Raw genomic sequence first — 928,150 nt, 5'->3', positions numbered from 1 at the left:
TCCACTCATGGTGAATTCTACAGCTGTGTTCCAACACGAGGCAGAGAGGTCAGGCAGATAAGTAGGCCATGCCAGCTTCCCTGCCACCCCCTCCTAAACAATGATATTAAGAGAGGTATTTGGATACCCAGAAAATATTTGCGGACAAAAGAAATTTCAGCTAGGAAGGGAGGTAGCTTAGGAACTGAAAAGAGCATCTTGTGATGTATCTATTCCTTCCAACACTGGTCAGATATTAAGAAAGTCAAGGTGAAGGACAACTGGAATGATGGATAATTCAGTGATATCTGGACTGTATATCAGAACCACCAGTGCACCTGCAGAAATACCTGGAGGTATTGACTGAAAACCATGATGAGCAAGCAAGACTTAAGTCTTTGTGTGACTTGGTGACTGCAAGCCATACATCTGCTCCTGGAATGGAGTTAAGCTTCTGCTTTGGTGATTCTCATCATTGTTGGCTCCTCTCATCCCTTTGTCAGGACTTTTGGGATGTGAGCACACCAACCCAGTAGAACTTCTGGTCTATTGGGAAAGAAGCTAAACCACATTCATCCCCCCGCCCCCAAAGTGCAGAATCCCTCATCACTAACATTGTTCTTCTGTGTCAATGCCATTTCTGCTCTTTAGCTTTGCTTTGGTTGGGTCATTCACATAAGTGTTGGGCTGAATGCACTGTTTGGTTATTGTAGAGTTGCTGATAAACACTGTGCTACTGGCAGCAATGTGTGTTTTTTAGGAAAAGAAGACTCAAATCTTATGTTTTTTAAAGTATACTTGTAAAATAACAAAAAAAACAAAAAAAACAAAAACACAGGGTTTTCCTTAGACAGGAGAAGATGGGCTGAAGCAGGAAACAGGAGAAAACTGTCAGACTTCATGGCTGGAACAAAGGAGTAGGAATCAAAATTCCCCAGGCCCTCTGCCCCTGACTCATTATGGCACCTTGGCCAACACTTTAATCTGTTCTGTGCCCAAGCTTCTCCTCTGTGTAATATGAAAGTATTCAGAGGCACTTTCAAAGAAAGCTTGCATGGGAGTCACAAAGCTTTTAGCATTCTCTAGTTAATGAGAGAATGTCGGGTGGTACTTGTTTCGGAGGAATAAGAATTATTTAGTTTTTTGTCCCTACTCTGGAAACTCAAATGTTGCTTTTGTGCTTCCTGAGAGGAACTGAACATCCTCAGTTCTCACTGGCCCCTGAACCCATCTGTTTTATTTTTCATTAAGGCCACAAGGTGTTCCCGGGAGTCAGAAAGAGCAAGTAACTTTATGGTGGGGCATTATGGTGTTTCCACTCTTTCCTCTCGTGTGGTCCCTGCTTCCCTGTTTCCTTCCCCCCCTCACAGCCCTTAAAAAAAAAAAAAAGCTACAGCCTGTCACCGTGCCTGCGTGGTGATTCAGAAGGGGACACCAGTTCCTCAAGACTGTAGGTGTAATCGTGTTTGATTGATGGAAGTTTAACATTTAGTGTTATAAAAACAAAAATACAAAAAAAAGATTGTATTTCTTCTACAAGTTTGTAAATATACGAGAGTGACATGAAATGTCCTGTAACATCCATGCAAAGGAAGAAACACTTAGGTATTAAGATGACCCATTACTTGCTAGCAGATTTCTAACCTTTCCCCAAGTGACTGAGGCTTAAAAGGAGCGGGAGGCTTGCCTCTTCCACAGCATACCGAGAGAGCATGGAGGCAGCCATCTTGGAACATGCGAACTCCAAGCATGTTTGGAGCGCACCATCATTTGTATGTGTCTTGCTATGCAGCAAAAGTCAGCTACATATGCAGCAAAAGTCAGCTACCAAGGAGGTAGGTCTGAGGGTCACTGTGTACCTTGACAGCTTGATTATTTCCATCCCACAGCCTTGGAGTTCGTAGATCACAAATCAAAAGCTCTCTCCCCAACATGTTGTGTGCATATTTGATCCTTTTAAGTGGTACCACTTCCGAAAGTCAAGGATACAGTTTTGACGCCAATGAAGGCAATGGGAGTATGGTCAATGACTTCAGTGGAAGTTAAGTTTTTATGCCTTTAATTCAGTATTAACTAAGCAAATGTCATCGTTTTCATCATGCCTCTAGATCACTAAAAAAAAAGACATATAATATTTGAGGCCACACCAGCGTTTTCAGGGGATTAATGGACATTGAATAACGGGGGCAGAGACAGGCTGAGATGCCTTTGCTTTCAGCCACACCAAAGGAGACCTCCATACATCATCATGTACTGTAATTCCTTTACACCTTCTCATGAAAGATTCCAAGTGAATGGAAAGGACATAACTCCTTCTGTACACTTGCTAGTACAATCTGCTGCAACAGTTCTAACTCCAACGAGTGCCACAGTTGATGTCCTCATTGCACCTGATATCACACCAAACTACAAACATCCAGATGTCCTGTGAATGTAAATTTCTGGGTTGTTCCTTGTGGGATGCGAGATACGGACGCTTTCAGTCTCCCTTTTGAGAGGGAATATATATTTCACTCTTGCTTCAAATTCACAGAAACATGGAAATAAATCTTTCACAGGAATGATGATCGGAAAGGTTTTTGAAGTGGAACGCATGTGGTTTCTGGAGAATAAAATTTTGGTCAGGTGTTCAGTGACTTTCAAAAAAAAAACTATGCAAGACTGTAACCCTTGCATGTATATGCATTAACAAAAGGTGATTGAAGAGGGGAGAAGGAAAGGAAATACCCAAGTTTTTGTTTGTTTGTTTATAGAGATATATAAGGATGCCATCTGTTCATGGGCTACATAGAGAATTTCCCCCTCTTGTGAATGACAAGTATGTGTATTTCAGAGAGGCTGCATTTATCTGTCCCTTTAAAGATCTGAAGACATACAGTGATCCTGATGGGGAAATGTGATATCTTTAAATGCTTAGTTATTACTGTGGATGTTAATCTTAGCAAATAAACCAGAATCTGTGAAAGGCATCTTCCTCTCTTGAGAAGTAATTAGCCAGTGGTGGTAGAGAAGGAACGTCACATGTTAGAAGGACAGGAATGACTTGAGCCAGTCCAAGGCAAGGTTGTCCACCAAGCACGTCAACGGAACCAGTCAATGCAGAACTTATTTCCGCTAAGTGATGTGGTGCCATCAGTTAATTGAGATGCCATCCTCCAAGCACCACAAAAGAAACCTTCACAAGTTATGCTACAGAATGCATCCTACCCCACCCTACATTTTTAAATGTAGATGACATGGTAAACAAAAAGTCATTTTGAATTCAGATGCTAGTTCCTGGAAATAAAGGTATATAATTAAGTGTGCGAAACAATTGGCCTTGTGAATTAACCATGCACACTGCCCTGTTCATGCATGCCAGGTACAATAGATACCACCCTGAGTTCTTTGACGAAAGGGTAAAATGAAAATGTAAAATAAAATATAAAATGCCGCTCAGTGCGATATCTTGATAGGGTTGCGGGAAATTCAAAAAAGTATCAAGCATCTCCTGTGAAAGTGACTTGTGGGGTTAGAAATATGTCCTCTGCCTTGGTTGCTTCTGTAATTCCTAGTAGCTCAATTAACTCCTAGGGGTTGGATCCAGAGTGTTAGATCCCACTGAAATTAATCGGACTTCTGTTGAGTCATGGTTTAACTTGTCCCATTCATTTTAATGGGACCTAAGGACAACAAATGTCATCTAGATCCAACCCTGTGTGAAACAACCATAACCTACATGGAACAACAATATGCAAGGAACATGGCCACCTAACTACTTTTCACTGAAAGCCTATCTCAAACTAGAGTGTTTTCCTTCTTCTGAAGTTGTTTCATTTGCTCCCCACTTTGGTCAAAGGCAGACATGCACTTGCACGGCGACACATGCAGATCCCACCACACAACCCCTTCTGCTTCCTGAACTACGACCACCCCATTACCTCGCCCACCTTCTCCACCTTCCCCCATGGCACATGCAACCTGATACAGACTTGCTGGACGTGCTGTATAATAAAAGTCATAAGCTTTGTGGCTTGTGGTGAGCTCCTGCTAACAAGAAAAGGGTTATGCAGACCAGGGCAGGGAGAGGGTGGTAAAGTTGTCTCCAGCAACTACCGGCCTTTTCCATTCCCCCATCTGCAGCCAAATTTTTCCTTTGGGTCTCGGGGAGAATATTCAGTCCCTTCTTGCTGCACTGCTGGGCAGTTAGAATTCTCCTCATTAACAGTGTTATATACATATAAATATATATATATATCTATATCTTTATATATATTTTTCCCCAGCACCGTAGACATGATCTGAACTTCTCTTTAATGAAAACGAAAACACGGCCATTCTATTTTATTTTGTTTTGTTTTATTTCTGTCAGTTTTTCAACAAACAAACAAACCTAGGTCTGTGGAAGAAAATTTTTAAAAGCGCAGTGTGTGTGTAAAAACAAAAAAATGACAAAAGCTTTTTTTCTTTTTTTCTTTTCTCAATGTATTTAACTTCTGTTTTTGTGTCTCTGTTTATTTACATCTATGAATGCTCTGCTCTTTCTGTGGTCTTAAAAAAACCCCACAAAAAACAAAAACGAAATAAACGTGAAAAGGAGGAGCTGAGTCTTCATTTCTTGTCATGTCTATGTTTATGGGGAGGGGCTGTGTCACAAAATGGAATGGGCAGGAATGAGGAAGAGAGCAAATTCACCCATCCCCCATACTGTTGCTACTGTTTACTGTTTATAAAGCTATTATATGAAGTGCTATACATCTCAATTGCACCATATTCACGAATAAAAGAAAATGACATTTTATTGTTTCATTAAATAACATCTATTTACAAGAATATCCTTCCACCCTGTTTCTGCTTCAAAGAACTTGGGAAGCCTGAATGTCTGTGATCACAGAGAATGGTATGACTAAATCAGATTGAAATCCATCTGAGTTGCTCATAAAGGTAAAGGTAAAGGACCCCTGACAGTTAAGCCCAGTCACAAACGACTCTGGGGTTGTGGCGCTCATCTCGCTTTACTGGCCGAGGGAGCCGACGTTTGTCTGCAGACAGTTTTTCTGGGTCTTGTGGCCAGCATGACTAAGCCGCTTCTGGCGAAACCAGAGCAGCACACGGAAACACTGTTTACCTTCCCGCTGGAGTGGTACCTTTTCATCTACTTGCAATCTGACGTGCTTTCGAACTGCTAGGTTGGCAGGAGCAGGGACCGAGCAACAGGAGCTCACCCCATTGCGAGGATTCGAACTGCCGACCTTCCAATTGGCAAGCCCTAGGTAGGCTCAGTGGTTTAGATCACAGCACCACCCACATCCCTGAGTTGCTCATAGGCAAGTGCTTATTTCAATTGGGACCAAGACACTCCTGATTCTTGACTCCTCAGTTTGCGAAGCTAATCCATTGATTCCATGTCATCCCAACACAGAATTCAGGTTCTTTTGTAATGGTGAAGTTACTCCGGATGATTATGTTTGATTGTGAATGTACAGGAAAGATACAACACTTTGGCTTCTATAAACCTACAGACACAAACAAAAACTTTGCACTTTCTACACTACATGACTATTTTCAGTGGGAAGGGTATCATCGTTTGTTTTTTTCATCAAAAATATGTTACCAAACATGCATTACAGCAGCTGTTCACTCCCTGGTGAAAAGAAAAAACACTTTCATGGATCCACACAGCTATTAAGACAAGCTCCATCCATTGGGCACGATTATACAGTTGGCTAAAGCCATGGATTGTGGGAGGTGCAAAGTGGCAGAAAGCTATTGGAGGACAGCCTGCCCTTCATTCCCTAAGCTAGCCTAGTACTACCCTCAGGGGTGATTGATGATACTGTCACATAGGGATGGGGAGGAATTTGATAAACTCACCTTCCAAGGCTGGATCACCCAATATGCACTGCTTGGATCAGATGTTGGTCCACCTCAGAATCCTCAGTTCTGCCAGATTCCATGATGAAGGGTTGAATATCTCCTTTCCTTTCCCCTTTCCCCTTTCCCCTTTCCATTCTTTTTCTATTAATGCCAGCCACCTAGAGGTGTAGCTAGTGTGCAGGGCACCTACTACCATGCATATTGAAAATGGCCCCTGGGAGTGATGGGACCTGATGACATGCTGTTTGTCATGAACCGGAAGAACAATGGGGAGGAGGAAGAGGAGGGAAAGGATCCCTGCAAGGGGTGTAGCTGGGACTGGGACACACCAGGGCAAGCTGAGGATTGGGACAGAGAGTTTGGTGTCGTAAGTACTCATAGGGTGACAGAGAATGACGAGGGGATAGGGGGTCAGTGCACAGGAACCATAACAGCAGGACCCATCACCAGAGCTAGAGGAGCCCCTGTCTCCACAAACATGGTGGACTCTGAGGCATAAGGAGCAGAGGGTGAGGCAGGCAAGGGCTCATAGTCCAGCTCCCTAGCTGGCCAGGTGGGGGTTGTTAGCTCTGGGAGGAGGTGTGGGATTTCTTAGCTGAAGTAGGCTTGGAACAGGTGAGGGTCACATGCCTCATCAAGCCCAGATGATGCAATCAGCATGCAGAATATAAAAGGGCAGCAGAGCTGAGGTGCTGTGTCTGCTCAGCTGCCGATGCTGATGGACCTTTACCTAGATGCTCCTGGACTTCCACGGGACTGTGCTTTGGTTTAGACACATGGATTGACCCTGGCCTGGGGACTTGACACCATGATTTGCCACCAGTTAGACCAGGGGTTCAGGACACTCTTGCTCTCAGGGAGATTCTATGCACACACCATAGGAGCAGTCATGTTTATTCCCTGTAGAATTTCCCTGAGAGTGACAGCATGGCTTCAGGTCTCATCGCTCCCAGAGGTTACTGCAAAAGTGTTTTGGAGATGCTCAGCCGCAGAATCCTATGGACTAGCTAGTCCTTTAGACCAGAGGTGAGCAAAAGGTAGGTCAGGATGTACTGAAAGATCTCTGGATAATGGGAAGTAGATCAACAAAGATTTCTGGTTCCTAATAGTGTAACAAGGGCAACAACAAAATGCCTCCCCATCCCAGTGTGTGAGTGTGAGCATGTGCGTGTGCTTTGCATGCAAATGATCCCAGGTTTAATTCCTGGTGACTCCAGGTAGGGCTGGGGATGACTATATCTTAAATCCTTAACTCATTGTTGGTTTTGCTCACTTGCTGTCATGGGCCAATCACCAGGGACTCAGCTATACAGCTTCAAATATAATGTTTAGTGTGTTTTAAGTGCACTATACAAGTGTGACACTAGATGGGGATGGTGAGCTTATGACAAATTCAAAATGCTTTTTTGAACAGCATTGTTGTTTTTTATGTGTCTAGATTCCACCCAGCTCTCAGCCTAACCTGCCTCACATGGTGTCCAAATAACATACAATCACAGCTCTCACTTCACTCAATGGCTAAAAACCACTAGTAGGTGGGTGCAGCCAAGTGGCTCATCTCACATAAATCACTTACAAAGGTGCCTGCACATTCTCCTTCATAAATTTCTTTCCATGAAGCCTGGAGAGAGAAACTGTACATAACTACCCCTGCACCTACCTCTCAGCTGCCCTGAAACCAGGCCCTATGTTTCAACTTGGATTCCAACTTCACACCGGCTATAAACCACAGGAGACTTGCCATTCTTAAGAATCTGAGCTGATGACTATTACCCCAGAAACAAAGGATGTATTTGGAATGCCATGGGTCATTGGCCATGGGTCAGGTCCTGGGCGCCTTGCATTTACTCTCAGCCTCACCTTCCTAAAGCACTGGATCACCAAAAGGCGAAAGTCAGTCTCATTGCAGCAGACTGATAGCAGAGCTAACAGAGCAAGACATGCTTAGGAACCTGGCAGAAAGAAGAATAGAAGGGAGGGAGCATTTATGACCCTAATGTTCACCAGCACGAGGCATTTGAAGGAAAATTAACACAAGGCAGACAAATGGAAGTGCATTTCAGGAAGCACCGAGTTAGAAAGGAAAAAAAGGGCACTGAGCACTCAGGAGATTAACTTCAAAGTAATGAAATGCTGGAAAATAGATTCTTCAAGGAAGACAGCCCTGCCTACACTCTCCCTGCATTTCTATAGAAGTTTCTTCTCTCTTGTTCACTCCAGTGTCATTCTACCAACAAGTGCTAAAGATTCTGGGCTGCAAATAATTATCTTCCCATTTTTATTGTTGGCCCAAAAATAGTAATTGAGGAGAAGGGTTTAGAAATATCTCTCTGAAACTGGTTTAATAGTAAAAATATTCCCCTTTATCTATCCTGCTGGGTGCCACTGGCTTCACTAGATGTCATTTGCATCTTTGGTTCTGCTTCTGTTTCCTTTGTGGGTTGGGTCATATGGATGCTCCCAACCAATCAGATATTCCTTAGTGAACAGGAATATGTTTTTATGGCAGGGGCAAACTTTGATAATGAGGAACCTTGAGTAAACCCAAAATTTGGCACCCCCAAATGGATCTTCTCAGTTATGGATCCTCTCAGTTTTGCACCCCATCCGATCAGCATCCTAAATCCCTATATCCGGTGCTATTGATGGTGCTTTGTGCAGGAAAAGGGAGCAGTGTTAATGCAACTTTCCTCCACCAAGAAGGATTTCGAACCTTCTTCTATATGATTTGAAAATATAAGCCACAATCACTTGGCAGTTAAACTGAGCTGTGCATATTTGAAAAGGCTATTGCTCATGGTCAGATGTCTTTGTGAATAGGCGTTCAAGGGTAATGTTGCAAGTGTGAGGAACCAAACAGGTGATGCACATTGGGTGCTGATATACTCGCTCCCCATCTCCTCCTCTCTGGAAGGCTTTTGAGGTGGTGGTCTCTACCACTCATCATCTGTGCAGACCCGGACGATGGTATAGGAAAAGATCAGTTGTGATCTAAACATCTTTGGTGTAGGAAACATGCTGCCTTCCTCCACACACACACACACACACACACACACACACACACAGAGTATAGTTACTGGGTGACATTGTGAGAACATCTATGGGGAAAACACTGGGAGACAATTTACATACCCTTGAAAAATAAGTGGTCTTTTTCACACATTCAAAGAATGACATTAGTGCTCTGTGACCCAATTATGGCTCAAGTGTAGGGAAACCTGCACATTACTAATTTTCAGAGTTTATTTTCTTCTCAGAGAGAGAATCTGAGGACATGGTTCATGACCACACTCCCACATTCCTCTCTATTTCTATTATAAATCTCCTTCTGCTTTGCAAGCCTGCTCCATTATATAAATAAAAAACCATAGCAGAGGCATTGAATGCTTGATTATCTGAGCTAAATGGCAACAGGCTGAAAACCTGTAGACTTATTCACTGACACACCATGCAGATCTGCGTTGGAGGAGCATGTGGGCGGAAATGAATACCTGGTAATTAGGATGATTCTGGGCATGTCAATAATGAATTTTATGAATATACTGCAAATTCTAGGGCAAACACTTCCATAAACATTCTCCTCCCAGAGCGGGTATGTGTAGGGGAAGCATGATTAATGCATGCAGCTCAAGCACAATTTGAAGCAGCTTTCCAAAGCCTGGTGCCCTACAAACCTTTTCAACTAAAACTCCCATCGGGCCAGCATGCATGATGGAAATGGTCAAGGATAATGGAAGTTGTAGTCCAATGCTATTTGGGAAGCACAAGATTGGAGAAGTCTGATTTACAAGAATGTATATAGTGTGTTGCATATATGGAAAAAGAGAGTGTTGAAGGCAACTGGTAACAGAAGTGATATTTTGGCAATACAGTGGTACCTCGAATTAAGAACTTAATTCATTCTGGAGGTCCATTCTTAACCTGAAACTGTTCTTAACCTGAGGTACCACTTTAGCTAATGGGGCCTCCCACTGCTGCCGTGTGATTTCTGTTCTCATCCTGAAGCAAAGTTCTTAACCCGAAGTACTATTTCTGGGTTAGCGGAGTTTGTAAGCTGAAGCGTCTGTAACCTGAAGCGTCTGTAACCCGAGGTACCACTGTATGCCATATAGAGTGGAGCAAGTTCACTCATGCTAGCAGTAATGGACTTTGGGCTCTCACATTTCAGCAGCTCCCTGTACAATGCTAAAATTTGGCACATTGTTCCTGCCTTTCACACTCTGTTCTACAGTATTGTTTGGGTGTCCCCTGCAGGGCAGTGGTGTGGCAAGCATTTGGAGTAGAACTGCTCAAAATACACAAGGAGCCCCTCTTCAAGGGCTGTGAGCAAAACCATGGAAGGTGCAAACCACCTTGGCTTCTGCCTCAACTCTACTTAGATCCCACCTCTGACCTCCCTGCCAGTCGTGCCTTCCTGTTTTAATGCACCCTGAAAACAGAAAAATAGGAGCTAGCAGAGCAGAGAGTGTTTGAGTTGGACAATGGAGTTCCCAGATCTGGACTCTTGTGCAGAAATGAATTCTCTTCACCACAAGAATGAGTTTTATAGTTTTAATTGCAGAACAATTAAAGAATAACAAAGAATGTAACAAGGCAAGAACCAGCAATGGTTCCATTTCATAAAGTTTCTTCTTCTGGTCCAAGAAAGAACTTAAGCAAGTCTTTCCTTTCCCAGCATGCCAGCATCTCACAGCTTCTGTGTCTGTGTTGCAAGTAACATCATTGGCATATATACACTCAGGTTTCGAATCTCCTGTTGAATGGAGAGACCTAAAACTGCCACAAGACAGCTGACTGCACCCAAGTGGAAAATCACCACCTCTGTCCCAATACAAAAAAACTTACAATGCACTTAAACACAACATTTTATGTACATTAAACTTTAACAGGGCCAGAATCTTTCCCAAGTATATATTTGGTGTTTTTATTATCATTTTCTACGGGTTTTTTAAAAAAATAATGTGGAGGAACATTAAAACATGTGGCTCACTCTCCCGAAATGTGAGATGGTACAAAGTATTATACCACTTCAGGGTTGTCCATCTCAGTCTACTTCATATGAAAACCAGATCCTAGTTGTTGGTATATATTGAATCCACATTGACTGCTAGCACGTATCTCCAAATCTATCTACCTGAGGAAATACTTGTTTTCTTACTAGCCTTCCTAAGTTGTGTCATTCTGATAAATTACAGTATTTAGGAGCTCAAAAATATGGTTGTATATATAGTACAGAAACTGAATAAATAGTTCTCAAGGTGATAGGGAAATACAAATTTTCAAATGCGAGTTTTTCAGAATTGTGTAATGGAGGCATCCCTGCACATGCCACAAATGGATCTGTCAAAACAGTTTGATTATGCTCCTTTGCTTTTTACCCCTCTGTGATGAGCTGCTCTCTTACATAACTCATGTATTTATATTTAACCTGGGAAAGGATGTAGGACGTGCAGACCCCCGCTTCTCTTGTACTACAGCTACTTCAGGGCCATTTGCTGGGCCAATGTCAGTTCTGCTGGGTAGCATCTGAGAGGCAAGTGCAGGGTGGAGTATGGCCAGTTCAGTTCGTGACCAAGTGAGCTGTCTCTGGTGCTCTCCCAGCAGAGTTTCCTCTCTCCTCTTCCAATCTCGGGCATCCCATTAAGACAAGGTGGAGGGGGAGTAAATGAATCACACACCACTAAAGCCCCATGAATATTTCAAAGACCAGAGTCTTCGTAAAATCCTGTTCCCGTTCCATAAATGATCAGAGAAGCTCCAGCAGAATTAAGAACATTTTAGAACTACAAGTGACGTGATAAGACACCGGCTGGAAGATTCCCAGGATTTCACCATATGGAATTCAAATATTTAAAACAACTTACCCAGAACTGAGGCTGCTGGAACATTGCATACAGTCAACCAGTCAAATCTGATGTGAGCGGACAGAAGGAAGTTCAATGGGTCTTACTCCCAAGGATGTCTACGTAGCATTGAAGTCTTTGGCTAAGCACACACTAACCCATTCGCAGCACTAATGTGTATTCTTCTCAATCTGGAATCATTCGTGCGCATCCTCAAGATGCTGCTTTCAATCTAGATTGATTCCAGATATTGCCGTCCACAAGGATGGATGTGGTTACCTGATACATGTTTTAAAGCACTCCCCTTGATTTTGTTTTCTATGCCTTTTCCTCTGTACCTCTGGTGGGGGTCACGCTCCTTCTGGGGTAGTTTGTCCAACTTTGGTCTCCACCCTGCACTTAGTTCTCACCTGTGGCGCCTATAAGCTGTCAGCATGTGACAGTGGCCACACCATCTTTGACTGGCTGGCTAAACCAGGTGAGGCTAGCCAATGAGTCTCAAACTCTCAGGGAGTTAGGGATTTCCACTGCATGGGAAGACAGATTCTGGTGGATTGAGCGGATGAGACTAATCCAAAAACCACCCCCTTCTGGCATAGTTCTGCAGAGCAGCAGAGCCCCAATGCAGAGGTTTCCAGCTGACCTCTTCCAGCAAGGATTCTGACCACAGGCCTCCTCACCACGTGTGTTTGGCAATTAGTGGGAGGTCAACTGAGTGATGTCTCCACCTAATTCGACACAGTCCAACATTAGGATGGTTTGGATTGTTCTGTACTCATAAGTACGGTAAGTCCTGCTGTTTTCAAGTGGGTGTTGCAGCCTAAGAGTCATTAGAATATCCTTGCTAAAATTCCACACCCCTGTCGCAGGGGGTGGAGATCTGGGGTGAGTAAAGAGGGCAGATTAACCAAGTGATTACCATAGCATACATTTAAGCAGCTGTTAAGCCACTTTTTCTGGCATTCTTCAAAGTAGTAATAAGGCATAGTCGACATACGTCTGGAATTTCCTGGATATGTTCAGGATTTAACCAGAGAAAATAGCATCCAGGGGGAATTTCAGGAAATCAGGAAAATGTCTGAGATTTTGAGGACATTAAAAAAACTTTTGAGATTCATTTCCCCCAAAAAAAGCTCAACTTCTAGAAATATGGCCATCCTAAATAAGGAGAAATTTTATTAGTCTCTATTTCTCTAGATTTCTCATTGAGAGTAGATGTTTGGCCAAACATATTTGTTTAAAAGATTGTCTTTGCCTTCAGTGATGCTTCCAGGACACTTTACAAAACAATACCATAAGCATACTCTCTCTCCTTCTCTCCCTCCCTTCAGCCATCCAACTTACCTCACTGGGGCACTGGAAGATGACCTCCTTATGGATAACTGATTTTCCAAGTGGCTATATGCACAGAGGGGGAAAGAACTACTTGGTAAATGGTTTCCTGTATTTATTCATCCGATGCCAGAATCCTTTTCATACATTGATTTCGGGCTAGGCACCATTCCTGCTCTCTCTATTGAGGCACAGGCTTTCAGCTTTAACCCCAACTCTGATTCAGTCCCCACCCCCATTCTCACTCACTATCCTCCCCCAGAGTCTCCCAGCCTTCTTTAGTGTACAAGGATGGTGGTGTTGGCTTTGAGACAAGAACAGCAGGCAGTACTTGCCAGACTCATATGTTTCAGCAGACATAGTTCCTCCCTCTAATGGGCCCAGAGGGGCATAGATTTCAAAAGATGCAGCATGCAGTGACAGGCTAGAAAGCATTATTAATGACCTCTCTACCAGTGAGGATTACAGAGGCTAAGACTGCAAACAGGCCAGGCTGCTGCTGCCTAATGACTAGGGACCAGCAGCCCCTCTGCCTTGGTAGGCCGGGCTTCGTTTTAAGTATAAATAAAAGCACACACCGATAAACTGCATGAAAATATGCTTCCCCCATTCTTCTGTATCACCGACCTGGTGCCTTCCAGATTATTTTTGTATCACACTGGATAGATGGGTTTTCACCAAGTTGGTGAATGGTGTTCTATATGTTTGTTTGTTTCTTTATAGATTTATTATTCTCTTTATTCTGCCTGGACATGTGAAACTCTTATTTTGAGGAAACCAAGCTGGTAGGAGAAATTGTGACCACTGTGCAGCCCTGGACCCATTTGCTGGTACACCTGCTTCAGGCCTCTTTCCTTCCCACCCCCTTTTTGGCTTTAAGTAGCCCATGGTGGTGGGCCTCACTGATACTTTAATTTCTCACAGTACCCCAGATGTAGAGTCAATCTGGAACATGAGAGGGGGGGTGGTCCTCAGTCATTTGACTCTGTTGCCACCAACGAAGGTGAATATTAGAAGATTCAGGACTTCCAAAGTACTTCTTTACACAGCACTTTGATAAACTATGGAATTCACCACCACCACCACCACCATCATCACCACCCTCAATGTAGTAGCCAGTGTGGAGGGAAAATGAGGATATCAATGGCTACTAGCCATGATGACTATGTCCAATGTTAGTATGTGCACTTTGCCAGTTACATCTGCCAGTGCTGACTGGATGGCATAATTGAATACCACCCTACTTGTTCACAGAAATTGATGCCTTGATTTTTTTTTTTGCCCTGGCAAAAAATTGTGGTGAATAGAGAAGAAAATGCATGAGTAACTGAAATACTAGCCCTATTCAGGCATTAGTGTTAGTCAAATGAAAAGCACATAGCTGGCTCTGGATCATGCCCTGTTTGTGTGCACAGATTCTGTATAGAGGTTCTGATGAACACATGGTAAAGAGAAACAACCCAGCAGACAAGAGCTCAGCCTTGTAATGTGCTCATTCCAACTACATATTTGTCTGCACTGAGCTTCTATAATTGCCTACAGGGTGCAAATTAAATGGAAGAGGCATCTTGTCATTCCTACCTACATAGATAGACTACAGTGTTTTCAGTAACACTAGAGAACCATTTCCTTTGACAATATGATCTTGATCTTCAATGTCTATATGTTAAAAGGAATTTCAGTTCATCTTTGAAAGAGCAACATGCTTTACTAGTTTGTCTGCCAGCAGAACCAGTTTATTTGCAAGCAAATCACAGAATTTGAAACACGAAATAAATAAGACGATGGTGCTGTTTTGTACTACATCATAGAAATTTTCAGCACACACAAATGATGAACTGATCAAAGGTTGGGTTGCCCTTACTTTTTACTTGCTAACCAAAGTCTGGCAAATCTTTATAGGGTAGAAGACGGCCTTCAAAATCCTTTGGGTGCTACAAGCAGTTATGAGTTGCTGATACACTAGATGGCACTCTTTTCTCTGTGCTAATATTTTCAAACTGTCAAATATGAAAGTACCTTGGTTCCCAAAATATAAATCTTGTGCTACTTTGCTCACAGCATTCTGTGAAAATGATCCCCCAGGACTGATGTCATACACTGAAGTGAACTATGTAGAAGAACCCTGGGGACGATTCACTTGAATTTTGTAAATTTGCTAACTAATATCAGAGCTTGGCCATGATTTATATGAGGATGAGATTTATTTATTTTCTACAAATGCTAACTAGCTGGATTTTTATTTATTGCAAGATTTGTCAAGTTTTACCTTGACCTCGTCAAGTATGAGGAAGAATTGTTACTCAGTGGTAGGGCACATCTATGCATGCAGTAGATCGGTGGCATCGCCAGGCAGAGGAAAAACTCCTGACAGAAACCCTGGCGAGCTACAGGCAAAAGACAATACTGAGCCAAGTGGAGGGATGGTCTGGTTTGATATAAAACAGCTTCCTACCATCCTCTAAGCTAATAATGCTTTTCTCACTGATCCGGGTACTACAATACTGACCCAATGCTGACATCCCATCATTAGCCCTGCATTTTTAGAAGGTATCTCGAAGCAGGTCTGGAGGTAGAGTTGCTTTTGGGTGTTGTAAGAGTGAGGGAAAAATCTTGCCTGGGTGGAATCATTGCCCCTGCCCTGGTGAGCCTGCCAGCCAGGTGGGTCCGCTGTGGGGAGATTGTTGTTGTTGTTTAGTCGTTTAGTCGTGTCCAACTCTTCATGACCCCCATGGACCAGAGCACACCAGGCACTCCTGTCTTCCACTGCCTCCTGCAGTTTGATCAAACTCATGCTGGTAGCTTCGAGAACACTATCCAACCATCTCGTCCTCTGTCGTCCCCTTCTCCTTGTGCCCTCCATCTTTCCCAATATTAGGGTCTTTTCCAGGGAGTCTTCTCTTCTCATGAGGTGGCCAAAGTATTGGAGCCTCAGCTTCAGGATCTGTCCTTCCAGTGAGCACTCAGGGCTGATTTCCTTCAGAATGGATAGGTTTGATCTTCTAGCAGTCCATGGGACTCTCAAGAGTCTCCTCCAACAGTGGGGAGATTAGCACTGTCCCAAAGTGCTATCTGGGGCCCATCTGGCTGACCCCAACCAAGCCAGCAAGATTACCACAACCAATTCATGCTCCATTCACCAAGGATCATGGTGTAAAATGATCCTTCACCAAGGATCATGGTGTAAAATGAGAGCTAGTGTTAAGGACTGAGAGGGGAGGAAGTAGGGCTGGAGGGATCTTGTAGGAGGAAATGGGACACAGTGTGTTTAGGATCATGGTGGAATAAATGGAATCTGCAACTAGGAGGAAGAGGAAACAATTGGGCTAAAGTTCTGGGTAAATGTCTTACTTGTTTATTAGAAGATGTGGACTTGGCTTACCTGGTCTTCTGGAATCCTGTGTGGTATCCATCGTAAAGTGCTCACAGTTTGAAAATCCCTGATCTAAGCAGTAGCACTAAACCTTGTTCTTCTAGGTTTTTTAAAAAAAATTAATAAAGGATCAAAAGCTGGTTAATATATTAGGGCCTGTATTCATCTTTGCCTTTGCAGTGCTAACCTGTTAACAGTGTTCCTCTTGAAACTTGTTATGCCTTGTTAAACAGCGGCTATGTTTCAGAGGTGGCTGGAGATTTCAGACCCAAGGGCTTTAAAAAGCCTAGCAATGAACAGTGTGAAGCATAAATGTACAATTTCATTGTTTCAGAAAAGCTTTCAAGTCGGTGATGGTTATTAGACTGAGCTACCTTGCCTGACTTCTAAAGCAGCCCTTGTTTCCTTTCCCTTGGCACTTGTGCTAATCGGCAGTGTTCTCAAAAGTTAATAGTCATTTGTAAAAAAAAATCAAAAGTTAGTGAAGATTTATTGTTGTCTGCTCAATGGGTTTGCTCAGGGTTTGCCCAGAGGAGAAAATGGCAGAACTATGTATGCCACCTTGGAGGAAAGGCAAGATAAAAATGTTGTCATTATTGTCATCCATCTGTCTTGAGGGACAATGAAGTGTGCCTTCAGGGGTGAAGGCAAACTGCTGTTAGCAACACCGAAGTGATCTCCACAGGGTACAAGCCTAGGCAGGGTGTATGGAGGTCCTGCGCTGCCCAGATGACAAGACCCTCCTTTCAGCCTCACTGATGTGGTCCAAAGGAAAGCAGAGCAAAATTTTTGGCTACACATGAATTGCTGGAAGGAAGCGTACAAGCTGTCACCCAACTGTCTTAGGGACTCCACTCTGGATTTGTGTAGAGTTTACTCCTTAGCCCTTTCTTCTCCCAAATATATCCCACAAGGCAGTGGGGGTTCAGGATCAGTTTTCTTTCTCCTAGATGAGCTGCTTTCCCAGGTTGACGAGTGCCAACTATCCCTCACTTCCCTCTACCACCTGCAGAGAAACAGCCTTCTTGAATGTTGAACCTACTATTGGTCTCATCCACTCAATTTGCTGGAGCCTATCTTTGCATACAGGGGAAGTTCTTAACTCACAGAGGGTTTGAGGCCCATTGACTACCCTCACCTGGTTTAGCTGGCCCGTTGAAGCCGTTCGTGGGGTGTCACATGCTGACAGCTTCTGGGAGTCCCAGGTGAGAGCTGAGTGCAGGGTGGGGATTAATGGTGGACAAACTACCCCAGAAGGTTAGTTCCACCACCAGAAGTACTGCCCCTCCCTAAATAAAACATCTGCAGAGGAAGCATATTAGTTTCTTAGGAGAATTCACATAGTTAGTTTAAATTCCATCTGCCACACTGTACTCATTCACCTTACAGAGGAAGCTGCCTTATACACAGGCATCTACACAGCTATTAAAAAACAACCTGAAAATGATCTTTAAAAAACCGTTTTCTAGCTCAAAGTTGCAAAATTTCATAGAGTTCCAATTACAGCTCTACAGCGCCATCTGGTGTCACAGGGTTACAGCGCATTTGTAAAACTGTTTTTGTTTGTTTGTTTGTTTGTTTACTAATGTAGCTGAGTCCTTAGTCAGACCATTGGTCCATCTAACTCAGTATTGTAGGCAGCAGCTTTCCAGTTCCTAGGCAGGCATCTTTTTCAGCTCTGTATGGAGATGTCAGGGATTTAACTTCCTTAAGGCCCCAGAGTTTGCCATACACTCCCTTTCCCTTTCCTTTCCTTTCCTTTCCTTTCCTTTCCTTTCCTTTCCTTTCCTTTCCTTTCCTTTCACTTCTTTCCCAGCATTCTCATTTTTAACTAGGATTCTATTCAAACACACTGTTCCAAACAAATTACAGGCATACCTCATGTTATGTTTGCTTCAGGTTACGTGTTTTCAGGTTGCGGACCGCGGGAAACCCAGAAGTACCAGAATGGGTTATTTCCGGGGTTTGCCACTTGCGCATGCACAGCAGCACTAAATCATGCTTCACACATGCGCAGAAGCGCCAAATTGCGCCGGCACCTGCGCAGACGCGGCACTTCAGCTTGCGAACACGGCGGGTTGTAGACGTGCCTCTGTCACGGATTATGTCTGCAACCCAAGGTTCCACTGTATTTGGTGACTAGAGATGGAAGTGTTTCCAAAACTTATCTTGGATTAATTCTGAAAAGTACTGAGATCGTCCAGGGGAGGAGGACAGAATGGGAAAACCTCATTGTACCAGTCAATCTGAGAGCCTGGAAGAAATGTCCCTGTGTCCACCAGCCATCAGTGTTTCCTAAAGCCCAGCCCCACTGCCCACTCTCCCCTCATCCCCTTCCTTCCTGTGCAACAGCACATCAGGACTCTAAGCCCAGAGGACCATGGGAGATCACATTTGCCCAAGGGCTGTTGGTACTCCTTTGAGGGAGGTTTTTGACTTGTGAGCCCAAGATCAGAGAACTTCAGCATCATCTCTGGACACAGCATCCTTTTGGGTGTTTCAGCTGTGGGGCTAGCGGGTTTATCAAGCATGTGCTATTGTATAACACTATTGCTTAGGGTCACCGTGGCTATTGTTTCCAGCCTTCACTGAGAAGAAAGTCCTATTAAAAAGAGGCTCGCAGACAATATAGTGACATTAATCAGGGCAGTGAGAGGGCATCACCTGCAGGATTTATGATTATCTTAAGAGCTTTTTTACAGAAGGATCCTTTAAAAAATGGTTTTCCCGTAATACAATTAAACTGTTTGCTCTCACAGCTAATAAAGAGAACAGCAGACGCAGACAGCTATACATGCCTTGAGCTATTGAGGCTGTCAGGTCTCATCAGATAAGGGAAACTGGTCCTAGTGTATATTCAGATAGTGAACACTAGCAAAATTGTGGGGTTTTGTAGGAAGCTGTTCTCCACTGACTCAAAACAGGTGGTCCTCAGCTAGCTTGTTTGGGATGCTGTCTCAAAAATGAGCTATTCAAGTTCCGGTAAGACCAGGGAGGCCTGGTATTTAAATATATCACAAAGTACTTTGGAAATAATTCAGGTAGGAGGCACTGAGATGGTCTGCAGGATCTCTGATTTGATCAGAGGCTTATATTGTCTTTCACTTTACTCCTAAAGCTAACCTGTACATAACTGGGATACTGAGCTACTCATTCACAACACCTACAAGCATTATAGGAGACATATGTTTCTGTCAAATAGTGGGAATTTGCTAATGGCTAAGTCAGATTTCTAGACTATATAGACCCACCTGTTTCATCAACTATAGTAGTCCCTGTAACTTCTACGGTGCTTTCCTTCTACCGCTGCCTAATAAACATTTCCCTCTTTTGCAAATTAGCAGCCAACCAGCAGAGGGCACTGTAAAGCTACAGGAAGTTGAGACTGAAGTTGCATAGAGCAGGGATGGTCAGAAGGTAGATTGCTGGACAATTTGCGGTTTAACAATAGTGACAACAAAGTCTTTCTTTCTCTCTAAATTATGCTGTTAGGATCCCTGATCAGGAATAAATCGGCTGTAGAACTGTACTTGTCCAAGGGGACATATAGCTCATGGGATGCAGTAGGTAATTGGGTCTGCCTTCCCCCAGGCACTATTTCCCACTGGCTACAGTTGCTGGATCTTGGGATTTCCAAAAGCCTGAATGCTAGAGATGGACAAAACTGTCATTTTCAGTTTCTTGTTTTTCTAATAATCCATTCTGTTATCCCCATTTCCACATCGGTGGCAGATTTCCCCTCCCCCCCCAAAAAAAAAATCCTTGTGAAAATTCATCAGCATTTTATGGTGCATTTCTCCTAATATTTTGTATGCAATGCCCACACTTTTGCAACCAACTTCTCCCAATATAATGCATTTCATATGCCATTTTCATAAATGTATGCATTTTAGACATGCTTTCCCCAAATCTGCATGTACTCTTATGCATCATTTGGTTGGAGAACTGCATCACAAAATTTGGAGAAGTGCAATTAAAAAAAAAAAGCTGTATTTTGGCATTCATTTTCAGGAAGCCTTCAGAGATTAATGGGGTGGTGACCCAGAAAAAGGCGTTCTCTGTGGCAGCCCCTACATTGTGGAATTCCTACTCCACAGACCTTTGTCTGACACCTTCATTGCACCTTAATTTGACTATCTATCTATCTAAACTCTAATTGTGATTGGAATTTTGTTTTAATCTGTTTTTAATGGTGTGTTTTGTATTGCTGTAACCTGCCCTGGGACCTTCTGATGATTTCTCCTCCCTCCCTAGCTAACACCTGACATATAATATTGACATCTGTCAGACATTCATTTTCACTGAAAGTGTACAAGGAACGGCTAGGTGATCCTGAATCATCCATCCTCTGCGACTGCAGATGGAACAGAAAAACTGTGCAGTATGTGATGCTACATGTACCTTGTTATGTCAGAACGGATGAACCTATGTGCCTTAATAATTTCAGTCTACTATGTACATCAAAAAACTGATCCTTAATTGGTGTATGTCAGACTGAAAATTACACTTCTGTGGCCATTCTTACATATACTGCTCCTTAGAAAAGTTCTCCGCATAAAAATTGAAGCATGAATTTCTATCCACAAAACACACAAGATCCACTGAAATACAATGTGCTACAGAAATGCATCACAGTGATACCATCATAATTATTCTCCTTTATTGTCATTCTGCAGTTTGAAAAAGGAGCCGGGAGTCACAAGTAACGCTAATTGGCACATTTGCTTTATTTTATTTTATTATTTTTTAAAAACAAACCGGGGTTGTATTCTCATTCTGTGTTTTCCGTTTTCTTTTTTTCTTTTTTTTCTTTTTTCTTTTTTTGCTTTGTTTGTTTTGCCTCCTTTAGTTCATTCCACCATCATCATCATCATCATCACATTGAAAAGGGGAGAAAAGAAAAGAAAAATGTTCATTCTCTTTTTTTTTATTCCTTTCCTTAACTCACTCAATAGGTTTGGACTCCTCAGATGAACGTAACATTGCACACACACTTGGAACAGAGAGAGAGAGAGAGGGAGAAGGAGAGAGAGAGAGAGAGAGCACTCGTGGTGGGCAGACAAACACACGCACGCGCAGATCAAACAATTCTGATACAGTGCAAGAATTTTCCCAAAATGATTGGATCATCATTACCAAAAAACTCGCCATAACAACACCAAGAAACAAAATGTTTAAGCCACACTGTTTGACTGGGATTTTTCCTGCTTTTTTTTTCTTTAAATGTTTGCCACACAGAGAGAAAAAGGGTTAAGGGTGGGGGGGAGCGGAGGGGACAAGGAAGACAGACAGACTCAGCCCAAGGGCGAGCGGGAGAGGGTGAGATTGGAACAAGGGAGGGAGGGGAGATACGGGGAAAGAGGAAGGGAGCACAGGGCAACAGGGAGTCATTTCTTAATGTTCAGGCATTTTCTTGGTCCGCCTTGCTCTCGTCTTCTTTCGCTTCTTCCTGCTGGGCACTTTCAGAAGGTTTGGTTTCTTCTACAGCATCTGAAAGGTATACAAACACAAAGTTGTAAATCCAACCTCGATTCACACATTGAAACTTGTGGAAAAATTAGGTTGAGCGCCATATTTGGGTGTTCAAGTGAATGACCTTGAAGCTAGGAAGAGGGTTGGTGGAATGCCCCCCTCCCAATGCCCCCCCCATGTGAAGGCTCCATTTCAGACCTGAGCAGGGAAAGTTCCAAAGATGGCTTCTAAGCACATTTGGCTGAACATGTGCTATCAGGGTTCTAAGCATATTGAGCCCCCTCTTCTGATTGCATGAATGACTCCAGTTGAGCTCTGCAACTCTGGAAATGAGGCTTTCATATGCACCTCATCCCCTCTCCACTTTAAGCCTCTACGTGTTCACTTGAATAGCTGACTGAGGCACACATTACTTGTTCTTGTTATAAAGGGACTTCAATACACTAATTCTATGCAGGTTAGAAAGCTCCTGGGCCTAGCGGTTGTGTGTTTGTGTGTGTATGGATTTAGAAATTGTGTAGACCAATAGTCTTAGAAATTGGCAATGCGGACCTAGCTCTGTACACCCGAAAACAACAGCTTCATGTTGAATTGGCAACGCAGAATCCTTCTGCTTTGTAACTTGACGTGGCACCAGTTTCTGAATTTATAGGAGGTGAGCAAGACAAAGTGCCATATTATTATTATTTGTTAAATTTGTCTACTGCCCTTCACCCGAAGATCACAAAATGGTTCACAACATAAAAATGCAAAATGAGAACACAAAATACATAATAAAAACAGACCAATAACCCCCTTCCACAAACACATTTAAAAGTCCACAGTATTTCAAAATAACATTTCCCCTTCTTGCAGAGGTGGGCAGAGCCAAAGGCAAATAAAAATTAAAATGGGTGGAGCAATGCATCTAAATGTTATCTTTGTACAGTAGGCTAGTTTCTACACACATATACACACCTGTCTCTTTCTTCTGCATCCAGGCACGCAAGAGGTATTATTAGAGTTCAATGACACATTCAGAGAGGTGTGTGAAGCAGAGCCAGTGAAGGGGGTGGCTTGGGAAGAACCCCACTTTGGCGCCCCTGTATCTCCTACACTTCCTAGTCTCATGCCTTGCTGAATTCCTTATCCTTTCTAGGCATAGTTATGGGAGAAATGGAGATTCCAACAGAAGCTGATGACTGAATGAAACTGGGAGTGATAGTTACACTGAATTAATTAATTACACTGAGCAAAATTAAATAGAGCAGGGGAGGGGGCATGGCAGAAGGGATTGGATACAGAGGGCATACACAGTATATAATAGAAAAATTAAGCTATTACTATTGGGTCACCTCTAAAGACCAAAATAATAATGGAAGCAACTGCAGATAAAACAAACTAGAAAGTGATCTGGGTGATAGAAACATTGAGTCAGAAGAGACCAGATTTGTGAGATTGAAGTGAGAAAAAGCCAGGTTTCCCTGAACCAAAGCAAAGGGGCATTACTTGCACTGGTGCCATTGACAGCTCTTCCAAAGTAACTTTGGCCTTTGGGAAATCCCTTCATTTTGGCATGCAGGACTTTTTCATGTCAGTTCACCTGGGAACATGGGACCTTTAATAGAAAAGAATTATTGGGTTTTCGTTGAATATGCATAGAATTACAATTTGGTGGGCAAATGTCATTGCATATTCATGGAAAATGGACTTCCTCCTCTGTCTGTCTGCCTCTAATAGCCCTTCCACGATCTTCCTCTTTATCACTGTTGGAAACAGCACACTGCAATACATGGACTATTGTCTGATCCAGGAGAGTTCATCTTATCCTTTTGTGGTTTAATAACACTGCTTCCCAAACCATGGTTTGCGGAAGAATTGTAAATGCCTTATGATGGGCACTCTGGATTAGCTTTCACTCCCAACAATGCAGTAATCTACATTTACTTTCAATACCCACTTCTGCCTCCCCACCCATTCCCAGTTCGAGCAATCTCAACATTTTCTCTCTGCACATGTAGCACTATTAAACCAAGGAACAACCTGATAGGTGCTTAACACAGAGTTTACCTTTTCTCAAGTAAATTGGAGTCTAGTGCATGGAGATTCCAATAACCAATGCTCTTCCTTCACCTGGGAATCACCAGCACTCTTCTGTACCATACTACAGTAAACAAAGAGGCCTTCAGCAGATAAGGCAAAATCCTGCTGGCACAGCTTCTTAAGAACCTTGCTTCTTGGTGCATTTTGTAGTTCCTTGAAAGGACAAGGATGATGTGCACATTCATTTATCAGGAAATGAATGAGTGCTGTGAATAAATACAAACTTGGTTGCTATAAAACTGAGTCAGGCGGGCGGGGGGCACCAGTTCCAACTGAGGGCAGCATTCCCAGCTGTCTCCATCTCCACTATGTGCTAATGGCCTGTAGGCTGAGCGCCAAGTCCTTCTGCTGCCCTACATTGGTGAAATTAGGTTGAGTGGATTTCTGGGTAAAAGACAGTCTCTTGGGATCTGCCCAGCCCTCTTTGACTTGCCAGGATTAATTAAATTGAAGCAGACAACAGCACATTGCCACTGATCTTACTTTCTTTTTGTGGCTGGTGGCTTATGGTTTTGTTTTTATATCTGTGGGATCTTTAAATGATCAACCACAGTGCCAGTAGAAATAAATCATATCAGCACTCTAGATTCCTTCCAACAGCCTCAGAGGATTTGTCCTTCATGGTTTTCATATTTATTGTTGACACTGCTCACTCGGAAACAGCCATTACAATTCCCTTGGCACTCAACATCAACCACTTGATTGGCTTGCATCCACCTTGACCTTTGCTCTGACCATTAGGAAAGTAGAACAGTGCTTTTATCCCTGGATCTAAGGCACAGCAACTTGGAAGTCAATTGAACTTCACTTTCCTAGAGGCAAGATTTCCATTAGAAAATCTGTGGGCCAAATCTAGCCACATTTCATCAGGTGAGCATTCACCTGTTCCTAGCCTTGTATTTGCCTAGGACTAGTAAAGCTAATGGCTGCATTCACATGTAACGTTAAACTATGGTTTAGCATTATGTTGATGAACCGCCCAAGTGAAGCGCCAGGCAGGTGTATTCCCCCTTCCCATCCCATGCATCCAGGAAGACTTCTCCTAGTTTAGTTTAACTTTCCAAGAGCCAGCTTAGCATTACAATCCAGGAATCCTGGTTTGCTTTAAAAAATGGCTTGTTAAACAAGCCAGCTTCATAACCCATGGTTTGAAAAATATTTGCTTCTAGGAACTATCTTTTGTTTGGTGAATTACGACTGCAGTACATCTAGAAAAGAAGTGGGAAAGCCAAGGCCTTGGAAAGAACCTTAGCCAATGATATTTCTCTCATAACCCAATATTATTTGTTTCTCATGGTAATTAAGAACAAACAGGCTAATGGCTCTACCAAGTTCAATGGAGCTGTATTAACTAAACACTACATTCTTAAATGGCCACTTGATATCTGCTTGTGTATACCAAAGTCTACAGAAATAATAATGGTGAGATTTTGTAATGAAAAGCAAGGATGTTTTATGGCATCAACATATTAGATGGTTTTTTTTTTCCTTTAAGAATTGATTAAAATTTGAACTTAATGCTATATTTATGTGTTTTTAGCTGTTTTTTTATTCTGGTTTTATTCTTCATCACCTTGAAATGATTATATAGCAGGCTGCTAATAAATTAATGTCAATAATACATTCCTTTTATTTATAAAAGGATTTATATGCCAACATATAATAAAATAGTGGGGGTGGGGTCCTCCATCGAGAAATTAAAGCTATTTCTCCATCAGGAGATATAGCATCTTAGAAAAGTGAAATATTACTGCTCAATAATGGGGTTTGGCACACAGATGTCTTAGGTTCAGTCCCAGGATATCTAGTTAAAGGGTCTCAAATGGTGCTCTACAAATTTGTTAAATGGCTTCCCCCACTTTTTTCAGCTATGGCGCCTTTGGGGGGCAGCAATTTTGCATGGCACCGTGCCTGAAAAGAAAACACTTTTTGTGGGACCTTGATCTTGCACAGGTCATGTGACTCATGTGGAACTGCAGACCCAGAAGATGGTGCCCCAGTTTTGGGCCACGTCATGTTGGAGGGTATGTCTTCCAGTGTAGCCCAATGTCGCAGATTATAAGAATTGACCAAGAATGACAAAAAATGGAAATAGGTCCTGCTTGCCAGGAATGCTACCTGGGCCTCCAGTGACAGAGATGGATCTAGGAGCAACCACAGATTACCTACTTGCTCCTTTAAGACAAGTGTGTTTCCTTCCAGAACAAGCGAAACACCCAATTTCTGGACATACAAGCAGAACCTCCATCTTGTCAGGATTCAGCTTTAATGTTTTCAGGCCTTATCCAGCCCATTACCACCTGCAAGCACTAGTTCAGCACCGACACAGCTACATCTCTTTCAGATGGAATGCAGATTTGGGCAGAAGGGGCTCTTCAGGTGAGGTGGAGCTGCAACACTAGCTTTCTGGCAGCTAGGTCACTGTTAAGAACATCAGTAAAGCCTGCATTAAAGTTTCTGATCATGGAAGCACAGCATAGCCAACATGGCTACTTGCTTGTTGGGAGCAAGGGGAGGGGCAGGAAGGTCAGTGTGGTGCAAATGCACCAGTGGAGCCAATCCATGATTCCTGCGGATGTGTCTGCACTGCACAAATCTCCCACCCACCCCCCTCCTCAAAAGCAGCAGTGGTGCACGTACAAGGAAGGTAGCATTGTGGCTGCACCCCACCCAGAAAGCCACTTCTGGATTTAGCTTCTCCTCTCCAGGAAGCATCTCCGGAAAGCCCATCTCACCTGATCCTTCTATAGCTTTCATTGTGGTCCTATGCACACTTCAGGTGCAGTAAGTCCCATGAAACCCCACAGGACTTACTTCAGAGTAGGCATGTATAGGATTGTGTTGTTCATTATGCAACTAGTATGAAAGAACTGTTGTCTGAATTTGCTTTGCTTCCTCTAACCTCCCAACTCTGTATCATGTCTCTTTGATTAGAAGCTATGGTTATAAAATGCAAACCACCTTGGCAGAAAGGGGGAATAAAAATGTATTTAAAAGTAAAGCAAATAAAGAGCTGAAAATAACAAATTCAATAAAACAGGTTGATTGTCACAGAAGAAATGCATTGTCTTGGGGTAACTGTACTTCAGGTGACCAGTATTTTAGAAATTACCTTGTATGCTCCCCAAAAAATGTATATTATACACACTTTATTTCTTCCTGCCCCACCCACCACACAAAAGTGTTCTCTAATGTACCTATTTTCCTCAACCTAACAGAAGAGCAGAAGGGAGGTAGGGAGCTCTTTGTGCTATCCTGAGAGATGCTTGCTGTTTCCTGACCCAATTAAGCACTCTCCAAATCCATTGAAGCAACATCCTCCTGACTTCATTAATCTGAGTAGATGGAGGCTCCGTTTGGTGTTCTTGCACCATCCTTTCCTCTTGCTAAAGATTGTGGAATAGAAACACCATCGTGTGTGTGTGTGTGTGTGTGTGTGTGTGTGTGTGTGTGTAGTAAATGGCGAGGAGGAGGGAGGCAACACAGGGCGTGTGCTTTTGTATGTAAGGGGTTGAGAAGGGAAGCGAGAGCACCACAGCTCCATTGCAAGGCATCTCTCACTGTGTCTAGACACCAGCTGCCTGGTCGTCATGGAAACCCTCCAACTTTGGCTGATGGGCAAAAGCAGTAATGTCTCTCCAGAGAAATCACTCAAGGGGGCTGCTGGTGGTGGTGGGAGGGAGGGACGTGAGAGAGAGAGAGAGAGAGAGTGATGCTCTTTGTGAATGTGATGCCTCAACCCTGTTACGACTGCATTCACAGGAGGAAAGACGAGCTCACCCATTCCTCTCTCCACAGCTACCTTCAGCAGAGAGAGAGAGAGAGAGAGAGAGAGAGAGAGAATATCCCAGGCAGCAGAACAAAATGCCTGATATACGCCTTGCTGCTCATTTCTCCATCCTTCCCAACTCTCATTCTCTCTGTCTCTCTCCCCCCTCTCTTTCTCTCATGCTCACACAGTAACATCAGAGCTTCCTCCGCCAGCACAGAAACCTTAATTGTACCTAAAGAAACACCCCAGGGAGGGAATGGCAGACTGTGAGGTACATTTAGGGCTATTTGGAGGGGAAGGTCTCCCTGTTGAATGCCTGCCTCCCACTCCCACCACTCACTCTCTCCGGCTCCAGAGGAAATAACACAGCACTCCGCCAACAGCGGTTCTATCATCTTGAAGACACATTTCATCAGCATGCTTGTTTTATTTCAGTCAGCAGGTAAGGGAGCGCATGGAGGCAGCGCAGTATGTGGAGATGGCTCATGGGTGAAACTCAAAGATTCACTCACATGCAGGACTTGTAGGTGAAGAATCTCCACTTGGAAGCCCCTGAGCCAAATCTGGCCAGCTGTGTAGCTCTGAGGGCAGCTCAGAGGTAAAAGAGAAGAAGTAGTGACTTGGGGGAATGGACAGCACTCTGGCCCACCATCCTCACCCTTCTCCCCTGAGTGTTTCTACCTAACTGCTGACAATAGGAGTTGGATGGTACTTTGGAGATTATCTAGTCCAGGGTTTCTCAAACTTGGGTCTCCAGCTGTTTTTGGACTGTAATTCCCATGATCCCTAGCTAGCAAGACATCAGGGATGATGAGCTTGTTCAGTGCAAGATCTGTAAGGCTAGATGGAATGACCATGTCCCTGACAGGCAGCCATCCAGCTTATGCTTAAAAACCTTCAGCTAAGGCAAGTCCACCACTTTCAGAGGCAGCCTGCTCCACTGCTGGGCATGTTTTCCTAATGTTTGTCATGCCTGGTCCTGATGCCGAGTCCTTGATGGACAAATCAGACACTCCACAGGTCAAGGGCAGGTTGTGGATTCCCTTGAGGAGCCCTTTAGTGTGGGACCGGCTGAGGAGCCCTTGGAGCTGTCAGAGGAGGTGGAGTTATCCCATGGTCCATGAAAACACAAGTAACAAAAGGCCCTGGCATAAAAGAGACATCACAGCATGCGACTATGGATCCTGAGTCATCATGTGGTTTGTGAGTAAGGGGTTCTACTCATGAGTAAACTACCCCTGAAATTCCTTTACCACCAGCAGCTGGGGATTGGCAGTAGTGGTCTAGGAAGCAATATATCTCTCTAACTCTGGTGGTTTGTTTGACTGTGGAGTCTCCTCACCTTTGCTTCTGGTACATTGTGTGAACCTTGACCAGAGGTGGTTTTAGAGTAACACAACCAGTGCAGTCACACTGGGCACCATGCTAAAGGGGGTGCCATAACAATGCGGTAGAACATTGCATGAGAGGCAGGGGGTTCCACATTTTAGCATTGCACAGGTCACAGCTAAAATTTGAGATCTGATTCCTTGTGCTAGATCTTGGCTTGTTAAGACTATGGTACACCCCAAACACTGTTCTTTGGGGCTTTTACCTTAAAAAAAAAGCTCTGATAGACTGTGGTAATGTGTCATCAACAACAACAAAAAAGAGGGAGGAATCCAGAATGCAGCAGAACAACATTTACTGAAAAGTTCAGTCAGAAAAGTTCAGAGGCAAGTGGAATAATTGTTTCAAGAACAGTTTGATTGTCAAAGCATGTGAATTCTAATGAGCATGCCGTCACCCTTCAGTATGTGGTTCACCTTCTGTGGTACAGTCACTTGAGGCATATGTTGTTTTGAGTGTGTCCACAGAGTGCAGGAAACATTAGGGATCTGAAATCTGCCAAGATGGAAATGATTCAAATTGAGGCTTTCTGTGCTAAGTGCTTTTATGTGTGCGGGTGGGTTGGGTTATAGACTTCCGAAGATCCGTTCTCCCAGACAGAAGCACCTGCATGATATTCCTACCAAGTATGGATTCTGACTTTACCATAACTACAGCTGTGAAGTGTTTTTCACAGCTTGAATTTGCAGGCATGGATATGTTTCCAGCTGTGGGTTGACATCTGGCAGCTGGCAAGGAGATGTTGCATGTACAAGTGTTTAAAAAGCTATTTCTACCCCGTGTGGTTGTTCCGCAAAGATTTTTTTTCCCCTAGCCCTTTGGAGTGCTTATTTTTAAACTCTCAAATTTGTTCTGAGAGAAGTATGTGAAGACTGGTACTAATGTGAATGCAGAGTCAAGTGCTGTACTCCATGAAGGACTGGTCAGTGTTTTTACACAGTTGAAGTGGACACAAGTTTACCAAGATGCGACAAAAAGAAATCTTCAATAGCTGTGGGATGCTTCCTACAATATACATTTTATGGGTGTGTGCATGCATAACAGATTTTTAAAAAGTCTTTAATAGTCAGCAGAAGGTGATTAAAGATGGACCACCTAAACTTCATGGGACAAGGTATTCCACAGTTTGAGTTCAGCCAATGAAGAAGCCCTAACTATTATCACAGCCAACTGTGCTTCTTTCATAGATGGGACACAAATAAGGGCCTCACTATTAGATTTTAGGTAGCAGGAAGGCATACCCTCCAACATTTCTCTGATGAAAATAGGGACATTATTATTATTATTATTATTATTATTATTATTATTATTCCCCACCCATCTAGCTGGGTTGCCCTAGTCCAGGCATGACCAAACTTGGCCCTCCAGATGTTTTGGGACTACAACTCCCATCATCCCTAGCTAACAGGACCGGTGGTCACGGATGATGGGAATTGTAGTCCCAAAACATCTGGAGGGCCAAGTTTGGCCATGCCTGCCCTAGTCACTCTGGGTGGCTTCCAACATATAAAAACATAACTAAACATTAAAAAAACTGCACTAGACAGGGCTGCCTTCAGATGTCTTCTAAAGATTGTATAGCTACTTATCTCCTTAGCTCGGGATGAGAATAGGGATGTTCTAAGGAAAAGAGGGACATTCTGGGATCAAATCAGAAACCAGGATGGCTTCTGTAAATTTGGGCTTGTCCTTGGAAAACAGGGACACTTAAAGGGTCTGGGAAGGCCGATACAAAAGGAGGCAGTCCTTTATGAATGCTGGACCCAAACAAATAGTTATGACCTTCCCCCAAATACCACTTCAGTTGTAGTCTTCCAGCTCCATAGTCAAAAAGCAGCATGCCATTTATGAGTCACCTAAGTATGTGTGGCACTCCTTCAGTAGGCCTTAAAATCCTGACTGCTAGGCGTTGCCATGGAAACAAGAGGTGGGGAAGGATTCATGCTATGAGATGGTATTGATCCCTACAAGAGAAAATGACAAAATTGGGATGGGTGTTAAAATGACATCCAGAATCCATTTTTCCATTTTCTGTACAAAAGAGAGGGAGATTGTGCCATTGTTACCATTTTAATGTAATTATTAGAGTTCCATCTTGTCTCCTGAATCAAAGATTGCTAGTATAATACTCAAACTAAAGGCAGAAACCATTGGGTACAGGCAGCCCTGTAAGTGGAAGTTTTTAATGTTTGACATTTTGTTATGTTTTCCTATGTGTTGGAAGCCACCCAGAGTGGCTAGGGCAATCCAGCCAGATGTGTGAGGTATAAATGTAATAATAGTAAATTATTATTATTATTATTATTATTATTATTATTATTAACTCTCACCTGCCTTCCTGATGAAATATATCAATAATGATTATGGCAATATTAAAATGATAATATTAAGACCATGTGGGCTGCAGACTACATGTGCTTATTTACACATCAATGTCTTTAAAGTGGTTTCAGTGCAAGAGATTAACATGGCTACACCTCTGGAAAAAAATCTCACAATTTGTAACTTACAAGAGGAAAGTTCAGCACCCTGTATTTTTCTAAATGCTATACAAAGCACGTGGTCATAAGGAGCAGATGCTTTTCCACTGCAATCTTTTCCCCCCCTTTTGTGTACAGGATCTCTATAATAAAAATTACTTGATTAATGAATTCAGTTTGAACATGAGAACTCTTGAAGGCCTCAATGAGTGGAGCAATAGCTGCAGTTCCTTAATTATCAGCAGATGGCACTGTTGCTATTTTCTCACTAAATACTGTGCAATAGGTGCCTAGAATGTTGTTCCAAGGACCATACCAGAATATCTTATAACTTATAGCTCTGAGGTTTTTCAAAAGACGGTGCTCCATCACCAACCTATACCTCTCATATAAAGGAGGTGGCCAAGATGACTTTGCCTGTCTCTGCAAATTGGCCAACAATCCAAGTGATAGGCTTGATTGACCTCCTTTCACCTCAGTGTATATCTACAGATACGCACAGACTTGCAATAGCACTAAAACAAGTTTCAGGAAGAGAAGAGTCAACTGGGCCAATCTATTTGAGGTTGTTTTCATAGTTGAGAGGAATAAGGAGGGAGGATAAACAGAGAGATCTCCTTCTGATATAAGGACAAGCTTATTTAAGGGAAGCCCTTGCTAGTTAAAGGTAAAGGGACCCCTGATTGTTAAGTCCAGTCGCGGACGACTCTGGGGTTGCGGCGCTCATCTCGCTTTACTGGCCGAGGGAGCTGGCGTTTGTCTGCAGACAGCTTCCAGGTCATGTGGCCAGCATGACTAAGCCACTTCTGGCAAACCAGAGCAGCGCACACAAACGCCATTTACCTTCCCGCTGGAGCAGTACCTATTTATCTACTTGCACTTTGACATGCTTTCGAACTGCTAGGTGGACAGGAGCTGGGACCAAACAATGGGAGCTCACCCCGTCACAGGGATTAGAACTGCCAACCTTCTGATCAGCAAGCGCTAGGCTCTGTGGTTTAGTTACTCCTATGTAAAAAGAGCAGGGCATCCCAACCCAATAGTCCAATACCTTGTCATACAAACTTGCTTTTATTTATACAAAACCTCCACCCACCCACAAAATATTTTCACTGCAGGGGGGAAATGATGTGAAATCAGTACAGTAGTGTTATATCTTCATTTAACTCCCTGTGGTCCAGAAAATTGAAACAAGTGCACAAGATGTTCACAGAATCAAGTTTTCCAAGCATCACTCTAGCAATCTCAGCATGAACTAATAGGTGACTGTGTCAATATGTGTCTGTTTCTTCATTCAAAGACTTGTCCCACTACCTGCTCAAATATTGTATACTGCTGTTTTCCAGACTTTATTCTAGTATTGGTAGTGGTGACTAAACGGATTCTGATAGACCTTGGATAACTGAATGGAATGGAATCAGAAAATGTACAGACACACACCACATGCAGCGATAGGTCTACATTACTTTGGTGCAATCCACTGCTATTGAGCACTGTGTATTGCTACCACAAAGGATAGGCCAGTCATTTGGCTCCTCCACCCCAATACTGCACTGATCTAGAGAAGATGACCCACACAATCAACCATGCCCACATGGCTGGGGTATCCACATGCTTCTGGAGTATGGGGAAATGACTTCCGTATCTCAGCTGTGTGTAAAGGGAACTACACTAACATAGGTATGAACAGTCAGAAGCTCCCTTAGAACTACCAAACCAATGTCAAACCAACACAGTGCTCAGTAACAGAGCCAATAGCATAGTGAGCAATGCTTTGGGAATACTGTGCTCTGCCATGTGTGTTACTGCTCTTGAATGGCCAACTCTGGCCAAGAAAGTAACCAAGCATTCATGGCTGTTTCCTACCCTCCCTCCATGAAGTTTTCAGTAATGCCAGTGAAGAAATCACACACTATTCGTGTACCACCAGAGAGACAGATTGACCATAAGTATCACTCGTTATTAACATAATCAAATGAAAATCCAGTTAGTCGCTGTGTTCCATAGTTTCTAGTTTAACATATTGCAATTGTATCACCTTCGTAGGATGTGTCAATTAAGCACCATACAACAGATACACCAGACCAGACCTGTGACATGAAGTTAGGAATATTCATGCAAGCATATTAGTTTGTCAAGGATGCAAGCATTATCACTGACTAACATAATTGCTTATGAGGACACAGCATCAGCTACCTCCTCTCACTAATTACCAGCACTTGCAGTTAAGATGGCAGAGGTCAAAATCAGTTGCTTCAGCTCTCAGAGTTATTTGACTTCTGCCATGCAAATGGATTAAAATATGTTTTCTTTTAGGAGTTAATTCTGTGTCAGTGTGCCTTAGTAATAAATAAAGAAAAATGCCATACTTTAAGACTGAAATCTGCTACCCATCCAAAAACAGATTGCTCCCTACAGGGTCCTGACATTAAACCTCCAGTAGGACCTCAGTAGTTCATGCAAGCTGTAAGTTATCTGTTGGGGCAGTCAGTGAAAAAAGTGGTACTGATGGTAGTTGTAATGGTTTGAGCACCAATCCTTTGACAGTTAGTGAGAAAGTCCATTCAAATATATTTTTACCGTTCTTCTGCTCTTGGTGCTCGAGCTACCAACCCTGGTTGGTTTAAAATTAGTCCCTAGTTCAGGCTCTCACAACCTGAGGTCCTCCAGACCTTTTGGACTCCAACTCCCATCATCCCTGACAACTTGCTATGTTGGCAGGGGCTGATGGGAAATGGAGTCCAGAACATCTGGTGGGTACTCAATTGAAGAAAGCTGCTCTAGTGGCACTTATAGCAGAGTCTTAAGCATGACTACTCAGACCCTTTCATGTTGACACTCACTCCTTTCAATGCTACTATTAGCTCAAGAAGTGCATCTGTCCGTCCGACTTCAACTCCCACTGAGTTCAATAGTGCTTACTCCTAAGTAAGAGGTAATAAGACTGCGGCTTTAACCAGAACACAACACAATTAGCACACTTTGTTTAAAATCCACACAGACAAAATGCACCCACTCTAACTTCAACAAAATCAAACGATTCACATAGCTCAGCTTCCAAGGGCATATCCCAGAAAACCCACCACTGCCCTCAGACACTGCAATAAGCACTTATGGAAACACACGATGGCACAAGAGGTTTAATCCTCTTACCCACCATGATCATTTCCTCCATCTGATAATTCTCAAAGGGAAACAACATGTCCTTCAAGAAGAAAAAGCAAAATCATGAAAGGTGTAAGGAATTTGAAATGAATGAATTTGCACTGTCTCTTGTTGAGCCAAACATGGCAAAACAGGAAGGCATGTTCAGCTCTGATGAACATCCCATACAAGACTGGGCCCAAGTTAGGTTGGCCTCGTTAAAGCTCTTTTACTTTAAATAACTGTACAGAAGAGGGAATTTCAGCAGGTGTAAGTTTCAGTCTTCTTCCCAACTAGTAAAGGTACAGAAGTGCTGTCCTCTTATTCACCTGGTCACCCTAGACCTGGCCCCTAAAACACAAACTGAGTTCTGTGAATGATGTGGCAGGATGGTGATCCATAAGACAACCTTAATTAGATTGTTTTCCCTCCGTGAATAACTCCCACATGCCCAGCCACAAAGGCAGTGGTTTTAATGCTAGCATCTGATGGCCTTATACACCCACTCTGCCAGACATATTAATTGCTACTCCCAAAAGCCCAGAGAGGGAATAGTGAGCTCTTGTGCTGAGTCATTGAAGCCCAGGTGTGAAAATGTCATGGTAATTAGTTCTGAGTCATGTTAACAGGTGCATTTAATTAGTTCCGGCCCCTCTTGAAAGGAGGGAGGGCAGAGAATTGAGGGATACATCAAAAGAGGCTCTAGTGAGAAAATAGTGAGTATAGGCAACAAATTTTTGGTTGCAAGGTTTCTGCAGAAATTCAGTGGACCATTGGTCCATCTAACTCAACATTGTTTATACTCATTGGCAGCTACTCTCCAGGGTTTCTGCCTGAAAATGCTGGGGACCTAGGACTTTCTACATGCAAATCAGATGTTCTGTAGAAGTGCTCCAGCCTTTCTCCAGTAAAACCATCTATTTTTAAAATCTAGTTAGCATGGAATTCACACTATTCTATTCTGATGAGATTCATAAGGTACTTTAAGTATCCCATTTATTGAGGGAAGTGCTTGGGGCCATATTTGAAAAAGACTAACAGTGGAATCCTATGCATGCCTATTCAAAAGTATTGCCCACTCTGTTCAGCTAAGTGTATATAAGGTTGTAAACTTAGTCCACATTCTTCAGAAGCAGTGTAAAAGGTTTACAGAGAAAGCAGCTACTTCTGTTAAACAGTATACTAGTCTTACATGATGCGGCAAGAGCCAGCTGAGTGGACAATGCAACTCACACCCCAAAGCCATTCATCAGTTTTTCCCATAGGCATTTGTATGTCCCAGTATCTTCTTAAATGAATCTCAAAATCTGTTATGAAACCATTTTTCAGCACATGAAAGACCCTAATGGAGCTTAGAAGTCCTGTAATGTACTAAAAAATGAGACCATATTTTCAGTCACCTGTCTCCTAGAGTAGCTTTGCTGAAACCTGATGTTATGATGCCCCTTTGATAAGGTGGGCTTTTGCTTTAACAAAATAAAGGGATAACTAGGACTTACTCATCCTGCATTGAAACTCGGGACAAGGACTGTATTGCCATACCACAATTATACAATACGACAAAGGACTACATGTGCCTCTCTTGTTTCCGTATTCATGGAAAGACTATATCTAAGCTTATGGAGCTGCTGTAGATGTTCGGAATAAGTGCTGGCCAGTATCTGGTTTGTTTGTTTGTTTGTTTGTTTGTTTGTTTGTTTACTCTTCTGACCCTAGCATTCACAAATTGGAAGGCACTTGTGAATTATTCCATAAACAGATGTTCTTAGACCAGGTGCACTTAGCAGGGATGTTCCGCTATGAATCTTTATGCTGTGAAACAGGTGGAAATGCACATTACAAAGTGTAGCCCATATAACCTTGACTGTTTTCTAATGGATTTGCTCCTTTGAGCACAAAATCCCAAAATATATTCTAGCAGCTTTTGGTTTTCATCTGAAATGTTTAGCCTATTAGATGCTGGTATTAAGGGATTGTGTTACTGCTGTAAACTACATTGCCATTTCTCAACTGTACACAACAGGCTCTCAGGTCTGCACAATGCACTATATCTCCTGCCTTCTCAAAGTTTAATTCTGTGCTTTTAAGAGCTGCGTGGGTAGGTTATTCTGTGGGGGGGGGGGCAAACCTCTCCAGGTATATAGTTATCAGAAGCTAGCTTGAAATGCAGGTGTTGGCAATCTTATTGCTGATATTATAACAGGTCTGGTGATATTTAATTGGTCTTATTGTTTCAAATTTTGAATTGTGGTGCTGGAGGAGACTCTTGAGAGTCCCATGGACTGCAAGAAGATCAAACCTATCCATTCTTAAGGAAATCAGCCCTAAGTGCTCACTGGAAGGACAAATAGTGAAGCTGAGGCTCCAATACTTTGGCCACCTGATGAGAAGAGAAGACTCCCTGGAAAAGACCCTGATGTTGGGAAAGATGGAGGGCACAAAGAGAAGGGGACGACAGAGGACGAGATGGCTGGACAGTGTTCTCGAAGCTACCAGCACGAGTCTGACCAAACTGCGGGAGGCAGTGGAATACAGGAGTGCCTAGTGTGCTCTGGTCCATGGGGTCACGAAGAGTCGGACACAACTAAACGACTAAACAACAACATTGTTTCAAAAATCTCTCCCTTCTGATGCTAGAAATACCTGTTCTGATTGGCCCATCACCTCACTGGTGATGGGCCAACCAGGGCACCCTACTCATATGCTGACACAAACAAATCCAGTTGCATTCTAACACGTTCTGGCAGATATACAGCTTAATCAACTTATACATGTCCACTCAGAAGTATCCATTATTTCAAGGCACATATTCCCATAGTTTCTTATCTTGTTTTTCTCTATCAACAGCCTGGTTAAACTGTGAAATGCAGATTGATCTTGAATATCTAACATGCAAAGACTAGCATGCAAGTGGTGTTCACTTCATTGTGGCATACACGATTTTAGGCAGGGGTAGTCAAAGAACAAGGAGGGGTATGTGCATGTGTGTAGAAACTAGCCAACTGCACAAAGTGGAGGGCTTACTTTCATTGCTCTGACCACTTTTCCTTCTGGCCCCACCCTTATCACTGGTGTGTGGCCCCTGAAAGGTTGCACAGAAGGACATGTGGCCCTAAGTGTGAAAAAGTTTCCCCATCACTGCTAGAAATTCAGAAACTCTCACCCATAGGTCAATTAACAAAGCAACAAGATTCTCAATCAGCAATTCAACATGAGTTTCAAGGTGTAGAGAGCCTGGCCTCACTTGCCAATTTCTAAGTCTACCAGTTTACCAGACTCCCATAGGTTTTTCTCACTAGCCTAGCCAAGCAGTATGTCACTCATACAGGGCAAACTGAGCCTGTTGACAACCACCCAGATCCCAATGCAGACTTAATTAAGCAAGACCTTACTATTTTCAGTTTACATGTTCAAGGGAAAGTAGATTTGGAGTATAATCAAGAAATAAAATGAAATGTCGACTATTAAGAGAGGGCATGCTCTGGATAGACAAAAGGCAAAAGTTATCTTATGTTAGAAGTAAAGATATTTCCAGATGATTCCTGAAGTTAAAAATCAATTCCCCTTTCTGCTTCCCTGGAAGAGATTTTGATTAACATGGCAGCATGTTCATCCCACCAATAACACAAACCAGTATCAGAACCTGGGATAGCACAGATCCCCTTTAGGACACAGAGCATAAACAGCAGTAGAGAGAATGATTTCTGAACTATCCTTATTTAGAAGTTGTGGGACAACATTTCTATGAGTCCAGCCAGTCTGAAGGCTCTTCTGCATTAAAAGAGTACCTATATTCCCAATCCCTAGCTCTCAAAAACTTTGATCGAGCTGATCAGAGACAAGCATGTTTGAAGCTATTTCCTCACAGGGATGCAATTAATATGCAGGTTCCTAGGAGGAAATTAGAAAATAATCTCTATCTTGCTATCAGTCTAGCTCTTGGCCAGTGATGTAGAAGCTAGAGACATTGACTGGTTGTTGTTGTCATAGTTTTTAAAGCAGAATCCATCTTTGTGCTGAAGTCTGTTTTGCTGCTCAGGTTACCTGGGAAAGAAAAGGCAGCCCTTTGCAATAGATGAGAGCTGGCTTTGAAGTAGGGGATGAGAAAACCCCTTTGGAACAAAAGGGCTACATGATGAGAGTTGCTTTCTCTAAGGGTGATCTTGATGATGAGAGATGAGATTTTTACAGTGAAGCATACTTTACTTATGGTAACTAACTCTGCAATCCCAACCTCACTTACCTGTGAGTAAGCCCCATTTCATTCAATAGGACTTACTTTTGAACAGACATGGGATCGTGCTGCAATAACATATTCTAAAAATATTCATTCATTCAGACAGTCAAGGCTTTTATATGGTACCCATAATATTTATCCCAGGGCAGTTTACATTATACAATAAAACTGAGTAACAACAGCAATATAATATATACAATTAAACAATTAAAATCAGCGAAATTTGAGATGATTAAATGCCAATTAGATGTGAAAGCAACAGCTAACATAGCATCCTTCCAATATTTAACATACTTCCAATTAAAATGGCTGAGAGTGTAAATGTGTCTCAACCTGATTCCTAAAAGTTAACAGAATGGGTGCCTGGCAACTCTCAAATAAGCTGGAATAAGACATGGGCTAGTGACATCATTTGGTGCTCTACTTCAGGCAGAAAACTGACTTAGGAAAGCCTAAATGGTACTGTGTCTCCTGATTAAGAGACATAATTTAAAAGGGGACTGAGGAGGAAGCATGTGACTTCCTTGGGAACAGTCAGCAAATCACCAGGAAAGCCCTTCTGCCAAATGTCCAAAGCCATGACTAGGGAACCTGTGAACCTCCTTATGCTGTTTAATTATTCTGGGTAAAATTCAAGGTAGCACTGTGACGGTCGTTCCTTCTGTGCAAGCGTTGCAGCTTGCCAGATGGAACAATCATCCATCTCCTACATGTGCGGTTCTGGGGGGTTCTTCACCCCACTCCTGAGCCAATTATGGGGAGTGCATGGGAGGAGGAGAGTGGGGAGCCCCATTGCAGAAGCCACTGTCAATGTGCAGGACTTCCGCTGACACAGTTTGTGAAGTGAATCCCATCCTTAAGTAATGTATAGTCCCCTTTTCAGAAAATTTCTTAATGGAAAATGTTGTTAAGTTAAACAATAACAGTATTATAAAAATGCTGCAGTAATACACAGAAAATAATGCAAAGTATTCATAAATAAAACAAACCATCTCCCATCAGCCAGCATGGTTAGGGATCATGGCAGCTGGAAGTCCAGCAACATCACAGGTTGCCCAGCAATAGTTGTAATACCAGAATATGGGGAAAGCACTTATCACCCCTTGGTATTAAAAATGGAAATGCAATCTATGAGAGGGAAGGAGTATTTGCAAAACATTCATAATTAGCAATAAAGCCAATAAACATTCCTGACCAGAAACAAACAGGGAAGAACAAGGAGTTTGTGGAAACCACACTGGATTTCATTGCACAGGAGAACGCAAGGTTGCATATGATTTCAAGTTTAGACATACATGTGGCCCTTGTTATACAGAGCTTGCGAAGAAAGAAATTACATATTGCATAGCTAGATTGAACATTATAGTTAATCCTTCCATTGCCATCACAGGGGAGCCAGTGTGTTTGCTCACTTAATAGAAATCAGTGCATAGATCTCTGGATTAATGCAAGTGAAATTGGAACAGGCACTAAATTTGCTCAGTGTGATAGCAGCTACAAAGCACGGTGTTTCAAATACTCAGATAAAATGGTCACATTAGAACTAGATTTCTTCATACATTTTATATTACAGCTGACATTTCCCCGACTCAATCCTGTATGCACAAGTGATACCCAAAGTAGCTGAAATGTGTCTCTTTACCACTATCCTGTATAAAATAAAATGGCTTTTCAAACATTTTGGTAACCATCTACAGAGATCCATGTCCACCAGGAAACTGAAAGTAGAATGGAATAGTTATCCATAGGTTCTTGAGATATAAAGACCCCTAAAACAACCTGAGAGTGTGGGGTGACAGAGAAAGCCTTAATGTAGAACAATGCAGCAAAGATACAGTGCCACATTAAGAGAGAGAGATTTTGCCAGCTTTACATGCATAATTTGACTTTCCTGAGTACAGAGGCATACTTTCTTCTTCAGATAGCGACGTAACCCTTGAGATCATTGTCACATGAAAACCTGGCCTTTTCTAGCCAGGTGATCTACCACAAATAGATCTTTTTATTGCTTTAGAGCAATAGCTGGTATATATGTGATAACTTTGCAGTGACTTTCAGAACAATCATATCTTCAAATTATGCCCAGCAGGCAGGATAGGATCACCTCCTAATCTGGCAGAGGACATCACTGTGCCACTGTAAAAATATTTATGCCAGCATAGAGATACTTGGGCTTTGGAAGGACATTGATCCTGGTAGAGCCCTTACACAAGAGCAGTACCACCAGCACAGTGGCCATGAAGTGTGAGGTGGCAAGAGAGGAACCTAGTTAGAATCCTATGCTCACTCAAAGCTCCATCCCACCCCTTGAGATAGCACAAGTTATGTGCACAAACAAGGTGGCCTGGTGGCTCACAAGTTGACAGAGAGATAGCATCAGTAGCATAATGGAACTCAGAATAAACTGAGCTATTTTCTGAACCTTAGGGGGAAGCAGTTGCATTTTCCAAGTTCAATAGTGATCCTTATATGAGAAAGGTTGAGTAAATTCCAAATGTAGGGACTATCCTTACAGGATAGAAGAGAGGGAACCTGGACTTCCAATACCATGCACCTCCAAACTCGGCCCTCCAGATGTTTTGGGACCACAACTCCCACCATTCCTAGCTAACAGGACCAGTGGTCAGGGATGATGGGAATTGTAGCCCCAAAACATCTGGAGGGCCGAGTTTGGGGATGCCGGTCCTATACAATATCAGTTTTAAGCAAGCATTTTTGTAAAAGAGCAGTACATTGTTGTTAGCCGCCCTGAGCCCGGCTTCGGCTGGGGAGGGTGGGATATAAATAAAATTTATTATTATTATTATTATTACATGTCCACATCTCTACAAGAATAAGTTGCATGTTTCAATCACTTCAATGGATCCTGCACAAGAGACATTCCAGCTCAGTTGTGCCTGATGTTAAGAAATAAAAATGATTATTATAATTGTAAGTCCTGAAATATCTTGATTACTGCAGTTACTTGATGCACTAGGCAATTCCTGCTTACTGCTCAATTTCAGATGACATCATGGTTTCCCAAACATAGGACAAATAAAGGGAAGGGTATGTCTACTGTCAATGTCACCCATGAGATCATGTCCTTGAATTAGAAGATTGAGGCAGTAACTATAGGAAAATTTATTCCAGATGAACACCACTGCAAAAATGTGGGCTGACCTGCATTTACTTTTTTGTAATAGTGGGAGCCAAGTGTGCCTTGGAAATTAGCCAGCCAATGATACCATCTTGTAGCCAACTAGATTTATTTATTTGTTGGCAGCCTTCCACTACCAATTACAGTGCCAGCCTTTGCTCACTGAAATAATAATGCCAACGATTTTTAGAGCAAGTGTCAGGCATCTCTATGAAGACTCAGGAAATTCCTACGAAAGTTCAGTTCCACCTTTCACACTCCAAGCCAGCTATCACTGGCCCCTTTAGAGAGTAATGCATGGTGTATACCATAGAGCACCCTCAGGTCATTAAGGGGAGAGAAGGAAAGGATTTACTTTGTGGGAAGTGGATTAAAGGGAGGCACCTGACTGTGGAGACAGTAGGGTGGAGCATTTATGAGGTGAGCAAGCACCTTTTCATGGTGTGCCATGAAAGCAGTTAAGTGGCCCTGCTCGCCTTTAAATTATAGTTTAAAGGGAAAGTGAATATTCACTCACCCAATCTATTTTAATTCCACCTTGTATCTAAGAGGGCCCACAAAATGGCATCATGGGTAGACACAAACATTTTTATTCCTGTCTTCATTTCACAATTTTATGAAATGTTTGGACAATGTTAATTTAGAGCCAATTAAGCTAAGCAAACATTGATTTTTGCTCAGCTTAATTCCAAGCAAAAACCCCAATCAATTTTCCACTAATAGCTCAATCAGCTCAATCAATTTCTCACTACTATTCTACAATTCATTCTAATATAATCAATCCTATCACTTTTTGTATTGGATTTGAAATGGTTTTGCTACCATGAGCCAAAGGGTAGAGGAAAGCCCTCGAACTTCTCATCTGTTCAAGGAAAGATAGGTTTTCTTGCAGAATTCATGGTCTAGTTTTAATAAGCTGAGTCAGCTATGTGAACTGGAGCATGATCTCCAGGCTGGCATGTGAACTGTTCAAAGAGCCTGGAATTCAACTATAGTGTTAAATCCTAGATGGAACCTTGGAAATTCCTCTTGAAATACCTGAAGATGTTTTGCCTGCCCAGGAGCATCAAAATTTGCCCCTGTTTCTGTCAAATATTTGTTTTGTTGTTTATTGGATTTCTAACCCACCCTTCACTGTAAGGTTCCAGGGCAGGTTACAGCAATACAATTAAAACAATATAAAAGAAGTAAACAATTTATATGCAATCATAAAGGCAAGTAAAACAATTTGAAGCAAAAGCAGTGCTATATAGTTTAACCCAAATATAGAAGAGATGGGCCCCACAAAAATACCTGAATTCTCAGAGTCCAAGACAAAGAGGTATGTCTTCAGCATACCGCTGAAACTGTATAATGAAGATGCAAGATGCATATCTGTGGAGAGGGTGTTCCACAATGTAGGGGCTGCCACAGAGAAAGCCTGGGCTGCATTTCCTGCACTCCTGAGGGTGGCAGAACTACCAAGAGAGCTCCTCTCCTGAGTCTAATACCCAAGAGAGGCTGTAGGGATGGAGGCAATCTTTCAGCTATTTAGGTTCTACCTAGCAATGTTGCCATTTTACTGGGCTGTTGAATCTAAGTTTTTTATTTTGTCATTGTTCCTCTTCTCCCACCCCTTGCTATCTTTCTGATGAAAACCTTCACTGGAGGGAGAAGTTCAGTGACAACTTTAGAGCCAAGCCATGGGCAACCTAAGGTTTCTTGGCCTCCTCACAGTGAGTTACACTGGCATTATTGTAACACAATGCATACATGGCACTGTGCTTTTATAGTACAATCAAAACTGATACATGGCATAACCAAGCTTCCATGCTTGCCTTGCGTATGGCGCCACTGTAATTGTTACAAGACAAGCCTCTCTCTGCCTATTGGTTGATTCAGAAAATGAAAGAATGGAATATTTAAATCAGAACCCAGTGGAGGATCCTTACAAGGTTTGCCATAGTTGAGGATGGGCCATCTGCACCCAGTGTCTCTTCACAGACCATATTCCACTGCCCATTTGCTCTGGCACAGTTCCATGGAGATTAATTGGACTACACGGGAGCAAATGAGCTTTGCAGCCTCTTTCAACATGCCTATTGACTGAAAATGCCCCTAGGCACCTTCTTTGCCATCCCTTCCCCCACCTCTTTCTTCTCCCTGGCCCCAGCAAGAAAAGCTCAGTTCCTGCTGAAAATAATTTACCCTTGTCAACCAGAATTGTGAAGTTTATTATACACATAACCTATGTGTCCTTGCTTATTCAGTTCATCCCACTCAAAGTTTTAGATTACTAGCTTTATGGTACTGGAGACATTGCTTCCCCATGAGATTTACAGATCAATTTGGCAGAAACTGTGATTCAAAATCATCTCTGGCCCATCTCCATTGAAGTCATTTGGAATCAAGCCATACGAAAACATGACCCAAGGAGAATGGATACATTTCAGTTTGGCTGCTCTTTCTGCCTGATACGCTGTACATTTTACTATTTGCCTATTGCTGTTTGGAGAATAAGGCTATTAATGGTTACTAGCCATAATTGCTGTGTGGCACGCCCCTAAATAATAATTGTTGAGAATCACAAGTGGAGTGAGTGTTGTTTTGCTCAGGTTCTGCTGGCCGGCTTCCCAAAAAACTGCTGGTTGGCCACTTTGAGAGCAGGATGCTTGAGCTAGATGGGGAGAGGGAAACACTAGTAGTTTAAGTCTCCAGTATAGAGCCCACCTACACAATTCCTATGCTGGTTTCAGATTTTGCAATTATAAGCCACCTTTTCTGGGTTATCACACCAATGCCTGTTGTCTTCCCCTTACCGCCCTTGCACCACAAACCTTACCACTATCATTTTGCCATTTGTGTTCATTCGTCTTACCCTGCATGTGCCCACTCAATAACTTCGATTGGTGGAATTGGCACTACTACAAGCGCCACACAATACCCATTCCACATTAGTAAGAATTCAATCATTTAGTGTGGCAGTACCTGCACTTTGGAACTCTGTGCCTCTTGAGATCAAGCAGACGTCTCCACTGTACTCTTTTAGGCACCTGCTAAAAACATTCTTGTTCCAACAAGCCTACCCAGATGCTTAGAAAGCTGAGGTGATTTTAATTTGTTTTTAGTATTTTAACTTTTGTAGGTTTAAAAGTATGGTTGTGAAATTTTCTGATTTTACTGTTTTATCTTTTGTAAACCACTTTGAGGGTGGTGGTTGTTGATTTTCAATCAATCGGTGTATGCATTTTATGAAATAAACTAAAAAATTCAATCTGTGCTGGCCCAAGGCAGTTTGCTGCCTGGGGTGGAACAGTAAATTGCACTACTCAACCCCACTGCCCAGTCAAGACACACAGTACCCAAAGCTGGTCAAGTTATTCTGGCACCTGAACACCTCTCCCCACCTTTTGGATGTATAAATACAACAATAAATTAAATTGTTAACTATTTACTGCTCTCTCATCACACCTCAAATCAGCTGCCCTGGGTTGTGAATTTATCAGGCAATGCAGTACTCATGGACAGAAATGGCCAGACGTTATGGCAACTTTATTATAAATGGTATAATCTGGTGACTGGGGGTATGTTATGACACCCAACCCAACCCTATCGTGGTGGACAGAGTTTTTAAAACTTCTCTCTTGCAACACTTAAAATGTTATCTCTCATAATGTTTGAAAACAGGTTTGTTTTCCTTATGGGTGAAACCTCCTTATGAGGTTTGCAGGGGAGAGCAAGGGAGATAAATCTCTTGCTGGTCACATCAAAGCCCAAGAACTGTAAATTGGGCTCCTCTATCATGGAGCAGTACCACAGAGCCAGTCAATTGCCAACTTTCATTTAGGATAGATGGCTGCCTGCTTTAAAGCTACACCTGCCCTGTTCTCATGAAGGACCACTGGTGGCTTAATCCTAATGTTAATCCCCATTTCCTAGCTCACACATCACCACTCTATCTCCATTCCAAGACAGCTTTCCTCCCTTGCTATTGTTAGCGTACCTGTCTTCTCTTCGGTTTGGCTACTCTCCGCTGTGTCTGTTTGGGGTTGTGCTGTTGCCTTGGCAGTAGCATCCTCTGCAGCAGTGGGGGTAACGGCAGTAGTGACAGTGGCAGGCACTTCGGCTTGTTTAGGTTCCTCCTTGACTTGGGCTTCGTCGGCCTTCAAGGATGGTGAATTATCGGTAGAAGCTTTAGTGGCACTTTCCGTTTCAGCGGCAACAGCAGCGGACTTTTCCTCCGACGGGGCAGCGGGAGTAGTGGCCTTTGTGGCAGGTTGTTCTGAACCAGTGTCAGCTGTGCCCTCCCCCTGCTTCTCATCTGCTGGAGTGCTTCCTCCTTTGCTGCCATCGGCAGGCAGGGCATTCTCAGTTGGAGCAGCTTCTGTAATAGCAGCTTTGCCATCCGCCAAGCCATTGGCGAGGACTTCCTCCTTCTTCTCACCAGCTTCAACATCAGTAGTTTGGGAATCTCCCTTCTTCTCCCCCTTGAGCTTTTTCCTTGTTATGTGTCCACGGAAGCTAGCCTGAATTTTGGTGGCTGCCTTATGAGCTTTATCTTCTGGTTTGATGCCATCTTGTTCAATCTTTTGGTCAATGTCATCATTTTTTTCAACCTTTTGTGGGGAGAAGAAAAGAGAGGGGAGGTTTGATTAGAAATCTCTTGAGCAAATACATTCCGTGAAAGTTAGTTAGGGTGTTTGGGCAAGCATATTGCAGAACACACATAGCAAACATAAAGCAATTACAGGAGGCTTTCATTTTCCTCGTTCCTGGTACTTGCTGTAATAAGCAAAGTTAATAGTAGAAAAACATGTTACTACTAATATGCAGCATTAAAGAATGAAAATCCAGCATGTGGCTTCCATTCTATATTCAACATGCTAAGCCAATCCCATATTTATTATAATTTGAACTCTTAAGAGAGACACTTTATACTTATTAGGGAAGATAGGTGAGCTAGCTGCCTATCACTCAACACCGGTATACCGTTCCCATAGCAACTGCCACTCTACAATGATGTTCTGTGCTGACCACACCAATATGTTCAGCCCATGCTCTGCAACATTCAAGGAGACTTTGAAAGCACTCTCTCCATAGCTTTTAGGAGCTGCAGGCTTGAACTGCCACTTTCCTTCCATGGTCAGCACAGACCTATGGCAACCACTGCAAAGGACCCATCCCCAGAGCTTCAGGATTTTGGCAATGCCTCTGAAGAAAGCATGTGTGGAAAAAGCCATATACTTGTCACAGGGCTTGCAGGTCATGCCAAATAGACAGATAGATGATAGAATGGATCTGTATATGCATCAACTAAACATCTCATTTAGAATTTTGAAATGTGCTGTTCAACAGTAAGAGCAAAATGCAGCAGCATGGCCAAATATATGGAACACATCTCAGTGATCCATTTCCAGGTACAATTCAAAGTATTGGTTCTGACCTACAGAATCCTAAGTGGCTCGGCACCAGGTTCTTTGAAGAGGCATCTATTCTGATATGGACATTTATGGGTGTTAAAAGTCTTGCCACCTTAGGAACACAAGAAGCTGTCATATACCAAGTCAGACCATTGTCCTGCCTAGCTCACTCCTGAATGACAACAACTTTCCAAGTTTCTAGAAAGGAGTTCGTCTCAGCTTTGACTGGAGATACCAGAGATCCTACCTTCCAGGGGCAAACTCTGGTTTTTCAAATTTCAGTGGCACCCTGCGTGAGCCCAAAATTTGGCACCCCAACTCCTGCATATCACCTTCTGTTATGTTCAATTCACTACATCATAGTGGCAGCGTCCTACAGTGCCTCTCCTAGGCTTGGCGCCCAGTGTGGCAAAACCAGTTGTGCTGCCCTAAATCCGCCTCCTGGACTTTCTGCACACAAAGCATGTGCTCATTCATGAAGCAACAGCCCTTCCCAACATATCTTCTGAGATGAGGTGGTGACAGCAAGACAAGGGGCCTCTTCTGTTGTGGCACCAATTCTCTGGAATCCCCTCTACCAGTAGAGGTACCTGGCATTAGCCTTGTTTTCTTTTCTGTGCCAGGTAAAAACCTTTTTATTTGCCCAGGTTTTTTAAGTGCTTGATGAGATTTACTGTTACTGTTTTATCTTAATTTATTGCTCCTCTGTGTCTTGTTTTATTGAGATGTTTATGACTCATTGTATTGCATTGTGGTTTGATTATTTTATTGCAAGCTGCCACTCTGAGAGCATTGCTGAAGAGTGCCCTATAAATACTCTAGATAAATAAATAAAACAACCTGAACATATTTATCATGAAATACTATCCTTTTGTTTCCAAAACAAGGGGTACATTTATCAGATGGTTTCTTTTAAGTGTGGTTTTAAATGACCTGACCTACAGTGCACACTGGCAGCATCTATCTAGTGCAAACATAAGCACTAAGTTGCTTTAAATGTTTCCTAAAGAGGTATTAAATGACGGATAGCTCTGTTTTGACTTCTACACATGAATAAATACCATCTTTTATGTCTCTTTTTATATACATATTTGTTTTCTCTTAGTAATTCACCAGCCTTGAGTACAGCAGACTGATGAGAGGCTGACCTCATCAGACCTCTATAGCTCAGCTGGTAAAGCATCAGACTCTTAATCTCAGGGTCACAGGTTTGAGCCCCATGTTGGTCAAAAGATTCCTGCATTGCAGGGAATTGGCCTAGATGACACCCGTGGTCACTTACAACTCTACAATTCCATGATACTATGGTCAGGTAATTAGCAAAGAGTTTGTGGGAAAGCAGAGGCAAATTTAAATGGGCTGGGCAGGGTGGGGCATAGCTGAGTGGCACAGCACATGCTTTGCCATGCAGCGAGTCTCAGGTTCAAGTCTCAGGGTCAATCCTCAGCATCTCTGTTGAAAAGGATCATGTAGCATACAGTGGGGAAAGTCTCTGCCTAAGACCCCAAAGAGCTTCTGCCCATTGGAATACACAATGCTGGGGTAGATATAAGGCAATTTCCAGAGGGTATCTAGAGTATCTGTGTTGCAGTACAAAAAAACAACAACCACCAGTATTGTGGCAAATAACAAATAAGCTTTTGTGAGCTAGAATCTACCAGATGCGTAGTGTAATTCACAGTATAGAGCCACATGGGGAGAACTTTAAGCAGTGAGATCAAGCATGCTTTGTTCTCCTGGCCCATGGTTGGTGAGCCAGTCTTTGGTTACGTAAATCTCCCTCATCTGAAATAGCTACTCACCAGCAACAATGGCCCACACAACCTGTGGAACCGCAGCTTGCAGCTGACCCAGATGCCAACTCTGTCCTCCCAACACACCTAATCAGGCAACACAATTGCAGGAACCAAAAATGTCAGCCACATCATCAAGGGTCAATTTACTTGTTCATCTTCATCATATACATTACTACCATCTGTCAGAAATGCCCGTCCACATTCTACACAGGGCAAACAGCCTAGCCCACATAGAAAAGAATCATAAGGGCACAAATATGACATCGGAAATGGTAGCGTTCAGAAACCTTGTGGGAAAACATTTCATTCTACAAGGATGCTCTGCTATTGATCTTGAAGAGGCCAAATGTGAATAAAGGAATTTCAAGGGATGGGTTCCAATGTGAAACTCCTGGATTATATTTAATCAAGAATTTCAGTTCTATTCTTTTGGATCTGAGTAGAGACAATGGTTTTATATCCTGCTACAGGTGTTAATTCACTCAGCATTGCCATCTTGATTGTTTTATCACCTATCACTACACTTGTTTTGTATACATTATAGCTCCAACTGAATTGTCATTGTCACTGTTTCTTGCATTTCATTTTCCTCCAACTTCACTGCTTACACACACTTACACACACACACACACACCCCACTAATATAATACAATTTAGATATGTATTTGCAACTGAGTATGCATCTTCATACATCTTGTGAAGTGGGCTCCAGTCTATGAAAACTTATAGCATGATAGTAGTCTTTAGGGGGCTACAGCACTCTTGTTGTTTTTGATGTTCATAAAGTAATAGGAAATTCCTTCTTCTGCTCAGGACCCAGGGGAGCAGCTGCCAGTAAGAGTCAATAATGCTAGGCTGGATGAATCTGATGGCCTCTCCATTTTCAACATCCATCCTGAAATTTCCAGTGGGGCTCCCAAAGGTAATGTTCTGTACATACACATTTGTTCTTTCAAATGGGCATCTTGGAATGCATTAAGAACCCATTTGCAAGCTCGTCGCCTAGAGATCTTTCACAGCCCCAGGGAAATCCTGCAGGATGAAAAGCACAGCACAGCTATCTGAAGCTCTGTTTGAATGCACTGGGGGAGAAAGCCACACTTGAAATAGCTTTTCAGTCTCCTTCTGTAGGAGTTACAGGTTGGTAGCCGTGTTGGTCTGCCGTAGTTGAAACCAAATAAAAAAAATCCTTCCAGTAGCACCTTAGAGACCAACTAAGTTTGTTATTGGTATGAGCTTTTGTGTGCATTTCTGCACATGAAATCTGAAGAAGTGTGCATGCACACGAAAGCTCATACCAATAACAAACTTAGTTGGTCTCTAAGGTGCTACTGGAAGGATTTTTTTATTTTGTTTCTTCTTTAGGAGGACAAGCAGAGGAGTGGGGTTGTCCCCACAAAATATGGCGGCTCTTGAATCCAGGTGGTGGTCAGGAAGCAATACGCAGCCTGAAAGCTGAGAGCTCTGAAGGCAAGAGACGTTCAAAAGCCAACAGCCCTATAGGCAGTGGAGATCTCTCCTTTAGTGCAAATGGAACACTGCCCCACCAATCACAATCTGACTTCAGTCTCCACCACCGGATGGTGCTGCCTATAAGTTTCATCCTTCTCAGTCTCAGTGTTGCCCTTGTAGAACTCAGCAGAAAAGAGGGTGGGAACAAAACTAAAATTAATTGGCTCTGCCTGTCATTGGCTATGGTTGTGCCTGTCACTGGTCCCTCGCCTTATGCCCCACCAGGTCCAATGGACACCAGTCACCACTGCCTGCAGCATGGGAAAGCAGATGCAACATGGTCAAGGGGTTTGTCCAGCATGACACAAACTGTTCCAGGCTAAGGAGCTAAACACAGGGACAGGTTCCCACAAAGGCAATTTAATGTGGTTCCCACTTAGAGGCAGGCTTACCAATGCAGCTAAGCAAACCCTCACAAGTAAGCATGCTTCTGCACATGTATCACTTTACGGCACAAGTCTGATGCACATTCAAAAGCACAGCAGAATGCTTGTTGGCGCCATCTGTCTTCACTGATCACTTTCAATGAGATATGCAAATGCACATCCCCATCCACAAACAAGAACCAATGAGTCAGATGTGGACAGCGGTGTTGGGTGAGCTGCAGCAGATAGGACTCCACTACCACTGCAGCGCAAGTGACTGAGGAAAGCCAAGGAGGCCTTGTCTTCACCAGCAGCAACGGAGGAAGGTGTTAGGTCAGATACCCAGCTGTTTAGTGGCCAGGGGGATCCTGTGCAGCCTGGATCCATGCTGCTGGTGTGTCACTTTCCTGCTTGGTGCTGTCTTTCCTGCCTGTCTCATTATGCCCTGCTAGCATTAGCAGGAAGAAAATGCTGCTATGAGTTGATGGGACAGACATTAAGCTGGTGAGTGCCTGCAGATTATTAGGGCGATGGGATGGCTGACTAAGAAAAGGTGATTAGTGACCCATGAGTGTTGGCTTCTCTGAGACTCAAATATTTTTCCAAGCCGTCTCCCCAGTGACCCTCCTGGTCCATTGGAGCTCTACAGAACTGACATTGCTGATCTCAGTATCTTACATTCTAGTAATTTAAGAAAAGCTGGTTCAGCATTGTCATGAACACAGGCCACTTCTGGCAACCAGCTTACTCATTCTGATTCATTTGCACAAAGTTTCTGCGGAGGTTGTATGATGTCCATTGTTCATTGAGCATTCACACCCTGATTTGTTTGTGTCAAGGTTATATGGCTTTCCACCAATCTAATGTCACCCCACATTTTCCCATAACTTTCCTTACAGCAAAAAGTCTATTTTGTGTTGTGTTTGAAAGTGGGTTTGTTGTGTCTGAGAGTCAGAACACTTTAATCCACTTTAACTTCACAAACTTCAATTTGCCGGTATTTAAATGAATACTGGCAGTCTGGAGGCATCCATAGAGCAGCAATTCACCTGAAATGTGGGGGAAAGTGTATTGTGTAGGCAGTCTGCATATGTTGCATGGTTAGTACAGCAGAGGATGCCTTTAAAATTGTAAGTCACGCTTCCAAAATAACAAGCTGACGCTAAAGAATAGTAATTCATTTAGAAGCATTTTAAAATAAGCTTTCAGTTTCTAAAACTTGAAGACTATTTTAAATTTTAGGAGCTTGAGGTACAGAAAAAAACACTAAGATGGCAAGACCTGTGATTTCATAAACAGAATGCTGGCAGCCCTGAGAAAATTCACTATTGATCTAACTTATTTGGACAAAAAAAGAAAGAAAGAAAGTCCTCGTTACATGTATTCCCCAGAGTCCTTTCTGTCATATATTGGAAGAAGGGAACACTCTGTTCTTCTTTCATGCCCCCAAACCTCCTCCAAGGAATCTCTTGTCAAAATGACTTCTACTAGTTGCCCAAAGGACTGTATTCAGGCTTGTTAACCTCATTCTCCAATCCACATGATCAAACCTACAATCTTCATAATATTTCTACCTCTTTTTCATTAAATACGTAGATCCATGACTCACTGTCTAAGATTCCCAGTTCAGGAGAGGATGCAGTCATTATTTTGGCATCATTCTCGCTACCTCACCCTCTACTGTTGTGTGTGTTTCTCCAACAGTTCCGTATACTGAAATGCAGCAGTCATTTCCCATCTGTTCTTCCCCTGTCTTCCTGGATTACAATAAGAAGGTACAGGACACTGGAGCATCTCTGCTTCTGATGGGTAGTTCAGGTTAATACAGGGCTGATAGGGGGAAGAATTAATGTGTTTCAGCAACAAGGACTACCAGAGGGACCACCAGAGCCAACTTCCCCCATTGATCCCATAGCAGGTAGCACACCAACAACAAAAGAGTCTGGGTTGGCATCAGTCCTCCCATGGAAGAGAAGAACACTTTCATCTCCTCCCTCTAGGAGGAAGATGCAGCAGAAATGCAGATAGATGACGCGATTCACTTATTCTGTGTGGCTACAATCAACCACTCTTTGTATCTGGAGGACCTACATTCAAGTGCGTGGATCCAATCGTTTGGTTTTATGAAGCATAAAGTGATGGGGGGAGGGGCACGTGACTTGAAATGGGGTAAATGAAGAATGTGGAGGCGTCAAACACCTTGGAAGAGCACTGATCATAAATGATAGGTTTCATAATCCTGTGAAGAAGTAAGAGAGACTGAACAAAAAGATTTGGGGAGAAAAATCTTAGGGAGCAAAGTCCCCTGGCTTGGGGGGGGGGGTGGAGTTCCGATGAAATAAATGGAGAAGACATTTATAAGAATCGGTTTGGGCATTGCAAGAGAAGCTTGGCTTCTGTAAGCAAGCAAACCTTGTGCTTCTGATGCAATATCCAAAACCAATTCTCAGAGGACCTGAGGCCTCCCGCTCATCCAGCCATGGAACAAGGGCAGCTCGTAAGGAATTTCGGCCCTTTTTGTGAATCTCTTTCTAATTCTATGCAGATTCCTAGGTTCAGATGAGCAATGAAGCAGGACCAGTGGTTGAGAATATGCCTTGTATGCAGAGGGTCCAATGTTCAACCACTGGCATCTCCAGCCATGGCAGTTTCAGGACAGGGACTACAAAATGCCAGGCAAGATAAACAAGGCATTGTGATCCGATATAAGGCAGCTCCCTATGTAATTAATGACTAGAGGCGGGGGAACGGAATTGTCACATGCAAAATGTACCTTTCCCCATTATTCAGGCTGATTGCTAATGGAGTAGCAGGATTCACAGAGGGACCCCCTTTTTAGTTGGTAGGTCTATCCCTCTCAAGAAACAGAGACAATCTAGGATTCCTACGTTGTAAAACTTGGGGAGCGGAGGCAGCTAGCCACCTTTTTCTCATTTTCATTATTTTATTAATTTAAAAAGTATGTACACACATATAATCAAATACACCCACATATGCAGTGGCTCAGGGATATAAATACTAATTAAAAAACTACAAAAATTTTCAGCCTTCTCCAAAGGACCCCTCGTATAGCTGTTTTGTCAGACAGAACGAAAAGGATCATGTTATAAAAATCAAAGATGACTGATATCTAATAGCTGAGAATGAAGTGCAGAGGGAAAAGATTTGCCAACTGTATCTACTAAAATAGCAAAACATGGGCACAGGAGGCAGGAAAAAACCTTTCACGCTTTCTGAGGTGTGGAAGCAATTTAGCACCAAGGACAGTTGCGCTTAACCCAGCTAAATAGTGTGAAGGCACCAGGATAGAAGACTGCGGCTTCTGCCTCCTCCGCCCTGCAGCTCTCTTAGCAGGATTCTTCTATGCCAGGGCAGATGTTGTTACTATGGTCGGAGCATCCACAAGTGATGAAAAAGAGCAGTTTTCCTGATCCTATACACCAAAGGTACAAGAATCAGTTGCATCTGTAGGAGATGGAACTTTGATTTCTGCCTCCAATAGTTTACAGCAGGCATAGGCAAACTTGGCCCTCCAGATGTTTTGGGACTACAACTCCCATCATCCCTAGCTAACAGGACCAGTGGTCAGGGATTATGGGAATTGTAGTCCCAAAAACATCTGGAGGGCCGAGCTTGCCTCTGCCTGGTTTACAGCCTTGGTTAAGCAGTTCCAACAAAGGGAGCGAATCAAAAAGCTCAAGGACATCAAACAACCTACCCTATTTAATAAATCAGGCAGGCAAAGCCTTCTGAGAGGACGAGGAAAGGGGCCCATATTACAAGTTTACACCAGATGTGCCCAGAGAAATGATGCTTGGGTACCAGTTCTTCTTGGAATGCTTAAACATTGAACTTTGCTTTATACGGGTGGAGCATGAGCTACTGCTGCTGATGGCAAAGTTCACTCCATCCACTGAACAGAAGGGTGCCAAGTTCAACAAAGTATCCTCCCTGCTCTTGTTTTGCTTGTGCTCTGTTTGTGGTGGTAGTGTTTTTAATTTGTGTCACTGGAAATAGGAGCAATTAACATTCTTAGGTGGTGTTTACGGGTTCGTTAAATCAAGCAAACATCCCAAGCAATTAGAGGAAAGGGGAAGCAGGTGAATTCCCAACGGCTGGGGAAGCAGGTAGCTTGGCGGATGGGTTCGGGCTGTGCAGTTGGATCTTCATTCCCGACACCTGGCAGCAACCACAAGCTGAAAGGAAGTTTCGCCCTTCCAGCAGAAACATAAGCAACAGGTGCCACGCCTTTCCTCCCCCCTGCCTGCAAAAGCCACCCTGGATTGACTGGGATTGAGAAGTCAATGAGAAGGATGGGAGAGAAATGGTTGAAGGAAAGAATATGTGCTACAAGACCTTGAGGAGAAGAAAGGAAGGAAGGAAGATGAGCAAGAGCAAAAGGCAAAATGGTACAGACAATGACAAAGAGAAAGCACCAAAGGGGTGGTGCAGGAGGGATGCACACAGACAAGTGATACTGAAGCAGGAGATTGGAGACAAACCTGTCCAAGCTTGATACAAGGGCATTTTCCCTAGCAAACCATGCAGCTTTGCGGCGATTCCTACACCCCAGCTGTGTTAGTCCCAGGACTGCCATGGTCCCAGGCACCTCCACATCTGCATTTCTCCCGGACCGGCACGGCTTTCCCTTACAGCGTGGCTGGCGGCACCATGTCTCTGTGGAATTAGTCCTGTCAGGGAAGATATTGATTTGGATGCTGATGTGTTAATACGTGGCTGCTTTCAGCAAAGCTTCCTTCCTTCCTCCATCCCAGACAATAGACTGGAGGACTAACCTGCCACTAATCACACAGGAGGTGTGTCTATGGCCAGACGTGCTATGCAAGGGGATGAGGCAGCCTGCAGACAACACGGAGCATCTATTGTGCTCCTTACATGTTCTAAGCCTATCCCAAGATGCTTTTAAAACCACAGCATTGGTGACTACGGATATGAACATTCTTTATGTGCACAGTAGCTATCAACTCAGACACGGCCTCAAAATATTTGCACGTTAACTGAGTAGTCAGAACAAAGGTGCAGAATAAAATACTGATTACAGTATTGCTTTTTTGTGGGCTCAGAAAAGTTCTTTGGTTTCTTGTCCAGCCTATCAGAAATTTGTTTTTGACCTATGTTACAGTCATAGCATGTGTTGTCGACAAGATATAATAGAAAAGCAATTTATTTATTTATTTATTTATTTATTTATTTATTTATTTTTAAAAAGTTGTTTGTTTTTGACCTTTGTGGGGATATATTCTTAAACAGTTTCATTTGTCTTCTGTCAGACTAGCGACTTGCCAAGTTGTCCGTGGGCAGGATCTCGAGGTACTTAGCGCTGGAATTGAATAAACTTGGTTTAGGTCTTTAAGCATAACTGCCTGACTGCTAAAATGTTGAAAAATATACAGGGCCCAATATATGCCCCACAAAGTACAGAAAGAGAGAGAGACCCCCAAATACTTCTCTTGAGGGTTCTTAGCTGGCTTCAAGTGTATTGAAATGAGTCCGTGTTTACATTCTGAGCATGTTTGACTGAATCAAGCCTTATGAATTCCATGGGAAGGGAGAGAACAGTAGCGCATGAGTAAGAATGTAGTTGGAAATGTCAATTAGGACACAGCTAGCTCCTGCTCAGGTTCCAGCACAAAGAAAAGCCCGAGGGCACTTCTGACAGAGAAACTGCCAGGGGGGAGCAAAGCACTGTACATGTTCCATTACCAGCTGCCCCAGGGCCACATTACAGGTAAGCAGAAGCTGTGAGCAAGTGCAACTAATGCTGGATAAAGCTAAGAAGCACAGGGGTCTGGAGGGAAGGGCTTTCCCCCAGGAAAATGGTTCAAGAGTTGTTCTTGGTTTTTTGCAAGAGATCCATCAGTGGGTGCCTGTAAACTGGGGAGGTACAGAGAGGGACAGGGTGTGTGAAATGAGAGGGGTTTTTTTTGCATTATCTCTCAGCATTCACACAGGGTTCGCCTGCATTCTTTTCTTCAACACTCTCCTCCAAGAAAAGGGGAGGGGCGGGGGAGAAGCCTGAACCAGCAGATTCCAGAAAAGTGCAGCCCTTCACTTTGCGATGGTATGCAAGGATATTAGAACAAGTACAAGTCTCTCTTGTGCAGCTGTAACTTTCTTGGGCAAACCTTCCACACGAAGTCCTCCCACCACTGCAAAGTGCTTTGAAGCTGAGGTAGCAGGAAGGAAATGTATGTGCTTAACTCTTCCCTTGATAGTCACCCTCCTCCAAGTGACTTTTTTTCTGCTGTTGTTGTAGGCCCATGTTTACTTCACAAATGTTAGTCTGGAACTATACAGTGCTAAAAGCAGCTGGGATGGGTTATCTGGGTAATTCTCCTTTTCTCTGTATCTTCTGTAAACCTCTTATAGATTGAAAATATGTTTCTTTAAGCAGTAACCACAGCAGAAGAAAACAGCATAGATAGGTAGCGTAGTTTGCAGATGACATCGAGTATTTAGAATGGTGTATATACCTAAGTGAACTGAAGAGAAAAAGATCTCTTCAGACTGGGTGAATGAGCAACAAAATTATACATGGAATTTGTCAGGGGGAAAAGCCAAACTAGGTGCAACTTTAATTGTATGGATGCAGTTAACACGCACATTTTTGTTTCCCTGTCACAAACTTGACAAAATTGGCTTTCCAAAGCTGCCGTTTGCATTTCAAGCAGCAATGTTCCCTAGGGAGGCTTCCCCTTGAAATGATTCTCTGAAGCTGCTTTTTGTGGTTTTAGTTCAGAATGTGGCAGGAAAAGAACAAGTTTTCTACCCTCCTGTATGGTCCTGAAGCTGCTCTGAGGCCCCTGCGGCTGCTATTTATGTAATTAACATGTGTGTGCTAATTGCGTTCTCACAATGGCATATTTAGTTTGACCCCCAGCATAATGTGACCAAGATTGAGGCAAAAGCAAAAAAGAAAATGGGCTAATCAGGAAAGGGACACTGGTGGCAGCACCATCACATTGATTCCAGAGGTCATATTCAGGGTAGAGCTACATAGCTGTCAACTTTCAGATTTGAAAATAAAGGATCAGCAGCCTCGAAAATAAGGGATCAGCAGCCTCAACCTGTCCTGGAGATAGTCTACAGGATATCTAACAATCCGGGATAGCAGCGGGAAACGGTGCTGGAATAAGGGAATTTCCCGCAAAAAAGGGAAGGTTGACAGCTATGTAGAGCTATATCCTTGAACAAGAGAAATAACTTTCCTCCTCTCCCAGCTCACGCCCTAAATCTGTCCTCTGGGTTCCCTCAATCCTCCAGAGCAGATTTGGGAATGGTACGGGGCGTATGCAGGGAGAAGAGAAGAGGGCAGCCCTGCTGTGCAAGCAGAAGTCATTCTGCTCACCCAACTGTTTAGTTCAATAATACCACCCATGTCTAGCATTGGGAGGGAGGGCACATGTTAGAGTATATTAGGAGGAAAATACAAAGGCAATTATTCAGGACAGACAAAAGGAAACATTTCTTCACACATAGATAAAACCATGGAATTCAAGCCATAGGATGCAGAGATGGCCACCAACATGGTTTGAAAAGGGTGTTTGACGTATTCATGGAGAAGGCTATCGATGGCCATGTATTGCCTCCAGTATCCCAGTGACCTACTGAAAACTGCCCCAGGCCCACTTTATCATATAGCTTCGTGTCGCCATATTTCTCACTGGGATTTATGTGTCAGTCTGATTATGCTCCCTCCCCTTAATTCACAGATCCTATTTTGATCATCAAAGCCGTATTTGCTCTACAGAAATGAATGAACAATCACCCCAGCAGAAGGAGCTAATGATACACAGGATGCTTACAGCAAGGATAATTAGGCATGTTGCTAACTTGTTCGGAATAAACACGTGTGCGGCAGAGCAAACCACACACACAAAAAAGGGAACAGGAAGTGATGAGCATAAGGCCAGAGCAGAAAGAAAGTGGCAGACATTTAGAAGCAGATATGTTAAATTGTAGTCATAATGGAAGGTAATGTCTTAAAGCCTACTGGACCAGTACTGGACCAATCCTGCATTTAGATGACAGTCTGCGCAAAGGGGCATCGGGAACATAATTTCAAAAAACAGCAGAGAAGGCAAAACTTATCTCTATTCAAGGTTTCTCTTGGCAGAGGCGAAAGCTGTGTTTCTCTCCAAATCTGTCTATACTAGCATAACTCAGCCCTTTTCCTAGAGTCTGGGATTGGGTATGGGGAACCTTTGGCCCTTTGGTTGTTGCTAAACTACTGAACGTTGCTGATCATTGTTCCTGATCTAGAAGGTTATTCCAATAGATTCCAAAGAATGCATGGGAGGAGTCACATCATGGCTCCACCCCAAACCATGCGAATGAAGAAGATTACAACAAAGAAGAATAAGCCTCTGTCTTTGTGTTGGGGGAACCTGAAAGCACAGGGTTCTTGGTCATGCAGAAAAGCCCTCTGCACATATAACGGTGCATGCAGGACTTTTTGTAGTGATAGTAAACATATGTAAGTCAGGAACGGAGGCTAGCATGCAGTTAACCCGCCCCTGCCCACCATACACATTCTAGGAGTAAGGACATTGTGATGTCCTCTAGCTATTTTGGACTCCATCTCACATCATTCCTAACCATTGATCATGCTGACTTGGGCCAATGGGAGTTGTAGTTCACAGAATCTGGAAGACACATTAGCTGCTATTCTGCTAGAATGAAGATCTGAATATAGTGACTGTGACTGCAGCCTCCTTAATAATTAAATTAGCATCCATTCAGTGGGGAATGTTTCTTTTGAAAATTGTAAAAAGCAGAGACAGAATAATCTGTGACAGACACAATTCTTCACTTTTTATTCTGATTCTAGAATACTGAGGAGTTTCTATTTGAACTCCTGTTCAGTTGTCATATGTTCCATGCATCCACACAATTTGATGTTCCAAAGAACTGTAACTCACATCAGCAATACTGTGTCCAGTACTGTGGACACCACTCCTTTCTTGGTGTTCTTGCTCTTTGTATATGATCTGTGCCCAGTCACTACATTTAAAAGTTAGGGTAGTTATCCAATGTGAATTGCTAACATTGGCATGTAGGCATGTAGGTACAATGGACAGTACCACTGAGACAAAGCAAAGTATCAGAGGCCATAGTCAACATTTCGGTCTGTTACAATTTCTTGTCATAAATTTGGCAATATATGTTTCTGAGCAGTGATTGGGTTTTTTAGGTTACCCAGCTGTCTATGTGCCAGCAAAGGTCAGCTCCTTGTGACTTCTTTGCTCTTCCCAGCAGATCACTCTTGACAACAGTTTGTAGTTCCATTGTGATGCATTACAACACCCTCAAGTGTGAGCTGTAGGCAAAAAGCAGTGGTGTTCTATCTTGTCGCTTGTGTTATTTCTGTTGAAGCAGTTGTATTCTGGGAACTGACCTGGCCCTTGAAATCTGGTACTCTACTGTGTTGCCATGGTATTTAAGAAAGCGGAGATCAAATTGCTCAATTTGTTGTCACTTACTAGTTTGTATAGTGATCTGAATCTATTAAAAGGCATCATTCTGGAGCAGATGCATTGAAATCCATTCAAATCTCATTCTGCTTTCCACCATTCTCTCACAAATTTAGAAGGGGTCAATATATAAAAATTGGCTTGATTTGCACTCATTTCTGTAAATTACCATGTTTATGCAGCTATATAAATGCCAATTCCCACCAAAAATTTAATTTAGTATGTATGTATGTATGTATGTATGTATGTATGTATTAAATTTCTATCTCGCCCTTACTGCCATGAGAGCCCATGGCAGCAAGCACCAAAGCAACAAAACAACACAATTAAAAGTAAAAAAAAATACTTAAAACATTTAAAAACAATAGGAACATCTGAAAACTTTTAAGAACATCTAAAAAGATGTAAACTGTTAGAATATTTAAAAGCATAGCTAATAATTTAATTTGAACGTTGCCAAGAATAGCATCTTTTAACCAACAAATGCCTGGCTTAACAGGAATGTTTGAGAACTCCTCCTAAGGGAGATCAACACAGCTCACCAGGGTAGCATCCCACAAGTGGAGAACCACCACCAAGAAGGCCCTGTCACAGGTCAGTGCCAAAGCTAGCAGCCAATGGCAGCACCCAGTGGCAACACCCAGCAACGTGAGATTGGTAAAGTGGGGGAGAGGGAACCTACAAAAGGAGAGAGAGAGATCATGACAATGCAAGTTCAGTTATTCTGCTCGAACTAGCAAGCAACCATCTAAAGCAGATGGTTGTGGTCAGTCTCCCTGGGCTACAGTGGGCCTTCCCAAGCTCAGCTCCAGGGAGAAGCTCCAGGGAGAACTGCTTCTATTTCAACTCCTCTGCTCCTGCTCCAGTGTCTGGCTCAGGAAAAGAACTACTATAGCACCTGTCCTTGAAGGATGTTCTGTGAAGCCCATTTCAGGGAGAGACGCAAGTGTTCTGCTATACCTTCCTAGCCAGAGAAGAGGGGTAGTAAGTGGAAACTGTTCGGCTCCTGCAGTGACTGCTTCTCCGGCCCTGAGAAGTTGTACAATGCAGGAACTTGTTTATTCTGCTTCCGCTTCACTATGTTTGTGTGGGGAAGTTTGGGGCTGTGGAAACTGGGATCAGGGTACTTCAAACTCCAAATCTCCCCCCAATCCCAGACACCATAAAATTTGGCAGGCTTCCTCACTGCTAAGACTTAGGGACCTACTGAATACTTTTCTTGTGCCAACAGGCCTATTGAATTGATTTCCAACTCCCTCAACCATTCCTCATAAGGCTTGGATTTCAGGCCCTTGATCATCTCATTCACATTCCAGATTGTCAATATCCTTCTTAAATTGTGGCACCCAGAACTGGACACAGTACCCCAGGTGTGGTCTGACCAAGGCAGTATAGAGTGGTACTATTCTTCCTTTCACCAGGACACTATACTGTTGTTGATGTGGCCTAGAATAGCATTAGCTTTTTTGCAGTAGGGGAGACCTAAATCAAGTGATGTGGCAAAAGGGTAGGTGATGGGCTTGAGTGCAACCATGTGCAGGTTGTCAACTAGAGCTTTCTACCTACTAGGAGCTCAATTGGCTTGATCATACGTCAACCAAGGGAATTCCCACACCCTCATCTTTCCCATGCCTTTTCCCCAAGACACAAGCAGCAGCTGGAAGAGTGCTGATTAGGTTTAGGGGAGTGAAGTCTATGGGTAGTTGGAGATGACTGCACAAAGGTTAAGAGCAGCCAGACAGCTCAGAAGGCAAGGGACATGAGTGGATGGGTGTACATTGACAAGAGATTATTTGGTCTGTCACGTGGTCTGACTTCCAAATTGGTTAGGAAGGAGCTATAAATATAAGCAAATAAATATTAATAAATAACAGGGCCATCAACAGACAATAGCAAATTTCTCTATTGGTTATTGCTTCAAATGAAGGGAAGCTAATCTTCCTTTATGGATGCTATAAAGTGTATTAGTGCCCCTAGATTATCAGCTGATTAGAACAAATAGCATGGTGTAATGGTCTCAGGTTCCATTTGTATTGCCAATTTGCAAATTCAGACAATACAAAATGGGAGTGGAGGGGGATATTAGGTGAGCCAAACAGGACCTATAGCGACATTAACATTTCCATTACAAAATGGAAACTCTGGAACTGTTATGATAAAGGCTGTCTCTACTAAGTCGAATTTGTGTGCCAAGTCAAAGTTGGGAGCAGAATGCCTGACCAGATGGCCCTTTATTCTGATCCAGCAAGACAGCTCTTACATTCTTAGGATGCTACAGATATATAGCAACATTCAGGGGAAGTATGTGGTGCAATCCTCTTAGGGCAATACATTTGTCCTCCCACAAGCATCAGTGCCGGAAAGGTGATACCCATTACAATCATAGTGCAGCTTTTGATAGTGGTTCAGATCAACTAGGATATTTTTCACACTAGGGGGAAAGATTCACTTGGGGGGGGGGTGAATGTGACAGGGTCATGAAACTAAATCCTGATAAGTTAGAGGCCTTGTGGATGAATCGTTTACTGTTTGAGATCACAGAATTGTAGAGTTGGAAGGGACCCTGAGGGTTCTCTCATCCAACCTCCTGCAATGTGTATGTCAGTTACCTGTTGTGGACAGGGTTGCGCTCCCTCTGAAGAAACAGGCACATAGCTTGGGAGTACTCCTGGATCCATCATTGTCACTGGAGACTCAAATGGCCTTAGTGGTTAGGAGTCCTTTTTACCAATTTCAGCATTAGCTGCAGCCATTCCTAGACACGGATACCATAGCTAAAGGGAGCCATGCACTGATAACCTTACAAATGGAATATTGCAATGCACTTTATGTGGATTATAATGCAATGACAGCCACAAGTATAGATGGATGAAACTCTTGTGTAGAGTTCAAAGGCCATACTGGTGGTCAACTAAGTTCTGCTTGGTAGGTTCACAATTACGTAACCATCTGGCATGATAGTAAGGCATGGGGTGAGATCTCCAAACCAAATGAGGTGGTGCAAAATAAAAAGACTAGAAGATGAAGGCCAGGGTAACAAAACAAATTAGCAATGGTCTTCTGAATGCTCACACTGTAGGAAAAAGAAGAGTCTGCTGCTGGATCAGGCTAGTGGCCCATCTAGTCCATCAGTCTGTTCTCACAGTGGCCAACTAGATGCCCTTAGGAAGCCCAGAAGCAAGATCTGAACACAACAGCATGCACCCCTCTTGCAGTTTCCAGCAACAGGTATTGAGAAGCATGCTGAGGCAGAATGTATCCATCAGGGTTAGAAGCCATTGATAGCCTTATCCTCCACTAATTTGTCTAATCCAAGCTGCTGGCCATCTTTGCCTCTTGTGGAAATGAATACCATAGTTCAGCTATGCACTGTGTGAATTAACAAAGCAGCCTTTGCCAACCAAGTGCTCTCCAGACGTTTTGGACTACAACTCCCATCAGCCCTAACCACCGTAGTGAAGGCTAGAGTAAAAAGGTAATTCAGGGCAGGCATAGGCAAACTCGGCCCGCCAGATGTTTTGGGACTACAATTCCCATCATCCCTGACCACTGGTCCTGTTAGCTAGGGATCATGGGAGTTGTATGATGAGAAGAAGAAGCCAGTGCCACTATCACCAGTGCCATATTTCTTAGCTTCCTGTGAGAATCTGCCCAGCTACTGTTGTTGGGGAACAGAAATACAGGGCTAGATGGCCCTTTGTTCTTATTCAGCAGGACAGTTCTCATACATTCGGGGGGGGGTGCTACAAATTATAATATGATATTTAGAAAAAGCATGTGGTATGGTCCTCCTTCAACATGTAAGACTTCAGCATGTAAGAATGTAAGAGCACATTACTAGCTGCTCAAAACAAAATGCTAGGATAACACAGTAAGTCCTAAGATGAGCAGGAACCAATTCCAACAGAGTATCCATCCAAATATTCCAAAGAGTGGCTTCAAAGTATGCACTGAGCATGATCAGCCAGCAATCTCATCAGAGGGTCACTTTTGTGCAGCATTAGTGCAGGCACAGGTATAGCACTGGTATAGGGCAGTATACAAATTTACTAGTACTACTACTAATAATAATAATGGTAGAAATTATTATGAAAAGGACTGGAAAATTAAACAACCAGTCTCATAATCTTCATTTAGAGCAACACATGCAGTTCTGGACAATGTTCACCTCCTTTTTCATAATAAACAAAGATGTAGAAACACTGGAAGGGGTCTTTTTTAAATAGTAATAAAAAAAGAATGGAAAATGAAACAGACAGGGCTTCTTAGCTTAGGAGAAAAATGAAAACCGAGATAGGACAAGGGGTAGGTTTTAGAGAAACATGATTGGTGTGAAGAGAGTAAATAAAGGGCAACAATCTCAAAATAAAAAGGGTCCAAGGCCATCCACAGCAGATGTAAGACAAACAGAAGAAATTACTCTCTCACACAACATATAATTAACCTGTGGAACTCATTTTCACAGGACATTATTGCCTTCAGCAGATAAAATAAGCGCACGGAGAATAGGTCAATTGATGGCTATAGCAAGCCATAATATCCAAATTGCAACTTCCATGTTCAGAGACATCACTTCTCTGGCTATCAGATGCTGAGGATTAATGACAGTGGGTGGGTATTGCCATCATGCTGTGCTTGTCAACCATCATGCTGTGCTTATATCTGCCACTGTCAGCCGAGAGAATGCTGGCCTAGAACACTGGCCTGTCGCAGCATAGCAAGCCCTCATCCTTGGCCAGCCTAGCCACCCTAGAGATGACCATTTCAGACTTGCTTGGGAGGCGCAGTCTGTGATAGTTATGGTGCTGCCCACAGACGAAGTGACGTATTTCCTCCAGTTGGAGGGCGTAAATTCATGTAGCTTGCAACACAGAAAACAAAAACCCACAGGCTCCGTGGAAGGTTTGCAGGTGTAATCACCTCCATCGTTTTAGTATCAAGCAGAACGAAGATGGGTTGTTCAAAGAAACTGGCCACAAGAGAAACAAAGGCAGAAGAAAAAAGGCAGGCCAGATAAAAGGGCTAAGTATGCACAAGGTCCACAGCAGGGATTAGCAACCTGGAAACATGAATCACACAGGAGAGGAAAAACAGTCGGAAGCAGAACAGATGGGTGTGCAAAAGGAAATGAAGAGCTGCAGGAGACAGTGCTATTAACTTTATTCACGAAGAACAAAACCTTTATTGCACCAAAGACAGTTAAATCAATATTTTCCCAATGCTATTTTTCCACAGAAGCAAATGGGTGTGTTTTCCCACAGGAATGCTGCATTACCTTGAACAGGAAGGATGGGTTGTCTACGTAATGGCAAGAAAGGGGAGAGATGCTGTCTATGAGGCAGAGTCTAACAATGTGGAAATTGCTTTGTAAATTGTAAGTGGAAAGCTCTAGGGCAGGGAAGAGTACCAATAACTCAGCTGCAACACCTATCTTCATGAAAAAGTAAGTGATGCTGCATAGGACAAAGCCTTGCCGCATCAGGTTCCTCACAGGACAGGACATCACTGGGCAAGACAGGACATCATCCACTCTCACATAGTGACATGAGGATATCACATTTTGGCTTTCATTTGGTTTGGGCAGAAGCTCATGGAATTGCAGATCCATAGTAGAACTGACTCATACTTCCCATGCACATGCATCATCACTGAACACTTCATACCACAAAGACTCTGCTATTACTCTGGCCTGGGTTATTCTAAAAGTCTCTGTCCATGAGAACAAGATCGATGGCATCAGTCAATGATTTTCAAAGAAATAAAAGAAAAGTGTACAGCACCATATACACACCACAGGATTATTTTGCTGAAACAACACAAAATAAATAAACAACAACAACAATTTGTACCTAAGAATACTAAGTAGAACTTAGTTGGATACAACCCAATAAAGAGAATTATCATAATCTATCAAAATCAGATTCCCTTTGTTCAGCAAAAACCATGAACCATCTGTGGCCCAGAGACTCAGGCACCAATCCTACAAATGCAGTCGCTCTTACTCTCTCCCTGCTTTCTCATTGAATTTTCTTTTTTAAACTTCCTTCCCACTCAAAGCTCCACCTTTTGCCCATCTCTTCCCCATGAGATCCAGCCAGGACAGCACTTGTCTGGTAATAAGCTATATCCAGTAATTAATGTTTTCACAAATTACCGAGAAGCGAAATTGTGGGCTTTTTTCCCCCTACACAAAAGACTCTCGGTGAAAACATGTGTGACCTTGCATCTAGGAATTCAAAACAGTTATGCAAATGTTGTCTAAAATTAAAACGCAGAATCCCCATGCGAAGTATTAGCTCAGAGTCATAGAAAGAGAGATTGGCATGCAGGGAGAAACATGCTCAGCGGAAATCCAGCAGGAGAAAAGTAGAACCAGAATGTGCATCTTTGGGTTGCCAGACATGGGCAAGAAAAGCTCAACCACCTTTCTAACTGGATTTTCACTTTTTGAAATATGGCAACCCTAATCTAGATGTCTTAATACTAATGGTTAACAAAATGGCGGGCATAGCTCAGTAATCTCTGTTGATCTGAGTTAAAGCACAGTGTAAAAAACAGGAGCAATACTAATACCATTTCCCACTCAAGTATCACAAAGTGCAAGAACTCCCTCGCCATCTTCACAGTATTAGGCACTGCATTTCTGATTTGCGTGCATTTTAGTCATTTGGGAATTATCAAACCTATCGGCAATGAGTTCCAAAGGTCAGCCGTCCACTTCAAGATCTTCACACACAGCAGCAGTAGCATAGGGCCTGCTTCTGATTATGCACATGGGGAGCGCCTATCACATCACACAAGTCTTTCCCACCTGACTGGTACCTAGACAGGAGGGGAAGTCCATGGGAAAGGGCCCTGACCATGGGGCTGCATCACCCACATGGAGTTAAACAGGCCCTGGGATTGCATCACAGAAAAGGGGCTCTCACACCACTATGTGTGAAGCAAGGGGGGAAATACTTTCTGTAGACCTGCAGCAAATTTCTGTATATTACAATTTCATTGCTCTAAAATTATGTGAAACTGTTTCCTTCTCCGTTGGTCCAAAACTACACATTATTTTAAACACAGCAATCATTTTCAGATTATAAAATGGAGCTCCATGGGGAGATCCAAAGACCTTAAAAGGGAAGGTATGAAATGAATACCTTCCCAACCTCTACTAGTGTGTGGCAGCAATGTGAGAGTCAGTGTGCTATGGTGGTTAGAGTCCTGGACTAGGACCTGAGAGACCAGGTCCAGAAGCTTTTCCAAATGAATTTGGATTCCTGTGTAAACACACCCACCCGATGCCACTGACCCATATGCTCCTTTCCTTTTAGCAAACCATGTTTTCGTTTCACCCCAGGCCTCCTTCACATGTGCACAATTGCATAGATGTTGCTCCGCTGCATTGTTATCCAGTACAACTACAGCTTGTGTATGAATACTATAATCACATGAGAAAGGGCTAGTGGTCAGATGAGAAAGACCCAGACAATTATTACAGTCCCATCAGACATGGTGGTGATTGAGAAGTGAAAGGCCCATGGAATTGGCCCCAATCGTGTTGCTTGGGAAAACACACATTCCACAGCAAGGTGAGTCAACAACATGTAGAAATGATTCGGTATGATTAGGTACAGGCATACCATTCAATATGGAAGAGTACATTTCCCATGTTTGTTGTTCTTTACTTGTGTGAACACTGTTGACTAGTGTGATTCTGAATCTTCCAATTTTTTTAGCATTGTAACTTTCTAACATCTGTTGCTCTGTTTCTCATCCTAACTGGATGTTAACTCAGGAAATTGTTGTTCAGTTGTGTCCGACTCTTCGTGACCCCCATGGACCAGAGCACGCCAGGCACTAACTCATTAATTAGTTCTCATCTTTATCCAACATTTCTATAAGCAAAAACACAAAGCAAAACACCCTTCTTGCATAGGAGGCTGCTTACGTTCTATTGCCTTTCAAGTACCTTGTCAAGTTCCTCAGTGTTGTTTCTGACACATCTTGTAACACATGAAGCTTTCAGGTCATGGGGAATGTGGCCTATCATCAGACATCCCTGAAAGTCACTCCCTTTAGGTATTAGCAACTGTTGTCATGCTCTGACAAATGTGGTCTCAGGCTGCTTCATCCATTTGCTGATTGTTGCCTGTGGAAACCCATTCCACAGCGAGTGAGTTAGGCCCCACTCTGGCATTGTTCTCTGTAGCCTCATGGGCCCCACCAAAATTGTTCTTCAGTAGTTGGTCTGCACAGTGCAGCAGTAAGATATACAAGCGCTGAATCATATGACACTTTCTGGTTGTGCTATTCCTTTCCACATTAACGCCATGCCTTCATTGAAGCCCTTGGTGCAGACATGGGATGAAGTGAGGGAGTAACTCACATGATCCATATGCTGTGACTCTTGTAGACTACAGGCAAGACAACATGGAGTAGTTTTTTGTGGTGGCAACCACTGGTGTGAGCCAAATCCTTTCCCTTTGCATTAAACCCCCTTCTACCGGTACTCAGTCACTTGGTACCATTACAAAGAGCAGTCATGACCCTTACTTCTGATTGCTCACTTTCATGGGGAGTTACAAATAGATGGCAGTCCTGAAAACTAGGCCTCTATGGGAGTCAGGCATGGGCAAGTTCTATATACAATGCGATGTCCTTTTTTTGAAAAACTTTGCACGCTGAAGGTATATGAACCCATTCAAAATGGGATGTCAAAAACTCTCAGTTGACACACAGCAGCAAGAAGGAGCCTGCAGGTTATAAACTCAAAGATCATGGGAGAAGCTGAGCCCTTTGATAATGTATGCCTCTGTGGTGTGGGACAAAACAAAGCTCAGGAGTTGTGCATAAAATCACGCCATGGGGCAGGAAGAGACTACCCAGGCTGCAAACATCCTCTCAGTGTGAGCCACTTGGAACCTGCAGTTTATATGCTCCCTGTGTGACTGAGAAAGTCAATCATTTATAGATACACATATTAAGAACAGAACAAGCAGATGTTTTGGACCATCCACACCCTTCAGCACAGTGAAAGGCAAAGCACTCAAGACAGCCTCTGACCAGCAGAGCCATGTCCCCCACAGCATGGGATAACTGTTTTACAAACTAATCACAGAAAGAGAGCGTCAAAGGTCTTAGTATTTTACACACCTAATGTGAAAAAGATAGGCACAGCATAAAAGAGCTGCAGACAAGGGGGTGTATTCTGAATTCATATAATCTGTGGACATTGCCTTTGCAACAGTCGCATCATCTTGCCCTCGCACAGGAAGACAGCCTCAGGTTATACATATTACCTAAATGTGGTGTTGACTGAAGAAGTGGCTGGGAGAATTCTAAGTTCCGAAAACCTTTCCAACATGGAAAGACAATCTCCATTTGAAAAACTGCTTTCTTTTGCTCAGCTTAAGAAAGAAAGCCCTACACCATATATCTTTTCTAGAAACAGCTCGAAATCATGACTGTGGGTGTGGTTATGGACAGATGTGCTGGCATAGCCATGCTTTCAAGGTGTTTCTTGGGAAGGGCTTTATTTCCCTTATGAAATATGCTTTAAAAACTCTTATGTCAGAACTCTGTAACTCAATACAATTCAATACAAATTCAGAGAACCACAAACGCCCCTTTAGTTCTGACATGTGGCTATGAATGCTGATGGGAAAGTTGTAGCGACACGGAAAGGATGACATCTTCCACTAACCATCTTGGTTCCCTTTTACTTTATGGAAGAACTGCTTTCAATTAAACCTCTTGGGAAGCTCATCTATGCAACGGGGGATGGGTTACATTAAGTGATTTATGAAAAATCCATTTCTATAATAACCAAGGAGTTCAGAAATTGGAGGGGAGGGGAGGGGAGGGGGGAGGGAGAGAGGAGGAAGAGAACTGAGACTGAGTATTTCCATGCAGATGCTTGATTTATAAGAAATCTTCAAAGACAATAGTCATGGATGGAACGTAAGATCCTCAAAAGCCTCCAGCCACAAAAAAACCCTCTCAAGCTAAAATTAAAAGTTTTGAGAAGCCACATGTCATGTCTGTCTGCAAGATAAGCTCTAGCCATGATCTACAGCCAGTGCCAAGTGATATAGTTCTGTGGGCTTTATTTGATGATATTGCTGTAGCCCATTATATCAGGGGGGAAATCAGCTGCAGATGCTTGAGTTTCCCTCCCACAAAGAAGGGAGATGGCTTCACCTCCTCCCTACCTCAGTATTTAAAGGTACATATCACCCCTTGCAAGTTTGCAACCTCTGCATTATGCAGCATAAGTAAGGGTTTTTTTATGAAAATGAGACAGATGATACCCTGAAGAAATAAAACCTCCTCTCTGGTGCTTACTCCTGTCATTCTTTCCATCTTCCCCTGTACCTTTCTGCCTTCCTGGTGTTTTAAAAGGCACTACAATATCCAACACTAATTGCTGAAACAGTTGCCTAAGCTTTGATTGCTCTACAGTTGCATTAAACAGTGTCCAGATAGATAGATAGATCCTTGCTTGTCCATGCTACTCCTGTGGAAGAGGGAAGAAATGCAGGCTCTCCCTTCTTCTTCTTCTTCTTCCACCTCCTCCTTGTACCCCTCCCCTTCCTTTGATTTCATGGGTGTGGCAGGGTTCAAACCTCTCTTTCTCTCAAACACAAGTGTATTGCATCAGGGAAGCAATGAATAAGGCAAGGATCATCTCACCTACAAGTGGGAAATGCTAGCTCTCATTTAATCACCCATTCCATCCATTACTGAGCACTTTAGCCACATAGTATTTGTCTGTTCCAATATATAGTAGAAAACAGGAGAAGCACAGCCATTGGTTAATGGAACATATATATAAGGCACATTTCCAAGCACAGAGTACAACATAAACTTTAGGATTTTATCTTCGAAATATACCCAAACCTAATCTCCAATTCTTCTTCTGCATCACCTTTCAGCATTTTAATGATGGTGGGGGTTTTTTAAAGGCATACAGCTGCCAAGGTGTTAAAAATCTAGGTTGTGCCTCTGCAAGGCCAGTTAGGTATAATGTTTCGTTCTGTGCATTCCGGTTACAGGCACAAACAAACTATAGGCATAGATTTTGAAGAGGGGAGGCTAAAATTGGATATATGTGCTTCTACATCTATCCTTCTAGAATACCACATATACATTCAAATACATATGATCAACATAGATGCATGGAAACAGATATGTACTTCAGAGTCCACCCACACCCAACTCCCAGCCCCAAAAAGGATTCTGCTATTTGTCCTTTTGCAAGCAAAAATACAGGAGGGGATTCCCCAGGAAGCAAATAAACCTCCCTTAAATTTGGAAACACCAACTTCAGATCATGGTCATCTGTTATCTGGCTTTCCTTTCCTGAATAGTTGAAAGGAAGAGCAGGAAGGGGGTCAAGGATGGGAAGAGAGGGGTTCCTTCATTTTCTCCAGGTTTGGTTTATAAGGTATAGGTTTGAACTTCTATGTGTTTTATGAGCATGATCTGTGTGTGCGCGCAAGCAGTATAACTCTCAGGGTAGAATGGAGCTGCATGTGTGGGTGTGTCTGAATAGAGGTTTGCACCTGTGTGCAGTTATGTCTATGTGTGTATGAATGAGTGGGTATGTGCATGGGTGTGTCTCTTTGTGTCTGCAAAAGTATGTGCACTGAATTGTATATTGATAGGTATATTTAGATGTGTGGGAAAATGCTCTATGCATCCATGGAAATGCACTCAGGGGTGTGTAAAGGGGTGTGGCTGGTGTCTGAAAGAGTGCCTTTTTCTTTTCTTTTTTTAATCCAGCACAGATTTATAAATGTGCATGAAAACTAGGAAGCATAAAAACCCACCCACATACATAGAAAAAGTGTAAGAGCATAACCATGAGGTGGGTAGGATATTAGCCATGTGCTCTCCTTTGAAAAGATGGTGACTGTTCCTCTCACAAGCCTATCACTCCCAAAAGCTTCAGAGACTGCTGCTACCTTATTTTAAAATATGTTAAGCCTCTCCACTCACTGCTGTGTCATTTTTGCCTTCCTCCTGCTGCCTTTTCATCCCACATATGGCTACTGAATATGCTCTGCTGGCTGACTGCAACATGTTCTATGTCCACTCTGCTTCAGGATTTAGTGAATGTACCACCAACTGGAGTGTGTCTAAAACACACACACACACACATTCGGAAATAGATGCTATTGCAAGTGGAAGTTCCCATTCACCAACCCCACCCTAGAGATCTTCCAGACCACCTTTCTAACATATATGTTGGCTCTGAAAGGCATGCCGCTTTTCAAAATCCAGATATTCAGTAGTCACAAATAACCATTTCAATCACCACAGTTTCCACCCACCCAACACCCTAGATGCTGCATTATGGAACAAGCTGATATACTGGAAGGAAGCTGCCAGATGCAAGATTTTTTTTATAAAAAAAAAAACGCAACCTACTGAGATTTCTCTTTTAAAACCTATACATAAACAAAATCCTTTTTCCACACATCAAAGACACCCAAATCCTGGTCCAGTTTGAATAAATCAGAAGTTAGACCACATGATGAATAAGATAAATTGCTCTCCACAAAGAAGGATTTGGAGCAGACTTGACCATTGACCAGCAGTGGAGTTTAAAGGTGTGTGGAGGGGAGGGGCAGAAGGCTGTCTGAGGGCGTCTTTACAATTTTATCATTCATTGCTGGAAATGAAATGCCTTCTCAGTTTTTCCACAAAACCCCACTTGCCCCCGCCTCAAAACCTTGTGGGCCAACAAGAAATTAACCAGTTTCCACCAAGTTCATATACTGTTCCATCTTCCCCATCCCACCGTAGCTGAGAGCTAACAGAGGCGTGGTCCTCTGTCTCTTTTACCAGCTGGTGCACAGTTGTCCAAGTGTCCCCGGCATGAAAGGAATTGCAGAGGGAACCCCAGCCCACACCCCTAATCTCTCCTAGCAGCTCATTTGTTTCCCCCACCCCTAAGAAAAAAAAATTTTAAGGCAATGGGAGGAATGGTAGAGCTATTCTTCTTCAAGTTGCTTAAAGAAAAAGAGAAGGAAAACCCACACCCATCTTCCAAGCTCCTTCTAATCTCTATCAGTACAATCACAGACAGAAAGCATCACTCAGCTAAGATTCACATGGTATCTCGGGAAGGGGGTGTATGAAAGGGAATTGCCTCAACGCTCCCCCTCTCCATTTTCCTCTCTCCTTCCTCCCATCCATATCCACACACCCTCGACAAATCCGAAATAGACAATCCTATGCCACGTACATTCCCACGACCCCCCTCCCCCAGGTGTGTCTAACAAGGATATCCCCCTTATTGCTCCCCAGTTCTGATCATTAGGCAGCCTTCCCCCCACCCACCTACCCGCCAACTCCACGGGAGGCAGAGAAAGAGAAAAAACCACCCCTCCGTTGCATACATGGAAGGGGTGTGATCTGAGCCTTCCGTGGGAAGATGCTAAAGAATTGCAAAGGAAGCAGTTTCCTATATTAAGAAAAAAAGAATATTTCTTTCTCTCCTGCACGCAGATCCAACGCACATTAAGCCCACAAGTCTTAGGAATTTCTCGGCGGAAAAGAGGTAAAAAATCTCCAGCTCTACCTGTTTTGTTCTTCTCATACAGCACAGCATGATTGTATTGTCCCCTTTCTTCCTTGTTGTTCCTTCCTTCTCCTCTCTCCTTTTTCCTCCTCTCTCTCTCTCTCTCTCTTATCTCTCCCCCCACCCTCTCCACTCCCTCCCCTCCCTCTTTCTCGCTCTTCGCACACACTCACACACACGCACACCCTCACTCTCACAAACACGCCAGGGCAGTTAGCGGCAACTGTAAGGTCCACAGCTATTGCTCATCACACATGCTCTCTCGCTCGCTCGCTCTCCCCCTCGCTCCCTCCCTCCCTTCCTCTTTCCCAGAATTGTTCACTGGCAGCTCTCAGTGACTAGTCACTTCCCCACCCCCAGCCCCCTACCACCACCAACACCACCACTATCAAGGCAGCCACCCCCTCGCAAGTCCTCTGCCAGCCTCATGAATATTTAAACCTATCCAATCTGGACCCAATTACCCGGCGACTTTCCCACTGTACAAAATTTGCGGGGTGGGCGTGGGGGGAGAGAGAGAGAGAGAGAACATTGCAGACTGCTCAGGGGGTGTGGCAACGTATGGTTGTCAAAAGGCAGCTGTGTTTCGTAGTGGGTCGTTTTTTTAAAAAAAAGGTGCAGAACTCATTCACACCGTAGTGGTTACAGAAAGGAGCAAGCAGGGGCCACAGAGGTGTGCCTGTGTAAAAGAAAAGTAGTAAGTCAACGGCTAACGCATGCGGTGTGTTACCAGTGTGACGTGATGTGGCATAGTATAGACTGGAAGACAGCCCTAAGGGTGGGCTGCACCCTTCAGCCATATGCAAATATAACAAAAGTACAGGCAGATTTCACAAACACGTTGGCAACCGGGAAGCACCATGCAATTGCACGGAGGGCAGAATCACTTGTCTTTAAGATGGGTAGGATCCTGTTATGTGCTTACCCGAGGGGTCACTTGCAGAGATTCAGGCACATTTTGACATATTCAGGTTGCACCGTGACAGTGCGGCATAGTGGTTAGAGGGTTGGGATTAGGTAACCGGGCAACCTGGGTTCAGATCCTTACTTCAGCCATGAAACTCACTTGGGTTACTTTGGGCCATTCACAGTCTCTCAGCCAAATCTACCTCACTGGGGTGTTTTGAGGATAAAATGAAGAGGAAGAGAAGCATTGACACCACCTTGAACTCCTTGGGGGAAAGTGGAATGGAAGTGCGAACCCACAAAAATGGAGACTTTTGTGAGAAGGAAAGTGATGGCGAAATGGGCTAAGCTTTGCTTCGATGCCACATTGTGTAGCCTCCCTGCAAACAAGTCAGGTTGAATGTCCATCATCTGGAAGCAGCCTCAGTGGGACTTCGTTCTGAGTCGACATGCACTGAAAGACTATAAAGTTGGGGTGAGGAACCTGTGGCTCTTCAGAAGCTAAAGGGCTCTGCACCTTGAACCCAGCCTAGTAGCAAATTGGCAGCCGATGTAATTCTTTCAGCATCATATGATGGCGATATTCCGCCCTAGTGAGCAGCCAAGCCACCACATTTTGCACTAGCTGGAGCTTCCAGGGCAGCCTCAGAGGCAGCATCACATAGAGCGCATATATGTGTAGGCATGCATGAAAACATTCACATATGCATCATGCATACATTATCATTGGAACGTCCAGGAAAATAATCACAGCACACATTTACGTGTGCCTTCTGAGAATCTGAGGCAGGATGACTAACTGCCAAATGTGGAAATTCATGGATCTGAGCCATTTCAGAGTTACTGAAATGAAAACTCAAATAAAATCAATCCCTTTTTCCCCAGTTGACATATTTCTTGAACTTTCCTGTTCATCAGGATCTGTCACTGAGATCTTCCCACACAGCCACATGTTTATTATTTTTAACTCTCGTGGTCTTTGTTCCAAAGTTGAAACTCAATTAACCAGCCTACCTGTAATCCAGTGTAGGGTTATGTACACAAAATGCTCTTGAAATAAATGGACAACGTAACCTTAACAGTGTCTTAAGAGTGTGGCCTCTTTAACAGGAGAAGGGTGCATCTAGAATTAGACTGGATTTAACAACCATAACCCCCTAACAAAATCAGGAATGGGCAAACAGCCCTCACTTCACCTAAAAAACAAATCTGGGATTTTTCCAATCTAATTCACAAGCAGTGGTTGCAAAACCCAGATGGTAAAACTGTCTCCCATCCTGCCAGTTCTCTCCCTGCCCCCACCAGCAAAAAAAGAACATTTTTTGAAATTAAGGAGTAAAAGGCAACAGAAAGGAGCCCCAGCACGCTGCCTCAGGCAGCTGACTGGCCTGCCAAGCTCCAGAAGTTGAAATAACACTCCTGAGCATGTTCAGAAGTGTCATTTGCCACTCCTGGATAGAGCAACTAGCCCTACAGCTGGTCTAGCAGTGAGCCAGACTCCCTCCTGCCATTGTTTACCTCAGGGTGCAGAACCTCAGTCCCAGGATCCAAATGCAACTCGCCAGGCCTCTCTGTCTGGTCCTTGGGGCTCTTTCCAGGCCAGCCCCTGCCCCAGGCCATAAGAGCATAAGAAGAAGCTGCTAGATCAAGCCAATGGCTTCTAGCATCCTGACTTCGCAGTGGCTAACCAGATGCCTATGGGAAGACTACAAGCATGACCCAAGCACAAGAGCACTCTCTCCTTCTGTGGTATTCATAAGCATTACCTCTTCCAGCCGTGGAGACAGGGCACGGCAAGGCAACTGTTGTGAGTAGCCGTTGCGGCCCTGTTCTATACTCAGTTTGTGTTTTAGCCTGACTGCTCTACATACCCAGCTCCTTCAACCATTCCTCATAAGGCTTGGTTTCCACAACACTATATCATCTTGGTTGCCCTCCTCTGCACATATTCCAGCTTGTCAATATCCTTCTTAACCTGTGGTGCCCAGAATTGGACACAGTACTCCAAATGGAGTCTGACCAAGGCTGTACTTTCTGAAATCATCTTGGATCAGCATACGGGTGACTCCGCATTTATGTGTTCCGTTCCAGAGCGCAGCATGCATATGCAAAATCACAAATAATGCGGAGCACCCTAGGGAGTCCTAGTGGCTCATGAGGAGACCTACCCCAAAGCCCAAAGAGGACCTCTTCAGACTCCGGGGAGGGTCTCCTCGTGAGCCAGAGCAGCAGCGGGGCTTTGTGGAGCTGCTCAGCATCACTGCCTAACAGCTGACATGTGGGGTAGTGCAGCAGCAGCAGCTTCTGTGTGTGTCAGCTGAAGAAGCCTTGCTGCCCCTCCAGCTCACATGGAGACCCACCCAGGAGCCCAAAGAGGACATCCTCTTCAGGCTCTGGGGACAGTCTCCTCATGAGCCAGAGCCTTGTTGAGGCTGCTCAGCTGAGGCATGGGGAGCCTTTCCTGTCCATCAGCTGAGCGGCTTAATAAAGCCCGCCCCCACCTCTCCGTCTTCCATGAGCCAGAGTGACTTGGGGGTTGCTCAGCAGAGTCGAGGGGAGGCTTCTACCTTGTGCCTCAGCTCTGCCCATCAAGGAAGCCGCCCTGTCTCTCAGGCTCACATGCACACAAGCCGGAGGGACAGGGCGGCTTCCAGAGCTGATGTGCAGGGAAGCACCTGCTGCTACTGCTCTACCCTGCACACCAGCTGTTTGGTGGGAAGCCTCATCAAAGTCCCACTGGCTCGCAAGGAAGTCCTCCCCAGAATCTGAAAAGGACGTCCTCTTCAGGCTCTGGGAAGGGTCTCCTTGCAAGCCCCGAGGATTCTCCAGAGTACTCCCCATTTCTGGGATCCCCTTCCAGGATCCTGGCACTGTGCATGTGTGCAGTTTTGCACAAATAGGGGAGTTGCCTGTACTTAAAATGTTCAGACACCTGAACTTTTATTCGAATCGTGTATTCAATTTTATTTTGGGGGAGGGGAGGAAAGTGGAATGAATACTTGTTGTTTGAAAGGCTTTGTCAAGCCACATAAGTTCTCTTCATTTTTCAGTAGTAAAACATTTATTTGAATCATTCCAGGGTTGCCTAGCTACGTCCTATGAATCTTTACATTACATGGGTTTGCTTATCCTCCCTTCCCCTCCGCACACAAGTGCACTCTTCCCAAATGTTATGAAGCAAAGAGCCTCCATAACCCTGGTTGGCACAGGGCCTCTTCTCAAATCTGAAGGGCTTGCTGGTATTGCCTTTTCCATCTTCTAACTATACCTTCTGTCTCCCAAGACAATGATGCACAAAAGCTGAATAAGAAGCGATAAGACCATCAATATATTTTATGGTTTGCCATGAAGCAAAGGTGGGGAACCTTTTTCAGCCCAAGCCCACACCCCTTGGGCAACTTTCTTGGGGCCGCATGCCAGTGGTGGGCATGACCAGAGGCACAAATGGGTACAGCAAACACACAGCTCTTATCTTTGTACTGTGAGCTACATTCAGCCACGCAAAAGTCAGAGGTTTCTACACACACATGCCTATCTCTCCATCCTCTAGTCAGGCAAGCAAGAGGCATCATAGCTATCCAAGGACACATTTCACCCACATAGAAACACTCCAGGAGGCTGCAGAGCAAGAAGGGTGAGGGGTGTGGCCTTGGGAGAGGGGTGTGTGGATCAAGGGGAGCTCTGAGGTCAGACAGAAAGTCCTGAGGGCTGCAGTCAGCTGTAAGGCCAGAGGTTTCCCCAGCCCTGCCATAAAACATCACCATTAATACCATTAAAAGGGTAAAAATTAATAAATTAATTAATTAATAATGGATTTCCCCCTCGTATGCATGCTTGTATTATTGTCGTTATTATTATTATTATTATTATTATTATTATTATTATTATTATATTTTTATACCCCACCCATCTGGCTGCACCTCCCCAGCCACTCTGGGCAGCTTCCAACAAAATATTAAAATACAGTAATCCGTCAAACATTAAAAGCTTCCCTAAAAAGGGCTGCCTTCAGATGTCTTCTAAAAATCTGGTAGTAGTTGTTCTCATTGACATCTGGTGGGAGGGTGTTCCACAGGGTGGGTGCCAGTACCAAGAAGGCCCTCTGCCTGGTTCCCTGTAACTTGGCTTCTTGCAGCGAGGGAACCGCCAGAAGGCCCTTGGCGCTGGACCTTAGTGTCTGGACAGAACAATGGGGGTGGAGACGCTTCTTCAGGTATACTGGACCGAGGCCATTTAGGGCTTTAAAGGTCAGCACCAACACTTTGAATTGTGCTTTGAAACATACTGGGAGCCAATGTAGGTCTTTCAAGACCGGTGTTATGTGGTCTCAGTGGCCGCTCCCAGTCACCAGTCAACTGCCACATTCTGGATTAGTTGTAGTTTCCAGGTCACCTTCAAAGGTGAAGAGATAGAGAATGCACATAGAGTGCATTGCAGTAGTCCAAGCAAGAGATAACCAGAGCATGCACCACTCTGGCGAGTGTTTGCTTCATGCTTCCTTTCTTTCTTTCTTTCTTTCTTTCTTTCTTTCTTTCTTTCTTTCTCTCTCTCTCTCTCTTTCTCTCTTGTGCATTGGGATTCCCTGCCTCATTTCCTCAATCACTATGGCTGGCCTTGAATCGGGCAATGAATAGTTACCATAGTCTCCAACTGCCCCCAAAATACTGGGACAGCCACAAAAACCCTTAAGCCATCATGGCTTCTCACTTTGTTATGCAGAGCCCCCAATTCCTATCTTTGTTGAGATACGCTAACTGGAAATGACATTGCATTGGGGGAAGCTGTGGAGTTGCCAACCAAGCCACCTTCTCTTCCTCCACCAACGTCACCTCCTTTGCTGCCACTCCTGGGAGTCAGAGAAGGCGGGGTGCAGGGAAAAGGGTCTTGCGCAGGGTCCAAGGAAGGGAAGCCAGCCACCCAACTGGCTGGCCAGTAGAGTAGCAGGAACAGTATCAGGAATAGGAGGAGGAGGAAGGGGGAGTGAGGCAATGGGGACGATGCCACCATCACCATCCCCGCCATGGGAAGCTGAGACTCTCTGGCCTGGTAGGCCCCCAGCCCCCCAGCCAGCCAGCCATGCTAAACAAAAACAAGAAGGATAAAGTGAGCTAAATCAGGACTGAAGAGAAGGCTAGAGGAGACCCTGGGCAGGAGAAATCCCTGGGGGTGATGAGGCAGTAGCAAAGTCTGTAGCTAGTGGGGTGGAAGTGGGCCTGTCGGGGGCTGGAGTTTGAGGGGTGGGGGCAAGGAAGTTATGGGGCTTGAGGGTGGTGACTGGAGCTAGCTAGGCTTCATGGGGGGTGTCTGTATCATGGAAAACTTTAATTGAAATCTTAATGTGCAATCTGGTGGCGGCGGCTGCAGTGATACTGCTGTAGAATAGAATGTCCCTATTTTCATCTGAGGATTGTTGGAGGGTTTGATGTTACTACAAACCAGTACTGGAAACTCGGTTTTGAAATGGTGGGTTTCCCACTTTGGATATCATGGCAAAGTTGAGGTATGATGAACCAGGAAATGAGGGAGAGAATCAGAGCTCGCAAGTGGTGCTGTGGGGGAGAAAATGTGATTGTAGGTGTGGTTGTGGCATCTGTACTAAGCCAACATCAGTCACTGCATTGGTTTGCCATTTGTAAAATGAGAATAGTCATGGACCATCTCAGAGATTGTTGGGCACATCAATGAATAAACACTTTGCAAGATCAATGACTTTGTAGAAACTGTTACAAACTAGCAGCCTCATATCTGGCATTTTTCAGGAATTCTGAGAAAAATCAGCACAGCTTTGAAATCAGTGGTTAAAATTAACACAGTATTGAAAGGTTCTGTCTACCATCTCAATTCAAAATGGAAACCAATTATATCCAAACACAGATGAAAACCTGCTACTTGATCTCAGGAACTACAATGCAAAATTTGGTTACAATACTTTAAGAGGTGTCTCAATGCACAGCAAACAAACAACTTTCCGAACTATGTAGTAGATGACTAGACAGGATTCTACAGCAATATTTTAGCCTCTACTTTCCCTTCCCTGGTCCAAATCTAGTCCCAGTCATGCTGTCCTCTTCTTTTGAGAAAGCAATTCATTCTGGAATGAAAATATCCAGTTGCTATAGCTAAAAAATAACATGATTTTAAAAGGCCTTTTGTATGGAGGCTGTCACTACACACACACATTCACACAAACACACACACACACACACACACACACACAGAGAGAGAGAGAGAGAGAGAGAGAGAGAGAGAGAGAGAGAGAGAGAGAAGGGAGTTCCAGCAGTGACAGAATCACCTAGATTCAAAATCAACCAGTAGCAGAAAGAAATATTAATTGAATGAAACAACAAAGTGCAAAGGTGTTGTGTATCAGGTCTGAAGATTTCAAAGAAAGTGAGCTGAATAGCCCTAGCTCAGTGGCAGGGGGATGTGCTTGGCATCCTGAAGATCACAAGTTACATTTTAAGCATCTCCAGTTAACAGTATATTTGGCAGCAGGAACAGAAGAAATCTTTGCCTGAGACTTTGAATGCAGTCTATCCGGGTCACAACGCCCATCATCCTTGTTCCACTGGCCACGCTGGCTGTGGATTATGAGAGCTGGATTCCAACATCTTGGAGGGTCACCTGTTTAAATCCCATCTGATATGCCTGAATAGGGCTTAAATATAATCTGTCCCCAACCTGCACTTCTGGAGAAGTTTTGGACAGCATCTCCCATCAGGCCCAGCCAACATGTGTTAATTGGGATGGTGGCAACTGTGGTCCAGAGGGTCTGGAGAGCTTGAACTGGCCAATTCCTGAGCTTCCCCTTTCAGATATTGTGTTTGGCAATTGAATTAAAGTAGGTCAGAGGAGAAGCAAATGCTTGTGGCAGCATTAAAGTGGTGTGTGCGTTAATCACAAACTCTAATTCTGGCACAGGCCTTCTAGTTCTAATTATGGGATTTTCAGTGAAACATGTCCCAGATTCTCAAAATCTTCAGTTAGCACAATTTAATATACTTATGGCTCCATTGACATATAATCTGTACTTTTCAGAAGGCCCTGAATTTCAATGTCATACAGACCAGGGATGGCTAACCTATGTCCTCCAGATACTGGTGGACAACAGTTCCCATTATCCATCTAGGGCTGATGGAAGATGTAGTCTGACAACATACGGAGAGCCAAAGGCTATCCATTCCTGACACAGACACACACTAATCTGTATAAGAAGAGAAAAGGTAGTTGCCCATTCTCTTCCCACTCACTTAAACCTCACTTGCACAGTTTTACAGTATGTTCCAATCCTCCCCACCACAAGTCTAGTATGGGGCCTTTTGTAGTCTGACCCAAAGCAGGTAGTAGAATCAACGGTGGCTCACTGTGACTTGTTTGCAAAGCATTTTGAGAATAACATTGCTTGCACCCTCCAGAACCTTAATTCCACTGTTACAGCAGATGGGTCTCATCAAGCATCCAGAACACTGTCTAGTCCTGTTGCGTTTCAGTTAGTAAGCTGCATTGGTCACCCTGTACGATGACCTCTGCTGGGGGGAGAGGTGTGTGGGTGTGGGTGTATGTGGGTGTGGGTGTGTTCCTGTTAATTCTCCTTGATCTCTCAACAGCTTTCAGTAACACTGACCATGATATCTTCTGGAGGAACTGTCCAAAATGGGGGTGGGTGGTACTGCTCTGCAGTGGTTGCAACCCTACTTGGTGTTAGGATATTTCCATTCCACCTTAAAAGGGAGCAGGATGTTTGTGTCACAGCCTGCGCATTTCCTGTTCACAGGATGTTTATGTTTTCTGTTGCTTTCGTTTCTCTCTTGGTGTCGAAGACACTGAAGCAGGCAGTCATGTTTTTTGTTCTGATCAACGCTGAATAAAACTTGTAAATAATGCTCTCCTGAGTGCGACTTTTGCTGTGCATTATTCTGCTGATAGAGCGTGCATCAGCCCAGGAATGTGGGTAGATATTTTCTGGAGCTCATGTCGCTAATTGCTGATACTGCGTGTCTACGGGAGATCGGTGGACGTCCGGAGTCGACGTGGAGGCAGTGATGGCCTTTGTCTCCCTGGCAGTAGCCCAACACTTGGATGGTTATTTTCAGAGGGTGCCTCTTATGGAATATTGTTCAATCCATGAAGACTTCAGTGTGGGGTTCAACAGGGTTCAGTTTTACCCCCATGCTGTTTAACATCTACATGAAACCAGAGTGGAGCCATCCAGAGTTTTGGAGAATGTTGACAGCAATACACTAAATTTGTAACATGACAAGATTTATCCTTCATCAGCTTCCCAGCAAAGCACAATTGTGATTGCTCATACCTTTCCTTTCTTTCAAGGATTTGGTTGCCATTTGGTCCATCTGGGAAAGGGCCATAGCTCAGTGACAGAGCACCTGTTCTGCATGTAGAAGATCTCCAGTTCAATCGCTGGCATTTTCAAGTAGGGCTAGGGGAGACCCCTGTATAAAACCCTGGTGATCTGTATGGACAATACTGAGCTAGATGGACCAATGGACCAATTTGGTATCATTCTATTGGGCAAGGGCTGTAGCTCAGTGGTAGAGCATCTGTTCTGAATGCAAAAGGTCCCAGGTGCAACCCCTGGCATTCCTAGGTAGAGCTGGGAATGTCCCATGCCTGGTGCCCTGGACATCCACTGCCACTTAATGTCAACAGTACTGAGTTACATGGACCAAAGGCCTGTCTCAGTATAAGGCAGCTTCCTATCTTCCATTGCTCAGCCAAAGGCTTCTGCCATTTCCTCTAGATGACTTCTAAGCTGCTCCTTCCTCAGTCTTCCAGCCCCTGTAAAACCTTCTCTTACTAAAAAGAAAGTTCTATGTCTCCTTCCCCCACTTCTCGTACTATAGCAGTAATACCTTTCTGCACAGGTCATTCTACAGGTGTTCCTTAAATGACAAGTAAGGGGGAAACTGACTGTGAGGAAGTCAGTGAGGAGACAAAAAGAGCAGTTGGGGAAATATTTGCACAACATTTATTTGAAAGGGCAGATTCCTGAATCATTGGGGCCTTCCAATGCAAAGCATGCTTCATAAATATTAGATTGAAATTATTATCTTCCTAGAATCAGCTAGCCTGGTTGGTGATGGGGTATGTGTATGTCACACTGTCTTACTGCATAAGGATTTGCTGTGTACATCTGTTTTGTTCATACAGCATTGTTCATGGCTTAATCTTAATTTATGAGACCTGCCTCTGGGCCATTTCTTCTACTGCCAAGCCTGTTTTGCCTTAACAGAAGAAATGAGGGTTTTTCTCCCCTTCTCACTCACTGCTCTATTCTTATCCTGCCAGCACACTTATTTATTGATCTGCTTTTGTTCGTTAAGAAAATTTGTATCCTGCCTTTCCACTGAAAAAAAACCCTAAACCAAAATCACCCAAGACAGCCAACAACATCAAAAATCCAATAAAACAGCAATAATCAATTAAAACAATTAGAAAAAGACAGTGTTTCAGGTAACGAAAGCCCAGTTCATACCCCACTTATCTGCAAGGAGGTAAGTGAGTTAGGGTTGCGGGTTAAATTATCACAGTCAACGGGAAAGTTTTTTTTTGAAAAGCCCACTTTTTAAAAAGAATTTATGCATTTTTACAAAGAAGGATGGATAACATGGGATGAAATGGGTTCGTGGATTTGCTGGTGCAAAAGACCACAACTCATGCATATTTTCAGTCATCTTCGCAGCAGGACTTCCACCGCATATATGCTAGCCATTGCCTGGCCTGTGTCATTGCATCTAGCTCACTGGTATGTCAGGGAATGTTCCGCATTACCAGAGAGGGCACTCAGGTGTGATCATACCTATGACCCTCTGCATCTCACTGCTCCATAGCAGGGCAAGGGCCTTGGCGGGATTGACAGTTCTAGTTGCATGAGAGCCAGTGTGGTATAGTGGTTAAGAGTGGTAGACTCGTAATCTGGTGAACCGGGTTCGCCTCTCCGCTCCTCCACATGCAGCTGCTGGGTGACCTTAGGCTAGTCACACTTCTGTGAAGTCTCTCAGCCCCACTCACCTCACAGAGTGTTTGTTGTGGGGGAGGAAGGGAAAGGAGAATGTTAGCCGCTTTGAGACTCCTTCGGGTAGTGATAAAGCGGGATATCAAATCCAAACTCTTCTTCTTGCATTGTTAGGAAATCCCTCATTGGCTCTAAAGGGGGATTTCCACCCCAAAGTAAATTCCAAGCAAATTCAGAAATGAGAGGTTTTTTCCTGAGAATCAAAGTATATGATGAAATTGTTTAATTCCCTTCTGCATGCCTGGTGAGTTCCCAGTAATTATCACCCCTCCCCCCCCAAAAATAAACAACAGACACATTTTGCATTTTAAAAATTCTGCATCCTAATAGCAAAGGCACATTTAACACCCCTGTCTAGTAAACAAGGTTGCAAGTTCCACAGTAATAAAGTCTGCCAGTAATTCCCCCCCCCCCATTCTTTTCCGACTTCAGCTCCAGGCAGCTTACCTGCTTGCACTCTGTTGCTGTAGTCAGACATCAAGGGAGATCAGGTGACTATAGCTGAGCACCGCTCTCCCTGCAGGCATGTAGACCTTTCCTTCCCAGGGAAAACTTGGTGAACAAGCTTGTGATACATCCACTTTCAAAGGACGGCTCACAGAATAAGTTTCTGGTTATTCTCCATAACAGTCTGTTGTTGTTTTTAAAAGAATGTTTCTGATTTACTCAGATTTTTTTTCCTTGATGTAGCAAAAATATTGAGAATGCTGAGCCCCAGAAAAATGCTCTACAAAAGTGATTGCATTTTTTTTTAAAGAAATCTTCTCACATTGCAGGTTTCAATTTGTCACAGTTAATCCTTTAATTGGCCTTTCTGATGGAGGAGAATTTCATGGCTGGTATTAGCACCAAATGGCCAAAAATCTGAGTCAATTTTGCTGTGACTACTTTGTGCTCATTTGGCAAAACAAAAATCCTAGAAAATGTCCTCTAAAACCTTCCTAAAGGGCTTTCCCAAGCTTTCTGATGTCAGAAAAAGCCAGTGGAGAGAAAATGGACTCTGATTAACTACGAAGCTTTCATTCCTTCTATCTATGGCTGCAAGTGGCCACAATGTGCCATAGGAACTGTATGTTCCTCTTCAAGTGTAGCTCCCAGGAAGTTAAGATATTAAAATTGCCCTTTATTGTATTTCAACCATAGTGTGGAACTGGGATAAGCAATGTGTGTGAGAAACTCTGATGGCTGTTAGAGTAGAAGGTGTGCATAATATGCAGAGGAAAGGAGTACATAAGAACATAGGAAGAGCCTGCTGGATCAGGCCAGCAGTCCATGTAGCCCAGCATTTTGCTCTCAGTTGACAACCAGATGTCTGTGAGGAACCTGCAAGCAGGATCCAAGCATAAGAGCCCTGTCCCCTCCAGCAACTGGTATCTAAAAGCATTACTGACCCATCGCAGAAGCAACAACAGAGAACTGGGAGTTCTTTGTATGTGACTGTTTGGCTGATAAACTTTTGCCGTCTTTGATGGGCATCAAACGGTTGCATGTTTTGCCTGGAGTATAAATGGTGCACACAAGAAAACAGTCACATTACAGAGATGCAAAAACTACAAAGAGCCTTGTGGCACCGTAATGACTAACAGATTTATTATGGGGAAAGCTTTCATGGACCACAGGCCACTTCATCAGATGCATGAAGTATAAAGTTTCAGCTCTTTGTTTAGCATTGCTTGGTGTGGGAAGGAGGAGATATTATTGGTAGTGGTTTCTCCTTGATCGTCAGAGTATATTGGAAAGAAGAATTAAAGAAGCAGAATGTTATTTCAAATGAATGGAATTCCTCTTTTTCAAACACTCTTTCACCCTGCAGATCAATTATGGAGCTTCTTCTTCCCTACCCTCCATCTCCTAATGCTTTCTGGTGCAGGAGCCACAACGTTGTGAAGTCCCTTTACAGGGCAACTTTCTCCATCTTACTCCCCTTCTCCCAAAGCCAAACTGGTGTCTTGGGAATGAATATCCACAAAGATATTCTCATGTGGTGAAGGAATTGTGTGATTAGCTGAGAATTCAAAGTTAGCTCTCTGCTGCTGCTGTACGCAAGTGAGTTGAACAAAATTTTGCTGAAGCCCTTTTCAGAGGTTCTGAGGTCCCAGGGTGAACCTATGCAGAAGTGGAGAGCAGGATCATGGCCTTCTTCACCCCTGGTTGTTCACCAGACTATCTATACTGCCCTGGGTCAAGTATAATCTCTGCATAGATTGACTTAAACAAGCAGTTGTGTGAATGAGGCCACATTTCTACTGTTTCCACACATAAGTATGACTGGATAAAGAACATATGTAGGCTCACATCTTTGTTTGTTTGTTTGTTTGTCTCCCACCAGGAGCACAGAGCAGCTAACAATATAGTATCACATACACACAGTACACAATAGTAAAAGATCATTAAAAACATCACAATATAACCAAAAATGAAAGCAGAATAGAAATGGCAGTAGGAGGGAAAACAAGAATAGTAGAGTCAACAAAGAAAGATGGTTGCATTCCATAGGCCTGGGCAGTGGTGAAGCTGCATGCTCTGCTACCGGGGGCGGAGAGCAGGCGGGGGCGTGGCTGGCATCTGGGGGCATGGTATGCCACCCGTGAGGGCGTGGCGCGCTGCCCGCAGGGGCATAGTCTAACATTCTGGGGAGGTGGCACCCGATGTGTGGAGGGTTGCACAGCACGTGTTGGGGGGGCGCCACAATGGTACCCTACCGGAATAGTGGTGCTGGGGGTGGTCCACTCCCTCCACACCCCTGTTTCTTCGCCAATGGGCCTGGGTAGGCTTGAGCAGGGCAGGGGTCTGTCTTCAGGATCCCACAGGCAGGAGCATACTTGTCAAAGCAAGCTAGGAGAAAGGCTGTAGCTCAGTGGTAGAGCATCTGACTTTGCACCCAGAAGGCCCCATGTTCAATCCCCATCGCCAGGTAGGATATGGAAAGAACCTATGGACAGTCACTGCAAATCTGCATAGGCAATACTGAGATGGATGAACCAATGGCCTGATTCAGTACAGGTGTCTCCCCACTTATGCGTGATCAGTATGCGCACTCCCACTGACATGCACACCAAAAATGGATCTGATAGGGGGCGGGGCAGGGGAATCCCCACTAGCACACATCCCAGTGACACACACAGCAGGCCAGAATGGAACCCCCACATAAGTGGAGATTCCCCTGTATAAGATAAATTCCTATGCTTCTGCGCAAGTTTTCTACAGCCTGGGAACTGTCCTGGGTTCTGCAGCCCTTGTCCTCCAGTTCTTTCCCCCTCCTCATCTGCGCCAGGCCATATGTTAGATGCAATGCCTGTTGAGTGGACTGCTCTGGCACACAGGCTCCTAATCCCTCATTGGTGAACTGTGTCTGATTTACTAGCACTGAACGGAGGAGTTCTTGCATTCAAAACACGTTCTAGCTTTCCGGTTTTACTGAGCTGTAATGTACACGTGATGTTGAAGGTGCAAAGTTTAAACAGTACACATGCTTTAGTCTTGAGTTCAGCAAGGCTCATATTTTAGTAATTTAGGTTGTCAAAATTTGGCTCTAACAGACTCTAGCATGAATTATTTGGAGACCTAGGGTAATGTGGAGGTTAAGAGGCTGAGCTATGAACCTTCAATCCGTACTTAAGGTCTCCCTTCTTTGCCATAACTCAGTTGGCACTACTTTTCACTGTGGCCCCTGTTTTCAGTTTGGGAGAAAAGATATTTACTGGGTTATTGTATGTAAAGGTCCCTGGATATCTGACACACCTGAATACAGCACTGTATAAATGCCTGAGTGTCATTATTATGTGGTGGTGATGTAATGACTGATTTCTGTACGTCTTAAGACCCAGTGTCCTGATGGTAAGGGTGATGAAAATTAATCAAATTAACACTTATCTGGCTAAAAATAAAAATGCCACTTCTTCTGTCTCATTTAATAGATGCAGAGAGGAGGGGCTGGCAAAGCTGTGTGCCCATTGTGATTGCCACAGCACACCCACGCCAGCATCTCCACGGAGACACAGCATATTTAGGTGAAGCATCACCAACCTGTTGCCAAGGAAACAGGAGATGCAAAAAATCTCAATGACATTCCATTTTGAAGCAGTCAAGAAACCTCGGAAAGGGATTTTAGAAAGTGCCTGGGAAGGAAGCGGAAATTGGGCTTCTAATTACAGATTCTCAGCCAGCTCTGCTTTATTCCCTGGTTATTCTCTCTGCTCACATCACTGTCTTCCTGCCATTCTCTGTCTGCCGAGGCACAAACACCAGACACCAGTGAAAACAAAACTTCCTTGGGCTGAGACGAGAAAGTGGGAGGAGGTTTGTGGGTTTTTTTTTAAAAGACAGAATTAAGGTACTACTTGCATGAAAAACATAGGGAGACATAAGATGGAAAGTAGGCTGTGGCGGGTGTGTCAACAGCTCAGGGCAAATGTCGAGATAGGAAGGGTCTCTTTGAGCACACCCAAATGTATGCATCACCCAGAGGATTTAGTTGATGGACAGTATAGAGATGTAGCAAATTAATTAGATGCGGTCTAACAAACCCAAGGCACTTTAAAGTCCTGCTGGAGTACGTAGGACTTGAGAGCTTAATTGTGCACTTAAGTGCCATCAGCCTAGATGAGATTTAGATGCGCTTAGCTTCCTTTCACTTGCACAGCACATTGTGAGACAAATATTATGCAGATGAAATGGTACCCCCTTTCAAAATGACAAGATTCAGTTTGCAAATTTGTCTTAATATTGTGGAATTTGGGAGTGGAAATCAGAGGCTTACTTGCCTGCGCTTAAAGCACAAGCCGAATGAGCGGACTTGGAAGTATGTCTGACTAAGGATGTATACACCTTAGCAGCTTAAAATATAGAGAGATCATCCCTCCCAGCAGCATTTCAAGCTGAATTTGCACACCGTTGTTCACATCAGAGTAGGGGCAAGGAAGCCTGCACCTGACACACATGATCTTTTTGGTTTCCTTGCCTATTCTCAATGCGTCCATAGGCACATGTGTGATGGCTGGCCCAAACGTTCCACATCCAGCTTCTTGTCAGACTAAAACTGGTTTGGAAGAAATGCATCGAGCAGTGTTTTGTCAAGAAACTACAGGATCAATATGGATTGTGGCCAACACTGTGTGAATGCTGTTTCAAAAAACTAGCAGTGGGAACATGCTGGTTGCATAGTAAACATTAATGTGAACATGTCCTTAGTCTTTAGGGAGTTTCCATGAGAAGGAACTAGTCATGGCATGGTGGGGGTTGAGGATGGTGGCAGCGGCAGGTGCAGACACCTGGCCCAATGTTTTTCTTTTATTAACAGAGTTGGGCCCTATGAAAGATGATGGCTTAGTTCGCCCTCCAAAGAGTTAAAATTCCCAGCAACTCTTAACAAACTACAGCACCCAGAATTCTTTGAGGGGGGAAATGTGCTTCAAACATGCATTGAAGGTATAGTGCGTACACAGCCGTATATTAGGCATATTTTGAATAATAAGCTTTACTTTTGTGGTCACAAACCACTGCAGGAACACAGTTCAGGACTCATAATCCAATTCTTATGTGTCTTATGAGCACAGAGGTAGGCTTACAGAGAGCGGCGCTGGGTTACATGCAAGGAAAGAATTTCCTGTTAACTCTAGAACAGATACAAATGATGTGTTTTCTCAAGTCTTTTGCTCACGGCAACAGAAATTTATTGATGCAAGTTTGGGGCTCTGGTTCACGAGACTGGCACATATAAGCTTTCGGATCATGTTTTCTGTGCATATTTAGTGCAGTCATGCAAGTGGATAAATCTTTCCTGTTATCATTACACCACATTACTAAATTGCCAGCATTTTAAAATAAATAAATAAAGCATTGGCAAAGGTCCTTTCGGTTTTCTGTGTCTGTTGGTGTTGATGTTAAAGTCTTTTCTCTCTACCTCCCTCAAATGATGCGGAGGCAGACCTAGAAATGCGTTGAAGATTCTCTGTCTACAATTAGCTGCACCAAGCCCCCAGCTGGAAAGCATGATGTGGCAATAGGCCAGCGAGCCACTCATGCATGCAGAAGTTAATTAGTGCTAAATTACAGTAGAAATCCTCCAGAATGACATTGGGATATCCACATTAATGCCAAAGGAGTTCCATCCAAGCAGAATTTTGACTGAATTAATGATTTCTGGCTTTGAGATTTGGAATGCTTCCCTCCTAGAACTGAACTGACTACTTCAGAAGTGAAAAGATGGCTGTTTCTCCCATTCCACCCCTTTGATGAATGACTGGCTCCATCAAAGAATCCAAAAACCTTCTGAGTGGGATAGATTTTGCCACTGCTTTGTCTGATAGAGGGAGGTACATGCTTTTCAAAAAATAAAATAAAATAAAATACAGTGTTTTGTTTTCCCAGCATGCCTTGTTAGAAGATGATGCCTCATGTTTCTTTGGCTACATAACATTTCATTCCCGGCCTGTAAATGTCCCATAGGGAGCGCTTACTGGAATGATATCAGAGAAATGGAAACAAGAATGGGATGGCTATTGTTGCAGAAAGCACAAGATTAGATCCAGGCACTGGGCAATAAGATACACATGAATATGTAGTTTGCAAGCTTCCATATCAGCTTTACTTGGGGTCAAAACACACAGGCCTCCCTTGGAGCCTGGCTTCGCTCTCACACAATACACATACAAAAGGGGGGAGGGGGAAATTGAGATTAAGGGAATGAAAGATGCAGCCAAACCCAGATATTGGTTCAGTTCTCACAAACATAATGTTTACAGCAGCATATCAGGAGAGCTGCATAAAGAAATGTAAAGGGTTTTTTACCCGCTTCCAAAAAGAGTAGCAATGCATACTTTGCACTCGGGTTTTGATTCAATAAATTAGGTGTGAGAAGGGTATTGTGATGATTATATGAATACCTCTAGTATGACTTCTTAGAAAATGGAACTATGAAGCATTTTTAAATCTCTCATTATATCCAGGAAGACGCGATATCAGCTTTGATGGTTTGATTCTATCTCTGGCATTCGCTCTTTCAAATTTCACATCCTTGCAATCTCTCCTGTGACAGACATTCTTCCTTATAGAACACATCCATACAAGTTTTTGAACTCCGCATTTCAATATATTTCTGTCTCTAGCAAAGATGCCATCAATAGATGAATACTTTGCTCCACGTTTTGAGCAGCAGGCTAGCCATAAAAAGAGCTGCCTCCAAGTTTGGCACTACATTCTGGCAAGCACATTGCCAGGTGTTTTGACTCTGTTTTGTGAACACTTGAAAACGCAAACAAAATTTCAGCATGTACTAGTTTTCTTTTCTTTTTTTAAGAAATGTGGTTAAAATCAGAACGTATTATATGGCTATATTGGCACTTTCAAAGGCTGCAATCCAAAGTCCGAGCCGGCAACAGCAGGGGTTGTTGAGCAGGGTAGCCACCTCTATATAAATAATAAATTTAACAACAATAACAATTTCATAGTCCCATTACTCACGTTGCCCATGGCAGAAGGTGGGGGAAGGGGGGGAGGGTTCTCTGTGCTGTACCAGCTCCCTGGTGGACTTTAAACTGTTTTGTCAACTACTGACAAGGCTACTTCGGCATATCCTCTGAAAATGGAGATACAGTGGTACCTCAGGTTACAGGCACTTCAGGTTACAGACTCCGCTAACCCAGAAATAGTACCTCGGGTTAAGAACTTTGCTTCAGGATGAGAACAAAAATCGTGCGGCGTTGGCAGCGGGAGGCCCCATTAACTAAAGTGGTACCTCAGGTTAAGAACAGTTTCAGGTTAAGAACGGACCTCCAGAACGAATCAAGTTCTTAACCTGAGGTACCACTGTATTCATATTTCTTTCAGCAAGTAAAAAAACAGCTATGAGAATTCTCCTGAATCCACACCTCTGGGTTTTATCTTCACTACTGTAGAACAGATCTGTGGCCAAGCATTATGATACCCAATGGCATTTTGCTTCTAGCATTTAATTGTTTTGAATTATACTTAATGTGCACAATTGCACCATGGCACGATCTGGTGCAATGGTCAGTGGTCTGGCTGTTAAACAAAAGGTTGGTGGTTCGAGCCACCCAGGGACAGCTGTGGGAAGGATTCCTGCATTGCAGAGGGTTGGAGTAGATGACCCTTGGGGTCCCTTCCAGCTCTGTGACTCTGTGGTTCTCTTTAGCTAACTTAACTTTTGCCATTATACAAAGTACAGTCAAACCTCGGTTCTCAAACAGCTCTGTTTTTTAATGTTTAGGCTCTCGAACGCTGAAAACCCGGAAATAAACGCTCCAGTTTTTTAACGTTTGTCAGAACCCAAATGTCCAACGCGGCTTCCACTTGAGTGCAAGAAGCTCTTGCAACCAATCAGAAGCCGCGCCTTGGTTGTTGAACATTTCGGAAGTCGAACAGTCTTCTGGAACAGATTACGTTTCACAACCAAGGTTTGACTGCACCTCTACAGTGGTACCTCAGGTTAAGTACTTAATTCGTTCTGGAGGTCCGTACTTAACCTGAAACTGTTCTTAACCTGAAGCACCACTTTAGCTAATGGGGCCTCCTGCTGCCGCCACGCCACTGGAACACGGTTTCTGTTCTCATCCTGAAGCAATGTTCTTAACCTGAAGCACTATTTCTGGGTTAGTGGAGTCTGTAACCTGAAGCGTATGTAACCTGAAGTGTATGTAACCCGAGGTACCACTGTATTCCTCTTTTTTTGCATTTGTCTGTGTAACAGTATTTGTACAGTATTGCATACTTCTAGAAGTACTTAACACAGTATGCTTTTCTCCAGGCAAATCAGTTCTTCGGTAGGCAGAATCCTTCTGCGTAGGGGAAGTTTATCCCAATGCTCAAAGCAAAAGGCAACCATCTCAATTGGTATTTTAAGTAACGTGTTTGAGCACTGTATTCACTGTCTTGAACTGTTCCTGCTATTACCAAGAATCTATCTCATGATAAAACAGCGAGAAACTCAAATGATGTGGGGTTTTTTTTAAAAAATAGATTAACGGTTACATTATTAGCATTGTCAAACATTTTACTGGCACATTCAAATATGAGCAAATCATAATGTATAGTTACACTGCTATCTTCTGAGAGATAATAAGCCCTGTCTAAATCCAGAAAAAAAGAAAATGAAAAGAAATGCATATGGGAGGACTAAGCTTTTCATAAGGCAATATTGTCACTTCCCATTGTTTTAACTGGTGATTGAGTTTGAAGGTAATTCTGTAAGGACTTTTGTTTACTGCTTTGTAAGTAATGTCGTTCTGCACATAACATGTTGATGTTGCTGCCCCAGGGTCCTTTGGAAGGAAAGGCAGGATATATATTTAATGAATTAAACAAAGAGAGAAATGTAAGGAGAGCTAGATATTTTATGGCAGTGATGGGAAACCAGAGACCCTCCAGATATTGGCCTGCCCCCAAGATCACACCTTTTCCTCCAATGAGTTCTAGATAACATACATGGTCCTCCCACTCCTCAATTAATCTCCACAACAACCCTGTGAGGTCGTGTCAGGGACATGGCTGAATTGAACGCCTGGGAAGAGTCAGACTCTAGAGATGAAGAAATGCCTGTACAGAGAGAGCCAGAGTCTGACTCTTGAGACAAGGGAATGCAGTCACAGACAGAGCAGGAGTGGGTTAGTTTGGCCTCCCTTCACCAAGAGTTCTCAGACTCAGATAGAGCAGCTGACTTGGAAAGTTCACAGGCAAAGGGAGGGGAGGAGATAGGCGGCATTGAGGGAGTTGCTATGCAACCAGGAGGGAGGCAGCGTTTAGAGGGCTCCTCTATTGAGAGCAGGGGGGGAGTTCACCCACCTTCTCCCCAAATCAGATGAGCTGAAAGGGTTGTTGGATGGGACCAGAGACAAAAGTGGGTGGAGCAATGAAGAATGGTTTCTACACATACTCACACACCCCTCCCTTTCCACCATCCAGGCAAGGAAGAGTCATTTTCAGAGTTCACAGACATATTCTAGCTGGTCAAAACACTTGAGTGTAAAGCAGGACCAGTTAGGGGTGCAACCTAGGAAGAGTTCCAAGGGCCAGATATAGAGGTCTTGAGGGCCACATTTGTCTGGTATGCTGAGGTTGAACCACTGATCCGTATTGAGTCCCATACTATTAAATAGACATATATAGGCAATGGTCATTCACAGAGCTGTGAAAATATTCAGAGTATGTTCTCTGTTGCTTCATAGAATAACCACAGTAACATTTTTTTAAGCATATGATTTAGTTTTCCACATCACAATCATATGCACATACTTCCACTGAATTACCCATGCATGTTTCATTTCAGCGTTCCATGTTTCTCTTAAGCGTCCAGAGTTATCGATTTGCTTTACGACTTTGTGCCACAACAGGGAGTTATGGCTACAGTGCTGACCACTGGGGGCTGGAAAAAGCCCAGTTTTACATTCCCATATGCCTTCAACTCTGTACTGGATAGACTTCTTTTCACATCATTTTTCTGTATTTTTAACTTTCTGATACTGGTTATACAAGTGAATGCTGTGTTACTTATTATTATTTATTGCATTTATATCCTATCCTGCCTCCAAAGAGCTCCAGGTGTCATGCATAATTCATCCCCACTTTATCCTCACAACACTCTCCTGTGTGGCATGTTCAGCTCAGAGAAAGTCACCCAGCGAGTTTCATTATAGAGTGAGGATTTGAACCTAGGTTAAAAAGACGAGGGTCATTGGGGTCCCTAAAAGCAGATTTGGCATTAGGGAGGACCCAGAGGATCAGCAAAAAAACCCACAAATTATTACACACACAAACATCTGACAAATTTTGAGGAGGGATCTTGGAGATCCACAAAAACATTATATCATCTAATCTTGCACTGGCCACTTTTTGGTATTGGAAACGTTTTGTCGCCTCAAGTAGTGCATGGTTGGTGTCATTGAATAATAAAGGCATGTGACAAGATGACAATCTTCCCGAGTGCTCCTGGCAATGAAGTGAGTAACTCTTAATCCACAATGAGAAAGGTCCATCACTCACAAAAGATCTTAAGGAAGCCCTATGTTATGTGAGTTTCTTTGCCTCCGCCTTTTCCCATAAATTGTTACAGAAGCAGGATCCAGATTCTCGCATAAATGATATATCACCACTACTCAAAAGCTGCAGGATGGGAGAGAAAGTTACGACGAACCTGACTCATCTTTGCAATTATTTCTTAGGTACAACCTGGATTGGCATTACTAAACTACAGAATTAAAGGTCATACCTCCATTTTGGCATCCCCTCATAAATCCATCAGCTCTAAGGGCTAGGCGTCTTTCATTTTCTGGACCTTGTCAATGACTGGAAGGAACTGATCAGACCATTCAAGAGAAGTATTAAGCAGCAATTACTGGAATTTGTAGTACAAATATTAATAGGTGGTGTTACTATGCAGAATGTAGCAGCCAGGGATAGTACACAACACCATAACCTTGCCCAGACCTGGGCTTTGTTTGTTTATTTAAGACAGGGCCCAAAACACAGCCAACCCTCAATGCCCTCAGCAAAATTTGATGCCCCCTCCTCCAGCCGTCTCACTGGCTTCCCAAAGCTGAGTAAGTGAGGCACTGGGCTTTGGGAAGGAGATGTGAGGGCTCTGACAGCGTCCTCAATTCCTCGCGCATCCTTCCCAAAGCCTAGTTAGCACTTTTCCAGCTTTGATGGTGGCAGTTTTGTAGGAATAGTCCTTACTAACAGAATACATTTATAACAAGGCTTGAGCTGAGCATTTTACTCCTGTGCCAATAACCCTAGGAGCTTAAAGCAGTAAAAAGAAGGGGGCAAGGAAGTGTGTGTAAAAAAGAAGAAGTTACACCTGTCACCAGATGGGCCCTGCAATCTTTATTAAAGACAGCAGGCTGCTCTGGATTAATATGTGTATTTCACTAAACCGTTAGTCTCTGACTTATTACCTTTTCTTTATGTCCCACAAAGTAGTGACAGCACAGTAGATTCTTTCTTATACCTTCACAGATTCTTTTTTACATCCTCATAGCATGACCCTTTATTTATCTCCTCAGCTATTGTCCCCTCAAGATTCTGCAGAGGGGTTGCTTTGTCTGTCTCTCCTCTCACAACCACAGCTTCCCCACCTCTATAGAAGGCTTTTTCGAGCTGAATTGTGGCGTGAGGAGGTACAGTTGAAGTGTAGTTCTCCACTCACAACCCCTCCCCTCACCATGTGAAAATATCCTTCCATAGCATTTTAGGCCTGTTAAAAAAGAAGAAGTCCTTCCAGTGGCTGTTTTGAAATCTGCTTGTTGTGGGCAAAATTCAGAGGTAGGGCTTAACTCTCACTCCCCGGCTGTAATCCTCCGTAACACCAACATCCTCTGTGGCAATTAGCCTTTAAAAAAGTAATAAATACTTTTAGAAAACTTAATTGCTGTGGGGGGAGTGTGTGCGTGTTTTGTATGTATATGCTATATGTATACTTTAAGGACCTTCTGAGGTAGTATATCCCAGCTTGATAGACAAAAAAGATCTCCTGCTTGATACACTACAGTCTAACATATGGGGCCAGGCCAGGCCTATACACAGATGGTGGTCAACTACTTTTGAAATATGGAGTAACCAAGAGGTGGTCATCTGTGATCTTGTCAATACATTCATATGAATCCATATTGGTTTTCTTATCACTGTGGCCAATGATCAAATCCATTCATTTTGACCGAATCCATTCTAATTCATTCATTTCTGGTCAGCAAAATACTAAGCAGAAGACTTGACATGCAGCTGTCTCTTCTCCATCCTTATCGAGGATCTATCCGATTTCCGATAACTTGTGGGATTTGGCCACATCATCATAAGAAAACCTACATTTGAATACTTTGTGAAAACATTCTGTTTGGATTTTAGTCTGCAGCTATTCCATTGTTAGCTCTAACGAGATTGACCCATGGCTGCTTTTGCACTGAGCATTCAGAGCAAAGCTACTTATCACAGTGACAGGAACATATTATTCATTTTTGTCCACATTCCCCATCTTCTTAAACTTTTTTATTTGATTTTCCACATATCTGTTCTCTTTTGTTCTAGCAACAATGAGGAAAAACAAAACACAGCCATTCTCTCTTGGTTGGAGTAAAGAAGAAATCCTTGGGATCGTTGCAGGTTGCTTGTTTGAGTGCAAGCAAAAGTTTATAAGCAACTCGACAAGCAAAAGCAAATGCATATAGCTCTAAAATTAGCCCTTTTATTTTATTATTACATTTACATTATTTATTTATGTATGTATTTCACACACACACACACTTCTTTCTTCTTTCTTTGGCGATCACTCGTAGCTGAGTAAGATTGTCTTCCATAAACACAGTTTTAACAATGAGTCCGTAAGTGACCGTGGAGGCTAATTCTGGCTCCACACGCCCTTCCACAGTGGGGACATTGGTTTCCGGGCAGGAGTTGATCACGGTGTGGATTTGCCAAGCACGTTTCTCCCTTGCGTCCTGAGTTCAAGTGTCTTCAAAGCCCATGACACCTTTGGTAAAGGCTGTTCTCCAACTGGAGCGCTCACAGGACAGTGTTTCCCAGTTGTCAGTGTTTATACTACATTTTTTTTTAGATTTGCCTTGAGACAGTCTTTAAACCTCTTTTGTTGACCACCAGCATTACGCTTTCCATTTGTAAGTTCGGAATAGAGTAGTTGCTTCGGAATCATCAGGCATCCGCACAACATGACCAGTCCAACAAAGTTCATGTTGAAGAATCATTGCTTCAACACTGGTGATCTTTGCTTCTTCCAGTACACTGATATTAGTTCACCTGACTTCCCAAGTGATGTGTAAAAAATTTCGGAGACACCGTTGGTGGAATCTTTCGAAGAGTTGGAGATGGTGTTTATAAGTGGTCCACGTTTCACAAGCTTATAGTAAGGTTGGTAGTACAATAGCTTTGTAAACAAGCATTTTGGTTTCCCTGCGAATGTCGGGACACACGCACACCCCCAGTTTGATTGTAGTAAAAAAACTCAAATCAGTTTACAAGAAAGAGGAAACAAAAAAGTGTCACAAAAAATTACAAGTGTAATTTTCAACATACTGAAGATTAAAACCAGCATAAAATATAAAATTTATATCCTATTCTTCCTTTCAAAGGAGCTACATGTAAACTCTTTTTGTGCTTTAACACATGAAAACTTAAGTGACTTCCTAAGGGACTACAACAGAGAGTCTTGTGGCACTTTGAAGAGAAACAGATTTAATAGCTTTTTATGTTTGTGCTAAATGTATACATATGAGCATGTGTGTGGTGTGTGGGTGTGGGTGTACTTTGTGCAGGGATGGCCACATTAACACACAACATTGACCACCAACTGCTGGAAGGCTGCCCAGAGGGCACTCAGACCGGTCACTGCCTCTCAGCCTAACCTACCTCACAGGGTTGTTGTGGCGATAAAATGAGGAGGAGGTAGAACCATGTACAACACCTGGAGCTCCTTGGAGGAAAAGGTGGGATAGAAATGCAACCAATAAATCAATAAAGTTCCTATGCAGAGACTCCACACTTTCTCAGACGGACTATTTTGCTGAACCATATTTATATTATTTTTTGCAATGCGTCTCTTACATGTTTGTGCATTGTAAGTTGGACATGAAATGGAAGTTGGAAATGAACATTCTCCTGTGTACTGAATCCCAGAATGAACAGCAAGCATTTATCATAATTCCCTGAAACACATGCCAATGGGATAAGGAAGTAGAGAGGATCTGTACCTACTAACATTCTCTCACTCAATCTCTGGCTAACCATTTTTGGCCATATGCAGTATCACACTGGAATACTGTAGAAGTATACTTTAAAAATAGAGCCACTGATCAATTACAGTTTGGTAATTTGATTAAACAAATTAATCCTAAAAAGATTACTTATCAGAGATATTTATGGCCATGTCTGGATTTGGCTACGTAGTCAAAAGCTTCAGTAATTAAATTCGTAAGGCTGCCATGAGTACAATAATTTGCTATTATCTAACATTTCTAATCCAGAGGGGGAACTTCATTTTCCAGCCGTATTCAACAAGATTTTTCAGAGTCCTTTTCCTGAATCCTCCTAATGATTCCCTTAACACTGATTTATAGTTTAATGTCTCAGGTACAGAGGCAGAAGAGTTGATAGCCTCATTATCCAACAGTAAACCCCTGAATAAGACAGCATTCCTAGTGAACCCATTAAATCCGATTCAGAAACATAGGTATGAACCACCTGACAAGTTTTTAATATTATTCATCGCAGTGCTGCCATACCTAAGTTCTCCTTTCAATGCTGAAGGCAGTGTGCTTGAGAGCTCCCCATAGGCATCTGGTTGGCCACTATGAGAAGAGGATGCTGGACTAGGTGGACTTTGACCCGATCCAGCAGGGCTCACTGATCAGGTGAAATTTAACAACAATTTGTTTAAAATGCCATTTACAAAATTAAGCCAAGGTTTGTTCCATTCCTGACTCATCAGTGGAGGCTTTTGAGCATGATCAGAACCTGCACTGATGCATTTGGGAAATGAATTTGGTGTTTTATTCCACTTGACTCATTTAACAGGAGAAATAAGAATCTACAGTTCCCAGAATTGGAGATCTGAGCCAGCTCAGAAGCTCCCCATTCGGACAAATTGAAACATAGGTATAGGGTAGAGTTTTAGCTAAATATAAATTCCAACATTTCTTCCCTTCTCCTTCCACCACAGTTTTGTAGTAGTAGTAGTAGTAGTAGTAGTAGTAGTAGTAGTTGTTGTTAATTTATACCCCACCCATCTGGCTGGGTTTTCCCAGCCACTCTGAGTGGCTGTAAGTTTCCAAAATAAACACAAGCAGGTAGGAGAGCTAGCTAAACAGGAGGGCAGGGGGAGGTTCTGGTTTTTCCTGACAATTCTCCAAAAGGCATGAAAAGATCCAGCCCGTTCTGAGATGAGATGAGATGAGATGAGATGAGTAGGTTTCGACCAAATCAAAAACAATTTTACAAAGCCCAGGGTCCACAATCATTTTCAGCACCCATATCTGTTCTGTTCCTTGCTCAGTTCTCTTCTGCACAGCAGGGAGATGAATTCCTGTCTTGGGAACAACAGGTTCTAAATCTAGAGAACTGCTTACTACTTTTCCATTCTCCATCCCCATGTGATTTAAATGGGCCCATTAACTACAGACAAAAGCAAATTAGTGTAGCACTAAGACAATGCTTGCAAAAAGGTTACAGCCATTTTTAAAATATTCCTTTTATATCTAGTCCCTCAGCTGAAACCAGCAGAAGTCTATGCTACAAAGTTATTATCAAAACATGTTTTACTCATTTCCACACCACCACACACACGACTGATGTTATTATTACTAATATTTGTGTACCACCCAGTAACTAATGTTCTCTATACTGTGAACAATATACAAGAAAAAGCCATTATTTTTTTTAAAAGCAGCAAAACTCAAGATATATAATCACAATAAAAAATTAAAAGATACAGAATATAGCTCAGTCGGTAGAGCATGAGACACTTAATATCAAAGTCCCCACATTGGGCAAAATGCATTGCAGGGGGTTGAACTAGATGATCCTGATGGTCCCTTCCAACTCTACAACTCTATGATTCTATAAAGCAGAAAAGTCATGAAATTAGCAGCAACATCCCATATGAACAGCAGGCATAAGTACTTAAAAAACTCAATAATGTGAAGCACATGGGAAAATAAAAAAAGATCATCAATTGGCACCAAAAGAACTATAATGTACCCAGGTGAGACTCTCTGGGGAAGATACACTATAACAGGGGTGCCCCACCTCATTTGATGGGGGCACTCACAGAAAGGTGAGTGCAGGATCCAATTAGGAATATATGAGAAGAGGAGAGCCTTCAGGTAATCAGGTCCCAAGCCACAGACAGTGCAGACAGAAAAGCACAATCATAATATGGTTTCATTGGACAGTCCTTTGCACTAATCCAAGCGGGAGGTTACCTGCGCTTGGATACATGAAGCAACACTACAGGGAAGTGGGTATAACCATATTGCTGTGTAGGTTCTGTTCCAAACTTAAGAATATAAGAAGAGCCTGCTGGAGCAGGCCAATGGCCCATGTAGTCCAGTGTCCTGTTCTCATAGTGTCCAACCAGATGCCCGTGGGACACCCACAAGCTGAAACTCAGGGCAACAGCACTCTTCCCTTCTGTGGTTTCCAGCAACTGATATTCAGAAGCATTACAGTGGTACCTCGGGTTACAGACGCTTCAAGTTACAGATACTTCAGGTTACAGACTCTGCTAACCCAGAAATAGTACCTCGGGTTAAGAACTTTGCTTCAGGATGAGAACAGAAAACGTGCAGCAGTGGTGTGGCAGCAGCAGGAAGCCCCATTAGCTAAAGTGGTGTCTCAGGTTAAGAACAGTTTCAGGTTGAGAACGGACCTCCAGAATGAATTAAGTTCTTAACCTGAGGTACCACTGTACTGCCTCCAAATCTGAAGGCAGAGCACAGGCAAAATTGGTGGCTGAAACAGCCCAGCTTGTTGCTCTTCATGGCTTTGCACCATCCTTATTTATTCTCCCTTAAAATACATACATACATACATACATACATACATACATACATACCCATAGAAATTAGGACCAGGGATGCTACATATAATCCCAGTCTTCTCTCTCCACCCATTGGCTACATGGGGATATCACAGTAAATTATATTTTAATGAAACGTTAATGAGCTTAGCCTCCTCCTGGACCGCATGCTCCACTTCCTGCCATAACCACCACTTTTGATTCCACTTTTGCTAGACAGTTGCCAACTCTAAATATATTAAAATGTGTTGTTGGGACTTTGGAGCTGGGCAATATTTCATAGTGCCTGAGGTGAGCTTTTAACATTTCCTCTTTTCAGCTCCACACCATTACAAAATTACGGTTATCAATAAAATTTAGCACATACATTTTACCAGTGTTGCATTTCCTAGGGTGTTCAGTCCCAGAAGTCCAATGGCTGAGCTCCATTGGGCTCACCCTGTAAAAAGTGTGCTTAGCACTGCAGACATGCAATCTAATCTTCTGCACGCTTACTTAGACATAAATTCAGCTATGTTCAAAGGAGCTTGCTCCCAGATAAATGTACTTAGCATTGAGAGTTTAGGAATAAAATGGCACAAAAAACCCAATAGCAATCAAGACCATCTGTTTCCTAAACAAGTTTGTCAACAGCAGACCTTTCCCCATACCACCTAACTCAAAGAGGGCCTATTTACTTTCCCTTAACTTTTTTCTGCATAAAACCATAAGAACCTGCTGTATCAGGCCAAGAACTCATCCTGTTCACACAGTGGCCAACCAGATGCCTGTAGAAAGTCTGCAAGCAAAACCTGAGTGTAACGCAAGTGGCGCTGTGGTCTAAACCACTGAGCCTCTTGGGCTTGCCAATGAGAAGGTTGGCAGTTTGAATCCCCACAACGGGGTTAGCTCCCATCACTCTGTCCCAGCTCCTGCCAACCTAGCAGTTCAAAAGCACACCTGTGCAAGTAGATAAATAGGTACTGCTGCGACGGGAAGGTAAACAGCGTTTCCGTGTGTTCTGGTTTCCATCATGGTGTTTCATTGCACCAGAAGTGCTTTAGTCATGCTGGCCACATGACCCGGAAAGTTGTCTGTGGACAAACACCGGCTCCCTTGGCCTGAAGCGAGATGAGCGCTGCAACTCCATAGTCGCCTTTAATTGGACTTCATCGTCCAGGGGTCCCTTACCTTTACCTTGTAACAATGCATTGCCCACTTGCAATTCCCAACAACTGGTATTCAGAGGCAATTTATCTAAACTAAAAGCCCTGCATGTTGTAACCTTTTCTCATAGGAAATGTGGCATTCTGTGTGCCACCAAAGTTAATATTTACCTGGCTCAGAATACACATTTGCTCAACTGGTCATGCTTAAGTGTCATTTCCTCCAGAGGTTCTTCTCCAGTTCAGAATGTAAAATCAGACTATGCATTCAGCAGACCATACATCCAACATTTGCTCAAATTTTCAATGACTGCTTTGAAACAGGTGCACTATAAAGCCAGCTTACCTGTAGGTGTGCAGACAGAAGTTCTTTGCTTTGAACTACATAGCTGACCAAGCAGCCTTTTGTTTGAAGAGTAAAGGTAAAGGGACCCCTGACCACTAGGTCCAGTCATGGCTGAGGGTTGTGGCGCTCATCTCGCTTTATTGGCTGAGGGAGCCGGCATACAGCTTCCAGGTCATGTGGCCAGCATGACTAAGCCGCTTCTGGTGAATCAGAGCAGCATACAGTAATGCCGTTTACCTTCCCACTGGAGTGGTACCTATTTATCTACTTGTACTTTGACGTGCTTTCAAACTGCTAGGTGGGCAGGAGCTGGGACCAAACAACGGGCGCTCACCCCGTCACAGGGATTTGAACCACTGACCTTCTGATCGGCAAACCCTAGGCTCTGTGGTTTAACCCACAGCTCCACCCACGTCCTGTTTGAAGAATATCTGTGAGCAAAACACTGTAGGAGGTAGGCTGAGATGACCTTCATGGTCCCTTCCAACTCTACAATTCTATGATTCTCCATTATGGTTGATTCTCTCAGTTTTTTCCTGGAAATGTTTGATGTGGTTGTTGTGGCACAGCCAAAACTTAAAAGAAAGAAAGAAAAAACTTTCTTTTTCCTAGGTGTATGTTTTTAGTTTGACTGAATTTCTCCAGCATGGTCGGTGCTGTGAACAATAATTTCCCAAAGGCAATAGAAAAATATCAAGTTTCCCCCCAAAAAACCATTAGGATTTCTTCAGGAAATTATTTAGAAGCTGCACATGTCCATTGCAAAATAATTTTCAAATGTATTAAGGAATGCATCAGATTTCCTCCTCCCAAGCATAGTACTGGGAAAGGCAATTGCTAAAAAGAAAAATGGATGGGCAGTAACTGTAGCATCAGAGTCTTGCTCATACAGTTCTGTTAAGTGGATTACAGATGAGCTCATTCCCAGATGTGGGTCACATTCCATTAAAGGCAGGCTGGGTGCCAAGTGAGAGTGGTGCACGAATGGCAGGCAATGATTGAAGCCATGCACTGTCACTTACCATTGCAGCCGGTGATCTAACCATTTCCTTATATCCTACAAGATTTTTCACCCCACCCTATCAGCCTATGGCAGTCACATCAGTCAGTTCAGCGTAATTCCCCTACTGAGAAAATCAAGGGCAGCAGCAAGATGCAACACGTGGAACCTAACATGCTGCCCTTATCTACCATTGCTGAATAAACTTGATTTTGTGAAATCCTTACTCATTCTGGGCTGACACATAGTGGCCAAAAGGGTGAAGAATTAATAATAATACCTTTATTGTCAATGTACAACCTGTGTACAATGAAATTAACCGAAATTACAGAGTAGAGAGGGATGCTACCAGGGTTAGAGGTGTTCATGTATTTATATAATCTGGGTGGAGGGCTGTGTTTGATGAGGAATATGAAATAGAGGCAGAGAGTGGCACTCAGTGGAAAGAGACTGAGTTTCTCAGCTACCTTACATTTTGCTAGTATTTTTACTGTGTGCTCCATCGTGTTTTGCTCTTGATGCCTTTCATCAAATGGGCAGCCTGATCCACAACCCGTAGTTCTAGCAAAAGTAGCTGGAAAGGAAGAAGATTCAAGTTATATTCACACAAACATTTGCATGAGCTTAGCAGAATCATAGCACACTCAAACCCCTGTTCCTAGTCTGACGAGGTAAGACACAACGAGAGAGAGAGAAGAGCATGTGATCTTAGGTAGGTAGGTAGGTAAGTAAGCAGGCAGCTATTCCTATCAGCCACTGTCCTTTATGCAGGAGTTTGTATCCTATTCCTGTAAATACATTTTTAATCTTTTTACGGAAGTTTTTCTCTTTGATTATAAGCCTCTCATTGAGTTATTTTGTTATTCAGCAGCATTACAGGTTTCTAAAACAAATATGGTACTGCAGTGGAACCTTCTCCAGCAAGTTTACTCTGCTATTATGGAGCAGATTACTATGTTCTAGCTTGAAAGCAAACTAGAAAAGAATTCTGGGATATCCTTGCATGGTTTCGCTGAACACAATGCACCTCACAGAATTGATCGGTGGAGCTTCTTACAGAACTGAAGTGTTGATTAGGCTTGCCATACGTCAGAAAAATTCCTGACATGTCCTGGTTTTCGAGTGTAAAAATGGTGTCGGCGGGGGGGGGGGGGGAATTCTGCTGAACCAGCAAAATGTCAGGGGAAAGCCAACATGATGGAAAAAGCCATGGAAACAGCTCAAAAACCTTAAAATCCCTACTTTTGAAGTAGGTTTCCCCCTAAACAACTTAACAATTTTTGGGTCTTCCTAAAAGAAGCTCAACAACTTTGTGGGTGTCAGGAATTTTACTTTTTGAAATATGGCAACCCTATTGAGATGTTCTTTTTGGATGAACCATTGCTATTGGTTTGTTTTCTATATTGCAAGTCTCTTTCATGCAAGCAGCACAAAAATTAAAACCTAAATCTCATTCAGCAAAAGTGGGGACTGGTACATAAAAACTGTGTGATCAGGAACTCCCTCAATAACACCTGCAGTACAAAAATGTATATACACTGTTTTCAACATCACCTTAGTCCTATTGACAAAAATGTCACTTAAGTGGCTTAAAATCAAGTCTTTCAATTTAACTGACATTAGGCTTCAGTCTTTCTCTTATGCATAACTAATGTTGTCCAATCTGAGACCTGGAACAGTGCTAGCTGCAAATCTATGAAGGTAAACAATTAGAAACTATTCATAGTGGCTGGAATGTTGTCAAGCAAACAGGTGAAGTAGCCTGTAATTGTGTTCCCCTCCAAAGATGAGAAGGGTCAAGGGGTGCAGCATTTAACACACAGGTCTGATTCCTTTTGGAAAGAGGCCACTGGAGGCTTATTAGCATTTTGAAATATTTATGTTTATTTATAAAATACACAGGCTGAGTGACCATGGAGTGATTAAGTTGTGCCTCTTCCTAACAAGCAGACAAAGTCCATTGCTCTTACATCAAGTCTCCAAGCCACCATCCGCAAATAACGTTGTCAGCTTACTGAACCTAAAGCTCAGCTCCCTGTGTGTTTCTTGGTTTCACTCCGAAGGTAATCTGCTGTTCTTTTCACACACAAGATACCTTGCCCCCTTCTTCTACCAATGTGGTGGAATCTAAATGAGACATCTCCACCCATCACACATCCTCCTTGGATCCCTCTCTGACTGGCCTTGCATAATATTCACCTTGAATAGGAAGGGGGCTTTTCTGTTCCACAGCAAAATGTCTTGGTCTAGCCCTGAGGTGCGTTCTGATAGGACCTGATTTTCATTACACAAAAAAAACCAACTTGTTGGCTGGCTCTCTAATCTGGGCACCACCTTGTCTTCCAGTTAAATGGCACAGACCTAGACAGGATGTGCTAGTGCCAGTCTCAAGGGTTATAAGAACTTACTATGTCAAGGCTCTCCTGCTTAAATGCTTACCTGCCTCTCTGACTTCAGCATTATCAAAATAAGAGAGCTGGTTTTAAAAATGCCCTGCATGTCACGATATCCTATCTAGTCCACCTGATTACTCTTTCTCGTGCTCAGGCATAGCAAAATGATACAGAGTGCACTTGCATTCCCAGCTCATGGGTTATCAACAATGACAACATCATTCCACCTGGAAGATTCACTGAGTTTACCGGAGAATTTAGTTTATGAATAAAATGCCCCTGTTTTATAATGTTCCAGGGCAAATGGCAACAAGGCAAATCAATCCACTTCTTTTGAAGCAAACTAGAATTAGAAAAGGAAATCAGTCTGGTCTTGACCAATTTCACTTGGTGTTTTAAAAGCACAGCTTTATTCATCCAAATGGGCAGTCAACAACAAAAAAAAGATCTGGCATGCTGTGAAATAGGTTGAAAAAGCAGACACATTTTCCTGAAATATTCAAGCAGCAGGGGCTTAATACCATCTGGTGTTTCAGTGTGCTGTGTCTTTCTCAGGCTCAAACTTCATGTTACACAGAGTTCTGTGGGGGGTTTCTCCCCCACTTCACATATTTCTATTTTAACCAAAGCAGCCTGAGCAAATAGATTCTCACTGAAGAAAAGTGAGATGCATTGCTCCTTCCCCTCTTGCAGAATTTCAGCTCAAAATGTGAATTCAGCACATGCTTTACACCAGGAGTGTGAAACCTCCAGCCCATGGACCACCCTAGGTCCTCCAGGCATCCCCATTCTGCTCACCAGACCATTTGGGGGTGATCACCAGGTGGTAGGGTGGGTAAGGGTGGAGCTCCAAAGAAAGAATCAGGAGGTTAAACTGGGCTCCTAGTTGTTCCTTTGCTGAAGCAAAGCATGCTCTCACCCACTCTAGATTCCATCAGGCCTTGTCAGCCTCACCAATGGTTAGAGTCATAGGTATCAACTCCTAGGAGTCAAGGTCCCTTCACCCCCACAAAAAAAAGTTGTTGAGGGGGCCAGCCCCCCATTTGTTGGGCATTGCTATTCAAATGGTGTATGTGCACCTCATCTTGTGATTGATTATGTGGGGCGGGCCTTACCTGCCCCCTCCAATGTTTTATTCAAGTTGGCACCCTGGTTAGAGTATATGGGATTCAGAGTCCAGCACCATCTGGAGGGCAACAGGTTCCCCACACAAAGGTCTCCCCACCTTGATGAAGCTCCTTTAAAAGAGAGTACTATTTTCTTCCTTATGGCTCTCTCTTTCGATCTGCCGTCAAATTGCATTTTATTCGGTAAAGCATTCTAGGTCATAGCATATGAAAGACCTTTTGTGAAATATATGCCAGTGTTACTTCACAGTTAACTTCAGATGAACAGGGACAACAAAAAAGGTTGTCAGAGTACAGAAAGCAAAGCTCACATCTTATATTTAATTACACCGAGGGTTAAATGAATCTGCTTGACTCTGTTATTCTTTGCAACTGGAGCTCCTTTCCAGGGCATTACATTGTACCACTTCTTTCTCCCTCTTCCTTCAAATCCCTGCTCAAAATCCAGCTTTCCCCCCATAAAGCCTTTGGTTTAAACCATTCAGTTTTCACCTCTTACATAAACTAAACCTAAGTACATATCTGTTCCTTCTCTGCTACCCTTGCTTCCGTGATGTTCATTGGGGCAGAAACCTAGCTCGTTTATGTTACTCTGTAAAGCACTGTGCACATTAGTACTTGTAATGTATCAATAGAATTACTCTCTGAAGTGGTAACTACGTAGTACTCTATTTTAATGCTACATTTACTGGATCTTGAGTAACTCACAGTACCTCCAGACTGATACTGTTCTGCAGGAGGGATTTCAAGCACATTCCAGAACTTTGGGTTTATGCAATTAAAATAGATTTAAGTGCTCTGTTGGCCTGCTGCAACGAATTCACTTCAAAAGCAACAACAGACTTTTTGTGGTTTGGAGAATGATGGGGAAATGTATTGGAAAGTGTGGGGTGAAGAAATGATTAACAGAGGGATGTGTAAACACCCTGCAAGCAAATCAGAATGGAATGTTCATTGTCATAAGTAACCACCGTGTAAACAAATCAGAATTAATTCTTCATAAAGACAGGAGACGATCTAACCTCCATGTAAGCTTTGTGCAAGCAAAACAGGATGAATCCTCAATAAACAGATTGTCTGGAGCAGCCCTTATTTTCAACCAATACTCAGACACAGGGGTATTTGACATCAAGAGGGAGAAGAAAAATGGAAGCTTCTAGAAATAGCCTGGTTCAGCATGACATGACACTCTGTAAGGATTTGTGCGGGGGGGGGGGTTGTGTGCGCATCTATCCATCTCTCTGAATTTTATTCTGGGATTTGCGGGACCGAAATAACATGGCAGCATCACTGGCAGGGCACATAGCGAACTTTGTCTCTCTCTTTCCTTCTCTCTTCTTCCTCCCTCTTCCCCTCACCCACTTTCATTCATTCACATGCAGAGAACACCCCCGCCCTCTCACTCCTGTCCTCCCACAGCTCCCACAACCGCCACCACCTTTACATCATGCTCGAGTCACCATGGAAACCATAACACAAGCAGCTGGCTGCTGTGCTGAGGATGCCAAGAATTCTCAGAGAAAAGTCATTGGCAGTAAGGCAACAGCAGCAGCAGCAAAAGGGCATGAGACCTTCTTGGAAGAGGACTTATTTTCTACCCCTTCAGAGATGCTGCTGGATTTAAACAGGCGATGTCAGTGAGCAAGGAAAAGCAAAGTTCAGATGAGTGACACCCAAACCTTCTCCAGTATATGAGGATTACATCAAACGGCTCTCCATCTCTTGGTGAAAAAGAGTTTTTTATAATAGGGCTGCCACATTTTGGGGGGTTCCCAGGTCGGGTCTTGATATTGCAAGTAGGTCATTCAGACAACAGCAGCTAGTCTGGTTGAGGAGAGCCACAGCAATAGCCTCCTGCTAGGAGCATCACTACAGCTAACCAACAAGATGAGGGCAAGGGGACAGTATGCAATGTACAGCCCCAACCTCACCCCTGCCTCACCCCTCGCCAGCTTCACTGCCCCAGTAAGCATCAGTGAAGCTGCTGCCAGGAGGCTATTGTGGCAGTTCTACCCCACTGCGGAAGCTGCTCCTGCATTTAATCATTACAAACAGATTGTTGGCAACAGGTTGTTTTGTTTTAAACTTATTTCAGTGTTCCTGGAAAGGGTACATCCAGTTAAACTGGGGGGTGGGGTGCAATACAAGGTACCATTTTGATGCCAATGACATCATGTGGCTGCTGCAAAAAATAATTGCATGCACGAGGAGCAGCCATCTCACACTAAACACCTGTCTAGAAGTACCTTTTATTTCACCAGCATCTATTCTTAGAGGCCCCCTTTTATGTCTGGGCAGTCCAACTTTTCATACCAAGTGGGCTGCAATAGTACTTCAACATGGAACCTGCAGGTGGCACGTTGCCTTGTCGCACAGGAGGGGGGAGCAAGGCCAAAATTTGATGCTGCCCCCAGCCTTCATGCTGCCTTCCCAAAGCTGGCTAAGTGAGGTGCCAGGCTTTAGGAAGGAGGCGCAAGGCTCCTAGATCTGTCCCACCCCCTTCCCAAAGATGGGAAAGTGCTAACTAGGCTTTGAGAAGGAGGCGCAAGGACTCCAGAACCCTGTCAGAACCTTCACGCCCCTTTCCCAAAGTTGAGTTCAAGGCCTCCTTACTCGGCTTTGGAAAGGCAGTGCAAGGGCTTGGGAGGAGTATCAAATGTTGATGAAGGCCTCCAAAAAAAGGCCTCAAGGGCTGCATGTGTCCCTTGGACCACGTGTTGGACCGCCTTGCTCTATGGGTTTGATATGAAAGTTTACTATATCCAGCACAATTGCTGTTACTGGTTATTGACTTTCTAAAGAGTAACAGTGAGTCTGAACTCTTGCCAGACAACAACTACCGGTAATACAGGTCAGCCATAGGAAAGCTCCTCTACTTAACCACAACAAGCAAACCAAAGAGCTGTTAGATACTCAAAGGGAACCAAGAACTGTATTCTTAAACTGCCAGCCAACAGCCATCCAAAACTACCAGGTTACACAGATGCTGCCTGGGAATAGACCACTAAAGCAAATAGAAGGAGTGTCAGGATCAAAGGAAAGTCTGGTCTTGTGGGGATTAGTAGGTTTCCTGTGCTAGAACCCCAAATCAACTTTAATTTTGCTACCTGAGCTTAACCACGTGTCTTCAGATCCTACCTCAAAATAACAACAGTCAGGAAGGACTCTCTCTTTCTTTCAAAAGTTTTTGTTTTACCCTACTATTTTGAGAACTTTTATGGTTTAATACTTTAAGTTGTCATTCTTCATAGGCTGCATGTTCCTCCTCCCTTGTGATGAATCAATTCAAAGGAGAATATCATAGCAGCATGCCTGTTACCCATCCCTGTTCAGTGGAAAGATCCCAGACATTGTGGGCTGTTGGGAGTATTGTGATAATGCAGTAGGCATGGCACACTTTTTGCTTATGCAGAATTACGTTTATGGCTCACCTCAGTCAGCTTTCTGCATGACTCGAACCTTGCTTTCTGCTTTCCCAGAACTTGACAGCTGGATCATCCCCTAATGCACAGATATGTGGATTTTGCTTTTGCTGCTGCTGCCCGACGTCACTTCCCAAATGTCTCTCACTCATTGCCATTAGTTAATTAGAAGATTTCATGCAATCTAATAAGAGTGGCTGTTAGGCAAAGCACGTCTCAAAACTGCCTCGGATAGAAAATGTCAGGTGTTGCCTTGCCAGCTCTGTACTGTATAAAACTCTAGCATTCTGTTCATTCTGCTTGTGGTATGCTCTTAATATACAAAGTAAAAAATCAAATATCCTGACAAAAGCATCTTGCCCACCCATCAGACACTTATTCACAGCACATTTGCATATAAATGTTAATTTTTTAATTCAAACAATTTATAAAATCAAGCTGTGCTGTACAGTGTTTGACTGTGTCCTCTAAGATCACCATTCTCCTTGAAGGTCTGAAGTCACATCACAATGATGCCACTCTCTTTACTGGTCCTGACTGTCATTCAAGCTGCTGCAGATGACCCTCTTGACTTTGGCTGATCAGGAAACCAAGCCTTTCTCTGTCCAAATAGGACTTTGGCATAACAGTGAACCACACATTTGTGATTTCCAGGAATGCATATGCTCATCTGCAAAACCACTAATTATCTCAGAGTACAATGCTACTCCTGAGCATGGCATACTTTTGAGAGGCAAGTCCACCTTTTTTCCCTCTGTCTGCAAGGGTTCTCACTCCTATTAGATGCTTTAGTGGCTTCCTTCCCCTTTTTCTGGGACCACCTATAAGAATTATGTTAATTAGAAAGCATAGATTAGGCAGTTGTGATTGCTGGAGAATGAAGTGACCATAATGGTTGAACTATATTCTGGAAGTCATTACAATGAATATATTACTTATCCCCTCCGAGAATGTAATTAAAGGCCTTTCAGCTTGCTTTCTGATAAAGCAGAGAGAGGCATAAGGAGACAGAGTGGATTTAATTAATACTGGGCTTTATAGTAAATCACTATTTTCAACTTAATTAATGAGTATTGTGAATACAGTATGGCTGACAATCAAACAAGAGGTACTGTATACAGCTAATCAGCACCTTTCACACATGCGCACACACTCACTTCACTTTTATTTGCCCATTTTGTACACTTGTGGCACAACTCAGATTATAGCTGGCCTCTCTCTGTGGTCTATTGGGGTGACTTTTGATGAAACCGCTGAGACCGAGGTCAGAGAGGGAAGCAACAACGTGTGACTGCAAAATGTTTGATGTGTAGCCCTGCACAACCTCACCACGCCAGAACCAAAACACTACATGTGAAGCATGTACCCTACCACTCAGGTGCTGCCTCCATCCCACCCCACAAGGTGTCGTTTTTGAGGATTGCTGCACAAAGTGAAACTAATGCAAATATACCCTTGTAAGACCTGCAAGTCCTGTTCATACTAGCTATAATTAAAAGCCCCCCCCCTGCCCCCTCTCTCTTTGCCCCTATTGGGTAACTGACTTCTTATTAAATTAGTGTTAAGTGAGTGAACAGGGGTTACTGTGTTTGCAAGGTCCCTGCCTAGACACTGAATTCACACTTTTAAATGCTCTGAGTGACTAAATAAGCTTGGAGAAACGGGACCTTTTGTACTTATGCCAATCTTCTTTTCCATCCTACACACACAGACTGAAGCTAAGAGGATCCTAATTTTTAAAAAAATTGTTCCATATTTAGGGGATTCAGTTAGCTGTGTAAGCATTAGTAACAAAAAAAATCTTGATATCTATGTAATTAAAATACTATCTTAATATTTCATTAACATAGGCAAGATTATGTCCCTTCCTGCTTCCTCGCTCTGCAATTTTCCATAGACAGAAGTAGCTGGAATATTGCATGGTACCATGTCTATTCAGAAGAAACATTGTGACCTACGCATCTGCCCCTGACCTTTAGTTGGATCAATAAAACTACAAATTGGTCTTTTCTTATCCTTGGCACTTTAGTAATAAAATCCCCATTGAAATGAAATGAGGCTCTGAACTTTATCTCTTTGTGTTGTTGTGAAGATACCTGGGAGGTGGGGAAGGAGACTGACGGTGATTCAGGCAGGAAGCTGAAGGGTCCTCCCCTACTCACAGAAACTCCGCAGTTTATATTCAGTCCCTATAGGACATCATTATCAGCTTTGTATCCACACAGCTTGCCAGCACTTCCAGAACTGAAATGGGGGGGGGGAGCAGCTCAGTTCCTTTCTACAGCATTGTCTTCATTCTCTTTAATCCTCTTTTCTGAGGGTTTTTTTTTTTGTCCCTGTTGGGGCAACAAGATTGAGACTATTTTGAAAACCGAGTTCTATTTTCTCCATAAAGAGGCTGCAGAGCTTTAACATCATCATAAATAAAAATGAAAAATACTGTTAGTATTTTTGGTATGCCATGATGATGATGGCGATGATGATGGTTTATTACATATATCCCACCCATCTGACTGGGTTGCCCCAACCATGCTGGGCAGCTTCCAACATAATATAAAAACTCAGTGAGACATCAAACATTAAAAACTTCCCAATACCAGGCTACCTTCAGGTGTAGTTGTTTATCTGTTTATCGTGTGATGGGAGGGCATTCCACAAGGCACATACCACTATTTTGGACTATGGCGTCAATTTGTTTATTGCATTTTTTATGCTGCTTTTTCTTCAAGGAGCTCAATGGTTCTTCCCCCACCTTCATCCTCGTAACAACCTTATGAGTTAGGGTAACGGGTTGTGCCTGGCCAGGGTTGTGCCTGGCCCAAGGTCACCAAACTATTGAGACTTCCGGGTTGGCGCCTCTGGCAATGGCGGAGCTCCTCCGATCGGGAGGAACTTGCTCCATGGAAACCAGGGTCTGACCGCCATGGCGAAGGCGGAGACCCACTGAAATCACAGGCGGGAGAAGCTTGTGAACTTGGGATTCGGCTGGCACCTTTTGCGCCTCCCCTACTCGCGGGGAAACCCTGTTTTGGGGATCCGGAGCGACGTGGGATGAGTGGCGCGGTGCTTCGAATCAACTGCTTTTTTCACGGAGTGAAGCCGCATTGCTGTTGCCGGAGAGCGCTGACTTTTTCCTGTGGACAATTGGACTTTAAACAACTACCCGTGAGTAGAACGGAAAATTGGATCTTTAAATATCTTAATTTGGCATCGAAACGGGAAGGTTTTAAACAGGAAGTCCACCTTCCTCTTTTGTAAATAGATTGAAGCAAAGACATTACAAGCTAAAGTTATGGAAAATCTTTGGTAAAGGATTAAATTTCCATCGGATAAAATCACCAAACCCCCCTTGGAAGCAGGAGAAGAGGGGGGAAATTTTGAACCTAGCAAGCCTGCAGGAGAGTGTGAAAAATCAAATTACCACCGCTCTGAACCTGGAAACGGGCTGCTAGAAAAAGTGACATTTTGGGAGAGTTCATTAACTGTGAACAGAACATATTTGACAGCTAACTAAATAAGAGAAGTATACTGTTTCCATTGTCCTCTTCTGAGGAGGAAAAGTAACTGAAAATTGAAACTATCTTTATTGCTTGAGTTGTGTTTGAAAGGATTGATACAAGTGGAGACTGTTTCCCTCTAGAGGGAGCTTTTGAAACTGTTACAGGAGTGGAACTGGGGAATCTCCAGCTGCAAGATAAGAAATTGTGAGAACCAGGAATTGACCTTGGACCATTTAAGAATCTTGACAGAAGCCATAGTGACTGTATTATGCAAGATAAGCTATTCGCTGGAACAGCTTCACAACAAGACGGATGATATGACCATTAAAATTGTTAACTTGGGACAAAAAGTGATTAATCTGGGACAAAAAGTGAGCACCAACACAGAAATAATTCAGGACTTGGTACAGGAATCTACTTTGGCAGGACAAATTGTGGAGGAGAAGAAGAAAGCTGTTGTTGTTGAACCTAAAGTAATACAAGAGGGATCCCTAGTTTTACAGAAGCAAATTGAGGACTGTAAGTTGAGGCCTTTTATGATTGAATCCAGAAAAAGTCAGATTTTGAGGATCGGATCCCGGCTTGGACTGAAGAAGGAAAGTTGGAAAGATCCCTCTATGCAGGGATTAACTGACTTCTGGGACATGGACTTGGGTTTGGAGGAGATTGAAGTTCTGGGGGCCTTTGGATTTGGAGGAATCTTGAAACATGTCCTGAAACACTTTATGGATCTCAGCTTTAACTATGGAAATTTGGCTGACCTGTCCAGAAGGAATAAAAGTATTGTTAGGTTGGAGTCTTCCCGAGATTTGCTCTTTAGCATTAAAGAATATGAAGAAGACCTGCAGAAGGGACTTGGAAAAGAGTTAAGAGCCTCGGATATAAGATCGCCAGGTTGATGGACTATATGGAATTGATGGAAAGGACTGGCAGAACCCGAAACCAGGGAGAGGAGATGGTGGAAGAAGATTGGAAAATTTAAAGTTTATATATAGAAATACTGTAAAATTGATGAGTGATAGAAAAATGGTGGAATGAAATTTTATGGCCTTAGCAGAAATGTTATAAGGAGTTAAGTATATATAAGTATTTTACCTTTAATGGAAAATAAGGTTAAAAATATGTTAAGATATTTATATTATGATAGAAAATAGAGAAAGATGGAAAGGATTTGCTGAAACAATTAATAGAAGTGGAATACAAAAAGGGAGGTGAGAGGAGGTCGAGGAAACAAGGGAATGAAAGATAGAGTATGGAAAAGGTGTGATGTATGTTTTTAAATGGTTTTTGTTTTGTTTTGTTTTGTTTTGTTTAGGGTTACGGTGGGTTAGGGTTTTGTTTAGTTTAGTTTAATGTGTTTACTTTAATGTGTTTAGGTTGTGTATTGTTTTGTATTGTTTATATACTGTATTGTATTGTTTCTTTTCTCTTTTGTTTTTTCTCTCTTGTCTTTTCTCTTTTTCTTTTCCTTTTCTGTAATCTTTAAAAGTAATAAATATTATTTTTTTAAAAAAAAAGGTCACCAAACTATTCAAGGCCATATTCTTATCTCATATACTTTTTCCAGCAGAAGATAATCTTGCTTTTTTTCAAATCAATTGGCTTATTAATGTTTTTATTGGCAATGATGTTCATCTATTAAATGCATCCAACTAAGAGGGGCCTTACCCATAAAAGCTAGTCATAAAAGCAAATGCAACGGTATCTTTGTTATGCCAACTTTCCTGAGTCTAGTACCTACCTGATGCTGTTGCGGTCTAACTCGTGTCAGCCCCGGGCAACACAGCCAATGGTCAGAGGTGATGGGGGTTGTACTCCAACAACATCTGGGGGAGGCAGACTTCCTCCTTCAGATGTTACAAGGATCTTCCAGTTCTACAATAGCTAGTGCAGCCCCACTAGAATCTGACGTCAAATTAATTTGACTTCACTTCCTAGCAAAAACAAAATCTGAAACCTGCAAAATAAAAAGAGCTCTGCTGCCGAAGATGTTCACCCTCATGAAATATGGAGGGTGAAGAACCCAAAGAAGCTGTTGGTAGGTTTTGCAAAGAGGAAAGTGGAAAGTATTCAAGCCATAGGCTCTGATATGTGGGGGACAGGGGTGGAATTGAAAGGTAGTGAAAAGAGGAAATGGAAGATGGAGATGACATCGACTGTGGCAAATGACATATCAAAATGATCAGAGTTGAGGGACAATGCTTAGTTTTGCACAACCCTGCAAGTGGACCCAAGATTGGATTTTTCTATCATGAATCAATGGGGAGACTCAAAGGCAAGGGAAGATGAGGGGGTTGATTGACCGAGCAAGGAAAACGTTAGCAACCCTTTTCCTTTGTGTTAAGAATTGCTGAGGATTTGCTAGCATCTGCCTGAGTGCTCTGAGGATCTGCTGACTTCACTGAGTGGTGAGGTCACTCCATGCTTTGCAGGATGACAAACTTGTAGACTGGAAAAGGTATTAAGATGCAAATGATTTTTGTGTTTGTGGGAGAAGACCACACAGACTATGCAGGCAAGGAAGAAGAGTTAATTGAGTGTGGGAGAAGCAAGATATATAGAATTTAGTATATATGTGCACAAGAGTGTGTAAGTGAGGGAATAACACTGCAAAAATTGAAGCAATAAATCATACCTGAGACCTCCCTGGAGGTCTATAAATAGGAAACCCAAAGCATTTCCTTCTGTTTATTTTATAAGTGCAATAAACTTTATCAGCTTTTAGTATTGGAAACTCCTGCAATATTGATGTGCTCTTTACTTTAGAAGTTATTTGGAGGTTGGCATCTAGAGGCTAATGAAAAAAATGGAATTGGGGACATGGGAAAGAGGGCTTTTTCCTCTTTAGTAATAAAAAAAATACAGCCTTGCAGTGATGCTCTTTCCAGGATTTCCTGTAACCTGATCGAACCAGACCCTTCATAGAATGCTAGGTATATTACTCAGGAATACTTACTTCTGAGAAGCCCCTCATGTTCATTACCTAAGACTGCAATCTTAACTAAGCACAGATACTAGGGAATAAATTCCACTGAACTCAGTTGGACTTACTTCTGAGTAGCATAAGTAGGGTTGCATTGTGAGCAAATAACATACACATTTTTCAGTCTCCATAAGGAAGTGTTTGCAAAGCTAATGGATGCCCAGCATTCCTGTTCCTGTTATATATATATATTGTCTTTCAATTATTTGACCAGAGCAAATCTTTACAAGGGTTTTACACATGCCACATTCTGATATAAGCCTGCAATGGAACTGAGCTCACTTTGGCCAATGTAATAGCAAGTAAAGATGGATCAACTAGTTTAGATATATTAAAGACACTTCCAGTGCTGAAGCTACCCTTTGAGGCCAGTGTGATCTTTAATTTCCGCATGAAGAATGTCAAATATTCTTCAGGAGAGATGCAATAATGTACCCTTGAGCTATTATCTCATAGCCATCAAATGGAACCTCTGGATCATGAGTAAAGAACTGCAAGTTTTTGACACTGTGCAGATTTAGTCCCTGGTCAGAAAATGCTAGTAGTCACTTGTAAAATAAATTAAAATTTAATTAGCACCCCCTAGATTTGCCAAAATATTTTAAAAGTAGAACTCGGGTTAAATTTAGCACAATAATGTATCTCTGAATATTTTAGCAGGAAAGGTAGACATAAACAAGCAAAAATGGTTTTAGGAAACTCAGTGTATTGGCACTATTCAGTGCCGTATGGTGGCAGTTGGAAGGTAATAAAGAACTGGAGCTTAGTGGTAGATACAGTGGTACCTTGGGTTACATACGCTTCAGGTTACATACGCTTCAGGTTACAGACTCCACTAACCCAGAAATAGTACCTCAGGTTAAGAACTTTACTTCAGGATGAGAACAGAAATCACACTGCAGCGGCACGGCAGCAGCAGGAGGCCCCATTAGCTAAAGTGGTGCTTCAGGTTAAGAACAGTTTCAGGTTAAGAACGGACCTCCAGAACGAATTAAGTACTTAACCCGAGGTACCACTGTAATGTGCTTTTAAAGCCAAATATACCTGGTAGGGTTGAGGGTGACCCCCATCTGAAGTCCTGAAGACTGCTGCCAGTCAGTGTGGACGATACTGAGTTAGATGGACAAAGTCTCTGACTCATTATGAATCAGCCTCCTGTTTTCCTTTTTTTAAAAAAGTCATCTGTTATCTTTTTAAAAGAAATAGAGCTGATGTAAAGGAAATTAACTATTTGGTATTTTACTATGCTGTTTTGAACTAATAATAATAATAATTTATTATTTATACCCCGCCCCAGTGGCGTAGCGTGGGGGGTGCAGGGGGGCCGGCCACACCGGGCGCAACATCTGGGGGGGGCGCGCTCCCACTCGCAGCTCTCTGCCCCTACCTGGCTCACTCACTATCTCTCACTGCAGTGCTGGCTGTGCGAATCCGATCCGAGCCGCCAGGTCACCGCCCACTGTGGAGGGGGTGGGTGCCAGGCGTGCGGTGCAGAGAGAGAGAGAGGGACTATCTGGGGGAGGGACAGTGCAGCGGCCGTCCAGCACAGCGCTGAGCGCGGGAGAGAACCAGACCAGACCAGACCAGGCAGCAGCAAGAAGAAGCTGGCAGCGGCGGCAGGTTAGGGGTTAGGGGGCGCAAATTACTTGCCTTGCCCCGGGTGCTGACAACCCACGCTACACCACTGCCCTGCCCATCTGGCTGGGTTTCCCCAGCCACTCTGGGCAGCTTCCAACTGAATATTAAAAACAGTACAGCATCAAACATTAAAAACTTCCCTAAAGAGGGCTGCCTTCAGTTGTCTTTTAAAAGTAAAATAGTTGTTTATTGCTTTGACATCTGCTGGGAGGGCGTTCCACAGGGCAGGCGCCACTACCGAGAAGGCCCTCTGCCTGGTTCCCTGTAACCTTACTTCTCACAATGAGGGAACCGCCAGAAGGCCCTCGGTGCTGGATCTCAGTGTCCGGGCTGAACGATGGGGGTGGAGACGCTCCTTCAGGTATACAGGACTGAGGCCGTTTAGGGCTTTAAAGGTCAGCACCAACACTTTGAATTGTGCTCGGAAACTAGTTAGAAATGTAAAAATCAGTTATTAACCCCATAATCACCCCATAATCACTCAAACGTTTGTTTGGAGGTTGTGGGGCTAACTTGGATCCATCAGAACCTCTCAGATGGGCACCATTGCCATTATAAGAGAACAAGGGAGACCACCATGTTGAGTCCCAGCACCTCTTTTTTCTAGAAAAAAATAACACTGGATATAGGCATCTTCTGAGCAGACCGGTAATCTGTAGATAAAAGGCAGAATTAGCCATTCAACCTTCACAAAGCATTGCAATGCAAAGAAAATTGATCTCCTGGATCAGTTTCAATCTAGCTTCTGCTGAGAAATATAGGCTTGGAAATGAACAAGGGGCACCCATCCCTCCTGATTCCCCTGTGTTTCTTGATGTCTTTCAATGCCTTCTGAGCTGCCTTGTTGGGCGGGCACTGTGCTCTTGGTGGCAGTGCAGAGGAACGGCTGACTTCAGCATGTGGCATGCAAAAGGGGTCCATATTATTTTCTCCTTCATGTAATGTATCTCAGGAGCTCCATTCTGGCACCTCTCAGGTGGGCACTATTGCCATCCTAAGAGAATGAGGGAGGTGGTCATGGTGAGATCCAGCACCTCTTTTTCTAGAAAACAGCATTGCTCGAAACCTACTTGAAACCACTGGGTGAGCTCATCCAGAGATTTGGGTGATGATGTCATCATCTTCCAAACCCTAAGAACTAGGATGAGGACAACAGATTCATTGCTACCATTTCTTTTCAAGCCAACATTTTGTTCTTTGCCCTCTGCCCTTCAAGGAGTCTTTGCCCAGGGTATAGATCTTTCTCCATGGAATGCAGAAGAGCACACAGTCTGGGCAGCGTAAGATCACTGCTTCCAATCCTGCCTATCCATCTTTGCAAAAGATTCTCAGTGCTCCCCCACCCCTATAAGTCTCCAATGAGACGCTGAAGGCGTCTCCTAATTAAAGCATGTGCGATTCCCGGTTGACACGGTGGCGCCAAGGCTCAAAACTGTCCCATTTCCACATCCTCCAGGGACGGAATTGGCAGGTTCAGACACCTAGAAGCTTCTTCTGTGACAGACCTTCCCATGTGCGCTTCAGCGCCTTTATTATTTGTGTTTTCGCCTGTGTTAATTTCCCCTTTCAAGACTGCAGGCAAAAGAGTGGGGGGTGAGGCAGGGGAGGTCATTCTGCAGCTGAAGTGAAGATGCCCTAGAGGAATGGAAACACATAAAGCTGCTGGAGGAGGGGGGAGTGCCAACAAGTTCCGAGACCAGGATATGCAGAGTCCCAGGGGGCACAAAGGCATATTTCCGTTTGACTTGTGCTTGTCACTCATGGAAACTAAGTATGCTGCGCCACACGCACATGCACCTATGCATCCTGCACACAGCACTGCTCATAAGCCTCCGTCAATAGCACAGAGGGCATTTTTCTCCCACACAGGCCCATTTCATGCGCAAGCACCCTTGTGTGTTCAGAGCCCATCCAAGTGCTAGTCCTGATTAGGCTTCACTGCCTAAAACAAAATCCTTTATCTCTTTAGGAAATTCACGGTTGGCAAGCTTCCCCCTTATTCATAAGGTAAAGGTAAAGGCACCCCTGACCATTAGGTCCAGTCGTGGCCGACTCTGGGGTTTCAGCGCTCATTTTGCTTTATTGGCCGAGGGAGCCGGCATACAGCTTCCAGGTCATGTGGCCAGCATGACTAAGCCGCTTCTGGCGAACCAGAGCAGCGCACGGAAATGCCGTTTACCTTCCTGCCGGAGCGGTACCTATTTATCTACTTGCACTTTAACGTGCTTTTGAACTGCTAGGTTGGCAGGAGCAGGGACCAAGCAATGGGAGCTCACCCCGTCGCAGGGATTCGAACCGCCAACCTTCTGATTGGCAAGTTCTAGGCTCTATGGTTTAACCCACAGCGCCACCCACGTCCCTTTCCCCTCATTCATGGTAGTAAGCAAATAGCATATCCACAGAAAGCAAAACTTCCTGCATGACCCTTTTTTGCTTGCTCAGTCCGGGATGTGACTAGAAGTAGTTTAGACATTGCAAGAATAGCTGAGGGAAAGCAAATACACAAGCACTTGTAGGACTAGTAGTGCTTCTTTTAAGAGAATCTGCACATGTCTCATCCTGGCAAGATGCACCTGTTTTCAGTGGGACGGGGAGCGGGAAGAAGTGGTGTAAGTTCCCCTTTGAACCTCACAAAGCACTGCTTGCCAAATGCAAAAATGATTGCTCACTCAGCTAGCAGTGTTTCTTCAATGACATCTCTAAAAATCAACAACACACATTTCTTTTATTAAACGTTTATATGCCACCCTTCATCAAGCTAGATTTCAGGGTGGTGAAATTAATTCAGTAATACCCAATAAACAAAAATATGTTGCTCTCAGTGAGAGGGAGGGGGGCCAACAATCCTTGAGATTAATGGTTAGAGTGTTGGACCAGGGTTTAAATTACCACTCAGCCATAAACTTCACTGGGTGACCTTGGGCTAGTCACTGTCTCTCAACCTAACCTACCTCACAGAGCTGTGAGGATAAAATGCAGAAAGGGAGTACCATGTATGATGGAGACCCTTGGATGAAAAGTGGGGTGTTGTTGTTGGCACCGAAGTGTCTCAAGAGATAATGGAGTGGCCCCCCAGCAGTGAAATCAAATTTCCGGGGCACAAGCCTGGGCAGTGTGCATGGAGGTCCTGGGAGGAAGTTGGAGTCAACAACAGCTGGAAGGCCACCAGTCCCCCATCCCTCGATGACTAAATAGTAGTGTGATCCCATTTTGCCTATAAAATACTGAAGTAAGCTCTCAGCTTCATTTGTAAAAGCCTTTCAAAACAAAATGAGGTGGCGGGGGGAACCACAAAAAGAAATTAGGCTTTCAGCTCCATTTGTGAAATCCTTCTGAGAACAAAATGACGCACAAAGAGAAAATCCTTTTGAGAACAAAATGTCACACAAAGAGAGAAAATTAAGTCCTATTGCCTGATATCGTGCATAATAAGCACACACGGGGGAGATGGAAGAAACTAAATGCATACTCTCAAGTTTCACCCTCAACAAGCATGGTGGAAGTGAATGTGGTTTATTTAACGAAATTTGTATCCCGCTGGATTGTAAATAGAGCCTGTAAGTGGAGCCTCTGAGTGATCGGTTATACTGGGTTGAGGGGACACACATACATTCATCTTATCCAACAATTGTAACATCCCAATCCCAATTCCTGCCTTCCATCTGCCTTCCATCTGCCCTCTTCCTCTGTATTTATTATACTCTAAAGAGATTGTGGAGGGTCAGGTAAGGTTATCAGAACAATGTTTTAAGGCACTTTAGGTTTTTCAGGGTGGGGGGAATTTGGATCTATCAGAAGATAAGATGAGTCTGCTGAATCAGGCCAATGGCCCATCTAAACCAGCTTCCTGTTCTCACAGTGGCCAACCAGAAGCCTGTGGGAAGCCTGCATGCGGGACATGAGCTCAACAGCACTCTGCCCTCTAGTGATTCTCGGCAACTAGTATTCAGAGGCATTCTGCCTCTGACAGTGGAGGTGGAAGATAGTCATCATGGGTAGTAGCTGTCGATAGCATTGCCCTCAAATTGTGTGGTCCTCTTTTAAAGCCATCCAAGTTGGTAGCCATCACTGTGCACTGTGTCTGTCCTGAATTTCCAGCACTCAGTGTCACTGGATGTCCATGAACTCTAGTGTTAATCCTTATCTGGCTCCACACCCAGGGAACAACTTGAATGGGTGGGTCAACCCACCTGTTAATCACACAGCATCATGGCTGGTGATTGACCCACTGGCAAATCTCTTGTTTTGCAGTTCTCAAGCACCCAACCACCAGGAGTGTTGCTGACTCTGATGAACCTGCATATCAAGGTCTACCATGTCACAGGAAGCTTGCCTTTTTGAGTTTGCCCTTTTGCTACATGTTCCCACTGATTTTCCCCCCATATTCTTGTTCACTTACTGGACTTTGGATAGCCATAACTTGAATTGTACTGGTCAATTCATTAGGAATCCCTATGTATATAGAGAGTCCTGCATTCAAACTCTGTTTATCTTTAACAGACTTTCAAATCATTCCCAGATCCACAGACCTGTGACTTCGTATTTTGACCCACAACCTATTTCTTTACCCCTGTTTAAGCTAAAAACAGATTGTTGTGTTGTTGTTGTTTTTTAAAAAACCAATTAGGAGTATAATTTCTGCTCAGTAAGAGAAAGCTCGTGTAAGTCAGCATACTTCAATTTCACAAAGTTGCAGCTTAAATGACAATAATGTAATGTTGCTGCTTTTGCTACTGCTGTGTGTGTGTACAATTGGTGTGGTTGCTGCAAAAGGGAGAGATCAGTCACTGGCATCGTCAAATAGCATCCCATGAGATTTGAAAGGACAAGGATTGCTTCTGAGAAGGGCAAAAGGCAAGCAGAAAGAGAGAGGAGAGAAACAAACAAACAAATGGCAGATGAAACTCTAATACAAGGCATACTGAAAGGCCGAAAGTTCCTCTTTCATTTGTATATTCTTCAATTACCTTTGACACTGTTGGATCTTCCTCTTCTGACCTCTCGACCCTTCAGAGTCATGGGGCAGGATTACCCAGCGTTTAAGGAGACAGATGGCACATGAGGTTTCTCTGTTGCCAGGTTTGTGCTGGTATCCTTAGGATAGGAGCAGGCAAATTCTGAGCAATCTCCTGAAGACAGTTCTGCATTTTGGTTCAGTTTAGCCTCGAATATACTGTACAGAGTAATCTTTATTTATTTAAAACATGTATATTCCACTTAATAGTTTTTAAAATCTCTAAGCAATGTAACAACATAAGAGCAGTAAACAATATAATTAAAACAAGAATGCAACATAAAACCAATAAAAGAGTAGTATAAAAGCAAGTGAAAACAAGAATTCAGGGAATTCATACAGAAAAAACAGGCTCCAGTCTTATGGGTCATGGAAAGCTTGGGTAAAAAGATATAAGACATCTGAAGCAAATAGAGCATTCTGCTTCATCTATGACAGAGGGAAAGGCATTTCACAGCAGTGGGGGCAATAGCAGAACTGCCCTATAACATTTTTTAGAATGCCCTTTACTATATTAATCTGATAATTAAAAAAACCACACCAACAAGCAGTATCCAGGCTCATAAATTAGGTTGATTAATTTGCATTCCCCCTGAGATAGTATTGTTTCAAATACACCAAGATGAGCAGGTCTTCTTTATCATCAAGCCTTATAGGAAGACCCTCTGAACTGTACCTAAGCAAGGCTTTGTTGGCCCTTTGAATGGTGTGCAGCAAAACCAGCACTTCCAGTGTGGGGTAGCTTTATTTATCTATTTTGTCTGTTATCTTTGATCTGGCGCTGTGTGCATACATTATGTCTAGAACAGATTTCTCCTTTGTCATCGTGGATTTATATTATACTATGCTTTTAAATTTGTGTTTATCCTATCTGAATTTATCAAAACATTTTGTAATAAATTGGGTTCCTTCCCCCCTCCCCGGAAAAAAAAAATTAATGCAAAGTTGATGTTTGTTGTGAGCGAACCCCTTTGGGCACAGTTTGCTTTGGGGACGTGGCGTGTAAATAAACCCATACTTCTCAGACAGATGGATAGGTGCAAATTTCGTTAAGAAGCTGTTGCTGTGCTGGTCTTCAAGCATTTGGCTTCCAGCTGACCTGAACTGTAATGGGGCAGATGTGACCAAGTGGCCAGGCTCTTATTAACCATGGAGTTAAATCTGATCAGAGGCCTTTGTAAATAAAGGCAGGCTCGGCAGCCTTTCCTCTGGGTCTTGGTTTGTCTCAGAAGGGGGGGGGGAGAGAGAAAGAGAGAGAGAGAGAGAGAGAGAGAGAGAGAGAGAGAGAGAGAGAGAAAGCAAGGATGCAGAACTGAAATGGATGTCTTGCCTCCCACTAAGGCAACACCCCCCCCCCAATTTACAATTCAATTTGAGAAGAGATGGGAAAGGTTGCCATGTTGCCTTGAAAGGGTCACAAGGTTCCAGTTCAGCAACATCAAGGAAAGGAAAGCTGGGAGGATGGAGAGCAGAGATGCAGGGTGGGAGGGAGAAGAGTCAATGCTATCTTTTCCCATTGCCCCAGGGACACCAAAGAGATCACATCTCTGATCCAATTACTAGCAAACCTTAGAGAACGGCAAAGCACTAGGTGTCTAACAACAGTCTCATTTACTCATCTCATGAAACTTGCTACCGATATGCAGAGATTTATCTTTTTTTAAGAAAAGAAATGAGACAATCGCACAAAAGACTCACACAGGGGAACAGCTCTCAGTTGGTAACACTTATTCCACATAGAACTTTTCACTGTGTGTGTATAAACACAGGGCATTATAACGTGGCATATAACGTTACTTGGATCTGGACCTTTCCTGCTGATCTAGCATAATGAAATATAGCACAATGTTATATATGTAACACGACTGATGGGCTCTCCAAAAGCATTTTAGAATATCAGAGGTGAATGCAGCATAGGAAACTGCCTTCTACTGAGTCAGGCAATTTGTTCAGCTAGCTCAGCATTGTTGACACTTACCGGCATCAGCTCTCCAAAGTTTCAGGCAGGGGTCATCCCCAGTCCTACCTAGAAATGCCAGGGATTGAACCAAGGACTTCCTGCAGATGTTCTGCCACTGAACAAATCCTCTCACAAATAAGCTGGCATGCTATTGAGCTAAGAACATAAGAAGAGCCTGCCGGATTAAGCCAATGGCCCTCCTAGTCCAGGACCCTCTTCTCACAATGGATGACCCAATGGCTGTGGGAAATCTGCAAGCAGGACCCAGGCACAAGAGCACTCTTCCCTCCTGAGATTTCCAATAACTAGTATTCAGAAGGATTAAAAGTAAAGGGACCCCTGACCATTAGGTCCAGTCGCAGATGACTCTGGGGATATGGCACTCATCTCGCTTTACTGGCCGAGGGAGCCAGCGTACAGCTTCCGGGTCATGTGACCAGCATGACTAAGCCGCTTCTGGCGAACCAGAGCAGTACACAGAAACGCTGTTTACCTTCCCGCCAGAGCAGTACCTATTTATCTACTTGCACTTTGACGTGCTTTCTAACTGCTAGGTAGGCAGGAGCTGGGACCGAGCAACGGGAGCTCATCCCGTCATGGGGATTCGAACCGCCGACCTTCTGATCGGCAAGCCCTAGGCTCTGTTATTTAGACCATTATAACCTCTGAAAAATGAGGCACAGCAGAGCCATCATAGCTTCTAGCACTGTTTTGTCTCCATTAGGGCCATCCTTGTTGGTGGCCATTGCTGCTGACTTTCCACCTATGTATCTGTGTAGCCAACATTCCCAGTTACGTTTGCAGAGTTGGGAGCTACCAGTATTGACGTTTTTAATAGATGATAATGTAGCTGTATTGGTTTGTGGAAGAAGGCTGTTGTATACCGTACCAACTCTTGTCGTTGAATTTCTTCCAGCCAATTTGACAGTTATTGAAACAGCTGGAGCACAATGAACATGAACTAAATATACAGAGAAAATTATTATGTTATAATGAGTCAAATAGGTCAGGAAAATAAAAGGCAAATGTTGTGAAAGATGATGGGAAGAATATTTTTAATCTGTTTCCAAAACATAAAGCATAGTCAGCAGTGTTTCTGTCCCCTAGTTGGCTGCACTGCTTCTGATCAAGGTCCTGAAAGAAGGCATGACAAAGAGATTTTGAATATATCCACATCACCAGGTTTGACTACTGTTTGAGGTACGTGACATCACTTATCTGGAGTAGTCTATCATGCTAGCACCCCATTCATGTTAAGGACAAGAAGACTTGAAGAATAATAAGGTTGAAACGGACAACTTGATAATCTAATCCAATGTATTGCAAGGTACTTCCCAGTCTTGTATAATTATACTAGCGTTCTCACCCATCCAAGACATCTTCATCAATTGCTTGTTTGATTTGTAGTTGTTTAATCAATTAATTGGTCGATTAATAGTGAAATCTTATGGATGTATAACATAGAAATAAGCCCCACCGAGTTTGGTTAGACTTGCGATCCAGTACATTTGTGTAGGATTGCAGCCAAAATGCAAGAAGCATATGTTTTTTCTAGATAATGCATTCATGGCTCATCTGGCATGGATTTAGAGCAGGGATTCATTCCTGTGTGAGAGAAAGAGGGAAGGGGATGCTTATTTTAAGGTGGTGCAAGCCAATTACCGGTTTTATAGATACTAATAATATACACACACACAAACCTGTATATCTCCCACTGCCTGATTAATAGAGCACAACTTTTTAGGCAATTCAAGGCATTTAGTTGATTCATGTTACCAGTTAATCATAAAATCATAAAATTAGAAAAGGCCTTGAAGCCATCTGGCTTAACTCCTGCTCTGTGCAGGAAATTCAGAGCTGGGGTATCACTGACAGATGGCTGCGGCACCTCCATTTGAAGACCTGCAGCCCAGCCCAAGTAACCAGTGCTATTGTTGAATTGATCTGACCATTAAAGAATTTATCCTAATGTTCAACCAAAATCTGCCCTCCTATAACTTAAAACTTGCAGCCTTGCCCTCACTATGCATCCTTGCATTTAACTGAAATCTAACTTCCATTAATTTAATCAGGCGCTAGTAGCTGCTATCAGTTACCATTGATATGAGTTTGTCTCTACACCTGCCTTCTAGCTCCATCCTATATAATAGTGTGAAATGTAAAGTAAAGTTATCTTGGACTCATTCAGAAAGAAAATGCAAGTCAAGTCTAGTATTTCGATTACAGGGCCCAGCACTGATTTACTGGATAAAGGTAAAGGTAAAGGGACCCCTGACCATTAGGTCCAGTCATGGCCGACACTGGGGTTGCGGAGCTCATCTCGCTTTATTGGCTGAGGGAGCCGGTGTACAGCTTCCAGGTCATGTGGCCAGCACGACTAAGCCACTTCTGGCAAACCAGAGCAGTGCACAGAAACACCGTTTACCTTCCTATTTATCTACTTGCACTTTGATGTGCTTTCAAACTGCTAAGTTGGCAGGAGCAGGGACCGTACAACGGGAGCTCACTCCGTCGTGGGGATTCAAATGGCCGACCTTCTGATCGGCAAGCCCTAGGGTCTGTGGTTTAACCCACAGCACTATCCGCGTCCCTCTGATTTACTGGATAGCTGAGGGGTAAAAGAAATCCAGATCTATACAAAATTCATATGGGAAGAAGCAAGAGGTGGTACTGTTCCAGACAGAGCACAATATAAGCATTTGTTCCTCTGCTATACTGTGTGTCGATGGTCAGCCTTTTTACATACCCATGCATGGGAAAGAGAGGCCGGAAAATGAAGCGAAGTGACATTCAGGGAAAATGATGACTGAAATTATTCAGATGCCGCTCAGTCTTTCTGCTTAATGACTAATGCTAATATGGGAGTAAGATTGTGATCCAATGAGATCATGAAATATAACAAAGTGCAGGAGGAAAGGCATATTGGAAAATATGGAAACTGCATGCTAAATGAGACCTGAGGAAGGATTTCACAGTCTAAGATGGAGTGACTGGATATTCCATTCTCAAGGAAAGAGTAATACACCAGTGGATTATTTTTGCTTTTAGTGACACAGCTAAGAAGTGTTTCTTCTCCTAGAATTGCCACCAAATTCCAGAATAAACTGGAATTCTGCCATGGATCTTTCTGATCAGGCTCTAGTCCAAACCTGCATCCCAGAGGAGAGCTCTAAGAAAAACCGAACAAAGATGTCATAGTCAGACCATAGTAGGATTTGGTCGCAGGGTGGCTGTTTCCCCTTGCAGGGTTGGGGGGGGGCATGAAGAATTCAGAGCTGGCCATTCTGTTAAGGCCCTAGTCTCCCTGTGGAATAGCCTGGCATGCTGCATCATCAACACAATCCTGCCTGAGTGTCCATTTCAGCGTTGTGGAGCCCAGGTTGCTCTTCAGTATTCTGAGAGCTCTAGGCAACGAAGCAGGCTGGATTATGATTGAAGGTTATGGACAAGGTGCTTGCAGCCATCTTCAAATGCTTTGTTTCTTTAAAATACTAAAATGCAGAAAGCAGTGTTGAAGTTAATTTGTTTCTCCTTTTTTTCCACTATCTGTCAAAATACTCCACTTTTAATCAATGGACGTCTTTCACACTTTCTTTCCTGACACCCCGTTCCCAGGTTTGGGGCGATGGAAACTTATATTCCTTTACTCTCTCTCCTGCAGGCTTAAACAGTCAAATTCCCCCCCCCTTTTCTCCTGCTTCCAAGGGGGTTTTATTGGTTGTAGATGCAGGAAATTTCAATCTTTAAAACAACTTTCCAGGCTATTAGTTTGTAAGGTTTTTGCTTCAGTCTGTTTACAAAAAGCGGAAGGCGGACTTCCTGTTTAAACCTTCCCGCTCGGTGCCTAATTCACAAAATTCACGAATTTCTTAGTCCAATTTTCCATTTTTACTCACGGGTACTTTGTTTAGAGTCCAATTGTCATCAGGAAAAAGTCAGCGCTCTCCGGCGATGGCTGTGCGGCTTCCCTCCATGAAAGTAGCAATCGGTTCGCTGCACCGCGCTGCTCACCCCACTTTGCTCCAGAGCCCCAAAAAGTGGGTTTCCCTGCGAGTAGGGGAGGCGCTCTTGGTGCTCTGCTGAACCCCACGTTCCCAGGCTTCTGCGCCTGGGATTTCTAGCGGGTCTCCACCTTTGCCGCGGCGGGAAGACCCAGTTTCCACGGAGCCCGTTCCTCCAGTCGGAGGAACTCCGCCATTCGCCGATGGCGCTGACCCGGAAGCAACTTTTCTTTGTTGGATACGTTTTTTAAAGATGGATACAAATAGAAATTGTGTCCCCTAGAGGGAGCCTGTCAGTTTGCTGTTTTAGTTTACTCAGAGACTTCACATCTGCGAGTTTGAGACCGTGGGAGCAGTCATGTGGCCTTGATCAGGAATGTGTTGGGAGGAAGTTTTGGTGTCTGCCCTTGGCAGGACAAATACATTGCTGGAGCAGTTGCATGAGAAAATGAACTTGATGAATGAAAAGTTGGTTTTGATGACTGCTGTAGCCAGTGAATATGATTTAACAGGAAACAAGGATAAAGAAATTATACAGAGTCCAATTCAGGAAACTGGTTTGACAGGGCAAGTCCAAGGGCAGATGAAGACGGAAGAGGCTGCAACTGTACCCCAAGTAACACAAATGGTGAGACCCAAAGTTTTGGAGGAACAAAAGTTGCTGCTTTGGAAGATCGAACATGGAGTGTGGATGGAAGTGTCTGGAGTCAAGGAAGCTCCTAACTCTAGTGGGACTATGAAACAGGTGGACAACTATGTTCTGGATAATTACTTTTTGAATTACAACAACGATGACGGGGAGTGGGACTGGGGGGTATGGGCTAGCTTGATGAAGGAAAATGGAGATTACTATCGGTTGGAATCCCCCGGAGACCCACTCCCCAAGGAGAAAGGAAAGAAACTACGAAAGAAACCAACAAAAGATAAAGAAGAACGTAAGCCTAAACAAGAACAAGAAAATCTGCAGAAGGGGCCTAGAAGAGACTTAAGGGCCTCGGACATTAGATCACCAGGTTGATGGACTGGATGTAATGGCCAGAAAGGACTGACATAACCCGAGACCAGGAAGAAGGGACGTTGGATAAAAATTAGAGATATTAAGAAAAATTTCTTTTTATTTTTGGAATTAATGTAATATTAATGAAATATCAGGGAACATGTTGGAAAGGAACTAAATTGGCTTTAGTAAAAAAAATTTTAAGGAGTTATGTATGAATATGGCTTAAATTTTGAAATTTTAAGGTTTTTAAGACAAGATAAGGTCAAAGAAATTAAGGTAAACTGAATAACAGAATATATTAAAAAATGGAAAAGGTATGTTGAATTAATAATTAAGATAGATTGTCAAGATAAATTATTTAAATTAAATTGAGAAATATGGGAAGAATTTGCTGAAATAATGAATTAAATTGGAATACAAAAAGGGAGGTGTGAGGAGATTCAAGAAATAAGCAAATGAAAAGATGTAAATTTGAGATTTGTATTTTTCTTCTTTGTTGGTTTTTCTTTTTATCTTATTTGTTGTTGTTTTTGCTGTATTTTTCTGTTTTTTTTCTTTTTTCATATTCATGTATTGATGAAACTTTGAATAAATATCATTTTTTAATAATAAAAAAGGTGCTTGCAGCCATCGAGACAACCTACAATCCCTCTTGACCCTTGCCTATCATGGCTGATTAGAGCAAGCCAAAGAGGGGTGGCCTGGGTGGAACAGGATTGCAGCCTTGCTTTTTGCACAGATTGTTTGTGTTTGTTTATTCATTAATTTGTTCATTCTTCTTTACTGATTGTTCAACCTTCATCCAGTTTTAATTGGAATTTTCCTTTCTCCATCTGTTACTTTGTTTTCCTCGGGAATACTTCCTATACGGCATCAGAACCTGGTAATCTTTGAATTGGAACGAAACTGCACCATTAAATATAAGCAGCCTGGTCCAAATACATGTTTTAAAATGAGTGGTGTGCCAGCATATTGGGGGCGGGGGGAGTGTGACATTATTCAAAGTGGTGATATAGTTCTAGACTAGATATTGAACTTATAAATTCCTAATCAACAAACAAACAAACAGGGATGTAATAAGGACCGGCATAAGGACATATAATCTTAAATGTGGCATCAAATCAATTTTGCCTACTGCAGAAGCATTTTTATCAGCACAGTTTTAGGTATTGAATACTTGGCATTAATCTTTCATAATACGATTGCATTCCCCAGGCGGCGTAGCAGGAAGCACCTGCAAGTGTACAACGCCACTGTAGCTACATAGACACAAGCCGCTCTGTGCACTAATGTTATGTGCTTATGGAGGATTAAGAAGCCAATCTGCTAGCCCCATTCTTTTGCAAAGAAATGCACCTATTGCTAGGTAAATATTGTTGTTGTTGCTGCTGCTGCTGCTGCTGCTGCGGTTGTTGTTATTTCTTTCCCACCCTTCACCTTAAGTTCCCATGCCAAAGTACAACAATGTAAGAATACAATACTGAAATCAGTTAAAACAACTGATTAATTAAGCAGTTTACTTTTTCACTTTAAAAGACCCATGTTTCCTAATGTCATATATAGAAAGGTCATGTTTCTGATTATAATAGCTTTATCAACCATCAGCATGACACTGAACTGAGGCAGGGCAATTTGTTTATGTACTTGTGTCCACTGTTTTCAGACACAGTTGCTGGGAATTCATAGGTTTGGGCTTATAGTTTTACTGGAATGTAACAGTTTCCTATTTCACTTACTGAATGGAGTCCTAAGGCTATGTTTACATACAACAGCTGTGACGCGAGAGCCCCCTTACTATGATGTGATACCAAGCCACTGTGGCCAGTCATTGACTGGCCAGGAGGAAGGGCAAGGTAGGAAAGACAGATAAAAGGGACCCCACTCACCTGGTTCCAGTGTTCACATGTCACCAGGTGGGTGTGAGATTTTGACCAGCTTCGGCCCATCTGAAGCTGAAGCTGATACAGGCTCGCCTTAGCTTGAGCCCAAGCAGAGCGTCGTCACACACAGCGGAAGGATAAGCGGTATGTGCCACATTCTTAACTTTATTTACACTTCTATGCCGAGAGAATACAAACGTGCATCTTGCCTCTGTGAGAGCAGAGAAGCAACTCCTCTCGGAAACAAAGAACACCGAGAGAACAGTGAAAAACAGGAAACCAGTGTACGTCACATCCAGTCTCCCATTCCCGTGGGAACCCAACAGTAACTCTGACTGTGGAATGCAAAACAATGTCTTGTGACTGCAGTTGCTGCTCAGTGAGGGAAATAGAAACCAACAGTGGGTAGGGCTAATTGGATATGTCTTGCCTACCTAATTCTCGTCCTCCGTCCAAGCTAGCTAATGATTGGTTCTGCCACATACTTCCATAAACCATCAGCAGCATGGAGTCACACTATGGCTCCTTATGCTACTGGTGGTAGGTATGGTAGGTATGTGTGCATGAGAGAGGCGTTTATTGACAGTGTAGTTCAGGAAGTACTTCCACCTGTAAGTTCCCATGCCTCACTTTGGGGGGGTGTGGTGCAATCCCAGAACCAGTGTATCCTTCTCAGGTTAAGCTGTCTATCATTTTCAAGTTTCACCATGATCTAGGAGATGAATTAGGTCAGGACACTGAAAATAAATGCTGCGATGGTGAGGCAAAAGACCCTGGGCCCAAGCACACATGCATATTGTATAAAGCTGCAAAGCCCTTCTTTCTCACCCTGTGAAACTTAAATGCGCAGAGTTTTTAAAAAACTGGGCAGTGGCCGGCTGCAACTACCGAGCCTCCCCCATCAGTCAAAACAAAGGGGCAGGAGATCTGTACCGCTGGACGTCCCCGGTTCCCTTTCAGCAGTGGCAGCAGCAGCAGCAGTCAGCAGCCCGGAGCCAGCCTGGTACCACAGTTGGCTCTGGCTGGCTTCAGGAGCTGCCTGCTGCCATAGCACCCGCCATTTTTCCTCGCTGGAAGTTCCGGCAAGGAAAAATGGCAGGTGCCACAGCAGCGGGCAGTGAGCAGTGAGCAGCTCCTGAAGCCAACCAGAGCTGAAGCTGCCGCTGCCACATTTCCCAGGGACAGATTTGCAAATCTGGGAACATTCCAGGGATGGAATTTGCCTAGGGACAGATTTGCAAATCTGGGGACTGTCCCCGGGAACCAGGGACATCTGGTAACCCTAGGTTAGCATAATTTTAGGAAGGGAAGTAGCTCAAGGGGACAGATGAGACCATAAGTTCAAGAAGAAAGACAGCACCAGTGTGGTAAATAAAAGTACAAGAAGGGAAAGAGAAATGTATAAGTTAATATGGATCTAGTGAAATATGCAACAAAAAGTTGTAGTGTATTCTTTTCTCCTAAAATGAATTTTCTTCTTAAGGATTTCAGCCAGCCATTCTTTCAAGGATAGCATTTCAATCTCCCTGTCCTTTTAAATTTGCCCTCAATGGTTTTGTTACTTAAGAGGGGGGGAAACCTATGGGTGGTATTCAACCAACCTTTACTCAGAGTAGATTCACTGAAATGAATTAACATGACTAAGTTAGGTACATTAATTTCAATGGGTCTACTCTGATTAAAACTTAGTTAAAAGCCATCCATAGATTATATTCAACTAAACCATTGCACAAACAGAAACTAGTGCAAAGATTCCTGTTAGTGCAAAGGCAATTCACTCCCTCATTCTCTCCTCCATGCTCCATGTACTGTCCCCAAATCTGCTGTGGAAGGTTGGAGTACCCCAGAGCAAATTTAGGGGTGCAGCGGGGAAAGAGTTTCATCACTTGAGGAAAATTCTTGATGGAACCTTAGCCTTAGAGCTTTCTTGAATACAAGCCCCTTATCCGCAAACCTTGGGGTTTCAAGACAATGCTTAGCTCTCTACCTTGTTTGTCATTGGACTATAATTCTGTCAGCTCTCACTACACAAGCAGGACTGACAAAAAAACTGAACAAATAATATAAAAGTATAAATACACAAATTTTGGAATAGGAGAAGGAATGCTGTCCAGGATTGTAAAGACTGCAGAGAGAATAATTGGGTGCACTCTTCCCACCTTAGATCAAATCTATGTTATCAGGTGCCATAAGAAAGCGGCAGAGATAGCGCGGGATAGTACACACCCCGGAAATTATCTCTTTCAGCTTCTGCCTTCTGAAAGAAGGTATAGGGTTATAAAGGCCAGGACTAGCCGCCTGAGAAACAGTTTCTATGCAAATGCAATTCTGGTTCTAAACGCAGCATAAGGGGTCTCTATAGTACAGTGTATTTTAAAATGGGGTTTCAGAGTTTTTAGGGGTTTTTGAATGTTTTATGTAGTTTTTCAATTTCATTGTTCTGCATGGGACAATGACAATAAAGATACTGTATTGTATCGTATCGTATCGTATATAGGAAGTAAATGCAAGCATTCTGACAAATTAAGGGTAGCCATTAAATGAGCAGAAATAATAAGCAGAAATCAAGGTAGATATGTTTTATTAAACGTACATGAAAAAATATCATGGATGACGATTCATTGAGCAGGATCAACTGGAGAGTGAGCTAAATCCTTTCATCTTTTTAATACGATGGTACATTATTCAGTTTTTCCTTTGGCAAAACACTTTTCCTAGCTATTTTTTATGCAAAAAAATTCAAGCATAGTTTAAATTACAGGCTAGAGGTTAAAGCATTGTGAGCTCATATAACTCTGCCTCCCTACACACACACACACACACACACACACAGAGAGAGAGAGAGAGAGAGAGAGAGAGAGAGAGAGAGAGGGAGAGACACCTGGAATGACGCACAAAAGCACAAATGTCATGAGGTTATCCTGTCTCTTTGCTGGCAATTTTGTTCACAAATTACTCTCTCTTGAATTTCACTTGTGTCTCCTTAGAAGCTGTTAATGAAATCTTCCTGCTGCAAGATATGCCAAATGAGCTCTTGTGCACAGTGTGGTATTCCCAGTAAGGACAGGCAATCCATCACCAGCCCTCGCTCCCACGAATCAGGTACCGACTACCAGCCAAGCTCCTCCTTTCAGTCACTGAAATGCTGACTTTTAACATTATTTGTCAAGTGGAGCATTTTGGATGAAAAACACTTCGTATAATTGTGCCTGTGTGGAAGAAGAAAAAGAAAGAGATGGAAATTCTCCATGCACCTGACACCTAACCAGGAAAGGGTTATTGGGGATGTGATTGACAGTGTAATGAAAAACATTAGCTCAGATGTAGCTGCGAAAAGGGCAGATTTCGTGCTAGGCATTATTAGGAAATTAACTGAAAATAAAGCAGCTAGTATCTTAGTGCATAGCTAGATACAGATATTGCAGCCACGTTGCAGCAGATGAAGGTAAACATCTTGCAACAGAAATTGGACCTCTGTTTTTTTAATCACAGGGGTGGGTAGGTAGATAAGATATTTCAGTCACAGCCACATTTGGTGTACTGTGGTTAGTTCTGGTCCCCTCATCTCATAAATACTATTTGGAGCTATTAAAGTTTCAGAAAATGACATCCAATGAGATGAGCCCATGGTTCTCTAGATGTTGCTCCCACTTCATTTATTTACTTACTTACTTCATCCAATTTACATGCCATTTGATTGTTTAAGAATAAACCCAAACCCTGTAATCCCTAACTATTAGACATGCTGGCCAGGGTTGATTGTAGTAGAACAACATTTGGAGGGCCACAGATTCCCCACTCATGTTCTAGGAGCTGATGTATTCCCCCACCTCTTTCAAAAAATTATGAGTAATCCAATCACGTTTGAGGCTCATGGTCTTCGTAGGTGCCAAACAGATAACAAAGACAGTTCTCCCCTAATATTTAATGAGAGGGAATTCCAAAGACTAGGTAGCACAGCACTGAAGGCTCAATTCCTATGTTGTGCAGAAAAAAATGTTATCTGCAGAATGTCCTCTGTAGCAGAGCACAGTCACTGAGTGGGCATATAAGAGGTGAGATGATCTTTTGGGTATTCTGGCCCCAAGCTGCACCCATGTTGTGGAGAAAGTGGATAGAAAGAGCTTTTGTTCCCTCTCTCATTGCAGTAAAATCAGGTGAAGTTGATTCTAAGTTGATGTAGGTCAGACAGAAGAAAGTAGTTATTCAGACAATAGATAAATCAACTCTTGGAATTCACCAATGTGGTGATGGGCACTGGCTTCGATGACTTTAAAAGGAGACTAGACAAAATCATAGAAGATAAGACAATCAATGGATAAGGTTAGTGGACAAGATAGCGCCAAGAAACCCCAGTGTACAGAGGTTTATACCTCTCTGAATACTAGCCTTTGGGAAGCAACTGTAGCAAAGAGCTATTGCCCTCAAGCCTTGTGTGTAGGCTTCCCAAAGGCATCTGACTGTGCACTGTGGGAAGCTGATTCCTCTGCTTCCCTTCAAAAAAGGAAGAAATCAATATGTGAAAATCAAATAATTAGCTACATATGTTTCTTTCCAATACTTGCAAAAATGCTCACACCTACCTGGGATCTTACAGAATACAATGGAGAACACAAATACCTATTATTAGAGCATCTGCAGCTAATGGGTTTTTCAAAAGCAGTTTTGCACAGTTGGTACAAATGGATATATATTAGTATATATAGCCAGCCCATAGCTGAAACCCAGAAAGCTGAGTTAATTGAAGATTAGTGTAAAAGTTAAGTATAGGTGGTCTGGGGGGTTTTCCCCCTTCTTTTTTGCCTCAGAAGCAACTTTCTTGGGGAACATTTTTCTGGGCTACAGAGCAATCTATCACTGTATTACTGTGGCTTGCTAAGAGGTAGGTTGTCAGGTTTCCAGGAAACAGCTACATGGCAGACTCTCAAAGTCTACCCCTCACCCGACTCCACAACTATCTAAGTCGGTGATGCTTTCTCCTTGGTTCTTAGGACTACAATGTCAATTTGAAACTTGCCTTACATTGTTGATATTGTAAGAATACAGCTCGTGGATATTGCTCACATGGCAATAGAGTGAAAGCCATCTCTAATATTAGAACAATATGCTGCCTTTCTAACATTAATTAAACTCTGTCTGGACTGGCAATAATGGGCTATGTTGTGAGCTAGAGAGGTCCTGCATTGGGGGAATGGCCTCCAGACTGGCTGGGTGCGTCGTTCCCCCCACCCCACCCCTGCCTGCCTGCTTGTCTGTGAATTATCTGAATGAATCCCAGCAGCCCATTTGATCTCATTGTTGCTTTTTATCTCCTTGCTGATTCTGCTCTCTAAACATAGCCAAGGAGTGTGTCTGAAAGGAGGGGGGGGGCGCCAACCAAGCAGAGATGTGCTTAATGTAGATGCCATTAATAAATCACTGATAGTTAAGATATAGATTGGGTGATGGGCGGCAGATGGGAAGGGGGAATGTCAAATTGCTTTTCTCATATAGATTATTGGATTAACAAGGAAGCAGCGGGTGTGTGGCAAACCGGTGTAACAAATTACCATCATAAAAAAAAAATGGAGCTCATTGCAAGCTGGTAATAATGCCATGTCGGCCATTAGCTCTCTGGAGAGGTACTCAGAGTACAAACATCCGTCTTCTGGAAAAGAGATGGCCAGTGGCACATTAGGATATATGAGATGCAGGTTTGGCAGGGTTTGGCTCTCTCCCTCTCTGTTCTCTGTTCTCTACAAAGCATGCATGAAACATAGCACATGTGTATCCTAAAACATATTATTTCTGAGTGTATTTTCTGGAAGTTGGGCAATAGGGGCAGTACAGGATTCCTCTTGGTGTACCGAACTCCCCGCTGCACCAAGGATTCCCTGCCCGAGCTGCTTCAGGTCGTGGCGGATTTTCTCCTGGAGACACCTAGTTTGGTTGTCCTAGGGGATTTTAACATCCATGCCGACACGACCTTACAAGGGGCCGCTCGGGACTTCATGGAAAGCATGGCCTCCATGGGGCTGTCCCTGAATAAGTCTGGCCCAACCCATAGCTGCGGATGCCTTGGACCTGGTGTTTACCTCTATGGATGTTGGTGATCTGACACTAAGTAAAAGCGAAACGAAAGAAGTGCCATGGTCAGATCACTTCCTGGTGCAACTGGACTTCTCCGTGACCCTTTCCCTCTGCAGGGAGGTGGGAGCAATTCAGATGGTCCGCCCCCGCCACTTAATGGATCCAAATGGTTTCCAGAGAGTGGTAGGGGATGTTTTATCCCATGTTGATGGCCTTTCAGCTGATTCCCTGGTGGCCCGCTGGAATGTGGAGTTAACCAGGGCGGTTGACTGTTTGGCTCTGAAGCGCCCTCTCCGATTGCATGGAGTCCAAACAGCCCCGTGCTTTTCCACGGATCTGAGGGCAATGAAACAATCGTTGAGACGGCTAGAGCGCCGGTGGCGGATGACCCATTCTGAAGCTGACCGGACACGGGTTAGAGCTCAATGTCGAGCCTACCAAGTGGCGGTAGCGACGGCGAAGAAGACTTTCTTCACCGCCTCTATTGCATCTGCAGAAAACAGCAGCAGGAGACTTTTTCAGGTGGTTCGCAATCTAGCGGAACCACCTGCTACATCGGGTCCCAGTACGGGCCACATGATCTCCTGCAATGATTTTGCAAAGTGTTTTGCAGATAAAGTCGCTCAGATTCGGGAAGAGGTAGACGCCACCGTGGGAGCAGGGCCGAGGCGAGAGAGTGCCAGAGTCCTGTCTAGTCAAATTGTGTGGGATCAGTTCCAATCTGTTACCTCTGAGGATGTGGACAGGCTGCTTGGACGAGTGAAACCAACCACCTGTTTCCTTGATCCTTGCCCATCCTGGCTCATAAAAGCTAGCCGGGATGGGCTGGGCGATGGGCTTCGTGGAGTGGTGAATGCTTCCCTCCGTGAGGGAGCCTTCCCAGACCTGCTGAAAGAGGCGGTTATTAAACCACTTCTTAAAAACCCATCTTTAGATGCGGCCACGATGGCCAACTATCGCCCAGTCTCAAATCTTCAATTCTTGGGCGAGGTGATTGAGCGAGTGGTTGCTGAACAACTCCAGGCACGCCTGGAAGAAGCGTACCATTTGGATCCCTTCCAGTCAGGATTCAGGCCTCATCATGGGACTGAAACTGCCTTGGTCGCACTGGTTGATGATCTCCGGCAGGCTAGGGACAAAGGTGAGAGCTGTTTCCTAGTTCTTCTGGATCTCTCAGCGGCATTTGATACCATCGACCATAACATCCTTCTGGACCGTCTTGAGGGGCTGGGAGCTGGGGGCACTGTCATACAGTGGTTCCGCTCCTTTCTCCTGGGCCGTGTTCAGAAAGTGGTGGGGGGGATGAGTGTTCAGACCCCTGGGCTCTCACTTGTGGGGTGCCTCAGGGTTCTGTCCTCTCCCCCATGCTTTTCAACATCTATATGCAGCCGCTGGGAGAGATCATCAGGGGGTTTGGGCTGGGTGTTCATCAGTATGCGGATGATACCCAGCTCTATCTCTCTTTCAAATCAGAACCAGTGAAGGCAGTGAAGGTCCTGTGTGAGTGCCTGGAGGCGGTTGGAGGTTGGATGGCAGCTAACAGATTGAGGTTGAATCCTGACAAGACAGAAGTACTGTTCTTGGGGGACAGGAGGCGGGCAGGTGTGGAGGATTCCCTGGTCCTGAATGGGGTAACTGTGCCCCTAAAGGACCAGGTGCGCAGCCTGGGAGTCATTTTGGACTCGCAGCTGTCCATGGAGGCACAGGTTAAATCTGTGTCCAGGGCAGCTGTTTACCAGCTCCATCTGGTACGCAGGCTGAGACCCTATCTGCCTGCAGACTGTCTTGCCAGAGTGGTGCATGCTCTGGTTATCTCCCGCTTGGACTACTGCAATGCGCTCTACGTGGGGCTACCTTTGAAGGTGACTCGGAAACTACAACTAATCCAGAACGCGGCAGCTAGACTGGTGACTGGGAGCGGCCGCCGAGACCACATAACACCGGTCTTAAAAGACCTACATTGGCTCCCGGTACGTTTCCGAGCACAATTCAAAGTGTTGGTGCTGACCTTTAAAGCCCTAAATGGCCTCGGCCCAGTATACCTAAAGGAGCGTCTCCACCCCCATCGTTCTGCCCGGACACTGAGATCCAGCGCCGAGGGCCTTCTGGCGGTTCCCTCACTGCGAGAAGCCAAGTTACAGGGAACCAGGCAGAGGGCCTTCTCGGTAGTGGCGCCCTCCCTGTGGAACGCCCTCCCACCAGGTGTCAAAGAGAACAACAACTATCAGACTTTTAGAAGACATCTGAAGGCAGTCCTATTTAGGGAAGCTTTTAATGTTTGATGTATTAGAGGATTTTAATATTTTTTTGGAAGCCGCCCAGAGTGGCTGGGGAAGCCCAGCCAGATGGGCCGGGTACAAATAAATTATTATTATTATTATTATTATTATTATTATTATTATTATTATTATATTAGAAATTGGCCTGTAGCACATCTCTGGATACAATGCAGGAACAAATCCGGCTCATCAATTACCCTGGGAAATGCTTGATTTTAAAAAACTGAAGATAAACATATTGTTGGGATGTGAATAAAAGCTAGGAGAGCACATATTTGTTAGATATTACCTCACGTTTGTGAGTTTAGCAGAGTGCCATCCCTTTGCAGCTTAAAGGGGAAGCTTAGCTAGGCTAGTTTTAGCCTTTTAGTTTAAATAAACCAGGATGCCTTAAGGCAGACTGGATTTTCCTGGCATTTCCCCCTTAAAATGACGATCACGCAAACAGTCTTGTAAAAAGTAAAAATAACATTTATTCACTCAGAATACTTATTGAAGAGTAGCAGATATAGCAGCTTTGTTCAGGCAGGCTTAAAATGCTAATTCAGTTACAAAGACGTACCTAAATCTAGTTTAAAATGTAGTCTGTGCTTGGAGCTCAGACATGGCAGACATTGTCATGTTGCTGGCAGAGCGGAAAGGGATGGAAAGAGAGAAAGAGGGTTTGCCCAGGGAGGTAGAAGAATATATTGCTATGCCCTCCCTTGTCAGGGCACAGTAGGAGTGTCTCTCACAGAGTTCTCTCTAGCACGTTTACGAGAAAACTCAGCAAGCTTCAGCTCCTATCATGTGCCTATCTAGCAAAATATGAATGGTTTGTTTGACAGCATTTTAAATATCACACACATATCACTCTGTTTTCTTTAATTTTGTCATTAAGCCTTCCTAGTAGGTAGGTATGTTCAAATTAAATTATGTATGTATGTGTATCATGTCTTTTTTTCAAGGTGTAATTCCCATGTGGTCTTGCATCCAAGCACTATCCAGACGCAGAGCTGGTTAGCTTCACCGAGGTGGTGTGACCTGTTTCCTTCAGAACCAGGGACCAGATAGTCATTTCTGGTAACCTGTGTGTACCCCATAGGTAAGGTAAAGAGCCCCTGGATGGTTAAGTCCAGTCAAAGGTGACTATGGGGTTGCAGTGTTCATCTCACTTTCAGGCTGAGAGAGCCAGCATTTGTCCACAGACAGCTTTCCGGGTCATGTGGCCAGCAATACTAAACCGCTTCTGGCACAACGGAACACCGTGACAGAAACCAGAGTGCACGGAAACGCCATTTACCTTCCATCCGCAGCAGTACCTATTTATCAACTTGCACTGGCATGCTTTTGAACTGCTAGGTTGACAGGAGCTGGGACAGAGCAATGGGAGCTAACCCTGTCACAGGGATTCAAACCACCAACCTTCTGATCAGCAAACCCAAGAGGCTCAGTGGTTTAGACCACAGCATCACCCACTCCCCATAGACACCTGGTTCACATAGGAGTCCTGGAATGCACATACAACTGCAGAGCACCCTATTCCAGCTTCCCTGTTCCATGCCTGCAAAAAAAACCCCCATGGCTGCCATATCTCATTCCCACAACATTTCTGGTAATGTATGCAGCTTCTACCCACATTTTCTAGGATGCGTCATGAGTGACACACTATTTTCATAACATCTCAGAATAGGGCGGGAAGCAGTGCTAGTGTACTAAGTAATCCCAGGTGACCTGCCCTAACCTTGTAAGTGACAGAAGGTGTGGGAGGTTGGCCACAAGATGGCGGCAATGTATGGCAGTAAAGTGTGAAGTAGACCTAAGGACAGGGGTGGGGAACCTTGGCTGAATTTCATTTGACCTTCAGCCAGATTTCATGCAGCTGACAAGGGAGAAGAATTGGGGGGGGGGGTTGTGTGTCAGAAACAGAGAAAAGGGGGTGGCAGAAAATGAGGGAGAAAAGATAGTGGCCCTCCCCTTTGGGTTCAAGCCCCACCCACCATAAAAGGTGCTTCTGCCATGTCTGCCATTGACAGCTTCAGCCTGTTAACCCTCCTCCAGCCACAACCTATAGAAGACAAGTACAGTTCTATAACAGCCCCTGAAAGCACTGGTCAGTGTCTCCTAGAAGCTTCATAAAGATGCTGAATAAAATGATTATTATCAGACACTATTTCCATCTGAAAATACCATACCAAGTTTTATAAATCAGAGCATGATAGCAAATTTTTGAGATGTAGTCCCCAGGTGGAGAGTCACCTTACATGACCTTTTTCCTGAACTAGCTTCGAATGGTGATGATTTCCTTATGCTTTCCTTTGAATTATCACATGTCTTTGTCTCCTTCCAGCCACTTTCCAGTTTGCTTTGTAAGAATGCACCCCAGCCCCCCAAAAAAACAAAACCGTGGGGCATAATCCTAAGAACTAGAGCTAAATGGATCACTTCCAGTCTCTTGCCTCTACAGCCATTACTCTTTTGCTGAAAGCAGCTTCCTGGTGTAGCTGTAAGGCTTATTCAGAATGTCCCTGACCAACATACTACCAGAGCTCTTATCTGCCTCTGTGGGGAAGTCTCCTGGCCCCCTACAGACAATTAGTATGCTCCATAATCCTGTGTGTACACATGTGATATTTCTAAGCACAATGCAGGCTTCCTGCCAAACTTCTGATCTTCTTGATGTGAATTATGGCATTCTTCTAGTAATTATTGATAATGTTCCTGGATGAATTACAATCCTTTAAAAATGAATTAGACCATACGCATGTGTAGCTGTCTTCCTTTTCACTGTCTTCATACCACGGCTATGTGATCCACATCTCTGAAGTATTGGTAGAAGGGAGACATTCATTATACCTTTTAAGAGTTGATAGGCAGAGAGAGGGGAGAGCTTGAAACGTCAAGGACCACAGAAGAAAGAGCAGGAGGTTACACTCCATGTATTGGGCAAGGCACTTACAAGAAAGCTCAAATGTATTACATCTTCAACTCTAATGATTCCTGAGATGTTAGCATAATTTTGAGGCTGACGTAATGAGCTTAAGTGCTTTTGACTTTGTGTTGGACTCTGCCTGCAATCTGTCAGAGCTCGTGTAAGAAAGCTCAGGGCTCTCGGGTAACCCAGATGGCTTAGAGTGAGTGTGTTACAATTTCCAAAATACCCAGAAAAAGCATGCGAGGACTGACTCTTGGCATGTGTTGAGAAATTGCAGTTGGACAATGACAACATTTTCTCCCGGTTAAACCAAAAAACCAGCTTTGACTATGATTTGCTGGTCCTTCTTCTGTGTCACCTGAGGATACTGAACAGCAGATACAGCTGGTGCTGAATGAAACTTGAATGGCTAGCAAATTGTTGACGATAAACATTCACAGAATTACTAGTGCTGGAGTTCTGCCAAGGTTTGGAGAGACTAAGCCATGCTTACGTGGGGCAACATGCTCTGAGCTATCTTCTCTTGTTGGCTGTATATGCATTTGTGAGGAAACATTTTAATTGGATGGACAATAATTAGAGGAAACGGGGATCTCAGTTAGCTGGTGAACAACCTCCAAAACACCGTAAGAACTGCCAGTTCTATTCTCATTGTGTTAAGTGAGCACATAACACAACAGAGGAAGCATAAAATGTCTGTCAGCCACATACTGGTATCATTCTACAGTCTGTCAATAATACCATGATTGCATAAATACAAATATGAAAATTATATGTGCCCCTCTGACTCATTATGTCTTTCTGATGCTTGCTCCTCCAGCAGAGAACAGACAATCTTGCTTGTTATTTTGTATGTTATTTCCCTTTCGGCAACTCCAATGAACTGCACTACAGGGGCCCTGCTGTGGCACTGGGATCTGTGAGTTTTTTTCAACATGAAGAGTGTGTCTAATCATTGAGATGGTGCCTATCAGTTCACCAAAAACATCTCCCCTTCAGTGCTATACAGTGGTACCTCGGGTTAAGTACTTAATTGTTCCGGAGGTCCATACTTAACCTGAAACTGTTCTTAACCTGAAGCACCACTTTAGCTAATGGGACCTCCTGCTGCTGCTGTGCCACCGGATCACGATTTCTGTTCTCATCCTGAAGCAAAGTTCTTAACCTGAAGCACTATTTCTGGATTAGTGGAGTCTGTAACCTGAAGCGTATGTAACCTGAAGCATATGTAACCCGAGGTACCACTGTACAGCAGAATGGGAAAAGGTTTTAGAAGGGTGGGTGAAAATAAGGCATATTTTTCCTCCCTCCCCCAAAATAATCATCATCCCCACACTGCGAGTGCAAACAGTGCTACAAGAATTCTGTGTGGACTGGCTGGCAAACCTACAGGGTTTTCTTAAGAGCTCCTTTCACTATAATCATCTATTTGTATTTCTTTATTTTTTATCATAAATCATGGCACTAGAACTATCTATAACCCTCCTGCTCCTATCGATAAAATTTGTCAGCATAAAAATTCTGATTAGTTTTATTGATTAGATGAGACATGCCATCTTCCAGATTACCTGGGCCTTAATCACACATGTGTTGCTTGATCTGCAATGGGATGTTTCTTGCTCTTGGTGGCCCCAATTTGAAAGCTGCCTTGCAATTTATAATAGTCTCTTCAATTAACCTTATGGTGTAAATCTGATACATACATGCTTGCCTTTTTGCTCCCTATTTTTGCAAAACCCTTTCTCTAGTATATTTGGACTGCTACTGCAGAAAACTATCAAGTTCCTAGAAAGAGACTGTTGCTGTAGTTGTCTACTGAAGTTACTCAATGCCATTTCTTTTCTTCTTTGATATTATTAGTAGCAGTATCGTTGTGTTTTTCTGAAGACTTCACATGGTGCCATTTTCTAAGAGGTCAGTAAGTTTATCTTTTTATGTGTCTATTCCCATAACGCTGGGGAGGTAGCAGGGTTTTTCCCCCCCTCTTTTAACCATGAGCATGTGCTTGATGTTGAAGTATCTTCTCAATGTACATGTTTATTTGGTTCATCCTGAAACTGTTCACTATAATTTCTTGTGGAAACCATGTTTATGAAATCTTCTTTAATTGCCACTATCCAACATTTTGCCTTAAAAAATGGAGACTGTAGAGCTTTTTCGGTCACTCAATTTATCATTCCATTGAAAAATATTGTCCATACATTTCTCCTTCTTAGTATTTTTTTTATTTAATGTAGATCTATATATGCACGTGCTCAATCCGGTCAAAAATATGCAAAACTTTCTTGTTCACAGAGGAAGGGTTTGGAGACTCTGAAGGGTGACTGGATTGTGCCCCTTACATTTTTCCATATACAGTGGTACCTCTGGATATGCACACCTCCGGTTGCGTATCCTTCAGGATGCGAAGGTAGCAAACCCATAAGTATTTTTCCAGGTTTCGCCACGCGCACATGTGCAGAAGCTGTCCCTCCAGTTGCAAAAACCTTGGGATCCAACCAGAGCTCTGGAACAGATCCTGTCTGCAACCGGAGGTACCACTGTATTTATTATATTTGCATACCCTAATGTTCTTAGATGTAATCCATATCCATATTCTTAACACATAAAGTAAGTTTGTTTGTTTGTTTGTTTGTTTATGCAACTGAGTTGTTTTTCATTATTTATCCTGGAAGACAATGATGATAACATTGTTGTTACTTTCCTGTCTCATGGAACTTAGCATATGAAATGTGGTCATTCTCATGTTTGATCCTATATTATCCAATTTCTTAATGAGCACTCTGCAGTTACCAGATGATAAGTCTAGTTCCTGATCATTTGCTATGTAACTTTCCAAAATTATGTTGTCTTTTTTTTAAAAGGGGGGGTGTCACAACATGATTTGGTTCCTTTGTTTTTCTCAATGTTTAGATACCACACACATCTATTGTCTTTACTGCTTAAACATTAATACCTCATATTAGAACTGAAGAATCGCTCTCAATGATATATTGTATCCCGGTTTTGATCAAATTTTTAAAAAAATATTTCACATTCTTTGATAAATACATTGGCATATAATACTGAATAATTCTTTTTTCATATAAGTTTTGTTTGGAGGAACCAGAATGCAATTAGACTGTTTCCAACAATTTCTTATGAAATTATCATTAACATTATACCCTCTAGTGGTGGCAATTTGTCTTACAGAATTCACGTATGTGTTTTCAGCTTTTAATCATCTTTTGACAACTATTATGTGATAATCACAATACCACCTTCTCTTCTGGCTGAGAAAATTGCTCAAATATTGGGCCAAAGAAAGCACAACAACCTCAGATTACTAGTTGGGTATCAAAAAGCTTAGGAATGAGTTTAGAACTCCAGTCCTCCATTTCTTGTAATTCCAATAGATAACATTTCACACAGATTCCTCAATGCCATCCTTCTAGCAAGCTTCATTTTTTGATCCAAGCTGCCCTCTAGGTCAAAGGTTATGTCATAAGCCTGACCACCCTCTACAGTGTACTATGAAGGGCTGAAGAGAGCCATGAAAAGTTCATTCCAATAAGACTCACCATGATCTGGAAGCTGTGCAAAGGTTAATAACCAGGACATCTGGGCATAGACTACGGCAGAAGCAATTGTATTTGGAAGTGGAAGCTGCAGTAGTCAGGTCAAATAGGGCTAGGCAGTTGGCACATAAACCAAGTGAGAATGGAAGCAAGGAAGCCAGATGGTCTAGGTCTCTGACCTTACTGACATAATGTATATGTATACAGTAATATCTTGTCACTTAAAGCCTGAGGAAACTTTGTTTCCATGGCAATGCTGTTCCTGCTCCGCGTAGGAAACTGCACTTCCATGTGTCATAAGAATGGCTCAGATCAGGAGAAGCGCTCCCAAGTCCTGCTTCATGACATATAAAGCATAAATGTAGGAGAGAGTGGCGATTAGGCGATTAGGTTGTAGAAAAGTTCATCCGGGATATAAGTCATGAAACTGGTTGCATGAGCCTCAATGTTAAACCAGCCCAGGATCAATTTTGTGGAGGCTACATGCGTGGCATTTTGTACAGATAGGCGGTTAATATGCTTCCATACATGATGTACCTCAAAGACTACAGTTGCAAGCCAATGCACAATTAAACACATTTTAAACCCCAGTGAAATGTGTGCTTTACATTCCACTTACATCATTTATGAGTAGCTGCTTAGTATTCGAAGTAGATAATGGTTAATCATTCCACAAACTGGGGCACTTGAGTTCTCCTCTTCCCTCTGCTAATGACAGGAGGTGAGTTATGCTGCTAGAGATATTTTATTTCTCTCCTGAAATAAGTCAGACTGTTGCTTCTTACTGCTTATTGAAGTGAATAACTGCCCTCAGTAAACAGGCCCACTGTTTCGTTAGAGGCATAGCTGTCAACTTTCCCCTTTTCTTGTGAGGAATCCTATTCGGAATAAGGGAATTGCCCTTAAAAAAGGGAAACGTTGACAGCTATGGTTAGAGGGTGTGGAAATCCCACAGCTCACTAGGAGATAATATGCTATGCATGTAGACGATACCCGATGTCTCCAGTTAAAGCAGGCGTGGGGCAGATCTTGTCCCCCCCGAGATGCTGCTGGACTACAGCTCCCATCAGTCCCAGCCAGCATGGCCAATGGACAGGGATGATGGCAGTTGTGACTCAGTAACATCTGTAGGAATAAAGGTTCCCCACACCTGAGCTGAAGGAACAGGTAGCAGATGATGGAAAAGACACTAGTCTGATATTTTATAGAGTTGCTGCCAGTTTGTGAGTTAGCTATCCGAACAGTCTGACCTGGCAGATTCCTAAGTTTCTATATTAGGAATTAAAAAGAAGAAAATATCCTTCTGGGTACTTTCTAATGCAGTTTTGCAGCATACATCTTCAACCTAATTTAAAATTCCTAAGATACTGGTGTGGTTTATACAGCCTTTGGTAGAAGGTTTTTCCCAAATGTTTTCTGATACCCAAACATTTATCTCTTTATTTTGTTGTGGTTTACCTAAGCGTTTTGGTGGATATTGATTTGAGATGAGGTATAATATCACCTTTTAACATTAAAGTGAGATGCTTTCCTTTGAAATTGATAAACTGACTCTTGTAGATGATGATGATTTTGTTGGAAGAAATGCTTGAAAGTTAAACTTTTCATGGTGTGTGCGGGTAAATATTGTATATCAGTAAATGATAATGTATATTATTATACATTATGTGATGTAAATAAAAAATGGCTGGGTTCAACCAATGAGTTACATTATCACAAGCCCACACAAAGGCTTTTGCTGGTGCAACGGGGTTTTCCCCTCCTCCTCCCCACCATACCCTTTCCCAATTGGCCTGGATATTCATTGATCAGTTCCATGAAAACACCTTGATACAATGGTATCAAGTGATATCAAATGATATCAATGGTATCAAGAATACAATGGTACCTCAGGTTAAGTACTTAATTCGTTCCAGAGGTCCGTACTTAACCTGAAACTGTTCTTAAACTGAAGCACCACTTTAGCTAACGGGGCGTCCTGCTGCCGCCGCGCCGCCAAAGCACGATTTCTGTTCTCATCCTGAAGCAAAGTTCTTAACCTGAAGCACTATTTCTGGGTTAGCGGAGTCTGTAACCTGAAGCATATGTTACCTGAAGCGTATGTAACCTGAGGTACCACTGTAACTATTAGTTAGCCCATTTGTTATAATGGTAAAATAATAAAACTGACAACCTTTTTTGCCAGAAGCGTGTGTTTTTTAAGGAATTGCTAAATTCAAACTAATCCCATTCTCCTTCGTTTTCCCCAACCTGCGGCTGCTTCTCAAAACATCTCACAAAGAACATCCCCTGTGAAATGGGAGACAACTCTGCAAGCTACTTACGAATGCTTTGTGTTAAGGAACTTCCCTGGTGCCACAGAGGACACAGCTACTTAAATTTAGATAAGAGGTGAATCTCCTGTCTCTGGGATATACTCTTATTAATGATTTCCATTCATCATTTCTCTGGAAGAGCAATATCACTCACTACCTGTCTGGACAGATGAAATTAGGTGTTTATGAAGGAGGGTAACCCTCCCCCCAGGGGAAGCTGCAGGAAAGCAATTAAATAGCTATGTGTGTTATAAAATGGCTGCCAGTCAAAGACTTATCTCTTTTCCCCCCCTGTCCAAAATGTATTTTCTAGTTTGTGAAATTAACCTCCCAACCTGGGGAATTTTTCTTTCTCTGTCTAACACACACACACACACACAATGCTTGAGAGTTTGCTCCCTTCCTTCCTTCTTAGACAGAATGTACAAGGGGGAGGGAATGATATGAAATATTATATTGTAAGAGTCTACATTGCTCAATAGCTCCAATGTTATGAGAAGCATATGGCCTGGTATTATTGTTTGGGGGATTGGCTCTAATGACTTATTTTTGATTCTGTCTCTGGTTCAGAGAATAGCCATCATCAGATTGGTGTATTCCTTAGTGGCTCAGTCTTCCCATTTGTTAATGGACCATAATAATCACACACAATCCAAGAGTGTTTTGTAAAAGTGTGCATATTCCAGCAGGAAGTGGTTGTGGCAGTCTTCTTCTTTTAATGGTCTGTGGGCAACTATTGAGCTCCTTTCAGTAGCCACCAGCTGCTGGACCTCATTTCTCCCCACCCTGCCCAAATACTCTGGCTGGATCATGGTTTCAGGGCATTCTAGTGTGTGCGCTGTAGTGGTGGGGAATGTTGTGAGTGCCATAGCAACAGTGGAACTTTAAAAAAAACCAAACCACAACATTTTTGAACATGTACCTCTCCTGCCCGTGGGGTGTAAGATGCACACCCCAAAGATTACCATGAGCCTTTTGCAGATCTTCCCCCTCCTTAGTGCTTAATGGAATAGTGAATTTGGGAGGGACATTTTCATTCCATCCTGTGTATCATTTAGCACATTCTGTGGTCTGGAGGAAACTTTAGTGGCAGCACTGTGGCTGGTCTAATATGCTCCTCCTGTATGTTATGCACATTCCAAAAGCTTTGGCAGAGAGTCAGTGGGAAAATAGTTTACCCACCCAAATAGGCCACACTCAGCATGATCTTAAAAAACAAATGCTAAGAGTGCATTCAGATGTGAGAATTGTTGTGTTAGTTTTCCTGGTTATAAAGTTGGCACTTCTCTCCCGGTTTGTAATGTTCCTTTTGTACTGTATTACCTCTTGTGTTGTGGTACTGTGGCTTTTTGATCAATGTCATGCTAAATTTTATTCACATCAGTAGGTATGGTGTGACACAACAGGTGTAATTTGACATGTTGTCATGTGGATGTGTGCTTCTGTTCACACATGATCCACCGATGAAAATCATGGAAAAGAACTGTATGACAAAATGCCAAATTTTGTCATGTTTGCAGCAGTGGTGCAATCCAGAAAAACTGAGAGGAAATTGCAGTGCAAAAGTCCTATTATTTTCTGGGTTACAAGCGCTGGAAACATATTTTCCCTGGAAGCAATTAACATGGAAATGAGTGCTAAACTTCCACTAGATTTTGTGGGAAGCAGTGATATACAGATGTAAAGGTTGATCTTAATACTTGAAGGCTAAAAGTGCTGGAAAGGCTACATCCATTTTCGTTCAGTGCGGGTTATAAGAGTGGGTTCTCCATGGAATGCTGCAGCATATTAAGGAGTTCACAATGTGCTACAGAAGGATCCTTTTTGAGACTTCCAACTGTCAGCAAGACTAACTGGTCGTTGATGTTCATGATGTAGTACAGTCCTCTTCCATGGCATCACTTTTCTCTGATGTAAACTCTACAGGGAGGGAAGAAGGTTCAATGATGGGGAAACTTTCAAGCAAGACCACTAGCATTCTGAGGTTTGGATCATCATAAGCAGACAATACTGTACCAAAAATAGTACAGTATGTGCTCCACCAGAACAAGCAACCTTTCCATTGATGCTGAACTGGACAAGCGTATTAGCAAGGCAGCTATAGCAATGGCTCCCCTCTCCAAAAGAGTATGGGAGAATGTGATGCTAATGACCAATACCAAGACAAAGGTCTACCAGTTTTGCATGTTGAGCACACTGCTTTATGGAAATGAGTCATGGGCAACTTATACCCCCCAGGAACAATGCCTCAATGCCTTCCATAAGCGCTGCTCCAGGAAAACTTTGGGCATCACATCGCAGGACAGAGTCTAAAACAAAGATGTGCTCTCCCAAGCCCATGTTCCCAGCATGTTCGCAGTTCTGTCACAGTGACATCTACACTGGCTTGGCCATATACACAGAATGGAGGGTGGCAGGATCCCCAAGGAAGTGCTCTACAGGGAGCTGGCTTCAGGCACTAGACTTGTTGGCAAACCAACTCTGCATTACAAATATGTCTGCAAACATGACATGAAAGGATGGGATTCCCTTGCAGACAATCACCTGGAGACAGACAGTCAAGTTGTGTATTCACAGCGGTGATCAGAGGAGGAAGGACTGCTGGGAGGAGCACAGAGAAAAGAAATGTCATGGTGCACCTAGAGTGGCAAAACTGGATGCCTTCATCTGCCCCACCTGCAATAAAACGTGTCTCTCCCATATGGGTCTCTACACCCACAGCTATGACATTCCAACAATTTGACTTAACCCCTGAAGGTGCACACTTTCATTGTCTCCAGAGACAGGCAGATGCCAACCACAACAACAGACTGAATTGCAATTATCAACCTTATGTAAAGAGTCTTAATTATTACAGTTTCACTACGATCTCAGTGAAAATTCTTTCTGTGCACTTTAAGTTCTTCTTCCTCATCAAAGACAAAATAGCTCATGTGAAGAAATGAATACCACACTTGAAACTAGTTTTGCATCTGAATAATTATTTATCTACTTTCATCATTTATATCCCAGCCATCTGCCAGAATGCTCTAGACACACAAAGCATTACTCTTGCCTTGACAGATCACCACTGCAAACCTTTAATCCATGACAGATATCACACATGGAGCCAGTTTAGATGTAACATTACTAACTTAATAAATAATTGTTTATCAAACCTGAAAGAAGCATCAGGTCTGTGTGCCTCCTGCACCTGTCATGCACCAGTTTCAGTGTTTCAGTTTTGGTCTCTCCTTCAGACATCTGAAATAGTTACAAGGTAAGAAAGGAATAAGTTAAAGCTATGGTTTTCCCAGTAGTGATGTATGGAACTGAGAGCTGGACCATAAAGAAGGCTGATCGTGGAATAATTGGTGCTTTTGAATTATGGTGCTGGAGGAGACTCTTGAGAGTCCCATGGACTGCAAGAAGATTAAACCTCTCCATTCTTAAGGAAATCAGCCCTGAGTGCTCACTGGAAGGACAGATCCTGAAGCTGAGGCTCCAATACTTTGGCCACCTCATGAGAAGAGAAGACTCCCTGGAAAAGACCCTGATGTTGGGAAAGATGGAGGGCACAAGGAGAAGGGGACGACAGAGGACGAGATGGTTGGACAGTGTTCTTGAAGCTACCAGCATGAGTTTGATCAAACTGCGGGAGGCAGTGGAAGACAGGAGTGCCTGGCGTGCTCTGGTCCATGGGGTCACAAAGAATTGGACACGACTAAACGACTAAACAAGAAGAAGAAGAAGAAGAAGAAGAAGAAGAAGAAGAAGAAGAAGAAAGGAATAAATATCAATTTGCAAACGAGGATCATAAACCATGGTTTGGTCCTGGTTTAACATCCTGGTTAATAAAAAGAATGTAATGACAAACTGGGTTTCAAAGAGAATTGGAATAGAAGTGGCCAAACCAGCACACAAGGGAAGAGAGTGTGGAGAAAGAATTTGCAAGTCCAGCACTCTTTCCCAGTTTAATAAACCAGGAGCATAACATTCAAACCAGACTAACATATATCATTTAAGCCTGAAACTGACAAAGAGCATTTACCAGAAAAAGCCCCAGCATAGCAAACTATATGTATAATGGACAAAAAGACTCCTGCAAACAGAGCTTCTGTCCTGGCCTGTGCTAAGCAGTGAACTGTGACTCTAATATGACAGCTCTTCAGAGACAGTCAAACCTGCTCTGCCTTAATCCAGGACATAAAGAATGGAAACACTGAACTTCATAATCCACATCAGGCAATGACTGAGATCCTGGGCATGAGTGAGGAAGCCTTGATATTGTGCTGGCGCTGTGTGTGTGTGTTGGGTATTATTTTTAAAAAAAATCTACCAGAGTGAAATGCTTCTACCATAGCAGCAGTCGAGTCCTTTTCTCACAAGTTACATCAATCACAGCAAGTCTCTGGGGACTCAGACTGCTTTTCTTTGTACTTTCATCACTGAGAATGGAAGTATTTTCCCTTCATGAATGAGCAGCAGGTTTGTTCTTCTTTGTAGAAAAGGTTTGCTTCTTCTACATGAAGGTGGAAAAGAGGGCCCATCAAAGGTGAAGTTTGACAGAAGGTGACGTGTCTGAATTAAAACAAAGATCCAATTTCTACAAGTTTCTAATCAAGATTTAATATGGCTAACTTCTGCTGCCTTGTAGGCCTACTGCAATGTGCTCAATATATATGCAATTTGATTTTCAGATAGTATAGATATGTTTGCTTTTCTTCAGCACCACAATATTTGTTAGGTGAAACTAGGTGTTCTTGTTTTGTTGTGCTAAGTGAGAAAGCAGCAAGCTGTTAGCTTCAGACAAAAATGTCTTTCTGCTTTCTTCTCTATCCTGAATGTTTGTAATGGATAACATGTTATTAAAAACTAAACTGAGATATAAATATGTAAATAAAACAAACCCTTGCAAAATAAATTACCCATTATTCTTTTAATTGCAGTCTAGATTGCCTCTGAAAGATGCTTAGACCCAGATTTTGCAAACCTCCAAAACAAGGCTCAATTGCTGAGAAAGTTTCTCTGTGTGTCATTGAGCCCATATAAATGACCAAAGCTTTTTCACACCCGAGTAGCTTTGCCATTTCTACTATCATATCATGCAGTAAGGTGGTTTAAAGGCACATGAGGTGCAAAGGTGTAGCTGAATATGTGGCAAAATAGTGGCTGTAGCTCCCTGGCATTCATAATTGGTGAACAGCAAGAAGTTATCAAGGAAAATACCACAGCTTAGCTGAGTCAGCAATAAAAAGTTTGAGGAACGTAAGTCATCACTATAATGAACCATGTGCCCTCAAATTCCACTGACTTAAGTTTAGTTTGGTGGCAGGTACTCAGCAAGCACATATTGTCCAGCCTTTCCACCTGAAGAATTTTTTTCATCGTTTTATTTGAAGGAAAGGGTGTGAAATCAATTGAAGAGTGAGAGAGTTCATTTTCTCTGTTAAGATGGCGACCATCCCTGTCTGTCAGGTTCATCAATAGCAAGCATAGCTGTCAACTTTTCCCTTTTCTTGCGAGGAATCCTATTCAGAATAAGGGAATTTCCCTTAAAAAAAGGGAAACGTTGACAGCTATGAATAGCAAGGTATGCAGGAGAGAGGGACAAAAGCTGAGGAGGTGCAAAGCTGCAGATACAGGCACCTCAGGCACCTTTCACTGGCACACAGATCAATTTTGCAGCTCCCTCTAACTGTTTTAAATGGGCTAAAACTAAAGCCTATTATTTAATTTACTGTAGATACTCCATGGGTCAATACCTATCGTTCTCATTCCATCTTTCGTTTCAGGCTAAGGCTTCAAAGGGCAGAGGTTTACATCACAGATGAGGAAACAAGGCATGCTTCATTTAGTAGCACCATGGGATGACTACTGGGGTTGTCATGCTTCTGATGAGACATTAAATCAAGATAAACACTAATCCTATGGGCATCCCTATTCAGGGATGGAAAATAATACAGTTTGAAATTCTGCTAAGGGTGGTTCTTAAAAGGGACAGTCTTGGAAAGTACACTGTATGAATATGCAATGATGTCAAAACTATTAAACTATATTTGCATGAGAGAAACCATCGCCTCATTCAAAGTGCTTGATGTTTATGGAAACAACCCACACTCATCAACTGTTATGAGATATGATCTTGATTTATTATCATGTTTAATAGTAGAATCCAGCTGTTGTGATTGTTCAGGTTCTTACTCTCTTAAGACTGTAATCCCATGCAGATAGGCCATAGCTCAATGCTAGAACATCTGTTTTGCAGAATATTTCAGGTCCATTCCCTGGCATCTCCCAGTAGGGCTGGGAGAGTTCCCTGTCTGAAATCCTGGAGAGCTGTTGACCATCGGTGGAGATAATACTGGGCTAGATGGACCAGTTGTGTAAACTTGGTATAAGGCTAAGGCAGCTTCCTATGTAGCTGGGGGAAAGTGTGATTAAACTCATTGAGGCTTACTTCTAAGTAGATGTATATAGGGTAGAACTGAAAGTTTCTTAATATATTGTTACATTCGTATACATATAGACTTACCTTGGTTGTTGGACACCTTGGTACTCGGACTTTTTGGCTCCCAAACGCCGTAAACCCGGAAGTGAGTGTTCTGGTTTGCAAATGTTTTTTGGAAGCCAAATGTCCAACGCGGCTTACGCAGCTTCCAATTAAGTGCAGGAAGCTCCTGCAGACAATTGCAAGCCGCATCTTGGTTTTCAAACTGTTCCGGGGATTATGTTCGACAACCAAGGTACCACTGTATCTTGTTTATAATTTGTCTAAAAGCTCAAAAGCCTTGTAGAACAAAGTCTACATTGCATGGACTTCAAACCTCACCTTAGGATGTACATTAACTCTTCTCAGTATGGGGTATTTGTCTCTCACCTGAGCATACACCATTGGGATATCTGAATCACCAATATTCACAAGCCTGGCTCCTGGGTTGAGGGGGTCCTATGTGGGCCCTGGCAGACTAAGCTGGCAGTCATCTTAATTCCCCATAATGCTCAAGAGCAACACTACATCAAGAGCATCATGGGAAATGAAAACTGCAGGTAGACTCAGCCACCTGGTGTTACTCAAAGCACCAATCTGCAGGTTTTTTTAAGAAGGCCAAGGCAGGCATTGGCAGCAGACCCTGAGAGCTGTCCAGGAATGCTGGGTGCTGACACTGGTCTTGAACATTTACAAACACATACTCCTTTTAATCCTCTTTTCCATATGCCTCATAATCGTATGTTATTTTCTATACTTATCACAACACCTTATCCATCCATATCCTTCCTCACATATGTTGCGACTCAAGATACATGGCGCAGTTCCTTCTACACACAAATTTATCTCATATATTGTGTATCCCTTGAAATATGCAGTTCAAATACATTCTTTCGCTTATTGAATCTTAGGGAGCAATCCAACCCCAAGAGCTACTGGGGTGAGAAGAGCCTGGAATAGGCAGCTCTCCAGCAGAGCTAGGTAAAAGCTTTCTTCCCAGCTCAGATACAAATGGGGTTAAGTCCTTCATCCTAGCTCAGCTGACTCATTTGAAGTCAGCTGAGTCAAGGCTAGGGTACGTCCTGTGAAAAAGGTGCTTCACAGGAGTGGCAGGGGTGAGTTGGGGGAGGTGGGGGGAAACTTATCTCTGTTCCAAACTCTGTTCAGCTTAGGAACATGACCTAGCAACCCAGTGGAAGTTCACTGGCAAAAAAAAAAAGGTGGTGTAAGACAAACTCGGTATTAAAGGTTTATTTTTGCTCTGCCATGCTCAGATCAGATCTGCCCACAGTAGCCTCACTCCTGAACAGAGTTTGGAACAGGGGTAAATTACACAGGCATTATTTACTCTGTCATAAATTATGCTGGCTTCCTAAAGCTTGAATTCTTCTGCCTGAGAAATAATGTAATTTTAACCAATATCTATGTAGCATATGTTAAGATCCCAGAAAAGAAAGTTAACTACAGGTTTGTTTTCAACCAAGTTTAACAATGCCAAGTAAGCCCTAGGTTTGCATGAAGTCATAGACGTAGATATATTTGCATGTAAAATAGTTAGGAATGAACCAAGGAAAAAGAGAAGGTGATCTGCTTTGTGCAAGAAGGCTTCATTTTATTTTATTATATTTTATTATTAATTTATTTAAAAAATAGACATATATATAAAATAGACTATATAACATTAATAGTGGGAACTGGAGGTGCATAAATTTGCAGATTATATGCCTGTGATGAGTTTGATGTGGAGGGAAAGTATTTATGCCATTGAGTAACAATTCTGCTTCTTCAGTGCAGGATCAAAAAGGGACTATCCTTCAGTCTGTGAATAATGAAACAGCCTTGAAAGCTTAGTCACTGCAGTGCAGCAAGTAGCAAACAGGATGGGGCTTTAGAGCCTTTTTCTGCTGATAGAAAAGGAAGAAAGGAAGAAAGAAAGAAGCCTGCACCACCTCCCAGGAGCTACAGATGCAGTTTCCATGACAACCCCACATCTGAGTCAGAACTATTAAGGATCACCATGGCAACAAGTGTCTCACTTGCCATTTCCAGAAAACTGATGGTGTTTGGACTGGAATCATCACACCCTATCTAAAGGGGCAGGGTGGTGGCTGCACTAGGAGACACAGCATGGATCCAGCCAGTTTTGGGTGTGTTGCCGCTATCATGATAAATGGGCCAAAAACTACTCTGCTATGCTTGATAGTGTCATACAAGGAGTTTCTCTGCGGAAACTCTCAGGCTGTGGGTGTCTGGGTGGGAGACAGGACTGAGAACATGCTGATTGCTGATGCAGATTCATGAACTCCAAGTGCAGGGCAAGAGGAAGTGAGATCATCCACTGAGCACATCCATTACTCATTATGCTCCTATTCCAGTACGTCACAACCAGTTGACTTTTCATTTCCACCTTTTCTACAAATACAACACAGGGGAAATTGAAAATTCAAACAAACACATACACAAACTTTGAAATGGCACTGGGAGGTTTGGAAGATGGCTTTGTTTCACATGGCATTTGGCCAATAAGAAATTGTGCCATAACTGTGGCAGATTCTTCCAAGCAGCTGGCCTCAAAATAACACCTCTGTAATGTGTATCATATGAGCTGTCGTGCCAGAAACACTTGGCTTAGTGCAAGTCCTGGACCACTGCTTCAATGCAATAGCAGACTAGATGAGGGCCCATTAGTTGAAACTGAATCCCAACAAGACGGAGCCCCTTTGAGTGGGTGAGAGTGCATGGTTCCTGTGTCCAGCAAATAGGCAGGTTGCCTGCCCTAGACAGAGTTGCACTCCCTCTGAAAGAACAGGTGTGCAGTCTATGGTAGATCCTAGTTCCAGCACGGTTGTTGGAGGTGCAGGTGGCCTCTGCACCAAGGAGTGCCTTTTGATAGCTTGGCTGGTTCACCTGCTATGGCTGTTCCTAGATAGGGATAGCCTAGCCACAGGGATCCATAGACTAGTAACCTCAAAGTTGGTTGCTGAATAGAGTGGCATCCCCCTCTCTGTGGGGTTGCCCTTGAAGATGGTTGAGAAGCTGCAGCTAGTGTGGAACATGAAATTGCATTGGCAATGAATAATAGGTTTTTTTAATTTATGAATGGATGAATGAATGAATGCACCCTACAATTTACACTCTCTGCAGCTTTCTAGTTACAGTACAGTGGTACCTCGGGTTAAGTACTTAATTCGTTCCGGAGGTCCGTTCTTAATCTGAAACTGTTCTTAACCTGAAGCACGACTTTAGCTAATGGGGCCTCCTGCTGCCGCCGTGCTTCTGGAGCACGATTTCTGTTCTCATTCTGAAGCAAAGTTCTTAACCCGAGGTACTATTTCTGGGTTAGCGGAGTCTGTAACCTGAAGCGAATGTAACCTGAAGCGTATGTAACCCGAGGTACCACTGTACATGGATTTCCTCCACCACCCAAGAAACCAAAACAATAAATTGCACTATTGCTGTCATGGTCAAGTTCAAAAGGGATTCTAGCCAAGCAAAAGTTTTAGAAGAGTCATCTAGGGCTGACTCACAATCGCTTGTGTGATGAAAATCAAGTCTGTGTATTCTCTTTAAAATACACATCTGAAGGAAAAGTTTCCTGGGAGAAGTCGGACACTATTGTGCATCAAAGTACATAGACTGTACATTTGTTGAACATCACATGTGAATAACTGTACAAGTGGACAGCTAAACTACAACAAGTGTAGACGATGCACTTGTTGAATGTACGTAACATGTGAACACCCCTAATATTATTCTGGCTCACTTGATCTCCAAGTAGATTCAAGGGTAAAATAATTCAAAAATTGGTTGTTTTGTTTTGTTTTGGGGGAGTTATTTGCCAGGCAAGGAAAAAGTACCATTGACCTAACATTTTCCCAGGTCTTAAAGCCAGCATCAGTAATAGAAACGCAAAGAAAATAAGGACATAGGAAGAGCCCTGCTGCCTAAGACCAACGGCCAGTCAAGCTAAGCACCCTGTTCTTAAAGTGGCTCACCAGATGCTCATGGGAAACCCACAATGAGGACCCAAGCATCCCCATTTGTGATTCCTAGTACAGTGGTACCTCGGGTTAAGTACTTAAACAGTGGACACAAGTACATAAACAAATTGTCCTGCCTCAGTTCAGTGTCATGCTGATGGTTGATAAAGCTGTTATAATCAGAAACATGACCGCTCTATATATGACAGTAGGAAACAGAAACATGACCTTTCTATATATGACATTAGGAAACATGGGTCTTTTTAAGTGAAAAAGTAAACTGCTTAATTAATCAGTTGTTTTAACTGATTTCAGTATTGTACAGTGGTACCTCTGGTTACATACTTAATTCGTTCTGGAGGTCCGTTCTTAACCTGAAACTGTTCTTAACCTGAAGCACCACTTTAGCTAATGGGGCCTCCTGCTGCTGCCGCGCCACCAGAGCACGATTTCTGTTCTCATCCTGAAGCAAAGTTCTTAACCTGAAGCACTATTTCTGGGTTAGTGGAGTCTGTAACCTGAAGCGTATGTAACCTGAAGCGTATGTAACCCGAGGTACCACTGTAACTGGCATTTAGTGTCTCCAAGGCTGGAATTAGTACATAGGATTCCTATGGTTTCCTCTGAACCCAAATTGTCCTCTTTGCCACCATCTTCTGACTAACCTTATGCAGTGCTTGAAGGAAGAAAGAAACAAGCAGTCCAGAGTTACAAGTATTCCCAGCACCCATTTAATCAGTGAGAGTTAAGGGAGCTCGGCATCTCTCACATCCAGGCCCCTGCAGTTTGGCACCGATGACACGTTTTACTATTAGAATGACTCTAGGCAGCGATAAGCTGCAAGGGAGATATAATAGTGTTGTCCTTATCTCTCCAGACATCTACCCTATTGTAAATTCACCAGAGTCAGTCAGTCACATGGCACCTCAATCGACTACGGAGCCTCAAGGCAAGAAGGCTAAGCTCTGACTTCTGCTGCTGTTCTGCTTCTATCTATTCCAGCTTCTTCAGCATCGAGCCCCTCAGGAGGACGATGCAGAGCCACCCGGGAAGAAGACAGGAAAGCAGAGTGTGCCACAGAGGCAGGTTCACTGACACCACGCTGTGACTTTCAAAAGGTATGAATTCAGTAAAGGCCTTTCACGCATTGCAAAATTCTGACATGGATGCTATTTCTCCATGTGAGGAATAACAGCAAAGGAAGCTGCTGCATACTGAGATATCTAGCTCAGGACTGTCTACACGGATTGGCAGCCTTTCCCAGCAGCATCGGGAGATGCAAGGGATTGAACCTTCTGCATGCCAAGGATGAGAACTACCACTGAGCTGGCCCTTCCTCAAACTTGGAGTGGCTCCCGCATGCAGTTTGTCACATGTGGCATTTGTACATATGAAACGCTAGGGAATTGCAGATCATTGTGATAGCCAAACCCCATTCTTCCTGTCTGGGAAAAGTTGTATCCTATGAAATATGCAAACTAAAGCGTGTGTAGATATTGATAGTTGGCATATACCTCTTCTCCCCTAAACCAGGGAGCCGTCTGAACAAATATATAAGCCAGGTCCAGCCTTCCATCCCTTTGTCACTTTGGCCTCCCAGTGCAATTTTCCCTCCTGTCCTCAGGGATAGGGGAATTGGCCTCATACGAGAAAGACCAGAACGATCAAGAAAAGGAAGAAGCAATGCCTCTTGTATGAAATCAAGGAAGGAGGATGGTAGCAAATATTTGTCTTCCAGGAGTAAGGTAAAGGTAAAGGGACCCCTGACCGTTAGGTCCAGTCGTGGCCGACTCTGGGGTTGCGGTGCTCATCTCGCTTTATTGGCCGAGGGAGCCAGTGTACAGCTTCCAGGTCATGTGGCCAGCATGACTAAGCCACTTCTGGCGAACCAGAGCAGCACACGGAAACGCCATTTACCTTCCCGCCAGAGCGGTACCTATTTATCTACTTGCACTTTGATGTGCTTTCGAACTGCTAGGCTGGCAGGAGCAGGGACTGAGCAACGGGAGCTCACCCCGTCGCGGGGATTCGAACCACCGACCTTCTGATCGGCAAGTCCTAGGCTCTGTGGTTTAACCCACAGCGCCACCCATGTCCCTTGTCTTCCAGGAGACTAGTAGTCAAAAGGCTGAGTGATAGGAAGGAGGGCTCTGTTTCCCTTCACACTTGCTTGCCTGCCCAGCAAAGAAACGGTCAGTTCACTGGTAGGCAGGAGTGACCTGGCTTCCCAGCACCAGCACCGCTACACATTACTGGGATGGTGTGGCATGGGACAGAGTGGTAGTGAGGTCACAGCAGAATGGCACACCAGTGGAGCCCATCTGGTGTCTCTGCCAGCACACTTGCAGTGCCCTGACCTAGTTTAGTGGCAGCAGTGCTGGTGCTAAGAGACCAGAGCTGCAGCGTGGTGTAGAGCGGTGGAATCTGGTGAACCGGATTCGCGTCTCCCCTCCTCCACATGCAGCTGCTGGGTGACCTTGGGCTAGTCACACTTTTCTGAAGTCTCTCAGCCTCACTCACCTCACAGAGTGCTTGTTGTGGGGGAGGAAGGGAAAGGAGAAAGTTAGCTGCTTTAAGACTCCTTTGGGTAGTGATAAAGTGGGATATCAAATCCAAACTCTTCTTCAAACTCTTCAGTGCCACCTCTTCACACCGGCTGCTCCTGCAGTGCAGGCTGCACGTTTCAAGCATGATTCATGTTTGTATCTCAACTGATTTGCCCACATGCAGAATATGGGGAATATTATACACTGGATTCTTAGTGTTCTTTTTGATACTGCATACTGACATTTTGCTGGTGACGTGATGATTGTAAATTGTGTGAAGTGCTTAGAAATTTCATTATATTAAGTGGTATATAAGTTATTAACATTAAGGAAGGAAGGATCCTTTCAACTGGAGATGCCAAAGGCTAAATGTGGTATTTGCTGCATGAAAAGCATGGGCTCTGTCACTGAGCTACAGCCACTTCATGTTCAAAAAAAGTATCAGAATGAAAACTATCAGAAATAAGCGTTTGTGTGTAGACCTTCTTTGCACAATGGAGTACTCCTCCCAGACACTATTTTCCCCCCATTATAAGCAATCTGGTTTTAAAAATGCCTGTTGTTATTTTTTAAAGCTGGAGGGGGAAAGGCACACCTGTTATCTGGGAAAGTTTAGTGTCTCACAATTGCATCTTGGCAGCAACACCAGCTGAGACTAGGGAGAAATAATATCACAGCTAGTGAGCAGCTATGTTCTCTCAATCACCTGAATTGCATCTGTAGACTTTTTATGCATCTAGAAATATTTGGGGAAACTTTAGCACAGTAATCTCACATCCCAATGTGGAACTGCACCTCTATTTCAGATGTTCCAAAGCCATGATTTTGATCCATTAATGTCTGCCCTCATTCCATCAGGGCAGAGCTGAAATTTCATGGGAAGAGTTCAGAATTTTTCTTATGCTGAAAGTATGGTATATACACACACTGATACACAGATACTGCAGCTGATTCTCACATAACGCGAGTTTGGTTGATTCGGTTCTCACTGCAGGGACATGTAAGGGTCATTTGCCTTGACCTGCACAGTCTCTTTGTGTAATGTTGAGTACAGCTCTCAGTTAAAAATAACAAGCACTTGCCACCAGCTTCCCTGGTTTTTAATCTAGCAACATATCTTAGATGTTTTTCATTCTGGAAAGGGGAAATCTGTTCTAATTCAAAGAACAGTAAGCTATTCATCTATATATCTCACAATACAGTTATATGGTCCAGTTAGACCAGCTGGAAAGCCTTATGATCACAACAAAATCCATGTACTAGCAATAGCATGATGGCAGTGGGATTGCACTGATGTAGCACCAGAGTTACATGGCTACAATATTCTGCTAGCATAACCTAATGGGAACATAACACAGTAGTCTCCCATGGCTCCAATGCATGGTTGGTATCCACCAGGAGCTGTGCATTCAGTATTGTGGGTGTGACTGTGGAACTCCCTTCCAGAAAAGATCAATCAGACCCCCTCCCTCCTGCTTGACAAAGACCTTTCTATTCCAGTCAGCATTTTAGGTAAGTTACATTATGTTAAAACTTTTGAAAGCCGTTTGGACTTTTGAAGTGCTTTTGCCTGTTGCACAGCTTAGCAGAGTATAGCAGAGTAGTGCAGTGTTTCTTAGGCAACTCTTGAGATTGCCCAGTCAGGACGACGATCAGGAACAAAGACTGTCGACTAGTAACTTGATTCTTGTAGTTTATTATACAGTCATACCTCGGGTTACAGCCACTTCAGGTTGAATTTTTCGGGTTTTGGACCGCTGAAACCCGGAAGTACCAGAACACATTACTTCCGGGTATCAGCAGTCGCGCATGCGCAGAAGCACTAAATTGCTCTTTGCGCATGCGCAGAAGTGCCAAATCGCAACCCACACATGCGCAGATGCAGGTTGCAAATGTGCATCCCACATGGATCACGTTTGCAACCCGAGCATCCACTGTATACAGCAGTAAACATACAAGTCTTATCTACAAGTTACTATTTACAACAGGACTTCTTCACTCTCAGCAACTCCTCAACAACTCCAACAACTAACCACACCAACCACCTGTGTCATAGGTCATGCTGCCTATATGAGGGACCTCAGCCAATCACTGAGCTGTTGCTGGGTCTCCTTATCTCTAGGCAGATTCCTTTCATGCTCTGTCTTCCCAGGCAGTGGAGACATTAATTGCTGCTTGCAAAGCTGCACGTAAACCATGGATTCCAACACATTAAACCTAGTTATGGAACTTAGGTTTTCACCTGTGGTTTTGGTTTGTTTTAACGTCTTATTTGACTAATGAACGGTTTTCATTGCTTGTTCTGTAAACAGCTTTGTGACCATCTATGGTGGAAAGTGGTCTATAAATATTAGAAATGAATAAATCTTCAGCGCAAGAACTAAAAATGGACAGCAGTTATATAGGATTTAGGCTGCAGTCCTAACCTCACTTACATAGTAGTATGCCCCGTCAAATTCAATAGGAGTGCTTTTCCTTCTGTTTAGTGGACAAAGAGCAACAAGACAGTTCAATAGTCTGGAACCTACTGTATGCCATTTCCATGGAAAGTTTGAGTTGGAGTGGAATGAAATTCCCCATTAATTGCTATAACTTCATCTCTTAATATCCACTGATGAACACTTGGCACTTCCTTATCTTTCCATTTTTGTGTAAGAACAGTTTCTGTTCTTCACTTTGCATTCATTGTGGTCTAGTTGCTGGGTTTTATGGATTTTTTTGGCATGTGACCGCATGACGTCATCATGATTCAGATAATATACCCGAATAATATACTAGAAAGAAAAGGATTTTACTCAAATACAAAAAAACTGACTTTTGTGAAAGATCCTCACTAAGTTCATCTGTGTGGTATGTGCACAAGTGCTGTACACTTTCTGTGTGAAGGGGGTTGGTGGATGTGGTTTAGGAGATATCTGTTGTGCACCATTTCCTTCTGGCCAGTGTGAACTGTCAGCTTGTGAGCTCAGTTCAGATGAGGGATATGGCAGACAGAGATGATGGCATGGGTCAAAATACTGCCCATGACAGAAGTCATTAGCTGCAGACAAAATTCCATCACAATAACTAGGTTTGTCATAGCTCAGACAGACATGTAGCTCCCATTCTAATCTTCCATACAGGCATAGAATTCCAGAATACTTGACACAGTTGTGAGTCTTGTTTGCAAGGGGGTGGACTATATGACTCTCTGAGTGCTTTCCAACTCTAGGATTCTTTTTTAACCCTGCAAAAGGGCTATCTGCATGTGTGCGATCAAAATTCTGGCATTTACTAGCTAGAGGAACACAAGTACATAAGGGGAGAACTTCTTTTTTCAATTCGAGCACAACTCACCATTAGGGTGGAAAGGAAAGCCATGCACTTCCTCTCTAACAACAGTGATGTGTGACCAAAGGAGCAGACAATCAGCTACAAATTCACTCTGAAAAATGTCAGATCAAACATCGACTATACACCACTATAAATGGTAAAGTGCAGAAAGGCCATTGGGGTGCTTTTCTCTGTTATCCACATTTAGAAAAACTGAAACAGGAGTAACATCTACATTTTTTATTTCCAAAAAGTCAGGGAAATTACTAGAATTTGCCAGCCTTTCATAAACATTATGGAAAACTAGGCTGCAGTCCTAAACCCTGATCCATGCTGCTGGAGCGGGTTAAAGACATCCCGCTCCAATGGCCTCTACTGGTGGCAAGCTCCACCACCACAGAGGCCCAACTAAAGGCCACAGAAAGCAGGGCAGAGGCAATAATACTGCCAACAAAAGACCCCAAAATGGACCACTAGGGTGTCACCAGGGGAAGTTCCGGGCTGGCAATGGATCTGAGGGGTTCTAAGGATTGTATCCAATGCTGCGCTAATTAATCATCCCATCAATAGAAGGATTTTTGCTTGCACCATGGGACTTTTCCCACTTTCCTCTCCCAGTGCACCCACTATATCTGTTTTGGGCTCCGCCAACCCTCCAGAGCAAATCTGGAGAGGGCACAGAGTACGCACAATTGGAAAATCCCACTATGCAAGCATAAATTCTTGCACTGATGCACTAGCTGGATACTGTCCATAGTCTGTCTGAACTTTAATGGGAGAGGGAGAGGGGCAAGGCCGTGGGGAGCTCAGCACAGTGCACACACAGTGGCCAAGCCAGTGCAATGCTCCCAATGCTGTGCTTGCACCCTGACGAGCTGCACACCCTGGCTTGCTCCTCCCTCTCAGTAACTAGCAGCGATGGACATCATTGGGAAGCCAGGAAAGGAACACAGCCCCACCCATCCCACCGACTGCTACTGGGTATATGGCATCCTCCTCCAGAAAAGTGGCAATGTCCGCTTGCTAGAACTATAGGAGTCTGACATGCCTTGGGTCTTGAAAGGCACAATAGAGCAGGCATAAGTACAGTATCACCTTAGGAAGGAAGAAGACAGCTGTTCTTCAAATTTGTGGACTGGAATATGAACTTACTCCTCTCATGTTACAATAGTTCCCCAAGAAGAAAAGGCTACAAGAAACTGGGATGGGAGAGAAATTCAAATAGACTGGTTTTCAGAGCTGAGCCTATGTAATTTGCACTTTCTGAAATAATACACAAAATGAAACACAACCATCCTTCAAATTTCACATTTCTCCACATTTTTCAAAGCAATACAAAATGGCATATACTAGGAAAAAGTGTGTACAAAATGCACATATCAGTGAAAATAACATACAGAAATACATTCTCTTATGGGAAATTGCTTTATGAAAATGTTTATATTATGAGAAATTCACATTAAAATGCTGGTGAATTTTAATGAAGATTTAAAAATAATAATCACAAAACTTGTTTTCTTCTGCTCCAGAGGATAGGACCTGAACCAATGGCTTCAAGTTACAATAAAGGAGAGTCCAACTTTGCATCTGGAAGAACTTTCTGACAGTAAGAGCAGTTCGACAGTGGGATGGACTCCCTTGGGAGATGGTGGACTCTCCTTCATTGGAGATTTTTAAACAGAGGTTGGGTGGCCATCTGCCATGGATGCTTTAGTTGAGATTCCTGCATTGCAAGAGTTTAGACTAGATGACCCTCAGTGTCCTTTCCAACTCTGCAGTTCTATGATTACATGTTGTGGAAATGTGGAGAATTGGATTTAAGATTGGAAAAATGAAATTAACAGATTCACTCATCTCTAGCACATCAGCCATTTTATGACCACATACACAGTAGAACTCCTGCCAACCTAGCAGTTCGAAAGCACATCAAAGTGCAAGTAGATAAATAGGTACCACTCCGGCGGGAAGGTAAATGGCGTTTCCGTGTGCTGCTCTGGTTCGCCAGAAGCGGCTTAGTCATGCTGGCCACATGACCCGGAAAGCTGTACGCCGGCTCCCTCAGCCAATAAAGCGAGATGAGCGCCGCAACCCCAGAGTCGGCCACGACTGGACCTAATAGTCAGGGGTCCCTTTACCCTTTACCTTTTACACAGTAGAAAGCCTTAGCATATACTGCTTCCGTTAGTTTAACAGAACTGACTGAGAGTTCAGGAACTGGGAAATCCACCTACTTAATGTTCAAGGGGTTTTCAGAACTCCCTAAGCCACTATCACCATCAGAAGCACATAACTGGGATAATCTTCCAAACATGAAGCGTTCTGATGTGGACCACAGCAGTTCTGAGTTGGGGGGCTTACCCATGTGAAACATTTACTAGTGTCTATAGGAGATTTGCTGCAAACAGAGATGAAACGAAGCAAAATGTCCAGTGGTTGTTGTAGGAAGCACTGGACAAGAGGAAAGGGTTTGGCTTTGTTGCAGGGAGGCCAGTGCAGGCAGCTGGTGCAGCTAAATGATGACGGGCTCTAGGGAACACAGAGATACCGGAAGAGTTGAGACAGGCAGCTGAGGGATGTGATCAGGGGGAAAAGAAAGATGCTGAGAGAGCTGGGTTGGAAAAGCTAATAAACCCTGCCTGTCAGGGGAACTATATGACAGGCAGGCAGCCGGGGGGGGGGGGGGGGGACTCTCTTGAATCCACAGACCCATAACTGGGTTATATAGAAATGTAATCCATTTAAGCTTTAAAGCTGTCCTGCCTGGTTCCCTTCAGCAGTGCCCTCACACTGCATCCATTCCAACTCTAGGGTTTCCCTAAAGCATCGCAGGGTGTCTTGTCAGTGGCCCAGTTTGATTAGATATGAGATGGAGTTCTTCCAAGGAACTTTGGGGAACATAAGTGCACATTAAGGAACTTATAAATACCCCCACACTGCTATAGGCTGTGCAAGGCACAATCTACAGAACAGGAAGTTGACAATGCAAAGTATTCAAGCATCATAATCTAATACAGCATTTCTCCCTCTGCCCCTCCAACATAAATGCAATACAGGCAACTCCCAATTTACACATTCCAAGGCACCATGTGTTTTAGTGAAATCACATATATTTGAAATGCCATTGAAAACGTCTGCAACGCCATTGAAAAAGTCTGTTCCACCCCCCACCTTGTCCCTTTTTGTGATGTTTTAGTGACGTTTTTGGGTCACTACCAAGTTTGGCACGATGCTCACGTATCAGATGCGCCTAAAACTGCCGCTGCCTGTATGGTTTGCAGTAAGGAACTCTCTCCCAGTTCACATCACCCTGGGTTGGAAAAGTGTCAGTAGCCCATCTCCACAGGTGTTGTTAGATAGAAAGGAACATGAAGCTCCCTCTGGTTACATCTAATTTGTGAATTTTGTTCCCTCTGTCCACTCCCTCCGTTGATCCCTCAGGGATAAACATCGGGGCATGTTAAGTTTGTCATCCAGTCTTCATTTACTGAACACCATGGATGAGACTTCTTCAAGAGTATCTAATCTAGAGATATTCTCTAAATAAACGCTCTCTTTCTTTCTTTCTTTCTTTCTTTCTTTCTGATTTCTCCTTTGTCCCTTATCTCTAATCTTAACAATGCTTCTTAATTTGGAATGTGGGGTTTGACTGTAAATTTCTGGCAGTTCCTTAGTGACCTGCTGTTCCTTTTGGTATCACCTCTGACAGCCATATAGCCTTGGGATTTTATAGAAATCCAAGTTACCCCTAAAGTAAACAAACATGCTTCTCTACCCTAGTCTGTGCTCACATCATCATAAATTCATAAATATGGCTATGCTCATATTTAAAATTATTCTAGAAATCAAAAGCTGTCCCTGTCCAAACACAAAGACTGCAGAGCAGCTATAAATTTTGGGGTGGGGGGAGCCAAGAGGGTCTTGATGAGCTGCCCTTCAACCAAAATTCTCAGGATGGTATACAAGGAATGCAACAAAATAGCACATAAAATCAATGTTGAAATCATAAAACGATCTAACACACAATTCAGTTACAAAACAGCAGCAATACAGAAGCTGACACAGATAGAAACTGGCCAAACATGTCTTGAGTCCCCAAAGACCATATAAAACAGATATGTCTTTAACAGATGTCAGAAAGGCATCAACAACGGGGACAAGTGTATCTCTGACAGGAGGGAATTCCATAACCAGAGTGGCAAAGCCAAGAAGGTCCCGCTATTCTCTGCTGTCAGATTTTCTGAGAGAATGATAATGAGCATTAAGAAAAAATGGGGAGGGAGTCACAGAAACAATGATATAATATAATACAATAAACTCATAATGCATATATGCTTGTATGTTGATTCTAGAAGCCTGAAAATCAAGATGAAAAAACTATAATGTCTGGTACTAAAAGAAGAGTGGCAAATCAACAGGATATTGATAAAACCAATGGCAATGGCAGAGTAAGTTGCACTTGTTGTAGGGACAGGCAAATCTGTCAGTTTTGGTTTTTCTCAGTTTCTCATTTTTCCTGACTTCAGTTCAGTTCTTCACATTTCCACATCAGTATGGGAATTATTTTTGTTAGCCCTCATGAAAATTCACCAACATTTTAATGCAAATTTCCCCTAATACATACATGTTTGTCTGCGATTTTCCTTAATATACATTTTTTCCCAAAGCAATTTTCCTTTATATAATGCATTTTTGTATGTTAATTTCATTAATATAAGCATTTTTATGCACAGGGGTTCACATTGATTTGGGGGCTTAATTCCCATTAGAGCAAGACTAAATAAAGCATGTTTTGAATTCAGTCCCCTGAGCCCATTTATTATTATTGCCTCTTGCTGATTCAGTAGCAGATTGGTATATGTTGTGCAATGCTATCTGTGTCGTTGCCCCTATGCCCCACGTTAGGTACAGTTTTCTTTCATTGCCTTTTAATGGAAAACAGTTTATCATGTGTAATAATTTAAAGGGATCTCTCGCTCATGCTCAATTCTGTGCGAGACAATGAGTTAGGGGGAGTATCTGTTTCAGTCTCTCCTCTTTCACATTGTTGTCAAAGGCCAATCCATCTCTGGATTTTGACACAAGGTCCTTTGTTCGGTAAGAGTTTGTTCTGTGTAGAATGGAAGGAGTATTACACATGATGATTGTGATTATGATGCTGCTGGTGGTTGGGAAACACTGCTACAAAGGAAGGGGTTAATAGATCTCTCTATTCGTGGCTCAAGCCAAGAGCTACACACTGGTGAGAACAAGACTGAGAACCAAAACCACCTCAACACAAACCCAGTCCAGGGGCGGAGGAAAGGGGGTGCGGTGGGGGCAGGTAGCCCCGGGTGTCACCACTGAGGGGGGTGACAAAATGCTGGGTGGCACTCACCATGGGGCCTGCAGCATGCCCAAGTCACATGTCCCTCCAGGGAGTGACGTGGTGGCTTGGGCAACCGCAGTGTGCTGGTCCCATGGGTTACCCGAGAGGCGAGGTCCAAGTCCGGTCCGTGGTCAAAGGCGCAACATGGAGGCAATCCGTAGTAGCTGAAGCTGAGTGCAGGGCACGGAGTCGGGTGAAGTCAGGAACAGACATGCAAGCAGGGAGCCAGGGCGGGTCAGGAGCTCAAGCAGAAACTAGCAACCAACAATGTTGCTCCCGTAACTTGGGACTGGGGCTGGCCAGCTTTTATCTGCCCCGAGGCATAGGGCGGCCCCGATCCTCTGGTGACTCGCCTCTCCTAGCCAGGAGGCGAGCACTCCTCCTGCGGGAACTTGGTTCCTTCCGCCTCTCTGCCCTGAGCCTCTGCAGCTCAGGAGAGGCTGGAGGGTTACCAGACCCAGAAGCAACCTCAGCTTCCTCTGACGGGGCTGAGAGTGGAGCACCTGCAGGCAATGGGTCCTCCATCACGTCAGGAGCCAGAGCAGACTCAGCAAATGCCTGCACCTGAGGATCCAGCACAGGTGAGGACCCTTCAGGCTCATGCCCCAGCCCCGGCTCAGCTGGTTCTGGAGGCGGGGACTCCTGCGCAGACTGGGATCCCTCAGGTTCAGCATCCGAGTCCGACTCTCAGGCCATCACACGCAGGCTCTGCATTCCCCCAAACGATCCACCCGCCGCCTCCCCCTCAGTTGTAGGGCGGCCTCTTTGGAGGCCTCACAGAGCATCCTGCCCTAGCTCACCCCACCCTGCGGGCGGCTTGTTCCACCCCTGGGCACAGGGCGTGTGCTGCTCCAGGCACCTGATCGGCTTGCTCCGCTGCTGACCCAGTCTTCAGGGCCCGACAGTTGCTGGGAATGGCCGGTTGGCTGAGTGCTATTGCGTTCATGTCCAGTTTGCAGGACTGGACTAGATAGGCCATTTGCCTGATCCAGCAGGCTTGTCTTATATTCTTTGGGCCGATGCAGACATACAAATGTTCAGCAGTTGGTGTCAGGTATACTCTCGATGGGCTGAATGGGGTGTGGCTCTGTTTTTCTGAAATCTAGCAAGCACATGATCCAACAAAACATAATAATTCTTGGTCTACTGTGCTTATATGTAGGCTCTTTCTGTGTGTGGTGCAATCCCTGGCCAACCCTTCTGGTCCTTGAGGTCTGCCCTTTTTCTGCAGCCACAGCAAAGGTTATTCAGTTCTCTTGGCAAGCACTTACCATCCCACTTAGGCTATGTCTGTATTGCAGCATGCAATTTTTCCCCCCTGAAAGGGGGTTATTTTGAACATGAGTTATAGTAGTTACATTCCTCTCCCTCTCTCTATTAAAAAACAACAACAGTGTTTTGTGGTAAATATGTATGTGTGAGATTAGCTGTCATCTGCATTTCCCTTTATTCTGCTGCTAAAAAATGACTCACATCTACTCTACCCTTGCCATTACCATTTCACATCAGAACATATAACCATAATTATATCCGCTACTTTAACTTGTTTCTTTTCGCACAGGAATCAAATGCGTGAAATGCATAACATGGTGAGTAATGCACAATACTTACTTAGTGCATAAATGTGAACCTATTCACACAACGCTCTGAGCCCATGACAGCCATGATTTCTCTTTTTCCATCAGCCTGTTTTGATTTTCAACCAGTCTTCGAGAAGGTGAGTCAATGTATGTTGCTGTCAACAGTACATGCTGAAATCAGTACAGATCATCTTTTGACACCTATTCACAACATAAACATCCGTTAGTTACCTTGTTTTGGGAAATGTGAGTTGGGCTTTTCCAATCACATCCATTGTTCCACCAACTTTTGCCACTAGCTCCAACCACTGCTGACACTTGGTCCCTGAAAGGTTGTCTATGAAGAAACATGGCCCTTTGGCTGACAAAGATACCCCATTCCTGGTGTAAACCAACCTAAATGTTGAAATGAGATTTGTCTTTCGATGCAGAAACTTTGTGTGATTCAGCCGTTCGCATATCATAGGCCCGTAACACTTAGAAAAACTTGTGAGACTTTTAGAGATCCTGAAATTGCTTCCACTAGCTGAAGGAATGGAACCAACTTTTGGCAATTCTCCTCCCTCCCTGCAGCCCCTGAAAATGTGTCCCCAGAGAATTGGTGGGGGAAGCCTTTAGAAACATGGGGAAGAAGGGCAATTGGCAAAAAAACCCCAACCCTTCTTCCAACAGCAGGATCCTTTACTGGATCTAAAGCACATTTAGGATTCAAAGCAATGGATTTTTCCCTGTATTAGTTGCCTATGGCACAGATGTAAGAAGTGTCCCACTAAATCCATCACTTGTAAGAGTTCAGACTGGGCTTCTAAGGGAGTCTTTAGGATTATGACAGAGAATAGCACAAGCGTTTTCCCCTTTCTGGTGTTTTCCTCCCACTGTTTGGTTCAGTCATCCATTATTCCAGGTGTCAATGGAAATCCCAATAAAAGGGTTATTGTATGTACCCCAGCAGCCCTTCAATTTACTAATCCCTCACTGAGCCTTTGAATTTATGTTCTGTCTTCTTATCTGCCTCTCCTAGATGCCCATCTTCCCATGCCTATAGATATAATCTATTGCTACCTGCCTCCTTGGTTTTCTGTTCCTTGTAATGTCACTTTGATTCATCCATTTTTACTTTAGCTGTCACTGTCATTGATCAGCCTGGAAGTTCTGCATCTCCATTAAAACCCCTCGATAACAGCTTCAACAAGGGAAAGGCTTTACCTCTGCACTGTAAAATGCTTGGCACTCCGTAAAACAGTTGTCATATTTGCATATCACACATAGAGAAACTGAGGTGCACAAAGGGGTGTTCGTGGAAAATCAGTTGCAGGCTCTACACTGTCTATTCTAGTTACTACTTTGATTGTTACACCACACAAGAAAGAAACAATTCAAACAACCCCCCCCCCGGGGATATGTAGTCAATCTATACTAATTTCCTTTGTCGGCCAATGAAAGACAGAATGGAAAGTATTCACTGTGTTTGTGTGTCCAAATTTACAGCAACATGACATTTGATAAATGTAGTCCACATTTTGAACCAAATACAATATATGCAACGTTTGCTTACTGACCTTTTGCTCAATAGCAACAATGTGGTATGGAAAGTCACATACAGCAATGTTCTCGGAGTCTGGACCTGGCACCCTTCCCTGGCAGTAAGCCTTTTTGCTACCTTATTATCATAACTAAATATTACTGGTATTTAAAACGGTGATAGTAAAACAGCCATAATATTGCATTCTGTTTTCCTAATAAGTGTGGTTTTGGTATTAAATGTGTTATTCATTCCCTTGTACAGCAGACCCCAAATGTTTTCCAAGCTTTCGTGTCTCACTTATGATTTTAAATTTTTAATAAAATGTGATTGATTAATGTTTGAATGCAAACACAAAAGCCTCTATCGACCTACACTTACACCAATCAATGTTTCCAAGAAACCAAAAGTGAGGATGGATTGCTTCCAGCCAACAAATGTTTGCATTCTGACTTCTTCAGCTTAAGGCCTTCAAGTGATGGATCTGTACAATTTGGTGCAGGTTTAAGTATGATCACGACATTTGTAGGCAAATCTACCTAATTGTCACTTTCCAAAACAATATGCAGACCCGAAACACAGACATCCTTCGAAATCTGCTGTTCTCTGAATTTTGCAATGTGGTTCTCCAGCCAATTAATGTGTACAAAACACATACACTAGGGTAAAGTGTGCATTAAAATGCATATATGAATGAAAGTAGCATACAGATATGCATTATATAAGGGAAAATGTGTATATTAGGCAAAATTGCATACAAGGATGTGCCTGTTAGGAGAAATTCGCACTAAAATCCTGCTGAATTTAACGAGGACTCTTTTAAACATTGCAAACTGACATGGAAATGTAGAGAACTAAACTTACCATTGGAAATAAAGAGAAATTGGAACAGAAAAGGACATGTCCACCCATCTGTGTGCTCTACACAGCTCTCTGGCTATGCTCCTAAAGTAGATGTCTGCAGCAAGTCTTAGTTCCAGGAATTCGAAGGAGGCTATACCTGAAGGCAGAGTTGTACTTATTCTTTCTTTATTATTATTAAATTTATATGCTGCCCTATACCTGTAGATCTCAGGGTGGTTCGATAAATGGGCAATGCACAGCTATTTGTGCGCTAGGAGAAGTTATAACCCATGAACTATAGGCAGAGATGGGGAACCTAAAGAAATTTCTGGACTCCAAGCCCATTCCATTCCACTCTATTGTTCAGGAATGATGTCATTTGTAGCCCAACACCATCTGGAGAGCCACAGGCTTTCCATACCTGGACTATAGGGACGTCTGGTCATAAAGGGGATGAGAAAAAGCTATTCATGCTTGAAGGTCCAAGGTTGAATTTTTGGCATCTTCAACTAAGGAGATCAGTGACAGGGAATACAGTGGTACCTCGGGTTACAGACGCTTCAGGTTACAGACTCTGCTAACCCAGAAATAGTACCTCAGGTTAAGAACTTTGCTTCAGGATGAGAACAGAAATTGAGCGGCAGTTGTGCGGCGGCAGCGGGAGGCCCCATTAGCTAAAGTGGTACCTCAGGTTAAGAACAGTTTCAGGTTAAGAACGGACCTCTGGAACGAATTAAGTTCTTAACCCAAGGTACCACTGTACCTCTGCCTGCTGCCAGTCAGAATGAAGAACAGTGGGCTAGTTGGACAGTGTCTGACTTTCTTTGCAGCATTTCCTAATTCACTGTGCATAAATACTGCGCCATTGTGTTTGTATCCATATTTGCTTTTGTACAGCACTGATATTTTAATTACAAAAAAGTATTACAAAAAACCCCAGCCTTCCAAACACTAAGAAAACACACACATATATATTACAATATAATATATTGTATGTAATTTTATATATATATATATATATATATATATATATATATATATATATATATATATAACATAATATAATGAGCAAGACATCTCCAACAACAGCACTTTTCAATTCAGTGGATATTTCTGATAGAAACAAGAATGCTGTAGTCTGTTAAGGGAAACACCACAAATACAAAATGGAGCAGAACTAATATATTTACTGTACCATCCCGCTTTATTATTCCACAGAGATATATGACTTTAATGGGTTTATTTATGGTACTTGACAAGATAAATATTCCTTTGTCCTTACTATTCAAATAAACTGGTGCAGAGTAAAATTCAGAGCTCTTCATCAAGCATTTGCCAAACGGTCTTATCAGTAGCTTTATAACTTAAAAGCCAGATGGAGATATTTCACTATATAGTTCTGCTCATATCAGAAAGCTCTCATTGGCACATTACTTTGTATATTTCTGATCTGCACTTCAGAACAATCAAAGGGAGAGAGCTATCCCAGATTATCCACCTCAAATCATTTGAACCCTAGGCATATCAGAGGAGGATTTAGAGAGTTCAGTGTTACAATTTAAAAATGTATAATAATCCCATCTACACACAACTAACAAATCAATTCCAATGTGGTCTGGAAATCTGCAAGGTGAATCAGTGCATCGAATAGGAAATACAAAACGTAGTCATTTTTTAAAAACCATTTTTTAACATTCAAAACAAAAAGAAAGGCAATATCAAATTATAGACTGTGACTTCTCAACATGAGAAGGTGGGCACACAACACAGCCACAAAATATGTCTGGTATCTGCAGTTCTGTCCCTTCCCATAAACGGAGCTCCTCTCTGGTTCTCCATACATGTCAATGAAGTGAATATCCCTGATGACTTTTTATGGAGAAAGAGGAAAACACATGAAATCCTGAATCAAATATGTAGGGAAAACCCCTTAGAACCTATTTTCCCCCCAGGGTCCAGGTCCAGTAGGTTAGTGTGACTTGTCATTATGTATATATGTGCTGCATTTATTTATGTATTTTATATTCTCCCTTTTAGGGAGAAATCTACAGTTATCATCAACAACAGAAGCAGAATGGGTGGTTGCCATATTTCAAGAGGTAAAAATCCGGACACAAAATGTTGTTGAGCTTTTTTTTTGGACAATCGCCTGATAGCCCTTCCGCTGCCACCGAGCCAGAGCCCCCCTCAAAAAAACCCCCAAAATTTGCTTAAAAATGTAAAACCCACCCCCCACCCCCGGATAGGCATGTAGGACCTCCCAAAGAGGACATATCGGGGAATTCCCGAACATATGGCAACCCTATCAAAATGATGAACAAAGTCTCCTGATTCAACCTGAAATTAAATAAATAAATAAAGCACCCTTCATCTGAAGATCACAGGACAGTTTACAACATAAAACCCCAAAAGAAAAACCCATAACATGATAGCAAAAAACATTCCCCTCGCAAAACACATTTAAAAGGTCATAACTTGCTTAATCGTGGGATGCAGGTGGCGCCGTGGGTTAAACCACAGAGCCTAGGACTTGCTGATCAGAAGGTCAGCGGTTCGAATCCCCACGACAGGGTGAGCTCCCGTTGCTCGGTCCCTGCTCCTGCCAACCTAGCAGTTCAAAAGCACGTCAAAGTGCAAGTAGATAAATAGGTACCGCTCCGGCGGGAAGGTAAACAGCATTTCCGTGCGCTGCTCTGGTTTGCCAGAAGCGGCTTGGTCATGCTGGCCACATGACCCGGAAGCTGTACGCCGGCTCCCTCAGCCAATAAAGCAAGATGAGCGCCGCAACCCCAGAGTCGGCCACGACTGGACCTAATGGTCAGGGGTACCTTTACCTTTACCTTTAACTTGCTTAATCAGTCAAAGCATTTCCACACTGCTGAATATTTTTAAAGTTTCTAAGTGTACACTAGGTACAATATAAAAACAATACCCATGAAAACAGTATAAAACCATGTAAAATAAAATAAAGCAACCAAATTCAGGGGATTCATAAACATCAATCAGGGTCCAAACATATTCATTATTTATGGTCTTTCTGCAAGTCCTCTCTAGGCCTGTTAGGTTGGTGCTTGTGTTGGATGCTGCACTTTCTCACACTGTCTCTTGGGAATTATAATTCCTAGCACAAGCCATGGTTGAGAGTCCCATTGGAATTCACCATGCCAAAACCCCAGGAAGAAAACAGGATTTTAGATTTGAAATAGAGGACAGCAACCAAATAAAACATTTGCAACAATGAGGGATGTGGAAACTGATTGCCTAGAAGTTGGACTACAACTTTCATCATGCTGGCAGGGGCTGATGGGAGTTGAAGTCCAACAACATCTGGAGAGTCACTGACTCCTCAACCCTGACAACCATGAATTAAGAGGATGATGCAAATAGAGAAAATACTGTTGCACGACACTCCAATTTCCAAGCGGTGCAATATTCCAGGGGTTCCAGCGCTTACCTAGGGTTTGGCTTCCTCAGAACAAGGACAGCAGAGACTGTGGTGTTTTTATGATATATGGTTTATTTACATATATATCTACAACCTGAGCCTATGATGAAGGGGTTCACAGCATTAACACCCCAAGAGGGTCTTGCTTCTCCCATAGCCATAGCCTTGGATTCCAGCAGAAATCAGACATGGCTCTGTCACTTAGCTGCCCAGCCTACTTCCTGTTTCTAGCTTATACACCTCAACTCTAGCTTTTGTCTTTCTAACTGATAGTTGAGGGAGGGGACTCTTAATGCCCCATACTCAGGGAGCCATTACCAAGAAACATGTCTCCCTGTTCTAGCAATTGGATTCTTGTTGGATCCAGAAATTAGAAGAGACTCAAGCATATAGCCTACCCCTTCCCCAAACTCACAACAATACATTCACCAAACCAAAGGTTGCTTCATTAGATGGTCTGGTGGCTGCATAGTTCACTACACCGCAACCAACTGAACACAACACAACCAAATTCTGGACCCTCTAATCTCTCACAATGCCAATAAAAATATTTTTATATATATATAAAGGACTTGGAAATGTGATGCTGACACAAAACCCTACACTAACACTATGCAAAAAAAAGAAAGAACATTACCCACAATCTCTCTCCCTTTCCCCACTTTTTCGGCAACCGCAAGATATATTTCATACCAAATTCAAACAAACTGTGAAAAAGACTATGAATCAAAAAAGGAGACACTATTAAAGTTTAATACTTTCCTTTTTATTTGTTTGTTTTAAAACTTTAATAAAAACTATTTTTTTAAAAAAATCAGTAAAATATTTGGTGAGAGTTACCGTATTTTTCGCTCCATAACACGCAGATTTTTCCTCCTAGAAAGTAGGGGGAAATGTCTGTGCGTGTTATGGAGCGAATGCCTACAGATGGCGGGGGAATCTGCTGCAGTTGTGAGCAGTCCGTGGCTCGCTTTGAAACAGTAAGCGGCTCCTGTCAGCTAGCGGAGCCGGGGAGGAGGGAGAGAAGCAGAGCGGGGTTGGCTGCTTTAAAACAACCCCGTCCTCTATGTTCCTCTCTCCTCCCCACTGAGCTGCTAAGTAGCAGCAAAGCTTTTCAGCCAGCCTAGCCGGGAGGAGGGAGAGAAGCAGAGCGGGGTTGGCTGCTTTAAAACAACCCCATGCTCTCTGTCCCTGCCTGCAGTTTTTTGCTGTCCGATTTTGGATTAGCCACTGTAGGGGCTGTGTGTGTGTGTGCTTGAGCTATCGTTCTCCTCCTCCTGCTTCCCGTTCACTCTCCCTGCGCCCCTGCGCTCTCCCTCCGACTTTAGGATTGACACTCTGTGTGTCTGTGTGTGAGAGAGAGGGCTCCTTCTCCTTCTCTTGCTTCCGTTCACTCTCCCTGCGCCCCTGCGACTTTAGAATTGACACTGTGTGTGTCTGTGTGTGAGAGAGGGCTCCTTCTCCTTCTCTTGCTTCCCGTTCACTCTCCCTGCGCCCCTGCGCTCTCCCTCCGTCTTTAGAATTGACACTCTGTGTGTGAGAGAGAGGGCTCCTTCTCCTTCTCTTGCTTCCCGTTCACTCTCCCTGCGCCCCTGCGACTTTAGAATTGACACTGTGTGTGTCTGTGTGTGAGAGAGGGCTCCTTCTCCTTCTCTTGCTTCCCGTTCACTCTCCCTGCGCCCCTGCGCTCTCCCTCCGTCTTTAGAATTGACACTCTGTGTGTGAGAGAGAGGGCTCCTTCTCCTTCTCTTGCTTCCCGTTCACTCTCCCTGCGCCCCTGCGACTTTAGAATTGACACTCTGTGTGTCTGTGTCTGTGTGAGGGCTCCTTCTCCTTCTCTTGCTTCCGTTCACTCTCCCTGCGCCCCTGCGACTTTAGAATCGACACTCTGTGTGTCTCTGTGTGTGTGAGGGCTCCTTCTCCTTTTCTTGCTTCCCGTTCACTCCCCCAGCACCCCTGTGACTTTAGGGCCAGTTCTCTCTCTGCGTGTGTGTGTGTTTTGACCTCACTGCGCTTGTTGGGGGAGAGTGTTGGTCGCAATTTTTCTTGATTTGTCTCAGAGTGGTTACTATCATGGTTTCCTTGCCGGGGAGGAGGGAGAGACGCAGAGCCTGCTTGTTCTAAAGGAGCAAAGCCAGAGAGGAGCCTCTCCTGCATTATTAGCAGCATCCTTCTCCACACACCCCACGCGTGCTCCTTGTCCCTTGAGTTCTTTTCCTTCCCTCCCCACTTAAAACGTGGTTACAAAGCACGGATCCACATGGATCCTCAGGATTTTTGCACTAGGTCACCCCAAATTCACCATCAGATCACATAGCATATCCATGGCTACAGCCTGCACCAAAAAACACACGCACCCACTGTTTCATGGGGCTGCAATGGCGCAAAAACGTGGTTACAAAGCATGGATCCACATGGATCCTCAGGATTTTTGCATTGGGCTACCCCAAACTCACCGTCAGATCACATGTCTGGCCACAGCATGAACCACAAAAATCATACATCCACTGTTTCGTTTAGAATATTTTTTTCTTGTTTTCCTCCTCTAAAAACTACATGCGTGTTATGGTCAGGTGCGTGTTATAGAGCGAAAAATACGGTAGCACTGAAGAATGTCTTCACATGCACCAAAGAAGCTTGTGATGGGATGATGAGCTGCTTGTGCGTAAAATCCTGATCCCTCAGAGTTTGGCTAAGTTCCCAAACCTCTGTCTGTGATGGAGCTCCTTAAGCGTGGCTCCATCAATCGCTCGTTGAATCGGACAGTGGGCGTTTACGGAACTTCTTCCAGCATAAAAGCTCCTTAACGGAAACACGTCTTCTGGACTCTCGGCGTGACAGTTTCCGCCGAGGAGTGGGTGTTCCTAGGGGAGGTCCTGAAACCCCCCCACTGTTCTCGCTAGAAGTATCTCTGAGCTCTCCCTCCGACTCACTTTCCCTTGGAACTCCACTTCTCCCCCTGCTGGTCCCCTCCTCCGCTGAGTGGTCTCTCTCACCCTCCATGAGCCCTTTCACCTCCTTCGTCTCAGATGACAGTTCCCTGACATCCACCTCCCCTCCAGGGCCCCCTTCACCCCCTTCCCTCCCCTCCTCTGCGGGAGGCGAGGGAGCAAAACCCCTGAAGGAACCTCCCTCATCTTCCGAAGTTTCGAACACTTCCCTCCACCTTTTGCTGTTCCCGGTTTCCAAGTACTCCTCCTCCTCGGAGTCGGTACCTCCTTCCAACTCCGATTCCCTGAATCCCTCCAGTTCCTCCTCATCGTCGGTGGTGCCAAAGTACTCCCTTCGGAACCTCGCTACTGGCTGAGGTTTCCTGGGGAACCTTTGGTGGAACGTTTCGATCAAGACCTCGTCATGGACCTCCTCTGCCTTCACCCAGGTGTTTTCTGACTCTGGTTCCCCTTCCCACGCGACCAAATACTCCACCTGATTCCCCTTCCACCTGGAGTCGATGATTTCCGCCACATAGTTGCGGCTTTCCCTTTCTTCTATGGCTGGCCCCCGTGTGGATACCCCTTCACCTTCCCCCCGGTATGGTGACAGTAATGACCTGTGGAATACTGGGTGCAGTTTCATGTGGTTCGGTAACCGGAGTCTGAAAGCCACTGGGTTGATCTGTTGGATGACCTCAAATGGTCCCAATCTTTTGGGTCTCAATTTCTTGCAACCCCCCTTGTACGGCAACCCTTGGGTTGATAGCCAGACCCGACTCCCCACCCTAATTGTTTCACCTTCCCTTCTGCTCTTGTCTGCCTGCCTCTTATATTCTTCTTTGGCCCTTTCTAAGTGGTGTTGGAGTTGACGATGGATCGCTTCCATTTCTTCTACAAAAAGTTCAGCGGCCGGAACACTCCATCTCTCTCCTCCTTCCCCTGGAAACGCCCTGGGGTGGCACCCATAATTAGCCAAAAATGGGCTCATCCCGGTGGACACATTCTCTGCATTATTGTAAGCAAATTCCGCTAGTGCCAACTTTTCGACCCAATCGTTTTCTCTGTCATTGACATAGCACCTCAGGTATTGTTGAAGGATACCGTTTGCCCTCTCCGCCTGCCCATTGGTCTCAGGGTGCCTGGCAGTCGAAAAGTTGACCTCTACGTGCAACAAGCTCATAAGCTTCCTCCAGAATCTGGACGTGAACTGTTTCCCTCTGTCGGACACCAGCCTCAAGGGGGCGCCATGCAGCCTAAAAATATGTTCTACAAACAATTTCGCTGTCTCTTCCGCCGTGACTGCATGTGAGCAAGCTACAAAGTGACCCATCTTAGTTAACTGGTCTACTACGACTAGTATGGCGGTTTTCCCCTGGGATTTGGGCAGATCAGTCATAAAATCTATCGACACCGCCTCCCACGGTCTTTCTGGTGTGGGTAACGGTTCTAATAAACCCGCTGGTGCCCGCCTTTCTCCTTTGGCTCTCTGGCATTGGTCACACCTTCTCACATACTCCCGTACATCCTCCCTCACCTTGGGCCACCAAAACTCCCTGGTCACCAACCACATGGTCTTGTGTTGCCCAAAATGCCCCGCTGTGGGATTGTCGTGCAATTGTTTGAGTACTCTCCCCCTCAATTCCCCTTCGGGTATATATAGTGCCCCTTTGTAATACAATGCCCCGTTTCTTTCTTCAAAACCTCCTGGGTCTTCTCCCTCTCTCCTTAAACCTCTGAGCTTATCCTGGGCGTACTCATCATTGACCGTCCCCTCTACCAGTTCTCTTTGCCCCACCCAGGCCGCACCACACACCCAGTGGTCCTCTGGGATAATATGTCTCTCTTCTGGCGCTCCCTCCCCCTCCAAATATTCAGGTTTGCGAGAGAGAGCGTCCGCTCTGATGTTTTCTGGACCTGGCACGTAGCAGATTTCAAAATGGAATTTGGAGAACTCCTGGGCCCATCTCACTTGTCGTTGGTTGAGCACTCGTGCTGTTCTCCAATACTCCAAATTCTTGTGGTCCGTACACACTTGCACCTTATGCTGTGCGCCAATTAGTAAGTGTCTCCATCTCCGGAACGCTTCGTGAATGGCGAGTAGTTCTCGGTCATATACCGTGTAGTTCCTCTCGGATTTGTTCAGCTTACGCGAAAAGAAGGCACACGGTCTCCATTCCGACTTATTGCTCCCTGGCTGAAGCAGCACTGCCCCCACCGCCCGGTCTGAGGCATCAGTTTCCACTCTCATGGGTTTTTGTAAATCCACATGCAGGAGCTGTTCTTCCGAAGCGAATGCCTTTTTCAATTCCTCAAAAGCGTGCTCCGCCTCTGCCGTCCAAACGAATTTCTTCTTGCTGCTTAGACAGTCCGTGATGGGAGCCGTTAAGTGGGCAAAGTTCTTGATGAATTTACGGTAAAAGTTCCCAAACCCTAAGAACCTTTGCACATCTTTTTTGGTTTTCGGTGTCTTCCATTCCAGCACCGCCTGGACCTTGCCTGGATCCATGGCTAATCCCTTGTCTGATAAGCGGTACCCCAGGAATTCCACCTCCTTGGTGTGGAACTGACACTTCTCCAATTTCACCCACAACTGGTTTGCTTGCAGCTGGCTCAGCACTTCCCTGACATCCTTCACATGCTGCTCCTCATTCTCCGAATATATCAGCACGTCATCGAGGAATGCCACGCAATTCTTGTAGAGCAAAGGTCCCAGTACATGGTTCATGAGCGATTGAAAACAGGCGGAGCCTGATTGCAATCCGAATGGCATAACGCGATATTCGAAAGCCCCTAGGGGGGTGAACATCGTTGTCTTCCATTCATCCCCCTTCTTTATTCGTATCAGGTTGTACGCTCCTCTCAAGTCCAGTTTCGTGAATATCTTTCCCTTCCTCACCCTGGTCAAAATGTCATCAATCCTGGGCATGGGGAAAGTCACTGGTTCTGACACGGCATTCAGGGCCCGGTAGTCCACGACCAATCTCGGTTTATCCGTGTTTTTTTTGTCCACAAAAAACACTGGACTGCCCCCCACCGCTCTGGACTCTCTGATGAAACCTCTCTTCAGGTTTTTGTCAATAAACTCCCTCAACTCCTGCATTTCCCTGTCTGACATGGCGTACAGCTTGCCCACGGGTAGCTGGGCCCCAGGGACCAGGTTAATCTGGCAGTCAAAGTCTCTATGCGGTGGTAGTTTATCTGCTTCCCTTTCGCTGAAGACCTTGCTCAGGTCAGCGTATTGTTTGGGCACCTTCCCTTTGTTCGCCACTTCCGTCCCTGCTATGGAGGCTTTTGCCCCTTCTGGCACCTTTCCCTCTTTGCAGTGTTCCAGGCAATGTCCTGACCCAAAGGACACCACTCTCTGATGCCAGCCCACTAGCGGGTCATGCAACGCTAGCCAGCTCATTCCCAAAATGACTGGCGCCCCTCCCAGGGTGGCTACATTGAACGCTATCCTTTCGGTGTGCCTTGCCACCCTCATAACCATTGGGACGGTCTGTAGGCTAACTTCTCCCCCCAACAGCTCCCTCCCATCGATCGTGGTGACCTGCAGGGGGTTGCTTAAAGGGAGTGTCTGTATCTGGTGTTCCGCTGCAAACTCCTTGCTCATAAAATTACAGGAGCTGCCTGAGTCTAACAGCGCCTTGGTCTTTAGTGGGTATCCGTTTGCCAGCTCTAGCAACACCTCTATTACTAGGGCTGGTCTTGGAGATCCCGGAGTGGGCACTTTTACTGCTCCTTGGCCTGTCTGCAGTGCCCTGACAGAGGCAGACAGGCGTTGGCTTTTACTGGCTCCTGGACTTCCTCCTCCTTCCCCCCAACAGCCCCTGCCATCCCTTGCCATTCCTTTCTTTGCGGGCAGACTCTGGCAAAGTGACCTGGCTGCTGGCAGAGGTAACATTTCTTGGCGCTCTTTCCCTCCTTCTTCCTCCCTTCACTGGGATTTGAAACTGCGCGCGCGCGCGCTGTTCCAACTTCCATCGGCTCTCCGGGCGGGAAACTTGGCTCTGGAATCTCTGGAATGCGGAAATCCCTCCAACGCTCTCCTTTCCCCTCCCGCTTCTCCAAGGCTCTTGCCTCCTGGCGCGCTCCAATGGTCAGCGCTGATTTGGTCAGCTGGTCCATAGACTCCGCCCTGGGCGCCCGGGAAAGTTCGTCTTTCACCGCCGAAGAAAGCCCCTCTTCAAATAGCATTTGAATGGGTTCCGCCGATAGGTCCCACCCCAATCTATGTATCAACATTGTAAACTCAGTCCAGTACTCACGAACCGATCGGCTCCCCTGTTTGCAAGCCATCAATTGTCTGCGTACCAGTCCCTGTTCAATCTCGCTGGAAAACATCAAATCCATGGCGCGAAAAAACTTCCTCGCGTCCTTCAGCATGTCACTATTCCCTGCCATCAGGGGCCTGACCCAGTCTCTCGCCCCTCCTTCGAGATGGCCAATCACAAACGCCACTCGCGACGCCTCATCGGGAAAGTCATTAAACTGCAGTTCAAGAGCATACTGCATCTCTGTCCTAAAGGCTTGGTAGTTCCTGGGGTCCCCCCCAAACTTCTGCACCATTCCTGGCATCTTTCTTGCTAGTGTAGCGCCTTTTGCCTTTTCTGCATCCTGCGCCCTCCTTTCTTCTAGCCTCGCCGTTTGCATTGCTAGCTGGAGTTCCAACATTCTGTACCTTTCTTCCAGAGTTGGACCTCCTCCAGCTCCTCCTGCTCCTCCGGCTCCGGCTGGGTCACTCATGATGCCTCTCTGCACAAGCTGCTTTCAGGGACTGTCCGATTGCTGTGATGGGATGATGAGCTGCTTGTGCGTAAAATCCTGATCCCTCAGAGTTTGGCTAAGTTCCCAAACCTCTGTCTGTGATGGAGCTCCTTAAGCGTGGCTCCATCAATCGCTCGTTGAATCGGACAGTGGGCGTTTACGGAACTTCTTCCAGCATAAAAGCTCCTTAACGGAAACACGTCTTCTGGACTCTCGGCGTGACAGTTTCCGCCGAGGAGTGGGTGTTCCTAGGGGAGGTCCTGAAACCCCCCCACTGTTCTCGCTAGAAGTATCTCTGAGCTCTCCCTCCGACTCACTTTCCCTTGGAACTCCACTTCTCCCCCTGCTGGTCCCCTCCTCCGCTGAGTGGTCTCTCTCACCCTCCATGAGCCCTTTCACCTCCTTCGTCTCAGATGACAGTTCCCTGACAAAGCTGTTCACCAAAATCTTATTTTGATGAGAGTTTCATAGAGAGTAATTAGCTAACATCAAAGTACACTTGTGAATGTTATTGCAATGCAGACCAGAATGCTGACTTTGCATGAGCAGAATTTAATTTTACATTCTGAGCCAGGGAAGAACCTCGGGGAGAAATGACGCTCAATTTAAAATACATCCAACAGCTACAAGCTGGATGATTTCTTATCCCAAAACAGGTCATAATTAACTTTAGTGATGTCTCTAATCAAAAGAGGCTGGAGAAATGCTCTCAGGACCATCTTTACAAAGAGGAAAAGTCTTCCATGCTGTGCCACGCCATACTTCTAATTTGCAGGGCAGGTTGGAATACCCTGTCATGCCATCAGAAGTAGCGCATTGCCAAAAGCAAATGGCTGATACTAGGGAACTGGGATTTTATTTACTGTAGTGCCCCTAATGGCTCCTAAAAGATTTTCTTAATTTTTAATAAGTTACATTTTATTTCAGAGTAAGAGAATGAGTGAGGCTTCCTGAACTTTAATAAACACTTTTGGATTGAAGCTTTAAATTACAGAGTACACTACTGGCTTTAAACTGAAGTAGAATCATCCATTATTTATAACCACTTATAAATATTAAGTAATCCACAGAGTCATTATCTAATACTTGTTCTTCATTGCACAAAATCTATTTGCTGCATACATGCCTGCATATACACACATACATACGTTTCTCTACAGGCTGTAAGCTTGCTTGTGCCAAGTTATTGCCAACACAAAGGTTCGTGTTTTATCTATGTGGCCTTAGGCTTCTTTCTCTGCAACACTAGAAGCCTACCTTGATCCCAGTTTATTCCTTCTTCTTGAGAGGTAGTAATGCTTAGAGATGCAAAGTGAGATGATTTCTTTAGCGATAGACCAAACACAGACTAAAAGATGCGGGTTCATAACTTGTCCTAATTTTTTACAATATGAATTTACAACTGTCATGTTTAATATAAAGGCTCCCAAAGGTAACAAAACAAAAAAAAATCAAAACTGGCATGATATAGATAGTGAAGATTCTCAGGTTTAAATTTCTAAGTTTTAAAAGATCTAAATGTCAGGATTCTAACAGTGGAATATTGATTTTAGGAACTTTCCCCATTTACGTTAAAAAAAATTCCCAAATATTTCTTCATGGATTTTATGGTATTCAAACACTCCCCCCCCCCCCCGCTGAGCCTGTCAAGTAGGCACCATTCTGGCCTGTAACATATTAGGACTCTCCTGATTATCCTTAAAAATTATGCTTCCCACTCACAAAGTGCACTTGTTGCACCTGCAGGCTGAAGGCAAAGTGAAGAATTCAAAACACCCTCCTACTATATACCTCTGTAATGTCAGCAGAAATCAGTGTTCTATGAGTGAATGGATGGATGGAAACAGTTCCAGGAAACACCCCCAGAGAATTGAAGCCTAGAGCAAGATAAATTTTGAAATCAATTGAACTGATGTTTACAGGGCCGTCTTTACCTGGGGGGTGCAAGGGGTGCGGGGCACCCGGGCGCCGAATTTGGGGGGGCAGCAGGCACTGAAGCTCTTAACTATCTACCTGTTAGGAAACGATAATTTTGATCAAGCTAGAAAAACAAAATACATATATACCTAGGTATTGCCAAAATGTATACCTACTGTTTCACTAAAGGACTTTCAACTTTGTGCGCTCATTTACAAAGATGTGCCATGCCAGCAGCAGCGCTTGTCATTCACAACGGTGGCACTCATCAGATTCAACAACAGCGCTTGTCGTTCTCAAAGGCGCTCTGCACGCAAAATTAACTCTTACATCATAATAAAAGTTAATCTGGGGGCTAAACTAAATTTGGGGGCACTGGATGGATCTTTCCACTCCGGCGGCGCATATGCTAAAGACTGCGCTGGATGTTTATTTATTTATATTAAAATTTTATACCTTATTTTTCCATGAAATGGGTCCCCAAGTGCCTTACAAAATAAAAGCATGCAACATACAAAATTCAAAACATAAACTGAATATCTGAGGACACGACTCTTCATGACATGAAACATGCTTCTAGTCCATGGGGGAACCAGTAATAGTGCTCCCCCATATGATCTCAGGGATTGGATTGGGACATAAAGGGTAAAGCAGTCCTTAAGTTATCCTAGGGTTGCCATACAGTGGTATCTCGAGTTACAAATGCCTCAGGTTACAAACGCTTCAGGTTACAAACTCCGCTAACCTGGAAGAGTTACCTCGAGTTGAGAACTTTGCCCCAGGGTGAGAACGGAAATCGTGTGCCGGCAGTGCAGCGGCAGCAAGAGGCCCCATTAGCGAAAGCACACCTCTAGTTAAGAACAGTTTCAGATTAAGAATGGACCTCCGGAACAAATTGAGTTCGTAACTAGAGGTACCACTGTATTTCAAAAAATGAGAACCCAGAGCTTTTTTTTTTTTTTTTTTTTTGCCCAACGTTGCCCAAAGTTGTTTTGCAAAATCTAAAACAAAAATTAAGAAATGAAGTTTTTGAACTATTTTTTAAGGAAATTCGGTAAAATCTAGACTTCCGACATGGGTTGCCATACGTCCAGATTTTCCCAGACATTTCAGCGATTTCCGCCTAAACGCTGCTTCTGACTGCCGTATTCCAGCTATGTCTAGGAAATTCCAGACATATGGCAACCCCGTGTCCCTCTTCCAATAAAGGTTATCCAGCAGGGCAACCAAGGCTGATTCAATCCCAAAACCTGGACCTGGACCCAGATTAAAATGGATCTAGATAATATATTTCCTCCACAAACACTTGTAGCTGTTCTTCCATAATCGGCTCTATCACCTTACTGTAGTAGAGAGTTGTTGCATCTTTCAGGTTGGCAGGCACCATATAGGTGCTTATTACAGAATAGTTAGATAATTACATAACTATTACATAATATTTGCACAGTACTATGTAAATTTGATAAAACTTCAGTTTCCTGTGGCATCCTTGTATAAAGTCTGTAGTATCATCAACCCACTGTGAATTCAATTTTCCATCACCTCTTATTCCCATGAGTTCTAATCTTGTAAGCGTCTTGAACCCTTCAAACATTATGGGAGAACACACAAAGCTATTGTATTTAACTACAATAGTAAGCCAATAGTAAGGCATAACGTATATAAACAATACAAGAATTCTAACCTATGGTTGTTCTACAGTAACAATTCCTCACCCCTGTCCTTCCCTTCATTATGTTCCACATTATTTTAGATTTTAAGTGCCTTGGAGTCAGGCACCTACATAACACAATATATTTTAGTTTCTACAAATTCCCAGGCAGTAGGATCGTAGTAGATAGTCAGTTTTGTGCCACTATGTTTTTAGATATACACTGAATATATTTTACAAGCATAGCATGACAGTGACAAGTCTATGATTGCAAATGTGTATGACACAGGTTGCTCCAGACAGTTACAGTTCTCTGTGAAGAGTATATTGCATTTTTCACCATGTAATGTGAAAGGAAGACTTTAGGAGATCAGGCTACAGATGCTTTCGATAGGAAAATAGCATATCATGCACATTAGCAAATACATTTTATAATATCTAGGTCTTTTGTAAATTTTCAACAGATGAAGAGGACAAGGCCTAAAGGGCAAAACTGGGAATAAGAAAATGTGCTTTAAATGTTTGGCGTGTACTCAGCCTATGCAACAGAAGTTCAGCTCCGTCAATGGAGCCCAAGCACAACTGGGAACTGTCACTTACATAACAGCCACATTTCTTCAGTGCTGGTGCATTAGCAAAGGGTACTTTTAAAATGCTGCTGAAAATGCATAAGAAGCTAAGATACTTTTAAGTGGCTGTAATGCACTCATTCCCATCAATACAGGAAAGAAGACGCACAGATGCACACAAAAACACAGTTAGCTCATTTTCTTCGCTTCCAATCTGAAGCAGGTCACAACTATGCAAATCCCCTAATTTCCCAGATGTGGCAAAACATTACAAAGAAATCAGTCGGCCTTTGCTCTGACCTTTGCCATGGTATTTACAAAAGTTGATTACCGTGTGTGTCAGGTGTGCTCCATCTTCCTGTTAAACTTGGTTAGGATCAAAGCTTTTTCAGTCAATACAAATAGGTCAATGAATGCCCCCCACCCCACCTGAAAAAATCTGCATGAGGGGGCCATAACATAGCACTCAGAGGTTCTTTACATGAGCCATTTTACCCTACCTTGACACAAGCACTGTATATGGCACCACACTCTCCATTTAAAAAGTAGCGATTACCTCATCAAATGCACCAGCTGCATTCAGCTTCCAAACCCAGAAATTGGTGACTTTCATTCGCATAATAGAACATGTTCCAGGCTGTTTCTGCTCTGTATATGATTCATTGTTATTTGCCCTTTCTTCATAAGTTTGCCATGCAAATTCTTCTAAATGTCATTGAGAGGTAATGTACAAGTAAGGTTGGAAAACTATTACTCTGTCTGGTTTAGGTCTTCTCTTCACCTACTGCCAAGAAAGTGAGGCAAAATACATTAACTGATAGGCATTAACTATGATAGTTAACCCTTGAGCATTTAAATAAAATCAATGGAGCAATGGAGCCAAAAGGTTCAAAAGGAAAAAAATGAACACTTTAATACTAATGGCCAGTAATCATGGTACTCCTCCCTTACAGTACTGAGTCTGTCACAGGCCACCATTTAAACGATGATGAACAGACAATGCTGAGGTTCGCATGTGTTTCAGGCCCATGTAGGAACACATTGCATGGACTTGCCCATTCTACTGAATAAATTCTGAACGTTTTCCAAGATGGCTGTCACAGGAATGGTCATATGCCATAATTCATGAATGAGTGCATGTATAAAGTTAATTTTGGTTGCAAAATATAGGGATTCTTTTTATTTAAGTTGGGTAAAAGACTTGTTATTAGTCACTATTGCCACCAGTACAATCTAGTAGACAGAATGCTGGACTAGGAGCAGGAAGACTGATGTTCAAATTCCTGCTCATTGGTGAAGTTTGCCAAGTGCCCTTTGACCGGTTATCATCACCATTCCCCTCCCAGACTGTTGTAAGGATAAGAGGAGAAGGGAACATGTATGACACCTTGAGCTCCTTGGAGGAAGGGTCAAATGAAAATGAAGAAAACATATAACAACCATTGAAATTAGAAATTTAAGCAAAAACATTTTAAACTGATAAATCCAAGTGGATGTTTGAAATGCAGTTCTTTTTAAGGTGACACAGCTCTTCGCAGTTGCATGAAGCACAGCAAATCATGCTTAGCCACTTGTTTTTGCACATTCTTGTGTGGCATGTTTTGCATATGGTCATCTTGCTTCTGTTGCAGACAGTTTCAAGAAGATGAATCAAGTTCACAATGTGAACTTATTCATTTTTAATGTCGCTGATCATTCTTCACTAATAACTCCCAAGCTGCAGCCATATTTACTTTTGTCAGTGCCCACTTCCTCTTGGTTGCAAGTAGCATCTTTAGTCCCATGTGACTTTTGTCAGATTGCTCTTTCACTTCACATTGAACATAAGCATTGCTTTACATCATAATTTTCTTTAGTTCATATATAAAACTAAAAACCAAGGATTTTGTTTTTATTGTGAGTGTTACATATAGTGTATTATTATTGTTGTTGTTGTTGTTGTTGTTGTTGTTGTTGTTATTTATTATTTATACCCCGCCCATCTGGCTGGGCTTCCCCAGCCACTCTGGGCGGCTTCCAAAAAAATATTAAAATCCTCTAATACATCAAACATTAAAAGCTTCCCTAAACAGGGCTGCCTTCAGATGTCTTCTAAAAGTCTGGTAGTTGTTGTTCTCTCTGACATCTGGTAGGAGGGCGTTCCACAGGGAGGGCGCCACTACCGAGAAGTATCTATGTAGTCCAGTTTTCAGATAAGTTCATTATTTCTGAATGCCCCCGTTTGAGGCAAATTTGTGCTGAGGCTTCGGAACTGCTAAGGATTATGATATAGTATTATGTTCTCTATCTCTACCATTTTGGTTTCAGAATTTCAGGTTGTTAAAACACACTAATTAGGTCTCTACAAATTATAGAAGATTATTAAGGAAGATTATTACAGGCAGTTAATCATTAAGGGCAGTTCTCCTCAATTAGGCATCACAAAGCTCTTGGCTTTCCAAGAGAGCAAAATACCTTCTCATTAGGTAGATATAATGGACTCCATTTTGGAACTTGCTTTCTGGCTGTTGACTGTCTTTTTTATGAGCACAAGCTTTGGCAGAAAGTTCTAAGATATGGTAGGCCAGTGCTTAAATTACTGGGGTGCTAGGGGACATCCACCCATCTACCTTTTGTGCTGACCTCCTTATCAAAATTGGGAGGATTATCAGAAACCTATATTCAGCCCCCAATAACCCAAGCATTGGGGCAGGGGCAGGAAATATGATGTGCTGTCTGGGGAGGAAGAGAGAAGCAAGGAAATAAGTTTAATTCCAACCCAAATCTTATTGGATGCAATGGTTTCATGTGTTCAGCTGCAGAAGAGTCAGTCAGTGGGAAGTCTGGAGAGTCCAATGTTCCTATTGCATATAGTCCGAGAAGGTTGATCCACAAGTTTCTCCAGAATGAGGATATGAAGTGAAGGTGCTGTGTGCCTTGTCTGATTTGCTAAAAGCAGAGCCCCTATGGAATCACAGCTTATGAACCAGTCTGCTTACTGAACAAGGCCCTATTTACATATCACTTTGTCCTCTATTTCCATTAACTGATTGCTTTTCCTGCAACCCATATTTTTTATGTCCATGCATATGTAATGGCAACCATAATGAAAAAGAGCAGTTCCCCACAAATTCTTCTCTTCCTGCCTCTATTCCCTTCCTCCCCTCCAGTTGATCCTACATCCCCTGCGCATTTAGCTATATTGTACTTCAAAAGAAAGGCAATGGCTGGTGCTTCAGCTTTTGTTCGTCTCTAAGCCATTACCTTAGAGCTGTCTGGACCTTTCTAAAGGGGAGATTGCCACACCCATCGGCTGGTAGAAAAGCAGGATTGGGAAACCATGAGTTGGCACAGAAAGAACAAGGTTTGGCTTATTTATAGGTGTGTAATAAATTGTTCCCAGCAAGTCAAAGGTGTAAATCAGTCTCTATCGCTATAAACAGACACATAAAAAAGAGGTTTTTAAAATGAATGCCTCTTCTGAAACGCCACATGATAGCGCATGCTTTTTCCTAGAAAGAAAGCCCTGTGTGATCACAGATCACATTTTCTCCTAGTGGAGGGAGAATGTTGCCCCCTCTTGACCAATAACTGAAATGTCATACGAATGTAAAGTATCCTGCAAAAGGTGTCTCCTATGCGACTGCATCCTCATCTTTAGGACTATACCCATCAATTGCTTATTCTATAAAGTCAACTCCACTTGAATTTTCCACCATCACTTTCACTTTCCTTTTCGGTCCCCATGCTGCTGATGCGGCATCACTTTAGGTCCTCCTCAGGGTAACGGTGACAGTCCTTCTTGCCATGACTGCAAGGCAAGAAAAAGAAAGGGTGGAAGGAAAGGACTGCAAATGGTTTTGGGAGGTCTCCAGACCTTATCATTCTCCTTAAGACACAATCAGAAGCATGCTAGGCATAGAATAAGCTAATTCAGGCCTGGTCCAAAGTGAGCACACAAATAATGCTCATTACAGGTGAGCCTGTTCTGAATCTGGCCCAGGTAAGCTCTCAGAGAACTAAACAATACTGATGTGCCATCCATAGATGTTGATTTAAAGAATGGCAGGTCTATAGATGGGACGCGGGTGGCACTGTGGGTTAAACCACAGAGCCTAGGACTTGCCGATCAGAAGGTCGGCGGTTCGAATCCCCGCGACGGGATGAGCTCCCGTTGCTTGGTCCCTGCTCCTGCCAACCTAGCAGTTCGAAAGCATGTCAAAGTGCAAGTAGAGAAATAGGTACCGCTCCGGCAGGAAGGGAAATGGCGTTTCTGTGCGCTGCTCTGGTTCGCCAGAAGCGGCTTAGTCATGCTGGCTACATGACCCGGAAGCTGTACGCCGGCTCCCTCAGCCAATAAAGCGAGATGAGCGCCGCAACCCCGGAGTCAGCCACGACTGGACCTAATGGTCAGGGGTCCCTTTACCTTTAGGTCTATAGATATCTGAAGCAGTGGCACGCGGTCAGTGCACTAAGGGGACTAGGCTAGTCCTCTAAATGTTCTTGGTAAATTAGAGTATTAAAGTATTAAAGCCTGGCACCTCCTTCCCAAAGCCCAGGGTGCTTCTGACTGGCTTAGGGAGGGAGGGAGGCAGGAGCGATTCTATGACGGAGTCCAAGAACCCTCTTGCCACCTTCCCAAAGCTTGCCCGGCTTTGGGAAGGAGGCAGGAGGGCTCCAGCATGCTGTCAAAGGCCTGGCTTCCCCTTCCCAAAGCCCAAGAAGATTCTGCCTGGCTTGTGGAGGGAGGTATGATGCTCACGCACATGACATTACCCCTATCACCCTCACAAGCCAACGCCTCAGTTCCCCTATGAAAAATTTCACTGCACGCCACTGATCTGAAGGGCCACAGATTCCCCGTCCCTGTTGTAGAGGGTTTTGTGAATAGTGTTCTGTCCTTCCTGATTTAACCAGGAACAGCAGATTAGAAGACAGTCCTGGAAGGGAGAATTAACCAGCAACTGCTACTAGAACGCTAGTTTGAACAGGGTATTTGTGCGAACTAGCTTCTGTGTAGCCAGGCCCTTGAACAGGTTCATCACTGTGGCTTGATTGCCCACCATTTTAGTAACACGTGTGTTATAATGAGTCAGAACTTTTTGTCAGTGTCCCAAGGATCCATTTAGATCAGGGGTTGTCAACCTGGTCCCTACCACCCACTAGTGGGCATTTCAGGATTCTAGGTGAGTAGGGGGTTCTACGGCACAAGCTGAATCCTCCTTCCATTGAGCACTGGTGGGCGGTAAGGAAATTTTACAATCAAGAAAGATGCATTAGTGGGCGGTAGGTATAAAAAGGTTGCGTACCCCTGGTTTAAAGAATTGCATCCATGAGGAGGTGGGTAGGAATCTGATTTTAACAGCAAAAGGCACGTGCACAGAACCACAGCTTATTTCCTTGAAGCCTCTTTGCTTGAGATCATCTTTTTGAGTGCTGGATGTGTGATAGGGACTGGCTGTAGCTCCGTCGAAGAATGGATATAGTGCATGAGCTCCAGCTCTTGGAGTTCCTTTCTTCATCTCAACAGAGTTACACAGAAAGTCTTCTTGCATCTTCACGGCAACAGCGGTCCAGCCCTCTCTTGGTGAATTCCCATGACAGGAATAACCACCTCACCTATATTCAGATCTCTGCTCCATTCAGCCATCCGGTCAGAGAGACAGACTCACACTCCACCACAGCTCCTCCAGACATGTTCTGATAAAGAAACCTGTTGCTGGGGAGAATTCTCTTTGCTAAGCAGATGTTTTAGCCATGCCCTCAAGGATGTGCTTCAAGGCCATGCTTCAAGGCCCGTATCAAGTTTATTTTGGCCAAATAAATGTAGCTCCTACCAACATGTAGCTAATTGAAAAAACACATGATTTGCATGCAAATGGTCCCAGGATCAGCTCCTGGCATCTCCTGGTAGGGTTGGGGATATCCCTTACCAGAAACCCTAGTCAGTCAGTGCTAATCAGTAGTCAGTACTACTGAGCTACAGTGGGGGGGGGGAGTATTTGATCCCCTGCTAAATTTGCCCGTTTGCCCTCTGACGAAGAAATGGCCAGTCCATAATGTTAATGGTAGGTTTATTGTAGTAGCTATACATCAGCCTCGAAATCTTACTGACTTGGAGAGGATCTGCAAAGAGGAGTGGGACAAAATACCTCCTGAGATGTGTGCAAACCTGGTGGCCACCTACAAGAAACGTCTGACCTCTGTAATTGCCAACAAGGGTTTTGCCACCAAGTACTAAGTCATCTTTTGCAAAGGGGTCGAATACTTATTTCACTCATTATAATGCACATCAATCTCTGACTTTTGTCTTCTGGGTTTCTGAGGGTTTTCCTGTTGTTATTCTGTCTCTCACAGCTACAATAAACCTACCATTAAAATTATGGACTGGCCATTTCTTCGTCAGAGGGCAAACGGGCAAATTTAGCCCAGGATCAAATACTTTCCCCCCTCACTGTAGATGGAACAATATGTTCCTATGTATGTGGATAGGAGCCGTGGAGAAATGAATGTGGAGAAGCTTCATCACTCCTCCCCTCTATCACGACCCTTTCAAGGTACCCACTGTTGGTTTCTGTTTGTGCCACTGTGCACCGCTTGGAGTCACAAGACTCTGTTTTGCATTCCAGACATTCCAGAGTGTTCGAAGTCTCACGGAAGACAGGAGATGGATGTGATGTTACTGGTTTCCTGTTCCTTTGTTTTCCAGTTGCTCTCTGCTTTCACAGAGAGAGCATGTATATTTCTTTTCTGTCTGTGTAGTGAGAAATAAAGCCTAGCAATGTAGCTCATATTTCTCGTCTCTTCTCACGCTTTGATACTCTGCTGAATGGGGAACGTGCCTGGAGCCTTATCAAAGGCTCAGGTTGTGAATCATCATCGGAGGAGATTCCGAAGGCTCAACCAGAGGAGTAGCTCAGTCGTAGCAGAGATTCCGACACCCACATCCTTCTTTCTATGTGATTAGAAGACTTCTGTATTTAAACACACAGGACTGCCTGCCACTGTTGCATCTAGTTTGGCCCTTGGTTCTAAATCGGGGTGGGGAACCTTTGGCCCTACAGATGTTGCTGCACTACAGCTTCCATAATCCTTGACCATTGGTTATGCTGGCTGCAGCTGATGGGAGCTGGAGTCCAACCATGTATTAGAGGGCAACAAGTTCCCTGCCCCTGATCTAGCTGATTCTAAGAAATGACGTGAAAACAATACTACAGAGAGTGGTGTTGTATTCTCTCCAGAAATAACCTGTAATAAACATTTTTAAAACTCTGAACTGGATAGGAACAATGAATTAATTAACATAGGATCAAGAGGAAAATTTCATCTAAAGCCGCTGCAGTAGTATATATGCTGATGAAGCATCTTCATAGTGAATGAAAATTCATCCTGCTTTAAATTGGAGTCACTCTACTAAGGTACATCAAAATTAATGCAGTACAAGTGTTCCCACACCTTTCCGTTACTTGTTATTATTTGTTTATTAGTATTTATCGTTTATATTTATTAGCCAACTCATTAAACAATTTCTTTACATCAAATGTAAAACAAGATTAAAGCAGAACAAAAATACAACAGGTCATATCCAGCTAAGTCATCAGAGTAAATCCACTAAATCAATGGACGTTTAATGATTTAAATGGGTTTATTCCGAGTATGGCCAATAGTGGGTATCACCCAGTCTATTCAGCAATGAAGCCAAAATACCACAGCACTTGACTACCAAGGCAAGACTTGTGGATATCTGAAGTCTTACTGGAGTTGTCCACCAGTGTGTCTGTGACCTGGTGGTGGCAGCATACCGTATTGGCCCAAATATAAGCCACACCCGAACATAAGCTGCATCTTTAAAATTGGAGGGAGGGAGAAAGAAAAATAATACCCGAATATAAGCTGTGGCGGGCAGGCTGCGTGCCATTTCCCCGCGCTCCCAGGCTGCTCTCTGGGGAGAGATCAAAGGGGAAGAGGCTGCCAGTAAAGCAGTGCGATACCCCCCCCCCGCTCCCGAGAGCAGCCCGGGAGCACGGGGCAAAAGCGTGCAGCCCACCCACCGCTCCAAAGCCTCCCTCGAGCCATTGGAACAAAGGGAGGATTTGAAGTGGTGGGTGGCCGCGCTCCCAGGCTGCTTCCGGGGGGGGGGTGAGCTGTGTCGCTTTGCCGGCAGCGTAAGGTCCCAAATATAAGCCACACCTTAACGATCAGAATGTGGGGGGAAAGTGTGGCTTATATTTGGGCCAATATGGTATCTGGTGTATCAGTGGTGTAGCAGGCCTTCTGCCAAATCCTACAGTCCCTCAGCCAGTGGGTCTTCAGTATAGGACTGCAACTTGAAGCAAAGCTTTTCTAAGGGCAACCGAACAGAATGCAACTGGTTCATCAATCACAAATTTCCTTTTTCAATTTTCTCTAGTGTTTCCAATTTATTCCTTTTCAAGTCAATGGATACACACACTTGTCATGAAAGTATCAGTGTGGTTTGATGGTTAGAACATCTCACTCATTAAGTTCACTGGGGTGACCTTGTGTGAGTCACCATCTTTCAGCCTAGCCCATCTGACAGGATTTCTGAGGGGCTGAAAGGTGGGGGAAGACCCATCAGTGTTACCTAAAGCTTACTGGAGGAAAAGCACAATATAAATGTAATAAATGAATGTGTCCTTGGTTCATTTGGGAAAATTCTGCATTTGGATTTTATTTTAGTTCTTAGTTTTTTCAAGATCCAGCTTGTCACTGTGTGATTCTAAGGAATCAGTTTATGGATAAATTTAGGATTCTTCACAATGAACCAGAATTTTTGCTGAGAAATGAGAGCACCCAGAATAGACATTTATTTTTATTCAGTCCTGTGCTTCATGACAGGATCTTTGGCTGCTCTACAAAGCTCCATCTAAATCAGGCCTTCACATATTCTTCAAAGTCTTTAGTCCTGTCATTAAACATGTGGGCTTCCAATACTCAGCAACCGCTTTTACTTAATTACCAGTCCCAATATTCAACTATCTGTGCTATCCTATACACACCTACTTGGAAATAAATCCCTTTGATTTCAATTAGGCTTTCTCCCAGGTAAGTGGGTAAATATTGTGGCATGCCACCCCAATTTCGGAGCAGTGCAAGATTCCAGGCATCTGTGTTTCCTTCAGAATGAGTCACAAAAGAGACTGTGTTGTCTTTATGATATATTGTTTATTTACACATATCTACAAACAGAACCTACATTGGAGGGATTCACAGCATTGATAGCCCAAAAGGGTCTTGCATCTTCCATAGCCACAGCCTTGGATTCAAACAGAAATCCCAGCCTGCTTCCCAGCCTGCAGCTTTTCTTCCAACTTCCAGCTCACATCACTCAACTCTCACCTCTGGCCTTTGTCTTTCCAACTTCCAGCCAACTGAGGGAGGGAACCCATCCATTTGGCTTCTGGCACTGTGCCACTTCCTTTGTTCCCTTAATGGCCCATTACCCAGGCTATCACCTCACTAAGAAGCTAGCCTGGCTGTTCCAGGAATTTGAATCCTTGTTATATTTTAACACTTGCTTGATCCAGGAATTAGAAGAACCTCTGCATATAATCCCTGCATAACTCATAACTATATATAAGAATCCCCTCTAACTTGTCTTTACTGTTATATCCACATATACACTTATTTTTATGTCAATAAATATTTTAAATGAAAATATTCTCTTTACTCTGAGCAACAAATTTGAAGAATGGGCTGTAAATTGATGTGTTTCCTTAGTTTCCTCATTACTCAAATGTCACTTGTATGAGGTGAAATGTAGCTTTCCTTTACCAGATCAGCTTATGATCAGCAACATTTTACAACAACAGGTAAAAAATAATAATTCAGATTGACCTGAATTGCAGACACAATTTAAATAGAATCTAGGTAACCTTTTTAAACAAGCTGATAACAATCTCAGGCCCCATCTGCCCTAAACATTTAGAGCAGTATTCCCTCTTCCCTCACAGAGCTATAATTCTCAGAGTGGTTTAATAGTCTACCAGTCTTCCCATGGAAAACTAAGAATTGTAACTCTGTGGGGAAAATAGGGGTTGTAGTGGTTAAGAGTGGTAGACTCGTAATCTGGTGAACCGGGTTTGCATCCCCGCTCCTCCACATGCAGCTGCTGGGTGACCTTAGGCTAGTCACACTTCTCTGAAGTCTCTCAGCCCCACTCACCTCACAGAGTGTTTGTTGTGGGGGAGGAAGGGAAAGGAGAATGTTAGCCGCTTTGAGACTCCTTCGGGTAGTGATAAAGCGGGATATCAAATCCAAACTCTTCTTCTTCTCTTCTTTCGCTAATACCTTCACAAACTACAGTTCCCAGGATTTTCTTGGGGAAGCCATGACTTTATAATGGTATAATGAGGCTTTACATGCATAGTGCAGATGAGGTCTTACTTTTTAGCACATATTTATAAACCTGTAACACTAGCACCTAAAGAAAAGGTTTGTTTCATTTGTCTTTAAAGGATTCCTCTTGCTGTGAAAGTTCTTGATCATTGAACATTGTAAGGTTAGTAACTAGTTCAAAAGGAAGAGCGCCATCTGGTGTGTTTCTACAATAATGTAGCATCTTATTTCATATACTATCCAATGCATTACCATTACTATTAATATTATTTTAATGTATTTACTTATTTTATTAATCAGTTCCAAAGAGGCACCCCCAAGTGATTCACGGTGCACTTAAAATATCCTGGACCTAAGTTGTTAAGAGCCTTGTAAATTTTAAAACGAACTTTTCAATTGATTAAACTTATTCATTGCTTGTTTGTTTTTTTGCTAAAAAGCTGCAAAGCAACTTACAAAAAAAGTAAAATACAAAGAGACTTGTAAAAAGATTAAAATACAAAGTAACATACAAAAATATTTTTTAGAACAAAGAGATAAAAGAAAGAGATAAAAGTATAAAACAGAAATGCTAAGAGTTTTCATCCACCGACAACAATATCAAGGAAAATATCCTATGGCAACCTACTAAGAAAAAAATACCATAAGGCACCACATATCACCCCACATTAATGATAAAAAAGAACAGGAAAGCAGGAACATCTTTGCCCTAAAAGCTGGCAATGCTGCCCCCAGAGGTGCATCATTGGGGAAGCCACTTTGCTCCCCTCCTCTCCCAAATTGTGGTTAGCTGCCTTTCCTGTGTTTGGACAGGAGGTGCAGGATATAAACATGTTAATTAATAAATATATAAAATATGACGCCTGCTGGACATGTTCATACATCCAACAGAAGGGGCATGCATACGAAGACTGCACACACTGTCAGAGACCTTGCCTTGTTCAAAGTTCTTGTGCACCCGTAAATATTCCATCTGTATACAAGACGCGGGTGGCACTGTGGATTAAACCACAGAGCCTAGGACTTGCCGATCAGAAGGTCAGCGGTTCGAATCCCCGTGACGGGGTGAGCTCCCATTGCTCGGTCCCTGCTCCTGCCAACCTAGCAGTTCGAAAGAATGTCCAAGTGCAAGTAGATAAATAGGTACCACTCCGGCAGGAAGGTAAATGGCGTTTCTGTGCACTGCTCTGGTTTGCCAGAAACAGCTTAGTCATGCTGGCCACATGACCCGGAAGTTGTACGCCGGCTCCCTCAGCCAATAGCGCGAGATTAGCGCCGAAACCCCAGAGTCAGCCATGACTGGACCTAATGGTCAGGGGTCCCTTTACCTTTATGTTAAACAAGACTACTAGCCTGCTGGGGCAGGGGCGGAGGAAGGGGGGTGCGGTAGGTGTGGACCACCCAGGGTGGCACCACCCCGGGTGACAAAATGCCAAGCGGCATTCACAGTGGCGCCCACAGCGTGCCCGAGCCACTGCGTCTCTCCAAACAGTACGCCCGCTGCCTCCCCCCCCCCCCAGCTGTAGGGCAGCTGAGTAGGAGGAGGCAGTCGGACTTTGGAGGCCCTGCAGCTCACCCCGCCCCTATGAGCAGCTTGCACTGCCCCTGGGCGCACCGCCACTGTGCTGGGGCACTGAGATTTGCTTCAGGGAAGCTGCTCATAGGTTTATATATGAGGTCAATTTGGTTAGTGGCCATGAGGGATGGAGAACTGCAGAACTTCCAACCTATTTGCTTTGGGCTGCTTTCCCCTTATTTAGGCCTCTATTATATGACGTTAAATTACAGCTTTAATTTTAAAATGCATAGCCTTTTTAGATGTTGGAATCGATGTTACTATTTTAGTCTACAGTGGTACCTCAGGTTAAGTACTTAATTCATTCCGGAGGGCTCTTCATAACCTGAAACTATTCTTAACCTGAAGCACCACTTTAGCTAATGGGGCCTCCCACTGCTGCCGCGCCACCGGAACACGATTTCTGGTCTCATCCTGAAGCAAAGTTCTTAACCCGAGATACTATTTCTGGGAGTCTGTAACCTGAAGCGTATGTAACCTGAAGCGTATGTAACCCGAGGTACCACTGTATTGCTGTTTTGTTTAATTGAGCTTATATTTTTAAATAAATTTGTCCTGCTGCCACATAAAAGAGGACCTTAAAAATAAGCTCTTTTAAAACCTCCATCTGAACATACAGAATTCAGGGAACAGGCTCATCAAGCACAAAGCCATTGCCCTCTATCAGCATGTTCCTACTGATGGGTGTGTCACATGAACAGGACTCCTGATGGTGCAATCGTATGCATATCTATTCAAAAGAAAGTCCCATTGCACTCAAGTGTGCAAAGGATTGCAAGCAGAATCATGGAAACAGCATTCCTTATGGAAAATAAGCCTTCGGATGGTATGCCAGTGGTCTGTGGAGGTAGGTATACATCTCTTCACTTTCAAAACACCCACACAATGCAATTTTTAAAAGCATTCATTTGTGAAGATGTCATGGAAAAGTAAGGCTGGTGGATTTATGAAGATGTGCAAAAGTGAGGCTGATGGATTGACTGTATAGGACTGGCAGAAATGACCGGCAGAATCCACGACCAGGGAGAAGAGTCAGCAGAAGAAGATTGGAAGAAATTTAAGGACTATTTACAGAAATACTACAAAATTAATGAACTTTGAAAAGATGTTGGATTGAACTTTTGTGGTCTCTAGCTGTTATGATAAAGATAATAGGGATTAAAATTGTTTAAGTTATTAAATTTTAAAAAAAAAGTTGAGTGGAAAATAAGGTGATATTTTAAAAGGAATGTTAAGAGATTAGGATTTGCTGGATTAACAAGTTGAACTAGAAAACAAGAACGGGAGGTATGAGGAAGTCAAAGAATCATGTTATTGAAAAACTGTTATTGAAATTGATTTGTTTTTAATATTTTCCTTTTTCTTTTTCTTTTTGTGTTTATATAAAATTGGAAAATCTAATAAATATTCATATATAAAAAAAAAGTGAGGCTGATGGGAAGGGTTCTGCTGCTTGAAATTCAGAAATCTTTCTTGGAGTGTAATAGTCAACCTCTGTCCTACCCCTTTGTCAGGTGGGGTGGATTATTAATGTGGGGTTCTTAGGTTGCTTTGTTTTGCACTTTTAGCTCCTTCTCTCAGTAAAACTGAATACAGTGGTACCTTGGTTTACGAACTTAATCTGTTCTGGAAGTCCGTTCTTAAACCAAAACCATTCTTAAACCGAGGCATGCTTTCCCTAATGAGGCCTCCCGCCACTAGTGCCCTTTCACGGTTCAGCTTCCATTCTTAGACTGAGGTAAAGTTTGCAAACAGGGACACTACTTCCAGTTTTGCGGAGTTCTTAAACTAAATAGTTCGTAAACAGGGCTGTTCTTAAACCGAGGTACCACTGTAAAGGTAAAGAAGTAGCTTTCATTTTGAGCCACCTACGGGAGTCCTAGATACTGATTGCTTAATTCCTGCAATATCCTTAGGGTCAGTAAAACAAGGATTTGAAGGCGGGGTAATTTTTGAAATATGAAATTGCATATTTCTAATTTTTAAAAAAAATTACCAGAGGAGAAGATGGACTCTTCCTTATTTGAATCAACCAGAAACGCTAAGAGAATCCCAATTATTTCTAAATAAGGCTGGTGTTTGAGTTTCACTTCTATAAAACACTGGCACCATACTATCTAAACATTTAGTCTGGTTAATGTAAGGTATTTTTAATATTTGTGATTATTAAATTCTCCAGGGAACAAGTGCCTGATCTTGAGCCAAGCAGTGATCTCAGTTACACCAGCAAGGCCCCTAATGTATTGCTCAATTTTGTTATGTGTTGCAAAGCTTTCTGACATCATTACATGTTGCCTCCAGTATTTGTCCAGAAGGTGGAGCTCTATGGTTTACTTTGCGCTCATGCTTGAAAAATGAAACCAGTCTAAAAAGCTTCCAGTTGTTTCCCTTTGCAACCAAGATTATACATTTCCCCTTCTCTTAGTTTCCACCTTTCAACCAAACGATAATGACGAAGAAAAAACAGAAAGTGTTGCTTTTTATCTGAGGGAAATAAATGAGTAGAATTCACATCAATACATTCGAAATAATGGATTACTATGTCGCAGAATAAAGATCAAGTTAATATGTGAAAAAGTAAGGGGGGGTTGTTTTAAAAAGGGGGGGGGAGGTACTTCTAAGCCAGGCCAAGGATAAAAGTCACCATTGCCTCCACCAATAACTTTTAAAGATTAAGATACCTTAAACTGCAGCTGCATTTGTGAGCATTTAGGGCAGTACAGCTGTACTGAGTATCCAAAATGTAATAGCCAATCCTTGGATCCTTCTGTCCTGGGTGTGTCTCACAATAACAAGAATATCTTGGAGTTTGTTATTTGGCAGAAGAAAGGAAAGTAAGGGGTAACTGTGGTCTCAGTATACGAGTTTCTGGAAATCACAAGTGGGGAGAGTGCTTTTGCACTCAGGTCCTGCTTACTGGCTTCCCAAAGGTAGGGAAAATAGTCTTTAAGCTATTTTTTGGGAAATTTGCCAAAACATCAAAACTTCCGATATGGGCTTCCATACACCCAGGTTTTCCCAGACCTCCCCCCCCCCCCATTTTTGAAAATTCCACCCAGATGCTATTTTTGGCAGCTATGTCCTGGAAATTCTGGACATATGGCAGCCTTCCCAAAGGCAACCGGGTGGCCACTATGAGAACAGGATGCTTGGCCCAAAGCAGCATCACTATTGATTGCTTGTTTAATTTGCAAATGGCTTCCTATGAGGAATCCTCAAACAATATACAATACAATAGCAAATATCTAATCATGACATACAGTCAAACCTCAGTTTCCGAACGCCTCTGTTTTGGAACGTTTTGACTCCTGAATGCCGAAAACCCAGAAGCAACTGCTCCCATCTTCGAACGATTTTCAGAAGCTGAACGTGCTACACACGTGTTTTGAGTTTCCCTATTGTATTGAGGCTTCCGCTTTCAGTTTTCGGTTGTCGAACTGTCTTCCGGAACAGATTACGTTCGACAGCCAAGGTTTGACTGTGTACAAAAGTTTTAACAACTGCATATATAGAAACAGCTTTTAGCAGTGGCGTGGCATAGGTTGCCAGCACCTGAGGCTTCACCCAGGAAATTCCAGCCACAGGGATAAGAAGAATCGTTCCATTGTTTGGAGAGGTCACTTCCTGGTTCTCATAGAGAACATGTTTTCAATGGGCCCAACATCGGAAGAGCGCATCTGTATTGAGGCAGCACCAGGTGTTAAAAATTTGCACCCCTAGCAATTTTGCGCCCAGGGCAACTGCCGCTCCCCATGCTATGCCACTGGCTATTTGAGAATTATAAATATAACAAGCAATTTAAAACAGCAACAGCACATGCATATAATCTACTCAAATCCAAGAGAGATACCAACTGGGATAAATAGTCTAGAAGGCTTGTTGAAAGAAGAACAGATTGAGAACGTGCCAAAAAGGCAATAGAGATGGTGCCTGCCCAGTATGCAATAACAGGGCACTCCAAAGCCTATGTGTCACCACACTAGGTTCCAGCATCCTGAAAAGAACTGCCTGATCAGATGGTATCCGCAGGATGCGCTCTCCTGCAAAATGCAGGGATTGGTTGGGTATATGTAGAATGAGGCAGTCTTTCAGGTATCCCGGTATCCCAAGCTGTATAGGGCTTTCTACCCTGATACCAGCACCTTGAACCTAGCCCAGTAGCTAACTGGCAGCCAGTTCTTACGTTGTTATAAGTCACAATGTGTTGCCACCGGTAGCTTCTGCTATCAAACGTCTGGCTTACAGTGAATTCCATGCAAGCCGAGGGCACTGTGAGACTGCTCTTGACCCCCACAAAGCTCTGTGTAGATTGGCTTTCAGCATCATTTCATAAATTACTGTCTACAACCATTGTTTAAATAGAAATATGGAACCCAACCCATCAAAACTTAGGCTGCAGATGGAAGGTGTGCATAGCTATCTGCACTGCTTTCTCCTCAGCTTTTCGCATCAAGGTGTGTGGTGGAATGTGCATGCTTTCCCTATTCCTTTGTACCTTGCTGGGCAAGTTGAATTCCCACCTGTATCTGAAAGTACCTTTCTGTGAACTGCTGGAACAGTGAAATCCTGGTGGGCTACTGTGTGGGAATGTTCAGGGAGGCAGGAGAGAATATATTGTTTATTAATATCCTTCCTAACTTGCGCTAGCAAGTTCTATAACTTAGCAGAGTTTTACATTCCCCTTTTTAAACATACAGCAGATAGTTGGTAAATTCTCTTATATCCCTCTTAAAAGAATAAACATGCCACAATCTTGTGTAAAGTATATAAAAGAAGTTTACTCACATCAGTTCACAGTTGGATCCCTGAAGGCAGACTTAGTTACAAAGTATATACATGTGGATCTATCCCATATGGAGATAGTCCCAGTGTCCTCTGTTCTAGTTAAAAGCTGCTTCTCCAACGACGAAGGAAGTAAAAAAAAAAAAAGTCACATACAGTGGTATGGTACCTCGGGTTACATACGCTTCAGGTTACAGACGCTTCAGGTTACAGACTCCGCTAACCCAGAAATAGTACCTCGGGTTAAGAACTTTGTTTCAGGATGAGAACAGAAATTGTGCTCCAATGGCACAGTGGCAGCAGTGGGAGGCCCCATTAGCTAAAGTGGTGCTTCAGTCTAAGAACAGTTTCAGGTTAAAAACGGACCTCCAGAACGAATTAAGTACTTAACCCGAGGTACCACTGTATCTGACTTATAAATCTGGCCTTTTGGATTCTCTCCATTCTACACCCCTTCCTGTCTCTGGTTTACACCTTCCTGGCTCAACTGAGTTTAGGTCCCGAACCTTGGCTCAACTGAAGATACACCTGCGTAACTTGCTCTTCCTGACTCTGCCAGGGCTCAGCCAAGTGGTTGAGCTGATGCCGGTGTAATGCCGCATTCACACTGGCAATTTATTCTGTTTTCATGACAACCCCCTGCTAGGTTCTGCATTCTATCTGATGTGAAAGCTACTTCAGGAACCACAGGGTAATTTAGTGCTTACTGCTGTGTTATTTGCTTCCTGAAAATCTGCTCCCCCAAAATATGGAAACAAGTGCTAAACCTGCGCTACAATTCTGGAAGTGGCTTTTACAGCATGTGACAGTTCTAATATAATATATGTGGAAAATAAGTTCTGAAAACAACATGAAGATGGGAAAAACATCGATGTGAATGCAGCGCCTAAGTCCCTCAGAAGGGGTGTCGGGGGCAGGACCAAAGAGAGGGGGCTTAGTCTGGATCCGAAGCCCATTCAGTTTGCTTAAGTGACTTGGCAACCCAGCACCGAACACCTTTTAAAAGGCTTGCCTTCCTCTGCCAGGCTTTGGCAGAAGAGCAGCAGCACCTTTGCTGCTGGACAGGGTTTGGGGCTAGTGCAACTTTATGCTGCCTTAACTTATGTTTGCCTGCTTTACACCAGCTTCTTGCCCATAGGGTTGCTCCCTTCGCTTCTTGCTTGCCTGGATGGAGATTAGAGGGTGTGTATAAGTGCCCCTGGCCTTGCACACTGCAGGTTTGTGGCCCCGATGAGGATACAGCCCTCAAGCTGGAAAACGTTCCCTGGCCCTGGCCTGGGTAATGATAAAGAAGCCCTGGAAGCATGGTCACATCTGGTTTGAAAAAAGAGGGCAGCTCCTTTCCTCTGTCCTGATTCCAAACACACGCCTAACTATATTTTGAGACAGGGAAAACATCTTCAGATTAGTTTGGCTGGTGGATTTATTTTTCCTTAGTCTTTGAAGCATTGCTGCAGAAATTCCCTGCCTGTGCTTCGTTGAAGGTGCTTATTCTGTATTCTTCCGGAACTTCTGTCCTCATTCACTGCTTTCTGCAGACTATAATTTGTGGACTCAAGTGGCGGCATTCCTATATTACAGGGGATAGTTTATTAAGAATATTCAGAGGAGATTAAGGTGTGGTCTCAGTGTTTCTCAATCACTTTGACTATATGCAACAGAGGAAAATAAATGTCATTTCTTTAAAACACAGGGTGGAATAGCAATTAATATGTGGGTGCACGAGGCACTGTATTGATGCTAATATCGTGAAGTGATGGCAGATTTTCAAAACCAGCTTCTGGGCACAGAAAGCTTCTTTTGCACTTGGCCTCTTGGCTTAAACTAACAGCACAGTGTAATAAAATTAGAGATGAGTTCATAGCAGCAGTTCCAGCAGGTCATGCTGCCCTTCTTAAAAGAAGGAAACAATTATGCGTGCTTCCTGCCCACAGATTTACTGGAATCTTGATGGTCACTATGCGAGCAAATCAGGCACCAGCCTGGGCAATGGTTGGCAGGTGCTCTGAGGCATGGGTTTGCCCTCATGTGCTCTTTGGCACAGAATGAAGCATAATTTTTCCTCTCACTTTTAATTGAAAATATTAAGTTTGTCTCTCATTTTGTGAAGACTTGAACAGCTTGGGTCTTATATATCTTAGGAAACTGCTTCTCTGGTATGTTTAATATTTATTTTTAAATTTTTTTTTTTGGTACATAGACATTAAACAGAAAACAATTAATAATTTGTGCAAACATTAAAGCGCTAAGCTTCGCTACTGATAGAGAGCACCCACAAAATAACAGTGGTACCCACACAGTTAAGAAAACCTTCCAAAATGAGATAGTGGTGGTCAGGTATGTGATGGTCAGAGTAGGCTCTTGATAATGTGTGGCAAATTAGAGTAGGTCCTTTCCAATTTGGGGAGTTTCTTTTTTTTATATATAAGATATTTATTAAAGTTTTTTTTAAAAAAGTACAAAAAGAAACATCAAAAAAAATCCTTTTAAACAAGACAAGATGAAATACAAAAAAAGAAAAAAGAAAAATCACAAAGAAAAAAACAGAGAATTAACATCCATTAGACAAAAAGAAAAGTCAAGAAAAAAAATACAGCAACTCTTCCCATTTGTTTTCTTTCATTAGCCTATTTCCTTGACCTCCTCACACCTCCCTTTTTTGTAATCTTGGTCACTTTTCCATTTCAGCAAATCCTTTCCCTCCTTTCAAATTTTTGTCCTGTAAATTTATCTTGATATTAATATAAATTTACTTTCCCTCCTTTCACCAATTAACAGTCTGTTTTTTCCTAAACCTTTATAACATTTCTGCTAAAGTCACATAAATTCATTCCAACATCATTCTAACATTCATTAATTTTGCAGTGTTTCTGTAAATAGTCTTTAAATTTCTTCCAGTCTTCTTCCACTGACTCTTCTCCCTGGTCTCGGATTCTGCCAGTCATTTCCGCCAGTTCCATATAGTCCATCACCTTCATCTGCCATTCTTCCAGGGTGGGTAGATCTTGTGTCTTCCAATACTTTGCAATAAGTATTCTTGCTGCTGTTGTAGCATACATAAAGAAAGTTCTATCCTTCTTTGGCACCAATTGGCCGACCATGCCCAGGAGAAAGGCCTCTGGTTTCTTCGGAAAGGTATATTTAAATACCTTTTTCATTTCATTATAGATCGTCTCCCAGAAAGCCTTAATCCTTGGGCATGTCCACCAGAGGTGAAAGAATGTACCTTCAGTTTCTTTACATTTCCAACATTTATTATCGGGCAAATGATAAATTTTCGCAAGCTTGACTGGTGTCATGTACCACCTGTATATCATTTTCATTATATTCTCTCTTAAGGCATTGCATGCCGTAAACTTCATACCTGTGGTCCATAACTGTTCCCAGTCAGCCATCATGATATTGTGTCCAACATCTTGTGCCCATTTAATCATAGCAGATTTCACCGTTTCATCCTGAGTATTCCATTTCAACAGCAAGTTATACATTCTTGACAAATTCTTAGTTTTGGGATCTAACAGTTCTGTTTCCAATTTTGATTTTTCCACCTGGAAAAACCAATTTGGGGAGTTTCTTCCAAACATTGAACAGAGCCCAGAGCTTGAGACGTGAACATTATAATTAATTATGTAGCACCGTTCTCTCTCCCAGTTGGTCTGAAAGGACTGAAATTAGATAGAATATTTGTTTTACGGGTACTTTAAAATTGTAAACTGCCTTGGGTGGCTTGCCAGAAATATGGTATATTATTCTTGTTGTCTGTCTCAAGAGAATTGAGTGCACCTCCAGGGGGGTGATGTCAAACTGCTTGTGTTATCAGCACCAAAGTGACCTCCCAGGGGTGCAAGCCTAGGCAGTGTGCATGGATGTCCTGGGCTTCCAGATGACAAGACACCCACACCCAGCCTCACTGATGTGGTCCAAAGGAAAGGAAAGCAATACGTTTGGCACCAGCTTAGCTGCAGGGGTCTTCCGAAGGAGGCGTAAAAGGCACCACCAACCATCTTAGGGACTCCACTCCAGATTTGGAGTTTGCCCCTTAGCCTTTTCTTCTCCCTGCTCAATCTGCATCCCTCCCACTCTGGTAAGTGCCAGCAATGTGCCTGTGTTCAGAAGCCAGGAGAGCAGCGATGCTCCACCTACGCTGCCACACAGGCCACTTATGAATGCAAGCATAGCTCTACAATACGTGGCAAGCATGAAAGTGTTGCAAAACTGGAAGAGAAATCAGAGAACTAGTCAACCTCGCACGCTGAATACCATGTTCCCTAACAAAATTCCTCAATAAACCATGGGTCTCCAAAGTTCTTGGTTGGCACACAGACTCTTAAGCCTAACACACAAATGTCCTATAAGATGGACCTTATACTCAATATCTTTGCTATACAATAGTCTTCCTCTTTTCACATTGATCACTTCCTTTCTCTCCCTCCCCCACCCACTGTTCCCACCCACAGTCTTAAGTCATAAGGAGTACTTATTCTCCAATGCTTCTCAAAGGGCAGTGTCATACTAAATGATTGTTTACTCTTTAGATAGCAGCAAGTGCCCCTCTCTTGATATCCTAAAGCCTCAATATGCATATGCACACATCCATACCCACAGGAAATGACCTCCCAACTTCACTTTTAGCTATAGTGTATCACTTTTCATTCCTCCCTCTCCCAGGTATAATAGTTCTCCTGCACAGCAAAGAATGTTAATTAACCACCATATCACCCAAGTACACAAGTTAAAAATTCTCAACTCAAAAGTACAGGTTGTATTTGCCTTAAGTACAAAGTGTAGAGGCTGTAATGAACCAGAATGGCCTTTTAACAAAAAAAGAAAAGAAAACAAGGCATGAAAAAGTGTGAGTGGGTACTATTATTAGTCAAATAGCCTAGAATGTTTGGTTTTCAAGTCAGGCCTTCTAGCTCCCAAATCAAACAAACACGCACACACAACTAGTTAAAAGTAGGCTATATATCTCAAGCTCCCTTCAGACCTCACTAGAAAGTGTCTATTGCAGGCAGGGGTCCAACTTCAATTTTAAGAAGCAGCCCAATAGCCTACTTTGTTGGTATGTTAAAGAGAACTGTATTTGAGCTATGAAAAACAAATATTTGTTTTCTCATGAGCTTATTCTTCCTCTCATTTTATCGCTCTCATACCATCTTCTCAGCCTCTTTCCGCCTTCCATTTCTCTCACTAACAAATGTTACTTTACATGACATACACAAAGGTCGAGACCCAATGTTCTACTTGTGCCTATTATTATGCATGTACTATACTTGTTTATACATTTTTTAAAACTTTTGGATGTACTATATAAGCCTAATAAAAACTCAATAATTAAAATAAACCATATGTTTTTTCTATGAAAAACTATTGTCCAGCCTGGGAAAGTAAGGTCAAGCATGACCTTTTCATAAATGGAAGATGAACAGAATGCTCTTCTTTGGACAGACACTTGGGCTGAGTTCTGCAGAAGGTCTCTGATGCATAAAACAGATCTTGTATTCCTGATTTTCCTGGCCTTAATTAAAACCTCAGCTCAAAGGAACTCAGCATTGACTCTGAACTACTTCAGGTAATTAGTAAAAGAAATAAAAATAGAAAACAAGAGAGAAGAGAGAAAATGTGCAGAAGGACTCTTATTACTGAGCAACTACAATCATCCTTTATTTAGGGATATCTGGGAGCCAGGAATTCCAAAGTATTATAGTATATTTATTTATTAAATGTATATACCAACCTTCATCCGAAGATCTCAGGGTAGTTCACAAAAAGTTTAACACCAAAGGGGACAGTATGTTTTATATGAGATGTGCGGAACCTTTCATCCTCCAGATGTTATTGAACTATAACTCCCATCATCCCTCACCATGTGTGTTGGTGCTGATGGGAGTTGTAGTTTAGCAACCATCTGGAGTGCCACATCCGCCTTACGTGGACCAGTTTGGTGATAATCCCAGGAAGGTAATCACCCAAATATCAAATTGTCTGCCAGATTTTGTCTCATAATTGGGTACTGTATTCCAGGCACTTTTTATATTATTATTTTACATAGTACTTTTGTGAAGTTAACTTTCTTTATCTTGATTTCTCCTTCTTATTTATCACTGTCCTATACATATCTGGAACTATAAGAAATGAAAGAAATAAAGGATAAATGAAAATTTCCTCATATGGAAGGCACTCTAGCTTACCATATCAAACAGCAACACTAATGCTTAAAATATTTTTGTAGCACTTAAAGTACTCATTTAATTAAAGTTCACATTTACATAAAACTTCAGAATATTCAAAGTATGTGCAAATGCTCAACAGTCAGGGTTGTAAACCAACAACATATGGGTCACAGGTTAGCTACCCCTGGTTTAAGACAAGAGGAAGATGACATTTTTCAAAAAGGGTTCTACAGATCTTTGCATTTCTTTAACATGAGCAATATCCTGGTCTTGCCATAGTTTGGTGTTCCGTTGAGTAACTTGTTCTGAACCAGATGTATGTGATTTATTGAATTTCAAAATAGTTTGGTGGTTGAAACATATCAAAGTTTTAAAAAGGCTCCTCAGCTTTTGGTTCCAAAAGGTTGCTTAAATGGTCTTCACGCTCTTGTGGCCTAGATAGCTCAGCTGGTTAGAGCATGGTGTTGAAAACAGAAAGTTTACAGGTTCAATCCCCGCAAGGAAAAGCTGAATATTCCTGCATAGCAGGGAGTTGGACTAGATGATCCTCAGGGTCCCTTCTAACAACATGGCTCTATGTGTGTGTTTTTTGTAGAGCATGAGACTCTTAATTTCAGGGTGGAGCCCCATGTTGGGCGAAAGATTCCTGCATTGTAGGGGGTTGGACTAGATTATCCTCACATTCCCTTCCAACACTACAAATCTATGAAATAATCGAACACAGTTGCATCTTACTGCTTTAATTGCGTTTACAATGCATGTTTGCATGCACACTGGATATTCAAGCTGTTTATATGCCAATTACGTATATGGCACCTAACCATGTCTACTCAGAAGTAAAGCCTACTGAATTTAACCCTTGCCCTGGTCCAGATCCGTGGGTGGGTAGGTAAGACTGTAGCTTTAATTGCAATAACCTGTGGATAAAAACAATATAAGAAATGAAAGAAGCAATTAAAAATCAATACTGTATGAATATTTAATATGATGGAAGCGGCCTCGTCTGTCTTCAGTAACAAATCTAGACACACTGCAGGCCACCTGAATGAATCCAAAAACCACGGTTTGGAAACCCCTGTTATAAAGTATTGTTTCTGATTTTACGCTATGGCTTGTGGTTTATCATCTCTTGTAAATTACTTAAGAGACCTGTTTTCAGTCAGCGACTAACAATTCATTATTAACAGTAATAGTAATGATGATGATATGAGAATGGTTTATATAGGTTTATCGTCTTAACTCAGCAAGACAGAAAAGCTGCCTGCTTTGGAAAGTGTGACAGCCTTTAAGGTACCAGAAACCCAGACAAGAAGGAAAACCAACTCAGATAAACTGTTTTTCCATCCTTCATTCGCTTCTGCGGGGTCTCCTTTTTTTCGCTCGTGCGTAAATGCATTCCCCATAATTTGAGAATGGAACAGTCCACTGCTCCCGCTCCCTAGAACCCCCTTCTTTATCTGTGAATGGTACAATCCAGTTCCTTGCCAAATCCAGACAGTGATTAACGCCCGTCGCCGCCACCCGCTGGTGCCGGGAGTTGCGAAACTTGATTGGCTGGCAGATTGCTAACTGTACTGTACTCCAGTGCCATTGGCCTATGCCTCTCTCGACTCCTCCCCTGCTGGATCTGCTATTGGTCATCGGACCACAGCAAGCGCTTTCCCTTCTCCCACCCCTCCGAGGTCATTTAAGTTTATGAAAGAAATAAATAAATAAAGGGAGAAATAGAAATGCGTAGAAAAGGGGAGGGGTGTGTGTGGAGGCCTCGCAACCTAACCTGCTAGGCGGCGTGAAGAGACGCGTTTTTAGCCAATCATTGGTCACCCTGGCAGTCAGCCCGGACAAATAAAACACAAGTTATTAAGCAGGTCAGCCTTAACCATACGTATACTCTCCAATGATAAGCATCGGTGGCGCTTGATCGACAGGCGTCAAGACCAATACACCGGGGACAAAGCGGATTTGTTTTTCCTCAGGGCCGGAGCTCCTCCAATGGGGAGGGCAGCAAATTAAAGGCGGATGGAAAGAGGCGGACTGCATGGCTGTTTGTAGACGCGAGGCTCCTCTGGGAGTGGCACGGCTGTCAACTAATGGGGGATATGAGCGGGGATGGCGGGGCGGGACTAAGAGCCAATGAGAGACTCGCCTGAGGGGAGGGTGGTGGCCGTCCCTACATTAAAGTGTTGAATTGGCGTGGGAGGCTGACAGAAGATGAGAGAGGTACCCTCGCTTCCGGGGTCAGTGGGGGGTGAGGAGGTGTGGCTAGCTTCGGCTCCGCCCTCTCGAGGGGTTGCGAGAGGGGAGATGCTTTTGGCGGGAGGGGGGAGTTGAAGTGGGGGGGAGGAAAGGGAGGCAAAAGTTCTCTCTCTGAGGAGAAAAAAATAGGGCGCGCGCAAAAAATAAATAAAAAAATAAAGTTTGGCAGCGCCCGAGGGACGGGCGCCCGTCTACTCGGAAGTAAGCCCCACTGTGCTCAATAGGCTTACTCGCGAGTAAGAGTGCCCGCCGTCCCTCCGAGTGTCTCCATTCGGAAGGGAGTAGAGCCCGGGGCTTGTAAACTCTCAAATAGAAGTGCCTGCGAGAAGCCGCACTTAGGTGGGAAGCAAGGCCGGCGAAACCGAGGAGGCGTCTCCTAGGATTACGCCTTGAATGAAGGCTGCAACCCGGTGCGCACTTTCTTCCCGCTCCTCGGAGTAAAGCTCTCAGGGCGACTTACTTCCGAGTAAACCCGCACACACAAAAAATAACCTCCCTCCAGTGAGATTTTATTGTTGCGTAAGCTTTCTTTCTGAGGCGCGAAGTATTATTTTCATTTGATATAAATAATAAGTCGCGCTGAAAGACACATGCGCGGGTACGGAGAAAATTAAATTGTGAAATGCAGGGATAAAAGCGAGCTCGGACCCCAGCGAACTTTTGCCAGAATTCCCACCATCTATTATTATTATTATTATTATTATTATTATTATTATTGTGTTGCTGTTACTCAGTCTCCTCCGATCTAGCAGTTACTGCTGCCGCGTTTGTATTGAAGCAGATGCCCGAGGACTTCTAAGCTTTTTCTTTCTGCAAATCTCCCTGGTGTTTCTGAGGCGTGATTTTAGGACGCTCAAATCTTTTCAGAGCGAAGTGCTTAAGATTATTCTCCTCTAAGCATATGGTCTGGTTAGGAGGTTAACAAAAACACACACACACAAAGAACTGCTAAATTAATTTCCTAATTCCTCACAACAACAACAATAATAGGAGGGATTTAATTAAAGTTGAAAATGCGAAAAGGGCTCTTGTTTCCATTTGAATCAGGATTTTTTATATTCTAAAGGTTACCAAATTTTCAAGTGAAGGCACGTAGCTGGTGCTTGGGGGTAGGGGAAGATGGGGTAAAAAAGCAGGAGTCCCTAGGTGTTAGTGGCAGGCACGGGAAGAGTTAAGGCTAGAGTGTGTTAAGTCCGCCTTCTGCCACCTATTTAGCCACTCCAGGTCGAGTACCCCTTTCTGCTAATCTCCCATTGGTCACCTGAGCTGCCGATTTAGCTCTGGACACTATCCAGGAGCTGGAAATCTGCTTGCATTTTGAAGGGCTGGGTAGGAGGCTATAGAGTGGGCAATGCCTACTGTAGCTCTTTTCCTCTCCCTGGTTTTGGCTTCTATAGGCTCAACCCTTCTTTCTGGTCCCTTAAACCAAGTCCTGCTCTTTTCCTCGTTTCTACCCACCCATATTTACAGAATGAGATTTTCCCAAACTCAAAAAAACTTCAATTCAGTGCTGAATTTGAGTGAGAAAGGAATGTAAGAATGCAAGAAGAGAAAAGAGAGTGAGGAGTTACAGGGGAAAGGAAAATGCTGAGCCGAGCCACATGGGTGGTAGTGTTGCAGAACTTGTAAGGAGGGGTCAAAGCTGGGCAACTTCCCATTGTCTAAGGGTACTTACTGAAAGGGGGGGAAAGGACCAATATTTTCCATGTTGAGCCCTGAATGGGCAGTAATCTGAATGTAATTCTTGAGAAAGGGATTCAACCTGAGAGTCTATGCACACTTGATGGGAAATTTCTGAGAGGTTGCTGCTAGGCTCTTACGGGGGGGGGGGGGGAGTGCCACAAGACTCTCTTGACTGTTTTAGTTGAAAGTAAATTCCATTGAAGTCAGTGAGACTTGCTTCTGAGCAAACATGTATATAGGGTTGGGCTATAAATGGCCTTGCTGTGCGAACTGCAAAGACACCTTAAGCTAAATTTGGAAAAGCAAGGAAACATATTTTCAGGACAATAATTAAGTTGGAAAGTTATCCACTGTTATCAAGATCACAAATACAAATTTCAAATGATTTGCCAAAAGGAAAAATCCTAGGTGCCTAGAAATTTGATACTCTGCTGGAGAAGAATTTGAAGTATTTTATGCAACTCTGCTTTATAAACAGATAAGTACTTAATGCATATTGCAGCCCAGTCCTAGCCATGTCTACTCAGAAATAAAGTCTATTTAATGTTTAATCCAATAGGTCTTACTGCTAGCAAGTGGGGCTAAGATTGCAGCTGTCATCAACTTTTTTTCATAAAGAGTGAAACATGTTGGGTGTCTCCTCTTTTTTCTAAGAAAGCTTATGAGATTATTTTCCCATTTTATTTCTAATGTGTCATTCTTTCTGGATTAATTCATTTTGAATTATTTTGTGATAACTGATTTGGATTCATGGCTTCAGTAAATGATCTTTAGAAAGGTAAAACAAGTCCCTCTTTTGTACCACTCCATCTGTCTCCCCATGACTGTGATTGCTACTGTGTCATTAATTTGTAATTAATACCAGAGCTTACCTTTCAGAAGTAAATCTTTTTCTGGAACAAAACTCATCTTTTTTTAAGAATTGGAACTTTTGACTTTGCTATATATTGCATTCTAAAAAATGTGGATGTGTGAAACAGCAGAATTTAGGAAGTCTGAGAGGTAAATCCATTGGAGCCTTTAAGGAAGACTTAAAGTAAAGGTAAAGGGACCCCTGAGCATTAGGTCCAGTCGTGACCGACTCTGGGGTTGCAGCGCTCATCTCGCTTTATTGGCCGAGGGAGCCGGCGTACAGCTTCCGGGTCATGTGGCCAGCATGACTAAGCCGCTTCTGGCGAACCAGAGCAGCACACAGAAACGCCGTTTACCTTCCTGCCGGAGCGGTACCTATTTATCTACTTGCACTTTGACGTGCTTTCGAACTGCTAGGTTGGCAGGAGCAGGGACCGAGCAATGGGAGCTCACCCCATCGCAGGGATTCGAATCGCCGACCTTCTGATCGGCAAGTTCTAGGCTCTGTAGTTTAACCCACAGCGCCACCCGTGTCCTTAAGGAAGACTTAGTTGCCCTATAATTTGTGGTTTGACTTGTTTATTTAGTCTGAAGCTGCCTACACATACAATTCTTTACCTTTGCTATCAGAAAGTGGGAGATGGGGATCCTATTAATTAAATTACAAAAAAAACCAAAAAACACATCTCGAGCTAGCCTTGGGAATGTGCTGACCCATCTCAAAGGCTAAAGAAATACATTTTGTATCTGTTATAGAACAGTTATAAAACAGTGATTACTAGATCTTGTAATGAGTCCCTTGAATGTCAATAGTGGTATCATAAATATACATCTGCCTATTCCGACACCTGTAAATTCTTGGTAATTGTGACCTGCCCAAATGGTGAAAGAAATCCGTATTAGTGACCTGTACAATGGCTTTAAGGACACCTTAGAATCTTCCTTCATGGCCAAAGAAAGGACAGTCCCAATTTATCTCAAGGGGCATTTGCGCTTTAAATATCACAGTGTAAAACTTCACTATACGCACAAATATGTCTATTCCTATAATCATTTTCTCCTTTGCCAGCTATTAAGTTTAAATTCTATATAAACAGACATCAGTATTCCCTTCATGAAACATCTTTATTTAATTCGCATTGGAAGTCTCCTCGTCCAAGTGAATGCATTGAGTATATCCCCAAGTGGTTAATGTGCTTCAAAGCCACCCATATGAGATCTGAAATCTGGTCCAGTGACCTAAGATATGCCTGAAAATGGGCCATATTTTAAAGATGGAGCAAGGAGTGCCTCTTAAGAGAAGTTGACATTCCAGCACAAAGCAAGCCAAACCACAAATGATATGGAAAATTGGGTGTGGGAGTTCTACTGCATTTTTTTCATACTTGAATCAGCCTTGGTAGAGATGGCACCTCTGCTAGGAGCCATGAACAATAATCTGTGCTGCAGAATGCAAACTTTAGTATAATATACAATTAATGACTGATAGTTAATTATATTCTCTGAGAAGACTGAGAGTTATGAAGTGATATTATGCTCGTAGAACACTTCAAGAAGCACGAAACACTAAAAATAGTAAAGTTTCCCCTTACAAATAGTGTCTAAACCCAGTTTCCCTATGAAGCTTCTCCAGTCTTTCCCTTTAGTCAAAGGTTGCCTCGCTAGCCCCCACCCACCCCTTGCAATCTTTGGAGATAGGAAATGAACAACCAGAACCTGACTAACCAAGTGAGTGTTGCCCTTGGCCTAAACAGTTATATGTGTATACAATATTTTACTGGTTTGTTTGGAAAAACAAATTGACAGTGTTCTTAAACACAATTTCACCATGAATGTTTAGATAGCTTTGTGGGAAAACAGTATAAATGTACTTATATATACTTTGTAGAAATGCACTCCTAAAATCCCAAATGCTTGCCTCACATGCCTATATATATATATATATATATATATATATATATGAACTATTCATGTGGTGCACTAACATATTCACTGTTCTTCTTAAAACTTTAACCTCTGCCCAGAAATATTTTTTCTGTTGCACTCAGTTCAAGTGTTCAGTTGTTCAACAAAAAGAAAGCAGGCAGTCTTTCAGAAGTAAATACATAGCTGCAGAAATTGTTTGTTGTCTCATAGCCATTTCCATTCCTGTGACTTTGCAAAAGGTGCTTGGAGGGATTGCAGTTTGTTTGTTTCCCCCCAATATATACTAATGGTTACAATACTTTACATCCTCCTGATGCTGCTGAACTACAGCTGTCACCACTGGCCATGCTGGCTGGGGCTGATGGGAGTTAGAGTCCAACGACATCTGTTAGCTGCGCCCTAATTTAAGGTGCTGATACTTTGATTCTTCATCTAGGCATGAGAGACCCAAAGCACACAAAAACCATCACCTTTCAAGTAAGTATTCATGCTGTACTACAGACAGAAACAATACCTCAAGGATAAAGCTAGGCCTTCATCCTTGATATTCAGCAAAAATATATCCATTTCACACATAGTGAAAAACCAAGAATGAGACATAAATTGCTTTTGTCTATAGCTACAAAAAGAGCACATATTGACAGAAACAGATATGAGATATGTGTTCCTGCAGTTTCCCATCAACATAAAGAACAGTGTGAGAAACTAGCTTGTTATGCCTTCATGCAGAACATCTTCCTTTGTACTAAATATGCTACCTCATTCTTAGCACATATGTACATTTCTCCCTTTCTTGAAAGTAGTTCCATCATTCAGAATGTACAACTTGGGAGTGACGCAACAGATTGTTGAGTGTGTCCTCAACCCCCTAACAGAAGCACACCTGTTCAGGCCATCTGCGAACAGGCTCAGGATAGGAGCTGGCTGCTAGTCCTAACCTAAACCTTTCTTGCTATACAGCTTGGTGGGGAAAACGAGGCTGGGCAAAGTTAAGAGTTTTTTAATCTTGTGGTGTGCTTCCCCTAACCCTAATAATTGCCTCCAGGATACTCTCACCTGTTAAGCTCTTAAGCAGGCCAATTTATTCTCTTTCTCTCAGCTGACAAAGATCCCATGGCTCAACTGCCCTTTAGCATGAATTTCATTAATAGACTTACATAAGTCATATTAAAATGTGTTAAATTGTTTGTGATTCTCATATGCCACCCTTCCTTCCAAAAATGGAGCCCCATAGTGGCTACCAATATATAATAGCACCAGAGCAGATTTTGGGGGCATAGAGGAAGATGAAGGGGAAGACCTGCTGCTTGTGCAGCACTGGGTTCAACGGCTAAACACACAAGATGCTTACCGTATTTTTCACTCTATAGGATGCACCCGACCATAAGATGCACCTAGTTTTTAGAGGAGGAAAACAAGAAAAAAATTATTCTGAATCAAATGTTGTTGAAGAGGCTTTGCGCAGCTATCGCTGAAGCCAGAACAGCAAGAGGGATTGCTTGCTGTTCTGGCTTCAGCGATAGCTGCACAGCCTGCATTCGCCCCATAAGATGCACACACATTTCCCCTTACTTTTTAGGAGGGAAAAAGTGCATCTTATAGAGCGAAAAATGTGGTATTAGAGAGTATGCTAGTACTATCATTCTGGAGATCTCATAATGTTCTAAATGATAGTGGATTAAGTGATATTGTGAATTGTTTAAATATTTTGTAGTTTGTTAATCATATACTCTTTAATCAATTAATCCATTATATTTAAATAAATTGGCATTTCATGAAACAATGAACATAGATGCCTTTTTGATAATGTATAATGTAATGTTTGTTTTAAGAAATAGCTTATTCCTCATTTTTAGAAGACGCGGTTGTGTAGGGGACTCAGCAAAATAAAACCATTCCTTAAAAAAGCAGACAACTGTGTTCTTTAACTTTGCACCTCGCCAATGAAAATTTGTCTCTGCTTATTTTAAATGCCTGTGACAAAATTTAAAGATACTTATTTAAAACCAACAGACAAATTTTATAAATTTTTACTCAGAAGTAATTCTCATAGAGCTCAGTGGGGCTTACTCCTAGGAAAATGTGTTCTGGATTGCAGCCTAAACCCTGCACACTTTGGGCACAATCTATCAGAAAGCTGTACTGTGGCATCCTCTTTGATTTGAATGGGACCATGCAAGTGTAGCAGTTGGCCTGGAACAACCCCTATTCAGATCACTGGGGTTGCAAGGGAGAAGTTTGTGCTCGATTGTGCAGTTAGTTACAGTCTCTTCTTCAGCTTGGAAGTATCCTTCATTTTATACATAAGGAAAACTTGATACTTTCAATGAAATATGTGTGTTTATTTAGAAATAAGTCCCATAAAGCTCAGTGGTGTTTACTCCTAGGAAATTGGATATGAGATTGCAACCTTTGTCCTTAAGTCTGCAATCCTATACCAAAGTTTCCTTGGACAAAGTCCCATTGACTACAATAGGACCTACATCTGAATAAACATGTATAGGATTGTGTTGTAAATGATTTGTGGTTTAAATCCAGAGCAGGCTGACTTTCATGTTTACTTCATCTAAACATACAGAAGTGTTTGTGGTGGAGACAAATCCTGTAAAATTAAGCCATTCTCTTTTGTAATACTTTGAAACAATGTAATGTAAGCATTTTTAGGCATAATAGGAATTGTGAGAGCTGGTAAAATGGACCAGGTCTGAAAGATACCCCAGAAGCTAAATTTCCAGATCAAAGGAACAGCTATGGGAAGAGGAAAAACCTTTTATTTCAGAAATGTGATTATTTACAGTAGAATCTTCACATTTCAATAGTCTTTGAATTTCTGAAGTGTATTTTTATATACAAATCATATCTTAAAATTAAGAGGATAAGGCTCTGCATTTCAGCAGCGATTTATGTCTCTTGGTCTGAATTGGCTTTGCAAACATTAATAAATTAAGGTGAAAAAGCTCATTGTGGTAGAAAATATCCTATCTTAATAGATGAGAAAACTTAAACATGAGAAGGTTAATGGCATTATTGTCTATGGATCTTCAATGCCTTTTGAAATTTAGGGATAGATTCTAAGGGGGGAAATGACAGATGAATAGTACTCTACAACTGAAGTTGGCAAGCATCTTTAAATGGGATATATGGTGATATGAAATCCCTGAGCATTTTTAAGTGTGCTCCTCACAATACCTTGCAACTTAAAAAGCACACCTTGACTCATACTCACATTGAATTAAGTCATCTGGAATTTTATTGTAGGAAATGAAAAAGGTTTCAGTATTCAATGATCAATCGCAACATTGGAAATGAAGCAAATTGGTATTGATACTGTTCCAGGATTGGAAATAGTCACTTGCCTGCTTTCCTATAGGAAGTAAAATTTGCCTCCAAGCAGTTAAAGCCAGGTGTGGCAACACTGTAAAACAAACAAACAAACAAACAAATAAATAAATAGGGTTGGGGATTGTATTTCTTCTTTCATGTCAAAATGAATGGCATATCCATGTGGGAGCAGGCAGTGTATTAAACACTTTTGGGCCAGCCATTTTGTGGTTCTAATTCCAAGGCTGCAATCTTCATAATGGCAAAGATGTTGACATGTAGCTGAGATTCTGGTAATTATTAGTAGCAGGGATGCTTCTGAATTCCTCGTTGGTCCTGAATTTAACAGTTCTTATTTACCTTCTCCTGCTTGTGGATTAGCACCAACACACATACATGCTCTCTACCATTCTTGTAGGTTGGATTTTCAGAACCACTAAAATCCATTGTGCATGGATTGTTTGCTCTTGAAACACTTTCCATTTATTCTGTTCACATATTTGTTTTTAATTTGGCTAGACCATGCTCTAAGCTTATGTAGACAATAAAACACAATTGGACTAGCATTTCTGTTAGTTACTGTAAAGATACAACTTATTAGTTCACATGTTAATGCAGATCCTAGTGTGGTGCCTCCTGTTCCAGAAACACAGAATGAGGTCTCTACCTTTGGGGGCATGGTTCTCCTTTTAAAGTCTGACTGGGTTGCAACTGTTCTTCTGCTTCCCTGCTGAAGCCCTCTGTGACTCAGGGGCAGTGGAAGGGGGTGCAGTGGGGGCGGGCCACCCCAGGTGTCACCACTGAAGGGTGTGACAAAATGCCGGGCGGTACTCACCGTGGGGCTTGCAGCGTGCCCAATTCATGTGTCTCTCCTGGGAGTGATGCAGTGGCTTGGGTGCCCGCAGGTTCCGTGCTGCCCCAAATGGTCTGCCCACTGCCTGCCCTGAATGGGAGGAGGCAGGCAGACTCCTGGGAGGCCCCACGGAGCATCCTGCCCCGGCTTGCCCTGCCCCACAGGCAGCTGGCACTGCCCCTGGGCGCAGGGCACATGCGCTGCCCCAGGCGCGCAATCAGCTTGCTCTGACGCTGCTGTGACTTGCTAGTATTCATCTACTATCCATCCTGTTTGCTTGTAATTTGTTTTAGCTGATCATAATATTGCATTTTACAATTGTAACCAGACCTTTGAGCACACAGTGAAGAGTGGGTAAGAAACTGGGTAAGAAGTAGAATAGTATAGGCTCTGGATTTCTTTCTTTTTATCTGCTCTGCTTGATGAACTCTAGGAAGCCAGAAAGGGCTTTATGCAGGTGATTAGATAGCAAACACACACAAAACCCCCCCAATATTAATGTGCAAGGTTATTTGTGTGCAAAAAAATTCACACAAAAAAATTGCAAGAAAGTGGAGTAAGAGTACATGGCCCATGTTCTGAAATGCCTTAATGAAATTGTACATGTAAAATCAGAAAACAGAATGTGGTACAAAATATGGGACAGAAGGAACCCATGGAAGAATTACAAATGGGGATGGGGAGTCAGTTTGACTATTGCCAATAATGTGAAAACATACAATAGTTAGGTTAAACTGTACAGCAGGCAAGTGAATCTAAAGCTCCAAGGTGTCATTCCTCTCTTGGGATCATTAAACACATTCACTCCTCCTGTTACAACAAAAAAAATCATACAAAGGGTTGCTTAGGCATATTAGATGTCCTTAGACACTTTAATAAAGCCCCAAATATGTGGGATGCTATGATTATGACTTTTTATTAAAAAAGGAGGGGTGAGAATCGTGTTCTTTTCAATTTGAGGCTGATGGTGCTACAAAAAAATACATTGCAATTATCATATATAGGTGACACTGACTATAGTGCGAGAAGGAGAGGCCTGCAAAAACGCTTTTGTTAAACCATTTTTCAGCACACAAAAGCACTTGATTGGCACTTCACTGATTTAATAGCCCATTTGTAATGCAGAAAGAACATCACTGAAGACTTTAGCATTATCCCAAATCTAATAATTGAATTTGTAGGTGCAAAAACCCAAGATTTCTAACACACAGGAAATCTTTTGGAGAGCATGAAACAGAGAAGTTGTGATTTTAATGTGTTGTATTTTATCCTTGTGGTTCTTAATGTAACAGACTAGGGAATTAGGAAATTTTGGTTTTGTTACTGCATGTTCTTCTGATGCCTGCAGCAAATTTGTGCTGCAATCCTGAATTCATTTACCAAGGAGTAAGTTCCATTGAACACACATTGGTTTGCTTTTTTTTAAAAAAAGAAAGAAACAAAAAACCAGTGGGTCCAATAATAAGCTGAAAACTTCACTGTCAGTTTATGAAATTGTAATTGAAATGTGAAAATAAGTCCCTTTTATGCGAGATGGGATTCCAAGCCAGTTTGTTTCAACGGAATTAAATAGAAATTTTTTTTTCTGTCAGATGTTCTTAGGCCCACCGGTAATTTTGCATAGCATGATTTCCCCCTCTTTTAACATTGCAATAATCCTGTGAGGTAGGAAAGAGAGAGAAAATACAACTACCAATATCATAATATCTTTATGCAGACCTATGGTGCGGCCCTACTGTGTACAGTTTTGACTCGCGCAAGAGCATGGCACCAAAAGACCCGTTTCTTTCACGAGCAGCAGCACTACTGCAACTGCAAGCGCTGGCTGCAAACACCAAGCTCAGCAGCAGAGGTGCTGGAGGGGGGAAACAGGACATTCCAGGATTGAATCAGAAGCTGGGATGGCTTCTGTAATTCTGGGGTGTCCTGGGAAAATCAAGATGGTTGAGGGGTATGGACAGTATGCCTCTGAACAACAGAAATGGAGAGCCATTGCCTTCCTGAGCTACCTTTGGACTTGTCAGAGACCGCTTCGGAAAACAGAATGCTGGACTAGCAGGGCTTTTTTTAGTTTGCATACTCTCAGTCTAAATTATCATATTAAGTTTTGGGGCACAGTCAGAATTTAAATCCGGGTCTCCCTCCATGGACCAGCTCTATAGCTATTACATTATCAACTACCCTGGGTGAGAGAAGGGAGGCAGGCAGGCAGACAAAGACACGTCTACTTGGTTGCTCCCGAATCAGCAGGAAGTAGCTGCTTCCCCTTCTCCCTCTATACTTGCAAGAGCAAACCATTATCTGTGTGGACCCTCAGAATAGGGCTTAATAGAAATAATAATAAAAATAGGCCTACTTATCATACATGCTGGAAGTGCAACAGAAGTGAGAAACTTCTGTCTCGCACATGTACACTAGTTTGTTTGGGGATAAATTTTCTTTAGAAGCACATCGCTTGTTGAGATATCAGGTTTTAATTGGGCCACTAAAATAAGAATCGTGGTTGAGCAAGTGTTTCCTTAAGTACTAATAGTCTGTTGCCAGGGTACTCTATAAATACAGATTTTACTAAGGCATATAGGTCATAATAGTTTGCAATAGTTTATGTGGTGCTAATTGTATCATTATCTATTAATACTATTAAACGTCAATATCTACGCTTAACAGGATCAGCTTAGTTTCTCAAAATGAAGCAGACTATTTTTGTTTTGGCTGCAATAATGTAGGTGTGTTATTTAGATGGGCCGCAAATAAATAGGAATCACAAACATAGACACAAATTAAAAACCAACAAAATCATGATGATCTTTATAAAACACAGAAGGACTAGCGATTGGAAAGTAGGGGTTGGGGAAGAGTCAAATTAAACTGGGAAAGATTGGAAGCACAAACAAGTTTTTGCCATGTGTTTGAAGCCCATCAGTGTCATGAACATCCTCACCTCCACAGGAAGGAAGTTTCGCCAAGTTTTAAAATCAAAACCTATTCTTTTTGTGTTGTGTGATTCCTGTAGCACTCTATTCAGAGTCTTGATGCTGCTGATGCTAGTTTATACTTATTTTTATAGTTTGTGTTTTTCATCGCTTTTGAATTGGGTTCTCCCTCCCCCATTGCCTGCTCATTGGTGAATATGCAAGGTGTTGCTGTCATTTTTAAAACTCCCATAAAAACAAATACTGTATACAGTCATACCTTGGGTTACGATTGCTGCGGGTTGCGTGTTTTCAGGTTGCGGACCGCGCTGAACCCGGAAATACTGGAATGGGTTACTTCCGGGTTTCGGTGCTCGCGCATGAGCAAAAGTGCAAGATGACATCATGAGCAGAAGCAGCAAATCATGTGGTGCGTATGCGCGCAGATGTGGCACTTCAGGCTACGGACGCTGCGGGTTGCAAACGTGCCTCCCACACGGATCACGTTCGCAACCGGAGGTATGACTGTACTGTAACTAACTCTAACTGTACTATCTTCAAAGTGCACAAATCACATTAACCCAAACTATAAATAAAAAAAACCACGAGCTTGCTGGCACTCAGTTTCTGGCTCCTTTTTAAACATTTAAAATATGTTTGATTTCTTTCTTGTAGCTCCTGCTACTTGTGCCCACCTCTTGTGACAGTATTTTAGACTGGCTTCCCACAAGAGCTTACAAATCAAGCAGGTTAATGTCTTCATTAAAACTGAATTGCAGTTTACTTTGGGAAAAAAACATATTTAATATTTCAAGATATTGAACACTAAACTACTATTAAGCTTTAACTAATGCATTTACTTTGCTGACACTTACTCTCCGATGGGACATGTAGCTCAAGTTAATGTCACTAGAAGTGATGTTTAGGGCTTCGGGAGACTGTTTCAAACCCACTCTTAGATGATTTTACTTTCAAACCCACTCTCTGCACTTGAGAAAAAGTTTTAAATAAGTGATCCCACTTCTTCACCAGCCCTATTTTAGAAACACAGTCAGTGCTGTCCCTTGTATTGCCTGCACATAATGGTTCAAGAAGTATAGGGGGCATATAAAACAATATGGGGAAGGAAGGTAGTTAGTTTTTGGATATTGAGAAAATAATTAGTGGCAACTGACAGGGTAAAAAAAAAGGATGTTACATTGCACCAAGAATAATTAAACCCATATGTTTGCAAGACTGACACTTGTCCTAGTCAGGAAGCTTGAATGGCATTTTGTGGGAAAAGCACCCTCCCCATTACCTTGCCCAAGTTCCATGCAAGTCTTCTGGGGTATAGGGATGCATGTTTTAAGTGCAGTGGTACCTTGGTTTCCCCAGAGTGGCTGGGGAAACTCAGCCAGATGCACGGGGTATAAATAATAAATTATTATTATTATTAATTATTATGACAACCATAATCCGTTCCGGAGGTGCGTTTGTAAACCAAAACAGGTTGTAACCCAAGGCGCGCTTTTGCCAATGGGGACTCCAAAAATTTTTTTGTTCGTAATCCAAAAAAGAAAAGAAAAAAGGATTGTCATCCAAAAAAAGGGATACACACTTGCGGGTTTGACGTGTTTGTAATCCAAAACGTATGTAAACCAAACCAAGGTACCACTGTATCTTCTGTTTCAACAGATAGATTTTAAAGGAATTTCAGGGTTGCCCTTTTTTGTTTATTTCTTCATATGTTGTCAGGCTTGGCTCAAATGTGCACAGCAAGAAAATAGGTGCAAGCTATGTTAGGAACGGCAAGTGAGACCTTGTACAGTGCCTAGAGGCAGCCCTGTCAAGTACAGCTAAGTCAGAGGGACATTGCCTTCCCCGGCCTGCATAATAGCACTTTATTTTTGTGATTTCAGATTGCACCCCAGTTAAGGAGAATTAGGGTATGCTGGCTTTTACTGAATACTGGTAGCCAGCCTGGGTATCCTTCAATGAGCTTCTCTTTAATGATGTGCAGTATATCTGAGCATTCTTTGATCCAAACACCTGGATTTTCCTAAGTTTTCCTGTTTTGCTTGAGGAATCATGTCCACTTTATGGTATTCAGTGGGGAGGTTTTTATATATCAGGGGTGGGGAGCCTGTGCTTAGTCAAATGATATGTGCAGGGCCACAGCTTCCCCTTTCCTTAATCACACCGCTTGTGGCTTCAGGAATGGAGTACAAATAAATATTGGACAAGTTAGAATACCACCCAATGTAACATTATTTGTTTTATAAGTAAGCATTTATTTTAGATCTTGAAAACAGAAATAAAAAAAAACTTCTGTCTTACTTTTTAATAACCTTCTTAACAGCTTTAAAGTTAGATGAAACTAATGCCATTCTGCCTTTAAAAATGCAATGATTTCTCTGCTTTATTTTTAACCATGTTGTGTTTGTTTCTGGGAGGCAAATAGAAATTAAGGCCAACCTGAAATTCCTAGCTGCAAGTCTCCAAACAGTACAGCTAGCTTGTATTTTTCTTCTTTGAAGAGTCATGCAGACATAAACTACTAGCCAAATCTTCTGAGCCTCCTTTTTTTTTTTTAGTCCAAGAAACTGATGCTCAAACAAGTTTATCCAAGGGCACTTGCTTCATTAGAACTAGGACTGGATTTCACGGAACCGTCCTAAAAGTTGCTCCAACACCTCCTTTTAAAATATTTTACAAGCATCTCTGCATATGTCATGTTCAGAACTATGCAAGTAAAGAGTAATATAGCTGCACGGATTAAGCAAATTGCCGTACATTTGCACTTACTAAGCCTTTTCTTGGTTAAAAAATTATTTCTCACTTTAAAACAATGTGTGTATTCAAGGATTGGGATAATTGTTACCTACAAGCACAGCTGTCAGCAACAGAAATGGATGTTTCCTTTGCAGAACAGCAGTTTGCTCATATTGGTCTCTTCAAGCATTTAGCTTGAAAATAGATTGATCAGTAAGAGAGTCCTACAGATGTAGGAAGCCATGATCAATGATCAAGACCATGGGTAGGCAAACTAAGGCCCGGAGGCCGGATCCGGCCCAATCGCCTTCTAAATCCGGCCCATGGACAGTCTGGGAATTAGCGTGTTTTTACATGAGTTGAATGTGTCCTTTTATTTAAAATGCATCTCTGGGTTATTTGTGGGGCATAGGAATTCGTTCTTCCCCCCCCCCCCAAAAAAAATATAGTCCAGCCCCCCACAAGGTCTGAGGGACAGTGGACCAGCCCCCTGCTGAAAAGGTTTGCTGACCCCTGATCAAGACTTTAGCTTTCTAGCATCCATTAGGTCTCAAGGTTCTTTCAATTTTTCTTTTGACTGATCTCTCACTCTGGAGATAACATGTAACACACATGCTACTAAAGCATGAAGAAGTTGACATTTGGGGTCTAACCCATTTTGCCCATCATTTACCACAACCAATTGTTGGTTTGCTGGATTGGCAGTTCTTGTTAAAATGGGGAAATGTGTGAACACCTGGACTAATGACAGTTACAAGTTGTGATGCTTTCCTATAATGCAGTTGTTTAATTGGAGCACAACATGGGGCTGCTATGTCTATACCAAACCTTTCTTACGAAATGCAGATTATATTTATGTAAGATCCTTCAAGGAGCTTTTCTGAGAAGAGGGGCTTACATCTCAAAAACTACAAAAGCATGAGGAATGTTTTCAGATGTTGTGAATTGTTCAGAATCAAGAATACTGCCTTAAAGGGAGAGAGATGCAGCAAGTCCAAAATGCCTGGACTTATGCTACAAGTTCCTCTCATAAGAAAACTTCATTAGGAATATTACCTTGCCTAAGTAAGAATAAAATTAGATTTACAAAATGGAAAATACATTGATGTTGTTATTAATAACAGTGTTAATAAACGTTATTACTTGTGCTGACTAATGGGGCTTATTCCAACAATACAGAACTAAGTAGTTCTGGGACAAAGCATTCTGAATGCCTTCGTTCGTTATAATCGTGGATTAAGTACTGTTGAGGTTCCTGTCAGTTTGTTTTATTAGAAAATGCTGCTTATTTTACTGAGGCATGTTGCCTAAACCTGAGGGTGTTGTTTTTTAAATCCATAAACAATGCTGAGCTCTCGTCAGAAAAAAGCCACATTGAAAAGATTTGAGTCTAAAACTACTTCAGTTATATACAGCACTACATTAATCAATTCCTTGAAGTATTACATACATTTTTTTTAAAGGCCCCCCAATCTCATCTTGGGATAGCATATTGAAATGCTTCCTTACTGGGAGTGAGGGAGGTTGTTATTTTGGACAGAGTTATGGAACTTCTGAGATATTATGTAGGCAATGCTCAGGTAATATTAAAGTTTATTTCAGGCTCAGCATATTTGACCTCAAGCATCCTAAGAGTCATGTAGACCTGGCCAAAGCTATTACATTCCTCCAGTGATCCCCATAATAATGATTAATTTCTTTCATAACTCTCTTCATAATTAATACAGGTTTCATTGTGGCCACTACTATTCTCTTATTGATCATCTCAGCCATTTAAATTGGGACTGGTAAAGCTGTCTTTGTTTACTCTGCTGAGCAGACATTTATTTTATTTGGATAGCTCTCATCATTTGTAAATTATGTTGGGGATATTGACTGTCATGGAAACTACAGGTATTTCAGTGCTCTTGTCATGCAAGAGCTGAAGCCTTTTCAGCATTTGAGGTTAATGTTCTTCTCTGGTGCTTTTTGCATGAAGATACGTAAGTGGTCTATGAACACTAATTAGTCAGGCTTTACAGAGAAGCATTAGCTGTCCTGTTTTTACTCATAGCTAAGAGTATATTTTCCCTCCCCATCACCACAGATGTCTCTGAAATATGCTGAATGCTGCAGGAGTTGGGTTTGTACATTTACAGGCACATGTTAATCACATTAATTGTAAACTGTAATATATGTACGCTAACTATATGGCTTAATCGTTTACGTTATGTAAACTTCCCAAATTCAGACTTTCTATTCTGGACTGAAACAGCTGGACTTCATATTAATCCAAATATTAATGCTCGTGAATATTGCAGTTGGGGAGTTTTTTTCAATTGTATTTTAGTGAATGACAAGTTTTTCCTAGTCATTTCATGAAGATTTAAAAAATGATTTTTTATTTTTTTACATCTCATCAGTAACAGTGCAGAATCCATTAAGAAGGCTAGACTAAATGACATTTATGGCCAGTATCAAGTCTGTTTTCACTTCTATCTGGTCATGTTACAGTAATCCTCAAAACTGGAATATTAAATTGTTTTATCTCTTCCCCCTCCCTTTTCTTTTGCTTACTGTGTTTTGTGTAGAACCGCAAAACAAGGTATGTATAAAGAAAGCACATCAATAATTTATTTAAATTGCTGCTTTTGTCTTACAGTGAAGTTGATGGTGTTCATGACAATAAATACATTACAAGCTTCTTATGTCTTATCAAGTTGTGTATGTTGCAGTTTAATCTTTTGGGTTGAAAAGCAAAAACAACTACAGATGGAAAGTGGAAGAAAGAGCCTGGAATGGTGCTCATCTTTGGGGCAGTTCACGAGTGTAAATTGACTGCTTATTTTCCTCACATGACCTCTCAAGTGTAGCTCATGTGAAAAAGCCTCTACGTGCTTAGACTATATGACATCCTTCCTGCAATGCACAGCAAGCTTTTCTCTGACGTAAAAAATGCTGCTGCAACTGCTGATGTGTCTACCACAGGTTTTATCTGTGGGATATCCAGCCTCATATAATCAACATGCATGAAGGGGTTAAGATCATAGAGTAAGTTGTCCTGCCATGCCTATCTAGGTTAAGGTTACCAAATTTTTTTCAATGAATCTGGGGACGCTTTTCAACTTCCTACTAAATAGATGGATTTTGTCAGAGGACTGATTTGTAAATCCGGAGACTGTCCCCAGGAAACAGGGACGTCTGGTAACCTTAATCTAGGTATCTAGATTTCCTTATTATTTTGCTATCTATCTATCTATCTATCTATCTATCTATCTATATTCCTAATGAAAATTCGTTAGCATTTTGGTTTGATTTTTCTCCTCATCTTCACATTTTTTAATGCAATTTTGCCCCAAACGCACAATTTTGCAAAGCAATTCCTCCTATTATAAAGCCCTTGGTATGCTAGTTTCATTAATATATGCATTTTAATGCATAATTGACCATAGTATATGCAATTTTGAACACATTACTTGACTAGAGAACTTCATTTCAGAATTCAGACATGTGAGTTTTAAAGGATAACTTCATTGAAAAATGGCTGCATTTTGGTCATTTGCAAGTAAATTTGCTTGTAAATGCAAACTGAATCCAATTTCTCTTCCATCCCTACTTTTCATTAGCTGGGATTTTACACCTGGTTCATTTTGTCTATAGCAGAACTGACGGGAAGCATTTAAAGGAACATGAGAACTTTTCAGCCAGAAAATTCATGGATAGCTTGAAATTATGGTACTGAGCAGCTAAGATAGTAAAAGTTTGCATAGCAGTTCTGCATTACCTTCATCATCAGGGATCTGTAGAATTCCCTCCACATGAGGAGTGCTATATCTTTAGTTATCTTTAATTGATAAAATGGAAAATATATTCTTGGAAAGCTATTTAATGTTCCTTAAGGGGGAGATTTTTTAAAAAAAGGAAAAAAAATGTTATGCTCTGCATGCTCTATTTTCTTATTTTATTCATTCTTCTACCTATAATGGCTTTTATTCTTTGATCTAAGCTATCAATTTTAATTGAAGTGTTTTCTGCCTTCTCTGGTGATGTAAAAGATATTTGCATTTCACAATTTTTAACAAAAAACCCCCAACAGATAATTTAAATTTTTAAAAATCCATCTTGGGAGGAGAAAAACACTTTTCTAAACTTCTCACTACTGAAATCTGGTAGGTTGTGGAATTCCTTATCCTTGAGTTTATAAGCTACTTATTTTTTTGACTGGTTTGTTCCTTAGCTGCCACCTATTCTGGACTTGGATCTTTTAAAAATCTGCTGCTTTGTTTATTATAACAAGTAGTTTCTCTGGAACCTTTCTGACTGTTTCCAAAATTATCCAGAGATAATTAGGACTGGAGTGGGCATGAAGCGTCATTCTTCTAGGACAGACTGTCTCTGGGGCTGAACTACTCTGAATTTGCAGTGTTCTCCACAGATGCAGTAGGGAATGGTTTGCAATCCTATATATGCTTACTGAGATGTTAGTCCCTCATTGGGATTTACTTCCAGGTAAGTGGATATGAAACTGCAGCCTCAGAAAATATTCTTTGGGTGTGACAATGTCAGATGGGCAGTGTACAGATTTATTATTATTACTACAGTGGTACCTCGGGTTAAGTACTTAATTCGTTCCGGAGGTCCGTTCTTAACCTGAAACTGTTCTTAACCTGAAGCACCACTTTAGCTAATGGGGCCTCCCACTGCTGCTGCGCCGCCGGAGCACAATTTCTGTTCTCATCCTGAAGCAAAGTTCTTAACCTGAAGCACTATTTCTGGGTTAGCGGAGTCTGTAACCTGAAGCGTATGTAGCCTGAAGTGCATGTAACCCGAGGTACCACTGTATTATTATTATTATTATAAGAGTTTGGATTTGATATCCCGCTTTATCACTACCCGAAGGAGTCCCAAAGCGGCTAATATTCTCCTTTCCCTTCCTCCCCCACAACAAACACTCTGTGAGGTGAGTGGGGCTGAGAGACTTCAAAGAAGTGTGACTAGCCCAAGGTCACCCAGCAGCTGCATGTGGAGGAGCGGAGACGCGAACCCAGTTCACCAGATTATGAGTCTACCACTCTTAACCATTATTATGTCTTGTAATAATTCATTTTCATTAAGGTGGAATCAAATATCAACTTGCAAAGTATAAGAAACTTAAAAATTAGCAAATCACCCAGTCTGCCCAGTAAGAACATGAAAAGTTCCCTGCTGTATCATACTAAAGACCCATCTAGTTCAGCATCCTGTTTTCACAGTGGCCAACCTATGGGAGATCAGCAAGCAGGACCCAACTCCATCCCCACCCTACTTACTAGTGATTCCCTGCATCTGGTAGGTAGAGGCCTCCTGCTTCTGACAACAGAGGCCGGTTGTAGTAGAAGCTCAATGAAAGCATTGACCCAGCGTGTGGCGGAACTTCATGTAAGAGATTATGAAGAAATGGAACAAAAATAGAACTGCCAACATAGTTATGACATAATATAAATCTGTGGTGTGGCTAAACTTGGAATACTGTGTCCAGTTCTGATTGATCCACCTTTGAATAAGGTTACCAGACGTCCCCGTTCCCTGGGGACGGTTCCCAGATTTACAAATCCTGACAAATTCCATCCATTCCGACTGAAGTTGAAAAGTGTCCCCGGATTAATTGAAAAACATCTAGTAACCTTACCTTAGAAAGGTTATGATAGTTCTGTGAAACATGCAGAAAAGCAACCAAAATGATTAGTGGGCTGCAGCATCTACCTTATGAAGAAATGTTACAACATTTGGGGCTTCGTAGTTTTGAAAAAAGATGAGCAAGGGAGGACATGAAATGGGTTTATAAAAAGATGCATATGGTGTAGAGAAAGTTGATAGGGTGAAGGTTTTCTTCCTCTCTTGGTACTAGAATCTGGGGTCATCCAATGAATCTGAATAGGACAAACTGAAGTGCTTCACAAAGCACATAGCTGAATTATCAAGTTTACCATCACAGGATGTGGTTGATGGTTACCAACATCAACTGCTTTGAAAATGTATGATATTAATTAGTGATTCTGACTTATAGCTTCTGAGGTGGTCTAAACTAGGGAGCCCATAACGTTTGAAAATATAGTGGATTAATAACATTGTGGAAGGCTACCATTGTTGGTTATAGGTTGTTTCTTTGTTGGACCATGCACGTTCCTAGTCTTTGAGGGAAGAAGCTGAGAGGAAAAGTGTGTGTCAACACCCCATTCCCCCAGTGCATCAGTTGGCCAGTGCCATAGTCAGTTTGGTACCAAACTATGAATCCAAATAAATACTAAACTTTTAAAAAATGTCATAGACATGTGTAATATTCATGCCCTCCTGGTCTTTTTCCAAGCACAATTCAAAATAAATTTCCTGAACCAAAATAGCCCCAAATTATACATATTTCCCTAAAGCAGATATGTGTTTGGGGGTTCTTAAGGACACTTATAAGGCTTCTGGTATGTTCAACATTCCTGATTTAAGTGATTCGTTTCTGTTTTCTGAGTCTTGAGTTTCAGAAATTCTTCTGCATTTATTTCACTTCCTAAATTCCTCCTCCTTGACAAAGTCCATAAAGGCATGTAATTTACTTTGAGGTCTATGGAGAAAGACCATTAGAATGGTGCAAAATGTTGTATTATTGAACTATCTGACACTAAAGTAATGATTATTGAAGTGAAAGACGTTGTGAAATGCTGCACATGGTGCAAATACAGCAAAGGTACATTGTATTTCTCTTGTTCAATCCTCATTGTACCTTAACTGGTGATTTTATGGTGATGTGGAGCTGTTGCGTGGTCCTTTTACATTTTGGTTGGTTCCTGCTGATATAAATCAAACACACTGTCCTCTTGTTATTTGTCAGGTTTTAAAACCCCAATTTTAATCACTTCATACAGGTATCTAATTTGAATCAGGCTGGCAAGCTGCAGGGCTCTTGTGCTTGTTTAATTGGTATCTTTCTCATTGCATTTGAATGAAGTTGCACACGCACTGCAGGACATCAGCAGAGACAACTGAATAGTCAAGGCTGTCACTCTGGAAACAGGATAGTGAGATACTGCCAAGCTAAAGAGAGAGCTAGGGTCAAATAGATTTTTTTTTTTTAAAAAAAAGCATTTCTGTCTATTTCGGCTTGTTGTAAAGTTCTATGGAAATAGCTTGACACGACTGATTACATATTTAATATATGGCATTGATAATTCTATATAAAACTGCCAGAATGTTCGGTGTATGTGTGAGATCTGTGCTACCATTTATGTCTGTTTACAAGACTATCAAATTGTTATGTGATAATCCCTCAGACTGGCCTTGTTCATCCAGTCAGGACCTACTGGCTTTGTTCACTTAGCACACTAAACCATGGTTTAGCATAATGCGCATAATTCACAATGAATTTCAGGCTCACATTCTCCCCCCCCCCCATGTGGAGGGGACTTCAGAAGCATTTACTTTCAGTTTTAGTTAATCACAGCAGTCACAGTCACGTAGTCTGGCATGACAAATTGTAAAAGGTAAAGGGACCCCTGAGCATTAGGTCCAGTTGTGACCGACTCTGGGGTTGCGGCACTCATCTCGCTTTATTGGCCGAGGGAAATGGCATACAGCTTCTGGGTCATGTGGCCAGCATGACTAAGCCGCTTCTGGCAAACCAGAGCAGCACACGGAAACGCCGTTTCCCTTCCTGCCGGAGCGGTACCTATTTATCTACTTGCACTTTGACGTGCATTCGAACTGTTAGGTTGGCAGGAGCAGGGACCGAGCAATGGACGCTCACCCCGTTGCAGGGATTTGAACCGCCAACCTTCTGATCAGCAAGTCGTAGGCTCTGTGGTTTAACCCACAGCGCCACCCGCATCCCATGACAAATTATAGTTAGCGCTAAATATTGTCAGATTTAAACAAGCCATCTTAAGTAGTTTCCAAAGCTACGTAGTGTCCATCTACAATTAGTTTGAATGACACGGCAAACTGCGGTTAACTAAAACTCTATGTGAAAGCTTCCAAAAAGGGAGGGAGGGAGGGAAGAACATGTGAGCCTGAGGCTCCTTATGACTTGTATACATCACAATAAACTATGGTGTGAGTGCAGCCTCAGCCTGATTACAAATAAGTAGGGCCCAGTTGTCTTTATTCTGTTCTAGTGCTGTGGCAAAAAATTAATCTCAGTTGTTATTTTTCACCGTTCTCCATAAATTTATGAGATAATAAATTGCATTAGAAAATTTTGAAAGTGAAGATAAAATGTCTATGGAATTTTCTGGATGGATTACAAGTTCAGTGTTGTGCAGCAGCCAAGTGGTGTTTGTGAGGTATCCTTTATTTCATTGTAGAAATCATCTCTCTAGTGGTCTGCACTCTGCAGCTTTTCAGAGTTTTGGTCCACCCCGTGAGGTCCACAGCTGAGCTTTTCTGTAAGGATGGGAAGGTGGGTCCGCTGTCTCACATGAGCCAACACCTGTTTGTTTTTAAAAAGTCTTTTATTTTTAAAGAAACCAATGCAGAAAGGTTTCTTATGGTAAAAGAGAAGGTTTTTCTTAAAAACAAAACCAGCAACTGCAACAGTCTGAGGCACTTGGTCTCCACCATCCCTGCCTTCCACAGCTTCAAACTCGGGGGGGGGGGGGACATGAGGTAACTTCTCCTATGGGGCTTTTTCCAATCAGGAAACACAGGCAGCCTGAGAGGCTGCAGAAAGCTAGAGAAATGTTTGATGGAAAGGAATGCCCACACACCATCCACAGCCACTTTGCAACACTTAGGTAAGCTGAACCCTACACTAACCAGAATTCCAAATAAATTCCAAAATGTCCTGAGAAAGAGGCAGAAAAATGGGGGGGGAGCTGTTGATAAATTGGAGGGCAGGTTTTGGCACTATTCTATTCTGTTTTCCTCCAGTTTATATCCCACACAAAGCCCAAGGAGGCATATTTCTGACTAGATAGTGTGTAGACCTTGAGGAGACCTGTAATGGTGTCTACACGCATTCTTGTGTATGTTTGGCAGCCCAAGCCTACATTGATGCTTCTTACAAAAGTTATACTTGCACTATACTTACCATAGAAAAAGTGTTTTAGGGTTGCCACCTGTCCTATATAATACACGATTGTTCTGTATCGCTGCAGCGAGAAGGTAAACGTTTCCGTGCGCTCTGGCACTCGCCATGGTGTTCCGTTCCACCAGAAGCATTTTAGTCATGCTGACCACATGACCCAGAAAGCTGTCTGTGGACAAACATTGGCTCCCTCGACCTGAAGGGAGATGAGTGCCACAACCCCATAATCACCTTGATTGGACTTAACCATCCAGGGGTCCTTTACCTTTACCTATATTTCAGTGTAAAATGCTATGTTCTCTCTGTCTCTTGTGAATTGTTCTTGATTTTATTGCTTTATCTTTTTGTAAGCTGCTGTGAAGTTTTGTTTTTGGGGTTGTTGTTTTTTTACTATCAAGTGGTGTATAAATTTTGTTAAGAACAGAAATGTCTATCTTTCTCCTCATCTTAAAATGAATAATTAATTAAGGAAGAATTAGCTTCTGCAGTTTGGAGAAAACTTTTGGTTCCTACTTTTCTAGTCTGAACGGAGCATGGATCTATGGTTTAGTCTGCCTACCTTAGATTTTTGAGTACTGTTTGGATTGCCAGTACTCAGGTTGCGGTCTCAGGGCTGCCATTCCCAAAGGTGTTTTCTGTGTAACCGCTTAAAACTGCTGGAGCAGTTACAAAATGTGACTGCTGTACAGGGTAAAAAAACCTTTTTTTAAAAAAAATGCTCCAGTAACATGTTACAGTTACGTGTGCAAACAAAGGAGCATTGTAGAAAAGATGGCTGCTCCCATCAATACATCAGGGCTACTATCTTTCCCTCATACAGTTACCAGGAAGCAATGACACATTGTGATGTGCTTCTGCTTCCTGGAGTATTTTCAGAAGCATTTTTACCTGTGTTTTGTAGCTGACCCTAGCAGTTTTACACTGTTGAAAGAGATAATACATTAAAGCAGCCCTTGGGCTCCCTCATAAGTAGTGCCTACATTTTTTGATCCTTTTAATTTCCATTTTTTCTGTACATATTTCCCCCCTTTTAAAATGGTCAGGAAAGGATAGACTGTGCTTTGTGGCACAAACAAGGCGGGGGGGGGGGGGCGGCGGAATGGGCTTGGGTTCTTTGTCCATTTGTAGAATGGGCATATATATGTGCTGCATCTGTGATCAGTTCCTATTCTGGTCTGATGAGTTTCATGGCAGTTATTCATGGCGCCACTGTGTCCCCCCTGGCTTGTGGTTCTGCTATAGGTACTTGCTGTGAAATCAGCTTAACTTACAGGGGAGCTGATTACAGGCCTTAGGATAGGAGCATGGCATTAATGTTTTTAGCAGCAGTCCTGCTGTGTTTGTAGGAGCTGGTTTCAGAGGCAATACTGTGCACCAGTGTGAGTCCCATTGATCAGCTTTCGTTTTCAGAACCAATATATAACCATTAATAGTAATTTAAACACATCGTAAATACTTCCCCCCCCCCCCAACAAAAACCCACACGCATATATGTGTGTTAGTGCTAGTTCCCTTAGCGGTTGTCACGCCTGAGAATCCTGTTAACTTGGCACAGGCTGAATTAGTGAATTCCAGAAGGGTTGAAATAAATAAGCGGTTCAGTATAACTTCATGTGGAAAATGACTCCTAAGGTACCTTTTCAATCTGCACTCAACTCAGAGGTGATTCTTCCTATTAACAATGATACTTTATACTCTCAGGTGGAGGTTTGGGAGCACACTGACTTAATTGTCCTAGACATTCTTGTGGTTCTTATTGTTACTAATACACATTTGAGCAGCTGATAAATCAGAAATGTCTCAGTTCAGGCAAACAAGATTGTTGTTGTTTCTTATTCTTACTGTTAGCTTAAAGAGTAGGCCAGAATTGAAACCAGAATATTTTATCTAGTTAAGTTTCCTATTCGGTGCCACTGGAGAAGTTGTTCTATTGTTCTTTGGAAATAATTGTGTTAGCCTACAAGACTTTCTAGGCTCTTCCGCTGCACTGCTGTATCCATTCATCAGGAGTAAGCCCCATTAAACTCAATAGAACTTATTGAGTAAAATGTAGACTATATTTCTAGAAACATTTAAGGGCCAAAGTATACTTGGCATTAATAATATGGTGTACTGTTGAGTGCAAGCTTTAACAAGTTTTCTGTATAAGGGCCCTGATTCAGATCAGCTGAGGTAGTGGATGTAACCCTTTGCCCTCTGTAGTGGTCCCAATTCAGCTGGGAGGCAGGCTTACGATTTATACTGGGAACAAAGCTCCCATTCCAGTTTAATTAGGGTGGTGAAAACAAAAACGGGCAACACCTCCAAAAGGATCAATTCAAACTGTGTGATGCGCAATGAAAAGGTCAATTGTGGGATGTAAGAGTAAAGTGATCCACACTGGAGAAAATAGACTATATTTGTTTATACGATGGTAGGGTCTGAATTCATGTTAACTAAGGAGAAAATAGATATTGGTGGAAAACTTTGACATAGTGTGCATCAGCTTTGAAAAAGGTGAATTCCATTCTGATATTGTAATGCTGTTATGCCATTTGGAACACTATGTATAGTTTTGGTTGCTACATCTCACAGAGGATATTGTCGATCTGGAAAAGGTGCAGAAAAGGGCAGCAAAAACTTTAGGGGCCTGTGAGGAAAGGTTGCAAAGTCTGAGACTTTTTAGTTTGGAAAAAAGTAATTGTTGTGAACCCCTGGCCTACCTGGCAGCAAGTTAGTATGTCAAGTCCCCAGTCCAGGGTCAAACCACGTGTCCAAGCTGAAGCACAGCCCCACAGAGATCCTGACACATCCAAGCCGAGGTCCATCAACATGGGCCATTGAGCAGACACAGCACCTCAGCTCTGCTTCCCGTTTGTACTCTGCATGCTGTTTGCATCATGTGGGCTTGATGAGGCATGTGACCCCCACCTGTTCCAAGCCTACTTCAGCTAAGAAATCCCACACCTCCTCCCAGAGCTAATGATCCCCACCTGGCCAGCTAGGTTGCTGGGCTGTTGGCCCTTGACTGCCTCAGGCCTCCTAGAGTGCCCTGCCTGCTGCTCCCTACGCCTCAGAGCCTGACATGTTTGTGGAGACAAGTGACCCTCTGGTTCTGGTGATGGTTCCTGCTGCTCTGGTTCCTGTGCACTAACCTCCCCCATCTCCTCGTCATCCTTTGTTGCCCTGTGAGTACTTCCTACACCAATGCAATTCTGGGCTGCATCAATAGGAGTATAGCATCTAGATCAAGGGAAGTAATAGTGCCACTGTATTCTGCTCTGGTCAGACCTCACCTGGAGTACTGTGTCCAGTTCTGGGCACCACAGTTCAAGAAGGACATTGACAAACTGGAACGTGTCCAGAGGAGGGCAACCAAAATGGTCAAAGGCCTGGAAACGATGCCTTATGAGGAACGGCTAAGGGAGCTGGGCATGTTTAGCCTGGAGAAGAGGAGGTTAAGGGGTGATATGATAGCCATGTTCAAATATATAAAAGGATGTCACATAGAGGAGGGAGAAAGGTTGTTTTCTGCTGCTCCGGAGAAGCGGACACGGAGCAATGGATCCAAACTACAAGAAAGAAGATTCCACCTAAACATTAGGAAGAACTTCCTGACAGTAAGAGCTGTTCGACAGTGGAATTTGCTGCCAAGGAGTGTGGTGGAGTCTCCTTCTTTGGAGGTCTTTAAGCAGAGGCTTGACAACCATATGTCAGGAGTGCTCTGATGGTGTTTCCTGCTTGGCAGGGGGTTGGACTCGATGGCCCTTGTGGTCTCTTCCAACTCTATGATTCTATGATTCTAACCTTTCCTTCCCCATCCCCGGATCCTCCTCCTCTTCCTCTTCCTCTTCCTCCTCCTCCTCCTTGCTGTCCTGCCAGTTCATGACAGCAATAGGGGAGGTGATGGAGGTTTAGAAAATTATGCATGGTGTGCAGAAGGCATGTAGAAAAATGTTTTTCTCCATGTCTCATGATACTAGAATTCGGGGTTATCTATTGAACCTGAATGGAGGGAGATCTTAGGTCAGACAATTTTTTTTAAATTCAGCCAACAAGCAGTGGGTATTATCCAACTACATAGATCTGCTGGCCCAAGGATTTCCATTTGCATAATGTAACTTCTCTGCTCCCTGCATGCGCCTGTACCCACCTACCCCTAAAAAAACTGCTCTGGATTGTTGGGGGGACGACCCCTAGAACAGATTTAGAGTGTTTGCGGTGATAGGAAAGGAAGAAGTTCCACTGTACAAGCAGAAATCCTTGCACTAGCAGATCTATTTCGTTGGATACTGCCCAACTGATTTACAGAATTCGCAGCTGTAAGATGTAATGACAGCCAGTAGCTTAGAGCCTGAAAAAGAGTTTAGACAAATCCTTGGAGAATACCTGTTTTAATGGCTACAGCCATTCCTAGACGTATTTTCCAATAATTTGTCTAAACTCTTTTTGAAGCCATAAGCTACTGGCTCACACTACATATTATGAATTCTAGCTATATGCAGTCTTCAGGTTTCAGACACAATATGCATCCAAGTACTAGTTGTTGGGGGGGGGGAATGCAGCAGGACAGGGTATTTGCCTCTGTGTTGAGCTTGTGAGCTTCCTGCAAGCACCTGGTTCACCACTGTGGGAAACTGGATGTTGAACTAGATAGGCCTTTGGTCTGATCCAGCAGCGCTTATTATATCTTCTTACTGGGTTCAATAAAACCAAAGTTTTCTATACTAACTTGAGTGTTACTTAGTGTTGTGATAGGATTGTTAAATTATAGGAAACATTGGAAATGTCTTTATATCAAGGCCATTTTTGCTGCCTTTGTTAGATTTATATTTTCCCATCATGGAACCCAAGACAGTGTACATGTAGTTCCCAGATAGTCACCATCCAGGCACTGACTAGAGTAGACCTTGACTCTAGACTTCAGGAAGGTGCTTTCAGACTGCACCTTGGGATTACTACAGTAGATAGGTTGTAGTGATAGGGCAAACTCCCTCAATTATGAACAGAATTGGATTTGGACATACAAACTATTTCCCCAAGCTTAAAAAAAGTAGTACTGCTTATTCTGAGCTGAATTATGTCGCTGGGAGATGAAAAAGGATCTGATTCCATACCCCAGACTCTCAAATGAGCCTCCAATTTCCCATCCTACCATCCTGTCTATCTGGTTTGCTGCTCATGGGTCAAGTAGCGGGTTGGAAGCAAAGGTCTCTCTTGCCCCTCTCCTTTCTGGGATTGGGTATTGCTGTTATGGCTGTGAGCAAGACACCAAGAGCATTTCCCCACTGCTGTTGATCTGCCACTGCTGGGAAAACAACATATACCTGGTTTATAGCCATAGTAGCGTGTCAGAATACATAGGGTTGCCATATTTTAAAAAGTAAAAACCAGGACACCCCAGAAGTTGTTGAGCTTTTCAATTGACTTGCCTAAGATCCAGGACAAAGCGCCGCCTTTCAGAAATTCTCCCCCGGATGTTAATTCCGCCTTTGAAATCCCGGTAATGTCTGGACATTTGGCAGCCCTAAGAATACAGAGAGGGGAAAGAAACTTCCCTTTCCCCCTTCAATGAAGTGATTGGATCTTATTTTAGGTAATATAGGTTGCTGGCACTTTACAAAGAACAAGAGGACGGGTTCCTACTTCAAAGGACTTATAATCTAATAATAGCCACAAGGGGGACAACAGTGGGAGAGCATGGAGATGGAGGGAGATGTAAACAGGAAAAGATAATGTGATTATCATGTTATACTTTGAATATCAGTATTTGCTATGTACTGTTAGCCCTTGGGCAAGTTGCTACAACACTGTTCAAGACTGTAGTAGAGGAGGAAGTTAGAAACCATAGCTCCATCATAAAGCAGATGTGTTGCATACAAAAGGTCACATGTTCAATCCCCAGCAATGCCCTCAAAGGACCTTGTGTGGCAGGGCTCAGCTTACTTCCAGATACATTGGTGACCTGCTGCCGGTCAGAGTGGACAGTACTAAGGTAGATGGATCCAGGGTCTTATGTGGTATAAGGCAGCTCCATATGTTCACAGTTTCAACGTTTGTTCATAGGAATGCGTTTGCAAGTCACACCCGTAAAGAAAGGGAAGGACATACAGCTGTATCTATTTTGAGTGTCTACTTGTGTGTCAGACTTGGATGTGCTATGACACTGAATCCCTGCACTGGATATACGTAGCTTGAAATATATTATAAGCCATGTTCCTGTTAAGATTTTCAGTATTTCTGTAGATTACTGGTACCCTTACAAGTATTTTTCTGTTTCTCATCCAAAATTGGTAAAATAATAAAGACCTCCAGAATGCTGCAGCCTATCTATCTTCACCTGTAGGAGTAATTTTGTTGGAGCAAAAACTCATAAGCCTTTTATTTAGCAAGCTGACTGTGGGAAGGGCTGTAGTTTGGTGGTACAGCACCTGCTTTTCATGTAGAAGGGCCTAGGTCTAATCCCCAGCATCTTCTGGTGACACTAGGAATGACTTCCTGTCTGAAAACCTGGAGAGCTGCTGGCAGTCAGTGCAGACAGACCATGCTAAGCTAGATGGACTTGGGCTCTGACATGGCAGCTTCCTTTGTGTGTAACCACAGCCCACATGGATAAATGTACATTAGGACGGTGCCTAGCCTGTTGTAGTAATAGACAAATGTACCATACTTCTGGGAAAGCCATCTATGGAAGTGATACAGTATGTGTATTTTTCACTACTGTGGCTGTTCTCTATAAGTCTCTGTGCCTACATATTTTTATTTTTACTTCTGGTACTGTATCAGAAATTATGTGTACAGTGGAGTTGAGTTAGCAAGTCTTACAACAAGTTGGAGGGTGCATGTATCCAAATATTTTGAACCTGACTTACTTTTTCTGCAGACTTGAAGCTGAGAATGTGTCTCCCGTGGGAAGTAGCCTAGTTGCTCATTTGTGTGTACTTTATAAGCTCATTTATGGTATATATGTATGGTTCTTACCACACATGAAATGTTATATACTGTATCTCTCTCTCTCCCATCACTGTATATAAAATATTGCTTCTGCAGCTTTAAGATGGGAACATAGAAATTCACTTGAAAGTTGGTCACATAAGAGTACAAGTTTGTCTGCCTTGTATCTGCTAAGTAAATATACATGTGTATTTTAGATGTGGCATAATGTTTTAAAATCTCATTTTTACTCTTCAATTGCCGTGGTTATTATTTTCTTCTTAATGTATCAGGCTGAGGGTGAGCTGAAAGTGCTGCATCTGAGACCTTATACTAGTTTAAATAACCATGTCCTGTTTACAGTTCAAAAAAGGGTTTATTTCTGTCCTTGTAACAGTGTGTACTATGTCCTATAGTACATGTTGCACCTGTTCAGATATAAGTAGAAGACATTATTATAGCTGTTGTGGGGAGAAGATTCCATATATATATATTTGGGAGGGAGGGAATGCTGGAGAAATGGCCTTCCCTTAATTTGTTTACTGGCAACCTCTTCTGCAGCCTTCCTCCTAAGCAAGATCGGTTTTCCCTGCTCCACTATTGTCTGGGGAAATCTATCTTCAGGAGTTGCTTTCTTAAAAAGATCTCATGCCCAATCATCAGAAGGCTTTGTGTGGTTTGCCTGTCAAAAGAGATATGTTTACACTTTCCATGCATGTGTTAAAGCTATCAGGTTACAAAGCAGAGTGGCTGATGCATTTCAGCCTTTCCTGCTAATATACACACCAAAAAAAATGTATTTATGATAATTACACGGACTGCCTGGAACAATGCATTCCAACATCCTGTAACATAAATAAGGAAGGTGGGGCCAGCTGACATTAAACGGCTTGTGTGCCAGAAATCCTGATCTCCACTATATATATACCCTTTTCTATTGCACGGTCTCAGTCTGGCAGCGTTGAACCTGTTGCTGCATTAGCCGAGTTGTATTTTGCTAGATAGGGGAAGGAGGGTTGTCTGCTGTCTGGTAGGAGGGCTTTGTCTGTGTGTGCCTTTCTCTCTGTCTCTCACACTCTCGCTTTGCGCTCTCTCTCTCTCTCTCTCTCGCTCTCTCTCTCTCTCTCTCTCTCCCTTTCCCGTCTCTGTGGTTTGTAAGGTAGGTTGCAGTGTGTGTATATACACAACATCAAGAGCAGGAAAATGGACTCATTAGGGAGGCAGGCAGTCATTACCATTCACACTGCACTTCCAGGGAGACAGCGACTATGAGGAGACAAACTGAGGACTGGGGAGCAAGGTAGGCCAGTCAACTTTTATAAAAAAAGAAGAGAGAGAGAATATTTTCCTTTCCTTTCCCCACAATCCCCCCCTCCTTCCCTTGACACTTCTGTATTATCTCCTCTCCTCTTGCTGTTTTATTTTAGGGATGCAAGTTTGTGAGACCTATGTGTGAGCAGAAAATTTTGGAACATCTATAGGCCAGCCTCCTTCACAAATGCATCCCTCCCCTTCCTCTATACCACTTATTTAAAGATATGCTGCTTTATAATATTTCACTTTAATTACTTTTTATTTTAAATCAGGAAAGGAAACAAATATGTTTGTTTTTCCAACACCGGTTCCAAGTAAATCAATATCTTTCACTCTTTTAAAACAACCCTCTCCGTATGTTAGTGGGTCTCTGCTTTTTCCTTTCTGTTTATGTTCCATCTGTCTGTCCATATATCATGTTCTCCTTGTTTACTGCTAAATGTTGTGTGTGTGTGTGTGTTTGTGTCTCAGTGTTTGCCAATGAGTTTTTAACTGTAATGCCGGTGACCAGAGATTACAGTTACTGTTCTTTGTTTGGTATCTGTTGTGAGTTTAAAGTCCATATTTTCGATATATGAAAACAAATTGCAACCTGGGAAGCAGGCCGCACTATTTTGAAAGGGATTTTAAATATATATATATAAATCATTCTTTGGGGATAGATGTTCTCGAATGCAATATTCTACATCTATCTGTTCCCTGCCTGCCAAAAAATATATTTTTTAAAAAATATATGATTGCTGCTAGTGTGTGAAAGAAGGAAAAAAAGAGAGAGTATAGCTTTTTCTTTTTTTTAACTAGACGGGCTACTCTTGAGGAATAAGAATTCAAACTTTCTAAAAGGGAGTTAGTATCCCTGATTTCTTCCAATCCTCTTCCTCCCCCCCTCCACACACACACACACACACACACACACACGCATATATACACACAACTCTTTTCATCCCACACTCTCTTGAAGTGTGCTTGTGTTTTGCTCTGTGTTGATGCTGGGAGAGGGTCTTTTACAATGTACCAAAATGTCTTGAGAGAGGGTGCTTTATTAATTTTTTTTAAAAAGGCTATTTATTCCTTTTCTCCCATAAGCTGTATATTGTTTCAAGCACTGGAGATGTTTGCGAGATTATTTTTATTTTGCCAAGGAACGGACTGTGATGAGTGCCGAAGACCATTTTAAATTGTTTGAGGAGCTTTTCATGATAGTTCTTTCTCTCCCCCCCCTCCCTGCAATAGCTTTTAAAGGCTGGCCAAGCTGATCCATTTAGAAGGATTTTTAAACCTGAACTCATGTCTGTGCTTCGACAGAGTAAAACTACAACACTCGCTGGCTATATAAAAAGAAAGCAGGAGAAAGTGGAAGGGAGTTACATAAAATATTGTGGAGAATCCATGAGTAATTACTATGCTATAGAAAATGGATGCTAATCAGTGGAGATCTTTCAACAGTCACAATCCATTAAAAACAAGATTATAAAATAACAAGAGACATACCTTATTTTAAATTGCATTAGGCCTTTCTTGATAACACAAAGGAGGCCTTACAGCTATTTACCTAACCCACCTAGCAGCGTAGAAGAGATTGCTCGCATCATTTATTTAATTTATACTTTCCAGATGATAAAAGTTTTTGATGTTATCTGTGTTGTCCACTTGAAAGCAGCATGCCAAGTTTTTCTTTTGTTGCTGCTGTTGTTTTTTTAAACTTATAAGCTTCCCATCTCACTAGAGAATATGCTGGACAAGCCATGTTAATTTAAACTACTGCAACAAATGATCCAACAGACTTGGCAAATAAGGCTCCCTCATGCTATATTGAATTTTTTTCAGCCCCTAATACTTTGATAAATGTGCATTAAAATAAGTTTGGTTGGCAAAATGTTTTATGATGGACTTTTAAGTACAGTTTTCTGCAGTGTGACACTCCACCCCCAGCAGCCCAAGATGATGTTACTTCGGATAGCAATTCAGTTGCCTCTTTTATCTTCCCTTACTTATCATTTAAGTCAAACACACCAACAGTTGTTTTTAAGCAAGGACATATACTTCTTTTTAAATATATATGAACTAAGCATAAGAATCTGTAGCCTTAAAAGTGTACGTAGTTCCCCTGCCAGGAATTGCAGACCTTGAAACTTTGGTCTAGGCTGGGAGGTAGGAAAGCGAGAAGAGCTGTGTGCAAATTATTAAATGCCTCAGAGGGGGAGCAATTTGGTGAACGCTTGGCAAGCTTCAGCAGCAGTGTTCAGCTGCCAGTCACCCCATGTGAAGTGTATGTGTTTTCAGACACCTGATGCTTGCTTTTGAACTAGAATAGTATATATTCCCTTATAGGATACCTCTTTCAATTGCAGGGATCCTTGCAGGCTTATCGTATTTTATTTTATTGTAATATTTCATGAATTTGTGGTATGGAAGATGTTGTGCCAGCTGTTCGACATCCCCCTTTTTAAAAAAGGGTAAAAATATATTGCTTAATTTTATAAGACCCTTGGGTGAGCAAACTATCACATTGCATGAGGTAAATCTGTTTGTGTGTGTGTGTGTGCTTTTTCCTGAGTTAAAAGAAGAATGTTGATTTTAAAAGAAAAAAAATTGTCATTGAAAATATTCGATATTTTTTTTGGCATAAATTATTTCCCTGCAAAATCTCTCTTAATTAACAGAACTTGTATTGAGCCGTAAGTTGTATGGTACTTGATGGTAACTTGTATTGAGCCGTGAAAAGTAAACTTCAGAAGAAGTAACTGAGTGAGCAGTAATGAATGTTAGTAACGTTGCTGGGCATAATAGGTTGTGCACCTTGCAGTTCTTTGAAACCCCTTTCCATCTAGTAGGAGAACATCCTACAGTAGCGTTGGTTTGGTCACAGTCTGCTTTATTTTAGCGTTGGAACAGATAGTTATCTAACACACCCACATGAGGAAGTGCTCTGAAGTAGTTATTTCATGCTTTGCCATGCCCTGTAGCTAAAACAATTTGGACTGACTGGTGTACATGTATTCTTCGTTAATTCCTTTGAGAGTTTAGTCAGTCCCTACTTGTTAATAGGACCAGAATGTGAAAATACCAAGCAGGCAAATTTGGTAGCAAAATGTCTACTAAACTGAAGTTCATTTTGGAAATTATTTTCTGCTATATTTGGCTTTAGGGTCACGACCCAAAGTTCATTGACTTCAATGGACTTTGGCTAAAGCCTTTATGGAAGAGAGAAAATCATTCAGTCCTTTTTACTTGATGAAGTCGTGTGGGACAGTTTTCTGATTTATTATAAATATTAAGTTTTCTCTCCTGCAAGAGAAGCATAGATGAATACCTATGAAGCATTAAAGAATAGCAACAAAAGCAAGAAACTTAAAGACATTTAGAGTTAGTTTTAACTCCATTTAAAATATCCTTTCTGCATCTCTTAAAAAAAAAGCCTTAGTAATTTTCAAGGAGAGCTGTTACATGAAACATTCTGCTCAGAAAAAGATGAAAAAAGTGACCTTCTTGATCAGTTTCATCCTTATGTAATTTTATAGGACTTCTCTACGGCAGCACAGCAAAGATACTTGTGGCCGTGAGGAGCTTAAAAAAAAAACAAACGGTTCAAGTTTATTCCAAGTTATTTATTTTTAAAAAATATATATTAAACTCTTTTAATTACTTATGTTACAAAACAAAACAAAACAAAACAAAACAAAACAAAACCCAGCATCTCCTCTGTCTGCATAGTATTGGCAATTCAGTTCCAGCATCAGCAGCGAAACTACCAGTATATGCAAAAGTGAAACTGGCTTCATATAAAATGCATGTCCTGCTCAAGTAAACACAAAGTAAAACAAAAAACAAAAAAACAAACCCTAACCAATAAATGCTGCTGCTGCTGCTGATTTAAATATGCTCTCTTCTCTAATAGGCTTTCTTTGATAGTGATGCTATTGTAGTATGATAAGATAGATCTTGACGCTTTTATGCCATGGTTCCCAGTTACATACTGAGGTAAGAGTTTGTTTCTTCTCAGGTTTGGGACCCATTCAACTTAACTGCAATGTGTCCTGGATAGTCTTGCTTATTTTTTCAGTATTCTGAAATTTTTGCTGAAAACTAATGCTTGCTGTTGCTTTTTCTTTTTTTAGGACACATTTTTCTATCCTGTACCACTAGGGCCTGATCCTTTGCTTCCTCATTGTAATCGTGCTTCAGTCTCTAGCACTAATTAATTGAAGTGTTTGTTTTTGCCAGGATTCTAAGAAGGCCAGCAGGGGCTGAGGGTATTGTGAAATAGGTAGAAGGAATTGTGAAAGGAATGGACATATCCAGTTTTCATTAGTCACAGGACGAACAGTATGTAGCTTGGAGCTTTTGAAGGCATAGTTAAGGCATGGGTAGCTTCAAAACATAATGGGTACAAATCCGTATGCCGCTGAAATCAAGTAGTGTGACTTGGCTCCTCTTAATTATATTTTATTATATTTTATTGCATCCATTGTTGTGTATAAAATAAAATTTAAAGAACAATGGACACCTACTAATTGTATGGCTTTGATTAAATGAGAATGGAAGGAGGCCTGTCTTTTGACATCTCTCTCTCTCTTTGCTTTGAGTCTGCTGTCTCTCACTTAGTAGTAACCCATATTCAGTTTTTCATAGGGAATATGCTTTTGTTGCTGCTGTCTCTGCTGTACTTGTTCTGCAAATATCATAGACCGTTAAACAGGCATCCTTAATAGCAAATGTGTTCTGATTTAGCTTCGTTTTTCTGTTAAATGTGTGCAGCAAAAATGATGAAATCAATTCCCACTTTCCCTTATTGGATGCCTTGTTCAAGTTTCAGTTTATTCAATTTGAATTTTTAAAAATTAATTGATATTAATTATTCTGAATTGTAAGCAGCGTAAGGATATGCGGTGCATACAGTTTAACCAGTATGGTCAATTCAGATGTTTCCAATCTCTACACCATGATCTGGGGAGATCTTGAACATGCCTATTGGCTCCCTCTTCTCCCCCCACCCTATTTGTACAGGAATCTCCCCATCCTACCATAGTTTGCTGCAACCGTAGCTATAGTCTTACATCTGATAACTGTGATTAGAGCTATCTAGGATTTCTCCAAATCATGGTTTGAACCCTTGGTTTTGAGGCAACTGTGATTACCTTGTCTCTCATTGTAGTAGGCCCCAGTTATGACTCAAAATTAAACTATAGTTAAAGCAAACCATGGAAGAATACGTCAAGAATAGGTGCAAGATGAAGGATGTCGATTAAGAAAGTTCTATTATTTGAAGTTTGAAATTTTGTGTTTAAATTGAACCATTATGAATGGAAGCTTTTGTTTCACTAAAATGTAAACACTCCACAATCAATGGTTGAGTTTACCTAAATATCATTGTCTGGTTGTATTGAGGTCTCTGTGCTGCTGCTGATAGTGTAGCTCAACCACAATTCTGATACACATTTACAAAAAGTTATATGCATTCCAGTCAGTATTCCCCCACCCCCCGTTCTGTTTAGATTGCAGTCCTTAGCTCATTTACATGGGAGTACAGTAGTACCTCGGGTTATAAACACTTTGGGTTACAGACTCTGCTAACCTGGAAGTGGTACCTTGGTTTAAGAACTTTTCCTCAGGATGAGAACAGAAATCACGTCCTGGTGGTGCGGCAGCAACAGGAGGCCCCATTAGCTAAAGTGGTACCTCAGGTTAAGAACAGTTTCGGGTTAAGAACAGACCTCCGGAACGAATTAAGTTTGTAAGTCTTGTTGAATCTAGAGGGACTTAACTGAGGAAGCCATTCAGAGGATTGGACAGTCCTGGGTGGAATTTCTTCAACATACTACATTCTTATTGTTGAGCAGGTTTGTAGTTATAGGTCATTAGCATGATACGACTGAAGGAAGGAACACTGAATACAGATGCTTGCATTTCACAGTATCCAGGATATTTATAACCCCTGAAACTAATTGATTACTGACATTGTGTTTTTCTCTAGTTTAAAAAAGCACATCCTCTAGATACAGGTCTTTGAGAAACTTTGTTGTTTTCAAATTCCAGGCAGACTTATAAATGTGCTATCAAGATAGGATTGAAAACTTTGGGCGAAGTTCCCACACTTATATTGTTTGCTTTGGTTTATAAGAGACAGTATAGGGGCCACTATATTAAAAAACAACAGATAATGGTATACTGTTGTCTGATAAGCTGCAGGTGTCTTAGGAAGGAGATGGGATTTGAGTAGAAAAGCCTGGAGCTGATAAAATATGGGAGAATGGAAAGGTTTGGTTTTGTTAAATCTAAGGCAGTGTTTGTACTGGTGCAAATCTACAGATTTGCTCCAATTATACATTTGATTCAGCTGCAGAGCTGGTCTATGTCCATCTGCTCTGCAGCATGACCAAACATAGTTTGTGACTCAGTGGGAGCATTCAGTCAAGAGTGCTTTTGATGTGAGGTTGTCCTTTACTACGCTATTCCTGTTTTTGAGGTCCCCTTAATCTCACTTCAACAGAGACATCTCTGTGGCGCAATGAGTCAGGACATCTCACTGTTAACCAGAAGGTTGGTGGTTCAAGCCCACCCAGGGATGGCTTTAGGCAGGATTCTTGCATTGCAGGGAGTTGTACTAGATGACCCTCGAGGTCCCTTTCCAATTATGCAGTTCTATGATGCTATGAAATATGTGCTTGTTTTGAAAATTGCTAACCAGCAAGAAGGAAGTGTTAACGGAGCATGTTAGCTAGATCTGGAACAAAACAGAAGCTCTCTTCAGACATTCAGCAAACATTTGAGGGCTTAAATTGTGGAGGGGCTGTGCACTCCCCACCCTCAATGTTCCTGTTTCTACCCCTGTCCTTTCCTACATTGATTGAAATGGTCTAGACTGGGATTCTTCCACTGTTTGGTTGAATACGTTTAGATTCCCCTCAGTGATTGAGATTGTGCAGGATTCCATATTGTAGGAAGGATTCTGAGTGGGTTCAGCTGAACTTGTGAAGAATTCCTCTTCAACTTTCCAGCTGCAACATGCAGAATTTGGATCTAGAACCAGTGGGGACAGGGCCTCCTCAGTTTATACCCATATGTGTTCTTCAACACCTGAGCAATACATGAGCAACAGGCTTAAAGGACACTTGATAGCCAGAAGGGGTGTAAGTGCTGCACCCTTGTATGTTCTAGTACAAAAAGTGAAATACTGTGGTGGAACCAAGATTAGTTACACCACCACTGGAGATGGTGTGACTTCAAAAGGCAGAAAAGATTAGGAACCAGCATTAGAAATGTATAATTGTGTACAGTACTGCAAGAAACTGAAGCCAGGGCCTCTCAATATTTTCCCTCATTCAGTTTTCATTCCGATCTGTAGGGATTATTATTTATTGATAATTTATACCCACTTAAAATATATAATTGTATTACACTTAAGCATTATACATTACACAGTAAAAAAAACCACAACGCAACCCTAAACAGATCTGTTGCTTGCCAGCACTATGAAAACATTGACCCAAAGTGTGGCTCCTCATGGAGCTTCATATTTTTAAACAGGTTAACAACAAATCACAGAAGACATCTGTGAACACAGGTGACTTATAATTTGATTGTGAATTTGCTGGGCATCAAAAGATAGTAAAGAAAGCACCAGACAGATATCCCTTAGGAGGGATACAAGGTACAGCTATAGAAAAGCTGCTCTCTACTAGCTGTCTACCTAATGTCTGATTATATTTTCTGGTCCCAGGTAGCTTAAAACAGGGGTGGGGAATCTTTGCAGCCCAAGGGCTTCATTTCCTTCTGGCCAACCTTCTTGCTGGCTACGTAAGAGTTGGGAGTCTCTTCTCACCCTTGAGTAGTTTGAATTCTCTATTTTGTTCCCCCGCAGCAGGATCTTCTGTCACTAAGCTTGAAGTTATAGGTGTCCTTCCCCCCCTTTCTTTCTTGTGTATTTGTTACTTCACTTGCCTTAGATTAGATATCTGGGACATTTTGGCGCTGAATGCATTATAATAATACAGCAATTGGCATCTGCCCCACCATCACTGCCCCCATTCAGTATTGCATGTAGCCAAAGGACTTATCAACATTTTGCTTTCTGCATCTGAGATCTGACTTGCACTGGACTCATAAAGTCATAAAAGAACATTCTGCATTTCTACAGAACTGCTGGCTAGAGTTAACTATGCAAGAATGCTTTAGGATTTTTTTCTCAACTCTTCTGGTTGGTTGCTAAAATATTATTTCCTATGGGCAATGTCGTCTCTCACTTCCCATTTGCATGTCTGACATCACGGAGATGCAATCTTCCAAGCTAATGGTGTATTGAATTGTCTCCACTCCTATGGCAGGTTTCCCAAAATAAATGGGCGATGGAGAATGAGCTCTTTCGCTTTGGAGTTTCTGGAGGTCACAACTAGAGTTTGGTGCATGTTTGGCCAGTTGTTGTTGCTTTCTGCCTGGAAACAGAGGATTTGGCATCAAGGGTTCCTGAATTTGGCACCTGCACTGCCACAATCCTGACAATAAGTACTGTTAGAACCAATAGAAACCTGTTTCAAAAGTCTAGTTGGTGCTGACTCATGAACGAACTGTATGAGGTCCAAGCAGCTTGTTTCATAACTTCCAACATTTCATTTTAAAAAATCAAGCCAGTGCTGCCAAATTTTTAAGGTTTCAAATCTCGCTCCAATTGGACAGAAAGTGGTTTTTTTTGTTGTTGTTTTTTTCAAAAAAAGAAGATGCTGACATTTCCTAAAAACGCGGCTTCTTTCTGCGCCATACAGACTTTAAACCATTTGTCCTATGAGCCAGTACAGTTCGGCCTGAAATGTTTCACTGCTGTGAAAGCAGCTGCTCCTGCCTAGTTCAGAAGTCTGGAGTATATTTTTCACATTATGTTCTGCTAAACCATACTGATTATTTAAGAATGTGTTTTAAGAATATATTTATCTGAATGTAAGGATTTGTTAAATTTTCCTGTAATCTTCCACTAAAGCATTTTGTTTTTCTTGCCACGGTGTTCATTGGTAATAAATCTGGTGGGGTTTTTTTCCTGGTAGCTTTTGTTGCATGTTTTAAAAAAATAAAATCCTTTTGCTCTTCTGACAACCAAATCCATAATAATCTACATGAAAATCAGCTCTCTGTTGTTTCAAACGAACTTGCTTACTTACAATCAAGGTATAAAACAGGTGAGTTGTTACTAAATATACAAATAAGGCAAGGATAAGGTTTTATAAGGCCCAATAATTGCAACTGTGGCCCTTCTGGAGAGTAGTTTCACATGCTTGCAGAGTAGAGGTGTGAGCACAAAAATGTGCAAAGGAAAGTTACATTGAGCAGTATCCAACTAGCTCATTCCATTGGTGCAAGCATTTACCCTCTCTCCTCATCCCACTCCCTCCCCAAAACTCTGGAGGGTTTGGAGAACTGTAGGGGTGGCAACCATGGGGAAGTGGGAATCCTTTTGCTGATGGAATGTGTTATGCCACCCACCCAGATAGTTTTTACACTTGGATAGTCTATAGTGTGCATGGAAAGCGAGCTCGTACAAATTTGCAATGGTGTATGGCTGCCCTGGTCAACCATATGAGATTGGTGATGCCACCTTGGTGGACTGTATTCCCCTATCTGCACAGCACTGAAACCAAACTGATGATTCCGGAAACTCGAACTGGCTCGCTGGATCCTGGAGGTCAGGAGAAGCAACTTATTTCTCATGGAAATAGAATACTTGCTCCTCTTTCATTCCTCTGCCTCAGCCAACTACTTATTAATTGGGAATAATATTTTTTAATGTGCCATACAAATTCCATACTAAATATACACACACGGCAAAAGATGTTGTATTTTGTTTATTGCAGGGGTCAGCAAACTTTTTCAGCAGGGGGCCGGTCCACTGTCCCTCAGACCTTGTAGGGGGCCGGACTATTTTTTTGGGGGGGGAGGGGAAATGAACGGATTCCTGTGCCCCACAAATAACCCAGAGATGCATTTTAAATAAAAGCACACATTCTACTCATGTTAAAACACCAGGCAGGCCCCACAAATAACCCAGAGATGCATTTTAAATAAAAGGAGACATTCTACTCATGTTAAAAAATGCTGATTTCCGGAACGTCCGCAGGACGGACTGAGAAGGCTATTGGGCCGGATCCAGCCCCCGGGCCTTAGTTTGCCTACCCATAGTTTATTGTATTGAAAGTCTCCTAGGGGTAAGTTGCACCTTCTACTGTACTTGTAATTTGCTAATCATGAACAAGGTGTTTTGTTGTCCCTGGGAAGAGTAGAGAGGGGAGTTAACTTCAGAGAGGCAGGTCTGCTGCCGGAGATTGTCCCTGGATGGCAGCAGAGCTTTCCAATACAATCACTCCTGTCTGTGCTCTGTTAGTAAGGGACGTACAGTGGTGCATTGGGCTGGATCAGGGAAGGTCTTGGATGCGTATGATCCAGAATATTCCCCTTCACTCAACATGCCCAAGACAAGGTGTGTAGGGAGAAGCCACAGGAGCTCTGTAGCTGGGTTCATTATTTTCACTTCCATTAGAACCAATGGAAGGGTTTTGGTTTTTTTAATGATTTGACAGAAATAAAAATAAAACAAGTTGCCACCCCTCACCTTCTGCCCTGGCTGGCACAAGCCTTTAAAAGGTCAGGATGTGACAGTTCTTCCACCATAAGCTCTCCCCTACACCTCCATACGATGGTTTTCTGAGGCTATAATTCAAGATGAAAGAAAATACTACATAAAACTGGCCATTTATTCCTGTCTTGTGCTTACAGTGTTTTAACTAGTTTCTTATTTATCTATAAGAATATCTGTCTTCATAATTGTTCAGGCGCTGAAAGAATATTTTGATATGGTACTTTGAATGGATGATGGAATGAACGAACGGATAAATAAATAAATGTATATTTATTCAAGATCCATCCCTATTTGCATGCTTGTTGACACACTGGACAAATCCCAGATAGTGACGAAAGATTTACCATTGTCAAAGCCGTACTGATACTTTATCAACAAGGCTTGTTCTTCAAAGTGTTTAAAAATTATGCCATTAACAATAGTTACCATCAGTTTATGCGGAACAGATATAAAGCTGACAGGTCTGTAATTTTCTACTAAAACATGCACCAATTATCTTTTAAAACAATAGTATTGTGTTGGCCACTATCCAGAGTCTTGCAAAAGGGCAGATTTTAGTGACAAGTTACATATTTTATTGGAATAGTCTTGCAATTTCACATTTGAGATCTGTAAGAACTTTTTGGTGAATGCCATCTGGCCTGAGTGATTTGTATTTTTTTTTGTCAGTTAGTTTGAAGACTAATTCTTTTTTTAACTGTGTACTGTACCTTCTTTTGCTAAACTTCCTTGCATTCAACCAACAGACCAAGAAGCATATCTGAGGAGGGTTTCAGCTAGTGCCGTCTGTGATTTTTCTCATGTGTACTTTAATGTTTTTAGCCAGCTTCAGTATTGACAGGTTGAATATGGCAAAGGTTCTCAAATTTAAGGAGAAAATATTAGAATTCTTTTCTCAGACTAATAGGTAAGATCTTTTACTCATTCTTCAACTTGTGTATTATAATTATCAGCTGATTGATTGCCTATTTATAGATTATGATAATGCAAACCTGAAGTTTTCTTTTTAATTGGCAGCAGATTTGATTACAGGTGTTAGTTAATACAACCTAGAAATGTAGGCATGCTGTAACTTTAATATGACTTTTGAGGTCTGCTCTGAGGACTTCGGACAAAAATGAGAGTATAAGTCTAATAAAAAAAATTGAACCTCTTTTCCAATGTCTTGGAGAAGAGAGAAAATAACACCAGAAGGATACTTTTTATTAACTTTTTAATGCTCTGTAATAAGTTAACTATTCAATGTCTGATTTTAATTAGAATTACAAGCTTGAAAGCAATGATTATAAGAAAAAAAGTGTGGTTTTTTGAGAATTTTGCATTTAGGTGGATGTTTCAAAAGAACATTTGTGTAGAAAAAGTAAGGATTGAAAACTTTACTAATTGTACAAAAAAAGAGGAGGCAGATTTCTTCTGTGGTTTCTCTTCATGAAGGAAAAGCAGGATCAATTTTAAAAAATGAAAACAATGGTGTTACAAATTGATGGATAGAAAAATGATATGTAAAAAAATATGAATTAGAATTCTCATTTTACAAATACAAAGAGCAATCTGTTGTAAATGAGGCAAAGTTTTAATCAATTTTACTGGTAGAGCTTTCATTGCAGATAAAAATTCACCCACTGATTGTCAGTAGGGCTGAGAGTGAAGGTCATACGGCTATGCAGCATGCCAAATTTGAAGAAGAAACAACTTACATGGCTTTCGCTTACAAAGCTAGCAGATTTTTGCGTTTCTTTGTGGAACCTCTATGGCGTTCCTTCCAACAATAAAAACCACCAGCAAATGAAGTTGATGGCTCATTTCAAATCAACATCAGTATATTTTTTTAAACCTTGATCTTCCACAGTAATGATGAGATTTGTACTTGTTCATTTTAAGCCATTTTTGTCTCTGGTGTGCTACTTAAATAGGGATTATCTGTTTTCCAATTCCCGTAGCAATGAAAAGGGGGGGGGGACCTGGAATTGGTGTTAAATAGTTATGTATAAAAGTATGAACTATCACAAACTTTAAGGGGAACTTTCCCAGTTTTGAGATGTTGGAAATATATAACTGTAATAGGCAAACAGTCAACAAATAATTAGCCCTAGCTTCTGTTAAAGAAATACTGACCCTTCTTAGATCGTTTTTGATTGGTTAGATCTTCCACATTCTTAAACAAGAAAGGGTCAGAGCAACATTTGAAAATGGAGACCTGTTATCAGCTGAGCCAGAGAATGGAACAAGATAGATAACTGGATATGTCCGTGTTGATGCAACAGGAGTAGCTGCCCATAACAACTGAACTTACACTTCTACAGCAGTGTTTAACCAGGAATCTCAGAATACTTTATGAGTATCAATCGCTTCAGTCTTTTTCAATTTCTCTGCTAGATGGAAGGATATAATCTTACAAAAGGAAAAACCTGGGCATATTATATGGAACCGATAGTTTACCAGACAGCAGTTCACTAAAGGATAGACAGGAATTGCACATCACAACACAGAAACTGTGGCACGAAACTTTGCAGTCCTTTTTCATTTTGGGCATATGTATATTTCTCAGGCTTTACAGACCAATTCTAATTGGAAGCAAGTTCCATTCAGTTTGTTGAGATTTATTTACATCCAAGTATGTTTGCTTGGGATTGCAGCCTCTTAATGACTTGCTAGAATGTTCAGTACTTTATTCTTTTAATAGAGTTCTGATTTTCTCCAGGCTGTTTTTCTGCTTGTAGTGTAAAAAACAAAAACAAAAACCACGTTCAGTGTATTTAGCATAACTTTTCCAACCATCCTTTGAAGTTATTCATTTGGCTTTCCTACAATCATAATTGCCTACTGGACTGCAGAGCAGGTTTTGAGACCTTTATGCCAAGAAGAGAATTCTACAGAGAGCTGGTCCAATCCTTCTTTTCCTGTTCTTTGATAACAAAGGATGGAAAGTCTGACTGGACTGTATGGAAGCCGATTGTGGCTATGCTTATTTTAATGAAAGAAAAGTAGCACTGTGCCTTCTTGCATTTAAGAATATGGGGCCTAAATGTGCTGTTCTCCATTCACTAGGTAGATGTAGCTGTCGCTCATTTCAAAGAAAATAAGGGAACCAAAGAATTTTCTAGGCAACATACTGAGAGGTTTTCTTTGCTTGTCTGTGTTGAATTATCAATGGAGAATGACCATATGCAAGTAGTAATAGAGGGCATACAAGGAATGGACTGGACAGGGAGATGTATCACTTAAGCAGCTACAACAGGCACTACTGATTAAAAACAACAACTGGAAGGAAAATGTTCACACGCATGCATGCACCCGCACCCACCCACATGTAGTGCTTATTTCTACATTAGAGATAACTGACCCTGTCTACTCATTCCTACTCCTCAAAATATCTGGGAGATGCAGCTCTCCCATTTACTATTATTATTAAAAATTTGTATACCACTCTATACCTACATATCTCAGACCACTTCCAGCCATTACCTTATTTTTCATTAGGGACTGTGCCTGTTACTGGGCCTTCTTCAAATACCCATTTGAGACTAAACAGGAAGAAACAGTTATGGGTGTTCCCCACGTGTTCAAATGGACATGAATTGCTACCCTTGGATGTGTTGAATGCTACAACCATTTTCAGGAATGACTTTTTGTTTGAAGGATTATGAAACACATTATATTTACTTAAACTTGCTTTTAATATGTATTCTCCACTTTTTAGTAATTGTCAAGTTTGTAAAAGCTAGGATGAAATTTGTTAAACATTCTCATTTTATTAGTTTCTGCAATGGATGCAGGTGTTATAGGTGGACTGGTTGCTCACTGAATCTGATTTATGTTGTGTTCAGCATTATATCTTCTGGAAAGATAAAAAGCAATGGAATATTCTTCAGTGGTCATTTATATTCCTTTTATTTTACTTTAGTTTGCATTTAAGATGCATCCATGTGATTGTTCAGAATAGTGATGGATGTACAGCCAATGCATTTTTACACATTGCAGACAATTGCAAGATGTGACTTATTTAGACCAACCTATACAACATTGATTATCTGAGTGTGAACCCAGGTCTCCTGGATCCAAATGCATCACCCAGTTTGAACAACAGTAGGTCTATCTGTTTAATCTATTGAACTATATTGCTGTGTATATGCATTATATCAGAAGGATATATTTAATTCTAACATCCAGTTTTAGGCATCACTTGAACTAAGTACACTGAACGTACAAAAGTGTACACTGAATCATATTTTGGGGAAAGAACTAGCTTGACTTTCATAGCTGCTATATATAATTGGAAAGTCAGTTGCCTAATTATGAGATTGGATGAAGGTCTCTCAAGGATTCCAGGAATTGGAAACTTCAAAAGCTGAGGCTGGGATCTAGCCCGATGAGCTACACTAGACTATGTGCATTCAAACCTTGGATATCTTTTTTAGGCATAGAAGGGAACAAAGGTGTGCAGTATCAATCCACACATCTGACATTTGTTGTTAAGCCTGCAGATGAGCCAGTCCTGGTATAAATACTGGTAGCCAGGCCTTTTCCAACACTGCATTCTGCTTGCTACACTTTTGGCTTCTCCAATTTCAGTTCAGACCACTGATCTCAGGAGCCCTCAGCTGGATTGCACACCCTTCAGTTCTGGATAGTGACTACTTGCACCCTGGCCTTATGCCAAGGAATAAAAAATAATTTGAATGCTTGCTCAAAGCCATAGAACTGATGGTAGCTTCATAACCTAGATGTCATATGTGATATCCCTAAACTGTAACTTTGAGACATTTCTTCAAAAATATTGAAACTCAGTTAATTACTGAAAATTAAGTTTATTTTCTAATTTAAAAGGCAAATTCTCTTCATTCCTGTGGCTACATATTACAGTGGCAGCACTGGGCGGTATTTTGGAGAAATTTGTTGGGGACGCGGGTGGCGCTGTGGGTTAAACCACAGAGCCTAGGACTTGCCGATCAGAAGGTCGGTGGTTCGAATCCCCGCGACGGGGTGATCTCCCGTTGCTCGGTCCCTGCTCCTATCAACCTAGCAGTTTGAAAGCATGTCAAAGTGCAAGTAGATAAATAGGTACCGCTCCAGCGGGAAGGTAAACGACGTTTCTGTGCGCTGCTCTGGTTCGCCAGAAGCGGCTTAGTCATGCTGGCCACATGACCCAGAATCTGTACGCTGGCTCCCTCGGCCCATAAAGCGAGATGAGCGCCGCAACCCCAGAGTCAGTCACGACTGGACCTAATGGTCAGGGGTCCCTTTACGTTTACTAATGTGTGTGACTTGAGTGCCAGCTTTTTCCATGGTATAATGTTGCTGCAAATCTGCAAATCTGCAGCTTGCAAACATAAGACCCAAGTGTGTTAGAGCTGTTATTATAGCCCTTTTGTGTTGGAGGTGCTATTATGATCCAGATGCAGTCCAATTTTGAGATCATACAAATCTGTGGAACTGAAAAATAAGTACGAGCCTTCTATTGATGTCTATAAAAATTCAGCTTTCAGCAGGGTAGCGTGTCCTTAAGCCTTTTGAATAGTATATGGAGATATTATTATTATTATTATTAATTAGAAGTATTATAGACAAGTGGAAAAAGTAGGCTTTCTTTGAATTGTGGGAGAACATATGCAGAGTGGCTTAGGGTTAAGGACACTTCAAATGCTAGAAGTTGGTACACAACAAGCTGTTACATTTTTTTCTTGTACTCTCTAACACCAGAATAGTTGCTACATGTGCTTGTTGAGAGACTCATGTGTCCACTGTTTACATACAGTTAGAATATAAAGATACACCGTACCTGCAATTCTTGGGAGGTAAAAGAAGGCTCATTACATTACCTTGTTCATTACCATGTGATTATACGCACAGGGGTTAAGGGTGCATGGCATGGTTTGTGCAGAAAATCACCACAAGTTGCTGATTTTGAAGATGACTTCAGAAAGAGGACCACTAATAAATAATAATAATCTTGCTGAGAACATGATGTTGATATATAGTTTAGGTAGGGATATTTGGTTTCCAGCTCACCTAATCCTTTCTATTGACTGGTACTGTTTTTCATTTCTGGACATCATTCAGACCACTGTTAATGCACAATTTTCAGTTCACATCTTCCCTTTCCTTTCAGGTTACTAGTATAAATATCCATAGTGGTCATTGGTAATCTGTGGGGAGGGGCAGAAACAAGGCAAAAGCTGAAAGCTGGCAAATTGTGTAGAAGTCATTTAAGCAATCAGTTTCAGAATATTTCCAAGGAAGCCAAAAGGCAGACTGACCACATTGTGGGACAGAGCCAGCCCATGGAAAAATAATGGAATAGATGACATCCTCTTACCCTCGTCATGTTCTTGAATGTCTGCAATATAAATCTAACAAGAATCCACTCTAGTTCCCCCTCTTTGCTTGAAGGGAAAGTTACATGTCATATCAAAATGTAATTTTGCTTGTAAATATGTATTTCGGGAGAGGGTTGCCTCTTTTTCTTATTATCAACTGGTAAGATATTTATCCCTTAATCTGCCATGTTGTTTCTCTGTCACTGTATGTGTGTGAGTGTGCTGCTTGTCTGTTTGCCAGATTTTTCTTTGTCTTTATCAATTTATCATGGCACTCATTTGTGAGAAAACAGGATATTGGCTGTGTTGCATTTTAAAAAATGCTTCTTTAAAAATGTGTGCCTTTTCCAGATTTTGGCGGCTTAAATTTGCACTCTTAGAGGTGTCAGGCTGTGTGTGTTGTTGTTGTTTTTTTAAAAAGCTTTTGCATCAGGAAGTGTCGGGATGATTTTTTTGTGTATGTTTGTCTGTCCATCTGTCTGCTGGTCTTTATTAAGCTGTGCAGCGAGACAGCAGGTTACTATCTGTGTGTGCGTGAAATTAGCTAATTGGTGTTAGCAGCAATATTTTCACATGTTTTATAAGCAAAGTGCAGCAAGGTATATAAATGTAGATATGATCCAGACACATACACACACACACACACATACACGTACGCAAGCCTGTCGCTGCTCATGCATAGATGCTCAGAAGTAATTAATGTTAATAAGATTTTAATGTGCTTGTGAGATCATAATGAGGAGAAATGAATGCTCTGATTAGAAAAAGGTAACTGTGAGTGTGTTTTGGATTAGACAAGATTTCCTTTTTTTCTTTTTAATAAACTGCAATTTTAGAACTTGTTTGTGATTGCATCAATCGGTTTTTATTTTCAAATTAGAGGTCTGTTTAGCCATTTTAATGATTAGCCAAATAAATGGGTAAACCCTTGATCATAAAGAACCATGCAGATTTCTTCATTTGTAAAGGAGTGCTTCTATAGGGGCTGGGCTCCCTTGTTGTTTTTGTCATATATGTTCCTTATTGCCTTTTTAAACCTCTTCATAAGCTGCTCCCAGAAATAGAGTTCATTTTTATAAATGTAGATACAGTCCATATCTATCACAGAAGAGTAATCAGCCTTTAAGACTACTGTGCAAAAAGGGATTCCTGTCCCTTAGTCAAGTGCATTGTGTGTTGATTCCCCCCCCCCCGCCTTAATTAGATAGTCAAATAGATACTGACTGTTTCCTCACTAATTGGAATATTTCTTTGTGATCTGAAGTAACACCGTTTTAAAGGTAGCATTCTCTCGTGTTTCTGGACTTGGGTATCGTGGTCATGAAGCAAACTTTAGGAGTCCTTTCCCCAGCCTATATCCACCATAGATTGCCTTTCATTTCCATGGTTGTTTTATAACAAAAAGCTACTGACTTCTCTTCTCATGGAAACACATCCGATTAAAACGCAAACAGACAATTTCAATATGTTATTATAATACTTTGTTATGTTGCTTTGCTGCTTTAATTTCTATGCTGTTAGCTGCTTCGTGTTTTGTAGTGAAAGAAGAGGATAGAAATTTAGAAAAGAATTTTTTAAATGATACAAGATCTATTTTTATGATATGAATAAAATTATCTTGTACATTTATGCTGTCTGACACGTGTTGCATTAGTTCTGGACAACTCTATCCTTTTGAGTCTGGCTTTTGGCCTGGGGCTGGGTCGAATATTGGATTAGTCACTGTGATGAGCAACATTTCCTGGGAAATGGGTGAGGGGTAGTACCACTCTATTGACTCTGCTTGACCTCTCAGTGGCCTTTTTGATATGATGGATCATCAAACTTTGGTACAAAGTCCTGGCAAGTGTGCAAGTGACTGGCATCATATTCAAAAGCCATTGCTGGCAGAATGTAGTGGATCCACACCACTAAAGCCTCTGTCGCAGATTGTAACTGATTCCAGACAAGGTACTGAAGATGGTTCTCAACAATTTGGTGGCTGTCTCTCTCATTTGTTTGGAGGCCTGCCCTTCTAGAGTTGAGGCTTGGAGCACATGGATTATAGTTCTGTGGTCAACTTCACACTATTTGTCCATGGTGTCTGTTTCTCTTGTGATATTCTGGGTTGAAATAGAGTTAGGAGAGGTTGCTATCAAGCAGTAAAAATGTGAGCAGAAACTTTAAATTACGAAGTACCCCAAAGCATTTTTCATGCAGTGTAAATGCACTATATGTACATGTTGCCACTCCACATGTTGGTGGTGGGCCGTGACAGGACATTCGGCCCCCAGGCACTGCCCTAGGATGCTGTCTGCTCGTTCTAGCCTGACAACAAATGGTACTCAGATGTTATTATCCCATTGGTGCTCTGTGCAACAGACCTTTCCGTCATTCACATTGCCATTGTAACAGATAACTGTTGTGTATCAGGGTATGAAGGTTTGTGCTGGCATGGGTATCTCTTCAGTGCTCAAAATTCCCATGTGATTGTTGTGCAGATTGTCCATATTCTTTTTCTATGTTTGTGTACTGTAGCATTTTTGCTTGGTGCCACGACTACATATCTACCAATATTGGCTGTCTCTGAATAATGGATCTGAACTATTCTGGGGTACTAACTTGACATCCTGAATTGGCTAGCATTGCTGGCACAAGGCAACCAGTTCTGTACTTTGCTGGTGCAGCACTATTTTTTCTCTGAGCTGAATATTTATTTGCTTGATTCAGGTCTTTTAGACATTGGAATAATATTACTCAGTTTCTCTGTATAGTCTCCTCTATACTGATTAACAAGAAATCCTTGGCTTGAAAAGTTGCATTTATTATTGAGATAATATTTTAAAATCATTGGAAGCTTGAGGAAGAAGGCCAGTTACTACTATTTTCATGGTTTTAACTACTTTTCTCCCTTACAACAGTCCTTTTTCTGAAAACTACCTAATAGGATACCTGAGATGTGAAGTATGGGAAGTATGAGATGGGAACAAAATAATGCAAAGCCATGATGGCCAGTTATTGATCTAGAAATGTAAAAATGGCCAAGTAATTAAGACATTGGGTGATTGCCAGCCTAGTTACAGAGCAGACCCATTGAAATCAGTGGTGTTGAATAGGATTTACTTGGATATCACCAAATCTTGCTAATTTCTCATCATTTCTTAGAGTTAAAACCTTTGCTTTGTCTGCAATACAGTGTATGGAAGCAATAAATTAAGCAATAATTTAAATCATGTGAGTACTAATAAACTCTGCATTTCTGCATTAGACTGCTAAGTAATATATTGCAAAATATAACTAGATTTCTAAGTATAAGTTCTTAGGACAGGCATTTCCCTTTGAATTCATTTGCATTTACCGGTACATCTATGAAGCATGGATTTCCCCCCCCCCCCTAACAGACGTTACTCCAGCATACAGCACTTCTGCTTATTTTCCGAATCCAATGAGATGAGAACCAGCTGTGTGCAGGACTTCAGCCACATGCTGTAACCAGTTGTTGCAGTCCAGATGTTGCTGGACTGCAACACCCACGAACCATATTCATGCTGGCTGGGGCTAATCCAAGTTGGAGTCCATGTTCCCCATCCTTGCCACAAGTTCCCCATCCTTGCACTAAACGATACATTTTCTAAATCTGGGTTTAAATATTTCTTAATGAGTTAACATAATTGAGGCAAAACATTCCACCCTATGAAAAGCACCCCCAATTGACATTCATTTCAATACAGTATGTACTTATAAAAACTGCTTGGGGCAGACACCAACTTAGAAACATTTACCCTGTACTGGAATGCCTTTTTCAAAATGGTGCCTTCTGTGAAATGTATGTGCATTATAATAATAATAATAAATTGTCTTCAAAATTATTATTTTTGTTATCTACAAATATATGCATATTTAATCAGTTATAACTAATTTGGCCAACTAAGATCCCCTGAACTGGATGGCAGCCCTAGTATATTCTCCTCTGAAGCAAGAGAGAACTTTAGAGAGGAAAGACTTAACTGAAACCAGTCTTCTTCATCCAGTAGTCCTTCAAATGTTGCTGGAATTCAACTCTCAATAGCCCAGCCAGCATAGGTAATAGTCAAGGATGATGGGAATTGTAGTCCAACAACATCTGAAGGACACTCGCTTAGGGGAAACTTAATTAAATGGGATGGAAACTGGAACTCCCAATATGAATGGAACGTGATAGGCTTTGATCAGGGTTAGCCAATGTGGTACCATCAGCCTCAGCCACCATGACTAGTAGTTAGGGATAATCAGAAGTGGAATCCAAAACATCTGGAGTGCATCATGTTGGTTACCACTGGTTTAGTCTTTGACAGTCAGCCAAAATGGAGATTTCGGGAACTAGAACAGGTATGAATAAGTATATGTGCAAGAAAAGGTCCATATCAATGAGGTAAAATGTATTTAAGTATTGGGACAAAGAAGCCTTTTTTCCTTTTAATTACAGGTGTAAAAAAAAAAGAGAACATATATTTATTTATTTATTAAAAAATATTCTTTAGAGAGGTGGTTGGACTAGGAGGTGATTGATGTTCTTTTCCATTCCATGATTGCACTACAAGAGGTAGCTTGGTATACAGCAGATTAACTTTGTGCTTGTGTGTACCAGCCAGTCTTTCGAAGAGAATCTTGTAAATCATGTTTGTTTCTGCGTGGAAAGTCCAGGAAGGACTGGGTAAAGTACTGATTGTGGCATGTATTAAACAGAGTGTTTGCAATGTGGTTGAAAGGAAACATATCCACTGTGGTTAGTTTGTGTTCTATGTAGAGTCTTTGCCTATACTCAAACACCTTTTTAACGTTTGCTTTGTAAATTTGCATTATAGAGACCTAGTTATTCATCTTCTGTCTCAGTAGAATGCTTCTCTTACTAACTAAGGATGTCAGACTGTGTGCACCAGCCAGTCTTTTGAGGAGAGTCTTTCCCATACTTGCTGGCACACCCCTCTGGCACGCATGGGCAACTGTAGGCTCAACTCTGTAGAATAAGGATTCTTTTATCCCTTTGTCTGACACATTTCATTTTATGAGTTTGGATAATCCTGTTCTGCAAAAGCAGGCATTGTTATTTTCAATAAACAGCCTGGATTCACCAGAGCGAGTGTTGTAGATAGAAGTACAAGGTTTTAGGGCTAGTGCCTCTGTGCTGAGTTTGTACAGGTTTGTCACCTTGGTGGCTGAGAGGTTCAGAAAGAGCAAACAATATTTTTAAAAGAAAGAAATCATTTTTTGTTGTTTTTGTTATACTGTACTGAAGTTTCCTTTACTTTGTTTTCTGAGTCTGATTTTAAGAAGATTTAGCCATGTTTGTGCACCATATCTTGGCCCGGATAACCAGGGTTATATCAATTATGCAACCATGGTTCTATATAGTATTCATATAGCTATGAGAGGGCATATGTCAATTGCTCCCTACTAATTTGTGTGTGTGTGTGTACACACACATTTATGATGCATTTGCATTTTCTTTCAATGGACAGAGCAAGGCCCACAGTAGTACTGCAGTAAAAAATTGCTAGTGTGGCTTAGAAACTGTTTTCTAGGGCGGTTGGTTTAGCCAACTTTGTGTAGAAGCAGTGTACTGTATAGGGATAAACAAAGTAAGAACTGCTAAAACATACAACCTTTCCCCCCCCCCCCAAAGAACATAGCAGTAAGGCAGCAGTTCCAAAACAGGTTTAATACGAAGTGGGGGATCCTTTGTTGTTTCCTGGAAAGCCTGCCAGGCCTTCCTATTAAGGCAGCTCCTAAGTGAGGGCACGATTATTGAAAATGCACTGCTGCTGTTGCTGGCCGCAAACCTATCATGGAATCTGGAAGGCCCATACAGAAACAGGGACCCCTTTAACTATTCTAGAACCAGAGAAGAGTGCCGCAAAATGGACCACTAACAAATTCAAATGTGTCAGACATGCATTCTTGGACCAAATAAACCTAGTAATTGGGCTGGTGCATTCTTCCAGGGCATCTCTTCATACAGCATATTACAGTCATTTGATATGTTAATTATTGGGTCCATATATAAGACAGCAGCCAGATCCTTTGCACTCAGGAATTATTTGTTTATTTGCTACATTTGCTACATTAGTATATCAGCAGGTCCACTACTACTACCGTGTCAGGTTTCTGCACTGCTCCAGAGACTGAAGTGTGCTTGGATGAAGACTCAGATGAAGTAGCTTTAGAGCTACTGCCAGAATGCCCAGCTAGCTAGATATGAAGCTACTGTGGAGGAGAGGGTGCATGGAAGTGCATGGTAGCACTTGCTCAATCCGGGCCTGGCTATGTAAGCTCTCATCTGAGCTGCTCAGTCGCTGAAATAACTGCCCTCATCAAAAGGTAAAACATACATACTTCATGGCTTGCGATTAAACCTCACTTTCCTAATTGTGAACTATTAAGAAGCTATAGTTAAGCAAGTCTTGGAAGTCCTTAATTCTGGTGCATGAACTTAGAGGTAAGGGGATGGAGAGCACAGAAGCACAACACTAATTCTTGGTACAGTGGAACCTTGGGTTGCGAACATGATCTGTGCAGGAGGCACGTTGGCAACCCGCAGCACCGTGTCTGCGCACGCGCGGCTCATGATTTGGCGCTTATGCGCAAAGCGCGATTTAGTATTTCTGCGCATGCGCGAGCGCTGAAACCCGGAAGTGACCTGTTCCGGTACTTCCAGGTTGGCGCGGTGCGCATCTGAAATCGCGTAAGCTGTAGTGTCTGTAACCTGAGGTACCACTGTATAATAGAACGGGAAAGAGATTGTTATGCCTAAAATAGGGTTGCCATATTTCAAAAAGTAAAAACCAGGACACCCCGAAAGTTGTTGAGCTTTTCTTTACAAAAATGCCAAAGAAAGCAATTTTTTGATTGACTTGCCTAAGATCCAGGACAAAACACTGCTTTTCAGAAATTCCACCCAGATGTCAATTCTACCTCTGAAATTTCGGTTATGTCCGGGACACATGGCAGCCCTATCTAAAATGGCCCAGAGGGTCAAACCAATATGTTTTTCTAAGCATGGTAGTCCTGTATTACACTGATTCCCAGAAATAGTTTCTGCAGATGAGAAAAGTTGCATTTGTCTTACAGTTGGCATTAATGCATATTAAGTTGCTGGTGCAAGGCAATTCCCGACTATTTAGTTGTAATTTAAGACACGATTCTTTCTTAGCTTCTCCATAGTTTTCTGTCTATTGCTGGATGATGTCCAGCTGACAGTGCAAATATTGTAGTTATTACTTTGTGACAAAGCTTTTCCACTATTCTGGGTTTCAGCTTCCCCCTGCTCTAAACATATTTGCTGGCAATATCATAGCAGTGTCTGACTGGCCTCTTCCCACAAATTTACAATTTTTGGATGAGGCTACTATTTTGTTAATGTCTTAGAGGGGTGTGGTGGGACTAAGGTGACAATTGTAAATAGTTTTCTAACCATAAATCTCAAATATAAAAATAAACGTTAAGTTGCTGTTGAATATTCTGGTTCTTGCCATTGACTATGTTCCAGCACTCCTTCTGTATGTTAGACTTCAATCCAATAAAGAGAGAAAGCTGTAGCCACAAAAGAGTCTGTTGGTCTTGTGCTCCAATTCAGTCTTATCTATATTTTGAACTTTAAAACTCTAATAAAACATTTATATCTGACTCTTGTCTTTTGCCACCCCCAACCCTTTTTAAGTATTCTCTGACTCACTGACTACTCATCTATAGTTAATATAAGGTACTTTTTGTTGTGGTTTGCTAAAATATGGTAGCTATGTGACTCAGATGTAGCTTAGAACGTTATCTTTAAATAATCAAAAACATGCTGTTCCAAACATACAAAAAAGTCCTATGTACTTAAAATAGGAAATGCCTTTAGTTTTGTTTTTAAGTGCATTATTAAAATAGGTTATATAATGATAAATTATTTATACAGCGGCCTTTTACATTCTTTAGGAAACTAGAGAAACTGAGAATTCTGCTATGTTTGCAGAAGTCACAGCCATTATGATTTTTCAGCAACATTTTTCAGGAAACAAAACTTTTACCAAAGCCGTTGGTAAAATTCATTTTGTAATATTTAAAAAATATACTTAGGTGAAGTTGCCATCACAAAAGCATCCTTATTCTTACAGCTGCTTGGAAAATTTTAATAAAGTTTGTATTGTATTTGTAGATTTCCTTTCCTCTTGGATTATCAATGATAATGGAGGGGGGGGAGAGTAGTATGTTTGACTCCAAATCAAAGTATGTGAATCATTTAGCACTCAGTTACGAGGTCTGAAGAAACTAATATTGAATACAGTGTTATATTTCACAACCAGAAGGAATTGGTGAATAATCCTAAAAAATCTGGAAGCATGCATTAGGTTCTCTCCTCCCATTTTAGTATTGTGCAATGTTGCTATAATTTAATATTTCTGGGTTGCAAGAAAATGTCAACAGTACATATTATACAACAGATTCCTTACCTTGCTCTCTACATTTTGTGTGTGTGTGTGTGTGAGAGAGAGAGAGAGAGAGAGAGAGAGAGAGAGAATTCAAATAGTTTTCACTTTATTTTTTAAAAAGAATTGTCCCGATCCAAAACTGCTGGGCAAAACATTATAAACTATGTTAAGATGATTTAAAAACAAAATACCAAAAGACATGCATGTGTCTTGATTCTGATCTTTAACCTGAATCTTTCTCTAGGTGCTGACCACCAGCCTTACATGCTTCTCACACAGCACTCGTGTTACTATTGAAAGCAGGCTATCAGGGTACTTTCATGTGCTAATGTAGTCATATTTCAAGGTACTTGTGACAGAAATGTTTAAATGCACTTATCACTGAAATGAATTATATGTTTTTGAAACCTTAGTTTGGCCACTAGATACCTCTTCCATGGTTTATGACCAGCTATTTATCTCTGTATTTGAACTTGAAGAAGACGGCATGAAGGTTCCAAAATGAGGCAGGTGACCTTTCCTTCCAATTCGGTCCTAAACCTGCTGTTTAGATGTCAATTAGGTTAAAAAATTAGAAATCTAGATATATGTCTACGGACCAACATATAATGTGCTCTGACTGTGCAAATGTGAAAAGCTGTGAAAGTATGAGGGGGGTCCTCATGAGATGTGTTAAAGGCAGCTGTGTGTTCACAGAAAGCAGGGCATAAATAGATCTGTTTCTGCAATTAAGTTGGGTGTACAGGTTAAGGGGAGCTGGACACACTCCACCTTACCGCCGTTTCTTCCTGAAGACACAGATCAGATCACTTCTAGTATTGGAGCCAAACTGGTAAGAGAGCAATAGAGGTAGAGTTCAGTTCTCCTGATTTGGGTTTCTCTTTTGGTATAAAAGAAAAAGTAGACATCACCCCCTATGTGTAAACATGATCACGGCTGCTATCACATTTGGTCTGGCTCCAGGTATGATCGCCTGATGTTCCCATGATATTGAATACGTATACATAATCCAATACTTTTATCTAAATCCAACATATTCTTGTTACTTGAATGCTTACATTAATTGGATCCTGTTATGGATCCTGTTATGAGCTCCCGTTGCTCTGTCCTAGCTCCTGCCAACCTAGCAGTTCGAAAGCACACCAGTGCAAGCAGATAAATAGGTACTTCTGTAGCAGGAAGGTAAATGGCGTTTCCTTGTGATGGTTTCCATCACGGTGTTCTGTTGAGTTGGAAGCGGTTTAGTCATGCTGACCACATGACCCGGAAAGCTGTCTGTGGAGAAACGCCAGCTCCCTCGGCCTGAAAGCAAGATGAGTGCCACACCCCATAGTCACCTTTGACTGGACTTAACTGTCCAGGAGTACTTTACCTTTACCTTTTTTTTACAAGTTGGATGCTTTAGAGTTTAGAGTTGGTTTTAAAAAATAATCATCCAGGGTGGTAGTCAATGTTTTGTATTTTATTTTTTCTATTTCTTTATACAATTTACAGTGGTATCTCAGGTTAAGAACTTACCGGTAATTCGTTCTGGAGGTCTGTTCTTAACCTGAAACTGTTCTTAACCTGAAGCACCACTTTAGCTAATGGGGCCTCCTGCTGCTGCCGCGCCGCCAGAGTACGATTTCTGTTCTCATCCTGAAGCAAAGTTCTTAACCCGAGGTAATATTTCTGGGTTAGCGGAGTCTGTAACCTGAAGCGTATGTAACCCGAGGTACCACTGTATATCCTGCCCTTTCTTTCCAAGGACCCCAGGTTCCCATTTTGCAATGTGCAAGAGTAATGAATTTCTGAATATCTTTGTAGAAAGTAAAATTTAAAATTAAAATTATTCTACTATTTTCATCTATAAAATTTATATACCACCCTTCCTCTTCAAGGAACCCAGGGTGGCATGTTCTCATACTCAGAGAAGATCCATTGGCGTCAATGGGCCAAAGTCAATTAATTTCAGTGAGTCTACTGTGAAAATGATTTAGTTGTAGAATTATATAATTTAGAATTATAGAGTTGGAAGGGACCATGAGGGTCATCTAGTCCAACCCCCTGCAGTGGAGGAATATTTTGCTCAACGAGGGGCTTTAACCCACAACCCTGAGATTAAGTGTCTCATGCTGTAGCGACTGAGCTACTTCCTGCATTTGATTAATCTGTTTAAAATAGTGTGTGGCTCACATCTCCTTGCTGGCAGAGTTCTTAAATTGTGGTGTGGAGGGCTTGTGGGTGTATCCCACAGAGGAAGTTGGGATAAAACTGTTGGTTATAAAGAGATTAAGGGGATTTAAGACAACCTCTCTGGATTGTAATTCAAAGGAGGAAGAGCCCAATTATTTCAGATTTGGGGGTTTTCTAGGGAGGGGAAATGAATTGCAAGTCTTAGCGCATCAGCTTCAGTGTCAAATCTTTCCATTGGCTGACTGAGCCAGTCAGGGTAGCCCTACATAACACTTTGCTTCATGATATTATGGAGAGTTTTCTACCGTTCACATTCATCTCATTACTACACAATATTTCTGGGCAAATAGAGGATTGATTGGCTCTGAACAAGGAGGAAGACAGAATTTTCTGGCAGAACTAAACCTCTGCATTTTTAATTTGGCACAAGAGTAGACCTAAAGAATAAACAACAACAGAAGATGAAGACATGCCAGGATAGTAGGAATTTAGTACTGGAGCCAAGCCAATATCCTTTGATAGGAAAAAGCTCTCTAAATGTTACTTAGAAGAATATTAGTTTGGTTCTGAACACTATTTAAAAAAGGTCGATGAAACATGTCTTCACAGTATGGCAGGTACACTTGCTGACAGATTTGCATGATATCTTGTATGTGAGGGGGTGGATTCCATTTGGATCGCTAATATTTGAAAGGTTTCCTGCATGAAATCATGCCAACTTTCTAAATTTAGTTTGTTGTACTTAGAAAATTTATTGGATATTCCCATATAGTTGGGGTCATAGTTCCCCTCACCCTCCTCAGTGATCCCAGTGGAGTTACAATATAGTTTTTTTTTTAAAAATCTAGGCTTTGAGTAGTTATTACTAGCTAAACCTTTTGTATGCATTTTTAGAAGAGCCAACCTAAGAAATGTTAGCTTTCTAAAATAATCTGAGGTTTGGAAACTAGTTTAAAGTAGAATTTTAGGTAACTTATAGGCACTTTTGATGGAATAAAATAGTTTTCAAGGTTGAATGACAGTTCAGTAAAGCAAGTGGTATCTTCTAAAAAAGCTCATCTTCCTCGTGCATGAAATATATATATATATATTTAAAATATGGAGAAATTTATACTCTGTCTATATTCAGAAGTGGTACAGTCCAAGATCTTTACCACATGCTTTAATGAACTGTCATTCAGCCTTGAAAACTATTTTATTCCACCAAAACTTCAAAATTTCCTGGATTCACTATTCAGATGCAGAATAATCCAGGGCTTCAGAATGAGGTGTTGTTGCCGCTGTCATTCTTGACGTATGTTAAGTAGCACCAAATGTGGAAATGGTGGCACTGACGGCTCCATTTCATGACTGATCCAGCAGAACTGGAATCCTGGTCTGCATTGAACTAGACCCAGACCTTCTGAAGGCTGATCTAAATGGATTATGTGGGGCACTTTTCACGAACATGGGCTTAAAAACTGGTTGCATGTAGAACCAACCTGTAAAACATACAGAAGCTTCAAAAATGCTTCATATTTTTCTACGTTCAAAATGCTGTGTGGGTTAAGGCAAGTGGCTTTGCTGGATCTTGATCCTTTAGTGTGTTTCACAGAATGAAAGATGGCAGGATCCCCAAGAATGTGCTCTGTGGGGAGCTGGTTCAGGCATACCAAGTCCGTGTTACAAATGTCTGCACATGAGACAATGAAGGTGGGCAACATCAACCCCGCCATGTGGGAATCCTTTGCAGATGACCGCAGTGCATGGAGACAGTCATGTTGTGTATCCTCAGCAGTGACCAGAGGAGAAATGACCGCTGAGAGGAGCGCAGAGTGAAGAAACGCCATGGTGCATCTGCAGCAGTACAGCTGGGTAACTTCATCTGCCCCAGCTGCAACAAAACATGTCTCTCCTGTATCGTTCTCTACAACCACAGCAGGCATGGCAACTGTCCAATAGTTTGACTTAACCCCACAAAGTGCGCTCCTCCATTGTCTCTTGAGTTAGACGGATGCCAACAACAACAAAAGTGTGTTTCCTAGTGATGGGTCAAAAGTCCCTCTTAGTTTTATTGAACCATTAATCTCTCTATGAAAGAAGGAATTTCCACTGTTTTGTGTGTGTGTGTGTGTGTGTGTGTGTGAGAGAGAGAGAGAGAGAGAGAGAGAGAGAGAATTTCACAGCATTTGGGGTAGCAGCTTATCTTGCTTTGCAAATGAGCCAGCTAAGTGTAGTTCCCCCAGTCCTATTTTTTTACACCTAAATAAATGATCAGAGCTAGCATGACTTTCTGCCCCCATAAGCTCCAGAGTCCTCCTTTCCTTCCTGTCCCAGTCAGATCCTTATGGAAATATGCTACATAGCATATTTCCATGACGATCAGGCGCAGGAATAGGAAAAGAGAGCTAGAAGGAACTCGGGAGCCTGTAGAGATAAAGAGAGTCTTGCCAGTCATGATTTGTGGGCAGTGATGCTTTTTTTAAGTGTAAAAAATGGGTGGGTGGGTGAGGAAGTGCTATTCGTGTCCAGGCTTCCCATAGGCATCAGGCATCCTGTGAGATCAGGATGCTGAACTAGATGAGCCAAAGGCCTGATCTAGCAGGCTCTTCTTAGGATGATATGTTCATCTACAAAGAAAGACATTAAGTCTCTCCTAAATTCTCAGCAATTTCTCCAACCTCATCACATTATTTTGGAGTCTTTGTCTCTATCCATTGTCAATGGCTAAAAGCAGCACTGTTGAAAATATTTGCCTAGTTAGCTCTGTTACAGGATTCCTTGTTTCAGTGAGTAAAATAGCCAATATGCCTCAGTAAAACTACAGTGGTATCTCGGGTTACATACGCTTCAGGTTACAGACTCTGCTAACCCAGAAATAGTACCTCGGGTTAAGAACTTTGCTTCAGGATGGGAACAGAAATCATGCTCTGGCGGCGCAGCAGCAGCAGGAGGCCCCATTAGCTGAAGTGGTACCTCAGGTTAAGAACAGTTTCAGGTTAACGGACCTCGGGGATGAATTAAGTACTTAACCCGAGGTACCACTGTACATGTCATATAGCTATCATTGGTATCTGAAGAAGTGTGCATGCACACGAAAGCTCATACCAAGAACTAACTTAGTTGGTCTTTAAGGTGCTACTGGAAGGGAAAAAAATTTTTTGTTTTGACTATGGCAGACCAACACGGCTACCTATCTGTAACTGGAGCTATCATAAAGAAATGTTTGTATGCAAAAGACTTTTTGTGTTAGGCAAATGTGTTACATACTTAAAGGTGTTGCTGTTGGAACCAGTAGGCTGAGGTGCTTTGTGTAGCTAAATATTTGAGCATACTGTATAGCATAAAGTAAAAATGGGATGGGGGAATAAAACCAGCATGCTCCAGTAAATGGCTCTGAAAATTTCTGAATGCAAAACTAGGAAAATAAGCTGGTATCGGTCCAAGGTAACGACATTTTGCTGGAGTGTAGTGTAAAGAACGGTCTATATCATCTCTTTCCCACACCTGTACCTTGCATTTCTTGCTTCAAAAGTCTTCTGTAGTCAGGATATGTTGTTTTTTCATTACAGTAAGTTTATACTAACCAGAGTTCTCCAACTTTGTAGACTGTATTTGACTAATGGTTTGTTCCTTCCTGCTGGCCTAACACTCTCCTTAACTGTCAGTGAGGCAAAAAGTTATTTGTTCAAAGTAACATAGACTTCATAGACTTCAAAATGCAATGGAGGTTTATTTAGACCGAACTACTATTTCAAAAATGTACACCTGCCCTGGATGTTCGTTTGAAAATTCAATCAAATTACATTTTAGGATATTGAAGGTCAGGTTTTGATTTTGATTTTGTTTTTTTCTGCCTCATTCTAGTGAACACGTATGTGTAGGTACACAGTGCTCGGTCTTAAAGACTACAAAATAGAGTATCAGTGATCTCTGTTCTAATACAGTGGTGCCTCGGGTTACATACGCTTCAGGTTACAGACTCCGCTAACCCAGAAATAGTGCTTCAGGTTAAGAACTTTGCTTCAGGATGAGAACAGAAATTGTGCTCCGGCGGCGCAGCAGCAGCAGGAGGCCCCATTAGGTAAAGTAGTGTTTCAGGTTAAGAACAGTTTCAGGTTAAGAACAGACCTCCGGAACGAATTAAGTACTTAACCCGAGGTACCAGTGTAATGGAAAATAACACTTAGCTTTAAATCATTTTACTGTATACCTTAAATTTAGCCTTTATGAGGTTACAGTTTTTCAAAGTTTTTATGATTATCATTTTGAAATCTTTACTATTGTGAAGGATTTTTATTCTCTCTCTCTCTCTCTCTCTCTCTCTCTCTCTCTCTCTCTCTCTCTCTCTCGGGATCCCCGACTTACTTGGCCCGGGCTGGAAATCTGAGAAACTGTTGTGGGCTCCCTGCATGTCACCTATATACACCCCACAAAAAGGTGAAAAAAGAGACAAAAAGCAGGCAACATCCCCTCCAAAACTGGCAATACTCTCAAGCAAACAACAACAAGGCAACTGCACACAATTTAAAATAGTGTTTTAAACTATCAATTTAAAACCTTCAGTTTAAAACTGGGAGGGGACCTTGGAGGGCACCAATGGGACTGTCTAAAAGTTAGGGTAAACCTTGATTACAGCTTGTGGCTGGTCTGGAGAGAGCTAAACCATTAGAACCTTGGCTTATATCAGCACCAAAATGGACCGCGAAGGAGCAGAGCAGCTGCAGGTTCCTTTTCTGGAAGTCCCCTACCCCGCCGGCTCACACAGTTGCAATTAAGTCATAGTTTGGCACGTTATGACATGTGAATCATGCCACTGAGTTGCACATAAAACGTTCAAGGTCTTCTGCAATATAGTTTTGCTACCATTGGCTAGTACATGTAACATAATGAAGCATGACCTACCGAACTCAGAAAGGCTTATATAATTTTGTGTGTGTCAGTGTTTCTGCAGTTCAGTGTGAGAATGCTCATAAACTTTCAAAAGCAGGTAAACCTCATCAAGGCTACCTGTTACTCTTGTAGGGATGTTTTCCAAGTTCATGGCTCCCTTTCTTATAGTTATGTATAACTAGCCCAGCTCAGTACTGATATTGCTTGGTTTTCAAAAGTGAGCTGGATTCAGTTATTGCCTGACTTTGCAGCAAGACTCCTCATGTGTGGATGGGAAGCTCATATTGTTCATGCTAGAATGAGGCCAGTGCGGTACATATTTTGCAAAGAGGTTTTAGCTGATTTTTTAACATCTGGAAAGGTGATTTATGGGAAAGAACTCTAAAGCAGAAATGTTTTAGTTTTTTCTATTGCTTTTTAATGGAGTCGTGGGAGAAGGTATTTGGGTTTGCTTATTTACATTTATCTATCTTATCTATCCACGTTTCAAGGATTTCCATGGCATTGACATTTCCATTTGAGGAATTTGAAGAATGTTCAATTATATATATGCCATGAAACATATTTACTCTTTTCAAGTTGTGTTCTGCCAACTTGTTCCTGCCTGCCAAAGTTTAAACAGAGCTGTTATAGCAAGAATTTCTCTCCCTCACCCCGCCTCAATTCTAGGGAATTATAACAAAACTCTTTATTTTATCTTGTGGATTATTTCTTGCCTGTATTTAATTTATGTATTGCTTTCGTTAATGGTGATACCTATTTAAAATTTCCAGTAAAATTGGAGCATTACTTTAAATGCACGCTCTAGGCAGTTCCCAGTTTTTCTCCCATTGTAACAAGTCAGGCTTTTAACAGATGTCTGAATAACTTTGCTGGTAGCAGGAAATTCTCAGACCTCTTCGTTACTTATTGAAATGACCTATATTTACAGCAGATGGAGGGGAATTTCATTTACCCCAATATTGAAAGTAAAGCTTTTCTCGGTTGTGAGATTTTGTCTCTGTGTTGCGCTGTAGTCCATTTTTTTTAATAACACTTATTTTTTATAGTAAAATTGTTTTAGGCTTGTTCTCAGAGGACATAGTTTGGACATATCTCTTGAGTTGCAACTTAAGCACAAGACAAGCTCTCTATGTGTGGGGAGCGGGAGCCATTCAATGCTAATAGACCATAAGCAGAAAGTAACAATAATTCAGCATGTGCTACATCCAAGTATTCTCTGGAAGCTTTTTAAAAACGAAACCCTTTTCTCCTTGAACATTTCCCTTCCAGTTATCAGTAATGGAGGAGAGAGATGGCACCGTTTCCTATAGGTCTCACTAAAACAACTTCCTGACATATTGACGTGCCAGCTTGTGGTACTGTTTTCGTTCAAGAAGTCAAAGGGGACCCATTTCTCTGAAAACCTTATTGGCTACTGTGATGTCAGCAAAGCCTGGGGCCCTGCTGTGAAATTGCAAAGTATGAAGAGAGATTTAGTTGTAGATTCTGCAAAATGACTCCCAGGTGTTCTGTGTACCAGCACAGGTAGAAATTACTGCTTATTGCTTTTAATGTAAGTTTGATTGGAATGTAACTAATTACACACAAGGTAAAATAACACAACAACAATGCATGAGCATAGCTATTTAAAAAGCAATACACCGCACTTCCATTAATCAAGATATTATAGAAAAAACACAGTGGACTTGATTGGAGCTATCTAAGGCATGCATTTCTTTTTCTCCCCCCCCCCCCCACCCATAAGTAAAGAAACTCATCCATAATAGTTCCAAGTTGCTTTTGTTGCCCGCTGTCTTTAGTATCTTGGTTCCTAGAATTGTAACCTTTGATACTTCTTTTGCGAAGAGTATTAAATCAGATGAATCAGGTTTATCTAACTTTCACTAATGCATTCAAGAAAGCCTTGCTGTTGCAGAAATTATTGTGTGTGTGTGTGTGTTTTATGGTGCTGCTGAATTGTTTTAGGACACAAACTATGACACCTTATAGAAAAGTCAATTTCTTCAGCCCGTGAAAAAATGTAGGTGAGCTGTAGCTATGCCACATTTCTTCCTTGCTTCAGAACAAAATCATAAATTTGAAGAAAAAAAGGGGGGAGTACATTGCCAATGTAATTTTGTTCCTGTCTCCAGTATTCTGCTTCTTCCAAATTGGGTTGGAGTTTGTGCATGCCTGACGCTTATGTAATAGGGAAAAAAGTACTTAGCACTTAGTGATTCATAACTATTAACTGATTATTTATTTATTGTAATGCGGACAAATATGCTCACTAGGGATGAAGCTGAGAACATCAACCCATTTTCTGTGTGATTTAACCCAAACTGAATTCTTACCTTGTGTGTGTTTGGGGGACATGGATGGCTAGCTTAGTTTAACTCTTTAGTGCTCGCAGTTTAGTTGCATTTCCCATAATATAAACCTCAAAAGAAAATACGTTTGGATGTATATATGTACGAAACACAGGGAGTTTCCATCCATGTACTGTATCATTAAGAGTATGACTTGGCATGTGCCCTCAATTTTAGCAGTTCTTCATTACCCAGGGGACAATGTTGGTTGCTGATGTGAAAGCATTAGCTGATTAGGCATACCGTCCAGTTGTTCATTAGTGTCTTTTAAAAGAGCAAGTAATACTTGTGAATTTTAACGTTTTCTTCAAGTAGAATGAACAAGTATAAAAATCTGCTAGTTACTAATATATTTAAACTTCCAACATGTTTTATCCCACACATTCAACTGTATTTAAATTTGTTGGTTGAAATTCGTTCCTTGCTCACCCGTAGCGACTTTTAGTACCTTTACAAGAGTCCCTTAGTTCCAAAACACTACAAAATGACCCTTTGGAGCATATTCTTTTAATCTGTGCACATTTCATATGCTCTTTGTTTAGACAGAGAGAAAGAGATTAGCATGGAAAGCAAACCGGGACAATGAGTACATCCTGTGCCTGCAAAACAATGTTGCTTAGCATCATCTACTGTGGAATATATATGTGTATCTGTTTTGGCTGAACAGAAATATGAAAAGATTGTGATCTTTGTAGATGTAGCAAGAAAACTAACCAACCTGGGGACAGAGCATAGTCCCTTCAAAATGTTTTTGAAAATATGATTAGATGATGGCTCTTTCATCATAAATGCAATGCCCTGAGGACTTATTAATGCTTCAATAGCGTTGCAGTGAGGACATCAGTGCAGTCCTCTTTAATAGCTTGCTGGCTTGAACCCCAATACATAATGTTCTTGTAATAGTTTATGGGTGACTGCAGTAAATTGGTAGTGAATGTATTCCATTTTTTTTTTTTATTTTTTTGGCTTTGGTTCTTATCTGATCTGCTGGTGGAACATTTTGTCCTTAGAATTTTCTATTACAAAGGCAATTGATCTACTTCTGGGTATGCTCAATTTTTTGTGCTGTTATATATGTTCCATATTGTGAGATTGAGGAAGCAGAACAACATCAGAACCCAACAAGAAAACCTGACATGTTCAAATCCATCCACTCATACTAATGTTCTTCAGACATTGCCAAATAGGCAAACATTTTCTTTCCCCACTTTTTTGGCTGCTTTGGTTTGTTCAGACAATACTTCAGAAATTGTCTTTGTCCACAAATGGCAGCATTACTTCACATAAGTTAATTTTTAACCCAAACAATTTCTTTAAACTCTGCTAAATGGCTTTGTACATTGCTTTTTTCTTCTTCTTTTTTGCTTAAGATGTTGGATGCTGAACAAAGAATTGAGTCTGAGATAGGGATCCTTCTAGAGATAGAAGCTGATTGGACCTGCTCTGTTCTGGATGAAATAAAGGCCACCACATTTTTCACATAAATCATAGAGAGACACGAGCCAGTTATCCTTTGATGACCTTAATACCGGTGAATTTAGAACTAAATCCTACTATTTCTTAACAGTTAGATTCAATTTTCTATCCTCATTTTTACATAAGGTATTGTTGAAGTTAGTGCGAAGGAAAACTTGGTGTGGGGCACAGTACATTACTGCTACCTAATAAAACGCCAACTATAAAACTGCATTCTTACTAGAGGAAGTAGATTTGTAGCCTGCTTGCTCTATATGTGCATATACAGTGGTACCTTGGGTTAAGTACTTAATTCGTTCCGGAGGTCCGTTCTTAACCTGAAACTGTTCTTAACCTGAAGCACCACTTTAGCTAATGGGGCCTCCCGCTGCTGCTGTGCCGCCGGAGCCCAATTTCTGTTCTCATCCTGAAGCAAAGTTCTTAACCTGAAGCACTATTTCTGGGTTAGCAGAGTCTGTAACCTGAAGCGTATGTAACCTGAAGTGTATGTAACCCGACGTACCACTGTATGTTGTAAATAGGATTTGAAATACAATTAGCGTTTTTTTTGCAACATGAAATACAAGGGAGGAACTATGAGCATAGGATGCTGCTGTATACCAGGTCAGACCACTGGTCCCTTTTGTTCAATATTGTCTACACTAACTGGCAGCAGCTCTCCAGGTTTTCAAATGGGGGAATATTCTAAGCCTTACCTACAGATGTCAGGGATGCAGCCCTGGGACCTTTTGCATCCAGTGCAGATGCTCTGGCACTGAGCTGTGACCCTTCCCTTCCTGAATACTTCTGGTGCCATGTTGCAGGAATGATAAGCATGTAACTACTGTGTTCAGTCTACAGCTGGAAAGAAAAAGGTGAAAGCCCTGCCCACGCAATACATTTGAGATATAGTGTACACCATCTCCCAGTTTATACAAATCTAGCTCCATCATTTCCTTTAATCTGTCTTTCTTGCGGATTGTTTTAATAATAAGTTAAGTTTTCAGGAACAGTTGACTTTAGGCACAAAGAAAAAAGGAATGAAAAAATTCAGATGAATTATTAAGTAATCAAAGGAGCTACTAAATACTCTAAAAATCATCTGTGAAAAGGCAGCACACAAAGGAAGTGTGCAAAGTTATCAACCAGGAACACAAAATAAAGTGGGCCAATATCCTGAAAGAGAGATTGAAATGGTGTGGAAAAGATGGCATAGAGAACTGTGCAAAAAGTTTAACAAATGCAGATATGTTCACTAAGTTGTTCCTGTTAGCAACTTACATAGTGAGAAATTTTTATACCCCTGCAAACTTATGCTTAGAAGTGTGTTAATAGCATGGTTTGGATGCATAGTTACATATAGCCAAGTGAGTAGAGTAGTAGATTGATTTATGACCTTAACCATGCTGCGATCATAGGCATAATAGCTGCAATCAACACAGTTTGATTGGTTTTACTGATCAGTGTGAACTAATTTTATTTCCATTATTAAACTATCTTTAAAAGATGATGTTAAATGCTACCTTTAGGCCTAGATTTCAGCATAATGCTTATTAGTCTTTTTATCCTCCTCCTGCAAATAGTATTACAGATCTAGAACACTGCTATATAACGCACTTGGGGGGCTTCCTTTGTCCAGTAATGGTAATAGGCTTGCAATTGGTTGCTTAAATGTGTGTTATGTTGCTTCAAAGGAAATGGGGCGGGGGCAAGTTCACCTGCACTTTATGCCAACTGATACATAGTGAGACAGTAATTCTGAAGATCAATATGTGTAAGTATATTATAGCATTAATTAAAAAACGCTGTTTTGCCATTTTTATTCAAGCATTCCCTTCATGCTTCTTTACATCATGCTGACCCAATGACTAGTTTTCAGTATCAAACATTGGCTGTAAAGTATCCACATATACCGTGGTACCTCGGGTTACATATGCTTCAGGTTACATACGCTTCAGGTTACAGACTCCGCTAACCCAGAAATAGTGCTTCAGGTTAAGAACTTTGCTTCAGGATAAGAACAGAAATCGGGCTCCGGCGGCGCGGCGGCAGCGGGAGGCCCCATTAGCTAAAGTGGTGCTTCAGGTTAAGAACAGTTTCAGGTTAAGAACGGACCTCCGGAACGAATTAAGTACTTAACCTGAGGTACCACTGTACGTACTTCCTTTCCGAACGAAATTTGAAGCAGTTACACCTATAAGGGAACATGGCTCTTGGCTTCTCAGTTAAGTGAAGAGGAGAAGGAACCAGAGAGGAACTGATTCCAAGGGTAATGAAGGAATGCAGCATGCAAGAGGGAAATGACTCTGGTTGGGTGCTACAAATAACGAACATTCTGACTCTAGTTGGTACTGTAATTCCAGTCACTTTCATATATGCCTGCTACAGTTTATGTGTATTTTGAAATGTGCAAAAATATTTGTGTGTCATTCCCAATAGAAAGCACCGTTCCCCTGCAAACCTGCCTTCTGACTGCCTGTTTACTTTAATAAACAAGTTCCCCATCTGTTACATTAAACATGTTAATATAGGTCTACAAAGTACAATGACATCTAGTGCTTAAAATACCCAAATGAAATGTCAGAGTCCAATTGCATACACAGAGTTCAAAAGTGGCAGTGTCCTGAATCCACCTCTGCTACTAAAAGGCCGTTTAATAATCCACGTAAGTATCTCACAGGCGTTCTTAAGTAATTGGCATGTGTGGGACCAGATGTAGAGATACAGTTACAGCAAATCCTGGCCAAAGCTTTTTAACCACACTATCGCAACCACATTTCAACTGTGGGTTGTTGCTGCTTTTGTTTCCTCCTATGCAATCGAGCTCTGAGATTTACGGAGACATACGACTTTCTATAACAAATATCTGAGACTTGTAGCTCTTGACGAAATCGGTAAAATCCCATTGATGAAAGTAGGAACGGTTCCTCTGGCAAACCAAAACATGCCTCTAACACTGGGTATCCCAGTGTTGTAGTTTTACAATTCAGTACACAATTGAGCTGCTGCTACCCACAGTATTCTTGTGGGCAATTATTGTGTTCATAATAAAGATATATGTTCCTGTTCATTTAGATTCCTGTAATGACAAAAAGTTGAATAAAAGGTTTTTATGTTATTTGTATCTATTGTTTTTCTGCTCCTTTGTATCCATGAGTTGTTTTTTTTTTAATTTACATTGCATTGTGAAGGAAACACCTTAAGTTTGTGGTTTACTCTACCATTAAAATTTTGCATTGGCACAAAAGGTTTGTTCCTCATCTGTGTTTTGGCTCTGTTTGCTATGAAGTTTATGTGCAAAATACTGAGAAGAATACTGAGCACAAATGTGTGCATTAAATAGAATTCATCTGTGTTCTTCTGTTGTTAACCGATTTCCAAGGGCTATTTTCAGCAGGGAGAACTGTTTTCTGTGCACAAAAACGAGCTGTTCTTTACAGATAAGTGTTCCAAACTTTGCAAAAGGTTTTTTAGATATATTATACAAAATCGAAAACATTTTAAACAACAGTTGCGTAAGATAAAATATGTACAATACTGTGCTGTGTGCAGAATTCAGCATCCTATTGAGAATTCAAGCTAAGGGTCAAGGCTTCATCACTGAGGCCCAGCTCATATGTCATGGCAAACCACAGGCTCAGCAAACTATAACTTACTGTGAACAAGGAAGTGTGCTGGTATATGCTGCTCAAATCACACCACCCCTCTCCATACTGTGTTGCGCTGAGAAGAAGCAAACCAGCATGCCAGATTGGCATTATGGCTGAGCCAGCAGCACTCACGGGGGTTTTTTTGGGGGGGATGTCCTTATTTGGGGGAGTTATAGCATTATGCATAGTTCCAGACAATTTTATGAAATAATTTATTCAAGATGCAGAAATCTTGGTGCAGAATCTGGGTTACCTTAGTATAGATTTGTTTTATCTAGATTATAAACTACAGGCACCAAAAGAAACTAGCTAAGACAGTTTCCATTACAATATAAAGTAATTGAATTTAGAATATCAACACCCTCTTTAACCTGCCTTCATCTGCCTGTAATTGAAATTTTAACAGAAAATATGAAATGCAAAATATGTAGCAAAAAGCATAGCTATTGCCTTTTAAAAAAAAAAATCTAGAAAGACATACCAAAATATACAAAGTCGATTTTTATAAATCAACTTTGGCTCACTCCTTTCCACATACTACTTATTTCTGAAAGGTGCTTTCTGGTGTTAAATCTGTATGGCAATTCTCTAGAATTCTATAAGGTTATATCTTATCATATTTGAGGGGGGTTTTCTATATCAATGCCATCAGCTTCCTGACTGATATGCAATCCCCCATATGTGTGTGTGTGTGTGTGTGTGTATTTAAATTCCACCTATTGTGTAAAAGGGCCTTCTTTTCACAGTAGTCTGTTTTTGAGCATTGAATGAAGCATGAAAGATGCCCCGTGGACAGTTGAGAGGGATAAAATCTCCCTTTATAAACCATGGAGATTATCCTTTGATACTTGCTGTAGTGTCTGATGTGATGGGAAATGTCTGTAGAGCCCCTAGTACCTTACCCTGGACATGAAATAAATAGATTTAATAGAAAGTGAATCATGTGAGGTGGCACGAAGTGGCCTTTCTACCCAGTTTGCTCAACTCCAGTTACTAACAGGCTTGTGACAAGAACATGAAGTTCAAGTTAATGCAGCACGCTCAATGGCTTTTCTGTAATCCCTGACCTGAATGCTTTGAGCATGTACCTAACCGTTGCTTTTTTTTTGTTTTTTGCCAACAATTGAGAGGAGAGGAGAGAGCTTTGCACATGCACTCAGAGTTTGGCACTTCAGGAATAATAGTCTGCTCATGTCTAGAAGGCAAATAGATCTCCTTTAGAAGTGAGAAAATGGGTTATTGTGAGTGAAAGCTGCAGTATACCATTGTGTGTTCTCCAGTGAACTGTTTCCCATGACGTATGTGGCAAGAGTGCTAAAATGTCTTACCCTGCTCTATTGGTTGCAATGAAATTTCAGAAACAACAAAATCTTCATTTGCTTATACTAAAAAATGAGTGCACCCATGAAAAATATTTGCAAGGCTCGCCAATTCAATATTATTGTGGTGTTAAGCACACATGGACTTGAGATTATATTTTAAAGATATATTCAAGTTTCCTGATTTTATTATGCTGTGTGTTGTTCATATTTTTTATTTCCCCCTATCTACTTGTTTAAGACAAGCTATTTTGATCCTCTGTCTTTCCAAAATGCCATTTATTTATTTATTAATAATATTCATATATGCAGTCTCAGTAATTTTTTCCTATTAATGTAAAGTTCAGGTTTTGTGCTGCTGACACATGCACATCCTTTCCAGTCTTAAATGACACAAAAGTGAATTAAGAAGGGAATTAATTAAAGTGACAGCCCAATCCCCTGCATTTTAAGTACCTCCCACTGAGGTCAGTAGAGTTTAGTTCCAAGTAAGCAGGCATAAGTTTGCAGCCTAAATGCCAATCTGACACCACTTTCCCCTGCAATAAACATGATCACAATCAATTAATTTATGGCAGCTTTCAGAGGGGCACCTTGTTGGTTGCAGCAAAAATAACTGGATTTATACTGGATTTATTGTAACATGTAAACCTAACAGATATCTGTTAGCATTGGAGCAAACAAATGCAAGTGGAAATAAATTTGTTCAATGGGGAATTCCTGATCCTTCCTCTCCTCTGCAGTCCTCTGCACTCCCCTCAAAGCTACTCCTTTGCTGGTTGGGGGACCCTCTGAAATGGCATTGGATGCAGTTTGAGGGGCTACAGTGAGAGGGGGAAATTGGAAATCAGTGGGACACTGAACAAGCTCAGGCACTTTACTTTATATTGTAAACAGCCCTGTGATCCTCAGATGAAGGGTAGTATAGAAATGTATAAATGAATGAATGAATGAATGAATGAATAAATAGGTACTTGCCTAGGGTACCATTGGACCCATGACATCCAAATATCTTTCTCCCATTTGATAACAATACTCCTTTTGAACCTTTCACAGGCTCATATCTAGGAGCTGGACTTGACTTGGAGACCTCCTGTTTAGAGTGAGCTAGAATTGATGAATAAGGACTTTTGATGTTCTGATATAACTCGTACCAGATTTGAACTCTCAAATGATTTGCTTGGACTGTTGTAGACCATTATTTGTCTTACGTTTTTGAACCGCCGACCCATGAGGCCAAATTTGGCCCACTAGGCCCTTTTCCTAAAACACACACAGACATGTGCCCCAGTATTGACGTCATATATGACGGTGTGGGTCTGGTAGAAATGTAGCTGGATCGGCTCTAACGCAGCTGATGTCTTTAGAAAGCAGGATTGAATACTCAGAGCATCAGTTTAGGGGATGCAAACCTGCAAATACTAAAATGTTTGCATGCTGTAGCTTTCATAAAATAAAAATATTTGCCTTGCTTATTGTTCTGTTGCTTCCTGTATGGTTTGTGGAACCCTTGAACCAAAGCCCTTTTGATGTGCCCCTACTGCATGACTACTCACAGTGAACAAAAAGAAGTACCGTATTTTTTGCTCTATAAGACTCACTTTTTCCCTTCTAAAAAGTAAGGGGAAATGTGTGTGCGTCTTATGGAGCGAATGTAGGCTGCGCAGCTATCCCAGAAACCAGAACAGCAAGAGGGATTGCTGCTTTCACTGCACAGTGATCCCTCTTGCTGTTCTGGCTTCTGAGATTCAGAATATTTTTTTTTCTTGTTGTCCTCCTCCAAAAACTAGGTATGTCTTGTGGTCTGGTGTGTCTTATAGAGTGAAAAATACGGTACCTCTCCTGAATACATTAAATCCCATACAGGTTATGGAGGAGCCAATGAAACTTTTGAACACTGAAACAATTTATAACATGGCAAACCAATCTTGGAGACCGCAAATTCTCTGCATTCTCTTTGACATTGTTCTGAACTGGTTTGTATAATCACAACAGCTTCCTTTAAGAAAACCAAAACCTTAATGAACCGCCACAGTGTGTGAATATAGCATTTGGATTACCTGTAGCAATTATCATTTAACATTTAAAATACTAGTTATTTTGACATACAGAGTTTTATATTTGAGGATATGTCCCCAAGCACTGCTCTTGAAGCAGAAAGAGGTGGTAGAACCCTCTGGTTCTACCACTCCGTAGTATATATAGGGAGTCACTTCTTTTTTGTTTAAAGCTCCTTCACCTTAGTGTTCTCCCTGATGCCATAACTTTCTATTTGAATGGAATGGTTTTGCTTTGTATGGGTTCGGTTCTACATGAAGAAAGTATTTCAAAACGGTGCTCATTCCCCCAGAGTCTTTAGTGACACATTCCATTTTGTGGCTTTAGGATTATTTCACCTCTTTAGTTAATGTTCGCTCATTTGCATGGACATGCACATGATTAAAGTGTGGATGGAAGGGGACAGAAGATGGCAAGTTCCAACCCAACAATGTTGTGCATATTGTGACCCCCTTCACTTTCCAACCTTGTGTGATTGGGGATCATGCTTTATCTGGGCTCCCACTCATGCAAAGGGTTCTATTTGTGTTCAAGTGAATGTGACAAGAAGTCCCTTGCAGAACTTCTGTTCTCAGCACAATAATAGTCAGGGACTGAACATATGTGGCAATGTGCATGGGAACACTGGAGCATAGTTTGCCTAGTGAATGGATACAGAACTCACACGTGCCTGAGCACGTCTGTTCTTTTGCCTGTGCAGAGCAGAATATCCAGTGAGCACTGTTACTATGAAGAGTACATTCTTCAACATTTCCCAAATATTTTCAGAATGAATACAAGTGTTCTTACTAAGGTCTGTGGCAAGGTGCTAGAGCACATGCCTTGCATGCAAAGGTCCCAGGTTCAATCCCTGGTGTCTCCAGGAAGGGCTGGGAAATGAACCCCTTCCTGCCTGGAACCCTGGTAAGCCATGTGTCTCTGTGTCAACAGTGATGAGCTAGATGGTCTGACTTAGAATATTAGGAATATAAGAACCAGTGTATGCTGAGGTCCACCTCTGAGGGTCTTCTGGCGGTTCCCTCACTGCAAGAAGTGAAGTTGCAGGGAACCAGGCAGAGGGCCTTCTCGGCAGTGGTGCCCTCCCTGTAAAATGCCCTCCCATCAGATGTCAAGGAGGTAAATAACCACAACTTTTAGAAGACATCTGAAGGCAGCTCTGTATCAGGAAATTTTAAATGTTTGATGTTTTATTATGTTTTTGTATATACTTGATCCTGCCCAGATGGTGGTGTATAAATAATAAAGTTGTTCAATGTTGTTGTTGTTATGAGAGAGACTATATCAGGGTGCATGACCTTCATTGGTGAAGCATTTTCTAATGATTTTCAAGCTGTTTAAGGTTTTTAAAATGAATTCTTGCTTCCCTTTCTGCGAAACAGAACCTTTGAGAGCAGAAAATGTCCCACCTTCAATAAGGGTCCCTCACACATTTTCCAGTTGTGCATTTGAAGTACTACAATAATTACTACTGTAATACATGTTTCCTTCAGTTGTTACTGTACAACATCTGTTTCCGACCTTTACTAGCTTTCCCCCCATATAGCTTCTTAAGGAAATCACTTCTTCAAAATATACTTTTGCATTCTGCAGAAATATGGTGTAATGATGGCTGTACTGAAAGAATGATGCACTTGCAAAACAAGTTTGGTATGCAGAGCAAGTGGCACTTGCAAATGTTGGATACTTGAACAATGCTTACTTCTGTGCCTCAAAACACGCTGAAGTAGAAACTTGGACAGTGGCAGCGTGGAGTTAACAAAAATGCTGTGTGTGTGTGTGTGTGTATACAATGCTTTTCTAAAGGAATTGTTTTGCATTCTTAAAGAAAGCACGTATTTCATGCTCTAAAAGTCTGAGGTTTGTAGTTGAAAAAGATTAAGTAAATAATTCAGGATGCGACGTGTTTACCTGTTAATAATTAAGCAGGTTGGTCTGTGTACTTTTTATAGACTTTAGATTTTTTATTTTATTTATTTATTTCTGCCTCATGTGTGCAGATTTTTAAGTTAACGAATCTTCTTCCACGAGAGGAGAGAGTGAAAAGGGGGATATAAGAACTGAACCCCACTAGCTCTGCATTGTCATGGAAATGTTATTTCTCCCACTCATTTAGCTAGAACGGAGAGCTGGTAGAACCTTTTTCACCCTTGACTCTGATCACAAGAATTGCTTTTTAAAAAAACAACAACAACACAACCACCGCCATCTTACTGATTTTAATAATACACTTATTAATAATACATTCATTCCCACATAAAGTAGAATTTATTGATTTTTTAGATGTTATTGTGTTATAAAAAGTTAACATTAAACTCCACAATGAACATACTAAAGGAAATTTCATGATGAGAGATACTTGTGAATTTTCTGTGTAGAAAGACAACATAAAATAAATCAAGAATACGTTGAATATCTTCTCTGTCTGAAGCTGAAAAGGACGAGGCCTCACCAGAATCTGGATGAGAAATTTTCTGGGAACTCGCACTGTACTGAGCCCCTAGGAGGAAAGGCAGAACTCTAATGTAACAAATAAGTGAAATACTACCTCACTGGAAAAAACAATAACAAATTTCCATTAATCTTAATAGAGTCAGAATTGTGTCTCTTATCAGTTTTGCTATGTAGATATAGGATTAAGTTTTCAAAAAGGCCCTAGGATAACAGAGTATTCTGTCTTTATCCCTTCTGGCTGTGCTAGGGTAATCCAGGACTGATAGCATGAGTGAATGATACCCCCTCGTCAACAAAAGCTGTACTGTGTTTCCATCTGTGGCAATTTGGCACTTCTCTTTGAGGCTGAAAGGTGGTTTGTTCTACATACTCCATTTAAAGCTTGCTTTTTATGCTATACCTACAAATACCAGGGGGTCAACTAAGGCCAGTTTGATTTTGCCATGTAAATATTCCAACCCCGCCCCCCTTCTCCCCGGCTAACTAGACATAGATAAACTGTCAACTAATTTGATATGTAACACCTAATAACTTTCAGTTACTGTTGACACAGGCTGGATGTGAAATTGCAGCTTACCAGGGAAAATTTTAGTTTCCCCCTTCACACAATTTCTACCTCAAAATGCAGGCCTTTCCTGTGTGTTTCTCTTGCTCTCTCTACACTGCTACTGTGCTACAATGATACACATAATGCAACAAAATTAGAATAAAACCTTTGACAAAATACTCTCTCCTCCCCCCTTTAAAACGCATGTGTGTGTTTTAAGGGAAGAGCTACCAAACTAGGTCTTTGAAAGCATGTTCTGAATTTATTTTTTAAAAACTGTATTGAAGTAGTTTTTAAAGGTTGCACAGAAAGAATGAAGATAGATATTTAGAAGGAGCAAATTCCAAATTTCTATGTTATTGCAGCTAGTGCTTTTTTGGGAGGTGGGGTGGGGGAATTAGATATTGGTACTCTCATACTGATTAAAATGTCATGGGTGCCAGGACAAAATGGCAGCTGTGGGCAGCAAAAAAAAAAGAGGTGCTGGTACTCTACCAGTGAGTACTTTCACAAAAAGGCCCTGATTCCATTTGAAGGTCTCATGCCCAGCATCTACCCTGGTACATCTTGCATTGATACGCTGTCAATTTAATGTGCATAAATAAAATGTCCCACAAATTGCTCAAATTATTGCTGTGGTCTTGGTTGTAGGAAGTGTCACTTAAAAAAACTTGCTATTCAGATTTTGTACCTTTTGACATTTAAAAAAAATAATACCTGGCTAATTTGGTAACAATTTATGGCTAACTATACCAAAAGAAATTGAAATAATTCTGTGGGGACTGAATGTTGGTCATCAGTATGTTTCGAGTTTGAAGAGCAGTAGTTTATGAGAAGAGACTTAACATGTTTTGTGTTTGTGTCTTTGTACACCATACTGCCTTGTGTGCTGTGTAAGGCCTCATCCACACTTTTGCTTGTTCTGCACCTAGAGAGCACAGGCCTGAGTGGTTTTTTGTTTGCCCCACAGCTTTCCCCAGGGAAAACTGTGAATTGGTCCGTTTCAGTGGTAAACTTCAGGTTTTCCTGGAGGACAGTGGCAGGGCAAACGGAAGTGTGGGCAAGTGGTGGGGACAAGTTAACAGTTGTATAATCCACAACCCATAATTCAACCAGATTTAGACATGTTTCGATGCTCACGATGCTTGAATATGGCCACAGAGTGAATCATGATGTGAGGCTCTGCCTACTGTGATACACACATTTTCAGTGTTTTGGTTCCAGCTAAATTTGTGTTAAATGTGGACTACTTTGAGGTGTGTGTGTGTATATAATATTTCGATATATGAACCATATTGTGCTCTTCTTTATGCCTTCTAATAAAGCTTGGTAGGGATGGTGATAGGGGAGAGAAAAAGTTGTAACTACCTCTTTACAACCATAGTGGCATCTCACTTATATCTAGGGCAAATTTAAATAACACATTAGTACTTGAAGTGAAAGGTTAAGCTTATCTCCATTTCTCTTGGTCAAATTGCAGTATGCTGAAAAAACTTTTTATCAGTGTAGCAAGTAAAGGTCAGAAGTACTTGCCATTTAATTATGCCACTCAACCTTATTTTTGGCAGTAGTAAATGTAAAAAAAAATACGAAAAGAAAACCAGGCAAGTTTTTATTTGGTGTGTTGGTTTTTGAAGTGCCATTTAGCCTGTTGTTTCTGTTTGTGTTAAAGAAACGCTAGGGCTCCATCTGCACTATGCATTTACATTTTTCAGTATTCCAGTGTCCCATGGGAAAACACATTTGAAATTGAGGGAGTTTCCAGGACACTTTGTCAAGTGAAATGGGGGCAGCTATCAGTTATCCAAAGAAAGGAGTGAGCAAAATAAGCTGGGCTTTTGCAAGCCTTTGGGTGAGCCTAGAATAATTCTCTGAAGTTAAGTTTACTCTAACTTGTGACTGGTGCATGTGTAAACATTTTTTTGTTATGTAACTTGTTTATATTGACAGTCTTTCTGTGCCATTTAATTTTTGTTTTTCCCTATGTGTGCCTTGGTATTGCTTACTTTAGTAAAAATTCATTTTTTTGTTAGCTAATATTTTGGTTAACATCTAAATATACAACTATATGTACATGGTGACGCCATTTAGATATGATCAGCTATCTCAGACTTTTTGAAGTTAAACATCTGAATGCTTCAGACATATCTTTATATTACATTTTCTAACTGTTATATAGTTGAGTGAGCATAATGTTGAAATTATGTATCTGTATACATGTTTTGAATTAAAAGCTCTATGCTTTCCATCCTGGGTTTGGAGCTGAAAAGACTGCCTTAAATGACAGGGAAATGTGACCTTCTTTTGGACCTCAAACCATTTAACCATGGTATCATTCTAAGTCTGTGAGTTAGGGTTGGGATCACTCAGCTGCAGTGGTCCTGCTCCTCTCTTATGGGAATAGATATATTTAATGTTTCATGGTTTGACTGCATTCAGACAGCATTTCGTCCTTAAGTTCGTTTCTTTATCTGTTCATTTTTGCATTTTATGTGATCTTTCACATGATGCAAAGGCCATTTCTGGAAATCTCGTAGAATCTAGTGGAAGTTTAGCACCCATTTCTGCATTCCTTGTTTCTCGGGAAAAAATATGTTTTGCAACTGCATTACCTTGGAAAATTGTGACAGTTTTACATTTATGAAATTTGGAGGACTATAAAGGCATAGAGTCCTTTCCCACTATTTAAATTTTAGTGTGCCATGTCAGTATATTGATTAAAAAGCCACAGTTCCATTACACCAAGGTAGTGCTATGTAAAAGGCGTGCTAGAAATTGGGGCGGAACTGCTATCATCGTAACCAATAAACCCAACACAACAAAACCCATGTCTGAATGCAGCCTTAGTCTTGTCTTCTAAGCTGTTCATCAAATTGCTGAGAGAGATCGTCAGAAATCTGTAGTTCAGTGTCACAGTGAACATATTTCCACTTCCTCCAATCCAGGTGTGGCAAATGCATACCCTCCAACATTCCAGTAAGGCAAATCAGGACATGACCTCGACTTAAGCCCCATCCCCTCTCACTCAGGTCCCATCTCCTCTCTCTTGGCTCCCTCCCTCGGGGCTCAACCCTGCCCCATCCGGAAGCTAGTGCTGCTTCCGGAAGGCAAGAATATAGCACCAAAAAAAGGTGTGTCTTTTGGTTCCTCAGGAGCCAAAATGGGACATCCCAGGATGGAATCAGGAGCTGGGTGTGTGTTTCTGTAAATTCGGGGTGTTCCGCTTAAAACAGGACAGTTGCGCGGTATGTAAATAGATTGCCTGGATGTGTTTATTCAGGCAGTTTTGTGCTGGATGAAGAGAACACATTCAAGTTCAGCCTGGGCAGAAAGAAGGTATTCATGGTAAGGATTGTAATGACTCCAGAGTTAGATGTTTTGGATGGGGCAACCCTCCCACTTAAGGATTAGTTGTGAGACTAATAGTTAAATGGAGTTTCTTGGAAAAGCTGCAGGTCTGGATCCAAAGAATGGCACAAATATTTCACAATGTGTCCAAGGAAGGGTTCAACTTGTGTTCCTCAAATAGCATTTTTCTATGCTGCATGGCAAACATTTTTGAAACTGAGGAGTTTCACAAGTAGTTTGTGATGATATGGGGTCTGCTTTTCAAAGTAAAAAAACTTGTTTAAAAAGCCACTCAGCACAAACAGGACCCATGGCACACCTAAAACAGTTCTTACTGAGTAATTCTAAGCTTCTCACTGCAAAATCTCTTTTATATAGACTTGACTTAGGACTTACTTTAAATTTTCTAACATAATTTATATATTAGGATTGTATTAATTTTATCTGAAAGTAAGTTCCAAAAGAATAAAGTTAAATAATAATAATTTTACCCTTTTACTTTTGGCTGTGTGCTTTTAAAATAATAATCCTTACGGAATGAAAGAAAAAAAACTTCTAATAACTTCTTAAGTTCACACTTGAGACATTTCTGAAGTTTCACCAGTTAATACAAAGCCATTTGTAACTTACAGAAATTCTAAAAGCATTAGACACTTGGTTTTTTTAAAATAGATTTTTTAAAATGTGCAATTTTTAGCTCCTAAATTATTAAAAGTATTTACTTGCAACATTCCTCATAAATGCATCTCTAGGCTAAGAGAGAGTGGTAAAATGTTCATTATTGCAGGCAATTACTTTTGTTCTTAATAGAGAAAGAAACCTCACTTTTACTGAAAAATGAGTAGCAATTTTATCCATGGATCTATTGACACTTCCATATTGTGATGCCATATGTAATTTCTCTCCCCCCCCCCAATAATATAAAGGCAGTATGGTGACTATTAGTGTCATACTTGCGTGCTTGTCACCTGCACTGTAACTGTGAATGTTTGGGTGTTTTGTCTTATTTAAACAGATGGCTATATGTTGATGTATATACACAATAAGGTGTCTACTTACAGCTAAATGCTTAGTCACTTGAATGTTATGAAAATGAAAGACGTTTGAGAAGATCACTAAACACAAGTCTTTTCTTTTCTTTTCAGCAGCACAGAAAAGAAGTGTTAGGAATTGCTTTTACCCCCTTTGGTATCCGACGAAGAAAGGTAACATTAACTTGAATATTGAAAATAATTAAGAAGTTATTAAAACTTCTAAATGCTGTGTGGTTGTTATAGTGCTGTTAGGGTTTGTTTGTTTGTTTGTTTGTAAAAAGACTGTGTGCATTGGGTACAGAGGCATTTTAAAATGTCAGGGACTGACCACAATAATCTTAATCTCGAGATGGTAGAGTTCTCCCCAATGCACCTTGGATTAATATACAGTTGTACCTTGGAAGTTGAACAGAATCCATTCTGGAAGTCCATTCGACTTCCAAAATGTTCGAAAACAAAAGCACGGCTTACGATTGGCTGCAGGAAGCTCCTGCAGCCAATCGGAAGCCCCACCGAACATTTGGCTTCCAAAAGAACATTCAGAAAACGTCTGAAACACTCACTTCCAGGTTTCAGTTGTTTGGGAGCCAAAACATTCAAGAACTAGGCTGTTCGAAAACCAGGGTACGACTGTAGTAATGATCAAAGTTCCTCCCCCCGCCCAAAATCAGGAGACCTTAGGTCATCTTTTTGTGTCAATCCAAGACATAGAAATATGACCCAGTCCTTGTCTTTTTAAAGCAGCCCCCTATTCAGTGTAATAGCAATGTAGTGGAGATCTTTGCCCTCACCTTTAAAAAAGGCACACTATGAGGACTTTGCAAAATGAAGTCAGAAAAAAAACTCTTAATATCATAATTTAAAAAATAAGAGCATTCAAATTATTGTAATGCTGGCTGAAATGAGCACTGACATCATAGTCCCTTGAACATATATGCCCATTATTCCATTATAATCACAGAATTAAAAGCAGCAGACCTTGCTAGTTTCCTATATGGTGTAATTATACATGTTTCAGAAGTTATTTGGAGTACTGAATCTTGGACAGGTGGTTTTTAAATTATTTGTAGCATTGCAAAATTTTGTTAAATGTCTCCCACACTGCTACAACTTTAATTTTTAAGCATTCTTTTTTTGTTTCTTTCTTCAATAGAATGTGTTTACTACTAGAAATAACTTAAATTTTGAATACTGGAGGCATTTATAGAATAGGGATTGAACTAATATGACAGCTTGCACTGGAAATGTGATGTAAATTATGCTGGTCAAGCATAAATCCACTGAAATCAATGGATTTCACCTACATACATACATACATACATACATACATATATATATATATTCCTGCCAACCTAGCAGTTCGAAAGCACGTCAAAGTGCACGTAGATAAATAGGAACCGCTCCGGCGGGAAGGTAAACGGCGTTTCCATGCGCTGCTCTGGTTCGCCGGAAGCAGCTTAGTCATGCTGGCCACATGACCCGGACCCATAGAGCGAGATGAGCGCCGCAACCCCAGAGTCGGTCACGACTGGACCTAATGGTCAGGGGTTCCTTTACCTTCATATATATATATATACATATATATATATATATATATATATATATATGAGTGAGACATACGAACATAATTCACCTAGCTCACATATAATGCGGAACCACAGTTTAGCACTGCGTGAATGAGCAGGGAGGAGCCTGGGCAAAGCCTGAGGCTCACGTGCCTCTCCCTTTTCAAGACCCCATAGTCCTGCAGTGGCCAGGACACCTAGGCTGACCGAGTTTTTGGTTTCCTGAGCCTTCAAAATGAAGTGCCTCCCACACTGACTCACCAGTCCAGTAGCGTGAGGAGCACACTAAGTGGGAGGCTGTGAAGTGCAGGAAAACCACCCTTATTCAGGCCAGAGAATTTACTCTGTAGAAATTCCACTTTTCCAAACGGGGGAGTTGACCAAAGGCAGAGTTCATTTCTAACCCTTCTCAGGACTAGTAGCTCAGTACAAGCTCCTCCTACCTTTCCCTGTGGGATCCTCTGCCTTCTCGTGCCTTGTGGGAGGAGTATATGAGTTCAAGGCTTTGTTTGGGCTCTTTCTTGTGGATGGACTTAGCACCGCTGAACCGTGGTTTAGTGTGTTGTGCAAATGTAGCCTTTTATGTATTCAGCCTCTTCTCCATTTTGCCTTTGAAATATGAAATGATGAATTTAGGCAAACACAATACTTGCATTGGCAGCATCCTTCAGTCTGGAAAGTCAGCTCCCTGTCCTCAAGTAAGAGGCCACCCTTATTTTATTTTATTTTATGTCAATCTATTGAAAGCCATGGATCAGCTTTATTAGTCATCACTGAAAAAAATGTGTGTGAGATTGTAAGCAAAATAATAATATCCATTGCTAATATCGAAATGCACAATCCATTCATAGGTTGTTAGGAACATTTTATTTTGATTCTTGTGTTATATATTGTTTTATGAATTGTCCTTTGTTGAAGGATGGCTTAGAAATGTTTAAAATGGTATGTGTGTATAATTTATCTCCCTTTGTATTTATCTAAAGGTGGGAAGCATAGCTAGCAGTAGATAAGAGCACATTTTTTGCTCATTTTTGCCAAGTGGTGCAGAGGAGAACATTAATTAGCTAAAGTATTGGTTGTAACACTGCTTGAAAACAAATAATTAAGTACTGATCTTTAGTAGGTTTATGCCTACTAAATGTAGCCCTAGGAGTGAAATTTTCTGAAGTCCCATTTAAATAAAACATCCCAATGATCCTAGATGCCAGTGAAACCTTAAGGTTCACCTCTAGCACCTGAATTATGTGTTGATATGAAGGAGTTGGACTCTTGTTTATAATTTCTTAGAATTCCACAGCCCAGCTATTTTTATTTAGTTGTACTGAACATTAATTTGATTTAACTGTGTAAGAGATTCACATTTTTTTTTGTATCCACGAACAGTACATTCAAGTGCAGAATGTTAAAACTGTCAGCAATCTTTAAATCAAACTCCTGCAGTAATGTGCATTTGAATCTCCAGCAGCTCACCAATTTGGCACCAAGCTTGCTCAGGATAGTGTAAAACTGTTAAACCTCTTTCACGTCTTTCATTCCCTTTCCTTTATTTGGACGTAATTACTGGAGTGGGGCTGTGGGGCTTGAGAATTCATATAGCAGAAGCAGAGAGAGGAAACTGCAGGGAAACTATAAATCTGTGTGTAATATTGAGCTGCAATGTATGCTGAATGCTAGGAGATAGCTGTCATGTGAGTGTTTAGGGAAGAAGGCATCTAGTTTTCCCGACTCTTCTAATCAACCTTTTCCATGACTTTCAAGCTTTCAAGCCTGCGGGGATGGAAAATGCAAACTCCTAATTCCACATGCTTTTTCAGTTTAATTTTTATGGGTCTTACTTTGTGTTTAATTTCCTATACTGTTAATTAAAGGAGCCTTAATGAGTACAGTCAAATGGACAGACAGGACTTTTACAGCTTCAAGTTTAAAATATGGAGATATTTTAAAAGTTGGATGTGTATTTATTGCCTCAGCTACATTTCTGTTTTTACTAACTTCTTTAAATAAAAACAAAAACAAGAGACCATTAATATCAACCAATCTCATTTCCCTTTCCCTTTCTTTTATTTATATTTCCGCCAACAAAAAGTATAAGGATGACCTGCCTGTTTGTGTACCCATTAAATCATATAATGCAGAACCAAATATAACAATTGGATGGGATATTGGGCAGGGTTGTGAGCAAGATTTTAAATGAGGAGAAACAAAAAAAGTGAGGAGTTCCATGAAATGTTATCCTAACTTTGATTATCTATAAATCCATATATTGCTCTATATGCTGAATAATAGGAGAAATCAGTTATATCTTTTGCTGTAATCTTCATCCACTATGGTTAATTTGGTCTTTCTGTACGCTGTGTGTTTTTAATTGACAGCACTTTGCTTTCACTGTAGCTTTTCAAATTTCAGTGTGTTTCCTTTTTAAAATCTGCTTCCTTCCATGCACATATATCATACAGAATATTCCAATATTTGGGGGAGGGGGAGAGATTTTCATTGTTTATGTAGCCAAAAAGGCTACATAAGGAAGGTATCATCAGACTTGGCGAACCTCAAGTTTACAAAAGTACAAAAATCTTCAGAGGGAATAAAACCCAAGCAACCTGATGAAACTGAGAGTGCTTGGTGACTGTGTAATAGTCACTGACAGTTGGGAGGAAAAATGGAAAACCATAGATTGGGAGGCATAATGGAATAGAGTGGCTGGAATTCTGAACAACGGCTCTTCATGCTGCAACATTTTGTTGCAAGTCTTGAAATTGAAATTGAATTGAAATTGAAATACTTTATTGTCACTTGTACGACTTGTATACAGTGAGATTACACGAGCACCCCCCCCCCACTCAGCTCTCTTAGTCTTAATTCCCCTCGTTTACTGATGCACACCCACCAAACCCAAAAGTCAGTTGCCCTGTTGTTATCTTTTCATTCAGCAGCCTAACAGCCCACGGATAGAAGCTGTTCTTTACCCTGTTGGTGTGATTAATCATGCTTCTATATCTTCTGCCTGAGGGCAGGAGATCAAGAAAGTGCTGGCCACCCTGAGAATTTTCCTCACTCTCCTGAGGCAAAGTTTTTCTGCTCTTTTATCCAGCGGATTCACGGGACAGCCCATAATATCTTGTGCTGTATTCACCACCCTCTGTAGGCACTTCCTATCAGATGATGTCAAACCAGCGTACCACACCATGATGCAGTATGAAAGGACACTTTCTATTGTTGACTGGTAGAAGGATATCATCAGATGTTGATTGACATCGTTCTTCCGCAATGCTCTGAGGAGATGGAGTCTCTTTTGGGCTTTCTTAACCACCTGGGTTGTATTTATTTTGCAAGTAAGGTCTTCACTGAGATTCTCCTCTCTTCCTCCGAAAGTCCAACACCATCTCCTTTGTCTTGCTGATATTAAGGTGCAAGTTGCTCCCTAGGCACCATGTAGATATTTTTTGGACCTCCCCATTGCTGTGGGGGAAATAGAGGGCATGCTTGAGAATGTAAACTATGCATCTATTAGACCTGGACCAAATTAAGAATGCCCCCCCCCTTTTTTTTAGTGTTTTCACTCACATTGAAACGTTTCAGCAACATTTAAAGGGAAAGGGAAATTATTTTCATGGGAAGAGAAACAAAGTGGCCGGCTTTTTAAAATCCCTCTTCAGAGGTGCTTTTTGAAAATGTCTGCCAGTGCCACCATAAAAAAAATAGATGCTTCCTGCTCAGTAATCATTATAACCAGATATATAAGCAAGGTTAAGACATAGTGACTCAAACCAACTTCATTTTGTAATTTAGGAACAAATACAGCCTGAACCTTCTGCTGAATAGAAATACTGGGCCCATCTGTTCTAATAGTGACTGCATAACATCTACGTGGCATCAGTACTTGCTGTTAAATTAACTTACTTGCAGTGGTACTGAGAAATTCTAGATAGGCAGTGTCAAGAACATTGCTATGTATAGTAGGTACAGGGTAATATTAGTATGTAAACAGTGCATAAACACCACATATGCTAGTCTAAAGAGAACACTCGTCGTGGCAAAAAAATTGTTTCTAGCATGACAAACTTCTGAGAGAGAGATCAGTCTTTTACTCTTTCTGGCAGAGGATCTTCCTGCTGGCTGCTGCTTCTTTTTTAAATAACTTTTTATTTTGAATATCCAGCCAGGATTGGCAGGGCTGTCTGATGGGAAGAGGCCACCAGTGTTGCTGCTGTGGCTGCTCCTGTTCTACCTGCCATGAATAATAGCCCAGTAGGCTAGTTAATCATTACATTGAGGAAACAGGAAAAAGTTACAAAGCTGACCATTGCCCAGGGAATGTGGGCAACCACTTACAGGCTGTCGTCACAAAGTTCAGCATTGTGTGTGTGTATTTGTATTTACTCATATGCATATAAACATTTTTCACCGTATATTCCGGTAAAGCTAACAGAGGGAGGCCAATCATTGCCTATGTTGATTTTAGGGAGGGAAAAAAGAGAGGAAAAAACTCATCCCAATGCAGAACTGCTTAATCTATTTATAAAACTGCAGTGATAGTGCTCTTTGTCAAACTCTGCTGAAGTTGAAACAGAACTACTTAAAAACAATAACACAACCCAAAATATTTTGGATTCACTTTATTTTGATGGTCCTACACTGGCAGGATTCATATAACTAGGATTCAAGAAAACAGTGAGCATATATTTAAGTTCAGTGTAATCCTGGGGTGTGCATGAAACTGGTTATTTTGTTCCCGTCTTCCCTGCTCACATGCAGAGGATTGAACCAGTTGCAGGCTTAAACATTGGGAAGGGTTTCTAACATATAGATGCAGTAGATTGCTAATTAACATTTATTAAGGCTTTGCCAATGAAACTATATTTGGCTCCTGTCTGATCCCTTTAAATTAGGCATAGCACAAAGCCCTGTTAGTCATATTGGAATACCTCCTTAAGCCATTAGAGCTATTTAGGACAGATAGGTATGTCCAAACTGGCTCACTGGGTGATTCAAGAGTTCTAGCATTTTGGAAGATATTTCTTTTTTCTGCGCATCATGCACAATTTTATAAAGTGTTGCTGACATCTCTCTTCGCTCCAGGTATGTGAGTGTTAAGCAAATGTTTGGCTTAGCATGTCATCCAACCTGGAATCATGGATAAAGTCTCTTCTCCTCAACCATGACCTGGAACCAAGATTTGTCCTGTGATTACATACCGTGGTTAAGGAGGAGAGACCTTAACCATGATCCCCGGAGGCAGGTGACGAAGACATTGATTTCCTGCCTTGATCTTACTAGGCTGATCTCTCTCTCCTTCTTCTCTTTGTCTTGCATCCTTTGCATTTTATAAATATCGTGAGCTGTTTTGAATACTTCAGTTGTAAAACAGTATATAATCAACTAACAAACTAAACTAATGGTGGAGAAAAGCAGAGTGAAAATCAGTATATGGTGGTGGAATTTTTCTTAAATTAAATGTGGGGGTTATCTCATATGGGAGACTTTCTTAGGGAATATCTATATAGAGGCTGGAAGAACAATTTCCCCCCAGTAACACTGTGTACAAGAATGTGCTAGATAAGAAAGCTCTCTCCTCCACACAAGGATGCCATTGTTTGAAGCTGTGCTGGTTCTACAGCATCCCTGCAGAACAGGTGCCTCACATATTTGGTGCACCTGAAGAGGTTTTGTAGATTAAAGTACTGTACATACAGTGCTCACTGGCACTATTAAGGTAACAAAATGAGGTTGGGAGGGAAATTCATCTAGGAGTTGCACTCCTAGGTACAGTTTGTAAAGGGAGACAGTAACTCTCATTAAGCGTAATTAAACCTAATATTGACTGTAAACTGTTACTTACCCTTAACTTCTTTGCATATAATGTAGGAAAGGGATTAACCCAGCAGACAGACACACTAATTACAGTCTCCTTTACATTAAAAGTATGATCAGGAAGGTCTATATTCATAAATAAAACATACTAAGGGATGAGAGACTGAGAAATATGTAAATGTAATGCAGGAAAAAAGAGACCAAAGGTAAGAGAGAGAGAGAGATGGAAGAGTGGAGTGATGCTAGTGGAAGCAAAATGGCACTCTGGCTAATTACCATGAAAAGCATGATAAATCATGGACATGTATCCTTGACTTCTGACTGATAGAGCCTGCTGAGTACGGTCTCTCATGCATAGCTGCTTCTCCAACTAATTTAAGCAACTGGTGCAAAAATGGAGCACAAGGAAAGAGAAAAAAAGCACAAAAATATTATTAGGTTTCTTTCTTTAAAGTGTGTGTGTGCTTCCAAAAATAAATTGTAATAACTGTAAAGTAAACCTATGACTTTCATTTTTGGGTGTTTGTTTTTCTAGACAGCGCCTCATGCAGTCAGCTAATGAAAGAGCCTCATAGCTGGCCTTTTGCAAAGGTATAATTTATTAGTGCTATAAGATGAGCTGCAACTTGCAAAGATTTTCTGTTCAGTGATGTGCATTGTGTGGCACTCATGCCTGTGAAGAAGGGCTGTAGCTCAATGATGGAGCATCTACTTTGCACGCAGAAGATCCCATGTTCAACCCCTGCTATCTTCAGGTAGGATTGGAAACGTTCCCTCTCTGAAACCCTGGAGAGCCACTGCCAGTTAGTGGAGACAGTGCTGCCTTATGCTTCTTTACAAAACCCTTATGGTGGATGGGCAGTGTCAGGCAGCCAAGGGACCATCTCCCCATTGCCAGACATGAAAACATAAAAAGAACCTGCTGGATCAAGTCCAGTGGCCCACCTCATCCAGCATCTCTGTTCTCACAGTAGCCAACTAGGTGCTTGCGGGAAGCTCACAATCAGGATCTGAGTGCAACAGCACTTTTGCCTCCTGCAGTTTCCAGCAACTCATATTGAGATATACTGCCTGTGATGCTGGAGGTAGAACATAGCCATTGTGGTTAGTAGCCATTGATAGCCTTGCCGCCATGAATTTGTCCAATCCTATTTTAAATCCATCCAAGTTGGTGGTCATCACTGCCTCCTGTGGGAGAGAATTCTATAGTTTAACTATGCACTTACATGAAGAAGTTTTGTCTGTCCTGAATCTTCCAATATTCAGCTTTGTTGTATGTCCACTTGAATACCAGATCATACAGATAAAGGTAAACGGTATTTCTGTGTGCTCTGGCTTCCATCACAGTGTTCTGTTGCGCCAGAAGTGGTTTAGTCATGCTGATCACATGACCCGGAAAGTTGTCTGTGGATGAACGCCGGTTCCCCCAGCCTGAAGCAAGATGAGCACCATAGTCGCCTTTGGCTAGACTTAACCGTCAGGCGTCCTTTACCTTTACCATACAGATAAAGAGTAAACAAATACATTGCAAAATAAAAACCTAGCCGTCATTTAAATGTTACATGATGTGGTTATATTTTCTATTAGCATCTTCAAGTTGGGAAGTCAAAGAATTTCATGATCCCATCTCCAGAATATAAAATAATAATCTACTGTCCTCTAGTTAACAGTTGGTTTTTTGGTAATATTTGTTCTGTTTTAATGCATGCTTTTCAAAAGCATCTAGCATTGTCTTAATCTGAAACTTGCTAATTAAATCCCAAGGCATTCCATAGGAGCAGAGTTAGACCACCAGCTGGTGCAGTTGAGCATACATACAGTATTCTAACAGTGGGATTTCTGTAATCTCCCTTGGGAGCCAGTTCTTTGGTCTATTTTTTTTGTGCTTGTACATATCTCGGGTACCTGGGGTTGTTTCTCAAGTAACTGATTCTGGAGGTCAACTTGAAATCTCACACAACAGCTTTTCTGCCTGTGAGAAGAAAATCCCAAGATACACAACATTATTGTTTCTTCTGTAGGGTTGCTCTCATCTCAAACCCTCAGTGGACTTGTACTCCCTATCCACCAATGTCTACATGTAATAAAAAGCATGCTAACTGCACATGACCACTTCTTCTGGTATAAAATATAAATTATTGAAGGTCCCCAAACTGACAAGGAGTTCTTATTTTGTAACTCTAGTATACTAAAAATGAGTTTCCGACTCTGAACCAGAATAAATAGTTGTTTCAGCATAAGTGAAAATGTAAGCAAATTTGTCATTAATGTCATAGTTCATTTGCTCCATTGTAAATGCTATGTTCTATAAGCCAACACAGATATTATGGTTCTTGGTGGTTCTTTCTGTTTAGCAGTAGTAGAGCCCTCCTATGTAAATGAAAATCTCTCGACATTAGTGAGGATTAAATTTACACACCAAGCTGCCATATTACTGGTCCATCTAGCTGAGTACTGTCTACTTCAACTGGTGGCAGTCTTCCAGGGTATTAGGCAGAGGTCTTTCCAAGCACTGTTTGCTTGAAGAATCTCAATTGAAGATAACAGGGTCTGCATTTGAGGCCTTCTTCAATCAAATTATATGGTCTGATATTGAACTATGGTGCCAAGCCTCTATACTCATCCTTGGGATCCTGGCAGAATGTTGTCTTCTGTAAGAGGTGCACTGCCACTCAGCAGAAGCAAAGTGAATGTAGAGGTTTTCTGAAATGAATTTTTCCAAATAAATAAAAAATACATGCTTCTCTTTTTGCAGTCCTATTTTCTGCCTGTTCCAAGGTCAGCAACTTGGTTCATGTTATATTGATTGTTGAAAAACTGTGCTTGGTAACCACCAACCTCCCTACATGGTAGACCCTTCTCATCCCTTTTCCTTCTGCTGCACCTTTTATAATATGTACTGGAAATTAGATAAAGTTTTTCTAAGAAATATACATGCTCAATTTCCCTTTGTCAAGTTTTCAAATTGAAGAAGGTGAAGTTTTATCTCAGTGTGATGAATATTACAAATTTGGGCAGCAATGTTGCACACAGCTAGGTAAAGGTAAAGGGACCCCTGACCATTAGGTCCAGTCGCAGACGACTCTGGGGTTGCGGCGCTCATCTTGCTTTACTGGCCGAGGGAGCCGGCGTACAGCTTCCGGGTCATGTGGCCAGCATGACTAAGCCGCTTCTGGTGAACCAGAGCAGCGCACGGAAACGCCGTTTACCTTCCCGCCAGAGTGGTACCTATTTATCTACTTGCACTTTGATGTGCTTTCGAACTGCTAGGTTGGCAGGAGCAGGGACCAAGCAACGGGAGCTCACCCCGTCACGGGGATTCGAACCGCCAACCTACTGATTGGCAAGCCCTACGCTCTGTGGTTTAGACCACAGCACCACCTACGTCCCTGCACACAGCTAAAATATGGGTCATGTTGAAATAAAACTATATTCCACACATAATTAAACACATAAACACATAATTTCAATGGGATTTAAGAGTCTGTAACTGGATATATATATATATATATATATATATATATATATATATATATATGTATATATATATCTCCATAGACTCAAGCAAAATTTAAGTCTTTATTGAAAGCCTACATAAACTGACATATATATCCTGTGACATTAGTGTTCCTAGCTGATTTATGCTACAGATAATGAAAGGGACAGACTGCAACAAAACTCAGTTTGGCAGGGAATGCACTGGGAGTTATGTACAGCACTCATTTGAGTGGTGTATGTAGCCCCAGTTGAGGAAAGTCCTTAAATATATCCTTAGTTTAAACTACTGTATATGAATAATCCTGCTGATTTCAGTGAGACTGCCATATGCTACAGTTTATATACAGCAAAATATTTTGCTGTTACTGAATTTATATCAGAGCTAACTTTGCTGAGAATGAAATTATCATTCTAGCCACAATTCTCCTCCATGATCTCATAAATAGTATTTGTTAGAGGCATAGTGAGTGCAAGGCAAATGAATGCACCCTGGCTTGTGGAACATGTTACTTTTTAAATACTGAGGTGTAATTCTCAGTTAATTGATTTGCATAAAGATTTGCTTATGCACAAACATATATATTGGTATGTATTAGAGTTTTAGTAAGTAAGAACAAACTGTAATGAACTCCATTGTCCTTGTATTCAAATATGTTGCTAATTTTTAACTTGAAAAGTTTCTGTTACAATCCAGGAACAATAGAACACTTCTCTGCAATATATGAAACTCTTGTAAAATTGTATAAACTGTTACAAAAATGAAATAATTTGTAAATAATGTTTTTTTGTACATTATTAAGGCCATCAAGTTTAATCCATGCTAAATAAGTAGTTTCAACAAATTCTAGAAGGAATTCAAAGAATTAGATGGTTAGTTCAAATTAATATGTGAAGTTTTGGCACAGCCACTCCCCAACTCTTCTTCTTGACCTTCAGTACCTCCTACCCCCAGTTAGGTTTGCCAGCAGAAGCCACTCCTGGCAGAATTCATTTTCAGGGTCTAGATTTTAAGCAGCACAATACTGTGTCGCTTTGATAGGGTAAGCATCATGGATTGGTATTGCCAGGCATTTCCTGAGCCCCATGGGTGTCCATGGGGATGGTGCAAGGGGTGGTAGTTGCCCCCTCCCTGGGTAAACCTAACAACATGAGGCAAATTTTGCAGGCAAATTGTTTCCTTGCTTCTTTTGTGAGAATCTTGCCTGCTAGCACTTTTCAGTTACGCATGCTTCTTTGTTTTTGTTTATTTGGAGTATTCACTCCTCCCAGTCCTGAAAAATATCAGCGGATGCCTGCACCCATGGAGCTGGCCTCCTGCCACTTATCAAAACTCCCTTATCCTTGCTGTTCCTGTAAATGAGCAGTCACTGACAAAGGCAAGGAGAAGGAAAGGCATACCCTGCTTCTCAGGTTGTTGCCTTCTGGGTGGTGGTGTATGCTGGGCAAGCGAATGGGTAGCAGCAACAACATTGAGGAGGCAGTGTTCTGTTCACGGAGGAGTGCTGCATAGCCTGGAGCTGACTCTGCCCTTGGATCCCTCACTTGGTCTCTTAACTTCCTTCTTAGCCATTGTGCCCAGCACTTCCTGTCTCTATCACCCTTGTAAAATTGTTTGCCCCACTCCTATTTTGGCCTTGGCTAGTCTGTTCTTCAACTGCATGGCTCTTCCATTCGTTCTCATCTCCCTCCTTTCTGGTTTCTACCTTCTTTGTCCTCATTTTCTTTTATCCACTTGACTGTCCTGCCTAGCATTCCTATCCTCATATGTACAGATCTGGTTGCTTGCTGCATCTCAAAAAGGATAGTGTAGAGCTGTAAAGTAGTCATAAAAGGGTAACTAAAGTGATCAAGGAGCTGAAGCAAATCCCTATATAAAAACACATGAGGTTTTTTTAGTTTAGAAAAAGGTTGAAGAAGAAGGGACATGATAAGTAGCGTATAAAATTATGCTGAAGAGGAAGTGGATAAAGAGAATATTTTCCCCATAATACTAGAGTCTGGGATCATCTAATGAAGGTGAATGTTGGAATATTTGGGACAGACAAAAGAAAAAAAAGTGCTTTTACATGCAGCACATAATTAAATTATGGAATTTGCTATAACAAGATACAGTAATGGCTGCCAACATTTATGGCTTTAAAAGGAAAAGGTTACCAATGGTTGCTAGTTATGATGGCTGTGTTCTATCTCCAGTATTGGAGGCAGCATGTCTCTGAATACCACTTGCTCAGGCACATGAGTAGGAGAGTGCTGTTGCACTCATATCCCACCCATGAATCTTCCATAAGTATTTGGTTGTCCACTGTGAGAACCATATGTGGACTAAATGGACCTTTGATCCAATAGGGCTTGTCCTTATTTTTAGGCAAAGAGCGAGACAGTTTGCAAGGTCCAGGTGAGCAGAGCATTGTTCAAAGTTGACTGATTTCACAAAGCTAAGTTATGTCAAGCAGATATATAAGAATGAATGTTTAATTATTAAGATACAAAAATACAATCTCAATAATAAAGTTACAAAATAATAACAAGGAAGTCATGCACGGGTGGAGGGAAGACACAGGGCAAGAAATAAGAAGCAAAAGAGAGAAAGAAATGGATAAATGTTGGCACATAATGAAATGTGAAAATGCGAATTTACAAATATAATGTATATGTATCACTATGTAAAGATTTCATATAAGTATTGCAACATTAATAAGTAAGAAAGAAAGAAAGAAAGAAAGAAAGAAGGCAAGCACAGGACTGTGCTTTTCCTGATGCTGCTCAGAAACATTTGAGGACAAATGCTTACAAGTGCTCATAACATCCATAATATACAGAAAGTGTATTATTTTCCAAAATGTCAAATTTCCCTCAACTGCAGAGTGAAATTTGAAACATAGCATGTTAGAATTTATCAATTTTGATGACATCCATTAAAATCTCTGACTCCCATCCAAGTATATGCACCCATTAAAGAATGTTCATTAAAGTCCTTCCAAACAATTTGCAATTGTTGTTTTCAGCTGTTGTAAGGACAGGGACTAAATCTTAGAGTTAAAAAGAATATGAAGATGCTTATACATGTTTTTAAATCAATCAATCAATCAATCAATCAATCACAGGCTCCACTCTGGCTCCCGATCAGCTGAAAAGCACTGTTGCTTTTGCAGGTGGGTAGCATTACACATGCAAAGCCAAATAGCTGGATCAGACGAACAATCCTGTGTACAGGAAATATTTGTATGTGCAGTTTGGTATCCAGCTGGATATACGTGTATGGTAAACTCCTAGCAGGATACTAACATACCTCCCTGAAAAGTGGAGACATGCTACCAAAAACCTATCCAACTTATGACTATTCTGCTTTATGAGTAAAATATTAATAATAAAAATGCAACTGGAAAGATATGCTAGAAGGTTCATATTTAGAGGAGACTTCTGAAAGCTATTTAAGTCTAGGTGAAATACAGACACTCACCTTTGATAATTCTCTTTTTGTATGGGTGCAAGGTTATAGCTGGCGTTTTTATAAATAATGATGATAATAAGCCTAAGATTAAATTTAGGAAATGCAAGAAGAAGTTTTGACAGGCAATTTAGTCTTTATCAAACTTTGCTATGCTCTGCAGTCATTAATTTGCATTTGTGACTATTCTTTCAGTATTAAACACCATAATGCACTCAGAGTTATGGTGACAAGAGGTTGGATGAAACAAAGCCTTTTGCAGAAAAAATCTATCATATGTTTCATAAAAAATGAAGTGGTATTGTCTGTGATTAACCGCACAGGCTCAATCTAGCTTCCATCAGTGGAAAATACTGCCATTGACTGTTTGATTTGAAATGGAGCAGGAATGTAGTGCTCACCAAACTATGCAATTCCATAATAATACCAAGCGGTATCCTCACATCATACTTAGAAATGCAGTAGGCAGAATAATAATTACTTTTGAAGACAATACATATAATGACTTCAGAGATTTCAGTTATAGCCATAGAGAATACGAATTCTATTAAAAGTACAATAACAACGTTGTAGCCCTATTTATCTGTAGTTATCTGTATCTCAAAATGAATCATATTATCTGGTTCTTTTCAACTATATTAGTTCTATTCAAGATTTTAATACTGCTCTCACCCCTATACTATCTGATCACTTTAATCAAATAACAAGACTAGTATCCATCATGTGAAGCTCATTTTCTCTTGTCTTTCCTTTTCTCCTCCAAGAAAAGAAAAAAACACACACAACCCTGTGGGTTTTTAAATGGTTTTATGCCTCCTGCCATATGTGTATTTATTAGCAAAGTCAAGGTCCAAATAAATGTGCTTTGTAAGAATGTTGAATTTTGAGGTGGCTCTTGGAGCCTTTTGTGATTTCATTCCACAACCTTGTTCCAAGTTGGATGAGCCCTACACAACCTGTCAACCATGTGCTTCATCTTGGTGCTTCAAGCAGTCAGCAAGATATCTTGGACTCAGACCACTGAATGCCTTGAAGACACACAGGGAAACAGAGTGTTCTTGAAATGGTTTCAATATCTGTAGCGCGAAAAGTGAAGGACCAGTTTGATGTAGTCACAGTAGCTTGTGTAGCTGAGCAGATGGGTTCTTTGGTAAAGTCTGAATATAAGAATCTGGAATAATGCACTAGCATTAATGAAATAATACTAATTTTAAGAGATTGAATAATTAATTTTCTTACCTACTCTCTTTCTATTCTACATATACCTTGCCTTCATCATGGAACCCAGATGACATTTACTGTGACTCTGAATCTGGAAATCGGTTTTCATAGGTATCATCAGTGTTTCGTTCCAGTAGCACCTTAAAGACCAACTAAGTTAGTTCTTGGTATGAGCTTTCGTGTGCATGCACACTTCTTCAGATACCTGGTATCTGAAGAAGTGTGCATGCACACGAAAGCTCATACCAAGAACTAACTTAGTTGGTCTTTAAGGTGCTACTGGAAGGAAAAAAAATTTTTTGTTTTGACTATGGCAGACCAACACGGCTACCTATCTGTAATCAGTGTTTCGGTTTAAGTTTTGTAGCTTGCTACAGACAGACAAAGGCACTTCCACATATGCAGATCTGTAGGTAATAGGCATTCTGAATCAGAACACAGAATCCTCATTCCAGCCATGCCTACTCTTAGGAATGCTTGAGGAATTTGATTCACATTTTTCAGATGTTTTAATGCAGTTCTTGGTTCAAAATACAATAAAATAGCAAAAGATTTAAAATGTGTATTTTGAGGGAAAACCCATTTAGTATTGGGAATTTTTTTTTTAGAGGAAATATGTGTTAAAATACCTCCTTGCATTTCCATTCTGCTTTTCCAAAAAATCAAAGACTAATATGGAAACTGGACTGAATTGAATTTTGGATAGACACATGGGAAAGTGACATGAATGGAAAATAGCCAGATTGCTCATCTTTTGTTCACCTCCACCTAGATCTGATTGAGTTACCATAATATAAGAAATGATAGCTCTAAACCTCCTCAACAGGAAACCTACACAACTGGAAATATCTTTTGAGGCCCGTCGGAACATTACTCCAGTTCGTTACAGAACCCAATGGGAAGTGTTACTTTTTATTGCTGGGATTTAGAGCTAGGATCACTTACGGAAGCGCCATAGCTCAGTGGTAAAACATCTGCTTTGCCTGCAGAAGATTCCAGTTTCAGTCCTTGGCATTGATAATGGGCTGATAATGTTCTGTTCAGAAACCCTGGAGAGCTTATGACAGACAATGTACAAAGTACTGAGCTAAATAGACCTTATTGGCTGACTCATACTGTAGGCAGCTTCATAGGTTCCTGTGCTGCAGTGCAATGACATCTCTTGTCTCCTGTACTGATCTTGCTAATTATTCTAGTCATATATTCTGTAAGATCGATTGATCGATAGATTTACAGATTCATCTTGATAAAGAATGACCGCTATTGTCTTGCCAATGAGCGACAGTTGAGGGTTGACGTGCCTCCCCTTTCGCCCGGACATGTGGTGCCATTTTAGGATGTTCTTTCCGTCACCTTCAGCCACCATGGAGGCTCACAGGTTTCCACCAAACCCATTATTCAAATGATCCAATCCGTGACAGGCCTGGGGGATCGGGGCCTGGCCATTTACTTAGCCCGGTTGACCACTCTGCACAGCATCTAGTGGGCTGGGAGTGTCACCCACCCTTCCTCTCCCTTCATTAATAGTTGATTACTGCCCTAACCATTTCTTTTCAGCTTGCTGGCTTTGCTGTGGTCTTTTGGCGGTTGCCGTATTCGGAGCCAGGAAGGAATTTCCCCTGCTCTGCAGGGTTTCCCTTCCCCATAACACTAGTCACAACTTTGGTGGTTTAGGCCTTGGGCGGAATCCTATAGTCTTTTGTCCAATCGGGGTGTGGTGAAGTGGTGACTCACCCACCTCCTGTTCCTTGCGGTGGCATTAACAGGGTACCCCATTAGAGGGGTCTGGAGGGAAGTCTCTGTCCAAAGAGCCAAGTGCGTAGGGCTAGCAGGCCACAGAGCTTCCCTCAGCATTTGGGGGCCATCCGTGTAAACCTGTGTTTTGCAGTGGATCCACCCCTGAACAGACCCTGTCATGCCTCAGTCCTCCAGCAGGGGAGGGCTGAGAGGGATACATGCTCAGTATCTATGCCAAAGCTTCCTATATCTGAAATCAATAAAGTTGTGGCCATTTAAATCCCAGACAGTTGTTGTGTCCATTCATTTTCCACTCGGCTAAGCGCACTGGGAGGGGGGACTCTGTGGCTGGACACACAATGTATTTCAAAACACAATGGGAAACAAAACACAAGTAGAACTGTTATTTTCCTTCTCTTTTGTATTTGTGTGTTTTCACAGCTATGTTTGGTTTCCCCTATTTTATTCAGATTTTAAAACCAACCAAAGAAAAGAGACCTAGAATTAAAGCTAGAATTTTACTCAAATTCTGGAATTCTGTTTTCCACACCTTAATATGACATGCTTACAAATTATCTTTAAAAATGGCTCACCCTTATATATTTTTTCAGCTTTCCCAAACATCCATACTTTAGTTCATCAATAACATAAAAAATAATATTCCACACAATCACTAGATATCATTAACAAGGGGGAAAATAGTGTTCACCAGTTATCGACTACTAGTTGATCTAATATGTTCAGTCACCCCAGCCCTAATTCGTTTATAGTTCATCCTAAACATTGATTAGTTTATCACTTAATATTTTTAAGTAAAAGAAAGAATGTCAAACTTAGTGGAAGGCCAGGAAGAGAATTTTATTGAGAAGGACCTCAATCTGGTTGCCACTTATGTCACCTCTGAGGATGCCGGAACATGAAAGTGATTCTCTGAGTACATCTTAGTACATTTTTAAGAAACCTAGTGACAGCCCTAATTTTCCTGTCTAGTTATGCTAGCTTTCTAGTTTTATTATGATAAGAGCAAGCCACTGAATCAATTTTGTATGGATTTTTCCTTGTCCTGGTATGTGTGACCTCTTCAAGAGCATTAAAAGTATGTGACATTATATACCATGTTTGTAAACCTCTGGGAAAGCTAGGTCTGCCTCAGATATATTACATTATAAATGGAAAACTGCATCTAATCTTCATTTTAGTTATGTGTTATTAACATAATTCATGTATCATTTTCAGGAACATGATAGGTAGCCCACCTCTGTTGTAGTAATATTATTCACAAACTGTTGCCTCAAACGTGAATCAGAACAATTGGCCCTAACCTTGAACAAGAGTGAATTTGGTCTTTTTGTTTCTCACTTAACTGCTTCAGGACTTTCATATTGTTAAAATAAGCAAAGAGTCCTGCATCTGCAACCCATGAGGCCCTGAAATCTGCTGCTGAATGAATATTGGACATCTCAAGATCCTAATAGGAGCCAATGAACTGAGTAAATGTCCAGCGATACCAGCACGATTTCTCACTCCACTGCATGAATATAGTAGTTGGTCCCCCTACATGCTGCCATCAGCAACCCAGAGAGAACATTTCTGATTCATCTAGGAAAACAGTAGCTTATATATAACATTTTACTATTAATAAGGTCCTGTTTTTACTGAGTTATAACTGTTTTCCTAGTAAAACTGAAAACTTTAAACATTTCAGCTCAAGCTGTATTCTTATAAGCCTCCCACATTTATACCCATCTTCCTGGCAGGCATCCCAAAATATGTTTGGGTTAAGGTATTACACATTACATTTGATGAGGCTTTAGCGTTCCCTCTTGCTCACATCAATCCTTATTTCTGTTTGCTCTTATAATTTACAGTTAATGAAAGTTCTAAGTTTACCTTTGTTTTTGTTGGCTTCTGTACAAGAGACCTTCAGACTTTACAGTCTTCCACTGAAATGGAAAACAGAGTTAGGAAAGGCAAAAGCTAAGTGAATAGTGCCATTTTTTTAGAGAGGATTCTAGATGCTCATCAGTACTGATGTGATGCTGTCGGAGAGTAAGGTAAAGGTAAAGGGACCCCTGACGATTAGGTCCAGTCGGAGAGTACTTTGCTTTTAAATTTTTATGTACAGCAAAATGTTATCCTCTGTCCAGATTCACATGAGAACATTGATCTACATGTTTTTCCTTTTAAAAACATTTACTGCTTTACATATATATTAAATCATGCAATTAATCAGATAACAACCACAAACACTCCCCACCACCACCCTTTACAGAAAAATCAGGCAAAACACAAAATATATCAGGATGACACTTAGGTTGTTGGGGTGATAACAGTCCAAGCTGTGAGACATTCAAAGCTCATAATAGTATCTATGCAACCATGTAATATGCAATGTGGCAGGACCTGCCCTGCCACTGGAGTCTCTATTTGTATATTGGATAAACAAGCACTAATCAATAGCAAATATCTCCTCCTTTTTTGATCTCTGGTCACTCGTAATCTTTGCATCAATTTTTCAAGAAGCCTGGTCTCCCATACCACATTGTACCAAGTATTTAGAGTAGATGTGCTGAACTGTTGTCTTGCCTTTGTAATCGACTGGATGGGAGCCAACAACTGAAGTTCAATCCAGATAAAACTGAGGCACTGTTAGTGGGTGGTTTCCTAGACCGGATGGATGGGAGGTTGCTTACTTTTGATAGGGTTACAGTCCCTCTGAAGGAGCAGGTACACAGCTTCCATTACTGTTGATTGAAACTCAGGTGGCCTCAGTGGGATGGAGTGCCTTCCATCAGCTTCAGCTGGTGGCCCACCTGCACCCCTTTCTGGACAGATATAGCCTAACTTCTGTTGTCTATGCTTTGGTATCTAGGTTAGATTACTGCAACACATTATATGAGGAGCCGCCTCTGAAGAAAGTTCAGAAACTTCAGCTGCTGTAGAATTCAACAACTAGGTTGCTCACTGGGGCAAGACGGTTTGAGCATATTCTGGCCCATCTGCACTGATGGTCAATTAATTTCTTGCTCAATTAAAAGTGCTGGTTTTGACCTATAAAGTCTTAAATGACTCAGGACTGCAGTAACTTAAGACAGTGATGCCCCAAAACTTGGCCCTACAGCTGTTTTGGAACTACAACTCCCATCAGCCCTACCTGACAGGACCCAGTGGTCAGGGATGATGGGAATTGTAGTCCCAAAACAGCTGGAGGGCCAGGTTTGGCCATCGCTAGCTTAAGGACTGCCTCTCCTTTTAAATTTCCAAATACATGCTTTCTGAGCCTAAAATGTTACATGTATTGGAGATTCCACCTCATCTTATTTTCTCATTCAAATAATGCCTGGATCATCACTAAGGGAACAGGTGACATGTTGGATCTCACATGGCTCTGCACTTTCTCATAGATATGGAAGGAAAAGTTATATGACCCCTATTTGCTAGTTACCACAGTGTGGTCTTGCATCCTTGTTCTCAAAATTTAGATAAGGTTAGGGGAGCAAATTGTTATGGTATAATATCTCACCATAGTACTGATTCTCCACTGTCTGTTCCATTTCTCTGCAGCAGGGGTGATATGTTTCAGCACACTTGTCATGCTCAGCGAGCTGGGACAATGAGTGAGGCAGAGATTGGAAGTGACTTTGAGCAATACTAGAAGTTAAAAATAAATTGCTGGAGAGATGTGAGAGGGATTGCGAGAGGATCACTTCCTCGAACCTTTAAGAGACAAATTTCTTTGCCAAAATTTCATTGTTATACGATTGCAGGGGGAGGGAATATATGGGAAACCCAAATAGATCCCTAAAAGATTTTACTCTTCGAAGAAGAAAGTATTTACAAGTATGGACGTGTAAAGTATTTCTTTGAAAGTTTGTCTGCCCTCCCCTGTACCTATAGCACCACTGTTTCCATAGCTATTGGTTCCTTAAGAAACTCTTCAATACATATATGCCTTCTGATCACCTCAATGCAAGAGAAAGCACAGCAGAAGTTGCTATACACAGTCCATTTCATCCTGGCATTAAAAGCTGCTGCTATACAAGATCAGTTCCAGTCCTCAAAACCCATTAACATCTTAAATGCTTGAAAGCAGTGTATTTGGATGCTGTGCTCTTTAAAGGCACTGCTGCTGATTTATAACAAACTGTAAAGACATACAATGAGCTTTAAAAAGGTGCTTTACTGAAGCTGTTGCATTGAACAGATGCCACAAAACCATAGGCACCAAACTGTAAAGCTGTATTAGTTCTTCAGCGATGTGTAAAGAATATCTTGCTGTAAAGAATACCCAGCAGTGGAAAAAACACCTGCTACTAGTCTTCCTGGGCGTTGGGACTGGATAACAGCATACATCAGGGAAATTCCCTGGCCTGTTCCAGAAAACAAACAATATAGTTATGCATAAATTAAATGTCTTGAGTTTCACGAAATGAGTTTGCTCTGTCTTCTTCCTGAGAGCCCTCCTCCCACTTTTTTGTTTTCTACTTTTCTCTTTCATGTGGCCTATTAAAACATAGTGCCAAAATGTAACAGCCAAAAAGATGGCTAATGTCAAAATGCACACCAGTCCTGTAGCAACCAGCCCCTAGGGGTTTGATTATCACTTATTCTGTTCGTTCTTATTTACAGTATTTCTGTACTGCATTCCAGCAGTGTTGTCAAAGCGATTTAGGTTTTTTTTTAAAGCCATTAAAAGAAGTTTTTACTTGATTCTAAATAGAAAACATTTTGATGGATGAGGAGGTCGTTCCATAGCGCTAGGGCAGTGTGTGTGTGTATGCGAGCGCGCACACAAATCCCACCCCTTGCTAGTGACTATCTAACAATCAAGAAAGATGACACCTGTTGGAAGCTTCCAGATCCCACTAATGCAATGTGCTCTAATGTGTAGAACATGGTAGAATATTCTAATCTAGACACTTCTAAATCATAAATGACAGTGGTCAAGTCTCCCTCTGCCAGCAGTAGGTACAGCTGGTGAGTCTACCATAAATTGGTAAAAACAAAGAAACAAAAGAAAAAGTTATAGCTGCATTTCAGGAGAAGAGTACCCCCCTAAGATCTGCCCCCAGGGCCATTAACAGGTGGAAAATTGATTTTTTTCTATAAAAAAAGTAAGTCAATTAGAAAGTTTTAAAACAAAATGCAGAGGCAACACTAATGCTTTGGCACTTTGGAGAGAGCACCTGTATGTTTAATCACTGAATCACCAAGCGATCAGAGGACGGAACGTTGACCATCCACACGTGAGACTCAAAAGGGGGCACTCCCAAAGCAGCCAAAAATGCAGGAGAAGCTCTATGGAGGATGATAGTAAAGTGGTATTATTTGTTTTCTATACTGCCCTTCATCCAAGAATCACTGGGAAGTTTGCAATATAAAAACATAGTTCAATCTGTGATCCTGTTTTCATTTCGGCACTATCTATACCACAGTGGCTGTCATGGGAGACTTGCTCTGGCTGTCTTGCATCTGGTAATGATTCTTAACAGGATGGCTGCAAACAACAACTTAGATGCTGGCCCAGTTTATGGATCGGATACTAAGTCATATCCCAAATGTCAGTTCAGTTTACTGTGTGCAGCATTCTGTTCTGCAATCTCTTAATTTTTGCTGGAATTTTTCTTTTCCATCTCTTGACCTGGTGCACATAAAGGAAGACAGTGAAGGGAATGATTCCATAATTTCCCACATGATTTTTTTTAAATAAAATATTTATTAACGTTTTTAAAGGTACAAAAAGAAAAATCAAGAAAAACATCATTTTAAACAAAAAAAAATGAAATACAAAAAAGAAAAAAGAAAGATCAAAAAGAAAGAACAAAGAATTAAAATCCCTTAAACAAAAAGAAAAATCAAGAAAAAATACAGCAAATCTTCCCATTTGTTTTCTTTCATTAGCTTATTTCCCTGACCTCCTCACACCTCCCTTTTTTGTATTCTAAGTCAGTTATCCATTTCAGCAAATCCTTTCCCTCTTTTCAAATTTTTGTCCTGTAAATTTATCTTGATATTGATATAAATTTACTTTCCCTCCTTTCACCAATTAACAGTCTGTTTTTTCTAAATCTTTGTAACATTTCTGCTAAAATCACATTAATTCATTCCAACATCATTCTAACATTCATTAATCTTACAATGCTTCTGTAAATAATCTTTGAATTTCTTCCAATCTTCCTCCACCGACTCTTCTCCCTGGTCTCGGATTCTGCCAGTCATTTCCGCCAATTCCATATAGTCCATCACCTTCATCTGCCATTCTTCCAGAGTGGGTAAATCTTGTGTCTTCCAATGCTTTGCAGTAAGTATTCTTGCTGCTGTTGTAGCATACATAAAGAAAGTTCTGTCCTTCTTTAGCACCAATTGGCCGACCATGCCCAGGTTTCTTCCTCTGGTTTCTTCAGAAAGGTATATTTAAATACCTTTTTCATTTTGTTATAGATCATCTCCCAGAAAGCCTTGATCCTTGGGCATGTCCACCAAAGGTGAAAGAATGTACCTTCAGTCTCTTTACATTTCCAACATTTATTATCGGGCAAATGATAGATTTTCACAAGCTTGACTGGTGTCATGTACCACCTGTATATCATTTTCATTATATTCTCTCTTAAGGCATTACATGCCGTGAACTTCATACCTGTGGTCCATAACTGTTCCCAGTCAGCCATCATAATGTTGTGTCCAACATCTTGTGCCCATTTAATCATAACAGATTTCACCGTTTCATCCTGAGTGTTCCATAATTTCCCACATGATCTTCTCAACATTATTGTATGATTTTGTAGTAGCATATTGTACTTTATCAGTTTACATCGAAGAGCTCTGTGTTACATTACATTCCTCAAGTCTCAAAAGATGCCACTAAAGAAGAAAGTATTATTAATAGTTAATTCTTTCAGGAAGAAAGTTGGGTATGCTATAATGGCTGCCATGCTGTTCCTATAATCTCTGCCTTGCTGCCCGTCCCACATGCTATAACCTCATATCCATTACATTCTGGTTGTAAATATATTAAATGGTACTTGCTTCCTCTTATTTAAATATGATTGACTTCTAAGTAATTTGTTTAGGATTGGGAAGCCCATTTCTTAAGTGCATTGTACTTAGTATTATTAAGAATGCAAATGGTTTTTGCAGAACCATCAAGACACACTGCCAATCTAATGTAATAGGATATGCTCTTTTAACTTTTAAATCTATTATTTGGATGAAGTTCTAGATTGGATTGAGGAAGTTCTAACTCCGTTTTCTCCTCATACACTTTCATTATTTTTTAAAATTGACTATCTTGATACTTTTAAGCAATTATTATGTTGTGGCTCAATGTAGCCTTACATGGGGGGAAATTCCTCTATCCAACCAGTTCCTAGATCTATTCTTTAATAATAAGTGTACTAAATTAAAATGTAAACAAAAATGCATGTACTAAAGCAATACTAAATTTTGGATTGTGGTAATGGTTTTCAGTCCATGGAAGCTTATGCCGTAATAATAAGTGTTTAAGGTGCCACAAGACTGTTGTCTTGCTGCAATGTATTTATTGTGGTTATCACTGTGGAAATCAAAGAAAAACTAGAACAATGCATCTTCTGATACAGTCAATCAGAATGAACATAGGATGTTCTGTTCCCATCAACTTTGTCTACATTAACTGGCAGCAGCTCTCCAGGGTTTGAGACAGTCCTGTCTTCCCTAGAGATATCTGGAAATGTGAGGGGCTGAACCTGGTGTGCTTTGCATGCAAAGTATGCACTCTACCACTGAGCTAAAACGTGGTAATTCAGCAGATATAGGGACCAATTGTCTACACAATTGGTGCTGCTGCTATTGGGGGATGTCCAGTTGGCATTGACTACTACTACTACTACTACTTCTTCTTCTTCTTCTTCTTCTTCTTCTTCTTCTTCTTCTTCTTCTTCTTCTTCTTCTTCTAGTATTTGTACCCCACCCATTTGACTGGGTTCCCCCGGCCATTCTGTGCAGCTTCCAACAAATATAAAAGCATAATAACAAGACAGGGCCTTATTTGTGGAATCCCATCCGTGGTTGAGATAATATTTGAAACCGTTTTTATAATGCTTTTAAATTATTTATTATTATTATTATTATGACACCCTGAGCTCCTTTGGGAAGAAGGGTTGGATACAAATTGAATGAATGAATGAATAAATAAATAAATAAATAAATAAATAAATAATGATAATAAATACACATTATTGAGCATCAGGTAGCTTAGAGGACCCTGGAGAGGCAGAGGCTAGAACAGGGCTCACACTTCTTCTAAGGTTACCTTTACCTGAAGTTTCAGGTGTGCATAAAGTAGAACTGGGCAAAAACTTCTGATCAGGAACAAATGCAATACTGCCAAACAATATTCTGGATCAGACAGGCACGATTTTAAATGCAGGTGGGCAAGAAAAAATCCTCCTGTTTGGCACTGCATACACTTCATGTCTCGTTCAGCCACTTTAAAGCGCTCACCTGAGGTTCAGATCCCTGTTGTGTTATCTTAGCACACGCGGATAAGATGACCCAGTTTGCACCAGTTGTTGGACTTGTACAGCATTATACAATATCTTGTCCACCTAAGTACATGTTTGAATTGGGATTCAATTAACTTATGCCTGTTCTGACATTATGAAGACACACGTTTTTGGTAGTTTTCCAGGTCCATACATGTGTCTTGTGTCGAGATGCAAGTAATAATAATGATAAGTGACAGCATGTGTCTTAATTCAGGTCAGCATTAAGAACATTGTGATTTGTGTACATCTTATATTCCCGATTCCCCATCTTTGCAGATGAAGAGGTTCCTCCCTTCCTTTTCTTTTGAAGTTCTAAAGCAGAACTGCTAGTGACCCACTTTTGTGAACAGTTCTCTTAACTAACCCCTGTACTCAATCATACATTTTTTCCTCTCTTCCACCCACTGTCTGTCTAGCCTGGTTTTAAAATTTTATATATGTACTTTTAAAAAATTGATTAGTTGGAGAGCTGCCCGTTCTTCTGTGCTGTATAATAAGGATTTTTTTTTTATAAAAAAACCCCTCCACACAGAATTCTGTATAGTGTAATTAAAACTGACCCAGATTTGGACCTGAGAACACCAGGACTTAGCCAAACTTGCCATGAGCTGAGTTCTGATGGCAGATGGGAACTAATGAGGACATACTATACTCCAGAATTTCCCAGCTGCTTGGCTCCTTTTTTGTACAAACAAGGTTTGGAGTGAAGTCCTGATCCCAGGAGTATGTTCAGCAAATGTGCTGCACCCAGCGTTTTGGGAAGCGAGGCAACACTGACAGCCTGTTTCAGAGTATTTTTAAAGCCTGAGTTCCAAAGGGCTTTTTAAATATAATTGAACATTAATGCAGACACATTATATATTAGCTTCCTTTTCCACCAGTGTTGGAGAAGCCTACCTGCTTCAAGCACTGCTTTGATTTCAAGCTTATGTTCCTCCTGTCCCAGGACAGAGCCAGACTTTATTGAATAGGGTGCACTAACATCACAATGTATGGGCTCCGTATCCTATAGGTTCCATGATCTGTTCAACATCCTGGGACTCTTCAGGTAGATGTAATTGAATCCGGCTGAAGCAGCTGTAGCTGGCATGTGGTTCCTCGGATTGCTAGCACCTGCTTATTTTTTTGTAACTCACTAGAGCAAAAGTTGTGCCAAAACCAGCATTGGTCTTGGAGCGGATAAAGCACTCTACATCTTATATCCCATTCCCCTTCCAACCAAGCCGCGTAATTACTGGTGCCTGCATTAATAAATTCTGGTAGTAGCAGGGGTAGGTTTATACCGCTTCTTGTCCAAGTCTTCCATTAACAAGTGCTCTGCCAATTCCTGCTCTCCTCTCCATAAGCAATAAGTGACAGGCTTAATACTGATCAGGTGCTCTGGATTGCTCTGCCCTCCTTACAAAACTGGGCAACCCAGTACTTTCTATATCCAGTTTAAATTACAGGCACCAAATTTTATTTGCTGCTTGAACAGTCTTCCTGGCAGTTTCAGATGAGTCTTGATATCTAGCAAATGACTGCCTGCTCTTCTGAGCCCTGCTTTTCTGCTATGGATTCTGTAATTTTGACTCTATTATTGTTTCCACAATAAAGCTTTTGCCATTTTAAATTGTTAAGACTGTAAGGTGCTCCTAGAGCATTTGTTTTTGCTACAAAAAACATGGCTACCCTTTTAGGAGTTGTTTCCACAATATAAATGTTTTAATGTGTACACTTTGAAAGGGAACATGGAAGTTGGTACAGCATAGTAGGACTACTAATCACCACCACCACCACCACCACCACCACCACTATTTATTAAACTTGTATACTGCCCTTTGTATGTCACCATTGTGGACAGCTTCCTAGCTTCATTCACTATCACTAGGTAAGCTGAATGATGAGCCCTTACCAGTTTTCAGTTGTTTTCAACCAGCCATCTCCCAACCTATTTCCTTGCATTAAGCTCTGGAGCACACCAGGGAGCCAAACGGGCTCCATGAAGTGAGAGAGGGCACTTGGGGTGATCGTGTCAAGCCATTTGGATGTTCCAGAAGTCAGCCAGGGATTTGATAGAAGTCCCAGTCATACCAGCCAGAAAACCCTCCAGAGCCATCTATGAACCCATTGGATTCATCTTTCTCCAAGGGCAGATCATCCTGATAGGTTCCCCCGTCTCTGCAGAGGGGGAAAAGTGCTGAAAGCCTAATCTCAACAGAAAGTCATCTAATGATGAGAAAGGACTGTTGTCAATACCTGCCCCCGCCCCCCAGCTTTCAGATAACTCACTTCCTGTCCAGTTGAGAAAACAAGGTCCAGAGTGTTGCCTGCCACATGTAATGAGCCAATGACATGTTGGGACAGCCGCATGGTCATAATGGCAGCCATGAAGTCCTGAGGTACTCCAAAGCCAATTGCCTTGTCATGGGTGTTGAAGTCCCCCAAAACCAGCAGTATGGGGCTCCTCAACATCAGTCATAAAGGTGAGATCAGCCTCCTCATCCATAATCAGATAATGGATGAGGGAGGTCTCACTCAGAGTTTACCTGGCATTCAGCAACAGCAGCTGCAGAGCCCAGGTTCTAGCTGGTAGGACAACCGTAATTCCCCAGACTGGACAAGGTGTGGTCACTTTCTGCCTGTGCCCTGTGCCCCTTATCCAGCCTGCCTACCCCCACCCTATACTTTCTCTTGTCCAGAACCACTGTGACTAGGATTGCCCCTGCACTCTCCACCTCCTCTCTTCCCAGGTGCATCCTATATCCCTTAATTTAAAAATAATAAAAACCCAAAATTTAAAAACCCACAAGCTTAAAAAAGTAAAAAAAAAAACAACAATTTTAAACAGGGCCATAAAACCAGCAACAACCACCCCGCAAACACCCCCTAAACAATGCCCCAACTCAAGAGTCTGTTCAGCCACCTTAGCTTTTTATAGCTGGAATTAGCCACGGCTCTGCTCATCCAGGCCAGGTAGAAAAGGCCCACAAGGCTAGGATGAAGTGCTTATGGATCCCATCAAAGTTTGGTTATGCATTTGAATTGTGAACCTATGGTTCACATATGCCTTACAAACCTGATTTGCAAATAATGATCAAATCATAGTTTACAATTATAGTTTGGAAGGCAAATGCAGACCATGATTTACCAGCTTGCATGCAACAGCAAACTGTGGTTTGCCACAGAAGTAAGGAAAATGGAATGCATAACAAGGAGAGAAGGAATGAGTGAGTTAGCCTGAGACTCACTTGCCTTTTATATGAACTGAGCAAGTGCCTGTGTCCATGCTTTTGCCATGTATGATTTGTGAAGAGGGGTGTGTGTGTTGGCTTATCACTTAACACAGAGACACATACTTTCCCTTACCTTGGTTCACGGTTGTTCATTATATCTGTTGTAGCAATATAATTGCCTGCCATTGCTTTATTTTGTTTTACATATTACCTGTGCCAAAGTATTGTTTTAGTTTGTTTTGGTTCTTAGCCAAAAATATATATCAATAAATATCTAATTATGAGGTGGGGGGGACATACCGGCATACACAAACAAAAAAGCAAATTAAGAACACAGAGAATATAAAAGATGCTATATAAGCAGCAAGTAAATAAATCCTTATATGTCAATCAAACATAAAAGGTTCCTTGCATTGATACAAAACATGAAATGGAAAAGGCTTTCATTTGTCAGTTTTTTCAGTCCCTGCTCAGTACAGAGAAGCACACTAGTGCATCACACTCTTGGCTAGACCTGATGCTCCCCAGAAGGACCAATCCTGCTGGACAATTTAGGTTATTAGGATTAGGAAGATGCTTCCAGGATTCCAGTTTGGCCTGATAACCAAACAGATGGGATAGGAGGATTTTAAATGACCAGAAACCTTCACAAGTTATATGATATTGTGGAATATTCTCTAGTTGCGCTTAATCAGAAAATGTGTTGTATTGGGTTGTTCTCCCAGGGAAGCCATTTAGCCTAATGGCCCACTGAAAGGCAATGGGTAGCTGAATAATTGGGACAGTGATGGCAATGCTTTAGTTTTGGCTAATGCCATCGGGTTAAGTGATGTGTAGCCAGTTGTTTTATGAGTAAAAAGTCTAGTGTTTTAAATTGAGCCATATTTTGTTAGATCAGTGTAGGAAGTTAGAGGCTCACTATCTCTGTTGAGTTTTATATGCATTTGTTGAACTTCGTGTAAGATTCTTTGGAATATACTGGCTGTGCACAATCCTTTTCTGTCCTGTCAAATGTACATTTGTAGCAATGCATCTTACTAGTAGTTAATTCCACCAGAATTTTGGTGGCTTGCAGTTTATGTCTCCTAGTTTGTACCGTCTGTTGTGTGACTTATCCTGTTGTTTATTAAAATATTTATAGGCAGCTATTTACCCAAGTTTCAAGTCTATTTATAGATTAAGACTATACAATACAGTGCAGTTGTTGTTTGAAAAAAGAACAGGCTAAAACAGCAATGAATTCCCCGAAGGACAACTAAAACGAAAAGCTTTCTTTCATTTGTTTGCTAATGCTTATCAAAGTAGGATTTCTTCGAACGTAGCATTAGGGCTGCTACAAAAAAGACCCTGTGCTTGGTAGAGGCTAATAGAGCTTTCCCATTAAATGAATTTCGCAGCAGGGCCTTTTGAGATGATTAAGTCCTGAAGGCTTGACATAATCAGGAATGTTCAGGACTGGAATCAGCACTTTGAGTTAAGCCCAGAAATAAACTGTCAACCAGTGCAGGTTCTTCAGAAACAGATGAGGATATATGGAAACAACAGTCTCAAGCTCTTATCCAGTAGACTGCCACATTCTGCACTCCCTGAAGTTTTATAGTTATCTTCAACAGCAGCTCCACATAGTGTGCATTACAATAGTCTAATCTAGAAGTCACTAAGCCATGAATAGCGGTGGTCAGGTTTCCACATTCCAGCACTGAGTATAGCTATAACATTAGCAAATATCCAGAAGCAGTAACCCCAAGTTGTGAACTTGGTCCTTACACAGCAGCCACTGATTTCCCCACTACAATTAATTCTGTTTTATCTAGGTTTACCTTAAGTTCATTTGCCTTTATCCAGTGCCCCACTGATTTCAGGCAAGCATTTAAGGCTTTCATTGCTTCACCTGGGTTGAATGAAAAGGAAAAATAGAGTGGGTGACATCAGCATACCAAACTCCATAACCCCAGATAACTGGTCCAGCAGTTTCATGTAGATTTTCTGTTTTCTGCTTCTATTCAGCTTTAAGGTGGCAACTTTAACCAATAATCCATTAGATTACTTAGATTTAATTGCCAAACCCTGCCTTTGTATTCTCTCATCCTATTTTCTTCTGTATGGAATTTGACAAGGAGATAGTAGTTAGTTAGGTGGCCGTGATTCTGTCACATCTAGTTAGAAGAAACTAAAGCATCTAATTATTTTTGAAGATTCCTTTATACTGTGAGTGAATCTTCTCCTTATAGTAGAACTCTATGATCAACCCATTTGTTTAGTTCTAATAGGTGAAAAAAAGGTAAAGGTAAAGGACCCCTGGACGGTTAGGTCCAGTCAAAGGCGACTATGGGGTTGCGGCACTCATCTTGCTTCAGGCTGAGGGAGCCAGCCTTTGTCCACAGACAGCTTTCCGGGACACGTGGCCAGCATTACTAAACCGCTTCCCTAGGGCCACTACCAGACTGCCACTATTTTCAAGTTATGATTCAACTGAATACCAGCAAATTTAGGTTGCTGGCTAGATGGGTGTCCTCTTCCTCCCTCCACTTCATGTGCACCCTTCTTGAAGTTGCCTGCTTGGTGGAAGAGGACGACCAAATAGATTTGGGGTTCTTCTGCACCAAACCTGTTTTGAAAGCAAAACTTCATACACACACACACACACACACCGCCCGCCTATTTTGTTGTGGTAAGAAAAGTGACAGGAAATTAACTGGAACGGGTAGAATAATGGTGGTGTTGGGTAACAGCTTATTACTTCCATGCAAAGCAAACAAACAAAAGCAACTCAGAATGCCAGTGTATAACCCTGAAGCAAATTTTGTGTAAAGAAATCACAATGAATAGTGAAAAAACAGGTGGTCTGGAAGAGCTATAGACTGGTGATGCTTCCTTCTTTAAAATGGAAACATTTAACAGTTGCAAGTGAGTTTTTCCAAGTTACTATGACAATTAGACATGTTAATTGCACATATTGACAGTTGAAGATGTAAGTGCCCTTTGTGTTGCATCTCCTGTTGTTCTGAGGCCTACCTAAAACTCCAGTGGCATTTATATTATAAAACTCTGATAATGATTGAAAAAATTGCTAGTCTGAAGACAGTAGTGAACGTAGATATTCAAGTTTGTGTGCTCTCTTTTACTTGCTTGTTTTATTTCAACGGTTTGTATGCCACTGAATTAAAGCAGTGAATTAAAGCTAAGCAGTGAACTTTTTAATGAAAAGTTGTGTTCATGTGCAGCTCTAAGCATCTTTCTTCTTCACCTTCTAGGGAACTAGAGGGCTTAACGCATCTGCTGCTTCTTGCTCCTGCTCTGAAAACAATCCCTCCTTATATTTGCTAGTAGAGCTCAACCTTGCATCCCACTCCATCATGTTGATTCTCATTTGGCTTCATGGTAAGCTTGTATTTGCTCTATGTATCTCTGTAAGGTAAAGTCCTCATAGGCTTAGCATACCCCCGATAATAACATTGAGCACTGAAATCAATATACTTCATGCCCATCCAAAATTGTTCAATCATGTCCCAGTTCCCATTGTAGGAAAAGGGTGGGCGTACTGAATTAGCATTGAAGTTGAGCTTCTGCATAATTTTTTATACAAATAAAATATGAACTAAAATATGTGACAGAATTAAATCCATCAGATCTAATAAAAGAAATAGAGGGAAGCAAAGAAAGCTTGGACCTTAAATCCCATTAACCAGGCCAGAGAGAAAATGTGTTAAAAGGGAGCTGCACTGTATCTTTTCGCATTGTCTGTTGGAATAATCTTTTTCACCCTTTAAGTGGAGTGTTTAAAAATCCTGGTATTTCTGAAACAAAAAGAATACACAGCCACTGAGCTAGCTGGTTTTTATACCTTTTCTGAGTATTGTCCTTCAGTACAATACGGAGCCATTTCTTTGTTCTCAGAAGCAAGCAGTTAAATTGTATGTAAATGTATGCAAATTAGATGCTGTCTAATAAAGAGAGTCATTAGATGGAAAAATATTTAGTTTGGCAAAAGAAGAGAAAAGAGGGGAAAAGAAAGCAGGTGTATTTTGGAAGAGATAAATGTACGATTGCTAAAAGCCCTCTAACTTCGGATGAGGATTTCTAAAAAAGGCTATTTAAATTTCTTGTAGGAGGTTTATTCCTTTGTTCTTCCATTTTCTGTGTGTGTCGAAAATTATACATACATAGTTGTAATATAAATGTGACATTTATGTAAAATTCAGTATATATCTTGAACAGGCTATGCCCTGTTTGTGCATCTACAAAAATAGATATGTTTGCATAAACCTATATACTTGAGGGTCTGTATAAAAGAGAAGATAGCAGCACTGAAATAAACCATTCTATTAATGTATGTTAAAAGTACCTAGATGATTTTGCAACCATTTCTCCCATTAAGTCATCTTACTAGGATTAGAGGTGTGATACCGTATTTCTGTTGTTCAAGCTACATAGAGCATATTGCTGGACTCAGAGTTACCAAAACTAACACAAGGGATCTCCATTTGGTGCTAAAACTGACCCTGTATCAAAGTAGCAGCAACCATTAGTGCTGGTTTTTCAGTAAAGGGAGCTGGCATTAGCTCCTTGCATGATTTTTAAGCCTTGCATCACAGGCCCACACTTCTTAACATCATCCTTACACCAGCTAGGAGCTGTAGCAAAAAACATTTCTTCCTCTTTGGCAAAAATATATATATGTGGCATTATCCAGTTGTACCCTATCTGAATTACACAGGTCCCTAGCTCTGTGAGGTTATTGGGATTCGGACTTGGGTGCTACCAATATGTGGATAACCCTCAGTTCTATTTCTTCCTGTCATCAGAGTGAGATGGGGCCATGCAAGTTCTGCACTGTTGTCTGATCACTGTAATGAGGGCAAATAAATTGAAACGGAATTCCTATAAGATGGGCACGCCACAGTTGGGTGGTTCCTGGATCTGAGACTTAGGTGAGCAGCTCTGTTCGTGATGGAGTTGCAGTGCCCTTGTGTGACGTTCGTACGGAGCCCCCGGTCGTCTCACGGACTATTGACCCGTACACCACTAATCCGCTGCCACCAACCAGGTCCTCCCTGGTAAAATCACTTCAGTCTCAGTCAGCTTTTCAATTAATAAAGAAGTGTGTATTTTATTTCAGACATAAAACAAAACTTTTACAGCATTCCAAACGGTGTTCCTCTTTACTTTCTTAATCTTATGTTCCTCTCTCTATCTCTGCTACCTCCCCACACTCAAGGACCAACTGCCCTAACTGTCTCTCTATTACTAACTGCCTTTCCCAACCAGCCAACCCACTCAAACCAACCAACTACCCACCCACAACTCCCAACGAACTCACCTCAGAACTCCTCTCAGAACTAGTTTTATAGACCCACTGACTCCACCCCCTGGGTCCTGTCTGTGCAACCTAGTTAACTATTTCCCCTCCAGCACTCTCTCATATATGTTAACGTCACACCTTGTCTCTTTGATTTCAGCGGAGACCCAAGTGTCTGCAAGGGGCAGCCTGAACAGGATAATCCATTCTGTGTTAAGTTCCCATTTGGATTACTGTAATGCAGTCTAGAAGGGCTGCTCTGGAAGACAACTTGGAAAGTGCAGCCTGTGTAAAATGCAGAAGCTTGACTTTTAAGTGGAATCACTAGTCAAACCTATATTATACATTATACATGTTCTGCACTGACTGCCCACATGGTTCTGGTCCAAATTCAAGGTTTTACAGATTTATAAAGCCCCCAAACAACTTGAGGCCTAAATACTTGTAAGAATGCCTCTCTCAGTATAAATATAGTCTTTCCAAGAGTTAAGATTGGCTGAGAGGTCCAACTTAGTGTCCTGGCAGTGGGTGCACTATATTTGGTGGTGATGTATGAGCAAGTCTTCTCCATGGTGGCACTCTGGCTTTCAAACGCCCTGCTTCTTGAAATTCAGCTAGCATTATCGCTTTTGTTATTTCATTGCCAGCTCAAAACACCACTTTTTATGCATGTTTAGGAAGTTAACAGTAATATTTGCTCATGGCTATGAATGTTATTTTAATGAAATTGTTGCTCCTCGCCCTGAGAAATTTGGATCAAAGGTGGAATGTAAATAGTCTCAATAAATGCTACTTGTTACAACATAAGCCTTGCCCCACCTCACCGTGGAATAGGAATATCACAATAGGAATATCACAATAGGAATGGCAAGTTCACATTTCCTTCACACAGATGGGAAGAGGCGTTGCTTTTACCTGCCTTGGTTTTTTAATTTTTAAAAACTTAATGCTCCTTTATGCTCCTTGCTTTTACAGCAGCAAGCCCATGATTTCCTGCACCACAACCATTTACACTTCTCACCCCTGGAAATCTGGTTAGCTGCTATGTAGCCATAGGGGTGTGTGTGTGTGTGTGTGTGTGTGTGTGCAAAAGAGAGGAATATTAGGGATGGAACAAAAGAGAGGTAGCAGGACAAGGAGATACCTGCACCGGAGCCGCAGCAATGAAACTATTGGCTACTGAATTGCCTCCGCTTGTTCTGCCTCTTGGAGACCCACCTAATGCAACATGGTGTCCAAAAGAGAAGGAAACGTGACTATAATGCGATCATGTGATGCCAGTGTTTACATCCTCTCAGCTTTTTCCGCTCCCCTCTCCCTGCATCTCCCCTCTCCTCTCACAGTCACACCGTCAGGAGCAGTGACCTTCTTACCCATCCACAAGATTCCTTGTTGAGGTTTTTTACCACTGCGTCGCTTCCCTCCCCCTGCCACTCTCCAGCCAAGGAAAGTGACCTCTTGTCACTTCCACTGCCATTGGGGCGCAGCCTCCCCTGGAATTAAAAACAAAACAAAAAAACTGAAAAAGCAGCAGAAAACTAAAAGAAACCCCAGGTTGCCATGCATCCTGGAAATTCCTGACACCTTTTAAAATTCAAATTTCCCCTCCAGACGCCATTTTAGGTGTCCGATTTCCTGGCATGTCTGGAATTTTCCAGACGTATGGCAAGCCTAGGAAAGATCAGCCTGCAAGTCTAGTATTCTGAACTTCTGATGAGCTTCAAACTCTGGAGCGATTGTAGCTCAGCGGCCGAGGATATACTTTGCATGCAGAAAGTCTTACGTCCAATCCCTCGCATCTCTAATTAAAAAGAAGAAGTACGCTAAATATATTTACGTTCGATTCTGACAACAGCTTTCTTATTATGGGCTAGGTGGAAAATGTGTCTAGATATAAACTTCTTTTATTTTTGTTTCTTCGCTGATTTCTTAGGCAACAAAAAGTCCTTCTTAAATAGCTCCAGAGAATACCAAAAACCAGAGAATACCAAAAACCAGACTGACTATTCTCTGTTAGTTCACAGAAAGTTTTAAGCATCAGACTTTGAATTCTGCCTAGTTTTATCACAGCCTCTTCCAGCTCAGGGATTCTTCCACTCATTTCCATATGAGCTTGTCTACCTAAATTGACCCTTGCATTGTTTGAGAATAGATTGGATTAAGCTTTCACCCAAGGCACCTTTTTGTTTCTGTGTGTGTGTTGAAGTTATATATTAAAAACTGTTTTCAATCAGATGTGTGAGTTTTCTGTTAACTGTTAACTTGTTGCCATGGCAGTACTGGAGCAATGTATGCACGTAGACATATATGTGTTTAAAATACACGTATATTAAATTAGTGTTTTAAAAATATTTACATATATAGCTTAGGAATTGGCATCATTCCCAGAATTACTGGAACTACCTTCCCCAGGAACATTTGGACTTGAATAATCTCCTTAGCAGCACCTCCCCCTACTCCTGAAGCATAACAGTTTGTAGAAATGGCGCTTCAGTTAGTACTTGACTTCTTATCTTGCAGTGACTGAGTTCTTTGGAACTGCAATATATGTTTTAGCTTTGTGCTTTAAAATGTCCTTTGCTAATGGTTTCTCCTTGAGGTATTCAAAAATGTGAACCCCCAGCTGCAGAAGATGTGTTTTTGAAGGATCAATAATGCTGTTGTCCACCTAGTCAGATTTGCGTCTCTTTAAATATTATTTTGAGGTTTAGATAAACTACAGAACTCTGGATAGTTCCAGATAATGTTAAACCATTCCAAGCATATTTCTAAGATATTGCCACAAATATTGACATCTGAAATCCAGTATGGCAGTGTCAGGGAACTGCCATCGGAGCCAGAGGCGGAGGCAAGGCTCCCAAGCGATGCTGGAGAAGGGCCCAGCAGGGAGAGAGGCAGCTCATCAGCTGGGGAAGGAAATCAGCGTAACACCAGGGATAAAGGGGGGCAGATGGGGGAATCGGCGAGGGGGCTCCAGGACTCCTCGCCGGAGACCAGCGGGGAGAGCACGGGTCCTCCGCTGCCCACACCCACCCTGCGCAGAAGACTTCCACACAGGGAGAGTAGGCGGAGACTTGGCGTCAAAGAACTTCTATGCTGGAAGAGGTTCAAGAAACGCCCACTGATGGATTCCGCTAGCGACTGAAACAGCCACGAAGTGAAGGGCTGTCCAGACAGAAAAGGTTTAACCAGGCAACCTAGCCAGGAGTGGCGGCAACTTACGCACGAGCAACCCCTATAACCATTACAGGCAGGCAACTGTAAGAAAATTGAATTTTGCAATAGCGCCAGAAAGTTGGTCTGTTTGTCTTGTAAATTCTTTTTCCAGAATCCAGAATGATCAGTGACATCCAGGTTCCCAAGATGGCTTTGTCTTCAAAGTAAAAGCAACTTCAGATGTTATACCAGTGAAGAGGGAGTAGGAAGCACAAGCATCTCGTGCTTCTTATTCCTTCACATTGTTGCAGTCTTCTGCATCACTCAGAGTGAAGACATATGCAAGTTCCTACAGGGCAGATGGAAAGGATTTATTTCACATGTTGAAGAAAAGGAAGCATGAAGCCACTTCCAACAGAGTGTTCCAATTTTCTCTGTGTGCTCAGGATGTGAATTTGGTAACTTGCACATTCACAAGATTAGTGATGGCAAGCAATAAGACAACTGAGAGCTAGTCTCCCAACAGTTCGTATTAAATTATCAGTTCTAGAATTTACCATTTTCTGGGTGACCACCAATTTATTGGAACTGTTTCCAGTGTATATAGCGTTTCGAGATGTGTACTTCCTAAAATAGGTTTTAAAGAATAAAAGATTCTACACTAAACTAATCCTGGTGCTAGCAAATTGGCTGTCGGACTAGCAGCTTTTGATATTACCTAGTTATTGTTGTTGCTGCTGTTATTTCTTTTTAATTATGCAAAGTGCTAATCAGTTTGATTATGCACAGTGCTAATCAGGTTAATTATGCAAAGTGCTAATCAGTTGTTCTCTAAGCACATGGGGAGTGCAGAGGTGCTGATGGTGAATAGTGCTGCTACATGGGGGTAGTCACGGCAGTCGTTTTCTATTAAGAAAGAGGAGCAAGTGAGATGGCACAGAGAATTTTACCTCTTAAAATTATTTTTAAAAATGAAGACAGCTGTAGGGACAGGAATTCCACAACAGTGGTAGATTTGACCTAAAATGCTGTTTTTCTCTCCAAATAACATGTCAGAATTGAATGGGCTGGTGATATATAAACATTTTATTAATTTTCAAGAAAATTAATAGCTAGGATCCATCACAGAGTTAAGCATGCATAAGACCACTGATATAGCATACTTATCAATGTATGAGTGTGGCCACTGTGGGCTGTGTGTTTGCTACAAGTAGGACAGTTTTTCTTATAATCATATTGGTGATAGATGCTTCGTGGTGGAATACAGTGGTACCTTGGTTTACAACCATAATCTGTTCCGGAGGTCCGTTTGTAAACCAAAACAGGTTGTAACCCAAGGCGCGCTTTTGACAATGGGGCCTCCAAAAATAATTTGTTTGTAATCCAAAAAAAATGGGTTGCAATCCAAAAAAAGTTTGCAAACTGGGACACGCACTTCCGGGTTTGATGTGTTTGTAATCCAAAACGTAAGCAAACCAGACTGTTTGCAAACCAAGGTACCACTGTACTGAGGTATGTGCAAATGATAAAAAGTAACGATAGGAAGTAAAATGATTTCACCCTGCTAGTTCATTATTAGACATAGATATATATAGTTACTGAGAATAATTGGTTTTTTAACTAAGGAAAGCGAGCTGAAGGGATACTGGAAATGGGGCAGGAGGTCTGCTAACAGAACAACACTTACGGTTCTGGAGGTCCCTTCTCTCACACACCCTTCTGTAGACATACATCTCTCACTGGTGTTGTTGCACTGGTAGTGGGGGCTGAAATGGGGCATTCCCAGGGCATATCAGGGACAGCCAAGGATCCAGTAGATCCTGAATCCCCTGACATATCCCAAGACTAGGCCCTTTTCCAACCCTCTGATTGAACAACCTCTCACGGTAAGGAAAAGCTTATTGTAGCAAGCTAGCTATTTATGAAGTGGTTGTACTTCTGCTGCAGAATCTTCCCACCCCACAAAAAAAAGGATTGTTCTGTAAATCTTAATAAAGATTGCCATTGGTCCCCATTTTTAACTGAATTCTGCACTTTGCTCTTTCAATTATGTAATGATTTTATGTTTTAAAAAAACACCCTTTGATCTTCGGATGAAGGGTTGTATAAACATTTTAACAACAGCAGCAGCACATTTCAACAACAACAACAATGCCACATTAAATATTGGGTATTTGAAAAACTCTCAAATAGAATAAGTGGTGGTCACGCGTGTTTGAGGTACCATCTTGATGAGAAGCACCCAAACAGACCTACCTAGATTTAATAAAATGCTAAGAATATCCCCTTCAAAAATTGGACCTTGTAAAAGTGCCTCAATTTTAGGATATATATTAAATTGATATTATGGGTTATTATTATTTTTTACAAGATGCACTATTTATTTTAAAATTAAAATGCTGATTAACACGTACCGTTGCAAACATATGAAAAGAGAGTCTGGAATATAATAGGTATATCAATAATTCTAGTTAGTCCCTCACTACAGTTAATATGAAAGAGACACTGGCATTCCATACTTTTTAGATTTTTCACTGCCAATAAGAAAAAGCTGATACGGCTGATATTAAATGGTTTCCATACTAATTTATGGACCTTTAGACCAGTGGTATAAACTTAGGTACAATTTAAACATTCTGATTTTAGGATCTAAAGAATTGGGTACTGGATTAGTTGACACAGGCCTGGATGCAGAAGATGGGAAAGGGCACCTAAGTCTCATTGGAATCTGCAGTTTTTCACGGTTTTTTCCATCGATTTCAGTGGTTGAAGCGTGCTCTCTAGCTTGCAAATGATATGTGCTGCACTATGTTGTGTTTTGTGTTGAGACTGGAAGCTTAGCTCTTTGACAGAGTTAATTACTATTTTGTCATGTTATCATGTTTGTTCTCAATAAACGATTATACTTTTTGAAAAGAAGTTAAACAAGAAAACACATAGAATCTGGTTGAAATAAATAAAAAATAATTTTAAAAAAAATTCTCCTGTAAGTAGCACCTTAGAGACTAACTAAGTTTGTTCTGGGTATAAGCTTTCGTGTGCATGCACACTTCTTCAGATATCTGAAGAAGATATTCGTCTGAAGAAGTGTGCCTGCACATGAATGCTTATACCCAGAACAAACTTAGTTGGTTTCTAAGGTGCTACTGGACAATTTTTTAATTTTTATTTATTTATTTTGACTGTGTCAGACCAATACAGCTACCTACCTGAATACAACCTGGTGTCACTGTATACACTGCATGCAGTTTGGGCATCTCGGTGTACATGCCGAAACCACTTTCTTACATGCAGTGTACAACCTCATATGCAGGTTACATATGATAGGCTAGCGCGTGGGCTTTTAGCTATGCAATAAAGCTTCCCTGCCCTCTCCTCTCTAAACCCCCCATAAATCAGCTCTGGAGGGTTGGGGAAACCCACTGGAACATATTTAGGGGTTGCACAGATAGAGGTTATAAGTTGTTTAAAATTGTTCTTAATATGGTGTTTTAATCTTGTAACCCACACTAGGACCTTAGAATGAAGGGCACGTAATAAATACTATAAACAAATAATAAAGTCTTTTCCTATGGGCCTGCCAGCTTTTCTTTTAACACCAGTGATATAAATTTGGGTAATTTTTTTTAAGAATGTAAGAAGCATTCTGCTTAAGCAAAGAAAAGACCTATCTGACATAAAGCTCTGCTTCCCATAGTGTCCAGCTAGATGCTTCTGGGAAACCCAGAAATACGAAATGAGCTTCCCAGCTACAGAGATATATTCTGAACTTGAGCTATTACTTCATTACTTTTTGAAGAAATTGTAAAATTCTTTTACTACCTAGTGTACTGCATACAAAGGTAAATGTAGACTTTTATTACAGTATGATCAACTACATCCAGTTTTTTTATTATACCTCCTCTTACAATGCAACTTAGAGTGCATTCCTATGGAAGGAGTATCTCAATTCTAGCTACTGTCTCAACACCAATTATTCAACTAAATTGGTTCCATACTTAACACAAATGTATTTTTCAGTGCTGTTACTTAAAGTGAAGAAAGAACACATTTTGGATCCTCGTGTACATAATAAGCAACGAAATACGCCTATTTTCTACTAAGCCAAGAAGTCTGCATTTGCAAGGTATACTTCGTTCTGTATAACTCATCCATGCTAAGGAATTTTTGTTCATTTAAAAATATTTTATTACATAAACATTACCAAAACAATTGGTTTTTCCCTTCCCACCTCCTCCTCCAGAAGACTAATGCGTCAAATTTTCCCATAAATCTATATGCGTAGTTGGTGGGCGCCAGTCATCAGGGTAATCAGTGCAGCATCAGGACAGACTTGTGGGCTGGGGAGGGGGAGTTGCTGTAGTCTGTAGAGATTCCGTCTCAGTCTCCAGGCTCTCTGTACAGAAGTGGGAGGGGGGGATCTAGAGCGTTCATTCCTGGTATTGGGCACTCCAGACAGATTAGGGCAGGCATCCCCAACCTGCGGCCCTCCAGATGTTTTGGCCTACAAATCCTATGATCCCTAGCTAATAGGACCAGTGGTGATGGGAATTGTAGTCCAAAACATCTGGAGGGCTGAAAGTTGGGGATACCTGGATTAGGAATTCTGCTGGTTTACCATCTGACATAGCTGGTCATGGAAGTGATGGTGATGACTCCCAGACTGCTGGTTTTGGGGGACTCCAGCATTTATACTGAGGCGACTGGCTCTGGAGTGGCTTAGGACTTCATGGCTGCCATGATGACCATGGGGCTGTAGCAACATATCAGTGGTCCAATGCATATGGCAGGCCACACTCTGGAACTTGTTTTCTCAACTGGGCAGGAAGGTTGACTTGAAAGTGGGGGATATTGACACCAGCCCTTTGTCATCATTAGATAATTTTCTGTTGAGATTAGGCTTTCAACACCCTTTCCCTTCTGCAGAGGTGAAGGAGCCATTAGGATGGTCCACCCTTGGATACAGTGGGGAGTTTTCTGGCTGATACGACTGCGGCTCCTGTCAAAACTCTGGCTCTGGAAGCTCTGAAACATCTGAATGGCTCGGGCCATTGACATGATCACCCCTGAGCACCATCTCCTGCTTTGTGGGAGTTTCTCTCCCTGGCATACTCCAGAGCTTAGTGCTAGGAAACAGGCTGGGAGATGGCTCAAACATGGCCTTAGTCACTCTGTATGATATACATATATTAGTAATTGATGACACTATGTACGCACTGTTCGGGGGGGGAGCATTAAGTTGAAGTAAGGAATTTAATTCATCCTTATAAAAAATTTAAATGGCATTGCTTGGTTGATAAAAATAGTGAACCCTAAATTTTGGTCCTTAAAACTGCTTTAAAAGAACAGGAAATGAAACTAGTTACAAGTTTATTATTAGATTTGTGAGGTCCATGCCTTTACACAAAATACCATAAAACATTATTAAAAGATGAACAATAAAATTATAAAAATAAGCTAAAATTCATGCCATGCTGTCCCAGCAAGGAAACTACCCAAAAAAACCTCGCCATTCAGGAAAGAAGATACAGCAACAGGTTAGGAGAGCAATGGGAGGAACCTCACCATTTCCTCCAGAAACCATACCCTAGTTTTCATAGCCTTCACCACAAAGACCGCTACCACGTGAGAAATCCGTGGATCAGCGTCCACCAGTAAAAACTTTACTTGGTCCTCAGAGTTAGCTATTGATTTGGGAATAGTTTGTAACATCGCATCCCTGAAGGCCGAATAGATGGGACAATACAACATGTAATGTGTGAGATCCTCTTTGGTTCTCATATGATAAGGACATATACGCTGCTCTACTGGGATTTTTGCATATCTGCCTGACAAATAGGCTGTAGGAATGGTTTGAAAACGGGCCATGGTGAAAGCTCTCCAAAGGGTGGGATTGGTGATATTCGCCAAATAATTGGCGCAGGTTTTGACTGTTTTCAGTCGGGGAAACCAGTGGGAGGACCCTGGGTTCTGTATTTTTGTGATATCTAACAGAGCGTCTCTCTCCAGGATCCATTCCCGAACTTTGTCCGGGCTCCACAGTTTAAGAATATTAAACTCCGGTAGGGTGTATCTAACCAGGATCTCAGATAGGTTTTGACGCCAAGTGGTGTTCTTTTGAAGAGATACAAAGGCTTGTTTGGCCAATAAGGTGTTTGAAGTGTTTGCAAGGTTGATGTAAAATCGTAGGAATCTTAAGTGGGCCCTGGCAGACACAGAGGGTAATCCAACTTCCACCCTCAAGAAAGCTGCTGGTGTTCCTTGAGGAAGGCCTAGAATCCTCTTGAGGTAATAATTTCGCAAAATTTCAAGCCGTTCCAACAGCCTCTGGTTCCACCCCCAGAGTTCTATCCCATATAACATCTGGGGAATAGCTTTCCCAACAAAAGCTCTTAATGCCGGGATCACCAATTGTCCTCCCCGGGTATGGAAGAAACTAAGCAGGACACCAATTGTTCTTCGTGTTAGGATGGTTACAGCCATAAGGGGGCTAGCCAACTAGATGTAGCCTGAAATGTAACACCCAGATATTTAAAAAAGGGGCACTGTTCAATCACATGATCGTCTAGAGACCATCTAAAGGTGTGGCGAGCTCTAGTAAACACCACAATTTTTGTTTTGTCATAGTTTATCTTTAGTGAGTTATGAGAGCAGTAGGCTGCCATCCCCTCCAGCATGCTGCGTAAGCCTCTTCGGGTGAGTGCCATTAAAGCCATGTCATCGGCGTATAGCAATATATTCAAACGTTTACCTTCAATGGCTGGAGCCGATGACTTGTACTTTGCCATGTACTGAACAATGTCGTTTATATAAAAGTTAAAAAGAAATGGGGCTAGCAGGCATCCCTGTTTGACCCCTTTCCCCAATGGCAGTGGGTCCGTAAGAGTTCCCAATGGCCCAGTTCTGATTTTGACTGTAGTATCTGTGTGTAACTCTCTGAGAATTTTTAAAAGTCGTCTATCAATATCCGTTTCATATAATTTTTTCCATAGTCTATCTCTACAGATTGAGTCAAAGGCAGATGTCAAGTCAACAAAGGCCACAAAGAGTCTGCTCTTATACGCTTTTGCATATTTAGCTACCAGGGTCTGTAGTACCATACAGTGACCTATCGTATTGTGGCCCTTTCTAAATCCTGCCTGTTCCTGGTTGAACAGGTTAGAGTGGTCCGCCCAGTCTACCAACTTGTTTAATAAGTACCGGGTATAAAGTTTGTATGCGATGTCCAGAAGGCTTACAGGGCGGTAGTTTGCTGGATTTTGAATATCTCCCTTCTTGTAGATAGGGGCTACCACACTTAGTTTCCAGTTTGCTGGGATTTTACATGTGTTGTTTATTGCCGTAAAAAGTTTGGCCAAAAATTTCATACCTGTTCTGAATGAATTCTCTCATGATTTTTAGCATTGTGCGATCTATTGATTACACATTGCAGTTGCTTTAGTATAGGAACATTCTGATGGACAATTAACTAAGAATTTACTGGTTCAGTGGGCTAGAGATAGGAAGAGCTAGCGGCTCTTCAAGGCAAAGTCAGATTGGTCAGGAAGCAGTAGGTTTTGGTTCAGTGCTGTCTTTGAACTCCATATTTTACATATCTGAAATGTTTAACCTTCCATTAGATTTACAGGTATATGGGTTCCCACGAAGCACTGGAGGTCTAGCTGCCACTTCCCTCTTTGGGTCTTTGATATGATATATCTACACATTTACAAAATAAGTAGAGAAGAAGAAAAATGGAAATGCTTATTTTCTTTGAAGCTACTGGAATCCATTCATAGATTCAGAATCAACAGGTGTAACAGGACATGTTTAAGAGATTGCCCCTAACTATGATAATGGGGCGTGCTGTGTCACTTCTGAGTCTTGAATTAGGCTTATGGGCTTTTAGATAAGGGAAGTTTTTGAAAATTGTTGTGAAGTTTCCCAGTGAATTTACATAGCCATTTTAAATCACTCTATAAAATGGTAATACCTTTAGTTTTTCTCTGGCACAAGACAAGACAAGACAAGACAAGTCAAGACAAGAAGTTTTGTTTGTTATATTTTCAGTAATTCAATGAGCTTGCCATTTTGACCAGGTGGCTCGCTTTTAGAGAAAAACAAGTGTAAAGCCCACTTAGTCTCACTGAACTGGTTGTACAGTTCTTTGGGTCCTAGTCATAATGTTTCCTTGATTCTGTTATGTTGTGGCAACATGTGAAGATAGAGGTATCTCTTTCTTGGACATGCTGATTGTTAGAGTTTTCATTAATGGCTACTAGTGGGCTATCAGGGTAATCTTGAAAACCAGCATGGAAGGAACCCAACATTCTCGCTCGCTTAAACATGAGAGTCAGCTATAAAAATGTTTTGCTCACACTGTGTCAGCTAGCTTTTAGAAACAAAGCAAAACCAGGAAATCTGATTTTGGCTAGAGAAAGCAGTTCTAGGATTTTGGAGCTAACTGATGGCAGAAACCATCTTGGGTTCAGATGTGCTGCTGTTGATTTTTTACTGATGTGTCTTTGGAACTAGCGTTACCTGCTTCTGTGCCTGCCCAATTTAACTGCATATTTGCAAACAAAACTGCTTAGTCCAATTTGTATATTTGCAAACAAAACTGCTCAGTATAATGATATATTTGCTAACAAAGGATTATTACAAAATATTGCAAGTGTCCAATTCACTCCTTCCAAAGAAAACACTTTGTGAAACTCTCTGGACACTTCCCATTGTTTGGGGAAGTGGGGAGTGCAAAACAAAACATATAATTGGCATATGAACAATTAAATATTCCTGAAATACAATCCCATTGGTGTTGTATTTCATAAGGCTGCTCTTTAGGTCCAGATGTAGTGTTGAAGAGAGTTTACTTACATTATGAAAATAACTAACAGTTCTTTGTCCAAAGACCTTCTAAAAACTGGTTAGTAACAGTATGATCGTTCACTAAACATTTTATTTAGCACTTTTTATCATTAAACATGCATTTTATGCATGGATTAAATTAAGGTATATTATTCTTTGTTTTAAATAGGAGCTTGTATTCTCTTTCTTGAGTTACTGTATTTTTCAAGTGCACAAATCCAATATTCTACTGTTGACAGATTATTTTAAGGGTTTTGGGGGGGAAAGAAAGGAATACTTTATAAATTCTTCATAAAAATGGTTGAAGGAGATGCAACATCTGATGGCTTGGGACAGAGCTTTCCAAACTGTGTATCATGGCACATTAGTGTGTTGGCTGCAGTGTGTAGGTGTGTCATGTGAATGCCTCCCACACTTCTCCTGGGACTAGAAAGGGGTTAGTTTAACTTCCGGTTTGCTAGTAAAACTGAATTGCTGTTTCACAAAATGATGCAAAACTGAATTACTGTGTTGTGAAATGAGGCATGTCTAAAAGTGTGTCACCAACATGAAAAGTTTGGAAAGCTCTGGCTTAGGACAATACTAAATGTTATGATAAACTTGGTGCTCCAGTTCAGAATGGTAGTCCCTCATTCATCTTCCCTTTTATCTTCTTGCAAATTTTAAAACTGCTTGCCTTTTCTTCTTATAAGTGTTAAATTTGCTTCTATCTCTGCCAGTAGCAATAATATGGAACAGGAAATGCACACAGACATGGAGAATGCATAGCAGAGAAAAGGGAGTAACTGAACACAGAGCTTCCATTTTTGACAGCAACCCTGTGTTTGACCTAGGTTTTAGTAAATAGTTGCTTCTAGACTGACAAAAAAAAAGCATTTAAGGTGGAAATAGTAATTCCAAAACTGGGGAACTGTGCTTATAGCTGTTAAGGGTCCCAGTCAGGTGCCCTCCTCCTAGTTCACATCAGCATAAAGTGAGAAAAATAAGCATTCCAACTAAATCCAGACTATGGGTTAATAAACAAAACAATTTGGTTTCTGCAACTCAGTATTTGTGAGTTTCAAACAAGCATTTTGATTAAAATTGTATGGCTTGCATGGCTGTAGAGATGGAAGGCATAAATGAATGCTAGGTTGCTAGGATTGATCTTTGTCTTCCTGCCATGACAGACGTAAAAGAAGAGAACTCTCTAAACACATACATATCTTATTATGACACACACATTTGGAAGAAGCCCCATTGGCAAAAACTAACATAAAGTGACACGTTGTTTAAAAAGTTGTTTTGAATGTCTTCTCCTGTTGATCATATGCAACGGGGATAAATAAACACCCAGTGTGTGGTGCAACCAGGCTGAGCATTCATGCTCCAGCAAATGTTTATGTCTTCGGTTGGCTGCATTGCTGTTTGTTTACTGTAAACATCATACCTGTATATGTTTGTAATGTATACATTAGCATTGGTAGTACAATCTTGGCTGTATAGTTGTGAGGAGGCTTTTTCTTGGATATGACCAGATGGGGTTTGTTCTCTCCTCCCCGCTCCTTCTAATGCGGTGAATTAGTCTTTTGTACTTCTTGTGAAACAGAGGGACTGCTTATTCAAGCAGGACATGCTGTGCCCTGCTTAAATTAATGCAGGTGGATATGCAAGAAAAGCCACATAGGATTTGTCTGGTAGGAATCAAGCTAGTTTAGCTTTTTGTTTAATTAAAAACAGGTCTATTGGGTTCTCGGTTTATTCACTGATGACTGGGATGATGCACAAGTCTCCTCAAGGTGAAATGACTAAAGTTGTTAGGCTCACATTTAAAGATGTCCCTTCTGCCACGATGTCAGTGTTGTTCCTCTTCTTTTTATAGCATTTTAAAATCCCTTTTAGTGATGATGGTTGTATTTGGGCAAAGGATAAAACTTGAGTTCATGTGCTCCCCATTCGCTTTCACCAGTGCTGCTGAAAGGAGGGTCTCATTGTTTGAGAACCAATACAAATTCTGGTTAGTTTTGACTATGCCTTGGCCAAAGAAGCCAATTTCAAACCATAGTTTACCATCTTGTTTGGGTAAACCACATAGCTGCAGATTTGACAGTTGTCTCATGACACATATTAAGCTAACTGGCCTGTAATTTCCAGGAACCCCATTAGGGTTCTTTGAGAATTATTGGGTGGGTGCCATCCAGTCCCAGAAATTCTTGCTTTTTTCCCTTTTTTCTATTTGGTCTAGAGATTCTTATGGATTATTCCTTATGGCTGTGTCCAGGGAGGAACAAGGAGGGGTGAGCAGCTCTATGCATGTAACACTAAGCTTGGTTTTGTGTTACATCTGAATGAAAGCAATGTTGACTTCCTGCTCCTGGTGTCTTCTAGAACTTTCCCAGTCATTGACACTCTTTGTCTTCTGCCAGTTATCTGACTTCTGCTGGTGCATTTAAACACTTTATGAAAACTCACTCTTCAAACTAGCATTTTTAATTGATTCTGCACATCATTCTTTTTGGTCCTCTTCTTTTCTCCCAAGTGTTTCATGGCTCTTACTTAAACAAGCCTGAGGCAAGGCCTTTTTTTTTGTTTTTTTGTTTTGTTCGCTTATTTAAAGCTTTGTCTTGGTTGTTGCTCTAAAAATAACTCCTTGTAATCAGAGGCACAAGTAAGACTATGTATGTCCAGGGGTTTTTTGAGCAGGAGCTCGGGGGAACTGAATTTCCTTACCATTTTTAAATTAAATAATAATAATTATTATTATTTTCTGTTTGCGGGGGCTGGAATGGATATACACCCAATGCTTGAGCCAAAAACCCACCTATATCTGTAATCAGTAAAGTTGTCGCCATTTCTAATCCAGATCATTGTCGGCTTGAATTTATTCACATCGTATCTTTAGCCATTCCCTGGGAGGCGGGGACAGGGAGTATGGCACTGTGACTGGGCCCACAATAAACTGACTGACTGACTTGTGGTGAGTTTCTCCCAGACTTTGTAGCTCCCTCCCTAGAGAAGTTAGACTGACTCCCTCCTTGTTGTCCTTCTCTCAGCAGGTGAAGGACCTTCTTATTCCAACAGGATTTAGGGAACCAACTGCTTTTAATAAAAGGGCTGGGGCCGTGCTATTTTTACTGTTATTATCTGCATTATAAACATGCTCTATTAATGTTCTATTAATGATTGGTGAGGTATGGAGGAAGGAAGGAATAATCCTCCCTCCATGAGTAGATCCCAAGTTATTTATTAAATTTAGGGCCTTATATGTCAGTATTAACATCTTTTAACCCAGCTCCATAGCAAACCAGTCATTGCAAAGATGTAATGTGCTTCTGGTAGGTCTACCCAGTCACTCTCCTAGTTGTGAAGTCATATGACTCAAAATGGAGCAAGAAGCTCCATGTTAGACTCCTAATGTGAGCTGTGTTCTCAGTGAGATGTAGCTTCTAGTCTGAGCTGGCAACATCTTTCTGAATCATGCAGGATCACTGAAGGCGTTGCTTTGGGCAGCAGATTCCAGTGTGAAAACTCTTTTTCCTGCTTCTTACCTCCATCTTCATGGAGGAAAAAAGAGTTCAAAGCCAGAACACATTTTGAGTGGTGTTCAACTAAGTTTTATTTAGAGCAGACACATTGTAATGAATTGCCCTAAGTTGGTTATATTTATCAATTTCATTTGGTCTGCTCTGAGTAAAACTTAGTTGAATACCAACCTATGTTTCCAGCATATAAATTTCTAAAACCAGCAATTGATTGTTTGTGTGGCTAATAATATCTAGTAATCACAAATTTGAATGCTTACAACTTACATTTTTGAATGCTTACAACTTAATGTTTCCCTTTCTTATAAAGGTCTGCATAGTGTAGATTGAGTGAATATATATAATCAGATGTAGACAAACATGTGATAGGCTAGTCACCTGGACTGCCTCCTATTTGCAGTTAACCTTTTGATGAATGATCCATGAAACTGGTTTTAGATGTTTAAAAAAAAGCAAACAACTAGAATAATTGCATCATAAATGTGTTAATTCATTAGTAAAAAATGGAAAACAACAACAAACTAGGTCTCAGCTTGATCATTAGAAAGATGAATTTCAGAAAGAGTGAATTGACATAACAGCATACTCACCCAAGGGCTACTGTGAACCTCACAAGCAGATAAGACATCCCCTTACTCACAAAATGACTTTCCTCCAGGATAGCACTGCAAGCTCTTGGTATAGTTTGGCATTTCATTCTATTCTTGGGAAAATAAATTTCATTATTGAACAGCTTACAAACTGAATGTAGAAAAATGTTATCTGATTATCTAAACACCTGCTAATTTTCCTAGTTGTGAAGAAGCTGTAATTTAAGTCAGTACATTGGATCATTCATTTCCCTGCACTCAGTCCCCTCCCCCAAAGTGTCACTATTATAGTCAAGAGCAAATAGTCTGTTCAACTCTTGAATTATAGGACCACCGATCATTTTAAATATGAAAATAAAGTCTCTGATCAGACAAGTGAGTCAGAAAAATTAAATTTGCTTCTGTGTTCAAGAAAGAAAATGTTTTATTGTTTTTAGGCTGGGCAAGCCAATACATCTTTATTCCTTTTAATAGTTTATAAACTGTTTTAAAATTAAATAATGGATTTTTAATATAAGTTTACCATACGTTTGAGAGGGTATAATAGGCTATGGGTCAGTACTTTTGAAATAAGTTATTATTTTAAGACCTATCAGTTTTGAGTGTTTTGTCTAAGAGTGTTGATGCTCTGTTCCATATTAATTGCAATAGATTTTTCTCTAATAATAAATATTTCACACTTTCAGTGATGAATATATAAAATTGTATTAACTTCATATTCTTCAGAAATTCCCACCATGACCAAAGCTTTCTTGTCTCAAATGCTATCTTGAAAGTTTAAACTTCTTTATGGTAAGAAGCTTTAACTTATTCCAGTTTGTATTTTTTAAATAAAAGTGGTATACGTTTCATGCAAAAATCACCCAAGTCCTCCAGTGTAATTAAATTTCTGGGATTTTTACGCACTTCAAAAGCCTACAATCTGCAGTTAATAGTATTTTTCAGACAGGTATTTGGATACCCCAAAATGATTCCAATGTGGGCTGGTGTCTGTCACTCCGCAGACACCACAAAGTGTTGGAAATTGCAATGCACTCTGCTATAATTTGTCTTAAAAATATGCATGACAGCAATGGTTGTCTTACCTGCATTTTCAGTGGAAGAAAGCTATTTGAGTTTCCTAAGTGAATAAGCATGAAAAACAGTATGATGGAATTGAGAAGCATAATCATTTGTATTACAGAATTTCTGATCAATTTAATCACTGAAGCCACTTATTGGACCTCAAAATCTGGTTAAAGGGAAGTTTGGAATGTGTTTTAAATTGCTAAATTTCAGCTATAGTACAGATATTTTGTGCTAACTTCAGCTGACAGCATCTACAAATTGTGGATCGTGACTGGTATACGCCTGCTTACAAGGCCTTGTATATTTTAGGTATTGGATAGCACCTTGTTAAGGTAAAGGTAAAGGGACCCCTGACCATTAGGTCCAGTCGTGGCCGACTCTAGGGTTGCGGCGCTCATCTCGCTTTATTGGCCAAGGGAGCCGGCATACAGCTTCTGGGTCATGTGGCCAGCATGACTAAGCCACTTCTGGTGAACCAGAGCTGTGCACGGAAACACCATTTACCTTCTTGCTGGAGCGGTACCTATTTATCTATTTGCACTTAACATGCTTTCGAACTGCTAGGTTCTGCAACGGGAGCTCACCTTGTTACTTAGGTGCTTTATTGCTGTTTCATCAATTAGATGACGGATGTTCAATCACTACTTAGTCATATTCAGCTGAGTTCCCCCATATGTCTTTCAGACTTAAAGAAATGCAGTTTATAAATTCATTTATTATTTATTTTAAAAAATTATATCCAGCCTTTCTGCCCCTGAACGTGCCCCTATGGTGGTCTACAACTATAAATTTATGCCCTGATGCAGTAAAAACTAGAAGGAATATTTCCCCCCAACAATCAATAAAAATGCCATAAAATAATAAGGATTAATGACAGTTTAGAAACCATTAAAAGGAATAGAGATGTATTGGCTACCCAGCCTAAAAACAATAAAGCATGAGTCCAGGCAAATTTTCTTTGGGAGGTAGTTTCCAAGTCAGGGTGCTGCCACTCAAAAAGTCTTGCCTTGTGTTGCTGCCAAGCAGTGAAATGCAGTGCAGGACTTCTGGTAGTGACTGCTAAAGATAGGAGGATCATATGGTCTTCAAGACCAGCCCTAACTATATGTATTACAATAATCTAATATGGATGTCATTTGAGGCACATGCCATTGGCCAGATCTGCCTTCTCCAGGGTAGGAGGAGCAGAGCAAATCCTTGAGGAAGAGTTCTTTCCCAAAGCTTTAATGCTTAGATTACTTCTGCACAGATGCAAATTGATGGCTTAAGGCACTACACATGGTTAATCCTAAATACAGCTGCAATAAAGGCAGGTGCTCTAACTGGCAAACCCTTAGACGTTGATCTGACAACAGTCACACCCCTTTGCTGTCCTGTATATGGGAATGGGCCAGACTCATTTTAGGACAGTAAACAGTTCTGCAATTTGTCACTACTCCTAGTTCGCTTTCTCTTGGCTTCTCCCAGACCTAGGTGATGGGAGGGGTGCCTCTGCCTCCTGACCGGTGGTTGTGACCAATGAAACATCCCCCTCTGGGTAGGCAGAGCCACTCCCATTAACTGATGGCACCAGGGTGGGCAGCTAAGTGAGCGCCATGTCAGAGACAACCTCAGAGAGGGACCAGGGCTCATAGCAGAAAAAGTTAGACTTTATGAGAAGCAAGTGTTTTTCTCTCTCTCCCCCCCCCCAATATTTATATACCACTGAACTGTAATAAAATCTCAAAATATTTTACAAAAAATGAAAAATATTATTATCAGTAAAAAATGTTTTTAGCAGGCACCAAAAAGAGTACAGTGAAGGATTCTACTGGATGTCAATATTTAGGAAGTTCCCAGGTGGGTACTGCCAGTAACAGTGCCAGCTTCACAGATCTAAGCAATCAAGTGGGCATATACGGGCTAAGGCGATCTCACAAGTGAGCAGTGGTTGCGGGGAATACCAATTTAACTTTTATCTGTGCAACCTGAATTTGCTGATAAGTGACAGAAAACAGTGACAGTCTGGAAGTGCCCTGAGACTGATCAGACACAGTGAAGTGTCTTTCACGAGCACCGTGAATCGGCAAGTAGAATCTAGAGGTCAAACAGGTAATGATAACAACAAAATGTGGTCCTTATACGTGCATGGGGTTCTTTTTTACCAACTCTGTTGTGTGATTCAGAGACCTTACAACTATCATTTATGACTTTGTGTATCTTGAGGCTACTACAATGTGCTCAACATGGGGTTGTCTTTGATAGTGATAGCACAGACTTCAAGCATGGAACTCTCACCCTGAAGAAGAGCATATATAGCTTTGAAACATATCTGAAAGTATCTCTAGCTTCTATGTGTGATATTTTTATGAGACTTTGACAGCTTTATAATGAATTACGTTTGCACCTTTTGTGCTCTATTTGTTACATTTCTGCCCTCATGCTCCTCCCCATCTCTTTAATCAAGTTACACTCCCATTCTTGCACTAGTAAAAACTGCAGATTTTGCCCATTTGGTACTGTTTTATGAAACTCTGTGGAGGATTAGTCTCTCAGTTATCTTTTTGTTTAGGATTTATGACAAACTTACTGCGTATGTGAAGGAGAAATGGCAACGGAGGGATGCCTACAATAGCATTGGCAAGAGGCTGTGAGATTACATTTGGGAGAATATGCTGTGTACAAGAAAGTGACAAGCGAATTGAAATTAAAACAAAGGAATTGGAAATAGACCAGTAATCAATCTCGCCTCCTATCTCAATAAACCAGGGACATTTTTCCCCTAACGAATTCAGGGCAGATATCTCAGCGATGCCACGACAACAAGCCTCTCCCCCTTCTATTAAATCTACATTTCGAAGGTGGATGGTGCTGACTCATAAATTAAATTGGAGTAATACATACAGTGTATATATATTTCTGTCACTTTGTCTCAAATTAAACATGAACCTTCTCCCCTGACAAGATGATAGAAAAGTTAATTGCTCGCCCTGGCTTTAAATTGGAATTGGAATTTGCAAAATGCTAAAGGTTTATGAGATCTAAATCATGAGGAGCTTAAATTACATTCCTGTGATAAAATATTAATAAATCAATTAAAACATAAGCCGAGTATAATATTACTTTTCGTAGGAACCTTGAACACAATAATTCATTAAAATGTGCAGTAGCAATTATTGTATCTTTTTAATATTAGGTTTTAGTAGTTTTTAAATGTGGCCAAGACAACACTAGATGATAACAGGTCACATAGAGGGATAGGATGGCGTTATCCCGCTATAGCATCCAGTAGACCCTTGACCACAGAGAACAAATAACGGGGGACATTTTTATATTCTTGAATCTAGGCATTTCCCCTTCTGTTGTGTTTTTTACTGCCAAAGTCAGCTTTTCGCACATCCCCTAGCTGCAGGTGCCACACAATGGGTAAATATTGTTCCTTCCGGAGATGTCCATTGAAATCATTGGGATAATTTTCATTGGCTTCAATGGGTTTTGAATCAAGCTGACAGAATCCAGGCATTCTATAATTACCCACATCACACTGTAGAGAGAATTATAGTACCCATGATGCCAGAAAGCCAATTGTATAGCAGATGCCTATAATGCAGTATCTTAGAATACTCTCGCCATGACAGTGAGGCAGAATTATGGTAAAACTCAGGGGGCTGTTTCCCTATTCTGGAAAAACAGAATGTTACTGCTTTTCAGAAAATGGATTTATTCTTTCCCCCCTCATCTCTTCTATCATTTAATGCTCCCCCCCCCACTTTGTGATACCATTCAAGTCCAGGTGTTGGTTAGTAGCAAAAATTCAACACTGGCTAAATTTTCACCAGACTTTGTTTTCTTGCGAACAGATCTCACTAATCTCTAATCTCTGTACAGTCTGTTTTTGGCACAGGATAAAGAGCTCTTGAAGGCACAGTATGATACATAGCTGCTGTTTGAAGGTGTGCAAGATCAGCATGCATTTCTTTCTATGCAAATCCAATTACACAAGGAAAGTTGCTATTCTACACAATTGCACACCTTTGATGCCTGTCAAATTGAAAATTAATGTCAAGTATCAATCAGCTGCTTCTATATGGGTAAAATATGTCAAACTAACTACTGGGAAGACTGATAGTTCTTCGTTTTAGCTATATGATGTGTACAGCAAGGTCAGTAATGGGGCAGCCATTCTCTGAGACTTACATACTGTAGATAATACAGTGGTACCTCGGGTTAAGTACTTAATTCGTTCCAGAGGTCTGTACTTAACCTGAAACTGTTCTTAACCTGAAGCACCACTTTAGCTAATGGGGCCTCCTGCTGCTGCCGCGCCGCTGGAGCACAATTTCTGTTCTCATCCTGAAGCAAAGTTCTTAACCTGAAGCACTATTTCTGGGTTAGCGGAGTCTGTAACCTGAAGCGTATGTAACCTGAAGCGTATGTAACCCGAGGTACCACTGTACATTGAAAACTGTTTGTTGCCTGTCAACTATCTATATGCCTCTTAGCCATTGGATCACAGACATCTTTACAACTGTTGGTTGAATTAATTTTTGCAAAGTTGTATGAGATGGGCATATAATGATGTGGATATTAGTACCACAGGAAGAGAAGTGAGCCTGTAAACTGTCTCCATGTGTGCCCGATTTTATTTTGGATAGTTGTTTATTTAAAAGAGGTACTATCTCAAGCTCTGTGAGCTTCCATTTTATCTTACAATAAGTTAAAATGAAAAATATTGGGACAACAACAAGTAGAACAACATGACTAAAACAGCTGAAACAGTAAAACAACAGAATGCAGCACAACTTTCCACAAAACAGAAACAATTAGAGTGAAAGGATAAAATTATAAAGGCCTGGGAAATTTAAAATGTATTTGCTCAGATCTGAAAAATCATAAGTCTCAAAGGGAAAATATTCCAAAGACCCCACAATAGAAAATGGCTCCTTTTTTTGGTTTCCATTCACTCAGTCTTTGGTATTTGAAGGAACACCATTGAAGGGACATATTGAACATACCGAGCAGTCTTCTACTTGAAGAAGGACAAGGAATGGTCTCCTGTGTGTATAGAGCTCCACTGATACTTTAGAACAGGGAGGGGAGGATCTGATCTGGCTGGTGGGCATGATCCTTATCTCCCCTCCCCCTCATGGGCCAAATTTGACAGTGATGCTCTTTGGGAATTCAAAGTGAGTGGCAGGGTTTGCAAAGAGCCCTGTGCGGTGCTTTGAAATGCCACTGATTAGCAGCCATGAAGTAATCAGCTGATGGGCTGTGACTTTAGGTCTGCTTTCTTCAGGGATTGCATGCACAATTGAGTTTATCCCCATGGGGATCTCTGTTGCGCAGCTGATCCAGCTCTGCCCATCAACTGAGAAGTTATGATTTCAAGCCTCCTTTCCGCAGGGATCAGCTGTTCTGGGAACTTGGTTGCACATCCAATCCAACAGGCTTTAAGCCACTGTCCTTCAGCTGATGATCTCAAGCCTGCATGCTCCAGGGACTAGCGGGGACATTGAGTACCTCATGGGAAACTCAGTCATGCAGCTGATCGAGTCACATCCCTACTATTTCCACACCTGATGTCATGTATAACATATGACAAAGTATGACACATGACAAAGTTTAGAACCATTGGCTCCTATTCTGTCTATCATAGTGTGAGTATCCACTATTAACCACTCTCCCGATTCCCTTTCCTGGCTCCCTGTTTGTTTTGCTTTTTGAAACACTCAGATATTGGGGGGATGACGACGGAAGGACGGACATGTATACTTTGAATTTTAGTGCCATTGGCATCTTTACCAGTTTCCTGTATTATATTTCATTACGTTGTGTAGAGTGGATTAATTTAAAGCAGCAACTATGCCAATAATTTAACATATGAAATTGCCCAAATTTATTATTTCCACGGTGTCATAAGCTTAGCAGTGTTGGGAAGTGATAGTGTTAAAATAATATGATGCTTTTATACTTCGCATTTCTGTTGATCCCCTCGTTTGACACTAGCACGTTAGCTGTTAGATAGCCCATTGCGTTCCAGCAGCTGCAGAAAACTCAAGCATAATCTCCATGCAATAACAAGTTCTTTGCTTTAAAACATGGGCATTGTGTGTGTGGTTTCATGGAATCATAGTATTTTAGAGTTGGAAGGGACCATGAGGGTCATCTAATCCAACCACTGAGGAAACAGGAAACATGCTCAAACCCATGACCCTGAGATTCAGGGTCTCATGCTCTTCCGACTGAGTTATTCTGCATGATTATGTAAGTTGAAAGAAATTATTTAAAGGAAGGGTGGTTGAGAAGATCCCATTTTTCATAGCTGGGTAAGAGGGATCACTGCAATTGGAAGAAATAACTGCACACTCTTAATTGCCCTTGTGCACCAGCACTGTTTCCTGTTTCTACACTTCTTTTGTACCTCTGCCCCAGGAAGCTTCCCCTCTACTTGGACAAGAGCTATTGTGAGAATTTCCATGTCTTTTGAGGGCACAGAAGTTCTTCCAGACTATGGTAAACAGGATTTGGCTTGCATGCTTCCATAATCAGGTTTCCTTGCACTGAAACAGAGATTGCTCTATTGCTGTGCCAGGCTTCTAGCAATACCAACTGTTAAATAATAAACAGGCCCTAGTTGTTGGCAGCCTCTTCCCCCCATCCTAACAACATGGAAACCCATTTTCTGGGTTTACCTGCCTGTATATGTTTTGAAACACCAAACTCTGTGTGGAGGTAGAAGTGGCACAGAGGCATCAGTCTCCGTCTAATCTGCTTAGTTTATTATTCTCTCAGGACCTCGGGTGATATAGCAAACATCCAGTGCCTTGGCAGCGCTAACAATGGCTGTGCTGTCACTGTAGATAATATTACAGACTTTTGCCTAATGCCTAGGATAATTGTTTTTCCTCTCCTCATTTTCCCCTTCTTTCTTTTTCAGGGATTTTTGTTGTTGTTGTTCTGTTTGTTTCTTTGTCAGGTTGTTCCTTAATCAGCTCTGTTGTTTTCTTCTTCTTCTTCTATTTCCCCCATGAATTAAAAATAATAATTTTAAAAGAGGTTTAGCTTGCTTGTTGCCTGTTGGTGAAATTAGTCTTGCTGTCGTGTTGCATTAGGAAGCATTATTGTGGCTCGATATGCTGTTGCTTCATTGGTGATGCTAGTGTGGTATGAATGGGATATGGAAGAAAAGGAAAAGTGGGAAGTCGGGGAGAGAATTGTGTTGTACTTATTTTCTCGTAAGATTCCAAGTGCCAGGTTGCATAAGGAATTGTGTGTGCTCAGCAGAAACTGTGACAACCCATCCACCACCTGACATGCTCTTTTATTTCTAGTTGCTAAATAGATTTAAAATATCAGAAAACAGAAACCCTCCTCTACAAGAATTGCTTTATGTGCAAGAGTTTGTTCCCCAGCAATATGATTCCAGTTTCACTAGACCTACATCTGCATGCTGATGAGAGTGATAATAAGGTGTAGCTTTTTATGATAGTAAAAGTTGAAGGACAAGTAACAACAGAATTTGAAAAAAATAAATAAAATCTGTGTTTCATTAAAAAGAGATTATTACTTTCATGGTAGTTATACTGAAGAAATGTTGATGAGAATATGGATTCTTTTGGATGCCAGCTTGTTCCTTGAGGACCCTCCAGCTTCATTGAGGACATCCTTAATAAATTAAGATTTTCCTTAGTAGGTTAATATCGTGTGTTGCAATCAGATGAAATAATTAGTCTTTTTTTAAAAAAAAATCTTTTCAAATGGAAATAACCGAGGTTCATCATTTTTAACAACGGATTAATGCACAGCTATATGTGATATATGGAGAGTCCCAGAAAATGTGGTGGGAAGCTTAATTCCTCTACTTCAAATCTGGGCAATATTTTGTGATTGTTATACCTTGAAAAAAAGACACACTGTCCACCACAATGTGCAGATACATTCTTTTTGGGGAGCAATCCGTAGATCACTTACACTTCTCCCCTCCAGGCAGCTCTACTCTCATGCAAATTCCCCCTTTCCTTTCTTGGTATTAGCTGAGACAGTTGTTGTATCCAGATTAAACAGTGTAATTAATTAATAAATAAATCAATTGATGGTGATGATTATCATGGTGATGGTGATGTTGCTGCTTGGTTAGGGGAAGCTTAACATTGTTGATTTTCAAGTTAATGGGGAGGTTGTGTAGTATTAAAAGCCAAATACTGGGGGAATTCTAAGCAAAAGCTTTAAAAAACCTTGATATGAAAACAAATCCTATATCATTCATTCCTCTAAGTAGTGATTGTTGTGTCTTCAACTTCAACTGCTTTGAACTCCATTAATCATATCTATGCTTACAACACCGCCATGCAGTTTTTGGCTGTTTCCACAGCCTTCAACTTAATATGCACTGCTTGAAGTTGCTCTTACTTCCTCTTCGTGTGTGTGTCTGTGTGGATGTGTGTGTGTGTTTATATAAAAAAATTACATCAAAATCCCTCAAAATTCTGATATGAGGGCATAATATGGTAATAATTCTAAACTGTTTTGTTTAACTAAAATAACTGTATTCTCCTGACAAAAAAAGGGGGGGGGGGATTCCAAAGCTGGGCAGTTTAAAAAAATAAATGATGATATTTTAAGAATGACCTACTTTAAAATAATTCAGAACAGAACTTTAATGGACTGAATTTACAGTGGATGAATTTTGAGAACTGAGGGTTACAGCTTAACATTTTGCTCCTTTCGGTTCTTCTGGAGTTTGTGGGGAAGCTCTTGGATGGGTTCTTGCTTGTTCCTGGCAGGAAAAGTCAGAGGATGGCACTGAGCAACTACTCATTGTCCTTGTGGAATGTTCTCCGTACCGGTCCATAGGAATATATCTTTTGAGTGCAATAACATATTTAGGTTAAAACAAAAAAATTTTTTTCCTTCCAGTAGCACCTTAAAGACCAACTAAGTTAGTTCTTGGTATGAGCTTTCGTGTGCATGCACACTTCTTCAGATACACACTTCTTCATATATTTAGGTGGGTGGTTATAGAGATGGCACTTCTCAATCAAAACCAGGCCCTTCAATGCTTGTCCATTGTGAGGAACCGTGTGTGAAGAGCTGATTGTGAAGAAGCTAACTGATGCTGATAGGATGACAACAATTACGAATGACAACCTGTTACAGATAGGAACTATCTAAAGTGAATTTCACTTCACCAGTAATTTGAGGTTCACAGATTACTACTCAAGTTAAGGCAGCAGCCATTCATGGTACCAAGAAAGTAATGAAACTGAGGTGGTGCAAAAATTGCTGTGGTAAATAAATAGTCACAATCTGCCACACCAAGTATATTTTGCTTGAACCCAGTCTGGTCACTGGAAGCATATTCAGGGGGAAATGGACGGAGCCTGTTTCCTACTATTGCCATCAAGTGTTTGACATCTGGTATGAACCAAGAGATATAGGATCCTTACTAAATTTAGGTATGTTTACTAGCTATGCTTGTTTCAAGTTTCTAGGATCAAACTCCTACCTCATGTGTTCTTCAATAGAAGAACCTCAAATAGGTTCTTCAGACAGGGAATTAAGATGCCGCTGAATTTTTTAAAAAATTGCCCTGAAAAACTGTATTTTGTCACTCCCCACACACATGGTTTTCAGATTTTAAAGATTGCACATTTCTATTACAGTACAAGTGTTATTTTATATATTTTGAAAGATGTATTTGCAGTTTTTCTGAGGCATTTATTTAGAATTCATTTATGTTTTGGTGTATGTTGTATAGGAACATTTTTACTATCCAGTATAAACAAAACTACTCACTTGGTTTGCAAGTTGGATGTGTTGAAGGGATAAATTGGAACTACAAGTCTAAGTCATAATAAGAGTTTCTAAATTGCATCTCATAATATCAGATTACTGCAGCATGTTGTGTTGTTGTTACTATTTTGGTAAGAAACTACAGTCACATCCCTGAAAGTTTTGGTTCAGTGGCTGTTATATGATGAGGGGGCTGAGAGAGTTGAGTATATATATGGTTAAACTTGATATCAAGGTGTGAAATTACAAAGTGGATGGCTTCACAGGCTCAAAAGCAATGCAATCCTCAGATTTTTCTTCATAACTGAAAATTTCCCTACATTTTCCCTAAGTGAATAATATTATGAGAGAGAGAGGGAGGGAGAGAGAGAGAGAAAGGGAGGGAGAGAGAGAGATGTCCATTAAAAAAAAGTAAAAATACATATAGCAGTAAAGTGACAAAATTAATAATAAAATCTGAATTGGGGAAAAAGGGGATGTAGCAAATGTGAATGGTGTTAAAGCCCAAAAGACTTACAAAATAGATTACAACATGGTGCCTTTCATAAGTCAAGTAAGTCCACCTTTCGAAAAGTAAAAGGGATAATGGATGGCTCTCTAACACTATTTCTATGTGGAAAAATGGGACCCACACTTTAAATATGTCTTGTTTGGCTTGACCTCTCATCAGTCTGATGTTTTAACATCTCACCAAGCCCCCAATCCTTGTGAACTAATTCTGAACTGAATATTATGTTTTTTAAGCTTCCTCCATTTTTGTCACTGTGAAGAGGATTACAATGAGGGAAAAATATTTTATTAAGCTCCTTCAAACTACATCATTGTCCACATAGGTAAGCACTTCATTGCCCTGCTGCACAACAATCCATAGCTAGTCACAATCATCTGTATTATTGCATATAATCATCTATATTATTAGTCCACTTTTAAAATGCAAACGCCCACCACATTTGCTAGTTAGGCCTATATTCACCTAGTATCTCATGTTGATATCTTATTCTTTGATTCTGTGAATCTGATTAAATAATAAAGAAAAACAATGCAAAATATAAACAGTTGGTTGAAAAGTGTTGTGCAATTTGATTTTTGTAAAACACCATCAATGTCAGTTCCTCTATATTGAGGGTCACCATGAATCTTCATCTTTAAAGAAGAAATGTTCTAATATACCCAGGTATCAGGAGGCTTTTAGAGTCCTGTTCATTTGTGATATGGTATATTGGAATGTATGAATTACAAAGTCTTAATGAGAACTGTTATGCCTTTCGGCGTGGTTGCTCAAGAGCGAACAGGCAAGATCCCCACTGGTCTTTTCAAAGGCTTTATTATTGGTGCAAAAACATTTACAGTGCAGAATGCCTCAATTCCATGTCTTGCTCAGTCACTAGCAGAATCTGAGAGTGGGCGGTCCTTAAACTTTCCCCAGCAGAGTAGTCTCTTGACCACTATCCGATGCCGCCCCCCTCTGCGCGAAAACCTACTGCGCAGGGAGGGCTTGGGTAAACGGGGACCTCCCTCCCTCCCGCTTTGCTCATGCACGGTGTCTTGGCTCTTTCTTGCATCCTCCGAGCCCTGCATCTCTTCTCCACTAGAGGCAGGGCTTCCCTCCTCTGCTGAGGAAGTGCTGCTTCCCATGATCTTTGGAGGCTCCCTGCAATCCAGCCACCCTTCCACCTCTCACCTCTGAGCTGATGGCAGTTCCCTGACCAGAACAAAGAAATTTTGTCAGTTAAATAAAAATAATTCCAAGCAGCTGGTCTAATAGCTTGTGAGACCCTGTATTTTGATGTAGGCATAGGGAAAAGTAAGATACAGCTAGGAAGTAGTAGTATATGGAGCACTGAGTAGCTTAGAATTGTGCTTTCATCTTTTCAGCAAAAGGAACTTAATCTTTTGGACCTTGCAGCATAAAATTGAGAATTGCTACTGATTAGGAATTCTCCTTCATGAAATCAGTTTGGTTTGTTAAAACCAGGGATGATTAGCAAACACAGATCACTGAATTATCCGAAACAATTTCTCCTGAATTTTTCAAACAGCTAAAGAAACCACTGGAGAAAAGATACGACACACTTAGTTGGAAGTTTGGTGTGAAGTAGATTCAGTCAAAATTTTATGGTTTAAGTAACAGGGTGAATCATGCAATAAGAAATCCAGGATACCATGGGCTGCAATTCCAGTTGGTTTCATTCTCAGGAAGCTCTATCCTAGGATGCAGATTCATGCTATACAAGTTGGGAAGAGAAGTATAGCAGCAAATAATCCTTCTTCCTCTTCCATTTCTATTATAAATTGCTCATACAATGTTATATGGTGATACTGAGGAGGCACAGGGGTTGGACCAGTAGGTAAAACCCTGTTCCCTCCTGTGTTAGATGTTCAGTTGAACATGTGAAAAGGGCTTTAGTTGGAGGGCAAGCACAGCAGTGCCAGCAGGACCTTCTTGAGCTTCATCAAGGATTCAGTTAATTGTTAGAGCAAGGAGACAAGCTGCCCCTTTTGTTAGCACAGGGATCACTTTAGAAATTATTGCACTGTGGCCTTAGCCCAGTTTAGGCTGTTTGTAGCTTATATATGTGCCATACACATCTTAAAGTGAGATTCAGGTTGTTGGCTTGAAAAGAATGTCCTTTTATCCCATGTTGGCCTCTATTAAGGAAGAGAAATTGATGGTCCTCTTGATGTTGCTGGACTCCAGTGCTGATCAGCCCCAGCCAGCATACCCAGAGGCCAGGGCTGGTGGTAGTTATAGTTTCCTATGAGTTTCTTATCCCTCTCCTATATAAATGAAAGCATCAAGGGGGGGAAGGAAATTGGAGGAGAAAAAACCAAAAACCAAACAAAACATGGCAGTCTGGGAACCTTACATAAGCTATACCAGAGTATGAGACCTTATCTCAGGCAACCTAGTTCCAGGAAAATACATATACAGAAAGGTTCCACACAATAATTTATGGCCACTTATTATTCATTCTTAGTGATGATTATACTTAATTGTTATCAGTTTATATCTTGGTACTGTCATGATAACCCTTTGCCTTAAAAGTCATTACAGATCTGACACAGTATTTTTCTGTCTCCTAAGCCAGAGAAATGCATTCAATTCCCACCCCTTCCTTCCTTCCTTCCTTCCAAAAATGGCAGTGAGAATAAAATATGAGAATAATTATGGCTATACAGTTATAGCTTCCTTGAAAGACAGGGTAATTTTAAGACTCCAGAGGAATTGCTAACAATGCAAGTAGTGTTTGATAAAAGTATGAGGCACTGTCAAACCAGAAATTAAAACAAAGAATAAATAAAGAGTTTAATGCCACCCAAGGCCAGTTGAAAAGCAATTACCCATGTGAACAGCCAGGGGAATTATTTAAATATATCTTGGTGCCATCAAAGGAAGGATGTAGTGTACTATTGGAAAACTGGTGCCGGGCCTCACATGCACAAAAGCAGAATGTTTCTTCATCTACTGTAAAATAGGTGGGATAAGAATTGTAACAACTAACTGAGAAAGGGCAAGTACGATCTCCACTGTGTACAAGCACAAATGCCAGATTTATACAAATTGTACATATTATACAATGTTTCAGTCAAGTTTATTTGATAGCCTTGCTTTAAATAATTAATGGAGAGAACTGATCACTTCATAATGACACAAACTCACAGCAGGCAAAACTAATTTTACACAATATGAAAACAGATTTTATTTATTTAAGAGTAATATTTAAAAACAACAACTTTTTTGACACCAGCTGCTGGGAAATAAATAGAATATTTTATGACAAAAAATCTAAATGTGTTAAAAGCTGTTCAGAACAGACTGATAGTTTTCAATTGACAGGTTGTTGTTTTTTAATGGTCATTGCTAAGAGTTTAACTCATAAGCTATATTATTAATTTAGGGTTATTCTTTAAATCCAATGTCCTGATGATGAGTTTTTCTTAGAACAAATTTTTCTCCATTCAGATTATTATTCCAGGCTTTGTAAACTGAAGTTTTCCTGGTTTATTGACTGCCATTAAGCCAGGGGTGCTTGGCTTGGACACAACAAGGAACTTTGTCTTAATACAAGCCAGGATCTTCACAAGAAAGACATCATGCAATGGCAGAAGGAGAGCAGCAAGAAAGGAGAAAATGGCTCTGATGCACATTCTCATAATTCTTGTTATTCATGACAGCACATGTTTTGAAGGCTGGAGTGATTGTTAGGACCAGGTAGGTTGAGGTGTGTTTAGGTAAATAGCCTTTATTTTCAAAATATGCATGCCACAAAGAGTGAAGGTTATTGTCCCAAATCAGAATGTAAGAGTAACAAATACTTTAAATACTGAATCCCAGCAGTGTCCTCAATGTAGTATTAAAGTGACTGCAAGGTATATGTTTAAAAATGACATCAACCCTGTAGTTTTCGTTTCTCCTCCCTGAAGCAGTAAGGCTGAGAGCATCCCAACACTGAAGTTTGCAATGTGATAGACATTATCACTTTACATTTCAGTAATTTAGACATTGGCTGGCATTTATCCTTCAACCCTGTTTAAGGCTGTGTTGAATCTCAGTAGTATGAGGCTTTTAGGGCTGAGTCAGACTGTATACGTAGTAGAAGTTTGAGGTGGGGTGGGGGGAGAACAGAAAAAAATATACAGTGTTTTACTGCAAAAACCACTGATAAGATAAATAGTTGTTCAATTGTTTGTTTTATTTTATTGTTTAATTTAAAAGCTTGTAGCTATGCTGGGAAAGTTAATATGCATGTGAGAACCTCAGTCACTAAGCATAAGTTTATCTCCCCCCCAAAAAATGTCATAAAAATGGGTCAGTTTTGACTGATGTTGGTCCTTGTCTTGCATGTAGCTCCACTGATAATTATTTATTTATTTATCATTCATTTAAAGCATTTTTACCCTGCTCATGATCTGAAAAAGGCTCCCAGAGCAGCTTACAAATATCAGAATGAAGACAATTCCTGCCCTTAGTTTACAATCTAAATGACATGATGTAAAAAGAGGGAGGAGGAAAAAAGCAATCACAGGCACAGGGACCAGGAGTTCTGTTGATCCAGTTTACCAACATTAAAAAACATATTCAGAATTAAACACAGTATCTCATTTGAGATGTCACACTAAACAATACCTTGTGCTTCTACAGTTTAGAACTGAGATTGTGGTTTGAGTATCCAAACATATAGACAAACCACGGTTTAGATCTGGTAATCTACTTTTATTTTTCATCTGTTTAGCACTCTGCCCTGAGCAGCCTGAAGACAGAACAGTAATTCTAACTATGATGGATCAGTTTAGAGGTCACACCAAACCATAATTAACACAAACCATAGTTTCCAACCAGTTTCCTGGCTTTTTTTAAAAAGAAAAGGTTTGTCATTAAAACATCACACCAAACCATAGTCAAAACCCAAACCATAGTCAAAACCCACCTGGTGTGTTTGGCATTACATCTGAAGATGAGATGAGGCTTAGTTTCAGCATACAACTTTGGTTTAATATATTGATATTGAAACTTCAGTAGGTGAGACTGGGACCATTGTACACAGTATTAAGCATTTGGTATCAGTAAGGACTTCGCCTACAAGCTTTTATTTTAAACCACTGCATTTTGCCTTGTAAATAGCACTATGTGAGAAAGTCAAATAGATGACTTTTTCTTCCTTGAGTAAGTTTTCTTTCTTTATACAGTTCTTGCTACTCTATTCTAGGATGGGCAGAAGGTAGATCAGGACCTACTGGTAGATCTGTGAGTGATTGCAAATGATTTCTAAAAAGCAGAACACCCCCCACCCCAGCAAACAAACATAAACATTAAACTGCTGAAACAAATAAAACTTGGGAACCTGGGGGCGGGGGGATGTATGAAAAGACTGTGATGAACTGTGAGTAATGGTGATGAAAATAAATGCCTGGGCTGAGATGTCCCAAGAGATGCCTTAATTCTAAGTGTTTGCCCCTCTTTTTAAACCACTGTCTTGCACTTGGATCCATCTGGTAGACCTTAGAGTTCTAAGAAAAAGTGAAGTAGATCCTGCAAGATTGAAGAATGCTGATGCATGCTGTTAACATCCTTATTAAACCCACACATCATATATGTTGAATATATTGGGGTGTGCAGGGGATGGAAGTTGTTGGGAAACTTTCCTTCTATTGACTTCCTTAAATTAACTTACCTTAGGGTCCAAACCATTGCCACATTATACTATATGCGCTAGTAAATGTGTGCATGTCCAGTCCTCAAGCTGTCCCATGACTATGTCATTCCATTGCCACACTTCGAACGCTGTAGAGCTCCTGTTTTTCAGTCTGCCACATTCAGTGACTTTCCTCATTGCATTCACAAAGGGGGGGAAAGAAATATGGCAGCAGCAGCAGCAGCAGCAGCAGGAAGGAAAAGGTGGGAGGAAGTTTATGTGTTCCTGGAGATTATTTAAAACCTCAACATGGATCTTCATGATCTCTCTCCCCATTGTACCTCTTCTTCCCCCAAACAGCTATAGAGGCAAGGTATAAGCAAGCATGGCTGCAAGCCATACACTTCTTAGATTTTTGTTAACCTCGAACCTTGCCTCCCACTGTTACATCTGACTAGAAATGGCACATCTACCAATATTTGCTGACATGCCTCTGTTTAATGCATGCCAAAAATACACTATGTTTACTTACAGATACCCTGAAACACAAGAAACTAGCTCAGTATCTAGCTCAGTGTCATCTGCTAGTAGCAGATCTCCAGCGCTTCAGATAGTGTGCTCACTGCTGAGCTACAGTCTTTCCCTGTTTCCGTATTTTGTGTGGGCATGAAACAAGAGATAAATAGTAGTGACTCGTTCCTACTTTTTATAATGTAAAAGGGTAAGTTAATGGTTTGGTTGTACTGCCTTTATTAAAGCGAGTGTACAATAGTTGGTTAAGGATTAAAAATTGCCTTTGCCTAGTGACTGAGCAATGACTTGCTCTGGGGCTTTTCTCTTCTTTTCCTTCCCACATCTTCCCACATGTACCTCTAATTATCTGCTTATTTTCATAGAAAATTAACATTTCTTTTGCTTTTTCAGATTCTTAGACATAAAATTATGTGGTTTGCAAAGCTTTCAACTTAATTCAGTTAGCTACCATTTATTAGTTAAAAGATTTTATACCTAGCTTTGGGAATTTAACTCCCTGTGTATTTTGGAAGGTGTAGTATTATTATTTCAGAACAATGATACTACTGTCCAATTAGTATATAATCAAGGCCATAGTATGTGGTCTACAGTTACACAGCATATGCCCTGATATCTTCTAAGCCAAAAGCTTTCTATAACCATTTCAAGGAACTGGCCCTGGTGTGGTTTTCTTTAATAAATCATATAAATGTCTCAATTATGGTTTGGTGTGTTTGTCTTTTATTAAGAGTAATGGCAACATGGGTAATACTGAATCACCATCATCACCATCACCTCCTCTCTGAATGTTTCAGTTATTAGACAGCTATACACATTTCCATGTGTCCTGCAAATGCAATAGGCATATTTCTAACAGTCCAGGTGGGTTGTAAAAGTTGTCATTGTGAGTTAGCAAAATACCAAGTGGAATGGTTTAGCACAGAAATAAAAAGCTGGCCTGAAAAATGAATCTTTGCCTATATTAGTGGCAGATGCATGTGTATTTGGCAAGCCAGAAAGCCAGAAAAACAAACTATGAAGATTGCACCTAGATGGGAGGTAGAAGGGATCCAATATATGTGAAAAAGTTGTCGGGGAGGGGGCTCTCATAAAAGCCATATGGGAATTTTATTTTACATATTTGTTGAAGCCAAATCAGGTTGTCTGTTTCATCTACTCGGCTATATTTTTTCTTATGATAGGTTAGATGCTGCTAAGGGGTTTTCTTTAGAGGATATTGTCTGATGTGCCATAGTCATTCTCAAAGTAATTCTGTGCAATTACAGGTCAAACATATGTATTCAGAAGTAGGTCCCACTGAATTCAGTGGGGTGTACTCTAGGTAAACGGTCATAGGATTTATAGTGACAGTTCTGAAAAGATGACTAAGTGCTTCTTGCATCTAACTATATTCCATATAGTTAGAACAGACCTCGCAAACAGGAACAAGGATTGCTGGAGGAGACTGAAGAGAGTGAGCTTTTGTCTTTTGGAGTAAGGCTGCTTGCTTGCTTGCTTTTCTGAGCTGTTTTAAAGTTTGATAGATTGATAGCAGGCCTCAGGGAGTGACTGAGTGTTTTGCTAGAGGCTTGATTGCTTGTCCTGATTACTTTTCTTCATTGCGGGCCTGAGGATGTGTGTGGCTGATTGCTCTGTCTGTGGGAACATAGGATCTGAGGGGGAGGAGTTACAGCGGAGAGGAAGCCAGGCTGAGGGAGGAGTTAACAACCAGCAGCAGTCAAACTTAGCTCAGTGCAGAGCTTGGGAACTCACCATCAGACATCACAAACAGGGGCGTTTGCGAGGGAGTGTAAGGGGGAGGCCCCAAGTTCTGTTTCTTCGTGTGCATAGGACCAGAGACGTGGAGGGGGAGGGAGCTGCTGCAGCGACCTGTAACATCTGTGCCATGTTTGTCATTCTTTCAGAGAACAAGCAACAGTACACTTGTAGCAAGTGCAAGCTGGAAGAGAAGGTGCAGCAACTTGAGGCCCACCTAGCCACACCTCAAGCAACAGGACAACGTGCAGAGTTACTTGATAGAGTTTAGTTGACTAAGATTGAGCACACAGATAGATAGGGCACCCCCAAGGTGGAGAAAGATTGCTCATTGCAAGAGTCTAACCCCTGGAGGAATGTGACGCACAGGACAGTCACAAACCATTAGAATTGTCATTAGAGTTGCAAAATCACTTCCATGCTGTCACCTTGGACACCGATTCTGGGCTTATTAGCAGTACATCTGAAAAGGATCCAGGAGTCTTGGTGGACCGCAAGCTTAACGTGAGTCAACAGGGTGATGCAGCAGCAAAAATAGTGAATGCTATTCTAGGCTGCATCAGCAGAAGTATAGTGTCCAGGTCAAGGGACGTAATAGTACCACTCCATTCTGCCTTGGACCACACTTGGAATTACTGTGTCCAATTCTGGGCACCACAATTTAAGAAGAATGTTGACAAGCTGGAGCATGTGCAGAGGAGGGCAACCAAGCTGGTCAAGGGTCTGGAAACTAAGCCTTATGAGGAGCACTTGAAGGAGCCGGGTATGTTTAGCCAGGAAAAGAGGAGACAGAGGAGATATGATAGCCATCTTAAGGGTTGTCACACGGAGGAGAGAGCATGCTTGTTTTCTCCTGCTCTGGAGGATTGGACTCAAACCAATAGCTTAAAGTTGCAAGAAAGGAGATTCTAACTAAACATTTGGAAAAACTTTCTGACAGTAAGAGCTGTTCAGCAGTGGAACAGACTCCCACAGGAGGTGGTGGACTCTTCTTCCTTGGAGGTTTTTAAAGTAGAGGTTGACTGGTCATTTGTCATGGATACTCTCGCAGAGATTCCTGCACTGCAGGGGTTTGGACTATATAACACTTGGGGTGCCTTCCAACTCTTAAGATTCTATGATTCATATACTAGAAAGTATATTCCAGGGTTGTTCTTTTGGAGAGGTTTCTCCATCCCATGCAGCCATATAAAGGACAGAGCTGATTCTTTTTGCTCCCTGCAATGAATTTTCTTTTTCCTCATGCTCCAAACAGAGTTCAGAATTTCTTATTCTTAAAATAATAATTTTATTGTTTGTTTTGCAATTTTTGGATTGTAAGGCTGCAGGCAAAGTCCTGTTTATTTTTTATCTTTGTATGGAGTTTATCCAATTAGACATGTAATAAATAATGGCAATGGATATTGTTGTTGTTGTTTACTTCTGCTGTTTTATATTTGTATTTAATTCTCTCCTGCTAATGTTTATCCCAACATGAAATATTTCCAAATAATCTTTTATAAATTAACTATGAGATAAAATTGCAGTAGTCTCGAATGATTTCCCAGGGTTTCAAGAAAAAAAATATGTAAAAGTAAATTGGTTGTAACCGGAGATACAGCTGAGTCACAAGTTGTTTATATCAATACTTTTGGCTCAAACTTGTTATCTAGTTACTGTGGCCTGGAAGTAATTTCTTGTTTGAATCCCCAACTAGTTTTTTTTGCTTCCAAGAAATAGTATTTTGAGGTTCAGCTGAGAATACCTTTGAAGTACAGTAACTATAGAAGTGAAAGTGTTACTATTTCATTCACTCAGCGGTAATGATGCCAAAGCATGTGTGAGAGACTGAGCTTCGGAAGCTGTGTAACGGGTGGAACTGTACGTATCGATATTCAGTCCTTAGTTTAAAAAGCCTCATTAAGTCAGCGTTACCTTTCAATTCATTTCTGAAATCTTTCATTTTAGATGAGAAACCCATATGCAGAATCTAAGAGGCTTACTCTCTTACAAAGAAATAAGGCTGCTAAGCTGCTAAAAATCTCAGTAGCTTAATATAAATGTTCAAATAAAAAAATTAGTAATTTTAACTGTATAACCTTGAAGTATAATGAAAATAATAATGAAAGGCTAAGATGAATCCTAGTGGAAATGCACTTGGGTCCTTTTGGAAAGTAGGATAGGGGCAAATCCCTTGTGCACAAAGCGAAGAGTTTGGGGATGGGAACCAGTGGAGTATTTTGGGATAAGCCCAAAGATTAATTGATGTATGAAGAATTCTGGTCATAGAATGTATCTTGTACATTTTATTCATAGTTTCTAGAGACTTGATGTTGATTAATTAATCTTTTCGGTGAGAGTGCTAACTTGGCTGTATAGCTTTGCCAGGTCCATACTGTATCTGATTTATATGTTGTGCGGAAGCAGCATAACAGACTAATTTTGTTTCCTGTGCACCATGCCTTTCTACCTTTCCATGTCTTGCCTTAAGGGGTGAGATGTATACATGGGAAGTGATGTGTTCTCCCAATGCAAGGCCAGAGGGCACCTTTCCCCCCAGATACTGTGTCCCTACCTCCATCTCTTGAGCAAGAACCACATCTCTGGAATGCATTGAGGAGTTATTCATTGCATTGGAAAGAAAAAAGTATGCTAGAAGTGTGGTTCTTTTACTAGGAACATTTCCCATTTTTGAAAAGTTTTCATTTTATTTATTTATTTAGGAGTGTGTAGGAAATTCACAAAGACAAAGCTATAGCTGTTTATAATTCAGAGTGTGGGGGGCAGGCAAACGGGAAAAGACGTTCCTGTTGGAATGTCCCACCCCACTACATGGCATCTACCAGAAGCTGCCCTGTGAGAAGGAATCCAGGAGATGCAAGCAAAAGCAAGCCAGGTGGCTGCTGCCACTGTTGCTGGGCTTTACTGACTGGCTGACTCACCTTGTCGTGGTGAGTGGCCCTGCACGTTCCTATGACCCTTGTGAGCGAAGCCATTGGGAGTATTGTACTCCCAACAGGGTGCCCCAAGGCAGTAAGGTCGAAGGGGAGTCACTTACGGACACATTGTTAAGACTGTGTTCATGGAAGACAATCTTACTCAGCGGCCGACAATATTCTTGCAAGGATCTTAGCAAACCGTCTCGTAATAATATCTGAGGTGACCCTTCCTGAATCCCAAAATGGTTTTTGGCCTTCTAGGGGGACAGTGGACATGATTTTCACTGCTCGACAGCTTCAAGAAAAATGCAGGGAGCAAAACCAACCCCAGCATATGGCGTTTATTGACCTGACGAAGGCTTTTGACACTGTAAATCATAATGCCCTGTGGACTGTCCTTCTGAAAATTGGCTGCCCAGATAAATTTGTAAACATCATTCTGTTCCTCCATGATAATATAACAGCAACAATTGCAGATAACAATGGCTCTCAAAGCGAACCATTCACAGTGGGATCATGTGTTAAACAGGGTTGTGTTATTGCCCCAACTCTATTCATTATTTTCATTGCCATGATCCTACACTTTGTCGAAGGGAAACTCCCCACCGGAGTAGAAATCATATACCAAACAGATGAAAAGCTCTTCAGTCTGAGCAGGCTGAAAGCAAAGAGTAAGGTTACTGTAACTTCCATCATAGAGCTTCAGTATGCTGATGATAATGTAGTGTGTGCACGCTCAGAGGATGACCTCCAAACCATCCTAAATATCTTTGCAGAAGCTTACGAAAAGCTTGGCCTATCACTCAACATCCAAAAAACCAAAGTGCTGCACCGACAATTACAAAATAACCCCTCTGCAGTGCCACAAATCCAACTCAATAGTGTAACGTTGGAAAATGTCGATCACTTCTCCTACCTAGGCAGTTATCTTTCCACAAGAGCTAACATTGATGCTGAAAACCAGCATCACCTGAGCTCTGCAAGTGCAGCTTTCTCCCGATTGAAGTGCAGAGTGTTTGAGGACCAGGACATTCTCAGGGAAACCAAAATGCTTGTTTATAAAGGTATTGTACAAAGCTACCAACCTTTCTATATGCTTGTGAAACATGGACCACTTATAAACGCCATCTCCAACTCCTCAAAAGATTCCATCAACTGTGTCTCCGAACATTTTTACACATCACTTGGGAAGACCGGCGAACAAATATCAGTGTACTGGAAGAAGCAAAGATCACCAGTGTTGAAGAAATGATTCTTCAACATAACTTCATTGGACTGGTCATGTTGTGTGGATGCCTGATGATCGTCTTCCAAAGCAACTACTCTATTCCAAACTTAAAAATGGAAAGCGTAATGCTGGTGGTCAACAAAAGAGGTTTAAAGACTGTCTCAAGGTAAATCTAAAAAAAATGTAGTATAAACACTGACAACTGAGAAACACTGTCCTGCGAGCGCTCCAGTTGGAGACCAGCCTTTACCAAAGGTGTCATGGGCTTTGAAGACACTTGAACTCAGGACGCAAGGGAGAAATGTGCTAGGAGGAAGGCACGCTTGGCAAATCCACACCGTGATCAACTCCCACCCAGAAACTAATGTCCCCACTGTGGAAGGACGTGTGGATCCAGAATTGGCCTCCACGGTCACTTACGGACTCATTGTTAAAACCGTGTTTATGGAAGACAATCTTACTCGGCTATGAGTGATCACAAAAGAAGCAGCAGCTGGGCTATAGTTATTTCATAACTGCTTATGGCATCCCTTTATCTGCATAATGATATTATACATTAAGCATCTTCAAAGTAGTACTAAAATTTCTTTGTAGACTGTTGTCTGCTTCATAGCCACTATGCGTTTTATAGGGCAACACTACAATAGTTACTATTGATGTAAAAATTGGGGTTTGGCTTTTGCTGCCAAACTCCCATGGGACTTGGAGTCTTCTAAGTCCATGATCACTCAGAGAATAATGGATGGAGGCAGGATCCAGTGGAAAGCAAGGTAGATACTTATTTTTCTGTTGCAACAGAGTTCCTTCCCCTCTTTGCAAGGAGGGAGAGACCCAAAACAAAAGTGTGCAGGAACCTTTAAAGACTTTTGACATTGCCCAGCCCCTTAGCCAAAGACTACCCTAAAAGCATCATACATACATCACAGGAGAAATTCTGTCTGCCATGATACCTGTTAATGATTCCTGATTGCATTACCTGGGCAGCCTGGCCATTCTTTTGTGATGGTAAATACTTTAGTTTCTGAATCCAGGTCACAGGCTCACCCTATTCATACACAAATACATATTTAATACAGGATTTGAAGGATTTGTAAGTGAAAAGACAATGGGAAAGCTTTTCCCATTTGCTTCCCTTACTGCAGAAGAACATTTGAGGTCATTGGGAGAGTCAAAATGGCTTCAGGATTGCTCTGTTGTACTATTTCAGACACGTGGTGTATATACTTATTATATATGTGTGCATTTAGTCTATATTTGACACCTTCGAATTCTTATAACACTGTCCTAACCAAAAAGTGACTTGATTCCAAACCAGAGAGCTTACATTGGATAGTAACTGTAAATTTGGAGGCTTAGCAGCAGAGCAGCAAATGCCTGTCTGTTGCTTTGTGGAAACCTCTCTTTTGAAATGCTGTCACTTTAAGAGAAACGTTTTTAGCATATTGCTTTTCTAAAGTACTCTAGTATAAACACTGTACTGGAACATTTCATTAGCATTTGGAGAACAATAAAGAAACAGAGAGTTTAATAGGCTAATATGTTTTAGTGGCCTTAGTAGAACCCTACTTAACACAGTGGGATTTTCTACGGCACACAGAGGTAGGAAACTGTTCTGTATACATTTACTGTGTGGAACTTCCTCCTTCTGGGCAGCATGTGGTTTAGAGCAAAGAGAAATATCTTTCCTCCTGCAGCTCACCAATGAAAGAAGCATTTTTAAATACGGTGTTTTGAGAGCGAGATCTAAATTTGTCCCTGTGAGGGTCAGGGGCCAAACAACACGGCAGTACTTCGAAAAGAACAGTTTTTCAAAGATAGAGGTAATACGAGATAGTTTGAAATTTTGCAATTGATTTGACATGAAAAACCATTGTGATGCCCATTGAGGCAGGCTGTCAATATTTAAAGATATAAAAACCCAAGTCCAGAGGCTGTATACCTGTGAATACTGGAATCTGTGGATCTGTATATCTGTGAACTAAATGAACTACTTGGCTTGATCTACAAGTGTGCTTCATAAAGATCAAGAAGATTTAAGACATAGTGAGAAAAAATTGGGAGGGGGCACACCATAGAAGTCATTAGATATAATATGACTTCTGTACTAGCTTGCTGAAATGCTACCATGTTCTGGTGATGTACTTAAAGCAAGATTCACATGGAAGTACTTGGATTAACCGGGACGCGGGTGGCGCTGTGGGTTAAACCACAGAGCCTAGGACTTGCCGATCAGAAGGTTGGCGGTTCGAATCCCTGAGACGGGGTGAGCTCCCGTTGCTTGGCCCCTGCTCCTGCCCACCTAGCAGTTAGAAAGCACCTCAAAGTGCAAGTAGATAAATAGGTACCGCTCCGGCGGGAAGGTAAATGGCATTTCTGTGCGCTGCTCTGGTTCGCCAGTAGCGGCTTGGGCATGCTGGCTACATCACCCAGAAGCTGTACGCCGGCTCCCTTGGCCAATAAAGCGAGATGAGCGCCACAACCCCAGAGTCGGTCACGACTGGACCTAATGGTCAGGGGTCCCTTTACCTTTACCTTTTACTTGGATTAACTGTGATCTTTATGAGAAATTATTAAAAAACGGAGTGATGGTAGGATTGGAGGTGTTTACTTAAGACAGTAGCTGTGAAGTACGACTACCAAATTTTGAATGCAGTATCATACAAAACATTCTTTCCTTTCTGTGATTAATTTTTCTATTTGTTAAAAGATCTGCATGTCAATTTAAGCATGAGCAATTATAAATGATTCTGCATGTTGCAGAATTAAAACATGAGATTTGATAGCTGCTCAGAAGTTGACTGGAATAAAATTTAAGAGATCACATTTCAGTGTGGAATTGAGAGACATTAACTTTGAATTTGGGTGTTGCTATTCTGTGCAAAAGAGTAAGTTTAACTCATAGTTTTGGATTATAGCGGTAATATTCTGGGCAATTGTGACAGTTTCCAGAAGGGAACTATTAAGTGCCTCTAATGGGCTGCTTCATCTGAGTTTGCTTGGGTCTCAGCTGCACCTCAAGATAGAACCCCTCTCTGCAAGTTCCTTAAGATCTCCCAAAGTTATTTTCTTCTGTTTTGTTTCGCTATTTAGCTGTGGTTATTTTGAAGATTTATTCTTTGGGCCAATTCTATCTATCATCTATCTAATCTATCTATCATCTCTGGAACTTACCATGAATAACTTCCTCATACTCTAAGATTGGCAATGGTGCCTACCTGGAAGGTGCCAGAACTGAGTTTGTGCAAGTTCTGACACACACACACACACACACACACAAATTCTAAGAGCACATCCCCATTAGCAAATGTAAAATGTGAATTAGATGATGATGGATATGTCTTGAGCAATTCCCACTACAGTGTTGCCCGGAGTAGGTAAGGAATGCATCATGATATGAAAAAAATTCCAGGATTGCCTGGTTTCCGGAATAAGGTTGTCTATGCAGACATGTGCGTAAAGAAGATAAAGGCTAGTCATATGAATGGGAAATGTATTATGTGAATTATTTATTCATCCTAATTATTTCTGAGATAGCAACTGCCTCCTTTTTTAATCTGAGCATATCATCAATTAAACCTGCATCATCACTTTCGCAGACCTGTTTTCACATTAGGTGTACTTTTTAAGTTAATAAAATTAAGAGTTATCTTGGGCAGAGCACTAAATTAATGTACTACAATGACATGACACAGGAATGGGTGGTCTCTGGCAACATTCAGAATTAAGGTTCCATCCCTGATTCTCCCCATTGTGCATCATTCACTGCACAGTTGGTTACTGATTACTACTGTTGAATCAAATATTTCCAAAGCATTATGCCTGTCAGGGGCAAAGTTATGTTAGGAGGTGATCTTCTGGGGAAATTTCAGGAGTTGGATACTTTGCTACAACTATACTAAGGTTGACTCCAGGGATGGATGGCAAATTTGGCATTTGCAAGGACTCCAAAACCAACAGAGTCCACTGGCCTAACAAGTGGTAACACTTCCACTTTGTTACCCAAAAAGTATCCAAAAAGTCCGATGCAACCTAAGAGCATTCTCGTTTTGCATATTCTGCCTCTTCTAGGTCAGGGGTCCCCACTGAGGGTGCTGTGCTCAAGGGGGACTCAAATCGTAGTGCTAGCACTGTTTGTGCAAAAGGTGTTGCAACAGCTGTGAATGCTATTAGTATATTAAATAGTTTTAGTTGTTTGTTTTTTAATTATTTTTGTCGAGAGGAAGGGCACAACATTTATTTATTGTATTTATATCCCACTGTCCTGCTAAGCAGCTCAGAGAGAGTTCATGTGGTCAACCATTTTAGCAGTGATAGTGGTTAGATACCATTATCATCAGCGGTTGCTTGTCTTATTTGTCAAATCATAGAGCTGGAAAAGTGGACAAAGTCATGCAGTATCAGTTTTCTTTTCAATTGCCTTGCAAACTTTCTTCAAAGAAGTAAGTTTCTTCCAAGCAGAACGTTATCACATACCCCCTTGTTAACCAATGCTAGTTTGTATTACTTTCTTGTATGGTAGTCCCTGTAGCAGCAATCTCCAATATGGTGCCCTTCATACGTTTTGGACTATAGGCCCAGACAGCATGGTTTATGGTCAGGGATTATGGGATTTATAGTCTAATGCATCAGGAAGGCATGAAGTTGAGGGAAGTTGCTGTATGGCTTACCCAGCCTTGTCCAACATGTGTCCTTCCATATGTTTTGGAATTAGAGCCATACTGGTTAGGGCTACTGTAGGTTGTGCTTCAAAACATCTGGAGATCACTAGGTTGGGAAAGGCTGCTTTCCCTCTATTTAAAAAAAAAAGAACCATGTTTTGTCTCCACGTGCTCATCACTTTGAAACATGCAAATATGACCAAGACCACCAAGTGAATAATTCAGTGAAAATGAATTTCTGTGCATGCTTACCTTGAATTCCTTAAAGAAATTGGAGTTCTTGTTGGAAATACACTAAAAAGGATATACCAAGAGCTCAGGCCACAGGTTTCAATATAAGGAATAATTCCTACTCGAGAGTTGAACAGAAAAACGTATATATTCTGCTAAGAATAACAGTTTGAAGCTGATAGTAGATTTAAACACAACGTGTAAGTACGATAGTTTTAAGGTAAAACGTTTAAGTACAGGCATAATGTAGTTTCAAATATGCAGTGATATAGTATAGAGGTACATGAAATACCAGTACACAACAATTATTTTGTACAAGTCTCAATGGCAGTCAAAAGGAGTCCATATGGACTCCTTTTGACTGCCATTGAGACTTGTACAAAATAATTGTTGTGTACTGGTATTTCATGTACCTCTATACTATATCACTGCATATTTGAAACTACATGTACCTCTGTACTATATCACTGCATATTTGAAACTACATTATGCCTGTACTTAAACGTTTTACCTTAAAACTATCGTACTTACACGTTGTGTTTAAATCTACTATCAGCTTCAAACTGTTATTCTTAGCAGAATATATACGTTTTTCTGTTCAACTCTCGAGTAGGAATTATTCCTTACCTTGAATTCCTGACAGTTTTCTTTAATATTAAGGAAGTTTTTAGTTAGGATATTGGCGGAGGTGAGGGAGGAGTCCCTTTACTCATTGCTGGCAAATGGTAGATTTTGCTCAAGAACATAAGAAATGTTTTCATGGATCAAACCAAAGCTCCATGTAGTCCAGTTTTCTGCCTCTAGCAATAGCTCAGGTTGCTTATTACAGTATTGAATTTCACAGCTCCCCGCCCTGCTTTTTGAGTTTTCATGAAATATAATTTTCTTCTTTGCATTGTTTTAGTTTTGCCTTTCATCGCCTTGGTTTTTCTTTCATGATTTGTAAAAATGTTCAGTTTGACGAACATTGTACCAGTTTTCAAGAGTGACAATGCATTTCTTCACCTGTTATGTCAATAATTATTAATAATCATTCCCAATTACATATTTCCTTGGTTTTCCAGTAACACTATTAATTTTCATCCTGTCATGACAATTTTCATCTAAATAATTTTATTATTATCTTTATGCACTTCCTTTGTTGGGACTGTGTGAAAGCCTCTGCTGGAATCCAAACAATTTATGTCCGGCACATTTCCTTTATCCACCCAGTTTCTCACTAATGTACAACACCGATCACACTGAAATATTTATTTGTGTTGTAGCAGAACAAATGTAAAGGTGCTGCTATGATTTTATGGTGGAACCCTGTTTATCAACTGGTATTATTATTTTATGCATTGGTGGTAATTTGAGGCACGGGAGACAATATCATTCAGTATGAGAAACGGGATTGTAAAGATCACGGCATTATGAGAAACAAATCCTAATGCTTTCTATGTTGTGACAACATGGAGATTATAAGGAAAACTCATGAAATGTATTGAAGCTCTCAGAATTTCCGTTTCATTTCTGCCATACAAAGAATTTATATCTTTAGCAAAAGAATTATTTGGGCAAGGCCTCTCAAAAGCTGCATGCTGTCAACTGTTCCTGTTCTTTGGGAACATAAACAGGATCTAGGGACAGCTTGTGCAAGAAAACAGTTGGAATAGGGAATATTATAGCTTCTCTGCAGCCAACTTGATTATCGTCATCACCCTGTGTACGAGGAAACTGTCAAAGAGGCATTGTGAAGAATCATAGAATCGTAGAATTGTAGGATTGCTTGATTCTACCTCATCAACAGCTGTAAGAGTGGCTTAGGATATTTCACAGCCCAAGTCCAGTTCCTTTTATGCAGCCATTAAACTTAAGGTTTCTTGTTAATGTGCTGCATCGCAATGGACTTTCTGAACAGCTCCTTATTACAATCTTAATATCTTGAAAATCTGATATTGATTTAACAGTTGGACACACTTGTGAAAGCAACCATTAAATATACATTATAGTAGTCTTTTATAAGCTGGCACCCTCCAGGTGTTTCCCCCCACACCTCCCATCAGTAATGGCTGGTGTAGGAGGAGGTGTGGTTCAAAATGTGAGTGGCAGGTTGCTAAAGGGTGCATTATAGCCTCTGTTAATGTCTTCTTGCATTCAGTTCTGAAACTTTAACTGTTACTACACCCTTCTGCATGTTTACTGCTTAAATAATATTTTTTTAAAAAATACCTCAGTGATGAGAATTTATCTGGGGTAAAAAAACAAACAAAAAATACTTCATAACATTAAATGAGTAATGTCTGACAGTGGGAACTGGGTTGGTCAATGGAGCAGTGTGTTGCAGAAGATGGTACAGTCTACAAATTAGTACTTAACTGAGCCCAGTGCATTTAGCTCTATTTAGTAGTTCTATGTGTCTCACTGCATGTGGGTGTTTTCATCTTTGTTACAGTCATGTGTAAATATCCTACTGAATTATGGGAGAAATTTTAAGAAGTATTAGCTAATGCATGTGATTGAGCTTCATTGAAATTACAAATACAAGAACAGAGCTTTTTATTTATTTAAAAACTCCATGCCCCACCCTTCAACATTATTCTCTAAGAGTGGCTGGCAATCACCAGCATAATTAAAACAATAAAGCAACATGTCATGAAAACAGCAGAGGTACACTCACTCATCACAAAGAGTACTAAAGCTAAATTTCAGTGTTTGTTTTTTTAATCAATCTTAGCATTTTTAGATATCCAGAACAAGTTTACTTTTTCACCTTTTTGTCCTTCAAAATTACAGCTCTGGCTTATTGTGTAATTGCATCTGAAGAGTCAAATATTTGGAAAAGTTTGCAGGTAATAGTCTACAAGAGGCTTTGCCTGGAACCTCCAAAATCTTGCTGGACTCCACATCATTCCTGATGATTGACCATGCTAGCTGGGGTTGATGAGAGATGGAATCTAACAAAATCTGAAGGATGTGAAGGCTGGTCTACAGCTTTTGGGGGGAGGTTTCTGACCTTGACAAGTGATCCATGAGGTCTTTCTCTGAACATAAATTGTGTTGATATTTAGTCCTCTGGTGGTTACCGGTAATTATAAAGTGGAGACAAACCATGAGTCTGGGTTTGGACATAATTTTACTCGAACCATGGCTTAGCTCTGGGTAGCACAGCATCAGCAAGGCTGCGGGAGCAGCAGAGCAGCCCTAAATTTGCTGCGAGTACCCACATAATTGTTTGTTTACCCTTAGCCATGGATTGGCTTAGCATTGCATGCAAATTGAGAGTGTGTGACCAAACAATTGATAAATACTATTAGGAAGAAACAAATAAGGAACATGTTTTTATAATGCAAATGGCATAGAATTGTTTAAACAAGGCTTGCATTTTACATTATAGTGGTATGATTTTGCCCATCATGTAATGCCTCCATGGCATTGGGGGGAAATGGCTTCCCTTAGTTTCATTGGTTCCTAATTATTCAAAACTGTGCAAATGATACCAAGTTGTTTTTGTTAAGGAATAACTTGGTGAGTACAATATTAATAATTCTAATTTGTAATTCATGAATCACTTTATATAGCACTGACCCAAAAGTCGACTGGTTTGGTATTTACTAATAATATATTTTGAATGCTTTTTTTTTTAAAAAAATGATGGATCTGATGATTTACATACATTTTTCACAGATACTTTTTTGGTGAAATTTCTTATTATATATGTCTTATAGGGAGCTTTAAGAGCTGATCATGAAATTAACACTATACTCCTGAGCTGCTTTTTTTAAAAAAAAAATTAAACATGAAAATACTTACAACAAACAATCCCTATATAATCCCCAAGCTTCTTTACTAGTGCCTGTTACATCCTAAGTCAGCAACATAAAAGATAATGTTTCCCCCCCCCCCCTTTTCCTTTCTTTTTCTTTTTCCAGTTGCAACTGCATTGCCAATAATTATTAAACAAAATGCAGGATTCGCGTAACAGACTTTCAGTGTGGAAAGTTAGTATATGGAAACCAATTTTGCTTCATTCCTATGCCCAGCTGCACCAGTTTACATTTCTCTGAAGTCAATATGCACATGATTGCATGCAAGATTTCAGCCTTAAATGCTGTAATTTTTAGATTCATGTGACTCTGGGTTTGTGGCGACATGTGGTTGACTGTATGAGGGCTGTCTTTGTGTGTTTAAGGAAGCTGTAAATGTACATTACCCAGCACATACCCACATTTAGTGCTCCACCAGTAACTATTTCTTTTTCTGTAGACCAGAAAATGAATGTACCCATTGGAAACTCTGGACATAAATGTGTAATCTCATGACCACTTCACCAGGAACATTATCAAGCCACCCTGTGTACCCCCACAAGGTTGTGGTTGTATGAATTGGCTCCCTGTAATGTCTGGTGGTGATGCTTATGTAGGAAGCATCTTTGTTTATAAATATTTGTAAATGTCTTCTGCCATGTTTTGTTGTTGTTGAATTACAGATAGTAAGAATCTAGTTAACATATTGTAACATTTTGGGGTTTATTTCTTATTTTATATTCTTTCCCTTCTATGTTTTGCTTGGTTTTTTATGTATTTTTCTTACAGACATATAAAAACCATGGAATCCTACTATTCCTATATTTATTTTTCTTTTTGTTTATAGCATAATAATCGCTGACACTTTTAACACCACCATTCCAGTTGTGTTATCCATTCCTGTGGTTAGAAAACCCAAACCCTAAAACGATGCTGCTGCTTCTCCCATTCTCTTGAAGAATTATTCTGTAATTTTGCATTAAAAGTGAGGCTTACAACCAGTTGTTTTGAACAAAAATAGTAGACTATTCAACATATTTTTCATTTCTATGCAACAGTTTGAAATTTAAAGATTCTATAGAGCAACCTTTTAAAAAATTGGATTGTGGGTGTAATCCACATCAACAATGAAGTCAGCAGCAAATCTATAAAGCTTGAAGATATTGTTTGTGTTGCCTGACACTATTTAAAAGTGCAAACTCTCTTTTATTATAGTTTCGTCCCAAAATGTCCATAGCTTTGTTTTGTTTTTTATTGCTCATTCCTCCCACAATCATGGGTATGTAATTTCATCTGTCTTTTTTTAATTGTTATGCCTGATTCTTTTAATAAGTTAGATTGTTGATATAAAGGTGCAGGAGAATTTTTTCTCTCCCTTTTTTGCCACACTATTTGGAATCCTTTAATGTAGAGCTGTATTTTTCTGTTCTGAATTGCCTTCTTTATTTCCTTTCTTCATTACAAACTACTCTGGAAAGAGCTTTTCTAACTAAAAAAAGAAGAAGAAAAAGAAGCTATGCTTGACTGATAATGCATTGCTTTGGATGGTGAAACATTATGAAAGTTTAATTTTTAATTAAATCTGAAATAGCAATTATAACTGAAAGAGATTTTAACCTGTTTCTTTTCAGAGTGCCTGAAGTTACATTTTAGATGCTGAAATCATTGCACCTTAAAAACAAAAAAGATTGAGCTGCACTGCATTCTTGTAAGTAAAAGCTTTTTTGGTACCTTTTGTCAGTCTTTCTTTGACACAAAACTGTTAGCATAGTAACTAGACTTGGGGGGCAGCGGTCAGGCTGTCCTTGAATAGGATTTAGGAATATTTTGTATATAAAACACACATTTTTGGAAATCCAAATGGTGCTGGGTTTTTAGTGTGCTTTATGTCAGACCCTAAATTGTTAATCTATTGTGCTGGCTGTTTCAAATTTGATTAGGAATGGTGTAGAGCTTTTTCTCCGTTGACATATATTTTCTGTCATCCTGTCACCAACAATTCTTGCACTTTGGTACAAGGAAGGATAATATAAAGTATCAGAATGGCATCAGAAACAGTATTCTTTCCCCTTTGTGATGTCAAAATAATTTTTTGTCCTGTGCTGTAATGAAAATAAAAAAGAAGAAAGAGCTTCTTGTGATACCACAACAGAATTCAGATGCCTCAAAGACAACTGAAGTTGTATAATTCCTTGTGTGTGCATTGAGGGTACTTATGTGCATCGGTGCCCATCTGATCTATTGTGGCATAAAACAGTCAAAATGGTATTTCTTCCCCCATTTAATAAGAAAAGAAGCTATTTATAAAAACCCTATTATTCTATAAATGAGGAATAGGCAGACTTCTGGCTTGCAGAATCTTCTTTGTTTTTTTACTATAACTCCAAGGTCTGCCAGCTGGAGCCTGGTGCAAAATAGTGGCTTGGGGTGGAATAATGTTAGAATTAATGAACAGGTTGCCCCTGACCACATTCTCAGCTCAGGGATGTTATCAGGACCAGAACTAAGTGCATAATGCTTTAACACAATTTGTTGATCTCTGGTTTATTGATACTGGATAGCCATTGTTACATTTATTAATCCTGTATGCTTACTTCGTTCTTCACTTGTATCAGTGGTTTATCTGTACACAACTTAGGGAAATAATTATTATTATAATAATAAATAATTATAACAATAATTCCTGATTTCCTGCCCCATTTCTCGAAGGAGATCTTTTTGTTGTTGCTTTTGTTAGTTTGGACTGGGGAGTTGGAAATCCTTTCAAATTTTCAGCAGATCATCCATGAGATCATCTGCAGATCATCCACAGTAGATTCCACTCTACCTTTTGTCCTCCCCTGCTAAGAATCCATGATCATTTACTAGTTTTAACAGCACACTGAAGAACTATCACAGTGCCTCTCTTAATTGTTTTTCACATGATCATGCAGTAATCTACCTTCCTATTATAAATATAGCAGTAGTGTATATCTACATGCACTGTTTTCTATTCATCCCTGATATCAATGTGGCCTGTGCGTTGCCCTCTTTCCCATTACCATCTCACCTCTTCTCTTGAACTCGTATGCTTGACTTTCCTTTTCCTTCCTTCTGGCAGCCCTATTGTTATCTTTGTCACTTCCAGTATATACTCCTGACTGTGGTCCATCATCTCATCTCCAATTACTGATAATTTTCTAACCCATGGATGGGTTGGCTCCACTGTATACAGCAGTGGTGGGGAATCTTCAGCCCATGGGCCTAATTAGGTATGACAAGGATCATAATTTGACCTGCAAGGTCATTTCCCCCAAGCCACACACATCTGCCCCACACCTGGTAAAAATGCAGCTGCAAAGAAACAGTTGGGAACCTTAAAGCAGACTCCTAATTGTTCCTTGGCAAATAGGGCTTGCATTTGGTGCCTTTTGCGTTTGGCACCACATGTAAGCCCTGTTGGGATTGTTTCCATTTGGGAGCTTGTAACCTGCCAAAAAGTGAGATTTGCAAGCACCACTAGCCAGCTGTTCTTTGCCTGCAAGGGTTGATTTCATACCATGTAGACAGAGGCAGCTGGGTTTGCAGGCATCACCAATCTGTTTGGTGGCACTTGCAAACCCCTGTGCAAAACCCCACGTTGTTCGAAATCAACTGAAAATCACTTGTTTGCTTCGCCAGATTACATCCTTGGGTGATCCCAGATACTTGCCTTTTCTGTACCTTTACCAGTTTGTAGGTGCACAGTGCTACTGGTCTCATACATTGGTATGAACCTGCTTAGCAATATAGGAAGCTGTCTCATACCAACAAGTAATACCACCCATCCACCAAGTTTGGTATTTTCTACAATGACTCATAGTGGTTCTCTAGTAGTTTCCCCCCATACCTATCTGGAGATGCAAGCATTGAACCTGAGACTTTTTACAGTGGTAACTTGTGTTATGGACGTGATCCATTCCAGAGGCCCGCCCGTAACGTGAAAAGTCCTCAACTCGAAGCGCCGTGTCTGCACAGGCGGGCAGCACGATTTAGCGCTTCTGCGCATGTGCGAGCGGCAAAACACAGAAGTAACCCATTCCGGTACTTCCGGGTTGCCGCAGGACGCAAGACGAAAACACACAACCTGAAGCGGATGTAACATGAGATATGACTGTACATGCACAACATGTGCTGTACTGGTCAGCTGTTGTCTTTCTCCGTGTTATAAAGTTGCAAAGTAGAAACTGGCCCTTGTTTTTGACTGGTATGCTCAAACTGACAATTACAGGCAAGTGAGTTGGTCAAATAATAGAATCCATCTTCTAAATTTAAGTTTAAGTATAAACAAAATTGTAGTTTAAAGTAAGAGCTTGTGAAACACTGCAAACTAGCTTGTGTTTCTCATTAAAGATCAAAATGTACAGCTGGATAATGAAACCCAGAAAGTTCTAAGTTCTTCCCAAGTTGCTTTTTTATTGCGCACTGCAAACTGTTATGCTTCAACAGATATGAGTTTCCTCCTTTAAACATTAATGAATTTGCTTTGGAAGTCAAGGATACCACATACTTACAGGTGCATAACGACCCATCCTATATAGAATGCAAGCCAAGTATTGGGCAAACCATGTCATTTTCTGTCCAGACTTCTCAACAATTATACCAGAACAAAAACAAACATAAAATAGACCCAAATCTGTTCATTTTTGGCACATAACCCATTTGTGTGCATGCTTGTACATGCTTGTCAAAGGTAGCAACATATTTTACACTGTAGTGTACTGTCCAGATAGTGAAGCATATGCAAAATTTCTAGTACATTGTTTTCACTCCTGCAATCCACCTAAGCTCTTGGAAGAGAGTTGAATATAAATTTATTTAAACAAACATAAAGCTTCTCACTTTTAAATCCTGCAAAGAATAGAGAAATGGAGGTGCTATTGACAATTGCAGTTACACATAGATTGACAGCCTTGAGCCAATTCTTCCAAAATGTAATATTGTCTTTATTAGACAATGAAATAAAATAAAATCTAGTCCTCAAAGCGAGATGTTTTTGGAAGGGTTTACTCACTAGGCTGTATCTTATAGAATGTAGATGCTGGGGGGAATAGATGAGGGTGCAGAGGTTAATGCTGGCTGAAGATGGCATGCTTTGATCTAATTAATACAGTGATCAACAATTTAGTGACAAAAATGTGGATGTACTGCCATTATTATAGATTGATCAGAACAGCTAACTGGACAGGGTGTGGCAGCAAGGGTCCTGACACCACCAGGGTAGGCAGAAGTGGTATTGTCTCAGTGGCTTAAATGAAGGGGTGGATAAGTCATTATAAAATAATCATTGGAAAATATAGTTAATACATCAGAAGAAATGAATAATATTCAAAATGGCCTTGATAGAATGGGAGACTGGGCCAGGACTAACAAAATGTAGTTCAGCAGAGTCAAAAGCAAAATTATGCATGAGATAGCAAATGCACAAGATAGAATATGTGTTAGTAGTATGACAACAGCTACAAAAAGGCTAATATGATTTTGGCTACATTGAATCATGCTACTTCAAAATCATAGGCAGTAGTAGTTCCACTTCGTTCTGTGGTAGTCAGACTTCATATGGAGTACTGTGTCCAGTTCTGAGCATTACGCTAAAACAGGAATGAGTTCAGAGGGAGACAACAAATATAGAGGTATGGGGGGGGGGGAGGGGAAGCGTATGAGGAAACATGGAAGGACCTGGGTATTCTTAAGTTGGAGAAGAGAAAGAATGAGGAGAAACATGACAACACTCTTCAAATCCCTGAATTACGTCACACAGGAATAGACGTAATGGTCTTAAGTTACAGAAGGATATATTTTGTTTCAACATTAGCTGAAATGTCTTTTTTATTTATTTAAACAATTTGTATACTTCTTAAATCACAGTAATATCTAAGCTATGACAGGAGACTAAAACTGAGTTTAAATTTAATCAAGACTATAAAATCAGAATTCCGATAAAGGCCTTCTGGAATAAAACAAGTCTTCAGTAAGCACCTGACATTCAACAGGGAGGGACCCTGTCTGACTTAAACTGGAAGGGAGTTCACAAAATTGGGACCATAATAAGGAACAAATGTCTCCTTTTGAAACTGAACCACACACTTGAGGTTTGACATTACGAGCAGTTCGGCAATGGAATCAGTTACTTTGAAGGTTCTCCTTCAATGGAGATCTTGAAGGAAATGTGGGACAACCATTCTTTGGAGATGTACTAGCTGTGGTTTTCCTACATCAAGCACATGGTTGAACTAGATGGCCTTCAAAGGCCCACTCCAACTCTTTGATTCCATGACATCAGTAAGGGACCCTAAGGAAGAGGAGGGAGAAATGAAGCAGAGCAGTTTGGGCTTGGGAGACAAAGATGACAACAAATGGGGTGTAACTGCGTGGAGATGCAATGCAAGCTTCTCTGTTCAAGGTCATTTGGGGCCATCCCCCATTGGACCCGTCATGCTCTGAGAATGGAACAATGAAATGTAATTGCATAAGAATGTACAGAGCCAGTGATGAAACTAAATAAGAAAATGTATGTCTTAGCCACAGGGAGAGAAGGCTGCTTTGAAGTTTTTCCTTTATTTCTAACTGAAATTCATTATGAGCAGATGTTAAAATTTCTGTCTTGGCATCTGGGTGATCCCATTACATGGTAGTTCTTATGTAAGTAGAGGAAAGCTTGTTAATTTTTTAAAAAAATAATTTGTAAGAACTTTTATTTTTGTTAAAGCTGGAGCATTATATCTTATTGAGAAAATATGGGGCAAATTGTCAGCTCGGGCAAATCAACTAAGGTCTACTGATCTTCATGGACTATTGTCTGGCTGAGTTAACTCCTCTCCCTCATTCTGGGTATTATGCAGCACCAGATGTCCTAGGTGATTAACAGGTCAGTAGCTGAAGAATTTAAAAGAATGCTATTAAGAAAAAGCTATTTAGTATGAACACTACTGATAGTGACATCTATGCACTAAGGGGAGCTGCTGCTACTCCTGTCATTGCAATTACGTATTTGCCTCTTGGATTTCTTGTGTACTGCTAATGAAAAATGCCTGTGTTTGGCTATACTTTACAATATGAAGTAATGTTAACTAAAATTTGATGAAAGAAAATCTTAAAACATAAGCCAATAAATTGGTTTTTTTCCTCCCAAGGATATATCATGGGACTTAACTATGAGATCAAGGAGAGTGCTTTTTCACAGTATTAGTTTAAGATTTGAAATATTTTTGCTTGATTTTATAAGTTACAGGACAGATTCTGAAACTAAAGGGGTTGGAGACCTGTATCTGATTTGGACCCTGATTCCATTCTGGTCTTTGTCAATCTATCGACTTGTTCTGCTTTGTAAATCCATAAACATTTAACATGGATATTCACAATGAATAAGCAAGTTTATAAACATTTGTAACTCATTATTTGTAAATTTGGATGAAACAAGGTTATAGAGAACAAAACTCATTTTGTCTGTCCATTGTGTTTGCTGATATTGTATGGTACTAGATGGAGGACAGTATGCATTTTTGTGCATTCGGTCACGCTTGGAAGCATTAGAAAACAAACTTCTAGAACTCATGTCAATGTAACATGGAATACAAACATCCTAGATTATTTTTGGGCATACCAAACATCATAAGGTCAATTTCCAAAGGACCTGTCTTTCACAATGATGCTTTGAGGAGAAAGAACCTCCAACCTTCAAGCTTCACACTGAAGGTATCTAATATATCAGGGTCTGATAATAATCATAATTGTACCCAAACCCATCTGACTGGGTTGCCCCTGCCACTCTTGGCAGCTTCCAACAGATATAAAAACATAATAAAACATCAAACATAAAGAACTTCCCTATGCCTTCAGAAGTCTTCTAAAAGTTGTACAGTTATTTATCTCCTTGACATCGGATGGGAGGGCGTTCCACAGGGCAGGCATCACTACCAAGAACTGATAGATGATGGAAGATAGATAGATAGATAGATAGATAGATAGATAGATATATGATAGATATGTTCTGGGAAGACACTTCCAGGGTTGACATTACATGCTGCCCCACTCGTTAAGATGGCTTTTTGGGAAGAGGACAAGGCAGCTGGATCCTACAGCGGGCTCATCCATCTAAAAAAGTCCTTCCTCTCCCCACAGAAAAACACCTAACAACTGACTCTTGCTCAGGCCTTGATCCTGGTCATGCTAAGAGTAGCCAAATACTTTCGGGTAGAAGAGGCTTCAGTTTCCAGGAAAGCCAGCTCCTCTGAAATGCATAGAGAGAAAGCTCTGGGGGGAAGGGGGGGAGGCTACACTGGCTCATCCAGCGGCCTTAAATCACTAAAAATATTATCACCTAGGAGGCTTCCTTTGTAGTGATGTTTAGTTCTGCTAAATCAGAGTCAGCCAGATATCACAACTAAAACCAATTTAACATTTGCAGGAAACTAGCATAGGCCAACATCACAGTACAGAACTTGATATAACAAACTCAGGACATGTACACACATATTCATTCACATGTTCATTCATAAATCCATTCTACCTTGTTCCCACATTAATCTATGATTTTATTTTTTTAAGATCCATATGGAACTACAGATACAAATACAATTTTATTTCAGTACTGTATATGTATTTCAAAACACATTTTATCCTAAAACATTATGTGGCAGGGGAAGGCGTTATTGTTGGAAATGTTGCTACTTTTTTGAGCCAGTGACACTATCACAAAATTCAGAGAAGTGCAAAATCGGAAGGAAAGTTACATTTTGGTCTGTGTATTAGTCCAGGAGGTGTGAATTCAGTCAGGTCCCTTAAAATTTAGATTGAATTAATTTATTCTCCATTCCTATCCAGTAAGTGAAACTCAAATGTAGGATTGCACTGTGAATGTCCTCCAGCATAGTGTGGCAGTATAGTTGCTGAAGTTGTACTGCTTTCATCACCTTATAATTTAGATTCTGTGCCCTGAGTTACTTCGAGAGCAGTTTCTTGTTGACATGTCACAAATGGTTCTTTCAAGTTGATGAGATGTACATATTTTATTGTTTCTAAGGCACAGAGATCACAAGTGTGAAATGAAATATTGCAGGAGGCATAAAAGTGAAGAGATGACGGTGGAATTTGCATTGGCTTCACTTCAGCACAGATGGTGAAAAACTTGAAGCTACTTTTGGGTCCTGAGACCTTGCTCCTTAGGCTAATAAATAAAGGAAGCAATGGGGGAAATTAATTCCACTGAGATCTAATGATTCATACTCCTTAAAAATATGAGCCATGGGAAATCTGCCTGAGTTTCACTGTGTTCTTGTATGCTTTGAGATATTTATTCAGTACAGTAGCATTTCTAATCAACAGTTAATCAGTTAATCAAAGCTTAATAATAAGAAATGCATTCTAAGTGCAACATAGGCGTTCCATGTTTACTGCAAGCTAGAGTGCAAGACTCATCGTAACTTTATCACAGTGTAATGTACCAAATAGTATTTAAGTCTAAAACGTTTCACTAAGAAACATTGTGAGGTCCAGGAGGTATCTAAATCTGGGACTGGAGAGTTTGTGCTCAAGATCAAGGTTGCTTTGGGTCAGGGGGTGAAACAAGAATTTAGGAGTCTTTAACACAGCAAACAGAAGATGCTTATTTATTGACAAGACCAAGAAGAAGGCCAGATCCCTAATCTTTATTTATACTAAACCTGACCAAGACTTCATCCTGCTTGTCATTTTCAAATGGCAGTGTTGCACACCCATTCTGTTCTACATCTGAAGAACATGCCAAACCCCAGGGATTCCTGACAAGACATTTAATGGACAAAGAAGCAATACCCAGTTATCTGTGCCCAGTCATTCAAATGATAAGGCTCTGTTGTTGTTTTCTCATGCTCACAGTATGTATGTACAAGGTTGAAGGCCTCTACGAGGAAAACAGCAGTATCTTCAACTTGAGTAAATGCACAGAGTATGTAAAGCCAAGCAACTATTTGTGGCCTTGCATTAGAATTAACAGAGACAAGGAATTAGACTTTGCTTCATTGTACCTTGTAGCTGGAATATTATTATTTTTTTATGTTAAACTTTCCAGTTCAGTACCTTAAGCTGTATTATAAGAAGAGGATATGGTACTATCTGGCAAATATAGCAGCTTAATTCATAAGTTCTGTGTCTTATCTAACTATTAGAAAAGGGCAAATATGAACAGAACCAGAATTAACTTGGATCATTTGAGGACACATTTTACTGTGGCACTGAAGAGGAAACTTTTCTCCTCAAAATTAGGGCTAATTTTGGCCTGGTGTAGAATGGTGAAGAAGCTCACTTGAGCTCACTGGAGAAAGTGGTGCTTTATGCAGAGGTCTCTGGAAGACAAGGTCAGTTCTCCTGCTGAAAAAGTGGCAGCTGTTGTGTTAGAACAGTTAGGCTCCTTTTAAGCAGAGATAGAACAGAGTGGGTGGTTATGTCATATTTCCTTATACAACAGCACACAGGTGAAATGTCATCAAAAACTAACAAAGCAGTCTCAGAATGTTCTGTTCCAGGTGGTGGTCTCCACCAGATGGGGTTCTAGCCTGAACAGGGTGTGTTACAAGTTTGAGTTCCAGCAAGTCAAAATTTAGGTTCTAGAGTGAGTAAGGCAACATCAAGCAAAGCAAGATTCAAGTTCCACTAACCAAAAGTCAAGCAAAGCAGCAGTCAGGTTCCAGTAAGGCAAAGTCCAAGAAAATTGGACAACATCCTGTCAGACTGGAGAGTATGAACAGGGTGAAATGTTTCAGTGACAAGCAAACTGAGCTTTAAATAGAGCTTCATCTCTATCTTTGTGGTTAGCTCCATCTCCAGTGAAAGCATTTTCAGTAGAAGGGGGTTTAGCCTCATTCAAAGGCAATTGGCTTCAAAGGGTAGAGGCAGTGGCTTCTCACCTGGAGTCCAAGGTGGCAATGTAGCTTCCTCAGGTTGGAGTGGTGCTGTCAAATTAGCCTCTCACGTGCTGGTGTTTTCAGGGCATGGGGAACTGATTCTCGGAACTGATTCTGAGGGGAAGTTCCTCCTCTGTTCAGACTTCTGAATCCATGGCCTTGTCCCCTGAAGAGGAGGAGTTGGATCTGGAGAATATGACACAAAATCAAAGTAGTGATGTACATTTTGGTGTAGGCATTCAAATGAAAAAGCATACAGTGGAAACAGGTAGATTTTTATTTTTATTTTAAAGAAAGCACTTAATATTAAAGATCTGTAAAAATGTCTTCACAGCCATAGACTTTGCATAGTGAAACAGGATGCTTAACTCACTGCCTGCTTTTCACTGAAAATCAGCATGATTTTGGGTGTCCTTGTGCAGCTCATGCCTCTTAAAGGCATTCCTTCACAAATCAGCCACCGTGGTAGGTTAACAGTGATTGATTTAGGAAATTATTTTTAATCTGGTATGATAATTTCTAAAGATAACTTTTGATTGATTTGATATATTTCATGAAATATGCAGAATAATTATTCTTTGGCAAATTACAAGAGTCACCTCACCTGCAGCCATCTTTGTCTTTATGCTGCTGTGTTGCCCTTTTACATGATTTCTCTTGAGCACAATCATTTTCTTGTTTATTTCAGAACCTTTTCCAAGTTTATCTTACCTTAAATATATGATGGGATTCTGTTGAAACCTTTATTCATGTATTACCCTCACATTTTCCTTCGCGCTTCCCAAAACTGCAATCAGTTTTCACTGCAATTTATTGTGCAAAAATAGGAAGAACATAGGAAACCACATTATATCCAGTCAAGATATTCCTCGGACTTGCAAGAGAGGTGTTTTTTTTTTAAAAAAAAAAAATAGTTTCCTTTGGCTGTGTTCAAAGCAAGAGAAAGAACAAGCAAGTAGTAGGTTCTCTGCATGGAGAAGATGGAGAAATGCTGTTGGGTGACAGAGAAAAGGCAGATCTGCTCAATACCTACTTTGATTCTGTCTTCACCCAAAGGAAAGCAATTCCAAATCTGGTGATAACATAATAAAGGGAGCTGAGGAAAAGAGGTGGTAAGGGAACACCTAGCTACTTTAAATGAATCTACAAATCTCCAGGGCCTGAGGAGATGCATCCAAGGGTACTAAAAGAGCTTGCAGATTTAATCTCGGAGCCTCTGTCTAGAATCTTTGAGAATTATTGGATAACACGCGAGGTCCCTATGGATTGGAAGTGTTGTCTCCATTTTGAAAAGAGATTAAGAGTGGGACAGAAGATTGAAAATCAAGGACACTGTTAAAAATAACCTTTGCTAGTATGTGTACCCAGTATTTAAAAGGTGGAGGTTGGGGGAGGAAAGGAGAGAAGAGGAAAGATGTTACTTATGAATCAGTACAACTGTGCTTTGTTCTCCATGAGTGTTTTAATAGAGCAAGTGTAATATAAGGATCAGATGGGCTCATGGGAATGAAACAAAAGGTTTTTGTAAAATTAAAGCAGAAAATAATTATAGCTCTGGGTGAAAAATGAGTACACTCCTGCAGCTTTTAGAAGAGACCAGCTCAGTTTGTAGAAGAGAGACAGAACGCAGGTGCGTGTGTTGTATGTGTGTTGATCAGCTGATGCTTATTTTAAGCACCTTCAAGGATAATGTACCCACACATCGTTGACTTAAGGTAAAATTTAAAGAATTATTTTTAAAAATCAGTTAACAAAAACAAAAAAAGTATAGCACATCACTGGATTGAATGGGATAGAAGTGATACATTGAATGATTACATTAGAATAGTCCCACTAAAGTCATCCTGTTTTCAAAGTAAATGCAGAAATTTTGACAAAATCACAAAAAGGCTCAGAATCCAAAGGCGTACAAAATGTTCCCAAGCATATGCTTTCTAATCATGTTATTGTGTCAGATTGGTTGATAGGATCCTGCATTTTTGGATTTGCAGTGCAATCTTAGGCATGTTAGCTTTGTAATAAACCCCAGTAAATACAGTGGGACTTACAATTATGTATTTGCAATGTTAGAAACATAGGATCACACAGTCAAGAAAAATAAAATGCAAGTTCAGTACCGAGGGCTATTAGCCTATGACAGCCCACTTTGAAAGAAACATCCAGTGTGACCATAGTCTTTGCCTAGTTCTTCTTTTCTTCTTCTTCGGCGACCACTCATAGCCGAGTAAGATTGTCTTCCATGAATATGGTCAAAACGGTGTGTCCATAGGTGACTGTGAAGGCCAATTATGGATTCACACATCCTTCTACAGTGGGGACATACTGTTTCTGAGTATGGTCACGGTGAGGATTTGCCAAACATGCCTTCCTCTTAGCTCGTTTCTCCCTTTCGTCCTGAGTTCGTGCTTCTTCAAAGTCCATGACATCTTTGGTAGAGGCTATTGGGGCTAAGTTACCTGAGAGAATGAATTATCCCATATAAACCATTTCATTCGCTCAGTTTCAAGAAGGCAAAAGTAATGATATGACAAGAAGAGACTACAGTACCTCCCTTGCTACAGTCACATTGAGGTTTGTGGTGAAATGCAAACTGCAGTATACAATAGTGGCAAATAACCCATTTGTTATGAACAGAAAGATGCCGTAGGCTGAGGGGGAAAAAAATCTGCAAAGAATTCTGCGTTAGCCAAAGGTACATTTTAACCCCTAATTCTGGTTCATTATAGTAGAACTCCATCTGGTGCTATAGGAATAGTAAGCCTGTATCTTATGTGCTGGCCCAGTTGCATGAGATGTCTCTGTATTGGCACTTTCCAAGAACATGGCATCTAGTGAATACTTACGCATGGGGGTGGGGAGGAGAGGTGTATGTATATATATTATATGGGGCCTTCCACAAGTAAGTTCCATTTTGTCTTGGAGCACACAGCTACATATTTAATTAGTCAATTTAGAGGGAAGATTTCATAATACCCACCACTAATTTTTCTCTTTCCTCAAGGCTTGCCTAAAATGGGAAAATAATAATCTTGTAAGCAAGATAATTTTGGGCACCCAGAATATGTGAGACTATCCGACTTGGAGGGACTGATATCTTGGGTTGCAAATTCTGCCAGAATGTGGAGGCTGATATCATACTGAAGCTTTGAGCTCCATTTGGTGCCTTTTACTTCTGTCTTGTTTCTATCTGTGCAGGGGATGTGAAAACTAGATCTGTCCTGTTTCCACAGCAGGGTTTTGGTTTATTTTGTTTTTCATAGCATTTTATTCCATGGCCCAACTCCAGAGGAGAGCGTATTGCAAAGATGGATTTGAATGTCAGATTTAACAAAATGACTTGTGTATGAGACAACCTTTACTGCTCTAAAATTTAATAGCTGATTAATTAAGGGTACAGTGAAATTATTATTAATAATAATATTTTGGCTGATGTATTTTTCTCCTTAGATGAGTTGAGTAAATCTCAGTATTAAAGCACCTAGGCTCTCTGTAGCTTGGTTAGGTTTATAGAAAACTCTTGTTTTATGTTAGTAACGTCCAGATAGCATCTTATTTGACTCCAGTCATACCTTTGAAGAGCAACCCTTTGCCACAGTCATTATCAGATACTCACTCTTTCTGTAGTTTTTCAAAATACTTTGGTCCTTGTGCTGCTGGACAAATAAAACACTAGTTCCCTTCAAAACAGTGACAAAAGTCTGGTGAACTCCTAGGACACTTCTTTTATTTTTGTTCAGAGAAGAAATAAGGGAAATGCACAGTAGTTCCCCATTCATCTAGAAACTGATAGTGACCTTCAGTGACATAGTTGCAGCTGCCTAGGATACTGGAACAGGATACAAAAAATGTCCAAAAGTTCAAGCATATGCAAGAATGCATGAGGCTAATTATCTCCCCCAAAGTGAAAATGTGTACTACAGTAGAATGCATAATTGAGCCAGATCAATACTAAAATAGAAACTTCTTGTGAAATGTTTTGGTTTTTTTTGTCTTGTTCGGTGTACTCATTTCTAATTCCTAAAAGTAAAATTCCACTACTTTGAAATTTATTATGCAAAAAATTACTCAGGCTACGAAAATAAAACTGAAAGTTAAACAGTGCGATGAAATTTAACATGGTTGTTTTAATATATCTATCACAGACAAAGATCATTGACAAACAGACACGTATTACTTTTTATAGATAGTGTGATGAATCTCAAATCAATCTTTATTAAATATATCATTAATTTGCAGTGAAACTGGGTAGGGATGAGTAAAAATCACAACTTTTGTAAGTTTATGATCTGTTCCCTCACAAGGGGGGGGGGGTCAGATGGAATAATTTTTAAATCACAAGAATGTCCCCATGAAATATCATTCCACAATCTCAGTAAAGGAATGCTTGATATCCCACCCCACCCCCTCAAACTTCGGAGTAATACATACTCTAGCTACTAATAACAAAACAATACGAGTGTCTCATGCTGCATGACATGAGTATCCCTTAAGGGAAGAGTACTGAATAAGTAGATAAACAGTACCAGTCGAATTTTGCTACCTCCACTAATGGATATTGATCTATTAACCTCCTTCCAAAATAGGAACCAGTGCAACATATGGAAAAATAGCCTTTTCCGCACAGCTTCTCCAACATACTGCTTCATTACTGGAAACAATGTGTTGGATTCTGACTGGAGACAGAGACCATCTGTGGGATATTTTGTAGACATTTTCCATGTGATAAACACATATGGACGAGAAATAGACCCGTTCCATATATCTATCTCTTGTTGTTTCATCAAAATTGATTTTCTGAAGCTCCTCTTTGTGTATAACAGGCTGATCCTATGCACATTTATGAAAAAGTAAGTTCCACACAGTTCAATGAGATGTACTCTCAGCTTAGCTCTTCAATTTCAGTATCAGCGGCCCCATAATTTATAAAAGATGATCAGTTGTGGTAATAACTTTTATTAAATATCTCAAATTTGAACTTACTAAAAAGAGAAGTGCTTACATCATTGTGATTGGCACAGAGATATTAAATACCCAAGAAAAATACCCAAGAGGAAAAAGATGATAATGTTGAACAATCTGTGCAGTAAAGAAACACATGTCTGCTTGCTGGATAATTCCTTGAAGGATAGTGGCAGGGAAATATTTGGCCCCACTTCGGATAGCCCCATTATGTGTATAGGTGCTAATGTTTCCTTATCAGCTACTTCACTGACTTTCATTTGGCCGTATTCTTAGCCTTTTCATTTTGATGTGAATGACTTTTATTGACTTTCTCATTGTATGCTGTGTCATTCTGCCTTGTTGTTCTTACAGTAAAGTTGAACAACAACCAATCAAAGCCCTTCCATCTTTTTTTATTATTATAAAGAAATCTGTTGAATGTCAAAAGCAGTTGAAGAATACTGTATCGAATGAATACCTCTGCTCATTGTCATAAAATCTAAATTTCACCCAAGCCCACCAAAAGTGGAATTTGGAGAATGTTCTGATTCTTTTTGTTTCCCTGAATTCAGAGGAGTAGCCAACAGTATTTCCATGAAGCCCGAAACAGTCAGTCAGTCAGTCATGCTGCACCACCTTCCTGTTTCTCCCTGAGACTCTCTGAATGTAAGAATTGCTTGGAAAATGAAACCCTTGTGTGTTGGTGTCACTGAAGTCAGTGAGGAATATGGAGGGGGGGCAGAAACTGAGCACAAATAAAGGGCACAAAGGAAAGGTGTGGGTGGGTGGGTGTGAGTGAAGAACTGTGACATGGAAGTGTGGTGAAACTTGTGATACTACAGAGTGAGGGAGAAGTACAGAGTAAGTAAGTAAAGGTAAAGGGACCCCTGACCATTAGGTCCAGTCGTGACCAACTGGGGTTGCGGCGCTCATCTCGCTTTATTGGCCGAGGGAGCCGGCGTACAGCTTCCGGGTCATGTGGCCAGCATGACTAAGCCGCTTCTGGCAAACCAGAGCAGCGCATGGAAAAGCCGTTTACCTTCCCGCCAGAGTGGTACCTATTTATCTACTTGCACTTTGACATGCTTTCGAACTGCTAGGTTGGCAGGAGCAGGGACCAAGCAACGGAAGCTCACCCCATCGCAGGGATTCGAACTCCTAACCTTTTGATCGGCATGCCCTAGGCTCAGTGGTTTAACCCACAGCGCCACCCGTGTCCCTTTAGCCACCTGCGTCCCTGAGATTAAAGAAAACCAAGAGATGGATTGGAGAGAGAAGGAGTGGGAAAACAGAGAAAGGGTGGGTAAACAGTGATGGGTTTCTTGTGGGTTAACCTGTAGTGGTGCAGTTAGAGATAAAGCATGTGTTGTGGGTGAAGAGAGGATAAGCACTGTGGGGCAGAGAGAGAAGCAGGGAGGATTAACAAAGAGGTTCAGAGATGCATGTAGCCTTGGAGAGGGGTGTGTTCTGCAGAAACTAGAGAAAAGGGGATTAACAGAATTGACTAAAAAGTCAATGCTGATTAAAACTGTAACAAAATCTTTTTTTGCAATTAACATAGTGAATTGATGCTTTTAAGTTAAAAAAAATGTACAAGTCACCCTCACAGTTGATCATTCCTGGTGTAGATATAAGCCCATCATTATGAATGGTGTTAAAGATGGTTCTGGTTCTAGTCCATCAGAATTCTTGCAGCAGCAGCTTCTATATTACCAATTTTAGTCTTCAGCAAGGCAACATTATCTTTGCCAGATGCAAACTTCATAGATATGAGCATGGTTGCATTGGCAGACTTTTTTTTTTTTTTTGGATACCAGAGCATAAATGGTTGATTCCAAAAACAAATCAGAAATTCAGCAGAAGTTTATAGAGTACAGATGAGTTGCTAACTATATTAGCAACATTGTAACAAGGCTGGTTATGAATTAAATATTTCCACTTGTAAGTTATTGAGACAGCAGTATGGAATATGAGTTAACTAGGCATAGCTTCTGGCATTCATATCCTTGTTTTCTCCATGGACTTATGGAGCGGGGTGGGGTTTATAGTGAGCTCCTGATACCCAAAGTTGAATCTGCAATCTGCTACAAGGTAAGGGTTCCTTAATGTATTTGTGGTAAATACAAATTCGTCATGATACTGAGAATCCCATCATATCCTCCCTTTTGCTACTTCCTACCTCCCATAGCATTACCTGTGCAGGAGGGAGTGGCAGAGAGGGTCTGGTCCTTGTTATTTAAACTACACTTCCTTGCAAGCCTTTCTAGGGCCTAGTATGTGACAATACACATAGGACCTAACAATTCTCAAGCAGACCTTAGGCCCTTTTCTGGCCCTGTTTTCAGAGTCTCTCAGACTCAGGTAAATCCAAATCCTAATAAACCTCCAGGCCCCCAAATTTAGCACAGAAATCTGATAATACTTTAATGACAATGATTACTATTACTAGTAGTAGTATTACTAGTAATCTGATTTTTATACTTTTGTCACATAGTGCAATTTACAAAATTACATGCATTAAAGTAATATAACTAATGAAAAACAGATTTAAATTAAAACAAAACATACAACAGATGGACATTCCTCAATTATAGCTGGCCAAAACAAATCAGCCACCCTCAAAAGACATACGTCTGCAGCTGACACCAAATCACATACAGTGATGGTGACAAATGTAAAAATAAGGGAAGGGATACTGGGGGGCGGGGGGGGGAGTGTGATCAACAACACTTTATAATTTACCCCAGCAAGAAAGTGTTGTTAATCACAGAGATGTGTCAGTAAACAGAGATATTGACCTGTATCAACAGGTTCTGTGGTACATGAAAGTACTGCAATATTATAATGTACAGAAATGGTTTTCAAATTGAATTCCAGTGGTTCCATGAAAAACGGCTTGTTCACCATTACCAACCTTCCTTTACAAAGTGCAAATACCAAAAGTCTTTGACATACTCAGATCCATGGTTAGTTATACAGTGAGATGATGAGGCCCAAAAGATCTTGGTATTGCTCCAAGGCACTTTGTGTAAACAGGACTGTAAACAAGGTGAGGCCAGAAGGTGCACTATGATATACATGTACAGAAAAAAAACAGTGTCCATATAGAAGGGTGATTCAAAGGGGTAACTTCATTATAAATGAGTAAAAGCTTCTGCACTAAAAATGAATAAAAAACACAGGGTATGGTCTTAAGGCACATGAGGCCACCACATTGTTGAAGCTAAGCAGGTCTTGGTTTTGAACAGTGCCTGAATGGGATTGCCTAGAAACCATATTTTCATCATCTTGGGTTCCATGACTGAAAAAGACAGGACATTTAATATATTTTCTTTCTCTCTCTTTAAAAGCAGCTCAATTTATTTATGAATGTATTGTGTGTGCTTCATAGAATAAATACAGTGGTACCTCGGGTTACAAACACCTCAGGTTACAAACACTTCGGGTTACAAACTCTGCTAACCCAGAAGTAGTACCTCAAGTTAAGAACTTTACCCCAGGATGAGAACAGAAATCGCACAGCAGCGGCAATTGGTCCCTGAGTGGTACCTCGGGTTAAGAACAGTTTCAGGTTAAGAACGGACCTCCAGAATGAATTACGTTCGTAACCAGAGGTACCACGTTAAAGCATAGGAGGGGGGGGAACTCTGTTCTTATTAATTTAAAATGGTTCTGATTCTAAGAAGTCACACACACAAGTAGTTCAATTGTATACATATCTACTCCAAAGTAAGTCCCACTGGAACACAAAGATTGGTCAACAGGTTCTCGAATTTCCTGTTTGTTGTTAGGAAATCACTAACTCTTTATCTGAAGCTCCAGCTGGAAATGTAATGGTCCCACTTATAGAGAAGGGCTAACTACAGACCTGTGTGCTTCCCAGCCCACAATCTTCTGCAACTCAGAGGAGTTCCGTAAGTATCTCAGCAGACAAACCAGTGTGGATAATTAGAAAAATCATAATTCTAAGACATCCATCTTCTTCCTAAATGTAATCTTAGAGTGCCTGATGGAGAAATAAAACATGCATTTGAAATCTGCTTAGGAATGTATTTGAGTAGAAAAAAATTAAGCAAACCCCAGCGTATATTTAACAAGAACCAGGTATTCATGCCCCCTGCTTTCCTTTTTAGAAAACAGAGGCCTTGGAAGTGGCACCTTACACAAAGATATACATTTAAAAGAGAAGCCAAGTTCAGCACTGCTGGTAAAACATTGTGTTGCATTGACACTTCCTCACCCAGTGATACAGAAAGGAAAGGGAGTGCTTTGAATTACTGTCATTCCTAAAGGGAAGAATGTGAGAGAACTAAGCACTTCAATGTGTAAGTTAGTCTGAGAAGAGACAGCGTTTTTCACTGAAGGAAGCTGTATGAGGTTACCTGAGGACAGTGTCTGCTCTACTGTCTGATTGCTTAAAGTCTTTAACTAACTATAGATATATTTTCATGGGGACAGGTCCTAAGCCAACAAAATATTGTCTTTTCCATATAATTCTGTTCTGAGAATCACGTAAAGTACCCAGTCAGCAATTTCTTTAGATTTATTAATCCCGTTTACCAATGTTTTATTTCCTTGCCAAATAGAGCAGCACCTTAAATGGTGTACATCACAGATGTACATCACAGATAGGGAGTGATTGCAGAACGTTGCTATTTTATGGTGGGATTTTATCACATACCAACCAATTCGGGTTTTGCTATTACAGATGAGTAGGAGGCCTCGTGCAACAAAGACACTTCCCCCAAATATGGGGCTTTTTTGCAATAAGGAAAGTGCTGGGGAAATGCACTGGAAAGTGTGGGATAACACTTGCTTTCAAGCAACGTCATCTAGTCTCCCTGTAAACAAATCTGAATGAATGTTCATTAAACATCCAATGTTGTTAAATCTCCCTGCAAACAAATCAGGATGAATGCACAAGAAACAGACCAGCTGGAAGTGCTCCAAAATAACAGTATAAATCACAGCAGGAAAACAACATTAAACTTGGAAATCTCAATTTAAAACACATGGTATGTTGTGGCTGAATTTATTTATTTCATTTCTATCCCGCTATTTCATAACAAGTAACAACAAGAACCATTTAAAACTTATATAAAAATAAGTAAATATTAAATAAATAGATAATAATATATCAGTGGAAACCATAGAACAGTAGCTATTTAAACCTATGCATATATGAGCAGCAACAGGACAATAAAATGAAAATGAAATAGGTTTCCTGTTTGCAGAAGGACAGCTCAGAGAAGACTAGGCAGACCTCTCTTGCAAGAGGATTCCCAAACATGAGTATCACTACTATAACTTCATCCTGTTTCTTAGTTGTTGTATGATTTCATTTTTAGTCCCAATGATTTAATTGTCTATTCTATTGGAATAATTTTTTGAGGGGAGCGGTGCATTGAAATATTAAAACGTTTCTATCACAATTGTAAAATGACTCAAAACTAGATTTTTTTAAAAAATAAATAAATACAAATGCTCTATGTTGATTACAGTCAAATTGTTGTTCATGAGATATAGATGTTGTCCTAGTTCTCTTCCTGACATTTTCCACACTGCAGCACTTCAGATTGCACTCACATGGCAGATGTACATAAAAAGACGGGCAGGGAGAAGAGTTCAGGTTTAGTCTTCTTCCTGACATGTCATGAAAAAAGGTGTCTACACATATAAAACAACTTGTCAAGATGAAGGCTAGCTGAGAAACCTTATCCCTGACATCTAGCTTTCTATGTACAGCTGTGTGTATTTTTTAAGTGTAAGAGTACTCCATTATCTGAACCCCCATCAGCAGTTGGAATGAAACACTACCCACAGAGGCTTACCCACCCAGTGAGAACTAGAGCTTTAGCTGTGTGCATTTGGCTGTGTTTGATAGCTAATCCTTAAGTGCATCTGCTTGCATCTGCTTTAGAGATGGTTGCTGTATGCTGACCATCCCTGCTAGAGTGTCCTTTTCTACGTGAATGGTTTTCTAAAACGATTCTTCTCTAAGGCAGCCAAACATGCTGATTGCTGTTCTGCAAATTATTCTTTACAGTATTCCTTCTTCACAGCCATGGTTCAGTATGCCACAGAAGTGCATTCCTACTGGCAAGTTAGAACATTGCTAGTGCAACTCAAGCGCGGCAAGACCAGTGTATTGCTGCCATGGGCGTGGCTAGTGGGGTTGCAGGGGGGCAGCTGTCCCCATAAATCAAGTAAATAAATAAAAATATGCAACTAACTGACCAATTGCGCCACAGATAACTCGGTTCTGCCCCTCTCCCCCCCAAAAACCCTGGCTACGCCAATGATTGCTGCCAGCTAATATAATTTTGCAATTACTGTACAGTAAATAATTCACAAGTGATAGGAAAGACTGAGGGGAAGGAATGCAGGATCCTACTGCCATTCTGCTCTCTAAGTGATTGTCAGGGCTGTGCTAGCTCAGTAGACGATTTGAATGGCAAAATAGCTAGTAATCAGAAATGCTGCTAAGATGTGTCCAGTTTTGCTTTTATGGAGCTGACATAGCATATTACAGTGGCAGGAAATTAGTTGCAAAGTCTTGTGGCTCATGGCATTTGCCATCTGCAAATTGATAAGGAAAAATGGAAGAGACAGATAGGATGCTATTCAAGGTACAAATGCATTTTTATCTCCAGTTTGATTCCACTAAGTGTAGGATCACAGACCGATCTAGACTGGCTTTCCCTATCATTATCTAGATGTGTTCTTTCACTGCAGAGATCTAGTTGCTTAGCTACAATTCTGGTAAACTATTTTTATTTTCATTTTAAATTAATATATTACATTCTATGCCACCATGATGCCACCCAAAGCAGTGTACATCCACAATAAAACGCAACAAAACAAATCACAATAAATCACTTTAAAGCCTAACACCACAGTTTAAAAGAGATATCAAAACAAACACAGCCTCATTAAAACACAGCCATAAAATGTCAACATTAGTCCCAGTAGAAATAAAACCAATGCCAATTTTTATTAGCCAGCATAAAAGATCTTCTGAAAAAACAACATGTTGACTAAGTGCCGAAAAGCCAGCAAACATCGTTCTGTTGGCAGCATATTCAGAGGTGTAGGTGTCACCACAGAGAAGGCACAGCTCTTGCCCTTCCAGTTCTCACTTCTGTAAGAGATGGGTCATAAAGCAACACTTCCTCTGCATATCTGGGGAGCATACTCAACTGCACAACATTATCACCTCCAGCACAGAGCATTGTTAAACATTGTTAATTGCTCATCGTGTCCCCTTGGGTTCCACTGAACAATTAAAAGTCATGCCAAGAATGCTTTTTCTAAACATAGAAATTCAGAAACTGATCAAGAACAGTAGCATCTACCTTCATAGAATTTATTTGGAAAACAGAAGGTTGGCCCATTTTTCCTATAACTGCAAAGAGCTAATCTAGCTGTGTGATGCTTCCTCCACAGATTTTATGCCTTTTTATTGATTCTTATTCTTTTACTCCTATAATGTGATTACCTAAGAGCTGTTTGTACAATTTAAATATTTATTATCGTAAAGGAGTTTGCCTGACTTCACATTTTTAATAACTGATTCTGTATGGATTAAATTAATCATAGCCACGAATTTCTAGTTTAAAAGAAGCATATCATTTTCCAATAATGGTAGTTTAAAATAAAGGATATAAAAATACAGTAATATTTTCACTTTTTTTGACATTTTTGTGAGAGTGCATCATTGAGGGAACACTGCCATATGTTGACTGTACTGGTATTAGTGAATTTTAGTACCATTTAGAACATATACATTCCCCTTCATACTCTCACCTGAATGCAAATGGGACCCAAACAGGACCCGAAAGAATGTTTGGTGATATCAGTTCATGAATAGTAGCAAAATTCTCCTGTGCTAGGTCACACATAGCCTATAATTTTTTTGTGCTTGGGGTATAATAATGAAAATGTGAGATATCATAACAGGAACCCATTTTAGTTTAGATCTTGAAATGAGAACCCTTTTTTAAAAAACAAGGGTATTAAGCAGCCGAATGAAATTTAAACCCAATCTTTATTTAATATAAAGCAGCATAAACTCGCACAAACATGGTACCGGAAAACGAAAACCAGGACAAATAAAACAGAACCTATAAAAATAAAATCTTATTTTAAACTCATAATAATAACTACTCTTTAAGAATTGGTGCCTGAGTTTCCTTCCCCTCCCTCTTTCCTTCCTGTCCCTATTTTCTTTTGTGCCATGCCTTTTAAATTATAAGGCTGTGGGCGCAGGGATGACAACTGATTAAGCCATTCCAAGCCATTTTAGCTGAAGAGCCAGGTAAAATGCTCAAAATAAATAAACAATGCTGAAAGTCGAAGGAAAAGTGTGGGTGCATGGAGGGTAAGTTGCAAGGAAGCACAGTTTGTGACATCAAACAACCAAAACTGATTGCAGGACATGTCTGTAAAGGCATCATCAGCCTTAGCTCCCAGTTGCCCAATTTTGTGCAGCTTGAGCCAACACGAGATAGCCTTAACTCATTGGCTATCAATATTGAATTGGCAGTTTTTAAACTACTGTATAACTCTATAAATCTAGCCTCTTGAACAAGAGATAAGATACAGTATATGGCAATTAAAATGATCAGGGTTGTGAAATATCTTCCTGTGAAGGAATGCTTAAGATTTTTGAATTTTCAGTTTGGAAAAATAGAAATGAGGAACATGACAGAGATGCTGTTCTGAAAGGTTTGGAGATATTGCTTAGAGAGAGATCATTTGCTTGCAAGTTACTAGAATTCTGGGTTGTATGAGTAAATAAATGGAAAGTGCGAGAAGAAACAAATGGAAGTTGTTCTATCCCCAATTTCCCAAATTAATGTACATAATTCTTAACTATCAGATTAAATAATTTTTGAAGTGCATTAGGCAAATATACAATAGATAGCTCTGTTGGTGGTCTTTGGCCCTGATCTCTTAAATAAGAACCTTCAGTTTCAGAGGCTGGGGACATGGAATGCTAGAGTAGATGGATTGGGGGGGGGTCAAATTCAGCAAAACAGTTTTCTTAGAAGCTCATAGCTTAAGAAAATATGAATAGCTCCTCTTGAATTCTTCTGATTCCTGACAACCGAAAACAGGGGCTGAGCGGGGTGGGGTGGGAGGAAAATGAATTGTTACAAAAAGTGCATTCAGAAGACTGAGTCACAGGCTTTGTACAGGTACAAAGACTTTTGTGAGTGAATAAATGAGTAATTTTTTCTACAGGTTGAGCGCAGAGAATTGTTTACTATAATATTATGCCTTCTGTTACTAAGGGAATTGGAACGTACTTTGGTGTAAATGTTGAAAGATTATTAGGATTCACATTAAGCTCTGGATTTTATCCTTAATGTTAAGCATTAACACAGAATATCTTTTTTTAAAGCCACATATGTACATGCACATGCATTTCTTACAGGTCCATGACTTTTCTTGCTGCTTGTACCTGTCATCTATCTGTCATCATCTATCAAAAATGCAAAATCTAAAATGTACTTGCTCCCAGGCCCACATCTTGTTATGTGTGAATGCAAACAAGTCTCACCTATCATCATTTACTAGAGGTTTTATGTACTTCTGAAGCTGAGACCATCTGTTCACCCACTTCATTTGTTGGTTTATAAAATAAAATGTTGACCATCAGAAAGAACTGAAGGACACTTGGATTTATTCAGCAGCCAGCTTAGTGAAACTATGAATGCATATTTTGAATCATCCTTGCTTCCAGAGACCCATCAAGATAATAGGTCAGATGGTTCAAGAAAGCTTATTAAAATTACTGTCTTCCTACTTGGGATGTCAAGGTTTTCAGCACTTCTGTCTGAAATCCCTATATTTCTAGATTATCATTGCCCCTATTGTGGCGATCACACAGGGTCCCTGGACGTTTCACCGTCTGTTGATCCCTGTGCCACACTTTATTTCTCGCTGCCACCACCCAGGCCCTACCTGGTACAATACTGAGTCCAGTCAGGCTTAAATTAGAACATAAACTTCTGTTTATTTATTGCAGTTTAACAAGTGTGTGGTTTCATAAACTGTATCGGTCAATTACGATCATGGGGTGCCTATCCAGACCTCTAACTCTCACTCACTAAGCCACCTCTCAGATATTTACTTGTCTTCCTAGCTTCTAACTGTTCCTGACTCAGCTTATTTCACTACACTAACTCAACCTACCCACAGACTCTATCCCAATTCACTCCCACTCCAACCAACCACCCAACTCCCAACAAACTCTCCCCCTTCGCCCCTCCCAGAGCTGGTTTTATAGTCCCTCTGACTCCACCCCCCTGGGTTCTGATTGGGTAAACTGTTTAACTATTTCACCTCCAGCACTCTCATATGTTAACGTCACACCTATCCCTGACAAACAGACATGGGAAACTGGTTTGGGTTAAATAAGAACCAAAGCTTTTTTTAAGGAAATGCATTGTAAAACATAAATGAGCATATGGTGGCTGAAAAGACATCATATTGGAGAGCATGTTGCTCTACAGTACCCATCCCAGATGTAGCTACCTGGCCTGTAAGTTGCCAAAATGGATGGTTTGACCTGATTGGCGTCTCCAGTACCCTAAAGGCATTGCAATGCCTCTAGATCTTAAACGGCTGTACCCATGACAGCCAATGCTCTAGGAAGCTGATCAACTTGGAATACTCTGAAGGAGGCCCAGTAAAGTAGACAAGTCACAATTTCAATCCATGTGCAAATCCAGTATGGGAGCATCTTTCCAAGCTTCCTTCTGCATCTTCTCCCAACATAGAGCTCTGGCTGAGTGTAGGAAATGAGTTGAAATAACTGCTTCTATGGCACCCTTTTGAAACTGTCTTTCTGTTACACTTTTATCGTTTATGCTGTTCTTAAAGGTTTGTTTCCAGAATTGGCTCTATTATTAGACAGAGTGAGGCAGCTGCCTCAAGCATCAGGTGGTGGTGATGAGGTGTTGGAGGACAGAGCTGTGTGTGTCATGCATAGCTTGCCCTGCATCCTGTAAGCTAGCCTGCTGTGGTGGAGAATGCTGTCCTGTTGCTAAGTTTGAAGTAAGATTCTGTTTGTGGAATTTGGAAGAGGTGCCATCTTGTCTTTCTCCTAAGGCCATAAAATGTCTTGGGCTGGCCCTGTTTGTTTCTGATGTGTCTGCGCTGTATCGGGTTGATGATAATTGACTGCATTAATTCATGGAAGACATCACTGTTATGTGGAAACACTATAACACTGAAGGTTTAGCTACCTAGGCCTGTGTATATAAATATATTCTGTCTCTATCTCTCTTTAGAGAACTTTCTGATTGCTGTTAAGCAATTTCTATAGGTAGTAAATATTTTTCCCCTGTGCATTTTTAGTAAATTTAAAATCCATCAACACGTGTGTTATTCAGACTTATACAGGGCAAGAAAGAGAGACATATTTTTGCAGTGTTCAAAATAAATAAGTAGCAAGCACATAACCTTAAAAATTAAAAGTTTGTGGGAAACTTACTGTGCCTTGTGGTAAGTGGGACATATTCCATAAAATGGTGATGGCTGGAACTAATATGAAGTACAGTTTGTTCTGTGGCTTTTGGACCATCTGCAAATGACTTGCAAGAGACACAAGGATACCAAACAAAAGCATAATTGTGATATAATGGAAGTATGAATCAGCCATTCGGACACTCCAGCTGGAAAAAACAGGCAAAGTCTGGGAGTACTTCTAGGGTGGCATTATAGTTCATTATTGACTGGAAAGATGTGAATTTCCGACACTAAGACCCAAACTCATGATGCCCGAAAAGTCTTTCTTTCTGTCTGTGATGGTAATCAATATAATCTAGGTTTTTTATCAGTGGAATGCTGGTGGATTATTAATTTTTTAATGGTTTATCCATGTGGATTGAGACAAACGTTAAGAAGAGATAGGAGTGGTTTCTTCTCCTATCTTTGGTGGTGAGGAGAGAAGTTTGGAAGTTTGGTCAGGATGTGGATAAAGAAGGAAGCTGAAATAAAAATGGGCTATGTTAGGAGAGTGAGCAGCGCTGTCATATTCTTGTTATGCTTTCCACAAAAAGTACAAGCAATAGCTTTTAATAATTTAATAACTGCAGTATCTTTGGAAATGTATTCTCCTTTTATATGTTGCATTCTGAGCATATAGAAAAAATATATGTCAGTCTCCTTTACAATTGAGACTGTGATCCTCAACAGGGCAGATAACCAATAAACATACAAAGGATTTCTTCTTCAGCCGTAGTGAAGACGATGAAACACAGAATACAGTGGTACCTCGGGTTACAGACACTTCAGGTTACAGACTCTGCTAACCCAGAAATAGTACCTCAGGTTAAGAACTTTGCTTCAGGATGAGAACAGAAATCATGCGGCAGCGGCAGGGCGGCAGCAGGAGGCCCCCTTAGCTAAAGTGGTGCTTCAGGTTAAGAACAGTTTCAGGTTAAGAACGGACCTCCAGAACGAATTAAGTTCTTAACCCGAGGTATCACTGTACTGCTGAGGTTTAAAGTTTTTAATTAAGCAAGGGAAGATATAAGACAGTGTTGAGTACAGTAATGTACTGGTAACATGTCTTTTCAAATATTTTAAGGTTGTGAATTTCAAATGCCCATGCATTAAGAATGATTTTCTTACTTGGTATCAGAGAAGGAATCGGCACCATCTCAATATTTTGTGTTTTCATTATTTTGTTTTATTGTATTTTACTTTAGAAAAGGGACGCGGGTGGCGCTGTGGGTAAAACCTCAGCGCCTAGGACCTGCCAATCGTCAGGTCGGCGGTTCGAATCCCCGTGGCGGGATGCGCTCCCGTTGCTCGGTCCCAGCGCCTGCCAACCTAGCAGTTCGAAAGCACCCCCGGGTGCAAGTAGATAAATAGGGACCGCTTACTAGCGGGAAGGTAACCGGCGTTTCCGTGTGCTGCGCTGGCTCACCAGATGCAGCTTGTCACACTGGCCACGTGACCCAGAAGTGTCTCCGGACAGTGCTGGCCCCCGGCCTCTTAAGCGAGATGGGCACGCAACCCCAGAGTCGGACACGACTGGCCCGTACGGGCAGGGGTACCTTTACCTTTACCTTTATTTTACTTTAGGCATGATTAGCTTATTCATGCCTATTGTATAACACTGTAGTAACTTTAGACATAAAGGACACTCTGAAAACACAACAACAACAACAACAACAACAACAACAACAACAACAACAACAGGAGCAGACTGGGTAACAGGCAGAAATTAGTCACGACTTCAGGCTCCCTGGAACCACAAACCTAAGTTTAGTATAGCTACTAAACTGAAACAAGAATAAATACTAACAAATGGCAATTTTATAACAAATAGACTTGTTTCTCAAGAATTGCCCAGGCATTATGAGGGGTTCTACCATTGGCAGGCGGGGGGAATATATTCTTTTCATGTTTCATATTTTAGCTGTAAACATGTGAGGACTTTATGTCAGTATTATTATTATTATTATTATTAGTATTATTATTATTATTATTATATCCTGTCTAATGTGCAAACATTATGCAGAGGTCTGCTGAGCTATTTCTCCAGATCTGGCAAGATGACCTGCTGCCGCAGGATAACTCATGGAACTCAATTTTATGTGAAATTCCATTCACCTCAAATGCTGTAGCATTTTTCCCCAGAGGGAACAAAATGTTACCAACGGCTTCTGAAATGGTCACACTTAGAATCAATTCTGTTCCTAATTTTTGATTTAATAAATTCAAATCGTATTGTGTAATATTTATTATATTTTTTATCCTACCTTTCCTCCAAGGAGTCAGGGTGGTATACAAAAATTCTGTGAGAGGTTAAACTGAGAGATAGTTGCTGGCCCAAGGTTCATGACTTAAATGGGGATTAATGCAACTCATTCAGTTTAATCACATGACATTGATGCATTTGAGCACCTTGCGTTTCTTATGGAAGTCACTTATTTCCCTCAGCTTGTAGCAACTTTATGCTTATTCACCACAAAATGTGACTGTAGGCTTCTGTTCTATTTTTCAAGCCATATTGAGAATGTGGCATGTAAAACTGCAACATAAGATGGTGGCAAATGTTTTTGTTAGGAGCAATGACTGAGGGGACAAAAGTTGCCATTGCGGATCAGCTCTTAGGCATATCTGAACCCCCATTTGACATGTCTGTGAATATTCTGCAGGTTCCTTTATATACTATAGTTCCCAAGTAAAGGCTGCTAAAGTGCTTCTGCATGGTGGGGCTTTATGTGAGACTAGAGTTATTTTCAACACTAGGTGAAGACCTTTTCATTATCAGTCTTTAAGTGTTTTAGCGCTCTTTAAAGTCTTTTGTGTAGACTCTTTTCTGTTGCTGCTTTTACTTTGTTTTAGATTTCATGCCTATCTTTTAGTTTTACATCTTGTGGTTTTAATTTCTACTTGTACACCACCCAGAGAGTCTTTGTAAATTGGCTGGTATATAAATAGTTTAAAGAAAATAAATGTTTCTAAACTTTTCCCCACATGTCCTGGCCCAGTTGGGAGGGAAGCTGCCAGTGGTCACGATGAATATGTAGACTGACACATGTGACCAGTCCAGCACATAGTAATAGATCCCCAGATATGGCAGCTTTGCTATCAGGAACAGTTCTAAGCAGGATCTAAAGGTCAACTGTAATATGTGAAGTAGGCATGATTGCCACTAGGCAAGTGGTGACTACACAGCAGTTAATACCTCACATTTGCTTATTTATTTATAGTCTGCCTTTCTTACATGACAGTATTCAAGATGGGACTATGTGGGGTTCCTAGACAGTATTACCTTTCTAGCCACTGCCCAGGTCCTGCTTAGCTTCAGCAAATTTGGTTTACTATGTATGTTTGCACCAAAGGCTTTAGCGTTTCAGGCATAACAAAGGTGACATGAAAAGTTGTCCATTCCTTCATTATATCAAAAGCCTCCCATGGCCGGAAGGGGACTCCTTTGGAATACAGAATGTCAGTGTGGCTCCAAACTGCTTTTAGGATCTTTGCTAGCTAGAAACTCTTTTAAACTGCTAAAATATGTTGTTGTTTTTCCTTAGTCATCCCCCAGCCCAAACTATTTTGAGTTAATTTTCTGTGCGTTAAGTAAAAAATACCTTGTTATGGGTGGTTCACCAGGAATGTTCTTGTTCTGTAACCTTGAAATAGTGTAAAGGCTAATTGAGTAAGAAGTAGTGTCTTTTTTTTCTTTTTCTTCACGTATTTCTATCTGTTACTTCTAACTTAAGTGACCATATGTTACAGTACATTAATTAATATCAGTGAGTTATGGACTTCCCCTGCATATGAATACAGGATCTTGAGGATTGAGCAGATGAGACCAATAGTTGGTCTAACGGTCAAGAAGGTGGTTTCTGCATGTGCTATAGAGGAAAGTGAGGGGCTGATGGGGCTTGCCAATGTGGGGAGGTAGCCTATCTTTCTATCTATCTATATATCTTTGAGCTTTGTACACCTTCGCAGAGCCCATTTGCACTCTCTCTCTCTCTCTCTCTGCTCCTCCCTTCGTGAAAGTTGGGGGGGGCACACACACCAAAAAGTTGCAGTTGACTATAGTTTCCCATTACGTGTGAGTCATAACTAACTGTATTTTAAATGATATGATATATTTATTTTTATGTAAACTGCTTTGAGGTCACTTTGTGATGAAACATGGTAAATAGACACATTAAATGCATGCAGGCATACATATATCCCTGTCGGGGGGGGGGAGTTGGGTATAAATAAATATTTAATAATAATCATACATATATTCATACATACATAATAAACTGTATTAACAACGTTTAAGCCAGATAATTAAGCTTAAACTTTTAACCAAGCCAGATCTGGAACTGAATTCTGGCTTTCTGGAAGTTGTCAACCATAGTTAACAGGAAAGCTATGGTTGACTCTGCTGTTTCCCTGTTTACCTTTTTGCATGAAGAGAAGAAAAAAGCAGGAGCACAGGAGCTATGTGTAGCTTTAAACTACTTAAATAGTTTTTTAAATTATTATTAAGTAATCTATAAATCTTGTTAAATAAATAAACAAACTATCCTGGCTTATTCATTTAATATTCTGATCATGATTACTGTCTGCCAGATTTTGCCTCATCGTAGGTCAGCATTACACTATGCTTATTGTTATGCAGGCATAACAAAATGGCAGCACTTTCTCCAAAATATCTCTGCCATTAGATGAGATTTTAGGATAAGAAGAGTAAACACATCTTAACATGATAAAAAACCTGTTGTATCTTCTGCTTATCTCTGCTTGCTGTTCTGAAGACTGTGATAATCTTAAAGTGAGTGAATTCTCATCTTTCATAGAAGAAATAGATTAAGAGACCTGACAATTTTAGGGAAGTATTCAAACTTAAATGTTATTTCTGTTGTCAGTGTGATTTCTTTTTAAAAGTTGTGACTATCAAACCTTTATAACTGATACAATAAGAATGTCTATAGTTTTATGTCACTTGAAAAATGATAAACACTTTAAAAGAAAAACATATTTTATGGCAGTCTCTCTCTAGTTTGGCCAAAGAACTTCTTTAGATACCAATACTATCTGGTATTGTGGAAAAGAAAGATTAAAAGATAGCTATGATGATGTCATATCCTAGTCTACCCCGCACCCTTTCAGTTTAAATTCAGGAATTTTCTGAGTCACTAGCAACAATCTAATGTTTGGTCCCAAAGCAACAAGCTGAATTATTTGGTTTTAGCTGTCAGATACAGTGTTCAAAGTGTAATAAGATCTAGATACAGTATATCTAGCAAAACAGTAACAGTGGGTCTTGGTTTTAAATGTTATTTTACTTTCTGGGGCTACTCTAATTTGCTGAGAAAATGGTATTACCATTTTCCCAAAGTTAAGCTTAGTTTATTGGTAGAAAAAACAGTATGTTGTGTGTTTTTTTGTCATAGGACAAATTTAGCAAAGTGTGAATGTCATGTTTTCGCTGTTCTATGTAGTGTGGTTTTGGAGCATTATATTCCCTATATTACACACAAAACTCTGATTTGTTTAAGGAGAACAAAAATAGTCTCAAGGGATCAGATATGACATGTGTCACATATGGAGTGTCTCCTTGTGACTTCTTTTGCATATCACTTTAAACCAGGTGTGAGGAACTTCTGGCCTGTGGACCACAGTTAGCCTGCTAGACCATTTTCTCTGAATTATGGCTGCTTGCCTTACACCTGATGTCATATGTGACATCAGGTGTGGGCAGGTAGAGATGTGGGTAGATCTCTGGGGAACCCTGCTTGCAGAAAGCAGGGTTAAACTGATGGGCAGCGAGTTCAACCCAGCTTGATTGGCTACATGACTGAGGAACTCAACCACACAGCCGATCCTGAAGTAAATAGCTTCGCTATGCACAGAGCTGGCACTAAAGTATCCAATTGCCAGCTGACTGTTGGGTGCTTTGAAAGTGCTGTGCAAGGGTCTTTTGACAGGTGACAGGACATGGCACCTATCAGTTGCCTGATGTCATCATGATAGACAGCTGGGTTGCCCCAACCACCTGCCAAAGTTGGGCCATAAGTTTCCCATACCTGCTTTAAACCACAGGTAAACTAAATGAAGGTTTAAAGGTGAACATAAACATTTCATTTTCCCTAGAATTCATTGGACATGTTGTGTTGCTTGGGAATGATTGTGTAGGAAACTTTGTGTATATCCCCCCAAATTCTCTACCAGAGTGCAACTTATGGTGCATTCTGGGGGAAATGAAATGGTTTCAGCTAGAAGTTGCTGCCACCAAAGATGCTCCCCCCCCCCAAGTGGATTATATGAACAAGAACGTTCTCATTTGTTCTCTGCATTCGTTTTGGCACAGATCTGGCCTGTTCTGTTGAATTTTCCATTTGTTTCCATGATTTCCATAAGCATATCCATAATTTATATGGTGATTTTGACTGGGGAAATGGTCCACACTGGAAAATGCTTACTTACTTACCTGTCTCCCTCATTTTGCTGGTCTGATCAAATTGAGAGCCTCCCCTCCCCTCTTCCATTCAGTTGTGATAGGGGATTGGGAGATAACTCCACATCCATCCCCCCATCACATCTAGTTTGGTCTTAGGTCTGCTTCAGCTGTGATGGGGAACAAGGAAAATAATTTTTGCTTTTACCAATTGGGAGATTTAAAATGGAGTTTAAGATGAGCTACAAAAGTATCTGGATTTATAGCAAGTTATTTGAGTTTTCTATTGAGCTTTCGAGCAGAATGAGGCACAGACTGATAGAAACTCGTTTCATGCCTGTGAGTTGATGGTGCCTGGGGATCTTTTACAAGCTGGATCTTTAATGCTTCACCGGCATAGCCAAGATGTCATGGATCCTTTATTCCTGCCTCTTGTTTATTTTCCACAGAAAGTCTAATCATAGGATTCAGTATGCTTGGCATTGGTGATATACATTGGAGCTTCATAGCTAGAATTTTATGCTGCTTTGATTATTCCATTCCTGTGCCAAATAGGATGGCATTTGATTTTTTGTAAAATTGCTTTGGACTAAGAATAATTAATTAATAATCTTGGAAGAAGTGAAAAGACGCCATTAGCACACACATCCTTAACAATTTGGTTTCAAAGTAAAGAAAAATAATGATATACATGTTATTAAACTCAGCACATGCGTTATTGATTTTACATGTCATTTGACAGATCATCTTATAGTTAATGCTAGCAAGCACTATAAGTGTATTTTTAGTTCTTTATTTAAATTGCCACATATGATCTAAACACAAATCCTCAGCTGGTGTCAATCAGCACAACTTCAGCTGAAGTCAGTGGAGTGATGCCAGTTTATATAAGCAAAGGATCTGAGCTAAGCTCTTTATTAAGAATTACTAGAACGGACTGTACTCTGTGCTGGGCACTTGTGTGCTGGGAGTTCAAAGTACATAGGAATGCATGAAACATTTTCCTCATTTTCATTTCCAAGCTTCAAGAACACGAAGATATAGCTTGTGAAATCCAAGCTACAAACAGGATGTACATATATTAAAGTTTCAGTTTGTCATTTTAGTTTTTTTCTTCTTCTTTTTCCTTTTTTGCTGGGTGCGAATTCTGCTTGAATAAAATCACATTAATTCCAACTTTTTTTTTAAATTTAAAACAACAGCAACAACTTTAATTCATTAAGCTTGTGACCTGGATGCTGTCTTTAACCATTCCCCAGGGAGTGGCTACTCACCCTCATCTCCAGTCCTGAACTTATAATCCTCAGGAATGAGGCAGTTTCCTGAGAAAACCATGCTGCTGCCAGCACCTTGTCTGATGGTGCTGCAGGCCCTTCACTTCCTTTTGTGTTAAGGGGTCAGAAGCCCTTAAGGCAAGTGGCTGTGGAAACATGCTAGCCCTTTTGGCTCTCTCTCAGCACTGATGGCACTGTGTATGTGACTGCAGCCTAACTTGTTGCTGTTCTACTGAACTAGAGGCAATAGCGAACACCAGGAAAACAGGTGAGTAACGAATTTTAAGGCTGACACAAGTCTCTTGAGGAAACTCACTTCCAATAAGTAAAAGATAATGCTGCATTTGGTTGCTTTAAGTAATAATACCAGGGGAAATATTATGTTTATGAGACTTCATAGAACTATAGTTAATAATCTATTAAAGTGATGTGGATTTACATGTGCATTTCTGTAATTAGCTAGGTTTTTTGTTGTTGTTGTTGTTTTAAGCAAGTCTATTCTATTAGCTCTGTGATTTAGTTGATTTTTGACTGCTGGCGATGCTGTTGGTGAGACAGAACAACTTTGTTTCTGCCAACTGTAAAATGTTAGTTATGAGGCTCTTTGGTTCGTTTTTTTTAAAGGATTTTTTTTAAAAAAATATTTTATAGTTTTGTTCTTTGCTGAACTAGACTTATTTTGGAGGAAGGTTGGGATAAAAACCAAAATGAAACAATTATCAGAGTTCATTCATTTTTAGTTAAATAAGTTTTAGGCTCAATCCCTGACTCTAGAATTGGTACTTTTTGTGCTTTGACATGCCTATTTAGAACTATAATGAAATATTAACCGAGTATCTGTGTTATATTGCTAGCTAATCCTATGCATGTCTACTCAGAAGTAACTACAGCTGAGTTGAATGGGGCTAACTCACAGGTAAATGTGTATACAACTGCAGCCTAAGTATCTTAAAATGTGAGTCCTTTACGTAAAATATCAGTGACTCAACAGAAATTAATAAAGGTTAGGTCTTTAACTGAGATAAATAGCATCTTAACCAGTGCATCTTAGTCACAGCTCCCACAATCTCTTTCTGTTTCAGTTGATATGTTTGGCTTCATTCATCCAAGGGCTAAGAAAGAAAGGCTGACAGCTTTTTCTGACTCTCAGGAAAATACTATGAGTTTTGGTGTAAATGCTTGGAAGCCTCTTTTGTTATTTAATTTTTTCTAAATTCTTTTCTCTAAAAGGATATGTGGCATTCATATTAATAGCAACAACAGTTGTTTTTTCAGTACCGTATTTACGCAGATCTAATGCACAATCAAATCTAATGTACACCTCAATTTTCTAAACCTTGACACCAAAAAAGGATTTGCTGGTGCCATCAAATCTAATGTGTCCCCTAATTTTCACAACTTAATTTGGCAAAAAAGGTGTACATTCGAGGTGTGCATTAAATACGGTAATCCTGAGAGACATGTTGGACTTCCTAGATATGGAAAGGAAAATGGGGAATGAAGAGCTTCGTAAATTTAAGTAGTTATATTTCATTAAGAACTCCCTATCTACAATTTATATGAGGGGTGGGCAGACTTCAAGCTTGCAGAATCTGTTTTGCTTTCCTCCCTAAAACTTTCAGGTGGTCAAGGAGACAAGTGCAAAATAGGAGCTTAGAAAAAGGGGCATTTAGAATTAGGAAAAAGGGGACTTATGAGTGCTTCTCAGCACAATAATTTGTTTTTGTTAACTGAGCTCTCAGTCCTTCACAAAAGGTTTGGTGTCTACCCAAGTTTTCTTCATTTCAGCAATCTAATTGGTGTGTGTGTTATTCATTCTTTGGTTGAGGAACTGCATTGCAAAGTTCAGAGAAGTGTAGATTTAGAAAGAGATCTGAAGTTTACTTTGTGCATTGGTTTGGAAAGTGCACATTTTAAAGTTAGCATTGAAATACAAACCAAACCAATTTCTCCCCTTCCCTAATTGTGACTGAACTTCCTTTTCACAGATGTACACATACAAATACATGCAGTGTGAGCATTAGGAACATAAGAAACATTCCTATACAGAGTCAAACAGCTGGATTATCTGAGTGGCTGAGATTCCCCAGAGTTAAAGAACTCAAGAAGAGCATTGCAGAGTCAAACCAAAGGACTGTCTAGTCCAGTGTCGCAGTGGGAAACCAGATGCCTGTGGAAAGCCCCGAAGCACACCTTGAGAATAATACGCCCCTGCTGCTTACCAGCAATGGGAGCTTCCCCCCAATTCAAATTACAGGTGCAAGAACTCCTGTCTGGATCTGGCCAACAGCAGGGAATAATGGATTAATGCCCCTCCATGCCAAGGCCTCAATTAGGAATGTGTCTGGGGGTGGTGTGGTGGAAAGGCCTCTCCTCCTTCCGGAAGGGAGGTGTTGTGAGCGGGAGTCGATTCCCGCGTCACGCAGGGGGCGATCTGCCCCCTGCCCATCGTCACGGATGGCGCGCCACGCCTGCCGGTTGGGCACCCAATCGGGAGACACAGTGGGGGGCGTGGTTTGCCGCTCAAATGCGGCTGCACCAGCCATCTCGGCCATTGCACACACATTTTCCCCACAAGTCACCCACCCTCCACTCCCTTTAGGGCTTAGCTTTTCCCTTGACTTTGCTATGGACCTCTGGTTGGTCGCCCTGGTTGCGCAGGGGGCCTGGTAGGAGTTTTTTCCAATTGGCAAATTGGCACCGGCCTCTTGGGGTTTTTTGCCTACCTCGTAGCAATCATCACAACTTTTGTGGTATTTGGCAGTTAGGCATTGGAATGTGTTGTTGGTGTTTGGAAGGGCAAGGTGTGGCCATCGCCTACCCCTTCAATTTTGGGTATTCCGTTAAAGGAATCTGGCGGTCGTGGATCCTGTCTGATGCCTGTGTGGCGGGGGGCCATGGCACGACCTTTGGTGACATCAGGGAAGAGCTTATAGTTGTATTAGCATCAACAGGCTCCCCCGACTGGTGGTTAACCCCTCTACAGACTCACCCCTCTCCGAGTGGGTGGAGTCACATCTTCCGTGGTCCAATGCCTAAGCCAATACCTTCTCACATGCTGTAATCAATAAAGTTGTGGCCTTTTTCTTGCCCATTAACCTAATAAACCGTGTCCATGTGTCTTTATTCCCCAAGCGGGTATCGGGTCCTCGAAATCACAATGCTCATTTTCCAAAACCATGTGTGAACCAGAATGCAGCTATTATTCAAAATTCACACACATCTAAAGGAAAAAAACCTGTATGTACATTTCCAAAATATAAGATAAAAAACAAGTAAAATAAAAACCTACATACAGCAACAGTGTTTTGTGTTGTGTAGACTCCTATGATGTAAGTAATGGGCCCCGCCTGATAGCCTGCTCCCTAAAATATCACTAGTTTGCTCATTTCAATATATAGGGTGCCTACATTCTGCATGGACTGGTTGCATGGCCTATATTCAACACAAAAAACAGCGACAATTTGTTGTTGACAAAGGACAGCTGGACATATAAAGGGCCCCATTACCTTCAGTAGCTTAGGGCCTAATCAAACCTAAATCCAGCCCTGTCTGTACTGCTTATATTTAAACATTTGTTGCATTTTATGTGGTCATGTGTCAGCCATATGAATTGTGTATGGAATGGTGTTGCTAATGGTGCCGTCTGTAGTTAGAATGAACCCATCAGTAAAGGCCTTGAACTGATCTGTGTTTTATCACTGTGCAATCAGAACCTCTCTAAACTAGCTCCAGAATGTTTTCAAAACACTGTGATCTGAAGAGGCAATCTAAGGACAAGCTCAGTATGGCATGTCTACCCATGTCCTTATCCCGATCTCTTGAGGTCCATCATTTTATTTTCATCTTCAAAATTTTCCATATCAACTGTTACTAAAAACTAAGCACATTGAGACACATTGTGCTGATCTCTTTTTTTAAAAGTTCCAGTAATATTATGCAGCTCTAGTGAGTGAATGAATGAATGAATGAATGACTGTCACTAACATTTGTATTTATTTTTGAAGATATTGCTCTTTTATAAAAATGCATTAACGTGTTACAGTGTTGACTAGCCTGCAGGTTTTGTGATAATCTCTAAAGTTGGTAGGCAAAAAGGCAAACATTACCAAGATGTGAACTCCACAATCTGTCAGAAAGCCTTGTAAGCAACTCTGAATGTGGAAAGTTTTACAGCTCGGAAAATAATTCCTTAGCTGTATACACACAGAACCATTCATCGCTGCATAGGAGAAACGACATGCTATTTCTTTTATCAAATGGAAGAAATTTTAAAAGTAGAGATAATTGCTTTCTAGATAATGTGTGTTGCCAATTGAGATAGAACCAGAAATATACCCAGATATCTAAAAGCAAAATATTTGGTCACAGGGACTATGAAAAGCTAGAGAACATCCATCTCTATGGGTTTGCAGTGTAAAAGAATATAATTTGTTTGTTTTCTACACCACCCTTCATCTGAGGATCACAGAGCAATTTACAATATAAAAACACAAACATTCATAACAACAACAACAACAACAACAATTTATTTGTACCCTGCCCATCTGGCTGGGTTTCCCCAGCCACTCTGGGCGGCTTCCACAAAGACCAAAAATACACTAATATGTCATACATTAAAAACTTCCCTGAACAGGGCTGCCTTCAGATGTCTTCTGAAGGTCAGGTAGTTGTTTATCTCTTTGACATCTGATGGGGGTGGAGATGCTCCTTCAGGTATACTGTATGAACTCTTCATGTGGGCTCTCCTAATTGCTCATCTGCTAGGTTGGTAAAGTCGGTGGCCACGAGGGAGAGATACTTCACAGTGGGTCCACTGCGGTGGAACTGCCTTCTACTAGATCTGCACCAAATCTCTATGTTGAAGGATTTGGGGGCAGCTGTGAAGACTCCCCATGCCCTCAGATGACCTTCCAGGCACGATGCTCATTGGCTGTGATCATCTGTTCTCAATAATGTTGTAAAAAAACAAAAATGTAGTTAAGGGAGATGGCATTCCAGCTGTATTGCTTGACATGTGAAAGTGACTTAAACTGGAGACTTAGAAGAGAGTTGAAAGTGATGTGAGAGATACTGTATTCCCATATGCATTCATTTTGTCTTGGTTGTTGCCGCTGGTTAAAAATGTTTGCAGGTTTTTGAAACAGTTCAAAATCGTATCTACCAGATTTAAATATGGAATAAATCCATACATCACTAACAGTGACCCTTCTTTCAAACAGCCCTCAATTCTCTGAAAGAAGCTGCATTCTGCCTACACTAGCTATACTGACCCTCCAGAGCTCCCTTCCTCTCCATCTTAAAGAAGGATTTGCTTTAGCCCATAATCTCTACAACTGTATGCTTTGCACTTGTCCAGTGATAATTGTATTATATTCAGTACGTGGCTCTATTCTATGAGCTCTTATAATCATCTTTAAGAGCTATTTTTTCATAGGCAGTGTATCATCAGTTGCACAGTGCAGTGAAAGCTTTTGAACCAGAGCAGCTTCTCTTTCCTATCTGAGAAGGAACACTCAGCCCCCAACTCAAAATTGTGCCTTATACAAGCTATTGTCCTGTGAAGTACAACTTCTACTTCAGGGGAGATTATTGGAGGAAGCTAAAGTTGTCTGTTGGGGAACTATAGCCTCCAGGAGCAAGAATTTGATTCTTCTTTGTCAGTTGCACTCTCTAATACCAAACTAGAAGAGAAGGTGGAAAACTAACCGTACAAATGCAAACAGCTCTTTGAGTGCGTGCAAAATACTATTCTCTTCTTCTCCCCCAAAATGGACTTGTTTCTGTGGTAAATACATGTGGATCTACAGCCCCCACCAGATGTTTTATATCCACACAATAGATTTGGATAATTTCTGTACACAACTATAATTGTGTTTTACTTATTCAGTGAAATAATCATCTGGAAAGGCAATAAATGACCCATCTTACCACTGTTCCTATGTTTGTCCCTTCCTTTGCCCCAGCATGGCTAATGGTCGGGGATGAGGTTGTAGTCTAACAACACCTGGAGCACCACACATTCCCATCTTTGCTGCAATGCCACAAATTACTAAATCTTAGAAATCCAGAACTAACCTAATCATAAAAATCTCTAGAAGCAGGCATTTCCCCCCCCCCCCCCAGCCAGAATTCGCAGGAACTCAGTTCTGGCAACTTTCAGGTGAGTTCCATTGCCATTGTAAGAGAACAAGGGAGGAAGGAGTTCATGGTGAGTTCCAGTACCTCTTTTTCTAGAAAAATAGCACTGACTATTTAAGTAAATCCTAAACTGGACAGCATGTTGAATCCACTGATTTGGCCCTTAACTGACTTAATATGGAAGTATCTGAGAAAGCCACCTGTTTACAATATCCATATTCTCAAGTAAGATTTTGATAACACAGAATAGTGTTGGCTCTGTATTTTTGCATTAGCAGACCTTCAAAAGATCACATTTGTGTTTTTTTATCTAGTAACCCATGTGGAAGACACTGCCATCTATCATTAATAAATAAATAATGAGATGGGTAGAACTTTGCAAATGCATGTTGATCTGATGCTATTTTTTGCAAGTTAGACAGATGTGCAAAAACCGCCCATCAGCTCTTTGCTCAAGACTAGCTATCAAATCAAAAATCTGTGGACTGGCTCTTCAAATCCCAGCACTAATCGCAATGATAAAGAGCTACCTTTTGATTAATCCTGCCCCGGACTTCAACAGAAAGATACTGCAGTTTAATTACTGAGTGAAATCTACTTTGTCTGATCTGCTAGCCTGCAATGTAATTTTGTAATATAATCAGCATCGCCCTTGTCTGGAGTTCTAGGGCTATGAAGTCCAAGGACCTGTTTGGCTGGAATGAAGAAAATGAACAAACAACCACTAGCCACAGTGTTTTAATTAACAAAATCTTGCTTCTGTACTAGTTATTTTTGCTATTGGTGTTGATGACACCAAGACAGGGATGCACTCCCTTATACAAGTACAGGTAACAAATAAAGCAGCTTTTGCAATTATATTTAAAAGTGAGGAACCAGTGCATGACATATCTTTGTTTTAAGCATCAGGCAATGGACTGCTCCAAACATTCATATGGAGACTCATCACTTCAGATAGGTATCCATTTAAGCTCTTGCTGTATGTCCCTCATGATGAAAAAATCAAAGTAAAGAGATGTAAAATGTCTATTTGTTTCCACCAGGAAGGCAAAAACAGAAAGTGACGCATCAGCTGCCCTTCTCACTGGCACAGAACAGGCTATGGTTCAGATGTTCTACTTTGAAGTAGGAAATAAAATGCCTCAAATTTGACCAAAAGCAGCTGGTTTAGTGCTGGCATTGGGGTTCTTTTGCATTTAGCATCAGTGCTGCAGGCACAATTTCAACAGGTTAAGCCCTTTCTAGTATGGAAAGAGTATTATTTCTAGAGTGGCTAGGGAAACCCAGCCAGATGGGGAGCATTAACAACAATAACTACAACGGGGAAAGCTTCACCTGTTAACATTCTATCCCTCAAGCATTCTTATTACATCTGGTCATTGATTTATTTTTGCACTCAAGTTGCAAAAGAAGACACAAATTTGCATATGACACAAAGCACATGCAAATGTTATGCATGTGTCCAATCCACATACAGTGTACTGGGCCTAGGAAATCCTGTTAGTGCCCTTGCATGCAGGTATAAAGCTTGGGCAAGTCAACATCACAAGATGTTGTCTACTTTAGAAACTCTTGAAGATACTATGAGCTGGGGTGGCGGGGGAGAGATAGTGTGTAAATGTACCTAATTAACTTAAATAAAAAGCCATAAACCTGACTTTATATACGCAGCAGCATTGTTTGCAACTTCCACTTACTATTACTGCTGAATAACTGAACTTAAGAGGGCATCTCGGTTAGAAGAGGGGTGTTAATTCACTAAGGACTTCTCAATCCTAGCCCTCCATGCTAAATGCATTAGCAACAGAGACCAATGGGAGTTTTGATTCCCAAGTTGTCAATTGTGATGCAAAGCAATCAGATTAAAATTACCACTGAAACACAGGAGACATTAATGACTTTCCCCAGGATTCAGTCAATGTAGAAAAATGCAATCTGCAGGTCCCTTCCCTTTCTCCTGACAGTATTCAACTTTTTTCTACTTTACATGGAGGGAAATTCTTAGAGTAGGAAAGTTTAAGATTGTGATTCGGTAGCGTTACAGAAAAATAGCTTTCTAGTGGAACTGTGAAACCCTCTGCCCAGAAGTCTACCCAACTGCTAAATAGACTAGTGTTTTGATTCTGTCTTTAACTGGTACGCAGCAGAGAAAAGGGGTGGCGAAAGGAAGGTTGCATAGCAAGTGTATGTACACAGGAGCATAGGCAAAATAGTTTTTGTGAGCACTGAGGCCAAAAGGACATCTGACAAAATGGGCTATCTATGAACTATTATGTCACCATACTTTCTTATCTTTTCAGATACCACAAGACTGTTGTTACAGATTTTGGAAGCTTTTAAAAATAATATTGCCCACTTTTACTGGGTGTTTGCACATGTGCACCATAATTTTGCAGTATTCTTCACTATTGCCAACATGAATTAATACCTTTAATCTGTTGGTTTTCTTGTCTCACACAGTCTTTCTCCCACATCTAAGATTCATGCAGGTATCTTTCCTATGACAGCAGGAGTTCTGGGTGTGTATTTCTCTGTGTAATGCCTGCAACAACACAACAACAACAACAACAACAAACATGTAGCACTGGGGACTGTTGAGATGCATTAGATGGACACTGAGCATCATATAATGCTCCTAGGAACAGCTTCATTGTCCAAAATTAGCAGCAGTCCATAATTAGCAGGGGATAGCAACTTCTCAAGGGCTGACATTTGGGCTCACATCTCTGGGTTTTTCCCTGATAAAAATGTTAATTTGAGAAATGGATGTAGAACAGAGAATGGGCATTGCTTACTGAGGACTTTGCAGGCTGAGAATTATTGTTTCGAAGACTATTGATTTTTACAGCAGCTGATATTTCAATCTGGGTGCAGCATGTCTGTGCCTCTACGCACACTGTCAAGAAGAAATATGATAGTGTCTTAAAAGATTAATAATATCGCTGGTCCTCAGGAGGCCTGTCTTAATTCACTGGCCTGTTCCTTGACATGTACTGTAATTTATCTAGTCTGATTTGAATAGCAAATGGCGATCGGCTGCCATTAGGGAAATAGGCATCATTCTTATTGATCCAGCATAGGCTGCATTGTATTTAAGGGGAGATGCAAAATGTTATTAACTTCACGATGAGATGCTAGAACAGTTCTCCACACCCCCAAAGTATAAGGGGTAGTGTATCTTAAAATAACAATGAAGTGGCTGATAAGGAAAGAGGAGGAAGAGCGATTTCTCTTAACGTACTTGGAAAGGCAAGGGGTGCTATCTAGTTGGTGACCTTGCATGCATGGAAGGCAAACAGAAGGAGAGGCTCATATAGGGAGATATAGGCTCCTTCAGATATCCTGGACACAAGCCACATAGGGCTTTGTAAGTCATAATCAGCACTTTGAGTTTCTGTTTTCCCTGTAACCGGCTCAAATCAGCAACCTGGCCACAGCATCTTGGACCCACTGAAGTTTCTGAACACCTTTGAAAGGCAACCCCACATAGATAATGTCAATAGCAATCCAAACAGGACGTAAGTAAGCGTGTATCACCATAGCCAGATGAGACATCTCTAGGGTGCAGCTGGCACACTAATTGTAAATGTACAAACACACTCCTGGCCACTGCTGAAACCTAGGCATCTATCCTCAGGGTTAAATCCAGGAGTGCACCTAAGATGCAAACTGGAGTTTTCAGCAGGTTCAGTGTAACCTCATCCAGCACAGGTTGAATCTCTAATCCCTGATCTGGCCTTTCAATTGACCCAGGAGACTTCTATTTCTTAGGGAGCTGTCTGCTACCCTGGCAGTCATGGTTTCTCTGCAGATGTTACCAAGGGAAATGTGATAGGACAATTATGGTATTACCAGGGATGCATATATTTGAGGACATCCTATCAATCTCAGTGGAACTTCCATCTGATTAATCATATGTAGGATTGCATTGTATTTTTGCTCAGGATACATATAGGAAGTATTGCATTAATATTTTTCTTCTTCTCTGCCATCATCCTGTGGAGGAAAAAATTGCAATAGAAGTAGCTCTTAGCTAGTTTGCTTCTTTTCTTTGGATCTGAAAGCTATTCTTGAGTAAGACAATAAAAAGCTACAAAAATGGCCAAGCACAAACCAATAAAATAGATTGAAAATGACTTCATTATTTTGAGCGGCAGTAATTGCTATACATTGTGATGCTTGCATAAAAAATTAGTTAATATGTAGGAAAATGACATGTGATCCTTTTTATTTGCCTGATGACTTTAGTCTCTGAGTGAATGACTTATTAAGGTTAATAAAGAAAAATTTGCTTGTAACTGGCAATAAGCTAGAATTTAGCATGCCCTTATGAATTCTTTCTGAAAGACTGGAGGAATAAACAACATATAGGTTCTAATGCTCGGCTATCTATTTTATTTTTATTTATTTTCTAATAGAGATTCAAGAATAAACAATGTGTTCTAACTTGTTTGTCTTTTGCCTGCCTGCCTGGGCAGGAATGCTATGGCTTTCTTAATTCTCCTGTGTGATTTATCATCCCCAGTTCATTGTTTTGCATAACTCTGCTCAAAATGAAGAAATGTCATTATTTTGCAGTGAAAAAGTTGTCATTTGCATAATGCCTGCCATTAATTATTGTGAGACTAATGCAGCTGTTGATATTTTTAGGGCACAGTGGTACAGCCTGCACCTTGTATAATGTCATTCTGAAAACATTGGTAGTTAATAGGTGCCACAACATTGCACAAATGCAAGAAAGGAAAAGGAAAAGAAGAGGACATAATAGAACAGGCTGTGATCTTTATTTAGCGTTTCCCCCCTGAAATACTTGCTGAGAGACAGCTCTAAAAGAAAATCAAGAGAACAGGAAGATGCAAAATAGAAAAGGAGGGGAGGGGGAGAAGAAGGATGTAAATGTGATCACACACACACACACACAACTGCAGCATGAGGTTAAGGTGGAACTAATCAGGTAAAAACACACTCATTATTCTGTTGGAACAGGAATAATGCCCTAAATTTAACTAGGGGCTCCTCAGAGTGGAGGCTTTTACTCTGCAAATCTGCATGGAATAATGGTTATGTCATTTAATGACCGTATTGCAGTCTCTGAGCATATAGTCTTTCAGCACAAATCTATGCATGTGAGGGCTTGTCTTAAAAGGCAGTAGTTGCACATTAAATAAATTTAAAACATAATGTTTATTGGAAGTCTGTCCCATAGTGTTCAAAGAGGATTACTCCATTGTAAGTGTGTCTAGGGTTGCAGTCCCAGGGATAATTATTAATCTAATGCAGGTGTGTTCTTCTGATGCCATCTTTTATTCTTTTTTTACTGTATCAATAGGTCTGCTGCTTCCTCACCACTTCCTTGCCAGGTTTTTCCCCTATCACTTATTGCAGTGTGGAGGGGATTATTTTCATTGGGGTTGCACACAGGGCGGGAAGGTTAAAACCTCCCCAGGTATTGCAGTTAAAATTAAAATTCCCTCCTACCCAACAAAAGCCTCAATGCAGTTGATTGCTAATGATGCATTTAGTGTCAAGTGTAGTTTGGCCCTAATGCTGATAGTTTATTTTGTCCTGATGTAGTTCTGTTAATGAAGACCTCTTTTACCTGTTGTGTTGAAACATACGTACTTGGTTAGATTCATCAATCAAAAAGCATGTTGGTTAAAAATTGTGGCCCAAATAAATTAGAAAGATAATATAAGAACTCAGAAAAACAACAATTGGTAGGTTTCATTTTGAAAGAGAGATTTCTTCCTCTCACATACACACAGAAGAAGTGCCTTTTCTATAAGGGACCCTGCTCTGAAACTTTCAGACGCAACCAATTAATTAATTAAATCTGATACAGCTAGGCAACTAAAATTTTGTGACAGTCCTACTTCTCTTTTTCACCAGCTTCCGACATTTTGTAGAAGTATACTTATGGGCGTTCACAGGGCAAGAGGGGCGCCTTCACATACCAAGCTAGTCAACAAGAGATTTGGAGTGACCTCAAAATCAATTCTATGCCAGATTCACACTCACTGCACTTTTCTAGAGAAGAGCTTTCCTCAGGTGGAATCCACACACATATAAAAAACGTTGTGAAAATGCTTTTTTAAAAACAGTTTGAAAAATACATTGAATTTTGCATAGCTCACTGTCGCCATCTAATGTCACATTTATACACTGCACTTTACAGCACATTTAAAATGTTTTATTTGCAGCTGTGTAGATGCGTCATTGGGGACGTGAGTGGCGCTGTGGTCTAAACCACTGAGCCTTGGGCTTGCTGATCGGAAGGTCGGCGGTTTGAATCCCTGCGACGGGGTGAACTCTCGTTGCTTGGTCCCAGCTCCTGCCAACCTAGCAGTTCAAAAGCACATCAAAGTGCAAGTAGATAAATAGGTACCGCTCCAGTGGGAAGGTAAATGGCATTTCCATGCGCTGCTCTGGTTTCGCCAGAAGCGGCTTAGTCGTGCTGGCCACGTAACCTGGAAAAACTGTCTGTGGACAAATGGCTCCCTCGGCCAGTAAAGTGTGATGAATGCCACAACCCCAGAGTTGTCCGCGACTGTACTTAACTGTCAGGGGTCCTTTACCTTTTTATATGAGTCCTTAGATGCTGATCTAATTATTCTGCTTCTGCAAATGTTACAAGATTTGGAAGCCCTAGAAATACAATAATAATATAAAGAAATGAGCTTTGTGTGATGCTTCTTCAGTCATCAGATGAGGAGCTTTGGGTACTGGTCCAGCTTTTTGAGGGGGACCAAGAATAGAAGCCAAAGGTAACCCAGAAGAATAGAAAACAGAAATGCTGGCAGCCTTCTCAGGAAATGGGTAGCAAATATCATTTTCTTGGGAAACAAACTTAGTGCTAATGTTTTGATTGATTTAAGGCTAAAAGAAAAACACAAAGGATTTTCTATATACAGTTGCTACACAGAGAAAGCAAATATGTAGACCCGTTTCTCTCTTTAGCTACGGATATCTGTAACTACTTTAAAAGCAGAAGACAGTTAGTGGGCCTGAGGCACATTCTGAAGATACTACTTCATCAGACATTGGACAATTAGCACCCTATGTGTCTGCCTCAAAAGCGACAGAAAATACAGGCACAGGCAGGGCATGAGAACATCCCAATAGAAAGTACTGAGGCAGCTACTAGTACTGTACAACTTGAACAGGAAAAGTTGGCTATGGGGAAACCACATCTTGAAAGACAATCCTCCATTTTATGTGTTATAATTTGAGCTGCTAAAACACTACAGACAGTAAGACTTGCTCGTATAGTTCCAAGAGCATTCTAAATAGTCTCCTTGGTTAGCATACTCTGCTGGTTTGAAAGGACCTGTATGTTTTTACTGCATCATACTTCTCTAGCCTGTAGTGCAAGGGGTACTGGTTATGTGCATTTCAAAATTTTGTATCATGTAGTGGTTCACGTGAAGATGCTTCAGACTTCTTTTGCGTCATGAACAGGAATAAGGTGCCAAATGCAAAAATCATAGAGGAAAATAATCAGAAGCTATACTTTATAATGTCACCATTTTGTATGGTGGCCCATAAGACTATGCTATTCATGGTAAAATCAGTAGCACAGGTAGCATGTCAGACCTTTTACAGCAAAGGTCAACAACTTGGCACCATGACACCCACGAAGGTTTCCAGTGGTGCCCTGGGCAGGGCCCCCCGATTCTGAAATTTCATTTCAAAAAGAATAAGTAAGTTTCTAGCCCTCGTAGAAGGAAAGTTTGGGGGCAAGATGTGCAGTGATATTCTAAGCAATTTATGGGAAATGATACTGGTGTGGCTGCCTTGTATAGTTTTCCTGGGACTATTTTTTGCTGTTCTGGAAAATGTATACATGAAGAGTATTAAAGGTCAACATTTGCTTTTCATGCTCTTGGTGTATGTTAATAGAAAGTTTGGTTGTTGTTTCTTTTCTCTGCTTTGAACATTAAAACGACAACAAAGGAAATTAAACCACAAACCCTGGAAAAAAGAATTCTAGAATCTACTTGAAATTCAGCAAAGGGCAGGAAATACAGCTCCGGAGCTGCCAGTTTGTCCTCAGATTACCCTTCTGTCAGCTGGGAACTTGAGCTGCTGAATATAGAAAGAATCCTATAGAGACAATAATCAGGATGGCTAATATCACAATGCGTTTGAAGATACAGAGTGAGCAGATCTCTGCAACTCATGTGTTGGGACCTATTTTGTTTCCCATTCACATGGTAAATCTTAGGTTGGTACAGGTTTGTGTGTTTTTTAAGTTCCTACTCAATAGTTCCCATATGAGTACGCTTTGCAACATGAACAACATGTATTTAAATGTGTATCTTAGATTCTGTGTAAAAATCTACAGTTGTGGGTGACTGAAAGAAACAAGAACTCTAGAGTCTGATTGTATGTGTTGATTATTCTTAGGATAAGAGTGTTAGCATATAGGATCTCTTGTCTCCCTGTCTGTACATGAAGGCTAGAATAGTGCCAGATTCCAAAGAAGTATGCGGATGATAACTTGAAAAATCCCTTGAGATTCTGATATTCAGTTATGTATGTGTGTGTGAGAGAGAGAGAGGCAGGCAGGCAGACAGACAGACAGACAGAGAGAAATACGGTGCACACATGTACACAGTAGTGCAGTGATGGCCTCCAGCTGTTTTGGGACTACAGCTCCCATCATCCCTAGCTAACAGAACCAGTGGTCAGGGATGATGGGAATTGTAGTCCCAAAACAGCTGGAGGGCCAAGTTTGACCATCACTGCAGTAGTAGAATGGTACATTTTGAAGTGCAAGAGTTAATTGTTACAGCCCTGTAGCCATGTTCCCCAGAAAGTCTGTAGCCATACCCGAAGGGGAACCATGTAAAGAGCTTTGCTAGTCCAGTAATCACACACATGAGCAGCAGTACATATCACAATACCCAATTTATTAGGTAACGATGCATAGCACTGATCCTAAGAGTTAGCTCTATTGAAGCCAATGGTGCTTTGCGTCTGATTGCTTAGGTTTAACTTGTAAATCATACCGAGTTTTAACAAAATTTCTTCAGCCAGCTTTAAGTCTGAAGTGGCAGTGATATCGTGTCACTATTTAAGCTGCTGGTGTGAAGAAGTAATGCTATCAAAAGAAAGGGAAAGAAGTATATAACCTCTGCTTGATCAAGTTCCTCATTCTCTGCCTTCCTCTTTATAAGTATATTGAAATGTTTTTTGGAAGGTGAACTAGCTGGGTCCTCTAAATGCCACGACAAAACATCCTGAAGCCAGTGAGTTATTTTATGGTTTTTCTCTGTTCTTTCCACTTCCCCTTCATTTGTGTTGGGATGCATTTAGGTCTTATATTGAAACCAAATGCCCTATTTAAATAATGATTTAAAAAATACCCAGCCCACAACATGCCTTATGTTTCTAAACTGTGGAGAAATGTTACCTGCCATAATGAGTTTTCTGGAAATAAAGGAAGCAATGGTTGTTCATCGTGTGAAATCTCACAAGGTAAATGATAACTTTAACACAGTAAAAATAGGATTTCACACAACACCATGGTTGGGATCTGATTCTGATCTCATGTACCTGGGTGCATATAATTGCCTTCCATTGAGTTAATTTGGGACTTCACAGCAATTGGGATCAGAGCTTGTTATGCGTTTTTGGAACATTTTGTGTCAGACAGTCTCTTTACTACAAGATAGAAAATAGCATTCACAAATAACAGCAATATTCTTTGTCTGGCAAACTTTTTTTTAGGTTTGACTCAAAATGTGTTTTAAAGTCAGAAAAGTGATACATTTCAATAGGCATTGGCCACTGAAATAGAATGCATGTTTCTGGGATAATCACTAAAGCAGTTTTGCATACTTAAAAATGACTGTGTTTTCCCCTTTGGGTTATAAAATGCCAAACAGCTCGGTATGCATAGATATGTGCCATTATTTTAAAAACACGTTCCACAGTGTGCATGTGTTTGTTTCTGATATAGAATCCAAGTCAGTTGTCTTATTCTTACATGTGGACTTTAGTTCTCTATTGACTGTAATGCAAATAACTCAAAGAAATGTTCATTGCCCAGGGTAGTGTGTATTGTTACTAAACTGGAAGTTGAGGATCTACAGAACAATTCTAAGGTGGGGCTGCCTAATAGGATACAGAATGTTCCTAGAGAGGCAAAAGACTGCATCTCCAAATGTAATGGAAAACCTAACAAGCTGGCCCTTTCAAATCTCCTGTTCCTGATCACCTTTCTGTAATGTGACCATTTTGGTAATGGCCCTCGTCCTGTCTTGAGCCTCATATTTTGAGCTCAGTATGTGAAATCACAAAGTGTGCGAGTCTTTAAACTTAATGCCAACCCCAAGATCATCAGACTGCAAATAAACAGGATTTATGTTCCACATTTTAGTATTGCAATACTAATTCAAATAGCCTTAAATGAGAGGCCAGTTAAGAATACTGTGCATGCAAAAGTGATGTTGGTCATAGCTTTCTTCGTTTTTAAAAACTTTTCTTCAACAGGAAATTTTTCTAGATTTCTTCTTCCATTTCTGCCTGTCTGGGCTGGGTTGCTGCTTAATTTTTTATCTCATTTCTAGCCTTAAGATTGTGCTCATGATTGTTGCTATGTGCCAGGCAGCACACATGCATGTAATGTATATGTGGAACCTGTGGAGCCATGTCCAAATTTAACTCAATATGACGTATTAACAGCAGCAAGAAAAAACAGACATAGCGGGGGGGGGGGGAATCTAGTGTTTGTTGAAAGATTAGCAAGGGACGTTTTGCCAGTCTTTTCAAAATATATTTCTGCATTTTGGCTATACTGACACTTGAAGTAGTTCAGCGTGTTCACATAAAATTCCATAGAATATTTCACAGCACAATTAAGTTGCAGCTGCATTTCCTTCTCCATGTGTACCACACATGTTAACCAGACATGAATTGGCACTTATGGGGAGATTTCCATCACTGTCATATAGGGCTCCCCCTTGTTGCTTGTGTTTGACAGTAATTTAATCTCCCTGTTCTGAGTTCACAAATTCTTTAATCTGTTTGTTATCTTGTCTCATCCCTGCAGCAGTTTTATTAAACTGAAAAAAAGAAAATGATATTTGAGCACAGAAGTGTCTTTGCAGAAAGCCTTAGGTCCTGCTTGGATGATTTATAGTACTTTATAATAGAAAACTCTCTGAATAATATCGTACCAAATGCCCATATCACAAATCCAAAATAGCAATTCTTTCAATGGTCAAAGCACAGTCACCAAGACGTTGCTTTGCAGAGTTAGGAAGCAAGGGCTGCCAAAACTGTAACTTCAACAGCTAGAAAGCTATACACAAAACTGAATTCAAGAGTTCTAACAAGAATCATGTGATTTTAGTATCCCTCTGAAATTTAATCTGTGCATCTGCTTGTTTACTAATTCTCTAAGTCAGAAGAAGTTTCTACTACTGAAGGGTTAATAGGCAACAAATAAAAGAGGCATTAAGGTGCTAAGTTGACTCTCTGAAGTGGCACAGTAGGTTGGCAGCATTCTGTTCCTTAAATGGCAGACTTAAATGTTTCAAGTTGCAGTGGCTTAGAACAATGGTTTGAAACTAATAAGGCGGTGAGCAAGATTCAACAGAAGCCTAAAGTCCAAACCAAATCTGAGCAATTCAAGCAGACCTGAACTTCAACTGAGTCAGATCAAGACAACTCCAGATAACCCCAGATCAGTTTGTCTGTAGTAATCCAGGGTTGTCAGGGTTGGGACTATTGGACAGGAAAAAGAGGCAGGCAGTTTTGCAAAGGACACCCCAAGGCTGTTTGCAAGAGGGCTTTCAAACAGCCCCGTGGTGCAGTTTGACTGCATGTGCCTCTTCCCAGCAGGTGAACACATGCATGTGCAGTCCAACTGAGCTGAATTGAATCCTCCACTCAACAGCTAATGAGTGGAGGGTGTATTCTAGCTAGGTGGAGGGGTCTGTTTTGCCAGCATGTGACCTGCATGTTACCTGCAGACCCCAGTAGGATTGACAGGGACTGGCTGAGTCTGCAGACATACCAAGGTGGGAAGAGGAGGCCTAACCCAAAGACTGAGGGGCATGGGGAAGGGAGGAGAAAAGTTATGGTCCTAATGGTGATTCCAAGAGCTGACACAAGAGTTGGTTTGGGAGGCAGCAAGGGAGATGGGTCTGGCAGCCAGACAAGTGTCAGTCATGGAGTGGGAGGAAGTGGTGGCATTGTTGTTGACGGCTGTGGGGAGAGCTAGGGCCTGAACCACACTAAGCCGAGACATGTTGGAAGATACTAATCTTTTAGAAATAAAATACTGACTTGGAAAATATGAATCTTGGATACTGGCTCTGATTGCAGAAATAAATTTGAGTCGTGCTAGTGGTTGCAAACAGCTACTTTCAGGGACGCGGGTGGCGCTGTGGTCTAAACCACAGAGCCTAGGGCTTGCCGATCAGAAGGTTGGCGGTTCAAATCCCCATGACGGGGTGAGCTCCCATTGCTCAGTCCCAACTCCTGCCAACCTAGCAGTTCGAAAGCACGTCAAAGTGCAAGCAGATAAATAGGTACTGCTCCGGTGGGAAGGTAAACGCCGTTTCCATGTGCTGCTCTGGTTCGCCAGAAGTGGCTTAGTCATGCTGGCCACATGACCCGGAAGTTGTATGCCAGCTCCCTCGGCCAGTAAAGCGAGATGAGCGCCGCAACCCCAGAGTCGTCCGCAACTGGACCTAACGGTCAGGGGTCCCTTTACCTTTTTACTTTCATTTCAGTTTATTTTATTTATTTATAAGCCACCTTTCTGGACTAAGTCCATATCTCACATCCACACAACCACGTGTCTATCCACACATAGGTACATGCATACCATCCCATTCATGCACATATTTTTCCTATCTCCCTCTTCTGATCCCCTCTTTGGTCCATCCATTTTAGGTCTCTTTGAGATTAGTTTCTCAAAAGCTTCCTTTCAATATGAACAAGCAGAGCAATTATTTACTCTCGCAGAGAGACCTATGATTGCAAGAACACTGCAAAAACGAACTGATATATATCGTTAGTAAATTGTGTTTTAAGTCTTTAAAAGAAAAGAGAGTGTGTGTGTGTGTGTGTGTGTGTGTGTGTGTGTGTGTGTGTGTAATATTTGAGATCAGCAAAGGAAGTTGATGAAGAACTACAAGGTAGATTTGTTTCAGATTTATAAAGAGTCTCTTATTTACACTTTTTTAAGGATGGCTAGCCTTACATTTCTAGGGAAAGGCAAGTTGCATGCAACTATCATTTAAATGTGGAACTAAAAAGCAAAAAAGGAACAAATACTTATTAAACCAATTACTGCTGTTCTTCTCATGTTGAAAAACTACCATCTTCTATGTTCATTTTTATGCTGCATTTGTGGCATGGGCTTTCTCCAGAATGAACTAGAAACTTTTTTTCCCCTATTTATTGTTGTTAATTCAAGAACATTTACCAGATAATATCCAATCTGTTTTAGAAATATTAGTGACCTTTTCAGTATGTAACTTTACTAAATATCAAAGTATTTGGTAAACAAAGAAATAAAAATACAGCAATATTCCTCCTATTTTACAGTACAGTATACATGAGATTACAGTAAAGGAAACTGGCAGATAATTGAGGATGAGAGTTTGTGCCTTAAAATCCTCATGAAACTCAGGAACAGTTATTTCATTTTAATGTGGTCCAAGATACTGGTCTAAAAAAAAAAAAAACAACCCAACAAACAACCCCACAAAAATAATTCCTTATGCTATTTTTCTTTCACCACATTCCCAAAATTTTTGCCGTTAGCAAGAAAACTAGTTTCTTGTTATATTGAAAGTAAACCAAAATTATTTTTAACTTGTTTTCATCTGTTTTTCTCTGCTATTAATTGTGATCCCCTTGACAGTTCAGTGTTGATTTAAACTGGAACATTAGAAGCTGCCTTATATTGAGTTAGACTGTTAGTCCATTTAGCCCAGTATTGTTAACACTGATGGGTAGCATCTTTCCATGATGTCCAACCAGTATTTTCCAGCCCTACTTGAAGATGCCAAGGATTGAACCTGAGATCTTTTGCATGCAAGGATGTGCTCTTCCATGGAACTTTGGCTGTTCTCCTTGGAGAGATTTTGATTTCAGTACAGTGGTACCTCGGTTTAAGAACAGTCCTTGTTTAAGAACGATTCGGTTTACGAACTCCGCAAAACCGGAAATAATGTCCTGGTTTGAGAGCTTTACCTCGGTGTAAGAACGGAATCCAAATGGTGGAAGGGCACCTGCTGCAGGAGGCCTCATTAGGGACAGCACACCTCAGTTTAAGAACAGCTTCGGTTTAAGAACGGACTTCTGGAACGGATTAAGTTCGTTAACCAAGGTACCACTGTAATCAAAAGTCTTCTTATAGATAGAATAAGTGCACTTAAGAAATCAAAGCTACCATTTAGTACAAATGGCTTTTAGAATTAAAATACTGTGTCATTAAACTAGTAACATTAAACCAACATGCTCAAAATCTTCATTTGAATGTTTAACATTACATCACAATTAGAAAAAGCTGAATTTTCATTAAAAAGTGATGCTGGTATTTGGTCTGTGGAACACTCACAGTTTTTTTGTCAAGATTGAGACAGACCATTTGTATTCCAGTTTAATATGGCAATTTTCTAAAAGATGAAAATGTTAAAATCAAGTCGTATTTCTTTTGTCTTAGCAAAACAGAGTAAATTTAAATAAAGGGCTGGGCTGGATCCATTGCCTTGGCTGCTGTTGCAGTACTGCTGTTGCTGCCTCAATGAAATGCAGAACAAATTTGCTATCGCTACCCAGCTGCCCAAATTGTTGCATAGAGCTGCTGCCTGGCCCCAGCTGTGCAAGCAGATAATGCCACCATGTTGCCCATGGTGATATGTGATCCAAGTAACTGTTGCCATCACTCAAAAAGTAGTGATGGCCACCAGTTTGGACATCTTCAAAAAAGGATTAGAACAATTCTTAATTATTATACTAATTAAATTTCTATTCATGAGGATAAGGCTGCCCATGTTGTAGGCAGTATGTATCTTAAATGTCAGTTGCTGGGAATGCTGTTGCACCCAGGTGCTGCTCTCAGACTTACCACAGACTTACCTGGTTGGCCACTGTGAGAACAAGTCCGCTCACCCTTTCCAGCAGGCAGCATTGTGGCCAGGTTAGGCCCCTTCAGTGATCTGGCGGGGGCAGAGATTGATGCCCCCCCCTCGTGCTGTCCTGGCCATGTCACTGGTGCTGGGCAGGGTCATGCCCAGGGGTTGCTCTGCTGTCCAATCAGCACTGGTGGGGGGGCGTAGCCATGGGAAATTTAAATTGTGATGCGGCTGGGGCCCCCTCCTCTCTCACCCTTCACCAGATCCCAATGGAAATCTCTCGGGGTGCCCCTATTTGATGTAAGTCACAGGGTCCCCCTATTGGTGGTTTACTCTTAGATGGACTCCTTGCAGTTGGGCAGGAGTCAAGATATAGCCTGGCTTCACCCAATGCCTAAGCCAAACCGCTCACATCTGTAACCAATAAAGTTGTGGCCTATTTAAACCCATAAACCTAAATACTCATGTCCCTGTGTTTATTACCCACTAGGGAACTGCAGGTCACAGGGCCTTGACAAGCAAGTTGCTGCTCTAGATGGGCCATTGGCCTGATCCAGCAGGCTCTTGCATTCATATGCCACTTATATCCCAAATGTCACATACTACTGCTATCCAGGGCAAGTGTGCTTCTGTTGTCCACAATTTTGCTCAAAGTGTGGTGAAGCCTGATGCACCAGGTGATTCCAGGACATCGAGCAATCCTCTGCATGGGTTGGTGAAGCAGGAAGAATGGTCCATGTTCTTATGCCAAACTGGGTGAGCTCTCTTCCCTCATGTGGTATTCCAAGAGATATGTATTCTCTTCAATACATAGTGGAAAAGCAGACTGTCCTGACAACTGTGCAGTCAGAATAAGAAAAATACAGTACAAACTTAACTTTATTAAGAAACTTGTAGAAGCTAAACAACTATCAAATTCATTGTGGCATAAGACTACAGTTGACTTTATTAGAAATGTGGAGTGTAATCTTCATCCTTCATAAATTTGTTTAATTCTCTTTCGAAACCATCCAAGTTGGTAGCCTTTATTACATCTCGTAGTAGTGAATTACATAGTTTGCCTATACTTCGGATGAAGTATTTTTATCTGTGCGTGCTCATTCTCAATGTTTGCTGCAGAGTGTGTGATTTCCAAATGCCAAATAGAGATTGGGTACACTTGGTTAATTCTTATATGCATGTTAAAGACAAAAAATGGTGGCAGTCTGTTTTTCAAATTGGGGAGTTTTCAGTATTAGAGGAAAGCATGCTAGCTGCACATAAGAAACTGTACCCAGGGCTATGTACCAAGTTAGCTGCTACGTTATCCCTATATGTCCCTGCTTTGGGTATATTGTCATTTAGCTAAAAGCCTTGGAGTATAGAATATTTTCGAGAGAAATCAGATTGGAAAGTGAGAGACTATGATTCTTTCATGACTTGCCATGTGGGGCTGTTACGAATTTCTGTACAACATAGCCAGTTCCAAACATATCAAATTACAGCTGCCCAGTTATAGAATTTCCAGTTCTGACGGCTTGTAATTTATTTTTGTCTTTGGAATCTCAATGCTCTTTATTCTTGGTATCATTCCATGCTATATACAATTGTTCCATGTTTCAATTTAGAATTCATAATTTAATTGGATGAGCTGTGAACCTCTAGCTATTTGAACTTCTCATAGTACCACTGACATGGAAAAGTTGGCTGTCACTTCCTGAATGATCATCATCTCCAATTCAGACATATTTACATTAAAGCTAAATATAGTGCTGTAAACTTCTAAGATATTTTAGTTCGCTGAGTGTCCCTTTGCAGAGGAAAGCAAAAATGTTGTGTATAAAAAGAACTAGAATTTTTTTTTTCCTTATTGGAAGTCTGAAGTACAGGAAAATCTTTGACACTGTGTCCTATACACCCAAGGGAGAAGAAGCCACACAAATAACTTTCCCAGTGTTTTCAGGGCCTGACTTATACATGAAGTTAAATGTGAGATGGCTTCCTAAAATATATTATTAAAATGTAAGCATAGGAAGCGGGGTTCTTTTTGAATCAGGATGACAGTGTGCAAGGAGGAAATATTTAACTCTTCCTGCCATAACAAAAGTTGACGCTTCTCTGACACAGTAACTAGTGGTAGAAAAAACTCCAGTTTGCATTAATGGAGGCTTCCTTCCTCACCCCCCTCCCCGCAAACTGTACTACAGAGTGGTTTTTCTCCTGACTGCAGCAGGGAAAGGTTAAACCTCGCCTCCTTGTGTGCAGTGGACCCCCATTCCTACTAGTAAATGAAAAACCTCACAGGAAACGGCAGGGAACAACTTTAACATTATGTGCAGAATTAGACCCCCATTTCAAAAAAGGAGCTGAAATCAGGGGGAAGTTTACAGGTGAATAAAGTGGCCCTTGTGTTAGTCTGCATGTCATTTTGGGAGCCCTTCGAATGTACGAATTGTAATAGGAAATTGTGCAACGGTTTGGAGACGTCTGTTTGGTTTCCCCTGCCTGAATCCTGCAATGGAACTGTCATACTGTTAGGAGACTCTGTACTGCAGACAATACCAGGAAAAGGCAAAGTTTGCTTGCTTTTTGTGCTTTGATAAATGCGTAATAGAACTCCCCCCCCCCATGTTATGATATAGATTTCTTATCTGGAATAATGTCATATTTGTTACTAGTACTGAGACTGTGAACTGGTCCTTTCTAATTTGCCCACCAGCATGCTCTTACTCTCAGTTATGGTCTAGTATAATCCAGACGAGAGCATTCAGTATTTCAGTCCCTTTGTAGCAGGTTCCAAACAGGATTAGGGCTAGTAAGAGCTATTTTCCCAGCTCAAGATACTGATCAAACATTTCAAGTATTCAAAGCACAAGAAGCTCCTGAAAAGATTTATAGAATTCATTGCAAACGCCCGGGAGATTTGCCATTTGGACGGTCCTTTATACCATTTTGAACTTCATCTGTCGATATTTCTGTTTCAAATGGAACTTTTTGTTCTGTAATCTGTGGGGGTTTTCGTTTTTCCAAAAAGCTATGTATTCTAAACTATGAAATTCTGTCACTGTAGAGATTCCTAGGGGTGCAAAACTTTGTTGTTGATGTTGACAAATGTTTCTCTTACTGCTTTTTATAATTGATTTCTTCTGAACAGTTGAGGGTATAATGGCTGGGGCATTAGTGGGATAGCATATTTTTGAAAGCATACAGTTGGCTTTCTTTCCAAATTAAAAAAAAAAATCATTGGGCACATGAGAGAGTTGCTAGTGCCTAGAGATGTGGTAATGTTGCCAAGTTGCACATGAATATCTTCGGCTTAAGCTTTTGTTTCTTGGGAAGTACCAATGATCAGTTGTTGTTGAAGAGATTTTAGCATCTTTCCCAGGATGATCTGCTGAGAGGGCTGCTTTGGTTTTCATCATCTAGGTAATGGCCTTCCTCTAATATACTCTTTAAATGACCTAGGGGAAGAGTGTCCTTTTGTCATTTCTTTCAAATCTCTGCTATATGTGCTTACTGATAAATTTGGAAGAGGTTTCCTTTTTTAGCTTTTAGGAGAGAAATCTCCAGATGGGGACCCAAATGCTGACATCCTGTGCTTTGTAGATAATGTTGGATAGGGGTTGGATGGGGGGGGGGAGGAGAAGGGTGATATGACATAGGTATCATTCATCTCAGATGTTAGAAATCTTGCTATTCCTATTACAAACCAGTTCAGAACTATTACTTATCCAGCATTGTGGAAAATGAAAAGTAGCATCTGCACAATTTACGTTTAATCAGCTGTGTATTTGTTCACTCCTTACAGAAGGATATAAGTTATTTTTTTTAGATATGGCTTGTTGATTAGAGCTGGTTCATGTGTGTTTCTGCTTTACATGTGCAGTTCAGTGTCAAGCACCTTTATTCAGAAATAAGTTCTATTGAGGTTAACACAGACAGCCCTTTGCATGCTGTCTTGGGAATAAGCCTTATTGAAATCTGTGAGACTTAATTCTGAGTTAACACACATAGGATTGCACTGTAAATGCCCCAAAATGTTTTTATATGGGAACAATAAACTATGCACGGAACGTATAAAACCTTAAAGATTATTTCAAAGTGATATATTTGTGTGTGCGAGAATTAGCTACCAAAAATTTGTGAAAAAGCAAAAGGTATTTGTGTACTAACACATTGCACCTCTTGAAGTAATTCAGGTTGTTTCTGATTTCTTTTCACTGCCAGATATTTAATTAGTATTATTTCCTTTTGAATTTGTATAGTATTTGCTTCTTAAGTTTGGAAAATTCATTTCCCCCCTATATAAATATAATTGGGTTTTGTGTATGTATTTTATCAAGTTGCAAATGGTTGTACATTTATTTTGTACAGACTTCTAAATTAATGTAGCAATTTGTAATATGAAAGTGCTTGAGGTGCCTATATCAGAATAATACTTTTTCATGATGCTATCCTGCACGTAATATTTGTTCCACTGTCCAGTAATAAACTATTGAACAGTTATAGTCAGGATTGCACGTGCTGCTTTTTGGGGGGTGGGGATGAGATTTAGTAAATGATAAAATCCTATATCCTCACAGCTGTTGTTGTTTTAAGAAAGAATTTTTGAAACAATATGCTTACTGTGTTTTAAATTAGCCCATGTCAAAATCTAGGCATTGTTAGTCACACTACTTTAATCTTGTATTCCAATTTCAAATCAGTAAAATGCATTTGCTTCCTTCTGTTGGACTTGACTGTTTTGGACTTCCTTGTGTTAGACGGTTGACCCAATCCATAAGACATAAGGCGCTTTCTTGTACTGTGTCAGACTGTTCGTTCATCTAGTTCAGAACTATTTGCACTGACAAGCAGTGGTCTCCAGGGCATCAGACAAGGGACTTTCTGAGCCCTGCATAAGGCACCAGGGATTGAATCTGGAACGTTTTTCAAAGTCTTTCTAGTTAAACTTAGTTATGAAAGCAATGCTGCTTAACTTAGTTGCAGCTATATTCCACTGGTGTTGGTGAGTCTTAATCATAACAATCATAATGTTAGCTGGTTTGGGGGCAATGTAGTGTAAGGTTACCAGATTTTTCTGCAATGAATCCGGGGACACTTTTCAATGTCAATGGATTTTGTATGGGGACTGATTTGTAAATCTGGGTTCTGTCCCCGAGAAATGGGGACGTCTGGTAACCTTAATGTAGTGGCAATGCAGTACCAACAACATCATGAATGGAGATTTGCTGCCTTTCAATTTCTTCTTTCGCATATTTTAAAGTGCTTCCACTTTAAAATAGGGTTTAATATGGCAAACAGGTTGTTCCTATATCACAAATGGGTAGTTGCTAACAGCCCCCCCCCCCGATCTTACCATATATTCTGAGGAAAAGATTAAATGGAGGGAGATTAAATTGAGGGAGGAATATCACCCATCCTTTTGATGCCAACATTGTTGTATGGACACTGCATGCATGAGGAGCACAATAAACCCCCAATAAACCCTAGTCCAGAAGCCGCTAAGTCTCACTAGGTTGAAAGAGACTTACACACAAGGATACATGTGATTATAGGTTGGGCCATGAATATTGATCAGAAGGTGAAGCAGAATGCCTTTAAAGTGTACCATGGATGTGGTAACAGGTTCTGTGAAAACATGCACACAAAAATGTTTTTATAGTGTCAATAGTGAATAGGAAAATAATAGTGTAAATGTAAAGGTTTAAAATGAAGTACATTGAATATGCAGTGGGCAAGTTATTACCTGGATTTTTAAAAACAATTATTGTGTACTAATGGGAAGTAAATACCCTATAATTGGGGGGAAAAGACTGCACAAATATATTTTACACTTCCCTTGACAAATCTTGATGTATAAACCTGGAAAACATAAGGGCTGAAAAACACAATTGCTTGTTTCCAGTCCTTGCACATGTTTTGCAATCTCAATTTCAGATATATCCATGTAATTCTAAGGGCAGCTATCTATGATTGTTTTCAGTAACATTTGAGATTCTCTGAGATCTAATGAGAACGTTAAATTGGTATTTTGAAAACTACAGGAAGCCTTAAAATGATATATTCTATTCATGGTCTCTCTCATATTTTATTAAAAGATTTTCCTGAGAATCTCCTGGTAGGGTATTTGCCTATCAGACACCAGCACAAATAGTTATGCTATGGGCATGGGTAAAACTGTAATTAACCTGTTAAATAGAAAGTATACTTAGATAAGGTAAGATAGTCCAGACACAAAAACCCAAGGCTAGAATAGAACTTCATTAGGTTTGGCTTTGAATTATGACCATAAAAATAATGGGGAGTACCTTGCATTGGTGAGTTGATGGTGAGTTTCTAATGATGTTGGGAAAGATTGAGGGTACAAGGAGAAGGGGACGACAGAGGATGAGATGGTTGGACAGTGTTCTCGAAGCTACGAACATGAGTTTGACCAAACGGCAGGAGGCAGTGGAAGACAGGAGTGCCTGGTGTGCTCTGGTCCATGGAGTCACAAAGAGTCGGACACGACTAAACAACTAAACAAAAAATAATAATGATGCAGCAGAATAATAAACAACCCAGTACTGAATCTACTTGCATAGCCATACGAAACATTTCAGTTATATATGGTGATTCAGTACAACATAGTCTGGATATTTTAGGTGAATAGCCATATGATAATTGAGTAATGTATGGCCTATAGCTTTATCAGTATCTTCTAGTATAATAAATGTGTTTGTAGTGCTAGGTTGACAGTCATACTGATAATGAGGTTTATGCACATCTTAATGCACTACATTTGGTTGGCTAAGAATGTTAATGACCACTTTGCCAGTGATGGGTTGATTATGGTTTTGGCTGACATATTTTGCCTGTAATGAAGAGGCAATTTGAGGGTTGCACCACAGGCTATGATCACACTTGGAACTGCCCCCATAAAAATGGCACCTCTATTGTAAAGTTGTTTCTAGAAATGACCTCCAGGTTGTCAGTGTAGTTCTGCTAATGCTACAACGTGGAGGCAGCAGTGCAAGCAGGGTGCCAGTATTTACAGCACTGTGTCAATGAGGCTCATTCAGAATAACTGCCCAACGTTGCTGTAAAAGAATTAACAGCTGTTGCTTTGCACCCAATCCATAATTGCAACAGAGGGTGAATTTAAGATAGGAACAATTAGCCTATAGCTCAGTACACTTTCCAAATCCCACCATACATAAGATGGCTCATTCAGACCAGACAATCCTTTTCATTGCTCAGCTGGGCATAGGCTATTGTGTGTGTGTGTGTGTGTGTGTGTGCATGCGCGCACACACAATTATTTAGTCATATGCATATTTTAATTTTTTTATTATGCTCCTGATGCCGCTATTGGAAGCATGATAGGATGTATATTCATGCAGATTCTTAAGTGCAGTGGAATGTGTGTTTATATATATATATATTTGTAAGTGTGTGTATATATATATTGTCTGTGTGTATGAGAAACAGATGCACTGTAGGCAGATAAAGTAGATAAATATAGATTCAAATAGAAGCATAAGTGTATAAATATAGACACTATATGGAGTGAAGGCAGGCAGATCAGCACAGTTTCATTATTACTTGTATTCTGTATAATAAAAGAGTAGCTGACATTAAAATGACTGACTGAATGACACTGTCAGATTGCAGAAGACGCAGTGTAAGGTAAGAAAATAACCTTTCTGGCAATTTGAAGAGCAATTAAGCAAGAAGATTCAGTGTCTTTCATTATTTGCTTAATATATTTCTACTGGATTTTATTTTTGCATTTGGAGGGCAGAAGCAAAACATGAATTCTTACTATATCCTAAAATAAATTTCTAAATAAATTAAATAATTAATAATAACCCTAGCTTTGCAACATAGTGTGGGGCAGCTGTCCCATTTCTTTAAGTATAGATTTCTCAATTTTTTGCTTCTACTGATCACCCGGTGGGCTTTACCACAGAGTTTTAGATGGCAATTGATGAAGAAAATAAGGTAGAAAATTCTGCATTGGTTAAAAAAGGGGTTTTCATTGGATGTCTGATAAAGCCTCTGTGTTGTGTGTTTTGTGAGTTTCCAAGTGTTGTGCTTATCATATTTTGATCTTGTCATATCTGCTCTTTGGATTTGCTACTATGAAATGGTATTGGACTCAAACAATGAACCTAGCTGCATTTTGCTAGAGTAGATTACTCTCACAAAACAACCACCGCATTAACTTTTATCATCTTCATTGATTTCTACTTTCTCCTGTTACTTTCTTGGACAACAATGATCATGAATGTCTGAATCTAAATTGTCCACACTTGCATCAATTTCAAACAGCCTGCTTCTCACGCGAAGTCCTGTGCGTGTAAAAACCAATAGTTTTACTCTATTTCCCCTAAAAACAGAATAAGTAACAGAGAAAGATTCTGTGGATTTAAACATGGAACAAAATCTTAGTTCAGGTGAGACCTTGAGTGTTTTTAAAAGCCTTTACTGTACCATTGCAAGTATCTCAGTGCGATTAGCACACCTGAGAACTGCATCACATGGCGGAGCTTCAGTTGAAAGTATGGTTTGGGGTGTGAATTTCGCTCTATATCAGCCTTCCCCAACCTAGTACCCTCCAGATATTTTGAACTACAAACTATACTGGGTTGGTGGGTGGGAGCTGTGGTCCAGAGTCTCCCAACCTCCCTGGAGCAGATTTTGGAGGTTCATGGTAGAGGAAAGGAGGAGGCTTATTGTATTAGCACACACCCTCTCAGTTCTAGGTTGGATTTCACCCATTGATCAACTTACTATAAATCATTATTTCTTTTGAATATGTAGAAAATGTGCTATAACTGTCGCTATGTAGGATGAGTAAGTTTAAAGCATAGACTGATCCCTCCCTTCTCTCACACATATTTAGTTCTATTATTTTTATATGTATGAAAATGCAATATGGAGCCCCACTCTAACTCGGTGTTTCTCTTGAATAGCTTCCGTCGTGCTGTAATCAGTTCCAGAATGATGGAACTTGGGAGATTCATGTGACTAATGAAAGCCATTCGGAGATAAAAAGGTAAGTTGTAAAATTGAGGACCAAACTTGATGTTGCATGACAGAGTTGCCTCCATTCTGTATCTCACTGCATCCTCATGTAACAAGTATCTTGTGATGTGATGTTACTGTGTCCTTTGCATTCTGCTCACCCACCCCACATCACTGGCTGGTGTGGGGGTGAGAAGACACATGCTACAATACTTACTGTTGGCATTGTGTGTGTGTGTGTGTGTGTGTGTGTGTGTGTGTGTGTATGCGCCACACACACACACTTTTAATGAGAAGGTTTGTTTGTCTGCTTGGGGCTTTAGTTCCTTGTTCATAAATAGCAGAAACAGTACTACCTATCCCTTCCCACTCCCCCCCCCCCGGTTACCCCTAGGTAAAGGTAAAGGGACCCCTGACCGTTAGGTCCAGTTGCAAACGACTCTGGGGTTGCGATGCTCATCTCGCTTTATTGGCCGAGGGAGCCGGCGTACATCTTCCGGGTCATGTGGCCAGCATGGCTAAGCCGCTTCTGGCGAACCAGAGCAGTGCATGGAAACGCCGTCTAACCCCTACTTCACCTGTATAATTTAGTCACTATATTGCAGGAAATTCCAAATGCCAGGCAACCATATCTCTTTCCTTTACACATATGCATTATGAAACTGTATTTAATTTGTCAAGCAAACTTTTGCCAATACAATATATAATCCTTTCTTAGAGTTAAATGTATTTGAGTAGGGGTTTTAGGGGGTCATGTTTCTGTTTTGCTACTTACATTAAATATTTTAAAGGCAAACTCAAACATATAAGTTGAAACATTAGAAAACTATAATTTTTGAAAGTTATGTATTGTGCATGAACATTCAGATGCACAACCCCAATCCCACCTGCCGTTTGAAATAGCATAGCCCAGGAAAAAGCTTTTGTTCTGGATTCTATCAATTGTATTGCATCAATCAGCCCTAACTCGACTCTTGAGATGTCTTCTTTCATTGTCTCTGCTGAAGAGGATATAGTTAGTGATGGAAAGAGCTCTTGTGGAAGTCCACCTTGTTCACCTCTTGTTTTGCTTAATTCAGTTTTTTCATTCAGTTCCCGATTCTGTTCCCTTTGATGTCAATGGAAAATGGCCTGAGTCAAAGAAGGACAAGAATTCCTGGGTACATTTGAATATGCCACTTAAAATTTTCAGGGTCAGTAGAAAGCTTTCGGCTTTGGGGCTTCCTAAGTTTTGTCAGCAAGTGAGACAATGCACAGTGAATGAAAGAAGGCTCTTGCCGGATTTAAGCATTCTATCCTCCCTGACAGAGTTGATTCAGTACTACAGCTGTTCAAAATAAATGGTTCAAAAAGCACTTTATAATGCTACCCTCCCCCCATCTAACTGTAATGAGGACTAAATTAATAAATCCCCCCTTTTTTGCCCTTTCTGATTGGAAATCAATTTTAGAAAAAGTTCATGCGGGTATCTAGATCTAGTGTTAGAAGTCTGGAGGGAGTAGACTCTGGGAAAGTGATATTGGTCATGCCTGTAAATGGCAAATACATGCCCTTTTTAATCTATTGATATCAGTAGGGTGGAGATAAATTATATTCCTGTAAATAATCACTGGCTGTATATCATAGTTAGTTATATCTGAAACAAATGTGCTGTACTTAAGAAAAAGAGTGGAATTGTAAAAAAATGAGATTTTCTTTTTTCTTGGATCTGTCAAACTGTTGCCTGTGTCATTCAATGAGTTTAGGGAACGTATTGGGCAGAGAAGAGTTATCCTAAGGTTACCAGACGTCCCTGTTTCCCGGGGACAGTCCCCGGATTTACAAGTCAGTTCCCTGACAAAATCCATCTATTTAGTAGGAAGTTGAAAAGCGTCCCCAGATTCACTGAAAAAAAATCTGGTAACCTTAAGTTATCCAGGTCAGATGCTGTGAAATAAGACTAATATTATCAAATATTATCAACAGATAGCTTGCTTGTGTGTCTTTTTTCTGCATTTAGGTGTTTAGATAATGCTGCACTTAAAAATGATATCCAGATTCAGTAACCACAAACTTTAATGGAGTTACTAGCACTTAGTGGGTAAATTAGTAAAACTAATTAGAATGACGCAGGTACAAGAAAACATTGAAATAATCAGACCAATAAATTAATTAATATCTAAGGTTTCAGAGATTCTGAAAATTTGTGCAGCTGTAAATTACAGTTTGTCCATTAAAATGGTGGAAAAGAGTACGTGAAGTACCAACTTCGGCAATGACACCTTAAATAGTAAAATGGATCTGCGCAGGTATACATCCTAATATGTATACGCTTTTGCCTCTTCTAGTGGAATAAATGAAAAGCTGATCCCTCATGCTTTAGATAGAATTAATGACTTTAGATTTTTGACCGGTGTAAGCAGAAAATATTTGTATGATATCTAGTTCCAGTCTAATTCAGGGGTCTTTGAGTACCATAAAAAATGAACATAACATCAGAACTTGTCATTGTTGTAATTGACATTGTTTTTATGCTATTTATTATTACTGCCTGAGTTTAGATAATATCCACGAGACAGGAAAGCCAACTTGATCTTAATAGCAAAAGTAATATATGGTAAGCTATGAAAAATGATGTGGAAAAGAATACAAAGAACACATTTTGTCCAAAGAAGGCCACCCAATTGCCATCGTTATTAATTTATAATTTTGCAACCTTCAGAAGAGTGGATAAATATATTTAGTCAAATTTCAGAAGCAAAAGGTAGAGAAAGATCTCAAATTGTACAATTAACATTAGTGTTTTTTTTCTACAACAGCTGAAAAATCTTCAGTTACATTATTTTAGAAAATTCACATTAAAAATAGTTGTGTAACCATTGCCTGGTACCTGAATTTTGTAACTTGCTGGACTAAGTAGTACTTTCCTCCTGACATGTGTGGTTAAACCTGAAAAGGTTGAAAGTGAAGAGTGCTCACAATGCTGTCTTTTGAATTCCTAGGTTGTTGGTTTTTTTTAAAAAAAGGCTTCAGACTAGAAGACAATCTATTTCAGATCTCTCTCTTTTTGGCTTTTGAATTCACATTGAGCTCTTTCCCTTTCATTATATTCCCAGGAAAATGTGTGACTTCTGCAGAGTCCATTTCTCTTTATTTCCCGAATCTCTGGACGTATGGATTGAAAACATCACCTTTCCACACACACCCTCCCATGCCCAACATTAATTATTTTCTGAATGGCAAAAACAAAGACTTTTTTCTTCCTATTAAGTTTTTTTTTTTTAAAAAAAGTATTTCAGTCATGTTACTAATATTGATAAAAGTAGGAAAATATTTTTGAAGAGGTTTTTGTTTTGGTAAAGGGCTTGCTTAGTAAAATTATGTTTTGATCAGTAGGACCAGTACAATGAATTATTCTCAGCAATGGATAAATGATAGTGTAGAAAAGTTGTATTTTCCTGACCAATCTCATTTGATTAAGGAAGAGCATGTTGAAAGAGAATTTAATCCACTATTCCTAAAAATGGCTGTTTATTACTATTGTCTTAATTGTACTCCTTCTGGACGTAAGCCAGCCTCATCATTTGTATCATATTCCTCTGGATTTATCTGTCAGGGAAACAGAAGACCCTTGTGGATTATTATTTTTTCATATAAAGATCCACTACTTTACTTTTTTTAACAGAGCAATGTAGTATAAAATTTTATCAACTCACCAAACATTTTATGGCCCACTCTCTTGTATGTACTGAAGTGTCACTGAGTCTGGCAAACTACTCATATGGAAGGAATTGCTTCCTGCCCTGGGCAGGTGACTAACTGAAAGTTGGTGGACGATACTGTTCAGAATGTCATTCATACAACAGAGAGAAAATTATTTTTTGTTCAGAAGGTACCGGTACTTACTAGTTGAGAACTGATTTTCTTGATAGTCTGTTGAGGTTTTTTAATAGGTTTTTTGTCGTTACTAATTACGAAGATGTGATATTTTGTTGATGCCCTTTTGCAGCTCTCTGGTTTTGTGTGTTGTTGTTTTTTAGCTTGAGTTCTGGTGTGGTATTTGAATCTATATTGTAGCTAAGGAAATGTTTTTGTTTTTATTTTCATGATTTTAATAATTTTCCATTTCTGGAAGCTGATTGATTTTGTAAATGGAATAAGGTTATATTTGCATGTCCTACGATGTGCTGTAGGCTTGTGAGGTTGCCCCCCCCCCTTTTAGGTAAAGGGCTTTTCATCTCATTCTTTTAGTATATTTCAAGTACCTTCCTTTTTTAAAATATTAATGTAATGTACTGTCGGGCAGTGTCATGAAAATTAGAACAGCAAGGGTGCATGATTCATATATTGTGTTCAAGATGTCCCCATAATTTATATCTAGAACACTAGCTACATCACAGACAGAAGTCGCTTATTTATCAAGTGACGAAAGTAAAGTTCAGATGAGGCCACAGATATTCATGGTGCACACAGTGTTGATTTATTTTGTAAACAGACCATGGGTAATTAATCATAAAATCAAACTTTGCTTTAAAGCTCACATAATGTCATTAATTTCGGTTACATACAAGGAATTATTCAGGATAATGAGTCATTCATGTCTAGCTACAGCTAGCTAAGGCAAAGAAGGCCAAATTCCAGACCAGGTTGACGAATATATCACTACAGTGCTAAACTCAGAAGTAAGAGACTCTGATGTAGCTTCAGCACAGTGAGAAAATGCATATGTTACATCTGATCCCATTGCAATATCACTATTAAATCTTTCTAAGGGTGAACCCCAAATGCACCCTGTTCATCTGAATAAATTGTATGGTTCCCTTGACTTGCTTTTGTTTGTGTGCAGTGGTGTTCACATAAGGTACTTAAGCTACTTCTTTTGATGAGGCTCTTGATCTTCATTAGATAGATAGCCTGATAATGTCAAGAGCTTTATCTTTTGAGGCTGTGGACACAAGCGTACCTGACCATGTTGAAGGTTATAATAGCCTGTAGCTGTGATCCAGCAGAGGTGGTTTGTGAACACAGTGGAGAAAGAACCCTGTATACTTGCACTTTTCTGGATAGTAGGAACACCTTCCTTGCACACTGTGCAATTCTGTAAGTTTTTCTTTGTCTTTGGCTGACTCTAGTTCAAAATATATTGCAAACCTGCAATATATTTTACAGAGAACCTTTACTGAGCACAGATCTCCTAAGCACAAACATAATCTAACTAGCAATATAATTATGATCAAGTCTTCAAGGTTCTACAGCAGGACAAGGCCTATATTTTATTTTATTTTATTAAGATTCTATTCCTCAGTTTCACTAGATGTGATACTGGGTATTTCTGTTCTCTTTCCCTTAATTTTTGGTTTCTTGTATAGTATAGTTTTTCTATACACATTTAATGGTTAGGTCCATTCCTCCCCATTTAAAGTAGCACTTCCTTAACTAAGACAAATGTGTTTGGTATTATAATCTAATTTTGTGAAGCACACTGGATTGCATTTCTATTTTTAAAATAGGTTTTTTAGCTGAAACAAGTCATAGTTCTCTTAATATACTCACAAAATAAAAATAAAAATCATAATTTTTCATCACATAAATTAGGAAATATTTAAAATTTCAGATCATGCGACTTCCCAAGAGAGACTCCATTTATGATTTGAGCATGCGTGACTAGTAAAAAAATGAATTTATCGACAAGAGTAAATCAGTTTCCAAATGGATAGCTTTGTTAGTTGCAACAAAAGAATGAAGAGTCTTGTGGCACCTTGAAGATTAACAAGCTTCTAATGGCACAAAGCATATGTAGCTTGATAAAATTTTGTACACTTGATTCAGAGGACAAGTGACAGAAATGAATTGTCTGATCAATTGTAATTCATGGGTTTCACTCTGGAGTTTCTCCTGAAATCCTTTGTTCAAGGATAGAAACTTTAAGGTCAGTAACAGTGTCCTGGTAGCTCAAAATGTTCTCCTGATGATTTATGGATATTGCTATTTCTGATGTTGGATTTGTGTCCAGTTACTTCCTTTGCATAGAAATTGACCGGTTGGTCGTATGTAGAATGCAGAAGGACATTGCTGCCAGATGATAGCATATATCACATTGGAAGATGAGAAGGTGAATGAACCTGTGATGTTGTGGCTGACATTATTGGGTTCTGTAATAATGTCACTTGGGTAGATCCTGGGCTAAATTTGGCATTCCGTTTATTGCATGGTCTTGTCTCTGTTTTAGTGCCTTTGTTATGTTGCCTGCTATAAGTCACTGTTTTAGGTTGAAGGCTACCTGTAAAGAAATGCAGGTCTACCAGTCAAGATCCCTGAGAGGAAACTTTAATTGTCCACAGTAGACTATGACCTGTGCCCAAAGCTGCTTACAGCAAACATTCAAAACATCAAAATACAGAGCACTGGAAATACAAATATACAAATCACAGAACATGTCAGTAAATTCAAAGCTGGCAAAAACCATCAATTTGGCAAACATGAATAATTTCAGTATTACAAAAAAAGCCCAATCTAGGCTTAAGTACATAAATACAAAGCAAAACAAGAGTTAACCGACAATAAAGTTTCTGGCATTGTGACTGCACCAATTCAGGATTGTTGCATATGAAGAACCCACTCCACGGGGGTTCATATATAGCTTCTGTGGCATCTTGCCTCCATTGTGTGCAGTTGAAAATACTCAATCATGTATTAAGCGTAATGTATGCCATGCTACCCACTCACCCCTTTTCTGTGCTTACACACATCATTTTACACATGATTGGGTCAATCCTGAACTTAAATATATGGGCTGCCACTGTCATGTGTAGTTTGGTCTTGAGAAACTGAGAGAAAATAAAGTTCTAGATCAGGTGAGATAAGTAGTCCATTGTTTTTTCTAAGATAGTGTTGGCTTCAGGAATAATAATCTTGTTCAAAGTAGAAGTGTTTGTGTGTCTCAATTTCGGTTTCGTTGCACCATTTTAACTACTCTAAGGATGAAGTTGGCAAAATATTTTCCTTTAAATTCTCACAGTAATCTTCACAAACAACTGGATCATACTGCTGTGGTGTAAACTACTTCTTTCGCTAAACAAACACACATACACAATTCTGTTCTTTGTGCAAGGGATCTGCAGAGGAATTAAGGCAATTAGATCTCTATATATAGGCATTGTCTTTTTTCGCTTGAGCCTGGGAAAGGGCTGAGATGGAGACTTAAGGGACTTAAGGAGTGCCTTATGGTGGTCTGTCATAGATCTGCACATGTGTGTGGGGAAATGGATTATGGCTCCCACCACTCTTTGCTTCTCCTGGTTCATGAAAATCTTACTAATTTTAGTGTGTTATTTGCAGAGATTTAAATGATGCATGTTCAGCATAATGCCTAGAACAGTAATTTTCAAAGAAGATGCCCCACTTGGGTTGGTTTAATTTACAGGCCCTGGAGAAAACCCCAAAATAAGTTTGTAGAAACAATGAAATCTGTTTGTCAAATGTTGTTACAGGATGAGCAAATGTCATAATAAAAGCATTCTTGTAGCAACTATAGGAACAGAATTAATGAATAATTTGCATCAAATTATTTATTTAATGCAGTTAGAATGTTGTTTTTACTCATGTAATATTCACAATTAGACGACAGTCTCCTTGAGCTATGGCTGCGTCTAAATCAGGATTTGCATCCTATGGGAAATGCCATAAGTGTAAATATTACCTTTATTCCAAAATATGCTATTTCAAATAAATATTCGACCATTACATTTTCCCAAGGAATGAATTTCTAGCTGACCAATTCCACGCGCCCCTCCCAAAAAATATATGAATGTATTCCCTATGGAAGTTTTATTTAAAGCAAACTATGAATTAAACTATCACCATGTGTTTGACAGACATTAATTTTGTAGTTTATGCATTCTTAATGAAAATAGAAAGCAAGGCTAAGATATGGTACTCATTCACTGAGCATGTACTTTTAATTTTATTAAAATTTAATTTTATTAAAACGATTTAATAAATAACTTAAAACATTATGGACTATTTTATTTATGCTCTTGTTGTTTTGCATGGAACTGCACCTTTAAAGCCCACTCCTTGGCACATTTATTCATATGTAAATCCCACTTAATTCTGTTGTGACTTTATCTCAAGAGCATAGAACTGTAGCCCTGGGCTTCCTTCAGCATTGAAATTTTGGCTACAGATTTCTTCCTATTCTGAAGTTCTGCAGTGCTTCAGTGTACTGATAGCATGGTGTAATAGAGTCTTGGACTAGAACGCCCCCTACCCAGTTTCAGCCCCCCCCTTTATATCCCAGACTATCTCTAAGGTTCCCTGACTCTCAGAAGAAGGAATGGCAAGGAATTTGCCATTTATTTGCAATTGATTGCTTCTGAAGCTGAGGTTTAACATTAACTCGTACAACTAAGTATGAGAAATATTAATACATTTGAATTTTCTCTAAACAGAGCAAACCACAACACATCCTGGCAGTCAGTTGCCTAACCTGCTGTAACAAATATGCCAAGACAGCAAAAGATACATTTCCTTAGCTTTGTTTTGCTTTATCTGGGGTCGGGGCGGGGGGTTAGCTCTTTCTGCCTTAGTTACTAGGAATAGGTCACATTTTTTAAGCGTCCTATATTGTTCAAAAGCTTTAAGCCCAGGGTGGGTGGGGGCGTGAATGTCAGGAGCAGGAGCGACTATAAGACTATTACAAATTTATGTATTTCAGTTTTATGGGAGACCTTTGCTCACTTGTAGCAAAATACAGTTGTGTGACTCCCTTGTATGGAGTAGAGCCCATAAATTTTATGTACAGTAGAGATCCACTCTCCTAAGAACTGTTGATTTGCCTGAGCCTCTGAGAAATTTTCTCACAGTTCTTCCTGTGGAGCCTGTCACTAGCAGTCAAATAAGGACAATTTTACCATTCTCTCCTGCTGCTCTAATTTTTTTTTCAGTGCCAGTACATGTATTTGTTATTCTTTATAACTCCCTTTGAAGTTGGGAATCCAAGGGGAATCTAAAACCGACCAGATGTTTCTGATGCTAGAGACACAGAAGATGGCAAAAAAAAAAAAAATCAGTTTAACTGAAACTTAGCACTGTATGAATGCCGCTGCAGCTAAAATTCTGTCTTCGTTAGATTTAATTATTATTTATTTTTATTTTTGCACTTTTAATCCGAAAGGGGTGATGCCTCGTGTCACTAGCCCAGGAGGGGGAAATGGATGAATTACCCAAGGAAGCAGGGTATCAGCAGCTGCCTCTGTTGATTTCCCTTATGGGGTTTTAGTTCCACTACACTGCATGTTTCCCACCCACACTCTTTTATACTACATTTCTAGCTGAGGAAAATGACTTACGTATTGCACTGGGTTTGGAGAGCAGATAAGCAGATCAATCCAGTTGGGTGGTCAACACGTAGCAAGTGCTTTAGAGAGAAAGAAAAAGGAGCAAACTTAATAGCTTCTCTCTCTTCTCTCTCTCTCTCTCTCTCTCTCTCACACACACACACACACACACACACACAGAGAGAGAGAGAGAGAGAGAGAGAGAGAGAGAGAGAGATTCCTCTTTTGTGTGCTCCGTGTAAGAAGGTCACTAACTTTGGCTAGAATTTATGAACAAAAGCAGATGTGGAGGTTGTCAAAATGTAAGTGTCTAGAGAAATAGAAAAGGCCAAATTTACTGTAAAAACATTATCTTTAAACTGATGTGATGTTACAAATAGGAAATAGTACAACCAGATTGCTCCATCTTCCACGTGACAGCCCTTTTGATATTTGAAGATGGCTATCATATCTCCCCTGTCTCTTCTTTTCCATTCTAAACATACCCAGCTCCCTCTGCCACTCCTCATAAGGCATGGTTTCCAGACCCCTTTATCATCTTGGTTGCCCTCCTGTGCACACCTTCCAACTTGTCAATATCCTTGTGGCACCCAGTACTGAACACAAGACTACAGGTGTGGCCTGACAAGGCAGAATAGACTGCTATTCCCTTGATCGGGACACTACTTTTGCTAATGCAGCCTAGAATAAAATTGGTGGGTTTTTTTGTTTTTGCTGCTGCATTACACTGCTCACTCACATTAAGCTTGTGGTCTACAAAGATCCAGGTGTGCCCCATCCTGGTGTCATTGATGAGCACCTCCTCAATTCCTTCATCCCAGTTATTTATAAAGATGTTGAACAACAATGGCACCAGGACAGAACCCTGCAGCACCTCACTTGTCCCTTTTTTCCAGGATGGTGAGGAACCATTAGTGAGCACTCTTTGAGTTCGACATATCAACCAGCTACAAATCCACGTAACTGGTCATCCAGCCCTTATTTTACCAGCTTCTCTGCAAGACTATCACGGGGGACTTTGTCAAATGGCTTACTGAAATCAACATACAGTACACACGCAGTGTTTCCCTGATAGTGATAGTGGGTGGTAGGTATAAAAAGATTGACTACCCCTGGTCTAGCCCAATTCCCTGCAGTGCAGAAACATGCAGCTGTCCCATACGGGGATTGAGCCTGCAACCTTGACGTTATCAGCACCACACACTAACCAACTGAGTCAACTTAGCTCATATCTGATCGTAATTGAGAAACTCATATTTGGAGTAGCTTGTTCTAGAGAGAGAAATTGGTAAAATCTGTCTCACTGATGGATAGATACCAGTCCATCTACTTTTGGTACTGAAACAGCCTCCAAAATACCCATTAGCTATAGGCATGGCAAACATGCCCCTATGTTTTTGCTTATAGTTACTTTTTGTTTTCCTGTTAAAAATTAAAGTCACAGCCATGATGTCTTTGCCACAGTAATCATTCTGTTATCAGACTTGTTTGTCTTCTGGGCACACTCTAAATCTTTTAAAGTCTCTGAGGGATTCATTGTTTTGCTGTGAAATTCTGTATATGAAATTTATTCCCTTTGCAATACATTTACTTTTTATCCTCTCCCATCATGTTTTTCCAAGTTGCATCTACATACATATATATGGAAACCCTGTAACCACTAAATATACAATACCTTTTCAAAATATTTTGATCATTGAAACACCCACTTCATGCAGACTTAGTATATATGAAGAGCCTGAATTTTTATTATTGAATGATATAGGGGAAATATTTTATAAAATGTTTAGTATGCTAACCCTCAAATGTCTGATTTGATGGTCAGATAATGATACTCCATGGATCATAAAAATGAGTGAAATAAAAATATTTTCTCAAAGTATCTTCTGATTTGATAAATCATATTTTCAATATGTTTGAGGGGCTGGGCTTTTCTTTTGTTGGTTCTACCCCCCCCCCCCCGCTCCATTTTGGTTCTTACCTATTGTTCTAGCTTGGTCTAATAATACAAGACTTGTAACTTGGGGATTAAGGGGGAAAAAAGAATTTCCCCCCTCCATTCAGCATGCTGTCAGAAGTTTTTGTTAATTCACATCATCAGAAATTAGTATCCTGCCAAGAGAGTTGTTTTCATGACCTTATTACCAGAACACAAGGTTAAAGTAATTCTGGGCATGAACAATGTAATTGCCTTTATATATTTATTTCATTTTTATCCCGCTCTTCAGCCCAAAATAAGGCTCCCAGAGTGGTTTACAAATGTCATGGATAAAACATTGTCTTGCAAATGTCACTGATAAAAATACGTAACACAAAAGGAAAGGAGATTGGGGGCGAGGAAGGAAAAAACAAACTCAGGCATTATTTCTTAAGTTGCAGAGCTTTTGTAATGATCAACTGGGGTGAAATGTTGCTGGTCTTTCAGGAAAGCTGATGGAGAAAGGCTGTGAATTATCTCCTGTGTCCTGGTGGAATAGTTGCTGATGATAGAGGGTAGAGGGCCGGGTGACGTCCCATATTGGTTAGAGTAGAACCACTGAAATAAGTGGACTTAAGTACCGTATTTTTTGCACCATAACACTCACTTTTTTCCTCCTAGAAAGTAAGGGGAAATGTCTGTGCGTGTTATGGAGGGAATGCCTACGGGTGGCATGCCTACGGATTTTCCTCCTCTAAAAACTACGTGCGTGTTATGGTCGAGTGCGTGTTATAGAGTGAAAAATACGGTAACTTTAACAATAAGTTCCCTGTGGAATGCCCTCTCTTCAGATGTTAAAGAGATAAAGAATTGCACAACTTTTAGAAGACATCTGAAGGCAGCCCTGTAGTGGGAGGTTTTTAATGCCTGATGTTTTTATCATGTTTTTAGATATACTGTAAGCCGCCCAGAGTGGCTGGGATCACCCAGCCAGATGGGCGGGATATAAATAATAAAAAATATTATTTCTTATACTGCTCTTCAGCCATATTTCAAAGGTAGCTTACATAAGAATTAAACAAAAATTCAACATAAAAATAAACCACCTAGATGGTCATTCTAACAGGTTTATAACATGGTTTTTGCTCATTCTTTTAGCTGGTTTATACTGTTCTTGCTAGCTGAAATTTGGGCCACAAGTAACATGTCACCTCTACCAGCTGTACATACATACTGTTTGTGGAATTCAAAAAGGGCTTTTTTGTACCATGGTTTGAGCCGTACCAATGCTCCACAATATATAGATGATATATGGCCATCAATATCAAAGTGGTCACTTCCTAAGAAAGACAAAGGATTTCACAGAATATGTAAGCAAGTGAAGGCTGGGGGAAGGTGGCACATACGGTAAATGAGTGAAGTTAAAATTGAAAATTCTGCTTTGTTGTATATAATCGTTACAGCTTTTCTGAACCTCTCTTCTCTTCAGTCAGCCATTGGAACAAACACCTGTCTGCTTGCTCCAGCATCAGGCATATGCCTGAAGCTGTTTTGCCTGCATTAGTTTTTACCCCTGTTGCTGCTAAGGGTGAATGCTTGACTACAGGACTGCACCTTATCAGAAGGGGAAGTTCTGAGAGTGTCCTGGGCCGCAGGTGCTGACCACTTGCAAAACCAGCTCATGGCCCAGCAGATTCAAGCACAAGAACACTCTCCCCTCGTGTGGTTTCTAGTGTCTGGTATTCAGAAGCATTACTGCCTCCAGTGGTGGAGGCAGAGCATAGCCATCATGACTAGTAGCTATCAAAAGCCTTCTGCTCCATGAATATGTCTAATCCTCTTTTAAAGCCAATCCAACACCATCCCTACTTACTTATGTAAAGCCCTTAAATGTATATAAGTGGGAGAAAGTGTTCACAAGATTGAAGTAAAAATGTCTCCATTACCAGTATGTGTTTTGTTTTTAGTTCTTTTCGTTTAGTATTTGGATGTGCCTCACTTTTCCTTCTGAAGAGTATCTCAAAGTGGCTGGGAGTTAGGGCAACATAATCAATATAAACATATTAAAATTACCAGCAATAATAAGCACAATTTTATTGTAAATGAAGCAGTTCAGTGCCATACCAAATTCGTGACAAATCAACTAATAAATATAAAATAACATTTCAGTAGCATAATATCAATATTTAACTAGCAAAATATCACATCTAGCTAACTAATTCAATTATATAGCATAGCAATCGAGACAACTGAGATTCAGAGAGAGCAACAGAACAAAACAAAGTATATTAAAATCAAGAAGGGGTATCCCCGCAGAGAAGCAGAAGTAGATGAATGAGGGGATAAATGTTTAAAGTCCAAAATGCCTCTCCCTGCTTCAAGCTCCTCTATCAACTGCTTAACCTTCCTCTGCTGTGTTCCAGTTGCAGGCAATAATTTTGATTTAGTAGCATTCATCATCTGGAAATACTTGACTATAGTTTACACATGTCATTAGTATTTGATGATTCAATAGCAAAACACTGCATTAAGACCTGAAGTTAGGATAGCTTAAATACCAGAATTGCAGCCCAGAATTGTGCAGTTCCCAGAGAGCAACATGACAACTATACTGTATGGGATAGTGAGGGCACCAAATCCCCGACAAATGAAGAAAATATGAAAATATTGAAATGAAGCCAGCGTAGTTATATGAGCTAAAATTTGTTCAGTTAATTGGAGTAGGTTGAAAGGAAAGTTTATACGGATGTAAAAAGAAGGAAAAGAAATTTGGCACCTTAAAGGCTAAGAAGTTTATTGCGGCATTTGTGCTGATGTCTTTTAAGGTACTACAAAACACTTCATTGCTTTTGTTGCAACAGACTAATAGGATTACTTAATTTCTAGTAATGTGCTACCCACTTAGCAAATATTTTATTGGTCTTTTGCTTCTTATATACAAATAGAGAGTTAGGGTTATCATGCTTGCCATCAGAAGCAAGAAGTCCTCACTTATTTGGCATTTCTTCCTTAAGCTCTACAATAAGTGGTGAAACACTGCCCCCCCAACCTGATCCTAGGTAGTCTATTTGGTCACTGTTTAGATGTTGTTCAGCATCTACCTGCAGGATTTAAACATTGCAGTCTCGCTGTCCAGGGCAAGATTAGCATTTTACCAACTGGTAAAAGTACCCCACTCTCAACAGAGGCTTGAATCAAAACCCACATGCTAAACATCTCTACTCTCTATGAATTAGATCCAAATTTTCCAGCTGTTTCTTGTCAAACATAAAGCATTTCCAAATGCACATAAATTCAGCAAAAGTTCACTTAGAACTTATGTCTAAGTTGTAGCTATTTCTTTTTCTAAATGTCTTGATCACTGATCGTGGTACTTAAGCAACAATACTTAAGGACTTGAAGAAACAAGACAGAAAAGTTCAACTGGTGATTCTCTACTGCAACACCTCATAGCGTATATTGTTTCTCTCTCTCCACCTCTTGCCCCTGAAACTAAAAGGATACTGCCAGTGTTCTGCTTTACCCTCATTCTAGTATTAATCTTTGTGGAATTATGAACTTGAAGTTTCTACTAAGTTTCTGTTACTGAATTTGTACCTATAGTGCCATGCAGACAGGCAGCGACTGATTTGTGCAGGAGTTACATTCCGGATCCCTGTGCATGTTGGCAAGGTCCACATAAGACCACCGTGCCACATTCCATCCCTGCCTCCACCCCACCCCTTTTTGTGACATTTTTGTGGCATTTGGGGGTCACTTCCAGGTTCAGTGCGACATGCGCGGTCACACACATATTGGATGTGCTTAAAACACTCGCTGCCTATACTGCCAGAAAAGATAAGGAATCACAACATAGCCAGGCACAACCAAAGTGAGAGACACGGAACCAGCGTCTGCCTAGCCCAGGCATGGGCAAACTCTGGCCCTCCAGATGTTTGGGACTACAATTCCCATCATCCCTGACCACTGGTCCTGTTAGCTGGGATGATGGGAATTGTAGTCCCAAACATCTGGAGGGCCAGAGTTTGCCTGTGCCTGACCTAACCCCATAAAAGAAATTAGCATGTTTCCCTGGGATTACACAGATGAGGTGTAGGGACACCACTGGGGAAAAACAATTCTCATTGACGCAAGAAGATGGGGTAGTCTATATTTGCTGTGTGTGGCATATATGCAACACACCATTTGATAATTTGCAATCTCCAGTGATGAGCATGAAGGTGTGACCTTAATCTAAATATGTTTTCCATATTCAGAAAAGCAATATTCCTCATCCACTTGGAATTTATTATCACATACAACTGTTCAATGCAAACTAATGTTTGGGGGCATTATTCTCTTTGAAGAATAGTAGATTGTCAAGGGAGAAGTGTTTGCTTTTGTGGATTAGCTTAAAACTTCAGTTTCCTTTCCCTCTCAGCCCCCCCCCAGCCCCCAGTTATTCTTCAACCACTCAATTGCTTCCTGTATGAGTGTACTAAACTTTTATAATCCTTTTTTTAATACATAGAGATGTATAGCATATCTACCATATCTGCACATGCAAACATTTGTTTTTGTTTCAGTGTATGCAAAACATTGTGCAATTTTAAAATATGTTTTGCATGCACGTATATGTGCTTATATTTTTATATCAGAAACATACTTAGTTTTATCTAAGCAATGTAAGTAAGATACAGCATGTTTATTATAAGATGGAGGTTGCATAAAAGTGGCTGCTTCTTTTTTTGTGGGTGAGGAGGGAGTTGTCTTTTATGCCTGAAATTGCTGTGCAATTCAGGTGAACAGCTAAGGAAGACACTTGTTTCCAGGGTAATAAACACTCTTCCTATTGGATTTTTTTTTGCTTCTGTGAAATGCTAGAAAGCAAGTGCCAAATATTACAAGTAATTATGAAACCTTCGATTTAAGGACCACATAAGGAGTCAGATTGATGAGGGGAGAATGCAGAACAGCCCTGCGTCAATGGCCAGAGCAAACACTTTGCATATATAGCTTGCAGATTAAAATTGTGGGATCTCCGGTTAATGGTTTGAGGGTTTAGAAAAACTATGCCTGAAATATCACGAAGTGTTCTCTTCTAGAAACACAGCAAATGTTGTACTGAGTTAGAAGTAAAGTTAGTCAGTAACCCAATTCACACATAATGCTAAACATGTAACAACCTAGCATGAATGTGTGAGCATGCTGGTTACCAAAGAGGAGATAGTGGCTCCACTGCTGTGCTAGCTGGGACTAAGCCATGGTTTGGCTTAGCATGTTGTCCAAACTCAGGCTCATGGTTTGTCACGGCCTGCGCTCAGACAACACACTAAGCTACATGATGGTTTAGCCACAGGTAGCATAGCAGCAGGTGGACCAGGGGAGAAATGGAGTGCAGTGGCTGCATGCTTTCACATTCACCTAAACTATGGTTTGGCTTAGCATTACATGTGAACTAAGCTTCTATGTTTGTGTAAGGCAACTTGTACTTTCTGGAGATTATTATTTATGACCTTAAATTGTCTATGATGCTCATGTTCTTTTTTGTATCTCGCCATGGGCTTTGATGCAACCAACTGTGACGGTCGTGACATCGTGCTTCAATAAATGCCCTGGGGAAATGTTTAAAAAAGCCCAGAAGAAAGGCTAGCAGTTCAGCAATATATGACTGCTGTGGCTGCATTTCTGGTTTCACTGCTTCACCAGTGACCTGGTGCAGCTGAGATCCTTCCCCTGTTGACTTATATGGAACCGGGGGAAAAGCTACAAACAGTGTTTTTTTTGTAATGGTATTATCCAGTACAGAGTACTACTTCTCTCTTTTTTGTTGCCATTGGCAGCCATTTTGTGCTGGCAGCCATGGCACATTTATCAATATATGAGTAAAAGGTAAAGGGACCCCTGACCATTAGCTTCAGTCGTGACCGACTCTGGGGTTGCGGCGCTCATCTCGCTTTACTGGCCGAGGGAGCCGGTGTTTGTCCGTAGACAGTTTCCGGGTCATGTGGCCAGCATGACAAAGCCACTTCTGGCGAACCAGAGCAGCACACGGAAACGCCGTTTACCTTCCCGCCTGAGCGGTACCTATTTATCTACTTGTACTAGCACCTAATTTTATTACCAAAATAAGTGGGGAAAGTGCTGTTTCACTGCTTGTGGACTTTCCCATAGAGAATAAGATGCTGGTGTTTGGTCTGATCTAGTAGTGCTCTTTTCTATGTATTATTATGCATAACTGTGAGTTAATGTGAGTGCTAGACATGGCAGATTGAATGCTCCCAGAGTCGAGTGGATTAAGTGAGGCAACTCACGTCCATGAATTCCACCCACAGTCCCCACAGTTCAGTCGAGAAAGGCAGGGATACCAGTGTGAATGACCAGCAGCAACTGTAAATTATTTAACTTTTATAGATTGATAAAAATGTCAGAATACTGAGTCTGGTGTATATATATGTTGCATATATATACACATATGCATTGTTACTTCTCGTCATACAATGAAGTATATATATATATATATATATATATATATATATATATATATATATATGGGTTAGAATATGAGTGTGATATCAAGGCTTTAAAAGTATCCTCAAACCAGACCCCAACAATCAGATACGTTTTGTCCATTTCAACAAGGGAAAATAAATTCCTTCTGTGATTAAAGCTTCAGGAATGTGAAAAGGTGCAGTATCTGTGTCAGAGGAAAGAGGTACGATAATATTAATTGAAAGAGAAATAACAAGGCACAATTACCTCCTGCTGTGCCTTTCATGTGATGCTGTCAGTTCTTCCACTTTGATAAGAGCTGCTGAGCATGTGGTGCCACTAGCAGGCATCCCCAGTGGTTGGAAGTCTGGTGGGTTGGGTGCAGGTCTGTTTTTTGAGGAGTAACAATAAAGAACTGAAGAGAAGGAAAAGAGAAAAGAAAGTGGAAGCGTGTCCTAGAAAAGTAGCCATTAAAGTTTGTTGTAGAAAAAAGAAGACAGATTGCTAAAGTGCCTTAAAAAGTAACAAATTTAATCATAGGAAGAGCTTTCATAGGCAAGAACCTGCTTCATCAGATTACTATAGACGTGCACAGATCTGAGGCACAGAAGTGAGTGTGATGGAAAATGAGGATTTTTTTTTTTAAAAAATACAGCCTGTATCCTGAAGTATCCAATATTAGTCAATTGAAATAAAACTACATTTGCACTAGCGCTAGCATTGTATATTTTGGTTTTAAGCTTGACTGCAATAAATTGTCAACCACAGTCAAGAAACTGGGAGGTGGGATCACCTCAGCCCTTCCCCTCTTTGGAGCAAACTCCACCATACAGCGAATTCTCCATTGCAGAAAAATGAATTGAAAGAAATTAACTAGGGCTTACTGTAACTGCATATAACACAGAAATGCTTATAACAGAACCGTGGACTGTTGTGGTTAGGAAAAGCATTTTGGGGTGGGAGTGCTTAACCTTTTGCCCTCAGAACATGTTTGGAAGCCTGAAGAGGGAAAGCAACTTGAGGGGGTAATTTAGAGTGTAGAAATGTGAAAGAGTTATACAGCCTAACCCACTACCGCTTCTTTTCTCAAAATTGGGCTTTTATTTGTTCATGCCAAATTTGAACAAAGTGTAGGTGAATTTGAATGAATTGAGTCCCAAATTCAGAAATGTTCAAAGTTAACTTTATGTTTGAGCTTCTGAAGTTTGATTGTTTTTCCACAGTGGCAAACAGGTGTGGTGTATTCAAAAGTTACTTGTCTATATTTATTTAAGGCATTTATATATCACTGTTTATAATATCCCAAGGCAGCTTGCAATGTAAATTAAAACAAAATGATAAGAGATGCAATAAAATGAAAGCACAACTAATACATACAATTTCACTTACAGTATTTATATGTATAGAGGTTCCTTATTCATTCATTCCATCACTTTTATATCCCTCCCTTACTCCCAAAGGATCGCAGGGTGGTTAACATAAAACTACATAAATACAATCATAAAACAATAATTAAAAAATCAATGGCATTATCATCTACAGCCCTAACCCAGAACAGCAGCAGAGTCAGCAGTAATACTCCCTTTATTTGTCCTGAACAAATAAAAGTTTTCAGATTGTGCTGGAACACTGCTAGTGTAGGGAACAACCAGATTTCACTTGGGAAATGTCTAAATTATATATCCTGCTCCCAGTCCCATTGTTGATACAACTACCTTGCTTCCTAGCTGCAGATGTCCCATACAAATTATGTTGTAATAAAAGCTTCAGCCAAGATAGTATGCCTTTTCTCTTCGATGGCTTGTGCATCATTTATATTTTGGCAGATCTTAAGAATAAGTTTGCAAATTCTCTCTCCAGCCTTATTTTTGGTTACATTGACATGTCGTCAGAAGGGATGCCTTTTGACCAGCACATCTAATTACTTTGGCTTTAATATGCTCCTTATCCTTAATGAGCAGAATAAAACGTCCCTATTCTTATCTCAGTTTGTCAAGGCAGCCCTTCAAAGACTTGGCTTTTAATGTTTTATGGTTTCTCCCTTGATTGCTCTATGGTTCTGAGTAAATCACTAATCAGTTAAATAGTTCACATAATGGACCCCCCAAAATGTAGGTTGTTAATTATTTTTTCAGTACAATGGCAATTTAATGTACCTCAGCAGAGCATCTTGGTAATACCTGAAATAGCTTTGGACCTACTTTAGAACTCTAACAATTATTTTTGCTTACATAGCACCAGGCTTTTGAGGATATTGATGCACTTTGAAGTCACTAATGGATAAAGCTTTATGTACATCCTGGGGAGGTACTTAAGTAGTGTTAGTATCACTTGCAGGTAAGGAAACTGGTGCATGGAGAGGACAAGTGACTTTTCCAACATCTTGCAGTGTATTAGTAGTACTGCTGGGAAATCAAATCGTATTAGGGTTGTTAGGGGAATGAAACAAAGTCTGTGATATACACCCGATTCTTACAAACAGCAGGTGAGGTGGCAAAGCTTTTTCTTACCTGTACCACTTCTGACTGGAGGTGGGAGCTCACAGGATGGCATACTGCCACGGAAAAAAAAATATGTACAGCTGAGGTTGGTTCTCGCATAACATTCATCCAAACCATGGTTTGCCGTGCTGGTACCCACCACACATTGCTTGTTTGGATGCAACCATAAACTATCATCTGCACTAAACAGGAAGCAACTAATTGAATCTGAGTGCAAAAGAGGAGCAGATACTGCACAAGCTCAAGATATATTCCTGGAAAATTGAGAATATTGCATACGGATCTAGGTAAGAGTTCTTCTCTCACCCATCTAGCTTTCTGTGTGCGGGAAGTTTTACCAGCTTTCCCCTGTATAGTTTACCAAAATATGTAGGTTCCTTCTGGCATACTGCATTGGGGAATGAGGGATCAGACAGGTCAGTTCCACATCATTGACGCCTAACATTTAGTAATAATCCAATGTAAGATGTTAGCTCATATATACCCACAATGTTCATTATTGCTCTGATGCTTACATAATATATTAATGTTTCAGTTAAAGTAAGACAGACTCTTCCTGGAAATATTTCTAATTACCTTCCTTTTTGTGTGAATTTGTCCATTTTGTGGAGGGGATTTTCAGCATTTGAGGTGTACTGTTTCTCCATCTTAAGGGAAGAAGGAAGGCATCTAAAGGTAAACTGCCATCAGCATTTTAATTCTTGTTCAATGTGATATTGGCTTTGTGGCTAATGTGGTGTAGTCTTAATGGATTAGCTCCTAAGAGCTGCAGACAATATGTGGTGTATTTAGCATATGCAGACAAAGGACGAAGGGATCAATATTTATTCAGTTGCATTGAAATCCAGAGACAAGAGACAGCTATAGATGTAGGCCATAGTGCACAAACTATTTCCTCAGCAGTTCTGTGTTACTAACTGTAAATGTTATGACCATTTTGTGAACTCTTGCTGAATGTGGTAGATATGTCTGTAGTCTCAAAAGACTCATGTCAGAAAGGAATTCCACAAAGAAAATTAATTACACCTTGCTTTTCAGAAGATGAGTCTATAAGCTGCTACTAAAAATAATCAAGGCTAAATTGTGAATAGCCTGGAGTGGGTGTTCAGTGAAGGAGAAAGGCCAAGGAAAAAAATGTTTTCTGCTCCAGCCTCAGTTCTAAAAGTCACAATAGACATTTTGTGATTTGGGGACTTTGTGTCTTTTTAGTGGACAGTGCTTTTGGTGTAGCAGAATCTAGATAAAACTATTAGTTTCTAGAGCAAGCTTTACTCTCTAGAAATAGCAGGGAGCAGTGTACATAAATATGGTCTGATGTGGTGGGAAAGCAAGGTAGAGATAAACAACACACAAGGGCAGGAGAAGGGAGATTAGGAATCATGGGTAATTTGTTTGGCATGAATGGACATTTTTCTTGAGTGTTTGAAATGGCACCCACTGGGTGGTCCAAGGATTAACTGTGCATCAGGGCCTTTTCAGTTCTGGCACCCAGGTTGTGGAATTCCCTGCCCTCAGAGGCTTCTTCACACCTTTTGTTTTTTTAATATCTAGCTTCTGGATTAAAGCTCTTTTTCTTCTTCTTTCATCTTTACTGTTTTACCAATTGTGTATTAATTTGATTGATGTTGTGAGAGGCCAAAAGGCAGGATATAAATCTTTAAATGAATACAACAATTAAAATTTATGGATTTGGCAAGTCATACTAGATAGCATGTTTGTAAAAACAGAAAGGGAGCTGTAGCGAAAGAGGACTCATTTGACTCAACAAGACTTAGTGGAAGTGAGATGGATTAGCAGCTGGACTGGAATGTAAATCATTTCACCATTTTATTTAGAGCACCAGAGTACCTATTGCTGCCCATGTCTAAGCTTATATAGAATCAGGATTTCTTAAAGGCAAGAGCAGAGGTTCAAACTAGACATGACAGTAACAGATCCGATTTGAAAACTATATAAATTGGTAAGGGTGATTGAAAACAAAGTGTGGGCAAGTGGAATAGAAGAACTAAACCCTCATCCGTTTGTGCTTTCTGCCACAGAATATAGATCATGATAAATGATACATCAATATTGCAGCAACTAAGTAGGTCTGGGGCTGCTTAGTGTCTGGATGGGGTGACTACCTGTGATACCTATTTACACAGCATAGTTCCATGAAAAGGGGGCAATATATAGATTAAATAATTTTACATCATCTGTTTTTCTCCTGGCTGAAATTACCAGTTTCATAGCCTCACCAGTAACAGAACAAAGGGGTTCGTGGTTACGGGCAAACAGCGTGGGTAGATGGAAGGTCCATCTCCTATTTGTCCATGCTGCACTTTCAAACCCACCTGCCTTGGCTCCCACTCGTTTATGAACTTGTCCTCCTGTGGTGGTTTCTACTAAAAGCTTTCATGTAAAGCACTGATCAAAGGCACAGCACATAGCTACAAAGCAAATATGTTGCTCCAACAATGACCGCACCACCACCCTTCTTCAGCAACCCCATTATAAGGGGGTAGGCACAGTGGTTCCAAGGCTCAGACTGGGCAAGCAACCTAGCACTTTGCTGAGAAGGCTGAACCAGCTCTGTCTGTTCAAGCCTGCATTGGTTTCTCCATGTCCTGGGTGATGGAAGAGGCATTACTGCAGGCTAAGAAAACCTCTGGAGCAGGCATAGGCAAACTCGGCCCTCCAGATGTTTTGGGACTACAATTCCCACCATCCCTGACCACTAGTTCTGTTAGCTAGGAATCATGGGAGTTGTAGGCCAAAAACATCTGGAGGGCCAAGTTTGCCTATGCCTGCTCTGGAGAGTTGGAACTGATTGGACATTGTTTCTGACAAGTCTGGAGGTGGCAGTGGTGGTTCAATAGGTAAAGTGGATGTGATAGCAGTCTACTTCAGTAGCATCAGAAATGGAGGTGGAGCCTGTGTCTTGCACTGTTGGGACTGACAGGGAGCTGTAACGTGGTGAGGGAAATCCTCCTCACTTAGTACCTTCCCAAGGAGCCTCTTCCTCAAGCTCTCTCGAGCTGAGTTGAGGGTTGCCCAGTCCACTGTATCCCTCCCCGGAATCATCTTTCGGCCCCTCCTGTTCTCTGTCCTGGCCTGACCAGCCCCCTCCACAATTCATTGTTTCACACATCTCTTCTTATTTTAGGTGTGCAGTTATAAAATTTTAGCCTGCTCTTCATCATAAAAAATAACGTCAGGGCAGGTAGCAGCATATTAACAAGACACATATCCACACACATATATGCATTTCCTGACCCTGGTTGGAGAAAGTCTATGCCTTGAAACATATGAATGGCAGTACATTAGGTTGGTGGATCTAGATCCTGTTACAAGTATCACCTATGTGTTAGCAGCCTTTAGCAGCTTTTCAGGGGGCATTCTTCATGCTGGGTGTGCACATCTCACCATCGCTTTCAAAGACATGCATTTTCATTCCTTTATCCCTATGCAGTTTTTTCAGAAAAAATGGAACTGTATGCATACTTCAGTAGAAATTTGTCAAATCTTTGGGTGCATACAGACTTGTTTTTCTGCTGCAAAGCAAGTTCTGCTACTGCCTGCCTGCTGCCTTTGCTCCTTTAATGACACATGTGCCTGACTCCTAATTTAACATAGATTTCTGCCCGTCTCCCTCCTTCAGGCGGACTATTGGCTTTAAAGCGGGGGAAAAGAACTTCGGCATGTTTACCTGATTAAACATTTATTCAATACCATTTCTTTTTTTTTAATAAAAAAATTGGTTGATTTAAAAACACACAAACCAACAACCATGAAACATTGCTCAGATCAGAGAGATGCCTTTGTGAATCATCACAAGGGGCAGGTAATCAGCACTCTGTACAATCATGCTCTGATGGAACTGGTTGCTCTTGAACTTGATTCTCTTGCAGTGATTGTACATGTGTCCCAAAGAAGGCAAGTGTGGCTTCACAGATGGTTCACCATAATGAATGGCCAAATGGAAGAGCATACCTGTTTGCCACAAAATCATGACAGTCTGGAAGAACCCAGTATTTGTAGGGCAGCAGATTCCCCACCTATGAGAGCAAAGTTACTGTGACATCTGAATGCACCCACTTGGGAGCTAAACGTTTTCATTTTTTGTCTTGCCTTCTCAAATCTGCAGAGTAGTGTAATCTCTATATATTTTCTACATGTGTAACTGGACACACATAACAAATGTCACTGTGCAGTATTATAACAGGATTATTTTAGGATAATAGTCCACCTGCAATTCCTGCCTTTTATGTTGAAAGAAATGAAGACACTGGATAGAAATTGTGCTCAGGCTAATCTTTTTAGCAAAACAGGTTACAGTCAAGTGAATATCTCCACTGTGTGCTAAGGCTATCCATGAGATAAGGAAAAAAGACCTCAGAGGATATTCTAAATTCTTTTGTAAACTGGTTCTGATAGCTTTGGATATATATTTTTTCAATCGCTGCAATGAAAATGTTATTGCTTGAGCATTACTTCTAAATTATTTTCTCTTCTTTTACTCCAGCCTGTCTTTGGTTGTAGAGAGCCTTTTCTTTCAGCTTTCTAGTGAAACCCCTTTTGTACACCCCCAGAGAGGAGGCACATACAAATGTGGTAGCTTCTGCGTGCATTTCAAGTACCTAAATGAGGCAGATAGCAAGATACCAATCAGAACAAATCTTCACAAATGTTGGTGTATAACAAATAAAACAGCATCAGCTGCAGTAAGTTTTTCACTAACCTCCCAAATACGCTTTGGAACCCAGACATGAAGTTGCTCATGTATATACAACTCCCATGTATACCAGGCATTAAGTGCTGTTTAGAGTTAAAGTAACTCTAAAATCCTTTGTTCTTTCTATAACTCCTCCCAAGGCAATTTCTGTTTTTGTACACGTATATTTATTTATTACTAGAACCACAAAGTCCTAGGGTAGGGTTCAACCATTTAAAAGAACAATTATATAAAACACCAATTAAACATCCATAAAAACCATAATTAAAACATTCCTATCAGCATATCCACCTAGACCCATTTTTTCTTGTAATAAGCTGACAACTTTAGCTAAAATGACCCATTACCATTGTTCTTTGCTTTGTAGACTGTCTGTTCCCCACCACCTTGTGTTTCAAAACACCTGCTCACCATTTTGATAAACAGCTAAGCGTGTGTCTCATCCTTATGGCTGTAATTTATATCCACAGTGACATTACAGCATAGTTTTGTTTTATTCCCAGATCCCACAACCTGTTTAATTCTTTGACATACAGAAGTTGAACTCCACCAATTACAGGGATTAGTGGGGATCCCCTGTAGTATGAATGGTCCTACCAAGTTTCCCCATCTACTTGCTGTGTTCAGGCATAGCTGCCCAGACATGTGCAAAAGTTTCCAGCATATCTCTGAGGAGATGGAGAGGCATGTAGATGACTCCTCTCCTTACACTGTTCCCAAAAATGCTTCCCCGCCCCTGCTTTGTGGGACTCAGTCAAAAAGGCAAATAAAAGTGGAGGAAAGAGGAAAGGTGAATAGCCTTTTGCTCATGAAGGGTTCTGAATCACGTAACTACAGCCTGGTCCCTGCTGGAAACGTGTCCCTGGACTATGCCACTTCAGACTAGGGGCACCCCATGGGTCCACGTGTTCTCTTAATGCACAGCCCATGCCATCTGACACCACCACCCTTTGATGGTTGTGTTAGCTGAGCCCACTGAAAAGGCCATATGAAATGTCAGTCTGTGGCTGTGGAGATCTCTTCAGATATGGAAAACATCACTAGATGAACATCCGATTTTTAACTAGTTTTTGTAAGGTGGCATCTAAATTCCATCAATGAAAGATAAACAAACCCAGCTCTGGTTTCTCTTTTACAGCATTTGCATACATGTAGCTATAGATTCATCACTCTTTGGATGTTTTCTGTTTGTGGCTTATTTTTTAAAAAGTCAAGCTTCAATTGATTGCTTCTCATTGGTTTCAATGTGTGTATTGTCAACCTCAATTCTGTTCTCATTTTGAGGACTTCAAGTGTTTTTAACATCATCCCTTAGGAGTGAGTCATTCTGATGAGGGTGCTTCTGGTTACCTGTCTGCTTTCCCTCAGGTGTTAGTCTATAAGTTGCTGTACTGCTCTAATTTTAAGCGCCAGCACTTGAGTCCCATCAGGGTCCACAGAGCACTAATCTTTTCTCCACCAATTATCCTTGATGAAAAATGTTCTGTTAGTGTCTAACAGATACTTGACAAATATCTTTTGAAGTTCACAGAACACAAACCTTTAAATCTGAAACAATTCTTTTTCTTAGTTATGATGAATTCTAGTGTGACTATTATAGTACATCCCAAGTCTTCACAACTGCTTTTCATTCACCTAAGTGTCATTTTACCTGCCGCCAGACAAGTTTTGGGTTGTGGTTATCACTTTTATTTGTGGTTATTACTGTACCTTGTTTGTTAGTACAGGTCACTTTTAGAAACTTCTGTGCCGTTGATTTTCTTGTTTGTTGTTTATTCCAGCTTTCAGTTTCTTAAAAATGCACTTGCGGATTGTCCCTATCTTGTGTTGACTGGCAGTGCCATTTGCTTGTGTAGGGGGAAGAAAATGTTGGGTTATCACAATCCTTTCCCCCAAGTCTTTCTCATTTGGATTTACTTTTGTTTGGTGACCGGGAAGGGACGAACACCTCAACTTCTTCTTCCTTCTTTTGCGTAAGGCTGCGTACTTTTAAAGCACATCTTCCTTGCCCCCAAAGTATCCTGGAAACTGTAGTTTACTATTCACAGAGCTACAACAATATATAACACAATTGAAATGAATTACGATCACAAATAGAATGGGTCCTAAAATATATACGATATATCTCAAATGTCAAAGGCATTTGAAGTGTAAAGAAGTATGTCTTCAGTATATGATGTACAATTAATATTCTAGATGCACCTCTGTGAAGAGGGAATTCCACAACTTAGGAGCTGCCATAGAGAATGCCTTCTCCCAGTTAACCCACCCCCCACCCACAAACACCTTTAAGATTTTTGCCCCACACCTTTGCTGATCTTACCACCAATGAGGATCTGTAGAGGAGGCAGCCATTCAGATTTTGGGGTCCTAAGTAATTTAAGGCTTTAAACACTGCCATGTGCACCTTAAATTGGCACCATTGCAGCTGTTTTAAAACATGTGTTTAAAATACGAGTTTCCAATTCAGCTTTGAGGGTATCAAATATGGAATTTACCTCAGCATAGAGTAATGTGGCCAAGTTGTCTCTGTCCAGCTGTGGTTGTAACTGGTGAACAAGCTGGAAGTGGAAAAAGGCACTTCTGGTCACTAAGACCACCTATGCCTTCAGTGACCAGGTTGAATCCAGAAGCACCCCAAAGCCACAGACCTGCAGCCACATCCAGGAAAGGCTACCTCCCCACTGCCCAGACTTGAAAACTTGGGACACGTAACACATCTTTACAGGGTTCACCTTCAGTTTATTGGCCCACATTCAGTCCATCACTGTCTCCAGAGAGATATAGCTGGATGTCACCCACGTATTGGTGGCACCTCATGGGAAGGGGTCCCCACAAAGCATATCAAGGTCTTGTACCCTCCCAACCATACATGATTCCAATATGAGGGGTAGACAAGGATTTGTTGCATCACATGCCATGGGCTCTACACTCATGGTGGACAAATTAGAGCCAGCCCACAATATTTTGTTCTATTTGTTAAATAACAAAAGGAATGCACTTTCATTTAACTGGAAACCTAAGACTTGGAGGAATTTTATTTGGTAATTTGGTTTTAAATATAGATTGTCTTTAAATACTGAAGGCTTTAAAAAAAACCTCAGGGTTTTTTAAAGCCCAAATTGTGTTTTGGAATTATATGCTATTTTATAATATCCAAAGTCAAGAACCCAGTTCTAGTGTGTGAAAAACTACAGTAGAACTGATAATGAACAGAAATGGAAACTGACAACCTATTTTCATTTTCCTAGATGCTTTAAAAAAGCCAATTGCCTAAATACATAAAGTAGTAAATTAGATTTTAAAAATTGTTTCTGCTTAATAACCCAATGTGTTATTAGTAATACAGGTAAGGAAATTACTTAATAAAAAAAAAATCTATGGTTTTTAACCTGGCAGTGTCCCTTTTAATTAAGTCATAAGAAGTCTTCAGATGAAAGATATTATAAAAGTGTGGTATGTAACTTCTATTATTTATAACAGTATGCTAAAGGTCTATCTGAAACCGATTAAGTCTAGCAGCAGAAGCAGCAAAATCACATACATATGCTTTCAAAGTCTCATCCTTTCTCTTTCTTATGTGCATTTTTGAATGTCTATCACAACGACCTTTCTTCTGTTCAGGGCTGCTAGGGGTAGATGGATTTGTCATTCTCAGTTCTCTCAGTTTTCCATTTTTCCAATATTCAATTCAATTCTCCACAATTTTTGCAGCAATTTTTGATTATTATCATTATTATTTTAGATCTTCAATGAAATATGTCAAAATAATCACATTATTGGATGCAGTTTTGACTAATGTATACATTTTGCAAGCAATTTCCCCTAATATAATACATTTTTGTACGTCATTTTCACTAACATGCACATTTCCCCGCAATATATGGATTTTTATAAATTGTTTCAGAAAGCGCGAACTGGTTAGGTTCACCTTCAAATGTGAACTGAACTGAGTTCCTCCTCCACTCCTAGTGGTACCAGAACCAAAAATGGGCAAGGTTCTCTCAGTTTCTGCCACCTGCTCTCCTCCTTCTTCCTGTCCAAGCAGATTGGTTGGGAAGGGACCAATCACCTTTGGTAAAGGTGTGTGCTCATTGCCTGAAGGGTGTGTTCCCCTCCTATCTCCATTTTAACCACCTTCTCTCCTGCCCACATGCAGTAAAGTCGAGGGCCACAAGTTGCCCAATCCTGCTATATAAATGTTTTTAAAATTTCCATTAAAAATTACTTCTAGGCTTTGTCCAAACTTTTCCTATCTGTCTGTAATGTACAATTCAGTTGCTGTGATACATGCTAAAAGATGGAAGGATCCCACCCTCATCTACTTCAGGGTCACTAAGAACATAAGATGAGCACTGTTCAATTAGATGATGAACTTCCTATTCGCGTGGTGTCTGATGCCTCTAGGAAGCCCATAAATAGGACCTGAGCATCACAATACTCTTCCCACTTGTAATTACCAGCACCTGGGAGGCATACTGCCTCCAACAGTAGAGGTAAAACATAGTCATTGTGGCTAGTAGTCTTATCTTCCATGAATTGGTCTAATCCTCTTTTGAAGCCATCCAATTTGGTGGCCATTGCTTTCATGAGGGAAAATTCCATAGTTGAACTGTGCACACTATAAACTACTCCCTTTTGTCTGTCCTGAATCAGTCAACATTCAGCTTCATTTGGATGATCTCAGGTTCTAGTATTTTGAGGGAGGAGGAACTTTTGTGTATCCAGTTTCTCCACAGAACACCAGGTGCTGAGCGTCCCTGAAACAATATGAACAATTGGGTTCATAACCAATTGTTCTAGGGCATAGTGATTTAGGGTATCTAGAAATTTTACCTCTTTGTCATGACTGTACATATGTACCTAGTCTGTGTGAGGGTGATTTAAATCACTATTACTACTGCACTTCACCATTTGGGTGCCTCTTTGATTTCATTTTCCATCTCAAGATCATCCTTGACATGTTGATCAGGGGTGGCAATAACATGCCCCCAGTACTAAATTACTGTTGTGGTCCAGTATTGCCATTCATAGCATTTCTGTGGAGGAGCCAGCCTCTTTTCATGTTTCTAGCTTATTGGACTCTATGTTCTTGTTGACATACAGAGCAATATCACCTCCAATATACTCATCATTGCCTTTCCTATAGAGTTTGTATCCAGAGTTCACTGTGTTCCACTAGCTCTTTCCATTCCGCCAGCTTTCCTTTATGCCCATTCTGATCTTCTTTAACAGTTCATAACTTTAAGAACAGCTGCATAATAGTTCACTGAACTCTTAACAGGTGTATTTTGTGGATATTTTCTTCTTTCTGCTACAAATGGTACTGATGATTATGATTATGATGTAAACAAAATGCACTTCAGGGTGTTAGTCTTTTGAACAGCTGTATGCACTGTGAACAGTCTTTTAAAACATTTGGTTGTCTACCCTTAATTTATAAAATACAAATAACAAACCAATTTATATTAAATGCTATATTCAGGGAAATACTGCTGATGCCGTCAAAATAGATTATTTCCTACCACATTAATTTTGTTTTGAGGAAAACGCATTAATAACATGCTCCTTTTCAGCTAATTTTCTATTGTGGGTCAAGCTACAAATCTTAGAATAGATAGAATATAATCATGTATTGCGGCAGTCATTGATAGCATGGCAAATGAATTGAGAAGACGGCTTTCGCTTAAATTAACTGTGGGGCAAGCAACACATTATAGTGTAGCATTGTGTAATGAAGCCCTGACAACCTGTTGTCTGTTGGAAAGCATCCTTGGGGAAGGAATGGGTAGGAAAGCATTGCTTAACCCTTCCCCTGCTCTTCATTCTTCTCTCCCCACCTCAACTGCTCTTACTTCCACCAAGATTCTTAATCCATGTGTACCTTACCTGGAAAAAGGATGAAGTAGCCAATGAGGGTACATTTCACAGCTGAAGTATAACATATAGTTCATCCTCTGGTGATTTAATTGGTCTGTTTCCTGTTTGGTTTTTGATCTAATTCCTTAGAGTCACGTCCTTGTCTTTATGTTTGCAACATTGCCATTTGTTGTACAATGTATAAAAAACAAGGCTACTGTTTTAGTTTGTTGCACTGTTTTATTCATTCCTTCATTCACTTTTATTTTTACCCTGCCCTTCCTCTAGGGAGCTCACAATACAGGGGCAGATGTTTAAAGCATACTCTAGCATACTTCTAGTCCAAGCTGCCCTAGAACATATAATCTGTCTTCCTTTAGCAATATGCTTTAGAGGCACTAGGTAGAAGTGATACAGTCCAGCGGCAGAGTCATTGCATGAGCCCCCTGATAATATTTTGGCTTACAGAGGAGGAGTGGATTATTATTAATAATATTTTATTGAAAAGTACTGATCTGTAAATGCCACCTAAATTGCCACTAAGCTGAAAACACTCAGTGGTTCTCTCATGATACCGTTATACTGAATGAATAAATCTGTTGTCTTGGTTCTTAGACAAGGCACCTATGATGACTACGGTCCTGGAAATATACATAGCTGTGACAGTTCACAGACTATCCTGCTCTGGTATCAGCAGAACTACATTCTATCTTAGGCAAGTGGCTACATGCAGTGGCGTAGCGTGGGGGGTGCAGGGGGGCCCGGCCACACCGGGCGCAACATCTGGGGGTTAGGGTTAGGGGGCGCAAATCCACGGGTTAGGGGGCGCAAATCCACGGGTTGGGGGCCCAAATTACTTGCCTTGCCCCGGGTGCTGACAACCCACGCTACACCACTGGCTACATGCATTCAGTATGGATGTTCCAGTCCCATCTTTGCACCTTACTACAGGGAAGAAGCAGTGCATATTGGCTGTGACAATGTTGATAAGTCCATGGTAATTAAAATAGCCCTTTTAGGGCAAAACTATGAGGCTCTGTTGTTTTTGCTGCAATAAGTTAACATAGCTACTGCTCTGGAAGTTGCTGGTCTTTTCATCTTAACTTTAAGCAGCTGCACAGGCAGGGTAGGTAATGCTCAACTGCAGCAGCAATGCTGGGGTGGGAGAATCTAGCCTCTATACACCATCACTTATGCACCATTTTCTGCATTCAAATAGCCTACTTATGAAGATATTGTTTAGCTCCACTAAGTACAAAAAGACAACTGAATTGTGGTCTTGAATGGGAATATGATGGAGGAAGGGAAAAGTTAAGCATCCCATGCCACCAGTGCTGCTGATCTGATCAAATTGGTGCATAAACATAAACACACACACACACACACACACACACACACAGAGCGCCAGCTACTTTTCATTGCAAAGTGAAAAGTTGGAAGATTTGATCCCTATTCTCCTGCATCACATATAGTCTGAGAGGTACTGGTGTGTGATACTCTTTGTCCCATCACTATTCTTTCTATGCCATGCCTTGTATTTGCTTTGGTCTATATCATGGAACTGTCCCTCTTGGTTTGGGGTGATCCAGGCCAGACTGTGGAACATGTGCAGCATATCAAATGTAGCTGTTCTGCTTTAGTCTGTTGCATTCCTTAAGCCAGGCCTTGCTGGTACAGAAATGCATTCTGTAGGGTGTTGCAAAGTAGCTTGAGGTACTTCTCAACTGAATCCCATGCATTCACAGAAGCAGGTGAAAACTGGTTGAGTGAGCAACTCAACACTTGCAGAGTACGACCATAGCTGAGTGGTGGATCACATAAATGGCCGCAGGTTCAATCCTCAGAATCTGCATGTAGGGCTGGGAAATAACCCTGCCTGAAACTCAGGAGAGTGCAACAGCTAGTCAGTGCTGACATTTCTGAGCATAGCTGTCAACTTTTCCGTTTTCTTGTGAGGAATCCTATTCGGAATAAGGGAATTTCCCTTTTAAAAAAGGGAAAAGTTGACAGCTATGTTTCTGAGCATGATTGACAAATGATTTGACTTGGATGTCAGGCACCTTCCTAACTCCTTCCAGTGTTCTAAGACTTCTTCTGCTGTATGTTCAGTTAATACATGAAGGGAGAATTTATACATCTGTCCTGTGGCTTATATGTGTGGTTTTACAGCAAAATAAAAGAGGAATTGCAAGTCATTTATTCATCCATGTTTTTGCTGTTTCTCTGAACATGCAAAGCAGCTCAGAGCAGTGAAGGGATTATTACTTAATGCTGATTTTAATCTAATAAAGTACCGTTGCTTTTAGTGGAACTATTCCCAGTTTATGGCAGGCCAAAGGAGGTAAGAATCAGGCCCTGGGTAAGGACTTTAAGATTTAGCCTGACTCTAATCCTTCTGTATTTTATTTATGTATTATTTATTTATTAAAAATCACATCTATGCTTCATGTTTATAGCCTTTGCCTCAAAGTTCACTTAAAAGCAAACTAATAAGATTTTTCTATAAAATGCCAAAAACCCTAAAAATAAAAGTTGTGCAGCTCTCAGCCAGGGTGGGAAATTCCATTGTGGCTCCATGCCCATGGCAGGTAGAGTGGAATTTAATGAAGGAAACTGCTGTGTTTTTGTGTCTTTCTGTATGTTTTTCCTTTAAAACCGAGAGCTGGGCAGGCTTCCCATTTGACCTGATATGACCCAAACAAATTGCTTCTTATATAAAAACAACTGCAGACTTAGAGAATGTGAAAATGTGCACTGTATCCTTTCCCCTCCAACTCAGCGGGGAGAGGGGAGATGAAAGCCTGAGAAACAGGACAGTTCTGTCCAGAGTTGTTGAGTGCAGCTATCACTCAAGTTTGATAAAGGAAGATTAGAACAGGGTTCCTTATGCCAGAGGGATTCTTTGGGAGTTAGATTTTGGTATGAGATTTTGTTTTGCTTTTCTGAGCAAGGGCTGGGTTTTTAAGCACACGCCTTCACTGTTTTATGGTTCTTTATTAAGGAAGGGGAGGAGAGAGTGCAATTCTTAACGGGGAAAGAAAACATATGCGTTATTCCAAAACTAGGGATGAAGAAAGGAAAGAAAAAGTTGAGCAGGGCTGGAACGAGAGGAAAGAACTAGTTTGTGCATTTAGGGCATGTGCAGTGATATTGTATTTAAATGTGTTGCCTTGGCATATGTAAAGTCAGGTTTATTTAAAAAGAAAACAAAGCAAGAAGGGCATTGTGTGCTCATGAAATGACTTAATAAAACCCTTCCCTTTATGAATTATTTTGATCACATGTCCTGTTGTTTAAATTTGCTAAAGTGCTGTGCTGCTTTTTTTTTTTTTAATGTCCTTCTCTACAGAACTGTCTGTTCTGAAGTTGGCACCTTCCACATAACAGCATGCAGAGATTAAAGCCGGGGGAGGAGAGAGGCTTTAATCAGACCAGAGGGCTAATGTAATGCATACTGAAGCTCAAATCTGCTATGAGTAACAAATGAAATGAATTTCAAGGTCTTGGCTGATCTTAGAGCATGTAGATAAATATAAATTGGGGAATGTGCCCCTCCACAACCCGCCCCCCCCATCATAAATACACGTTTGATCTCAGTTGAACTTTTACATAAGTGTTGCTTGAGACTTGGGATGACAGGCTTTCTTATGAAAGCAGTTACAATAGAAATAGTTTGCTAACTCTCTTCAAAACTGCAAGAAATCGCTTCTCGGGGGGGTTTTGAAGCACCTGGGCTGATTGATACGTTGTGCACCAAAGAGAACACACAGACACTTTGTGGAGGCAGGACTTCTGATATATGCATGCAGAGCAAGCAAGGGCTGTCTCTGACATTCTGGTCTCTTTCCTTCACAAAGAAGCAGTTCATCGTATTAAGAGGTTGTTTTTTTAAAGGTTTAACTTTTCATGCTAAACTTTATGTCATGCAACCTCTTCCAAGAATGTGGAGACCTTCTTTTTGCAGGACCAAGGCATTTACACTATATAAAAATGGGTGATTAATGGAATTCAAGTGCTGTGGGGGTGGTGTCTCAAAAAGCATCTTAAGACCAGGCCTCACTTGTACAGTTGGTAGTAGGCCTGTCGACATGGGGGGGGGGGTGAAGTACTGTATAAAAACGTAGCATATTAGAAATATTATTTTGGTTGTCTTCATTTTAGTCTTCATTTTTTTAATTGCATCAGTGGCAATAAAGGTCAGTGCCTTCCCCCATTCTTACCATCTGTATTCATTATTTCTGTCCCCCGCCTCCAAGCTTTCTGCTCTCCACTCTTTTCCTGTTGTGTACTAATGGAGGTGTTTGTCATGAGAGAGGATGTATGTAAAAACTGCATCTGCAAATAGATGCTGTTATCTTAGGAACCTGTGAGAGGAGACAGAAGGATATGGAAACACACCTGTCATAAAATTGATCATAAATGTTTACAAACTATTATTCATAGGTAGCATACATGAGTGAATTGTATACTTTTGTAAAAAGAAAAAAACCTAAACGAAAACTATCTCAATATAGAAATGAATACAACATGGGGGTGTATGTGTAGGGGACCTTTGAGTAACCTCAGAATCCCCTGTGTCTTCTTCACTATATTGAGGCCTTAAGGTGCAATCCTATATACCAGGTAGCCAACATGACCCTATTTAGTGCTGCTGAGATATAACTTCCATCAGCCCACAGAGATTACAAAGTATAGCAGTAATATCTGGAGGTACCTACATGATTGAGAGTAAGCTCCATTATAGGATTTATAATTTTATAGGATTTACTTTATTATTATTATTATTATTATTATTATTATTATTATTATTATTGAAAATCAGGGTGAGGACATTGTGGATTTTAGCTGCTAAGAGAACACAAAGCTTGTTCCCACATTATAGAGGCTCTTTGCCATAGTCTGAACTTTCGTTGTCTCTCTACCCTCTTCCCAGCAGTTTTCTCCCTCCACAAAATAAAAGGTTCCTGTGTTTTGGAATGTAGGCATCTGACTATATCTAGAAATTTCAAGTGCTTTCTTCCTATAGAGGGCACAAATTGTCAGTTTTCCTCTTTAAAGTTGCCATATTGATACTACATGGGACAGTGGGCTGGTGGAGAAATCAACGTGTCTTCTGTGAGACCTCCATCACTTTGGAATTGCAAGCCAATTTTGAAAAAAATTGACTTATGTTAGAATAAAAATGCCCACAGTCCATTTTACCTGCTCTGAATATCAAACAGGTTGTTTGGGGGGGGGGGTTAAGCCAGGCTAAGTCACATGTGTTCAGTACATAATGAATAAGTTCCAACATGTTGTAGGTCAGAAGTAAAATACTTCCCATTTCTGGAACAAAAATGAAAAAAGAAAGAAATTGGTCTTACCATTTCATTCTATAAAATGGGGACAAATAATATATTTTGCTGAAGTCAAGACTCTCCCTCAGTTTGTCATCTCTTCTGTGCACACTGGATGTTGTCTATTGGAGGGACTAGTATCATTATATTGTCTTCTTAAGGTGTTCATTTTTATCATTTTGTATTCATTGGAGGTAATTGCTTTGTGTGAGCTGAGCTGAAATTTTCAGGTGACATTTTCCTGAGAAACTTAATGAGATTTCCCCCCAACAATGCCTTCAAATGATTCTAGGTCTTCAGCATTGTGGACAATTCAAAATGCAGGTGCTCCTAACCACTTACGCCCTGTTTAGGGAAGCTTTTAATGTTTAACAGACTATTGGATTTTAATATTTTGTTGGAAGCCGCCCAGAGTGGCTGGGGAAACCCAGCCAGATGGGCGGGGTATAAATAAATTATTATTATTATTATTATTATTATTATTATTATTATTATTTTATTTATTTATTTACACAAAAATCAATCTTTATGGTGAGCCACGCTGCTGAGAACCTGATGGATAATTTCTCCCTGCCTGGAGAAATTCAGTAAAATTGTGTCCCACCACCATCATTATTTATCCGGCTGCAAATATGGTGGACATTTTTGAAATGACATTTTTACACAGTTCTGATGTGCAGTGTTGATTTTGTTAACCTCCTTAAACATTCTAAAGGAAAGGCAGAGAAATAAAATAATAATAATGTTATTATTTAATGTTTATTATTTGATATAATAATTCTGTAGAAAATAGGAGAATGATTGTTAAATAGATATACTTCTTAAGTTGCTCAGCATTACAAATTTTGGTTGGCCAGTGGCTTATAACTTGCCCAATTAAGTAGCATTTATTTGCTAACAGTTAATTAAATTAAGGATCAGCCACAAAAAATAATTAAGTTTCAAGAAAACATACAAAAATGGTAAAATAGCCCTAGAGTGTTTCCTCCTAGTCTATTTTCTCCTGTGCCAACAAACTGAAGTAATACTCTGCTCATAAATGTATTTGTGTGGAAGAAGTCCCTTGGACGTGGAGTTTACTTCTAAGTAATATAAATAAGATTTATATGTAAGTCTGTCTTTTGAAATTATTGTTGTTGTTGTTTGAATAATGAGGGTAAATGTAATGTTTCTTAGTTCAGAACAATTTAGTTTTCCAGGGTCTGAGAAGCAGTTATCATGATAACTTTAGTTAGCATGCAATTATATAATGGCTGACTTGTTTCCTATTCATTTTGCAGACTAGAGTTTAGTCTCTAGCCAAGCTTTGAACAAATTATATATTTCCATTTCTCAGCTGGGCTGAAATCCTATGCCTTCTCTTTGGGAGTGAGCAGCACTGAACATAGAGAAACTTACTATTGAGTAAACATGCAGAGGATCAGATTGTTAAACACTGAAGCCTGTCCTACAATTCAGACATCTGAGAAGTACTTGCAGAGGGTTTTATTTATTCCAGAAGCTTTTTTTTAAATCCACATGAATAAATTAAGTCCAATCTATTATGGTGAAGTATGGCAGTATTATTTATGTTACTTTACAGATTGGGACATGAGGTTCGGGATGACATGGCCAAGGTCACATAGCATATTAGTTCCTACCAAGAGTGGTTATTTGTTTGATATATGTAAGCAAGACAGCTGGTAGAGGAAAAGATGGGTAAATAGTGACATGTTTGGGAGGAGTCCACAGGGCAGTAGTTGAGCATCTGCTTTGTGTGTAGAAGGTCTCAGATTCAGTCCCCAGTATCGTTGTCAGAAAGGGATGGGAATTGAAATCAAGGGCCTCACTTTCAGGAATTTCCCTAGTCTGAAACCCTGGGAAACTACTGCTGATCAGTGTAGGCAGTACTGAACTAGATGGACCAATGGTCTAAGTATAAGGCAGCTTTCTATGCAGGGGCAAATGTATCAATCCCTGACTTAAATGCAAAATAAGACATGACTTTCTCCATGACCTGGGGCAAGGAGTCCTTACCCTCCTTTGTATGATAGCAAGTGGTGATTGCAGCCCGGCATGAGCACAATCCATGCCTGGAGTGAACTTCCAGCCCTGCCCAACCATTTGGAGACAATACTCCATCCTCCTCTGGCCACCCGGGTTGCTGGGAGGCTTACTGTGGACATATTTAATTACTGTATGTTATCCTCTTGTATGTTATTGTCAGTGTCCTGATTTTTCTTGTGTATCATGACAGCCTTAAAAAGGCACACTGCATCTATCCTCAGCCAGTGAAGTGAAAATTTTATATGAAATAGTATATCTAGGATCTTTCAATCTAGAAGTAAGGTGATGCTACATTTGAATATATTTTCTGCTTCTATTGTGATACTTTCAAAAGAAATATCTGAAACATAAAAATAATGTTGGAACTCACCGAGATGAGTTACTTTTATTACTTTCAACCAGTATTGTATTTGAAAATTACATTACTACTGTATCTTTTCTATAGCTTTGCCTGCAGATAGGTGCCCCAGTTTCAACAGCTACAGACCTGCTTAAAGTGGACCAATATGAACTAGGAGAATGGTACATGATGGAAATTATTCTTGCAACTAAAAGATGAAGTGTTGCGTTTTCTTTCCACTTTTCAAGTGTTGGCTCATGTTCTTGCATGTCGTTTATATTGCATGAAACTCATTCTGAATTTTGCCTTCACGAAGTTGGCAGTTGACAAATACTTGTCCCCTTTGCTTGTTTTGATTTTGGATGCTTTTTTTTTGCTCTGCTGCTGTTGCTTCTGGAAAGTTAAAAAAAACAAACCTTCTGCATCATCCAGAGTATTAATTCTTACCATGTAAGGAGGAAGAAAATAATGACTCCAGTGCTTGGAGCAGACACATTGCCATTCCGGTCCTTTGGGCGGGTCCAATATTTCCATGCTGCAGTGTAAAAATATTTCCAGGCACTAGAAATAGCCGCTACCTTATGATACTACCTTTCAGAAGCCAAGTGACTTAACAGAAACAGTGATTTTACTGACTGCAGACCAAAAAAAATGTCTATAGTAAAAAGTTGCCTATGCTTAGTCATTTATTTGCTTTAAAGAGTCATGTTACTTCCTAGTGACTCAACTCCTCCTTGCAGTCATTGGGAAATTTAAAGGAAGAAAACGCTACTGACATTCCTGTAGTATAACAATATTGTCCATTGTAAATTCATGCCAGATAGGAAGCGATGCTTTAGCGATGCATATCTGTCAATTCCCAGGATGTTTCAGATTTTTGAGGGCAGTTCAGATGAAATGGTGAAGATGCCATAGCATGTTGTGGCAGGCTGGCCTGGTGAGAACTTGGATTCAGAGCTGTTTGTTCTTGAACATGAGCAGTAGGGACAATTGGGGAAGGGAGTTCAATGGTACATAACCTGGTTTGCCTCTTTGAGTAAGAACATATCCAGCCTAAGGATTTCATTTGGGGGGAAAATAACAACTTTGTCTGCAGTACATGTGAATTCATACAGAGATGACAGTTTAGGACTGGATGAGCCATTGTGCATTGCTTTCCTGTTCCCTTAACCCTCATTTTATCATTTAAATTGTATGTTTGTCACCTGGCTTGGTTTGATGGTTATAAAACTTCCAAGGAGCAGCCTTTTCAAAATTCTTAGAGGTCAAAATGAGAAGGGAAATAACATTTTTAAAATGAGTACAGTGGTACCTCGAGTTACAAGCACCTCAGGTTACAAACACTTCAGATTGCAAACTCCGCTGACCTGGAAGAGTTACCTCGAGTTGAGAACTTTGCCCCATGATGAGAGCAGAAATCATGTGCTGGCGGTGCAGCAGCAGCAAGAGGCCCCATTAGCCAAAGCACGCCTCTAGTTAAGAACAGTTTCAGGTTAAGAATGGACCTCCAGAATGAATTACGTTTGTAACTAGAGGTACTACTGTATCTTATTTAGAATAAAAAATGTTGTTCCTGTTTATTGTTGTTTACAAAGTAGCTTACAATAACATATTTTAATAAACAAAATAAAAAACACTACAAAAGAATGGGCCGAATAATCTGTGCTGGATGGGTAGGGAGATCAAAGGGCAACACTGCATTCAGAGTCCTGTCAGCTTGTTCCAGCTGGGACAGCAGCTTTCCTCTTTTTTTCTCCTGGGGCTTATGGTGTGTGTGTATATTTGATACTACTTCAATTCCCAATGAGATGGAAAGTATCTTGGCCATCTCTAGGTTGTTATAGGCTGAGGGCCCGATATGATCGTGTGTCAAGGAAGCAAAGGGGTCTGTATGCAATAAGATTCAAGGACATCCCCCAAAGCACCCACAGAATACCCTGTTTTAGCTGCTACTGCTAGCGGGAACACCCCCAGCTCTAGTGCTTCATCCACCGAGTTATCGAGCAGGGGACCTCTAGGGCAGATGTTCTGCCTTGTCTGTGGAGCTACGCTCTGCTGGGAAAGGGTCACTTCTGCCTTGCCCAAATCCTGTCAGCCATATTTGGCAGCGGTTTAGGGCTGTTCTGTAATACATTAAACTAAGTAAAAATGAAACAAAACCCCACAACAGATATGTAAAAGCAACATCCAAAATAAACAGATAAATGAAACTTATAAAAGCTTAAAAAACCCAACCCTTTACATGTGAACATTAATTTTGTATGAATCAAACATGCCTGAGTCTAACATTGGAGTCAGGTTCATCTTATTAATGTTATATTATTAGTATCTGTTATAGAATTTTGCTCTTAACTGCATTCTTGGCCTAATGGTCTGTATACCACCAACAGAATTTTAACTGCTCTCTTGTTGATTGATTCAGTAAACAGTTATTTTGACTTCTTGGCTTTTCATCATGTCAACGTGGCCTTCTTTCCTTTCAGCTTGGTTCCAAAAGTACTTTCCACTGACAGGAGCCTTATTCACATGAACAGAGCTTGCATCCCTTCTGTACTTTGGTATTTTGGCTGACCGTCTCTACTCTAGCCTCCTTATTTGCCTCCTGAATCCCACATTTTAAATTGCTTAATCTACAAATACTGGCTAACTAGATATGGGTTTGGATTTGTCCCAGATATTACTCATGTACTTTCATTGGCATTGTGAAATATATGAAGCCTCAGCACCAGTACTGTCATCAGCCAGTTCAAGGTACCACAGTATAGGAAAGTGCTGTGGCAGGGTGGAACTGGAATTATGCTTGTTATATGGAAGAACAAAATTATCATAAAAGTATTTGCTGGCCCTAAAGTCTATGAACTGGTAGCATTATGACCATAGAGATTTCATTTTCATTGCATATGACCACATGCTATTTTTATATGTATTTGAGCATGCATTATCTTAAGTGGAAAAAGTATCGTTATGGCAATGTTGATACAAACTGAACTGAACGTTTCCGAGTACAAGTTACTCACTAATACTCTGCGTAGCAAAAAGAACAGGTTTGTAAACGAGAAACAACATCGTTCAAAACATATGTTTTTCATACATCTAAAAATACTTCTTTAATAGCTTTCAAATGCATTTGACAATAGAAAGTCTAAAATTAATTTTCCAGGGAGAATCTTTTTTGAGGAACACAGATTCAAAGTAGTCCTTTGACTTGGTATACTTTTTCTTCTTAAATTTAGATCCGCATTAATTAATTTGGAGCCAGCAGGAAGTGTTGGGTGAAATGTTGTGGCTTTTCTGTTCTTAGTGCAAGTTTTCTTCTCTATTTGTTAGTTTAATCTCATATTCCTTCTTCCCTTCCAAGTTTCATCTGAATTCTACATTTAAAGTAGTAATTCTCACATGTGTCAGGTGACTCTGATCCAGAGAGTAGTAGTGAAGTACAAATTGTCAAAATTGACACAGTTTCAGACCAACTACCTCTGAATCATTTAAAACAATGGCAAGATTCACAGTTGTGTAAAACTCAACAAACCTTTGGATAATTGCTTTAAATTATACATTTGCTCTAAATCAAGATTTTCCACATAGCAACTGTGTTGGTAATAATTACTGTAATTAATTAATTATTGGTATTGCTCTCACTTCACTTTCTTATGCAGGTATATTGCATCCTATGATATTAAAATCCCAGGTTTTCTCTCTTCCCTTCTGCACCTCCTCTCTGAATGGCAATATTCTGGATTTTCATTATGCTGTACCTGTGGGTCTGCTACTTTTTCTGTTCATAAAGAACACACACAGAAATCCTGGCTTGTCTTTTTGCCAGTTGACAACTCTTTATGCTTTCTGTTAAATGAATTAAATTAGATGATGTGATAGAATACAACATCCTGTCACAAGATTGTCTTTGTGATTTGTGCAAACAGTTGTGCAAACCATCAAATGTGGCAGAGGCTCTCAGTCTGTCACAGTTTGGCTAACAACTGGGAACATGGAGTGGATAGATTCAGTTCCTGAGCTGCCAGTTGCCTATTCTTACATAGAGCTCTTCCTTTTTTCTCATTTTAGATTCAGCCAGGAGTCAGAATGTCCACTCTTGGCCAGCTGAAGTATAGGCAGCTGTGTGGCAGCTGCAGATGACTCAATCCAGCATGACCCCATTGGCAGTCTGTGGCTGCTGGACAGGAGGAAGGTTTCTTACACTTCCTTCCTCCTAGGGCTGGAAAGGGAGCAGCCTGTGGCCACCCATTAAGTGATTGTTAAACCTGCCGAAGCTAAAGTAGGCTCTGAATTGTATGGAGGAGCTCTGCTGTGCAATGACAAGATTAGAGAACTCTTGCCTTACTGTGAAACTTTCCCCCTTCTGTTGAGTCATCTTCTTTAGCACAACAGCAGTAAAACATATATTGGAACAGATTTAAGACCGAGTACCATGATCATTCAAAAGGGGCAAGATAGCCCAAGAAACTCTACTGGCAGATTGGTGCTTTCTTGCTTGAACTATTTGGGGAGTATTTGGGTGTGGCCTTTCAGCCTGAAGTAGCTGGCTTTCATAAAAAAGCTTCTCCATCCCACCAAGCACAATTCCTATAGACAATATTTCTCCACAAGCTTTCATGCCCTGCTATTCCTGCTTTGCAAAAAAAACCCACATGATATGTGGCCACTTTTAGCCGAATATGTGATAAGCATTTAGTGTTTAATCAGTTTACCTTGGCATTAACTTTTGTAGGCAACACAGAACATTTTGTCTTGTTTTTCTAGGCCAATATGGTTTCTCCCTCTCTGCCCCACTCCCAGAATTTGTGGCCAAAAAAATTCCAATCATCTATACTTTTAAAAGGCTTTTTTTTTTCATTCTCTCACACTTATTCCAGTTCTTTCATTAAAAATCATGTGTGTTATACTCAGTTTGGTAGGTTCCGGTTTAGTTGCCACAGAAGATAAAAGCTGTAGTGGTAGATGAATATGGGGCATGATTTGACAGCTTCATTTAGGTGCTTGCTAGGACTTGCCCTGGCCCAGCTGTGTTTTTCCTTCTCGCCCCCCCCCCAATTATCAGCTCTTCCCTATTATACAATGCTTTTGACTTTTCCCCAAGTTGGTGGTGTGTGTGTGTAGTGTATTTTTAAGTCAGCTTATGATGTGGCGACATGTTTCTGTGGATTTAGGCCAATGCTTTAAAGTGTTTTTAATGTAATCTTTTTTTTTCTCATTTTGAGTTGCATGCTCTGCCACAGCGGCACCCAAAGTGATATACAACATCAATGGCAATTTAACTGTCAATTGTTGTTAGCTGCTCTTGGTAGCCAGAATTATTTTAAGAAAATCTGACCCCAAACCACAGCTTGGCTCATTCCTAATATTTGAAATGAAAACGCCTTCCTCTGTCGCTCCACTTGTTTTGCTCCACTCAAGCAGAAATGGATATAAAAATAAAATGTTTAAAACAAGCGTTTTGAAATAAATTCAGACTTGCTGCTTTCGAATATTTGCATATTAGAGTTCCATATCTTTTTTGAAAGACCCTGTTCTACTGACAAATTAACAGACTATCAATTGCCCAAGTTCAAGCTTCACTTCATTTTAAATGGGTAAAATTACTTACTCAAATTACTTGACATTTGATTTAGGATCAGAGATAATTTTGATTTTAAAGGTGGATGCAAAAACAACACACAGCATGAGAATGAGATAGACTGGTGATGATAGGATTATGCTCTTCAGTCCACATACAACTGTTAATTTCAAAATTTAAAATAATTTTATTCTACATTACTTTAGATACCATTCAAATTTCCAAAGCAAGTAACTTCCATTTCTCTTTTTTTTTAAATATGAACTGTCAATCAGATTCTAATTAGTTACAGTTGGCACAGCAGCTCATGGGGATCCAGCTTAAGGGTTTGGCACACTTAGAAGAAGAACATAAAACTATTGTGCCGGATAAAAATTTCCTTGGTGTACATTGCAAAACAGTTTTGTTCCTATTTAGGTCAGGGAGATTGTCATATTTTGGGGGTTAGTTTGATTATTAGTTTGCACCACTGTTGGGAAGGATCCAGGTGTCATCCTTACTGCTGCTTTAGCACAAGCTACCAACACTATTGAGTCTATAAAATGTATATAGTGCTGTAGTCTAAACCACTGAGCCTCTTGGGCTTGCCGATCGGAAGGTCGGTGGTTCGAATCCCCACCACGGAGTGAGCTCCCGTGCTCTGTCCCAGCTCCTGCCAACCTAACAGTTCGAAAGCACGCCAGTGCAAGTGGATAAATAGGTACTGCTGTGGCAGGAAGGTAAACAGCATTTCTGTGCGCTCTGGCTTCTGTCACGGTGTTCCGTTGTACCAGAAGTGTTTTAGTCATGCTGGCCACATGACCCAGAAAGCTGTTTGGGTACAAACGCCGGCTCCCTCGGTCTGAAAGTGAGATGAGCACCGTAGCCCCATAGTCACCTTTGACTGGACTTAACCGTCCAGGGGTCCTTTGCCTTTACCTTTTATATGGCCCCAGACATGTTCTGTAAGGACAGCTAAAGAATATTATGCAGGCAGATATATATCACAGGGCAGGGTGAGATTCTGAAGGCAGACAGAGTGGCCTTGGAATAGGGCAAAACTGCATGGAATCCTGTTATAACTGTTGGGACTTACAGCCTGCATGATAGTAGCTAAAACAGCAATGGATTCTGCAAGGGTGGCCCCAGTCCTAAATATGTTTATTTGAAAAAGAGTGCCACTGAAGACATTAAGATTTAATCCCAAACACTTTTATAAAAAGCAGTAGCTGATGAAATTGTGCTGCTTCATGCATGGCATTTTCCCTAGAATTCTGATAATTCCCTAGTATTCTGATGCCAGCCACAAGCTTCCCAGTGAGCAGACAACTGTATATATGTGAGCAGACATATATGATATTCTCTGATGATTTTTCGCAAATGCTACTGCAAGGGAGAAAAATACAATTGCAAATGACCTGTTTGAAACTAATATAAGCTCAAGAAATCTTAACAAATGTCTGTTTCTTGATGCTTATAAAGCAAAACAAAAAAAACAGGAAGAGAAATTTGAGCTGGATGCACATCTTGGTTCTCCAAAGAGAAACTGTTTAAATAATGTATATTCTGTAGAGGAGTAGGGGTTGCCTGAAGCCTGTTTATTAGTTAATAACCTCCTCCTACCTCCCAGCACTAATCTTGTAAAGATCCTGATTTAATAAATCCAAGAAATTATTAAATAAACTAAGTATTTTATATTACTTGTCCTCTTTGAATCCAAATTGCAATACAACAGAATTACATTTTATAAATAACACCTTTCGTACTAGCACCACAGGGCATGGTACAAAAGAATCTAAATAGAACATGAATGCTGTAATCAAATGCAGACCCCAGGAAGGCAGATTGAAAAGGCATGTTGCTGGTTAGAGCAACAGACAGGGTAAGTATAGAGGGTCACAGCAGAAAAGTTGGTTTCAAATACAAGTGCACAATAGAATGAAAATTGTTTGCTTTCCTATTCCAAAACATGACTGATGCCTCTCATCTAAATGACCCAGTTTTATATATACAATGATTTAGGAAAGGGAGTTCAGGGACATAGGGTAACCTTTGTATTTTTCTCCTTCATTTTCTTTCTTCCTATCTTTAAATTATAAGTGAACAGGGGGCTTTTTCTTCATGGGTAGATAAATTGTGTCTTCTTGATGGTGGTTGTGGGATTCCTTGGTGAAGCTTCTTCCAAATCCTTCCTGGCCCATTTTGGCCAGGGCAGGTGAGGAGGGCAGTTTTCCCCTTCCCTTTTTTGCCACATGCCTTTTCTAACATAGCTCAATAGGTAGAGCATAAGACTCTTAATTTCATCATGGAACCCAAGGTAGTATTCATAGGGTTTCCAGAAAGTTTCCCATTCAAACACTGACCAGGCCCAGGCATGTGCCTTCAGACCATATCCTGTTAACTGTTTCCCATGCAAAGGAATGCAGCAGATCATTAAAAAGGTGAGGTAGCATATTTCATTTAAAATGCAAACATTTTATGTTGGTGCTATAAATGTCTTGATAATAATGCAAAGCTCTTCCATGCTCTCTGTATCTATATTCTTTATCTGGTAGGTAAAGTCCGTAGTTCATTTTGTTTCAGTTGGTTATACCGGAAGAAAGAACATTCTGCATGTTCAATATTCTTAAAACATATTTTTCAAGGAAGTAGACAGGGCAGACTTAAACTTATCCTATTAATACATTTCTCCTGTTCTTTGACACATAGGAAACCATCTCTACCAAATATTTCTATTAGGTTCTACTCGCTAATGGCTCCCTTGCCCTGGTTACTATGAAAGTTTGCTGTAGCCTTGAGTTGTGATATTATTGCTGTTACTCAGTTCTATGAGCTGAAAAAAGAGTGCTTGTTATAATAAAAAGAGGCTCTAATTGTTGGGTCATGAGTTAGTGCAGTGCAGAGTGTTTCATTGTGAAATATTCCCAAATCTGGTTTTTACTATGTAATTTTGGGTCAGATTAAGGGGACTACTGGTAGAGCATATCCTTTGCATGCAAGAAGAGCCCCAGTTTCAATTCCCGGCATTTGCACTTAAAAGGATCACATCAGACTGCAGCAGAGGAAGAGAAAGGAAGCAGGGATATCACATCAATTCTTTTGAGGCACCAGCTGCCTTTGGTTCTCCCAGATCTACCACTTTGCAGCAACCATTTGAACAGGTTGTAGCAGAGAGAGAGGAGATGAGCAAGACTGTTTTGCGAGCTCTACTCAGAAACCAGGTGCCTTTACCTTTCCTTGAGCAGGCTGCAGCAAAGAGAAAGATAGGAGGCATGGAGTGGTTTGCTTTTCATTGAGTTATAAGCTGCTCTAGAGCTTTTTTGGCTAAAAAGTGGAATACAGATGTGTCGAAATGAATAGCCAGTGGTGTACATGCCTGAAAGACCCTGTAAAGCTGCCCACCAGCCAGAGGCGACAGCATCGAGCCCTGTCAATTAATAGTTTGACTTGGGATAAGTCAGCTTCCTATGTTCATGCGACAAACCATTAATGTGTAATAGCAAGTATATACCAAAGGTACTTAGTTTTTATTTATTTCAGTTAATAACCAGTTGGGAAGAAGGGAAGAAAACGAAATATTATTTATTGATTTTGGAACCCAGCACATCTTAACAGAAAGCTTTATGAGGCAGCTCAAATACAGTGGTACCTCTGGTTACGGATTTAATTCATTTCGGGGTGCCATGCGCACCCTGAAAAATCCGTAACTAGAGGCGCCACATCTGCAGAGCGCTTCTGCGCATGCGTGAGTGGCGAAACCCTGAAGTATACACTTCCAGGTTTGCTGTGGCCGTAACCCAGATATTCCGTAACCTGGAGGTTATGCAATACGAGGTACCACTGTATATGAAATAAGAAAAAGGCCCATAACAAAAAATTGAGAAAAGCAGCATCAAATCATGTTAAAAGCAACAGGTAAAAGCAGCAGTTCTAGATGCTTTCCAGAATGTATTAAAGAAAGCACACAATGAAGATTTCGAGGGAGAGCAGAGGCAAGGTGCTAGGCACAATAAGTCCCTGTCCCTTCTTACCAACTACCTTACATAATCATTGGAGTACTCTGAGCAGGACCCTGTGTATGGCCTCTGTGCCACTATAAATTAGATATAGGAATGCTTTGCAGTGATGTGGAGATTATCTGTGGGGTAGCGGTGACCATATTCCATGCAGAAAAACAGCCTGCAGCACAGAACATCTGTCATGTGGATGTAATTCCAAGGAGCCCCCACCTGGTGACCATTTTGTGTGCAATGAACATATGTGGTGGTTCTTACCTCCTGCTGATTAAGATAGTTTCTCTGGGAAGGTGAAATTATGGGCAGCTAAGTACAGCAGAATTTGCACAGCCGCTTGAAACATAAGCACAGTCAGTGCACTGCATATATCCAAAGGGCAAATGATTATCGGTTCCTAGTTTAATAGGACAGATCTATCATGTATCATAAATATTGATGAAGAACGTGTGATGCTGCAGGCGACACAAATATTAAACTATTTACAGTAGTTTTCAAAAAGGTGTGCAAGTTTTAAAGGGCAGAATTTTCTTCGTTGTTACTCACTATTGTCTCTGGCCATTAAGATTCCAGGTATCCACATGGTGATCATGTGAAGAAAAGAAATAGGTCTCATTTTGTAAATGAGGAACTGGAAGAGACATAAGGCACTTAGCTCTTTTTGGCAAACTTTTTACTCTGGAGTTGTCCTGTTCAAACCAATGGTACTCAATTCTAAATAAATAAATGAATGAATGAATGAATGAATGAATAGATTCAGGATAGCAAATCACGAGTTTTCTTGAGGGAAGTGGGAAACTGGTTGGGGAGAATTTACCCCCAACCCTCAGGCATGCAAGGGCAATACTTTATATACACAATACTATTTTTCTGTTGACTGTAAAAGGGTTAGAATATATTGAAAAAGCGTTTGTAAAATGAGCCCCTTCCCCAAAAATAAAACAACAACCCAGCAGAGTATGTGCTAAATTACTACAATCTGAAACTGAAGATTCAGAGAAATCTCGACCATGTACGAAGGGACATCTTTATGCTAAGCGACTCTTTCTGTGGCCTTGTGTATTACACATACATCTCACATATGTTTTTAAAACTGTCTCCAAAGCAAATACAGTACCTAGCGTTGAGCTGTTTTATGGCTTGTTGATTACTTTTACTTAATTAGGTATGAGCAAACTGATCTAATGTTGAAGAACAAATCCCCTGAACCAGTGTGCAAACAGTGCAGATAAGGGGGGGGGAGATAGGGCCTTCTAAAGCAGTCCGCTGTTTTAAAGGTAGATGAAATATTTAGTGGCACCAGCAGGAGAAAATGAAATATGAGATCTTGCATCCCAAGTTATTTGTGACCTGTTAAAAGACAAGCTGCAAAGCACCTTTACCAAATTAAAACTTTGAAGAAGGGCACAAATGGGAAATGTCAGCACACTGAAGGAACGTGATTGCCCTCCTGTCTCTTATTGTTATGTGAATTGGAGCTGTGACTGCAGCACCATAGGTGATAGCGGAAGAAATGACATGATTCCGATTCTCTTTTTAGCATGTTGGAATCCCAAAGAGGGGAAACAATATCTTTCCCCTTTTCCTTTAGTTGTCATCCTGGAAAGCTATCTAGCTTTGCTTAGCCAGCATGGTGTAGTGGTTAAGAGCGGTGGACTCGTAATCTCGTGAACCGGGTTCGCTTCCCTGCTCCTCCACATGCAGCTGCTTGGGCTAGTCTCACTTCTCTGAAGTCTCTCAGCCCTACTCACCTCACAGAGTGTTTGCTGTGAGGGAGGAACATTGTTTGGAGATTATAGCCGCTTTGAGACCCCTTAAGGGAAGTGAAAGGCGGGATATCAAGTCCAAACTCCTCCTCCTCCTCCTCTTCTTCTTCTTCTTCTTCTTCAAGAAACTCTGCACTGCTCTGATTGTGTTTACTTTCTGTGGCCTCCACCTATGACACATTCATTTGGAAATAAATCTCATTATTACTGTTTGCAGGTAAGGGCACTTCCAACTGAGCATATTGGTAGGAGATCATCAGTCTGAATCAAAGTACCAATTACTCATGAGCCACACGTTTGGAAGTAGAGGTCACTATGCCAATCACTGCTAGTTTAGATGGACTAATTGGACAAAAGGTCATCACCACCAGTGTGGTATAGTGGTTAGAGTGTTAGACTAGGACCAGGGAAACCAGGGTTCAAATTACTTCTTGGCCACAAAGCTCACTGAGTGATATTGGGCCAGTCACTATCTCTCAACCTAACCTCCCTCACAGAATTGTGAGGATAAAATGGATTTTGGGGTGGAGAGGAGAACCATGTAAGCTTCATGGAGCTCCTTGGAGGAAAGGTATAAATAATAACTTAATAATGGCCTCAAAACCGTACCATAAATTTTATCTTAATTATGTCCATGAATGATTTGAGATGCATTTCCTGTTTACCTGCTAGCATAGAGTGCTTCCAGACTCATGTTTACTCTGAGAGTAGTTCTCATGTTTCTTCAGCATCCACACAGCATCATTGGCATAAAAATGCTGTCCCACATTTCTTTCCTATTTAATCTGGATTTGCCATTTTTCAGGAATATCTGATAAGTACAAATACCCTATTGCCAATGGCCTGATCCATAGCTGAAAATATACTGTATGTGCTTAGAAACACAGTTTCCATAACTTTCTTAGCTCCAAACAATAAGACAGGAATTGCAATAATGCCATGGTCATAAAATTCCAGACACAAGTCTTCTTACTTTTTAAAAACTTTTCTTAACGCTTTGGAACTTCAGAACAATAGAAAAAAGTGGAATACATGTTGCCTTGTTAGTATGATGTTAACTTGGTTGAGCATCATAAGTGCAAGGAGGACACAGATATAGGCAAAATGTTAATTAAATAGTTGGGCACCAAAATCTGAAGAAGGGTTGAAAATAATTAGAAAACCTGATCAGCAGCATTCTGCTGGTTCAAAGACTGGCTGCTTCTTGAGAACACAGACATTTTGGACCTAGAAGGTTTTAACAACGTTTTTGGATGGCATGCATATTTGTGGTACGACAAGGTTAAAGCACATAAAGCATTTAAAAACCATATTGTCAGGAAAGCATTGTTCAATGTCTGGATAAGATACAAAGATTTACTGGAAAATAAAACCCCAAGGTGGTTGTCACCAATGGAAGTGAAGGCTCAGAAAAAGCTCAATATGGAGGCCAAATGGCCAAAATATTGGGAAATATTGGAACAAGAAGGAGACAAATTGAAATTGCAGAGTTTTGAGAAATTAAAAGATAAAGTGTGAGACTGGCTTCATTATTATCAAATAAGAGAGGCCTATAATTTGGATTTAAAAAATGGCTTCCAGGTGGAAAAATCAAAATTGGAAACAGAACTGTTAGATCCCAAAAGATACTTTCAAGAATGTATAACTTGCTGTTAAAATGGAACGGTTAAATCTGCTATGATCAAATGGGCACAAGATATTGGTCACAACATTATGTTTGCTGACTGGGAACAGTTGTGGACCACCGGTATGAAATTTACGGCATGTAATGCCTTAAGAGAGAGTATTATGAAAATGATTTACAGGTGGTACATGACACCAGTCAAGCTTGCAAAAATATATCATTTGCCCGATAATAAATGTTGGAAATGTAAAGAAAATGAAGGTACATTCTTTCACCTTTGGTGGACGTGCCCAAAGATTAAGGCTTTCTGGGAGATGATCTATAATGAAATGAAAAAGGTATTTAAATATACCTTCCTGAAGAAACCAGAGGCCTTTCTCCTGGGCATAGTCGGCCAATTGGTGCCAAGCCAAAGAAGGATAGAACTTTTTTTATGTATGCAACAACAGCAGCAAGAATACTTATTGCAAAGTATTGGAAGACACAAGAGTTACCCACCCTGGAAGAGTGGCAGATGAAGGTGACGGATTATATGGAATTGGCGGAAATGACTGGCAGAATCTGAGACCTGGGAGAAGAGTTGGTGGAAGAAGACTGGAAGAAATTTAAAGACTATCTTCAGAAACACTGTAAAATTAATGAATGTTAAAATGATGTTGGATTGAAAATAAGTGGCATTAGCAACAAAGTTAATAAGAATATGCAAAAATGAATTGATAATGGATGAAAATATAGAGTTATAATATGTTAAGATATAGAGTTAAGATAAATGAAAGAGGGTAAGGATTTGCTGATTTGATTATTTAAATGGGAATACAAAAAGGGGAGGTGTGAGGAGGCCAAGGAAATAAGCTAATGAGTTTAAAGTTACAAAAAACGGATTTGTTTTTAATTCTTTTTTAGCTATTTGTCTTTTGTCTTTTGTATTTTTATTCTTTTTTCTTTTTTATGTATTTTTCTATGTTCTCTTTTTTGTATTTTTTTCTTTTTATATGACCTTTTTCTATTTTGTAAACTTATGTTTTTGTAAAATCTCAATAAATATCTTTTAAAAAAAAAGAAAATAATTAGAAAACCTGCATCCATTCTTTCAAAGTCTGGTTGACCCAATAGTTGCTGGTATCTCACTGCCTGATATTCCTCTTTCTGTTTACACATGCTCTATAATAGTAAATAATAAATACTCAGAATGTCAAGGCTGTTAATTTAGTTTTGTAGTGTTTATGTATATTATACACAAAGGGCCAAATTATATTTATACCCATACAAAAATTATTATTGAGGCATTGTAAGTTCAAAATCCACTTAGCCTAATATGAACTTTCATTTGGTAGCATTGGCTCTATTTCTAAGTTCTGAGGTTAAAAATATTTTCTCAAAACTCAGTTTCTCCTACTTTAGGTTCTTACTCATTCTTCCCTTCAGTGCTTTTTAAAGAACAATCATCAGTTTTTATTTCAGTGAAGTAAAACTTGACTTGCTTGTACTGTATATAAATTGTCTCCTAAGTTCGGAAACGTAATGATCCTAATCCAGCTAAAGTTAATTGTGCTCATGGCCCATTAATAACAATAGGATTTGTTAGCCATTACTCACTTTTTCCAGTGTTCCCATGGGATAGTCAAGACTAACTTTTACTTTATCAGGGTGGTATCAAACAAAGGGTAAAGATGAAATTTCAGCACCTAAATTCTCCAAGGCTGTGTTCTGTTTTTGCTATGGATACTTTTATCTCATGCAGCCTAAGGATGTTTTCAATCTGCTTGGGAGGAGGCGACTAACCACCTTGCTCCTTGAGAATGTGAGAATTTTAAATTGTTTACGGTATTATTATGTTTAGGTTTACTTATACACCGCTCTTTTCCCCTGACAGGGACTCAAGGCAGCTTAGCTCTAAAAATAATAATGAGAAAACAGTTAAACGTTAATAGAAAATATGATCTATTAAAACATATAGATCATTACAAGAAAAACATCACAGTACCAGCCCTTTCCTTAAAAACGGTCAGGGTACAATAGCATTTATTTGGACTCGCTGATGGTAGTCTGACTAACAATTCTGCAGATAGCTCAGCCCACACTGGGTAATTCATTGCTCATATTAAGGGCACATACTAGGAACAGAAATTATATAAGGTCAGGTGGGTCCCTACGAGTTCCTCAGATTACCTATTCTGTGCTTGAAAGTGCCCTCCTACCGTTTGTGAAGGTGGTGCTGCAGAGCAGTGGAAGTCAGCCCAGCAGTTCATTCTGCTTCCAAACTACCCCACAGAATAAAGTGGTTGGTCCCTGTTTTCCCCAGTACAAGATCACACCCGCAGCAGCAGCTTTTGGAGTCCTCCCTACATTCTTCATATCCCTGACCGTCTATGTATTGTGTACCCCCTTATCTAAAACCAGTACCGTCTTCACAATTCTTCCAAAGCAGTTGACATTTAACCACTGTGCTTAGCCTATACTTACCCCTGTATTCAAGCAATTCTGAATTGTGACTGAACAATTGATAAATTAAAAAAAAAAATCCCCGAGTGGCCGGATTTGGAGATGGGAAGGGGGAAGGCACGTTATCAATACTATCAATACTTTCTATAGTTATCTGTCCTCTCCTGTCCCTTGCCTTGAACTTCACAAGTCCTAGATTGGCAAAGTGGGACTTAAATACATTCATTGCTTGCGTGATTATTAGTGCTAAAGCAATTAAGTTAGTAGGCTGTTGAATTTGGACAGTTTGTTTTCCTACTGAAAACTGCATGAACCTCCCAGCATTGTTTGTTTTTATAGTTTCTTCCTTTCTCTGTCTCTCATATACACACACTCTTTCTTTCTTTCCTTCTCCCCCCCCCCCCCGCGCTCTGAATTTCAGAGACGCCGTTTCGAGAGACACGGTTGCGTCTCTGGTGTTGTATAAAATGCTCCATCAAGAGGCAATAATGTACATTCCTCTGGCAGGACAGAATGGGCTTTGCTTTTTTCTGTTTATTTATAAGACATTTCCTCTAAGTTAGTGGAAGTTTGATCGTTAAGAGGCTCCAGTGATTTTCCTTCCCACCTCTCCCCTCCCTAAGTTCTCTGCCTCAGCACTCCCTGTGGATCCTTGTGAACTCAAAAAGCTGAGGCAGGCGAAGCAGCCAAGCCTTGTCACTCTCAAGAGGCAGAGAGGCTCCTTCGTCATCACTTGGAACAGGAACTACAACCGTGGTGGTGAGTGATGAGGATTCAGACATTGTGAAGTGGCTGCAGCTATTGGTGCTTCCGAAGCAAAGCAGGAAATATAATATTTGTTTTGTTTTCTTATCACACTAGAGGCTGAAGATTTTAGCAGTTTTAACAGAGCTGAGAAAGCTTTACTCTACATTAATTGCTAGTGACAGACCAATCAATATTGTTTAGGTTGACTTTCGCTTGCAATGGTGGGTTTTCCTGCTGTCACCAGTGGGTGTCAGCCTTGGCAGTAGCTAACAAGGTGCTTGTAGGAGACAGGAGTGTGCTGTTGGAAGGGGTCGGGAAGAAAAGAAAATGTTAAATCCTTCACTTGGATTCTTTGTCTGGCAACTTTTCATGCCTGTGTTTCTGAGCATTTACATTATGCTCTGAATACCTGATTGCCCAGCCAAGCAGAAAAGGAACTCTCCAGTGAATGCATAGTAAAAGAAAATGCTTCTATAAAAGCAACCTTTGGGAATAAGAGGGAAAAAGTAGTTCGTTTATAGATCGGAGTTCCTTTTTTTTTTTTTGCACATGAAGGGTTTTTTTAAAAAAAATAAAATAAAATTAACTCTTCACCCTTCTGTTCTTTTTCCTTATAAGATGATATGAATAATTCACACGTGAGGCTTTGTGGGAATCTTCTATGCAGACGCATGCTTGGCACCTGTATTTCTCCCTGCAGGTTCAAAAGCAGATGGAGGAAGGGATTTTGAGTAGGAAAAGGTGAGAGGGTTGCACAGCCGCTTCCCCTTTCGCCTGCTCATCCATTCAAATTTGCCGCCTTCCATGCTTGCTTCATTCTTCTTCTTCTTCTTAAACACACACATTTTGAGTCTGATACATGTGCTAGTTTTGCAACATCTACTTTGGCCCATAAAAACATGTTCAGACCTATAAACGTTGTGAAAACTTAGACATAGCCAAACCTTAAAAAATAAAATACATGGAGTGATTTAATTAAAATGCTTATTCAGAGGCCAAGCAATTAAAAAATACCTATTGCTACATAGAAAGCTGCCTTATGTCAGCTAGTCCAGCTAGCTCAGCATTGTTTACTCTGACTGGCAGCAGACCTACAGGATTTTTTCTCATTCCTGCCTGGAAATTGAAACTGGGACCCTCTGCACATAAGGCAAATTCACATCAGTGTTTGCAAATGTGGAACAGGCAGGACAAATTTCATGTTATATTTAGCTAAGAGGGGGGAAATACAGTTGAAAGGGAACACCTGCAGTCTTTAAATATTTTTAAATATATATTTTAATCACTTGAACTAATGAGACAGAGTAGACTCTACTAGCTAGGTGAATGAATGGTCTTATTCTAAATATGAAGCACTTCTTCTGTCTGGAAAATACTTCTGAATGATTGCTTTCCTGGAAATCATTCCACACCATGATGTCTACAAAACGCACTCAGAGACAAGGCAGTACCACCCAAATTCAAAAACAGTTATTAGTTAATATACGTAAAACCTATCATCTATACAGAATGGTTTTGCTATGTAAAAATATTATAGATGTCACCAGTGCTTTCTTTTTCTGGGGGTATGCAGGGGTACGCATACCCCTAAACATTTTGTGAATCTAAGTTTGGCCTCATTGTGGGGCAGTATTTCAATATGAGTAGGAAAATTAGAGTACCCCCCTAAACATTTTTTTTAAGGGGGGGAGCACTGGATGTCACTCAGCACAATGAGTGCAACTACTTCTTAATGTGGGTTATGCCCTAATTGCCACCAAGAAAATAGTAAACTAATTCTAAGTAGTATATACCATTTTTATTGATGCGAACTGTAACCAGTATACAAATGCTAATTTTATGGAAATTCTGAGTTCCACAGCTAAATAATGCTTTGTGAATGATGAAAGAGGCTCTTGAGAGAGTTCAAGGGTTTCTCCACTAGTGCCGAAAAGTGTATACATCAGATAGTGGAAACAGTACGGTACATATTTTCTGGCAAATGACACATGGTTTATTTCCAATCGGAATCAGTAGAGTTTTGGGGATTTTTATAATGATTTATGACCTCCTGTCTTTTAGCATTGTGCTATCTGTAGGTGAAGACACACAAAACATGTTAGGTATACAGATTTGGTGTGAACTCTCATTCACTGCCTTGAAACAAATGCCCTGAAATGTAGTGAATATGTGCTCCTTCAAAACACTTCCATCAAACTGAAAATGTTGCTTCTCTCTTTCCCTAAGTTATTAATGAGCATGGAAACAAGTAGCATTGAATCTGCATCATGAAAATAGGCTATTATTGTTCTGTTTTGTTCAACCACGTGAGGTTAACTGTTTCTCTCTGCCATTTTTGTAGCCAGGGAGCCCAGAAAGGTAGTATTTTCCCCCAATTTTTCATATATATTTCATATTATGCTAATAGAAAGTGCTTGGCCATAATTTTTTTTAGAAACCAAACAAAATTGTGATTTTTAAATGAGTAGTGCAATTTGCTAGCTTGGTCCCATCAAAATATTTGGGGGAAGTTAATTCAAAGGCAGGTTTCGGTCTGCCATCTTTATTTATATTGGTGTCTGACATCCCAACAGTGATGAAGACCACTGCTTTCACCTTGGGAACCCTCATGCTGAGTTTGGCAACAGTCTCTGAAGAGGCCACCAAACCTATCTCCCAAACAGGGGCCGTCAGGCCAAGTCACATTTCTGCCATCATTTGGTTCACAACGGGTGTGGCATGAGAGGATAGCAAGTGTGGTGGAACGATTCAAGGACAATCCCCCAAAAATAAAAATAAAAACATTTCATTGTAGTATAGTATAGTATAGTATAGTATAGTATAGTATAGTATAGTATCATAACGGGGTTTTTTAATAAAAAAAAATAGAATATGTAGCTGAATTGTTTCATACTTTCTGGATGTCCCATGATCATATTATAAAGTAGTAGTGTTCTATGTTACAAAACAAGCATTTCTTTTTGTTTTCCAACGTATTTCTTATCAATAAAAAATTCAGTGTGATGCAAGCAAATTTTAATTCCCAGAGAGAAAAAGTTTGATCTAAACCTCCTCACAGGGTCACTATCTATCTATTTACTTATTAAAAGGTATACACCACTTTATTGTAAAAAAAACTTCAAAGTAGTTTACAAAAAGATAAAACAATAAAAGTGAGAAAACACACAAAAGTTAAAATACTAACACAGATTAACAACTTTCTCAGCATCTGGGTAGGCTTGTCTGAACAAGAAGGGCTTTAGCAAGCACTCAATAGGCAGGGAGTCCCAAAGTGCAGGTGCTGCCACAATAAACAATCAATTTCTTACAAATGCAGACTGTGGCACCTGTAGCAGTGCCAATTCCACCAATCAAAGCAGTTGAGTGAGAACATGTGGGGTAAGGCAAGTCGACTGGTCTCAAGTTGTTAAGGGAATTATGAGGATAAAAAGGGGGAGAAGACCATGTATACTGTCTTGAGTACTTGAGGAACAGGTGGGAGATAAAACCTATTATGTCAGCTTGGGCAAGTATATGGCGGTGAAACTGTTTTTATCTTCTTCTGTGTAGTCATATGTTTATTGTGTGTGTGTTTTAACAAGCTTAACTTCTTCCATTAACTTCTGGTGTGTATGTGGGGATTCTTTTTTCTTTTTTAAGAGCAGCCTTACATGCGGAATCATAAGCTGCCTTGAAACTCCCCTGAGTTCAGGGGAGATCCTCATAATGCTTTAATGATTGGTACGATAAAATAGGCTAATAAATGCATCTAATAAGATACCCCCATAGATGTATTATTTGCTTTTATTTTCCTCTCTGCATGTTCTAGGATTTTCTATTATGATCCCATGCTAGCGTGGGGTAACGCTGCTGGCAAAACAAAGTCAGTGCAAATTACAGAGGAGCTGTGTTGCTGAAGGGTTGTGGCAGTATACTTCAGGGCACATGTCTCGAGTTCTCCAAAACATGGGTATCATGCGTGCCGTACGTCATTAGATGTGCTTTCCAGGAAATAAGAAGCATAATCATATGTTGGGGGTGAACGTTCTTGTGATATTCTGCCTTAGCAAACTGTCATGCAATTTCTCCCGGCCGTGTATATTACACAGTAAAGAATGGGAACCCTGCTGCATATCAGAAGGTTGTAATTTCATTTAGGTATTCTATTGGCATGGTAAACTGCGAGAGCACAGCTCAAGTGGCTATTTAAATCATAGGAGTTTTAAGCTGAGAATACCGCCTAGCAGTAATTGCCCTTTTCTTCAGGGTTGCATTGCCCATAGGCATGTGCTTAAAGTTTTCCACTGTCTTCCTACAAATAATAAATGGCTTTAGTAGGCAGAGTGGTGTGATTCTCCAAAATGCCACCCATACAAACAGGGTGAAGGAAGCGATCATTAAAAAAGGTGGGACTTGGGGTGCTTTCAGATGGGGTCTTAATTGGCAAATAGTGCAGCAAGTTTATGGTAACAGATTTGTTTGCTTTTTTGAAGAACTTGCTGGATTTCCATTGGAAACAGGCTGCCATTTTATTCCCAATGACATCATATAGATGCTGCCAAAAGCTTGCATGCATGAGGAGCGCTGATCCCGCAATAAACACCTACCTGGAAATAGCCCAATAAAGCAAATCTTCATGCACAATCTGAAATCCTGACAAAATAAGTTTGCGTTAAGGAAAGGAAGTTGCTATTATTGGTTCTTCTTGGGGAAAGTGCTAACATCCAAGGCACTTTTTCTGTTTGTAAGTTACAGATATATAACCTATCCAGTGAGTAGATAGATACCATTAACTGATCCACGTGTAAGGTTTCTGATCCTTCAATCCGTCATTTGGAGGATTGGGAGTACACATTCCCCCTGCTCTCACACCACACACTTAGCTTAATAAGTAAGTTCCTGGTTTGATTAGTATAACATCCAAACTGGAAAAATGTGGTTTGCATGAAGACTACAGCCCATAACCATGGTGGAAGTGTGTGAACGCAGAGCTATTTTCTGATCCTCCAAAACATAGTTTTATGGCAGCCTTCATATCCATCCATACATTTACCATCTTGTGGTACAAAATGATTTAGCTGCTAAGTCCTGCTGAGTTTTCCTGTGACTCAATGATTAATATAAGCTGTGACCAGTGTATGGTCCAGATTATGAGTATTGTGACCAGAGCTTAGATCTTAAAAATGAAATGTGCCTATTTTCCCAGTTCAGAAAGGCTGAACTTGGAACTCTGTGGAGGTTGTTGCTTCGGCAGTGAAACAGCTCAGACTGGAAGCTCACCTACTTCCTGGCCTTCAGACAGGGGATTGCCTGTTATTCCCACACCTCATGTGGCAATTGTGAAGCTCTTTTTGGTTTATCATCTCATCTATTTTTATGCTTCTGAAGGGGATTGGGGAGCAGAATCTGAGAGTGGGCCGAGAACCCAATCAACTGGTGTGGAGACCTCTGGTCCTGGGGTACAGATGTTTGTGACCAACAGCTTCTTGCGGTAGCTAGAAGTACACATATCTGCTGTTTTGTTCCACCTGCTCCTCCTCAGAGGACAGGGCTAAAGCTTGATAAAGTGTTACCCTCTGTGTATTAAGCACCTCCTCTAAGGTTCTGTATTGCTTTCAAAAGATAGTGTCTTGTGCTCCCTATTATGCTGCTGGTTCAGCCCTCTGTTGTTAGAGTTCCTTAGATTCAGCGCCATGCTATTTGATTGGTATCTTTCCAACAGTGATATGTGTTCTACTTGTACCATGTGGAAAAATGAATAAAATATCTAAATGTTAAAAGACAGTTTATAAACACCATATGCACACGCACACCGTGGAAAAGAAAACTTTTCACTGAAAATATCTTAATTAGATAATTCTTCTGTTTGCATGTGTAAAAGACTGGAGAACCGCACCTTAGTTTCTCTCTCTCTCTCTCTCTCTCTCTCTCTCTCTCTCTCTCTCTCTCTGTGTGTGTGTGTATGTGTGTGTTTTAAAAAAATTAGGCTATAGAGCTAATAGAAACTAATTTTCAAGCATGTGTAGGATTGTAATGCATAAGATGGAGCTAACATGTCCTTTATTGCTCCAGAGGGGAGCAATGGGTATAACTCTGTGGGGAACTAGATTTCTAGTGAACATTAGGAGAAACTTCCTAATGACAAGAACTGCTTGACAAAAGCTGGTTCAGAAGTAGGGATGCGGGAGAAAATAAATTAAGTTCGCATTTAAAAGCAAACCTACCTAACTTGCTCCTTCTGAAATAATGTGTGAAACGAAACAGTCATCCTTCCAAATTCATATTTCTTTGAATGTTGCAGTTCAGTTCTCCAGCCACATTATGGATACAAAAATGCATATTAAATGCTTACATTCATGAAAATATCACGAAGGTGCATTTTATTAGAGAGACTAGCTCTGCAAAATTCTGTATATTGAGCAAAACTGCATACAGATATGTGTAAGGAAAAATTCACACTAAAATGCTAATGAATTTTACGATTTTGAATTAATTTTTTATAGCAAACTGAGATGGAAATGTGGTGAACTGTACTTAAGATTGGAAAAATGAGAAAGTGAAAGAAACCAAAATTGACAGATTTACCCATTGTTCTTCAGGAGCTCTCTTTTGCAGGAGCAGATGCTGGGTAGCTTCTGTCAGGGATGCTGCAGTGGCAACCTACATTGCAGATCCTGCAGCCAAGAAAGGGTTTGAATAGATGACCTGCATGATGCCTTCCAATTATAAAATTCTGTGATTTATTATTTACTCTGGATTCCAGTGAAATTGTAGTTGGTGTGAAATGTTTTTAGTTGCAGAAGAAATCCAAAAGGCTTGCTTGTTTCAGTGCATTTGCTGTGTGGCTATATGAAGGCACTTAACTTTTTGTAGCCTTGATTTAATCTCTTTATAGGAACTGTAATGTTAATGAGATATCACACTAGGAGAGGTGAGAGTGAATTTCAGATATGCAGTGTGTTTGTATGTAGACACGCAAAAGAAAAATTACTTTCCCTGTGGTGACATTTCCAGGCTGTGCCACCAAGAAATATAACTACTATCCAGATATCTACCCTGATCATTATATCCTGTTGTTATATAACATTATGAGCAAACGGAGTAGTTGACGATAGTAGTACATTCAATTTTTAAGATATCCTTTGTGTCCTCAAGCTTGCTAAGCAAACTAAGGTACAGGAGCACTTTTCTTTTTTGTGTTGCCTCTGTGTTCATCCTCTTCCTGAGATGCTGTGTGCTCTAGGGCAGGGCTCAATTAAGTGAACAGTACTTATCTGTTGGTTGGGAAACTAAAGCTGTAAACAAGGGTATAATAATAAAAATTAGAGTAAGTGAGGGTCAGGGCAGGTTGTTGCAGAACCAGAACGTTTTTATATTTTGGAGGAAATGATATATTTATCCTTGAGCAGTATAGGGCAAGATGCTTTATAGTGAGATAAGGAGCTGTTGACTTGTGATCAAGCAAATCTGGCGTAAAGAAAATGTTAGCTTAAAAATGAGACATATTTCTTACACCCAGTGCTGAATATGATGGGTGAAATTCAACATTATACTGTTACATAACACTGCCACCCCACTCTTCACAGCACTCTGAGATTCCAGGAGCTCCAGTTGCTTACCCGGGATCTGTGTTTCCTTTTGGACAATGAGGCACAGTGGAGACTAGGGTGTCTTTATAATTTATGGTTTATTTACACATATATACAACATGAGCCTATGATGGAGCAGTTCAAAGCATTACACTCCAAGAGCGTCCCATCTCTCCCATTGCTGCAGACTCCGATTCAAACTGTCAGCCCACATCGTGCTCTGTTCCCCTCTCTCCAGCTTGATGTATTTTAACAGACTGACTATTTTTCTCCAGCTTACATCATCCCCAACTGAAATCCTGAAAAATTCCTTCCTAGAAACTCTACCCAGAGCTCAGCGCAGGGCTCCACCCATATGCCGACTGGCAGAGAGCCCATCACCTGCCTTTGTTCTCCTTGATGGTTCTTCTCCCAGGTGATTTCCTGAGTACTGAAAAACCGATTTGGTCCTGTATTTTAGCACTTTGGCAAATCCAGCACCTGGCAGCCCATTTCAATACTCCAAGCATTGATTAAGCTAAAACACCCACTAGACCCAGGAATTCAGGGTAGTCAAGGCACCTACAAACTCATAACAGTACCATGGATGAATGTTCCAGCAATGCAAGCAGCAAGCACTGTGGCTTGCCAGACAGAATGGTCATGCCCTCAACCCCCATGCACAGTTGTAGCGGTTCTCCTGACCTCCCCATAGCCAATTTCAGGGTGCATGGGGGGCAGGAGAGGATGGGAAAGCCCTGTTGTGCTAGTGGAAGTCCTTGTGCAGGGATTCTGCTGACAGGGCTTGTTAGGTGGATCCTGCCCAGCGAATTGACAGATGACAGATGGCATTTTAAGCTCTTGCTCATTCCTCTAATATCCCACACCCTTTTTCCTTTTCTACATCTCACATGTCACTTTCCAGCTCTAGAAATGCTCAGCTTCCCATTCATTTGCCAAGGTAGACCCTATTTACCATCTCAAATCTCTGCTGCACAACATTCATATATGGCACAATCATTGTTTGATCTCCATGTCCTCACATGTAAAACTTTCAGCCTTTCAGGACCATGACAAGCCAGGTGGAGATTTGCATAGCTGATTTGGAGACCCTTATAAAAGTATATTTGAAGATGTGAGAAAAGTATAAATGACTTTAAAAAATGAAGGAGCCGTAGGTTTGGGAGGCCAAATACCAAGTCTGGTCTAGAAAAGAAGGCTTGCAGCAAGCTAATAATAATTAAAAAGCAAAGAAAATTTGAAACTCCAAGCCTATATAATAAATTTTCCCTAGACCTTAGTGACTACGTGCTGACGTGTCTTTAGCACAGGGGTAGCAAGCTTGGTGCCCTTCAGATATTATGGGCTGCAGTTCCCTTCAGCTCCAGCCAGCGTGGCTGGTGTCATATGCAGGCCATTGGTATTCCCACTTTACAGATGGGAATTGTAAGGCTTAGAAGCAATAATATGCCAACGCCATTTGCCGAACTAGTGTTTAAACACTTCCTTCCCTAGAGAAATCACCCATACCTTTCTCACTTCACTGCAATATTTAAGTTATGTAGCAGAAAACAATTGTACAAATTTATCTGAGAATGAGTGCCTTTTCATATAGACTCTTTATAGTCTAAAAAAGAGTGGAATAATAGTTTTGCTGGATCCGTTTAAGACTGGCCCGATATCCTCTTTCCTACAGTGGCCAACCAGAAGCATCTGGAAAAGCCAGGAACAGGGCATGTAGGTAACAGCACTCAGCTTGCTTCTAGTATCCAGACTACCTAGAATTCATTATTATGGTTGGTAACTCTTGGTGGAACTTCATAAACTTGTCTAAAACGCTTTTAAAGCCATCTGAGCTAGTACCCCTCATCCACATTTTGTGATGATGAGTTCCACCAATTATTTTGTATTGTAGTTTTATGAAAACAACATGAGGTACAGTTTAGTGGAGCGGGGGTTAAACCCCGAACAATGTCTGTAGGCTAGTATGTAGACATACAATGTACGCCTGCTATTTGTTACGTGTGGGTGACTCCCATTGACGACTGCAGGACTTAGTAAATGATTAGATAAAGAATTGCAGCCAAAAACAGTAGGTCATAGTGACATTAAAATCCATGATTTTGTAGTGAAGCATAGGGGTGGGGGAAGTGCTATTTTGCAAGCTGAATGTCATATTTTTCTTCTATTAACGAGACTTTTTTAAAAAAAAAATTTTTTTAAAGGAAAACACCCTGAAAACAAATTAGTAATCCAGAGTGTTTAAAATGAAAACAAAGTGACTAACAAAATTAAATACTGTACATGTGTGCATTCTCTCTAATAAGCATCCCTGAGAATATAAACTGTTCTGATGTGTATGGTAGATATTCTATCCTTCTATCTATCTATCTATATATATATATATATGCAGTAATAAATAATACTAGACCCAGTCAAAATATTCCTAATCAAAATAGGCACAGACTTTGCTGGGATCTGCAGCTGAATTTTGCTGCCAAGTCTCAGTTTAATAGAAGAAGCATTTCTCGTGAAGGCAGTCTGTTCATGTCTCCTTTAAAACTACAGAAGAGATCCCATTTTCTTTCCCCCCCTCCTCTCTAGCAGTGGGCAGCCCTTCAAACTTTTGATCATCCCGACTTTGTACATTTCATGACTGAACTCAGCTATGCCAAACATCCTCTTAGGAAGTTGACATTTGTGCCGTTTCTCAAAAAAGGGGGAAGAATGAATCCCAACTGTTTCCTCTTGCCCTTTTGATTGAGAGAGCAGTAAGTCAGCAGGAGAGGTGCAGCTTTTAACAAGGAGGGGTGTGCAGAAGCTGATTCCAATCCTTCTACAGGCAGAGCAGAAAAGAAAGAGGAAGAGACTGATGTGAAGCAACACTAATCAGAGCTGATTATGGGGCATGAATGGGCTCATTGATGAGGGCAGACACAACAAAGAGATTAGGCTGGAGAAGGGAAAATCCTGCGCTGGGGTGAAGGAAGTTGGTTTTACGACCCTTTGAAATCTGACTTGTACTATTCTGTAGCTGTTTCTTTTTCTGTTGCTCTGTGCACAGATAATGGGAACTATCCTAAGCTGCAGTACTCCCTGATATTTGCTTAAAGAGAGCACTGTCTGTCCTCCCAGTCTTATGACACCACAAAATCTGTAGAAGCTTTTAGCAAACACGATGCTGGGGTTGGGCGTCTTAGTGCTGTTGTATGGTGGCATTGTTAACTGGGAGTAGAGGAAAGGACCCATGCTAGTTACACTAAGAGTAAAGGTAGCCATGTTGACCCATTTTAATTTTTATTTTAAATCTAACATCCATATTAGGGTGGTGCCTTTATTAGGCCAATCAAAAATGTCGTGAAATAGTGTGCAGCTTTGCAAATCTCACAAACTGTCTTTGCCAATAAGATAGCTTGACAATACGGGCTTTATTGAATTATATCTACAATACATTTTTTGTCTTTAAAACTAACATCAGTAGGAGTCACCAAATCATATGGTGCCCAAAGAACACTGAAGTGAATCTATGTGGATTTTATTTTTTTCCCATGGGGAAGCAGATCCTTCTTGCCTTGATGGCACTTATTACAACATCACACTCCATGTAAACATTTACAGTATACAGACAGAGAAAACATCTATTCCATTTGTGCAACTATATAATTGCTGGGTATAAACTGTTCACAGCTGGCAGCGTGTCTAACCGAACTTGTATCCTCCCTTAGAATGTAGGTTACATTTAGCACCATTGTACAGCAGGGTCAGTTGAAATTGCTCTTCACAGCTGTTTAGTTTGCAGGATAGCTCTTTCATTTTATTTCGAGAAACATTTTGAGTTTTCCCAGACCTCTGTTCAAGTCTTCCCGGGGTAGATGCATAATTCCTGGTACTATCAAGTGACTTTTTCCAGAAGAGTGTAATAGTGTAAAAATTGAGCAGTTGTTGAATATCTCTTCTTAAACTCTGCAAGTTGTGTAACCCTGTTCAGTCAAAATGTAGGGTGGAGTCACGCCATGACATATTACAATTTTCCTTCATACAGAAAGCACTCCTGTTTATAACAGTGCATGTATTATCAAGTGTGTCTTGTGAAATCAAGTGTGTCTTGATTTCAGTAAGGCTTTTGACAGTGTCCCCCATGATAGTCTTATGAAGAAGCTCATAAATTGTGGGCTGGACAAAGTAATTATTTGGTGGATTTGTAGCTGGTTGACTGACTGAATGCAAAGAGTGCTCACTAATGGTTCCTCATCATCGTGGAAAAAAGTGACAAATGGGGTGCCACAGGTTCTGTCCTGGGCCTGTTGTTCAACTAAACGACTTGGATTAAGGAATTGAGGGGATGCTCGTCAAATTTATAGATAACAACAAACTGGGACTTGTAACTACAGTAATGCTACAGAAGACAGAATCAGGATTCAATATGACCTTAATAGATTGGAGAACTGGGGCAAATCTAACAAAATGAAGTACTATAGAGACAAATGTAAGGTTCTACACTTAAGCAGGAATAACCAGGTACACAAAGATAAGATGGGGGACACCTTGCTTGCTAGTAGTATTTGTGAAAAAGATCCAGAGTTATTGGTAGACCACAAGCTTAACATGAGTCAACAGTGAGATGGAACAGCAAAAATCCCCAATGTTATTAACCGTGCATAGGCTGCACCAACAGAAGTATATTGTCACGATCATCATCCTGCTCTATTCTGCCTTGATCAGACCACACCTGGAGTGCCGTGTTCAGTTCTGAACACCACAGTTAAAGAAGGGTATTGACAAGTTGGAAGGTATACAGAGGAGGGTGACCAAGGTGATAAAATGTCTTGAAACCAAGTCTTATGGGGAGCAGTTGAGGGAGCAGAGAATGTTTAGCATGGAAAAGACTGGGAGGAGGATGGAGCAAGCTTATTTTCTCCTGCTCTGGAGGGTAGGACTCAAACCAATGGCTTCAAGTTACAAGAAAGGAGATTCTGACTAAACATACAGAAAAACTTTCTGACCGTAAGAATTGTTCGACAGGGGGATGGTCTCCTGCAGGAGGTTGTGGACTGTCCTCCTTTGGAGGTTTCAAAGCAGAGGTTGGATGGTCATCTGTCAGGGATGCTTTAGCTGAGATTCTTGCATAGCAGGGGCTTGGGCAAGATTACCTTTGGAGTCATTTTCAATGCTACAGTTCTACAAATAAATGATTGTATGTGCTGGAAGCTGGCATTTTGTGTATTTGCAACAGTATATATTGCCTCCCAAAGTGGCTCACTCACATCAAAAGAATGAAAGAGAAGAAAAGAGAATGTTGTTGCCCTTAGACTTAAAGTTTAGATATTCAAGGCATACAACAAATGGGCAAAGGGGGAATGGAAAATGAGGAAATCAGTTTAACAGTACTAGTACAAACTGGTAAGGTGTAAAGTGACTAATAGACGGGGGCAAGATGAGGTTTCCCTTGCCGGTCCTTAGTTCAGAGTGTGCTCCATTTTTGCTCTGCAGAATGATCCCCCACACATACTGTTGACATCTGTCTATCTCTAGAGACAATGGAGTGCTCCTCCAGGGGAGGGGTCCACTTTGTAAGCAGCACTGAAGTGACCTCCTTGGGGGCAAGCCTGGGCAGTGTGCATGAGGTCCTGGGCTGCCAAGATAATAAGACCCTCCTCTCAGCTTCGCTGATGTGGTCTAAAGGAAAGCAGAGCAATACGTTTGGCACCAGCTTGGCTGCAGGAGTTGCTGGGAGGAGATATAGAAGGCACCCTCCAACTGTTTTAGAGACTCCACTCTGGATTTGTGTAGTGTTTACCCCTTGGCCTTTTCTCTCAAAGATATCCTGCAAAGCAGCGGAGGTTTAGCATCAGAGTTTTCCTTCTCCTAGATGGGCTACGTTCCCAGGCTGACAAGCAATTCCCTCTACAGCACGTACAGAAACCTTCTTGACCATTGGACCCACTATTGGTCTTGTCCACTCAATCCCCCAGAGTTTATCTTTGTATGCAGAGGAAGCCCCTAATCCGCTGAGGGTTTGAGACCCATTGGCTGCCCTCATCTGGTTTAACTGGCCAATCAAGGCCATTCCCAAGGTGCAGCTGCTGTTGCATATTACAGCTTCTAGCAGCCACATGTGAGAGCTGAGTGCAGGGTGGGGGATCAAAGGTGGACAAAGTACCCCTGAAGGAGCATAGCGTGTCCCCCACCAGAGGTACTTCTCCTCCCCTAACACACACACACCCCACACAAACATTCTCAGTCTGTATCACCTTAATAAAAATATTGAGTTTGGGTCAAAGTTTTGCAAAATAATAAAGACCACTTGAGTAAGGATTCAGGGGGGATTATTTTGAATTTTTCTTTCCTACTATCAAACACACATGCACATGCACGTGCACACCCACATACACCCACCCACAGAGTTTCATGAAAATTCATTAATCTGTGACATTTAAAGATTCTGTCTGATAGGTGTCTGGAGCAGAGGTCGGCTGCGTACATCAATAGTTTCTTAGAGTCTGGCACTCTGTCAATATTTGGGGGCCTCAGTAACAGCACTTAAAGGCAGTGCCTGCGAGCCGTCATGCTCTTAGCATGTCTGTAAGTGTCTGAATGAACAGATATTAGCACGTCAAGTCCTTTTATGACTGGCAACACTTAGAAACAAAACACTCAGATGATAGCTTCACCTCCCTGCCTTCAGTTTCCTTTCTGTCTTTTGGTCTGTTATTTATCTGATGGAGTTCAAGTATTTCAACTAAATATCTACCCTACAAAGGGTCTGTTATCAAACAGGATAGTAGCAATGATGCTATGCACCGTTTATTTAACAACATAGCTCTGGTAAGCCTCTTGTTTCCACAGTACTGTACTACATTGTGTTTAAAGAGAGGTTCAAGCCAGTTGTATCATATAGGAGGCCCAGTACCTGATGACAGTCTGGAGTGGGCAAGAGCATGTATTATGTTGCTGAATTGATTCTCTCTCTCTCTCTCTCTCTCTCTCTCTCTCTCTCTCTCTGTGTGTGTGTGTGTGTGTGTGTGAGAGAGAGAGAGAGAGAGAGAGAGAGAGAGAGCTTTCTACATATGATGTCCAGAACGCAAGCAAATACTCATTTTAAACCTTCTTGATGCTAGTGATGAATCTGCGGCCCTCCAGTTATTCCTGGACCATCACTCTCATAATTCCTGACAATTGGCCTTGCTGGAAGGGGTTGATGGAAGTCAGCATCCAGCAACATCTGAAGGGCCTCAGGTTCCACACTTCCTGCTGCAAGAGGAAGGAAAACAGATTGGGCAGGCAATGTAAAATAGGGGGGCGGGTGTTAGCACAACCTCATACTACCGTTTCTGCACTCCAGATTTCTACTTTTTATTCTCGAAGCTGCTTTTAAAAAAATTGCATTGCAATTCTGATTTGCATCAACCTCTGATGGTGCACCATATATGATATGGGCTTGATTATGCAAAACAGTTTTTTAAAAAAGCAAGTCCATTATTACTTTTTTTAAAAAAATCTGTTTGGGACTCAACCACACATGTGAACATCAGATTAATGTCCCAGGTATTCTTTGTATCCCAGTCTACGTCTACTGATGTTATAGTATCTTGTCCAGGGCTGTTCAAAGAGTTTTGAATATGCCCTAATATGGGCCTCAAATGGTTGCGTTACAAAAGATAATAACTTTTCTGTTAGCTGTTCTAGCATTGTTCTGATAAACTTAATAGCAGTTTCTTACATCTGGTGATGTAGGAACATAATTCCTGACTTCTAATCTTCTTAACCTATCAAAACAAAATGTGGTAAAGCTTTTCTACAGATATAGTGGGAGAAATCCAGTGGCCTAAAATTTTTCATTGTGAGGAGGTCAAGCATAGCAGCATCACTGCCACTTCCCCACTTACTTCAGAATTCCAGTGGGGTTTTCACTTTCATCCATGGTACATAACCCTTTTCAGCCTAAGAACTGCATTACCTTCTGGGCAACCACGTGCCAGAGAGAAGGGTGGGTGGGGCAGCTCATATAACTTCTACCTTTGTACAGCAGACTAGTTTATACACACACTGATACGTCCCTCTCTGTCATTTATCCAGTAAAGCAAGCGGTATTATTAGAATTCAAGGATGCATTCCAGCTAGGCAAAAACACTTGGGGTGCAAGTGGCTCATGAGGGAAGTTGGCTGGGAATGCTTCCAAGGGCCAGATAGACAGGCCGAGTCTTGAGGTTCACCCCTCTGACTTATATGAAGAGGTCAACGTATGTGAAGCTGTGTGACACTTTTGTCAATCCAAAACTGAGAAGCGCTTAACCATCAAAGATTCTAAAACAAATTAATCACCTCTCATTTCCCGAGGACGGCAGCAAGATCAGCCTTGCTCCCTCATTAAGGACATCAATGGATGTCCCTTCCTATGTGTTCTGTCAACCCCGGCTGCACCTCTGTAGTCATGTGTTTTATCTATCATCTAGATTGGGCTCCAAGGTTGTTCCTTTCTCATCATGACCTAGGAGTTGCAGCTGACCAGTTCATGGATGGCCTGACTCTACTTGCCTTTTTCAAGTCATATGCCTATCCGGCTATAGTTAGATAGATACAAAAATTGTCTGAAATGTAAAAGACCCTTCAGACATTGGAAGATCTTCAAGCCCATTCTGTGGAATTTGTTTTGTATGTAGTTGCTATATTAACAGCTGTTAGCTCCTATGAGGTGTGATAGGCATATGTGGTTGGATTTTCCCAAAGGGTTTCCACTGAAGTTTCTTAAGAGATTTAACATTTATTTTAAGAACACATCATTAGTCTGAAGGATAAAATTAGGTGCATTCTGAGAATGTTAAATAATTTTCTTTATATAATGTAAAATAGACATTAGCATTGTTTGGATAATTTTAAATGGCCACATAATTGGGGGGGGGGGCTTTCAAAATAGTGAAAAGATTTCTGAAAAGGTTAATAAGTACTACAGATTTTCAAATACAAGTTTTCCCCAATATTAGATTAAGCTCTGAGTAGAAGGGCATAGCACCCACTCTATAAGAGACATGATAAATTTCATGGCATTTCAACAAATTGTTTTCATGTACCAAGTAATTTTTCGTTATTTTGTTTCTCTTTGTCCATTTTTTGTTGCATAGATTTGTCCATATGCCTATGGATTTCCTTTACGTCTTTTATAACACTGTTTTTTAAAGTGTTTTGTATTTAATCTAGAACAAATTAAATGTTGTGTATTTGATGTGGGATCTAGAATGTTTCTCCTTCCTGGTGTATGCCAGTTAGAAATACTGATAAATACCTATGAGGAATATAAATTGTATATGGCAGTGGTGAAATAAATTTGCTGTGTTTCACCCCATGTAGCCATTTTACGCCATATTTATAATTTATGCAAAGCAAATTGTATTCCATAATGTTCTTCCTTTCTCTTTTGTTTTCTCTTTGTTTCCAAATCTGTACCCTTGTAGCTTGAAGAGGAGAGCAGCATCAGCTGGAATATTTCGTTCCATGTTGCAAGAGACAGGGCGAGTTGGCGGGAATGAAACCTTCTTTTCCATACAGTTGGCTTGAAATGCTGCATTTAAGAGGTATTGTTTCCCCCACCCACCTTTTCTGGAACTAAAAGTGAAAAGCTGCAAGCAAGCATTAGTCTTGCTGCCAAACCACCTGTTGATTCACAGCAGAAAATCCTTTTGGCAACTCATTTTTTACCATATCCAGTTGGAGATAGATGAATAGCTGACATTTGTATACCTTTAGAACCTCTTAGCACCCTAAACCTCAGGTCCACAGCAAAATGTAATAGCTGTTCACCTGAAGAGAGATGGGTTCAAACTGAGATTAAATCGGGAACAAAAGGGGTTTGGCAGAATGAGACTATTCTGCCATTGACATTTGTCAGCTTCACGCAATCACCTTATGAGATCTGGCGTGTCATTCAGAGTCTGTTTTAAAAAGACTAATTTCTGGGATGCTGCAAGACAGACTGAAATATGGCAGAGCTCTAACGAGAGCAATTACTAGAAATACTGAGGATGCACTGGTTTAAGAGCTATGACTCTCGAGGTGTACAGAGTAACACAAGCAAAAAACAAAACAAAAAAACAGGTCCCTTGCCTTCAAAGTGCATTTTAGCAGTGAGGGAGATAACATGGACGTGGGAGCAGGAGACAAAAGAGGCAAGGATAACAGAGAAAGTATAATGAGCTAATGCACCTGCACATAGTTAATGTCAGATTCAGTAAGGAGTAAGAGTGAGATGGTTGACAATATACAGAAGTAAGAGTATGTTCTCCAACCAGAAACTAGTGTATATAACAGTTTTGCTGGGCCAACATAGTCTAGGTTAGAAGTGGAGCTTGAGAAATCCTGGGCAGTGGTGGTGAGGGGATGGCAAGGGTTGGGCAGTGGCTTGAAAGAAAGGTGATAAGTCTGCTTTGCTCTATTAAACATATAAGCTAACCAACTGCATTTCATGGATTTTTTTTTATACATTCAATTTGTAATTCATATAAGGCTGTGTTGCTTTCAATTTTGAAATTTCAATATTACTGTGTCCTTGAGAGCAACCAGTATAATTTCCTTCAAGTTGATAAGGCCAGGAAAATTCTTTGTACGAGGATGTTAGCCTCATGGGAATTGAATAAGTATTTTGACTGATCTTGTTGACGCTGTTCTGTCTAGAACCTGTATTTGTTGCAGTTCTGAGAAGTTTTTGATTTGTTTTTCCCCTGTCTCTGCCCTAATTAATTTTATGAGACTTCCCAATGGACATAATTTATATGACAAATGAATTATAGTAGCAGTCACTGATGTGGTATGAAACTCCTTGTTTATGGCAAATTTAATGTGCTCCTGCATTCTTTTCCTCTATAAACTCTGATCTACCAGTGATTATCTATACTCTTTCTCTTTGTACAGTTCCCACTTCCCTGCAATGTGTGATTTTTGTATCTGTTTTATCGTTACAGGGTAAAATACTGAAAACATAAAGCAATTATTCATTACCTCTGTAGCTTTTAGGTGGTTTCCCATACCTGAACCTGTTTTAAATAATGTTGTGAATTACACAGAAGCCTGCTGCCAGATCAAATCCTGTATCCAGTCTCCAGCTTAATGCAGTACTAATGGGCAATAATCTTCTGTGTTAGCAAAACATTGATGACTAGTGTCAAAATACAGAGAGCACAAACATCTGTGGATGTTCTGTTTTGAATGATGGCCTTAGAGGCAGGGCTTCAGGGGCACCCTAGACATCCGTGTGCAGGACTCATTCTGGAATCTCTTTAAAGGCAGAATTCCAGTGTTAATCTAACAGCAGTCATCCATAGTCTGAACCGTAAATAGAAACTGCAGCTGTATCCCATTAGGTAGCTCTACCTTCTGCGAGAGAAGCCTCTTCATTTCCTGAAGAAACTTTCCTCTCCCACTCTGAATTCCCTGCCTCATCCCCTGGAGAAGGGGAGTCAGACACCAGGGTCATTATGCTGAAGGGGAAATGCTAGAATGAGTTAGTATACTGAGAAGAGACCCTGAGGCATGCCAGAAAACTTTTGTGTAGGGAGCAGGGGGTCCAGTTTGCAAACATTCTTTGGAACCCAAACGTCCGATGTGGCTTCCAATTGGCTGCAGGAGCTTCTTGCAGCCAATCAGAAGCTGCGCCTTAGTTTCCAAACATTTTGGAAGTCGACTGTACTTCCGGAATGGATTCCTGTCAACTTCTGAGGTACCACTGTAATAAGTTTCCTGCGTCAGCAAAGGGTTGGACATGATGAATTCTGTGATTCTGTGTTTTGTCTATGTGATTCTATGTTCTGTCTTCATGTTGAGGCCCAAAGGGAGACAAAATTTGGCCTCAGGACAGGAGACATTTCTCACAGTATGCAGTCTCAAGCCCTATTTTTTCACCCAATGATATTTAGCCTGCCCCCTCACAACTTAATGGACCTATAAATTATTGGCTTTGAGCACATGAGTCCTTACACATCTGTGAGGCAAAGTCATTCCCCTTTTCAGCCTAGTAGAGGTTTCCTTAACGGCTTGGGCAGGGGGACCTCTCTTAAGGCCTACTGTTATTTTGAGAACCTGGAGTTTTTTGAGCATACTGGATGGATGCAGCCTACCAAAATCATCCTTTGAGCCCAAGGCAAGGATCTGCAGTGGCTTTTGTTCACACTTTTAAGACCCCACTGCTGCACCCCATCTTCTCATGCCAGGTGCACTCCAAATAAGAATGGCCACGGCGTCTCACACCATGGTTTGGCTATTGGGTCTAAGCCTGAGACTTGCAGATTCCCTTCTGTCCCTCTCTGTTTTCATCACTCATGTGCTCCTGTATCCTATTCAGTTTGGAGTAAAATGCGGTTGGTGTCATGAGTTCATTTGGGATTGGGTTTAGATTGGTAGCCTCTGACACAGGAGGAGGAAGAAGAAATGGTGGGGGGACTGAATAGTAGGAATCTTGGTTGCAGGAGGGGTGATCTCCCCTTTCAGCTCTGACTTCAACCACTTATGAAGGGGGAAAACCAGTGCCAGTTTCCGCTCTCCCAACTTTCCTGCAGAGTGGAAAGCCTCACAGAGAGCTTTGAGCAGCTGTGGGGGTGGGGAGGCAGAACTGGAGGTGGCAGCCGATGAACAGGTATCTGAACAGAAGGGTACAGTCTTGTAACCTAGAACCAGGCCCTGCCTTCACAGATGGGATCAGATCGACCCACCCTAAAGGAGCATGGGCTTGCAATCCTGACATCACACAGGGCAAGCAAGTTTTGCAAGTGACTGCCCCACACCTCACCCTTATGAGCCTCTAGTTGTGTGTTCGTGGGAGGGAGAAACTTGCACTTTTCCTCCCAACCAGAATTGGAAACTCATTTCAAACACCGAAACAGTGTTTTGCTGTTTCAAGTGCAAGAGCAAACTCTATTTTGTCCAAACAAGGAAAGTGGGTAGCAAATCACATCATGTAATAAATTATTGATGCATAACATGGGAGGAGGGAGAACACATGCATGAAGATGACAAAACCATAGTTTATGTTCCATGTGAACCAGTCCTGTATCTCTGTTTTCCATGGCTACTATTCTCTACTCTCTGATGCTGTGGAAAACTGACTCTTGGAAGCTGAATTATTTGTGTAGAATACATAAATATAAGGAAATTTGGTTACTGTGCACAATTTATTTGTAAGCGTAGCATTTTGACTTACTTGGTTGCAAAACAGGATTCTTATCTTTATAGAATCTAGAGTGCTGCTTCTGGTGTTGTAAACAAGAGTACAGTGGAATATAAGAGACAAAGAGGAAGAATTGGCTTAAGGGGCAAAGATAAGGAGTAAAATATAAAGCTCTCTCTTTTTGGCTCTGAGAATGAACACATGATTAGATTAAGTCATTTTGCTGGAGCTGTCTGAAATATTTTAGCACCCATTCACAGCCTATGAAAATGGCTGAGAGCTTCACATTTCAGAAACACTAATAGCAAAATTAATCTGCCATTATACAAGTTTTGCCTTTATTTTTCAGTCTGAGGTTTGTTTCACATGGTTTTGTGGTGGAGTTCTTGTGGTTGTTGCTGCTTTCCTTTATGCTCCAAACATTAGTAATGACTGAAACTTTCATTGCTTGCAGTAAATACCAGATTACTCAGTCACACTGCAGCTTTTCAGGGTGTGCAGCAGCAAATTCTGCAACATGAACATACTCCTCAGTAGAGGGCAAGCCTTTTCCAACTCTGTACTTTGCAGCTGAACTCATCTGTGCTAGACATTAACTCCAGTATATCCCTGAGTCCTGGTCTGCAGTTCCTTGGCATTTCATCTGTAAAAGGGGATATTACCTCTCTACCTCTCCATGTACATTTTGAGGCTTAATTAATGAATGTTTGCCAAGAGCCTCAAGCTCCTTGAATGAATGTCCCTATATAAGGGCATAGAATTATTATTGCTGTTGTTATTAACTGTATGCCTAAGACAATGGTGTTTGCACATGTAAGTAATTACAATGCACTTCAAGGCATTCTGTTTTGCAATGCTTTTCTCTCCATTTCCTGCAAATCAAATTACTGTGGGATAGATTTGATTTCCACATCATTTTGAAAATACTTTCTTTTTCTTTTTTTAATTTCCTTTGTATTAATTTTTTCAAAGTTCAAAATACAAGCATCCATGACTAAATGCTTGAAACTAAACAACCCTTCCCCCCCAAGCATAACAAAATTAAGAACATCATAAGATGATATGCCGTTAAACAGTGTAAATCATACATAACAAACATGGCTGTAGCAATATATTTCATCCATATCTGAACCACTAATAAGAACTGTTTATTCAAATAAAAAATAGCTGCTTCGTTGTTGTTTTTATTGCAAGAGAGGTGATGGAGGAAGAGAATCAGAAATTCATTTCTAACCGAAACGAAACAGTATAATGGCCCAGTTCTGATGCATGGCACAAGAGCAAATCAGCATACAGCAGCTGCACTATCCCATAACATCATGAACACAGGTTCAATGAACAGAAGAGTGGGCACAACATCTGTGTAGCAGGGCAATGAGAATGAAGTTGGACTCTATTTCCCATTTACTGGTAGCAGTTCTGCACGTTTTACAACTTCTGCAGGGGCTCTGCTTACCCTACTATTAAGATGTTATAGAAGAGGCATATTTTACTCGTATCTTGTCCCCTTCTGCCCACCACCTACCAACATCTGAGAAATACAGTGGTACCTTGGTTCTCAAACTTAATCCGTTCCGGAAGTCCGTTCCAAAACCAAAGCGTTCCAAAACCAAGGTGTGCTTTCCCATAGAAAGTAATGCAAAACGGATTAATCCGTTCCAGACTTTTAAAAACAACCCCTAAAGCAGCAATTTCACATGAATTTAACTATCTAACAAGACCATTGATCCATAAAATGAAAGCAATAATCAATGTACTGTACTATAAAATAAATAAGACAGTATTGTAGATGGTAAAAATTAAAATTACATTTTTTCTCTTATCTTCACTGATGATAGTCATTGTTTGGATGGGGGACTTTTATCCATTTCCACAGTCACAATCAATCAATCAATCAATCAGTAGCTGAACTGGGTTCCACACAGTCACAAAAACAATTTAACCGAAAAAGCCTCAAAAACAAAAACTCAAAATAAACAGCAAAAACAAAAGCACCAAACTTAATCCATTCCAGAAGTCATTTGACTTCCGAAATGTTCCAAAACCAAGGTTCAGCTTCTGATTGGAGCAGGCGCCCCGGAAACAATAGCCGACAGCCACATCGGACATTCAACTTCCGGGTTTTTGGCGTTTGAGAACCAAGGTACCACTGTACTGAATCCTGTACAAAGACTATGTTGGCTCAGGCCACTTCTATCCATGCTGCAGCTAAATATGATGGCCACAAGATAAACAAATGACCCTCCCCACTTGTTGAGGTAATCTAATGTTTCAGATCTTGCCACCCTCATCATTGTGGTTGGCAGTGATTTGATTTGGATCGTCCCCCCCTTCCCATGGTGCTCCCTTGAAGGATTGTCCACCCACCATATGCAGGCCTTGGGCCAGACAGTCAAGACACACACACATCAACCATCGCCTGATAAAATAGTATAGTCTTGACCAGGCTTCCTCAGCCTCGGCCCTCCAGATGTTTTTGACCTACAACTCCCATGATCCCTAGCTAGCAGGACCAGTGGTCAGGGATGCTGGGAATTGTAGTCTCAAAACATCTGGAGGGCTGAGGTTGAGGAAGCCTGGTAAAGACTATACTATTTTATCAGGCGATGTTGATGTGTGTGTGTTTTGCAGGGGAGGGGGGGTTGGCAGTTGTTCCTTCTTTTTTATTGTTCTATTTTTTAACTTTTGATTTGTTAACCATCCTGGGGGACTTTGAACAGAAAGACAGCTTATAAATGGTTTTTTAAAAATAGATTCTAAAGTATTTGCTTTTAAAAATTCCAAATCTTGCACTTAGATTTTTGATTTAATAATATTTCTATTACTGGTAATACTGTAGCATTCACTGATAAAGTCAGATTAGTGACTAGCAAACTCTTCTTGGCTTGACAGAGCTATGGATCAGTATTTATGAGCCATGTGGGAGATCAGTTGAGAAAATGTTTTAAGGGTTCTGACTGGATCATAATATTTTTTTGCGGGGGGGGGGATTTTCTTTCTCAGAACCATGCAGTTTTACTTCAGAATTTGTTATCGAGGTTGTAGGGATGTGTGAGAAATTTGGCTTGGCTCACATTTTAATACAGCTCTACCCAATTTACACTTCCTGAAACAATACATGAATTAAAAGACAGATATCCATTGAAATTTGTGATTTTCCACATTTTACAGTGTAGTTCTCCAGCCAGAAATGTGTATGTATATATATATTAAGTGAAAATAACATACAAAACAGATTCTGTTATGGAAAATTGCTCATTAAATTGTTTATATTAGGCAAGATGGCATACAAATTTGTTTATATTAGGAGAAATGAATACTCAAATGCAGATGAATTCACATTAGGACTTTTAAAAAATCACAGACTGTTGTGGAAGCATGGAAAACTGGAAACTCAAGAGCCAAGTCATTTTTCTGTAAATTATATGTGCAGTTCTAGTCAAATAAAGGAAATACCATTTTTTGTGGAGAGTAAGCAGTTAAAATAATCCATTTCTGAGTCTGTGCCTATCAAGGCTGTGGCTTTGAGAGCCTAGTCTGATTAATGTGGGCCTGTGCAAGTGCAAAATTCGTGCATAAAGTTGCAGTAATGTGGCCATTTGCATTTTGAGTAAAATAAAAATTTTAGGGCATGGAATTTTCTTCATAATACATCTAAGCACTGCAAACTGGGGCGGGGGGGGTAATCCATTATTCCATCCCTTATTATTTCCTACATTTGGAAGCATCAGTGTTTGACATTAAATCTGCCACCTTGACATGAGTCTACCCTGATGGTTTAATGTTGAGTGTGCATGTAACATAGGAGTACATTTGGTCCCAAGATCTGAAGTAATTGAAAATATTTGTATTTATTCCATCAACTACCATCATGAAATACAGACTACAGTGGTACCTCAGGTTACAGATGCTTCAGGTTACAGACGCTTCAAGTTATAGACTCCGCTAACCCAGAAATATTACCTCGGGTTAAAAACTTTGCTTCAGGATGAGAACAGAAATCACGTGGTGGTGGTGCGGCGGCAGCAGGAGGCCCCATTAGCTAAAGTGGTACCTCAGGTTAAGAATGGTTTCAGGTTAAGAACGGGCCTCCAGAATGAATTAAGTTCTTAACCCGAGGTACCACTGTATTTTAAAAGGGAAGCACCTCATGCCTAATTGTTGTTGTTGTTTAGTCGTTTAATCGTGTCCGACTCTTCATGACTCCATGGACCAGAGCACGCCAGGCACTAATAGTTGTGGTCAAATGGAGAGACTCCTAAATGAAGCTTGTTAACTACTTCTAGGTATTTTTACTTCTTTCCTATAAGGTGAAGTGTGGCTTGGGAAACGCTACCAATAATTTAGTTCTAGTATTTATTAAAGCTCTTTTTATTCTGGGCTAATGAAATTTACAGAGTATCTTACAGAAAAGGAAAGCCCTCCACCGCCCCCATCTGTGTAGTAAGACTGGGGGGTTTTTTTTTGTGAAACATCTCCACACAAAAATACTAAATTGGGAACTTGGAAGGGCATTCTGTGTCACAGAGGTACTCTCAGACAGTGCTTGGTCTTTGAAGTACTCCCAATGCAGACTCACCCTGAAGCTTAAAGCTTAAAACCATGACAGAGTAAAGACATGGGGAAGAGAAGAGCTTCACCTGGAAGCCTCCCTGGGGTTTTCAAGATATGAGTAGGTAGGTACCGTACATATGGATAGATTGCTTCCTAAGGTACCCTGGCCTCAAGCTGTGAAAATAGACTGGGAACCAGTGAAGACTGGCAAAAGGCATGCATGATATGCTAATGTTGCCCACTCCCCAAGTTAATGGTCTCACAGCCACATCCTTGCCTCATGATTGAAAGTGGTGTGCTTCTGAATACCAGTTGATCAAAACTACAGGGGGGAGGGCGCTCTTGCACTTGGGTCCTACTTGCAGGGTCTTATAGGCGTGGCTACTGTGAGAGCAGAACGCTGAATTAGAAGGGCCATTGACCCCATTCCAGAAGGCTGTACTGAAGTTTCAAGACCACAACGCAGCCATTATAGCGTAGTGTCAGATCTAAGTGGCAATGTTTCTGTTCCTTGCCTCCTGGTCTAATCCTTTTGTTTCCAAATGAAAGGTGGAAGGAAAAGGGGTGCAGAAGACGGCTCCTCTATGTAAAAATTATCAGTAAGAAGGATCATGCATTCGGAGGTTCACTGCACACATAAGCAGGGTGGGGTGGGGGGAAACAGTTGTACATTTCTCTCTTTGTTTCTTTTATTTTAGCAGCACAGATTATTTATTAACTGAATGATTGTTTCAGTCTGTCTGCAGTCTCAAGATTTTGCTACATTTCATGCATAGCTTCATCACATTTCCAGATTCAGCTTCAGGCTATCACATTTGGGGTGGTTTTCATACTACTTTTTTTGTATAGAGTCCAACAAAAATAATGATAAATTAATGTAAAAATGCCTGTTTCACTGGATTGTTTTTTTGCCCTAAAGAATATGTTGGAAAGTTAGCACCCACATCCATTTTATTAATTTTAGGATGGGAGAGAGAGAGAGAGAATCAGCCATTGTTTCAAATCCAGAAGATGCTGTTTTTAATGCTATACTGAATCCTGGGGACAAGCCTTAATGATGGCATGAAAGCTGAACCTGTGATGTTCTGGCCTAAAGCCAAGTCTTTTGATTGGAGCTGAAGTGACACCTTCAGTTCCTCTTCTCAGATCAACACAGTAATTTACTTGTCTTTCGTGGTCCCATGTGTTTTATATTGTTTCCAGCTTTTTCATACTATAGTTGTTTAAATGGTCCTGGGTTTTAACCCTGCAAGATCTCTCTTGCTTAAAGCTACAATCCTATACATACCTAGCTGGAAATAAGTCCCATTAAGCATAGTAGGACTTACTTCTGAGAAACATGCAAAGGATTACACTACATGTTTATTCAGACTGTGTACAATGTCTCCATGGTTGCCATGTATGGTTTTAATGAACATCTACATTTATACTTCTGAATTAGCAGCAACTAGATGAGTTCCTAGGGATTATATAAACGAGTATTATGTTTATGGTGTCAAAAATTACCCAAAGTCAAATGACTACTTATGGCTGATGTGCTAATAATTCCTTGCTGTTTTGTCACATAGGTACCATAAGTCATGTCCTTTTGACATCCCCAGTTGTGTTTTGGGGATCCATGAATAGTTGTGTGAACTTATAGCCACTGTGAAAGGATTTGATTAAATCTGAAAAGGCTGAAGGCTGAGGTGCCAATTGCTTTTTGAGAGTTCAGTCTTGCAAGATTTCTCCAGCCTGTTGAATGCTATGCTATAATTCCTCCAAGTGGTATTGTATATTTAGGGCTGCTCTGAGTATTCTCCAGAAGTTTTCCTTCCTATGCTTCTGTGGCTCTTCCAAAGTAGGGAGGTGCACTGTCTGTAGATACAGGTGCTTAATATACATTTCCTTATGTTATTGTTGAATTGATTTATTATGGTCACAGGCCAGAAATAATACATCTCCTTTTAGAGAACATGCAGAGCTGTTGTTCTCAGGGTTTCTCAGGGTCTACAGATCTCCAGGTCTTTTGCTTTGGACCCCAGATCTTCTGCCCCTTCTCCCCACTTTAAAACACATTTTTCCCCTTACAGAGCAGCTCAGTGCACTGCAAAGCACACTGTTAGTGAGAGCTCAGTTATCCACCATCTCATTTTGCCCAGAGGCAGTATGGGATTACCCTAAGCCTGCTGATAGCCCCTTCATGTACCGTATTTTTCGTCCCATAGGACACTCCGTCCCATAGGACGCACCTAGTTTTTTGGGGGGGAAATAAAGGAAAAAAATTTTTCCCTTTATTTCCCCCCAAAAAAGCAGGTCGGAGAAACCGAACCAGGTCGAGGAACAGCGGGATGGCGGCGCTGCACCTCCCTGCTGTCCCCCGAGCTTGTGGGGCTGGCCAATGTCTGCCCAGCGCGAGGGGCGCTCTGATTCAGGGCGCCCCACCCGCTGGGCGGCAGGCTGCTATCCGCAGCGTGGGGAGCCCTGCGGGGAACTCCTGCAGGGCTCCCCATGCTGCGGATTTGTTCCCGAAGCGCCGGGCGCTCTGCTTTCAGGGCGCCCGACGCTCCGGGAAGCAGGCTGCTATCCGCAGCCTAGACATCCCTGCGGGACCTCCCGCAGGGCTGCCTAGGCTGCGGATGTGTTCCCGAAGCGCCGGGCGCTCTGCTTTCAGGGCGCCCGACACTCCGGGAAGCAGGCTACTATCCGCAGCTTAGACATCCCTGCGGGACCTCCTTCAGGGCTGCCTAGGCTGCGGATGTCTTCCTGAAGCCTGGAGAGTGAGAGGGGTCGGTGCGCACCGACCCCTCTCGCTCTCCAAGATTCAACGAAAGCCTGCATTTGCCCCATAGGACGCACCCAGATTTCCCCTTCATTTTTGGAGGGGAAAAAGTGCGTCCTATAGGGCGAAAAATACGGTATATGGCTCACATCGTTTGGCTATATAAATGAAGCAAAGGTGTCATTTTCTTTATTGAAACAAAGGCATTTTTCCAAATGCAGAGTTAACTTAGAGACAGGCAGTGAAGTATCTTTCACTGACAGTACTAACACTATGATCATTATTCATTGGGAAAATGCACTCATGCATAATACCCCAAATTGCTATCACATAGAAAAAAGTATCTCACATTGTACACCACACTCTGCCTATGATATACTGAAGAATGCTTTTTTTTTCACTTCTCCATACATACTGATATTGAAGCTGATACTGAAGTAAAACATATTTTACAGGTAGTTGTAAATAAATATTCACATATACTTGTACATTGATAAACAATGTAGTTTTCATAGAGGGGGAGAATACAAGTGCTGAATGAAGTTTTGAGCAAGCAACTCAGTAGGGAAAATATACTCAATTGTTTGTGCAGAAATTCCCAGATTGTGAAAATGCACACATAAATGATGTATCACACATCAGAGAAAAACACTGAGTACACCCAGTACAGTCATCACACCTTGAAAATTGACATAAAATTTTAAGCCAATATGAATATAGCACTCCTAAAAGCCTAATCGAGTCGATCGCACCACAGCCAGGTACATCTGTTCTCAGCACTAACCGTTATCATTAACATAAAACACTTAAAATCACTAAGCTTCAAGTCTGGGGACAGATTTTTCCAAGAAGAATCTGCTAAATAGATTTTAGCAGTGCAGCAAGTGGGGACCTTGGCTACATTAGACTTATACATTTTTGCATCTCAAAGGCCTGTGAACTGTTTTCAGAGGAACAGTCTGAATGAAGAATAACGCTCACACTGTATAGCAATTTCTTTATCACTGTTTAAATGTGGAGGTAAAAGCCTTGAAGCTGTATGAATAGAACTTAAACGTATCAAACTGGAAAGAAATAGTTTTGGAAGGATATATTTTTAAAAAATGCATTTCATTAAAAGTCACCAAGGTGTAAAACTGAACACCAAATACAGGACTTAGTAAGAGCGCACTTTAGGGTATTTGGGTTGTGGGTGGCTGGAAGTCATACCCGTTATTTTCCCGGCCCAAAAGGAGCGTTTGAGAAATCGCTAGCCTCTTTCTGTTGACGTCAGGTGTTGTGTGCTGGATATATGGCACTAGGGCTGCACATCTCTAGTGCCACTGAATTCAATAGGGCATATTCCCTGGAAGATGCATGTGGGTTAGTAGTTTTACTCTTTGAAAAAGAGGTCAAATGGAGGATTTGTTCTATTACCTCCTTGGTTCATTTATGTTTGTTTGCATTTCTAGTGTGATTTTACCTTTCTTGTGGGGATGGAGGAGAGTGAGACATCTGGACTACATAATTCTGATGGGAATGCACTAACCAAAATATTTTTATCTTCTATATGTATAACTTTTAATAAAAGGAGAACCCTATTTTGCATAATAAGAGTCATTGATTCATAACTGATTGAGAGTGAATATTGCAAGCTTTGTCTGGAGTCATGAAGGTAAAATAAAAATGACAAAGAGTGCTGGAGCACTTAGCTGTTTTGTTTGCTTTTTGGCATGAGCTTTTGTATATACAACAGCTGATTTCAGATTCAAGATGGATGATTAACCTACCATTGATGATCTCTAAAAAAACCATTCAGAAGCTATGGGGAGCTGAGGCTGCTCCAGCTTCTTTCATATCTGCCTTTTATAGGCAGCACTGTAGGTCCACTTTCTAACAAGTGGGTCTCATTCAGGGGAGCATACCTCTGAGTGAAAGTTTTTAGGCTCCAGGGCAAAGTTAGAAGGGGTAAAATCCAAGCAATGAGAACAGGCAACACACTCCAAAAGTTTAGAAGCAAAAGGCAGCAGAGAGAAGAGACAATAATAAGAAAGAAAAGAGGGATCAAGAGGGTTTTTTTATGAATAGGAGAAACTGTAGCATGTGTATGCACTAGTGGAAATGAGCCAGACAAAAGAGACATGTTAAAAGTGGAGAGATGATGACAGGAGCAACGGTAGTTAGGTGAGAAGCTGGAACCAAATCAAGGGGACAAGTAGAAGGATTGGGAGAGGACAACAAATGGGACACCACCTAGAGGGGCTGAAGAAGAAGTCAAAGAATGAGTGATAGCATGTAAAGCCAGTAGAGGAGTAACAGCTGCTGCAAAACCAGAACAAATAATATGAATCTTATACGAAAAAACGTGGCAAAATCCTGAGTTAAGAAGGAAGAAACAGTGGAGCAGACTTCAGGAGTGAGTTAAAAGTGGGAAAAAAACAAAACAACAACGAGGATTCCCAGAAGTTAAAGAAGAATAGTACTGCTTCTTGACAAAAGAAAGAGAGGATAAAAAAAGAAGAAAGAACAAATTTATAATTAACATAAATCAATCCATTTCTTAGTCTGCTTCCGAAGACATTCAGCCAGCCTAGCACAGGATTGGAGATATCAAATGCAAAGAGTAAACCACAGCTCAGGGCAAGAGCAGAACTCAGTTGAGGTGGGACATGAGCTACACCAAAAGGGTAGCAAAATTAATCTGAGATTTCATATCATAAGAAGTGATAGATGAGAGAAAATGAGAACCAGAAGAATCAAACAGATTATCCAGATGAATATTGCGGTGCCCGAGTACCAAAGTATTATCTGGAGGAAGAAAAACAACAACAGTGAGCCAGGAACCAAAACCCGATATAAAGGATAAAAGAGGGCAAGGTGGCCAATAAACAACTGCAACCCACAAATGCAGTAGGGAGTAAGATGAAGAGTGTGGTGGGAAGAGGCTGAAACTGATGAAGTAGACAAAAGAAGCCCCACCACCACCACCCAGCCCTCCAGTTGACCAGTATGAGAAAATGATAAACTTCCTGCCTGCTCTATTTATCCTCTTACACTTTCCAAGATGTTGGAGTCAAATGGTCCAACTTAATGAATAATATGTTTCTCTTATATTGTAATGTTTTGGTGTCACATGAAGCTTGCCATCTTTTTAACTTGCCTTACTACTGTGCCAGGCATAAATTTAGCAGGTGAAGTAGTTCCTGGCATGAAGATAAAAGTGATGAGGAAAAAATGTGGCAGCTTAATTTCTTCTTCGTCTTCCTCTCTCATCTTCTTCTACATACTAGGATGCTGTTATAAAGGCCGAGGATCAGGAACGATATTTAAAAAACTGGCAACCCTAATTAACTTCACTGATGCAGTGAGCCATCAGTATAATGCTAATATAAAAGCCTTGCATCAGAGAGAGAGAGAGAGATCATCTATTAGGACTTTGTGGCAGGACAAAGCCAATCTCATAGCTGATACGATTGCAGCAGGCTACTACATCCCTAATCCAGGATTTCTGACGTAGGGATAAAAGGAATAAACTTTTTGCAAGAAAAAAAAGCTAATAAAGTTGCCAGGAACAGATATTTTGTAATCTGTGCTAAATATCTGCTGGAAAAACATGAGCAGCAACGAAGCTGAGAAGACACTAAAAGAAATTCAGGGCAAAGTGCCAGACGCCCAGACGGAAGCAGAATGTGGACCAAAAAGATTGCGACAATCGGGTAATTATGGTTTATGAATTTCAGCTTTAATCTGTAGTTCAGTGAATCCTGATTAAATATCTGTTAAACACAATTAAAGTTTGTTTTTGTATTTCACCGTCTTGATCAGAATAATTAGAGACTGCGTGTTTCATGTCAAAAGTAGCAAGAGGAATTTAGTGAATGAACATCGTTTTTAAAAGCCATTTGTAGCACCAGCTGTTGGCATTATTTTATATTTTAGTGTTATCAGCATAAAGATGGGCCTTCTTGGCACTGAATGTTTTCCAGCAGGACAAGAATGTTTCCGTCTATAATGGAATGGCAGGGGAAAGTGGGGGGGGGGGGGAGAGCTGGTCATAAGACACCACTTGAAAAATGTCAGATAAGCTGCTAGTCCTCAAAAGTTGCAACACATGCAAATAGTTGGAAAGGGAAAAAATGATGCAAGTAGATTACCTGGCAAGTTCTTTTCTGTCAAAGTTGAATTGGGAAATGGAAAGGAATAATGTAGAGGATGTACCTCAAGAGATACATACAGTAATTGTAGGGCAGCTTTCACCAACCCGGTGCCCTCCAGATGTTTTAGACTACAGCTCTCATCAGCTGTATTGACTGGGGCAGATGGGAGTTATAGTCCAAACAATAATAATAATTAATAACAATTTATTATTTATACCCCACCCATCGGACTGGGTTTCCCCAGCCACTCTGGGTGGCTTCCAAAAAAATATTAAAATACAATAGTCCTTCAGATATTAAAAGCTTCCCCTAAACAGGGCTGCCTTCAGATGTCTTCTAAAAGCCAGATAGTTGTTTATTTCCTTGACATCTGATGGGGGCGGCGTTCCACAGGGCCACTACTGAGAAGGCCCTCTGCCTGGTTCCCTGTAACTTCACTTCTCGCAGTGAGGGAACCACCAGAAGGCCCTCGGTGCTGGACCTCAGTGTCAGGGCATAATGATGGGGGTGGAGACGCTCCTTCAGGCATACTGGGCCGAGGCTGTTTAGGGCTTTAAAGGTCAGCACCAACACTTCAAATTGTGCTCAGAAACTTACTGGGAGCCAATGTAGGTCTTTCAAGAGCGGTGTTATGTGGTCTCGGTGGCCGATCCCAGTCAGCAGTCTAGCTGCCACATTCTGGATTAGTTGTAGTTTCCAGGTCACCTTCAAAGGTAGCCCCACATAGAGCACATTGCAGTAGTCCAAGCGGGAGATAACCAGAGCATGCACGACTCTGGCAAGACAGTCCACGGGTAGGTAGGGTCTCAGCCTGCGTACCAGATGGAGCTGGTAAACAGCTGCCCTGGACACAGAATTGACCTGTGCCTCCATGGACAGCCGAGAGTCCAAAATGACTCAATCTGTTAGCCTCCCTCCATCCTCCTACCGCCTCCAGATACTCACACAGGACCTTCACTGCCTTCACTGGTTCTGATTTGAAAGAGAGGTAGAGCTGGGTATCATCCGCATACTGATGAACACCCAGCCCAAACCCCCTAATGATCTCTCCCAGCTGCTTCATGTAGATGTTGAAAAGCATGGGGGAGAGGACGGGATCCTGAGGCACCCCACAAGTTAGAGCCCAGGGATTTGAACACTCATCCCCCAACACCACTTTCTGAACACAACCCAGGAGGAAGGAGTGGAACCACTGTATAACAGTGCCCCCAGCTCCCAGCCTCTCAAGATGGTCCAGAAGGATTTTATGGTCGGTGGTATCAAAAGAGATCCAACAGAACTAGGAAACATCTCTCACCTTTGTCTCTAGCCCACCAGAGATCATCGACCAGCGCAACCAAGACCAAAAGATCTTGAGGGCACCAGGCTGTTGACAGCTGTTGTAGGGAGCCATCTGTTTGGCTACATCTGGAGGGCACCAGGTTGGGGACCACTGCTTTTGGGAGCCATTTGTTTACCTTGTGATCCTGGTTAAGCAACCTCTTTGCAGTCTTCATAATCACAGCAATGCTTCTACTATCTCCTAACGAAGGCCTGAGATTCTGATGTACATATCTTAAATATATCGAGTTTCTCTGTAGCCAGTTCAAAGGCTATGAAGCCTACCCATCAATTGATACAGTAACAGACTGGCCTCTTTCTTTCTCACCTGGGCTTGGATCATCACTGCAAGAGATGACATGATGGTGCCTTGAATTCTGTTTTTAGGAGTCATTTGCTACGGAAGATAAACCTGATTGCATTTATGTTTGACTCAAACCACTACACTAGGTTCAAATTGTCATATGCACTAATGCTAGGCAGACTTCATTTAATTAATTGTATTTCTTGTTATGCTGTCTTTCCTCCAAGAAGCTACGGGTGATCTTACACTTTACCCTCATAACAGTCTTTCAGTGTAGGTTAAGCTGAGAGTTAATGATTTGCCCAGTCTCCCACTGAGATTTATGACGAAGTCCCAATTTCTAAAGCAAAAGGAATGAAAGGGTAAGTGGTTCTGAACCCTCTTCCTGCAGCCTCTCCTCTCAACTCTAGTCCCTAACCCAGGCTCTGAACTGCCTGCAGGGTGGGGGATAAACTCTGGTGTGAGGGGAACTGCAGGAAGTGCTCCTCAGCTTCAGTGCCCCTCTCTCACCTTGCACTTTTGTTATTAAAGCAAGCCCTATCACCTAGTTTATATATTGCATTCAAAAATCTGGGTCAATCACCATACATCTAGTATCTGTCTGAGCAGGGATTTGAATCCGGGTCTCCCTAGACTAAACCTAACTCTGCATATGTTACACTACACCAGTGACCTACCCAATATTAAATGACTGAACCATTTTAGCTTGCAGTTTCCAATGGAAAGAGCATTGGCTTTTTAACTGTGTTTGGGGAGACTCAGGGGGTCTTCAGTGAGAAGATCATTAATTATATACAGTACAAGTTTCCAAGCAAGACAATTTACCCAAGAATATCATTCCTTTTTTGTGATGCACAGTGGAGGATGCTTTCTGGCCTATTCATGGGGAGCCATGATGAGGTACCGCAGGACTCACCAGAGTTCCGCATTAACCAAGTGTACTCTTTAGAACACCATTTTGAATCCTTTGCAACATGCAGTAGTTTGGAAACTTGTGAAATAGATGAGGCTGCATGAATACTGTCCACACTCATTAAGGAGAAGCAAGCCCCATTAAACACAATAGGCCTTAATTCTGAGTAAACATCCATATATATATATTTATTTAAAAGCAATATACTTTCAGTAACACAAGTATTTTAACCCTACTGTGTTCCCTTATAAAGGGACGCAAAAAGAAAATCCAGTCTGCAAGTGACTGCAGATTTCCAAATTGGCCTTTTGGGAGAGCCATAGTGATTCTAATTCCAAAATGGAATCAAGGTTAATGGAGAAAGTGTTGAATGCAACTTTAAAATCAAAGCTATGTTTAAAGATATCATCAAAGGCTTATAAAACATGGCTGCCTTTTTATAAACTCCAAGCCCTGCAGATATGGTGCCCCTAACAGAGCAGGGAGAGAAAAGATCAAAGCAGAAACTATCATTTAAGTCTGTTTAGGCGAGAAATTATATCTAGAATCAGTCTGTGAAGACATATGTTGATGTTGAGACTTTCACAGCACTAACATTATTTACTAAAATGTGTAGCCTCTGATATGGTACAAACAATTCTATCTCACTAGGGGAAATGGAAGAGGGCATTCACTTCGGAAAATGAAAATGAAGGGCAGCGTTGACTGGCTACTAGCAGAATGAGATTAACACATCCACATAGAAGTATTGTTCTTGTTACTGAAATAACAGTCACTGGTTTCTGTGAACGTGTGCTCTAAAACAGGATTTTTAGAATTCTTTGCTCTAATATCACCAACTGACATAGTGGATATTCTTTACTTGAGTTTGCTAGAATGTGCCTTCAGAATACACCAAGATCTTGTCCTGTCTTCTCACAGTGGGTTTTTTTTAATGGAAAGCAAAAGTTAGAATTCATTGCTGTCATTCATAAGCTTTTTAGGAATCCCTGAAGTAGTGGGTTGAGATGGGGGTGGGGGGGCAGGTTGGGGCACAACTTTATTCAATAACAGAGCTATAAACATAAGCATCCAGCTGCTGGCTCAGGGACTTATTCCATGAGTATTAATGTATGATAAGGTCTCTCACACGAGTTCAACCCTCAGTGACTGCAATGTTAAGTGATGATACCCATCACAGTTCAAAAGGTGCAACAGGCAGACCTTTCAACTTAAAAAACAAGAGTTTGCATTATGATGGTTCTGCTCCTACTGGGAAGACTGGCTCCAGAAGGTGGTTGTTGAGGAGCATTATTCAGCTTTGTGGGTTCTCCAGAATGGGGTTCTGCATGGGTTGGATATGTCCCCCATGCTGTTTAACTTCTGCGGAAGTCACTGAGTGGGGTCATAGTGTTTTAGAATGTGTTGTCATCAGTATACTGAAAACACACAGCTCTAGTTGTCCTTTTCATTTTCTGCAGGTGAGGGAGTGAATCAGTGCTTGGTTGTGATAATGGACTAGATGAGGGCTGATAAACAGAAGCTTATTCCAGACAGGACTGAGATGCTGTTGGTGGGTGGTTCTTCTGACCAGCTAAGTGGTGTAATCACACCCCCTCTGAAGGAGAGGGTTCATGGTTTGGGTGGTTTTTTTTTTTATCCTTTGCTGTTGAGGTACAAGTGGCTTCAGCGGTGTGATGTGCCTTCCATCAGTTTAACTACAAAATAACTTGGCTACAGTAATCTGTGCTCTGGTAACCCCAAGGCCGGAAATTAACGTTGCATAAAAGTCCAGAACACCACACTCGCTGTGCGTTATGAAGTAAGCTTCTCTAGAGCATCAGTCTTGTGCAGTGTCGTGTTTACTGTACAAACAAATCAGCTACACTTAGTACTTTGGCCAGCCAGCAGTCAATATGGCTTGGCTTGATAAACTAGCACACAAAAGTAGATATTGTCCCATGTTACCAAGCCAATTAGAGTCCGAGCCACCAATTACACACTATGCTTTAACAGGCATAAACTGGTAGCAAAGGAACAAATGCTGCCAGAATCTTCACATCCTTGACAGATTGTTCAAATGTTACATAGAAATGAGGAATGTAACAGCACAAGTAAGAAATGTGAGGTTTTAGTGAGTGCCATCCAGAGTACCGGAAGATTGCTATGCTAAAACAAGTTGTGTATCATTTATTTTACTGTCATTTATAAGCAGGGATGAGAATTAAATTTCTAGAGCCATTTTTTTTAAAAAAAGCTTTCTCTATGTGTCTGTATCCCCCGAAAGAACTGTAGCTGGAGTCAGTCTGAGCCTCAACCTCCCAGGCCAGGTGGGAAAAGGCCTGCAAGGCAGGGAGCAGGTATTCCAGGACTCACAGCTGAGATGATGATATTTCTCCAGCCCTCTAATAAAACACAAATACACAACCCTGTGTATTTGCAGCAGAGCAAATACTAGTCAGAAGCTAAGTAAGGCTGAGAACTGGCATCAATTAGAACCAATATTATTTAGCATAAAAAGTATATATTTTTTACATTTAAGAGTGTAGCTCTTAAGGCTTTACTGAAATATTTAGATGCAGTGGAACAATCTCTGAATATTTCTTATGAATGGATGGCTCTAGAACAAGACAATTTTTATTTGGCATTTTCTCACTTGGTCACTTTCCTGTAGTCTATATAGGGCACATCAGTATTGCAAATTTTATTTATTCTTTCCAGAATGTACTTTAAATTCATTAGCTATCTTTATAATAGTTATAGATGAAGCAGCACTTTCATTCTGAGTCCTCTGTCTACAGTGGTTTGTAACTTCTGAAACAATGACCTTTTTGGCTGAAAATTCTCATTTGTGTTTTAAGCTCAAAGTGAGTATTGTTTTGGAAAGTCTGAAAAAAGAAATCCATTAATCCATTTATGAGGACTAGACATTACAATAAGTTGTACGTGCAGTTATATTTGATGACCTACATAGTCCAATAAAAGCACATTATTATTTTCCCCTGGTTTTAAAAGAAATATCAAGGACATTTTTCTATTTACATTTTCAAATTTCCTCAGCCTTCACTTCTTGCTTTTGCTAAAAAAAACTGAGGGAGTGTACTGATGCAGAACCTGGTTGCTTTCAGTATGACTTTAAAAAAAAATTCTGATGTAGTAACACTTAAGAAATACCTCACAAGCGGCAATATGATGTAACTATTAAAAGAATACTCTTGTCTAAAATGGTGGCTGTGTGTTAAAATCCAATGATAATTGTGAAATGTTGAAGATGCAATCTTCAATATTAAGTTTTTCAACATGTTGCATATCACTGAGAAATAGGTTCAATTTGACAAATCTCACCAATTGCTCCTATTGTAGAGCCCCATGTGCTCCGATTCATACATGGAAGTCCTGAATGAGTGACCTAAGGAATGCATGCATTTATCTGTAAGCCGCCTTGAGTCCCTGTCAGGGGCATGTGCCAGGATTTTCTTGACGATTTACACTGCAATTCTGTTACATGTCTACTCAGAAGCAGGAGTGACTGGCATGGTGAAGCAATGCTCTGCTACCACCCTCCCAACTGCAGTGTCACTGTCGCTTACAAGACCAGGGAGGGGCAGGCTGACATTGAGGTCGAGTCTGTGTGGCAAGTCAGCACTGGCCCAATTTCAGTGGCACCGTGGCTCACACTCCAGTAAGCAGCAGGAACACCACTGCCAGAAGGGTGGCATTCCCTTCACTCCTGCTCAGAAGTGAATCCCTGTTAGGTACATAAGTATAGGACTGCACTGCCAGTGTGGTGTAGTGGTTAAGAGTGGTAGACTCGTAATCTGGTGAACAAGGTTCGCTTCCCCGCTCCTCCACATGCAGCTGCTGGGTGACCTTGGGCTAGTCACACTTCTTTGAAGTCTCTCAGCCCCACTCCCCTCACAGAGTGTTTGTTGTGGGGGAGGAAGGGAAAGGAGATGATTAGCCGCTTTGAGATTCCATAGGGTAGTGATGAAGCAGGATATCAAATCCAAATTCCTCCTTCTTTAAAGGTGACTGAAAGGAAGACCCAACTTTAGTTCCTGGCATCTTCAGGTCGGGCTCCCATATAAAACTGACAGAGCCACTGTCATTCAGTGTAGACAATATTAAGCTAGATGGGCCAATGGCTTATTCACTATACGGCAGCTTCCTTTGTCTCAGGAAGTATTTGAGCAGATTGTTATGATTTAAACATTTTTAATATGTGAATAAAATATATGCACTGTTCTGTATTTCTGTTTACATAAGCACGATAAATTTCTCATCCATCCACAACCCACACACTTGATTGGTTCTTTTGTTTGCAGTAAACACACTGAATTCAGTAGAGATTCTTTTCATCGGTGCGAATGAAGCCAGTGTGGAATCTATTGTGTAAACTTTGACCCCAAATTTCTATGACTTCTGCACAACTGGAGGGGGAGAGATAACATTGCATTGACCTAGCTTTTTACGTTTAATTATACATATTGGGCTAAAAGCTCTAAAAGTTGTTAATGTTTTAAGTCTTAGCTACTTTTGCAATTGAAAGATCTCTCCACCCCCCAATGATTATTTTCTGTTGTAATCAAAAGGACATTAACATGGACAGGAAATTAATCTAGCACTCTAGAGATTAATATTAATCTGGTAATGTACTGTCCTCATGATTTCGGGAATCTGTTCTCTTATGGTGCATTATGGCAGTGTATTTATAAACTACTAGGTAAAGGTTCCTTATATTTAAAATATGTTCTTATACCTCATTTCACTTCATTTTAGCTTTCTAGAAGAAAGAAAGGTGTTTGCTTTCTTTCAAATGATGTTGCATGTACAGTTAATTCTGTGTTCAGTTTAACATATTGGAAAGGGTTACAATTTGTGGAAAATAACTTTATGTTATATTTTTTTATAACGTGCCTCTTTCTGCTGCTCTGAATTCTAGTTCTTCCAAATCTATGTGTAAACTAGGTTTCATGAAGTTGTGTGGCTGCAGCTTACGGTATACTGTATAGCAGTTGTGGCCAGTAGTGTTTCTCTGCATGTATACTTTGGTATGGAATCTTGCTATTTTGGTCTTGGAGGATAGGACATACAGCAAAAATGAAGGCTTGTCGTGTCCTTTGTGGGTGGTGCCATTTGCTGCCTGGTGCAGTATGCAGCAGGCCGGGAACCTGGAAACAGAGGAGGAGGGTCGCTATGTGTGGCCAGAAGGCGAAGCGAGCTCCCCCCTTCCAACCGCACGTTTCCTGGAACAAAATTGGCTGCTAATCCAGCCAATCAGGAGAGCGCCATGGGGTTGGTCAGGGGTGGAGGCCTAGTGGCAGCCAAGACCACCTTCCCGCTTTTAAGTGGAACGGCACTCTGCCTCTTGCCTGTGTGGAGCAGATCAACGTTGGATCACCACCCGCACACACACATTGTTATCTTTCAGCCCACAGGTGATAGGGCTCAACAGTGTGAGGACATTGCTATGGAATTCTTGGCCATCATATTTTGGGGCCAGGGAGGATTTTTTCCTGCAGTCTAATTGGCGTGTTTGCAGGATTTCACCTGCCTCTTAGCAGACATCACAACTTTGGGAGATAAAGCATTGGGTGGTATTCTTTAACATCAGGTTAGCCCGTTAAAAAGGTCCAGGAAGGAGAATTGCTGTCCAGGAGCCCACATGGGGGCCAATGAGCCATAGCATACCTTCCAAGAGGCGGTGCTGGCAGGAATGACACACTTGAGCCATGTCAAGGAGCGGCCTTCATGCCAGGGCCAACCCATCCCAGGCAGGCTGCACACCTTATGTGCCTGGGGCAAGCAATATGTGATGCCATCTTACTGTGGGTGTGATGTCAAGTCAAAATTTCATGGGATTCTGTAGCTGCACCTTATGGGGGGGTGGGGACACCAAGGCAGGACTTATGGAATATTGTAGCATTTAGTTTGGGCTTTTTGAAATTCCTTGCTGTTTTTATGTTCAGCAGTTTTACATGCAGTAGTCATGAGTACTTTGGGGTTATACAGTTCTAAAAGAACATCACAGACACCTTGAATTTAGACATTATGTTTTGGTTTACAAAGACTCAGGTGTTGGCTTGAATGAAAAAGCAGGGTCTGCATTTTTTAAAAAGTATAGTGTTTTGGTATCCGGACTGCTGTGTAATGAAGCGACCAACAGGAAAGGAAAGTGTAAAATTCAAACTCAGGAACATGCATGGAAGCTACTGATTATCTTTTATGTCTGAATGGGAAATATGCTATTGGTGCTCAAAGAGATTAGTGTGAGTATAGTGTTTAAGAATAAAATGAGGCGGGGTTGGAGAGCTTCTGTAAAAATGCTTCTTTAAAAAAAAAATCCAGAGAGGCAATTTTCATCATGCCTTCATTGTCCCCAGAAGCATCTGCTTGGCCACTGTTGGAAAACGGATGCTGGACTGGGTAGACTGGTCTGATCCAGCAAATCAGTTCTTACGCTGTTGAAATATAACAGCCAGATATTTGCCATAATTTAATGTAACTTTCAACAAAAATATGGAAATCAGCTAGCACAGAATCCAGCTATGTTTGCTGTGTCCTCCATCTTTAGACTGTGATAAATGTAGACTTCAACATCAAGTGGGCTTTTTCTCTTTTTCTCCCCATCTCCTTTTGCTTGGCATTCAGTCTCATAAAGAGTTCAAAAGCTTGCCCAATATTCTGAGACATTTGGGTTGGTTCTAATAAAAGTGTTACCAAATGTTGAGCTTGCAAGAGGTAGCACTGCAGGAATCTGTTCTTTCGCTCTTTAACAAAGCGCTTCAGAATGATATGTGTGAACTAGGCTACTGCTTTGCTCTGCAACCCACAACTAGAAACAACATAATTGTTCATGAGTGAGCACCCATCCTGCTATGAAAAGCAGTTCACTGGAAACGTATGAGCAGACCAGCTGGCTGGGACATCTCCAACCTCCTGTTTAAAATGGAGCTTTTCCTAGTTGCGAGCCTGCTGCAGCTCTTCACAAAGTAAAGATTGTCTGGCAAGGAGGGACAGCATTTTAAATAAGAGCCTTTTGCTCTCCCTGCAGACAGGTCTGTGAATAAGAAAGCATCCCATTCTCATGAGTAATCCCAAAGAGAAAAGGCTTAACGTGAAGCCTTACCCAGATATGATGGATGGGAAGGATTGCAGGATACAATTTCAAATGTCAGGCTGAAACCCATCCCATTTGTAAATCAATTAATGAGGCTTGGCTTGTATTGATAATAATGACTTGTAATACATTTTCCCTTTGTATTTGTTCTCATGGCCTTACCTAACACTGAAGGTGAAACAACATATCAGTAGCTCTCTGAGGCATTTTTATTCTCTTACTTGACTTGAGATACATCACGGTCACTCACTTCCTTCTGTTTCTCGCTGTTGCTCCCCACCTCAACTAGATTGACCGAGCATAAATATTTTCCACTTCGCTTTACTTACTTATTTACTATTTTAAAAAGCATAATAGAGCACCGTCTCTGAGCAGGAAGCCTGAAAAAAATATTAAGAGGTACAGGTGTTTTAATGACCTTGTATGGAGAGTCTAGATGTGGAAACAAAAAAGGGGATTATGGTCTGAATGATTGGGCAGACTGTGTATCAGGAGTGTGAAGGAAACAGAGCATTGTTTGGGCATCAGTTTCTTGAGCCAAGCCTTTGTTGCAGGTTTCATAATAAGGTAGCTTCTCATAATTAAATCTGGAGAAAGTAACAAATGTGAATAGAATGTATTTAAGAGATAGCTTTATTGGAGCCTCCCCCCACCTCCATTTTAGACATTTGTAGCCTTCAGTAAGATTGTAGATAGATACTGAAGAAAACAGCCCAACCCTTTTCTTATCATGTACTGGAGATGACAGACTGCAGAAACCCAATGGCATTTTATAAAGCATCGCAACAAGAACTGGGACTTGCCAGGTTCCATTTATCTAGCCAAGAATATAATTCTGTGATCTATCCCAAGGAGATTTTCAACAGAGTCTTACACTTACTGTCTGAATTAATGATACTGCTTTTTTTCCTTAGCCGTGACAAAAGCCACTCTGCACTTTTATACATTATGTTAAAGTTTTTTTGTTGTGAACATACTCTATAAAAGCCCTTTCTGCTTCATCATTTTGACAAGCCAATTCCACTAAATCTTCCATGATCATCATGTTCTCTTTTTAACTTTTTCAATTCCAGAAAACAGCAAACATTTCTGAGTTACAAAGCACCAAACAGCTACAGACTCACTTGCTGTAAGGTAAGTCATCTGTGTAGAAGTCTGTAACAAAAAAATGTAAAACCAAGTGCATTTCCAGTTATCAGCTGTACACTTAGCTTTGACAATTATGAAGAATCCATGTCTGTTCAATGGGACTTGTCTCCTTGGCCTGGTAGGCACACTTTGAAAATAACATATTATGAAACTGTTAACCTTAATAACTTTGGATCCCTCAAATTGTTTCCTCTGTTGAATTTACCTCTCCGAAGAGTTGTAGACTCAAAATGCCTGTGTCATAAATTACTTTTCAGGTGTTTGGTTTTCTTACTGTTTTCTTGGCCCTTTGACTTATAAATTACAAGGCCGAAAGCGGCATCTCACAAAATACATTTTTTAGGATGATCAACCTTAACTCTTGCTATAGCAAAAAGAACTTTTTCTGAGTTGATAGCAACATTAATAAGATTCCAGCCTTCCTTGAATGTTTCCAAGTGAAATGTCAGCTGACAGATAACTGCAGCTCACATAGCATGCATTCTTGTTTACAAGAATTTGGAACCTTTGTATTTTCCGCTAACATGTTTTTCCATAATGCAGTTAAGTCCCCTTGTTTTAGCAAGCAAGGATGTCACGTATGACCACAGCAGTGTTTGATTTTTATGTAGTAACCAATCAGTTATCAGATGCCAATTTAGGGGAGCTCGATTGGTTTGCCTGCACTGGGTGCCGAGCCAACAGGGGGCCACAGGGGGTACAGCAACAATGACAAACAACAGAAGTCGAGAGGTGGTAAGGTGCCAAATTTTGGCATTGCACAAGGCACTGCTGAAATTTTAAAGGCCAAAGTCTGCCACTGCAGACATGATAGACAAAGCAGTGGATGCATGAGACTTATGGGCTCTCAGCATAGTGCAACCACTGGTTCCATCACTGGTCCAGTCTGTCCCCCGCACCAGGTCCTCCTGCTGTCAGCCTTACTGCTCTTGCTGCCATCAGAGCCCTTACATAGCACAGCTGATTGCTGCCACTACCACACTAATCACTTGCTTTATCCCACATCCTATCAGACAAGCTTTACCTGGCAGGTGTGAGCAACAGTGCTTAAGGGATCTGAGGCAGTTTTTAAGTAGCCAAAATGGCTGAAGATCAACAGGCTTGGAAGAAACACATGATTTCCAGAAGTAAAATGTTTTTTTTTAAAAAAAAAAAAAAAACCTGGAGGACACTGGGAAATGGGTGAGCATCATGGAGGACAGAGCATGCTCAGTGGCTTTGGAATGCTGGGTGACTGTTTTCATGGCTGAGATAGAAAACCAGGAAGGAGGGGAAATGCAAGAGGGCATAACTGGCAGTAGGCAACACAGCAATATTTTCTTATGGACCTTACTTGTGTTTTGAATACTGGTTGCTGGGTAGCAACAATAGGACAAGAATGTTGCCCTCGTGCCTTGCTTGTGGACTTTTCAAGATGCATCTGGTTGACCATGATGAGAAGGAGTGTGATAGCTGGATTACAGTATTTGATTTGATCAACAAGCTCTCTTTCTGTGTATAGAAAGTTGACCTAGAGAAGAGGTGTGCCCTTCAAATGATGTGTTTTAGAGATACGTTTTCCCAATTCTGCATCTCTACTTAGATGTGTGTCTAGGCAGTAACTTTCCCCCCATGACTTTCTTAATATTACAGTGTTTTATATTGCTGCCATACCGCATTCACAAGTGCTTCCACTTGTGAATAGACTTTTGTGATATCTGGGTTGGTTGCTTACCAGGCAGCATGGAATTCAAAGCAGTTACTTTCTAATGCAGAAAGGATAAGAAGAGATAGACAACTGGTTGCTGATGATACCAAAAAATGAGCGTCACATATAGTAGGAATAATTTTAAATTACAGAATAGCAAATCACATTTGTGAGTAAATGTTAAGGAAAAAAATGGGGAAAGAGGTACACTAGACAATTCTGCAGTTGCAAACACAGGCATGCGCCATAGCCATGCTAATATTTTGGAGTATCGATCTATGCACATTTAGACATTTCCATACCCTGAATAAGTTTCCTTGGGGGGCAGGGAGGAAAGGGAAGGTTTTGTCCATATATACCAGAGATGAGAAGTCAGGGAAGTTTTTAATCTGTGATATTTTAGTGTATTTTTGGTTTTCTATGGAAGCCGCCCAGAGTGGCTGGGGAAACCCTGCCAGATGGGCGGGGTACAAATAATAAATTATTATTATTATTATTATTTGCAACACAAGGAGCACATTTCCCCATAGACAATTTTCTAGGTGTAAAGGAACAGACTTGACAAGACAACAATCTGGGATAAAAATTAGCCACAACTTCAGGCTTCGAATGTAATTCCATTCCAGCCTTCCGCTAGAGGGCTGAAATTTTGAACAGCGCCATGCCAAGGATTCTGGCCACCCCCAAGGTGCTAATCTATGTAGGTGGCCATCCCCGGGCCACTGCTGGAAGCTCTGTGGCCAGCTGCAGGGATGTAACTCCTGGCTGCCCTGGGAATTGAGGGCAGTCTGCAAGGGCCTGCAACCACTGCCCACCCAGAGCAGGGAAAGTGGTTGTTATCATGTTCCAGCCCAGCAAAAACACTTGGGTTTGAAGCAAGGGGAAGGGTGTGGCTTGGGGCAAGTTCCAAGGGATATATAGAGAGGCTTAGAGTTGTGGCTCCAGGCAGGCTTGTGGGTTGCCTTCTGAGTCAGGACTGCTCTGTGATTAAGCCAGGTCTGTACTTTCTTAACAGGGAACCATATGTTGTACCATATGTTGAATCTCTTCAAATGTAAATGGCAAATGATATAAGACAACCTGCAAAGTAATACTTCGGAATTTTCTACCCATAAAAATGAAATACCTGCTTCTGTGAAAAAGGGCTCCAAATGTACAGTGCTGCTGTTTAGTTAAGCAGAAATATCTGCAGAAATAATTGAGGAGGTTTTATACATCTCTCCCCCAATGTGGGCATTTTCATCATTTGAAATACAGGATTTCTATTGAATTGACGAGCTTTGCAACAAATACCTTTGTTACCATATAGCTTACTTATAAAAATAAAAAAAGGAGCCTGAATGGGGTGAAAAGTGAGTGAAGGCCATCTATACAGCATTTACTTTTCATAAATAAAACAGCTTATTGATTTGGAGAACCAAAGATCTAGTTAGTTCACTGCTTCAGCTTCTGCTCGGTTTATTTCCCTTGTTTAAAACAGCAGAAGCACTGACTGCGCACTCAGGCCATTACTTTCACTGGGTTGTTAAGGTTTTCTTAATGCTGACTTTCTGTTCTGTAGCACCACAGAAAATATCCTCCTAGCTTCTAATCACTGTAATAACTAACCTCGAGGAGTCATTAGTGTGGGTTCAAACAATATCCTATAATAAGTGTGCTCTGAGGAAATTGACATTGTTTATCTCCTCGATTCATATTCTTGTGAAAATAATGGGTTGTGAAATAATGTTGGTGTTTTTCTTATACCATACAAAATCTTGACAAGCTATGTTGATATTTTCCCCTCAGATATTGGGCAGAAACACTTTGTTAGACAATATTCCATCTACAAAATTCATACGTTCTAAGTTGGAGATGGGTTGTTGTGTTGAGAAACTAACGCAGGCATGCCAAAGCCCTCTCCGATGCCAGTGAGTGCCTAGATTCTTCACGGAAGCTACATAAACGGTTCTATGATTAAATTCAATTTTCTTTCCTTCACCAATGAATAATGTGGCAGAATTCTACCAGTGGTAACCGAGTATCTTTTCTTTGGTTATTGTGTAAGCTTCCAGAGGAGTCACTGAGTGGAATCATCATTCTGCAGCAGGAAAGTTATTGCTTCCGGTATACAACCAATAGTAAACAAAGGCACTAGTTGTAGACATGCTTCTGTAAAAGTGGTCATTCCAATTATAATGCAATACCTGTGACAGGTAAACAGATCTTCTTCTTTCTTTGGTGATCACTTGTAGCCGAGTAGGATTATCTTCCATGAACACAGTTTTAACAGTGAGTCCGTAAGTGACTGTGAAGGCCAACTCTGGATCCACACGTCCTTCCACGGTGGGGGCATAGGTTTCTGGGCAGGAGTTGATCACTGTGAGGGGTACAGGTGACAGGTAAACAGGTATGGTCAGTCAGTCAGAGATGCTTCTGAGCAACATGTATGTATGGTGATTTTCTTCATGAGCATCTTTTATACATTATACACACCACACATTTAAAGCACTCTTCAAACGCTTTAACAGGTATGACTTTCCCCAAAGAATCCTGGGAACTGTAGTTTGTTAAGGGTGCTAACCTCACAGATCTTTGATTTCCATCACCCTTAACAAACCACAGTTCCCAGGATACTCCATGACTTCTAGACTGGTAGAAGATTGCAGAAACAAAAAGTCAGACAAGATCCACTACAGGGCAGGCCCAGGAGGAAAAACTTGTCACCACCTACATCAGGCATTACAAATTAGGTATTAAAAATGGTAACATTCAGAAAGCAGCAGGAGAACATTTCACTCTTCCATGACTTCCTGTAGCAGACCTAAGAGTCACTGTTATCCAACGAAGAGGGAGGCTTGAGCGGAAAAGCTCAGGCCTGGAATTCATTAGCATATTTGGTTCTGTGGAATCTCATTTTAAATCCTTGGGATGGCTAGCTTGCTTCAGAGATAAATTATCCCTCTTTTGGTGTTTGTTTACACTATTAGTCTTGCTTCCTATTCATCACCCTAGTGGCAGTTACTCAGGAGTGGATCCACCCATACTGACTTCATCTTCTAGTCATTCGATTGGATTTTGCATTCATTTATGCTCTGTGACATGTCCATTGCTGTCATTTTCACTGTTTGGTTCTTTGTAAAAATCATCATACATTTTTTTACTTCTGTCTCAGGGTATATAAACCTACACACTTAGAGTAGGGTACATCTGATAAAATGGGATGTATCCTATGAAAGATTATGCCACAATAATGTTTTTTAAGTCTTTAAGGTGGCACTATATGTGGTCTTGGCTTTTGTCTTTTTCTGCAGCTGTCTAGTGTATTTCCCTTTTTGGAGTTTTGTCATTGTTGCATTGTTTTACTACTGCTAACCTCTCTTGCACTGGATTACATATAGAAGCTAATAACAGTGGTGAGTTACTTGTAGAATCAAGGGAATTGTTGCATATATTAGGACAAATTACAAAGGCATCACAGCATTCGCATGCACTCCACTGACCCTACTTTTGCTCAACACTGTAGTCTTTCAAAATAAAGACAAATAAGAGCAAAATTATTTTAATAGTGATATTTGTTTTGTATCTTGTTTTCTACCCGAGAGGTATAAACAGGAACAGAATGAGGTAAAAGTTTTGTGTCCAGGAAATTTTAGATCAAAAATTTCTACTGAAAAGGTTGGACACTTTCTCATTGTGTGATATTAACTTAGTTCCATCTCACCTTCCTATAGTCATGCAAGCAGTCCTCTGCCCCTCCACCCCCAAAAAGCATTCTTATAAGAAAATTATCAAAGTACACTGGTTTTACTGGTTCCCTCATGGGGAATCTTTACTTTCCCAAAGGAAAGTATAATTACCAATAAGAACCAATCAACTAATGACTTAATATATCTCCCAGGGTCATTTCCTCACATTAGTAACCTATTTATATGAATTACTGGACCTTTAATGTAATTACCTTATTATTAATAATAAATAACAAGCAACATTTCAATAATTGCTTTTATTAACTATCAGCAAATGTGCTCATTAGTACTTTGTGTGCCAACTTTTCAGTACTTAGTGCTCCTATTAGTCATATATCCAGCTTGCTTCAAACGAGCAATCCTATTCTTACACTACACTTGGACTGGAGATATGGCTCTACTAGGCTGGTGGATCAGCTGCCATACCCAATGTGTACTCATCCTAGAAAGGGAGGTAGAGAACAACTAAAAAAGACAAAAACAAGACAGAAATGACCACACCCGCAGCGGCCCTAGAAACACGGCCACATTGTGGTTGCTGCTGCTGTTGTTAAAATTTCCATACAACCCTTCATCTCAAGATGACATGGCGATTTGCTATACACACACAGAGAGAGAGAGAGAGAGAGCATAATAGCAATCAAAAACAAGGCCCCCACAGTTCAAAAGGTCATAGATTGTTTAATCAGTCAAAGGCCTGGCAGAAGAGGAATATTTTTTCCTCTTAAACGTATGTAGTGAAGGCGCGAGACGAGCCTTCCTGGAGAGAGCATTCCATTAGCAGGGAGCCACTCCAGAAAAGGCCCGTTCTTGTGTTGCCACTCTCGAGACCTCTCACAGAGGAAGCACACAAAGAAGAACCTCAGATGCTGATCACAGGGTCCGGGTTGGTTAACATAGAGAGAGGCAGTCCTTGTGGTATTGTGGTTCTGAGCCATTTCATTGTTTCACTGAAATCCCTTTTTGTGTACCTATTTATATGGGCTGGCTTCTATTCCGTGGGGTATATTGTGCAATATTGTTCCTCATATAACAGGATTATTTGTTTTAATATATATCTTTGTTTGGAGTGTTAAACCCCTCATAAAATTGTAAATAAAACTGATTGATTTATTAATGGCTAACAATAGAAAAGAGGCATACCAGTTTCAATAGATAATAGCTCTTCCTTCCAAATTTCTTTACAAAGGGTTTTGGGGTTTTTTTGCAGCTAGTGTCATTACAAATTATAATTAATACTATATCCTGTCACTGTTAAATCAAAATACTTTCACCAAATCAGGTAGCTGACTTATGAGTAAAGATAAACTTAACTCCTTGTGGTGCTTTCTTCAAACTTTCTTCATTCACAGTTATTTCAACCTTCTTGCCTGCACAAGCAGTGATATGATGCTTCTACAAGAGTACTCTCCAGCTCTTTCTTTGAAGATGCTTTTCTCAAAGGTGCTTTGCACAGAGCCTTTCTCTTGATTGAGGATTCTTTTTAGACAGCTGGAAATTCCTGATGGATGTTAATTGGAGTTCAGTTTGAAGATACAGAACTGCTTTTATTGCATCTGTCTTTCATTGATTTCTGTGAAAACCATAATTAGACTTTTTTGTGGGTGGAGATATCCATGGAATGTTTCAGTTCAGTGCCTTTATCCATTTAAAAGATGGACTTTATTTTCCTTTGTTTTTCTTAAAGCTGTATCAGTCAGTTTTATTGAGAATGTGGATTCTTTCACACTTTGCCTCTGTGTGGAATCATGTGTACATTTGAATTATGTTCTACTGAATCCTCATACAGTCACTTTAGATTCTTAATAAATATTTATCTTGTGCTTAGTAAGAAGATAACAAAACAGCTGAAATTCTTTTTGGTCACCTATTGTTAAGGAAGAAAACTTAAAGATGTTCAGATACAGGTATCAAGCACAAAAATAATTTATTTAACTATTTGAATTCATAAACTTATTAAATCAATTTGATACAGCATTAAGTCTTAACCTAGAATAAATAGGGGAAGTCACATAACTTAGAAAGGATGCTTAGAATCGTAGAGTTGTAAAGGATCCCAAGGTTCATCTAGTCCAGGCATGTCCAACAGGTTGATGGCCATCTACTGGTTGATATTGCCAAGAAGTTTCTGGTTGATCGCAGGTAGATTGTGGGTTCCTCAGTGATCGCCAGCCTAAAGAAGCTCTCCCCCTAAAAAAAGCTCAACAACTCTTAAAAGCTCAATAACAATGGGCAATTGCACAGAGAGCTCCTTCCTTCTTGCCGACAGAGAGCTCACCAGTATGTGTGTGAGTTTGCATGGGATGGCTCCCCTTCCCTCGAGGACGTAACAGGGATGCTGCCCTGTGCCTATCAGAGACCGGATCCTAGCCTGCACCCTGCTTGGTCAAATGGGGATGCAGGCTGAGACTTGGGCAGAGCCAGGGGGCGAATCCGAGGGCTGACCATGGGCTTCCCTGGATCCGCCCCTTGCCCATTTAAGCAGCCCACACCTGGGACAATCCCTCTTCCTTCCCTTTCCAGTTTCCAGTGTGGATCTCTGTAGGTCTCCAGCATTGTGACTAGGAAGGTCTTAGACCTTGCCTGGGATCTCATCCTTCCTCGTCTGCCCGCTTGTATCCACACTGCATCGTGCCCACAAGAGAGGAACAGGCGTCTGTCCCAGTTTCTGCATTTGCCGGGCTTCGTCGTTGCGAGGGAGCTTGGGAAACTGAGTTCCCTGGTATGGTGAGTAGTTCCTTTGCAAGGGCTGAGGATCCTGGGAAACTCAGTTTTTCAGCCATTTGGCTTGACTGAGAGCCAGTGTGGTGTAGTGGTTAAGAGCGGAAGACTCATAATCTGGGGAACCGGGTTCGCGTCTCTGCTCCTCCACATGCAGCTGCTGGGTGACCTTGGGCTAGTCACACTTCTTTGAAGTCTCTCAGCCCCACTCACCTCACAGAGTGTTTGTTGTGGGGGAGGAAGGGAAAGGAGAATGTTAGCTTTGAGACTCCTTCGGGTAGTGATAAAGCGGGATATCAAATCCAAACTCTTCTTCTTTCTGTGTTTGTGTGGGGAAAAGTTTTTCTGTTGGCTAAAAAGCTGTTTTTTGAGGCTGGTTTTGTTTGCTGCTTACATAACGTGGCCTTCAGTAATCAAAGAATTCAGGAATTGGATACCAGCACTATTGGGCCCTTCATTGATTGTTGGTGCATTTTAAAACTGAAGCCACTTGGGGCCAGGAGTCAGGCACTGGTTGGGTTGTTATTTTCCTCTGCCTTCTGGGTGGGCATGCTCTTGCTAAAGTTTCCAGTGCTACTGCTTTAAATAATAAAGGAAAATTAATTAAAAGGAATAAATAAATATTTTTTAAAAAATAAACATTGTACATTTTAAGTTAACAAAGAAGGTAATTGAGCCATTGGTGCTTCAGCTTCCTTATGTGGGGCAGGTCCCAGCCTCCATTGGGGGTGGCATTGTTTTGCAGCAAGGTTTGATTTCAAGGTGGTTTGTGTGCAGCTTTGGCTTGTGTGCAGCTTTGGTTACCAAAATGGTGACTCAGATGTATTTTTTAAGAAATCTTGATAGGTAGGTTAAAGGAGTGAGCAAAGGAGTTTGTGTGGCGTACAGTTTTGTGAGTGCTTTTATGCAACTCTCTCCCAAGAAATCTCTAAAAGTTTCTGTTGTCCACCGTAAGAAAAGTATTTTGACAGTGCTCCCCCCAAAAAGGTTACCAAAATTAGTCACCCACTTTTCCTGCTCCCAAGAAAAGGTCAACAACGATGAGCTGAACCCCCCAAAATGGGGGTAGATCACTGCCAGATTTTAATTCTGAATGTAGATCACAGTCTTTTGGGAGTTGGCCACCTCTGATCTAGTCCAACCCCTAGCACTGCAGGTCTCTCAACTGGATCATATCTTACAGATGACCATCCAACCTCTGCTTAAAAACCTCCAAGGAAGGGGAGTCCACCAGCTTTCATGAGAGCCTGTTCCACTGTTGAACAGATCTTATTGTCAGAAAGTTCTTCATGATGTTCAGTCAGAATCTCCTTTCTTGTAACTTGGAGCCATTGGTTCGAGTCCTACTCTCCAGAGCAGGATAAAACAAGTTTGCTCCATTCTCCATGTGATAGCCCTTTAGATATTTGAAGTTTGCTCCATTCTCCATGTGATAGCCCTTTAGATATTTGAAGTTTGCTCCATTCTCCATGTGATAGCCCTTTAGATATTTGAAGTGAGCATTCTTTGGGCTGTCAACCAGCTACAAACCCACCTAGCAATCACCTTGCCTAGTCCACATTTAATCAGCTTCTCCTCAAGAATATCATGGGGGACTTTGCCAAAAGCCATACTGAAATCAAGATACACTATGTGCACTGCATTCCCCTAATCCACCAAGCTTGTAAGGCTATTAAAAAAATAATAATCAAAAATCTATGCTGGGTCTCAACAATCAAAGCATCCTTTTCTAAGTACCCACAGACTGACTATTTAATTATCTGTTTTAGGACTTTTCCTGGTATTGATTTCAAGCTATCCAGTCAGTAGTTACCGGGCATCTTCTCTCAACCCCATCCTTTTGAAGATGGGGACAACAACCCCTTTTGAAAATTTGATCCTTGACCCCTAGGCAATCTGTCTAAATCTTAGCATGTAGTGTTATGTAGAACTCACCACACCTGATTAAAGAATCCACCACCGTTAAAATCAGCAGACCTACAGCATTCAAAACAGTGTGAATCAAACTCTTAGCAGCCTGATTCTGAAAAAACAGTCAGGCAATTTTACTGCGGAGATTCGAGAGAAACATCTTCTAGATGAGTTCACTGACACAGTTCAAACTGTCTGTAGTAAAGAAAAGAGGAGTGATAGGGTAAAGAAGAGTTTCCTTTTATCCCTTTTTCTGATTGATCCTACTTGCACAGAAATGAATATTATTATTATATTTTTACAGATTTCAGCTAGAGTAGATTGGTCTCACAGAAATGACCGGATAATTTAAAATGTTAATCACTGCTGTTCAGATATTTCATTAGTCTATTTTAGTCAATATTACTATTAATACACATGAGGCATGTAATTGCACTGTGACATGTTAACAGCAGTCAGTGACAGACGACCAAATTTTTACCTTGCCGTTGTAACAGGAAGGAAGTCTCATAATGCATAATTGCTACAGGGAAGAAAAAAAACATTTTAAACTAGCCTTTGTGTCACACTCTTTTGTATATTTTGCATAATCTTTCTATCGCAGAATGGCAAGTGAATCTTGTCCAGTTCTGTTGGTTCTTGAGGCTCACAAGGGAAGCAGATAGTATCTAGCTCAGTTAGAGAGCATACAGGACCTTCAGCAGTTCCTGCCAAAGCAGCGAGTATAGATACTGTCTTCAGGGAGCTAGAGCCAACTGAAGTCTTACGCATGCTATCCAGACCTGGAGTGTGGTAGAAGCTGGCTCACACTTCACTTTGTAGTCTGTGGGTTCTGCCAGACTGAAGAGAAAGAGGTACTGCAAGGGACTCATCTCCCGAATTATAGGATGGTGGCAGGGGTGTGTGCTGCAAGCCTGACTGAGCTACAGGCAGTTCATCATCTGAGGCTCTCCTTCATGTGCCTCTTCCATGTGAAGTCCTGAGGGTGGCAACATGAGGACAAGCCATTTCTGCAGTGGCTCCCTGTTTGCAGAATGCCCTCCCCAGGGAGGTTCGTCTGGCGCCTTCATGATATATCTTAAGTTGTCAGGTGAAAACGGTCCTCTTCAACCAGGCCTTGGGGCTGATTAATAGTCTACGGCCTTTTAAATGTGTTTGTGGGAGGGGTTTGTTGTTTTGTTGTTTTCATTTTAACTATTTGTGTTTTTGCCTTTTATTTTTATCTTGTGCATCGCTTTGAGCTCTTAGGATGAAGGGCAGTATATAAGTCTAAACAAACAAACAAACTCCACTACCACGCATAGCCAGGTCCCTAGGTCACGATACTTTGTAACATTTAACAGGTTAAGCTGCCTATGCAGTTTCTTATGAGTCACGCAGGACAGTTCAGTAGGATCCTGGCTAATATAACAGTGAATATTATATAATATTATATAATATATAATATTAAAGGTAAAGGTACCCCTGCCCGTACGGGCCAGTCGTGTCCGACTCTAGGGTTGCGCGCTCATCTCGCTCAAGAGGCCAGGAGCCGGCACCGTCCGAAGATACTTCCGGGTCACGTGGCCAGCGTGACGAAGCTGCTCTGGCGAGCCAGCACCAGCGCAGCGCACGGAAACGCCGTTACCTTCCCGCTATAAAGCGGTACCTATTTATCTACTTGCACTTAGGGGTGCTTTCGAACTGCTAGGTGGGCAGGAGCTGGGACCGAACGACGGGAGCTCACCCCGCCGCGGGGATTTGAACCGCCGACCTTACGATCAGCAGGTCCTAGGCACTGAGGTTTTACCCACAGCGCCACCCGCGTCCCAATATATAATATTATATAACAATATAATAGTGAATATTGACTGTGATAGTTTCATTTTATCTATAGCGAGTCTCTTTGGTTTTCTTATTTCAGTTGGGGTCTTCCTTTGTCCTGATTCCTTCACAGCAATATAAACCTACATAAAGGAATCCTTGGCTTTCCTAAATTATAGGTTAGCTTATAATTCAATCATGGGGTAAGATAAATAGTAACTTTTATGGATAGCACATTAAATGTTAGCCCACATGGTCAATTCAGAAGCATGAATTATTATTGTTCATTAATCTACGGAGGTAACAATTTTATCCACTAAAATCCTCAATTTAATTTTGTTGTAATTGTTTCTGACTGTGTCAAACACACAGTGACATTTTTCTTTCCATAATCAAAATATTTTTTAGGGCTTTCTTTTTATTTCAGATTGGAAAAATCTAGTACCTTTTTTAAAAAAAATTGCCATCTCTCTTTCTTAACTATATAGGGGACACACACACACACACACACACACACACACACACACACAGACATCAGTTCATAGGACTGTATCCAATGTAGCAGTAAGTAAAATCACTTCATGTTATACTTGTCCTTGGGAAATGTTTTCCACCAGCAGAACACTGACATGGAAGAGAATGCATGAGTAGGTTGCTGGTAACTTCCTTTTTGTGAACCACCCTGATATCTTCTGAACTGCCCTGAAACCTGTGGGGATAGGGAGGTATATAAATTTTAACAACAACAACAATAGTACAATAGACAGTCGAGTCTGTTGTGCAAGAAGCTTCACATCTGTTTCATTGGACTCCTCTGTTGTGCAACATTAAAACTCACCCATCCATTAGCATAAGAGCCCTTGCTCTTGTGGACAGAGAAAATTTAAAAACAACCCATCTTTCTAAAGCACTGAAAAACCTGAATGCACATTGTACCTGCTAACTGAAGTAGGAGCCTTTTCTATCAATGAGTGCTACCTACACAAATTAGGACCCTGGAAGGATTTGAGTTGTAAATCAGGTGGTGAATCTACACAGATTTGCGGTTTCAAAAGCTGCTGCTCCATATGTGAGGGGCCAATAGAACAGTATGACCTTGGAGTGGGACAAAATGCATGGGCCTTGCAGCCCCATTTATATATATCTCTTGTTTCTTTTTGCCGATAACTTTTGAGTAAGGTTTCAGCGGTTCACACATTCACTATTAATTACTATATCGAAAACAAATACTGTGTTTTTACATTTGGGAACTTGTGTTTAGGTTCAATTATTCAGCTACTAAAAGATGCTTAAAAAATAAATAACATTGTCAAGTTTAATTGGATCTCTCTCTGTTTTGGCTTCACGAAGCATTTTACATTAATTTCAAACTGAAAATATATGACATAAGAGCAAAGGGAGGTGTATCATACAAGTCAGATGATTATTCCACTTATTGCATGAAGTACTGGAAAGAAGTTCAATTTTCATAGATTTTAATTTTTGTGCATATTATACAATAGCAGTGTGTCCTGGAGTTATCTACCATGTTAATGCAATGTAATTAGGTTAAGTATGTCTCTGGTGGAAACAGTGCTGTATGATTTTTTTCAAAGTTACATCCTAGCATTTTAATGGGTCAAATCCTATTCTTTGTTAAAATGAAGTCCATAATGTTGTCGACAAATAGGAGTATTGAATTTGACCTTGTGTCTCTTTCTGTTGCATGATTTTAATAGGAGATGAATCATCATTTTCTTCACTTCAAGAGTCCTCAGGGCCAACCATATCATTAGGCAGAGTGAGACTACGATTCTAGGCAGTGGATATTGGGATTCATGACAGGGCAGGTGCCAAAATATCTTGGTTGGCCTTGAATACAGAACTATACAACTTGGCTTATGCTACTGGTGAAGAGCATTACTTGTTTCCCTGTTCCAAGCAGTAAAAGGTTCTAGGGCAGCCATTATACTCTTGTTTCTAGGTGCAAAGTTTTGTGTTGGCCTCTTTTTTAATATAACTTTTTGATTACCTATTAGTATTAGAAACATTCACCATCGTGCTGATGCATTTGTTAATTATGTGCATTGATCTCCATTGTTATAAAAGATTTTGTTCACAAGCTGAGAGTTAAGAAGGGCATGTATAAGAAATGGAAGAAAAGGGGGATCACAAAGGAGGAGCATGCATGAATAGCCAACAGTTGCAAAGTGAAGGTCAGACTAACTAGAGCTCAGAATGAGCTCAGGCTTGCAAGAGAGGTTAAAAATAATGATAAAGGGTTTCTTTGGCTATGTCTGAAGCAAGAGAAAGAACAAACAAGTGGTGGGTCCTCTGTGTAGAGAAGACAGATAGAAGGTGGAACTTTTCAACACCTACTTTGCCCCTGTTTTCAACCAAAAGGAAAGGATCTGGTGATAACAGAATAAATGATGTTAAGGAGGGAGCTGCAGCCCAAGCTAAGAAAATAGTTAGTAAGGGAACACCTACCTACTTATTAAATGAATCCACATCACCAGGTCCTGATGAGCTCCATCCAAGGGTATTAAAGGAGCTTGTGGATATAACCTCAGAGCCCTTTATCTATGATATTTGAGAATTATTGGAGAACAGGTGAGGTCCCTGCAGACAAATGTTGTCCCCATCTTCAAAAAAAAGGGGGGAGGAGAGAAGATCCAGGTAACTACCAACTGGTGAGCTTGACATCGATACCAGGAAAGGACCTAGAACAGATAATTCAACAGTTGGTCTTTGAGCACTTAGAAAGGAATACTGTGGTTACTAAGACTCACAAAATAAGTCACGTCAGATTAATCTCGTTTCTTTTTTTGAAGGAGTTACAAACTTGGTGGATCAGAGAAATGCTGTGGACATAGTGTATCTCTTCAGTAAGGCTTTTGACAGATTTCCCCATGATATTCTTGCGAGGAAGCTGGCAAAATGTGGGTTAATCAAAGTAACAGTTAGGTAGATTTGTAGCTGGTTGACTGACTGAATCCAAAGGGGTTGGATTGCCACCTGTCATAGATGCTTTAGTTGCAATTCCTGCATTGCAGGAGGTTTAACTAAATGACTTTTGGGTCCCTTATAACTCTGCAATTCTATTATTCTAAGCCAGTGTAATAGGTCATTTTGGGTTGGTATCATTGTCTGCCTTCGCTTTTCCGATATCTTTAGATTTGTTCCCACTTCTGCTTGCCCCGCCACTTTCACCTGGGGAAAGCTGTTCTTTACCGCTGAATTGGAGCAAGCATCAGTTGGGTTTTCTGTGGATTGATGTTTGCTCCAATTCAGTGGTAGAGAGTAGGTTTTCCCAGGGAAAGCAATGGGGCAAACAGAAAACCCTACCTAGAAAGCGCAAGACAAATGGAAAACTGATCAAGTCTGTGGTTTCGAGGCATGGGAGAAGCGAAGTTTGGACAAGCCCAAATTCATCAAAGTTTACTGCTATTACCTGAGCAATAAAGCATGACTCATTAATATGCAGAAAGTACAAAAGGGAAGGAATAGTGTACAATATTATATCATAAAGATCAAGTAGGCCTAAATAATAGCTAGCTGCTGACTGTCGTTCCCCAAGGCAACAAAAGTGAGGGTTTTGTTTTATCCCATCCTTCCAAATATGGTTGATTGGTCTTCTATGTTCTGCTGAATCTAGCATGTACAATGATTTCTATGACCACACTGCAGTCTCAACCCACATTTAATGTCTGCTTGAATAAGTTGCCTGTAGCAAGGGTATGCAGCAGATTGTCTGCTTAACAAGAGGTACTTTGCCTATGTTTTAAAGCATTAGTACTCCATCACACTGTATAGCTCAATACACACACACACACACACACACATATAATAGAACCATGTAGAACACACAACCTCAATTCTAGTAGTTGCAGGAGTTTATTCCCATTTTAAATAGTGAATGAGACTATGCATTGACTCTACACAAAAGCTGCCAGTTGAAGATTCCTTGCTTTACAGTCACCCATGCTGTTTTGGAGAGTTTATGGCCTCATTTGACACTATTATTATGCTGTCACTTTCTTGATGAAGATGATTCAAAACTCAGTCTCATGGACTGACATTTTCCCTTTCTATAACATACCTGCTGTATTTCTCTCTCTCTGTTCTAATATTGAAACCTTCTAGCTACCATATAACATCTCTTCTGGCTTGTCAGTCCAGCTATAGCTTTATTCATCTTGCAAGCTGAAATGCAATTTCTGTGATCTCTCACTCTCTGGGGCAATCAATATCCCATGCCTTCAACATGCCAAGCTTTCTTCCTTCTCTGTGGCTATATAAGCATATCCTCTCATTTATTTCTGTGTCCCAGATTTTCACCAACGACACTAGTGCAAAAGATTACACCACCTCCCAACACCCCATCACCCCATTCCTCCTGTTGCTGCCAAAGTTCAGCAACAATCTTGTGCACTGGCTCTGCAACATAGCTTCGACAAATCTTTTTGCCACCCAGGATCTGAAGTCCCATCTAAAGAGGAAGCCTCCATTAGCGTCAATGAACAACAGAGATATTTTATGAGTTGTCTTGCATCCTCCTTCCTGTCCAGCTCCCAAATTATGGTGTGAGTGGCAAAAGGCAGGGGGGTACTTAATTAAATTTACAAGTCCCATCCACTAATTCTTGAGTCTTCAATGCCCACTCCTCCTCTTTTTTCCCCTGGCGACTGCCACCCAACCCAATTCCTTCTTCTCCCCCCCCCCCCGCCACTTTTTTGGTTTTTTAATCTTTCTTGTTTTGCTGCTGCTAGCGCTGGCATTTTCCCCAGATGTTCCTCCACTTCCTCTCTGCCTTGCTCTGAGAAAGGGCCAAGGGGGGGGGTCCTTCCTCAGAATAAAGCATTCCACGTAAGGTGACTGGGAGAGTGCCCATGCTTCCACTGCAGTGGCTTGAAATCCTGTTAAAACTAAGTAACCTTTAAAGTTGTCTTAAAGCCAGCATGCACCAAGATAGACAAGGCAAGTAGTGAGGGAGGAGTGTGTAGGCCTAGTCCTCGTTCTTGGCTGTGCTCTGATGCCGCTTTAGTTGGGACAGCGCAAAATAAGGTGTCAGTAGCAACTGTGGGCACAGCAGGTGCACATGTGCCACTTTATGCTTTCCTACTCCTGTTCCAAATGAGTGCCACTCCTGTCCCTTCCCCTTGTTCCAGCCCCAATCCACCATTGGAAGAATAGCTAAATATTAATGCAAATATGATTACTTTTTTTGATTCATGGCTAGACTGGTTTAATCACATAAAGCTTTTAGCACACTTAGCAGTTGTCTACAATGCACTGCCCACATTAAGTTTTCTATGCACACTCTTTCAAGATCTCAAGGACAGTTTTTGTCATCTGCTAGAAGGAACGTCTCGGACCAAACAGGAAAAGTTTCATAGCTTCTCCAGGGGAACATGGGCCGGCATCAGGGGTGATTTTATATGGTGTTTCTTAATTATTTTCACCCCATAAAAAATGAATGTATGCTGTGATTCACCAGATATGTATGCCACTCTTCTCCTAGTTCTTCCCCCTTTTATGTCTTTCATTCTTCCTCATTATATTGGCCCATTCTGCTGGTTAATCTGGAAGACTTGTTGAAGATGGTAAGTAAACTTCACATCTGAAACTGCATTTCCGTTTCTAGACTGTGTATCAATGGGAACAGAAGACCCCATAGAATGCAGCATGCTTTACATCTAATGTGACATTTATTTGATGGCAGAAGAAAATTGATTCAAGTCCCACCAGACCTTTGCCATCATGTTTTATGTATTTATCCAGCAGTGGTGGTTCATAATGTCCCTTGACAAATCCTATTATTCCATCGGCAATAAAGTGATAGAAAGTGCTCAGCATCTTGAAATGTGTATGTTTTCTTAGCTGCTTCTGAGACATACACATAGAAAAGGAATGATGTGGGATATCTGCCCATAGAGATATTTCTGAGGTACTGCAAACTTATTTTTATGAACATCTGGGGGGAAAGACAGGGTTTTTAAAATGCTGTGTTACAATGATTCAGATGCAGACTATAATTTTCTATTAATCTGTATTTTAAAAAGCTGTAGCCAAAATTCTGATAAATGACCTTAAGGCAATTGCAGAGTTAGAGAGAATTTGCTGTTCAAACCTATCTTATGCTATTTGTCAATCTTGTGCGTATGGCTTATGCTGTTCTTCAGTCTTCTAAATCAGCCAATAATGGCAAAAATTATAATGTTTTCGAGGCACAGGTTATATTTATACAGAACTGCAAAAAAAAAAAAAAAACCAACAACAGCCAAATCAAAACAGATTCTAAGCATTTTGATGGATATTTGAACTGTCTCTTCTTTGACCCCCTTGAAAACACATACACACATCAGAGTAGATATTTTCTGAAGTTGGATATAAATTTTATATTTGGGCCGTGATTAATTTTTGTGAGATTGCATTTTTACTGCAAAAGTTCTATTTCAAGTTAGTTGGGACATAAATATTTGCAAGAATCCCTCATCAATATCTGGTTTTGTACATGTTTGTGCATATTTATATCAATTGCTGCTTGCCCACCTTGCCACAGTGTTGTGACAGTTTTGTTAGTCCCAGTGCTGTGCAGCAAAATGTTTGCATCCATTCAACTCTTTTCATTCAGAGTTGGAGCAGAATGTGGATGGAGATGTGCATTCAGATGCACACATCTAAAGAAACCTCCACCTTCTCAGTGGCTGCTCCCAGACTTTGAAACTCCCTCCCTAGAGAAGCTAGACTGGCTCACTCCTTGTTGTCCTTCCCCGGCAGGTGAAGACTTTCTTGTTCCAACAGGCTTTGGGGAATTGTTTAATTGCTTTTAATTATGCTTTTTGATGTTTTTAGCGTTCCTATTTTTATTTGTAAGCCACCTTGAGTGCCAGCAGGGGGAAAGGTGGGGAATGATGATGATGATGTAATACAGTGTGAACAGATGACAGGCTTATTAGCTTGCATGGTGGAATATGCATTTATTTATATGCATATTTATATACTGCTATATCATTAAAAATCACCTTGGTTTATAACAATATAAAAGCATAAAGCCAAACATTAAAATCACAAAAAGTTAAAAGAAATTAAAAACAAACTTAGGCCTTTCAGAATACAAGTGTTTAAAAGTTGGCACAGAAGGTGCCCACATATACCATCTACATGACGTCTCAATGAAGTGTGACCAGTTGCCTAAACTCCACACACAGATGCATGCCTCACTGCAAAAAGTTTGGTATCATTTTGCAAAGGAGTATAAAAAAAAGCGCTGAAAGGGAAGTGTGCATTTCAGCACTAATTCCACTGCAGATGCATCACTGCAGAGGCATGTGATGATAATTTTGAATCTGTACGAAGCATGAAGAAATTCCTCAAAGGTATTTGTCCTCACTGTCCCAAAAATCTCTCTGCCTCTCACTCAAGCAACAACAAAACAAAACAAAATCATTTTACAAGCAAAGCATGCCTATGGCAATTATGAAAGACATTTTTTAATGTTTTCATAGACTGCAATTCACTTAGGAGTAATCCAATAGGCTTCTATTGTATTTCAGGGAGATTGCTCCAGAGTGGTTTGTGGATTACATAGTGAGACAAAGCAACTCCTTCCATGCCCCCATTTGTATCAAGTCATACTGTCCTGTAGTCCAGAATACGAAGGATTGGAGCCAGAACATTGAAAAGCAGCTCACGTGGGGGTAGCTTATATGCACATGTATTGTGATTAGATTTGGCTTGTATACAAATACCTAGGAGATGTATATGCCAAGCCAACCATTGCTGTGAATGAATTGACTGAGATACATCTCAGTAGCCTTGGAGTTTGTTTTTCTTTTAAAAAGAAAACACAATTGGAGTGGATCAGTAGAGACATAAATAATAATGGTGTTGCTCCTGTTGGCACTGTTTAGGCATTACCTGAAATAATGTGCCCTGGTTTGGAGACTACATTCATATAGGGATGTTAGCAAAGAGAAGCAGGTTCACATTATAGCAGTGACGTTGATTGTGTCTTTAGAATGCAAAATATGTGAAGAAAGATTGGAAATTTAAAATATTTAACCTTGAGAAAATATCATTAAGTGAGAGTTCCTAACAGTTTTTAACGTACATAAATGTTACATAAAAAGAAGTTCTCTATAGATACAGAGCAGGACAAAAGAATGGTGGGTTAAGCCACAGAAATGTTTATTGGGGAGAAATATGGTTTCATTGAGTGTATAAACAGCTGTATTTATGTAACCCAGAACTGCAAGTCCAAGCCATTAGCAATAAGCAAAACCATTGGAAACCAATTAAATTGATTAACTTATTCGTCACAGAATAATTTCAAGTTACACAGGAAACTTTTGTTTAAATGGCAATTTTAGCTCTAATGCTAAAGGCCAAGCATGGAAAAGAGGGGCTTGGTCATGAAGTTATTGTTTCCCATACTTTGAAATTTGAGAGCCAGTTGTGCTGCCTGCGCAGCAGGTGTTGATATCTGGTTGATCCTCTCTTGCAGAGCCATGAAAAGAAGGGAATCCAATGCAATACCAGCATTTCACAAGTGTATACATAGAAGTGTCCACACGTTGTATGTCCAAACCCACTCAGATCTTCCATGAAGATTCACTCTAAATCCAGATGCTTTCACTTCAAGAGTTCAGGGCTTGGACTACTAGCTATATAGAAGGACAATCATGCTCAGTCCTCTTTGGACTGTTTTCATTTTGGATGGTTGCCCCCACTGCTATTTTTCTAGAAAAAGAGATTCCGGAACTCACCATAAACACCTCCCATGTTCCCTTATAATGGCAATGGTGCCCACTAGGAAGTTCCAGTGAGTTCTGGCTGAAAAAAAAGCTCTGGCTGCCCCCTTGATGGGCAGAAAGGGGATACTTCTATTTTCTCACATATGCTAATACCTTCCTTTCATCTTGGTGGCCCAAATTTGGCACATTTTTTGTTGCTCTTGTAACCTGAGTTTGCAGTTACAGGGGATGATATAGATATTAAAGTCACCAAGAATAAAAGGAAGGAAAGAAAGAAAGAAAGAAAGAAAGAAAGAAAGAAAGAAAGGAAGGAAGGAAGGAAGGAAGGAAGGAAGGAAGGTGAGGAGGATAGACTACTGCAATGTAAAGTACTAGACAGGAAGTAAAGATAAACATTGTGTAATTCAAGATGTAAAAGAATAAGTAAATGGTTGAGAGAAATTAAAAAGACAGCTGGGGTAAAAAAATAAAAACCAACCCCACTGTTCTTACTTGGGGGGCAGGTGAATAATGAAATGGACCATAAGGGAAAAGAGAGAAATCTTCAAATCTGAAGATGACCAGATTTTAGTTGGAGCAAAGCAAAAAAAGCAAAACCTGATGAAAGCACAAGATCCTGCAAACAAGTAGCTCTATTAGAGTTAGAATGGCAGTTTAGAACAACACATGAAAAGAAAGATGAGAGGAATGAAATACGAAGGAGATTGGCATTACTAGACTGAGAGATCGAGCCCGGATTTATAGAAATATCACCTTCTAGCAACAACAGATGAACAAGGCAAAACAGCAACTTTAAAGATTGAGGACGTTGCACCATGAAAGAAAGAAAAAAGGCCAGATAAAAAGGCACAACCAGCACACACACACACACACACACTTTTTTTTAATGCTAGAAACCATGTCCAAAAGGCAGAAAGAATAGAAAACAAAAAAAAGCTAAAGAAAAGCAGTCAACTTTTGTTTTTTTTTAACTGGGAAGAAAGAGAACATAGTGAAAAGAACCAGACATGCTTCACTATACTTCTAAGCTTGCGTCCTACCTCACATTATTGGCTTTCTATATGGGGAGTCAGGCAGGGAGTCAGTTTCTGGTCAGTGGGTCATAGCTACTGATGTTACCATAGGATAAGTGGTTCTGTGCATATGGTGAATTATTGTTTCTTCTCACCAAGGTGCAGTTGCTGGAGCAGTCAACCTCAAAGAATCTTAGAATTGTAGAGTTGGAAGGGACCCCCAAGAGTCATGATCAAATATAAAAATGCCTTGTATTGGGAATCAAATATTACTGTATTTTGAGCTTTCTCTTATTTTATTACAAGCTGTACATGCAGAATTCCTGTACTGTATTGTATATACAAGCTTTGAAAAGTGACCGAGAAGATAGTTTTCTCCTGTATATTGCACCAGTTTTGTTTTGCTTTTAAGGGGAGAAATTGTAATAAAGCAGCTGAAGAGACCACAGTATAAAATAGGTGTGGAATCAAAATAGGAATTATCATTCACTGTCTTTCAGCAATACCTCCCACTGTAAAGGGTTAATGACTCTGGCAATTAACAAAGACATTTTAGATTACCATTTAACATGATCATTCCTCCTTTGCAAAGAGCAAGCAAGCAGATCCTAAGCTTTGGCTGGAAAATGTTCCTGGTGATTTTGCTGTGCTGAAGCCTGTGTTTAAGACAGAATCAGAAATATCTACCTGCACATTGAGAGTGTTTGAACACATGCATTTGTAAAACCTTAATGCATGTATCAGTAATGAAAATCTTAATTAAGGAAGCTGAATCATTGTCCATGAACGCTCTTTCTTCTCTAGTGAAGTCCTTTGTGTATTGCAGCATCTACCTGGCCCAGACAGACAGAGCTCTCCAAGAGCTTGTCTGGCAGATCTTCTCTTGATTATTAACAGCTAGCAAATAACAAAGTCTCCCTCTTCTTTTGTCTTGTTGCTGAGGCTGGGAACAACAGAGCACACAATGTTCTGTAGGATTTGTTTATTTTTGGAGCTTAAAAAAATCTGGCTTTTTTATTATGCCAGTTGGTTTAAAATAAAGCCGTGTTGATCAGGACTAATTTAAGCAGTTCTATAGATGCTGGAATTGAAAACAACGTTTCTCACACAGTAGTGTACTTTTGCATTTTAGAAATAATGCACTGGCAAGAGACTGGACTATATGTGTAAGAAAACGGGCAATGAGTTTATATTAAGTTTTTACAAGTTAAAAGTTAAGGTTTCCACAGCAACCTACCCCTTTAAAGTCCATTTATTACCGGGGGGGGGGTGCTTTTCATGTCGCAGGCAGTAACAATACAGTATTGAAGCAAAAGGGATTTCTTTCAGCTATCTTAACAGGTTCTTTGTTAAATGGTTCCCGTGTTTAGAGCATTGTACAAGACTCAAAGTAACATGCTTTCAAGAGTTATAGGAACGTCTGCATCATATGTGGCTTCCTGGTCTGTGCTGTATGAGTATCCCATGTGGTAAGCCATTTCCAGCCGCAGACTAGATGGGAAAGGGCCAGTATTTCGGGAGGTATCAGTTCCTTATATGTCCCATGAAGGAGGAACAGGTATCAGGTGCTGGGAAATGCCTCTCTCTGGGACCCTGCAGAGTCACTGCTGGTCAGAGAAGGTATTACTGAGCTTGCCAGACAGTGTAAGGCTTCCTGTTGTTTTCCTAGGTTTGTAATGGGTTCAGTCTGGGCTGGCTACATTTTCATAGTCATTCCTTGGTACCATTGTGAGATTCAGTTATGTGCATCTTCTTGTTCTCTGCCACTTCACAAACAGGAAGCTATCTGCTATTTTTTATTTATTTAACCAGAGATTAAATGAGTACTCTCAGCTGGTTGTTCACTACCAACTTCTTGAGTCTTGTTTGCAATGGTGGTGGGGGAACAGAATGGGCAGGGGTCAAGATCCCCTTTGCACATTATCTGGTGGTTTTTCTTGAAATGGTAAGGGAAAGAGAACATGGCGGAGGCAATCCCTGTCAACGCTAACTGGGTTGTTTGGGGTTTTTTGGTGCTTCAGCCACCTTTCTTTTCTGAATATCTTTGGTCGTGAACAACTTTTGATGTTTCTTTAAGGATGCTGAACTCCAACCACTAAAAACAGCTTCTTCTTTTTTTACATGTTGCATTACATGCTCTGAAAGCATGTGGCAGAGAAGGGATGGGGTACCTGTGACCCTATGGAAATGTCACTGGACTATAATTCCTGTCTTCCCTGCATTGGACATGCTGCTTGGGGCTGCTGGAAGCTGAAGTCCAACAATTTCTGGAGTGCCACATGTTCTCCATCCCTGTGATACAGTGACCTTGCTGAAGCTAAGCAGGTCTGGTGCTGATCAGCACTTGGATGGGAGACAACTGTACAATTCATATGTATACTACCTTGAATTCCGCAAAAGGAAGGCAGAATTAGGATGGCCACTTATGTACTGCCCTAAAAGATTTGTGTAAAATTTGCATGTTCTAATTTGCATATTTAGAAATAATTTCTATAGTGGGTGGTGCGGCCCCCACCATGAACCTGCACTCTGCTGCTGGCTATGTGCACCCTGGTTGCCTGATTGAGAGTGCTCGCAATGGGTGGGGCGGGCGAAGGAGCCCCCATGAGTACCAGCCACAGATTGCTGGTACCTTATACATTGGTGACCTTGTGTCCTAACTTTCAGAGAACAGACCTTGTATTTGAAGGACTGGCTGTATGGTTCATGTCAATAAGAACTATAAGAATGGAGAATCAGGGTGTTGAAGTTGTCCATCAACGGTTACTACCTGGGCAGCGGAATGATGAGTCACACAGTCTTCCCCACTGTGGTGGGATATATCGTATTTCTATTTCAATTACAGTCATCTTTTCTAAATCTGCATCAATACTGGTACATTGGTATGTAAATTTTATGCTAATCTGTGTCCTCTTTTTGGTAATACAGAAGTTGCTACCCTACTGTGTCTGAAGCATTAGCATACCAGCATGCCATATCCTGGGCCATGGTTCTCTGGCATGCTAATGCTGCATGCATAGGCTCCAGTTTCTTGATTTAAATAGATATTGGGCATGTCACAAAAGATAGTTTTTGTTGCATGTCCAGCATCATATTTAAACCAATTTGGATCTTCTATCACTTCATTCTCTAATTTTCCTCCTTAAACGTGTAAATATAGCATGAAAACATATATCCTAGGTAGGTTTTCCATGCAGTTATAGAATTATAGAACTGATATAGCTTCACAATGCATATCATTTTGAAGATCATGAGCAAAGTGAGCAGTACTTAAAAAAAAACAAAAACAGCCCAGAAAACTTTGTACTATATATATTGAGATGGCAGTTGCTATTTGAAAATGCTAATTTATTTATTTATATATTATTATTTTTTTAAAAAGAGCTTTCAAACATGGCAGAACTGCTGCTATTACTTCTCTTTCATGACTATATATATGTCATACCTGACATTTTAAAACACAGCCATTTCTTAATTAGCTGAGCATGCTTAAGGAAGGAAAAAAAGATTATGGAAAACTTAACAGCTGGAAACAATTCCACATAGCTGGATGATTTAAAAACAACTGAATTAATTTTATTGTAAAAGTTTCCCCAAAAATGTCATTTCAGGATTGAAAGAAGACAAAAGAAACTTGTTGGTAGCATAAGGAAACTCTTTTTAAGCAGCTTAAGTAACTGTAATACTTCTGTTTCCAAATTTGTAAAATAGGAAGAATAATGATTCAGTTCAGAAATATTACATCACCACAATAATACCATTATTATGTCCATGCAGACCCACATATTGGTTCTGCATCTATGCAGAGCATCATTCAGAAACTTCTGGAGTTGTTGGCAATGAAACATAAGCAGCGCTCAAGGGCATGGTGCACACCTTCTAAGTTCTCTTCTGATGGCTGTAGCAGTAGGTTTGTTCAGAATTTTTGCTCTTGTGGTCACAAATCCTCTTTGATTTCTTATCCTGTTGCTTCATTTCTCTATCTGCTAGTATTTCCCTTTTAGTATTGTGTTTTTACTTCTCTCTTGGAAGTCCTCCTCCAACCGCTTGTGTGCCCGTGGCACAGTGTGTGATCTTTAGTCTCTGCTCTGATTTTATAGGTTAACTCACTCCAAGATCCATGACTGTTGTCTGGTAGGCTTGGGTCAAGGGCATTGGTTAGAGATGTGGCAGTGTTAAACTCTTCACATTATAGATGTGAAGGCAGAGAGAATATTTTATGTATTTGTCTGTCTGTCTGTCTTTTTGGCATACATGTATGCTGCCCTTTTCTTTAAAAACTCCCCAGGGCAACTCATATATTAAAACAATAATAAAACAAATAAATCATTATTAAAAACTGTAGAAAGCAATGTAGCATGGCAGAGTGATAAAACCCAGCAGAACAATAAAACAATCAATTAAAACCCAGCTTCAGTGACATTTAGTTGCCTGGGCAACTAAATAGACTCTTCGCATGCAAAAAAAGAAAGAAAAAAAGATAGCAACTCAATGTGGTGCCAGATAAGACTCTCTGAGGAGGGCATTCCATAAATAAGATGCCACAACGAAGAAGACCCTATCCCTGGCCATCACCCACCTAACTTCAGAAGGTAAAAGGTAAAGGGACCCCTGACCATTAGGTCCAGTCGTGGCCGACTCTGGGGTTGCGGCGCTCATCTCGCTTTATTGGCCGAGGAAGCCGGCGTACAGCTTCCAGGTCATGTGGCCAGCATGACTAAGCCGCTTCTGGTGAACCAGAGCAGTGCACAGAAACGCCATTTAGCTTCCCGCCGGAGTGGTACCTATTTATCTACTTGCACTTTGCCGTGCTTTCGAACTGCTAGCTTGGCAGGAGCAGGGACCAAGCAACGGGAGCTCACCCCATCGCGGGGATTCGAACTGCTGACCTTCTGATCAGCAAGTCCTAGGCTCTGTGGTTTAACCCACAGCGCCACCCACATCCTTCAGAAGGTAGGGAGGCTCAGATAAGTCTTTCTTATTATGAATATGGACTCATGTGCTAGAAGGCCAGATAGGATACCTGGCTTCCCAGCCATTTGGTCTATAAAGATGAATTGGATTGAGTCTGTAAATAGATTAGCAGCCAGTTTAGTTGCTACTGCTGTAACTGGTCTCACTTATTAACCTGCAACGATATTTTGTACTAACAAAAGTTTCCAAACTGACTTTAAAGTCAACCCCATCTACAGCATATTGCAATAGTCTAGTCTGGAAGTGACTGAGGTGTGGATAATTGTGCCCTGCAGATTCTCTCCAGGAAGGGTTGTATCTGGTGTACCAGCCTTAGAAGGTGGAAGAGGCTGACTTCTGTGGATGTCATGTTTTCTCAGGTGACTATGTTGTATCTATCAGCATCCACAGACTTCAAAGCTAGGCCTTTTTTCAGGAAGCGCAATATCCTTTCAAGCAGGATTAACACACACACACTCCCAATCAAATGAACCATGTGCCAATGAAACCTCTGTCTGGTCTGGATTGATCTTCAGTTTATTATCACTCATTTAGTCCATTACTGACCCCAGACACTGATTAGGCATCTCCACTGCCTCACCTGCTTCTAATGAAAAGGAGAAGTAGTTGGATGTCATCAGTGTACTTATGGCACTTCAGTCTCCCAGCAACACCTAGTATTAACCATCAAAGCAGGAGACAAACCACTGAAGTAAATTGCTCCCAATTCTGAAACCGGAAAGCCTGTTCAGAAGAATACCATAGACAATGGCCTATGGGGGGAAAGCTGGGAGAATTAGCAAGTTTGCTCTTCCCCTATCCCTCTCCTAGTATATGTGATCCATTAGAAAGAACAAGCCAATTTCCGTTCCAAAACAGGGACTGGAGTTAGATTGAAATGGATTCAGATAATCCATTTCTTCAAGAATGGCTATTGAAACCTTCGTTCCAACAAGCCTATCCAGACACATAAATTGCAATCCTAACTATGTATACTCATAATTCAATGGCACTTACTACCAGGTAAGTGGAGTTAGGATTGCAGCCTATGTTTTTAACTTTTTTATTTTACCTGGGTATTTGGATAATTATATTGTTTCATATACCTCTGGGGCGCAAGCCTGGGCAGTGTTTTATATACCCCACTTAGATATTGTTTTATGTGGTTTATAAATTATTCTAAATAAATAAACGGCTTGAGCATGTTGTCTAAGATGAAAGTATCTGTGGTCAGATGAGCAATCTTTGAGTTTCTTTAGGAGTCTCATAGCTGTCTCCTCCAGGGTGGTTGTGGTCACCGACTTCCACAAGGAGGCAGGTACATTCTGGACTTAGATTGTCATTACCTTCCTGCTAAATGCTGGCTACTTTCGTAGCCAGGAAAGGTAGGAATTGAGCAGACAAGTAGTTGGCCACACTGCAAGGATGTGTTGTCCCTGACCACAGGAACTGAAGTTCATCCGTAGCATGTAGTTGAAGGCTGACATGAGTAACTTTATTTTTTAAGTGCTTAGTAAATAACCCAGGGGTTATTTGCCTCACACAGACAACCAAGTTGTAGGAGACTTGCTTAAGGCCACCTCACAGGTAGTAATTTGTTAAATGGATACATCTAGCCAGTTTTATTCATATCCGGTTCTAGGATAGGGGAAAAAATAAACCGTTAACTTCTTGGTTCACAGCTAGGTGTCTTGGCCACTATATTTTATGAGCCTTCAATACATTATATTTGTACAAAATAGTCTTCACACTATAGTATATAGATCTGCTTCCAGTATGTACAGTAAAGCCTGCTTCATTTTTATTTACTAAAATAAGAACTGACTGCAGCTGTTCACACTTGTCAAATCTGTAGAGCCATCAGCTGTATAGGAGGGACTGGGCATTCATTTTGATTTCTGAATGATCAAAAAGGCGTATAATACACTTTCATATTGATGGATGGGTATGCAGTATTACTATTCAGAAGTGAAAAACATATTTGGGGGAAAAAATCTATTGACTCCAATGTTATATAAACCAGGAGGCCTATAAAGCTCCATTTTTATCTCATTATCTTATGTATTTGCTTTTTATTCTAGACTCAGGCTTCAATAATTAAAGTCTAAATGTGGAAATAGGTCATTGTTGATTGTCAGGTCAGTAATGGTGCTAAGTCATGTCTCATAAAGTTAGAGATCTTGGAGCATCCTGCACAGTAGCAGAAGAAGTGAGGTGTCTCTATTTTCAGATGTCCATGATGGAGAGGGGAAAGTCTATTGTTTCTTTGCTCAGTATCAGGTATAGGGAACCTGTGGCCCTTCAGATCTTGCTGGACTACAAATGCCAACATCACTGGTCATTGGTCATGCTAGCTGGCTGTGTTGGAAACTGGATGGATCCCAGCATCTGGAGGGCTACATCTTCAGTAGCAGTCAGGTCCAGAATCATCTGCTCGTGTATGTGTTTGTGTGTGTATAAGGGAAAGTGCATTTATCTGAATCTTTTGTGTGTATGAGAATGTGTTTGCCTGTATGTTTCTCACCAGCTATATGTCTGCTCATCTTGCCTGGTGTTGTATACACATGCCTGTTTCTTGTGTCATTCTGTCACTGCAGGTCTCCTGCCCATGACTCTTAGAAGCCTGGCTCTAGCCTGGCGTAGCCCCTTTAAGCAGCCGGTTTAGTTCAGAGGAAGTTTGGAGTTGAGAGTTTTTCCCCAGATCACAACTAGTTAAGGCAGCAGTTGATTTCATTTATGGTGGCACACCTTTATTACAGGTAGCCTTTGGTTCACTGAGTTTTAACTTTTACCTGCCTATGATTAACACTCTTCCATGACCCTGGACTATTGCTATCTTGACACCATGCCTTTTTGTGATAAGTCTTTTTGTGTCGGCTTTTGTTTCACTGGGACTTATCTCTTGACTGCCAGTGATTTGTCCCAGTGTGGGATCCCTGGCTACCTTTGAACCTGAATTCTCCTATGGAGGTCAGCCATAGATGGAATAAGACAGATGGTACGGAGGTGGAAACAGCGCTATTAGACCATGTAGCCATCCTGCCTGACAGTGAAGGAAAGTATGCCATTCATTTCAGTGGCAGCTGAGGGGAAAGAAAATAATTAACCTTTAACCAAGCTGCAAGTTCGTTTCCATAGTGTACCTGAGTCTTCAGTTGCTGGCTCTCCTACTTACTGCCTCATTTATTTTATCACACAGCACTAAGGCCAAACCCCAAAAAATTAGAATTTTTGCACCTGCTAAAGCTAAGCATTGGCCCTTGTTTCTGGTAACTGTGTGGCGCTTGATGTTAAAGAAGAAAGACTCCCTATATAGTGGCATTTTGAGACGCACTGAAACAACTATCAGCTTCCGGCAGAATGCCGTGAATTTCTCTGATCATAGAATTGTAGATGATAAGGTCCTAAGGATGCTCAAGTAAAATCCAGTATTTGCGATGGATTGATCTATTTTGCAGGGTTCTCAGCACCTCTTTGAATCCTAGCAGTCTCAGCAGATCAGGCCCAGTTTCAGAACCCAGACTGTATAGCTAGGCCATCCATTCTGATCCCTATGTACCACATCTTGCCTCCCAGAAGAAATTGCCCCACGACTTTATCCTAGTCTGCTGCCCCACCTCCTCCTCTTGCCTTACAATTGGTTGCTCTGATTCAGTGCTCCCACTATGCTGTGCCATGCAGTGACGTAACTTGCCTCCTTGCCTTGACATTCCTTGTTGCCTGTAGACATGACTGTTGCCCTGCAAACTCTCATCCAGACCGCTCTCAAGAGAGCAATTTTTCTTTTCGCTGGCCATTCTCTGGAGGGTAGGACTCGAACCAATGGCTTCAAGGTACAAGAAAGGAGATTCCAACTAAACATCAGGAAAAACTTTCCGACAGCAAGAACTGTTCGACAGTGGAACAGTCTCCCATGTGAGGTTGTGAGCTCGCCTTCCTTGGAGGTTTTTAAGCCGAGGTTGGATGACCATCCATCATGGATGCTTTAGCTGAGATTCCTGCATTGCAGGGGGTTGGACTAGATGACCCTTGGGGTCCCTTCCAACTCCACAATTCTATGATTATATGTATGAAAACACTTTTCCAAAAATCCCCCATAGTGCTGTGTTTCTTTTGTTGCTCTTTACAGCTAAAAGATACAAATGAAAGGCTTGTAATATTCCAAGATGAGAATTCACCAATTTCTGTCCTTCAGTCAGTGGGTAATAATTGTAACTATTATTTGGTTCCCTTTTCACACTTTTTTATGCAAGGAATGTAAACTTTACAAATGTGAATCAATTAAGCATGAAAGTTAACCGCATGAAATATGCAACACTTAATCTTTTTTTTCTTTCTTTTTCTTTTTTGAGTTGCTGCAGTTGATACACACTGTGGTTAAAGGACCTGCAAGTCTGATCCTAAAATTAGCTGCACCAACTTGTGAAAAGTGAGAAGTGTCTACATTAGTGCAACAATACAAAACAGTGCAGTGCAGGAACTTGCTTACTTTTTTATTTAATATTCCACCCTTCATCCAAGGATCACACGACAGTTTACAATATAAAAACACAAAAATGCATAATAATGAACAAAAATAATAACCCTCTATAGATAGGTGAAGTTACAGATAGGTAGCCGTGTTGGTCTGCCATAGTCAAAACAAAAAAAAAAATTCCTTCCAGTAGCACCTTAAAGACCAACTAAGTTAGTTCTTGGTATGAGCTTTCGTGTGCATGCACACTTCTTCAGATACACTGAAGAAGTGTGCATGCACACGAAAGCTCATACCAAGAACTAACTTAGTTGGTCTTTAGATAGGTGAAAATAGCGTAATTTTTCCTCATGGTCTCGAAACAAGGAAAGTCTGTTCTTGCTGCTCCTTTCTAAAGCAGAAAGGAACGTGACATTGTGGGAGAAAAGTAATATTGGGTTGAAATACTTGGTTGAAGGGAGGGGGGCACTAGCACCTCATTACATCTGGGACCTTAGGGTGAATAATAAACAAACAAACAAACAAAAATCTACAGGGGTCTTTTTAGTATGTCCCACGTGCAGTTGGAGAAGGCGCAAACCTGTCTGTAGATCTGCCACAAAACCATTAAAAAGAATTAACACAAACACAACTTCCCTTTCTGTTTAGTGACTATTAGTGTCGAATAGATTAAAAAGTAAAGACAAAAAGAGAGTTCTGTACAAGCTATGTACGTACATCTTTATCTCCAACAGCAGTGCTTCTCTGGGAGAAATTCAGTGTCACACTCTTCTGATCATCACATCCATGCAACCATTTCTGCCTTCTAAGCAGAATCACACACACCCTACTGCTGTTCCGGGGGTTCTTCTGACCCCGCAGAGCCAATTTGGGGGATGTATAGGAGGAGGAGAGGGGAGAAGAGTGTTGTGTTAGTGGGGGCCATTGTGCTGTCTTCTACCAGTGTGCCAGATTCGCTAGTTCTGTCCTTCTGTGTTTAGGTGCTGAATTAAGGCATAATGTTAGGGCAATTTAAACACCAAATATCAAATGTGAATCTAGCCAGTTCCTGCCTTCAGTGGAGATCATGGTAGTGTTAACTCCCCACTGTAATATGTGCTATAGAAGAATTTTGGGAAGGGCCATAGCTTTTTTTTGCATGCAGATAGTCCCAAATTCAGACCCTGCAATTTCCAGGTAAGGCTGGGAAAGACTCCCTGCCTTTAGATGTGATGTGATATTCAATAAATAATTTTCTATAAGAGTAGGTATAGAGACTGCTACTCCATTTATTACCTAATGCCTCCCACAGCACCCAGTTTCCAAACTTAGGCAGTCTTCCTGTTGAGATTTAAGCAACCAAAATTAAAGAAAGAGCTGAAGCTGTCAGAAAAGCAACATATTATTCCACTTTAGCATCCTGCACTCTGACTCACAGCCATAGGGCCCACTATTTATGAGACACATGGAGCCAAACTAAAATGTTGTTAAGAAGCCCATCAGCTTTCTTTAATTTATAACAGGTTCAAGGAACCAATTTTTATTGTGATTGCAGCATATAGGAGGAGGAGATTTAACTCTTTCACCCCAACCAAAATCTGATTCAAAATGACCCCAGACTGCTATTAGCCCCAAAGGCAGCCCCCATCCATGTTAATAGTAGTGTGGGGTTGATTCTTGTCAGGGTCATGGTAGAGGAGGAAAATTCCCAAGTTTCCCTCCCCATACCCTGCTTTCCTGATGAAAACTGTTTCTGCTGTTAATGTGGTTTTTTGCTTTGTTTTTGGGTGTGGGGAGATTTCTAATGATGCGTGTAGTTTGGTCTACATAGACATAAACTTCAAATGGTACAGATAAACTTGGTTTGTTTGTTCAGAGTGCTTCATATCAGAGAAGTTAAAGTGAGAGCAAATATTAGCCATTTCTTGCAGATTTGTACCCCACGATATCACAAAATAACACGTCAGCTTTCAGGTTATATATTAAAACAACACATATGTACTTGCCAGAAACAAATGATTTAGTAAAATATACAGCATGTGTACCTTTAACCTAACATTCTTTACAGGGGCAACTTCCAGAGGAATTGCTGTGTTGGTCTGTTGCAACAAATGAGAGAGGGAAAGAGAGTTTAGCATTTTAAAGACTTATGTCACAATAAATTGATTGGCCTGGTCTTTAGGATGCCACAATACTCTCTCTTGCAGAGTTCATGAAAGCACAGTTAAGTAAGAAATACAAACTGTAATCTTGAATAAAAGTCAGGAGAATACTTTCTTTGCACCAGTTTCTTTCCATATTCACTGAAAGAAGGAGTGGAAATGTCTTAAACTCTTTATGTAGCTAGCTGAAATATTAGTTTTATTTTGAGGGAAATAAACCTGTTTCATTCGTCTTTCCCAAATATATACAGTCATGGCCTAAGGATGGTGTTGTGGATACAGATTAGATATAGATAGAGTGTGTGTGTGTGTGTTTGTATCAGTAGCTTCTACAAGAATAGCTAAAATAACCTTTCTTTAGCAAACAATAACTTTTATATGCCTAAAAGTTATGACGCTGGAAGATGAGCCCCTCAGGTCGGAAGGCGTCCAACATGCTACTGGGGAAGAGCGGAGGGCAAGTACAAGTAGATCCAGAGCTGATGAAGCGGCTGGGCCAAAGCCGAAAGGACGCTCAGTTGCGGATATGCCTGGAAGCGAAAGGAAAGTCCAATGCTGTAAAGAAAAATATTGCATAGGAACCTGGAATGTAAGAACCATGAACCTAGGTAAGTTGGAGGTGGTCAAAAATGAGATGGCAAGAATAAATATTGACATCCTGGGCATCAGTGAACTAAAATGGACGGGAATGGGCGAATTCAGTTCGGATGACCATCACATCTACTACTGTGGGCAAGAAACCCGTAAAAGAAATGGAGTGGCCCTCATAGTCAACAAAAGAGTGGCGAAAGCTGTACTGGGATGCAATCTCAAAAATGATAGAATGATCTCGATACGAATCCAAGGCAGACCTTTTAACATCACAGTAATCCAAGTTTATGCACCAACCACTGGTGCTGAAGAAACTGAAATAGACCAATTTTATGAAGACTTACAAGACCTTATAGAAGTGACACCAAAGAAGGATGTTCTTCTCATTATAGGGGATTGGAATGCTAAAGTAGGGAATCAAGAGATAAAAGGAACAACTGGCAAGTTTGGCCTTGGAGATCAAAACGAAGCAGGGCAAAGGCTAATAGAGTTCTGTCAAGAGAACAAGCTGGTCATCACAAACACGCTTTTCCAACAACACAAGAGACGTCTCTACACATGGACATCACCAGATGGGCAGTATCGAAATCAGATTGATTATATTCTCTGCAGCCAAAGATGGAGAAGCTCTATACAGTCAGCAAAAACAAGACCTGGAGCTGACTGTGGCTCAGATCATCAGCTTCTTATAGCAAAATTCAAGCTTAAACTGAAGAAAGTAGGAAAAACCACTGGGCCGGTAAGATACAATCTAAGTCAAATCCCTTATGAATACACAGTGGAAGTGAGGAACAGGTTTAAGGATTTAGATTTGCTGGACAGAGTGCCTGAAGAACTATGGATGGAGGCTCGTAACATTGTACAGGAGGCAGCAACGAAAACCATCCCAATGAAAAGGAAATGCAAGAAAGCAAAGTGGCTGTCCAACGAGGCCTTACAAATAGCGGAGGAGAGAAGGCAAGCAAAATGCGAGGGAGATAGTGAAAGATACAGGAAATTGAATGCAGATTTCCAAAGAATAGCAAGGAGAGACAAGAAGGCCTTCTTAAACGAGCAGTGCAAACAAATAGAGGAAAACAACAGAATGGGAAGAACCAGAGATCTGTTCAAGAAAATTGGAGATATGAAAGGAACATTTCGTACAAAGATTACCATAATAAAGGACAAAAGTGGTAAGGACCTAACAGAAGCAGAAGACATCAAGAAGAGGTGGCAAGAATACACAGAGGAATTATACCAGAAAGATATGGATGTCTCGTACACCCCAGGTAGTGTGGTTGCTGACCTTGAGCCAGACATCCTGGAAAGTGAAGTCAAATGGGCCTTAGAAAGCACTGCAAATAACAAGGCCAGTGGAAGTGATGGTATTCCAGCTGAACTATTTAAAATTTTAAAAGATGATGCTGTTAAGGTGCTACACTCAATATGCCAGCAAATTTGGAAAACTCAGCAGTGGCCAGAAGATTGGAGAAGATCAGTCTACATCCCAATCCCAAAGAAGGGCAGTGCCAAAGAATGCTCCAACTACCGCACAATTGCACTCATTTCACACGCTAGCAAGGTTATGCTTAAAATTCTACAAGGAAGGCTCAAACAGTATGTGGATCGAGAACTCCCAGAAGTGCAAGCTGGATTTAGAAGAGGCAGAGGAACCAGAGACCAAATTGCAAACATGCGCTGGATTATGGAGAAAGCTAGAGAGTTCCAGAAAGACATCTACTTCTGCTTCATTGACTATGCAAAAGCCTTTGACTGTGTCGACCACAGCAAACTATGGCAAGTTCTTAAAGAAATGGGAGTGCCTGATCACTTCATCTGTCTCCTGAGAAATCTCTATGTGGGACAAGAAGCTACAGTTAGAACTGGATATGGAACAACTGATTGGTTCAAAATTGGGAAAGGCGTACGACAAGGCTGTATTTTGTCTCCCTGCTTATTTAATTTATACGCAGAATACATCATGCGAAAGGCTGGGCTGGATGAATCCCAAGCTGGAATTAAGATTGCCGGAAGAAATATCAACAACCTCAGATATGCAGATGACACAACCTTGATGGCAGAAAGTGAGGAGGAATTAAAGAACCTTTTAATGAGGGTGAAAGAGGAGAGTGCAAAATATGGTCTGAAGCTCAACATCAAAAAAACGAAGATCATGGCCACTGGTCCCATCACCTCCTGGCAAATAGAAGGGGAAGAAATGGAGGCAGTGAGAGATTTTACTTTCTTGGGCTCCATGATCACTGCAGATGGTGACAGCAGCCACGAAATTAAAAGACGCCTGCTTCTTGGGAGAAGGGCAATGACAGGCCTAGACAGCATCTTGAGAAGTAGAGACGTCACCTTGCCAACAAAGGTCCGTATAGTTAAAGCCATGGTTTTCCCAGTAGTGATGTATGGAAGTGAGAGCTGGACCATAAAGAAGGCTGATCGCCGAAGAATTGATGCTTTTGAATTATGGTGCTGGAGAAGACTCTTGAGAGTCCCATGGACTGCAAGAAGATCAAATGCATCCATTCTTAATGAAATCAGCCCTGAGTGCTCACTGGAAGGACAGATTGTGAAGCTGAGGCTCCAGTACTTTGGCCACCTCATGAGAAGAGAAGACTCCCTGGAGAAGACACTGATGCTGGGAAAGATGGAGGGCACAAGGAGAAGGGGGCGACAGAGGATGAGATGGTTGGATAGTGTTTTCGAGGTTACCAGCATGAGTTTGACTAAACTGCGGGAGGTAGTGGAGGACAGAGGTGCCTGGCGTGCTCTGGTCCATGGGGTCACGAAGAGTCGGACACGACTAAACGACTAAACAACAACAACAACAAGCAAACAATATTCCCAGCTAAAGTAAACTTTGATTACACAGACAATAGGATCTTTTGTGCTGATGGAAACTCCAGCTTCAGTAGCCAGTAGGTCTTATTGGACTGGCTTGTATTGGCCTTTTAGGTCAAAGTCAGGGCATCCAAGTCAAGAGATCACAAATCTTTAATATCAAATAGAATATGAATAAATGGCAAAAGTATATATATAAAGCCAGTTCCAACTTCACAGAAGCCTTTGGCACCAGGGACAATGACGGAAATAGCTTGCAAAGTGAATTATTTCTCCTGTCAAATCATTTGACTCTTCGAAATTCAGATCAGAAAGTGAAGATCTTTAGCTCTTTGCTATGTTTTAAGTAAAACTGTGATATGGTAGTTAAAGCTCTAGGGGCCTGGAGATAGTGTTAAATGCAGCCCAAATGCTCCTGAAAATGAGTTGTATAGTAGCCTATGAGTTGGTCTGCAATGGCCTCAGGAAATCCCCCCGGCTATGTTGGTCTTTTTTTATTAGCTACATGGCTCAGGCCCGAAGGGGAACCTTGTATCACCTTCCTGACCAGAATTGATCATACATTATGTCTGAGATATGATATTTTATCATCTCCTTATTTTCAAGCAATTATATCTCTGCTCTTCCTCCTGTAGGAAACATGGCATCATTCTTGCTTGAAAAATACATTGCAGAGATTTTGTCTCATTGTCTGTTTGCCTGTTCTTGTCAAGAGGCTGTTTTCATGCTTCACACAAACAAGAATAAAAAGTGCCCTCATTTACATGTAATACTAACCCATGGTTTAGCATTATAAGGACAAACGTGCAGTTGTCGGCTTTGCGTGGCACTTCTTATCTTCCTCCAGAATGGCTGTGAGTTTGAAAGTTTTCACTGCTCCCCCCCCACCTCAGCTTGTTGCAACACGCAAACCAGGATAAACTGATTAAGTCTTATCCATGGTTTGTAAAAAAAACGGATTCCAGTAAACCAAAATTAAGATTCATCCCAGTTCAGGTACTGGATGAAACTACAAGCTGTGGTCAAATTATAGTTTAAGTTTGCTCCTTGCAGGGGAATTGCACAAATCCAAGGCTCACACAAACTCATCATCATACCACTAAACTATGGTTTAGCATTATGTGCAAATGCAGCCATTGTCTCGCTGAAGAAAAGTTAAGTTGGAAGGTTAGAAAAAGGAAAAGGAATAATGGATGATTAATGTTTTCTTTCTCCTACATAATGTCTGAAGCAGAATTTCTGTGCAAACCTTTCTGTCGTATGCTGAGGTGACTCTGATGCAAGGACAGCTTGCATGTCCTACTATTTGAAGAGACATACAAATTCTGCTTTAGGAATTACAAAGAAGCAGAAAACAGTAAGCAAATGTTACTACACTTTCTTTCAGTCCTGCATTCTGTATACGTCTGAAACAGATCTGAGGCTTTTATTAGTCTTCTATGACTAAAGTGCCCAGTGTATTTGACAGGCAGGGTAGTCTTAGTGGGAGAAGACCATTATCAGCCTTCTTATGAGGTCAGACTTCTCCCCCTGCAACACTCATATCATAAGGCCCCTCCATCCCCACTGCTCCTCAATTTGACGCAGAACAGGAATGTAGAAAAAGGAGGGTCAATGGGATGAAAGAGAAATGTGAGCAAGTGAGAATATGTCCCATAGGACTTGGAGACATGCTTTAACATTTGTGGGGTGAAGGGGCCATCACATTGAAACCAATGTATTGTTGCCCACCACCCGAATCTCTGAGTGGTACGAGATTCCAGAGGTTCTACTGTTTGTGTTTCCTTTGGAAATGAGGCACAGCAGAGTCTGTGATGTCTTTATGATACTGTATATGGTTTATTTACACACAGATATATATAACATGAACCTATGATGGAGGGGTATACAGCATTAGCACCCCAAAAGTGGCCTGTTTCTCCCATAGCTGTAGCCTTGGATTCAAACAGAAATCAAACATTGCTCTCAAACATTGCTCTGACTTTCTCTCCAGCTCGCTTCTGAAGGGAGAGACACCATCCATTTGCCATCTCACACAGAGCCCCTTTCCTTTCCTTTAATGGCCCATCATCTAAGCTATCACCTCAACACAGGAAGCTAGCCTATCTTATATTTTAACACTTGCTGGATCTAGGTGTTAGAAGAATCTTGCGTACAGCCTTCTTCCCCGCCCACAAACTCATAACACATACCCATTGCTTTTTACCTCAGTAGTGCCACTTTTCCAAGTGAATTCGTTGAGAAAGCAGAGGTGGTTTAGAGAAAGGCAGCATGTGAGAGATTCACACACTATTTCCTATTTGACTGTATGTCTTCCCAACCAGAATTCTGGAGAGGAGAAGGTGAACAACTTTCTCCACTGTGGCCTGGCTTGACAAGACTTCATATCCCATCATTCTGAAGCGAATGAAAGAAAACATTGCCAAGTCAGAGCCCTGTGGAGGAAGCCAGCAGCTGGTCTCTTCTGTATATCTGCTTCTGGCTACCATTGTGACCAACCGATGGAAGGCAGCAACTGACATGAAATGGCACGGCTGAATGCTTTGCATGCATCTGTTGGGATACTGCCAGGGAGATAAAGGCCATCACTGCCTCCACGTCGACTCTGGACGTCCACCAATCTCCCGTAGACACGCAGTATCAGCAATTAGCGACATGAGCTCCAGAAAATAGCTTCCGACATTCCTGGGCTGATGCACGCTCTATCAGCAGATAATGCACAGCAAAAGTCGCACTCAGGAGAGCATTATTTACAAGTTTTATTCAGCGTTGATCAGAACAAAAAAGCATGACTGCCTGCTTCAGTGTCTTCGACACAGAGAAAAACGAAAGCAACAGAAAACATAAACATCCTGTGAACAGGAAATGCGCAGGCTGTGACACAAACATCCTGCTCCCTTTTAAGGTGGAACGGAAATATCCTAACATCCTCCCCCTTTCCATGTAACCTGTAGTACCTGTGGTTCAACCCAATTGCAACCTTTGTACGTAAACCTTAAGTTGTTCTCTGTTAACAACCTTAGACAACAGATCAGCAGGAATTTCATTTCCTGCCATGTAGGACACCTGAATGAGTCCTTTCTGAATACACTCTCTTGCACGATGTAGCTTAATCTGCAAGTACTTGGTTCTTTGCTTGCAACTCTCTGAGTTCAGCAAAGCCAAACAGGATCTATTGTCTTGATACACTTGTATAGGACATTTCACAGAAACTCCGATGTCCTTAAACAGTTGCATCAACCATTCACAATCCATGAGTGAAAATGACAGAGCATTGAGTTCTGCTTCACAGGAACTTAGGCTAACTGTCGTCTGCTTTTTGCACAGCCAGTCAAACAAACAGTGGTTGTACATGTAGCATACTCCAGAAGTGCTTGTACCATCCGTGGTGTCACTTCCAAAACTTGCATCTGCAAAGATTTCAAGACCTCCAGTCTTCTGACTGGTGAACCTCAGCCTGTAGTGCATAGTCCCTTTCAATCTCCCGTAGACACACAGTATCAGCAATTAGCGACAACAGGAAATGCGCAGGCTGTGACACAAACATCCTGCTCCCTTTTAAGGTGGAACGGAAATATCCTAACAGCATCTTCATCTGGAATTAAGTTGATAGACACATGGTAATGTACCCCTAATTCCCAGTATTTACAGGGAAGCCGTTAGGCTGGATTCTCTCTCTCTCTCTCTCTCTCTCTCACACACACACACACACACACACACACACACACACACACACTCCCAAATCAGCAGAAGGAGTAGAAGGGAGATCATTCCATCTGGGAAGCAGAAATTATTGCACTGACAGAACGATCGTAATAGCATAGCATTCCACCCATTGCATTTATTATTTAGCATTCCATTAAGATAGTAGTCCCAAGCTTGCACAGCCTCTCCTGATTCAGATGTTATGGAGAAGTAGAGCTCCATGTCCTCAGCATACTATGTGATTCCTGCATTGCAGAGGGTTGGACTGGATGACCCCTGGCAAACCTTCCAGCTCTCCAGTTATTTGGTGCTAGGTGCATTAATACTCAAAGACTTGTTTCATATATTCCCAGGAAAAGAGTTCTCTGGCTACTCTACCTTGAATTTTTGGGGGGTTCACAAAAGTTTTCAGAAGATTTACACAGATAAGAGAAGCACCTCGAAAGAAGAACTAAATGAAAAACCATAGTAACATCTCTTAGTACTTGTATTTACATAAGATTGTGCTTGAGCAACTGTGATTTAATCTTTTTTGACATACATAAAGATTCCTCGAATTACCACCCTCTATTATAACATCCTGTTTTCAGTGGCTTATAACATTGTCAAATTTTAACTATTCATTGAATTTCTGCCTTAGGCTGATTTCTTTTTATTTGGAAAGTTTCAGCAAACATGGTTCAGAATTTTCAGAGTACAGGGAGATGGAAGATTTTGTCTGTATTTTATTTTTTTGCCAGTGAAATAAAAACCTTGCACCTGTTCCCATGTTATGCTCGGGAGCAGGAGTGTCAAGCTCATTCTTTGGGGAGGGTTAAATAATTCATTCACTAAGGGCCTGTTGATAAGGCATATTAAACATTGTTTCTGAGCTGGTGATTTCATAACTAACAGCATGAATTAGCATTCGGCTGCTGGAAGGGTAGGAGATGGCTCTAGTATGCCTGTAATGTTACACTTTCTCACTAGCTGTTTTTGCCATTCTTACTCTTTCAGCACAAGAGAGGATGGTATGTGAAGGGCACAGAGCTTGTGTGTTTGACAATGTCACTGGTGGCTGGTGTCCCTCAGGGTATGGTGTATATATCGTTTGATCCCAATATTTAGATCAGGGCCGGGGAGGGGCTAAGTCTTTTTTGCTACATGTTCCAATACTAATGTTGCCTCCCTCCATTCCTGATACACTGGCAAAATATACTCATTTATAAAAACGAAGTAGTTTTGTGTTTTTCCTCATTGATGCTATTGATTTCACCTTGGAGTCTCAGGTTTTTGAATCCATAACATATACACATACATATATTATTATACATATGTTATTATGTATACATACATAATATGTATGTATGTATACATACATATAATATTTATGTATACATACATATATTATTATATTGCAAGAAGGAAGAAATCCAGAATTTGTAGGCAATTGTAGATTTCTTGGGCCAACTGATAGGAAAAACGTGCTTCCCATATACCGGTACATTTAAAAATCCAATATATTTGGATTTGTTGGTTGGGGGAGGGGGAATTGCAGTTGTTAACTGATACTCCCCCAGAGGGCATGTAATCACAAATTTTGCAAACTAGATGAAGCAACAAAAGGTGACAGGCGATATCAAACAAAATGTCTTGACTCTGATCCAGACGGTGGCTTTAGGTCCATATTCAGTTGAATTTTGGACCTTCCCCCCCTCCACACACACTTTTTTGAATAGCAGAACTTTGTGCTGTATCAAAAACTGCTTTTGAAACTCCACTCAGTTTTAGAAGAGGTTTGCCAGGAGACACAGGGAGCTGCTGACTTGGGAACTAGACTTGTCCTTTGGATTTCATTTGGAAATTAAAAAGACATAATTAGGAATAGAGTCCAAAATGATATAGACACCCACCCCTGCAGCAGTGAAAATGGAGGGGACTCTGCTTCATGTTCTGTAGTATTTGGAAGCCAGACTGGTCTATATAAGAAACATGATATTTTTGGCTGTAACTCTGGAGATATAGAACGCCTTTCCATAGACTCTGTACTGTATCTCATTCTATCCCTTCTAACATTTTTGGGAGCAGGGTATTTCTGTTTCCTTGTGCTTCTAGTTGCTGTTTCTTACATTTTCGGTTTTCAGTTGCTATTCTCTGTTGCCTGTTGGTTTGTCATCTTATTAGAATTGTTTTTAGTTGTATTTTATTGTTGCTTTATTTTATTTCATCGCAAACTGCTTTGAAATAATTTGATTTCAAAAATGGCTGGGGCTGATGGGAGTTGGAGTCCAAAATCATCTGAAGGTATAACACATTTCAGACTCTCTGTATTCACTTCATTTGGTAATGCAATATGTATCTGTCAGTAAGAAATTCTGTAGAAGCTAATGCTATAAAAATGAATATTAAATAGTTTTATTTGTATTTACCTTTCTACATTTTTTGTTCTTTTTTCCTTTTTTTAAGGGTAATATGTGTACTGGGGGGGGGGAGGTAATTGACTTGGGATTTTTTAAATCATAACCCTAGCTCATGCTCTGATTTGATTTGTCACTTTATGCCCTCTGATTTGCTGTTGCCATATCAATAGTTACTTAGTTCAGTTTATAGATCTGTAAAACAGGGTTACATGCCTACTTAATAACAATCAGGTATCATTTGTATTATTTGCATTAGGACTGTATACACAAATCGATTAATTGGTGTAATTAACCCATTTATTAATCAGTTAATTAATGTGCTGGCTGCTGATCGAAAGTCCAGTGCAGATTAAGAATGCTACAAGGAAAGGGAGTCTGAACCCTCTCACTATCCTATAAGAAAATGCTTTGTTCTGCCAACATTGTTCCTAATAAGCTCTGTACATCACTTGATTGCTCCAGAGGTAAAAACATGGTGTGCTTTCAATCTTGGCTGAAGAACACAAGGAGTGAAGGAAGTACGGCTGCCATACATCCAGAATTTCCCAACATAGCCTAGATTTGGGGGTGAAAACAGAATCTTGGCGGAAATCTCTGGAATGTCCAGGAAAATCCAGACATAAGGCAACCCATGTCTTTCTTTCTTTCTTTCAGTTTTGCAAATCTAAAGAAAGCTCAACAATTTTGGCAAAAGGCATGTTCTTAATAGGCAGAGTCTAGTTTAATTGTTTTGTAATTTTAGGTGAGTTAATTAGTAAACAAATTACATTTATATCCTGTGCATCTTAGATAGCCTCATATTTTTACGAGAGACAGTAAGTTGCTGAAAACAATCCCATAAGTTTCATCAAAGTACAGGGCTTTGAAGTTTCCAACATCCAAACCCAGAACAGCCAATGAAGCTCTTTTTAGCACTATTATATGAACTGGTATCTCTGCTTAACAGTAGATCAAATATATGGTTACTAACCTCAATAAACAACAAAGTTTATTCTATTAATTTAAATAATCTTGTGTTAAAAGCTTGGATATTGGACCTGTCATGTAGACAAGTATTTTCATGTTCTTAATTAGATTTTTTTTTTTAAGTACTCATGTTTATCAGAAGTACTTTAGTTAAGTTGCTGGAAAGGGATTTCTGATTTCACTCCTACTTCTTCAATTCTTATTTTTATTATTGCAATTTTTATCAGCTGTTTAATTAATGAAATCCATTTTCAACTCAATAATCAGTTGAAGCTTAATATAAGTTGGTTGGAATCCAAGTACTATGTTTAAATGTGCTGTAGAATGGGCTCTATACACTAATTGTATAACAACCATAATACAGTGGATGCTCGGGTTGCGAACATGATCTGTGCAGGAGGCACGTTCACAACCTGCAGCGTTCGCAACCCGCAGCGCCACGTCTGCGCAAGCACAGGGTCGTGATTCGGTGCTTCTGCGCATGCGCAAAGCGTGATTTGGTGTTTCTGCGTGAGCGCCGAAACCCAGAAGTAACCTGTTCTGGTACTTCCGGGTTCGGCACAGTGTGCAACCCAAAAACGCGCAACCTAAACCCAAGGTATGACTCTATATCTAAAATTGGGCCTATTATCCTACTAAGTATTGAGTAAGCCTTGCTGAATCCATTGGTACATCTTTCTGCAAAGCTTCCATCTAGATCAGTCTAGAAGTAATATGGGCTCACTTGACTCTCTAAAAGGCTGTCCTGTAGTCATTTACGGTGTAGGAAAATAATTACATTTGACCATCAAATCATTATCTATATTTCAGCACAAATAGGATAACAAAAAAGTGCTGATAGGCTTGTAATAATTGATTTATTCTATACAAAAATTAAAGAAACATGGAGAATTCTTCTCTAATGAAATTACCTTGTCAAAAGTTTAGGTTATCCCTTCAGAAATTAAACAATGGAGCAGTAATGTGATATAATTTTAGCAGACCCATTTCAGTCAGAGTTCATGCTTCAAATGGCGTTAGCTGTCCTGGTCGATGATCTGCATCTAGAGTTAGACAGGGGAATATGACCTTGCTCATTCTCCTAGACCTCTCAGTGGCATTTGATATTATTGATCATCAACTACTTGTGAGCTGTTTGAGACTAGTGGGAATTGGGGACATCTCGTTGCCAAAGATTCTCCTATCTTCAGGGGCAGTGCTAAAGGGTAGTAGCACTGAGTGACTGCTGCTCTACCACATGGGATTTGACCTGTGGGGTTCCTTGAAATTCTGTCTTGTCACCAGTCCTTTTAAACATATAATGACAGTGCCCAGTTTTAGTTTTATTTTTCATCAAATCAGGGAACAGTGGTAGATTCCCTGAAAACATTCATGAAAATACATTTGTGGGGTGACTGGCATACATTTCCATTTCAGCCAGACAGAAGTGATTATGTTGGGCCAACTCTAAACCAGTGGGAAATGTGCTTTTGCCAGCACACTCCCCTTGAAGAAAAGGTTTTGCACCCTGGCAGTGTCCCTGGACCTTGTACTCATTTTGGACTCTTGCATGGCAGTAGCAGGGGTATGTTTTACGATTTCAGGCTGCTGAGCTGGCTGTGGTCAAATACGGTTTTGTCCTAAGTAATCCATGCTTTAGTAATCTCCTGTTTGGATTACTCATATCCACTCTGTGTGGAACTGCTTTTACAAATGGTTTTGAAGCTGCCACTAGGGCGGAATGCTGTGCCTCATCTCCTCATAGGGATGAATCTCAGTGTGTATATTGCCCTGCTTCTAGCTCTGTGGTACTAACTGCCTGGTTCAAAATGTCTATGTTGACCATTTAAGCATTTCAACACTTTTTTCTTGTTTACCATATAGAGCAGCAGCTCTTCCCATAAGTGCCTCCCAATTATTTCAGATATCTGGGAGAAGCCCTGCTTTAAACTGAGAAGCTCAATCTAAAATACCCATAAACCTAAATTCCATTTCAGAACTGACAGACATGGAAGGCTTGGAATTGTACTGTCAACCTGATCAGACAAGTTTTTATGCTGTCAAAAGAACAACAGTATAGGCCTCAGGCAGGCCTTGTTGGGCAGGGTACTGCATAGTGTGTTTGCCAATACAATCCCATTTTGTGGATTTTTATTATTAATTGGGGTGTGTGTGTTAAAATATGGTTTCGTTGCTGGTGGTTTTTAATTATTGGTTTGTTGCTTTGACAGTGGTTGTTGTCACAAATAAATAAATATTGTTCAGCTGACATTGACACACTAGACCAGAAATTCATAGTGTTAGTGCGGCTCTCCTTACCCTGTTTGGAATATAGAGAACATGTTATGCAACTTCAGAGCAGTGCTATTTTTCTAGAAAAAGAGGTGCCAGAGCTCACCGTGTTCTCTTCCTTGTTCTCTTATAATGGCAATGGCACCCACCTGAGAGGTGTCAGCGAGTTCCAGCTGAAAAAAAGCCCTGCTTCAGGGTAATCTGCTTTCCCAGTCTTGCTGCTGGAACTCAGAGATATAATAATAATGGCATGTATAGTAAACTGATTTTTTATACGACCTTTATGCCACCATTCTACCATCACCCGCATGCTAAATGGACATCTTGCCAATTCAGTATTGGGTTGTCAAATGTGGTACACTTAGTAACAGCAACAGCAACGTTACATGCTTCCCTATTTGAGGTACCAATTATGTCAGGTTTTCGGAAGTGTCATAAATATCTCACCTGCTTTGCTATACAGCACTTCAGTGTGATGTCTATCACTAGGATTAATCCATTTGTACCTCAGATTGCATCCAAGGTCTGAATGAATAAATTACTCTGCACCTGCTTTTTTAGTGAGAATTTACTCCTTTTCTTAAAGACTTTCTATAGTGGAATGAATTGCTTATTCATAATACCTAGCATTGCCTTTCTGTCTACAGAACCCATGATCCTCTATCAATCATTGATACCTGCCTTGATTGGTACTGCTCTGCTTGTTGTTGTCTTGTCTTGTTTTGCTTTGCTTAAGCTCAGGAATAGTCAACAACCAGGTTAATATACCGTCAACTTCAATGAACTAACATTTATAAATGAGTGATAGCCTCACTGTAGCTTACTATTACTTAAAATGTATGAAAGGCCAGCGGTTTGCAAAGCTCAATGCAGAATTTTTCTGGTCCTGTCCAGAAAACTTAAAATGTAAAAGCTTATCCAGAAGTCTACTTCTAACATTGCACAGAAGTGTCCTGGTGTAAAACAGATCCTGGATTCTTTGGAAATCCATTGCACTCACAGCCAAGCTAGATAGAATGTTAATTGCATAAAAGGAACTAATGTGCACTTTAACATTGCAAAGAGCTGCCCTGGGGAGGGGAGGGGACAATTGTAGTCCCTTTGAATGCTAAAATTCTATGATTTTAAGATTGGGACTGTAGAAAGAGAAGTTTAGCTTTTTCCTCCATGCTGCACAGCTGCTGCAAAATCACAAAAACGCCAACTTAAATGCATTAGGAGGGACTATCCCAATGGCACCAACAGAGGGAGCTTGCTGCACTTGTGAGAGTCTTGCACCAGTGCCTGGCACCCAGGTGGAGTGGCACTATCCCCCAGAAGTACCTTGCCTTTCTGGACTGTAGGAATGGGAATTCTGTTTGGCCATTGCGGTCAGCAAGTTGCAGGACTAGAGGGATCTTTGGTTTGACCCAGCAGGGTTTTTCTTATGAAGAGCTGAAGTAAGCATTGCTTTCAGTCCCCCGAGTTTCAGTCCTATAATAAGGTATCCTTGGTAATGACAATTTGCTTCCTTGTGAAAGTAAAAATGGTGGTCTTATTATCTATCACCCCACACATACATAGGTCTGTCAGTATTAAACTCCATCTGTTCTGTAAGGCAAATTTCAGGAAAGTTCTTGTAGAGTTAAAAAAAAAAAAGTACTTGCCAGATAGCCACTCTCTCCTACCAGACTTAAAAGATTTGTGTTGTTCTGGAGTTTATATATGTATTTGTCAAGTCTAAACCTAGCACTGGTAAAAGGAAAGGAAAAAAGGAGATGGGCATCTAGATCTACAGCTGTTTTAAGAAACAGCTTATTGTATAATGCCATTTGTATTTGTACTTTTTGTTTTGTGGCAAGTTTTAATAGTTACCCTTTGAGGATTTCCAGTCTAGCTTATCAGAATCCACCAACAGTCTTTTCTGTAATATTCGCGTTTCCCTTTTGGTTCAGCCGAGCCCACTGACAGATCATTCAAATTCAATTGTTTTATGTCTAAGCCGAACAGCTAATTAAAGTAGGGATGATTAACCTGACTGGCAGTGTCGCTCTCTCACTCTCTCCCTTGCTTTCTCTCTCACTCCCTCCTGTTCCAATCAGTCTTTTTCTCACTCTCTCTCTCTCTCTGTCTTTTGCTCCACTGTTGTGTTTTTTTTTTCCTCCTCTCTCCTAAACGTGGTCTGCTTGCTGATGGCAGAATGGCACTCGGAGATTTGTGCATTGTGTCTGGTTTCCTACGGGCAAGCTGACCCAGTGCCTCTAGGGACTTATCAATAGACCACTCAGAAGAGACAGAGACAGGAGAAAGGAGGAGGGGTGGGGGGAGACAGAGAGAGAGGGAGAGGGAGAGAGAGAAAGAGGGAGAATCAATATCAAGAATAGAAGGAGCTCCGAAGCCATTTTTTTATTTTTTTATTTTTTTTATTTAAAAAAAAAGTGTATCAGGACTTGGGAAGAGGGTGACAAAGAAGGTTTTTCAAAGAGCCAGTGGAGGAGGTTCTAATAAATTTGGAAGGATACAGTTCCCTGTCTTGGGGAAAAGGAGAACTCCTGGCTGATTAACATTCACACCAGGTATGAGATGTTCGCTACCCCTTATCACTGTGCCGCAACCGTGAGGGAAAGGCGCCTCTCTCTTTTTTGTCTATTTTTTTTCCTTCTTTCCGTTTCTTTCCTTCCTTTTTTTTTTTTTATTTGAGAGGGAGGAAAAAAAGAGGGAGATGGAGCGAGCGTGTGTTTTGGTGTGTTGTTGCTTTGAAGCGGGGCGGGCGGGGAGAGAGAGGCGAGCCGTGGGCACTGGTGTGACGGGAGCAGGAAGAATGGAAGCAGGGCAGCAGCAGCAGCATTCAGGGAGCGGGAGAAGTGTCTGGAGTAGGTGGTTCTCCTCAGGCACCCCGAGGGGGGTTACCCAAGTTCATTCCGAGCAGGTGGATTTAGGCTGGGAGTTACTTAACGCTTGACCGCCAGTTTTGAAAAAAAGGAAAGAAAAAAAAATCCCGCTTCCTATGTCTATTAAAGGAAGTGCCAATGTCTCTCCCCCCCCCTCGCGCTGCCTCTCTCTCTCTCCCCGTCTCTCTCTCTCCCGCCCCCCCCTCTTTTCCTAACCAGACAGCGGGAGGGTTTCTGGCTCCCAGCCAGCCCAAAAGCCTCTAAGTGTTTTGCACTTGTTTCAGGGAGTCGCTGCCCGGGGATTTCCCCCCCACCCTCTTCTTCTTCTTCTTCTTCTTTCCTCCAGCATTTTCACTAGAGAACAAAGAGTTCTTTACAAAGGAAAGGGGGGGGGAGTGCAAGCTTAACGCCTCAGATATGTTCCCCCCCTCTGTTTTTTAGGGTTCCCCCCCTTTTCTTTCGAAAAGAAACAGTGGCAGCCGCACGCACACAAAAGCCCCAAATTGAAAAGGGATGTGATTTCTCTTTCCCTCCTAAAATACATTTTTGAACTAAGAAAAGGGAGGGGGGTTAAGAAAATAGTTTGAATTCCCCCCCACACACAGTTGTCCTTTTTAAAATTCAATGTAGCTGTTGCTTTGCTAACTTTTTCTTGATGGGGCTCTCTGGCATAAACTTAGGCTCTTCTCTCTCTCCCCCCCCCTTTCCCCCTTCTTTCTTTGCCTTTCAAGACATTTCACCTGAGCAATAGAAGAGGCAATGAGAATGGGTAAGATGTTGTGCACAAGAAATGATGGAATGGGGGTGGGTTCATTTACTTTTTGTCACCAGTCCCCCCAAAGTTTGTAAGGGCTTGTGGAAGGAAAGTGTGTTTGCCTCTGAAAGGATGCAGCAGTTATACACACATCTGGGGGCAGTTTTCTTTGGCCTTATGTTAATCATAGCACACGTGGTTATCCAAGAGGTTAGGAGAGCTTTACAGTTTGTGTTTATCTTTCCTATAGATGGAACTATACCTATAGTATAGTACATACCTGGTTTTCATCTTTGTTTGTTTTTATTCTGTGGATTTGAACCTCTCTCTTTTTCTCTCCATATAGATGTAAACACACACAAACACACACACACACACAAACAGAGCACAATATATTTTGGCTAGTATCATAAGATGGCAAAGTTGAGTAGCAATTCAATAACATGTTACATGGAATTATAGTAGCAAATGTCTACAATTCTTCATGTTTTAAAACGTATCCAAGTATGTTCAATATATCTTGAACATTTACACACTCAAGAAAGGTTTCTTTTAATCAAAGTCATCCCCAATAATTAATTACTACTTTTGTTAAATCATTACTTTTAGTAGTTCACCAGAGCAAGTGGAAGCATGTATGTGGTCATCATTACTATCATAGTATGTGTAATTTTACATGTATGCAAAATGTGTGGGACTAGATTGGAAGTAATTACAGCAATTGTTTGGGACACAAAGGATGATTATCATTATCAGTGCTATTTTTCTTTTTCATTCAATCCTCTGCTTAAAGAGGTGGTCTGTTACAGTCACATATGTGCTGTATGTGTTTATGTAATACAGATTTTGGCAGTCCCACATACTTAGTAGATGTTATTTCAGAAGGAATGTGTTATGTTTACAGAGGAGGTACAAAGGCAAGTTTGTTCTACAGTTACTGCTATAATCTTGGAGTAACTTAATTGCAGCAATTGGAGTGAAACCAGATTCACGATGCAAACATAAAAGTGTTTTCTGATCTAGTCTTACCGTAGAGGACTCCATAGCTGAGCATGAAATATCTCAATAGAAAAAAAGAGAGTGTAGAAATCTTGGACACATCCAGTATTTCCTGAAACACAGTAGAAATTGTCCAACTTTTGGCAAATTATATCCTCTTTTAAAAAGTTAGCGTTTTCTTCCTTTATCTCCCCAAACAATTTTATTCTGCATCTTTCGTTATTTTATTTGTTTACTGTGCATTCTTCTTTCTGTAAAGATTAAAATATAATTAAGCAAGTAATGAACACCTCTAATCTTTGTCATTTTCATAGAAAAAACCGACATGTCTGTACCTCCTGTATATCTTTTCTTAAGATATCCTTTTTGTTTTTGTTCTATAACGTGGTATGTGTCCATTTTGTGTCTGTATTCCCAGAGGTGGCAACAGGAGGGAGGGGTAGTCCATGCCAAAATCTACATAAGTCCCTTCAGTCTCTGCTAAGAGGCATCTTCTACCAGAGCTATCTTTGCATCCAGAAGTACAGTGAAAGATGATAGTTCTTTTTTCTGAGATTCTTCATGGATCTGACCTAAGATACTAAGGCATTCACAGTACAGGAGAAAAGAGAAAGAGACGAGGGGGGAGGAAAGAAAATTAGGAAAGAAAAGCTCTTTGAGCAGAAACACACTGGCTCTTTCTTCCTGCAGGCAATCCGCTCCAGCTCCTGGCGACGTGTCCTGCACTATCAGATATCATATGACTCTTTAGTTGGACTCCCTTTAGCAGAATGGGCCTGTTAGAACTCTGTTTGTTTTCTTTTCTTTTCATTTCCTTTTCTCCTGTTCCCCTCCTGTTTTTATGTCTCTGTGTGCATTCTTTTTTCTCTCTGCTTTTTGTTCATATGCTTTACATAAAGACAGAGCATTAATTAATTCCATAGTCTGTTTTAAGTTAGCTGCCCAAATTTCATTTAACGTAGAGTGTGTTGTTTATCCTTTTCTTGCATGCGTGTTCGTATGTGCATATATGACCCCTTTCACATCGTTTCTTTTCTTCCTTATGTAAAATGGTAGGTAGGAATTGCTTTTCTTAATCTGGAGTCAGAATGCTAGGATTTCTGTCAGCATATCCTTTGGATTTGTGAGTTAATTTACCCCTGTGTTACCTTGTTTATACGAACAAGTTATTCTCAAGAATAAGTTTTAAAATCTGTATACAGAAATATATGCACCCACATGAATTTCACTGGAAGTTGAGACAGATCCAGTTGGAATTTTTTACAGAGGAAACCAAGAGTAAGCTAAGTAATGATTCAGATTAAGCTGAAAATTGTATGTAGCATTTAGCAATAATGTGTGGTAATGGAGGAGGAAGGACAATAGACAAGGTGAATGTTCCTAGTGGCAGTTCTTACAAATTCTCTCATATTACTATCAAGTGCTGTCTATGGGGAAGTGAAATATCTCTAACCTTTCTTCTTCTTCTTCTTCCTCCATTTCCAGACTTTCCAGGAAATTTGTTTAATGGTTTTCCCACAGCAGGTTGTAATCAGGGATCAGAAGTCAGGTGCATCACTATAAGTTTTGATGATGGACCTGCCTAATTACCTCCTATGACTTAAGGCATATGACCTGAGGGGACCCATAGCACTGATAAAATAGCAGCTTGGAATGCTAACTTTGAAAGCACCTTCATCTTTAGCCTGCAGCCCTCTGCTTATTAGGATTAAGTCACACTGATATCAACTGGACTTACCTTTGAGTAAAGGTGCACAGAACTGACTGTAAGGCTGCATGGTATGTAACAATCAGAAGGCATCTCAGGTCTTGGCCTCTTTGACATGGTGTATCTACTTGATCTATTTTAGTTCTGAAGTTACTTTGGTTTTCATTAAATTCTCTAAACATGACTTAATTTTCTATAATTTTTCAAACTTAAAATATTCCATGCTGTATTTTGTGAGGCAATTGTTTGCCTTAATATTGTGCGCCAAGATACGGTGTTGTATGCATTGTATCATTTAAATGTTTTTGTTCCAAGTTTTTGCTATATCCAATCTGGTCTTAAAGTACAAAATTCTGAGATTTGTCCACTTCAGATCTCACCTCAGCTCCAAACTTATGCATCCCAGTTCCCAGCCTCAACCCTTGAACTATGATAGATTAGTATTAGTATTATTCACTAATCTTGCCAGGCTGTTCTTAGGAATGCTGAGGTAATACAAGTGAAGTACTTCCATGAACTACATAAATGATAAGTATTTTATTATTTTAATTAGACACTGTCTAAAAATGAAGCATTCATTCACTGTAGTAGTGTTTTCATAGTCATAGTTCATGTCTCCTGTTATTTAGTAGCAACATACTATCTTACACAATTACAATCTCTTGTTCTTATTCTCAACAACTCTTTTTAAAAAAAATATGTTTCCCTTCCCGTCCCCCTCTCCCCTCTCCCCCACATATGAATATAACTGGAGAAATTCTCTAACCGCGGAAGACATTTTCAAGGCTTTTTGCACTCTAGTTTCATTTTAAATATTTTATATTGGCTTGTTCTAACTGAGGAACGTGCAGTTTCATCCTGCTCAGAAAAACAGGGTTGGAAATTAGTGCTATAACTATTTTTGATAGCGCACAACTAATACGTATACTGTGTTGTACTTACTGGTTCCCACATTCAATAAGTCTCTTAGTAGTTATTGCAATTAAGTGTGTGTATATTTATTTGTCAGACTTTTGTCCCAGGTGATCAGGGTTTCCTGGGTTCCTAGCAATTCAACAGTGGCACCTGTTTGGGGGTGGTACCTAACACATCGGATGCCAATTCCTCCAAAATGTAGGCTTGAACTTTGTAATCCAATTTTTTTTTATGCCTTTATGCAGGCAAATATTAACCTAGTGAATATGCTAATCAGTACAGGGATGGAAGGAAGGGAGAAAGCTTAAAGCTTTTTACCATCTCAGAAGAAAATCTGTTCTGTCTAACAGGTTTAGATCAGGTGACTTTTTTTCCAGCAAACCGTGTTCTCAAGTAACTGTCTCTTTTCTAATGTCGAAAATCGGAGCCGAGGCGGAACTTTCAAAATGTGTACAGTAAAACCTAGACATTGGGCCAAAGTGGTTATTTGTCATCTCATCTGATGAATACATCATGCATGTTCAGGAGGTTATAGCTGAAAAGGATAGCAGCTGCTTGTTGGAAGAAGGAGTAACTTGCTTTCAGTAGGGCCAAATACATTTCCGGTATAATTTTAGTGGAGTTTAAAACGATATCTAGGTAATGTGTGCTCCCATTTTATCTTTAAAAACCAAGCATAGCAGAGCCTAATGATTATTTAGATGGATGTTTGCCAAGGGGAAAACCAGCTTGTGTAACACGTGTGTCTTGGGTGCAACAGTGTTGCTTAAAGGCCACTAACAGGATAACTACTGAGAGGAGAAGCAGATTTTCCTTTAACATGATACGCTGCCCTGCTGCTTTCAGATGGCAGAGATTAGAAGTTTAATTTCTTGCTGAAATGGAGTATCTGCATATAAGAATAACTTTTCATTTAGCATTTGTTCACTTGGCTATCTATTTGTATGCAAAATGAGCCATAGCAAGCCTTGTAGTTTTATTTTGTATTGACCACACATACTTGTTTGTTGGCTTTCTTATCTTAGGTGTAGTAGCATTTCTTCCTAAGGCCCTCCCCCATTTTGTAATTTAGATTTTTGTTTATGATGATAAATACATTACAGTCTACTAGTGTGTCCTGAAAAAAAACCTCGTGATTGTTTCCTTTTCCATTTAGGATTAATATAACGAAAATCAGAATGCGAGATAATCATAGGTGTGATTCTGTATTAAACAGTTATGAGTATTTTCTAGTTTTTAAGTTTATTTTCAATTCGGTGATAAAAAATAGAATTCCGTGTAACTAACTTTTTCTTACTGCGGCTGTTTTGGCTTGCCACATTGCATATACACATTTCTTTTTATGATCAGATGTAGCCTTCCTTAAATAAATCCTTTCCCTGTAATACTTAACATTTTATATATTAGATCTCTTCAGAGCTGCTTGAGCTATAAGACCTCTAAAATCCAGATCCAAATCTTACAGTTTAAGCTCTTCTTTGGGTTGCATATCACACAGGTGGTTTTCTTGACCTTCTCCACCTCCCTCCCTCCGGTTAAGGATCTTAATTAAGATGTTGCAGTTAAGATATATTGCATAAGGGTTTGTGCTTGCTACTGTTCACAATGAAATCAGAATTGTGAACTGAATTCGGTCCTTCCATTAAGAATTCTCTTGGCATTCCTCAAAGACTTGTTTTATGCTCAGTCGGCCTTTTAAAGTTCTGACCATATTAAGAGTAGAAAAGGAGCTAGTCTGTTAATGCAGTCTTTTCATTACCCTAGATAATAAAATTTCTCTGTGACCTGTTAATCTCTACTATGTATCCCAGAAAGCCTGCAGATCTAGCGTGAGAAACAATTTCTGCTCCTTCCCTACAGAAAATAAGTTCTGTAATTATTTTTCTGGCCAGAGAATCAGGAAATAGCAAAGAAAATTATGTGTATTTAGAAAGTTGCCAAAGTCTTTGCCTGTGAGGAGATCAATTGTTGGATTCTTTAAAAAGAAAGAAATCCTCTGGTCTGTGAGTCCTCAGAATATCCTTAGTATTACAGTTTGTAGGGGGGGGGAATCCCCAGTACTAAACCTCTAGCAAGCAGAATCGGACAGATCGGTTGCAGCTTATACAACAAATATACCTGTCTAAGAAGTTAGTATCCACTTCACATATTCAGTTTTGCTTGGGTTAATAGTACAGGATTTTTATTTTTATTTTAATCATGACATTTATATCCTGCTCTTGAGTGAACTCTGAATTAAACAGAAGGCCAATATCTCATTTTTTAAAAATGAAAATCAGTTTTGGAAGTCTGTAGTTCTGAGCAGAAAAGTAGCAGGAAGCAATGGAATGTTTAACCTTTTTTGCAGCTTGTTGTTTTCCTGTGCCAAATCCTCCCTCCCAGTCACTTTTCCCCTCTCCCACCAGTAAGGTCCAGCTTGCAGTTTCCCCACAGGCATCTGGTTGGCTACTGTAAGAAGAGGATGCTGGAGTAGATGGGCTTTTGACCTGATCCAGCAGGCTCTTCTTATGTATCAAATGCATATAAACACTGGGTATTGATACACATACCATTTTGTTCCCTACATGGCATTTCCAGTGGGTGGGTTAAGCCCTAAGCCCACAGTCTGATTCTGCATCAGATGTTCCCAGACAACTTACCGGATCAAATATTTTTTGCTTTATATTCATTACTGGTTTCAGAAGCTGATCCTATAAACATTTTGTTAAATATCTATCAGGAAAGGTAGATTAAAAATAGTATGTCAAGAAGTATGGCAGAAATAGGCCATCATTGATCATTAAGTGGGGTCGACTTATCCTTGTCCCCCAACGCCAAACAAGAATTTCACAGTGTTGAAAATCTTATATATAGAAATATATTGTAGCATACAACCATAACACCTTGTTTTGAGCAAGCAAATCGATCCGTCTCAAGCTCATGGGAGCCAACTCCTAATAAAATATTTCAGGGGGCTGCCCCCAATAGTTAATAGGCCTTGCCATTCAAATGGTGTGCCTGTTCTACATCTTGTGACCGGTTATGCAGGACAGGGTTTACCTGCTCCCACAATAGTTTATGCAAGCTGGCATCTCTGCTCAGGGTAGAATCTAGATTGAGTGATCTCTCTTAAATATATGGAGGTACATCAACTTGGAATCACATACATTGTGATGAACCTGATTTTTCTGCCTCAAGTCACCACCTTACAGGGGGTGACTCTCAATCCTAGCTGCTCAGAAAGTATAGCTTGATTACATAGGGCTGCATGTTTGCATCACGGGTTTTGCATTATATTTTTCAGGTGTACATCAAATATGTTTTAAGTATATGCTAGAAACATGGTGTATAAAACTGTAAATTATGTAATTTCAGTTAGTTGGGACACATAATTATATCTCGTTTAAATGCAAATTAGAGTGTGTATTTTGATGTACCATTGCATTTTGTTCTATACATTCTTTCTGAAGAGCCAATTGCATAAGCTTTCCTCATTTTTTCTCTGCCTATACCTTGAGTGACGATAACTGGGCACTGTTAAAATACTGCTACTTCCTTCCCTACTCTGGAATTTGTTATATTTTATTAAGGAACACATTAATGTTGGGAGATAGGAACTTGAATGTGCAGGAAGAAAAGAACATGGACATACATTTATAGATTATAGAAAAAACATTTTGACATCCTCAAGACACTTCAGTAATTAATGGTAATATTCAGCTTTATAGCACCATCTCCAGTCATACAGTGTCAGGATGTTCGATAAAAATTGACTAACAGAGACTTACTATATCACTTTGCTATTAGCATTATTTTGTGCTTTTTAAGATCTATATGTAACCACTGGAAAACAGTTAAGTCATTCTGGATTGCAGTGTCACCAGTATGCTGATGACACCAAATTCTGCCTTTCTTCTCTGTCAAGCGCAGAAGCAGTTGTAGGTTCCCTGAGCAAATGCCTAGATTGTCTGATGGCTAATGAATTGGAAATTAATACAGACTGGACAGATGTATTAAGCCAATTTGGAGCCATGGTTTTGTCTTTCTTTGGTAGGGTTATACTGCCCCTAAAGGGCAAGGTTTGCTTTTTGTATACTACTTTAGCCTACATTTCTGGTGAAATCCCTGATATAGTGAATAGAAATGCTTTCTACCCGCTTTGGCTGATGAGCTAGCTGCAGTTGCTTCCATCACATAGGCCCAAATCATCCATCATTTTGAAACAACCAAACCTGCACTGACTGCCTGTTTTTATCATCCAAGTTCAAAGTACTGATGAGGTGTGGTCTTTTTTTAAGATTTAAAAGTCCTGTATAAATTGGGGTAGAGGTGGCTAATCTGTGATGCTCCAGATACAGTTTTATTATCAGATACTTGCAGGTGTATAAGCCACTTCATGTGCTATGTGGATATACAGAAAGTGCCATATAAATAGTTGCATTAATTAATTAATTAGTTGTTGTTGTTGTTTTTTACAGACAAGCAAGTGTCTTCACACAATTTTGCTGAAGGTCCATGTTGACCAAGACTGCATAAGAACAGAAAGCAGACTTTGCACAGCCTGCATCCAGAGCACTTGCTCTCATCACGAGGCCACACCGCTTCCTCAAATGTAAGTTGGTATTAACACATTGTTTATGTTTTAAGAACATTGATTGAGCTAAATGTAGATTAGCTGATATTATATCCACATCTTGGTTTGCATGTATTCCTTGTTATTTATTCCTTATGACATCTTTCTAAAGCACACTGGATGCAGGTGATAATTTCCCATGCAGTGAAGGTGTCATAATTTGACTTTGCTTAAATCTTGGGAAGATGAGTCGGCCAAGATAGGGCCAAGGCCAGATTCTGTTTAGGAGTGCAGTAGATTTTGTTTGTTTTGTCCATTTGTTTGTTTGAGGTTTTTATTGATTGTGTTTATTGTTATTGGTTTTAGTATTCCAGTTGTGTTTCTAAGTTGCTTTGAATCATTTCTTGGGTAAAGCAATGAATAATAATAAATGTGAATTTCATCTTCAGACTGTGTGCCGAAGAATTATGCACTATGTGAAACCAACTCTTCGTAGTGCACTACATATCACAAACTTCATAATTTCACACACTACATAATTTCATTATGGGATGACACTTCCATATTTGGGAAATAGTAGGTGGTCCATGAATAATAAATAATACAATTCAACTACCACATATAGACGCATTGCATTGTGTTGCACGTCCTTGTCCTTGGGACCTATGTATTGTATATACAGAGCTAGTGATACATATGTGTCTTGTAATGGGATATTTTTACATCAGCATGTCAAAACCCAGTTTTTATTCTTCTCATGAAGAAACTCCAGTTTCAGAGCAAGCAAAGCTACATGTAGGCTGGAAAAGTGGGCTGCAACAATATCATTGTCCCTTCACATACTTCAATCAATCTTCTGTAAGGGCAGGAAGAATTTGTGGTAGTAGCTAGAAGTGTCTAGACTTGCAGAATATTTCTATGTACTTAGCTTGTATGGGTGTGTGTGTGTGTGTGTGTGTGTGTGTGTGTCAAATACACCCACAAATTCACCCACACAATATAAGACTGGCAAAGTCTGAGTACTGACCTGAATAGTACAAGCAGTGCCCCGATTTTTGTTAAATTGTATTTTGTAATTGTATAAAACTTTTTTTTTGGGGGGGAGAGTGTTGCTTGTCATTCCTCCTTCCGACTCTGGAGTGTTCATCTCCCTTTTTGGTGAAGAAGTGAAAATGCTTTTGTTATGTTGACAGTCACCTCTCCTCTTTTGTAGAATTACTTTTCTGTGGTGATGTAGAAAATCAAACAACTTCTCACTACTTTTAGCATGCAGTAGTTGCATTTCATTTACTCAATGCTAAAGGTCGCTGGCTATTGCAAGACAGATGCTCTACCACTGAGCTATGGCCTTTAACTTCATTGTTAACTGATTTGTATGGTTGTACAATGGACAAGCAAGAGAAGTTAACCTCAGGTGGGTTTGCATATGCAACATTTACCAGGGCAAGAGGATGACAGAATAGGACAAAGGAGTTTAAGGTTGGTCACAATCAGCTCAGCTTAGATGCAGCAATTGTGATTTGTTGATAATTGTAAAATTATAGTTCAGATATACTTGGGTGTGTACAACAGCAGTATATGAATAGGCGAGTCTTCAGTTCAGGCCATGGCTTTTATGGGTAATGCAGGGCTATGCCGATTTCAAGCTTGGTTTTATTCAGACACCACAGTTTCTGAGGTGGTTGTTATATCCTTGTAGCAATAATACAGACAAGCCTCAAGATTGTTCTACAAAATGAGGGTGCCTGTCAAAATGTAGACTATTAATATTATAAAGGATGCTATGTCCAGCCACTTAAATGCTCCTTCCAATGGCAATGACTATATTTTTAAAAATAAGGCTTTTCTGGGACATTATCACTTTTAAATTGTATCGTACCAAAGCTTTCCAAGCACTAGCCTTTGCAAATATACGTTTAAGTGTGTTGATGGCAGATTGTTGGCATCCGTCTATCTCGAGAGACAATGACGTGCACCTGTGGAGGTGACATCAGAGGTGGATTTAGGGGACCGCTTCAGGTGTAGCACAGGGGGCACTGCAACTGTTATTTAGAATGGAGCACAAGAGGTTGGGGGTGCTGGATTTTGACATTGCACAGGGTGCCACTGAAATTTGAGACCCCCAAGGTCCACCACTCGTGAAGTCAAGCCACTGTGTTAGCAGCAACAAAGTGACCTCCCTGGGGTGCAAGCCTGGGCAGTCTGTATGGAGGTCCTGGGCTGCCCAGGCAACAAGACCCCCCTCTTGGGTTCAGTGACATGGTCCAAAGGAAAGCAGAGCAATATGTTTGGCACCAACTGGCTGGAAGCAAGTGTACAAGGTGCCATCCAACCATCTTAGGGACTCCATTCCTGATTTGTGTAGGGTTTACTCCTTAGCCTTTTCTTCTCACTGCAAGACAGCAGAGGTTTAGGACCAGAGTTTCCCTGCTCCTTGATGGACCACCTTCCCAGGTTGGCGAGCCCCATTTGCCCCTCTCTTCCTTCTACAGCATGTGCAGTAACTGCTCTCTTGGCTGTTGGACCTACCATTTGTCTCTTTTGCTCAATCCGCCACAGCCTGCCTTTGCATGTAGGGGAGGTCCCTAACTCACTGAGGGCTTGAGACCCATCGGCTCACCTGGTTTAGCCAGCCAGTCAGCCATTCCTGGAATGTGGCACAGGAGCCACAGGTGAGAGCTGAGTGCAGGGTGGGGACCTAAGGTGGACAAACTATCTCAGAGGGAGCATGACGTGTCGCCCACCAGAGGTACTATCCCTCCCATTTAACATGTAACACTTTAATAGTTAATGCATCGGATGTTCTAACCATGGCTCTGAATGTTAACCATGGAGTTGTATTATGTTTGCAGAATCATTATCAGGGCTTGCTTTTAACCAAGGTTTGAAGTTAGAGTAGGAGTGCAGTCTGCTGCCAATCTATTAATTATAGTTAAGAGATTGCCCTGGCACAAACATATTGGTTCCAATCTGTACATTTGCTTTGTTTTTCTTCATCTTTATTGTTTCATCATTAGAAAACTTAGAACAGATTTTCCCTTTAATTAGATATTCATAGCAAAGTCATTTTCAGGGTTGCCCCTCATTTTGAAATAAAATAGTGTTGCAGTGGAGCATTTTTTAAAATGTGATCTCACAAACTTGCCTTAAGTCCCTTTAGACCACTTTGCAGACTACTGCTATGCTCAGTGTGTTTGCTATTGCCCGGTTTTGATCACAGTTGGATTTACAGTGAATTAAATATAGTGGATAAAAATACAAAAGAACTAGAAGAGAGGAAGAGCTCTAGGTGAGTTACCTGAAGTTTAACATGGCATATTAGCCGTTCTTTCCAATATTTATGAGTTGCCTATCTGGCAGAACAACGAAGGCGACTTACAGCTATAATACAAATACAAAACAAAACCAAAACAAGAAAGAGAACTGGTCTGGATTATGGACATATATCAGGAAGCACACTACTTGATAAATACCACGTGCTTTCATTGTTGGCAAGAGTTCATAACCCACCTGGCACTGAGCACCCATCTAAATTTCAGAGTTGTGGAAGGTTGATTCGAAAGGAAAAATTAAGACGACAAGCAGCATGCTTTAACCTGTATCATTCAATTCAGGGTAGAAAGGAAGAAAGAATTCTTGCTAACTGAAGTAAGTGATGGTTGGGATGGAGAACACTGAGCCAAGGAAAAAGTGGAGGAAGAAATAATGGTACATCTTTAAATATGTGGCTATTCAGACTAAGTTTATATACACAGCATACCATAAAACAGAAGTTCTGTGCTTATGAGGCTGTGGTGGTGGTATTTTTTTTCTATTCAAATGATTGTGTTTGGCTCAATTGATAACAGTTTAATGACATTTTGACTATGTCAGAGTAATAGTAATGCCCTGAAAACATTAAAGTGTTGTAGATCTGTATCTGTAGGAGTGCACTTGCTGCTGCTACTGTTTCTGGGAGGTGGCTGAATCATCCTGATGGCATTCAACAGGAACCAGCTGCTGAGAATATTAAAATGCAAGCATTTATTCCTCCAGAGAGACAGTAACATCTGCAAAGTTTTCCTGTCTTGATAATCCCACAGAGCATTCTGTAGTAGTCTTAACTTTACTGTGTCTTTCTTTATGAATTCTCTTTGGAATCTTTGTAGTCTTCAGGATCTGCATAGGGGACTGTTAGACCTATGTATATCTCTGTGCCTGAGATTAAAAATAAAACAGTTTTGGAAAGAATGTATATGCTCTACAACTATCTTATTGGTGTAGAATAGAAAATGTGTTCTTTCTTGTACGATGAGTCACTTTCATCACCAAAATTTGAAGAAGATGATCCATAACAAATTTTTAGAATTTACTTAAAAATTATATCAGATTCATGCTCCTCATCGTGATCTTAAACGTGGGTGTAGTCCTTCCATGAGCCCTTTTATTAATCCCTTTCTTCTCTCACAAAATGCATTCCACTCATTCAAGCTATTCACCGGGTTTCTGCACAACTATCTGCTATTGTATTTATGTTTGTGTTTTGCATACTTTGCCTGGTTTTCTACACTGTGGCTGCAATCCAGCTAAAGTTGATTATGACTCAATCTCATTGAAAGAAATAGAACAGGTTGCTTGCAATTAGGGCAGCTTTTATTGCTTTCAGTGGGACTTAAGTTCCAACCACCTTTAGCTAGATTGGTGCCACCATGCAGAAAGAAATCCAGCAAAAGTGTGTGCCTGCGCACATAAGTAAACAGAATAGCAGAGGACCATGAGAATTACTTGAATTAGTAGAATGCAGGCTATGAGAAATGAGAGGGATTAATAGGTGAAGGATTTGATGTGGGTCATGATAGGGCTACACAGATTATCAAGGTCAGGAGGCACGCGAATCTGATGCAAAAAGCACCAGCAAAATTAATCCAGGAGCTGCAAAAGAAATATGTAGTTCTTATGCTAAAACATATGGGAATATACTTCTTTTACATGTTTCCTGAACTAGAATCTTCAGGAAAATTCATTTTAATGGTTCTCTCCCTAATTTTTGAAAAATGAAGGAGAGGAGGAGATGGAGATCATACATTTTTCCTTCCTCTTCCTGTGGAATTGGGATGCAGTTGGGGTAGGAGGGGCATGTCATTGTCAGTTTTTAAATTACTCAGAACTCCGGAATAGGCAGGCTAAAAAGAAGCTCCAGATGAATAATGAAATATCTGGAATCACTTCAGTTACATTGGCTAATTATAATATTTTTAATGCATTATGACGCCAGACCAGTTGGCAGTGAGGGCAGCAAAAAAGGCATACTTTCCTGCCTCCATTGCATCCTCATTGTGCCATCCAGCAGAGCTTTTCCACGTAGTGCGAGGCCTTTTACAGTATGGCCCAAAGGAGGAGGTGACAGAACTGACAGCATGCTTGCAAAGCCTTTTGTTTACCAAGCAGTTTGAGGATAAAATTGCTTGCATCTACTAGGGCCTTGACTTCACTGTTACAGCAGATGAATCTTGAGAGGTGTCCAGATCACTGTCTAGTCCTGTAATGTTGAATGAGTTTCAGTTAGTAAGGCTCAAAGACATGGACAAGGTGCTTCAATCGGTCAGGGCAATCACTTTTCTCTCTCAACCCTTACCCTTCTTGGCTGATAAAAACTAGCAGGGAGGGGACAACTGTCTGGGCCCAGGGCATGAGTAATGCCTCTTTATGTGAGGGGGTGATCCTGGCCCGCTTGGCACTTGAGACTCAGGTGCTCTTGGTGGCATGGAGTGCCTTCCAGCAGCTTCAGCTGGTGGCCCACCTGCTCCTCTACCTGGACAGGGATTACCTAACTTCTGTTGTCTGTCTTCTGGTAACCTCTAGGTTAGATTACCGCTACATGGAGCTGCGCCTGAAGACAGTAGGGAAACTTCAGCTGGTGAAGTAGCCAAGTTGCTCACCAGGGGAAGGTGGTTTGAGCATATTACACTGATCCTGGCCTGATTTCATCGGCTGCCAATTAGTTTCCGGGCCCAATTCAAAGTGATGGTTTTGACCTGTAAAGCCTTAAATGGTTCAGGACCACAGTACCTCAAGGACCGCCTCTCTCCGTATGAACTAACCTGGACCATGTGATCAGCATCTGAGGTACTCCTTCATATGCTTCCTCCCTGGGAGGTCTGGAGGACGGCAACCTGAGAACAGGTCTTTTCTGCAGTAGCTCCCTGCTTGTGGAACACTCTCCCCAGGGAGGCTCACTCCACAGCTTCATTACATATATTTAGGCACCAGGCAAAAACATTCCTCTTCTCCTAGGCCTTTGGCTAATTAAACAATCTATGGCCTTTGTTTTGTTTTGTTTTGTTTTGTTTTGTTTTGTTTTGAACTGCCCTGTGATCCTCAGCTGAAGGGTGGTATAGAAATGTTGCCATTGTCGTCGTCAACATCAACAACAACATTCCCAAAACATTAGGTATTTCTGACACAGACAAGGGGAGGTGACCTCTAATAATTTAATGAACTAATGTTTGGGGTAATTAAAATGGTATGAAAGAACTCCTAAGGATTTAAAAGGTGGCTTGTCAACTTATACTTAAGACATAATCAGAACACATGGGAAATGCTGCTTTTTGTGCTTGGTAGAAAACTATCCATGGAGAAGGGTGCACTCAGCCCGGTTTCCTAGTCTTCTGTTGGCCTATTGAGGACTCTTGGGGTCTAGTGGTGGGTTATGAAACTTCAGCTTTTACTAAGCCAGTGTGGTGTAGTGGTTAAGAGCGGTAGTCTCGTAATCTGGGGAACCGGGTTCGCGTCTCCGCTCCTCCACATGCAGCTGCTGGGTGACCTTGGGCTAGTCACGCTTCTTTGAAGTCTCTCAGCCCCACTCACCTCACAGAGTGTTTGTTGTGGGGGAGGAAGGGAAAGGAGAATGTTAGCTGCTTTGAGACTCCTTTGGGTAGTGATAAAGCGGGATATCAAATCCAAACTCCTCCTCCTCTTCTTCTTCTTCTTCTTCTTCTTCTTCTTCTTCTTCTTCTTCTTCTCCTTCTTCTTCTTAAGCCAACTTCCCCAGACCATGCTTTGTCCAGGTGTCGCACTGCTAGGAACATAGGGAGCTGCCGTACATCCAAGTCAGAACATTCATTCATCTAGGTCTTTTATTTTCAACCCTGACTCCCCAGAGCTTCAGACAGGAGTGTTTCCCAGTCCTATTTGGAGACGGGTGAGAGTAAACTTGGGGCCTTTTGCATGCAAAGCATGTTCTCTCTCATTGAGCTCTCATTGACGGGGCCCTACTAGCCCCCAAAATAGAAAGGGGCTGGATTTATGTTAGGGATATAACAAGTCAAAAAAAGCTGCGACCTATTAGAGGATACCTGTTGCCCTCAAATTGTTCTTGGATTACAGCCCACATTAGCCTTGCCAGTTGACCATGCTGGATGGGGTTGATGTGAGTGGAAGTCCAGTGACATATGGAGGGCCACAGGAGGCTTACACCATATAAAAACAACTTAAAAGCTTATAAAATAGAAAACAATGCATCTGTAATAATAGCAGCAGTAAAACTTTTCACTTCTCCTAATCCAATTCTATCAGCCAGCCAGCTTAATAAAAATAGACACCCTCACTAAAAGCAGACATAAATAAAAATGTTTTTAGAGCCTGCTTATATTATAGCGAGGAAAGGGCTTATTTTGCTAAATATTTTAAAGCATTAATGTTATGAGACCAATGAAGATCATCATCAACCGACTTGATATTTATGCTGATTTCATAAAATTAATTATGTAACTTGTGAAACTGACATATACTTCAGTAAAAAATATTTTCTTATTTATTATATTTTTGTTCCACCCTTCCTCCATGGAGCTCGGGGAGATAGACGTACATAGTATATCTCTCCCCCACCCCCAACAAATTCTACCCTCACAATAATCCTGTGATATAGATTAGGCTTAGTTAGTATGTGTGACCTGTCTGGTGTCATCTAATGAGGTTCATGGCTCACTGTGGATTTGAACCTGGATACCTGTGATCCTAGTCAACTCAGTACCCAATAGACAGAGTCCTTACCACCAATGGCAGCATGCACTCCTGCAGTTCCTTTAATTGCAGTAAGTAGTCAGTGGGAAAAGTTTAATTACAATACTTGTTCTTCCCTGATAGCTGCAGGGCTAGATTTAACAAATTACACCATAATAAAAATTTAAAAGAATTTTTTTAATCCAATCAGTGGCATTGGTAGAATATTTGACTGCAGTCAAATAATAATCAGTTTACAACAATACCTGCACTTGAACACCACAGTAGACCGTAGCTAATGGCTTAACTTTACGGTAAATGCAGAGACCACTCATGCTCCGTTTCTCCTCTGTCACAAGTAGAAGCAACAAATCATTATCCCATGGGTTAGTGATATATTTGAACTGGGGGTTGTATTTTGTTTTGCTCCAGACAAAGTACTATAGGAAGTCAAAAACAAACATTGAATTCACATTCTGTTTTTTTCTGTAGCAAAACAAACCATGATCTCTGGTTTATCCTAAGTACTAAGACAGGGATCATGCATTTTTCTTTCTTTCTTTCTTTCTTTCTTTCTTTCTTTCTTTCTTTCTTTCTTTCTTTCTCAAAGTGGGAGCCCTCTGCATGTTTTTGGTAAATGAGTGGTTTATGGTAATCTATAATAAACTAAACATAATGAACAAAATAATTCACATATCCTGGGACCATGTGGAACCTATTTCTTCTGTTGCTCATACAACGTGATTGTTGCCCTAGTGCTTTGCTTGTCTCACAGATGAGGTATGCAGTTTGTCTTGTGAGGTTAAGATGTTCTGCTCTGCTGAGAAAACCACCTTTCTGCCTGCCATGATTCTAGACTAGTTCTGTCTAGACTAGCACTGTCCTAGGCACCATCAAGGCAGTCAGACCAGCTGCACCTTACCACAACTGGCTGTATTTCCTTATATAAGGAAACAGAAAGATACTGCTACCAGGCTGATCAACAGCTATGTTAGCTCTGCATTTCTCACCCTTCCTCTGGTGGCCTTCGACTGCCGCTTTAGATTTGAACTCTTTGCTTATCTTTGGATTTATTTTGTCAGCTAGCTTTGGCAGTGTGCTTCTGACTTACATGCTCGAAGTACTTGACCCCTTTCATGCCCAGCCTTTGCCCCACTAGTCTGCTCTGGTTTGATCTTCTCTCTGCACTGACTTGGAGCTCTTGAAGGAATACCAGTCCTGCAAGGGTTAATCAAATACCACTATGCTAAAGCTGTTGTATTTAGAGACAAACTCCCCTTGACCTAGAATAGGTACAGGCAACTGCAGGATTCCAATACATTTAAAACCAGGAATCGGTCAGCAGGAGGTTACATAGAATTTTACATTTCACTAATGTAATGCAATGAATTAAAGCTGCCAATTAAAATCCAAACTAAACCACCAAGTGTGTTTGGAGTTAATCCTTTTTTGCTTTTCCCCAATCACATCTCCAGCACAGTCTGTGGATTGTTTCTGATCTACATCACTGTACATTGAGAATCGCACCCAGTTTTCATTTGGGGTATTTGTTTTGCATAACCTGAAAAGCAAAGCTGTTGCCATGCAAACGGCACAATTTTGGGAGCTCCCATTTACATTAAACCCATTCTTGCTTCTACCTTGGGTTATTCAGAGACACAGTACTGTAGCTGTGCAACAGCTGTAGTACCTGATAGGATGTCAAGCAGTCAAGGTTTTGACAGCATCTTAAATACACAAAGACAGAGCTGCAATCCTCTCTTTGCAAAGTTTATTGATAGCCTCTCTCAGAATGTGACAGAGTAGGGAAAGTTGTTGTAGAACATTTTGGTTCTAACCAGCAGTCACTTCAATGTCATTCTTGATTTCTGTCTATCTTTATAAAGAACTGTCAGCAACTGTTTTACGCCTCAAAAATTGTTTATTTGCAAGATTTAAAATTTGTAAATTAAATCTGTGGTCACCTAAGAAACTGGTTTATTCCGGTCTCTTACACACGGCAGGCAAGAACTCCTATAAGTTCTTCTGGTTCCTGGTACTGAAAAGGATTGGATTTATTTTCAGAGAGAAATATGGATATGTTAGAAGATGGTAATTTGGAAAGGGCAGCAAAGCTATGCCTGTTGATGAAAATGGAGTCTGTGGATAAGAATGTAGGCTGGGCTGTGTTCAAGGAGTATCTACCTCCTACCTACCTGAAGTTGTGTTTTCTTACTTGCAGAGTGGAGAAACAGTGCATAGGATTTTATTTTCTGTCAAAATTCACAACTACATGGTTCATTATACAGTTGTACCTTGGAAGTCGAACAGAATCCATTCTGGAAGTCCATTTGACTTCCAAAATGTTCAGAAACCAAAGCACGGCTTCTGATTGGCTGCAGGAAGCTCCTGCAGCCAATCTGAAGCCGGGGAAGCCCTGTCGGATGTTTGGTTTCCAAAAATAGTTCGCAAACCAGAACATTCACCTCCAGGTTTGGGAGCCAAAACGTTCAGTAACTAAGCTGTTTGACTTCCAAGGTACGACTGTATTAATTTATCCTACTCATATTGTTCACCTGTATTGAGTGTCATTGCCCTCTTCTGCAATACAAAATGTTTAAAAAGACGCTTCACATAGGTGGCCAGCATTCATTAGACCATGCAGCCAAAACTAGCTGCTTTGTAGGCACATCCAAAGACTATTTTCTGTTAACTCTTCGCTCTTGCTGAATATCTGATAGATTTCTGTAAACTATATGACTAGACTACCAGATCAAGCAGCCTTTTGTTCAGTGTAGTTATCCTCTCTATTTGGGTGAATTCTCTTGATTAGTGTATTGCAAAAAAAAAATTGTGTAGTGGTGGTTCCATATCCAGATCAAAAAGCCTTTCTTGTTTCTTGGTGTTTGTTTTAGTAGTGCTGGGGAACTCCTCCCCCCCTTTTCTTTTTTTACTGTGGCTGGCCTTGTGGGGTGAGGAAGGGTGCTTGAAACGGAACTACTGTTCAAAGGGAGCCATGCAATAATGAACACGCAATATCAGCATACATGTACCAACATTATAAACTGGAAGAAAGCTGTTGGAAAACAGATTGGTTTTTCTTTCCAAGAAAGCTCATAATTGCCAGTCCAATTCTAAATCTGTGTTGTGCTTCTCCTGCATTGATGGAGAAGACCACAGAGCAAGGCAGGTCAGTTGCTACTGCACAGGATAGCTCATAATTAGTAACAAGGGTTGGAAATGAACTGAAGCTTTTAGAGCCTCTGGCTCCAGTTTACTCTTCTCATGCTCTGCCCCCCTGGAGAAGTAGAACTTCTTAAAGGGCCATCCCTCTGCCCTAGGCACTTCTCCTGTGCACCGTAGCCTTCTGGCGTGTGCATACTCTATATTGTTGGACTGCTGAGGTAGTGTGGGAAACACTGCATTTCTCAGCAATTGATGAGGTCCTGACTTGGGTTTCTGACCTCTTTCAGTATGTTCATTCCCTGCAAAAACGTGACATAAACCTTTAGCATAGAGCTTTCAAAACTTCTCATGTTGGTGACACACTTTTTAGCCATCCATCATTTCGCGGCACAGTAATTCAGTTTTACTAGCAAACCAGATGTTAAACTGACCCCTTGCAAGAGATATGGACACATACCGTGTGACACACTGCAGCCGACACACTAATGTTTGGAAAGTTTGGAAAACTCTGCTTTAGCATGTTCTAGCCTTTCTCCTCCTCCTCCTCCTCCTCCTCCTCCTTCTTCTTCCTCTTTGAATTTATAGCCCACCTTTTTATCCAAGGAGGTGAATGTGATGTACATGGTTCTTTCTCCGCCTCCTCATTTAATCCCCACAACAACCATATGTCCACTAACAACCCAAATCCAGATCATGGGAAAGATTCTCATGAAACAGAAGGAAACATGTAAACCCACACATGCAAATACAGTGGTACCTCGGGTTAAGTACTTAATTCGTTCTGGAGGTCCGTACTTAACTGTTCTTAACCTGAAGCACCACTTTAGCTAATGGGGCCTCCCGCTGCTGCTGTGCCGCCGGAGCACAATTTCTGTTCTCATCCTGAAGCAAAGTTCTTAACCCGAGGTATTATTTCTGGGTTAGCGGAGTCTGTAGCCTGAAGCATATGTAACCCAAGGTACCACTGTAATGTGTGGGTGCCCCTCTGTTAGTCTGGAGAGTCAGCAAATTAGTACCCAGGATGTTCCAATGAGGTACCTGACTTCCCCCGTATTCCCTCTAATTTTGGGCTGGAGGGTGATGGTTGCTTGCTTTCTTTGCTGTGTCAGATGGAAATATTTAGAGTGTTCACTTGTAATATTTAAACTGCTAGTCTAGAGGAACAGTAACAAATATTTAAAAAGTGATTCTCCAGACTTCTTCCATATTCTGTTATTCTGTCAATATAAATCTTCAGTATCCAGAGATACACGTTCAGATCTCCCGCCTCGCTCACACACACAAATACCCACACCAGCCAGCAAAGAGAAATGCGGGTGCAGTTGCAACAAGCGTTATGAATGAAGTCATAGCTCAGGGCTACGATAATAGATTCCATCCTGGAGAAGGAAAGAGGAAGCTGCCAGAGCATCAAGTGAGTGGAAAATAAATGAAGCAGTAGCAGTTTGGTCACAGGATATTTTACACCTTTATATTCTTGGAGTGCTGTTTTCATATGGGGAAGACAGGGAACCTAACCTGAAATTATGTTGCATATATCATTTCATTTGACAGCATTATATCTTTTTGGTTTTTGGTTTATAAATAAGCAGGAGTTTGCAACACTGGTGCAATATTGTAGGCATGCATATAGGGATTGTTTGTTACATTTGCATCCCACTCTTCTTCCAGCTCAGAGGGGTGCTTTAGCCTCACAACAACTTTTTCAGTCTCCCTTTTTGTGTCCTTTCCAAGATCTCCTATTTCCTAAAATTTCACAAATCAGATATAAACAGGTCCCTTTGTAAATCAATAAAATATGTTTCACAAAGAAACATCCCTCATTTATTTTCCTTTTGTTGGGTCTATTCGCTTACTAATTTGCAAAAATTTAGTGAATTGTTACAAATCAGACTCTCAGTCAGTAGTGCGAATTAGTAAGATTGTGTTGTCCATCCAGATTTTGTGAAGAATATTATACTAATGGGAATAACATGATCTGAAGCACATTTATGATTTGTGCCAGAAGCAAGGGTCACAACAGATAATCCAAAGGATTATTCTGTGATATGATGTTATTATTCTCATCACTGTTTTCTCAAATTGTGTACTCACATAATAGGTCATGACCCTTTTTATAGATCCTCCACCGAGCCATATTCTATTGCCAATATATGAATAAGTTCCCAAATAAAGTAAATGGGGTAACAGAATTGAGTGGCATGTGGTAGGCATGTTAGTAAAGTAAACTGCATGCCACACACCTGCTTTTTTGGCTGTGCCATGCCACAAGTTAGCATTTTGGATGAGCAATTTCCGTTCTGTTGTTTTCTTTCAACACATGGTGTTCAAAACAGTTAATAGAAAACTGTGTCCATTTGCTTATCCCAGAAGTGTGTAGTTTCTGCTGATTCTGCCAGATTAACACACACACATACATGCAGGGGGCATTTTAGTTGAAACTTAGAGCTATAACTTCTCATTTAAAATCAAAATGTAATGTCTGAAAGAAAATAACTATGATTCCATTTAACTTATAATCACATGGCACAAGTTCCCATCTTTTGGAAACACTAGGGTGTTTTTTTTTTTAAAGAAATGCAATTAGCTTATATAGAGATGTCTCTAATAAAAAAATAGCATAATATTCACCTTTTTAAAATAGACCCTTACAATTGCTAAACACTTGGACAAACATGTATTTCAATTTTTCACCAGGCTGCACTTTTTCATTATTGTATTTCAATCAGGGTTTATTTATATTCTTGACCAGTGGTATGTTTTGCTGTCACTGTCTTTGGCAATCCACAAACAGCTCATTGGCAGACCAGCTCTGCATTACAAAGATATCTGCAAATGTGACATGAAGGCTGGTAACATTAACCCCACCATATGGGAATGCCTTGCAGTTTCTGTAGACAGTATACACAGGAGTGAGCAGAGGCAAATGGAGCACAGAGGGAAGAAATAACCATGGTGCACCTTTAGCAGCAATACCAGACTCCTTCATCAGGTTTCAGGACTGAACCACTGACCATGGCATCCTTCTAGATGCCTGTGTGGGGTGGATATAGGAGGGATTGTATTGCAGTGGTTCTGCTCCTCCCAGCATAGCTGAGTACCGAGAGTAGCACTGGGGAATTGTTCTTTGACTCCATGGGACCTGCGTTATGGTGTTCCACAGGGCACTTTTCTCTCTCTAATGCTATTAAAGATCTATATGAAGCCACTGGGAGCAGTCGTTAGTGTCTGGGATACCTTAAGGACTGCCTGAGTTCTTTTACCCAAGCCTGATAATTCAGATGATCTAGAGGAGCACTATTAGTCGTCCCCCATGTTACAGGGGACAAAACTGCATATGTACCAAGTCTGTAATTGTGTGCACAATTATGAAGGAGTAAGCTTCACTAAATAACATGGGAGTTACTTCTGAGTAAACAAGTGCTTCCACTGCATTAAATAGATTTTCCCTGCCATAAGTGTTGTAGAAACCTTGTGCCTAAATTATTGTACAGCACTTATTCTTGTAGGTGTGTGTGTGTGTGTGTGTGTGTGTGTGTATTTATCTGCTGCTTTTCTACTAAAAATGCTCGAAGCAGCATATACAATCACATCAGTATATTTTAATCTTACTTTTGAGGTAGAGTAATTAATTAAATGGAAAAAACAGTCTTGTTTGTTTAGGTATATTTAGTTATTAATATTTAATGCTGTATTGCTTTTAACACTCGATTGGGAGCCACCCAGAGTGGCTGGGGAAACTCAGCCAAATGGGCAGGGTATAAATAAATAATTAATTATTATTATTATTATTATTATTAATAATAATAATATTTGTATCAGCCAGCCAAACATTACTGCTTTTTATACCAGTATTAAAAGTGTTCTGCAACATTGCTCTCTATCACATTGGTCCAGCGTGACCAGAAAGATCAAGCATCAGGTCAATGGTACACTGAATTCTAATTATACAGTGGTACCTCGGGTTAAGAGTTTAATTCATTCTGGAGGTCCCTTCTTAACCTGAAATTGTTCTTAACCTGAGGTACCACTTTAGCTAATGGGGCCTCCCACTGCTGCTGCCCCGCCACCACACAATTTCTGTTCTCATCCTGAAGCAAAGTTCTTAACCCGAGGTACTATTTCTGGGTTAGCAGAGTCTGTAACCTGAAGCATCTGTAACCTGAGGTACCACTGTATTGTGAAAATTGCATCATCCATTGGATTGGACTCACTGACTAGTATTGACAGACCTGTGAGGTCTCCCCATGGATCCAAGGATGTTCTCAGATGCTTTGATTCCAACCAATAAATCCCCTATCATTCTATGCCATATACTTTAAGATTGCATGAGTTGCTTTGTTTTCTAGGTAAGAAAACACAATAGCATTTAAAGCAGGTTCCAGGTGCAGTTATACTTTGATAGCATAGCATGCATTTGTGACCATTAAAGCAAATGATATTTGTGTCTTCAGTATGTTGCTAGTACAATTATTTATCCAGATGAAATTAAAGACCCATACTGCTTCAAATCTAATCATACAGCTAGAAGTATACTGACTGAATGGGTCAGTTTTCGTTTAATTGTGCCCTTATTGAATGTATTGTTGATTTACTGCGTAGGTTTTGCGCTGGATACTTAGTCGTGCTTAGAGCTGAGTTAGGCATGATTAACAAGTCACATTGATTTCAGTAGGTCGAGTCTAGGCATAACGAAGTCTGGATGTAGACCTTTGTTTTTATGTACAAGGCTATTTTTGTCATGTCATCACTATGGTGAGATTTTTCCTGCTACTATTTTTTTAGTATGTTAGAACCAAACATTTGAACAACCTATTTCATACATAGGCAACCCCCGATTTGTGCAGGGGTTGCACCCAGGTCATCTCACACAACAGCGGAGCTTGCATAAGCCTGCCTTCCAGGGAGCCATGATGTTCGCATGCATGGTCATGGATCAATTGAACGCGTGTAAATCAGTCGTTGTCTGTATTTCTGTGATTTCCCAGATGAAAAGCCTGTCTAAACAAAATTGCAGAAGACCTGTAGAGAGGGAAGTAATGGCACCTCCTATTAGAAGAGAATTCCACAATTTAGGGCCATAGAGAAGGCTCTATAATGTGTCTCTAATAGTCTTGCTTCATCCATAGCTGGCAGGGAAAGAAGAACCTCTCCACCAGATTTAAGAGGGTGGCACAATGGTATGGAAAGAAATGGCCCTAAAGGCAGACAGGTCCCAGGCCAGGTTTCGCCTCTCTGTTTGCAAGATGTTGCCAAATACATCACTGGTGTAATTGTATTAACAATGAATTATTTTGGTCATTTGTTTTTGAATATGCAACACCCCACCCCCTTCTGTGAGTACTTACATTACAATTTCAAGCCCCCACTGTAATTTCTCTCTGAGATGAGCTGTGGTGTGAAGTGTTCAGCTGAAGGACTGTTTTGCTTTGTTGCAGCACCTGCTTTTCTTCATGAATATCCACTCCCCTTTTCAGATTGCCTATTGAAAGATACCGAATTAAGTATTGTTTTAAAGAATGCCTTTCATATATATATATATATGGGGGGGGGGGGAGAGAACGATAGTGTCCAACAGTCAAAATTGGTAATGACAAACCATGCAAAATAAATAATTTACTCCATTCTTCCTTCTGTTTTTAAGACTGTGTTCTCGATACTGTGCTATAGCATACAGTAGTAAAGTTTAATCAGTAGGAGGTGACAAAAGCTAACACATCTACTAACTGAACAAGGAAAAGAAAAACAAGAAAAACAGTCCCAGTTTTGTTGCATGGGAAATTTATGTACCTAGAAAATCAAAAATCAACATACAACTACATGTTAATCTGCAGTTAGGATACTTAGTCCAAGTTTTGGCAAACAAGGACAGGAAGTATAGCTGGTTTTGACCTTTTCTACATTTATATCCCATGTTTCCTCCAACATCCTCACAGCAGTGTAGATGGGTTTTTCAAGACACCTTCCCATCCATGTACCGGCTAAGCACAAATCTGCTGTTTCAGAGATGGAATTACTTTAGGTACCTTTGGACTATTTCCTGAGGCTTGTGAGCTAGAAACTATTCATTTAATTTATTATAATTATATAAGGTATATGTGTGGCATCGTTCATACAAATATAACTCAGGTAGATTCACAATAAGATATTACAATAACACAGAATTGTTTAAGGCGATCTCATAGGTAAACTGATCCCAAGTCATTAAGGGCTTTATATACTAATAGTAACTTGAACCTTAAACCTGGCCCAGTAGCACATTAGCAGCCAGTGCAGATCTCTGAGCACAGGTTTTATATGCTGACAAGTTCTCATACCTGTCAGCAATTGTGCTGCAGCATTTTGCACCATCTGCAGCTTCTGGATCAAATATGAGGTAAGCACATTGGTTAGTAAACCAGTCTTGAAGTAACCAAAACATGAACTAGTGCAGCAAGGTTTTCCCGGTGTGGCAAGGTTTTTGTAGCCACTTAGGCAACCTGAGCCTCCAATGAGAGAGCTGAATCCAGAAGCCCCTCGAAATTGTGAAGCTGTTTCTTCAGGGCGAGTGCAACCCCATTGAGGGTAGGCAGCTGACTAATTTCCCAGCCACAGGAACTACTCACCCACAGTGCCTTCATCTTGTCAAGATACTAGCTCAGCTTGTCCCCCCGCCCCCATCCATTTCACTAAATGTATGTTGAAGATGTACAATATAAATTATGTAAATAAATAAACCAATTGTGAAGTGTAGCATGCTTCAAAGGCATCACCCAGATGCACTGTACTTTTAGTTTTAACGTATGTGCTGCAGCAACCATACTCAAAATCCTCAGAAGCTGTATGATAATGCATATGTGGCAGACACTGTTGGCACAAACACACACTCCAAGGCTATGAACTATGAGAAGACGCCAATAAAGAAATCAGGGTTTTTGCAGTCACCTGGGGAATGAGCTCATTAAACACTGATGACAAATGAGTCAGACTGGGGTTGGGGGGAGATAAGATCCACACATCACTACTGCTATTGTGGCAGGCATATTGATTTTTCTGGACTCAATGATGCTACATACTTGTGGGTGTGAATGTGCGGGGGAGCTTGTTTTCATTCAGGATCCACTATAAAGTTTCTGCACAGCTATTGGTCACGACACCTTCAGCATCATTTTCCATTTCTTCACATTCTAGCTGAGACACCAATTAGCACCATTTTTGATCTAACACAATTTAATGGGGCTTTTGTGTGCATCCGTGCTGGTCCGTCCAGGGATTGTTCGTGAGAATGAACATTGATGAGGCCGAAACCATTTATTAAGATATTACTGAATTTATATCCCACTCTTGGTGACAATCTAAGGCGATATAGTGCTGGATCTATGTTAGCAGTGCTTTATAATGATGGCTGGTAGTAGTGGAACACAAATAGTGTAAGTAAAGCAGACAGTTTTCGAGAAGATATCAGCCGAGCTCTCATGAGTTCATAGTTACAAGCAATAAGAGAGAACCACTATACATCCCTATCCTACAAAAGGATGATTGGTCTACATTGGGTTAGGACAGGGGTCAGCAAATATTTTCAGAAGGGGGCCAGTCCACTTTCCCTCAGACCTTGTGGGGGGCTGGACTATATTTTGGGAGAAGAAAAGAACGAATTCCTACGCCCCACAAATAACCCAGAGATGCATTTTAAATAAAGGACACATTCTACTCATGTAAAAACACCAGGCAGGCCCCACAAATAACCCAGAGATGCATTTTAAATAAAAGGACACATTCTGCTCATGTAAAAACATGCTGATTCCCGGACCGTCCGCAGGCTGGATTTAGAAGGCGATTGGGCCGGATCTGGGCCCCGGGCCTTAGTTTGCCTACCCATGTGTTAGGACAAAGAAGGCAAACAGTAAAGTATGGCGACATAAATCCTAATTCTTGCAGTATGCCACAGAAGTGCTTGCTTTAGCACTTGTCTAATACTTAAGAGGATGATGTGGGTCACACCTAACTCAGAATCATAGAACTGTAGAGTTGGAAGGGACCCTGAGGATCATCTAGTCCAACCCCCTGCAATGCAGGAACATGCAGCTGGTCCATACAGGGATCGAACCTGCAACCTTGGTGTTATCAGCACCATGGTCTTACCAACTGTGCTATCCAGGGGTACAATCCATAGCTGCTTCTGTCATTCATGCAAGCACATTGACACAGTGGACCTCAACAGTGCTGAAATATGTGGTTCACAATCCTCTACACTTGCGGTAGTCATCATATAACATAAGTTCACTATATGTTAAGTTTATAAAAACGAAGGCCACTTCATGACACGGGGGACATGTTTCTCAGATGTCTTTCAAATTTACAAATGACTGGTTTGCTGCTGCAGCCTGGATTGAAGTTGTTTACAGCTTCGTGCTAAGTAGAAAGTTCAAATCAATTATTGTCCATTAGAGTTAGGTATAACTGATGGAATATTCCCAGAGGAGCACTGTAAATGTATCAAGACGTCTTCCCCCATTAAAGAAATGGGAAGGTATGGTGAATTACTTACCTTCTCTTTTACACTTAATGTCTCTGAAGTGCTGCTGGGCAGAAAAAGCTTATGTCGTCTCACTGGGATTTACGAGAGGTCAGTATGGTAGTGTGGGCTGTGGAAATCCAGAAAAGCTCCAAGTCTACATCTATTTCAGCCTTGTTCAGAGTTAGGGCAAAGTGCAGAAGATGGAAAATCACTGCTTAACAACTGGCAGTGGATTCAAAATTCAAATAAAATATAACCAGCCCTAACCCAAGCACTCTATTTAAAGAGGTTCTTATAACAATAACTTGTCTCAGAAATCCGAACATTGAAAAATGTATATACACAGTGATATTCTAATTTGAATACAAAAGTATAGCCACTCATAGTAAACATGCTAGCACATCAGATACACTTAGACTAACATTCTTTCATCAAATCCTATTTTTATTTGACTTGTACAAACATGCAGAGTAATAATTTCTTCCCCAAGTGGCCGTTGTTTTCATCACAGCATTTCTATGCATTTTTTTTAACAAATAATGTATTTTACTTCATAATTTTTGGTTGGATTCATTATTATAAACATTATTATGTACATTTTTTCCCTTGGTGACTTTGCAATCTACTAGGGAAAGACTGTAAAATGGGCAAAAAACAGAGAGCTGTGGTTTCCTTTATGTAGAGCTTTCTTTCTCTTCATCCTTGATTTATATCCAGCACGGCCAACCCTTAAAATATTGTTAAACTACAGCTGCTATCACTTCTGACCATTGCTCATGCCAGCTGGGGCACAAGCAAATAAACATTCATAGATTTTTGCAAACAAAAGAGAAGCTCCTTATAACAGGAGAAAGAATGGTGGGCAGAGTTAAAGTGAGTGATGTGTAGGGAAGTTCACTGAGAATTAAAAAGGCTGGTGATCAGGACAGCTGGTGAAACCTCCCGGGGACTGCTTGTTGGCTTCACATTGGCATCTGGTTGAACACTGTGAGAACAGGATGATGAACTAGATGTGCCTTTGGTCTGATCCTGCAAGACTCCTCTTTTGTTCTTAAAGGGGGAGTCAGGTATGTTGGGTCAATTTATGAAACAGAGACATTTTTCCTCTTCACTGAATGACTGCATGTTCTTAGTTGTTCTGCTCCACGGTTGTAGGTTCAAATACTTGATGAGTTCTGCTATGGGTAGATGCCAGGGAAATATATGCCTCAACCCATGTTTTACGATCTCTTACAGCACAATCCTAACCATGTCTACTCAAAAGTAAGTTCTGTTGAATTCAGTGGTGCTTATTTCCAGAAGAGTGGTGTTAGGATCGCAGCCTTACTCTTTTTATTGAAAATCTAGGCTACCTTATACAGCTTCCCACCTTTGGGCCTAGCTGTAAGGCTTCTAATACATAGCTTTTTATCACATGAAGAGGGGATCAATCCCCACTCTGAACAGTTATAGTTAACTCAGCATATCAGAAGATTTCTGAGGTAAAATGGAAGGAGGAAACGTGGAAGATTAATGTCATCCATCTTTGTGGAGCAAAATTAATGTGGTCCCTGCAGGCGAAAAATGATACTTCCTCTATCAAATCGTGACATTTTAGTTGGATGTACAGATCACCCATCTCCATCAGAAAACAGAAGACAATATATAATATGCAGAGAATTACAGACAGTCTGGACTACTAGGCTATCAAAATTAGTATTACCCCTTAGGTGGAGATGCCAAAATAACCAAACTAGTTTGGAAATACTGTGGTTAGATTTCCTCAAGATTCACTATGGTCAAAAACCCTATCTTCAGAAGCATGGCTATGGACTGAGCTCCAGGTGCTGAAGTAGAGAAGGTGTAACAATAAGGCAGGTATCTTATTCAGTGGGGTGACTTTCCTTACTATGTAATATTGGATAATACCATATGTATGTTTAGAAACTTGACAAAATGTCAAAAAATGGAAATAGTTATTAAATTGCACATTGGAAAACAATGAACCTAGAATTGTGGGGGGTTTTTTAATTACAACAAGAAAATTTGGGATGGGATACAAATCTTAATTGCTTATCAATTTAATAAACTGTGATTATGGCACAGGTCAGATGTTATTTGGCAGAATTTTAATAAAATTTTATGGATACCCCAATTAAAGTCTCTGCCATGTAGAGAGAAAAGCTATCTTAAAAAACATCCTAGACATGCAGCCAGATTTTTTGCAGATTCGTTCAGAAGTAAATGCCACTGAGTTCAGTGGACTTTAGGCCTCAATCCTATACCTTCTTCCACCAAACGCAATGCATTTTTCTTAGGATTGTGCAGTTAATGTGTTAATTAGATTTCATGACACATTCAAAGCCAACTTGAGTTCAGAATGTTCTCCCTCAGTGTTGATATTTGATAACAGACTTACAGGTTTTTTTGGTAGCTTTGTTAAATGGAAAGTTGCAGATATGACAGGATGTTAACATTTATCCTATGTTTACATCTTTTACCATTTACAAACATGATAGGACTAAAAAGGAAAAGGTTTATATTCTATGTACAGAACATACAGATTTACTCACTAGTATGTGTATGTAAGGGACATACCACAGAGCCTAGGACTTGCCGATCAGAGGGTCACCGGTTCGAATCCCTGCAATGGGGTGAGCTCCTGTTGCTCAGTCCCTGCTCCTGCCAACTTAGCAGTCCGAAAGCACGTCAAAGTGCAAGTAGTTAAATAGGTACCGCTCCGGCAGGAAGGTAAACGGCGTTTCCGTGCGTTGCTCTGGTTCACCAGAAGCGGCTTAGTCATGCTGGCCACATGACCCGGAAGCTGTATGCCAGCTCCCTCGGCCAATAAAGCGAGATAAGCGCCGCAACCCAGAGTCGGTCACGACTGGACCTAATGGTCAGGGGTCCCTTTACCTTTATGCGTATGTAAACATTATATGCATGCTAGATAAAGTCATGTTCCTTCAAATATAATAATATGCTCTATCAAAGTATATGCATTCCATTCTAGCAAGATGTAAATAGGAATAAGTATCTGGTATGTTTGTTTCATGTGTATGCTGCCGCATAACACAGAGTTCAGTTGAAATGCAAGTAAAACATCAAGACATTAAAAGAGAACGGAAGTACTACGGTATGTAAATAGAACAAAGCACAATTCATCACATGCTCCAAATTAAGAACAGACCACAAATGTCTTCACAAAGATGACACAAGAAAGTCCCTAGGAAGACTATTCCACAACCAGGGTGCGACTTTTGAAAGGGGCCTTTTGCGGGTGGCTGCCTACCTCAGTTTATTCAGTGGAGGAACCTTGAGCAGGGTCTCCAAAGAGGATATTGGGAATAGGTGCTTTTGGGTGCTTATGTATACTTGAATAGACACATGCCATACACATGCCATACACTGAACATAAATTTTCATCTAGCTGTATCAACATTACAGAAATGTAGATGAGTGTGATCTTTATGGTTATCTGTCCAGTTATGCCAATAAAGCACAGACATATTTCCGAAAGAGAAGAAAGGCTTAGAAACCAACTGGTGTATTGTGGCATCAGCTCCTCTGGGTTAAACAGCCAATAAAAGTTTTGGGAAATTACAGCTGACTTTTTGAGAGCTATGAGTGAGTGTGACTGCAGAGAAATGCCCAAGAGATTGTTGTTGAAGAGTTCCCATGTGTGTGCCTAAACATATTGTCTTCATACTAGAGTTTGTCAATTTCCTCCTCTCAGTAGTGCAGCCATGAATATACCCTGAACACTGTAAATGGTAGAGCTTCTGCAATACCAAACTTTTCTATCTGGATTCACATTCACTGTTCAAAATATGGCAACCCTATGTCAGCACTAGGGGACACGGGTGGCGCTGTGGGTTAAACCACAGAGCCTAGGACTTGCCAATCAGAAGGTCGGCGGTTCGAATTCCTGCGACGGGGTGAGCTCCCGTTGCTCGGTCCCTGCTCCTGCCAACCTAGCAGTTCGAAAGCATGTCAAAGTGCAAGTAGATAGATAGGTACCGCTCCAGCGGGAAGGTAAACGGCGTTTCCGTGCACTGCTCTGGTTCTCCAGAAGCAGCTTAGTCATGCTGGCCACATGACCCGGAAGCTGTACCCCGGCTCCCTCGGCCAATAAAGCGAGATGAGCGCCGCAACCGCAGAGTCGGCCACGACTGGACCTAATGGTCGGGGGTCCCTTTACCTTTTTTATGTCAGCACTGGCAGCTGATAGCTACTAGTAGTGGGATGTGCATGTAAGACCTCTGAATTTTGGAGGTGGTGGTGTTTCTGTGTTTTTGTTTCTGATTAGCTCAGCCCTCTGTGTGTTTTCCTTTGGATTTTGGCCTTTATTTCTGTCGGAAGTAGATAAAAGAGAAGAATGTACTTTGACTGAACATTATATGTACTAGGTAGTCATTCACTTTGTTGGAAGATGGGAATAGACCAGTCTAGTACTACTATCTGCTTAAACAAGTGTTATTGCTGAGGGGAGGAAATAAAAGTGCATGCCTTTACCTACCAGAGCGGACTTGGAGAAGGGCTTTATTCTCCAAGTGAAATTTCTCGGTGAAAATTTTTCAGTTGGAAGGGACCTTGAGGATCATCTAGTCCAGCCTTTCTCAACCTTGGGTCCCCAGATGTTGTTGAACTACAACTGCCATCATCCCTAGCTAGCAAGGCCAGAGCTCAGGGATGATGGGAGTTGTAGTCCAACAACATCTGGGGACCCAAGGTTGAGAAACACTGATCTAGTCTAACCCCCTGCAATGCAGGAATATATAGCTGTCCCATACAGGGATCGAACCTGCAACCTTGGCATTATCAGTGCCATGCTCTAAGCGACTGAGCTATCTCCCACCCTTCATCCAAAGATCTCAGGGTGGCTCACAAGAATCAGGGATGAACAGAGTTGTAGCCCTGGAGGGCATCTTGTTAGCTTCTCCTGCCTTTGGAATTGAATGTATACGTCATTCAGGCCTTTAGAGGTTAAAAACAGCACTTGGTATTATGTTACTGTTGGTTTTGGATTACTTCAAAAATCCTATTTTCATTTTCAATATATCTTTAACTCAAAATCAACTTACCATCCAATTGAGTTCACGCAGATGATGCTCTTACCCCAGAGTACTCTGCTGGGTGATAAAGTCAGTTTGATGCATTGCTGGAATACAACTGTGAAATAGCTCTATCAGCATGTTTCAAGCAGCTGTGGTCCCTCCAACTGCAAGCAGCAAGTCTCATTGAAAACATGAGATAAGAAGGACAGTTTCACTGTCTTATGGAAGGTAGAAAAGCCCTGTTGCTCTGTCAGAGGGAGGGAAAGCCTGTGTGGTTATGGGCCAAGACTGAAGCATTGCTATAAATGAACTATTGTGAGCATCAGGACAAATTGCTCTGGTTTGCCTCGGATAGATATACTGTACGTGCAGTTTATCAGGCAACACTGTCTCTGTATGCAAAATATCTTTCCCATGAGACCTTGCAAAAAGAAAAGAAAAAATCAAGTCTTTCTAAGTGCAGTAATTGTGAGCTACTGAGCTATGTAAACTAAAACTTCCCATAAATTCACCAATAAACTAAAGACTGTGCCTCTATTGTCTGCCTTTTAGCAGATTGTTATACACCACAATTCCCTAAGAGGTCTATGCAGTATAGGCCCTGCTTTATAGCTTCCCAGAGATAGATAGTAGTGTTCACAATTAGCACTTCATGTATGCTAATCAGCCTGCTTAACACTGTCCAGTTCTAGAACAATGAATCAATGTTCACAAACAGAATGGTACGGAACAAGTGATGAGAGTGCCTTTAAGGATCAGAGCAGATAGCAGCCAGGAAGCATCAGGTCTGCTGAAGTGATAGTCTCCTAACATCTAACAATAATATATTGATAGTGCCCTGCACCCCACCCCAGTCCTATCTGTTATTTGACAGTCTGAATCTGGATCCCTCTATAAGATTTAGTCCATAAAATGCATAACACATTGCAGGTGTAATGTTATTAAGAAAAAAATCTTTGGATTATTGCACTTATGTCTTTCCTTTCCAGCAAGTGGCTCATGGCAACCTACTGGTTCTTTCCTTCCTGATTTTATCATCGCAGTAATCCTGTAAGGTAGGGTAGGCATAGATAGGTGGGAATTTGAACCTGTCTACCTAGTCCTAGTCAAACACTCCAGTCACTATACCAAACAAGTGCTTGAGAAATAGCAGGAAGGCTAATCAGGTGGAAAGAAGTCTAGTTGTAAATCCCAGTAAGGAGTAGATAACACACTTCCCATACTCATTTTAGAAGAGATGTGCTTTTTGTGTTTTCAGATTTTTTTGGGCACCAGTTTTGTCTTGCTGGTCTGGCAGCTGAAAAGAGGAAATGAAGTGGATGGGGGGAGTCTCTGGGCTAACCATGATCAGCAGTCACACTGTAAATGTCTATCCAATCAAGGAGGGCACAACAACTGCAGAGGTCTCACTTTGCTCTGCAAATTGTGGCGTCTCGGTGCTTACAGGCAGCGTGCTTTCTGTCAATCAGTCTGTGACAGATAACACTTGGCTCCACGAGTACTTAATTCCCTCCATGCTCAGTGTGAACTGAACAGAGTAGAAAATCAGTGTCAAGTAAAGGTGAGAAAGCGGGACGGAGAATTTATCCTAATAAATGAAAAGCTAGATGTAAACATAAACACTCTGGCCAAATGCTTAGAAGTTGCAGTGATGTGGTGTGACATGGAAGAGCCTGTGATTGACTTAAAGACTGACATAAATAAAATGACATGATAAAAAAATTACAGGGAGAGGATATTCTTGTAAGGAAAACAAATCTGACCCTGGAAAACCAGAATGGAATTAAGTTTTGAAACAATATAAGAATGAACAGGAGAAATAATATGCCTATGAGACTACTGATAAAGCATCCTGGTGGAGTAGAATTGGAGAAAGGAAAAAGACTTGACTTGGTGCAGTTTTGCAAGCAAAGGAAAGACAAGCTTGGTGCCATGATGTGTTCCCTGTCCATAAACACATCCCGAAGGGTGTATGATCTACCGCTGATGTAGATCCAGCCATGTGTGCAACTGCAAAGATGTGACAGGAGGTGGGGTTAGTACAGAGGCGGACTTAGGACAGTGCGACTGGTTCACTTGTACTGGGCGCCAAGCCGAGAGGGTGCTGCAGGGGGCACTGCAATAATGATAATCAACGGAAGGCGAGAGGTGGGGTGTGTGTGTCTGAATTTGGCATCCCACAGGGTGCTGCTGAAATTCTAAAGCCAAAAGTCTGCCTCTGGTTTGTAGGTAAACTTTAGAAGACGAACAGCAACAGTGGGGAATCTGTTGAAGGTTCTTGTTGCTTCTACGAAACCTTTACACCAGAAGAAAATTACTTAGCCTTTGTTAATCAAGTAAAGAGCTCAGACAATGGTCTAGCTGCGCATTTTTCAGGGGGAAGAACAATTTATTTAACAACCTAGAATTGTATTGGCATAAATTGGCACTACTACATGTGCCACATAATGCCTGTTCCGCTTACGTTTTAACGTATGGTTTTGAATTTTTCTTGGTTTTATTATTTTATCTTTTTGTAAACCACTTTGAGGAGGTTGGTTTTTGTTTTTTTTTGTACAATCAAGTGGTGTATATGTTTTATTAAATAAATAAATGAGGTTTTTAATGAGAAACTGGCAAGGGCAGGAGATAAGTAAGCATGGTGGTTTGCATCTGTCTAGAAATAATCCGCAGAAGGTCCTTGGAAAGAAATCACTATATGCATGTACATCTGCATAAGAAAGTGGAAGCTGTGAACGTGGTTGCATATGTCACTTCCTACGGATTTATGTGCAAAAATAAATAAAATCTAAGCTTGAGCAGTTTTGGTTGGAGCCTATAATATGTAGACATGCTTCTATATTTACCTATACCTTCTTACCTACTCTTAAGAGCCTGATCCTATGAGCTGCTGCAGTAACAATAATTCATAGAATCAGGTAGTAGTTCCTCATAGAGACATATTCTTTCCTAGTAGGATTATTTATTAGATTTCTTACCCACCCTTCACCATAAGGTGCCAGAATGGCTTATAACCTTGCCAATATGCAATATTATGAACAGTTAAAATGATTTACAATTTGCTAGTACCAGTGCTTGTACACAAGCAACCATTGGGGCCACTGTGTCAAAACTCTTCCTCACCCTTCCTGGCACAACCTTTGCTGGCGTAAATTCCTCTGATGAGGGCAGGCACAGCTAGGAGTCCTCATCCAAAGCATGTCTGGGTGTTGTGCATTTTATATACTGAAAGGTTCTCCAGATTTTCATTTCAAAGCATGCACCTACCACATTGCAGTGTTCGCAGGATAGTTCTGCAAGTTCCAGTGCAAAGGCAGTAAGTCTTCATGTAATGATGTGGGTTTGGAGAGAGCGCTACTGCAAGATGGGCAGCTTTGTTGGGCGGTACAAGGGACTGCTAAAACTAGATCTCCTTTTTTGAGAAAAGGTTGGCTCTGATCACAAGAAATTCAGTGTGTAGCCTGCAAAGAGCAGATTTGTATGGGAGTTGTAGCTGACTAGTCTCAAGGCAACATCTAAAAAAGTCCATTGTCAGCTTTCCTTCAGTAGAAAGGCCAGCTAAATTATCAAGACAAACTCTGAAGACTGCAGGCTTGAAACTGGGCCTTCAGATTAATCTGTTTTGGCTCCTGTGCAAATTCCCTCTTTGAAAAACGGAGCATTAGTACTTGGGTCACAACATGGCATGAACAGCGATAGGTGGGTTGGGACTTGTCCCTTGAAATCAATGATGTTATATGAAGACTATTCAGTAGGTGCTAGGTGAAAGTACATTTTATACACCTTTGCCAAATCAGATTGGCCTTAAGGCTGGTAAAAGAATAGCAGTTTCACAACAATGAATTGCTGGGGAAATGTGCTACCTTTTGAAAATGTGATATCTTTAGAAGTATTTCCTTAAGAGAAGGCATTTAGGTCTGGCACACAAAATGAAGAATCATTGTGCTATAAACTAGAAAGGCCGTAAGTGGTTTGCCTTGGTTTTAAAATGACAAAACAGCAGAGCTTTATGACCTTTCCTTACTTAACATGGTTATATCAGTACAAACTAATTTTCTTAAGTTAATCCATAGGATCGGGCACTCTGTGTGGTTTCTTTGCATTGGTTGTCACTGTTTTATGTTGTGACTCAAATGTTAGTGTTTTTCTTTTGAAAGAGTGAGTCAGGAGTTGAATCCAACAGCAAAGTTTTCATGCTGAGGGTCTTCAGAGTTTGCCTTGCTTTTTTGGCTGAATTCTGTTAAGATAAAACTTCTTTGCACTCTGCCTTAAGACTAATAGTATAGAAGAAAAGGTAATTTCCTACATGAAGTGGGGGAGGAAGCCGCTCGGGTGCCTGGGGCAGCGTGCCTGGGGTGGGGGTGCGAGCCGCCCATAGGGGTGGGGCACACCATGGGGCCTCCGGAGTCTGCCTGCCTCCTCCCACTCAGCCACCCTACAGCTGGAGGGGAGGCAGCGGGTGGACCATTCGGGCAGCACAGAGCCTGCATGCGCACAAGCCACTGCGTCTCTCCCAGGAGAGACACGTGGCTCGGGTGTGCTGCAGGCCCCGCGGTGAGTGCTGCCCGGCATTTTGTCACCCCCCATCAGTAGTGATACCTGGAGCAGTCCACACCCACCGCACCCCCTCCCCCCCCCCCCCCGCCTACATGACCTTCCAGGTAAAAATTTTGCAGTTATGAAACTACACTCCTCAAACCAAACAAATCACTTTAAAAAAAAATATGGTAGATGTAAGTGGACCTTTGCCAAAGCAGGCTCCTTAGTTCAGAACTCTCCCTGCAATTATTAATCATTGTTGATAATAATAGAATGAAGATATTTTTTTAAAGGGCAAAATCAAGTATTTTGCATGGAATTCTGTATGGGATTCTCACTGTTGTAGCACTGTTGATGAAAGAAGCTACATTAGCAAAAGAAATTCTTTATGAGCAAATACTAAAGCACAGGAACTTTGTCCCATACTAAATCCATAGTCCCACACTCTGAATTAATTTGCCCTTTAAAAATACAAATGTCTGCTGAAACATAAGACAGCTGAAAGCCTTTCTATATTTACCAGAAGTTATGTAAATTTCAACGTAGATCAAAATTTGACTATAAATTTGGCTATATATAATTTCCTTAGAAATAATTGGCTTGCTGGACTAGATAATGCACGCTTAACAATGGTTCATCCACTGAAACAAAATCATACTTTTATCTGCTGCTAGTCCTGCACAGAAGATCTGGAACTTGACAGAAAGGGAAGCAGCAGTGCAAGGGATGATCTGTGTGCGAATTGACCGACTCCAAAGTACTATTCTGGGAGGTGAGAAGGAGGTGAAATTGTTCTCTAGTCGGGCAGAAAATACCTTTGGACCATGAAAAGCACTCTAGGTGGGGAAAAGTGCATGAAAAGTGTGTCAGAATGAGAGTTATGAACAGAGTCAATACAAAACCATGGGTAAAATCTGTTCAATTTAATGGAACATTAATTTGACATTCTGGACTGGATATTTCATAGGGCTTTTATTGAGGAGTGCAACTCAGGAGTGGGCCAGACCAATTTAGACATTTTAGTGATATTTTTAAAGAAACGCCAGTAAACTCCCACTCCGCTACCATTCTTTCTGCATTAAAATGCTAGTTTCATATTCAGACTTTGCATGCATGTGATACAAGTTGTCATTTATTTATGAAATTTCTAACTTGTTCTTCATTAAAATAATGCCAGAGTTGGGTACAATATAATAAAATAATAAAACCAAAAGTATATAAAAACCAATATGGTACAGCAGTAGTAACAAGCAGCAAAGGCAAGCTTGTCCATCTCCACCAATGAATAGTTAGCCAAAGACCTTGGCAAATAAATATACTTTTAACTGACACTGGAAACCATCATAGTCGGCACCAGTCAAACCTGGGAGGGCATTCTATTATTGGAGTGCCATTATTGGCCATGCCCTCTCATGTGTTATTGTACAGTGGATGTTCAGCAGATGTTAAAGGGGCATCTCTGCCTGATTATAACATATGGGCAGATCTTGAGACGTGTAAGACTTTATATGCCCAAACATCCACTTTTGCTCAGTAGCAAGTAGTGCTGCTCCTTCAGAATGGGTATAATGTGTTATTGGCAAGTTGTCCAAGTTAACAGCCTACCAGCATGTTCTGCACTGATTGTAGCTTCCAAACCAAGCCGAACGACAGCACCATGAAGAGCACATTGCAGTAATCCAGTCATGAAGTTACCAGTGAATGGATCATTTTGGCCAAGAACAGCCATAGGTAATGTACCGGCCAAAGTTGGTTAAGGTTAGTTTGCTTCTGTCAACAATAATGGATCTAGAAGTACCTCCAAACTATGTGCCTGTTCCTAAAGGGGGAGTGCAGCCCCATCTAGAACAGTTTTCCACCCATCCACAGTTAGCTATGGGCAGCTGGGTTCTACAGTAAGCTCGCAACTTGGCGGGGGTTCCATTCCGGTCACACCTTAAGCCAGTTCTATCTGGCTTGCTCAGTAACTCATGTGAGTGATAATTAGGGAGCTGCAGCTCCCAGCGCAGCATCAAGGGCAGACTCACATGGAGTGCATTGCTGTAAAAACTATCAATGGCTACTAGTCCCAGTGGCTATATTCTACTCCACTTGTGGAATCAGCATGTTTCTGAATACTGGGAATCACAGGTGGGGAGAGCTCTAAGGTTTTCCGCTTATGGGCTTCTGTTCTGGTTGGCCACCTGTGGGAACAGTGTTGGAATAGATGGGCTCTTCTTGTGTGCTTCTGAGTGCTGTTATGTATTCCTCTTTAGGGTGAATTTTGTGCAGAACACAAGATTTCGGCTGTCTAGTTAAGTGATTTATTTTATTTAAATTTTGTTTCTTAGTTTGCTTTGCTTCTAGTACTAGGACTCACCAAAGGGCACAGGCTTTCTCAAGCTTACAAGTTGATTTTGTGTGCACATGAAACTTGCTTCTTGGGAAAACTCAACTAGAAACTGCAGGAAAGGGCAACCTCTGGAATTTTTTACTATTGAACTTCCTCCTGCTGGACCGAGGGGATTATTATCTGTTCTGAACTGGTATCTAATAAGTTGAGGAAGACAACCAACAGATAAGACGAAGGGACCCAGCTGTTTTCATCTAGCCATGGAGAGAGATGTACAGTATTGCCCCAGGCCAAGCAGGAAAAACATTTTTTAACTAATTGGTTGCATTTGGCTTTTATTTTTAGATGTAGTGTTGTGGTAACAATAATATCAGCATTTGGTATTTTTCAAAGTATGTTGCAAATTCTGTTAAATTGTCTTTGTTTAAATCCCTTTCTGTTCTCATTGAAAGGATTGCCTTTCTGACAAGAGTAGTGGCACTTTAGAACACTCTCATATCATTTTGTAGTATTAAATGAAAATATATATGGATAAAAATGAAAAATAGAAATCAGGTTGACTGATAATTTTACTTCTTTATGTTCATTGCTTTGTAGTAGAATATCAATCTGCCTTAAAGTTTCATACCCAGAACAGAAAGATCTCTGCTATTGATTGCCAACAGGACAAGCTTTTTCCTTTGACAGGATACCTGTGTTTCTGCCCAGTTCTGCTAGAGTCTCAACCCTTTGCCATTTCTGCTTTTCTAAACTGCACTTTGAAAAATATTCAACTGAAATTAAGAGTGGCTGCTCTAAAGATTTCTCATATCTGAAAGGGAATATTATATATCAGTTAGCCAGGAAGTTACAGGATTTGGTATTTATGAAGGCACTTATGCTTCCATAAATAATTTCATTAATTGAAAATGCAGTGCTGCTTCCTGTTTTCCAAGGGATGTCTGGAATTCTAGTGGTATTTCATGTAAGGTTGTTGAAGAAGTTTGCATACTTGGTGTTGAAATGGGGAGAATGTACAATCATGCCTAGTCTATAAGATTGATTTGTAACCAACAAAGGAAATGTCTACTTATGAGACACAAATCAATGTAACCAGGCTGTGAAAGTGCAGACAGAGATGTGAGAAAATTATTTGATCATTAGTCTTTCTTGGAAAAGAAAGGGGACCAAATTCTTACCTCATTTGCATGGATACTTTTCTACTAAAATCAATCGGGCATATGCCTACATATCCAAGAAGAGAATTTAGCTCTGATTCTAGGAGATTTCAAAATAATGTATATTAGAAAAGGGTTGCACTGACTTCAGTTTTGTGCAGTCTACTTTTACTTTTTCTGGACTCACCAAGGGTTATTCATGTTTTAAGTGTACAAAGCAAGAGAGCGTTGCCAAGTTTGTGTTAATCTGTGCTATGTTGTCCTGAGTATGTACTCTTGCTTAACAATATGACAAATGCTTTGCCATCTCAGAGCAAGGTACAGGTTGTATGGAACCATGACACTAGGTGGTCAGATGGAAATTGGCCATTGGTTGGCCATTTGAACTAAATGAAAAGTTCAGCATTTTCTGAGGGAAAGTTCAGTAAACGGTGTGTGAGGCGTTTTTTGATCTCAGATATGAGCCCGTGTTACTTATAAATTATTGGTGCCATAGTGTGTCTGTTCTCTAAATATAGAATTCTGTCATTTTATGAAGAACTCACTGTATGTGAAAATATCTATTTTTCACATTTGGTATTAAAATGACATGTGTGAATGTTGTTACTGTGGGGTAAAATGCAGAAAATAATTTAATGTACATTCCTAGCCAATGTAGGTTTTATATTTGCTTGGTTCAAATTTAAATCAATTTAATCCTCAAGTGTGTAAAAGTCCTTACATTTCTTTCTAATCTGATCTGGAAATATTATTTGATGCCTAAAGGCTTATCTTCACATGTGACTATATCAATTCTATTCATTTCATATGTTTCTTTTTGTGTTTGCTTTGCTTTTCTGTGCATTCCTGTAGCTAGGTATGTCAACATAGGTGCATTTGTTCAAAAATTCCTCAATTTGTTCCACTACCTTTCCTTTAAGAAAAGTATTGTTATTGCAATGGCTCATCAGAAAAAGCAAAATATGCAATTCCTTTACACTGCTTCCAAAATATAAGTATAGTCCCCAACACTTAATTTTTGTTGTGTATTTCTCACATTGCTTTATCACATAATCTGGTGAATTAGTTAGGAGGGAGATGGACGTACGTGGCTTAATTATTTAATATTTATGTGCACTGGTTTGGTTCGGTTGTAGCAAGTTTACTCTTCTTCTATACCAGTCCATGGATCAGTTTAGGCACATATTACTAGGTTAACAAGGCTGGCACAAACAAGGCCTCCTTATTTCACCTAGATTTTTAAACAATTAATAGCAGTTTCTTGAAGCAATTGGGCTCACATCCAGCTCAGTTAAAATTACTGCTGTATATATATTATATACCAGTCATACTGTTTTCATTATCTTTTCTTTTCTTTTCTTCTCTCTGTCTCTTTCCCTCTCTTGTGGTTGGTGAATGTTAGAACTGAGAAAGAGCTATCCAAAGCACTTGCTCCCAAGTGTCAAACACAGAGAGTATTTACCCCTGGGTAAACTTTGTGTCATGATCTTTTAAGTTAAGAATCTTTGTGTCAAGAATTGCTGTTATATAATACATGTTGTCGTCTGGAGTGAGGCACAGTTGTGCATATTTATCTGGTTTACTTTGCAGTGCGTCATTTCAAGTGGTGGAAAACATAGTACGGGAAATTGTGTACTTATTTTCGTGACTTATGCAACTCCCAAGTAGAATATGTTCTTGACACCAGATGGTAAAGCAGAATAAGTTGCAAGTTTCATTTTCCAGATGCAGTGATGTTTCTTGCCTACTTGAAGTCAGTTCAGTCGGCTTTGCAAACTTTCGTCCCAAGTTTTGTTTTGACTTATTGCCGTGCAGCTTTCAAGACTATTTGCAGAACTCGCAACTGAAGCAAGAAATAGAGGATCATAGGTTGGGGCTGAGTTAAAGATTACACTACATATGTTGTAGTGCAGAGCCGGGGTACCTCCTGCCATGCAACTATCTAATGTAATTAATTAGAATGCTGCCATGGAGAAAGCTGTGGGCCTCATTAAAATATCCCCACATCTAAGAACACATGTTTAGAACAGGATGGCATTTCCTTTTTCATATGATAGGGAAGCTGTATTTGAGGGTTTTTTAAAAAAAAAAAGTAATTGGAACAGAATAATTGTATGCAGAAAAGAGGAAAGGATGTCTGTGTCCCTGTCTCCATGCTATCTCTTTCTGGTTCTGGGATTTTAGGTATTGGGACTATAAAGGTAAAGGGACCCCTGACCATTAGGTCCAGTCGCGGACGACTCTGGGGTTGCGGTGCTCATCTCGCTTTATTTGCTGAGGGAGCTGGCGTACAGCTTCCGGGTCATGTGGCCAACATGACTAAGCCGCCTCTGGAGAACCAGAGCAGTGCACGGAAACGCCATTCACCTTCCCGCTGGAGCAGTACCTCTTTATCTACTTGCACTTTGACATGCTTTCAAACTGCTAGGTTGGCAGGAGCACGGACCGAGCAATGGGAGCTCACTCCGTCACGGGGATTCGAACCGGCGACCTTCTGATCGGTAAGCCCTAGGCTCAGTGGTTTAGACCACAGCGCCACCGGCAGTAAATAAACAAAAGAGCTATGTGCACCCATAATATTATTCAACAAAAGACTTCCGGCTCTGTGAAAAAGAATGTACTTATTAGTATATAAGAGAAACAATTCGAACAAAAAAAAAAAATGCTGTGTTACAGGTGTGAGCTGCTTTCAGCTCAACTTTGTTTGAAAAGCAGCATATTGTATATGAAATCAACTCAAAAAAGAACTGTCATGTCCTCAAGAGTTCTGCATTAATTTAGAGATTGATTGTGCAGTACTGTGTATGTTTGCTCAAAGGTAAATCTTACTTGTGGGTAAGCACCACTGTATTCACAGGCTTGACTTATTCAGTGCATAGGAATGGAAAACAATTTGACAATGTGGAGGTAGCATTAGTTAAGTAACTTGGAGACCTTTGTGTAGCAAGTGACTAACCAGTCTTCTTATTCATCTTCTTTTAAAAAATTCCCCATAGCTCAAAATATGATAGTATATAGTCTTATCCTTTGCTTCTGCGGAGTGTAAGGCAGAGCTATAAAAATGTTACCATTACTTTCTTCGGTGAGGCACTGAAAGTCATATGAGACAGCATATACAGTATGTATGTCTGGGAGGAAGGCAGATTTTGTACCTGAAAATGTCTTGCTATTATTAGATGTTCAGTTACCAGGGGGTATGTAAGACAACTGAAGCTCTGTTTTTAACAGAGACATTATTCATGCTACTTGTAACAGTAACCACCTCCAAATGAAACACAGACAAAAGTCTGGAGAAATCAATGTCAGCGGAGTACAGCCATTCTCCTGATACCTTCTGCCTCTCATGTAGAGCTCTCGGGTTATTGAGACTGGAGATTACTTCTAATTCTGGATCTCTTGAAGTCTTCAAAACTCAATAAAATGATGCATCTCTCAGTGGCTTTCTGTTGGAGAGATTCTGTCTGCCGGAGCTGCAGCTATAGATTGAAGTCAGTTCTTTTAACATTAGTCCTTTGTTACAAAAAGTGAGGCTGAAGCAGAATTATCAGTGCTGGGTGATACCCAACTAATACATACTTAGAGTAGACACATGGTTTTCAGTGGGTCTACTCTACTCGTGGGTTTGACAGATCTCCACCGTTGGAGGCAGTATGTTTCTGAATACCAGTTGTTGGAAACCGTAGGACGGGATAGGACTGTTGTGTACATCTCCTTGTGAGATTCCCAAAGACACTGTGGCCACTGTAAGAACAGGATCCTGGGCCACATGGGCCACTGGCCTGATCCAGCAGGCTTTTCTTATATTACCAACTGTGTATTTTCAGTTAGTGCTGTGGTGAGAGACTGTAGTCGGAATAACAAGTAACTCTTCTATAGTTAGTATATTTTACATACTTTTGCTAACAGCTGTTCATATCTGGAGTAGCTTTGAAAATCCTTCACAATAAAGTAGTTTGTTTATAACTTCTAGAGCAGTGAGTTTTTCTAGTCAGTACCCCTGAATATTTCCCTGTAATTAACTTGGTTGAAATGTGAGGTTTAGATTAGAGTGACCTGTTAGATCTACACAACAAGTGAATTTGCACCTAACCCGATATAAAGATCTACATTGGGATCTGCCGCCTGTGATGGTCACTTCCCCTTGCCTCATGGGTGGGCCATCCCGGTCTGATGGTTTGGGAACGAAAAATTGTGTGATGTGAAGCAACAGGTTCTTCTTCACTCCTAACTGTGGATCCTGAGAATAAAGAGAAGGTTTGCTAGGCATACAAGAATGTAATTTTGCATAAAGTTTGCATATACTAATTATATATATATGATGATGTAATATAAGTTGGATTGTGAACAACAATCCAATTCACAATAATGTGAATAACAACTGATAATTTCTCCAGGAAGAGGAAATTGTGCAGATTTCCTGGTCTGTGTGTGTGTGTGTGTGTGTGTGTGTGTGTGTGTGTGTGTGTAATCCCCAAGAGGCTTTGAGGAATGTGCATATCTCAACTTTATTTTGTATAATCATCGGGCAGTATGCACATCTTCTGGTTAATAGGTCAGTAGGTCTTGAGAACTGTGCATATGTCACAATTATTTTGTACATTCTCTGGGTGAAACACCTGGAGTACTTCAAAATAATCTGCTGATAATTTTCATCCATCTCTTATGCAGTGAAGATAATCTCTATGTAACAGAGAATATGCAGAAAGCAGCATTATATGAAGGAATTTTGTATTGACTGCTTGACATATTATCTCTGCAAGTTATGTTGAGGAATAGTCATAAATAACCAGGAGCACCCAGCAGGGAGGTTGTTCATATAGTTCAGTAGTAGCAAATAGTTTGCAAACTATTTGCTGAATACTGGAGCTAAGGGCCAAGTTACATTGGGGGGGTGCACACGCTTAAGCTGGCAAGTTTCATTGGAAAAGTAGCCATGTGAAGCACTAAACTGGAATGTGCTCCTGATCCAAATCAGGGCCCAGCACGGTTCCCACCAAAACTGCTTCCCTGGTTGCTACTTTCCCCCAAAGTGCAGATGCTACAAGCATCACCTTTAGGAGCAAATAGCAGATATGGGGATCTTGTGGTTGTTGTTGGAGGAGGAAATGGGCCTGGGGTCCCAATCCAGATTTGAAGCATGTTCTAGCTGGGGGCCCCATAGTTGTTTTCCCTTTACAATTAAAATAGCACACGTTTAAAAAAGCGTGAATAACATAATGTGTAGTTTGGCCCTAAGATGCTGTTGAAATTGAGATAGCAGCAAAGTATCAGTAAATTGAACTAGTTTTCAGAAAATAGACCCGTCATTTTCTTCTAATGTTGTTTTTGTTGTTGTTTTCTGCTTCTTGAAAAATAATGTCCTCTTCTCATGCTTCAGTTGACATATCTGTGATTTTGAACAGATTTGGAAAAATCACCAATATTTTGACAGGGTTCCTTGGCAATGAAATGTTCCTAAAACTCATTTGTCATAACTAGCCAAAGCAATGGATTGGATGGATACATTGTTGTGACACAGCCAATTTCTCCTCATTTTCACAATCTTTGGTGATTTTAGGTGGTGGCAACTCTCCTTCTAGTAGCAGCAGCTCTTTGTGGAATTTGTGCTATCTCTGCATGAAGAAGCTTCATTCTCTGCCCTTGGGACACTTTACCAAAATGCTCTCTCCATATTAAAGCAAGATCTCAAGATCTCAAGTAAAGAGCATATCATGCTCTTATGAATTCTTATGAATACTAACGGACACATGCCACTTCAGTGCCTATTGCTATCTAGGAATCTCAAGTCATGTGCTGTTTCATCTTTGGACCACAGCTCTGGATCAGCCAATAGGGACTGCAATCTATTGTCTGCCTGCTCAGCCAGAGGGTGACTTAGAACTTTTCAGCTGATCTGAAGTGTGAATAAACTTTTTTTTTTAAGAAGTAAAGAACCATTAGCTAGTCATTAGTTGGGTCATATTTTGCTGCAAGGAGGACAAACAGGAAGATTGAGTCTTAAACTAGAACCCTTCTCTGATCAACCAAACCCTCTGAATGATGATGAGCTTTCTCAAGATCTCAAGTAAAGAGCATATCATGCTCTTATGAATTCTTTTCTTCCAAGCCTATTGCTTACTCCAACTGGCCTTGTTTACTAACAGTTGGACACATGCCACTTCAGTGCCTATTGCTATCTAGGAATCTCAAGTCATGTGCTGTTTCATCTTTGGACCTGGCCTCTGATCCTGCCTGACCCTTTCATCCTTGGTGTCATGGCCCTAATCCTTCTCCTGTTTGATATGCACTTGGATTACGTCTGCCTTCCTTCCTGCATGGACTGATTCCTCTGGCTTTTCACCCCTTCACCTACATTTATAAATGAATGCTCGGACTTCTGGAGGCGGCACCATCAGTAATGGCGGATTCCCTCCAGCTGTGAGGGAATAGCTTCACAGGAATGGGTCTAGCCGCGACGGCGACACGGGGACCCTTTAGAAAACCACAGGCGGGAGAACCCTGTGTTCGTGGGACTCAGTGGGCACCTTTAGCGCCCCCCCCCCATTTGTGAGGGAACCCCGCAAGGGGTCCCGGAGTGAAACGGGGAGTCTGGCGCGGTGCTGAGAGCCAACTGCTTCTTCCGTGGAGCGAAGCCACATAGCTGTTGCTGGAGAGCGCTGACCTTTTTCCTGGGACAATTCGGCTAACAAACAACTACCTGTGAGTAGGTCAAGTTTAAAGACCGGGGAATTTAAGGAAAAGAGGATTAATTTGGCACTGAAACGGGAAGGCGCAAACAGGAAGTCCGCCTTCCTTTTCTGTATATAGATCAAAGCAAAGACTGATCAAGCTAAGACCGGAGAGTTGGGTTTAAAAGGACTCAAATCCTAACATCAGATCAAAAGATTTTCCTCCCTGAATTGCAGGAGAGGGGAGGGAAGAGGAGAAAGTATATTTTGCCTGCAAAAAAAGAGGAGAGAAAAAGGAGTAAAGACCACCACTTAACCCTTGGGAACGGACTGTCAGATTAATAAAATTGCTGTACTGAGAATCACACTATTATGGACAATGTAACTTTGTGACAGAGATACTTTTACTCTGAGGGCTACTTTGGACTTGGAACTCTTGCTTATTTTGTAGAAGGGGGACTTTGGAAAGTTGGAAAAGATACTTTATTGCAATACTATTGATCATTACTGTGTCCCCGTAGAGGAACTTTGAAATTGTTGCAACTAGCTAGGGGATTTTCCACTCTTGACTGGCCTGGGAAACTTCCGCTGCAAAACAAGTTTTGGCCATGGGATTGACCTTGATCCTCAGATCCTCAGATTAAGTGGTATGGCAGACTTGCCTCAGGAAAAGACAACAAGATTGGGAAAGGTCAGACAGCAGCAGACTAGTGTAACGCAGCAGCGCAGAGTATCCGTATCTGCCTCTGTATCCGTATCTGCCCCTTCTGCACCACAAGGAAAAGATCCTGCACAAGGAAAAGATCCTGCACAAGTCGGGCCTAAAGGAATGGCTACTGAAGAGGGATATACTTCAGTATTAAATAAAATTTATGAAACCTTGGAAAAATTAAGTAACCAGGTTACTGAAGCACCCACTAAAATTGACCAAAATACTACTAGCATCTACAACCTGGGGCAGAAGGTGAATTCAAATACAGAATCTATTGAAAGACTGTTGCAAGAATCCGCTTCGAATCAAAAGGCAACTGAGGAAGCAAAGGAAAAAGTGTCGGCTGTAGAGGAAAAAATCCCAACGATATGTAAAGAGCTAAAGGACCACCGGTCGCTTCTGTCTATGATCGAACTTAAGGAAAAACAGACTAATCTGAGGATCAGGGCGGTCCCTGAACTGGAAAAAGACAGCCTAAGTGACTATCTTACACAGGAATTTGCAGAATTTTGGAATTTAGATGCTAAGCAAGACTTCAAGATAGTAAGTGCTTTTAGACTTGGAAGAGGAGGGAGAAAGAACAGGGTGAGAGACTGTTTGGTTACCCTCCGAACGAAAGAAGAGAGAGACAAAATACTGAGTCTGCACTTCCAGAAGACCTTGGAAATAAACGATTCAAGAGTGGAGATATTCAAGGATATTCTGAAATATTTATTGGATCTTAGAACTAACTACGGAGATCTGGTGGCCATGTTGAGAAGAAACAGAATTGTTTTTAGGTGGGAATTCCCCCAAGGCTTATCCTTTACCTTTAAAGGGAAAAAGTTCAAAATAAGATCAGTGGAAGACAAGGAAAAATTTCTGAGAGATCACGAAGACCTGCAAAAAGAAGTTCTAGAAGAGCTAAGAGCTTTAAAACCAGGAGTACTAGACATAGTACCACCACCTTCGGGATTGGACAAATTAGAAAAAGTGATACCACCGTCAGAACAAGAGGAATTATTGGGAGCAGTTGGAGGAAAGTAGAATAAATACACCATGTCTCTGCAATTATTAAGTTGGAACATTCATGGACTTAACTCCCCGGAGAAGAGGAGGAAAGTTTTTCATTTATTGAAAAAGGAACAATTGGACTTAATTTGTCTACAGGAAGCACATGTGATAAGGCGACACAGGAAAGTATTGATTCATAAAAGATTGGGTCAAGAGTTTATTTCATCGGATAAGGTTAAAAAGAGAGGAGTTGTAATTTATGCCAAAAAGAGCCTATCACCGATATTTGTTTTTAAAGATGATCAAGGAAGATTTGTGGCAATTGAAATTCAATCACAAGGAGAAAAATTTTTAATAGTAGGAGTTTATGCACCAAACGAGGGGAAATCTGATTTTTTAAAGAAATTGCACGAGACATTGTTAGACTATATGGATTACAACATTATTATGATGGGAGATATGAATGGAGTGGTATCTACAAATATGGACAAGTCGCAGAGACAGGTTGTAACTAAAGATGGCAGACTACCAAAAACCTTTTTTGAACTGACTGACAATATGGATTTGATTGACATTTGGAGAATTAAGAACCCCTTAGGAAGAGAGGGAACATTCTTCTCTGAAGCCAAAATGGACAAGAATTGACCAAATATGGATAACTAGAGGACTGGCACCTAAGACTTGAAAAGTGGAAATTTGCCCAAAAACTTGCTCCGACCATAATGCTGTGAAAATGGAGATGAAACTAACACCAATCGGTTCCTTCAGATGGAGGATGAATGACACCTTGTTTAGAGATCAAGAGGTTATCAAGAAGGCCCAAAAAACCTTGAGAGACTATTTTGAGATAAATTTGAATACTATTACTGAAAAAAGAATAATCTGGGACGCAAGTAAAGCAGTTATGAGGGGGTTTCTGATCCAACAGAATACAATAAAGAAGAGAGCCCAAAATGAAAAAAAAAGATAAAATTTTGGAAAAAATAAAAGAGGGTGAGAAGAAACTAAGAGCGAAACCAAAGTCACAAGAGATTCTGAGAGACATAAAGTTATATCAAGTGCAATATATGAAGATGATGAATCAGGAAATTGAATGTAAAATTAAACAAATGAGATAAAAGACATTTGAATCGGCTAATAAATGTGGAAAATTGTTAGCTTGGCAAATGAAAAAAAGACAAAAGCTCAATACTATTACTAATTTGGAAGTGGAAGGAAAGAACATTCAGAATCCAGTGGAAATTAGAAAATGCTTCCAGAGGTATTTCAAACAGTTATATACACAAGGGCCACAGAGTTTGATATAGACCAACTTTTAAAAACAAACGGATTAAAAAAAATCTCTCAAGAAAACAAGATAATGCTGAACCACAAAATTACAGAACAGGAGGTAGAAGGTGCCATTCAGAATATGCAGTTGGGTAAATCTCCAGGGCCGGATGGCTTAACCTCAAAATACTATAGATCTTTGAAAGATTGGTTAATTCAGCCACTAAAGGAGGTTTGTAATGAAATTTTGGAGGGGAAAAAAGCGCCAGAGTCGTGGAAGGAAGCTTACATTACACTTATACTGAAAACTGAGTCTGAAAAGACACAACTTAAGAACTACCGCCCCATATCCCTGCTCAATGTGGATTACAAAATATTTGCTGATATTTTGGCTAATAGATTAAAAAAAGTATTAGTGGAAGAGATACATAAGGACCAAGCTGGCTTTCTCCCAGGTAGACACTTGTCTGACAACACGAGGAACATCATTAACATTTTGGAGAAGTTGCAAGTGAACATTAATACCAAAGCAGTTTTCATTTTTATAGATGCGGAGAAAGCCTTTGACAATATTTCTTGGAATTTTAGGAAGAAAAATCTTCAGGGAATGGGGGTGGGTCAAGGGTTTGAAAATGGTATAAGTGCAATTTACTCAGAACAAAAGGCTAAGTTAATAATGTGATGACAGAGGAATTTAAGATAGAGGATACGACAAGGCTGCCCAATTTCCCCATTGCTTTTTATTTCGGTCCTGGAGGTTTTGTTAAATATGATTAGAAGGGACCGTCTGATTAAAGGTATCCAGGTCGGAGCCAAACAATACAAATTGAAAGCTTTTGCAGATGACCTAGTTTTGACGCTACAGGAGCCAGAATCTAGTACGAAAAGAGTATTAGAATTGATTCAAGAATTTGGTCATGTGGCAGGATTTACGCTGAACAAGTCAAAAACTAAAGTTCTTCAGAAAAATTTTACACCGATTGAGAAAGAGAGGTTTCAGAAGGAGACAGGTTTAACATTAGTTAGGAAAGTAAAATATCTGGGGGTTAATATGACTGCTAAGAACTTAAACTTATTTAAAGATAACTATGAGAAATGTTGGACAGAAGTGAAAAAAGACTTAGAAATATGGTCAAATTTGAAGCTTTCCTTGTTGGGTCGAATTGCAGCTATAAAGATGAATGTATTGCCAAAAATGTTATTTCTGTTTCAATCATTGCAAATTTTGGACAAGATGGACTGTTTCAAGAAGTGGCAGAGAGATATTTCTAGATTTGTCTGGCAGGGCAAGAAGCCCAGAATAAAATTTAAAATATTAACTGACGCAAAGGAAAGAGGCGGATTTGCCCTGCCAGACCTTAAACTTTACTATGAATCAGCAGCATTCTGCTGGTTGAAAGACTGGCTGCTTCTTGAGAACACAGATATTTTGGACCTAGAAGGTTTTAACAACGTTTTTGGGTGGCATGCATATTTGTGGTACGACAAGGTTAAAGCACATAAAGCATTTAAAAACCATATTGTCAGGAAAGCATTGTTCAATGTCTGGATAAGATACAAAGACTTATTGGAAAATAAAACCCCAAGGTGGTTGTCACCAATGGAAGCGAAGGCTCAGAAAAAGCTCAATATGGAGGCCAAATGGCCGAAATATTGGGAAATATTGGAACAAGAAGGAGAGAAATTGAAATTACAGAGTTTTGAGAAATTAAAAGATAAAGTGCGAGACTGGCTTCATTTATTATCAAATAAGAGAGGCCTATAATTTGGACAAAAAAATTGGCTTCCAGGTGGAAAAATCAAAATTGGAAACAGAACTGTTAGATCCCAAAACTAAGATACTTTCAAGAATGTATAACTTGCTGTTAAAATGGAATACGCAGGATGAAACGGTTAAATCTGCTATGATTAAATGGGCACAAGATATTGGTCATAACATTATGTTTGCTGACTGGGAACAGTATGAAATTTACGGCATGTAATGCCTTAAGAGAGAATATTATGAAAATGATATACAGGTGGTACATGACACCAGTCAAGCTTGCAAAAATCTATCATTTGCCCGATAACAAATGTTGGAAATGTAAAGAAAATGAAGGTACATTCTTTCACCTTTGGTGGACGTGCCCAAAGATTAAGGCTTTCTGGGAGATGATCTATAATGAAATGAAAAAGGTATTTAAATATACCTTTCTGAAGAAACCAGAGGCCTTTCTCCTGGGCATAGTCGGCCAATTGGTGCCAAAGAAGGATAGAACTTTTTTCATGTATGCAACAACAGCAGCAAGAATACTGATTGCAAAGTATTGGAAGACACAAGATTTACCCACCCTGGAAGAGTGGCAGATGAAGGTGATGGACTATATGGAATTGGCGGAAATGACTGGCAGAATCCGAGACCTGGGAGAAGAGTTGGTGGAAGAACATTGGAAGAAATTTAAAGACTATCTGCAGAAACACTGTAAAATTAATGAATGTTAAAATGATGTTGGATTGAAAATAAGTGGCATTAGCAACAAAGTCAATAAGAATACGTAAAAATGAATTGATAATGGATGAAAATATAGAGTTATAATATGTTAAGATATAGAGTTAAGATAAAGGAAAGAGGGTAAGGATTTGCTGATTTGATTATGTAAATGGGAATACAAAAAGGGGAGGTGTGAGGAGGTCATGGAAACAAGCTAATGAGTTTAAAGTTACAAAAATGGATTTGTTTTTAATTCTTTTTTATCTATTCGTTTTTTGTATTTTGTATTTTTATCTTTCTTTTTTCCTTCCTAATGTATTTTTGTATGTTTTCTTTTTTATCTTTTTCTTTTCATATGTCTTTTTTGTATTCTGTAAACCTATGTTTTTGTAAAATCTCAATAAATATTTATTAAAATAAAATAAAAAAATGAATGCTCACCCAGCTATTGAAAATGCCTTAGTAACATTAATAACAGATTGCATCATAGGGTATTAAAGGAACTTGGAGATGTGATCTCAGATTATCTGTCATAGTTTTCTTTTCTTTTTTCTTTTTTTGGAAAATGAGTGAAGTGCCACAAGATTCAAGGCAGACAAATGTCCCCAACTTTTAAAAGGGAATGGGGAACAGGATCCAGGCAACTACCCACTGGTCAGCTTGACATCCATACTTGGAAAGGTTCCAGGACAGATAATTAAGCAGCAAATCTATTAGGGGTTTTTTTTTGGGGGGGGAGGCAGAACACTTTGTTGTTTTTTTTTAAATGATATTTATTCAGAATTTCATCAATACAAAAACAAAAACAAAACAGAAAAAATCAAAAAGAAAAAACCGAAAAAAGAAAAAAGAAAAATACAAATCTCAAATTTACAACTTTCCATTTGCTTATTTCTTGAACCTCCTCACACCTCCCTTTTTGTATTCTAGTTTAATTCGTTATTTCAGCAAATTCTTCCCATGTTTCTCAATTTTAATTTAAGTTATTAATCTTCACAATCTATCTTATCAATTAATTCAACATTGCCTTTCCATCTTTTAATATGTTATTCAATTTACCTTAATCTTTTTAACCTTATCTTATCTTAAAAATCTTAAAATTTCAAAATTTACATCATATTCATTCATATCTCCTTAAATCTTTTCTGCTAAAGCCAATTTGGTTCCTTTCCAGCATGTTCCCTAATATTTCATTAATGTTACACTAATTCCAAAATTAACAAAAGAATTTCCCTTGATATCTCTAGTTTTTATCCAACGTCCCTTCTTCCTGGTATTGGGTCATGTCAGTCCTTTCTGTCCATTACATCCAGTCCATCAATCTGGTGTTCTTATGTCCGAGGCCCTTAAGTCTCTTCTTGGCCCCCTCTGCACATTTTCTTGTCCTTGTTTGTGCATGCGCACTTCTTTGTCTATTGTTAGCTTCTTGGGGAGTGGGTCTCCGGAGGGTTCCATCCAGTAATAATTTCCATTTTCCTTCATCAGGCAAGTCCCTTCCCCCCAGTCCCACTCCCTGTCGTCATCTTTGTAATCCAAAAAGTATTTATCCAAAAGATAGTTGTTCGCCTGTTTCATAGTCCCACTAGAGTTAAGAACTTCCTTAACTTCAAACACTTCCCAACTCCAAGTTCAATCAATAACTTTTGTTCCTGCCGGACTTTGGATCTCTCCATTCGTGTTGTTTGAGGGGGAATCACTGCCTCTTCCTTCTTCATCTGCCCTTGGACCTGCCTTATCAAACCAGATTCTTGAGTTGGTCGCTGTATAACTTCTTTATCATTATTCCCTGTTAAATCATATTCACTAGCCACAGCGCTCATCAAATCCAATTTTTCATGCATCAAATTCATTTTTTCATGCAGCTGCACCAGCAAGCCAAGGGCAGACACTAAGCCTTCCTTCCAACACATTTCTGCTCAAGGTCAAACGGCAGGTCCCACGATCCAAATCTTGCAGCTGTGAGCTACAACAACAAACTGACAAGCTCCCTCTAGGGGACACAGTTTCTTTTTGTATCCATTTTTAAAATGTATCCAACAAAGGAAATTACTTTCGATTTCAAATCCTTTCGATTTTCAAATACTTTGTATCTTTAAAATACAGAAATGCAGAAGGTGGCGTTGGTTAATTTGTTTCTCTTCTTTTTTAATGCTATCTGTCAAAGCACTCCACTTTCAATCAATGGACGTCTCAAACAATTTCTGTCCCGACACCCCGTCCCCAGGTTTGGGACGATGGAAACTTAAATTCCTTTACTCTCCTCCTGCAGGATTAAACAGTCAAATCCCCCCCCCCCTTTTCTCCTGCTTTCAAGGGGGGTTTTATTAGTTGTAGATGCAGGAAATTTCCAACTTTAAAGCAGTTTTCCAGGCTGTTAGTTTGCAAGGTCTTTGCTTCAGTCTATATACAAAAGCGGAAGGCGGACTTCCTGTTTAAACCTTCCTGCTTGTGCCTAATTCATAAATTTTACAAGTTTCTTGATCCAATTCTCTGTTTTACTCACGGGTACTTGATTTAGAGTCCAAATCTCATCAGGAAAAAGTCAGCGCTCTCCGGCGATGGCTGCGCGGCTTCCCTCCATGGAAATAGCGATCGGTTCGCAGCACCGCGCTGCTCACCCCACTTCACTCCGGAGCCCCGAAAAGGGGTTTCCTCGTGAGTAGGGGAGGCACTCTTGGTGCTCTGCCAAACCCCACGTTCCCAGGCTTCTCCGCCTGGGATTTCTAGCGGGCCCCCGCCTTCGCCGCGGCGGGAAGACCCAATTTCCACGGAGCCCATTCCTCCGATCGGAGGAACTCTGCCATTCGTCGTTTGCGCTGACCCGGAAGTCCCAGAGGCAGAACACTTTGATCACAAAGAGCCAGCATAGGTTTCTCAAGAACAACTCGTGGCAGACCAACCTTATCCCTTCAATTTTTATACAATTACTAGCCTTCTAGAATGACATAGATGCAGTATATCTGGATTTTAGCAAGACATTTGGCATGGTTTCCTCATGATCTTCTTATCAGCAAGCTAATAAAATGTGGACTTAATGATAGTATTGTTACATAGATTTGTGGATGGTTGATTAACCATACCATACTTATCAAATTGGAGAGAAGTGATGTGGAGTGTCATGAGATTCTGCCTTGGGTGCTCTTTAACATATTTATTAATGGCTAGAATGCCATGTCCTTAGAGGGCATAAAAAGTTTTGTCAGGGATTGATTTAAATTTATTAGTTACACAAATGAAAAAGTGCTTTGAGTATGTCCTGTATGTGAGGCAAATCACTTTGTAATTTGCTCCTTGTCGATCTTCTTTTTCTTCAGTGTATACTACCTGTGAGGCATGTTGATGGAAAACAGGAAGTGATTAATGCTCAGGGAGGTGTTTGGTTATTTTATATTTGGTTCGGTTGTATTTTACTTTCATTTATATTTGTCTACATAAAAATCAATAAAAATGAAATAAAGGGAATGAAGGGGGTGTTCATAAAATTTGCAGATCGCACCAAATTATGTGGGGGCTTAGAATACAGAAACTGAAACTCAAGATGGTCTTAACAGAATGGAGAACCTGGCCAGTACTAGAAACAGAGAGAATGTAAAGTGTTGCATTTAGGTAGGGAGAATCAAATGCACAGACACAGGATGGGTGACACCTTGCTTGGTAACAGTACCCATGACAAGGATCATGAGTCAGCAGTGTGGTGTGGTAGCTGAAAAGTATAATGCAATTCTAGATTGCATCAACAGAAGTATAGGGTTGTATGCAACTTAGCACTAAGGTCAACGGAGATTTCTCCTTGTGCAATGGAATGTTCTCCCTCTCTCCCATGCACCCTCTAAATCTGTTTTGAAGTCTCCAGAGCAAATTTGGGGAGGAGAGGGGTTGGGATCCTGTTGCGCTAGTGCTAATCCTTGCGCTAGCACAACTGTTTTGCAGCTAAGTAAGGTTAGTCACTCAAAAGAGCTATTGTGGCTTATTGAGGTCAATCTGTGACGTGTGCATTGTAAAGGAAATGTTGTTGCTCCTTTCCATCTAAATGCCTTGAACTCTAGGAATTGTTAGGCAGCTAATACTATTGGACTACAGTCCTCAGAGCTCTCAGAGCACAGTTTACTGGGCTACTGATTCTTCCAAGTGAGCTTTTAAATTCAGATCCATAGGTAGGCTATGCCTAATGCTAACCCTCCAGGGCTGATGAGGGCTAGCCATGTAAAGGACACTGTTACTGAAATTGGGAATATAAAAGGTAAAGATCCGTAACTTTCTGAGCTAGCTAGTACAGTCCTTCAAAATCGATTTTTTTAGGGAATAGAAAAACAATAATTTTCCAGAAGCTTCTGAATAAATACTCTGTCCCTTGTCCTTGTTTGACCTCTAGGAACTGAAAATTCATTTCATCGTGACAGAGTAGAAAGCTTACGTTTCTCAGTGCCAAATTTGAGCTGCAGTTGGTTGAGCAAGAACTACAACTTGAGCAAAGTGAAATTTTATAGGGTGTCAGATGAAAATGCAACAGAGAACTAGTTACAGATAAGTAAGAGAGACTGTGTGACAAACAATGGGAACACGATGTAGACTTTTACTGTATAAACATTCACTGCATTTCCAGATTTCAATAGAAGATTGCCCTTGGGAAAAGAAGAAAAATGTTTTTCTTTTACTTTTTTTGCAGAGGCCTCCAGGAATCTGCCCCATCCCTTAGCAAACTGCGGCAGCCTCCAATCCAATTTAATGGTCCACCTGGAAATTATTGCTCATTGAGAAATAATTGTTTGGTCTTTAGTAGTATTCTATAGTCTTTATGGTAGACAAAATGCTTGGTTCCACTTCTGGCAAACTTCAGTAATTTCCCCACTCCTCTGCTACCTGTTCAATTTAATGATTTCCAAATTAGAAATTCTGCATTCGGTTCGTTGTGTTTGTCCACCACCACAAAAATGTCTTCTCAGTGCAAGGAACATAATTGGGTCATTGGATTATTCTAGGTGCAATTTCCATCCAAATACGATTGGCTATGGCACCAAGCACAGTTTGCAAAACACCATAGTCCAGATATAGGGGACTAGTATACCAATGATAATAAAACAGCATCTAATATTTTAGAGCACTTGTTTCTTATGATCCAGTACCAGGTCACAAATCTGAGTTAGGTAATAACAGAAGCATACAGTAGCTTTTTACGGCATTACGTTTTCTTGTTTTTCTCAAAATTGGTATGCACTTGTTTTCAGAGAGCTAATCTAAGCAGAGGTTTAGGGTCAGAGTTTTCCTTCTCCTAGGTGGGCTACCTTCCTAGGTTGATGAACTCAATCTGCCCCACCTTGGGGCGTTAGGGAAGGATTATTACTTCTGTTGGGGGGCACGTCATGTTCCTTCTGGGGTAGCTTATACACCTTTGGTCTTCACCCTGCACTAAGCTTTCACCTGTGGCTCCTAGAAGCTGTCAGCATGCAACAGTGGCTGCACCTCTGGAACGCCTTTGACTGGCAGCTGTACCAGGTGAGGGCAGCCAATACATCTCAAACCATCGGTGAGTTAGGGACTTTCCCTGCATGTAAAAACAGGCTCTGGTGGATTGAGCAGACAAGACCAATAATGAGTCCAGTGGTCAAGAAGATGGTTTTTGCATGTGCTGTAGAGGGAAGTGACGGGCAGATAGAGCTCCCAGCTTCTCTGGCCATTGGCCATGCTTGCTAAGGCTGATGCAAGCTGTACTTCAACAATATCTGAAGGATTACAGGTTCCCCACACATGCTATAGAAGCTCTCTGTCAATTGAATCAGTTTGCAAATACACCTCTTAGCTGTTAGTTAACAGGTTCCTATTAATATATTTGCTTTTGTGGGTGCAGCATTCAGCAGAAGAGTTCTGCAGAAGGTACTTTCTGAATCTGTAGCATGATTGCTTCTGCCTTTTGGATTTATTCCTTTTGTGCATTTCCCCAGCCAGGGACTGCTTCCCCACTCCTTCCCCCCATGGCAGCAGCAGGAGGGGAGAAGCCAGCCATGGAAACTCCTCCCACTTTGAACATGGGGGCACCCTCTCCCCAATAATATGGGTTGAAGGGCTTGGCTCCTAGGAGATGGCACCCCTGATGGCATGTCACGTCTTCTGTTGTTTTCTTTAGATTCTGTGTTAGGAGTCCCATTTTTGTAGGATATGACCGTCTTTTCCAGGATTGGTTTGGGAATGAAGAGATGGCACTTGATTGCATGTTTCCAATAGGAGGTGCTATCCCAGTAATAAAGATTGCCACACCCAGCCATAACCACTGAGAATCGGAAATTTGAAACGTCCTTTTCTCTTGACTCCCTCTGCCAATCAGACAAGGTGAGGGATAACTTCAACTCATTTGTTTAAAAAGCACTGGAAAGTTCAAATAGATATTTTCTTTCAGTAGATATCTCACAGAGATGTTCTTTCAGTAAATAAATATCAGAGGTGGGGAAGGAAGCATTGGTGATATGCTGATTTGTTAGAATTTATATCTGCAGGAAAGAGAACTCTGAAAGAGACTAAATTTAGATACTTTCCAGCGTGTACAGTGTGAGGTGCAGGGTAGATGTACCTTCTGCTTATGTGCATTGTAAGTAATAGGATATGACAGACCATATCAGAGAAGAGGTGCTGATTAATGAGCAGCTCAGGAAAGGAGGTCAACAAGTGATGAAGGGTCACAATCCAATTTATGAAAGGGGGAAAGAGGAGAATCAAAGCATTAGTATGAGGAGTTAAGTAGAAAGGCCATTAATCAGCATTGCCTTTATAAAATACCAAAATGTTTTTGCTGACTTTATTCCCTTTGCAAGGCAACACTGCATATGAAAATATGAGCATATAAAACTTCATCTTCAAGGACCTCAGTGCTATACAAAAGAGAACATCTATTATGAAAAGTAGAAAAATTATTATTGTATTTTTAGCAGTTATCCTTGCTGGAACCATATACGAATGATTGCATGCCTCGTTGATAAGAGATTCAAAAGTTATACAAGAATATCTGCACATGTTTTCACTTCTGTGTAAAGGCAAGAGTTCTTTGGTGTCAGGCTCTTCTTAACTCATTCATGGTATGGAAGGTAACTAGAACAGGTTCAATCCCTGGCATCTCCAGTTAAAATAATGATATAGCAGGAATGTTAAAGACTTCTGCAGAAACCCTGCAGAGCTACTGCAAGTCAGAGTAGACAACCCTGCACTAGATGGACAAAGCATAAGTCAGCTTCCTATACTTCTGAGTTTGGAGCTTTATTTCTTTCTGTGACGCATGCTTTGCCTTTCTTTTTTCTTCTTAAATTTTATTATAGATCCCATAGTTTACAAAAATATGTGCATTGTCTCTTTTTTCAAGTTGTGTTTTCTACAGATCAGTTACATTTGTTGTGAGAAATTAGCGTTGCATGCAGTATTAGCTTGGGAAGAAAAGAGGGGGAAAGGGGGGAGGGGGTTTATAGAGTAAAGTGGGGTGACAGTGCTTCTATTTTTCTGCTTAGTGTATGTGTGGGGTTTTGTGTCAGTGTCACTTGTGTGGGTTTTCTTTCTATTCACTTGTTATATTTCCTTGGTGGTGAGAGAGGTTGGGGGTGACCTAGGGTGTGGTAGGTTGTCTTTGGTTGGCTGTAGTGAGATTTGTTTATGTGTGTGAGTGCATGAGAGAGTGGGTTTTTAGGTCAGGTTAGCCATATTGATTCATATGCTGTCAGCGGATTCTTGTTGTTGTCTTGTTGGGCTATGTATATGATAAAGGGGAACCATACCGGGGTGAAGGTGTCTTCTTCTGTCCCCATGTCAGTTTCAGTTTATTGGTTAGTTTTTCTAGTAAGGCTGTTTCCCTACGCTGTATTGTTTTTGATATTTGGTTGGAAGCTGCCCAGAGTGTCTGGGGAGACCCAGTCAGATGGGTGGGGTAGAAATAATTTTTTATTATTATTATTATTATTATTATTATTATTATTATTATTTGATACCATTGGTCCGTGTTTACCCCTGACAGGTCTCTCCAGTGTCTGGCTATGATGTTTCTGGCTGCTGAGAATAGGGTTATGAGCTCTTTATAATGTGAGTGGGCATTATTATTTTGGAAGATGTTCAGTAGGGCCAGTTCTGGGGTGACTTCTAATACTTTAGTTATTTTGCTTATTTCTAGTATGACTGATGTCTAGAAGACTTGGATTTTGGGGCATTCCCACCACATGTGGAGGTATGTGGCTGTGGAGGTGCATCTTCTCCAGCATTTTGGTGAGGCTCCTGATGTATCAGGGCTAGTTCCTATGGTGTTAAGTACCATCTGTAAGTGAGTTTCAGGATGAGTTCTGTCATCCTCCCGTTGTTTTTTGATTATGTCAAGGGGGTCTGTGGGATTTTGGAACAGTATTTTGTATATTGTGGATACCATCTCTTTGCCGTGTCCCTTGGTTGATAGGAGGAGGTTTCCAAAGGTTGTCAAGGGCCTAGTTGCTGCTGTTTTTACTACTCGATTGTTTAAGAAGGCATGTAATTGGTGGTGTGTTAGCCAGGGCATTTGGGTGTCCCCTAGTTTGTCTTGTATTTCTTATGTTGGTGTGGGTTTGTTATTTTTGTAGAAGCCTGCTAGACGATATAAGCCTTTGGGCTTGCCAGGTTTTTATCTGGAAGTTCTGTGCTGCATGATGAAATAAATAGTGGGTGATGAGCCAGGGGGATTAGTGGGGATAGGGTTGGGGACAGTTTGCCGGCTTCTTCCTTCTATGCTTTAATCATGGTCTGTGTGAACCTGTTTAGTGTTGTGAGGATTTTCCTTAGTTTGGGAGGAATGGGTATGCTATGGTGGGGGTATTTTCGATTATGTCTCTCTCCAGGTGTACCCATTGTTTTGTTTCATCTTCTAGAATGTATGGGATTATGTGGCACACTTGGTTGGCGATGTAGTGAAGGGGCAAGGTGTAGGTATTTGGGGTTTATTCTTGGTATTTTTTGTGTGAGAGAGAAGATAAATGAGTGTAATTTTTTCTGTCATTTGCAGAGTTGGGTTGCAGGAATCCAGATTAGAAGGGTTTAGAATAGGTAGGTTAATTTTGGGAGGGTGATCATTTTGATCATGGCTACTTTGTCTGAAAGGGTGAAGTTAGTGTTGTTCCAAGTCCTCAAGTCTTTGTTGATTGTCACTACAAGGAGTTGTAATTATGGAGATATAGTTTGTTGAGGTTTCTGGTTATTTGTACCCCTAGGTATCTGTACTTGGTGCAGCAGTTTTATCTTAGTGATGTTGGCAAATTCTTTTCGGAAGGGTGGGGTGAAACACATAGCCTCAGATTTTGCACAGTTTACTTGTAGGCCCGATACCATTGCAAATGTGTTGAGTTCTTTGGTTAGGGTGGTTGCTATGTTTATGGGGTCTGGTGTTGTGACCATCAGGTCGTCTGCAAAGAGTCCTAATTTATAGGTTCTGCCTTTTATTTCCACTCCCTTGATGTCTGTGGTTGCTCTGATTTGGACTGCTAGAGGTTCCAGAGCCAGAATGAATAGAAAGGGAGACAGTGGGCATCCTTGTTTTGTGCCTCTTTGGATTGCTATGGAATTAGAGTGCATACTGTCAGTCCTGCATTTTGCTGAGGCATGGGAGTAGATTTGTTTGAGGGTTTGTAAGAAGATGGGACCAAATTTCATGTTAGTTAGTACTGCTAATAGGTATTTCCATTCAAGGCAATCAAAAGCTTTGAGGATGTCTAGGGACATAATTGTCAGTGGGAGTTTAGTTGCCTTGCTATGTTTGATCAGATTCAGTAGTTTCTTAATGGGGTCTGTTACATTGTGACCAGAGACAATACCTTTCTAAAGGGACTTTGTAAATAAGGAAATGATTGGCATTCACGGTTTCTGTTATGCTTTGCTTGCACTGTACATCCAAATCTAACTAAGATTCCCACCAACCTCCGTAAGCTAATATTCAGTGCACAGGGAAGAGCATTAGAACTTGGATATATTTGGATTCTGCACAATCCAGTTAGAAACCTGAGAATTACTTCGCTGGATCTCAGTGCAAAGTTCATCTTGGCCAGCAGTCTGTCTCCAACTTTGACCAGGCAATTGTTCCTCAGAAATTTCCAAACAAGGCATCTTAAGAATGCCCATCCTTTTTCGTTTGCTCACATTATGGTATTCAGAAGTATATCACCACCATGATAAATAGCTATGAATACGTCCAGTTGTTGTAAGGTTATCTAACCAACGCTGGTCACTACTTGTTGTAATGTATTCCTTAAGTTAATTGTGCATTGGCTGAATAATGACTACTTCTTTTCCTATCCCAGAATTATTACCAGTAGTGTTATGACTCACTTGTATCTAGAATAATTTAGTATGATTTACAAACTGTTTACCCTGATTCCAGATCATTTACAAATAACTCACTTATACTTAATTTTGCTTCTTTCCAGTACAGGCACAGCTTTTCTCTGCCCCAATGAATGTCTGCGCTAGGTCTAAAACTTGGAGTGATTTACCTGAAGAGTGATACGATCAAGAAACCACTGTAAGTTAACTATGCATCCTGCGTAAAAATGTTGAGCAAAAAATGAATTTTGCAGAGAATTACAGACTGCCATATACTTCCCCCCAATTATTGGGGGAATTTGAGTAGGTATTAAAAAAAAAAGCTGCAGTAGTGTTGCATTTTTGGTGTCTAGTTTTTACTCCTCCTTTGGAGGGAGTTTTTCAGATTTCTGTTTGCTGTAGGCAAATTGAGTAAGGTTTTTAAGATTGCTCGTAGATACATTCCGTGTTCAATCATTAGAAGCAGTCACGAACATATGCTGATTAAAAAGAAAAGAGTAGGTTAACACACTTAAGGAGGAATTCAAAGTTCAAGCTATTATGATTGTTCCATCAGCAAAAACATTTCTGCTTGCCAGATGGAATGATCTCCTCTCCGCCTGCCTCCAGAGCCAATATGGAAGGCAGGAGTGGGGAAAGACCCATGGCACTAGCACTCTGCCCTCCTGTGGTTTCCAGCAACCGGTATTCAGAAGCACACCACCTTCAGACATCTGAAGGCAGCCCTTAGGGAAGATTTTAATGTTTGAAGTTTTATTCTGTTTTTTGTGTTCTATTAGAAGCCACCCAGAGTGGCTGGGGAAACCCAGGTAGATGGGCGGGGTATAAATAAATTATTATTATTATTACTATTACTACTACTACTACTACTGTGGAAGCAGAGTATAGCCATCATGGCTAGTAGCCATTGATAGCTGCCTCCTCTATGTCCAGTCCTCTTTTAAAGCCATCCAAGGTGCTTGCCATCACTGCCTTCTGTTGGAGCGAGTTCCATAATTTAATTATGTGCTATGTGAAGAAGTACTTTTTTAAAAAAATCTCTTCTGAATCTTCTAACATTCAACTTCATTGGATGTCCACGAGTTCTAGTGTTTTGGACCTCTATACTCTTGATTTACACTTCATTTCATATGATACTGAAAAGATCTCCTTGCCTTTTCCTCAAATACACTGCTACTTAAACTTTCTTTTATTCAGAACGTTTCCAGTTTGCTTGTTCCTTGTGGACCACTACATTTTTTCAGCAATGCCACATAGGAGAATGCTTGGGAGGCTTCTGATTTAAAACACCAGTGTAATTGTATGGGATGAAGGGAAGGGGGATTTATATCTGTTCTGAATAATAGCGTCTCCACTTGATTGCTAAAAGCCTCAGAGACATGGAACATGTACAAGCATAGCAATGCCTACCTATTACCTGGCAACAATTCCCCCTCCCCTTCACCTCCATGCCACATCAGGGTGGAGAAAGCATGGAGTTCTAATTCATCATTTGTCCCTGTTTGACCCAGAAATGGCCTCTGGTATTTTCCTCTATTGTTTTATGTGCGGTCAAAGTGCATACCAGCAGTGGTTTGCATACTATGAATCGCTGCTTTAATGTACTGACTGAAAGTCCTTTTTGCCTGGCTTCCCTTAATTTTTCTGCCGCCGTCAAAAGAGCTTGATTCCTACAGTAGTTATAAGATGCTAGTCTGAACAACTCTTTGGTCCCTGTTCAGGCTTGATCTTTATACTTGTTTGGTCAGGTTGCCATGGAGAAGTGTCTGGTCTTTGCTGAGTTTGTGGTGTCTCTGAGTTAAGTATTACCTATCTGGAGGGAACTCACAGTCAGAGTTGTCTTTTCTCTCATCTATGAAGGGTTACATTTTGAAATAATTGGGAATGTATGTCAAAATGGAGCTGCAATACTTGGCTTGACTTACCCATTAATTTCTGCTCAGCGGAAGTTCAGAGTCAGACTTTATCTAATCTTCAAAAGTAAATTCAGAATTTACACTATATAGTGTCAAGCTGTTAAGAATGTCCAGGAGTAAACATTCTGATCCATGTTCAGAATCAAGTCTTTGTTTTAGAAGCACATTTTAAAAACACATTCATGTTGTATCAGACAGATGGGATATTTTAGCAGCTGATCAAATAAAATTTGCATGTCTGTTGGAAACCAGAGTCGGATGCTTTAATTTTTGTTAGCACTATATGGTTATATATTTAGAGAAAAGTAACCCAACATCACCCACTAAGGAGGGAAGTCATCAGGGTTGTCTGAATTCTGAACTGAACACACACACACACACACATACACATTTTCTGCCAATATATTATATATCAAATGAAGCAGATTTGCAATATTTGCTGATTTAGCATAATTCATTCCAATACTGCTAGTCATAGGAAGCAGCAAGGAACTGTTTTGGGTACTAAAGGTTGGCCTCTTGGCCTTGTAGATCCTGCTACCCTCTGGCTTTGGGGCTATTACCAAACATTATCAACATGTTACAGCCATAAGGACTAGAACAGTGTTTTTCAACTGGTGAGGCACCCCCCCCAGGGGGGGCATATAAATATTTCATGAGGGGTGTGTTTCCAAAAAATATGTACAATGTATGTAAAATATTATAATAAAAATTAAGTCACAATATTTCAATAACATTGTTAGGGAAGTCAGGTTTGAAGGAGGTATGGGATTTTTATGTTGGCTGAAAGGAGGTGTGAGTTTTTAAAAGTTGAGAAACTCTGGGCTATAAAATTATCCTTTTGTTGAGGAAGATTTACAGGATGGTGAATTCTATTTCAAGTACTAAGTTTTGTGCCTTTCCTTGTTTGGAATCACAAAGTGCAACCCTGTCATAATGCTTGAAAATGAGTATAGGGTGATAGTTAAAAACAAAAATCTTCAATAAAAACGGAGATAATGGAACATTTAAAAGCATGGAGTTGACAATGCCCCAAAATGTGCTCCTTTCTCTCTCTGAAACATATGCCAACTAAACCACAACTCACTGCAATCCTTGATTAGTTGTAAGAGAATATGGTACATATATAGAAGAAGCATAAAAAAACAGAAGGCATCATTTTTAATTGAAAACTATTGACATTTTATGGGATTTTGTAAGAAGAGCAACAGCAACTGAGGAAAAGCTCAACAGATTGTTTTAACTAGGAATATTTCAAAGTGCTAAATATATACTGTTTGGTTAAATGATGATTAGCAAATTTAAGAACAATTTTTACAAATATTTGAAGTGTGTACCTATAAACGGGTAAAAGGCTACTGAAAGTGGTGTACAAAGAATAATAAGATAATGTTTTTTTTAAAAAAAAAATGCAGAGAAAACTGCCCAATACTGGTATCTGGAATACTCAGATATTCCTAGTCAGATGTTTCTCTCCTTGACATCTGATGGGAGGATGTTCCACAAGGCAGGTGAAACTGCCGGGGTAGCGAAGAACTACATCACAACATTTAGAGAAGAGCTAAATCCAAATGATAGCTAAATTCCAAGCAACACATTAGTCCAGGAGGTTCAGATCAGTTCAGCTCAGTTCAGTTCATATTGAAAATTGGAAAATTCTTCAAGTTCCCATAACCAAACATATCATAGGACTCAGACTTTAGAATGGGGTCAAATCCAGCCAAGATACATGACAAGGCAGGGTGTAGGGTAGGTGCTCAGGGTTTGGGGAAATAATATCATGCACCCCTCCAATGAAAACTAAGCCAGTGCACGTAAATTTCCATCAGAGTAACATGTAGGACCTTGTTTACTGACAAATTCCAGAGCATAGGTAGTTGGCAGTAGAGAACAGACGTTGCATTAGCCTGTGGCAGCAAAGCAGGCTAAAGTCTTGTAGCACTTAACTTGGCATAGCCTTCATTCAATGTGATTAAGTGGTGGCGCTGTGGTCTAAACCACTGAGCCTCTTGGGCTTGCCGATCAGAAGGTTGGCGGTTTGAATCCCTGCAATTGGGTGAGCTCCTGATGCTCGGTCCCTGCTCCTGCCAACCTAGCAGTTCGAAAGTACACCCAAAAGTGCAAGCAGATAAATAGGTACTGCTCTGGCAGGAAGGTAAACGGTGTTTCCGTGCCCTGCTCTGGTTTCGGTGTTCTGTTGTGCCAGAAGCGGCTTAGTCATGCTGGCCACATGACCCGGAAAAACTGTCTACGGACAAACACCGGCTCCCTCGGCCAGTAAAGCGAGATGAGCGCCGCAACCCCAGAGTCATCTGCGACTGGACTTAACTTCAGGGGTCCTTTACCTCTACCTTTTTTAGTCTACCAAGATTGACGTTGCAATAAACATGTTAGGACAGGATTCAACTAAGTTATTGTGTGTGTAGAATGAAGTCCATTTGCACAAAGGGATTCCCCTGCTCCCCTTAATCTGACGTGGAGTGTTGGCGAGACCCCCAGATCTCCATGCTGGAGGGCACACAGGAGGAGGAAAGGGGCGAAAGTCCCACTGCGTAAGCAGACCTTGTTCCCCATGTGCATATTCCATGTAGTGCTACCTTGAATGCCACCCTCAGTCTTCAAGGTAACACAAGCTTTTTGTTTTGTTTTTTGTTTTGTTTTGTTTTGTTTTGTTATACTTGCATCCCACCTTCTAGCTAGAAATACGTTTTAGACTCAAAGTAACAGGATTTGAGTGAGTGAGTGACTTGTATAGTAATTTATTCTTTTTTAAAAAAAAAAGCCTCAAAGTGATTTACAATGTTCATAATGCAATACAATATGATAAAAACATTAAAACAATGCACAATACTAGGGCAGTAATCTTTTTTAACACACACACCAAAGCCTTGGTGACTGCAGTTTGCAGGTAATATTGGCATGAAGAACCTCAGTGTTTACCCGGTATTCCTCTTGGCTGTGTGGATGCAAGGTTTTCTTTTGATGTAGTCAAGCAACATGCTTATTTACTCCATCTGTTTACCCAGTCCCTTCTCTTTTCTTTACCATGGCTTTTAAAGGAAAGGAGAAGAAGGGAATATTTATTTGCTCTGCCAATTTGCTTTACTTGAGCTTTCATTTTCCGGCTGAGCAGAAGCTTCATTGGGCTGTATAATTTTAACACTTAGGGCAAAGATTCATTTTTTAATTTTTTTTAAGGGAGCTTAGCAGACTAACCTCTGGCAGGGTGACCAGGAGGAAGATTCTAAAGGAAGTTCTCTCTGTTTGTAATGTAGCCTTGCGCTAGCTGGTCCTCTGCTGCCCTCTGAAGGCTTACTGCTGCAATTGGCAACCACCGAGGTTTCACAAGAACTTTCACATGCTGTGCTCTCTCAAACATACCAGGCTTATATAATTTCTTTATATAACCAGAGACAATGTTCTTGATTAATAGAAAAGTGGCTTTGCTCCCTATTGTGCGATAAGGTGCTTTCCTGAATATTTCTTCATTTCTGAATCCTTTACAGTACAAAATTGTTTTTCTCACACTTTTGTGGGAGAAAACTTTTTATGAGGGGAAAGGGGAAGCAGAAAATAGAATCGCTTTCTAAGATAAATGGCTTTGTTTTTAATGAATCTGTGCTTTTCCCGATTATAAATTTTTTCTCCTTGCACTCCAGATTTTGTATGAAGGTTTTCATTCCAGATTCCCTCATATTTGAATTTTATGTAACTTCACTAATAAATATCTCGTGATATTTGTGCATATGTGTGTTAGCTATTTACTTCTTCACACAGCGCTTAAACTATGGAACTTGCTCCCATGGGAGGCTGTGATGGCTTTAAAAGAGGAGTAGACAAATTTGTGGAGGACAAGGCTATCAACAGCTACTAGCCACAATGGCTATGTTTTGCAGTCACTGTCAGAGGCATAATGCTGTGAATACCAGTTGTTGGGAATCACAGGCAGACAGAATGCTGTTGTGCAGTTTGCAGGATTCCTACCAGCGTCTGGTCAGTCACTGTGGGAACAGGATGCTGGACTCAATGGCCATTGGCCTGACCCAGCAAGCTTGTTTTATGTTCTTATATGCAGACAACCCAAATATCTACTAGTTTCATAGGTCTACCTCCTTTCACCATCTCTCCACAATTACCAGTGTGTGTTTCTCACCCCTTAACATTTCTGGTCAAATTATTTTGTGTTAGCTGTTGAAGAAAAACAGTTCAACCCTGTAAATCAAAAGAAAAAATGAGCTGGACCCATGTTTTTAAATATTCTGTTATCCAGCATTTATTGTTGTTTGTTATTTTCTCTGCCCTTGGAAAATTGTGGGTTTTTTCATCATTTCGTTAAAACTGAACATTATTGTTGAGTTCATTTTCTTGTTTTTATCATTCCAACTCAAGTCTGTATCTTTTCTGCTTTTAATCTCTTCTACAACCTGATCCTGTGCAGGAAGCACAAAGTACTAGTTTTCACAGAAACGTTTGTCTTTGAAACCTACCCTTCCATCATATGGCATTGTATTTCTGATTTTTACTTCCGTGTTCCCATCCTCAAAAGATGCCTTATCCATAGTCCTCTTAAAACTTTCCGGATCTTTCCAAGCAAACATAAAAGAATTTGCTTTTATATCTGCTAAAGCAGTATCAACATTTATCCAGAGCATTTTATCTTCAACCCCACTTTACAGATAGGGATAGGGATAAACTTACAGCAGGAAAGAAAGATGGTGTGGCAGTTTTCCTGATACTTTGGGACATGTGAACCCCAGTGCTAAAAGGTAAGATAGGGCACAACTCTGAACAGAACAGATTTTAAAACAAAACGTGCTAACATGGCATGTTTAACAACTTCAAAATGGCACAGGAAGTGGGGAACACTTTCGTCACACATTTATTTGAATACTTGCCTGGGTGCCATAGGTGACAAGCAATTCCACCAAGAGTTCGTGGAATTACTGAACGTGTGCATTGGTGGAAAAGGGGTGGATTGCTGTCTCTGCCTGCTTGCTGGTTTCCATGCTCAACACTGAGAAAGGCAAACTTGACTGAGTAGGGATAAATTGTTCCATCCCTTTTCCACAAACCCATTGTATATCTGAGCAGCTGCTGAGGAAAAAAAGGTCCATGGGAAACTAAGCATGCTGGCGGATAATGGATGGAGGGATTCATTCCTTCTCCACCAGGCTACTTGGCAGTGAGGAACATTTGGCCCTCCTGCTGGTGTTAGATTCCATCAATCCAAGCCGGTATGGCTAGTGTAGACTTCCCCTTACCTTTTAAGTACTCAATCTTGTTCTGATCTTAAAGGAGAAGACTCATAAAGGTTTTTAAAGACTTCTCCTGCTTCCCTTTTCAGTTCCTGATTTCTGCAACAAAGTGCTTTAAATCAGTCTTGTCACTTCCGTTAGAAGCACGGGGACTTTCTTAAAGTGACCCTAGCTAGATGACCCACTTCTGTTGGGGGTGGAGCAGCAGGTGTGGCTGGGGCTTCATATGAAAATCAATAACTATTCAACAGTGAAAACAGCTGGTGCTTTATTTCTTAAGGAAGCACACAAACTGGTAAGATGTACCCGTGCCCAAGAAATTAAACACTGAGTATTCACCTGCTAAGTTCCACAGATTTATTCAGAAAGTTGTTTTTTTTTTTACAGGCCAACACAAAGGGGTTTTTTGTTTGCATCCTCAGTCTTGAAAAGTTACTATTAATTATTATTATTATTATTTACTACCCTAAGAATATATTGATAATAAACGTCTGTCCCGTTTAGCTAATAAGTTCAAAGAATCTATATTCCCTAAATGATTATGACAGCCATTTTTCAACCTAAATATTGTCTTCATGAAAACTGTTACTGACTAAAATAAGTGTGACCACAGCTGCCTATTTCTCTAAATTAAAGTGGATGCCACACCAATTTCAAATCAGTAGGCACCAACTTATTTCGGTCCCTAATGTTCACTTTTAAGCAAGCCACATTCACCATCGCATCTGTGAAAATATGTTATTAAAATTCACTCCATTCCGCTTGCTCCAATGACCTAGTGGTGGTAATCAAAAATGTACTAGTGTCAAAGCAATAAATAAATAAACTGATGGTCACCTTTCCCATGCTCACAGATTCACCTCAAAAGTGTGCTGCGTAACAATCTCAACTAAGGGAGCCGTGGTTTCTTGAAACAAGCCAGGAAAAAACCATAGTTTCATATCCAGGCAGTTCAGAAACCACAGTTTAAACAAGCTGAAGTGAGTTCAGACATAAGAGGAAGCTGTGGTGTGTTTAGAAATGGGAGCTTAAAATTCAAATCTCCTCTTTGCGGTCACACAAGGAGAGGGGAGAGAGAAGTGTGCAAACTTGAGGTTCATGTAGGCTTGTTCGCATAGCAGGGAAGCCATGCTTTCCCATTAGGTCTGAACCAACCCATAGTGTCCAGCTGGCTTTGTTTCCTACTGCAGAACAAAGATAATATGAACTGTTCTTCAGAGGTGCAATCAGTTAATAATAGTAGTAGCAGTAATTGCTTTGGACTAATTAGATTGATTATAGTAATAGAATACGCATAATATTTTTCCCTCCAAGCTGTTATTGGTGGATAGCAGTTGTAAGAACCACGCTGTTGCACCAATTGTTAATGAAGTACAATTCTAGCAGTGGTATTTACTCTGATGTTAAAAAAAATAATACAGTGGTACCTCAGGTTAAGTACTTCATTCATTCCGGAGGTCCGTTCTTAACCTGAAACTGTTCTTAACCTGAAGCACCACTTTGGCTAATGGGGCCTCTTGCTGCCGCTGTGCTGCCGGAGCACGATTTCTGTTCTCATCATGAAGCAAAGTTCTTAACCTGAGGTAATATTTCTGGGTTAGCGGAGTCTGTAACCTGAAGCGTATGTAACCTGAAGCATATGTAACCCGAGGTACCACTGTAATGAGAGAATGGTACAGTATCATATTTCCACTAATGTAAATGTGGAGTTTGTAGGGAAAAAATTGTCCATTTTTCCTTAAAGAATTATCAGTGCAATGAACAACCCACTGAATTAATTGGCAAAGCTCCTATTGACTATATATTTCATATTTATTAGTAAGAATGTTCTTTATCGTGTCTGTTTTTAAAATATAGTCATATATCTTGAAAGGAGTGTTGTTTTAATTGATTGCATTGGAAATACATCAATGCAGACCACTAAAATACAAGGTTATATTGTGCTGTACTGGAATAACCTTCTTCATCCCAGTTCTCAAGTGTAGCATCATACTATGTGGATTACCATGGAAACTACTTGGGCTCTCTATGTCTGCTTCCTTACATAAGCATGGCAAATAGTGTGCAATAAGAAGCAATTTTAGCACCTGGACAGAGGATTGGCTTCAAACCCCTATTTCATGTACCACTCTGTAGTATGAACTAGCATTTTTTATTCCACCAATGTGCAATGGCTTTGCAATTTGCAATATCATATGCAATAGGAGATAGAGCTTCTGTGCTTTTCAAAATTGTGTGAAGTGGAACCTTTGGCAGGCACCACTTATGTAGGAGTGAGAAAAACTGCACCTGCTAATATTCTTCCTTTTATGCAACTATTAAAGGTGCAAGAATCTTTCATCCTTTACACCACTGTGCCTTTATACTCTGGGTCCATACTTCCTCTATTTTCTCCTGGATTAGCTGCTGTTGACTATTTCACCTTTTATGGCCCATTTGAATTCCCAGCTTGGCCAGTTCCTGAGTGGAAGCAAGTGGGGTTTTTTTCTTAGCAGCTTCAAGAAAGGCAGGGACTAGCAAGTTCTCTGAGCAGGTTTCAGAGTGTCCCATGAGCAGACCTGAGAGTGAAACATAAAGCAGAGATGCCATTTTACTGGTTGATCTTGGTATCAAGCACCTTCTGCTTCAGCATAATTTATTTTTTAAAAATATAAAGAATTATGCTACACTTTAGAAATCACTTGAAGGGAAATAATTTTATCCAAAATTCAAAGAGAATGGAAGGTAATCTAAATCTGAATTCTAACCAAGAAGCTCAGTGATGGCCTTGACTGCATCTTTGGCAAAGTTTTTGCCATTTGAGAAATGATAGGATGCATGTATGACATTGCAATGAGCTCTAACTGTGGTGGGGAACCTGTTGCCCTCCCAATGTTATTTGACTCCAACTCCCTTCACGCCCAGGGCCATATTTCCCCCAACACTGCTCTGCAGTAGTAAAAATAACTAAACTACATGTTTGTTGCCTATACGGTGGTACCTTGGGTTAAGTACTTAATTTGTTCCGGAGGTCCATACTTAACCTGAAACTGTTCTTAACCTGAAGCACCACTTTAGCTAATGGGGCCTCCTGCTGCTGCCACACTGCCGGAGCACGATTTCTGTTCTCATCCTGAAGCAAATTTCTTAACCTGAAGCACTATTTCTGGGTTAGCGGAATCTGTAACCTGAAGCGTATGTGTCAGGGGCTCAGGAGCAGGAGCACTGGGGAGAGAGGAAATGGAGAGCGAAGGGGAAGAATCCGAGGGCAGCGTAGGGGAGTATGACAGTGGCCCAAGAGATTCCATGAGCTTCTCCAGCGAATCAGAAGATTCCCAGAAGGGGGCGCCGATGGTCAGGGCAAGGGGGGTCCCGGGGGGACGCACCAGAAACAAGGAGCCAGAGGGGAACCCCAAAGCAGCAGTGGGGGATCAGGACCAGTTTCCCCACCAGAGCGTAGTGGGGGGGAAGAGTCACATGTGTCAGGGCCAGCGTCTCCTCCAGCGGGGAGAGAAAGTGAGTCAGGGCTGACCACGCCTCCAAAGGAGGGGAGGTCAGTTGCAGCTAGCCCCCCCCAGAGGGGGAAGCAGTGACAGCAGCAGTGAAACGGTCAGGAGAAAAGTTACCGGCTGGGCGCGCGCGCCAAGTTCAAATGTACAGGTGCGGGGGACAGCAGGAGACCCGGATGGGGAACCAGCTCCTAAAGCCCGCCGGAGGGAGGGGGAAGGCTCAGGGGATTCAGCGTCAGAAGAGTCTAGAAAGGGCGAGACCCCAACGGACAGGCGGAACCAGAGGCGGAAGGAACAGAGGAAGAGGTGGAGTAAGGCGAGAGTCTTAAATTGGTGTCTGGGGGGAGGAGACTCAGACGGAGCATCAGCGGTCTGACAGTTGAGACGTAGAGCTGCGCGCTGTGGCTCTGGAAGTGAAACTGAACTTCAATAAAGACTTTTGTACTTAACAACGAAGCAGCGTTGGTCCTTTGTGAGCTGGGACCTCGGGCGGCTCTGACAGTATGTAACCTGAAGCATATGTAACCCGAGGTACCACTGTATTGCAACATGTGGTTTTTGCTCCTATACATCTTCGTCTAGGTGTGATCAGTTTAATGAAGATTTCTGGCATACATAAAATCATGCTCACTATTTTGAGACATTTTGGTTGGTAATAATAACTATTATGGCTATTGCCATGCTGTGATTAATAATAATAATAATAATAATAGGATGTTAGTTTTTAGCCACTGGCTTTCAGTAGTATCTGAATAACCTAAACCAGTGGTGCAGGTTTGTCCTTCTGTGAACTCCTCAAAAATACTATTGCATGTTTTTGAATGGCATGTTTTTAATATGATACATTGATCACTGTATCTGAGTAAATACGAGAACTGGCACCTTTCCAAATAAGAAGTATTCAGAAGAGGATTCCTCCCTTTAAGTTAGCCACAAAAAAGAGCTTTCTCTTAACAATTCTAAAAATGCATATTTCCTGCATATGCAACAAGTTCCTTCAAAGGTCTCTTTGTTTGTTTTCAGGAAGAAACCCAAGACAGCTGAAAAACAGAAAGAGCCTGAGGAGAATGAGATTACGCAGACGGGTGCATACAGTGCCAAGTCAGGCCTTCCCTGCCTGAACTTTGAAACTGTCCCATCTTTGAGCCCAGCTCTCATCCATTCATCACATTCAGCAAGAAACCTGCACGCACACACAGGGTCACCTGATTGTGAGTACAATACTGCAGTTGTGGGGTATCGGTGTATATACTGAAACATGTTCTCCCGGGTTTCCTAGCCTCAACCCATAGTGTCAAAACAAAGACCTCTTCACTCATATTATTGGATTTTTCAGGACGTATGAATTATTCATACAGACAGACTCTGATTTGTAGGAAGTAACTTTTAATGAATTCATTTTCATTCATATCCAGACCATATTATTCATTTGTTTAGCTTATATGGAAGACTCAGGAGCAAGTGCTGAATATTATTGTTATTATTACACTTAATTTATTAATTGCCTTCTAAACCACTGTCTCTAAGGTGATTTACACATAAAATAATAAATCTAAAAACACCAGTGCAACAAATACATTAAAAAAACAAGATGAAAACCCTAAGAAGTGGATACTCATTGTAAAATGGTAGGTAATAAGAACATACAAAACACTGTTTGGCAAAGATAGGCTGAAGCCTTTTTTATTATTATTTGAGTCATATTACTTCTCACTGGCTGCTCCATAGTTGTGGAACTTTCCTAATTTTACAAACATGTGGAAAACTCAAAAACTTTTTGATTTTGCAGGTCGTGAAGGAGACGGTCCCTAAACACTGTTGACTTTCATACATTAAGGACTTTGTAGATCCAAATCACATACTGGGCCTTGTTGTTGTTGTTGTTTAGTCGTTTAGTCGTGTCCGACTCTTCGTGACCCCATGGACCAGAGCACGCCAGGCACTCCTGTCTTCCACTGCCTCCCGCAGTTTGGTCAGACTCATGTTTGTAGCTTCGAGAACACTGTCCAACCATCTCGTCCTCTGTCGTCCCCTTACGACATACTGGGCCTTAGAAGAGTATAAATATCCAGTGCAGATAGCAGACCTCAGTGCCGCCAGTAACCTAACCCAGTCAGGAATTGCCTCACAACACTTTGCACAGTCCCTACTTTATGGAATCATCATGGCAGGAAAGAACAAAGACATTTCATAATGGCCCTACATATCTACATTATCTATCTATCTGTGGTGGTAGTGATGGTACATCCAATTTTTTCCTAATCAATTCAAAACAGCTAGCAGCATTCTTATAATCAGTGCTGTTGCTACAGTAAAGCATACTGAATACATTAACTGTTTATTTCAGAAAAAGATTATTTCATAAAGTTGCAGTCCAATGCACATCTGCTTGGGAGTAAAGCAAAGTGAGACTTACTTCCAAACCTCATCTGAGCTAAAGATGTCACACCAATCCTTTGTCCAAAACTGGATTTCCTATTCATACACTAAGATTTACTCCACTCTTTTGAACAATGGAAAACCATCATTTTACCACCCAGAAAAAATATCATTTTCTTACGCACTATGTAGGATACCTATATAGTGGTACCTTGGTTTTCAAACGTAATCCGTTCCAGAAGACTGAGTTCTGAAACGTTCGAAAACCCAATAGCCGACAGCTAGGCCTCAGGATCTTGCACTCAGCGGAAGCCGCATGACATGTTCGACTTCTGAGGCGTGTTCAAAACCTGAAGCATTTACTTACGGGTTTACGGTGTTTGAAAACCAAAATGTTCATCAACAGACACATTCGAAAACCAAGGTACCACTGTACTACATAAGACCAGACATCAGTCAAAACTCCATACTAGCCCCTGAAATCACCCTTCTCCTTTAAGCAAGGCCAAATACCCATCCATCCAAGACATCTGAAGGCAGTCTTGTTTAGGGAAGTTTTTAATGTTTGAAGTTATATTTTGTTTTTAATGTTCTGTTGAAAGCCACTCAGAGTGGCTGGGGAAACCCAGCCAGATGGACAGGGTAGAAATAATAAATTATTCTTCTTCTTCTTCTTCTTCTTCTTCTTCTTCTTCTTCTTCTTCTTCTTCTTCTTCTTCTGACCCCAAAATTCACCCCTTCATTTGGCACGAGCAGCATGCCAATCAGATCCCCATCCAAACCTCAAACATTATCCTCATCAGGAACCCATCTGAATCCCAAACTCCAGCTCCTTCCCCATGGCCAAAAGATTGTCTGGGTATAAATATTATATTTTACTTTTGGTGAGACCAGATGCTCTTCTGAATCATATCCCCTGGTGCATCTTAGCCTTACAGGAGAAGAATGCCATTAAAATTAAGGTTTGCCGTTAAGTATCATTATTTTCAAGAGTTCTCGCTTACAAGACACAGATCATTGTCATGCTAATTTGAGAGCAATAATTGCCCTTTCCTCCTCCACTGTAACCTGTGTATGCTAGATAATATTGATAGATACACGTGGAAGACTATGTAGGTGGAAAGGACTACAGATTTCAAATGGAAGAATCCTCTGTACTGTATGTATCCCTTCCAAATGTGGTCACTCTAGGGTGGGGTGGCCAACCATTCAGATTCCTCTCCTGATGAGAGTTGCATACTAGCAGCATCTGCAGGACACCATTCTGGCTCCCCCTTCTCTAAGGATTCCACTCAAAGCATCTCTGGCTGGTTATCACTGCTGTGATGTGCAAATGAAATGCTCAAGGAACTTTGCGGTAAGGTGCAGTGAAGGATTCTGCATCAAATATATTTCTAAAACATATTCAAGAACATTCTACCACAGCTTCTCAGACAAGCTGCAACTTCTGCACTGCTAGATAATGCAGTTGTATAGCGCACACATCGTTGACATGGATTGAACCTACAAAAAGGAAAAAATAAAACAATTGCAATTTCAGTGGCATTCTTAAGTTAAAAATTAGCGTCACTGGATTTTTCAAAACTGATGGTGCCACCTGAAACTGCACTGTCACAGAATGATTATTTTGCCATTGAAGTTATATTAGATTTGAACTAAACAGAATATAGTTCAGCATTCCCCAAGCTAAATATGATGGACCTGTTGCAAGTCTTTAGGTCTGTGTATGTTTAATTCAAAGACGTCAACACAAGCTCTTTACTTTTATTTAATGATTCTCTTTTCATTTTATATTGAATTTGAAATTACCGTGTAGCTGAAACCAGTTGCAAAAAGTCTGACATTTCTGGTCAGCTGTTTAATATACTGAAGCTTTACAGGAATTCCAGCAAAAAAGCCCTTCAGATGAATTGGGCATATGTAAAAATCTCAGTTTCACTAATGATTTGGGGATGTCATAGTTTCCTTCTTCTGATGTGGTTTTAAAATGAAAATTTACAAGCAGGAAAAAAGGAAGAAGCCAGCTTCTAAAGCCAACCAGACTTTGTGGAGGCCAATAAAAAAAAATCAGGTCATTGCAATAAAAGTAAGGTTATCCATTTCTTTTTTAAGTTAGAAAACAACAACCTGTCTAAGCACAAAGATTGGAAGTTAGCCATGTTATTGGTATTATTGTTAACTGAAATCACTTTAGCTACCATTTACCCTTTCTTCTTTCATACATTCTAACATTTTTAGGAAGCAGTGCCCACACACAAATCTGTTCACATTTTATGACCAACGCAAAATTGGCTTACAGTAGTCTCTAAGAGGAAAAATAAAAAATGAGCAAGTGTGGAATTAAGGCACGCTATATGTTTTATTTTCCAGCAAACCATCTGCTTAACCTTTTCACAGAAATGAGAAAGTTAATTAGTTAGTGAGACTTGAGGTATCATCCCAATATTTGTTTACAAAACAAGTGAGGAAGCACGAAAGTGGCTTGGCATAAAGTCTGGGGATGGAATGAGCCATAGCAGTGTGATTTTCTTTTATTGCCTCACATCAGATGGCCACGGTTCTTTATGAGGCACAATAGTGTTTGAGTCCAGTGTGCGTTGCTGCTTTTGCCGCTCTAAATTCTACGAATCAACTGCAAATTCAATCTTTATTTGCTTTAACAACTTATAGGCTGCCTTTCTAACATAAAAGCTTTCCCAAGGTGACTTACGATCAGTATATTTAGCAGTGTTTCTTAAACCAAAATCCAAACATTTTAGACTAAAAGAGCAACACAGAACCATTCCTAAACCAGAATAATTTTTTAACTATTCAAAACAGAGAGCTGTGATGTTTTTTTTCCTTGGAGGCAAGAATTCAATCTTTTTAGACCTCGGGCTGATGGCAGGGACCAGAGTGTACATTCCTTTGAAGAAAGGATATGGACTTGTATGTCCCTTTATATATCAGCTGCCGTGAGATAAACCACCTACTATAGACCAATCCTCAGTTAATCATGGAATTTGCTTTGGAAGTGGAAATGGGTTCTCATTCTTCCACATGCTCCAGGTGTTAATGTGGTCAAGTCCTGTGAAACTATAGGCACACACTGTTGAGATTCTTAGCTACTTCTCAAATACCATCTCAGCCACAATCTCTTTAGGCAAGGTGTGGTCCATTAGTCTTAGCCTCCCATCTGTAATAATAATCCAAAATAATTATGAACATGGTTCCCCAACAGATACAGCTTGTTTCATCCAAGTACCTTATTATGTAATGCTGAGAATGCTGAACCCTGGAAAAGGTTTTTACTGGGCTCTCACCCCATAAATGCCCCCCAGCAACTGCTCATAAGCCTGACAGTTTTCGAAATGACAGAACTTTTATAAAATGCCTAACCAGCCAAACTTATAATGTGCACTTGTTTGTAATAGGCTCTTGTACTGTAAGGGGCTAATGATACTGCCATATCATACAGGGATATTGTAAGGATTTTTAAAAAAAATGTAGTTGAAGTTCTTTCACATATTAAGGGCACCATGTGATTGAAAGCCACACCTGCATATTTCTTTTGATGAACGGTATCATATCAATAATACCTTTCTTTGAAACCAACAATGCACCTATTCTTGTAAATTTTCGGGAACTCACCAAAGAGAAAGTACTCAGTTTGGCACAATTTTTATTATGGATTTCAAGATTCATGTGATTTTCAGTAGCGGCAGGAAGAATTCATATCGGCTTGCTACTTTTATCCAAGATCGCTGTATTTTTACAGTGCATTTTATGAAACCTAGAATACAATTATCTTTTTGTTCTGGGATTCTGTATATAGTCTCCAGCAGGGACCTAATTATTGTTGCTGATTGAGATATGTTTTCAGTAGATGTCGTACTTCTTTTAAGGAGTCACTTATAAAGGTAAAAACAAGAAGTCTAGGCTCAATATTTGTGTTTTGAATTATCTAGACCAGGTGGGAATATGCAGTATACCTTCCCTCCTTTTACAGTATATAGTGCAATGTTTCTACTTCATAGCCCACAAGAGGATTATAATATAAATTTAAAAGTACTTTCTTGGTGGATATTTTGACATTTTTAAGCACTGAAATATGACTGGAACAGTGTGGTGTTAACATTTTGGAAAGCCCTTTTATCATAGAAATGCTAATTTATGCATAAAAGCGGAAACCCACAACCAAATGTTTTGCTGTATTCTTGTGTCCTAATATCTATTTACAGTTCCAGATAGTCTGCAGTATCAACATTAGTTGAGACTCACATGGGTTGGGGAGGCGACATTTTCCCCACCCTCCTAAAACCTTTCCCCTTTGTGTTATATAGCACTGAGGGATTCATGTTTGGAGTAGCTGCCAGCTCTGAACCTGAGCCCTGTCCAGCACTAGATAAAGTTTCTGGAAAATGAAAAATTACAAAGGTGTCCCCCTCCTGTAACATCTCTCTGTAGCACAAGAAGGAGAAGTGTTTATTTTGTTTTTAACTTTATGTCTCCCGACTGCTCCAGAACATTGTCAATGTCAGGGGCTTGGGTAGACCAAGTCCGTCCTTCCTTTTTGTTCCAAACTGACACTAAACTACCATCAACATTCCATGGCAGGCAGTTTCCTCTTCTTCTTCTTCTTCAACTGGCACCTCAACATCATGCAGCTGCTGAAAACCAATGAACACATTAATCCCTGTTTGTGCAGTTGACTTTTTTCAGAAGTGTTACATTGAATAAGGATCTCTGGCCAAATAACAAACAACTGTACAGCAACATATGAATCCCCTCCCTTTGCATCTATTGCTGAATAATTTTTGTTGTTAGATTACAAGGGAAATGATACATTACACTCAACAGCCATTTAATGACATCACTCTGATAGTGTTACCAGTTTTAGCTCATTGCATTTCAAGTCATCATAATAGAAACTCCTTTCCTGTCACAACTTAAATTGTTAATTTTATCTATACCACCGAAAGTCTTATGGTGGTTTACAACAGTTTTAAGTTTGGTTATGGGCTGATCTACAAAAACTAGCAACATACTCCCATGCAAGTGCTTCAGCACATTGGACAACCACTGTGTTTGGGGCTGGTACATTCATGACAAGTTACAGTTTACAGACTTTCCCCCCATTAGTCCATAAATTAGTTTTGTGCTGTCTGAAGTATTTCCTTTTGTCCTGAATCTCCTACCAATCAGTTTCATTGGGTGACCTGTTTCCTGTATTATGTCATGCAGTTTGGTCATGGCACTAGCTTAGATAGCTTTGAAAAATGATTAAACAAATTAAGGGAGGAAAAGAAAGAGAATTGTCTATCCACTTTCTCTACGCCATGCATAATTTTAGAAATCTTGTTCATGTTCCCTCCAAAGTTGTCTTTTTTTTCCGAAATGAAAAAGCCCCAAGCATTCTAACCTTTCTTTATAGAAGGGTTGTTCCAGTACTCTTGAATTTTTACTACTCTGGATAATTTAGTATCATCTGAAAATCTGGCCACCTCAGTGCTCACCCTAACTTCAGATCATTTGTGTAGAAGTTTTTTAAAAAAGAAAACCAGTCCCAATACAAATCCTTGGGGGATTTTACTTTTTACTTTCTTCCATTGTGAAGACTACCCTTTTATTCCTACTCCCTGCTTCTTGTTCTTTAACTTTAATGACAATATATATTCTGATTCCATGTCTGTTAAGTTTACTCCAGAGTTTGTGATGAATGACTTTGTGAAAAGCTTTTTGAAAGTTTTAAGTATGCGGTGTGTACCAGATCACTCTATGATCTGGTACACACCGCTCAAAAAACTCTTTTTAACGTTTGTGAACTTACCTTTGCAGAACACATGCTGGCTCTTCTTTAGCACCATTTTTTTCTTTAATAATGTTTTTAACCAATTTGCCTACCTGCTATTTGTATGAGCAAGTTGCTCCACATAGGATTCATCTTGGTATGGTCAGCAGTACAGTATCTGCTTGGCATGCAGAAGGCCACAAGCTCAATTCCCATCATCTCCACACAGGTCTGGGAATGGGAAACCCCAAAGAGCTGCTGTCAGTAAGTGTACACATTACTGTTACACGTCACCCCAGTCTCTGAGAAGTGAGAGAATCCAGGGTTTCCAGGCACTTACCCAGGTTCAGTTACCTTGGAACAGGAGTGGAGGAAGGGGGTGCGGTAGGTGTGGGCCGCCCCGGGTGTCACCATTGAGGGGAGTGACAAAATGCCAGGCGGCACTCACCGCGGGGCCTGCAGCGCACCCAAGCCACTCATCTCTCCTGGGAGAGACGCGTGGCTTGGGCGCGTGTAGGCTCCGCACTCCCCAAACAGTTGACCCGCTGCCTCTTCCCCTAGCTGTAGGTCGGCTGAGTGGGAGGAGGCAGGCAGACTGGAGGCCCCGTCCTCACCCCGCCCCTATGGGTGGCTTGCTCCGCTCCCGGGTGCTCTGCCCCAGGCGCCCGAGCGGCTTCCTTCCCCGGTGCCTTGGAATGAAGGCCAGCAGAGACGCTGGTATCTTTAGGATATATGGTTTTATTTACACATATATACAACCTGGCATAAGATAGACAGGCTCACAGCATTGACACTAACAGATCTTGCTTCTTCAATCATGACAAGTTTTGATCCAGCAAAGAACAAGCATGTCTCTGTGTCTCCAGCTTTCCAGCCTGCTTCTAACTCAGCTCACACCGACTAGACTCCTATTGTTCTCTCCCTCTGGAAGCTAGGTGGGGGAGTGGGAGGCACACCCATTTCCTTCCTTTTCCTCACCATCACTTAGTTGTACCTCTTGCAACCTAGCCCATTCTTTTGGGATGCTGATGAGGACACTTAAGTGGCCAGCTAAGGCCATGGTCTCACCAAGAAATTTGTCTGACTAGTTTGGCAAACTCCTCTTGTTAGATTGTCACCTCACAGGATACCAGACTCGAAGAACTGGAAGGGACTCAGGACATTATCTAGACTGACCACTACCAAACCTACAACATTACTGGCTAAGATGAACCAATGATTTGACTTGGTATAAGGGAGCTTCCCGTGTTCCTATGCACAATCATGGTGACATGTTATCAAGCAGCAACAATTTCTTCTTCTTCTTTGGCGATCACTCGTAGCTGACAAGATTGTCTTCCATGAATGTGGTCTTAAAAATGTGTCCATAAGTTACTGTGGAGGACAATTCTGGATCCGCACATCGTTCCACAGTGGGGACATAGGTTTCCAGGTGGGAGTTGATCATGCTGAGGACTTTCCAAACATGTCTCCCTCTTAGCTTGTTTCTCCCTTTCGTCCTGAGTTCGTCCATGATGCCTTTGGTGAAGGCTGTTCTCTAATTGGAGCACTTGCAAGCCGGTGTTTATACTACATTTTATATTTGCTTTGAGAGCGTCTTTAAAACTCTTTTGTTGTCCAACGGTATTACACTTTCCTTTCTTAAATTGGGAATAGAGTAGTTGCTTTGGAAGATGATAATCAGGCATGACCATTCCAGTGAAGTTGATGTTGAATTACATAATCTTAGTGACTGCATGTTTATGGCTAGATTATATGAATAGTGCCTCAGCCTCTGCAAGAGCACCTAAATGGTTGCATTATTTTCTGATGTTTTTCTTGCCATGAGCCAATTTTCCCCATGTTACAGAGGCCCAACAGGCCTCCTCTAGAAGTTGGACATTTAGTGTCACTGATCCCATGCTGTGGAACACTCTTCCAGCAGACATTTGGCAAGCATCCTAGCTTTTGACTTTCAGGCTGACAGACTTATGCAGTTGCTTAAAATGTTATTGATTAGTCTGTCATTTTAAATGTTGTTCTGTACTGTTTTAAATAGTGTTTTGCATTTTATTGGACACATGTTGTTGTGTACTGTCCCAATATTTTATGAGATGGTGGGATCTAAATACTTTTATTAATGAATGAATACATAATAGAATCATTGAGTAGAAAACTAGGGTAAAAATGGAATAAGTAATAAATAAGTTTAGGTAAACTACATCACTGACAAGCTCAGTAGTAGCTCTGCACACTTCTGAGGTGCTTGTGTGGGGACTTATAACCAGCATCTGTGTGTGTGTGTGTGTGTGTGTGTGTGTGTGTTTGTGTGTGTGTGTGTGTTATGAACTCATGCTTTTAGGAAATTCTCTTTCATCCCTTCTGACTCAGACTCTGTGTGTTGCTGTAATGGTTATAGGGGTTGCTCATGTGTAAGTTGCCACCACTCCTGGCTAGGTTGCCTGGTTAAACCTTTTCTGTCTGGACAGCCCTTCACTTCGTGGCTGCTTCAGTCGCTAGCAGAATCCGTCAGTGGGCGTTTCTTGAACCTCTTCCAGCATAGAAGTTCTTTGACGCCAAGTCTCCGCCTACTCTCCCTGCGCGGAAGTCTTCTGCGCAGGGTGGGTGTGGGCAGCGGAGGACCCGTGCTCTCCCCACTGGTCTCCGGCGAGGAGTCCTGGAGCCCTCTCGCCGATTCCCCCATCTGCCCCCCTTTCTCCCTGGTGTCACGCTGATTTCCTTCCCCAGCTGATGAGCTGCCTCTCTCCCTGCTGGGCCCTTCTCCAGCATCGCTTTGGAGCCTTGCCTCCGCCTCTAGCTCCGATGGCAGTTCCCTGACAGTTGCTTATAAAAGGACAGGAATAAATAAATAAATAGAGATCATATCAACCTTTTAGCCTGGGTAGTTTTCAGCTACTAGCAAGTGCCTATTTAATGCAGTCAGGAGAGGACAACAGACAATATATAAAGCAAGGTATACATTGGATTGAAGTTTGGAATTGAAGAGAAAAATAAATATCTGTTCAATTTTTAGATTGTTTCCTGAATCGATTTAAGAACATGAAAGGGGAAATATAACATGGTCAATTGCACGTAGAGATTTTCTTATCCCTGCTAAATGCAGATAGTGAAAATAGGGCTTTCTATGCATGCATATTGGTACACATGTTAACCTTCCATTCAGTTGGGAACCCTGCACAATAAGATTAAGTATGAAGAATCTCTGTACTTTCCACTGTGGTGTTGTTGTTGTTGTTTAGTCGTATCTGACTCTTCGTGACCCCATGGACCAGAGCACACCAGGCACTCCTGTCTTCCACTGCCTCCCACCTTTTGGTCAAACTCATGCTGGTAGCTTCAAGAACACTGTCCAACCATCTCGTCCTCTGTCGTCCCCTTCTCCTTGTTCCCTCAATCTTTCCCAACATCAGGGTCTTTTCCAGGGTGTCTTCTCTTCTCATGAGGTGGCCAAAGTATTGGAGCCTCAGCTTCACGATCTGTCCTTCCAGTGAGCACTCAGGGCTGATTTCCTTAAGAATGAATAGGTTTGATCTTCTTGCAGGCCATGGGACTCTCAAGAGTCTCCTCCAGCACCATAATTCAAAAGCATCAATTCTTCGGCGATCAGCCTTCTTTATGATCCAGCTCTCATTTCCATACATCACTACTGGGAAAACCATAGCTTTAACTATACGGACCTTTGTCAGCAAAGTGATGTCTCTGCTTTTTAAGATGCTGTCTAGGCTTGTCATTGCTTTTCTCCCAAGAAGCAGGCGTCTTTTAATTTTGTGACTGCTGTCACCATCTGCAGAGATCATGGAGCCCAAGAAAGTAAAATCTCTCACTGCCTCCATTTCTTCCCCTTCTATTTGCCAGGAGGTGATGGGACCAGTGGCCATGATCTTCGTTTTTTTGATGTTGAGCTTCAGACCATATTTTGCGCTCTCCTCTTTCATCCTCATTAAAAGGTTCTTTAATTCCTCTTCACTTTCTGCCATCCAGGTTGTGTCATCTGCATATCTGAGGTTGTTGATATTTCTTCCGGCAATCTTAATTCCTGCTTGGGATTCATCCAGCCCAGGCTTTTCGCATGATGAATTCTGCATATAAGTTAAATAAGCAGGGAGACAATATACAGCCTTGTTGTACTCCTTTCCCAATTTTGAACCAATCAGTTGTTCCATATCCAGTTCTAACTGTAGCTTCTTGTCCCACATAGAGATTTCTCAGGAGACAGATGAGGTGATCAGGCACTTCCACTGTACACACATACAAATGCAGTTCTTGCTTTAATACAGAGGCAGAGGCAGCTAAGCTGATCCTATAACTTGCATGTGTTTTGTATAGCTGTGAAACCAAGCATATCAAGGGGCTATAGTGTTGGGGGCTTGTTTGTTTGTTTACTGCAATGGATATTCCTTTAATGAATACAGAACAGGTGGCATTTATTGGACAGAAATTTATTGAACAAAAATAGATTTCTACTTGTAGGAAGTTCTGACTGCTGAATTTTTTGCTTGTTGGCTGGCTGTTAAAAGCAGTCAGAAAACAGTTGCAGTCCTACATTTACACCTTCTTCCCAGATCGAACTGCTCAGAGCTCAAACTAGATAGTAACATTCATCAGCTTTCTTTTCTTGAGAAATGATGCCATCATGTGGCCATTTTTATGTACACATTGAAAAAAAATCAGGTGTTTTGAATTTTCCTTTAGCTAACTTTATTGCTTATAATCCATCAACAGATTAACTACCACGTAAAATAAACAGTATCTTAATTCATTGAATGTGTTACTTGAAAGAATATTAGATTAAGGAATTGGTTTTAACACAGATAAATAATTTCTTTGGAATTGTTAATGGATTATTGGCAATAGTGCAGTAAGATCTGAAATCATTTTACAAGGAGGAGTTCTGATTAAGTTTCTTTTCAAAACTGACACTGTTAATCTTCTTTCATTTACATTATGCTTACAACTGAGCTCTAGCATTTTTTAATAATCAGATTTTACTTTTCCTGCACATTTTAAAGATACCTAACAAGAATATTTTGGAATATGAAAATTTCTGAATTCTCTTTGGTTATTGGGGTTTAGTCTAATAATTAGTCAGAATTTTACTAGAATTATACTACTTTGGTTTGCAACTGTATGCATGCTTTTAATATAAGTGTAGCCCATTATGGAAATAAGTTAAGTTTAAGTCAGGAACTCAAGTCCAATTAACTGAAATCTAGTATTCTATCTGAATCTACAGCCTTAGCCACCCTTGTAAATCATAATTGCTAGGCTCTGTGCAGCTCCAAGTAACATTTCATGCACACTCAAACACTACAATTAACAGTTCCACCATTCAGAATTCAGTACCTTCCTCTTCTTTTAAAGTGGTTGTGTTAGCATAAAGGATCTGACATAATCTGATTTTTCATTCCAAACAGAATGGTACATGCATATTCCTGACTATTAGTAAGTTTTAAAGGGATAACAAAAACATTTTCCAGACCCTTGCCCACAGGATAAAATCCCCTTGTCAGCATTCTGAAAGTATGACACATGTGCACAATCTGTGTTATATCACCCCTCCCTCCAGGCTATATGACCATTCATTGCTGGCTCGGGTAAGAATAGCCTTTGCATTTTCACACCCTTTCATTTGTGTGCCATTTCTGAATCAACCTGCTTTCACAAAAAGGAACAAACTCTTATACAGTAGTTTCTCAAGCAGAGTCCATTGGGATTTCTATGTTGATATTCACTGGGCAAAAGAGGGTCAGTTAACAAAGGCTGCTTCAATTCACAGAAACATTTCCCACTGTATTAACTTTAAAGAAAGTGGCAGGTCTGGGAACAGAATGAGACAGGAGTCCTTTCTTCTACTTTGTTCTGAATATTCTATGCAGTGACAATTAGGTGAGTGAGAGTGAATTGATTTGTATATTTATCAGTTAAAGAATATTTCAGATGTATGGATTATTGGGATGCCATTTTTAAATGAATGTTCTTAGTAGCCTGCAATGCACTTCTTTACCTTTGGCTTTGTTTTTGTAAAAGTGTCTTTTCATTCCGCCCCATTTCTGATACTGAAATTGGTGAATAATGAAGTGTTTGATTTAGTACATGTCAAAAGTAAGGCCACTCTGAGACAGGATTAAGCCCAAAAGGCTTGAAGGCCCCTGCTTATCATTGAACTGGGCTATTTAAGCCTATTTTTCACACTCGTTTTTGACAAGATGGCTTTTGCCAGTCATTTTCAGATGGCAACCCTTTCTTCTGAGTGTACCACACCTGGTGAGACATTAGATCCATGTCATCATGTATATTTCTCATGTACCGGAGAATGATTTCTTAAACAATTCTCTATGACATGGTAAATTTCAGCTGATGAGGATACAACCACTATGCACAGTAATGAATGGAAGCCAGCTGTTTTGCTATACCAAAAGTGGTTGCAAAATCTGGTCTTCCTTTAGGAACCCCTTTTCTTCAGGGGATGAGTTTCTTAGGCTTAGTTTTTCTCTCCATCAGTCTTGCTTTTCTTTACTATTTACAAATCAATCCCTTTTCTTCCTCTTTTTCCTCTTGCGAGAAGGCAATTGGGGGTGGAGACATGGTATTAACCCCTGTCCTTTGCAAACAGGGATTCAAACCCTCACTTCCGGAAGCAAAGTTGCTTAGGTTAGCAGCCTGAAATGGGCAGGGAAGGGTTTAAATATCCTCTCCCTTCTCCACTCTGCCCTTCTGAAGTGGATTTTATTCTTTGAAGGAAATAATGTTGAGGATTTAATAGGCATATTTAAGTTTCAGGTGTAGTTAGACCCTATATTTCAGGAGTTGAGACTTGCATACATACTATCGTTTGTTGTCTGGTTATGAATATATTGAACATATCTGGGGACTTGGGAGAAGGTGTTTGCTTTACACATAGAAAATTTGCTTATGAAACGTAAACATGGGTTGGGTTTTAAATTCTCTAGACCTCTTATTCCAGAACAATTTTGCCTTTCACACTTAACGTTTTAATTGCAGATTCTGAATAAAGGTGTATTCAGAAAGGGCACAGTAATCAAATGCAACTGTAGTTCTTATCCCGGCAGGCAATGAATGGAGGTGGGTGGAAATTAACATAGGTTATGTTGAAAACACTGGGGTAACACTGGTGAACTAAAAACAATTGCTACATGAAATGTGAAGTAGCTCCCAGACTTAAAGGAATTGTAACATTTCCAATGAGGTCCTGGTGGTTCTCGGTAGTGTAGCCCACTTGGCGGTGGTGGCAGTGAGACACTGAGGATTCAGAGGTTTTCTGCAGAGCCAGCTGTACTGTTAGCCAACAGCCTCATGTGGCAGATGCTGGAGTGGGGGTGGGAGGAGAGAAAGTGTTTGAGAGCAGAGCTAGTCTGCTCCCCTTAGGGAGAGTGGAAGATGTTGTCACTTTACCTCTGTGGAAATCTGATTCAGCTGCCATTCCAGCCAGTTTCTGTCCCGGTCATGGGAGGACACCATCTTGTCCTAGGCTTTGGTCAGTTTTGGTCTCTTAATTTGAGGCTGGCCAACAGCTGTGTCATTAGATGCCCTTCCCTTCCCCTGGCAGTTAAGTACATTTTACCCCACCTCCTCACAGATGATAATGTGGGTGCCAGCTTAATCATGGTGGGCTTCAGGCACAGTAGTTGCATACAGTAGCATTTGCCAACCAGGTGCCCTCCAGATGTTTCATCTGGACTACAGCTCCCATCAGTCCCATCATCATATTTGACAGGCTCCATCAGGCCTCTTTGCTCACTCCCATCAGCTCTGGTGTGAAGGCCAGCTCCATCAGACACCTCCTGTGTCTGAACTGTACCAGCAGGTCATTATAGGAGCAACTGTTTAAGAACTGGTGCCCAAGTTTTGGGTTTGATTTTCCCACTCCCTCCCTGTCCCTTTTCCCTTGGATGTTGTGGGTTTGTTTATTGTCAGCCTGAGGGTAGGGACTGCCTTGTATGTAAGTAGCTCTGGGAGCTGCTTTGCCTGAAGAGTGAGACCCAAATGTAGTAAAAAATAAAAAATAAAAATAAACACAAACCTATAACCAATGTCTTAAACAATATTGCTAGATTTTCTCCCAGACATAGTGGAGCTGTAATTCCATTGGCATAAGGCCACCAGAAGCATTCATTTATCAATAATTAAACTGCTATGTTTCTCCTGTGAGAAAGTTAAACAAACCATTACTTAAGCTGGCATTAAAATTGGTTTTAGTACTGGTAGATAGTAAATATTTTGATCTGTACATCCACAACTAAATATAGTTATGCAGACACTTCTTACTTCATCTTCCATATGTGTTTAAAGGGGAATGTGTAGGAACATACATGTTCTCCTGTCTGTATTTCTGAAGGCACTTGGAAAGAACACTGAACTCTTCATTATTGAGAAGGCGAAATGGTTGGCATGATTACCTAATTCACTTTCTAATTAAGGAGGCTACGCACACCTCAAATCTTAGTGAACTTTTATTTTTTGCATAAGCTTCCTAATATTTTTTTAAGCTGAGCAAGAAAATTCTGAACTGAAGTTTTCCCAGACTAAAGAATTTCAACATTGCACAATGGGGGAGGCGGAACATGCCTGTATCAGCATCTCATCTGCCTTTCTATTGTGCCTTTTCCATTACTGCAGGTAACATTAGTTGCAAGGGGATGACAGAGCGCATTCATAGCATCAATCTCCACAACTTCAGCAATTCTGTGCTCGAGACCCTCAACGAGCAACGCAACCGTGGCCACTTCTGTGATGTGACGGTCCGCATCCACGGGAGCATGCTGCGCGCCCACCGTTGTGTGCTGGCGGCCGGCAGTCCCTTCTTCCAGGACAAGCTGCTATTGGGCTACAGCGACATTGAAATTCCTTCTGTGGTGTCAGTCCAGTCAGTACAAAAGCTCATTGACTTCATGTACAGCGGGGTGCTACGGGTCTCACAGTCAGAGGCCTTGCAGATCCTCACAGCAGCCAGCATCCTTCAGATCAAGACTGTGATTGACGAGTGCACCCGGATTGTGTCACAGAATGTGGGCGACATCTATCCAGTGATCCAGGATTCTGCCCAGGAGACACCGCGAGGAACTCCTGAGTCAGCCACTTCAGGACAGAGCAGTGATACAGAGTCCGGCTACCTGCAAAGTCACTCACAGCACAGTGTAGACAGGATCTATTCAGCATTGTATGCCTGTTCTATGCAGAATGGTAGCGGAGAGCGTTCATTCTACAGTGGAGCAGTGGTCAGCCACCATGAAACAGCTCTGGGACTTTCCAGAGACCATCGTATAGAAGACCCAAGCTGGATTACACGGATCCATGAGCGCTCACAACAGATGGAGCGGTATCTCTCCACTACTCCAGAAACTACACACTGCCGGAAGCAACCACGTCCAGTTCGGATCCAGACCCTCATGGGCAATATTCACATCAAGCAAGAGGTAGAGGATGACTATGACTACTATGGACAGCAGAGGGTACAGATCCTAGAGCGAAATGAATCTGAAGAATGCACTGAGGATACTGATCAAGCAGAAGGCACTGAGAGCGAGCCCAAGGGGGAGAGCTTTGACTCAGGAGTCAGTTCCTCTATTGGCACTGAGCCTGATTCTGTTGAGCAGCAATTCATAACTGGTCTAAGCCGAGAAGGTCAGCAAGACCCTCCTCAAGCAGAACAAAATGATGCTTCTGCTGAAGGCATTCAGCAGCAGCACATAGATGCCAACTCTTCCTCACCGGAGAGAGGCAATGACATTGAAAGGGACAGCACACTGCTCACTGTAAGCAACAGTACTGAAAAGGGGACTTTGCAGCCTTCTATCACTACGACTGTTGCCCAAACATTGCCAAGCACCCAGCTCTACTTACGCCAGACAGAAACCCTCACCAGCAATCTGAGGATGCCGCTGACTCTGACCAGCAACACACAAGTCATTGGCACAGCTGGCAATACCTACCTGCCTGCACTGTTTACTACACAGTCTGCTGGCAGTGGTCCTAAGCCTTTCCTCTTCAGCCTGCCCCAACCCTTAGGCCAACAGACACAGTTTGTGACAGTCTCCCAGCCTGGTCTGTCAACTTTTACTGCTCAACTGCCAGCCCCACAGCCCCTGGCTCCTTCTGCAGGCCACAGCACAGCAGGTGGGCAGGGTGAAAAAAAGCCTTATGAGTGCACCCTCTGCAACAAGACTTTCACCGCCAAACAGAATTATGTCAAGCACATGTTTGTACATACAGGTAAGTGTGTGGCTCTTATTTGTGAGGCTGTAGGCTCAGAGAGGAAAAACATTTATAAATATGCAGTCGGTTAGAAGAGATATTCTTCTATTTAACACCCTCATGTTGCATTTAAATAATAATAATAATAATAATAATAATAATAATAATAATAATAATAGTCATGATGCTGAAAGAATTCATAATTGTCTCTTTCAACATCTTATTCTCATATATTGTAAAAGCACATCAGTTTGTTCTCAGACAAGCGGAGGAAAAAATTCTGTCAACTCTTCTGAAACGATATAGAAAGAGAAGGAAAGAACATTAAAAAGTCAGATAAAATAAGGCAATGAACAGGAAGGTAGGAACTCTAATGGGATGGAAGAATGGGGCAGCTTCAGAGCTGCAAAGGTGAAGACTGCTGGTTGCCCACCTATGCAACATAGCAGCACATCTTCTTGAGAACAAATGAAAATTAAATGCTAGAACAAGTAAAGTTTTGTATCATAAGCAAGTTTTATAGCTGTAAATATCTTTGAGAACTATTCTAAAAACCCTAAATGTAGGATCTTTCATGCCAAAAACTGGTTTCATCATGAATCCTGGATAAAAATAAATCCCAAAGTATACATTTTCCAATCTTTGTGGGAAGAAAATTTCAGTGACCTAGCTTGGAAAACTGAGAAGTTTGAGAAGTGGGCACTAGCCTATGAAAAAGCAGGCCACCAAATACTGTCATTTTTTAAGGTGATACGGGACTCCTGCACCTTATACTTTCGTTATTTTGCAATTTAATTTCTTGGCCGGGAAATTAATATAGTCACTTACCTGGTGGAAATTCATTGTTGAAAGCTACAAAGTGAAAAATGTAACTTTCAGTGTAAACACACTTTTAAAAGCGTCTCCTTAACCTGTAAAGAGAAGCAACATAGTCCATTTGGTTGGGAAGATAAATGATACCAAGGAGAGTTATAGCAAGGTGCGGGGGGCGGTATAGTATATTAGGAGACTGTGCCACACCTCACCAACTGTCACTTCTAACATATATGTCTCATACTTCACTATGGGTGCAGCTACAGCAAAGGCATGATCCCCTAATTCCATTTTTGATGTCTTGCTACCAGTTTGAAGTAGCTACCAGTTGCTACTATGTGCTACACAGAGTAGGTTGAACCTTTAGCCAGGTGTTAACTTCGAAATGTATTAACCAGTGCTTTTTTCTGGGGGGGCACATACCCCTAAACATTTTGTGCATCTAAGTTTGGCCTCATTGAGGGGCAGCATTTCAATATTAGTAGGAAAATGAGAGTACCCCCTAAACAATTTTAAGAAAACAAAGCACTGGCATTAACAGAAAGGTTTTGTATGTTTTGAATAATATATTCCCCTTTATTAACATAATTTTAAAAAGGGTTTTAACTGATATTCAAAATTGCTAGCTAGCTAAATAAACAGTAATCCAGTGAAGCAAAACTCCCTGGTCTGTATGTCCTGTGCTAAAATATAGTGTGCTCTAAGAAGGTTATCTAACCCAGCTACACATTAGTATCCACGGCATAACAAAACCAACAATTCTTGTAGGCTGAAACAATACTGACAAGAGAAAGCCAAGAAACCACACAAATCTTCATTTTGGCCAAGTTACTTTATATTTGTGTTCATTTTCTGTTGTTTGAGAAAATGAGTTATCACCTTCAATTGAAGAGAGAAAAAATATCACATACAATGAAAGTAGATACTGATTTCCAAGAAAGCTCTCCTCCCTAACCATTGTTCTATAATTATAACAAAAAGGACTAGCTAATTCATTAGAGACCTTATTCAGTGTTAATTTTTTTTCTCCCCGGTTCTCTCTTTCTCCCCATCTTTTCCTCTCCCCTTGTGCTATTATGCAGGTGAGAAGCCGCACCAATGCAGCATTTGTTGGCGATCCTTCTCCCTAAAGGATTACCTAATCAAACACATGGTGACTCACACCGGTGTCAGAGCCTACCAATGCAGCATCTGTAACAAGCGTTTTACCCAGAAGAGCTCCCTAAATGTGCACATGCGGCTCCACCGTGGGGAGAAATCCTATGAATGCTACATCTGCAAGAAAAAATTCTCACACAAGACCCTGCTCGAAAGACACGTGGCTCTACATAGTGCCACAAATGGAACACCTAGCACAACGGGCACTGGGGCAAGGGCTCTTCCCACTGGAGTGATGGCCTGCGCAGAGGGAACCACATATGTCTGCTCCGTCTGTCCTGCTAAGTTTGACCAAATTGAGCATTTCAATGACCACATGAGGATGCATGTTTCAGATGGATAAGTAAAATCTATTCTGTTATGAACAACAACAAAGCCCAACCAGAGAAACAACAACAAAAAGCTATGGCACTAGAATTTAATATTTTTTTTTTTCATTTTTACTTTTTTGTTTGTTTATTTTCATTTCATTTTTGTACTACATGAAGAACTGTTTTTTGCCTGCTGGTACATTACATTTCTGGAAGCTGGGTGAATAGTAATTAGCTCAGCCTTCCTTTGATGGTGGCCTTAAGGCCAGATAGTGCTTCAAGAGATCTACTGGTTGGATCTCTAGCTACTGGCCTCTAAATACAACCCTTCTTTACTACAAAAAAAAACTTTTAAAAAAATCTTCTTTGTCACTTGTGAAGAGCACTACACACAAAAAAAAAAACCCCAACAACTAGAGGAGAAATATGTTATGAAATCTACAAGGCCTACTGTCGTAAGTACACCGCTTACAGTGTTTCAATGGACAGATTCACAATTCTGACCGCTTTGGACTTCACAGTATCAGTTAAAACTGTGGAATAGAACCATATGGTTGAGCAGCAACCACAGAAAATGGGCCCTATTGGATTCCACCATTAGTCTTGCTATCTTAAAAAAGGGCTGTGGAGAAGGGCAAGGGAGTTTGGGTTGGATGGTGTGGAGTCCCTGCAGGATGGGGAAGGAGAATAATAGGTTCCTCTTGTGGATTCTGTTCCATTCCACACATTCTGATTCATGATTCCCAACTTCTTTCCTCCCCACTAACATCAACACCATATTTCATCAAAAGCTAGGAACAATGAAGTAAGAATTGAGGTGAGCAAAGCTGGCTTTTTATGTAATTTATTCAGTGTCTTTGCTGAGCCATGGGCCTCAGCACAATCAACGGGACTTTTGCAAATATCAAAGAGAAACAGCAAAAGGAAAAGATTTCAATTTTTTTTCCCCACCTAGTGTTCTAGATACACAAAAAGGATTAGCTCCCACAATCTTTGGGGGTAGGTTTGTTTTTTTGTTTTTTTAAAAGGCTGCATCAAGATTTATTCTTGTGGAGGAAAGTGATGTAGAAAGTGGGTGGGAAGTAACTAAAAAAAAAGTTCTCAAGATTTTTTTTAATTCAAAATTTTATAGAGGGACAGATGTGGTGTTTACCAGAATAGAGTGCTGATTTTTTAAAAAAAATATATTTACCACAGTATTTGTGTAAAAAAACAAAAAAAAACAAAAGTGTAACCTTGTTAAAAGTAATTTTTGTTTTCTCTTTTGTTTTGCATACACTGCCACTAATATCTGCTCAGTTATATAACTGAATATATATGTGTATGGTGTGCACATGTATAAATATATGCATATATATTTATACGTGCGCACGCACACACATATATATCTATATCTATATATATATCATTGTAGATAAAGACTGTTCAGATTAGGAATCCTACTTCCAATTAGCAAGAGGGGAAAAGAGAACGAGGTGATCCTGATGTCTTGTTTCAACAAAAGATAACGTATCAACCTTTTTCTGTTATTTTTCTCTGTGCTTTTTAGTAGTTTGAAAATAGCAGTCTGGGAGTAAAGTGATATTATATGTGATTTTCCCCTCCATCATATTCTGCCCGCCTTGTAGTGTCACTTGAAAAGCTGTTCTGAATTTGAAGTTTTGGTTTTATTTGGCTTTTAATTGATTTTCATCTAAGGTTCTGATGAAAGGAAATTGGTTTTCAGAAGCAAGATTTTAACACTATTTATATGGCCTTTGGAATGGGAGTATTTGTTTTGCTCATAAGTCCTGAAGTCCCTAGGTGGGCAAAGTATGAAGATTGTTCTAACACATCCTGTTATTCTGTCTTTAATCTTCCATAAATGAGAAATGGATCCAGTCTCTTTAGTTACTAAGATATCATGATTGTTCTTTTTCCTTACAAATACAGCTCATCTTTGTTATTTTTCATCTGCAAATATATTAAAGTTTGTATAGGTACAGAAAGGTGTGGCCCAAAGTGGAATAAGGCAGCCAGGATATACATTAGAAATTCATTTCATTTCATTTTATTATTGATGCAAGGTGTGTCCCCTAAGTTTTAACATCTTTCTAGAGGAGTTTTTGAGAATTCATCACCCCAGGTTGACTGACATGCTTTTAGTGCCTAGTTGAATTGGACCAATGTCTGACAAATCTCGTAAGCATTTGTCCTGTGCAGTAATTTCTAGTCCAAGCAAAGTGCCGTATTTTTCGCTCCATAAGACGCACCTGACCATAAGATTCACCTGCTGGAGCCTTGGCAACGGGACAGCTTCTGCAGCTCAGTAAGCCTGCCTTCAAAGGCAGCAGCAGCAGCAAAACTGAACTCATTGGCATTCCCGGCGGCTGCACCAACAGCCGCCGCTCTTTTCAATGAGTCTCATTCTCCAGCTGCAACATCTATCTCCCTGGGCAATATTTGCTCAGACATTACTCGGCTCTGGCGGTAGCACCTCTCTCTCTCTCTCTGGCCTGGCATTAAGCCGCAACAGCTCCCCGGGAGAGAGGACACTGGAGGAGGGGAGTGGAGAGAGAGAGAGCTTGTCTAGATCAGGTGTTGTTGTTAATTTGTATACTGCCCTCCATCCAAAGATCACAACATAAAAATGCAAAATAAAAACAGAGCAAAAGTGAAGGTTGCCGCCTCGCCTTGCGTACAAAAGCCAAAAGTGTTGCCTGCCAGCCTTGCTTGCTCATCCAAGGGATAAAGAGACCCGTTTCCTCTACTTCTGGGCAACGTCTCCCTCGGAGCCTTCAGACACACATGGGCATCTGGCAGCTAAGCCTTGGAGTAAGAGGCGGATATATTGCTGGGCGGGAGCTCCCTGTCCCAATTTGACAGAGTGTGCGAGGGAGAAAGTTCCCCTTCCACACTGGCTCCTGGCTGCTCTCATGCAAGTCACAGAGTCCCTCCGATGGACGCTCAGCGGGGGACGCTCACACGGGCGCCACCATTAGGATGCTCACACGGACGACATGCCACGCCCCCACTGCTCCAGGAACCAAAGTTCCCAGCTCCGCTGCTGCCAGGGACCACACATTCGCTCCATAAGACGCACAGACATTTCCCCTTCCTTTTTAGGAGGAAAAAAGTGTGTCTTATGGGGCGAAAAATACGGTACAATAATATGTAAAAGAAGAGACAAAGAGGAAATACTTAGATGGATTTTAAATGTATCCCTTTCTCAACCAAATTTGCTGAGACTATTCCTAAGCATGCTTGTGTGGAAATAAATTCCATGGAAATCAGTGGGACCTACTCCACGTAACAGAATTACAGTGACAGAATTACTAACGTCTGTGGACTTTATGAGACACTCCTCCATGCTAGACAGCTTTATTCTTATTTAATACTTAAATCTTCACTATTCCTTAGGGTGAAAACGTTTGTTTTACTGTCTATAATCTATCTGGGATGAAATGGCATAGTTAGGGGATATTGTCAGATTTCTAGGTAGCCACAGTTTGTATATGATTGTTTTCTGATCCTAACCAGTTGCAATGAGACAGCCTATCACATATGATAAATATTACAATATCATGACAATATTTTCAAAGATGACATTGTTTCAACATTAACTTTTAAAAAAATGATTATTGGCACAAGTGAAAGGATATATACTGTTCTTATAAATTATTTAAGCAATTTAGATGCTGCCCCTGTCACCAGTCAATAAATGCATGACATCCCAGTTTTAAACAAGCTGAAGGGAAGAAAGTCCCTGTATAGGAACTTTATCCCCACTGGGCTCTGAACTGAGGAAAATGTGTTTAAGATTGAGATTATAAATGTTGACTCACATTGTAGTAATTCACAAACTAAAGGCAAAAAATAGCCGCATCAGAATGAAGAGAGAAAGATCAGGAAGTGCACAAAAGTATATGACAGTGTCTTTTGGAAGAACATTATCTTCACTGAGTACAAAGATAATGTTCTTTAATTCACTTTAAGCAATATCTCAAATTTATTCACATGAGGAGAAAAGGTAGTTGTCAATAACAGAGGTGGGAAAGAATACGATAAAATACCCTAATAATAAATTTGATTGAGGTGTCAAAAGAGGGACAAGTATTTGGGAAAGTGATGGGGAAGCAGTTTAGAATCAGTATTTTTGATCTTCGTTGTACTATCTCTGCAGTGAAAATCTGTATTAAAATATCAATATATAGTAATCTGAAGCTCAATCACAAATGAAAAACGCCCATCAGAAATTACGACATGGTTCAGACATTTACTCGGCAAGAATAGGCTTTGATTGGAGGAAGAGTAATTCAACACCCTGCCCACACAACTGAAATAATATATATTGTGTATGCTCCATGCAGACTTTTATGTGCAGCTGATCCATTAATGTGATTTTACCGGTCTCCTGTCCTAGCAATGGAGCACCTGAATCACATGTTTCTTCCAGTGAATGGTGCAGAACAGAGACACTTGCACCACTTCAACCCATGAAAGCTGTTGCCACCTGTAAATGTCTGAATTAGGTAAATTAGATTTATGAAATTTAAATTGAGTGACAAGCTATCTAAATACAGATTTGATTTGTTAAAGAGCAATTCTAGAACTTGAATTATTTCCAGAGATTCAAGTTATGTTCCTGTGTCTGTAGTTTTGTACATTTAGCTACACACAATACCTAAAAAGATGTAGTTTTGAATTAAGTTTTGCTACTGCCTTCTAGATTTACACAACATCTCTTTTCCAAAACTAAAGTAATACAAAAGGGGTATTAAGTTAGATGGTACCTATCCATGGGTACAAGCATAGTTTAGAGACATGCAATCCAAAAGCTTTCTAGGGATGTTGTGTGGATACAGAGCTCCACTCATATGTAAAGCGCACTCAGGTACTGAAGATAATGGAGCATCACGAAAGCTGTCTGTCGTTACTGAAACCAGTGATTCAGACCACTCTTGCAGTTAAATTTATTTCTACATAGGCAGATTAAGCCACAAGGATTACTGTTAAAGAAACTAAAATTCAAAATTATATGGTTTTAATATTTTCCTTTCTAGCACGTATAAACATACAAGATCCATGTTATATTCCCAATCTAACAAAGAGTGGTAGTTGGGGCTTAAGCACACCTAGTTTTGTTAGATTACAGCTCCTTGGTTTAAAAAAAAAATTCAATATAATTGGCAGTATACAAAAATTCCATATAGTTGTTTCCTAGTTTCTTTACTTTAGAAACTTTATTGCTTATTGCCAAAGGTCACCACAATCCAAAAGTCCTAATAATTTCATGGTTCCAGTGTTTGTTTTGGCACTGAATTAATTCTATAAAACAATTCATGTTGTATTTTTTTTTGTTATGTTTTAAATATATTTGCACTGAACTTAACTGAACTTCCATGTATTTGATTACTAAAGGGCTCAATAACAGCACTAAAATAATCTTCCTTTTTATATTCTTTAAAATAGTCACTGAAAGCTTTGGATATATGAAGAATAGAAAACCCAGGTCGAGCCTTGTTTCTTTGCTGAGAAATGGGGAAAACCCTGGTTTGCATATAAGGTAAATGATGCTATTATTCTCTGGCCACAGGAGTTATTTCACATACTGCTGCCCATTTCATGCCAGGTGGTGTTCAGGTTATAGAGAATGGACAGTTTAAAGCTATGTCCTCACAGAACCTAACCACAGTGCAAGCCTAACCATGTCTACTCAGAAGTCCTATTGAGTTCAATGGGGCTTACTCCCAGGTAAGTGGGAGTAGGATTGGCACCTTAGTGCTTTATTGCATGTTACAGTGTACTATATGGGAAAAGAGGATGACTTGCATTCCTGCTTTTTGCTATGTGTTTTCTTGTCTGAAAACATGCTCGTTCTCTTTTCAGGTTGGGTAACATGTACAGGTGCATTGCTCTCTGTCTCATTTTAGATCATTCCAAATTGTAATAAGCAGTGCCAAGGAAAAAAAAGAGGGGTCCTGTGACATACAGAATTCTTGCATTTTTCTGCCATACTTTCTCCACCATACTGTTTCCCTTTACCCCAAATTTTACCCGGCAGTAGTGATGATAAAGGCTGTGGAATATAGTCTGCTGTAGTGTTCAGGGGTCTAATCAAATCTGCAGCAAGTAGCCTTTCTCATTGCCTCCACCAGGTAAATTTAATGGCAAATGTAAGGAGATCTGGGGTGAGGCCAAACAAATTACAAGCTGAATACAAACACTGATTGCTTTTGTTCTGCTTATAATTAGATTGAAAATTCTGAACTGTGGTTCCCAAGACCAAGCTTTCGAGATTTCTAGTTAGCATGCCCTGAGCCTCTGATGGTGGCATGATGTGTTACAGTCACTTAGACTAGCACACAGGGCAAGGAGCCAAGGCTGTTTGGCAGTGACTGTAGGTAGTAGGTGAATTGAACTGAAACTGGATTTGGCATTTGGTATCTGAAAACGGATCAATTTAAGAACACGATTTGTATGGCTTTTTAAAGAGGACACTGTCATTTACTTTTGATGCAAAAAAATTCATTTCACAAAAACATTTTAGAAAGCATAAAGTTTAGATTAGGTATCAAAATAGCATATAAAATTTCACAAGCAGTGCTGTTTACCCAAGAACTGGACCTGTCCTGACAAAACCTAGAAAATAAAATGTTTGGGTTCCCCGCCCCCCATTTTCACACTAGTTCCCTACACCAATTATAGGAAGTGGCAAATGGCAGTAAAGGAAGATAAATAATACGAACATATTTGAGAGGAGAAAAGAACATGTAATTAGCTAAATCAGAAATAAGTTCTACAACATAAATTAAAAGCTTGTTTTTTTCAATTCTGTCATAATGTCACAGATATTAAATTACTCATAGAAGTAGTGTGCTTGTCACGGCAGACAAGAGTAGTAACCGGCCACCACCTTCAGAACATAAAGCAAACTCCTGTTTTGAGTGACTGTAGCTAAGTTTTTGTTCTCACTGTTTTTGTTCTCTTTCCCTCATCCAATGAAAGGAATCTGTATTTAAGTTTAAAAGCTCTCCTGAAGCTCCCAATTTCCCTTCAAGAAAAAGTATTTGCTTCTAACATCACCTGTATGCCATTTCCCGTTAGGAAGCTGCTTCATGTCGGGTCTGACTCTTTGCCTCTTGAGTGGCAGTGGTTGTGCATGGTCTCAGGCAAAGAACAGCCTTTCCTATAACCTACAACCTAATACCAGAGATTGAAACTGGGACCTTCTGCATGCAAAACATGTGCCCTACCACTGAGCTATGGCTCCTCTCTTGTGTCTGGTTCTTGCAGTGGCACCTTTATGAAATAGCCGGATAGGAAAGTGGGGGGGGGGACATTTTTAGAAAGAGGGAGCAGAGGAGCACTGCAGTATATGCTATCCATTAAATGAGTATTTATCCCAACCATCTACTGATGGGAGTCTTAATTTTTGCTTCATAAGGTTGTCCTAAAATACTTGTACTGTAATAAAGTACCCAAGAAGTTAGTGAGATGAAACAGAATATTATTTGGGAAGCAATTATATTGCAGCCTTATGTAGGATTGCTGCCTTAAAACAAACAGACAAAATCTTTAAAGAGGGAGTGTGTTATTTTTTTATACTTATGTTGAATATATATTATTTTAAAATGTTCATTCATTTGTACAAAATGCTGCACATTTTGTTTTAGAACTGTGTGATAGTATGTGGGACAGCAAGGGTTATCTGTGAAGAGGCCACCAGCTGGAAAGTATTAGTGCTACTATTATAGTAGCTGCTATCTATTTGCACTGTACTGTGCCTGTTGGATGTCAGTCAACTAACTTAAACAATAAGTTAAACAATTCAGTTGTATTGGTGTTATCTTGATTTTAATTTTGCAATCTAAATCCCTAGTTTGGTCATATGTTGCTTTATCTGAATGTAGGCTTCACAATGCGAGCAAAAGACTAATGGCCAAATTTGACATGCCAGTGTCATGTCTGCATATGTTATCATATATCTCTCCAATCACATAGAAAGCAGATGAAGAGGGACCAATATAAAGGGGCATTTAGCTAAGGAGCCCCACAACCCCTCTCAGGACAGGTCTGTTTTTAGTAACACAGATCTGCCAAATTAGTTCGTTTGGCCCTAACTATCATTTGCAATAGATTTGAAGAGAATGGTCCATTTTCCTACTTTTCCATTCTTTTTACTTATGATCTGGAACAAATATTGTACATTTTAGCACATTTCTTTTTTTGCAATAGAAACATTGCAACAGAAATATAATCCTAGAACACTACATTTTTAAAGAAATACTGGTCTCCAATATTTAAAAAAGGGCCAAAGCTTGCCTTTAGTTCACATTATTAGAATTATACTATGTTGAAAGCAAAGTGTTACCAGTGACAGAATTTGGTTTGCTATCTTTCTGCTAATTATTGCAAAAAGATCTATGTATAGCCATGCAATTGCACCATGGTAATAATTAGATATTGCAGCAAATTACAGATTATCCTTAAATTTGGGTGAAACAATGAAGCAACTAGTCTTAGAATAGTACTAGTAGCAATGGAGACTGTCTGCAACTGAGTTATGTAGGAGAAGAATGGTTATAGTTTTCAGCCTCTTATGTGGTTAGTGCATTGATGATTTCCACCAAAACCAGTATTGCAAAAGTGCTTTCCCAGAGGGCTCATAATTTTCCAGCTACTAACAAAACAAGTATAGCACTTTGAATACTGTACAATTATCCTACTCTGTTCTTTAGTCAGGTGTATATCAGAATACTACTTCTAAGAAAGGGGGGGCGGGTTCATAAGAAGTACGTGCTATTTATATCATCACTTTCTTTTCTAATGTTGAGTTATTTCCACCATCTCTAAGATATGGCATTATACAGTGTTTGACAGCAAACTGTGATCTTCATGAATAATTATAGCAGATGTGTATTTTGTTGAAACTTGACATGCTTCCCCCAATTCTATTTTATAAACTGACTGGTCTTCATTACGTAAGTTATAACTGAGTAAGAGCCTTTGTATTTCAAGGGGAGCATTGATTACAATCTTGATTTTGTAGAATCACTTCAATTGTAAAACTCTTGTGACCAGGAAACCACACCTTTAAACAGTTACCCTGCCTACCACTCCTCCTCTGGCTGTTACAAAAGAAAGTGATCTGCAGAAGCGTGATCCTTTTGCTTTGCACAGAGGACTCTCCAGGGGTCTTCTAAACAAAATGAAAGGGCAAGAATCACCATCCTTCCCTCCTCTTGCATCACTTATAACTATGATCCTTTCCTTTGTGTTGTGCTATGCTCCTGGGAAGTACAGTAAAAAAGATACCTGCTGTCCCCATTCTGTTGCCTTGAAACATGAGGCAGGTAAGATTTAGGAGCACTTTCTACACCTTGTCTCTTACCAGAGAAGGAAGAGGAGCAGCAGTGGCAGGCAGGTGCACAGGCTGGCAAACTGAACTGTGAGAACTTGTTCTTAGGTCCCCCACAAACAGCAGCAGCACTTGTGGTATGATCATGACATACACACAAACATTCTTCATATGAGGTGCTAATTGCTGCAGCCATTAAAGGGAGTCTAAGTCAATGAGCTGGAAGTGTGTCAGAAGCAGCAGATCCCACCATTTCTGCCTAGAGATGCAGCCAGGTGGTCCAACAAATCAACTACTTGCTGCCGTATCCTATGCTTTTTACTAGGGGAAGAAATGCCACTAAGGCCATTGGAGCTTATTCCAAGTAAGTGTGCATAATACCGTAGCACTGACTTGGCAGAAAACCTATTGAACTTAGTGGGACTTTCCCCCTACCCCATTGGGTGGTTAGTTATTCTGACTGCGGGAAAGCAGTTCACAGTTCGTGCCCTCCTCAATCTAGACATTATGTCTCCCGCCACAAGGTTCTCTTTCCTTCTCTAACTCTATAGCCAATAAAGAATAATCTTTCTTTGGTAGCAGCACCTCAAGTATTACACAAAAAAGAGTGTGAGAATTGAAATGGGGTACAATGTGCTGAGAAGTCCAAAGAGATGTGGTACAGCTGGAGTAGACCGCGTTCCACAAATTCTGAATTACCAGCCAGAGCATTGACTGTAGGCATCTAGCGACTCCATGCTGCATTATAGATACATAGATATTAACACCTTTGTGTACTTTTTACAGCAACTAATCCATTTCTATAGGATAAATGCATACATCTTGTTGTTTGCCCATATAAGTTCCAGGTAAATTCTAAGAATTGGCATTAGATTTTGCCTATTATACATTCATGTGTTAACATGCTTGTACTATACTGTTCACATAACTCATGTGGAGAGTGCCCAATGCAACATTATATTACTTTCTTCTACAATCTGGTAATATCAGAAGAGCTAGGTCAAAAGCCAGTAAGGGACTTCAAGCACAGAAATAGAATGATATTTCAGGGTCACCTTCAATGAAGATGAGAGTTGAGAATGAACAGTCTGATGCTACTGCTGAAATTAGTAACTATGAGGCACATTTTTCAGTTTATAACCCACTATTGATCAGATCGTTCCCCATTTCATGTAATATACAATGAAGAGTGGCGGTGTATGTGCACATGCACACTCTATGTTTTGTCTATCAGCAGCTAATGCTCTTGAAACCAATGTGGCCTTTGTTGGTGTCTTTCCAAGGATGAATGTTCCAATTTAATCTAGCAGACCAATATTATCAAATGAAGACAAAAGTGGTTAACTTTTTAATTATCTCAAACCTACTCTCTGTGCATTTGAGAACTTGCTCCCCACACTTGCACTATTCTTGATTATTAAGTGGGTTAGATAAGCAGCCTTTTTTTAGAAGCATGGTGGCTCTGAAATTGTTTCAACTGGTTTCTTTGCTCCAAAATTCTTTTGCTTCATTGACGATTTTGTGATGTAGGTTTCTTTTCCCCTCACCTCACAAAACCGTGAAAGGTTTTCTTTGTGTGTGCGCGTTGGTAGTATTTTCCCTCCCTCTTTAAATATGAAAATGAATGCAACAAAATTGTGTATTCATTTGGGAAAGAGGTTTTTTTTGTTAATAATTGTACATTGTCGTTTCATAATCAAAATGTTAGTGACCATAAATGTTTTTCTTTTTCTTTTTCAGTGTTTTTAAATAAAATAGTACTAGTGACTAGAAGACAAGTTGCTATTTAGCTCTGCTTAGTTAAGTACATTACACTACAATACAGTATTTCTGAAAACTATAACATAAGTAAACAATATGTACATCTCTGTATCAATATATAACACATTCAAATATATCTATGTATACACCTCCACACACACCCATATATACACTACACATACAGTATATTCATTTGTACTTTTGATTCACATTTATTACTCACCATTCACCTGCTGCAGTTAACTTGAGTCATGTAATAATTAGCAACTAAACCTAGATTCATTTTTATATTATCAGTTTCTGTATTGTCTTCAAGGATTTTTTTTTAATTCCTTAGCCAAACATTATAGGAGAGTTTAGGGTTTGTTTGGTTTGGGGGTTTTTAAAGCAACACAGTATTCTTATTATAAACAAAATTTTATTATTTCATGCATCAGGTGATCAGGGAAGCAGAACAAATAAAAACAGTAACTTATTTCTGCAAATAATAGATTCACAATGCAATCCTATGCATGCTTATCAGAAACAAGTCCCATTGAATTCAGCAGGGCTTACTTTCAAGTTTGTATGCATATGGGTACAGCATCAATTTGGGTTCCATATGCAAAATGTACAGCAAGCTTCCCTCTTCCACTACTGATGCAGTTGTAAAATATCAGGCCATTTTTTCCCAGAGTAAAGAGGGGGAAGCTATTGACTACTCTTGGTTCACTAGAACTCTACTTAATGCCCACCTACCCTTTTCAGATTAGTTAAATTTTACCTGCTCGGACTGGAAGAGGTACAGTAATATTTATTGGGTTAACATAACCATAGAACTGCAGAACTGTAGTGTTGGAAGGGGATGTGGGATGCAGTGGCGTAGCGTGGGTTGTCAGCACCCGGGGCAAGGCAAGTAATTTGTGCCCCCTAACCCGTGGATTTGCACCCCCTAACCCGTGGATTTGTGCCCCCTAACCCTAACCCCCAGATGTTGCGCCCGGTGCGGCCGGCCCCCCCCTGCACCCCCCACGCTATGCCATTGGTGGGATGCAGGAATCTTGTACTACAGCATTTCTGCCCAATAGTCATCCAGCCTTATCTCCAGCATAGATTGTTTCTAATAACAATTTAGATCCAACACTTTGCTTAGTAGCCTCAAACAGATAAAATTAAGGTTTTGTCATTATTTTCTATATGTGTTGCTTCCCATCCCAGCAACATTACAGAAATATATTTCTAGCCTGAGGTTTGGACATTTCTTATTGTACCAAGTATATTTCATTAGTAAATAGCAAGAGTAAGTTCAAGAGCAATTGCAGGAAGTGTTTGAACTCTTTTCTGGCATAGTCAGTTCAACAGATAAACTCAATCTTCATGCTCTGGTATGGTTTCATGTGTGTTCTGAGGTGTCTGAATTTGAAGAAAGGCATTTTAATTTTGGCTAGACCCATTTTAATGAATTTGGCTCCATTGTCTGTATGTTGTATTAAGTCAGGCTCAGAAATAGCCACTTCAGTGCTATTCTTCAATAAGAATTGCCATACCCATATATACATGTATCCAAACTGAGAAGTTTCACCAAAATGTTTATTTTTCTTTTAGACAACAAATAACTAGCATAGAGGTATGTATGTGGTCAGACAGGCTAGTAAAAACTTTCTGTAGGCTAGTATTTGTATGAATTTACATGCTGTATTCAAAATGTTATTTCTATATAGCTCTCAGAACAGAGTGCTGAATCAGATAATTGTCATATTTCAGTGCAAACACCCAGGCCTTCCGTTGGCTTCTAAATTACTGTCAGAGTGCTTTCTTAACTACCTTTGATGCCTGTTTAAAGAACCACATTCCCTGCCCTTCCTTTAACATATTTGCATTGTCATCATTTAACTGTTGTAGAGAGGGATTATTGGCTAATGCTTTCTCGTGGCATCATTACTGCCTTTAAAAATTCGTATTTTTTCTGTAGAGCTTCTGTCCTTATTTTACATGTATAATAGATTGCTGCTTGCAATTCTTATGTAAAGATTTGTCTCACAAACCAAAAGGTACCAAATTTGTACATATTTCCCAATAGAAGTTGCTTTTTCATATTACAGTGTGTTTGGGAGGCAATTGTGTAGAAGAAAGTGAAACTAACAAAATAACTGGTGAAAACTACTTTTACAAACATGTCTACCATAGTTAGTGGTTATTCTAAAGTTTTGCTTTTCACAGAAGTATTTTATTATTTCTGGTTTATTTTCTGATTTATATGTATGTACACATAGAATCTAGGATAAGCTAGGAAACCATTTAAACCAGCCCCCCTCTATTACTTTTTGCTCTAAATACAATGCAGGCTTTAGGGATTTATTTAGTTCCTGGTTTGACACTAATTTGTATACCACCAAGTCAGAGTTCAGACAATTCTTTCTTAGCACATCCCTCATTCATTTCCTTCCCATTTTCTGATTGATCCATTTGTTTTCATGGATGAAATGTATGTTTTAAGTTTGCGTTCCTGTGAAATGGAGCCTTTAATTCAATAGTCATCTTTGTTCCTTTCCTCTTAAGAAAAGTTATATAGTATTTTGGATATTAACATAGTCATTCAAAATAATATTGACAGCAGAGTTTTTGCATTCACACAACCTCTTCTTTCCACTCATTAACACTAAGAAGTCCTGAAAGGAAACAACATTTCTTCAATTCCCACCCCCAATAGGTGCTTGATTATGGATCTCTTAGGCTGTGCATGTCCACCCATACTTTTGTGTGATGCAGTATGTGTGATTGATTCATCATAAAAATGGGATGGAGAGGTCACCGTGGCAAAATGAATGCCTGTGTGGAATTCTACATATTGTAGGGCACTCATGCGATTTCAAGACAGACCCCTTAATCATAAGAGCTGCATGAACCAACTTTAATTAAAGAGGGTGTGCTGGCGGGTCATTGAAACCTTCAGCAAAATGAGGCACTTCACCAAAGAATGAGAGCAATAACAGCTAGCACTGAAGAGAAGGGATTTCTATGCTTTGTTACCAGTAAAAGGTAACAGTGGAAGATCTTCACTGATGTTTAGAGGTTTATTTAGACATTTTTGTGTCTAAAGCCAACCTTTTTATTATTAATCAGGAAAAATATAAAAATAAATTTCTTTCTTGTATTTTGCTGCAGTAGGCTTGAGATTCATTTTTCTTCTTTTAAACAGATCAGAGTAAATAGAGTGCCACTCAAATATCATGAAGTCACCATGGTCACAGATAGTTTAGTATATTGAAATCAAAAACCATTTGATAATTGCTGATTCAATAGGTTAATTAGGTGCTGAATGTTTAAACTTCTCTGCAGTTTAGGGAAGCTTTTAATGTTTGATGTATCACAGTATTTTAATATTCTTTTGGAAGCCGCCCAGAGTGGCTGGGGAAACCCAGCCAGATGGGCGGGGTATAAATAATAAATTATTATTATTATTATTATTTGAATATGGATCTTTACTATGTGACCCCATGAAGCTGGAAAGTTCCTTGTAAAATAAAATAGATGTCAGTTTTACTCAAAAAGTAATATTGCTGACTTCTATTTTATAAAACAAAGTAATGGTGATAATTCTATTAGGGATTTTAAATAATTACAATAATAAGCCTTAATATTTTACTCTCTCGACATCCAAAACGTTCGGAAACCAAGACACAGTTTCCAATTGGCTACAGGAAGCTCCTGGAGCCAATCGGAAGCTGTGTTGGACATTCACGTTCCAAAGAACATTCGCAAACCGGAACACTCACTTCCGGGTTTGCGGCGTTTGGGAGCCAAAACGTTCGAGTTGCAAAGCATTCGTCAACCAAGGTACGACTGTATAACAAGAAAAATATTCCTTCAGCTTCGGGGATTTTGACTAAGGTTCTTTCTACTCGTTTATAGTGTTAAGATTAAGGCTAGAGGGCTTTATCTGTCATACATTCCTTTAAAAGTCACTTAAGAGAAAAAGGTCTGGAGGAAATTATACACCTTCATTTCTCAGCCAAATCCATCATTATTCCCACATTGATTTGATCACCAATATTTTAATTATCATCCTAATTAAGAAAAAAACCTATCTATCCTAAATTCTGAAATAAATGTAAGACAATTTTATATGCTTTAAGTATGTACTCAGGGATTTTAAAAAGTTTTAAAACAGGCAACATAAGATCCCTTTAAAAACCATCCATAAATAACTAAATTGACGATTTGCAGAGTGAATTCATCTCAGAGCTCAAATCACTGCTTAATTATGCTAAGGAGATGACGCTTTTTCCTGTCTGATAAAATAAAACATAATAATGGCATATCCCATTACACAAGGCAAGTAAGAAAGGAGCATGTGATTCTCAATACAGCATTGTGCCTCTGCAATATTATCAGTTTAGGTCCACAGAGTTCCACACAGGTAGGGTGCGAAAAACCTGCACTCCTGAACAATGGAAAACCTCTCAGAAGAATTCTGATTGGGAATGAAAAATCTGAAGGTCACCTCTGTACTAATAACGGAAGCCCTTTAAGCATATACATCGGATTCTTTCCACTGTAAACTAATGGTCAGCAGATTGCAGCCCTAAAATTATTATTGCAAAGTCAATTGCTCAAAAGCACTCTTGAAATAATATTCTGACATTGAATCAAATAGGCTTATCCTGAATAGACCTCTTCCATATCTTAAGTAACTTAAGGTTCTCAACACTAAGGATTTCTGAAATATTAATCCAGGTGTAGCCAACCTTTTTGACCCAAGGAACACATTCACCCTTGCCCAATCTGCCACATGCCCGCAAAGGGTGTGACCAAAAGTTGCATAAACACACAGAAGACAGATGGATGCACATCCATAAAGATCAGTTAAGAAGGGTAATTACTGCCCTCTCGCCATTCAAATGATTAACCAGGGAGAGTGATTTGCAGTCTGTTTTAAGAATATTTATCATTTTTACCATTGCTGTCAAAATCAGTGGAATCTTAAGGGACCAGGCACCACTTGCAACACAGGATGAGACCCCTGAACTTGGCGTTAGCAAAACTTGCTTTACAGGTTTCCTGCTTCTTTTTTGTAGCAGCAGAATACAGTACAGGACACATTTGAAAATGTCCAAAATCCAGCTTTCATTCTTCCAGCTCAGATTTCTTTCTTCCTTATTTCTGTGCCAACAATTATTTTAAAAATGTTTTCTCCATTAAGGAGGAACAGATTACGTTAAATTTCCCAGTTGTCTTGAGAGGGGAAAAAAATCAAGAGCAACTTCTGGTAGATTTCAGGATGGGGGAGGGATGAATTTGAAATAGATATCCTGCAATAAGCCTTGATATAATTCATCAGAAGATTAGATAGGAATGGGGAGAATCATATTTTCTTTTCAAGACTTCACTTATTTCTTGATTGTTCACCAATACTGCTTGTTCTTCTTCTATAACTTTAAAGTATCCCTTTCACATTTGAGCATATGAGTTTTAGCAACTTACTGCTGGAAGATTTCAAATAACAGAAACAATCTTCAAACTATAGCTCTTTCATGTGCTTTTAAAAATTATGTGCTGTTGATGATTAACAAAATGGAAAATCCCATAAGATTTCTAATTTCATTGAAGCAAAGCGGAAACAAGCACAAATTTAATTAGGACCTTCTTATCTACTGGTACATCTTAATTTAGGTTGCATTGTTGTTTTCCTTTTGATTTGGTTGTTTTCCTATATAGTAAAATAATTTACACTCCTGGCACTATTATCCTAAAAAGGGGCCTTGGAAAAAGGTGTGCATTTAGGCCAAACTTCATTATTTGTTATATGCATCGTTTGCACAACAGTAGGATCCAGGAAGGTGCCCAGAATGGATCAGGGCCATGGGAATGTAGAAAGATGGTTCAACGCTGTCCTCCTGCCCTGCAATCCCAACAAAAATCCCCTCAGCTGTTCTTTGCCCCAGGGCAGAAGTTTCTCTTTGCACCAATAGCAGCTTCCCTAATAGAGCAAAGTGCTTTGGGGGGTTTTGGGGGGTGGTCTGCAACACAGGAAGACCCACCTCCGTCCTGATCCACACCTAGGGCCCCCTTCTATTCTTTAAAAAAATGCATGTGCAAACCATGCATTTAACTAATGTGTAGATTTTGCTGCAAGAGATCTATAAGCAAGGTTCATTTTTACTGGTTTGTTTTAGGACATCTACTAAGAGTTGCTATTTTAAGGGATTGTTTGCACTGTAGAACCGGCACTGTTAAAATTGTATTTGGGGAACAGAAAAGCTATATATCTTATCTGCAATCTTAAACGCCCATTGCCAAGGAGCCATCTAACAAAACCACTACTGAACTTTGCTTTAGCCACTCAGCTCCCCCATCCACGTGGCACTCCTTTATAGTGTCTTATTAGGCTTTGTATATTTTCCATCTTTGAAGTAAGCTTCTTTTAAAAACACAACAGAAAGAAGATGGAATGAAGACCATGAATTGTGTAGAAATAAACAAAGATGTATGGTGATGGGGTTGGGAGACAGCAACTCCTGCTTTAGTTTTGAGTGCTTGTAATACTTGGAAGAAGTGAGCATTTTCCTTACTTTTGGATAAGGCTTTTTATTTTTGCACTAAGACTGCATTGTATTGCACTACTGAAATGTATTTATGGGATCAAGAAGGCCTATGCAGGGGTCATGTAAAGGAGAAAGAAAGAGCAGAGAAATAAGTAGGAGCAAGCATCTGCAACTGATTCTGATAAAATTACTCCATCGCAATCTGTATTTATAGATACTTTTCTAAAAGCTTGTCTAAAAGACTTTTCTCATAGGACTGAAGTGGAAATATGGCATAGAAACGTAAGAATTATCCTGCAGAAAGTAGCTTCCAAGTGGTAATTGTTTCTAAATGGTTTCCATTTAACAACATATATAGTTAGCATTGTAGAATGGAAGAATCTAAAGGCTAGTTAGGCCAGGCTCTTGCCCAAAGGCAGAACTAGCCAACCATCAGCATCTCATAGATCCTCCTATGCAATGTAGACCACAGGGTGCCACAAGCAGAGAGAAGGTGCTTTCATGGCGGCTAGCTTCAGATGACTCAAAAAATCACTCTTTAGGGAAAGGGGGAAATGTCCCAGGGTCACTGGTCAGACTCACTTGGCTGAAAATTTCTTTTCTGCTTCAGGCAGAGTACAAATAAGCACTTGGTAATCAAGTTGAATGTAACATCCTACCAAGTGAGAATTTTCATCATGCATCAGTGTAGGGAAGTTGGAGTAGTAAAATTCTATTCACCAGACGTTGTTAGGTTGCTAGAAATGGCTGACTTACACTTATTATCATTTGCTAAATGGCCACCTATATTCACTTCAGGAAGGGGGAAATCTCAAGATCTTTCCCATCCCAATAACACTACTGAGGCACTAGAAACTGAAGAACAGCCAGCCCTCAATTAAAAACAATAGCATATCTTATCATAAAAAGTTAACAAAGTAAGGGTATGATGCATCTCCATACAAGTACCTTTGCTAGGATCAATCATCCATTTCACACTTAGACCTGGTTATCTTTGCTCCTTTCTGGATAAGCATTGGAGCCTAAATGTATCAAATGAGAAAATAACCAATGGAACAGAGTTGTAACATTAAATTATAAACATACTTGACACTGAATTATAGACATATTGACCAAGAAGCAGAGAAAGGAAATGGTCTGGATTTTTGTGCCATCTTGCAATACTTTTATTTTACCAGACAATCCTCAGAGGCATCCCTGAATCTCTTTTTGAGAAGCAGTGAGCTAGCCAGTGTTTAAATTATGTAATCCTTCAGGAAGGCCATGACCTGGCTGTCAGGTTTAAGAGGCTTGTTGGGCTGGAATCAACAATATATGACTTAGACTTGGTTATTGATGTTAATCATTCCGTTGGAAGAATTAAATTTCGCTCTCCTATTACTGCATTGTGACTCCATAAACTCTGAAATGGGAAGCACTGATTTTATGTAGTCCAGTGGGGAAGCAGTTGCAGCCTCTGGCAAAGTGTGCATTACAATCTACGTTACTGAGAAGAATTGGATTTGCATGTGTGTGTGTTTTGATATACAGTGGCCCTCTATAAATCTTACCTTTAAACCAGACTAATCAGTGCAGTATTTGAGCTCTAAGGAATTAGATCCAAGCCTGATGTGTTCCTTTTTGCAAACCTACATGTTAATTGTATATTTTCTTTTCCAGCTAGCTTATGAGCAGTTTCTTTCCACCCTGAACTGTGTGGTGCAGTTTTGTTCTTGTTATCATGCATCGATTTGATATACGGGGACAAAAATGTCATTTCCCAAACATTTCAAAGTAACAAAAACTGCAGAATGAATACTGCAGGGGGAGCATAAAGCTGTCCAACTAGTCTTCTTTAAAAAATAATTTTCTACTGATGGGCTGTTTTAGAGTTTACTAAACACCTTTAGTACTGTCTTAACAGCAATGAAGAAGTGTCTGAAGTCCATTTTTTAAAAGCTGATGCTAGTAAAACAGCATTGCTTTTCAGCCCAGACTATTCCCTTGTGCTGATTTTGTTCTGCCTTAAAGAAGGTCCACGGCTGGTAGGCAGCAGTGCTTCTGAATGCCAGTTGCTGGAAAACCACAGGAGGTGATGGTGCTCTTACACTTGAATCCTGCTTGTGGGTTTCCTACAAGCAACTGTTCTGCCACTCTGAGAACAGGATACTGGACCAGATGAATCATTGGTCTAATCCAGCAGGCTCTTCTTATGTCAGGCTATCTTACCTGCTCACAGTGTTTAGTGCAGACTTCGCTTGAATAGATATCTTGCAATAGTCCTTATCTTCATGGCCCTCCAAGCTGTCCTTAAATCCCCAAGGATTTTGAATGTATCAAGGAATCTAAAATCTTTTTGATCTCCAGATATCTTCGTTTTTATTTTCCATTGAAGCGGCACATTTTAAGTTGTCAGTGGGTGCCATTTGCTGTTTAAAAGAAGTGGCCATATTTGAATTTTGACTGAATTGTCACAAACCTAAAATTGTAGCAGAAGCCAGGCTCAGTGTACCAGGAGTTTATAGATATATATGGTCCAAGGTGATATTGCCCTTGAATATGTTTATTCAAATTACTCTATTTGTTCTAGTTTCACAGAGGTAGGGTAGTATAAATCTACTGGTAAAATATTTCCTATTTTTGTTATTTGTGTTAATATGTAATTCTACTGTAGACCAAAAAAGAACTTTATTTTAATTTAAAAAGCTAAAAGGCCAGTGAGTAAAAAGTGAAAATCTGAAACAATAAATGAGCAGAAAGCAGGGGATCAGTGGTTAACTATGCTGAAATAGAAATAAATAGCCTTACCCATTTCTTAACCAATGCTTACAAATCATCCAGTTTTAGATAGCTTTCTTAGCTCATTCTTGCTAAGTTTATATGGTGGTTTTTGTTTTTTGGCTTGGCATTTGCACATTGTATTGTTTAAAATACCTGATTTTATAGCATTGTATCTTTATAAATCTGAGGTTTTCTTTTTGAAGGATGAGTGACAAGGTCTTTGGAGGCGGGGGAAGATGCACTGGAAAATATTTAATTTTTAGAGAGGAAAATGCACAGTTTCGCAAGGAAGAGGCTAAACCACCTCCCTTTATTCACTCACAAGCATCTAAAGCACTACAGCTAGAAATAGAAACCCACAGTTTGGACATGTTTGTTGGTCCTTGTTGGTCCAATCTACTTGGTGCACTTGTTCCCGGAGGTTTGCAGTGTCAGTCCCAGCATGTGCTCCAATAAGAACCAGAAAGGGTGTTTTTTTTTTAATAAAACTAAATAGCATCAGAAACAGCATTAAAAAATGATAAGTTACATGAGCTGGTACAAAACAGATTATATGTCTTTGCAGTCACACTTTTTAATATTATCAGTTTTACTGCAGCCATTTTAATAACAGTAGGATACAGTGCAGTATTACAATAATATCCACAAAATGTTTCTTGGTCCAGGTAAAACCTGTTGAACAAACAAATTCCGTAGTTTTTGTTTTTTAAAAATCAAATACCAATTGTCCCGCTACCAACTGGTATTACTTGACTTTAATTTGAGATTCTGTCCTTAATGGGAAATGGACTTCCTCATATTTGACTACTGTGATCCAGAAAAGATCCCTTGCTTCTTGCACTTTGAGGGTATATGGAAACACCCTCACCATTGTTTAAAATATGGCTACAAAGTTTTTAGTAAGTGAAATATTTAAAATCAGCCTGTTTTCCCTGTATACTATTAACCCTGAATATCCTTTTTCTTGCTTTCTCTCTCAGTCAAGTACAGTGGAGTTGTTAAGACTTGTTGAAATAATATATAAATACCTATTTTGAAAGACAAGACAGTTTTCCACTCATGTCACTGTATCTGGGTCCTATTAATGGTTTCACAGCCCATTGGCTCACAAATATCTTTTGTTTAATCATCAGATTTATTAATTTTTATTTGTTCTTGTAAGAATATGTGGAACAGAATGGGGACATTGGCTGTTCTTTAACTTCACAATCTTAATAGTTGGTTTATATCTTCCATGTTTTATGCAAAAATTAAATCAATAAATATTTGTGCCCTAGGTTGAAGGTTACATGTTTAGGAAAGCACCAAAATGGTTGGAATTTTTTCTACATTTTTGTGAAGACTCTTTTTGGAAAGGAAGGGTACATATTTTTGTTGTGTAATATTTTCTATTTTTGAACGCATTTTCTTGGTACAAGACTGTTTTGTGGATTTTTTTGGTGAAAACATTATTTAAAAAAAGAAAAGAAAGAAAAAATAATTGAAAAGTTTGCCCTTAAGGATATGCTGCAGTCTTGAGTTTAAAACAAATGTGTTAAAGTTGGGGGGTTGTATTGTTGTTTTCTTTTGTAATTGTTACAAGAAGTTTGTATCCACTGCTGTTTATTTTGTTTCAGATGAGTAAGTAAAGGGATTGTTCTTGTTTTATTTTTTTTAAGGTTATTTATGAAATGTCTAAAACACTGGACTGTGACTTTGTGTACTACCCCTGTGTTCTCATCGAGCTGTTGGCAATCTCATTTCCCCTCCTTCCACCTTAAGGCAGACTAAGGTGAACGTAACAACAGATGTAAGGGAAACAAAGGAACCTTCAATTCAAAGTCTGAGGGGAGAAAACCAAAGGTCAAAAGAGTTTCCTACATCTGCTGTACATAATCACCCCAGATGTCTTTCATCTCCTTCCTAGTTTAAAGTTTGAAATGAGAAGGTGCTTTCCATGACGGATTCACACCACTGCATGTCCAAAGCTCCTCTCAGGAGGGCCATGATTTCTGGTAAAGTCCACTAAGACACTATTGCCAGACATGCCATCCAAATTCCCAGGCATTATGTTGTCCAACAACATAATAAAAGGAGGCACCATGCAGATTTTCATTGGCAATCTGTGACTGATGGAAGCAGTAGCAATGACTGCTTTGAAATGCTTATTTTCTGATTACAGAAAGTATAGATGCTAAACCCAAGGGTGGTCAATAATTTCTACATGCATTGTCAATCGTTGAAGAAAGCAGGGAGAATGCTTAAACTAGGAAGACTAAAGCTGTGATCGAAATGCTTTTTGGGTAGGAAGGAAGGGAAGAGGGAGACGCCAACAGTCATAACACCATAAACACCATAAACTGGAGATATGTAACTGGGCTATGTTCAAGGCCAAGCAACATCTTTTCCATTCTTGACATAGAACACTGCCAAATCCTGAGCATGTCAAGCAAATAGAAAGCTAAAGAGTGGTCTTCATTTTCGCCTTCACTTCCCTTTCTTCTCCCCTCTTTGACTCTTTCAGTCTCCTGCCATTGTTCCCCTCGCTCCAGAACTCTTCTGTGAGCATCTTGCTCCAATGAGCACTTTCCCACCTTCCAGCAAAGCATTCCTTGTTTTCCAAACCTGAGTTCAGCCAAGACTGAGTAAATCATGTGCCTTCTTTTCCTGCTTTATAATAGAACCAGCCTCCTGACCGTCTTTTAAGTTACACGTAAAAAAAAAAAGACATAGGAGGCTGTCAAAAAAAAGTGTCCAGTAAAATGATTTATGGAAGCTGTGGCAATTAACTCCCTGTTTGTATCCATGTCTAGGTCTTCCCAGAGAAACATTTCCCGTAATCCCTGTGCACACAACTTATCCAAAACTAACACTAAAGGGCTTGAGGCATTTTTGCCCCCATTTCCACTGTAGCCCAGTGAAAATTCCTACTATGAGTTCACACTTTTTGCCCAGATTGTGGCCTTATTAAGACTTGTAACACTAAAAGTGGCAGTTCTGCTGTTGCCCATATTTTGTGGTGTTTTCATTAAAATATTTTCTACCCACAACTTATTCTGGGGTTTAGCCTAGAGATCAATTATATTTAGACTTTATAATTTTGTGCTTCCCGTATTATAATCCAATCCAGTTCAGTCCAGAGCCTTGCTGCCTCTTTGCTTTCCTCACATACTCTTCTGCTGCACTCTATGCTTTCCTGGTCATCTCATGTGTTTGTGAATGGGTAAGGAAAGCCAAAGGAAGACCCTGGTGATCAGGGAATGGTCTGAGAGAAGATAATTAAGATCTCATATCACTATGGACCTTAGAGGTGGAAGGGTTTATTAGCTGCCTAAGCAATTAAGAGCTGAATGCTGCAAATTTAACATATGATCCCCATATCAGAAATGGGGGTGGTGATAATTTAATTGTGGCTTAATGGACAATCTGATATCACACAGCTTCTCCTATGCAATAACTCAGAAACTCACAAGGAGTTCCAGTAGTAAGAAAAGTTACTTTAGTCCCATATTATTTTAATAATTAAACGTATCCCTGTATTCCTTGTTTGACTGTATGGGTGCATGTGTTTAGAGACAAAGGGTGCTGATTTAGAGCTCTTTGGTGCTGATAAGACAAAAAATTAAATTCCTTTTCCAGAACCTGTTTTTGACACATGCGAAATAGAAGAATTCACTATATAACATGCAATATCTCAGCACTGAGAAAAAGAGGATGCTGAGATTTCTACAGTGCCTTATTCCTAATAGATGTTGGCACATAAGCACCCAGGTCCTCTTTTAAATCTAACTAAGTCGGATTCCAAGTTGTCACATCGGCACAGATGAAAGGGGAGAAGTGACTGGAGCTCTGAACAAACTATTCTAGCCTGATGGGCAGGTTGTTGTTGCTGTTGTTGTTAGTCCAAATTCATTCTATAAAAAGAAGTCAAAATGCCAAAATTCAAAACAAATCCCTTCCACCTTTTTGTGTCACTCATGGTGTTGCTAAATTGGAAAAGACATTAATTGTCTGAGAACATCTGCCTGTTTGATCTTACTATTACCCATTCACTATTGGCATTTCTAAATCTACACAAGTCAGACATTTTTCGCTTCTGAAGTGTTTTCCAAAGGGCACATAAATGCCCAATTTATTTCATGTTAAATGCACTTTAAAAAAAAAAGTTGGAGACTGTTTCAAATGCACAGGGGAAAGATAGTGCACTAATGTCTGAACCCAGTTCACTTTATCTCCAGTTATAATATACTCTCATGTGTGATGGGGTTACAGATATGTATTCACACATACACACAAAGCCGGAAGTGTGAGAGGAGATTAGCCTCCCTTTTCACAGCTACAAAACCAGATTTTTCACAAACACAGAAGCAGCAGAGGAATAATAGTTGGACTCTTGAAACAGATCACAAATACAAACAGCTACTTGCAAGTAACTTGGTCCTTTCTGTATGTACAATAACTACAGTAGGAATGGATTGTAACCGGAAGAAAAAGGAACGGTGCTAAATGAAAGCAACTGAATGATTGGGCAAAAACTATTACAATCTAAACGACACAGTTCAGGGTCTGCACTTTTTGATTAGTTTTTTTGTTCAATGACCCACCCAACAAAAAAGTAACAAAACCTGTAACAAAAAGCCCCTGTTTATGGAAGATGTCAGAAATCTCTTAACTTTTGGCCTTGCTCTCAATCACTATGTGCAAAAATCTGTACATTTCTGAACTAAATGTAGTTGTTTGTTTTTTTAAGAAAAAACCTTTTTGAAGCACCTTAATGTGGCTTCCCATTCCAAGAGTGGTAGCCACCCTTTTTCCTTTGAGCACCTTATTGATGTGTTATGCTATCTGCTGTCTTTCTGTTACCTGTTAGCTGAATGGCTGGCTGTTAACATATACAAATGTGTGCAGGAGCAAGGTATGACTTGCGTGTGTCCACAGCATTCCACACATACAAGCCATCATAGAAGACAATACACTTGCACACATGCAAACACACAACAGTGATATTTCTACTAAGTGAACTTCTACCCATGTTTTCCCATTCCTTGGTCCAGCATTCTGAAGGGTTGACTATATAATGTATGATTCCAGTGCTGATTTCAAAACTTGCCCTATCTTTCTGCTTTTTTAGTATGCTTTTTTAAAGCATTAGAATTTCTCTATGTTTGAGGACTGGATAATTTCATACATTGGGCAAAGAAATGTCCCCAAAATCATTAGTAACTGAGTGAATGGGAAAAACTACGTTGAAGACGAATCCTGCAGTCTTTACATAAATTAAAACAATGATTTCCAAATGTAAAGGCTTCAAGACAAGATCCCTTTTGAGCAAAGATACTTCTCCTGGAGATACTAGTTTCTGCCTAATCCAAAGTGTGTTGTAGTGGCTGTAAGTGTACTTATACATAAACACAAAAACACACCTTTATACAGTGCAACATGGTTTAAGAAAATGAGACGAGCAGGTCAAAAGTTTTGAGGGAATACTGAGTTCCTTTTTTTTCTCTCATTTTACTCTGTAAATGGTATGTCAGTTATAAAGCAAGTAAACTGAGAATTGTTTTTAAAAACCTTGCATACGCCTTTTCTATCAAGTGCTTTAAAATATAGAATAACTACACACATCCTGCCAGTTTTTTCTTACAGTGAGAGTATCCTTACCTGCCATTTAATATTAGCCTCGTATTTTTCTCACGTATATTTACCTGTGACTTGTATTTGTTATTTAAAACAGAAAAAAGGAAAAAAATAAAATTAACTGTAGCGCTTCATTATACTATATTATTATTATTGTGACATTTTGGAATACTGTGAAGTTTTATCTCTTGCATATACTTTATACGGAAGTATTACGCCTTAAAGATACGGAAATAAATTTTACAAGGTTTCTGTTTTGTGTGGAAGAGTAATCGATGTTGCTAAGAATGATGTTTGTTATTTTGGGTTTTTCTTTTTTCTTTTTTTTAATGTTACCAGCACTTTTTTTGTAAGTTTCACTTTCTGAGGTATTGTACAAGTTCACACTGTTTGTGAAGTTTGAATATGAAGGAATAATTAAAAAGAAAGAAAGAAATTGCTGTCTCTGTTGTTTTACTATTGTACTGGCTCACATGAAAACTTTCCTGTGGATACCGGTATATTATGTATGGAACACCATAGAAGACCACGACCTTCAGTATGATCTCAACCTTCCCTTACATCAGAGGACAGAGTTTGGAGCCACTTCTGGTCTTTGCTCTTGGCCCTAGAAGCCCCAACTCATACCCCAGTATTTAGAATACTGTACCCTAGCTGAGAACTACTTGGAGAAGCAACAAGACACAGTCAGTGCCAGATTTACATATAAGCTAAACAAGCTATAGCTTAGAGTCTCACTCTCTTGGGGGGGTCCCAAAAATTTAAAGGAAAAAAACCTGGATGTTCATTTCCAAAATATAAGATAAAAAACAAAATAAAACCTTAATAGTATTTCAGTTCAACAATTACTTTGATAAAATACATGTTTTGTTATGTGCAAATGGCTTTAGATACCTATTAAGTTCATAAATTACCATAGAGCATATATTCAACACAAAGCAACAATTTGTTGTTGACAAAGGACATCTGGACATACAAAGGGCCCCATTACCTTCAGTAGCTTAGGGCCGTATCAAACCTAAATCCGGCCCTGGACACAGTGCATTTTCACATTTGTTGTAACTCACAATTTATGTGGATTTAACTTGCACATATTCAGCTTTATTTGCTTGGGAATTAAAAAATAAATAAACAGAAAGGGGTCTGGCATCCAAGAAAAAAGACTTTTGCAATCCTACCCACCATTGAACCCAATGTATTTTTATGATGCATGGTTTTGGCTTTAGGTGCTATCCCCAGAACTTAACCCCAGCATAAGCTAAAGCCTGTACAGTATTGCTATCTCCTTCAGGACTACTGCTTAAGGGAGATCTCATGAGAAGCTAATTGGTTTTTCAGCCTGGCTTCTAAACTGATAGTTTCATACCACTTGAGCACATTAGGACACATTACTATGAAGCTTTTTGGTGGGTGGTATGACTCTGTATATAGAAGGGTTGGGAGAGCAGCATAAGAAACTGTCAAACTCCAATGCAAAAGTGAACCTGATATAACAGCAGGGGTAGCTAACACGGTGCTCTCTGGATGTTTGCCAATGCTGGCTGTTAATAACAGTGTCTCCAGTTCTAGTTATGAGTCATGGTGACAGGCTCCTCTCTGGATGTGTTGCTGTAAGTGCTGCTGCTTCAGGACAGCCTTGGAGGCAAAACTCCACTCTACTGCCCCCTGAGACTTCTAAACTCCACTTTCTATGGTGTGACCTTCTCTTGGCACCTTTTTCACCTTAGCAGAGGAAGCAGGCCGAGGCTGCAGTGGCCAGCATACTTGAGGGTAATAAAGCAAGCAAGGGGAAAGTTCTATTAATTCCATGGAGGTAAAGAAACTAGGGGAGGTATCCACATGTTCTATCAGTGCAAAGATTTCCTCTTGTACAACGGTTCTTCCCACTAACTCTTCCTTTGCTCGTTCCACACCCAACCCTCCCTACAACAGATTCAGGGGGCACACCCAGGTGGGCAGAGAATTCCATTGCGCAAGCAGAAATCCTTCTGCTGACACAGAACATGTTACTTGGACGGTTTTGGAGTGTTGGCTTTGGAGTCCATCACTCAGCAAAGCCTGTCTCAGCCAACTAACTAAAAATATATAAATTATAGACTTCTTCCTACAGTCACTCAGAAATCCAAATTAAAAGTTGGAATGGAAAAGAACAGCAAAGAAAAATACTCTTTAAGCTAGGAGAACTGGAAAGACAGGATTGGCATCTATGGCTGGCCTTATTTCAACACCTTGCTATAGGCACAAGACCACAAAGTTCACTATTATTGTATTGATGCTGATGCTAATTTGCTTCTGAAAAGGAGAGACTATAAAGTCAGCTGTATGGAAAGAAGAACTAACGGTAAAGTATTCCATCACACACTGATAACGGCTTAACAGGAACTGCACCATTATGCCAAATACTTGGTTATTTCTTTTCATCGCTGATTCTTCTCAAAGTCCACTTAATCCAACCCATTGCTCTTTGGCAAGACTTACATCTAATGAATTCACTAGAAATTTCTCATAAGAAAATGAATATACAGAGCAGAATTGTTTCTAATCAATTTTAATTTTCAAATAGGCATCATCTTAATGGGAAAGCTTTCCACATAAAAATGTGATCAGCTCTCAGACACACCCAGATGTATAAAAGCTACGTAACTCTGCTACCAGTAGGCTGATATGTAGTGTGGCTCAATGACTATTGAAATAAATGGCTATTCTTTTGAAATAAAAGGCCCTAACTGAAGGGAGAATCCAGAAATCCGTGGACTATTTTGACAAGTAGGTGGAGCCACACATGTCATTCTAGTGATGTCATATGACACCAGGAGATTCAAAGTTAAAGCCACAGGAGCAAGCAGAGATTTTTCTCTGATATCAGTACATTAGTCTCACAGTGCTAAGATGCTAGCCTCCTTGTTGGCATTGTAAAGTCATTTCATAAGCCTAGTGACATTACAAAAAGGAAGTAGCAACCAGGAATCATTTCAGAGTAAAATACCATCCATCTATGCAGTTTCTACTATAGTAGAATTTTTCAGCAGCCAATGTAAACAGCATACCACAGCAGAATGTAAGTGCTATCTATTATTAATACTCTAATTCAACAAACATATAAAGTTCAGGTCTCTATTTTTAAAACAATGGCTTAATTTTTTTTAATCTTGACACAAAGAGCAGCAACACAGTTCCTCAAGCCAAATGTGTCCCCCCTCAGAGTGGGGCAGGATGTTGACTTGCTGCTCCTTCCTCTCACCCCAAGTTATCCTTCTGTAAATAGTAACACTTAATTGATTTACCACAACTAGTTATGTGTTTTCCAACAGAATCACATGACTACTATAAACTTAACTGGCCAATAATACTAAATAGAAATCATACTAAAATTATTTTATCATGTTTTTAATGAGATATCATTTTGGAGAATGATTCTGGAGGCCCTCCCCAATCACCAGGCTGGAGGCCACATCATCCTAGGGTTAGGGGGACAATAGCTCAGTCATCTTAGGGCAGGAGCCACCAATCTTTTTGAACCAGCGGACACATTTTCAATTTTGAGAGAAAGCTGGGGACGCCAGTCACAAAATAGCTTCTGGGGGAGGGGAGGAGCACAACACAAAACGGCTGCCATGGGGAGTGTGATAACACAAAATTAGAGAGACAGTCAGCCCTGGCAACCTCACGCTTACCATGGGAAGTCAGCTATGTCCTGCAGATCCTGACTGTGGAGATCAATTAGTATAGACTTTACACATACACACAAACACTGATGTTGCTGTCTAATAGCAACAAGAAGCATTCCTCAGTGCCAGGGAAAAGATACAAGATGGTCACACCACAATCACACTAATTTCACAGAAATCGCTTAGAAAGTATCTGCACATTTTGGCCCACAACTTACTTTCTAGGAGGGCTAGAAACTTACTTTTTTAAAAGCTCAGAGTCTGGTGCACCTGCCCAGAAACACTGTCCTAAGGGCAAAACAACAGGCAAGAGGCCAGCCTTGTCTAATGTCACCTAAAATTGGGAATACACAGATGCTTGCTTTGATTTCTATACTGAAAACAAAGCTATGACTTTAGGTAAGACGATCCAGAAACCTAATCAGGGAGAAACAACTGTTGGAATGTTCAACCTGAATATATGTGTAAACAAAACCTTGCCACCAGTCATTATTCCAAGGTATGTGCTGATACCCTTCAATGAAGTCAATAGGCAGAAATTCCAAATTGTAGGTGCTGCCACACTAAAATACCGATTTCTTATGGATGTGAAACAAGTATGTGCCACCTGTAACAATGCCAGGCAGTGGTGGCTTGAGGAGAAATGGAAAGGGCTGCCCTGCTGCACTGCCTGCACAGCTGTTGCCATTGCCAAAGAAGCACCACCAGCATCAGTGCTGATTTCCGGAGCAGCTTCTCCACTGGAGGTGCCACCTCAGGAGCTTCTCCCACCTGAGGTAGTGCCTTCATCCCGCCTAATGGCTGCTCCAGCCCTGATACCAGTTTGCCAGATTGAAGTCACTGAGTGCACACATATGAGGTAAGGAAATTCTGCAAGTAAAGTGGCCCCAGGCTGGTAAACATGAGCCAATTCTCTTCCCAAAGCCCTGTGTTTGCCAGGTTGCAGAACTCCTCCTAGCCTGGCAAGCAGGGAGGGTGAGTGGAACAAGGAGGAGCAGGGCAAAAGAAGCCATGGATGGCTGCATCGTCTCCAATGGCAAGGTAACTTTTAAATACTAGCTACTTTGCAACACTAGGGACGTGGGTGGCACTGTGAGTTAAACCACAGAGCCTAGGACTTGCCGATCAGAAGGTCAGCGGTTCGAATCCCCGTGACGGGGTGAGCTCCTATTGCTCGGTCCCAGCTCCTGCCCACCTAGCAGTTCGAAAGGACGTCAAAGTGCAAGTAGATAAATAGGTATCGCTCTGGCGGGAAGGTAAACGGCATTTCCGTGCACTGCTCTGGTTTGCCAGAAGCGGCTTAGTCATGCTAGCCACATGACCCGGAAGCTGTACGCCGGCTCCCTCAGCCAATAAAGCGAGAAGAGCGCCGCAACCCCAGAGTCGGTCACGACTGGACCTAATGGTCAGGGGTCCCTTTACCTTTACCTTACTTTGCAACACTACTAACCCAATCCCTGTCCTGGAAAGAAAATGAACATATACGTATAGCTCTCTCTATATACCCACACTCACATATACAAGAGCTAATTGTTCATTGTGCAACTGCTTCAAAATATTTAATCATAACGCTGGAAAAACCCAACAGAGTTTTCCAAAATGTGTTCCTTGCATCTAAAGAAACAGTTTTGGGTTGTTAAATTACTTTCCTGCAGTTCTCTGTGTGCCCACTTGGTGTCCCACTGGGACCGAAAAACACAGAACACTATTGAAAGGTAAAGCAGCCAAAGAGAAAGAAAGGCACACATTACTTGAGGAGCAAACATATGTAAGATACCAGGAAAGATTTGCCAAACACCTTGTCACAGACAAAGTGCAAAACTCAAATGTATTGTTAACAACTCTGGCTAATGTTTTCCTAAACTGCAGCTAGGTGAGGGGAGTGTGGGGAAAGGCCCACCCATTTATTCTATGACACAGCGAAACCTCTTTGCTTCTGCTAAATCATGGTACTTAACTAGTTAGGCCTTACTTTGATAAAGGAACTGGTTTGGCATTGTTCCCTTCATGCGCTACAATCTCCCAGCCTCTTTCTTTTGTTCCCTCCCTTTGGCATTAGCTGTTAGAACTACCAAATACATCTTTCTTCCTATTATGACACCCCTGTAGTTCCTACATTTATTCACATCCTGGGCTAACCATTCCACACAGTCATAAAAGAGAGCCCCATCAAACCTAGGTGGGCTAGAATTTACACTGCAAAATTCTAGCTATTTTCAGACCTTTTGTATTGCTGTTGCTGCTATAAACACTAAAATGGGCATGCTAATGTCAAAGGCTCAAATCCTTTTTGCTCAGAAAAAGAGAGAGATGCAGGTTTTTGACCTTTTCTGATAACATTGCTGCAGTTATTAGGAGGTATAAATAATAAATAGCCACCACAAATGCTCTTAGAATACACTGCTTCATTTTTAACAATTTAATCTTGAATTTATCCAAGCATGGGCATCTGATACTTGGCTGCTGCAAATCTTATTACCACCCCTGTCTTCTGAAATACCATGCCTGGTTTGAAACTGTGTTGTTGCCAGTTGAAGATCAATTGTACTAACCCATGGCAAGTGAGCTCATTGCAAGGTATAGGAATAAGATGGTCTTTTAAGTACAGTGGCCCCAGGTTCTTTAAGGCTTTATTATATACTAATTGTAAGACCTTGAAGACGGCTTGGTAGCATACTGGCAACCATTGCAGTTTCTTCAACACAGTTGTTATATTAGTAGCCAATGCTTGATAGCAACCAGGCTGTAGAATTCTGCTGCTGCTTCCAAACCAGCTTCAGGGGTAACATCCACAGCATAGTGTTTGAAGCACTTTGTCCTCCTGATCTCCCTTATCCTTATTCCCCCCCCTTCTTAAAGACAGACCCATTTTACTTATGAAGAATTGAGACAGAGTGGGGAGCATAACTAACATCATAGTATTCATAGCCAGTTGCACGATGTTAATTTTTGTTCCTCTAAGTTTTGGTTTATTTTTGCTTGATTCTAACATGTTTATATGAATGTCATAATATTGTTATAAATTATTATTGCAATATTTCCCAACCATATTGTATAATTTTTAGTGGGTAAGGCTGTAGCTTAAGAGTACATGCTTTGTAAATGAATACATGCTATGCCATAGGTAAATGTAAATTTACCTATGGCACAGCATGTATGCAAATCTGTGCCCTCTTTTGTGAGCAGGGCAGAGCGCCCAATCAAGAAAGAATGTACAGTGGTACCTCTGGTTGCGAACAGGATCCATTCCGGAGGCCCGTTCACAACATGAATAGAATGCAACCTGCTTCTCAGCGCATCTGCGCACATGCAGGTTGCGATTCACCACTTCTGCACGTGCACGTGACGTCATTTTGCGTGTCTGCGCATGCACAAGCAGCAAAACCTGGAAGTAACCCTTCCGGGTCGCCACAGGATGCAATCTGAAAAAACGTATCATGAAGCAAACGTAACATGAGGTATTACTGTACCTGGGCCAAAAAAAAAAAAAAAAGGTGCCCTTACATTGCACAAATTCATGGCAGAGGCAAAATTAGAAAACAACTATACTACACCAGATCTCGATTTCCTAGTTAATACGCAGCCCACACCCATTGACTCATGAGTGATTCCATCAAAACCAGTGGCATTTCTTTGAATTAAATGAATTAGTGTGCTGTGGAATGTTACAAACCGACAAAGATGGCCTTTTTGTAAGAAAAGCCAAACGCTAGAATCCAGGACATAGACAATCTCATCATTTGATAAACATCTGTTAGGAGACGTCATCATTTGGCAGATTAAATGTTATTACTCCAGTTCTATCTTGTAGATAAACTGAATTACCTATAGTCTCCACACACTCCACCCCTTCTATGATTCCTCAAATCACATTTTTAAGGGGGGAGGGACTATTCTTGGATTGACCAATATTAGTTACATCCAGAGTAAATCAAATTATTTTCAGGGGTCTACTCTTGAGTATGATTTAAGATGGATAACACCAATTGTGTAGCCGCCCTTTTCCCTTTCCTTCCCACTCTTTTCACTTTCTATTTGCGTTTTTGTGATTTGGTATATTTAAAATGAGGAAGCTTTATAGAGAGTTTGTAAATGTGCCTCAGTGGAAAACCTGCTGTGCTGCGTAAAATTGTGTTTCATTTCATTAGAATGATGGTTTCAGTCAGAGATTTAGTAGCTATATTGGTTCTATAAAGATAAGAAATGTAGAACGACTGGTAGTTCAAAAGCCTACTTGTACTCCTTTCAAACAGGAGACTCAGGAGATAATATATTTGAGGCGGTTCCCGCCTCAACTACCTTCCCCTTGGTAGTGTTTGCAGAAATGAGGGGGTTTTTTTAATGAAAGGATGTTTCATTGGCCTGGTTTTCATCAATAGAATCCACCTTTTCAGTTCATATGCAAATACCTTGGCTTCATGGCAATCGATTTCTCCCCAGCCAGGAGCACAGCTGCTTCTCGTGAATACAAGAGGTTTACTCTGAAGAACTGTCACTGTGGGTTTCTTTATTCACTTGTGTGGAACAAATGCCAAAAGAATGCTGTATTTTAGGGGGAACTTTTGGATCTCACCATGCTGTTTATTACAGTCATCACATTAAACAAAGCCAAGCATGGCAAGGTCTACTGTACATAATAAAGCGGATTTTGTTCCTTTAAACAGTGGGGAATTTCGTTCAGAATGGAGGCATTGCAAATACTAGGTTTGGGCTGAATAAGAAAATCCATACCCTGAAAAGCTTTTCATCTTAGAAAAACATTAACATGAGCAACAGTAGAAACTGGGGGATGAGCGTGAGAGGAATTGTCAGAAAGAATATGTACTTAAATAGGGCAAGCTTTCACTACACAGCTTTGGTGAGTCAATTTTTAAATAAACCCCAAGATATAAATAAATGAATAAATTAGAGAAATATCACAAGTCTCCAATGACCATCTGCCTTGTGTTACCATTCGGCATTTTACCAGATGCACAATGCTAACACTTGAATCTTAAGGAGAGATACAGGAAGACAGGGTGGCTACCTTATGTATTAGTTGTGTCCTTCAAAAGATGGGAAAGCTATGGTGTAGCTCCATTCTCTCCCAGCAAGCATGAACTTTGGAATCATTGCAATATCTATTTTTGTTTGTTTGAATTCTCAACACAGTTAAAAGACAATCCTGAATTTTTGTTAGCCCATCTTAAGAAAAAATTTCTAAAAGTAATTATTGTAATTCATACCTGGTGAGACTGGTCACAATACTGCAGGCATGCCCTTTTGCCATCTCATCATTTCCTGACAGAAATCAACATGGCCAAATCCACCAAAAGAGTAGTTTATGGAGCTCCTAGAACTAATGGGGCAGGAGAAGAGGACTATGGGAAGAGGCATAAATTACTAAGAAGGAATCAGCTGTGAGTCCTACTCCCTGATTTGCAGGCCTTTTCCACCTGGTCTGGGAGGGCAAGGCCCTGACTGACTCTTAGTGCAGACCCAGGTCATTAAGCCTGAGCTTCCACAGCTGCTACCAGTGAACCACCACTGGCAGTAACAGCAGCAGATAGCTGTGTGAGTGTTATGAAAGGGTTCGCATGTATATTTGATGAAGTTTTGAAGCCTACCCTATACATATATACACACAAACACAAAGTAATTTTTATATGGTTTCCCTTTGGTTCCAATAGGCCGCATTGCAAATTTGTATTGGCATCAGATGCTAAACATCAGCCGTGTAGTCTGCTGCATGAATCAGTTTGTAACTTCCAATGTGAGGGAAATGGGTCCATCGTTTCCTGTATGCTTTCTGTGCTTCTTGTTTAGCTGTCATAAATACATGAAAGGATCAAAAAATGGCCCAGGCAGAGAAGGAGCAAACTAGCAGATGAATATGAAAGTCTCAAAGCATCAGGTGTTTTGTCATTTAGAAGGGTGAATTTTACCAGGACATTTCATACACATCACAAGGTTTGCTCAATATACCTACTGGGTGTTTTTGATGGCTAGAAAAATAAATATACCATTTTCACTGAAGGTGTAAATGGCAGCTGTAGTAGGAGCATGCATGCCGCTTTTAAAAGAGCAGAGAGCGGTGAAAGTGATTGATTTTTAAAAAGCCAGGGAAAAGGACAGGGAAAGCTGCCCTGCCTTGACCATTTAGATATTTGGATATTTTTATACTGTGCTTCGGGACGCGGGTGGCGCTGTGGGTTAAACCACAAAGCCTAGGGCTTGCCGATCAGAAGGTCGGTGGTTTCGAATCCCCACGACGGGGTGAGCTCCCATTGCTCAGTCCCTGCTCCTGCCAACCTAGCAGTTCAAAAGCACATCAAAAGTGCAAGTAGATAAATAGGTACCACTCCGACGGGAAGGTCAACGGCGTTTCCGTGTGTGGCTCTGGTTCGCCAGAAGCGGCTTAGTCATGGTGGCCACATGACCCGGAAGCTGTACGCCGGCTCCCTCGGCCAGTAAAGCAAGATGAGCGCCGCAACCCCAGAGTCGGCCACGACTGGACCTAACTGTCAGGGGTACCTTTACCTTTTATACTGTGCTTCAACCCAGCAATCATAGGGTAAGTATTAACAGGTCACGAGACAAACACCAGCAGAAGCAGTCTTCCATTGTTTTAGGAGTTAAAGTGATACTAGCTGCCAAGGGTGCCAACTTAAAATATGGGGGGGGGGTGGATGGTAAGCCCTGCATTGCATAAATCAATCACAAGATGCGACATACGAACATCATTTGAATGGCAATGCCCATCAACTGTGGGGGGGGCCTCAAATACTTTGGGGGGGGGACCTCAGGCCCTTGGAGTTTGCTCCTATGCCAGCTGTGTGGAATAACAAATCTACACTGGTGCATTGCCTTAGCTTGACTAAAGCCTTGTCAGCATTTCTGCTTTTCACATAATCCAGACAGAAAGATATTTCTGCCCTCAAGACAGGCATTCAGACCTCTTTCAGTCATAAGCTTGCGTTTCTTGACAAATGGTTTCTTCTGTTCTACCCCACAGCTTCAGGGGTGATTACACATATATTTGCCCCCAGTATTTTGCTCAGTAACATATAACAATACAAAATACATAATACAAATGATTAATATAGTACCAGAAACATACTTAAAACTGACTTCACCAATCACAACTCTCCTAAACTGGTTTTAAGAGTAAAAAAAGTTGGATTCTATTCTTGGTTCTGGCACAGATTTCCTGCATAACTTAAAACAACCCACAGAGTCACCTTCTATTTTCACTCCTCCATTTGTTTAGCTGAATATGATAACACGATTGAGAATTCTGGTTCTGTAAATCCCAGTTCTTCAGAATTCTGAGCCTGCATCCTGACTCTTGCAATTACCTGACTGCAGTATTTTAGGTGGAACAGTTTTCCAACAGGACATAAGGGTTACACTGTAACCATTACAGTATCACATTAAGTAATCTGTGTTAGCAAGGTTCTCCTATTCCAGCTTTTGTTTGTCTTGTCCCATCAGAATGCACACAATGTAGTACAGGTATTGCAGAATTACTATTTTTATTGTCGCTTCTAAAGGACCACATTGTACCAGTTGGAAATCCCAGTCTTTTCTTAAGGATGGAGATTTTGCAGGACAGACATTAGCTGTCTTGGTGAAGCCAAGCTTTCATTGCACTAAAAAGAAACCAAGCAGAATATTCAACATATTCTTCCTTTGTTTGGCACAAGAAAGTGTAGGGGTGTAACACTGCTCCTCAGCTTCAAGCAGCTTGTGTTAAGAATTAAACTGTCGGTTCAGATTTTGTTGTTAAATCTATTAGAAATGCACTGACATCTTTGACAGCTAAAGATCCTATTAAATCCTGGAGCATGTAAAATGCAGGCAATTAAAAACTTTGGCCATGCTGTTCACCTTGTACGTTGTCCTTGAGGGAGCAACCCTGAATAGAGAACAGCTCTCGCTTCCTGTCCTATTTGTGCAATTCATATATGTGAATACAGATAAAGCTATAGCGAATAAAAATTTAAAAAACACCTCCCAAAAGCAAACAAACCATTAAGCTTATTTAGTACAGGCTATGCTACAGTGGTAGCTTGGGTAGTATATCTTTGGGGTATGTTTGTACATAACACCAAACCATGGTTTGAATAAGTCTAGCCTACTTTTGGACTCAGGCACACCCTTGTCCCATCTGCTTTCCCTGTATGGCCAGAAGGAGGAATTTGGAAGCTTTTGCTTTGCTCAACCAAGACTTGCTCAACCAACTCTCTAACTGTGGTCAACATTAACCGTGGTTAGTTTCAACCAAGTCAACTTCAAACTGTGGTTTATGAAGTTGGCTTGTTTAAATTTCCTGCTTGGCAGGGGGTTGGACTTGATGGCCCTTGTGGTCTCTTCCAACTCTATGATTCTATGAAATTAGCCATTCTTAATACCCCTCTTCAGCATTCTTTTCTTGAGTTTTAGACATATGAGGGAGGGACACAGGGATTAGATCCACCCCTCACAATATTCCTGTCATTCCCCACTGAGTTGTGGGGGGGAATGGAGGCCCTAAGGTTTAACCATTTAAGATAATTTAGACCATCCAGACCATTTAAGGGGTCTAAAACACATGGGGAACATTCAGCAGTACAAGGGGTTCCCTGCTTCAGAAGTTCAGCTTTCAACACAAGGAGGCCAACAGGAATGGTGAGGAGAGCACATCTGTTACACTCATCCCCATAATCCTCCATTGTATGTTTACTTGGATGAAGAATCCCTGACAAGGGCTGTCCTTAATCACAGTTCCCACCCATTGCAGATGAGTTAACAGATTGTGGTAAACTAAAAGCAGAAGCAAAATCCTCTGAACTCCTCCTCTCAGTTATACTGGAGAGGAGATAAAAAGAAGGAATGTGCAACACCAGGAGAAGAATAAGTTAGTTCATGTAGAGCAGGCTTCCTCAACCTCGGCCCTCCAGATGTTTTTGGCCTACAACTCCCATGATCCCTAGCTAGCAGGACCAGTGGTCAGGGATGATGGGAATTGCAGTCTCAAAACATCTGGAGGGCTAAGGCTGAGGAAGCCTGATGTAGTTTAGCGTTACACCTTTAAACCTTTCTGTTTCTAGGCTAGAAAATAACACAAAAAAACAACTAAGAACAAAGAATTATTCCTATTTTAGGCTGGGTTTTAATTAATTACTTAAAGACAACATATTTTAGATCTGCCATTCACCCTTCTCAACTCTTGCACCACCGAAACTGATTTAATATCGTCCCTGCATAGTCCCATATGAAGTACCAGCAAACTATCCCTTTTTGCTACTGTGACTGCTTAGTTTCCCCTATCATCAAATGGCTTTAGACTTCTGATGGTGATAGTTTTAGGTCATACCTGCTCATATACATAATTTGTGTAAACTATTAATAACTCATCACATTATTCTCCTGCTCTTGACTCTCTAAATTGCCACAATGCTGATCAAAATTCTTGTTGCGTCTGTTGGAGGAACAGTGCACGTTCTTAAAGCTAGGACACTTAGTATAGTCCTTGGAATAGTATAGTCCTTGTTCTTTAAAGGAAAATGTTCAGATGGGCTTGGAATCTGTTTATGTTTTGTTTTTGTTTTGTTTTTGTAGTACAAAAGTCTCACAAAGAAGCACAAACTCTGGTGCCATAAGGCAGAAGAAGAGGACAAAGATCAAATATAGAACGACAGCAATATACAACACATCCCTTGTTTACCAAGCACTGTCCTCCTCACTTAGATATGTTATTTAAAATATAAGTCCATGCCACCTGATTGTTCAATACAACTGGCAACACAGCTGGTGAAATCTGAGATTAATAAGAGTGTTTGTAAATAGTAGTAGAAACATGCCATTTGATACCGCTGGGAAAGTCACATAGGCAAAACTTTGTGCAATCTCCGAGAAAGTCTACTTTTTTGGATCAGTTTGATTTTATTCTGGAATCAAAATATTGTATCTCAAAGAAGCAATGCATTTGTGTTAGGTCTCAATGTGGCTTAGTGTTGCATTTAACTGTGAGAGGCCAAGGTTGAAATACCTGCTTAGCTGTGATGGCAAGTCCTGGGTCCCTTCCTAAACAAGGACCCTACTTGTGCACCCATGTGGATTTGGGCAAGTCTGGGTCTGATTGGAATGGGCACACAGCAGGTGGCTCATGAATAGCTACTCAGCTGTGCAGTGGTGTAAAACCCCACCCTTGGGAGCTCATTGGTGGCACAATATGCTTTTTTGGCTGAGCCTTAGAGGACTGGTTCTGTGGCTTTGGTACTGTTGATGTTGACTTTTCTGCCCCAGTCTATGTTAACAAGCTGTTCTGGTTGCAGTAGATGAGGGTAGCTGATAGTTGATGGGGCTGGGAAGGAATTTACCCCCCACAACAACTGGGCCCAACACTGCAATATTTTTGCCTTCCTCACAGCAACATTTCCTTTGCGGTTATTGATGTACACTAACATTGATTAAAGAGCCTTGGGGTTTCTGTTCAAAGACTCAACCCCAGCTGAGGAGGTTGGGATGGACTCCACATGTCCAGGCTGCAAAGAGCATGTACGCACACACCCACAGTAGCTCATGCATCGTGTGGGAAGATCATTCAGCTCCCTTTAACATTATTCCAGCAGTTGGGTTTCAATAGTGACATTGGCCAGCAAGCCAGTGACTGGATCCCTGCCCTGTCTCATACCAAACACCACGAAACGCAGCCAATAAAGTTGAGTCCACTTCGAGCCCATTTGGGACATTTTCATTTTTATTCATTCCCACCTTGCTATGTGTGGTTTGCATGGCTCCATATCTAATCCATTGTAATCGGGCAACTAAGAAGCGTTCTCACGTTATACATTATGAGGGGGGGGTATGTTGAGGGGGTTGCATTCTGCATATTACCACTTTAGACTGCAGGTGGGAGTTATATTTTTGAATGCGCCTCCATGAAAAGAGCTCCTTGCATGTGGTAAACTAGCACACCAGGAAAGGGGCTACGCTGGTTTGCTACACGGAGAGTTGTTGTCATTTTTACATTAAGGGGCATGCAGAAATATGACACCCACGTGGATACAGACACACCCTAACTGCAGTCCATAATTCATTTTCAACAGTCTAGCATCTGATACTCCAAAGTGTGAGGTGGTTTTAAATGTTTGTCCATTATTGTTTCAGATATTGCAAATTTGTTCCAATTTCTAGCTTTCATTAAATTTCCCTTTCTGACATGTAACCTAAAAGCAATATCTACTTTTTAGCCAATAATTTTATTTCCAATCCATGGACTCAGCTAGGCTGGTACAGAAAAAGTGATTTATATTCCTTGTATGTGTGATATAACATTGTGCCACCAGATGGCGACGTGCCGGTTTTTCCCCTACCTGTTTTCCCTGTTAAGTTTACACTATTAAACTGGAATGCTTCTTTGATGTGTCTAGATCCAGCCTAGATCTAACTGATTCTTAATAACTTTCTGCCCAATCCATTTCATCATAATAAATGTATATTGGCTATTCATTTGTTACACTCACTCCATATATGCTTCTGCTACAATGACCTTCTGAGTACTGGATGCGTATTTTATACCAGGAAAATGCAATGCCTTTCTTGGATAATAAACCAGTACAATTATAATTGTCGACAGATGTTCTAGGCACTTATTAAGTTTTATGTATAACACCATTAATGATGCGTTCCGTGCCCTTGCTGTTTTGAGAACTTCTAAATTTAAATTAAAAAGAAAAAAAAATCTAAATTTTGCTTTTAATTTTTAAAGTGGCAAAGAGCAGTGGAAAATTTCCCTCCCATAGTGCTGCATCTAATCCAGGGGTAGGCAACCTAAGGCCCGTGGGCCGGATGCGGCCCAATCGCCTTCTCAATTCAGCCCGGGAATCAGCCTGTTCTTACATGAGTAGAATGTGTCCTTTTATTTAAAATGCATCTCTGGGTTATTTGTGGGACAAGGGAATTCATTCATTCCCCCCCCCCCAAAAAAAAGAAATATAGTCCGGCCCACCACATGGTCTGAGGGACGGTGGACCAGCCCACGACTGAAAAAGGTTGCTGACCCCTGATCTAATCAAACTTTTCTTCCCCCACCCACTTTATTTTTATGAGATCCTGGTGGCTGTGCATTCTCTGTGTCTCATGTAAGGGTGCACATAGATTCATATTTTAAAATTAAAAGTGAATGGTATGATGGGTCTGCAATCCCATGAGCAAAACTACCCCCCCATCACATTACATGGGGATTGGATGTTATGTAATCAGCACCTTGGGTTAGAGCTTGATGGTTGTGTTATACACACACACACACACACACACACACACATCCATAAAGGCTATAGTGTGCTGGTATGCGGCTACATGTAGGGTGAAGTATCACATGCAATTTAATCATGGAAAGAAATTTTTCAGCAGGTCTTTGCTCTTCATAAAGTGTTCTGAAATTTAAAAGCAAATTCTTCAATGAAATCATCCTAAAGTTATATTTTCAATTTATAGTGAATGAATGAATAATATAGCCATATGAAATTTTAGTCTAACATTCAGATAAGAAAAAACTGTCTTGCATTCACAGGTAAGGCTTATTGTTATTATTATTATTAAGTGCTCCATAGGATGCTACCTTATACCGATATAGACTATCGGTCCATCTGGCTCATATTGTCTGTGAATAGTTACCCAGCATTTTAGGCAGGAATATTTCCTAGCCGTACCTGGAGATGCTGGGGATTGAACCTGGAACCTTTCACATGCAAACTACATGCTCTACCACACAGCATCATTAATACTAAATCTCTGGCCTCAACAGTTGTTAAGATTTTACAGATAGCATTTTTCTCAGTGAGGCCATCTCCCTTTAAAATACCGTGGAAAATAATCTGAATCGTGCTTGGTAAGCATACAGAACTGATTCAGAATTCATAAGAGTTCAGCATCTTCATGGGATTCACACCTGAGCCCACCTCAGTATGATTTTAGTCTGTGGTCCCAAGCAGCCTGTGAAAACCAAACCTAATGTTCATTCAGTAGACTACTCCTCACTTTAACTATTCCTCCCCACCTCCAAGAACACTTAATGTTTTGAATTTGTATTCTGCATGACATTCCACCTAATGGATTTTGAAATTGTCAACACATGGATAGCATGAATAAGACAAAGGCGACAGACATTCAGCTTCAGCTTCCAAGATATCTGAGAGGCACAGACTGCCAGGAAAAGCAAGCAGTATGTAAGAGAGGCTGATAAAGTTAGAGGAAAGGCAGAGAGGTGATGCTGTAGAACTGGAATATGAAGAGGGGGGAAGAGGAGGTAGGGAACAGCAGCTTATTCTATCAGCACCAAGGACAGAGACACCAAGCAGCTGGTCTTTGAGATCTTCAGAAAGCCATATGGGAAATGTATGGATATAAATCAGGTCCAAAGTGGAATATTTTTTTCTTGTATTCTTACATAGTTGCAATGTCTCGGGAAGGGCAAAGTTTGAGTCCCCTGGGGCATGTGGCTGCAGAGCCACAGGAATCTAACATGTTCTCTATATCCTTCCAGAGCTGAATCAGACAGACGAGGGTAAGTCATTGTTTTCCTCTTTTGTATTTTAGTTCTGTCTTGTAAGATTTCCTGCTTTTAACCTATGCTCTTTGCAAATCTTTTAAAAAACCTAACAGCCTGAAAGAAAACCCATATGCATAAGAAGAAGAATATACCTGTCAAGGCTGTAAACTAACCTATGGTTCAAGGAGGGGGATTGTATTCTGTGCATTATCACCTGGAGGACAGGATAGAGAGAGCTTGTTCTTTTTAATATTTTCTCTTTCATAATCTAGTAAAGATTGTTAATTTTAAATGCTCTCCTCCCTCTGTAAGACTTTTTAAAAAGGTGTGTGGAAAGGAGGTTGATGTTTGTCGCTTGCTATAACTGGCAAAGTAGCTCTTGACAATCCTGAGATAATTTTGTTTTGTGCCCCTTCACTTCAATGCAGCAGTTAGAAAGGCTGTCGGTTTGAAAGTCCTGTATATATTAAAAGTGACTTTTCTAAGAAGAAAGCCCTGCCCCAACAAAGTAAGTCATATTGAAAGAATGGTGCTATTGTTTTCAGGTCGGTGCTGTAATTAAAATAATTTGAGGGATTTGAATATCTAGTGTACCAGAATGTTGAAATGAGCAAACGCAGACTTGAGGATGCATTTGTATGTGTGCATACACATGTGCATACATGCATGTACACATGTATATGTGCCCACACACATTTTTCAAGCTGTATATATAATCTCACATGACCTAAAACACTGACCTTTGAGAAAATTGTTTTGATTCTGGTATTTGCATCGGAGTTTTGCCCTTGAAATAGATGCACAAACTTCTGTAATTGAAAGGAAGTAAAAGAACAAAAGTCATAAAAATGGAGCTATAAAGGAGAATAGGTGAAGTAGATTGAGAATGACCTATTAAGGGAAAGGAGGGTGGAAACGAAAATAGGGGAGTTTCAGAAAAATACAGATATGATCCCAAATGATTGTCATGATAATGATGAAGGTTAGTAAGCTTTTAATTTGTACCACTAAGTTGTACCATTAAGTTTTTAGTTCTGAAGCTTGCTCTCATTTGGCACAGTTATCCAATAAAAACACATTTGGAATCACTTTGGGTTCTATTGATTGTTTTTGGAACCAGCAAATGGAAATGATACCTGATAACTGGGAATATGATTACAGCCATTGTCACTCAGTAATTACTTTTGATGTCAAGGCTGGTTGCTATAAAGTGCATTGGGCACACGGTTGTTTCAATGAACAGAGCTCACAGCAGAATCTTACGTAGTGTGAATAATTGGGAATTTCATTTGAGGTTTGCACTGTAAGCAGAAACCAGAATAAGCCTTATGTTTTGTTTCAGACTACTATTTTGACAAGCCATTTCAGTCAAAGATCAGGCTACACATGCATATTTAAGCACAGTGAAAGGAAAATTGATTATTGCAATGCCAGGTGTTGACTTCCATGTCTGAAAATACCCAACACAGTCCAACCACTAAACTGAGTTTCATATCATGCCTAACAAAACATGGTCAGTGGAGACTGTTAATATATTCAGCTGTGTACACCAAGTGATGAGATTTCAATAGATATATAAGAATGTATGTGAATCAAATCTTAGAAATGTGGGAGTAAAAGCAATATAAAAAGTTATACAGTCCAGTCTCTTGTACTGTGCTGTGTCCTTCAAACTAAAGCCATTATAACAGATCAGGAGATATACAAAAGTGCAGCCTATAATAAGATTGCAGCAAGGAAGAAAACATTAGCAGCAAACTCAGATGACTTAAGATAGTTATGCAACCCCCAATCTCTGAGTGGTGAAATGCTTCAGGGGTCCCAGTGCATAAATTGGGTTTCCTTGGAATTAAGGGCATTTGAGACATTTGAGACATATGATGTTTCTATGACATACAGTTTATCTACACATATATTCAAGTGCAGCATGTGATGCAAGGCTTACAGCATCAACTTACAACATCAACACAGATCTTGCTCCCCCGTTAGGTATAGAGTAGGGCACCAAAGTCATAGCTCTGGATTCTCTTAGAGAGCAAATTAGGCCCCTGTGTCTTTCCGGCTTGTTTCTTTTAATTCTCTTTCACACATACACACACACTCTAGCCAGAGGTTGGCAAGGAATGGCATGCCACCTTTAGCTAATTGGTTTCCATGATAACCCATTGCCCAGTTTTTATTACAAAGCAGATACTGAACAGGTTACTTACTAAGGAAGTGATTTGACTATTTTAGTGATCTGCTTTTTTGCAAAAATCCCATCATAAAATCACAGGCTCAGGCTCAACATTGAGCCTAACTCCAAACTTGTATGCAGTTAAGGAAGCAGTTATTTTTTTTCTGAATGTGTTTGTAGCATCTCCAATCCAGCATTCATGATTAAAGAATATTAAATATTTTTTAGAAATGATCCCTGAAGGAATAAGCATGGACCAATGGTACCAAATAGTATGGGAAACAGGCTTAATAGAAAAATTAACCAATAATCTGAAACTAATACGGGGACAAATACAAGAAAATGCCTTCACCCCGGTAAGGCTCCCCTTTATCACATACACAGCCCAACAAGACAATGACAAAAATCCACCAACAGCATACAAATCAATATGGCTAACCTGATCCAAAACACCCACCCACACCACTCACACATGAAAACAAAGACCACCACAGCCAACCACAAATGAGGAGCCACATCCTAGGCCAACCCCAACCTCTCTAACCACCAAAGGAACACAAGTGAACAGCAGAGAACCTGCACAAGCAACACTGACACAAAACCCCACATATATTAAGTAAAATAGAAGCATCACCACCCCACCCCACCCCCACTCATCTTTCTCCCCTCCACCTCTTTCCTCCTATTCTTCCTAATATCTCAACAAATGAAACCGATTTATTTTTTAAAAAAAAGTTACATGGGGGGAATGCGAGAGAGAAAGACATTGCACATACCTTTGTAAATCAAGAAAATCTTTAATAAAAATACATTTAAAAAAAGAAAGAAATGATCTCTGAAATAAAGCTCCATAAACCTGCACACATCAGCCCACATTTTTCTCTCTCTAAGGAAGGATTTTCCCCAAACCACAAGCATTGCTACCATCATGCTGAGTTGCTTTATCTCTTTAACCTCCCCAAAGAAAATTCCTGCCTTCCTTAAGCTTCATCAAGCAAAAGGCTTGGCTTTGAGGGATGCATTATTCAAGCTCTTCCTCATTGTCCATATGGGCAATCCCTAGCCTAGAATATCTCAACACCCTGTCCTTAAGCCTTCTGCCCAGGGGACATCATATAAAAATAAGATGTATTTTTATTTATATATAAATAAATATTTATATACTACTGTGTCATAAAAATATATCACAGCAGGTCACAGCAGTATAAAAACATAAAACCGAACAATAAAATCACAAACTGTTAAAAGCAAGTTAAAAACAAAAAGAAATTAAAAGCAAGCATCAGTAGAACATTATAGGGGATGTACTCTTAACTGCCTGCATAACCCTGGCAGTATAGAAAAGTTTTCAGCAGGCATTTAAAAGTTGGCACAGAAGGTGCCCACTGAATTTCCATTGGAAGGGTGTTCCACAGGACCGGGCCTATGACACTAAAGGTTTGATTTCTTATTGTTGTCAAACGTGCCTCACCAGCTGGGACAAAGGATTCTAGTTCAATTATATTCTATGTTGCCAAGAGGAAATATATCAAATTACCTCTAATTATCCCCAGAACAGGGACTTAGACAGGCACAAGCAGGTTAAGCTTTCTTCACACTCTGAAGTCCATGTGTATCATTCATGGCCTGGAGGGATAAATTGTGAGAAAGGGATTCATTGGCTTGTATCTTGAGATTGCCCAGAAAAAGGCCAAATAGCGTTGCCACAGTAGTCTTACTCATACAGTAAAAGCAGAGGCTCAACTTGCTATATCTGAAAAGTATCTGCTTGATAGTGGGTTGACAGTAACATCTTTGCCTGGTGCCTAAAAGGTGATAATGATGGTGCCAGTGGGAGCACTCCACAGTCAGGGAGTCACCACTGTGAAGGCCCAACACAAAGAAAGGCACCAGAGGATAGACTCTGGGGCCAGGTAGGTTTGTGCAGAGAGAGGCAGTCCATAAGATACTTGTGTGCTGAGGCAACTAAGGCTATACAGGTCAAAATCAGGAATTTGACTTGAGCCCAGAAATGACTCAGCAGCCAATGCAGTCAGGCTAGGATTGAAATTATATGATCAGACCTTCTACTTCCCATCTACAATCTGGCCACTGAATTCTGCACCAGCTACAGTTACCAAACTGCCTTCAAAGGCAGACCCACTTATAATGCATTGCAGTAATCTAATGGAGTTGCAGCTGAATTACATACGCACTTGGAAAGTCAGGATTTTGCAATGGCTATGGGTTCTACTGGGACACATGTATTCTGTATTGGGCTCTGTATGGAACCAATTCATGTCCCACATTGTCATGTTAGACATGCCCTAAGGCTTTCATGTACATCACTGATATCATCACTGGTGCAGTAAAGACCAGATACCCTTCTGGATGACCACAAAAAGTAACAAGAATGGCCAAATCTACATGTTGCATTTTGCACAGTGCAGATAGGTCCCTGGACTAGTGTTATATAGCCTGATATAACAAGATACTCAATGTAATGACCCAATTTCAGCCGATGCTCATCATAAAAGTTCTATGGAATTCTGATGCAAAGTTCCATAGAGGCTGTCTATTTTGTGGAATAGCATCAGTACCTCTGGAAAAGTCATATCAAAGCTAAATGGACATAATAGGTTTCAGAGAACCATCAGAGGTTGATTGGGAATGAGAGACTTTGAACACCCTGCAGTGTACCTCCTGCTGTATTCCACTTTGGACTAGGATTGTATCCGGCAAGTTCAATGGTGCAGGAACTGTGCCTCTTTCTCTACTTGGAAACTACTCAGCACTGTGTAGGAATGCTAATAATCAAGTAGATTTTTGTCAGAACTTTAAATTTAAATTCCCTCAAGAAAAAGCAGCAAGTAGTCAATTTTAGTAGTTCAGTCTGGAACTTAAGTTTGACTTTATGGGACCCAGCCCAGTAAAGGAGACTGGTTTCTCAGCAAATCATTGTTGGGAATGATCAGCTAATGAGGAACCTGTGACAGTTTTTGCTAAAGCAAAGGTAATAACACTACCTATATCAGTCTTAATTCCCCCAGATTAATTTTTCAATGTGAATTCCACATGGTTCTTTCAGGAAGATCAAATTCCTCACATTATACCACTGCATGGTATTGAAAGGTAGTTGTATGAAAAATCGTACAGTTGCCTAGGGCACTGATCTCCAGTAGGCACTGAGCAACCTGCTGGACTCCCTAAGTAAATATCCCATGGCCAGTTATAACATTGCCAGCAACTGTTTGCTCCAGGCCTCAGAGTTTGTAGAAAGGAGCAAAAATGGTTCATCTACTGTGTGCTTTCACCTTCCCCACATGATCACTTGGGTATGATGGTGATTGTGCTTCTTTGTGGCTGATATGTGAAAAGTACATCTGGGGTGGTAAGACACACTGAAAATACAATCTGCACAGGAATGTTGGTGTTGAATGTGGCCACCCTTTTTCCATTTCCTTTGTATTGGGTGGATGTTAGAGAAAGGAAGAGAAGGAACTCAAAAAGCAAAATACTTAGGAACCTAGTGAGTACAGAACCATAACTTTTATCTAAAGCACCCCAATGCTTTTCCTGGCACTATTAAACTACTATCATTTTTCCCCAGATTGTATTTCATTGGCATTGAGCAATCTTACAAATGAATGACTTGTAGGGTTTCACTCATAGTCAGTGGCATAATTTGGCCAGCGATATGAAAATATAAACAGATTCTCTGTTCTTGGTGCACCACACCAATGTTCATCCAGTGCCTTTATTTTTCAGATCTTCCATCCCATGATGACACCCTTCAGCAGAATCACTAGCAATCCCAATTCTACAGTATCAGCCCCATACTGGCAGGATAACTCCACAGAACCTGGATCACCACAGTCTCATGCCTACTATGCCCTCTGGTACTGCATCTTGATCTTGGCCATCGTTTTTGGGAATGTCCTAGTCTGCCTGGCAGTGTTGAGGGAACGTAGCCTGCAAACTACCACCAACTACCTTGTGGTGAGCCTGGCAGTAGCAGACCTGCTTGTGGCCACTTTGGTGATGCCATGGGTAGTATACCTAGAGGTCAGTATACTTTAGGCTGCCAGTCCTATGGCTTTTCTTTTCTTTTTTAGTATTTGTGCATGATTAATATACTCTCAAATTTTGTCATCCATTTAGAACTATACAAAACAGTAAACATCCACAGCTGTGGTCTATATCAGGGGTCAGCAAACGTTTTCAGCAGGGGGCCGGTCCACTGTCCCTCAGACCTTGTGGGGGGCCAGACTATATTTTGGGGGGGGGAATGAACGAATTCCTATGCCCCACAAATAACCCAGAGATGCATTTTAAATAAAAGGACACGTTCTACTCATGTAAAAACATGCTGATTCCTGGACTGTCAGCAGGCTGAATTTAGAAGCCGATTGGGCCCCCAAGCCTTAGTTCGCCTACCCATGGTCTATATTGTTTCTTCCTCCACCCTTAAATAGTGGAGACATTAGGTTATGGATAGGTCACTGTTTCAACCCAAGTACCTTATATATTTTACAAAACCAGCATGAGGAACCTCTTTGTTGCACACATGTGATGGACTCCGAGTGTTCTCTGCTTCTTCTAGTTTTATAACTTGATCATAAAAGAAAAATGTAACCCAGGTCTTGCGGAAAAAGCGAATAACAGAGGAGTATCAATTGTTAGATTTGTGCTGCTAAGCACAAATATCCATGTGCACTTTCATGTCTATGCATTGTTGGTGTAGAAACATATAATTTTAAGAGAGTTGAGTTTACAAACTTTTAACTGTTTATTAATGAACACTTTCTTTAAATAGATACCAATAGTCCCATCCTGTCCACAGATCTGGAATTATATGATCCAGGAAGGGGACAGAAAATACTAATATAGACACAATCTGAACAGAAGCACCACCTACACTGTGATCTCAGTGCTCACAGACATTCTATGCAATAAAATAATTCAGATATTTTGTTGTTGTGCTGCTTCTTGCTAGCTGATTTTAAGATGGGTTTTTAATTAATTTTAGAAGCTAAGGTGACATAAATAAATAAATAACACACATATGCCACACGTACTACAGAGCTGTTGCCCTCCCACAGTGCAGACTTTTCTGCACTTGGAAAAACAGTTCCTCTTACAAATATACGCCTCAACACATTGCTTGCATTTATGGGACTGGGGTGACAGAATTATACGTTGGATGGCAAAGGCAAGAATACCCAGCTGGAATACTGATGTTCCTTCTTGAAAGGTGTATTTGACATCACTTGTCCACATGCCCTTGATGAAAATGTCTTCAGCTAATTGCCAATAGCTTTTCTCAGACCATGAATTTTCCAGCCCATTAAGTAGCACATTCTGCACTAGAATCCAAGAGAATAGCACCCATGCATTAATATATGTGGCTGACAACGGATGGAGATGGAGAGTATTTGTCCAGAGAACTCAGGGTTTTGCCATGTTATCCGCACCTGAAATACTCACATAATAAATCTGATTTGTTTTAAGAATAATCCTAATTAGTCCATTTTAAGTAGGGGTGAATAACGGTTAAGGATCTCGGATGACAACCATGCTTGGCTGCACCCACAAAAAGGAAGCATTTCATATAGCAATCCGTAGAACGCTTCTGGGGGCAGTCAAGGTGTCAAATGGTCTGCCAGTTCTCCCAGATGAGATAATAATATCGCTGTGGGATTCATCACCTAAAAAATAAAATAAAAACCTATTATGGCTGTAAAAATAACCTTTCTGTAATTTATCTCATGGAATAAATGCCACTCTTTCAAATATGGCATATATAACAAATCTTGTGTTTCAAAGCAAAAAGGAAATTGATTAAGCCAATCTTCCTATCAATTAAGTGTTCAAGGGTCCCAGCTAATTCTATGTATGTGGTAGTTCTGCTGTGAATGACTCAAACCTGGTTAAAGGTAAAGGTAAAGGGACCCCTGACCATTAGGTCCAGTTGTGGCCGACTCTGGGGTTGCGGCGCTCATCTTGCTTTACTGGCCGAGGGAGCCGGTGTACAGCTTCCAGGTCATGTGGCCAGCATGACTAAGCTGCTTCTGGCAAACCAGAGCAGCACACGGAAACGCCGTTTACCTTCCCGCCGGAGCGGTACCTATTTATCTACTTGCACTTTGACGTGCTTTCAAACTGCTAGGTTGGCAGGAGCAGGGAACTGAGCAACAGGAGCTCACCCCATCACGGGATTCGAACCACCGACCTTCTGATCGGCAAGTCCTAGGCTCTGTGGTTTAACCCACAGCGCCACCCGCGTCCCTATAAAACCTGGTTACTGGTATGCATTTTCCTAAATGTGGTATAGGCTAAAAATGAAAAGGGCTGACATACATTTGAATTAAGCTAACTGTTTTTTTAAAATATGTTACTTTGTTGAGCTGTTGTTGTTGTTGTTGTTTAGTTGTTTAGTCGTGTCCGACTCTTCGTGACCCCATGGACCAGAGCACGCCAGGCTACTAAGACCTAATTGCAGGCCTTCCTTGCTTTCAACACTACGGATGCCAGGCAGCAATCCACTTTGGATTATTCACCAACATGTGCCTTTCCCACAGATTTTATCCTTAGTACACCTAATGAGGTTGGTTTCTTATGCAGCCTGAGGAAATATCTATATGACCAACATAACCCAGGATATGTTGGTCATATTGAGCCAACTGGGTGAAACCATAGTACTAAAAATCAGTGCTCAGGAATGTCCCTGCAAATAGTTTTATGTTTCAACCAACCAGCACAACACCATTTCCATAGGTGCCTACCATACCTCTAGGCAATACATCTCTGACAATGCAGAGCTGAAAACAAATGGAGGCAAACAAATTAAGTGGATTTCCACTTACTACTGCTGCACAATGGTTTGGAGCTTCTATCATCTGGCAATATCACTTTTCACTCAGTAACAGATCAAGCATTTCTCTTTTCAATGATGCACTGACTAATTGCTTTCTGAAGAGATTTAGGTAGAGTGCTCAGTCCATTAAAAGTATCTGTTTTAGGAAGATATAGCTGAAAGCCTTGGGATACATTCCTAAACACACTTTCATGGAAGTAAATTCCATTAAAATAATTATATATAATGAAGGCAAAAATAGCTGAGATAATGAAAAAATAAATTAGGTCTCTAATCTGATTTTCAGCTGTCAGTAATTGTATTGGCTTCAGTGGAATTGCTGAAACCTGCATTGATGTAAATAAGAATGGATTTCTGCCCATTCTTTTAAAATCTGGTGGGTTCTTCCTTTATACTTGCATCCTTCATTTGTTTATTCATTGCACTGTATCACACACTTCCTTCAAGGAACTCATAATGGCTCTACCCTCTTCTTTTCACCACAACTGTGAAGCTTGTTAGACAAGAGAGATAGTGACTGGCCTATAGCTATTCGACAAACTTCATGGCTGAAAGGGATTTAAACCGGGGTCCCCCACTTTAGTCTTGCCCTAACCACTGTTGTTGTTGTTGTTTAGTCGTTTAGTCGTGTCCGACTCTTCGTGACCCCATGGACCAGAGCACGCCAGGCACTCCTGTCTTCCACTGCCTCCTGCAGTTTGGTCAAACTCATGCTGGTAGCTTCGAGAACACTGTCCAACCATCTCGTCCTCTGTCATCCCCTTCTCCTTCTGCCCTTCATTTTTCCCAGCATCAGGGTCTTTTCCAGGGAGTCTTCTCTTCTCATGAGGTGGCCAAAGTATTGGAGCCTTAGCTTCAGGATCTGTCTTTCCAGTGAGCTCTCAGTGCTGATTTCCTTCAGAATGGATAGGTTTGATCTTCTTGCAGTCCGTGGGACTCTCAAGAGTGTCCTCCAGCACCATAATTCAAAAGCATCAATTCTTTGGCAATCAGCCTTCTTTATGGTCCAGCTCTCACTTCCATACATCACTACCGGGAAAACCATAGCTTTAACTATAGGGGCCTTTGTTGGCAAGGTTGCATTCACTGAAATCTGAACAGGCTACCCTCAGACAGAGATGCCTCTATCTACTAGTTACCTGGAAATGCAAGTGGGCAGAATGCTATCGTGCTTAGGTCCCGCTTGAAGGTCTGCTGTAGGCATTTGCTTGGCAGGATGGTGGGGTCAATGGGCCTTTGATCTGATCTAGCAGGGCTCTTCTCATGTTCTTAGGCCATTCAGGGAAAATAGATGGACACTGCCCCTCAATGTTTCAGATGACAGGTGACTAATTCTCAGGAACACCTATATTTCTGTTCAACACACTAGTTCTACCTATGTCGCTTTATGTTACAAGCAATAGACAGCACAAACCTATAAATGTCTACTCGAAGTAAGTTTCATTGAGTTCAGTGGAGCCAGTTGGTATGCATCCATCTGTCTCAGGAGACAATGGAGGAATGTGCCTTTTTTTTTTTTTTTTTTTTTTTTGAGTGGGGGAATCAAACCGTTAGAGAGTTACAGTGCTTGCTGTGGCTGTAGAGACCAATATGGGAGAGACATCCTTTCTTGCAGCTGGGACAGATGAAGGCGCCCAGTTGCACCATGGTGTTTCTTCTCTCTACGGTTATCCCAGTGGTCATTCCTCCTCTGGTCACTATTGCGGACACTACTGTGGATACTCAGTGGAGCTTACTCCCAGGTTAATGGGTATAAGATTGCAGCCTAAATAGATTTATGCATTAGCTGTGCGTTTTGAAGGTGTGTATCTTTTTGTGGCAAAAAAATTAGATTATTTGCAAAAATTAAAATTAGATTATTTACATTTAAGCTTTTCGGTTAATCCCACCTTGCACACAAATTGGCTGAATTTAAAATACAGCTCTTGCATGACAGATTCTAATGTAGTGCTTTTGAATAAGTGTTCCGAAAGACCAACTTATGCAGTAGATTCAAAATGTTTTATTAGAAATTGGGGGGTTTTTTAAGTTTGGTTTTAATTGCTTTTGATGGCATTTTTTTCTCATTTTAACATGTTTCATTTATTATTCGACTGAATGTTATACATTTAGTGTCCTAGAAATAGAGGTGTGCACACAAGAGACTAAATTGTAGTATTTGCCTATCAAATGCTGTTTGGATGCAAAAAAAAAAAAATTTTTTAAACGAGTCTGGACTTTTGTTGTGTATATATCAAAACAGGAAATTTCAGACCTTTTATGTGCATCTGCAACAAATCTCTCTCTGCCTAATAACAGCCTTGTGCCTCTCTGTTGGAAAGCGTGCATGAAACAGAACAATAATGAATAATGATGAGTAAATCAAACCTAGGGCTATAGAATTATGAAGGGCAGCTGAACAGATGCTGACTGTTTCAGCCACTCATTAGCATTTAGTGTTTTTATTACTATTGAAAGATCAGTAACAGGCAGAGTGATCTCTCATTTTGGCACTTCCACAGACCTTAAAGCAAGCACAACTCCCATGGCTTTTACTAGCATTTTGTAGTTTAAATTGCCTTTAATTAGGTCTTTTCTCGGCTCAGGAACACTCTTTCGGTCTGAGTGCTACATGCTGAATGGCTTCTCATGCACAATGCTGAGGTAAATATCACCATGATCTAGAGAAGCCTTTTCAGTGGTTCCTCTCTCACAGCTTCCAACTTCACAGGGCAGATAGCGTATTTAAGAGGCAAGAGAAGGCCAGCACCCTGCCAGACTTATTCAAAAGATTTATATCCTGCCTTTCAGGACAGGTGTCCTCACATAAATATAGCCTTATTTCACATAAAATCATTTATGTGAGTCTACCATTACACCCCTTTAAAATGAGCAGCAAAAATGTCAGTAAGACACAGCAATTAATGAAAAAAGTGGATTGAAATAAAAGCATCTGAGAAAGGGACCATCCATATTTCATGGTGGGTTAATGGGAAATTAAGAGTGGCCTTCCTTTGTGAAGTTTCTCTGCTGTGAGACACCCCCTAGCAAAAGGTTTGGAAGGAAGGAAGGAAATCAGCAACCCATGAAATCACAAGTTTATGAAACTTGGTTTTTGTTGTTGTTTGGTCGTTTAGTCATGTCTGACTCTTCATGACCCCATGGACTAGAGCACGCCAGGCACGCCCGTCTTCCACTACCTCCCGCAGTTTGGTCAAACTCATGCTGGTAGCTTCAAAAACACTGTCCAACCATCTCGTCCTCTGTCGTCCCCTTCTCCTTGTGCCCTTGGGGCACAAAGAGAGTGGGAAGAATTTACAGAGCCCACCTTGATAGAGTGCATAGTCATATACACAGCATAAGGAGAACGCAAGGAAGTGATCTCTAAGTAGATTATGGTTTTATGACAACACCTTTGGTGTAAAACAATTATTTGACTTGAGGCCTACCAGAATCTATCATGGCTGCTTGACTAGGCCTGGCTTGTTGTAGAATAGGAGTGTGGATACTAAATAAAACCTGTTGGAACTTATGCAGAAACACATGAAGTCAATTTCTAAATATTATGCAGTACATGGCTGGCAAGAACAAGCAGAGGTATTTCCCCTTGCTCCCTCATACAGCCTACAGCAGACCAGAGAACAACTGTGGTTTAGCAGTTTCATACAGTATTGATAATTTCATATATTTAATATGGGTTTGCTTGCTTTTTTGAGGTATGTTTACCCTGCCTTGCCGCAGGACGGCTAACAATAAAACAAATTAAAATGCAATAAAACATAAAAAATACTAAGAAACTGTGGCAGTGGCCCAAAGGGCCACAATAAATATGATAATGTATACCCCTGTAAATCCTTGGGTGTGCTTCCAATAGAGAAGTTATGGTAGCCTGTTACTTTATGAAACTGATGATTTTGCAAGTTGCCCCCCCCCAATTGGGGCAGAAATACAGCTAATATGTGAATCACAAAGATACAGCTCAAAGCTAGAACATAAGTTGCTACATGGCGCAAATGGCTGCACATAACACAAGTTCCCAACATGCACACTAACAAAATGTAACAGAACACAGTGGGAATCAGAACTTAATCAGCAGAGACCTGAAGGCAGCCCTGTTTAGGGAAGTTTTTAAATGTGTGACATTTTAATGTATTTTCAATCTTTGTTGGAAGCCGCCCAGAGTGACTGAGGAAACCCAGCCAGATGGGTGGGGTACAAATAATAAATTATTATTATTAATTATTATTAAATTGTCAGTGCTTGTTGCGCATGTGTTTTAAACATGAAATGAGGTAATGATGTATATGACTGGTGAAAATTGAAATACTTTGTTTGAAATTTTATAAATACCGCTGCCTGAACCAGCGGGCAGGGTTGCAGTTTTGCGGAACGATCCGACTGTAACCTATTGCTTTGCAATAAACAACATTGGACTCCTCACGTTTCTGAGTTTTATTGGCGTAAACTCAGGAGATAAGCTATTTTCTGGCTTACAACAAAACAATAAAACAGCAGATGAGAAACCACAATAAAAATGAAAAGACAAACAACTCAAAAATAATAGCAGATCAGGCAATTAAAAGGAGACAGATATCATAAAAAGCCATTAAGCCTGGGAGAACAGCATGGCCTTTATCCATTGTCTAAAAGTTGGTGAAGAAGGCACCAGACTTTTTATTCTATTTTTAAAAAACCTATTGATATCCCACTTTTTTCAAGATCTCAAGGTGGAAACAAAAATTCAGCAAAATAGCCAATGCAAAATGAACCATAAATTACACATGAAAACAATTCACAATGCTTGCTTGAGCAGCCATACTTTTAACGAAAGGTTACCAACATAGGAGCCAGCCAAATATCACGGAGCAGGGAATTTAAAAGCCAGCAAGCAACCATAGACAAGAAGGCCTCGCCTCATATTTCCATGGGGGATAAAGTTCCAATGGTGGAACACTGAGGAAAGCCTCCATGGCTAATTAATTCTCAGGCAGCCTGTGCAAAAATAAATAAATAAATAAATAAATAAATAAATACTGGCCTAATAAGTTCTCTGGTTCCAAATATATCCAGGGACCGAGTTCCACTGTTTGGGTGCCACTGCTGAAGAGGCCTTCTTTTCAGTATCCTTTCAGAGCCCAGGAGGCGGGGGACAATAGCAACAAAAGCCTCCAGAACAGATCTTAATTGGTGGGCAGGTTCATGAGGGAAAAGATGGTCCTTTCGATACCCAGGTCATGGTAATTTAAAGACCAATACCAGAACTTGAATTGTGCCCCAAAACAAACTGATAACCTGTGAAGCTTTGGGGGGGCAGGGTTGTATTAGCATTACATGCTCTCTGTAGTTGGCCCCATGTAACAATGTAGCTGCTGTATTTTGCACCACTTACAGTTTTTGAACATTTTTGAGATGCAGTTCCACATGCAATGTATTACAGTAACGTAGACTGGGTAAATAGACCATGAATAATTGAACGAACACAGCTGCTGGATCAGCTAAATTTTACCTCTCCGTGCACTGCAGCCTCAATGCAAATAGGTTTTCTGCCCCTACTATTAAGTAAGGGAGGGAGCTGGGGCAGGCAGGGAGACTGGCAAAGTTCCTAATGGCACATTTAGTGTCATGTCTAGTTTAACCCTGGGTGTTGATTTCCCCGGACCTGCAAGGATGAACTTGAATGATTATTTGCAGGGTTTGATGCTTCAGTTCTTTTGTGATGGAATTAAATATATATATATCCTGGTGAACCTAGTTAACATATCCCCACGTCCATTCCCCACTTTCTAGATTTGTGTCTAGAGCAGCATTTAATTCTCAAAGGCAGAACTAACTGCAAGAGGATATATGAGTTTAATCCTAGGAGCCACACAGCTTTCTGCTACGAACAAGTCCATATAAAACAATTCTACAATTCTAATGGGAAGGAGCAACTGCAGTGCGTTAGTATTCAGTGCAATGCCAATAGTGACATTTTGTGGTTGATATTTAGGTGATGGGAGGAGTCTGGAATTTCAGCCGTGTTTGCTGTGACATATTTGTTACTATGGACGTGATGATGTGCACGGCCAGCATTTTAAATCTCTGTGCTATCAGCATTGACAGGTAAGAACAAAAGAGCACAACAGTAAACTGTGGTAGAAATGGGAGATTCTCAGGTGGACTAAGACGGGGAAGTGGGTTGAATTTAATGTTAGGGATTTATGTAGAAAAACAATTGTGCCACATATGTACGTGCCACGTAATACGTCAGAGAATTGTGCCACATAAGATAGTTTTTATGTATGTGTCAGACATTAGATTCCCAATCTGTGTCTTTGTTAGCAAAGTAAACTCGGGGAATCATTTGAGTAACCATAAAGTTAAGCAGATGTGATAGTAAACTATGGCCTGGTTTGTATATCATGGTAAGCCATGGCATATCAGGACCGTGCAAACGTGCTACATGAATCCCAGAGTTTCCTCTCCTTAAGCACAATCTGTACCTAAGGTTGGTCTTATGGTTATGTTTTACGGCTAAGGAGAAGAGACATTAACCACAATCTGCTAAAAAGACAGGGGGCAGATAGCAAAGTGGGTGTAAGCTCATCCCTGGGAGCTAACAATTTCATGCAGTCCTGCATTGGCTTAACATGAGGTGTAAATGAGGCCTATACATATGTTACATATAATAGAGCCTCAACCTTTTTTACACTCACTTAAATGGAGTGGGGAGGGGAACAAAAGATTTCTGCTCTGGCCATCTTTATTCCACCCAGTCATGCAGTGACAGCACCAGAAAAAGGGGTGGGGCACAGAAGGAGCAAAGTATATTGAAAGGGTGGGGGGCAATTGCATTCCATATTTTAAGATCTCTGAAAGAAAAATAACAGTGTATGTTAATGACAGGAGTTCAGCAGTGTGAGGAGTGAGCTTCTTTGTTGGGGGTGAACTTGCTCTCCCCCCCCCCCCATTCTGGTGCTGCCCATGCTGAAACCACACAAAGGAGGAAAACAGATTGTGATTTTGAGTAAGCAAATGGGAAAAGATTAATAATCCCTTTTCTAGACATTGTACTTTCACTCAAAATCACGGCTTCCAGCTGCTGCTTTTCATTAACAAAAAAGTCAGGGTTTCATTACACATGGCCACATCCTCTGACATGCACACACACACACACACACACGTGCAGAAAGCATCACTTGTCATGATTGACTATGTCTTTGATTCGCTGCCTCTTCTTACCATTAACAGATACTGACTTACCTGACTCTTTTTTCCAATCTCTTTTCCACACCGCTTGCCTTTTTTCATCTCTGGCTATTGCTACTGAATTGTTTTTCACTTTTCTCATCTTCCATTTTGCATCATTGGATTTATTCTGTTTTCCTTTCTCTTCTTTTACTTTCTTACACTCTGAATTCAACTTTGTCTTCTCTTTCTCTGTTTCTGAATTCCCTTCCCTATACATTTCTTGTACAACAACTCCTCCGTCTTCATCACCCTTGCTTTGGAGTTGGTTCACCTTGCAGATACACTGCAGTGGTTATGCCTGTTCATTATCAGTACAGCACAGGGCCCAGCTCTTGCCGAAGAGTGTCCATTATGATAGCAGTGGTCTGGTTGTTGGCATTTGCCGTTTCCTGCCCTCTTCTCTTTGGCTTCAACACCACAGGTAAATACAGTAACAATACCTTGAAGCACAGGCTTTGTACACAAACATGGGACCTCCTACGGCTTATGGCTTTAAGAACTCAGCTTCCCCTTTTTCCAAGAACAAGCTGGAAAAGACTTCTGTCAACTGTGGAAGATATTAAAATGGCTTCTGGGAAAATGTTCAGCCTCCAAACTACATATTTTAGATCTTAGTAGTTTGTAGAAACAAAAACATATTGTATTTGTTCTAAGAACCATACCTTTATTATGCACACACAAAATATGTAGCATGAAAGTTACTCTACCTTCTCTTTTCTATGTGTCTTTTCGCTCAGGTGATCCAAATATTTGTTCCATATCCAATCCCAACTTTGTTATCTACTCCTCTGTGGTGTCATTTTATCTTCCGTTTTTGGTGACCCTGCTGCTCTACATCCGGATTTATATGGTGCTGAGGCAGAGGCAAAGGAAGCGAATCCTCTCCAGACAAAGCAGCCACAGCGGTAAAACCTGCTACAAACAACAGGTATGACCCACAAACAAAAAGGCTTTATTTAGAAAGGGCCTTAACTGTCATATTCTATATAGTATGCCTGTAGGGTTCTACTGGAGCCCAGAAGGGATGAAATAGAAACAGCCCTATCTACTTGCAACAGGCCTATGTAGGCCTCATTTGTACACCTCCTGTGCCTCTTCCTCATATGGAGTCTGCTCAGCTCCCATAAACTACTGCAGCTGTTGTTTCCTTGCAGCTGTTGTTAAGACTACAGCTCCCACCTGGAGGTACCACATGGGCTGCTTTAGGCCTTCTGCAATGCATTCACTCTGCCTAACCTCATGTCCTACTTGTGGGCTTTCCATAGGCCTCTGGCAGGATACTAGTAGACCTTTAGTCAGACCCAGAATCACTTTTTTCATGTTCTAAGAATGGAAAGGGTTTCTTAATTTCTTCCTCTCTGGCTATTTGTTTTAGTCAGACTCACCCCTCAGTTGGAACTGATGCTTTTCCCCACCCCACCCTGCTCAGTGGGCAATTAGACATGGGCATCTCTGCTCAGAACTTTGCAGGGTTTTGAATATGCAAAGCCGATTTGAGCATAGCATTAGCAGAGGGGCAGCTGAAAGTGTTTACCAATCATGAGCAATGATGGATCTGTTAGTCTTCATATCAGCTATTTCCAGCTCTACTGGAATGATTCACTTATGTGGTAACAAGCACTAGTGAAATAAATTACTTGCCTTTGAACTGCTAATTTTATTAATTACTTTGGGAACAAGTATTTTATTTACTAGTTTCAGGTATCATAAGGTATCAAATAAGGTATCAAATATCTCAGTTGGGAACACAGAATGTGATCAGGACTGCTGCAGCAATTGCAACCTCAGGCAATAAAAGCTACAAGAGGTGATGGATCCACCTTAGTGGTTAGTTTTTGTTATGAATAAAGTTTCTAACCGCTAATTTCAGTGGAAACACACATTATTTAAAGCACGGGTATTTTAAATATCAGATATACTGCCCCTACTCTAAGGACGAAATTACATATACAATTTGCAACACTCTATGGGTTAAGTTAAATATTAGTTTTATACTAACTAGCAGCCAAATAGTGTGATAATAGAGGGTTTAGAGTGTTGAACTAGAACTGAGGAAATTCAGATTTAAAACCCCACTCAGCCATGAAGCTCATTGGACAAACTTGGGCCAGTCACAATTTCTTGTATGTAACCTCACCAGGTTGTTATGAGGCTAAAATTGGGAAGGGGGGAGCCAAGTCTGCTGCTTTGAGCTCTTTTGAGGAAAAAGCAATACATAAATAAGGTTTTGTTTGTTATGCTATCTATTTTTGTGTTTTTATATTTTTATATTGTAAACCGCCCTGTGATCTTTGGACTACACTTTGGTGTGTGTGTGAGAGAGAGATTTATAACAGGTCAGTGGAACCCTACAAATTTTGCATACCAAAGGTCCCAGGATCAATCCCAGATAAGGCTGGGGGAAATTTCTGCCTGAAACCCTAAAGAGATGTTTCTAGTCAGTGTCAACAATATTATGCTAAAATGACCAGTGTTCTGGCTTGGTCTAAGGCAGCTCCCCATCTTTCTAAGTGGTTCCTGATTCTTGTTGACCTATTGTTTTTCAGCAACATACAGAAAGGAAAGCTTTGCACCAGAAGCTTCCCAGCGCACTCTTGTGTTGTTTGCAGCTAAAGAGTTCAGGTCAAAGGCTGCCTGCTGAAAAGAAGCCCCTGACGCCCACAGAACTGCAGCAATATTGCAGTTTCTGCCACGAAGTTTCCATCTCCAGTACAGGGGATAGAGAGGTTGTTGATCTAAAGGTGAGAACAAAAGTCAAGGAACAAAGTTTAGAAGTACGCAAACTCAACAATGGCAAAACAGCAACCTCTTTGAAGCTTCCATCTCAGCAGCATCGGACAATACAGCTCAGAGAGAGGAAAGCCACACAAATGCTAGCTATTGTTCTTGGTAAGTATTTTTGCTCCTTTTTAAGAACAGGCTGGGCAAGAATGAGGACCCAACTGAATATTACATGGCAGACATATATAACAGGTTTGAGGTTTTGTTTTGCGTTTTAACAAAAGCAGCTGCAGCTGTGGTTGGAGGAACCACAGAGAGGAAGAGTGCTTTTAAATTTTATTTTAAAATTACACTTAAAAAGCTTGTTGTCTGCAGTTCCAATGTATGGTAAATCTACATTTTGCTTTAAAATATTTCTCTTCTACTTTCTTTCCTCCTTTATCATTATTTCCACGTGGCTAAATAGCCAAGAGACTCTCAAAGATGTTTCTTTAGTTATGTGTGAGAATAATGGAAATAATGGAAAGAACTATGAATTGGCTCTCAGGTGGGCAGATTGAGCATGCTTTGTGTCCAGAGTTAAGCCCTTCTGAGCCAAAGTGCTGGTGACATCTCATTTTCTTTCTCATTCTAGGGACTTTCATAGTCTGCTGGCTGCCATTCTTTTTGACACACATACTGAATACTCATTGCAAAGCTTGCCATATCTCCCCAGAGTTGTACAGTGCTACCACATGGCTTGGATATGTCAACAGTGCCCTCAACCCTGTCATCTACACCACCTTCAACAATGAGTTCCGTAAAGCTTTCCTCAAGATCCTGAATTGCTGAAAACTTGGAGAGTAACACAACATTACATACTATGTGGGTACTGCAGATAAACACACCTGAGTGGATTTTCTCGATCAACAGTGAGGAAAAAACAACATGGGACCTACTTTTGCATCGGTTTTTCTTTAGCAGCTACTATGAGAAATACTTTTCACAATAGCAGAATCCATCTGTTCTGTGTTAGACACTGGTGCAGAAAGAACCATGAAATTGCTTTAAAGTTTTGCGTCCATGAGAAGCACACATTATGAGACTGTCTGAATAGTTCCAGAATGCAGCATTATTGTGCCTGCCTATAGGACACTTTGAAAGGAAAAAACTGTATGACTCCTTCTGCCATAGATACCTCCAAGTAGCATATATTTGACTATGAACAGTTCTGAAGAGATTCCTATTAGGAGAGGTCAGGAGCAGGAACATCTGATGTGTTTGCACTCAGTGTTTGAAATATAACACAGTCATTAGATGCACATAGCCAACTGTGACTTACAAAGCAAATGTGAGTTCACACAGTTCAAAAAGTTGAGATCTGTGCACTACTATTTATCTAAACACGTCACACTGGCCAGTATAATACACGCAAGGATTCCTTGGAGTTAACTGGTTTCACCCACTGAAATAACAGCTAAAAAATTAAGTAATTATATTTCAGTACTATAAATAGAAATATATATAGTAGCTAATGCCAGACACAGTAAAAAGAACAGCTTTACCAACACACAACAAATAAAACAAATCTTCTAGATTTACGCTAATACATTAAAACGTCATTGTATATTCTTCGACTCTTTCCAACATTCACTTTACTTGGAAATAAGTCCAAGTTTTTCAGTGGTACTTCCAAGGATTAACATGTTTAATCGGAAGTATGTTTCACTGTGTTTGATAAGTCATGTAAACGTGAATACGATTGCAGCCTCAAGATTTAAGGCTCTGGACAAATATCACAACACATTGTTTCCTTGTCTGAAAGGTGGCATATAAATATTTTAAAACACAGTATAAGTCTTAAAGATAGTTTTCATACAAAAGATTCAAAAATACAATATCAACAACTAACGAAGCTTCTAAAAACCTCTTCCAATAACATTAATAACACAACGTTCATAAAACATCCAGTTCATGATGCGAAACAGGAATTCCACAAGACCACCAATTAGCAGAAACAGATGGAAAAGAGATTTCCCAGTCAAAGAAGGTGCTATCCTATGTAAGTGTTTCAGAAAGACTAGAGCATAGCCGCATTCCGGATATTTGCTAGCCCATATGCTAGCGTTATATAGTTCCAATTGAAATGGAGTTTCCCAGTTACTGTGACTTTCCTTATATTGGTAGTAGTTTTCAGGTTGAAAACAGGTATGCTACATGTTTAGAGTTGTAGAGAAAAAGTGGTTTCAGGGAAACTGGCAAAGTATTCACCTTTTCAACAAAAGCTATTCTGTTGAGTGAAAACCTAGAAAGGTGGATTTATCCCACAAACACAAAATGTATGTGTTTCCATGAAAGTGCTCAGTGGATCTGCAGCAAAATTCAAAAAAAGTTTATGGCATTTGAGAAGCACAGATCTGATTTAATTTAACAAAAGTATCACATGGATCTTGGAATGCCAATTCTAAGCTCTTAAAATTCTTCTTAGTTCTTAGCTGCCTAGCTCAGGATTGACCTGGTTCTTTGTGACATCAGAGTAGCTAAGCCAATTGCATCCTGAGTGGCCATAACATCTTCACTTGAAAGACAAGTAGCAGAACAGCTCAAGAAATCGGAGCTGACTTGACAGCCTATCAAACAATAACATCAAAAGATGTAGGGCAGGTGAGAAGATCAGCTCCTAAAGAAACTGCAAGAGTTAAAAAGTCTAAGAAGGGCATGGAGAAGAATGTAAATACAGCTCATTCACTGTTGGGGCTTTTGCTAGCGGGTGTGGACTTCGTCAACAGCTGCACATTCTACACAAGCAATGCTTTTTACATTCACCAAGGCTCTGATCCTGGATTGCAGTCCATGTTTTTGAACTTTAATAATGCTTTCTATCCAGACAGCAAATTAAATTCACAGAAGGCAGCAGATACCCCTTAACCATTTTTAATAAATAGATACAGAACCAAGCTTAAAGTTAATACTGTATATTTTCCAACCTGATTTCATTCTTATAACAGTTGGATATATTGCTGCACATATACCCAATCTCTGAGTGCTAAGAGATTCTGGGGGTTCCAGCCCCCGGTTCATGTTTCCTTTTTGGAATGAGGCATAGAGGAGACTGTGGTGTCTCTATGACCCTCTGCTTGCTGCTCATGAGGAAGCTGGCCTTATATTTTAACCAGGATTGGGTCTAGGGATTCTGGAGGCTTGATTAAATTCTAACACTTTCTGGGTCCAGGAATTGAAAAGTGTCTAGCACTCACACACTCATAACAGTATTATAGAGACAGTTCATAGCTTTACTTAACATTCAAGTACAGAATGTGTTTTGTTTGTTAATCACAGGGCAACAGCATGCCCTTAATGTAACCATTTTTATCAGTAAATTAAGCCAACTTGGGGGGGGGGGACTATCAGTTACATTGAGTTTTATATTCAGCTTTCTTAAAGCAAAGGATCAGCCAGAAATTGAAACTGCGTTGCTACCATATGACTTTTTATCAAACATACAGTGTAGATAATTTAGGTTGGATTTCTGTTCATGACATATATTTCTCAAGGCATATATTTCTGAATACCTGAATAAACATCTTTGTTCTTGGAATAGATGTACTGGAATGAGACGTTCATCTTTGAGAGGCAGTAACTTTTTGTTGTTGTTGGTATCCATCTGACTCTAGAGACAATGGAGTGCGCCTCCGGGTGTGAAGTCAAACAGCTGCATTAGCAGCACCAACGTTTCCTCCTTGGAGTACAAGCCTGGGCAGTGTGTATGGAGATCCTGAGCTTCCCAGACAACAAGACCCCCCTCTCAGCCTTGCTGATATGGCCCAAAGGAAAGTAGAGCAATATGTTTGGCACCAGCTTGGCTGCAGGAGTTGCCAAAAGGAGGCACCATCCAACCATCTTAGGGACTCCATTCCTGATTTGTGTAGGGTTTACTCCAAAGATATTCCACAAGGCAGTGGAGGTTTAGGATTGGTTTTCCTTCTAGATGGGCTACCTTCCCAGGTTGATGAACCCCATCTGCCCCTCACGTCTCTCTACAACACATGCAAAAACTGCCTTCTTAACCATTGGACCCACTATTGGTCTTGTAGGCAGTTTAATTACCTCTTGTCATATTTTTAACCACCAGTTTCTCCACACTCCCTGAGAGGTAAAAGAACAGATTTCCCTCCAGTGCTTTCAGTATACTGTATGTTTGTCTATGGAATAGTGATTCTAATCTATGCTGGTTGGCTGTCAATGAAAAAAGTTGAGGAGGTAGTTATTCCAAAACAGCTAATATGGAATAAAATAGATTGAAACTGTGAATGTGCACTGTGGGTAGAAAATAACGAAGCTCCCTTTTGACAACCTCAGTTTGAAATAATCTGCTAAACTGATTTCATGCTGCATCTTATTGAGGTATCTATCAGTCAGTATCACTGACTAGTATCTTTCTGTGTCCTGGCTTCTGGTGTAATGGAAAATACAGTAAAAAACACAGTTCAGTCATGAGATGTGCACTTCATATCCACTGAACTCTTGTAGAGCCCATAATCACCATGTACATTGCTCTTCTCCGAAGAAGCAACTCAGGGCTAATGCAATGAGGAATCTGGCTGCTTTTGCCAAATGTTCTCCCTGAGGTAATGCCAACACATTTCACAAAGTTACTAATACAGTGGCTGGCTTGATGCTTCAGGCGCTCCTGTTCAGGCTCGTGGTTGAGCCTGAGATCAAAACTGTCTACATTGCTAGCTGGGTATATACTTGCCACCTGAACCTGTCAATCTATAATTGCCATTGCCCATGCTGCAGTTCTTCTCGGAAGTGCTTTTTAATATGATTTAACTAGACTCTGCTTTTTAATATTTAAAGGAAACATTCTCTTCAGTTCTGTTTCCTAATGGATGCCATGGGGAGAGAACCCTTAAAAAGAATGCCGGCAATGAATACAATAAAAGTGTTAGATGTATTTGTAGACTGTTACTCATTTTCTTACTTATTACATTTTTATCCTACCTTTCCTCCAAGAAGCTAAAGGGGGCATACATGATTCTTTTATCTGCTTTTATCCTCACAACAACCCTGTGAGGTGGGTTAGGCTGAGAGACTATCTAGCTCAGGGTCACACATCGAGCTGCATAGGGATTCGAACCCTGGTCTCCCACGTCCTAGTAATACACTCTAACCACTACACCACAACGAACAGGTTGATTCCCACCTTGCAAAAGAAACCTATTTTACAAGAGAGAGGGAAAGTTTCAGTGCTCAGTTTCTCTGGTGTTGCTCCAATATCAGATCTCAGGATCTGTATTAGAGGCTGTTACATAGTTATCAGGCGGAATACCATATTTTAATTTATGTAAAACAGTTTAATGTGCCAAGTGCATTAATTCTACTTATATAATTATTATGGTGAAAGAGGTGGGAGCCCTGAATGAAATCCACAAGCCCCAGACCTCCTCACTGTTGTAATCAAAGCATGTCCACATAGCCTTGTAAAAATGTAGCAAACCTGTGGGTCTATGGAAAAGGTAACGGGGACGGGTCCCATCTGCCTCCCTCTGTAATTAAGGCATGGATAATTAATGCTTCTCAGCACTCACTAAAGTGTCACCATGGGAAATTGAATATTTGTGACTGGGGAGTAGGACTTAGCCAATCAGAGGCTTGGAATGTCAGCGGAGGCTTGAGCAACAGCATCTCTGTTTTTGAAAACTAAGCAGTATCAAAAATTAAACACAACAAAGTAAACCTCAGTCAGTATGTCAGGTGTCCTCCTGAGAAATTAGTGTCTGCTGCTAATAACAGTCAAGTCTATGCATATATAGGATAATCTCCCCCAAGGGGTTCATAAAGGCAGACTGCTCCTGCTCCTACCTGTTCTATTCAAACTGTTGTAATGCTCTGTCCTTGCACAGTGTAGGCCCAATACCAGAAGATTCCTTATTTCACCCTAGGCTTGAACCATGGCCTCACATCACATTAAAGCCATAGTTAAAAACGAACTATGGTTTACTGTGAGCAGGCAGCGTGCTGGTATAAGCTGCTGAAAAGTCTGCTCCTCTTTACCTGTTGCGTAGCTAAGAAACACGCCAGAATCTGGTTTCTCATGATGTCTGAACCTGGGCTTGTGGCATATTTATCTACAAGGAAAGAATGTAAGAGCATGCAAAGACTCTTGCTTGATGAGGTCAAAGGCCAATGTAGTCCAGCTTCCTGTTGTGAGTCGAGGACCCACCACCCGCTTAGAAATAAATAAGACACAAGGACACATGCATTTTAGGTTAATGGGCTAAAGAAGGCCACAACTTTATTGGTTACAGCATGTGAGTGGTATTGACTTAGGCATTGGATCAAACAATCTATACATGACTCCACCCAGCTCAGCGGGGAGTCATCCGAAGGTTAACAACCAGTGGGAGGAGCCTCTTGATGCAAATACAACTGGAAGCTTCCCCTGATGTCACCGGGGGTCATGCCATGGCCCTAGCCACCAGCAGGGCATCGGACAGGATCCATGACAGCCGGATTCCTTTAACGGAATACCCAACAAGGGGAGGGGTAGGTGATGGCCACAACCTGCCCTCCAACACACGACACATATTCAAATGCCTAACTGCCAATACCTGAAAAGTTGTGATGATTTGTTACAAGGTAGGTGAAAAACCATGAGGCTAGTGCCAATTTGCCAAATGGATAAAAATTCCTGCCAGGTTTCCTGGGCAACCAAGGCAACCAACCAAAGTCCATAGCAAGGTCAGAAGCATAGATATGACCTAAAGGGAGGGTGGGCGGGTGATCCAATGACTTCAGGGTGCAGAATGATGGGACGGAGCTGCCACGGCTGCTTGAATGCAGCTCACCCTATTGACTGGCCTACGGGCACAGCGCGGTAGCCGGGTAAAATGACACAGGGGGCCAAAAACAACCCCCTGCCGATGCAGGAACTGGCTCCCGCTCACAACTCCTCCCCCTCTGTTAGGAAGAGAGGCTTTCTCGCAATGGCTAACTAGATGCCTATGGGAAATTTGCAAGCAGGACCTACCTGAGTGCAACAGCACGCTCCTCACTTGTGATTCCCAGCAACTGATCTCAGAGGCATACTTCGTCTGAAAGTGGAGGTAGAAGATAGCCATCATGGCTAGTAGCCAGTTATAACATTATCCTCCATGAACTAATAAGTTTTGTTTTGGGCTGACTGTTCATGGTTTGCCTGGGGGAAATGAACCACGAGCCCAGATTTGGGTGACTCTTGCTTGCTTACTGGTAGCATGGCAGCAATACGAATGGGGAAGGAGTGGAGTGAGAACTTTTCAGCAACATGAACCAACACACTGTTCATTCACACTGAAGCAGTTTGTTTGCAGCTATGCTTTAATTTAACATGTGAACTGGGCTAATGAATAGAGCAATCTAAAATAATAAAAACTAACAAAGACAGGTGCAATTTATTAGACCAGCTGAAACAATTCACAGAGGCTAATAGAACAGTTAACCTGTGTCCAACTCTGGGCACCACAATTTAGGAAGGATGTTGACAAGCTGAAAAGAGGGCAACCAAGATGATTAAGGGTCTGGAAACCAAGCCTTAAAAGGAACAGTTGAACGAGTTGGGTATGTTTGGCCTGGAAAAGAAGAGATTGAGAGGAGATATGATAGTCATATTCCAATATCTCAAGGGCTATCCCACGGAAGAGGGAACAAGCTTGTTTTCTCCTGCTCTGGAGGGTGGGATTCGAATCAATGGCTTCAAGTTACAAGAAAGGAGATTCCAACTAAATATCAGGAAGAACTTTCTGTCAGTAAGAGTTGTTCAACAGGGGAACAGTCTCCCGCAGGAGGCTGTAGACTCTCCTTCCTTGGAGGTTTTTAAACAGAGATTGGATGGCCATCTGTCATGGATGCTTTAGCTGAGAGTCCTGCATTAATCGTTATTTGCAAATGTTTTATATGGCTTCTATGAACCCCCATGTAGATCTAAATCACCGTTTCCAGATTTGGGTGTTGTTTGTTTGTTTGTTTGTTTGTTTGTTTGTTTGTTTTACATTGTTTTACATTTTCTAGTGGCATTCTATGACATAATACTATGATATATAAGGGTCTGGTGACTTCTGTTCCAGTGTATCTGAAGAAGTGTGCATTCACACGAAAGCTCATACCAATAACAAACTTAGTTGGTCTCTAAGGTGCTACTGGTAGGATTTTTGATAATACTATGAATTACATTTCCCAAGGGAGTTTACAATAAGGCACGTGTGCACAGCCTCAACAATGTGCATATAGCAATGTTATGAACTAGGAACGGAGTCTCAGAAAATAGGCATTTTCCCCCAATACTTGCTGAGAAAGAGCATAATTAATTATTGAGTAAATTCTAAATAAAGCTGAGTGCAGTTCACCCATCATGCATTGTACAAAATGTCTGCTGTCTTAGTATCAACTGGGGAACCAGATTATGCCAATGAAATATATTACAATTCACTATAATTCATATTTGCTTGCTCACACAAACAGCTATGCTGTAAACTGAGACACTTTTCTAGTCAATTTTATTTCCGCTTCTACCATGCACGTATATGGATATGAAGATTAAGTCAAGTTAAATATTCCCTTTTCTGTATGCCTGGAGGTGTTTTGCCTTATTGGACCTTTTTTTGGGATAAAATAGGTTGGGACTGGCAAGTGTTAATGTTGGTGTTTGTGAGAAAATGGCTCTTGAAATTAAGATGAATAGTTCATTATCCCGGCCATTCTAAAGCCATTAGAGAAATGCAGAGAAACACAAAACATGGGACAGCATCTTTAACAATGCTGTGTGGCCTGTATTAACCCCTTCCTATCTCACTGCCCCTCTGGTTTAAATATGGTGGCAGCTAAAAACCCATACCAAATTTTTTTTGTTTTGTTTTGTTTTGTAATAAACCTAGTAATAAACCTTGCATTTTCTTGGAAACTGGCAGCAACATACCTGGTAAATTTGTGCAGTTTATCAGTTGCATCTGAATGATTTACATGGGATTGGGGGGAACCTAAATTTGAAGCAGGGAAATAGCTGGCAGGGGAAAGATTAAACCTCTCTGCTGTCAATAGCCCCATCCCAAAGCACCACTTCCCCCGCAAAAGGTTTTTGGACATATACCATACATGTGCTCACACATTATGTGTCATTAACTGCTAAGGATAAATTGGAGGCATAAAGGTTGTACCATGTAGATTGATTAGTCAACGACATGGAGTCTATCAGTGGTTGAAGGGCGCACCAAATTGAATCCCAGACCTGGGACAAACCCCAAACCTGCCTTCCCCATTGCTCTCCTGGTTCTCTGGAGACTAGCAGAGAAAGTGAATTAGGAACTGTGGGAGGGAGGAAACAGAGCGCGCTTGCTGTAGGTGGACCAGGTATCTTGCTACACACACACAAACCTGAAAGCAAACCCTTAATGAAGATTCTGTATTGCTTACATTTTGGAGCCCCCACCCTTCCCACCCCCAAGAAAGGGAGAGCAGAAAAATACTGCAGATCCAACAAGGTAATTTATGAAATCGATCTTAACATAATTACCTGAATGTCTCTGGAAGACAGAGCCAAGATGCTGTCAGATTGGTGTCGTGGGCCTGACCTTTCTTGGCTACCTACCCCAGGAATCATTGCCAGTTTTAATAAGCCTACTCTCACAACTATGAGCAAGACTAATTGAACAGTATGGCAGAGTTGTTTTTAATCTGTGAAGAACAGGCCTGTCCTTTACCTCCGCGGCTTCTCTAGCAACAAACTTCTGCCTTCATCAACGACGAGTAATGTGAACAAAAGGAGGAGGTGGATTCAGATGAACCTGCGCATCAGAGCGATGGATGGGTGACAGCCTTTGCACCAAGCCAATGCAAGTTGGTAGCTGATTATTTCTAAAATAAGATTTCATGTCTGGAAGATTTGCTGTGGTGGCTTGAGTGGAAGTTTGCTTCGATTACTTCTGCCATTCGGTCTGCTCTCTGCACACATCAATTCTAGCCAAATGAAAGTTCTAGATTGGATGCGAACTTTGCAAGAGGAAGGGCTTCTGAAAGCAACAAGGCGGATGCTTTGCATGCCTGTGATACCAATTCTGATTGAAATTTGTTTAAGGATTTCTAAACCACAAATCCCAGCAAATGTTTCTGAAGCAGTGTACAACAGAAATATAAAAAGAAAGAACATATATTGCAAAAATTACAAAATTCCATCTAGTATACAATATAAAATGGCTGAGTCACTTTTCAGGCTAAGTCCTCTTTGGAAGACAAGTTTTCAATTAAGCCAAAATGTTAGGTGCTTGTCTGAGATCAATATGAAGCTAATTCAGAAGAACAGGAGCTGCAATTAGTTGTTGTAAGGCATACCTATAGGGCATACAGAACTCTTAAGAATGACCCATCAAAGTAATGCAATTGTCGGAGAGGGGTTTATGGAGGAAGGCAGTTCCTCACATAACCTGGCCCAAGTTGTACAGGAGTTTAAATGCTAAAAGCAAAACCTTGAACTGAGCCCAGCAGCATATTGGCCGGCAGTTGACTTCTCTCAGCAGAGATGCTATATACTGTTGAGAGAGTGTCCCCCTCAGCAACCTGTCTGCTGGATTCTGTACCAGCTGCATATTCCAGACTATGCCCAAGGGAAGCCACACGCTGAATGCACTGCAGCAATCCTTAAGCAGCCAAGCTGTCCTGGTCAAGAATGGCTGCAGGTGCCATATGAGCAGAAGCTGGTAAATGCACTTGTAAGTCACTGAAGCAACCTGTGTTCAAAGAAGCAGAGAATGATCCAGGAGCAACTTCAAATGGCATACCTGCTTCATCAGGGGAATACAACCCCATCCCTAACAGGTAACTGGCCTATTTATTGGATACAGGAACCAGTTCCCCACAGAGCCCCCAACTTGCCAGCATTCAAATTCTGTTTATTCGCCCTCAACCAACAAAATGTGATTAGTCCTCTTATTCATCCCTCAGATTGTGTGGGTTATTTTTTCTAGACTACATCCTCTAGGGACCTCTGGCATTACTGTTTTTTGCTCCATGCAGCCCAGGTTTTAGTCCTCTCTTGTCTATAATATTTATTTTCATTTTGCATTTACAATATTTATTTACATACCACTTAATAGTGGAGATTCTCTAGGTTGTTTACAAGTAAAACAATTCAAACCGTAAGACGCAGAAATAAAACACAGACATGAAATCTAAAACAGAATAAAAGCAAGAGTAAAGCAGAGAATGACACGCAAAATACTGGACGATTATGAATAGTGCTGCTAATTTATTTGAGGTTTTGGACTAAATTGCATTCATTTTCATTAATCTTAGTTGTTAAGATTGTGGTATTCAAACTGAGATTACCAGAATGAGGGGCAGTGTTCATGTTTCATTCCACTGTGTTTTAGGAAAGCTAGTCTTTATCTCGCATGGAGATGGCTATCTAACAACATTTTCCATGTGCCTCCCTCTACATGTATTCCTCAACAGATGAAAAATTAACATAGAAAACTCGTGGATTTCACAAAATCTTTGCATGAATTTTGCAAAGTTACAGAAGTTGTTTGCAAAATTCTTGTGTGTGTGTGTGTGCGTGTGCGTGTGTGTATGAGAATGAATATGAGTTTGTGGGTGCAAGATACCCATTATTCCTGGATTTAGTGTTCAAAGCACATTCCCTCCTTCAAAGAATTTTGGCACAGTAGTTTAGTCCGCACAGAATTAGAATTCCCAGCAACTCCCTTTCTAATACTTTTATATTATTACTAAATTTTAAATATATTTCTTGCAACTTTTAACAACCACAGAGCCCAGAATTATTCAGGGGAGAATTTCTTTTTTTTTAAATGTGTTAAACAGCATGGTGTATATGTAGCTTTAGCCTCATGTTCAGCACAGAAAACAGGTACCCAGGAATACATTCCCGGGTAGCTGGTGCAATGAGACTATTGCTTCAAAATCCATTTTAAACCATTACAAACACACAGACTTCCAGTGTGAAAAACCACAGAATTTGTGGGTTGTTGGTGTGTGATCCATGGATCTTAATAAACTGATAGCATATTCTGCATCTGGATAACTGTATTGTGTACGACAAGCAAGTTTCCATAATGTAAGGTATAAATGTCTTTTAATGTTATTGGCTTTTTGGCTTATGACTGTTTGCATAGTAAAGATGAGGAAACACGAACAAAATAATATGTGGTTGATCAGAGTGAAAAATCTTAAAATTTGGGAGGGGTGGGCAATGTAGATAGTCAACAACTTCAATGAAGTATAATGATTCGACTTCTAAGTCTAGCTCTGGAAAGATACCTTGCAATCACTTATTCCATTTATACCATAGCACATTTTTTTAAAAATAAGTTTTAGAAATGACCATTCAAGGCAGAGGATGGCTAAACTTTATGATGATTCATTTCTGTAGCTTCTGACTGAAAGGGGAGCAGATAAGTCAATCAAAATTCACTCTACTTAGAAAAGAGAGAATATTTAAATGCTTAATACCTCTTAAATGTTCTGAACTTTGAGCTTCTGTGTGCATCAGAAGTATTTTCAAAGCTTTATCATCTTGCCAAAGTAGGAACTTTAATGGCTGTTACTTGAAAAATTTCTAGACAGTCCCCAAGGCTTAATTATGAAGGTCTTTAATATAGCAGCTGCTTTATACCCAGTCCATCTAGCTCACTGTTGTGCACTCTGTCTGGCAGTGGCTATCCAGGATTCCAGACTGCGATCTCTCCCAGCTCTACCTGGAGATGCCAGGGATTATTCCCAGGACCTTCTGCATTCAAATCAGATACTCCACCACTGAGCTATGGCCTTTTCATTTCAAAACTACATACGGCGTGGAGAAAATGGACAGATAAGTTTATCTCCCTCTCTCATAATCATGACACCTGGGGTAAGCCCAATCAAGCTGTATGGACAGAGAAAAGGAAGTCGTTATTTACACAGTGTATAAACTATGGAAAGGGACACGGGTGACGCTGTGGGTTAAACCACAGAGCATAGGACCTGCCGATTAGAAGGTCGCAGTTCGAATCCTCGTGACGGGGTGAGCTCCCATTGCTCGGTCCCTGCTCCTGCCAACCTAGCAGTTTGAAAGCACGTCAAAGTGCAAGTAGATAGATAGGTACCACTCCGGCGGGAAGGTAAACGGCGTTTCCGTGCGCTGCTCTGGTTCGCCAGAAGCGGCTTAGTCATGCTGGCCACATGACTGTACGCCGGCCCCCTCGGCCAATCAAGTGAGATGAGCACCGCAACCCCAGAGTCAGCCACGACTAGACCTAATGGTCAGGGGTCCCTTTACCTTTACCTATAAACTATGGAATTAACTTCTTCAAGAGGTAGAGAAGGCCACCAACTTTCTTTAAAAGGGGATTAGACATATTCATGGGCCTAACCGTCTGTAAGGATTACATTTCTTTCACTAGGAAAGCTTTCTGTCACAGATCAGGATGGGGGGGATACTATAACTAGTGTTGGGTCACAGGGAAAAATTGGGGATGCTGTTGGTATACCAACAAGCTGGAGTCCCTATAGATGCATGGGTCCTGGGTCTGGGAAATGGGTCAGTTGCTTGTTCTGGATAGGGTTGCGCTCCTTCTGAATAGATGTGCAGTTTGGGGGTGCTTTTTGATCACAAGATGCTCTCAGTGTGTAGGAGTGCCTTTTACTAGCTTCAGATGGTATGCCAACAGCTACGACCACACCTGGATAGAGACACCTTGGCAACAGCTGTTTGCACATCAGTAATCTCTAGACTTGAATTTTGTAATGTACTTTGCATGGAGCGCTGAATGATCTAGAAGCTGCAGCTAGCTTAAAACACCATTGCTAAATTGCTCTCTGGGGAAACTATTGACAATGGAACACCTACGTTGAAAACATTGCACAGGCTACCAATTTGCTACCAGGCTAGGTTTAAGGTTTTAGTGATGTATAAACCATCACATGGTTCCAGATCTGAGAAGCTGCCTCTTTCCCTATATCCCACGCCTGTTACTAAGATCTGCAGATGAATTTATGTTGATAATACCACACGCCTCTGCAGTGAAATATGCTGCTGTTCAAGCATGTACTTTCAGCACGGTGTCACTTGTTCTCTGAAACTCCCTTTAGAAGTGAAGCGAGCCTCATTGTTGTTGTTTTCTACATCTGTTGAAAACCTTCTTTTCCTCCCAAGTATTCCTTTCTAATTTAGTCTATTTTATTTCTGCAGTAAAAGGGTACTGATGTTTCTAATACTGCTTTATTATCATCAGTTTAATCATTTATATTTCATTTCTATATTCTGCGGGGGTGTTCCTTGATTATAAAGCAGTTTATAAATCTGAAATAAATGATGATAATAATAATGATAATGATAATAATAAACTGTAGAAATATTTATAAGTGGTCTTATGGAACACAGCCCACCCAAGGCAACTCATTGGATCAAATGCAATGCCTGTTTTCATGTTGCGCTTTAACGTGCCCTGGGACCCTGCAGTGATAAATAAATAAATAAATAGTCTTGTGCCCACTGTCAGAATCAGGTAATGAACGTACAATGGGAACACTACAGAATAGCTAGGGAAAGTGTGTTTACGCATTACCTGCCCTAGGATATCTGTTCCGAGCATAAGGCTTTATGAAATTCAAAGCATAGAAAGAAACTGTCACAAGCACCCAATAAGTCAGCAATTATCAGAATACATTCTAGCAACTTTTAGCTAGTAACAGCAGAAGTCAGCAGGTGAAGCATTAACACCACCTGTTAATTAAGATATAGAGTTAGTCTAGGTGAAAGGCTGGGAATGCTTGTGCCACAGTTGTGAATGTACCCAAAGAACATGTCTGAAGTCTGGTTACAGTCTTCTCAAGTCAGACAGGTTAGGGTCATAGCGCTTCTCACACATATACCAATGCTAAGAACGTAGCATCATTAGGAAATTTTATACAAAAGCTTCATTTAAAAAGTTGAGAGAATGTAAAATTGCAATTAAGAGTACAATCTGATTATTGATAGTAATCTGAAACATACCGGCTTGTTTAATAACAAAGCAAGAATAGCTCATCTCTTAAGAAAAGCTTCTAAGTGCCCCCACAAAGATGCTAATTTTATTAATTAGAAATGATTCATGAAGCTGCATGGCAGAAGTGATGTTTAGCATAGTTTCTAAAGCCTGAGCCATGCTTAGCAGCAATGTAAGCTTGACATTTTTACAAAATTTTTTCAAGTGGCCTTGAATGTATACAATGAATGTATGATGCCATCTTATACCCTTAGTCCATTTTGCCCGGTTTGGTCCACACTCCAAGGTTTCAGGAAGAGGGGCTTTTCCCAGTCCTGCTTCTGGAGATCCTTTTAACCAGAAATACAAGGAACTGTTATTTGGGATATTTCATGTGCCAAGTGTGTGTTCTAAGCATTGAACCATGATACCAGTAGGCGCAAGATAATAGCCTCTATGCTATCCTAATCGGATTGCTTGGCAACCCTGTAAATACCACTGAGATCTTGGTTAACAAGCAGTAAGAAAAAATAAGTATGTCAAGCGTCCCACCATGAGAAGTCTGAATTACCTTTTTAAAATGAGAAAGGACAAGTCTGAGCTGAAGTCCTGTAAAAGCCACCTTTTGCACATCTGCTTTAAGCAAACCAGCCATTCATTTCCTTCCTAAATGTATGAAGCGCTTTCATGTGTCTCCACAAACATCACTCACTCCATTCTGGGAGAGGGAAGAAAGAAGTGTAGCAAGCTTTATCCATACCAGCTTTAGGAGAGTTGACAAAAAAGGAAAAGCAGTCTGTGAAACACAAAACCATGGTGTACCTTTAAGAATTTGGGGATGGAATATTCAAGAGCCAATTAAATCAGCACACCGATCCACATTCAAAGCATCCTGATTCAGATAAACAACCCACTGAAAGAAGAGGCTGAATCGATAATGACAAAAATAAAAAAAAAGTTTTGTTTATTATTAAAAAATTTTGATAGTTGCAGTTAGCAAAAGACAGAAGTTTAGCACCTTCCCCACTTTCCAATTCAACATGGCAGTGTCCTTTTCTTTAATAGGAATTTATTTATCTGGGTTTTCAGATTAAAACTTTACAGTCAGATATCCAACATACAACATAAGAACAAGATTCTGCAGAATCTCTTGGACTTCCCTCCTCTCCTTTGTGGGTCCTACTGTTAATCATTTCCTCCTGCATCTTTTATAATGATTAAAATATTTTCTCTCTCCATTGCATCCAAAATTCACCATTAAACTACAAGTGATATTCCAAACCTACTAACAATTTTAGCTGTTTACAATTGTCTTTAAGGTAAGTTATAAATTTTCCCCATTCTTTATTAAACTGTTGGTCTTCCCGATTTCTGATTCTTCTGGTCATTTTAGCATAATCCATCAACTTGATCTGCCATTCTTCTCTGGTCAGCATGGCAGTATCCTTTCTTGGAGATGTAACAATATGTGATGGATCAGATTCCAATCACCTGCCTTAGAAAATGGTCACCACTGTAAGCTCTGGCAGAGAGGGGGGTGAGGGTCTAGATTCAGTCCTCCCATTCTTTCACACAAGGACTTAGTTTTTGCAAAGCTGATTATACTGCTGAGGGAACACACCCCAATCTTTCATGCATAGTAGCAGGACCATAGGCCACCAGTACATGCAAAGATCTCCAGATAAGGCCCCATGTGTTTCAATGCCTATGCTCTTCTATGCAACAGCCTTACCAGAAGTAATACAAAAATATGTACAAGTGTCTTACTGATGTTTCTCAATAATAATAATAATAATAATAATAATAATAATACACTTAAATACTCCACTCAATAAAAAAGCACGATTGAACTCAAGAAGATACAGAAGCCCAACATATGTTGGCACCCATGTCCTCTGTTATCATCAAAGCACTACCACACATTAACAATTGTGCAGCTACATTAATCAAGGCATGCACCTTGCCAGCCACAAATCAGGGAGGGAGAATGGAATCTGCAAGAGGATAATTGTTAAAAGCGTATTAAAAACCATGAAGATAGAACAGCTGTTGTTCTGGGGACTTTTTATCAAAACCATGGACTGAAACAGACAAGCCATAGTGCAGAGTAAGGGTTCTGAACTGTGCAAGTCTATGAAATACTGTGAGGATTGGTCCCACTTGCAAAACATTACCTGTGTGCCCAGCAAGCCAGAGGTCAAAGAGGTGCAAAGAGTCATTTTTTCTATGTTTCATCTTCTTCCCAGAGGCATTTTAAATAAAAGCCCAAATGGGCTGATATTAGCCGGTTATGAGGATGAAGTCAGAGCCCACAATGCACGCTGACATTTTAAACATGATTCATGTGACAGTTTATATTCTTTTCTTCAGCTCTAGTGCTCTTAGGATTCCTGAGAATTACAGACACAAGTCATGATGATAAACATAATGAATGGGTATCTCTAGAAATGTGATCTCCTCCTTTGTGTTCTGGTTCCTTTAACCCAGAGGTAGTCAAGGTAGTGCCTTGAGGATGTTGTTGGGATGCCAGCTCCATTCAGCATGGTCAGTGGTAGGGATGCTGGAAGTTGTAGTCCAACAACATCAGGCTGTCCTTGCTATAACTGGTTGGCTAATGGGGAAAAGATTCCAGAAGGTTTGGGCTTCAGATGACATGAGATTAATGGTAGCCAAAATATGGAGTTTGTTGCTTCATGGGTTCTTTTCTCCCTGTACTATTTATGTTTTTCTATAGACCAATTTTTAAGAACCAATGGATTACAAAAAATATCTTCAGAAAATAAATTAGTATTGAATCAGCAAATTACAGAACAAGAAATTGAAGGGGCCATTCAGAATATGCAACTGGGCAAATCTCCAGGACCGGATGGACTAACCTCCAAATACTACAGAACTTTGAAAGATCTCTTAATTCAACCATTAAAGGAGGTGTGTAATGAGATTTTGGAAGGGAAAAAGGCGCCTGAATCGTGGAAAGAAGCATACATCACATTGATACCCAAGACAGAAGCTGAAAAGACACAACTAAAGAACTACCGTCCCATCTCCCTTTTGAATGTGGATTACAAAATCTTTGCAGACATTTTAGCTAGCAGACTTAAAAAAGTATTAATGGAAGTAATACATAAGGACCAGGCAGGCTTTCTCCCAGGCAGACATTTGTCTGATAATACAAGGAATATAATTGACATTCTGGAGTTGTTGCAAAGGAATATTAACACGAAAGCAGTTTTAGTTTTTATTGATGCGGAGAAAGCCTTTGATAACATCTCTTGGAGTTTTATGAAGAAAAATTTGAAAGGGATGGGAGTAGGTCAGGGGTTCGAAAATGGTATAGGAGCAATATATTCAGAACAAAAAGCGAAATTGATTGTAAACAATGTGGTGACTGAAGATTTCAGGATAGAAAAAGGAACACGTCAGGGCTGCCCTATCTCTCCATTATTATTTATCTCGGTCCTGGAGGTGCTGCTAAACATGATAAGAGGGGACCGATTTGTAAAAGGTATTCAGGTCGGAGCCAAACAATATAAATTGAAAGCCTTTGCAGATGATTTGGTTCTAACTTTACAGGAGCCGGAATCCAGTATGAAAAGAGCTTTGGAATTGATTAAAGAATTTGGTCATGTGGCGGGATTTAGATTAAACAGGGTAAAAACTAAAGTATTAGAGAAGAATTTAACTCCAATGGAAAAGGATAGGTTTCAGAATGAAACAGGTTTAATGGTGGTTAAGAAAGTGAAATACCTAGGGATTAATATGACGGCGAAAAATTTGAATTTATTTAAAGAGAACTATGAGAAATGTTGGGCAGAAGTGAAAAAAGACTTAGAAATTTGGTCTAACTTGAAGCTTTCCTTGTTGGGTCGAATTGCAGCTATAAAAATGAATGTATTGCCTAAAATGCTATTTTTATTTCAATCCTTGCAAATTTTGGACAAGATGGATTGTTTCAAGAAGTGGCAGAGAGACATCTCTAGATTTGTCTGGCAGGGCAAGAAACCTAGAATTAAGTTTAAAATTTTAACTGATGTAAAAGAAAGAGGTGGATTTGCCCTGCCAGACCTTAAATTGTACTATGAATCAGCAGCATTCTGCTGGCTGAAAGACTGGCTGCTTCTTGAAAATACAGACATTTTGGATTTAGAAGGTTTTAATAATGTTTTTGGGTGGCATGCATATCTTTGGTACGACAAGGTTAAAGCTCATAAGGCATTCAAAAACCATATTGTCAGAAAATCTTTGTTTAATGTCTGGATAAGATATAAAGACCTGCTGGAAAGTAAAACCCCAAGGTGGTTGTCACCTATGGAAGCTAAGGCTCAGAAAAAGCTCAATATGGAGGCTAAATGGCCAAAATATTGGGAAATTTTGGAACAAGAAGGTGACAGATTGAAACTGCAGAGTTTTGAAAAATTAAAAGACAAAGTGCGAGATTGGCTTCATTATTATCAAATAAGAGAGGCCTATAATTTGGATAGAAAAATTGGCTTCCAGGTGGATAAATCGAAATTGGAAACAGAACTGTTAGAACCAAAAACTAAGATTTTGTCAAAGATGTATAACTTGCTGTTGAAATGGAACACGCAGGATGAAACGGTCAAATCAGCAATAATTAAATGGGCGCAGGATTTAGGTCATAATATTATGTTTGCTGATTGGGAGCAGTTGTGGACCACCGGTATGAAATTTACGGCATGTATTGCCTTAAAGGAGAATATTATGAAAATGATTTACAGGTGGTACATGACCCCAGTCAAGCTTGCTAAAATTTATCACCTGCCTGACAATAAATGTTGGAAATGTAAAGAAGCTGAGGGAACATTCTTTCACCTCTGGTGGACCTGCCCAAGAGTTAAGGCTTACTGGGAAATGATATATAATGAACTCAAGAAAGTACTTAAAAGTACCTTCCCTAAGAAACCAGCGGCCTTTCTCTTGGGCATAGTTGGCCAATGGGTGCCAAAGAAAGATAGAACATTCTTTATGTATGCAACAACAGCAGCAAGAATACTTCTAGCTAAATATTGGAAGACACAGGATCTACCCACCGTGGAGGAATGGCAGACGCAAGTGATAGACTACATGGAGATGGCTGAAATGACTGGCAGAATCCGTGACCAAGGAGAAGAATCGATGGAACAGGACTGGAAAAAGTTGAAGGACTATTTACAAAAATACTGTAAAATCTATGAGTGTCAATAGGATGTGGGAAGTAAAAGTAACAGGGTTTGTGTGACTTTGGCCAAAGGTGTGTGAAAAGAAGAATCTAAAAAAAAAAGGATAAGGGGTTACGAACAGAACAATATTATGTCATATTTTATAAGATGAGGTACGGATTAAAATAATGGAAAATGGGGACATAATAATTAGAATATAACATTAAGTATGGCTGAAACAATGTTTTGAATTTGCTGAATCTGATTGGAGTAAAGTGGAACACAAAAAAGGGGGATGCGAGGAGGTCAAGACAGAGGGGCATGGAACTTTATAAATTTAAGAAAGAGTGTTTTTCTTTTTTCTGTTTTTCTATTTGTTCTTTTTCTTTTCTTTCCTGTCATATATTTTTGTTTTTCTTGAGCTTTATGTATGGAAATGATACATTTTGAAATGATGAATTCTTTGTTTTGTAAAACTTTAATAAATATGTATTTAAAAAAAAAAAAAATTTATGTTTTTCTAGCCTCAAGGTGCTTGCATGCTGACAATCTCTCTCAATCGATCCAACTGGTCTTCTTTCAGAGCATCTCGCACAGAACAGAAGAAACCGAAATAGTGCTGAAAGTTATGCATCATAAGCAGCACACCAGCTAGCAACTCTTTGGTCTCAAGAAGGTGATGAACGTAGGCACGACTATGATTCTGGCAGCAGTAGCACAAGCATCCATTCACTAAAGGGCCAAAGTCATCCTGGTACCTAAGTAAGTAAATGAGCAGATATTAACGCTAAATAAAAATAAAAATAAAGCAACTCTCCCACAATTAAAAAAAAACCCTACACATTGGGCACAATGAGGCAGCCACTAATCACTCATTGTGAGACGCTGTCTAATTGCAAAGCAAAAAGTATTCTATACACAGAGTGCACTGCAAAGAATAAGAGGGCAGATTCTTGTCCCAAGGGGCTAACAATCGAAAAAGCACCAGTATATTCTATGGAAACTAAAGATGGAGTTATCACCTGGGTGTCAAAGTATTTTTCTAATACCAGCTAGCAGATGAGTTATCAGGGTGGATGTAGGGATTCTCAGCTGGAATGCTATGGAGCCTGACAATGAATACTGCCTTGCCCCACCCTAACCTGAAATGTAATGGCTATGGTTTCAATTACTATGGCAGGATGAACTTTCAAGGTGAATGGCAGACTCATCCTTTTCTTCATCAAGATAATGCTGCTATCTATCTGCTCTCTGTATTCCATTACAGGACACAGCAGGAGACCCATACACCACAATAATAAGGAAGAGAGCTACAGAAGTACCACCTTGGCAAGAGGCACCCTGGAGCTTTGCTGTCAACAAAAACTTAGAAGCCCAATAATTTCTGGTGTGGGTGGACAGCCAAGAGTGTTCAAGTTCCTTTACGGTTTGACAGTTTTCACAAAATATAAGTTAATCCCTCTAGCCTGTCCCAAGCACAGCATGAAAAATGAAGGCAATCATAATTTCTATTTAATTTTTTAAATGTTAACAAGAAACTAATTTTCCCTGCACTAAATGGAGCCAGGACATGCATACAGATGTGGAAAGCATCAAAAGCATTTAGTAACATATCTGCTAAAAGAGATATATTTTTTCAACATTTATTCCAACTCAAGAGGGCGTAAGTTTACTATACAATGCTTGGGTTTAGAATGTATACATCCCTGGTATTCTGAATGTTTTCTAACCATTGGCCACCTGTAACATCATGTGCCAATCATGGCTCCCGTAATGCCTGTTCTTAAGCTCTTTGAATATGAGCAAACATGAGGGGCAAACAATGGTGAAAAAAGGGAGCAAGAGTCAGTTAAGGAAATATGATTGGTACAAGGGCATGAAGAGGATAGGGGAAATAATCGACAAGGAGCCCAAGAGAGTGATGAAAAGCTGAATACCTGGCAAAGAAGGAAAAGGAAAGAATAGAAGGAAACGGTTAGAACTAAAGCAAACTCTTGACAAGTTGAAACTGCTACCCTAACAGCAGCACTGGCAGTTAAGCTAGCCTGTACTGTGGTGCTGATATTTTAGCAGGGTGGGGTAGGACTTGTCCTTTTTGCTGTGTTCGTGGATGAGCATTTTAGAAATTTTATATTACGTACTTTTTGTTAATTTCTTAGCTTTTAATTAATTTTATCTGTTTGTATTTTATCTTGTGAAGTTGCTTTGATATGTTTTTATTAAGTGCATAACAAATGATAATGATAATGATCTTATCTGATATTGCTGACTCATCTACCCAGGAAACTGAGTAGTAATAATAATAATAATTTATTATATATACCCCGCCCATCTGGCTGGGCTTCCCCAGCCACTCTGGGCGGCTTCCAACAAAATATTAAAATACAGTAATGCATCAAACAATAAAAGCTTCCCTAAACAGGGCTGCCTTCAGATGTCTTCTTAAAGTCTGGTAGTAGTTGTTCTCTTTGACATCTGGTGGGAGGGCGTTCCACAAGGCGGGTGCCACTACCGAGAAAGCCCTCTGCCTGGTTCCCTGTAACCAGGGTTAGTTTGGCGTTTGGACATTGTGGGGTGGTTATTTATTAATTGTTATAATTGTCCATTTATTGGTTGAGATACAGTAATACTAGCATGTTCGTTTGACGCTTGAGTGATTTCAGTCTGCTGCTTCTCATTCCCAGTAGCAAAACCTCCAAACAGTGGAATACTTGAGTTACTTATTGCATAAACTTAAATGGACTCAGAACTTTGCCAACAAGAGCATATTTACTTAGAACGCGTCCCACCATGTTCAGTAGGGTTTATTTCCAGGTAAATGCAGAACTTCTCCCTTAAGCAACAAGACAAGTAGTCCATGGCAGAAGCTGACATTTCAAACTAAACTCTTAAACCAACATACCTTTTTTCTTTCAAATTTATTTCAAATGAAGCAATTTCTTGAGCTCTGTGGATTGTTTCATTGTCTGTTTTTTCATCCTCTTTTCTCCTCGTATCTTTTTGCCCTTTCTCTTTTAAGACTGCAATGAAGCACAAAGTATTTCATTAATAAGGTTAAATAAATATTAAAAAATATCCCGTCTCAAACACTTCAAGATGACTCTCTCATTAAAACCCACATGGGCATTTAAAATGTTTAAAAGATAATCATGATATAGTAGAGGTAGTAAAAAAAAAAAGTGACAAGACTCTAGACGTAGAAGGGAGCCAACTAATCTGATGGGGACTTGAAGCTCAAATTGCTGCATTTTATTTGCTCTTGCTCAGCTGCCTTCCCTTTCCCACTCTTAAATAACCGTAAAATTCAATTCTGCCTGAACTGCATTTTGCACACTGTGAAGTCACCAAATTCAATAGCTTGTTTTTATTTGGATGGAGTTCACAAGTGACCTGCATCTGATCCACACTCCACATTTGACCTGACAGCCTGACAGCTTCTTGAAAGAATTTCAATCAGAATGTTTAGACTGTCACAGTAGTAAAGAGAGACTCCTAAGGATACCATCTGTAAGTTCTCAGCACACTGAAATGTTCATAAAATCACTGGGGTGGAGAAATGGTCTATGATGCATGTGAAGCCTATTCGTCCTTTGGAAATTCTGAAACGAGACTAGGTATTGTTGTGGGTTTATTTCTTTTATAAATAAAAGACTATCTTCTATTTCCAAACAAGTTACCAGGAAGCACAGAGAGACTCTAAAGCTTCTTATTCAATGAGAAAAAGGAGCAGAGTGTTTCCCCTTTGCACCTTTAATTCTGTATGACTTGTCATTTTGTAAGTAAGGTTTCTGGAAAATGTGATAAAAGATATACTTGTCTGCTCAAAGTTGCCAAAGCATGAAACAAACCCTCAACCCTGAACCCTGAACCCATTAAGAAAGCCATCTGCTGCTCTTTTTCTGGCCTACATTTTCACACTTGCCCTGTCTGTGAATGACAGCCCTGTTTGAAATCTTTTGGTTAAGAAAAAGTACAGTCCCTAAACGTCCTTCATAATCTAAGGAACTTCTGTTTTGATGGAAACAAAACAACACAACATACAAGCAAGTTTAATAACACATGCAACCTTTTAGGGAGGGCAGTACAGGATTCCTTTTGGTGTACCAACCTCCCCTTTGCACCAAGGATTCCCTGCCTGAGCTGCTTCAGGTTGTGGCAGATGTGCTCCTGGAGACACCTAGTTTGGTTGTCCCAGGGGATTTTAACACCCATGCTGATACAAACTTACTAGGGGCCACTCGGGACTTCGTGGAAAGCATGGCCTCCATGGGGCTGTCCCTGAATAAGTTTGGCCCAACTCATAACCATGGACATGCCTTAGACTTGGTGTTTACCTCTACGGATGTTGGTGATCTGACACTAAGTAAAAGCGAAACAAAAGAAGTGCCAGGGTCAGATCACTTCCTGGTGCAACTGGACTTCTCCGTGACCCTTCCCCTCTGCAGGGATGTGGGACCGATTCGGATGGTCCACTCCCGCCACTTAATGGATCCATGGCTTCCAGAGAGTGGTAGGAGATGTTTTATCCCATGTTGATGGCCTTTCAGCTGATTCCCTGGTGGCCTGCTGGAATGCAGAGTTAACCAGGGCTATTTACTGTCTGGGAAACCCAGCCAGATGGGCGGGGTATAAATAATAAATTTTATCATCATCATCATCCTATTTTTAAAAGACACCTGAAGGTAGCCCTGTTTAGGGAAGTTTTTAATATTTAATGCTGTATTGTTTTTAACACTTGATTGGGAGCCGCCCAGAGTGGCTGGGGAAACTCAGCCAGATGGGCGGGGTATGAATGAATGAATTAATGAATGAATGAATGAATGAATGAATGAATGAATAAATAAATAAATAAATAAATATATATATATATATATATATATATAAGCAAGGTGAAGCCAAAAAAGAGCTCCTTAAAGTCATGGTTTGATTTCTTCATTACTAGCTAGATGAGACTGAAAAGAAGAATTACTGTAATTTTCCACTGCAAAACACTAACTATCCTAAGCCTCAGTAACATATATAGACGATAAGGAATGCTATACCTAATAAAAAATAGTGGTCTCAACTACGTCAAGCTTCATCTGAAAATAGCATTTCTTTTCTTATAACCAGTTTATTGTTTTTCTGATGTCCAATGAGCTACAGATAATAAGGAGGTGATTAATAGTGCAGTACTGTGTATATCTATTTCTAAGAACTAAAAAAGTAATGCAGCCACTATTCCAGTATTCACACAAAAGAAGTCCATACAGACAAATACCTGCTGTTTCAGGATCTGGTTTATAATTATAGCTGAAGGACAAAGCACTGCCCCGCTCTGTCACTTGGTAAGGGAAAGAACTCTCAAAAACATCTACGCCTCTCTCAATGCAGTCCAGCACCTCATCTGGCCTGCCAATTCCATGAATCAGTCTGCAGAAGACATAGTGGCAAAGGTTATTTAGTTTATTGGAATCTATTAATTACACACACACACACACACACACACACACACACACCAATTTTACCTTAAAATTCCAAGAGGGTTCCCTTTAAAAAGAACAAAATTCAGTTACAGTAAAAAATAATATTTATAATAAATACAGTCAATTTCAAATAACCAGCTTTTGGGGTACTGAATAAAACACTTTCAAAAAAGGGTGTCAGAACAAAAGAAGAGCCCTGCTGGATCAAGCCAAAGGCCCATCTGGCCCAGCATCCTGTTAACACAGTGGACAACTAGATGCTTATAGAAAGCCCAAAAGCAGGAGAAGAGTACAATGGCGCTTTCAGCACCTTGCATGAACAGGCATATCACTTCCAAATGCCTGCAGGGTTAGTTCGGTGAATTTCATTAGAGAGCTTCTTCCAAAATCCCTGGAGCCACCCTCAAAAAGCCATTGCCTTGAATTCAATAACAGATGTAGAGAGGCCCAAGAGCTTTACCTCCCTGACATATCTTAATGATGAATTTTATTTATTTATAAAACATTTATAAATGTAGAAGTCTCAGCGTTCTACATTAAAACTAAAAGACAAGCACATTCAATAAGATTTCCTAGGCTACATAAAAATGATATAAGACCAAAATGCAACTGTATATCACAAATAAAACTCAGCAGTGTACAAAGCAAACAATTAAAAATTAAAAGTCAGAATCCAGGTAAATAAGAGTATTCTGGAGCGTGGGTACTGTCACCAAGAAGTCCTGCTTCCCCAATGCCACCAAGTGATTATCTGCTGATGGTTGAAAGACCAGCAGGGTTTCTGCATATCTTAAAGATTGGCTTAGTCTGCATCAGGGGAAGCAGTCTGCCTGGTATCCTGGTCCCAAGTTGTTTCAAAGGGCACTAAATGTCAGCAGCAAAACCTTGAACCTGGCTTGACAGCAAGTCAGTCTGTATGGAGGCTTTGTCTTTACAGAAAGAAGAAACATGGACAGACCTTTTTAAGCCATGCAAAACCCAAACTGTAATATAATATAATAATAATAATAATAATAATAATAATAATAATAATAATAATAATAATAATACCCCGCCCATCTGGCTGGGTTTCCCCAGCCACTCTGGGCGGTTTCCAACAAAATATTAAAATACAATAATCCTTCAGATATTAAAAGCTTCCCTAAACAGGGCTGCCTTCAGATGTCTTCTAAAAGTCTGGTAGTTGTTTTTTCCTTTGACATCTGGTGGGAGGGCGTTCCACAGGGCGGGCGCCACTACCGAGAAGGCCTTCTGCCTGGTTCCCTGTAACTTGGCTTCTCGCGGTGAGGGAACCACCAGAAGCCCTCGGCGCTGGACCTCAGTGTCCGGGCAGAACGATGGGGATGGAGACGCTCCTTCAGGTATACTGGACCTTCAGGTATACTGTATAGGCCTTTATAGGTTGGCAGCAACATCCTGAACAGAGCAGCTAACAGACTGGCTGAATATGCTAAATTGATTTATTGCTATTTTTAATCCACACATTTTTTTTAGAAGGGGGCAAGGTACAACATATATTATCTTCCGTTTGCAACACATTCAATATATTAAAAGCACATTTCAAATTAACTTGCACCCCAACAATTCAAAGGTACTTTTTCTTTGGGCAGTCGTTCATTTAATTCAAGACCAACAATTAAAGTTTACCAAGTCACTTTCCCTAGACGCACTTGGATTGATGAGAATTATCACGACTACTGTTTATCATTCTGCAGCACCTTTCATAGTCCAAAATGCTTTGCAATTTTTATCTTAATCATTTGAGTTCACATGCTAATACTTGAGCTTCGGGCTAGTATGCTTTGTCTTAGCTCAGGATACAGTTGGTTCTCCCTTTCAGGTGGAGATGGGGAAAACAGTCGCAAAGTGTAAACTTCAATTAGCACATAGCAGTTTGACTGATCTGTGAAATCTGTGAAGATTCTTTTTCACAGAGCTTTTCATTCAGTGCATGTAGCACTGTAGGTGTTCCAATTAAAAAACCGGATCTTATATGAGGCAATCAGAGGGATACAGTGCACCAGCAGAGGAGTAAAAGAGCTTGCTCATTCTTTTTCAGAGTGATACCCATGTCCCCAGGTGTGGTTAATACAGGAATATGCCTGAAAATAGGACTGAAATCTATAACATGTATGGTTTGGGCACTGCTGTTTTCCAGAAGTAATAAAGTCTGCTTTGGCTTTCAGGACGTCAGTAAGCACTCTGAGATCTGTCAAGATTTATACAGAAATACATGGCTGAAGGATGTTCTCTATAATATAATGGAACAGGGAATTTCTCCACTGGAACTTTTATCTTCAGGTGAAATGAAGGCAAAACCAGTATTGTTTCAAATAGTAATACAAATAGTCAAAATTTGATAAGTGAGAATCTAAATTCTGTTCTCCTTCCTTTTCAGCATTAAATCCAATTGGGAGAAAAAGTAAAAACTATTTAAGAGTTCTAAATACCTATAAATATTGGATTCACATTAAGTTTGTTCATATGAGTGGGTTACCTTCTACCCAGTTATAGAGGAAATATAATAAAGAGCTTGCTGGCAGCTCTAGCGACCTGAAAATCATGTTACATCAGAGGAGATACTATTATTTGTTTCTCTATTTAGCTGATCTCTCCTGGATACTGAAAATGCTGCAATTTCCCACACATGCTGATTTAAGGGGATGCAGGTGACGTTGTGGGTTAAACCACAGAGCCTAGGGCTTGCTGATCAGCAGGTCGGTGGTTCGAATCCCCGCGACGGGGTGAGCTCCTGTTGCTTGGTCCCAGCTCCTGCCCACCTAGCAGTTCGAAAGCACGTCAAAGTGCAAGTAGATAAATAGGTACTGCTCTGGCGGGAAGGTAAACAGCGTTTCCATGCGCTGCTCTGGTTCGCGAGAAGCGGCTTAGTCAGGGGTCCCTTTACCTTTACCTGGTTTAATTTCACATTGATTGATTGCTTTTGCTACAGTTGCCTCATGATTTAGAGCAGGGATGGGGGATGTGTGTCTCTCCAGATGTGGTTGGACTCCAACTTCCACCAGCTCAAGCCAGGATAGGCAACAGTCAGGAATAATGGGAGCTGTAGTTCAACAATATCTGGAGGGCCACAAATTTTGCATCCCTGGTTTACAAAACATCATTGTGAGTTTTTGTTTGTGTAAACTGGTCAGCAAACACAAAACACACATTCACTGATCTAAACCAAAAACCATTAAGTTAAAGTCGCTTTAGTTGTGTGTAACCTTAACCCAGTTAGTTTTAGCACTGACTGCAGGGTTGAATCCTTAGGGCCCTCTGTAGTAGGCAGTCCCAAACTGTTGTGAAATGGGAGCCAATAGTACTTCTTGGAGTCGAGGGTGCAAGTAAAATACACTTACTTTCCTTTTGGGACTTCTCTGGTTAAATAATATGCCCCCATCCCAAGAAAATATGAATTGCATTTCTGACATTTTGCACATATTCTCCTTCAAGCCATCCAGATCACATGAGCCTTCTTCACCAAAAGTAATTTTTTCCCTAAAAGCTATAATATCCCCTTGGGGCTCAAAAATGCAGATGGAGTCACCCATGCTTAATATGCTATTATTAGTAATAGCAATGCTAGACTCCACAAATTCAGCTGGCAGCTTTGTCAAAAACTGGGGAGGTGTAGAAACAGCAGTTTTTCTCTCCCTCAGGAATAATGGCTGTGCTGACAATTGAACAAGTCAATCTAGGTCAATAAATTTAGCAGATGACTAGAAAAATCCACAGTACCATAATAAATTGTCACTTTAGTAATGACTTTTTTGACCAGGCCATAGAAAACTTACAGCATGAGCTGAGTTTATTTTTATGCTCCCTGGAAAGGAAAATGCTATGCATTTAACATAGCTATTATACAAGCAATTAACATTTGAAGTTCCTTAACAACAATCTTTCTAACAGCAATCAAGGTTACTCCCAATTTAAAAACAACTTGATGTCTGTCAAAGTTTGACAGGCAGATTTTCTTCCTCTATCACTCCAGCCATCTCCATTCCAGGCTGAATGCAATAGTGAGAGGGGAGGGCAACTTTTGCAGAGAAAGTTGACGCAGCTGGCAGGTAGGCATGGAAGGAATGTAGGGCTTGGGTAAGAAGAGGTGACAGTTGCTCTCTTTGCCCATGGACGGAAGCTTCTTGTGAAGCTTCCCACTGATTAGGAGTGACATCACACCTCTGCTGATTCCCCTGCCATTTTGTGACTTCCACATTGTTTTTCTACTCTTTTAAGGTCCAGTTCTTCCTTCAATACTACTCAAACGCAGCCCTTAAGGAGCAGAAAAATGCCGAACACAGCCACAAAATCTGTCTCCTCTCTTGCAGTATTTTGCCAGTAATTTATGAACTTTTTTTTAATCTCATTTGAAAGCTCTGCCTGTTTTCCAGTGCTGAAAACAGTTATCTCCCAATGGAAGAAAGAAGTTTATTAAAAGAATATACTGCCAAGGGATAGTTTTTGCATTTTTAATGATCCTGATAAGCTCTTGGGGTGATTTTCTTCCACAGCCAGCGGAGATAACAAAGTCGGTAGTACTCTGCTATTGCAATTCCCAATTGCAATGAAATGCTGATCTCCAAACCACAGGCAAACACAAAGCAACACTCCTCCACTTGCTTATTTTGAAAGCTTGAAACAAGGCCACCAGAAAAAAAGACAGAAATTGTTCATTAGCAGTGGGGAGAGGTGCCCAAACTTCCTGCTATGAGACACTGAAAAGGGACACAATGTCTCTTGAATCATGATGAATTGTAGCCTAAATTTATGTCAATCGCCAATTCCCCTCCGGCACTCAGAATTCCTCTCTCTGAAATATGCTAATTTCTATATGCCTGCAAACCCCCTTTTGGCTCAGCTGTGACTTTATCTGCCTCACACCTGATATCAAAGGTTTCAATTTCCACTCTTTAAAATCAATATTCATGGTTGTTGCAATAATCTTACATAAACCATTTTGTGAGATCCACCCAAAAAGTGGTACATAAAAAAAAGATAACATGTGCATCATAAGGTTCAGGGCAGGTAGGGAGGCCTGGAAGGCCTGATTAGATTCATGGCCTGAAGTGCCCCACCCTTCCCATAATTTATGAAAATTTCATTTTCAACAGCAAATAAAAACAGTTGTGGTCTGGAGATATAATCAGCCAGGAACTTTCCAAGTATCTGCATTATGCGGCTTTTGATCAAATTTACACTGTGGTCTGACCTGGGTTTATCTTCCGGTAACTCTGCTGTAACCGCGGACAAGAGTTCCAGTTTGGTCTTCCAGGCCATGGAATTTCCTTGAAAGCCATCCAGCAAGAAGCCAGCTACCGGTCTCTTGGCAGTCTCTTTAGCAGATCGGAGCCTCTCTTCCAACACATCTCCACCTTCAACAACTCCAATTATCAAGCTCTGTTGCAATTCCTAGTTTGGAAGGAAGTTATAAATGTAAGAAAAATATACCCTTTGGCTGGAGAAGGTAAGTTAAGCCTTCAATCCTAACCCCTACTTGCCTGGAGGAAGCCCCACTAAATTCAACAGGAGTCCGTTCTGAATGGACATGGTTAGGATTACACAACTGACTACCCTGTTGCACCAGCCTTATTTGGGGCAGATACCAAAAAGAAAGAAAAAGGTCAGTGTGGAGTATAAGGGTTAAATGAATGAATGAACTGGGACACAGAAAAAAATAATTACCATATCACTGTCCTTGTCCTTCCCCCCTTATCTTGACACCAGTTAACTTCATGGTACTTAAATGAGAGTTAAGTACACATAATGTAATGGCCTGAGACTCTGCTCCCAATATTTTAAAGCTGATTCTCCACCCTAGGATTGCTACTTTTTAAGAAAGAGTCAATACTGGCTGTGGCAGATTGGTTTCCTACTGCCAAGGAACCATAGAGCTCCTGGCTACCACTACCCTATGAAGAACTATCAGAATAATAAAAGAACTTGTTTTTTCCAACATTAGAGAAAAGCTCATTCCCCTGCCCCCAAATAAGCATAATGCCTAAATGGCAGAGCAAATATTTTTGGGAAGCAGTTCTACACACTAGTGCCTCAATGTATTCACTAGAGCAGGGGAGAACCTTTTTGATTGTTCTGTCGATAAATATCAGACTTCAGAACTACTCTAGCTATTTTGCCAATATACTGTGTGCTCCAAACCCCCTAGGTTGTGGGAGACTTGAAATGGTTCAAACAGATTTAGCTCTTACTGGAGATTTATCTTGCAACTGCAGGCACTCATCCAAAAAGGACAGGGATCGATCCACAGACTTCTTGGCCCTCTTCTTAGATATTCCTTCTCCAACTGTGTCTCCATCTGATAGACACTGGAACCAGTCTGGCTGAATAACGCGTTGGATGGCCATGAAATTTGATGGTGTCATTTCTATCCGCCCTCCACTTCCCCATACAGAAACTGACTGTCAGAGACAAGTAAACAGAGAGAGTTTAAACAGGGAGATTAGGAGATAATCAATGAGTGACAAAGATCTTGCTAATGGAACCATCTTCTCATGCACTTGGAAATGCAAGGCAAAACTGCATTTTATAAGGAACATTGATGGCTGTTAAGAATGGAAGTACCTCAAAGTCAAGTTTCTATTTCCTTTATGCTTAGTTCAAACTGCCCCATACCCTGACTTCAATATGTTCATTACTCGTTCCTGCCAGCAACAGCCAATGATGTGAAGCAGTAGTAGAGAAATGCACATTTTAATGACAGCAGGACAAATGAACAGCTGAACCTAGATGCTTACAAAGAGATTGGAGCGGAATTAAGCCAAGAGCTGCTGTTTTTGGTGGTAGCTTCACATTCTCTGTAAAGTGTCATTCCAACTTCTAAACTATGATCAGCAGATTTATCATCTGAAGGATAAGCATGTGATGCCTGAATCAAGTAATAACTTCCACATGGAAAGAACTGTCAGTAACAACACACCAAAGGCAGTTTTTTCAGCTCACATAACATAGTGGTCTGGACCTTAAGTTCTCACTCTATGAACAGAAGGTGCGTTCCATGGGCACAACTGTCCCGTCATAATAGAATTTCCTTTTCTTGCACCCCATCCACATGGAGGTAGGGCACATCCAGCTGCCATAAGTTATGTCTATATACTTGTGTGAATCAGCCTCTGATATCTGCTCTAAACTCACCAACAGAATTATAAAACTAATAAAATTAACATTAGAAAGATGTGATAAGATGTAATGCCAAAATGCAGGAGACTTCAAAAGTGCACAGAGGAGGAATTATTCACCCAACATTTTGAAATATGGACTCTTCCCCACAGAAAAGAGATTTAGCTATTTGAAAAAATAACCCAAACTATCTTCCAGTTTGTTTGAGTGACTAAGGCTGCAAACCTATACACACTTACATTGAACATCTTCTAAATTTCCACTTTCTCCCATCTTGATGACTTGACTGTCTGTGATCTTTATTCCTTTAGCTGTAGCAACAGAAGGTTTCATTCTCCCTCAAAAGACTCGCCCTTTGTCCCTTGCTTGTCCCATATGCTTGGAACTACCTCCTAGAACACCTGTGTGATGCCAACTCTCTTATTTCCCTCAAATCCCTCCTCAAAACCCATCTTTTAAAAAAAAACAAAAAACCTTCAGCACATCTCCCAGTTTCCATGCCCTTCTGTAACTGAGCCTAAATTTGTTTAACTGGCGCAATAACACACTGCTTTCCTGTTGACCCCTAACTCCACTCCTTCCCTGTGTTGAATTACAACATAAATTGCAAGCTCTTTGGGGCGAGGACTTGCATTCTATAAAGCGCTATGCAAACTGATGGTGCTATTTGATAATAATATGCTGTATTGCAGCAGCATTTAACCTTGTATTCTGACCCAGTGTTGTTGTTATTATGGATGATTATTCAATCACTGGGCCTCCCTGGTATCACGTAGACCCAAAAGGTTGAGTTATTAAAGCTGCCATCACTCAGGACATATTGCAAACCAAAGTCATCTGCAGATAATTAAATGCAGTGAATGCAGACTAGCAGTTGTACTGAGCAAGAGTTTACTGCTTTAGCTGCATTTGCTGATTCTTAATTTCAAAATTAAGAGAGACACTCAATTAATTTAGGCTTTGATACATCTGTTGAACAGATCAACAAGCATCTGCTCTCTTGGGCAATTACTCCAGCAATTACAAACTTTTTCATACAGGGAAAAAGAAAGTTATGTTTCCGTATTCACGACATCCTTCCAAAATCAGAATGTAGTATATAGGCATGGAGAGTAGATTTGTACATTATATATAGAACGGTGGTACTACACCATACTTCTGTTTTAAGTCCTATAAAAAGGGTAGAAAGAACAATATGGATGTTGAACACCAGGCTTAATTTGGTTTGAAAATCAAGAAAGGAGTTGTGTTATTATATTACCAAAGTAGAAAATTTAAAAAGGAACACAGTCTTATGCTTATTGAACGGTTGCATATATAATTTGATTCCACAGACAAGAAACTGTCTTCCTGAAAATCTCACATTCAGACTTATTTAGCTGTTTGTTTCTAAATGAGGTTTCTAGTCCTCGTTGTGGCAACAGATGTGAAAATGTGCTGGTACTGGATGTAAGGATTCTATAGGTCAGGCTTGCATAGCCTGAATAGCTGCACGCCTCTTTCGGTCATAGTTTCCTACCAATAATTATCTTCCTGCTACCATAATTCCTTGCCAAAAATAAAGCAAAATAAAAATTCTGAAACTGCCTCCCCCAACCTGCAAATATTCTACAGCTGTCACTACTCCCAAACAGTTCAATTGTAAGCATGTTTACTCAGAAGTAAGTCCCACTAAATTCAATGAGATTTATTCCCAAGTGAAGTGCATATTGGATTGCAGCATGAAAATGCTAGAAGGAAAGATTGGAGCCGGCAGCCCAAGAGCCTCACTGCATTTGGCTCATTTGGGAAGCCACAATGGCTATGTTCTGCCTCCACTGTCTAATGCACTATGTCTCTGAATACCAGTTGCTGGGAATCACAGGTGGGCAGAACGTTGTTGTGCTCATGTCCACCTTTGGGGTTTCCCATAAGTATCTGGTTTGCCACTGTGAGATGCTGAACTAAATGGGCCACTGGCTTGATCCAGCAAGCTCTTGTTATACTCATTTAAGTACTTAAGTGTCAGAAAGTTCTTGTGTCTACCATACCTTGCAGTTGTTGTAACCAGGTGGGGAGCAGATTACTGGGTCATGGAGGGAACAGTATAGCACTGAATCTGGCATGCCTATGTATGGTTAAAAAAAAAAGTTACCTTTTAATATACAAACTATGAAACCTGCACTGATAACTTTTTAATACAGTACTGTACATTGCTTATTAGCAACTGTGAGTGAATATAACTTATCATTTCTGAATAGAAAAACAACAATTCATTTCCCCAGATACTATAATATTCTCCTGACCAGCTCTGTTCACCTTCCAGGAGAGAAAGGGAGGGGAAGTGGCAGCTACAAAAGCTCAACTTCATAGTGGCATGTAGGCTCTGGATTTTGATTTGATTAATGTTCCTTGCAGTTAATACTGTGCTGACAAAATGACAGCTGACTTGCTCATCTTCTACGCAAATATTCTCAGGGGACCTGACCCTTGAGCCTCCTTGGTGATAAAACCACCCCCAGCCCAGAACAGAGCTTTAAAGGATAACAAACATAAAAATAAAAGAGTGAAATGCTGCAACAAGAAGAGAGTAAAAGCTAAAGTACGGCCTCAAAGTGTAGCTCATTTATTGCTTTCAGCGGTGATGTCAGGGCAGGGCTTTGGTGCAGCCGTCCAGATCCCCACTCAAAAGAACAAGTATGAAGGCCCCCAAACACAGTGGGGCTGGCCTACAACATTTTGATGTAAATAAAGCTATGCATGTCACCATCTAAAGAGGGGAAGGGGATAAGCTCATCAAGCCCAGAATCTAAAGATACCTAAGTGCACCGCTGATTGCTTTCAAACATTTTTAATATAACAATGAGCAGAGTTTGCCAGAACTTTCTGAGAGAGGTCCTTCTGGGTAAAGATCCTTCTTGAAGTGTAGGGCAATTAAGATTCCCAGCTTAACTGCAATTCTGTGAGGCTTTGCTACCTAACTTTAATGCCTTACAAAACACTCCTGGGCTTTCTATCAAATTAAATATATGCTAAAGGTGGATCAGTGATCAACATGCTGCATAAGGTATTATTAAACAGCTTTAAAAACCATTTAAAAAGTCTTATTGACGTTCTACAAAAAGAAAGTCAGGGGTTTTATACTTGTAGTTGACTAAAGATACGATGGCAGCGCATTCAAAACTCCCCAGATACACAATGTTTTCATATCCCATGACTACTAAACTGATCTTATTAATTCAATCTGAGTTACGATTCTGAGAAACCTTTTGCTGTATATAGTGCTTTAAAATCTATTTCATAGTGTCCTCACTTCCTGGCAGGTTGACCAGTTGCCGTGGCCAACATATAGAAAATCAGTTGACCAATGTGTGAACACATAAACAAACTGGGTTTGCACTCATGTGCAACACTGATTCTGCCTGCAATAAGCTCCTTACACAAACATATAGCTATAACTTGCGAACATCAATATGGTGGAATATAAAGGCACAGTGCGATCTAGTCTCTGCATGTCAGTGGCTTACAGGACTATTATGCCTTAATCCAGGGGTTGCCAAACTTTTTGGATTAGTGGGCACATTTGGAATTCTGAGAAAGTGCCATGCATGCCAGTCACAAAATGGCTGTGGTGGGGGTGGGCCATAACATATCTGCCATTATCGAAAAGTGCAAAAAAGGAGCTAGGGCCACGAAATGGTAAAAGCATGCCCTCTCCAACAGCTGTCCCACCAATGGGGAAAAGGCACATACATCAACCATCACCATGGTTTGCTCATAGAGAGATCTTTGCACATCTCCTTTATTCAGAGCAGGTGGGTGGGTGTCCAATGAAATGTGGGCATGTTTAACACGGCATGCCCAATGTAGGAAAAGTTGAGCCAGTGCAAACAGGAACTGAGCAGGAACATCAGTCTTTGTGCATTGCCGATTTATGAGGGGATATTTACTAAAACCTTTCATGAGTGCCATAGGAGGTACTGGTGGGCACACTGCCATTTGTACATGCTGTGTTGGTGATCCTTGCCTAAATCAAATACAATCCATCCAACTTCAAATACAATTTCCAATACTGTACTGCATATTACATTCCATCTTCCAGCGTCCCACTGTATTACGGTAATACTATTACCTATGAACTTTCCAGTTCCTTCTTTATATTCCGCCAAGACCTCATGAAGTTCTACCCTGCAACCAAACAGAGAAACAAATTAGACCACTGGGGGAAACCCTTTTCAGTCCTGTGAATAAATCATTTTTAGAATTCTATGACTGAAGAAAAGTTTTGCTTTAAATGAGTATATAAGGGAACTCACACTACTGAATATAAAATGTTAACTGCATATAAACTGTCTATACAAGATATCCACAAAACACCAACAGGTGACTGACTGTTTAACTGTTACATCACATTGTCTTAAAACAGAGGTAGCTCTGGAAATGAGGTTTTCTCTTTATATATAGAAACGGGATTGAAAAATGGTAGGATTTGACTGGCCAAGTCAGTCGACATTTTTTCTCATTTCATTTAACCAAAGTAGTGGCCTAACTGGGAGGAAGGGAGAAAATTCCACTCAGTGATTGACTGGAGAGATGCCTTAGTTGCAAATAAAAGGGCAGTCTCAAGCCACAGTCAAGGCCAGAAAGTGGATCAGAAGTTGATTAGCTATGCAGCAAGTTGACTCATACAGGGTCACAACGAATAAGCTTCCTGCTGTCATGTGGTTAGAGGTGATACGTAATCAGCTTTTAAGTGACCAATAACTGGTCATGCAATACTGCCCAAAGACTTAAAAGTCATTGTGTCATTCATGTCTGAGGTTGCAATCCTAAAGACACACTTATCTATAGTCCTTTTTTAAAATATAATTGTTATTAAGTTTTCCATTTAACAATCCAATCATATCACATTAATTATTCCAAATTATACCAATACATATTATATAGTCCGAATATTTTGCCAAATTTTAAATTTTGTTGGGGGTTCCCATGTTTCGAGCTCAGTGAGGGTCCAGTCATCTCATATTTCTGTTGCTTTTGATGTTCACAAATCCCATCTTCCAGTCTTCTTGTTGTTATCATTATCTATAGAGTCCTAGGGAGTTCAATGTTTACTACAGCTTAGATATGTACAAGATTGCCCTGTTGGAATCTGATTCTATCACATATGCAAGGACAAAAAACAACATTATGCAATCAAAGATACACTACAAAAGAAACATGATCTAGTGATGCATAGTCTGCCTTGGGCCTCATACAGCTGGACAAGCACAATTTAAGGTGCTGTTTTACACATAAAGGCCTAAATGACATGGATCCAAATTTTACCAGAAGAAAAATGCACTCACAACGCTGGAAGTGGAAGCTGTATAACTACAGGAACATCTTGGACCAACTGTAGATTGTCATGTGTCAGGTGTGGTGCTGATCCCATTTTGGTGTAAAGCAGACAACCTGGAATCTCCATAGATTGAATCCCTTTCCTACCAAGATTTGTTAGCGTGCCAAGACGACAGCCACCAACTAGTTTGGAGAGGCAAAATTTCATCTTCATTAACACAACTGAAAAAGAATAGCAAATTCACACAGCCATATTTATCATGCAATACTTGCAACTATGTGCAGGGATAGTTCAGTAATAAAGAACATGCTTTGCATGCAAAAAGTCCCAGGTTCAACCCCAACATCTTCTGATAGGACTTGGGGGGGGGGGAACCCTGTTTGAAACATTAGAGGGCTGCTGCCAGTCACTGTAGTGACAATCTTGAACTAGATAGATCAGTGGTCTGAGTAGGTATAAAGCATCTTTTTATTTCCCTGATTATCTAATTTTCACAATATCCATTTGGAAACCATTTGAACATCTATTTCCTCCTTTGTAAAAACAGTAATCATACTAAACTACTATGGCATAAAGACAAAGATATTATCACTAGGAAATCCTTCTGAGTAACAGAAACCGAAATAAATGAGAAGTGTGCAAGAACATGGAATTGCATCTTAGAATGTTTGTTGTGAGAATCATTTTTCAAGCAAGAACCTACTTCATCATTTACTAAGGGCGAAGATGTTGACTAAGGGGTTAAGATGTATTATTTTGGTAGTGGACTGTGCTAAGGTTGATGTAAAAGGCCCACAACATGTTGTTGAACTTCAGCTCCCATCAGTCCCAACCAGTCCTTGTCAGTGATGGGAGCTGCAGTCCAACATCATCTGAAAGGCCACAAATAATAAACTGAAATAAACTATGGAACACAAATATCCCTAAAGTGAGATCTGCGAGTTCCCACTTTGAATATTACATTAGCATTTCAAAGCACAAGTTATTCATATTTCGAGTTCAGTGGTAGCCAATGTGGTGCCCTCCGTTTTTGGGAGCTACAATTCCCATCATACTCAGCCAACATGGCCAATGGTTAGGGATGATGGGAGTTTTAGTCCAAAAATTTGGCTAACCCTGAACTACCTCCTAGGGCCGATGTCGTTGGGAGATTCATGGCTAATCTCTCATTGTAATTTTCTGCTTCTAGAAGCAGATGTGAGGGTGGGAGGGAAAAAGAGAGAGAGATGGATTAGGGCTATGGCACAGGAAGGAGCCCAACCATTTCCCTCATACTACAGCCCCAGTTCAAAGTTGCCTGTGGACATATTAACCACAGAGATGGGGGAACATTACAAGCTTTTCTTCCTGTTATAGCAGCATTTATCTTCTTTTGATGACCTAAAGTTTTAGCTATTATCAAAAGGGAGGGACATCTTCCTGTCCACTTTATCTACATCAAACATTATTTTATGCACCTCCGTCTCCCCTATAACCTTTTCTTTTAAAAAGCCCTCAACACACACAGGATAGTCAGAAGTTCACTGCTTGCTGTAGTGCTTTAAGTGAAGGAAACACATAAGATCTCGGTGGTCGCATTGATTACTAGAAAAACTGCCTTTTCTTCATCTCCAAGTCCAGGAAGCAGCTGCTGCCACGTTCCGCGTGGTTCATATATTAATGTATACAGTAGAAAACATGCCACGTAAATGGATGGCACTTGTTAGGTGTCCACGAAGTAATAATAGCAGAGTATTCAAAATGCAACATCAACACCGGCAGAATCCCAGACTCGCCTGCTTCAGGCAGTAGGGGAGGACGCTCCTCCAAATAAAAAGGTCTCCTTGCGTGTAGGAAACCAGCCCTTCGGCTGAGCGCAGCTTTCTTCTCCCCGAGGCGCCCGTTTAATCCCCCACAAAGTGGAAGGAGCCCCCCCCCACATTTAACGCCCACCACACAAAGAAATGAAGCGGCTTGCAGTCCAGGACGGTACCCGCCGCCCTTATCCCAATTCAAACGAAGCCAGAGAAGCTGCACCCGCTGGGCCACAAGCGCTTCACTGTCCCGCGCGAGCTCCCACTCGGTACCTCAGCTTAACTCCACGCGCCGGCCACTCGCTTCCGCCGCGGTCCTTCGCGCCCGGCTCACCAATCAAAGCGGGCTTTCGTCATCACGAGGCGCCGGTTCTTGGGCAGGGTCCAGGAGCTGCGCCGCTGTTGCCATGGCGAAGCTAAAGGACGCCGCGCTCTGGTCGCGCGCAACCTGGGTCGCGTAGTTCGCTCTCGCCTTCTGCTATAGGCGCAGGCTTGGGGCAGGGGAGGAAAGGACTTCGTTTCCCAGCATCCCTCGGAGCAAATTGGGGGGGGAAGCTGTCTGGGGGGGAAGAAAGGGAGAAAGGAAGGTGTCTGCCTCTAGCTTCGCCAATGGCGGTTATGAGACACAGACCTGAGTTGTACCGCTGGCGGCGCTTCAGCCAGTCGGCGTCTCGGCAGAAGGTAGGGATGAGAGTTGTGCCTCCGCCAACCCAGGCAGCTGTTCCAGCGTGAAGTTATGGTTGGATAGGAAATAGGCAGAGAGGAGTTCTTCTCGCTCTCTCCTGGTCTCTGTTTATTGCATTTATATCCCACCTTTTCCTCCGAGGAGCTCAAGGTGGTGAACATGGTTCCTCCCCCGCACTCGTCATGCAGTCTTTCCCACAACAACCCTGTGGGGTAGAATCGTAGGCTGCAGATGGGCAGTGTAGCAACCAGCTGTGCCTTCTTCCAGGATCGAAACAATTGTCTATTTGTATGCCACTTTTCTATGGTAAACCATGCTCAAAGCGGCTCACAGCATCTAGAATTGTATAGTTGGAAGGGATTCCCGCCCCCCTTGAGGCTCATCTAGTCCAACTCCCCTTCTTTGCAGGAATCTCAACTGGAGCATCCAATGACAGATGGCCATCCAACCAACCAACCAACCAACCTCTGCTTAGAAACCTCCCAGGAAGGAGAATCCACCACCTTCTGAGGGAGTCCAGATAGTTTAGGCTAAGAAGCATTGAGTGGACCAAGCTTCGTGGCTGAGTCACCCAGGTCCCACTCTGACTCTACACTAATGGTGAAGCTGAGTGGTGGGAGAGCTGTGATAGACAAAACAAAGTATTTATTCATGCAACACATAATTATGCAATGAAACTGGTTGATGCTAGGTGTGTCAGTCCCCCCCCCCCCCAGTTTGGACTGCTTTCACAAATTAATGCAGGTTAAGGCTATCAGTTACTACTAGTCAATGCTGCCACCAGTATCTGAGGCACGGTGCCTCTGAATACTAGTCACTAGGGAGTAAGTCTCAGAGTTCAGCAGAGCTTACTTACTCTTTAGGTGTGCTTAGGATTATTTCAACCTTAACCTTTCTAGGGGCTTACAAAGACAGAGGTCTTTAGTTTTACTTTAATATTAATAGCTAGCTCAGTGCTAAACTATTGTAATGTTTGTCCCCCAGACAAAACTTGATCCTGACAATGTGGAGCACTGGATTAAGGTAAGGGCGAAGAAAGTGATGCATAACCTTCCTATTTACATGAGAGTAATGCCTATTGTACTCAGTGGGACTTAATTTCTGAATAATCATCCTGGATATTTACTTAGTGTCAAGGTATGTCATGTTTTGGAGTTAGTGGCTCCTCTTTGTATTTGGATCCATTTAATATACTGATTAATGAGCTGCTACACAAGCAGGTCAGAGCTTATATCAGTAGCCTTAACTGTGTAAACTGTGACTGAAATCTCTGCATTTCACTGTGCAGATTTTTTTCTATGAGATTATGACCCTTATATAACGTAAGACAATGAGTCTTCCTACCCCAGTATTGTCTATTCTGACTGGAATAGCTACCTAAGGTGCCATGGAAAGAAACTTTGGACCTTACACATCTAAAGTGCCCTCCATTCCCTCCCTCCCTGACTAATGTTTAATTTCAGGTAGGTAGCCATGTTGGTCTGACGCAGTCAAAATAAAAATAAAACAAATTGTCCAGTAGCACCTTATAGACCAACTAAGTTTGTTCTGGTATAAGCTTTCGTGTGCATGAACACTTCCTGATACATATGTCTGATTCTCTTTCTTAGCGGGTGGAACAAGCATCTGAGTTTGCTGTTTCTGAGACGTTTTCCTTAAAAAAGACATCTTATTCTCGAGGACTTCATGGCCCTGTGCTAGATTTGGAAACGACAGAGCAGCTGCAAGATCATGATGAGGCATATGTGGAAGGTATTGCCTAAATGTGATGCTGGTCCAGATTAATATATCTATATTCTTTAGCTACATTGCAGAAGACTTGCATTAGGTACAGTGAGCGGGGAAAGTATTTGATCCCCAGCTAAATTTGCCCATTTGCCCTCTGACAAAGAAATGACCAGTCCATAATTTTAATGGTAGGTTTATTGTAGCTGTCAGAGACAGAATAACAACAGGATAACCCCCAAGGGAACCATGAACTCAAAAAGCTTGAAAACCTCTGCTTTAATGCAAATGATGTAAAGTAACAAATTAAAAATTAGAATCTGATTAGTATAATTTTTATTACTGAATATTATACCCTCCCTAAAATATCCAATGTAAACAATACCAACAGTAAAACAGAATAAAAATCTAAGGCCAACTTAACTAAGAAGTGAGTATTAAAAGATATACAACTGGAGCTTACTTCCAAAAACATGTGTTCAGGCTTGAAGTGTTAAGCTGCTTTTGTTTTAGTATTTTAGCTCTAGTTGCCACTTCTTATCCAATTAAAATCCATTGCTGTTTTCATCAATGTAGCCCAAGAGCTCCTTAATGATTGGTTGAATTCAAAACTGAAGTTGGAACTTGCAGATGATCAAGAAGATGATGCTGAAAATCCACTCCCCTGTTCTCTTCCTCCCCATCAGCCCCCCACTGGCTTTCAGAAGTATGAAAAATTTGATGGTGAGAACTTGCCTCAATTTTAAACTTGGATCTAGAGAATGTATAGTGATAATATTGAGTACCGTTTAATGGGAAATTGTCAAAATGAATAGAACTTCCTTGCATTTATGTCTATGTTTATAGCTCAAGTACCAAGGTAGTCATGCAAAGTTTGTAGTGTTGTTTGGCTCTACATTAGTACGTTCTGATCTGATATTAAAATGGCTCAGTTCATGACATGAAGCAGATGTAACATTCAGATGGATCTGTATTCATCAATTAATTTTGATCAAGTAGTTTGGGTCTTCAGTGATATCAAGCTTAAACAAGTGATAATAAATACCAAATATCTTACTTTGCATACTTGTAAAAGCATTATATGTCTTGTTGCTAACCAGGGTACCTGAATTTTAACACAAGCAGGAAATGAAAGAATGGTATGCTTAAAAATGTTTGGTGCCATTTCTTGATTGTTTTGCTTGGTGCTTTAGATTTTTATGGTTATCTGGAAGATGAGATGGAAAATACAACAGTACAAGATATTCTGCAGGATCTACTGCAGAGTGAAGTTGTTGACAGTGGTATATTGGGAAATCTTAGAACTGAAGAACTTAAGGAGAAAAGGAAGCCCAAAGACCCACGAATTACCATGGAATTAAGGCATAAACAGGTGAAGAAAAGGGGGTTTATTTTACACATTAAACTATTTTTATTTGGAGAAGACAGCCTTAAGGCACCTACTATTATAAGGTACAGTTGTAAAAAAACAGTGTAGTGTTTCTTAAATGGTTTTGTTAAGTAAACTGTTTCCTGAGCCATGTATACTGCTGTAGTACAATTGAAGTTACTGGTGAATTGTTCTCCAACAATAGTGCTGATGTTTTTGTCTGTTTCCATGCATTTTAGAATACATCAGAGGCCAGTTCCAGCATAACAGTGTATCCAGGGCTTCTATTTACATTTGCCAGTTATAGAAGCACTGATTGCATGGAGATATCCGAGCACTTCACTTGTGTCATCCACATAGTTATCCTTGATGGCAGTCAAGTGTTGGGGAGCATACATTAGTGGGGTTCTAGTTATATTTCTCGATGGATTTCCTGAACCTTGGTGTATTCTGGAAAGATTTAATGGAGAAACACAGTAGTCATGGCAAAGGTGTAGCTGCCCTGAAAGCAACACATCTACAACCATTTGTATACCATAGCCCTGTAGTTTAAAACAACAAAATATGATCTTGGTCTTGATTTTGTTTTTCAGGTAAAAGAAAATCGGCTGAGGAGACAGAAGGAGCAGGAGCTTCTGAAACAAGAGAAGGCCCTGAAAAAATTGGCAATGTCAGAGGCCCAGAGGCAACTCCAAGAGGAGAACAAGAAGAAGGTTCTGAAAGCCAGGAGAGAAGAAGAGGAAATTCAGAAACAGATGGTGAAGCTGCGGAAAGAGTTGGTAGAAAGAAGGCATCTCATGGAAGAAGCCAGGAAAATGTAAGTTGAGGAAAACAAGAACTTGGCATTCAAATGCATTTTAGGTACCAGAGCAGTCTGATAATGTGTAACGGAGCAAACTTGTGGAAGTAAGTCTAAATCTGATCATAATCTGGATGGGAGATTCTTGGGGAATCCCATGCATAAAACTTAAGAGTTCTGAGGGAGGAAGAAGGCACGATATGTAAGCCACACATTTTAATAACTCATTCCTAAGTTATGTGAAGCTTCATCAGCTCCTGGAAACCATGAAGTTTCTTCAGATTTTTAGACCTGGAAAGCTGATTTTCCCCCCTTTCCGAGCTTGCAATTTGAAAAACTGGCCTTATATCATGTGTGCCCTTTTATTTTTACTTATACTGTACAAATTAAATCAAAGGAAACTGTCCATTTGTGGTATCATGCAGCTCTCATAAGCACTCTGAAATAAGTCCCACTATGCTCAATGGAGGAGACTCTTGAGAGTCCCATGGACTGCATGAAGATCAAACGCATCCATTCTTAAGGAAATCAGCCCTGAGTGCTCACTGGAAGGACAGATCGTGAAGCTGAGGCTCCAATACTTTGGCCACCTCATGAGAAGAGAAGACTCCCTGGAAAAGACCCTGATGTTGGGAAAGATAGAGGGCACAAGGAAAAGGGGACGGCAGAGGACGAGATGGCTGGACAGTGTTCTTGAAGCTACAAACATGAGTCTGACCAAACTGCGGGAGACAGTGGAAGACAGAAGTGCCTGGCGTGCTCTGGTCCATGGGGTCACGAAGAGTCGGACACGACTAAACAACTAAACAACAACAACATGCTCAATGGGACTTAGTTGCAAATTACTGCAACTGAAACATTTTGGCATTTCTACAGCAGAGAGCAAACACTATTAGGTCCCCCCAAAAGGCCACTTGAATCTTTTCATATGCTGTTATAAGAAGATTATCACTCTTGGTGATTAGTTTGGTTATATGAATTTGTTGGCTAGGGCAAAATATTCCAAACGTGCACCAATTTGCTGCCTCAAACATGCTTCACATGCAAAATTCAAATCCCCGTAGATAGAGGGTCCCTTATATTTGGTCACCTTAACTGCTCCTTTGAACTACAGGAGCTTCTGCAGTGGTAGGTGGCTCAAGAAGACTATTCTCTGATGTTTGCTTCTTTAGGTAACCATGGAATCCTTGGGAGGAATTCATTGTAGTGCTATGGCATTTGTTCCATCAGCACAAACTTTTTAGCTTGCCAGATGGAATGATGCTCCCACTCTGTGCTGTTCTGGGGGTTCTCCTGAACCCCACCAAAGTCAGTTGGGGGGCATACAGGGGGGGTGCAAGAATCCCTGTTGCACTAGCGGAAGTCCTTGTGTGGGCTTCTGCTATTGGGACTCATTAGTTGAATCTGTCCCTTAGTTTTTCTACATCATCTTTTAGAATGTCTACCCCATGACTAATGGGATTATGTACTGTGAACTTCTGGCTGCCTTTATGCCACAAGAACCTTATATTGCTATGATTCCTATTGCTAAGTGGCATGTACAATACTGATTTTATGCAGTATACTTTTCACTGAGACAGATTTCCTTTTATTCTTACATAAAACTTTCCTAACTGCAGGTAGCAGAACTATATTCCTTTGAGACCTGCAACTAATACAGGCATAGGATAGAGAGAAAAATGTAGCAATTACCTAATGAATCTTGATAAATGGGCTCACAAACGGAGTTGGGTAGCAGAAAAGTAATAATATGAGAACTGGCTGACAGTGACATGAGATGACTATCACAGTCCTCTTATGCTTTACTAGTTGTCTCTGGCCTCTCACAGATTGCTTTATTTTCAGGGAAAGAAAGAGGCACGATCTAAAAAAAATTAAGAGGCTGGTAGAAGTCGGCATGCCTCCCATGCCAGTCCATCTGGATTGTGAGATAGAAGGACAAAGGAAAGAGAAACAAACCAGGATGCAGGAGCTGCTGAGCAAAATTGACATTGCAAATCAGAAGGTGAGAGCATTCATTATCTGTTTTCAGCACTTTGAGCCAGATGTGTCTCAGCGATAGTCATGGGTCAGCTCTCTGTAAACCGAGAAACCAACTCCCCATGTCAGGCTCTCCTAGATCAACTGAAGATTGAGATCCCAATATATATATTTTTATAAGATGTGAGGAGAGCGAGACTATTGATCATAGTGAGCAGTTGAGTGGCAGGAGCTGAGATTTGCCATGAAAACTACCCAGCCGTTTAGTTTATACCTGGAAATAGAACACAGTGTCACATTGGCTGTGTGCACAGATGGTTTTGAAGCTCCTTTACACCTTCATTGCCCCTTTCATGCAGGAAGACTGAGTGAACCTTTCTTGCGGCTGCTATTGCACTGTTGAGGTTTGGTGTTGAAAATGGCAGTGCATGGTTATATCATTTGTTTGTGCACTTAAAGAGAAGGCTAGAACAGTAAATAGGGGAGAATGCATAACAACAGACCAAAGCTGCAATCTTAAACTCGCTTATTAGGGAGTAAATCTCATTGAAATATAGTAAGACTTCCTTCTTAATACAAATGCATAGGATTGTACTGTAAATTGCTATTTGGGAATAATACTTGTTCTGCTTTTACTTTCTTGAAGGCCAGTGCACACCAATTAGTGACTCCTAACTGTGTGCCTTATGAGGCTGCTGCAATTTATTTAGTAAAAACATCATACTGAGCCTTTCCAAAAAATGTCCACGGTAGCTAATGTTGTGTTTTAGATTGTAATAAAGAAGAAAATAGCAAATAAATTATTGAGCCAAGCAGCCAGCCCCTAAAGCATTATTTAAATAATAAGAATAATTTAAATGCAGTTAAATGCAATTTCCTATAGAACAGTATAAGTGATATGTGGAATTGTGATGATACTTGAGAAAAACACATGTAATAGTACTGGAAGTTGAAGAAGTAGGCAGTAGATTTGTTCTAAAAAATTCTAAAGTTCTTTCAATTTGGGTTTTTTTAATAAGGGAGAAATTATAACAAGTGAATTTGGGAGAGAAAATAAGAATCCTTTGGTTCTGTAACACAGAGAGGTATTCTAGAAAAGGTAAAAGCTAAAGTCAGTTCTGAAGGCAAAGTGTGAAAAGAGAAGTTTGTTTTCCTGTTAATCAACCTTCTATTGTCAGCAAAACTCTGAAGACTAAAAATATAAAGAAAATAGGAGATGATAGGATCAGAACAGTAGATGTGATGGAACATTATTACTTCATTTGTCATTAGTCTCCCACGAAGCACCTCAAAGCAATTTTTGCAATGGAATTGAAACATATAAAAAATTGTATGATCTAGTTGAGATTCCTGCATTTCAAAGGAGCAGGCTAGATGAGCCTCTGCGTCCCTTCTAGCTCTACAATTCTCTGATTCTATAAAAACGATTTCAAATCCAGTACTGATGCCAACTGCGATAAAGATCTCCACTTAGAAGGTTTGTTGAAAGAGGAAAGCTATCATATAGTTACTTGATTTCATAACCATCCCCAATGCAGTGCCTACGGAAGTATTTCTCTGCCTGGTACAAGCTTATTCTGGATCTCAGAATTAAGATGGGAAAAGCAAGGGCCCTTGCTGACTGGAAGTGCCAGCTGAAGACCTTGCGAGCCTGGAGAGATTACACATGGTCTCAGAAGTTAGAGCAGGAGACTAAAAAACTGGAGAACCAGCTTCGCAATCAGAACAGGTAGCAGCATTTAACCCTTCCCCTCCCCCCCACAGGATGTTGATAGTATGAGTAAAATATCTGCTGCTGTTTTAGGGACCAGTTCCAGCCATTTACATTTTTGTGCCTGAACCAAAATGGTAAAATAATGATCTCTTTAAAAGCAAAACAACCAACAAGAGGATGAATGTTGGAGACAGTAAAATGGCATGCTTTTAGCCTCTTTGGCTCCTCGTTGATTCATGAAAAGATTGGCTCAATCTTATTTTCTATAGCACCACCATTGTGTGTGGCATTAACATTTGAAATATGACAGGGGTGTGGGACTGGATCTGGCCAATTCCAGAAGTGGCTAACTCTCCATGGCCCCTTTGACAGGTGGGTGGGGCTACCCACTTGTCAGTCACATCAGCTGATTGAAACTTCAAGGTGCTCTCCTGGTTCTTCCTTCGCAGTTACTGCTTGAACTGCAAAGGAGTAGGCTTCCTTTGAACCCATGGCTTGAATTCAAAAGGAATTCAAGTCTCGGCTGCAAAGGAAGAACCAGGAACTCACCTAGTGTGTACTCCTGAGCCTTCCTTTTGAGTTTGGTGCCACAGTTTTTACCTGTCTTATGCCTGATGACATCATGCAGCGTTGGGTGATGGACAAGGTTGTGTAGTTTGAGACAAACCATGTTGCAGGCCAGACGGGGAGGCCTGACTTTCCTAGGGGAAAACAAAAGAGGAAGGAGAGAGAGGTGGACACAGGGAAATATGGAGTGGTACTCAACTAAATTGTAGTAAGAGTCAATGAAATTAATGAGCATGACTAAGTTAAGTCCATTAATTTCAAAAGGTCTCTGAGTAAAATGTAGTTGCAGTGTTTGATATCTGCTTAAAAAGAAAGGCCTCGCTTTCCTGTTGCTCCTTTAACAAGCCCAAAAAGACTTCTGATAAATATTATTCAGTTCTAGTTTTCCCTGTTCTTCTTTGGCCTTCTGACATGAACATGATCTCAAAGTCTTGATAAGTCAAATCTATAATGGATGAAATTATTGTTCCATTGATTGTCCCAGAAACTAAATTAGGAATCCATTAACTTAACAAGAGATAGACAAAGTGCATCTGATCTGGGCCACTCAGGCTTACAGTGCTGCTGGTCATTATGAAGAAAAGCTTTGTCGGGTTGCATACTTTACATCTGCCACCTTTGGCCTAATGCCTTAACTGGGGAATATACTGCTGATACAGCTCTTATTAGCAGCAGCCTCTGATTGTAACAGAGATTGCAAAACAAGCAGGAAAATATATTAAGTAGTTAGTAAGAAGTAATTGTATTTTTTAAAAAAACAACCACACCAAGCAATAATATTCTTCTTTCCTTGGTGATCACTTGTAGCCGAGTAACATTGTCTTCTATTAACATAAGTGACTGTGGAGGCCAATTCTGGATTCATACGTCCTTCCACAGCAGGAACATAGGTTGATCATGGTGAGGGTTTGCCAAGCATGCCTTCCTCTTAGCGTGTTTCTCCCTTTCGTCCTGAGTTCAAGCGTCTTCAAATCCCATGACACCTTTGGTAAAGGCTGTTCTCCAATCGGAGCACTAGCAAGCCAGTGTTTCCCAGTTGTTGGTGTTTATACTATATTTTATAATATAAGCCTATATTGGCTAACGCGCCTTTTTATAGCAGTAGTAATACAATCAATTGTCAACCATTCTAAAATCTATACTGAAATTCTAAAATAGAGTGAGGTAGACACACATCCTCCTAATCTGTGGAATTTGCAATTGATTTTAATGAACATTTATTTTTAGGGGGAAACAGTTGGCTATAGAGTTTAATCGGAAGTGCATTTTGCACCGTTATTTTACCGAATGGCATTGCTGGAGCCGAATGGAGGTGGAAAAGAGAGAACTACAATTGAAAAAAGAGGATACAAGGAGGAAAATGGCAAAGCTGTTAGAGGAAGTGGCACTGGGGAAACTTGCTACAGACGGCTCCCAGGATGCCAAGAGAACTCATGAGTCAAAAGAAGCTTGGGATCAACCCGTGAATCCTACAGAGGTAGACTGGTTTTGCATTGTGCTTTTTCTCTCACAAACACATACCTCATCATCATTACTCTCATAGTGTGGAACCTCCTTCCTATGGAACTAATACACACCCCCTATGGTGCAGAATTTCTTGGGGGCCAAGTCACAGACAAGCAGCCTGAGGCAAACACAAAGTCTCCAGAGCAGTTTTACGAACACAGGAAAGTTACACCTCCCCCCTTTCTTATGAAAGTAAATAGATTCTCCGGTATGCATACCTAGTAGGCTCAGTAAATAGTTAATAACAATAGTTACAAAATGCAGAACTCACAAGTAGGCCAGAGGTGTGTTAGCAAGATTCTTCTCCTGCATCCTCTTTCACCCCCACCCGAAAAACAATAACTAGGAACAGATTGCAGGCATTGCAGGTAAAGACAAACTTGGTATAATATCAAAGGGAGTTGTGTCTGGTGCACTAGGAGGACTTGTGTGTTGTGTATTCCTCAATGAGCATTTATTGGAAGTTCTCAAAACAACCATGGAGCGAATAAATACACATGCTTTCTGCCATTGCTGACTATTCTTTAGGGTCCCAGTCTTCCATCTTTTAGGTTTTCAAGAATTTTCCTGTCTTTGTAGGCAAATGACTGTGGGAAACTTGGTTTTCTAAACACCATGAAGGAATAATATTTCTCTAGGAGATGACAGGCTATGGAATCAGCTGCTATGGAAGTAGTTGCAGCTTCATATAACATATAACAAGGTAAAGGTAAAGGTAAAGGTACCCCTCCCGTATGGGCCAGTCGTGTCCGACTCTAGGGTTGTGCGCCCATCTCACTTAAGAGGCCGGGGGCCAGCGCTGTCCGGAGACACTTCCGGGTCACGTGGCCAGCGTGACAAAGCTGCTCTGGCGAGCCAGCACCAGCGCAGCACACGGAAACGCCGTTTACCTTCCCGCTATAAAGCGGTACCTATTTATCTACTTGCACTTAGGGGTGCTTTCGAACTGCTAGGTGGGCAGGAGCTGGGACCGAAAGACGGGAGCTCACCCCGCCGCGGGGATTCGAACCGCCGACCATGCGATCGGCAAGTCCTAGGCACTGAGGTTTTACCCACAGCGCCACCTGCGTCCCTATAACAAACGTTTGTTCAATGAGAACTGAGACCTTAATTTTTATAATTAACGTAGGCTTTATCCTCCCTTTCCAGGTGGATGATCCCAGAATGGCAAATGTAGAAAGAGCAAACTCTTGCTCTCCAGAGACAAGTCAAAAACGTGATCTTCATTCTCCAAAGCAGCCAAAATGGGCATGGCAAGTCACCCTGAAGCATGCTGCTTTGAATGCTCAAGATCGAGCAGTGTTTGGTAACCAAGCAAGAAGTTCCTTGCAGCATCTTGAACCACCAAAACAAAAAATGTCCTCTGTCTTAAGGGGTCCCCTGGAGCACCGCCATGCCTTCCAGCAGCAGCTGATTGAAGAGCAGAAACGACAGCTCAAAGAGCAGGAAGAACTAATCCTTAGACTTCAGGAAAATGAGAGGCTACAGAAGGCCAAGGAGGAAGCTGAACAAGCCACGGCAGTTACCAAGGCACTTAACAACCAGGCACCAAAAACTAGGGAAGGAAAGCAGTTGAGAGAGAGCCAATTAAGTTACAGGAATACAGTGTCTTTAAGGTACAGAGCTAAGAGTACAAAGATCCAATTATCTGATGGCTACACAATGTCCTGTTAGGACAGCGGCCTTTGAGACAATACCATGATGTTTCTAAACATATCTGATAGCTCATTAGGGAGTGAAATGGCCAAATATGATGCAGGTTGATCCTTCTCTCTTCCTCTGTTATTATTTGAGTAGTGTTAATTGATTCCTTCCCCTAATAATAGCTTTAGTATAGGATTATAATGCTGTAAATAGCAGACTCCTTTGAAAGATCTCTGCGTACTTTACAAATTATGAAGAGGCATACATTAGCAAAGCCCACGTGTATTGCTGTTTTGCATTACAGAGTGAGATGGGAGAGTGTCTCCCCATTTAAGACTACTTATCGTTCTTTCTTGTTCTACGTAGTGCGCTGGTTCACAAATAACACTAAGCCAAGTTACTGTTTAGCATGAACACTGGTTTCCAGAGAGGAGATCATGGCTGCTTTACTCCTCCTCTTCTCCTGCTGCTTTGCTATGAGCCAAGCTATAGTTTGGCTTAAGATGTCATCTGAACCCTGGCCTTATGGTTTGCCTCACTCTAGAAAAATCACAAGCTGTAACCAAAGCTTGTTCTTAGGTTTGCTGCATGAAATGATGCCACTGCTGTACAAAGGCAGGATAAATAGGGTATTGAGTCCTGTCATTCAGCCCATTGATCTATTGGGTGATACTCAGCTAAGTTTTAGTCAGAGTAGGGTCATTTAAATTGGTCATGTCCATTCATTTTTCACTTTCTTTCAGATTAGAAAATTACCAGCCAGCTATCCAAAGCAAGAGGAGCCTGAAAGTGCTATCCACACCACATCCCTTACTCAAAGGTATATTCTTGATGTAGATCAGGAGTCAGCAAACTTTTTCAGCAGGGGGCCAGTCCACTGTCCCTCAGACCTTGTGGGGGGGCGGACTATATTTTGGAGGGGGAAAATGAACAAATTCCTATGCTCCGCAAATAACTCAGAGATGCATTTTAAATAAAAGCACACATTCTACTCATGTAAAAACACCAGGCAGGCCCCACAAATAACCCAGAGATGCATTTTAAATAAAAGGACACATTCTACTCATGTAAAAACACGCTGATTCCCGGACCGTCCGCGGGCCGGATTTAGAAGGTGACTGGGCCAGATCCGGCCACTGGGCCTTAGTTTGCCTACCCATGATGTAGATTCTCCTTCTATACTTGATGGAGCCTCTTCTTTGGATACTTAGGGGAAAGTGTAGTAACAGATGAAACCTGTAGTTACGGAGAAAATACCACCATTTAAACACCACCATTTCACGGGTCTCAGGGCCCTACATACTTGATCATAACTTAACACAGCCCAGCACTTGTTTGAACCCAGACATGGTGAGTCTCAAGGGTCATATTCACACGATCAGATTTAGTTCTGTGCACATGCATACTGTTCCTTCAGTCCTCACTGTGGAGAAGCAGAACTTGGAAGCCACAGTTAACCAATTGTTATGTGCAGTTGGGAACTTTGGTTCCAAAGAAGCCAGAATGTGAAACCATATTTGAAGCTGGCTTACAAGTCCTGGCTTGTTCAGAAGCCATAAACTGTAGTTCCCAGTATGCATGTAATGGGAAGCAAGGGTTAACTGTGACTTCCTGGAGCTTGTGCACAGCTGTTGAACTAGGCTTGCAGATTGTTCAACACACATATGGAACATGTTTACTGGAGGCATTTTGCTTTCAACATATGACACTTGGCTTTGAGCAACATACGACACATGGGGGCTGAGTGTTTTTATTCATTTACTACTATTATTTACAATTACTCATTCTGAAAGTGGTTCACATCAGTAAAAAGAAAAGTGTGGGGAGACAGGCTCTGCCCATCGGACGTGGAAACTAAAAACAGAAGACATACAAGGAGTAGGAAAGGGAAAATGTAGAAGAGGGAGACAAATTCTTCAAAGCCAGGGGAACATGGTGAGCTACAGCCATTTATTTTTGCTTTTTTAGGAAAAATAAATAAATTTAAATAGAATTGAGTGTACACATGCATAATACATAGTGAAATTTGTCATACAACATATAAATTATAGAAATATATAGAGGAGGATATATGCATATAAACCACTTCTTACTATTCCGTCTGTTCTTTAAAATAAAAATATTTGTTAAGTTTTAAGAGGTTCCCAACAAAATAAATCTAACAGCTAATTTTACAGGTTGCCATTGAGGACAAATTAGAGCTAGATGAAACAACATGGCAGTTCTTACTTTCCTTCCTGTGATATTACCAGGTCAAGTCAGACACAATTTTGTAAATGGAACTCTGCATTCTTTATGTCACTGTGCTTCACTTGTTCTAATTGTTGTACTCCTTATTGTGCAAATTTTAGCCATGGAGGAAAGAGCAATTCAGCGTGCAGAAAGGAGAAGGGAACTGGAAGAAGCAAAGAAAAAACGAGAAGAGGAGAAGTTGGTAAGTAAAGTTGAATGCTGGCTTAAACCAAGAGTGCAACATCAATACATGTTTGTTGGTTGGTTTTTTTAATCAACATGCTGCTAAATCAAAAGGCCAAGTCCAATTTGTTATTTAAAAATGAAAATCAAGTGAATTTAAAGCACACAAGGACTGAAATTGATATGCTCCATAGCAATATAAGAACTGACCTGCTGGGTCTGACGAAAGTCCATCTAGTTTATTTAGTTCTATATTCTGTCTCCAAAAGTGATCAACCAGATGCCTCTGAGAAACAGGATAGTGATCACTCTGTCCTCTTCTTTGTCCCTAACACCTTAGAAATATCCAATCTCTGAACATCTCGTTGTTGTGGCTAACAACTGTTGAGACTGCTGTCTAGCCATTATTCTGAGAAACCGAAGCATGCATCAGTCTGATGCAAGGAATGTATCGTACATAATTTATCCTATCCTGTTCCTGTGCGTATCATAACTTAATAGCCCTGGGGCACTGACTGTATATAGCAAAGTGAGCAATCCATGGCCCTCAAGGCTTTCCACAGGGCCCACATGATGGTGACGAGTTCTTTACACTTACACACACAGAGCCCCTCAATATCAAATATTGTGCTGGGAAGGCTTTTGATGGGTTGGGGTACCGTTGTGAATGAGAAGGCACACAAAGAAAGTCATCCCCATATGCTTTCCTCCCATGCAGCCTCTTCCTGCTGGGGTGGGGAGGAGTCTGCCCTTCCTGGGAGAGGTGGGGATGGGTGAGATCTAAATAAGATATATTTAGATTACTTTATTCTCCTCAGACCAGCATGTGAGACATCTGCTTGAGGGTTGTATGTCCCCATTTGCCTAGGCAGGGATCATGTGACTTAATATATCATCTTTCCTCCTCCTAGTTTCCCTCATCTCTGCCTTCCCCCAAGCAGATTTGTGCAGCCCCCCCTCTCTCCTACTTCTGCCTCGCACTTCATTGTTTCCCTCAGCGTTCCCTTTTTAAGCTGTGTGGCTTGCTTAATAAAATTTAAAAATTCCTTACCTCCCGGCACCCCCACTCCTCTCAACTTCATTCTTTCTGCTGCTGTGGTGCCTGCAAGTGGAGTCAGCCGGGGGGGGGGGGGAAGCCTCTCATTTTGAGAGAACTGCTTCAAGCTGAATTGCTGCTAAGAACCAACAAAGCCTCTGCTCAGCATTCCAGCACTTAAATGCTGCCTGCCACAAAGCTGCCTCCTGTGGCTCCTCTGTACCAAGAGCGATTCTTCAGGTAGACTTAGCGACTCCCTGCCATGAGTTGTAGAGCCGCTCTTCACAACTGGAAGGAAAGTCACTCAACAGACAAAAGAGGCAAGTTCCGCTGCTCCCCGCCTTAGCTGTTGTCCCACCACCTAGGAGGGTATAAAACAGCCAATTCTCCTACCACGTGAAAACACAATTTTCCACTCATGGAGCAGAGGCCACTTTCTTTAAATGGCATGGATTGCTATGTCAGCTATTTACCAGAGGTCCTCAAATGGCCCAGTAAGTTCAGTGATTTCTGTTTCTGTTGTTCAGTCAAAGCCAGCCAGTCGTAATAGCACAGGTTTCCAACATCTCTGCAGATGCCTCTCCTTTTTCCAAAATAAATTATTTGGGGCTTTTATTTGTTGCTGGCTATTATTTCAGTGGAATAAAATTCAGAAACTATCTTAGGCACAAAAGGTGCTCTAGGCAATTGTCCTTTTTCTGTACCACAGAAGGAAGACTAGAAAAAGACTGAAAAGGCTGCTAAGTGTCCTCACTCAAGAGGTTCAGCTTCTTCTCAAGGCTCCAGACCCAGGAAGCAGAACTCTCCCTGGCAACAGGGTCTACTTATGCTCCCTCCCACTGCTGGCCTAGGGTTCAGCGCGAGATCACCCCCTACTTGCTTTGCAGGCCTTAATTTCTTCTGTCTCTAAAGAGCAGTTCCTCTCTTTGGGGTCACTCCTTATGACCCAGTGTGGTTCAGTCTAGTCGCTCAAAACTCAAGCACCATTTTAGACTCTGGTTAATTGTGTCAGGTGATTGGCTGGCATAGTGAGATGCATAGCTGTCAACGGTTCCCTTTTTTAAAGGGAAGTTCCCTTATTCCGTATAGGATTCCTTGCAAGAAAAGGGAAAAGTTGACAGCTATGGTGAGATGTCCAGCGCAAGGCCTCCTCTCATTTTCTCATTCCACTGGGAACAGATTGCACTTAGTGGTGTGGGTGTTTCTTGATGTTCTTATTAATTTTCTGTCCATACTTCTTACTTGGATCTTACTTAATGGCAGCTTTCTCACAGATGGAGAAGCTGGAGGGGAAACCAGAGGGAAGATGACATATTAAAGCTTCAAGTCACATGGTCCCTGCCTGGGTGGATTGGCACAGCCCATCAAGCGGGTGTGTCATTATGCCAGCCCAGAAGGGCCCATTCATGGTAAGTGAACTAGTGCTCCATTCTATCTATTTTTAGGCCCGGATGCAAGCCGAGGAAGAAGAACGTCAGAGGCAAGAAGCAGCAAAGAAGGAGGCTCAGTTGCAGAAGAGGCAAGAGGAGCGAAGACTGCAGAAAGTGGTGAGCAGAATATTGCGCTTGCTTCCAGTGGCGTAGCGTGGGGGGTGCAGGGGGGGCGGGCCGCACCGGGCGCAACATCTGGGGTTAGGGCAAATCCATGGGTTAGGGGGCGCAAATCCACGGGTTAGGGGGCGCAAATCCACGGGTTAGGGGGCGCAAATTACTTGCCTTGCCCCGGGTGCTGACAACCCACGCTACACCACTGCTTGCTTCTCCCAGTTCCAGCACTTGATGGCTGTTTTGTGCCACTTTGGAATAAGTGGGAGAAGGCAGCCTGTAAATGCAAAGGACTGTTCAGAGGTGGGGGGGGGAATGCCATTTTATAAACAGTCCTCTTGCAGAGCTGTACTATTGATCACTGTTTGAAGTGATAACCATGACCTCTTGTAGAAGGGCTAGCATTGTGTTGGTGGTGGTGGTATAACCTTGCTTCAAGGATGCCAGGCAGTAGGTTAGGGCTCAAGCAGTGCAAGCTCCAGGTTTTTGGAGAGGCCTTGTGAAAGATACCTCTCTGAGTGGGCCCTTCACCATTTCCCATTCATTTACCCTTTTCCTCTGGGCGCAATCCACACCATTGCCCAGGAGGAGGAGAGGAGTAGGCAAGTGGAGGTGGATTCTGCTGCTGCTTCATGATTTTGTTCCTGTACTTGTGCTTTGAGAGGGCAAGGAAACCATGAGGAAGAGGGGAAAGCTGCAGAATCAGGGCCTTCAAGGGTGCGAATGGTCCGCCTGCTAGAGTTTGGGCTTTGACAAGTGTCAAATAATGCCAACCCCTGACACCAGCTAAGAGTTCAAGCGCGGATTAGGGCGTGAGCCCAGTCTCACAAAAAAAAGATGAAAAACTGGTGGAAAATGGTTTCCATCCCTGCATAAAAATATGCAATAATTGCACATGCCGTGGTGAGAATTGCTGTTCACTGGTAACTTACAGGTAAGTGCTCTTAGTATTGGGAAAGGATTATAATGGGGATGATTTCTGGGTCAACATCAATTGAGCACTTTAATGATTCTATGCTGTGTGCCCAGCAAAAAGATTGTGTCTGGAAAAGCCTCCTAACAGCAACTCCATTATTACACTAATAATTAGTTGCAAGCCCAAATTAAAAGTAGTGGACGTTTTTTACAAGGTATTCTTACTCCAGGAATTGATCTCTTATGTATCCTTAATTGCAGAAAGAATTGGAAAAACAAAGGAGGCTGGAGCGGGAGCAGCAGCTCTTATCAAAAGCGAAGGAACATTATGATAGGTTCCTGCTGAAGAAGCAGGGGCTGGAGCCCTGGAAAAGACTAATACAGCAAACTCAGGAAAATATGGTGGTAAGCACTGGAGTAAAAGTGGGCGTCTAGAAAGGAAGGTTGGCGAGACTTCCGGTTGGCGCCAGCGCTAATGGCCGCCTCTCGCTGAGCTTCGCTCAGGGAGGCTCTTCACGGGTTCGGGTCCGACCGCTACGGCGAAGCGGGGACCCCTAAAATCTCAGGCGCAGAAGCCTGAGAGCAAGGAGGCTCGGTGGGCACCTAAAGCGCCCCTCTTTATCGCAAGGGAGCCTTTTTAAAGGCTCCGGAGTGGCAGCGGGGGAGCGCTGGGCTGAGAGCCGCTACCCAGCCCGTGAAGTGAAGCCGCGTCGCCATTGACGGAGAGCGCCGACTTCTTCCTGACATTTGGATTACAAATTGGACTACCGTGAGTAAGATTGAGCAACAAATTTACAAGGAAATAATCGTAAATTGGCTGAAAGCGGAGAAGGTTTAAAATAAGGAAGTCTGCCTTCTCCGGACTGCATGTAAATAAAGCATCGAAATAGGAAGCTGCAATTGTCAGAAAGGCTTTAAAAGTGAAGGACCCAGGCATCGGACCCAGCTCCCCCCTTAGCAAGCAGGGGCAGGGGGGGAAGATTTATGAACTGTTTTGCCTGCACGAGAGAGGCTTGGAAGGGAAAGTTCTGCCGCTTTAAACCCTTGGGGAGGACTGCCTGGGAGTGAGCTACCGGGACTGAGAGCTGTCATTTGAGACTTGCTACAAAGTAGGTGTTCTGCTGGATTACAACTAAAGACTTGATTTGACAGAAGTTTGGAATTTTGGAAAGATACTTTGGAAAGATACAACTTGGCTACTTAGAAGAATATAGGACATTTGGTTGCTACCTTTGTTTGCTTGGGAAGGGAACTTTGTTACTTTGCACTGGAAATTTTGAACTGCTCCATCTGGAGGCTAAAGGGAAATAACTACTACTATTTACTGTAAGAAACAGACTTGTGGAATTTTCCACCTGAAAGTGATTCCCGTGGGAAAGACCTTGGGATATGAGTGGCCCAATAGAGGAGAGAACAACAAGGGCCAAAAGCAAAGCTGAACAAAAAAGAAGAGGCTCAATTGTACCACCTGCAGCTCCTTCCATGGATACAGTAACAATAACCAAAGCATTAGTCAAAATAAATGAAACTCTAGAAGTGCTAACAAAGCAGAGCACTGAAAACTCCAAACAGCTGAATCAATTGTCAACAAAATTGGATTTGAATACAGAGACTATAAATAAATTAGTTCAAGAGAATGAGATAACTAGAAAGATTGCAGAGGAGGCAAAAGTTTCGGCAGAGGAAGCAAAACTTTCTGCAGGAAATACACAGGAACAGATAGTACCAGTCTGTAAAAAGCTGGAAGAACATGAGGCTGCTCTGTCTCTACTGGAACTACAGAGAAAAAATAAAAATTTAAGACTGAGATCGATTCCAGAAAATGAAAAGGACAACTTGATAGAATATTTGACAAAAGAATTTCTGGAATTTTGGCAGGACAGCTTGAAAGAGGAGGAATTTAAGATAACAACTGCTTTCAGACTGGGAAGGAGACAGAACAGAAAGAGCCCAAGAGATTGCCTTATAACTCTGAGATCTCAGGAGGAGAGAGATAAGATATTGAATCTGCATTTCCATACAGCCCTTGAAATTGGAGACTCACGTGTGCAGATTTTTAAAGACATTCCTAAAAATATTTTGGAAGCGAGGACCCACTATAAGGACTTGGTCACCCTATTGAGAAAGAACAACATACTATTTAGATGGGAGTTCCCACAAGGTCTGTCGTTTAACTACAAAGGAAAGAAAATTAAGATAAAGACAGTGCAAGACAAAGAACAGTTCCTGACAAGAAACGAGGAGGACCTTCTTAAGGAAACGGCGGAACCTACGGACCTAGAAAACCTACCAGACATTTCGAATTTATCTTTTGGAGCTAGAAAATCAACAGAAGATCTCCTTGGAGCCGTTGGAGGGGCAACTGAATAAATAACAAGATGTCTTTGAAATTCTTAAGTTGGAATTGTAATGGCTTAAACCTTCCTAGAAAGAGACGAGAAGTCTTCCACATTTTGAAAAAAGAACAATTGGACTTGATTTGTTTACAGGAAACCCATGTGACTAGGTTACATCGAAAATTACTTATCAACAAAAGATTAGGACAAGAATTTATCTCATCGGATAAAGTGAAGAAAAGAGGAGTGGTGATTTATGCAAAGGAGAAGTTGGCCCCGAAATTAATATTCAAAGATGAACAAGGAAGGTATATAGCAATTGAAATTCGAATACAAGGAGAAAAATTATTGATAATAGGAGTCTATGCACCAAACGAAGGGAAGTCGGAATTTTTTAAGAAATTGCATGAGACATTAACAGACTTTCTGGATTACAATGTAATTTTAATGGGAGATATGAATGGAGTGGTCTCTACAAATATGGACAAAGCACAAAAACAGGTGATCTCCAAGGACGGGAGATTACCTAAGACATTTTTTGAAATGACTGACAATATAAATCTGATTGACATTTGGAGAACAAGGAACCCTCTAGAGAGAGAGGGAACCTTCTTCTCTGAAGCAAAAATGACATGGACAAGAATTGACCAAATATGGATAACTAGTGGGATGGCATCAAAGGTCAAGAAAGTGGAAATCTGCCCAAAGACTTGCTCCGACCATAACGCTGTAAAGATGGAAATGAACTCAACAACAGCTGGTTCCTTTAGATGGAGGATGAATGACTCCCTATTTAGAGATGAAGAGGTATATAAAAAGGCCCAGAAGGCAGTTAAAGACTACTTTGAGATAAATCTGAGAACAGAAGTGGAAAAAAGAGTGGTTTGGGACGCAAGTAAAGCTGTCATGAGAGGATTTTTAATACAACAGAATGCCGTAAAAAGGAAGAGACAGAATGAGAGAAAGGACAAGATCATGGATAAGATAAAAGAAGGAGAAAAAAGACTGAGATCTAAACCAAAGTCTCATGAAATCCTGAGGGAAATCAAGTTTTATCAGAGACAATATATGGAATTGATGAATCAAGAGATTGAATGGAAAATAAAACAAATGAGACAAAAGACATTCGAATCGGCAGACAAATGTGGGAAACTTTTGGCATGGCAGCTGAAGAAGAGACAAAAGCAGAATACGGTTACCAACTTAGAAGTTGAAGGAAAAAACATTTATAAACCTAATGAGATTAGAAACTGTTTTCAGAGCTATTTCAGGAGACTTTATGCACAAGGGCCAGTGAACGACAAAGAAATTGAAGAATTTCTTAAAAAATATGGATTACAAAAAATTTCGGAACAAGACAAAGTGATTTTGAATCAGAAGATAACTGATCAAGAAATTGAGGGAGCCATTCAAAATATGCAATTGGGAAAATCTCCAGGACCGGATGGACTGACCTCCAGATACTACAAAGCTTTGAAAGAATGGCTTATGCAACCGTTGAAGGAGGTCTGTAACGAAATTTTGGAGGGGAAAAAGGCACCTGATTCGTGGAAAGAAGCATATATTACGCTTATACCAAAGACAGAGACGGAGAAGAACCAGGTCAAGAACTACCGCCCTATATCATTACTCAATGTGGATTACAAAATCTTTGCAGATATTTTGGCAAAAAGACTGAAAAGAGTTTTGGTGGGGGAGATTCATAAAGACCAAGCGGGCTTTCTTCCAGGAAGACATTTGTCAGATAATGTGAGAAATATAATAGACATTATGGAGTTATTGGAAGTTAATATTAATACTAAGGCAGTATTAATATTTGTGGATGCGGAGAAAGCCTTTGACAACATTTCTTGGAGTTTTATGAAAAAGAATCTCCAAGGGATGGGGGTAGGCCAAGGTTTTGAAAATGGTATAAGTGCAATTTATTCTGAGCAAAAAGCAAAACTGATTGTAAATAATGTGGTCACTGAAGAATTTGCTATTGAAAAAGGGACACGACAGGGATGCCCAATATCCCCACTACTTTTCATATCTGTCCTGGAGGTTCTATTAAATATGATTAGAGAGGACCAGCTGGTTAAAGGGATTCAGGTCGGAGCTAAACAGTACAAACTGAGAGCATTTGCAGATGACTTAGTTTTAACCTTACAAGAGCCAGACACTAGTACGAAAAGAGTTTTAGAACTAATACAAGTATTTGGTCAAGTAGCAGGTTTTAAGTTGAACAAACAGAAAACGAAAGTACTGGACAAAAATCTAACAGCTGTTGAAAGGGAAAAGTTCCAGAGTGAAACTGGTTTAATAATAGCAAAGAAGGTGAAATACCTGGGGATTAATTTGACATCTAAGAATGTGAATCTTTTTAAAGATAACTATGAGAAATGCTGGACAGAAATTAAGAAAGACCTAGAAGTATGGTCAAATTTGAGACTTTCCTTGTTAGGCCGTATTGCTGTTATTAAGATGAATGTCTTGCCTAGAATGTTGTTTTTGTTTCAAACATTGCAGATTTTAGACAAAATGGATTGTTTCAAGAAGTGGCAAAAAGACATATCTAGATTTGTCTGGCAGGGCAAAAAGCCCAGAATAAAGTTTAAGATATTAACTGATGCAAAAGAAAGAGGGGGGTTTGCCCTGCCGGACTTAAAGCTGTACTATGAATCAGCGGCGTTTTGCTGGCTGAAAAGTTGGCTGCTTCTTGAAGACACAGACACTTTGGATTTGGAAGGGTTTAACAACAGATTTGGTTGGCATGCATACATATGGTATGACAAGGTAAAAATCCATCAAGGTTTTAAGAACCATATTGTTAGGAAAGCATTGTATAAGGTTTGGACTCGATACAAAGATTTGCTGGAAAACAAAACCCCCAGGTGGTTGTCACCAATGGAAGCTAAGGAAGTGAAAAAACTTAATATGGAATCTAAATGGCCAAAGTATTGGGAAATTATAGAACATGAGGAGGGGAAAGTGAGATTACAGAGTTATGAGAAGTTGAAGTCTAAAGTAAGAGACTGGCTACATTACCACCAGATAAATGAAGTTTTTAAACAGGACAGGAAAATTGGCTTCCAGGTGGAGAGGTCAAAATTAGAAACAGAGCTTTTGGAACCCAATACTAAGAATTTGTCAAGAATGTATAACTTGCTGTTGAAATGGAATACACAGGATGAGATGGTTAAATCAGCTATGATTAAATGGGCACAAGACATTGGCCATGACATTATGCTTGCTGACTGGGAACGGTTATGGACTACCGGTATAAAGTTTACGGCATGTAATGCCTTAAGAGAGAACATCATGAAAATGATCTATAGGTGGTACATGACCCCAGTCAAGCTAGCAAAAATTTATCACATGCCCGATAATAAATGTTGGAAATGTAAGGAAACTGAAGGTACTTTCTACCACCTTTGGTGGACGTGCCCAAGGATCAAGGTTTTCTGGGAAATGATTTATAATGAAATGAAAAAGGTGCTTAAATGCACGTTCGTGAAGAAACCAGAAGCCTTCCTCCTGGGTATGGTAGGCCAATTGGTGTCAAGGAAAGACAGGACGTTTTTTATGTACGCTACAACAGCAGCAAGAGTATTATTAGCAAAGTATTGGAAGACACAAGAACTACCCACACTGGAAGAATGGCAGACTAAGGTAATAGACTATATGGGACTGGCTGAGATGACCGGCAGAATCCGCGACCAAGGGAAAGAGACGGTGGAAGAAGATTGGAAGAAGTTTAAAATCTATCTTAAGAACTGTTGTAAAATTAATGAATGCTAAAATGTTTTGGGTAATGCAAAACAGAATTGCAGCGACTAGCAATTGGATATGAGAAATAAGATCTAAAGAAAGTCTTATATGGAAATTAGGGGATGCTGAAAAGATTGATAACAGGGATGCAGAAAGGGGAGGTATGGGGAAGTCGCCGAAAGAAGGTTAAGGAAAAAATGTTAAGAAAGTATACGTGTTTATATGTTTGTTTGTTTATGTATTGTCTTGTATTGTCTTTTATTATGTGTTTAAAACCTAATAAAAATTTTATAAAAAAAAAAAATAGAAAGGAAGGTTGGCTCCATGTCTTGAGGGTTAATCTTCAGCCAGCCTTCTGCCTGCCATCAAAGAGTCAAAATTCGCGCCATCAAGCCATCAAGTTTCTGAAGCAGTTCTAGTTTAGTTTGACTTAGCAGGAGCTCAGCCCGGTACCTCTTCTGACTTTGTCAGGCACCTTGTTGTTAGATTTATACCCACTGTTCACCAGAACAGGGCAGGTTGCAGCAATATAAAATACAGCATTAAAAACAGTTTAAAACAAATTGTAGTCACAACTAAAGTGGGTCCTAGGTGTGCAGGTGGTGGGAAATCATCCAGCACCAGTGGATTTAAATTGAGAGAGGAAAGGAACAGCTGGGGTGGAGCTTTAAAGGGAAGGAGGAGACTGCAGGAAGAGATGCATAAAAATAATGTTATAGGTGACTTTCCTCATAGCATGTGCACCGGTTAACCGGAGATGGTTTCTCACATAAATTTATCAAGCAGAATCTGTAAAATCGCAGGTTTTTTGTTTCAAGTTGGCTTTTATCACTTGCATGTGGAATGATGTCGATCCAGTATTACATTTTAATGTCTTAAGTAGGTATTTTGCTTACTGCTTTATTAGGATTTGGTTTTAATGCTGTTTGTGCTGAGCTCTCGGGGTTTACAGCACAATTCTAATCACGTCTTTGTAGGAATAAGTCCTATTGAATTCAGTAGGGTTTACTCTCAAGTAGATGAGATGATCAAAGGTCATTGAGTCCAAGCCCTGCTGCTTGTGCAGGAAATCCACTTCTGTTGCAGTTAATAATTAAATAATGGCCATATGCATTCACACATGGTCAGGAGGATCCGTGAATCTGATCCAGATCATGTTGTAAGTATTACTCATGTTATAAGCACTCGTGCTATACTCATACTGATGAACTACAAGGTAAAAGTGAAAGGAAGGAGAGGATCAGTTGCTTGCTCTGGAAAAGTTATAGTGGAACAGAAAAGCATGAATGGAAATAATACAAATGTAGGTTACAGATGGTGGAGACTTCTAACAGTAAGCCAGAGTAACTTTGCAGCAGAGCTGTAGCCCCTCGGTAATCATTGGAGTAACTGGTTCTCTCTCTTTCCCTCGGTCTTTGCGCTCAGGTGGCACAAAGGCATCATTGCTTTAGATTGCAAGGGAAGTGTCTGCTTGCCTGGCTTCATCATATGCAAGAGATCCTTGCTGGGAAAGTAGCTCAGGCTGAGGGACTTTATTCCCGTCTGCTGCTCAGAAGGTCCTTCAGGAACTGGATAATGGTGAGCAAGAGAAAATGTTACTTACTATGGAAATGTTATAAACTATGGACTTTGCTATTAGCTTTAAAAGAGGATTCATGAAGAATGAGGCTTATTGATGTCTGCTGGTAATGCTGGTTATATGTTTCCTTGAGGATCAGAGGCAAGCTACTAGGAAACCAGTTACTAGGGAACAAAAGTGGGATAAGGTGATTATCGTCCTCATCTCCTGCTTGTGAGCTTTCCCAAGGCATCTGGTTCACCACTGTGGGAAATGGGATGCTGGACTTGAAAGACCAAGTCTCTTTACCTGCTCTCATTGCTCTGTGCTTGTATTGTACCTGGGAGTTGCATTAGAACAAAACTACGTGGCTCTCCTACTCCTAATGTGCAGGTCTCAGTTTGGAGCCACAGTTTTTGCCTCTCCTACACACTTGTCAGGGGAAAGGACTGTACCCTTTTTTAAAAAAAAGGAAACTGAGATCCTCACAACACTGAATTGTACATTCAATAGTGCCTGCATGAAATAGTGGAAAACAGGGAGCCCAGACCATGAACAAAACATTTTGCTATTGTTATCCTTGAAACGTTAGTTTCATTTCTTATTTTCCTGCACACAAACCACTCAAAACTCTTGTCTCAGCCTTCTGTTCCTTTGCTTTTCCTCCCCATCTGTGTTGCTGTGTGCCTGTATAAAACATATCAGTACTGTAATCTATTTTCCCCTCCTTTCCTTGTGTTTGTTGTATAGTACAAGGATTATGTATCTACTTTGGAAGAGAGTGCGAAAAAGCTCCATGAAACTTCACTTAAGAAGAAGGTCCTCTGGGCTTGGTTTGATGTACTCAATGAGGAAAAGAGTATTTTCTGGAGAAAGCAGAAGACTGCAGACCAATATAGTGACAGGTGACTATATAAATAGACTATATGTTTCACTTGAGCTGCATTTACTCCAATTGTTATTTGCCCTTTTCCCTTCATATATTGTCATCATTTTGTTTGTTGCAACGATTGCAAAGCGGTTCTTGATTCTCATATTTTGTAGTTGCAGCATTTAGAGATGGTGAGAGCCCCAGAAATTAGTGGTGTCCAGAGATTGAGTCCACCAGGCCTGGACACATTCTCTGGTATTTCGCCTTCTTTGAAAATGGGTGCACTGAATCTCTCTTCATTAAATAAATAAATTGCAACAAAAATTAATAATAATTTGTTGTATTAGTAGTAAATTATTATTACCTGAGAGTAAGACTCTCATAAATTCGTCTACACAATGAATGCACCCTCCAAAAAAAGATGAACACTCACAGTGAGGCTGCCATCAATGCTTTCATTAGTATGCTACTTAATTGTACAAAAGGGAAAAATATGATTGATTCTTACCAGTCAGGGACCTGAAAGGAGAGAGAACAAAGCAAAGACCAAAATATGCGAGTGCAGCTAGCAAAGAACCAGACTCTTGAGTTCGCTTGGTTTTTGAAAAAAAATACTTAAATGGAAAATTTAGAGCCAGAGCAAAAGGCAAGAGACTGAGAAAGCAGCAAATTTATAGGAGAAATAAATGCAATGATGAGCTGGAAAATGTTAACAAAGTAAAGTTGCAGAGTGGGTTGGGCACAAGTTGGTCAATAGGGGAGATGGAGCATTGGAGGAGGGAGGAAAGCAGTTTTTTTCCTCTGGTTCCCCAGTAACGTTATTGGGGTGTTGCTCAATCCTACTTGCTTCTCAGTCTACATTTCCTACAAACACAACTAATATTCCTACTGTGCAGTCCTACACGCAAGTGGATATAGGATTGCTCTTCATTGTCACAAGTACTGTCATTGTGACAGTAACATAAAAGTAACCAATTAATGGAATTGAGTGATTGATGTTTTAAAATTAAAAACATTTAATTTTCCATGGAAGTCTTACATAGATGAAGTGTTTCCCTAAACAAAAAGTTAGTATCTAAAACATGTTGAACACTTTTCAATAAAACTGACAAGAGATGTGTGCTTACTGTTACAAGGTGTAGTTCTACCCTTTGAAAAGGGAGGAGCATGGCTAGTATCATTAACTTATTGTGAACTATGTAGTTTACGTGACAATCCTCCACAGCGATGATGTTCCAGCCAAGTTGTGCTGTGTTGGCATTATCCCCAGTTCTCATTAGTTCTGCTCTGTGCACAGGCAGCTGTTCCTCTTGCTGGCACAGATCCCCACAGGAGTAAGGTGGTGGAGGGAGGGAGGTTTGCTTCTCTGTTGGCGAACAACTTGATGGCTTTGGAGTCCTGATGAATAACTATTGTACCAAGGCACTTACCTGTCCATTTAAAAACAAAACAAAATAAAACACTCTTCAGCCTTTCCTCCCAACAGAACAGGAAGATAATGGAATTTCCTTCCCCAGCACTCAGTTCCTATGGAAAAAATAGTTCTGATAATATTCTCAGTACACTTATACAAAAGCATTTAGTAAGTGTTGTAGGGCCTGGAGGAGGAAAATAGCTGCACCAGTATTAAACCATTAAAACCAGAGTGGCTGGGGAAGCCCAGCCAGATGGGCGGGGTATAAATAATAAATTATTATTATTATTATTATTATTATTATTATTATTATTATTACCCTTCTTACTAGCATTTGTATATACTCCTATGGTATGCTTCCATATATGTGTGTATGCATAGCACACTAAAGTCAGAAAGGGATTTCACTTGCTTTTCAGAATAGTAGCAATACTGGCCTATATACAGCAGTTATATATTGTACCAAAAAAACCAAAAAACATTTGTGTTTTTCTCTTGAGAGTAACCCCATCAAACCCAGTGCAGCTTCTTTCTGAGTAAACCTGCATAGGATTGGAAATTCTAATCTGAAGTAGCCACTGTGAAAATTGAAGCAGGGTAGTGTTTATTGTTTCTGATTTCAGTCACCATCAGCTCTGGCTCTAGCTACTCCAGGTATGTGGCCTGTGTCAGATTGCCTGTGAGGGAATGGGGCCTTGAAAAAGGCCTGCAATACCTTCTCTCTGCTCACTCTGTTGGGGTGAACAGCAAAGGCCTTATTCCTGGGCCCATATTCTACCAGAATAATCCATGGGATGTATCAAACTAAGCCAACCCATTCGAGCAAGGACTTCTGCTTGTATAACAAACCTTTCCCTCCCTGCACACTCTCCCAAATTTACTTCAGAAAGTTGGGGGAATCCCAAGAACAGATTTGGGGGGCATGCAGGGAGTTCTGTTGTGCAAGAAGCCCTTGTGCAAATGGGGCGACGAGTGGAAGTTTACCAAAATGTCTTAAACTGGTTATATTCTTGATTTTTGTAAATAATGTGAGAATAAATAAGGAGAGGAATTTGTTCCATACAACGTGTGTTTCATTGAACGTATGTATGTCTCTTTTTAATTCTGTTACCTTTGGGTTTTTTTCTCTCCCTCACAATTTTTTTATGTAGGAGAATAATGCAGACTGTGTTCAGGGCCTGGAGGCAATTCCCAGCTTTGATGAAAGAGGAAAGGGAGAAAGAAGAGAGAATAAAACAGCTAAGGAAGAGAGTGGCTGAAATTCTTCCGGACTTCCGAACATGACATTTCAGGCCAGAAGACAGAGGGGGGGAAAGGAGTTCACACGCACCATTCTCTGGTTGACAGAGAATCTGCAGACATTCTAGCAAACAGATTTCTCTGTCCAGTGTGATAGAATCTATTTGGGGAGGTTCCACCTAACAAGCCCCATCCACGAAAGTCCTGTGCAAGGATCTCTGTTTGCATCACGGGGCTTCCCCCCCCTCCAGTGTCCCTCCTGAGATTAGCTTCAGGGGTTAGGAGAACAGTGCCTGGGGTGAAGAGAGGGGGGAATCATTCCACCTGGCAAGCTGCAATGCTTGTGGAGACTCTGAATTCCATCCTTATTCCCCAAGAGGAATTGTTCTATTGAACTCCTGCTAAAATATCAAAGTGTAGCAGTCAAAGCTGATATAGGCCAGCACTTCTATTTTCCCAGCTAAATCCTTTTTCCATCTTTGCCTGCTTTCCTGTGGTAAGCACCTATATGTGAACATACATTATTAACTCCATTTGCTGACACACAAGCATGGAATCTCTTCCTTGTGCTATCCTAAACTCCTGTATTATGAGTGTGTATCCACAAGAACAAGCAATAAATAGGGACAACCACTGTCTCACTCTTTCTCACTACTGAATTAACCACACAGCCAGCAAGTCTGCTGATGTGGTGGTAGGGAGGTGTCGAATCCACAAACTATTATTCCTCCCAAATTGAACATTCAATTAGAATGAAGGAAAGAGTGCCTGAAAGGGATATAAGAATAACCTATAGACAGCAGTAGATAGCACTGCTGGGAACAGTCACTTTGTGGAAAACAGTTAATTAAACAGTTACTTTGTGGAAACCAAATTAAGATGCCTCATAGTCAGAAAGCTTTCTGTCCTTTAAAAATGTGAGGTTTTGATATTAGAACTACTTTGCCCTTGCAACTCCTTCTGTCCCTAGGCACATTTGAGGCTCTCTCAGTTGCTGGATTTTCAATTCAGCTTGTAGAGTTTGAATGTCAAAACATTCTAAGTCCGATAACTTACCTCCCATGATGTCATGTGGAATCTTAATTAACATTCTGTCAGCTCAGTCAAGCAAATCTTCAGACTTCATAGCACAGCACCACACATTAATAAAACCCCATAGTATATTGTATAAATAAACCAGTCGTAGTTAAATCTTAACCGACAAGTAGGGGCAACCCTTGTAGTAGTATACCACTTGAGGTGATATTTGAATTGTAGTGCTAAGGTACTGATTTGTTACAAAAGCAAAAGCAAAAGCAAAAAAAAACCCCACTCAGAATAATTACAAACTGGCCAGTTTGTTCTCAACAACTAATGCGTATTAGCACCCTCCTTTTTTGCACACAAATTGTGACTGTAAGAGGTGGTTAAAAGAATAAAAAGCAAAAGAGAAATTGGCTCAATCTTGGGTTTGTTACTTTAATTTCTACAAGAGTGACCCAAAGGAATCTGTTAATGTTCTCTCCCACTCTCCAAAATTTGTAAGTAAACAGACTGAAGAAGATACACATCAGTTTGATTTTGCTTTATTACCAGCTTAGCTATCTTCAGTTGATTCAGACGGTCCTTCAAGCCATTCAGAAGGTTTATAAAGTACATAATGGTTATGGTTTACTACAGTCTTGGACTAAAGATGCACCTCTTTGCCTCTGACACCTGAGATGTACTGTATATTGTTCAGGACCCACCCATTTCCTGTGATTATTTGTATTAACTGTTTTTAATTCTGAATTTTAAATCATTGTAACCTGCCAGGGGGCCAGCTAGTGAAGGGCACGTAATAAATTTGATGGTATTTTGTTTTCCCAGAGAATAGTATTTTTTTAATAACTCAGTACAATCACTCAACACTTATTTATAAAACAAAATTTTATTTAACTGTGGTAACGACTGATCTCAAATGCAGGGCACATAATAAAATATCTCACAATTTCCCAAATACCTGGGATCGGAGGAAAAATAAGAGAGAAGCAATTCAGATATTCTCCACACTGCCATCAAACTGACAAACATGAGCTGCAGCAAGGTTTTAAATAGAATTCAAGTCCTATACAGTAGAGCTTGGCAGAGGAAAAAAGGCTTCCAGGAAGAGAAATGTCACTTAAAATATGATAGAAAAACATTTGTAATTGCACCATCCTGCCCTGCAGAGGCTAAATACATTCAAGATCAAGATTAAAAGTCACGTAACACATGATTAAGACACTGGACAGTAGGCAGTTATTACTTGCTCTAGAGAAAATGCTCTCATAGCAAATTATTTTAAGACACTTGAAAGCAATCTACTTTGAAAGAAAAAAGCACCATTAAAAACAAGGAGAGGCTGAAATATCATTGGCCTGTTGGGAAGAATCAATTTTTACTTAGCCATTTTAAAGAGATGAAGGAGATATCTAGATGTCTTGCTCCAGTCACTTGACACCTCTACAAAAAAATGTATTCTGAAAAGTATAAATGCATGACTGGGAAGAAACATCAGGTTTATTCCTAACACGGCTCACAGTAGCATTTTCATATTGCATGGGTTTGACTTTGACACCACTGTGACAGCAACGCAGGAAATCGAGTCCTTAAGAATTCACTGGTGTCTAATTGTGCAATACAGAAGAGCTTTTAAAAGGAATTCTGTTCAGATGAGCCCCCTTAACCCTCCAGTGAGGCACAGAAAGGATGAGCAAAGATTAAGCAGGTGAAAGGGAAGCTTGTGCACCATACTAGATATAGCCCAACCAAGTGTTATTACCGTATTGGCCCGAATATAAGCCGCACCCGAATATAAGCCGCACCTTTAAAATTCATGGGGGAGGGAGAAGAAAAATAAATAAATACGTGAATATAAGCCGTTCCCTTAAAATTCCGCACTCACACCCATTCCGTTTTACCATATGTCTGTTTCAGCAGCGATATCGTAAAAGCCAACATTTGTAAGGTCACAAATTTAAGCCACACTAACATTCCACGGTCAAAATTTGGGGGGAAAGTGAGGCTTATATTCAGGTCAATATGGTACATACCTTTTGCACCTCCTCCAGAGTAAATAGTGTCTCTCCAACCTTTCCGTATACAGTGGTACCTCAGGTTACATACGCTTCAGGTTACATACGCTTCAGGTTGAAGACTCCGCTAACCCAGAAATAGTGCTTCAGGTTAAGAACTTTGCTTCAGGATGAGAACAGAAATCGGGCTCCGGCGGCACAGCAGCAGCAGGAAGCCCCATTAGCTAAAGTGGTGCTTCAGGTTAAGCACAGTTTCAGGTTAAGTACAAACCTCCGGAACGAATTAAGTACTTAACCTGAGGTACCACTGTACTTATGAAAGAAGCTATTTCTGTCCGGAAGATTAGCTTGAAACCATAGCCACACGGGAAGAAAAATAGCCCGGTTACTTAGAGCATGGTGCTGGTAACGCCAGGGTTGCACGTTTGATCCCCATGTGGGACAGCTGCATATTCCTGCATTGCAGGGGGTTGGACTAGATGGTCCTCAGGATCCCTTCCAACTTTATGACTCCCTGAAATCTTCAGTTTAAAATGGGTAGGCATTACCTCCCACTTATGTGCTGCAATACGCAAGAGTATTTAAGAAACCTCTAAAAATCTGCATGAGTCCATTTATTGCCACATTCCATGGCAACATTTTCTTCATATAAATGTGCTTTATTTTTCCAAGGTAATCCTTTCAACTTCCCTGAAGAATGCTAGAAGTATAATCAACCGTTGGCTTAGCAAGAAACTAGTCCTTGCAAAGCCATCATGGCCAGGGTCTCAAGGGTGATGAGGGATGTTGGCCAGCAACATCTTCAGGGTACCACATTGGCTACCCTTTGGCTAGTAAAGCTAGGCTCTTTACCTTTTGCTATCTGGAACATAGCCCATGTCTCAATCTTAGGTCTTAACAGCATAATACACCACCATCAGTGTGGATTACCATAATGATCCAGCCAGACTTCTATTCATTTCCCCACCTTAATTTATTCCTGCTGCACACTTCCTACATACCACCAGCAGGGAGAAAAACCTTTATATAGAGTGCATTTCAAGTCTCTTTCTGCAAATATTTTACTTCCTGGTGCGCGGGAACACACTGATGATCTGCTGCATTGCACTAATGCCCTAAAAACAGAAGGCAAAAACACAACTCCTGTTTCAGTTAAACGCTTGTGTGCTTGTTCTGTTGTCAAGTTGGCTTGTTCAAATAAACTGGTTAATATTAACCGCTTTGTCAGCTTGATGGAAAGAAGCCAGTTTTTAAGCAAAGCTTCTGAACTCCTTCCACTTGCAGGGAGCAGCAAAGTGCAAACCTGAAGCTCAACAGCACTGGATGGAAGCCATGCTAAACTATGGTTTAGTACAAGGTCCGAACTCAGCCAGTGTCTCCAGTTATATAGCACACACTGCTTTTTCAGCCAAAGATGTAACTATTTCAAACTGTCTGAGGAGCATGTACATTTACTGACCAGAAGTGAACCCATGTGAAGAACTAAGAAACTAGAGAATTCTAATTCCCACTTCACTCCAATTCCAAGTTGAATGCTACCATTATGCACGGAAACATCATGTCTCACCTTGAGTCTATATCACCTTGTTTGGAAGAATAGTTCTGTTGCCTTTTATCTCTTGGTAACATATAACATTATATGAGTGGAACTGCAATATCTTATTTCAGCAGCAAGCAAGCCTTCCTTAAGCTGGTACCCTCCACATGCTTTAGACTGCAGCACCCAGGTACAGAAAGCAGTAGATGTAAAAGCAGAATAAATCATTTTCTACATCCATGGCTACCAATTATCTCAGTTCAATGAGGCCACCTGCCCTACAGCCCCATTATTGCACAGTGATCCTATCTAAATGGAACTTAAATCTTTCTAATCATCTGATTGAGCAAGTGACTTTTTATGGGAACACTATTGAGACAAGGATCCTAAATAATAAAATAGTTGATCATATGTGATGCAAAGCAGTGACAGGTTCCCTCAATTCTCTTTCATTATTAAGTACTTTCTAATGCCAATTGTTTTTGTGATTTTTAAAGTTTTTGGATCCAAGTGATTTAAGAGTTTATTTTAAGCAATTACAGAATGGGTAGGCAAACTAAGGCCCGGGGCCGGATCCTGCCCAATCGCCTTCTAAATCCAGCCCGCGAACGGTCTGGGAATCAGTGTGTGTTTACATGAGTAGAATGCATCCTTTTATTTAAAATGCATCTCTGGGTTATTTGTGGGGCCTGCCTGGTGTTTTTACATGAGTAGAAGGTGTGCTTTAATTTAAAATGAATCTCTGGGTTATTCGTGGGGCATAGGAATTCATTCTTTTTCCCACCCCAAAATATAGTCTGGTCCCCCACAAAGTCTGAGGGACCAGGCCCCCTGCTGAAAAAGTATGCTGACCCCTGAATTACAGATTTCATTTTTAACCTTTCTGAATGGACTTGGGGGATGGGGAGAGAATAGACATTAATTGAATACAAATACTTTCTCTGAAGTGTTTTGAGAACACCATACACAAATCCACCCCTGCTATCTACCAGTCTCACAAATCACAGCTCCAAAGAAAACGTCTCACAAAGGCACTCAGTAGAACCACTGAAGCAAAGAGTTGGGGTGTGTATGTGTGGAAAAGTAACATCATTTGTTGGTTTTGGGAGGTTGTTGCTATTTTGCTCTTTTTCTGCATGGGGGTGGAAGTGCAGAGCAGCCCCCTTTTTGATGCCACCCATGGCCAACATCACCATTGACAAGCACAAAATTAAAGCTCATGGCTAGATGAACTTCCTTGTGGTACATTAAGATTAGTCCGCACAAGCACACGAAGTTTCCCAAACCTCTAGAATGAAAAAATACACTACCTCTTCAGCACCGTAACCCAACAGCAGCGACCTCTTTGCCAGGTTAATGTCAGGAATGTTCCTGACAGTTAATGTGTATAATCCTTGTAAACAGCTATGTACACAGTCCATTGGCACAAGCGCATAGAACTGTAGACTGAGACGCTAATCCAAAACTGGTAGCCGGCTGTGGCTAAGCAGGTGAGCACTTAAGAGGGTAACATACATAGGCACCCCCATAACCAGGTCATTCATGCCCAGCATTTGGAATATCGCGTGTTTCTGAGAAAACGTTGCTCTTAAAATATGGCTTAAGAGATGAGAACTACCTGTCCCCTTAATGACTTCAGGTGTGGATGATCAGTTAACTAAATGTGATTGATAGGAAGCTGCTTTCATACAATGTCTTCAGTGGAGCACTGCAGATCGGCTGAGCGCAAGGTCAAGAACTGGATCCAGTTGTGCAGAATGCCCCGATGGTACTGGCCTGTGTCAACTACCATGCCCCATAACAGCCTCCGCCCAGTGTTCTCCTTCAAAGCAATTCGAGCTTCCCTCTCCGTCACGTTGTAGCTGATGTTCAAAAGCTGGATGAGAAGGATGTAGCCCATGCCGGAAGTTACAATGGTACAGTACCACACACAGGTGAACGAAAGGGCAGAACTAGAAGGGGGTGGAAACAGAAAGCAAGGAATCCGTTTTAATAGGGACACAACTGCATTGCTGTAGGGCTACAGAGAATAGGGGAGACTGACATACTATTTTGAGGGTAACCTTTGGTGCCTTCCCATCTCAGATTCTGCATCACAGCAAATTGCTGTGCCTCATTTCATTGGAAAAATTATTTTTCAAACAGTCCATCATCTATGTCAGGCATAGGCAAACTTGTCTCTCCAAATGTTTAGGGACTACAACTCCCATCATCCCTGACCACTGGTCCTGTTAGCTAGGGATGATGGGATTTGTAGTCCCAAAATATCTGGAAAGCCGAGTTTGCCTATGCCTGATCTATGCCTTACTATAAGGTAATAAGCATTGGGATTTGATTATTGCCAAGTTCAACAACCAGTTCTCTGCCCTATACTTCTGCTCTGCAAAAATGCCCATAGCAATGTAGTTGCACTCAGCTGGTTACAGATTATAGGTTACAGACTGATCTCCCACACCCTGGGCATGCTATTTGAATATCCCTAAAGTATGGGTAGCCAGCACAGTGCCCTTCAGATGTTGAGGACCATAATGCCCATCAGTCCCTGCTAGCATAATCAGTGATGGGAACTGTATACCACAACATCTGTACCCCTTCTGCAAAGGCCACAGTTCTTCCTTTACACAACCACAATATTAAAGCTCCTTGCCCACGAAATCTATATAGCTATATTGTTACCATGGTAAAAGCACTACTAGTTGAGGGAAGAACCAAATTCACCATTTTAGATATGTGTGGGCAATAAACAGCATGTGCTTAGATGTTCTTCAGTTGCATCCCCTTAATTTCAAATGGGAAGGCTTTGAGAAAATTCTAAACTTGATTGCACTCAGTGAAACAGCACAAGTTGTAGTCCGGCAATTCCAAACAGCAAGTAAATCCACAGGTGTAATTTGTACCAGAGAGTATTTAATTTCATCCAATTGTGTAAGTATGGAACTCGATCAAGGGGTGTGGAACTGGGCCCAGGTAGTACGTAAAAATTGAAAGTGCACTTACTCCCCATTCTTCCTAATCAGTTTGACCCTGTAAGTTTGCCTGCTCCACAAACAGTGTCATATTTTAGGTACTAGGACAGTTGACCATGATTTAAGGTGTGGTTTAAACCAAACTATAATAATTAGGCCCAAGGGCCTGTATGGGGTCATTTTTTTATGTTTGATGTTTTATTGCGTTTTTAGTATTTTGTTGGGAGTCGCTCAGAGTGGCTGGGGCAACCCAGACAGGTGGGAGGCATATAAATAATAAAATTATTATTATTAAGATTCCCTTTAGATGTTAAAGACAGAATGGGATGGGAAGAAGATGATTGAAATACATTTCCCTCATAGATTTATCACAAGTCATTGAGAGTCAGCATGGTGTAATGGTTAGAATGTTGGCCTATGGCCTGGGAGTCCAGGGTTTGAATCCCCTGAGTGACCTTTGGCCAGTCATTGTCTCTCCTTGGGAGAAAAAAATTGGTATATACATGCAATCAATCAATCAATCAATCAATCAATCAATCGTCTAGAACATAATGAGCTTTCAGCGGAGCAAGGCTGGATTGAGAGGAAGCCATAGCTGCATACAAACAGATTGCAAGAGACATGAAACATACTGAGAAGGGAGGAAAGAAAATAACAACAATGGTTGTCAGAGACAGGAAAAAACCGATATGGGGCACCTGAAATGAGATAGCGGGCATTTGGAAATCATTAGGATTTGTGCATGCAAAGAGGAGGAGGACAACACTACAATGTTCAGAGTGCATCATCCCAGAAAGCAATTATGCTTTTTGCCGTTAAAAGTGTAACCTGACCATGCAAAAGAACAAAAATAAAACAACCCAAAAAGGAACACGGGACTTTATCTTTGTTTCAACCACAAGAGTCTCATATGGTCACTCGGGCAAGTCGAACAAGCACAAAATAGTGTGCCTCAGCATGCCAATCTATGAAAGCTGCACAAACCTTCCCAAGGACAAAGGTTTTGACATTAGCAAACATCCCAGCATGCACCTCGGGCCAAGATAGCAGAAGCCAGGCAGACCAGAGGACTGCCCCTCCGACAGAGGGCCATATCAGTAGTTTCTTATCCCATTGGAGTATTTCTCTCACCTGTAATCTCCATACACACCAGGACAGTAGAAGAGTGCCTTGATGGTAGCCTTCCCCCTACAGATGGTGTCCAGAGTCAGAGAAATCCCATACACTGACGTGAGCAGAAAAAGGGAGAGTGCAAGGATAAAGGCTTGGTGGTTCTGTTCCCCAACACAGCTGTTAATCCTCCAAGAGATAAAAGAAAAACTTTTTTTTACAGAAAAGTGGTGTAAGATAAACAAGGTGCCAGATTCTGGTGTACATTAAGTATTCTGATGTCCAGCTGAGGAGTAGTTAACTATGGTTTGCAGCACGAACACAATTTGCAGGTTTGGACAAAATGGCAATTGTTGGTTTGCCTCAATCTGCAAAAGGAGCCAGGGGTACACTGCAGGGGAGGGGGGGAAAACAACAGCTAGAGACGCATTGAAGGCTCATTTGCTAGGCACCAAACCATGACTGGGCATTATGTCTAAACCAGGCTAACAGAGAAGATTCATATAAACTAGGTTTTCAAACTAGCTTATGTAAATAGAGCCAATATACAACAATCTGCACCACTTAAGACTAGGTGTTAGAAAGCTATAAAATTCTGCACTGTGGATATTCTGCACCCCAACAGATTTCCCACACACGAAATGTGAAATTTGTTACAATTCTATGATTCTGTGACTTCCAGTGGTTCAGTGCCCTGCACCTATCTCTAAATAGCCACTCTTCCCCCATTCCCTTTGGCCCAGACATTTGGAGGAAAAAACATCCCAATATTTTGATTGCTCAAATACCGGGAGCAGTATAGATTGTTTTAAAAACTGGCCCAATGTGAAGTGTGCAAGTTTGCTCTTGACTACAGAATGATTCCCCCATCGTCATTACACAAAGTACACCCCCCTAAATGAAACCATTAATGTATCACAATATTTACAACTGTTGATGGATGGCATAACAGATTATGACGTTCCCCTGGGGAGATCTGGCACTCCCTCAGCTTGTCTGGTTATAGAAAAAGGATACTGAATGCAGGAAAGAGCAAGCATTAGACAGGGAACGCAATACATGCCACAAAACTCACTATGCAGCAGATCAATTAAACATACTGACAAGAGCCCAAACAAAGCAGAAAGGCCTTTTGGGGCAAGAGGAGATCCATGACTCACTGGTAACAAAGATATCAGAAAATAAATGTCAAAGCCAACTTTAAACTCCAAGGAACATACCAGACACAGTGATGATCCAGTCTCTTCACACACCTGCCACATATCCGGCAGTGCCCAGCTCGGGCTGGCCTAACCAAGTGACACTTGGTGCACCAGTCCTCCGTGATCCCACCTGTCCCTGCTTCCAACACACTGGCATAGCCCTCAGTGTAACTGTTCATTGCAATGTCAGGCACAGCTGCTGTGTAAAGCCCCTTGGAGCTCTCCAGGTCATTCCTGTTTGAGATGTTGTTATTGTTGATGTTGCCACCTTGGCAAAGAGATTTGTCACTGCTCGTTTGGCAGGGAAGGTAGCCAGGGTCTCTCTTGGCTTGAGACAGGGCCACCAGCATGAGGATTAAGCCGCAGGTGAGAAGGATCACCTGGCTGGTGCTCACGTGGCCCCGGGGTACCACCTCTTGGAGGAACACGTAGTACATGTAGCCTAAGGAGAACAGCCCTAGACTCAAGAAGAAGAGAGTCTGGCCCTTCTTCCTGTGTGTGAGGTAGTAATACCACAGCACCAGTACAGGAAGTGATATCAGGATGACAAGAGACAAGAGGAGGTGCAAAGCTGCTATGTGAAGGAAGACAGGCAACAGGATGATTGGCGGGAGGAGGCTGATATCGACCTTTACAGCCCCCCTAAGCCACGGGAGGCGAAAGCGGTCTGTGACGGTGTCTGCAATTCTCTCTAGAGTTCCCGGGGGCAAAGATCTGCAAGTCAGCCACCTGTTAGGGAAAAGCACAGAGGTCTGCTCATGTAAGACTGAAGAGACCAAGAAATACATTTGTGTTGGCTTCTGTCACTCTCTCAGATCTCACCAAGGTTTGGGGCTGTTTGGGGCTGCTTCGGACAATTGTCAGCTCCTTGTGGATGAGAACATGTTTCTATTCCCCTTATGCATGTGATTATTTTATTATGCATACAGACAAGTGTAAAAAGGATGTGTGAAATGGCCCTAATCCTTCAGTTTCTACCCAGAAATTTGAATAGTATTATGTGGGGCCACATCTCATCATATCGTCTTAATGATCATCTGAAAATGATGAGCGTATCACATTGTCAGTAAATCCAGTTCTGTGAACTAGCCCTCAACTTTCTCAAGTTCTTGTCTGGTCAGTTTACCTGGCAAAGAATCTCTCTGTAGAATAGGAGTGGGAATCACCATGGCCCTTCAGACGTTGTGGGGATGCAAACTCCCATCAGCCCCAAGCAGCATAGCCTATCACCAAGGATGATGGGAGTTGTAGTCCAATGGCTGCAGCCTCCCCATCCCTGATATAGAAAAACAAGGATTCACGAGCTCATGAGTTCACCCACCACTTTCCGTACACTGAATAGGGAAGATGGAAGACATTTACGGCTCAAAGAAGTGTGTTGGGTTTTGTTGAGTTAAAGCAAGATCATTGTGGGAGAAAACGGCTGGAACACCTCCACATAACTTCCATAAGCTCCAGACAGAAGTGGTCAGGGAATAACAGTCCAAGACCATCTGGAGAATCACAGGTTCCCCCATGCCTGCCTAAGGCCACTTCAAATGTTCTCTTTCCAAGCAAGAAATCATATGTGTTTGTCTTGCAGGGAAGTTGCCCAAATTATGCAAGTACAGCTGGTCAACTTCCAACTGGGTAACCTTGACCAAGTATAACATAGGGAACACTTGCAAAGCTTTGCTTCATTGCATATGTGTCCTTGAAGGGAAGCCACACCAGAAAAAAATAACATTAAGAAGCAACCCTTACTCTCCAACATTATCATAGCAGGGGTTTGGTTTTTTTCCCTTCCTGCTTTTGGAAACTGCTGCCCAGTGTTGACATTTGCCAATTTCAAAAACTCTTCCAAATTCCCATGGTTACACCATTTTTTCTAAAAGGACTTTAGGAGTTGCATGTAATACACTCAACAGGTAAGGTTTTCCATCTCTACAGAAAAGAAAAAATTCTTCAGAAATTGTGCCTCATGGGGCTGTTTAAAGGCATAGTAGCTCTGGTATTTTTTTATTATCATTATTAATTTTGTAAGGTACCTCAAGCAACAGAGGTGGCCATCTGATCAGATTACCAGAATCACCATATGTGGAGCAGATGAAATACTCTTAATAGGGTCAGAGCTCTGAAACCACACCCTGAATGCAGGCCTTTTTATGCCTGAACTTTGAAGACAGGAGGAGGGAACAGCTAAAGGCCACCCCAATGGCCACAACGGAAAGATCTCACTCAAGCCACGAGCAGGGCAGCCACCAACAAGCTAACTACTAGCACATTGGCAAAGCTAAACAGAGTCCGACGTGGTTTCAAATTGGACGGGGGAGAGGGCACTTGTTGGGAGATTTCTGCACTGCTAGATGACCCTCGGGAGTCCCTTCCAACTCTACAATTCTATGAGAAGTGCCAGCTGGGTGAAAGTCTCAGGCGTACCTTTCACAGCCCTCGTCGAGGTCCTCGCACTCGCAGAAACACGCCGCCAGGTGGCTCCTCTGGCCCTTCCGATCCAGATACTCGCAGCAGCAGAGGGTATCCTCCACCTCCGGGCCTCTAACTTTCTTCCTCCCACGTTTCATGGTGGCAGCAGCAGCAGCAGCAGCAATGGCCCCTCCCGCCCTCGCAAAGACCGGAGGGCAGGGAAAAAAGAGGCGCGGGGAACCTCTCTCGCAGCATGCAAAGGGCAGGGAACTCCAGGGGAAGTTCTCATTAAAGCCAGTAACCCAAAGAGGACTTTTGCAAACGAGCTGCGAAGGCAAAGGGGCAAGGCGACAGCAAAGAGCCTTTTGCAAACCCAAGGGACAGGAGGAAACGAAAGGGGAGAGGCGCGCAGCGATTTCCCTCCTGACTCCACCTGACACCTGTAACCAAGCGCCAGGCGGCAGCGAGGTTCTTCCCTTCCTGCAACTTGCTTCGCCTCCACCCGGGTACCTAGGTCTCCTCCTCCCGTTTGCAACCGATGCGCATCCAGTGACTTCTCCTCGCGTTCTAACTTCCCGGCTATCAAGGTGCAAAAAAGGAATTCTTGTTGGGCGGGGCGGGGGAGCAGCTCCCAAACCCAACGTGCTCCTCCTTGGCCAACGAGGATTGGTTGGAATCTCTGCAGGCTCCGCCTCCCTTTTCTCTCCCTCCTGCCCCCGCCTTGCATCCAAGGCGCGCCCTGCTGTTCTCCCCTAAGCGACCTCGCCGCGCGACCTGAAGTTTTCCTAGCTTCCGGCTTCCTTGGCACGCCGGCCTCTTCCTATCCTCCCGTGACGTCACGGAGCCCTGCCCAAGGCCCGCGGGGGGAGCGGAGGAAAAAAGAAAAAAAAAGCACTTGTGAGCACCAGAAGTTCCGTCGCTGTAAGGAAGAAAAAAGCCGCGCCTTCGAAGTTTGGATGGGGCTTCGGGAAGCAGCTCAGTAAAGGTGGAGGAAAGGGCGAGAAAGAAACTGCAACACAAAATTTGAGGCAGCGTTCAGATCCTAAGAAACCGTGTACTCAGCGGCCAGCTCCAGGTTTTTCCCATCCCAGTTGCCAGCCTAGCCCTATAATAAAGGTGACCTGACCACTCCATAGGAAGAACCTAAGGAAATCGCCATAAACTCTTAAGGCTCTCTAGGTTTTCAAGCAGGAGTTTCTACCAGCCCTACCTGGAGATGTGGGGAACTGAACTTGGGACACAATGCATGCAAAACAGTTCCTCCACCATTGAGTTGCTGCCTTTCAGTTGTAAGTGCACTTCTGACACTGCAAGCCACCCTCCCTGCAGGTATGAAAATGTGAGGCAAACTGACAGCATGGTAAAGCTCCGCTGGATGAAATGCAATTGCCTCTGGTCTATTTTTGGGGGAATCCTGCAACATATTTAAGTTTTTATTCTGCTAACTATACACTGGAATCTACCCTGAATCACTATTGAGTAGAATTTCATGACACATGCTCCATCCCAATATGAAGCGATCCTTTGACAATGCAAGATCCTGAAGCATCCCACCCTTGTGACAAGTCATAGAAATAAAGGAACTGGGCACACAACAATCAGCTTTGGGACACCCCAAATTAGGCACCTATACCTCCAGAAGCAAATTGAATCATTGAATCTAATACTTTGCTTGGGCATGCTTCAGGTTTTGGGTACCAGAGTCTGTGGTGCAAGTTGCCCATAATTCCTGAAACTTATATAAGTTAGAATTAATGAAGGTTTGACAAGACTGTGCCAAACACAGCTGGGTTACGTTTAGGATAACAAGCTGTGCCTCTTCACAAAGGCTGAAATGGCCAGTCATTTAACCTATCAATGCAAGTCCTTAACAAAACAGGCAACATTGCCAGGCACAGAAGCGGAGGTTGTCAGGGGTACAGTGGGCAATGATCTAAGTGGAACGCAACTACTTTATAATATGAATATGGGGCATCCAGAAAGTGTAAAACAATTATTTTGATATTATACTATACTGTGTTGTTTAAATGTTACTGTCCTTGAATCTTCCTGAAACACTTGCCACCCTCTCCTGCCACACCAGTGCATTGCTCCCTTTGAAAACTACTGGATTAATATCAATAGGTATAGGATATAGCAAATGAAGTTTCAAGGCCAGTTTTAGAAGCTGTGCTGATTACAGACTCAAATGATCCTATTACGCGTTTGGACGTTTAAATATTTGAAAAACTAATTTACAAAAAAAGGAGGGGTCAAAATGGCCTCTCAAAAGTGGCTAGCCCCCTCCCCCTCCATGTAGCACGACCCCCATCCTTGCTGAACCCCTATAGTCACTTAAAAGAAAAAACACTTTTCACATACTCAGAATGCATCTCATTTATTATATGTATCAGCAGTTCCATTGGTCTCACTTCATATCTGTTGGTTGGCATACATGGGTTGGGAAAAAGAACTTCTGTCAAAATCATACTAGGACTTGCTTCAGAGAATCTGTGTTTAGGATCCGAGTGTTAATATGAAATACATCATTAGTTCTCTTTCAGGAATATGTGAGGCAAAACTCACCCACACAAAAATAAGATTTACTCCTTCCGTGCTCCCCCTTTCTACTGGTGCTGACAGCGGAATTTGCACAATTTTAACAGCCACCTTCGTAATGTGCCATTTAATTTCAAGCAGCAGAGCCCTAGCTTAGTGATAGGGCATCTGCTTTCTCATTTAGAAGGTCCCACGTCCAATCCTTGGCATCTCCAGGTTAGTCTGAGAAAGTCCTTTGTCTTAAGCCTTGGAAATAAATGCTGCGACAAGCAGTGCATTTGCCACATTTATATTCTACCTTTCCTCCGAAGAGCTGGAGGTGGCATACATTCTCTTCCTCCACATTTTCTCCTCAGAACAACACTGAACAATGAGGAAACACTGTGACTGGTCCAAGGTCACCCAGCGAGTTTCATGGCTTAACAGCAATTTGAACCCTGGTCTCCCAGATCCTAGTCCAACACTAACCACTACATCGCACTGGCTCTCACACTGTAGGATAAATGTTGTAAACTAGCTATTTTTTAATTTCCATGTTAGGAAATGTCTTCCCCCTCCCACTTTTTTATTTAAAAAAAGGGTCTGGCAAGAATTGTGCATTTGCAGTTATGACTTGCTCCTTTTGCATTTTACTTTTGTCACAGGGCTAACAGCTCTGGATTTGCAAAAAAAATAAAAATACTAATTGCAAACCATTTTCCCTAAGCAGGTAATTGAGCTGCCATTTGTCCTGATGGTGTACGTGTCAGTACAGTACCAGTACTGGACCGTATGAACACAAGTGTTGCCAGTGCTGATCGGTATGCATCATGGATACTTCCAAGCCAGTAATAACCTACGGTAAATAACTGGAATAGATTAGCACTGACCAACTTCTCATATTGCAAAGCAGAAGCAAAAGGGGAAATGCAAGTGACTCATGCTTCCTCCCTTCACCTGTTTGTAATACAAGACAGCCCTTCAGTTTGGATGAAATATAGAACCTTGTCACCTGGCTCTACACAGTAGGGCTTGCGTTTAAGAAATTCAGGATTGGTGCTCTCAATAATGTTTTCTAGGACAGATGGAAGCTTCATTTATATGACTGTTTCAAGCAAGAACCAGGTTTCCTAAAACATCCCAATATATTCTCTGTACAGTTATACTGGTATTCCATCAGAAGCACTTTCTTTTCTTTTACCTTCGTACTTTCAATTCCCCACCCCCTACCCCAAATCTTTTTGCTTGCCTTTAACAGCTCATCTGATTTCATTCCAGTTTGTCAACTGCCCTGGTTTTCAATTTAGCTTGGTCTCTACCCCAAAACATAAAAAGGTATTTTTTTGGTATTTTATTCAGTGAGTTTTTGTTTGCTTTTTAGATATGCAGTGAAATCCTGTGTTTACTCGGAAGTTAAGTCCCACTGGATTCAGTGCTTGCTAGTAACCATGTTTAGAATCATAGCCATAATAGCTATGCTAGTCCAATGACAGGCGGCTGTTGTGCATCGCATCTCCAAGCTCCCACCTTCAGGAAGTTACATAAAATCAAGAAGCTATTACAGGCAAGAAGGCTTCGTTTAGAAAATAGAAGTTTTCCAAATGAGGAGAAGGAAAAGCAACACAAACTTTGGTGAAAGAAATTCTACCAACCAATAAGAGATGCTAAAGAAGAATTTAAGCACATTGCTAAAAACATTAAAAAAAAACCCCAACAACAAAATCCTTAAATGTATCAGTATCCTGTTTTGCCGCCCGAGGTAAAACGGGAAGTGCCGGCCCACTCTTCCATGCCTCCCACCATGCCGGCATCATCACTGCACCGCCCACAACTAGCAGAGAAGCTATGCTGGAATCAATGCCGATATAATAATAAAATAATAAAATAATAATAATAATAATAATAATAATAATAATAATAATAATAATAATAATTTATTTATACCCCGCCCATCTGGCTGGGTTTCCCCAGCCACTCTGGGTGGCTTCCAGCAGAATATCTATGGCAAGATCTCTTGTGCTCCATGAGATCTTACGAAATTTCAGCGAAATCTCACTGGCAATCAGCACTGCTCTGTAGAGTGGGTGAGGCACCCATGGGGGCATTGCTTCAGGGGCTTCTACCACCTGAGGCAGCTGCTTCACCCTGCTTCATAGGTGAGGCAGCCCTGTTCAAGATAGATAAAAAGAAAAAGTAGTTCTTTACACAGTGCATAGTTAAACTGTTGAATTTGCTCCCAACAAGAGGCAGCAAGGGCCACCAACTTGGATGGCTTGAAAAATAGATTAGACAAATTCATGGAGGGTAAGGTTATCAAGACCTACTAGCCACAATGGCTATACTCTGCTTCTACTGCGAGAGGCAGTATGTCTCTGAATTCTAGTTGCTGGAAATCACAAGTGGTCAGTGTGCTGTTGCACTCAGGTCCTGCTTTTCAGCTTCCCGTGGGCATCTGTTTGGCCACTGTGAGAACAGGATGCTGGAAGAGATGAGTCACTGGCCTCATTCTGCAGCCTCTTCTTATGTACAGCAAACCTTCTGGCAACTTTAATGAATCCTCTCATATTTATTCACAGAAAGGTTAACATAATTCTCCGGGTATTATATACAGAATCTTCAACTTCATTTTCTTACCATATAAAATTATCAGTGTGGTGTTCCTTTCAAGTACAAAAAGCACACAAGACATCAGAAGTAAAGAGACATCACAGAAACGGCCTTCATTTATCTCTAATCTGACTAGTAATTTATAACTTCAATGCCTATGCTTTTCAAAAGATACACATACTACAAAAACACGTAGTAGTTTGACACAAATTGCTCCAACACATTTCTTTCTGCACTGTACATAAACAGTACTTCCTTCTTAGTTTTTTAAAGCCTGGGTAGGTCCATCTGCTAAAGCTGGTTTCCTATACAAACAGGTATAAAGGCACTTTCGATGAACGTCAAGTGGAAATTAAAAAACCCAAAATAGAAGTCACAAACATGGTCAGTTCCATTTAATAGACAGACATATCCAGCACAGCCAGATTGAGGCACAATTTTATTTGTGCCACTACCATTCTACTTCGTTCTACTCTTCCAGAAGTATACTTTAGAAAGCCTATTGTTCTTCAATGGCTTACAAGCTTGTTCTTAACTTTAGCAGATAAAGGTGATCCCCGTCTCGTGTTACACAGTTAAGGTCTTAGTCTGTGCTACAAAATATATATAACACAACCAAAAGACAAGTGGATTCCCAGGCCTGAAGACTGTAAAATGTTAAAATCAGAAAAAGTCTCAATGGACTCAACATGCCAGTCAGATTAATGCACTGATTGCCATTTAAAAATATTCAGGGACTGGCCATTTTTTGAATATAATTCTCTGACATATAAGGACAATTCCTGAGAAATCCTGAGAGCTGAAATAACAGTGCTAGAAAGAGGTAGAATTGCTTTGACTCGTACAGCAGAAGACCCACACAACCAAAACAATCAGTATGTTCAAAATTCAGATTTATAAATAGTTTTCTAGAACATATGTACAGACCTTTAAAATTGCTTACTTTTGAATAATTGTTGCATGAATATGGAAAAAGACCATATGGAGAACTTCTGGGTGTTACAAGCTCCACAAGATAATCTATGCTGCATCCTTCATAATGTTAATGATTTTCTCATCAGATGTGAGTCCAATTTACTTTTACTTTTTACTTTTTTTACAGATCACATTGCTTGCTGAATTCTCCCCCTACAATTTGCATATCACATAATTACCAGACCACACAATGTTCTTACTCATTCACACCAGGTATTCACAGTTCAGCAAACTGCTCACAAGAAGATGTCAAGTGGATCAGGAGAATTCACAGGCTAATCGCTTTAAAAACGAACACATTTTATAGATATATTTCTAAGGTGTACAGTGGTTGTGAGCAGAAATGTGAGAAAAATAAGCAGCTTCACATTCAATACAAAATATCTTCATTCTCCTTTGGTGACATCAGCTTTCAGGCTTCCTGCTGTCGGTCTTGTTTAGGTGATCAAAGCTACTTTGGAGCATAGAAAGGGAATTCTTCAGCTACAGAAATAAAATCCGACAAGAATTAGGCAGTGAATTGTTTCTAAAAAGAGATCTAATTACTTTTCAGCAGAACCAGCTCCAGGTTTGAGGGGACCCTCAATATGGGCTGCCTTCCCTTGTTGGGGTCCCCATGGGATTACGTGGTCTATTCTCTTCATATTTATTTCCACCAGACAGGTAGGTATTTGGCTAATAAAAATGAGTGCCAGACAGCTGCCATTGTAATTGCTTACAATGTGACTGAGTGGTAATGTCAACTTTGGATGATTGTGGGCAACTAAAATGGCAATGTCCCAGTGTTCACTGGGCTTTGGAAAATGGGCGTCAGGGCTGTCAGGATTCACAGAATGCTGTGTGAGATAGTAAGACTGCAAGCTTGAATTTGCTAGTTGATGCAACTGGCTGATGCAATCAGCCTGCAATACTTTCTATGGCAGTGCTGGGTCAGAAAGACTCAGCAGTAATGTGCTGTCAGTTGATTGGCTGTCATCGGTTTAAAAGGGAAACCTGTCCAGCAGTAATGGTGGTAGTGTAGAAGAGTGTGGTCAGAGAAAGAGATAAAAAGGTCTTCCTATTTGCCTTAAGGTGCAGCCAGGTACTCTGTTTGACTGTATGAACTGCTCGTGTATTATAGCCTGTAGATATTTGTATATACAGTGGTACCTCGGGTTAAGCACTTAATTCGTTCTGGAGGTCTGTTCTTAACCTGAAACTGTTCTTAACCTGAAGCACCACTTTAGCTAATGGGGCCTCCTGCTGCCGCTGTGCCGTCAGAGCACAATTTCTGTTCTCATCCTGAAGCAAAGTTCTTAACCCGAGGTACTATGTTAGCAGAGTCTGTAACCTGAACCGTATGTAACCTGAAGTGTATGTAACCCAAGGTACCACTGTATAGCTCACAATAAATATACTGCGCTGAAGAACCTGGAACTCTGAGCATTTCTGCGAAAGCGCCGTGGAGAATTCGCAACAAGGGCAGCAGTGTAAATAGCATCAGCTGCACTTGGTACTTGGGAGGCTGCCCAAAAATGCTGCTTTGAGTTGCCGACCCTGCCCCACACTAATAGTTACGTACTAACAGAGTGCTTACTACAGATGAACTGCAGCTGTATTTTAAGGGATGGGAACCCAAACAACTAGGCACAAGTCATAAGAGATCTACTTAAATTGAATGCCAGAAATGAACTAGAAGACAACCCACCTAGAAATGTCTTAGGGGCAACCTGAGAACCCTCAGTTGTATGTAACATGTAACAAGAAGCATAATCTTCTGTAAAATTGTCTATTGATTGGCCATCTGTCATGGATGCTTTAGCTAAGATTCCTGCATTGCAGGGGGTTGGACTAGAGTTGGTCTCTTCTAACTCTAAGATTCTATGATTGCAGCAGCAGCAGAATCTACTCTGAAGTACCTATGGGCAACAGAGTGACATGGGTTTTCTCATACTGTATCTGCTTTCATACATAAAAGAATTAAGCCCATTCTCTAATCTACATCTTACCAAATCTGAAATGTGTGTATGAGGTTGTTGAGCTTCATTCAGTAGAACTTGCAATTCTTTAAATAATATAGTTTTTAAAGACATGTTTCCTTTGTAAGTTTTACTGGGATGCAAAGAAAGTTCTTTTTAATAAGGAGTACTGTCTCTTGGTCACCTTTACTATTGTTCCATTTCATTAGCACACATGCCACAAACATACATTGTGGCAAATCTTAAACTTCAAAGCTTCCTTAGTTCTTAAATATTCATAGCAGCCCTGGAATTATCTCAAGCTCTTGAATATTAATATTCTCTTTCTCAAGCAATCTCAATCAGTTTTTTGTATCCCATTCTCACTAGTTAATACCTGAAAGCCTGATGCCATAGCATCCAAATACGGAAGTGATTTATTAATTCTTTTATTAGCAAAGCACTAATCTTTTCACACATCCCACGTTTTGTTTTCACATGTAGGGGGACCAAATAATAGAAACAGCAACACCCACCTGTTCAAGCAATGCTATGGAGTCCCTCAGCACTCCTTTGACATGCTGGACTTGATCTTTGTCCTGCTGGTGAGTTTTTTCTCTTGATGCCACATTAAAGGCTAAACTGAGAAGAGAAAATGCAGGGATAAGTCACTGCCTTACAGTCCTTAAAGAATGTAGTCCCATTCTTTACTTTGCTTTCGCCTAATTAACACATTACTACCATGATCTATGTACATGTTTTCCGATCAGATCCCAGCCTTGCAAAACACTGCAGGGCTGGCTCAGGGAGGGCAGTGTGAGCAGCGCTCCCCCCAATGCACCGAGGGTAATCACCCCAACAGCCCCCACTCCCACGCTACGCCCCTGCCCTCCTCAGGTGCTCTTGCATGGCTGGACTGTGTCCTTGAACTGAATTGTAATAATGTCTTAATTGCCTGGACAGTGTTTATAGACAACTCTGAGTTTACCTACTGTACAAATGAATGAATTGTATTTGTTGCTTCACCCACTTTTGCCTCTGTTCCACATAAGAGAATGCAGCCTTTGGACTGAAAAATATTCCCCATTCCGGTCATAAAACACAGGCTGAGCAGCTTCCCCAAAAGCCACCTAATGCATTGGTGTCTGTTATGTACTGAGTTGAATAGGATCCAAACTGCAGCAGTCTGATTGGTCCTAGAACAATAGGATCCAAAAGGCAGCAGTCTGATTGGTCCTAGAACAATAGGATTCAGAATGCAGCAGTCTGATTGGTCCTAGAACAATGCAGCAATATGATTGGTTGGCAGGAACCACCCAATCATGCTCCAGATAGAAGTGAATCCACAACCTGATTGGCTTACAGTAGAATTCCGGAATTAGCCAATCATGTGCAGCCCATTGTGTAAATAATGTATATAAAGCAGATACCTTGAGGGGACATTCATTCATTCCTCCTCACCACTATGAGCTGAATAAAGAGCATGAAATCACTTCGCGACTCTGAGTATATTTCAGTGTCTAAAGTGAGATTTGAAGTTGGTGCTTCTTGGCCCTCTTAACCTCTGGGTAGACAAACTAAGGCCCGGGAGCCGGATCCGGCCCAGTTGCCTTCTGGATCTGGCCCACAGATGGTCCATGAATCGCCGCGTGGATCTGATCGTTCAGGCTGTGCCAGTGCGTGTGTTTGGCGGCGCCTCCTCCCTCCCTTCTCCTGGCTTCTCCCTGCCCTGCCTAGAGCAGAGAGCAAGGTGGCTGGGCTTTGTTGGTGCCAGCAACAGTAGCGTTAGCTCTCGAGCGGCCGCCATTGTAAGCAGGCTCAATTCAGGCTTTGTTGCTGCCAGCCCCTCTCTGGAGCCCTTTCGCACCATCCCACCGCTGCTAGCCCCTGCTGCTTGCAAGACACAGGTAAGCAGCCACGGAGAGTCGTGGGGGGGGGGATGGCTTACCAGAGTAGAATGTGTCCTTTTATTTAAAATGCATCTCTGGGTTATTTGTGGGAATACGTTCATCCCCCCCCCCAAAAAAAATATAGTCTGGCCCCGCACAAGGTCTGAGGGACAGTGGACCGGCCCCCTGCTGAAAAAGTTTGCCGACCCCTGCTCTAAACTACACCAGCTCTGTATTGTGAAGTCAGCAAAACTTTTTTTGTTTTGCTTTGTTTTGGTATCTTATATTTGACAAATGAGGCATAGTTGAACATGAGGGTGGGGTGGGGAGAAATCCACTCACTTTACAGATCCTTCTTCCTGAAGCTGAACACGGTAAAACGACTGAGCTGCATGTTCAATCTTGGACAGTTTGAGGAACAACGTCACATTTAGCAAAACCAGTAGGAGCAAGCTGCAAAGAAAGAAAGAAACCAGGCTGTTTTTATCACTTTTTCTGTTTCATGTTTATAGCATCACAGTAGTTAAGGGGCTAAACAGCAAGGATGGGGAAACTGTGGCCCTCCAGATGGCTGCTGGACTCCAGATCCCATCAGCCCTAGCCACTATGCCCAATGGAAGCTGTAGTACAACACCACAAATTCCCCACCCCTGCTACAGAGACTACCCCAGTAGGGAAAAGCATGTAAGATTAGAGAGGAAAGATCATCTTCATGACAACCTTGGCAAGATGGTTAAGACTTTTCACTGGGCAAAATAAATTATAATATTCTCATTTTAAAATGTGTATTGAAAAGAGAGCTAGCATGAGAGAGCGTTGGCATTGTTCAAGCTACATTAGACCAGGGAGATCAAGGCTAGTCCACAAGCTCTCATCTTAACCTCTACCGGTGGGAAGATGAACGGGGTTTCTGCGCGCTGCTCTGGTTCGCCAGAAGCGGCTTAGTCATGCTGGCCACATGACCCGGAAGCTGTACGCCGGCTCCCTCGGCCAATAAAGCGAGATGAGCGCTGCAACCCCAGAGTTGGCCATGACTGGACCTAATGGTCAGGGGTCCCTTTACCTTTACCTTTTATCATTTTTGCTAATATTCACATTTCTGCAGAGCACTTTCCCTTAACACACTGCATTTTTGTATGTTATTTTCACAAATATATGCAGTTGATTCATACTCCCCGCCCCCGCCCAGTATTTGCATTTTTGCACCCGTTACTTAGCTGGACAACGGTACTGTAAGATATGAAGAAGTTTGAATTTTGAGGAATGGCTGTGTTTCAGTTCTCAGATTGTTTCAGAAGGTGTGGATTAGGGAGATTCCATTCTAAATGCAAACTGAATTGAATTCTCCCCCATTCCTGCTGCACATACAGTCACAATATGTGAAAATCATTGGGGGGGGGGCTGGAGTTGCATGCAGACACACTGGGATGAGGGTCCCTGACTTCCATTGATCCAGTTTTCCTCAAGCTAGTGTCTTCCATGGGTTTTGGACTAGCTCCAAGCAATCCTCCCCCAAACATTTGTAGGGCACCATGTTGAGGAAGGCTGTCCTATACTCTTACAGAAAGATTCTGGGAGTCAGGATGACTCCCTGTCTCCACCTGCCAAACCAGGAAAGGATTATGTGTATGTGACCAGGATATGTTTCCTCTGAAGCCAATTCATCACTTGCACCTATATGTCAGTATCACATAAAAATGTGAGCAATTTGGGATTAATTTGACAATGGCTTAGGAAAGCTCCTTTCTGCAAAAACAACCTCCATGAAATTCACTCAAATGCCACCAGGGAAAAATGTTTTCCCCAATATGTTTTGCCATAAGAAAAACAAAGTCAAAGGTAATGCCAAAAAAGTACTTACAAGATGCTCATTACCACTATGATGGTGATGGTCTTATTTGTAGCATTCCTTTTTGGTCCTATAAGGCAAGAGAAGCAACTATTAAGTCTACTGTATCCATCTTCTTAAACTAGATTAACTTCACCTGAATGTGCATCTTTTCTGAAGACTTTCCCCCACCCCTTCTCAATGGTGGAGCAGTTCTGGTTCTTGTCTGAACTGAAAGATGCTGCTCATGTTTGCAGTCGAAATACAAATTTAATGTAGAGTGTGTTTATTTGACATGCACAGCAAGAAGTACGGTAGGCAGATATTCTTGTTGTAATGGAAGCTCCTCCAGAGTCGTAAAGGGCCTGAAACATCTACCACTACAATGTAATAGGCAAACTTTTAGTGTAAGAATAATCTTGCATTAATCTCAGAATTCTACCATGATGGCTGCTGCATATAGATTGATTCCGCCTTGTGCACATACCTGTCCACTGCCCATTCTTCTACTTGCCTTTGCTCACAATTCCAGCCTACGTCCCGGTAAGCTGGTTTTTCTCTGTCATGGTTACACAATGAGGCCCCTGTGCAACCTCTGCCACAAGTTACAGCTGATGTACATACAGTTCTGATACCACACAAGTGCACAATTTGCTAACAGAGGTGGCAGTAAGGGAAGCTACTTTAGGACACTGATTTAGAAAAACCATCTAATCATCCCAAGCAGCATTCCAATATATCCTGATGCATGTGGAGACCAGGAAAAGTAAAACATGCATCAGCTACAGAAAGAAATTTATGACCAAAGATAAATTCCATAGGCAACACACTCAACTAGTTTTCACAAATCAGAACCAGGAAATCATGTGATACCCACATAGGATATTTCTATACTTTGGTGTTCTACAACTAGTGCTGGTAAGCCTCTGGCTGGTCAACATACTCCCCCTCACTTGCACACCAAGATGTCCTCCTTTTTGTTATTTGCAGCAAACCATAATTTGCCTTTTTTGTCCAAACAGGCAAACTAGGGCTGGTGCTTGCATACAAACCAGGGTAACAAACTAGGTTAGGCATTAGATCAGAACACACCCATGACATTAGCAGTTGGACTTATCATCTGATTGCCACCCTAAAGATAAGGTCAGGTATGAAGCACACACTAGACTTACAGAATGACATCAGCACTGCATGCTCTCTTTCACTTGTCAACTTAGGTTTCTCTTGATCACCAGTTTCTACTACACTTCATGAGCTCATTTTCTTTCATCCCCATGGCCATTAAAACAAATAGCCATTATCTTGACAAATATTTGAGTACAATATTTTTTGTAGCCACTAAGGGTAAGGGATGCGATTAAAGTTAAGAGTGTATACATTTTCGCTGAAACTGAATTGGCCACCCCCTCCCCACATCACTTAGTATAACACTGAGTAAAACCTTTTTTAAAATTCAGATTTCGTGTTCCGGCATGCAAGTATGCATTATAATTGCAGTGTATGTATTGACACAAACACTCTCATCTGAGAAGCTGGAACACCAGTGAGTGGACTGATTAAAAAATCTAGGAGGCAGCTTAAAACTACTAAACTAATGAAAGGGATCAAACAGTTTTAAGGTTTCTGCAGAACACTCTGTATTGTTTTTCTCTGTATTATCTTTCCTTGAATGAAGCTATGCATTAGCAGTTTAGACTCATTTAAGTTTAGACTCATTTAAAGTTGTTTCGTTTAGTTCATTCACCCTTCTTGGAACACTAAACTGTGCCATATGTTCCTCAAAATAGTCATTTATCTTCTAAATCAGCCAGTACATGATCATATGCAATTGACTAGCATATGGAATTTTGAAAGGGCAATTGTGCAACAAGATGAGTTTCAATATTCCAGAAATTAAATTAAACTAGGTAAGTCTGATTTCAAAAGAAGGTTTAGATGGTAAGAAGATGGAAGGAAAACACTAACACGTACATAGGCATAAATAATGAAAGTCATCCAGTAGTGTCTTGTGAATGACATTTGGAACATAAATCTCAAATACACGGTTGTGCAAACTGCAAAGGAAAAAAAAAAACTGGTCCAATCGCCCCTGTCCTGAAATCTGCATATTTTGCACAGATCCCACAATGCAGCTGTAAGCACACATTAAGTAGCTGAAGACAAATGAATCTGAGACATTCTGAAATGTGAATCAATTTTTTTGCAAAGTAAAATAAAATACACTGTATTTACCAATAGGATGCTTTGTAAAAACGGGTAGCTAGTCTTAAAGAAATTTCCAAAAGAAAAAGAAGGCAGCTTTTATCATATGTGGTGGGCGTGTAAGGTAATAAAAGCATTCTGGGAAATGATATATAATGAACTGAAAAATAATGTTTAAAATAACTTTTATAAAAAAAACCCAGAAGCTTTTCTATTAGGAATTGTAGGTACCAGTATCCCAAAGGACCAGAAAAGACCTTTTATGTATACAGTGACAGCCGCATAAATGTTATTAGCCCAGAGATGGAAAGAAGACAAAGTCTCTACCAGGGAAGAATGGCAAATTAAGCTGATTGGAATATGCCAAAATGGCAAAACTGACTGGAAAGCTCAGGAACCAAGAAGACCAAAACTTTAATAAAGAATAGGGAAAATTTGTAACCTATCTGGGAGACCATTGTAGGCAGATGAAAACATTAGCAGGATTGCAATAACACTTGTGATGTAGCAAATATTATGGACAAAATGGAGCGACTTAAAATATGGATTACTGAATAATATGCAGTTGAAAAGGTAGACAATAGGATCCACGGCAGGGAAGGTGGGAAGTACAGAGATTCAGAGGAATTTCCAAATATGGATATGCATTTTGTATTGTTATAATTTTATATTTGTAAAATCAAATAAAAATTATTTCAAAAAATAATAATAATTCCAAAGGCATCTCTGTGCAGCCAATTCCTACACCGACAATTCAGCACTATAGCACTGAACCTGGAAGCATTGGAGACAGTAGCTGCGGGAAAAGGCCAACTTTGCATAGGAGCTGTGTGTGAGCTGCAACACCACCACCCTTGTGTTGACTGTACTGGCCTGCATGTACCTCAGAGATGCCATATTTGGAGAGGCAATGAAACTGAATGAGCTATGCAGAGGTGCTATATAATGCATGGCTCTCACGCGAGCACATCCCTGAAATTCCTTTGGCTTAAGTTAATGGTCAAAACAAATACTCCTGCTTGTAGTACCCACCTCCATCACCACGGGAAGGTGCACCTGTCTCCCCCGAAGAGTACTGTGAAGAACGTTTAGGAAGTATCTCTCCCACATTCCTTTGTAAAGTCCACCTCCTCCTCCTCAAAACACCAAGTTTCACTGGATCCTCTACAGGTTTGTTTATTTCATATTCTTCCATTAGCAATTCCGATTCTGTAATAGAACAACATCCTATTTCTTACTCAGTTTTCGTTTTATTTTAACTCAGAAATTCACAACACTCTATACTGACATTTTCCAGGATATTTAAAAGGTGGTCTTTGACTGGAGTGGGCGGGGGGAGGAAGCACATGATGCATTGGGAAACCCAAATGTTACATTCAAGAAGTGACGTGGAGAGACAAACCAGTAAAACAGTATCAGGTGCTGGCCTTATTTAAAAAGGGAGTGGGGAAACCAACAGTGAGTAAGGCTGCATTCACAAGGCAGTTTTTTAGTACAGTTATAAAAAGGTAGAGACCCCTGACCATTAGGTCCAGTCGTGGCCAACTCTGGCGTTGCGACGCTCATCTCGCTTTACTGGCCAAGGGAGCCGGCGTACAGCTTCCGGGTCATGACTAAGCTGCTTCTGGCAAACCAGAGCAGCGCACGGAAACACCGTTTATCTTCCCGCCAGAGTGGTACCTATTTATCTACTTGCACTTTGACGTGCTTTCAAACTGCTAGGTTGGCAGGAGCAGGGACCGAGCAACGGGAGCTCACCCCGTTGCGGGGATTCGAACCGCCGACCTTCTGATCAGCAAGTCCTAGGCTCTGTGGTTTAACCCACAGGGCCCCCCTGTCCCTAGGGTTAAATGTGCTTCAGGTTGAGCGTTTTCAGGTTACGCTCCGCAGCGACCTGGAAGTAACGGAGCGCGTTTCTTCTGGGTTTTGCTGCTCAGACGCTCAAAAGGACGTCACGTGCATGCGCAGAAGCGGTGAATCACAACCTGAGCACACGCGGGTTGGTTCACTTCAGGATACAAACGGGGCTCCGGAACGGATCCCGTTTGCATCCAGAGGTACCACTGTACACATAAAAATGAGCAGGCTGGTCTACCTGCAACAAGTAATGCTTTACTGCGGTACATGGGAAATAATTTATCAGAGCCTAAATAAGGTTCTGCTACTGCCTTACTTCCAGGTTATCACAAACAGTTGGTTAAAAGTGAAATAACAGTGTTCTAATGATGCAATGTAGATACACTATGAAAGTCAAATGAACAGCTTAATGCCAAGTTTTGATGCTCCATTTTTGACTTTATCATCCAATGGTACTCGATTGGTCACCTCCACATGCTTGCAAAAGCAGTGTTCAAGAGCAGACACATCTACTGGAAGGCTACCAAAAGGTAATAAATAAAATTAATAAACAGTCTTTAAACTGTTTCTAAAAGCTGGGAAGGTCCAAGGCTGTTCTAAAGCACAATTCTTGTGAAAATCTTGCAGATCGCACCACCGTGTAGAACTATGCAGTGCTATCAAATATCACAGCTATGAATGCAATTTGGAATCATCAGCAAGGAGGAGACACGGCACTTACCAAGTTGCTTAAAGTTTTCTCCTATCCCACCCCATGTGTTTTTCTCTATTATATTCTTGACAAGCCCCCATGGTTGCTTTCTGTATTTCACATCTGAGGAGATCCTGCAGCAAAAATAATAATAAGGTTAGCAACTGAATGCAATACAAGGAACATTAAGGACAGAGGCATGCTTTTTCACCCACTATGAGAGCAATTTTGTCAGTCTTTGCAGCTCAAAACAGCAAGCTGTTTACTTGAGGCAAAGGCATGGTCACTAGGTAACACCTTCTTCACCCATGCCGGTAGCCAAAAGGAGGAAATGCATAGAAGACTTGGTCACTTAACAACTCTAAGCTGAACAAAGTACAGTGGTACCTCAGGTTACATATGATTCAGGTTACAATCGCTTCAGGTTACAGACTCCGCTAACCCAGAAATAGTACCTTGGGTTAAGAACTTTGCTTCAGGATGAGAACAGAAATTGTGCTCTGGCAGCGCGGCAGCAGCGGGAGGCCCCATTAGCTAAAGTGGTGCTTCAGTTTAAGAACAGTTTCAGGTTAAGAACGGACCTCAGGAACGAATTAAGTTTTTAACCTGAGGTACCACTGTACTGTACTTTCGAGTGCACACACACAGTGGCTTTAAAAGGCTATTATAGATTACACTGCCAGCTGTAACATGATGATGAACTCTACTGAAAAGGCAGTTGGAGAAAGCTCACAACACTTGTTTATAGGTATGTTCAATCCCCTGGCAAAAATAGAAGCAAAGAAACAAGTAAACGCCTGTTTCTGTCAACAGATCATTTTCCAACTACCAAAGTAAACAGGGAAGGGAATTTGTGCAAAAGAAATTTGTGCAGAAGAACCAGTTTTACCATACTGAGTGCAGTCATTTTTTAGTGCCTCCAGATTCCCCATTTAACAATGCAAAATGCCTCACCGTAGTCTGCACTTCTGGCTGGACATGCGAACAATACAATAACTATACACGGTGTAGAAGTAATCGTGGTAAGGTACATCGTGTGTCACCACCTCTGTGTCTATCCGATAGCAATGATCTTTGTGGCTCCGTTTATGCAGGACCTATTAGAAAAAATAAAGAAGGTTTTTTAAGATTATAGTTCAAAAATAATTGAAATAATGATTTTATGCATGCAAAAACATTTCCCCCCTCACCATATTGCAATAAACTTAAAACAGCTGAAACAAAAACATGCTTAAAATGTCATCACACAATGGCTTGCTTTGCATGCAACACCAGGCATAGGCAAACTCGGCCCTTCAGATGTTTTGGGACTACAACTCCCATCATCCCTGACCACTGGTCCTGTTAGCTAGGGATGATGGGAGTTGTAGTTCCAAAACATCTGGAGGGCTGAGTTTGCCTATGCCTGACTAAGACAAACCATGGTTAAGTACAAATAAGTAGCTTAGCCTTATGTTGGAACCAATGTTTGTCTCTCGCAGACAAACCATGAGCAGTAAGCCAAGAACATACCTTGTCTACAGCTCATGGTTTGTCTGAAGTGAGACAAACCATAAGCCCAGGTTTAAACGTAATGCTAAGCCAAACCATGGTTTAGCCCTGGGAAGCACAGCACCTGCAGGAATGGGGAGAATTAAAGTGGCCGTGATTTTTGCTGTGAGTACCTGCACACTCATTCATTCATACTTACACATGGTCTATCTTAGTATTACGTACAATCCCAGCCTATATATATAGGCTGAGATAAACATATATGATAATCTATTTCAAAATAAACTATTAAACAGGTATTCTTAATTTGATTTTTGAAGTATTTCATTATCACCCTTTACTTCATTTTGAAACAAAGATACGGCAATACTAACTTGAATCTACAAAATTCAATAAAACATGCTCACTTGTCAATAAAATGGATCCATTATTAAGCTTTCCTCTTGTTCTTACATATTTTGCCCATTTGGCCGTTGCTATAGGATCCCACACCTTTACAAACTTGGTGTTTTAGGCAACTAACTTCCATACTTGGCATTAACTAATAACCCCCAACAGAGTTTTGTACCTGCTTTTCTGTTGCAGTTGTGAATTTTCCAACAAGGGGATTGTTGAGCCCAATAGTGTAAGTCATGGTCCTCAACTGATTGCCTCCAATGTCTCTGTTCCAAGGGGTTGTTACAGCATCTAGACCCAAAACATGTAATCAATCATGTCTAGCCATTTACACATATCATCATAATCATTAAACTTGTTGAAAGTGAATGGAGGAAACAAAACTACCCAGGAATCATTAGGTAACTTGTCTCACGCCTTGCATCTCCATCTATGTGTGTAAAACGAGTTAAAATATGCAGCCATCAAGATATAGTCATTTCTGATAAACAATAATGAGTTTTTAGTCACTGCTTGCAATATGTATCCATCTAACTATAGAACTGGGACGCGGGTGGCGCTGTGGGTTAAACCACAGAGCCTAGGACTTGCCAATCAGAAGGTCGGCGGTTCGAATCCCCGCGACGGGATGAGCTCCCGTTGCTTGGTCCCTGCTCTTGCCAACCTAGCAGTTTGAAAGCAAGTCAAAGTGCAAGTAGATAAATAGGTACCGCTCTGGCGGGAAGGTAAACGGCGTTTCTGTGAGTTGCTCTGGTTCGCCAGAAGTGGCTTAGTCATGCGGGCCACATGACCCGGAAGCTGTATGCCGGCTCCCTCGGCCAATAAAGCGAGATGAGTGTCGCAACGCCAGAGTCTGTCACGACTGGACCTAATGGTCAGGGGTCCCTTTACCTTTACCTAACTATAGAACTACACATTATAAGGAGCTTGGATCTACTGTCAATAGTGATGGCCTATCTAATGTCAATAGTGATGGCCTACGTCAAGGTCTCTCCCTAATCCAAACCTCTGTAATATATAGTAAGACTTTTCTGTTTCTTGACATCATTTTGTTGCACATTTCTCGGTTCTCCCCAGTGGTGGCCACTTATGCGGAGTGGGGGTAGGGAAACACAGCAATATGAAAGAAGTAGATTTTACTGCATGTTACAAAGGGAGAAGATGTGACATAATTTGTCATCGCTGGTAGCAGCCCAAGAGGACAAGAAAATCATGAATCAGTTGAAGGGGATACAGGCAAAAATACATCACTGCTTCTTGAAAAAGGTGAATCCGCTTGCAAAGAAGGAGCATCTACAGTGGGAAAAGCTCTCAAGAAAGGAGAGGAATTCTAGGTGTTTACTTTACAGAGAAAACTATCATAAGAATAACCAGCATCAAATTGTGGTTTCAGATCATGGTGTGTTGGTCCCTAGGGTTGCCATACGTCTGGAAACCTCAACGACATGGCAACCCTATTGGTCCCAAATAAACAAACAGATTTTTCCATGAAAGGGTATAAAGTTATTTCAATGTAAATTTTAAAAGGAATAATACTTCACCTGTTATGTTTCTGGTACTGAAATATCTTTGCATGAAATGGGAATTAGTGAAAAGCATTTCAAACAGCCTATCTGCACCAATGCGGAAAACCCGATTAATAAAGAGTTTTCCATGGAGGTCGCTCTCAGGGAATGTTTCCTCATCTGTGGGAGGGGAAGTGTACAAAGTAGCGGTCAGGCAAACAGGCGGCAAAACATAGTAAAACATACCCAAAGGAAAACAAACATTTCTTGCAAAATTCAAATTTAGTACACCACTCTAGAACAGTAAATTGTGTCTAGAGTAGACTTGTGAGACAATCTGCTATCTTACAAAGAACATAAGAAGAGTCGTACATGAACAGATAAAGCTTAAACGCACCCGATGAAGCTGTACAAGCAGGAATGTCAACACATGATGCCAAGCGTTAAAGGAAAGAAGCATTTCCTTCATCTTACACCAAGGCTCAAGGCTTTGAGAGAATGACACCTGGTAACTGACTCTTGTGCTAAACAGCAAGAGGATTGCTACTCTCTGTTCTCTGTTAGGTTTATGTCTGCCAGTTCAGCTTGGCAGGGGGGAGAGAGACAGAGACAGAGAGAAATTAAGCTCAAAAATACTGTGAATTACCTTTAATGCCCTTAGCAATAGTGTATATGGAATCAGGCTACTTAAAGGGCTGCCTAAATCCATATGAACCTGCCAGGGATTTGAGAACAGCTACAAGGGCTTGCCTCATTTGCCCACCAGGAAGGAAGGTTAAGCTGACAGGGACAGGGGACAGGACCTTTTCTGCAACGGCTCCATGGCTATGAAACTCCCTTCCCTGAGATATACCACTGTTCAGATGGACTCTTAAAACTTTTTTTTTATTGTAAAGTATTGTTTTTAGGCAGTAGCCTTAATTTATAATCTTATACTGATATGGCTGGCCGTGATATAGTTGTGGTTGGTTTTTTTTTTAAGGATGTTATTATTACAATCACAGTGGTACCTCAGGTTAAGTACTTAATTCGTTCCAGAGGTCCGTACTTAACCTGAAACTGTTCTTAACCTGAAGCACCACTTTAGCTAATGGGGCCTCCCGCTGCCACCGCACGAATTCTGTTCTCACATGAAGCAAAGTTCTTAAGCCAAGGTAATATTTATGGGTTAGCGGAGTCTGTAACCTGAAGCGTATGTAACCTGGAGCATATGTAACCCGAGGTACTACTGTATGTTGTTTACGTTTTATATGTTTTGTATTGTTTTTGATGTGGGAAAAGATTATGGCAGCTAATTTTTCACACACACACACACACACACACACACACACACACACAGTGAGGGGGAATATAGGCAATGGTATGATAGCAGCCCTGTGTGTCATATTTAAGAGTGAATAAATACCGTATTTTTCACTCTAAGATGCACCAGACCATAAAACGCACCTAGTTTTTGGAGGAAGAAACAAGGAAAAAAAATCTGAATCCCAGAAGCCAGAACAGCAAGAGGGATCGCTGCGCAGTGAACCCTCTTGCTGTTCTGGCTTCTGGGATAGCTGCGCAGCCTGCATTCGCTCCATAAGACGCACACACATTTCCCCTTACTTTTTAGGAGGGAAAAAGTGAGTCTTACAGAGCAGAAAATACGGTAATTACTGAATTGATTCTCATTCTCCAAAAGTAATGTAAAAGTAAGTCAGACCTAACATATTTTGATGATGAGTAGAGAAAAGAAAAGAAGAGCAAGAGTATCCTCCATCTTGTCCCCAGTACTGAGAGAAATCAGGACTACAGTACAAAACTGAGATGTGGTGCTTGTGCAGTGGAGTCCATATAGTAATGACTGCTGAAAGCAAATACCACAGAGAGGAATCTGAGATGGTGCAATGTTCTCTATACTAACAATAGACAAGTACTGCAATATCCTAAAATATCCAGGCGTGGTAATTAGAGGCAAACATCGACCCACATGATAAATGCAAGTGAATACAACGAAAAGTGTTTTATTTGCCACATGATCTACAGTTCTGGCTGCTACAGAGTCATGCTCACTGCATTTAGAATCTAAAAAAGTATATCTATTCAAACTAGCAAAGAATGGGGCAAGAACACTTTTGTGCTGTAATCAAAATCAGGAAATTAAACTTAAAAGTACTAAGGCACAGAATGTCAGTATGTTCATAATGACAAGGTGCACATGTCACTGGAGACTTTAATATAGAGATATGCCTCTTAGCCCACTAATCACAAGCAATTACTCGCTCTGTGCTGTTGCTCACACTGCCAGAGAGGTGTGTTGCAGTATAGAAACGAAAAGGAACAAACCACAAGGTAAGGAAATGTTTCCTGACAAGGTTCAGTGTTTATCTTGCAAAGAATATTCCTTGGGTGGTTGTTGCTGTTTTGGTTACACAAATTTTTTTTAAAAAATGCTTACCCTTATAAAAAGCTGAGCTGCTTGCAGAAAGGAGACCTATATAATGGCCCCCGGGGAACACACTGAGCCTGTGCACATTCACTGCATTCCTATATCCCTGTAATCCCTATCAATGGGCACTCACATAGGAAAAAACAGTATTCACTAATAACCCTTCAGTGGATGACACAATATGGATTGCATCAAATGGTCTTCATCGGCGGAATGCTCTTTGATTTAGCAGAGGCTTTCATCAATAGAATGGGAATTGTGGATTTTGTTGATTCTCCCTTTCCCTGCACCAACTCCCATGCTGTTCTGAAGGGTTCTCCAGCACTGGAGCAGATTGAAAGGCAAATTAGCAAAAACTGCCTTGCTGTTTGGTTGACGGCAGCTTCTGCTTGATCAAAGTGCCTTTCATTCAGCAAAGAGACACCACTGCATACAACCCTTCATTTCAGCTAACTGGGGGTGAGTGTTTCGTAGCTATATTTAAAAGCTTTTCCTAGTACTTTTTGGAAACTAACTTGCATGACTGTTGAAATGCAATGTAGCTTTTCACTCCCTTTACCCCCAGTATGGGCTAATCAGTCGTACACACCTGCCTGAATGTGCAGAATTCTGCTTTTGGCATGTCAAAGCTAAGTGGCACTTACTTTTCTGGGCACACAAAAAGCTAATCCTTGCACATGGTAACTAGAAATATAACCATCTCATCTTAGGCCAAACACAGCACCTGGATGTCAGTGTGGACAAGGTTATTTTCTTAATTGCTCCCAACCACATGGTCAAGGCAAAGTTTCTCAGCAACACTCCTGAAGGAAGTGTTCTGAAGGAAGAAGCCACAGACTGAACAAATTGAAGCAAAGACAGCCCAGCCTTGAATGCCTCTCTCCAACATCAGACTGAGGACATAAGAAACTGCCAAACTGTAGCTGTATATAGAGGGATGGCTGTGAAAATGAAGTGAAAGCTAAAACTGAACACCTCTTACATTTAGAATACTGTACAGTGGTACCTCCGGTTGTGCACAGGATCCGTTCTGGAGCTCTGGTTGGATCCCGAGGGATTTGCAACCGGGGGTGCTACTTCTGCACATGCACGTGGAACATAGAGCGCTTCTGCGCATGCTATGAGACCCAGAAAAATACTTCCAGGTTTGCCAGGTTCACATCCTGAAGGATATGCAACCAGAGTTGTGCGTATCCAGAGGTACCGCTGTATATTCATTTTAGTTCAGAGATCATTCAAACATTTTTGAAAAATAATCAGAAGTACTAACAAAAAAAAACCCCTTCCTGCCTATGCAACACGAATCTTATCTATGTTAAAAATAAAGTGTCCATATTCCAAAGCAACAGATTTCTGTGGCAACTAATACCGTTAAGTGACAGATGTACCATTTGCAAAATGCAATGTTGAAACAAGACATTTCAGTCTTTGCCAATCTCACTTTTTATGTCAATATAGCCAAGCAACACAGTAACTCAAATTTATAGGAGTTGGGAGGGTTGTGTAGATCAGCCTTTCCCAAGCTGGTGCCCTCCAGTTTTCGGAACTACACCTCCCAGCCAACATGGACGAAGGTCAAGGATTATAGGAGTTGCAGTCCAAAATGTCTGGAGGCCATCAGGTTGGGGAAGACTGGTGTGAATGCAATGAGACTGGCAAAACTTTCTGATGTGTTTTATTTATTGCCTATGACTACTTTTGTTAATGGGACGTGGGTGGAGCTGTGGTCTAAACTACTGAGCCTCTCAGGCTTGCAGATCAGGAGTTTGGCGGTTTGAATCCCCGTGACGGGGTGAGCTCCCATTGCTCGGTCCAAGTTCCTGCCAACCTAGCAGTTTGAAAGCACCCCAAAAAGTGCAAGTAGATAAATAGGTACTGCTCCAGCAGGAAGGTAAACAGCGTTTCCGTGCGCTGCTCTGGTTTTGGTGTTCTGTTGCGCCAGAAGTGGCTTAGTCATGCTGGCCACATGACCCGGAAAAACTGTCTGCGGACAAATGCCAGCTCCCTCGGCCTGTAAAGCAAGATGAGCACTGCAACCCCAGAGTCGTCTGCGACTGGACTTAACTGTCAGGGGTCCTTTACCTTTACCTTTGTTAAGTTTGTAATTATGCAATTTTTTATGTTGCAAGCCAATCTGAGCACAGTTTGGAATGGAAAGGTGGCATACTAATAAAATGTTGAATGAGTGATGTGAGGGCATCACCAGAAGCCAACATCATGGTTAGTAATACAACAGTGGGGGACAACAGTGGAATGGTTGTTGGTAGTGCTACTCTAACTTTGTTTTCAAATGCAGTTTTTGTGCTTTCATCAATGCTTCTTTGAGTGCATAAGACTTCAATGACATTATCTAATGCATGCAGCAGAGTAGCAATTGCTAGCATAGTCGGGTCACAGGACTGGCGCACCTATCAACAACTACCTATACTGGAAATAAATGGCGTAAATGTACAACAGACCCATGGATTTCATGCTTCCACATTACCCTTTGTTTACTTTAGCTGTCCCTTCCTGGGACCAGGTTTTAAGGACTTTGTTTATGAAATGGAAACGATTTACCTTCTTCGTCGCTTTCTGACGCACTGCTCTTCTCTTGAGCGAAGTTCTCATTTAGATCCGGTGACTGTATTGAAAATTTGCGTTGTGGTACATCAGCTGGCTTCCTTTCTGAAGGAAGCAGAGAACTCCTTCTGTCCTGTTTATCACAGTGCAATTCCTCTAACTCAGGGCCCTAGTGAAAGAGAGCAACCACATAGTCCATCATGTTCATTTTACAAGGCGCTATAGTTAAAATTGTATTAGGACTACTATTTACAATTTCCTGATAAAAAGAAAAGAACAGTAGAAATAACTCTTGAACACATAGGCCCCAAAGTATGCATTCTCTGTAACAGGTTCTATAAAACAGGTTTTTGGATGTCTGCATACAATGCACCAAGTACCGATGCCATGAAATCTGTTCATTTCAATGGAGCATGCACAGAGTTCCCATGCAAAACTTATTGAAATTAAAAGGGCTAACAAGCAGCTCTGCTTTTTAAACTTTCCATTATATATTTATAATAAATATGTATGAAGCACCTTGAGTGGGTGTGGGGGGAAATGTTATATAAATATTAATTATTGCAGTAGTTACTGAAGTAAAGTAATTGTTACCGCATTTTGCTTAGTGTTGAAACTTTGTGAATACTAAATTAGAATTATGTGCTGAACAGAATGCTGATATATTTTTAAGATAATGAGAGTACTTCAGATCTGTCGTAAACAAAACTTCAGAGATTTCAAATGCCAGGAAAATGTGGGAAATGTGGGAGTGAAAGCAGACATGGGTATTACATATCATAACAGAATTAGCAGTCTGAAATGTGTCGAGCAAAAAAATCTGGATTTCAAATTAATTATATGGGAACGATCAGCATGCCTTGAAGTGAAGTATTCCCACCCATCTCAACTCAAATTGCATACACAGCCACAATAATCAGAACAAGATTTAATCTACCAAGGACAATGTCAAGATTCCATTGTTGTTGTTATTCATTTCCAATACAAATTTGTAAGCTCATTAAGTGTTCATATACAGCGCATGATGCGCAGCAGAAAATAGATAAATAGATTTCTGCTTCCCTTTCAAATCTGGGGGGGGGGGGGCGCGGAGGACAGGACTACCACAAGTTGCTCAAAAATACTTTTATAAGACAACTTCTAGCAACGAATTGTGGGAGTGGGAGCAGGGTAGATGCACTGGAAGAGCAATCACATATCTATTGCCCTACTGTTTTCCTATGGGCAGATTGAGAAGTACCTTTTCTTTTCCCTTCTCATTGGTTACAGTGTGAAATACTGTATTTTTCCATATATAAGATGCCCCCATGTATAAGATGCCCCTTATTTGGGGGGACTCAAATTCAAGAAAATGGCCTCGGCACTATCCGTGTATAAGGTGCCCCCTAATTTTTAACATAATTTATTAGGAAAAAATCCTAGTCTTATACACGGAAAAATGCGGTAATTCACTATACCAGCTACAAAGGTAGCATAGGATACCTTCTGAGGGCATGTCGGAGAAACAAAGGGGCTTTGGACGTGGCAAAGCCGCAGTCAGCCCGATTACCCGGTTTACCCAACACTGCTAGTGTTGTATGCTGAGGGTGTGAGAGAAAGGGGTACAGAGAGTCCTTCATAGCTTACTTCTGTCCATATGTTTCCATTAAGAGACTCCGTTTCAACTTCAAGTATCTGAGCAATGGGTTCTCGAATTACACCAACTGCTTTAGGTGACTCCTTATCCCCAGATTCATCACAAAGGCTAGATCTGCCAGAGACAAAAATAGCAGCAGAGTTAACTTACACTTATTTCACATGCATTGTTAGTACTTTTTACCATTTTGGAATTCCAGTGTGGCAAGTGCAACATTTCAGCCTTAAGACATCCAGTCTTATTACCGCCAAGTTACTTCATTTATTTTCCTGTGCTTTTGAGTAAATATCAGCTTTTCAGACTTTGTCAAAAGTGGTACAACTAACTTGTGTAACGTGAAGATGGAAATTAATGCTGCTTTGTTGTATGAATAGAGCACAGAGTTCCTTACCTCTAGCTTATTTTTCCAACCATCTTATGTGCAGTCATATACAGCATGAGATAGCAACAAGGGAGATTAAAGTCAGGACAGAATTTGGACAAATGTCAAAGTGCTTCCTTATAGATGCCTAAATATGCACTTAGTCTCTCTCACCTACTTTAGAGAACCCTTCGTTGGCAATCTCACTGTCACACAGAAAGCATAACTATGAGCTCTCATCTTTGTTGGATTGACTTTACACAGAGATTTCCACAACTTCCACACTAGCCGTAACCCAGCTTCCTTCACTGCCCATAGCAAGACAGGGAGCAGAACAAATTTCCGAGAACAACCATGTTGATGGCCCATTGCATCTCGTTCTTTCACAACAGAGTTGGGTCTCAGCATGATTGCCAGCTCAATCCATTGGGAAAGAAGAAAAGCAGGGCATTCAGGAATCCATTGGATTCCTGAGAAAATGCTGTTGTTAGTTCACACTTCACTAGGAAATGGTGTGATGATGGCAAAGGTAATTCACACAGTTCCAGAGCATTGCAAACATACAGCTTCTCCTATTTTCATCAGCAGATTTTTATAATCCAGGTAAAAAGAAATAATGTCCTCCAGACATCAAGATCATGGGCCATCTCCCTATTATTAATTAAATTGGTTATGCTTAGAGGAGAAAGCTGGTATTCAAGTCCACATTAGGTTAGAATGTAGATACTACCCTTGTTGGTTCCTAAAAGGCTTACCAAGGATTTTCTCTTAAGAAAATCACAGCTTGCCCTCCGCTTGAAAGGCTTCGCCATCAATTAATATAGTACCAAAAATAGATTTCAATGGAATTGAAGCTATGATGGAATTTCCTCAATAAGGGATTAGCAAATAAAGAAAATGTCCCATTGTTTGTCTGGCCGAAACTACACAGAGGTAAACTTTCAAGGAGAAGGATAATCCCTTGTCCTTGTAAGTAAAGCAGGAAGTCAAAACTAGGCTCCAAATTAGGCACTGGAGTAGAATGCATTTTACCAGGCCACTAACTGTGTTTGTCTAGCTTAATTGAGTCATGAATCCTATGTGGTTTGCTACAGTTTAGAAGGATGGATCACTTTTGAAAAAGCAGTTGTTAGGTACTACAGTAGGCTGCCAGATGCAGGCATCTCATCATCACAGTACAGGATCTTGCCTCCGTGTTGGATTATTCTCTCCTCTTTGATAGGTGGAGCAGCTGAATAAACCAAGGCTGATGTGGCCAAAATAGTACAAGCAATATGCACACAGCACTCTCTACTGCCCACTTCTGTACTCTCTGGTCCATTTCTGTCAAACCTTTGTAATCAGTGGACTGCAATGGCACAGGAGTCTTCCAGTATTTTGAGACCAGTTACTGGCCCAGATCCTTGATTCTTAAAGTGGTAGCATGAAGCATGACCCATGGAATTCCCATGCATGCAAATAGTAGGGATGGTGTCAAGAGTTATGAAAGACATGAAAGACATGGTGTCTCTACTTCACCATTGCTGAGTGTCCTTGATTCTCCCAGTGATCCACAGCAGCCTCCTAGCTAGCAGCACTCTCAAGAACATGTTGTGCTGTCTCTGCACTCAAGAAAACGGGGTCATATTGATTCCTGAGGCCCTAGGAGTGGTATAGTATAATACCCCGGTTCTGGTGGTTTAGCACCCATAGCACTAGAAGTTGAGACAGCATTTTGTTTCAATGTGGTTATCAGTTCACCAGAAACATCATTTCCTTATAGAAAGTTGCCAACACTAAATGTTGATCCAAAAACTAGGAGAGGAAAGGTTTCAACCTTCTCAGACCCAGGAATTTCTTGCTGCCCCACAGTGGGTAAGGAGGGGAAGGAGCAGAAAGTCTATAAGCAAGCCTTTGAAAAATGTGTTTAATCTGCAAGAAGGACAGCATTGTGAGGCTCTTGGAAGCTTGACTCTAGAATCTTTGTGTGTTAAGGGTTGCTAATGCATACCCCCCAAATGTGGGGATACAGACATAAACAGACACAAAACAGAAGGGTTATAATTGCCTTCTCCAATGGCTGTGCTAGCTTGGACTGATGGAAATTGTAGTACAAAGTAGCTGGAGTGCACTGTATTGAAGAAGGCTGGCTGGCCTATAAGCATCATTAAAGATGAGAATAATTGGCATTCTACCCTTCACCACAATATTGTATATAAAAGTACTAAGACATTTCTATACAATATTGTGAAGGATGCAAGAAAAATTACTATGCCGTAATACTACAGAAACTACATTTTTCACAAACAAGGAAGCTTCTTGATATTGTCAAGAGCTGAAATAAGGGATGTAGGCTTCGTCTTTTTAAAGCAAAAACACATTTTAAAGCTGCTGTGAAACAACAGATGTGATAGAAGTTAACGTCTGCTCAAGCCCTTGCAACCAAAGGAACTCAACTGTTTTAGTTACCGTACATGAAGCAAAAATACATGTGCTTGGGTGTGTGTGTGTGTGTGCACATGCATGCACACACCAAGAGGGACTAATAGAAGGAATCATACCCATACATTTCCTAGAGCTTCTTCGACTAGAAAACTGATTTAACACAGAAGTCCAGTCACTCAGTGAATCCATAGTATAAACAACTTCCACAAAGGACACCCAAAAGATGAAGTTCCCTTCTCTTCCCACGAAACCTGAGCAGATAAAGTAGATCTTGCACTTGAGCTGCTAAATGTATACATGATCTTATTAGGTAAGCGTCAGCCCCAAGACAAGTAAAAATAGCACCTTCGAAAAGGAATATGCTAAATCCTTGGAAACACCTTCCATTGGATATTTAGCATCATACTTCCACACATTCCTTTTCAGTTTGCCCATGCAAGTTGCCAAAAGGCCTCTACCCCTGTAGCAGAAAAACATGGAAGCCAGTTAACATTTACATGCTCTTTACCCTATGCAACACCTTCACGTAGCAGTGCCACTGCTGCATGGTTTGCACTAATAGTTCCTGATATACTTTGGCATCCAACCGGCAACGCGTGTGTTGCTACTGCTACTGCTTGAACACGCAAGCCAGCATCACCGCGGATACAACCTTTTCATCAATCTAAGCAGGCAAGTGGTAATATCTAAACTAGCTCGGAATTAGAAGATACAACCTTTTCATCAATCTAAGCAGGCAAGTGGTAATATCTAAACTAGCTCGGAATTAGAAGGGCAAAATAGAAGTTATACTTGCTTTATATCTGTATAGGAAGAGGATCGTGCCGAAAAATGAAAACACCACTAATAAGCAAAACTCTATGTGCATTCAATAGTAGCCTTTCAAATGACTTGTATACAATGGGATGCCAATAATATGTACCTTCCTTTGTGGTAATCTGCAACATATTCTTACCTTGACTGTCCATTCTCCTCTGATGAAGAATAAATGTTTTCCATCTCTTCCGTGTTCAAGCCCAGCTCAGAGCCATAGCTTTGCTGTACAAGCTGCCAGAATTCTTGCTTGGTCAGTTTCTGGAAAACACAAAACAAAAAATTAAGTACGCTTGGTCGGTAACCACAGTAGATGGCTTGTCTTTTAAAGTTATATCCTATTTAAGCAGAGGTAACAAATGCTCTTATTCACTTAAAATAATCCCAGTTGCTAGTAATGTTCAATCTATGATCCACAGTATATCTAGCTGCATTTCTAAATAAAAATGTGAAACAGAGCTTTCGTTCTAACACCCATTTTCAACTCTAACAGAAAACTAACAATACAAACCCATCATTATAGATTAATTATCTTTAAGATAGTACACTCTCGGTACTTTTCCATATGGCTATTGGGATCCAAGACCACTATAGTCTTTGCCCCCTCCCACCCCAATTCCTGAATTATTTTTTTAAAACTCCTCCAAGTCGTTTTAACTGCTGTGAACAGCTGCATCCTCTCAGCTGACATTAGTTGTACAACAATACCACAATCCCCTCTTAGCCAGCTGTCTACAGGTCAAGTGGCTTCTTCACTCAACTGCTGAAGAGGCCCCAAGCATAGTGACAACAGAAAAATAGCATGTGAACCAAAGCAATGTAGAGTTACCCAACTCAAACACAGGAGTCAAAGATAGCTCACTACGTTAACCAAAAAAATCAGATCCTATGTTCATCATGAATTAACCATCACTGAACTGTTTTCTCGTTTGTCTCCTCTCTTGCCAGAACATATTCACAAACCTGCCTTGAAATGATGTACTAAGATTACATGTTTAATGTTAAAGCAGGATGCACAGGGTGGTATAAAACTCACTAAAGCATATGTACGCTTGCCATTTGTACCTAACTACTGACAAAATTCAGAAGCATTAAAAAACTTTTCAAATATGCTTTCTCCTAGCCTAGGAGAAATAGAAGATTTCCTCCATCTCACTGAGATGTGACACAATAGCCAGAAATGACCAGAAATGGTTTTTTTTCCTGATAGCCAGAAGGCCTTTATTGGCCTATGGAATATACAGTGGTGCCTCGGGTTAAGAACTCGTTCTGGAGGTCCGTTCTTAACCTGAAACTGTTCTTAACCTGAGGTACCACTTGAGCTAATGGGGCCTCCCATTGCCACTGCGCCACCGCACGATTTCTGTTCTCATCCTAAAGCAAAGTTCTTAACCCGAAGCACTATTTCTGGGTTAGTGGAGTCTGTAACCTGAAGCACCTGTAACCTGAAGCGTCTGTAACCCAAGGTACCACTGTGGTACCAATCAGAATTTGGAAGACGACACCTCTCGGAGTTAAGGGAATAGTCTGAAAGCACATGATGCGACAACCTTTTTGAAGTTAAGTACGCCATGGGCTCTGGTCAGGATGAAAATTGGAGACTGCCTACAATCTATATGTAAGCTACTTTCAGTTTCATTATGGAATAGCAGCAGGTTATAAATGTAATAAATAAGAAGAGTTGCAGAGAAACAGTTTGGAGCTAGGATTTGCATTTTAAATGGAGAGAAGATCTCTCTCTCTCTCTCTCTCTCTCTCTCTCACACTCACACACACACACACACACACACACACACAATCTGGAGGTGCAGGGTCCCTCTCTGACACTTGGATACAGGTTGAGCAGACTAGCTGCCTGTCACAGCCTTGTATTTTCTACCAGTATTCTCTGCTTGTTATATTTGTAAATAAATGACAAAAGGTGTCAAAAGTCTATAATGAACTCATTCAAAATACATCAGAAACTAAACTCTGTAACACAGCCAATACCAAACATTCCAGAATTTCTAAATTCAGATGTTAGCAGAGGAGGCAAGCAGCACGCGGCCTATGCTTTCTTCCCCTTTTTCGCCATTATTTTTTCATCCCTCTTTGCCCGTATTTGTTTATATGACCTTGAGTGTGGGCCAGTTGACATTTCACGTGGCGGTCACATTTACTGTGGTAAATAACTGAAACACCGAATGGCCTGTTCGCACAAAACAGTCTAAGCAAAATTATGATTTAGCTATGGCTTATGCTGTGCTACTGGGCCCAATTCAAAATGTTAGTCCTAGCATACATAGTCCCAAGGTAGTGAGGTATGTCTGTCTCTCTCATTAACTTTTAGGAAGAATCTAAAAACATTTCTGTTTACTTAGGCATTTGGTGGCTGAAAGATCTTTTCCTGGCAATACTGGAATTACTGAGTGAGTTCTTGGGGTTTTTTTAGAAGTTTTAAACTATTTTTAGAAAATTGTTTTTAAACGGCTTTTAAAATTTTAGCTGTATTCTAAGTTTCATAAAAACAACAGCAGCAATCTTGAGAAACCTGAGAGCTCTGAGTTTCCCACTGTAGGTGCTGCCCTGTGCGAATTGTAACCAATGAATTCATACATTTTCCATTTCAGCTATTAAAAGAATTGCCATTTCTATAAATATGCTTCTCAAAATGTGGAGGAAATGAGATTTTAAAAATAATTATACTTGTCTTCTCTGTACTTGCATTGTTGAGAAGAACTGATATGCCATTCAAATGAACTTTGGCCCTCCAAGAAGGCAAGACAGCTACTGTACAATCAAGGGTCTTTCGCAGTCAAAGTACAGGCAGCTGGTTTTGAAGATAAGTAAACTGAGAGAATCTCAGATGAATGACCAACCATACTGTTTTGTGCTCCCCACTTCCTCAAGCAGCAAAAAGCTCCAGGGGCACAGCAAAAGAATTTAGCCTCCTTTGGACATGGGAAATTTAGTGACAGATACAACAGAGTGCATCTGCTCACATGGGAGGGTTCTTAAGTCCTTCACCCAGCCGCAGCCTCCCCACTCCTCATGCCCCATCAAGACCCTTTTGCTAACATAAAGCGGCGGGTCTCAGATTTCCCAAGACAGCTTATCCCAGTTTTATCCCCTCATACCACATCAATGTACAACATTGATGAGGCCTCCTCTGAAACGACTAAATGGAGCTGAAGTGAGAAGGGCATGGAAACGTACTGTTCCATGCATAGAATTCAGAGTAGTAATAGCACTAGGATTGGCTTTCTAATATTTGATTTTATTTACAACAGGAGTGGGGAACCTCCTGTGGCCCCCCAGATGTTGCTGGACTCCAACTCCCACTGGTCATCCTGGCTGGAGCTGGTAGGAGCTGCCCCAATACATCTGGAGGATTGCAAATCCCCTGACCCTGATTTACAAATATACAGGCATTGCTTCAGCAGACAGCAAGTCCCTAAAGAACTATTTGTGCATGCTTCACCAAGCTCTCCCTCTACCTGGCTTTATTCAAATTGTGTGGGGCTTTTACCTCCCACCCCCAGAAACACACCCCTTGTGCACAGCACTGGTCATAGATGCCACCATTGTAAATGAATTGGCCATTCAGGAAATAGCTACACCCATTAAAGGAATATTAAGGTTCTCCCCCCCCTAAATCCCAACTCCAATCAGGCGATATACCCACTAACAGGAATCAGACAAGCAAACTCATGTTTATGCTCCAACTATACTGTGTAACTCATTCACCACGAGAACTCCAGCTTTCCTAATGAATTAATGGTAGCTATTTGCCATTCATATGAAGCCAGTAGAAAATATTTGCTCAAGCATGCCACGTAAGTCAGAATGTATGGCAGAAAACTTTCCGTCAAATAATATATTCACAAGTTACCAATACACACAAAATGCTCCCTCGGGAGAATACAGATTTAAGACTAGTAGGTTTCTCACGCAAGACTTAACCCACTCTCCCTGCATCATTCACCTGCAACCTGCCGCACGAAAAGAAAATGAAACCTTACATTTGCAGTTCCATAATGTAGGCAACTTCATAGTGGCATTCAGGAAACTGGACACATCTTCGGGGGAAAGTTGGCAGAGAGCACTTCAACAACCTCCCGTAGGTTTAAAATCATTGCATAATATTCAGGATTTCCTGAAGTGCCGAAGAACCCTCTCATGGCCACATGGCTTACAAGCTGGTCCAGGCTATACAAGTAGAACGTAATAAAAAGGAAGATCACTGCCCCCACCCCCCCGTAGACAAATGCCTCCGCAATATAGTGGCAAACAACCTGGAGTGATCAAGAGGTCATGAAGAAAAGCGCTGGAGAGAAAGAGCTGCATTTATGTAACTTCCTACTATAGGCACTTTGCAAGCTGCTGAAAAATGGGCAGGTCTGTTTTCAGAACTGGAAGTGGGACGTGCTTTGCTCCTGCTCAGTTCCTGGGGCCCTCCCACTAAGAAAACAGGTAAGCAGGTTATAGGAAAACATACGGCTCAGGATTCCTAAGAATCTATCGAGTAGGTTCCTCCCCACCACAGAACACCTGGATAGACAGGAAAACAGATGTGGTTACCCGGCTTTTGAGAGAATTTATCTTCTGCTCCTCATGCACAATTCATTTAAAAATGCCTTAAGTCTCTAACACTATCTCAGGGGAGCTGCCTTCAAGGCTGCTTAGTACACTAATGCTGCTATTAGTTCCACTCAAAGCCGGTCAAGCCACAGTTTGCTGCAGGGAAAGAACACGGACAGCATTCCTGGGCAGAGCTTCCTTATCAGGTTTCTCTTTAACCCTTTCACTAACATGCACATACATTAGGGGGGCGGGGAGTGCAGGCTATAAATAGAGAGGGCAAATCACACTTGACTAGAAGGTCCAGAAGGCCCAGCCACTTCTGAAAAAGCAAACCGGTACCAGCCCTTCCAGAGTAGACCAGTCAGCACTGACAAGGCACCCTTTGCCATGTCTGCCCCTCAACTTACCTTCCTTTCTAGGCTGGCGAAGCAGCTGCTGTGATTAAAGATTCACACTGCTTATGATTTTATTACATGATAATTTAATAATAACACAGCATTTGCTGTGAAACTCTTTATCTTCCAGAAAACTGCAGATTCCGGAATGTGAAACGCTGTACAGGACATCATGAATAAACTGAAGCTCAATCCAGACAAGACTGAGGCACTGTTAGTGGGCAGTTCCCTAGACCAGATGGAGGGCAGGTTGCCTGCTCTTCATGGGGTAACACTCCCCCTGAAGGACCGGGAACATAGCTTGCTTTGGATACTTCTGGGTCCTTTGCTGTTGCTTGTGGCTCAGAAAGCTTCAGCGGTGCAGAGTGCCTTCTATCAGCTTTGGCTAGTGGCCTAGCCATGTCCCTATCTGAGCAGGGATAGCCTACTTCTGTCATTATGCTCTGGTAAACTCTAGGTTAGAGATGACCACAACACATTATACATAGGGTTGCCTCTGAAGATGGTTCAGAATTCAGCAGCTAAGGCAAGACAGTTCAAGCATATGACACCAATCCTGGCCAGACTGCACTGGCTACCAATTAGTTTCTGGGCCCAGTTCTATGTGCTGGTTTTGACCTATAAAGCTTTAAATGGATCTGGACTGCAATACCTCAAGGGCCGCCTCTCTCCATATGAACTGACCTGGACCCTTCTTTGTGTGCCTTCTTTTTTGTGTGCCTCCTCCACACCACAAGAGGTCTGGAGGGCAGCAACATGAGAACAGGCCTTTTCTACAGCAGCTCCCTGTTTATGGAATTTTCTCCTCAGGGGGGGGTTTGGCCTGCGTCTTCATTATACACCTTCAGGCGCCAGGCAAAAACAGTTCCTCTTCAGCCAGCCTTTGGCTGATTACTATCTTAGAGGCCTTTCAAATGTTACATACCTTGAGGCACCACACAAAAACATTCCCTTTCTCCCAGGCCTTTGGCTAATTAAACAATCTATGGCTTTTTAAACTGGAGGTGGGGAGAGATAATTGTTTTTGTTTGTTACTGTGTTATGAATTTTTGTGTTTTTAAATTGTAAGCTGCCCCGTGATTCTCGGATGAAGAGAGGTATAGAATGTAATAAATAAATAAATAGTTTATTAAATTTGTATTGATAAAAGCAATCATTGATATATATGCCTTCCACCCACAATAAGTAGAGGTGTGTGTCTGCCTGCCTGCCTGCCTGCCTGCTAACAACCAATCTCCCTGGACACATTTTACTTCGCTTGCTATGAAAGGAATTCCTTTTGTTGATGTTTCTTAAGTGTATAGCCCTTATGGTTGTGAGAAGATACCTTCAGCCTTCAAAAATGTGAATCTAGCATTAAAATACCTCTGCAGTTGCATATGCAACCCCACAGGCATGAGCTATCTTTTGCTAAGAATGTAAGAGCCCTGATGCTCTTACCAAACACCTGATGCTGAACCAAAACAACGACCTCCCTAGTCCAGCATCTTGTTTCTCACACTGGCAACCTTATGCCTATTGCTTTACAGCACCTGGTATTAAAAGGAATGCTGTCTAATCCTGTTGTGTCAGTTCTCTTCAGTTTCTCTAACCAAAACACTAAAGCTGCCCAGTAGTCGGGAGGGGGGGGGAATCCCCTCAATCACAGGAAGATGAACAAGAAACACCTAAAAATATCCAACAGCTGTAAAAAAAAAGAAGAATACAGTGGTACCTCAGGTTAAGTACTTAATTCGTTCCAGGGGTCCGTTCTTCACCTGAAACTGTTCTTAACCTGAAGCACCACTTTAGCTAATGGGGCCTCCTGCTGCTGCCGTGCCGCCGGAGCACAATTTATGTTCTCATCCTGAAGCAAAGTTCTTAACCCGAGGTAATATTTCTGGATTAGCGGAGTCTGTAACCTGAAGTGTTTGTAATCTCAAGCATATGTAACCCGAGGTACCACTGTACATGGAAAACCTACAATAGGATAATCTAGGTAGACGAAAACACACACAAAGTACCTAATTCCCAGTGTATTTCAAACACAAGAGAAGAGCTGCTTCACAAACAAGACAGTGGATCTGTTCACCAATTCAAGAGAGCTATCTTTTCTCCTAAATATAATTCTCAGACCCTTACCAAATGGGTAAGCAGATTCAGTTTAGGGTTTGGATGACACATTAAACTGTGGCTAATCAAAAGCAAGCAATAGCTTTCCCTCTTCTCGTTGCCATGTTACACTGACAAGTATGGAAACACAAGGCTTGGTGCAGCTCCTTCTCATCCCACTAAGCTCAAGTTAATATGATGTTTGAATGTGGCCACTGTGTTTGAATTCTCTCCTATATTAAAAAAATAATAATCCCTGAACAAACTAGTACGCTTAAGAGAAGCTTAGATGTTTGGGTTTTATTTTGTTTTTACGTGAGAGAGAATATTTCAACATGTCATCTTACACCTGCTACTTGAAACGGCCTATTTTATGGAAGTAGTGTGCCATGTGGCATTTCTGAACAAGTTTAGAACTGCAGTTTAAGTCTTTCTAAGAATATTTTTAGAATAAACCAAAACCTGTTTAAGGATTCAATTCAGTTTTTAAAATAAAGATGCCTAAATCCCTCACGTGGAAACTATTACATTTGGTAACAGGTAAGTCCAGGGGCCATGCATGGTTCTGAGGCCTCAGGACTCTTTCTAGGCCACATCACCTCAGCAGCCCTAACTCTGCAGCCTCCTTGGGTGCTTTTGTCTGTCCTTGCTTTCCTGGAGGAGACATGTATGCATAGAAACCTCTGACCTTTAGTGTTTGGGTGTGTGCACAGAAACCATGGCTGGAATGCAGCCTACTGTATGGTGCAGGGATGGGGAACCTGTGGCCACTAGGTTGTTATTGGAATCCCAACAGCCCCGGCCAGCCCCAGCCAGGATGATGGGAGATGAAGTCCAGCAACATATGGAGGGTCACAGGTTCTACATCCCTGCTAAGAGTCACATGATCTAATGCTCTACCTGTTTTGGCCTCTGGCTTAACCCACAGCTGACATGTGGCCCACAACAGGTTGCCCATGAGGGGAATACAATGCCCAGGCTGAAAAGGATTTCCTATCCCTTCTTTTCATATCCTTATAGATTACAATATGCTTTTGTTATGACTTTTTTTGTGTGTGACTAAGATCTCTCCACATCCCAAAGGAGAACTACATCAGGCCTCATGCCAAACCTTGGTAGGCATTATGTGAGCACACAGTTCAGAGCCTTGGGCTTACACTGCCCTCACGTGCCCTCGTGTGAAGGCAATTCACTCTCTAATGAAACCTGATCTGATGCAAAAAGTAATGCAACATAAGGCTCTCAAGAACCTACAAGCACCAAAGACCACCTGTCCAAAAAATTACCTTCCTTCTCTCCAACCCTGTTATATAGTGGACATGTTTAACTTCCATTTATGCTATTTCCCCATGACATCCTGTTTTTCTAGCTCTTATCTATGAACCAAATATCACCAAGAAGGCCAGAGCGCTAGGCAGGGTACCTACCCCAGCTATCATCTCAGGATTGACTTTACTGCCTGCCACAAGTATAGACTTCTTCTTGTGACAAATCTTGCGCTGAATGTTTTTTAAAATTAACATCTAGTCACCTTTACTGTTCTAAACCACACCAATCTTGCACACAAGCACCCTTATGCACTTGATATCCAGTGCTAATTTTTTAAGAATGCATAACTTAACAAATGCAAGTCTTTTAGAGTGCAAAGGCAAACAACTAGCAATATATGTTAGATTTCAAGCATTTTAAAAAATGGCCAGTGCAGACGTTTCCCAAGCATATCAAAGCTTACCTTCTCCAACAACGAATTCTGCCACAATCTAAAGATATTGAGGTAGCTTCTGTCTCTGGCACTGAATGAAGTAAAGAAAAACTGCAAAGAAAAATGACAATCATGTACAATTTGTAAAATGATCTGAATGTTGCATATCCTCATCCCAAGGAAAATACATGGAACTAAGGCTACATGATTTCAGTTGTTTTTGTTTCCATTAATAAGGCTGTCCCCATCCGGGTGGATTTCAGAGGACAACTTAACACACATCTGTTCACACAAACATTTGGGGGAGGTCCGTTATTGAGAAAGACTATTTCTGACGCTGTTGCTGAGCTGTTTTGATTGGCATAATACATTTTTAAATTGTGCTTAAATTAATTACTTACTTCACCAAACCTTTATTAGGCATTTATCATCATAAAACTTAATAAAACAGCCATGTAAAATATATAATGACAAAGATTTTCATTGGGATTTCTTCCCACTAAATAATGCCATTCACCACTCTAAGAGATACTATTGACAAACACTCAGCCACCCTTGCAGTTACTTCCATGTTAACGTCAGACAGATAGAATCTGATATTTTCACTGTGCCATGGTGTTAGACTACCCAAAAAGGGGGATAGCGCGTGTTTGTGTAGCTGGTTGTACAATGGACAGTAGAAAGGGATATGTTCTACAGTGTCCAGCACATTCAAAGAACATCCACAATGTCTATCATTTTTGGGGATGTTTAAATATCTGCCCTTGACAAAAGCTGAGGGGGAAACGTTCAGTCGGGTTAACATAAAGGCCTGCTTTGGACTGGAATTATTAATTTTGAGATATAAGTGACCCTCTTATCTGTTGTATTTAAACCATAGAACTTGAGGGAGCAAATTTTATTTACAGCTGACTCAATGTTTAGTTTTTCGATGTCCCTTAATCTGGTTTGAATATTGCGATAAATATATTGCTCACTTGAATTATACAAGGGTTCCAAGTCAATACCAATATATCTGATTTTGCTATGTAAGAGTTGGAATCCTCTGGATTTATAAGAGTCCTTAAGTAAGTCAGAGAGCAGACTCAATGGTTGCCAATGGAAATGGCAATGCAACCAGTATTTTATAGGGCTATCCCACACCCATTATTCCATCATGTGTATACCTAGTTCTTCACACATTGTCTCATACTTGATTGAACTTGGGAGCCCCAGGATATGTCTCAAGAAACTTGAGCATATTTTATCTAAATAACTATTATATGCTTGTATCCATATTGGGATCCTAAAAAGTAGCTGGGATGACACTTTAGCTTGAAAAATGTGTGTATTTTAAATTGTTTTATGGTTTTATTGTGTGTGCTCATCACCCAGATATTACAGGATGAGCAGTATGTTTATAAATATAATAACAAAATAAAATGTTTACATTGAGATGCTATACAAATCTAATCAGAAATAAGTCCCACTAAGCTCAACAGGGTTTACTGCCACATAGGTCATCAGGGCACATGGGGCACTACCCCAGCAACTCCAGATAGCCCCCACTTATACTGAGTCCAGGGGGTGGCACTGGCTGTCACCTTCTTCTTCCTTCGTCTCAGTGTTGCCAATGTAGAACTCAGCCAGGTAGAGAATGGAGGTGAAACTAGATGAGCAGGGGGGCAAATCAGGAGGTAGCAGCAAACTGATCAGGAGGATGCAAGAGGGATGCAGATGACAGCAGACCCACCCACCTCAGAAAAGAATGCATTTGCAATCCTGACATTCCCACAAAGCAAGGAAGTCCTGCAAGTGAGCTTGCCATGCCTTGTCTTTAAAAGCATGGCTTATGGCGTGTGGAAGCAATTGGGGCATCATCGTTTACAGCCAGTTCTTAGCATCTTGTCTGATTCCTGAACTCCTGAACTGTATGTCTGCTGCCAAGCTGGTACTGTTGCATGCTTGAATAAATATCTCTTTTTTTCTTCCTTACACATAAGAATCTCTGTCTGTGTGTGCTGGGAAGGAGCCAGGACAGTTCAGCATTTTTTAAGAAAAAGAGTAAAGAATAAATGAAAGAGCATCACACCTTCTCCCCTTCAGTTGCTATCTGGATGGCATTTGGGATGAGCCGAGCTGTCTTCTCTTTTGTCATGAAGGTGATATCCTTCAAGGCGATAGAAATCTGAAGTTCAAGAACACACATGAAGTAAAACAATGTAAGACCTCAGACGAAAGCTATAAAGACATAGTATGTAAAACATTGGTTTTCAGACTTGCTATCCCCAAGGAACCTTTTCTATATCAACTTGTCTGCAGCAGAACCTTCTAGGTGTGGCAGAGAATAAAAAAATAAAAAGTGGGGTGCAGATCACTTTAGGAAAGTAAGGGCTAGCCCAAGACATTTTGCCACCTGAGTCAAAGGAGGGTCCCTCCCCACCCCATGTCCAGAAGCCCGTCAAACTGGCAGTTAAATATCACTTCAACATTGGCAATGGGACAGCATCTATCACCACACTTGAGGAAGAGCAAGGCCACCTCAGCCAGCCACCTCACTTTGCCTAATGGTAGGTCAATCCCAATTTTGCTGCCCGAGGTCATTGTCTCACTATGCCTGATGGTAGGGTTAGTCCTGAGGAGTCGTTGCAGGCACATGCACACACACACACACACACACAGGCCTTACTGTGGTCTCCCATCGGAAGATGTTGCTGTGGAAACAGAGCCAGTTTTCAGAAAGATACAGGCGTCCTTGAAGGAGGATATCTTTCTGGAGAGCACAGGCATAATCTAAAAAGGGAAATGATAAAAGAGTGTATCTTTTTAACAGAGCTCAGCTAAATTCATGATTTAGCTTATCAGCAATGTTGTGCTCCTAAGGAACTTCAAGCAGCTTTAAGTATCTTGTGGGTGGTTGTTGAAATGAAGGACATTTTCTTCATTTGTCAGAGGGATACCTGAAACATTTCATATTCTGAGCAGCTTCAGAAAAAAAAAACATTTTAAAGAACAGCATACAACTATTTTAAGATGTGAGGAAAATTAACATGTGCTTCATTCCTCAGTAAACCTACATGCTTGGCAAAACTTCAAAAACAGGTTGAGGAAAAAAGGCATGTCTGTGCTGGAAAAGGGCTATCCTTGAAACTTAAATGCATCTGAAGTGATGTATCTGACCCTGCTCTTTGACAGAATGGTCATCAGGTTAAGCCTAATGTTGTCTGCTCATAGTCTGGATGCCCACGGACTTACATAATTTAAAAGGTGAGCTCACTGTGGAAGTGCATTTGCCAGGTTTTATTTAGGTATATCATCTTCTCTCCCATAATGAGTTGAGCAGAAACTGGTTCTGCCAGTTTGCAACAAAAGATAGACTGGAAACTGGTGACATCATTACTTCCAGAACCAGTTTTTCCAAGGTTACACACTTGAGGGCCAAACTGCTCCTAATGTTATATGTGTGAATGCAGTTAATGTGTCCTCTTTTATTTTTAATAGCAGCTGCCGGGAGGGGCAGGAATGAAACTCTGTTACATCCTTTCCCTCCATTCCCATGGTCCTGGTGTCAGACACAGACACACGTAAGTTACTGTAGGCCCCAGGAGGGAAACAGCCATTAATACTGGCATTACTAATGACAAATTCCCTCCTGGAGAAAACAGCAGCTTTGAGGTATGGACATTTTTCGCAGGGATCATGACATGAAGACAGAAGAGAATAAAACTTAAAACTGAAACCCTGCAAAGCACATATTCTGCTACCAGCTCTGGCCCTCCCTCAAGATACCAAGATTTACCCAGTTCTAAAAAGATTCCTCCTGTTACAGGCAGATTAACCCAATTCCAAACTCTAGATCTGCTGGGATGAGCCAGGTTTGGAATAGGCAGATTTCCAGCTGAGTCAGGGCTCAGCTGGGCCTACATCAGCTGAAATTCTTCAGCCTTGCTCAAATGAAGGTATGCCATCTTAAGTCATCCATCCCAACTCAGTCAATCCCCCACCAATAGGTCCAGTCGTGACTGACTATGGGGTCGGGGCGCTCATCTCGCTTTATTGGCCGAGGGAGCTGGCGTTTGTCCACATACAGCTTCCAGGTCATGTGGCCAGCATGACTAAGCTGCTTCTGGCGAACCAGAGAAGCACACAGAAACTATGTTTACCTTCCCGCTGGAGCAGTACCTATTTATCTACTTGCACTTTGACATGCTTTCAAACTGCTAGGTTGGCAGGAGCGGGGACCAAGCAATAGTTCATCCCGTCACGGGGATTCAAACCGCTGACCTTCTGATCGGCAAGTCCTAGGCTCTGTGGTTTAACCCACAGCGCCACCCGCGTCAGTCAGGGATTAGCCAAGGCTAAAAAGAGCCATTCTGGGAGAGAGGCAGGGGGAGACCCATTGTCTTTTTTCTAGAAAAACAAGTACCAGTACCCAGCTTGAAGTTGTTACAGTAAGTGTCATACTTTTAAAAAGAGGTGCCGGTACTGTGTGCCCTTGAGTACTTCCTGAAGGGAAAAGCACTGGGGAGATTTACCCCATTGCAAACTCTGTTCAGCTCGGTCACCCACAGGAAGTGACACTAGCAAAAAAGGGTGATGTAAGTCAAATTCTATTTTAAAGGCTTGTTTTCCCTCTGCCAGGCTCAGGCCACCTCAGCCATCAGTAGCCCCTGTCCTTCAGGGGGTAAGTTACACAGGTATAATATACCCCAGCATAAAGCAAGCTTGCTTCTTGCAGCTCAGATTGCCCTCCCCATTTTACAAATTGCTCAGACTTCACACAGCACTTGAGCCCTAAAAGTGGAATCTTATGAATAAATCTGCATCAGTATCTACTGCTAACCAAAACCCACACATTTTTACCACCACCTGTTCCAAAATAAAGTGCCTCCGTATCACTGGAACATCTGAACAGATAAAACAAAAACTTTCAGGGATTAGGACTCAAAGACTGTTTTAATAATTTGAGCCTCTCCATCAAATACACTAGCTGTGAGTGGGACAGGCTTTCTCCCTATGCAGACAGTGCTTCTCTCATTGAGGAATAATTATTTCCAAACACTATGCATTCTAATTTATTTATCTACAGTATGTTAAAAGCTTCTATACTGCTTCTCAAGGCCAAATTGCCTAACAAATCAGTTTACAAATCAATAAGCATATAGAAACGAAGCACTATAAACATTGAAAGCCAATTACCGTACATCCAAAAACAGAATACAAAACTAGCGCAGAGCAAGCAGTCCTTTTAATTCAGCATCAAAAGTTGACCTCAAAAGGGCATGATTTAAAAGGGGGGGGGGTGCTGTTTAAAAGTTGTTAAAGACCTGCCTAACATCACTCAGAGCAGAATTCCAAAACTGGGAGACCGCCGCAGAAAAGGCAGTGTTCTATGTGCTTGCAAGCCTAATAGTTTTTACAATAGGGCTGCCATATGCCCGGATTTTCCTGGACATCACTGGGATTTCAAAGGTAGAGATGACATCCTTGGGAATTTCCAAAATGTGGTGCTTTGTTAACAACTTTGGGTTTCCCTAAAAAAACCTGTTTTTTTTCTTTTTGAAATATGGCAACCCTATTTCACAGGAACCTCTGAGTAGTATGAGGGTATGAGTAGGTTAATGTGTGTGCATGCAGTCCATAATATAACCTGGCCCCAACCATTTAGGACTTTAATGTCATCACCAGCACTTTGAATTGGGCCCAGAAGCACACTGGTAACCAGCGCAATTGGCTAAGTATATGTTTAACACGATCTGACCTCCTGGCCCCAGTAGCTAGACAGCTGCATTCTGTATCAGTTGTAACTTCTGAACTATCATCAAATGCAACCCTATGTAGAAAGCTTCAGAGTAGTCTAGCCTGGCAATCTCTAGTGCATGGATAATTGTGGCACAGCCCAACGTCTCTTAATAGGTTCACGACAAACAAACTGAAGCTGATAAGAAGCAGCTTCAGCCCCCACACTCTGGGGCTGCACACCCAAACTGCAAACTTGGTCTTACAGGGCGAGTGCAATTCCATCAAGGATTGGTTGAACACCTCCATCTAGGGTAATCTGCTTTCCTATTCACAGCATATCTGTTTTAGCTGGCTTAAGCTTCAACTTTTAGGAGTAAGAAGGAAGGCTTCAAGGACAGAGAGCGTGGTGTCATTGAGAACTGTGCTTTCAGCCTTCTTTTCAGATTAAGAACTAGCTCTCCTCCCATTCTTTATTCTTTAAAAGGTTTTGCTCCTTTTTTTATCATATGTAATAGCTCCTGACTTCGCGTCACATACTGGAGAACAACAGTTGATACTGCTGTAGGGTGCAATACAGCAAAGCTTTAAGGTCAGAGTAGGAAACATTTTAATGTTCCTTTGAATACAATACTATGACTTTGCACTGTCCTTGACTAGCCAAACTTGCATTCAGTGCAGCCCATGCCTAATCCGGCTGTTTACTCTTCAAATTCAGAATGGTTGTCATATGGAAAGTATGCCTCACACAAAGAGCCAAATTGCTTGCTTGCTTGCTTGCTTGCTTGCTTTCCTACACCAGTGCAAACGGCAGCTTGGAATTTTAGAATAAAGTGGAATTGTTTACTACAGATCATACTAATTCTCTATTGGATATGGGCTATTTTAAAGCTTCAGATAATGTTTCAGTAAGGATGTCTTAAAAATGAGATCAAGTTAGCTTGTGTCATGGGCGCATTTGAAAGCTGTGCAAAATACACAAGGGAGATATGGAGGATTTGCAAAGGGATGAAATGAAAGGGCAGGGCCTTGTTGAACATTCTGAGAACAAAAGGCAAATACATCCAGAAGATTAAAGAGCAAAATGTCAGCGCTGTTCAAGCACAGAGAAATTAAAGGCAAGCAAGTAAGGCACAAATGAAATGAAATTAGCAAGAAGATGTTCTGCAAGTACAAATGAACTAGAAACTGACTACCCCCCCGCCCAAAGATGTCTTCTTAATCTACTGTTTGAACTTCTTGAAAATGTTTCAACATTATGGAAAGGTCCAGAGATCCAAGGCTAGGGATGGGCAAATATGTCAGTTTTGGTTTCTCTCCATTTCTCATTTTTCTTAACATCAGTTAAGTTCCCTCTTTTTTTTAAAGAAGTCTTCATGAAAATTCACCAGCATTTCAGGGCTAATTCCTCCTAATAGCATATACACATTTCTGTATTCAATTTTGCCAGATACATGCATTTTTGCAAAGCAATTTCTCCTAATATAAAGCATTGTTGTAGACATTTTTATGCACACTTTACCCTAGCATGTGCATTTTTATGCATATTACCTGACTGGGGAACTGCACTGCAAAATTCTGAAAAGTGTGAATTTCAAAGAACAGCTGGGTTTCAGTTTACATACTGGTGAAACCCAGCCAGATGGGCGGGGTATAAATAAATTTATTATTATTGTTATTATTATTGTTGTTGTTATTATTTCAGAAAGTGTGGCTCAAGGAAGGTGTCCTTTAAGTTGTTTCGTTTTCATCACAACAAAGCATTCAGTATTTTTGGCATTACGTTTCCAAGTTACAAGGTTCAAATTTGCTTTAAATATAACAATGCAGCTTGTAGCTCCACTCATAGGATGAAACGTTTCCCTCTTACCTACTACAAGCCTTTCCAAATCTGGCAGGTGCGAGAATTGTCTCTTAAATTCCTCATTCCTATATTTGTACGTGGAGCTTGAGATCTGCAAAAAGAAATGGTTCAAGAAAAAAAGGGGGTTTTGTGTTTTATTATCATCAAAGCCTTGCAGAAAAACAAGTGTCAGAATTAACACAAGTGTACAGTGTCCACACCCAGTGAATTACCGTATTTTTCGCTCTATAAGACACACCAGACCACAAGTTTTTGGAGGAGGAAAACAAGAAAAAAAATATTCTGAATCTCAGAAGCCAGAACAGCAAGAGGGATCGCTGCGCAGTGAAAGCAGCAATCCCTCTTGCTGTTCTGACTTCTGGGATAGCTGCGCAGCCTGCATTCACTCCATAAGACGCACACACATTTCCCCTTACTTTTTAGGAGGGAAAAAGTGAGTCTTATAGAGCAAAAAATATGGTAACCATGCACTGTTGCCTTAAGCACAACCCAGTCTCCAGCCTTCCCTTGATCTGGCAGAAACCCTCCTGAAGTTCTGAAGCCCCCTGAATCCCAGCCAGGAAGTTGTACATGGAGTTTGCATTCCATACCCAAGGTTTAACAGACAACACAAAAGGAAATTACTGTTATCATCTCATTGTGCAATGTGCACTTATGAAATATAGCAGTCTGAATGTATCATAGATATTAATGCAAAATGCAAAAGCAGCTGTACTCTGCTATTGGAATCCTGACTGCCTTCCATCTGTAGAAACGTGCACAAGGCTGAGATGTGGATGTGAGACAAAGCCACAGAATGTGGGTGTGAGATAAAGACTCCACCTATGTGGCTCAGGACATCTCAGACTGTTTCCAAGGTGTGGAAAGAGCAGTAGAAAGGAGCTGTGCTGTAGCAACTCCCACATTTCCAAGGTAGCATAAGAAGAGGTCATAGAGGCCTTCCCTGGTAGAAATAGCATGTGCAAGTTAGTACCTCACTTCTGGAAGCGGCAGCTCAGCCCCTGGCAGAAAATGACATTCCATGAGGACCTAACTAGCATCCTTCCCTTTCTTGTGCCCTAGCATGGAGAAGCTCTGGCCCAAAGACTAGGCCCCTGGATTTGACCTGCAAGGCAATTCTAGGCAAACTGCACCCAGCTGCCAATCACATGGTATCATACGGCATCAGGCACTGAGATCTGCTATTTCCATAAGCACAAAGTGCTAAAGTAAGCAATAAGGGAACTCATATCTTTAGTCTTGGCACCATGAGACCACAGCGCTAAGATTGGAGATAAGCCTCTGCCTAGTTTTTTTAGAAGATGCAAACAAGAAAAAAGCCTCTACCTCTACCTAAAAGGCAACTGGCAAAGACTTATATCCAATTAAGATAAGCTTCTACTACTGCTTTTTTAATATAAAAGAAAAAGCAGAGGTTTACCTCTGATCTCAGAGATGTGGGACTTTAGAACCAACATTGGAGATGTGCCTGTGCCTGCTACCATGGCTTTGAACTTTAGAGTCACCTGGCATTATATGATTCATACGACATCCGTAATTAACAGGCGGTGGTCCTCACCTTGCTTTCAAGTCTAAAGAGTATGGCCCAGTTCTGGATCCACTACTCCAGCTTTACCTTTTACCTAGTTCTTCCCCCACCCCTTCCTTAAGCTAAGCTGTTTCAGAATATTGGTGCAAAATGATGGGCAAGATTCAACTAAATAGTTGTGCTGTTAGAAACCAGGACAGCAAGTCCCACTAGTGCAATAAGGCTTTCCCTCTTCCCAGCTCGGGATGTGTGTGTGTCAGGAGAACATCCAGAACAGCATGCTGGGGGCGGGGAGGGGAGAGTGTTCCAAACAGCCAAGCAGAAATACTTGCACCGATGGAGCAATCTTCTAACAGCTACTTTGAATTCCACACAACATCTTTAATGTAGAAGTGGAGAACCTGTGGCCCTCTAGATGATGCTAGACTGAAATTACCATCATCCCTCACCTTAGGAACCTGCTGGCTAGGACTGATGGGAGCTGAGGTTCAATACCTGTAGGGCCACAAATCCCGCCCACCCTGCTTTAATCAATTCAGTCAGAAATCTCACAGAATAAGTGGCAAACACTGGCCAGGTCCTACTAATTTTCTTCTATGTTTAATAATGCAGAGGATTAATATAGATGCTGCATGTATTCTGTTCATTCTTACAGGTCATCATGTGAGATATACATCATTTCAGAGTTCTTTAAGCTCCCTTTGGAACACCAAAGAGGATTTCTCCACTAGCAAGCTGATTCACCATAATTGCCCCTGGGTAAACAAAAAACTTCTGCAAACAGGCTTATCACAATACTCAGGCCAAAGCAACACTACTAAAAATCAGCTCTCCAGGGGAGTCTTTTCAAAGCTAAAACTGCACAAACTAAATCTCTTGAGCCTCAGCACTGCTAAATCACACCAGGCCTCGTCTACAAACCGCTTGCAGGTGTATAAATCTATGACTGCTTTCCCATAAACTGAACAAAGACTACCAAAAATGCAGTTGTTTCTAAGCAGAAGATACAATGTCTAAGACAAAGAGAAAAGATATATAGCTTAAAATAGTGGAAAAAGCAGTGGAATGTTAAACACGTAAAGCTTTTTATCTTGTGTCTTGTATTCTTCAGCATAATCCACATGCTGCTTTTTCCAGGCATAATGATATTTTAGTACAAAAGGCATGTTTGTGGTGGAAGGACAATTAAGATACTCTGCTTCAATTGGAATTAAAGCTATTAAAGTCAGGAAAACAGCAAAAGAAAGGGTAACTTCTTCATACAGCGCTTAGTTGGGACTATAGCATCCACTCCCACAAGAGGTAGAGATGGCCACCAACTCTGATGCCTTTAAAAGATGAGAAGAATGGCTATGTTCTCTGTCTGCTTTCAGTGGCATTATGACTTTGAATGCCAGTTGCTGTCCACTGTTGACTGGCAGCAGCTCTAGAACCCAGGGCCCTCCATACGTTGTTGGATTGCATTTCCCATCATCCCCGTCCAATGGTCATGCTGTGGCTGATTGAAGCTGGAGCCCAACAATGTCTCCAATGGTTTTGGAGAGTCATTCCTGCTCTAGCAGCTCTGAAACAAGTGTCTTTCACATCATCCGCCACCTAAGATGCTAAGGTTTAAGCTTGTGACCTTCTGGGTGCAAAGCATGTGCTCTATGGTTCTCTCCACGGACAATCTCCTGCATCAAATCTAGTTTGACTCCAATCCTTGCACAAGTGCACACCCCCTCCCTGAGCCCCTTCCAGTGCAGCCATTAAATTGGAAGCTTCCACTACTGGTTCACATTAACCATGGTTTAGTGTTATGTCTGAACAGTGAAGTGTGGTTAATTGTAAATATATGTCACCTTCATAAGCTATTGTTTGAAGCTGGCTTGCTTCTATTCATCACAGTTAGGACTAACTGTAGTTTGTCTGGGTTCAAACATCACCACAAAGCAGCATTCAGTTTCCAAACTCCTCCTTGCCACTGTGGTGGTGGACAGAGGCATACTTAGGGTCCCTTGTGCCCTTGGCAAGGAGTTGCATTGGCACCCTCTGCAAAAATAAAAATCATTTTACCACAAGGGCAGGAAGCTTCTTCCAGGTTTTATCTCACCACAACACCTATATGTCCTACACTCCAAAGTCTGATAGGTGATGTGCGTTTGTTTGTTTGTTTGTTTGTGTGTGTGTGTGTCCATGTGGAGGGCAGTTTTGCCAACCCCTAAGTATGCCTCTGCTGGTGGAAGAAGGGGAGAGCATGTGAGCCCAAGGCTCCTTGTGGCTCATCCTCATAATACCAAGACATGTTTTATTTTTACATGTGAACACAGCTCATGACTGCTTTATCTCTCTCACATGCTGCAGCTTTCCTATTACCTTTTATTAATGTAAATATTCTACAGGAGCGTGGGCACTCTGCATTGTTTGCAGGTGTGTTTTATTGCTCTCAGAATCAGCACCTAAACCTAGAGAGCCCTAGCAGAGCTGCTCACTTGCTTACTCTCCTTCCGTCTCTCATTCAAGGAAGAAAGTTTAAGATACTTAATTTTCATAGGTCATGTGGCTCTTTTACCAAATTTAGTACTGTTTAGTCTAGAAAACAGGTGTCGTTAAATGTGCAAAGATACTGCTGATGCACACATTTACGCCACCATCTTAATATATGCATGGCCGTCATTTCGTGACCACAATATCAAGGTGTGTGAATGAGCCGTCGCAGATCCACCATTTATAAAAAGAGCTTCAACTTCACCTCAGATAAAATGTTTTTTCGCTGGAGCCAGCTGCACATCCAGATGAGAATCAGCTGAATTGAAACATCTCTATCCTTCAAGCTTTAGAAGAACCAGGCCTGTGTGTTCTACTTACATGCATTTTCTGTTCCTCTTCATTTCCCCTGAGCTGCTCTGGAGAGGATAGTCTCCTAAGCAGAGGGCACTCTTCCAGAGGGCTAATGGCAGACAGAGGCCTGGGCATTAGTGTGATTATGTCCCAGTCTTTGGCTCAGCCCCCCTGTTACTTGTAGAGGCTGAAGGAGAAAGATTTTGAAAAAAAATCAGATTAACTGTGCAGTGTTTGGGCAGGTGAGATTTTGTTGCCTTCAATCAGACCAGGAAAACATTCCCAGTAGAATCAAATAAACTAATTTTCAGAAACATTTATGCCAGATGACACAACATCAATAATCATTTTTGTTAAGATTCAGATTAACTAAACACAGTAGTAGTTAAGAGAATGGTATTACTTCACCAGGTACACAAGAGAAACAAACCGTTCAGGGTCACACTGCAGAGTATCTTAGAAACCCTGGCTCCAAGTCACTGAATCGTAGACACATTAAAAAAAAAAATGCCCACACAGCACACAGTCAGATAGGGGAAGAAGAAAGGATGGGTGGTATTCTACTAAACAGTTAAACTAGTGTGCACTGCAATGTTCCCAGCCTCAGTGATCAATCTGGTAAATCTCAAAGATTACAATCTAAAGAAATGGCAATATGGCTGCTGGCAGCTGCTGGGCTATCCAGAGCAGAATGACTGAAAATATATTTGTGACATAAAGATGTATGGAACCTGGCAACTGCAGAAACGATAACCCCACAATATAAAGGTTTCCAAAGGTTTAGAAGATCCGGAACATGTTTAGAAAAAAATCAGACAAATCCAGAATAGTAGTAATGTGGGGCTTTATCATTTATACCAATACAAATAACCTCCATGACTTTTTGGCATGTCCACTGCAAGAAATATAGACCACTTCATGTTTCTACTAAAAGGTGTCTCCACGTATCTTCCATTTTTCATGACAACTTTTGAGGATGGGTACATGGCCTCCTTTGTCATTTCTGATGGGGATGTGGGCTTGGGAGAGCACATATTTCTTTCAAACCATGTCCAGTCATGTGATCTGGGTCCAGTAGGTGTTAGAATTTAATCAATGCTTGGAGTGTTAAGACTAGGTAAGTTAAGTCAGACCCTGTGCATTAAGGTGTGCTAGACACTGTTATTCCTTTAATTAAGACCAGTGTTGAAAGGTTAATTAAGCTGGCTAACTTCATTGTGAGGAAATTGCCTGGGCTGGTGGCCCATTAATAAGACTACAGAGGATCAAAGGAACTCTGTGTCGTGTGAGACATCAAATGGTGAGGCCCCTCTTCTTCAAGAGATGAAGCCAAGTACTTTAGGTTAGACGTTTAGGGTTCAGAGCCATGATGTGACAAAGGAGTTATGTGAAGAAAAGCTGCAGGCAGGCCCAGCCATGGCAGATGTCTGTTTGAATCCAGGGCTATGCCTACAGGAGAAGCAAGACCCTCTTGGAGTGTAATGTTGAGAACCCTTCCGTCATAGGCTCAGGATGTATAGGTGTGTAAATAAACCATATATCCTAAAGACACCAGAATCTGTGCTGCAACTCATTTCCAGAAGCAAACACAAACCCTGGGTAATCACACCTGGAACGTCGCACAACTCTGAGATTGGGGTGGCGTATAACAAAAATTTAACAGCCTTGAGACTGCTGTGGGAGGAGGTTTAAAAATCTCTTAATAAATAAATCCTTGCCAGTCAATAAATGTTTCTTAACAATTTCATCTAGTTTTCTTTTGTCCATGCAACATCTTGCTCAACATCTTGCTTATCAAGACAGAAATCAAAACTCCATTCTTTTAAGAATTCTCCATCATGCAGAGATCTTAAAGGCTGCATACCAATCCAGTCAGTCAGTTCAATTACAAAGAAGGTAGGATGTCAGCAAAGGACCAGTATGCTCCTGGAATTTTAAAAGGTGCATTCACACTTAATTTTTCAATCATGCCCCAAAGCAAATTCACTTGACTATATTTTTGTTTTCCCCTTCTGGGATTGTCAACACAAACAGCGAATTTGCATGACTGGAACAGTCTTAGGACTGTGGCACACTGTGCTCAAACATACTTTCTCACCAATGGGAGTGAACTCTTCCTTCCCAATGCACAATCCCAATAACATGGGCAATACACATACACACATCTGTACTGAATTTAAGAAAAAGATGAAACATAGCTGCATGGTATACATTAAGCATAATGTGTAGTTTGACCGTAGGAGTAAACAGCTTATGGGAAACATAAGATGCTGTTCACAGGATATAGAAGAGGAACAGCAGAAGACGAATTAGGAACAAGAGTTCATCTTCCCATTCCCCAAGCTCTATGGTACTATAATAAGAAAATATTGCCAAAACAGCAGACTCCCTCTCTCCTTTCTGCCTCTTGGAGCCACTGTGAAGAGATGGGTAGTCTGTTGGCTTGCTGGTGGTGGTGAGAAACCATAACTGTCATTTATAACCATTTCCAAGGGTTGATGTTATGGGGAGTAAAGGAGGCGGCTGGGTGACTGCTGCTTAGGGTTGGGGGAGAAATTTGATTCAGTTTGCATTTAAAGTCCCACTTCCTGAAACCATGTGAGAACTGAAAGGCAGCCATCCTTCAAAATGTGCAAATTTTGAAATACAGTTCTCCAGCCACCCTTATTTACAAAAGAGCATAAAACTGTGCATAAAAATGAATATGTAAGTGAAAATAACATACAATAATGCAGTAAAAGTGCACCTGGACGTTCTGTTGTTGTGCCCATAGCCTAGGTTTAAGGTGCCATTTAGCTCCTAGTTTTCAAATCTAACACTGTACCTGACTATACCTGTCAAAGCAATTGCGTGTGAAGACCCCGAAAACCACCCCCAAAATAAAGACACAATAGACACAGATTTTAGTTTAAGGTTTTTGGCATTAATTTTGGCCACAACTTTATTGATTACAGCATGTGAGTGGTTGCTTAGGCATTGGTTCCAGACCACCTAAACCTGCACGGTGGCAGGAACAGGACTGACACTGAGCTCCACCATATGTCAGTAAGGGAAAGCATCCTGGGGGAACAAGAACTCCTTCGATCTCACAGCTCACCCCAGATGCTCCCAGGGGGTCTGACGTGGCCCTAGCCCCTTGACAGGGTTTGGACAAAGGCAAGGTGAGCTCCTGGATTCCTTTAATGGAATTCCCTAGCAGCAGCAATGGAGGGGCAGGCACAGCCAACCATGTCCCCTCTGCAAAACATTGAACCAAATGCCTAACCGCCAGCCTTACAAAGTTGTGACGATTTGCTACACGGTAGGCAAAAACCAAGTGGCACCAGCCAATCAGCCAAATGGCAAATCCCTACCAGGCCCCTGCTCCAAAACAGAAGACCCCTAGACAGGCATAGCAAGGCCAAAAGAACAACCCTAAATATAGGGAGAGGAGGGAGGCTAATCCACTGCACGATGCAAGAAAGAGAAGCTCTCCAGCGACGTGCAGCAGCTTAACTAGCCCCTCAGCAGCCAATAGCCATCCCAACCAGCCAAATTTCTGCCCCAGCAACAGAGGGGCAACCAATGGGGTGTTGTGGCCATCCAAACAGTCCCACCCCACAACAGGGAGGCAGCTTACAGTGACCTCACCGAAACACGTGCCCTCCATGATGGAGGACATGACTTCTCTTTGGTAGAAAAAGGAAATACATTTCTGAAGCCTTATACCTTGCTTGAGATATAAATTTTTTCACATATTAGCTGTTTTTTCATATGATGCTGAGTGGCAAAGAGTACCAGGCCACATATGTATTTTGTATAAGGTTCAGTTACTCAAGTAAATCCCAGAAACTAGTTCTTCCAGATAAGTAAAGCCTCCCAAACCAAAGTATGGATGAACACACAGAGACACGTAAAGGAGCTTTTCAATAAATTTGCATCCTGCCTTATCCGTATTTTGACTCTTAACCACATTTGTAAATACTTAACAATCACTTCCCTCCTGATTGGGAAGGTGATAGAAGGCATCTGAAAATAGTGTTTCTAACATGACTCATCTAGGCCTCAATACCCAGTGCTCCACACTGGCAACACTGGTGTTATGACAGGGCGGCTGATCATACTTCCGCTGTGATCTAATCATGTACAGAATCTCCTTGCTTCCGCCACCCTTGTAATTTGCTCCATGATTTTCATAAAGCTTCTCTAGCTCTGAAGAAATAAGGTTTCTGTTTCTCATAAATTAGGGGTTTTTTTAACAGAAAAAAGCAAAAATGCTTTAAAATATATATATATATTTACTGGAAGCCAAAGAAAACAGTCATTTAAGAAGACTAGAAAATGTTGTTTCCTGTTTTAGAAAGTTCCTTCACTTGATATACAGAAACAATAACCACATGGCACACAACAACTTAAAAAGCTGTGCACTTATATTTTGCAGGGCAATGGGCTACCTCAGGGGTCTGCAACCCGCAGCTCCGGAGCCGCATGTGGCTCTTTTACACCTTTGCCGCGGCTCCAGGGCGGATACTAGCGAGGGGAGGAGGCGCATTGTGCGCCCCGACACTCCCCACTGTGGCGGGCGCTGTACTGGCTGTGACGTCGCATGGGGGCGGTGCGTGCGTTAGTCACGCACCGTCCCGACGTCACCTTCCCGCCCGCCCGTTACATTGTAAGGGGCATGTACGCTGGTCACTGCATTGAAAGGGGGCGTGTACGCTGGTCACTGTTTTGAAGGGGAGTGAAGAACGCACACACAAAAAAAGGTAACTTGTTAATTTAACGTTTCTATGAGGAGGAGTAATTCTGAGGGGTCAAACAAAGAAATAATAATAAAAAGGGACAAAAAAGTTATTTTTATAATGACGAGTTTTGCGGCTCCCAGTTTTTTTTCCTTCAGAAACGGGTCCAAGTGGCTCTTTTTGTCTTAAAGGTTGCAGACCCCTGGGCTACCTATTCATGCCAAGTACAGACGCTATGGTGAAAATAAAACCAACTCAAATTATGCCAACTGCCTATACTGTAGCAATTATTTTTAACATTTAATTGAGATCATACCCTCAAATGTGCGCAAAAGCAAAAGCAAAACCAAAACCACAAAGAACCCACATTTAAGATGTTTTTCATCGTTGCCTGGCAGCATAAAACTCTTAAATACTTAGCAGTGGGTGATTTTGTTGTTGACGCTTTTATGTATGAGTATTATCTGAACTGAATCTAAAACAATGGCTTTAGTTTTCTTGGCTTTATTTTCACCATGGTTTATGTAGCAGGAATTAAGGCAATTCTGGATCACACACGTGCGCGTGTATATATATATATATATATATATATATATATATATATATATATATGGGACGCGGGTGGCACTGTGGTCTAAACCACAGAGCCTAGGGCTTGCCGATCAGAAGGTCGGCGGTTCGAATCCCTGCGACAGGGTGAGCTCCCATTGCTCAGTCCCTGCTCCTGCCAACCTAGCAGTTCGAAAGCACGTCAAAGTGCAAGTAGATAAATAGGTACCACTCCAGCAGGAAGGTAAACGGCATTTCCGTGCGCTGCTCTGATTCACCAGAAGCGGCTTAGTCATGCTGGCCACATGACCCGGAAGTTGTACGCCGGCTCCCTCGGCCAATAAAGCGAGATGAGCGTCGCAACACCAGTCGTCCGCGACTGAACCTAATGGTCAGGGGTCCCTTTACACATATATGTATGTGTGTGTGTGTCTGTGTTCTGGCTGACATCTTGTAGTTTTAGGATGGGAATTAAATCACCACAAGACACATAACATCGAGAGGTAAGCTCTCTCCAATGTCCTGCTAACTGGCAGAGAGAAACAGATATGCTACAGGGGTCAGAACAGACCCAGCAGAAGTCAACGAGCAGCATTTGTGCAATATTCTCCTGTACCCATGCCATGCTTGCTTATTTGGGGGAGTGACTTCCTCTGTATTATTGAGCCATGTACTGTAAATGTATTCTGAGAAATACATTATTGCCCATTCTTTTGTATTCCCATTAAACCTCAGAAATATAAGCCCTCTGCAGCTATTTGTCCTTTATATGCCCAGAGCCATATGAAGTGTTGTTTGCAACTCTTTGACCACTGTCTCCCACAGCATCTGACAAAGAGACACGTCACACAGTGAATTTGGTGAGATTTCCCCAAGTACTGATCCTGACTTAGGTGCAGTTCTATACAGTCAAAGGTGAGTCAGCCCCACCCAACGCAGTGAGGCTTGTTTTGAGAAAACATGGATAGAATAAGGCTGTTCAACAAACTTCACAAAATGCAGTTCCACTCAGGTGATCATCTTTGTATTTTGCTGGAAATCAGGATTTCTCCTTCCTGCTCAAATCACCTAACCTAGATATCCACATGTGGGTGTAACGTTAGCAGGGGGGAAAGGTGTGTCGGTCCAAATTGCACAGTCAGTCCTCATAATGTATGAGGGAACTCAGCTGGCCTTCACACGCTGAATTCTAACAAGTGTTATGTTATATTTAAACATTATAGCTGTGCATGTATAGCCTGCAGGGCAGACACACCCGGTATGCAGGTGGGAGGGTACAGTTTTGCTCCTGCATTGCACAGAGGAAGAAATCCAGGAGGAAAGGGTTACCCAACCCAGGCCACTGTTTTTCTGCAGGTTTTTGAAATTATGCTTTCCCCATGCCTCCATGGAAACAGCTCCTCTCTAATGCTATCTGTAACCAATGCTATGTACTCAAAGCTAGATAAATTTAATATTCAGGCACAATTCTCTGGGCTCCTTCCAACAATATTGCTTCACTATATCACAGAATAAATTTATATTAAAAATTAATTATCAATCCTAAAAGAGCTGAGCACATTGATATGCACAACGGCATTCTAGTCAAATTAGATTACGTCTGTCAACCTGTTAGAAGGAGCATTTCAAATGTCTCAATTCAATGAAAGAGATTTAGGCCCAAAAAAATCCTGGAAACTGTAGTTTGTTGAGAGTTCTTTGGAAACCCTTATGTCTTCTTCAGCAAGCTACAATTCCCAGACTCTTTTAAAAGTCAATACCCAGGGAACTCTGGGTATAGCAGCTCTGTGAGAGGAGTAGGGGGCTCCTAGCAACTCACGGCACCCTTTTTCAGTTTTCAGGATTCATTAAGAGAAGTCATGGCTGTTTAAAGCGGTATAATGCTTTAAATTTATATTGTAGATGAGGCCTTAGTGTGTTCTGTGCCTCCCTTCATCTTCTCCCATAAGATATTGGTTACTCTTGTCTCAAAGTACGCACTGGACTAGAAGACAATGTGACCAAAAAACCCCAACTGAACTAATAGGATGGATGCCTTTCAACTTTCATATAATGCTTGCTAGGAAAAACAAACAGCAGCAGCAGCAGCAGCTAGGCATACAGTGCTGTTAAAAAAGCTGTCTGAATAGGGGACACACACATCAGATACAGCTAATGGTTCAGTTCAGTCAGACTCATAACAAGTATCTAATAAGTTTAAAATTCTTCTATACTCTTCAACTTAGTTCTTGTTGAGGTGTTAAAACTGCATCTATGCCACTTCATTAATAGGTGGAAGCTCAGATTAATTTAGGCTTTTCCACCCACAAACAAAAAGACCCATGCACATTGAAAATTACTCACAGATAAACCCTGACATCTTTTGATTTTTTAAACCAAGTAATCTTGGAAAGTCTGATAGAACCTACCTTGAAAAGAAGAGTATATCCTCTAAGGGCGAATCAGCATCAAATCCACTGGGAGAATATTCCATTGTATGGGGCTGAGGTGTGTGTTGTGGCAAGCATGCCAACGTTTAGAAACATGGTCCAGTGGGTTTAGAGGTACGGTTTTGTTGTTGCTTTCACAGCTCCCTTAACTATATGAACAGGAGTACACTTGGGAAGATCTGTGCTTATCCTAAGATGCCAGATCACTGTTTGGCAGGGTGTTAAAAGTCAACTGTTTTAAACGTTTGAGAGCATGCTGCCAGCAATTATATCATTCACGTGTTTGTTATGAATCAGGATGCAAGAACAGGTCGCAGTCAGCTGTGAATAACCCTGCCAGGTGTTACTGAGACACCTAATTAGCACAGCAAAACATGACAGAAAATGACAGTGCACTACAATTACAGAAGGCTGCAGTGCTTAATGTGTTAAGTGAGGTATGTTGCCACCTGATCTGGCTCATGCACCTCCTACAGCAGCCTTCACCAGCCTGCTAGCTTACAGATGTTTTGGACTACCATACTATGCTTAATTTTGTGAAATGACTGGGCATCATGAACCAACCATACTCAGTGCAAGGAGAGCTACTCTGCTTCACCTTTCCAAATTATTATTTTTTAAAAAAGGAAAAACAATAGACTTGTCACAGAACTCTTTGTCTCCCACTGTGAAAGCCAGATTTGCAAAATCCACAAGTTACTAACCCACCTTTCATAGAATCATAGTGTTGGAAGGGATCCAGAGGGTCATCTAGTCCAGGCATAGGCAAACTCAGCCCTCCAGATGTTTTGGGACTACAACTCCCATCATTCCTAACAGGACCAGTGGTCAGGGATGATGGGAGTTGTAGTCCCAAAACATCTGAAGGGCCAAGTCTGCCTATGCCTGTCCAACCACCTACAATACAGGGATCTCAGCTAATGCATCCATGACGGATGTTCTCATTTAACTGTTTTATAAATATTTTAATACTAGAAAATTTTTGGCCTCTACTGCATACAAGCATTTTAAGGCATTTTAAGGCATTATTATCGCACCCTTCTAGTGTAAATGCACTACACAGGGTGGCTTATAAGATATAAACATTACAATCACTCATTAAAAACATAGAAACATTACAAAAGAGTCAGGCTCAACAGCTGATCATTATGAAAGCCACCAAAGGAGAAGTGGACTTTTGGACTTGCAAGCACATCCTTCAACCTTTATTGCCATAAATGTTTTCTGTTTTTATCAATGATAAACCTTTTCAAGTTTTTACAAGGAATTTTGGTTTTTGATATTTTTGCTAAAATAATATTATGGAAATCTACACTGATTCTCTCTAAGTAACATTAGTGAATTTACAAGCAAAGTTTCCCAGCAACATCTAGTCGAAACCAACAGCCCTGGGGGGAAATCTGTGAGAATCCAGGTTCTCTTCTTACTTGGGTTGAACCACAATAAAAAAAGGTCTCTAGAGGTGCAATTACAGCTTCATGGAAATATTCACAGCCCAACAACTAAGGCTTAATTAACAATTGCGTCCTACCTTTCAACATCATTATACAGATTAGCCGAAAACAACATTCCCTGCAGAAATCTATTTCCTGCTAGTTGGCCTCAAGAATCACTATTGGCAAGCATACAGAAATGAAACTTAAATCTCAGTTCCCTGTTCTAAATTTGCATGTTTACCACCCTTTAGGGCATTATTTGAAAAAGAAAAAGGAATAGAACAGTCGATGTGGTCTCTCTGATGTGTGTCAACCCAAACCACTTTTAATTAGAATGAAATCACACAAACTATAAAATCCTATGCTTTTTTACTCAGAAGCCAGTCTTAGTAGTTCTTTTCAAGCACTCTACTTGAATGCGATAATAAACATGTGTAGAGGAGCCACATTCACAAGTCTGCCCACTCAGTGGCCCCACCCCTGTTATGGCCCTGCCCTCTATTGTCTTCTTACTAGTCCTGTCCCCACGTGTTTGAAGGTCTGAAGTAAGGAGCTACAATATGAATGTAGACTCCCATGATTCAGAACCCTGCATGATCACCCTTCTAAGGCTGCATTCACATAGCAGTCTAATTCATTTTCACAATGGGGGGGGCCACTAGGTGGCGCATCGGAAGATGGCTGACAATAACATCTCTCCGACCCACACGAGGTAATTTGGAGGCTATGATGGGGGTAATTAGCCTCCTTAACCCCCCCAGGATTGTGGGGGGGGACGGCCCTTGCCTGCTGTGCCCTATACTACCCCCGAATTTGTGGGGGTGGGGGCACTAGGCACAAAGCCCTCCTGTGGGATTCCGGCACTCCTGGACGCCGTCCCTGATTCGCGCCGCTAGTTGCAAGCATCTTCAAAAGAAACAATTTGGACAAGATAAATTGCACATGCTTCAAGGAAAAAGGGGAGTAAAGACTGCTGACAGAAGAGATCTCTGATAACAAGACAAGAATAAAATATGAGAAGATACGTCAAGATACGGTATGGCTGAGGGGGGAGGGGGAAAAAAACCTGCCTTCCTCTTTCTTATGTGATTTAACAAGAATCCCCTCCCCTAATGAGTCAGAAACTAAGGACTTAAGCTGTGGATTTAAGGCTGTGTGGAGATAAACTTTCGAACCAAAGCAATGTTTCAAGATGAAGCTGGAAAGCTAAGAGTTTTGGAATGACGCAGTTAAAAATGCTGTCGCCATTTTGGGAGGCATTGTTGGAGCTCTTGGGTCTGGGAGGAGAAAGAGAGAAATAGAGTTGTTTACATATCGTGGATCAACTTCTCGGTGGGACTTAAGAGCGACAAATGCCAAATTTATGATGGAAAGAGCGATGTTATCTACGAAGGAGATATATGGAAACCATCTGGATTTAGTGGAGGAACGGGAAATCCACACAGGATTATTATTTTGCTTATTGGCTTAAGGAGACTAACAGAAGAGATCGTAAAGGAAAAATAGAAATTATATGAACAAGATATGATGTGGAAACACCAAGATAAGACTGGATAGAATTATGAATTTTGTTTGGACTGATTGGGACTGATTTGGACATTAACGCAGTAATAAGAAGATGATCTGAATCCCCCTTTGGATCTTGAAGTATGGGTTCCCCCAACAAAATTTAAAAAATTGGCTTTGTAATTTGGAATTTATGTGATGTGATTTAATTTGATGTGATTGGCCAGTTAATAAAAATTATTAAAAAATAATAATAATAATAATTCATTTTCACAATGTTTCCCTGTTAATTTCCACATTATGTTTGAGCTCTCTCATGATGTAAAACCCCCTTCCAGAACTACAGCGGAATATAATGCAAGATTACCACTCATTTCCATATTATTTGCAAACAGTTCTTCCCCCCTATAAGTAAATAACACAGAAATTAGCACTAAACTTGCACTATATTCCACTATAGGTCCAGTAGAGACTTCCATGTCGTGTGAATGCTCAGATATAATGTGGAACTTATCAGGGAGAAGTCGTGAAAACAGAATAAACCACCATGTGATTGCAGGCCCAATTGCACAGGGAAGCTGGGCACTTGCAGCAGGCCCTCTACTTCAGACTTTTCCCCACAGCATGTGGTTGGTGAATAGGCAGGGCCAATGAAGACACAATAGCAGGGGTGGGGCATGGTCTCATTCTCCCATCACACAATTGTAAGACTATAAGGGAAGAACAACTCAGAAAAGGCTGGTGTGTTTGTTCAACAGGCCTCATAAGTATGTTTAGGATTGCCGCCACAGTTTGATGCCTAATGTTCAGAGCTTCAAGGCTCCACCAGAAATTCACAGAAGCAAGAAAGAATGGTTTTGCTAAACTCTAGTATAATGGATTTAAGATCTGTATAGCAAAATTTGACGTTTCCACTACTAGCCATTTATTTAAATATTTATTTATTAAATTTGTATACTGCCCTTCATCTGTGGATCTCAGGTGAGGAGATTCCAGCTGAGGGAATGCTGTGTGATGCTGAGGATCTAGCACGCGACGAAAGATCTCAGCTCAGCAGCTGATTCACTTCATCAGCTCGGGTATTTAACTTCTGACTCAAATTTCCTATGCCAAGAGTATGATTAATAATTTAAAATTGTAATCAAGGATGGCTCAGATAATGCTTCCATGCCTGGAGCAGGTGAGCAAGTAGAATTGCCCAAGTGATCAGACCCCCCTGTTTCACAGTTTACAGGTAGAATGGAGAGAGATTTTTAGCCTGTAGACTTAAGCCACTTAGAAATTATGACTTCTTAGGCCAAACTAAACATGACACCATTCACAAAATTAGCAGTTGGGTGAATAGCTTTTAAGTGTAAACATCAGGTACAGTGACCAATCCAGTCTGGGATCCAGGAACATCTGGGATCCAGGAACTTTAACCTTTGCCGCCTGTGCTTCTAAGCAGATCACTTCCACCTGCTGTTTGTACTGGAAGTTTTTATTGGTGTGAATAGAATCGTTCCTTTCCCGTGTGCCTCCCCAATCCCAAATTAAGGATGCACTAGGAGAAAAGGGTTAAAGCCCCTTTCCTCCCTCTGCATAGCTTAGTCAATACAGCATGAGGCTCTAATCTCAAGGTTGTGGGTTCGAGCCCCACATTGGGTAAAAGATTCCTACATCTGGGTCCCTTCCAAGTCCCAGCTCTACAGTTCTATGATTCCCCTCACCAGGTTCGCAGCCTGGGTCAGCGACCCCACTTCCCTGGCTTTGTACACCTACAAAACCAATCACACAGTTGTTAAACTTTGTAGTTTTGTTTCTTAATCAGCAGCAACTGCAACTGCTGAATAATAATAAAGCCCAGTGGCACAGCACTGGAGTGTACTTATTTATTTATAAAAGTATTTTTATACCCCATATCATAAAATATCACCATGGTGTACCATGATAAAACGTAAAATACCTTGAAAAAAACAATACAAATAATTATTAAAGTGATTAGTTAATCCAACAGCCGCAAAGGCCTGTCAGCATAAAAAGGTATTCAAGAGAGGCCTTATGAAACTTCCATATTCTTAAGAACATAAGAACAGCCTGCAGGATCAGGCCGATGGTCCATCATGTTCAGCATCCTGTTCCCACAGTGGCCAACCAGATGCCCATGGGAAGCTCACAAGCAGGATCAGAGTATTCTCCCCTCCAGCAAGTGGAGTTCAGAAGCATTACTGTATCCAGCTATGGATCCAAAGCACAGCCATCAGGGCTAGAAGCTATTGATAGCCTCATCTTCCATGAATTTGTCTAATGCTCTTTAGTAGTCATCACTGCCTCCTGTGGGAGCAAGTTCCCTAGTTTGGCTATGCGCTGTGTGAAGAAGTACTTTCTTTTATCTGTCTTGAACCTTCCACCATTCAGCTTCAATAGATGTCCACAAATTCTAGCGTTACAAGGGAGAAAAACTTTTCTCTAGCCGCTTCCTCCATGCCACGCATATTTGTATAAACTTCTACCATGTCACCTGTTACTTACCTTTTCTCTGAACTAAGAGTCCCAAACACTTTGACTTTGCCTCATAGGAGTATTGCTCTATCCTGCTGATCATTTCGGATTCCCTTTTCTGAACCTTCTCCAGCTTTACAATACCCGTTTTGAGGAGAGGCAGCCAAAACTGTACACAGTATTCCATATGCGATTGCACCATAGATTTGTGTAACACAGCATTATAATATCGACACTTTTATCTTCAAGTCCTTTCCTAACAATCCCTAGCATGAAATTTGCCATTTCACAGCTGCTGCACACTGGAACGACATCTTCATTGAGCTATTTACTGTGGCCACAAGGTGCTGTTCCTAGTAAGGCACAGTCAGTACCATGAGCATATACGCGAAATGGAAGATTTTTTTGTGTCCCAATATGCAACCCTTTACACTTGTGTATGCCGAATTGCATGTGTCGTTTTACTGCCCATTCCCTCAATTTAGAGAGGCCATTTAGAGCTCTTTACAGTCTCTTTTTGTTTTAATGACCCTGAACAATTTAGTACCATCAGCAAACGTGGCCACCTCACTGCTCACCACTAACTCTACATTGTAAATGTACAAGATAAATCAGTAAGCAAGCCCTGCAAGCTTACAGTGCTGCTGTTGATGACTCAGCATGAAATACATTAGTGAGGTCACTTCTCTTCGAGTCAACATACACACAGTGATCATTACAATCTCCCCAAGCTGAAAGAAGGGATTGGCTTATTCAAACTGCTATAGAATGCAGGTTGTCTTGGAATACAAATCACTCATACATAACAGAGAGAACCCATGAAATTACCCAAAAGCTCCAGTCAGTATTCCAGTTGTATGGAGGGGAGGCTTGAATTTTCTCCGTACACACACTAAGGTTTTCCTCGGAGTCCACCAACAGCTGACTGATAAGGCCATGATCCACTTCTTGAAGTGCCTGTGAACAAGGAATAAATGTGTGCAGCTTAATAAACTGGAGTGAAATACAGCATTTCTAGCTAAACCTTTAAGGCTGTGGATAAGCTATGAGGAACAAGGAAGGAACATTTCCAATCTACTTTGGTCTAATTAGGTTATAGCATTTCAAAGTCTTTTACCCCTTGATTAGTTCATTGCATGCACATTATGCCTTTCATTTGTTGCACACAGGCTTCACATCTTCAGTAAAGGTTCCACTAATTCAACCAGCACTCAAACTCCTATATGATATATCTGGAGGGAAACTTATTTCTACCCATCCTCTCTTTCCATTCCAGACAGCATGTTCATTGTCAACTGTAAATGCTGCTCATAGTGTTGCTGTAAGACAGCCCTGGACATCCACTGCATTTCCCCTTTGCCGACTCATGCTGCGGAATCCTAAAGGTGTTTGAGAGGATTGTACCACTTCAGACTACAGGTGGGGTGGTGGTGCCCTGGGTGAATGCTCTGTGTCTTAACTACTTGCAAGGAGTAAACAAACAAGGTGGTTCAATAATTTCCTTCCCGCAAGCAGAGATTTGCTTGTGTGAGGATGTATTTTTTAAAAATTATTCCCTACCTACAGTCTGAAGTGATACAAACTTTAGCCCGTTCTACAGCCTGCGTAGATCAGACTATAATCAGCACAGCACTAAGAAATACTACCTTTATTTTGTTAACTTTTTTATGTGGGGCAAGTGTTTGCCTCCCCCATTCCCAGAAGGTATGTGCTTTCTTACTTTGCTACTGCAGAGCAGGATCACTCAGCTGACCACAGAAGGTTTTAAGTTCTTCTTAAAAACCAGCAAAGCTAACCATCTGACATCAATATCCGCCATTTTGAGAACACTTAGTCTGGGAGTTTAATTCTCTGGAGCAGTGAAGCTTTTCAGCCCAATGGCCACATTCCCTTCTAAGCAAGTGGTGGGTGGGGCCAGAAACAAAAGTGGGTGGAGCAACAAAAGTTGCTTTTATTTTTGTGCAGTAGTTTGGTTTGTACATGCACTCATATCCCTCTTTCCTCCATCCAAATGAACAAAAAGCATTATCAAAAGTCAAGGGCGTATTCCAACCACACAGAAACACTTGAGGAGGGTGTGAAGCAGGTCACACACCCCATGCCTATTTTTTTAATTTTCTTGCATGTGCTAGAGAGGAAAAAATATATGGAACTACTAAGCCATAATTCAGTGTTTCTTTAAAAATGAAAACTGCAGCACAATACCCTTTATAGGTAAATAGCATAAAATAAATTTTACACTGAAAAGGAACACACAGGATTATCACCACAGGACCGATATATAGGTAAAGTATGCTGGTCCACATCATGTCTCAAGACTCTTGACCAAAGACTGCCAAGATAGCTCAGTCAGTAGAGCACGAGACTCAATCTCAGGCTTGTGGGTTCAAACCCAACTCTGTGATTCTACGAGTTGGGAGGAGCAAAGATATTTGAGGGAAAGTATATGAAGATCCCAGGGGTGGACAGGAGAAACAGTGCTCTTTAGAAAATCAGCTTTCACCCAGCTTGAAATAGGATTCTTAATGTATTATACAGTCAAACCTTGGTTCACGAATGGCTTAGTTGCCAAACAAATTGGCTCCCGAACGCCGCAAACCCAGAAGTAAGTGTTCCGGTTTGCAAACGTTTTTCGGAAACCGAACATCCGACGCAGCTTCTGCTTGAGCGCAGGAAGCTCCTGCAGCCAATTGGAAGCCATGTCTTGGTTTTCGAATGGTTTGGGGAGTTGAATGGACTCCCAGAACGCATTAAGTTTGAGAACCAAGGTACCACTGTATATAAAAACGTATTCTAATGCACCAGCATTATAACACTATACAATTCCAACAGTATTTGCGAAAGGACAACCACATGGTAACGGCCGACAAATGTTTACTTTTAAACTTCTTTTGTAAATGAAGTTTACAAAAGATAATAATGGCAGTGAAAGGTTTCATTTTAAATTCATTTATAAACATTTTCTGTGGAAGCATCCTCAGAGCACTCCAGAGCTGAGGGGAGTTCGGGTGGTCAAAAAATAAAGGACAAAGCATAGCCCTATCAGGTATGGATTTTTTTAGCCCTCCTTTACAGGCTGGCTTACAACACACATAGCTTACACAATCTATAGGATCAAAACGTCTTAAGAACTAGCATTTTAAAACAGGTTTATGTGCATATTAAGATTGCTCCTCCCTCTATTCCCATCCAGGACTCCAGCACCATTTAACAGCTGTGCGACAGGCAGAAGTTCAACAAGTGAAGTTCTTCCTATTACTGGATCTGCATGGCAGGAAATTTGAACCCTTTTGCTTAAAGATACAGAATTCCTGCCAAGGAAAAAAAATGTTGGGCAGGAAAGAAAAACCCCGTGACCCATAACCGGGTGTTAAAGGGAGTAGCAAGCAGCAAATTTTCCCTTCAAAAGGGGAAACTTTTAGACCTCAAACGTCTACCTACTTTATCAGCAACGAGTACCGATAGTTTGCAAGAGAACAAAAAAGAAGCACCTGGCAGGAGAGGACTCTGAATACAGGGACGCTATTTGAAACCTCCAAGTCCGCAGCCATCCACTAATAGACTGAAGAGCCTATTAAATTTTGCTTTTGCAAAATGGGTTGGGGGAGCAGAGGAAGCACAAGTGGCAAAGATCGCAACGGGCAAAGATCGCAACGCTTACCATGGAGAGAAGAAAGAAGATGCAACCTGCAAGCGGGTTGTCTCAAAAATTAGCACCATAGGGCTGCCTGCAACGCCTCTCTCCCCAGCAATTTAAAGGGCCAGCAGCATTAAGCAAAATACACAGAGAGCGCGCGGAAAATGAGTTTCTCTCGCTTACGGCTACGAGAAGTGCCGGCTCCTTTCGAATTAGGCGATTTATCCGACCTTTGACGCTTTGGCCAAGCTGCACTGTGCTGTGGAGATCTTTACAATGGAAGGTTTTTGCGAGGGAATTTTAAAAGTTGCATTTACTGAGTGTGCAATATTATTTATCATTTAGGACAAAAATAAGATCCAGGATGGCTGGGATTTTACCCCTCCCCTTGAATAAAATGTTTGTTTTTCAAAGGGGGGGGGGGTTAAGACCCAACCATATGTACAAACGAATATCATCTTTCTCTCACTCTCTTATGTACAGTGTACACATTGAAAGATGGTGTTGTCGAGGCATTTTCATGAGCGGAGTATTCTCTCAAGTCTGGCAATACCTCCCTCACATGGGCGCAGCCAGGATTTTTGTTAAGAGGGGCAGACTTTTGTGGGGGGGGGCAGAACCTCTGATTTGTACTGATTTTGATGCAAAATCCCCCTGCCCCCGCCCATGCTCCCTCATGTGTAGATGGTCACTATTAGTAATATATAAGTGGGACAATACACTGCAGAGTAGTAGTTCTATTTCATTCATATTCAATTCCCCCCCCCCCAATCCACTTTCAAGAGACACTCAGCATTCTGTGGCTACTGAAGAGGCTCAGTCCTCACTGGCTTGGTTTTTTGGGGAGGGGCGGAGACAGGTTGCGCCCTTCGTTTTGTTTTACTAGATTTTTTTACTTTTGCACACCTAGGTTCCCGGCCCCCCCCCCCGGCCTGTTCATATCGCTTGTGCTACATAAGCAAGAGCAGACTCCCCACACACCGAAGACTGAAATGATATCCTTTATTTAGCGTGTATTTCCCATAAAATAATAGCTCACCTTTCTGACCAAGGAGACACACTATACAGCATTACAGCACAATAAAACCGCAACAAAAGACAAAAACAATAAAATAATTCGGCTAGTTGGACCTATGCTATATATATTTTACTGCGTGGTATATCAGTCACAGCATTGCATTTGAGTTCCATGTGCTTCAAAACAGAGCCACCTACAGGAACATAATATGTTAACAAGCTTTTTTAATGTAAAAAATATAAATGTTTGTTTCACCGCTACAATCTCCGAGTGATGCGAGGTTCCAGTGGTTTCCTTGTTAACAAAGCAGGTTCTTTTTTGTATTTATTATTATTATTATTCTTATTAATTTCATTTTATAATGTATGTCAAGCAGAGAGAACAATTATAACGGACACAAATTAAAAGATGAAAAACACAACTACAAAGGCACATAGTATGGATAGTTGCATGAGTTAAAATAACGTCCAAGTAAAAACTATCAATGTTTCAGTTCCGGATTAGGTCCTTCTCTTTTTATTTTTATTTTTATTTTTATTACTCCTCCCTATGTTTATAGTTCACATTTTTGTTCTAATTTCCAGCACTGGTGGCTCTTTCCCCCCGTTATGCAGTCATTAGAGCTAGAATATTTTTGTACAAAAGCTGAGATTCACACAGCTTTATCAAAAAGTGTGCTGCCAGAAGTCTCTCAAGTCACAAGAGTTGGTGACTGTGAAATAACTGAATTGCTAATAATCTTACAATATAAATCTGGACCTGAAATGTTGGTGTTTGTGTGAAAGAGAGAATAAAGTAATAATAATAATAAAACTGAAATGTTTCCAGTTTGGAAACTTGGGGCTGGCTGAAACCCAGGTCTGCCGCTATTTGTGGTGGCCTCAATAGGTGGATGCTCAAGAGAAGCTGCAATATCAGGGTCTAGGCAGACTCAAGGCTCTCCAGAAGCTGGTATTCAATGGCACACTCTCGTCTGTTGAGAGGCTGCTGAATTTGCACTACCTGCTGTGGGCTCCTGAGAGCTGGCCCTGCTAAACAAACCGGAAGAGCCCACTGGGAGCTCCAAGGTTATTACAATAGGGTTGCTGAGAACCCAGCAGCTCTCTCTAGTGGCCATGGATGCTTGAAGCAAGCATCTTGTGCCCTCCCAATCCCAGCCTCTGCTTTTTGTAACCAGCAATGGATATAATAGCTCACTGCTCCATTCTGTGCTGGCAGCTTCGTATAGACAGTGTTTCTACCCTTCGTTCTCCCCATCCCTGGGGAGCAAGAACTTGCAGGGTTCTTCTGCCTCGACCTCAACATCTGTTCTTGCATAGCTAGAGCTCCATTTGTGAATTTGTAGGATGCATAGAAGCCCACTGTTAGGGACCGTGGGGGCTTCTGCCCCCACAATAACATATTTGAGGAGGCTGGGCCACCACAAAGTTGATGGGCGTTCCCATTCAAATGGTGTGTGCGCACTGCGTCATACGATCAGTTATGAGGGGCGGGGCTCACCTGGGCCTCCGCAATATTTTATTCAAGTTGGCACCCCTGGTAGAACGGAAGGGCATCTGCACATGTGCATCAGGGTATATTTTCGCCATCAAGTAATGACAGCTATTACAATAATAGAATCTCAACTAAAGCATACATGACACATGGCCATCCAACCTCTGCTTAAAAACCTCCAAGGAAGGAGAGCCATAAGGGATAGATGAGTCTTGCCAAAAGGCACATACAGTTGCTAGGCCGAGGGCAGAAGATTGTCCACCTGTGCCCAGTCCAAATCGTATGCCCATGGCAACCCTGCCCTTACTATATGCTGTGGAATACAACTCCTATCAGCCCTGACCACTGACCACACTAGCTAGGGATAATGGGATATGGAAACCACCAGGTCTGAGAAGGCTGCTTTAAATTGTTTGTTTGATTAGATCATCAGCTGGTACATGGATGAAAGCAATTATATTTAATGGTGGTAATCTGCCCTGTTGCCATGACAATAGATCCCTTCTATGCTAGCATGAGTCTTATTGAATCAAATCTAAAATATTGAACACATAGTTGCTTAGATCTCCTTCTCATGTTATTGAGAATGCAGGAGACAAAGCAGAGAAGATGAAAAATACATTGCAACGGCTTTTGTAGCATTCTCTGTTTAATAAAGATCAGGTAAGAAGAACAATGTACAACAGGTCTCCTCTCCTTTCGCTATTTTCCAGCCCTCCTGCCTTCTGGTTGGGCCTGACCTCTTACACTAGATATGCAAAGCCAGTTTTCTAGACAAAGAATGTCTCCCTTGTTCTCTTATAATGGCAATGGCGCCCACCTGAGAGGTGCCAGAACTGAGTTCTGGTGAGTTCTGGCTGAAAACAAGCCCTGTAATGCAGTCTTATAGATATCGTCACATGTGCCTTTTCAGCTTCTGTTGGTAAAAGTAGGCTAAAAAGATTTAGGATGACAGTGCAGGTAAACCACCAAACTCAATTACCTGTGCATAAGTTAAATCTGCTGAATTTCTCACCCTTGTTATCAACAATAAAAGAAACAACTCATCAAATGAGATAACCGGTCTCAGGGAAGGACAGAAAAACATACTGTATTTTTTCATCTACAAGATGCCCCCATGTATAGGATGCCCCCTATTTTGGGGGATTCAGATTTAAGAAAATGGAGGGAGATGTATCCGTGTATATGAAGCCCCCTAATTTTTGACATTTTTTAAGGGGGAAAAACCTAGTCTTTTTCACTACAGATATTACATTGCTAGGAGTATGGGACATTGCTAGGGACAAGAGCTCTGTGACACCCCAGATGTTGGACTACATACTCTTTTTCATTTTTACATTACATTTCCCAGGGCTAAGCCATGAAATTGAAAACAGACTCTAGGCATGGCACAGTTAAGTCCGACTATTCCCATGGGTCATGAGACTATTTATTCTTATTCCCTGACAACACACAAGTTTGTTTGGGCAGTTTTCAAATACCCCAGTGGCAAGTAAGTTAAATGTAATTAAATTAGTCATGGAGAATCAACAATCAGTTTTCTCAGCAACTGGAAAAAAGTTGCACAAGAGGGGTAGAATGTATTTACTAAAAATAACTGTCGTTCACTTTCCCTTCCAAACTAGAGGGGTTTACAAAATACACAAAAGCTTACCAAAAGTCACAACATATTAATATATCCAGATAATATGAATGACATTCAAAACATATTTGGTGTCATTTCAGGGGAAGATTCTTCACAATTCTTGCTGAATAACTAGGGCCACAAGCAATTTTATTAGTGCTGGCTGTTTTCATGGGGGATTTGTGAGGCAAAGGATCTTAGGAAGTTCATTCTAAAACCTGATCAAGTGCAAATTCTGGGTTGTTTAGCCAAGGCACTTCTTAAAATTTCATCCCTATCCAGCACCCTCTCTGCAGCTTCCCTCACAAAGATTAGAGCAGCTTCCCAATGAAATAACTGCAGGAAGACCAAAAGTGGCAGCCCTCTAGGCAGCAGACAGAGAGCTGTGATGTCAAAGCTGTGGTAACCTTAGTAAGTGTGACATTTACTGGGCAGAATGTGAATTCCTATTCTGTTGCAACACAAAGGCAGAGAGGCACATCTTTTTTCTTTTGCCCATACGTTTGGAGCCAAAGACAAAACCAAAGAGAATACATTGTCAGCTATGATCAAGCAGAATTTGAAATCCTACAGCTGGGCAGTGCCCCGTCTTCTGATTTCTATCTGTTTGGGTAAGTAACTGAGCTAATGAACTACAGTACCTTCATTTTTAGGAGATTGGAGCAGGGAGAGGGGATCTGTGGTTCCTTCTTATAGTTGCTTGTGGCAAACTAAGGGTGCAATCCTATGCACTCTTACTTGTCTGGGATGCAAGTAAGCTCCACTCAACACAATGGAACATAGCTTTGAGTAACATCCATAGTGTCAGTCTGAGTAGGTTGTGATCTGGGCTGTATCTTATTGGTCTATAGGCTATTTTGTAAAAGGTGGTTGAAGCGTATGCATCTGTAATTATGATAGACAGTCTTTAGTCTTTCACATTCTGTTACGTCTATGGTTCTATAATTTATGAAGTTTGGTTTTATAAGGTGATTTTTAAACAAAAGGGGGGGGGCACACAGTTTTCCATTAAAAAATATATCCTAAAGGCAGAGAAGTTGCTTCTGTGCTAATCTTTTTACATCTGAAGTAAACCCCCCCCCCCATTTCTGCTTCTCAACAAGCAGCTATAATTATGTTGCCTTTTTACTTAAAGACAGAACGTGGGAGTTTTAGAGAAGGGGTTTAGCTGGGCAAATTTGTCCTCAGGTTTTGTATCATTAGGACTTTATGTCTCTTCTAGTTGTGATGTACTGACTGCAAACCCTAATGAGAGAGCTGCTATAAATACACTTTTTCTATGTCCTCCCTCACCCTGCAATTTGAAGAGATCTTGCGAGGTTATGCATAAACATTTGTCACAAAATCAGTTAAGGAGGACACAGTATTGTAATGTGTTTATTGCCTGGATATACAACCCCAGGCTGACCACGTCCAAAGAGAATAAGGCTCCTTTGTGTCTAACGCATGTGTAGTGGAGTTAATATTGATACTGTTATAGGTTGAGGGTGCCAAATGCCTGGGTTTAGTAAATGCTGGAAAGTAGGATAAAGTAAACAGTGGCATGAAAAAAATAGAGGCTTGAGGACACAATGGCGTTGAAGGAAACAGAAACCAAGGAGAATGTACAACTGGGCCAAAGCTTTATGTGTGTCCTCAGGAGGCAATAAAAGCTGTGCACGTATAGGCATGGATAAGTGGGCAGGCAGAGGAGGGAGAAATAGGACTGATAAGGTTGTTGCAACTAGAAGCTGGAGGGACAATTACAGCCAGCTGTGATTTCTACTGTCTCTGAAGCATAGCAACAGCCATCCCTAAGGCAAGTGCCAAGATGAAGTGATGATGTTGATGGTGGTGGGCTGGGTTTCACATACTGATTTCAAAGAACTGTCCAAATTCTGTGTATGACGCTCCCATCTAGAAAACAAAAAGATGTCAGGATGCCAGCAACACCCTGCCTTACAACATTTCACAGATGCACACAGGGACACTCCTGTGTGCTTGTATTACGGGAGGACAATATAAATAAATACAAGTGAACTAATAACCTTTTGCGATGTTAAGAGCAAGCCCTCCATGGCGACCTTCACAGTGAAGCCCAGGGAATGAGCTGGTAATTGAACCAAAGATGGGAATCTTTGGCTTCCAAAAAAGCTTGAAACACACACACTTCAGGTCTGATATTTGAAGGTGGCAGATAAATCAAGCTGGTTGTACTGTTAAGAGGCAGTGTGGTGTAGTGGTTAGAGTACAGTGGTACCTCGGGTTACATACGCTTCAGGTTACAGACTCCACTAACCCAGAAATATTACCTCGGGTTAAGAACTTTGCTTCAGGATGAGAACAGAAATCATGCTCCGGCGGCGCAGCAGCAGCAGCAGGAGGCTCCATTAGCTAAAGTGGTGCTTCAGGTTAAGTACGGACCTCCGGAACGAATTAAGTACTTAACCTGAGGTACCACTGTATCGGACAAAGACCTGGGAAATCAGGATTTGAATTCCCACCAAGCCATGAGCTTATCCACACCTCAATTTGCCCTGTCGCTTCCTGCAAGGGAAACCCAATCTTCAGTGCTAAATCGAAACAGAAAGGCAATTCTGTAAGTAAAAAAATATATTATATAACTGTGATCTATGGAACTGGGGCAGTTACCAGTGCTACATAATACTTATTTCGCATGGGGGGCCTTTGTCTTTTAGTGTAGCAGCACCCAAACTTTGGAACTCCTTGCCTATTGACATTGGACAAGTGCCTTCACTGTACTCTGTTCTGCACCTGCTAAATACATTTTTGTGTAGGGAAGTCTATCCAGATATGTAGCTTGTTGACATGTGTTTTAATCTAGGTTTTCACTTATTGTTTATTTCAATTTTTAAAAATGTCTTAAGTAGTTGTTTTTAACTGGGTTTTTAAATTACTGATAATCTCATTGTATTATTTTTCTAAACTGCTTTGTTGTTTTTAACAATCAACCAGTATATACATTTTATGAACTAAATTACAAAATAAAAGTCCAGAATTGATAGAAGGGCTTGGCAACTGCAAATATATAAGCCCTGTGTTTTGATGTTGCTGCACTGTCTGCATATCTGGTACCAGGACAATAAAACAACAATAACAAGAAAAACACTGGCTTTTACCTATTTATAATATCTCAGCCTCGGTTCACCATCTGAAAAATAAGGATAATTATGATGTACCACGTAAAATTGTTGTGAAAATAAAGTAGGGAATGAAACGCTGTTATATACCTAAATTATAAGGATAGTTCAAATGATCGTTCTAAGGGCATTTTTTAAAAAGTGAACCAGTTTAATTATGCTTATGCATAGGTCTTCCTTTTAACTGTGGGATGCCGAAGCTAAGATAGTCGGTCTAGGCACATGACAGTGATTCACAGGCTCAAGTTGCCATAGCAAAAACCCTTGTTGTATTTACCGAGTCTTTATTCTTCCTTTCTATATTGTTTGGTCCAGCCTCTCTTGAAGTGCACCTGTTACTCTCTCTCCACTTGGCTTCACAGGCTACCAAAGATGGCTGGATGTCAGTGATCTCTTTCAGGGCAAAGGATTTTGTAAACAGTTGAGCCCCTCAGCAAAGGTCATGAAATTAAAATGGATTTGCTAGATATCTGTCATCTTTTAAAAGCTTTAGTCAAATGCAGTAATGTATATGTTTCCATATATGAAGGAGTTATGGTGCGTAAACACTTATTTCATGGACAACATGGTTTGGTTCTGCTTATTTATCATTTTTAAAATTCATGCATGTTGAAAGAGAATAAATCAGAGTTAAGGGGGTGTGCTCAAACAACCCCGCCTCCAACATTCAAATAATGAATGTAGGGATTGTGGGTCCATGTGGGCTAGCTGCCAATGTGCCCAGCTCTCCACACATTTGGTGTGTGTTAGAGGGCCCGATAGCACGCACCTATGTACACATGTATAGGTCCTATACATGAAAACAGTTAGCTCAGTTGGTTAAAACATGGTGTGGATAAAGCCAAGTTCATGGATTTGGCCACCTGCACATTCCTGCAGACCTGTTTACCTTCGGGGTCCCTTCCAACTCTACAATTCCTGGGCCAATCAAAGTCTATCTTGGAGTGAAATGAGGGACTTCTAAACCTCCAGAGTAGATGGGGGGGGGGGCAACCATGGGAGCGGGAAGGGGAGTTGGGAAATCCTTTTGCACTAGTGCTAATCCCTGTGCTAGTACAAAAATGTATACCACCTGTACCCAGAATTATGGTTGAAACAACTGAAAATGCATCTCTTGCCAGCAGACTCACAAAGTAAATCAGTACATAAAGGTAAAGGTAAAGGTACCCCTGCCCGTACAGGCCAGTCTTGACAGACTCTAGGGTTGTGCGCTCATCTCACTCTAGAGGCCGGGAGCCAGCGCTGTCCGCAGACACTTCCGGGTCACGTGGCCAGCGTGACGAAGCTGCTCCGGCGTACCGGCACCAGAGCAGCACACGGAAACGCCGTTTACGTCTCTTCCCAGCAGACTCACAAAGTAAATCAGTACATACCCACCCTTTTATTTGTTACCTATTCTCTCTCCCTTTCTATAATCTGCTATGAAGTCAGAGTTTGCACTTCTTTAAATCCCACACAACCCAGTTCGCCCACCCATAGAACCCCGCACATCCCCTAAATAATCGCTACCTTCTGTAAGTCTCCCCAAGAACATTCGTCTTTCTCTCTTCTTTTGCAGCTGTTTATGCTGGTGTTGGAAATGCAGCCAAGGAGAACAGAGCTATCTCAACCCATTCACCTGCCGCTTCCCCCACGACAGTGTTTCACACACATGGAATGAGTCTTGTGTCTCCATCTGTGTCCCAGAGTCCAAGCAGAGAAAAAGCCAAAGAGGGTGAAACGGTGACCCTTGGATGCCGGTTCCGAAGTTCCCATGGCTCATCTTTGAATAACCTAACAGTGAAATGGTACAAGGAGGATGAGAAAGGGTCGAGGGACCTAATGGAGAACAACATCACTGTATTGGCAAACTACACCAGAGCATTCCTGACAGGGGAGTTATCTGAAGGCGATGCATCTTTGACTATCTTAAATGTGACAACCAGCGATCATGGCACTTATTTCTGCCAGGTGACCCTTTCCAATGGAGATGTGGTGACAGGAGGTGGCACAAAGCTCAGGATCCGCAGGGCGCTAGGTAATGTTTTGTTTTGTTCGTTTCTTTTCTAAATTAGCCCCAATCTGCACTATACGCTATCCTACCACTTTAAGCAATCATGACTGCCCTCTAGTCCCACCAGACTCCTGGGGAGTGTTAGTTAGGAGACCTGTTCCCCCGCAGAGCTACTATTATCAGGGAGGTTTAACAATGAATCACTCTTCACAGGGAGCTCTGAGAATCGCAGCTTTCTAAGGGGAATAGGGGGGCTCCTAACAACTATCTGTATTCTTAACAAACTACAGTTCTCAGGATTCTTTGGGGGGAAGCCATGGCTGTTTAAAGTGGTATTATACTGCCTTAAACATATAGTGCAGATGGAGCCTCAATAACAGCAGTAAACAAAATAGACTGAGTGGCGGCTGACTGAGGGCTGACTGAGTTTAAAGGGGGCAGTGCACCCTTCACCCTAATGGACTAGCCTCCACTGCCATGAACTAATAAAGCATGATGCGTTATGCTGCTCATCAAAAAAAATTGACAGATGCATGGCCAAGCCCATAGGGCTTATCTACACTATAGTTTTATATTGCATGGCTTCCTAGAAAGAATCCTGGGAGCTCTGTGGCTCGATGAGGGTGCTCAGTCCTGTCGAAAGCATTATTCTCCAAACACTTAGGGAGATATGATATGATGACGAAACTCGTTTAAGTCTGTGGTATAAAGTCATATAAGGCCACATCCACACCATATAGTAAAAGCACTATTATGCCACTTCTGACTTCTCCCAAGGAATTCTGAGAAATGTCATTTGTTAAGGGTGCTGAGAGTTCCCCTCACAGAACTACAGCTCCCAGAGTTCCCTGGGAAGAGGGACTGATTGTTAACGTGTTTTGACAATTCTAGCTCTGTGAAGGGAATAGGGGTCTCCTAACACTCTTGGCACTCTGAACAAACCACAGTTCCCAGGATTCACTGCAGGGAAGCCATGATTGTTAAAGTGGCATAAAAGTGTTTTATACATGTAAGATGCATTGATATGCACATCGTTGTGTGATTAATGTATGACCAGTGGCATGCTTCTGACGTCTCTAATTATTTGAGCACAGTGCTACCTCGGGTTACATACGCTTCAGGTTACAGACTCTGCTAACCCAGAAATAGTACCTCGGGTTAAGAACTTTGCTTCAGGATGAGAACAGAAATCGTGTTCCGGCAGCACGGCAGCAGCGGGAGGCCCCATTAGCTAAAGTGGTGCTTCAGGTTAAGAACAGTTTCAGGTTAAGAACGGACCTCCAGAATGAATTAAGTACTTAACCCGAGGTACCACTGTATCAACTTACATGTTTTGTTTGTTTATGTGCTCTTAATATGCCAAAACAGTTTACAACTGTGAAAACCAATCCCTAATTAAAATACACAGTAACATTAAAACGCCTCTGATTAAAATATGCAATACAACAATTTTTAAAATTAAAACCATTATATCCCAAGTTCAATTCAGAAGAATGTTTGCCTGAATAGATGGGACTTCAGGAGCCAGAGAAATGCCAGCACTGGTACAGCCTCTTATATTTCAGCAGAGAGGGCATTTCATACCACTGGTGCCACGTTACCCCAGCCAATGGACAGGTTCAATTTTGCCACAGGCCACAGTCCCTAAGTGAAGTATACATACATGTGTGAACTAGCTCTTGCGCACACATTCTTTAGAAATTCAAGCACTGCTTTCACAGCAGAAAATATGTTAGGGAAATAACAGCAAAGGAACTTTTGTTATTTCTTCCTAGAATTTCTCTTCCAAGCTTTCTGAAAATATGGTCAAGGTGGCATTGTAATGTAGTCACAGCCTGATTAATTTCATCCATCTCACTTCATTTGACAGGTGGTAATGAGAATATGCAATCGTTATGAAGTGGCTGCTTTTCAGAAGCGGAACTCTTTGCAACGACATTCCTTACTTCAAATGAATGGCAGCAATTAAAGATTAAAAAGTACCTCCCGCTCAATCCTCCCCACCCCCCAGTGTTGTGATTATATCGACCTGTTCATCAACACCCAAGCTAGACCTAATAGTGGTTTTATACTACTTTCACCACCAATGAGGGGACGCGGGTGGCGCTGTGGGTTAAACCACAGAGCCTAGGACTTGCCGATCAGAAGGTCGGTGGTTCGAATCCCAATGACGGGGTGAGCTCCCGTTGCTCGGTCCCTGCTCCTGCCAACCTAGCAGTTCGAAAGCACATCAAAGTGCAAGTAGATAAATAGGTAGCGCTCCGCCGGGAAGGTAAATGGTGTTTCCATGCACTGCTCTTGTTCGCCAGAAGCGGCTTAGTCATGCTGGCCACATGACCCGCAAGCTGTACGCCAGCTCCCTCGGCCAATAAAGCGAGATAAGTGCTGCAACCCCAGAGTCGGTCACGACTGGACCTAATGGTCAGGGGTCCCTTTACCTTTACCTTTACCACCAATGAATCCTGGGAATAGTAGCTTGGTGAAAGTACTGAGACTCTTTGGTCACATATTCTGAGCGTCATCATTGGGAAAGGGGATGTCTACTAAATCAGGTGCTCTGCACAAGTTCTATACATTTTATATACCTCACTGTTCAGAGAGGAGTCGCTCTAGCAGAATATTTCAGCATCTACCTTTAACGTAGAGATGCCATAAGCTTTTGCCGTGACTCAATGACACTTTCTGCCTCAAGCTGATAAGCCTGACTTTTTAAGCTCTCCACCTTTTCTCCATTTGTATGTACCCCTAGTACCCCTTTCTGGTACTTCCTTATCTTTTGGCATGCAATTTCTATCTAGAACCACCACCCTTTCTGTAATCATCTACTTCTCTCTCCTCTTTCAAGTGCTTTCTTAATTTGTCTGGTCTAACACCAGTTTAAACATGACAAAAAAATCTATACAAAGGTTAAGCAGGAGCCTTGAGGCTGCCCATAAACAGTTCGCACGTAGACAACGGATGAGCTAGCACACAGGTCATGTGGTCATAATTATGTCAGTGGAAAGTAGATCACTGACCCACATGAGGGTAATTAGTAAAAGGATCAGCTGGGTTCCTAAATACAAAATCTGGGGCTTAACACACTTTGCAGCAGGAGAGAGCTCCCAGCAGCAGAGTTTAAACTCACAAAAGTCAAGCAGCAGTATAGCATGGGATATAGGCTATTAAACTCTTTTCATATCTCATTTAGTTGCATACAGCCCTCCTCATTTCTGCCCCTCTTGCAATGAACAGGCCACATTGTTAAATAAGTTTTAAAAGACTTTACTTACAAAACTCCAACAATGGTCAGATTCATGTGTAATTCCATGCAGCAGCAAGAAGAACACAAGTAGAAATATCTTGTGTTACAAAATACAGAAAAGCTACCAAGTGCATGGTGTGAGCTCCTCTTGTGGTGAGTTCACATGGAAGAGAGAGTGAGGAAAAGGAACCAGAGGAAAGTGGGCATGACCTAGCTGAGTCCAGGAGCACAGCTCTACAACCTTAACTCAAGTACTAAATGATACTTTTGAATAGTTATGTTTGATTGCAATTTCCCACAGCAATCTCCCAGTGCCCTACCAGTGAGCTGCATTGTATTTCTATTCAAATTATTTATTTATTGAATTTATAGCCCAGGGCGGCAAACAGATATACAATTTAAAAAAAAAAAGCAAAACAGGAACTTTCTAAAACAGATTAAACATATTAAAACATTCTAAGAACATCTAAATGCAGTTACAGTTATAGCACTTGTTTATAAATTTGCATATATACATAAACACTAACACATGACCATCTAATGCAGGTCTGCCTACTTTTGTTCTTTGTGTTGATGTGTTTCCTCTTTTGGCTGGGGGGCAGGGGTGATACTTAAATGGCAATTCCAACCCTCTCACCTCCACTCCCAGTACAAACCTTGGTAGTACTTGTGTTACCTTGCTAGGAAAACATGGGAAGACACAGACCATAAGGCCAGAGCCAGGCTGGAGATCTTCTGTATGCCAGAGTTTGCTGCCAGAGAAATGTCACAGGCCTAATATTTATAAATTCTTAACAGGAATAAATGTCCTATGCTTGTTTTGTCAGTTTAATGTAGATTGTAAAGTCCCTGGAATGGGGACAGCTTACATTCTACATTATTTGTATAGAAACAGGGCTTAGTATTAGCACAATATGAATGTTAAATAGTGGTGGAGTTACTCATAATCTACCAACCCACCTCAGTCACACTCTCTTCAAACTGTGTTCCAATTCACACAATTGGTTCTTGCTGTGTGTGTGTGTGTGTGTGTGTGTGTGTGTAATATATATATATATATATATATATATATATATATATATATATATATGTTAGGCTTTCTCACTCTATTTTAAAAAGGCCCCATGGCTGTGAATGTCCTCAGTTTTCCTAGGGAGATATTTTTGTCATTTTGGACGTAAAATAGTCTAGTCTGTAATGCAGAACGTTACACCACAAGAGTGTCTCTCGTTGTTCCTCTCACAGGTTTAGCAAACGTAGATCCAAATCCGCCCCCTCAGTCTCTCAGTGCAGCCTCTTCCAGCCAGTGTGCGTTGAGTTTTCCTTACAATTCCCTATATTCAAGACAATTGATTTCTGATGCCTCTGTGTATTTCCCCCCAGGATTGTTTGGCATAGAAGAATCCATTGGAACAATCATTGGCGTGGTGGCAGCTGGCATTGGAGGCATGTTAGTTCTAATAGTAGTTTTAACTCCTCAGCTGAGGAAGTGCCTTCCATGTGCTAAAGCAACGTCAAACCAAGGTATGGTGACAGCAAAATGCTCAGTTGTTTGCCAGAATTATAGATGCAATGCATATTTGTTGCCAAATGCTTTCAGAAAAACAAGCTTTATACTGAATAAGAACTTTAAAAGATCTAAGAGAGATCGCCAGTGCTGATATATCCAACGATCCAAGCAAATCTCTGCACTTCATTTTCTGAAAGGCTAACCAGCTGCAAAAAAAAGGGGGGGACAGCTTTAAGTATGGTGTAGAAGAGGAAATTTCAGCAAATGGAGGTAGTCTCTCAACAGAGAGGCTGCAGCACAATTTCTTACCTTCAAGATAGCTGGTGATAGATAGCTTCAAGGTCGCTATACAAGGTAGCTGACCTTCCAGATTTTGCTGGACTTCAACCATTGGGAGCCCAACAACTTGTGGGCACCATATTGGCTACCTCTGGATGGAGTAACTGCTTATAGGTGATAGCTGAAGGGGGAGCCTGATGGAATTGGTCTCTCAGCAGAGCCAGTGATGGAGGCCTCCAGTCCTGTCCCTGCATTTACTATAGCCTCGTGGAATTGCTATTGGCAGGTAAAGGTAGCAGTGAGGCTGGGATTTGAGAAGAGCTGATGGAGGAAACCTGCAGTCGCATCTCTCTGCTATTGTCTATGTGTAGACATACAGTACTATGCTTTCTTATTAAATAAACAGTTCACCACAATTGCTATCTGTATATATGTGTATGCTCAGCGATCTTCAAAGCCTTTGGGGTTGTTTTGCCAAATTGTCTCTCTCTCTCTGTGTGTATACATACACACACATACACCACAAAAACAAAAAGCCCACTTAAAGAGGAAATAGTCTGAATGTTCTGTAAACAGGCACAGCAAGGTTCTTGAAGCAGATTGAACAAATACACAAGGAAGAAGCTGAATTGCCCTGAGAAAATTAAGACAGCACTCCTAAAAATACTTACCGTACTTGGAAGGTAGCTACAGTGAAACCAATAGGTGTTTGTAATCTGAGTGAAAGCTTTTGAGATTATAGTCCTTGAGATGGTGTTAGAGCTGGTAGTAGTACAAAGCCTGCTACAATGGCTCTGACTTCAAGGACTTATTGCATGATTCTCTGTCTAAGAAACTAAGTGTAGCACAGAACAGTCAGATTAAAAAGCTTGCCACATGTTTAAATTCATCTGGATGTTACTGAGTTGCTGCAGCTCCATTCTAATTCTTTTAGGACCAATAAAACAACCATAAAAGGTCCCTTCAAGGTGCAGAGCTGAACAAGGGCAATGTAAACACAAGAAATGATTCTACATTAATATGATTAACATGAATTTTGTGCCGCTCTTGTATGTTATATTTGTGGCAAGGGTTTGGCCAACCTACAGTGGAGCCAAATAATCAGAAGTGCTTGCACAGCTCAAGCACATTACTATATTAACTTTGTGATCATACAGGGCTGCGTACACATTATACCTTTAAAGTACATTTGAAACACAGCTTCCTTGGCAGTGCCCAGAATTCTTTGATAGGAAAAATGTGCTTTGAACGTGCTTCAAATGTATATTGTGAAAAATGGGTTGTAAAATACTTAGTTGCATTATGTTGTGTCATATCCTCTACTTCATTGTTTGTTTACTTAATCTTTTTCCTTCCTCCACAGCATAACTTGGACAGCATGGTTAAAGTAATTGCCAGATGTGCCACCAACTATATAGTTTTCTGAATGTAAGCAAAAATGTCAGTTGTTTGAGTGTTTTCTATAGTCTACCTAAAAATGGTATAATAAAAAGGCTTTACCATCCTTTCAGGATATATGCCTCAAATTGTGACTACAGCTTAGTCATAAGATAAGCATCCTTTTCCAAAAAAAATAACCCTTTTATAATAGCATCCTCACTGCTAAATAAAAGAAGAAAACTATATTAAAGCATAGAAAGGGGGTGGTTGCACTGAGCATTATATCTTCTCCAGACACAATAAGCCAGTGTGTGGCCAAGATGGCTGAACCTCCTGTTCTCTATCAGTAAAAAGCTCTCTGCTGTATTCAGGAATCTTATGGTGCCTTTCTGCACTTAGAGTATCTGTCTTACACTTCCTGTTCCATAGGACTGTCACTGTATAGGAACACGGCATCACCAACCACAAAGAACCTGTGGAGGTCCAGGATGGTTTGGGCACATGCACTGTAGTTATTCGGACTTACTGTATGCACCACTTCTTTAAAAGATTGTAGCATGGCATTTCAGAAACACTTTTGTAGGGTATGTTTTCCATGACAAGATATAACAAGAAGCCTATGAATCTGTGCAACCAACAGGTGTAGAGGTCATAGTTTAATCTGTCATTTCCAGAAATCTGAAGATACATACACAGTTCAGAAGCTGCTAGTCTAGTTGAATGATATACAAAATACAGGGAGCTTAAAGTGGAACAAAACTGAAGGTTTCCATTACAAAGTAGTCTTAATGCCTACATTTCCCATAACTGCATACAGGGTAAATATGGCCGCACAGAAAATTTGGCCAGAAGGCATAGCGTCGGTTAAAAGGGGCAGATCTCCAACACTTGGCTGCTTCTCTGTCACATTGGCATATGATTTTTTGACATCTGTCTAACATTGTATCTGAAAAAGAGAAAAACCAGGTGAATAGTTAAAATGTAATAACAGCACCAAACTGGAACAACTAGCCACAAATTGTTAATGTCTATTGGCATTTGTTATTCATTGCAGCTGCTTTGGGAATTGTGATAGACCAGGAAGGAAATATAACTATAAATCAAAATAAGTAAGTCATTCTTAAAGTTTAGGCTCAGATTTCTGAAAGCAGTTACAATAACAGGTAGCAGATAGGGACAGTTTTCACAATGGACAGATTTATTATTATTATTATTATTATTATTATTATTATTATTATTATTGATTAAATTCGTATACTGTCCATCCAAAGATCCCAGGGCAATTCACAACAGAAAAATACAAAATGAGAACACAAAATAGATAATAAAACAAAAACAAACCAATAACACCCCCACACACAGACACATTAAAAAAAGCCATAGAATGTTAATCAACCAAAGGCCTGGTTATAGAGAAACGTTTTTGCCTGGTGCCTAAAGATATGTAATGAAGGCGCCAGGTAAGCCTTCCTGGAGAAAGCATTCCACAAACAGGGAGCCACCACAGAAAAGGCCCATTCTTGTGTTGCCAAGCTCCAGACCTCTTGTGTAGGAGGCACATGAAGAAGGTCCTCAGATGATGAATGAAGGATCTGGGTTGTTCATATGGGGAGAGGCATTTGGGGCTTTTTGGTCTAGAAAAGAGTGAGTAAGTGACATGATAGTGGTGTATAAAATTATGCATGGGGTAGAATCTGTGTATAGAGATAGGGTGTGGATAGAGATAAGTTTTTCTTCCTCTCACTTGCACTCAATGATCCCGAATGCTGAAAGATCCAGGACAGAAAAAGGAAGTACTTCACACTGTGTGTAGTTAAACTATGGAACTGAAATCAGTGGATTTAAGTCTACTCTTAGTGGACCCTAACACTAGATCATGCATTGCTTATCAAGATAAAATGGATAAATACAATGAAATTAAAATTGCTACCTTACCACATACCACGGTATTGTCATTACATGTCCATTTATATCTACGTATTATGGGGTTACAGCCTTGTTCCTCTGCGAAGCCATAACAGCAGTCATGTTCATGACAGCACCTTTAAGCAATAGAGATTGAATTGTACCCATTATATTTTGTGAGCATTTCTTCTAGGCCCATCCAAGATTTAAAAAGAGGCATGTGCCAATACAGAAGTAAATTCTTCAGCTAGACAGGCACTCTACAATATTGTTTCAAGTTCTTCTAGTGTTTCAGGGAAAGCCCATTAAGTTTTTACATTAAGTATTTATCCCTCTGGAATCATTCATTTGGTAAACAAACAACAAGAGCATTGTGCATGCAAATATTTACACCTACCACTTCACTCAGTGAAGCAAGGGTTAAAAAAGAAATCAAATTTATCTCTAGTGAAAGTCCACTGGTTCCAAATCAAGTTAAAAGAGGACACACGACATTCCTTTTCTCTCATTGCATTCTCTCAACTTAGCAACATGGTAATGTCATCTGGCATAATAAAGGGCAGGTTTTGTTATGTGCTGATCATGTTACCTATTATTCTCACTACTCACTCACCAGCACTATGTGATTTTGTCGCTGGTTTGTGCTACCACAATTAGGGATGGGCAAATCGTCAAATTTGGTTTCTCATTTTCAAATCTCAAGTTCTGTTCTGCACATTTCCTACAATTTTTGAAGTCCTCAAGAAAATTCATCATCATTTTAGTGCATTTCCCCCCTCTTAATGTACATGTTTCTATGTAAGTTTGCATAATATACACATAATAAGTAAGTTTGCATAATATACATTTATGCAAAGCAATTTCCCCTAAAATAATGCATTTTTGTATGTTATTTTTCACTAACATATGCATTTTATGGATGCTTTACCCCAGGACATGATTTTTTTGCACACATTACTTGGCTGGAGAAAGGCGCTGCAAATTTCAGAGCAGTGTGAATTTTGAAGGATAGCTGTGTTTTGATTCTTGTATTGTTTTGGAATATGTGAATTTGGTAGGTTCACCTTTAAATGTGAACGGGATCAAATTTTTGCCCCATCCGTAACCACAATATAGTTTCCTACAGTTTCTCTTCCACAAATTAAACCTGGCATCATTTCAAGGGTATTAAATAAGGTTGGATGAATTCAATTGAAGAATGACACTTGGGGATGTCATTGATGTCCTTACCAGTCTGTTTTGTCCTTAGGCCATCCTCTTCCTCCTGGACCGCAGTAGCATCCATAACCTAAATATGCCAAAGGAAATCGTCTTGTGCCACACTTTATGGCTCCAGATAACTCAAGGAGGCTTCTTTTGTGTACAGAATGGTTCTTCCCAAGAACACTATTCCAAACTGCAAAGGCAGAAGTAAAATTTTAGTGCATCTGAGTAAAAAAACCATTACTCAAAATCCTAGTTTCCCATCTTTACACTTTCCCAATTCTGAATTAATGTATGTATTATTGATAATATCTTTAAAATGCACTTCTGCTCACAAAGAGTTATACAACTCTACACATATCATTTCTGCAACCAAGGGTCTGCCTTGCATTCCCATTCATTTCAGCTGAGAACGACATTCCAGGTTAGCTCCATTCACTTAAATGTACAGGTGTCGTCCCCCCACTAATGCGGGGATTACGTTCTGGGCCCCTGCGCACATAAGTGGACTTGCGTAAAGTGGGGAGCAACTCACTTTAATAGGGAAGGCGTGCAGGGAGGAAAGAACGAGAAAGAGACTTGTTATGTACTGAAGTTCTCACCCTGGGCCAGCAGGGGGATACTGTAGATAGTTATGCAAATAAAGGATTGAAAGTGACGTTCAGGGATTGGATAGTTTTAGAAAGTTGTTACAGTAACGAGGTTCTGGAGCTCTATATAAGCAGGCTGACTGAGCTCTTCAGTTCAGTTCTGTTCCAGCTTACAAATAAAGAGCTGCTTTGGAAGAATCGCTGTGTCGTCTAATATGTTCACCCACAACTTAACAAGACTCACAAGCACCGCTGGGGCTGCTGCTTGGAAGTTGCCTGGGGGCGCTGCCCAGCCTGCCCCAAGCCTCCCCTCGATTGGGGCCACTGCCCAGTGCAAGGGAAGGCCAATATGTTTATTTATTTTGCAGCAACCTGCACAAATGTAGTCACGCACAAGTGGAATGCGGGTGCCTGTATTAGGGCACACTACATATGCACACACAGAATTCTGGATCAGATATGTCTAAACGTTATCAGGATCAGCATCATTTTTTCCTACAGAACTTCTTTGACGTTGTTTAGAGTTTTTCCTTTAATCTATGTATTTGTATTATATAAACACATTTGGTTCTTGCAAAATGGAAAATGTGTTTCATCATAGCCAATTCTAAGGAAATTGCATAGGCTTTAAATGTTTAGACTCCAAAGGCACTTTGGTTAAAGCATTCTGCTGAATCCAAGACTTAAACAGGCTTCAGAAACACAAGTGTCTCTGCACTATAAACCTGAGGAAAATGGCAGTGTACCTCATCGTCTACTTCAGGATGATTTAACAGGGACATTTAACAACTGCCAAGCCAAAAAAACAAAACCTCAAACTGAAGACTACTGTCTTAATACAGACCGGCTGTTGTTTTTTGATACATTCCTTGGCTATCAAGTATGCATTCTGAAAAAATGTAGCATTCCTTCTCTACTTCACAGTATTCAAGTCTAATTTTAATAAACATGTAAGCAGGAGCTCTGTCTTAAGAAGGAAAAACAAACAAACAGCAGCAATGTCTGTGCCATAACTGTGAGGTGATTCAGGTTTTAAAGGCACAGAGAGTCCACCCTAAACATATTAGTTACAAATAAAACATTGCAGTTAACAGAAGTCTGTTTTAAAAAAACTTTTTTAAAAATAAGAAAAGCCTCCCAATCTGTATGTATAGAAGTAAGGAGTATATATGAATTTCTTGCTGAAAATATTGTACTATAAGAACAGCATAAATGTTCAAGGTGATTGACAAAGTATTAAAGTACACAAATTGCAAACTTCAGTTCTCAGTATTGAAAGAGCTGACAGGAAGGGAAAGAGCATGCAACTTAATGCAATTCTCACTCATTCCTGCTACAAAGTAGTTAAATTCCAAACTGTGCCCAGCAGGCCCAGTTTCTTGTAACTCTACCTGATAAATAGCAAAATAGTTACAAAAATGTGCCTGGCCATTGGGATGGGATCTTATGATCTCAACTTTCCTGGCACAATGAAGTTTACACTGGCAGGCATTAAGCTGCAATAATATAGGTGTCCTCAAATAATTACGGTAAAAGGCAATAACGGCCTCACATGCTTCGGTTCTGCTGTGTGCTGCTTCTGTAGTGGGGCCTTATAAAAAGAGCTTTATTTCCTTCCTCCCATCCACCCTGGACTTTAGATGAATAAAAACTAGCTATTCACATTTCGCTGTTTAAAGTACAGGGAAGAGGCAAACAGATAGTTACAGCATGAACAAAGACAATCATTCAGATATGAGAAAGACACCTGGCAATATGCCAAAGCACCTAAGACCAAGCCATTCTATTGACCTAATTCCACTGGAGCATTTTTCAGTGTCTAATAACAGCCTGAACAATGTCCTGGTGCAAATCCCACTGCACTGAAATAAGTCCACCCATTTGAAGGAGTTTTATCATACAGTACTTTGTAAACTTTCGAACTTATGAACTTCCTGGTGCAAATCCCACTGCACTGAAATACGTCCACCCATTTGAAGGAGTTTTATCATACAGTACTTTGTAAACTTTCGAACTTATGAACTTTCAGACTTGTAAACACAGTGGAACATGTTTCGCCTGCACTATTTACATGCTCAAACAATGCACAGTTATCATTAAAATCAGACACCGAAAGCCCAGTTCCAGGACAATGATGACAATATGAAAAAGATAAGCTTACTCACCTGCCCAAAAGCTGTTTGATTTGGTCGATAAGAATGTTGTAAAGCCCAGTAATGAAACCTCTGCACTAAGGGGGGCACAAAAGCACAGGTGTTTTTATGAGGTCAGCATCTACATTGCTTGGCATCTATTTTGTACTTACCTGCTTGAAACAACAGCAGTGTCACCAGCCGGAGTTCCATTTGGAGGTCAACTCAGAATGACCCCCACCCTTTCACTCGGACACACATAGCCTGACTGTCTAGAGAGTCTCCCTGTAGTTCTGCTGTCAAACTGAGCCAAGGAGTGGGAGTGTATAAACACTCGACAAGGCTGCTCCTCTACGGTCTACTCTCAGAGCTAAATATATGTGTGTGTGTGTATATATATATAGTTAAAGGTGAGACACTTCCTTCTGCTTTTCAAGTGCCCACTGTCCAGAGACTGATGGAAGGCCCAATTCACTAAGAACCTTTACCTTACTAAGAACACATCTGGCAAACACAGCTCAATGCCTCTGTTTGCACGTTGTTCCTTTCAGGAGGGGTTGTCGGGAGGGAATTATGTCTCTTGGACAGGTTTAGATGCTGCAGCCAATAAGCCAGGAGCTCCTTTCCTAAGCTGTTTGCTTACATCCTCAACTGACCCCTCCAAGTCGTTTCACTGCTGTGTTTGCTACAGTCCAACTTTTATAACCGGGTAGCATTTGAGTTTATAGGCACTGGCAGGAATTTTCTAATTAAAAACAACAACAACTGCAAATGCCAAGCTGAAACAATAAGCTTCTACCTACAATTTCCTGAGATTTCAACACACTAATTGACCCTGTGAAACATAAATGTGCAGAGGTTTTTTTAAAAAACTGGGCAACAGCCACCCGCCCATAACTCCCGAGCCTCCCCTGGTCTCCTGCCCCCTTCCCCCTTTGTTTTGACAGATCAGGGGAGGCTCGGGAGTCACGGGCAGGTGACTGTTGCCCAGTTTTTTAAAAAAAAAACTCTGCACATTTATGTTTCACAGGGTGCAAAAGAAGGTCTTTGCACCTTGCCTGGCAGAGAAATCACATTCCTTGCGCCCCTCCTGGGCAACGCCCATCTGCCCGTGACTCCTGAGCCTCCCCCAATCTGTCAAAACAAAGGAGGAAGGGGGCAGGAGATCTGTACCGCCGGATGTCCCTGGTTTCCTTTGGCAGTGGCGGAAGCAGCAAGCAGCTCCTGAAGCCAGCCAGAGCCAACTGCGCTACCAGGCTGGCTCTGGGCTGCTGAGGCTGCCACTGCCACATTTCCCGGGGACAGATTTGCAAATCTGGGGACATTCCAGGGACGGAATTTGTCCGGGGACAGATTTGCAAATCCAGGGACTGTCCCCAGGAACTGGGGACGTCTGGTAACCCTACCCAAGAGGGTCTTGCTTCCCCCAGCCACAGCCTTGGATTCCAGCAGAAATCTTTCTCTCAGCTGCCCAGCCTGCTTATTGCCTCTGGCTTCTAGCTCACAAACATAAACTCTGGCTTTTGTCTTTCTTATTACCAGACAGTGGAGGGAAGGAGGCACACCCATTTGCTCTCTGGCAGAGAGTCACTTATTTTGTTACATTAAAGGCCCATAATTTGGGGGTCACTATCAAGAACCTGGCCTGGCTATTCCAGCAATTTGAACCCTAATGAATCCAGTACAACCCCAATGTCCCCTGTCTCTCACACACACCTGCACAGTCCTTAGGATAGTCATCAGAGGCTCTTATCTAGGTTGACCCACTGAGGTTAAGCAGGAGATAATTTTTGTAGAACTTTGAGTGGATTCAGAACTGGGCATAAACTGTTTTTTTAATTTTTGGCCTGTTCTTATACTGATTTTATACAAGACTGTTTTTAGTACTGTTTTGTTTAGGATTCCTTGCTTTCACATTTCTTCTGTGAAAACTGATTTAATTATTGGATAGCAGTGAAAAAGGCAGGTGAAAAAAATGGGTCAAAAAAGCATTTGTGTTTTAATTTTATGGACTGTTTCATGTTCTTCTTTTTTAGGTTTTTAATTCTCTTTATGAGTTTTATCTGCCTTTTATTGTATAATATAGTTTTTTTACATTTTCAGGGATTTTGCTAGTTGCTCAGAATCTTATTTTTCTCCTTCTTCTTTTAGAAAAGATGGAACAAAATTATTATAAATAACATTTCTGGGAACCAGTGCCAGCTCCCCTGTGGTAACCTGCTTTTTCCTCATTTCCATTCAGATGAGAGGCGGGGAAGATTATAGACATAGTGACAGCTAGACAGTTGCTAACATTTTCCCATTATTTCTTCCAGGTTTTCCATCTTGATCTTTTGCTGTCCTTCTTCTTCCCCTCCCCCTCTTGTATCCCCCTTTGGGTTTCTCCCTTCTTACTCTCACTTTATGAATGGTGCGTTGGTTAAATGAGCCCTGCTGAAGGGTCAGTGCCTGGAGCAAAAACAAAAATCCAGACTGGCCTCGCCTCTCTCAGAATAGCCCTACTGCATAATGAAAATAAAATCTGTCATCACAACCTTGTGCATTTCAGTTTCATCTCACTTTTAGCTTCCTTTATTGCCCAGAATTCTTATGCTCAACTCATAGTCCCATAATCTGATATTAATTGTGAGAGAAGTGGGAAAATGAAGAGTTCAAATTCCACATATACCCAGTGCTTTATTTTCTTGAGCAATGGTTCTCAACCTTTTTTTGACCATGCCCCACCTAAGCATCTCTAAAATCTTGATGTCCCCCACCCCCCGTGATATATAATTCTTATAATCCAAAAAGTGAAGTCCTATTCATGTGAAGGAAGCCTAAAAGGCCATGCACTGTTAATACCTCATTTTCAAATTGTCCCCCTTAAAAATCAAATTGCCCCGCTGTGGGGCATGTGCCCCATGTTGGGAAGCACGGTTCTAGAGAAAAAAAAGTACCGGAATGCCCCTCCCTCAGAAGACCCACCCTAGAGCACAAAGAGGCTGCTCAGCTGAGGCACAGAGGCCTCCATGCCTCTGCTGAGCAGCCTAACAGACCCCCCCCCCATCTCACCACCTCACATGAACCAGAGCAGCATTGGGGCTTGTTTAGCTGAAGTGCAGAGAGGCTTCCATGCCTCAGATGATCAACCTAACAAGCTTCCACCCATGCTTCTCTGACTCGTGTGAGCTGAGCAGCTGGGGGCTTGTTTAGAGGAGGCACGGCTTTCTGTGCATCAGCTGAGAGGCTGAAGAGTCTCACCAAAGCCCCATTGAGTCTCCAGCTCGTGAGGAGACCTTCTCCAGAGCCTGTAGAAAATGTTCCCTTCTGGCTCCCAGGAGGGTCTTCTCCAGGGCTGGAGGTGCTTTGTGGGGCTTTGCTGAGGCTGGTCAGGTCTCTCTCCCCACTTCTGGGGCCCAGCTGAGAGGTGCCAGAACGCTGTTCCGGCAAGTTCCGGCTAGAGAAAAAGTCCTGCATATACTACAAGGCAGCAGGAGTGCCCACTGGTTCTCCTGCTAAATTACAATAAAAATAAGAAGAGAATGTGTCCTACTTAACAAGGGTTTCCACTGATTAACAAAGAAGTCAAAACAAAACTCAGCTCATTTATTCATTGCAGGACTAAACTCAATTTATTTATCCATCATGCCTCTTAAGTGCAAAATCTCTTTTTTCGTTAAGTTAATTGGATAAACCATTTAGCTGTCTACTATAGCAAATAATCAATCACTATTCGCATCAGCCCCAGCAAGCACGGCCAATGGCCAGGGAGTTGTAATTTGGCAACATCTGGAGGCCCAAAGGCTATAGCCTTTTAGAGGTTTTATTTGCATATTGCGTACTAAAATGATTTTTAAAAATACAAGAGCACTTAAAACCAAAGGGCAGTAGTGCCCAGCAGAATGAATGAGCATGAGGTTTCAACAATGAAACTGCAATCCCTCCCGCCTCTTCCTCGATGTGCAAAGGACACAGTGCAATTGCCATTGCTTGCCCCTCTCTGCTCCCCAAGGCCTTGGCCTGCAAATTAACCTTGCTTGGCTCTATGAATGCCCGAGAGAAGTTTGGGGGATGGGGTGGGGTGTTGCACAGCTCCATTGAGTTATATGTCATGCGCTCTCTCGCGCGCTCTCTCTCTCTCTCTCTCTCTCTGCGTGCTGTACAATTCTGCCTGGAAGGCAAACGGGAACTCGTGGTCCCCAGACTAATTTCATGCACATACTTGCGCTTTAGACTATCCCTCTGGGCAAGTATGTGTGCATCATGTGTTTGTTTGTTTGTTTGTTTGTCTGTCTGTGTGAGAGAGGGAAGGAGGAGAAACGGGGAGGGGATTGAAAGGCTTGCAATGACCTGCAGTGCGGGAGGAACCCAGGGAAGAGAAGGAAGCTGGAACAAGGAAAACCAGGAAAAACGCAATTGAAATGGATGGTGCATGCCAAGCAGAGTGGGGCAAGGAGCAGTCAGTTCCAGTCTGAGTGATGGAGTGACAGAAAGAGCTCCATACAACTGCTCAATTTCCCATGCAAGATGGAGTGAATTAGTTTTGCCTTGCATCTCTGCTGTGGTTTCCTCCACTTTCCTAAATAAAGGAAAAGCAGACAATGGCATTTTAACTATAGAAGTGTACTGAAGAAATTGTGGGTCAGATATCCTGTTACCAAAAATATAAGACTCAAATACTTACATTTTTTCTTCCCCTTCCAATATTTTAATCACACGTACTTGGATTATCATCACTTTAGAAACAAAAAGCAGCAGCCAGATTAGACTATTTCAGCCCTAAATTCTCCATCTCCAAAAGAAAATGAGCTCTCTTTCTTAGAGCAAATTACCAAGAAAGCAGAATATTCATGGAGTGTTGTCCTTCCAGGATTTAGCTGCTGAAAGAAAGTAAACTCCAAAAGTTTCAATATAAACAGCACACAGGATGCTTCCAGATTGTTGCTATTTTGCAAGTGGGAATCAGTTGCATTCCAGCAAATTTAGGTAGCACAGTTAAAGTAGATTAGCACAATAAAAAAGATTGGCCTTTTTGCTGAAACAAAAGTGATGGGAAAATGCAATAGAAAGTGTGAGATAACAATTGCTTGATGTGATGTGGTAGAACCACCGCACAAACAAACCACAATGAATGCTCAATAAATAAATGACGTCATGTAACCTCCACACAAACCTTGTGCAAACGAATCAGGGTGAATGTTCAATAAGCAGGTTGCCTGGCTGAAAGTGACCTAAACCAGTATTTTCCATGCCACAATAACTCCTGCTACTCACCTTACCACCGTCTGTCAAAGCTTCACTGTCTCTTCACCTTCCCAGGACAGCAGTGAAGGAATAATAGTCATTCTTTCAATTACAAGGGAGACAGAGGTGGGCAGGAGAAAGGGCAGCTTTTCAGCTGCCAAACAACGCATAAATGAAACTAGGGCGGAATCTACACACATATAAAAACCATTCTGAAAATGCTTTTTTAAAAAGCGTTTTTAAAATACATCAAATTTTGCATAAACCATCGCCATCTAGTGTCACATTGTGTATTGCACTCAAAACACACTTAAAACGTTTGATTTGCAGCTGTATAGCTGAGTCCTAGGTACTTTTAAAAAGCCAGGATTGTTTAATTATAAATACTTTAGCTACTAAGGTAAAAGTAAAGGTAAAGGACTCCTGGACGGTTAAGTCCAGTCAAAGGTGACTATGGGGTGTGGCACCCATCTCCCTTCAGGTTGAGGAAGCCAATGTTTGTCCACAGACAGCTTTCCGGGTTATGTGGCCAGCATGACTAAACCGCTTCTGGCGCAACGGGACACCATGTCAAGTGCCAGCGCACATGGAAAAGCCGTTTACCTAATATATTTAGGTGTCAACCAAACCTTTAGTTTCAAACAGTACAGGTTTTAAGACAGGGATTTGCAACCTGTGGCCCTCAATATGTTGTTGACTACAGTTCCCATTATCATTGACCATGCTAGCTGGGGCTCATAAGAGCTGGAGTCTAGCATAACCTGGAAGACCACAAATTCCTCACCTCTAGTTTCAGGGGCCATAGTGTTTTCCTTGTCTGAAACTCATATACCAACAGAGCCACAGGAGTAAATAACACTGATGAAATTGAATTCTGTGAAGACTAGTCTTAGCCTACTGTGACAAACCTCTTAAAAAAAACAAAACAACATCCTTCAATTACCAACAACCTCCATCCCACGTCTTATGTAGTTAGGCCAGTGTTTATAATGTTGCTAAAGTTATTTTGGAGAAGCGCTGAAATATTCTAGCCCACTGGTTTCAGACAGGGAACCACTGGTTCCACCTAGTGGAAAACAGCAATAAAGAGTGTAGCACAGACCAGAGGTTGGATTTCTGCTTCTACTTCTACAATTCTACTTCTCTTATATCTCTCTGTCCTTCCTTGATAACTTTTGGAAGCATTGGAGATGTTGAGGGAGACATGAACTCCCTCCATTCCAGGATTTTTGGGTTTTTTTAGATGAAATAAACATACTGGGGGAAACTGAAACTCATGCAATACATATGTGTCAGAGCTACCCTAGGTCCCAGCTCACAAAGGACCAACGCTGCTTCGTTGTTAAGTACAAAAGTCTTTATTGAAGTTCAGTTTCACTTCCAGAGCCGCAGCGCGCAGCTCTACGTCTCAACTGTCAGACCGCTGATGCTCCGTCTGATTCTCCTCCCCCTTGACACCAATTTAAGATTCTAGCCTTGCTCCACCTTTTCCGCTGCTGTTTCCTCCTCTGGGTCCGCCTGCCCGCCGGGGTCTCGCCCCTTCTAGCCTCCT

The 928,150-nt window shown here is 41.0% G+C and overlaps 9 protein-coding genes and 6 long non-coding RNA genes across 70 annotated transcripts; 7 read left to right on the top strand and 8 right to left on the bottom strand.

Annotated features, from left to right (window-relative positions):
* Positions 1–21,029: 21,029 nt before the first annotated feature.
* Positions 21,030–74,557, bottom strand: GAP43 (growth associated protein 43). Its single transcript, XM_083609311.1, has 3 exons — positions 74,244–74,557; positions 46,081–46,693; positions 21,030–21,873 (listed from the first exon to the last, which is right to left on the bottom strand). Exons 1-3 carry the CDS (start codon positions 74,271–74,273, stop codon positions 21,785–21,787), a joined length of 732 nt encoding a protein of 243 aa, XP_083465437.1. The 5' UTR covers positions 74,274–74,557; the 3' UTR covers positions 21,030–21,784.
* LOC310761709 lies at positions 56,669–60,136 on the top strand. Its single transcript, XR_014547682.1, has 3 exons — positions 56,669–56,919; positions 57,448–57,518; positions 58,904–60,136. It is a non-coding gene; the product is annotated as an uncharacterized lncRNA (long non-coding RNA).
* A 35,683-nt stretch (positions 74,558–110,240) lies between the features above and the next one.
* Positions 110,241–114,205, top strand: LOC310760598. The gene is made up of 2 exons (XR_014547041.1): positions 110,241–110,454; positions 114,002–114,205. It is a non-coding gene; the product is annotated as an uncharacterized lncRNA (long non-coding RNA).
* A 45,587-nt stretch (positions 114,206–159,792) lies between these two features.
* LOC310760616 lies at positions 159,793–178,977 on the top strand. 2 transcript variants are annotated; one of them, XR_014547066.1, is made up of 4 exons: positions 159,793–159,877; positions 162,713–162,828; positions 174,495–174,522; positions 178,916–178,977. It is a non-coding gene; the product is annotated as an uncharacterized lncRNA (long non-coding RNA). The 2 variants fall into 2 exon arrangements; XR_014547067.1 differs by lacking the exon at positions 159,793–159,877 and having other exon boundaries at positions 162,669–162,828.
* A 23,389-nt stretch (positions 178,978–202,366) lies between these two features.
* On the top strand, positions 202,367–715,431 carry ZBTB20 (zinc finger and BTB domain containing 20). 48 transcript variants are annotated; one of them, XR_014546996.1, is made up of 14 exons: positions 248,473–248,823; positions 299,576–299,635; positions 331,739–331,865; positions 383,611–383,687; positions 447,209–447,291; positions 518,905–519,024; positions 544,766–544,826; positions 602,475–602,608; positions 657,797–657,891; positions 669,375–669,562; positions 685,138–686,730; positions 688,608–689,449; positions 694,446–694,539; positions 710,657–715,431. XR_014546996.1 is itself a non-coding variant. In XM_083609079.1 (13 exons), the coding sequence occupies exons 10-13, from the start codon at positions 657,827–657,829 to the stop codon at positions 689,024–689,026; spliced, it is 2,265 nt and encodes a 754-aa protein (XP_083465205.1). In that variant the 5' UTR covers positions 217,176–217,246; positions 299,576–299,635; positions 331,739–331,865; positions 383,611–383,687; positions 447,209–447,291; positions 518,905–519,024; positions 544,766–544,826; positions 573,993–574,112; positions 602,475–602,608; positions 657,797–657,826; the 3' UTR covers positions 689,027–689,917. The 48 variants fall into 48 exon arrangements, 46 of the variants coding, with proteins under 46 accessions (XP_083465190.1, XP_083465192.1, XP_083465193.1 ...); XM_083609079.1 differs by lacking the exons at positions 248,473–248,823; positions 694,446–694,539; positions 710,657–715,431 and adding exons at positions 217,176–217,246; positions 573,993–574,112 and having other exon boundaries at positions 688,608–689,917; XM_083609081.1 differs by lacking the exons at positions 248,473–248,823; positions 694,446–694,539; positions 710,657–715,431 and adding exons at positions 217,193–217,246; positions 573,993–574,112 and having other exon boundaries at positions 299,579–299,635; positions 688,608–689,917.
* On the bottom strand, positions 315,025–327,525 carry LOC310760621. Its single transcript, XR_014547072.1, has 3 exons — positions 327,164–327,525; positions 318,635–318,687; positions 315,025–315,098 (listed from the first exon to the last, which is right to left on the bottom strand). It is a non-coding gene; the product is annotated as an uncharacterized lncRNA (long non-coding RNA).
* LOC310760645 lies at positions 611,475–659,683 on the bottom strand. Its single transcript, XR_014547096.1, has 3 exons — positions 659,618–659,683; positions 619,063–619,196; positions 611,475–611,767 (listed from the first exon to the last, which is right to left on the bottom strand). It is a non-coding gene; the product is annotated as an uncharacterized lncRNA (long non-coding RNA).
* Positions 675,332–749,215, bottom strand: LOC310760626. 2 transcript variants are annotated; one of them, XR_014547077.1, is made up of 5 exons: positions 749,128–749,215; positions 735,893–735,981; positions 732,920–732,988; positions 723,889–724,001; positions 675,332–675,379 (listed from the first exon to the last, which is right to left on the bottom strand). It is a non-coding gene; the product is annotated as an uncharacterized lncRNA (long non-coding RNA). The 2 variants fall into 2 exon arrangements; XR_014547078.1 differs by having other exon boundaries at positions 675,361–675,376.
* Positions 731,797–754,722, top strand: DRD3 (dopamine receptor D3). Of its 2 annotated transcripts, XM_083609222.1 has the most exons (8): positions 732,138–732,194; positions 732,608–732,687; positions 738,103–738,399; positions 747,180–747,292; positions 748,699–748,841; positions 749,158–749,348; positions 750,967–751,309; positions 751,776–754,722. In XM_083609222.1, the coding sequence occupies exons 3-8, from the start codon at positions 738,115–738,117 to the stop codon at positions 751,970–751,972; spliced, it is 1,272 nt and encodes a 423-aa protein (XP_083465348.1). In that variant the 5' UTR covers positions 732,138–732,194; positions 732,608–732,687; positions 738,103–738,114; the 3' UTR covers positions 751,973–754,722. The 2 variants fall into 2 exon arrangements, with proteins under 2 accessions (XP_083465347.1, XP_083465348.1); XM_083609221.1 differs by lacking the exon at positions 732,608–732,687 and having other exon boundaries at positions 731,797–732,194.
* A 17,064-nt stretch (positions 754,723–771,786) lies between these two features.
* On the bottom strand, positions 771,787–791,319 carry QTRT2 (queuine tRNA-ribosyltransferase accessory subunit 2). The gene is made up of 9 exons (XM_083609224.1): positions 791,258–791,319; positions 789,199–789,412; positions 787,983–788,038; positions 785,902–785,978; positions 782,944–783,153; positions 781,947–782,146; positions 776,533–776,684; positions 774,175–774,292; positions 771,787–772,030 (listed from the first exon to the last, which is right to left on the bottom strand). Exons 2-9 carry the CDS (start codon positions 789,402–789,404, stop codon positions 771,799–771,801), a joined length of 1,251 nt encoding a protein of 416 aa, XP_083465350.1. The 5' UTR covers positions 789,405–789,412; positions 791,258–791,319; the 3' UTR covers positions 771,787–771,798.
* Positions 791,320–791,387: 68 nt separating this feature from the next.
* Positions 791,388–821,493, top strand: CCDC191 (coiled-coil domain containing 191). The gene is made up of 17 exons (XM_083612020.1): positions 791,388–791,665; positions 792,654–792,692; positions 793,280–793,421; positions 793,971–794,117; positions 794,588–794,766; positions 795,357–795,580; positions 797,408–797,567; positions 799,081–799,271; positions 801,051–801,318; positions 802,479–802,945; positions 803,717–803,793; positions 805,325–805,407; positions 807,870–807,971; positions 809,145–809,288; positions 816,395–816,547; positions 817,278–817,432; positions 819,964–821,493. The coding sequence occupies exons 1-17, from the start codon at positions 791,594–791,596 to the stop codon at positions 820,094–820,096; spliced, it is 2,736 nt and encodes a 911-aa protein (XP_083468146.1). The 5' UTR covers positions 791,388–791,593; the 3' UTR covers positions 820,097–821,493.
* A 1,909-nt stretch (positions 821,494–823,402) lies between these two features.
* Positions 823,403–833,052, bottom strand: ZDHHC23 (zDHHC palmitoyltransferase 23). 2 transcript variants are annotated; one of them, XM_083609217.1, is made up of 4 exons: positions 832,320–833,052; positions 829,920–830,630; positions 828,721–828,888; positions 823,403–826,575 (listed from the first exon to the last, which is right to left on the bottom strand). In XM_083609217.1, the coding sequence occupies exons 1-4, from the start codon at positions 832,460–832,462 to the stop codon at positions 826,308–826,310; spliced, it is 1,290 nt and encodes a 429-aa protein (XP_083465343.1). In that variant the 5' UTR covers positions 832,463–833,052; the 3' UTR covers positions 823,403–826,307. The 2 variants fall into 2 exon arrangements, with proteins under 2 accessions (XP_083465343.1, XP_083465344.1); XM_083609218.1 differs by having other exon boundaries at positions 829,920–831,177; positions 832,320–832,445.
* Positions 833,053–838,304: 5,252 nt separating this feature from the next.
* GRAMD1C (GRAM domain containing 1C) lies at positions 838,305–899,983 on the bottom strand. 4 transcript variants are annotated; one of them, XM_083609136.1, is made up of 18 exons: positions 899,888–899,983; positions 897,055–897,183; positions 878,763–878,847; positions 873,843–873,946; positions 873,246–873,341; positions 871,205–871,285; positions 862,566–862,684; positions 858,816–858,939; positions 857,187–857,358; positions 852,236–852,379; positions 850,867–850,985; positions 849,762–849,904; positions 848,838–848,941; positions 847,292–847,468; positions 844,091–844,148; positions 842,572–842,682; positions 840,877–840,982; positions 838,305–838,886 (listed from the first exon to the last, which is right to left on the bottom strand). In XM_083609136.1, the coding sequence occupies exons 1-18, from the start codon at positions 899,888–899,890 to the stop codon at positions 838,809–838,811; spliced, it is 1,953 nt and encodes a 650-aa protein (XP_083465262.1). In that variant the 5' UTR covers positions 899,891–899,983; the 3' UTR covers positions 838,305–838,808. The 4 variants fall into 4 exon arrangements, with proteins under 4 accessions (XP_083465262.1, XP_083465261.1, XP_083465264.1 ...); XM_083609135.1 differs by lacking the exon at positions 899,888–899,983 and adding an exon at positions 899,718–899,792; XM_083609138.1 differs by lacking the exon at positions 899,888–899,983 and adding an exon at positions 883,132–883,291.
* A 4,086-nt stretch (positions 899,984–904,069) lies between these two features.
* LOC310760560 (uncharacterized protein) lies at positions 904,070–924,143 on the top strand. 2 transcript variants are annotated; one of them, XR_014547005.1, is made up of 5 exons: positions 904,070–904,610; positions 908,698–909,156; positions 913,760–913,900; positions 915,529–915,593; positions 923,691–924,143. XR_014547005.1 is itself a non-coding variant. In XM_083609317.1 (4 exons), the coding sequence occupies exons 1-4, from the start codon at positions 904,544–904,546 to the stop codon at positions 915,531–915,533; spliced, it is 672 nt and encodes a 223-aa protein (XP_083465443.1). In that variant the 5' UTR covers positions 904,071–904,543; the 3' UTR covers positions 915,534–915,669. The 2 variants fall into 2 exon arrangements, 1 of the variants encoding a protein (XP_083465443.1); XM_083609317.1 differs by lacking the exon at positions 923,691–924,143 and having other exon boundaries at positions 904,071–904,610; positions 915,529–915,669.
* Positions 916,166–922,260, bottom strand: LOC310760574 (phospholipase A2-like). Its single transcript, XM_083609340.1, has 4 exons — positions 921,549–922,260; positions 918,681–918,846; positions 917,481–917,587; positions 916,166–916,491 (listed from the first exon to the last, which is right to left on the bottom strand). The coding sequence occupies exons 1-4, from the start codon at positions 921,586–921,588 to the stop codon at positions 916,331–916,333; spliced, it is 474 nt and encodes a 157-aa protein (XP_083465466.1). The 5' UTR covers positions 921,589–922,260; the 3' UTR covers positions 916,166–916,330.
* Positions 924,144–928,150: the final 4,007 nt, after the last annotated feature.

The sequence above is a fragment of the Podarcis filfolensis genome, assembly GCF_964270895.1.
Source record: "Podarcis filfolensis genome assembly, chromosome: 4".
NCBI lineage: Eukaryota > Metazoa > Chordata > Lepidosauria > Squamata > Lacertidae > Podarcis > Podarcis filfolensis.
Note: the sequence above shows the minus strand (reverse complement) of the source record. Positions and strands in the feature narration are given on the sequence as shown.

Excerpts from the sequence above, each read along its gene's own strand:
- ZDHHC23 (XM_083609217.1), bottom strand. The coding sequence starts at position 832,462 with ATGAAACGTGGGAGGAAGAAAGTTAGAGGCCCGGAGGTGGAGGATACC. Across the intron at positions 828,889-829,919 it reads CTGGATCATCACTGTGTCTG|GATTAACAGCTGTGTTGGGG; the intron begins GTATGTTCCTTG and ends TATCTCTTGGAG. Across the intron at positions 826,576-828,720 it reads GGTGTGTATGGAGATTACAG|TTCTGCCCTTTCGTTCACCT; the intron begins GTGAGAGAAATA and ends ACCCCCTTCTAG.
- LOC310760560 (XM_083609317.1), top strand. The coding sequence starts at position 904,544 with ATGATCAAGCAGAATTTGAAATCCTACAGCTGGGCAGTGCCCCGTCTT. Across the intron at positions 904,611-908,697 it reads TCTGATTTCTATCTGTTTGG|CTGTTTATGCTGGTGTTGGA; the intron begins GTAAGTAACTGA and ends CTTCTTTTGCAG. Across the intron at positions 909,157-913,759 it reads CAGGATCCGCAGGGCGCTAG|GATTGTTTGGCATAGAAGAA; the intron begins GTAATGTTTTGT and ends ATTTCCCCCCAG.
- ZBTB20 (XM_083609064.1), top strand. The coding sequence starts at position 657,827 with ATGTCTGCGCTAGGTCTAAAACTTGGAGTGATTTACCTGAAGAGTGAT. Across the intron at positions 669,563-685,137 it reads ACACACAGGGTCACCTGATT|GTAACATTAGTTGCAAGGGG; the intron begins GTGAGTACAATA and ends CCATTACTGCAG. Across the intron at positions 686,731-688,607 it reads GCACATGTTTGTACATACAG|GTGAGAAGCCGCACCAATGC; the intron begins GTAAGTGTGTGG and ends GCTATTATGCAG.
- QTRT2 (XM_083609224.1), bottom strand. The coding sequence starts at position 789,404 with ATGAAGATGAAATTTTGCCTCTCCAAACTAGTTGGTGGCTGTCGTCTT. Across the intron at positions 783,154-785,901 it reads CTGGTTACAACAACTGCAAG|TCAGTTTCTGTATGGGGAAG; the intron begins GTATGGTAGACA and ends TGTCTCTGACAG. Across the intron at positions 782,147-782,943 it reads AGTTGCAAGATAAATCTCCA|GAATTGCAACAGAGCTTGAT; the intron begins GTAAGAGCTAAA and ends CTTCCAAACTAG.
- GAP43 (XM_083609311.1), bottom strand. The coding sequence starts at position 74,273 with ATGCTGTGCTGTATGAGAAGAACAAAACAG. Across the intron at positions 46,694-74,243 it reads GTATGAGAAGAACAAAACAG|GTTGAAAAAAATGATGACAT; the intron begins GTAGAGCTGGAG and ends TCCCCACAAAAG. Across the intron at positions 21,874-46,080 it reads CCAAACCGAAGAGAAGACAG|ATGCTGTAGAAGAAACCAAA; the intron begins GTACGCTAACAA and ends TATACCTTTCAG.
- CCDC191 (XM_083612020.1), top strand. The coding sequence starts at position 791,594 with ATGGCGGTTATGAGACACAGACCTGAGTTGTACCGCTGGCGGCGCTTC. Across the intron at positions 801,319-802,478 it reads AGGTAGACTGGTTTTGCATT|GTGGATGATCCCAGAATGGC; the intron begins GTGCTTTTTCTC and ends CTCCCTTTCCAG. Across the intron at positions 805,408-807,869 it reads AACGAGAAGAGGAGAAGTTG|GCCCGGATGCAAGCCGAGGA; the intron begins GTAAGTAAAGTT and ends ATCTATTTTTAG.
- GRAMD1C (XM_083609135.1), bottom strand. The coding sequence starts at position 899,777 with ATGGCTGCGGACTTGGAGGTTTCAAATAGCGTCCCTGTATTCAGAGTC. Across the intron at positions 848,942-849,761 it reads AGCCAGAAGTGCAGACTACG|GATCTCCTCAGATGTGAAAT; the intron begins GTGAGGCATTTT and ends TTTTTGCTGCAG. Across the intron at positions 847,469-848,837 it reads AGAAAACTTTAAGCAACTTG|AATCGGAATTGCTAATGGAA; the intron begins GTAAGTGCCGTG and ends GTTCTATTACAG.
- LOC310760574 (XM_083609340.1), bottom strand. The coding sequence starts at position 921,588 with ATGGAACTCCGGCTGGTGACACTGCTGTTGTTTCAAGCAG. Across the intron at positions 917,588-918,680 it reads CCTAAGGACAAAACAGACTG|GTGCTGTCATGAACATGACT; the intron begins GTAAGGACATCA and ends TATTGCTTAAAG. Across the intron at positions 916,492-917,480 it reads TGACAATACCGTGGTATGTG|ATACAATGTTAGACAGATGT; the intron begins GTAAGGTAGCAA and ends TCTCTTTTTCAG.
- DRD3 (XM_083609221.1), top strand. The coding sequence starts at position 738,115 with ATGATGACACCCTTCAGCAGAATCACTAGCAATCCCAATTCTACAGTA. Across the intron at positions 747,293-748,698 it reads TGTGCTATCAGCATTGACAG|ATACACTGCAGTGGTTATGC; the intron begins GTAAGAACAAAA and ends TTCACCTTGCAG. Across the intron at positions 748,842-749,157 it reads CTTTGGCTTCAACACCACAG|GTGATCCAAATATTTGTTCC; the intron begins GTAAATACAGTA and ends CTTTTCGCTCAG.